Raw genomic sequence first — 1,146,455 nt, forward strand, 5'->3', positions numbered from 1 at the left:
TCCTTGCTAACATTTCGTATTTAAAATTTTTTTAAAAATTTTAAAATATTTTGCTAATGCACAAGGCAAAGAAGAGTGGTTTCTCACTGTTGTAATTCCATCTATTTAATTATGAGCCTTTGGGATTTCTTTTTCTATTTGTGCTTCTTTCCCAATCTTCTACTGGATTGTAGGTTTCCTTAAGTAATTTTCAAGTGTTCGCTATATGTTAAGTAAATGAGTCCTTTGTTATCTGGGTGGCAAATACCTTTTTTTTTTTCTAGTTGTTTTATCTTTTCACCTAATTCTTTCATACAGAAAATTTTAACCTTTATATATTCATATTGATCCATCTTTGTCATGATGGATTCTGAGTTTTAGGTCTTCCTTTGAAAAACTTTTCTTTCCCCCAAGGAAAGCAAGAATTCATATTAAAAATCCAAAGGTATCTAATTAGTGAAAATAAGGCCATTCTCTATGACCCATCAAGAATTTACACCAGCCAAGCAAGATGAGGGTGCAATAGAAATCACCAACTCTGCATCTTTCAAGTCATTGATCTCGGCACTAAACTTGACAATTCTCAGGCATTCCAGGGGATTCCATCTGGCCCTTCCAGCCATAATGGCCTCTACTCCATAGGCCAGGGAGCCAATGTGAGCGTTCTGCCAGTTGCCAGGTTTATGTTTTTCCTTTTATACATCCTGGGATTGAGAAAATAACCACACAAGTGTCCATGTTGGCCCTACTGTGAGAGGGACTTGGGCCAGGACACACAATCCATCACCTGACCTCCATAAGCTCCCATTCTGAGTGGTGGTCCTTGGTGATATTTCAGGTCTCTGGGGATTCATGTCAATTCAGAGCAAATATCTAATAACTCCTGGGAGCTTTGTATATTTCCCTTTCTCCAGTCCCAGTTATCAGGGTAAATGGCCACAGTTTGTTCTGGGAAAGCTTTGGAAGAAAATTCTTATTATACTCTGTGGCTGCGTTATACTCTGTGCTTGGAGATTCATCTGAGGGCTCCGGGTCTGGAACTGGGAAAGAGGTCACCCATTCCCCTAGGATAATTTGAGTTAAGTTTGTGCCCCCGAGTCCACATTTTTTTCTGCCTATATGTGTCAAGCAGCATCACAGTAGGCTACCCACTGATTTCATTTCTAAGGGTACCAAAATCAATTAACCATAGCCACAAATCCCTGTGGTACCTTTCTGCTCTTGTGGCTGGTTTACTGTGGTAATTATACCCACCTTGTCTATCTGATCAGTGGTGCTGATTGTTATTCTCCTTGAGCTCAGGGACTCTAATTCCAGGCAGCACCCTCAGGTCATCGTCTACCTGCAGAAGACGGCCACCACGAGCTTGTCATAGAGCTCTGTGCAGTTGCCCCTCCCCTCGCACACACTTTGCAATGCTTTTGTGTGTGGACAGTGCTCCAAGATCTACCAGTGGGGCGCGATTGGGTGTGTGTGTGTGCCTGTGTGTGTATGTGTGGTTGAAGTGGGGTGAGGGAGTCTGAGCAGGTCGCACGTATGTAGTACAGGTAGAGCTCGGAGATATTGCAGGATCAGTTCCAGACCACTGCAACAGAGCGGTATCACAATAAAGTGAGTCACATGAATTTTTTGGTTTCCCAGAGCATATAAAAGCTATGTTTATACTCTACTATAGTCTATTAAGTGTGCAATAGCACACGTCTAAAAAGTAATGTATGTACCTTAATTTTAAAATACCTTATTGCTAAAAAATCTGAACCTTCAGCAAGTCCTAATATTTCTGTACTGGTAACATCAAAGATCACTGATCACAGATCACCGTAGCAAATATAATAATAATGAAAAAATACGAAATATTGGGAGAACTACCAAAATGTGACACAGAGACACAAAGTGAGCAAATGCTCTTGTAAAAACGGTGCCGATAGACTTGCTTGACTCAGGGTTGCCACAGACCTTCAATTTGTGAAAAAGGCACTATCTGCGAAGTGCAATAAAGCAAAGAGCAATAAAATGAGGTCTGCCTGTAGATTCCTTCTGCTGTTCCCATCTCCCTGAGGCTTTGCCGGGAGGTTCTGATGATTCCCTCTGACTGGAGGCCACTGTGGAAGGCAGCAGACTCGCAGATGGGATTAAGGGTCTTATCAGCTAACCTTCAGATAAGGAGAGGAGCCTGGGTCAGCCAGGTGGTCCCAATGTAATCACAAGCGTCATTAAACGGAGAAGAGAAAAGCAGGAGAGTCAGTGTGAGAAACCGCCTCTCGAGGAGGATTCAACCTGCAGACCAACCTGCAGACGCTGGCTTGGAAGACAGAGGAAGGGGGCTGAAGCCAAGAAATGCGGGGCGTCTGGAAGTGGTAAGAAAACAGATTCTCTCTAGAGCCCCCAGAAAGGAATGCAGTCCTGCTAACACCTTGATTTTAGCCTAGTGAGACCCATTTTGGACTTGTGACCTCCCAAGCTTAATGAGTTCCAGATAACACTTTATACTGTCGATATTACACCACCAAGTGTGTGGCAATTTACCACAGCAGTGAAAGGAAATGATCACAGCCACCACTGGATCCAAGTTTCAACTTAATGTCACTCCCAGGTTCCAGAGCAAACATATTACATCCTGAATCTCAGGCCAGTATGGCCACAAAAATAAATTTAGCCTTATCAGGTGAGGGGTAGGCTGGTAAATGTTTAACAAGCAGCAATCTAGGGAGAAAATCCTGACTTACAGTGTTTGCCAATTTCCAGATTGTAAATATTCTCCCCCCGCCCTCCGCCGCTCACTTCAAGCTGTGAACATCTTGTTACTGAACACAGATTTGGGAAGAGATGCAGAGCAGCCCAGCGTTATGCAGTGTTTCCATTATAGAGATACAGTAGAGGCAAATAACCTCGAGAGCATAGATAATAGTACGGTGTAGTGAAGATAAATAGAAGTGATGAGTTTTGAGTATTACCTTTATTCTTAATATACCTAACCGTAAGTTTATATGATTTAAGTTTTAAAAAGGGCTATGTCCAACAAGGATCTCATAAAATTCTTGAAAATTTAACCATTGGCCCTCTCAAGCCAGCTCTCGCGTGCCACTGCTTAGATTTCATTCTCTCTCATGTATCAACCTTAGAATTCATTCTCATACACGTTCCCTAGGCTCCTGCCACAGCAGTTGATGAGGTCAGAGCAGGCCTAGGGCTTATCTGGGCTACACTGAGATCTAAATCTTGTAGGCCTGGGGGCTCATCCTGGCAGTCCTTGAAAGTTTTTCTGCAGGTGTAGGTAGCATCCTTGGATGGGAGAGGGACGCAGATTTTAAGGGCAATGGGGGGTTCAGAATTCTCAGCTTCATCCGTGTCTGCCCAAATACCTCATCTTGGCGTCCCACTCCTTTCCCGTCAGAGATTGCCTTTAGTGCTGTGGCTCTCAATTTGTAGCCTGTAGCAGGATCACCTGGAGGACTTGGTAATCCTCGGCTGCTGGGTCTCACCCCCAGAAGTCTGATTCATTAGGCTTTTGGTGGAGCTCAGAATTTGCATTTCTAACAAGTCCGCAGCTGACACTGTTGCTGCTGGCGTTCGGACTACACTTTGAAACTGTCTTAGTTTGAGAGACGCGTGGGTTTGAATATTTAGTTGTTGGTTGCAGTTTTGCAGCCTTGACAACCAGGTGTCGGGCTTGGGCCCCAGCTACGTTTCCCTGGGATTACAGGAGACACAGGATTCCTTCAGAACTGCCCTACAGGCTGCCGACTTTCCACTTCTGGTCTTAGTTGGGCATTCCTGGCCTTCACTTTCTCCTTTTTCTCTGCACTCTCTCTTGTTCCATTAGAATAAGTCAGTGGACCCTACGATCTCTATAATTATTATTTTTTAGTTAGCCTTTGAAGTGTAACAAACCACCCCAAAACAGAATGGTCTAAGAAAACAATCATTTTATTTGCTCACAATTCTGTGGGTCAACTGGTCACTCTTCTCAGGTCTGAGCCCCTTGACTGGTGCTGGATGGTCGAGAATGGCATGACTGGGGCCTCAGCTGGGATGTTGGAGATGACAGGGATAGCTAGGGTCTCTGTTCATGTGGCCTCCTCCTCCAGGAAGCCAGCCTGGGTGTCCTCACATGGTGGCCTAAGGCTGCCAAAGAGCAGCAAGAGAAAGGCAAGCCATAAATGCAGAAATGCGCAAGCACTTCTGCAGCTTCTGCTCGTGTCACATTTGTTAATATCCCAACAGCCAACAAGAAAAAGATGGCTAAGGCCAGAATCAGGGTGGAGAAATAAACTCTAGCTCTTGATAAGAGGAACTGCAAATTATTGTGTCTGTTTTTTCCCAGTGTTGTTGAGATAAAATGGGATGTATTACACATTCCCCGTGTCTTACACTCCACCTGTACTTTATCCTATGCAACCACTGGTGAATAGTGGGATGATCATGATGCTACTTCATGTCATGAATGACCTGTATTCCATTTCCAGCAACAAAGGAGTTTGTCCATGAAGTCCTCAAATGCATGAGCAAAACATTCTCACAAATGCATTTTGAGGCTTTTGTTTCCTAAGACCACTTTCTGAACTAATTCCTGAATCAGTTAGAGTCCTGGCAGGCCAAAGACGGCATACTCGAACTGGATACTTTGAGGAGCCTTTACTAAAGGGATTATTTACCAAGGTATAGGTGGAATACAAGCAAATGGGTCATGTGTAGTGCAGAGCCCTACAGGGATCTGTTGCCTCCTGAGCCTGAAGAGACAAGGGGAGGCCAGAATTTCTGGAACCCTAAGACGGTAGCTGTAGAGAGAGAGTTGCCTGACAGTCGCTGAAGCCTTCCACAGATGACACAGTCAGCTCCTGATGACCCAACGGGGAGGGCGCCAGGGTGATAAAAGCTTTAGCATCTCCGTTCTCTCACCCTCTGATCATCTGCTGGTGCCTCCCTTTGTCCAGCCCCAACTGACAGCAAAAGAGAAGGGGGCATTAATTGATTCCCTACAGGTTAACCTCCAAAGGCATAGACAAAGTTGGTTGTAGGGGGCACATAAATGGCCTCATTCTGGGCACAGCTGGCTGGGGTTAGATGAAGGCAAAGTAACACTTCTTGTGACAACCTTGTATAATTGTCACCCTTTCCAATTAATAGGCCACAGTCATGTGCATGAGCTCATCAAGGATACATATCAACTCCAAGGAAGTTACTGGTGGTCCCATTTTCTAGACAAGGCAACTGGGTGAGTAACTTGCTCAGCATCTTTGAGCTTTAAAGCCACACAACTGGTAAGTGGGATTAGAACCCACTTGAGTTCTTTGGTTATATCACAAATGCATCTACCCAGTTGAGGCTACAGTGTAAGCAGACTCTTCAAATTATAATGAATGGCTGTGTCAGTTTTCTAGGGCTGCCATAACAAAGTCTCACAAACTTTATGGCTTAGAACAACAGAAATTTGTCTCAAGGTTCTGAAGGTGAGAAGTCTGAGACTGAGGTGGCAGCAGGATTGGCTTCTTCATGAAAGAATCTGTTTCATGCCTTCCTCCGAGCTTCTAGTGGTTTGCTGGCTATCTTTGGCACGTCTTGCTTGTAGATGCATCGCCCTGATCTTGACCTTCATCTTCAAGTGGTGTCATCCCTGTGTGCACGGCTGTCTCTGTGTCCAAATTTCCCCTTCTTACAAGGACACTAGCCGTTTTGGATTAGGGCCCATCCTAATGACCTCATTAACTTGATTATCTGCAAAGATCCTATTTTTCATTTAAGGTCACGTTCACAGTTACTGGGGTTAGGACTTCAACATCTTTTTAGAGGACACGATTCAAACCATAACAGTGCCCTGTTATCATTCATATCAGTTGTGTTTATTGAGGGTTCCGCACCTTATAGCGTTAGGAAGAGTCCATTTACAGTGCAATGAAGCGTTTAATATTGTTCGAATATTGTGCTTTGGCTATATTATGTTCCCTGCTGCTCCAAGAATGTTGTGAAAACTACTGATCAAAATATGTTATTAACTACAACAATAGCTTCCGTAATGGTACCAGTTAAATCAGAAATCCCAAAACAACAAATAGAAGGATCATGACAGACCCTGAGTCTTGGTTTCTTTTTACCAGGCAAACAGCAGGTGTCGCTGTTGCCTGCTCTGTGACTGTTCGGTCTCAAAAAAGCCTTGGGTCAAAAAACAGCACTACATACACCACTGAATGAGAACAGTGTGTCTGAGGCTATTGTGACCCCAGTCTTTGCAACTGCTAGTCATTTTCTCATTCACTCGACTCCCCGATCCATCTGGGGACTTGTCCTCAGGAAACCGTGAAATCCTTTTCCCTTTTCTCTAGGATTCTGCTCAGTTTGCACCTTTGCATGTGCCAGCTTGGGGGACAGCAGGCCAAAGACCCTGTGCTTGGGAAGTGAGGGGTGGGGCCCCGGCAGGGCAAGTCTTCACGTTCATAGTCCCCGTCGCCGCTGTGCCCTGCCGGACAGCAGCCAGCAGTGGTTTCCTCGCAAGGGGCTGTTGGGATTATCATCTGTGATGACCTCCTGTGAAGCTTGCTGGGCCAACCATGAACAGCAGTTCCCATCTTCTTTTGTTAGAGCTAAGGGGGTGATTTTAAATCCCGCTGGGTCTCCATTTCAAGGTTGAATTTAATATTTGGAAAGAAGGGTATAGTGCAGCGCAGTAGGGGTGAGGAGCAGGGAGGGCTGGGGTCCGCTGTCCAGAGGTGTGGAGCCCACAGGGTGACCAGGTCACTCAGGGCCTCTCTCCTTTGCTCTGGCTCGTAGGATAACAGATGATGGGGAGGTGTGTTCCTGAAGGTTGTGGCTCAGATAATAAAGCTCTTCCTTTCTGTCTATTCCCTCCCCCTCACCCCCACCCTGTGACCTCCCAAACCCAGAAAAAATACAGGGCTCCACAGGAAACCTGCAGAAGGAATCTGGCGCTGTGGGAAGGATAGGTGGGGCGGGGGATGAAGAGGAAATGGCAGCTGCTTGGGCAACCTGCAGGGCCCTGGAGGCCACATGGGTGGGGCAGCTGTCCCTGGGAGGGGATGGAGGAAGAGCCGGGAGAGAAGGGAAGCGGAGGTCAGGGACAGTGTGTGGCCACCTGTTTTAGATGAGGCTGGAGGTTTCTGCAGCAACAGCATCTCTGTGGTGACTGGTGGGGGTGGAGCAGTCCCTTTTCGTGGGTTTCCCACCTCAGGGATGGGTCACAATGACTCTAACCATTTTTGGAGGGTTGGTGCTAGAACAGCCCTGATCTCAATTCCTCAAACAGATAAAGGCATTGGTATGATTTTCTCAGTCTTATACTTCTGTGCCTGTATTACTTTTCTTGCTTTGGAAAGGCAGTATGGTAAATGTGTAACAAAATCTGCTTTAATTTTTAAAGCTTTTGTAAGTTTCCAAACAAATAGTCATATAACTGAAAGAAATCTTTCTCAGACTATTAGTTCTGATTTTTAGTTAGGTTTAGACCCAAGATCATGGTGACATTTTTGGAAGCTTAAATCAATTGGATGTGAGTTCCTTGGAGCAGAGGTCATTTTCTCATTTTTGTTTTTGCAAGGCTGAAAAACAAATAATGGAAATGATAGATTAGTTCTTGTTATCAATGAAGATTTCCCCTTTTCTCCTCTCTAGTTGGAGAGACAAACCGATCATTACGATGACTCAGTACTTATAGTAACAGCCTTTCTCATAACTGGGCCTTTAGGGCGGGTAGTACAACTTCTGGGATCTCTTCCTGGGAGGGGCCGGGTGAGCTGAGAGGGCTGGGCAGGGGTCAAAAGGCATGAGAGTCCCTGGGGCAGCCTGTGTGAAGGCCCAGATACGAGGGGCTGCGGGTACAGATGCCAGTGTGGCTGGAAAGAAAGGGTAGACCCAGTGGGAAGGTTTGCCTGAGAGGGAGTGAGAGCAGGGGTTGCGTATCTTTTTTTTTTTTTAATTTATGGCTGTGTTGGGTCTTCGTTTCTGTGCGAGGGCTTTCTCTAGTTGCGGCAAGCGGGGGCCACTCTTCATCGCGGTGCGCGGGCCTCTCATTATCGCGGCCTCTCTTGTTGCGGAGTAATTGTGGCTCACGGGCCTAGTTGCTCTGCGGCATGTGGGATCTTCCCAGACCAGGGCTTGAACCCGTGTCCCCTGCATTGGCAGGTGGATTCCCAACCACTGCGCCACCGGGGAAGCCCCCTTTTTTTTTTTTAATAATTTATTATTTTTATTTATTTATTTATTTTTGCCTGCGTTGGGTCTTCGTTGCTGCACGCGGGCTTTCTCTAGTTGCAGTGAGCGGGGGCTACTCTTCGTTGCAGTGCGTGGGCTCCTGATTGCGGTGGCTTCTCTAGTTGCGGAGCACAGGCTCTAGGCGCGCGGGCTTCAGTAGTTGCGGCTCGTGGGCTTCAGTAGTTGCAGCTCGTGGGCTCTAGAGCGCAGGCTCAGTCGTTGCGGCGCACGGGCTTAGCTGCTCCGCGGCATGTGGGATCTTCCCAGACCAGGGCTCGAACCCGTGTCCCCTGCCTTGGCAGGAGGATTCTTAACCACTGCGCCACCAGGGAAGCCCCAGGGCTGCGTATCTTAGCAGGACTGCTCCTTGGCAGAGTTGGGGCAGACAGGAAGGGAGGTGAGGATTACTCGAGGTGGGGGGAATCGGTGTAGGAGGAACTGTAGACATTAGATGAGGACTGGTGAGGGCCAGAACACACCGAGTGCATGGGGATAGAGCAGATGTGGCCTGACGCCCTCGCTCTCAAGGGGTAGAAAGACTGGGCTCTGGGCACCGACGCCTGGCTAGCTGCTGGCTAGGACAGTGCCTTGGAGGGGCTTTTCTGAGGACAGCACTGCAGTTGGAGGAGGGGGTGGGGCTGTCGACCATGCGGAGAAGTGAGCGGGTGGGCGCTGGAGAGGAGACCCTTGGGACTCTACACAGAAGGTTGGGAGAGGTGGGAGGTAGAGGTGGCAAAGCCAGGCCCATTCAGAGGAGTGGAGACCGTCAGTGACAAGGTAGGAGCAAAGGTCTTAGCGGCCAGTTTGGAATCACTGGAGCTGCATGGTTCCCCTGGCCTGCTCATCTAGGCCCAGCGTGTCCTTCCAGAGGCAGCACTGGCCCAACGTTGGTACTGGTACACCTGAGCCTTTCCCATCAGCTTCCCTCAGCGGCTATTAGAAATCCGAGACGATTCGATGAATGCAAGTGACTCTAAGGTACCATTACTGCCGTGCAGCCGAGCCATGGCTGCACAGTGGAATCACCTGGGAGCTTCAAAAAGCAATGATGTCTGGGACCCTGATCTGACTGGTCTGGGGTGCAGACAGAACACTGGAATTTTTACAAGATCCCGAGGAGATGCTGACGTGCAGCCAAGTTTGAGACCACTGAGTGTGGCAGGCTTATATATGCCAGGCATTATACTGACAGTTACCTCTGTACATGCATTATCTCATTCAGGCCTTGTAACCAGTAATTCTCAAAGTGGGGTCCCTGAACCACTGCATCAGCATCCCTGAGGGACTTGTTGGATGTGTGATTCTCTGGTTCTATTGAATCAAACTCTGGGGGTGAGACAGCAATCTTTTGGAGAATCATCCTTCATTGAGAACAACCGACCTAACTCAAAGGAGTGAATCTCTAACTGTGGAATTTGGGGTATTAGTAAGTTATGTTAAGAAATGTATTGGGGACAGAAAGATCCTCTCATTGCCTCCCAAATAATATCTACAAGAAGCTTTCCCACATTCCTGCTTCTTTAATTGGAGGGTAAGTGGGTATGTTCTGTCCATATCCCTCACCCTTTGATAGAATAAAAATCTGTTAAACATGGCAAAACAACACTGGTGATTACTTCCTTCTAAGATGACACTTTTCTCCCAAGTGTCAGAATGAGCAAGTTTCATTTTTTTCCTTTCTCCTCAGTGTGAGGTATAGAGTTGGATGTTTTCTTCTCAACAGTTTTTTCTTTTTTTAAAATTTTATTTATTTATTTTTTGGCTGCGTTGGGTCTTTGTTGCTGCACATGGGCTTTCTCTAGTTGTGGTGAGCAAGCTTCTCATTGCAGTGGCTTCTCTTGTTGCAGAGCATGGGCTCTAGGCGCGTGGGCTTCAGTAGTTGTGGCATGTGGGCTCAGTAGTTGTGGCTCGCGGGCTCTAGAGCGCAGGCTCAGTAGTTGTGGCGCACGAGCTTAGTTGCTCCGCGGCATGTGGGATCTTCCCGGACCAGGGCTCAAACCTCTGTCCCCTGCATTGGCAGGTGGATTAACCACTGCGCCACCGGGGAAGTCCCTTAACAGTGTTTTCTTTACAAAAGGCAAAAGAGCAATGCTCTCCCAATTCCTGCGCCTGTGGGACCCTGTGACGTGTTTCTCTCATGGGATGCCGAGAGCTCCCCCCTCTGGCAGCTTCTGAGAGAACCTGGGCTCTCTTGTCTTTGTTCCCCTCAGTTTGTTCTAGGTGTGGATGTCACGTAGGAGGTGAGGATGGTGTGAGGCATGTACTGGGTAACAGGCCTGACATTAGCCAAGTGTTACTCCTCCTGATTCCAGTGAACCATTCAGCTGCCTTTATTTCTAATCCAGAAGAAACTAGTAATGGGGGAATAAGAGGAACCGAAGCAGACTCACAGGTGCAGATGTTGGAGGGGGGGCTTCCCCTCCTCGGGTAACTGCCTTTTGCTTCCCCTGAATGATGAGGTTATTCTCCAGAACTCCTGGTGTTCTGCAAACAAGTACGTTAGCAAAAAGCTGAGTTTCTTTACTGTAGAACTTCTCAGGGCCTTTATCACACAAATGGGCCTTGTGAAGCTCCAGAGAGACAGCTACAGTGTGCAGAGTAATCTCACTTATAAGGGGTATATACAAGACTGGTGTTCCGTGGACCACATTCTGGGGAGACTGACTTAGTTGCAGCTGGCAAGGAACTAACCATCACTAGCAGTATCGATGAGGAAAGAGGAGATTCTGAAGTTGGGAATATAGTTCCTGTGGCCTCCTTGCTGAGTAAATGGGCATCTTCCCTCTTTTCTTACCTGCCTCAATTCTGAAGTTGTTGGTCCTGATTACTTTTCACCTCTAGTTTTCTGCTGGGCTTTAAATGGGGCAAGTGCATATCAAACATAGCACCAGGAATCTCTGTAGCTGCTGCTCATGGACAATGTATCCCCTATCCATCAGCTATCAAGTCCTTACAGCCTGGAAGGAGGGAACATGGCAAGGAACCTTTTCTCCCTCCCTCATTTCCCATTCTGGTGAAACAACAACCCCGATCTAGAAGTACCATGGAAAGAAAATACTCAGCCCAGCTCTCAGAAACACCCAGAGTAAATCAGAGTTGACCTGGTGATACCCTGGTGATGCAGATCTGGCAGTTAGTGGATAAAGTATGCTCCTGTTCTGTTTTTGAAAGCCCTGCTTACAGATCTATTCCCAGTGAAAGGGGAATAAAAGATCCAGGGTTGGTCCCCAGTTTAAAGTCATCAGTAAGATGCTGACTTAAGGGCCTGAGGATTGCCAGTAGGTGTGTGTTTGTTTTGGGAAGGGTGTTGTGGATACTGTTGAGTCCCCAACTCTGACTGAGCACCGGCTGTTGCCAGCTCCCAGCTGCCCTTCATCTCTAGAGAATTGCTTTGGCCAAATGGGATCCACCTCCTCATCCACATACCCAGCAGCCGACTGAGGCCGTTGACTGAGGGGCACGAGAGTACGGAATGCCAGCCCCCTTGCTCCAAGGTGGGATGCTTCTGGAATACACTCTGCCATTCTGGGTTCCCCATGGGCTCAGGCTCCAGCTGTGTTGACCTCCTTGCTAACTTAGCTATCTTCCCTACTTGTCTTGCTTCCCTTACCTCCACTGTGGCCAGATCTAGCAAATAAAAATAACGACACCCAGTTCAGCTTAAATTTCAGATAACCAATGAGTAACTCTTTAGTATAAGTATGTCCCAGGAAATATTTGGGTCATACTTGTACTAAAGTTATTTGCTGGTTATTTGAAATTAAAGTTGAACCGGGCATCCTGTGTTTTATCTGGCAACCCTGCTTGCACCCCTTCTCCTGAGAGTATGTCCCCAATAGATCATTGGAACAAGAGTTTCTGTCTCAAGCTCTGCTTCTGGGGAGCTCCTAAGAACGTGGGGATTGGGAGGGCAGGAAAGGAATAGGCGCAGCTTGAGCCACTCAGGACCCTTGACTCAAAACTATTGATACCTGGTGAGTGGCCTGTAAGAGCTTCTCTTGCAAGCAGAGCTCCAGGAATCTGAGGACCGGGCCCAGATGTAGGTCTGCCTGGCCCCTGTAAGAGCAGTCGGGTCCCAGAGAGAACACCGTGGCCACCCAGTCTCCCCAGAGCAGGAACCAGCTTCTTGGTTTTGACCTAATTAGGCATGAACTCTTAGTGAGCACAGATGCCAACAGATTTTATTTTACTCAAATGATGCTTCCTTCGCAGCCTTTGTGGATTCTGGGACCTGGACTGCTAGTGTTACCCCATTGACTTGAGTCCTAACAGCAGCAGTCTAGCTTCATTTCCTCACCTTTCAACACAACAGTCCTGTGGTTTTACACGTCTGTGTTCATCTGAGGAGCACATAGCTCTCTACATGCACATGTTGAACTAGACCTGTGATATATGCCTCGTCTTATAAAACCAATTCATCTGGGAATTTACCTGTCTTAGGAAAAAAATGTATTGCAGTGTGCTATTTTCTAGTACGGGATGAGGACTTCAAGCTCTAATGTGCAAATAAACCTGGGGATCTTGTTAAAATGTAGGTTCTGACTCAGTCAGTCTGTGGTGGGGTCTGAGACTCTGCATTTCCGACTGCATTCCGGCATCAGGTGATGCCAGGCATTAGTATCATCCTCTTCTTATAGATGGAAAACCAGCCCAGATGAGCACACAAGTGGCTAGCAGCAGAGCTGGAATCTGAACCCAGGTGATGTGGCCGTGGAATGCATGTGCTTTACCACTAAATCGGGCGAATGGGGAAGCTGATGAAAAGACTGGGTGCACTGGACAGGTATATATCGATGAGTTGACAGCACACTGGGCCGGAAGACCTGCAGAAACCCGTAGCAGTGGTCAGGTCGTCTGGGTTCAAGTTCAGCTACTACCTATCATTTCATTAACTTCTTTAAGGTACTGTGAGGTGGGGTTGTGACAGTGACCCCTCGTAGAGCTTTTGGAGGTTTCCATGGCATAATGCATATTAAATGTTAAGCACTGAGCCTGCCAGAGTAAACCCCTAATAACTAGTAACCACTATTATTTTATTTATTTATTTATGGCAGCGTTGGGTCTTTGTTGCTTTGCACGGGTTTTCTCTAGTTGCAGCGAGCGGGGGCTACTCCTCCTTGCAGTGCGCGGGCTTCTCATTGCGGTGGCTTCTCTTGTTGTGGAGCATGGGCTCCAGGCACGCGGGCTTCAGTAGTTGTGACTCACGGGTTTAGTCGTTCCACGGCATGTGGGATCTTCCCAGACCAGGGCTCGAACCCGTGTCCCCTGCATTGGCAGGCGGATTCTTAACCACTGTGCCATCGGGGAAGTCCCAAGAAACCACTATTATTAATGTAACTTCAGCCAGTTGTCCTTGTGCAAGCAAGGCGACGCTCTGTGAAGGACTTGCTGAGGTCATCTCGGCAGGCAGCTGAACGGGGGCTAGGCATGGCCTGGAACGAAGTCCTTTACCGTCTGCTTTTCCTCATTGTCTTGCAGCAGCTTCTGTTTCTTTAGGGTGGAACTTAAATGATTACATTCTGGTCCTGCTACTTCTAGAAATCTGTGTAGGCATGCTGCAGCTGGCACCTATTAAAAAAGGATAAAGGGTTTTAATGGGAGGCATGATTATACTCCAACGCTCAATATAGCAGCAACGATCTCTGTGCCGTCTAAAGGCATGTCGTCACTGGGAAAACGAAGGGGAACATCAAGCCATTGTGGGAACAATCAGTTGGTGCAGATAGTCTACCCAGGCAATCAGCCCCGAGCCGTTTTTGCCTCAATAGAGTTGGTAGCAACTGCCTTCATTACCGCATCCTTATGGCAACTCCCCCGGCACTTGGCTTTTATAGACCGAGTCTCCCTGGGGTGAGGCGTAAATTGCCATAAATGTAATCCATCCCGACAGCAGGGCATTGCCTGTGTCCACTCTGAACATGGGTCCCCAGGTTCTCGTCACCTGTGGGGAGTAAGTGGGTCTTGGTACACTAAAGGCACTGCCGCTCACAGACACTGACGAGAGTGTCGGGGTATCATTGGTCCTCAGGAAGCAAACAGTTAAAGCTTCCAAAAGAAAGAAAAGTGCTGTGTGTCGCAAAACTTAGCTTTATTTTTAGCTACGAGTGCTACAGGAAATCATGACTCTAGATTATGATTCTCTAGGATGTGAAACAGGATGAGGTTTATTCTCATTTTTGAGTATAAAATAAGTTATTACTCATAGCAACCAAAGAATGGTCATTTAAACCACTTTTCTAGATGTGCATTCAATAATCCCCCTTTCTAGAGGATGGTATGATAGAATGTGTGGCAAGGAGGGAAATGCTCTCTGCATCTGCTCTGGGCAGTAAGGTAGGCCGCGGCCCACTGTGGCTCCTGAGCCCACGAAATGTGACTTGTGTGATTGAGGGTAGAATTTTTAATTTTGATTAATTCCAATTTTTATTTTTTAATATTTAAAAAAATGTATTATTGAAGTATAGTTGATTTACAGCATGTTTCAGGTTACAACATAGTGATTCAATATTTCTATGGATTACTCCATTTAAGGTTATTATAAAATATTAGCTATATTCCCTGTGCTGTACAATATATCCTTGTACCTTATTTATTTTATATATAGTAGTTAGTGCCTCTTAATCCCCTACCCCTCTCTTGCCCCTCCCCACTTACCTGTCTCCACCAGTAACCACCAGTTCGTTCTGTGTCTGAGTCCATTTCTGTTTTATTATATTCACTTATTTATTTTATTTTTTAGATTCCACATATAAGGGATATACAGTATTTGTCTTTCTCTGTCTGACTTATTTCACTAAGCATAATATCCTCTAGTTCCATCCATGTGGTTGAAAATGGCAGGATTTATTTCTTTTTAATAACTGAGTAATATTCCAGTGTGTGTGTGTGTGTGTGTGTGTGTCACATCTTCTTCATCCATTTATCTGTTGGTAGCCACTTAAAATTGTTTTTATTAGGCTGCATAGTGTAGTTCTAGAGAGAGAAGGAACTTTTGCATCACAGCCTCAGGAGGCTTAGTTAGCATATGGAATATTAGGAGAATCTGAAGTCAGCACGTTAAATCTAAAATATTGGCCAGCCAGCAAGTGATTTCCCCTACTTGCTCACTCCCTCCACTGGGGGGTTACTCTCTGAGGATGATAATGTAATGAATAAAATATCTTTTACTTGCCTAGCAGAAAGAATTAGTTGTTATAGTTCAGGGGCTTATAATGAACGAGGCTGTAAATTGTAAAATACTAGGCACTGTCATGTGACTCTATTAAGGGAAGGCAGAGAGAATTCTTGGTGTGGGCAATCGGACCACCTTCATTCAGCATAGTATTGTGTTTGCCCCCTCGTTTATTTTCTCCGTCTACCTTCTGCCCATTCTCCACCAGTGTGGTTCTGTCCCACCCGGGGAAGCTCTGGGAATTGCTTATTTCCTGGTGGAAGTGATAATAATAATAATGTAGCATGAATGACTCTCAGTCCCCTTGGGTGTGAAGAAATGTCTTTATTTTCTTTAAATCAAATTGCCGAGCTGGTCGGGAGCTGAATCTCTGCATTTTGGCGGGCAGCCTGGGAGGCAGTCTCTTGGGTACCACACTGAGCCTTCCTCCTCTGAGGTTCTGCCACCCCCGGGGTACAGCCGGGGAGCTGGGTGGGAACCCTGGAGCTGAGAATGACCTCCATTCCATCACTGCTTTCCCTGTCCACCCAGAGTGACCCCTCTGTGAGCTCAGGTTTACAGAAACCACAGAGTGAAAGCAAAGTGGTTTTGGTGCCCCTGAGGTAAGGAACATGATGGCCTGACCTCCCTCTTAGACTTGAGGAAGGTAAAAAATTGAGAGAACAAAACCCAAACTATATATGCTTGCCTCCTTTATCAAAGATAAGGTGACCATATGTGCGTGGGTTTACTCTGAGAGGAAAACATAGGCAGAACACTCTATGACATAAATCACAGCAAGATCCTTTTTGACCCAGCTCCTAGAGAAATGGAAATAAAAATAAACAAATGGGACCTAATGAAACTGAAAAGCTTTTGCACAGCAAAGGAAACCATAAACAAGACCAAAAGACAACCCTCAGAATGGGAGAAAATATTTGCAAATGAAGCAACTGACAAAGGATTCATCTCCAAAATTTACAAGCAGCTCATGCAGCTCAATAACATAAAAACAAACAACCCAATCCAAAAATGGGCAGAAGACCTAAACAGACATTTCTCCAAAGAAGATATACAGATTGCCAACAAACACATGAAAGAATGCTTAACATCATTAATCATTAGAGAAATGCAAATCAAAACTACAATGAGATATCATCTCACACCAGTCAGAATGGCCATCACCAAAAAATCTAGAAACAATAAATGCTGGAGAGGGTGTGGAGAAAAGGGAACCTTCTTGCACTGTTGGTGGGAATGTAAATTGATACAGCCACTATGGAGAACAGTATGGAGGTTCCTTAAAAAACTACAAATAGAACTACCATAGGACCCAGCAATCCCACTACTGGGCATATACCCTGAGAAAACCATAATTCAAAGAGTCATGTACCAAAATGTTCATTGCAGCTCTATTTACAATAGCCAGGACATGGAAGCAACCTAAGTGTCCATCATCGGATGAATGGATAAAGAAGATGTGGCACATACGTACAATGGAATATTACTCAGCCATAAAGAGAAACGAAACTGAGTTATTTGTAGTGAGGTGGATGGAGTTAGAGTCTGTCATACAGAGTGAAGTAAGTCAGAAAGAGAAAAACAATTACAGTATGCTAACACATATATATGGAATCTAAGGAAAAAAAAGGTCATGAAGGACCTAGTGGCAAGATGGGAATAAAGACACAGACCTACTAGAGAATGGACTTGAGGATATGGGGAGGGGTATGGGTAAGCTGTGACAAAGTGAGAGAGTGGCATGGACATATATACACTACCAAACGTAAAATAGATAGCTAGTGGGAAGCAACCGCATAGCACAGGGAGATCAGCTCTGTGCTTTGTGACCACCTAGAGGGGTGGGATAGGTAGGGTGGGAGGGAGGGAGATGCAAGAGGGAAGAGATATGGGAACATATGTATATGTATAGCTGATTCACTTTGTTATAAAGCAGAAACTAACACACCATTGTAAAGCAATTATACTCCAATAAAGATGTTAACAAACAAACAAACAAACAAAAAATTCCCAAACTAGCCACATTTTAGGTGCTCACCAGCCACACGTGGCTGGTGCTACTGTATTGGACGACATAGATCGAGAACATTTCCATCCTTGCAGCAAGTTCATTGGTCAGTGCCAGGCCAGACCAAGCCCTATGTTAGGATTTTATGTGCATGAACCCATTTAATATTTTACAGCATATAAATGAGTTAAGTAGTAGTAACATTCTCATTTTAGACCGGAGGAATAAAGGCCCGGAAGAGGTTTAAGGTTAACCAGGTGCCTAATGGCTGAGCTGAGTTTTCAATCCAGGTCTCTCCAACTTCTAATCACATGTTACCTCAGCTCGTAAGAGACTCCTCACCTCTGCTACAGTGTGTGGCTTTCTTAAGACTGTGCTAGGGGAAAATGTTCAGAATATCCTGTGAGAACATTGTGGTTAGAAGGGATAGATGGTGTTTAATGACTGGAGAAATGGCTGCTTGTCTCCGTGTGCAAGGCCCTATGTGAGAGCAGGCATTTCTGCCTTATTAGCTGCAAATCTCAGCGCCAGAGAGATGTGGGAAACTCTGGTCTGTCCTCATTGCCTTAAATAACCGAAGATAAAGCCCAGACTTCTCAAACAAGGATGTGATTGTTCGCCTCTCTGCTTTAAGAACAGCGTCAGTTATCCAGCAAATGGAAGCCTAATTGGGACCAGATTCAGGTCTCACCAGTCTGGTTCGGTAATAGGGACCTGTCTGGGCCTGAGTCTCCTCCCTCTACCCCCATCCGGGCCCTCCCGCAGCCTCAGCTCCCGGGTCTTGCTGACTGAAACCAGAGCTCTAGGCTCAGGTGGGCAGCGCAGACCCCCGAGTGAAGTGGGAGGGAGCCTCTGTGCTTTTCCTATACTTTTGGATTTCAAGGGGGTTTTAAACAGACAGCCTGGTTCTCCCAAGATGAGTGGTTCATTCACAGAAATCACAGGTCTAAATAGGAAACCTGCTGAGAGAAAGCAGAAAAGAACAAAGGAAGACTAAAAAGAGGAGATTTAAAAAGAAATTTTTACATTAATTTCTCCCCATTTATGTTTTGTAGACTACACATGGATTATACTGGAAGCATTTAAAAAGATTTAACTCTTGTTAATGGGCCGTAAAGCTACATAAACAAAATTTTGCCTAGATGTGGGGTTTTCAAAGGGCAAATGCAAGTGAGGATCTATTTTGTTAAGAAGCCAAAAATCCATGATCTTAATGAGTGAAATTCTCTTTTTAAAATTTATTTTATTTACTTTATTTTTTTATTGAAGTATAGTTGATTTAAAAACATTGTGTTAATTTCTGCTGTACAGCAAAGTGATTCAGTTATTATACATATATATATATATATATACACACACATTCTTTTTTATGTTTCCCATTATGGTTTATCACAAGATATATTTTTTTGAATTTTAGAATTTTATTTATTTTTGTATACAGCAGGTTCTTATTAGTTATCCATTTTATACATATTACTGTATGTATGTCAATCCCAATCTCCCAATTCATCCCACCACCACCACCCCCAGCCACTTTCCCCCCTTGTTCTCTACATCTATCACAGGATATTGAATATAGTTCCCGGTGCTATACAGTAGGACCTTGTTATTTATCCATTCTACATATACTAGTTTGCATCTGCTAACCCCAAACTTCCACTTCACTCCTCCCCTACTCCCCCTCCCCTTGGCAACCACCAGTCTGTTCTCTGTGTCTGTGAGTCCATTTCTGTTTCGTAGATAAGTTCATTTGTGTCATATTTTAGATGCCACATATAAGTGATATTGTATGGTATTTGCTTTTCTGACTCACTTCACTTATCTTACCCAGGTTCAGAATTTCATCTGTACTATAATCTGTGTGACCTTGGACAAGACACTTACACTTATCCTCAATCAGTTTCCTCAGAGGATAGATGGCATTTATTTATCAAAGCTGATTGCCACCAACATGTTGAATTACATCATCTAGGAGCATCTGGAGGAGGGAGAAAGTGTCAGGGGTAGGGAGGGACTTAGTGGGAAGCAGTCAGGCATCAGTAACAAAAATCTAGGCCAACTTCAGGCCCGGCAAGAAGGATCAAAGAGGAAATCGAATCCTGTAGTCTGTGTCAAATACAAAAGCAAGTGTCTGAGTGTGGCAGACACCCCCTAAGATCACCCCCAATGAGTCATACCCTTGTATATCCCCTTCCTCTTGAGTGCAGGTAGAGCCTATGGTTATTGGTTATTTCTTCTAACCAATAGAAGAAGGCAAAAGCCATGATGTCACTCCTGTGGCTGGGTTACACTGTGTGCCAAAGGTGATGGATATTAGCAGGTAACTTAGGTAATTTAGCAGACTGGAGAAAGAGACTCTCTCTCTGTGGCTTTGAAATAGTAGGCTGTCATGTTGTGAGATGACCACACAGCAGGGAACTGTGGGTGACCTCTAGGAGCTGAGCGTGGCTCCCAGCAAAAAGCAAGGGCCCTGAGTCCTACAACCACAAGGAGTTGGATTTTGCTAACAACTTCAGTAAGCTCGGAAGCAGATTCTTCTCTAGTCGAGTCCCCAGATGAGAACCCAGCCCAACTGACAGCTTGCTTGTAGCCTATGGACCCTGAGCAGAAGACCCAGCCAAGCCATGCCCAGACTCCTGACCCACAGAAACTGAGAGGTGATCAATGGGTGTTGGTTATGCCCCAAGTTTGTGGTGACTTGTTATGTAGCAACAGAGAACTAATACACTGAGGTCTGGGGGAACTACCACCAGCTGCCTGAAATGGGGATAGGGATCCAGCTACTCAAGGCCCCATTTGGAAGGTAGACCAGGAGTCCAGCCTGGCCACCCACGGCTGCATACAGCAGGGCCACCCTTGCTCCAGGCAGATGTGACTCTTTAAACCGTGCTGCGTATAAGGCAGTTGCTGCTGGTATCCTGACCACCACCCACCCACTGGCTGACAGAGACAGCCAGCTGCCCATTAGGAGAAAAGCACAAAGGCCAGGACAGGAAGCCACTCCTTGGGGTTGTGGTGGGGATGAAATGAGCTGATGTATATAGAGCCCTGCCTTCAAGCCTGGAGGGGCTCAGGTATATGTTATTTTTCTCCTCCTGTGAGAGATGAGGATACTAAGAGGCTTGTTGGACAATCGCAGACGGATACCACGGAGTTGCTCTTACTTCCAAATATGACAGTTCATTCAAAGCACATGTGACTAGTTGTTTAGCAGTCAGGAGAGGTTTCTCATTTGGCTTCAGATCCTCTGTCACCTCCTAGGGCAAAAGCTCAGACAGCCACTTGTCTGGGACTTATCTCTGCCCTGAGATGGTGAGCTGTGGGCAGAGGTGTTCAGAGCTGTCTAGCCAGGTTGAGGGATGCCCAGATGCTACAAGTGACACAACTCCACAGCTCTGCTATGTAACTGTGTTAGATGAGTAACACCAGAATCTCTGGGGATGGGAACCGGGCATCAGTATCTTTTATAACTTCCCAGATGATTCCAAGGTGCAACCAAGGGTGAGTACCGCTGAACTAAAGGGTCTTTTCTGTATCGTCTCTAGCATGTAGGCCAGATATTGACTGATCCCTGGATATCATATATATCTGAATATATAAATGTATATGTGTGTGTATATAAACATACATATATACTCTTTGAAGGGAGGTATATAGATAGATCTCTGTCTAATGATACATTTTACACATATCTATATCATCTCCCTTCAAAGTGATAGGCAATGAATTTAGCATCCCATAACTGTTCATATTACCCTTTCCAACTTTAACAATAGAACAAATCATTCACTGGTGACCAGTAGGTTTTAGCAGTAGAGCAGGACTATACTTTCCCATTGTTTTCTGTTTGCCGTCACCACCCTTCTAGCTCCAGGCTCAGACTCATGGCATGGTCTGGTCTACATGCTGCTCTGGCATGACCTGGGCCTCTGGAGCACCTGCTGGCACCCAGAGCCTGGGCTGACTGCTAAACCTCCAGCCTGGGGATGTGGGGTGTCATGCTGGGGATCTCAGCCCTAACCCTGCCCCGCAGCCATCTGTAGAGCAAAACCAGCATCTTCAATCCGAAGAATCCAGTCTTCTCCCAGACCTACTGAGTTGCCATCAGACTTTGGTTAGGAGATAGGTTTTTGAGTTTTTCCAGACGTTTTAGAATTACATTGTTTCTGTGCTATCCTTGGACTCAAGACACAGATTCTATGTTGTCTCATTCCCCTTTGCTGGTTTTTATAAGAAGGTTGCGTGGTAGAAGTGGCATTGGAAGTCAAGATAAACAAAAGTCCTGTGTGCCTTCTCAGATGCCCTTGACTGTCTCTTCTCTCTTGTTTGGCACCTCACCTGTTCCAAGTTGCCTTCTATATCTGGGCTGAGATGAAATGCAACAATTTGGAACATGGACTCTGGTTTTCTGAGAGACCAACAAGGAGTTTGGATGATAGGACCATTGTTCAACTGGAAATAGGAGATGGAGACCCTCCCCTTTCCCCTCTAAGGACTGCTCAGAGTTGCAGTTTCTCCCCACAGACATCCCAGAAAAATCCCACTGTGCCCAGTGAACATGCCTGCTTGACAACTTGATGTGATCAAGTTGCATTGGTCACAACTACTGTGAACTTAGGCCTGTCCTCCTGAGGCCTTAAGAAGCCGGCCTAACGCCTGGAGAAAGGGACAGTGATGCTAATTCTCTCATCCCCAAAGTCCCAGTAACCCCTGAGCCTCAAAACACAAACATTTCCAAAGTGTCTTGAGCCTATTAAAAGTATTCCCACCTACATGGTGTCTGCCTGAGTATCTGTTTTTTGTTGGTGGTGGTTTTTTCTCTCTCTTTTTTTTTTTTTTTGGTAGGTAGCCCGTTCTTCCATTAGCTAGAAACATATTCTTTTAAAGTAGTTATTTCCAGTGATTCATATCATCAACGTGCAAACATTTTATATTAATCAAAATTGGCGTTTACCTTGTGAGCTAACTGAAGAGTCAGGGACCAGTCTCTTCATACAATAGCTAACACCTTAATGAGGTAAAGTATCTGCCTTCGGATTAAAAAAAGTTTTCTTTTAAACCCTGCCTTGTGGGAAGATAGAAGATGTAGACAGCCCTGTGAAATGTCACAGTTTGGCAGCATCTTCGGATGGCAGCAGATGGTTTTTACTTCGTTACCCACTAATAGTTTATTTATACATTCAGCGATGGGAGTGATTTTCCTCAAAAAATGAGGCAACTGGGGATTCTTAAGACCAGGCCTCACAACTCTTGCTTTGGGTGAGATTCCTCTGCATTGCTTTTCTCACAAAAATTCTAGAAGGGTTTGCAGACATTCTAACAGCTTGTGGTACCTCCGGGGGAACGCATTCCCCCCTCCCAAACCTGCACTTAGAAAGTGTAAGTATAGCAGAGGCTGAGAAGGGGCACAGCCCACCAATTGGGCCTTGTCGCTATGTGAGGCTTGGAGCTGTGTGGGAGACAGACAGCGCTAGCTGCATGTATTCAGCGGGAAATCCTGATTTAGAAGTTTAAAGAAGGAAAGAGGGGAAAAAAGACTCTAGGATTCCTGACCCAATTTGAAGATGAAAAGAGGACTAGGGAAATGATTTAGTAGTCTAAAATGTGGTACCCTGACCCTATTCGTGCAGCCAAAATTGGCTCTTTAATAATTTTTTCTTTTGCTAGAGTAAGGGATTGTGTGGGAGAAATGAGGGTTTTATGGTTTGGGGGTAATATTTTTATTTTTAGGTAATTTTAGACTGAGAAGAGTTGCAAAAATACAGAGAGTTGCTGTGTATGCTTTACCTACTCCCCCCATGTTAATGTCTAATAACCATTGAATATTTATGTAAGCTAGGAAATCAACCTTAGTACAATATATTAAATTTACAGAGTTTATTTGGATTTCACCACTTCTTCCACTACTGTTCTTTTTTCTATTCCAGGATCCCACATTTCATTTAGCCTTCCCCCGTCAGTCTGTCATCCTCTTAAATGGACTTGATGCTTTTTGAAGAGCACTGGTCAATTATTTTGTAGGATGTCCCTCCATTGGGGTCTACCTGATGTTTCCTTGTGATGAGATTCAGGTTATGCAGCTTGGGGAAGGGTACAACAGAAGGGTGCCCTTCTTGGTGCATCATATCAGGGGTACACGATTTTGACATGTGTTACTGGTGATGTTAACTTCAGTCACTTGGCTAAGGTGGTATTTGTCAGGATTCTCCACCATAAACTCACTATTTTCCTCTTGCAATTATTAAACATTTGAGGAGATACTTGGAGAGTAGGCAAGTATCCTGTTTCTGCTTAAAGTCTTGCCCCTTGATTTTTTTTCTTTTCCATTATAGTTTATTACAAGATATTGAATATACTTCCTTGTGCTTTCCAGTAGGACCTTGTTTATCTATTTTATACACAGTAGCTGGCATCTGCCAATCCCAAACTCCTGATTTATCCCTCCCCCAACCCCACTTTCCCCTTTGGTAACCATAAGTTCTCTATGTGGGTCTGTTTCTGTCTTGTAAATAAGTTCATTTGAATCATATTCTAGGTTCCACGTGTAAGTGATATCATGTGATATTTGTCTTTCTCTGTCTGACTTCACTTAGTATGATAATTTCTAGGTCCATCCATGTTGCTGCAAATGGCATTATTTAATTCTTTTTTATTTGCCCCCTGATTTTAGCACCTTTCGGTGGATCTTGCTTTTGGCAATAATTATGGTGGTGGTCTAATAATGACTTTCTACTTTCCCTCATTCTTTCTACATTTGTTGATTGGAATCTTTCTGTTAAAGACTACTTGTCCATTCTCCCTCATGTATTTATTCAGTTATTTATTTACAACAGTATGGACTCAGATATTTGTCTTATTCTTTTGGTTATAATCCAATCATATCATTTAGTTTGTTGGTCAAATGGTTCCATCCTTGGTCCTTGGGAGCTCTTTCAGGTGGCTCTTGTGCCCCTTTGATATGCCCCCATCTCCTTTGATATAATTTTTAGTACTTCCTTACTTTCTGGCACCACAGGATAAGCCTGGAGCTCATCTTGCTATTTTTTTGCTTCAACCCTAGAATCAACCAGTTCTCCAAGGAGCCTTGGTTCCTTTCACTGGAGAATGGTATTAGAAGCCAAGATCTGGGCAGTGGGTGTACTAATTTGCCCCTGGGGTGGTATTGCTTCTGGCCTGTCTGGAATCTATACATACATGTATACTAACTCATGTATATACACACCTCTGTTTTTATTTCTGTATGTATTTGTCTCTGTGTGTGTATCTTTTAAGACGCAAGTCAATATTGGTAACTCTGACTCGCGATCTAGCACCTGAGGGTTCACTCTAGCCTTCTTCCATTCCTTATTTGTAACTTCTTTTTCCAATATTGAGAAATTGGCTGTAATTATTTGTAATTAGTGTTTCCTCTCTAGTATACAAATAGTTTCTAAATTCCTAATCCTTGACCCTGTGAGATATAGATTTACCAGCTAGAGTACAGTGTGTGTGTACAGTTATTTTTGACTTTAGCCTCACAGTATCCAATCAAAACTTTCCCAGAGTGTTTTAGTAGATGATACTGTAGGTAGTATCATATGGTAGGGGTATATTAACTTTTAAGAAGCTGCCGAATGATTTTCTTAAGTGACTATACCATTTTGCATTTCCACCAGCAATATATGAGAGTGCCAATTGCTCTGTATCTTTGCCGACACTTGGTATTGTCAGATCTTTTAAAAGTAAACTACTTAGACTCTTCCTCAGTTTCCTCATCTGTAAGAAGGAGGTAATAATTGTACTTCCCTTATTCAGTTGTATGAGAGTTAAATGAATCAATATATGTAAAGCAGTCAGAATAGGGTTGTCAGATAAAATAGAGGGCATCCAGTTAAATTTGAATTTTATATAATTTTTTAAGTATGAATATGTTCCACATAATATTTGAGATAAACTAAAAATAGTTTATTCAAAATTTGAATTTAGTAAACAAGAGTACAGAACATCCAGTTAAATTTGAATTTCATGTAAATAAGTATTTTTAAGTATAAATATGTCCCAAATGTCACATGGAACATATTTACACTAAAAAACTATTTATCTGATGTTTTAGGGGCTACCTATTCTCAGGCCTCAATGTAGGTCCAAGAGGGTCAGAGCTCTTTGCCAAAAAAGTGTTCAAATATCCATGAAGAAGATGGAGAAGAAATTTAAAGGGTCTCAGGTGATGTGGAGCTATATTTCTGATACGGTATTTTTTAAGTAAAATTTGTATTGAAGTTGAACATATATTTTTAAAAAGGTGAACAAAACGCAAGTGCACAACTGGATCCACTTTCACCCAGTAAGCACACCCAGGGACCATCAAGACATAGCATATTAGGAAGCTGCTCTCCTGACTTGTAATGCAGTAGACTAGTTTGAGGCTGGCGGGCTTTTAAGCAGGTTTAAGATACTGCTATTTTTCCCCCAGCAGATTACTTGGGCATTTCCTGAGAAATTTCCTCTCAAAGTGACTTCCTCAGGGCTTTCTACTTAAAAGTAGGTCATTATTCTTTTGAATAAAATCAGCAAAGGGAGACAAGTCCAAGCCAAGTACAGGGATCTTATAAATAAGGGTCTGTTGGAATGCTGGCAGGTGCTTCATTGATTGGAAGAAGCTGTAATTATATGTCCTCTTAAGTCTTTTACAAAGACCAGGTAATGACAGCAAATACGTCCATAGCCTTAACCCTGTGCTAGATGTTTGAAGCCCTTTACGTTTATTAACTCATGAAATCCTTACAACAATGCTATGAGGGAGGTATTGTTATCCCCATTTTTCAGATAAGGTAATTAAGGCACAGAGAGGTAAAGTAACCTGCTCATGGCCAGTAAGTGGCAGGGCTGGGATCTGAACCCAGGCAGTTTGACTCCAGAGTTTGGGCCTTTAACAACACATCCTACAGCCTCACCAATTTGGTTCCCTCTTGCAGCTCTATTCTCCAAGTTGGAAACAGCGCTCATACTCATTTTGCATTATCTTGAACACTTGGTGGAACAAATGAGTTTTGCCTTTCCTCATAGTGTTAATCGGCCTCAGCTTGGCATCTAAGCACATGGTATTAAAGGGCACCCAGCTGGATACAGGTGTCTGAGGTGCAAAGCGAGTCAGTAGAGCAAATCCTCAGTAAACCCAAGAACAGCCATCCACACAGCATCAAGGGACAGAGAGGGAGAGAGAGGTGCTGGGTAATGATCTGAGCCAGAGGTCTCCAAACTAACTGGAAAGGGGATTGCAGCTAATGGAGCACTGATTTCTCATTGCACGTGATAAATCTTCCTAATGGCATTTCAAATGCATTGTTCTAAATTTAAATATTTTAATATTAATTTATTCTAATGCCACCTCAAGTGGATAATGAACAATATCATCAGCTGTATTAAAAAGAGAAAAGAAAAATCATAGGCAAATCCTCGCAAATTCTCCACTCTGGCAGTGAATCTGGGGAGAGTAAAAAATTTTCCAACAAAACTCATTTCTTTTTCATTTGGGGAATGATGACAGTCAAAATCATAATAAATATAAATGACTATTAAATTTTTAGCATTTTGAGGACGACAAGGCACGGTTGGCCATTTCTCAGGGAGTCTGAGTTTTGGCTGTCTGTACAGCATAATAACAATGACTATTACCAAGTATTTACTGTGCTTTATACAGATTATCTCATTTAATGCCTCTAACAATCATATGACGGGTGGTCTTTATCCCTATTTTATAGATGGGAAAACTGAGGTTTCAAGACTTAATGCATAACTGAACTAAATATTGGGACTGGGATATGTCTGATTCTGGAACCTGGGCTCTTAACCATGGTCTCTCACGACAGGAACATGTCTGCACCATCAAGAAAATTAAGCAACCACAGCAAGATGTTGTTTTCATTTTTCCCCCAAAGAGAGATGGTGCAAAGCGGAGCGTGCTGCGGGAAATGTGAGCATCCCAGACAGCGCTGTGAGTGGGTGGGGGAAGGGCAGCTGAACACTGGAGTGGAACTGCCCAGAGAGCACGCTCAGCGGCCGGAAGGAATGAGCCCAGTGCAAACTGAGCTGAGCCTCTTTAGAGCTGTGCCTTAGCAGAGTGCTACAAGGTGATACCCAGGATGAGAGGGAAGCAATTCCTCAGGGTCTAGGGTTGCCTAAAAAATCTAGCCCTGCTAGCTTCTTAGGTCATGGAGGTAAAACAGCCAGGAGAATGACCACAATTTTCAGTTCCCCCCGGAATGTTTGACCTCCTGTGTCACCTCAGTTTATTGCCTCCCAGCCCCAAACACACCCTTCAACATGCTCTGTGATAAACATGGGATTTCTTTAAGCATTCCTCCTTTAAAGTGAGCAATAAAAGTAAAATTATATATTTTTAATAATACACACACACACACACACACACACACATATATATATAGTAAAATAACAATTTAAAGAATAAGTGACCTTATAGCATAAAGCTTGCTCAGTAGAGGACGCTGGAGGGCCTCTACAGGAGGAAGAGGCTCTCCTGTGGCTTCCGGGGTGGGCCAGGGCCTGGTGGTGGATGAGGTCACCTGATAGAACCTGTGCCAGCCTCAGGCCCAGAATGTGGTCCCTCTGCAACTTTGCAGCCTTGGCCTGGCGATCACTCTTCTGCTGCTGTCTCTCATGAGAACCAGAGCCCCCCACTGAACCCGCCAGCGCCGGGACACCCACTGCATGCCCCAGCCACCAGTTCTGATGGTCGGTTCCCCCAGTCTACACCCCAGAGAGTGGCCTGTTATTTGGCCAGCAACTCAGACCAGCTCCGCAGCAAGCTTCCCTGCTATGTGGTGGGCTGCACCCACCTTCTCCAACCAGTGAACCCCTTCCAAGTTTGTCCTTCCTGGGTACTCCCCCTCAGCCCTAGGGCGCCATATGGAGTCTCCTTATATCTTCCAGTCTTTTTTCATAGTCATAATTCTTTATATTAAACTCCCTGTTTAACCCACTGTGTGGTTTTTTTAAAATTAAATTTATTTATTTTATTTATTTATTTTTGGCTGCGTTAGGTCTTCGTTGCTGCACGCGGGCTTTCTCTAGTTGCGGCGAGCAGGGGCTGCTACTCCTTGCGGTGCGCAGGCTTCTCATTGTGGTGGCTTCTCTTGCCACGGAGCATGGGCTCTAGGCATGTGGGCTTCAGTAGTTGTGGCACGTGGGCTCAGCAGTTGTGGCTCGTGGTCTCTAGAGTGCAGGCTCAGTAGTTGTGGCGCACGGGCTTAGTTGCTCCACGGCATGTGGGATCTTCCCGGACCAGGGCTCGAACCCGTGTCCCCTGCATTGGCAGGAGGATTCTCAACCACTGCGCCACCAGGGAAGCCCCCACTGTGTGGTGGTTATCATCTGATTAGACCTAAACTGCTACACCTGCCACAGGACTGCCTACCTGAACTAAATTATGGTATTGTGGTAGAAAATCTGGGTGCTAAGACAAAATTTTGTATTTTTTAAAACTTATTTTGCTTTTTTATTTTATTTTTGGCTTTGAGGGTAGTTTTAGGAACAAATTTTCATCAATCTAATCTCAATTCATGTTGTATAAAATGTTAATTATTAGCAAGGAGACGCTTCAGTGGTTGTAAATAGGATGTTTCCAGAATATTAGCTTATTACACCCTACCTTAAAACTTCTTTGCCTACCCATCCCCTACTGGATAAAATAAAAACTCAGCACAGCTTCTAATGCCCTCCATAATCTAGCCCTTGCCTCCCTTTTTGTTTTATGTCCTGCCATTACAGCTGTGCACTTTATAGTCTACAAAAATTAAAGTCCTACATTCCCCTATGTTTTTTTTCTGGCCTCTGTGCCTTTGCCTATTTGGTGTATACTTTTCCTGAAGTACACTTCCCTCCATCCTGACTACATCCTACCAAGGGGTGTGTTGGGAAATGTTTAACAACCATCTTTCCAGGGTGAAAAAGCTTGGTTTGTAGGGCTTGCTGATTTCTGAGGTGTGAATACTCAATGCCACTGCTGACTTCAAGTTACCAATATGGTCACTAAATGCAGAACTGGGAAAGAATGTGTGTAATTGGCTTTTGCAAGCCAGTGTGAGGGGCTTCAGTCCACCCTCAACACTACCTATCTGCTCAAATAGCAACTCTTCCAGGAAGCCTTCCCTGATTACAGCCTGCTGGCTGCTCTCATGACATACTGTGCATTTCTCTATCATTTCCCTTTAATACACTGACTTATACTTTTCTACATCTGTTTCTTTCCCAGACTCAGCTCCATGAAGACAGGGATCACATTTTTTCCTCTAAGTTTTTGGCACCTAGCACAGTGCCTGACATACAGTTGTTACCTGATCCATGTTCATAGAATGAATAAGTATAGCTCTCCCTTGACAAAATGAGGGATTTTTTTTCTCCTTCAACTGGATCATACTGTGTACTGTTCTTAGCAGTGAGCCGTATCCAAACAACCTATTGGAATGGCTCATCTGGGCTTGTTAGAAATGAGCGGTGAAGGTTGGCTGGGTGAGAATTTGGTCAGGATGGGAAGTGGCTGGAGAGCTGGTTTCTCCAGCTGGCTCTTTGTGCCGCAGAACACCCAGATTTCAGTGTAGAGCAACACCACTAATTACAGTGCCTGCTAACCTCATGGACTTTCTTTTTCTAATACCATGTCATTATACAGGCAGGCGGGACCTTGCAGTTGACTTTGCACTTTCTAAACCTCAGATTTACAAAACTTTCCCGTCGGTTTGCTCATACTCTGTACTTGACCTAAGCCCTCCCACCAACTGCCAGTTGCACTCACATGGAAAATGTGTTACTAATGTAAGCTGGCATCAGCAAGATATATATGAAGAAAACTCAGATTCAAAAATAACTAGTACTTCCTTTGCATCTTGCCAGTAATGTATATCATAGAATCATAGGCTTTCAGAGTTGAGGCTAACTCACTGGTGAAGACACTTACCCCAGGAATCAGTTCCTTAGTCTGCAGGCTTATGCCTGGGGCACACTGCCCATTGTAAGGCATCCACTCTCCTTACTTTGGCATTCAGGGCCCTCCATGCTCTGGCCTCAACCTTGTAATTGCTATAATGACTTTACCACAGGGTGTGGCACCCTCAGGGTACACAAGGGATGCAGTTGGTTCATTGTAGCAATTGTAGCTAAAAGAGATATCATTGGCTAATTGTGGCTTTTTACTTAGGATGTTCACCTTTTCTGCTTCCTAGGTCACCTTATGTTTTCTACCCCAAGTTCAAAGTTAGAACTCTCTTGTATTGCTTTTCTCTCCACGGTGAACAAAAGTGAAGTCCTCAATACTGAAGGCCTAAGTCTGCCTCTCAGATCTAGGTTAAAACTACTCACTTTACAGCACTCAGAGCTCTAATTGGTGGATCCTCTGTATTCTTTCATGGGAACTTATATAAATCAGCCTTTTCTTAACACAGACTTCAGGGTCAAGTTTGGAGAGAAGCCCTCCAGCCTCACTTTGCTCTGGAGCGGGTGTTCTCAACTTTCACCGCATATCAGAATCACCCGTGATACTTGTTAAAAACAAAACAAAACAAAAACCCACGGATGCCTGCTCCACCTGCATTCTAAATCTACTGCTCTTTGGTGCGGCCGGGGACTGGTATGATTTAAGTCTCCTCCGGCAGGTCTAACATGCAGCTGGGATCTGCTAAGGTGTTCCCGTCTCTTCCAGCCATCCCTCTGGCATTGCATCATCTGATCCCTTACGATTCCTTTTTGGTCTAAATGAGACTCTGTTTCCCGCTCTCTTATCAGTTCCCATCTCCAGACGATTGATCTGGAGCTTCCAATTTCCCATTTTTCATGCCTCGGGGAATCAGACCTTTCTTCTAGGTTACTATCTTTCCCTTTGTTAGCCACCATCAGCCCCAACACCGGTTATAAGTGGACAAAAGTAAATACCCAGTCTGTGCCTCATCCCACATTTGGAATAGATGATTGCTGTGATTCAATCAAGACCTTCAAGAAATGTTTCTTGAGTGCAGAGGACACACCAATTCCTGGGCTAGCCCTAGGCTTATACAGATGAATAAGAATGTTTTATTCCTGCTTTCAAGGAACTTAACCTTGAGAAGGAAAACAGATAGCCAAGCACATAAGTATCAGGCCCCATGACTGGGAAGGGCGGGTGCCACTGGAGTCCTTAGAAGTGGCACTGTCCTGCTGTTGATTTTTAAGCAGGATGTCTCCTTTAGAAATTGAGGAAGACGATCTGAATGATCTCAGAGGAGCATTCCATAATAAATTCAAACCCTGAATCTTTTCCTCAGCTTTAGAAATGTTTGACTTCAACAACTAAACTGGCAGAGGGAAAGGAGAACATTTAAGTGGATTAGAATTTTTTTTTTTTTTTTTGGGTACTAGAGGTAACTTCTTTACTGAAATATAGTTAACCTACAGTGTTAATTTCAGGTGTACTACAAATGACTTGACATTTACATATGTGATGAAATGATCACCACCATAAATCTAGTAACCATCTGTTCCTAAAGTTATCATAGTATTATCGACCATATTCCTTACGGTGTACATTACATGCCTGTGACCTATTAATTATATATCTGGAGGTTTGTACCTCTTAACCACCTTCACCTATTTCACCCAACCCTCCACTACCCTCCCTTCTGGCAACCATCTGTTTGTCCCCTGTATATATGAGTCTGTTTTCATTTTGTTTTGTTTGTTTACATGTTTTTTAGAATCCTAATATAAATGAGATAATGTGGTATTTGTCTTTCTCTGCCTGACTTATTTCCCAAAGCATAATACCCTCTAGCTCCGTGTATGTTGTTGCAAATGGCAAGATTTCTTTTTCTTTTATGGCTGAGTAATATTCCATTTTATATATATCACATCCATTTATTGATGGACGCTTAGGTTGCTTCCATATCTTAGCTACTGTAAGTAATACTGCAGTGAACATTGGGGTGCAATTACCTTTTCAAATCAGTGTTTTTGTTTTCTTTGTGTAAATACTCAGAAGTGAAATTGCTGGATCATATGGTAGTTCTATTTTTCATTTTTTGAAGAACTTCCATACTGTTTTTCCATAGCAGCTGCACCAATTTATATTCCCACCAACAGTACACAAGGGTTTCCTTTTCTCCACATCCTTGCCAACACTTGTTATTTGTGTTCATTTTGATGATAGCCATTCTGACATGTGCAAGGTGGTATTTCATTGTGGGTTTGATTTGCATTTCCCTGATGATTAGTGATGTTCAGTATCTTTTCATGTATCTCTTGGCCATCTGTATATCTCCTTTGGAAAATGTCTATTTAGATCCTTTGACCATTTTTCAATCAGGTTGTTTGGTTTTTTTGATGTTCAGTTGTATGAGTTCTTTATATATTTTAGATATTAACTCCTTATTGGATATATTGTTTGCAAATATCTTCTCCCATTCAGTAGGCTGCCTTTTCATTTTGTTGATAGTTTCCTTCACTGTGCAAAAGCTTTTTAGTTTGATGTAGTCGCATTTGCTTATTTTTGCTTTTGTTTCCCTTGCCTAAGGAGACATATTCCAAAAAATATTGCTTTTTAAAATTTCTATTTGCATGGAATACCTTTTTCCATCCCCCCACTTTTAGTCTGTGTGTCTTTAGATCTGAAGTGAGTTTCTTGTAGGCAGCATATAAACAGGTCTTGGGTTTTTTGTTTTTTTTTAAATCCATTTAGCCATTCTATGTCTTTTGATTGGAGGATTTAGTTCATTTACATTTAACATCATTATTGGTAGGTATGTAATTATTGCCATTTTGTTAATTGTTTTCTGGTTGCTTTGTAGTTCTTTTTTGCTCCTTTCTTCTTTTGCTCTCTTCCCTTGTGATTTAATTACTATCTTTAGTGTTATGCTTGGATTACTTTTTCTTTTGTGTGTATCTATTATAGGTTTTTTAGTTTGTTATATACAAACCGTGAAGTTTATACAACATATATATGTACGTGTGTGTATGTGTGTGTGTGTATATGAACGATTGTTTTAAGTTGGTGATCTCTTAAGTTCAAACCCATTCTAACAACCCTGGGTTTTTACTCTCCCCCTCTTGTTTAATGTTTTTGACATCATATTTTACATCTTTTTGTTTTGTGTAACCCTTAACTGCTTACTGTGGATATAGATGATTTTTACTACTTTTGTCTTTTAAGCTGCCTACTAGCTTTATAAGTGGTTAATCTACTACTTTTACTGTTTGTGTTTACCAATGAGACTTTTCCTTTCACAGTTTTCATATTTCTAGTTGTGGTCTTTTCTTTTTCACTTAGAGAAGTCCCTTTAACATTTCTTGTAAAGCCAGATTAGTGGTACTGAACTCTTTTAGCATTTGCTTGTCTGTAAAACTCCTTATCTCTCCTTCAAATCTGAATGATAGCCTTGTCCGATAGAATATTCTTGGTTGTAGGTTTTTTTTTCTTTCATCACTTTGAATACTTAATGCCACTCCCTGTATCCTGCAAAGTTAGCTGATGGTCTTACAGGAGTTCCCTGTATGTAACTAGATGCTTTTCTCTTGCCGCTTTTAATATTGTCTATCTTTAATTTTTGCCATTTTAATTATGATGTGTCTTGGCGTGGATCTCTTTGGGTTCATCTTATCTGGGATTCTCAGTGCTTCCTGGACCTGGATTTCTGTTTCCTTACCCAGGTTAGGGAAGTTTTCACCTATTATTACTTCCAGTAAGTTCTCTGCTTTTTTCTCTCTCTCTCCTCTTTCTGGGTCCCCTACAATGCAAATGTTGGTAGACTCAGTGTTGTCCCAGAGGTCTCCGGCCATGCAGCCAGCCACGCTGGGACCCAGCTCCACCCACCGGTGCCAGCAGCCACTGAACAAGGCAGGGCCTCATAGCCAACCAGGCCAAGGGCCAGCTCCAACTTCCAGTCAGCCCCACTACAACAGAAGGGCCCACACAGCTCACCGAGGGGCACCCCTAGAACATATGGCTCTGCTGACCAGAGGGAGTGTGCTGCTGGGTCCCCTAGGATGTCTCCTACATAAGGCCACTCCTCCAAGATTGGGAAATGTAACCAATCTACCGAATACATAGAAATACACACAGAGGATGAGGCAAAATGAGGAGAAAGAGGAATAAGTTTCAAACTAAGGAACAAGACAGAACCTTAGAAAGAGAACCAAATGCAGGACTTCCCTGGCGGTGCAGTGGTTAAGAATCCACCTGCCAATGCAGGGGACATGGGTTCGAGCCCTGGTCCAGGAAGATCCCACATGCCGCGGAGCAACTAAGCCTGTGCACCACCACTACTGAGCCTGCACTCTAGGGCCCTCAAGTCACAACTACTGAGCCCACGTGCCACAACTACTGAAGCCTGCATGCCTAGAGCCTGTGCTCTGCAACAAGAGAAGCCACCGCAATGAGAAGCACGTGCACTGCAACGGAGAGTAGCCCCCGCGTGCTGCAACTAGAGAAAGCCTGCACACAGCTACGAACACCCAGCACAGCCAAAAATAAATTAAAAAAAAAAAAAAAAAAAGAACCAAATGTGGTGGAGAGAAGCATCCTACCCAATAAAGAGTTCAAGGTAATGATTATAAAGAAGCTTAATGAACTTGGGAGAAAAATGGATGAACACAGTGAGAAGTTTAACAAAGAGTTTGGAAATATAAAGGAGAGCCAAACAGAGCTGAAGAATATATCTGGAATAAAAAAATACACGAGAAGAAATCAACAGGAGTAGTGGATATCACCCAAGATGAACAGAAAAAGGAAAAAAGCATTTCAAAAAATGAGGATAGTTTAAGGGACCACTGGGAACTACTCAGCAAGAAAGAGGAGGGAGCTAGCTGTGGATGGATCTCACAGACAGTGTTGAATGTAAGAAGCCAGATGCAAAAGAGTGCATACTGTAAGATTTCATTTATATGAAGTTGAAGAAGAGATAAAACAAATCTATGGTGATAGAAGTCAGAATAGCAGTTACTTCTATGGGCAGGAGGGAATATTGACTAAGAAACAGCACAGGGATTTTGGGGGGTGGGATATTAGAAATATCTGTCTTGATCAAAAAGTAGCTACAGAGGTATATATTTACATAAAAAGTTATCAGTGTGTGCACTTTACTGTATGTCCATAATACCTTAATAAAAAAAACAAAAACCAAACTAAAAAGGAACACAAATATAAGGTCATCAAAAGGGCCGTGGGTGTAGAGCTATGTAGACAAGATCTCCCCTAACTGATTCCTTTGGTTGCATCCACCTCAACAATGCTCAACAAATGAATGGGGTATTTTCCAGTCATCCCTTGAGGCTGATGACTGTAAATATGGTCCCAAACTTTTGCAGTGTTCAGGGATAAAGCTGAGGGATGTGATGAGAAACAAAATGATTTTTCTCGTGTACACAGCCAGTTAGTGGTAGAAATGGGAATACCTCAGCCTTCCATTTCCAACCAGTGCACTTCCTGCCTATCATGTGGCCTTTCAGAGGGTTTCTTTCTAAAGACATTTGAGATGAGTAATGGGATGTTTTGTAGAGAGTGGCAGAGAGTTTCAAACAAGTAAAGCAACAGAGAATGATTTTGAAAAATAATTCTGTCACGGTTGGCACTGACACTTTTTTGATGTCTTCTTGACTACAGTGATAAAGACTGTAGGGAGATGGTAAAAAGGAGAACTTAGTGCCAATTTGGGGGCTGTATGAGATCATTTCACTTCAAAACACAGAGCAGAAATAGGAGAAATCAAAATAGATGATCCCCAGCTCCCTGCCTTCCTCCTCTTCTTGGGCAGGAATCAAAGGAGAAAAAGCTCATCAGTAAAAGCAGTCTCCAGGGACTGGTGTCAGGATAAGCAACTGCCACAAAGACAGATACATAACTCGCCCCTGGAGAATCCTGGTTGCGCTTCCTGCACAGGTGAGAGGACCAGTTTGTTTTGCACGCACACAGAAGCAAAATCAAGATTTTGTGAGCTTGGGGTAAGATTCTCAGCCCTGGGCGTCACTGCAAGGTAGCTGTTCATGTAGCTTCTGGTTACTCTCAGTTAAAAACTGCAGGTATACTGAGACCAAAAGTGTTAGCTCAGAATCCAGCAGTAGAGTCTACCCATCTATTGATTTGAGGAGAGGGGAGATTAAAAGTCATTTCCCCTTCCTCTGGACTCATGTAATCCTTTAACTGCAATTTTCTCTTGACGCTTGTGCCAGTTGTTAATTAATCGCCTTTAAGCTCCAAACCCATCCTTTTTTTCTCCTGCTTTGTCATCCCGCACCTGGACTCAGCACCTTGCGTTTCTCTTTTGCCAGCCGGCTCAGTGTTACGCTCTACCCATAGAGGGCGCTGCACAGCCGAAGGGGAAGAAAGGGACGCTTTTGTTCCACGGGCTGTTTCCTGTGCAGTTGCTAGGAAACCGGGGTGCAGCGGGACCCAGCAAGTGTTCACCGCAGTGGTGATGGCTGTCAGGGTCCTGCCGTGAGCACTCCAGCACCCTGTTCCTTCTTTACTCCAGCAGCCATGCCCTGTTTACAAGGGTGTGCATCTCAGTCTTGCGGGATCCTCCTCTCGATTTCGGATTTCCTCATTTACTTTTCCTTCAGCCTTAGGGCTGGCAGCTGCCTTCTGAGCTTCTACCTCTGTTACACCTTACAGTTCTTTCATCCCTTTTAGTTGTTAATCACCTTCCGCCTAGTTAACAATTCTTTATGCTTGATGTCCCACGTTCAGATTATTAATAGGGCTTGTCTCTTGACTGGTCCCTAACAGATACACTGGAACGCACCTGACTTGTGCGCTGTTGTTTGTATGGGCCCTTCAGCACTCCTTATGGGGCCTCTGTGCTCTTGCATCCTACAGAATCAGCCTTCCAGCTGGAATATATTACATTGTATATATTTCAGGGAATTAATGTCCAGATCCTAGACTTCCCTGTGTATACTCTTTCCTAATAAGATCAGCCTGAGAACATGAGAAAGGGGAGGGGAGATCCCATGGGAAAAGTTCTTCTTTCCCAGCTTACCTTGAACTTTAAAAAGGCATACTTATTTCTCCCAGATTTTACAGTGCATTGTCTAGAGTTGTAATATATTTATGCTGTTTTGATTAATTTTGTTTTAATAATTTTAACAATAACTCAATCCAGAAGAAAAAATTTAACCTATAAAACCTTAAGATTACAGGAAATTTAAAAATGATTTTGATTTATATTATACTCTTATTACATAGAATAATGCTAGGATGATTAATAAGGGATTTTCAAGCATGAAATACATTACAATAGGGTAAAATTGGGGAAATGGAATGGAAATATGAATTTAAGAAGGGAAAAGAACACTACGTTTCCTACTGTTAAAAGGTCATTCATGTATTTTTAAATTTTGGATGATGATAAATATTAAATTGCTGTGGTATCTATAATTCTTTGGATATGTATAAAAGCATGAAACAATTTTTTTGTTCTAAATTGTTGATATTGGACTTCCCTGGTGGTCCAGTGGTTAAGAATCCGCCTGCCAAGGCAGGGGACATGGGTCTGAGCCCTGGTCTGGGAAGATCCCACATACCGCAGAGCAACTAAGCCCGTGCGCCACAACTACTGAGCCTGCGCTCTAGAGCCCGCGAGCCTCAACTACTGAGCCCGTGCGCCACAACTACTGAAGCCCGTGTGCCTAGAGCCTGTGCTCCGCAACAAGAGAAGCCACTGCAATGGTCAGCCGGCACACCACAACGAAGAGTAGCCCCCGCTCGCCGCAACTAGAGAAAGTCTGTGTGCAGCTACGAAGACCCAACGCAGCCAAAAAAAAAATTGTCAATCTTGACTACATGTCAGAATTACATTCGTTACAACTATTTAAGAAAATAGAGAACGTTTATAATATAAAAGTATAAGAGTATATACATATGAGAATATAAGAGAGAAGAGAAACTTTAGATTTCATCTTTGAAAAGTTCAAGAAGATATGTAGTTTTCCAAAATTGTTGGAGGAGATACATGAGTAAACACAGATGCCTCACTTATAATAAAACATGAATGCATGAAGACTGGGTGAATGAATAAGGGATCGAATAAGTGAATCAGCAATTGAAAGATAGAAATCCCTCCTAGGATAAATAAGAACAACATTCCCTATTTCTCTGATCAGGTTTTTTCTCAGATCCTCCTCTTGGGGAAATATGCATATGGAAAACACAAAAGACCGACCTGGCCTTGATATTGGGGGCCAGATCAGGAGCCAGCCCAAGTCTCTCCTTTGTCTTTATTTTAGAATGACCTACGGCTGAATGAATGATTTATAATGCATTTCCTTAAAGCCCTGTGTCTTGTCTTTATTTTTTCATCTGTGCAGTGGATGTAGATATTCCAAATCAGTGACAGTTGGAATATTCATTTTACCTTTTGGAGGGAACTACCTGTGGCTTAGTAGAACAGCACTGTCTTGGAAACACAAGACTTGGGTTGACGTCCTGGTTTTGCAAGTAACTGGTTGCATGATGCTTATCAAATGCCTTCATGTCTCTGCACTTCAGTTTCCTCGTGTGTAAAAAGTGGATGGTGATAACCGTGAGCCTTAGATGAGGTGGTGCACGTATATGTGCCTCACGCACGGCAAGCCATCAGTAATGTCTATTGAAGCTATAAGAAATACTAGTTGGCAGTGAACCTTGACATATGCACCTCTTTCTGCCCTAAGGGCTGCCTGTCAGTCTATCGAGAACTAAATTAGGCCGTCTAGGGCTGCACACTGCCGCAGGTCTTCCCTGCTGAAGAAAATATGTGGAACCTTTGATGGTTGCACATGGATTTGCTCCCGCTTTACTCCCACAGCTGTGGTGTACGTAAGCTTCCTGCTACACAGAACATATGCTTCAGTCCTTGCCTCAGGGGTAGACACATTTGCAGTCATTTCATCCTTAGAATCTATTGAAGTGGTCACTGTCAAGTATTTCTATGTATTATATAAAATATAAAACACAGACATTATAGCTTCATGCCGGCATGGTTACTGAATCTGCTCTCTTGGGAGTGTCCAGGACTGGCCGATTTTCCAACCAGCTGAATTACAAGCTGACCAGCACGCACATACACACAAAGTGATTCTTTTACAGATCTCTGGTACCAAACTCGTAGTAGTTCACCTGGCGTTTTATCAACAATGGAGGTCACATGAGACATTAACATGTTTGTGCCAAGTACCTAATAATAAAACTATAAGATTTTGTCTATTACTGAAAACATTGATGAATAAAAGAACGTACCTGTGGTTATACAGTCGAATCAGGTAAAGCAGATTTAGAGCTGCTTCTACACTCACACCACCAGCCTTTAAAATTAAGATTGCTCACTGAGGTCTTCATACATTTACACTAATAAGAGAGACGAACTTTAAAATGAGTTTTTTGATGCTCTCTGGGGCATTAAGCCGTATTTCTGTAAAGATTAAGAATCTTATTCCAGACCCCAATTAAACTAAGGGAAATAATGATTGCAGAGACAGGAAAATCCAGTTCTTACAGTGTGCCAGCCACTGGCTCAGTGCTTTCCCAGATCGCATCTCACTACTCCTCACGGCAACACGGTGGGTTGGGTGTCCTTCCTTCCATTTCACAGGTGAAAACACGGAAGTTCAGCGAAGTTAAATTTGGCACGAAGACATGAGTCCTTATCTATCTGAAACAGACCACATTCTTTCCCCTTCATGCCATTAACTCTGACCCTGGCTTAGAAAGGTGGATGCTCAGAAAATAGGGGCTGTGGAGGTGATAGTAGCATTTATATTCCCATAGACCCGGAGCAGCAATTCTCAATCTTGACTGCATGTTAAAATCACCACTGTTCCAGGGTTTACACTCCTGATTTGTAAGAGAGCTCGTAGAGCTGTATTTCTCAACCTGCAGAATCACCTGGTGGTTTGTTCACACAGATTGCTGGGCCCTGCCTCCAGAGTTTCTGATCCTTTATGTCTGAAGTTGGCCTGAGAATCTGCATTGTTAACATGTCCTGGTTTTGCTGCTGGTGGGAGCCCTCACTTTGTGAACTACTGTCTCAGGGCATTGTTTCTCAAAGTGCAGTCCCCGCCCAGAGTATTTAAGTCAGAATTGCTTACGGACTCAAATGCAGATACTTGGGCCTGGGCCCATGCTCAGGATCAGTCTCAGGGGATGGGCACTAGAGATCTGTCTTTTAACCAAGTGTTGCAGGCGATTCTTCAGCTCACTGAAGTGTGAGAACTGTCATCCAGTGGATTTTTAAGCTCTCCCTCATCTCATATACAACCCAGTTGTTAAATTTCATCTCATTTTGAGTGACAACCGCGAGCAGAGCCCCATTTACAACTCGCCATTAGCAGTTGTTGTGACTTGCTTCTGGTTATTTAAAATACCCATAAGGGATCTCTTAGTCGTGCTTTATAAATAAAAACAAAAAAAGAAAATAGTCACTTAAAAAAAAACACCTCTCAATTGTTAAGTTTCTGCCTCGTCAGGGAGAAAGAGGCCTGGCTGACGAGGAGTTTCATGCTTCCCCACATAAGTGAAATCGTCGTGGGGCGCTGGGGATCATCCTTTGAAGAGTCTCCTTTCCTTTCTTCTCCCCTCCTTCCTTATTTTACCCTCAGCTATTCAGCTTCATCAGCCCCAGCGAAAATGAAGCTCGGGCTCTGAGTTTACAGGGGGTGGCCGCTTGGACCTTGGCATTCAGCAGGGAAGCTGGGGTACCGCCAGCTTCCTCAGAGCTGGAAAGTGCTACTCAAAGGTTGAGGGCGAGCAAGCCTGGCCAGCAGCGGATGTGCCCTGAAGAGATGCAGGTGCTTCCCCGACCCTGCCCCTCAGCTGCGCACTCCCGATGGAAGCCAGCCGCCAACAAGAGTATTTATAGCCACCTTGGCCGGCTGGTTCCTGCCTGGGACCCCAGCGCCACTGGCTGACAAGTCAGGGAAAGGTTGGCAGGCTGAGGTGGAGGTGGCCCAGCTGTCCTCCCTGAAGAGTTGCAGAAATTAGTCCACCACCTCTGACGTCACAAATACAATGGAATCTCAAATGAGGGAGAAATGAAGGTCATGGGAAAAGATTTCCCATTGTTCTTACGTGGCTCCAAAATAAGCTGGTTGCCCAAGAAGCCCACCGTGGGGAGGCCCCTGGTGCCCTCTGCAGAACTGGCTTGAAGTCGTTCTTGCTAATAATGAGGGTGGGAAGGTTCGGAAAGGTCCAGGAGGTTCCCTCAGCCCCTGCTTCTAATGCCAACCCCGCCCAGGGGTCCTCGCACTGAAACCAGCGTGTCTTTCCAGATTCTTAACGCAAACCTGTCAGCAGAAACAATGGCCCTTTTTTCTTTCGCATCCTGAGTTTAGGCCTTTGGGTTACAAAAGAAGGCGGATGCAACACAGCTGTCAGTGTGTCTGCCTCGTGCCAGGTGGACGGCTCAGTTTGCTCAAGAGACTTGGGGATTTCGGGGGCGGGGAGCCACTGTCCCCACTCACGTGGAAGAGGACTAGGGAGCCTGTGAGGTACCGTGTCAGCTCTTAGGCGGCTGCATTCTGTACACAGCTCCTCAGCACACGGTGTCTAGGTGACATCGTTACATCTCCAGGGGAAAACCAACAGAGCAGCACGTGTTCAGGAAAGGGTTTCGCTTCCTAACTGGCAGTGTGCCGGAGATCCAAACCTGTGACTCAGCGCCGCCGGTAGACTTCCTGCAGGAGGCACAGGCTGTCCTATTGCTTTGCCTGAGGCCCTTGCTTCCCTGGGGTCATTGTGCGTGGACCAAGCAGAGGCCCCTCTGTAGCCCGGTCGGGTCGGGGACTCATGGGCCATTTTCTCCGTGAGTTTGACTAGTGTCCTGTCCTACAAAGAGAGTCCAGGGGCCTGGAAATCTCATGATGGGTGTAATTTCAGAGACCCTGTGTGAATGGGACAAGGGAGGCCTCGCAGAGCCCTGGGTCGGCCCAAGAGGCTGTCCCTAGAACTGGCTCTCATGGGGGGTGCCGAGCCCCACTTCCCAGTCTATGGGATGCAAGGAAGCTGGAAGCCCTTGCAGTCTGAGGGGCTACTGGAGGAGAGCAGCCTATAGATTGGGAAGTGCATAGGCGTGCGTAGATGCACCTTGCATCTCATAGACTGGGAAGTGGGACTCGGCATCCCCCTGAGAGCCAGCTCTAGGGACAGCCTCTTGGGCCGGCCCAGGGCTCTGCGAGGCCTCCCTCACCCCGTTCCCGCAGGCATCCACACGCCCTCCCACCTTCCACTGGATGCCAGCTCCTGGTCAGCTCCTTCTGTGACCTGGAGCTTGTTCAACTGGGGTGACTTTTGGGGCACTTTGTGTAAATCAAATTCATGTGGGCTCCCACCAATGGAAGTGTTTTGCCTGACTCTTGGCTGTGAGGTGGGGATTGGGGGCCGGGGGAAAGGAAGCCGAAAGCAGAAAAGGCGGAAATGCCAACCCCTAGACCACCATAGGAGTCAGAGATGCTCTGCCGTCCTCTTCCCGGGATGGGCAGTTGCCCTTCTCCAGTGGGTGCTGGTGGCAGTAACTGAACGTGTACAGTGTGGAAGGGGCATGGCCACAGCAGAAATTATATTGCGTGGGATTGAAGATCTTTTCAGTCCGGTGGGATGAGCGTTTTGTATGTTTTTTCATGAGGTGGGAGATAATGCTTTAAGTTTCAGCCACATCCAGAAAGAGCTTCTCCCTTCTGGATTCCTCATGGCTTTTCCATTTTCCAAGTCACCTAGACAAGATTGTCTTCCTTGTTGACTGTTATAACATGAGGATCCAGCACGATTCCTGGCATATGATGGGTGCTTAATTAATACCTGTGAAAGCCGTGGATTAAATGAATAATTAATTGAATAAGTGAATCCACGAACCATTAATGTTGGGTCCTAGATTCCTGAAGATAACCAAAGAACATGACACTAGGATTTTCTCTGGGTCTTAAAAAGGGGATGTCACTTTCAGAGATTTGGGACGTGTGTCATTTCAGGTCCTGCAAGAAGCAGACACTGGGATCAGATTAAAAGTGCAGGTTTACTGGGGGGAAACACCTGCAAAAACTAAAACAGGATGCAGCAGGATTGGGTGGGGAAGACGGCTCTGCAGATCTGGCCAGAAGAAAGGGTGAAGTAAGCAGGACTGCAAAGCACAGGATCCCTGGGCTGGAGGCCAGTCAGCTGATGGCAAAGGTCTTTCATGAAGCGGGATCTGGTGCTGCACCTCCATGCTGTCAGGGGAAGGGTGTAGAGATGATCTGGGTGTGACAACGGTAATTGCTTTTCCTTCTTCAGGCAGTGTCTCCTCATCGCGTGTTTCTTCCACCAGGGTCACCTGCGTCTCCATCGCCTCTGCACCTTCTTTCTCTATCACCTCTGAGCTCTCCTCCTTGGGAGGCGAGGCAGCCCAGGACACTGTGGTCCTCTCTCAGCGTTCCCACAGTCTCTCTCCAACCGATCTCCAATGACTCAAACTCAACAAGCTCAGACCTCTCTGGAGTGTATTCCTTTCCAGGACAATATTCTTTCCTAAGATTCCACCTCTGTTGTGGACACTGTCAGGTCCTGAAGATGGAAATCTAGCACTCCTCTTCACCTTCCCCCTTGGTTCTTCTCCTGATGCCCCTGACACCTCACCATGCACGACCTCCAGTCCCACCATTTGAGAAAGAGCTCTTCAAGACTTTATTCCTGCCCTGCAGGCACCCACTGCAGGCCAAGCGTGCGCCCAGTGGGGCCGGATCAGACATCCAGAGCCCATCAAGACAGGGTACACAACATCCTTGTTTTAGGCGGGGTGTCTGGTTCTCGGGGTGTCTGGTTCTCAGGGTGTGAGTAAACAACCCAAATCAGGAGGTCTCTGTTATCAGCAGGGGGAAAAGCAAGTTTGTTTTCGTGAGTCCTTGCATCCTGGCCGTTGGCGCACTGAGGAAACAATCCTGTTTACTTAAGGTAGATTGCTTTCCCTTGAAAAGTGCTGGTTCTAACTCCAAATCTTCCAGCTGTGTTGTGAATATGAAGTGGTGTGTTAGGCACTTCCTCTCATTGCGATCTTTTTACCCATCATAGTTACAATGGTTGCCATTGTCTTTTTCCTGTTCATTTTTTCATTCATTCATTCGTTCATTTGTTTTTCATTCATTCTGTAGACATTTACTGAGACAGAGTCACATGAGTTTGTAGTGGGGGGCATGGGCTCTTCAGCCAGATTGCCTGGGCTCAAATCCCAGCTCAATCACTGGCTGGGATGTGGGACCGTAGTTGAATTACTTAACCTCTCCCCATCTCAGTTTTCTCGTCTGTAAAGAAGGGTAATTAGAATGCCCATATCAGAGGTTCATGAGGACTAAAAGAGTTAAACAGTGCCTGGCATACGGTAAGGGAATTTTAAGGGTACCAGGTCAGTAACATCAAATCCTTGCTTTCAAGGAAGTTCTGGTGGAGGCGGAAGGAATTGGGCACAGACAGCCATGACGAAGGCTGGTGTGAGCTCTAGCTAGGGAAACTGAGTATTTATCCAGTCTGGGATGCTTTTGAGTTAGGGGGGTATGAGAACAATGAAAACTACATCGTTTTTGAAATTATTTATTCACTAACAAATTAATTTCAACATAGTGCTCAACGATAAACAGTGCTCTTCAAAAATTATACAAATAGAATTCTTTTTAAAAATAGAAAAGAACATTGTTCATGTGTGTAAACCAGAATTTTTAGATAAACAATTTTATACGGATTAAGAAAATACAATACATGCATACCTCGTTTTATGGCACTGTACTTTATTGTGCTTCCCAGATATTGCACTTTTTTTTTTACAAAATGAAGGTTTGTGGCAACCCTGTGGCAAGCAAGTCTGTTGGGCACCATTTTTCCAACATTGTTTGCTCATTTTGTGTCTCTGTGTCACATTTTGGTAACTCTGGCAATATTTTAAACCCTTTCATTTTTATTATATTTATTATGATGATCTGTGATCAGGGATCTTTGATGTTATTATTGTAACTGTTTGGGGCGCCATGGACTGTGCCCATGTAGGACCGTGAACTCGATGAATACTGTGTGTTTTCTGACTGCTTTACCGACCAGCCATTTCCCCTTCTCTCTCCGTCTCTTCGGGCCTCCCTATTCCCGGAGACACAGCACTTTTGAAATTAGGCCAATTAATAACCCCTAGGTGTTCAAGTGAAAGGAAGAGTCACATGTCTCTCACTCTAAATCAAAACCTGGAAATGAGGGAATTTCCCTGGCAGTCCAGTGGTTAGGACTCTGGCACTTTCACTGCCGAAGGCGTGGGTTGGATCCCTGATCGGAGAAATAAGATCCCACAAGCCACGCGGCACAGCCCCCCCGCAAAAAAAAAAAGAAAAACAAAACCCTGGAAATGATTAAGCTTAACGAGGAAGACATGTCAAAAGCCGAGACAGGCTGAAAGCTAGGCCTCCATGCACCAGTTAGCCAAGCTGTGAATGCAAAACTCTTGAAGGAAACTAAAAGTGCTACTCCAGTGAACACACAAATGATAAGAAAGTGAAACAGCATTATTGCTGATATGGAGAAGGCTTTAGTGGCGTGGATAGAAGATCAAACCAGCCACAGCATTCCCTTAAGCCAAAGCCTGATCCAGAACAAGGCCCTAACTCATCAATTCTTTGAAGGCTGAGAGAGGTGAAGAAGTTGCAGAAGAAAAGTTTGAAGCTAGCAGAGGTTGGTTCATGAGGTTTAAGGAAAGAAGCCATCTTCATAAAATCAAAGGGCAAGGTGAAGCAGCAAGGGCTGATGTAAAAGCTGCCGCAAATTATCCTGAAGATCTAGATAAGATCATTAATGAAGGTGGCTACACTAAACAACAGATTTTCAATGTAGACAATTCAGCCTTATTTTGGGAGAAGATACCGTGTAGGTCTTTCATAGCTGGAGAGAAGTCAATGCCTGGCTCCAAAGCTTCAAAGGACAGGCTGACTCTCTCGTTAAGGGCTAATGCAGCTGGGGACGAAGTTGAAGCCATTGCTCATTTACCATTCCAAAAATCCTAGGGCCCTTAAAAATTATGCTAAACCTCTTCTGCCTGTGCTCTATAAATGGAACAACAAAGCCTGGATTACAGCTCATCTGTTTATAACATGGTTTATTGACTATTTTAAGGCCACTTTTGAGACCTACTGCTCAGAAAAAAAGATTCTTTTCAAAATAGTACTGCTCATTGACAATGCACCTGGTCATCCAAGAGCTCTGATGGAGATGTACAACAAGAGTAATGTTTTCATGCCTGCTAACACAATATCCATTCTGCAGCCCATGGATCAAGGAGTAAGTTCGACTTTCAAGTCTTATTATTTAAAAAATACATTTCATCACGCTGTAGCTGACATAGATAGTGATTCCTCTGATGGATCTGGGCAAAGTAAGTTGAAAACCTCCTGGAAAGGATTTACCATTCTAGATGCCGTTTAAGAACTTTTGTGATTCATGAAAAGAGGTCAAAATATCAATATTAACAGGAGCTTGGAAGAAGTTGATTCCAACCCTCATGGATGAGTTGGAGGGGTTCAAGACTTCAGGAGGAAGTGACTGCAGATGTGGTGGAAATAGCAAGAGAACTAGAATTAGGAGCCTGAAGATGTGACTGAATTGCTACAGTCTCATGAGAAAACTTTAATGGATGAGGAGTTGCTTCTTATGGGTGAGAAAAGAAAGTGGTTTCTTGAGCTGGAAACCACTTCTAGTGAAGATGCTGTGAAGATTATTGAAATGACAACAAAGGATTTAGAATATTGCATAAACTTAGTTGACAAAGCAGCAGCAGCGTTTGAGAGGACTGACTCCAATTTTGAAAGAAGTGCTACTGTGGATAAAATGCTATCAAACAGCATTGCATGCTACAGAGAAATCATTCGTGAAAGGAAGAGTTAATTGATGCGGCAAACTTCATTGTTGTCTTATTTTAAGAAATTGCCAAAAGCACCCCAACCTTCAGTAACCACCACCCTGATCAGTCAGCAGACATTGAGGCAAGATCCTCTACCAGCAAAAAGATTATCACTTGCTGAAGTTTAGGTGATGGTTAGCATTTTTTAGCAATAAAGTCTTTTTGAATTAAGGTATGTATGTTATTTTTTAGACACAATGCTATTGCACACTTAATAAACTACAGTAGAGTGTAAACGTAACTTTTATATGCACCAGGAAACCAAAAAATTAGTATGACTGGCTTTACTGTGATATTCACTCTGTTGAGGTGGTCTGGAACTGAACTCACAATATCTCTGTGTTATGCCTGTAATATTGTACATTATTGTCCATAAATACATATTCACAACTTTGATCAGTTTTCAGTCATATTTGTTTATATTGCAGTAAGTCCTTGACACCTTTGAAGAATGTATTTATTTCAGTCTTTTTCATTTTTAAAATAAAGTGGACCACCATATCATTTTCGGTTGCATTATTTGATTAATAAACTTAAAACTGACACTTCTCTGTGAACCAAAATATTTTTAATTGAGAAAATACTCTCTCTGGAGGTGCTGAATTATTTAGTAAGGTCAGAGCAAATGCAGCTAAATAGAGGATATTCTTGATTCTAATGTTTTCAAATTGGACCGTGTTAATATTTCAGCCAAAATAACTTCCCCCACTCAGAGCATCTTTATACTTTTACCAGGCATAAACTGTCAAATAATTTCTCACTATTTATGGTGCTTTTGAATGTTTCACTAAAGTTAATGTAAAATTGCAGGACTTTTCAATTATATTCTATTTCAGTACAGAATATAAATTGATCCAATTAAAAATAGGAGCTTCATCAAAAGATCCTTCCCACAAGTCAAGGTATTGTATACCTCTGAGCTCCCACAGTTTAATTTCATTTCCTCCCTTGCTTTGGTAGAGACAATTTCAATGTGTCCCTGGGTAAGCTTGTTTTAGATAATTACAGTTCATAAAAATCTTCACAACCTGAATTTTTTGTGCTCCACTTATTGAATAATTTATTAAAATATTCCAATTGATTTTTATTAAAATGCAACCAACATTTAAGGAACTATTCCAAAATAATTCAATAGTATTCTAGGGCATGTAGGTTGATTTACAAAATAGTTATTCAAAGGCTCAAACATTCCCAAATTCAAATTACTGATGGGCAACAGAGAAAGAAAGAAAATGTACACTGCCAAGCTGAAGTTTTTGTTCTTATTGTTGATGCAAGGGGATTGTTTGTTCTGAGAGGGGTGACTGGATACTTAATACAAGGTCTATCACAAGAATTTTGTGCTTTAGTTGCCTTGTTTATGTATAAAAACATTGGTAATTTTTGACAATGACAGTTTCTATTTCCTGTGGTGGAATATCACAATTCTTTGGAGACAATCATGAATTATGTGCTCAACAAAAATTTTCCAAATACATGCTGTTCTGCAGCTTTCTTAATTTGGTAAGAACATTATTTTTCCATGAACCTAAGCATTCCCCTAAATTTGTATTCCTATTATTACTACAAAAACACCTCTTATCTTCAATGTTGAACTTTTGAACTGAATTTGTAACAGTATTCCCAACAACATCAGCTGTTTTACCTGGGAGGAAACTTCAAACAGTTTTACTTTGATTTCATGAATAATATGGGGAAAAAATCACACCATAGTTGGAATTAACTGATTTTCTATTTGAAGTATCTGAAGACTCTAATATAAGAAGGGTTTCATGCAAGTGTTTGGCAATTCTTCTTTTATTAATGTCACCAACACACATATAGCTATCAGTTCACTTTCTGCATGTACAGACTTGGAATAAAAATGAGCAAAATTAATTGAGAAGAATAGTTTGATCTAAATGAAAAGTCATGCTTCACAGGTAAACACACCTTCTGTAGCTGCACATGTGAAATTATTGTTTGAGGCCACAGCCTTCTTAAAATAGTTCTAACTTTTGAAGTAGAGGCTAGAACTTCTTCAGCAGACTTGTGTCTGGTTTTTATATGGTCAGTGATGTCACCAGGACCCAACGGTGGATGGTAAATATCATTAAAGATTTTGTACAAGTTACATATCCATCAATTTTCTTGATACATGAAAAATCAGTACTTAGTTTTAAATTTAACATGCACATTTTTTTTGAATTGCTGCTGAAAACATTGCCAAATTTTAAAAAGTGTTACCAAATAGTGAAATAGTTGTAATTTTATGCCATATTACAAAGAAAAATCCCTCTATAGCAGGAGCATTCAGATTACTCACTATACCCTTCATTGTAGAACTGCTCAGTCTCTAACTCCTGTATATTTTACACAAGTGCCCAACATATATAATTTCTCTTATTTTTCCAAAGACTACACTAACTGAAGTCCTGGTGGCTTTGTACATCTTTCAGGCCCCTGCACTGGCCAGCACACACTGGTTGATACACCACTGCAGGAGCAGAGGTGCCGAATATATCTCCCCCCAACCTTCCAAGACCAGAAAGGGTTATATACATATTTCATCTTATCAGCAGTAAGTGCACCATCGGGTCCTGGTGACATCTGACCGCATGCTGTCCTTGAAAGGGAGATATTAGCTATCACCTGTTCCTGTTTTCATCTAGAAAAGCTCAGGAAAAGAGACAGTTTATGGCTGATTATCTTTCAGATTTAAACATGTATTAAAGTGAGAACGCTGCTTACTGCCTATGAATCTTACATACTTGCAGGAAGTTGGAAGTACAAAGTAGATATCTACCAAACTCCCGTTCCCCAACATATTTTAATGCAATCATCACTACCAGTGTTTTACAAAAAAAAAAACATCTAGGACAAATGCTAAAAACTACATGGGACACCAAGCATAAACTGGGACTGTTCCAGGTGAAATGGGATATGTTATCTCACTGGCTATGAGTGAGGGAAGCACAGCTTTCCTTTGTGAAACGCACCCAACAGCAAGGGAGGTCAAGGAATACCTGAGGAGAATCTTAAAAGATAGGTTGAAAATTGTCAGTTAAAGTATGAAAAGCAGGTTTTTTTAAAGTTGTTTGTAAGCCTTTCATTTATCTCAGTTATCACAGAAACCCTATGGGTGGGTAATATTACTCTGATTTTACATTTGGGGAAACCAAGACTTGGAGAGGTTAAGGAATTTGGCTCAGGTCCCCCAGCTAGGACTTGGCGAGGCTGGGATGCAACGACTGTGACTCCAGTGCCGGGGGCCCTTGGCAGGTCCGCCAGTGGTTCTGTGTATACAGTGGCTCAGCACAAGAGGTGGTGTGCAAACTGGGAAGCTAAATCATGTTGGCAAAAGCAGGGGTAGGCTTGGTCTGATGAGGGTGCTGCTAGAGGTAGGTGGAGGCCAGGTCGTGATGGGCCTGGACGCCAGGCTAACTTGAATTGAGTCCCGAGAGTCGCAAAGAGCCCACATCAAAACTCCCCTACCCCATGAAGACCTTCTGGAGACTGCAGCCTTCACTTGCCGCCTCCCTTCGTCTCCACTTGTGGTGCCCACTTACTTTTTACAGGTGAACTTTAACTATGGCTAAGTGAAATACCATTCAGTGCTTTACTGGATACAGTCTTGTATAGTTTTCTCACTGCTCTATGTGTGTGCGTTTGGTCTTTTCAAGCAAAGATCTCAACTTCTTTAAGGCAGAGATTGATGTTACTCTAGATTTCTTAATAATTCCCCTTGGTGCTGAGCACACAGGAAGCGTTCAGAAAGACATTTCTTGATGGAAGGAGGGTTGTCAATAAGTGGGTTTCAGATTGCATTCTATTGATTAAAAACTGAAATATTTAGACATTTGACTTGAGTTTGAACTTGCTTTCGTTCTGCTTTTTGACACCAACTTGGCGCTGTCCCCCCCCCCAAACTTCCTCTTTGGTTGGTTTGTGCCTGGGGCTTCCGTTTTAGCTGCTTAGCCTTGCGTTATGATTACTCCTTTTCTGCCCCATCTGAGTAACAGGGTCGTTTTCTTCCAGACATTCAAGGTTGAATGAGTCCAGGTGGGCAGGCAGTTGACTTATTAATGCCTCGTTGACTATGCCCGTTGGTGTGTTACTTGATTTTAATCTCAGTTGATGAACCTTCACTGGTTTTGGTAAATCTAGCCGGATCTACATAGGACTAGAACCCTGGAACTGTGATAGGCAAAATGGAGACCACCAGCCATACGTGACTATTTAAATTAATTAAAATTAGATAAAATGTAAATTTCTGTTCCTCGGTCACACTAGTCACATTTCAAGTGCTCCGTAGCCACAGGTGGCTAACAGCTAGCCTATTAGCACAAATTTAGAACCTTTGCATCATTGCAGAAAGTTCTGTGGGAACGAGACAGTTGATTTGGGGTAGGAGTATTGAATAAATTAACAAATTCTGGGGCCAAAACTGAGCACTATAAAACAAAGCTTTGTTAACTGATTCTTAGTCTGGCTGATTTATTATTTAATACAATATTAGTAGAATTCCTGGGGATAAAATGACTTTGTAGCACTTAAATAGCCATTTGTTTAAGTGTCTATGACTTCCAGCAAATCTGTGAGCTCTTCCAGAACACGGAACGTGTTTTATCTTTCTGTCTCCCAGGCTTGAATTTGTGTCTGGTGCAGAAAGGGCTAGAAAAAAAGTTGGGAGAATGAATGAATAAATGCTTGGAAATATCATTCATTTTCTCTATTGTTAACTATTAGACTCACAAATTATATTCTGAGCTGTACCTTTTTTTTACCTATTCTTATTATTTTTAATGCTTTATATTCTGAGAGCATGAAAGAAAAAGTTCAAGAATGAAATACAAATTCATTTGAATGAAGACATGAGAAATCTATGCTGGGGGACGCAGAAGGAAAAGCTCCCCAGGGAACCCACGTGGGGTCAGTGGAGGCCTTACATTGGGGGTGACATGACCCTCGTTGCCTTTCTTGTGGAGTTGGGAGGAGCCAGCATGGGGCATCATGACTTTGAAGGCCACAGGTGCCCTGTCCCTCTGTCAAGAAAAGCAGTACAGACTATGGAAAGTCAACTTCCTGTCCCTTTCCTTTCCCTGGAGGGGCCCTCTGCCAGAGCCCTGTGATGCTTATCTGTTCTCCGCAGATCTTTGGAATGAGGTCATCCAGGAAGTTGAATCCCTTTGATACAATTATCTCTGTGTCCTTGGCTCTTTGTTCTTGTGGAGATTGACTGGTGACCCCCATGCTTCCTACGTGGTTGGAGCAGCTGTTGTGAGGCGGGATTCCAGGTGCAGGCCCCTGTGTGGGTGTGTGTCCTTCCCCAGCTGTCAGGATGGGGGCCAGTGTATGTAGGTGGGCTCCCCCAGTAAAGCATGCTCAGGGAGCTACAGAGGAGATGACAGGGGAGAGGAGAATTTATTGGTGGTGGGGAATCTCTCTCTCTCTCTCTCTCTCTCTCTCACACACACACACACACACACACACACACACATAGATGCACATTCACCATGACAAAGCCCAGAAGTTTTTTCTCTTCAGTTCACCTTAGTTGACAGCCAGTTAAACCAGTTCTAAGGGTTCACTCTTCCTGAAGGGGTAGGGGTGGTTGACTTTTTGGAATGAGATTTCTCAAAAGATATCTTCAGCCCATCTTTTGCTATACTCTTCCGTATTGTATCTGGACATCTTGCAATATTTTCTACTCAATAGGAATTCTCCTGTGTAACAAGCCCCACACCCCCATAACTTGTGCACCCTTTCCTATACAAATCCCCCCTTCCCAAAACTGGTTTGGCCTAACCTGTCCTTGTGCTGCTGTGGGCACACCACGCTCACCTCTCCCAGGTTTCATGAGTGGAGAGGGAGGAGGGGCTCCCCAGTGGCCAGTGCAGAAGTCCAGTCAAATACCCAGGAGACTTGTGAAGTGTGCATTTCTTGTGGAAGAACTCATTTAGGTCTCGTTGCATTCTGAGATTCCCTGTCCCTCCCTCTCTCCCCTGTTTTTCTGTCTTCCGTCCTCCAGTAGATTATTGAAACATGCTATGAGCAACCCGGCAGCGTTTGTTGGCAGGTGGCAGGAACAGCAGGTCTGAAGATTTTAGAATTTTTCTGCCTGAGCTCATGAAACAACTGGAAGTCCTTTGCTCTCAGGGAATGATGACGGCATTTCTCTAGAAGGAGACAAGACTCCTGTTATGTGTATGTGTGTGTATGTAAGTATTGTTCATATCATATGTAATCCATAACAGAATAACAAGCTAGAATAGTGAACTATTAGAAACCATGAAGGGACAGTTTCTTGTTTCCCTTTGGTGTGGTGGTTGGGCGATGGGGGGAAGATGGCAGGAGTCGTGGGTATTTGCAGTTTGGGGCCGCCTGGCATCCATTCTCCCTTCAACTTGGGCACGTTTTCCTGATTTCGTTCAGATACCGTAGTAGCCAAGGTCCGAGAAGGAAACAGAAGTCACCACCACAAGGTTGAGTGAAGGGGCTAGTTACACAAATGGGGGTGGGATGGGGACCAACAGAGGACAGTGGAGCACTAAGGGACAGGCAACAGCCGGGAGCCGTTCCCACCCCGGGCCTGTGGGGCGAGGGAAGGAGCGGTGGGACCAGAGCCCGGCTAGAGCTGGCGTTGGAAGGGTGCGGGGGGCCACCCACCGCCAGGTGTCCCTCTCGAGGAACACAGCCTCTGTTAGGACCACAGCAAGGCAGGGAGCGAGCTGGGGAGCCAGTTATCCCCACCCTGTTCTCCTCCCACCTTCAGATCTTCCACTGGTGTTCCCAGGAGCAAATCCAACTAGGAGGCAGAGAGCAAGGCAGTTGCGGTCATGCATTCTGAAGAGTTTGCCCCTGAGAGCACAGAACGGAGCAGAAAGTGAATCTGGGGGTGAGGGTGAAACAGGGCCCAGGCATCATGCCTCTTCCCCCACCCCTGTGCTCTGGGAGAGGGGACGCCACTCCAGAAACATAGCCTTAGGCTCTGATTAGCTAATCCCCAAGCAGATTTCACACACCCCACCAGCACCCCCCGACCCCGGCCACGGTGCTTAGTTCAGGACACACGACCCAATTTAGGCCAATGAGCCAAAAAAAAATTGTCTAGCGACTTTGGAAAAGAAGATGTTTCACTTCTATGACAGCTACTGGGAGAGAGAGATTTTTCCCTTCCTGCTAGACATAAACAAGGAAACACACAGCCCCTAAAGCTGCTTCCAGCCATTTTGCAAACATGCAGGAAGTCAGCTTTAAGGATAAAGCAGGTACCATAGGAGAGAAGATGAAAAGAAATTGTGTCTTTGGTGCCATCACTGGGCCACCAAAACTCACCCTGTGACTAGTTTTTAATTACTGAGCCAATACCGTCTTTTTATTATTTATGTCAACTTGAGTAGGGGTTTCTATTATTTGCAACCAAAAGCATTTTACCAAAGCCACCAGTATTGGGCCTGGAACCAGAGAATATTCTCCTATTCAGTGTTTCCCAGAAAGGGAAGCACCACAGGGTGAGACAAGCTATAGTTTGAAAGGAGTAATTGTAGCATAAATGATAGGGAAGCTAAGAACAGGATCAAGTGCAAAATGCCTGGGTAGAGGTAGAAGTTGGAATCATGGAGTCAAGGGTTCCATGTTCGGTATAGACAAGACCGGGTGAAATGCAGGTCAAGAGTAGATGGGGAAGGCCCCGTCATGGTGGTACATGTTTCTGTCTGACTGGCTTAAAAGGCCTGGGGCAGGTTGGGCAGACAGTTTTGAATGAGGTCATCACCTTTAAGCAGCAGGAAATGGCTCTCTCCCGGTTCCTTGGGAATACTTGGCTGTTGAGGCAAAACTGTGCTTCTGCATTCTCAGCACGATCTATCATGACTCTTCAGAGGGTAAGCCTTTCGACCCAGCCCATGGTTTCTGTCAGGCCAGCCAGTGGCGGAGAGAGGAGGAGGAGGAGGAGAGCATCCCCTGGATGGCGCTCTCTTTGCTGCAAGCAGCAATACAAAATATTCTTTCACCACTTCTTCCTTTGTTCAGGATTTTAATAATTCCTCGCCTTCATCATAAGATTAAAGATGTGCTCTCCTGGCAGTGCTGGTGGTAAATAGGAAGATGATGGTAATAGTTGGAGTTACATTTTTTGAACACTTAATGGGTTTTCATATATGTCTGGCTCTAATCCCAGCACTTTATTTATTGATTGATTGATTTTGGTGTGAAAATAAAGAGCTAATAGGATTTGATTGGACGTAATTGAATGATATTATTAGTATATTAAATTTGTATGGCCCTTGCACACACAAATCATCTCTTAGAACATATCTGCAAGGTTCAGGCATACTTTATTCAGATTTATGAATTTGAGAGTCACCCTTTCTTTACAAGTAATGGGGCATTTGTATATTCATACTAGTCCTAAATCTTTTCTTTCTTTTTTTTCCTATGCTTTTAATCCAAGCACTTTATGTGCATTAACTTATTTACTATTCACCACATCTTTTGAGAAAGTTACTTTTATTTTTCTTAAGAGGAAGGTGAGGGAAATGAGAAGTCATATGATTTGAATTTTAAGTGATAGGAAGGGTTTTAGTCATTTGGTTCACCCTCTCTATAAAAATTTAAAATATTGTCTATACATAAAAGAAGTTAAATATATATGTATGTAGTATAAAGAATAATATAACAAATGCCCATATGTCCACAACCAGTTTGAGGAGTGGTACTTTTGAAGATGCTATATATCACTTACCTGATCCAATCCCTCACACCCTCTGCCCTTGAGGTAAACCCTTGGCTGAATTTTGCTTCTATCTTTCCTATGGTTTTACCACGTATAGATCTACCCAACGTATGTCAGGTCTTTTAAGCCCATCAGACACACTTACAATCTTAGTAAATTGTTTACATTTGTAAGCTTTCAAACTTCGTATAAATGGTATCATTCTGTATGTATTCTTCTAAAATATGCAATGTGATATGAGATTTATCCATGTTGATATAGATAAGTCTGTTGACTCACTTTTCACTGAACTGTGACATCTCTTTTTATGAATACACCACACTTTAGCTTTGCTGCTGTGGTTGCTGGACATTTGGGTAGGGGGTTCCTACTATACAAACTTTGTCACTGTGTACACTCCCATACTGGGTCTTGGTGCCCATCGGCAAGAGTTTCTCCAGGGTATAAATCTAGAAGTAGGGTGGCCGATTTGTAGGGCACATATAGCCTTGAGTGCCCTAGTTGATAAGTAGTTGTTTACCAAAGTGATTGTGTCAGTTTACATTCCCATAAGCAGTATACAAGATTCTCTGTTATACCACAGTCTTGCTTACCCTTGGTATTGTCACATTAAAAAAATTTTTTTTCTGAGTATGTCAGAAATTATCATTTTATTTATTTGTTTCAAATCAGTATTCAAATAAGACTCATAGAGTACAATATTGTAATACAGTTACAATACAGTTATATTGTTTGATATAACTCTGAAGTCTTTCCTGATATATAGGTCTCCTCTCTGTCTCTAATGTTGTTCTTTACAGTGTCTTTGTTGAAGAAATCATGTCATTTATTCTGTATAGTTTCCACAGTTTGGATTTTGTTGATTGCATTCCAACATGTCCATCAACATGTTTCACAGAACCCTCTATTTCCTGTAAATTGGTGGCAAGATCTAGAGAACTGTTCAGATTTAGCTTCAATTTTTTTGGCAAGAATGTGTCAGACGATGTGTTTCTACTTCCATCCATCAGGAAGCATATAATATGCAGTTAGCTGGTTTTTTTAAATGATGTTAACAACAGCCATTAATGATTATTATCTAGATTCCTTATTTAATTATGGTGTTAAATATTAAAATTCTATCACTCCCACTTCATTTATTTGCTGGGATACCTCTATAAAGAAATCCTTCTCCTCATCAACTATTTGGCATCCCAAGATACAGTCTGCAGATAGATTCAGTTTGCTTGATTTGTTCCTTTTATTTACTAGTTTTCAAAATGACACATTGGTTCCCCACATCCTCTAGATATGACCAGTGAATTTTGAAAGTTATTATCTACCACATTTAAAATATATTTGATATTTCAATCCATTGCAGCTATTAAACTTATTGATGTTCAATTGTTGCATCTTCGGCCAGTGGGAGCCTGTTTAAGTTGGTTTAAGCCTTTTGACCCATCTGTAGTACTCTCCAACGGCTTGGAGGAAGTGCCAGCTTGTGACAGGAAGTGCCAGATTCTTTTTATACATTTTATGTCACAGACCTGGAATCAGCCATTTCTCCAGAATTCTGGGAAATAGCATTTAAAGTAGCAGTCTCGGTGCTAGGGCTTGTTATTTGCTTATTGTTACTGGTTACTTTTTGCGATTGGGTTGGTCATTGCTTACCCTTGGTATTGTCAGATTAAAAATTTTTTGTCAATGTCGTATGTTTAAATGCTATTTCCCCAATTTACTAATGAGTTTGAACATCTTCCATGTTTACTCACCATTTATGATTCCCTTGTGATGAAAGCCTATTCAAATCTTTAATTTGAGATATGTTACATTAAAATATTTTCTAGTATTAAACTCACCTTGGTCATATGTATTTTACTTTTCATACACCGGTAGATTTGGTTTGCTAATACTTTATTTAAAATCGTTGCCTTTATGTTCGCAAATGAGATTGTTGTATGGTTTTTCTTGCATGACCCTTGTCTCATTTTGATACGTTAGCTTTATGAAGTTCATTGGGATGTTCCATTTTTCTTCCTCCGTGTCTTCCTCCTCCTCATCTCCCTCTCCCTCTCCCTGTCCTTCTCTTTCTCCATCTTCTCTTAAGAGGTTGTATAATAAAAATGGAAAATTTCTGATCTTTGGATGTTTGTTAGAATTTACTGATGCTTTCTTTGTGGGAAGATGAAACACAAAACCACTGACAATTTATTTTAAGTTAATAAGAATAGTCAGATTTTCTAGTTGGAAAGTTATACCTTTTTTGGAACTTGCCTATTTTGTCACTACTTACTGACATAACAATAAGTTATGTATCTCTAATTGTAGGTCTAATATGATGTCAAACAGAATATGTCCACACCCAAACTAGTGATCACTACCAATTCCTCTATTCCTCCTCTACCCTTTCCCATCTCAGAAAAGCTGACTTTATTCTTCCAGTTAATCAGGCCACAAGTCTGGAAGTCAGGTTTGAGCCTATCTTTCTCTTGCAACCCACTTCCAATCAATCTGGAAGTCCTTTCGGCCCTTCCAAAGTCTGGCCATTTTTGCCATCTCCATTACACCTAGTGTCTTAGTCTGTTCAGGCTGCTACAACAAATTCCACAGACTGGGTGGTTTATAAACAACAGAAATTTGTTTCTAACAGTTCTGGGGGCTGAAGTCCAAGATCAAGGTGCCAGCCTGGTTGCCTTCTGGTGAACCAGCACTCTTCTGGGTTCATAGCTGGCATTTCAGCTGTGTCCTCACATGGTAAAAGGGGCTGGGGAGCTCTGTGGGATCTCTTTGATAAGAACACTAATTCCATTCATGAAGGCTCCACCCTCATGACCTAAGTACCTCCCAAAGGCCTCACCTTGTAATACCATCATCTTTGTGGGTCAGGATTTCAACATGTGAATTTTGGAGGGACACAAACATTCAGACCATAGCACCAAGTTGTCTAGGCCACCATCACCTCTTGCTTAGCCTGTTGCGTTATTTGGTGCTCCGGCTTCTAGACTTGCTTCTCTATGATCTGTTCTCCACACGGCGCTCCAAGTGAGCCTTCTACATGTTAACTCACCCTTCAATGTCTTTCCAGCTTTTGTGAATAACGTACAAGTCACCATTTGGCCCACAGCCTGCTCTGTCATCTGGCCCCCGACTGTCTCTTGGACCCTATCTTCTACACTCTTCTTTTGCTCACTCTGCAGCAGATGGCCACTTCTCTCTTCCTCAGACAGGCCTGGCTTAGGGGCTTTTACATTCTTGGTTCCCTCTGCTTAGAAAGCACTTCCCTTTAGTACCTGCATAGATTACTCCCTCACTCCTTTCAGATCTTGCTTAGGTGTTACATTTACCAGGGTCCTTTCTTCACTCAACTATATGAAATTTCACCCCTATTCAGTTGCTCATTATCCTCCTTCCCCTTATTTATTTTTCTTCTAGCGTTCATCATTGTCTGATTTGTATGTTTGTTCATTTTCTGTCTTCCACTATTAGAATATAATCTCCTTCAAGGCAGGGCTTATCTGTTTTGTTCACAGGGAGCATCTGTCTTTTGACTTGATACCTTTTAAGGGCCCAAGGTCTCACCTTCTGTCTTCCTGATGAGTGAATATCAGAAAACATCCCCAGGCAACTTAGACTTCACCACTTTTTAAAAATTCTGAATTCCTTCTCTCACTTCATTTTTCTTTTTTTTGTGGGAGGGAGGTGTTCCTCTGAGGATTTCCCTTACTTTCTTGTGAGCTTAGCTACGCATTTCAACCAATTATTTTTTTATTTTATTTTGCATTTCAGATGCCCTGGCTTATAGTACCATTGAATCTAGAACTCTTCAAACCTGCTATTTTTCATGCCATGCCTAGCAACCCAATGGAATGACTTGCCCAAGATCTTACTGTCAGTGAAATCGCTGAGATCAGACACTTGGATCCCTCACCTGCACCATGGTGAGTGCTTCACCTCCACCTTGGGTTAGGGCTGTGTCCTATTTTTTTTTTGAGGTCTAATGGAACAGATATTTCTAGCCTAATGTCTATAGTCAGAGAAGACAGAAAGGAACAAAAACAATAATCACAACACAGCAGTCTCCAGGTCTAAGGAAACTGTCGTCAACATTGAGGGCTGTAATAGCCACTTGTAAATATGTAATGGGAAGTAGACGTGGGAATTGTGGCTGATTTTAGCAGGGTAGCTTTGGTCAGAAGCTGTTCCTTTTGCTTTGTCTTTAGAAGTCAGGTCCGAAAGACCTTTGCCTCAGAATTTCTGCTCTGGGGTAAGGCTGGAGGCCATCTTCCTTCAGTGCCTGCAGTTCATTTAAGCTGCACCTAGGGTGTTTGTCAGTCAGAATGGAAACGTTGGTACCTTGATAATTATGGCAGATTTTTAAAAAATGTTTATTGGCTCTGGTGAGATAGCGTAGCTAGAAACAGGCTGTATTTTAAGCAAAATGGCTGCAGGGTGGAGTGCTCAGAATACTATGCAAATCAGTTGAAAACTGAGATTTCAGTCAATCAGTCAATTTTGCTTCATGTGATGCCAACTGACATTTTTTAAAAAAATCCTTACTTGTCTCATTAAATTGACTGACTTGGGGCATGAATTGACTTAATTGCATGGTTGCTATTGATATATGGTAGACAGAGATTGCTTTGCTGGGCCATCATCAAATGCAACAAGTAGGCCATGAATACTAGTGGACAGCCCCAATGGGTAGACGGCTTGCTAACTTTTTCTTGCAAAACAACTTACTGCTGCCAACCGATCAGTAAGTTGGTTTAAAAGGCATGTGAATAATAGAGAGTACAGTATTCTATCCAGTGAATTCAATTTTAACGTATCACATCAAGTCATTGGGTCAGTTAATCCAATACCAATTTTTGATAGCTAAGGTTATGATGACCTTCAAAATATAGGAAATGAGGTATCCTGGGAAACCTGCCTTTGGTCTTTTGTGTTGAAGATTCCCTCTGTAAGAACAGCAGTTAAGTTATGTTTTCTAACTATGAAAGTATTATCACAATGCATATTTGGGAATCCCACCCATCCAGAGATGGTGATAGTTAATGCTTTAGTATAATTCCTTCCAGTCTTCTTTCCACACATTTGTTTTACTAATTGAAATGATACTGTATCCTGATGTGATTTTTTTTTTTCACTTAACAATTTGTATGCTGTTGGGGTTTTCTTCCACTGAATATGGTGACTTGAGTATTTCCCATGTTATTATCAGTTTTCCATAAATATTTTTAATGGTACATAGTATTCCATTGTATGAATGCAGAATTGTTTACTTAGACATTCTCCTATTGTTGGACAGTTAGGCTGTTTCTTGTTATCTATTATTATACGTACAATTCACCTGAACATAACTGTACATTAAATTTTTCCTGTATCTTAAATTATTTTCTTAAGCTAGCATCATATAATTATAGTAGAATTATCTAATCAAAGGTTATAGATATTTTTCAGTCTTCTGAGACTGAAAATGACAAAATTGTTTTCCTAAAAGAATGTCCTTATTTGTATTTAATCCAACGGGACACAGGAAGATTTCTCTCACCATAGATAGGCCAATATTATGTAATTCCAGTAAAAATGGAATATTACATTTTTAAAAAACTCTATTTTAACTGGAGAAAATTATAGTTTTTTAAATTTACATTTTTCTGGTTATTCTTAGGGTTGAATACATTTTTTTTAAGTTTACTAGTTATTTTTCAAAGGGCAGGATGAACAAGTCTATTTGTGCCCTTTACCCATTTATATATTGGGATCTCACCATTTTTTTCAAAGATTTGTATGAAATCTTTGCATACTAATTAAATTAATTTTTGTCTTATGTATGGTAAATGTTATTATCAGTTTATTCTTTGCATTTTATTTTTATTTTGATGTATAAAATCTCTACATTTTTACATAATCATATTTATCATCCCTTTGTTATTTTTTATATTTAATTTTAGCTTGGGATCCAGAAATAGATAGAAGGTAAAGTCATCAATTATAGTGTTTATTTTCAATAGTGTTATTGAGGTACAATTTACATACCATAAATTTATTTAAGTATACAATTCAATGACTTTTAGCAAATTTACAGAGTTGTGCAAACTTCACTACAATCTAAATTTGGAACATTTCTATCACCCAACAGAAACTTGATGCTCATTTGCAGTCACTCCTCATTCCTACCCCTAGTCCTGGGCACACACAATCTAATTTCTGCCTCTATGAATTGCCTTATACTCAACATGTCCTGTAAATGGAATCATACACTGTGTGGTCTTTTGTAACTGGCTCCTTTTACTTACTCTGTTTTCAGGGTTTATCCATGTTGTAGCATATATCGGTATTTCTTCCTTTATTATGGTTGAATAATAGTCCATTGATGGATATACCACATTTTATTTATCCATTCATCCATTGGTGGGCATTTGGGTTGTTTCTACCTTTTGACTATTATGAAAAGTCTGCTATGAACGTTCATACACAAGTCTTTGTCTGGACATATAGTTTTATTTCTCTTGAGTAGATACCTATAAGGGGAATGACTGGGTCATATGGTAAATTTATCCTTACCTTTTTAAGAAACAACCAAGTGTTTTCCAAAGTGGCTGCACCATTTTACATCTCATCAGCAATGTTCCCATTTCTCCAACACTTGTCATTGTAATTATAGTCTATTCACTCCTTCACTTGTCTCTATTTTGTTTTGCTCTTTAATGTAAGGTAAGGATTTTAAATAATTTCCCCTTATCCTATTTGTTTGTCATGTCTTTTTATATATTTAGTGTATTCAATTCATATTTAAATGAATTATTTTTAATGATCTTTTTTCTCCCAGTATGTCCTTTTCACACCCTGCATCTTTTTCCTTCTCATTCAAACAAAAACAAGCATTTTCCAGAAATTTAGTCAGTGAAATGCTAGGATAAACTAATGTGACAATTTAAATTATCAACAAATGTTTCAAATCTTTTTGAAAGTAGTGGGATAAAAGTACTTAAGAAAAACCATACAAATGAGTATGTTTATTCTCAAAACTCTCACCTTGAGTATTCTGATGAAGTTATTCCTCAAGTCATTTTGGAGGACTGTAGAGCCTGTGGCATATTATTTTGGCTCTCCTTGGTGGTTACGAAGTCTGTGGCAGATGAAGTTTATTTTTAGAAAGAGCATAAAGTCATTTGGAACCAAACATACTCAGTAGGGTAAGTGATTGAATTGAACCAGAAATATGGACTACATAGTAACACTCCCTACACACACACACACACACACACACACGGTTACTTTTTGTGTGTGTTTCCTAGATTAAACCAGAAAAAAAACTCTAAAAATAGTGCTACCGATATACTTTTAAGTGATAACGCTATTTGTTGAAGACAAGAATAACTCATCCTTAAAGGTAAAAACATTCAATGAGTTGTATAAGTTCTAGTATATTTGTTTAAAATTGTATCCAGCTATTTGATAGTAAAATTTCATTTCAAAGTTAACTTTGATAATTCCAAGTTCAAAGTTTTATTCTTACTGAAAATGTTCCCATAGGAGGTTCTAATTACAAAGCCAGGATAAGAAGAGGTCCTTGCTTTGGTTTTAAGCTCCCTACTGAGCACGTAATGAGTTTCTGGTCTCATTGGCACTGTGTGTTGAACTCAGTGAATATCAAGCACATCTATGCTTGCTGTAGGCTTCCTTGGAATGCTAATGATTCATGTTTCTTACAAAAATGCTTGGAAAAGTCTTTTTTTCTTTTGGTTTATGGGCCTCCTCTCACTATATCTGTATTCAAAGAGTGTTGGATTGACAACACCAAAGATCTCCTGAAGGCTGAAATGTAAACTTTCAGAATTGAGTTGGAACAGAGATGGAACTGCGTGGCTGTGGTCAGGAGGTGATGGAGAGAAACCCCGGGGTCTAACTCTCCTGCCTTGTAGACAGAGTGTTGTCAGAGCTGCCTGCATGGTGAGCTCTTTGACAGCCTGTGTGGCTCCTGACATGTCCCTGGGCCTCAACTGTAAAATGGGCACAAAGAGTAAAATATTTGTCTCACAAGGTGTAGCAAAATTGAAATATAATGATACTCAGCACAATGTGTGGCTATTAAGCATTTAAATAACAGTAACTCTCATGGCTGTCACCCTCATCAGTCATCATGGTCATCTTTGTAGCCCCGTCAGCACCCGCCACAGTGCCTGTTTACTGAGAGCACAATAAGTGGTACCTCATATTGGCCACATCCCTGTGTCCTTTTCATGGCATAGAGCCTGGTGTACAGCCAGTGTGCGATAAATGAATATTAAATGAGTGAAAAAATCCACTTTAACCATGTGGTTGCCAGATGTAATTCATCTCGGGTATTCAGGAAAAATGGTGTTTAACATGATTTCTTAATTAATTAAAAATCTTCCTAGTCTTCTATTATGTGCTCTGAGAGTCAGTAGAGTGTGGTTATTATAAGCAGGGACGCTGGAGTTGGATTTACCTGGCTGTGCTTCTTACTTGCTGTGTGACCTAAGGCAAGTTACCTCCTCTCTCTGTGCCTCAGTTTCTTCATCTGTAAAATAATAGCACCTTCCTCATAGGGATGAGAGACTTTATACATATAGTGATTAGAACAAGGCCTGGCAAATAGTAAGGTAAAGGCCATGTAAATATGTGCCAGGGAAGGGAGGAACTTTAAAAAGAGACAAAGCAGAACCCCTCTCCTCAGAGAAGCTTTCCAGTTCCCAGGGTTCCGCGTATGCCCATGAGGCGTGCAAAAGCATGAAGGAAAGCCAAGCATGTGTGAAGAGTTGAAGGTAGGAACAGCAGTGTGCTGGGACGTGTTTAATAACCAGCGATCTAGGAGAAAAAAGCCCTGACTCATAGCTTTTCCGATTTCTGTGGTGTAAATATTCCTACCGTGGCCAATTTCAAGCCACCACTGTGCTGACTGTGGAGCCGGGAAAAGATGCACACAGTTGGTTCTTGCAGGCTGATGCGAGAAAGCTCCAGGACACTACTGGGTAGAAGCTTCAGGATTCCAGAGAACACCACGTGCTAGAGATATGGACTGAGGGCCTTAAAATCCTACTGTTGAGAGAGTTCTACCTGGTTCTGGGAATAAGATAGTTCTATCCAGCCAGAGGGAGGAGCCACTTTCCTTTCCACAACCTACTCCTTACGAAAAAAATTCCCCTTGTCACCTGATCCCCGAGTTACTTCAGAAAGTCAGTTTCTTTGACCTTTCACCATTCAGTCCTTAACCTTGAGATTGCCAGTGGGTAGGATTACAAAGATGGTTCAGGTTTGTTGAATTTGGAGAGAGGTAAGAAAGGGGTGGGACCTTCATCTCCCAATGTAGTCTTCTTCAGGCATCTCAGGGAGAAGGAACCACCAGGATCCTAGGTCCTGCTTTGCCCTGACTCCCTGCGTGACTTTAAGAAAGCACTTAAACTCATGTTTTCCATAATAAAATGGGTAGGAATAATGTGATGGTAGTCATTACTTCTATACACCAATGATTCCCTGTTGCCTGCCTTCCAGGTACATGGTAGGATTAGCTTCTTGCCCACATGACCAGATCCTACCAGTGAATTGTGAGAGGGAATGAGAGTGTTACTTTTGAGCACAACATTTAATTGCTGGAACAGAAAGCTCCCGATTGCTCTTTTCCCTCTGCCACAGTGCTAGCCGTATTCCAGATGATGGTTGTCTGGTCAGTATGGACGCTGCAGAGAAGATGACATGGGGTAGATTCCCCAGCTGACTCATGAGAGAGCGAGCAAGAAATACATGTCTGTTGTGTGGATGCACTGAGATTGTGGCAGCACAAGCTGTCCTATATTGACTGACACAAGGATCCGACGTGAGAATCAAATGCAATTATACACGTAGGATGGAAATGTTCTGTCAACATTAAAGCCCTCTACCCAAGGAAGGAATTAGCATCTCTAAATTAGCAAGTGGGTGGAAAACTCATTCTTGGAAAATTACTTATAATTATTTCTTTGAAATACAAATTGAACTCTCAGGAGCTATATCTCATATCAGGTCTTTACAACAGGTCAAATTTGCTGTTAGCTTTACTGATCCAAGACTGGAGAGTAGTCAGCTGCAAGCCTTTGGGGGTAAAGTTTCCAAAAGTGTTAGTGAGGAAGGAAAAGATGTTTCGTTATTGTTTAGGAATAGGAACAGTGACCACATAACAGAACCCCCTTCGCAGCAATAGTAAGAATGGGCTTTTCTTCAGTGCCCGAGTGCCAGAACTTCATATATAGAAATGTCTAACCCCTGCAATACCTCACCCCCTTTTCAGAGTCATAGCTCATCAAAGGTCATATAGAAAGAAAGGACTGGAGCTGGAGTTCAAACCAGGCCTGTCATAAACTCTGCCTTCTCCCAAGAAGGAGATGAGGATTCAAGTACAAGTAGTATATACTGGGCAGTGGGAAGTAATTCAGGAGAAGGAAGGCAGCTGATAAAGATGATTGTCATATCAGTTACCATTATGGCTGTGGTTTAATCCCATGGAGAAAAAGTACAAAACTCATGACCCAGAATAATCCCACTCAAGGGCTGAGGGGGCCGGGGTATTTATATACCAACTCCTGAGTTTGAGGGCTGCTCCCAGGGGCAGAGCGGCCTACTCTGGTTTGGGGAATAAAAGCCCTCAGGCACAGAGAAGCAGCGCCTGGTGATTGGAAGTCATCTTGGAAAGCATGCACGTCCAAAGGTTGTAGGCCGAGACATGACAGCATTTGCTCCAAGCTCCGAAGCCTGAGGTCTCCACTACTCTTCCCTGATCAGCTCCCTCGGTCCCTGAGCCACGGTAGCTCCTGAGCACATCTGCCCTCCTCTCCCGGAGCCCCTCTAGGGTCAGGGAAACCCCCTGTGGATCCAAAAGGCTGCATCTAGGCACCATTTGGTGCCCAGCAAGTAGAGGTCAGAGCTCTTGGATGAAACCACTTTAGAAGGTGGTAGTGGAATCCATTTCCTAGGGTGGTTGTGAGAATTAAGGGAGTACATGTAGATTTCTTGGAACAGTGTCTGATGCATGGTACATGGACGATAAATGCGAGCCGTGATGGGGGTTGAAGACAACGGATTGGGCAGGAGGTGATGAAGGGAAGGAACAGTAGGAAGAGGAGGGAGAGAGCAGGATGGAGGAGGAATTAAAGAATAGAGAGACAGAAAGCTCTTGTCACAGTGCATCGTGCACGTGGGCTGTCAGCATCAGCGAACTGCTCTTCTCTCGCCTTTTCTCGAGGTTTGGGGGTGATATTCTTTCTTATCAACCAGAGCAAGTCTGAGATAGCTTCCTGCAGCATCTCCAGTTCTCGTTCCTGCTCAAGGTTACCCTCCTGACAGTGTCACTGCTGAACAGACAGACAAACAACCTGGGGCTGAAATTCCATGCCTCCGAGCTGCCTAGGATGGGCTGGGGCTTTCTAAATGGCTTCTTCGACCGGGCCTAAGGCTCAGAATTTAATGTTTACTCATGTGATAATGCCAGTTTGGAGAGTCCTGAAAGTAAGTGTGTGTCTGTGTACACGTGTGTATGTATGCACACGTATTTAACTTGCAGGATGTATATAATTTTAGATATTCTGGAAAATAATTGCTCTTGATTAGGACCAACGGAAGCCACCAGTTCCTATTTTCACTGCAAGTTGAAGGAGAAAAGCAATGGTTTCAATCACACAACAGGTGTTTCAGATTAGATATTAGGGGAAATTTCTTTTTCAGTTGGATTTGATAAACCCTGGAATGGATTGTCAAGGTAAATTTTGAAGCCTCTTTCTCTAGGAGCTTTAGAAATAGGATAGATACTCATCTGCCTGAGATGGTTGAAGCATAATCCCATCTGGAGATGCCGTGATGGATTGGCTTCAGGTGGCAGCAGAAGGGAAAGGCGATCTCCTTTCTACTGAGGTCTCCTGACCAAGCATTTCATTTCACTTTTCAGAGCATTTCAGCATTACTGATTTTATTTGATTTCAAAAGTTACAATTGTTCATTACCTAAAATTCAGAGAATGCAGAAACATATGAAAAAGTAAAAATCAAACAGAATCCTATAATCCAGAGGTAACCAAAAATGATTTATTTTTGGCATATATATTTTCCAGGCTTTTGATACATTTAACATAGAATCTTCAAAAAACTTATATCATGCACTGCACACTTTTGTAATCTAGCTCTTATACTTATTATATTGTAGACTCCTTTCCATGTCAGTAAATACAGCTTTATATCATTTGTGGTAGCTAAAGATAATTCCATGGTACATGGGTATCACAATTTATTTAACCAGTTTTCTACTGTGGAGGTTTAGGTTGTTTTCCCTGGAAATGCTTGTACATATGTCCTTGTGGAGTTGTCCAATTATTTCCTAAGAAATTCCTGGAGGCAAAATTGCTGTATAAGGGTATGCCTGTTTAAAATTTTCCTACCTATTACTAGATTCCCCTCCAGAAAGGTCATATCAATTTACATCACCATCAATAATGCTTGAGAGAGTCTGTTTCCCCTTTTTCTAAATAGCGTTGGCTACTGTTCATGTTCACTGGCTACTGTCAATCTTTTAATATACATTTCTTTGAGTTACAGAAAGATTGAGGTTTTCAAGGTTTTCAGTCATTTATATTTATTTTGTTGGTTGCCTTTTGTGTCCTTTATCCATTTTTCTATTGGGGACTCAGATAGATGGATGGATGGATAGATAGATAGATCAATAGATATAGAGGTAGATTATATCTATATCATTTTAAAGGCTGTCTTTTAACTCTACTGACTATGGACATGTTGTACAGCGGTTTGCTTCACAGATTATTCTTTGGACAACAATAGTTATAACTAGAATATAGTGACCTACTGGAATCCTGGCCATTAACTGTCACCTGTCTCTGGGCCAGATAAAGTCTCCAGTCACCAAGGAGTATGGGGCAGAGTGTGGGGAGGTGGGTAAAGTTGTGTAGACATGGCTAGTGCATATTTTATGAATCAGGTCAGGGTTTCCTGCCATTGAATGAAGTCAGAGACACTAGGCTTGACAACAGGAAGAACAGGAAATAAGGCTTCAACCCAGGGAACGCGTGGTGGTTGGACCGAGAGAGGAGGGACGGAGGGAAGGTAGGGAAGACTGTCCTTTAGGGCCAGTCCCTCTGTTCCCCTCCATCTAAAAGTCGCAGCGTCTTCCCCTTCTCAGTACCCCTCCCCCATGCCCTCCCCCGCACAGACCACCCATGCTAAGAGGCTTGACCCACCAGGGCCGTTGTCATTCTCTCCTGTCTTTTCCTCTGGGCCAAGGAGGGAGACGTGAACACTTTTCATGCTTGGTGACTTAGGACAAGGAAGGCTAACTGCCCAAGGGCAAGGTCGACAGAGAGGGGAAGGAACAGGGCATTCTTCCTGGGGAGGGGCTGCCTCTGGGGAGAAGGGCCCGGCTGCAGGGTAGGGGAAGTAGAACTTGGCATTGTGCTTTGTCACAAACATGCAGCTGGAACCAGGACCACATCCTGCTTCTTCGACTTCAGCTCATCTTTGCTTCTTCCCTGTCGCCTTAGCTGTTTCGTGTTGCAAGTTTTGTGAGGTTTTGAGGACAGTATCTCGTTCATTTCACTCGGAGTAAAATCCAGCTTCCTTACCTGGCCTGGAAGGCCCTATGCAGTATCACCTCTGCCACCTCTCCCACCCCATAACTTACCCCGTTTCCCAGATCATTCTCTCCCACTCATTCCTTGAACACGCCAATTGCGTGCTCACTCCATGGCCATTTCGCTTGCTGTTCACTTTGCTTGGAAGGCCCTTTCCCCACACATCCACATAGCTTACCCCCTCCATCCTCAGGTCTCTGAGCTCCAGTGTCACCTCATCTCAGTGGCATGTAGAGATCCTTGGCGGGCAGCTGTCTCTGGGAAGCCTGTCTCAGAGAGCAGGGACCAGACATCAGGGAGGGTTCCTGAGATGGCCCCCAGGTCTGGGGCAGGGCTGACTGACCGGATGGAGATGAGCCCCAGATTTAGCAGGGTCCAGGGCTAAGCAGCTCACCAGGGTAAGGAGTTGGCACAAGGGACCCAGGTGAGAATTCAGTAGCTGGGTCTGGGCTCCCTTTACTCCTCCAAGCCCACCTATCTCCTGCTGAGACAGCCCCACCCACAGGCGGCATCTTCTTTCTGTCCCCAGCCTCCACTGCGGGTTCATGCGCAGGGCCCCACTGCACCAGCATCCCAGCTTGCTCCCATGCCCCTCATTGCTTTCATCTCCCTTCTCTGCCCTCTTCCTTACTGAGACTCGGATTCCTCCTCATCCCATTCCGGAAACCCTCCTTCCTCTTCCAGAGGTGTTGTTGTCCCTAAAGCACCTGAACCCAGCCATGCCCATGGGGCAGTACACCCAGCTCTGGGAGCTGGCGAGGCAGGAGTACAGCGTAGGAACTCAGCCTCAGAAGGAAGAGAAGTTAGTTTCTAGACCACCAGACCGGAGCCAGGCAGTCAGGAAGTGTGAGCTGGTGCTACTTCAAGAAGGTTGGGCCGAAAACTCAGAAATCCCTGCCCCTGGAGGATGGGATTACCCCAGAGCACAGGACGGTGTGGAGCTGTCCGGAGACGGTGGTGGGATGGCTCCAGGCCTGGGTGGAGGGATGAGGTGGACCGGGATGTCAGCCATAATGTACTGCCCGGTCTAACGGGGCACCCATCAGTCTGAATCAGCGCCCACTTGCCCTGGAGAAGGGTCCTGGAGGCCCCCTGCTGAGCCCAGTGTTACCCTTGATGTGCCGGAATGTGAGGAGGGTTGAGAGTGGCCAGGGTTAATGTAGGGGGACATGGGGCTGCATCTGTTCATAACTGGCACAGAATTGCTTCTCTGTGGTAACATCAGGTTCTGTGTTCAGATGTCAGTCCTGGCGAGGGGACCGGGTCAGGCAGGTACTGCCGGGGAGGCTGCCGCCATGGTGTCGGCAACGCTTCTTCTCAGAGCGGGAAAGACACATCCTGAATGTAAATTACCAATTTCTTTGTGAAGGATGTCTAAAAAACCAACACAACAACACACCTAACCTTGCAGAAAACCGAATCCTCAAGTTTTAAGTTTCTGTCTAAAATGTTTCCGGTGGACTAACATTTGTGGGATGAGGGAGTGCTTTCTCATTAACGTCAGTGTGAGCAAATACCTGGGGGGACATGGGGCGACCATCCTGGGAACAGCAAGCCCCACCACGAACGTCCACCTGTCGTGGAGGGAAGGCCCTAGGGTGTGACCACCGAGCCTTCAGCGCTGACTGTCTCGAAGGGCCACTGTGGCTCCCCTGGCTCAGTGAGCAGGGCTGATGGCAAAAGCATTCTGCTGCTGGCCCATCCCAGGTGGCCAAATTCACTGCGAATGTGCTGGGCGTTATTGGCTGCTCCTGTTTTAGAAGTTCCCCCAAGGCTCAATTTTTCCAGAGCGTGATTCAGCCAAGCCCTGGACATGCTAATGTGAGGCTGTATCTCCCCCTTGGGAGCCCACTGACCCCCTCAGGGGAGGACTTTGCAGAGAGCTGCAAATTCCCAAGTACTAAAGCTCCCCAGATGTGACAAATCTGTTTAGGAGATTAGTTGAGAAATGGAAGATAAGGAGAGAGAGAGGCTTATGCATTATCCCATCTGCCAGGCTAACTGGAGGCATCTACTCCCCAGCCTGAAGAGAAGGAGAGTGAAATCAGAGAAAGACTGAGGCAGCATTCGCATACACACACCCCAATTTGGTTATTTTGGCTAAAAAACTGGTTCATTCATCCAAACAGATGATGGGTCCCATGCCTGGGCCCCATATCAAATATTTCCATTCATTTAGTCTAGGGTAGGGCCTGGCATTTTTTTTTTAAACTTTGGGTTTATTTATTTATTTTCTTATGGCTGTGTTGGGTCTTCGTTTCTGTGCGAGGGCTTTCTCTAGTTGCGGCGAGCGGGGGCCACTCTTCATCGCGGTGCGCGGCCCTCTCACTATCGCGGCCTCTCTTGTTGCGGAGCACAGGCTCCAGACGCGCAGGCTCAGCAATTGTGGCTCACGGGCCCAGCCGCTCCGCGTCACGTGGGATCTTCCCAGACCAGGGCTCGAACCCATATTCTCTGCATTGGCAGGCAGACTCTCAACCACCGCACCACCAGGGAAGCCCGGGCCTGGCATTTTTAAAAGATCCCTAGGTAACTACTAGTTTCACTCCGCTTGCCACTTGATTGTTGTCTGTGTGCCAGGCATCGTGATGGGCATGGAGGATATGAGATGCAGACTTTATGGGCTCTGATGGGACGGATCAGTCAGTGTAATTAAAATGCCTAAACTAATAGCGTGTGACCGCCCTTTCAATACGATATCAAGATAATTGCTTGAAAAGGGAAAAATTCAATCAATCAATCAGGTGTTAGGTCTGTCGAATGCTAGTTAATCAGATTGATCTGCTTTTCCTGAATTGACACAGTTAAATTCATATTGTTGTTTTTGTATAATATAGAGACAGCCAAGCACATTATCTCTTCAAGTAGAATCCGGGTACCACTTGGTTTTGGAAGGTTGTTTCAATATAGCTTCTTGGGCCCCTATATAGATCCCAGACCTCCTGGATCAGAATCTCTGGTTCCCAAGTTTTTCTTAGGCAGTGGTTCTCAACCTTGGCTGCACATTAGAATTACCTGGGGAACTTTTCAATAGCCCAGGCTGCACCCCAGACCAATTCAGTTCAATTCAATGAGAGTCTCTAGATGGAAACGGGGTAGGGGGGAACCCAGGCATCCCCGCTTTTCAAAGCTTGCTCAGCTGAGGTTAAGAATCACCGAGCTTAGTTCCATGGGTGGAGGCAGCATCGGGGGGGTCTTTTAAAAGCTTCCTGTGGGATTCCAATGTGTAGAAATTACAGAGCCTGCCCTCTGACAGAGGGTACCTGTGTGAAGGGCATGCGAGCATTCTTTCTGAGTTCCTGGAGCTGTTTACTACAGTCCTGACTCGTGGTGAGTTTTTTTCCTGGTGAAGAACTGCTATGGAGATGTTCCCAGTGTTGTGTCTGTCTGTTTCTATCTCAACAGTCAGAAGGTCCCTACTGCCTTAGGACTCCTCGGGGGCTAACATTTTTCTGTGTTGTATGTCATGGTCTCCTCCTCCCAGGGCATTCCCAGGTGCATCCTGCCTCCGCCTCCCCCTCCCCCTGTCCCTTCACCCTCAGGAGCTTACTCAGGCCTTCTCTCAAAGCACCCAAAGCACCGGCTCTTTTCCCACTGGCCATGTGTGAGAACCTGCTATTCTAACCCATTAATCCTTATTTGTGAGCACTAAGGACATCGTGAGCTACTTTCCCCAGATAATGCTTACATTTTGTAGGAGTCTTTGGAGAGAATTACCTCAGCTGGATGAGGCAAAAACTCCCTCTGAGCCTGGGCTTGGTCTAGAAACCTTATTTTTTCATTGAAATATGGTTGATGTGCCAGATTATATTAGTTTCAGGTGATTTGACATTTGCTTACATTATGGAATGGTCGCTAAGTCTAGTGACCATCTGTCCCCATACAAAGTTATAGAAAGCTTCTTTACATAACACTACAGGAAACCATGAAATATAGATCAGAGATGTATGGGAGTTGAAACCTTTTTGTCATCCCTGCCTCAGAACAAAGCAGAATCTCTCCTGGTGTATCCAGTCAGCATGGGAAATTTAAGGGACTTTCCATGGCTTTATGCATGTCCATGAGTAGAGACAGCCCTGCCTTCTGCCATTAGAAAGTAAAGTTAAAAATACAGACTCAACCATGATGAAGCTGAAAATCAGAAAACTCCTCCTTTTTCTGACTCTGGCCCTCCCCCGTTTTGGTAAATAGTTCCATATTTCATAGATAGACCAGACACCCTGAGTTCAGTACACTTGTCATGTCTGGAAGGGAATATTCTGCAACACTCCCAGGTCAAAAGGGACCTAACACCCCTTCCTTTACTGTAACTCTCTTCTTCAAGCCAAACTAATTTGATACATTAACCACCTTTCTTCTTTCTTTTAGCCATGTGATTTAAACCTTTCTTGGTCATGAATCTCTTTGAGAATTTGGTGAAATCTCTAGCCCAGTACCTCAGAAAAATTCACCAAAATATGAAAATCTGCATTTAACTTCAAACCCTCATGACCCTCCAAATCCATCCATGGGCTTAAGAATCTGTGTATAGGGCTTCCCTGGTGGCGCAGTGGTTGAGAATCTGCCTGCCAATGCAGGGGACACGGGTTCAAGCCCCGGTCTGGGAAGATCCCACATGCTGCGGAGCAACTAGGCCCGTGGGCCACAACTACTGAGCCTGCGCGTCTGGAGCCTGTGCTCCGCAACAGAAGAGGCCGCGATAGTGAGAGGCCCGCGCACTGCGATGAAGAGTGGCCCCCACTTGCCGCAACTGGAGAAAGCCCTAGCACAGAAACGAAGACCCAACACAGCCATAAATAAATAAATAAATAAATAATTTTTTAAAAATATTAAAAAAAAAAAAGAATCTATGTATAACAGCAGCTCACAGAGAGAAAAGTAGAGATTCCTACTAGATGCCTATACCCCAAGCCATTTATCTCCTTATTAATTGTCCAGAACACTCTGTTATGGACTAAATGTTTGTGTCCCCCCAAAATTCATGTGTTGAACTCCTAACCACCATTGCAATGGTTTTTGGAGGTGGGGCCTTTGGGAGGCAATCAGGTTTAAGTGAGGTCTTGAGGATGGGGCCCCATGGCAGCAATAGTGTCTTTCTAAGAAGAAGAAGAGAGACCAAAGCTCACTCTCTCTCCTTCTGCCATGTGAAGTTAGAGCAAGAAGGTGGCAACCTGCAAGCTAGGAAGTGGGCCCTCACTAGGAACTGAATGGGCCAGCATCTTGATTTTAGACTTCTTAGACACTAGGTCTATAAGAAACAGATGTCTGTTGTTTAAGCCGCTTAATCTATGGTATTTTGTTATAGCAGCCAGAGCTTGCTATACTTGCCCATGTCCATTTACAGAGCACTACAGGCAACCCATAAATAGACCAGAGTTTGCACAGGAGATGAGACTTTTTTACCTCCCCTATCTTAGCTTGGAGGGAAATCTCCCATGGTAGACCAGGCAGCAGTGGCAATTCCGCTGGGCTTAGAATGGCCTTCCTTCTCCTCTCCCTTCATTATCTCTTCTTTTGAAATGCTACCCGTTCAAGACCAGCTTAAATATCACAACTTACCAAAGAGTCAGAGTCCCAACCTCTCTCTACACCCCGTGTCTTTTCTCCCTCTCAGAGTGGCAGGGTCTTCCTTTTTAAACTCTCAGAGACTTTGCCCATCATTATGATTATTTCTGTACTTGTCTTTCCCTCTTTCTTGTAAGTTAAATACGTTATGGGCAGCGATCGTCTTATCTTTATATGCTCTGCAGTGCGGACCCTATTGCTTGGACTATAGCAGGAGATAATTTTGTTGTTCTTGTTTAATTGGTAAACTTGGGAATGAAATGTGATGTGGCCATTCACTGGCTCCATCTTCTTATAACCCCATGAGATTTATGGCAACACGCCACATTCGGGAGCAGCTCTGCCCAACAGGTGAATTGTTAGGAGCTTGCACAGGGCTTTTCAGCTCAACTGACTGCTCTTGGAAATTATTGGTCAGAAAAAGAAAAAAAAGACCCATTTTCTGGACCTTCAGGGTTGAAGCAACAGGAAGGTGGGTCTATACTTGTCTGGTATTGTCGTCAGATGGCAGCACACACTTTCCCTTGTAGCTGCCCTGCTGGGTTCTTCTGAGACCGCCACTGGGCCCTTGCCATACAGCTTCCCTGACTCAGGCAGCCCCTCTCCTTTGGCTGGCCTCTCCTGATCCCCCTGCAGCTTCTGCTTCTGGTATTCTGACCCCTAACCTCTTACTCTGGACGCCCACCACCTTGGGTAGGATCCACAGGCTGACATTCCTACCACAGTTCCCACATCGGGTCCCCAGGACTCACACACTTTTGACCCGCTGATAGAAAGTTCCTTCCCAGATACAGTGGTCCACTCTGTTGCCACAGGTCACGTCAGCTTCTTCAAGTGTGATCAGGTGCCAGTTTCCTGGGCCCCTGCAGGAAACAAATGTTCCCTACTCATATGTTTCTGACTAGGGACTCTTAAAGCTGGGGTTACAGGTTATGCAGGGAGGTTGGCTCTTCCCAAAGAAGTGATCTTTAGAAATCCTCTTTTGACTTTGCCTTCCTCGGTGAGAGTCTGAGAGTCATCGAACTGGTTCTTCACCACCTGTCTGACGTATCTGCATGGTTGTCCATCTCCCAACTCAAGGCTGAAATCCGGTGTACATAACATCTTGGTGTCCCAGCTGAAACTTGCAATTTAACACTCGGTTCTATATTGTGGTCTTGCTTCCTTATCCACAGTCGATGACACCAGGAGTGAATTCCTGAACCGAGGTCACCCAATTCATTGGGTGGCCCAAGCCCTGCGGTTTGGGTGTTCCAGTATAAATAAACAAGTAGGAATGATCAGATTTGAATGAGCAAATTTGAATAAAGTAATATACTGCCTCCGATTTGCAGAATTCAAGCCAAGGAGTCTCAGTGCAGAGTCAGGACCAGAAGCTGTGTTAGAGGAAGCAAGCCAAAGCAGGAGCCAACTGAGAGAGACAATGCAGATTCCATCAGAGGAGCAGAGATGATCTCCCAGGAGAAAGGAAGAAGTCTTCTCAGTTTCTGACTACCCAGGGGTGGTCTTCCTGTGGTCATGCAGGGCTGGGCTTCTGGCCTTCCGGTAGCCATGATCTTGCCTCTTGCATCTTCCCATCCCATCCTCTGCACCAGCACAGCCAGCTTCTGTTTCTTGTAACCCAAACTGATTAACTAGACTAGGAGACAACTGCAGTTCTGGGTGTTTTGGGTAACAAACCGTATTCTTTTCAGATACCCCTCTCCCACAGATCTAGTAAATGCTGTGGCAGATCAACTGCTTTGTACCATGGCTTGAGAGAAATATACACTGTCAGCCAGACTGTCAAATCAGCATAACGGGCTTGGTTTTTTCTTTGTGGTTTGAATGCCACCCTTCTGGAGTTGGGAAATGATGTCAGCTCACAGGAAACCCCACGTCTTTTTGTTGTCACTTACCAAGTTTGGGAAAATTTGATAGTATCCAGCAGACAAGCGGTAATTTGCTGACAAGTGTGGAAGGGTAGTTCTGAACCCTGGCTGTGCATGGTAGAAGCACTTGAGGAGCTTTTAAAACTATCATTCCTGGGTCCCACCAAGGCTAATTAAATCAGGTACTCTGTGGTGCCGCCTAGGCTTGGTCCTTTTTCAAATCTCCCTAAGTTATTTTAATGTGCAGCCAGAGAATCGCTGATCCAAAGAGGAGAAGAGAGGGATGTGATGATCAAGGAAACTTATATTTACTGAATACCTGCTACATGCTAGACAGTTTACCTAGTATTTACTGCTATCTATTGAGTGCTTACTATGTGTAAGACTGTTTTAAGAATTTTGTACCTATTTTTTTTAATGCAAGTTAATTTTTTAAAATTTATTTTATTTATTTATTTATTTATTTTTGGCTGCGTTGGGTCTTCGTTGCTGCGCACGGGCTTTCTGTAGTTGCGGCGAGCGGGGGCTACTCTGCGTTGCGGTGCGCCGGCTTCTCATTGCGGTGGCTTTTCTTGTGGAGCACAGGCTCTAGGTGTACGGGCTTCAGTAGTTGTGGCTTGCGGGCTCTAGAGCACAGGCTCTGTAGCTGTAGCGCACGGGCCCAGGTGATCCGTGGCATGTGAGATCCTCCTGGACAAGGGCTCCAACCCGTGTCTCCTGCATTGGCAGGCGGACTCTTAACCACTGTGCCACCAGGGAAGCCCAAGGATTTTATATCTATTGATTGGCATTTATAATAATCCTCTGAAGAATGACCTCCATGTTTCAATGAGGAAACTGAGGCACAGAGCAATCACAAAGCTCATGAGTGACGGAGCTCAGTTTCAAATCAAGGTAGTGTGGCTCCAGAACTCTCACTTTCTTTACCACTACATCTTACTGTCTCACAATGACTTTGGCTGTTAGAGAGGACGGGCTATGTCATACTGGGAATGGAGGAAGTAACCTTGGAAATCCCTTAACAGAAATCCCTTAAGAACTCAAAAATCTCTATGCTACCATATTAACAAAGATTATTTCTCATTCAAACTGTCTATTCATTGAGGGTCCATGAGGAGATAGGAATGCTGGGAGCGGGGAGTGAATGCTCAGCTCCGCAAAGTCACTCAGAGACCCAGGCTGAAAGAGGTTCCACCATCTTGTAAACTCCATCACTTGAAGAAGAAAGTGGCCTTCTCAATCCCTTGGACCAGGGAAGAGAGAGGTGGGATAATCACACACGGGTTTTTCACTGCCTCAGCTGGAAGGGACGCAGGTCATTTCTGCTCATCCATCATTGGCTAGGACTAGTCACATGACCCTGCCCAGCTGCAAGGTAGTTGGGAAACATAGGGGAGCCAATGGAATACGTGTAAGCATTTATTTCTTTGCCACACCCCCTGAGGTGGCTGTGATGCCTGGCTCAAGAGGCATTCAGAGAGCTCAAGAAATGTGCCTAAAGAGACACAGAGTTTGGAGTTGGGCCTCACACTCAGGTAGTCTCACTTGAATTCTTGTGCTTTTTTTAATCCCATCAGTGACTAACTCTAAGTGTCTGGAGGGGTATTCTCCACACCAGTTAGCATTTATTTATCCTCGAGGGCATCCAGTAAATGCTAACACCACCTCCAAACATAAGGTGACGCTAGAAATATCTGGGTTGTAAATATAGATAATTGTGCTATTTTATGAGGTGTGCTCATTAAATCATCAGGTGAAGTATCTAATGTCATCCTGGGAGTAGAAAGGATCATGCTTGGTGCCTAAAAGTAAAGAACGGATTCACTGCGGGTTGCTAATATATGTAGCTTCAAAAAAAGCAGCCACCAACTAGCACGTCTCCTGTATGTGTAAAAGACTACAGTTACACTGTTAGTGACAGCTTTTTGAAGTTTCTGGAGCTCTGCCATCACAAATTGCTCCAGGTACAGAGGTGACAGGTTGGAGGAAAGCTTTTTTCTCCCTCAGTCTGTGATCAGCCATGGCTATTGTTGTTTATTAACTCACAGCATGAACAGGAATAAGGAATTCGCTAGACGCCACAATTTTAACATGAAACTTGGCAAGTGATGAAAATTCTCACCTCGTCCAATTGCTCGGGGTCTATCGTTTTGATAATTACATCTTAAAATATTGCACATTTTCCAAATGGGCAGCCGTACTGATGGGAAAGAAGAGGGTGCCCTGAGGTAGGTAGCCCCTACTTATATGTTCCTTGACATGGAGATGCTTTGTCCTTGGTCCCCAGGAGACCCACTGCTAGGAGATGGAGGCCCCATATCTGTCCTGCACCTCTGGAAAGTGCTCACTTGCACAGTAAGTCCCTTGTGACCTAATGCTATGCTTGGGATTGTAACTGCATGAATATTGACAAGCCCATCCCAAACCTTTCTCTCTGACCTGGCACCTCCTCTAGTGCCCTAAGGAAACTTGGCCTAGAAAAAAGGCCAAGGCACGAGTGCCTAGGGTGGCATGCTGGTCCAAAACAAGTCAAATAATGATAAAAAATAGCCACCATTAATGAGCTTTACCATAAGCCCAGTACTCCTCTAAGTACTTTATATATCAATTTATATAGTTCTCCCAACAACTCTCTGAAGCAGGCAGCACCATTATTTGTATTTTACAGATAAGGGAGCTTGAGGCACAATGAGGTTAAGAAACTTACCCAAAGTCCTACAACTAGATAGTGGCAGAACCAAGTAGAGGAGGCCGGCAGAATGGTTTTAGAGGTTGGGCTCTTAACCAATACAGAAAATAAAAATAAAAAGAGGTTTGGAGGGGAAAATACAATTGACAAGAGGAAAGCCATTACTCCCTTTGCCATGTTTCTCTCCTTGGCGTCCGTAAGGCCCAGCGTGAGACTGAGGTTACCTTTCCCAGACTGGCTGTGGTTCCAGAGGGATCTGAGCTCCAACCTGAACTGATTATTGAAACCACCTGGGGAACGTAAAAAAGGCAGCTATTTGAACACTGCCCCTGAGCTGCTAAACCAGTCTGGGCCCCCAGAAATAATATCGCACATTAAATTTCCCCAGGTGTTTCTAATGGCCAAGCAGGTTTTGGAGTCCCTTCTGTAGCAGAATCAAAAAGTTCCCAAACACAGGGATAGGCTAAAACTGGCCTGAGGTGAAGAAGAGGAGCCCAAGACACATCACCCATGATGTGCACGGGAAGTATATTTAAAAATGAGCGTCCAGGCCAGATTTGAAAGGGAAGAGAGGTGGTCATGATTCAGAATGGAAAAAGTGTAGCCGGGGAAGGATCTGATCATCAGTCTGCCCCAGTCATCCCTGTTGCCTTAGTGATGGGACTGAGGTCCTTTGAAAAACACCATTTATTGTTTCTTTTTCTTTTTATACCATGTACACCATGGTAAAATTGCACATCGGTGAAAAGAAGAAAATTAACAAGCACTGGCGTTTCTAACACCCAGAGTTATACTGCTAACACTTGGGTGCTCAGAATTGCAGATATACATCCTGTCTCTTTTTTTGGACAAGCTGGAGGCACCACCATTTTGCCATCTGCCTACCTGTGGCCTCACTGAGTGAGGCACCAGAGGGTACCTTGTCCCTTCGGTAATGTGGGTTTGCCAGAACTTGAGGCTCAGGACCCCCGTGTGCAAAGCTGAGCTGGCATCAGCAGGTCGGTAGGATCCAAGGGAGCCTGTGCAGCGAATGGATGGCTCTGGTGGACCTGTGCCACTGGTTGCCACAACTCCTGCCATGCCAGCAGCACCACCGTCACTAGCACCAGCTCAGAATCATGGTGTCCAAGCCGGGAGGAACCTGAGAGACCACCTGGTGGTCATTTTATAAACAAGGAAACCAAAGCTTAGGAGGGTGAATGTCAAGCCCAGCAGTCTGCCTGCCTTAAGATGCCTGAAATGTAACTACGGATCTGGAAAAGGAATCAGATGATTCCTAAGGGACATGATTAATGAATGGGCTACAGAAAAACAGATGGGCAAAACTCACTGGAGCTTGACTTTATGGAAATCCTTTATGACCACTGGCTCACCTATTTGTATAACTTAGCTGCAGCTTAACTGGGGGAAATCCATCCAACAGACCCAACAGGACTGCATTCCTACATTATTTTGGTGACAATAGCCCCACATACCCCGCCTTCCTTTCTTGCTATCTCCACCTGCAATGCGATCGGTTAGGTTTTGTCAAGCCAGAGCTTGTAATTTTGGCGTATCCTCAATTGGCTATGTTAATAGGGTTACTATAAAAATGTTTGCGGTGTACTGCAGGGGTTGGAAAACTTTTCCTAAGGTCACAGAGTAACTATTTTAGGGCTTGTCAGCCATAGGGCATCTGTTGCAACTACTCAACTCTGCAGTTGTCACACAAAAGCAGCCACAGACAATATGTAAATGAATGAATATGACTGGGTACCAATAAAACTTTATTTACAAAAATAGGTGGCCAGCCTGCCAAACAGCCTGTAGGGGGATTATTCTACGCATAATAGTGGTTTATTCCCGATAATTCTACCACATAATTATAACGTATCTAGAAATTTTTAATTATTTGATGAGATGTCAAGAGAAATGACTGAATCTTTACAGTGAGAGCAAAGTCAGATTTAGTCATTGGAAAAAGTTCACTTGATTTTGAAAACTCTACTTTTTCTGCTTTTTAATGACTGCCAGAACAACATTCTTGCCAGACACGTGTGTCAGTGACTCCGTGTGAATATATTCATAGTGCGGAGTTATTTAAGCGCGGACTGCACAGTTCACCAGTCTAGGATATTAAAACAGATGGAATATTAACGACCAATGCTAAAGTTTCAGTCATTCTTAAAACAGAAAATGCTCTCAAAGTAGCTAATTCTTTGTAAGAATGTATTATAGTTGTTTTCTATTGTCAGTTAGTTACGAAAACAAGCTGCCCTAAAACTTAATGCCCTAAGACAATATTTATTTAGCTCATGAATCTGTGGATCGCCTGGGTGGTTCTTTTGATCTAGACCAGACTCTAGGCCAGTTTCAAACGGTACAGACTGGACTCTCTCTAGCTCTCATGTCAGGGGCTGGGTGGCCTAGCGTGGCCCTACTCACATGTCTGGTGGTGGGATGGCTGTCGGCTCCAGCAATGGTGGGCGGGGAAGATGGTACAGGGTTTCATGGCTGTAATTCTCCAGGAAGCCAGCCTGGACTGTTGACAGTGCAGTCCCAGGAGGCCACGATTGTGCATGGAAGCCTGAAAGGCCTCCTGAGGCCTAAGCTCAGAACTGGCACATGGGCACGTCAATTGCCTTTCGTTGGCCTAAGCAAGTCACAAGACCAGCCCATATTCAAGAAGCGGGGAAATAGATTCTACCTCTTAATGAGAGGAGCACAAAGTAATACTACAAAAGGTGCAGATCCAGGGAGGCACGGACATTGCTACGATCAATCCACCATAGTCTGTAAGAGAATAGGCAAAATGATTGTTTTTTAAAGATAGGACAGGAAGCCCTGTTGACAACATCATTCACATAGTTGAGCTGAAAACAAAATTAGCAAGATTGACGCATCTTTTTCACAGTGTTGCAGTGTGTTTTTGTTTTTTTTTTTTTTTTTTAATTTATTTATTTATTTATTTATTTTTGGCTGTGTTGGGTCTTCGTTTCTGTGCGAGGGCTTTCTCCAGCTGTGGCGAGCAGGGGCCACTCTTCATCGCGGTGCGCGGGCCTCTCACTGTCGCGGCCTCTCCCGTTGCAGAGCACAGGCTCCAGATGCGCAGGCTCAGTAGTTGTGGCTCACGGGCTTCGTTGCTCCGCGGCATGTGGGATCTTCCCAGACCAGGGCTCGAACCCGTGTCCCCTGCATTGGCAGGCAGATTCTTAACCGCTGCGCCACCAAGGAAGCCCCTGCAGTGTGTTCTTATTGTTGAATGAATCCAAACCATGTCTCAGGTGTTGTTTCTGTCCACCTCACAGGCCTGTCCAAATTCCAACATCTTTCCTAGTGTGTGTAATTGTGCTCTACCTTAAGAAAGCCCTGGGTATGAACACTCAAACTGTCAAAAGAGAAATTAGGATGCTATTCTTTGATTGACAATAATTCTTTTCATTTTTAACAGAAGGTTTTATTACAGACTTCCTAGAAATAGTGAGTTTTCTATTTACCATGTAATTTACTTCGTAGAAATTTGGCATGGACATTTTCTGGGCACTCCTATCACCAGAAACATGACACATCCGTATTTCTCTCAGGACTCCTTAAGTATTAAGATGATACTCTTAGTTTTTCTCTTTTTTTTTCTTTTCGGTCGCACCGCATGGCATGTGGAACTTCCCTGACCAGGGTTCGAACGTGAAATCTTAACCACTGGACCACCAGGGAAGTCCCATATTCTTAGTTTTGTTTCTTCACCATGTTTATAATATATGAAAAAGCCAAATTTGCAACAATAGTAGCTTTTTTTTCTTTTCTTTTTAAGGAAGTCAGACCACACTGGCCCTAGGGAAGAAAGCACTGGCCAAAGGTTCAACAGATGGGAGCTATAGCCTCCGTTCAGTGAGATGGCACAGGTACTAGAAAGAATAGCAAGCTTGGAGCCAGGAGATGTGGGTCTGGATCTCACCTACAAATATTTTCCTTTCTTTTTTTTTCTTAAATTTAATTTAATTTTATGTTTTTATACAGCAGGTTCTTATTAGTTACCTATTTTATACATATTAGTGTATACATGTCAATCCCAGTCTCCCAATTCATCACACCACCACCACCCCACCCCACACACCCCACTTTCCCCCCCTGGTGTCCATACGTTTGTTCTCTACAGCTGTGTCTCTATTTCTGCCTTGCAAACGGGATCACCTGTACCATTTTTCTAGATTCCACATATATGCGCTAATATACGGTATTTGTTTTTCTCTTTCTGACTTACTTCACTCTGTATGACAGTCTCTAGGTCCATCCACCTCTCTACAAATGACCCAGTTTCATTCCTTTTCATGGCTGAATAATATTCCATTGTATATATGTACCACAACTTCTTTATCCATTCATCTGTCGATGGGCATTTAGGTTGCTTCCATGACCTGGCTATTGTAAATAGTGCTGCAGTGAACATTGGGGTGCATGTGTATTTTTGAATTATGGTTTTCTCTGGGTATATGCCCAGCAGTGGGATTGCTTGGTCATATGGTAATTCTACTTTTAGTTTTTTAAGGAACCTCCATACTGTTCTCCATAGTGTCTGTATCAATTTACATTCCCACCAACAGCGCAAGAGGGTTCCCTTTTCTCTACACCCTCTCCAGCATTTGTTGTTTGTAGATTTTCTTTTCTTTTCTTTTTTTTAATTAATTAATTTATTTATGGCTGTGTTGGGTCTTCGTTTCTGTGCGAGGGCTTTCTCTCTAGTTGTGGCAAGTGGGGGCCACTCTTCATCGCGGTGCGCGGGCCTCTCATTATCGCTGCCTCTCCCACTGCGGAGCACAGGGTCCAGGCGCACAGGCTCAGCAATTGTGGCTCACGGGCCTAGTTTCTCCGTGGCATGTGGGATCTTCCCAGACCAGGGCTCGAACCCGTGTCCCCTGCATTAGCAGGCAGATTCTCAACCACTGCGCCACCAGGGAAGCCCTGTTTGTAGATTTTCTGATGATGCCCATTCTAACAGGTGTGAGGTGATACCTCATTGTAGTTTTGATTTGCATTTCTAATAATTAGTGATGTTGAGCAGCTTTTCAAGTGCTTCTTGGCCATCTCTATGTCCTCTTTGGAGAAGAGTTTTATAATGCCTGGTCTTACATTTATAACTTTAATCCATTTTGAGTTTATTTTTGTGTATGGTGTTAGGGAGTGTTCTAGTTTCATTCTTTTACACGTAGCTGTCCAGTTTTCCCAGCACCACTTATTGAAGAGGCTGTCTTTTCTTCATTGTATATCCTTGCCTCCTTTGTCATAGATTAGTTGACCATAGGTGTGTGGGTTTATCTCTGGGCTTTCTATCCTGTTCCATTTATCTATATTTCTGTTTCTGTGCCAGTACCATATTGTCTTGAAATATTTTCCTTTTTACAAGACATCATTTAATTCTTCTTGCCTCCCATTCATTAGGGTACGTACCGCCAGTGTCTGCCATTACACAATTTTCTTTGTTGACCGTGTGATTCTCTGCTGTGATTCCCTTTACAGTTTCCATTTCTGTAAAGTGGGGCTAATGGTCCTCACTTTGCCAATTTCACTGGATGGCAAGGATCAATGAAAAAAATCGGAAGTGAGTTTCTTGTCAAGCTCCTGAAGCTTGAACTTGAGAGTACCTCATTTACACAGCTTTCTTCAAGATAATTTTGTATTCGTAATTTTGAATCTACCAGAGTTTCTTAAGGAGGGTCCTTAAGAGAAAAAAAGAATCAGGAGAGCCCTCAATGTTGGTGTCCTTCATGACGCCACAATCTGAGTCTGCCTCCAGACATAACATGTAAGGAAGTACTTTATTAGGACTCTAGAGCTGAGGATTGGGGATGTAGTTCTTTCATTTAGGCTTTCACTTCTAATTAAATGCATATACTTCTGGAATCAGTAGCACACAAAGTCTTATCTGTCATTTATACTCTGGAGTGTGTGAGTTAGAGCTTTTCCTGAGAGCAGATTTTGACAGACAGGGAAAGAAGAGAAAGCATGAAATGTGAGATCCTAAAATGAGTGGGGGAGAAGCCAGAAAGAGAAAGGAGGGTGATAGCCGAGGTAAGACTCGGGCAATGACCAAACAGAAAAGATGCCGCCATCATCCCAGAGTAGGACTCTGGACACCTGTAGCTCTTGGACCTGAGGTGAGGTCCAGAGACACTAGGGGAAGGGGTAGAAAGTCATACAACCAAAAAAAAAAAAAAAGAAAGTCATACAACCAAATGCTAACAAAGCATTTATCTTTGGGTGGCATGAATATTTTTATTTTCCTTTTTTGTATGTGTATACTTTTATTTTCCCCCAGTTATAAAATAGACATGAATTGGCTATATCAGCACTTTTTTCACATTTGAGAAATATTTTACACTTCAGAGCAAAGAGGACAGAGAAGACACCTCACACACTGTTGTACCAAAGCTAGACTGAATGGCTTAGGGCTTAGATAATGTTTCAAATGAAGGCCCTTTCTCCTGGGTGGTTTTGTATTTCCAGACACACATACCTAACTGAAAGAAGCATTTTCCTCATTGAAGCTGATTCAGGCTAAACACAGGTTTTTAAGCTATGTAAAATTGAATCTAGTTTTCTTATAGATGCTATTAAGAGACCATTAGGATAGAAACCTTTACCAGGGCTCATTCAGTTTAATTCAATTCAATTCCACAACCCTTATTTCTCGAGTGCCGGCACGTGGGAGGTATCAAAATGAGTAAGGCTTGATCCCTGCCCTCAAGATGCTCCAAGTAAAGTGGGTGAGAGAGGTGCAAATGCAAGAGCCATCACTCTGTCTGCGATGAGTGTTCTAGCCCTGTTAACTCTGGCCCCCCCAATCTATTGGTCCTGACCCCAGAGACAGAGGGAATTTTGGACAGCACTTCCTATATAAGGCAACTTCTCTCTGCATCGCCGCCAACGTAGATGAAGATCAAACTGCAGCTCTCATTCCCCACCTTGGGTTTTAAAACCTTGGTCCCATTCTCTGGCTCTCCCATGGAGACCTCATCCCTAAGTATGCTGGAATATCCTGGAACACTCTGTCTCCTTCAGACCCACCAGCCTTTCCTGCTTTGCTTCCATTCGTTTCCATTCACACTTCCCTCTTAACAAAAAGGGAAGTGAAATTCAAAATGCCTGTATGTGATTTGCTCTAGTTTCTCCTACCTTCCTTTGCCCAAACTTCTATTAAGTCCCATGAAATAGAGGCACAGAATGTGGAGGGAGCGGAGGAAAAAATGAATTCCAACTGGAGTGGGGTATCTGAGAAAGCTTTCTGGAGGAGATGCTTTTTTATTTGGGCCTGGAAAGGTAGGTGTGATTTCAGAAGGTGAGAGCGATGCTTTCTGGCACTGGGATCTCCGTAAAGAAAGGGCAAACGGAAGGTGGGTTTGGGGATAGCAGATTTGGCGTCTGCTCTGGGCTGGGTGCACTGCTGTGGAGGAGCGTGGCTCAGAGGAGGGAATTAAAGGTGGAGAGATGATTTGCAGCTATGCTGCAAAGGGCCCAAGATGCCAGTCTAAGTGTTTTAAAGTGATCTTTCATGCAAAGGAGATAACCCTAAAATGTGGTTGAGAGCAGAGCATCACAGAGTCCTGTGTGTGGAGAGTGAGCACAGAATCCCCCCCAGAAAGCCTCTCCACACAGCTTTTATTCTTAGATCCTCTCCATAAACCAGCTTGCCTAGAATGAGGCCTAGGAGCCAACGGTCCTATAACAGAACTTCCTAATCGGCCCCCAGCGGCCCGCAAAAGTATATGCTCTCAGAGCCAAGAGCAATGTTTATTGAGTCTAGGCCAGATCCACGGGAGTGTGCTGGTAAGCCTCAAGGCCCTGAAACTTCATGAAAAATCACTCTGTGTCCAATTTAAATGCATGAACCCAGGAGCCTGCCCTAAGTAAAGGGAACATGTTGTGGAAAGCAGATTTCTTATTTTTTTGTGAAAAAGACCAGGTAGTCACTCTTGCCAACCTCCATCACAGGCTGAAGAAAGTCAGATTCAGCTCATAAGGAGGCAAACAGATCTCAGGGAAGAAACACATTAAAAGAATAATCCCTCCAGAGTCGTTGGGAAAATTGCCTGTGCTGATCCACGATGGAAAAGACAAAGTGCATTTGATGAGTTCAGCTGAATAAAATCCTGGAAAATTGTCTGAGTTAAAAAAAATGTCAAAGCAGAGCTTAAAAGCATCAGCAGGCTTTTGCGAGTCGGGAAATAGCAGGTTTGTGCATGCACATGCACACACACGTGCAGGGGCAATTCGTGTCTTAATGGTGTGTCTTTTTGTCAGATGGTGCCTCTAACCCGGGGTAGTATCAGTATCTTTTTTTTTTTAATAAATTTATTTATTTATTTATTTATTTTTGGCTGTGTTGGGTCTTCATTTCTGTGCGAGGGCTTTTTCTAGTTGCGGCAAGTGGGGGCCACTCTTCATCGCGGTGCGCGGGCCTCTCACTATCGCGGCCTCTCTTGTTGCGGAGCACAGGCTCCAGACGCGCAGGCTCAGCAGTTGTGGCTCACGGGCCCAGTTGCTCCGCGGCGTGTGGGATCTTCCCAGACCAGGGCTCGAACCCGTGTCCCCTGCATTGGCAGGCAGATTCTCAACCACTGCACCACCAGGGAAGCCCCGGAGTAGTATCTTTATTGCTCATTTCCTACAGGGAGAGGGAAGTGGAGAGCTAGTGAGAGGCGTGAATCTGAAAACGGACTCCAGGAGTGAGAGAAATCATATGGTCTTTTTCACTGGGAGGAGCCCGAGTCCTTTGTGTTTTGTTATTGTTGAAAGAGTTGAAGCATTGAGTCTTGTGGGTGGGACTTAATCATGAGTTTTTATGGCTACGTCTTAAACATAGAATAAAGACAACTGAAATGCATTTGGGGGGCATGTGTCCAGGGGAAGAAGCAGAATTCTTACTGCTTACCTTTACGTGTTGTGTGTTCTCTGTTCTTGGGACAGAGGCCACGAGAGGGAGGAAAGGAGAGAAGAACTACCTGCTCACTCCCTTCTAGTCCCCTGGACTTCCTTCTACAACACCTGGTCAGGGTGCAGTATAGGTCTTGCACCCCGTGGCCCAGATCTCAGGGCATCCAGAGGTGCTGGGGACTCTGGGCATCTATCTCCACGGATGGGCCTCGGGTGGCAAGGCCAACCTGCCTGCTGCCCTCAAAGATTCTGGCTGAGCAACAGCTGCCACAGCAAAGCAAGCAGCTGAAGGTCTGGGACTCAGGTGAGGTCAAGTGCATCTCAGGAGGCCTATGAGATGGTCTTAGAAAGGGAGGAGCCAAAGACGGTCACGCTGGGTTATTATAAAGACCTGTACTTTGACTGGATTACCTAACAACCTTAGGAAGACAGAGAACTGTTTGTAACAGGTCTCTTAGTTGGCTGGGTTTGGGGTACATCAACCCATAGAGCTTTTATGCAGGGATTGTCATCCAAGAGTATGAAGGTAGGAAATTATTTTGAAGGCTTTGTTCAATGTCCTCTCTTGTTATAATGATGCAGCATCACTGTGTGTATATCCAGAGTTTTACCAGGGGCTTGTTCAGCCGGGGAAAGGGGCCCTAACGAGAGCAGGCCCAGGATTGCCTCTCTGGAATGTGCCTCATCCCTGGGTTTTAATTGAACATTTACTAGATACCAGGTCTTGTGTGAGAAGAAGGACAAGGACAAGAGCACACAGAACCTGCTTTCTAGGCCCTCACTTTGCAGAGGGAGAGGCCTACACTGGCCTGATGGACTCACACGAAGGAGGGCCCATGGTTTACTCTCAGGACCCTTGACATCTACTTCTTGAGTGGACCTCGCTCCCTTCAAGTCCTTGCTCAGCTGCCACCTTCTCAAAGAGACCTACCCTATTTTTAAACTACGGTACCTCTCATCCCTTCATGCTGCTCTACCCTTTTTTCCATACATGCATCTGCTAACATACCAACCACATAGTTTACTTAGTCTTTGAACTATTATTTATGAACAGTTTCTTCCCCCAGGAATGGAAACCCCACAAGGCAGAGATTTTTGCTGATGTATCCTAAATATCTACTTGTAACCGACTGATAGTATAACCGTAAGCACAGTCTGGGTCCCTGGGTTACCTGACTGGGGGTGGCCTGGGCTCCCTCTGGATTGCCCCCTGAGCCAGGCTGTCTGTTCTGCAGCTCAGAGCACAGCTTCTTTCTCCCCATTTTGTGGAAGAGCATTGATTCCTTGTTACGAGCTGGAATCTGGGGTTACATCTTATAAAGCTCTGTTCCTAGGCTGGGAAGAGAGACTGTTTCTCTCCCCTTTCTGATTTATCTCTGATCGTGGTGTCTGGGATTTCATAGGTAAGTGCTCAATTAATGTTTATTGAAATGAAACTTAGTTGGCAATGACATTTCATCTCTCTTTTCCCAAACATGGAAAGAGCCTTACTGTCTCTGTCACCCAGGATTTGCCTCTCTCTGTGTCTGCAGACATGGCCTTGGGGAGCGAAAGGCTGGTCTTGAGTGTGTGTAGGGCGGGTGATTCTGGTTCCTCAGCACTGGTTTTCACCACAGCTTCTCCCTCTTCTGTTCCTAAAATTCCCCCCTAATGAGTTGCCCAAGACCCTGCAGATGCCTGCTGCCTTGCTGTCCTTGCTGACATCTCTGAGTCAGCCTAGATTTAATACACCCCTCCTTGCCGATTGGGTCCCAGATCTCCACTATCAGAAACAGTATTTACATCTCTCAGTTCCTTCCTAGGTTACCCAAGATAAGCAAGGGGAGGAAGTAAAAAAAAGGGCATTAGGACCAAGAGGTGCCTGTAGGAACTCGAGTGGGTCATCAGGTGTTTCTGGGCCAAGAGTCACATCTTGGATTTGCACTTGGTGGTGGGTTCCCTTTCCAAGAGTCAGCAGCCTGCAACCGAGCAAGGTGAGGAATTGCAGCAGAAATTCCCTACAGCTGCTTCAGTTCTGGAGGCTGACTGCAGATGCTTCCAGCCGCTTTTCCCCTCTTGCCTGGGGCTTCTAGGAAGTGTGCAGACAGTTAGTGATACTGCAAGGGATCTCTCTGTGGCTGTCAGGCGAGAGTTACGCGTGGGGAAGAAGGCCCTCTCACCAAGCTAGAGCCAATCTCTGCAGCCCAGACAGGGCCGTAGAGGGGTATCTGGTGTTTAACCAGATAGTCGTTTGTCCAGTTGTTATAACCAAGGGAGGGAGACCATTCCCTCGTGCTGCTGCTTCTCTGGGAAAGTGTCTTTACAGTTAGAGCCAGATGAAATGGGGTTGAGCCAGAGTGGGAGGGCAGGGCAGGGAGTCCACGTCCTTTCAGTGGGAGAACATTCCCTCGAACTAGGGTTCCCCTGCCTCAAGACTTCGACTGCTGTGGTTGTCAGTGCTCACTGGCCGTTTGGAGGGTGGATCGCTTTGGGGGCCCAGATCCCTATATTAGCCCCTAGCAAGTGATTGATGTCCTTTGAGAGAATGAGGAGAAGAAAGCTGAAGGAGGTAAGGAAATAGGACACTTGGTCCAAACGGTGTTTCATCTGCCTTTTTTCTCCAGTCTGCTGCCTTGCCAGGACATTCCCCATACCTCTGCCATACAGCTCGCTGTATGCCTAATCCCTACACTTTCTCTAACCCTAACAAAATGGAATAGGAAGTGGTCATCAACTCCAGCTGGGTCTCAGCAGAAACATCTGAAGTTGTCATCACCTTCAGGTTCTGAGTCAGCGAAAGGGGAGGGATGTCAGCTCCCACCACACCATCAAATTCTGCTCTAGGGGCTGCTTCTCATCACACCCAAGTTCAGGCAGCAGGGTTGACCCACTGGCAGCATGAGGCTGGGGTTCCGTGGAGAATCCCATCACCATCAGGGAGCTCCACACCATCCCAGTTCTCTTCAGCTCAGGCCAGGTTCAGGGGGATGGGGAGGGGAGAGTGGAGAGGTGGGTGTGTGGCCAGTTTAATCCTTGCCAGGGCCTCAGTTCAATTTTGCATGCCTATTGCAAAAGCCAGTGTAATCTTACTGAGAACAAGGCACTGGTTTAAAAGGAGAAGAAAAGGTTAAAAAGGAAATAAATCCTAGATGTTTCTTTTGATGTTTGGCTTTCCTTTTCTGGAACTGGGATAGTCAACCCTGTATCATGCTAGATATGGCCGGCAATTTGGACTGATTTATTTAGGTGGAAATTGATTTTTAAAATCTCTTGTACGATAGCACCAACAGACTCCCACCTATGGGCGTAACTGTAAGTTACAAGTGCCTGCTGGGTCTGGGAAATCAATAAAAGCAGTTCTAACCCAGGCTTTGCTGTCTGTTAATATTGTTGTTGCTTATCTGTGTATAATGATCATTTCCAAATATTTGTTGTGGCCCCTATGAACCATATAAGGAGGCTACAATAGGTAGAAATAACAGTTATATAAGTACCTCTCTTTCTTGTTGTTGCCCTGAAATGATTTCAATTCTTGGCCAAGAGGCATGTTCAGTGTCATCTCTATTTGTTTCCTACTAGATCTTTCTAAAAGAATTGGCTTCTCAATGTGTAGTGCTTGGCGAGAGCATCTGTTTGGAAATGTCTGCTCACCTACTTTAGGTAGAGAAGATTCCTTCATAGAAAAAAAAAAATATATATATATATGTATATATATATATATATATATACATATATATATATATGAAGAGAGGCGAGGAGAGAGAGAGACAGAGAGAGAGAGAGAGACGACTGAAAGTATGGGAACCATCTAACCAGTATCTATAGTATCTTTTCTGAAATGGTCAGCTGTACCCCAGGGACTTCCCTGCATAGCCTGAGGATTGGGGAGAATAAATCATATTTCATTTCTTTCTTCTCCTCTGATGGGTGCCCCATGACACTATGATCCCTTGGACTGATGTCTGGTAGAAGAAACATTAAAGGAAGAATGAAATGCTTCCAGTTAATTCCATTATACCATTTACTGACATCCTCCCTGGGCTCAGTCTATACCCAGGGGACTTTCTACAGGGGCGCATATCTGATGGGAAATACAGATTGTGTGATCCTAATAAGTCAACGAAGGTCATCATGAGTGCTGGGCTTGGCAATGGAGATGTCACTCCAGGAACCCACAGAACTGGACAGATTCTTGTTCTTCCTCTATGTGCCACAGCTCTCTGTGAGCTTGGGAAAGTTTGCAAAGGCCAGGTTAGTGTCATGTAATTGCAGCATTATTTACATCCTGAAAATTACACTGGATAGAAGACCCATGTTCAGACCTGTTCCCACCAGTCAGCAGTTTGTAGTTCTCAGTAGCCTTCAGTCTCCTTGGTCATGAAATGTTGATAACCATAGTCACTTTTTTGAAAACTTTGAGGCCACATTCACATGTAAGCCATCATTACAGTATGCCCCATTATGCCCCCTTTCTTTTCTGCTAAATAATGGAACAGTCTCTTTAACCAGAACTAGTACTTTCCTGAGGTATCTTCTTGTTTCCCCTTCACATTGCCTGTTACAGCTCTTCTGACAAGCAGTGGGAAACCACCCACTTCAGTCCCCTCTTTTAGAGGTAAAAAGCCAAGGTGGCAACTGATCTTGCTGTGAAGAGTTGAGGGATTTTTTAATTGTAAGAATCTAGGTGATCTTTTTGGTTTTTTTGCCTGCCTATAACCCTCTCAAGGTGAAACCCAACAGGGATAATTAAGGTAAAATCAGCAATAACATCCTTCATTGAACTTCCAGAACTATATGGAACTTCCATATAAAAACATTTAACCCATAGATTGTATTCATTAATTGAATAATAAAAATTAAAATAGTATGCTCCTTTATTATCGCTAACTTGGGGAAACTAACCATACCATTCTAGTCTGAATGTTGGCGCACTTAGGAAACCGAAGCTTCCTCATTTATCATACTGGATTTGACAATTGATAAGGAGTCTCACTGGTCTCTGCCCTAAAGTGCATAGGTGTTGCAGCGGGAGGGAGCTGCTGTGAGTCAGTGATTTCGACTCGGAAGGCCTGGACCACCAGAAGGAAGCACAAGTTGGCTACTGCGGGAAGGTGACCTATGTCTTGGTTACACAGATCTTTAGGTGATTAAAATAATATCAAGGACTTGAAGTTCAAGTCATAAGAAGCCTAGAACACAGAGTCCTAGATTTAGAGCTGGAAGGCACTTTAGAGATCATCTAAACTCCTGCCACTCAAAAGTCTGGTCCAAGGACTGGCAACACCTGCGTCACCTGGGAGCTGGTTAGAAATGCAGAACCTCAGGTCCCACCCTGACCTACTGAATCAGTGTCTGTATGTAGCAAAATCCCCAGGGAGCTGGAAGGTATATTAAAGTTTTAGATGCCTGGTCTAACCCATTCCTCTTGTTGTATGGATGAACGAAGTAAGTCACAGCAAGTCTAAGTGACATCAAGCAATGCTGATTCAAGGAGACAGTTCTCATTGGGTCAACTAAAATTTCTACACTATTTGTATAAATGGGATAGTACCACTTTGTATAAATGTGGTACCAAAGTACCACACTTCTCCTGGTGGCAGTTTATTCTGATTGCAGGTCAAGTGCTTAGATGCTTTAGAAAAGGAAACTGTGAGCATGACAGCACAGAGGAAAGTAGCTTTGCATCCACCGCCTATGGTAATACAGCAAGTGTTGAGATGGGGTTCACCTCAGGGCCTCTGCTCCTGCCGCTTCCTCTGCCTGGGATGCCCCACCTCTGAATCTTCACATAGCAGACTCCACATTATCTCCCAAGTCTCATCTTTGGAGAAGCTTTTCTTGGTCACTCTATCTGGAACCAACTTCTCTCCCCATCCCAATCCCCTCAGTCATTCTCTATCCCCATGGTCTTGCTTTTTTTTTTTTTTTTTTTTTAATTCATGGCAATTATTAAATGAAATTATTTAGTTTAACAATTAATTGTCTGTCTTCCCTCCCAAAGCATGTTCCTTTGATGAGAGCAGGGACCTTGCTTTGCTTGTACACTGCCGCATCTCTACTCACCAAAAACAGAGCTTGACACAGTACATGCTCAATAATTATTTGCTAAGTGAATGAATAAGTAATTGAGGACAGAGCTTGCCATATTCATGGTGAAGATAATCATCAAAAACAGCTAACATTTATTGACTTTAGCAATGTGTAGGGAGGGCACTGTGCTACAGGCTTTATACATTGTCTCATTTAATTTTTTATTATCAAAAGCAAGAACCAGTGTTAAAAAAAAAAAAAAAAAGAACTAGTGTTGACTGCTTGGAAATTGTAACCTTAAATGTCTCTTCCTAAAATTGGGGGAAATGATTGAAATCTGGACTTGACTTTAGGATATTTCCCTAAAGGAAAGCACTGAGTGGCCCTCTGCACAAAGTGGTCCACACTGGGGGAGGATCTCAAGGATCCAGGCTGAACTGGTTGGACCCGGGAGTTCACCATACCCATTGCTGTGTCTTGGCTCCCTTGATGGTTTTTCTTTGAGCACATGAATAGGGACAACCAGCCTTAGAGGCATGGCTTGGAATGAAATGTCCTGGTACACTTTTCAAAGCAATGATGGAAAAATGCACTCTTGCTTACCCCTTGCATGACCTGCAAAGCCATTTGTAACAGAAAATAACTTGTGCATGGAGGACATGATGCCAACCAGAGGACAACCCTTGATCTTCATTTTTCACCAAAGAAACAAAGCAAACAGGTCAATTTTGGCTTCAATCATCAAGTACATTTCATGGTACCTATGGAGAGAGGAAGGGCAATAAACTTGCCCTCATCATGGCCATTCAGTACTCCTCAATATTTTTTATTTTTATTTTTTTGCTATTTAAAATGTCTTAAAGTGCTCAGTCCCGATCTCACTCTCCATCTCACCTTCCACCAGCTCCACACATCCATTCCAGACAGCTGCGACCGGCTGACTCAGTAGGACGAGGCCCACAAACGGATCAGGAAGTCGGCCGGAAAGGCACATCTATAACAAGTAGCAGGAGGATGGAGGGAAAAACAACTTGAGTAAATGTGTTTCATTCCAGAGAAGAGCTTTTTAAAAAACTGTTTAACATTTAAAGTTCTATTATTATTTTTGGCATCATGTTGAGTCAAAGCCTCTTTTTTGGCTACTTTTCTAGTACTTTATGTATCTGGAAGCAAAATTTGCAACCAGTTTCAGTAACTCTGGGAAAGATCTTTTGGTGTAATTATAGGAGGTATTTAAATGCTGTCTAAATGTTATTTGGTATACTCATCAAACAAGAGGTACAACTTGAAATGATCATATAAAATGACCTATAATTTATGTTTATACATCATAAACATTAAAAATGCCTCCAGCATTAGTCTCTGCAGAATTATATAACTTCAAAAAACAAATCTAATAATAATTACCCATAAATTCCAAGTTAATTACCCAATGCAAAAAACAGATGGGTATACAAGACTGTGGGTGGTTCCTTCCTTCACATGGTCAGTCGTGGAGCTTGGTATCTTTATTTTTTCTTTTTCTTTTTTTTTTTTTTTTCATAAAATGAACAGTGTATTTCACATCTAGATCAAGAAACAAAACATTGCCAGGAAAACAGAAGTTCCTCTCATGTTTCTTTTCCAGGCACAACTCCCTCAAAGGTAGCCACTGTCCCCGATTTCTTTTTTTTTTTTTATTCAAACAGGAAGTCACAAAAATTATAATCATCCTCATCAGTTCACTCAGTCCCATGTAATTAATTTGTTTTATCTTGATCTTTTGTTAGCACTTGTATGAATTCATCAGTTTTCCATTAGAGTTCTGAAAATGCTTATTCATTCAGTTCAGCAGTATAGTCAGTTACCTTGAGAAGAAAGTGTAATCTGCTGTTTTTGGATGGAATGTCCTATAAATATCAATTACATCTATCTGGTCTGTTGTGTCATTTAAAGCTTCTGTTTCCTTATTTATTTTCATTTTGGATGATCTGTCCATTGGTGTAAGTGAGGTGTTAAAGTCCCCCACTATTATTGTGTTACTGTCGATTTCCTCTTTTATAGCTGTTAGCAGTTGCCTTATGTATTGAGGTGCTCCTGTGTTGGGTGCATATATATTTATAATTGTTATATCTTCTTCTAGGATTGATCCCTTGATCATTATGTAGTGTCCTTCCTTGTCTCTTGTAACATTCTTTATTTTAAAGTCTATTTTATCTGATAAGAGTGTAGCTACTCCAGCTTTCTTTTGATTTCCATTTGCATGGAATATCTTTTTCCATCCCCTCACTTTCAGTCTGTCTGTGTCCCTAGGTCTGAAGTGGGTCTCTTGTAGACAGCATATATGTGGGTCTTGTTTTTGTATCCATTCAGCAAGCCTGTGTCTTTTGGTTGGAGCATTTAATCCATTTACATTTAAGGTAATTATCAATATGTATGTTCCTATGACCATTTTCTTAATTGTTTTGGGTTTGTTTTTGTGTGTCCTTTTCTTCTCTTCTGTTTCCCACTTAGAGAAGTTCCTTTAGCATTTGTTGTAGAGCTGGTTTGGTGGTGCTGAATTCTCTTAGCTTTTGCTTGTCTGTAAAGCTTTTGATTTCTCCATCAGATCTGAATGAGATCCTTGCCGGGTAGAGTAATCTTGGTTGTAGGTTCTTCCCTTTCATCACTTTAAGTATATCATGCCACTCCCTTCTGGCTTGTAGAGTTTCTGCTGAGAAATCAGCTGTTAACGTTATGGGAGTTCCCTTGTATGTTATTTGTCATTTTTCCCTTGTTGCTTTCAATAATTTTTCTTTGTCTTTAATTTTTGCCAATTTGATTGCTATGTGTCTCGGCATGTTTCTCCTTGGGTTTATCCTATATGGGACTCGCTGTGCTTCCTGGGCTTGGGTGGCTATTTCCTTTCCCATGTTAGGGAAGTTTTCGACTATAATTTCTTCAAATATTTTCTCTGGTCCTTTCTCTGTCTCTTCTTCTGGGACCCCTATTATGTGAATATTGTTGCATTTAATGCTGTCCCAGAGGTCTCTTAGGCTGTCTTCATTTCTTTTCATTCTTTTTTCTTTATTCCATTCTGCAGCAGTGAATTCCACCATTCTGTCTTCCAGATCACTTATCCATTCTTCTGCCTCAGTTATTCTGCTATTGCTTCCTTCTAGTGTAGTTTTCATTTCAGTTATTGTATTGTTCATCTCTGTTTGTTTGTTCTTTAGTTCTTCTAGGTCTTTGTTAAACATTTCTTGCATCTTCTCGATCTTTGCCTCCATTCTTTTTCCGAGGTCCTGGATCATCTTCACTATCATTATTCTGAATTCTTTTTCTGGAAGGTTGCCTATCTCCACTTCATTTAGTTGTTTTTCTGGGGTTTTATCTTGTTCCTTCATCTGGTACATAGCCCTCTGCCTTTTCATCTTGTCTATCTTTCTGTGAATGTGGTTTTTGTTCCACAGGCTGCAGGATTGTAGTTCTTCTTGCTTCTGCTGTCTGCCCTCTGGTGGATGAGGCTATCTAAGAGGCTTGATGGGAGGGACTGGTGGTGGGTAGAGCTGACTGTTGCTCTGGTGGGCAGAGCTCAGTAAAACTTTAATTCACTTGACTGTTGATGGGTGGGGCTGGGTTCCCTCCCTGTTGGTCGCCTGAGGTGACCCAACACTGGAGCCTACCTGGGCTCTTTGGTGGGGCTAATGACAGACTCTGGGAGGGCTCATGCCAAGGAGTACTTCCCAGAACTTCTGCTGCCAGTGTCCTTGTCCCCACGGTGAGCCACAGCCCCCCCACTCCCGCCTCTGCAGGAGACCCTCCAACACTAACAGGTAGGTCTGGTTCAGTCTCCCCTGGGGTCACTGCTCCTTCCCCTGGGTCCCAATGTGCATACTACTTTGTGTGTGCCCTCCAAGAGTGGAGTCTCTGTTTCCCCCAGTCCTGTCAAAGTCCTGCAATCAATTCCCACTAGACTTCAAAGTCTGATTCTCTAGGAATTCCTCCTCCCGTTGTCGGACCCCCAGGTTGAGAAGCCTGATGTGGGGCTCAGAACCTTCACTCCAGTGGGTGGACTTCTGTGGTATAAGTGTTCTCCAGTCTGTGAGTCACCCACCTACCAGTTATGGGACTTGATTTTACTGTGATTGTGCCCCTCCTACCATCTCATTGTGGCTTCTCATTCGTCTTTGGATGTGGGGTATCTTTTTTGGTGAGTTCCAGCGTCTTCCTGTCGATGATTGTCCAGCAGCTAGTTGTGATTCTGGTGTTCTTGCAAGAGGGAGTGAGAGCACGTCCTTCTACTCCGCCATCTTGGTTCCTCTCAGCCTCCCGTTTGTTCTTAATACCAGAACCTAAATTTTGGGGGGAGTGATAATGCACTCAGGAGAAAAACTGTATTTCCAAGGCCCCTGTGGTGAGAGGAGGGCCGTATGGCTGGTGGAAGCTGTTGGTATCTTTAATTTAATAAACTTTTTATTAGGGAAAATTACAAACATATACAAAAGTAGAGAGACTATGCACCCAACATCCAGCTTCAACAATTCTCTATTTATTGGCCCTTTGCACAGATGGTGAGAGGAGAAGTTGATGGTGTGACCCTTGTGACAGCTGGAAAGGCAAAACAGTTGTCTCCAATGGCAGGGATGGGTTATCCATATTAACTGTTTGAAGCTGTAGGTAAAGTAGGTAGTTCACAAACTTAATCTCGACTTCTGCCTTAAGGCATCAGGCAAAAAAACATTTCAAGTTTATAAACATTTATTATCTACCATGAGCCCATCATCATCCTAGATTTTGCGATGGATATAAAGTAGTCATTAAAATATCAGAATGGTAGATAGTTCCATTTTTCCTTCCACGTATCATCTCCTTGTTACCCCATCCTGCTCTGCATCCTGGGATGCCAAATGGTACTACATCAAAAGTCCCCCCACCCTCTGACTTCTGCTGGGTTGAGCCAAGGGGTGGCAAGGAGAGGGACACCAGCAGGATATTGAAGACTGGGAAGCTAAGTGGGGAGGGTACTGGCTCACATAAGATGTGAGGCAGTGCTAAGCGGCCTCGACTATCCAGCCAGTGAGTTTTAGTTGATTCAAAAAGGAATAGTATTGTCAATATCACTCATTCCTAGGGAAATGTAAATTAAGCCACAATGAGATACCACATCACACCCATTAGGAGATATCATGTCATACCCATTGGGATGGCTATTATTGGAAAAAACAGAATATCAACTGTTGGTGAGGATGTGGAGAAATTGGAAACTTTGTGCATTGCTGGTAGAAATGTAAAATGCTGCAGCCACTGTGGAAAACAGTATGGCAGATCCTAAAAAAAGTTGACATAGAATAACCATATGATCTGGCAATTCCATTACTGGTTATATACCCAGAAGAATTGAAAGCAAAGACTGGAACAGATATTTGTATACCTATGTTCATAGCAGCATTATTCAAAATAGCTAAAATGTAGAGAAAACCTGAACATCCATGGATGGATGAATGGATAAACAAAATGTGGTATATACATAAAGTGGAATATTATTCAGCCTTAAAAAGAAATGAAATTCTAATACATGTTATAACAGAGATGAACCTTGAAGACATTATGCTAAGTGAAATAAGACAGACACAATAATGCAAATATTGTATTATTCCACTTATATGAGAAATCTAGAGTAGTCCAATTCATAGAGACAGAAAGTAGATTATAGGTTACCAGAGACTGGGAAGATTGGGGAATGGGGAGTTACTGTTTAATAGGTACAGAGTTTCCATTTGAGAAGATGAAGAAGTTCTGCAGATGCATGGTGGTGATGGTTGCACAACAATGTGAATGTACTTAATGCTACTATATACCTAAAAAAATGGCCGTAATTGTAAATTTTATGGTAGGTGTATTTTACCACAATAAAAAAAAAAGTAATAGGTAGACTTTGCAGCTTTACCCCAAAGTGAAGATATGGAAATTTGTTTGAAGGAGTAGTTTGGCATCAGTGTATGGGATTAAAATATGTGACCCAGTCTTCCCTCCCCTGCCACTTATACGAGGAACTTTTTTTCAATAAATAGGTACTCATCACTACATGATGAGTAGTTGGTTGAATCCGAGGATGCAGAACCACAGACGTCCAGCTGTGATGTTATCTCAGGTTTCCCCTGCGCAGGGGGTGAGTACCCCTTTTCACCACCCCCCATCACTGCACTGTTCAAGTGTCAACACTATTTAACTTCTTACCAAAAAAAACTTCTCCTCCTCCTCCTCCTTCCTCCTCCTTCTCTTCTTCTTCTTCAATTAGTATCTCTGTGTATATAGATGCGTTCTAAGGAGAAGTTGAGAACCAGGAAGCTGGCAATATGGAGACTCTTTCTGCAGGGAATTAGGGCAACCCAAAAAGAGAGGCAGAGAAGGAAGGGTAGTTAACAGAAGTGCTGTGATGAGACGGTGTTTTCCAGGTCTTGTCAAGGAGGTGGTCTGGTCCTTTTCATCGTGGAGACCAGTGCCTTTAATTAGGAACTACATTTTCATGTTTTATTTATAGAGACCTGGCCAATAATATTGGCCCAAACACTGGTTTCTATAAGCAAAATTTGCCCTGAGAAGGAGGCTTAATGATCCAAGTGCACAAAGAATTCTGTAAATTATCTCTTTAATTACAACTTGTTTCAAGGGTGAGGTCTTCAGGATGATATTTTAATAAGGCACATGCCACTTAACATGCCAAAATATCACAGATATTTTCTCCATATACATGGGATAAGCATCAAGTTTACTTAAGAACAAGTGTAATTCTGGAATAAAGAAAAGGGGACTATATCTGAAATGAGAAGACCTGAGTTTGAATCTCAGAGCTGCAGAAAACTAGTATGCAAATATACGTTGTTATTATTCCTGTTACATCACTTGTACATTGTTCTCACTTTATAGCAGCTCTGTTCTTTATTCCCATGTAACAGGTGGAGAAATTGGACCTGAGAGAGATTAACTAACTCGGGGAGTAGTTATTAATTGACAGACCGATACTGAACCAAAGCTGCCTTCACAAACACCACAGCTCTTTGGGTTCCATCAGAGGTGTGAAAGGCAGGTGATCATATACGTGAATTTTCCAGAAGACATGATCAGGACATTCTTTTCCCGCAGTTGTTTTTAGGGCAGGAATGAGAGTAAAGTATTGTGCCAACATATAGGTCCAAGCATACCATGCATTTCTTGCTTATATTTCTTGTTTAACTTATAATTTAAAAAATATTTTCATATCATGACTATTTCAATTCAAATAGATGGATGATGGATTTAAGCTCATTTTACAGATGGTGAAATTGAGATACAACTTGACTTTTCACAGATCACAGTTTGCTAGTGGCTAAGTGGGGGTGTGTCCCAGGACCCTCATCTCTGGACTGCTGTTTGTCATGACCATGCAGAGGTGGCTCTATAGTGGTTCTTGGATATGCTTAGGTGGTGGGACCTGGGTGTCACACTGACCTAGGCTAAGCACCATGGAAACACAAACAACAAAAAAAACAAGCCTTCCCATGCTAGTTTTTCATGTATACAAGTTGTAGTTGCTAATAACAGTGTTTTTATATTTATTTATTTATTAAAGAGCTTCTGACTTATTTATTTATTTATTTATTTTATTTTTGGGGGGCTGTGTTGGGTCTTCGTTTCTATGCGAGGGCTTTCTCTAGTTGTGGCAAGCGGGGGCCACTCTTCATCGCGGTGCGCGGGCCTTTCACTGTCGCGGCCTCTCTTGTTGCGAGGCACAGGCTCCAGACGCGCAGGCTCAGTAGTTGTGGCTCACAGGCTCAGTAGTTGTGGCTCATGGGCTCCAGATGCGCAGGCTCAGTAGTTGTGGCTCACGGGCCTAGTTGCTCCGCAGCATGTGGGATCTTCCCAGACCAGGGCTCAAACCCGTGTCCCCTGGCAGGCAGGTTCTCAACCACTGCGCCACCAGGGAAGACCCGCTAATAACAGTTTTTAAGAAGAAGTTCTTGAAGAAAAACTCAAAGTTGGAAATACAGTATTCACTAACTTTATTTTCTGCAAATAAAGTTTTTGCACAGGAAAAGACAATTGTTAGGTGAATTTAGAACTAGAAAAGTTCAGACATGCAGATTAAGGTGTTTCTGTTTTTGCTTCTGTAACCAGTCTCCTGCCAGCCAGCATTTCCGTGAGTCACTTACGCTTAAAAGGAAAATCTAATCCTCTTGAAAAGCAAACCCTCTCAAAAGAGTGATCTCTTTTAGGAGCCAATGGTATCTCTTTTCACAGTTGATTCCAGCTGCTTCCTTATTCCCACTTCCCAAACACAGACTCCTAAATACACAGATAGCTGAACCTTATCTTCTGACTTCATTCATTTGATCAACAAATATTTATTAAGCACTTAAAATGTGCAAGCACTATTCTGGTCTCTTGGGATATGTTAGTGAACAAACAGAAGAATCTCTGCCCTCTAGAAACTTATATTCTAGCAACTTTGAAGGTAATTTTCTATTCAGATGTTAATAGCATCCAATATGTTGACTTCTAAGGCAAGTAGAATCCATTATAGTATTCTCAGGTAGAGCTGGTTTCTAACCACAGCCTTTCCATTACCATATCTGCTGGTAAATAATCTGAGTAAGGAATATTGAGAGGAAATATTGTCATAAACTCAATATGGGTTCTTCTGACCTTTGGGCCCTACCTCAGATAGGACAGCTGGGAGCCTGATAGAACTTACTGGCTAGTAGCCCTTAAGAGTTGAGGTTAAATCAGAATCAGAGAAGTATTTTCTTCATGGCAGTCAATGCTGAAGAAACCTTTCCTCCCCCACACCACTCCAAGCATTATATTAACCATTCATTGCCCGTGAATTTCTGACATATATTTTGTTTTTCTGCACAGAGCTTGGTAATGATAAAAAAAACCCAAAGGGTTCTGGGTGGAAACAAGCCAGAATGGGGAGGAAAAGGAGGATGGTAGACCAGCTTAATAGCTTATATCCTAAACAGTGTCAAGAGGCACAAAGACAGAAATGTTTTGTCTTTCATGTTGCCTCCCAATCTAGGCCAGTCCTTTTGAAACATAACACAGTCTTGAAAATCTTAAGAGACTCTGCAACTCAAAATCCGAAAGCATAAGGGAAGTGGTGTGGCTTCTTATTTGCTTTGTTAAAGTATAGGTATAAATGGAATCAGTAAGTACATTTTAAAAAGCAGATGTGATGGACTTCCCTGATGGTCCAGTGGTTAAGACTTCGCCTTCTAATGCATGGGATGCGGTTGGATCCCTGGTCAGGGAGATAAGAACCCACATGCCTCGCGGCCAAAAAATAGAAACATAAAACAGAAGCAACATTGTAACAAATTCAGTAAAGACTTTAAAATTGGTCCACATCAAAATAAATAAACAAACAAATAAATAAATAGCAAATGTGGGGCTTCCCTGGTGGTGTAGTGGTTAAGAATCTGCCTGCCAATGCAGGGGACACGGGTTCCAGCCCTGGTCCAGGAAGATCCCACATGTCTTGGAGCAACTAAGCCCGTGCACCACAACTACTGAGCCTGCGCTCCAGAGCCCGCGAGCCAAAACTACTAAGCCCGTGTGCCACAACTACTGAAGCCCGCGTGCCTAGAGCCCGTGCTCTGCAACAAGAGAAGCCACCACAATAAGCCTGCGCACTGCAACGAAGAGTAGCCCCCGTTCGCCGCAACTAGAGAAAGCCCAGGCGCAGCAACGAAGACCCAACGCGGCCAAAACCAAATTAAATAAATAGCAAATGTGAAAAAAATATTGAGCTTATGCATTTATGAGAGTTCTGACTCATAAGTTAGGGTTTCATTTTTTAAAATAAAAATTGTTATTTTGAGTTAGTTACGGAGTCTATGTCTCTTTCAACTTAAGAAAATCCTGCAGATTCTGTCCCTTGCACCCATCATCTAAGTTCTAAAAAGAGTTGCTGTTCAGTAACTGACATGAGAAGCTGACATGAGAAGTTACCATTTTCTTGGTTTTGTAAAAACAAAATGACAGTTGACATTTTGCAACTTTTGAATGTGGGTGGTAGCATGACAAATAGGGGAACGTGTATCATTAAGGCACTCTCAAGAAAGAGACTAAACTCTGGAATGTGTGCTAGGGACAGAGGCAGGAAAGACGAGAGAGGTTTCTCAGCAGAGCAACTGCTGGGCAGATAGGGTCCGTAGCTGACTGCCGCTGTGCTTACCAAGTGCTTGGATTCTGCAGTGGTATCGAAGCAGTCTCTTGTTCAAAGTTTTTTGTTTTTGTTTTTTTTTTCTTAAAGATACCTAATTAGGATGAATAAAATAGTAGTCTCCTGTGTGAAAACCTTCACTATTGTGACTATTTATCCTAAAAGAGATTTTTTAAAGTGGATTTTGTTATGTTTCATGCTTTCCTCACGGATGCATTCTCGACTTTTCCTGTCATGGAACTTCTTGCCTTAATCCTGATGGGCACTTCAATGTAATGAGCGTACAACCTCTTTAGCTATAAACTTAGAGGTATAGCTCTTCCCAGATTCAGTTTCAGCGAGGTTCTCTTAACCTTTGTTAATTGCATATTGGAAAGATTGCTTGTCTGTCTGCAGTGCTGAGGTGTGTGTGGGTAGAAGTCAGATTCATAAAGAGGTAGGCAGAGAGTTAGCCTGACTTACTTTATTCTGACAAGCTTGATTTTGTGTGTGCGGGCTTTCTGGTGGGGGGACATTGTTCATATAAAAAATCAGCCATGAGCTGAGCTACAGGCCCTCCATTCCAATTGTAAGTTTAGGAAATTGAGTTGAAGGTGGTATTGATTAGGTACAAAAGTGATGAATTATGGACTGTCCGGAGCCCTTCGTTAATCAGCAGAATTCCCACTGGCGTTGATGTGGACTCCATAGGGGCGATTTGGGAGGCAGCTGTACCCATGCTGAAGCCCTGTGCTACAGTCCTTGTCACAATCCTCCGCAGAGTCTCAAGTCTCTGGGCCAGTAAAAAAGACCATTCCATCACATGGTGCAGCAAATCAGCCCCATTTGCAATTCACCACTGCCCCTTCTCAATATATACTGCCCTAAATATAAATTAGCATTGCCCTAACATTTGGGGGTGGGTGGGAAGCAAATGGTACTCATTTGAATGGTACATTGAATACTCTACAAAAGCTTTCTGGATCTCTATTAGGAGTCTGATAACATTAACATCATTATAATTCAAATATTACTATAAATGTACATGCATATCCTTAGTCTAACATTCATTGCCTAGTCTCATATTAGATACATATCAGATGTCAAAATGACATTTTTTTCTAATGATATAAAAAGCAACAGGAAAAGTACAAATTCTCATGACATGTGAGATTAAAAGCTTTGGCCAGGAAACTGTTTACTGTATTTTGTGGAAATAAGGATTAGTCAAAGTTGAATACTGTTCCCTTGAGTTTAACACAAAATCATGGCTCGAACACCATTTATCTGGCAAATGGCCAGAATTCTGTGCTCAGCCCACCCTCCAACTGCTGAGAAGTTGGGGAGCCTAAGGGTTGGAAAGGCTTCCAAACCAAACATACCCTCCTAACCGAGCATATGATAAGGGAATGCAAGAGGGAACTACGGTCCCGCTGGGTTTTTCTCATAGCTGGGGTGTAGCGGAGGTGATCCAGCAGCTGTTGGGGACTAACACTGTTCTGGCTCTTTCTTGCCCCTTTAGGGGTAGGCCTACCTGAGTTTCTATCTTCTGAGAAACCCAAAACCTTGGGTTTTCACTCAGCACCCAATATAGACAGTATGTGGTTGGGAATGTCTGGCCACAAATGAGCTTGTAGGGATATACTGGGCGAGGGGAGCTGGTTAGTACAGAGTATGCTGAATGCCTATCAGAAATAGGGCCTCAGAAGTAAGTTTGACACTAGGGATGATAAAGAATTCAGCAACCCTCTTGATTAATGTAAACTCTATTGTGTTTCATGTATGGCAAGTTCTTTTTCGAAAATTGTATCTTCTCTGGGGAGCTACTATGTCACAAGTGTTACGAAGAACTCATACACCAGAGTTCCCACTTTTTGAGAAAAAATCTACTGTCTTTTCCCCTAAAACCTTTGGGGTATAATCGGAAACAGTGAACTAGATGTATACGAAAAGCATAGATGCCAACGACATGGTGTTGAATGAAAATGGTTTTCAGTGAAAAAAAATGAAACGAGATTTGTAACAGAGTATCATTTATGTACATTAAAAACACAAACACAGAACCAACAACATTACACCTTTTATAAGGGTCCATGCATATCAGACACTTCAGAGTGACATGCGTATGGGAAGGAAGAGTGAGGGGGGATTGGGGGGGGCTGGGGATGAAGGGGTTAAATGAAATAAAGTGAAACCAGCAAGCAAAGGCCTCGTATGGACCCAGGATGCTGGGCTGTGGATTGAAGAGTATAATTCACTCACCTCTGTGAACCCGAAGGTCACGGATTCCTATGGTAAGAGTAAGGAGTGATAGAAGAAGCGGGGGGTCCCTGGGCACAGGGAAGGGAAAAGGAACCTACTTAGGTCATGGTCCCTCCTCCATCTTGCCCTTTGCCAGGCGTTCCAGTGACGTCTGCAGAAGGGGCCATGCCACAGGGCAGGGGTCAGCAAATTTCTTCCATAGAGGACCATCTAGAGAATATTGTAGACCATACAGGCCAGTCTTCCAACTACTCGACTTGGTTGCTGTAGCTTGAAAGCAGTCATAGACAATCCATCAGAAATGTGCAGGGCTGTTTTCTAGTAAAACTTTACTTAAAAAACAAGAGGCAGGCTGCATGTGGCCCATGGGCTCTGGTTGGCTGACCCCTGGCATGGGAGCTGGGCCTCCTTAATTGGTGTGGCCCACCACCCCTTATGGATGGCCCAGAGCAGAGCCTCTAAGATGATTCTGTCATTCAAAAATATGACCTATGAGGATGGATGCAAAGGCACCAGCCTCATTTAAATTCAGAGAAAAAGAACCTGAGGTCCACAGGGGCTTCCGTGATAATAGAATCTCAGACACACTGAGCATTTGCTGCTGGGATAAATAACCCGGGGGCAGGGTTCACGTCACTTTTCATTTGATCAAGTCAAGAGCATGTTTCCTAAGCAAATGCAAATGCTCAAGAGCTTTTTGGAGTTTGCAGCCAGTGGCAGGAATTTACATTCTGTGTCTCCCAGTGGAACAGTGTCAAGGGCTCCCTTCTCCACATTTCTCAGACAACTTGGCTTAAGTCTTAGGGGTAGTCCCTCCAGGGACCTCCACACTAGAGAGGAGGCTGTCTGGGCAATAGCTAAACCCACGCCTGCGGCTCATCTTAAGGGAACGTAAGACAAAAGCGTAAAGTCTTCAAAATGATCATTTCTACACGAATAGGCCAATCAAGCACTGTAGATTCAAGCACGATGATCATCAGTGTGATGCTTTTCAGATGTCAGCAGGAAAAGGTAAACAAAACCAAGTAGCTGGACTGCCTTTCACCTCCGCCCTGGTCCACTGGCTTCTAGCTGCTAGCTGTCATCTCTCAAGGCACCTGTCCCCTTCCCCGGTCTTGTCTGTCTGGCAAGCATCTCATCCTCTCTCTCATTACTGAGTCCCTGGCTATTTCCCAGCAGAGGGAAGACTCCCTCTGGCCCTGGAAGGACAGCCTGTACCCTGATGTGGCAGATCTTAATTCAGTCCCATAACAGTGTGTTTCTCCACGACGATCCGTTTGTTCCAAGTTAGATTTCCCCAGGCACCCCTTCCCTGCATTTGACTTGAGTCTACACTTTCTTGCTACAGCTCCAATGCTTTACTCTCCTGAGGAGAGGCTGTAAGGCAGAAAAGGACCCTTTTAAAGCCTGTATAAATTAGTGTCAGTCATAAAATTCACCCACAGAATTTCTCAGGAGTCCACAAGTCAAGAGAGAGGTGAGAAGAATCATTAGCTAAGTGTGCTCTTCTGATGGGGTCCATCAGGATTTCACTCCAGGGTCTGTACATCCTGACTATGAAAGGGAAGGAGTTCTCCAAGCAGACCTAGGGGGGAAAAATTAATAGTCAAAGACCCCATGGACCTGTTATTCCCATGTCTGGTTATAAATCCAGAATACTGAAATACTGAAACTTGTTCATAAAGGAAGTGCATTTTGTTAATTTTGCTGAGAAGTTGCCCTCAGTATGGTTAACTGTACCTGATTTGAAATCTCACTCTTAGATGAGATTCAGAAATATGAATCCGACTTCATGCTCCCCTAAAAGTAAATGGTACCTCAATTCAAAACGAAGCCAAAAATGTTCATCTTAGTTCACCCACATGAAGCCTTGGGTGCCCAGTAACAATTACATTTACATTTTTGGTGTTCTGTTGGGATAAAAGGAAAGACTGACTTACACCTGCTGAGTGTCCTCCGTCTTGCCCCTCTCTCTGCCCAGATCAAACGTTGCTCTTGTTTTCTCAGCTCTGCAACTCTGTCTTCTTTTTTGCAATGCTTCTATAGCTGAACCCTCCAGGCCAACCACCTACATATCCTCTTCACCTTCACAAATCTGCATTTCCCTGGAGGAGGGAAAACAAGGGTGCCTTCTCCTTTCCAGGCATGAAGGTGACAGGGAACTCAAGAGAGACCAGAGAGACACAATATTCTTTCTACTTCTCGTGAGCATTCTGGGCATTTTGTTTAAAGGGTCAAGAGATTGACCTTTGACATAGAAAACAAACCTGTGGTTACCAAAGGGGAAAGGGTGGGAGGAGGGATAAATTAGGAGTTTGGGATTAACATATACACACTACTATACATAAAATAGATAACCAACAAGGACCTACTGTATAGCACAGGGAATTATACTCAATATCTTGTAATAACCTATAAGGGAAAAGAATCTGAAAAAGAATATATATATATATATATATATATATGTGTATGTAAAACTGAGTCACTTTGCTGTACACCTGAAACTAACACAACATTGTAAATCAGTTATACTTCAATTTTTAAAAAAAGAGAGACTGACCTTTAATTAATAATAGTAATATAAAAGCCTAATTTTATTGAGTGTTTACTATATGTCAGACACTGTGGTAAGCACTTTATGTGTATTTTATCCTCACAACAACTCTGGGTAGGAGGGATTCATTGAATACCTCTTTCACATGGGGAAACTGAGGTTGGACAAATTGTGACTTGCTCAAGCATGGAATTTGAAACCGCGGAGTCTGGCCCCTGTTTCCAGCCTCTATGCTATAGCAGGGAAAGGAATAGAGGAGGTACCGTCCCTGAGTCTTGCCACTTTGTGGTTATGCAGTTTCTCAAGGGAGACGAGTCTCCATCATCCTGTGTAGGATTTACTCAGTACAAACTAAAAATGCCTCCCGGATTAATCTGGCAGCCCACACCTTACCATCCGCCTCCTCTTCTCCTGCAATCAGTCCCTGTCTGTTCAGGGAATGTTAACTCAGGTTATTATTAGCTGAGGAATAATTATGAATATGTATATAATTCATGTATGTACATGTATTAATACCCTTTTCCTGCCCTTAATCTTGTCTAAAGTGTTACCATGAAGGGACATTTTGATTTCTGCAACCTAAACTCTTAAGACAGAATAGAGTTTTGTTTGTTTGGATTTAGCATAAATCCTTAGTACAATCGAGATTGGAGGTGGGTTTTTTTGTTGTTGTTAAGAGAAATGTTTGTACCTCGTCTACAAAAGAGATGCCACCAACCGCTTTGTCAGTGGAGTGCTTTTCTAGACTATCTTCCTGGTGCCTTTTTGGAACAATGACATGCGTGTAAGATGGCCAGGCTGAGCCGGGGTTGCAGAAATGCTTTTGGAATAATGCAAAACTAACTGCCCTCCGTATGGCCCAAATGGAAGACCTTGGCTCCATTGGCATTTTTCTCTAAGGGAGGTAATTATCCAAAGACAAATGCCCACACTGGCAAAGGCTTAGAACAACAGTAACAAATAATAAGAGCTGACCTCTATTTAAAGCTTTCTATGGGTCAGATGCTATGCTAAGCAAATTACACATATTAAGTGGTTGCTATAGATTTGAGTACACTATTATGCCCACTTAACAGATGAGGAAACTGAGGTAACAGGTAGTAAAATAGTAGAGACAAGATTAAAGCACAGAGTTTTTCAGGCCCCTGACTCACTATGAGACTCAGCCAAGTGACAACATCCCAGCTACTCCAGGGTCCTGGCAGGCAACTAACTTAAAGAAGTGAGGTCAGCTGGTGCAAAACAACAGGGAGCGATGGGGCTGGAACAAATGGAGAGAGCATCGTCTAGCCAAGGAGGAGCTTCCACTCACCTCAGGCAGGCGTGTGGGCCAGGGTGCCAGGTGTTTTGATTTGTCCAGAGCGGCCAAGAAAGCTGGAGTTCAGTAAGAAATCTCCTAGTTTTTGAATGTCGGCACCTAATTTTATAAAGGCACTCTCCATGCCAACAGCCTACACCCGCAGCTCGTGCAGAGCCCACACGTGGCCATCTCCTTCCTCCATTGCACTGACTCCACGCACAGTGTCCCCGTTGCAGAGGATTTGCTCTCAGATATTGACCTTCTGTATGGAAGGGCTCCTGGCTGCTGGGCTCGAATTCTCTGCTCAACTTTATGAGTGCATGCTGTTGAAGAACGGAGAAAGACGAGGTGAACGTGCCTACTTCCGTGTCCCATGCTGCAATTTATTCAGCTTGAGTGCCGACTGCACCTTCGAGCTCTCCTGCGTCCTCTCTGCTGGGATCAGTGTCCTCTTGGCCTGAGTTCTCGTGAGGCTTTGTACTGCACTCGGTTGTGTTCTATCTCCCTTTTACCTGGTACATTTCTCCTTTCTCCCAATTACATAGTCAGCCTCTTGGGACAAGTCCAAAATCTTACTAATTACCCTACTCTTCCCATCTTCCCCCAAGCCCAATCTCAGTGTTTAATAGGTTTACCTTTCAAATATTTACTACATTCACTATAAAAATTGCAGTACAGGGAGGCTTGTCTTTGTATTCTTATTAATTATGAGACAGGTCCAGTGGCTTTAAACCTGTTTTCTCCTCTGTTAAATGTGAATAATTACAAAACCTACAAGAATCACTTAATAGCTGTAGGTTGCTTAGCACAGCGCCTGAGGCATAGACGGCACTCAGGAGAGGTCAGTTCTTGTCATAGCTTTCACAGATTGCACTCAGGATTTAATACAGTGGAGCTAGGATTTACTAAACAGCATGGGGTCTCACTGCAGGGGCTCTTCACATCATAGACTGAGATCCTGAGGAACTCATGGAAGGTCTCTTCCAAATTAAGACAACAGTTAGGGTTCCACATATTCGTTTCTTGCCAACTGTAATTGTCTGCTTGAACCTGGTAAATACTACTTTCCTTCTTAACAGAAATTTTACAAATCTAAATGATGAATGTGCTAATTACTGTCTGTCATGGGCTGAATTTCCATCACCCTCCTCAAAATTCACATGTTGAGGCCCTAACCTCCAGTACTTCAGAGTGTGATTGTGTTTAAAGATAGGGCCTTTAAAATGGTAATTAAGGTTAAACAAGGTCATATGGGCGGGTCCTAATTCATTCTGACTGTTCTTATAAGAACAGGGAGTTTGGAGACACAAAGAGACACCAGGGATGGGCATGAAGAGAGAAAGGGCCATCTGAAGACACAGGAAGGAGATGGCCATCTACAAGCCAAGGAGAGAGGCCTCAGGAGGAACCTAACTTGCTGACACCTTGATCTTGGACTTCCAGCCTCCAGAATTGTGAGAAAATGAATTTCTGTTATGCAGTGGTCCCCAACCTTTTTGGCACCAGGGACGGGTTTCGTGGAAGACAGTTTTTCCACGGAGGTGGGGCGGGAGGGTTCAGGCGTAATGCGAGTGATGGGGAGAGGCAGATGAAGCTTCGCGGCTCACCTCCTGCTGTGCGGCCCCCTGGTTCCTAACAGGCCGTGGACTGATAGCGGCCCCGGGGGTTGGGGACCCCTGCTGTCGTGCACGCTACCCAGTCTGTGATACTTTGTTATGGCAGCCCTGGCAAACTAATACATGCTTCTTCCCTTGGACCTTTGCCTCTTTTCAGTCATATAACTCCAGAAAATACGGAACGGGCATCTGCTTAAAGTAAGTGGGAGAAAAATGTACTTTGGGAGAAAGAGCATGTTTGCCTAAAAACTCTCTCTCCTGGCCTAGTATTTGGGGGATTTTCTGAGGAAGGTGTGTATGGCAGATCCTGTCCATGTCCTGCCCATGTCCCCTTGGGCCTCATCGCTGTAGCACACACCAGCCAGACGTTAAACTGCCAGCATCACATCAGTGTGTGTGGAGGTTTTTTCCTGATGCCTGAAACCTACCCTGTCAGTGCTCAGTGTAGAATGGAAGTCCCGGAGAATTGATGCCCAATGACGCATGGTAACTGGAGTATAACTACCCCAACTCCCTCACCCTCAAACAGGGTAACTCTTATAACTCTACATTGGCTTCCAGAGTTCTGCAGCAGTATTAAGCTCCAGATTAAAGTATCAAGTATTAATCTTTCTTGATAGTGCACCTTTTCTTGGCTTCCTTCCTATCCCTGTTGAAGTTCTCCATCCTCCCATTGCTTTTCCTGGGAGCATCTCCCAAGTAAACTACTTGCTCTAGAACTCTTATTTCAGGATGTGATTCTGGGGGGACCAGAACTAGGGCAGCCTGCTTTCTTAAGTATGAAATGTCCATATTTAAAGATGCTGCTATGGTTTCTAATTTAACAGGATGACACACTGCGTTGCATTCTTTCCGTGGTAAGATGGTAAGTGGTCCATCAGCTGGTGAACCCTGGAGCCTCTCTTTGCAGGGAGGGTTGCTCTACAGTCCTGCCTTATGGAAAAGCTTTTGCTTCAAATTAACCACTCTGCTTTTTTTTGTTTTTTCCATAAACACAAAAGCCCAATCCTTTCAGTGCTTATTGGATTTGATTAGCCTGTGCTCTTGCATCACATCTCCATGTTGGGTAGGTGTGTTTGCATCAGTGTGGAATGATTTTAATAAGTTGTCTTGTGCCTGAGCCACATATTTCCTTATGGGGCTGCTCTAACGACTGCTGTGAAGTTTTCTTTGTCCGTGGGGGTGTGGTAGGGGGGTTGCTTCTGAATAGGAGTCCAAGAGACTGTGAGAGAAACAGACTTCTTAGGAACAATGCAAGCTGCCCTGTGTGTGCAGTAAAACTTCTGCTAAGGACCACTGACCCTAAGCCTGCGTTACTCTCAGGCTGATGGAGTGCACGTCAGAGGTTGAGGTCTTCTCAGTGCTTACTCAGAACAACGCTAAGGACACTCCACACTAAGTAACTTTCAGCCTTGCAGGCTCCCTTAACCCTCTGAAAACTATTTACAGCAAGACCCGCAGTTCTGGAATGAGGATGGCTCTGGGACAAGGCTCTAGATGAGCTCGTTAACAAGGCCTCACCTGACCATGTGTGTAGGCTCTGCAGCTGTTTTGCCAGCAGGATCACTTATCTTTGCCCCAATAGGAAAGGTTCTGTCACAGAAGCTATTTCTCTGTTGCATCTTTTGTGAATCTTTTTCTATTAGTGCATTAATCCTAAGAAGTATTGCTGGCTTAAAGGATTTATATGAAACGTTCAGGGGTCCACCACTGTAGCGTTTAATCACCTTCATTGCCGCATGGTCTTCAGCTCAGGGCTAAAGGCCAGAACCACAGATTTAAAGAGCTGTGCCTGACTCAGTCCGCGCATCTCAGCCGACTTATTTACCTTCTGCTCATTTACTGGTAAAAAGGAAATAATAAAAGTGCGTGGCACTCTATTATTTTCCATCTAATTATTTAGAAAAGCCTCCCCTGTGAATTGATTAAAGTATTATATGGAGTGAAGTTTTCAAATAGGCTCTGGGTAAATCTACGAACTCCTATAAATCCACCCATTACCTCTAAATGGACTTCCTTTGAAGTAGGTCATTCTGTAAATTATGAGGACCTTAATCCTGTCTTTAGTTTAAACATGTCTTGCAAGAAAATTTCTCCTAGCAACCTGTTGGGGTATTAGTTTAGCCCTGATGCAAACGGAGTTAGCATTGAACTGCGAAGCACAAAATCCCTTGTTTGGTTTCCCAGAATTTGTTTCCTAAAATTTAAAAATATTTTCTGTGTTTCTTTTGTTGTAGTAATGGCAAGTGAGTTTATTGGACTGAAGATTCCACATTGTTTTATTATCCTAGACAAAGGCATTGAGCAGCCAAACTGTTTGGGGCAGGTCATCAAAAGCAGCTGTCACCCCTGCCTGAGTCCCCTTTCATCTTCCATTCTCCACGTCATCATCTTGTTGGGTTTTGCTTCAATATGTTCAACTCTTCCTTTCCTCTCCATTCCTGCTTAGACTACTTAGTAGCCTCAGTTGTCATCACCTCAACTGGGTGTCACTGTGATACCTCCAAGTCTGCCTCCTTGATCTTAATTCCAGATATTCTAGGCAACTCTGCCTCCTGTTTCTTGGCTAATGATCCCCAAGCATGCTTCCACCATGTCCGTCCCCAGCTAGGAAACATACTGTGCCCCCTATGGATTACCACACACCTTCCAATGTACTCCGCCTGACTTTCGAGGCCCTCCACATTCTAGCCTGTCCCTCACAGCCCAGCGTGCTCTCATTTTCCATTACTCAAGACGTTTTGCTTTTTCCTGTTACCATGAACAAGCCATGATCATTTCCAGGGCCAGTGGATATGGGTGTGCAGCTTGTGTATAGACCCCTGGCATTGGGCATCATGCAGAGCTGGTCATTTCAACATCCATGATTTTCTTTCTTCCCGCTGCTTGACTGTCTAAATCCTTCTCAGCCTTCAACATGTCCCTGAGCCATGATGTCTTCCTTAACTCTGCCAATTCTCACTGACCTCCTCTTCCTTTGAAGTTCTGCAAGTCTTATAAGCTCTTCCCCCCAAAAAAGTTCTTAATAAGAGCGCCCCTACTATGAGGAAAAGAAGCCCCAATTATTCATCTTTCCATCTCAGAACACAGTAGGGCTTAGTGACTATTGAATAGTTTTCTCTTTTTTCAAATGTGATTGTTTTAACTCTCCCAACTATTTTCTGAGCTCCTTGAGGGAATGAAGGCTGCCATCCACATCTGTAGCTCACATGGTGCTGAGCGCAGGATTGATGTTCTATAAATATTGTCTGATTCCTGGGCATGATCTATAATTAAGCCAGCAAGAAAAAAGAACATCAAATGTTGATATGCTTCTTAGAGCAAAATCAGCGTCACCTCTAGTTGGAGTCCAGAGATATGTAATGTGAACCAAAAGTGTGTGATCTTCAAGCCATAAGGCCCATTTCAGGAAGTGGTCCAAATTGTCCAGAGAGAATAATGAATTAATCATTTTTTTCACCAACAGCAATAAAGTAGATTTCAAGCAAGGCAGCTTCAATTATTTAGAATACTGAGTAGCTATTCAAGGTTATTAATATTGCAAACTGAAAGGCAGAAACGCTAGAAAAGCAACATGTCTGCCCTCTTGTTAGAGCCTGAAATTTTATGAGGATTACCTGTTGTCATGGCAGAAAATTATTCTAAATACATATCCAACAGTAACTCTGAAGAGTCTTAAATTCTCTAGTAAATGCTCCAGAAAACAGCCACAAAATTCTGTCATCCCATCTGTCTTTTTCTTCTTATGGAAGATCTGTGCTGCCTTAGAAAGACAAATGCAAAATTGAAACAGAAAGCAAAGTAGCCTCCTGTAAATGCCTTCTTTGCTATCTTCTCCTCTAGCATTTTCCCTGTCATATCTGATCCTGTGATGATTGTCACTTCTTCTTTGGGGGTGTTTGTAGGATTTGAGCATCAACAGGATTGTCGAATCTCCACTTGTTTTGCCCTTTCCCAGACTGCCTTCAATCCCTCCAAAAGCCTCTTTGCCAGGAGATACTGATCCACCTGACAAACACCAGCGTGGAGTGTTAACTTACGTTCATTTTCAGGCTTATATCTTGTAGTGGTGGTGGTAGGGTGCTGGATGGTGATCCTCTGGTACTAGATAGGGGTCCACGAAAGAAGGAGCAACCCTTTAAATCGTAGTGGAATTCATAACTAATGCTGCAAATGTAAATGGGGCAGCTTACATCTATCTTCATTTCTGGTCTATACACGCTCACATTTAGGGAGTTAGGCTCAGCCCAAGCGTCATGGGTCTTAGGAGTTTCTGTCAGTAGATTACTTACTTTGAAAATCTGATGAAGCCTATGTCTCTTTCATCAGAGAAGTACACAGGCATTCTTCATATGATTTCAGGAAGTTCCCAGGCCTTCTAAAATCTATGTAGCCCAGACTGAAGAGAGTAATAAAGATACTTTCTAACACACCTGCAACTCCTGACTGTGCCTGCATTGTTCTAGGTACTTTACACTTAATATCTCATGTATTCCCCACAATAATCTAATGAGGCAGGTCCTGTGATTATCCTCATTTTGCAAATGATGGAACTGAGGCCAAAGACGTAACCCGTTCACCTTTCCACAGTGCTTCCAAGTCTTCCCTATGATTTCATGGACTCTTGACTATATTTCTTCTTCTCTTCTAATGTCTACACCCTAAATAGAGATCTAAAAAGCATCTTGTCCATACAGCTTGAGAAAAACTATTAAGACTTTGCAAATATTAAGGCCTGTTGATCCTCTGAGTCTCCCTTGTAAGTAAGTATGAAATTCTGTTGTTACTATTGTGAATGGTATCTGAGAACGTTTCAAATCTACCTATTTGAAAAGTGAAACAGTTTTGACCTGAAATCATAAAACTACAGTTCCGTGTAATGCCCATCATTGCAGAGAACAACTCTGTAAGTGATGGGGAATTCACACAATATTTGGAAGGAATGGCATTAGTCCTCAGAAAGTCTACAGCCAAAGAGGAGCCAAGGGTCACAAATACGCACGTAGCCCAGGGGACCATGACCCAAACTGGCTCATCCTGAATCGACTGGAGAACAGAGTCAGATTCTCTCAGCCTTGACGATGCAGGTTTTGACATTTCATCAGGAATCATCAGAAACTTTATGACTAACAGCTTTTCCTAGTTCTAAATCAATAGACATAAAAGAGCACCTGCAGATAAAAGATTGAGTTAGCAGCTCTGCTAACAGCAGTTGTGAATTTTTACCCCTTCAAGCATCTCTTCCTCAAGCCCTCTTTTCCCTCCTAAGGGACCAGGTCAGAGGGAGAGAATCAGATAAGTGTCACATTTAAATTTCCTAAGAAAGTTCTTCATTGCTGCTCTTATCAACATTACCTCTTTTAAGTAGGTTTATTTAGAGATAAAGTTTGATATGTCAAGTGTTTCTCTCTATCCGGGCTTGATACAAAGCTTTAGATTAGAAAAACAAACTGGGGGGATTGCCTAGAACACATTCACAAAGTTTGTGTGCTTGTAAAAATGTGTGCAAAGTTTCATGTTACTATCCAATCACCGTGTACTTGCATGTGTGTATGTGTGTGTTTGTGGGGAGATAATTTTGATTAAGTATTCGCTGTGGAATTTTTTAGGTTAGACCAGTTTTGAACATAGAATAGACGAGATTTATTAGTGACAACACATATATATTTCACTGTTTGCTAGGTGTTTTCATAGGCATTGTTTACTTTAGCCTTTATGACCATCCCACAGACTAGGTTTTATTATCCTCTGTTTTATAGATGAGGAAACAGGCTCAAAGAGGTGAAGTGCTTGGTGAAGGTCGCAGAGCTAATAAATCAAGAAATGTGGGACATGACCTAGGTTTTTTGATTGCACTTTCAGTGTTTGTTTTATTCCCCCAAAGCTGTATTCAGAGTAGAAAGGATGAAGAAGTCATGTTTCGGGTGTTGGCAGTAAAGAAGGTGCTTCGGGAATAACCTGTGTAAAGATTTGGGGTTTGCCTAGAGAGGGGATTATGTGGGAAAAGTTGGTGAAGATCATATCTAGACCACTGTTTGTTCACCAGGTCATGCGGCTTCCTTGGGCCTCACCTGGGATTGATCAACGGCAGCTCCAGCCACATAAAGAGCTGTGATTTAAGAGGTACCTCATTGGGTTAGAGTCTGCACGTAGATCCTGTCTAATCTTCTCAGCAACCTGGTAGTATTAGTATTACACAGAACAGATCATGGAGGCTCAGAGAAGCCAAGTAATTTAAGGCCATGTAACTAGAAGGTGGAAAAATCTGGGTTTAAACTCAGGCCCATCTGGTTGCAAAGCACGGGTCTCCCCATTCCACCACCCAGGTCCCTCTAGTAGCCACCTTTGTGGAAATCACTAGTTCTGTGTCAGGATGAAAGTGGTATTACTTCAGCAAAGGTAGCTGGGAAGTGGGCAAGGCAGAAAGCTTTTTTTAGCCTGTTCACATCTCCCTCCTTTCTTACTATCAGAGAGAAATTTTTTTTCTAACCATGCCCTATAATAACAGTTCTCAAGTTCCTTGGTCTTGGGACCCCTTTACACTTTTAAATTATTGAGCTTTTGTTTTCTGTGGGTCATGTCTATGGATACTTACTGTATTAAAATTGAAAAGGGCAAAAATTTTAAAATATTTATTAATTCATTTAATAATAAACTGATTAGATGTTAATAGAAATATGTTTTATGAAAAATAACTTTTCCAAAACAAAACGAAGTTAGTGAAAAGAATGGCATTGTTTATATTTTTGTTAATTTCCTTGATGTTTGGCTTAGAAGGAGCTGCTGGAGTGCCTTATCTGTTCCTGCATTCCGTTTGTTGCAACATCACATGTCCGTAGCCTCTGGAAAATACCAATGTATCCTCATGAGAAAATGAGAACAAAAAAGACAAATAACATTTTAGCATTATTAAGAAAATAGTTTCTACCGTATCGAACCCCTGCAAGGGTCTTGAGGATCCCCAGAGGTCCCCAGACCACACTTTGAGAATTGCTGCCTTATGTAACCACTTCAGTATTCACTAGGGCCAGTGAAAAAAGTGAATGTTTGGGTTGGATGGAAGCTTACAGGTCACTGAATCCAATCATGCGTCTGATAAAACAAAATTCCATGAAGTCTGGTGTAAGCCCCCTATTTTGCAAGGGTAAGGACTATTTTAGGTTCAAAATGGACTTTAAGTGGATAGAAAAGCCTTTATTATGTTGAGAAGAAATTTTACTCTGTGGTTTCCATCTTCAGTCTTAACTCTGTATAGAAGGAGTCCAATTTCTCTTCTGTATATTCAAGGTATATTAAAACAATGACCTTGTTGTCCCTTGAGTGCTGTCATCTTCTTTAAGCTAAAGAGCTTCTTTATATTTAAGAACTTAGGAGACATTCCTGCTCTGAGTGTTCTCTAGCCCCACATCTATATCTTCTCACCAAGATCTTCGAATACCAATCTGAACTCATACAATGTTGCCAGAATGCTCTAAGGCAGATTTTCTCACGGCTTACTCTGTACTTAGCTTGTGCGTCAATGCTACAGATGTTTCACATTCACAAACAGGAAGAAACATACTGTCAAAGGTCTCTGTCTTCTGGTTGGGCATGACCTTTGACACCCTGTTTGCTTTCCCACTCCCTTCTGCCATCCTGGTCCAGGCTCTGCTTGCTCCAAGGCATCATTTCATCTCTCCCTTCCCTTTCACCCCTACGGGAAGGCAGTGCTCTAGGTGCAGTGCTTTAAAGTTTGCAAAGAGCTTTGCAAACGTCATCTCATTTAATTAGCACAGAAACTCTTCACAGAATGCATGGATGCAAGTATTATAAGGAAAACACAGAAGTTTCCATTAACCCGATTTTATAGATTACCATGTTAATACTTCATGCCTGGGATTCTATAACCTGCTTTGCTGGCTGCCCAGCTTTCAACGTCTCCCTATTTTAGAGCACTCTACATACTGATGCTAAAATCATCTTCCTTCCCTGCTGATCTGAACATGCCACCATCTGGAGTCCATTTATAGCCTCCCATCACCCTTGGGATAATGTATTTTCCTGTGACCTTTGAGACTCTGCATCTGCTAAGACCTCTGGCTTGCTTTCCTCAACCTAGGATGACAGTGTTTGGCTAATCACAGCTTTGTTCATTCATTTGTTCATCCAGCATTCATTCATGCAGGCATTTTTTAACTTAGCATCTAGAATGTGCTAGGCACTGCAATAGACACTAGAGGGGAATACAAAAATGAATCATCTCTGCCCTCCGGGGTTTTATAACCTCATCTAGGTCTTACATGCAAACATTTAATTCAAATACAAGACTAACTGTGATAAGAGAGGCCGTGAAAGTAGATTCATAGTTGTAGGTATACTCTGGGGTTTACCTGAGGAAGGATTAATCCCAATGGGCAGAGCAGAGAAGGCTTCTGGGAGGAGATATTGTTTGATCTGTGAAAGGATGAGTAGATTTCCATAAGCAGAGCAGGGAGGATGGGATAAGTCTGGCTTGGCTTTCTTGCTGTCTGTTGGTCAAGTTATTTTTCTTATTGCCTTCTTGCTCTGTCTTCTTGGGTATTTTTTTGCACCAGTGTCCTATATACCCAAGGGCCTGGTAAACTTGCACACCTGACTTAAAAAAAGAAATTTCCAGGATGATAACAGTAAATGGCATATAAAAAGGCATGACTAGAAGGATTTTGTTTCAAGATTATGAGTGTAAGAAATAGAGGACAAACTTATAAGGAAGAGCATCCACCCTTATCAGCCAGTCTCTGGCTGGAGCCACCAATGCTAATAGTGTAAGAAAAAAATGTACCATCCCCGAGGGCAATATTTGCACGACGCATAGTGCGTGATGCACTACACAAATAATAGCACAGTATCACACAGGTTTGTCATGAACCATCTGATGGCAGATAGTTCTATTTATGATGCTTGAACACTAAAATAAAATGAGTAAGGCTTAACATTTTTAGGTTTGAAACATGTTTCATTATTTTGCTACATTTCTCTTGACTGCATATTCATTCCATAAGAAAACATAAAAATAATGTTAGTATCGAGTACACAGTTATATGTGGCATTCTCAGCAGAGGCGGTATGCACTGTATTGGGTTTCTAGTGCAAACTCTGCCTCTGATCTCCCACTGCTCACCCTTACTCCTTGGGAAGGTCTGATTCAATCCATTTTGATCATTACATATTAAAGTGCTGGCAGGCTTGAATAGAGAGGCGAAATTGTATTTAGGTTTTCCATTTCAGAGAGCTGGTAAAGCAATGCAAAACATCTTAAATAGAGGGAAAATTAAAACAAGAGATGTTGGGAAGCGTTGGACACCAAGGAGGACTCACCAAAGTCCTGATAGCTATGGTGTTAGGAGACTCTTTAGCATGACATACATTGTGTACATATATCGGGAGATATGTAGGTACAAAGGCAGGGGAAAAACACAAGGGAAAACCCAGCTAATAGATGCTTTCCTTGGCGTTCTTTTTTTTTTTTTTTAATTTATTTATTTATTTATTGGTTGTGTTGGGTCTTCGTTGCTGTGCTTGGGCTTTCTCTAGTTGCAGCGAGCGGGGGGCTACTCTTCGTTGCGGTGCGCAGGCTTCTCATTGCGGTGGCTTCTCTTGTTGCAGAGTACAGGCTCTAAGCGCACAGGCTTCAGTAGTTGTGGCACGTGGGCTCAGTAGTTGTGGCTCGTGGGCTCTAGAACACAGGCTCAGTAGTTGTGGTGCACGGGCTTAGTTGCTCCGTGGCACGTGGGATCTTCCCAGACCAGGGCTTGAACCCGTGTCCCCTGCATTAGTAGGCGGATTCTTAACCACTGCGCCACCAGGGAAGTCTCTCCTTGGCGTTCTTGATAATCACATGGGACCACAAAAATTAAAGGGGGAAAAGCAAGGTGAGTCACTGCTTCAAATTTCATACAACTAGAAATGGAAAGACACGTGCTGTGTGTTCTCCAAGGGCCCAGCGCAGCAAGGGGCTGAGCGTCTCTGCTCCCTTCTGTCCTCTGAGCACTGCAGGCCAGTTCCACCCTTTACTATCAGATATTCGGACCCCAGCATAGTTCTCTCTCCAGTCCTTTCTCTTGAGCTCCAGCTCACCCTCTGCTCTTGCTGGTCAGATTTTCACTGGGGTGCCTCCTAGTTTAGTTAGTTTAACTGCTGTGTAAAACGAAAATCCTCAAAACCAGCTCCCCCTACTTCCTGACTTCTCTAAATCCAGAGCCATTTTTTTTAATTTAATTTTTTTGAATACGTAATATTTTTAAAAAAATAATAAAATAAAAATTATGCTTGAAAAACATCTCCCTTCTTTCCTTTCTCATGTAGCCAAGTCTGACCACTTGCAAAAAACTTCACGTTTCTTCACACACATACAAATATAAGTATAAATTTCCTTTTTTTTTTTTTGAATTCATAAGGGGGTATGTTCTTCACACTTTTCTGAACCATATGTTTTGCTCATCTATTGTTGTGTAACAAATACCTCTAAACTGAGTGGCTTAAAACAATTTGTTGCTAACTCTCATAGTTCGGTGGGTTGATTGGGCTCAGCTGCGGAGTTCTTGCTTTGGCTTCTCCCCGTGGCTGCCGTCAGATGTTAGCTAGTACAGGGGTCACGTGAAGGCTTGGCTAGACTGGAGGTTCCAAATGGCTTCCAAATGGATGGCAATTGATGCTGGTTGTTGGATGGGAGCTCAGTTGCCAGAGCACTTCTATCTAGACTCTCCAGATGGCTTGGGCTTCTCACAGGAAGCTGGGCTCTGAGTGGGAGCGTCCCAAGAGAGTAGGAAGTGAAAGCTACCAGGTCAATTAGGGGCTGCTTACAGAACAGGCACTGTTACCTCTGCTGGATTCTACTGGCCAAAGTAGTCAGAGGGCCAGCCCAGGTTCAAGGAGATGGAGAAATAAATCCTGTTTTCTTCATGGGGGAGTGGCAAGATTGTATTGCAGAAGATCGTAGGGACAGGAGACACTGTGTTGGTCATCTTTGTAAAATACAATCTGTATCACCACCTGAAGTACTTTTCTACTCCTCCTAACATGTGTCCAAGCCCTGAGTAGCTTTCTTTTATATCTCTGACATCTAACCTCTCTCTGTTTCCACTGACCCCGCTCGTTCAAACCCTCATCGCTTTGTAGCTAGGTGAAAGTCAGAGTTATCTTCCTGGTCTCCCATTTCCCCCCACTGCAAATAGCCAATAAAACTTGTGTTTTCTAACCATAGGTATTTCCATAAACTTTAACTTTGATGATGTCATTCTCCTAAGTAAAAATCAGCTCTGATACTCCAGTGGTTTTGTTTGACCTGTGCAATGTTGGCATACATAGGATTTGCTTTTTTTTTTAACTTCCAACATTGTAAAATCAGGAGAGTTTATGTAAAAATCCAGATTAAGCTCCTTTTGAAAAACTGGGTCCTCATATGTGGTAAAATTCAGTTCTTCAACTAATATGTTCTAGATACTGAACAAAAGGAAAAAGACTTTCAAGCCCTTGTGGGACTTCTTATATTCTTGTTGTGGGGAGGCAGACAACAGAGAAAATGGATAAGTAAAATAGATAGAATGTTGGATGGCAACATTGGAGGGCTAGGAAAGAGAGCAGGAAAGGGTCAGATGGGAAGGGCTACAATTTAAAATCACATGGTCATGGATGGCCTCACTGAAATGGAGACATTTCAGTTAAAAAAAACTTAAGGAGTAGAGGAAGGGTAACACTGAATTCTAGAACTATGCTTTCTAATAGAGTAGCCCAGAGCCATAAGCGGCTATCTCAATTTATATTAATTAAAATTAAATAAAATTAAAAATTCAGTTTTTCAGGCACACTAGTCACATTTCAAGTGCTCAAAAGCCACATGTGAGTAGTGGCTACAAAGCAGATATAGAACATTTCCACCATTGCAGAAAGTTCTATGGGGCTTCCCTGGTGGCGCAGTGGTTGAGAATCTGCCTGCCAATGCAGGGGACGTGGGTTCGAGCCCTGGTCTGGGAGGATCCCATATGCCGTGGAGCAACTGGGCCCGTGAGCCACGATTACTGAGCCTGCGCGTCTGGAGCCTGTGCTCCGCAACAAGAGAGGCCGCGATAGTGAGAGGCTGGCGCACTGCGATGAAGAGTGGCCCCCGCTTGCCGCAACTAGAGAAAGCCCTGGCACAGAAACGAAGACCCAACACAGCCAAAAATAAATAAATTAATTAATTAAAAAAAAAAAAAAAAAGAAAGTTCAACTGGACAGCATTTCAGAGGAAGAGTATTCCATGCAGAGGGTACAGCAAGTACAAAGGTCCTGGGGTGGGGTATTGCTTGATTTGAGCTAAATAGTGGCATGGCTCTTCTGCTTACACATTCCTGCTATTCCCTATTGCCTGTCTTATACCATGGCTATATGGTAATTGTCATTTAGCAGCTTACCCCAAGCCAACTTTCCAAAGGTCCTGTTGACATTGAGTTTTAGACCTTTGGTCAATGCCATAGAATCTATGGGATAAAGTCCAAACTCCCTGGTCTTGCATTGAGAAGCTCTGTGAAAGAGTGTGAAGACCAAGGATCTGGACTAGGAGTCAGAACACATGTGTTCTATTTCAGAGCAGAGGAGGTTCATGGTGTGATTCAAAGGGTATTATCAGGGGTGATATGGCACAAGCATCCCCTAATCAGAGTGATTATTGACCACAAGTGTCCTGGAGGGCCTCTACTAGACCAGGACTAAAGGTCTAGTGGACCTTTAGTTGGTGTTTCAGGAGGGAGTTTGGAGTATGGAGTATCACACAGGGGCTCAAGGCAATGCAGAACTACCAGTGGAAGCAAAAGTATTTCAACATTATATAAGCTGGTACACTCATATGGTACATACAAGTAGGATTTCAGCCTTCAGTATAGGTGATAGGTATTTGGAAATTGTAATGGATGATAGAGTTTATTGTAGGGCCCTTTGCAGTAAACACACACAGCTTTAGGTGACAGGATTTAAGGCCTTCTCCAGTGTGTCACCAGCATCCATTCTGATATTTTCTCCTTCTCTATCACATGATCCCTCTCTCCCACCAGTATGACACATTCAGTGCCCAATATGTTCTGTGTCCTACCACCTTGGCGTTTTTCTCATGTTTTTCCTTCTTACTCAAAGGACCAGCACCCTTCTTTCTGCCTGGTTGAATCTTCTGGACTCAGCTTGAAGGCACAGCTCAAGCTCCCTTCACTGACTTTTGCCTGTCCCAGACCAGAAGGATTTCCTCGCTCCTGTGGCCCTCAATGCCCATTATTCACAGTCACCTGGCAATTCCCAAGAGTACAAGGCAATATCTTTGTTATTTTATATGTGTATCTAGTCCTGGGCCAAGTTTTAAGTTCCTTGAAGGCAGAGGTCACAGGTCATTCTTCTTTTTTCCTTACCTGGCCATATTTCCATATATATTTGCCAAGCGTCTACCTTGTGAGGACTGAGGGTACAGTGGTAAACCAACCAAGGGCCCCGATCTCCTGTAATCCTCATTTGTCAATTTTATTTTTTTTAATGTGAATAAGCTTACTCAATTCTTACAAGTCTTAGGCAAAGATAGGGACCCCAGTGTCCTACTGATAAGGAGTAAAAGCCCTGGCTGGCCCTTGTTGAAGAGAGATTGATCTGGGAGGTGAAGTTTCACAGCTATCTGGACATTAAGGCCCTGCTGGAATAGTTTCACTCCCAGGGCTCCACTAATTCCTACCTCCTGGAATGGTGTAAACAATGATTCACACCACAGTAGGCCTTTACGCTTTACCAAGCACATTCATCATATGCATCAAGCTTTCAGGGAAGGTCAGGTTCCAACTTGTTAGCAGAGATTCACCTCCAGGTCACCAGACTTGAACCTATTTTGCTAAACACCTAGCATAACGAACAAAAGTCTTCTCCCCTTAGCCTTTAATGATGAATGTGCCAAAGAGCGGACGGCGGGGGGGCAATTCTACCTCACTGGTGTTTGACTTGTAGCAGAATACAGAGCCTATTTTGAAGTTCTCTGGCAAAAACCATTTTTGGGAATAGCGATTACGATTTTGAGCCAGGCTGTGGTGGGGACGGGGAAAAAAACCATTGCGCACACGGGGTGGGGTTGGTGTGTTCCAGACTTCCCAGCTCGCTTGGTCGAAGTTCAAGTCAACGCTGGCAGAGAGGAAAAGGGAGTGAAGCGGGACTTTTCAGACTAAAGGGAGTTGGGGGATGGGCCGGGCAGTAGAGTGGGTTTGGTGCTGGATTCTGGGGATCCCGCACCTGTGGAAGAGACGGTGCCCAAGGTCCGGGGAGTGGCTGCCGGGGTCCAGGTCCGCGGGCGTCCAGGTCCGCGGGCGGTGTGCCGCCGGAGAGGGCGGGGCGGGGCGGGGCGGGGCGAGGCGAGGCCGGGCCGGGCGCACCTGGGCGGGGAGGGGGAGGTGCGCGGGGCTGAGCCTGGCGGGGGCCGCGGCGCGCGCCAATGGGCAGCGGCTGGCCGCGCGCCCCGCGCCCGAGCCGCAGTCGCGCCCTCTCACTGCCTGGCGAAGGCGTGGACGGCGCGCGGAGGCGAGCGCGGTGAAGAGGGGCCGCCGGCGCCGCAGCCTCAGCCTCAGCCGCAGCCGCCTTCAGGGCATGAGGATGGCCGTGGGCTCCGTCAAGATGCAGCCGCCGTGCGAGAGTCCGGCCCTGGCCGCGGCGGCGGCAGTGGCGGCGGCGGACGGCGCCTTTCGCCGCAGCCCCAGCGCCCGCGAGCCGGAGCGCGAGCCGCTGCAGGTGCCGCCGCGGCCGCGGCTGCGGGACCTGCCGGCGCTGCTGCGGAGTGGCCTCACTCTGCGGAGGAAGCGCAGCGCCGCCGGGGGCCGGGTGAGTGGCCGGGTCCTGCCGGCCGGGATGGGCGTGGGCGGCGCGCACGTGGATCCCGCGCCCACCCTCGCGGGCGACCGAGGGGGGCGTCTGGAAGTTGGGGAGGTTCCGGGAGGGTCCCCCTTGTGAGGGACTGGGCAGAAGATTGGCCCGGGACGGCGGCGTCGTGGGGTTCCCCCAGGGGAGCGACGGTTTGCCCTTCCCCCAGATGCACCTGACTTAACCCAAGCGCACCTGGATTCAGGCTGCGGGACCGTGAGCATCGCCGGAAGAAGGGCCGTTTGCCTGTCCCCAGAGGGGGAGCTGCAGGTGTCCGATGCCTAACAGTCGGCCAGCCCTTTCCCGACAGCGAGCCTCAGGCCCCACGAGTGGGATCTCCGTTTGCAGGGGGCATGAGACGTGTGCGCTGGTATTGGACGCCCTGTTGCAAGCTTTGGGCATCGTCACTGGCTCTGGCCGACGCTACGGACGAGGGGGAGACCCCGGAGTTGGAAGCTCCGGGGCGAGCTTTAGCTCCCGGGTTCCCAAGTCGCCAGCACTTAGTACTCGGCGACACCCCCAGAATCTTAAATATTGACTTCCTGCTGGTGTGTTCGATAGGATTTCCTGGTGGAGGACGGTGCCTCATTGGGTTCTAAGGGCATCTAATGGCCCGAGCAGGTCAGACGTGTTTTGCGGTTAAGAGAAGTGGGGCGGCCTGGGGTCTTTCATAAGTCACCCAGCAGGCCCTGCCGGGGCCTCTGGCCACGGGGCTGACTTGTCAGGTGTCCTTGCTCACCGGGGCCTTGGGCACCTTTTGGTGGGTTTTACTGAGCTTTTAAAAATTTGCCATCCTTAAGGAGACTTGACCGAGAAGCTACCACAGTGTAGATTTTTTGGACTGTAAGTTAAAAAAGAAGTCTTGGTTGTCTGTCTTAAAATATCTTACTGGGGGATTTTCAGCTCTTGCAAGATAGGTTTGTGGAAACTTGAGAGTTAGGGAGAAACACTGGGTTTGGTATGGCTTCCTTTGGTCAGGGAAGGGTCTGAATTGATGGAGGTCTTCTGCCTTTCTAGGCTGTGTTCCTCCTTTCCTAAGAATTTTTCTTCCCGCGTAGGGATGACTGTACATGATCTACCTCAGAAGGATGTTTTGAGGATTAGCTGAGTGTAATAGGACATCTTGAAGTCCATGACCAGGGGAGTTTAGGAATTACCCACAAATGACCTTAACGTGTGGCGTACAGGATTGCCTGCAAAGAAAGCGAGGAAATGTGTCCCAAAGATGTGATGACTAAATAAACACAAGAACCAGAGTTATAGACCTTGCAGGCGTCTAGGGAAAAGTAGGTCAAATCATGTTCCTGTTATCCTTGACAGTTACTTTTTCACGGCACAGAATACTGAAGATGTGAGGGAAGCCAGGCAATCTGTGAGCAGAATTGCTGAGGGTTTCTTTATAAATAGATCTGGAGTGTTCATCTGCATAGAGGCTTGTGTTTCCCTTGCCTGGGATGATGTTGTGGTGGACCTTGCCTATACACATATGTACTTAATTATTCTGAATGCGGTTACTTCAAATAGTGTATACCTTATTGGCCCTTCTTTAGTTCTAATACTGTATGACTTCTCTTTGGGACATTCCAAACACATTTCATAAGTGCATGGCCAGTTTTTTTATTGGAGGAGGATTGTCAAATTTTCCAACATTGGAAGCCCGTAATTTTCAACTATTTTCCCCTCCTTTGGCTCTGGAACCACCTTTGTGTTTTTGGAAGCTTCCCATCAAAGGAGTTGGAAAGGATTTGAAAGAAAGAGAAAAATAAGTGAAATATATACCCATATTAGTTTGTTCAGGCTGCTATAACAAAATACCATAGGCTGGGTGACTTAAACAACAGAAACTTATTTTCTCACAGTTTTGGAGGCTGAGAAGTCCAGGATCAAGGTGCCAGCAGATTTGGTTTCTGGTGAGAACTCTCTTCCTGGCCTGTAGACAGCCACCTTCTTGCTGTGTCCTGACGTGACCATTCCTTGGTGCACGTGGAGGGAGAGCGATCTCTCTCTCTTTCCCTTTTCTTTTTTGTTTTTTAAATTGAAATATAGTTGACATACAATATTATGTTGGTTTCAGGTGTACTACATAGTGATTTGACGTTTGCATACATAACAAAATGATCACAAGTCTGGTTACCATCTGTCTCCGCACAAAGTTATTGCAATATTATCGACCATGTTCCTTATGCTGTATATGACATCCCCATGACTTATTTATTTTATAACTGGAGATTTGTACCTCTTCATCTTGTTCACCTATTTTGCTGCCCCCCACCACCCATGACCACCTGTTTATTCTCTGTATCTTTGAGCCTATTTTCATTTTGTTTGTTTTTTAGATTCCACATATGAGCTCATACAGTATATGTCTTTCTCTAACTTATTTCACTTCACAGAATACCCTCTAGATCCATCCATGTTGTCACAAATGGCAAAATTTCATTTTTTTTTTAATGGCTGAGTAATCTTTCATTATATGTATATGCGCCATCTTCTTTATCCATTCATCTATCAGTGGACACTTAGCTTGTTTCCATATCTTGGCTATTGTAAATAATGTGGCAGTGAACGTAGGGGCACATATACCTTTTCCAGTTAATGCTTTTGTTTACTTTGGGTAAATACCCAGATGTGAAATTGCTGGATCATGTGGTAGTTCTATTTTTAATTTTTTGAGGGACCTCCATACTGTTTTCCATATTGGCGGTGCCAATTATAACCTTAACCAGCAGGGCAGGAGAGTTCCCTTTTCTTCATATCCTCGCCAACACTTGTTGTTTGTTGTCTTTTTGATGATAGTCATTCTGATAGATGTGAGGTGATATCTTATTGTGGTTTTTGAATTGCATTTCCCTGATGATTAGTGATGTTGAGCATCTTTTCATGTGCCTGTTGGCCATCTGCATGTCCTCTTTGGAAAAATGTCTCTTCAGGTCCTTTTTTAAATGGGGTTATTTTTGTTTTTGTTTTTGATGTTGAGTTGTATGAGTTCTTTATATATTTTGGATTAGCCCCTTGTTGGATATATCGTTTTCACATATCTTCTCCCATTCAGTAAGGTGCCTTTTCATTTTGTTGATTGTTTTCTTTCACTGTGAAAAAGCCTTTTAGTTTGATATAGTCCCATTTGTTTATTTTTTCTTTTGTTTCCTTTGCCTGAGGAGACAGATTCAAAAAAATATATATATATATATATATTGCTAAGACTGATATCAGAGTGTACTGCCTATGTTTTCTTCTAGGAGTTTTATGGTTTCAGGTCTTACATTTAAGTCCTTCAACCGTTTTGAGTTTATTTTTGTATATGTTGTGAGAAAATGGTCCAGTTTGATTCTTTTGCTGTATAGCTCTCCAGTTTTCCCAGCACCATTTATTGAAAAGGTATATTCTTGCCTCCTTTGTCATAGATTAATGGACCATATAAGCGTGGGTTTATTGTTGGGCTCTCTATTCTGTTTTATTGATCTGTGTGTCTGTTTTTGTGCCAGTACCGTACTGTTTTGATGACTGTAACTTTGTAGTATAGTTTGAAATCAGGGTGTGTGTGATACCTATAACTTTGTTCTCTTTCTTAAGACTGCTTTGACTATTTGGAGTCTTTTGTGTTTCCATACAAATTTTAGAATTTTTTGTTCTAATTCTTTGATCTCTCTCCCTTTTCTTATAAGGTCACTAATTCCATCTTGGAGACACCACCCTCATGACCTAGTCTAACCCTAAGTACCTCCCAAAGCCCCTCCAAACACTATCATCTTGAGGCTTATGGCTTCAACATATGAATTTTCGGGGAACACAAACATTCAGTCCATAACAGAAGGGTTTGAAGGAAAGAGAAAAGCATGAGAAATATGTGCCAAACGAGTGGATGACTTGTAAGCACCTGGGGTCATATGGTTAGCCCCTTGGTTAGGGCAGTGATACCAGTGCAAATAAATCATGGCTTAGATCTTTTTGTGAACCTTTAGTTTTGTATCTCATGGGCCTTACTTCCAGATTACAGCTGACTGATTATAGGAAAAGTTAGCACAAATTCATTACTACTGGTAAGAAAGTAGCTTTGTGCATTACACAAGTTGGTAAGAAAGTTTGCAACTTCTGTATTGACCAAGATCTGATTTAGGAATATGTGAGTCTCTTGCTCATGCTGTCTTGGGCTCCCACAGATCTTGACAATCTGACATCAACTGTCATCTAATAAGCTCTTTGTGGGTTGTGTTGCCCAACCCAGGCGCCTTGTAGGCTGTCTCTTATGAGTAAAAATTAAGCTGACATTTGTTACTACAAGAACTCCTGGTTCCTTGGTTCAGTCACTTCTAATCATACTGAATTCAGAATGCAAACTGATTAAGACTCTTTGCACTGCTTTAGGCTAAGTGGGGAATGACTAAATTTTTCTTTCTGGGAGGACCTCCTAAAAAAGTCAGTGGTAAGATAAGGCACAGATGGAATTTCCACCGAAACCATTTAATTGTTTGTTTCTTTTTTTAAACTTTGTGTTATGGAGATTATGAGAGATTAGTGTAATTACTACCTACCTTCAGCAGCTATTAACATTTTGCCAATTTTGTTTCACTTATTTCTCCTTTCCCCACTTTTTTTTAATGGGGGCTGGTATATTTTAAAGCAAAATCCTGAATATTATGTCATCTCATTCATAAGTGTTTCAGTTTATATCTCTGATAAGGGCTTTTTTCCTTAAAAAAAAAAAAGAAAAAAACATAAAAATTGTATACCTTTCTCAAACCTAAAAATATTAACAAAATTCCTTAATGTAATTCCCATATTTAATTTTTCTCAAAGGTGTCTTTTCACTTATGATTTGTTGCAGTCAGGAATTAAACAAGGTCTACACATTGCATTTGGTTGTTAGGTTTTCCAATATATTTTATTTTATAACAACCCCTACCCCCCTTCTTTTTTCACGCCTTTGATTTGATGGAGATAGCGGGTAATTTGTCAGGTAGAATGTCCCGCTTCTGGGCTGACTTCTTACTTGTGGTGTTGTCTAATCTGTACCTTTATTTTCCATGTTTCCTATAATCTGGCTGTGAGATGTAGAGGCTTGATTAGATTCAGACTTAAAGGCGAGCATCCTTGGTAGGTGTTACTGTGTAAAAGTGTTGCATCACATCACGAGACGTGTGATGTCTGGATGTTTCTCTCTTTGAGATATCAAAGTGATTAGTGGGTTCAGGTAGCGTCATCTTACCCTTCTACCTTTCACCTAATGATTGTAGCATCAATCATTGATGATTGTAACCTAGATCCATTTCATTAGAGGTTGCAAAATGATGATGATGTAAATCTATCATTCCTCTTGCATTTATCAATTGGGATTCTGTCTATAAAGAATTTACCCTCATGAACTACTTAGGTCTCCTGAAAATCAAATCGTGTAGGAAAGACAGGGAAAAAGCTTAGTTTTTTCCTTCTATCAATTTTCTGAGTTATGATTTAGTGCCCTAATAACCTCCCATGATAATCAATGAGTTTTTCTTTTTCAAGTATCAGTAAGATCTTGTGGATCTTAATGTATTTGTTTCAATCCATTGAAGTCAGTATTCTTCTTGATGCTCAGTTTATACTTATCTCCTGTATACTTTTTTTTAAAATTTTTATTTATTTATTTATTTATTTATTTATTTATTTATTTATTTATTTTTGGCTGTGTTGGGTCTTCATTTCTGTGCGAGGGCTTTCTCTAGTTGCGGCAAGCGGGGGCCACTCTTCATCGCAGTGCGCAGGCCTCTCACTATCGCGGCCTGTCTTGTTGCGGAGCACAGGCTCCAGACGCGCAGGCTCAGTAGTTGTGGCTCACGGGCCTAGTTGCTCCGCGGCATGTGGGATCTTCCCAGACCAGGGCTCGAACCCGTGTCCCCTGCATTGGCAGGCAGATTGTCAACCACTGCGCCACAAGGGAACCCATCTCCTGTATACTTTTTACAAGGCCCTAGTAGTCTCTTAATACCTTTCTTGCTTTCCAGCACAAGGTATTCTAAGCTTATCTTGTCCATTTCCTGCTCCAGACCCAAAATCAGCCATTTTCCAAGGAGTACTGATTCTTTTTACTGAAAACCATTTGTTTCCCCCAACTTTTTCCTCTCCTAGTGGTTGCATTTTTTTTTAACCTTTATTTTAAGCCTTTCATCTTAAGTTTTTGTTTCTTTTAAAATTCTTCTCATCAGATGTTTCTAAGACTGTCATTTTCTCCCTCTAATAAAATAACTGGTAACTACCATTCCCTCTTTCTATATATACTGTCAGACTGCTGGGACTGGCTTATTTTGGGCTTTGGCTGCTGTGATATTTTCTGCAGTGTTCTACCACTTTCTTCATCTCCTTGAAATCTGTTTCATTTACAGCAGCTAGAATGATTCACCAGTTGCGCCAGTTTGTTCACCAAAGTCCTCCAGTGATGCTCAGCCTTTGCATTAGTCTTCTCTCCCCTGACCTCTTCCCTTGAGCCACCCTTCACTCAGGCAGGATCCCGATGACGTGACAAGTGCTCTTCAGACTTGAGAAACTGGAAGTTCTCACTTTTTCATTTATTACAATCTCTACCCCATGACTCCCTCTCAGAGAAGATCAGAGCTGCCCATTTCCTGTGTCCGAGCTGGAATGTTCTAGGTGTGACTTAACACCCTCCTCTGCTGGAAATAAGACTTTGTTGATTGAGGACATTCTGCTCCAAATCATACCAGTATGGCCAATTTATAGTCATTTTATACACACTTCTCATAGGCAAAGCATGTAATTTGTTCCTTGTATTTAAATTAAAATCAATGGCTAACCCTTCATAGCACTTAATTATGTGCCTTGCATGTTCTTATGTAAACTTTAACCCTCACTAGAAGCTTGTGTGTTCAATGCTATTATTTGTATTCTGCAGATGAGGAAACTGAAACCCAGAGGTAACTTGCCCAAGATCACTGAATGGGTAGGGGAAGGGAGGTTTGAATCCAGTCTCAAATGCACTGAGGGCAAAGGGTCTGTTTATTCTGAATGCCCATAGCCTTATTGTACCTGCCCCTATGACCTTCCACTCTGAGTGGTCAGTTCATGCTGTTGATAATGCCACACGTTAACTTTTCTTTCATTGGAGCACAAAGAGGCTTGTGATCCACCTACTGGGATTGGGGTAGAGGGGTGGAGGGCTGGGGGGAGGGGAAGTACTGTGGTTATAGGTGTACGGTAACTAATATTTACTAACATTAAAAGTTGCATTCAGTGTGTCCTAAGCAAAAACACCCAGGCCCACCTTGATCAATCCAAAAAGCTTGTGAATTCATCCTGCTTACTTCTTTTCTTAATCTGCTTACGGTAGCCTGTCAGAAGATAAAGGCCATTAAGGGAGGCGTGCATCTTTCAGGAAAGGTGAGTCAGGTCAGATATGAGGGTACATGTTGGTTTTATTTGAGAAACATTGACTTCCTACCAGCTCGAACTTTGATATCATAGAACTATGTCGACCATGGCTATAAGTGAAGTAAAACTCTGTGAATGTCACCTCTAAAAATATTTGGGAAGAAGGAAAAGAAATTACAGATTCATTTATTCTATTTTAACTTCTTGTAATTCTAGCAAAGGACCTCAAGGGCAAGTTAATGCCATATTGACTTTCTTTCTCTCCCCTCCGACCCCCTCACACAGGCTTTGGTTGCATAATTAGATCAGAGGAAAAGAGCTTGGCCCACAGCTTCAGAAACTGGGTTTGAGTCACAGGGCTGTCACTTGCATGTTATTCTCTGCATGTATCCTTGCATGTTATTCTCTGAGCTCTCTAAGCCTCAGTTTCTTCCTCTGTAATGAGATATACTGTGGATCAGGTTTTCCTGAGAGACAATGTATGGGACGTTTTGGACACATTGGAGCTTAAATTTTTCCTTCCCCAGCTGGATGCTTATTCTAGGCAAATGGACTTTCATAGACATATTTATGGAAATCTAGGCGCAAAAAATTTTGCTTTCATATGCAATGTCAGTTTCCAAGTTTTTAAAAAACGCGATGTCCTAACATATAGTGAATATTTTAGATAGTGTCTAAATACTGGTACCATACAAAATAGTCTGTGTTTCACACTTGCACTGTTTCTTAAATTGATTTGGCAGTAATTGGTAACTTGTGCAGCTAAAAATAGATGGAAAGGTGGGAGAAAATTCATTGGGGATGACTTGGGAGTACTTGTCATTTTTTTTGCCTCAGTATTTCATAACAACCCTGGTTATGAATACTGATCTTTCCAGCAATGAATATGTTACCTAGGAGTAATTTGTGAGAGGTTATAAGATTTTATGGGAAGTTGAAATAGTTAAAATCAATGACTTTTTTCCATGGCTAATTATTATTATGATGTATCATTCATAAATGGGTATGGAAAAGGGAAAGTCCACAGACACCACTGTGGATTCTGGCATGTCTTGTATCAGATTGAAACTTCAATAGTCCCCTAAAGGGAGGAGGTATTTTCATCTGTGAGGAAACTACAGTCCAGAGAGGTTAAGTAGCCTTCCATGATCACCCAGCTAGGAAATAGTATAGGTAGAATGGAGCCCAGGACCGTCTGATTCCAAAATCTGTGGCCTTTCCCCAAAACCATGTTGTCTAAGACTTTGACAATAATTATAACGTGGTGTATTGAAACAATGGGTGCCCCAAGGAGCTCCAGTGGCACGATAGGTTAGTGCATGGTACTTATAAGAAACACTGGGGGCCCCAAACATTTCAAGTTTAGTGCAAAACACAGCTTATTTTCTTTCCCATGTCTTTAGTAATGGCTTCCAGGATCGATCTATAATTACTCGCAAGATTTGGCGATGGCTTGAGTAGCAGCTGTCCGTCATCTCCCAGCAATATCAGCCATTGTACAAGAAACATGAAGGTTTGGGATGACTCACTCTGGAAGCCATTGCTCACGTGGTTTGGAAGCTGACTAGCTCCGTATTACAAATAGACTTGGAGATCTATAAAGCAAGTAGCTTCCTTTTCAGGAAGACTGGCAGAGAAGGTAGAATGAGTTTCTGGTAACCCAGGAGTTACATTTCTGAAGATGACTTGTTTGATAATTAAGAAACTTTAGATTAGGAAGGGGGAAGTGTGCATACCTGTCAAAGTAAATGAACCCATTTATAAGTGAATCAAGTTACTGAGAATACACAAGTATCTTTTAATAAAGTTAAGCTTTGGGATATTTACCTTTTAATGTGTGATTACCTGAAGCAAATGGCTCTTAACTTCCCCCCCCCCCACCCCCGAACCCAAGCCTTTTCAGGAATCTGGGATAGCACCCTAGAAAAATGCACGTGCAGACATAATTTTGCATCTCATTTCAGAGGGCTTGTGGATGTTCTGAAGCCTGGGTCGCCACACACCCCCAGTTAAAAGGCCCTTCTTCTAGAAGCAGCACCATGGTTCTATAATTATTTTACTTCTTATCTTCCTCTAAAAATCTGGCATAGTATGAAGTGCTCGTTCAGTAAATATTTTCCCGAATTAAAGTATTTTATTGGCTTGTTGAATTGGAAATTGCTCACCTCTAAATGTAGCAAAAGCTTCAGTGAGCCCTGGGAGGTGGTGGTGTTGGTGGTGATAACTATTATTATTTAACAGATTCTTATATAACTTTTATCATGTCCCGGTCGTTTGAGGTACTTTCAGAACATTAACCGATTGAATCCTCATAACAGCCTTGTGTGGCAGTTGCTCTCATTGTCTTCTTCTTGTCTAAAGTGGAAAATGAGGTACAGAGAGGCTAGGTAGGTTGCCTGAGATCACCTAATAAGTAGAGGAGCCAAGATTTGAACCCAGGAAATCTGGCTCCATGTTACAAGGTCTGCCTGTTCTGCTGTATCCTCTCTCCAAATAAAAGAATGTATTTCCTTGATTACAGTCTCTCTCTCTTTTTCATTTTAATACTTTTGAGATAGGGATGTATGTTAAATTGATGTGGTCATTTAATGGGATATTACTTTTTTCCTTGTAAAACTATTATTAAATTGATAATATACCTTAAAATTTTGGTGTCTTAGAATAAAACAACTATAGTAAGCCATGTTTTAGTTTTTAAATGTAGATGAATAGTTTATCTGTAGAAATATCAAAGTAAATCACAGCTTTAAAATGGTGCATACAAATCACTCACTTCTGGGTCTCTCCCATGTATACATGTTATTAAACTTTTGTTTGATTTTCTCCTGTTAAAAAATAAATGGTGCATACAAACAAAACCCCTATTTGTGAAGTGTGAAAAATTGAATGAAGAGTATATTAACAATTTATCTGAGCACTGATAATTGGTTACGTAATGGCTTAAATGACAGAGGAAAATACATTTAAATTTTTTCCTACAAAAAGCATGAATATCCTTAAAGTAATGTTGAAGGTGAAATTATATACACATAGAAAGTTTATTATTGGTTCCCTCCAGATTTTTTTTAAGTAAAATTTAGAAGTTAAACTTCCCATATAAATTCCTTTTTTTTTTAAAACTAAGAACCATGAGTATACCCAAATGCCAATAGATTTAGACTTGGCCTTTGAGTCACTGTACATTGTGTGGGGAGTTGGCAGATCTTATCTTTTGTGACTCAATTAATCTTTTTTATGTTTTACCTGCTTTGTTCATGAGGCATTGGCTTCTCCCTCGTAAAATGCTTTTCTTTGCATTTTGCACCATTTGTGTTATCTGTAGAAAAGACATAATTCAGGATTTCTAATAAAGGAAAACATACCTTTCTAAAGTTAAAGAGTCCGGAAAACCAGGGCTTCTGCAATCTAGCTGGTAGTCTTCCTGTATTTTTTTTCTAACTTGTCTGGCAACTTACGCTCTAGCCCCATTGGTGGTTTTGCTGTTCAGTTCAGTCGAATTTGACCTTGTCAAATCATTTACCTGCAGCTGTTATGAGGTGTACATGCAAATACTTATGATTGCCCAACACTTTTGCCTTTGGTGCTGACTGTAAATTTGTTTTGCTCTCGCCTGTTACTATTGAGGGAAGTGAACGGCTTATCACTTCTGTTTGGCCTAACACTCTAAATGTTGACTATAATGAACAAACACTACAAACGGTTCACTCCATCATATTGTGCTGGGAATTTATATATAGGTATGCAATCTTCTTTTGTAGGGGAAAACAAAAAAGAAGATGTGTGACGTTACCTTTTAGATATTAGGGGAAGTATGATGCCTGTTTGAATCCATGAAAATAGAATTTGGCTTTGGTATAGGAGAGAGGACATTTTTCTGTGTGTTTGTCATTTAACAACTGTGTGAATAAGTCACATAACGTTTTTGAGTCTCCGTCTCTAAAATGGCATACCAGTATTCTATCATGATGGAATTGATGGTGGGAGAGGGGACCAGTTTTCACTTCTTGGCCCTTGTCTGCCCAACCAAGGTCGGAGCAGTGGTCTTTCTCCATTGAGATGCCAACTTAACCGCCAGAACACTTTGGGGTGTATCTTAGACAGAGGGAAAGATGGGTCTTTAATATTCACCTCATCTGTTGAGTTGAAGAGGAGGAAGATAATGCTTTAGTAGAAAGAGCATTTGAAGGACAGGAAGATTCTGATTAAATCGAGAATCTGTCATACCAAAAGAATAAAAAGGACATACCTATGAATCTGTTTCTAGAAGAGTAAATCATTTGTTTGGCCATAAACAGAATTCTGGGAGAGGTGTCAGAAGAGAACTTGTGACAGCAGTCCTTTGTGTCTGGCGAGAGCTTACCAGGTGGTTTTATCTTTTAGATAAGAGGTTTTTTTGCTATTTCTTGTCATCAGTGAAAGCTATTTCTTAGCCTTACATTAGCATCAATATTTGTTTTCCTCTACTGTTTAAAATTTATGAAAAATCTTCAAATAGTACCCATTGAAACACTGAAATTTCCTACTCTTCTTGGCACATAGCTCCTTTAAAAAAAAAGAAAGAAAGAAAAAAAAGAAGCCTCCTAGTCATGCTCTAATCTACCTTGCATATCTCATGAAGTTAGAGCTTAAAACAACTCAGCACATTCAGTTCATCAGTAGTTGGCTGTTCACTCTGCTGTCATTTATATAAGACTTTACATTTGCAGAGTGCTTTCACGTTCTTATTTTACTGTTTTCATCGCTCTGGAGTAGGTATTCCTTTCGCATATAGACAGAACAAGTTCCTGAGCTTTTACATAGGGCACAACCTCACCGGCTGTGAAGCAAAGGTAGTGCCCACCTCCCAGGGAGGGCGTGGAAGTGAATTAATACGCACAGCACTTTTCAGACAGAACTGGTTGTGCTGAGAAGGCTTAGCGCGAGTTACTGCTATCGTCCTTCCTGCCATCACCATCATTGCCTGAAATGACAAATCTGAGGGATTTCAGGATAAAGCCCTTTGAGAAGCTGAAATAGGTCATATTGGTTATGGAGATAGCAGTTAAGTAAGAGGCTCAGACATTGGTATCTTGCTAAAGGTCACAGCGAGGAAGTTAAGAGTCAAGGGCTCCTTAGGCTGGAAGGGTCCCTGATAGGATATCTATGGTCTATTCTCCCTAAAGCTGTCAAAGATGGGGTCTAAAGGAGGACTTCTCAAACTGTAGCATACACATACCAGAGAATCCCTGAGAGCTTGTTAAAACACAGACTCTGGGGGCTTCCCTGGTGGCGCAGTGGTTGAGAATCTGCCTGCCAATGCAGGGGACACGGGTTCGAGCCCTGGTCTGGGAAGATCCCACATGCCAAGGAGCAACTAGGCCCGTGAGCCACAACTACTGAGCCTGTGCGTCTGGAGCCTGTGCTCCGCAACAAGAGACACTGCAATAGTGAGAGGCCCACGCACCGCGATGAAGAGTGGCCCCCGCTTGCCGCAACTGGAGAAAGCCCTCGCACAGAAACGAAGACCCAACACAGCCAAAAATAAATAAATAATAAATAAATAAATTTTAAAAACAAGACAAACAAAAAAAAAAACAACACAGACTCTGGGGCCCCAATCTTAGAGACTTTGATTTCATAGGTCATGGATGGGGCCCAAGAACCTGCATTTCTGCCAGGTTCCAGGTGATGCTAATGCTGCCGGGTCATGGACTCGCACTGGTCTAAAGGGCCTTAAAAGCTTGGTCCCCTTCAACATCAGGAAATTACTGAGGCCAGGAGTCTACCTGGTTTTCTGTTTGCCGCCTCCATGATGGAAGGACAAGCCAAGATGGCAGTCTGTGACTATAAGAACTTGATGGAATTAATAATATTGGAAACTCCCCCTTATCGGTTTCCACAAAGTGACTGGCAGTTCAAAAAGCAATGAGCATTTGAAACAGAAAGGGTCCGTGGCAGCTGAGCGAATTAATTCTGTTTGTCCATCCCCTGCACTCTCTTTTGTGTTCTGGTCTATACCTTGGAGTCCGCCCCCTGGATGTTCCTCACTAGGGCTCACGCCATGTGGCTTTGGTTTGGGTTCAGTCAGTGGAAGGCCAGGGGAGGAAAGGAGTCAGGGGTGGATGTCTGCCCCTTCCCTCTCTCTCTCAGTGTGGTACTGGCAGTGACTGTGACCATCTGTTACTAGCTACAACAGGGCAGTCTCTCCTCCATCACTTCGGCTCTCTCCAGCCTCCAGTAAAGCTGTGTCTTCCCCTAGTCCCTCCTGCCTATGGCTGTTCAAGCCTTGTCATTACTAACCCCTGTGTTCTGTAGCCTCTCCTGCTGGGTCTCAGAACCTTGCCCACACATCTTTGATAGGCTGTCTTTTGAGAGGACCCTTGATTGATACAGGAGCCTAAGGAAGAGCAGTGCTGGGAAGAGTGACAATAGAAGGTGTAGCCTTGGGTGAGAAGAACCTTGTGAATGGAGCGGGCATGGGCAGTGATTGGCCCAGCCCCTGAAGTTTAGGTGGGGGGTAGAGGTGAGGAGTGCAGGGAAGGGGCCTGGCCTCTAAACTGAGGCTGGGTTAACCTCAGAAGGTCCTGGGAGGTTTCTGGTGAGAAGCTCTAACTGTGCCAAAATGTGACCTGAGTGCCATTCCTGCATCATTCCTGAGCGTAAACTTGGATGGCTAGGGTTCAGAGTCAGAGAAGCTTTTATATGAAGAATTTTCATTCCTCTTCTACAATTGCCAGACAGGTTTTTTGATTTTTGTTTTCCAGCCCCTGCCCTTTTCTCAGACACCCTTAGCGTTGTTAGTCTATACACAGGAGTTATAAGGTCTTTCTGTGGTACTTTGATCTGGCTAAATTTTGTCACAGTATATTGAACATGTTCTGAAATGCCTGCCAGAACTACATTCATAAAGTAACAGATAGTTCAATAGAATAATTAGGCCTTCGGTTCCTTTGCCCATGGGTTCCAGTGATGGGTGTGTCAGTAAGGTGAAAGACGCTTTTCATGGTTTTGGCACTCAGCCACATCATCATCTACAGTAACCTCACCATGAAGCAGGACCACAGCACAAACTCGTACCAGTTCTGTGTGTTTATCAATTCTTTTATATTGAAATGTTATGCCCAGGTTGAGACTATTTCACAGCTTTTAGAGATTTTTTTTTTTTTTGGCGGGGATAGTAAAGGTTATCTTAATACTTTGTCTTAATAAATGAAATGTTTAAAGACAAAACAGGCCCTTGATCTCAAATTTTCTGTTGTTACAGTTCTTTAGGAAGAAGAAGAATTCTCTATGAGGAAGAATGAATTCTGGAATTTTTTCCCTCTTTCTGGGTTTTCATATATTTATGTGTCAGAAAACATGGCTATGTGAGGGAGTTGGGGGTGTGACCTCATACAGTTGAGGCAAATCATGAATCACCTTGTGTAACCATGGCACAGATTTAAGGCATATGAGCCCTTGGTTTTTGCTGAATTTTCCCTCCTTTCTGGTCATTTATCCAGTAGGACTTGGTGGCTGGGCGCCCAGAGAAGACAAGCCACGGAGGAGAGGATCCCAAGTCTACCAGGAGGGGGATGGTGCCTTCCTAGATGGAGGCTGCCTTGAATGGGTGATGTGTGAGCATCACCTGTTAGTGGAAACTGACCAGAGGGAGTAAGAGGGGTTCTAGCGCAGATGATCCTGAGAGAGTTTGTATCCTGTCCAGGGAACAAAGAGGAGCTCAGTGTAGAGGAGGGGGCATGGCTGGGCCCCCATCGTAGGCTTCCTTTCCAGTCTCAGACCCTGGGGTGAGGACGGTTCTTGCTGATCTACCTTGTTTCCGCAAGGTAGAGTGGAAGCCCTAGAGTGGAAGACCTCCCCATCTCCCTACCTGGGGAAGGAGCCCTTCTCTTCTTAGTATCTCCGTCTCTGGTTAGGCCCTGAGAAATCTCTGGGAGCCTTTGTCCGGGTGTTTTGAGAACTCATCTCCTTACTCACTTCCCTTGGCATGAGGTGTCCATCTTCATTTTGGGTTTGGTTTCCTTTGGCTCTACCCGTCTTGTTTTTCTCTCCTCCTCCTCCCCCAAGCTTTCTTCCCTAAGGCTTTTCTCGTGGACCATTTTCCCAGCACATCTCCTCTGAATCAGCTCGTCCTATTGTTTGCTCTCCTTGTTTCCCTGCACAGCCCTCCTATTTCTTCATCCTTTTACCATTTACCTGGCTCCAGCTGAAGGCTGTTTGATATGGAAGGGGAGGCTACGTGCTCTTTTTAGAAGTTTGGGTGATCCAAGCCCACTTTTTCATGTTCAAGATCATTAAGACTCCCAGGGAAGCCCTGATCCAACCTCCCTTAATTTTCTTTTTTAAGATGATTTAAGCTCTTACAGCACTTATATCACCCTCTCCCCCTCCCTTCCTTAATTTCCCAAGACGAGAGGAACTTCTTCAAGAGCTTGAATAACCACTGTGTGACTGGTCTCTATTGGGGGATGCAGAGTTTACAAACATTGACTCTGACTAACATTACATTTTCAAAACTACCTCCTTTAAATAGAGACTTCTGTCCAGGTCAAAGGATGTATTCAAAAAGGTATTCCTCTGGTGAGAACTAAGATTGTGAAATTCAAAATCAGTTTCATTTCTTAATGACCGTAATAAATGTAGCACCTTCATTTAAGCAATTAGCTTTGGGAGTACTAGGCTAAACAGAACACAAAGTAAAGTGGATTAATGATTTTGTTAATCATGCTTTCGCTGCAGGCAGCTTCTTAATAATGTAGCACCTACCCCTTACATCCCAGACTGCCGTCCAGTGAGTCATCCTCACTTTCGCATTTCCTGGTATCTTTTCTTCCTTCTAAAAATCTGTATAAGGCACCTACCATCTGATTTGTCAGGATAGCCTAGGTTTTGCTGCAGTAACAAAAGTACCCCAAAATCTTTGTGGCTTCACACAGCAGAAGTTTATTTCTTATTCACAGAAAGACCATTTTGTGGCTGGGTTCTTGCCCGGGCAGCTGTCCTCCATGTGGTGGCTCTGCTTCCATCATGCATTTCCATGTCCTCACCTTCCACGATGACTGTGAAATGTGAAGAAAGAATGGAGAATTTCACGAGGGCATTTAAATGCACCTACGTGACGGGACTTTTGCTCTCATCTCATTGGCCAGGGCAAGTCACGTGACCTCACTCATAGCCAGGCATCAGGGAAGTGTCCTCTTCCCAGGAGCTCTGAAGGAGAAAAGGGACACAGATATTAGGAATGTCTCCCTCAGGCTGCAGAAGCTGAGAAGTCAGAAATGAATAAAGGCATAATACCAGTCTTGTAGGTCCAGCTGGGGAGGTAAACATGTTTGTAGTGTTACAATATAGTCTTACAAAGCTGTACACATTGCAAAATACATAGCATGATAATGACTATGATAGAACAAAAAGCACCTAGAAGCACAAAGGGGGAACATCTACCTCCCTGGGCTGGAGACGAGAGGAAAACTTTAAGTGGAGGTGACATAAGGGCCGGGCTTTGTCTGTTTGCCAGGTTTAGGTCTATGTTACCTTGCTAAGGGTGGTATCTGGTCTTATCTTATGTGCTGCATCAGAGTTAAACTAATCATTTGGGATACAGCTCTAAGAAATAGGCTTATCTCTTCTTTAAGACCTCAAGAAAGAAATGAAAGCACAAATGAAAGCAAGAGAACAGATCTGCCAGTTCCCATGAAATGTGACACACAGTATCCTAACGAAGACTTGCAAACACGACTTCTCCTGAGCAGTTATGCTCCTGACGGTTCTTTGATCTCAAAAATTAAACTCACTGTTACAGTAGGAAAAGAACAAAGCAGGTGTAAAATAACAATCAAGGTTAGTTATTAGGCAGCAAAGGTTGTACATACTGCACTTTGATTTACCCAGAGATTCTGACATATTTTACGTTAGATATAAATGTGAGTGGTGTGTTAACAGTGCAAAGAATTTGCTTTATAGACAAAAGAAGACGGTCTTGTCCTCAGATCTAATAAAGCCACATTCTTACCCTCTTTCACTGCTGTAGCCCCAGTGGCCTTATTGCTGGTCGTCCATCATGCTGGGCATTCTCCCACCTCAGGGCCTTTGCACCTGTTGTTTTCGTTATCTGAAAACTTCTCTCTCCAGATACCCACTCACCTACTTCAAGTGTTTGCACAAAGGCCATTCTCTGGATGAGACGCACTGGGCACCCTATTTAAGATTGTAACATTTACCTCCTTCCCGTGTCCTATTCCTATTCCACCTTCTAATAAATAATTGATAATTAACTTATTTATTTTGTTTATGCTCAGTCTTTCCCCACTAGTATGTAAGCTACCCAAGGGCAAGGATTATTGTCTGTTTCATACGTGGTTGTAAATTAGACCAGTGCCTGGAGCATAGTAGCTTCTTAATAATGCTTGAACACATGGGGGATATTTTCTTCCATTAGACTTCCTCTAAAGTGTACATGAAGTTGTATACTTACATTTATTTCCTTCCATAAAACTTCACCACTTTTTAATTCAATAAATATTATAGTGTACCAGCTACCATTCTCTAAGGGAGCTAGATTGGGGACCACTTAAGGAGCTCATAGTCTGGTGGAGAAACTTGTCTGATTCTGCTTGTAGTAATTAATTAAATTTAGCGTATTGGAGTGCCTAGTGCGTATAGGTATAAAAGAGGAAGTTTGTTCTTTTTGAGTGTGACATGCCAAGACTTAAGATTTGTCTCTATATGTCATGAACTTTCATGGAAAACCTCTTGCCCATTGCTGCTTGATCCATTGCAGTGGCTCTCAGCTTTTCCCTCTGTCATGAAACACAGGAAGCGTGGTCATGGTGCTCACGTGCTTGACCATCCCAGGGTTATGTTGCATCCTCGGTCAACAAATGGTAGAGTGTTTCTTCCATAAGAATTCCACCGATCTATTCAGTATATTGTTTTAAAAAACCAATCTGCTATGATTTAAAAAAATTAAACCTCAGTATTTCTCTTACTAATAATAAAGCTCTTGTGGCAAATAGCAACTAAGTTAAGGATGTCACGATGACCCATTTAAGAATAATTGGTTTAGACAATATATACCATGAGGAGAAAGGAGATTGGGCTTGATTAGCAGGATGGAAGGGAACTACTGGGCGGAGGTAGTATTTGAGAGCAGGACTTAACTTACTATACCACGCAGAGAAGACAGTAGACTAGGTCAGGGCAGAAGCGAGCATGGCATGGAGGAGGGACACTGAGGGATGGGCCTGGCTGGGGCAGGAGTACAGGGTAAAAGGGTTGGATCTGTAAATTGAAGGAAGGTGATGAACGATCTTGAGTTTGTCTTTGTGCTAACCTTGTTATCAGCAATGGAAAGTGTCATTGGAAAACCTGTGTGCTGTAGAGGTTGCCAGACTTTGTATTTAATGCCCTAGTAAATTTTTTTTTAAAAGGGAGAACTAATATGTGACTTCAGATTTCAGAACACAACCCCCTAGTAAAGAACTGCTCTTCATAGTTCTATAGAAAAGTACTACATTGTTTTTATTCTTATTGTGCCTCACACTGACATTTGAGAACCACTCCATGCGGTATATATATATGGGTTTGGGGGACAGAATAGTGTTGAGACAGTATGTGGACAGGATCTAACAGTTAAGGTTGCAGTCACCATCAGTTGACAAAAACATTTCTTAAAGTTTAGTCTAGGTGGGTGCGGTGCAGAATGGGGAGAGGAGAGGTTGAAGGCAGCAAAATCCCTTGGGAGGAGGTTGTCCAGGTGACAGGGGCCGAGGGTCTGTTGTGAGATGGAGATGTTGGGAGTGAGAGGTCTGAGAATTGGGGAAGGTCACGATGCCAGGATTTAGTGATTTCCTCTCTGTTTTCATGGGGAGCTTAAAATTAGCAAGAACTCAAAATAAGTTCCTGGTGTTGAAAGGAATATAACTGTCAGAAATATGACTAGAGGTGGTCTCCATACAGAAGGTCTCTTAGATTCCTGAGACTCTTATTTAAGAAATTATGAGAAAAAAGAAACGAAATTGAGTTATTTGTAGTGAGGGGGATGGAGTTAGAGTCTGTCATACAGAGTGAAGTAAGTCAGAAAGAGAAAAACAAATACAGTAGGCTAACACATATATATGGAATCTAAGGAAAAAAAAAAAAAAGGTCATGAAGAACCTAGGGGCAAGATGGGAATAAAGACGCAGACCTACTAGAGAATGGACTTGAGGATATGAGGAGGGGGAGGGGTAAGCTGTGACAAAGTGAGAGAGTGGCATGGACATATATACACTACCAAACGTAAAATAGATAGCTAGTGGGAAGCAGCCGCATAGCACAGGGAGATCAGCTCAGTGCTTTGTGACCACCTAGAGGGGTGGTATAGGGAGGGTGGGAGGGAGGGAGATGCAAGAGGGAAGAGATATGGGAACATACGTATCTGTATAACTGATTCACTTTGTTATACAGCAGAAACTAACACACCATTGTAAAGCAATTATACTCCAATAAAGATGTTAAAAAAAAAAAAAGAAATTAGAGTGTGTGTGTGTGTTTGAATGAAAAATCGTGTGCAAGTCAGCTTATGTGAGGGGAAATAGAGGGACAGGGGATGCTTTTTATTTTTTTATTTTTTTAGAAATTCACGTTCTTTTATTTATTTATTTATTTATGACTGTGTTGAGTCTTTGTTTCTGTGCGAGGGCTTTCTCTAGTTGCGGCAAGTGGGGACCACTCTTCATCGCGGTGCGCGGGCCTCTCACCATCGCGGCCTCTCTTGTTGCGGAGCACAGGCTCCAGACGCGCAGGCTCAGTAATTGTGGCTCACGGGCCCAGTTGCTCCGTGGCATGTGGGATCTTCCCAGACCAGGGCTCGAACCCGTGTCCCCTGCATTGGCAGGCAGACTCTCAACCACTGCGCCACCAGGGAAGCCCGGGGATGCTTTTTAAATGACTAAATGGTGGTATTTGTCTTTAGGACATTTTTTGAAGTTTCTTTGTTTTGGTTCCAGGAAGGAGAGATAAAGGGCAGTCTGCTCTCATTCTGGTGGGTCCCTCAGAGTTGGTCCTGCCTTGTGGCCTCAGGCAGATGGAAATGGAGGCCCCTCTCTCCCCTGCTCCTCCCCACTTCCTCCCCCTCCAACACCTTGTCCTCAGGCTGCATCTGCTCAGTGCCAGGTCTCCACCTTCAGTGCCGGCTAAGCATAGTGCCAGCTGCCCTCAAACTCAACCTTGGGTCAGGCAGAGGAAGATAACGTAGGAGATAGCCCATGTGGGAAGAGAGGCAGCTGACTGGATAAAAAGGAGAGTATTTCTTTTAATCCTGCCTGCATTTTTCCAGTTCTTAAATTTCTCGGTATGTGAAGTCCAGGGAATTGTGGCCTAAAGACACCCATAGCTGCTTGTCTCAGTAGACTCAGGTAGAAAATTGCAAAGTTTTTTGAGGATGACCACTCAAAATCCACCTGCCTTCTGCTTGACATTGAGAAAAACAAAACCCGCTGTTTCTTGCTTTCATAAATTTCCTGATAGCTCTTGCTTCCCACCCTATAGGATGAGGATTTGGCTCGTTTACGTGACAAATAATGTGCTCCCCCCGCCAAAGCCTACCTTCCTCTTGCCAGTGTCCTTGGGTAATTGAGTTGTTACTGGGCCAGAGTTCAGAGGAGCCTCTTGTGTTCACCTAAACTTGCCTCTGTAATTGGATTTGGGACTGAGTCAGTCAGGGGTCTTGATTGCAACCGCGAGAAACCAACTCTGAAATTACTAGAAGGGTGTCGGAGGGCAGGTTGGCCTACAGAATTATTGCAAGACTGGAGAGGTAGGCTTCAGAAGGGGCAGGAACCAAGGATGTTTCCAGAGAAGAAGCCACAGAATGTAAGCATTAAGAGCACGAATGTTGAGAGCAACCAGCCTGGGTTTCTCTGCCGTTCACCAGCTGAACAAACTGTAGGCAAGTTACTTAACCGTTCTGTGGCTTCCAGGATAGAAATGCATTCATATTTGTAAGAAGTGCTTAAAACAGTGACTGGCAAATAATAAGCAGTATCTCAGTGTTTGGTGAGTATGCATTTCTAGCTGAAGTTGTGCATATGTATACATATATTTCGGCTTTTAGCTGCTAAATATAATGCCAGGTCGCTCTCTGGGCTGCAGACTGCTTCCACGCCCACAACCTCTTCTTTGCCGGAACTAGCTTTTGCTTATCACGAATTGCCAACCTTTGTTCAAGGGCTTTGTTTCAGTTCTTCCTGGTTCCCTCAGAAACATCGATTCTGGAACTTTATTAGCAACAGAAGCACATAAAGATCACAGTCTCTACAATTGGGGCTTTAGTTTTACTCTGTCACCCTGAGCGATAGTGTATCGTCAATTTTTTTCTGCCACTTAGTGTCTTCTTTTTTTTTTTTTTTTTTTGCTACTATGTTTTCATGATCATTACTAACATTCCCCCTTACTCTTTCCTCCTGTTGTTTTGTTCAAGGAGAGACAGCCAGAATGGAAATTCTCATAGATGATAAATCATCCTACCTCTGTGAAGGGTTTTAGGAGCCCCCCTCTTTTTAAAATGTAGCATTAATATTTTAACATATTAATATTTAATAATTAACATTATTGCTTATTAATGTTATTTAATTATTTTTAATATTAATAATTAATATTTTAAAGAGAACAGGAGATTTTTTTAAAAATTTATTTTATGCCACATTGGGTCTTCGTTGCTGCCCGCGGGCTTTCTCTAGCTGTGGCGAGCGGGGGCTACTCTTCGATGCGGTGCGTGGGCTTCTCATTGCGGTGGCTTCTCTTTGTTGGGGAGCACGGGCTGTAGGTGCACGGGCTTCAGTAGTTGTGGCACACAGGCTTCAGTAGTTGTGGCTCACGGGCTCAGTAGTTGTGGCTCATGGGCTTAGTTGCTCCGCGGCATGTGGGATCTTCCCGGACCAGGGATCAAACCCGTGTCCCCTGCATTGGCAGGTGGATTCTTAACCACTGCGCCACCAGGGAAGTCCAAGGAGATTTTTGTAATATGTATTCTTTTCCCTCTTCAATTTGGTTCAAAGACAATTACATCTGTCCATTCTTTTATTGAAATAGTCTTTTTCTTAAGTAAGATTATTAAGAGTGTTGGTTATTCTGACAAACCAGGGCACAGTCCATTTATAGAGAAGCTTTACTTAAAAAAAAAAAAATCAATGACTAGGTGTAGCCCATGTGTTGAATCTGCTGTTTTGGGTCCCAGGTTTAGTTGGTTACTCTGTCTCTCTCTCCGCACAAACACATATAATATCTTGGTGTATGGTCCTGCAGTTCAGCCTGATTTTGAATATGTAAATATGAATATTTAAATATCTATTGAATAATTTAAAGATTCAAGTAGCTTAAAAATATTTTTCATTGACTTTAAAAAAATGTAATTTAATTAATTAATTTTTTTATACAGCAGGTTCTTATTATCTGTTTTATACATATTAGTGTATACATGTCAATCCCAATCTCCCCGTTTATCCCACCACCACCACCCCCGCCCCCCTCCCCCCCGCTCTCCCCCCATTGGTGTCCATAGATTTGTTCTCTGCATCTGTGTCTCTATTTCTGCCCTGCAAACCGGTTCATCTGTACCAGTTTTCTAGATTCCACATATATGCGTTAATATACGATATTTTTCTCTTTCTGACTTACTTCACTCTGTATGACAGTCTCTAGGTCCATCTGTGTCTCTACAAATGACCCAGTTTCAGTTCCTGTTTTTCACTGACTCTTTAACATGAGAACTGTAGAATCATTATAATGAAATGTTAGCATTTAATTTGAATATATATAAAATAACAATGGGCCCAGGTTTTATCTCATTTGGCAGGCTGTATAATGGGATGATTAAAAGCATTTTGTTTCAATTATATACATACCTTTGTGTGACCTGGGTCACCACATAAAATGTACTCCTTACTGTGGGTTGTAGTCAAAAAAGTTTAAAAAGCAATGATTTAAAAAAAACAAACAAAAAAAACAGCCACAGCTTATTGCAGCTGTGTCTCTGCTCACCTAGTGGTGGGTTCCTCCCTCAGGCATAGGTGAGTGGGAGAGAGCCAGAGAGGTGGTTTAAAATTGAATGCATCACCCGGTAAGTAACAGGACCATGATTGTGGCGAAGTGTTTGTTGTTCAACTTGAGACACACAGGACTTAAGTGAGAGTTATGTGAAAGGAATAGCCTGCCATGAGTCATGGAATGAATTTTTAAATGGAAAGCTTTCAAAATGAAGTTCCCCTCTCTGTGTCAAATGTAGTCAGCAATAAGAAATAGGGATCGACTTTTGAAAACCTTCTGTTAGCATTGAATCTTGACTACAGAAATGTGGGTGAGAGTGGAGAAAGCCCAGTTCTGTTCTCTGCAGGTGGAACTGGACTCGTTTTCACCTTCCTATTTAAGGCTTTATTTATACTGGGTGACTCGGATGATTCTTGTGATGCATTTAAATATATTTATGAGGAGAAAACACGGGTACACAGTTGTGGTGATTAACTCCTGGAGCTTCATTTGCTCGTGATTACATTTCTAACGTTGCTATTTAAAACCTCATTGAAATTAAGAAGTAGGTTTGACAAGGCATTGAATCGCCCCATGGCCTGGAGGCTGAGGCAATTCACAGGCAAAGTTAGAGCCCAGAAGAGCCTTCGACTGCATAGTGTGGCTTTAGTTAGGTGTTTATTTACTTAGTTTTTGAGATGATCATTTTTAAGTCAATTTGGAATTTCAAAACCTATCAAATATGGTTTAAAGTTTTAAAAAATTATTGTGGTAAAATACATGTAACATGAAATTTACCATCGTAACCATTTTTAAGTATACATTCAATAGTGTTAAGCTCACTCACATTGCTATGCATCCAATATCCAGAATCATATGTGGGTTTAAAGCCAGAATGGTACAAAAGCTTTATTATAGGTATGCTTTTACTCTAGGATTTTAACAATATTTTAGTATTCTAAGTTTTTCCATTAACTCACCAGTGTCTTCTAATTCATGCTTCTGAAATATGTAATAGAAACAGAAGGAAATCCTTGGTTACTTGCTCACTGCTGTCCCCTCCGTGAACGTACTCCTTCTTTCTTGAAAGTTCTTGGTCAACTCAGTTTCTCTTATAACTATTTTTAAAGGAGTCTTGGCACTTTATTTCAAGGGACACGCATAATTGCAGACTCAAAATGGTGTAGAAGTACTTGCATCTGCAGGACTCATACCCTGGAGAGGGGCATGACTTAGGAAATTGCAAAAATTTTGGTCTAATTCAGTTTTATATGCGATCCATAAATGAGTTTTAAAATAGTTTTCATTCTAGCTTAGTAACTGCTTTAAAAACAACTCTCTTAATGGACTTGAGGACAAGGGGAGGGAGAAGGGTAAGCTGGGACAAAGTGAGAGAGTAGCACTGACATATACACACTACCAAATGTTAAATAGCTAGCTAGTGGGAAGCAGCTGTGTGGCACAGGGAGATCAGCTCGGTGCTTTATGACAACCTAGAGGGGTGGGATAAGGAGGGTGGGAGGGAGACGCAAGAGGGAGGGGATATGGTGATATACGTATGCATATAGCTGATTCACTTTGTTATACAGCAGAAACTACCACAACACTGTAAAGCAATTATACTCCAATAAAGATGTTAAAAACAAAAAAAAAAAACAAAAAAACAACTCTCTTGGTGATTTACTCTTACCTTCAGTGAAAGGTCTGTGTGGAAAAGTTAATTGTATATGTACTTAAAGGCTTTTTAGAACTCCTTTTTCTCTTACAGGTTGAGGATTTCATCCCAATCTGCATGTTGAGGTCTGAGTACTGACATTTTTTTTTTGTATTGAACTGGAGAGTTGTCGCTCAGGACTCAGAAAGGGATGTGATGGACATTGAAGACCATGAGGCCAGGACCAAAACTTACATTCTTGCCAATGGCTCTGATGAAGCCAGTGTCCTAAACACGAGGATCACAATTCATTAAAAAATTGATGTGCAGTTTGCATATCTGAGGGTAGTGAATGCAGTACCTGTTCTCTGGGACAGAGGAGGGAGTTAGAATTTACTAGAAACTACATTGACCACGTGGCTTCATATCATGTATTAAGTGTAGCTGTCACATCATAATCCATTGTGTATCTACATTCTTCCCCTGGAAGCTGGTATCTAACCGGGCTGTGTACAGACAATTAAATTCAAACATTGGGAACGCCCAAACTACTGGTATTTGACTTTGGGGTATTTACTTCCTGAATTGTTTTCTTTAGATGTTGTTAGCTCTGAGTATTCAGAGGTTAGTGGCATGAGAAAGTGATCCTAACACTTCAGCAAACTGGCCACGAAACAGACACTGACTGAGCACTGATGTTATTAGAATAGGAACTTTGGGCAGAACCCAATCTATATCCTTTACCCACCAAGGGTCATTTAGAAATGGAAGGGCTGCCCCATCTCTTCTTGCTGTATGTTTTTAGTTTCCCCGCTTTTCATTGTCTTCTGTCACCCTTTATCTCTCCATGGATCTCGTCCAGGCCCATGTCTCTTTAGGGCAGGCAGGGAGGGTGCGAAATGGACTCCATGGAGAAGAAAGGGGGAATGAGTGAAAACCTCTTTCCTAGCAGTCTCTTTATAACCTGTCGTATCTTCTTGGCTCTTTACCTAGAGGTTTATCTCCCCCTCCCAAACCCATAAATATATTAGAGCTAATGTAAGTTTGGATTTCTTTCTGACTGTAGACATGTTCTTAATTCTGTATGCATAGAGAGTCACCATCTGCGTCTGTGTAACCTTGCCTTTCCCTTAGAGGGTTGGAGGTAGAGGATGGGGTATAAATGGGGGTTTTATCTTTTGTTTCTGGTTATAAAAGGAATATATGTAATGTAGAAAAATTGGAAGTTTGAAAAGATAGAAACAAACAAATCTACCAGTAGCCAATCACGCGAAGACCATTACTATTAGCATTTTGGTATATTCTTTTCTATTTTTTTTAAGCGTCGTTGACCTTATACTGTCTCTTCAGTTTTACTTACTATTTTTTATTATTTTTTTTGACTTTTCACCAAGATACTTACATATATTACAAGTTCTTTAAAGTATTTGTAGTGGCTGCATAACATTTCATCAGGTGCCTGGGCTCGGAGGAGGGGGCGGAGGGGAGTGCCGGTGGCGGCAGAGTAACAGCAGTAGTGTTTTTAGAAAACCAAGGACTGTAAAACCCTTTCAGGTGGTAAAAAACACCCTAACAAAGTGTCTCCTCCTCTGTCATTCATATAGGTTGTGTCAGTTAATTCCGCAGTCACCTACTTTTGGAATGTAGGGCACTTTATTAACCTTGGGGCTCTCGTCTAAAAACAGGTGATCAATGTTAACATACTTTGAATGGGGCCTCTTAAAAAATTAGGGTTGTGATTGACTCTAGCTCAGCTGAGTCAACTTAGAGAAGATATTAAGTTTGTTACCTAGTTTCATGCAGATAAGGAGAAAGAGTGCAGTTGTAGGTGTTTAAAATGAAGTTTTAAAAAAAATTTGATTAAAACTAAAAATTGGGGAAGTTCTAAAAATGGAACTTCTTATGAAGTACCTCTTACAGTAATTATGCTTCAGGAGGAGGGGTGAACACAAAAAACTTGGAGTTGCTTTTGAATCTTATACAGCAGAACGCATGTAAATCGGCCTCTGAATGGCTTCCTCCTAGAAAGTTTGGGACAGTATAGGCTGCTTTAATCGGAGGGCTAGGTAGCTCTGGTGTTTGGCCTCTTTCCCTGGTTCGTCTTGGCTTTATAATGTCCTGCCTTTGGGGCCAAGGCTGCTCTCAGCTTGACCTCCCCAAGCAAGAAGGTAGGCGGCAACATCACATCTGAACTTGATCAGTAGATGTACTTCAGAGTCATTGGTAAACAGGCCAGCAGGAGAGCTTTGGAGAAGTCAGTGTGGTACTTTGTAATTGTCGAAGGTCCTTAGACTCTGGGACAGGCTTTTCAATTAACTCTTTTCTGTTAATACCAATAAATGTGCTTTGAGATGGTAGCAGATATTTATAAAAATAGATAAATTAAAATTCCTTGGCTGGTATGTTCAAGAAATGTTGGATTAAACAACTGTATTTACTGCAGGAATTCTTTAACATCTTTAATTGACTTAGGGGCATTTTTCAGCTTTAATGAGGGAGAATAAAGTAAGCAACATCTTCAAAACATTTTGCCTCATATAATCCTTTTCTAGGAGGACCTCTTTTGATATCTTGATGTAAAAACATTTGTAGCAGAAGCGGGATTTCGTATCTAGGTAGTATGGATGAATGCTTTTCAAACTTTACTGTGGTGTGATTCACGTGGGGATCTTGTTAAGCTTCACCTCCTGTTTGAGTGCGTCTAAGGTGGCACCTGAGAATCTGCATTTCCCGGAAATGCTCAGGTAATGCTACGGCTGCTGCCACGCAGACCGCACTTGGAGAAAGGAGGTAGTTAACTGCTGATTACTAGCCGCTGAGATGGGGCCCGAGGAAGATTAATACTTGCCAGGTGGTTTTAGTAGCGTTCCAGAAGGCTCCCTCATGAGCTGGGAGAACTGATTGGAAATTGCTGATGCCTCTTATGGTGAAAGGAGGATTTCCAGAGTGAAACCAGAGAACTAGAGATCCCCTTGATCTCCAGGACTTCTGAACACTGCTGGGTGACCTGCGGGGTATGTGCTCTAGGTCTCGTTCTGGCTGAAGGGATCACCGGTTCTGTTTGCTGGGACTGTCGCGACCTTTGTGCTAGAGTAGAAAGTTGTCAGGGAGGAGGGCAACCGTTTGAAGAAAGACTCTATGATGACTTGTTAGAGAAGAAAAAGGATGTCTAGACAGATGGGAAGAAATGATTTGGCAGGAAGACAGAACGAAGGGGATTCAGTGGAGAGAGAAGGAGATCTAAATCAGTGTCAAGGAACAGAAAGAGTAAGCGTACCGTCGGGGCAAGAAACTTGTCGGCACCAACGCGGCACAAGGCTCATTGCCCGTTACAGAGAGGGAGCCTGGGAAGAAAGTGACCCTGTGTTCAACCCGGCCCGTGGTGGCATCTGATGTCAGCAAACGAAGAGAAGTGATAGTTAGGGTGTCGTTGCTGGAAACACTAAAGGAAATCCGTACAAGGTGTGAATGAAGTTGTTCCATCGTATGGCTGTTAGACTACAAGGAAGTGGAGACTGGTGCGGTCCTAAAGTGGATTTTCAGGCTTAAAGAAAAGTTCACGAGAGGAAGGAGGACGTGTGACCCAGGATAAAGAAAGTCTCAGGAGCCTGGAGGACTCCAGGGCCAGCTCACTGAGGGCTTGGGAAGTAAGTGAAGGCCGACAGAGCTCGCGGTTTTGTGTGTGATCAGAGCCAGAAGAGGAGAAAGGCATAGGCCTGCTTCTTGCAGCAAGTGGCAAGATGAGATGCCTCTATTCTTACGCCCAAAAAGAGGTGATGTTTCAAACGGGGGTTGCACAACATAGGCAGCAGTGGAGTGCCGGCTCCTTTAAATGACTTCTGGGGAGTTAGAAAAATGACCTTTTGTGATGCTGAAAGTCCACACGTGGGATCACAGCACCGCTGTTAGGATTGTTTGCCAAATTGCCAGTTGAGGATCTGTGTCATCACCCTGGTATCATTGCACATGTCATGAATTTTATAAGTTGTGTATGTGAAGTTGTAAACTGCCATGGTTAATATTGATCCTGTCAAGTTCTAAAATGAATTCTTAACTAAAAGGTTTGGGAATGCTAAGGGAGATAAGTTGTAGTAACCAGGAGACAGGGTAGGTTGAAAGTGGATTACAGGATTTCCGCTTGGCAGTGTCTAGATCCAACATTTCTTTAAAACTCTAGGTACAGTCGATTCGTAGGTGAACAGTGGTGGTGGCAGGTTGTTCTCATTGACAGAAGCCCGTGGAAATTCTGCACCCGTTTGGGAAGGGACCATGGTCCCAAGAACCTGATAAAAGCTGATCGGTTCTGAGGTAGCTCCTCCAGACTCCTGAGTATGGGAAACAGGACCTCACCCCCGTGGGTCACGTGGATGAGTGAAATAGCCGATGTCCAAAAGATGCTTGCTGTGGGAATCCTGGGCATGTGGCCCGTAGAAGAACTTTCTTTCTCTTCTGACCAGGAGGAACCTTGGCTGAGAGGCAGAGAATTCTGTCAGAGCTGCTCCAGCCTTGCTTTGTCACAGGTACTCTGCCATGTCCTAGGGATGTGGATGAAAAAGATACACCCCTGTCCCCGGAGAAGCTTACAGCATAGGAAGGGAGACCCACATTCATGTACGTAATAACAGTCAAGTTTGCTGAGTGCCCCAAAACAACAGTGAATGCTTACTGGGACTTCCCTGGCGACCCCGTGGTTAAGACTCTGTGCTTCCACTGCAGGGGGCACGGGTTCGATCCCTGGTGGGGGAACTAAGATCCCGCATGCCGTGCACCTCGGCTGGAAAATGAAAAAAAAAGGCGTGAACGCCTACTGAGCACGTATGATACAGTGAGCACCTTGTAAGCTCTAATATTTTAAGTCAGTGGTTCTCAAAGGGTAGTCCATGATCATCAGCATCCTCTGGGGGCCTATTAGAAACAGATGCACAGCCTCGCCCCACACCTAAGGCACGCAGAACCTCTAGGATGGGGCCCAGCAATCTGGTTTAATAAGCCCTCCAGGTGATTCTGATGCAAGCGATTTGAGAACCACTATTTTAAGTCATGTGACCCTGACAAGAACCTTATGAGCAGATTTCATTTCTCCCATTTAAAGAGATGGAAACAGAGGTACAAAGAAGTTAATTAGTCTACAGATGCCTGACTTTTAAGTGGTACGGAGAGGTTTCGAATCTAAGCAATGCAAATTTAGAGCTCTGCTCCTAACCACCAGGCAAGGCTGCCTCCCAGGAGAATAAGGTGCAATGCACAGAGGAAGGAGCTGTAAACTCCAAAAGGTAAAATGAATTAAGGTATTAACAGCTGGATTTTTTTTTCCTTTACAAACATTTAATGAGAATTAATTGTATGCAATGAATCATCTTACACACCGTGGACGTTTATAAATATGAGCGGAATATAGACCCTATCTTTAAGATTCTTATAATGAATTAGGGAAAATGCAAATATATATAAGTAACTGGAATCTAAAGTGCTTTGAAGTAACTAAGAAATTCTAACGGGGCAGGGAGTGGGGATTTGAGCATATGAATACATTTTGACATAAACTGTATGGAAACTTACTTCTTAAATGTATGAGGAGAAAGGCATTCGAGGCACAGAGTATTATGTGCAAGATTCAGATGTCTGAAACAACATGTGTTCCTGGATTTGCTAGTCTGCATTACGGTATAGATTGGAAATTCCTAGTTTAAAAGGAGTTCGTGAGACTAATTGCTCCTTGTTTGTTTTCACCAACATGTTTTGTTTTTGCTTTGGAAGGCTGTGTGGCATGGGGGATCTCAGTTCCCTGACCAGGGATCAAACCCACACCCCCTGTAGTGGAAGCGCAGAGTCTGGACCACCAGGGAAGCTTGTGTTTGTTTTAATCTTGGGAGCCAATAATTGTTTTGACCTTTCTTGCTTTTATGTAACATGTCAGTGAAGGTGGAAATGTGCCTTAAACAGTTTTGGAGGAAATAATCTTAAATGTCAGCGAGAGATCATTTGGTTCAAAATGCAAAAATTCTTACCGATAACTGGTTACTCACAGGAATATATTGCTAGGGAGATTACAGAGCTCCTCCTGCTCTGTAAAATTTGATAACGTAGACCAGGATTGGTAACATTTTTCTGTAAAAGGCCAGAGAGTGAATCTTTTTGTCAGGAAAATGGCGAGAGGCCATATGTAAACACAGAAGCTTATAACTGTGTTCCAAAAACACCATGAACCCAGTATGGCAGCTGGGTTTGGCCTGTGGCCCCCTAGTCCAGGTTCCCACCTGTTTCACGTCGCTTAGATGAAGGCCGTGGAATGCGCCAGGAGACCTCAGGATGTCCTGTTTGGTGCTATTATTTCTGAGGTTCTCTGTATGGCTTAGCTGAGTAATTGAGAAATAAAAACCAGAACTAGTTTGTAAGTCTTCCTTCTGCCAGAAGACTGTATGTTATCACCTTTATTGTTTCGCAGGGTTAAACAATTTATGTACAAATTGACAAGAAACATCTAAGAGACTAATTTATTTCCAGAGCCAATGAAGGGAAGCAGGATACCTGTTCCTGTGTTTCTTTTGCTCATTTCTGACTTGGCGTTAATATAGGAAAGGAAAAGAGAACATTATTTCCTCTTGAAGACCCCGCACAAAGTGACTTATTGAAATGTTTTCCATTACAAAGAAATAATTGGTATTCAAGTGGATCTTTAAGTTCTTAAACAAGCACATAAATTATTCAGTGTATAAAAATACACTCTTGCTTCATATGTGACCACTTAAGACAGAGTTGAGACACTAGAGAAAACAAGGGGGGAAGGGTGGCAGAGGTGTTGATGGGCTTCCTAGGTTTTGAGGGGGTGGTATCATACCTTACTACTTGGCCTGAGAGTCTGGATCACCAGGCGGTGTGGCAATGGGAATAAGTTGCCATTGGCAGTTCAGCCCCTGCTGTATACTGTAGAAGGTCCTAGATTGACAGAAGGTTGAAGTCCCTCTGGGGGTTTACGAGACTGGCTGAGGAGAGATGATTTACACATGCACATGGAGCCGGGAGGCATATTAGTGGCAAATACTGACAAGTATGGAGTGTTTAGGGGAAGAGATTGGTCACAGGAGGCTCAGGGCGTGGGTAGGCTTCATGTAGCATTTGTGTGGATGGAAGGAAGGGCAGGATGTGGAAATGTAAAGAAATACAGGGAGCAGAGGTCATGGCAAGGGCTTGGGCACAGAGGTGAGAATGCACATGGTTTGCAGAGTAAAAATCAGACCAGCTGCCTGGCTAGAGCAGGAAGTTTGCAGGAGAGATGTGCAGCCTGGATTATGTAGACATTGAGGGCACTGGCCACTTGGGTCAAGTCTTGGGATATTGTCTGTGAGCACGTAGGGAGCATAAACTGTTTGTTTTTAAATAAATTTTATTTTTTAATAACAAGGTGACATGTAAGGAGAAGTTTTAGGGAGGTTAATCTGATTTGTGTGAAGGTGCTAGAGGCCAGAGTGGTCAAGGAGGCAAGGAGGGTCATTCTGTTGGGTAGCCAGGATGGTAATGTTACGGTGAGAGCAGCTTTTAGTAAAGAAACACATGCTGTATTTTGAAATAATATTTGAATTTTTTTTGAGGATTTATTTGTAGGGAGGGAGGAAGGAGGCTTTTATTTTTTTGAACTTTACGTTTTGAAATAATTTCAGACTTAAACGTACAAATAATACAGAGACTTGCCTTATAACCATCACCCAGCTTCCCCAAGTGTTAACATTTTATATAACCACCGTGCACTTGATACACAGTACCAGCATTGACACTCAGGTAACATTGACACTCAAGTAACTGAAATACAGATCTCATTCACTTGCTGCCAGCTGTCCTACTAAGGTCCTTATCCTAGTTCAGGGTCACACTCAGGATCACACTGCCTTTCCTTGTCAGCTTCCTTTGTTCGCCTCCAATCTGGGGACCCTCAGTTTTTCTTAGTCTTTCGTGACTGTGACAAGTTTTGCAGAGTACGAGCTAGTTATATTGATGAAGGCCCCTCAACTTGGAGTTGTCTCATGTTTCTCATTACATTCAGGTATGCATTTTGACAAAAATACCCTAAAAGTGCCTTTCTCAGGGTATCATATCAGCAGGCAAGTGTTGTCAAGTCTCATGGTTGGTGATAAGTTTTATCACTTAGTTAAGGAGGTGTCTGCTAAGCTCCACTGAAAGGTTACTATTTTTTCCTCAGTATTCCTTAATAGCTTGTGGGGAGACACTTTGACACTATGCAGATATCCTGTATCTCGCCATACTTTTGTTCACTTAATTTTGGCATCCATCGATGATTCTTGCCTGTAACATTTTGTACTGCGTTCTTTGCCTACTGGTGATATTCTTTTTGCCTCCTTTCGTTGCATTTAGTAATTGAAAGAATTCTATAAGGAAGAGCTGTCTTCCCACCCCTCCCCCCCCACCCCATTTTTTTAATTCAATGATTTATATCAGTATGGACTCGTGGGTACTTATCCTACTGGTTTAATGCAATACTTTCACTGTTTTGCTGCTCAAATCGTCCCAGATTTGGCCAGTGGGAGCTTCTTCACGTTGGCTGCTGTGGAAAGGGTTCATGCTGGAGTTCAGGTGTGACCGGGCAGGTTGATGTTACTGCAAGTAGGGGATTCAGTGACACGTGGAGATAAGTAAGCTGCCAATTTAACTGTTGACCCAAAATCTTCAGTGACTTGATGCCTAAATCGTAAAGGTTTTTCTGTGATTGCATTAACCAAGGAAGCCCACCCCGTTAGACAAAATCATTTTCTTGTTTATAAACACAGTGAGAAGAAAGATACTTGCCCAAGGAATGAATAAAATCACGTTGATGACACTTTGGGGTTTGTTTCTGTGGTACCTATTGTATATATTTTCCCAGAAGCTGCTGGTTCTTGCCGATTTGTCTCCCTAGGCAGGCAAGATGGTGAAACATTTATAAGTATTCCTAAGCCCCGCTTTAATTTTCCCCTTTAGCTTTTAAGTGGGGCAAACATATTTATACTAGAAGAGAGTCCTTTAGCAGTGGGAAGTAAAAATTAAGTCTAATGCTATGGATGCCGTTAAAAGGGGATGTCCTTTCAGAAGGTATGTAGGTACGATGCCGCTCTGCGGACGTGAGGTTCCTTGGTTTAGGGCTGCGTCTGGGATGAGGTGGATAGAAAACACACACCAAAGAACAGGTGCGAGGTGGGATTTCCTGAGACACTGGCTCTTTGTTCTACACAAGCCAGACTTAGAAGCTCAGACTCAGAGCCCAGGGCTGTTCGGATGGCTTGCACCTCTGCTGTGTTCAGATCTCTTGAGGAGTGTGTCAGGCTTCAGAGCGGAGGCGGATGATGAGAGGTTCAAATTGCCAATTCCCACCACTGTTTTTTACAGTTTTTCTCAGACGGGGGTGCACGTTAAAACTACATCGAAGAGCTTGGAAAAAAACACGCCCAGGTCCCTCTCCTATAGGTTCTAATTCTGTGGACCTGAGCTCCTGTTTGATTATTTCTTCAGTTTCCCAGATGGTTCTAATTTACATCCCGGGTTGAGAACTTCTGAATCTAGCAAAGACAGCTATCTGTGACATCTTCATACAAGTTATCTGCACTTGTTTGTCATGTGATTCTTTTTTTTTTTTTTAATTTATTTGTTCATTTATCTATGGCTGTGTTGGGTCTTCGTTTCTGTGTGAGGGCTTTCTCTAGTTGTGGCAAGCGGGGGCCACTCTTCATCGCGTTGCGTGGGCCTGTCACTATCGCGGCCTCTCTTGTTGCGGAGCACAGGCTCCAGACGCGCAGGCTCAGTAGTTGTGGCTCACGGGCCCAGTTGCTCCGTGGCATGTGGGATCTTCCCAGACCAGGGCTCGAACCCGTGTCCCCTGCATTGGCAGGCAGATTCTCAACCACTGCGCCACCAGGGAAGCCCCTGTCGTGTGATTCTTAAATCAGTACATTCCATGTTATAAGATAAAAGTATGAGGAAGTAACTAAAGACAGGCTTGGGTTGCAAACTCTGGTGAATTTCTTAACCTCTTTAAGTCAAGTTTTGTCATCTGTAAAATGGGATTAAAACCTCATAGTTTTTCAAAAATTAAGCAATATATTGCATGTAAAATATTCAGTACAATCTGTAGCACACAGCAGAAACTCATTTATTACTTAGTAACATGCAGCACGTTACGGTAGAGTGGTGACTTTGGAATCAATCACAATATTCTTCCAGCCCTGGCTGTGTAACTTCCCAGCTCTGGGGCCTTAAGTAAATTCCTTAATTTCTCTGAACCTCAGGGCTCTTGTCTGTAGATGTATGAATAGGTGGGTGCAGCTCCTAATGTGGGAAAGTGCTTAAGACAAAGGAGGTGCTCAGTAAGCATTTCTGCCACCTTCCCTTTCATTCTGTTTTCTTAACACATCACAGGGCAGTGGAAAACTCTAATTTTGAGAACATCATTGACTCTGGTTTGGCCAGGCTGTGTTGAGAAGATATTGTTACAGTGGCCTTTGTGGCTGTGACTGACTTTGGGAGCACGTCCCTTGGAGCCTCAAGGAATGGCAGGGCCTGAACTGGCATCCGAGTTTGCAGAAAGAGTTGTGGTGCCTGGCCCTGTGCTTCCACGTCAGCACTTGACTCATGTCTCCAGTTTGCATTATGCTGAACTTGTGATGACCGTGTCCTTCTCAAGCCAACTTCCTGGCTGGGTGGGATTCTGTCCTTTTCACCTGGATCAACTTTTGATTGAGATGCAAGGGTATGCTGGGGCTTAAAAAGGACCTCTCTCCCCGACCCAGACCTTAGAACTCTACTGCACAGCCTACTGGATCACAGCCTTAATTGTTTTAGTGCATAGTCTCTTAACACATGTGCCCTCTAGTTACTTATGGAGACTTTTGGCTTCTTAGAATTATAAGAAATCTAAGTACACTTATTCCACTTTAACATGTTCATTTCTACTTGGTCACCCAGAGTGGGTAAAGGACAATGGCTGAAGGTGACAGCAAGTTGTGTTGTGAACTGAATTCTCAAGTTATCAACAGATTTGGTAGTTCTTGTTGGTTCCTATTTTAACAGAGCAGGTCATACTTCTCTGGTGATTGAAGTGATACATTCTTTTTCCTTTCCTTTCTCTCTCCCCTTGTAGCCTAAGTATTTTAATTCAATCCAAGGAGAGCATTAAGGCATGTCCTTTAAATGCTGATTTAAAAATGTGCCTTGGGCCTTCCCTGGTGGCGCAGTGGTTGAGAATCCGCCTGCCAATGCAGGGCACACGGGTTCGAGCCCTGGTCTGGGAAGATCCCACATGCCGCGGAGCAACTAGGCCCGTGAGCCACAACTACTGAGCCTGCACGTCTGGAGCCTGTGCTCCGCAACAAGAGAGGCCGCGATAGTGAGAGGCCCGCGCACCGCGATGAAGAGTGGCCCCCGCTCGCCGTAACTAGAGAAAGCCCTCGCACAGAAACGAAGACCCAACACAGCCAAAAACATAAATAAAAATAAATAAATTAAAAAAAAAAATGTGCCTTAAGTCTACCATATAGTTTAGCACGATATTTCCAATGACTCTGAAATGAGTTCCATTTTTGGTTCAGACCCAGCCTCAGAGACTATTACCATCTAACTTTAGTGGATACCTAACTTTAAAAAAAAATGAAAGTAATATATGATTGCTAACCAGTTATCTTTCTGAGTAAAGCCTTCTGAGTTTACTCTGAGTTATCCTTCTGAGTAAATAAAATTTATTATAAATTTTTTCTGGAAGTTCATTTGTGAATATTAAAGGATTGCAATTTTCTAACACATGTTTAAAATATGAGGTTTGCATGGAATCATTTAGGGAATCATTTTCTATGGTTCATTAAATTGGAGAGGAGAAGAAATAAATTTGAATTAAAATCTAATTTCATTTGTATTGTTACTAGTCTTCTCTCTCTGGTCCGTATAAGTCCTTCATGAAAGAATCATTGCATCTGGCTTAAGTAATTCTAGGAAATTGGAAATAAAGGGGGAAAAAGAATCATCTCATCTGGGCTTTATATTTGAGATATCATGGTGAGAGCCACCTGCTCTCACCTGCATCAATTGGACCAGACATCCAAGATTATAGAGTAAATTGATAGGAAATTAGGAAGAAGAAATGGTCTTCCTGATTTATTTAAAACATTCCTGAGATCCCGTGTCTTCTGATAAATGATTTCTAAGTTAGAGGATGGTATCTTGTTCACATGTATGTTTCTGGAGCTGCCACTGTGCCTGGCAAGGAGATCAGTAGGTGCTTCATAAGGGAAATGAACGGAAGTTAGTTGCCACGGGAGTGATGAGATGAAGCCCTGAAATGCTGAGAGGAGAAACAAAACCGAGAGAGTCCAAGATGGGATGAAAACAGCTGAGTAATTGAATATCAGGGAAAGAATATTGAATGGAGAGGGGTGCATCTTCAAGGGTGTCCTTGTGCTACTCTTTCAGGGAAATGTTGGGAGAGCAGTTTGTGAGGTGCTTTAGAGCAGTCATTCTCAGATTCCTGTAAGTTGGCCCATGGTGTTTCCCCGGTAAAATTACGTAACAATCCTTTCACATTACCTATGAAAAATGAGGTAATGGATGGTCATTTCCTCCATGTTCTTTTCTCTTTAGGTCTTTGGCACTTGCTATTTTTAGTCAATAGCGACAGCTAACATAAAGTGGTCTCCAAAAAAAAGTACAGTTATGGTAGTTATTTTAAGTTGAACAGATCAGTCCTTTCCGGAGTTGTAGAGAGAGCGCTTAGCTTCCCCGGCTCAGGTGCGTTTGAGAGCTGCTGTCCTGGAGCCTTCAGGAAGCACAGCTCCCTCGGGGCCGGTTAAGAGCGGGCTTCACAGGAGTTTCTGACAACAAATCTAGGTATTGTGTCCTGTAAAAGGCAGTTCCTATTAGGTTGCTCTGGTCGATTCCCTGTGGGCTAGGAGCTTATCTAACGCTGTTATCTAGTCGGCATGGAAGGACCCCATGGCTTTATTGACTCACCTTACCAATCTTTTGTAACTAGCCATCCACAGGGGGGAAGTTTCTGTGAAGTGGAATTGTGCGATTGTAACACTAGTGTCAGCCAGACAGCCAGATTTGGGCTGGCGGCAGAGAGAAAGGAAGCCTTTCTGCTTTTTTTTGTGAAAGTGCCCCCGCCTAATTCTTTAGAGCTTGTTTCTACCTGGAAGCTTTCTTTTTAACTAGATTATGTGAAGTAGTTGCTTTTCTGAGCTGATTTAGGCAATTAGATGAGTAATAAAGATTGTCATTCTGGTCTGCCATATTGACTTTTAAAAGGCTGTTTAGGGGGAAAAAAAATCACTTATCATGATGATTCATCTTCAAGTTATAAATCTGGTGTAGATGCAAATTTTAAACTGTTCAGTATTTCAGTAAGTGAATACAATGCCTAGGCTCAGACGACAGAAGGCCTAGGAAGGGCCGGTTGGGAATGTGTATAGACTAGACCAGAAGGGGTGAGAGGGTGTTTTATTTTAACACACAGCAATTAAACATGGCCTATCTTAAACCTTTCTTTTTTTCTTGGAAGCCATTGCAAATCTTTAGCAGCGTGTACCAATTGGCATTCCTGGATAGAGTCCATATATTTATTTCAGTTTAATCAGAAGATAAGTAGTATGGGAGCTGTGTGGCGTGGGCAAGGGGCTGAATGAGAATTCTATCTTAGCTTAAAGTTTGGTAGAAGGTTCAGACGCTGGAAGGCAGTGAGTGGCAGGGTATGTTTTGTAAGTGATTCTAAGAAGTGGACGCGGCGGACTAAAAACTGTGGGATCTCAAAAGACAGCAAGCTTTGGAATAGCGGTGTAAAGAGCTTTTAAACATAGGTTGGAAGCTCAGTAAATGTTCATTTCTCTGTTCCTTTTTCCTAAACCGCAACGGGAAATGATAATAGTTTTCTATTGTGCTTAAACACATGTGGGTGATGGTGCTGCTTACTGGATTGTTAGGTAGGAAAAATAAGCTCCTACAATTCAAATCACTCAGCAAATAGTTGATGCAGAGATATAAATATCTGTAATAAATGAATAGAAAAATAAACATTTTTTGTGTGTGAGGTTGTGTGCTAGAGGCTGTGAAAGCAAAGCAGGTTAAGTTGCCAGCACTCCCTCAAGGAGCGTGTGGGTTAGTTGGGGCAAATGCACACATAGAAAGATAGCCAGTACTGCAGAGCGCCCAGGAGCCGCCATATAAATAGTCAGAAAACACAGAGCTCCCAGAGGGACAAACCCCAGTGGACTGGGGTGGGTGGGCGGAGCTTCACCCAACAGGTGACTGCACAGACCTGGACTTCAGGGGGGTTCAGGGGTGTAGCAGGGAAGACGGAGGGCTTTCTGTTGTGGAGGACGGTGTGAGCAGAGGCAGGTATGAATCACAGCTTCTTCTGATGAGTAGATCTCATGTTGAGTCAAAGAAGCCACGCACGGAGGTAGAAGGAGAATAGAAATCTGTTGGAGGCAGACTGTGGTGGGCCCAGAAGGGCAGGCTGGGGGTTTGGACTGACAAGCAAGAAGGGACCTACTGTCAGTTGAGGGGCTATATAGGGACTTCTGTTCAGTTGAAGTTTGCAGGATGGCCTGAGGGGGCGTGACTGGAGCCCCGGGAAATCCACTGAAAAGCCGAAACAGCAGTCCAGGTGTGCAGGGATGAGAGCTGGAGTTAGGGTTGGTGAGAGTGGAAATAGAAGGGAAAGGAGAAATGGGATCAAAATCAAACTGAGAACAAAGTGATATGTATACAAACATCCCTGTTTTTCTATTGCACTTTTTAAAGTTGTACTCTCTAGATTGGGGGCCGTTCCCATGGAATATCCTGTCCCATTGGGATGAATGTTGACCAGATATTTACACTGAGTGAGAATAAAGATGTTAATCCTCCATGGCCCATGACGTTTTTCTGGCTTAGACAGCTGCTGGGCCTGCCTCGGTTGCATATATTGTGTCCTTATAGTACAAAGCTTTCTGTTTGGTTCTAATTTTCCCCTTTTCTTTCTTTTCAAATAGACTCTATCAAGAAGAATTTCCAATCCATACCTTGAACCTACTCCTTCCCAGGTATGATTCTTATCTCTCTTACAGCATTTTCTGAAACAGTGATTCTTCCCTTTGCTCCTGATTACGCCGTCTCCTTCACCTGGGATGACACGGCCGAAGGTGTTTGAAATGCTCTGATACTTGTGTCATGGAGCAAGATGTTCACTAGATAGGACAGAAATTTTCTCCCATTTTCCAAGTCGTCTACATGAATGCGTTACGAACATGGCAGAGTTCATATATAATATAAATATTTTCAATTTGCTGTATGATAGAAATGCTGTATTTTAAAAATACTGGATATTTTACTCTGAAAACTCTGTGTAAAAGAGGATTATTTATATTTATTGTTATCTAATAGTAGAATATCCCCGAATGCTCATTGAAACAAGGTGGGGATGCCTTCATTACGTTGTGTTAAAAAAAAAAATCAACTGCCAGGGTTGCATATTTTAGAATAACAGGAGACTGTGAGCTTTGTGAGGGCAGGACCTTTTTGGCCTTGCTCACTGCTGCATGCCCAGCATCTAGAATGGGACCCGATAGCTGCTTAGTGTTTTTAGAATGACTGAGTGAGTGAATACTGGTACATTGTCGGGACTAGTCAAGTGTCAGCTGACTCATACCTCTTTTATGGTAATACTTTCTGTTATCTGACTTAAGTTTTTTTTTTTTAATAGATTTAACGTGTTAAAAATAAATCATTTCCTGTCCTTCTCATTTTCTTCTTAGGTTGTGTTTAGGAGGTGATTACAGGAAAATTAAGGGGGTATAAGGATGGGGTTGAAGTGTTCCGGATCAAATTATAGTCAATATATTATCAATTTGTTTGCTTTGGGAGAAGATATAAAATATTTTGTAGGTGCCGAAAGAGTTCAGCAAGAAACAAGTAAACAGATGTTAGCATGCACCTCATATCTTCACTTTCATGAGCCTTTACTTAGACAGTTCATTTTCATTTAGCTTCCTTTGTGAAGCAACGTTGCCCTGTGGACGAAGCTGCCAATTATAGAAAAAGGAGGTAGTTTATAAAGTGGGACATAGACCTCTCCAGATCTAAGGAATACCCTGCTTCATCCTCCAAGAATCAGAGATGCATATGGGCAGATCAGAAGATTAAAAAAAGAAGCTATATGAAATTTTTATCTGCTAGATGGAATTGTGAAGTAGATGAAACCAGGATGCTTGGCATTAACTATGAACTCTGCAGTTGAGTGAAGCTTAAAAGCAAAGCACACAGCAGCCTGCTATTAAATTGTGTCATGGTGCGAGATGCTTGCTAGATAGGAAAAAATTATTTTCCCAGCTTCCAAGACATTTACAAGTATGCATTCATCAATATGGCAGAGTTCATATATAAATATTCTTCAATTTGCTGTGTTGGTACAAACATTGTATCTAAAAAAACAGGTATTTTGACCTGGAAACTCTGTGTAAAAGGAAATTATTTATAGTTAAAGCAGTTAAGTGTTTTAAGCTTAGGGACTTGGCCATAACTTTTTCTATATAGTATGTCATTGGCAGCTCACAAATTGTCACATCATTGTTCTGAATTCTCAGTGAGTCTTTGTCTTTTCCGTGTAGATTTATGGAGAGAATTCTTCTTGTGCAGGAAGAGCACTGAGGAATATTATCATCGTTCAGGCAGCTGACCTGATAAAGGACAGGGTGAACCTCAAGGGATTTTACAGGTAACACAGTTTCCTAACACCTTGTCAGAAATTCTCCTTGAGAAAAAAACCCAAAGACATGTTAAAGTCATAACCGTGATCACAGAGAGATGGGCAATTATCAGTAGTAGGAGGGTTGGTTTGTTTGAAGTGTCTATTTGGGATACTGGTGGTGTGGTGACTCTTCTCTTAATTAAACGTAGCCGAGTGTTTCACAGTTGGACTCCTGGTCTGAAGATAGGGAGATTACAACTGGAAGATTGCAATACCATAAAGAATAGGGAAAGTACTCAGAATAAATGATAACAAAAAAGGTAGGAAAGAGTCTCAGAATAAAGACATTTCTTTAAGTTAACTAAATTTAGCTTTATCACAAACTCATTACAGTCATTTTCTTTTTTTCCATTTGCCACAGATGGGAAAAATTCCATCATGGCCTGGCTTTTGGGGATAGTGGTTCCCAACCTATTTGAGTAAGACGACCCCCCCATCCTTTTTTTTGAGGCATAGTTTACATGCAGTAAAATGCACAAATCTTAAGGGTACAGCTTGATGAATTTTTAATCATTACACACCCTTATGTAACCACTATCCACATCAAGCTCTGGGGAGTTTTCACACCCTAGATAATTTCCTCGTGTCCCTTCCCTGTCAACAACTATCTCATGCCAACAACTTCTTTCTGATAAAAAATTTGGCAAAATCGGTTATCTTGGCACCATTGACCAACTGTGTAGTGGAGATGAGAGAACTGTAATGAATTAACACTTTAAAAATCCCATGTTTAATTAATCACATTAGTATTTCCGTAGGTTTTGACACATTCGGCATAGGTTAGATATGATTTATTCTGTTGACAAACAACGCTTTTGCGTATATGGAATTGTGAACCTCTTGAGAAAGCTCAAAGGTCACTGCCACACCTTCCCATAAGGAATTCACAGCCCAGGGTCTGAAAAACCACTGGTTTACAGCCTAGGCCAAGCAGACGCAACAGGCTGGAAGACGGGCTGTGGTGATTGTTGGATTACTTCACGTAGAGCTCCCCCCGCCTTTTTTTTAAAATCGATGGCGGTATCAACTTTAGACAAGTCTAATTTTTTTCCCCTTTTTTTTTAAAAACTGAAACTGCAGGTACAGGCATCCCTCAGAGATACTGCAGGTTTGGTTCCAGACCACTGCAGTGAAGCACGTAGCACAATAAAGTGAGTCACATGAGTTACTTTGTTTCCCAGTGCATACAACAGTTATGTTGACACTCTAGTCTATTAAGTGTGCAATAGCATTATCTAAAAACAATATACATAGCTTAGTTTTGAAAATATTCCTAAAAATTGCTAACCGTTATCTGAGCCTTCAGCAAGTCGTCATCTTTTCTGTTGGTGGAGGGTTTGAAATACTGTGATAAGTAGCAAAAATGTGACACAGAGACACGAAGTGAACAAATGCCGTTGGAAAAATTGGCACCGATAGACTTGCTAAATGCAGGGTTGCCACAAACCTTGAATTTGTAAACATAATATCTGTAAAGTACAGTAAATGAAAGTGCAGTAAAATGAGGTCTGCCTGCGTAAGTCTTTGGGTCTAGTTGTCAGCAGGCTCATAGGATTCATTTCAGCTCCCACGTGAGGCTGTATGTAGGATCTGTCCTTGTTCTCAGTTTTGTTTCTGATTGGATATAGATTGAAAAAGAATTGGGAGATGTACATTAATCAGGTTCATGGAAAAGAACCATCCATCCAAGTAAGAACATACCTAGGGTTTAGTGGGAGTAGAATGTGGAGAGAGCATGAGTTGTCCTATTTCAGATCCCAGATGATCAGGCCAGAACCTCCTTTCTTTTATAATCTAAGGACTGATTAATGCTCTGGGTTTAGAGACAAAGTGCTAATATGATTGCCTAGGCTGGGTCATTTTCATTTATCCGGTAGTAAATTGAGCAAAGTGCTCTCCATGTACCCCACAAGAATTACTTTCACAACTTTGCAATGTTTTCCATTTATTTGGTACTATAGGAAAAATCATACTAGTTTTTTGAGGCTTCATGTAAGTGTGTAAATACCACTGCCCCACTGACATTTGAGATGAGGGTTCTATCTGCACTCCTATGAATTGATTACTAAAAATATAACCGGAGACAGAAGGAGGCCAAGAGAGATCGAATTTTCAACTTCAGAGATTAGTAACATTAATGTTTTGTTATGGCAATCGCATTGGCCTTGGAGCCAGTCACCGCCGTATCACAATGTTCCTGTCAAGTATCGCAACGCTAGTTAGATCTGCATGTACTCGGAACAGTTGCTGGATTCAGTACAAGAGTGAAAATACACGGGGAGTAAGAACTGCCGTGGGTGTTCACATTCCTCCCTTCCAGGCACCTCTGATTTCTCCACCGCTCTCCCCTCGGTCCTGGAGGTTTAGGTATTTAAAATGGCTTGTCGCTGACCTGGGCCGCAAGTCAAGGGGGTGTGAGTTAACGGCAGCGGCAGCTTACCTCATTTTGTTTGCTTTGGTGGTGTTAGTGATGGTGTTCATCCTTCCCCCAGTGATGTTTTGCCTGGTGCAGATGGATTGTTGAAAGCGATTCGAAACATAGCTTGATAAATTGGAGGTGGGGGTAGAAAGAGATCGTGTGCCCCCGAAAACAGTAGCTTGCTTCGAGCGCTGGAGCCTGATTATTCAGTAATAAGTACACGTGACAGCAGTCATGGCGGTGCCGTGTTTAAGCATATCCACTCTGCCCTGCACCTCCCCAAGACAGAGCCCTTCCCAATGAGAAGGTGGGGCCGGCTCACCCCGTTAGAAATGAGGGCTCAGAGGCTGCACCCAGCCACACGGCATCAGAATCTGCACGTCAACAAGATGCCCCGGGCGACTCCTACTAAACACAGATTTGGGAAGCCCTGGTCTGAGTCACGTCTTCCTCATCAGCTATGAAGAAACAAGCCAACGCATCTGTCCAGTCACCATTTGCAATTTGACAGTTCAGTTCGTTTAGTAAATGCTTTGCTGTATCCTGCTGTGTTCCAGGTGGTGTCAGACACAGAGCAGGCTGAGGAGCTGTATGTATTGTTCTGAGAATAAGGATTAAGATGATCAAAGTGCTTTACAAGCCCAAAGATGCGGGCTAATTGACAGAGGTGTTGAGGAATTAACACTTGGAGCCTTTAATGTGAAAGGTGTCCTGTAGAAGTTAAATTTGACGGTTTGGTCTAATTGCCTGTTTTGTTGCAATCTGTTTTCTTGTTTTGTTTCAAAAAACATCCATTTATTTGACTGTTAATCTTTCTTATGTCTTAATGCCAACCTGCAACTGGAATTGTACAGTTGGTACAATCTGGAATTGCCTTAATGGCCTCAGAGTATCTTTCAAATATTTACCCCCAAAAAGTGATACTTTATCTAAAGTAGAATATTTGTTCAGATATCTCAGCAGAAATGTTTACTACCTTATTTTTCCATCGCTCAAGAAAATGTAGCATCTCATGGCATTTCTTCATACTGTTGGTTACTGTGTGATTTCTAGGTATTTATAACTATGCCAATCACAAAAGATAGAAAATATTTTTCTGTTTTAGGAATACAAATAAATGTTGGCATCTTTTGGTCCTTAAATACCAAATATAGGAGAAAGGTAGTCTTTTACATGGTACATCTCTTTAAAAAAATTTTGGGTGACCTTTTTTTCCATACGGAAGAGTGGGTTTCAATGAAATTTCTGCAAATTAAAAAAACTTATTTCAGAAAGTTTTCTTCATTTGGTTTTTCATCTGAAGCTGATAAAGATGGGAAAGTAGGCATGAAAGTACCACTTGTGATGCCCAAATTGGGGCATTCTTTGAATACAGCTATGTATTTTAAGGATTCCAGAGAGTATTTCTTGCATGTGGTTAGTGGAATCCATCATCCAGGTTTATGGGTTTATGATCTAGGCTGCTTGGCGGATTGCTTAGATTATGTTAAAAAGATTAACAGTCAAATTTATTGTTCTTTGAGACAAATATTAGGGTTTGCTCTCCGTTTAAAGATCAGAAAACAAAACTTCATACTACTCACTGTGGTATAACCTTGTCTAACCCTGGAATTATTTTGTTCTCAAAGAGATGGGATAAAAATGTGTAATTGCTTGAACCAAAGCTGATCACCACCAACTCGAGGTACTTGTCTTACCAAGGCAGAAGCATTGTCTTCAGGCAAAGGGCTGCTAAATTTATTCCTTCATTTATTCTAATGTATATATTCAGAGACTTTACCGTGGGCCTGGACTGTTCTGATGTTGGCGTTTAATCATAAGTTACACACACATAGTCCCTGTTCTCCTGAAAATTATTCTCAAGGGAGGAAAGGAGATATTATTCATTTGGAAAGATGTATAATTGCTAAATGTTACATACACATAGTCCCTGTTCTCCTGAAAATTATTCTCAAGGGAGGAAAAGAAGTACTATTCATTTGGAAAGATGTATAATTGCTAAATGTTAGGTGATGCGAAGAAGAAGTATAAGAGGATATGATTCTAAGCTTTTTTAAGGCAAGCGGTATTTGAGCTGAAACCTGAAAGATGGATAAGAGGGCCGTGTCATTTATTCTTGAGTTGCTTGTTTAAAAGCACATGAAAGCGACGGTATTAAATTTCATTTTTTTTGGCAAATGAGTGGCAACCATGTCTTACTGGGAATGGCTTTGCTTTTGTCCAGGAGAAGCTGCGTTGGGTCGGAACTGGTAGACTGGCTTCTAGAACACTGTCCTTTGGTCCAATGCAGATCTATGGCCATAGGGGTCTGGCAGCTCCTACTGGATATGGGAATTATGTCATCAGGTTAGTGTTACGTGTTTTGAAGGCACAGAATCATTATGTTGTTAAGCTACTTGACCAAAATGTGTTTGATTTCCTAGATGATATTATAATCTAGGTGGAAATTGTGTTTGCTGGTAAATATTTGCATTCTCTTATAAATGAATGTGACAGTTCATCCTTTGTTTCTTCTCACACCTTTTGTAAAAATAGCTAGGTACTTGTTGTTTCATTAACCTGTAAGAGTCTTTCCCTTACCCCCTCCCTTCTCTACTTAAAATGATGCACACAATTTTTAAAAAAATCAGTGACATCTTTAGTTGCTCTAAATGTGTGATTTGTCTTGCTGTACTTAGAATAATCATCAGAAACTGACTTTATGAGTAGAATGTGTATGCCATTTTAATTGTGTAAGTAGTCATAAACAGTTGGAAATATGATCCATGAAAATAAGCTGTTTAAACAGAACAGAAAATGGATGTTAACTAGAAACTAAAATAGATGGTGGATATCTCTTTTCTTTGTTGAGCCAGGGAATGGAAGAATTAGAAGTCAAGCAGTTTGGATTCTTTATTTATCTCTATCACTCAGGTGCTGGTTTGTCCCTGGGAAGCCCTTTTCTTCTATAGATGATAAATATTGAGGGTCAGAGAACATAGTAAGTTTCAGAAAGGCACACCCCAGGTCCCACTGTGGAAAAGTGGTACAGATGGGGATGTGGGTGTAATCTTAGTCGGTCACACCTAACACCTGATGCTCTTCTTTAGTAAAAACAGTTAACTGCCTTTGAGGAATATAATTATCAGCTTGCTTGTGAGGTTCAGGTTTCTGCTTAGCAAAACATTTTGTGTTAATATTTTTTGGAAAAGTCTCCACATCTTGATTTCTTTTAAAATAGGGTTTCCCAACCTTGGTAGTGTTGACATTTTGTGCTAGATAATTCTTAGTTAATGGGGGGTGGGGGGGCACTGTCTCGTACATTATAGGATGTTTAGTAGCATCCCTTCCTTCCACCCACCAGATGCCAGTAGCACCCCCTAGTTGTGGCAACTCAGAATGTCACCCGACATTGCTAAAGGCCCTCAGTGCTGGTCGAGAACCACTGATCTAGATCTTGCCATAGTGTTGTATTTGTGTACCACCGCAGTAATTAAATGTCCTGCTTTGGGACGCTAAAAAAAAAAGTTTCTTCTACTGCCTTTGAATTGCTGTTGATTTCACATGTCCCTGAGGTAGAACAGTTGTAAAATACATGTGAATGTGCTGGCCAAAGCTTCAAGTAATAAAAATAGGGTGGTCAGTAAGTCCTTTTTAATTCAATGGGACTGTGAAAATGAATGGACTTCATGATCGTCCTATCCCTGGCTTCTCTCTAGTAATTAGTAGGCCTTTCAATATATTATTCAGTTCATGGCTCTCTAAATGATATACTTTACAAAACTGATCCACGCCCTTTTTGTTTCCAACAGTGGACCAGCATTTATGCTTTCAAGATACCTATGTTTTCTACCAGTTTTCGTCTGATGAGTGTAGCTACTTGTACTGTGAATTTGAAAGAGAAGAGGCGTGGCAAAATGGTGTCAAACTTTTACTGCAGCTTGTGCCTCTCATTCCCACTAGAGCTGGCATCTGTGAACTGTAAGTAGATGCTGTTTTGTTCCATTGTAAAATTATTCTCACTTAGAGAGCCACCCCTGTGTCTGGGGACTGTGCTCTGCTTTTTAAGATCATCTCCTTTAAGAAGTAATTGTTTTATTCCCATTTCTCGGATGCAGGTTCAGAAAGGTAAAATGCTGAAAATTCAGTCCAGTTAATAAACGACTGAACTGGTATTCAAACTCCAGAAGTCCATGCCTCGCCGGCTGCACCATGCTGCTTCTAATTTAATCATTGCGATAGGAGTAGATGATATAAGTTGGGAATAAACATGATTTAGCTTAAGTTGGAATAAAATAATAACTGACATCCTCTCTCCAAGTCGTGACTTTCCTAAGAAAGAGCTCAACAGACATTTCTGGAAATAATCTAGAAGCAACATTTGGCAAATTAAAACACATGAATCATTATCACATGAAGATGCTGAGTCACCCTATGATTAAAATGAATTAAAATTAATTCATTAGAGGGGGTGTGGGAACAGGACTTGAGTCATGATATGATGATTCTGACATGCCTTTGTTTATCCACAGCATTGATGACAAGCTTATTTCAGTATAATGAATTGCAGATGAAAAATTTCAGTTAGCAACTTTTATGTATTCAATTTTTAGAATACGTTGAGATTATTAGCAGGGCAAGTGGTATTATCCTCATCTCACGGGTAAGAAAAATAGGTTCAGGGAGAAGAAGCACCCACAACCGTAACAAACATGAGTTACTCTTGTTAAAAAAAGACAATACTGAGCAGTTATTACAGGCTTTTAGAAAAGAAATAAAATGTCAGAATATTAATGAGACACTAATAGGCTGATTGTAGAGGATGCATTTTATGTCAGGAGCTATGCTAAATGCTTTATGTTCATCATTTCATCAGTTTCTACTATTTTAAAGTGAGGAAACTGAGGCATAGAGATCAGGTGACCTATGTACGGTCACACAAGTGGTGTGTGGAGCATTCCATGTCTGTCTGGCTGTGACCCCCGTGCTTTTAACAACTGCTAGAGTGTGCCCAAGAGTTGTGGGGGTCATTCTAGCTTCCCTTTCTGAGACGTTATAACCAGAAGCTATAAAAATGTTAGACTGACTCTGAAATGGTTATGAATTCAGTGCCACTGGCACCACCACTGTTTATAGAGGACCTTGCCATGGTAGAGCAAATATAATGCATCATTCGATTGTCTAAGTAAGGAAAATGTTTCTTAATGTAATGTGGTCTTAATATAGGTCAGAAGTTCCCCAGGAAAAGTCAAGGAGCATTTCAGTAAATTTTAAAAAGCTTTCCAAGAAGGAGTGGAATGCTTTTTAAGCTAGAGGTGGCTGTGACTGTGGGACTGGCACTCTCTGGCAGCTTTTCTTTTTTTTTAAAGATTTATTGATTGATTGATTGCTATGTTGGGTCTTCGTTTCTGTGCGAGGGCTTTCTCTAGTTGCGGCAAGCGGGGGCCACTCTTCATCGCGGTGCGCGGGCCTCTCACTATCGCGGCCTCTCTTGTTGCGGAGCACAGGCTCCAGACGCGCAGGCTCAGCAGTTGTGGCTCACGGGCCCAGTTGCTCCGCGGCATGTGGGATCTTCCCAGACCAGGGCTCGAACCCGTATCCCCTGCATTGGCAGGCAGATTCTCAACCACTGCGCCACCAGGGAACCCCTGGCAGCTTTTCTTAACCATTTCCCATCCTGTAGTCGGACGTGTGCGCAGTCCCAGGGGGTGTACCCAGATTAACGGGGTATGAGGGTGTCTGAAGTAAACTCGCAAGCAGTCCTCATGGTTTATCTCCTTTCTCTCCCACCGAGGAAGCAGTTTGGAATGCCAGTGAGATGACCTTTTTACAGGGAATCCCTGAGTCTACTGTAGGTTCTAAAGGTGAAGCTATTTAAAAAATTTGGTTCCTAATATTCCAGATTACTTGCAGGCTTTTGTCACACTGATCACTGTATACAGTGTCATGCCTCTGGGGTTGATAATCACTATAGCATGCCTTATCAGCACATTCTTTTTCTCTTGGTGTGAACTTGTACATTTGGGGTGGTAATTCCTGTGGGAAAATTGGCATTGGGGAGCTATAGACCTGTTTATCCCATATTATAAGTACAAACTATAAAAAGATAAAATTACTGAACCCACTGCAAGTCTCTTCTGGAGCAAAAATATATATGTGTGTGTGTGTGTGTGTGTGTGTGTGTGTATTTGTTTATTTATTTTCTCTATACTAGAGTTATAAGCAAACTTCTAAGCTCTGATATAATGTTTTGGGCCAAATTTTTGAAAGCTAAAATTTAGGTTATCCAGACTTGGAGTAAACTGTGGTCAGAGAAAAGATGTCTAGGGACATTGTCCTCTTCCAGTTGGGCTGTCACAGCCCTTCCTAAGGTTCAACACATACGATCCCATCATAACTTCTGCTCTAATCTGGTGATCTCCATTCATTCTAGCCCATACCCGTTTATTCCCTCATGCCCTTGTGAAGTTTTCCTCTTTCCTTGTCACGTTCTACCCACCCCTCAAGGGGGAGTCCAAGTCCTACCTTGACCACAGAACTTCTGTGATACATGCAGTCTATGGACAGCCCTAACTTTTAGTAACTTACTGCTCTTGCTGTTTGTTTCAAATTTTTTTCCCACTCTTCTATGTCATTCTTAGTCCTACGGTATTCATTCCACTGTATTATTCATTCATTTTTAACCTATTCTACCGAAATGCCCTCTAAAATCCTCTTGACTGATTAACTTACATTTTCCGTTCACAAGCTGAAAACCCGGTCCTGTGGTTCTTTTAATAACCTTTTTGATATTTGAAGGCCATGAAGTTTGCCTGTGCAGTTCTACATTGGGGTCATTCTAATTTGCTGTCTTCTCTCTAAATCCCTTTAAAATTATATGAGAAAACTACTTCATGTCTCTATGTAAACACTGTTCTGTAAAGATTCATTTTTAAAAAGAAAAAAGAAACATAGATTTTTTTTCCCATTTAAAATAAAATGTTTAAAGCAGAAAGGGAAATGGAGCTAATGCAGGTTTCTAGGCTAATGTGAAGAAACAAAATTTCTATGCTATACAAAATAACTTTTCTATCCAAACTGAATAGATAATTTGAAAGAAGTGAGTGCATTGGTTGTCAAGGGTACTGTCTCTAGGGGAAGAAAGAACAATCGTGGTGTCTTATTCAAACTGAAAGGCAAATCAAATCATCCAGAATGTCCTTTTTCCTAACTCTTTTTTATTGGGGTGGGGCGGTTAGGAACGCTGAAGTAACAGTGTAGGGAAAGGCAGCCTAATAATTCCTCCAGGACGAGTAAGACACGCTTCTGTCTAACACTGACTTGGAGAATTCAGGCTGTGCGGGAGCTTGGCTATTTTAATTTTAATTCAACTGCCTGTATTACAGCCCTCCTGGCTTGCCCAGGGGTGGGGGTGGTGGTGCTCTGAATAACTGAGTCTGTGAACCTTGTTACATAAAACTATATTCTACCAATTAGAGGGCAGTTAACGCTTATGCTGCTGTTAAAAGAGTCATAGCAGATTGCTAAAATGTAACTTATGCTGCAATCAGGCAGGTAAAGAAAAATGTAACTTCTTCATTTTTCTCTAAACGTTGTGTTGTCCACACGAGCCTCTGTCCTGCTGGACAGCCAGAAAGAAGGAAAAGAGAAGCCCCATAATTTTAGCCTAATCCAGTAAAATGACTCTAATAAGGAAATTTAAAAGGTTTCCTTGTTAGCTGTTGAGCATATTTTGGTAAAAAGGTTCAGTCTGCGCCCTCTCCTTGCTCCCCAGCAAGACAGCCCCTGGGGATATGGTGAGTGGTGTGGGCCCTTGACCCTAGCAGACCAGGCTTGCCTGTCAGGTTGGCCCTTTCCCATTCGCACTGATCTTACCAAGTGAGCCCTGAAGTGTGACTGGGGTGCGCTGTTACTGGGGAGCCTAGTGTCAGTTGGGTCTGTGTCTCTCGGCTTGATCAGTGCCCGGTGGTCCTGGCTGATGCGTCCTCCTGGAACGTCAGCATCAGCTGACATTCTGATGCTCCTGAGGTCTGGCTGCGGCTTCCACAGACATCCCGTTCAATCACCTGACCTCTGCTGAAGCAGCTCCCTCTCGTTGCATCCCACCCTGACCTTCCCCGACTCTAACCTATGTGTTAAACACACACACACACACACATGCACAAAACGCAAAAAACCAAAAAACCCACACGTGTTCGTTGCTACTGTTAATGAGCAGAGTACTTAATTGGATGGTGTGGCTCACTTACCATTCCTCACTAACCAACTCTAGGAAAAGCTCAGCCCAGAGGATTCAGATGAATTTGTTAACATTCATGACTCCATGCTGTAGGTAGAGAAGCAGAAGGGCACTTGAGGTAGATGGTACAGTGTGTAGGGCAGGAAGTTAGGAAGATGAGTGGCATGTTGAGAGGGTACAAGGCAGCTTGATGTGGCCGGAGCAGTGGGTCACAACCGATGGGGGGGGGGGCAAGGCTCAGATTGATTGCAGGGGTCTGCACATCTATAGGGAAGCTAAGCATTGTCTTTGTATTGAATAGAAAGAATGACTTAACTGTATATAGATGCTGCCGAAATAAGTAAAATACAATTTATTTGAATTCACGGTAATGTTTTTGTCATATAATTGCTCAACAGGTACAGAGTTTATGGGTCTGTGATCTATTTCTATGTTAAAGGGGTCCCCCACTTAAAAATGGGGAACAAATGGCTTGGTCACTTGGCCTAAGCTGCCCTGGCAGTGACAATAATACAAAAAATAGCAGTAATAGTTAGCACTTACATGTACTTACCACATGCAAAGCACTACTCTGAGCATTTTACATATGACTCATTTAATGCTCACAGCAGTAGTGTGGAGTTGTGATGCGGAAACTGAGGCAAGACAGGCTGTGTAACTTGCCAAGAGGGCAGAGGCCTCTGTACTTGGTGGCAGGCAGCAACATGAACCGAAGGCGGAAGGTGAACTTGGAAGTGATCTTCATGGCACTGGTTCTCAACCATGATACTTTAAAAAATAAACAGATATAACCTGAGATCTACTGAATCAGGACTGGAATAGAGAGATGAGACATGGATATCGGTACTTTTTGTAAAGTTCTAAATGTGAGGCTAATGCATACCAAGGTTGAAATCTAGTGTTCTATAAAGTTAGCCTGACAGAAAACTCCGTTAAGTGATAGGAAATGTGAAAGTTAATTAAATCAGAGTCTCAAAATACTACGTAAAGAAGCCAGATTAATTTTTTCAGAACATAAAGATTTTATTGAGCGTGGTACCTATTGCCACTTGGCTGACACTTCTGAAATTCTGTAAATTTAGCTTCATGAGCATTTATATCTGGAAGGGATTTCCTAGATAATTGAATTTGCTCCTCTTAATTTTCAGGTAAGGAAAAGGGTCTACTCTCTACTGAGTAACTTACCTAGCAGCATTTACTGACGATCAGGTTTGTGTAAAGTGCTGTGCTTAGCCCTGTAAGAGATGTGACCATATGTAAGTCATGTAAGGCCTTTTATGAGGCCAGCTGTATTATGACAAAGTTCAGAAAAAGAAAATGAATGTAAACACAAAAGTCTTATCAAATATTACTGAATTGGATCTGGCAATATATAAAAATGATAATACATCATAAAATGATATTTATTCCAGAAATACAAGGATGATTCAACATCTAAAAATCAATCAATGTAATTCACCAGATTCAGTCCAAAAAAGAAAAACTATACGAGAAACTCCATAGGTGCAGAAAAATCATTTGAAAACAACTCAACATCCATTCATGATATAAATTCTCAGAAAAGTAGGACTATAAGGGAATTTCTTCAATCTGATAAAACCTTACATAAAACTTGCAGCTTACATCATACTTAATAGCAAAAGACTGAATGTTTTTCCACTAAGATTGGGAACTAAGGCTAATACATTGCCTCTTATAACACTTCTTTTCAATACTAGCCAGTGCAAGTAAGGCAAGAAAAAGAAAGAAAGTGTATGCAGATTAGAAGGAAAAAAATAAACCCATCTCTCTTTGCAGATGACATAATTATATACATAGGAAAATCCCAAGGCATCTACAAAAAACCTACTAGGCCTGATAAGTGGGTTTAGCAAGATCACAGGCTACAAGGTCAATATAAAAAAATGTATTTCTCTGTACTGGCACAAAAAAGTACTATGAAATACTTAGGTATAATCCAAGAAAATGTGCAAAAGTTGTATGTCAGACACTTCATAAGCCTGATTTAAAAAATCAAATTGAAGTAAGTAGAGGATCTATCCATGTGCATGGATTGGAAGATTCAACATTGCTAAGATGTTAATTCTCCCCATATTGACCTGTCTTTTCAGTGGCAGTCATCTCCTGATCTGTTGGCCTCACCACACATGCATAATAATAAAACCTACGTTTGGAAACATTAACCTCTAAACAGGGAGTGTCCTGGAGCTCAGTCTTCAGACATCTTTTTCTCTTCTCACTCTGGATGTACCCTCACCCAGTCATGTATTTAATATCAGCTCCACAGTGATGACTCCCAAAATTCAGGTTCCTGCCTTCTCTTAGGACCTTGTATACAATAATAGTACCACCACCAACTACCCTGTCACCTCTGCTCCCTTTATTCTCCTTATCCTGCCTAACTTGTCCTTTTCTACCTGACATGTATAAGCAACATGAGAAATCCATTGGCATCCTTAATTTCTGAAATGGTTTTGGATTAACAGCCTCTAACTGGGGAGATCAACTTCAAGTTTGTCATTCCTATGTCCCAAACCTACACTTTGTATTCCTCACTTTTCCTAATTAGGTTCTCATTTTATGACTCTTGGAGAGGAGGAAAGACTGGATGAGTAAACAAACATTTTTTGAGTATTTCTCAAAAAACTTTTCATGATGGAACTTGGCATAAGTTTTGTATTAGAATCATAGGTGAAGAAAATTTTCATTTATCACTTTAAATTGTTTGTATAAAAAATGCTGTGAAACCAGCTTGTCTTAGTCTTTGTTATTACTCATCACCCCCTCTCCCAAGGAAACACTAAGTCCTCCAAAATTTCCATTGTTTACAGACCAGACTTATTCCAGGTGTGGGAACAGACAGCTTATCTTTATGAGAGTACATCAATTTAGGAACAGTACAGGAATTTTAACAACAATTGAACTTTTAGGCCTGCTTGTGCCAGCATTCGAAATGTAGCTGTTTAATTAAATATTAAGCATTAGTTCTCAAATCTTCAATATAAAATGTGAAAGGGATACTAGTAATAACTAATTTTATTCAATTTTAGATGAATGTGTCCCTGTATACCCTGGACCTTAATAAAACCTGTCACATTCACAATTTACTACTGTTTGGTAAATTTCCTCTATAAGCATAACTGATAGCCTGATGCTATGAAAAATTATCTTCTCTTGAGAAGGTTGAACAGGTGTTTGCATTCATGATGTCAATGATCTCAAAAAAATCCAACTCTCATTCTTCTACCATCCCACTTTTTCTTTTTGTAATAGGAATTTGCTTTGTTAAGCAAAATAGACCTGTCCGGTTATAGATATTATGGGAAGATATAGGTGGGACAGTACTTGAGTGTCAGGTATGACACCTTCTTATCCTCTTGCGGTCAGTAGGTGTTGGTTTCAGTAGAGATTGACTATGGGTCCCTTGAGGAACATTCTCTTTTGTGGCAATGATTTCTTAGGGAAAAAATTTTTTAAAATCTGGCCCAGGAAATAATTCTGAAAGAGAAAATCCCTAATACTTTTCCTTGCCTGACATTCAGCAAGTGTGGAATGGACTCTGGGTTGTCCAAGAAGAACGTGGATTCTGGCATTGTCTGCTGACTTATCATCACTTCTTCCCAGCATGGTGGAGGAAGAGTCCCTCCTTCTGTTCCAGACTCATTCTTCTGCCTGGGCTATGGGTCCTACTCCTCCTTGGACACTTCCCATGCCTGCTTTCTCAGTACCTCACTCTCTGTTGGCTGTTCTCTTTTCTCAAACAAATGGTTCTCTCAATCGTAAGAGGAAGAAACCAAACCTACCTTTGATTTTATATCTTCTTCTAGGTACTTCTCCTTCCATCTTGTTCACTTTGCAGCCAAAGTTCATGACCTTCAGCATAAAACCAAAACTCTTTAGCAGCAATAGACAGGCCCTGACTGTTCTGTCCTTGGCTTTATCTCTTGCCGTTTCCCACTTCCCCTGTGCTGGTCATCCTGCTGAGTTCCAGGGCCACTCCTTTTCCATCAGAACCTCACCTTGGATATTACTTCTCCCAAGACACCCCTGAATCACAGATCAGGCTAAGCGACTCTCACTTTTGTTGGCAGAGTATCTTAAAGATGGATTTTGCTAAGCCTACTAAGTATTATGTGCTTTTTTTTTTTTTCGTATATGTGTGTGCTGTGCATCTCCTGTTTGTCTTGGGATCATGTTTGAAAGATTCCTGTAGAGCTTGTCTTGGTTCTGGTTTATTCCGTGCCCTAGAATTTCACCAGCCTTTAGCAGGGGTAGTCTGAGGTTCACGCTAAAAATTGTGTTTTCCTCAGGTCCCTCCAGACCAAGCAGGGCGGGGCAGGGCAGCGTCAGCCTGGCTCAGGGTGGGAGGTGGTGGACAGGCCTGCCCCAAATTCCCCAGGAACATCCTCTTCCTGATTTGGAGACACGTGTGCTCCCCACCTTCATGAAGTCTCAGTCTAGAATATCTCTGTTTAAGGCGAAGGTTGATGTATGGGGTGTATGTAGGAAACACTCAGAAACAAATGACAGCCCCAGGGATGGCAGTGATCGCAACTTACATGAAAATTGATTGTTTGTGACCTCTGTCATGTGCAACATGCCTGGGCCTGGGATCGTGCTGGCTCACGTGTGCCTGGAAGGTCATGTGTGACACCTCGACTGGCTTAGCACATGCCAGTTATGCATGGTCTACACCTCTTGAACCACTAGACTCCAGATGTTTGTCTATTTTATGGCTGTTGGATGCATTTAACACATTTTCCTGCAGGAACCATGTTATGTGTGGAGTGGTAGCTCTTGGCAACTCAGTGAATATGCCATTCAATATTGAGACGTAGATGTAGATAGATAGAACTTGTGCATTTTTAAAGTTACATCAATATACAAATGCAAAAGGATATTACTTAGATAATATTTCTGTAAGAAATGCTTCCAGCTTTCCATCCTGAAATCCCAGGAAACCTCTTCCACTGTTGAAAAGGAAGTAGGATTTTCCAATTACAAGATGATACTAGTTGCTTTTGAAGCTTGAGGCACAAATATTGTGGTCAAAACCTGATTAAAGAGTGTGGGTTCTATCTCTCATATAGAAGATTTATGGTAAGCTTTATTTTGAAAAACGTCATTGGAATAATCTCAAACTCATTACATAATTCTCATGAAGGAATTTTTGCTAAGAGAATTTTGGGAACCCCTGCAGGAATACCAGCTAAACCCAAGTTTCTAGAAATTATACTGGACCTGACTGATATAAAATGAACTCTACCGCCCAGATAATGGCTCTTATGTGCTGCTTCCTAAGGCTTTTTATTGAAAATCAACCCCATGTGACTGTTTAGCCCTCTCAGAGCTGAGAGTTTGTGTTAGGAGACCTTTTGTGGTGGAGAATTTCCTGCTTCTTTTCTGATGCAGTATGAATTGTGTAAATGATTGTCAAACAGCTGGCCAGGTTGGAAACTGTCACTAAGACTGTACTAATTATTTCTTAGGGGAAGAGGAGGAAGTGGGGGTGACCATTGGTTGCTGTTATTTTATTTAAGATATTTTCAGAGTTACCAGCTCTTTAGAGTTTGATATAAGAAAGTCATTCATGTTGGATTTCAGAGACAAGGAGGTCACTGAGAGGAGGGACTGCTGCAGGGAGCTGGGAGGACGATGGAAGAGCTGAGGGAAATGGCTCGAGTATAAGCAGGGTCCTTCAGTTGAACTGACTGCAGAGAACAAGCTAATGTCTTGCGCAGTGGTCGTCCGGGGATGGTGGCTGATAGCAGAGCATTCTCTGAAGTTTAAGGTCCTCAGTTAATTTATTCAATGAAGATTTATTGAATGCTTCCTATGGACTGTGTTGTGTTCTAAGTGTTGGGGATGGAACCAGGAACAAAACGGACAGAAATCTCTACTCCCATGGAGCCTATAGTCTAGGAGGGGAGAGGACAGGCAATTTCATAAACAAACAGATTTATGTTGGTTAATGGTGGAAAACTTTATGCAGATAAATAAAGTAGGAAATGAGCGATAGAGATACGGGTCAGGAAAGGCCTCTTCAAGAGGTTGACAGAGACTTGAAGAATGTGAGGGAAGAAGCAGTGTGCAATGTGAGGGAAGTGCTCTAGGATAAGGGGACCGTCAGGGCAAGGCCCAAGACAGAAGCATTAAGGCAAAGCAAGAGTGACTGGAATGGAGTAGAGAAGTGAGAGATGTCAGCCACTGTAGAGGCTTTGGCTTTATACTGAGAAACATAGGGAGTCAGTTGAGGATTTTGAGCAGAGGGGGGACCTGATCTAACTTACATGTGAACAAGACCACTCTGGCTCCTGGGTCGAGGTAAGAGATCCTGTGGCTGGAGCAACAGAGGTTGGAGTAGAGGTGGTGAGAAATGGTCAAAAGGGAGATCTCCCTTGAAGGCAGAGCTGATAGGATTTGGGGATGGATACAGCATAGACTGTAAGGCAGGGGGCAGGCTGTGGGGCTCAGGGATTACTTCCAACTGGAAGGACAGAGTTGCTGGTAGTTAAGCGGGGAAAGGCTGTAGGGAGGGCAGGGGTTTGTTTTGGTTTTGGTGGGGGTAGAGTAGAACGATAATGTGTCCTGTTTGATGGTTAGGGGGACAAGGGCAGAGGACCAGAGGCTTTTGCCATTCCTGTGTCCTCACAGTGGCACCCTTAGATATTGCAGACCTCGTGCACTTACAAAGACTAGGCATTAGGATTCGACACACTAGGATTCACAGCACTAGGGTCCGGCATTTGCCTTGGAGGGTTACGGGATCAGGCTTGGGCTGTTGGCAAGCAGAGACCTTGAGAAGCAGCCGTGAGAATTCACAAAGGGGGCACCCGTTGTGCCAGAGCTTCCTGCTGGCACAGACCCTCAAGGATGGGTCTTCCTTCCTGGGACCACTTCCTTTTTTCTTCTCTTTCTTATGTCTACTTGTCACTGCCATTGGCGGCTGAGTCCAGCCAGGGTTTCTCTGTCCCCTTCTCTAACCACAGTCTGTCTTCATCTCTTCTTCACTGAGCAGCACAGCCCCCTTTGGTAACAATGGGGCAAATATGCAAATACAGTCCTCCCTTGGTGTCCGTGGGGGATTGGTTCCAGGACCCCCATGGATACCAAAATCCACAGATGCTCGAGTCACTTATGTAAAATGGTGTACTACGTATTATAGCTGATTCTTTCCTTTATTCTCCCTTGCCCCATCCGTTTCATTACCTGTTTTGATCTGACATGTGAGGACTTTGTCTTCACTGAGTTGCACTGATGTGTATTTATATCATAAAATAATCAGAATTTATCTCATTTTGTAAAAATACATTTACTGGGGAAAGAGAGTCTGGTACTTCTGGGCCTTTTGGCATTAAGCTGGGGAGGGGCCACAGTGGTGAGGAGGGAAGGGGAGTGAGGGAGCATCCCCTTCTCTCTTCCTTCCCCCCTTTCAAGCTCTCCCACTGTTTGCCAGTCCCCCTCAGTCCTGCTCCCACATCCCTCCTCTACGCCAGGTGCCATGCAGGTACCTGCTGGTGCAGGGCAAACCTGGGACTCCCTAGCAGAAAGGAAGAGGCTTTCTGAATTCTTGAGCAGGCAGTGGGAGAATCCCTGAAGGTGTGAGTCTGGAGAAAAGCAGGACCAGATCTGGGTTTTAGAAGGAGAATCCTGGCATCTCTAGGAGATGGGGTACAGGAGGAGAGGCAGAGACGAGTTGGTTAGAAGGTGGTTAAAATAAGTTGTGGAGGTGGGGGCCTATCAGCGCGGCTCGTGGGGAGGAAAGTAGGAGAGCAGAGCAGAGGCGGATCTGGTGACTGGAAAGCGGGGGAGTGCCAGAGGCGGGGAAGGGCCGCAGGGTGACATAAAGCTGAGTGGTGAGAGGCGCTGGCAGAACCGGTGAGGGCAGGAGGCAAGAGGATGTCAGTGGAAGTTATGTCGAGTTTGAGGAGCCTGTGAGATTCCCATGTGGGTGAAAACGTTCTGGAATGGCCACTTAGAACCACACTGAAGTTAGATGGAAACACAGGGTGAGCTCAGGGAAGATTCAGGGGCTAGAGAAGGACTTGGGAGTTCTGGGTATAAATTATGGTGATTGAGGGGATAAAAATGGGAGACGGGCTGTGGGACAGCTCTCGGGAGACCATCACTCTGTCTCTCTTACACGTATTTCCTTTAGAAACGTTTCTGCCAAGGCATGTTTTGTGCTGGAAGCGTGATGAAAGATAGTTTTGCTTGAACAGAGACAAATTATTTGTCACTGAGCTAGCAACAGCTTGGCCATTACTCATCAAATAGCCACGATCAGTGACGTACACAAGAGCTTCCCTTGGAGTTTTGAGTTCCTTTCAGCAGTTTGTTGAAAACACATTCATGACAGAATCTGTGCTAATGCAAAATACGTCATGCACGTTAACTCATCCTTCAGGTGCTGCTGGGGGCTGAGAGGCATGAGAGGGCATGACCAGCTTGTGCTTCAGCACAGACAGACGGGACGTTGAAGCCCGTGTTTGGTGCTCTTGTGTCTAATGCTCTTGGCTCCTAATTTCCTCTCAGATCTGTTTGTCACCTCAGCATAATCTTATAAACCTAGTTTGGTGGCTCATGTTACAAAGGGTTGCAAATCTCTTCTCAGTGTAACTTCGTGTGTATGGAAACCTTGTGAGTAGATCATTTTAATAATAAAGCTCATTGTTTGAAATGTTCATTATCAAGGTCATGTTTCAGATGCTTTGCTGCACCAAGAATGAAATTATTTGACAACATGCCCACTGTTTCATATCTAGAACATGCAATTCTTGTAAAGGCGGTAGTTTGTAATTCATTGCTCTGACTTGAAGGGTGGGATTTTTTTTTTCTTTTGAGAGGGTTTAATAACATTTACAGAAACAGGAAGCCAGTGCCAGAATTGATACGACTGGCTTTTCTTTTCTTAAAGAGCATCTTCCTAGCTGTCTTAAGAGCCAGGAGAAGCCCTCGTGCCCCGTGAGGCTTGCGCTCCAGCTGGCCCACTGCAGTTCCCGAGACTGAAATCAATCACTGAGCTGCCAGTGCCATACCGCCGCTCTGCAAGGCAATTACCACCAATCCCCCCCCAGTCCACAGGTGTTGAAAGGAATTGCTTGTGGAAATAGATCTGGGAGACAATTACATATATTCAGTTGGCATTAGTCAATGTTTTTTTCCTTTGACCAAGTCAGGAAAAAAATGTAATTTTATAAGATTTGTCTGAAGTAGATAATTTTTTATGTTAGCATGTACATTCGTGTGGTGAAAATTTTTCATGAATTACATTAGAAAGATGATTTTTCTAAACACACTGATCTTATACTGTGTATTATGTTGTATGTCTCCTTAGTTATTTAACACATGCATAATTTTCTTCTCAACTGGGCTGTGGTCTCGTAAAAAAGACCAAAGTGCTTCTGCTATTGTATTGAACATAATTCCTATCACAGTATTAGGCTTATAATAGACCATTTCATAATAAATCTGTTTGGGCTGAAACTCAGATGTAGTGGAAAATTCATGTTTCATATTTTTGGAATCTGGATTTCATTTAGACTGAGCGGGAATGTCAGTACTTTACGTTACATTCACCGTCCACTTGTGCTCTGTGCATGCCCGTGTTTGTAAATCTGGTGTGTCAGGGTTATTCTGTGCTATCATTTGGAGAGCAGTACGCAGCCCTCAGGATTTAACTGATGTATGGGAAAGACGTTCTTGCTAATTGATTTCGAAGGAACAGTTGGGCTGCAACAGAGCTGTGTTCCTATGGCATTATTGTCACCGTGTTACTCGCATGGGCACTTTCACCAATGTATTAAGCAATAATGCTATTATTTACCATGTATTCCCCATCACTTGGTGAATAAATTTGAACAACCAAAGCTGAAGAGTAATTTATTCTTTGTTTTTCAAAGATCTCATCAGAAAATTGAAGACTCAGAAGAGAGCAGCGATGAAATTCTTTGCCGTCTAACGTCTGCGGTAAGGCCATGTGATTTCCCTGCCCAGGGGTGCAGAAATAATGAGGGGTCTTTGGAAGGTGGCAGTCTGGGTAGTGGTGTAGAGAGACACTTGCCCTGTGGCTGCTCATCACTGTGGGAGGCCCAAGTCAAGGCAGAAGGAGTCAATGGCATTAACTTGTTCTACTCTGATGCAGCCTCTCCTGCAGGATCATAGATGCTCTTGGTGGAAAGTTCCTGGAACCTTAGTGGAGGATTTTTTTTTTTTTTTTTTTTTAATACAGTATGACTTAACCTAGGGCAAGTTGTGACCTGCTGCACAAAGGAGAAAAGACTGTATGTTTCATTAGGAAAAAAAAGATCACCTCAACCAACAAAAGATCAAGTCCTCAGTTTTTAAATGTAGTAGATTGCAACATTTTCATTATGTCTTTTAAAGCCATTAATTAGAGTCGGTAGTTGACTTGTTGGTTGAAGGAAAGCTTATCCCCTTCTTCCTAGAAAAAGGTGGCCATGGCCTCTAATCATGGAGCTCCGGTTTTTGACAGGCTCCAGCAATCCTGTCTCACAAAATCTTTATCCATTGGCTGGGCTTTCTGGAAACTTTTCTAGCCTTCCCAAAGATTCTTGAATTCTTCTTTAACTGCATTCTTTAAGCAATGCTTGCTGAAAGTCATGCTGGCTTGGGTTATATATGTGGAATGAAACTGATCTTACACAGTTGGTACACCGAGTCTTGGCATCTGGGCATAGCTTGAAAGTTAAAAGCTGTCTTTCCTACTCTTCTGGAATGTAGCTTAGAAAAGTAACTTTTGGCTAAATACAGTGCTCAGTGGTATAAAACTTCACATGAAATGAAATCTTGACAACGTGTTATGAAAAAATATTTAACATGACCTTTGCAGTTTAAAACATTGACCAAAGAGGAGTGCCTGTTATGTGCAAAATTGTTAACAGCCATCTGTTTAAAAAAAACCACTCACTACAGACCAAATACTATGTTAAACATTGTGTGTGTGTGTGTGTGTGTGTGTACATATACACATACACACACACATTACACTTCACAACAGCCCTGTGAAATAAGTGGCGTTATCTCTGTTTTACAGACATGAAAGCTTCTAGAGGTTAGGTAACTTGCCCAAAGTCACCCATCTAGAAAGGAACAAAGCCAGGATCTAAACGTAGAATTTTCTGCTTCCTAATCATGTTCTCTTAACTACTACACCTCATTTTTTGTTAACGTAATACAGTTATTAGGTAAGTTTCAGAAGCAGCAGACAGGTACGATGTGGTTCCTACAGCTGTACCAGGAAGATAGGCACATTAAAAAGTTAACCTATAAAACAGCTGGCAATTGAGCATCAAAAATCTTGGTGTATAGGTAGTAAGTCCAAGAACCGTAGCAGAGAGCTTCATTGAAGAGATGGGACTTGAACCATCATTGAAGGCAATCAGGATGTGAACAGGTGACAAAGGATGTGTACTCTAGCTGTAGGATTTATTGTGTGCAGGCAGAGGAATGGGAAAATACAGTGGGAAAATAGTAGACCCCTCTGGTTACAGAGGAAGCACCTAATAGAGAAAAGTGAAAGACTTTTTGAACAACAGATTAACATGATGAAGCAGACATTTAAGAAACAAGAAGATGAGTTGGAGACGGGGAGACTGGTTGAGAGGCTGATGAAAACCTATTATAGTTTCTGGAGGTTTTTGGGGGGAACCAAAAGAAAAATGAGTTCAAAAAGGAGCATAAAGAAGTTTTTAAAACTCAGTAGGACAGGTACATGTAGAGGAGGAGTCAGATCACCGAAGTTCTGAACTTGAATGGAAAAGCGATAATACTCTTAGGAAGCTGAGTAAAATGCGTGGAAGGAGAGATGACATCATTTTGGACACACTGAGTTTGAGGACACAAGGATGTAAAAATATTCGGGAAATACCTGGAGACGTGAATCTGGAACTCAGAAAGGTCAGGGCTAGAGCTATGGGAACCAGTCCAGGTTGTCGATTGAAGAGCATAGTGGAAGATGGCATCTTGGGCAGCACCCATGATAAGAGGGCAGTAGGGAGATGAGAGGACGGTGAGAGGTGGAAATACTGAATGGTTTATACCATGAAAGTCAAATTCAAGAAAGCCTCTAAAAAGGAGGGTGGTCAGCAAAGTGTCAGCTATGTATCTGGTTGAGGTAATCTTACTAGAAAAAATCTCCAAGCTAAAAGACTGAGTAAACTGAGGTAAGGTGCTAGAGTAGGAATGAGAATAAAGGGCAGAGGAGAAAAATTCACGTCTTAATTGATGGCTGATCGGCCTGGAATAGTGAAACTGTCTTTGAACTGAGAACGTGGACCTTGATTCTTAGTTCTTCCAACACTATGACCTTGGCCAAATTGAGTGCTGGACTAGACAATATCTAAGTTCTAAAATTCCTCTGTTCATTGTATAAGCGTTTATGAAGGGACTGTTGTGCTTCACCGCTTCACGATATAGTTATTCCTGTTGGCTTTGGTATGAAAACTTTGTTACCTAGCTGTTAACACCATGTAGGAAGGGAGATGTTTGCATACATCAGTCAAGTAACAGTTGTCATCTAGCATGACCCTTAAATGCATTAAAGGAAAGCAGAAGTGACGTCTGTAATGCAGACTTGTTAAAGTGCTTTTCAAAAGGTTTGTGTAATTAGGAGGCACTGGAAAGGGGGCAGCAGTTTCCCGCAATAGAGTTTACTGTACTGCCCTGTATATTCACCTCTTTTTACTCAAACTTGAGGGTTTTGTATGTTGCTATCTTTTAAAAAAAAAAATCCTCATTTTTAAATAGTTTATTTCTTAGTCTCAGGTTCATCAAGAGAAAGGTCCTGTCATGTAAAAAAATAATACCTAAAATTCTACCCTGGAAGAAAACACTAGTGAGTTTTCATATTAAAGGAACATGAGAAGACAACGTGTATAGAAATAAAAACGTCTTGATAATTCAGTCAGATTTACAGCTGTTAAATGTACACAAACATGGACAATAAAAATGTTCCAGGTACATTTCTGGTGAGTTTCAGGAAAGAGCCACCCTCCCAAGCGCCTGACATCTGAAAACCTAAAGAAGAAAACTTTGTAAGAAGTTTTCAGCTTAAGGAAAAAGGACATGGCTATAATAGACTCCTTCCATTATGTACAGTCTACAGAAACACTCTGGGCATTATTATCTGAAAATCGTCTGGCTTTCCCTGCGGTACATATGGTGTCTGCCTTAACGTCTTAGCTTCCTTTTTAATATCTTCTGACCTTCCACATTTTGTTAACTTGAAAATCTTCTCTTCTTCATTTCCTATGAGTCTCTGTTAGTCTGATAAAGCTGGCAGACCAAGAAGGGCCCTTGGATGACATAGTCTCCCAGTTCCTATCCTTGAAGTTCTGAGCATTATTTTATTTTATTTTTAAACATGAATTCTCCCAGTGTATATGCCAAAAGGAGTGTTCAGAATTGATGACATAGATTTTATATAGTTGTTTTACAATCCAGGATAAACTAGACATAGGGAAGAATTTATAATGAATGAAATATTGCTTTCAAAGTCATAGTTCTTAGGATGTAAATTTAGGAAATAAGCTAAACTTTGAGGCATTTTGAAGAACTGAGAAGTACTTGGGCATCATCCAAAGACAGGAGGTGGAAACATGGGCATCCTTAAATAGGAGATGAAAACTGATTCTGGACTTCTAGCTCATGCTTCCTTAAAATCAACATCCTAAACAAACCATGTTGGGCTATTTCTGTTACTTCGGGCTAAATTTTCTTGATGGAAGTTGTAGAGATAAGAAAACACAAACATCTGAGTGAAATTCATGGTTTTTATTCACACAGTCAAACCGCTGAGGTGATGTGAGTTAGGCTAAGTTGTGAATTTTACATATTAGATGCTTGTTTGATGGCATGGTTATATGAGTTTTCGTTTATAAAAGGACGGGGGTAGGGCATGTGGCGTGGTCCTCTGTGCTACTTGGTCCAGCAAAGTCAGCCATCACTCGGATGGTAGAAGAGAACAGCGCTGAGTGTCTACAATAAACGCGAACCTGGCGGTGGTAGTAGCGAAGAGTTTGTGGCCATATCTTGAGAGATGAATTCAAATGACAAATCAAGTATACAGAAGTTAGGAAGAGAGGTCAGTGTGGATGAGAACAGAATCTAATACTCGGGAGACATTTAACTAGACACTGTTACACCCTCATATTCTTTCTCAAAGCTGATGTAGTTGATAATTTTCAGAGTTCAGATTTCTCTGTTGGTACGTTTCTGCTCTATCCTGTTGTTCATTTTCTTCAGCTCATCAAACTTTAATGTAGAACCTCTGCGTTTGATGCTCCTAGTGGTATTTTCCAAATTCCTTCTCATAGGGTATGTTATCACTCCTCTGAGAAATACCACTGAGCAATCAAACTCAAATTATAAATGGGGTGACTGCTGTAAGTTCTAGAAGATCTTGAAGCAGATGAAGCCCCAATAAGCCAATAGCCATACTAAGATATATAACTTTTGGTGAAAGTGTTAGAGAAAAAGAGATCTGCTATGGAATTTTTTTTTTTTTTTTTTTTTGCACCTCTCTAGGGAAAAAAAAAGAGGTGGTTATAACTGCAGCACGTTGTCAACTTCGCAGAAAGGTTTTTCCCTGCTCAGTGTCCAGAAGTTGGATGTAACTCCATCAGTTTTCACATCAACCATGAACTTGTTCTCTCAGGCTTCCTAGCATTCTTTCTGGTAAAAGTCATCTTCTCATTTTTTCCCTATGTGGGATCCTGCTTTACAGGTAAAAAGGATCTGATTTTATTCTCATTAACTAAGACCTGCACTTACCCTGGGCCTCTGATTCTTCTCCCATGTCATCTTTTCCTTAGATAGAATTCTCTTGGGAAATACTTTTCACGGAGGCCCAAGGACCTGAGTCTTAATGAACAACCAATTGTCTTGTATCACCAAAAGCATGATACTAGGAAACTCAAAGACCCCAACTTTCCAAGATTCTCTGTCTTGTCAACTATCTCATTCCTCTCACGTGCCTGTTCTCATATTTTGCTTTCACTCATTTAAAACTCCTCTCCTTTGCCATGTCTAATCATTCACCTGAACCTTCCACCATTTTCTTTAAGGTGTGTCTGTCACAGGACTCTGTCTACACCCTTTCTGGGTCAGGAAGCGTGTAAGGTGGCTAGGATTCCTTTAGTTTGTTCTTGATAAATCTACAAGTTGGGTTGATACATTGGAGAAATTCCTTGTTGAACAATAGTATCTGAAGATAACGGTGACAGCTTTTTTTGATTGGAAACGTTCACATTGGTACCAGTTCAGGAAGCAGAAATAGCATGGGATTTGAGTTTTGCCGAATCTTTAAAGAGTTAGAATTTTGGAGACTTATTTAAGAGGTGATACATCAAGTTAGTTAGGTCTAGAAATAATCTTAGGGAAAGTGGGGAGAATCTGTCGCATTGAGTGCCTGATGAGCAAAATCCAGTGATGAATTTTGCCACATTTAGAAATGCGGTTTTTTTAAATGCTGAAATACTAATTTCCACTCACCCTTTTTCCTGGCTATCTGCCTCTTCCTTTCTGAGGAATGGAGAAGCAGTGTAGTTAATCTCCATTTTCTAAGTCTATCACAGACTTGAGTGAGCATGTTTGTTAAGAGAATAAAAGTGACTCCGCCAGGGAATGACTAACCTTCTCTCTGGCCGCCACAGGATTGTGAACATCTTATATTTCTTGTCTTTAGGGAACATAAAATTCTTACGTGGAATTGTAGCCTGGCTCCAGCCCTTCCAGTGGCTTCAGAGCTACTATGTGATTTGGGGAAGGGCCGGGTAGATTGAGTTTTGAGAAAGTGTCGGGTGAGGCCCTGGAAGACAGCTCTGGTTTCAAAGAGCATTAAGAAGGCCCCAGAGGACTTGTAGCACATTCTTGGTGTAGTATTCCTTGTTCTTGGTATTCATAAGAAGCCGTGGGGCTTGTTAGTACCTTCCCTCGTTGTGCTTTAGAAGTACCCTGATCAGCCGTTACAGTGTTCAAGGTGCCTTTGGCCGTGGATTTTTAAGTCTCTAGGACCACTTGGAGAGCTGGTTAAAGCTCCTTCAGTTTCCCTCAGGGAGGATCTCACAGTAACATGCCACAAAGCCCATGACTGTCAACATGTGAACAGATAGCTGAATGGTATTTTTCTCTCCTTTGTCAATAAAAAAGGCTTAATATGTTCTATGTCTATCATACATAAAAGTGATTTTCTTCATCCTGGGAATAGATCCCTAAATACTGAAAGATACAGATGTACATGCACACAACTTTTTAAAATAGTTATTAAGTTATTGTCTCTACTTCCAAAGAAACCATCTGCACATGCCCAGATCATGTGGTGACCTAATTTAACTGTAGCCTTGTCAAGCTGGTTTTGGTGAACAGCATAGTACATGTCTTTTGCCTACTGCAGTGAACCCAGTGTAGGGGCATTTATTTAAAAGCATTAGTTCAGAAAGATGTCAGTGTGCAGAACCCATTCAAGAATGAAACGTGTCTTGATGAATCCCTTGTCAATAGGGGAAGAAGTGTGTGTGTGTGTGTGTGTGTGTGTGTGTGTGTGTGTGTGTGTGTGTGTGTGTGTGTGTGTACATACACAGTATATTATGGTCTTTGGGTATCTGTTCCCAAGATGGAGATAATAATTTTTACCTGTAATACACATAGAAAACATAAGCATTTTTAATTGACAAGGAATAGAAATAGATCATTTAGCTATCAGTTTGTATATAAACAAGGGAAAAATCTGGAAAAAAAAATATATAAAGTGAATCACTTTTCTGTATACCTGAAACTAACACAACATTGTAAATCAACTATATTCAGTTTAAAAAATTAGAAAGTCAAAAAAAGTTGTATATTCGCAGTTATGGGTTTGTGAAGTGTTCCTGTGAAACCCTATCTGAGGGAGGTGGAAGGAGCTTTAAAAGGTGATCCATGAATATTTCATGTTGGGTTTCTTCTTTGTGCATTTGTTTAAAATAGAACTTCTTATTGCTGCTTAGATGAAATGTAATTTTGCATACCTAACGCAATGGCATAGCTTTAAATAGTATGTCCATATGTGAAGCAGGACCAGGAGGCATATAAAAAAGTGAAAACTACTTGAGTTTTTGGTGGTGATGGAATAAGGTAGATTTTAAATTAGTTTGTTATTTTATGTTGTTGTAAAAATCAGAATATAAGGAAATTTTATGTGGATACTGGGTAGAAATTGGATGAATTCTATTCCTATATTTGTAAGTGTGAAAAGGGTGGTAAATTTGGTAGTGAGTTGTCATTACTGTGGATTATACTTTGCAAATTTTAAAAATTTATCTGACATTTGGATTAACTTGAATATAAAGACTTAATAACTTTTTAAAATTCCAGAATAAAAAAGATGCCCAGAATGAAACCACTTAGAAATAACTCTTTATTAACACTTTAGTGTTGTTACTTTCTAGGTTATTTTTCTTGCGTGTATATTTTTTGTAAAATGTGTAAAAAAAAAATGACCCTTTTATTTGGTGGTCTGTGCTTTTCACTTAATATATTTTCAGTGTTAACATTACCTCCTACAACATTTGTAGGGGTTCATAGTACCCCGTTCCATGGATTTATCATCCCCTGATTTTTGAACATTGTGGTTATTTTCCATCTTTTCTATTGTAAACAACACAGAGATGAACTTTTTTTTTTTTTTGGCTGCGCTGGGTCTTCGTTGCTGCGTGCAGTCTTTCTCTACTTGCAGTGAGCGGGGGCTACTCTTTGTTGCGGTGCACGGGCTTCTCATTGCAGTGGCTTCTCTTGTTGCAGAGCACAGGCTCTAGGCGCACAGGCTTCAGTTGTTGCAGCACACAGGCTCTGTAGTTGTGGCACGCGGGCCCTAGAGCGTGTGGGCTTAAGTAGTTGCAGTGCGTGGGCTCAGTGGTTGGGGAGCACGGGCTCTAGGCGCATGGACTTCAGTAGTTGTGGCGCATGGGCTCAGTAGTTGTGGCTCGAGGGCTCTAGAGCGCAGGCTCAGTAGCTGTGGCTCACAGGCTTAGTTGCTCCGCGGCATGTGGGATCTTCCCGGGCCAGAGATCGAACCCATGTCCCCTGCGTTGGCAGGCAGATTCTTAATCAATGCACCACCAGGGAAGTCCCAGAGGTGAACTTCTATGTGGGAAAATTATTGAGGAAACTTGCTCGCGGATGTTAATTTATTAGCTTGTTGTTAAGAAGACCAAGTGAGATCTGGGTAAAAGGCAAAGAATGGGTGATTTTTGTTGAGTTCTTACCTTGTGCAGGCATTCTGCTCATGCTTTTCATGCACTGTCACATTTCAGCCTCGATAGCAGAGTGTACTGTCATTTGCATTGGAGAGATAAAGCATTTGAGACAGGAAGTATTAAGAATCCACATTAATTAAAAATAATAATTTAGGGTTCAAAAAGCAATTGTCTATATTATTTTCACTTAAAATACTTCGTAGTTACTGAATAGGTCTCAACCGGTTTTGTTTGGGATTTGATTATAGCATTCCCTTTTTTTTTTTTTAATTGGAATATAGTTGCTTTACAATGTTGTGTTAGTTTCTGCTGTACAGCAAAGTGAATCAGTTATACATATACATATATCCACTCTTTTTTAGATTTCCTTCCCATTTAGGTAACCACAGAGCATTGAGTTCCCTGTGCTACACAGTAGGTTCTCATTAGTTATGCATTTTATGTATAGTAGTATATAGAGTTCCCTTCTTATTTGAAGAATTTTACAAAATGAAACCTATGAAGTTATATTAAACAGCGTTTTAATTTTTAACCCATTAGGAATCATTAAATAGTGTAAACATGGCTGCATGGTTTAGGAATTTAGAAATTTATTCAGACTGGTTCTCAAGTCTTCGGGTTCCATTGTGTGAACTCAGAGGTGTGCCCTGGGAAAGATAGTACACCAGTTAAATCATGTTCCAGGACTGGACTCTATTAACATGTTACTATAAAACCCTAAAAAAGGTGTTGAGGGCTAGTTTTTCAGGAGGGCTCTGAGGATCTGTGTTGTCATTCTGTGGTAGGTAGAATGGGTACCTCAGTCCTACAGAAGCAGGAGCCAGATTCTGCCAACAACCTGGATGCGCTTGGAATTTAATTCTCTCCCAAAGCCTCCAGTAGGGAACACAGAACTGCCCATGCCTTGGTTTTTGGCCTCATGAGTCTCTAAGCAGAGGACCCAGTTGAGCTGTGCTGTCCCTTGACTCCTGACCTATGGAAATATGAGATGATAAATGGATGTCTTCTTTCTTAAGCTGCTAAACGGGTAGTGATTTGCTATGGCAGAAATACCAACTTAATACACACTCCTTGTTGAATACATATCTGCAATCCCTTGATTCATTAAACAGCAGTTATGTCTCAGATGTCAAAAGCTGCCAGGCCACAGCTAGTCAGTTGATCCCGCTGAAGTTTCAAAGTGAATTTCTAAAACTAAAGTCTGTCTTTCACACATCTGTAAAAGCTTCGGAATTCTGTGGAAACCTAAAAGCTTATTTTTAAAGCTTTTAGAAGTACAAGCACTGTGGGCGCAGTTCACAACTTTTCGGTGAAACATATCAGTCCCTTTTATGCCAGTTACAATGCAGGGGCCATGTAGGTGGAATATTATACGCAGAAGCATTACTGGTTGTCAGGGAGTTCACAGTTTAGGTGGGAAGAAGGGTCTTAAAGATAGGAAATACTAAAGCAACTAGAGATTGGACTTTGCTCTTATAATTTATTGTTAAGCTCAACTGTATTACAGTAATGTGACGATGATAGCTAACACTCAGATAGTGCTTACTGTTTCAGGCACCATTCCCAGATGTTGTATAGGTATTAACTCATTTAATGTTCACAGCAGTCCTATGCTGTGGGGTGGAGAGCTGTGATTCAGCCTCAACAACCAGAATCCCAGAATTTCTCTCAAGGTTGGCATAGGAGATTTCCTAGTCCTGTTTTAAGCTTTTGGATCTTGCGTTCTGAATCTTGTTCTTCCAGGAAGCCCTCCTATGTTAACAGTTTTTGTAGATAGACTTTCTAGTTGGAAAGGGTCATAGTTGATCTGGATTCATGCCAACGCAAGAGTTTCTAATATAACATCCCTGCAAGGTTCTATAGGACCTACCCCTACAGATGGGAGATCCTTACCGTAGAAGATCCCTAGAATGTCTAGTGTTGAACTTATACTTTTGGTACAGTTGAGAAACTTAGTTCCAAAGAGCGCGATGACTGAGAAAAGACATGTAAGGAATGACATATAATATGAAATAAAAGACATACTAAGACATGAGTTTGCAAATTATATTGTCTTTAAAGATACTTTGTTAAATAAATTATATCATGTAAATCTATTGAAGAATCATTTAAATGTGACATAGTTTGAAAATACTCTGGTCTTACCAGAAAATGGAAAAAAATAACTTGAGACAAAAAATTTTAAAAAATTTAATGATGTACTCATAATCAATGTTTTATTTCATTGTTATAGCAAAACCCAGAATGTCCAATGTATACTTGTTTTCTTAAAACACATTTCATATATATGAAATTTTTGTTTGTCAAAAAATTCATGTTGATCAGCAGTTAGGGCTTTGGGGAAATTGCTATATCAAGAATTGTAAGAGCAGCTTTGAAGGCTGAAGGAGCAGATATAGCCGCTCTTTTGAAAAGATGTCAGTGTCATTTGCTTGCTCTTTTCAGATTTCATTCAGCCAGTACATCTATAGTTTCCCCTGTTCTTTGTGCCATGAAATTTAGGAGATTTCCAGAGTAAGGAATGGACTCCAACAGTTATTTTTCGTCTGTTTGTTAAGATTTGCACTCCCTCTATCTCTGTTGGGTAGATTAGATTGCTATAACATCACCAACTGTTCAACTGCAGGCTGACAGATACGGCTTCTCCCAGGAGGCTCATGCTTGTTCTCTTTTTATAGTGGATGATTTGGATAGGAGGCAGTCATAAAACAAATCTTTAGAACAAATCCTTGGTCGGGGTGCTTCTGATATCTACCTTCCCTTATAAAGCATCTTCTGTTGAACTTCACATAGTAGACCATTTCCACTGTGATAGCTCTGATTATTTGCAAGTTCGTAGGGCTAAAACATGCCTTTCTGCAGCTTCTCTCCATTGTTCTGAATTTTAGCCTCAGCCTTTCAAATATTTGAAGCTAATGATCATGCTCCCCCTAAGTCTTCTGTTCTCAGCAGCAACTGCAAACACTTGACTTGCATTCCTGATCACAAATACGTGTCAGGAGTGGTACTGGGAGTCATGGTCAGAATGATGAATAAAGGAGTGTATTTCAGTGGGCTTGCAGTCTACTGTTGGAGACCCTCAGCTAAAGAGGAGATTTCACTAGCATGTGATAGTGCTACAACTGAGGTACATATAGAATGCTATCAGAGAATAAACAGGGAGGACTTCACTCCATTGGGGGACGTGGGGGACTCATGAGAAGACGACAGCTAGGTTGGGACCTGAAGGACGAGTAAGTGACAGCCACACAGAGTGGGGAGGCGGGGAGGCATTCCAGACAGAAGAGCACACGGAAAGTCTCAGAGCAAAGAAAGACCATGGCGCGTTCACAGAATTGCAAGTGTTCTATTTTACTAAGGCTGGAACATGGATTTTTTTTTTTTTTTTAAAGACATGGATTTTAAGAAGAGGTATGGAAATAGATGATACTGAAGACCAGATGAAAAGAATACTATATATGCAATATTAGACTTTGGACTCTGTCATGGTGTCATGGGAAGTCTTTGAAGAGTTTTTTAGCGAGAGATACAAGATTATATCTTATATAATATATGATGTGGTATGAAGCGAGATAAATGAGAGACAGCGGTCTGAGTTGGGAGAAGATGGTGGGCTGAGCTAAATCAAGGATACCTCACTTCTTGGCTTGAGACCCTGGGTACATGGTGGTACCATTCACTGACTGGGGGTATGGGCCATGGAGCAGATTTATGGGGTGGAGGAAAGTGGTAAGACAGTGACTTCACATTTGGAAATGTTGAGTTTGAGCTGCTAGTGGGACATTTAGGTCTTGGAGGTGGATGGATATGAGACTTTCGGGCCCTGGAGGTGGAGATATAATTGAAGCCCTGTGAGTAAATGAGGTTGCCTAGAGAGAATGAACAGAAAGAGAAGAAGGTCTAGAGGGCTAAGGGTAGATCACTGAGGATCATCAAAACCAAGACAGAGGAAAGGGAAGCCTTGGGAGAAGAGAAGTAGCAGTCCAAGAGAAAAGAGAAAAGCCTGGAGCATATGGTGTCATGGAATCCCAGTGGTCAGGAAGAGGGGGATGGGTAACCTGCCACACCCTGCGGAGAGGACAAGGTAGATGAAGACTGCCACATCCATCTCACTGTCTGCAAGGAGGTGACCACCCTGTGGTTGTTCTCCTTTGGATGCTCTCGACTCCTCATAAACCTAAACAAATGGTACTTCAAACCAAATACAATCCAGATGTTGATTTCTCTGGAGTCCATCATTTTTTGCTGACCTGAATGTTATTTTAGTAATATTCCTAAAAACATTGTTATCCACTTCTAAATAATCACGTTTCCATTGTTAACTTATACCATGCTTATGATCAACTAAAAATTATCACATCTTTTTCATGTGAGAATCTGTCTCATAGTAGATGTGTGTATGTGTAGCAGACTTAAAAAACCTACGTGTAGGACTTTATTCCACTTTATTTTGTTAGTTTCAGGACACTTCTATATATGTATTAGTCTTTGAATGGTCAGCTGTTGTCTAAGTTATAATAAAATGAATAGGCATATCTGTATGTATTCAACAATGTCTATATGAAATTTAAAAAATATCCCTAATAGCCTTGAAATAGATGAATAAGCATAAGCATATTTTATCATTCCAGCATGCTTAGCAAACACATCTTCGATATGGCGAGAGCAATTATTAGGAAAAGAACTATTTGTTAAGTAAACTATTAGATGGAGAGCAGTACTGTCTAGACAGATAAATAAATAACTTTCTTAATTTTCTAATTATTGGTTGACATTAACAGGTAATCACAAGATTATCCATGTGTCATTCTTGTGGCAATATTAACTCTTCAGAACAAAATAATGAACTTGGAAATAGGAAAACAGGCCTCCAAGGAACAAAGAAAATTGTCACTGAGCCCATGGTTATTCCCTCATAGAACAGAAGTCTAGCCACCATCACTGCTCAGTTTGTGTCTTATCCAAAAGTACGTTGCTGGCTTTAAGAAGCATATTTATTTATTTTTCTAAAATTCTTCAAGTCCATACTATCTTAAGATTTTATAGTGTTTTAAAAGTAAGTATATTTGGGAATAAAACAGGGAAGAGTATTGGCTTATGTTTCTTCTTACATTTAATTTAGGTAATTGAGAAAATGGGTTCTGTGTTTTAAAAACATTTCTATCATAGTATCAACATTTAAATGTTTCTAAGATTAATAGATTTACTAAAAACCTTTAGGGAATTTGTGAATTCATGATCCTATTTAAAATTAGTTTATAAGAATGGCCCTTTGGTTAGGTAAGACTTTTGCCACTGTTGATCTGTCCTCCCACAATGACCTTTGCTGACTTTCCATCCAGCTTCACACTTGGTTTTCAAGGGTCTGTTCCTCCAGGAAGCCTGCCATGTCTTCTCAGTTAACCTCTCCCATGGACGTGATCCCTGGCACTCAGGGTTTGCATTTGACACTTTCTGTTGCCTCTTGAGTCTTGTACTGATGCAAAACAGCTTTTCGAGCATTTGTATTTTGAGGCTGAAGGCACTATAAAGTGCCAGAGAAAAAAGACAAAATACTGGAACTAAGACTGGCTCTGATTCTTGTTGAATTTCAGGGCTATTTTGTGAACAGTCCTGCTGGTTATTGAAGATAGAAAGCCAAAACATTTCAGCATTTTAAAACATTTTAAAATTGCTGGTGGGTACCCAGAGGAGAGAGAAAAATTAGAGATGTGTTTTATCAGTCCCTTAATTATCCTCTCTTTAAGTATTCACAAGAGCAAATATACCCTAAGCTGCAGATGTGTTTTGAGTTATATGGTTCTTTTTATATTGAGTAAACTATGTTTTAAAGTTTAAGCTTCTTAAAAAGCTCCCTTGCAATTTTCCTTGTGCTTGAGTAGATCGTGTCTGTCAAACTGCTGATGTAGTAACTGAATCTTATCATTTGATTGGATTATATCATAATTTAATACCTAAAACACAGTGAAGGCCATGTTCCTTTACAAATGAATTAAATTAGAGGAGAACAAAATAAAAAGTAAAGATTGATTGTCAGTTGAAATGATTATAAGATTAAAAGGTTGAGTCTTGGGGAAACTAAGACATCTTATTAAATAGAGCAGTGCTTCTCAACCCTGGATACAACCTAGATAGAATCACTTAGGGAACATGGAAACAACAGCAGCAGCAAATACTGTTGGCTGGACCTCTTCCCCAGAGATTCTGATTTAGTTGGGGCCCAGGTATCAATTGTTTTTTTAAAGCTCCCCAAGTGATTCTCATGTGCAGTCAGGTTTGAAATAGATGAAAATCCAAGCTATTTAAAGAAAGCATTTCTTGGTAGACTACATAGGTATTTGACAAGAAGATACAGGAGGAAAAGATGGAGAGAAACTTTTAGTGTAAAATTAATAGAGGTTTACAATCCATTATTGACAGCTCTGAAATATAAAAGCCCTGAAAAAGAATAGGGTTTCATAACTTACTTGGTGGCAAAAATCTAACCTAAACTGAATATATTTAGTAGAAAATCCTGAGGCCTTTCCTAGTCTGTCTTTATCCCATTTGGTATGAATAATCATACATTTCATTGCAGAAATTTTTTTTTTGGCGGGGGGTGAAATAGAAAAGGATAGCTTTATTACTTTGCCAGGCAAAGGGGGACACAGTGGGCTCCTGCCTTTAATGTGTCCCCGCAGAAATATTAATGTGTCTGATTTCTTATTATAAGTTACTGCCCAAGACCTCACTGAGGGTGTGCCCTAGATAGGGTACCTTTCTGAACTATATAAAATGTTGAATTCTGGAATACATCTAGCCTCAAGGGTTCAGATGATAGTAGGGAAGGCTTGTAATAGGGAAGACCAGTGTAATAATGAACTTCCTGTCAGATTAAGAAGAATGCGTTTCTTCTAATTTCCTAGGCAGTGGTTTAGCACCCGCATTAAATAAAAACAATGGTGAATGTCAGAACATGGCTCTTGGCTCTATATGTATACATTTTTTGGAAACTGATCTGAGAAGAGGGTTCCATTTCTGTCATGTTGAGAGAAACTTACGTTAACCAACAACACAAGTAGATCAAGTAGAAAAAATAATCATCTCTAAAAGACTTTTCAGCGTAACAAACTACTGCCAAATTTAATGGTTTAAAGCAACACATATTTATTATCTTAACCAGTTCCTGAATGTTAGGAATCCAGGAGCATCTTAGCAGGATGGTTTTTGCTCTGGCTTGTTATCAAAATGTGGGCCAGAATTTCAGACACCTGAAGACTTGACCGGTGTTGGAGTGTTATATTTCTTTTTCAGTGCCAACAGGTCCCTTATTAGTGCTTAAAGAAAATTCTAGTCCCTGTTTCTGCAGTTGTTCAAAGTTTTAGTTTTCAGTATAAACCTAACAATTATTTGCTAAAGGAGGCTTTGAGTCCTTCTAATACGTTCTAATATGTTCTGAAGATTTCTGCTGCGAGTCCCTTCTTACTGCGGAGTGCCTTCCCTTTGGATTTTCCTTGTCCTTCCTCAGGCAGCTTTTTCTCTCCCCTAGGTTCTGTCTCTGTTCTCTTAAGGTTACCTCTGCATCCGCCTCCTGTGCGTCAGTGAATGGGTGTTGATGGCCCTGGATAGTGTGATGAAAAGCCTTGGAGGAGCTTCTGCCCAGAAGACAGGCATTAGTCACAATTGAAAATGATGAATTACATCATTGCTAGTGTGTTTAAAAAAAAAAGAAGTGCCGGGAAGATGCTATAGGAGCCTCTAATGGGATCTTACCCAGTTTGTGTTTTGCTTGGTCTGTTCTTCCCCCGTTGTGTTTTGGAGGAAGAATAAACCTACCCTTGGGGTTTTGGTCAGGAACAGTTTCCCTCGGGGGCAGAAACATAACACTTTTATGTCTTCCCTGACTGCAAATGTTCAGGGGATGTAGTGTACTCCAGTAGAGTAATCTCATTTACTTTATGTGGAAAAATACAATAAAAGAAAAAGCTTAGGTTCCTTGTAAATTTAACTGTGAAGTTCTTGTCTTTCTCGCTGCTCATCTCTCATCTTCTTGGTTCCCCCAAAAGTGCTATGTTGGTTTCTTTCTCATCCCCTTTCTCCCTTTCTTTCTGTACCAGATCTTTGAAAAGATGTAGTTTTATACAGTTTTGGGAATATAACAGTTTCCTTTTCTGAGCTGTTTCTATTTTGAGCCTTATTTCTAATTTGAGAAAGAAAAACTGAAGCTCTCATGACGAGAATATTAAGTATGGAAAACTGATGGAGGGTGGAGAAGACAGTCTTTGATCCTCTGTATGCAAATTAAGTGATCCACGTTCTGCATCCTCTTCCATCTGTGCCTTTTTCCTGTCTCTGAGCCACAGTGGAGTCTTCCCTAGAAGCTCATAAAATCAGGAAGCCATCCACAAGGTCCCAGTGAGTGTTTCTAATCTGCATCTTTGTCTACCCACAAACATTTGTGACACTGTAACAGAGGGAAATTCAGAAGAGAGATGCTGTTACTACGATAAACCTTACACGTAATTTCAAATATATAAAATAGGCACTAATTTATATTTTATTTAGTTGCTGTTTTATTACTACACATACAAGTATTTATAAAGGCTTTCCTCTGATTAATCATCACTCCTATCTCCCCCAGCTCTCTTTTCCCCCATAAGTTCTTCAACTATAAATTCTTCTACTCATGAGCATTTTTGGATCTCAGACTCCCACGGTTAGAGAGGGACGGATTATCTTCTGATTACAATATAATTTTCCTGAGAAAGTCTTAAGGAATCGACGAATCAGTTAAATCAGGAGCATATATACCCTTTTGAATGGCATTCATACTGGCCAGCCAGGGAAAGCACGGCAGTAAAGCAGTATGGGGGGGAAGCTGCCTTCTTCAGGGATGATGGTACCCTGGCCATTGTGAAATTGGTCCTAAACAGAGTCCCAGTGACTCACTGGGCTACTTTTGCCTTCACGTACATCAATGTAAATTAGATTGATTTCAATAGCAAATCTTCTTTAACCTTGAGCTTTCATGCTCTGCCTTTAAAAATGTCATTAGTATAACATATTAAGCTGCAGGACCCTTCCAAACTCAGTATCACCACCCCTGCAAACACACACACACACACACACACACACACACACACACACACACACACACACACACACACACACACACACACACTCTCTCTCTCTCTCTCTCTCTCTCTCTCTCTCTCTCTCTCTCTCTCTCTCTCTCTCTCTCTCTCTCTCTTCTAAGCTTAAAAGATTGTGTCCTGAAGAGGAATGAGCTTGCTTATTATGGAAATTTATTGCTATCAAACATAGATTTGCTATCAAACATAGATTTCCCAAACATTATCCCCGTGTTATCTTTTTTTTTCCATGTTATCTTTGAACGTGACTGTGGTTATCTTTTTTGGTCTCTGTTTTATGTTCCTCTTTGAGAATGTTTTTGAGAAAGGATTTAAGCATATGTGTTGGGGGGAGTGAGAGAGAGAGAGAGTGAGCAAGCAAAAATCTGGACAAATAAGTGAGGTTTAAGGCACTTAGGGTATTAAAGGTCATCTTGCCTATTCCCATTTCACCTGCCCTGTGTGTTGATAGCACTTGCTTTTATGCAACATAATATCTGAAATGGTTGCTATACACCTGTCAGGCCTCAAGTGATCCTTCATTGTATTCAAACAGAGGTCAAATTAAACTAGGATCACCTACCTCAATTTTTCTAGAATTTCTGTATAAACTAGAATCTTTGAGAGATAAAGAATATTTAATATCTTTGCCACAGTATTTTGCCTGTTTTAATAATTTATTTGCATTATTTCTGAATGTTACACAGTTATGTTTTTGAGGTACTTCTCATCATCATGGCATAAGTACCAATGTTTTCCAATGTGTACATTCTGGCAACTGTTTAATTTCTTTTTAAAGTAAGTCCATCAGATTCTTTGAGGATTGGCCTAAAATTCCTATGCAGAGGTTTTTCCATATTATTAAAAACAAATAAACAAAAACATGGCAGCAAACTTAATGCAACAGCTCTTAACTTTGGTTGCATATCTAAAAACAAAGCTACATTTTTCTTATTCTAATTTGGTTTTTCCCCCTAATATTTTATTAGGTGCAGAGAGAGCTAGCAGCTGTTATTGCTTTGAAAGCAAGGAAGTCTGGTGAGTAGTCTTTCATGGGGCTGGAGGAAGGTTCTGATACTTTGGGGATATTTCACACGTCCTGTGGTTGTGAGCAGTTGAATGTATCTCAGGAAGCTTTGGTATAGAATACAGAAAAGTATCTCCATTTGTTTTAAAAATTATTTATTCTACCATCAGAATAGCACAGGTGTATATCTAGTTCTTTAAAACTAGATATACACTGCCTTGCTTTATTTCATACTTCAAGGAAAAGTGAAATTAAAAATTAAAAATATGTTTGTAGTCCACTGCAAGCATGGAAAAAGTCTATGTACCTGGCAAAGAAAGCAAACCACATTGCATTACCTATCATAATGACAGAGGAAACTAAATAACATAATGGTGGTCTCTTTTTTATATTTTTCATCTCAAAGTAGCTTCTTATAAAAATAATTGAATTGTCTAATATTTAATAGCAAACGTTTTTCATAGGGACTGATTGTATGGATCTGATTCCTAATACCTTAGGAAACAATCTGTGGACGTAATAAGTGGAAAGGAAGAGGGAGCTTTCAGATACATCTTGAGGAGAGAAAGCCAGGCTCTGCTGAAATTCGATATGAAATAGAGACTCAATGAGGTAGAAAAAACTTGCTTTGAAAGGAGGAGTATCAGGAGGAGGCATCCTTTGCTGTTCAGAGGCAGGAGGTCGCTGCTGAATGGAGTGACAGATAGAAGGGAGGTGCTTCTTAGATAATGTTCAACTAGAATAAGACTATTCAGGTGAAGACACTATGACAAAATCAAAGAGTTGCCAAAGTTTGAAGAAATAAATGGAACAGAAATGTCTTCAGAACAGAAATCATACATTTTACATCTTCCTTTTTCTAGCTAGAAACTGTAAAAATTTGCTTTTCTCTCAGTGACCTTTGGAATCAAACACACCCTAGTATGAAGTAGCTTATTGTGTTTATACTATATCTTTGTTGATCTGGCTGATGTAGAGGATGCAGAGACTGGATGCTGTAAGGGTGGTGGAGAAGAGACGCAAGGAACAGTAATCTGGACCCACAGAGCTCGGGCAGTGTGAAAAGGGCTCCTCCAAGAACAGGATTAGATCATGGGTATTTGCATAGGTGGAGGCCAAGATGGAGAAAGGACACCAGTATAAAGGTTGTAGGAGGGAAGTCCTAAAAATAACTTGTGCTAGAGCTGATGGTGGTTCCTGTAAACATAAGGAGACAAAACTTACAGTCTGTATGAGTTGGGATGACAGTGCCTTGGAGTATAGGGGTTTAAAAAAGTTTTTTTTAAGTTTCGGAAAAAGTTGGGGAAATAATCAAAAACGTATACTCTGTCATTGCTGGAGAAAAACAGAGCAAGTAAATACAGATGGGGCTGGAGAAGGGGGTTGCTAATTTACACAGCATGGGATGGGAAGGCCCCCAATAGGGCACATTTGAGCAAAGACGTGAAGTCACTGAGGGGTGAGCCTTGTGGATGTCCAGACAAGAGCACTGGGCAGAGGTGTGTGAAATGAGTTTGAGGAGCAGCAAGATTGTGAGAGTGGCTGGAGCCAAGTGAATGAGGCAGAAAGAGGCAGGTTTCGGATGTCAGGCTAAGAAGTTTGAACTTTCTGGAGGTGAAGAGAAATGAAGAGGAGTAAGCAAGACCTACCTGCACACAGTAGCTTGTGCAAAGTAAAAGACTGGTATGAAGTTGACTTTATTATGCCATGACGTTAACATGTCTGTTTTCCTTACTCATTTCATCTGTGGAGCTTGGAATGTGAATACAACACTGACAACCTCTCAGGGACAGAGTGAAACATAAATGCACCAAGGATGGGGACATAAATTCATAGTTTTTCAGAAAAGCCGCTTTTCAGTGCGTTCTAGTATAGTTACTCTATAAGCCAGTAACTCCATGATTGGAGGTCTAGCTTTGGGCGTAATCAGAGACGCATGTGAAGATTCAGGTAGAAGAAATCTATTTCATTGCTTTTTTTAACAGTAAGAAATTAGAAACAACCCTTAAGTTCCCATAATAGAGAAATGGTAAAATTGATAGATCAATGTAATGGAATGTTAAATAGTTTTTTAAATGATATTTCAAAGAATTAGTACAGTAAAATGTTCAGTGGAAAAAAGTCTGTGCAATGAGCCTGTATTACTTGTCTTTTTCATAATGAAAATAGCTTCATTTTTGTATTAGTATAGCATAGTCATTGAAAAACTTTGGTAGTACATGGATGTATGAAGAAGAAATTGAAATATCACCCATCATCTCACCAACAGAGATAACCAATAATACTCTTTTCTGTATGTATTTACAGATATTTCTCTATTAATATGTAGATATTATATATATAATATATGCAGTTTTATAAAAGTGATAATTCTTTACATGTGCTCTTTTATTTTGTGATAATTGTATATTCATGTACAGTTGTAATAAATAATAAGGGATCACACGTTCCCTTTACCCAGCTCCCCCCAATGGTAACATCCTGTGAAACTCAAGCACAGTGTCACAATCAGGATATTGACATTGATACAAAACATTTACATCACTGTAAGGATCTTCCATGTTTGTCTTTTATAGCTACACTAACTTTCCTCCTACCTGTTTCCTCTTTAACCTCTGCAATTACCAATCTGTTCTCTATTTCTATAATTTTGTCATTTCAAAAATATTAGATAAATGGAATCATACAGTATGTAACCCTGTAGGAGTGGCCCTTTTCACTTGCCATAGTTCTCTGGAGATTTATTCAGGTTGTTGTGTATATTAATGGTTATTCCTTTTTATAACTGAATAGTATTCCATCATATGAATGTGCTACACTATATGTAACCATTCACCCGTGAAGGGCATTGGGGTTGTTTCCAGTTTGGGTCATTATGAATAAAACTACATGTGTAAGTTTTTGTGTGAATGTAAGTCTTTATTTCTCTGGACTAAATGCCCAGGAGTACAGTTGCTGGATTGTTTGGTAATTGCATGTTTTGTTTTTTAAGAAACTGCCAAATTGTTTTCCGGAGTGGCTGTACCATTTTACATTCTCACTAGCAATGTATATGTGATGTAGGTTCTTGCATCCTTGCCAGCATTTGATGTTGTCACTATTTTAAAAAATTTTAACCATTCTAATAGGTGTGTAGTGACATCTCACTGTAGTTTTAGTATGCATTGCCCTAATGGCTAGTAATGTTGAACATCTTTTCATGTGTTTATTTGCCATCTGAATGTCTTCTTTGTGAAATGTCTGTTCATGTCTTTTGCCCATTTTTGAATTGGATTGTTTGAGGGTTTTTTTTTACTGTTGAGTTTTGAGATTTCTTTATTCTAGATAGCAATCCTTAGGCAAATATTTTCTCCCAGTCTAAAGCCTGTCTTTTCACTTTCTTATCAAAGTCTTTCACAGAGCAAAAGTTTCTAATTTTGGTGAAGTCCAATTTATTAATATTTTTTAATGGATCATGTCTTTGGGTTAAGTCTTTGTCTAGTCCCAGATGCCAAAGATTTTCTCCTGGGTCTTTTTTTTCCTTAAAAGTTTTTATAGTTTTATGTTTTACGTTTGAGTTCATGATCCATTTTGAGTTAGTCTTTATATAAGCTGTGAGACTTATGTCAAGATTCTTCTGTGTTTGTTTTGGCTTATGAATGTCTAATTTTTCTAGCACCATTTATTGAAAAGACCATCCTTTCTTCCATTGAATTGCTTTTGCACCTTTGTCAAAAATATGTTGGGCATATTTGTGTGGGTGTATTTCTGGATTCTCTGTTCTGTTCCACTGAATAGACTCCATTGGTATCCATCAATACAAGCCTTGATTACTTTTATCTATAAATCCACTTTTTATAGGATTCATTTTCATGCACTAATACAGCTCTGTATCATTTTTGTTAGCTGTTGTATGTTTATATTGATACCATACAACTTATTAACTAATTCTTTGTTGTATGTTTAAGTTTTTAATAGTTTTCCTATTATAAATGATAATAGAAGGGCTCGAAGATATATTCTTGTATATATCTTTTTGCCCTTTACCAATTAATTTCTCATAATAAGTTACTAAAACTGGATTGCTAGGTCAGTAGCTTGGTATGGACAGTGTTAAAGTTTTGTTTTTCATGTCTAAGACTTTAAGTCATCTGGAATTTATTTTCGTATATGGTGTCAGGTAGAAATCCAGGTTTATGTTTTCCTTATGCTAAGCCAGTTACCTCAGTAGCGTTCATTGGATATGATGCTGACTCGATCGTATATTAAGTTTATATATATATGCTTGAATTTATTTCTGGTCTCTGTATTCCTTTGATCTATTTATTCCTTTGACTACACTTTCCTCTTTCAGTTACCAACACTTTATAAGAAGACTTTTGGGGGATTAAGGGGTAAAGCAAGTTTGTTCTTATTTTTCTGTTTTCTTCATAGTTTTATTTTGTCAAGTTCCATGAAAACCCCTATAGGGATTTCTTGAAGTGTATTGAATTTATAGGCCATCAGATAAATTTGACACTTTGGAGATAAGTATTTGCATTCATGAACCTAGGATATCGTTCCATTGTTTTCAGATCTTCAGTACTGTCTTAAAAATTTCTCCTTAAAGCTTTGTACATTTTTTTGCTTGATGTATATTTTGGTATCTTGTAGTTTTGGTTACTATTATGAATTAACTTTTTTTTAAAAGTTATACTCGTCTTATTTTGTGAAGGTTTCTCATTCTTTGTCTTTCATGACACTGTATAAAAAATAAACTTTACGTTTTAGAGCAGTTGAAAGGTCACAGAAAAATTGAGCAGAAAGTACACAGAGTTCCCATATCCCTCCTGCCCCAACATGCACAGCCCCCTTACTGCCATCATCTCAGAGGGGTACATTTGTTATAATCATTAACCTACATTGACACATCAGTATCACCCACAGTCTGTAGTTTACTTTAGGGTTCACTCTTGGTATTGTGCATTTTATGGGTTTGGACTAATGTATAATGACATGTATTTATCATTATAGTGTCACACAGAATAATTTCACTGCCCTAAAAATCCCCTCTCCTCTACCTGTTTGTGCCTCTCTACTCCCATCCCCTGGCAATCACTCATCTTGTTACTGTCTCCATAGTTTTTGCCTTTTCCAGAATGTCATATAGTTGGAATCATACAGTATGTAGCCTTTTCAGATTGGCTTTCTTCAGTCAGTAATAGGCATTTAAGGTTCATCCATGTCTTTTAAAGGCTTGATAGATCATTTCTTTTTAGCACTGAATAATATTTCATTGTCTGGATGTACCGTGGTTTATGTATTTGTTCACCTCCTGAAGGACATCTTCCAAGTTTTGACAATTATGACTAAAGCTGCTATAAACATCTGTGTGCAGGTTTCAACTACACACCCACGAACACATAGTTTTCAACTACTTTGGGTAAATAGCAAGGAGTGTGATTTCTGGATCGTATGGTAAGAGTATGTTGAGTTTTGTAAGAAGTTGCCAAACTATCTTCTAAAGTGGCTCTACTATTCTGCATTCCCACCAGCAGTGAATGAGCGTTCCTGTTGCTCCATATCTTCACCAGTGTTTGTTGTTGTCAGCGTTGCACATTTTGTTGTTTTACTTTGCATTTTCTTGATGACATATGCTGTGGAACATCTTTTCATGTGCTTATTTATTATCTTTATATCTTCTTTGGTGAGGTGTCTATTAAGGTCTTTGACCTATTTTTTAGTCAGGTTGCTTGTTTTCTTACTGCTGTTGAGTTTTAAGAATTCATTGTATATTTTAGATAACAGTCCTTTTTTCAGATGTATTTTGCAAATGTTTTCTCCCAGTCTGTGGCTTGTATTCTCATTCTCTTCACATTGCCTTTGAAAGAGCAGAGTTTTTTATTTTAATGAAGTCAAGCTTACCTTTCTTCTTTCTTTCTTTGATCCTGCCTTTGATGTTATAGCTAAAAATTCATACCATACCTAAGGTCATCTAGGTTTTCTTCTGTTACATTGTAGAAGTTGTATAGTTTTGCATTACATTAAGTCTGTGATCCATTTTGAGTTAATTTTTGTGAAAAGTGTAAGGTCTGTGTCTAGGTTCTTTTCATTGTGTGTGTGGATGTCCAGTTGTTCAGCACCATTTGTTGAAAAGACTATCCTTGTTCCATTTTATTGCCTTTGCTTGCTTCTTAACGATCACTTGACTATATTTGTATGGGTTTATTTCTGAGCTCTGTATTCTGTTCCATTGACCTATTTGTCTATTCTTTCATCAGTACCACACTGTCTATATTACTGTAACTTTATAGTAAGTGTTGATGTTGGGTAATGTCAGTCCTCCAACTTTTTCTCCTTCAACATTGTGTTGGCTATTCTGGGTCTTTTCCCTCTCCATATATAGTTTCGAATCAGTTTGTTGATCCACATCTATTATCTTTTCTAATTGGTTACTTTTGCTGTATGAGAACTCATGCTTTTGTGGCTAGCAAAAGTGTTCAACTCAAATGAATTCCAATAGCTTGTTTTAAAATTATCTTGGGTTTTGTGTATGGGCAAATACAGCATCTGTCAATTATGACTATTTTATCTCTATCTTACCAATCCATATAACTCCTTTTTTTCCCTCATAGTATTTCATGAGCTAGGGTCCTATGATGTAAGTTGAATAATAAAAAGATAGTTGGCATTCTTATTTTGTCCCTGACAAAACTGAATATGTTTTCTGATTAGAAAAGTAGTATAAGCAAAGAAGATAGTTTTAGAGAAAAACAGACTTTTCTGTCATACATTCCCCAAACCACAACAAGTTTGGGAAACAATCAAGGGGAAAAAATAACCAACAAGGTGATATTACAATATTCAGAGAATTCAAATATGGAAATAAGGAGATATCTACCTGATTCGCCCTACGCTCTCACTGTTTGAGTTGGCATTGAGAGTGGATGAAAAATAAGTGGCAAAGTATGAGAGCCTAAGTCATAGGTTATTGCCTTCATTCCTTTATCAAGTTCTAACTGAGCCAGGTACACTGTAAGGCATGAGGGTACAATGGTGAGCAAGGACAAATATGGCTCTTGCTATTTTTAAACCACAATGTATGTTTCATAAATAAAAAACATTAAGTCAATAGCTGTCTGAAAAAGGAACATGGATTACTGAGTAGTTAGGAGGTGATAAAATGAAGAACTATTAAGCACAGCCTTAATGAAACAGAATTTTAGCTGTAGAATGGTACTTCCTATGTATGCTCATTGCTGTTTTTTGAAACTATTTTGAGGTTTTTTTTTTTTTAAGGAAGAAGAAAAAGAAGCTGGTATACTTCTAATAAAAAAAATATTAAAATGATAGTTGGCACATCTGGGGCTTGACAGAAGGAATTGATTACCCTAATATCTGTCTTGCAGTAAAACTGTTAATTAGGGCTCAGGTGGTCATGCCAGATTTATGTCTCGCTGTGAAGGGTTATTAAAACAAGAATTAGTATAAAGAAAAAGTTTTTGGTTTCAGCTCGCCATACAAACAGAAATAAAAGTAACTGTCAATCAATAGATTATATAAATGATTCAAGGCTCTAGCTTAGTAAAAAATCCATTTTGTTGTAATTTTCTAAGAGGCCATTAGGATGTGCCTTTAGTTTTCTCCTCTAAATGCTAACCTTAGTGAATGTGAATAGCATTTTAAGGCTTCACAAGATTTTAAAAAATTAGCACAGATGTCTTTACACTTCTTTCTTTTTTGTTGAATTGCTTATTCTACTGCTAATTGTTCACCAGTTAGAGGCTCGGGAGATATGTTTCTTCCCCTTTTCAAGGGAATCCACAGCCAAAGCACGTTTAGCTCTCATTATCTTAAGATCATATGAAATTTGTGCCATGGTGGGCTTCTATTTCTGGAAAGCCAGAAATCTCATATTGGTAAACCCTCTTGGCAGTTTTTATATTTCACTGTCTCTGCCTAGCCCATATCTAGTTAAGTGTTGTAAAACTAAGTAGCAAGGATATTAATGTTTGGGAAAGAAAGAAGGGGTTCTAGGCTCTGTTTATACCATTAAATGTCATTGTGACTTTTGTAAAGTGATTCCAGTTTGTATGGTGAGGGGGTAGGTGTAGAATGTGGGAACCTTAGAGTTTCCTTCCAGCTCCAGTGTTTAATTATAACAACGAGTATTTTCATGAATTTCCTTCATTATCCTTAATGGAGTCACAACCTTGGGAATATTTTATTCAGGACTCTTTTAGGTACAAGTGAGAGATAAACAAGCTGAAAACCACCAAGGGAGTTTACTGGCTCAGGGGATCTGTGGAGTTAATCAGTCTCAGCAGAGAGAACCTCTTTCTGGTAGGTCCAACAGAAGTGTTGGTGGGGACCTCGCTGGAAGGGTGGAATGCCCATCTCTGTGGCAGTGGACACATGGTTGGAGGGCAGGATAGAGAGGTTAAGTCAGCCTCCCACGAGACCCACGGACTGAGGCTAGGGCAGGTGTGGCTCCCCAGAGAAAACCAGCAGAAGAGGGAATGGCTACTGGGCAGGGCACTCACCGCAGGGGGAATTGTTTGTATCGTCCCAGTCTCACGGTTAGAGGTGAATTGTCGTGCCAGAGAGCACACAGGCTAGAAAGGCTGCAGCCAGAACGCAAGCCCAGGCTTTCCAGCACCCAGTCTCTGGTTTTCCCGACTACACAATGTCCCCTCCCTTGTTAGGAATTTTTTGGATTATGGAGGGTAAAGATGTGGTTTGTGAAAAGGAAAAGAATAGAGTGAAAACTGACATTTTTCAAGTAGTGGATGGCAGCGGTTTTTTTCTTCTTTCTCAACTCATCCAGGGATTCAGGTTACAGTGTTATTTTTGCGCCAAGATTTATTATTTCTTTGGGATATTAAAATAGATATAACATAAAATTGTATAAAATGGTTTCACCTGTTGTGTTTAGTTTTAGATTTTTAAGAAACTTTCCTATTTTTAATAGACCAGAAAGGATGAGAGGGAAGCCATTGTTTTACATTCCTGTTAAATTGTTTCTCGTAGCCTTAGAAATCCTCTTGTTTGTTTAATCATCTTTGAATCCTATGCTGAAGCTTAAATAGGCATTTGAATGGGTATGTGATTTCTACAACCTGGTTATTACTATTTGCTATACACTGAACTGTGTGTGTGTAAAACATTCAAGCAGGCGACCCCTGGATCTGGTAATCATGGTGGACCCATCAGACAAGCTGAGGGCTTTTTATCACCCTGAGAGCCTGGCTAAATTCCCAGCTTTGAAGATCTCCTGTTGGTAACAATCACTGGTCACCAATAACACGTTGTAGGAACTTTAGCAGTTTTAGGCTCCCGCCCTTCTTTAGGCCCCCTGTCTGTGGGATTGGGGGGAAGTCAATGTTGACAGGAAGCTCTGCAGTGAGGCTTGAGGTCTGACTGAAGAGACGTATTCTCCTTCAGGGCAGAAGCTTCCCAAAGAAAAGCCATCCCTGTCGCTTTGTCATGAGAAATGAAATAGATTGACTGATTATTTTTAACAGCAGAGACAGGCTTTTCCTTTTGCACATTTAGAAGAAAAAAATAACCATTAAGCCTATGGAATTGCTCCAACTTTTATGGTTCTCTAACTTTTTACTTTTTATTTTTAGTTGATAGATTCTTCTTTTAATGTAGCGCAGTGTTTGACTTTATCTTTAATCCTCTCATGAACACATTGCTCATATATAGGAGAATGCACAATAAAATGGGATTTTAGAGTATAGATGGCAATAATAAAATTAAGGGGCAGCAAAGACAGGCTTACGTGCTGGTACGTTTATTGCTATCTCAAACGCCTTCTACCTTTCTGGTTGCCTGTGATTAACTTGTTATTGAAAAAATTTAAATGCTCGTAAAAGTAAAAGCTGCAGTAGTCTTCTCTTGAATAGTTTTTTTCATCTAACCTCTAATAATGAATGTTCAAGCTAGAAAATACTAGTTTATAATGGCAGACGTCTGTTAGCTGTATTTTAAGCAATTACAATATTATGCTTAATTTTTAGTGATATTTTCCATCACTTAAAATTTTCCAAGTCTTTCCCAGCCTGTCCTTATAGGGTGCACCTTGTCCTCTCAGAATTGACATTTCCACGCGGTTTGTGTTGTGTCCTTTCCTTCTCCTTTGCCGCCTCCCGGATGCTGTGGTGGCAGTGGCCATCACTCTCCTTCCTGGTCAGCACAGACCCACACTGGTTGTCTTGTTAGCCCCACTAACAAATGTGCTATTTAGCATTTGTCAACCAAGAGGAAAGAAGTAGCATGTGTTTTCCCCTAAAATAATCAGCACAACATTCTGGTCTTCCTGATTGATTGATGATCTACGATGTTTTCCCAAGAAGAGAGAGCTTTGCCTAACACCACGCTGATTGCTGAAGTTTGCAAAATCTCCCCCCGTCTTTGGTGCTATAATAACTCCTTGTTCTGACATTTCCAGAGACCGTTGTGCTTGCTGACGGATTTTGTACATTCACATCCCATCTCCATCAGTGCATATTCTTACCGAACAGTGATCAATTCAGCAGTTGACGAGTTGTATCTTCCTTTTTTATTTAATGGCATAAAACCATAGTAAGAGTCTTGAGACAGTAACTCTCAAGGCAGTGCAAAGTTAAAGGTTACTTGAAAATGTAAAAATCTTACAATCCAGAAAATAATAACAACGGTAAAACCCAGGAACAATTGAAAATGCACGAAGCAGATGCTTTGTAAATTTCTCCTAACTCTCCCACTGGGATACCAAGAAAATTGCCTTTAAAAAAAAAATCCCATGACGCTGTCTTTTGTAATTAGAGCTATTAAGTCGAAATGATAAATAACCATTCAGTGACATACAATAAAAGAAAATAGCCCTTTGCCCTCCTTTCTCCTGAATAACAAGAGATCTGAGAGTATCCAGCATAGGAAGTTGGACTCCTTTAACCCTGAGGGTTGCTTAGAATTTAGGAAATTACAAAGCAAGGCAAGATGATTTTGCTTTTCATCCTTCTACATGGTCATGTCCATTAAGAGAGTAAAAATGGAACTGATTTGCCAAGGAGGTGAATAATTATAATAACCACAGCAGAGTGTACTCGGGAATGCAGGGTTTAGAGGCCTCTGTTTTAAAAAAAAATGCACTGCAGGGGCACTTCAGTGGCGGTAGGTAATGTTTATAAGGCTCCGCAGACAAAGGTATTTATCACTCTAAATGGGAGCTTGTTCGTGTTTTCGGGAATCAGATACTGGGAAGCAGAACTGAGCACTGACGCTGCTGAGCCTCGTGTGGTCCAGGACAGTGATTTTACGTCATTCAGATTCCTACCTGTTATGGCCTGTGTTTTCTAAATGCGGCCAACCCTTGGGAAACGGTTTTCTGAGGTTTGGAGCAGAAAGATGGGTGGAAGGTGGGTGAGAGGAATGAAAGGGAGACTCAAGTTTTCGATTCGAGTGTAGAAAAAATGGCTGCTAGCACTGCAGCTCCTGGGAACATGTTTTCTGTGAGGAAACTAGATGAATATAATGAGTGTACCCTGTGCATAAATTCAATATTAGTTCTACACCCAAGGTCAAAAGAAAGTTAATGACCATTTGCACACCAGAGATCTGAAACCCACGTTTTCTTTCTTTCTCATAATGACAAAAAGGAGAGCAATTTATATTTAAATTGCTTTAAATTTCAAAGCATAAACACAGAAGTCTCCCTGGTACACTTTTTTCACCAGTGAAACTTCCTGGCAGGGCTCGACTTTCATAAAAAACGTGGTCCCATCCTACGGCAGTTCCCCAGTGTGGGCCGTTTTTTGTTTTCTGTGCAACAGCCCTGTTCCCACCCTGCTGGGTTAGTGACACCAAATCAGAGCCCAGCAATGCAATCAGGGCCACTTTCTTTAATGATTTAGGTTTTGGATTTGTTGAGCTAATTAGCTGACTGAGGCAACTAATGGGTGTCTTTAATACACTGTTGACGGGGTAGCTTCTCCAGAGCCTGCCAGCTCCTTTGTTCTTGGTCTTCTGGGGTTTGGGAGCTGCTTCCCAGAAGAACATGTGATACATGCCACCCTGCATCTGGAGGCCAGCCTGAGAGGCTAGTATGCTAATTATGAAGTGCCCCAAAAGGACGAGCATACACTTAAAACCCTGTATCTGACTAATTCTGTGGGCTCGAATAAAGGTTTACATTGATGGGGGGCGGGGTGCATGGGTGAGGGCAGGGAGGGGGATTGACCTGTGATCCATTTTTACAATTTATAATGTTATGACTGCTTCTCTGTATACCCCTAAGGTACCAAATAAAAGCAGTCTGTAGATGTTTTAAAATATTAAATATTAGAATAGTTAAGGAAATATTAAAAGAAAAAGATGATCGGATAATTAAATGGAAAGCTATGGCTAATGGCTAAAATGATCTCTTAGGAACTAAAATATTCCTTAAGAAGAGAAATCCTTACTATATGCTGTTTTTATAAAGTTTATAAAGTTATGAAATTCTGTGGTCTGGTGAACACAGTCTGCTACCAGATCTGGCAGGCCTGGGCATGTAGTCGGGAAATCTTTTGATTCTTACACTGGCCAGTGTTCACTCTGGCAAGTCACTGGCTTCCCTCAGCCTCAGTTTCCATTTTTTATAAAAGGAAACGTTGGGCTTGGTTGATGCTAGGGGCCGTGCTCGTCCTGGAGGTCAGGTCCTAAGTACCAAGTACTGGGCAGCTTTACTTCTCTTAAGCATACATTGCTGTCTATTTAGTAAGAATGTAAGAATAACAACTGATGATAACTTAATTTATTTTCCAAACATTTTTTTATTTTTAGACTTTTTCCTTAGTGAAGATCTACACAAGGCCCTCTTTCTACCCCCCTATTCAGGGAATATTCTCTGCTGTCATTTGTATTGACAAGTAAGAGCTATCAAGGGAAATCTTTGTCTTGGCCACATAACCCAGGTATTGTCCATCATTCGTCACATTAAAAGACTAATTGTATAAACAGCCATGAAAATGGAGCTGTTCTCAGTAAAACTGAAAATGACACAGGCACAGCGTGTACGAATATAAGTTAAATAACGTGCTATAGTATGTAGCGCAAAGCACGCAATTTGATTCAGCTGAATCCTACCAGAAAAAGTGATGCCTTGAGGGCAAAAAGTGAAATTTACTTAACGTACTATTCTTTCCATTTATGTGACCCATAAATACTTAACATTTGAGAATTTCTTACTAAGACATTGTCTTTGTAAGTGGCTAGATAATTGTGGTTCTAGCTACTTGCGATTTTCAGATAGTTACAAAAATACTGCATTTTTAATACTGCAGTGATTGAAATCTGTTTTTGGAATGAGATTGGTGATAGAAATTTTGACCCTGGAGACAATGAAGGCTTATATTGTACAACTTCAGCTTCAGCATATACATTTTGACATAAGTCTTTTCGTTGGAGATGAGGAAACAGAGATGGATAGATATTTTAAAGAATAATCCTAGGTTTCCTTCTGACCAGTTGCATCAGAAATCCTCGTTAACTAAATGAAATTTTGTTTTTCTAAAGCAGGGCTCCTCAAATTTAATTTGCCTAGCAGTTACCTGCAGCACTTGTTAATACTGCTAATTCCTGCCCTGTCAGCACCCCTCCCCCACTGCAGTTAAGTTTGGATGGAGACCCTGGTCTCTGAATTTTAACCACTCTTCACTCCTAGGTGATTTAGATGCTGTGTTTTGACAAACACGTTACGCAGTCTGTGTGATCTGCAGTCTCAGAGAGCGAGTTGGTGTTTTATGAAGGGTGTTGGTCCCATAACCAAGCATGGTAGAGGGAATCAAAATGTTACTTATGCTTTTGCTACTAACTCATTTATTGGACACCTGCCCAACTTTTTAGTCTTTCTTGACCTGAATGGAAATTTTGTCATGGGAATGGTAACAGAATTAAAAGCTCTCATGGCACTGGCAGTAAAACCTTTGTAAATGAAGAGAATTATTACCAAGCTTTATTTGGTGGGCAGACTCAGGAATAAGCAAACATTCTCACTGAAGTTTCTATACGAAACTTACCAGGAAGACATTTGTGCGGGGGTGGGGTGTTCCACTAGTTTAAAGAGGAAGTGAATTTAACCTTGGCTTTAAATAAGCACACCTGAACCAAAGCCATATCTCATAAATTCTCCAAGTTGACAGAACTAAAGAGATTGTCTGGTTCTCCTTTTGCCAAAAAGGGGCTAACTTCTGTCTATTAAAAATGCAAACATTTAATAGAAACAAAGCATTTGCTTTAAGACCTATTAAAATTAATGGAGGAAGTTTACACCTTATCATGTTATTGTTTTCTAGTAGAAAAATGACTGTGAGAAATTTGGGATTAATGTTATTTTTTTTTCAGTAAACATTTGATCTTTTTATTTTAAGATGCATTCTAGGTATTCCATGTATAGGCATGTGGAGATAACAAGAAGGACACTGTATAATTATTAGCTCTTTAGATTTTACAATATGTTTTCATTGGTGTTATTATGGAATTAGAACCTAAATCCAGAAATTAATAAGCTCTTTAAGATTTTCTTCCTCAGTGATAGCTGTTATAGTGAGATTGTTATCTTTCTACCCTTCGGAACAGATGGAAGTTTTTAGAGATGTTGCCCATTATCTCCCATTCTAACTGCAATAGAGAGAAAAAAGCATGACAAATAGAATTGCCATCTTAGTTTTATATGTTCCTGTTTTCTTCATTTTGATTTTTAGTTTTGTTTTCATGTGTTTAAAAGGCCCATTTCTATATCATAGTTCTGAAGGAAGAGTTAAGTAAAGGTTCTTTTCCTCTGTCTGAGGGGGACCTTATAGAGCAAACACAATTTATCATATATTAGTAACAAAACAAACTTCCACCTTCAGGTGGGGGGCATTAGGGGAGATTGGAGATTTTCCGTAGGCCATGGTTGGGAACCCCTCTTGCTGACAGTGGAGGTGGGTTGGTGGGCATTGTCCCAAGCAGCCTGTAGGCCTTGGGGAGTGTCTGTCTACCTTATCTGGTCAGGGAAGGAGCAGATTCCATCATCTGGTCTCATGGCATTAGAGTAGCACACCTAGGCTGTAGGCTTGGGCACTGGGCACCTTGGACCCTTTGGTCCTCTCAGAGTCATCACTGAAACTACAGGTGTGGAATTCAGGCTTATCATTTGTACCTAAATCCAAGTTGTTGAAGCTGCTTCATTTTACTAGTAACATTAGGCCTAAATGAATCAAATAATTTCAGGGTTAGTCTTGTAACCAAATGGACAGTCTAGTAGTTTTATCAATTTTATATGAAAAGTCAAAATACATATACTTTTATTTGAGAGGAAATATGGCTGGCTTAGTGCCTTCATCATGGATGTGAAAAGTAGTTTGGGCTGATAACCAATGCTGTGTCAAAACTTTTTTCTTTCCACATATATCCTGGCTTGATTTTCTTATCTGGTAATCTTATGCAATTATTTTATTTTATGAGCCATTGGAGCATTTACACTAATACTCAAAAATGGTAATGTAACAGTTTGTCAGAGTTATTCACTGTACTGAAATATAGGTGGGAAATGCTTTGTTCTTCATTTTCAACAACTATGCTATATGGTCCTATCTACTGCCAGTGAGCAATATTTCAGCTGTTTCTGATTTGAACTTTTTTTGTGGTAAATGGTCTGTTCAGGATGTTGGTCCTGCCTGGACCTAGTTTAAGTCTCCTCTCTTGGACCACTTGATTTCTGGCATGTGAGGTGGTTGGAGCCCCATGGTGCCCCTGGGCTCCTCTGGTCTCTGCAGAGGTGCCCATGCCAGTGGCTGCGGCCTTGTGGGATTTGCAGCGGCAGTCAGGGGCCCATCTTGGCTGGGTCAGTGTCTGGACCTTCCTGGCTCTTCGGCTCCATATTGCCTCTTGCTGGAACAGTAATCCCCACTGCTTCCCTGCTACATGCTCCAACCAGCCCCTGGCCCTTTTTGAGGGCAGGCTGCATCACAGGCCTCTGTTCCCCAGGCCATGGAGACACTTCTGAGTCCTTGCAGACTTCCCAGTCAGGGAAAGAAGAGCAACTCAGAAAAGTAAGCTCTGCCCCTTGTTTGCCCCTAGCCTTACGATGCTCACGGCTGATCCACTGTGTGTTTGCTGGCCCCTGCGTGGGGCTGGGGTAGACTTCAAGGCAGTCTCCCCTGTGTGCCACGGCCCTGTCAGTGTGTAAACCAGCACCCGCGGTCAGTGTCCCTTCAACCACCTACTGACCTCAGCCTCAGAGCCCAAGCCCACCTGGGGGAATCAGGACTGCTGCTCTGACCTTCTGTCTCTGCTACCTCTTTCCCCTGCCCCAGCCCACGGTCCACTTGCAGCAACACAGGGACAGCCTTGAGCTTTTCTAGCCCATTACTTCCTGACTGTCCCCTTGAGGGGAACAAACCTGTGGCTTAGCCATCCCAGGAGAAAAGAGATCTGTCATCTGAGACTTCTAGAGTTGGTTCTTGATGTGCAAAGGAAGGTGATATTCTCTACAGATTTTGCCCTTTCAAGTCTGTTGTCTTGCTGCACAATTCTACCTTGGGTGTTGGAATACAGATGTTATTGGCTTCATTTTTTTTTATATTCAAGTTTTTAATTTTTTTAATTTATTTTTTATTGAAGTATAGTTGAATTACACTGTTGTGTTAATTACTGCTGTACAACAAAGTGACTCAGTTATACATATATACATATTCTTTTTCATATTCTTTTCCATTGTGGTTTATCACAGGATATTGAATATAGTTCCCTGTGCTGTACAGGAGGACCTTGTTGTTTATCCATATTGGCTTCATTTTTATGCTCCTTATCTTCCGCTCTACCCCAGCTGTAGGTGGATCTGATTAGGAAAAAGTTTCCATCCAAGGATGAAAATTCAAAAGAAAAAAGCACATTACATGTTTTATACCATAAGTAGTAGCTACCCTTGATTAAGCCCTTGACCTCCATCCTTTCTTCCCCACACCCACCCTGTGGGGTCATGGTTATTATAATCCTCTTTTGCAAGTAATGAGGTTCAAGGTTGGTGAGTTGATATCACTTGACAAAGGTCGTATACTAGAAATAGCTTAGGAATGATGCTGTATTTTTTCCCAACTGTGTAATAAAAGGAAATTTCTTTAAATTTTAGCGGGATAGATTTCAATGAAGGTTAAGGAAAATTTTCAAATCTTCTTTCCTGGCCTCCTCTTGGCCTGTCTGATCCGCCCCCCCCCCCATTGATTGATTGATTGATCGATCGATTGTACTGTTTGGTGTCTTTGCTTGTATTTGCAAACACAAGGACTCTTAGGGGATTCTTGATGGTTCCTCTGTATGTTTTAGAATTTCACTGTGATGTCAAGGGAAGCTTCAGCAGTATAATTGCTGACCTTTAGGAACAACAATAACAAAAAGAATGAGCATCATATGAGTAGCACAAAGTTGTAATAAATGTTATTTTTGAAATGTAGGTTTCTTGTCTACTGTAAAACCTTAGTTAACAAGAGTGTCCATGTAGATCTGACCTGTTGTGTTTTCTGGTTTACAGTCCCTGAGGCAGAATTTCTTAGCTGTGAAAAGGAAATTAAGAGGCTCAGGTTCAGTTCTGGCTTAGTCCCTTACTGTGAAGTAGTGGCTTCCAGACGCTCATTTTCTTATTCTGTGAAATGGAGCAAAGGGCACCTGCCTCTGGGGCTCTTGCGGGTGGGAGAGAGTTAGATGGCCTAAAGCATGAAGCTTCTCACTGGCACGTAGTTAGGCCTAGAAATAATTTTCTTTTACTCCCTGAGATAAATCTTTTAAAATTTTAATTGCTGAGCGAAACTGTACAGAGTAGTGGAGTACGCTAGGATCTTTGTTAATGAATGAATATCTTGCAGTGTCTGAGCATCATTGATGCTCATATCTTTTATCATGTGATCAGCCTGAACCTGTCCTGTCACCAGAACACAGTCCTTGAAAGGCACTTAAAAAACGAAAACCTTTCTGTCTCCGGAGAAAAATGTTGAAGAAAATTTTTGCTAAGGTTAATTCGATTGTTTTTCATTGAGGTTTTCTTTTAGTTGGATTGTATACAAGCCATCTTTTCATTAAAAGGAAACTTGTTCATTTCTGGTACATTTCCTCTTAAGAAGGGCAAGGGAACAGGCTGCTGGGCTCAGGTACTGATGAGCTCTTTATTACCCTTGCCAATGGAGCAAAGATTTATGTTCTAATTAAAGGATACACTTTGCTCTGGTGACGTTATCATTTTTCTCTGTTGAATAACTTTTCCGTTGGCTGGACATGTATTAAATGTTACTCCAAAAAAAACACCTAACAGGTAAAAACCTGTGAAGAAGTGGAGGAAAGGAAGTTTGGAGGGCCGCCTCAACTACAAGACAAAGGCCTAAGAGCTGAAATGGAATCCTCTGTGCCTGAGGGCACAGATAAATCATGCAGTCAGTCAGGCGGCAGGGAAGCAGCCAGAGTCCCTCTCCGTGGCTTGAGGTGCCTCCAGCCAAGTGTGAGGAGTGTGGAGCGTCTGATGGGGGAGATGGCAGTGATTCTAGCCTCCACACTCTCGATTGATGATGATGTCTGGGTGCCGAGAATTTCCAGAATTATCAGCACACCTATATTCACATGTTAGTAAAAAGTAATACATTTCTTTTACGCAGCAAACATTTATCATCTGCTCTGTACAAATCCATGGGTTGGGAGGCATGGCTAGAGTTGGAGGGGAGGGGATGTGTAGGAGAGCTTAAAAATAAGTATGTCATTATGGCTCTAATTTTCAAAGAGACTGAAGTCCTAGTAGGAAATTCAAGTCAATTCTTGCTTAGATTGTTTGTAATAAACGTCTCATTTTCATTGTCTTCTTACTCCGGTTCAATACGTTTTCAAACAATTTAAATCTTCATAGCATATTGGAGCAGATAAAGAGTCAGATCTGGGTACTTAACTATCTCTTCCCCTGACTGCCTGGGTACTTCTGGGCAAGCTATTTAGCATCTCTCAGCCTCAGTTTTCTCATCTGTAAAATGAGGATAATCATAATAGCACTTGGAATCTGATTAAGGAGAAGGCCTACCATATATCTACCCTGTACCATCACTGGGATAACAGACGTATTATCTCATTTAACTCAGATTTCTATATGAAATGAATTGAATAACTGTTAAAATGTAAATGGATTCTGCCTTGGCCTCGGCAGTTGGTCATGTCTGCTAGAAATGTGTTCGTGCTCCTTGCTGGGTCTGAGTATCACTGATGAGGACTCTGTCAGTGAACATAAACACATTGCTGAAGGCGCACCAAGGCAGCCCAGCAACCTGTAGATGTACTCGCTTTCGGTTGGTAATTAGTGATCATTGTGAAACCAAGTCTCGCATGGGGTGTGGCCGGATTTGGGCAGCAGGATTTTATCCATGTACACAATTTTCCTCTCTCCTTACTAAGTGTGTTGGCAAAATCATGTGTGGGAAAAATTAAGAATTAAGGGTGTCCAAAAAAATGACCAAATGAGACAGTTCAAAAGAAGTAAATTGCTAAATTCCAGGAAGTGGTATTCACCTTTTATTAAGAGAAAGTAAGTTTCTCACGAGCCCTACTGAGTAGATATTTAACAAATGTTGGCCTAAAGAAGTATTAAAGGGGCTTCCCTGGTGGCGCAGTGGTTGAGAATCCGCCTGCCAATGCAGGGGACACGGGTTCGAGCCCTGGTCCGGGAGGATCCCACATGCTGTGAAGCAACTAAGCCCGTACACCACAACTACTGAGCCTGTGCTCTAGAGCCCGCGAGCCACAACTACTGAGCCTGTGTGCTGCAACTACAGAAGCCCGCGTGCCTAGAGCCCGTGCTCCGCAACAAGAGAAGCCACCGCAATGAGAAGCCCGTGCACCACAACGAAGAGCAGCCCCCGCTCGCCGCAATTAGAGGAAGCCCGCGTGCAGCAACGAAGACCCAACGCAGCCAAAAAAAAAAAAAAGAAGTATTATTAACCTGCCCACAGTGGCCACATACTTCAGTCCATCCTTGCCACTACCTCTACCAGAGGGGTATGGAAAAGATTAAATGGGATAATCCACATTAAGAGCCTGTGTCTTGAATATAGGTAGAGCTCAAGAGCTGTACATGTGTAGCGTAATGATGGTGATGTTTCCTTTGCTCACATCGCCTCACTTGTTGCTAAATGACTTCCGAGTTCCTCAGCCTAACATCCAAGGCCAACTAACTCTTCCAGCTTTGTTCTCTACTGTTTCCCAATACTGTCCTGTTCCCTGGTCCCATCCCATGCTTTTCTACACCTTACGTCTGTTTATGCCGATTCTCTGCATAGACTGCCTTTCCTCACCACCTCGTTCATGTGTCAGAATCTACCTTTTCCTTGAAGTCTCTTTCATAATCTTACCCTCTCCCTCAAACTGGATGTGGCATTTTATTCTGTTTGTATCTGTTTGTTTCTGAATTGGTCACCTTTGTTCAGTTAAGTAGACCAATACTCAGCAGCACAGTTTCTAGAAGTTATTCTCTCCCCTTGAGGAATTCGTGATGTAGATTAGTAAAGACAGATGTTTGTGTAGCTAGTTATAAAATACTGAGATGAGAAAGCATAACTGTATAGAAAAAGAGCTTTGTTAGGCCAGGAAGGAAGGACTCCCCATTTTGTCGAGGGCCAGGGGTACAGGTCGTGAGGACGCGGAAGGGTTCTCACTAGAGGGATGGGGTTTGAGCTGGAGAGCCCAGTGGACAAGAGTTTCACCTGGTGAAGGTGGCAACACGGGCATTCCAGGCTAGAAACAAAGAAATGTGGGGCGTGCCCTGGGAGAGTGTGAGACCCAAATGCCCAGCCTTCAAGGCCAGGTTGAGGCTTCAGCCTGAATGATGGCCAGTGTTTAATAGAGTAGGGATCCCAGGTGTCAAAACTCTCAAACCTGCACAAACTTGGGCGAAACCCTACTGCATCAGAGATGCTGGGATCGGGCTGTGGAGTCTGAGTTGGTATTGAGCTCCCTGCGTGACTGTCATGTTCTCCAAGTGGTGAGAGGCAGGAGTCTAAAGGGATTGGGGGGGCGTGGCAGGATCAGACTGGCGATTTGGAAGTGGAACATCTGGGTGGAGAATGTATTGAGGGAGAGGCTGGCTGATAAGCTGTGGCAGTGGCCCCAGTGAGAGGTGGCGGGGTCATGAGCTATGAAAGTGGCAGGAAGGGAGAGGGATAGAAACGTTTCAGAAGTACAAGTGACAGGATCTAGTGAGAGATGGATGTGAGGGATGAGGGGAAGGAAGAATATGAAGACGCCTGGTGGCGATCTGAACTAAAGAACAAGCCCCCGGAGGAGGAAGAGGCTTGTGGGATATAGTGAGGGTGATGCATGTGACTTCAGACCTTTGTGTCCTCACATCCTACTAAATAGATGACTCTTTCTTGAGGGCAGAGGTGGTACCACTATACCTATCGTAGCAGCTTGTACGGAGACACGTGACGGTCTGTGAAATGAACATCCTCAGTGTGTAACCAGAGATGTGGGCCTGGAATTCAGAGAAGAGGGCAGAGATGTACACACAGCTTTGGAAATAACCCGCATAACAGGGAAAGTTGAAACCATAGGAACAGATAAGATCACTGAGGAAAGAGGCAAAGAGAGAAAAGAGAGCCTGCAGAAAACTTGCATTTTCAGAGTTTCAACATGATAAGGACCCAGAAAAGAATTTTAAAACAACAGTCTCAAGTTCAGCTGACAGGCTGAACAGACTGGGACAAAGATACAGTGGTTATTGGTCAGCTTTCAAAGTGAAGTTCAAATGGCACTGGATGGGCCAGATCATAATAGTGAAGCGTGGTGGGAATGTAAATTGGTGCAGCCACTGTGGAAAACAGTATGGAGGATCCTCAAAAAATTAAAAATAGAACTACCATGTGATCTAGCACTTCCACTTCTGGGAATATATCCAGAGGAAATGAAAACACTAACTTGAAAAGATATCTATACCCCCATTTCACAGCAGCATTATTTACAATATCCAAGGCATGGATACAGCCTAAGTGTCCATCAATGGATGAATGGATATAGAAAAAAACAAACTCATAGAAAAAGACATCAGACTTATAGTTACCAGAGGCAGAGGGTTGCGGGAGGGGAAATGGAGGAAGGTGGTCAAAAGACACAAACTTCCAGTTCGAAGATAACTAAGTACTAGGGATATAACGTACAACATGATGACTATAGCTGACACTGCTGTATGTTACATAGGAAAGTTGTTAAGAGAAAATCCTAAGAGTTCTCATCACAAGGAGAATTTTTTTCCTTTTTCTTTTGTTTCTTTTCTTTTTACTGTATCTATAAGAGAAGATGGGTGTTAGCTGAACTGATTATAGTAAACACTTCACAATATATGTAAATGAGACCATCATGCTGTACACGTTAAACTTATACAGTGATGTATGTCAATTATTTTTCAATAAAACTGGAAAAAAAACAGACAAAACTTTAAACAGTAAAAAAAATAATAAAAATACTGTATGGAATGACTCATTGGTGAGTACTGACCACTATTGTTCAAATTTTCCTGCAAAAACATATATAGTGATGCGTTGAGGCTTGCAACTGCTCTTTCCCTTACTTTTTAAAGATTAGAAAAGATTGAGCGTTTGGAAGCATTTGTGATTGTATGTTGGTAACTAAAAATGAATGTACTCTATCAGTGTATCTTGCCGGCAGCTCATTTCCATGCCCTCTCACGGGGAATACACTCCTTGTTGAATGTGGATGGAGTCTTGTTGAGAGGCCTCCTAAAATAAACAAAATGACCTTTCTCCAGGAATGGTACCAAAAAATAGCTGGTTACTTGGATGGTGAGGAACTAGATTCTGCCTCTTGTGGCCTGAAAACACCTCTGTGTTTTCTTAACATTTTTATGTTCACAACCCACAGAACACACAAAAGAGCTTGACCTGGCACATACCTAATTCACATTTGTGAAAAATACTTTACAAGTTGCAATGCCTTTGACTTTTAATTTTTTTTCCTATTCTTTCTACTGTATTCTGTTCTATTTCATTAAAAAAGAAATGAAAAGAAATCCTGGTCAGGAGGCACATGAATGGATTTGCAGACGTGTAGTTTGACCAGCCTGTTCTGCTCCATCCTTGACCGAGGGCGACTTGAACTGCCACAGATACATACGTTGTATGTGGGAGGACCAGGACAGGTTCCTTCACCTCGTCTATGAGATGAGGATGATTTTACTTGCCCAACTATTCAGGTTGTGTGAACATCAGATGAGACCCTTCATGAAACAGCTATCCCTCTGTAAAAAATACCACATAGGTGAAAGAGGACATTATTGCCAAAACTTTAATTCTTGGCAAGTTACTCAATGAATTATTTTTCTCAACTGTATTTGCTGATTTCTCACATTGGAACTTGAAGTGCTAAGTTTCTGTCTGTAGTAAGATTTTTGGTTGGTTTGTAAATTAAAAAAAAAAAAAAGTTTGGTTGATCCTTAAAGAACGCTCGCAACTCTAGTCACATAGTGCATTACAATCATTGTGTTTAATGACCTGCTGGTTTGGCTTCGACCTTTACACAATTGATCAGAAATTAAGTAAGCATCATTCTGAAAGAGTATCAGTCCCCTTTGTGTTTAAATAATAGTTTTGACAGAGTTATTTTTTTTTGTACAATATTTTAGTAAAAAATAAAACAAACAATAAATTATGCCAATATCTCACCACTAATATTAGAAAACTCAGGGCTGTGGGCAATGCACCTTATTCTCAGAGGGTTGCCCAGGAACTATATAGTTCTAAGAGTGAAGAGCGGGGAGAGAGAGAGATTTACTTTTAAGGAATTGGCCCACATGATTGTGGAGGCTGGCAAGTCTGATATCTGCAGGTTAAGTCTGCAGTCTGTACAGTCTGGAAAGAGATTTGTTGCAGTTCACGTCTGAAGGCAGCGGGCTTGCAGAATCCCCTCTTCCTCAAGGGAGGTCAGTCTTTTTCTTTTTTTTTTTTTTCAATCAGTCATCAATTTTATACACATCAGTGTATACATTGACAGAGTTATTGGGAGAGTTTTCTTAGCAACCATCCCAGTAAGTCGTGGGGAGAGAGAGCCTGTTGTCCCCAAGGAAGCAAGAAAGTGACATTCAGGCAAGCCCTGGCATCCTCGGAGGCTGTCACCAGTAACTCCTCTTGAATTGCTCTTGGCTAACTTACAAATAGATACAATTAAACTAAGTACTTTTATGTGAATTAGTGCTAATTAATCCACATATAGTCTTAGTTCTCTCGAGGGCTCTCGTGTTTACCATTCAAAGCATACGCTTCAGAGCTTGTGCTGTCACTTTTGTTGTGGTAAGTTATTTTCAAAGGTCTTTTCTGGCTTTTGGACTCCGTGTGTTGAGAGATAAGGGGATGGATGGTTTGTGTTGGCAGAGTGCGGCTTCGAGCTTCCCTCGGTCCCAGAAGCAGTCGTTCCTGCATCTGTGTTCCACTGGAGGGAACTGTCCCAGAATCAATATTTGCATAGGAAAGTTTCCCCCAACATATTCTTATTCTGATCAGATAAACGAACTCAGTTCATGAATCCAAGTAACTGCTTCCTCCTTGTTCTACCGCGAGCCGCACTATGAGAAGGCACGAAGAGAAACTGCCCCTTAACGTATTCCTAGACATTAATCTCATGTTAAAAGGTCAACAAGGCATTCCCTTTTAGGTGGCTAACTATGTGGTCCATGAGACTTCATGGGGGTGATTATAAAATCCTCTGAAGGCCACGATAAATAAGGTGTTTTCCCCAAGTGGTGTATGTGAAACCCTGGCTAAAATGCATTCTTGGAATCATATTAGTTTCAGTATTTCCAATAAAATTATGTTACGTATTATAAGAGACCACACTCTTTTCTTCATTATCAAGGTGCTGAGGTTAAGAGTCTACTAGAACTTTTGAGTGTCTCTTCATTACCCACATTGCAATCAGTTGCTGAGTGACCTTTGCCACGTGCCTTTAACTTACTTGTGTTTCTAATTCTTGCTCTGTTAACCAACATGTAACTCTGGGCAACACATTTTGAGGTCTTCAAACATGTGATAAGAAATGTAGCATTGTTGTTGAGGATAAGCTAGAAATACAGGACTGAATTTTAATTTTATCCCAAGTATGCTTTTCTGTTAATCTCTTCTTCCTTTGGTTCTATTTATATGTACTAAGAATTATGCCTAAATCTCAAAAACTAGTGTGAATTCTCAATCATGAAATTTCTATTCACTGTCCTGCATATTGTATGCTGCAGTATAATAAGGTGAGAAAAAGAAGTGCATAGACACCAGAACATTGTTGTTTTAGAAACAAAAACATGAATGTAATAGGCAAAAATACTTCAAAATTTAACTTTCTTTATTTTCATCAAAACTGAAACTTTAAAGGGCAAAAATTCAAATAAAGCATAAATTAAGTGCCAACGTACGGTGGATACTTCATGTGGGCCAAGTTGTCCCCTGTAGGTATATTACTGAATTGCCCTCCAAAAACATAATTCCCCATTACAGGATGAGGAAAGGCTTCTTATATTAGTTGTTAGTTTGCTTATTTCTACAGCCCATTGCATTTTTAAGTGGAATTTCAGATGTTATTTTGTATTTTATTTTCCCCTTTTCATTCGTGCCTCTAGTTTTTCAAAGAAAACCGGAGTGTTTTTCTTTATTTTTAAAGTTCCTCCTAATTGGGCCACAGTAGCGTCAATGGAACATTTTGTTGAAAATAGAAGAAAAGCTTCTGCCCGATTCCGCTGTTCCTGTCTTGCCTTTAAATGCTCAGCTGGTAGGAGTTATCCTAGTTACCGTGGAGTTTAACAGAAGACTTTCCCTCCCCTCTTTTTTCATATATGGTTATGAAAGATGTAGCTCATATATGCAGGTGTAGTCAAGTTGTGCCATTTTGGTCACTTGGGGAGAAATTGTTCATCTCAGTTAATTTTTACAGAGCTCATGCTGCGTGCACAGCATTTTAGGTGGGTGCCATCATAAGCGCCATGCAGTGGGCATAAACGGCATATAAAAGCAGAAGGTATGTGAAATAATATTTTTAAAAATACAGAGCAAAGAGCATGGTACTTAAAAGTACACAAAACAGTGCAAACTGAATCCAGAAGTCCAGTGGGCAACCTCACTGTCAGTGAGGTTGCTATGTCTGGGGCCTGATTTTGATGGAGAAGGCAGGAAGAATAAGTGGTACAGTGGGTATGAGCAGTGCCTTATTCTACTTACATATCACCCTGGATTACTTTTTCTTACTCATCTCCCTCTCCCACCTGCACAGTCCCCTGCCTCTCATATTCAGTTCATTGCCAAATGAACTCAAAAACACAGTTCAGGGGCTTCCCTGGTGGCACAGTGGTTGAGAATCCACCTGCCAATGCAGGGGACACGGGTTCGAGCCCTGGTCTGGGAAGATCCCACATGCCGTGGAGCAACTGGACCTGTGAGCCACAACTACTGAGCCTGTGCGTCTGGAGCTTGTGCTCTGCAACAAGAGAGGCCGTGACAGTGAGAGGCCTGTTCACCATGATGAAGAGTGGCCCCCGCTCACCAGAACTAGAGAAAGCCCTCGCACAGAAACGAAGACCCAACACAGTCAAAAATAAATAAATAAATACATTAATTAATTAAAAAGAATAAAAAACAAAAAAAAACACAGTTCAAATCCTCCATGTTTCTTCAGCTCATTGCCGCTTCCCTGGTCCATGCCCTGGTTATCTTTATGCCAGATGTTAAGCCACGGTCACCTAACTGGACTCCCTGCTTCCTTCTTGCTCCTTGTAAGTCTGGTCTCCACAAAGCAGGCAAAAAGTACCTTTGAAAATAGACACATCATGCAGTTCCCGATTTTAAAATTCCTTGGTGGCCCCCCCCCCACCATGTTCTTAGACTAACATCTGAATTGACCATGGTCCATGCTCTCTCCAGGCTTGTCTTGCATCACTCTTACCTGTCTCGGGCAGCTCCGTCTCAACTTTGGGTCTCAGCCCACATATCACTTCTTCAGAGAAGCACCGTGCGTGGCCTGCTCTCCGCAGTGACCTCCCCCAGTTGGTTTTCTGTCATTTCACCATTTATCATGATCTTTAATACCATCTTATTTTTAAACATTATTATTGTAATAATTATGATTGTTACTAGTTGGAACAGTAGTTGTTAGCTATCCCCCCAGCTACTATGTGTACTTCATGAGGTCAGGAGCTTACCTATCTTGTTCACAGGAATAACCCCAGTGCCAGGCACCTAGTAGGTACTAAGTACATATTTGTTAAAATGGAAGAGCAAGCTATACAAGGAGAAAAATAATGAAATTGTAGAGTTTGGATCAGAGCTGGGTACAATACATTCTGATGTTAAATGTCAGGGTGAAGTTGGAGATGAGGAGGAAGCTGGAGAATTCAAGGAAGACCTTCTGTGATGAACAGTGTTCAGACTTGGTGAGATAAGTGATACAGAGGCCAAAGCAGAGCACTTACTGTTATATTTTTTGAGACTGATTATTTAGCAGGTGTGCTCAAGCCCGATTTTATTAGGGAGAGGTTGGAATCAGGGGCTTTGTGGTAGGAGGTTATTGCACCGGTGCAGAAAGGGTGACAAGGACTTGGATAGGGAGATGCTGGGGAAGTATGGGAGAAGAGGTGGATTCAGGTCTCCATAGTTTGGGATTTTGGGGTAACAGTGCTCTGTACAATCCAAATATAAAATATTGTGCTTCCTCTAGCAATCCCACTCCTGGGTATATAGCCAGAGAAAACTCTAACTCGAAAAGGTACGTGCACCCCAGTGTTCATAGCAGCACTGTTTGCAATAGCCAGGACATGGAAGCAACCTAAGTGTCCATCAACAGGTGAACGGATAAAGAAGATGTGGCACATATATACAATGGAATACTACTCGTAATAAAGAAGAAGGAAATAATGTCATTTACAGCAACATGGGTGGACCTAGAGATTATCACACTAAGTGAAGTAAATCAGATAAAGACAAATATCATATGATATCACTTATATGTGGAGTCTAAAAAAATGATACAAATGAACTTATTTACAAAACAGAAACAGACTTACAGACATAGAAAACAAATTTATGGTTATCAAAGGGAAAAGGGGGGGGTGATGGATAAATTAGGAGTTTGGGATTAGCAGATACACACTACTATATATAAAATAGATAAATAGCAAGGTCCTACTCTATAGTACAGGGAGCTATATTCAGTGTCTTGTAATAACCTATTATGGAAAATAATCTGAAAAAGTATATATGTATAACTGAATCACTGCTGTACACTTGAAACTAACACAACATTGTAAATCAACTATATTTCAGATTGAAAAAATCATGCTTCCTTCATTATGTAACAGTAAACTATTAGCCAAAAAAAATCACATAAAAAAAAATATGATGTTCTCACATGAACTGGATAGAAGCCTTCACCTCTACCCCAGCTCCACCTTGGGTGAAGTACAAAACTGACATGATGATGTCTTGATGGGTTGAGGTGACGAGGAAAATTGAGATCAGATTGCTCCAATGCCACTGATTTAACAAATGAGATAATGTACATGAAAACTGCCCAGTGCTCTTAGTTAAACTTTTCATCCAAATAATTTAAAAAGCAGTACTGATACTTACATTTTGGGACTCTACCTAACATTATTTTTTCCTGCCAAATTGCCATCTGAAAAGAAAATGACCTGAAACAATTTTCTTATGATGCTACATTTGTTTAATATTGTTCTTTTTCTTTTTTTTATTTAAGCAATTGAACAAGATGAAGAAAACAGTGACAAACACGTAACTGTGACAGAGGCTGAAGGTGTGGCAGATCCTCAGGTGTGACAAGTTCTGTGACAGCCCCTCCTTACACCCTTCTTCTGTGGTGAGAGTGGTGAGATGGCACAGGTGTTTGCAGATGATACAGGTCTCACCTTTTGTGTTCTGTACAATAGTCATATTATGGGAATGAAACACTTATTTTTGATAAGAGATATTTCACAAGAAAAACCTAAATTGCTCTTCATGTTTATAGTTTGATTCATGGGGGAGGGACAGATACGGAGACATCCTTCACTTCCCAGAGACAGCAAGCAAAGCAAGTGAAGAACCAGGGGAGACCGCCCTAGGGTAGACTGTCCCCTGGAGATGGCAGAGGAGAATCAGCCAGCTGACAGCATGACAGCTGGGACAGGGCCAGACAGATCAGTGCGATGCCTCACCTGGCAAAGTTTCTGTGCCCACCCCCAGCATTTACCTCGTGGTATGGACATGCTTTTAGTAGCAGCTGACCTCCAAATACTATGGCAGCATAAAAACTTTGGGTACCCTACTGCTATCAACTGTTAACTTTATGTAAGTGCAGAGCATTTAGAGATTCTCTGTGGGGACAGCAGGGCGAGAAGCAGAACAGATGGCGTAAGGACATTCTTTTGCAAGCCCTCAACAATTCAACTCCACTCCTCAGAGTTCCACCCCCTTGACACCCAGCTATAGCCTTGTTTGACATGGCTAAATACCTAGCTACCATAAGCCAGTTTGTTAACCCTTTTGAGTTTTAGGTGACTCATCTCTAAACCTACCTGATAGGGGAGCTGTGAGGATTAAAAAGAGAAGTATGTTGAGTAAATAAGCCATTGCATTTTATTATACATAAGAACGAGAAAGGAGCGGGTCCAGGGGAGTGTACTACTAAGAATTCGATCATGGTGTGTATAGAGCCATGGGTTGATTGATCTACCCAGGGAGAAGAATCGGAGCTACTCTACACTCAGGGGGAAAGGAGTGGAAGAACTCTGGAAACAGGCAAGCCCGTTTGAGCCCTTACCCCATGCAGGGTGTTGCTCCGTTCTACTAGCTAGACCTACAGAGGAAATGGCCTCTCAGGATTGTGGTGATGGTATGCTGGTATCACGCGGGTCCAAACTCATCAAAATGGATACATTAAATGTGTGTGACTTTTTGTATATGAAGTATACCTCAGTAGGCCTGGAGAAGAAAAGATTCTTAGTTTGGTTGACCCCGCACACTTCACCTTTAAAGTTGTAAGTCTGTGGATTCTGGTCAGAATAATCACATTAGCTTTCTCAGCCAGGGTTGCAGAGGTTGTCATGTTCTAGTAAGTTCATATAAGGACTTGTTTGGAATTGTTTTGCTGTGGTAACATTCAGAATGCTGCAATCCACAGGCTCATAATGAAATTATACTTCAGGCTTCCAAGCAAACCTGGGCAAGGATAGCTTTCTCAAAGGTTTCTTAAGGCATTAAGTTATTAGTAGGACAGTTTATTATTTTGTTTCTAAATTTAAACTGCTATTTTTAATTTATTTTGGACTTATTCTGTGGACAAAAGGCTGTTTTAATGCAATTTTATTCCTCTATGTATCTCAAATGGATGCATAGACCTTGCTCTACGAGGTTTTGTGGTTTTTCTTCAGCAACAGTGACATCTCTGTGCATCTACAGAATGTACAGAGGAATGAAATTATGAAACCAATTGAAACCAGTGAATCGATAATTAGATCAGGAACAGATTCTCTTTAGGTTTAGAGAGTCATGAGTTAATTCACTGGGCTGCATAATTATGTAGTCTTCAGAGTATATTTTAAGCAAGTTAAGTGCACACTGGTTTCTCATTCCTTCCCCGTACATGATGAATTATGTCACTATGGGGAAAATGTCCCCTGGCTGTTGAAAACTTTGGGTGTATAAAGGGTTAAGCCAGTCACTAACTCCAGAGAGACTGGGCCTTGCTGTACGCAGGTTTACCACCTACTGGAAAACTCTAGTTCTCTCCTCATATGTTGATTCCTTTCTTTCCTTTCTCTCTAAAAATATCTTTTCTGCCTAGGAAACTCCCTATTTCCATGCAGTGATGTGTAGGAAGAGTGAAGGGAGCATGTAGCCTGGGGTTTACATCCCAGCCCTTCTTCCTCATTGCTGGGTGCCTGGAGGCAAGTTCTTTATTGTCTCTAAACCAGTTCGTTCCTGTAGGGTGGCATCCGTCTCTTTGTCACCAAAGTGTCCCCACCGTGCTAGGCAGTGACTAGCATGCTTGGTTTTCATCTTTGTAAAGTAGAGGTGTTATAAAGTTGTCATGAGGTTGAAATGAAGCAACATAAAAATGCGTGCCAACCTGGCACATAAAAGAGTTTCCGTGAATGTCAGGCAGCATCCGTGAGGTTAAGAGTGTTGTCTCCTGGGCCAGGCTGCACTGTCACAGCAACCCAGGGCAAGTTACACTACTCTCTGGTGCCCCATGTTCCTTTTCTGTAAGAGTATTGAGAGTTAACACTTAGACAGTACTGCAAACGCACTCTTCTAAGCTCTTTGTTTTTATTTACGTACTTAAACCTCACAGCAAACCCTGTGAGGCAGATAATATACTTACCACCACTTCACAGATGAGCTGCTAAGTGGTGGGGATGGGAATCCAGCCAAGGTAGTCTGGCTCCGACACCCTTGCTTTTAACCCCTATGCTAAACTGCCTTTCTAACATCTGTAAAATGGAGACAGTTATTTTGAAGATCAAATGAATATATGTGAAGTAGTTAGAACAGTGCCTGGCACACAGTAAGTATAGCCTGGAGTTATTATCATTGTCATGATCAGTATCACATTGCTTTCTGGTCTGAATATTTAAGGTATCTAACAGGCCTGGGCTGCAGTGTTGCTCTGTCTGCCGTTATGGTATCTGCACTTACAGAAAACATTCTAGACCCTTCACTCGTTATAACCCTTTATTTAGGACTAAAGGATTAAAGAATCTTTATCAAAATGTATAGAATTTTTGCAGGTTCTAGTGAGATATTCAATGAGTAATTTATAACATGCTGAACTTTGGAAATTCTTGCTTTTATTCAGGTGGCCATAGACCACTGGATTCAGTAATTATTTTGTCTCCTATTCCTCCATTGGAATCAATCATTTAAATATTAAGTGATAATAACTGTTAATTATACAAATTGATTGCCACATAGTTCATGATTGTTTTATCAGCAAAGTGTGATTTTTCAAAAAAAAAGACTGAAGAAAGCTCTTATTTAAGGTTGTGATAGCTATCATAGAAAACAGATGACCCTTTTAAATCCTTTGTGTTAGAGTTTATTAAATTTATGTATTCTCTCTTTTTTTAAACTACTTTATTATTTGCCAACTTTGCTGCTCTGCTTAGCAAAATGATCAGTAATGTATACAGATCTGAGCTGTAATTTCTGTCAGGTCAAAACAAGATAAAATCCTGGTGACCTCCCTATTCTAGTCTGAAAATTCAAGGAATTAAATATATGTAATGAATGAACCCCTTACTTCATCGATTATGTAAATATGTAATGTATTTAGTCTCATCAGAAGAGATAATTATATAAGTATAATAGATTAAGAACATATTTAAGGGAAATAACAGTCATAAATTCCACGCAGCTACGGTTTCTGCCTCCTTCCCCGCCCCCGGCCCACTTTGGCAGGACACAGTATCACGTGGTGTTTGTAGAGGATGGGTCTGTGTGACCAGTGTGGTGTATCAACACAAGTAATTCCACAGGGGAGGGGGACCGGAGCAGTGAACCCCCCTGAACTTGCACTGCCTCACCTGTACAGTGAGGGGCCGGGAATCACTGAACGCTTCCTAAGGCGCTGTGATGCCCCAGCATGGTGTCTGAGGCCCGTCCTAGTGATGCCCTGGACATTAATAAACCCGCCTTTACCATCACACTTTTTATCGCGTGTACTTTTCACTGTATGTTCTTTTCTTGATCCTTTCCGCAGTTATCAAAGGGTGTATTTTTCTATTCCAACCAGTAGGAAATGTGTCATAGTTTTCTTTCTCTGGAGAAAATTGAGAAAATGAATAATAAAATGAAATTTTAAAAATTATTCATTTATTATGAACTGTCTGCTGAATTTTCCTGGACAGAATTCTACTTTCTGTGTTGGAAATAGGAAACGTATTACGCCATCCCAGTCCATCAGTGTTTTATTCTGTCACTTGGACTTTGTGTTTAAAGTCACAAAAAAAAATTTATGAATTTCCATTCAAGATTTAAGTTTTGAAGAAATGAATCTATTATGTAGTAATCAATACGCATTTACCCGAATACCCTGAATTTGTATTGAAAAGCATTCTGTTATTACAAAAGTGCTTTCATGAAAGGTGGATTCTTTCATCCTGTCTTTCCTTCCCTTGATAGCGATTTTTGCATGGTGTTTTAGAAAAGGTGATTTTTAAGGTTATGATAATGCAGAAAATGCTTCCATACATAGAACTGTGCTCTTTCACCTTATGTCATAAAGGCTGTTCATTTAGTTTGCAGTTTTTCCTAAGGAAATTCTGTCCAAGTTTCATTTCACCACTGAAAGAATGGGCGAAACATTTCTATGACTCCATTTATAAAGGAAACAGACTTTTCATTTACATTCATAACATCTGTCTTCTCAGATACTGAAAATGATATAAATAGCTTTAATTATGCATTACAGAGATTTTTTTTTTCGAAGCAGACCTTGAAATAAGGCTCTTAAATAACTCTTCTGCTGGTTACACCTTAATCTTTTATTTTTTTCTGGCCTAATAGTGTTAGGTAAACTGTTTATAATTAATTTCACGTAGATAAATTAAGTAGTCCATGAATGTGAAAGTCTAGATCAAGGGCTGTTAGTTATCTTGCTTCTCCTGCCATAACAAAGCTCTCAAAATATATTAATAAATTCATGGCTTTTTTGAATTAAATCACTAAATTACAGAACTGTGAAAGGAACCCCCCAGAGAACATCTGGTTTAGTGTGGTATTTCCAAAGAGGACTGTCTTATGAAACTATCTAGGATGTACGGGCATCTCTCCGGGATTAAAGTTCTCTAGGGAATGAAGAAGCTTTCATAACCCTCCTTGAAAGCCTCTTTTGATAGTTATATGTAAGGAGTGCTATAGAATTGATTATCTTGTGAAAACGCATCTAGAAATTATGCAGAAACCAGAAAATCAAGATAGCAATATTCCTTTTTAAATTATAAGATGATTTAATTATAAATAAGAAATAATTGAGTCAATCTGAAACCCATTTTTTAAAGTAATAGCATTTTGTGTTTAAAATACATAATTTGTAAACCCAAGTTATCTGGTTCTATTAAAAATGTATTTCCTCAAGAAAGAAAAGTCTCTATTTAGGATCCTAAGCAAAAAACTCATGTTCGCACAGAAACCAAAAAAATAAGCGAGGTCTCTTAAATTTCCTGTACTCAGTTCTACCGTTTTTTTGCTGATGCTATTATCAGTTGTTTTTTAAAAATACATATGGCACCCACGGACAGAAGGAAACACTCTGTCTCCAAATTGGAGTCTATGGAAGCTTAGCCCGGTTGCTTTGGAGCCTGTGCTGGTGAGAAAAGGTAACAGGCTCATTCTCACTCGCCAAATTAGTTAGCTCACGGTGCTTTCCTCCTGTGTGCCGCCCCTGCCTGGCCCCATCCCACAAGTGCCCTCTATTACACAGGGCTGCCACACCGGGGAGCAGAGAGAGATGGGGACCAATCCATCACACTACTGAATAAGCAGCCACGGAGCAGGTCCAGAGCTTGCAGTGTCATTAACACCCTCTCTCCTATAGCAGGACAATATATTAAACACCGTGAGGATGACAGGGATGGAGAGAGAAGAAATCCTAGTTGGTCAACATAAATGAATTTTCTAGATAACAGAAACATATTCCTTTAAGTGTCAGAACATTTAAAGAATGTTAATAATTTTTGTGTAGAAATTTCCCTGAATAATTTCCTTGCCTTCATAGTTTTAAAGGAGGATCCTTAACACTGCTTATCCTCTTTTACTCTCTAGTCTTGATTAAAAGAGCATCTTCAAGATTGGCTCGTGTATTCAGCATTCTCTCAGGTTATGGGCTCCATTAAAATCCTGACAAACCAATACACCCTAAGGAGGACGGCTAGGATGGTACAAGGATCTAAAACCAAACTCAAGTGGGCCCTTATTAATGCTTGGCAATCTGATTCTACTTTCCTTGTCCGGTTGCCTCTTCTCTCAGGCCAGGAGTTGAGAAACCACAGCCTACTGACGGTTTTTGTAAATAAAGTGTTATTGGAACACGGCCATGCTCATTCATTTACATACCGTCTCTTGCTGCTTTTGTGCTAAAACTGCACACTTGGGTAGTTGCACCAAAGACCACACGCCCCACTGAGCCTAGAATGTTTACACTCTGGCCCTTTACAAAAAAAGTCTGCCAACCCTTGGAACTGAAATGACCATTACGTGCCTTCTTTTCTTATACTTCCAGGACCTTCTCACAGTCCTTACTCTCAGCTAATCACCTGACTTCTTATTTCTGAAATAGAGGCCTTAAGAAAAGAATTTCCTTGTTCCCACCACCAGATATGCTAACCTACCGGCATGTTCCCCCCATACTCCACCTCCCCTCCTATTACCGTGAGTGAAATACTCATATTCATGTTTCTGAGAGTAGGTCTTGATGCTCTTTCCTTCTCAAGGACATTTCTCCTAAAAATGCCCTCTCTCTTGCCCACATCATCAAATTTCCCTCTACACTGTATGATTTCTAATAAAGATAAATGTGCTGGAATATCCCTCACCCTAAACAAGCAAGCAAAGCCCCCTGCAACATCACGCTTTAACTAGTGCCCCATTTCTTTTTTTTTTAATTATTTATTTATTTAGGCTCTGCTGGGTCTTAGTTGCGGCACATGGGATCTTTTTTTGTTTTAGTTGCGGCAGGCGGTCTTCTTAGTTGCAGCATGCGAACTCTTAGTTGCGGCATAGATGTGGGAGTTCCCACACTAGGGATGGAACCCAGGCCCCCTGCACTGGGAGCGAGGAGTCTTACCCGCTGGACCACCAGGGAAGTCCTAGTGCCCCATTTCTTGAAATAAAACTCCTCAAAAGAGTTGTCTTTCATTCTCTGTTAAAACCATGTGAATAAGGCTTTTTTCCCCCTACCACTTTTTTTCTCAAAAAAAAAAAAAGTTACATTCAAAGTCACCAGTTACTTTTGTTAAATTCAGTGTCAGTTGTTTTGAACTCCTTATTTGATGTTTCAGCTGCGCTGGATACAGTTTTTCACTCCCTCCTCCTTGAAACATCGCTGTCACTACTCACTGGGTTCTCCTCCTAGAGCCCCTCCTCCTTATTCTCCTTTTCAGATTACTCCTCATCTTCCCAATATCTAAATATTAGACTCAGCTCATGGATTTCTTCTCTTCTCTGTTTATGTCACTTCATTGGTAACTTCAGTCCTTCCTCTGGTTTAAATACCATCTACATTCTGATGACTCCCAAAGTCCTATCTCCAGCTTAGACTTCTCTGGACCTCCAGACGGCCAACCTGGCAGTTCCACTTGGATGTCTAATAGGCATATCCCTTACTAGATCTCCTCCCCAAGTCTCCCAATCTCAGGAAATGACAACCCTACCCTTCCAGTGACTCAGGCCAAATATCTTAGAGACCAATTCTGCTAGCCCTTCCTTTGAAACAGATCCAGATTCTAATCACTTCTCCCCATTTCCACCACTACCACAAGTTCCAAGCCATTTCTTGTCTGAAGACTGATCTCCTAATTGGTCTTCTAGCTTCAACTGCTTCCCCCCCCACTTAACAGTGTTTTCTCAACCCAGAAGACAGAACGATCCTGTTAAAATGTCAGATTATTCCAGTCCCATGTTCAAAACATTCCTAAGTATTTCCGTCTTGTTCAGAAAAAGAATGTAAACCTCTTACACATCCTGTAAAGAAGCTGCATGTTCTGGTCGGCTTCACCTTTCCGAGCAGTCCCACCTGGCTCTCCCTTACCAGCTCTGCTCCAGCCCTGCTGTACTCTTTGCTCTCCCTTGAACATGCCAAACACACCCAAGCCTCAGGGCCCTTGCACTTCTGTTCCTCTGCCTGTAACGTTCTTCACTTCCTTTATATCTCCACTCAAATGTCAACCAAAGAATCCTTCCCTGACGTTTCTATCTTAATAACATTTCTCTGTCCCTTACCCTGCTTTGTTTGCCTTCATATCATATATTACCATCTGCTGTTTCATATCTGTATGTTATATAATCCACATCCCCTGGTGAATATAAGCTCCATGACATGTGGGACTTTGTTTTTATTGTTATTATTGACCACTGTATCCCTAGAACCTATAATAAATCTTGACATGTGGTTGTTGTTCAAATAAAATCAGTTGAGTGAGTGACTGAGTGAATGAATGAGTAAATAAAATAGGGAGCTAGGGGAACGTACATGGGAAATGCAAAAAGGAGGATATCATAAATAGTGGTATTTAAATATTTGGAAGTTTGTCATATTAGATAAAAAATAGACATACTTTCAATTGCTTTAAAGGCAATACTAGTACTCATGGGTTGAAGTTCAGTGGTTTCAGAGTTTTGTCTAGCATGATAAGGGACTTTCCAATAATTCTGGCCCTCCAGCACTGCACAGGCTGTCTTAAGATAAACTGAGATCCTTGTCCTTGGAAACCTTGGAGACAAACTGGAAGACCACTTGTGAAGGATGCTATAAACATAAATGTCTGACTTTGCTGGAGGAATTCCACTTGCTGTTCCATGGGAATCTGATTTGGGCCACGTCAATGATTTTGTTTATTTGTTTGTTTCCTTCCTATTTGTTGGAGAAACTGCTAGTTAAGGTGATGTCCTTGCCCTTAGGAATAAATACTTAGTCATTGCTTTGAATGGATGGTTCCATTTTTCTGATGCCCACTCAACAAAATGTGTGTTTTTAAGTACAAACTGTTAAGACCCTGAAGCTGTGATCACTTGCTGCCCCCTTCTCCATATTTGGTCATGTTGCTGGGTCCGTTCGAATCCTATAGACTGTATAGGGTAAAACAAAGACTTGATAGTTTTGGCTGTTCCTGCCAAGAGTAACTTCTGATTTCCTTTTAGATCGTGTCCTGATATGTCAGTGTGAACCATTTCTGAAAGAATTTGAGCAGAAACAGTTCAGAATGTGTGTGATATAACCATTTTTTCTTTCTGATCAAAGTCCTAGATTCTCCTTCTTCATATTATTATTATTTGGTACTTGGGTATAATAAAAAGTATGATGCTTTGTGGACCATTTCTAAACCCTGATGAAATTTGAAGCTTTCTTTTTGCAGTTTATTTTTAATAAACTTTTCCACCATATTTTATGCAACATTGGAGGTATTTTACTAATAATGCCCCATAGTAACTTTCCAGTTATGAAAAAAGAAGAATTATCTTGTGATCGTCTTGTGAACTCTGTATTTGTACATGGAATGAGCTGGTGGAGCTAAGGAATTAGGAGGTTATGTACTGTTATTTTTAGTACTCTATCACTTCACCCTTATTGCCGGAGTAGTTCCTGGCTAACTTTCCCATGAGTTTTTAACCTCTTGCTGGGCTTATGTAACAGGAAACAGGCTGTCAGGAACAAATAGTGGCAGATCAGTAGCACCCTTTAGTAGCACATGATTTAGTTTGCTCTGCCTTTCACTCTCTTAAAGTAGACTGATAAATGATCTCACTTTAAGTCTTTTGGTGCGGCATTCCTAGGTTAAGATAATACAATTTCAATTTTGGAAAGGCAAAATATTTTACCAAGACCATGATTTAATCCAGGCGACAGAGAAGATGAGTTTGTTATAAGGTGAACTTTGCAGCGGTGTCATGTCCTGGGACTGTGGATTTAAGTATATCTTTGCTTTTTCTCCAACTCTTAAGGCCGGGGTGATATGCAAACTTCAGGAGAGAGATGATATCGGGCGAATTGAACTGGTCCAGAAGCTGGCAAGAGAAAACTGTCAATTTTTGCAGACGGACAAAAAAGAACAGGAGAAGTCTGAACATGTAAGCCCTTTTCCTACTGGGGATGCGGGTTTGAAGGGGTGGAAAATGTTTCTGCCTGCTTGTATGTTTGAAGGAAAGAATATTTTATTTTAAGTTCTTTAGGTTTGGGGTTTTTTCCCTCCAAAAGCATGCTTTTTAGTAAAAAATGACAACTACTATAATTTTCTAAGCCAGTGGTTTTGTAAGAGATTTCTTCACAGAAGTAAATCATGTAGAAATATAAGAACGCATGGGAGCAAATATGAATGCATGCCTATTTGATGGCTTTCAGGTTTGACTTGGGGGAGTTTCACCCCATCAGATAGTTTGTGGAATATGAGTTTTGAAAGAACATTGCCATCTGTCTTATCTGTCTCACAAGAGACAGATAAGAATGGACGAACATATTCTAGATGCTCACACTAAGTGAGCGAGTCAGAAGGGAGTTTTCCCAGTATCTTGTGAGCGTTCGTGTTCCAACAAGAGTTATATTGTTTGGATGTAGTTAAACTGGAGGAAAGGGACGCTCTGCTCAGTTCTCCTGAAAGCAGTTATTCAGATTGAGCCTTAGAACTGAGAACGCTGCCGTCATGCTAGGGAGACAATGGGACCACTTTCTTCTGCTTTACATTGTTGTCTGTTGACTTCTTGTTGTTTGTAAGGCTTCACTCTCAGTGCTAAGCTCTCCAGGATTGCTCATGAAGGGGAAAATTCCTCAGTGTTTATGAATATGTCTTTTCTCTGACTTTAATTTTTCCTTGGAGTTTTATTTTCAACCCTTTCCAAGGGGGAAAAATATTGTTTCATGCTTTTTCTGCTGCAAGGCCATCAGTAGAAATGCCAGGGATTTACTGAACTGGAGAGGAGGTGAGAAGTCCAAGGATGGCACGCTGTTTAGTTTGATAACGTAACCCGTCTCTAACCATTCGGCAAGTCGTTAGCATCGGTGTCTCAAGGGGGAGAATAATTAGCAATTTCAAAGCCTTGTGATCACAGTTATCCTAGAGGTGACCATTGGCTTTAAGTGCGAGTGGAGGTCTCATGAACCTTCACCTCGGTAGGTACTACTGAAAAGTTAAGGGACTTGTTTGAATTGTTAAAAAACACCCTGAAGGTTGACTGCATGTATATCTAAGACTGACTCCTAACTTCTTCTGCGTCCTTAGAATATTTGAATATCCTGGTTCATGTCCTAAATTTCTCAAAACAGTATTCCTTTCGATTCATTTTAATTAGAAGAGCAGTAGTTTTCATATGCTACATTTTATTGATTTCAAGGTGCACTTTCCCCGCACATCTTAGCATGTCTGAAATCAGGATGAGTCTTAAAGTTGATGATAGGAAAACATGTCCTAGTTTAACTGGGAACACTTTTCTTTCTTAGTGGTCCTTAAAATGGATGACATATTTTACAATGGATTGCATACTCAATTCAGTGGATCGGTGACAACCTGAGGGGAGGGCAAGATCTTTTAAAATCAAACCAATAGGAGATAGAGTACCACTTCACCAAGATTAGAAATCATCAGCCTTTAGGCCACAGACAGCTTCATGCTTATTAAAAAGGTACCTGTGTTGCCTTTGCCTTATTAGTTGAATCCAGAATATTATAGTTACAGCTAATGAGAGTACAATACACTCCAAATATATAGTAACAGAAATCTGAACTTGCTGCTCTTTATTATAAGGACTTTTACCATGGAACGGAAATTTAGTGGTGGAAGGTTTGCTTACGTAACTCTGCTGGCGGTTGTGTACTCACTATTCTCTTTAAACCTTCATTTTAAGATTGTAAGAGAGAGCACTAAGGTTTTTTTACTTCTTGCATGAATGTCATAATATTGATGCAATACAGCTCTGAAGTGTGTACATTTCTGAGAGGAAAGATGCTGTATAAATAAATATTGGAATGATGGTCTTTTCTGTGTAGACTTTTCCTACTGAAGCTGAAAGTCAGGAAAGGTGACTATTAAGGATCTTTCTTCCTTAGTGATAAATACAAACTTAGCCATTTTGTGGTCTCCCTCCTGCAGGGTGACACCGTCTGAACTGATCAACCCTCAAGGCTGAGACTTCCATAGTACTCTACCAAACAGAATATTTGATACTAAGTGCTTCTACTTTTTACAATAATTTATAAGGAATAAAAATCATCTGGTAGCTTTTTTCACTCTTTTATGCCTTAAGCACTTGGTATAAAGATACCTTTGCTTGCCCACTGAATTCACAGTGTCCATGAGATGATTGCAGCATTTTCATTTTTCCTGCCCTCATTTTCTCTTCAATAGCAGTCATCTGTTCTTGCTCATGAAAACTCAGTTATAACACACAGAATATACAGAGGAAATTGCAGTTTACTTAGTGTAAACCCAGTCTGCAGTTTCCTATTCTTATAACAATAACGACCAAACCCTAGAGTTACATACAGATTTCCTTTCTTTTGTGATTCTCAAATGCGTCAACTACCTCATCTACCATTCCTGGGCCAAAATTATTTAAGTGCGCAGTGGTGAAATTTGAGTTAGAATCCCAGTTGCCTATTGAGTCATTCTTTTCACTAAATGACTTTGTTTCTCCAGTCCTAGAATGTCACACCGCCTTTTGTACATGTATACCAAAATGAGACAACTACTTTGAGGTACCACTGCATAGAGATAGACATGAATTTGATGGAATAAAGTTTTTGTTGCTGGTACATCTTGTTACAAATGGAAGGGGCTTCAAGATTTCTGAGTGGGCATATCTAATATCTTTTTAAACTGGTAAGTGCCATGATTAGGTTATAAATGGATGTAATTAGAGAAACACTTGACTCTGTGCTTTTGCCAAGGGGTTTCTGAAACTTAAAAAAAGTTAAATGTGTAATTATCACAAGTTTCTCAGCAAGCACTTAGTTTTCCTATTTTATATTAACAAGCTGTAGGCAAAATTAGCCAGCACTCATTCCTAAGTGTTGAAAATTATGTGAGAACTTTAAGAAGGGGACAGAAATGGCTATCTCTTATAAACATTATGAGAGTGAGATTAACATTTGGTCATTAATTCTCTAAAGAAATTGCCTCTTATGTGGGCATCATATTTTCTAGGCTTAATTCTATGATTATATCCATAGAGGAAGGGGCACGTGTTACCAAATGGGGACTTTTGAGCTTGAGCTTGAAGAATGACTAATGGTCATAGAAGGGCAGGACAAGGGAGAACACTTAAGGCAGAGGGACCAGCAGGAAGGCACATGAGTTGAGCCCTGGGCAATTCTTAGGAAATGAGGTGGGGTGAGGTGGGCTGTAAGTTGTGAAAGACCTGGCAATCCACTCTAAGGAGTTTAGACTTGCCTTTCTGGTAACCAAGGAAAGCCATCAAAGAAGGGAAGTGGCATAATCAGATGTGGTCTTTTTAAGACCTCTCTGGCATTGGTTTAGAGGAAAAATTGAGTGGGGAACAGGGACATGTTGGAGAGAACCCTTAGAGAGCTATTGTTGTGAGTCAGGTGAGAGATGTAAGCCTGAAGCAGGGTGGCAGCTCTGGGAAATGAGAAGGCCACAGATGTTGAGCCATTTAGATGGTAAAATTGGCAGAATTTGATAATTCTGCCAATTATCAATGGGGGATAATGGGGGAATGTGTGTGCTAATTTATACTAAGCAGTTTTTGAATTTGTTATTGCGGTTTCCTGGTGCAGACATGAGAAAGTTCTGTTTATCACCAGAATGGTTGGTCACCTTTGCCAAAAAGCTACATAGACATTTACCTTGTTTTGTTGTCCTGCAGTGTGTTTCAAGTGTCTGAGATTTATGCTACAGAACACTGTTTATCTCATTAACAAATTGTTTGACGGAGTTTCTGGCTAACAGTATGGAGACTACTTCTTCTGAGACCCAGATACTTGGACAATACCTTAAGCACAGAGAGTCTCTGGTAACCTCAAGATGAACTAAATTATTTGGCCAAAGCTTTGGCATTGGCTGCAATGATGTGTGTGCCTCCTTCAGAACTAACTGTGATTTTAGAGATGCTCTCCTGACCCACAGTCTGAGTTGGTGTTTCTATACTGTTATTCTAGAATACTCTTGGTCGTTTATTCATTCAATACGCCTTTATTGAAGCTGATGTTGTTGGGGATCCAGAATAACCATGGTGGTTCCTACCTGAAGGCGTATAGTCAGGTTGTGGAGAAAAGATACTGACACACATAACAGCAATACAAGGAGGCAGTGGTGGTAATCCCCAGAGAGGTACATGGGTGTCAGAGGAAGAATTTACACCTGGGGAAACAGGATTCTTTCTCATGGCAGAGGTTGAGTTTGATGTGGACCTTAAAGTAGGTTTTAGGTTGGATTTAAACAATCCAAACTGAAGAAGAGCATTCCTGGAGGAAAGAATAGCATTAGAAAATGCACAGAAATATCTAAAAACGCAAGGTATTTTTTGGAAATCAAAACCATTCTGTCACCAGGGTACCAAGAATGGGGGTAAGGGAGATGGTGACAAGGATTCAGGAGATGGACGAGTTAGTGAGAAATGAGATTGGGACCAGACTGTGGAGGATTTTGAGGGCTGAGACGTTTCACTTCATTCTAGAAATAATGAAGAGGCATTGACTTGTTTTGTTAGTTTTCGTAAGAAAGTAGGATGAGGGGGCCCTTCTGTGAGGTAGACGATATTATTTCAGTGTGATGAGTCAGAAAGCTGAGGCTGGTGAGTGATCAAGCAGAGATGGGCTAAGTGTGAACTCAAGTCTGACTACCCCTGGGTGGCATCTTCTCTCAGCTGTCATCACCGGAGGGACGCCTGGTAGGAGGACAGGAAGCTGAGATGACAAGAATCATGATAGTCCTGAGAAAGAGGGACCACTAGGAGGACAGCCCTGAAGGAAAGACAGACGGCTACATATTGAAGGGATGGGGGTGGTGAAGTGTGGGAAGGAACAATGAAAAGGGAATGCTAAGCTACTAGCTTATTCTGAGTCCTGACTTTTTAAAGTGTATAAACTGTTCACATTTAGTATCTGTGAAATAGCTGGGTTAAAGTATACATCTAGATGTGGGTGCTGTTTAATGGCATACCACTGCACTGTTTACCAGAAAACCGAAACTCAGTTTTTGCTGAAATGTCGTTTATGCTTTGTAGTGTATTAACCTGTAGAGTAGAAATACTAACAAGCAGCTCCTGAACTTGACTTCCTAATTTCCAAACTGCAGAAATGAAGGTCTATAAAACGTATGTGAGAGCCGTGCTAAGTGATGCTTTCCCTAGGGACCCTGTCTGTATCCCTCCCTCTCCCCACCCTGCTTTCTTCAATTCCTTTGTTATGTCTGGGGACCCACCCTACTTCCTTCCCCTTTTCCAATTCACTCATGAAATATGGGTGGGAAGGGGATTTTACACGTTCTGAAAATGAATCTTGGCATAGTCTGCTGCCAGGGTAGGGTCCCTATCTCTCAACTTCAACCGGAATTTCCTTTCCCCTGTTTCCTGCAGCCTCATCCTGGACTCCTGCTTGCGTCAAAGGGTTTGCTGGTTGTGGATTACTAGGGCAGAAGTGGGTTGGAGTATTCTGCCTACTGCTACTCTTATTGCACACACTAGAAGTTGGTCTCTGCATTTCATTTGGTCTATTGCTAAAAAAACAAAAAAAACAAAAAAAAACAGCTTAATATAAAGTGAAAGCCCTCTTTATACTCTACGTGAAATACTAAAAGGAAATGGTTTTATCATTCTGTATTCACACTTGCATTATACATCTAAGCGAGTAAAATTAAGACCAATCATGGCATTATTTGAAGTTCACCGGTAATTTAGTTTAACCAAGAAACTAAAGACAAATAGAATGTTATAACATTATTACTTAGTATTGAAAGCCAGAATTCAAATGTGTTAGGCAAGTCATAATATATTAAGTTGCCCACTGCTGAGAAATTCTGTGTAGAAACCATGTATTTTTCTTAATGACAAAATCCTGACTTTGTGTTGGTTTGGTACTAACCATACATATGTTTTTAGAGGAAATTGGCTTCCTTGAGTGAGTTGTTTTAGTTCGTTTTTAATCTGGATTAATTTGGTCACAGAGTAACCACGAAAGTGATAGAAGATAGGTCTTGCCTCCAAGAAGTTTACAGTCTAGCTAAAGAAACAAATTCACACTTGGAGAACAAGTGAACCATTCAAGACAGTATTTAACGAAGTGTTTAAACAATTTCCCAGACCTTCAGGGAGAGGGAAATACCTCTGGTAGACCTATTCACAGTGGCAGCAATCCAAAAAGAAGTTCTTCTCAGTTTTCAAAAGCAAGGTTTACAAGTCTGGTTCACTTTAAATTCTGCTTTTGTTTCGTTTTTTTCCTTCCAGAAAAATGGCAGCCAGTGGACGTCAGTGCTGTGCTCGTGCTGTCTGGGGGGGCCATCTGCCCATTAGCTGGATTTTTAGATTCTCACAGAAAGCCCACTGCAAGTCTCAACATTTTTAAAATATTAGTTTCAGTTTTTAACGTTTTTAACATTTTAAGCAGAGAGGAACTTGTCGTATGATACTCATTTATTTTTCTGAAAATATTCAAGTTTCTTTTTTAAAGGCCCAGTTAAGACAATGGATACTGTCTCAGTTAGTTTGATTTATCAAAACCATATTCTCAGTGGATCTTGGATTCCCTATGGTACAAATGCTGCTCCCCAGGTTTATTAATTTCTTCTACTTGTAAAAATAAAATAGCCATATCATCTTTAGTATGTCTAAGAAATCATGAAGGTGAAATATTGGAAAATAGGTTATTTTTCTTTGACTTTTGTTCCTCTCAGTGGTGAACCTCACTCCAGACCCCTGGCAACCTTACATTCTTTTTTTCTCTACCCCTATCAAGGCCTGGTCTGCATTAATATAGCAATATTAATACCTTGTAGGTTGTTGTCTGATCAGGTAACACTAGAAATCTTTGGTGGTTTGGTTTCATTTGAATTTCTAATGGGTGCTTTAAGACAAAAGGGTGGAGAAAAGATGCACAGACAGATGGACAGTCCTTCACAGAGAGATAGACAGTACTTTGTGACAACTGTGTACCACTGAGGCTCAGAGAAGTAAAACATGGAGACATCAAGGAGTATGGAGACATAGGTACCAACATACACTGTGCCTTGATTCCCCAGAGACTGCCCTGATACATCACTGCTTTTGGGGAGATAACATTGCAAGAAATTCAGAGGCTGAGTTCACAGTTACCTGCATGCTAAGTTCCAGGGTGCTATGGAAGCTTGTCACAGGGAGCTCAGCTGGTCTAGGGAGACAAGCATGTGTCCCTGAGGAAGAGAAAGAATCTGAAGAGTTGGAAGAGCTACTAGGAGAAGTGAGGAAGAATGGGCATTCCAGGCAGAGGAGAGAGCATGGGTGAGGACCGGAAGGGCCTGATGCAGAGAGAGGATGGTGCAGCCCCACAGGCAGAACTACGTGGCTGGAGCCAAGGGGTCAGAGGGCGGGGAGGGCCAGAGGATGCAAGGCATTACCTAAAGGCCTAGCCAAAAACAGCGTGCTAAGAGCGCTACAGAGCTTTTGTGAAGAATGTAAACAAGAGAGAGAAAGATGATTAGATGTGAATTTTTGAGATTCCTCTGCTGCCGTGTGGGGATGGGTTGGGTAGCAAAGAATGGGTCACGCTCACTCCTTTCAAAGCTTTCTGACTCTCCTTTCCTCATAGTCCTGTCTTGGTTTTACTACATAAAACAGGAACCAGCATAAACATTAAAGCTTTGCTGTGAAGACAGAATGTCCAATGATAGCTCTACTCTTACTTATTTAAATATACTACATCATCATTTTTCTTAAAAAGTTGACTTTGATTCAGTCCTGCTTTTATAGAAGTGAATTTTGAACTTGCATGTAATGTGAATACTCTCTGTTAATTAACACCCCGCAGGCATGTATGTTCACATTAAATGTACTTACTCTGCTGCACGGTATTTGCTGCAGATTGATTCAGCCAGAGTTTGGTGATTTCTGAGAGATTCAGATACTTCAGTTGATAAAGATGAGGAAAGGAAATTTATAAAAGATTTCCATGTGGGATGCAAAGAACCTTTTTTTCCTTTTGCATTGGGAAGTGGGTGGAAAGGAAAAATTCCATCTGGCATACAGCAGCACTAAATGTTGTTTTAAGATAGCAAAAATAGAAGATTGCTGAAAATATCATAACAGAACATAACAGACTGTGGGCAAATGTACAGTACATATTTTTCTAATAAATCATATTAAATACCCATATTTTACTTAAAACATGACCATGTTCTTATTTGTCGTTACATAAAAATTTGTCTTTAATTTTTAAAAAATCACCCACTCCATTACTGAAGCAAAAAAAGACTTGTTGTTTGGGTCTGTAGAAGTTAATGCTGTCACACTTAGGTTTACCTGGGATAGGTTTTTGTGGCTTTTTTTCTTTCTTTCTTTTTTTCTTTTCCAATCTTTCCCTCCTGTATTAAAAAAAAAAAAAAGGAGAAATAAGATATGACATGTCTGTTCATTTATTGTACATTCGTACGTAACTAAGTGAACAAAGCTCAACAGTTTTAACAAAGCCTTGTAAGTGTCCTCTTTGTTCAGGTTCCAGGAATGGCTGGGCATGATTGAGGTGAGCTGAGTCAGAATAAAGGATCAGGGGCTCCTCAAGATCCAAGAAATAAAGAGAGGGCGTGAACAACAGTGATAATAAGACAATTAAGATGAGCAGGAAGTGGCTCGGGGGTAGGGATTTCTAAGGAAGGTCTGTTGAAAACTTAATGAGTCACAGAAGCATATCTTAGTGACCTCCCAGGTGGGGGTGGGGTGGAAGGTGTCCACGTAAAATTTGACCTTGTGAGATCAAAATCACACGGGTGACTCTTTAAACCTTGCTTGATCTTGCCTTGGGTAGGATCTATAGAGGCAAAACAAGCTTTATATTGATACTCTTGTGCATAAAGAATTCTAATGATCCCCAAATGGTACAATGCATAATAAAATCCCAAACTGAATTTTATGGTTGATGGATGCTATCACTTTCTCCCTGCTCAGTGAACTTACTGTTACTACAAGTCGGGGGATTGTGATGATGTGTTATTTTTTGCAATCAATCTGAGTATCCTGGAGTTTTCCTCTGAGAATCATAGGCATTGGAAAGAACTTCTTTGATGTGATGCGTCTTCATTGGGTAAGAAAAAGTTTCACCCAGAAACTGGCACCTGCTAAATAGGATTATAAAGAGTATCCTCTGAAATGGGCAATAAGTACTTTACACTCCATTAATTCTGTCGGAAGTTCATTAATCACAAGGAGATGTTGAAATATTTCCACTGATAATATTCTTCTAGTAAAATGTATACCCTTTAGCCTCTGTTATCAGAAGCAAAAGATCATTAATTAAAATAGTCATTATCGGAGATCCTTCAGGTTTGTTAGGGAAAGGTGTAATTCAGTCTTTGTGCTTTTAACTCTTTGTGTTTCTGAAGTTATATTTTGTGGGACTCTAATGGAGACTAGCCTGACTGAAATGACCCTTGCCTCCAGTAAAGCATTTCTGCTGAACTACTTCTCTCCTACTAATTAGCACTTATCCCGTCAGAAAATTAACACAGCAAGTCCTGAAAGCAGGCACAGTTTTGTCAACAAAAATAAATGGGAGCATTCAGTGCTTCTCATTAAACACTCATAGGGAAGCACAGATCTAAAAATGATCTCCGTGTTAAAACAATACTCAGATATAACTCTAAAATCATGGGAACCGAGAGGGTAATTGAAGCCATGGAGATAATACTGTCTCCTCTCGTAATTTGTATGACTGGAATTTTAAAAGATGTACATGAATAGAACTACAGGATATAGAATGGCAGGGACAGAGCACGCATGGCCCAAGCTGGTGCTGATTTCTACCTACAGGTTTGAGGTTAAGGGATACACCGAGGTGGAGAAAGGAAGCTTTTGAGCTTAGATGAGACAGAATTCTAACTAACCCTTAAAATCTAAGAGAAGAAACTTTGGAATAAAGTAGAGAGCCGATTTTATTCTGATTGTCTTTTAAGGAATATACCTGAATGCCAGATGCTTGCGGGCAGACACCTTTCATGACTCGTTGAACTGTTAAATGCCATTTCCATTGTAATTTGTCCATCTAATCTGACTTGTATCCCAATTTTAAGTAGACCCCACTTCTGTCCCAAGTCAGTAAATCTCAAATTCCTGTCCTTCAGTATTACTCATAATCTTGGCATATGGAGATGTGCAGAGACCTGAGGAAAGTTCGCCACACCCTGGAAAAATCCTTCTTAATAAAGACCTGACTGGCCCTAGGTGTAGTCAACATCTGCAGCTGCTTATTCCCCTGGCCCCAGCCTCTGTGGTTTGCCATTTTTGCATCTTAGCTCTGACTTCTATTTTCATGTACCACACCTGGCTACGCCAGAATCTCCGGGGAAGAGTGTAGTGACTTCTGTTGACCCCATTTTGGCCTAAACCTAAGTTTTGAGAGGGCTCCAATCCAGAAGAAAAGCCAAGAATGGTGTCTTTTCCTTCTGAGTGATGGAGAGTGGCAACTGCAGACCTCCCAGTCTGGGGGACCCTAGAAAGAAAAGAAAAGTTAGGTAGCACAGGCCTATGGAAGACTCAGAGAGAATTAACTGTGCATTCCTTAGCTGGATATGGTGACCCACCGACTCCGGGGAATTCAGTCACTTACCTAACTGCAGTGAGGTCTTCAGACAGACACCAGCGTCCCTCATCAATCAGACACTTAGCTTCTCCATCATTAGAAGTTTATTTCAGATTCCCGTGTTTGAGCTCGTAGAGATGATTAGAAAGAATCCTGCTAGATGAAGATGGAGACAGCCAGATAGCTGTTTAGCTTGCTGCTACCAGTAGGGGGTATTCAGCCATGGCACATAAAGTTGACTTTGTCTAGGGCCTAAATAATTTTTAATTTCAGTAGAACTTTCTCCTTTTCACATATAGAGCAGATTTTTAAAGTACTTCGCTAAGATTTCTTCTTGCCTATATTCATTGAGAAAAGCACTTGTTAAGCACTGATGAACCAGGCATCACACACAGTAGAACAGAGACATAAGTGAGCAAGATCTGATTTGAGCCCCCAAGCCACCCACTGTTAATGAGGGAGAAAGATGAGAAAACAAAGACATGAGAGTAAAGAAGGGCAGTATGCAGACAGAAGAAAGTAAGGGGGGTACTCTGAATAAGGTGTTTGTTTCTAGAAAATTGTTTCTTTGCCTTCTGGTGAGGCATTTGCTAAATTAAACATCATCTCTTTTACTTCCTGGGTTCTGACCACGTAAGGACACAAATGATAAATGGCAAATATCACAAATCTCTTATCTAAAGAGAGTTACATATTGTTGGTGTTTACCATTTTCCTCTCTCCCCATTTTCTAGTTACAAAATATATTTTAATTAGAATATTGTATATAGTTCTTGTCCTGTTTTACTGATTGAATTTGTTTTTGAAAACAAGCTTCATTCTTGAGGTTTATAGGTGTTTGACAGTCGAGAACAAGGCATCAGGCAACTTGCAGGAATTTATAGCACATTTCTGTTAAAGACTGTTTAAAATTGTTCTACTAATAGTAAAGTAATACATGCCTTTTGTAGAGAATTTAGAAATCATAGAAAGCTACAAGTAAGAAAAGAAAAATTTAGTGAGAACTAACTACGATTTCCTCTTACCTTCCCAATTATATCAGTGTATACATTATGAGGCTTTCCTTACGTTTCCATAACATACTTCACTTACTCTTCCCATTTGGGGGCAAATAGGTTTTCAAATTTTTGCTGTTATAAGTGATCTGAGATGCACATCTCTAAAAAATCTTTATCTAAATTTATATTTCTTAAGGATAAGTTCCTAGCTGAGCAATTACTACTCACAGGTATGAACTGTGTTAATCTCTTTTATGTTTTTCGCTCAGCTACGCTCCATAAAGCTTGTTCCAGTTTTCCCATATATTAGCACTACATTAAAGTCCTTATTTTGTAATACCCTCACCCACATTGATTATTATGATTCTTAGAAGGAGGAACTAAGTATTCTTGTCAGGCTGATGGGAAGGACTAGTATTATCTTGTTCAAATTTACATTTCTTTTCTAGTGAGGTTGAATACTTGCAGTTTATATCAATCCAGTTATATTTCTTCTGTAAATAATCTATTCACCTCCTTTGCCCATTTTTCCATTGGGATTTTTCTTATTGATTTGAATAAGCTTTTTATATGTTAAGGACATTAATCTTTGTAATATTTGTTATATATAGTTTTGCCAAGTTTGTTTCTTTCTTATTATTTTTATACATATATGAGCAAAACTCTTGATTCATGTTTTTTAATTTTAAAAATCACCTTTACAATCAGAGAGTTCTTCCCAATTCTGTGGCTAGATACTCGATTTTATTTTCTTCTATTTCTTCTAGAGTTGCACTTTTCACTCAGGTCTTTCATATAGCTGGGACTTATTTTTGTAATGTAAAAGTAAGGTTTCTTGATTAGTTATCACATGCGAATTTTTTCATATTTTCAAACTTTTACTATTTTGTTACCAGCATAAAAAAATCCATTTTATTCTTGATAAATTGAAATTCTGTTAACAAACTTCCTACAAATTAAATATATTGAGCACAAATTTAGTCAGTCATATTACCTGTCTGAGCTTCAGTTTTCTCATCTATAAGGGTAGTAGATTAGACATCTCCGATTTCTTCTAGCTCTAAAATTCCTGTCTTAAATTGAAGACCCGCCCCCCCAAATTCAGCAGCATTCATACTTCTGAGTGTTGAACACTTTGGGGGGAAATGTTGCCATTTTAAAGTGGATACCAGTTTATTATTCAGGAGGTTTTGAGTAGCCATCTTTTACTCTGATTGACTATGCCTATCAATGCCAGTAATCATTCTGTTCTTTTATGTTCTAAAAATACTCCTGTGGCTAGAATTTCTAAAAATTTACTTTTTGAGAAATGCTGTTGGTATGGACAGATGGTGATCTAGCATCCTGCTAGAAGTATCCCTGCTGTCAGGATGTTAAAACCATATTTCAAGTCATGTCATTAAATATTTGGAATTGTTTTTCTGAGTTCAGAATGTCCTGAGGAGGACTGAGATCTAAAACTCCCAGATAATGACAAATTTAAAAAACCTCCACATCTTACTGCCTTGAACTCCTAGAAATAAGAAGAAAGGGGTCTATTTATTTATACTGGCTAAATTCATTAACCACTATGCACAGCCTAGCTCCAAACCACTGTTTTTTTAAAAAATGCAAATTTATATCTCTCCCCTGTTTCTCTCTCATAAAGAATATTTCCTCTTTGAGGGTAATCTCCATGTTTTATTTGAACTTTTACCCCCAGTGTCTAGCGCTAGGCTTTCAATCAATATTTGCGGGCCTGAATTCGGTCAAGAGGACAATTGTGAGTGATTTGAAATGTTTCCCAAGTTCAAGCACTCAAACCAAATCTGTGCAAATCCAAAGTTGTACCAGCTCCGGGATTCCGGTTCATTGGAGATTTAAAGTTTTAAATTGAAGGGTTTTGTGCCATGGGGAGTTAACCTGGAAATGACAAGCAGAAAGAAACAGGGAGGTTCATCACAATAGTCAGTTTGTAGCTACAGACAAGCTTTTGGGAGAATACATACTTGGTAAAGAGTAGACACAAACTTTCAAACTTCCGTGAGTCATAGTTTACAAAGCAAGGCTCTTACTGGGGCAGGTTTGTATGTGAGGATTTCAATCCTCTTTGGCACCCCAAGTGCACATTAATATTCAGGAAAATAGCAGATTGTTTTGCTGTTCTTTATTATCAAAGTACTTCCGTTTCTTTTCAATCCATTCCTCTCTTCCCACACACCCATCCTTCCTTCACTCCAGAAAAAGAGGGAGAAACACCTACTCCATTGCAAGCAAATTCATTTTTGTCTTATTTTAACCTTCTCTCTTCCTTTTTACCTTCTAATTTTGTTTGTCTCTCAAATAATTGTACCAGTATTTTATTGCAGTTTAAATTCCCTTAACCTGTTTTAACACCAACTTTCTATGGCTGTGCAATAAACCAAGAGTGACACAGTCCTACCTTTCTCCCAATCTTGTTTCAAACTGTGAAATAAGTTTCTGAGATGGTTACTGCCGAGACCTAAGGCGTGCCTCTCTAAAAGCTCCAAGGAATGTGCAAAACATGAAAATACAAGAGTGTTTACTTAAGATGCTTTGTATCTCCTTGCTTCCATGCCATGTGATCTTGCAGTTGCTACGGTAACTAGGAATTTTTCATTCCATAACTTGTATAAGGACTGAGGCTGCCCTTTTTATTACTGCTCTGCCCTCTCTAAAGTTACACATGCACTCACGTGCACACACACACACACACACACACACACACACACAAGCATATTCGCAAGCACGCACGTGTAAATGCACATTTATATACACACAAAAGAGATTTGGAAAGAGTTCCTTGACTTGAAGCATTCCCATTTTCTAAGTGTATTACTTTACACTTTATTTACTTTCAATCTGAGGTATGATTGACAAAGGTCATATATATTTAAGGTGTACAATGTGATGTTTTGATATATGCATACATTGTAAAATGATTACTGCAATCAAGTTAATTAACATACCAATACCCCACGTGATTACGTTAGATTTGTGTGTGTATGTGTGTATGTGTGTGTGTTTGTGTGTGGTGAGAACACTTAAGATGTACTCTCTTAGCAAATTTCATGGATCCAATACTTTTTAAATTTGAAGAATATTTCCACTGGGTCTGTTCACAGTTAAGAGCTAGCTTTCTCAAGTTATTTCAATTTATAAATTAGATCTTTACTTAATCAGGAGGCATTTCCAAACACAACTATGTTTCCTATAAGAGGAATTTGGGAGGAGAAGCCAACGCCATAGGAACTAGTCAGGGGTGGCTATCAAGGGCTGCTGTAAAAATCCATACTGTTCTCTTTTTGCTCAGATTTTAAAGGCTTCTGTAAAACTGCTGCTGTGAATTAGTCAAACCCCAGGTGACAAGTATATCTGCAACTAGTATGTAGAAATTTTGTCCGAGTCATAATTTGCCATAGGTTTTCATCTCATCTTTAGGCTGCTTGAGGAAAGTGTCAATATTGATATTTTCTCTTCAGAAAAACTTTGCAAGTGTGTCACACACATATACACATATACACACACACAATGATATAAGAATTCTTGGGAACTAGAAGGTATTTCTAAAATTTATATTTGTCATTTCTGTAAAATTTCCTAGGAAGCAAGATTTCAGATTTTTTGGTTGTTTTAAATCTCAAGTAACATATGTATTGTATTTTCAGGGCCATCAAGATATACCAATATGTATAGCTGATTCACTTTGTTATAAAGCAGAAACTAACACACCATTGTAAAACAATTATACTCCAATAAAGATGTTTAAAAAAAAAAAAAGGTATACCAATAATGAGAAGTGGAAATAAGTGCTGTTCCCAGCACTAAGTTATCTCAGTTTTTTGCAAAGTGGCCAAATCTGTCATGAACATATCGTGCAAACTGTCTGCATGAATGCTGTGGATTGATGGAATTCACAGGTTCAAAGTATTGATAGACAAAGTTTTTTTCCAGTGACCTCAGTCATGTTAGGAAATGCTTAATGATCTAATTTAGAATTTGAAGGCATCCTCATTTCTTCTGAATTACCTTCTAATAGGCCTCTGTCAGATCATATATGCACAAGGCAGTGCCCTCAGTTGCCCTTTGACCTAGGCTTTTTGAATCCAAGGGGTAGGTCTTAGTGACTTCCCAGCCCAGCCGAGCCTTTCCATATTCCCATGGGCCCACTAACCAGGGAGAGTGTTTGTAACTCTGAGACTTAGCAGAGTGAAATAACCACCATATCTGGGACCGAGGGGCTGCAGAAGTGATGGAGTGCAGCAGCCTCACCCCGTGACCATGGCTGACATCACGCCTTGCTTGTTGCTGCGGGTGTTTTATCTTGTTTATACTTTAGACTTGCTGATGCTGAAGGATGTTGACTGCTCCCTTGCAGATAATCAGGAACCCCACCACAAAACGAGGGCCTTGTAAGGCATTAACTAACTCTTGAAATTTCTCCTTTCTACCCTAGCCTACTCTCTGGACTGAGTCCCTTTGAACCTCTTCCTCCTTGCCTTTGCCAACCTCTCTGTCCTTGATCTTGGACCATCCCAATGTCTACAATCTGTCTGCTCACCCACCATTCAGCAGGCCATTCATTCATTTAACAGACAGTGTTGTTCTGGATGGAGGGACGGCACAGGGAACAAGACAGACCAAGCCCCTGTTCCCATGCAGCAGATATCAGAGTGGAACTTGTCCTGCCATTTCGCCTTTCTCTTCTCCCCTCTGTCCCCACCCACAATTTTGTCATCAGCCAAGAGCTTCCATACTGGATCTAGAGGAATTTCTGGGAAAGATTTAATAAAATTTAAGATTTTATGATACAAAAACAATAACACCTGTGTGATTTAATAACTCTCAAGGGTCACATGGGGAGTGTCGAGTATGAAGCAAGTGTAGGATCTGAACTGTAGTAAACTGATGTAAATATTAGGCCAGAAAGAGTGTTAAGAAAATAAAACGTGCAGGAATTAGATTAAGTCAATTAGGGGGATGCTAATATAACCTACCCTAAAGCTATTAGGTTTTTGAGTTGTTTTCCTGACAGCAAGATGATGGATTCCATGACCTATGGTGGCATCTAACTTAGTGATAAGCTGACATAAGCTTCTCTGGAAACTGGAAGGTCAAGTTTGCTAGATCATGTACATTTGCATCCCCTCCTGCATTCTCACCTCTGCTCTGTGCTGGTTGGCAGTGAGACCTAACCCCCATGGACCTAACCCGCCTGGATCTCTTGCCTTCCATCTCCAAATGGGGCTTGGGCAATGGGAGGGGTCATAGGAGATCAGAGTGTAGAAGGAGACCGGGGTCAGGGTGTTTCTTCCTACCTTGTCCTGCTTTCTGCTGCAGTTACGGCAGTGACTGCACCCCTCTGGGACTGTAGCTTCTCCTTGCAAGCCTCTCAGTTACTTCTCCAGCTCCCTCCCAATGGGATCCAGTACTCACTCTGACTTCCTCTCACCCCTTCAAGAGGGCAACTAACCCAGGGGTGGTTAGTATCTCCCTTTGCTGGTCCATGGTTATCTCACCATATTTTGGTTAATTTTATCAAACCTACCCTTGCCGAGTGTGCCTTTTTTCTACCAGTATCCAGAATAATCCATCAAGCTAATAGAGTATATCAAAATATACTTGTGATGGAAAAACAGTGCCTGTATTTCAAGATATTACATTCTATCCCCATCTCCTCTGCTCTCTTGTGCAATAGGTTTACTAGCTGAAGTTGGCTTCAGGATCAAATTCCTAGCCTTGCCCTAATTGTAGGGTTCTTAGAAAACTTCCTTTACATGATAATTATTAGAGGCAGTAAAATTTAATAAATACACTTCTTTTCTAGCAGCCAGAACTTTCTATCCAGTCTTGTTTACTGATTTTCTGTGGGAGTTTAGTCACGTTCCATAACAACTTTGTGTTTGCTTTCACACTATGGAAGTCAGACTTGACCTAGATTTTGTAAGCTTGGGGATGATGAATTCTATTAGTCCTATTTAGGCTTTAGTTTGAGTTATTAATCACAATATGTGTAGGATTTTTAAAAAGAACTAATTATCATTATTTAAATACTCTCTTTCTGCCAGAATCACCTATACAAAGGATGTGTTTGCCGGGCCAGAACTTTGTGATATGGTAAATCTAGACCACTACTCACCTTGACACATATCTGCTTACTTTGTCTTTCCCTTAGCTGCTGTCTTAATCAGGTCTATCTTGCCAGCAATATCCTTTTTTTTTTTTTTAGCAATATCCTTTTGACTTTTTTTTTTTTTAAAAGATCTGTTTCCTTTTTTTTTTTTTCTTCCATGAGAAAAGAGAGTCATGAGATACACTGTCAGCAAATTCTGTGAAGGTTGTTCTCAGACAAAATTGTTTTTGGCCAGAGGAGATTTTTTTTTCAGATAAGTATTCCAGTTCTGCTGTACCCACATTTAACGGTACAAGAATAGATGCGGGCATTGGTGGTTTGGTTTGCTAAGCTGTGTGTGAATTTCCGTAGGACAAGATGAGGAGAGATCCCTAACCACTAAATCACGTGCCGCTTTCCTGTTTAGGAGAGGCAGCACTTTGGGCTTCTGTGAGAAAAGTGGTGTCAAGAAAACTGAATTCTGTAGGATCTAAGGATGGGAAAAAGATGCCGAGGTCGTCTTGTCCAGCCTCACTCACTGAAGAACAATCTTCACTTGTCAGTAATGTTATTGACAAGCTCTGCTCCAGTTTGAGAGAGAGCTCATTCTGCCTCTGCCAACAGTACTTCCTTAAATTGAGCCTCAATCTGCTTTCTTGATCTAGCCACCCATTAACGGAAGGTAACTTTTCTAGAACATCACAAGTAATCCTATGGCACCCTGTCCCACAAGGCAGGGTAGCTCAGAGAGTGAAAATTTCCTGCTATGGTTTCATTCTACCGATCTTTTTCTTCTTAGACATTCCAACTACCTGAACAGTACCTCAAAGGGCGTGTTTCCCAGACCCCCTTGTAGCTCCTTGGTGCAGAGTCCCATGTATTTTGATCAGCAAAGTCCTGTGCCTAGAGGCTCATCACAGCCCCGTTTTGTTTTGTTGGAGGTAAAATTCGCATAGCATAAAATTAACTATTTTAAAGTGTACAGTTCCATGCCTGCCCAGTGCTTGAGCCCATCAGGCCGAAGGCAGCTTATGCACTGGACGCCCTGCTAATCTTAGGCTGCATGTCTCTGGGTACCCAAGTTTTGTGGGCATCAGATCCCACTAATCCCTGCCATGTTTGCCTCTGTTCCTGCCAGCACTTCATTCCCCCTTTGCCAGGGGTATTGAGCCCCGCCCTGGCTGAGCTGGTTTAGCTGTGGTCCTGAGACCACATTTGGTCCTTGACAACCCTCTTCTCTTCTTGGAACTCAGCATGACGTAGACACACCTGTTGCCTCATCTGCCAAGCTGATTAGCCTGCTTTGGCTGCCAGCTCCAGGGTAAACCAAGTCCCCTTCCATACTTGCAGTCTCTAACGTGTATTAGTGACCATCTTCTGGGGACATCTGTGGTTCTGGTTAAGGGCTCTGTTGTTGGGTCTGCCTGGGTTCAACCTCAGCTTTACCACACCCTCACACAAGATCTTGCTTGGCCAAGTTACTTTATCAAAATGGGAGTTTTAACAGTATTTACCTCATAGAATTGTTGTAATGATTAGATAAGATAATGGATGTTCAACTCTTAGCTTTGCTGATAAATGGTAAACCCTCAATGAATGTGATAGATCTATCTGCCTGGTCATGGCTTGATCCCTCCCTTGTTGCCTGTTCCTAGTGGGTCTGTTAGTTGCATATGGCAGTGCTGTCTCCTTAGTTCTTGAGCTGTGGTTAGCTCTACCACTATGAGATAAAATTATGTTAGCTTTTTTTAATCGTCTAGTAGCTAATGATTGCATGATGCTTTACACGTCACAAAGCACTTACCATGTGTCCTCTTAAATATTGGCCAAGTTTTGGGGCTGCCTTAGTGATTCTCACATTAACCACCCTCAGGCCAAGATCCTGAATTAGAGCAGGTCGTTTTGATCTCATAACCCCTTGTCTGTCTATATCATTGTCCAGTGTGACGAGCACGCAGCTCTTCTTTTCAGTTTACCCATATCTGTTTGAGTGTCCCAAACACTCAGGTTGATAATCAAGATGCAGAACAGCGCGGGCCATTGTTATCCACCACCCTAGTAGTTGGATTGCCCTTCCTTAGGAAGAGCACCTTTCAGCAAACTGTCCCCTGTTTTAGCACCGTCAGAGTTCACCACTTGAAATGTACCTTTTGAGAGTAAGCTGTTGTTCTCTAAACCTCTACTCAAAACTGCACATTTATCCATTCCTCTTTTTGTTCGTTCATTGATTCATTTTGGGTAAGGTTCTTCAAGTATCTATGGAGTGCCAAGACCTGGCTGTTTGTTGGGAATTCAGAGTTGATGGAGACACGGTGCCTGCCCACACGTGAGCTTATGCTTTAGAAGGGAGACAGAAAAGGTCATCAGTGTGTGCTTCTCGGAATGCTGGGTCCGAAGGATTCGTGTGGCGCTGTGGGGTTGCAGAGGAGGGCCAGCCACGTCAGACTGCAGGCGGAGGGAGCAGGTTTCCTGGAGGAGGTGATTCTTGAAGAGAACTTCGTAGGAGGAATGGAAGTTCGACCAAGGAGGTTGGGAAATGAAAGGAGTTATAATAAGCGATTGGCTCTAAATGCCATCTCAGTCCGTTCGGGCTGCTGTAACGAAACACCACAGACTGCGTGGCTTATAAACAGCAGAAACTTATTTCCTACAGTTCTGATGGCTGAGAAATCCAAGATCAAGGTGCCAGCAGAGTCAATATATGATGAGAGCCCACTTTCTCGTTCATAGATAGCTGTCATTTTGCTGTGTCCTCATGTGGCAGAAGAGGCAAGGGGTCTCTCTGGGGCCTCTTTTATAAGGGCACTAATCCCATTCATGAGGGCTCCAAAGGCCCCACCTCCAGACACCATCACTTTGGGGGTTAGGTTTCAACATAGGAATTTGGGGTGGGGGGAGACACCAACATTCAGTCCACAGCAAATGCCTTCCTACCACTAAGTTAGCATCTTCAGTTATGGTGTTCACAAACTTGAGGGAAAGCAGCTTTGCACCTTGTGCTACTTGTATGACTTCTTGAGTGCCATGGCATCAAGCTAGATGATTCTGTGCATTCTCCATCTGAAAGTTTCTCTGGTGCTGCCTGCTTCACACAGGTTTGATGATGGAACACTGGGTCACGTGAGGAGTGTTGAGGATCCTGGTTCTCAACGAAGGGGGCAGGAGGGCGATTTTAGAGGGCACAAAATTCACATCTTGCCCAGTTCACACTTCAACCCACAGGGTGACCTGTTCATGCCCACACCCTTTTTTCCATGTGCCCTAGACTCAGGGACAGTACCATTTAGCGAATGCCTTCCCAGCGTTGTGTTCGTTATGTGGTCTCTTATATGTCAGTTGCACGGGAGCTTAGTTTGATAGAATTCTGACAGATGGAGCAAGTATAACGCTCAAGTACAAAACACAGTTATCTCATGTGATGAGCATTATAATAGAACAGTGACTAAGTAGAGAGGGTAAAGGCAACCTCAGATGAGAGTGACCATTGAACCACGTGAGATCGAATTCTGTCTTTTAAAGGTAATCCACTCGCTCACTCGCTCTCTTGCTTGCTCATGAACTTGCACGCTCAGTAAACCGTTATCAAGTTAATATCACGTGCCAGGCCCTGAGCTGTGTGTTAGGAAGAGAAATAGAAGTCACAGCCCCTGCCCTCAAGATGTCATCATGTCGTGGAGAACACAGAGGGAGCAGATAATCAGAGGTCAGTGTGATGGATGTCATGACAGGGTTCTTTGGGCATCTTATCTGGATAGGCAGTGTTACCGGCAGGAGACTGTCAAAGAAGGTTCCTTAGATGCAGTGATAAATACGAGTTTCATCGTATGTAACGATTTGTACCTTTTGGGGTTCGTAGACTCCAGTGAGACCTAGAACTCTGGACTCTACCTGGGAAAATGTGCCTACACATAAAAATTTTATATACTTTCGGAAGCTTCTCTGAGTCACTAAAGCCCATCCATGAACCCCGAGCTAAGCCCTCTTGTAAGAGTTGATACTCACAGAGCATCAGGGACACAGTGCCATGGAGAATACCAGTGGCTGCTTTATATGAGTACTTGGGAGAGGAATATTTTCAATTATCAGAGATAATGGAAAATCAGGCAAGTCGTTGTGACAATTCCAGCAGGCCTGAGAAATCCCTTAGTAATGACTTTTTCTTGCTAGTGCTGGTGATAAGTGAAAATATAAATGCAGTCAGAAATTTGGTTCAGGACAGCGTAGACTTGCTAAACTGTCAACATCAGTTCTTCACCTTACATTTTAAAAAAATCAATATTTTTTTTTACCCTATATGTATTTTCATCTTAAAAATAAATGTCTTCCATGTGAATAAATGAAAAAAGAAAAGTTGGATTTAGAAGTATAAAAGCTGATCTTGGTCAAGGAAGTTAATCTAAAGTAAGTCAAAGGTACAGGTTCTATCATTCATTCAGAATTTGCAGGCAGGGGAGCAGTGTAGCCATAAAAAGAAAAGAAATCAGAGCTAGTCACCAAAGAATGGAACAAAGATGAGGAGCAGAGAAAACCTGAAAACCCTCCTCTGTTTTCATATTTTTCATGGCCTCTGTTCAAAAGGTCCTGTGAGTCTGTGATCAAACAGCTTTCCCTCCCCCCTCCCCCCTCCCCCCGCTTTCAGCTGAGGACACCTGTTTATTTTTACACTTCCTCTCCTCCCCCATCTCCCAGCTCATCCCAGACTGCATCCCATAGGCAAAGCTGTGAAGAATCCATCTGGCCTGGTCCTTAGAGTTTCTTGTTCTTCCTACCATCCCTTCAAGAGAGTAGGGGAAAGACCTGGTTTGTGCAGATCTAGGAGCTAAAGTGTGTGTCAGGGAGCGGGGAGAATTCTCACTGAGCCTGTACCAACCAGAGCTGAGAACCACCAGCCAAGGCATGGGGGCGGGGCGGGGGGTGGGAAGCATGGTGCCTTCTGGGAACACACCCCACTCCCCACTGCACCTTCCTCTTCAGTGTTGGCACCTACAGAAGTCCCTTCTCCTAAGGTCTGTGCCCCTTGCACTGGCATTCTTTTTTTTTTTTAATTTTAATTTTTTGGCTGCGCTGCGCGGGATCCTAGTTCCCCGACCAGGGATCGAACCCACGCCCCCTGCCTTGGCAGCACAGAACCCTAACCGCTGGACCGCCAGGGAAGTCCTGGGGTATTTGTTCCTCACCCATCCTCTGATCACTTTCAGGAACATCCCTGGGTATGACTCTCTCATTCCCCTGACAAGGAAATGCATTTTATCTTTGACTCCAATAACCATCCTCTCCACACGGCACCATGCCAGCGGCAGGGCAGCGTCTTATGACCCTTGTCCATGGTCACCGTCCTCTAGCCGGAGACCACCAGGAACACGCCTGTAGTTGAGTAAGTTGGGTTTATTGCTTTGGTGTAGTGATGGAGCCCTCGCACCTTGGGGAGCCTCGCAGCAGCTCAGTGCAAGAAGGTGTTAGAAGAAAGGACATACCGGGCTTGGGTTTGTGTTTGGTGACTTTGGGGAGGATTTCAAGTAGCAGGGCTTTGCTCTAGATCAGGAAACTGGGCAACTCTGTGACGATATCTTAAATCTTATCTATAGGGAGGGCAGCAAAGCCAAAGCTGTCACTGGGAAAGAAGCAGCAGTCACTACTCACTCGCTGGGCTTTCTGGTATTTTCTGCCGTGATCAATGTTTATGCTTTGTCTGTGTTCAGATACGACTTCCGAGTGGCCGTGTTTTTGTGTTGTCCCACCACAGTCACAGAGTGGCCTTAACTGATGTTGATTTTTCGCAGAATCAGTGACATTTAACAGGAGAACACGAGGCCCAGCCTGAGTGCCAGGCCGGCTCCCAGGTGTCAGGGGCGGCTTCTCCCTTGCTCCGTCTTCACTGCTCTGAACTGCCCCACTTCAGAGATCAGCCTCCTTGATCAAAGCCTCCACGGGCTTCCTCCTCGACCGCCTGCCTGCTCCCTTCACCCCTGTGAAGGCTTGTCCTCAGCCCCTCCGTGTTGCCCGCTTATCAGCTCCTGTCTAGGCGCACTCCTTTCCCTAACCAGACAGACGCCCTGTGGAGAAGGGCTGTTTGCGTGTGTGCTGACGGCAGCCCGGAACATCTCTCCTCCCTCCCTCCTGGTGTCTCCCATGCTGATCTCTTCCCCTGGTGGGTGGAGGGGGCGTCATTCACTGCTCCCCTCTCAGGTTTCTCTTCTTTTAATTAAAAAAAAATTTTTTTTAATTTATGTTTTTTTTAAATTTAATTTTATTTATTTATTTTTGTCTGTATTGGGTCCTCGTTTCTGTGCGAGGGCTTTCTCTAGTTGCGGCAAGCGGGGGCCACTCTTCATCGCGGTGCGCGGGCCTCTCACTATCGTGGCCTCTCCTGTTGCGGAGCACAGGCTCCAGACGCGCAGGCTCAGTAGTTGTGGCTCACGGGCCTAGTTGCTCCGCGGCATGCGGGATCCTCCCAGACCAGGGCTCGAACCCGTGTCCCCTGCATTAGCAGGCAGATTCTCAACCACTGCGCCACCAGGGAAGCCCTAAATGTATGTTTTTAATTTAAAAATTAAAAAAAAATTTTTTTGCCACACTGCGCAGCATGTGGGGATCCCAGTTCCCCGACCAGGGATCTAACCCGCGGGCCACACCGCACCACCTTCCCACCTCCCCACGGTGGCAGCGCGGAGTCCCAACCACCGGACCGCCAGGGAAGTGTGCCCCACCCCGCCCCGCTCTCAGATTTCTGAGCACGTTGGCAGGAAGGCCTAAAACCATAAACTTATGTTTTTCTACCCTCAGCAGCACAAAGCTGCCTGGCAATTCCTCTTTTCATAACTTGTTTATTCCCTGTTGCAACCCCTAAAGCCATTTTTCCAACAGTTTTCTCTTCAGGCCGCCAAGGAACCTCCCCTTCCAGAAGATGGTCTGAATCCCCACTCTACGAAGATGATAGGAACCATCTCATTTTGTCTATCTCAGCTACCTTATTCTCCGTGCTCTAATTTTTTTCTAAATCTCCACCCATCTTCTTTCCCGTGATCCTCTCTGGAAGGAGGAAGTCTCGGTCCTGTTGTAGCCTAAACCCTCCATGCACGTTCCTGATCTCTCGCCCCTTCTCCATAGCCCCTCACCTTGCCGACTTCCCCAGCCAGGCAGCCTCTTCAGCCTGACTCCTTCCCTTCGTGGTGAAATTCCAAGGAGGCGGTCTTGCCTCTTTGTGCATGTCCTTCACATCCGCTCACACCTCAATACTCGCCTTCCCATCGTGGTCTCCTCATCACTTCCTCGTAGACTCTTCATCTTCGTGAATTTGACAACGTCAGACAGCCTTTGTCCTTGACTCTCCTGAGTCAGTGCCCTCCACCTTCTCCTGGCTTGTCTTGGTTTCACTGCTTAGTCATCTCTTTGGTAGGTTTCCTCATGACTCTGATCCCCTCCCTCTTCCTCCTACTTTCTATGTTTTCTCTTCCTAGTTCCGTTTCTGTCCTGCTTCCCTTCAACAATCTCATCCACTCCCAAACTTGAGTAGTTCACACATTTATCTCTGTCCTTGGCCTTTGTCCAGAGCCCTAGTTCTTTATTTCTAACTGCTTGCTAAACATCTACAGCATGATGTATTAGCAGTACTGAAACATCAGTTGTCTGAAAGCAGGTTCATCAGTCTAAGCAGAACCAGTTTTTTGTCCCATTTAATGGCATTTCCATTCTCTTTCACCCACAGATCTGGGATTTGATCTGTCATCTTTGACAGTCAAATCGCATGGGTTCTACCTTTGCTTTCTCTCTTGCATGTGGCCTCATCTTGGGGGAGCTCACCACGTTAGACTTATGCTGTTATGGAGCTATCACCTTGTCATTTAAGGGCAGGGCATCGGTCTTACTCACCACTGCTTGCCCCTTAGTGTCTGCTGCCACAGTGCCTTACCCAAAGCAGACCCTCACTATTTGTTGAGTGGTTGTCTATAAATTAAGCATTTTAAAGCTTTACTTGCATTTCATGAACTATTTGCCATTGAACATATTTCTTGTCATTAGTTCTTTAAATACTTTTATTCTTAACCATGCAAGCACCAGAATAAAGTTTCATACCCAGAACTTCAACTCTGGTACTTATGCTGTTTTTCAGGAAGAGCAGTTAGGTAAGGGTACATGGGTTGGTCAGGAGGCATTGATTTCTCCTTCCTTCTTGAGAGCCAGGTATAATACATACGGTTATTACGTTTTCACGGCAATTTTAGATAACTTCCATCTCCTTTTATACATTGATTTCTCTGCTTTTTTGCTTCTTTATTTTTTAACAGCTTTTCAAAATGGAAACTATCACTGTGACATAAGATGCTATTGATAGTACATCAATATGGTTCAGCTATTCCCCTGCCCAGCGGAGTGTAGCTGCTCTGTGCACAGCCCTGTAATACATATTAGTTACACAGACATTAGAGAAGCCCTTCCCATCCATATGTATGTGCATGGCCCGCGGAAGTTAATAATGCCGTATATCACATGCACGTAGAATGTAAAATGTGCTTCAGAATGACAGCAGGCTCATATAACATGAGTACTGGCTTACGACGAGAGGAAAGCTAGGGAAAGATTTTTGTCCTTTCACACCTGCTCTTTACTGAATTATTTGTTTCTGTGTCTCAGTATCCCAGACTCACGTTCTGCCCTTTTTTTTTTTTTTTTTGTCAATATTATGCTCCTCTCGCCAGCCACCTTGTTTCACTTCAGCCACATGGATAACAAAAGAACCCCTTTGGAGAAATGAAAGAGAGCAATTATACATTGGTATTCATGTTACAGGAGTCACACTGCCATCCTCAGGGAGTTTAACAATGAATATCCAGCATTAATTGCCACAGTAACTGCGTGTCTGACCTTGCTGAAGTGTAATACATCAGTTTTGCACAGTAAAAGTATTTGCCACTAAGAGATTTAAAAAGAATGATCATAAAATTATATTGCTGTTTAGAATGACTAGTATTTTTTGTTTTTAAGAAGATCTTGGAAGACTCAAATGACTAGGTCACTACATTTTCTTAGGAATCAGCACACCAGGAGTTGAAATCATCATTTTCCCACTGATTTGGTTGGCAATTATGACAAGAATAGTGCCTTCCTATTCTTATGGGAGGTGAATAAATACATCGGCGTCTCTGATAAATCTATGGAACTGATAATAAGGCACGAGGACATAGTACTTTTTATCCATCGGGGGCGGGAAAATGTTCTTTTTGTGTGTTTGTACCTAATTTAGGTAGGGTTTTCTGCCAGGAGCAGAAACACAGAAGCATGCTAGGAACCCTAGGACGTGTTTCCCTTTTTAAAGAGGCAACATCATTTCTAAGGTGAAGCCTCTTTGCTGTCAACTTTTCTTGCTTCAATCTTTTGCTCAGATCCTCAGAAATACAGAAGGTAAATTTTTTTACATGTGTTTCTCCCTACCCCCTCCGCCCCTACCTTCCTCTGGTTGGGTGCCGCCCATCAGGAGAATTTCACACTCCACACTCTGGAAGTGTTCGTCACTCGGGTCGGCTCCACACTGCTGGGTCAGCAGTGAGCCCGACTCGGACAGAGCCGCGTCAGCGGGCCATGTTGGGCTCTGGGCTGTGGAAGCTGTGTGTGCAGAAATGAATGATTGTTCAGCCTTCTCTCCGTGTTAAAAAGGACCGCGGTGAAGAAAGTCAGTGCATTCACCCGTGACATCCGAATTTCAGCCTAGATGAGATTCTAACTAGAGATCCGTTTTTGCTTGTATTCTGGCAAAACAAGTACATGATAAATGTGAAGGCCATCTCAAGTTTGGGAGTAAAACATGAACTGAATGATAGAATGAGTAGTTTTTTCCCCACCTTTTTGATGTAAATGAATATGATACGTATCCGCTACATCTGCTTAATATGGCTTGCTCATTGTTTTAGTGTTTAAATGATGTTTTATATGATTTTCTAATTTTAATATAGTGGCAGTTTAAGAGGTATTAACCAGGTAAAAGAGAGTATAGCACACATGCAATTAGTATATTGTGTTTTTGAGACTTTGAACTTTGGATTTCTTAATTCAGATCATTCAGGTAGTTTTAAAAATGAACTCTGAATCCCATCCCCAGTTTATTTTTTTTCCAGTTTCCTTTAAAGTATTTATGTCTTTCTAATGCTTTATGTATCCATACAACTTGAGCCTGGACCCTGTACCATTAGAGGGAGATTCTTGACCAGATTCCTAATTTGTTCTGAATCTGTAAAGATAGTAGGTGGGAAAGCAACTTGAGAAAGTGCAGCTTTAGTTAGCTCTTTTTTATTTTTTATTTTTTTGCCTTTTTAATTTTCTCTCTGTTCTTCCTTCTTCCATCCATCACTCCCATCGGCAACTAAAGCAGGATGATGAAGTGACAACCGTTCAGGTTAAAGAGCAGGACCGGGACGTCCTGGTGCTGAAGAAAGTGCAGAGCTGCGGCCCAGCCCCCCAAGCGGGGAGCGCGGAGAGCGATTGGAGGTCAGAGTTTCCACCCAGCCCCGTGCTCCCGTTTCCTTTCCCCTGCCTTCCTCCCCTTCTCCCGCTCCATCTCACTCGCTCTCTCTGCCTCCTCTTCCCCCCCACCTCCCTCCCTCCCTTTTTTCTCCGCCTCTCTCGGAGCGGAGCGTGCTAGCTGACTGCAGAGCTCTTAGCAGCCAGATGGACTCAGTTCCCAGTGAAAGGACAGAGATGGCAAGATCTTTGAGCCTTTAGGGGATGCCTTTGTTAGTGGCCGTGCACAATGGGCAGCTCCCGGCTGAGAGTCTTTGACCCTCACTTAGAGAGGAAGGATTCTGCCGCGCTTTCAGGCCGAGAGCTGCCCTTGCCTACCTTCGATGTGCCTTATTTCAAATATATTGATGAGGAGGGTGAGGATGAGGAATGGAGCAGCCGTTCACAGTCCCCCGCTGAGGGTGACTCCGTGGGCTCTCTGCTCTCTGACAGATACGTGGTCGTGTCCGGGACCCCGGAGAAGATCTTGGAGCACCTTCTGAATGACTTGCACCTGGAAGAAGTCCAGGACAAAGAAACAGGTAAGGCGGGGGGGGGTGTCTCCTGCTTCCAGACTCACAGCCAGCTGCGGCTGCCCTTGTCAGTTTCCGGAGGGGCAAGACGCCCTCTGTAGCTGAAACCAGAGTGGGCTGAACCAGCATATGCTTCTTGGGCCTCCCCCTTCGCCTCCTGCTGTTTTGTTTAAATCCAGTAAATGGACGCATGTAGACCCAAGCAGCCGCCTGGGAAGTAGCTGTACAAAGAAAATGACACGAAGGCAGATGTTCTTGTTTCATTGGCAGTTTTTACCGAATCTCACCTAAAGGCAGCTGGCAAGAGGCCAGCATTTAAGAGCCAGTGTTCAGTGGGAAGGAATATGAGGGATGGGGTTGCCAGCTAGCGTTTACCTGGCTTGTGGGAAGCACTGAGCTGGGGGGAGTAGCCTCCCTGCCGAAAAGTCAACAATTAATGCAACTACTCAGCAACTATAAGCTTAGCAGCAACTTCTGCCTTTTTCCATGTGGTTTACAAACTGCTCAGAGCAAGCCCTGCTGTGCAGAATATAATACTCATAGCTTCTCAGACCAGAAACTGTAATTCACTGAAGTCTTATTGATCAGGCTTCTTGTCCTTTCTATTTAATCTGGGAGCAAAATACCCACTTAGCTTTTTCACCCTTGCACTTCTGGAAACACTACCATTGCATGATCTACCCAAACTTCCTTTATCACACAAGGGCAGTACTTGCTTCTCTTAACCAAAATTTGTAATTTGTTCCAGCCTGGAGCAGTTATTCCAATGAATAGGCCTCTGGCTGTAGCCTGAATTCTGTAACTTGATGCCCTGACTAAAATGCACTTTTTGCTGCCACCATAGCACCTGTGATGCCCGCAGTTTGCAATATATCGACTGCATCAATAAAAGGCATTTTTTGGTTGTATTAGTACAAGTAACTCCTTAGGTTTTTTCCCATGCAGGAAGGGTTGTGAAATGACAACTTAGGTGGGAACAAGAGTTTCCTTGGGTCCCAGTAGTTTTGTCTGAACTTAATTGATCTCTGGCTGTATACTGCATTATAAAGGACATTAAGAGAAACAAAGATGTGTGAAATATGAATAGTGTTTTTTAAAAAAAGGCAAAAATGGCTCAATCACGCATTCTACATTAATGTTATTGTTTGATCTTGAAATTCAAATAAAAACTTTATTTTGCATATCTATGTTTGGGGAAAAATAGTAATAGTTGTCATTTATACACAAACAAGCTAAAAGAGAACCATATTCTCGTGGCATTTGCTGGGTGGTTTTTGTATGTCTATTAATATTTTGTGCATTTGAGCACTATTTCCGTGTTCTGCTTCATCAGAGATAGTCATCACGGAACTGGCCATAATTTTCCGCATACTGATTAGCAGACTGCTTTACACAGGTGGTTTGGACTAGATTACAGGCAAGTTATCTGCCACGAAGAGGACACCTTTGAACATGCGTAGCAGTTTGGGGGACTGAATCTGTTCGTCTTGGTAGCACTGCAGTTCTATAACACAGGACTTTGTGTCTAGGTCATATTAATAAGAGTAGAAATTACTGAAGCCAGTACTAGGCCTACTTGATTTCTTTTTTCTTTCGTTCTCACTGTCATTAGTTTTTTGTGAAAGATGGCCTAGGTGCCCACTGACAAGTTAACACCGGGAATGAGAAATCACCCTAATTCCTGTTACTAATGCCAGCAGTTGCCTCCTGTTGGGAAACAGTGTTGTACCTGGTGTCTAGTGACTGGTATTCCCAGTTTCTTCTCGATTATACCAACACTGGGATCAGATGTGTCCCTCTTGCCAGGTGCCGAGCAAAGCTATAAGGACCACGACTCCGTGTGGCCAAAGCCGGGCAGGTAGAGCCCCGCAGGGGTCAGTCGGTCCTCACTCCTGCTCATTTCTTTAGCGTTTGCAGAGGACACATGTAAAACTTCAGATGTTTGCAGGGACACCTGAGGGGGAAAACAGTAACAGCTTTTCCTCTGATCAAAGGAGAGTTTTATGAAAATGAAAAAGTCAACTTTGGAGAGAGACTGATGTGTAATATGATAGGGACACCTAAGTGGAAGTCACATGCAGTTCTTCCACACTTCACGAACAGCGCTTGGAGAAAATACAACAGAAGAGCCACTGTGTGGCTTTTGTTGGTAACATTTTAAAAAATATAAATATAAAATCAGTTTCATGTACAAATTGAAGAAAAGTGGTTATGGGTTCGTTCTAGTTTGAATACTAAATGAATCACATATTTAAAGTAGTTGAGGCCCCTTGTCACTGACAGCGGTGACTGTTAGTTCTTTATCTTGGTCAGGCCGGCGACCCTCACCATAAAAGGTCTACGTGTGCAGGAGTCTGAGTCGCCTAAACATATGGAAAACAGATGGAGGAAAATGAGAAGGGGCTGCAATAAAAGTATACAGCAGCGTTTTTATGTTCTCGAGCGCCCCTTTTAGGGAGATGGAACCATATGGAGCCGGGTGGAGCCGTATGCTGGTCGTCCACGTGGCCCCAGTGGCAGTGAGGAAGAAAGCATGCCTGGGAAGAAATAAATGGTCCTGGAGGCTGGGGTGAGCCTCTTCTGGTTTCTTACATTCCTGGACCCACCAGAGGCTGGGGAAGTTAACCAAGCAAGGGATGCAAGTTATTTCCCTCTCTTCCCCACAAAAGTCACTTCATTGTGAAAATGTAGGTGCAAGGCCCAATAGGCTAAGAGACCTGTACTCACAAAGGACAGGTTCAGGGGATTACTAACTGATGTTAACATGCAAGTGGAAAAAAAGTTTACTTAATTGAATGGAATAGAAATAAGAGATACTGTATTTTTGTTATTACCCAAATCTAGAATAGAATAGAAAACAACAATTCATACAGTATTCTATCACCATATCAAACTGAGTTTTAAAAGCAAAAAAACATTGTTAGAGATGCTTACAAGCAACCTAGTAATGATTTTCCTAAATGATTTGATCCACACAACACTTACCGTGCTTATTTTCATAATCCCCTACGTGCCTACCTTTCCTCCCTGGTACTACCAGGCACAAACAGTCATCCTGGGAATATCTGTGGAATGAGTGGATGGATGGATGGATGGATGGATGGATGAATGAATGAACGAATGAATGAATAATTCTTCATTGTTTAAAATGGAAAAACTGTTTGAGTCTGGTAACTGGATACCTATTTGTGAACGTCGAAGGATTGAAGCTGTTTTCAAAAATTACCTTTTCTTTCGAGGTTCAGGGTCTGACTTGAAGCATTTGGAATGTTAGGGAAAAATCAAGCAGCTCTATCTTTCATCTTCCCAGAAATAGGGCAGACATCACTGGGCGTTCCTAGCCCAGGAGAATTACAAGGAAGGCAAGAAGCAAGAAAATGTGTTGTGAGTGGAGGAGCTGGAGGGGTGGAGGAGCGAGTCCCCAGCACCAGCCCTGGTCTGTAGGGTCTACAGTGCTTGCTGCTCCTATTTAACCCTTTCCCCTCTCTGGAAAGGATCAAATGTGTTTTGTCTAGAGATGCTTCTATTAGGAATAACGATTTCTGTTCTAAGGGGGGTGGCCGGGGACAACACTATGATCAGATGAATTACACAGAGAAAATCCTTCTTATTGACTTTTCTTTCTACATCTGCATTACGATGAGTCTACCTTAGGGGAAACACAAGAGGAAATAACATTATTTGCTCCCCCTTTTTTTCCCCACGTCTTAGGTTTTTATTCATCTTTTTGAAGCAAATTGCTTATGATTACAGGTTTTCAAGAAAAAACAAGCAGAGAATAAGATAGTGGGAACAGGTAGAGCCTATTAGCCGATTCTTATTAGGCTTGACCTGCTTTCTTCCAGGTATGGCTGTTTTTTACTTCATGAGGTTATCGTTCAGTATATTGTGTACTCAGTGTGGAAGTGTCTGCTCATCCTGCTTTGACCACGGGGGGCATGGATGCCTCCGTGTGGGTGGTGTACTTTCAACAGCACCTAGTAGACTGATTACATCATGGAGAAAGTGAGTCCCTTTACCTTTTCACGAGGCAACCACCTCCGTGAAAGTACCTGGTTTATAGCATAGGGTGTCTCACTTAATTGATAGGGTCCCAAAGCTATTCTCCATTGCCAGCTTAATGGCTTTTTTTGGAGCATTGCACTGATGGAAGCTTGAGTGAAGCTAGGGCAGGCAAGCAATTTTTCATTTTCTTTTATCTTCTTTCCCTTTCCAGCATCAAGCGTATCCTAAATACTTGATACCTATTTCTTGTGAAGGAAAATTAAGAATGCCTTTTCTCCTGATCATTGAAAATACGGAAGACAATTTAGGTGAACTTCTTCCTTAATTTCCTTACCTTTTAGGATTTCTGGAAAGATGTTTGGTGCTTCTCTTCTAGGCTTTCTTTTGCAGGTGGCAAGAGCTTTATAACCCTGTGGCTGCATGGCTTTTGCAGGACTAAAACTTTTGGCGGGTAGACACGGAAGTTTTTAGATGGTGGTAAGCCTCTCCATGATTTTGTGCATTAACATGCATGTAAAATTATCTTGGATTAATCTTTTTATTTTTGTGGTATCATGTAACACATAATAGACCAGTGGATCTTATCTGTGGCTGTATCATTAGCAGCACATGGGGCATTTTTCAAAATATCAATGTCTGGGTCCCACCCCAGAGATCCTGGTTCAGTTGACCTGAGTTGGGGCCTAAGAGTTAGGGGCTTTGAAGGCTCCCTCGATGATGCTATACGTAGCCAGATGTGAGAGCCACAGAACTAGGACAATGACTTTGTCTCTCCGCTTTTTTCAGAGACATATTCAAAGTGTCTAATAGTTATAAATTTGCCCCTGAGAGCTAGGGGCGTCATTTCTCCTTTCCTCCACCTCCCCTCCCCACTCCCTCTCCTGGTCTCTGTGTCCAGCCTCATATCCACTGGTCCCTGCCCTAGAGCCTCTGCAGCCTGAGTTCAAAATTCACAAACCTGCATTGCTGGTCCATCCACTGAAATGGTTTTGAAAAAAAGGAAACAATCAGAGCAGACAGAGGTACTGGCCACACAGCTGTTAGCTCTCAGTTCTTGGAATGACGAGGTGACGGAATAGTGAACAAAACCCATTTGGATTTTTGCCAGGGTTCTGTCACACTCCAGGGATCTCTGGGTGGTCCTTCAGTCTCACCAAGAATGCTTACTTCTGTAAGAAATGATGTTCTAAGGAAGGAGAATATGCACGCAGCAGAGTAGAAAGGGTACTAAAATGAGATTCTGAAGCCTTGGGTCCCAGATCTGGGCTCCATTAATAGACCAGCCTGAGACCTTGAGCAAGTTATACATGAGATGAGTTCTGACATATCTTTCATCACTGAAATGCTTTGATCTAAAGAGATTTATATCAACCCTTTTCCTTTCAAAGTATGTCACAGAACCGTAGAATTCTAGATCTGGAGGAGACCTTAACCCTGCGGTCGTTTTATGCTGACCTCACCATCACTTAGGCTTTGCACAAGGACTTAGGCGGTTTGGCCTGACTTCATGTTGCCCTGTCTTACTGCTGTGTTTCTTCAGCCTTGCTCAGAGAGCAGTTAGAATGTTGATGGGGTAGCAGGCTTGGAATTCAAGGCTCAGTGGCCATACCTGGTGATGATTTAAGTGTGTTTGTATATAACCTTGTCCAATGGGAAACTTTTTAAGTTCCTTTGGGAAGTTATGCTATAACATTTACAAAGAATAGCTTTGATTTATCACCTACCAGTAATATCCATTTGCAGAGAGTTTTACTACCAGGCCATTTTGAGATATTCAGAAACAGTCCGTTGCTAGAGAAAAGCAGCGGTTTTCCCCCAGTGATGAAATACTCTGCATCCTGGCTCTTATACTAGCCCTCCCCCTGTAATTCCTTTACTTTTAACTTTACACACTGCTTCTGTAATAAAATACAGCAGTGCATATTTGAGTGTTCAGTTTCTATATGCGGGTGAATGAATACCATAGAAAAATTTAGTTCCTTCCTTCCACAGATATCTTCGACCTCTTACGTAGGCACTGTTCTAGCTGTGGGGCATACAGCTGTAAACAAAATACACACAAACTCCTTACCTTCGTGGGACTTACATTTTAGTGGAGGGAGTCAGACAGAAAACAAATAGGGAGAGAGTGGGGGATGTTAGTGGTGCTAAATAACCAATCTCATTATAGACACAAATTTGGGAGAACTATATCCACATGTCTTTAAAAATGAAGAAGCTAGAGGATATTTTAATGTATTTAAAGTAGTATAGAGAATGAATGTGAAATGTCTGGTCCTATTCAGCAAAGCTCAGAACCAAAGGAAATAGACTTAGTTGAAAAAATAAATAAAAGATGTAAAAGGAGTTGGAAGTAGGTATAAGTATCCCCGGATGGTACTGGCGCCAGCTAGGAGCCATAGACTCTGCATCCGTGGAAATGGTTGATGTCAGCCTTTTACCTTCTTGACCTGTGAAAGTAGCTTTCTCAGGGACAAATAACTGGACTAGGTTGCCACTTGAGGTCTTTTTCAGCTTTATGAAACTGTCAGTGTTAAATATTAGGTTAATTTTGTTTGCATACATGCTAATGAAAAAATCAACGAAAGACTAAATAAATTCATGAGCACCGACTCCAGGTGCCCTGGGTGTGCCTCAGATGCAGATGAGAACCCCACTGTCCAGAGAAGGCTTGTTTTTTCAGATAAAGCGAAGGCTTGAAACAGCGATCCACGGTGACAACGAAAATCCCCAAAGTGCCATCGAGAGAGAACTAGGAGTAAAAGTGCTCATATTAGAATATGGTTTCTGTTCTGCTTTATAATCTTTGTGCTTTTGGTTTGGTTTGGTTTGGGTTTTTGGCAGTTCCCTTAGCTTCTCTCCTAATTGCTAATGTGGAGAATGTAATGTTTTTGCTGATTGTAATTGAAGCATTGGAAGACTTTATAAATTAATACTAAGTGATGAGATAATTAGAATTGTGTAGAAATTTCTTTCTCATTTGCCTCATTTATGAAATCAAAGAGTTTAGACCACATGACATCTGAGGCCCCTTCCAAATTTGAGAGCCAGGATTTGACACCACTCTGTTTATCCAAACATCCTCTCCATTAGATGGATGCTTGTACAGGATGATTATCTCCATCTAATGGACATAGATGCTAAAGCAGAGGTTAACTAAGCTGCTTCAGAGATAGAGTGGTCATTTGAATCTGGAAGTGAACCCAGATATATTCCTAGCTTTGTCCTAGACATCATTTTTGTCTAGTGGCTAAAATCTTGGATGAAAGGCAGAACTGAAATAAAAAACCTACCATTCGACTCTAGCTATAAACCCCAAATCAGGCGCTTCAGTTGCCACTTAAGAGGGAGCTAATCTCCAGCACAAAGACCTGCTTCTTGGTTTCCACCTCTGAGCAAGGTGGCCACTGGGTGGCCTAACTGCTTCAAGAAGGTTACACAAGAAAGGGGGTGTGGGGGAAGAGGTCCTAGTTGCAGCTGATGCTGTATCAGACCACTCACATGAGATAATATTAAAAATCAGATTATGACTGTGAATTTCATTTGAGGTGTTCATCTTCTGAACTAATCTATTCACACCACCTTTGAACATGTGATACTATATATGATAACAAGGGAATTGATGCTTTTACACTGCCAGTAGATTGTGGGTTAATTAATACTCTTGTTGGTAATGAAGTGAGACATAGATGAAGCATAAGGTCATTAATGTACACTGATTAATAATGAAAATGTGGAAGTTTTCATTACAGCATAACCAATGGGCAAAAGAAGATGTTTAATGGATAAAGATGTAAGGAGGAGTACAGCCTACTTTTCAGGGAAACAATCCCCATTTAGAATGAGACTGGATCATTGGAGTGCATTTATTAAATCGCATCATTTCCATGTTTACTCCACATGATCTCTTCCAATACTTAAAGTTCAACTATAAGTCTAGAGAACCCTAGAAACAAACTGAAATATTGTAGGGCTGTGAGAAATTAATTTCAGGAGGATCTGAAGATAGGAAATGGAAAATGAAATACACAAGGGGCAAGAATTACCTCAGAAATTAGATCTTTAGTCTCCTGACTATAAGGATTTTGAAAAACTTGTGCATCTTAAGAAGAGTTTTTAGACTTTCTTCTTTGAATACTTTTAAGGAAAAATATCAACAACTTTCTGATGGGCTAGAGGGAAGGCTGTGTCCTAGAGCTGGGAAGTGAGATAGAGGATCTTTGAAAGTTTCCTTCACACATTATGTTCTAGATGAAATACACATGTGACTTCTTGTTTCTGTGAAGTCTGTCCTGGTGGTGATGTCCTCAACCCCCCAAACCATGAGGGTTTTCCTATGTAAACTGTAGCCAGAGCAGAAGACTTAGAAATGAATGGACTTTCTCCTTTATTTACCTTTGCACATTTTATTTGCTTTATTCCCCTTATTTACATTTTCTTTGCTTCCCCTAAAATGCTTTTCCTCCAACTCAGGTGCTCAATTTGGTACTCATCTTTTTAGATAGACAACTGTGGGGAACCTTAGGTATTTCTTTCTTTGTAGTTCAGTAAATTTCTAATTTCCTAGAATGGCTGGTGGATAAATTATTACAAATAATAAAATACTCTGGTACACTGAGAGTTGCCATAAATATGTACATAAATTGTCAATTTTCAAAGAATCATAATAGATAAAATTAGTCTGTTTTTAAATGTAAAATATGAAGGCCCTTTCTAATAAGTCACAAAGTTCATGTAGAATAGTCTTTGGTTTTATAATTACATGAATAAGATATTGGCTTAAGTCCGTATAGTCTCTTTGACATAGGGTGAAGGTTCCCTTTTTTTTTTTTTGTAATTTAAAAAAATATTTTATTTATTTATTTTGGTTGCTCTGGGTCTCAGTTGCGGCAGGCGGGCTCCTCAGTTGCGGCATGCATGTGGGATCTAGTTCCCCAACCAGGGATAGAACCCAGGCCTCCTGCACTGGGAGCATGGAGTCCTATCCACTGCGCCACCAGTGAAGTCCCTAAAGGTTGTTTTTTAAACACAAATCCAGTATAACTTGTAGTTTTTCTCATAAAGATGCATTTGAGAAAGATAATAGCTTTGTTTAGTTTTCCCTTTATATTTTGTCTCCCTAATATATACCCTTTAAGAACAAAGGCTGCTACTTCTATTTTTCTATCTATAGTTCTATAATCTATAATTTCTATAGCACAGTTTCTCAGTTTGGTGCTGATTTTTGTTCTTATAAATTTCTTCTTTTTTCTTTTTAAAAGGAAAATGGATTTTTGTTTCTTTAAAAAGAAAATGCTGTTCTCAAGTCTTAAAGTTTTAAAAATGGCCATATTTTCTCAGTGCATTTGGGGTCCACTGGCATATTTGATATTGTACTTTAGTAGAAACACTTGTGATTTTGCCAGCGTCCCGCTGTATTTCCAGAAACTTGTTTAAATGTGTGATGTGAGTCAGGTATTTTTGGAGCAGTGAATTGAAAGAAGCAACACATTCTGAAATTTCTGGAGACAAGATACTGTGTCAAAAGTGAGTTTGACAATCGAGTAATTTTAGCAGAATCATAGTTTTAATGTAACATCAGCACATGAAATTACTGGAGACTGTCTTTAAGACAATTCAAAGGATGAAAAAACTCTCTTTTCTCTCTCCCTCTGTTTCTCTCCCTCAGAGATCTTGTGTGTCATCTCTCCAGTTGATGGATTTAAAGTGAGATTATCAGATGTTCTTGTCTGTATTTTTTAATGCTGTGACATCGTCCTCAGTCAAAAATTTAGCATCCTATCAGAAAATGGGGAAAAAAGTGATTTTTCTATATAAGAGTATGTATTTCAGATAGTCTTATAAGTGTGAGGAAGGAATGCTAGTAAATGGCAATTTGTTGATTATAATCCCTGTATGTTAATCTCTCACAGCATGTTTCAATCAAATTATGGCTTCATGTAAAGGGTGCAATGCCACAGAATTGCTGTAATTGACAAGCACATGTCTAAAAGGAATGTTCTTCAAGTGGGAGAATTTTTGCCTTTAACGTACCTATAATTGAGCTTTTCCTCATTTCTTTTTGCAGTCTTTCTCATTATAACCTTCCCCTCCCATTTCCCATTATCCTCATTTTTTGCCCTTGGGGCTTTCTTGCTCTACAGTTGAAACCATTCTTTTCATTCTGTTTGCAGCTTTTTGCCTTGTGCTTAAGGCTGCTATTTGGCTGGCAGTCCTTCCCCCAAATCTCAGAAATAAATATGAAATTAGACAGAATTGGTAGGTACGTGTGAACGGAAAGTGTGGAAAACTAATATATCGTGTTGTAATCCCCAGAATATCTTGCTGTAATCTAAATAGTGACAGAAAATTACTTTCAGAGCCATCCTGTATCCTTTTCTGCTTCAGACTTATCCTTCTTTTCAGCATTCAGGATACTTGGTCAGACTTCTAATTTTTAAATCTTTTAATCCTGTAAATGAGCTTCACTTAGTGTGAAGATGAAAAGCATCAGTTAAAATTGCCCATCTCATGCCTGGTTGGATATTTCTACTTAAATTCTCAGTCTAAAAATGAACAGGGTTTTAGGTGAGTGGCTGTATATATCAGGGCTCATGATAATAGTTCTAATATTAAAGCATCTGGTGTTTTCCTTCTTGCTACATCCCTTTGAATGTGCCTTAAATAGACTTGTTATGAAGAAAGATTTACATAGTACATAGAGCAAGTTAGGTTTTCCCCCCAAATTTTCTTCCTGTCTTGCTTGATATCACATAGTTTGTTTTTGTGTAGCAGGCTTATAGATATTGTAAATCCAGTGTCATGATTTTGTTAAGAAAAGAAAGAAGAACGGGGTGAAGATATTTTCATCCTAATTTTGGATCTTTTCCCAAGAATGGAACATACGAAATGTGACTTCTTTTTTTTTTTTTTTTTTTAAGAATCTTTCTTTTTTATTTATTTATGTATTTATTTATTTTTGGCTGCGTTGGGTCTTTGTTGCTGCGCTCGGGCTTTCTCTAGTTGCGGCGAGCGGGGGCTACTCTTTGTTGTGGTGCGTGGGCTTCTCATTGCGGTGGCTTCTCTTGTTGCGGAGCACGGGCTCTAGGCACACAGGCTTCAGTAGTTGTGGCATGTGGGCTCAGTAGTTGTGGCTCGCAGGCTCTAGAGTGCAGGCTCAGTGGTTGTGGCGTACCGGATTAGTTGCTCCGCGGCATGTGGGATCTTCCCGGGCCAGGGCTTGAACCCGTGTCCCTTGCATTGGCAGGCGGATTCTTAACCACTGCGCCACCAGGGAAGCCCTGACTTCTTGTGTCTTAGTTCAGTTTGATCTGAATTTGAAGGCATTGCAAAGTCATTTTCATTTTACCACTGATGACTTTTGTAGAAAGATTTTAGTAAGTTCAGGTTCTGCCAGTGCTGATTGGCATATTGTGAGTGCATCTCTCAGAATTATTATGACAGTTTACACTGTTTGACAGTCTTCTGGGGAGGTTGTTTGTTCTTTTAAAAAATAATCAAAAACATAAAAGGCAAATGTGTATGCATCAGCACATTCTACAAATCCACAGTAATGAGATCAGGATAGATTCACAACACTCCTCTCTCCTTAAATGTACTTTTCCTGCTTATGATAGCTGAGAAACTTGAGCACAAGACCACATTACTGATCATGTGTTTGAGTTCCTGAAAATTTTCTGTGTATGTATTATTTGTGATTAGGCATGGCTGCATATAACAGAAAATCTCGAACAGTGACATAAACAGGTATACGTATACTTCTGTCTCATGTGAAAATAAAAATAAAGAAATGCAGTCCAGAGCTGGTAAGGCCCCTCTGAAATCAGCCGGGAGTGAGGTTCCTTCCAGCTCTCGCTCCAGTGTCCCTAGAGTCTGACCTGCATCCCACGAACCAAAGTGAATATAACACCACAATCCAGGTAGCAGGATGGAGCTAGTTAAGAACATACCTGTTCATCACACCTGGCTTCTGCTTTTCTCTCATGGACCAAAACTTAGTTGTGGCCACATCTAGCTACAAGTGAGACTGGGAAATGTCTCGTTTGGTTTGGTTTTAAGCTATCTGGGGAGCAGTATGCCCAAGAAAAGTCAAAGTTAGGTTCCTAAAGAAGAGGAAAATGGCATGAAATTTTATGAATGGAAGCTTATGTTCATTTGTTTTGATACTTTAGACCCGAGGCCATAATTATATATTTCTGTCCCTTCAAAGTAATATAAACACATTGTAATTTAAAGTGCTGTATAATCACTTTTTAAAAGCCTATAAAGTGGTTTGGATTAAGTCTTATATGCTTCTCAACAAGGGACTATTGACACTAATCTCATGTATTCTTTTTTTTTTTAATTGATGTATAATTGATTTACAATGTTATGCCAATCTCTGCTGCACAGCACAGTGACTCAGTTATATCTACATTCTTTTTTAATATTCTTTTCCATTATGGTTTATCACAGGATATTTAATATAGTTCCCTGTGCTATACATTAGATAATCTCATGTATTCTTAATTCTCAAGGTTTACTTACCGATAAGTACCTTTCTTGTGTGATTTGAGCCCCTGAATTCATGCTAGAGAATTCTGCATTTTTCACTCCAAAATTCTCCCTTCCAGTTGTTAGAAATATTTTTCATGAAATAAATTTAACATATACCAAGCAATAGTTCATGTCATATGGCTTTGAAGAAGGTTTTTTGTACATTTTTATTTATTTATTTTTATTTATTTATGGCTGTGTCGGGTCTTCGTTTCTGTGCGGGGGCTTTCTCTAGTTGTGGCAAGCGGGGGCCACTCTTCATCGCGGTGCGCGGGCCTCTCATTATCGCGGCCTCTCTTGTTGCGGAGCACGTGCTCCAGACGCGCAGGCTCAGTAGTTGTGGCTCACGGGCCCAGTTGCTCCGCGGCATATGGGATCTTCCCAGACCAGGGCTCGAACCCATGTCCCCTGCATTGGCAGGCAGATTCTCAACCACTGCGCCACCAGGGAAGCCCTGAAGAAGGTTTTTAACAATATCACAAATTAAAGTTGTTCTTTTCAGAGTAGGTTATAGTATACAATTTTATATAATTATATTATTGTACTCTTGGTGATATTTCAGAACTCATATGTACCCATTACATACCTGTGTGAGTCAAATCACCGTGAATCATGCTAACAGAAAGGCTTAAGGATGTTTGTAGGCTTGTAAGTAGTACATTTAATTTAAAACAAAACTGACTTCCTAGAACCATTTGAGACAAGGGATATGTATGAGTGCCTTTAGCCAAAAGGCAAAAATATCTTGGCCAGTGACAGTTGATACATGTTTAATGGTCTGTTGATCCAGATGTTGGGCTGACAGGTGATAACTGAGGTGAGGGATAGCCAAGACTTTGACATGCAAGTCAATTCTTTTGATTTGGGAAAGAGTGAACAAAATGTAATGTGACTAATGGTTTTCAGTATCTATAATGTCTAATACGGAGAAGTTTATGTAGAAGAAAAGGAAGAGTGTTATGGTTTGACCTTTTTAAAAAATTGTTTTCCTTTCTGCCTTCACATTTCAATTTTTAAAAATATAAATATGTATAATTGGTCGTTAAAATATCTTAAAAACATTATGAATCTGTGGACTGTCTTAATCCTTCCATGTGATTGTCATTTCCATCTTTAGAGAAGTAAATTGGCTGATCTCTTATAGCTATTTGCTATTACCAGGTGTTTGCTAGAAAATAAAAACAAAATAACAAAATTTCAGTAGGAATAAAGGAACTGTAGCATGCGCATGGGTGGAAAAAGACGTCATAGGGCCATCTTTGGCAATTCAAGGCCAATAAAAAGACCAGGTTCCCGTATCTATGATGCTTTTCCCTGTCCAAACCCAGGATTCCATGACTTTCCTGTACTTCCTTTCCCCTCACCCCTGACATGGACGGTTTGTATCCACACCCTCAGGAGAACATTGTGCAGTGAGAGCTATTGCTGTGGCTCAGCACGCCTTGGGACCTAGGCCCCTTCCGACATTAACTCGGTGGTTATTCTCTGTACTTATCTCAGTCTCAGTGTCATCATCTCGCTAAAGATAAGACCTACCTTCTAAGGTGGTTATGAGGAACACAGATCATGTGGGTGACGCTTGTGGTACAGCCCACAATGTGTGGTCCATAAAGGGTGGCTGGTATGGTTATTTTCATACAGACTAGCTACTGTCTTCCCCGCCACCAGCCGACGTTTCCCCATCACCTACTGAAGCCACCGCTGGCTTCCTGGGGCACGGTAAGGAATAGGTGTGGTTCAAAGCATGGTTTGAGGCTCCCTGAGGCTAAAACATGTGTGCTGGGTGGCAGTGGTGGGCAGGGGTGGGGTATGGAGTTTCGCTCAGACATTCACATGGATGGGATTTCATCAGGCTGGAGCTTGTAGACTGCCCGTTGTGGTCCTTTAACGATCTCACCAGTCAAATTCCAAATCCTTGCAAAAGCTGAGACTTTATCTTACAACTTTGTCTTCACCAGAGCAGAGAGCCCTGTGCTCAGCCCTAAGTAATAGGTGTTTGGTCATCCGTTTCGACCAAACCTTTCTTTGTGACCCTAAACCACAAGTCTCCCTTTCACCTGCGTGAGAAAGATAGCAGCCATGTGATACTGGAAAGAAAGAATTCTAATGACTGTTCTGGAAACCAGACACAGAGGCATGTCTGCTGTCAGTCACTGGTTGAAATACTTTTCCTAGAAATGTTTTCAAACACAGGCAATACATTAAAGTAAATTTTCTTGTATTGGAAGTGTTCAGTTTGTGTAAGATCTTGTGCCACATTGCTTAGAAAGAGCCTTAGTTGTGTTTCCTTTAAATGAGTAAGTTTGCAGAATAGATTTTTAATTCTTAGGTTTAAAATAGGCAATTGACTATCCATTGCTAAACTTTATTTAAAATAACTTCTCTTTAGCGTCCATAAAATTTCTTTTAACCAGAAACAAAAGTAAATTAGTAAATAAATAAAATTTTACTTGTCTGAAATTCAGCACTAATGATTCACAATGACCAAGGGGAAAAAAATTAACCCTCAGAATGGTGATATATTTCAAGTTTCGAAAGAAAGCTGACAATAGAGAGTCTTCTTAGTGCTCAGGAGATAAAAATATCGTACCTTGTTTTAAGTTGAGTCAAGTATTAGAGTTATTGCTTGGAATAACCATGCCTGAGACTTCTGATTGAAGATTTTTTTTTTAAACATCGTTATTGGAGTATAATTGCTTTACAATGTTGCATTAGTTTCTGCTGTGTAACAAAGTGAATCAGCTATATGTGTACATATACCCCGTATTCCCTCCCTCTTGCGTCTCCCTCACACCCTCCCTATCCCACCCCTCTGGGTGGTCACAAAGCACCGAGCTGATCTCCCTGTGCGATGCAGCTGCTTCCCACTATCTATTTTACATTCCGTAGTGTATATATATCAATGCTACTCTCTCACTTCGTCACAGCTTACCCTTCCCCCTCCCTGTGTCCTCAAGTCCATTCTCTATGTCTGTTTCTTTATTCCTGTCCTGCGCCTAGGTTCATCAGAACCAATTTTTTTTTTTTTTAGATTCCATATATATGTGTTAGCATACGGTATTTGTTTTTCTCTTTCTGACTTACTTCACTCTGTATGACAGACTCTAGGTCCATCCACCTCACTACAAATAACTCAGTTTCATTTCTTTTTATGGCTGAGTAATATTCCATTGTATATATGTGCCACATCTTCTTTATCCATTCATCTGTTGTTGGGCGCTTAGGTTGCTTCCATGTCCTGGCTATTGTAAATAGAGCTGCAATGAACATTTTGGTACATGACTCTTTTTGAATTATGGTTTTCTCGGGGTATATGCCCAGGAGTGGGATTGCTGGGTCATATGGTAGTTCTAGTTTTAGTTTCTTAAGGACCCTCCATACTGTTCTCCATAGTGGCTGTATCAGTTTACATTCCCACCAACAGTGCAAGAGGGTTCCCTTTTCTCCACACCCTCTTCAGCATTTATTGTCTGTAGATTTTTTGATGATGGCCATTCTGACTGGTGTGAGGTGATACCTCATTGTAGTTTTGATTTGTATTTGTCTAATGATTAGTGATGTTGAGCATCCTTTCATGTGTTTGTTGGCAATCTGTATATCTTCTTTGGAGAAATGTCTATTTAGATCTTCTGCCCATTTTTGGATTGGGTGATTTAAGATTTAATGTTTAAATTAATTTTTCTTTGTTTCATGACATTTTAGAATATTTAATTGACAGGCACTTAGGAGCACAGTTTGTAGCTTAAGAATGCATATGTGATGTTAATCATACAAGGTACGGCAACTCAGGTCGATTATGTTAAACTGAGCGAATCTTCGAACCGGATATTAATTTTTATTGGTAGATGCTGGCAGATTGGTATTGAAAGCTTCATACCCATGACAATTCCCATGTTCTCATCTATGCTGTTAAGTAAAATGATACTTGCATTGATCATGAAGAAATTCGTCTTCCTGGCTCATTTGTGAGAGCCCCTGCTGTTACTGATCAATGAGCTACACAACCACAAGAAGAGTCTTTGGGGAGAAACAGCGTGCTAGATGGCATGAGAGCTGAGTGTCAAGAATATCCTTAGTTCTCTTCAGTCTATCTAGAGTATGCCTCTACCACTTAAGGGGCACCTCTCTAAAGCCAGCACACCAGGGACCTTCACACACCACATCCAGTGACCTTTGAATGCTCTGTCTCATGGACCTCCTTCCAGCAACTTTTGACTCTTATGATCTGCTCTCTTTTCCAGTCCTTCTTTCTTGTTGGCTTCTATCACATTTATGTCTCCCAATTCTCCAATTTCTTCTCTTTTTAAACTCATCTTTCTCCCACCGTTGCCCAAATGTGAACATCCACCCTAGCTCAACCCTCAACCTCCTGCTTACATCTTCCTAGGATTGTCACTGAGAATTCATGTTTTTCCCAAGCACTCTCTTTATACAGTTGCTCCCATCTTCATCCAGCCTTCTTTAGCAAACTCTGATCTTGGATAATTTTGCTCAATAGTTCCATTTAAAGTAACCTAGGGAACCCAAGCTCAATGCATTTAAAAGTAAACTCATCCTCCCTCCCCTTATTCTTCCTGTATCCCGTTGGACTTCCGGGATGCAGCAAGTGTAATCTGCATCTCTTGTCACTTCTCACCTTGAAAGTCTTCATTCACTTCCTTTTTCCTATAGAACGAGCCCCAGGCTCCTTAGTCTAGAGCTCAAAAACACTCCAGGAATTGGCTCCAACCTACTTTTCTACTTTCAGTTACACCATGTGACCTCTTCCATTACTGTTTCACAACTGTACCATAGACTAAGACTTACATGCTCGCGTGTTCCCAGACAGTTCATGTGAACGAATGAAGCCAACCAGAGCAGAACTGTGCTAAACTGGGGAGGGCACCCTGCGTAAAGAGCGCAACTCAGGTCTAAACCACGGTTGCCATCTGAGATATGGACGTGGTGTTGCCAGATCTCTGATTTTTAAATATTGTCATCTAACAGAAAACATCTTTAAGGGCAAAACAAGGTTCAAAGGCCACAGGTTTGTGACTCAGCCACAGACACACACCCATACCCACTCCTTTGCTTACATCCTTCACCTCTTTCTCCACCAATTCTGCTCAGAAGTTCGGAGGTCATCTCACACGCCACCTGTTTGGTGAAACCTTCCCTGGCATATGGAGTCTCTCCTTCATCCCCTGTACCATCTATGTTTGGTGTTGCTCAGTTGCCGTGTTACCTTACTTAGTTCATCCCATGGGGATACACGTCTCAGCTCCCTTTCTCATCATGAGGCTGAAGCCATGGACCAGCGTTGTGCTTCCCTGTATCAACCCCCAGCGCCTCAACAAATGCCTTACGTATGGTCATTCCTCAATACACAGTTTTGGTTGGTTGCCTGGTAGCACTTGGAGAACTGGGACAGGACAGACATAAATAATTTTATTTTAGGAAAATAAAGAGCAGGTAGTATTTATTGCGTGCTTGATATATGCCAGATTCTTTGCCAGATGCATTAGCTGTCCTATTCTATTTAACTCAGCTACAACTCTGCTAGGTGTGGATGTGACATCCACTTCACGGTGGATGATTTAACTAAGGCCCAGAGAGATTAGGTACTCTGCTCAAGGCTACCCAGGTAGGAATCCAGCTCTCTGACTCCCTTTGCATGCTTCACACTGTGTTCTGAGCTTCCCAGCAGACTTGGCAGATACATGAGTTGTGCCTGGACACTGAGAGCAGCTGATTGGGGCTGGGACAGCAGGAGCTCATGGGGCCCGTCCACTCTGTAACAACAGAGTGACCTGCAAACGTGACCCTTTCTCTGTGTGGAGAAGATAAAAGTGCTGCTGTTAATACTCCATGGTGCTTCTAGTGCCATTTTTAAAAGGCAGCATGTGCAATTACACGTAGCCAAGAACATAAAACCTGCTGTATTCAAATCACTCTTTCCTAAAGAAATGTGGTGGGATTCCAAAACCATATTTTTTTTTTTACAAGTTAAAATGAAAACGGATTTCATTATTGGAAGAGTGCCAGGCAGTCCGTATCATAAGTTCCTGTCATTAAAGGGATGACTTTCCAGGTTTGATGTAGAAACAGCATTAAATGAATAAGCCTTTCTTGTGCAACCAATATCTAAAAATAAAACTAGATCAAGATTTGACAGTTTTAGAATGGCTAAGCAAGACTGGTGAAATTGTAAAAGTCTGCAGGAGTTGAGTGAATTTAAAAGCTGTGGTAAACAGCTGCATTTGAGGTCATGAATACTGCTTTTTGAAATGTAAAATACACTGAGCAAGAAGCAGAGCTTGTATTGGTGGCATAGCACTTTAACCTATGATTCATACATGAACATTAAGTTGTTTTTGTTGTGCTTAATCAAATTACATGGACATTTTGACACTGCTTCTCAAAAAATAATGGTAAGTTGTAACATTCCAGGGCCAGAAATGGGCGCTTTCATGTACAAAGCTTTTCTTGGCTCCTTGGAATAGAGGTTAAGTAGAGCATGTTTTAGAGCACCTTAAATTTCATTGCATCTCAAGTAGAAATGTGGGTGAAGCAAAACTACTAACAGTACTTTAGGGGATATGAGTTAGTACAGAAATGTTGAATATTCACATTACCTTACTTAGATTAAATGGCTCCTATGGGCAGTTGCCTGTCAAAACTCTTTTCATTTGCTTTCTTGGTAATTCACTTTAACGGGTGAGTGGTTTCATTATGGCAGTGCGTTTTGCTGGCGAGTGTTGAAAAATAACTGAGGTAGATTTCTCTAATTGTTTCTAAGTCACCCTACGCGCATTATGATTTCTAGACTTCAGGGTTCGTTTTTATGTTTTTCTTTTTTTCTTTTTTTACCTCCCCCCCCCAAAAAAAAGGCATTAAGCTTAGACCTTTTGGAAACATTTAGACCATTTTCTTTAATTTGATTAAATTTATATAACAGAAACCTATAAAAAGAGTCCGTACCAAACCAATGACCGTTCCACCTTGACACAACTCTGGGATATTCTAGAAACACTTGTATTTTGCAGAAATAAAATGGAAATTTTTAGTGCTTGATACACTTAAAGTGATAGTGAGAAAATTTTTAAATTTATGCATATAAGAAGAATACATTCAAGTAAAATCAAATAAAAATAGATCATTCTTTTCTTATGTCTTAAAGTTAAAACAGTAGCAAATGATAGGGGAAAGTTCTGTATTAATTAACATTATGGCTAATTATAGACCTGAATTTTAGAGCCATTTCTATCAAGTCTTTAGATTTTGACAGCATATTGATATATTTTATTTCAGGTTACATTGTTCTTAAAACTGTAATAGTGTTTGCCCTCCAGTTTTGATAGTTATTAGCATGTTACTTTTGTACTGCAAAGAGTAACGCCTGTATTTTAAAAAGCCACTACAAAATGTTTTGTTATTTGGGGGCAGAAGAGGGGTATTCCCAAAAGGATGGCTGAGTATTTTTGTCAGTAATAAGCCAAGAATTTGGGATTAGATTTAGTGATTGATTTAAAGAATAGAATTTCAAAGAAAAGTTTTTTGTACACTAATACCTAGGTAATTCATTAACCTAGAAATCAAAATGAATGCATCTTTTTATTCAGAGTGTTAGTCTGTATGGCAATTATGAATGTGTTTAAATGAAAGATGTTTTTATACACAAAGGTGCTTTTCTACCTAGAGTCTTAAATTACTATTAACTAAGCAGTATATAATATAATAGATAACTATAGTGTTTTAATGTGGATGCCAGTGGATTTGCTAGTCTTTCTAAATGGCCATTGTTGGCTAATAGTCTTCAGGGGATCATTTATATCGCCATCGTGGTTCTAAAAATATCTCTAAACACCAGTGGGACAGCCTTTTTTGAAGCATGGATATTATAAAATGCACTTTTATTTGAAGTGTGTTGTTTTGATTATATCACTCAATTACTTTCATATGCGGCAAAAAAAAAAAATACCAATGTTGAAAAGGAATAAAGGAAAGCTCTTTGTGTACAGAAAAATTTCAGAACAATATGGTAGTTAGAGAAAGATTTGAGTTAGGAGTATTGGGGCTCTGTTCTATTCATTGGATTTTTAGCTGTTCTATTCATTAGGTTTTTAACTGGAGATGTTTTTATATAGCATCATTGTTTTTATTTTAATTAATATTTCTACGGCAGAGAGATAATTAGATAAATGCTGTTGAATATTAAATATGGTAGTAGCTTAGGGGAAATAAGCATTTCTGGGTCAAAGCCCTCAACAAAATATTATCTTATGTGAGCTGATTAATTGAATTGAATGCCAAATGGTTCTGCCACCATCCAACCAAACTCTCACAGCCACTCAGTTCATTATCTGAGGCTCTTCCAGAATGAAATGAATGCTTTTATCAGAGTTAATGGTGCTCTTTTTAATCTGAGCTATTCATGGAGGAAATCTTGATTAGAGAATACTTCCCACCTCACTAAATTAGCTACGTGCAAGAACATCCCAAAGAGTCTGAACCCGAGTGTCACACCAAGAGTTTTACACGCTGAATTGTCTGAGGTTCTCAGTGCCGTCACCCAGTGGTTTCTGTATATTGTGGGTTCCAATCTGTAAGGGCCCATTGGAAAGCCTGAAGTCGATTCTAGGTTCTAGGCTGCTCTATGGTCCTTGCTGCCTGTATCTAACATTGAATGCAAAAAAAGACTTAATTTCCAGTCAGACCAGAGAAGCTAAGGATTCTCATCAACCATGTTTAGTACAAAGATATGTTATAATTGTGAACATAACTGTGTAGTAGCATCCCAGAGTGATAGTTTTCAAGTTGGATTCCAAAATATCCTAGGGGTTCAGACATTATGCCATTGTTGGATCTTAATTTGAACTATTTAAAACACCGTAATGAGGGAATTCCTGGTGGTCCAGTGGTTAGGACTCTGCATTTCCACTGCAGGGGGCATGGGTTCGATCCCTGGCCAGGGAATTAAGATCCCACAAGCCTGGAGGTGTGGCCAAAAAAAAATTAAATAAAAAATAAAACACTGTAATGAAAGAGACACAAAATTTCACATACACATTCCAATTTTTCACTAGGATGCCAGTGATTAACTTGTGCTGCCAGGTTAACTAGTTTGGGGGTAGATTTTACAATAAAGCTTTTTCTACCTTTTTGTGCATAGATTGGAAACTTTTGTGAACAGGGACTCCAGTAGAGAGCTCCTAGCTCTGCTGTGCATATCCACTCACATTCAGACTCCTGTGCATATCCACTCACATTCAATTGTGCAACCAGCCACATTCCCAGTTTTCCTATACTGGGCTTAATATATGCCCAGCAAGGCCCAGGCACATCTGTTTGAGAACTTGCTTTTCCACAGAGTAATAGTGGGTTAGACCAGTGACTGTTCACATGCTACGGTGTGATACAACATTATAAGTTTAGGCTTAATTTACATTTTAGGTGCCATTTGTCAAATTAATTTTTTTAGTGAGGAATACTGTTACTTATCTATTATAAAAAAAATAAATACCTTTGAAAAAAATTACCTAATACTCTTCATTAACACCTCTGGTTCATTTCAATTAAGGGCCTCTTGCAACTAGAAAGCAAGCTTTTTTGGTCAACCTTTACCATTTGCAGCCACTTACATGTATGGATCAGGCCTATCTTGATATTTTGCAGCATAAACAAACCATGGAAATAAATTAACCCCTGCAGTTGATATAGGACTGTAGGTGTCATTCACAACCTCTTTTTATCAGAATTTTGTGTTCTTCAACACGGCCTTTTGTTTTGCATTGATAACTTTTAAAGAAACATTGCTGGTTATTTCTAAAATTCTGGAATTTTTCTAATCTTCAGCATAGAGCTATAGCATTCTGTATTGGACAGTTCTTTCTATTTCCACATTTGTAGTGTAAGAGAGCATCAATGCTATTTAGTGTACAAGCTCACTATTCTTACAATTTTCTACTATTTCAAATAGCTAAACATTTGATATCCAGAATGTAAATGATATGAGAATTAAAGAATGTATTAAAATGAATTTCAAGGTAAGGAGATTGGATAAAGACTACTATGGCAAAAGGTCTACTTTGCATTCTGAGTGTAAATCTTTTCTATCATTTTTGAAATTTTATTGGAGGTCACTTCGCCTGTTTAGCAGTTCCATATTATGTGTAAGCTGGACTTTTCGAAGAACACTCAGGCAAAGAGGCAATAACAGTGGAACCTGTTTTTGTTGGTTGAAGAGGTAGAAAAGGAATTAGGAGGGAGTATGTCATGATCTGTTTTACCTGCTCTCTCTTTCCATTTTTAACTGGACTTAGTTCTGCCTCTCTTCACAACAATAAGAAAGTCACTCACCACTTTCCCAGCTTCTTACAGATGCTTTCAAGAGATACAGGTGAATGGCCTTGGAACCTGACGTGTGTACTCTGGGTTTTATTATCCATTGTTCTTGTCCTAGACTTAGGTAAATGGATTTAGAAAGCCTTTATTTATTAGAACATATAAGCGTCATTCCCTGTAGGTCTGGAGTACATACTTCAGAAATCTTACAAAATTTATTTCTAAAAGCACTTTTTTTTTATGCATTGGTTTTCCGTAACATCTATACCCAAAAATATAGGTGATGTTTTAGGGAAGGAAAAAATGGTGACAAAATTTTATGTTTAGAGAGCCTTGTAATAAAAAAAAAAAATCTCATTGCTTGAGGCGTTCTATATAAAGAGTTTTAAAAAATAACTTTGCTAAATAACGTATTTTGTGGCTAAAATTCTCCTAACCTCAGCCCTCCCACTGCCACCACCATTTGTCATATTTCTTCTGTGCACACTGTTCCAGGGCCTGGCTAAGCAGCTGCCCCTCTTATCACCGATTTGCTCACCTTGTGTTTGTTTTCCTTTCTTTGCAGAGACCCTGCTTGATGACTTCCTTCTCACGTACACAGTCTTCATGACAACTGACGACTTGTGCCAGGCGCTGTTGAGGCAATATCCTTCATTAACTTCAGGATGCTGTGTCGGCTTCCTCTCAGACAGATGTCTCACATTAGGAATTAACTGCCTTTCTTCATTTACTCAACCCCTCGGTAGAGTGTGGCTATGTTAAATATTCATGTCTTGATAGCCAAGGTGAAAGATGAAATGAGACAGACTAGGCAGGGGGAACTGGAAATGAATGCAGAGCTGCTGTTTTCACATTCTACATCGTGGGTAAATTGTGCTGTCGATATTATGTTTTCTTCAAACCTACATCTCAAGACTTCAGAATCTGGAGATGAATTTGGCCTGCTGGGTAAACACCAGAGTCAAGAGGTTGAATGGATTGGCAATAACTGAACTTAGAAGACAATCAGTCAGTTAGTGCCAGACCATGTGATGGGAAAACATACATATGTGATAGTGTGTTTCTGGGCGAGTATCCCGGGGGAGACAAGGATTCCCCACTTGGGAGGTCTTACCCCCGTAATCAACTGTCATCGTTTCAGAGCTTTGTCAGGGCACGCTGTCTTAGGATGATGGATGTGATTAGAAGGTTGATGACCAGTTAAGGAGGCTTCAGGATTGCATACACTAACTAGAAGAGATGCAACAGATCAAAGGCTGGAAAGCCATGCCAAGGAAAGGCACTCAGAATTTCCGAACGAGTGTCTTGCCTCACAACGTTTAAGGAAGAGTTTTTTCTTTACCATTAGTCAAGCCATGATAGTTACAGGAAAAGAGGAAAAGAACATTTGCATAAGTGGAAATAATGTAAGATAAATCTTTATATTATGCCTTTCAAGAGAAAAACTAGAAGAAATGATACTTCAGTAGATTCTTTTTGTGTTTGCTTGAGTTTGTTTCACAGGTAGAAATCAAAGAAATCAGATGTCCTTGATGTACTTTTTTTTTTTTTTTTCCTGAGTTAGTTGCTTTAATTTCATGGTGACATAACAAGGATTATAAGTATTTTTTCTCCAGATATAGCCATTCTGAAATGTTCAGGGTTAGCTATTACTTTTCTCCTCTATTTTATTTTTTTATTGAAGTATATTTGATTTACAATGTTGTGTTAATTTCTGCTGTACAGCAAAGTGATTCAGTTTTTTATATATATATAGTAGTATTCCATTGTATATATACGTACCACATCTTTTTTATCCATTCAGTCCTTGATGTCCTTTTGCAGGTTGGGGAAACAGTGACTGAATTATGTTTTAAAATAGTTACAAAGCCTGATACAGAATTGATTCCTATTTTGCAATTATATATCAGCATTAAAGAATATAGAATCCTGTCCAGTAACCCCAAAACCTACCTGTGTTTGGTATCATAGCATTTTCTATTTCTAGTTAACTTTTCAGTGTGTCCAAGATACTCAGAATGATAATTTGGGGGGCAAAAATGCTAGGTTGTTTTGGAAAGCGCCAAGCTTCTGTCTCATTCCTAAGACTTTAAGCATGTTGCCTTTGAGGTTGTTATTTTTATATAATTTTAACAGCATAGTTAACACATAGTCATTGTATACAAATTGGGAAATGCTTATAAGTACAATAAAAATAATTCATGTTCTCTGAAATCTCATTACCTTAAGAAGCCACTGTTAACTATCAGTATATATCTTTCCAGGTAATGAATATATAAATAAGCATAGTTAATAGAAATGGATGATCCTAACGTGTACTTTTCTTACTTGCTTTCCTACTTAACAGTATACTGTGAATGTCTTGTGTCAGTAAATATAGTGCTGGACCATCAGTTTTATGGCTATAGAAAAGCCCGTTAAATGGATATGCAGTAATTTATTTAACTGTCCTCAGTGGTTGAAGCATTTAGGTTATTCCTATTTAATATTTTTTTTATTCCAGTGAAAATGAAAATTAGCAGCCCTTTTTTACTTACATTTGCACATTTATCCATTTTTTTTTCACATAAATTCCTAGGGTGAGCTTTTGAATCATATCACAAATTATGCTCCAGAAATCCGTGCTCATTTGGCGCTACTTTAGAACGTGAATTTCTGATGATCAAAGTATATCTGGCCTAGTTCTGATCTAACTTTTATGGAAACAGTGTCCACCTATGTAGTGAGGCCAGATCTCTCGGAGCCCATTAATCTCTTGTGATTAGTGGGCCACCTAGGGTGTCTTGGAGGTGGCATTAACCCATGCTGCCTGTGGAGCTATGTCAGCAGCTGTCAGTTCTATGGTCCAGTCCTTATCCTCACGGCCTGCCACCATGTTATGTAAATCGTTTTCCTGGGCTTACCCTCTTCAGTGCACACCTTTTACTCTCCCTACACATATTCTTTTCTTCCTGCATATTCAGGTACTTGTAGATTTTTTGGAAAATGTGCTTTAGCATATTTTGTGAAAGCAAGAATAAACGGATCTCTTCATATTTTTCACTTGCAACAACGTAATTTTCTTAACCATTTGCACCTATTCTGCTAAGAAGTATCAAGGCAAAGAAGAAAACTCAGATGTTCCTTGTCGGAAACGGAAGGTCTTGCATCTTGTTTCGCAGTGGATTGCTCTGTACAAAGACTGGCTACATGAAGATGAACATTCAAAAATGTTTTTAAAGGTAATGTAAAACATCCAGTTACTGAGTAATTCTTTTATGCCAAATGACTGATTTCAAAAATCTCATTCGTAGGTTACAGTCATCTAACTTGTTTGTAATATTGAAGTTATGATTCAGAGTATTAATTTGTTTTGACCTCTGAAGCCTGATATTCCTTACATAGAAGAAGGCAAGTTTTATAGTCACTCATTTAAGGTTATTTATTTTATATAAGTCATGGGAATTTTGACTGCAAATGAAATAATTAAGGAACGTAAAATAAAACATACTTTAAAACTTGATACTGTTGAATATGTTGAGATGTATTATAACTTTAAACTAATAATTCCCATATCTACAATAATGGGATAAAACATTTATCATTTAAAACCTATAGTGACAATGTATACATTATGAAACCTTTTCAGGACCTGGTATATTTTGAGACATTAAAGCAATTATAACTTATAAAATAGATACTAACCTAGATTTACATTTGAAATTGGATAAGCTGATATATGTGTCTAATCATTAGTAGGCTGCAATATCTTTTCAATACCAATGATTCTCTGGAGATGGTTTGTAAACAGTTGGATTCTTTTGGCCACCAAAACCGTATTAGCTGTGCAAGTTAACACAGAGAAGGGGTACAGTGGAATTTGAGCAGGGAAGAGTTCTATTTCAGAATAGGCAAGTATCTAAACTGATTTTGCCTTTCGTGAAGGAAATCACTTTGATTTCAAAATTCAGATATCACTTAGACATCCAGTTAAAAACTGGTTTAAATCAAATCTCTGACTAAACTAATGTTATTTTCAAAACAATTGGGTAGTTTAATTCAATGGATTTTTTCACTCCCAAATGGTTATGTGGATATTATTTCTAAAAATATAGAACAGGCATGGAAATTTTGAGTAGCCAGCCAGAGATCTCTTAAGTTTCCACCATTCTCTACCTATAGCCTTATAAAAGCTTCCACAGAGCCACACCAGGTGAGCGAGGGGCTAGGAGGTGGAATCCCACTCAGGATCTCATGGGTACTTGGTTTAACCCCCAGCGTTGTTCTGGATTCCACTTATTTCCCTGAGCAGGTTAACCATTCTGTGAATCTTAATCCTTACAAAATAGGCATCAAACCAATTAAGCTGAAATTTTCTTTTTCCCCCAGACCATATACAGAAATGTACTGGATGATGTATATGAATACCCAATACTTGAAAAAGAACTGAAAGAATTTCAAAAGATACTTGGAATGCACCGTCGTCAGTAAGTAATTTTCCTCATCACAGTTAGTAAAAGAAAGCAGCACAACGTGTGATAGAATTGGGGGTGTCTCATATATATCGTTTTGAACATTTTGAATCTGAGATTTATCTTGATTCCTTAGGTTTTCTAGTAGTAAATATTTGTTTTTATATCTCAAGATGAATGAACACTAAATCAAGCTTATTGGCTATTTTTTTTTAACCCTGTTTGGTATGATAGAAACAAACTGAGCCATGACAGTCTGGGTACATAAGAACAATTATCTAATAAATTATTATTTAGTTTTAAAAGTGTAAATATTTAACTTGTCATTTGGGGGAACTCATAGCTATCTCTAATGAATAGGAAAAAAGTTTTATAAATAGGTCCCAGCAAGTCATGGTGCATTTTTAAAGTTCAATTTTATGGATTCCCTGAAGTTTCTTTATCAATTCAGAAAAATTAAAGGAAAGCATTTATTCAGTGACTTTTGTCATATCCAAGATGTATCACTAAGGTATCTATCATTAGTCTTTCATATTGCTAATACCTGACTTTACTCTGATTTACCACTAACTCTTATTAATTTTGGTAAATGAAAACATCAAGTCATTATTCAGTTTTCAGATATAGCTGCAAAGTTAATCTGAAGGGAAAAATTGTTCTCTGATTTACAATGTAGTTTCTACTTTTTAAACGTAAAACACATCTGTTGTCAAGTTGTGAAAAACTTCTATTAAGATTTCAGCAGTCACAAATGCACTTCTCATAGAAAATGTTAATTCAGGCCTTTCAGATTATCGATTTGAGATTTAAAGCCTGACTTAATTTTAGTAACGAGAGATCCTATGTAGTAAAGGGAGATCCTGACTTAATTTTAGTAAAGGGAGATCCTATTTAGTAAAGGCTATATAAAGAATTTTAGGGTGCAAACAAATTATGTATAAACCTTAGTCCCAATCAGGAAAATCACACATTTAGGAATTCAGAAATGAGTTGCAGGGTGTTAGAAATGAATGTTGTGAATTTTGGTGGTCTTCTTTTATCACAGTCTACACTGTAATAAATTTCGATAGCCTAAGACTAGTATGAAAATATGAACAAACAAATGAAGCAAAAAAGAAAAAGAAAGAAACCTTTACATCAGAATAATCCCCTACATGGAAGTTGATCTATGCTGTAAGGCAGGCCTTCTTACAGTTGGGAAAATTTAATTCTGGTTTAGTACACATTTAAATGCATTAAATAAATTAATGGAATTTAATACATTCCATTTAAAAACTTACATATAACTGGGAAATAAAAGATTTAAGTAAGAAAATTGTCTGAGACACGATTCTTGCCTCTTTGGTACAAGGTGATGAAATATGTCTAGATCCTGGAATAAGATTTGAGCTGGGGACCTGCAGAATATCCCCCAGTTCCACCACACATAGAAACATCCTGGAAGAGATCTGCCTTGGCTGACTTATTTAGCTATCTAAAGAACAATAATTTCACCTAAAATCTAGCCAAATATGAGAAAACTTAGAGTTTCTGTGGAAATAAATCCAGTTATTTCCTCAATGCTCCGTTTCTATGGGTAGAAAGCAAAATATACCTGTTGAATAAATAGCTTCTTTTCTTCCTGGTTCACTGGAAATCCAGAGCCCAATGTCAAGTGTGTTATGCATAGTAAACTAATGAATACTGTGTGTTTTATCTTTTTGAAAAGCAAAAACCTCTGCCCACTGCCTGAAAAGGAGTCTCTGTGACAATCACTACATTATTCTGGGTTTGAGACAAAGACTGATGTCTTGTCCTTTTCCTTTCAGCACTGTAGATGAATATTCACCACAGAGGAAGGTAAGGCAGCCCCTTCTGTTTGAAACGGGGTGATCTGGTTTGGAGGCCTGGCCTTGGCCCACTTGGTATTTCTTCATAATTAATGAACGCTGCCTCTAGCAGAGGAGGGCCAGGTGGGGAGCCGGGGGCTGCACCTTGCCTCCCCGCTCCTACCTCACTTAGCTTTCCCTGTGCTTGTGCAGATTCAATTTCAGCCAGGTGCCCTTGACTTTATGACATTCTGAATTTTTGTGGTGCGTTTTGGAGTCTCAGAGTTTCCCCAACGTCCGCAGAATGATATAAATTTGATTTTTAATCATTGATATAAAGATAGAAAACCATCTATGCAAGACTCTTGCGTGCAAGAGTAAGGAAGTCTTGTAAGAAAAAGGTTGGAACCCTTCAACCCAACAGAAAGAGAGATGGTAGCCAGAATGAATGTGTTTCCTCTTCAACTTGCTGGGGGGAAATGCTAAATGAGATGTCAGGCACAAGTTTTGTAGGAGCTGATATATCAGCTGATGGATAATCATAATGAATCATGTACCTATTTCTCTTAAGCAAGTCATTGCACTACAGCAGAAGTATGAAACTATCTCGACGTGGCTTTATCCAAAAGCAAGGTTGCTGTTGGGATGGGGAAACCATGTCTTTCTCAGGAGAAGAAGCTATGGGTGTTTGTAGTAGCCAGGGTTAAAAATCACGCCCATATTCTCCGGCATGTTGCAGAGAATCATTTTGGGGGCTTTTTCCCTTGGCCAAGGTCTATCATGTTGCTCAGACTCTCCACCTCCACATGCATTAATTGAGGCAACTCCCAGTTTATTCCTCTAAGATTAGATGGGTGGATTTCATATTAAAAAAGAAAATTGGCATGCCCTTTTGGAACATGTTGCAAACAGCTCTAGTTTCCAAAGGGCAGCAATACATTCATTCATTGTTCTTGTTCTCCCTTCTTGCAGAATAAAGCCCTTTTCCACCAATTCAGTCTTAAGGAGAACTGGCTCCAGCATAGAGGAACTGTGACGGAAACAGAGGAAAGTGAGTATGGTTTGAACAAGGGTCTGGGGCAGGTGGCGTAGCAGCTAATCACCATCGTTCTCCGACTTTAACACATCAGCCTGCCTTTAACCCTTTCCAGCTGCCACACCCCTAAGACAAGCACGTTAGCATCCACAGTGATAGTTTTTCCTCTCTTGCTGTGGGCATTACAGTTTTCTTCATCACAGAGTACTGTCCCAGGTAAGGAAAGGAGACTGCAAAGAGCCCCCTGCGTTCTTGGGGAGAGGTGCAAAATGGACTGGAAAAGCAGCCTTTCCCCTTGGCTGCCTTCTTCCGTGCTGCCAGCCCATCGCCTGTGACTCACTGGAAAGTCCACTAAAACCACCGTGCAGGGCTTTGGCTGAGTCAATCCCTGAGAGTTAGAGAAGAAAATCTTGGAGAAAATAATGAAAGGAAGGATATGCAGTCGAAACTCCTCCAAGGCAAGGCTCTGCCGGGCAGTGCCACACGTCCAGTGTGTCCTCAATCAGTGCTGCTGGCAAAAGGGCTCGTGACCCACCCTGAAGAGGGCCGCTCCATCAGTGCAGGGGAAACACCTTTGTAGCACTCTGAAGGTGCTGATGTGCTTTCTTTTTTTTTTAATTTAATTAATTAAGTTACTTATTTATTTTTGGCTATGTTGGGTCTTCGTTGCTGCACGCAGGCTTTTCTCTAGTTGCGACGAGTGGGGGTCACTCTTCGTTGTGATGCACGGGCTTCTCATTGCGGTGGCTTTTCTGGTTGTGGAGCATGGGCTCTAGGTGCACGGGCTTCAGTAGTTGCAGCAGGCAGGCTCAGTAGTTGCGGCTTGCGGAGTCTAGAGCACAGGCTCAGTAGTTGTGGCGCACAGGCTTAGTTGCCCCGCGGCATGTAGGATCTTCCCAGACCAGGGATCGAACCCGTGTCCCCTGCATTGGCAGGCGGATTCTTAACCACTGCGCCACCAGGGAAACCCCTGGCGTGCTTTTCTACATTACTGTTTTATAACGGAACCGGAAATGGTTTCCTCCTGTTTAGATAAAGGTTGAGTCAAGGGCAGAGCTGGGAAACACAGCAATTCAAATGTTCATGCTATTGTGACTTGGAGACTTTCTCTTTTAATTCACCTTTCTCGACAGCGCTGAAATTTTAAGTGTGGACGTTGAATATTCAACTTATTGAATGTTTAAACAACAAAATGTCACAGGATACCTCTTCTGTTCCATTGTTTGTGTATAACCAAACATAATGGCACTCGTTGGGTCATAAGTGTCACCTGTACCAAGTGGAGGAACGAATGGAATGACCTTACCTCCTCATCTCTCAGTTGCTGACCTTCCTTTCCCATTTGTCTTACAATTAATTGTATAATTTTCCAAGCTGAGTTTCAAAGAGTCTGAGTATTTCAAGAACCCCCCTCCTCTTTTTGTTCATCATTTTACTGGTCAAGCTGTAAACTTTCCCCACATTTAGTAGTTTGTAGACTGCATCTTTGCCTTGCTCCAAAATTCCGTCTTTTTGTGGAAGGAAAAAAGCCTCTGTCTCTCACAAGTCTGTTGACAACACATAAAACAGCTATTTGTTAGATGCTATGCTTTTAGTGACACACCCAACCAAACCCAAAACAAACTACTGTCAGTGCCTCTTGGTGGCATGTTTACTTTGAGGTTTGTACTAGTAAACCCATAGTTTGTCTTTTGCTTCATTTGCATTTCTGTGCAAACATTCCTGGGTTTATTTTTGTGGTGCCATTTAAATTGCATATGAAATTTCTCTAGGACCTGCACTCCCCATTTTTTTTTTTTTTTTTTTTTGCAATCTAGAAGAGAAGAATATCTAAGTATATTATTGTCCTTCTGTCTTTAGTAAAGAAGCTGGTGTTTTATACATTCAGAATGGCTGATACAAGAGACAAATAACGTGTCAGTTATTTGCATTGCTACAGTTTCTGCTATTAAATCATAAAGAAACATTTTTTCCAGGGCCCATTCACCCTGATAGTGATAATGTCCTAGTAATAATGATTAGTACCACAGACAAGAAAAAGGAAATTAAAAAGGCTGGAAATGTGACCTCCATTTGAAAACTAAACTCACTACCACCTTGATATGGGTGGAGGGACGGTGCGCGGAGGTTCATTCTTATATGAGCAAGAAAGCTGAAGCCAAAAACCATAGCAAGTGACAGATTTTTTAGATAAGCTTATGAGAATTCAAATAACAAAATGTGGTGGTCTTTACTGAGCCACTGTGCCTGTCCAGAGGTGAAGTGTAAAACAAAAATGTTTGAATTAGACGCTTTAATAGATTGCTTTGGGAGATCACAGTAACCCTCAAAGAAGGGACTCCGAAGTCTAGTCCCTGTTGCAGAGATCCCACTGTGTTGTGGCCAGGCTGCCGCTACCCTGAGCAGACGCTTTTGCATGATGTGGGTCTCTCACTACAGTATGGGATGCTTAAGCACTACTCCACCTTGCTCAGCAGCTTTATCACGTCTCCATCTCACGTGTGTGCAAGCTCGCATTGCTGTGCCCTCAGGCACCCATGTGCACACATATATATATGTAAATCTAGCTGTGTCTGCTCTGTGCTACAGGGAATAGTGTGGCGGGTGCCTTGATTTGGGTGAAAAGTCTGTACCTCACGGCCACAGTTGTTCTCTGTCTACTCACAGTTCTCTCACCTCATGCAGTTTTCTGTCACGTGTATATAACGGAGCACTCCTATGTCAGCGTGAAGGCAAAAGTTTCCAGTACAGCCCACGAGATCCTGAGAGTTGTGGCGGAAAAGATCCAGCATGCGGAAGAGGATCTGGCTCTGGTAGCCGTCACGTTCTCTGGGGGTAAATTATTTTCTGTCTTTGAATATTAATCTTTCACTGGATTGCCTCCAGGAGGAGAGAGTTGACATTTTTATGGAGTAAACGTGCAGCGCGTCCCTTCTGGGTCTGCAGCTGCTTGACCACTCTAACAATAAGAAGCCGCCTACCAGAGGTGTTTCCATGACAACAGTTGGGTACTGTTGGATACTGAATTTCCTCCCCAAGAACTGAACAGAGAAGCGCGCCAGTGTTTTGAAATATATTATAAAGCTTTACATATTTTGCGCTCTAGATAAGCCTTCTGTTTTCATATTTAAATTAACTTGGGAAACTGCTAAAGGATGAAATTACTTTCCGAAGAAAAAAGAAAGGCAGCCTTGAACTAGTCATTTTGCTGGCTGACAGTTTAATACTTAAAGACTCCCTATTGAAGGAAATAAAAACTGTACAATAAGCCGAAAGCTCACAGGCAGTGTTCCTTCAGGCAGACATGGGGAGTGAGCCCTGGTTATAGTTTTTGCCTCTGTTGGGCCTTATTTATCCTCAGAGAATGGTTTATTGTCTGTTTTGAATAAGATCACACAGATTACAAGCTGATACTATTGATCTGTGTGACCTGAACAGACCCCTGCGTTTTCACTGGAGCCTGTCAGATCTCAGTGTCAATGGCCTCCTTTTTTGGCTTACGATCTTTATTTAATATCTCATTAACCCTGAGAAAAATACAAAGAAAGTGACTTAGTCCCAGTAGTTGAAAAATGGGAGTACTGTGTAAACTAATCAGCCAGAGATGGGGCGGGCCGGGGAGGGGGGAGCAGATAAAGGGCATTCCTGTTTACCCTTTGTTATCATTCTAGAGGCAGGAGAAGAAGATCAGAATGTATTGTAGTTGATGCGAAAGCATTATGTGATGGAACATTGCCTCCTTCGCTTTGTTGCTCAGAGGCAGGTAAAATGGTCCTACAAGCTAGTTGATTACATATTCAAACAAATACAGCCCACCTCCCCTGTCCTAGTAAGTGAGTCGCTCCTTCCTCTCCCTGGGCGTTGTGCATCCCATCAAAACATTCTCTAAAGAAAAAGAGCAAAAATTTCAGAAACATGTGGACTACGTGAATTTTAATCAGGGAGTAGTTGAACGTTTCATAAAATATATTAGGTATTCCAGATAAATATGATATTTGTATATTAATTTTAAGTGACCAAAGATATTAAATGATTCTAAACAGTATTAAGCTTCATCAAAATCAGCATTTGCTTCTCAAGGCAATACCATTACAGAAAGTAATCACTGGGTCCCCATGCAGACGGAAGGTGACGGAGAAAGAAGGACCCTGAGAGAACCTGGTGGCACAGCTGAGACCCACACCCCCTTGGAGGCTGACTCAGAGTCGGCCCAGGGCCACACGTGAATCTGGGAATTAATGAGTGCATCTTTTACTACCCAATATCTGTTTGATGGCTGTGAAATACGATTTTTACACTCTATTAGATTCATCTCTCGTTCTAATGTGTATAGACTTATATAGCTAATCATCAGTAGCAATATCAGTTTATCTCTTGAATTATCTCATAGGTTTGGAAATATGCCATCATTTTCCATCAATTAGTAGTTTTGTCTGTTAAGAACCTTTCTGCCTGCAGCTTCATATCCCCCAAGCAATAATGTTCTTATGAAGAAAAAAAAGCCCACAGAGCTTAATGTATTCCTTGCTCTAGTTACGTACTTTTTAATAAATGTTTTAAATGCTACATCAAAATGAAATGACAGTGAGATCTACAGTTATTTTCTTTTTGTTAAAAAAAGTTTAGAGATGTTGGCCATGTTGTAGGTTTTGTGGATTTTTCTAAAAGGACTGGTACTATTACCCTCACAGCTTGCAGTAGGTTTCTAGCTGTTTTGCACCCAAGTTAGGTATATATGTATGTAGTAACAGAAACCTACCCAGTTACTCAGAGCTTAAAATCCTATCACTTTTCATCGTTCATGGTGTAGTGACAAATCTGAAAGTAAGAAAAACACTTCTAAGCAAATGGAAAAATTACTGTCTGAAAGCCATGGCATTTGCAGAATGCAAATTCCATAGCAAATGCAGAATGGCTCTTATAAAGTCAGATTTAAGGTATATATGGGCACACAGAGGGTTGCAAGAAATTGTAGCTAAAGAGGGAGGAGATAGAAGAACATCAGAGCCCGGCCATGTGGGATCATTTACTGCCGACGTCAACAGCCCGACATGACAATACTACTGATCTTTGCAATGCTGGGTCATAAAGAATGTATTCGATTATCATTTGTGTACTGTGTATCAAGCAGAAATGTTCAAAAGAAAATCTGACGCTTGAACTGATTAAGTTTTCTAGAAAAAGAGATGTGGCATATTGTATTTCCAACCATGCTGGGTAACTGGAGGGCTACCTTAGGAGAGGCTGATTATGTCACAGTGGAATAAAGTTGAGTATCACTTTGGTCGATTCCCGTCTGCGTCTTGTAGGTGGGGGGAGGACATTTTTCTATGAGAAGCCTATTGTGTTATAAGGGCCCACCTATGGTAGAAAAATGGCCAAAGGACAGGAACAATAGGGGAATAAAATAGAAGAAGAATAGATGAAAATATTCACCTTGACTAGTAGTCAAGAAACACAAATTAATCCGAGAATCTATTTTTGATTTTAGCAAAACAGTAAACGTATTCAAAGGAATGGTGAGCGTTGGTGGGTGTAAGAATTGGAAAGCAGTTTGGCAGCTTGTATCAAAAACTTAAAAAATGTTCCTTCGCTTTGACCTAGGAATTCCACTACTGGGAATCTATCTTAAGAAAATCATCTGTAAGCAGCCAAAGATTTATGCACAAAGATGTTGACTTTGGCAATATATGTATGGCTGCTGTAATAATAGATCCCATTTATCTAACCCCTGTTATGTGCTGGTCCCTGTGCTAGTGTTTAGCATGGTTCTCGCTATCTAATTTATATGACCAAAAAAAACTGGAAACCATTAAATGTTCAACAACAGAGGAAAGATTAAATGATGGCATAACAGACTGTTACATAACCAATTACACATGACGTGACATTATAAATAATCTTGACAAGTGGGTAAGTACTTAAAATAGGAATATAAAACCACATAAGGAATAATTACAAATACATATATCTGTAGTGATTATTAATGCAAACATATAAATAATAATTGTGACCATATGTACATGTGTGTACACACATATTTGCATAAAGATCAGGATGGAAATATACTCAACTGTTACCAATATTACTATCATATGGTTACTTTAGAGTGATGGGATTATGAATGAATTTTACTTTCTTCCCTAAGCTGTTCTGTGTAAAGAATGACTAAATATTATAAGAATGAATCACAAGAGGGTACTTCTTTATGGATAACGAGCATTGATTATCTGGTATCATTGTATCGCGTATGCGGAACGGAATTAAATCTACTTCACATCCCATTTACTTTTAAATATTTTTCTTTGGCAAATTTCACTCTTTAGATGTACTGTGAATGCCTACTAGGTGTTCTTGAGTTTCTAATTACTCTTTTTTGTAAATAAAGAAAAGCATGAACTTCAGCCAAATGACTTGGCCATCTCCAAATCCCTTGAAGCATCTGGTCGGATATACGTCTACCGGAAAGACCTGGCTGACACTTTGGTGAGTACCTTTAGCCTTGCACTTGAAACACACAGACACAAATGTCAGACTGAGAACATGTATTTGTATGTTTTAAAATGAATGTTAGAAAAATACATCAAGCTGTTTCCTCCTGTAGTCAACAGTACACTTTTCAAACAACACCACTTTTGCAAATCAAAGGCAGGCCCCTCTTTAGGGACTCTCAACCCCTCCTAAGTCAAACGCTATTTCTCTCTGAGTCCCTCTGAAACAAGGGATTTGAGAGATACGACTCCTTCTCTGATGGAATCTTAATTCCATTCTTCTTTTTTGGTGGATATGTAGAGGTTAGGCTGAGGAACGCATCCTGTGTGGATTTAAAGGGAAAGAGACTCTGTCCTTAGTACCTGTCCACTGGGTACACTTTGAGTGTGCCATTCCTTTGAAGAAAGGGTGGATGGTTAGCCTTCCCTGTGTAAAATGGCACATAACAGTGGAACATCAGATGCCACTGAAGCGTAAGCGTATGAAGAAATGTAGAACCCACACTGTATGTTATTTTCCGTCCTAAATTTAAGAACACTTACGCCTAACTAGATGATTTGTTCTTGTTCCTGAAAACCTCGGTCTCATGGTTGCTTTCTCAACGGTAGGGTCAGGCCTCAGATCCATCGCCCATAAAAAGTGGGCTGTACCAGATCGTGATTGTATCATCCAGACTCATGGTACTAGTCTGTTCCATGGAGTCATCACAAGGATGGGTCTTTCCAGATGGCTCCTGTTGTATATATAATGGAGGAATCTGTATACCATGTGGGTTAACCAAAACTGCTTATACGAAAAGTATCTTATGTAAAATTATCTGCAAGATATCAAGCTACCATAATGACATTAGTCACTCTTACCTTCACACTTTCTACCAGACATGTATGTACTAAGTAATTTACATACAGTATGTCATTTAACCTTCCTGCTAACCTTGTGAAGTTCAGAGAGGCTGAGTGACTTACTCTAGCTTCCCACAGCCAAGCCAGGGAGAGGGCTAGGATTTCAGTCCAGTTATATTTGACTCTGGAGCTCCTGCACCTTCCTCCTTGTACGTGAGGGAGAAAAGGAGAGGGAAACCCTTTGTCTTACTTGGGATTTCCCGATTCTGGGTGTCCTTCTGCAGGTCACCAGGCCTGTGTCTATACACGATGTAATTCCACCAGTGAAACTTGACAGACAGGATGCACAGCATCTTTGAGTAAATAATGAGATTGTTGTGACTGCCCGCCGCCCTCCCCCGCACCCTGTGAAGGAGAAGAATCTAATATGCAGTTGCCCTAGGCTCCTGGTGATGGAAGGACCCACACTCTAATTGTCTCCCACCCCCCAGCCCTCACCCGCCACACCCAGACTCCTCATGCGGTTCCCTCGTGTGCGTTCCCAGAGCGCTCTTCTGCTGCGGTCGAGGGCCTCGGAAGAGTAGAGGGCAGGCCTGGGGCAGTGTCTTGTGGGATAAACAGGTGCTGTGAATTCCGGGTTGAGCCAGTTGCTATCTTGTACTCGGATGCTTCCCCCACCAGCTTTTTGCACCACCTAAAAATTTCCCATTGGAATCAAAGTTTAGGTGATTTCATCTCCAGAAGATTTCAGTTGAAATGGAACATTGTAAGGGAAGGATAACGTGTGAAACCACTCATCTCCTCTGTGCTTGTGCATAGATCAGCCTTCGTGGAAAGCAGGAATCATAGCCCTGAATGAACGGAATAGAGAAATAGAAAGTGTTTCTTGGAGAGGGCAGTGGACTACCTTGAGTAACCAGAGGGCAGTGCCAGGATAGGGGGCACATTTAGGGAGAAAGTAGGAGGGGTAAAAAGCCAAGTGAAAATACCCTTACACCTCCAAATTACTAAGCAGAGATCTGGGTTACTTCCCAAGTCGTGGCTCTTTGAATGTCTTCCATGCAGCCCGGCGTCCATCTGGTCCCAGTCTAGCCAGACCAATCCCTGAGAAACCTGGGCTTTCCCCCACCTCAGTGTTTGCATGCACATCATTCATTCAGCCCTTACAGAGCTCCACCCCGTATCCACACTGGGGGGTACAGGGACAATTTGTACCTAAACCTACTCTGAAGAGAATCAAGCCTGTGGAAAAGCTTGTGAAGGTCTTTTGTCATTTTTTTAAATTAGGAAACCTTTACATAAATATAAGAATTCAACAATGCTAATAATTTATTTTGCAGTTCAAAAAATAGAGACTAATATTTGGATTCTGAAATATTCCCTTTATCCTGCTATGGCATTTATTTTTGCAAAGTCCCCTTCTTTTTTTTCCCAAGTCATTAACTATTTTAACGTCCTTAACTATTCAAGTCAGATGGGAGAATTTATATCTTAATTAGAAAATATCAAGTATTTTAAAAAGATGCCAGATAATTTTAATACGTTTAACAGTGACAATAGATTTAAAATTGTGGTGGCATTTAATAATTTTATGTCAGATTTTAAGGAAATACTATTATTACCAAACTCATATCCATTTGTGTAGGGAAAGCAATTGATACTTTAAAATAATCATCGACCATGGTATAAATGAAGTAACTTATTTTTTATTTCCTGTTTAAAATTTTTTTTTTTTTTTTTTTTTTTTTTTTTGCTTTCCATGGGCATTTTAATAAAATTTGTAAATGTATGTCTGGGATGAGACTCGTCAAACATATTTTCTGTAAAAGCCATGTCTGTCTTTATTGAAGTGCACTGTGACATTTCTTTTGTTTGTTTTTGTACTAACCCTGTTGGCACATTAATTCTTACCAGAAGCCAAAGTGACTTCAGGGCTTTCGCTTTCATTATGTTGTCTGCCGGGGCAGTGTTTTATAATCAGATATGTGTGTGTGTGTGTGTGTGTGTGTGTGTGCGCGTGTGTGTGTGTGTGTGTGTGTGTGTGTGTGTGTAGGGGGGAGGGGCAACTCAGTGAAGTATCATTGATCACATTCTACAGCTTCCAAGGCTGTTTGCTAAATTGGTTGTAACTCACTGAAAGTGAATGGACCAGGGAAAATATTAAGTGCGCTCAGACAAGATTTTTTTTCTAATGTGGGTTTCTAATGCCTTTCGATAGCCAGCCAATTCAGTGCCAAATATTTCGGAATTTACTGAGGATTCTTTTACTTTTGTCTGTCACCTTAGAATCCTTTTGCAGAAAATGAAGAATCACAGCAAAGGTCGATTAGGATTTTGGGAATGAACACTTGGGATATTGCTCTGGAATTAATGAATTTTGATTGGAGCCTCTTCAATTCAATTCACGAGGTAAGTAAGGAGGGAAATGATAAAATAAATGCTAGTGCCATTATAACTGTGAATTCTTTTTGAAGAATATTTGTGTGTGACTGGGTTTTAAGAAGATCCATCATCTGGTGATCTAGTTACGCTTTAGGATACCATGGCCCAAAAAAGATATTTGGGGACTTTAAATACATTAAAAGACTGACCCAAACCTAGGAAAATCAGAATACATGATCATGCTTTATTTGCACCTAATATTATACAATCGGATATTTGTGTTAATATAGTATAAATATGCTATATTTTGTTTGAAAACATGTATATATATATATATATGGAGGTCTAATGGGGTGGAAGAGGCATTTTACATTTGATACCTTTGATATTGACATTTTTATTTTTCCATGAGCTTTACAGAGCTTTACAGTACTTACATGAGAAACATTTATGTATGTACCTACGTGCACACGCACACACACATTCCCAAGAACATTCTATACATTTAGACTATGCTGCAAGACTTCAAGTACTCTATTGAAAATTTTGAGATATACTTCATATTTTTATGTCCATCACCCTTTCCCTTGAGGACAGCTTAAACATTTATAAAACAGTAGATGAGGGGTAAAATGCTACTGACAGGTGATGAATAAATGTAGCCAGGGGAAAGACTCACAGGAATCAGGAGATGAAAAATGAGGCAGCTCTGTGCTACAATATGTTGCATTTGCTTTGCTGTGTAGTGAAATGTTTCATTACAAGAAGGCCTTTCCTCCTGAAGAAGGAACTCGTGCCCAATATAGGGACCCCCAAGCTTCACTTTCACTTTGGAACGTTTTTTAAATGTCCTCATGTTTTCTCACCGACAACATTCCAACCTGATGATCTAAATTTGAGCAAGTAGTGAACTCATTCAAGCTAAATGACTTGTGACTTTGCAAATGGTAATAGAGTGGGGTGCGTCCCTGCTTATGTGCTTATGCCATAGGAGAATGTGAATTACTCCTGTAAAATATACATGCACACCCCTCCGGTTAGAAACAGATCTCTTCCATTGCTTTGCATATGGTCAGTCTATGTCACTCGTTACTGGTCTGACTCGATTTTGTCAGTTTTGTACCTTGTCCTAATCTTGCTCTCTTTCTGTGAGTTGACAATGTCTTATGTCAGTGGTTTTCAAAGAGTGGGTACCCAGACCAGCATTATCAGCACACCTGGGGACTTGTTAGAAATGCAGATTTTGGCCAGACCACAGACCTACTGACCCAGAAAATTTGGACGGTGGGGCCCAGCAATCTGTGCTTTAACAGGCCTCCAGGTGATATGGATTCACACTGAAATGTAAGAACCCTTGTCTAGAGAACCTACCTGTGAGAGTCTAATGTAATGATAGTCATTTGCACTTGAAGTTGCTTATAGAACAAGTTTGGGAAGTTTGGATTTGATTCAGCCTGTGACTTAAACTTTAGAATGTCTTAGGTTTTCACGAAAAGTGTCATCCTTGCATTCTAAAAAATTACATTTATGTAAGGCTTCTGCGTGAAGGCATTTCTGAAAGTCAAGATAAATTATCTTGAATTTACTATATTGTTATTTGTTATATCTAACATGTTATGATATGACAGTGCCTACCTGAAGTAGCTCTTAAAAATGAATTGAATTTTGTATCAACTCAACTCTGTGCTACAACAGTAAACACTTGTATGAATACATTGTCTTTCAGCAAGAGCTGATCTACTTCACGTTCAGCAGACAAGGAAGTGGGGAGCACACAGTGAACCTGAGCCTCCTGCTCCAGAGATGCAATGAGGTCCAGCTCTGGGTGGCCACGGAGATTCTGCTCTGCAGCCAACTGGGCAAGAGAGTGCAGCTGGTGAAAAAATTCATCAAAATTGCTGCTCAGTGAGTTTCTAGTGGTAAAAAATGCAATTCTTCTCCTCTCTTTGAGAGGGTACATTATTTTCCTTGTGATGATCAGAAGGGATGAGATGCAGAAGGGTACTATTGAGTTAAGTGACCAAATGATTGAAAAGGTCTGTTTTTGAATATTTCTGACTTCGCCTTTGAAGTATTTATATCTTAAAGTAAATGTCAAAATACTAGACCAAAGCACTCTGCTCTATGCTGCAGAAAAAAGCAGGCAGTGCACACATGCCCCATCGTGCAGCTAAATTACCCTTGTAGCCAGGTGAGCTACAGTAGGTTAGGAAAATGGGGGAAGGTGATGTGAGGGGGGTGAGAACCATTGAAAGTCAGATGCATTTCACGATTCTGCTTTTGGCTCCTTGATGCCCAGAGTATGAACTTTGCAAACTCCTTAGCAGGCCCTGCAGTGTCTGGTCGCACCTGACCTCTGAGCCTCACCCCATGCTGCAGCCACTCTAAATGGCTCTTCCTTTCCCATGCACACCATCATCCAAGCCTGGACCTGTGTTGCTGGCTCTTCCAAGAATGGCCACTTCCACCCAGCAAATTGCTGTCATTCTTCAAGACCTAGGTCGTATGTTGCTTCCTTCCTAAAATCATTCCTGACTTTCAAATGCAGGGTCAACTCCTCCTTACCCTGACCTCCCCCTACCATGCACACATGTTTTTTTTTTTCCTTTTTTAAAAAACTTCTTTATTATATTGATTAAACTTACCTTTTTATATAGAATTCCTTCAGTGGACTGTGTTAGCTTCCAAAGGACAGGGACCATTTCTAATCAGTCACTGTACCTGGGGTGCCTGGTCCTGAGCTTGGTAAATAGCAGTGACTCAGTAAAGTCGGTTGAATGACATTGTAGTAACTTCCTGGGAGCATCTCTTAAAATACCAGATTGATATCCTGAAACCACTCTTGGGACAGCTTCCCAACAGAAACAGGCAACATGAATCAAAATCTTTCCCAGTTCCTTCCACCTTCCAGTCTTCCCATTTTTTTTTTTCTCCTTTGTTTTTCAAAGTAGTTTTTATATCAAACCGTTTCTGAGTACATGTCAGTGTAATGTATTTAGGAAATATATATTGATCACTCATTCATGTTTGCACATCCATGCAAGGTATTGTGGGGAAATCAGAGTGAGCCTGCACTCAATCGGCTGGGGGGATACTTTCTATAACTCAAATGTCTAATTTGCAAAATAGAACCTGAGGGTGCCCGATGATGAGATGAAATTCTTTCAGGGGCTTTAGAGGATGGGAAGCTTATATGCCAAGGGTGTGGGAAAGGAGGATTAGAAAAACATTTGGAAGAAAGTAACATTTTGAATTCTGGGTAGGAATTCAAAAGAGCACACTGTCCGGGGAGGTCAGACTCATGAGAGAGAAGCAGAGAAGTTCATCGGAGGCAGAGAGCATGTGGTCAGAGAACCTCATCCAGTTTGGCGAGAGCGGAAGGTATTTGTAAGGAAGTTGTGGGAGACTGATCTAAAAAGGAAGATGGGACCAAATTGTAAAGGATGTTGAATTTCAGAATGAAAAGTTTAGACTGAATTGAGAAGGCGGTAGGGATTCTTTGAAAGTTTTTGTGCAGGAGATGGATGTGATCCAAGTTGTCCCTCAGGAAGGTTGATCTGAAAGTAGCACATAGACTGAACTGTTGGTGAGGAGACCCCAGAAGCAGGATATTTTGTTTACTTAGGTGAGAGATAATGGCGGTTCCTGACCTGGTGTTTGATGTGGCTGGTGATGGACGGAGAGATAGATAACAGATATGCCTAAATCTTGCACTACTTTTATGATGAATGCTCCTTTTTTGTTTGGCCAGTACATTTACTATAATAGCCTGTGACATTCTTAAATGTGAGGCTCTTTGGGATCAAAAACTTTCTTATAAATGCCAGTTACTTGGTGAAATGGGACATGAATGTCCTAAGGAGTAAAATGACACCACATAGCTTAGTTCCCAGTATAAGATTATATCTGTCCTCAGGGAAATGAAATATGTATATTCACATCTTCTCCATATGGCCCCATGCTCTTGAATTGTTTGCTGTACTGGTCTCTATCCCTGGCCCATAGAACAGAATGCCAACAGAAACATAAAGTTAAATTCTTCATAATCACACTGGTAGGAATAGCCAAGGGAAAACAATCATTTCCGTGATCACGAAGTGTCTTCCCTGCCTAAGGCATCCTATTTGCATATTCATGTTTCCTTCCTTCTTACCAATCCCATCCCCCCACCTCTGTGGGTTGAGTGGATTTTATTTCCTTGCACAAAGGAGTGTTAGACTGACAATAAACTGGAATGTTTTAGTGTCAGTCTGTTCTTACCTTGAAATGAATGAACCTTGGTACAGGAAGGTTCCAGATGGGAATGGTAACCCATATTTGTACTGTATCAACTCGTCTTATAGAGAAATCATTTCTATATTAATTTTTTTTTTTACAGATTCAGATGTTAAGTATATGTGGGTTTTTGTTTTTGTTTTTGTTTTTTTAATTTTAAGTATGACTAAAAAAGAGATCTGAACCAGGAAAATTGTTCATGGGGAGATAAAAGATAAAAAGATGAGACTTTATATCTAAGATTTTGTGTGAATAAATGATTCTGAATACAAAGAAGAATAATAAACTTTTTATAATGACTAATAATAAAATGATTTCCCCGAAAAGTCTTGTTTTCAGCTCCAGCAGTTGCTGTCTGAAAGGCTTGCTGTGTACTCTGCATTTGAGTGATGGGCAGAGTATAAAAATGTCTGGTGGGCCATGACAGAACCAGTGGGGCTTCCATCATGCAGTAAGGTGGGAGGACTGGGAGGAAGGGGAGGGCATCCAGTGCCTCTGGCATAGGGATGGGGCACCTCTCGCTGACCTCAGCATCTTGTCAGGGGAGCCTGGCATCATCGCATCAAGAGATGGAGCTGACTCAAGTCTCTTCTGGCTGATGTGAACTTGCCAGAGTGTGATGAGACAGAAAGGGTGGAATGAGGGAAGAGAGTGGCGGAAGGGAAGCAGAGTTGTAGTGTTGATACCTTTAGGCACCCGTTTCTCAGAAACAGGAAGATTTCTAAACCATAGACCAGGGAAGTGTCCTGTTTGTTTGTTCATGGAATATACCAAGCAGGGTCTACCCAGGAGACAGTTGGCAGAAACCAGCTAAAGGGGCCAGTTAGACTGAATTTCAGGTCCTCTTGCCCACCGGGGAACTATAGGCAGAGTCCAAAGCTGGGCAGGAAGACTGAAAGGAACAGATCATGCCCAGTGGAGACTCCGCAGTGAGGGGCTTGCAGGACTGTGTTCACCCAGGTATTTTGGACACTAGGTGCATAGGCAGCAGTGCCTTTCCAGGTTCCCCTATTAATGGAGCTAGAATTTCCAAAATGCTCCCATTGGGTGACCCCCACTGCCTTGATACCCACACGCATCTATACTGGGCAATGTCCAGTCCATGAGGCTGGCTCTGGGAGCAGGCAGGTTTAGGCAGGACCGGCCAGGGCACAGCCACCTCTATATATGACCACTTTAAGGGCCCAAAACAGTTTCCTGGCTCTGAATCAATGCTCCTGTACACACCTGTGCGACTGGAAATCAGTATAGTTTTGAGAGACAGAAGTTTTTAATATGTGTTGAGAACCTTTAAAGTCATGATAGCTTTTGATCAATCCTGTAATGACTGGAAGTCTAACTTAATTTTAGAAAATCATAAATACAGTAAAAAGTTTTGTTCACAAAAGATACTTATTGTAGCATTTTACATTGATTTGAATTGTATTGAATTGAAAATAGTTTAAATGTCTACAACAAGGGAATAAGTAAACAAATTATGAAATAGGTTTTTGATGAAGTGTTCTATAACCATTAATGATAACAGTGAAGAATCCATAATATATAACATGGTATAAAACTGGAAAATCGGGATACAGAGTTGTATATACACTGTTCCCAAATTCCATTTGAGACATTGATGGAGATGTCATGGAAGAGATGACATGTGAGGGCAGCTCGATCAACACGCACTAGGTACTTGTTATGCCTCTGACTTACTGCTAGGCACTTTCATCTTTTTTCATATTTAATTATTAAGTCCGGGTAGTTTTAAAATTTTCAAATCTTTCCTCAGAGAAGTTGTTTTCTAATACATCCCAGATTAAGGAATATCTGGAATTCACAGGCTGTTCCGGCCAACCTGGAGGCCCACCCTCCCTCTGCTTCATCAAGCCCCTCTGCTGGCTTTGAAAAGTAATGGAGTTTTTTGACTGATTAAGTTGAAGGGCAAGATTGACGTTCTGCAGAGCAGATAACCTTCCAGAGTGAATGGAGCTCAACATGGGCTTATTTTGCATTTTATTTCCTTTATTCCTTAAATGAGAAACGTGAGACAGTGTCCCCACAATATATGCCATATTTTAAATACATACATAACATAGTAGCTATTTTGTTGAGAGCAAAGAAAATATGTCTAAATGTAATGGGAGGGGGACCTGTGAGATAAGAGGGCCTTGTTTCTCAAAAAAGAAAGACAACATACAGATTATAGATACAGAATCAGGAGCTGTTACAATGAGTATGGGATATATACAGAAACATGAATGTAAGAGCTTTCAGTTGAAATTGTCAGTGCATCCAAAATAGATTTTTAAAAGGGAGGAATCTTTTGAAGTATCCAGAGGGTATCAAGAACACAGATCTCTTCCTAAAGGTAAGGAAGCATTTGGAATCCTTTCATTTGTGTTGAGGGGATACCGCCCCATCCCACAGGGACAGTCAAGACTGTGTAGGTCACAGAGCAGAGTTCAGCCCTGCCCTAGAGGTTGAACTCTGTGGCCTGGGAGAGTCTTGGCAGCTTTATCTTTTGTGATCATCTGGTGAAAGGATGTTGCCTCAGAGTGCCTTCTGCTTTCTTTTATTCCATAGCTGCAAAGCCCAGAGAAACCTGAATTCTTTCTTTGCTATTGTGATGGGTCTCAACACTGCTTCTGTCAGCCGGCTGTCCCAGACCTGGGAGGTGAGCCCTGGGGGTCCATACGGAGGGTGGAGTTGGGGCTGGGTTGGGGACAAATAAAACTGAACGGGAAGTGGTCCAGCTAACAGTCTTTATTTAAAATAAATGGTTTAAATGAGATACGTAGCACTAGAAAAAAATGTTAAAAAATTAGTGTCTCAAGTCGTCAGGAACTATTTTCATCAAATGGTCTTCAAAATGGTTCTGTAATATATATGAAAGAAACACAACTTGTAAAATGCTTCCCAGCTAGAATTAGTTTTCTGCTTTTCTCCCGTGATGGCCTGGTTACAGTTCCATGTTGGTCATTTCAAAAGCTCACCTGTGTGTCCAGAAGCAGATTTGCAGAGATGCTAATGAATTCAAGCTACCAGTCCTCTCACTTGTGGGGCCTCTGGCAGGATGTTCATGTGGATGATGGATATCTTTACAGAATCTGCAAAAGTAATTTTGTATTCTTTTTTCCTAAAGAGGGCCCACAAAATGTTTTAAGTTTCAGGCCTCCCAAATCCTGGCTCTGCCTGTCAGGGTTGTGTGATGAAGGCTGTTTGGGTTCGAAGGGGGAGGGGGCCACTCAAGTTAGCGCACGTTCTGAAACGTGGACTCTGAGGGTCTACGTGGGAAGAATGGAAACTGGGGTGTCCCTAAATGTCGCCAGACACAGATGGAGGGCCCTCTGCCTCCCCCATGACCCCGACACCTTCTTTCTTTGGGCTTTCGTTTCTTTCTCTCTCCATTCCCTACTGACTGCGTACGTAATTCCCCGTACCATTTCTCTGTCTCATCCTTCCTCTCTGACCGTCAGGTCTTCTCCCTTACGGGTCCAGGCTGCCTGTGGCTCGCTGTGGCTCCCTCAGCCTCTCCCCACCCTCAGATTCAGCTCCTCTTCCTGCCTGCCCTGCCCTCTTCCTGGTCCCCAGTTCACACTCCTGCAGGAGAGAAGCTGACAGGCCAACTCTTGTTTTTCTCACATTCCATCTCAGCGACGGTCTGTGGGCAGCTTTGGGGTTCACCTTCTTTGCGTCAGGGGCCACACACTGAGGGAATGCGCAGTGGTGACCCGAGGGTCAGGGTCAGTGCTCCTTAAAGGGGTTCAAAAGAAAAGCAACAAAAGGCTTGCATCTCTGGTTAAGCAAACCAGATGCGCACACACTTCATGAGATTCAAGGAGGTGGGCCAAAAAAGCCGCAATTGATCAGAGCAGGAGGAAAACAAGTGGCTAGCAAGGGTCCGGGGAGGAGAGTGGAATTTTAAATTACACCCGGAAAGAAGGCTTGATCTGCAAACTTTGAAAGGAGAACAGTTCAATTAAATTCACATGGTGTGTATTTCACGTGCACAGCGACTGCCTGCCATGTGCACAGCTCTGCATCAATGCCGTGGCAGATGGAAGGTGGCCAGCTTAGCACAGGGTGTGCTGTGGTCAAGGAGGTCTTGAACCGGTTCCAGGCGGGCCCCAGCAGAGCAATGGAGGAATCATGCTGTCTTAGGGTGGCTGAGAAGCCTTAAGCAGCAGGGCCTTGGAAGCTGAGCCGGGAGTTGCTGGGGGCATTGGGGTGGGCCTCCCTCGCAGAGGTGAGCTCCGTGTCTCTAGGCCTGGAAAGTGATCACAGTGTCCTAAATAGGCAATACAGGCAGAGAAGTCGGTTTGAGGAACTAGAACAGAGGTCAACAAACATTTTGGGGAAAGAGCCAGATAGTGAATATTTTTAGGCTGTGCAGGCCATGTGGTCTCCACTGCTGTGACTCAACTCTGTCATTGAGGTTCAAGAACAGCCATGGTTAGTTGATAAATGATGAGCATGGCAGTGCTCCAGTAAAGCTTTATTTGCAAAAGCAGATGGGCAGATTTGGCCCATGGCTGACCCCTGGAGTAGGTAAGTTTGGCTTTAGATATGTTGAGTTTGAGATGACACCGGGATATTCGTGTGGAATATCCAACAGACTTAAGATACGCAGCTCAGAAGAACAATTGCCATCAGTTGCAGATGTCTGCGTTTTATCTTTTCGCATTTGATTTGTCTTGCATTTATTAATACATGTGTATTGGTGTGTGTAACAGTAGCTGCCAGATCAAACAACCTGTGTGCTGTCAAGATGCAAAATTATCAATCTGATAATTTTGAATAATTTAAAAGTCTATTGTGGGGTTTACCTCATTATTTTGATTTGTTTTAGAAGCAGAAAATCTCACAAATCTTCTAGAACAGTCATAAGTGTTAATAGCTGGAATTTGCTGAGCACCGACCACGGACCGTACACTTCCTATGAGTTATCTCCATTTCAATCAGACAACGTGGAGACTCACTGCAGACACACAGCTAGAAAGGGGCAGAATTCAAATTCAGAGTGACTTACTCTGAGGCATCTAGCTTTTCACTTCACCATGTTAAAGGCAGGCTGGGGCTTCCCTGGTGGCTCGGTGGTTAAGAATCTGCCTGCCAATGCAGGAGACACGGGTTTGACCCCTGGTCCGGGAAGATCCCACATGCCGCGGAGCAGCTAAGCCCGTGCGCCACAACTACTGAGCCTGTGCTCTAGAGCCCATGCTCTGCAACAAGAGAAGCCACTGCAATGAGAAGCCCGCGCACCACAATGAAGAGTAGGCCCTGCTCGCCGTGACCAGAGGAAGCCCGTGCGCAGCAATGAAGACCCAACGCAGCCAAAAATAAATAAACAAATAAATAAATTTATTAATAAATAAATAAATAAATAAAGGCAGGCTGGAAAATTCCAGGCCCTTCTTCCTTAGGCCCAAATTTTTATTTGGGAAGATGACCTATGTTTCCATCCTCTGTCCGTCTTCATGCCACCAGTTGGTGTGGGTGATCTTTACAGTTCAGTGATTCTATCCATCAAAGTGCAGGCTTCATCATTTAGGGTTTTCATGGGCTTTCACTATTTAGCCCTCTGCTGTGAAACATAATTATATCATTTATACAAAAAACATCAGCCAACATTATTATTTCCCACTTAGCAAGACTGTTTAAGAAGGTGAGAGCAGGGCTTCCCTGGTGGTGCAATGGTTAAGAATCCACCTGCCAATGCAGGGGGCACGGGTTCAATCCTTGGTCCAGGAAGATCCCACATGCCATGGAGCAACTAAGCCCATGGGCCACAACTACTGAGCCTGCGCTCTAGAGCCCATGAGCCACAACTACTGAGCCCACATGCTGCAACTACTGAAGCCCACGCGCCTAGAGCCCGTGCTCCACAACAAGAGAAGCCACCGCCATGAGAAGCCCATGCACCGCAATGAAGAGTAGCCCCTGCTCTCCACAACTAGAGAAAGCCCGCGTACAACAACGGAGAACCAAAGCAGTCAAAAATAATAAGTAAAAAAAAAAAAAAAAAAAAAAAAATGAGAGCATTTGTCAGAGGTAAGATACAGAACCAAAATCCAAGTTTTTATTAAAAGATCACCAGTGTGTAGAATGTTTAACCAGCTGGATTCCTGATCATGTGGCTGTTATTTATTTTAAACTGTCTTTAGCAACATTCCCAAGGAAGGTCGCATTAAGGAATGATGAAAATCGCATAATGAGAAGCAATCAGGGTAGAACCAGATGATAGAGCTATTTATGTTCAGAAATGTGACATATGTAACACAACTTAATGAACATTCCCCTTAGTGCCTCTCAAAATAACTGACTTCTTTTGACCTTTTCTTTTTTGTTTGTTTGTTTTTAGAAAATCCCTGGGAAGTTTAAGAAACTTTTTTCTGAACTTGAAAGTTTAACAGTAAGTAGTTGAGCCAAAGTGGACTTATTCTTCGAACTGGTTGCTGGTGTCCAATTTCTTTCTAGATTTCAGTTGTCGGTATCTGCACTTCACCATGTCAGGTAGCTTAGACTAGTTCACTTGTATATGAAAATGTAGCTTTGCTTCTTACAGAGTGAAGCAAGTTAACAGTTAATGCTTCTTCCTCTCCGTGGAAAACGGTAGTGAGAATGGTCCTCTTGGTATGATATTCAGAAGGCAGATTTTTAAGTATACTCAATTTTCAGTCTCTTTTCAGATTACAGTAAAACTGTTCTCCTGTTTTCTCTGCATTATCTGTGCATTATGAGGGCAGTTTTTCTTTGCAGTGTGCTTAACAAAAGGCTGTGGGGTTACCTCATGGTAGAAACTATGGAGAAGAAACTGTACTTAAGGAATCTATTTGAGGGAAGAATAATAGGGCAATCAAAAGGTGTCTGTCCTTTGCAGTCATTTCCCATTATTGTCAACCAATAACTTGACTTTCATTCATTGCCTAGATTTCCTGCCCTAATTTAGTGAGTTTATTCTCCTAGGAAACCTTTATCTACTTTGTTCTTAGGAAGAACCACTCTATATCTAAATCATGTTCAAATTGTATAGTAAAAGTGGATTTAGAATTGTTTCTATAGCACATTGATTTTTCTTTCTCTTTGTAACCTTCTTGGTTCGGCAGGATCCTTCCCTGAATCACAAAGCCTACCGAGATGCATTCAAAAAGATGAAGCCACCCAAAATCCCTTTCATGCCCTTATTGCTTAAAGGTAACAGTTTTCTATCTTTTATGCTATGTAATTCCATCTTCCAGAAATTTATCACTCTACAGAGAGCAAGAAAAGGAATCTCAGTTTATTTCTTTAAAGTAATTTTGACATTCAGACCTAACTGTGTTGGCTTGTGATTGTTTTTCAAATGTTCAATTATTTATGAAATGCTTAAAATACTTAATTGTACTTAAGCAGACATCAAAGTGTTTTCGATTGATTCACAAAACTTGGCACTGGAAACGTTTGTGTTTTTACTTTAGTCTGCTTTAAGCATTGTCTTATTTGAGTCTACAATTCACTTAATTCAACCAATAATAAGGCTGGCATAAAGAATCCAAACAGTGATCAGTCACGTTCTATGTGTGCAACTTAAATTTCAGAGATTCAACCCGTGGCCTTCTGCTGTGTGAGAAATACCTTTGGTCAACCCAGGCAGTGTAGTGTATGAAGAGTTTTGGTAGGGAATGTACTTTCTTCTTTCCAGGAGTGAATCCAGTTGGGAAAGTACCTGACAGCTCCAAGTTAGTCGACTAACTTCTCTTCTGTAGAGCACCAGATCATTCATCATGAAACATGTTAGTTAAATTTACTGACGATCTCAGGGGTCTCTTTCAAACCCAGGGGATTAATGAAAGGGAGGTTCGTTTTCATCTGGCCTATGCTCCTGACATTTAGTATATATCCTACCTATGTGCTTTCCAGGAGAAGCGGGTTGGTCATTTTTCTTGGCTGTATTTTGATTCTTTCCAAGGGATTATAGGAATACTCTTTTATATTGCCTTCACCCTTCAGAGGCTTGTAAATTCTGCTGGCTCAGGCCCCGGTGCCTACACCCATAAGTGTGGTTCTGGAAATGAATTACCTGGGAACTGGATTGCTGGTTGGCCTGGCCGTCTCCTCCCTCACCTCCCCCCATCGCCAAGCCCCACTGGCAGTAAAGCTGATACTCCCTTTTCGGCTTCTCTCAAGAACAACCAGAGCTTGGAGAAGTGTTGAGTTGCTATGCATCCCTGTAGCTATTTATTCAATCTTCATCTAGTATAAAGCAAGAATTTCTGGGAAACAATAATGTATTAGGACAATTGAGAGTCACACAGAATGCTTCATTCGAGCTCAAAAGATTCTGTGAAATGTAAATGGATGAAACAAGGAGAGACTGTAAAGCCAGAATACCAACTTAAAAGTTCATTTAATTTTTCATGTTTATTTCTAAGATAAGTTTATTCAGGCTTCTGATTTTTATTTAAAATAAAACACCAGCTGGAGAGCGGGGGTGGTGGCCTGTGGGAAATGACACTTAGAATTATTTAGACACAAATAGGAAAAATAGGAAGTGAAGACAGATCTGGGAAAGGAATTGATTTTAGGAAGACAATATTTTGAAACAGTGGATGTTTTTAAGGTAATGAGAAAACAGTCGACAATGTCCCGTTAACTTAATTAGATGTAAGCTGAGCTTTCTGCTATATATTAGTGGTTTTTCCCCCAAAGTACTTAATGAGTCAGGTGCCTCACACTTATGTCTTAGCTTGGATGCAATTTTATGTTTTACTGAGTTTATCTAGACCTCTTTGTCAGCAGCAAAACAAATTTCCCTTTTTTCTTTTTGTGTGTGTGTGTGTGTGTGTGTGTGTGTGTGTTTAAATTTTTTTTTTTATAAATAGGTTTTTTCTATTTTTTTTTTTATACAGCAGGTTCTTATTAGTCATCAATTTTATGCACATCAGTGTATACATGTCAATCCCAATCTCCCAATTCATCCCACCACCACCCCACCCCCCCGCCACTTTCCCCCCTTGGTGTCCATACGTTTGTTCTCTACATCTGTGTCTCTATTTCTGCCCTGCAAACCGGTTCATCTGTACCATTTTTCTAGGTTCCACATATATGCGTTAATATACCATATTTGTTTTTCTCTTTCTGACTGACTTCACTCTGTATGACAGTCTCTAGATCCATCCACATCTCAACAAATGACCCAATTTCGTTCCTTTTTATGGCTGAGTAATATTCCATTGTATATATGCACCACATCTTTTTTATCCATTCGTCTGTCGATGGGCATTTAGGTTGCTTCCATGACCTGGCTATTTTAAATAGTGCTGCAATGAACATTGGGGTGCATGTGTTTTTTTGAATTATGGTTTTCTCTGGGTATATGCCCAGTAGTGGGATTGCTGGGTCATATGGTAACTCTACCTTTAGTTTTTTAAGGAACCTCCATACTGTTCTCCATAGTGGCTCTATCAGTTTACATTCCCACCAACAGCGCAAGAGGGTTCCCTTTTCTCCACACCCTCTCCAGCATTTGTTGTTTGTAGATTTTTTGATGATGGCCATTCTGACCGGTGTGAGGTGACACCTCATTGTAGTTTTGATTTGCATTTCTCTGATAATTAGTGATGTTGAGCAGGTTTTCGAATTTCCCTTTTTTTCTACTGAAAATACATTCTCTCATTCACGCTAGTAAATTAAACTTTTTTTTTTCATTAGAAGCTCAAGTTTAAAGAAGCACTTGTTTTTCCTTTATCTTAATTTTTTGTCATTATAAAACAACATTAGTACTCTCTTGCATTTAAAGTTACTATTTTTGTCTGAAATAATTTCCAAAGGAAAACAGGATGAAACTTTTAAATATGTGTATATCACGTCTGAGGTGAGACATTTTGGAAAACATAAATGACATTCTTAGCTTTTGTTAAATGCAAAATTATTTTAAAATTTGTTGTAAACTAGAGCAACCAACATTTTCATGAAAACTTCCCAGCCCTCCCCTCTTGTGCCTCCTGCTTTGGATTGCTTTTGGTTAGAGAAAGAGACCAAATTGAACTCCTTGGGTGTAAAGAAGGATTAGGGCTCCCATGTTTCATTTTTTGAGATAGTCAATTCCCAATACCATGCAGATTATCAAATGAGCACATAACCTAAAAATGCTTCCAGCTATCAGCTTTTCTATTTCCCAGTGAATTTCTTACTTCTGATTTACTTTTCCCCCCTACTGTGGAATCCAGTTCAGAAAGTGGTGAGTGGGAAACCCCAAGTAAGTGTTGGGGAAAGGATCCAGCTGAGTTAAAGGTCAAAAGCAGTTGAATAATCTGTATCACAGCGTTTTGGGAGATGGTAGTCCTTCCAGTAGAGTGAATAATCAACAGGTGTCTGTCTGAAGGTAAACTGAGGTCGTGTTTGTATCTTCGAGCGCAGATTATTATTGCACATTTGCAGGGGTGTTTAAATAAAAGGAATGTTGAGGTGCTCGTATGTTTTTTCCTTCTCTTTCACTTGCCATCTCTTCAAACGGAGTCCTTTCATCCCCCATCCTGTTATATGAAGTGTTAGGAGCGTGTTCAGATGTCTCCAGATAAAGGGGTCTGGCAGTAGCTCGTTTCTAGCACTCTGAACCTGGTGGGTGCCGTGAACTGCTTCACAGCCCATGACTTAGGTTCTGAGACCCCCGTTTTTGAGCTCAACCACCTGTATTGGTTTATCCCTCTCACGCCTGCCTCATCACACACCTGCCATTCATCTGCATCAAAACCTTCAGCCATTTGACCCCCTTCTCCTGGGCAGCAGCCCCTTCCAGCCCCTCTTGCCTCCCCACCTGTCCAGACACACTTTCCCTGCCTTATCCTCAGGCCAGCATCAGCCTAACAGCCCCCCACCCTCAGTAGAGCCGCCATCCTTATGCGCTGACCTCGACAAGTCCTTGAGAGTTGAGGTTAAGCAAGATCACCCAGGCAGAGGAGAGGGAGGAGATAGAAAGGGGGACAAAGGAAACACTTTAAAAGTTGCAGAGGCCCCCATCTCCCATGAATTCAGCAAGGTGGCTGTAATGGGTGGTCAGAAATGTCCAAGTCCTTTCGGGTACCAGAGAGGCACCGTGGAGAGAGCAAGCAGGCTGCCTGGGCTTGGGTCCTGGCTCTGAGACTTAGAACTGTGATCATGGGCCAGCTGTGCTTGTTCTTTGGACCATCGTTTCTTCACATTCTTTTCCTGCTAGGGCTTTTACCTTATAGTCTTTTGTGAGGATTAAATGAGTTAATGCCATGTCTGACGCTGTTAATAAATATAAGCCACGTTATTATCATCATCTTTGGGAACATAGGGAGGGGATGAAAAACCTTGGAACACTGGGGAAATGGACCAAGAAACTCTGACAGGGCATTTGTAATCCGAATTCTCCGGGAGTGAGGAGTTACTAGGCTCGTAGGTGGTGTTTAATGTAGATAGAGTACACACAGTGCTTTGCTTGCTGTACAAAAAAGATACAAGCTAACTGTGTTGGCTACTCTTTTTCTAAATATTGTGTCAGAGGCTGAAAGCTTGCAATTCTATTCTGAAAGCAAAACAGTGAAAGAAAATAACCAGAGAGTTTGTCAGATGACTGTGTAGTTGTGAATTGCTTCCCTGCTAAGACATCAGTTTAAAAAAAAAAAAAATCGAGGGGAAAAAAGAAAGAAAAAAGGCTTAGGAAAACGTTGCAGTCTGGTGGGTCTGGAAGCTGTGAATAAAGAATGCCATGAGAAAAGGGTCGTCATCAGTGCAGTCTGTAACTGTGTAACTGGTGTTGCCCCCTGGTGGGCAGTCAAAGCTCAGCGGCTGGGTGTGTTGCAGGCAGGCCGATTTCCCAAGCACCTATCTCCTAATTGCCCCATAGGGACCAGCAGAATCAAAGTCTTGATTAAATGCAAATGCTTTCCCTTTCTATTTAGAGGAATTTTAATCTGTTCGTTTCCCTCTTTTATATCATGTTATTTTAACAAGATTTTTGAAAATGATGTTCATTTGGTTTGTCCCCCATGTCTGTGATATAACGTGATTATTTGCATGTTCTTTAAATTGTGGTATATTTCTTTTTTTTTTTTTTTTTTTTTTTTTTTTTTTTAAAAGTTGTGTTTTTTTTTTTGTTTTGTTTTTGTTTTTTTAATCATTAGAGCTTCTTTTTTTTTTTTTTTAAGTTTAATTTTTATTTATTTATTTATTTATTTATGGCTCTGTTGGGTCTTCGTTTCTGTGCGAGGGCTTTCTCTAGTTGCGGCGAGCGGGGGCCACTCTTCATCGCGGTGCGCGGGCCTCTCACTATCGCGGCCTCTCTTGTTGCGGAGCACAGGCTCCAGACACGCAGGCTCAGTAGTTGTGGCTCACGGGCCTAGTTGCTCCGCGGCATGTGGGATCTTCCCAGACCAGGGCTCGAACCCGTGTCCCCTGCATCAGCAGGCAGACTCTCAACCACTGCGCCACCAGGGAAGCCCTGTGGTATATTTCTTAACTTTGATTCTCCGCTGTGAGGATTCCCTGACGCTCAGTCACTGACCCTCTGATCTGAGTTTTTATAAGCCATCCCCTTTCAGAGCTTCAGTTGCTGTTATTATTGTAACTCATCCCTGTCTCGTGAAGAGACGCTCCAGTAAGTTTTGCGACCAAAAGGAGATTTTTATTTGAACATCTTCTTTCACTTCAAATGCAGTGAGGCTCAAATCAAATTAACATTCCCGTCCTCTGAAAATATATCTTCATCCTACTTTCCTTATGTTGTTTTCATCAGTGATGCTTGCTTTCCAGTGGTTGAATAGACCCGGAAACCTTGCCTTCTCCAAACCTGTCCCATTCCTCATTCATTTCGGATACCCAGTCAGGCCCTGGCTTTGAAAACCAAAAATCTAAACATCCAAATCTAGACCTTAATGCTTTAAGTAAAGCAGATCCATATACTTTGCCTGGGATGGTTCAAAAGCAAACACATAAATATTAAAATCCTTTTTGTTTCTGGGGGTTCAGTTCTTTTCTGCTCAGCGTTCTGGCCTAAAAACATAATGGACCAGTTAAGTTATAGAATAGTGTTAGTGTATATTAAGCAGGTTGAAGTCAAAGCCTGCAATGTAAGAGCAAGATATATACTTGCATGAGCGTTATAATGTTTTCTCTCCACACGCATACATTATGCCCCCTCACATCAAATACTATTCAGATTCAATTTCAAGTTGCCTGGTCAAATGCATGAAATAACCCATAATGTTTAAGAAAAATTAATAAGCTGCATTGCATCTATACCTCTTCAACTCTGACTCATGATCTGTTCCTAATGGTACATATATCTTTTTGTTTTTAATTTTCAGATGTAACATTCATTCATGAAGGAAATAAAACATTTTTGGATAATCTTGTCAATTTTGAAAAACTGGTATGTAAAACGTCACTATTTCTCCTTTTTCCCACTGTAAGGGAAGTGTATGCTTCTCTTGCGCCAAGAAACAAATGGTTTAAGTGCTTTTCTCCACTGAATGTGTGGTGATTTATTTGCTGCATGTTGTGCATTATCAATACAGTGCATTCCAATTAAAAATAAGTGTGCTGGTAAGTTCTGGGGCCAAATATGAAAATCTGCTTTTTATTTTTGAAAACGGAACTTCATTAGATTGATATCAGTGGTTGAGTGTATGTGTTTGAACTAGAATTAAACCTGTAAGTTTCCTGTCAGCTGGAGTTCACAGTCTTGAGGTTCAGCCTTGTTGCTTTAAAGGCATCTCCCTGTGTCTTGGCTCACGCTGCTTCTGAGGCACGGGACAAAGCTCTCCTTCTGGGGAGATATGTCCATCTTGAAGATGAAGATGGAATTTGTAGGGTCTGCATGGGAGGGGAAGGACCACCCCTCTATCAGCCTGTGGACAAATGGTGCCACTGTGGAGAGACCACCTCGTGCAAAGTGAGAAAGTGAGCTCACGAGAAAGGGCTCCCTGGCCAGTCCCTTCTTACAAGTTACTGAAATGCCTCTTTGAGAACTGTTTCCAGGACATTCCCAGGTGCTTTGTCATGCAGCGGGTTCCTCCTAGCCTTTCTCACCGGCTGTGGGCACAGGAGGAATTGCCTGTTAACTGTGAAATAGGAGTGCCCCAAAGAGACCCTGGGGACCACAAGAATGGATTTGTCTGACAGATGAACTTTAGCGTCATAGGTGAGCCTGCCATGCATGGTTAAAGATGGTATCAGGGACCCCTGTCCGTAGGCCGTGACCTTTGAGTGACCTTTTCAGTAATGGTAATGGATTTGTGTGAACTCTTTCAGGAATGGACCCCCGGTTCCCTGGGAGACTGGGTCAGGCATTTGAGAGAAGGTTGAGTGAGACGGGGGCCGTAGACCGTGACCAAAGAACAGTACCACCTGTGATGAGTCCAAACGAGGTTTGGCCTCTGACCTTTGCCTCAGAGGTGCCCCGCTCTAACTGTGAGCTTAACTCGCCACACACGGGATGAAGTGGCACAGAGCCAGTGCAGGCGGCTCTTGTACAGCCTGAAAACCCAAGCAGCTGAATCTGGAAGACTGACATCTGGGATAGCTTGCCTTAGCTCAATTTTAATGATTTGAGGGTGATTGCTTTCTGGCTCATTAGTTTTGAAGTAGACGTGTCCATAACTTTTCGAGTCTCTCTCTGCACTAAGTGCTTTGGAATCCAGTTCAGTTATTTCAGATACTGCAGTCAGTCAAACCAACACAGCCCGAAATAGATATTTAAAGTATTGGGTTTTCTTGTACTTATTCTTTAGAGATTTGTTCTGGTGTCACCCAGTAATGTTCTGAAGATCCCAGGGCCCCTCTCTGTAGCCAAAGACTGTAGGCCCTAACGTTCTAGTCTGTAGGCAGGTTAATCTTCAGTGTTTGGTACTAATGAAATGATTGCAGGAATAAGAAGCCTCTGGTCAATACTTATTTCAAATCTTGGCCAACACCTCTGCTTAAGAACGCCAAATAAGCTTTGGCGAGCGTGTAAGAGATGTGGAATGAGCTGTGTCACACCAAGTGGAATTCCCTCTAAAGGTCTAGTACCCTTCCCTCTGACTAACCCAGAGGAAACGTGCGAGAGCCAGTGTGCTCTTTGTACGCTGACTGTGGTCAGTTGTTCAGGGTACACTGGTGGTTGACCCCCTTCCCAAAGAGAACCAGTGATTTGGTTAAGTTCATTGTGTCATTTCCCCCCAGATGGAGCTCCCCAAGTGAGAGAACAATTCAGTAAAGGCAAGCATGGGAAAGAGCGATGGAAAGCTTCCTACACCCTCTCTCTTTCATTCTGATCAGCGTCTCTTTTTTTTTTTTCTTCCCCTGCTTTCTCCAGTGGTCCAGTGGAAGCCTTTTAATGCTGACTCATGTAGTCTAGGGTCTTGCTTTCATAGAGACAAGACTTTAAACTAACCGTGGGGACTGAAACAAAAGTCTAACTAACAGTACTGCTCTTAGGGTCAATAATTGTATGTACCCTGAACCCTTTAATAAAGCTTAAAGAAATAACATGGCGTAAATAGGTAATCTTTTACTTTAAATTCCTGAAGAGAACTCTTATTAAAAAGACAGCTAGAAGATAAGTGCAGTTACACATGCATGCAGCAGGCCCACGGCACACAAGTGCACCCATCAGGTGCTTGCCATCACATCATTTCTAAAGAGAGCAGATTTTGTAGTGTCACTGGGTTCCTGGTCCAAAGCAGATGGCACTTAAGATACAGCCTGCCTCATGCTGACCGCCTCCTTGCACAGAGAAGACAGGGTGAAGTCAGAATTTTTTCTACAAGGACAAAACTGTATTTTACATTGTACATAGCCCTATGTTGTACTTGGATGCTGGAGAGTGAAACTGAATTTCCTGGTAGAGTCAGTAGTTTCAGCACGTTTCTTAGCAAGAGACAAGGTTTCACTTAAGCTATTGATAAAATAGCATCATCTTTCACAGTAATGAACCAGTAGAACCTAACTGAATTAACTTGTGGGAAGCCAATTCCTCATGATGGATATTAGCCAGTGAGCAGATAATTCAGTGTATTATCTTTATCGGGCTGATCCAGGCCAACACATTAGGTCAGAGAACACGAAACCCAGAAGTGCTTATTGGACCTAATAAGTTTTCCACTGTTCCCCACACTGCCTCAGCAGCTCCAAATGTTTCAGCCTCAGACCATTAAATAACGAAGAAACAAATGCTTTCTCCTCTTCTTCTCTTTATCCCTCGGTGTTAAGGGCATCTTCTTTTATCATAGCTTCCCCCCCCACCCCCGCTCCCTTCAGAAAACCTAAAGATGAGATCAGGGCTCTGGTTTCAGTGCTGCCCTGAGCACCTCACCTTACATCAGCTGTGCAAGTGGCACGTGATAGAAATCAAGGTGACGCCATACCTTGAAACAACGACAGAACTGTCCTGGGAATAGTGGTAAAATTGGGGGAAGGAAATTTAACAATACATTCTCAGACATGAGTCAGGTCTCATTTCCTTTACAAACGCAACTCGAGCTGTTGGCTGTAATCACTGTCCTGTTTAATTTTTCACTATTGAGTAGAAATACAATAGAAATGCAGCCTGTGAGAACAATTTAATAAGTAGGTCATATTCAAATAGTGTTTCTGGAGGTCTGCTGAATTTTAAGTAAATTTTTTTTTAGTATTAACATTATTATTTTAGCAATAATTTGTTGAGCGTTTGCTGTATATAGACGATCCTATGTTCAGTGTGTGTAGACAGGACATGAAAACAATGGCCCAAGGTACAAACTGCTATGTATAAAATAAATAATATACAAGGATATATTGTATAGCACAGTAATAATAGCCAATATTTTATAATAACTCTAAATGGAGTACAATCTATAAATTTTGAATCACCTGAAACTAATGTTGTACACCTGAAACTAATATTGTAAATCAACTATACTTCAATTATTTAAAAAAAGATGATGGCCCATTTAGGAGGGTTTGGAGGACCAGATCATGAATAATGTTGATTCTTGAATTACAGGGTGATGTTTGGATTTTGTATGAAAGAAAGTATGGAGTCACTGTAGCCTTCCAGAGGACTAGATAGAACATGATGACAAGTGTTTGGAGATTATTCTGGCAACCGCACAGGAGGAAATGTAGTGGAGATTGGTCTGGTCCTAAATGCCGTCTTTCCTTTACCATGGTAGAGCTGGAAGGTGGTTGCAGGTACACAGGTATGAGACGAGGGGATCTTGTCCAAAGGAAGGAGCTGTGAGTTTAAGAAACCTTTGCCTGGAGATCAGTAAGAAGCTTAGAGAAATAAAGTAGAAAACTGAAGACCATAAAAGGGAATGTACATTATAAACAGGAAACGGTCTCTGTAAAGATATTGATGTTTTAGAAAATGTACCTCTTTCATAAATATCTCGTCTCCTGTCACCGTTTGAGTTACTTGAGTCTTTGATTCCCCAAAACTTCCAGCCTCCATTCAGGAAGTATGTGTGAGGCCACGTGTGTGCCGTACGGTTGGTGCTGGGTACACAGAGCCCTCTCGTGATACTTGGTCTAGAGGAGGAAGAAAGTTCCACAAAGTGATTACAGCAACACAAACCCAATAAACACTGTACACAGAGCAGTGGGAAGGTTGAGAATGGGGCTTCCCAAGTGCAGGCGAACTCACAAAGCCTTCATGGGGAGAAGGTGAAACACCTTCTGAAGTAAAAGCGTATGCAAATGTGCACAGGTAGATTGAGGGTGGACACGCTGCATATTTTTTAATATATATTTTTTAAATATTTTTTTTTTTCTTTTAACTGAGGTAGTATTGAAGTACAATATTATATGTTACAGGTATACTGCATTGTGATTCACAGTTTTTAAAAGTTATACCCCAGTTATAGTTATTATAAAATGCTGACCATATTCGCTGTGTTGTACTATCTTTGTAGCTTATTTATTTTATACATAATAGTTTGTACCTCTTTATCCCCTACCCCTGTCTTGGCCTTCCCTCCTTCTTTCTCCCCACTGGTAACCAACCACTAGTTTGTTCTCTATATCTGTGAGTCGGTTTCATTTTGTTACATTCACTAGTTTGTTTTATTTTTTAGATTCCACATATCAGTGATATCATACAGTATTTGTCTTTCTCTGTCTGACTTATTTCACTTAGCCTAATACCCTCCAGTCCCATCCATGTTGTTGGGAATGGAAAATTTTCATTCTTTTTTATGGCTGAGTTATATTCCATTGTACATATATACCACATCTTTATCCATTCATCTGTTGAGGGACACTTAGGTTGCTTCCATATCTTGGCAGTTGTAAATAATGCTGCTGTGAACATTGGGGTGCATATGTCTTTTGGAATTAGTGTCTTCATTTTCTTTGGATATATACCCAGGAGTGGAATTGCTGGGTTATATGGTAATTCTATTTTTAGTTTTTTGAGGAACCTTCATATTGTTTTCCATAGTGGCTGCACCAATTTTACATTCCTACCAACAGTGTAATAGGGTTCCTTTTTCTTCATGTCCTCACCAACATTTGTGGTTATTTTAATGTTAGCCATTCTGACAGGTGTGAGGTGATATCTCATTGTGGTTTTGAGTTGCATTTCTCTGATGATTAACAATATTGAGCATCTTTTCATATACCTGTCAGCCAAGTGTATGTCATCTTTGGAAAAATGTCTGTTCAGGTCTTCTGCCCATTTTTTAATCGAGTTGTTTTCTTGATGTTGAGTTGTATGAGCTCTTTATATATTTTGCATATTAACCCGTTATTGGTCATATCATTTGCAGATATTTTCTCCCATTCAGTAGGTTGTCTTGTACTGCATTTCTTAACAGTATGTTTTCCCATGGCTCAGTTAGAATCTGTGCAGCTGGGGTTGAGAGCCACTGTTTCTGAAGACAAGGTCAAATTTTCTTTTGTAATCCAAACTCAATATATATTATCAATTAAAGTTAGGTCCCGCACCAAATATAGCTCCTCTATTTACACCCAAAGGTGTTAGACTATCCAGCCAGCCTCACAGCACCGCTACTTCAGCAACACCCAAAATGACCCTTCCGCTGATGTGTTTCCTCTTCTGCCTTCCAGCATATGATTGCAGACACTGTCCGAACACTGAGACACTGCAGGACTAACCAGTTTGGTGAGTCATTGAAGTTGGGTATGGCATGTTAGTCTACCATACATTGGTGCGGACTGTGGCCATATCACAAGTATTTGGTGGTTAAAAAAAAAAAAAAAAAATTGTAAAATATAATATGCACATTACATGCATATACTGTATTCTCTCTGTTTCATCACTGCATGTTTGGGAAACAGAGTAGGACAAGAAATGGCAGCTTTTTATCCTCTCCTGGCAGCAAGTTTACACTGTCCAGAGTGACTTTAGACGATCAGAAGCTCCCGCTCCACCCCTCACCCAGAAAGTCTTGTTTGCTTGCCCGCTGGCTCAGAATTACCCGTGGGTTTATCAGGGGTGACCCTGTCCTTAACCTCCTTGCTTGGAGCCTTCCTGGAATAGGAATATAGTTTGTAAAAATGCCTAAAGCAGCCTTGCAGAATCTTTTCTCCTCTCCAATGAAAACTTCCTGTTTGGAGCTGCCTTTCACTGAAAAAGTATTTTTCTGAGCCCTTTTGTTGACTCCCCACTGAGACTAATGTACGTAGGAATATTTATTCCTTTTTAAATCTCAAGAATAATTTACACTGTGTTTAAATGATGTTAAAACATTGCAGGAAGGAAGGAAATCAACTGTATTGAGTTCAAGGAGCTTTCACATGGGCAGTGCAATCCTGACCCTAGTGCTGGTGAATGGAGATTATAGACCCTGTGGGTGCAGAGCAGAAAATTCAGGCTCGGAGAGGCTAAGTTTCAGCCGTTACTCAGACTGAGTACCTGACTGCCTAGCCCATACCCTTTCCTTCGCCTTGTGCAGACTTTATAAGTATAAAGGGCAATTAAAAAGACAGAGTTCAGTAATTATAAGTCAATCAAAAGTGACCACTAAGTAAAACTTACTTTGTTAAGCAATACATCCTCGTTGTAAACCAATTTTTTTCAACAATACAGAAGTATCTTTAAAGTAGAACAATCAAAGTCCCACTTCCTAAGGAAAATATTACTAACAATTCGGTACATATTCTTAAGAATTTTCATTCTGTTCATGCCCGTCTTGGGTAGTAATACTGTCCTCCAACAAAGCAACGGAACTTCTGTGTGGATTACAAAGTTTTTGTTTGAAAGAGAGAATTATAAATACAGGACCTAATTTCCTAAGTGTTCACATCAACGAATACCATGTGATACATGCTTATATAATTGTCCATTAACTACCCAAGTACAATGCAGCTTCAATAGAAATAGCAATAACATTGTCATGGAGATTCATTCGAATGTACAAGCATACTATTGCTGATGAGTAAAGGATTTGTATCTCTTTCACTCTCCTTTGCTTCCCAAGTATTTATGGGTACTCAGCTAATTCTGAGACCTCAGTCTCACTTACCAAGGGATTCAGGTCTATATACACTGCAGGTGTGGGCAGGAAGGTTATACCAGTGGGGCTGGCCTTGACCTTGCCAGCCTCCCATCTCCAGAGAGTAAGTCTGCATAGCAGAAGGCAAAGGAGGAAGTTAAATAACTATCAGGCCAGTTTGTGTTTTGTATTTATATATCTTTAAAAATCAAGTTTGGAACTAAATTATCTAAATTCATTTTGACAGTTTATATAGGCAGAGTTAAACAACGTCAGCACTTGGGATAAAATAATGTTAATCAAGCCACTTAGAGATTACAAAGTGCCATGCAAGGGTCACTTGTCATGGTTGTAAGCATTCCGCCTGCCGTCTTTTTAAGGCTGGAAAGTTAACAACAAAACTATCTCGGTAGCATCATGTTTTCTGAACCAAACAAAGGGGAATGGTAAAACTTTAACTCCTGGTGCTTTTACTTGTTGAAACCAGGAAGCCTTGTTTCTATTTAACCTCAGAACTACAAGCCATCCATGACATACAAGCCCTAAATTATTTCCTCATAAAACATATTTGTCACAGAGGAGGAAAAAATGGGTTTTCACCAAGAGATAAAATTTCTGAATTAAAATGCTCAGCCTCTTGGGGGCCCCTTGCTTCTCCTGCAGCTGAACTCCACCCTCAACCCCTGCTTCTCCATCTGAAATCCCACAAAGCAAGAAGACTCACAGTTACATTGTCTCACTGGAGGGCAGCTTAGCCCATCTCCCCAGGCCTTAATGTGTTTTTTGTTTGTTTGTTTGTTTGTTTCTGACCATGGGAAGTGGGCCTGCCCCGATGTCCAGGCTACTTTATCTCTGGTTCCTTATCAGAGCTGTCAGCAGCATATGGCACACACGGGTTCACAGTGCACCGAAGCCTCTTGCGGCCCTTTAACCGCCCCGCGTCTGGGAGAAGAAACTCCCTTGCTTTGTCCTTCGCTGCGTGGACGGTTACCCCATCCACACACTTTCTGAACCCGCTTTGCCCGTAAACCAAACCTTTAGTCCACTTCTGTGATATCCGTTCATTTGATTGTTCCCTTAATTTTTTTCTGCCAAAATAAGGACACCAAAAGATTTTCCTACCAAAATAAGGACATACAAAATCCAAAAAAAAAAAAAAAAAAAGAACTATTGTGTCCATGCAGTCACCAGGTTAGCAGTGATTTCTGACAGTTCCAGCCTGAGATAGAAGAGCCTGTGAAAGCCATCTAACGGGGCAGTCACTGTGACAGGCTGCATGGCGTGGGAGCCGAGACCATGGACTTGGGGGCCTCATGGCCTGTGTTCTGGTCCTGATCTGCCTCTTACCTTCTAGGTCTGTGCTGTTTCACGTTCTGTAGAGAGAGATAATAACAATCACTAAATACTATGTAACGTTAGGAGAAATTGCTCTATCAATGTTGGTAGAACAAACATCTTGCCAGTCTAATTACCTGACCTGAGGCATCTGGTCTGAGCTGAAAGCATCTCTGGGATTAGGATAAAGACATCTCTTCTGGGATTCTGAGCAACGCGAGTCTGCCTTCTGGATTTACTGTACGCCTTCAGGTGGGGTTTTACTGGTATTCAGAAACAGCATTACTGCTCTCATGAGACTGACTTTTTTTCCTTCCCCAAAATAGGAGGTGGCATATCTCCAAAAGAGCACCTAGAGTTAAAATCCTACGTTCATCACCTGTGCGTCATTGACAGCCAGCAGGCCCTGTTTGCGCTCTCGCACAGGATCGAGCCACGGGTGTGAGCCCTCCCCACGCCTCGCCACCCCGGAATCACAGCCCCGGAGCTACGGGGATGGCAGCACCGAGCACATTGCTTTCCTGAGAGAAAAGAAGTTGCTGAGTTTTATCAGCGTATCACAAGAAATCCACAGGAAAGCCAGCCAGAGCGTGCTCGTGAAGTGATGTCAGCTGCCCGAGATGCGGAGAGGCTGCTGTCGGAAGGAGGAGGCAGAAGCTTTCTCGAAATGGAGAAGTCTGGTTTCTTAGGATCACCTTGTTGAACCAATCCAATTTTCACTTTGAGACGCGCCAGCGTCAAGACGAGAGACCGTCTCTTGTCATACGGTGACCAGATATCTCAGTTAGAGCATGTGTGAGCCTGGGAGGAGTTTTACTTTGCCTGGCAGTAGATGACTGTTTCTAGGCTGTCAAAGCAGGAGCTCGTTTGAACACCTGAAGACAGTGATGGCATCTCTAGGTTTCCAGGGAGACGGACCGGTCTCTGTCTTTATGAACTGTGACATCACCAAAAGCCACTTGTGTCTAGGGAGTTAGTGAGGACTGGCAACTGGCATCCCTGCTCTGATCTCCAGAAGAGAAATGTCAAGGCATGCATTTCTTGGCATCCACAATCACTTAGTGATGTCTGCTTGCAGGTGAAATTCGTTTCTGCCCAACTGATTCACAACTGTAGGCAAGTTAGACTCAGTTGCGTTGCCAACACGGAAGAACAGTCACCTTTAAGAAATCGATTCATTTAATTTCTGGGGGTTTTCTTTCCACGTGCAAGCGGGCTCTCATCTCTTCTTGGGTACAATACGATTTTTGACAGAAGCACAGTGCCTGACACATTGCAGGCACTCTTTAACTGTTTCTGGAGGCGACAGTCACAAAGGCCCGCCTTCTTGTGCCTGGCGATGCCCTCGTGTGTTGCTTGCTTCCAGCAGCCTCCTGCCCACACTCTGGAATGAGAACGGCCCGTACAGGGAGGTTAAGTGGGATTTGACGTGTGAAGCACTTAGCACTCCCTGGAGAAGAACAAGGGGTTAAAAGAGTGGTGATTGCCCATCTTTCAGCACATGAAAAGAACCCCAAAGATCCGATGTCTGATGTATGTTGGACACTTGGAAGTCCTGTAGTCCACCTCCCAACCAAGGCGGGGAGCCTTTCTATAATTTGGGTTTTTTTTTTTTCTTTTTTCAAAGTCTCAGAGTCTTTTAAGTCTTTTTATTCCCATTTTTACAGGTTGGGGCTCCTATGGTAAATATGACCTCTTGCTGTTCTCAAGAACTGGTTAGAGGATTTCCCTCAACCTTCAAACGAACAAAAAAGCCTGTGGGATACAGTAACGAAATCCACCCCTGCCAGCTAGATCCTTGTCACTTTGCTAAAATACAAGGGCCCTGCTTTGCCTATTAGCTTCATTCATTTTCCACACATGTGATCCCGGCGCCCCTCTCACCACTCCTGCCTGGTCCTCTCCTTGGTGCCTGTACAGAATCGCTTCTTCTTGTCTCATCAGCACCTCATTACTGAGATGTGTCCAATGCTTTCTTACACCTTTATAGCAGTGCTGTTTCCTGGGCTCGGGAACTACACTGAGCTTGAGAGATCACTGGAAGGAACCACATGGAGCAAATTTGGGGTAGGACTTTGAAAGAGAGTCTGTCCCAGCATGTCAAACTTCAGTCCTGAACATTAACAGGGCTTTATAGAAAGGCGTCATCCAGGGCTAGTCCACTCAGAGAGATGCCCCAGGCTACTGGGAATGGAATGAGACTCATTGGAGGAGATCAGAGCCATCAGAACCAGAGAAAAGAGACTTTTCTCCTGGCTGATCAAACACTGGAAAAGCTCTCCCCTTGGCAATTACTGAGGACGGTGTGGGCTTACAGCACCAGTGTGTGTTCTGGTCTTTTCTCTATGCTCGGGAGTAGCATTGGGCCATTCTAATCCTACGAGGCCATTTTGACATTGTCTCTGTGTTTTACAGTTTAAATGGTTATTCACATTAGATCTACATTGCTCCAACTAAAACTATTGCAGTTGCTCCAGTGGAGAACTATTTTAGCACAACGCCTGCTGCTTGGACCTCAACTCAGATGTGTGCATGGCCAAACGAATCCACACGTATATCACACCTAAACAGATTCTGAGGGTGTAGTCAGAGTACCCCACATGGTATGGGTGGAAACAGACTGGGAGAGAACGGCGATTGCCCACTGTTTCCTCCAGCCATGGTCTCGTGGCTCTTGGGGCAGCAAAAGGAAAGGAGGATTTTGTTTTGTTTAGATGTGCTTTTCCATCCCTGTCTTCTGAAAGTCAAAGTCTCTAAATCTTCCTGAAATTTAACAACTATCTCCAGAGGTTTCCCAGGCAGCAGCTCTCAGAAATTTCAGAAGCAATGAGAAGACGTGAATCTGGAATCAATGAATTCAAGGCAGAATCATGGGAACCAGATGTAGCTCAACATGAAGCTCTTTCTAATGAGTCTGGAGCTGTCCAAGTGAACAGGCTGCAGGGGACTGAAGCAGGGTCCCTGTTGATAGGGATGGGCCATATTCCCTCTGCATATATCTGCCAAGGCCTCTTTTGGAATAGGTTTTGTTCTGGCCAGAAGGGTGGCCAGGAGGACCTGTAAGCTCCTTTCTAACTCTGTTAGATTTTCACAATCGCACGAAATCTCCATTCACTCTGAAAAATCTCCTATCATCTGAGACCTTCACCAGCGACAGGTGCGTGGGCACTTCTAAGGGGGTTCTTTTTGCTGTGGCACAATTTTCAGACAGTCCTATGGGTCTTTGGATTTGTCAGCATTCCAGCAAACCAGCCCTGCTTAGAAGTTAGCACAGGGCAAGTTCCTATCGGCAAAATCACAACCACTCAAAAAAATTTTTTAAATTTTTCCATACACATTTGCAGATGCTCCAAAGACTACAGTGTTTTATAATAACTTCACTCTTCGTTATAATCTGTATAATTGCCAAATGGTTGTAGTGATACATCTTAATGGCCTGCGTTCACTTTATTCTAGTATCTCTTTAGAATAAATTCATTTTCCTAGACCCCTGTCCACAAGCAAGTTGGGTGGAGAATACCTTAAATTCAGAAGCATAGGGACAAAGTAAAAACCCGTACCTCCCAGCTTGTAGGGAGACGTTGCACTAATGCATACTCACCTCCAAGTAGGGAGACACAGTGGCATCAAAGAGAAGGTGCTGGTGACGTTTGATCCCTGGAGCTGGGCTTTCACTGCTGCCCCGATCCCTGCCCAGTGGTTTTCTTGCAACCATCACACACACCACAGATTCCAAGTTTCCCTAGATGGCACAGCTAATCTGTGCTTCTCAGAAACTAGGCAAAAACATTAAAATGGGGAAGATCAGGTCCACTGTGGTGATCTAACATGGATAGCATTTCTTTTAAATGCTTCAAAGACATGTCCTTAAATTTTCAGCCTGCTTATTAACGAGTGAGCCATTGTGCTTAAAACTAGTGCTGGAAAAAAGTTTTTAAAAATTGCCAAAAAGTTAGATGAAAATGTACTATATAAAGCAAAGCTGTATATACTAAACATTTTTTAGCAGAGTAATATTTATTTGCATAGCCTATTTATTGTATTCGTATTACACTGTTATCAAATACTGGGATGAAATCGATGACCAGAAGCAAGGACTCTTGCCTTTTAATGTATCATTAATTAGGACCGCTGTGACATTATCAGCTTGCATTAACAGAAGATAGAAAACCCACAATCAGGGCGTCTACCTAACTTCTCAGGGACTACACTTTGTAGTTTTCCACCATTAGAAGAGCTGGTAAATATGAAACATTTGTGGAATTACCAGAATTGCCATTAACAGTATTTTCTTTCTCATATTTCATGCTTTCTGCTTCTGTATATATGACTGTGCTGTGTATTTATCAAAGCTAGTAAGCAATAATTTATATGTAAAAATGGCCAAGCAATATAAGGTGAAAACTTATATATAAGTCACTGTTACCTTATCTTGTATTTTCAAGTGTTTTTTTTTAAAAAACTGCTTTTCCAAATATAAGATTATGTTAAAGATACTATTCATGCCTCAGAGCTTTTTGCTTTGTGATGTTTGGGGGCTCTGTAGCCTGTGTTCCGGCAGCATGTTATGCTCAGATGTTTGGAACTCAGAAGTCATTTACTTGCTGACAGTGCTACAGGTAGGTGAAGAGATTCTCAGGCGACCCATGGAAGCCTAAACCACTTGTGCTGCCATTGAGTTATTGTAGAACCTAAAGACCCTGGAAATCGCAGCATATTCTGGGATTTGGAGACTCCAACAACCCCTGTCGTTACCTCACCCCACTCAAGTGGGACCAGGTACTGTCCCTTCCTTACCAGCCCAGACGCTGAGGCAAGCTCCAAGCCCTGGTGGTGAAGCCCTAGGCCTGGACTATAGCAGCAGGACAAAAGCTATGGGCGGGACGATGAAGCAAAGGGGTGGTCATGATGCTCTACTGGAACGGAAAGACGAGGGTCATATACAATGGGGTAGACTTATCCTTCCAACTCTTCTCTCCCCCTCCCTGCGGAAGAATGATACATCCGGCCCATTGATGCCAAGCTTGGCCTTTGGCACGTGTTGATCCCTCTCCCTGCAAGAGGATTATGTCGCTCACCACGATGAGCTGAGAACCGGCTAAATGTCTTCCTCTGTCCAGTGAAAAACGGGGAGAAGCAACCCGTGTGGCTTGGAGACCGAGGCTTTGAGGTGACCTGTGGCTGCCATGTCTCCTCTGCTGGGAGACCCGCAGCGTCCAAGTAAAGGTGTCTCCATGCACTGGACTCGCCAGCTTGTGAAGGATGTGTCACTTGAGTGAGAAATAAAACATCATCCTTAGAAGCCGCTGCAGTTGGGTGGCAGGGCGGGGGTGGGTGGCTACCCGGGTGGAATTTCACCGAAGCTGACTAATACAGTCCCCAGGACACTGCTTTCTTGATAAACGGCCCTTTCCCTCAGTCCGCGTCGGGGCGGTAGTACTGACTTTGCACATTACCTAATGGATAAAACCACCGGCTGTCCTCTATCCATGCAAAGGGCTAGTGTTTATGTGGGAAAAGGTAAAGACCAGATGATTTTCTTGGGTTCTTGATCACTAGGAAGGGGTACTCTGTGTAACAAGGGAAAATGGGAAGAGATCACAAAGGGGGGCAATGGGCTCTCAGACACTGGGGAGCAGAGAGAGGAGGACCACTGAGCTTGACTGCTTCGTTCTGGCCCATCATCACTACTTCTGTGGGCTCAGGCCTGGATGTGCAGCAATGCAGGAGACGAGGGGAGGATGGAAGCCCTAGGCTCCAGCTTCAGAAGGGAATCGGAGGGGAAAGGGAAATTCCCATTGCTCAGGATTCTCGGAGATTTTCTTCCCTGGGATTGTCCGTACTGGGAAGATGAAGGCTCCTGCAGACTCAGAAGCTGGTTCTTGTTCTAGCAAACCTCAAAATGAACTTTCTGGTCCTGGTGCACTAGCTACAAAATCAGATTTTGGAGGATGAGAGCTCCAGGTCTGGTCCAGTTCTTCGAAGTCTTCTGGATCCCCAGTGAGCCACTTGTGTAGTTGTTTTCCATTTACGACTTTAAACGAATGAAAGTCCTAAAGCTTTAGACTTGCTGATGTCCTTCAGTAAAGCATCCCTGCTCCCGAAGGCAGCAGGTGCGCCTTAATAGAGGAGACCCTAAGGCAGCCCCCCACCGTGGAGCCTTGCTCGCCTGAGATGCAACCCTGGGAAGTGGTATTGAGCCCGCCTCTCCCGAAGGCCCCTTTCCTGCTCTGGGAACTTTAGAGGTTCCCAAGTTGTCTGTGTGTGGTTAGAGGGTTAGAGGCTGTAATCTCTAGTTAGAACTTGAGTGAAAATAGTTACATTCTGAGAAAATCCATGCAGTGGTCACCTCGGTCTTGAGAGTCCCGACCAAAAAAAAAAAAAAAAACCAACAACAAGCAAACAAAAAAACCCAATGCAGCAGAGAGATTGAAGTCTCAAAACCAGTGAGCCCACATGCGAGAATTAAGACAGTGGCAAGATCTTTCTCAAGTTCTACAGCAACGGTGGCTCTTTGGTGTCTCATAGCAGGTAAGTCCCTTTCTCCTGGAAAACCTTGTATGGCCAGTGACGGCCAAGTTCAAACCATGGGAACGAACTATCTTGATTCCTCACGTCCAACACCCCTTGCTCATCAAGTTCTCCACCAGCTGCTCTGTCCCCACTTTCCCTGCATGAGGTCAGGCCTTCACTATCCATTACTTAATCATTACAGTAACTGTCTACCTAGGCTTCCTCCCTTTAGTCTAAATTTCCCCCATCAATTTTTTTTTTTCTGAAATGCAGATCTGATCGTGTCTGTCCTAGCTCAAAATCCTTCAGCAGCACCTTCCAAGCTATAGAACTAAACCTCAGTAGCATGCAAATTCACATTCTGGCCTCTACTTATCTGTCCAGGGCCAAAGAGATTGGGAAGGTGCCTCCAGGAGACGAATAACTTGGCATCCCCTGGAAACTGCTATTCTACTCGGGGAGATTCATTGATTCATACCATTAAGAATGCCAGTTGAAAAGAACATGCACCTGGGACTTCCCTGGTGGTCCAGTGGTTAAGACTCCACGCTTCCACTGCAGAGGGCATGGGATCAATCCCTGGTTGGGGAACTAAGGATCCCGTATGCTGCATGGCAGTGGCCAAAAAAAAAAAATAATAATAACATACACCAAACATTTGCTAAATAAATCAGTGTATGTGAGACTTATTTGCTCCTTTTCAGATGTGAAATCTTGAAGCCAGGCTGGGAAGTATTCAGAGCTAGCTGGGGTTGGGGCAGGGGCTCTGACTGGCTTTGCCCAGGCCACCCGATTTGCCTTGAGGATCATGAGCTCTTTCCTACCAGAGCTGTGCAGACAGACCTAAAACCAACTAGCAATTCAATCATCAGATGAAGGCTCTGACAGAAGACCTTTAAGATCCCTTCCAGCCCCTGGCTGTTAAGAAAACTGGTGCAGATCTGCGATTGCTAGAGATAATTGGTTTGGTTTTGTTTCAGGAAGTGACTTGGCAGATGTGGGAAGAAAGAACTGTTCATGATCCTTTGTATTCCGTTGACCTGGGCTGGGCCCCAGCTGGAAGGGAAAGGCAGTGGGATGAGGGCGGAAAGGAGCGCCTCGCCCCTTCCCCGTCCTGTGCCTGGTGCTGACTCCACAGTCCTATCAGAGATCAAGGCCTGCAGTAAACAGCCAAATAAAGCCCTGGAGTCAACGCAGCAGGGCCTGCTACCGAGGACTAAGCTGGCTGCCGCCTCCCCAGGGGTAAGGAGGGTCCACAGTAAAGGCGAACCTCGTCCTTTCAGCTGTCACTGTGTTCCGGGCTACCACAGCCTGGCCTCACCCTGCCTTCTCTCCCAGGCACCCAGCCTGGACCCAGCACTCAAGTCTGGCCAGGCTCTTCTCTCTTCCACCCCCCTTCCCTACCCCCCAAGGAAGGTGTGTCCACTCCCAAGCCCTCCTGGAGGACCCCATCCCCCGCTGAATTCCTACAGCAGGTCCCACAATGCAGCATCTCTCCGCCCATCCTACATGGGCTGCCTCAGGGGTGAGGAAAAGGGTTAACAGTGTAGCCTCTGAGGTTCAAATCAGGCTCAGGCATTTTAGAGTTGGGAGAACTGGTGAAAGTTTCCACCTTGATCTTAGCTGCTGTTTCTGCACCTCAGAAAATGGGGGTTCATGTGCCTCCTCCCTTACAAGGTTGTATGAGAAATAAAATGAGGAAATGGATGTAAAGCCCTTAGGTACAATGCCTGGTACATAGTAGACACTCAATGAAAATTATCTGTGATTATGATGAGGATGATGATGAATCCTGGATGCGTGCCAGAAGGTTTGCACCCACATTGCTACTCTGCTGTGGGCCCGTAACTTCTCATCCTCAGTTCTCTCCGTTGTCCAACAAGATAATGAGCAGCATCTTTGCCGCCAGGCAGCTGTGCGAATGAAACAGACAAGGCATGTGAGAGTCCTCTGTACGCGCTGAAGTGAGATACAAACGTGAGGTTGCCTTCTGAATCCCCACGTGCTCTGCTCAACACTGGCACAAAGCAATGACTCTCTAAATGTTTGCCGATTGATCTGAAGGAAGATGTCTGATACAGCCTGCACAACTGGGGTAATGGTGTTGTTAGTCTTAACATTGTCATTAACATATTGATCCAGGAATAAGAAAGGCTGAGCAATCCTGGAGCCTGTGCACATCTGATCCAGGGCCACGACCTCTCCGCGGGCTCCATGAAGCTCCCGGAAGGGCTTTTCCTTGGTCCCACTCCACCCCTTTCCCTGTTGTCCCTCTCCTCGGACCCCAGGCCCGGGAACTCCAGGACGGCAGCTCCCCTCACAAGCTTCAGGTTTCCTGGCAGCAACATAGAAGCATCCTAATTCTGACATGAAACTGAGAAGGACCAATGCTCACTGTTCTGTACTTGTGTCCTCTGCAGTTGGGAAAACTTTCTCCGGTTTCATTTAGAGTCAGTTGGTGTGAGCACGAAAGGGCTGAGCCTAGACTCTGAGCCCTGGCTGGAGATGAAGTCCCCTTTGTAAGGCGGAAAAGCAGGGGAGGCCAATAGAAGAAGGGGCAGCTCACCCTGGGCCTGAGGTTACACTTGCCAATGTTTAACTTCCTTTAAATCAACCAGCAACTCCGCCCCCTGTCGTTCATTAGTAACCTATTAATCTGCAGCAAACTTCATTAGCTCCATCTAATGTATATTATTTGAGCACCTATTATGTGCCAGGTACTATTTTAGGTGATGGGAAAACAGCCACGAACATAACAAAGATCCCTGCCTTCATGGAGTTTCAATCCAGTTAGAGACAATAAGACAGATAAGGAAAATATGTACTAGTACATCAGATGATAAGAAGTTCCTAAAGAAAAAAAGCTAAAGCAGGGAAGAGGATTGGAGAGTGCCAGGAAGAAGGGGGAAACGTTCAATAGGGTAGCCAGGAAAGGCCTTTGTTATGGGTTGAATCGGGTCCCCTCAAAACTCACGTGTTAAGGTCCTAACCCCCAGGATCTCAGAGTGTGCCTTTATTTGGAGACAGGGTCTTTACAGAGGTTATCAAGTTAAAATGAAGTCCTTTTGGTGTGAGCCATCAGGTTGGACCGGTGTCCTTATAAGAATGTTGAATTTGGAGATGCACACAGGGAGAACACCATCTCCAAGGCAAGGGAGAGGCCTGGAACAGACCCTTCCCTCAGAGCCCTCAGAAGGAACCAGCCCTGCCAACACCTTGCAGCCTCCAGAACCGCGAGACAATACACTTCTGTTGTTTTAGGCGCCCAGTTTGTGGGACTGTGTCATAGCTACACCAGGACACTAACACAGCCTTGCTGAGAAGACCTGAAAGGAGGGGGAGCCAACCATGCGAACACCTGGGGGAGCCGCAGCCCGGGCAGAGGGGACAGCAGGTGCAGAGATCCTAAAGGTGCACCTGGAGTTTAAGGACCAACAGGGAGGCTGGCGTGGCAGGAATTTTTATCTACAAAGTGCTCAGCTCAGCAAACCGTGCACGTTTGACGCTTAATGACTATTTGTTGCCTGACGGCCTGCGTCGCTGTCGGGACCAGAATGTGAGCCATTAGCGCCATCTGGTGGGCATGTGCTGCTCCTGCCCAGCATTTGCGTCTCCGTTGTAAATGCGTGTTCTTGAGGCCCCGGTAAAATCAAAGGACACAATGAGGCACTGTTGTGAGTGAGAGGCAACGGCTTGGCTGCTCTGCCTTACTGGGCCACGGTCCAGTAGGTTCTTGTTTTCTGTTTTTACAATACGATGCAGAGTCTTTTTTTTTTTTTTTTTTTTTAATCATACAGAAATCAAGGGAATGAGAAAGGAGCCGAGCTGGAAATGGTCCAAACGCTTGAAGGGGTCCGGCAGGCACTGTCATCTGCTGTCTTCTAAGGGGATGAGGAGGGTGAGGGCCAGGGTGGGATGGATCAGGCAGGTCCTCACTCTTCCACGCTCCCTGCCTTCGACCCTCAAGAGAAAGTGAACAGTCCCAAACAAGCCTACAGAGCACCTCGCGATCTGAGCCCGGCTTCCTTCTCCAGCCTCTCCTCTGGGTACTGCTCCCCACCCTAACACCACCGCAAGAGACACACGTTCGCTCCGCTCCAGCCGAGCTCAACCTTTCAGGCACCCGGCTCCCAAGCTATTCGTTCAACCACCTGTTACCGAGCAGGCGTCCGGGGCACTAGAGGGCGCTGTGCTCCACACGGGGCTGCATCCGTGCATTAGACGCACGTTCCGCTCCTTACGCAGCGCACGGTGCCCCGGATGAGGCCGACGGCCTGCACCTCTTCTCTGCTCCTCGCTAAGCGACTCCCCAACTGTCCCAGGCTCGGCATCTCCAGGGAAGCTGGCGCGGCCCCTCCAGCCTGCGTGGACTCCCCTCCACTGCGTGCCTCCGACGGCCCAGCTTTACCCTTCAGGTATCTGTCACAGACCCAGGTGGACGCAGTTCTCGGCACAGTGATGCTGCAGCATCGGCGGGATTCTCAGCATCACAGGGCGAGCTCTGCCTGCTCCAGGTCCCCGTGGGTGACGAGGGTTGGCTGACGATCTCCTGGAGCTGGGGTGGGCCAGGGAGGTCGTTTTGGCCCCTCCCGGTGTTGTGGTGTTTGCCTGTCCGTGGAGCTGGTAGTGATTCGAGCACATTCCTGAACGCTGATTGCAGGGTAAATCCAAGTCCCCTGTCCCAGAGCAGGTTCCAGGTAAGCCACGCCTGAGGTCTGCGCCAGCAGCAATCAGCCCAGGGGCCCCGGGCCACCATTGTCACATTCTTCCTCGAGGCTCTGAACACCGTCCACAGTTCAGCGGAGACCAGGGGAGGCATTAGCTGAGCCCTGCTCACAACGACACTGTCGCTGATGGGGGTACTGAGAATCCTCGTCCTCTGCTGAGCCTTCGCCCCCGCATCGTCACCCCAACAATCCTGCCAGGGCTAAACTTTGACCCTCCCAGATGCCACGAGGGCTTAGCATTTCCCTCACTCTCGCAATGGCTGAGCAACCCTGCTTCCTCAGCCATACATAAGCAGCCAGAACATTACCAGGTGTGGCTTCAGTGGGCAGCCTGCCGCCCCAGTTTGGGGTCGAGGGGGGGACAGAATGCAAAGACAAAGCTTCATTTCCTTCCCTCCCCTTCTTTCCCAGGAAAGAGCCTTAAGGGCAAACCCAGAAGGAACAGAAGGGCAAGCCCCCTCAGTCACTCGCATTGGCCCCAGTGGTCGCCACTGGGCTCCTTTTATTCTTTGGCACAGGCAGGGTTGGGACCACAACTTCTCTGGAAAGGCCAGGGTCAAGAGGCTGGGATCAGCCAGCGGCCCTAGAGGAACCCATGTTTTCCATTGTGCATTGAAATTCCCGTTTGCCCGGGGCTGAGCTTCCTCGCAGAATCAAAGAGGTCAATAAAGGCCAGGGACAAAGCACAAACACAGCCTGGAAGCCAAAAGACGCCCATAAGGATGGAGATAAATGGGCATTTCAGAGTGGTGCAGGAGGTGGGTGTGGGACATTGCCCCTTCCCTGGCTGGCAGTGCCTGGCCACTGCTTCTCCAAATAGTCCTTCCACTTTGGAGATGCCAGGTTGTTGTGGACCCAAGGCTTGACTGTTTCTGGGTCACAGTGGGGAGGATTGACAAGAACAAAGGCTCCCTCTGGACGACAAATATGGCACTTCCTGTATTTCATGCTCTGGTACTCAGCCCTCCCGACGTGGAGGCACTCTTCTTGTTTGTTTGTTTGTTTTTAACTTTATTTTATTGAAGTATAGTTGATTTACAACGTTGTGTTAACTTCTGCTTTACAGCAAAGTGATTCAGTTATACATATATATATTCTTTTTCATATTCTTTTCCATTATGGTTTATCACAAGATATTGAATATAGTTCTCTGTGCTATACAGTAGGACCTTGTTGTTTATCCATTCTATATGTAATGGTTTGCATCTGCTAATCCCAAACTCCCAATCCATCTCTCCCCAACTGCCCCTCCCCCTTGGCAACCGCAAGTCTGTTCTCTGTATCTGTGAGTCTGTTTCTGTTTCGTAGATAAGTTCATTTGGAGGCACTCTTTTTTGACAGGGTTATGTTTCTTTTCTTTTAAGAAAAGTCCCCAATCTTAGGGTTTTTTAAATGATGCAAATTCTGGCAATTCAGAGCTGCTTAGCGTCTTCAGTTAGATGTTAAAAAATAGCCCAGTTTTCTCCCACTATTTCCTCTGCCCTTTGGCTTATTTCATTCAATGTTCCAGTAGGAAGATCCCTGGAGTGTGAGTCAGGAAACCTGAGTTCTGGTCCCTGCCCCACATTCTTCCAGGAACTGTGACCTTGGGCAAGTCATTTATGCTCTCTGAGCCCAATTCTCTTATATTCTGAGATGATGTCGAATCATAGAGAGGGAGGAGACACCGCTTGGTTAGTTCACTATGTCACCATGTAACAGCTGTTTTGATTCTCTGTTGGAGAGTTCACTCAATCGTTCATTCATTCATTCACTCATCCATCAACTATTTAATATATGCAGGAATCATGACAGGCATGGAGACGCAAAGTTGAATAAGACGCGGTCCCTGCCCATGAAGAGGCAACATGCTATGGTGGAAAGAGTGCTGACTTTCTGAGGGACACAGCCAGGTCCCAGTGCTAATTAGCTTTGTGAGCTTAGCTAAGTTTTGATAACTTCTCTGAGCCTTAGTTTTCTCATTGGTATAATGGGATTATTTTGTTTGTTTGTTTTTAAATTTATTTATTTATTTATTTATTTTTGGCTGTGTTGGGTCTTCGTTTCTGTGCGAGGGCTTTCTCCAGTTGCGGCGAGTGGGGGCCACTCTTCATCGCGGTGCGCGGGCCTCTCACTGTCGCGGCCTCTCGTTGCGGAGCACAGGCTCCAGACGTGCAGGCTCAGTAGTTGTGGCTCACGGGCCCAGCTGCTCCGCGGCATGTGGGATCCTCCCAGACCAGGGCTCGAACCCGTGTCCCCTGCATTGGCAGGCAGATTCTCAACCACTGCGCCACCAGGGAAGCCCCTATAATGGGATTATTGTATAGGGTGACCAACCATCCCGGTTTGCCCTGAGACTGAGGAGTTTCCTAGGACACAGGACTTTCAGAGCTAAAACCTAGAAAGTTCCAGGCAAACTGGGAGAAGCTGGTCACCTACATGAGAGATGAATTGAAATGACACCTAGGTAGGGCCTAGCCCAGTGCCCAGCATCTAATAGCTGCTTTATCAACACAACCCTTTTGTGGATACGTGCGCACACAGCCAGACACCCACCCACACAACTCATCACAAGATAAAGAAAGGAAAAAGAAAAAACGTAAACAAATAAATAGGCTATTGCTAAGGCGGCACATGGGAGAGCAGGGCTGCTGAGAGGAGCCAGGAGAGGAGGTGGCAGAGGGCAGGAGCCCGGGGGCTGGCTGCTGAAGGGGGAGGTGGACTTGGTCCGACGAGGATGCTGACTAGGGAGGTGCAGCCTATGCTTGAAATATTTGTAAATGCAGGAAAGCTTAAGAGCTTTGAGCGCTTAAGGGGTGTTCTGTGTGGCTAGAGCAAGCAGAGAAGATCCTAAAGGTCGGTCTGATCCATCTCGAAAAGGCCCTATGTGCGATTCGAAAAGGCTTGGACATCATTTTGAAAGTTTCTGAACACTTTCAGTGATGCATCCTTCTGGTGGAAAAAAAGGTTGAAAACCGACACCTTTCCCAATACATGTATACTTATGTATAAGTAACGCGCATGTGTTGTGTAAATAAATAAAGCATACAAAAAACTGGAAATGTCTAAAGAAGCAGATAAAAGCTAAATATAAGTAGAAGTTCTGTTTTCTCTCTATGCTCCAACGAGTTGTCTTGTCTGCTTCCTCGAGTACACATACCCCGTTTGAGAGACCACTACTACAGGCGGTGGAGAGTCATGGTGGGTTTTAGATGAGAGCAAAAAACTTGACATTATCAGATTTGATTTTTGGGAAATGACCCTGGCTGCTTAGAGAAGGACCTGGAGGCAGAGAGGCCAGCAGGAAGCTGTTGTCAAAGTCCAAGAGAAGGTTCCAGTGCCCCGGACTAAGGTGGCAGCATAGGTGTGCAGGGAAGGTGACAGATAGGGGAGGGATTTAGGAGGTAAAATCAAGAGGACATGTGACTGAGAACAAATCTGTTGAGTTAAATAAGTTTATGAATGCATGCATCTTGAAAGACGTCCACAAGGAGAGGTGTGCCCTGGAACTACATTCAATTTCAGTGACATTTTTGATCAATACTCCAGATGTGATGCAGGGAAACAGGGCCATACTGTGACTTTTGTGGGCCCTAGTCACTTTGTCTTCATGAGCCCCTTCCTGCATTAGAAATAATAATAATAATATATATGTGTATATATAAGTATTTATATATTTGAAAGTATATTTAACAACTGCACTGTATAAAGTTGAATATAATCAGGGAGTATTCTATTCCTTGTTTTCTCATGATTTTAGAAGGAATTAAAATACTTCCATGGGTTTCTAAAGGTATGGTGGGACTTAGGCCCTGTGCCTGTGGTGCCCAAAGGATAAGCCAGTCCTGGAAGCCGGCCAGACTCTGGAGATGCTGAATTCTGGCAGATTCAGTATGAGCATGGAGCGCCATCTAGTGGTTCTCATGCTTGCAAGGCAGCCAAGCCTCTTCTGTCCTACGGAAGTAAATTAATCTGTAAAACTTTCCCTCAGTGTCCCAGATCAGACCCAATCCCTCTTGAGTAAGCATCTCCAAACTGCCCTGGATGCTGGGTTTTGAGGCTCTCTGATTAGCAGGCAGCCAAAGCAAGACCTCAAGAGCACGATGAGAGCCCAGCAGTGCCCCCAAATCACCTAAGAGCCAACCGTTTAATCTTTTCATCTAACAGGTCATTTAATGCAGCAGTAGTGTTCAATATTTTTGTGCCTGAGGCAGTACAGTGAATGGAGGTATAAGCGGACACCAGTTTAGGAGGGCAAGTTTTAAAATACTTTTATTATTTTTTTATTTTATTTTTTTAATTTTAGCAATTTCATGTATCTTTATTTATTTATTTTATTTATCTATGGCTGTGTTGGGTCTTCATTTCTGTGTGAGGGCTTTCTCTAGTTGCAGCAAGTGGGGGCCACTCTTCATCGCGGTGCGCGGGCCTCTCATTTTCGCGGCCTCTCTTGTTGCGGAGCACAGGCTCCAGACGCGCAGGCTCAGTAGTTGTGGCTCACGGGCCTAGTCACTCCGCGGCATGTGGGATCTTCCCAGACCAGGGCTCGAACCCGTGTCCCCTGCATTGGCAGGCAGATTCTCAACCACTGCGCCACCAGGGAAGCCCTAAAATACTTTTAAAAAATCAGTTTTGCAATATTCTCTCAGTATTTCTTGCTTTCTTCTCCACTGGGATTCCTTCTGTATCTACAAGGCAGAGTTATCCAGCATTTGGTAAGTGACCAGTCTTTCTTTGTAGCCAATTTGAGATAACTTCATAGAGACCATCACCTGTTCTTTTCTGCAACTCGAGATTCACTCAGCTGAGCACTTCATCTGCCATGTCACCAGAGTGGGTACATCTTCAGGGAAAGGCAGAGAAAGGCATCAGAGGAGGCTCAGCTGTGCATCCCGTTGTACAGAATGTGGTAGCACACTGGCCAGCAACCACTGGGGTAACGTCATCTGCTTCCTAAAGCTAGGATTCGGGAGATTTTCTTCTCAAAGACATGAAATTGTAAATTGATAATTGCTACCATACACATTTTATGGGTTGGACTGTTACCTCCACAATTGCATATGTTGAAGTCCTAACCGTCAGTACCTCAGAATGTGATCTTATTTGGAAATAGGGTCATTGAAGATGTCATTCATTAAGACGAGGTCATATTGTAGCAGGATGGGGCCCCTAACTCAATATGACTGATATCCTTATAAGAAGGGGAAATTGGGACAAGTCTCATCTCATTTTTTATGCACCTCGATTCATAGAGGGAAGATGGTGTGAAGACACAGGGAGAAAACAGCCATTTACAAGCCAAGGAGAGAGGCCTGGAATAGATTCTTCACTCACAGACCTCAAAATTACATATATTATTAAAAAAAAAATAAAACATACAGCCAGGATTGAGAACTATTGGCATAGAAGATTCTTTTATTTCTCTTCATCTATCTGGTCTGTATCCATCCTTTACATTTCTTCTTAGATTTCACTTTCTCTGGCAATCTATATCTGATCTGATCCCTCTCCCCTTGCTCCCTCCCTCTCCGTCCACTTGGACCATGTGCCCATCTTTTGTATTTCCATTGCAACTTCAGCAAGCTCATACAGTACTTTGACAATTGCTTTGGTCTATGTGTATATTAACGTGGTGTATCACATTTACTGATTTGCAGATGTGGAACCATCCTTGCATCCCAGGGATAGATCCCACTTGATCAGGGTATATGATCCTTTTAATGTGCTTTTGAATTAGGTTTGCTAATGTGCTAGTGAAAATTTTGCATATATATTCATCAGGTATATTGGCCTGTAGTTTTCTTAACTTGTAGTGTCCTTGTCTGGCCAGAGTAATACTGGCCTCGTAAAATGAACCTGGGAGTGTTCGCTCTTTTTCAGTCTTTTGGAAGAGTCTGAGAAGGACGTGTTAATTCTTCTTTAAACATTTGGTAGAATTCACTAGTGAAATCATCTTATCCTGGACTTTTCTTTGTTGGGAGGTTTTTGATTACTGATTCAATCTCTTTACTCATTATTGGTCTGTGCACATTTTCTATTCCTTCATAATTCAGTCTTGGTAGGTTGTAAATTTCTAGGAATTGACCCATTTCTTCTAGGTTATCTAATTTGCTGGCATGTAATTATTCATCATTACCTCTTATGATCCTTTGTATTTCTGTGGCGAATTAGTGGTAATAGCTCCTCTTTTGTTTCAGATTTTATTTATTTTAGTCTTCTCTTTTTTTTTTTTGAGTTAGTCTAGCTAAAGGTTTGTCCATGTGTGCAGCTCCTGACTTAGAGCTCTGGATGAAATGATCCTCTTTGGCAGCGTCCACACAGCTGCGGAATCCAGGCTCTCACTCCCACACTCACTTTCTCCCACAGGAGAAATCACAGGTGGAGAAAGGCTCTCTGGCCCCTGAGCTCAGCTACCCGGGGGAGGCATGATGTAGGTCAAGTCAGCTGTTCCTCTTACCCTCTTTGATGTGTCCAATCTCGGAATTTTTTTTTTTCCTCCAGTGATGTGCTGGAACTTCTCTGCTGGACTCCTGGACTTCCACAAAGTCTCTCTGACATGTGAATGATTGTCAGATTGGTGTTCTTTGGGGGGAATATAGTAGAAAACTTCTATTCTGCCATTTTGATGATGTCACTCCCCGACAAATACCTTTAAAAACATAAACTAACAAGGCTTACTCACGAAGACATAGATAAGGGACTTCCGTGGCGGTCCAGCGGTTGAGACTTCGCCTTCCAATAAAAGGGGTGCGGGTTCGATCCTTCGTCGGGGAGCAAGATCCAACATGCCTCACAGCCAAGAAACCAAAACATAAAACAGAAGCAATATTGTAACAAGTTCAGTAAAGACTTAAAAAAAAAAGAGAGATAACATGATAGTCCTATATCAACTGAAGAAATTGAATTCATGGTTTAAAATCTGTATCAATTTGCCTGCATCCAATCTGGAGCTTAAAACCACACAGGAGGTTAAACAGGGAAAGTTTAAAACAAAGAATCATCAAACTCTGATAAAAGAGGACCTATAAGATAAAACTAGTGCTGGCAAGCATGTGGAGTAACTGGAACTCCCTTACATTGCTGGTGGGAATGCAACATGGTACAGCCAGTTTGGAAAACAGTTTGGCAGTTTCTTATAAAGTTTAACAGATCCTTACCATTCGATTCAGCACTGCCACTCATAGATATTTACTTAAGAGAGATAAAAAGACATGTCAAGACAAAGACTTGTCCTTAAACGTTTATAGATGACTTAGTCATACGAGCCAAAAACTGAAGCCATCCAAATATTTACCAACTGGTAAATGGATAAACAAATTACAGTATATACATAGATTAGGAAATCATTCAGCAATAAAAAGTGACAAACTACTGATGAGCACAATGTGGATGAATCTCAAAACATAAAGCTAAGTGAAAGCCATTAGACCTAATGACTACATACGATATAATTTATATCCATTCTAGAAGAGGTACAGTTATAGAGACAGAAATTAGATCATTGTTAGGGGCCAGGGATTAGAGGAATGTATCGAAGGTACAGATGCACAAGAAAACTCCTGTGGTCTGAATGTGGCCTCCACCACCCCAGATTCATATGTTGAATCCTAACTCCCAAAGTTGATGGTCTTAGGAAGTGGGGCCCTTGGGAGGTGATTAGGACACAAGGGCAGAGCCCGTATGAATGGGGATTCCTGCTTTATAAAAGAGGCTCCAGAGAGATCCCTAGCCCCTTCCACTGTGTGAGGTTACAGAGAGAAGGAACCAGCTATGAACCAGGAAGCAGGCCTTTGCTAGAACTTGACCATACTGGCACTTTGATCTTGGACTTCCCAGCCTCCAAAACTGGGAGAAATCAGTGTATGTTCTTTACCAGCTCCCCACTCTGTGGTATTTTGTTATAGCAGCCTAAACAGGCCAGACAGGAACATTTTGGGGAGATGGAAATATTCTACATCATAATTATGGTAGTGTTTTTAGTATGTACATTTCTCAGAGCTCAACAAATTGTACATTTAAAACTGGTAATTTTATTGTTTGTAAATTATTTCTCAATAAAGCTAATTTAAAAAAAAATAGTAATGGCAACCCTCTGGACCACCCTAATTAAAATAGAATCCCTGCTGATAAGGCCCACGTGCCTTAGGGCCTTATTCTAAGTGCAGTCTGGGTTGAAAATGACTGCCCTATGCAGAAGGAACATTTGTGTGAAGGCCAGCTTCACTGAGGCATCTCAAATGGTATGGTATCAATATGAACCTTTTTTTCAACAATTCCTCTCACTGGCCTCTGTTAAAGCATCAGGCAGGCTCCCTCCACATCTCAGGCTGACTCTTAACTTTCCAATCACTTTGTTATTCTAACAGTCTTCTTCTGGTTACAAAAATTCCATGCTGTTTATTTCTAAAATTCCACTCTCCTGTCAGTATCACCCCTTTCAGGGCAGGGCAGGGTCCTGTGATCTGAGCCTGCAGGACTGGGAGGGGATGGGGTTGCTCTGTGGCCCCCACGCTTTTCTCTGCAATTACCTGGTGAGGGGAAGAAGAGACAGGCTGCAGTTCAGGAGGTCCCCAAGACCACCCTCAAGTTCCATGGTTCTCTAGAAGGACTCACAGAACTCAGAAAAGTGATTATACTCACCATTATGACGTATCACAGCAAACGGAAGAGGTGTGTTGGGCAGAGTCCAGGAGCGACCAGGTGTGATTTTCCATTGGTCCTCTCCCAGTGGAGTCGTGGAACAGTGCTTACTTCTCCCAGCAGTGATGTGTGGCAACGTGCCCAGGTTATCACTACCGCGGATGCTCACCCAGGCCTTGGTATCCAAGGTTTTTGTTGGGGGTCAGTCATGTGAGCATGGCTGACCACACATGTGACTGACTTCAGTCTCCAGCCCTTAGAGGTCAAGGTGATACCATATGGCCCAAGGCCTCCATCATAGATCACGTTGTTGGCGTAGACTATTCGATGTGGTCCAAGGCAACCAGGTAAACAAAGACACTGATCAGGCAGGCTATTCCACAGGCTCAGAGGTTAACTCCTAGGAGCCTCACCTGGGTCCCACCTTTCTTTGGGCAAGGTTAACCCTTTACTGCCCACTGGTTTACCTATATGTGACTGCTGATAACAGGAGTTGGTCCCCCTTGCAGGTCTGACTCATTGTCTACATAGATCCCATATGAATGCTGGTAGCCCCTCGGACCTGGAGAATCTGGGAAGTTGGTTCTTTACAGTACCCTGTATTATCTGTTGTTATCACAGCACCACTTTGTAACCTCGGGAGTCAGGAATGGATCTCAATCAGCATTTTGTACCATCCCATTAATATAGCGACACATACAATTTAACATTGAATTCAAGACATCCCTTATTTAAAAACAAAAAATCGCTTGGCCCTTTTTCCATAGTGCAAACTCCAGCTTCCTACTCAGTTCCTCTACTGCCTTCCTTTCAAGAGGAAAACCAGGTCCTTCCAATTTCAGCTCCTTACTGTCCCCACTACCAAAGTTTAGCTCCAAGCCAAACTCTGCAAATGCAAACCCATGTGGGAACTGGGCAGAATGAAAGAGCCTTTCATTTTTCCAGGATCCACCCTCAAAAAGGCACTTGTGATGGTAGATAGCAATTTCTATCCCTGTGTTGCAATTACTGTTGCATTATTAGCCATTAGCCATGGATGATTCCCCTTTGCAGTTGACCCTCCACTGCTCCTAACATGCTGCGTGAACTATGGTTTGGTGCCTAAATTCTGATGGCTGACAGAACACCCACTGGGACCAGGGCTTTGTTGAGTTTTTACTTATGTTCTCATGGCCATGAGTGTCTGTCGGTGAGGCTGAGGCAATCCTCTTTGCAGTGAGATAATGTCGCCCGTGTTTTACTGTTTGTCTTACTGAATAGCTTTGATTTGCTTTAAGTAAATATCTTATGAGAGTGTCTTTCAGTTGAATTGCTTCTGCAGATGACATGCAGCGTTTCGTACATACTGTTTCCATCTGAAAACAGCTAAGCGTGCCTGCACTGAGGAGACATCCCTCAGTGTGCGATGGAGCATGACAGATACATACACAGGACTGGGGACTCTGTCCTGCAGCAGGACAGAGGGTTTGCCCTCAGGGCCAAGGCATGCGTCTAGTGAGAAAGCACGTGGGCTACCACAGGCCCGCTGAGCTACAGGTGGTACCAGGAACAGTACAGGCAGACCTCGTTTTATTGTACTTTGCTTCATTGTGCTTTGCAGATATTTTACAAAATTGAAGGTTTGTGACAACCCTGCGTGGAGCAAGTCTCTCAGTGCCATTTTTCCAATAGCATTTGCTCATTTTGTGTTTCTGCATCACATTTTGGTAATTCTCAAAATATTTCAGACTTTTTCATTATTGTATTGTCATGATCTGTGATCAGTGATCTTTGATGTTACCACTACACCTTGCTGAAGGCTCAGATGATGTTTGCATTTTTTAGCGTTAAGGTATTTTTAAATTAAGGTATGTACATTATTTTTTTAGATGCAATGCTGTTGCACACTGAACATAACTTTTATATGCACTGGGAAATCAAAAAATTTGTGACTTGCTTTGTTGTGACATTCACTCTATGGTGATGGTCTGGAACCAAATCCACCAAATCTCTGAGGTCTGCCTGTACTGTGATTTGAAGGAAAACACAGTTGATGAAGTAAGACCAACTGCTCAAAACTCCGTCCTTTCCAGAACTTAGTTCTCGGGCAGGATCTGAAGCAGACAGAGTTCAGCTGTGAATAACCGCAGTCACACTTGCTGACCAGACTGTGATTGGCGTGCAGGCTGGCTTCACAGACATGTGGCCTGCTTGGGCTGTAATGCTCTGTGGCTTCCGTCCTAAAATTCTGAATAATTTTAGTTTTGAATTTGTGTTTTGTAAGTGAAGTCTGATGGGACAATGAAACACGGGCCAGGGAGTTGGAGGCTCTTCAGATGGTGGTTTTTGTCTTTTAGCGTGCCTTATAATTTTTTGTCGTGAGCCGGGACATGAAGTACTGGGTACAAGGACCTGAAGGAAACAGGCCATTAGTGTGAGGTTTTGTGTTTATCTGGCTTGCGGTTGGGCTGTGTTTTCTGTTTGCTGGAGCTGTAGGTGTTAGAGCCTAAACTTTCCTCCAGTGTCCTTGTTTTTACCTCCCCTGTTGCCCTTGGATTTCCCCTGAAGCTTCTTAAATCTTCTGAGAGGCACAGTTCTCCCAGGTGTATCCCCTAGTTGTTATAGGGAGCCCTAGTGATGCAGAAGGTGATATGGAGCGAAAGCGTCTGTGGTCCTGTGATTAGATCACAGCCCTTTTAGTGAGCCTGGGCCCGGGCTGTGACCTTCACAAGAGCTTCTCAGTTTTGTTTTGTTTGCTTCCCTTTTCGGCGAGACAGGGAGGCTAGAGAGGGCCGAGTTGGGTATTTCCATTCCCCCAGGTTGGTTAGGATCTGGTAAAACCTCAGCAGGTTAGGCTCTGGTAAATTGGTTTCTTTTGAGGGCAGGCCTTGTTAATTAAGAAGAATGGAATTCTCCAGGTGTATTTAAGAAAGGCTGTTTTCCCCCTCCCCTGTTCAGAAGTAGGAGGAGCTTTTTCTCTCATCTTCCCTGTGAGAACCTGGCAGGGCTCCTGCAGGTAACACTCACAGGAGTGTGGGCGCCTCCCAGAAGGTTTAACTCTCCAGCAAGTCATCAGTTACACTTCAGCCTTTCCTTCCCCGGCACTGGTTTCCACGGACGTTTCTGCTCTGGTAAGTTGTGATTCTCTGCGTCTGCCTGTTGGTCTCTCCAGATTTGGGGGCAGTGGCTTGTCTTGTGACCTCAGTTCTCTGATGGACCTAAGAGGAGTTGTTGATTTTTGGTTTGTTCAGCTTTCTTGGTTATTTTGTGGATGGGAGAGAGAACTTTCAAGCCTCATTATGGGCAGAGCTAGAAACTGGAATTCTAATTTCTAGAATTTCTAGAAATTCTAATTTCTAGAAGTTATATGAGAAGCAGTATGGTTGTGGGAAAGAGCGTGAGCTTTGGAGATGCGGACTGTTCACTGCCCTACCTCTCCTGGCTGCCTCACTTAAAGCCTCACTACTTAGAGCGTGGTCCATGAACTGGCCGTATCCTCCAAACTCAGGAGCTTGTTAGAAAAGCTGCCTCTCAGGCCCCATTTGAGACCAGCTGAATCAGAGCCCACAGTGTAACAAGACCCCCAGGGGATCCCTGTGCATGTTAACATTTGAAAAGCTCTGACTGGAGGTTACTTCACACCTTTGAGCATTAGTTTTTTACCTTAGTTCCCCAACTGTGCACTGAGGCACCCTAGTGAATTCGCAGGGGGTTCTCTGGGATATTTTTACACTTCTTGGGAAACACAGCAACATTGGTCCAATGCTGTGTGAACCATTAGCCTGAGATAGTTCATTTTCAATCTTAAATCACTACGTGCCTTCTGTTGAGGTCATGTTAATGACAAGCACAAATTTCAGCTGTGATAAAATACTAGAACTGTATGAAAGGAATGTGGAAGGAGAAATGAGTTGGCAGTTGTATCTGATTCTAAAATCTGAAGATGTGCAGGGCCCAACAGGTGCTAAGTTGTTAGACTATCAATGTGGATTAAATTGTTTGAACCTGACTACATAATAAATAGAACAGTTAGGTATTTCCTTTCCTAGGGATGCTGACACGCTAGGAGGACCCTGAACTGAGAAAGTTTGGGAACCTCTGGTTTAACATTTGGTTTATTACTTTGTAACTGAACCAAACGGGTCCACTGGCCTGGGCAAAGTAAAGCCAGTCTACTGACACCAGGTCGTGGTGAAGGAAAATGAGGTTTATCACAGGGCATAAAGCAAGGAGTCCTGGAAGCTAGTGCTTAAAAGCCAGCATGGCTGGCTTTCAGGGAAAGGTTTTTAAAGACAGGGTGAGGGAGGGGGGTTGGGAATGCGTGATCAGCTCATGGTGAGGTAATTGGGAGTTAACAGCATCAACCTTCTGGTTCCAGCTGGTGTGGGGTCGGTCTACGTGCTTGTGGGCAGCATGCAGTTAACTTCTTACACCTGATGGGGTTTCAATATCTGCAAAACAGCTCAAAGGATTTGGCTCAGAATATTATCTACAGCCTTTGAGGAGGAACTAAAGGTCCTCGACTTTGTTTAATGGCTAAATTACCATTATTTTGTCTTGCTTGACTGTTTCCTTTGCTTCTGCATCTTCTCATGTCTCTAATTAAATATGTTCTTTGGAACTACGGGAAGGCCTAAGAGGCTCAAGTTTTTCTACAAACAAGAGGCAGGCAGAGGACTTGAGGGGGTCTGTCCTCGAAAGACCCCATAGGGTTTTACTCGGTTACAGCTTCTCTTTCACTTGATTTTTGAGGGAATTAAATGAGATAATGACCATAGATGTTAGTTCTCTTCAGTCTGCCCTTATTCAATCTGCTATTTTAATGTTGAATTTCATCTGCATTCTTTAAAGACATATGCAAAGCCATTATACCCAGGTCAATGAACCCCACCCAACAAGCAGGATAGGATACGTCTGCAATGCCATGATCCATTTCACTACTGTGCAGTGCTTACATGTGTATCACTCTTTGTTTACATACACAACCTCCTTGAATTTTAACGACCTTATGAGAAAAGCCAAAGAGGTATTATTAAATCCATTTTAAAGGAGAAAAACCAGAGCCGTGAAATTCAGAGGTTGCATAATTGCACAAGCTCACACCGCAGAGTCTTACTAACTCAAGACTAGTGCCCCTTATTCCCCTTACTGCCTGGAGGGAAAAGAGGATATTCAAGAACTGGATGGGATGTCAGTAGGGAGTTTTAATTTAAACTCTACAGTTGGTTGGAATGCTAGCTTCCTGTTGGAACAGAAGGCCTCTCACTGTTAACTACTGAAGTCAGCTAACAGCAGGCCTAAGGGTCACACTTGTGATGATATGGCATGATTGAGCCTGATTAACTCCCCCGAGTTGGCATGAAATTGCGCAGGTCCTAGGGCAGCGGTGGAAGTCAGCCCAGCCTGCTGGGATGATCCCCTTTGTCACTGAGCAGCTGCCACTGAGGAACACTATCCCTCAGATGATCTCTACCTCCTTGGTGAATTGGAAGAAGTGGTGCAGGCTTTAAAATGGAAAGCACCTTGGAAATTGCATAAGACCCCACTCCCTTGATAAACCTGGCTTGCCAGCTGCCTCGGGACAAACTCTTACAAAATGGGCTCCAATCCCCAGTGCCAGGCATGGTGTAGAATGGGGCTGGCAGGAAAGAAGTGGATCTGCAGTTGCTCAGGTAACATGCACAGAAGGAAGTCTGAAGCAGCCTGGCTCCTTCCTGCTGTCTGGTGAACAAATAGAAGCGAAAGATGTTACTCGCTTACAGAGGTTGGGCACTGTCTAACCAGCAGCCAGATAACTACGCTGTGAGAGTGATGAAGGGAACTTTTATTCTGCTTCACTAATATTCATTTCATTTCAGGTGATTCAGTGAATCTCTCTCTCACTCTCACTCTCTCTCATACACACACACACACACACACACACACACACACACACACACACACACACAGTTTTGGAGGGTCTGAGTAGATCAGGGGACTGGTAATAGACTCTGGTCCCTGGGACAGGGATGCTTTTGACCAGGAAGGGCTGGGACAATTCATGGAAGGCAGCTGAGGCCTCCACAGAGAGCTTTAGAGATGAGGACAGCTACATCAGAGCTGAACACGCCATTGCCTCTGGACCCCTCATTTGGTTCTTATCCAGATCGGGAGTGACCAGAAATGGTGACCATCTGTCCACTGCTTGTTAGCCTCCAGCCAGGGCCAGGGGGGCTTGGCTCACACCACCCCTGCCGCCCACCCCGGCCTCAGTCCACTGGGTGGGATGTTTGGCTTTGTTTCATTTCTTGATTCTCAGGTTTAACCCCTACTTAAGGAGACAGTGTACAGAATCACTTTCCCCCCTTCTTTTTAAATAACAAAATCTCCCATTTATTGGGAAACCACTAGTACGGCATTGTGCTACGTGTCTCATCCCAAATGCCCCCAAATTAGTTTGCTAGCACTGCCGTCAAAAAGTACCACAGGCAGAGTGGCTTAAACAGAAATGTATTGTCTCACAGTTCTTTGGGACCAAGAGTCCCAAATCAAGGTGTGGGCAGAGCCCTGCTCCCTCTGTGGTACTAGTGAAAGATTTATTCCAGGTCTCTCTCTCTTAGTTTCTGGTAGCTCCTTGGCTTGTGGCAATATAACATCTTTCTTCATGGGACATTCTCCCTGTGTGCTTGTCTGTCTCCAAATTTCCCCATTTTATAAGGACACTAGTCATATCGGATTAGGAACCCACACTACTCCAGTAGGACCTCATCTTAACTAATTACATCTGCAATGACCCTATTTCCAAATAAGGTCACATTTTGAGGTATTGGGCGTGAGGGCTTCAGCATATGCACTTGGGAGAGCATAATTCAACCAATAACACCCCATACCCAACTAACAAATGAAGAAACTGAAGCACAGAGGAGTTAAATAAGCTTCCCAGGGTCACATGGCTAGCGAGTGACCAAGCTGGGATTCGAACCAGAGGCCCTTTATTCAGAGAAGTGGTTTGCAAACTGCGGCGGGCACCAAGATCACTGGAGCCTCATTGAACGCAGACTGCTGGACCCCATTCCCAGTTTCTGGTGCAGGAGGTCAGCGGTGGAGCCAATGCATTTGTACTTCTGACAGGTTCCAGGCGATGCTGCTACTGGTGGTCCATACTTTAAAAACAGCTGCCCTAGCAGTTCTCAGACTCCAGTGTGCATATGAATCTCCGGGAGCTTGTGTTTTGTTTCTTCTTTTGAGCAGATCCTGTGACCCACTCCAAGAGATTTTGACTCAATAAATCTGGATGGGACCCAGAAATTTATACTGTTGACAAGCAAACCCAGTGATTCTGAATCAGTGATTAGTGGCCACAGTTTAAGAACAAGGTTCCTGTTTCCCAGCCAACTCCCCGTATCCTCAGCTTTACCTGCATGTTGGAATCACCGGGGAAACTTTCAGAAGTACTGAAACGCTGGCTGGGACTCAGCCTTAAAGATTGTGATTCAGTTAGTGTTGGGGGATGGCCTGAGCCACTGGGTTTTTAAAAAAGCTCTTGCAGGTGACTCCAATGTGCAGACCAAGTTGAGAGCCGTGGCCATAGCCACAAGCAAGAGAAAGAGCCCCTAGGGGCTGGTTACTGTGGGTGAGATTCCAGACATTCGTCTAAGAGCCTAGAGACCCCAGGGCTTGGCTCCATTTCTTCCCCAGCATTAAGTCAGAAGGGTCCTCTTCGTTACTAAGGCCTTTTGCAGTCCAAAAGCCTATATCTTTTCCCAGAAAACCTTATGAATTCATTCATAAGAGGCAGTGTGGTGCCCTGGTTAGCTGTGAGGACTCCATAGTGTGACCCCATGTACATTATTTATGGGATGACTGGCTTTCCTTATCTGTAAACCATACCTCCTACAGTTGTAGTGAGGAATAAGTGGGTTACTATAGGTGAAGATCTTAAAAGGCTGCCTGGCACACAGTAAACTCCGAATTAGTGTGTTTTAGAATTGTCCATTGAACAAATATGTATTAAGCAGCTACTATATGCTCGGCACTGGGGTACAACAGGGACACAAAGTCACATATCTCATAGAGCTGAGAGTGAAAGGAACACAAGGTGATAATATCTAATGTGACAGACTAAATTACTTCTATCTCAGAATCCCCCAGATGTCTTGAGGGGCCCTTTTTATGGACTGCATTCCCCCCCCACCCCAAAATCTCATAAACCCTAATCCCCAGAGTGATAGTATTTGGCCTTTGGAATGAAATTAGGTCATGAGGGTGGAGCCCTGTGAATGGGATTAGTGCCCTCTTAAGCAGAGACAGAGCTTACTTCTTCTATCTGCTATCCACCATGTGAGGACACTGCAAGAAGTCCTTGGGCTGCAAACCAGGAAGAGGGTCTTACCAGAACCCAACCATACTGGCACCCTGATCTCTTTCCTCCCAGACTCCAGAACTGTGATACAAATTTCTAAGTCACCTAGTGACTATTGTATTTGTTATAGCAGCCCAAGCTACAATACCCAAGTGAGGGAGACTTCAATGTCAAGTCCTGTGCCTCCAGGCACCCCTCAGGAGCAAGGAGAGGAAGACGGAGTGGCTGTGTAAGGTGCGGAGGGAAGTGTCATGGGCTAGGATCCCATTCACTTCTGCACTCCTCCTGTCCGATTAAACCTTTCTAAGAAAGCTCTCTTGATTTCTCTCTCTTTCCTTTACGTCTGTCCCCTCTTTTGCTGCCTTCCTGCAATTGTTCCCAGGGACATTTCCCACTACCTAATTTTTTAGGTTCTCCTGCAGAGTTACCGCTTGGGGAATGGTGATGAGATGGGCGCAGAGACCCACATAAACAGGGTGGAGTGGTAGCAGGAGCCTTGGCTCCAAGCCCTGACTGGCAGGGAGCAGCAAGTGGATTGCAGCATCTTTTTTCCTCCTGGACTACAGGCTCGCATCCTTCCCTTTCTGTGAGGCTCATTTTACTCTAACGGAAACGCTAATCGGCTGGCGGGCGCTGGAGGGCGCTGGTCCTTCGATTTTCTAAAACGACGGTCCTCCAGCAAGATCTCGCGGGCCAGCGGGGGGCCCACTCAGAAATTCCCCTACGGCCCTCGCGGGCAGCGGCCCCGACGATCCTTAGCCAGGCGAGCGGCCTGCGTCCCTTGCCCTGTGCGGTCCCCCTGCCCCGCGCGAGGCCGCCGGGATGCTCAGCCAGCGGCACCATCTCCGCGTTGCACATGCACATACCGCGTTGCATCAGCAGGTGTCGCTGTGGTCAGGAAAGTGAGAGCCTGCAAGGTGCACGAAGGCTGTGCGCTGACCCGCTTGGCCTGCGGTGGGAGTGGGGGGCTGCGGGAGGGGACACTAAACCAAGAGGTAAATAACTGCAACGACCAAAAGGACTGAGATGTTCCCCGAGATGAAAATTGTTCCCGTCGGCGGCGGAGCCTCCTGCGGCCGCCGCGGTGGAGGCAGACGGGGCTTCTTTTGCAAAGCACGGCGGAGCCCTGGCTCCAACGCTTCCATGGCCGTTGGGGTGTGTCCTGGGGCCCCTTCTCCCCGGACCTACCTGGAGCTCGCAGGGGGATGGTTCTTGAAAGGCAGCACGACCGGTGAGGAACCTTAAATGCAGATCCTGGCCCTCGCCATAGAGTTTCTTGTTTGGAACTAACGGGACGCTGCCCAGGAATGTGCATTTTAACAAGCACCTCTGGTGTCACAATCGGTGCAGTCCCTACTTGGAAATACGCTAATTCAGAGAATCAGCCAGATTAAATCAATTTCCTGGAGACTTGCCAGGAATCTGGGTACTATTCCAAAAGATGTTTCAGCAGGCAATTAGAAAATTGCAGAAGAAAATTTACCTCCAAAGTGCAGAAAGTGGCCGTTTTCACACTGATGTGGCTATATTTTGGATCCGATTTCTATAAATGCCCTCCACTCTGCTAAACCCTTACTTACATAATTCTAATTTGTCCCTCCCACAACTTGATGGCAACAGTCTCTCCATTTCCACCCTGTGAAACGGAGACTCTGAGGTTAAGAACTTGCCCAGAGTTACTCTGCTCTCCATAGCAGAGTACGGACTCCAGCCCGGGTCTGTCTGGCCCCAAAAACTTTGTCATCCACTCTGCAGTTTGTACAAATGAATAAGGGAAGAGTGGGCACTCGGTCTGTCAGTCTAACCCCGGCTATGATAATATGCAAGTTCTGCAATCTTCAGTTTGGAGTTAGATGCAGAAAATGTGTGGGAAATGTAACTCGGAGGCTTTGCAAATTCAGCAGGGGTTTTGGGTCCAGACTTGGTCAAACATTGCTCATTGCTGTGTATCAGTGAGCGCTCAGTTCTTTGTACTGACGCACAAAAGCGGATTCACAGTGACCTCCCTAGACCAAGCCGCCTTCAGCTCTCGCTTCTTATTCCGACGACCTCTAAACAGAGCTCCTTGCCTCTGTGCGCCCCCTACAGTCTATTCTCAGTACAGCAGCCAGAGTGGGCCGTTTCAAATAACCAGATGATGTCACAAACTTTCCAATGGATTAGAATAAAATCCAAAGCCCTAACTGTGGCCCTCGAAGCTCTAGTGGCTGTGACCCAAGGTACTTCTCCCTCCTCATCTTCCACCATGCCCTCCTGCCCGCTAAGCTCTCGCTTCTCTCATTCCCAGCTTAGGGCCTCACTCATTAGAATGTCATGAGCATGAGGACAGGAGCTTTGCCCTGTGCACTGCTACATCTTCCATGCTGGCATTTAACAAATATCTGTGAATGGATTTTTATGAATGAATTTGTGAATTGTGGTTTTTGATTCTTGGATGTTGTTTCATTAGGAAAATTAGAGTGGGAGATAGCTGTGGGGAAAACAGCTCAGCAATGTCATATTTCACTTCTACACATCACTAGGTTTTTGAGCTTCTCCCTTCTACTCTCTAGGGTCAAAACATACAAAGAGCACAGTTTCAAAAAGGAAAGAACACACCCACTGAGCAAAGGAACACAGATCCCCCTTCACCACTGTTGATATCGTGAAGATCCATCTTGGATCAGCCCATGTTCCCTAATCCGCTGTGGAAGAGTTTTCACTGGTTTCTTAGTGTGGAGACCCAGAAGATGGACATCAGAGCCCATTATAAAGGGGCGTGTCTAATCAAAATGGACTCCAAAGCATAAGTTAAGGTGCCTTCCCATCCAGCAAAAGAACAAAAAGAACTCTCCTTTCTCCTGTCAGCTGGATTAAGCATTTGACAAGGAAAGGATGAGGATTTTGGGTGAGATGGAAGAGGAAGAAAGGTTGATGTTTTCACTGATGTTTGGTTGGTTTGGTTTTGAAAGAAGTTGCTTGCCAAAGATGAGATGGTGATTCTCTCAATATCTTGGGTAACACTGGGGGGCCGGAAGCAAGGCCAGAATTGCCTGGGGTCTGAATTGAAGTGACTCCCAATTGCTCTGCTTCACCAGTTCCTTGGTTCAACAAGCCACCCTTCCCTTCACTGTCACCGTGTGCATCTCATAATCTATGGGTCTGAAATTTTACTCAATAGCTGCATCTGTACAGACAGCCACTGTACAAAAGTTATGATTTTTATCTGCTGAAATATGTAAAAGCAACTGAATTTAGTTCTCATTACAGAATAAGTTTTCTGTTGTCCTGAAAGCTTTTTTCTATCTCTAAAAAAGCCCAAGTTGAATTTAGTCTATAGCAGAGGCAGATTCATAGTGAAGCTAGTAAAGCTGCAGGTTCCGAGTTATGCATTTGTATGGCTTCTTCCAAGGTCCTGAGCATGACCAGGAATGTGTTCACGTGTCACGTGTTCTTGTAAAATTGGGAAAAAAATAAGGTATTTTAACTGTAATCCATTAAAAACACTTTTTCCTCTTCAACTTGCCCTCTAATGACTTTTTGCATCTGGTGTCATCGAAGTGACGACCATCATTTTGGGGATCCAGCTAAGAGAAAGCTGAATCGCACTAACATTTGGTTTGGATTTCATGGGATATATTTATTTGGTTCCCATTTTTTTCCTGTAGAAATAAGTTATGCTAATTGTCCCAGTGTGGGGAGGGCTTTTATGAATATCCCTATGGTCTACCATGCTTCCTCACCTGGCATTGTAAAACAAAGCTGCGCAACACCAAAGTATATCTGTAACGAAGAAGAAACTGGTTTGAAATGTACAAAGCCAGAAGCTAGTCTGTATAAAACTTGTGCAGTCATCAGAACTTTAGTATTGTAAGTAAAAGATTTAGTTCTCATTGCTGTTGGGTCAAAGTGGAGGTTTTATCCTGTCAGAGATCAAAAATTTTTTAAAAATCATAATGGGCCACTACAAGGACATCTATGATAGACTGATTCATAAGTTACTTCAATTTACAGTATTTAAATTGATGAATACATTGAAATCTTAAGACTTACTCCTGAAACAAAAGCTTAGTAGTTTTCCTAAATTTGACAACAATCCAAAAAACTTATGTGACATTAAGAATAGTGAGTTGCTTGCTTCTATTTGATACTACAAAAATCATTTTTATGTAAGAAGTGCACAACCAAAAATGTAGGAAAAAATAATGGTGTACTGGTCAGTCAATACATTAATACATTATATAGATACATTCCATAAGTACATTATATACATTATATAATTTATATGTATATTTATATAATTTCTATATAATACATAATATAGATATTTATTACTTTAATAATTATGTAATGCTATGTCTGGATTTTGTGATGTTTGTGATATTTGTCAGCCATAATTTATTTTTTATTGAGATATAATTGACATATAACATATTAGTTTCAAGTGTACTATATATAATGATTCGATATTTGTATATACTGCGAGATGATCACCATGACAAGCCTAGTTAACATTTATCACCACACATAATTACACATTTCTTTTTCTTGTGATGAGAACTTTTAAGATCTACTCTCTCAGCAACTTTCAAATATACAATACAGTATTATTAGCTATAGTCACCATTACTGTACATTACATCCCCGGGACTTATTTATATTGTAACTGGAAGTTTGTCCCTTTTGACCCTTTCACCTATTTCACCCACCCCAATCCCTTTCTCTGGCAACCTTCAATCTGTTCTCTGTATCTATGAGTTCTTTTGTGTGTGTGTGTGTGATTCTCGCTCTAAGTGAGATCATATGGTATTGTCTTTCTCTGTCTGACTTATTTCACTTAGCATAATGCCCTCAAGGTCCATCTGTGTTGTTTCAGATGGCAAGATTTCCCATTTTTATAGCTGAATAATATTCCATTATTCCATCCATATTTCTTTATTCATCCATCGGTGGACACTTAGGTTGTTTCTATGTCTTGGCTATTGTCAGTAATGCTGCGATGAATATGTGGGTGTAGATATCTTTTTCAGTTAGTGTTGTTTTCTTCAGATAAATACCCAGAAGTGGGATTGCTGGATCCTATGATAGTTCTATTTTTAATTTTTTGAGGAACCTCCATACTCCTTTCCTTAGTGGCTGCACCAATTCTCGGTTCCTACCAACAGAGCACAGGGTTCCCCCTTCTCCATATTCTTCCCAACACTTACCATTTCTTGTCTTTTTGATGAGCGTCATTCTGACAGGTGTGAAGTGATATCTCATTATGGTTTTGATTTACATCTCCCTGAAGATGAGTAGCGTTGTGTCCTTTTCATGTACCTATTGGCCAACTGCATGTTTTCTTTGGAAAAATGTCTATTCAAATCCTCTGCCCATTTTTTAATCAAATTGTTTGTTTTCCTGCTATTGAGTTGTACGAGTTCTTAATATATTTTGGCTATTAACCCCTTATCAGATACATGATTTGAAAATATTTTCTCCCATTTAGTAGGTTGCCTTTTCATTTTGTTGATGATTTTCTTGGCTGTGCAGAAGCTTTTTAGTTAGATGTAGTCCCACTTGTTTTATTTTTGCTTCTGTTACCTTTGCTTTTGGTGTCTGTCAGCTTTTAAAAATTAGACATAGGATGGGAAATGAAATCATAACCAGAGTTATCACTTTTGTCCCTCTCCTACCTACCGATGAAGATGTTGCTGCCCAGGATGATCAAAACCAGAAGCAACACTTCCTGCAGGAACCTTTCCTAATAAGCCTATGAGGATGTGCTGCACACCCCATCAGAAGGGGAAGGAAGAAAAAATCAAAAGGAGGGAAACTGGAGAGAGAAGGAAGATGCACAGAAATTCAAGCTAAACAGGTGAAAGTGGGCAAGGAGAAAATGAAGACTTACTAATAGCTAACTAGAAAGAGGCACACAAAGCAAAATATTAGGAAAACGTAGAGTAAAACAGACTAAACGTTTTAGAGGGTTTTTCCACCTCTCTGCCAGGCCTTTCCCAGATGGTAACTGAACCATTTGTTTAAATTAGGTCTTGCTTAAATTATAAGGAGCTGAGCTAATTTTCAATGTCAAGAATTCTTGAAACAGAACCATGGGAGGTGGGAGAACCTACAGAGCTGTAGGTTGGAGAAGCGGCTAAACGTTAGCCAGCTGAGGACTTCTTGGATCCTTCTGGTATTCACTCATGTTTAAAACGATAGTCACCCTCCCAAAGCCTGCCACTTTATCCTGATTGCTGTGCTGAAGCCCTGTCCCGTGAAATATGCAGCATCTTTAGTGGGAAACTTCTTTTTAAAAAATTCCCTGAGGGATTGCCCTGGTGGCGCAGTGGTTAAGAATCCGCCTGCCAATGCAGGGGAGATGGGTTCGAGCCCTGGTCCGGGAAGATCCCACATGCCGCGGAGCAACTAAGCCCATGCGCCTCAACTACTGAGCCTGCGCTCTAGAGCCCATGAGCCACAACTACTGAGCCCGCACACCACAACTACTGAAGCCCACATGCCTAGAGCCCATGCTCCGCAACAAGAGAAGCCACCACAATGAGAAGCCCGTGCACCGCAAGGAAGAGTAGCTCCTGTTCCTCACAACTAGAGAAAGCCCGCACGCAGCAACAAAGAACTAATGCAGCCAAAAATAAATAAATAAATAAATTTTAAAAAAATAAATAAAATTTAAAATTCCCTGAAATGAGTGTATAGGAGGAAAAGTGAACGCTAGGGTGGTAGCATGGTGGTGGTTTCTCCCCCCACTTCCTTTTTTTCTTTTGATTATAGTTCTTATAAAGTTCTTTGAATCAGAAATAATTTTTCAAACAAATAAGCAACTTAACAGGATTCAAAATTAAGATAAAGTTTGACTTTCTTTCAGTTAGGGTGTCTGAAATGGTCACATGTAGCAATAAGAATTCCCTGACATTACAAAATAGAGTCCTAAATGTTTACATTGATGGCACCAGGTCTAAGATGCACTATTAAAGGAGAGGAAAGAAAACATGCCTGAAAAGGGCAGAGATCACAGGGTCTCATCTGTAAGAGAGAAGCACCCTCTGGATAAGCACCAATTTTCCACTTCCCCCTCTTAAAACTCCTAGCTCCTTTGCCCCCTGAAAAGGGCTCCTGGGGCTCTCCAGGTCCTCCCCCAACATCTCCAGCTAATCCAAGTTGTCGGTCAGATGGCTTCCTTCATACCCCCCTGCCCCAGCTGGGTCTTTCAAAAACACTTAGAGGCTGCAGCCAAGCTAGTTTTCTTTTTAACTTCCCATTTTTATTGAGAGGTAAATTAGGAGTTGGGAACTATCCCAACTTAACTTTCCTAATGCTGTCACTAAGTGGCCATGGGTAATTGCTTGAAAGCTGCAGCTGCCAGATGACAGTCTGAACAGAACAACCCACGGTGGCCGGCAAGCCTCAGAAGGGTCAGCCATTCAGTGGCACTCCAGGGCCAATTATTTATATGCTTTACTGTACCTTCGATGGAAAAACCAAGCCTCTTGGATCTGTGCAATTTGGATCAGAACTACCTGAACAGCTTCTGCATTGGCTTTTCCGGGCTAAAAGGATGAGAATTTTAATTGCTGAATGCTAATGATGATGATGTCTAACAGAAAATTACTTGCCCATTTACACATCAGATTGGATCAGTTACCAGGGACTGTTCACCTAATGCCAATGACAGTTAGAGTATCTCAGTGCCGTAGGTGTGAGCATTTCCGCTCTTTCAGTTCCTGCAGGGCATAGAAAGGCAGTGAGGCATGTTGAAAGGGAACTGAACCCAGTTGCAGGCCTGCTTCAGTTTCCTCCCAGAAAACAGTGTAAAGGTCTATAAGGTACTCCATCTCTGGGATCCTCAATCAATCCGTCAGTGAAAGGGGGATGATGCCCTCTGCCGTATTTACTTGAAAGCGTGGTTACAGAGATCAAAGTGATTAATGCTCTGAAAGGATTTTGAAATGTTCTATACAAATGTAAATAGAGCATATTATACAAAATGAAAGATTCTCTCCCCCTTAGCACCACTCATTACGGTCTTGATCTCCAGACCCTGCCGAGGCTGCCATCGTTGGTCTCCCCAAGGGCATTTCAGCTCATCAGGAGTTCTGCTGTTGAATGCCTTAGGTTTTGTCGTTGATGAGATTCTTTCACTTAAGTAAAAGTCAATCCAATCTGCAAAGTCTTTTAAGACTGGAAGAACTTCAGGAGTCTTTTATCTGCCACACGTTTGATCTGAATCTCAACCAGCCTCATACAAAGGCACTGTGGCTGACAGGCGTGTGGCAATAACATGAGTGATGGAATGAGTGGATACAAATTAACGCTCAGAAAACCTCAGCCAGCCTGCAAAGTTTTCATCAGTTCTCCCGGCTTTTACACCACAATGATAATGAAGTAAATGGCAGCGGAGCGCCCTAACCTGATGAAATATTGTCATTTCTTACTCTGTGGACAGATTTTCCCGTTCTACTTACTTGCTCCTGTTTGGTTGTTAGCAAGCCCAGTTGTAGTCTTCTGTTACGTTCTATCTTAACTTTCTTAGTTGGTCTTAAGCTCTTCTAGCAAAAGGGCATCTTTTTCTCTCTAGAGTTGTACTCTCAATATTGGAAAAACATATTCCTTCATGGGATAAAATCCAAAAGTAATTGCCAGCTATAGGAAAACAGACCTCAAAGTTTTCAGATGGGAAGAAACTGAAGAATTAGAAAACAAAAAGACCTTGTTTGTTTTTGTATTTATTTATTTTTTTCAAGTTATAAAAGTAATACATGCTTATTGTAGAAAATTTGTACAAAGAATACAAAAAAGTCAAAAGAGACAGGAAAACACTATTAACACACAGGCACTTTCCTTCCAGTATTTTTTTTCCCAATGCATCTTCCATAGCTCAAATCATTTGTTTATTTGTTTAGTAAATAATTTTTGTGGCACCTATGTACCGGGCCACCATGCTGCAGCAGGTACTTTCTCAGAAGACACTGGTGAACAGCATAGTTTTACCCAATTTTGTATCTGCTTTCTTCACTTATCATAAAGCTTCTCCCAGAGATGTTTTCTTTACCCATTTGTAAGTATATCGTGGGTCATGTCTGTAAAATTGTGTTCAACTGTCTTCCCATGTGGATTGTTAACTAACAATCATGTCGTTTTCTAAGTCACATGAAAATCTCTGTCTATTTGCTACTTATAATAAAACTATAATCATCCTAATGTAGCTGGTCAGTAATGGATGAGACCCCTGAATTCTGACAATTATCATTGCCTTGGCCTATCAAATTTTTAAAAGAGATAAGTATCCCGCGATTCTATCCTAATCTTAGGCATAGACCTTGGGGCTTGTCCTTTAAAGCTATGGGGTCCAGGAAAATGTTAGCAGGTCCAGCTCGTTCATCTTTTCTTAAAGCTGGAAGAGAGGAGAGGGAGAGAGAGACGGAGAGAAGGAGAGAGAGGGAGAGAGAGAATGAACAACACCATCTGTATCCTCGCTTACATGGGCTGGAATTGTTTCAGCATCCCCTCAGCCCCCAAAGTGTCTGAAGTTTCGAGGGATCAGCTTTCCTATTAGAACATCCCTGCAGATGGTGAATCAAAGGAGAGAATGAAAGAGAAGTATTTTTCTTTTAAATTATTTAAATTTAAGAATATAGGTACAGATCAGACTGCAGCATCAGTAAAAAATGTCTCTCCCTAGGATGTAGCAAGTACCCGCAGCCCCAGTCGAAAGTCAGTTAACTTCCTGCTGACTCAAGTGGCCTCCCCAGTCACAGAGGGGGTCTCCCAGTTTTCCTTTGTACCCAGGCCTCCCCTTCAACCCTTTAATGAAATGGTCTAAACATTTATATATAGTCAAGCCCTGAGTACCATGTTCACAGTGGGAAAGGCTGTAAAGTGGGGAGATGGGGGGCACACAAAGATTTTGCAACCCATCCTGGGAAATTTCAGAAGCTTTCCCACTTTTTGTTAATATTTTCTAAGTTTCTCTCTCGTTTTTTCAGCACAAAGGCAAGTTTTCAGATCTGGTTGTCAAAAATGAGTTATATCTGATATTTTTCATATTTATAGAAGTCAATGAATGCATTTAAGTATTGAGATTAAAAGTTCCCTTGTGTAGATGATTCCCTGCTAAGATTTTTAAGTGGTTTATTGGCTTCAGTCACTCATTTTAGTTCAGGGTGGTGCTTTTTAAATGCTCATAAGGCAAAAGTCTTTCTCCTTGAGAAGCAGTCATTGGCAATTAAAAGGGTGGCTCTATGTATACATACATACATAAGCACATACATACACATGTACATGTCAAAGAAAAACAAAGCTGGATAGTAGTTAAAGAGGTAAAAACAGATTTTATTCAGGGCTATTCCAATAGAGGAGAAGAGACCTCGGTGTAAAACCAAGCTTAGTTCTGAATATAGTGTGGGCAAAAGGGGATTTGTTGCCAAGGAGCAGGATAGGGGTCAGTGGATGGAAATTACTAAGAGAAAATATCAGGCGTAAGAGGATTTTTGGCTAAATTGACCTAACAGGATTCTTGCTGAAGACAGGCCAAGAGGATCAGACATCACCTGGGGGATGGTGGAGGCTGAGGAACCTGCTCAGATACGGAGGGTGATAAGATATGGAGGATGGAAGGCTCACTAAACTGGCTTAGATTTAGCTAGAACTGGATTTTATAAGAAAGTGCACAGATGGGCCTAGGAGGAGGTCCAGGAGCCTGACTAAAGTTTCGTCAAGCAAAGCATCTTTGTTAATACACACACACACACACATACACACACACACACACACATACATACACACACACAGGCACACACATATACACACGCACACACAGACACACACAGACACACACACATATGTATATATACACATAAAATGTATATGTGGTTATATGTATATATACACACACACACATACACACACACACACACATACACACACATACACATATATATATGTATATATACACATAAAATGTATATGTGGTGATATGTATATATATATACACACACACATATACATACTATATATATTTTTTTCTTTCTAATAACGTATACTGGATTCTTAAAATTTCAAGTGTTTAATGAAAAATCTAGGGCAGTGCTTCCCTTATGTGAGTCCATGGACCATCTGCCTCAGAATAACCTGGGGAGATTTCTTCAAATGTAGAATCAGGGGTTTTAGATTCCCAGATAATCTGACTTAGTGGGGCCTGAGAATCTATATTTTAAACATGTTCATCAGATTCTTTTCATGCCCAGATGCATTTGAGAACTATCTGATGCAGTGTATTTGACCCGTCTTGAAAAAAGCAAAGCCGTACACTGTGCTCTGTTTTCTAAAATAATAGTGACCATGGCTACCACGAAGTTACTTTTATGTTCCAGGTACTGGGCTAGGTGTTTCCCTTTATTATTTTGAATTAAACACAGATTTATTGAGAACTTTTTTTAGCTTTAGGAAAATGTTCTTTTAAAAATTAGATGGTAAATGAACAGTCTTTATTAAAGAGCGTGCCTCACTTTCTTTACCTCGTTTTCTCTATTTGGTGAGGTGCACAAAGTAGAGTTGTGGTAGACTAAAAAATATTCAAATACGTAGCCAAGAAGTAACACTGAAAATGATAGAAAGTGCATTGTTAAAACACAAAAGAATGGAGTGGAGTCCAGGTTTGACAGGTGAGCCAGTAGTCTATCTTTTCAGGCATAGCCTTATAGATTCCTTTTGTGATGCTGATAGAATGCACAGTAAATGCCTCAATGTTTTTGCTTGTTCATGTCATTAGTGAAACTATGCAACTGTGCTCATTTCTGTTGTTAGAACTTAGTATTTTTTTTATGTCTAAGGTAGAGTAATTTGCAAACTGATTCATTCTTAAATATAAGCTATGTTCCAGAGATCAATTTCAGGTTATGGTCTTTACCTTTTTTAGAGATAAACCAGCTTGCTCAAGGTCACATTAGTTGGTAGTGGATGCAGAATTAGAATCCTTAAGTCCATCCTTGACTCTTTCAGTCATGTTGATGCAAACAATGTGACTTCTAGGTCTAGGATATAGTTGCTACCCACCATCCTTATTGTGATGTCAAAGCATTTGAGAATATATGGAAATAATTTCCATACCCTAGTTTCCCCTGTGAACCACAATAATCCCTATGTAGAAATTACATTTAAAAGGTTTAGCAAGCTTTGGTTTTAAGAGTGTTTGATCTCATCACCTGCTGGGTTATACAAGCATGGACTTTTGAGTCGGTGTAGTTTTAATGGCTCTTTACATCTCCCTGCATAGTCTAATTTGTATAGAATACATCTTCTATGAATGTAGCTCAAAGGGAGACTGTCAAAGTGTACAGGTCTTAGACAGTTTCTCCCCACTGAAATGGAGGACTGAGATATGTTTAATTATCAAAGTTTCCAAGGTTCTCAGCCAGTAAAGCCACAACTAAATTTGAAGCATGAGAAAAACAGAACAATCTTCCTTTTATCTATCCAGACACCTAACCTCGTGGTCACTGAGTTCTTTTCTGATAATAAATACGAAATGTCTCTGGGACATTGGCTAGTCATTCATTCAGCAAACATTTATTGAGTGCCTATCACGCACCAGCATCTGGTCCAGGCACTTGGGATGCATCAGAGAACAAACAAACATCCCTTGTCTCACAGACCTTTTTATTCGGTTAAACTTTTAAGCATTCTAGGCTATTTGGACATATCAATGGCATATAGGTATTTTGTTGGTCTGTGAGTTGCAAACTGGTAACCAGAGGTTCAGTTCAGCTCGCAGATAATCTCTTTGGTTAGCTAAGTGGATTTTTAAAAAATTTTGTTTATTTATTAATTTAGGCTGTGTTGGGACCTCATTGCTGCACGTGGGCTTTCTCTGGTTGTGGCGAGTGGGGGCTACTCTTTGTTGCGGTGCATGGGCTTCTCATTGTGGTGGCTTCCCTTGTTGCAGAGCACAGGCTTCAGTAGTTGCAGCACCGGGGCTCAGTAGTTGTGGCACGTGGGCCCTAGGGTGCTTGGACTTCAGTAGTTGTGGCTCATGGCCTCTAGAGTGCAGGCTCAGTAGTTGTGGTGCACGGGCTTAGTTGCTGTGCGGCACGTGGGATCTTCCCAGACCAGGGCTCAAACCCGTGTACCTTGCATTGGCAGGCAGATTCTTAACCACTGCACCACCAGGGAAGTCCCAGCTAAGTGGATTTTAAAAGTTAGTTTGAATGCTTTAAAAGAGCTGCACACTCTCTAGAAGACACATGCCTATGCTATTTCTTACTGTTGTACACCTTGTCAGCTTCGCTCACACCTTACCTGCCTGGCCCCAGAAGGCATTTGAGTTTGTGGTCCCTGGCTTTTAGCATATCCATGCTTGGCATTGTTTCCTCATGTTCATCTGGAATTGTCAGAATAAACTCTCTTCTCTCACCTCAAAGAATTCAGAGGCTCTGAATGTGTTCAGAGCTATATCTAGAATGTCAGGCCTTTCATGGGAAGTCAACTCACATGAGTACTCACAGCTAAAGACTGTGAACTCAAAAAGGAAATGGCTTACATAACTAATAATAGCTGAGATGTTCCTAAAATTCACTATGTCACTCCTTTCCCCTACATTGGAAAGTAAAGTTGGTTTTTTTCTGTTGGCAAAATTGTATGTGGTGGTTACCGGGGAAATGAGCCCTTGTATCTGTTTTTTTAGGAAGCTCTCATTCCTCTCAACTGTCAGCCGGATGTGTCTGAACTCCTACACTCATGCTGTCCTTTTGAAATGGAATACTTCTCCGCAGTCCCCACCGCTGTAAATCCTCCCTATCTATTCAATCCAACTCATTCTTCCATGAGGGTTTCCATCTCGTCCATTAAAACAATCCATTCTGTGTTAACTCTTGGTGATTTCCCCTTCTCTGAACCCATAGCATGCTTAAGGTAGTTGATACACCCATTCATTTACTTGCTCAACATTTATTAATTGGCTACCCTGCTCTGCTCCAGGCACTAGAGCTAATATCTTCTGCTATGGTCTGAATATCTGTGTCCCCCCAAAATTCATTTGTTGAAATCCTAACCCTAAAGGTGGTGGTATTAGGAGGTGGAGCCTTTGGGAGGTGATTAGACCATGAGTGTGGAGCTAATCCTTCATGATTGGGATTAGTGTCCTTATGAAAGAGTTCCCAGCTCAAGGGTCTGACAGACATTGGGAGAAGGGGACAACCTACCTTCCAGGTCTGGGTCATCAGTAAGGACTGTAGCAAAGTGCATCCGTAATTAAAGTTTAGAGAGTTGAGTGGGCTTTGATAGGTCTAACTAGTCACCATGTTTTGACTACCCTGGCCCTGACACTAATCCTTCAGCATTAATACTGGGACTTTCCAAAATATGTCACCACCCCCATGAAGACTGTCCCCTTGCAAATCGTCCTCTGCAGCACCATTTTTTCATCATTGATTATTACCATCCACCACCATCACCTTTCAGCATCACAGCACTCACAGTAGGGTGGTTATAGCTCTCTGGAAAATAAACCTCAGTGAGGTCTGAAATGCCCTTTGATCAAAGAAACAGAATGTTCAGTCCTTGGTAATCACTCGATAAATACTAATTGGATATCTGGCCGTGGAAAATAAGTTCTTTCCATCTTACACTGGAGGTGGGAGAGGACTAAAAGTGCAGGGACACAGATTTCTGTCTCCAAGGCACAGGAAGACATTCCACCTTAAGATGTCATTAAAGAAGTTTGAGGAAGGAGAGGGTTAACTGTTTCTTGGGACCTTCCTTAATCTCAAGATCAAGAAAGTTTCACTCAACTCTGGCTTGCTTAGAAACTTTCATGCTCTTCTTTTAGTCTTTCAAACATGAAGGACAAATGTTTAGTCTTTCAGGAGTTTCCAGTCCTATTTGAGGACACACCAAAATATTTCTGACCCTGAACCTTTTATGTAGACTAAGAAGCTCACATGCAATACACATGCACAAAATCCCCTATATTTATGCTTATATGTATAGCACATCTCTATACAAATAGACACACACAGATATCTTTTATCTTGATAAAGAAAGCACGTTCTATTCATAGGAAAATAGTTGGGTCAGGCTTTCTGGTTTTTTTGTTTGTGCGCCGCAGGGTGCCTAATTGCACTGCAGGGGCAGGCATCCGATGTCACACCAGCCACCTACAGCAAGCACGGGTGCCAGAGGCAGAGATACTAATTAGAGGGTGTCAGGAGACAAGGAGAGAAGGAAAGGGGGCAAAAAAAAGCATAAAACTTTCCATGAAGATGGCAAGTAAAGGAGGGTGGGTTTCTCCTTTTTATTTTGAGTGGGAATTCTCTTCTTTTGAACTGTACTTACTTGAAAATACTACTCTCTCCTTCGTTCTGTAATTTATAGCCAAGAGCTGGATTCGTGGAAATAGCTGGATTATCTTTTGAAGGTTGCCCACATGTTTCTAATAAACATTTTTCAATCTGCTTTTGTCCACACTTCCATCCTGTTAACCCCTTTGCCCTGTACTAGCCATTGCTAACAGAATTCATATTCAAGAGTCTTCACGAAGGTTCCTCAGTTTTGTGAAATTAATTTTATTTAATCCAGCACTCCCTATCTTCCTAGGAGTGATTTGTAGTTTTGTGTTTTTCATGGACATACCTTTTGTATTTAAGTGGGCCAAGCCCCCTTATCCTGGATGGTTATGTTGGTGAACAAAGCAGGTATTGCCTTATAAGAGAATTATTATAATATTACTAATAAGTTATAATGACTACCAATAACTAAAGATTTGGATGGTTTAAGCCATACACTTGGCATTTTTATGGATCTGATGTTTTCCTTTATCCCTGCTGCTTGTAGTTGTCTTCGTTTCTAAGTAAGACTTTCACAACCCTATCTGAATATTAAAATCATCTGGGAAAGTTGAAGAATACCAAGTTTCTGAGCCTTAGACCAGTGAAATCAGAACCTATGGAGGGGGACATCCAGGCCTTGGTTTCTTTTTTTTTTTTTTTTTTTAGCGTCTCTATTGGAGTATAATTGCTTTATAATCGTATGTTAGTTTCTGTTTTTTGTTGTTGTTGTTTCTGTTTTATAACAAAGTGAATCAGCTATACATGTACATATATCCTCATATCTCCTCCATTTTCCGTCTCCCTCCAATCCTCCCTATCCCACCCCTCTAGGTGGTCACAAAGCACCGAGCTGATCTCCTGTGCTATGCGGCTGCTTCCCACTAGCTATCTGTTTTACATCTGGTAGTGTATATAAGTACATGCCACTCTCTCACTTTGTCACAGCTTACACTTCCCCCTCTCCGTGTCCTCAAGTCCATTCTCAACATCTGCGTCTTTATTCCTGTCCTGCCCCTAGGTTCTTCATAACCATTTTTTTTTTTTTTAGATTCCATATATATGTGTTAGCATACAGTATTTGTTTTTCTCTTTCTGGCTTACTTCACTCTGTATGACAGATTCTAGGTCCATCCACCTAACTGCAAATAACTCAATTTCGTTTCCTTTTATGGCTGAGTAATATTCCATTCTATATATGTGCCACATCTTCTTTATCCATTCATCTGTCGATGGACACTTAGGCTGCTTCCATGTCCTGGCTATTGTAAATAGAGCTGCAATGAACATCGTGATACATGACTCTTTTTGAATTATGGTTTTCTCAGGGTATATGCCCAGGAGTGGGATTGCTGGGTTGTATGACAGTTCTATTTTTAGCCTTTTAAGGAACCTCCATACTGTTCTCCATAGTGGCTGCATCAATTTACATTCCCACCAACAGTGCAAGAGGGTTCCCTTTTCTCCACACCCTCCCCAGCATTTATCATTTGCAGATTTTTTGATGATGGCCATTCTGACCGGTGTGAGATGATATCTCATTGTAGTTTTGATTTGCATTTCTCTAATGATTAATGATGTTGAGCATCCTTTCATGTGTTTGTTGGCAATCTGTATATCTTCTTTGGAGAAATGTCTATTAAGGTCTTCTGCCCATTTTTGGATTGGGTTGTTTGTTTTATTGGTATTGAGCTGCATGAGCTGCTTGCAAATTTTGGAGATCAGTCCTTTGTCAGTTGCTTCATTGGCAAATATTTTCTCTCATTCGGAGGGTTGTCTTTTCATCTTGTTTATGGTTTCCTTTGCTGTGCAAAAGCTTTTAAGTTGCACTAGGTCCCATTTGTTTATTTTTGTTTTTATTTCCATTTCTCTAGGAGGTGGGTCAAAAAGGATCTTGCTGTGATTTATGTCATAGAATGTTCTGCCCATGTTTTCCTCTAAGAGTTTTATAGTGTCTGGCCTTACATTTAGGTCTTTAATCCATTTTGAGTTTATTTTTGTGTATGGTGTTAGGGAGTGTTCTAATTTCATTCTTTTACATGTAGCTCTCCAGTTTTCCCAGCACCACTTATTCAAGAGGCTGTCTTTTCTCTATTTTATATTCTTGCCTCCTTTATCAAAAATAAGGTGACCATATGTGTGTGAGTTTATCTCTGGGCTTTCTGTCCTGTTCCATTGATCTATATTTCTGTTTTTGTGCCAGTATCATACTGTCTTGATTACTGTAGCTTTGTAGTATAGTCTGAAGTCAGGGAGTCTGATTCCTCCAGCTCCGTTTTTCTTTCTCAAGATTGCTTTGGCTATTTGGGGTCTTTTGTGTTTCCATACAAATTGTGAAATTTTTTGTTCTAGTTCTGTGAAAAATGCCATTGGTAGTTTGATAGGGATTGCATTGAATCTGTACATTGCTTTGAGTAGTAGAGTCATTTACACAATGTTGATTCTTCCAATCCAAGAACATGGTATATCTCTCCATCTGTTTGTATCATCTTTAATTTCTTTCATCAGTGTTTTATAGTTTTCTGCATACAGGTCTTTTGTCTCCCGAGGTAGGTTTATTCCTAGGTATTTTATTCTTTTTGTTACAATGGTAAATGGGAGTGTCTCCTTAATTTCTCTTTCAGATTTTTCATCATTAGTGTATAGGAATGCAAGAGATTTCTGTGCATTAATTTTGTATCCTGCTACTTTACCAAAGTCATTGATTAGCTCTAGTAGTTTTCTGGTAGCATCTTTAGGATTCTCTATGTATAGTATCATGTCATCTGCAAACAGTGACAGCTTTGCTTCTTCTTTTCTGATTTGGATTCCTTTTATTTCTTTTTCTTCTCTGATTGCTGTGACTAAAACTTCCAAAACTATGTTGAGTAAGAGTGATGAGAGTGGGCAACCTTGTCTTGTTCCTGATCTGAGTTGAAATGGTTTCACTTTTTCACCATTGAGAACGATGTTGGTTGTGTGTTTGTCATATATGGCCTTTATTATGTTGAGGTGAGTTCCCTCTATGCCTACTTTCTGGAGGGTTTTTATCATAAAGAGGTTTTGAATTTTGTCAAAAGCTTTTTCTGCATCTATGGAGATGATCATATGGTTTTTCTCCTTCAGTTTGTTAATATGGTTTATCACATTGATTGATTTGCATATATTGAAGAATCTTTGCATTCCTGGGATAAACCCCACTTGATCATGGTGTATGATCCTTTTAATGTGCTGTTGCATTCTGTTTGCTAGTATTTTGTTGAGGATTTTTGCATGTATGATCATCAGTGATAGTGGCCTGTAGTTTTCTTTTTTTGTGATATCATTGTCTGGTTTTGGTATCAGGGTGATGCTGGCCTCATAGAATGAGTTTGGGAGTGTTCCTCCTTCTGCTATATTTTGGAAGAATTTGAGAAGGATAGGTGTTGGCTCTTTTCTAAATGTTTGATAGAATTCACCTGTGAAGCCATCTGGTCTTGGGCTTTTGTTTGCTGGAAGATTTTAAATCACAGTTTCAATTTCGGTGCTTGTGATTGGTCTGTTTATATTTTCTATTTCTTCCTGGTTTGGTCTCGGAAGGTTGTGCTTTTCTAAGAATTTGTCCATTTCTTCCAGGTTGTCCATTTTATTGGCATATAGTTGCTTGTAGTAATCTCTCATGACCCTTTGTATTTCTGCAGTGTCAGTTGTTACTTCTCCTTTTTCATTTCTAATTGTATTGACTTGAGTCTTCTCCCTCTTTTTCTTGATGAGTCTGGCTAATGGTTTATCAATTTTGTTTATCTTCTCAAAGAACCAGCTTTCAGTTTTATTGATCTTTGCTACTGTTTCCTTCATTTCTTTTTCATTTATTTCTGATCTGATCTTTATGATTTCTTTCCTTCTGCTAACTTTGAGGTTTTTTTGTTCTTCTTTCTCTAATTGCTTTAGGTATAAGGTTAGGTTGTTTATTTGAGATGTTTCTTGTTTCTTGAGGTAGGATTGTATCCCTCTTAGAACTGCTTTTGCTGCATCCCATAGGTTTTGGGTCGTCGTGTTTTCATTGTCATTTGTTTCTAGGTATTTTTTTATTTCCTCTTTGATCCCTTCAGTGATCTCTTGGTTATTTAATAGTGTATTGTTTAGCCTCCACGTGTTTGTATTTTTTACAGATTTTTTCCTGTAATTGATGTCTATTCTCATAGTGTTTGTATTTTTTACAGATTTTTTCCTGTAATTGATATCTATTCTCATAGCGTTGTGGTCGGAAAAGGTACTTGATATGATTTCAGTTTTTGTAAATTTACCAAGACTTGATTTGTGACCCAAGATATGATCTATCCTGAAGAATGTTCCATGTGCACTTGAGAAGAAAGTGTATTCTGTTGTTTTTGGATGGAATGTCCTATAAATATAAATTAAGTCCATCTTGGTTAATATATCATTTAAAGCTTGTGTTTTCTTATTTATTTTCGTTTAGGATGACCTGTCCATTGGTGAAAGTGGGGTGTTAAAGTCCCCTACTATGATTGTGTTACTGTCGATTTCCCCTTTTATGTCTGTTAGCATTTGCCTTATGTATTGAGGTGCTACTATGTTGGGTGCATAAATATTTACAATTGTTATATCTTCTTCTTGGATTGATCCCTTGATCATTATGTAGTGTCCTTCTTTGTCTCTTGTAATAGTCTTTATTTTAAAGTCTATTTTATCTGATATGAGAATTGCTACTCCAGCTTTCTTTTGATTTCCATTTGCATGGAATATCTTCTTCCATCCCCTCACTTTCAGTCTGTATGTGTCCCTAGGTCTAAAGTGGGTCTCTTGTAGACAGCGTATATATGGGTCTTGTTTTTCTATCCATTCAGCCAGTCTATGTCTTTTGGTTGGAACATTTAATCCATTTTCATTTAAGGTAATTATCAATATGTATGTCCCTATTACCATTTTCTTGATTGTTTTGGGTTTGTTATTGTAGGTCTTTTCCTTCTGTTGAGTTTCCTGCCTAGAGAAGCTCCTTTAGCATTTGTTGTAAAGCTGGTTTGATGCTGCTGAATTCTCTTAACTTTTGCTTGTCTGTAAAGCTTTTAATTTCTCCGTCTAATCTGATTGATATCCTTGCTGGGTAGAGTAATCTTGTTTGTAGGTTTTTCCCTTTCATCCCTTTAAAAATATCCTGCCACTCCCTTCTGGCTTGCAGAGTTTCTGCTGAAAGATCAGCTGGTAACCTTATGGGGATTCCCTTGTGTGTTATTTGTTGTTTTTCCCTTGCTGCTTTTACTATTTTTTCTTTGTATTTAATATTTGAAAGTTTGATTAATACGTGTCTTGGCATGTTTCTCCTTGGATTTATCCTGTATGGGACTCTCTGCACTTCCTGGACTTGATTAACTATTTCCTTTCCCATGTTAGGGAAGTTTTCAACTATAATCTCTTCAAATATTTTCTCAATCCCTTTCTTTTTCTCTGCTTCTTCTGGGACCCCTATAATTCGAATGTTCGTGTGTTTAATGTTGTCCCAGAGGTCTCTGAGACTGTCCTCAATTCTTTTCATTCTTTTTTCTTTATTCTGCTTTGTGGTAGTTATTTCCACTATTTTATCTTCCAGGTCACTTATCCGTTCTTCTGCCTCAGTTATTCTGCTATTGATTCCTTCTAGAGAATTCTTAATTTCATTTATTGTGTTGCTCATCATTGTTTGTTTACTCTTTAGTTCTTCTAGTTCCTTTTTAAAAGTTTCTTATATTATCTCCATTCTGTTTCCAAGATTTTGGATCATCTTTACTATCATTACTCTGAATTCTTTTTCAGGTAGACTGCCTATTTCCTCTTCATTTGTTTGATCTGGTGGGTTTTTCCCTTGCTCCTTCATCTGCTGTGTGTTTCTCTGTCTTCTCATTTTGTTTAACTTACTGTGTTTGGGGTCTCCTTTTCACAGGCTGCAGGTTCATAGTTCCCATTGTTTTTGGTGTCTGCCCCCAGTGGCTAAGGTTGGTTCAGTGGGTTGTGTAGTCTTCCTGGTGGAGGGGACTAGTGCCTGTGTTCTGGTAGATGAGGCTGGATCTTGTCTTTCTGGTGGGCAGGACCACGTCTGGTGGTGTGTTTTGGGGTGTCTGTGGCCTTATTATGATTTTAGGCAGCCTCTCTGCTAATGGATGGGACTGTGTTCCTGTCTTGCTAGTTGTTTGGCATAGGGTGTCCAGCACTGTAGCTTGCTGGTCATTGAGTGGAGCTGGGTCTTAGCGTTAAGATGGAGATCTCTGGGAGAGCTTTTGCCATTTGATATTACGTGGAGCTTGGATGTCCCTGGTAGACCAATGTCCTGAACTGGGCTCTCCCACCTCAGAGGCACAGGCCTGACAACCGGCCAGGGCACCAAGACCCTGTCAGTCACATGGCTCAGAAGAAAAGTGAGAAAGAAAGAAAGAAGGAAAGAAAGGAAGGAAGGCAGGAAGGAAGAAAGAAAGGAAGAAAGAAAAAATAAAATAATATGATGTTATTAAAATAAAAAATAATTATTAAAAATAAAACATTTAAAAGTAATTAAAAAAAGAAAGAAAAAAGGAAACAAATCCACCAATGATAACAAGTGCTAAAAACTATACTAAAAAAAAAAAAAAAACAGAACCCTAGTACAAATGGTAAAAGCAACGCTATAGAGACAAAATCACACACAGAAGCATACACATACACACTCACACAAAGAGAAAAATGAAAAATATATATATATGTTTGCTCTCAAAGTGCACTGCATCAATTTTGGGATAATTCATTGTCTGTTCAGGTATTCCACAGATGCAGGGTACATCAAGTTGATTGTGGAGATTTAATCCGCTGCTCCTGAAGCTGCTGGGAGAGATTTCCCTTTCTCTTCTTTGTTCGCACAGCTCCTGGGGTTCAGCTTTGGCTTTGGAACCGCCTCTGCATGTAGGTCGCCTGAGGCTGTCTGTTCTTCGCTCAGACAGGACAGGGTTAAAGGAGCGGCTGATTCGGGGGCTCTGGCTCACTCAGGCCGGGGGAGGGAGGGGTACGGATGCGGGGCGAGCCTGCGGCAGCAGAGGCCGGCGTGACGTTGCACCAGCCTGAGGTGCACCGTGCGTTCTCCCGGGCAAGTTGTCCCTGGATCACGGGACCCTGGCAGTGGCGGGCTGCACAGGCTCCCGGGAGGGGAGGTGTGGAGAGTGACCTGTGCTCGCACACAGGCTTCTTGGTGGTTGCAGCAGCAGCCTTAGCATCTCATGCCCATCTCTGGGGTCCGCGCTGATAGCCGAGGCTAATGCCCATCTCTGGAGTTCCTTTAAGCGGCGCTCTTAATCCCTTCTCCTCGCGCACCAGGAAATGAAGAGGCAAGAAAAAGTCTCTTGCCTCTTCAGCAGCTCCAGACTTTTTCCCAGATTCCCTCCCGGCTAGCTGTGGTGCACTAACCCCTTCAGACTGTGTTCACGCCACCAACCCCAGTCCTCTCCCTGGGATCCGACCAAAGCCCGAGCCTCAGCTCCCAGCCCCCGCCCGCCCCGGCGGGTGAGCAGACAAGCCTCTGGGGCTGGTGAGTGCTGCTTGGCTCCGAGCCTCTGTGCGGGAATCTCTCCGCTTTGCCCTCCGCACCCCTGTTGCTGCGCTCTCCTCCGTGGCCCCGAAGCTTCCCCCTCCGCCACCCGCAGTCTCCGCCCGCGAAGGGGCTTCCTAGTGTGTGGAAACCTTTCCTCCTTCACAGCTCCCTCCCACTGGTGCAGGTCCCATTCGTATTCTTTTGTCTCTGTGTTTTCTTTTTTCTTTTGCCCTACCCAGGTACGTGGGGAGTTTCTTGCCTTTTGGGAGGTCTGAGGTCTTCTGCCAGCATTCAGTAGGTGTTCTGTAGGAGCTGTTCCACACGTAGATGTATTTCTGATGTATTTGTGGGGAGGAAGGTGATCTCCGCATCTTACTCTTCCACCATCTTGAAGGTCTCTAGGCGTTGGTTTCATTACAAGTTCTGCAGATGATTCCAGTGTTCAGGCAGGATTGAACCCTGGCGAGGTGCTTGTCGTGTGACCCCAGGGCTTCAGGAATACCTGTGAGTGGCTCAACTTGGCCCCTGCGCTCTCTCCTCCCCTGGCCTCAGTGCTGCCTACTGCTTACTCAGCCTCTGTACGATTCTCAATCCAATCACCAGGGTCAAGACCAGGTAGGGCTGAGTGAGGCATCTATGGCACAAAATGTAAGGAGACACTCACTCTCAGGGTCCCTCGGTACCTTTCTTGCCTCACCCTCATCCTGGGCCTGCAAATTGGTTGCTCTTCACAGAAACTTGCACTTGATTGGCCTGGAAATGAAACCACGGACTTATTTACTTTACCTCTTCTCCATCTAAGCCTACCTGTTATCTACCACATTTGGCAATCCTATTTAGCAAATATCATTTTAAGGAAACAAGAGATGTCTTTCTAAATTGCCTTCAGAGCCAGCACAAAGTCATACTTAAAGACACTGTTTTCTTCCCTTTAGAGGTACAATTGCTTTTTTTTTTTTTTAACCAAAATGTCTTATCCTGAGTAATTTGCTTCATTGTTCCCTAACGCAAATCCCTCCTCAAAAGACCAAATTCCAGGGCTTCCCTGGTGGCACAGTGGTTGAGAATCCACCTGCCAATGCAGGGGACACGGGATCGAGCCCTGGTCTGGGAAGATCCCACATGCCGCGGAGCAACTAGGCCCGTGAGCCACAACTACTGAGCCTGCGCGTCTGGAGCCTGTGCTCTGCAACAAGAGAGGCCGTGATAGTGAGAGGCCCGCGCACCGCGATGAAGAGTGGCCCCACTTGCCACAACTAGAGAAAGCCCTCGCACAGAAACGAAGACCCAACACAGCCATAAAAAAAAAAAAAAAAAAAAAGACCAAATTCCAAAATTCTTGTTCTGTTTCTGAGGAAATGCCGTCACGGAGTTCCAAAGGCTTTTTTACATTGACATCCCCAAACCACCTTCTAGGTGTGGAACTGTTTAACTTTGATGATGATTAAATGATATGATACATTCCAGACAACTATTCCAGACACTGAAAGTCACAATAAATGTCAGTTTTCTTACCTTTTGACCCTTACTTCCAATTGCCTACTGCATTCACCTCCACCAGGAGGCCCCGCTCCTCCCTCAAGTAACTGTGTCTGAAACTCATCTCACTGGCCTTCCCTGTGGACTGCCTTCTTCTAAACCTTTATGCCTCCCAACCTTATCCTTGTGGCTCGCCTGACTTTTTACCCCACGCATCAGACCAGAATCCTGCCACCCTCCCGTTTACGTATGCTTCCAACCAACCCAATTCTAAGACCCTGTGAATCTCCCCTCTGTGCCGTTCCTCATCTCCATGACCAACCCCAGCCGTTTCCTGACCCGCCATGTCCTCTCACGCCTCTTTATCTTTGCAAATGTTGCCTTCCTGCCAGATGAGTTCTTCTGACTCCTGTCAGGCCAGTGCACAGTCTTCCTGACCTAGTTATTGGCCACCGCCCATGGGAAGCCTACTTTGAACCCTCTAAAGAGTGAACTCCCAGTTTTGAGTCCCAACATCCCCTGGTGAGGGCCTCCACCATAGCTTTTATCATAATCACTGCAATTGTCTATGGCTTTGATTCTTTTCCGTGAAACCCTATTTCCTTGAAGACAAGAGCCATTTCCCATCTATCTCTATAGCCCCAGGTTTTAACCCAGTTAAGGACGCTAACAGGTTTACAAGGGATGTCTGTTATGTATGAGAGAGTAGCATCGTGGAGGTCAAGAGTTAGGACTCTGAAGTTAAACTACCTGAAATCAAATACTTCGGTACTACTACTTGCTGGTAGTGTGAATCCAGGTAAGTTACTTGAACTCCCTCTGCTACAGTTCCCTTGTCTGTAAGTTGATATAATAAGAGGATCTACCTCATGGAATTATTGTGAAACGTAAGTGAATTAATAACTTTAAGGCAATTCCCAACTCTAACATTCTAAAATTCTGTGAAAACACCCCCTTCCCCTCCTCCCTAAACAAGTGTGTAAATGAATTCAGAGATAATCTGTAATCTTGAAATCACCTGTAGCACCTAACCCAGTGTAGTGGTTAAAATCAACTATTTCATAGGATGTTTGTAAGGATGAGTGAATGAACACATGTGTAGGGCTTAGTGCCTGATACATAGGAAGTGCTCAACAAATGTTAGCTACTTGTTTTTATTATTGTTGCCATCCCCCCCCAACAAATTCCTTCAATAGCTCTCCCATGTTAACTTAATGAAGTCCAAAATCTGTTGCCCAAGATTATGACAAACGTACCTGAATCTCATTCATGACCGTTACTACCTTCGCAAATGCTATTCAGTCGACCCCATACTCTGCCAATCTTACTCTCTTTTTCACTTGTTAGAATCTACTCAGTCTCTGAGGCCATCTCATATGTTAATTTAATAATACATTTTCTGGATTATCTAACTACAGATGAGCTTTCTTCTTCTGAATGTTGTATGAACTTTCTTGGTATTTTTTTTATTTTTTACTACTACTGTTACTACTGGCATTTATTGAGCACTTACTATGTGCCAGGATGCTGATAAGCATGAAACACGTGTATTATGTTATTTAACTTCAGCAAGAAAGAGGTTTAAATGGAAAAGGATTCAGACAGGGCCAGCAAGGGGGTAGGGTGTGACTGTAGTTATGTCTCCACCTGTGTCTAGGATATTACTTTCCTTGTTGCAGAATAGGACCATTTGTTTTTCTCTTGGTGGACAGGAATTGTGCCTTTACTCATCTTAGTAATACCTCTCATATGGAAGTAATAGATTTTGCAGCCAGTCATTTTTCTTTCAAATTTAGTAATGTATCCTGATGTGAAACCCACAGCAGTTTTACTAAATCTTCACATCAGAGAGAACATAATATACTTTTTCTTTGATGATCCAGACATCTCTGTCAATAGGAAGATTGCTATCAATGCTCTACAAAACACAAAAGTACAAAAGACTTTTTTTTGATGTCAGAAATCGGCTGTTATTACATCCACTTGCATTTGTTCTTATTTTATTACACTGTTGGTAAGTGCAAATCGTGTTGCCCCTTCCCGTGATGAATCATCTTTATTTATACACTCAAAGTATAATATTGAGCTGGTTGATTATTGAGTCCCACTAGTGGAGTAGGTTGGGAATCAGAGTATCTCCAAATGATACGTAAATTGCCTGAGGAATTTGACTGCCCGAACCACCCAAATGGAGACTGTCTTATCCTTGGAATAATTTCTAATGCATATTAGCCTATGTGGAATGTTCAACATGTAGACACCTAAGTGCATTTATAGACCTTTTCTGGGTAGGCTGGTGTGCTGGCTATCCACTCCACCTTTTAGCCCTACTCTCTGCTCAGGAAGGCTGACCTGAATCAATGAGTTTCTGTACCTTCTGGTTCCAGTTGGGTTATGACCAATGGGAAGCACCAGTAAGAGAATGGAGGGAGGGGAGGAAGTGAGGAAGTTTATAAATAGTATACATAGAGGAGGAAGCGATTTGGGTTTGTTTTTTTTTTTAAAGGTTTGCTTTTTTTTTTTTAATTTATTTATTTATGGCTGTGTTGGGTCTTCATTTCTGTGCGAGGGCTTTCTCTAGTTGCGGCAAGCGGGGTCCACTCTTCATCGCGGTGCGCGGGCCTCTCACTATCGCGGCCTCTCTTGTTGCAGAGCACAGGCTCCAGACGTACAGGCTCAGTAATTATGGCTCACGGGCCCCGTTGCTCCGCGGCATGTGGTATCTTCCCAGACCAGGGCTTGAACCCGGGTCCCCTGCATTGGCAGGCAGACTCTCAACCACTGCGCCACCAGAGAAACCCGTGATTTGGGTATTTATTTCCAAGCTTCTTCCCTGCAGTGGTGCCTTTGTCACATGTCCTGTCGGCTACCTGTTCCACCCACTTCTCTCTGGCAATAGATAACCAACCCCTCCTCGTTGCCTGTTGAAGCCTAGGTGTGGTAACAGCCCCAGGATCACTAGTCTTATGGTCTCCTTTACCCTGATGACCTCTTTGTAAACAGTGCCTGTATCAAACTTTCCTGAAATCCCCAAATTTAGGTATGTCACCTGTTTTCTAGATTCTGACTGATAACCCATTGTTGCTGTAGCTACATCTCTAAAGGTAATTTAGCCTCCAAGGCCAGCGAGGCAACAGAAGACATCTAGGTGCAGCAAGGAGGTCTTCCCAAATCTATAACAAGTTCTAATTCGAGGTCCTACAAAAACTCCCAAGGAAAGGCCTGACTGAGGGAGAAATTTCTCATACGGTCCCCACTTCCTAGATGTGGATCCAGAGCTAAAATGCCAGTGAATTCTGGAGATGACCTGTCAACGCAAATCCACGTTTACTTGAGAGGCTGCAAATTCATTGCAGCAGGTTTTGAGCAGAAAATATTTGTCTAAAGTGAAAAGCTGGAAGCCAACAATGTATGATTAGAAAACAGAAAATGTCATTTTTTAAATTGGGGAAGATGGATGTAAAGTGGAAGATTCTGTTCTGCCCTTAATTGTGGCTGGGTCTTCCTGCACTCTCAGTCTAATCCGTGTAGATACAAAAATTACACAGCAATCTAGAAGCTTACAAAGAAAGAAAGAAAAGAAAAGAAAACAATGGCAGTAATTAAATGACAAAAAACGGTATTCAAATAAAATTAAGGGTTTGACTTAAAGCTATGGGGGGCATCTCCTTTTGTTTCTTCCTATGTAGCATTTAAAGGAGAATGAAACAAAAAGAGCTTTCTGGAAGAGTCTCAGCACTGACTTGTAGCCCTAGCCTGAGGAGCAGTTTGCTGGTCCAAAGTCCTCTGTGCGTCCAGCTCGTCCATTTTACAACTTTGGGTTCTATTCCTATGCTTCATGTAAAAGCCCCAGAGAAGAGTCCAAGACTAAACTCAGAGTTTAGTTGTTACGTTTACCCCTCATGTCAGGAGGTTAAAGATCCATTCTTGATAAAACGGAAGTTATTATGATAATAATGGTTCAAAAAAGAGAAATATTTCAGATACACTAAAAGCACCCATATCTAGGCCCACCCATATTTAATAAACATAAACACTTTGCCATGTTGCTTCATTTTTTAAAGTAATGAAACCTTTTGGATATAGTTGAAGCTTCCATTGCAGCGCTCAGCCTTTCCATGTCTCCGTCCCTCTCTCTCCAGAGGTGACCACAGTATCAGTGTCAATGTTTCCCTTTTCTGCCTATGTTTTAATACTTTGACTACATAGGCATGCGTTTATAAATAGTATACATAGTTGTGGTATTTTGTGTTGTGCTTTTAGAATCTAGGTAAATTGTCTTATATTCCATTGTGTTTTCAGGAATTATCTATATTGAGACAGGTACCTCTACATCATTCATTTTAAATGCTGTGGACTCTTCCATTATATGAGTATATACCATGATTTATTTCTGTTTCCTATTGATAAATATTTAGAATGTTTGCCTTTCTTTCTACGATTACAATGTTTTGATGAGCATCCTTGTAAACAATGTCTTGTGTACATCTACAAGACTTTCTCTAGGATATGTACTTTGGAATAAAATGTTGGGCTGTATGTCAAGTACACCATCACCCTCCCTGCCCATTGGCGTGTCCTCTCTAGAGTGGCTGGACAATGTACATTGTCCTGCTTACATGCAGGACCTGAGAATATTCATTTCCCCCTGCCCCCCATCCCCATATTTTATATGATCAAACTTTTAAAATTTTGCTAATCTCATAGTGGTTTTATTTTCATTTCCCTGCTTACTAGTGAGGTTGTTTCCTCTCAGATGTTTATTGGTACTTCAAGTTTTCTCTTTTTCAGTGATCCTTTCTTTTCCTCTTGCCCCTTTTTCTTTTGGATTGCTTGTCTTTTCCTAACTGATTTGTATGGGTCTTTTATGCCTGATTCTCATCCTTAGGCAGTTACTCTGTATCAAATAGCCATCTTAGTGGGAAGTTCCAGGTTCTGTACACTAAGCAGCAAGCATCATGTTTACCTATCGTAAATGACCCATTATTCCAGGTTGACTCTCGGCTTTGTCAAAAGGAAGAAGCAGATGTGTCATGATATATATTAAGGTGAACATGATGATAAAGCAAGTCACAGCCCTTTGGGGATGAGGGCCTGAGTTATTGGGGTGAAAGCCTTGGAAGATATACAGCGCAGGGAATTAGGAATCTGTTGGAGAATGGGTCAAAACTCATATAGCCGGGAGAAGCCTGGAAATTGACAGAAGGGCAGAAGCAGAGGGTTTTCTACGAGAACGTGACTGGTGGGAGGAGCTGTGGGCTCTGGAATGAGGAGGATGGCTACCTTGAAGGACGGCCTCTAATGGCTTTTGGGACTCAGAGAAAGGGGCATCCGAATCCCTGATGGTCAGCCCAGCTCACAACGTGCCAGTGTGGGCAGGTAGCAAGGAGCGAAAGCAAAAGGGATTCAGGAAGGAACTCCTCATAGTCAGCTGCCCTTCCCCGCTATCAGAGCCCCTAAGGGCTTTACCGTGACCAGCCTGTGAGGATGGCGAAAGCCCCGGCCAGCCTACTGTCCTCCGCTGCAGAGTGTGATACCTAAGAAAGGGTAGGAAACTAGAGCTCTGATCTGTCACCAAATTGTAACTTGACTTCTGAACGTCAAGCTTTATTTTATGCTGCCTCTAACCTCCAGCCAGCAAATTGCAAAACTGAATGATTTGCATTTTACCTTCTTTGCTTTCCCTTGCTATCCACGTAATAGAGGTGGAGTGAGTGACAAAATGAGCCTCAAATTAGGTGGAGGCAGGTAAAAGGAAATCCTATGCAGAGATGGCTGGCCACTGAATGAGGGGTTGATGATAATCGATTAGGAATACTGCCCCTATCTTCTGCCCTGAGTGCACGGACTTGTGTGTTATCATCCAAGAAGACAGGTAAAGGCTGAAAAGCGGTTAAATGCTAAATTCCCCCATCTCTTAGGTTTCTAGCTGTTTCAGGCCCAAAGAAACAAAACTAAGTCTGTTTTCGCTTGGGCAGTGAAACACTGTCTCAAAAATCAACCAAGTGAGGGAATTGAATCAACCCCAGTGTCTTGGGCACAATTTGCTATGGATACATTAGAGAAGGAATTAAGAGGCACTCCTGTCTTGCCTATTTTACCTAAATGCAGCCTTTCCTTGTAAAGCCAGACATCAATCTTTGTTGTTGTCTCTGGTCTTCTTGCTAATACACGTGAGGGTTGATGTTCTCACCTGAGTGTAGACTACATAGCAGTTAAATAGAATGTGCAGCAGACTTGGAAAGGCTTGCTGTAAGCATGTAAATAAGGATGCTAGTGCAGAAATAAGCAAACTAGTCCTGCAGTATTGATGAATTCTGTGGACTTGCTTCCTTTTGTTCCGTTTCATACAGCAAAGTGTGTATTCTCTAACTTCCACCTTCATGGTCCATCAGTACCAACTCCACCTGTCCTCGAAGCAGATTTGGAAAACAAACAAAGGCAGATCAGAAAATTCCCAGATTTCTTTTTCGGCAGCATCAAGGGGCTATTCTCCCAGAGCCAAGCAATGTTGCCAGAGACTATTTCAAAAAAAAAAATCAACAGATAAGGGAGAATCAAACCAATCAAGTGTCACAGACTGCAGGGAGTGAATTAACATGCCAGAGGATGTCTCCTGCCTTTTCCAACAGCTAGAAATAAACAGACAAAAAAAATCGTGGGTTAACGTGAAATTTCAAACAAAGCAAATGCCTCACTCACCCTTGACATTCATCTTTACAATTCTATTAAAAGATTTTTCATAAGAGTAGATTATTGGGTTTCCAGAAATGAACTGACAGTCATCACTACGCAATTTCTTTTCTAAGGGTATCATTTGCGCCGTTTTTGGAGTTTCTCCTTCATTGCAACTTGAAGCAAAATTTACTTTCACACAGCACAGGGCTATGCTCCAACTTATAGTGGGCCCTTAAGCAATAGCCCATTGTAAGTTCTCTATATCCATTTTTCTCCCACCTGTTTTACTGTATTTTTTTAAAATTTGTTTTATTGAGGTATATAGTTCATTGAGAATGTCATGTTAATTTCTACTGTATAGCAAAGTGATTCAGTTTTATATACATTCTTTTTCGTATTCTTTTCCATTATGGTTTATCAATATCCATTTTATAAGGGACCCAACTCTCTCTTTACTTATGCTTCTAAGCAAAAAAAAAAAAAAAAAAAAAAGATATGTTTTAAATTAGATTTTTCTTAACATTTCCAAATCTGTTCCCAATCATATCCTGATCACCTAGTTATCTGTGTCCTTGGAAAATATTTGTATTCAACAAAGCCATTTTGCTGCTTTCTCTGGAACTGTGTAGTGAACCTTATCCCCTTAGGTAAAAAGTACTGACGACGTGAAGGAGACGGAGGACTGTCTCCTTCCTGTGTGGAAGAAAAATGCAGGCCGTGTTGGTCAGGTGTGCATAGGGAAAGGCTTCTTGCCCGGCTCAGTGGTTCTCCAGCCTGGATGCACATTGAATCACCTCAGGAACTCTGAAAAATGAATAATACTCAAGTCACACCACATACTAATTAAATCAAGAGCACAAAGTGAAGTCCCCGGACCAGCAGCACCCAGGAACTTGTCAGAACTGTATATTCTCGGGGCCCTGCCCCAGACCTGCTGAATCAGACGCTCGGCAGGTGGGACCCGGGATCTGTGGTTTAACTCCATAAACCAAAGCTCCAGGTGATTCTGATCTCATCTAAGTTTGAGGAGAAGTGCCTCTGCAGTTCATATTTTAAATATACCTCTAGATGACTCTGATGTGCAACCAGGGTTGAGAACTCTTAGATCTTTCCTTCCAATTGTATTCATTGTGCTATGACATTTTATATAAGGGGCTTGAGCATCCTTGAGCATTTGATATCCGTGGGCTCACCTGTGGATACTAAGGGACATTACTTCTGTTTGGTTTCAACTATGAAAAGGCCAACTGCCTGTTTTGTTTCTGGTCCTTTAGATCAAATAGCCATAGCCAAGAGAGTTCTGGTTTCCTATGCCATGACTCTAAAAAGCTCAGTCTAAAATGTGTCTGGGAGAATCTTCTTCCTTTGACAGAAATGAAACCTCATCCCAGAGTACCAAGAAGTACTGCAAGATCACTGAAGAAAAGCAGAAACACAACATTATTTGTTAGTCACTGTAATATTAATCATGACCTCTTTTTTTTTTTTTTTTTTTTTCCATTTTGACAGTGTTCAAAATCTCAAGACCTTTTAGGGTTTTTTGTTTGCAACGGATCTGAGTGGCTTCCTGACGGATATTCACTTAATAAAATCTCAGACTCCATATCACTGAGCTTGAAGTCTGATTGATAAGCAGGCTTGCGGCTTTAAATAGGAAGCGCTGTCCATGAAAGCATTTCCTCCTCTCAGCTCAGGTTTCTCACAATTTTCATCCTCTCCCTCTTCCTTTCCATTAACCCTCCCTACACTCCATTCTTCTCCCTTTTTTGGCGAACTTTTATCCCTGCGGGAGACAACAAATGACTCTTACCAGAAGGACAGTTCCCTTTCCGAAATGCTTAGAACCAGCTATGTTTTTTTGAAGTTCCTTCTCTTCAATTTTACAAGAGTAATAGACTGTGCACCCCGTATGTTAAGGTCTGAAGCAAAAGGTAGATATTCGGACTAAAGAGAATAGAAACTATAAATAGCTTCATGATGGTTAGGTTTAGATTTTACGAATTAAAAATCAAGCAAATGAAAAGCAAACCTTGTGGGCCTCCGGAGCTGTTTGCATTTCAGCGTGCTGAATGTGAGACTGTGGGCAATAGTCCATTCTTGAACCAGGAGGCAAAACAGCCCCAGCAGGAGTGAAAAGTCCCAGGATCTTAAAACAAGTTTAAAACATCTTGCTTATATTAAGTTTAGATCTTTGGCATTTAAGGACAGAACTTATGAATATGTAGCTTTGAATATTAGTGCCTAGGTCTGCGATTAAAGCAGCCAGGCTTGAAACATACTTTTTTTTTTTTTTTTAACATCTTTATTGGAGTATAATTGCTTTACAATGGTGTGTTAGTTTCTGCCGTATAACAAAACGAATCAGCTATACATATACATACGTTCCCATGTCTCTTCCCTCTTGCGTCTCTCTCCCTCCCACCCTCCCTATCCCACCCCTCCAGGCGGTCACAAAGCACCGAGTTGATCTCCCTGTGCTATGTGGCTGCTTCCCACTAGCTCTCTATTTTACATTTGGTAGTGTATATATGTCCATGCCACTCTCTCACTTTGTCCCAGCTTACCCTTCCCCCTCCCCGTGTCCTCAAGTCCATTCTCTAGAAGGTCTGTGTCTTTATTCCCGTCTTGCCCCTAGTTTCTTCATGACCTTTTTTTTTTTCTTCTTAGATTCCATATATATGTGTTAGCATATGGTATTTGTTTTTCTCTTTCTGACTTACTTCACTCTGTATGACAGACTCTAGGTCCATCCACCGCACTACAAATAATTCCATTTCGTTTCTTTTTATGGCTGAGTAATATTACATTGTATATATGTGCCACATCTTCCCCATCCATTCATCTGTCGATGGACACTTAGGCTGCTTCCATGTCCTGGCTACTGTAAATAGAGCTGCAATGAACATTGTGGTACATGACTCTTTCTGAATCATGGTTTTCTCAGGGTATATGCCCAGTAGTGGGATTGCTGGGTTGTATGGCAGTTCTATTTTTAGCCTCTTAAGGAACGTCCATACTGTTCTCCACAGTGGCTGCATCAATTTACATTCCCACCAACAGTGCAAGAGGGTTCCCTTTTCTCCACACCCTCCCCAGCATTTATCGTTTGCAGATTTTTTGATGATGGCCATTCTGACCGGTGTGAGATGATATCTCATTGTAGTCTTGATTTGCATTTCTCTAATGATTAATGGTGTTGAGCATTCTTTCATGTGTCCGTTGGCAATCTGTATATCTTCTTTGGAGAAATGTCTATTTAGGTCTTCTGCCCATTTCTGGATTGGGTTGTTTGTTTTTTTGATATTGAGCTGCATGAGGTGCTTGTAAATTTTGGAGATTAATCCTTTGTCAGTTTCTTCATTTGCAAAACATACTTTTCTATGAGATGACAGTCTGGAGAGGTCACATTGCCCCTGAGCAAATGGTGTTGGGACAGTGGCTATCCAGGTGGAAATGGAGTGAAGCTGGATCTCTCACTCCCTTAACTATAGTTCATCCCAGATGGAGCCATAAACATTCTAAAAAAATAAGAGTGAAGAGTCTTAAAATACTAGAGTGGAGAGGACTTTTCAAACATAATGAAAATCCCCAAAGTCATAAGAGATAAGCATCATAATGTTTGCTTAAATCCCAAGTATTTCTTTAGGACAAAAATCATTATAAAAAAGCCAAAAGTGACCACAAAATGTATTTGTAACACATGCTAGATAAACATGCATAAAAAAGTGTGTTTATAGATCACTAAAAAAGACCATCAACCTAACTGGAAAATGGGCATATAAGCAAGATCAAGAAAAAAAGAATTGCAAACGTCTTTGAAACAGGAAATGATTCTCAACCTCATATTCCATTAAATAAGACTGAATGTGAAAAACAATCAGTTGTCAGATTGGCAAGGATTGTACCATTTGTACCATGTACAAACAGATTGTACCATCTGTTTTTAGGACTACCTTACAAATTCTACTCACACAAATGCGTGAAGATATATGTACAAGAATTTTCAGTGCCACATCATTCTCAATAGATTAAACGTTGGAAGCAACCCAATTGTCCTTCTGTAGAAGATTGGTTAAATAAATGAATGTACCCACAGGCCACAGTATTCTGCGGATGTTAGAAGGAATGAGATGAATCTACATGTGCTGACATGGAAAGGTGGCCACTGCGTTGGTTGCAGAATAGGGCGTGGAGTGTGATTCCATCCGCGTGAATGTTAGTATAAGCATAGAAAATGCGTGGGATCATGCACAACATCCCTTATAACAGTGGTTATACCCCAGTGAAGGCGAACACAGAGGAGTGTTTAATACAGTCTTCTGAACTCTTCAATTTATCTACAATAAGCATGTATGAATTCAATGATATTCTACTGAAAACTTTTAAAATCTGTGTACCCTTCTTGCAAATCAAAGACAGTCTGGCACCGGTCTTGTTTTGGTAAACTCATCTATGGCTGGACGTAGATGGAGATGGAGTTGAAGGGATAATGTCCTTTGGCAAGGAGACCTTATCATCCATTTACAGGAATACCTTGTTATATTGACTTATTGCAATAACTTTAGTTAGTGAGTCAGAGCCATTTGCAAAGGTGTCCCAGATTGTGAACAGTGGCCTCACCCAAAAGAGACTTAACAGAGTTCAAGTTTTCTTTCTTTTTTTTTTTTAAACTCACGCTGTAGAGTTTTGTTTTGTTTTTTTTATATTTATTTTATTTATTTATTATTTTATTTTTGGCTGTGTTGGGTCTTCGTTTCTGTGCGAGGGCTTTCTCTAGTTGCGGCGAGCGGGGGCCACTCTTCATCGCGATGCGCGGGCCTCTCACTATCGCGGCCTCTCTTGTGGCGGAGCACAAGCTCCAGACGCGCAGGCTCAGTAGTTGTGGCTCACGGGCCCAGTTGCTCCGCGGCATGTGGGATCGTCCCAGACCAGGGCTCGAACCCGTGTCCCCTGCATTGGCAGGCAGATTCTCAACCACTGCGCCACCAGGGAAGCCCCCTCAAGTTTTCTTGACTGAGGAATATTCTTCCTTTCACTCCTTATAACATGTTCTGTGTTCCACAGTGTGTCAGGGCCAGAGGGAGGCTGTGGAGACACAGTTTTGTCTGAGTGTCTAAGGCCGATGCAAGCCCAGTCCTGGGTTGGGGGGGGCTGTGCGAGCACCCCACCTGCGGACTTCTGTCTTCCCTGCCCTGCCTAGTTTGTCAGTGTGCGCAGGCTCTGTGGGTTCCTGTCAAGCCACCTTGCCCAGGCCCTCTTCTGGGAGCTTTCACAGGTTGCCTACAAGGACATGACGAGGAAGTTTGGAGCCAAAATGGAGATTACACAAGAGAGGAAAAATAGAGGTGCCAGCTACGAGACCCTGTTAGTTTTGTCCCTGATGGTGTGGGAAGAACACAGCTGACGGGCACTCATAATACCAGGCAGTCCTCCCACAGACCACACTGTAGCTATGACAGACTCAGAACACACTTTAAACCAAAACGCTACTGTTTCCTTACCTGCCAGGGCCTCGGCCCAAAGGGAGCCAGTGGGCTTGACCCTGGGAGTAAAACCTGAGTGGAGACCCCAGTCCCACAAAGAAAGCAGCCACTCTCCCTGTCCCAGCTGGCAAGGAGTGGGGTCCAGTAGCCAGAGGCCCAAAGGTACAAAGTTTGGGACTACGTGGATTTTCTTGTCATCTTCTCTAATTTTACTTTTTTTTTGGTTGGGGGGTGCTATTTGAACCTGTTTTAAGCTTTAGCATGCAGGTTGGGTTTCTATTAGTAGAAGCCAGCTGCACTGTTCACAAAATAATTGATGAGTCAAAAGGGGTTCTACTGCAAAAATAAAAGCCATGAAGTTTTTTTTTAATCACCATGATTTGCATCACTCGCTTCCTAGCAATCCATCTGATTTACTATGACGTCTTCACAACTCCGAATTTAGAATATTTATTTGGGAACTTTGCTTCAGTCTCTTAACAGCTACCTCCTGACAAGACACAGAGAAGTGGATGCTGTCTGTTTTGGGTCTGCTCGTGCAACAGTCATTTCTGAGATCCATACAAAGGAAAAACATAGCAATAAGACACGAAACCCTTAATTACTCTAATGTATGTACGAAGCTCTCTCCTCATAGCACCTCCCTCCCTGTCTCCCTCCTCCCCAACCTTTGTTAACTCCTCCGGGCATGATCCACTAGTTGAAGCCTCCAGCCCATCACCGCTCACTTAAACGGCTGCAGGAAATTTGTTTTACAAGGCTGGTTTTAACTGAACTACCTGCTGTGCGGCGCATTGCTACTGTTTGTGAAATGAATGATGGGAGAGGCAAGTCTGTGATTTCATTTGTTCAGACCGATGACTCACATGTTGCACACGGTATCATTTGCTTGTCACTTAATGACTGACCAGCCTGCCTGAATCATTAGTGCTGCAGCGCAGTGAAAGGGAGCCCTCGGCATAATGAGGAGCTGCAGGAAGTGGAGTGCTGCTTTACCTCAAAGAAATGGTGTGCAGAAATCCAGCACAGCTGCAGGTGTTCCGATGACAATGTGGGAAGCAGTTAGCTTCCAATTTAGCAGAAAATTAAGAGCGAAAAAACTGTTATTTGTGAGAGAAGATACTCACGGCAGGCAATCATCCTCGCTCTGTATCCACAAGATGAGCTTTCAGCTGTCTTTGTCGTGACTTAAAACAATTGGTGTCTTGGGCTGCGTTCAACACCAGATTGGTGCTTATTATCTGCAGTTTATTCTTTCTTGGGATATTTTGTTTTTTTTCCCCCTCTATTTTATGGTTAATTTGCTTGCTTGAATGTAACGCCATTTAAGCTGAAAAAATCTGGATTGTGGCTGATCATTGTGCCAGGGCTCTGAGCTGTATGATACAAGATAATTGGCAATTTTCAAATTCATAATCCATTTTGTTTCACTCATTTCCCCCCTCCCCCTTTGTCCCTCTGCTAGCTTCTCTGCCCTGTTCTTTGGCATCATCTTTGAAACTGGTAACAGAGGGAAGGTGAGGGAAGGTGAGGGAATGTAAATTCCTCCACTCAAAATCTCAGACTCCTGAGCTCACCTTTGGGGAAATTAAAGAGCAAAACTCCATGATGCAAACCTATCCATCTCTGGGAAAGCAGTCTCAAAACCAGACAACTACTTTCCCATGAAAAGATGGAATTCCATTTGGAACCAAAGCTCCAAGTTCTGTTGGTAGGATAATACAAAGATTTTGTTTTCACTTGAGGGTTTGCTGTTCGAGGCAGACAAGAAAACCCAACATTCTATAAACCAACTGCCAGTTTCCTGTTTGGTGGTGGTCCAATGGCTCGATCTAACATACCACATTCTAGTCCTGTTATCCCTTGCTATGTCAGTCAAGGTGATAATAGGTAAAGATGCCTAAATCTCTTTACTGGTTAGATAGCTCTAACAGCATATCATATGCATGTTACCCCTTGCTCTGTCAGTCACAGGGATGATAGATAAAGAGGCCCAAATCTGTGTCCACTGATATCCCTCTCTATTTTAAACAAGTCTAGCCCAGGGGATTTGATCCTAATAGTGTAATCTCTTCTTGTTTCATTTTTTGCCATTTTCCTGACAAAACAGTATCATCAGAGTTGACTCATTTCAGTCAGGTTATTCCAGAGCAACAAAGTTTCCCCCAGGAGATGTCTTCAGAGATGAGGTAGCATGCTCTGGTTACTCTATCCTACCCTGAACTCAGGCCAGTGGGAGTACTCTGCGGACTTCTCCACGGAATTTGTAAGGGCGGTAACAGCAGTATGTTAACGAGACAAGGGGAATGTGAACAACAGTCTTGCTGCTCCAGCTAAACAGAACAATCAGAGAGTCTCTCTCATTAAGAGGAGACGCTTTTTGGTGATACATAGTTTTTCATTCGTTGCAGTGGCCAGACTTTCTTTCCTTGAAAGCAGGAGAGGAACACCCTTGCCACTTTCCTTCTATTTATCGATTACAAGGCATTTATTTTCCTATTCTGTCATTCTGATATTTCTATGGATATGCTTGCTAACAACACCAGTTAAAACTGTAAGACATTATGCTTCTCCATTTTGTAATGATTTTCCACTTGAATTGTAATGTTATTTTCCAGGTACATTTGTATAAACTCGCAGAAGGAAAATGCAAAAGAAAAAAATAGAGAGCACGAACGTGGTGACCAATCATAGACCAAACAAGCAACAGATTAGTAGACAGAGGAGGAAAACAACCGGAGAGAGGGGATAAAAGGCTTTCCACCCTCAGATGCTATTTGGTGTTTATCTTTCATTACACTGTCTTTCTACTTTCGCCTTCCTCCCCAACTCAGATACTCACATTCCCTTTTACCATAGCCGTGTTTAGTTTTTGCAATGCTGGCAGGCCTAAATTTCCAATTTGTGCCCTGCTTTCTGTGGTAGAACTTGGATATCCAAGCACCCCCCCATCCCATGTGTGGATTTTCATTTTACTACTTCCTCACGTGGACACTCTGCTGTCACCAGCTGGCCTGAGAAAATGCTCAGCCACGCTCTATTTTAGCGTCCACTAATAGTCACTCAGTCTTCTGTTCTGCCAATTAGGTGCATAATATTTTCATTTTCTCTATATTCATTTCCAATACTCCTGTCAGCTTGCAGCATCTACTTCATTAAGCTTCTCCTCTGGTTGAACAGCAATCAGCAGTGAAGGATCCTTTGTGAGGCCGAGGGGGAATTGATCTTGTTTTCTCCCCACACTTGCGGACCTGCCAGAGCAGGAGGATTTACTGCCCGTCACCCAGATTGCTTGGAGGATGCTCTGTGTCCCCATTTGTCACACAGCTTCCTGTTGCTCACCAGGCGAACAGGCTTGTAAACTTATTTCAGAAAATGTGAAAGGATTATCCTCGCTCATAAAATGCAAAATTTGCTTAACTGCTTTAGAAGATTTAAGGCTGCTGCACTTGTTTTTCAAGAGAGGCTGATTTGAATTACAAAGTAAGATCACCGTGGTGTGGGAAAGAGGGCGGTGATGGCCACAGACCGGTCATCCTCTCCTTAGGGAGAAAGCCAGACAACAAGCAGCTCCATCAACAGCACAGAAAGGAAGCTAGCATGTTGCCTTATGCGTGATTCCACACTGCAGAACCAAGCAGTGGATAAAGCCATCTATTTCTTTTTAATTTAAGGATTCTTGGTCCAGTCTGCCTAATTTTCCTAAAGGGCAAAGAAACTTCAATGCAAACAGAGCATTTGAAAAGAATTACACTCCAGTCTCTATTTCACTTTCATTAAGCTCCTAAGGAATTATGGATTCTAAGTAGAAGACACAAAGACCCGGACCAAGGATAGTGTCTCCATATTCAGTAAGTCCAGTAACAACTTCCTAAATATGCATGTGAAAGCTTTCTTGCCTTTCATCATTTGCTAAATCCCACAGTTTACCTATGTGTATACTCAACAAACTCCTACGAACTAAGTTGGATGTGACATTTATAATGGACTCCAGACAGAACTATATTTTTGTAAAACCATCAATCAGCCAAAAAAAAGAAAGCCTGGTTCCCTTATTAAATCTAGATTCTTCAGAGAACACCCCTTTGCACTAGCAATAAAACAAAAATAGTCATGAGATAGGGCAGCTCTTTCTCCTGATAATCCTTTCTTCAGGGCAAATTTAGAAAGGTTGACTCACCCATCTCTCCCTGAAGATTCCTTGGCAACAGTGACTATGTCTTATTTGGAATCTGTATCCCAAGCACCTATATTGGTGATTGATACACTGTAGGTGCTCAGTACCTGGCTGTCTAAATAAATGGATGAGGGGTGTGGTTTGGGGGTCATTTATTTCTTCTTCATTCTCCATGGTAATTTCAACTCAGTTCATTCAAGGTAATTAGTAAAATCATAAATTTATAAAAGGATAGGATAGATCTTCCAGTGAGGAGAAAACTTTTGTTGAGGGAGTATGAAAATGTGAAGTTGAAGATTTATACAAGGGGATATGGAAGAGAATTTTCAGGTGTAGTCTTATGGATGAAATAAATGATAGATATAGAGATGGAAGAAGGAAACAGGGCTGTTATGCAATCAGTTGAGCTAAATGTCCATCCTCTTCAGAGGTGAGAGGAAGAAAACTGATTTTAGCAGCTGAAAGTGAGGCATTTCAGAACTGGGCGTCAAACTTGTGAGTCAGGAATCCAGAGCCTCCTCTAAGCCCCATCTTGACTGTATTTGACCATTGATTATTTTCTTTAGCTTCCATATTATGGGACTCAATTTTTGTCCCATCCCCTTCACTGGTTTCATTTTTTTAAATTCAATCTCCTTTTAAAAAATTTTTTTAGTTGATATACAATGTTGTGTTAGTTTCAGGTGCACAGCGAAGTAAGCAGTTATACATTTACATATATTCATTCTTTTTCAGATTCTTTTCCCATATAGGTTATCACAGAGGATTGAGTAGAGTTCCCTGTGCTATACAGTAGGTCCTTGTTGGTTATTTATCATATATATAGTAGTGTGTGTATGTTAAGCCCAAACTCCTGATTTATCCCCCCCCCCCCCCCCCCCCGCCAACTACATTTCCCCTTTGGTCACCATAAGTTTGTTTTCAATGTCTGTAAGTCTGTCTCTGTTTGGTAAATAAGTTCTCTTGTGTCATTTTTTAAAAATTAGATTCCACATATGAATGATATGATATTTGTCTTTCTCTGTATGACTTCACTTAGTATAATCTCTGTGTCCCTCCATGTTGCTGCAAATGGCATTATTTCATTCCTTTTTACAGCTGAGTAATAGTCCACTGTATATATGCACCACATCTTCTTTATCCATACCTCTGTCAATGGACATTTAGGTTGCTTCCATGTCTTGGCTATTGTAAATAGTGCTGCTATGAACAGTGGGATGCATGTATCTTTTCGAACCATGGTTTTCTCTGGATATATGCCCAGGAGTGGGATTGCTGGATCATATGGTAGTTCTATATTAAGTTTTTTAAGGAACCTCCATACTGTTCTCCTCTTCATTCTCCTTTGAGTGGCACCCTCCTGACTATCAAATCAGCCCCGCCTCTCATTTGGAGATCTGGTGTTCTATACCCAGGCTCCCTTTGAGTTGTGCAGTTCTATGCTTTCCCGTTTCTGTCAGTGGTGCCGCCCTCATCCCAGTGCCCTACATTTGCAATTATGAAATTACCTGGACTCTTCTCACTCCTTTTTCCCCATCAACTAATCAGTCTCACCAAGAGATGTTGTCAGGTCACTGTAAAAGTCTTTTCCATTTTTCTCCATTTTTACTGTCACAACCGCGATCTAGACATTCATAGCTTTATACCTAAATTACTGTTTTCGCCAATGCTCTATTCTCATCACCAACACTGCTCCCCCACAAACATGTACACACACCTTCACCTTCTCATGCATGCGACTTGTAGCTGTCAGGTTAATAGTGCAAAAACACCATTTCCATTAAGCTTATCTCTTTCTTAACAGCCAAAAAGTTTCCCAATTGGGAGAACAGCGTAGATTTTATTAACTATTATCCCTCAATATAAATTTAAATTTGACAATTTTTTTGTACCTTAATACCAAGAGTTTTACCCTCTATAGTTTGGAATGCAACTAAGAGAACTACCTATTGGTTCAAAAAATCACTTCTCTCCTTAGAATTCAAGGATCTCCAAACTCCAATTACATTCATCTGAAAGATGCTTTTGTCCACACAATTCTTTCTGCATCCCTTCAAAGATAAAACTTTTCTTTTATGCATGTAGATGGTTTTCAGTGGAAAGAAGAAGAGCATAGATATACTCAGAGGATACAGAAATTACCTAAAAATTGGTATGTGCTCCTTTTTACTTAGGACAAGCTTAAGTAAACTGGTTTTACTGACATCCATCTAGTTCGTTCTTGCCAAATTCTGCCAATTTCTGGAGAACCATGTGCTTCACAGAAACTTAACTTATTGAAAATTTGTTGTATGTAGACTACCTAAGATTGTATTTAAGATTATATTTTCAGTGCCCTCACTAATAGGTTGAGATATTCAAGGTCATTGAATATCTTTTTATAAAAGGACAATGGATATTTCTCATTCTGATTATTTAAAAACACATTTGAAGAGAGGAATTTTTTAACTATGATTTTTTTCATAGTTTTCCATGGGATGGCAGGGTACTAGGGAAGAAGTAGAGGGTCCTTTTGCTCAGCTGAGGTCTTGAATGGTTTTGTAACTATACAAAGTCAAGTTGGGACTTGTGTTTGAGAGAAGGGACAGAAGCGCTAAACAGCTGTGCTTAATAAGGAGAAAAGACTTTGGAGCTCCAGAAGGCCAGTCTGAGAGGAAGGGGATGAGGAAGCAAGTGGACAGGGGAGAGATGAGTTAGACTGAGATGTGGTGTGTTGTGTAGAATGGATCAGCCAATGAGAAATCCCTAGTGTCAAATGAAAGGTGAATGGAAGGACTTTCAACAACAGGAATGATGGAACACCCTAAAAGCCCATCAAAGGGATCAATATATTTGGGCATATTCATATAATGGAAGGCTCTCTAGCAGAAAAAATAAATGAATTAGAGCTACATAAATTAACATGAATCGTGTAAGCTTGATATAGAGTGAAGCCTTTTCAAAAGCAGGTGTCATATGCTGCAATTTAGACAAAAATTTAAAACATGCAAACAATATGTCCTAAAGGTATTGATAAAGGCGTCGGAATAATAAATACCAAATTCAAGATAGTGGTTATGTCTGGAAGAAGGGAGTTGGGAGTATAAATGAGGAGGGATACACAGGGAACTTCAACTCTATTGGTTAGCATAATTTCTTGAGCTGGGAAGTGGATACATGGTGTTAATTTGATTTTTAACCTTTTTGGTATCTCATAAATGCCTTATAGTGTATTTTTTAGGATAAATTTTATTTCTTCAAATTTTGACTTACAGAAAAATTGCAGAGAAGCTAGAGAGTTCCCATATACCCAAACGCACCTAGTTTCTTCTATTTAGCACCTTACATTAGTGTGGCACATTTGTTACAATTGATGAACTGGTATTGATACAGTATTATGAATTAGAGTCTATACTTGATTCAGATTTCCTTAGTTTTTACCTAATATACTTTTTCCATACCAGGATCCCATCCAGGATACCATATTACAGTTAGTCATCGTACTTCCTTAGGCTCCTCTTGGCTATGATTGTTTCTCAAACTTTCCTTGTTTTTGATGACTTTGAGAGTTTTGAGAGTATTGGTCAGGTATTTTGTAAAACGTCCCTCTATTAAGATTTGTCTGATGTTTGTCTCGTGATTAGACTAGGATTATGTGTTTTGGGGAGGAAGAGGCAAAGTGCCATTTATGTCACAACATATAAATGGTACATGACTTCTCACTATTAATGTTGACCTTGGTCACCTGTCTGGGACAGTGTTTGTCACATTTCTCCACTGTAAAGTTATTCTTTCTTCCCTTTTTTTATATTTTACTCTTTGGAAGGAAGAGTATGCAGCCCCCACTTAAGAAGTAGTGTGTTACCATTTACTTATTTCTTCAAAAATTTATTTATATCAGTATGCACTCACAGATATTTATTCTATATTTTGGATTATAATCCAATGTTACTTTATTTATTTTGTTACTAAAATTTTTCCAGCTTTGGCATTGGAAATACTTTCAGTTGGCTCCTATGGTTGTGTCGTGCTGTGTTATTTGTTTTAAAAAACGTGTCCTTACCTTGTGGTACTACAAGATGCTCCAGACTCACCTTGTATATTTCCTGTCCTGGTGCTAGAATCAGTCATTTCTCCAAGGACCCTTGGTTACTTTTATTGATTAATGGTATTAGAAACCAAGGTCTAGGTGATAGGTGTGCTCAGTGTTACTGAGATGTTGTTGCTTCTAGGCCCTCTCAACAGACAGAGCAAGATATAATATACCAGGCATAGACATATATCTATAAATATTTTCTCTATATAGTCATCTGTATCTATATTAAGCTGAACATGAGTTCATACTGATGTCTCCAACTCTAACTCATTATCATATGGGCCATCCTCTTCTCTTCCCCTTGCTTCTCTGTAAATTCTCACTCCAACAGTGAGAAACTTGGCTCCCAACATAATTCATTGTTAAGCCAGTCTAGAAATTAGAAGAAGAAAAAAAAACTGTATGCATATGAGGAATGGGTATTAATAGTTGTTCTGCTACAAAAAGTTAATTCTGCTCATCCTCAGCCTATACAGGGAAATGAAAAACACAGTAACTGAACTGTCATAAGACTGTAAATAGCCCAGAAGCAGAATATATGTACATCCTACTTTAATATACAAACTACACACAATTTTAATACAAGATTACTGAACTCCTATTTACAAAAGAATAAATTCATAAAACCTAGCAAACCTAAACACTTACAAACCAATTTTACAAATCATCAATTAAATTAATATTAAAACAGTAATATTATTTTGCCCTAAACAATTAAGATATATATACATACAAGATATAGCAGAAGATTAGCAATAACCTAAACGTTCATCAGAGGGAACTGGATAAATAAATTACAATACATCCAATGACTAGCATGCACTGAGGCAGTTCTGTATGATTATATGTGATCTCAGAGATTCAGTGTTTAGTGAGAAAAGCAAATTGTGGTATAATATTTTCTTCTTTTTTTAAAAAAGATAACATTTACATAATTTTTATACCCACAGACTAGCTCTTAAGGATATACAAAAAACTAGTATGAGTAGTTACCTCTGGGGAGGGGAACTGGTAGCCAGAAAGTCGGGGGTGGGAGGAAGAACTTTGACTTTTTTGTCTTTTGCATATTGTCAAATATATTGCTAAAGGTATGCATTGTCTTTTAAAATAAAATATTTTAATTTTAAGTAAAAGAATCAAGTATATCTAGTAAATAATTTTAAGTGGTTTGCTGTGTTGCAGTCCTGTAAAAATCTCTCCCCCAAATCCCTCCCAGACATTCAAATTAAGGCTTCACTCAGGGGTCTTCTGGGAGTGGGATTTTTTGGTTGTTGTTTGCTTGGCAATCAAGGAAAGCAGTTGAATTTCCCATGTAGGCTTAAACAATTAAGAAAGGGAAAGCAGTTTTAAGAGAGTAAAAACATTCTCAGAATCAACTAAAGCCACAGAAGAAGCTCAAAGAGCTGGGGGTAGCCATAAAAGTGTAAATCCCTCAGAATTAGATATCTTGGGGAGGGCATCAGAATTCACGCAAGACATGGAAATAGATGGAAGGGTCGCTGAGCTCATTTTGCCTAGAAGGGTGAGTGACACCATCTGGCGGGGGGTTGTGGGGAGAAGGTATGCTTATTTCTATCTGAAAGCTGTTCACACCCTCATTGACAGTTTCTCAAGGAAAACTGACCATAGAAAAATAACCAGCAGGAACTATTATCAATCTTATGGATAATAAAACAATAGATTAAGCTGGGTTCAAAAGTTTTTCTTAAAATTCCAGGCAATGTTTGAGACTGACTCACTCATTGGAATTCTTCAATACTTTTTTTTAGCACATGAGAAAATTCCTTATGTGGATGGATGCATGGATCCTATTACTGTACAAATCTGACAGAAGACTCACAAAATCTTATAAATCCATTAGAAACCCAACGAAAATATTTACATCTGTGGTAATTAAAAAAAAAAAACTGGCTCTAAATGCAAACCAACAATTTAGCATGAATAGGCTCTTAGGAGCTAATGAAAGAACTTCAATGCACTACTGGTAATATTTACTAATTTTTTGATAGATTACTAATGGTTCATAGTAAAGGCCAACAATAGAAGCTAGAAAAGGATAATTGATTGCTTATGGGGCCAATTACTTTTAAAATTTGGGATGTCAAGAAAACTTTCAAACAACTAACACTTTGCAATGAGACGTACAGCACACAAAATAATAAATGGTCGTATGCCTTTGGAATTTCCAAAGAATATATACCAAGGATAAAGGAGACATATGACCTTTCCACCAGTCTTCTTTGGTCTTCTGTGGAACTACTAATAGTTGTGTAACTGGCATAACATTATAGTTCCATACAGTCATCATGTTTGGTCAGGTCATGAAGGTATTAGTCTGTTTACAGGTGGTGTTAGATTACCACTGCTCTCAGACTAATAAACAATGCTCTGTTGTGTGTAAGATTTTGAAACTGTCAGAAGCTCTTATGTTTGTGACCACTGCAGAGAAGAGCCGAAAGAAATCCTGTGGTTCCATTATAAGAAATCATAATGTGTTGGAGAACATGGGGCTTAGTTTGAGGCAGAAAAAAATAACTGAACTGCATATGAACTTCCTTTTATGCCTGAACTGATTAACAGTAAGTATAATTTGTGAATTATTTCTATTTTCTACTCCAGGCAGGTTTTATGATTTTCCACAATTATCTGAAATGTATTTTACAAACTTTTGACAGCAATAAAAATATAAAGGTCTACAATTTAGGTAGGTAAAGACAAGCTCTGTAGTAAAACAATTTGACAAGTTTCCTCACCGACACAGAGAAGGGATTTACAATACAGTAACTGAAAAAAAAAGTGATTTTTAGATCCATGGAGACTGCTGCATAGTTTCCCTTTAATTAGAAGTTGAATCCCTTCTTAAGTGGAGATTCATATTTCTGATATCATATTATATTTTCTAAAAGGGGATTTATATTATTTTTAACACACTATCAAATTTACTCTAAAAAATAATTTTTCTATCCACTGGCTGCAAATCTCAGATTATAAAATCAATGATAACAACTCAGAATTTGCAGCAATGCACTTAGTTAATGATCTCCTTTGCTACTGCTAGTTATGAAAATTTGTGACTTTGGAAATCACTGAGAGTAAATATGTCCCTTTAAATCTCTAATTTGGTCAGCTTTTATACAAAATTATTTTATTGAATCAAAAAGCCCTATTGCATCGAACAATTCTCCAAACATCATTAGTTAGAAAGATAGTTATATAGCTTTAAATTTTATTTATCTTTTTATTTTTATTTTATTTATTTATTTTTTGGCTGTGTTGGGTCTTCGTTGCTGCGCGCAGGCTTTCTCTAGTTGGGGCGAGCAGGGGCTACTCTTCGTTGTGGTGCACGGGCTTCTCATTGCGGTGGCTTCTCTTGTTGCAGAGCACGGGTTCTAGGCAAGCGGACTTCAGTGGTTGTGGCTTGTGGGCTCCAGAGCGCAGGCTCAGTAGTTGTGGCACACGGGCTTAGTTGCTCCACGGCATGTGGGATCTTCCCAGATCAGGGATCGAACCCGTGTCCCCTGCATTAGCAGGCAGATTCTTATCCACTGTGCCGCCAGGGAAACCCTATTTATCTTTTAAAGTACCATGTAATGTATGTATTGCTGCCTAACAACCAACCCCCAAATTATTCTACCAGGCCCATGTGAGCTCACTCATTCAGCTGCATTCAACTGGTGGGGCAGCTTGGAGCTGAGGTTAGCAGGGACAGAACGGGAGGGCCATTATCTCTATATCTGATAGTATCCTGGAGGTGTCACCTGCGATACCTCAATTCTCCTTCACAGGGTCTCTTGTCCTCCAGTAGGTTGGACTGAACCACTTTAGAGAAGGGCTCCAAAAGGGCGAAGGCAGAAACCTACACTCCTGAACTTGGACAACATCACTTCTACCACATTCTATTGGTCCAATGAAGTTCCAAGGCAGTCCAGATTCAAGAGATGGAGAAATAGACTGTATCTCTCTTGACTGGAATAGCTACAAAGTATTCTGGCAGTGTTTCCCAGGCTACCACAGCCATATAGTCAGAGATGCCAAAATTCAGTCCCCACTGCAGATTATGGAGATTATGCAAAAGACGCCTCAAGACGCTTTACTACCATCTTCTAGAAAATTGTAATAACTTCACAGATCTATCAGGAAGGATGTCAATAGGAATGTTGTCTCCTGGAGCCATGCAAAGCACATATACCCAATTGAAAATGGTTTTCCTGCCCAATTTCATATTGATGGGCGCTGCAGTGATGGTAATGAGGGCTAGAATATCAGTAGACAGTTGAAGAGGACAATATAATAACAAGGGTTTGGACACCAGAAATCTTATTCTCAACTATTGATGATGATAATAAATTGTAATGATCAAGAGCTCAGACCACAGAGTCAGACTGTCTGAAATGAAATTCTGGCTCTGTTGTTTATGAATTGTGTGATCTTAGGCAAAGTACTTCATGTCTCAGTTTCCTCATCTATAAAATGCGGGTAATAATGATACCCCACATCTACTTGTGGAAAGAATTGATTGACGTAAAGCACTTAGAAAGTGGCTGGCATCTAGGAAGTGCTGCATAAATATTTGCTGTTTTCATCACCATCACTGTCATCATCGTTGGTAGAAGGACTCCAACTAACTGGGTACACTCTTGAAAAAGGGAGAGAGGTTTCTTTTAAAACCAAAATAATCATTCTACAGCACATCAGATCCCATCTTCATATCCAAGCTAAATGTTTGGGACAAAGAACAAAAAGAAAGTTTTGAGTATTTCTGAGATAGAAAAAATTTTAACCAGGAATATATCTAGAAATCTTCAAAATCTGAAGAACTAGTCTGTTTCATCAGATAATTAGGAATGGCACAATGCTAAAAAAAAATACATAGATCTAAACGGTGAAAAGCTGGAACTGTCCAAGACTTTGGTTTGGACATTTTATTCAAATATCTGAAGTTTGTAAGAAGTCTCTGAGTAATCTCTTAGCAGTTGAGATATTCCTAGTGAATATCACTGAGTTTCCATATGTATTTACATGTTACGTAGTAGTAATCTTCTCAGTCCCCTCCCCTCAAAGTTCTGTTCCATGAACATGGGTACGTGTGTGTTTGCTTACAATTGGTGAGAGTTCAGGAATCCATGTCTTTTTTTTTTTTTAACATATATCTATTTTTTTAATGCCTTTAGATTTTCTTTTATTTATTTTTTAATTTATCTTATTGAAGTATAGTTGATTTACAACATTGTGTTAATTTCTGCTGTAGAGAATAGTGATTGAGTTATACAGATTATATATATGTATGTATATATATATATGTGTGTGTGTGTGTGTACATTCTTTTTTATATTCTTTTCCATTAAGTTTATCACAGGATACTGAATATAGTTCTCTGTGCTATACTGTAGAAAATTGTTGTTTATCCGTCCTATATGTTTAATAGTTTGCATCTGCTAACTCCCAGTGCTTTTCCTTCCTCTACCTTTTAAGAAACATTAAAAATTTCAGTACTTTAAAATTAATTCCCCTTTAATTATGTTGCTCAGGTGTATATCACTTCACTACTAAATAGAGTACCTTAGTGGGTAAGGCATAGTGTAATCTCTTTTTATGACTTTTATCCCCATCTGTCCATTCATTTATTCATTCATTCATTCATCTAACAAATTATTACTGAGTTCAACACGTTTCAGGCTTTATATTCATGAAAGAGATACAGAGGATAACAAAATAACATTCTATGTCTTTGAGAACATCAATCTAATAGAAAAGACAGGTAACAAAGTCAGCAATCATAACTAGATTCAATAAGCAGTTTAATAGCACTTTAAGGGGTACAGAAGAGAGGCTTGAAACTGGGGAGCGCTCAGGTAACACATAGAATGAAATGACCCATAAGCTGAGTCATAATAGATGAGCAGAGTTAACCAGGGGGCATGGTGAGGAAGGGAGCTACAGACAGATGAGGCAAAACAAGTGACGGTGTGAAATAGCCTGATGTGTCTGGGGATTGGTTTAGTATGTTTTGGAGTAAAGTACATGCATTTGTTTAGGCATGTCATTGAAAATGTTGGCAGAGGCTGGATTGTGAATGCCAGGCTAAAGAGTTTCAAAATTATCCTGTTGGCAATAGCCAGCCATCAAAGGGTTTCTTTAGGGGTTTGAGATCATCAGAAGCTCAGTTTGGAAAGGTCACCCTGGCAGATGTGTGGAAGATAGAACTGAGACAATGGGAGCAGCATTGAATAAGTCTATGGGCCAGAGCAGGGGGCATAGGGAGGAGAAGACAAAATTAGAAGTGTAAAAAGCAAAATGGACATGGCTTAATGTCCAGTTGAGTTTAGGGATGCAGAAGAGGGCCATCCGACTCTAGGCTGACTCCTCCTAGCTGGCGGAGGTCCTGTCAAATAGGAGGAGCAGCCTTGGGAGGGGATAAGACATGCAGTTGGGAGCAGGTTGAGTCTGAAGAGTCTGCACCTTACCCACTGGAAGTGTGGGGTGCACAGATGGTCTAGGGCACAAAGGAGAGGCGCCCATTTATTTACGGAGTGTCTACTGTGTGTAACTGACCAGGAATCATTCTAATTCTCATATATAACCATCTCAGCTATCACATGCTGGGAAGGGGCTTTCTTCCCCTTGCATACCATTTTCTTCTTTAAGCAAAGCTCTACTGCAGGAGTTCTGTTAATTGACCTCCCTTTAAACAACATACAAAATTAAGCAAAACTCTCTGTTTTCTCTTGTGAATCATGAACATTGACCCCACTGAACACCCCCAGGTACAGGCACACCTCGTTTTACTGTGCTTCACTTTATTGCACTTTACAGATACTGTGTTGTGGGTTTCTTGGTTTTGTTTTATTTTTGTTTTTGTTTTTTTACAAATTAAAATTTTGTGGCAACCCCACGTCAAACAAGTTTGTGCCACTTTTCCAACAGCATTTGTTGACTTCATGTCTCTGTGTCACATTTTGGTAATTCTCACAATATTTCAAAATTTTTCGTTATTATTCTGTTTGTTATGGTGATCTGCGATCAGTGATCTTTGATGTCACTATGGCAAAAAGGTTATGACTTGCCGAAGGCTCAGATGATAGCATTTTTTAGCAGTAGAGTATTTTTTAATTGAGGTATTACATTTTTAAAAAGTCATACTGCTATTGAACACTTAATAGACAACAGTACAGTGTAAACGTAACTTCTGTATGCACTGGGAAAACAAAAAATTCGTTTGACTCCCTCTCTTGCAATATCCGCTTTGTTGGGGTGGCCTGGAACTGAACCCATAATATCTCTGAGGTCTGCCTGCAGTCAGTTTCTTTTAAATGTAACCTCCCACATCCTCTCCCACCAGTTGAGTTGAATATCTACCAAGAGTTAGCTGTATTTGTTCCCAAACCTATATATCCCAGTTGTAGTTGCTATTATAATTACGTAGTGTAATTAAATATTACATAGAGCAATGAAATATGAATGTGAGAATAAAGAAGGTTGTGGTTTCTGTGAAAACCAAAGCTGAAACTTTGAGAAGACTTAATAAAAATACATGTTCTTTCAAAACTGCTGTCAAATTAGTGATGAGACAAATATGATAGAGGAAATAATCAGTCTGAAGGTATTCAAGTATTCAGTTGCTTCGCCTGTGTATTAATTCTTCATTCCACTTTGAGGAAAGCAGGCTGGAAACTGCATGAAGGATCGTGTGTATGATTAATGCAAGAAAGATATTGAGGAATTCTCATTAGAAGACCCATTTTCAAAGACAAGGTCTTGGCCCTCCATCAAAAAACTGAATTAGCAAGTTAATGTTCATTTATAATTTTACATGAAAAATAAATTGTTTAAGCTATGAATGTAGCTTAATGCAAAACATTTTTAAACTTTTAAAAAATGTTTCCCCACTTTAATTGACTTTTTGGATTAAGTAACCAATACAGGTCCTGATCCCTGTGAAGAGTTTCTAGTATATATGGCATCTGTGTCAGATACCATCTACAGCTTGAGCTTCTAAAGAAACAAAGTGGCCCCAAAGAACCTAACCTCAAGTCCTCACAAAGCCTAGGATCCTCTGGTTGACCTTTCATTATAAGTTTGGGCTCAGACAACTTTTTTCTACCCTCTACCCATTATTTCTCTTGAAAAATGGTAATTCTAAAGTAACTACGTTAAAAAAAAAAAAAAGTTTAATGTGCCAGAGGCAGTGAAAATTTTGGTTTAACAAAACAAGGCAACAAATTGTACAAGCTCTTGCTCATAAGAGATGTCCTCATTTAATGTCGTTTAGAATTTTCTGCAGGCATATTGATGTTGGGAGCTAAAGATGCCCTAGAACATGATCGTGCTACCTTATTTGATCTTACTATTTTAAAAATGTGCATAGATATATGTATACACACATATGTATGTGTGTTTATGTATGTATTCATAAATATATATACTGTTTGTTCCACTGAAAGCAATTAGGTGCATTTAAAGCCTGTCAGTCAACATTTCATGCATCACGCCACATTACACGTGCCTGCAATGAGGGACTAATGGGGCTTAAGTGACACCCCACTGTTTAATCCATTGGCTAAATTTGGAAACATGGGGAAAATACTGCAGCTGAACCTATCTGAAACTCAAGCATCTCTAGAAGGTATGCCCTCAATGATTATTAAGGAAATCAGCAAAGAAAATTTTTTCTTTCCTTTCTTTTGCTTTTTTCTTCTTCTTAAAAATCTTTTAGGACTTCCCTGGTGGCACAGTGGTTAAGAATCCGCCTGCTAGTGCAGGGAACATGGGTTCGAGCCCTGGTCCGGGAAGATCCCACATGCCGCAGAGCAACTAAGCCCATGTGCCACAACTACTGAGCCTGCGCTCTAGAGCCCGCAAGCCACAACTACTGAGCCCACGTGCCACAACTACTGAAGCCTGCACGCCTAGAGCCCGTGCTCTGCAACAAGAGAAGCCACTGCAATGAGAAGCCCACGCACCGCAACAAAGAGTAGCCCCCGCTCACCGCAACTAGAGAAAGCCTACACACAGCAACAAAGACCCAATGCAGCCAAAAATAAATTAATTAATTTAAAAAAATCTTTTAAATAATATATATTCTAACAAAAAGATTACAAACTAGTAGCTCATCGGTCAATGATTTTCCTTACATTGTTCTATAGGACTGAGTGCTTTTTATTTTTAAAGATTGGGAAATTTCATATAAGAATGCAGATTTTTTTTTTTTAATGAAATCAAGACTGGCAAGAAGCAGCTAGAGCTGAGCGATGTCTGCCCATTTTCTCAGAGGATATGCTCTTCCCAGTCAAGTGCCCACACACTTACCTGTCTGTTTGCTGTAGACGTTTCAGTTTGTCACTCTACCAGGTTTTAGAAAGTAATCATTTAAAATTAGCCCTCAATACAAAATTCTGCCCCAAACTTCACATTCCTTGTGCTCTTTCATTTCATTCAATTCACCTCTATCAGTAATTGGGTTTCGTCTATATTTGCCATGTGTCAACTTGTACCTTTTCTAATCTAGATCTTTATTTTAATTGCTGTCTGTATTCACCTATTTAACTGTTACATTGCTGCCTGCTTCTAAGATGTTTTGAGGGCTTTTCTGTCTCTCATAGTTTGTTTTTTTTGTAATATCTTTTTTTTTTTTAATTGCTAAGTTGAACTTTATTTATTTATTTATTTATGGCTGTGTTGGGTCTTCGTTTCGTGCGAGGGCTTTCTCTAGTTGCAGCAGGCGGGGGCCACTCTTCGTCGCGGTGCACGGGCCTCTCACCATCGCGGCCTCTCTTGTTGCGGAGCACAGGCTCCAGACGCGCAGGCTCAGTAGTTGTGGCTCACGGGCCCAGTTGCTCCGCAGCATGTGGGATCCTCCCAGACCAGGGCTCGAACCCGTGTCCCCTGCATTAGCAGGCAGATTCTCAACCACTGCGCCACCAGGGAAGCCCTTTTTAATATCTTTATTGGCATATAATTGCTTTACAACGGTGTGTTAGTTTCTGCTTTATAACAAAGTGAATCAGTTGTATATATACATATGTCCCCATATCTCTTCCCTCTTGCGACTCTCTCCCTCCCACCCTCCCTATCCCATCCCTCTAGGTGGTCACAAAGCACCGAGCTGATCTCCCTGTGCTATGTGGCTGCTTCCCACTAGCTATTATTGTACATTTGGTAGTGTATATATGTCCATGCCACTCTCTCACGTTGTCCCAGCTTACCCTTCCCCCTCCCCATGTCCTCAAGTCTATTCTCTAGTAGGTCTGCGTTTTTATTCCCGTCTTGCCCCTAGGTTCTTCATAGTTTTAGTCTCTAAATATGGTTTAGGAAGGTGGTCAGGCTACATCAGGGTCAGCAACCTTTTCTGTAAAGCACCAGTCAGTCAATTTTTTTGGTTTTATACCTCATACAGTTTCTATCCAAGCACTCAATTCTGCCATAGCCCCAAAGCCGCCATAGACGAGGTCCGAGTCTGCTCAGGCTGCCATAACAAAATACCAGAGACTGGGAGGTTTAAACAACAGGCATTTATTTTCTCACAGGTTTGGAGGCTGGTAATCTGAGATCAGGGTGCTGGCATGGTCAGATTCTGGTGTGACCTCCCTTCCAGGCTTGCAGATGGCTGTGCCCTCACATGACCTTCCTCTGTGTCTGTTCCTGGAGAGAGAGAAATCTCCTTCTTCCTCTCCTTATAAGGCCACCAGTCCTATCAGAGTAGAACCCTACCCTTAGGACCTCATTTAACCTTAATTACCTCCTCAAAGCCCTATCTCCAATACAGTCACACTGGGGGTTAGGGCTTCAACATATGATTTGGGTGGAGAGAGCGTGAGGATGGGGAAATACAATTCCGCCCATAGCAGACAATATAATAACAATGAATGACCATGACAGCATTCCAAAAAAACCTTATTTATAAAAGCAGGGAGCAGGCTAGATTTGGCCTGTGTGCTGTGTTTTGCTGACCCCTGTTGTAGATCACTTCTTGATTTCTTTTGAAACTTTACTTTTAGGTTAGCTTCTTTCCTTCCATCTCTTCTTGCTATTAAAATTGGTGTCTCTAACCTGCTACATGGAACATGGGCTATGAAAAATGAAATGTGGTTTTCCAATTGCAAAGACAGCTTAGTGTGTGTAATGTGTATTGATTAGCCTTGGAGAGAAGTGGAGAAGGCCAAGAGGTGGGGTTGCTCCTTAGCCTAACTGGCCTAACTCTCCCATTCAGATAAGTTGCATATGAGGTCCCAAAGGACATAGGAATATCTGAAATGAACCTGAAGGTTACATCAAAAGCACTGACATCCAGATGCTTACAGCCTTGGCAGGCAGTTTAACAGGGATTCTTCCTGCCCTCAAAGCTTGGTCTTTAAATGACTGTCAGTACCTTTAAAATGAGGCCTGAACAACAAATTAGCTGTACAAAGTAACAAAGCACATCTTAGCCTAATGTTCCCAAACAGAATCTTTTAATCGTGTGGGATGGTGGGGCTGGGAGAAGGAAGCATTTCATTTCCAAGAAACCCAGAGTGCTTCACAAACTTCTGGAGATGCCAGGAAATGAGCTGGGAATATTTTTCAGCACTGGGGAACAGCGTCGCACCCTTGGCAAGGAGGGGAAGGAAGGGACCCGTGGGGTTCCCCTATCTCCACCCCAGTCTGTGAGGCACCACGAAGAACAGGCGACTGCCCTGTGTCTCCTCCTCCCCTTTTTACATTCTACCCACACGAGCTTCAGCCATCGGCTCAGCAGTGTCACGGCAACATTCGCTGTTGTTTTCATGGAAAGGCTGTGTTGACACGAGCTACCTAGCTGCGAATGTAAACACGATGATGTTGACAACAGCCCGTGCAGACGGGCTAGTAGGTCCCCGTGCTTAATGCGGGCAGATGTTTAACCTTGACGTGAACAGTAATTAAGCAGAACCTCCGTAACCAGTGCCTCCCCAGGAGCCAATTAATAATTTGGTGGGGGGAGATGTTAGATGCAAATTTCCCCCCACAAACCACTGCGGTGTGCCTTTCCACCCTCCCTGCAGTGGACGAGGCTGGGCAATCATTTGTAACAAAGCCCCTGCGGGTGTGAACACACTGTAATTAGGCAAATTAAATGAACGTTGCATGTACATCAATTAATTTCTGGTCACAAGATATACAGCCATCAGTTGCAAAACAAAGGCTTCATCTTGCAGCCAGCGCTTACCCACCTCTGCCCGCCCCTCTCTCTTCTACACCCACCCCCAGGAAAAGCCTTGGCCCCCGCTTAATTCTCCTTGAGTTACTTTATCCCAGTTTACTTCTTCTTGACACCAATATACACATTCCAAGGAGTCTTCTGACTTTTAAAAGAAAAAAATCCCTTAGCCTGCTTAAAAAGATGTTTAGAAAGTGCTTGTATCTATAGCATATACTGCTCTTTCTGGGTCCAACAGTGATAACATTCAATTCCCCTCCCTCTGAGGCAAAGAAAATAAGGCTTCTGTGAAAGGATAGGGGGCACAAGTTGGGGACTTCCCTACAGAGTAAATTGTACAGGGAAGGCACATGATTCAATGTAATTGTCCCAAGTAGGTCCCCCTCCTGTGGATTTCTGTGGGACTGAGTCATCCCACTAAGGAAAAAGCCTCACAGGGGATGGAGTTCAAGAAGCCACCTCTCAGTTCTTGCTGCTCAGCCAGATTGTGTGGCATCAACCCCCCTCAACGCTGTGGTTGCGCCCCTGTAGAACTGCCTAAATTTGCACACTAACATTTTAAGGAAGAAAAACAAAATAATTTTTTTTTTTTTTTTTTTTTTTTTTTTTTTTTTTTTTTTTACTATATAGGGCCTGGCAAGAACAGAATAAATAAAAGCAAATTTCAGGCCTGCACTATAATTTAGCCCTAGCGGTCCCTTCATCTTTGATGGAAGGTCCTGGATGCTAAACATTACTTCATGTGCTGATTCGTTTATTATTATAAACAAATTATTTCGTTTTCTTCAGGAGCTGTCATCTATTTTTTTTACTCTGGCAAAACTGACCATTCAAGAGTTGAAGAGTAGTTCTTCCGTCCTAAGTGGTTTGAAGCAGAGGGTGGTAGAGACCATGAGCAAAGGGACACAGGGACGACCTGCTCAGCACTCATAGCAGGACCAATGTTTCTCCCGAAATCAGAGCTGCAAACTTAGCAAAAGGCCCAGCTTCAATTTAGGGATGCCCTTTGCAGCTAAGCACTTTTTATTTATATGTATTACGTCAATATAATCTAAACAGGTTAGAACATAGGGGTGAACGGATGGATGAGTCTTCATTTATATCAAAGCCCTCCTTTTCTGCCTCCCATAGTGCTTCCCACCTGGCCTCCACTTGGCTCCACCATCCTGCAGTAGACACTGCCGTCTCGCTGCGCCCACAAGCTCCTCAAAGGCAGACTCCAGCCCTTTCCTTGCTTTGGCATCACTTCCCTGGCCCCGTAGCATCTAGTGCAGTGCTGAGCATAACGTAGCAGAGGTGCTCAGAAAACACTCCTTGAATTGAATATAGCCGAGGAAACTACAGTCCTGCGGAATTTGAGGAGTTAGGGAAGTAGAGTATCCTGGATCCTTGGGATGAAGCCCCAGCTTTGGGGCGTGCCCCGCCTGGCTTCTGCCAGCATCATCAGTACCCCCTGTTCCTGCTCCCTCCCCTTACTTTCTCTCTTCTAGTCATACTGAGCTTGTTTTAGTTTTTCAAAAATTACCACGTGCTATCCTGATACTAGACCTTTTCTTTCCTGTTGCGCTTTATCCTTGTCACACCAACTGATGGACAGCTTCTAATTGTTCTCCACGTCTCAGCTGAAAATTTCTCTCCTCTGGAAGCCTTCATTGCTTTCTCAGGGAGGGGTTAAAGTCTCCTTTTAAAGGAGTGATCTGCTTTCCTCCTTTGTAAACCCTCATTCTGTATGTAATGTTCAACAATTTTCCTTACTGATGTACTTTGTTGTTTTGTTTTTTAATTTTTATTTTATATTGGACTATAGTTGATTTACGATGTTGTTAGTTTCAGGTGTACAGCAAAGTGATTCAGTTTTACTGATGTACTTTGGATTTGATGAGCGGGAAGGGACGGTGGCTATCATGCCCATTTTATTCCCAGATAAATAGTAGATGTATATGTTGGATGCCTGGATACATGGATGGGTAGATGGATGGAAGGATGAGTGGATGAAAGGATGAATGGATGTATGGGTGGTGGGATGGATGAGTGGATGGGTGGGTGGGTAGATGGATGGGTAGATTTGTCTGTTTTGACCCTCACCCACCCCCCACCCCCACCTTTGGAGCTGGAGACCCAGGGCTCTGCTATGGGCTGAGCTCTCTGAAGCTGAGGAGGGATTTGGACTGTGGAGGCCATCCCTGCAGGGAGTAGATCAATGGGCAGAGCCAAAGATGTGGAGACAATATGAAAAACCAGAAGACTAAAGAGAAGACCAAGGTGGAGAGAGAGGTGTGTTCTGAGGATGAGAGACTGCAGCCAGGCTTCCCAAGGAAGAAGAGGAATCTGAAAACTGCCTGATGGTAGGGGGGCTATGTTTAGTTTTAGGCCCTATTACATAGAGGTTTCCTGGTTGCTTCTGATTATGAGAAAGGAGCTGTTGATCACACTGAGCTGTTTTAGACAAACACATAAACTTGGGGGAAGAGTCACCATTTAAAGTATTTTCTGTCAGAAGTTTAACACAGGGATATCCTCTGTTGTTCCACATTTCTGATTTCAATTATACACCATCATTAGTAGCCTAATGACGGAGTATAAATCTCCAATTTATCACGCCCTAGCTAAGTGGTTCTCACACCTGGCTGGAGATTGGAGTCACTAGAGAGCTTTTAAAAAACATCAATGGGGGCTTCCCTGGTGACGCAGTGGTTGAGAGTCTGCCTGCCAATGCAGGGGACACAGGTTCGAGCCCTGGTCTGGGAAGATCCCACATGCCGCAGAGCAACTAAGCCCGTGCGCCACAACTACTGAGCCTGCGCGTCTGGAGCCTGTGCTCCGCAACAAGAGAGGCCGCGATAGTGAGAGGCCCACGCACCGCGATGAAGAGTGGCCCCCGCTTGCTGCAACTAGAGAAAGCCCTCGCACAGAAACGAAGACCAAACACGGCCAAAAATAATTTTAAAATATATTAATTAATTAATTAATTAATTTTAAAAAAATCAATGCCCAGGCCCCACCCACAAAGACCCTCATATTCACTTTGCAGAATTATCCCTAGTCATGCTTGTGTGAAGCAAGAATTGGGATGCAACTACTCTCACTGCTCAAGAAGGCTACAGTCTTGCTACTCAAAGTATGATCTGTGGACCAGCAGCATCAGTGTCACCCAGGAGGTAGTTAGAAGTACAGGATCTCAGGTCTCACCCAGACTTACTCTATCAGGATTGCATTTCAGCAAGATCCCCATGTGACTCATACTGAACATTGACGTTTGAGAGCAAGGCTCTAGTTAATCCAAAAGTTATGAGACTCCATGGAATATTCACTAAGGACTGGCCCAAGCTACATGGGTATCTATTCTAGTTTGCTAAGGCTGTTTTAACAAAGTATCACAAACTGTGTGGCTTAAACAACAGAAATGTATTGTCTCACAGTTCTGGAGGCTATAAGTCCAAAATCAAGGTAGTGGTAGGGTTAGTTCTTTCTGAGACCTGCGAGGCTGGGCCCTATTCCAGGCCCCTCTCCTTGGCTTGTCGATGGCCATATGCATGTTCACATGTGTTCTTCCTGTTTGAGTGTCTGTGTCCAAATTTCTCCTTTTTATAAGGACATCAGTCATATTAGATTAGGGGCCCACCCTACTCCAATATGCCTCATCTTACCTTAACTAATTATATCTGCAATAAACCTATTGCCTCATAAGGTCATATTCGTAGGTACTGGGGACTCCTACATTTGAATTTTTGGAGGACACAATTCAACGCACAACAGTGCCCAAGGCAAGGCTTATAATTTGTCATCCCTTTAAATACTCTTTATATATTTTTTTGCAAACTGAAGTCTAATCTAAAGCAACTTTTCTAAGTCATGAAAAAAAGAAAGGAGAAAATGAGAATTTACTAGCTCTGCTTCCATGGGATAGGTGCATCCCAACTTTCATCTGCCTATTCTCTTCCGGATTTCTTTATTTGCTTCCACCGCCAGCACTAAATAATTGCAAAATGCTATTCTTGTCTTAGCAGAGACTTAACTAAACCAGAAGGAAAATCCAAATTTTCTCCCCTAAATACCCTTTAAAGTACCCAGGCAGCATTAGTCCAATAAAGAAACAGCAGTATTTTCAATGAAAAATAGCAAGCTAGGAATAAGTTAGGAGTTTGGGATTAACAGATACACACTACTATATATAAAATAGATAAACAACAAGGACCTACTATATAGCAGAGGGAACTATATTCAATATCTTGTAATAATCTATAATGGAAAAGAATCTGAAAAAGAATACATATATATGTATGTATATATATAAGTGAATCACTTTGCTCTACACCTGAAATACTGTAAAACAACTATACTTCAATTTAAAAAAAATACCAAGTGATTTACCCAGTGGGGCAAAATAAATGGTTTGCAATCAATTCATTTTGTAAAAAATGGCTTTACAGAAAGTGATTTGTATCTCACTTCTCTTCTACCAAACTGTGAAGAGGATGGGGAGGTGGGACTACAATGTGCCAATGTAACACCAGTTTCTCCTTTGTGATGGGCTCCTCAGGGTGTATTTTGAGGACAAAATCACGTGAGAGACATTTAACCATAGGGAAAGATTTTGTAGCGTTAAACCAGGGTTTCTCAATCTCAGAATGTTGACACTGGGGGCAGGATAATTCTTTGCTGTGAAGGCTGTCTTGTGCATTGTAGGGTGTTTGGCAACATCCCTGGCCTCTGCCCACTAGATGCCAGGAGCGGCATTCTCAGTCATAACAAACATGTCTCCAGACATTGTCCAATTCCCCATGGAAGCCTATAGGGCAAAAGTCACTCCTGCTTGAAAACCATTAAGTTAAACAAACAAAAAGAAGGACTTACGCATCAGCTCTGTCCTGGAAATCTCATTCTTAATTCTCCTAATACACTGTGTTCTTATTTTTTCAGTTGTGTAATAAATTCCTACTTCAGTTACAATGAGATTTATGCTGGTGATAAAGGTAATTTTCCCCTCCTTCCTTGTACCAACCACAGTTGTTCTGAACTTTAGAGAGTTAATAAGCAAAGGACAATATGATTGATAATTCTAAAACTACTGGCAAAAGATAAAGGCATCTTAAATTTGCCACAATTCACCTTAGTCTGATAATATCTCTTCTTCAGATTCAGCCAGAAAGTGTCCTTAAGCCCAAGTGAGTCTCACAGGAAACAAAAAAGAGTCAAGACAATAGTTTTTAAGTTTATTAATTTAATGAGTTCTAAATTTTATCTAAAGATAAGAGAAAGAGAGTCAATTTAAAAGCTTCATTAAAAGCAGCATAATTTCCGGATCCATATTTTGGGCTCCTTTGTTTGGGTCAGGGTGAACCAGGAGGAATGGGATTAGAAGAGTGAAAAAGGACTAGCCTTTGTTAAGCAGGGAAAGAAAAAATGATGTTCTTAACCAAAAATTCCTTTAGAAGAACAGTTCATAAAAAGCCTATAGCTTTGTTCCCTTGGAAGTTTCTTAAAACAAATTTTCCTACTAAGCTATCGTGTCTTATCACAAATGATAGAGGGCATAGTTTTCTGCAGTTAAACATATATACGTATATCAAGTGTCATGTTTCCTATGTATATGAAAGAGATCCTTCTCTGATTCAATTTTGTGCTGCCTCAAATCCTATGGAATATGATGCTATAAAAATAAGCGTGCAATTATGTCTATATCTATATCAAGATAGATACTTTTCAATTGAATATCTTCCCCATTGCACTGCATGTAAATAAATGGCCTCAGGAGAACAGAAGGAGGAGATTGAATTCCCCAGCTGGCTGGACTGATGATGAAATTTAGAAATCAAGTCAACTTAGAGAAAACACAGCATACGATATGCTTGTACATGTGAATCTATGGACTGAGAGTCATGCTAGTTATGTATACATAGTCTATGCTGCTGTGAGACGTAACAAAACCACAGAGAGTTGCCATTTTTCTATTTGGAAGCCTCTCACATGATGGTATGTATGGAGTTTGTGGAGATAAGCTGGTCCAGGGAAGACCAGTCCTATCAAGTGTGGCAGGCAGACAGGAGCTGCTTTGTGTAGCCTACACCATCATCAATGTCCAGCCAGTAATGCGGACCTGAATGAGCACATTACAGATCAGAGATGATGAAGACATAATCGCTGCCCTCAGGGAGCCCATAGTCTCAAAGAGGAGATGGATTTTAAAAACATCTATTCAGTGGTTGCATAGAGAAGTAAGAAATCGTTGATGAGGACCAAGGGAAGGTCAAGAGAGTTTTCCACAAGAGACAACTTTTAGGGCTTCCCTGGTGGCGCAGTGGTTAAGAATCCACCTGCCAATGCAGGGGACCCAGGTTCAAGCCCTCGTCTGGGAAGATCCCACATGCCGCAGAGCAACTAAACGCATGCGCCACAATTACTGAGCCTGCGCTCTAGAGCCCGCAGGCCACAACTACTGAGCCCGAGTGCCACAACTACTGAAGCCTGTGCGCCTAGAGCCCGTGCTCCGCAACACGAGAAGCCACTGCAATGAGAAGCCCACACATCGCAATGAAGAGTAGCCCCCGCTCTCCGCAACTAGAGAAAGCCCGCGCACGGCAACGAAGACCCAACGCAGCCAAAAATAAAATAAATTTATTTAAAAAAAAAAGAAAGATGACTTTTATATCAAACCTTGCAAATGCAAACCCAGTGTTTACCTGGGTGGAAGGGGAAAGACAGAATATCAGGCAGAGGAAATCATGTGTGCGAAGACAGAGGGACATAAAATAGCAGTCAGATTCAGGAAATGATTCAGTATTAGGTGGGATCTGGCAAGAGGCAAGACTTAATACAAAAGAAATGGGCAGACAATGAAGGGCTTATAAGCCATATGAAGAAGTGTGGACGTTATTCTGAAGGCAGTAGGAAGCCACTAAAGGAAAGGAGAAAAGTAGTAAAACACTCATATTGATTTTATTATTTATTTATTTATTTGCTTTTTAGATTTTTAAGAAATTATTTTTATTTTTATTTTTTGAAATTTATTCAAGTATAGTTGATTTACAATGTTGTGTTAATTTCTCCTGTATAGCGAAGTGACTCAGTTATACATATATATACATTCTTTTTCATATTGTTTTCCATTATGGTTTATCACAGGATATTGAGTATAGTTCTCTGTGCTATACAGTAGGACCTTGTTGTTTATCCGTTCTATTTATAATAGTTTGCATCTGCTAACCCCAAACTCCTCATCCATCCCTCCCCCACTCTAATATTGATTTTAGAAGACAAGGCAGCAAAGAATCCATGGTCTAGTATAGCTGTCAGAGACAGTGAGAATGTTCATTTCCATGACAGTGGTGGTAATGACATAACAACAGTTTTAGACCCAGGACAGATAACACGAAATGTATCTTCAAGTCAGTAAGAGCACAGGTCAGGAAGAAGAGAGGCAGGAAGAGCAATCTGGGCTGGCATCTCCCAGCTCTTGATCTTGGATCACGAGTTGCCTCACGGACAGTCCGGGGGTCAAGGGAGAGTTGGAGACGAGAGTGGAGAGCAAGGCAGGGGGATACTGTAGAGCAGCGGTTCCCAGCCTTTTTTGGCACCAGGGACCAGTTTCGTGCAAGACAGTTTTTGCCCGGTTACTAACAGGCCGAGGACCACTATTAGTCCGAGGCCCGGGGGATGGGGACCCCTGCTGTAGAGGACATCAGTGAGGTGAGTGCTTAGCTCCAGTGAGCACACCTCCTCTGGGAAGCTCTGACACACAGCAGGGGGCGCTCTTGTCAGCCTGTGCTGTGTCCCTTGGTTACAGCTGACTGATGGACGAGTGGGCACCTGGTCACAGCTGAGCCTGGACTGTGGGCATCATCTTGGAGACACTTGGAAACTGGAGTGTTTGGAGCCAGATCTCATTCATTTCAGGTCTTGAGGGAGAAAATCCACAAAGTCCATCCTGTAGCTGAGGTTCCAGAATCTTGGGGAAGGGGATTCCCCTACAGTTCTGGAAGCTGGAAGTCCAAGATCAAAGTGTCAGCAGGTTGTTTCCTCCAAGGCCCCTCTCCTTGGCTTATAGATGGGTACCTTCTCCGTCTTCCCGTGGTCTTTCCTCTCCGTGTGTCTGTGTCCTAATCTCCTCTCCTTATAAAAAGACCAGTCATATTACACTGGGGGCCACCCATATGACCTCATTTACCTGAATTGCCTCTTAGAAGGCCCATCTCCCAATACTGTCACATTCTGAGGTATTGAGGGTTAAGGACTTCAACATATGAATTTTGAGGGGACACAGTTTGGCCCTGGCAAACAATCAAAGTTGGTTTCAGCTGCTTGAAAAAACCAAACCAAAAATGTAGTGCAGAGGATCCATGTTGCAGACTCTAATTTAATCATTTTCCTTAAATTGTGGCTCTTCTAAAGTTCAGAGCCATGGTTCCTAACAGTCCTCTCCTACTGGGAGGAGACCAGATCTTGTGTAGCAACAGCCCCTTCAGCACCAACCCCGCATCTTAACAAGCCTGACCCAGTGTTTGGTGGGCTAGGACCTCCAGGTGAGGACTGGGGTATGGTCTTCCAGGGTCCCCTCTTTTACTCTCACTGGGATCCCCAGTCCCTCGGAGAGAGCTGTGGTCACAGAGCTGATGTGGATACAAAGCCCTGTTCGTCGAAGCAGAGTGAATCCAGCTGCCGGCACCAGGGCACGGCTCTAGGCTTATATCTGTTCTTCTTCAGCACTTCGCCCTCAGATTTCATAGAAACTGTCAAGTTGCTTTTCTGACCAGTTTCTCTGTTACTGATACTTGAGCAGCAAGAGAGAAAGACATGGAACAGGACAGACTAGCAAAAGGAGAAAATCTGAGATGAATTTCTAACTAGATGGGCTTTCCACTTTCACGTGTAGCCTTAATACCCATTACAAAATTTCCTATCAGGGAAAAGGCTGGGAGGTTGAGGGTACCCCTACTCTCCATCAATAATTTTTTTTATTTTATTATTTTTTTGGCTGCATTGGGTCTTCGTTGCTGCTCGCGGGCTTTCTCTACTTGTGGCGAGCGGGGGCTACTCTTCATTGCAGTGCGCGGGCTTCTCATTGTGGTGGCGTCTCTTTTTGCAGAGTACGGGCTCTAGGCGCTCGGGCTTCAGTAGTTGTGGCACACGGGCTCAGTAGTTGTGGCTCGTGGGCTCTAGAGCGCAGGCTCAGTAGTTGCAGTGCATGGGCTTATTTGCTCCGCGGCATGTGGGATCTTCCCAGACCAGGGATCGAACCCCTGTGCCCTGCATTGGCAGGTGGATTCTTAACCACTGCGCCACCAGGGAAGTCCCTCTCCATTAATAATTTGTTTGAATTGTATAGTATTATGTTCAAAATCTGAAGTTTAGATGAATTCTTGTTTAATATGGATCCCATGATATGTAGAACCTAATTAAAATTCTTAATGCTAGTTAATGTATCTTCACATACATTTCTATAATGTGTAGGACTACTTAATTTAGCATAATTATCAAGATGAACCACATCTAACATTACAAGGAAATTACAACCTGTCATAAAATAAGAGGGACATATTATAGCAGAGTCCTCACCCTCTGAGATATCTTGTTAGAAAAGCCAAATAATGCAAATACGTCATCACTCCCCAATCTGATGCTGCTTTGGCGAGTTGATTAATTATTGTGAAGTGAAACAGCTAACAAAGAAGGATAAATAAAAATAACTTCTTGCATCCAAAAAAGGGTGTAAATTTTAACTCCAATGCATGACAGCAAATGTAAGCAAGAATTATAAACAGTGGGGCTGGCTGAATGAATTAATATGCATCAGCCTTTATTGCTAGAAATAGGCCCCTGTATTGTACTGGTACACTGGTTTCACTCGACTGCAAATTTGGCTTTTCTTTTCCACTTCTCCTGGGAATTCAGAAACTGTGTTCTTATTAACGACAGTGGGGGAACACCAGAGCTAAGGGGAGTCTGGAAGTGTGTAATGTCTCATTTCTCTGGGTGCTTTGCCCTTTTTCTGACATCCTGCTATTTTTATAAAGCATTTCTGGGTTTCATTTTGTTTTTGTTTTTCGTTTCTCTGCATTTCTTAATATGGACCAGCTAACTCTGCAGACATTAACGTCCCACCACAAACCCCTGCTGGCCAGTTTCCACTAGGCAATCACTGATCTGTCCTTCGGTTCATTGTTTATTAAAAGTCAAACCTTAACCCCCAAAGCTATTTCAAATGTTTTACCTTCCTTTAAACCTCTAACCCCCATGACCTGCAGCTTACATACATGAAACAATTGTGTTTAAGACAACCCATCCATCCAGTCTCCTTGGAAGTAATATTTTTCATAGTAATTTTTATTACATTCTGATTTATACATCAGGATCTCATGAGCTTTTCAATGTGAGTCAGCTTCCCAGATCATGATCAACTGTGGGACACTGAAAGGATCAGACTCCTCTGAACTTTCACAGCTGATGCCAAACTATATCTAGGGCAGAGATTTATATTTCTTTCCTAAAACTGATTTTCCCTTCTTGTGTTAGTAACAGAACTCCTGAATTTTATCTACATGGCCTCACAAAATACAGACCATATTTCTCAGCTTCCCTATACCTTATGGCTATATGATTAAGTTCTGACAAAAGAAATAAAGGTAGAAGTGATGTATACAAGTTCTAAGTTATGTCTCTAAAAGTAAAGAATGTACCCATGTACCCTGTCCTGTCCTTTTTCTCCTTCCCACTTGCTGGAAGGTGGACCATCCACCTAAAATGAGATGAAAATGCCTAAAGAATGGTGACTTCAGGAACCCAGGTCCCCAATACCATGAAATCAATTCATCCCTGCACTTCTTAATCTCAGTGATTGCATGAGAAATAATTAACTCCTATGCTGTTTAAGCTATCATTATTTAGTTGGGTCATTGTTACAGCAAGAGAAACTATATCTTAAGTGTGTACCATAATCAGTTTCTCTCGTAGAGGACAGCCATTAAATCTTCTCCAGGCTATTTGCTTCCATTCATCTCATTGGGGGCCTTTCCGCTGGAAACATCTACAGTAAGTCCAGCCAATAGTGTAATCAAACAAACAAAATAAAATGGTGAAAACGGAATAACAAAGTGCTAAAGGGAATTATGCACAGGGACAATTTAAAAGGGAAAACCAATTGCAACCACCATTATTTTTTTTGATTTTTATTGGAGTATAGTTGATTTACAGCAGAGTGATTCAGTTATACATATACATATATCCACTCTATTTTGTAGATTCTTCTCCCATATAAGTCATTACAGAGTATTGAGTAGAGTTCCCTGTGCTATACAGTATGTCCTTATTAGTTATCTATTTTATATATAGTAGTGTGTATATGTCAAACCCAATCTATCCCTCCCCAGCTTTATCCCCTGGTAACTATAAGGTTGTTTTCTACATCTGTGACTCTATTTCTGTTTTGTAAATAAGTTCATTTGTACCATTTTTTTAAGATTCCACATATAGGAGATATATATATTTGTCTTCCTCTGTCTGACTTACTTCACTCAGTGTAACAATCTCTAGGTCCATCCATGTTGCTGCAAATGACATTGTTTCATTCTTTTTTATGGCTGAGTAATATTCCATTGAACATCTGTACCACATCTTCTTTATCCGTTCCTCTGCCGATGGACATTTAGGTTGCTTCCATGTCCTGGCTATTGTAAACAGTGCTGCAATCAACACTGGGGTGCATGTATCTTTTCAAAGTATGGTTTTCTCCAGATATATGCCCAGGAGTGGGATTGCTGGATCATATGGTAGTTCTGTGTTTAGTTTTTTAAGGAACCTCCATACTGATCTCCATAATGGCTGTACCAAGTTACATTCCCACCAACTGTGTAGGAGGGCTCCCTTTTATCCATACCCTCTCCAGAATTTATTGTTTGTAGATTATTTTTAAGATTTTTTTTTTGATGTAGACATTTTAAAAATCTTTATGGAATTTGTTACAGCTTCTGTTTTAAGTTTTGGTTTTTTCACTGTGAGGCATGTGGGATCTTAGCTCCCTGACCAGGGATCGAACCCATACCCACTGCATTGGAAGGCAAAGTCTTAACCACTAGTCTGCCAGGGAAGTCCCTGTTTACAGATTTTTTTGATGAGCAACCACCATTATTAAACAATCATTATGTGTCAAGTACATTAAAGGATTAGAATAGTTAATCTTCACAACAACCCGGTGTGGTAGATATTATAATCACTGTGCTTACAAATAAGTAAAACAAGTCAGGGAGTTTAAAAAATTGCCCAAAGTAACAGAGCTAGAAAGTGGCAAACCTAGCATTCAAACCCAATTCTGTTTGAAGCCAACCCATTATGCTGGGCAAATCATGCCCCATGAATGAATGAAATTGATAAACGGCAATGCTCATATCTTAGATATCAGCATCATGGCTGTAGACTGGGAAAAAGTCAAGATTATATACTTCAGAAAGATTTTTAAGTACACTCTTCAATCCCCCGACAAGGAGAGGAATTATTCAGGACATCAAATACAAAAATATTCATCAGGTCATTAACTTGTAGCACAACTAACACTTTAATTTAGAACTTCCTATGGAAAAATGCAGGCATCATGAGCAACCTGTGCCTGAAAGCTGTTGTTCAACTGTGTCATTAAATCTCATCGTGACCACCACATCCATCAGCTGCAATCGTTTTAACAAGCCCCCAGAAAGATAGTACATGGTTTGTTTGGGGTTTTTTTTGCATCTTTATTAGAGTATAATTGCTTTACAATGTTGTGATAGTTTCTGCTGTATAACAAAGTGAATCAGCTATATGTACACATATATCCCCATACCCACTCCCTCTTGAGCCTCCCTCCCACCTTCCTTATCCCACCCCTCTAGGTGGTCCCAAAGCACCGAGCCAATCTCCCTGTGCTATGCAGCTGCTACCCATTAGCTATCTATTTTACATTTGGTACTGTATATAAGTCCATGCCACTCTCTCACTTCGTCCCAGCTTCCTCTCCCCCACGCCCTGTGTCTGCAAGTCCATTCTCTACGTCTGAGTCTTTATTCCTGTCCTGCCACTAGGTTCATCAGAACCATTTTTTTTTTTAGATTCTATATATATGCGTTAGCATATGGTATTTGTTTTTCTCTTTCTGACTTCACTCTATATGAGAGACTCGAGGTCCATCCACCTTGATACAAATAACTCAGTTTCATTTCTTTTCATGGCTGAGTAATATTCCATTGTATATATGTGCCACATCTTCTTTATCTATCCGTCAATGGACACTTAGGTTGCTTCCATGACCTGGCTATTGTAAATAGTGCTGCAGTGAACATTGTGGTACACGACTCTTTTTGAATTATGGTTTTCTCAGGGTATATGCCCAGCAGTGGGATTGCTGGGTCATATGGTAGTTCTATTTTTAATTTTTTAAGGAATCTCCATACTGTTCTCCATAGTGACTGTATCGGTTTACATTCCCACCAACAGTGCAAGAGGGTTCCCTTTTCTCCACACCCTCTCCAGCATTTATTGTTTGTAGATTTTTTAATGATGGCCATTCTGACTGGTGTGAGGTGATACCTCATTGTAGTTTTGATTTGCATTTCTCTAATGATTAGTGATGTTGAGCATCCTTTCATGTGTTTGTTGGCAATCTGTATATCTTCTTTGGAGAAATGTCTATTAAGGTCTTCTGCCCATTTTTGGATTGGGTTATTTGTTTTTTTGATATTGAGCTGCATGAGCTGCTTGCAAATTTTGGAGATCAGTCCTTTGTCAGTTGCTTCATTGGCAAATATTTTCTCCCATTCGGAGGGTTGTCTTTTCATCTTGTTTATGGTTTCCTTTGCTGTGCAAAAGCTTTTAAGTTGCACTAGGTCCCATTTGTTTATTTTTGTCTTTATTTCCATTTCTCTAGGAGGTGGGTCAAAAAGGATCTTGCTGTGATTTATGTCATAGAATGTTCTGCCCATGTTTTCCTCTAAGAGTTTTATAGTGTCTGGCCTTACATTTAGGTCTCTAATCCATTTTGAGTTTATGTTTAGGTCTCTAATCCATTTTGAGTTTATTTTTGTGTATGGTGTTAGGGAGTGTTCTAATTTCATTCTTTTACATGTAGCTGTCCAGTTTTCCCAGCACCACTTATTGAAGAGGCTGTCTTTTCTCCATTTTATATTCTTGCCTCTTTTATCAAAAATAAGGTGACCATATGTGTGTGAGTTTATCTCTGGGCTTTCTGTCCTGTTCCATTGATCTATATTTCTGTTTTTGTGCCAGTATCATACTGTCTTGATTACTGTAGCTTTGTAGTATAGTCTGAAGTCAGGGAGTCTGATTCCTCCAGTTCCGTTTTTCTTTCTCAAGATTGCTTTGTCTATTTGAGGTCTTTTGTGTTTCCATGCAAATTGTGAAATTTTTTGTTCTACTTCTGTGAAAAATGCCATTGGTAGTTTGATAGGGATTGCATTGAATCTGTACATTGCTTCGGGTAGTAGAGTCATTTTCACAATGTTGATCCTTCCAATCCAAGAACATGGTATATCTCTTCATCTGTTGGTATCATCTTTAATTTCTTTCATCAGTGTTTTATAGTTTTCTGCATACAGTTCTTTTGTCTCCTTAGGGGTAGGTGTATTCCTAGGTATTTTATTCTTTTTGTTAAAATGGTAAATGGGAGTGTTTCCTTAATTTCTCTTTCAGATTTTTCATCATTAGTGTATAGGAATGCAAGAGATTTCTGTGCATTAATTTTGTATCCTGCTACTTTACCAAATTCGTTGATTAGCTCTAGTAGTTTTCTGGTGGCATTTTTAGGATTCTCTATGTATAGTATCATGTCATCTGCAAACAGTGACAGCTTTGCTTCTTCTTTTCCGATTTGGATTCCTTTTATTTCTTTTTCTTCTCTGATTGCTGTGACTAAAACTTCCAAAACTATGTTGAGTAGGAGTGGTGAGGGTGGGCAACCTTGTCTTGTTCCTGATCTGAGTTGAAATGGTTTCACTTTTTCACCATTGAGAACGATGTTGCCTGTGTGTTTGTCATATATGGCCTTTATTATGTTGAGGTAGATTCTATGCCCACTTTCTGGAGAGTTTTTATCATAAATGGGTGTTGAATTTTGCCAAAGCTTTTTCTGCATCTTTTGAGATTATCATATGGTTTTTATCCTTCAATTTGTTAATATGGTGTATCACACTGATTGATTTGCATATATTGAAGAGCCCTTGCATTCCTGGGGTAAACCCCACTTGATCATGGTGTATGATCCTTTTAATGTGCTGTTGGATTCTGTTTGCTAGTATTTTGTTGAGGATTTTTGCATCTATGTTCATCAGTGATATTGGCCTATAGTTTTCTTCTTTTGTGACATCTTTGTCTGGCTTTGGTATCAGGGTGATGGTGGCCTCATAGAATGAGTTTGAGAGTGTTCCTCCCTCTGCTATACTTTGGAAGATTTTGAGAAGGATGGGCATTAGCTCTTCTCTAAGTGTTTGATAGAATTCACCTGTGAAGTCATCTGGTCCTGGGCTTCTGTTTGTTGGAAGATTTTTAATCAGAGTTTCAATTTCAGTGCTTGTGATTGGTCTGTTCATATATTCTATTTCTTCCTGGTTCAGTCTTGGAAGGTTGTACTTTTCTAAGAATTTGTCCATTTCTTCCAGGTTGTCCATTTTATTGGCATATAGTTGCTTATGGTAGTCTCTCATGATCCTTTGTATTTCTGCAGTTTCAGTTGTTACTTCTCCGTTTTCATTTCTAATTTTGTTGATTTGAGTCTTCTTTTTTTTCTTGGTGAGGCTGGCTAAGGGTTTATCAGTTTTGTTTATCTTCTCAAAGAACCAGCTTTTAGTTTTATTCATCTTTGCCATTGTTTCCTTAACTTCTTTTTCATTTATTTCTGATCTGATTTTATGATTTCTTTCCTTCTGCTAACTTTGGAGTTTTTCTGTTCTTCTTTCTCTAATTGCTTTAGGTGTAAGGTTAGATTGTTTATTTGAGATTTTTCTTGTTTCTTGAGGTAAGATTGCATTGTTATAAACTTCTCTCTTAGGACTGCTTTTGCTGCATCCCATAGGTTTTGGGTGGCTGTGATTTCATTGTCATTTGTTTCTAGGTATTTTTTGATTCCTCTCTGATTTCTTCAGTGATCTCTTGGTTATTTAGTAGTGTATTGTTTAGCCTCCATGTGTTTGTACTTTTTACAGTTTTTTCTTGTAATTGATATCTAGTCTCATAGCATTGTCAGAAAAGATACTTGATACGATTTCAATTTTCTTAAATTTACCAAGGCTTGATTTGTGACCCAAGATATGATCTATCCTGGAGAATGTTCCATGTGCACTTGCGAAGAAATTGTATTCTGTTGTTTTTCAATGGAATGTCCTATAAATATCAGTTAAGTCCATTGGATCTAATGTGTCATTTAAAGCTTCTGTTTCCTTATTTATTTTCATTTTGGATGATCTGTCCATTGGTGTAAGTGGGGTGTTAAAGTCCCCTACTAGTACTGTGTTACTGTTGATTTCCCCTTTTATGGTTGTTAGCATTTGCCTTATGTATTGAGGTGCTCCTATGTTGGGGACATAAATATTTATAATTGTTATATCTTCTTCTTGGATTGATCCCTTGATCATTATGTAGAGTCCTTCTTTGTCTCTTGTAATAGTCTTTATTTTAAAGTCTGTTTTTTTCTGGTATGAGTATTGCTACTCCAGTTGTTTTTGATTTCCATTTGCATGGAATATCTTTTTCCATCCCCTCTCTTTCCCCTTTTTCCTAGGCCTGAAGTGGGTCTCTTGTAGACAGCATATATATGGGTCTTGTTTTTGCATCCATTCAGCCAGTCTGTGTCTTTTGGTTGGAGCATTTAATCCATTTACATTTAAGGTAATTATCGATATGTATGTTCCTATTACCATTTTCTTAATTGTTTTGGGTTTGTTTTTGTAGGTCTTTTCCTTCTCTTGTGTTTCCTGCCTAGAGAAGTTCCCTTAGCATTTGTTGTGAAGCTGGTTTGGTGGTGCTCAATTCTCTTAACTTTTGCTTGTCTGTAAAGGTTTTAATTTCTCTGTCGATTCTGACTGAGGTCCTTGCTGGGTAGAGTAATCTTAGCTGTAGGTTTTTCCCTTTCATCACGTTAAATATTTCCTGCCACTCCCTTCTGGCTTGCAAAGTTTCTGCTGAAAGATCAGCTGTTAACCTTATGGGGATTCCCTTGTATGTTGTTTGTTGCTTTTCCCTTGCTGCTTTTAATATTTTTTCTGTGTATTTAATTTTTGATAGTTTGATTAATATGTGTCTTGGCATGTTTCTCCTTGGGTTTATCCTGTATGGGACTCTCTGCACTTCCTGGACTTGATTGACTATTTCTTTTCCCATGTTAGGGAAGTTTTCCACTATAATCACTTCAGATATTTTCTCAGGCCCTTCCTTTTTCTCATCTTCTTCTGGGACGCCTATAATTCGAATGTTGCTGTGTTTAATGTTGTTCCAGAGGTCTCTGAGACTGTCCTCAATTCTTTTCATTCTTTTTTTTTTATTCTGCTCTGCAGAAGTTATTTCCCTTATTCTGTCTTCCAGTTCACTTATCTGTTCTTCTGCCTCAGTTATTCTGCTATTGATTCCTTCTAGAGTATTTTTAATTTCATTTACTGTGTTGTTCATCATTGTTTGCTTGCTCTTTAGTTCTTTTAGGTTGTTGTTAAACGTTTCTTGTATTTTCTCCATTCTATTTCCGAGATTTTGGATCATCTTTACTATCATTACTCTGAATTCTTTTTCAGGTAGACTGCCTATTTCCTCTTCATTTGTTGGTCCGGTGGGTTTTTACCTTGCTCCTTCATTTGCTGCATATTTCTCTGTCTTCTCATTTTGTTTAACTTACTGTGTTTGGGGTCTCCTTTTTGCAGGCTGCAGGTTCATAGTTCCCATTGTTTTTGGTGTCTGCCCCCAGTGGGTGAGGGTGGTTCAGTGGCTTGTGTAGGCTTCCTGGAGCCTGTGTTCGGGTGGGTGGGGCTGGATCTTTTTCCTCTGGTGGGCAGGGCTGCATCCAGTGTTGTGTTTTGGGGTGTCTGTGGCCTTATTATGATTTTAGGCAGCCTCTCTGCTAATGGGTGTGGTTGTTTTCCTGTCTTGCTAGTTGTTTGACATGGGGAGTCCAGCACAGGAGCTTGCTGGCTGTTGGGTGGAGTTGGGTCTTAGTGTTGAGACAGAGATCTCTGGGAGAGCTCTCTCCAATTACTATTACATGGGCCCAGGAAGTCTCTGGTGGTCCAGTGTCCTGGACTCAGCTCTCCCACCTGGGAGGCTCAGGCCCGACAGCTGGCTGGAGCACCATGACCCTGCCGGCCACACAGCATGGAAGAAAAGGAAGAAAAAAAAGAAAAGAAAAAAAAAGAAGAACAGACAGAACTGCAAGGCAAATGGTAAAAGCAAAACTAAACAGAGAAAATCACACAAAGAAACATACACACATTCACAAAAAGAGAAAAAATAAATAAAAGGAAGAGAGCAACCAAGCCAATAAAGAAACCCACAAATGAAAACAATCATTAAAAGCTAAAGTAAGATAAATATAAAACCAAAAACAAATCAAAAGCAAACCTCAAGTCCACAGTTGCCCCCGAAGTCCACAGCCTCAATTTTGGGAACACTCGTGTATTCAGGTATTCCACAGAGGTAAGGTTTACCAAGCTGATTGCAGGGATTTAATCTGCTGCTCCTCAGGCTGCATGGAGAGATTTCCCTTTCTCTTCTTTGTTCCCACACCTCCTGGGGTTCAGCTTTGGTTTTGGCCCTGCCTCTGTGTGTAGGCCACCCTCAGGCATTTGTTCCCTGCCCAGGAAAGAGGAGGTTAAAGCAGCAGCTGATTAGGGCTCTCTTAGTCACTCAGACTTGGGGAGAGGGAGGGGTACAGTAGTCATAATTGGGATGTGGGGAGTCCCTGCAGTGGCAGAGGCTGGCGTGAAGTTGCAACAGTCTGAGGCACACTGTGTGTTCTCCCAGGGAAGTTGGCCCTGGATCACAGGACCCTGGCAGTGATGTGCTGCTCAGGCTTCCGGGAGGGTGTGGGTAGTGACCTGTTCTTGTACAGAAGACCCTTGGTGGCAGTGGCGGCAGCAGTAGCGGTCTGTGCCCACCTCTGGGGTCGAGATGATAGCCGCGGCTCGTGCCCACCTGTGGAGCTTGCTAAGGCAGTGCTCTGCCATTTATGGGCACGCAGAGCAAGGAGCGCCTCTCCTTGCGCACCCCAAAACAATGGTCTCTTGCCTCTCTGGCAGGTCCAGACTTTTCCCCAGACTCTCTCCCGGCTAGCTGTGGCGCACTAGCCCCCTTCAGGCTGTGTTCACGCAGCCAACCCCAGTCTTCTCACTGGGGTCTGACCTCTGAAGCCCGAGCCTCAGCTCCCAGCCCCCGCCCGCCCTGGCGGGTGAGCAGACAAGCATCTCAGGCTGGTGAGTGCTGGTCGGCACTGATCCCCTGTGCGGAAATCTCTCCACTTTGCCCTCCGCACCTCTGTTGCTGTGCTCTCCTCTGAGGCTCCGAAGCTGCCCCCCTGCCATCCCCACCAGTGAGGGGGCTTCCTAGCGTTTGGAAACTTTTCCTCCTTCACAGCTCCCTCCCAGAGGTGCAGGTCCCATCCCTATTCTTTTGTCTCTGTTTTTTCTTTTTCTTTTGCCCTAACCAGGTACGTGAGGAGTTTCTTGCCTTTTGGGAAGTCTGAGGTCTTCTGCCAGCGTTCAGTAGGTGTTCTGTAGGAGGTGTTCCACATGTAGATGTGTTTTTGATGTATTTGTGGGGAGGAAGGTGATCTCCATGTCTTACTCCTCCTGCATCTTGAAGGTCCTCCTTAGACAGTACGTTTTTAACCAAATCATTTTAGTTAGTGATTATCCTGAAATAACTCCCATATTTAAGGTGCTTTGATTTTTTTCAAGTAACTTTTTTTTTTTTAAAGCTGCTCAGTTAGAGTCCTCTTTGTTCCCCTGTTGCTTCTTAGGACAAATATTAAAATGGGGTGCTCAGCACGCCTGGTGTTCTGCTAGGCTTTGGGGACACAGGGATAAAAACAGCAGAGTCTTAACCTGGAGGGGTCATCAGAGTGGAAAACATTCATTCCTCTCAGTAGAGAATCACAGTAAAATGAGAGAGGTAGAGTCACGGAAGTAAGGTGCAACCACACATGGAAGGCTTTCTTGGGCCCTTTCCCAAAGGAGTGAGGTCTTCAGGGCGGCTCAATCTTCTCTCCTCTTCTCCGTATCCAACTATTCTCTGTTCCATTCCCCCGAGTCTCTCGGGAGAGAACACCTGGAGAGAGAGTGACTGCAAGGCAGGTTGATAGTTCCTTATCAAACACATTATAACAAGGCATATTTGTGCCAAGAAATTTAAAATTAAAATGCAAGCAAACTGGTCAATGTCTCTTCTGAACTATTGGCCCATCCTTGTTGTGGGAGAGGTAAACTTAGTTTCCCGAGAAAAATCTTCGAAGATCAATTACCTTAGTAGTTTTTAGAAAATGTAATTTGCTTAATTAATTTTAAGACTGTTGCCAAAACTCAGCCTCTGTTCACTGGTGTTGAATAGAAATGCGGAGACAGAGTTTTAGGTGAAGTAGAAAAGAATATAGCTTTATTGCTTTGCCAGGCAAAGGGGGCCACAGAGGGATAAAGCCCTCAAGACTGTGTGTCCCACCCTTGAGGGGGTAGCGAGGAGTCTTACAGGGTCCAGGGAGCAGGGCGTGATCAGCTCGTGCACAGTCTCAGATTGGTCGGTATCAAGGTGAAGTTTCAAGCATCATCAACCTCCTGGTTTCAGCCAGTCTAGGATCTACGCTCTTGTGGTCAGCAGTTTTCATCTGGTGGGCTCTACTTCCTGTAAAAACAACTTAGGAATGTGTGTCAGGCCTTCATCTATAGCTTGCAGGGAACCGGGAATTCGGTGTTTCGGCTATGCGGCAGATTTATAGTATAAATTGTTACCAGTTCCCCAGCCCAACAGCTATTCTTTGTTTCTCCATCTTCACATTTCCTAATCTTCAACTCTTGAGTCAGCCTTTCACTTCAAAAGACAAAGACACAGGGGCTTGTACACGATTTCAGGACTAGCTTTGTGTATCATGCTGCTTATCTTTATTAAATACACCTATTAATACATGGTATTTGTTAGTAATTTGTTAAAAGCCTCACTAGGAAAGAGGAGGCAACTCAGAAAAATCAATATTGAATAGAATAATCTTCAAAATTATTTTAATTTTAACTTTTTAACTGTAGAAAATTTGCCAAAGCAGTTAGGTGGCCAAGCCACCAAAAAGAATTGAATGTGAAGTACTAAAGGTAAGAGGTCTGTATTTGGAGAGTCATAGCATCAGTAAAGGTTTTTGACAATATAACTATTTATGGGAAATATACAGTACACTGATTTTTGATAAGTTCTGTCAAAGTCATAATCATAATCACAAGTATCACATAGTGGGGTGGTAGAATGAAAGTTGTGGCTCCAAATGACAAATAACCAATAGAATATCCAATGTTCAAACATAAAACCTCTTATTTTCAAAATGTGTATTAAACTTTTTATTTCCCGGGCAGGTAATAGCCTCATTTGTATGAGTATATTTGAATATTGAACCAATTCTGGTTTGTAAGTAATGTGACATTTTATACTAAATACAATATATTTTCAAGTGCTAAGTATGTTCCATACATGTTACTACTACCTTTTGAAAAATCACTGAAAGAGTAACACCTCAGAGGAGAAGAATATCTATTTCAAACAGATATATGAAAATAACCAGGAACTTACAGTAGGAAAATGGTTCAAGAAGCAATGGTATTGCAATATATTCAAAGAGTAAAATAGTATCTAGCCATTAAAAATGTTACTTTCAACAGTTTGAACTTGTGAAAGCACTGGTAGTAAAAGGTGAATTTATTTTATTTTTTATTTTATTTTTTTTATTTTTGGCTGTGTGGGGTCTTCATTGCTGCGCACTGGCTTTCTCTAGTTGCGGTGAGCGGGGGCTACTCTTTGTTGCAGTGCGCAGGCCTCTCATTGCGGTGGCTTCTCTTATTGTGGAGCACGGGCTCTAGGGTGCGCGGGCTTCAGTAGTTGTGGCACACAGGCTCAGTAGTTGTGGCTCGCGGGCTCTAGAGCACAGTCTCAGTAGTTGTGGCACACGGGCTTAGTTGCTCCGCGGCATGTGGGATCTTCCTGGACCAGGGCTCGAACCCGTGTCCCCTGCGTTGACAGGCGGATTCGTAACCACTGCGCCACCAGGGAAGGCCAAAAGGTGAATTTAAAAGGCAGGAAACAAAGTTGAATACATATCGGTGTGATCTGAACTTTGTAAACAATGAAACATAAAAGTAAACACAGAAAATGTCTGGAAGAGTACAGAGAACAAACCATTAACAAACGTTATTTCTCAGTGGGATTTTGAGAAATTGTTTTCTTTTTTGTACCTTTTTACGTTTTCCAAGTCTCTGTAATGAGCACATATTATTCCTTCCCTCCCTTTCTCTTTCTTTCTCCTCTTCCCCTTCCTCTCTCTCCTCCTCCTTCTCCTTCCCCTTCCTGCTTTCTCTCTTTCCTTCACTTCTTCCCTCTTTTTATTAATTACCTACTAAGCGCGAAGCACTATGCCAGATTGAGAGAATAGCCAGATATAAATAACAGAGTCCCTGAGGAAGTATCCACACAAACCTTAAAACTTTCAAACTGTAGCTATAGACAGATTAAAAGGACTCCGTTCCCAGTGTGGGGATATCAAGAATGGGGGCAGAGAGTGTTATTCCGAAACGTATATTAATAATTTTAGAAAACTCTTTAGATTTTCAAGTGAAATGTAGCCAGTGGTTATCCTGTTGTAAATTGCGGACACCTTAGGACCAATACAGACTACAGATTCTTCAATACAGAAATGCACTGACTAGAGAGACCCTGGCACCTCTTCCTGAAACTGGTGTTGGGAAGCACGATTCATTTTGTGTTCTCCCCAGAGGATCCTGGAGAAAGTCCGCTGCACTGAAGTCTCAGCAGGGGTGAGCAACCCCCATTAGGAACACTCAGCTTTGGTGCTCTCGCCACGTCACACCCAGCTTGACTGACTACCGTGTGACCCAACTGCAGGGACTCAAAGGGGACAGCAGGGTATCAGGATCCTGCTCGGCTCTCCTGACCCTTTGCATCCTGGTGACCTCTGATGATTGAAAGCACCGTCTGCGGCCTGTTCTCCTCCTGGACTCCACTCATAATGTCTGAGGGACAAACTCTCCAACACTCTCACCAAGGCAGCCCTCAGCAAGGATGCTGAAGGCCCAGTGGTTGGCAAGACAAAAGCCATATATACCTGGTATCTGAACAGCTGAAATAAAAGCCCTTCTGTTTCTCAGATCTTACCATACAGCTTTCTTCTCCTTTCATACTGTTATTTTTTTTTTCTTCTTTTTTCTTTTTTTGGGGGGTGGGAGGAAGAGGGGGGTTCTTAGAGGCTGTTTTCAAAGACCACCTGAATTGTAGCTCAGGAGAAAAAACAAATTGAAAAGACAAGTAAGCATCCAGAAATCTGGAAAGAAGAAAGAAAATCTCATGACTAAACTCTGACCTCAGCTGACTCAAATAAATTAGAACCACCTACACAGGACGAAGTGAATTTCTAATCAACAGGTAGTAATAGCAAAACCCCCTCAATAGCCAAGAAGCATTAGAGTGGATTATCCATGAAGAGAGGATTAGAAAAAGAGAGACCTGGAATCCAGCGAAGGAAACCCCAGCGGGCCAGCTGGCTAATGTTTGGGATAATAATTCCAAACGTATTAAAATAAATTGTAAGAAAGAAAAGGCTGAAGGCAATAAAAGCAAGCTTCACACGATACCGTATATTGTGGATAAATCGTGCACATTTGCAGTAATCACGTCCCCAGGAGCAAGTGGTGAAGGCACCACCAGCAGAGACTGGTAGAATTTAAAGACACAAAGTCCTCTGTATGCGAACAAGAGTTACTAGAAGTGGGGGAAGTTATCGTGGAGTCTGCCTGATATACACCATCCTGGTCTGTTTTTTTCTGTGGCCTGAGTACTGCTTCACAAACACGGTTGAAATGGTAAGGAAATAGCAGGGTCGACAGCCTCACTCCCTCACAGTCTTAAATGCAATCTTGCTGAAGATCTTAAGCAGGGAGAGAAGTGCCTTTTCTTTTTTTTCTCATTTAAGAGAAAACACCAGCAACACAAATGTAGAGCATTGAGAACCCCTTTGGCCTCTCAGCTCTTGTCCGTCACAGGAAGGACTAGAATTCAGAAGCTGACAGAGTAGAATGGTCCATTTTTCTTTTACCATATCCAGAGCCCGCCATCATTTTAAAATCTTGAATATCTGCCATTTTCTCTTTAAGTTATTGTTGTTGTTTTGCCTATTTAAGGTGGCCTTGTTACTTCTAGGACAGCTGCAAATGGTATTCAAATGCTCCTCATAATTTTTTCTATTTTTAGTCTGCATCAGTGAGATATAACAACTGGCCTGAACTGGGTGTGGGTGGGGAATCACTGGGCCAAAGTTTCCTGTAAGTATGGACTCCTTCTTAAATGTTTTCTTCTTGAAGCTGGAAATTCCTTTATCCTTAATTCTTGAGCAATTGATGGTGCTTTTCCTGAGGAGTTTCCTTCCTGAGTTGTTTCAAGAGTGTGTGATGAGTCCTTGATTCAAGTTAATACCATCCATCCATCCATCCATCCATTAGATTGTTGAGTACCCAACCTGTAGTAGGCACTCTTCAAAATGAAGTGAGTTCAAGATGAATAGAATATGATTCTTGCCCTCCAGTCTGCATGGTTCATCAGGGAAGCAGACCTGCAGCAAGGAATTAGAGCAGTGGTATCAGGAAAGGAATAAAGGCTTTCAGAGGGCTCAGTGGAAAGTCCAAAGAGAAAGCTCCTGATTCTTTTAATGAGGACTCAAAGGAATCTCTGGAGAGGATCTGAATGGGAATTAACCTTGAGGAGAGAGTGACAAGCCAGAGGTCAAGGACATATGCAGAAGGACATGCCAGGGAAAGAGCGAGAGGCAAATACTTGTGTAGTAGCTGGGAGGTCAGAAAGAGCCTGACTTGTGTAGGGGGAGCTGCAAGAGCCTTGTTGTGGACGGATTGCAAGTGGTGGTGATGTTTTGAGACGGGGGGAGGGGAGGGGGAGAAGGGGAGGTTGAAGGAGATGACAGAAGGAAGGGAGTCAGGGGCCAGACCTTGCCCACAATTATGCCCCAGAAGAGAATGTGGCCAGAGCAGTTGGCTGGTTATTGAATGCTGCACTTATCATGCTTTGCTCATATTCTACCTTCCAGCTAATCACATCTTGCTAAATATTCCAGCATCCTCCTTTTTGGATAGCTCTTCATCTGGTTGGTCTTGATTCATGCTGACGTAAGAGGACATCATGAGGGCCTTAAGTAACTTACCTCCTTTTTGTAGATTTCTCAAGGAATCAGACCAAGGTTAGACCAGTCTGTTTTCCCATAACCTTGTGTTGCCTTGTACAACCTTCCAAATGAAAAGCTGCAAATCCATCAAACAGAACTTAGAATAGAAAACTGGGGATCTGGATCCACCAAGTCAATTCAAACCTGAAGGATCCTTCCCCAGGTTTACCAGCCTATTGTGCTGCATGGGAAACGATGCAAGAACTGTGTACCTTTGTAAGCGTTAGGAAAAGGCAGTGCACTGGGTTCAGCCTATTGACATAATAGTTATGAGTAAGAACTTTTCTTTTTGAATGAGAGTTGTTTATTTATGGAATAATGCTTGTTGAAACAAGTGAAACAGCAATCTACAGATGTGTATGAAGGCAAAGTTATAATTCAGATTCATCTACACCAAACACAATAAAACAATGTAAGCATGGAGGCAGTCCAATGGAGTGGTTAATGGCCTGGGCATATTGGTCAGACTGACGAGGTTTAAATCCTGGGCACACCACTTTCCAGCTGGGTGACATTAGACAACTTACTCAGTTTCTCAAAGCATCAATTTTCTCACCTGCAAAATGGGAATAATAGTACTACCCCTAGAGAATTGTAGTGAGGATTAAATGAGATAACGGGTCTTAGGTGCATGCCTCATGATGATCAGGTCATGATCATGTGCTAGCTGGTGCTATTTTCAACCTGATGGGATAGGGAAAGTATTAGCTCATCTATCCATTCCTCCAGAAAAATTGTTGATGTTCCCCACCCACCGTTTACCCCACAAGGCTGGGCTAGTGCCCCTCCTAAGAAATATATCCCCCTAACATCTTAGTCTACAGTACTTGGGAACCCTTTCCATTCTGCACTACAATTTCCCATTAGTGGTCTGACTCCCCCCTTCTCCCAAGCCTGTGAGCAACTTGAACTCAGGGACTGTGTCTTGTTCACCATGGACTCTCTAGGCGCTGGCACAAGGTCTGGCACTGGGTCCGCTCAAACACAAACACTCAGAGAATGACGTAGCTTAAAATGAGCTATAGTTTAAAAAGAAATTTGTGGTACATCACAATCAGAAGTGTGTCTTTTGAACTCTGAGCCAAACTGTTGTTCTTGTATGAGATAAACAATGCAACAAGGTTAACTTCAGTTTGCTTTGCTGTCATCTAGCTTGTGGCTGGAACGTCTGCAGGCCTTAGTAGTGGGGGAGCCTGGAGTTTCAGCCAGGCTTTGTCACTTGGTGGCTGTATGGGCTTAAGAAAGTCACTTAATTTTTCTGAGACTCTGGTTTGCCATGTCTAAAACAGGGATAAAAGAGCAAATAAGAGAAAATCTGTAATGTGTCTGGCATATAGTAGGAACCCATCAAATGGAAATTGCTGACTTGATGAATGTCATTTAAATTGTGTTAATGCCTTTGCTGATGTTTTTGAGTACTTGAAATAACTATTAGTATATGATTTTATTGACCAGGTAGATAATGATAGTTAATATTTATTGAGGGATTTTTTTTTTTTATCTGCCAGACACTGTTCTAAATACTATATTAGTTTATTTAATCATCATAACAATTCTATGAGATTATGTACCAGTATGGTCATCATCCCTTCTTACTGGTAAGAGCACTGAGTACAGAGGGATCAACTTGCCTAATGCACCGTTAAGGAAAGCACAGACTTTCAAAAGACTCAAACCCAGGCATGCAGGTCCACACCCTTGACTATTACCCTGGTCGAGGACAGGCCAAGAATATAACTTAAGAAAAATGCGGGCTTCCCTGGTGGCGCAGTGGTTGAGAATCTGCCTGCCAGTGCAGGGGACACGGGTTCGAGCCCTGGTCCGGGAAGATCCCACATGCCGCGGAGCAGCTGGGCCCGTGAGCCACAATTGCTGAGCCTGCGCGTCTGGAGCCTGTGCTCCGCAACAAGAGAGGCCGCGACAGTGAGAGGCCCGCGCACCGCAATGAAGAGTGGCCCCCGCTCGCCGCAACTAGAGAAAGCCCTCGTACAGAAACGAAGACCCAACACAGCCAAAAATAAATAAATAATTTTTTTAAAAAAAAGAAAAATGTACTGTGGAAGGAAGATGGAGGGGTGGCCTCTGCTCCGTTTCTTGTGAGACAAAGTCCCTCGTGCTCCAAGACTTCATTTGCCTTCTGTAATATATGACGAATTCTGTTTGTCTTCACAGAACTCTAACGACTGAAAAACACGTGACGCTTGCGGGGCAAAATGAGGACTGTAGCTGGGAGGCAGCCTCGCAGGGAGCTCCGAGGAGGTAGGTAGTGGAGGAGGGCGGTCTACGTGTGATTCCGGTGAAGGGGCTGCGTGTAGCCAAGCACACATTTTGGCAGAAGGTTGCTGCTGGTCACGAGGAGCAGTTGTTTCCGTTAATGATCGTAGTGCTTTTCTAGGTACGAGAAGATGCAAGAAATTGGGTTCATAAAATTTTCTCCTGAACATGTCTACCTATCTGAAGGCCTGTTCTGCCAGTTTTTCCCAGAGCACAGAGTGCCTCATTCCTGATCTCACACCCTGAACACTTTTCAGGGTGTGTTGAAGGTCAGTGACTGCAGCGGCTGATGACTTCATTCTAGTAGAAATAGATGGCAAGTGCCAATTTTTAGTTGGCAACTCCAAAATCAAGTACAGACACACTACTTTTTATTTCCACAGTGGTCTCCTGGAAACCACTTTGTGAAGTAAATCATTGCTAAGTGTTGCATATTCTCCCAAAGGAATGGTATTCTAGTTGGGGGTTGTATTCCTGAACAGGGCCTCAGAATCAAGTAAATCATTAATACGAGCCAAAATGTGTCAAAGAAGTAGATATAGAACAACCATAAACCTATAGCAGCCTTTAAAAAATGCAATTATCTTCAAAGTTCTACAAAATAGGCACATATACTCCATATCCAGATCAAGCAAACACGTAGAGGAAAGGGCACCGCTAACCAATTGAACCCATAGGCACTGAGGATCTTTGCTTTAATAACGCCTAACTGGTAATAATACTGCTCTTTTTAGAACTTTGAATAATTTTGGAGGAAATCATTCAATGGTTTGTGGCTTATAAATTTCTTTATGAAAAGCAGAGCCACTCAAATAATTCCAGAGACCTCCATGTTCCTCTTAAAAATTGGAATTAGTCTTTTACAATGTACTCCTTCCCTACAGTTGCTAAATACTTGAGGAACCCCTGAGGACTCATGGTTCAGAAACTTTTTGAAACTGGTCTTTTCATTTATTTTCTGTTTTGTGATTCAGCCTCCCCACTTCCCCTCTTCCATGTGAAGGAGTCTGAAACAGGGGGGACCTAGAAAGGGGAGAAGATTTACTTTCTTGCCATCTTATTAATAGAAGATGTTTTAGGGCTGATTAAACAGATAAACACCTATGGGAGAATCAAGTCCTCACTTAAAGATGTTCTGAGACCCTGTTGTCCAAATGAACTGAAATGTAATAGTGATGTGCATTGACCTTAAACCATAAGAATTAACATTTTTGGGACAATGGTGAATATAAATAATAATTATAATGTTATTACTATTGCTAATGGAAGGAAGAGTTTATAGGACAACATACAGTATGATACTACAATTGTAAATAATAAACGCCTAAAGAAATCTAAAGGGTAAGCTATTAGTTACCAGAAGAATTCTGGTGGCTATGTAGCCCTTCGGCCTCTCTAAATGTTCTTATCTTTCTACAAATAACAATTTCTTGGCAATAATTTATTTTCAATTTCAAAAGAAAAAGAAACTCAGACTCCCAGATGCGCGTCTGTTTCTATTTGTTCCAATATGAAATCCTTGAGTAACATTTGTAGGCTGTTGTGTGGTTTTAGTGCACACCCAGGATTTGATTAGGGCTTTGCCCCCTACTGACGTATTTGTTAATAAGATGGAACCGTGGGTAACAGTAATGGAGAATGGAGATCTTAACTTTTTAAGCTTGTTTTAAAAGTGAAGCAGAAAACAGACTGGTAATTTCTATAGTGTCCTGTAATTCTGAGTCATTCCAGTAGATGGCACTGTTGTATAAAAACAGCCCATCAATTAGGGCTAAGGGACCGAAGAAAGATTTTTTGCTGTCTTTCTAGGAGAACCCTCCCTCCCCCAATAGACAAATAGGAAAAAGATGAATAATGAAGAGAGTATTTTCTTCTATGGTACAATATGAATGGTGCTCTTGGGAAAGTCGTTTTATTTATTTGACTATGTATGTATTTGGTAATTCCGGGTGCCATGCGCTTTTATCTATGTTATTGAAGCTGGCAAGTTTACCCCTCCTCCCTCCCTCCCTTTCTCTTTCCCTCTTTTTCTCTCTTCGTGCCCTACCTCCCAAGTTTAACAAAGTTTTGGTTTAAAAAAAGAGGGGTGAGAAACCTGAGCTGTATTTTCATTATTTCTCTCCCCATTATTATGACTGAGATAAAAATGTGGAGTGAGGAATTGACTTCTTTTTGGGTTGCTGCTGTTAACGTTTTCTTCAGCTTATTTGTGTCGAGAATAGTGGGGTGGAAAGATCTTACAGTTTGTACCCTTTTTTCGCCTTGCTTGATACCTCTGAGCCCCTTGGTCCTTGTCTGGAAGAAATGGAGTCAGTAACAAGTTCCAACTGCGTGCCTCTAAGGGATTAGAGGTCTTCTTATATACAGCCTGGTGATGTACCCTGTTCAGGGCAGATTCTCAATACCTGGTGGCTGTTGATATGAAAATGGATATTGCCGTAGGATGTGAGTAACTGATTAAATTGTTCAGTGGTTAATTTCTGGTCTTATTCAATCTTCCAACCTTGACTTGAGCTGAGGTAAGAAAATGGCCAGCCTTTAGGAGGGATCTGGTTCATTTCTTAAAGAAACACCCCAGCAACTACTTCAAAGTAATGTATGTACACTGGAGTGCTTCCTTCATCAGAAACAAAATACTTTTTTAGTAAATCAAGATGATCGTTATTGCTCAAGCACATGTTGATGGAAGAAGGGTGATGTTTGTTTAGCGTGGTGATTGGTGATTCATGATTTCACATCCAAAATAGAGCTTAGAAAACAGAAGGTGCAAACCACTCGTTTTTTTGATAAGGAACCTCAGGTCCAGCAAGGTTTTAAAAAACAAAACCCCTTTTTCTTTTGAAATAGTTTTACACTTGTAGAAAAGTTGCAGAATTGTACAGAGAATTCCTGTATATCCTTCACTCAGTCTTCCGAATTGAACCTCTTCCACAACCACAGTAGGTTATGTAAGGAAATTAAATATTAGCACAATACTGTAAACTAAAGCTACTCACCTTATTTGAATTTTCACTAACATACTCTTCTGTTCCAGGACCCAGTCTAAGATCCCACGTTGGATTTAGTTGTTGTTTCTCTTTAATCTCCTCCAGTCTGTGACAGTTTCTCAGTCTTTCCCTTGACTTTTGTGGCCTTGTCACTTTTGAAGAGTACTAACTTTTTTGCACAGTGTGCCTCATTCTACAAATCTGGGTTTATCTGATGTCTTCCCATGCTTAGATGAGGTTAGGCATTTGTAGCAGGAATACTATGAAAGTGATATTGGGCCCTTTCTGCATAGCATCAGGAAGTGCATGAGGTCCATGTCTTATTACTAGAGATGTTAACCTTAATTGCTGGTTAAGGTGGTATCTCCTAGCTTCTCCACAGTAAAATTACTGTTTTCCCATTTATCATCAATAAATATATTTGGGGAGAAATTTTAAGACTATGTAAATATCCTGTTTCTTCTTAAACTTTCACCTACTAATTTTAGCATCCATTAATACCCACAACAATTATTGTTTCTGTGGAGTTTTTTCCTTATTCCCCCATTCCTTTTACACTTATTAATTGAATTTCTTCTGTAAGGAAGGGTTGTCTCTTCTACCCTGTTTGTTTACTAAATTGTTTATATCAGTGTAGACTCACTGATATTTATTTTATTCTATAGGGTATAATCCAATGCTATCTTTGTTTCTTTTCTTGCTCAAAATTATTCCAGCTTTGGCCACTGGGATCTCTTTCAGGTGGGTTCAATGTTCTTTTGACATGGCCCCATCCTTTCATGAGCATTTCTGTGTATTCTGGCATACCAAGATGTTCCAGGCTCATCTTGTATTTTGCCTACTCTGGTCCTGGAATCAACCACTTCTCCAAGGAGCCTGGTTCTTTTATTTGAGAATGGTATTTAGGAAACAGAATCTGAGCTCTAGATGTGCTCATGGCTACTAAGGTATCATTGTTTCTAGGCTGTCCCAGCAGACAAGGAACGTTGTGTATGTATACTAATCCATACATATATCTATATTTTTGTATTTATCTATCTATACACACACACACACACACACGCATACACACACAAATGAGTTTATAGTGATACTTTTGACACTAATCCAATACCATAGGGGTCATTCTTTTGAAATTGTCTTTCCCCTTTCCTTATTTGTACCATCTTTCTGACAGTGAGAAACCTGGCTCATTTTATCTGTATGTTCTTATTTGTTCAATTCTAGTATACACATAAAATAGTTTCAGAATAGCTAACCCACATCCCTGTTAGAAACAAATTTACTAGCAAGGGCATCTGTATATGGTATCTTTAGCTTTTAGCCTTACAGTATGAGGTCAAAATCATGTCTTCCAAATTTACTTAGGTTAGTTCCTTTTTTCCTCACCCCTTCAATATACTTATATTATTCATTTGTTATACATTTAGGTTCATATTACTGTTTGTATTCCATTTCAGGTTCCCTCCATGTTCTGATTTTTTTATATATATATATTTTTTATTGGAGTATAATTGCTTTACAGTGTTGTGTTAGTTTCTGCTGTACAGTGAAGTGAATCAGCTATATGTATACATATATCCCATCCCTTCCCAATCTCGCAATTCATCCCACCCTCCCCTTCCCACCCTTTGTCCACATGTCCGTGCTCTACGTCTTTGTTTCTATTCCTGCCCTGCAAATAGGTTCATCTGTACCATTTTCTAGATTCCACATATATGCATTTTGCAGTTTGTGAAATATTACTTTGGTTCTGAGTCAGAGCTGTAAAAAACATATACTCAGAGAAAAGTTGCTTTCTCCCCATTCCCGCTACCTCATTCCCATTCTCCCATTTTTTCCGGTCCATTCCCACCCATTCTCTGTAGTAACCTACAGGGTTTAATTTCTGGTTTTATCAGTCCTATGTTTCTCTTTCACAAGTAAGCAGATATACATATATTTTCTTATATCCTTCTCTCTCATGTGAAAGGTAGCATACTATAAATAGGCTTTTGAACTTAGTTTTTTATACTTAATATATCCTGGAAATTATACCATATCAACTCACAGAGATCTTCCTCTTTTTTACAGTTGTATATTATCCCATTGAGTAGATGTACTATGTTTATTCAACCCACTCTCCTACATGTGAGCGTTAAAGTTGTTTCTCATATTGTCAGTTACAAACAGTATTGCAGCAAGTAACCTTGTGCCTATATATTTTTGTTTTGTTGGATGTGTGTCTTCAAGGTAGATTCCTAAAAGTAGAATTAGAATTGCTGGGTCAAAAGATAGCTGTGGAAAATAGTTTGGCAGTTCCTCGAAAAGCTGAACATACAATTACTCTAGACCTAGCAGATCCACTCCAGAAGAGTTGCAAACAGGACCCAAAAAGGTACTTGGACACCTGTTTTCATAACAACATTATTCACAATAGTCAAAAGGTGAAAGCAACCCAAGTATCCATCAACAGATGAATGGACAAACAAAATGTGGTATGCACGTACAATGGAATAGTATTTAGCCATAAAAAAGAATGAGGCAGACTCTAGGAGGGCTCACGCAAGGAGTACTTCCCAGAACTTCTGCTGCCAGTGTCCTTGTCCTCATGGTGAGACAGAGCCACCCCCTGCCTCTGCTGGAGACCCTCCAACATTAGCAGCTATTGTTTTTTTTTTTTTAATTAATTTATTTTTGGCTGTGTTGGGTCTTAGTTTCTGTGTGAGGGCTTTCTCTAGTCGCGGCGAGTGGGGGCCACTTTTCATCGTGGTGCGCAGGCCTCTCACTGTCGCGGCCTCTCTTGTTGCGGAGCACAGGCTCCAGATGCGCAGGCTCAGTAGTTGTGGCTCACGGGCCCAGTTGCTCCGCGGCATGTGGGATCTTCCCAGACCAGGGCTCGAACCCGTGTCCCCTGCATTGGCAGGCAGATTCTCAACCACTGCGCCACCAGGGAAGCCCCAGCAGCTATTGTTTTGAAATATATAAATTTGTGGATAAAGTACCAGTACAGGAAAAGAATTCATAAGTAAAATCATGAGTGAAGAACTAAATTTCCCTTTGGACCAACTTATTTCAATCATATTGAATCTTTAACATTTAAAAACTAATTTGAGACCATGCCATGCAGCTGACCTCATCCTCACCTCCCACCGGGAAGGCTCTGCAATGTCCTTCTTCAGCAAGCAGGGAACAAAAAACACATTCACAGAGATATAGACAAGATGAAAAGGCAGAGGGCTGGGCTATGCACCAGATGAAGGAACAAGGTAAAACCCCAGAAAAACAACTAAATGAATTGGAGATAGGCAACCTTCCAGAAAAAGAATTCAGAATAATGATAGTGCAGATGATCCAGGTTCTCGGAAAAAGAATGGAGGCAAAGATCGAGAAGATGCAAGAAATGTTTAACAAAGACCTAGAGGAATTAATAAACAAACAGAGATGAACAATGCAATAACTAAAATGAAAACTACACTAGAAGGAATCAATAGCAGGATAACTGAGGCAGAAGAATGGATAAGTGACCTGGAAGACAGAATGGTGGAATTCACTGGTGCAGAACAGAATAAAGAAAAAAGAATGAAAAGAAATGAAGACACCCTAAGAGACTTCTGGGACAACATTAAACGCAACAGCATTCGCATTATTGGGGTCCCAGAAGGAGAAGAGAGAGAGAAAAGACCCGAGAAAATATTTGAAGAGATTATAGTTGAAAACTTCCCTAACATGGGAAAAGAAATAGCCACCCAAGTCCAGGAAGCCCAGAGAGTCCCATACATGATAAATCCAAGGAGAAACACGCCAAGACACATAGTAATCAAACTGGCAAAAATTAAAGACAAAGAAAAATTATTGAAAGCAGCAAGGGAAAAATGACAAATAACATACAAGGGAACTCCCATAAGGTTAACAGCTGATTTCTCAGCAGAAACTCTACAAGCCAGAAGGGAGTGGCATGATATACTTAAGGTGATGAAAGGGAAGAACCTACTACCAAGATTACTCTACCCAGCAAGGAGCACATTCAGGTTCGATGGAGAAATCAAAAGCTTTACAGGCAAGCAAAAGCTAAGAGAATTCAGCACCACCAAACCAGCTTTACAACAAATGCTAAAGGAACTTCTCTTAGTGGGAAAGACAAGAGGAGAAAAGGACCTACAAAAACAAACCCAAAACAATTAAGAAAATGGTAATAGGATCATACATATCGATAATTACCTTAAATGTGAATGGATTAAATGCTCCAACCAAAAGACACAGGCTTGCTGAATGGATACAAAAACAAGACCCATATATATGCTGTCTACAAGAGACTCACTTCTGACCTACGGACAAATACAGACTGAAAGTGCGGGGATGGAAGAAGATATTCCATGCAAATGGAAATCAAAAGAAAGTTGGAGTAGCAATACTCATATCAGATAAAATAGACTTTAAAATAAACAATGTTACAAGAGACAAGGAAAGACACTACATAATGATCCAGGGATCAAACCAAGAAGAAGATATAACAATTATAAGTATATATGCACCCAACATAGGAACACCTCAATACATAAGGCAACTGCTAACAGCTATAAAAGAGGAAATCGAGAGTAACACGATAATAGTGGGGGACTTTAACACCTCACTTACACCAATGGACAGATGATCCAAAATGAAAATAAATAAGGAAACAGAAGCTTTAAATGACACAATAGACCAGATAGATTTAATTGATATCTATAGGACATTCCATCCAAAAACAGAAGATTACACTTTCTTCTCCAGTGCGCATGGAACATTCTCCTGGACAGATCACATCTTGGGTCACATATCAAGCCTCAGTAAACTTAAGAAAATTGAAAGCATATCAAGCATCTTTTCTGACCACAACGTTATGAGATTAGAAATGAATTACAGGGGAAAAAACGTAAAAAACACAAACATGTGAAGGCTAAATAATACGTTACTAAATAACCAAGAGATCCCTGAAGAAATCAAAGAGGAAATAAAAAAATACCTAGAGACAAATGACAACGAAAACACAATGATCCAAAACCTATGGGATGCAGCAAAAGCAGTTCTAAGAGGGAAGTTTATAGCTATACAAGCCTACCTCAAGAAACAAGAAAAATCTCAAATAAACAATCTAACCTTACACCTAGAGGAAGTAGAGAAAGAAGAACAAACAAAACCAAGTTAGCAGAAGGAAAGAAGTAATAAAGATCAGAGTAGAAATAAATGAAATAGAAACAAAGAAAGCAATAGCAAAGATCAATAAAACTAAAAGCTGGTTCTTTGAGAAGATAAAATTGATAAACCATTAGCCAGACTCATCAAGAAAAAGAGGGAGAGGACTCAATAAATTTAGAAATGATAAAGGAGAAGTTACAACAGACACCGCAGAAATACAAAGCATCCTAAGAGACTACTACAAGCAACTCTATGCCAATAAAATGGACAACCTGGAAGAAATGGACAAATTCTTAGAAAGGTATAAACTTCCAAGACTGAACCAGGAAGAAATAGAAAATATGAACAGACCAATCACAAGTAATGAAATTGAAACTGTGATTAAAAATCTTCCAACAAACAAAAGTCCAGGACCAGATGGCTTCACAGGTGAATTCTATCAAACATTTAGAGAAGAGCTAACACCCATCCTTCTCAAACTCTTCCAAAAAATTGCAGAGGAAGGAAAACTCCAAACTCATTCTACGAGGCCATCATCACCCTGATACCAAAACCAGACAAAGATACTACAAAAAAAGAAAATTACAGACGAATATCACTCATGAATATAGATGCAAAAATCCTCAACAAAATACTAGCAAACAGAATCCAACAACACATTAAAGGGATCATACACCATGATCAAGTGGGATTTATCCCAGGGATGCAAGGATTCTTCAATATACGCAAATCAATCAATGTGATAAACCATATTAACAAACTGAAGAAGAAAAACCATATGATCATCTCAATAGATGCAGAAAAAGCTTTTGATAAAATTCAACACCATTTATGATAAAAACTCTCCAGAAAGTGGGCATAGAGGGAACCTACCTCAACAAAATAAAAGCCATATACGACAAACCCACAGCAAACATCATTCTCAATGGTGAAAAACTGAAAGCATTCCCTGTAAGATCAGGAACAAGACAAGGATGTCCACTCTCGCCACTATTATTCAACATAGTTTTGGAAGTCGTAGCCATGGCAATCAGAGAAGAAAAAGAAATAAAAGAATACAAATTGGAAAAGAAGAAGTAAAACTGTCACTGTTTGCAGATGACATACTATACATAGAGAATCCTAAAAATGCCACCAGAAAACTACTAGAGCTAATCAACGAATTTGGTAAAGTAGCAGGATACAAAATTAATGCACAGAAATCTCGCATTCCTATTCACTAACAATGAAAGATCAGAAAGAGAAATTAAGGGGACACTCCCATTTACCATTGCAACAAAAAAATAAAATACCTAGGAATAAACCTACCTAGGGAGACAAAAGACCTGTATGCAGAAAACTATAAGGCACTGATGAAAGAAATTAAAGATGATACGAACAGATGGAGAGATATACCATGTTCTTGGATTGGAAGAATCAATATTGTGAAAATGACTCTACTACCCAAAGCAATCTACAGATTCAATTCAATCCCTATCAAATTACCAATGGCATTTTTTATGGAACTAGAACAAAAAATCTTAAAATTTGTATGGAGACACAAAAGACCCCAAATAGCCAGAGCAGTCTTGAGGGACAAAAAACGGAGCTGGGGGAATCAGACTTCCTGACTTCAGACTATACTACAAAGCTACAGTAATCAAGACAGTATGGTACTGGCACAAAAACAGAAACATAGATCAATGGAACAAGATGGAAAGCCAGAGATAAACCAACACACCTCTGGTCAACTAATCTATGACAAAGGAGGCAAGGATATACAATGGAGAAAAGACAGTCTCTTCAATAAGTGGTGCTGGGAAAACTGGACAGCTACATGTAAAAGAATTAAATTAGAACACTCCCTAACACCATACACAAAAATAAACTCAAAATGGATTAGAGACCTAAATGTAAGACCGGACACTATAAAACTTTTAAAGGAAAACATAGGAAGAACACTCTTTGACATAAATCACAGGAAGATCTTTTTTGGTCCACCTCCTAGAGTAATGGAAATAAAAACAAAAATAAACAAATGGGACCTAATGAAACTTCAAAGCTTTTGCACAGCAAAGGAAACCATAAACAAGACGAAAAGACAACCCTCAGAATGGGAGAAAATATTTGCAAATGAATCAACGGACAAAGGATTAATCTCCAAAATATATAAACAGCTCATGCAGCTCAATATTAAAAAAACAACCCAATCCAAAAATGGACAGAAGACCTAAATAGACATTTCTCCAAAGAAGACATACAGATGGCCAAGAAGCACATGAAAAGGTGCTCAACATCACTAATTATTAGAGAAATGCAAATCAAAACTACAATGAGGTATCACCTCACACCAGTTAGAATGGGCATCATCAGAAAATCTACAAACAACATATGCTGGAGAGGGTGTGGAGGAAAGGGAACCCTCTTGCACTGTTGGTAGGAATGTAAATTGATATAGCCACTATGGAGAACAGTATGGAGGTTCCTTAAAAACTAAAAATAAAATTACCATATGATCCAGCAATCCCACTACTGGGCATATACCCAGAGAAAACCATAATTCAAATACACACATGCACCCCAATGTTCATTGCAGCACTATTTACAATAGCCAGGTCATGGAAGCAACCTAAATGCCCATCAACAGATGAATGGGTAAAAAAGTTGTGGTACATATATACAGTGGACTATCACTCAGCCATAAAAAGGAACAAAATTGGATCATTTGTTGAGACGTGGATGGATCTAGAGACTGTCATACAGAGTGAAGTAAGTCAGAAAGAGAAAAACAAATATCGTATATTAATGCATATATGTGGAACCTAGAAAAATGGTATAGATGAACCAGTTTGCAGGGCAAAAAGAGACACAGATGTAGAGAACAAACATATGGACACCAAGGGGGGAAAGTGGTGGGGGTAGGGTGAGGATGGTGGTGTGATGAATTGGGAGATTGGGATTGACATGTATACACTGATGTGTATAAAATGGATGAGCCTGCTGTATAAAAAAATAAATTCAAAAATTCAAAAAAAATTAATTTAAAAAAAAAGAATGAGATTCTGATACATTATGTTTAATGAAATAAGCCATACACAAAAGGGAAGAGATTATATGATTTCACTTACATAAGGTACTTATAGTAGTCAAAATCATAGACAGGAAATAGAGTAAAAGTTATAAGGGGCTTGGGAGAAAGGGATTGGGGAGTTACTGTTTAAAGGGTACAGAGTTTCTGTTTGGGATGACACAAAAGTTCTGAAAGTGGAGAGTGGTGATGGTTGCACAATGATAATGTACTTATGGCACTGAATCGTATAGTTAAAAATGGTTAAAGTGATAAATTTTGTCATGTATATTGTATCACAATAAAAAAACTTTAAAAATAAGTACACGTAGTTTTGTAGGTATTTCCAAATTCCCCCCAGCAGGATTCGATCAGTTTTCAGTCCTATCAGTTAATATATGAGAATGCCTGGTTCCCCACAGACTCACCAACAAGTGTTACCATACTTTTTAATTTTTGTGAATCTGATAGGTGAAAAATGGTATCTCAGTATTGTTATAATCTGCATTTCTCTAATTATGACTGAATTTGGATATATTTTCATGTAGTTGAGAGCTATTTTTATATCCTTTTTGGGGAATTGTCTCCATATTTTTTCCTCATTTTTCTAGTGGTCCTTATCTCCTCAATTTTTAAGAGTTAAAAAAGTATATATGCATAAAGGCTATTAGTCCTTCACCTATAGTATATGTAACAAATATTTTCTTCCAGTTTGCCTGTGGTCCTGACTTTGATTATAATGGTTTTACCATGCAGATTTTTTTGATGCAGTAAAATTTATTGATTATTTTCCTATTTGTCTCTTTATTTTGGGTCATAGTTAAAAAGCTTTTCCCTACACTGACGTTAAAGGGGAATTCACCATGTGTACTTGTATTTGCATTGTTTCTTTTTTTACACTTAGATTCCATAAGTTTATGCTTATGTATTTTGTGAGATATGGATCTAATTTTATCTTTTTTTCCAAATAGTTTCCCAGTTTTTACCCACTATTTATTAAAATGTCCATCACTTCAGTAATGATTTGAGATGCCACCCTTATCTGATACTGAGATGCTAAATTTCCGTATGTACTTAGGTCTTTATAAAAATTTCATTCAACCAAATTGCAGTATTCTACTAATCAAAATGGAAGTAGTAGTTGTCAAATATATAGTTTTTTATATGTACACAGTAACTGAAATGCAGAATTTTTGTGATGAAGCTATTGATGTAAAGAAAAAAAAATGCAGCTTGGCAGTATTCACTCTCCTCCCTGCCTTCAGTTAGCTTTTAGAAACTTTTAGCTGTTGAAGAACTACTTTGTAAATCAACCTAAATGTTCAGTGATGGTATAGAACTTTTTCGTAAATTAATCCTCTACATTTTCGTTGGATTATGGTGAAAATCTTTAAGGCACAATCTCTAATACACAAAAATAGAGCATCAAAAAAGTTCAGCTTTTGAAACATTCAGCATATTGCATTTACTAAAAACAAAGCTTGAGAACATTTGGAGGTAGAAATGTGTTCCTACAAAAGCAAAGGGAGAACCTGAACTAATAAATTAATAAACACTCAAATGGTGTACAAGATACAGTTTTTAAATTCTCCACTTGTTTTTTGGAATATCTCCACATGTAGAAAGAATATTTTGATGGTGCTCCTAATTTTAATTGGATAAATTTATATTCTCTGCTAGAACAGAACATCAGTAGCCTCTTAATTTGTCTGAATAGTCAATAGAATTATAAATAGAGACAAGTTGTTTGATAAATGTTATCTTATAAAAATACTTAAGAAAGACATTATGAACAGAGATGAAACAGGACCCATGAGGCTCTTTAGGCTGAGATATTTTCACAATTTAATATAAAAAATTAGAATTGCAGGTAGCTTTCATTTATCAGCACTTGCTCTGACCTTACCAGGTATGTCAACACTTGGAGAGAAAATATTTTCTAAATGAAAAATATTATGACTTACAGAGAAAGGTCGGTTTCAAATACGTCAACAATAAAATGTAAATGTGAAGAAGATCGATAGCAGTTTTATGAAAAAGTTAAAAGTAGAACCACATATACTCTTTGGAAAGATACTAATGACTGTCTAGAGACTGATACAGCTAAGAAATGGATTAAAAATAAAAGAATATGTACCCAGAATGATTTTTTTCCTTCCCCCCAGAATGATTTTTTAATGCTTGTGTTATTTGTAATATTATTCTGGGTACAATCTGGAGGATTATTTTGGTAAACAGTATAAAAACATTTTTTGTTTCAGTATACACAGATATATGCTATTTTTATTTTTAGAAATAATTTTATATGTAAATAAAATTTGAATAGAAATATGTTTACCAATTTAATGAAAACGGTTTGTTGATCAGTAAGTTAATATTCTTTAAAATTATACGTTTACTTTGTAATATCATTTTTCATGCTCAAAAGTGTCCTGGGTGGTAAAATACATGGTTCTGTACTTAAAGATCATCTCACCTGTAAAAGACAAAATGTACCAGACAATGAAAAGATGCTTTTAGTCAGGCTGTTACAATAGGAAGAATACTAATTAAGAGGAACATCTCAAAGAGAAGAGAGGGGCCAGGATTTTATAATCTAACTAGGTAACACCATTCAGAGAAAGTATTATACATTGACCCAATGAGAGGTAAAGACTTTTCTAAATTACGTAAAAACATACAGACACGGCTTCTGGCTTCACTACTAAAATTTCAGCCATGGATAAAACGTAAACATAGAATTACAAAATTCACTGAACCATATCAAAGAGCTGTTCTCTTCCTAGTGGGTATGACTTCTTAAGTGATTTGAGCTCAAACCAGATAGATAGACAAACCAACAGGGGAGACTAACCAACCAGACTCTCTCTCATCTTCCACCCAACTCAACAGATGTAAGATCTCTATGAACCATCATTCCATTTACAGAGATCACCAAATGGTCAGACCATAAAACCAAGAGAAGCAGGCACTAGAAATGCAGCAAATACTCAAAGAGATTCCATATGAAATCTTTGCCATGCTACCAATGAGCAAGAGTTTGCATTACAAGACCAGGAGTTGGACTCACCACTGGGTCCTTAGGTCACCAGTCAGGAGCAGAGCACAGAGGCTCTGAGAGGCCTCATTAGTCAGGTGGAGTTAATGGAGATCTGAGGGTGAGGTCCAAGCCTATCCAAGTCATACAACGAAAACTGGGCCAGATGAAATGCCCCAAATTAAACAGATAATTTTATTTAGATGACAGCATTGCAGAGAACCTTCATTAATGTGGGACACCTCAAAGAAAAAAAAGGGGTTCGGGGAAGCCAGTTACACTTGCTTATATGGAAACAAGTTATTTTCTGAAGAATCCCTTTTATAACATCCAGATAAGCTGTTTTGTAGCCTATTCTATTTTTTTATTGAAGTGTAGTGGATATACAATAATATACACATTACGGGTGTACAATATAGTGATTCACAATTTTAAAAGGTTATACTCCACTTATAGGTATTATAAAATATTGGCTATATTCCCTGTGTTTTACAATATATCCTTGTAGCTTATTTTTTTTTCCTTGTAGCTTATTTTATGCATAATGGTTTGTACCTCTTAATCCTCTACTGCTATTTGCCCCTCCCCCTTCCCTCTCCCCACTGGTAACCACTAGTTTGTTCTCTATATCTGTGAGTCTGTTGCTCTTTTGTTATATTCACCAGTTTTATTTTTTAGAGTCCACATATAAGTGATATCATACAGTATTTGTCTTTCTCTGTATGACTAATTTCACTTAGCATAATACCCTCCAAGTCCATCCATGTTGTTGCAAATGGTAAGATTTCATTCTTTTTTATGGCTGAGTAATATTCCATGTGTGTGTGTGTGTGTGTGTGTGTGTGTGTGTGTGTGTACCACTTCTTTTTATCCACTCATCTGTTGATGGACACTTAAGTTGCTTCCATATCTTAGCAATTATAAATAATGTTGCTATGAACATTGGAGTGCATGTATCTTTTCGAACTGATGTTTTTGTTTTTTTCAGATGTAGACCCAGGAGTGGAATTGCTGGATCATGTGGTAGTTCTAGTTTTAGTTTTTTGAGACCCCTCCATATTGTTTTCCACAGTGGCTGCACCAATTTACATTCCCACCAACAGTGTACGAGGGTTCCCTTTTCTCTACAACCTCACCAACATTTATTATTTGTTTTCTTTTTGATGATAGCCATTCTGACAGGTGTGAGGTGATATCTCATTGTAGTTTTGATTTTGCATTTCCTGATGATTAGTGATGCTGAGCATCTTTTCATATGCCTGTTGGCCATCTGCATGTCCTCTTTGGAGAAATGTCTGTTCAGGTCTTCTGTCCTTTTTTTTTTTTTTTTTTTTATTTATGGCTGTGTTGGGTCTTCATTTCTTTTTTTTTTTTTTTTTTAACATCTTTATTGATGTATAATTGCCTTACAATGGTGTGTTAGCTTCTGCTTTATAACAAAGTGAATCAGTTATACACATACAATATGTTCCCATATCTCTTCCCTCTTGCATCTCCCTCCCTCCCACCCTCCCCATCCCACCCCTCTAGGTGGTCACAAAGCACCAAGCTGATCTCCCTGTGCTATGTGGCTGCTTCCCACTAGCTATGTATTTTACATTTGGTAGTGTATATATGTCCATGACACTCTCTTACCCTGTCACATCTCACCCCACCCCCTCCCCATATCCTCAAGTCCATTCTCTAGTAGGTCTGTGTCTTTATTCCCATCTTGCCACTAGGTTCTTCATGGCTTTTTTTTTTTTTTTTCTCTTAGATTCCGTATATATGTGTTAGCACACTGTATTTGTTTTTCTCTTTCTGACTTACTTCACTCTGTATGACTGACTCTAACTCCATCCACCTCATTACAAATACCTCCATTTCATTTCTTTTTATGGCTGAGTAATATTCCATTGTATATATGTGCCACATCTTCTTTATCCATTCATCTGTTGATGGACATTTAGGTTGCTTCCATGTCCTGGCTATTGTAAATAGAGCTGCAATGAACATTTTGGTACATGACTCTTTTTGAATTATGGTTTTCTCAGGGTATATGCCCAGTAGTGGGATTGCTGGGTCGTATGGTAGTTCTATTTGTAGTTTTTTAAGGAACCTCCATACTGTTCTCCATAGTGGCTGTATCAATTTACATTCCCACCAACAGTGCAAGAGTGTTCCCTTTCCTCCACACCCTCTCCAGCATTTATTGTTTCTAGATTTTTTGATGATGGCCATTCTGACTGGTGTGAGGTGATACCTCATTGTAGTTTTGATTTGCATTTCTCTAATGATTAATGATGTTGAGCATTCTTTCATGTGTCTGTAGGCCATCTGTATATCTTCTTTGGAGAAATGTCTATTTAGGGCTTCTGCCCATTTTTGGATTGGGTTGTTCGTTTTTTTGTTATTGAGCTGCATGAGCTGCTTGTAAATCTTGGAGATTAATCCTTTGTCAGTTGCTTCATTTGCAAATATTTTCTCCCATTCTGAGGGTTGTCTTTTGGTCTTGTTTATGGTTTCCTTTGCTGTGCAAAAGCTTTTAAGTTTCATTAGGTCCCATTTGTTTATTTGTGTTCTTATTTCCATTTCTCTGGGAGCTGGGTCAAAAAGAATCTTGCTGTGATGTATGTCATAGAGTGTTCTGCCTATGTTTTCCTCTAAGAGTTTGATAGTGTCTGGCCTTACATTTAGGTCTTTAATCCATTTTGAGTTTATTTTTGTGCATGGTGTCAGGGAGTGTTCTAATTTCATATTTTTACATGTATCTGTCCAATTTTCCCAGCACCACTTATTGAAGAGGCTGTCTTTTCTCCACTGTATATGCTTGCCTCCTTTATCAAAGATAAGGTGACCATATGTGTGTGGGTTTATCTCTGGGCTTTCTATCCTGTTCCATTGATCTACATTTCTGTTTTTGTGCCAGTACCAAACTGTCTTGATTACTGTAGCTTTGTAATATAGTCTGAAGTCAGGGAGCCTGATTCCCCCAGCTCCATTTTTCGTTCTCAAGATTGCTTTGGCTATTCGGGGTCTTTTGTGTTTCCATACAAATTGTGAAATTTTTTGTTCTAGTTCTGTGAAAAATGCCAGTGGTAGTTTGATAGGGATTGCATTGAATCTGTAGATTGCTTTGGGTAGTAGAGTCATTTTCACAATGTTGATTCTTCCAATCCAGGAACATGGTATATCTCTCCATCTATTTGTATCATCTTTAATTTCTTTCATCAGTGTCTTATAATTTTCTGCATACAGGTCTTTTGTCTCCTTAGGTAGGTTTATTCCTAGATATTTTATTCTTTTTGTTTCAATGGTAAACGGGAGTGTTTTCTTAATTTCACTTTCAGATTTTTCGTCATTAGTGTATAGAAATGCAAGAGATTTCTGTGCATTAATTTTGTATCCTGCTACTTTACCAAATTCATTGATTAGCTCTAGGAGTTTTCTGGTAGCATCTTTAGGATTCTCTATGTATAGTATCATGTCATCTGCAAATAGTGACAGCTTTACTTCTTCTTTTCCGATTTGGATTCCTTTTATTTCTTTGTCTTCTGCTGTGGCTAACACTTCCAAAACTATGTTGAATAATAGTGGTGAGAGTGGGCAACCTTGTCTTGTTCCTGATCTTAGTGGAAATGGTTTCAGTTTTTCACCATTGAGGACAATGTTGGCTGTGGGTTTGTCATATATGGCCTTTATTATGTTGAGGAAAGTTGCCTCTATGCCTACTTTCTGCAGGGCTTTTATCATAAATGGGTGTTGAATTTTGTTGAAAGCTTTCTCTGCATCTATTGAGATGATCATATGGTTTTTCTCCTTCAATTTGTTAATATGGTGTATCACATTGATTGATTTGCGTATATTGAAGAATCCTTGCATTCCTGGGATAAACCCCACTTGATCATGGTGTATGATCCTTTTAATGTGCTATTGGATTCTGTTTGCTAGTATTTTGTTGAGGATTTTTGCATCTATGTTCATCAGTGATATTGGCCTGTAGTTTTCTTTCTTTGTGACATCTTTGTCTGGTTTTGGTATCAGGGTGATGGTGGCCTCGTAGAATGAGTTTGGGAGTGTTCCTCCCTCTGCAATATTTTGGAAGAGTTTGAGAAGGATAGGTGTTAGCTCTTCTCTAAATGTTTGATAGAATTCACCTGTGAAGCCATCTGGTCCTGGGCTCTTGTTTGTTGGAAGGTTTTTAATCACAGTTTCAATTTCAGTGCTTGTGATTGGTCTGTTCATATTTTCTATTTCTTCCTGGTTCAGTCTTGGCAGTTTGTGCATTTCTAAGAATCTGTCCATTTCTTCCAGGTTGTCCATTTTATTGGCATAGAGTTGCTTGTAGTAGTCTCTCATGATCTTTTGTATTTCTGCAGTGTCAGTGGTTACTTCTCCTTTTTCATTTCTAATTCTATTGATTTGAGTCTTTTCCCTTTTTCTCTTGATGAGTCTGGCTAATGGTTTATCAATTTTGTTTATCTTCTCAAAGAACCAGCTTTTAGTTTCATTGATTTTTGCTATTGTTTCCTTCATTTCTTTTTCATTTATTTCTGACCTGATCTTTATAATTTCTTTCCTTCTGCTGGCTTTGGGGTTTTTTTGTTCTTCTTTCTCTAATTGCTTTAGGTGCAAGGTTAGGTTGTTTATTCGAGATGTTTCCTGTTTCTTGAGGTAGGCTTGTATTGCTATAAACTTCCCTCTTAGCACTGCTTTTGCTGCGTCCCATAGGTTTTGGGTCGTCGTATCTCCATTGTCATTTGTTTCTAGGTATTTTTTGATTTCCCCTTTGATTTCTTCAGTGATCACTTCGTTATTAAGCAGTGTATTGTGTAGCCTCCATGTGTTTGTATTTTTTACAGATCTTTTCCTGTAAGTGATATCTAGTCTCATAGCGTTGTGGTCGGAAAAGATACTTGATACGATTTCAATTTTCGTAAATTTACCAAGGCTTGATTTGTGACCCAAGATATGATCTATCCTGGAGAATGTTCCATGAGCACTTGAGAAAAATGTGTATTATGTTGTTTTTGGGTGGAATGTCCTATAAATATCAATTAAGTCCATCTTGTTTAATGTATCATTTAAAGCTTGTGTTTCCTTATTTATTTTCATTTTGGATGATCTGTCCATTGGTGAAAGTGGGGTGTTAAAGTCCCCTAGTATGATTGTGTTGCTGTCGATTTCCCTTTTTATGGCTGTTAACATTTGCCTTATGTATTGAGGTGCTCCTATGTTGGGTGCATAAATATTTACAATTGTTATACCTTCCTCTTGGATCGATCCCTTGATCATAATATAGTGTCCTTCTTTGTCTCTTGTAATAGTCTTTATTTTAAAGTCTATTTTGTCTGATATGAGAATTGCTACTTCAGCTTTCTTTTGATTTCCATTTGCATGGAATATCTTTTTCCATCCCCTCACTTTCAGTCTGTATGTGTCTCTAGGTCTGAAGTGGGTCTCTTGTAGACAGCATATATATGGGTCTTGTTTTTGTATCCATTCAGCCAGCCTGTGTCTTTTGGTGGGAGCATTTAATCCATTTACATTCAAGGTAATTATCGATATGTATGTTCCTATTCCCATTTTCTTAAATGTTTTGGGTTTGTTATTGTAGGTGTTTTCCTTCTCTTGTGTTTCTTGCCTAGAGAAGTTCCCTTAGCATTTGTTGTAAAGCTGGTTTGGTGGTGCTGAACTCTCTCAGCTTTTGCTTGTCTGTAAAGGTTTTAATTTCTCCATCACATCTGAATGAGATCCTTGCTGGGTAGAGTAATCTTGGTTGTAGGTTCTTCTCCTTCATCACTTTAAGTATATCCTGCCACTCCCTTCTGGCTTGCAGAGTTTCTGCTGAAAGATCAGATGTTAACCTTATGGGGATTCCCTTGTGTGTTATTTGCTGTTTTTCCCTTGCTGCCTTTAATATGTTTTCCTTATATTTAATTTTTGACAGTTTGATTAATATGTGTCTTGGCGTGTTTCTCCTTGGGTTTATCCTGTATGGGACTCTCTGTGCTTCCAGGACTTGATTAACTATTTCCTTTCCCATATTAGGGAAGTTTTCAACTATAATCTCTTCAAATATTTTCTCAGTCCCTTTCTTTTTCTCTTCTTCTTCTGGGACCCCTATAATTCGAATGTTGGTGCGTTTAATGTTGTCCCAGAGGTCTCTGAGACTGTCCTCAGTTCTTTTCATTCTTTTTTCTTTATCCTGCTCTGCAGTAGTTATTTCCACCATTTTATCTTCCAGGTCACTTATCCTTTCTTCTGCCTCAGTTATTCTGCTATTGATCCCATGTAGAGTATTTTTAATTTCATTTATTGTGTTTTTCATCATTGCTTGGTTCCTCTTTAGTTCTTCTACGTCCTTGTTAAATGTTTCTTGCATTTTGTCTATTCTGTTTCCAAGATTTTGGATCATCCTTACTATCATTATTCTGAATGCTTTTTCAGGTAGACTACCTATTTCCTCTTCATTTGTTAAATCTGGAGTGTTTTGACCCTGCTCCTTCATCTGCTGTGTGTTTTTCTGTCGTCTCATTTTGCTTATCTTACTGTGTTTGGGGTCTCCTTTTCACAGGCTACAGGTTCGTAGTTCCTGTTGTTTTTGGTATCTGTCCCCAGTGGCTAAGGTTGGTTCAGTGGGTTGTGTAGGCTTCCTGGTGGAGGGAACTAGTGCCTGAGTTCTGGTGGATGAGGCTGGATCTTGTCTTTCTGGTGGGCACGTCCACGTCTGGTGGTGTATTTTGGGGTGTCTGTGGCCTTATTATGATTTTAGGCAGCCTCTCTGCTAATGGATGGGGCTGTGTTCCTGTCTTGCTAGTTGTTTGGCATAGGGTGTCCAGCACTGTAGCTTGCTGGTCGTTGAGTGAAGCTGGGTCTTGATGTTGAGATGGCGATCTCTGAGAGATTTTTGCCGTTTGGTATTACGTGGAGCTGGGAGGTCTCTTGTGGACCAGTGTCCTGAAGTTGGCTCTCCCACCTCAGAGGCACGGCCCTGATGCCTGGCTGGAGCACCAAGAGCCTTTCGTCCACACGGCTCAGAGTAAAAGGGAGAAAAAATAGAAAGAAAGAAAGAAGGAGGCTATAATATAGTGAAGTAAAATAAAGCTATTATAAAGCAAAGCTATACAGACAAAATCTCACCCAGAAGCATATACATATACACTCACAAAAAAAAGGAAAAGGGGAAAAATTAATATATCCTGCTCCGAAAGTCCACCTCCTGAATTTGGGATGGTTCGTTGTCTATTCAGGTATTCAACAGATGCAGGCACATCAAGTTGTTTGTGGAGTTTTAATCCGCTGCTTCTGAGGCTGCTGGGAGAGATTTTCCCTTCTCTTCTCTGTTCGCACACCTCCTGGGGATCAGCTTTGGATTTGGACCCGCCTCTGCTTGTAGGTCACCTGAGGGCGTCTGTTCCCCGCCCCGACAGGACGGGGTTAAAGGAGCAGCTGCTTCGGGGGCTCTGGCTCACTCAGGCCGCGGGGAGGGAGGGGTACAGAGGAGGCGGGGCGAGCCTGCGGCGTCAGAGGCCGGCGTGATGTTGCAGCACCCTGAGGTGCGCCGTGTGTTCTCCCGGGGAACTTGTCCCCGGATCACGGGGGCCTGGCGGTGGCGGGCTGTACCGGCTTCCGGGAGGGGAGGTGTGGAGAGTGACCTGTGCTCACACACAGGCTTTTTGGAGGCGGCAGCAGCAGCCCCAGCGTCTCACGCCCGTCTCTGGGGCCTGCGCTGATCGCTGCGGCTCGCGCCAGTCTGTGGAGCTTGTTTAGGCGGCGCTCTGAATCCCCTCTCCTCGTGCACCAGGAAACAAAGAGGGAAGAAAAAGTCTCTTGCCTCTTCGGCAGCTGCAGACTTTTTCCCGGACTCCCTCCCAGCTAGCTGTGGTGCACTAACCCCTTCAGGCTGTGTTCACGCCGCCAGCCCCAGTCCTCTCCCTGCGATCCAACCGAAGCCCGAGCCTCAGCTCCCAGCCCCGCCCTCCCCGGCGGGGGAGCAGACAAGCCTCTCGGGCTGGTGAGTGCTGCTCGGCGCCGAGCCTCTGTGCGGGAATCTCTACACTTTGCCCTCCGCACCCCTGTGGCTGCGCTCTCTTCCGTGGCTCCGAAGCTTCCCCCCTCTGCCACCCGCAGTCTCTGCCCGCGAAGTGGCTTCCTAGTGCGTGGAAATCTTTCCTCCTTCACAGCTCCCTCCCACTGGTGCAGGTGCCGTCCCTATTCTTTTGTCTCTGTTATTTCTTTTTTCTTTTGCCCTACCCAAGTACGGGGGGAGTTTCTTGCCTGTTTAGAGGTCGGACGTTTTCTGCCAGCGCTCAGTGGGTGTTCTGTAGGAGCAGTTCCACGTGTAGATGTATTTCTACTGTATCTGTGGGAAGGAAGGTGATCTCCGCGTCTTACTCTTCCGCCATCTTCTCTCCTCCTGGGTCTTCATTTCTGTGCGAGGGCTTTCTCTAGTTGTGGTAAGTGGGGGCCAGTCTTCATCGCGGTGCGTGGGCCTTTCACTATCGCGGCCTCTCTTGTTACGGAGCACAGGCTGCAGACGCGCAGGCTCAGTAATTGTGGCTCACGGGCCCAGTTGCTCCGCGGCATGTGGGATCTTCCCAGACCAGGGCTCGAACCCCTGTCCCCTGCATTGGCAAGCAGATTCTCAACCACTGAGCCACCAGGAAAGCCCCTTCTGTCCATTTTTTAACCTGGCTGTTTGTTTACTGATGTTGAGTTGTGTGAGCTGTTTATATATGTTGGATATTAACCTCTTATCAGTCATAACATTTGCAAACATTTTCTCCCATTCAGCAGGCTGTCTTTTTGTTTTGTTCATGGTTTCCTTTGCTGTGCAAAAACATTTAAGTTTAATTAGGGCCCATTTGTTTACTTTTTTCAGATTCTTCTTTTTTTTGGAGCTGAAATTTTATTTTATTTTATTTTATTTTATTTTTTTAGTAGGTTCTTTTTGGTTATCTATTTTAAATATAGAAGTGTGTACATGTCAATCCCAAACTCCCAGTTTATCCCTCCCCTGCACCCTTCCCTCCTGGTAACCATAAGTTCATTCTCTGAGTCTGTGAATCTATTTCTGTGTTGTAAATAAGTTCATTTGTATCATTTTTTTAAGATTCTGCATATAAGTGATATCATATGATATTTGTCTTTCTCTGTCTGACTTACTTCACTTAGTATGATAATCTCCAGGTCCATCCATGTTTGCTGCAAATGGCATTATTTCATTATTTTCAATGGCTGAGTAATATTCCATTGTGTATATGTACCACATCTTCTTTATCCATTCCTCTGCCAATAGACACTTAGGTTGCTTCCATGTCTTGTCTATTGTAAACAGTGCTGTAATGAACATTGGGGTGCGTGTATCCTTTTGAACCATGTTTCTCTCCAGATATATGCCCAGGAGTGGGATTGCTGGGTCATATGGTAGTTCTATTTTTAGTTTTTTAAGGAACCTCCATACTGTTCTCCATAGTGGCTGTATCAATTTACATCCCCACCAACAATGTAGGAGGGTTCTATTTCTCCACACCCTCTCCAGCATTTATTGTTTGTAGATTTTTTGATGATGGCCATTCTGACTGGTGTGAGGTGATATCTCATTGTAGTTTTGGTGACTTGTTTTGGAAGGGAAATCCCCCTTGGGACAGCTCATTCCCCATTTAGATAGTATTTTTATAGAAAGTTTGAGTTGATATTTGTATCTCTGGAGCGTCCACCCAGCTCAAATTCTCTTTTTTGGAGGAAACTGGGCCAGATCTAATAGACCTCCTTCACAAGGCTTAGCCTTTCAGATACTTGAGAAAATTTGGTAACCTCCAAACCAAATGTCTCCCTAGGCAAGCCATCTCCAATTCCTTTCACCATTCCTGTGTGCCATGATATTTACCCAGTCACACTTGCTCTGATTATAGTTTATTTTGTCTGCATATTCTTTTAAGTGTGGCATGCACCATCCCATGTGTTCCTCCAAACACAAAGTAGATACTGAATTAAAGTTTATTTGGGCCAGCACTTCAAATAATGTGTGATTTGGGGCTTAGGTTGATCTTGATTTTTTAAAAATTTAATTGTAAAATAAACATACCATAAAATTTACTGTCTTAATCATTTTTAAGTGTACAGTTCAGTAAAGTTCACGTTCATATTGCTGTGCAGCCGATCTCCAGAATTTTTTCATCTTGTAAAACTATAACCCATTAATCAGTAACTCCCCATTTCACCCTCTCAACCCCTGGCAGCCACCATTTCACTTTCTGTTTCTATATATTTGACTAGTCTATGTACCTCATAAAAGTGGAATCATATAATGTTTGTCTTTTCGTAACTGGCTTGTTTCACTTAGCATAATGTTCTCAAGATTCATCTATGTTGTAGCATGTGTTAGAATTTCCTTCCTTTTTAAGGCTGAATAATAGTCCATTATATGTATAAACCACATTTTGTTTATCCACTCATCTGTCAATATACACTTGGATTGCTTCTACCTTTTGGTTATTGTGAATAATGCTGCTACATCTTGATGTTTTAAAGAGTAATTAAAAGCCTAATTGGCTGGAAAATACCAGGAGCTTCAACACATACATTATGCATTTATTCATTTCTTCAACATTTATTGAGTACTTGCTGTGGTTAAGGCACTATTGAAAGGACCGAAGGGAGAAACAGAGATGAATTCAAGTAAATTCTACCCTCGGTGAGGTATGTCTAATAAACTTGACCATATACTGTTATTCTTTTTTTTAATTAATTAATTAATATATTTATTTTATTTATTTGGCTGCGTTGGGTCCTCATTGCTGTGTGCAGGCCTTTCTCTAGTTGCGGCGAGCGGGCTCCAGAGCAAAGGCCCAGCAGCTGTGGCGCACGGGTTAGTTGCTCCGCAGCATGTAGGATCTTCCCTGACTAGGGCCCGAACCCACGTCCCCTGCATTGGCAGGCGGATTCCCAACCACTGAGCCACCAGGGAAGTCCCTATACTGTTATTCTTGATAAATTATGCTCTCCTCTAAATAAAACTTGTTAAGGCTTAATGAAAATAAGGCCAAGAGAGGAATAATAGAGATCAAGAGAAAGCAACTGAGATCAAAGGGAAAAGAAGAATTCCACAAAATGGCATTTGGGAGACTTGCTGTGAGCACACACTTTCCCACAGATGTGTGAATTCTTGTGCTTTTCTGTCCCTGAGTGCCATGTGCATTTATCAAAAAGTCCTAGCACTTTCTGAACTAACATATTTGAACTTGTGGAGCCCCTGAACTAGAGGATCATAATTATCCATAATTATCAATAACATTATGTTATTAGATAATACTGGTCGTGTAATTAGATAATAGATTAACTAAAGTCATGGCAGAAGTTCCCAGGGAGAGAGAGTAAGGTTCAGAGTGGATATTGAAGAATACTCCTGGAAAAGTAAGTTATTGTGGAATAAGTACACATATATCTTTGAAGGTTCTCAGTTTTGCACAGGCTGCTTTAAAAATCAGAGGAAAAAGGGATTGTGGGCACATATTAAGTTGAATCAGTGGGTGATGACCCATTGATATTACTGATAAAGTCCCTCAATTCCATAATCTCAGGCACAGTGCATATTTTATGCATAGAAAGTCAGAATTGTTTTGCCTGTTTTCACATTTTTAAATTAATTTTGATAATTGTATGCTGCTTATTATTTACTCCTGCAATTTTGCAATGGTCTTTGGCCAAATGCATTACAAGTTCTGTCCCTTACCTCAAATCCTCTTGGAAGAAGGCAAAATATAGACTATAAACACAGAAGCAAACGTTCTGCCGTGATAATCAAGGGTCTTTGTCCAGAGTGAAGCCACGTGGCAGAGAGAACTGTATCAGGAAAGCCATAGGGCAGTGCCCAGGACAACTACCAGCAAGTCTGGCAGGGACCGAGTGTCCTGAGTTGGGGTCAACTTAGTGTCCCTCTGAGTGGCTGCAAGTGCTAGGTGTGGTCTCTGCCCTCAGGGACCTTCCTGTCCAGTTGGGAGAGCAGCTCTTGAATGAACGTGAAGCAATGACAAGCAATAGAGAATAAAATTAAATGCAAAATATTCTAGTATGGGACACAGTTAACTTACTAGAAATGTGACTTTGGGGATCTTAAAATTATTCCTTTCATTGACCAGTTACACTCAGGAATCAAAATATCATACAATTAAAATAAAGTAGCCAAGACTGAGCATTCCTATGCAGCACTCAAGCCAGGATGGTCTGTGGAATGATGTTTGGGGTAGAGTCTAAACCAGTGGTTCTTGACCTTGGCTGCATATTGAAACCACCTGGGAGTTTAACAAAAATTCCATGGCCCCTGTGCTATCTCCAGAGATGGCAATTTACATAGTCTGGAGTACAGCCTGGCTTTCTGGATTTTTTAAAAGCTTCTCCAGTTAAGGTTGAGAACCTCTAATCTAAATGTTTGCTACATCTTCTTATTTGTTTCATGAATATTTGTTGGATCCCTACTATGTGCATAGTGATAACTGCTATGTGAGTGTGGTTGTCAATGAGGCTGTTCACAAATGTTTCGTTTTTCCTTCCAGGCCCATGGTAGGATTGTATTTCTTTGTCCCTTTAAATTAGATGTGGATAAGTGACATGCTTTGGCCAATGAAATTTGAGCAGAAATGATGTGACACGTCCAAGACGATTCTTTAAAAGACAGCACACAATTTATCATGTTCCCTTTTTCCTGATTCAGTGATTAAGGAGGTAACTGTTGATATGGTCCCCTGTCATCCTGGGTCCCTTATGGCTACCATGAGCAATTGTCCCTGCTGACCTGTGCCAGGCAGGCGTGTAGCAAGAGTGAGCAAGTGTTGTTGGGTTAATCCACTGAGATTTTGGAATCATAATTGTAGTGTAAATTATTCTTACCAGTATGGTGTAATATAGAGATGAGTCAAATGTGAAGCTTGACCTCAAAAGATGCCATTCTTTGAAAAGAGATAGAGCATGCACATAAATATAATCCAGGGTGGTAAATGATATTATGAAAGTGTGAAGCATTAGAGTCTTGAGTTTGATTCCTTGTCCATTCGTTCATGTCATAAATATAATCCATGTAAGCACCTGGCCTCTGGTTTCTCAGATGTCCTGTAGGACTGTCATACGGATGTGTGCAGCGTGTGTGTGATAAACAGAATCAGCCACACGAAGTGCTCAGTACAATGCCTGAACCAATTCGCACCCCTGATAAATAATACTGGCTAACATTTGCATAGCACTTACTATGAACCCAGTACAATTCTAAGGGCTTAATATATGTTAGTTCATTTAATCCTCACATCAACTCTAATACTAAGTATAGCCCCAATCAAAATTGAGGAAACTGAGGCATGGAAAGTTTAAGCGACTTCCCTATGTTTTCAGCTAGTAAGTGGAAGAGCCCAGGGCTCTAGAGCCTTTGCAGGTAACGGCCTCACTGCTATTGCTATTACACACAGGTGGAGCCGCCTCCGTTGCAGTCTTGTCCCCTGGTAATTAGCGTCTGGACTGTGATACTTACTTATCTGGGGTGAGTGGCACTTGTGGTTCTGAGCAGTAAGAGAGAACAGTGGCCCAAGAGTATGTGGGGAAGACAAACCTGGAAGCTATTATGAATCAGAAGGTGATTTTGATGATATTAGGACATTGACATTTAATAGCTATTGGTCAATATTCAAGCAATTCTAAAATCAAAGCAAACGATCCTTCTCTCTATTTCTCAGAATACCCTTGCCTGAGAGCCACAGCAGAATTTGGGGGAACAGAAAATGGTCTCCACAGGCCAAGCTGGGGGCTTGCAACTCTGCTTCGATGCAGACACATACACTTACCTCTCACTTCCATTGACTGCATTTTCTAGTTGTCCCCCAGTGACATAAGGGAGAGGAAAGCACGAGTTTGCTGTTTGAATTACCATTAACTGCAGGCCAAGCTCTCTGACTCCTGCTTCCCTTTCCTCAAGGCCACTGCTCTGTTAGTCTCCTTCCCCTAAGACATTGCTGGAAAACTTGAACTGTTTGCATTCTCCCTTCTCTTCATTAGGTTACAAGCCTCCCTGAGCAGTGGCATCTTGCCTCATACTCCGCAGGCACTTTGAAGATTGTTAATTAATTAATGCTGATTACACTGAAAAGAGTTACATTTAATTCAACAAGCATTTCTCAGGTTTCTACCGCATGCCAGATAATCTTCTAAACACTGGCGATGAGGGCAGAAAGATCTAGCCCGGGGATGTACAATTAATATCAGCTCAAAAAATCTGTGTAGCATGAAGGAAGGGCACAGTTTTTGCTCTCAAGGAGCTCAGCCCCTGAGGGGAAGTGTAGAGAATTAAGAAGACATCTGCTTTTTATTTTTTAATTTAATTTTTATTTTATATTAGAGTATAGTTGATTTACGATGTTGTGTTAGTTTCAGGTGTACAGCAAAGTGGTTCAGTTATACTTATACATATATCCATTCTTTTTCAGATTCTTTTCGCATATAGTTTATTAAAGAATATTGATTAGAGTTCCCTATGCTATTCAGTAGGACCTTGTTGATTATCTATTTTATATGTAGTAGTGTGTATATGTTAACCCCAACCTCCTAATTTATCCCTCCCCCACCACCTTTCCCCTTTGGTAACCATAAGTTTGTTTTTGAAGTCTGAGTCTGTTTCTGTTTTGTAAATAAATTCATTTGATCATCTTTTTAGATTCCACATGTAAGTGATATCATATGATATTTGTCTTTCTCTGTCTGACTTACTTCACTTAGCGTGATAATCTCTAGGTCCATCCACATCTCTACAAATGACCCAATTTCATTCCTTTTTATGGCTGAGTAATATTCCATTCTATATATGTACCACACCTTCTTTATCTATCCATTCATCTGTCGATGGACATTTAGGTTGCTTCCATGTCTTGGCTAATGTAAATAGTGCTGCAATGAACATTGGGGTGCATGTATCTTTTTGAATTATGGTTTTCTCTGGATATATGCCTAGGCGTGGAATTGCTGGATCATATGGTGGTTCTATTTTTAGTTTAAAAAGAAAAAGAAAGGTAAAATTAATCAATTTAATGATATTGTTATTGTACTGATATTGTTATTGTACTAATACCAATTTTATTCATTACTCTGTAATATTTATTTACCAAAAAAATCAATGAATTATTATATATGCAAGGAAGACCATTATTCATCCACATAAATTAATCTAAATTATAATTTTTCTAGAATGGATCTTGTACATTGAGTTTCATAAATAAAAATGTTATTTAGTTGGAAAAAAAAAAAGAAGAAGACATCTGCTGCCCAGAGGGGATGTTACCGTGGGCAGAGGTCAGCGCTGTGTGCTCGGAACAAGGCCACGTCTGTACAAAGGCCTGATTTCAGGACAAGCAGAAGCCAAGTCAGATAAAAGGCTGGGGAACAGTGTCCCCGAATGTGGAGGCACAGGACTCACGCTGCATTCAATCCTGTCAGCAGGGCTGCAGAAATGAAGGCGTGTGGGGGGAGAGGGCAGAGGCGGAGCTGCAGAGTCAGGCAGGGGTCAGCCCACCGTGTTCTCATTTGCAGTTTATACTGGGGAGGCTTTGAATGCATTTAAATGGGGGGCTGAATGATCAGATTTGTGTTTTGGAGCTCTCTGGCAGCAGTTCAGAAGGGGACTGCTATGAGCTAAACGTTTGTGTCCCCCCACAATGTGTACTAAAGCCCAGTGTGATGGTATTAGGAGGCGGAGCCTTTGGGAGGTGCTTAGGTTGTGAGGGCAGAGACCTCATGAATGGGATTTGTGCCCTTATAAAAGAGACCCAGAGAAACCCCCTTGCCCCCTTCCCCCATGTGGGGTTACAGGAAACAGAAGATCATCTGGGAACCAAAAAGTGGGTCCACACCAGGTACCACATCTACTGGCACCCTGATTATGGGCTTCCCAACCTCCAGAAATGTGAGAAATAAACTTGCATTCGCAAGCCTCCCAGTCTGTGGGATTCTGTTACAGCAGCCTGAACTGACTAAGACAGTGGATTAGGAAAGTGGGGCACAGGGCAGAAAACTGGTGGTAGAGAGACAAGTGCCAAGTTGTCCAGGCAAGGACAGGGTGTGACCATAACAGTGGCAGTGGAAATGGGTCAGAACCCAGAGACGTTGGAGAGGTAGGCTTGTCGAATGATGTGAAGGGGAAGCGTGTGGGCAGAACAGAGGAGGTTAGGATGACTGTGAAGTTTTTTGCTTGAATCCTTGGGAAGAGAGTGATTAAAAAAAAAAATGTCACCAAGAAAAGCTGAGTAGAAAGAGGAGTAAGTTTGGGAAAATCAGATAAGTCTTCTTAGGTGTGTTGAACATCATCCCCTACACGTTTAAAGGAGATATCCTAGAGGTAATTGGATCTCCCGTATGATGATAATGAAGGTGATGAAGATGGTGGTGACGATGCCATGAACGGGAGATGAGAAGGTGGAGCAATCACCTTTATTCTTTAATCGTTATTTTTCATTGTGGCAAAAAATGCATAACATGAAGTTTGTTAGCCATTTCCAAGTGCACAACTTAGTAGTGTTGTATATTCACATTGTTGTGCAACCAAACTCCAGAACTTTTTCATCTTGCAAAACTGAAACTCTAAAGCCATTAAACAACAACTCCCCATTTCCACCTCCTCCCACCCGTGGCAACTGCTATTCTAGTTTCTGTTTCTTTCTGTCTGAATGTGACTACTCTAGATGGCTCATATAGGTGGAATCATGCAGTATTTGTCTTTTGTGACTGGCTTATTTAACTTAGCATAATGTTCTTTATGTGTTGGATTGTATCTCTCCCCTCAACCCCCAACTCATATGTTCAAATCCATATGTTGAAGCCTTAACACCCAGCACCTCAGAATGTGACTCTATTTAGAGATAGGGCTTTTAAAGAGGCGATTTTATTAAAATGGGGACGTTAGGGTAGGCCCTAACCCACTATGACTGGTGTCCTTATAAGAAAAGGACATTCGGACACAGAGAAAGGAACAAGCAAGAAAGCGGCCATCTGCAAGCCAATGATGGAGGCCTCAGGAGAAACCAAACCTACTGACACCTTCGTCTTGGACTTACAGTCTCCAGAATTGTGAGAAAATAAATTTCTGTCATTTAAGCCACCTCGTCTGTGGTGTTCTGTTATGGCATCTCTAGCAAACTAACACAGTCCTCAAGGTTCATCTATATTGTAGTATGTATCATAACTTCCTTCCTTTTTATGGTTGAATAATAGTCCATTGTGTGTATATACTACATTTTGTTTATCGATTCATCCCTCAGTAGATACTTGTGTTGCTTCTACCTTTGGGCTATTGTGAATAGTGATGCTATGATCATGGACGTGCAATTATCTCTTTGAGACCCTGCTTTCAATTCTTCTGGGTAAATACCCAGCAGTAGAATTGCGGGATCATATGGTAATTCTATTTTAATTTTTTGAGGAACTATCATACTATGCTCGATAGTGGCTCCACCATTATACACTCCCATCAGCAGTGCAACAGAAATTAGAAACAACTAATTTCCCCACATTCTTGCTGAAACTCATTTTCTTTCATTTTTATAGTTGCCATCCTAATGGATATGAGGTGATATGTCAAGTGGTTTTAATTTACATTTTTCTAATGATTAGAGATATTGAGCAACTTTTCATATGCTTTTTGGCCATTTGTATATCATCTTTGGAGAATTGTCTATTTGAATCCATTTTTAATCAGGTTATTTTGTTGTTGTTGAGTTGTAGAAGTTCTTTATACATTCTGGATATTAACTCCTGATCAGATGTATGATTTGTAAATATTTTCTCTTATTCTGTAGGTTGCCACTTCACTGTATTGAATGTGTCCTTTGATGCACAGAGGTTTTTAGTTTAGATGTAGTCCAATTTGTTTATTTTTACATTGGTTGTGTTTTGGATGTCATATGCAGAAAATCCTTGTCATATCGAATGTAATGAAGTTTTCCCCTTACGTTTTTTCCTGAGAGTTTTATAGTTTCCTTTTTTTAAATTTAATTTTATGTATTACTTTTATACAGCAGGTTCTTATTAGTTATCTGTTTTATACATATTAGTGTATACATGTCAATCCCAATCTCCCAATTCATCCCACCACCACCCCCACTTCCCCCCTTGGTGTCCATACATTTGTTCTCTACATCTGTGTCTCTATTTCTGCTTTACAAACCCATTCACCTGTACCATTTTTCTAGATTCCACATATATGCATTAATATACGATATTTGTTTTTCTCTTTCTGACTTACTTTACTCTGTATGACAGTCTCTACTTCCATCCATGTCTCTACAAATGGCCCAATTTCGTTCCTTTTTATGGCTGAGTAATATTCCATTGTATATATGTACCACAACTTCTTTACCCATTCGTCTGTCGATGGGCATTTAGGTTGCTTTCATTACCTGGCTATTGTAAATAGTGCTGCAATGAACATTGGGGTGCATGTATCTTTTTGAATTACGGTTTTTTCTGGGTATATGCCCAGTAGTGGGATTGCTGGGTCATATGGTAATTCTATTTTTAGTTTTTTAAGGAACCTCCATACTGTTCTCCATAGTGGCTGTATCAATTTACATTCCCACCAACAGTGCAAGAGGGTTCCCTTTCCTCCACACCCTCTCCAGCATTTGTTGTTTGTAGATTTTCTGATGATGTCCATTCTAACTGGTGTGAGGTGATACCTCATTGTAGTTTTGATTTGCATTTCTCTAATAATTAGTGACATTGAGAAGCTTTTCATGTGCCTCTTGGCCATCTGTATGTCTTCTTTGGAGAAATCTCTATTTAGGTCTTCTGCCCATTTTTTGATTGGGTTGTTTGTTTTTTTAATAGAGCTGCATGAGCTGTTTATATATTTTGGAGATAAACCCCTAGTTGGTCACTTCATTTGCAAATATTTTCTCGCATTCTGAGGGTTGTCTTTTCATCTTGTTTTTAGTTTCCTTTGTTGTGCAAGAGTTTTTAAGTTTCATTAGCTCCCATTTGTTTATTTTTGTTTTTATTTCCATTACTCTAGGAGGTGGGTCAAAAAAGATCTTTCTGTGATTTATGTCAATGAGTGTTCTTCCTATGTTTTCTTCTAAGAGTTTTATAGTGTCCGGTCTTATATTTAGGTATTTAATCCATTTTGAGTTTATTTTTGTGTATGGTGTTAGGGAATGTTCTAATTTCATTCTTTTATATGTAGCTGTCCAGTTTTCCCAGCACCATTTATTGAAGAGACTGTCTTTTCTCCATTTTATATCCTTGCCTCCTTTGTCATAGATGAGTTGACCATAGGTGCATGGGTTTATCTCTGGGCTTTCTATCTTGTTCCATTGATCTGTATTTCTGTTTTTGTGCCAGTACCATATTGTCTGGATTACTGTAGCTTTGTAGTATAGTCTGAAGCCAGGAAGTCTGATTTCTCCAGCTCTGTTTTTGTCCCTCAAGACTGCTTTGGCTATTCGGGGTCTTTTGTGTCTCCATACAAATTTTAAGATTTTTTGTTCTAGTTCTGTAAAAAATGCCGTTTGTATTTTGACAGGGATTGCATTGAATCTGTAGATTGCTTTGGGTAGTATAGTCATTTTCACATTATTGATTCTTCCAATCCAAGAACATGGTATATCTCTCCATCTGTTTCTGTCATCTTTGATTTCTTTCATCAGTGTCTTACAGTTTTCTGAGTACAGATCTTTTACCTTCTTAGGTAGGTTTATTTTTAGGTATTTTTTTCTTTTTTTTTTTTTAAGTATTTATTAATTTATTTATGGCTGTGTTGGGTGGGTCTTCGTTTCTGTGCGAGGGCTTTCTCTAGTTGTGGCAAGTGGGGGCCACTCTTCATCGCAGTGCGCGGGCCTCTCACTATCGCGGCCTCTCTTGTTGTGGAGCACAGGCTCCAGACGCGCAGGCTCAGTAATTGTGGCTCACGGGCCCAGTTGCTCCGCGGCATGTGGGATCTTCCCAGACCAGGGCTCGAACCCATGTCCCCTGCATTGGCAGGCAGACTCCCAACCACTGCGCCACCAGGGAAGCCCAGGTATTTTATTCTTTTTGTTGCAGTGGTGAATGGGATTATTTCCTTAATTTCTCTTTCTGATCTTTCGTTGTTAGTGTATAGGAATGCAAGAGTTTTCTGTACATTAATTTTGTATCCTGCAACTTTACCAAATTCATTGATTAGCTCTAGTAGTTTTCTGGTGGCATCTTTAGGATTCTCTATGAATAGTATCATGTCATCTGAAAACAGTGACAGCTTTACTTCTTCTATTCCAATTTGTATTTTTAAAATTTCTTTTTCTTCTCTGATTGCCATGGCTTTGACTTCCAAAACCATGTTGAATAATAGTGGTGAGAGTGGACATCCTTGTCTCGTTCCTGTTCTTAGAGGAAATGCTTTCTGTTTTTCACCATTGAGAATGATGTTTGCTGTGGGTTTGTCATATGTGGCCTTTATTATGTTGAGGTAGTTTCCCTCTATGCCCACTTTCTGGAGAGTTTTTATCATAAATGGGTGTTGAATTTTGTCAAAAGCTTTTTCTGCATCTATTGAGATGATCATATGGTTTTTATTCTTCAATTTGTTAATATGGTGTATCACATTGATTAATTTGCCTATATTGGAGAATCTTGGCATCCCTGGGATAAATCCCACTTGATCATGGTGTATGATCCTTTTAATGTGTTGTTGGATTCTGTTTGCTAGTATTTTGTTGAGGATTTTTGCATCTATATTCATGAGTGATATTCGTCTGTAATTTTCTTTTTTTGTAGTATCTTTGTCTGGTTTTGGTATCAGGGTGATGGTGGCCTCGCAGAATGAGTTTGGGAGTGTTCCTCTGCAATTTTTTGGAAGAGTTTGAGAAGGATGGTGTTAGCTCGTCTCTAAATGTTTGATAGAATTCACCTGTGAAGCCATCTGGTCCTGGACTTTTGTTTGTTGGAAGATTTTTAATCACAGTCTCAAGTTCAGTGCTTGGGATTGGTTTGTTTATAGTTTCTATTTCTTCCTGGTTCAGTCTTGGAAGGTTGTGCTTTTCTAAGAATTTGTCCATTTCTTCCAGGTTGTCCATTTTATTGGCATAGAGTTGCTTGTAGTAGTCTCTCATGATCCTTTGTATTTCTGCAGTGTCTGCTGTAACTTCTCCTTTTTCATTTCTATTTTTATTGATTTGAGTCCTCTCCCTCTTTTTCTTGATGAGTCTGGCTAAGGGTTTATCAATTTCGTTTATCTTCTCAAAGAACCAGCTTGTAGTTTTATTGATCTTTTCTGTTTTCCTTGTTTCTATTTCATTTATTTATCCTGTGATCTTTATGATTTCTTTCCATCTACTAGCTTTGGGTTTTGTTTGTTCTTCTTTCTCTAGTTCCTTTAGGTGTAAGGTTAGATTGTTTATTTGAGATTTTTCTTATTTCTTGAGGTAGGATTGTATAGCTATAAACTTCCCTCTTAGAACTGCTTTTGCTGCATCCCATAGGTTTTGGATCATCATGTTTTCGTTGTCATTTGTCTCTAGGTATTTTTTGATTTCCTCTTTGATTTTTTCAGTGATCTCTTGGTTATTTAGTTACATATTGTTTAGCCTCCATGTGTTTCTGTTTTTTACATTTTTTTTCCCTGTAATTTATTTCTAATCTCATAGTGTTGTGGTCAGAAAAGATGCTTGATATGATTTCAGTTTTCTTAAATTTACCAATGCTTGATTTGTGACCCAAGATGTGATCTTTCCTGGAGAATGTTCCGTGTGCACTCAAGAAGAAAGTGTAATCTGCTGTCTTTGGATGGAATGTCCTATAAATATCAGTTATATCTGTCTGGTCTGTTGTGTCATTTAAAGCTTGTGTTTCCTTATTAATTTTCCGTCCGGATGATCTGTCCATTGTTGTAAGTGAGGTGTTAAATTCCCCCACTATATTGTGTTACTCTCGATTTCCTCTTTTATAGCTGTTAGCATTTGTCTTATGTACTGAGGTGCTCCTATGTTGGGTGCATATATATTTATAATTGTTATATCTTCTTCTTGGATCCCTTGATCATTATGTAGTGTCCTTCCTTATCTCTTGCAACATTCTTTATCTTAAAGTCTATTTTATCTGATATGAGTATTGCTACTCCAGCTTTCTTTTGATTTCCATTTGCATGGAATATCTTCTTCCATCCCCGCACTTTCAGTCTGTATGTGTCCGTAGGTCTGAAGTGGGTCTCTTGTAGACAGCTTATATATGGATCTTGTTTTTGTATCCATTTAGCGAGCCTGTGTCTTTTGGTTGGAGCATTTAATCCATACACATTTAAGGTGGTTATTGATATGTATGTTCCTGTTACTATTTTCTTAATTGTTTTGGGTTTGTTTTTGTAGGTCCTTTTCTTCTCTTGTGTTTCCCACTTAGAGAAGTTCCTTTAGCATTTGTTGTAGAGCTGGTTTGGTAGTGCTGAATTCTCTTAGCTTTTGCTTCTATGTAAAGCTTTTGATTTCTCCATCATATCTGAATGAGATCCTTGCCAGGTAGAGTAATCTTGGTTGTAGGTTCTTCCCTTTCTTCACTTTAAATATATTGTGCCACTCTCTTCTGGCTTGTAGAGTTTCTGCTGAGAAATCAGCTCTTAACCTTATGGGAGTTCCCTTGTATATTATTTGTCGTTTTTCCCTTGTTGCTTTTAATAATTTTTCTTTGTCTTTAATTTTTGTCAATTTGATTACTATATGTCTCGGCATGTTTCTCCTTGGGTTTATCCTGCCTGGGACTCTCTGCACTTCCTGGACTTGGGTGGCTATTTCCTTTCCCATGTTAGGGAAGTTTTCAACTATAATCTCTTCACATATTTTCTTGGGTCCTTTCTCTCTCTCTCTTCTCCTTCTGGACCCCTGTAATGCAAATTTTGGTGCATTGAATATTGTCCCAGAGGTCTCTTAGGCTGTCTTCATTTCTTTTCATTCTTTTTTCTTTAGTCTGTTCCACAGCAGTGAATTCCACCATTCTGTCTTCCAGGTCACTTATCCGTTCTTCTGCCTCAGTTATTCTGCTATTGATTTCTTGTAGTGTATTTTTCATTTCAGTTATTGTATTGTTCATCTCTGTTTGTTTGTTCTTTAATTTTCTAGGTGTTTGTTCTTTAATTTTTCTAGGTCTTTGTTAACCATTTCTTGCATCTTCTCGATCTTTGCCTCCATTCTTTTTCTGACGTCCTGGGTCATCATCACTATCATTATTCTGAATTCTTTTTCTGGAAGGTTGCCTATCTCCACTTCATTTAGTTGTTTTTCTGGGGTTTTATCTTGTTCCTTCATCTGGTATATAGTCCTTTGCCTTTTCATTTTGTCTTTCTTTTGGTGAATGTGGTTTTCATTCCACAGGCTGCAGGCTTGTAGTTCTTCTTGCTTCTGCTGTCTGCCTTCTGGTGGATGAGGTTATCTAAGAGGCTTGTGCAAGCTTCCTGATGGGAGGGACTGTTGGTGGGTAGAGCTGGGTGTTGCTCACCCACCCAGTGGTTATAGGATTTGATTTTATTGTGACTGCGCCCCCTCCTACCATCTCATTGCGGCTTCTCCTTTGTCTTTGGATGTGGGGTATCTTTTTTGGTGAGTTCCAGTGTCTTCATGATGATTGTTCAGCAGTTAGTTGTCTAAGAGTTTTATAGTTTCATATACACTGTTCTTTAACAAGGAAGAATCTAAAGCTAGGGGAGGATTATTTTGTGGTAAACAAGAAGTATCATATTTATAAGCTAAGAGGAAAATACTGGAATTGAGATAGAGCTTTAAATGTAGAAGAAAGGGGATGATGGGTGCATCAAAGTCTCAGAGATCATAAAGGTGTGTTTTATTGGGGAGGTGGTATCCAGAGGCCAGAAGAAAGAAGTGATGTAAGATATCCTGTCAGATGGCTTCTTTTATCTCTGTGAAGCAGTTCCCACATCATTTAATGAGAGTAAGGAAAGGGGAGGTGGTGACTGGTGAAGGCTTGGAGAAACTGCTGAGGGGATGGGAGAGGGAGCTGCCCATGGACACATTAGAAGAACTACAAAGCGCATTTAGACCATGGATGTGAATTGATGGTGGTACCAACCACATAATTTTATCATACAGTCTCTAGCAGCCTCAGGAGAATGAAGTCAGGCTGTTGGTTTGAATTCGTGTATCAGTTTTCATCCCAGATGTTGTATTTTTGTTTATTTGTTTTTAGAAGTTCCATTTGATATTTTCTAAAATACCTTTCATGTCTCTGCTTAATGTACACATACTTTTTGTCTACCTTCTCAAACATAATGTTTGAATGTCCTTGTCTGCTAATTCTATTGTAAGTATCATATTTAGGTCAGTTACTGTTAACTGTTTTTTTTTTTTCCTCATTATGGGCCATGTGTTCCCGGTTCTTTGCATGCCTGGTAATTTTTTATTTGATGCCAGACATGATGGATTTTGCTTTGTTAGGTGCTAGATATTTTTGAAAAATGTTAAATCTCCCTTGTGCTGGATGCAATTAAGTTACATGGTAGCATTTTTATCTTTTTGAGATGAGATTTTAAGCTTTTCTTGGTGTGATCATAGCAACCTTTAGTTTAAGGCTAATTTTTACTACAACTGAGGCAAGACCATTCAGAGAACTCTATCTAATGCCCACATATTAAAAGGCTTTTCGACTCTAACTGGGGGTATTATAAATTATTCCTGGCCCTGTGTAAGTTACAAGGACTATTCTGCCTGCTTTTTTGGGGTTGTTCTTTCCCTGGCTTTGGATAGTATCATCACATGCATGCACTGATCAATACTCAGCTGAAAACTCAAGGGGAACCCTCTGCAGATTTCTGGAGCTGTCTCTGTACAGCTCTCTCCTCTCTGCCCTGCAGACTCTAGCTATGTGGCCCCCAGACACCCAACTTCATCTCCTCAATTCAGAGACTTCCAGGTTCTGCCTGGGTTCTCCTTTATTGAATTATAGCTGCCAGGCAGTGAGCTGAGATAATCATAGTGTCCACTTCATTATTACCCCTTCTCTCAGGGACCACTATCCTGTAGTGCCTGATGTCCAATATTTAAAAACTTTTGTTTCATGTATTTTTGTCTGACTTTTTAGTTGTTTAGGGTGGGAAAATAAATCTGGTCTCTGTTACTCCATCTCGTCTTGAAAGTAGAAATTTAGTATAACAGTATTCTAGAGTAAATATTTCAAAGGGAGCAGGAGACAAGATGATTAAATGCAACAGTTGGTATGGAGTTTGGAATGGTTAGGAAAAGTAATGAAGAAAGAGGGAGGCTGATACAAAACAACCCATTTTTTCAATGAGATGGGAGAAGAGATGTGGTAATAGAACAAGAGAATTGGAGGACAACCGAGATATAATTTCCAAAACTATAGGAATTGTACCTGTTTTATTAACTGATATATCTCCAACACCTACAACAGTGCCTGGAACATAGTAGACAGTCAATAAACATTTGTGAGATGAATGCATGAAAGAAGAAGAGGTAACGGCCAGAGAGTAAATTTTATGAATTTAAGAATCCAGAGTGTGGCGTTTCTAGGTGATGGCAAGGACTGATCTTTGGCTATGAGGATGAGTAGTTGTGGTGTGGAGGTAAAGCTCACTGTATTGAGAAGAACAAAGGTCTACGAGGGCACTGATGTCTCCAAGGAAGATGGAAGACTTGGAAGGGGTGATGGAGAGAATGATTCTGAACTTAGTGACAAAGTACTTCGTGAATGTGGGCTATTGCTCTAAGATCAATAAGGAGATTTAGACTGAAAGGAATTTAATCCCATAATTCAGGGTTTCAGAGGGAATAGTGGAGAGCTTTGAAAGTATGGATCAAGGGTGAACAAACTCAGAGTGATACAGGGATGGGGAGAAAACAGCTCATGGTAGGGGCTTTACATTAGGAGTGGTGACCAAAGATGTCACGGGTAAAAAAAAGTTGTGATGAGATTAAATAGTTTGAAATATATAAATTAAATTCATTTTATCATTCTGAAGTTACTCTCTTTATCTCTGATAATACTCCTTATCTTGAAGTTGACTTTGATATTAATAGCCACACCAGCTTTCTCATACTTACTGCTCACATGATATATTGTTTTCCATTCTTTTACATTCAATTTTTCTTTGTCTCTATACTTAAGGTGCTTCTCTTGTGAATAGCATAGATTTGAGTCTTGGTTTTTTTTTTATAAGTTTGACAATCTCTGCCTTTTACTTGGAGTGTTTAGTTCACTTACATTTAATGGATATTGATATAGTTGGATTTAACTCTAAAATCTTGTTGCATTTCCAGATAGACACAGCCTCAAGTCTTATAAGTTTTACCAGTTTCTAACTGCCTAACTTGGGTAATTGACTTAATCTTTCTGCATCCTAATGTCCTTATCTGTGCAGCACAGATAAGCGTTGCTGTGAGAATTAAAAACAATGAACATGAAGCACAAGGCACAAAGTAGAAGTCTGATAAATTGTGACTCTTATCATCAGAAGTATCATTTCATTAATTCTCTATACTAATGTTTATGATAAAGATCTTTAATTCCAGCCTGAAAAAATAGTTCAGCAGCGTTCTATAGTTCATAAAAATTATTTTATTGAGGTGAAATTCATATAAAATTAACCATTTAGAAATGAACAATTCAGTAGCACTTAGTATGTTCATGATGTTGTATAGCTACCACCTCTAGCTCCAGAACATTTTCATCACCCCAAAAGGAAACTATGTGCCCATTAAGCCATTGCTCCTACTCTCTGTAGCTTCTGGCAACTACCAATCTGCATTCTATTTCTGTAGACTTACCTATTCTGGTTATTACAAGTAAACGAAATCATGCAATATTGACTTTTTGTGCCTGGAGTCTTTCACATAGCATAATGTTTTCAGGGTTCATCCACGTTGTAGCATGTATCAGTACTTCATTCCTTTTTATGGCTGAATAATGTTCCATTGTACGAATATACCACAATTTGTTTACCCATTCATCTGCTGATAGACATTTGAGTTGTTTCTCATCTTATATGATACAAAGGATGGGGAACTCTCAATAGGAAAAAAATTTAATCTTGGAAAACCGTAATATCAAATGCTTAGAGTTTTAGGGAACTTGGAACACCTAGTCTAACCACATTTTTCAGACCAACAGAGCCCAAGCTCTCCCAGATAGTTTACAGCAGAGTGAAGATTAGAACTCAGCATCTAGACTCCTGGCTTTCCCATGAAGTAAACAACTGAATAAAGTTATTTTAGGAAAAGCTCCTTGAATGAGCCCCAGCGTTCAGGGAACACACGCTCAGAGGGAAATGTATGAATGATCCTCCTGCCAAATGTAGAAGCAACAGCAAATTCAGTTCTTTTTTGGACTGTGTGTGTCAAAACATCAAAGAATTATAGTCCTTCACATGATTGTCTGTAACTGCTTAGTTTACCTCCTTATGACTCAACCTCATGGTTTTCCCAAAAGCAGATTCTGAGGCAAAGAATTGTATGCAGGGAGTTCATTTGAGAAAGTGTAGGGAACACTCATAGGGAAGTAGGAAAGTAACACAGAGATGGGAAGGTGGGCATTAAAGTCTCCAATGTTAAGTCTCCTGCCATAGTGGGAACTGGAGATTTATCTTGTAAGAAATGGTACAAAACACACACAGAATTTTCCCACCCAAGGGGCAAGTGAACCAGGGTATTTACACCAATTATCCAAGCATCACTGGTTGATGGCTGTTCCCAGAGGAGTTCCCTAGTGCTCTGGCTGGCCATGGCAGCAGACAGGGTGTCTTCTGCAGTTCCAGAAAAGTAATCCTCGGACACAGAGATGCAGATCCTGGCAACTGGAAGTCAGCCAGGGTACACTGCAAGGTCTGAGGGCTGCAGGCAGGGCACTGACAGATCTGCCAGAGACTTCTGCTAAGACCAAGAGCAAGAAAACAAGAATATTTGGGTACTCAATATATCCTGGGTAATTATGCAAACTGTGAGATTCGAGAAAACATTTTTCATTTTAAGATTTGTTAAATCAAATCCCATGGAAAGCTGTGCCTTGACTTCTAAATTTCTTCAAGATACCTTTAATACTGGATCAAATCTTAGAAAATATGAGCTAGTGTGAAATGGAGCTGAAATGTTGTTTTTAAGAAAGAAAAAGAAAATCTATTTCCCAAGCACTTTTGGGGGGAAAAAAAAGCGTATTGCAAATGAAATGGGTTTATTGCCATTTAAAATTTTCAAACAGCAAGCAATGGGAAGGGAAAAGGTTTCAAGATACACCCCATAGTATAACTAGGAAGAATGTGATCAAGTAAACCGAGAACCCCTGGGACTAACTGTAGTCTCTGTGAAGTCTTTACCATCTTGAGAAAGGTCAAGATCTCAAGGTCAAGAAAAAATGTTCTTAATGTATTTTTCATTGTTTTTCCTACAGCCAGCCTTTTGTTATGCAGAGATCTGGCAAAAGGAAACCATTATTTTCTTGTGGGGTAGTTTTGTGAGCTGACAAAATTAGAGGATTTTGCAGGCCTGGTTGTTAAACACAGGTCAGTCAGCTCAGAGACACAAACCAAATGACCCTTGTTTCAGGGAGGGAATCTACACAGTCACATATGAGAAAGTGGGACCCCAAAACTAATTTTTAGCAACGTCAGAAAAAACTGGCAATTTGCTGATGCACAAACACTCCTAAGGCTGGAGTGAAATTCCTTCTTCACTTTATGAACTTACTTCACCACAAATAAGAAATATTTGTGGCCACCAGGTGCATGAGCTGTCAGAACTAAAGTATGTGGCATTTAGAAAAGATTTGGAAAGTGACAGGAAAATTCACTGCCTGGTAGCAGGAGAGAAAAGGGCAGAGAGCTCACTGCTTTAGCACTTAACTGAGTATGACCTTGTCCATTGGTGCCAAAAAATGATGACAATACAAATAGGGCTTTGAAAGGAAGCAGGATGTGGTGGGGAAAGCACTAGAATAGAAATCAGGAGAATGTATTCCCAGTCCTGGTGCTGCAGGATAAGTCACTTCCCTCAGTTTCCTTTTCTCTAAGTTGATAGGTAGGACAGGTAGTTTTGAAGATGTCTTTTCCAAGTGAAGCTATGGGATTCTCAGTTGGTTCTGAAAGCTCAGACAAGCTGTTTCTAAAAAAGAGAGAACCATTTGGTTGATTAGTTTATTAATGCATTCGAGCTACCACTTACTGGAGGAGGGGGTGTTTAAAGAGGCAACATTAGTGCAGACGTTAAAAGATGCAGCCAGATGACCTAGGTTCAGATCCTGGCTCTGACATGAAATTATGGTATAATTCTGGGCAGATTGCTCAAGTGTTCTGTGCTCAGCTTACCTGTCTATAAAACAGGATTAATAATCATGCCTACCTTAAAAATTGTTGTGAGGAATAAATGAATTAATACAGTGTGGCAGAAAATAATGAATACATTATGTGCTTACCAGAATGGATTTGCTCTTTTTCCTGGGAACCAAAGCTAGACTACATTTCCTAGCATCCCTTGGAGCATTTAACCCATGTGAATGGGCTCTGATCCATAGTGTATAGGGAAAAACTTATGTATGCTGTTTTTAAACCTGGAGCATAAAGACCTCCCATGTGGTTCTCTATGGCTCTCTTTTCTCCTGCAAAAGAACTAGATGAGGATTCCAAGGAATTAGGAGATGATGGGACCACAAGATACAAGGAATCTTTCCAAACACTCATCAAACTTCAGAGGAGAAATAAACTTCTATTGTGGTAAGCCACTGAGATTTGGGGTTTAAAGTTTACAGCAGCTAGTGAGTAATACCCTAACTAGTATAACATGTCAAACAATTATCAGCATCTGGCACAGAGTTGAGGTGTGAATGTCAAGCAGTGTTTAGATCTCCAGAGAAGGGAAATGCTGGGGGATAGAACTGTTACTGAATCAAACTTGGATCCACTTGCCCGCATGCAGTAAAGCCAATCTACTGACACCGGGTTGTGGTGAAGGAAAGGGCAGTGTTTATTGCAGGGCGCCAAGCAAGGAGTCCAGGTAATTAGTGTTCACAAGACCCGAACTCCCTGATGGCTTTCAGTGAAAGGTTTTTAAAGACAGGCGGGTGTGGGGGTGGAGTTGTGGGGTGTGTGATCAGCTGGGAGACATTCTTCTTATTGGTTGGTGATGAGGTAATCAGGAGTCAACATCATCAACCTTCTGATTCTGGGGTCTTCATGCTTGTGGGCAGCATGCAGTTAACTTCTTCCACCTGGTGGGGGTTTCAGTATCTGCAAAACAGCTCCAAGGATTTGTCTCAGAATATTCTCTATGGCCCTTGCACAGGGACTAAAGGTCCCATTGTTTAATGGCTAAACTATCATTATTTTGTCTTGCTTGACTGTTTTCCTTTCTTTCTGCATTTTCCCACTTCTCTGATTAGATTTACTCTTTGGAACACGGGGAAGGCATAACATTAAAAACTGTAAGTCTCAAGAGTAATATGCTTTTAAAAATGTAACTAAAATAAAACAAACTGACCTAGTGAAAACGTTATCACAGTTTTAAATATCTTAAAATCCTAATAACTAAGAGTAAACACAGGCCTTTGCCTGGAAAAGAGAAATGAAGTTTGCTTGGTGCAAGTGGGTGTGGTAAGATGTAGCTTCTAAACAGTGGAGAAGAGGTGTGGTTAATATCATCATATTTGAAGACAAATGTTGTGACACCAGAGATAGATGGCTCATTGTTCTGATCTTCTTTCTTCCAGTCTGGATTAAAAGAGAAATCTGCTTTTGTTGCCATTTTCAATTTCCTTCTTCCAAAAAGAAGCAGCTTGTATGGCTCCAAATAAGACCAGATTCCAGGAACTGCTAGCCTGCCACACTCAGTGTTACAGTCCTTATTTTTAATCCACTTACAAGTGTTTTCAACCCCACTTGAAGCAGGGTAAACCATGGTATGTTAAGCTCCCCTTTTTGCTAGGTTTGCAGTCTTGTCTCTGAAGGTAAAATGCGTGTTCCTTTAGGCCTGCTGCTCTTGTGATATCACATTCATTTTTCATCACTTCTTTCAAAAATTATTATTTCAAGATCCTGCTCCATAATTCAGGCTTTCCTTTTTTATTTATCACATGGATTCTTAAAAACAGTAGGCTTATTCATGTTTGGGATTCTTTATTAAACATTTTTTAACTCTTAATTTCAAAATAATTATAGACTAAGAAGTTGTTATGCCTGTAACCCCTTTGCCCTCATAGGCCTGTTATTTATATCGCACAAGATCCCATAATGTGTAGTAACACCTATCAGGTTACTGTTTCTTGTAAATTAGCATTTCTGTGGTTATTAAAATCATTCTTTTCTTTTGTTTTCTGGCCATTTGTGTATATCTCTTTTTATATCCCTTTTGTTGTGACATGTATGTTGTAACTTCTACCATTTTTCTATTGGCTATGAGGTTTTAAAAATATATTCTGGATATTAATCTTTTTTTCAATGTATGATCTAAATATTTTCTTTTTTTCCTCATTTTTCAACAATTTAATGTCTCTGAATTCAGGATGTTTCTATGGCACTGCCTTTTTCTTTTCCTTTTTTTTAAATTAGTTACCTATTTTATACATATTACTGTATATATTTCAGTCCCAATCTCCCAATTCCCAGTTATTCAACATGCTTTTTTTTCTTCCCATTCTCTGTTTTTATCAAGATAATAATGCAGAGAGTTAAAAAATAATATATTCATATCCCAAAGTGGATTTCTCTTGAAATTAATGAAGCTTGAACGTCAGGGCCTTCACTTGCATGGTTCTTTGTAGAGTCCTGAGAGAGGTACTAGCGAAGTCCTCACACAGTCACATTTTCATAAAATTTACAAAAACAAGATAAGTTAATGACAATCTGTTGAGACCACTGCCTCTTCTACTTTCCTTTGTGTTGAGTGGTACTGGAGTTATTGGCATCTTACTAAGAGGACATTTTTTTTTTTTTTTATGTACTAGGATATATTTATGTGGTTTCAGTCACTTTAACACACAGTAAAGTTACTGTTGGCTGTAGAGGTATAGGAGTCGCTTTTAGGAATACCTCTGTTGACCAGCTCACCTAGTCGTGACACAAAGGTTTGGGGCCAGAGGTCATACTGTAATATGAATGTGCTCTATTCTCCTGGCACTGGAAACATGTAAGAGAGGAGAAACAAGGTTTGAAATTTACAGAACCAGAAACTAGTCTATGGGAAATCCTTCCAGTGATCAGATATGTATATTATAAACAGAGGATCAGGTTCTCATTCATACCTGGAAGTTCTTATTTGTCATAATAAATCACTACATCAGTATATGACATATCACTCCAAGAATTGAAGTGACAGTTAAATTGATGTGACAAAAAGAATCAATGACAAATTAGTTTATGAGTATCTTCAACTTAAAGAGTATTTAAGATTAGTCGCCGTGCAAGAAAATTTTAAATGCCTTGACACTTTACTGCTTATGTCTTAAAGAAAGCAAATAGAGCTTTCCCCAAACTTGTCCTAAGTTCTAGTAATTTAAATGACATCATCAATATCAAGTCGTGAAGCGTAAAGAAACTTTTCTAAGCTGTCAGTAATAAAAAATAAGTTCAATCACCCATGCCAAAGGAAGATTATCTTTTGCTACCTGTAAAGGAAGTGTCATTACATTAGTTTCATATTACAAATGAAGAAGTATCCAAAAAATATCAGAAAGTGTGTTAAAGGTCTATATCAAGCAATATTTAATGAAAATAATGTTTTTTCTGTATCTTAGGATGTCTTTAGTATTTGCATGTTTCTTAAATTTGTAATTTTTGTGTTTTTTTTCATTCTAAACAAATATTCACTTTTATAACTAATTTTTATTTATAAATGTTATTCTTTTGCTTAAAGGGGACACCCCTACCATATTATATGAACTTCAAGTGCCACACAACCTAGATCTGCCCCTGGTAATATTTTTAAAAGCTTATAATAAAAATAAGAAGTTCCTTCTATTACTTTTCCTTTCTTCCCAATCCCCAGAGTCATCATGTTTTGCTTTCTTTTTAGCTGTGATTCTATTAGGAATTTTCATATTCCTAAATATACTACTTCTTGATTTATTCAATTTTAGGTATTATCTAATGGTTTCTACCTTGACAGATAAAAAGGTACTCCTCTTTACATTTACTTCTTTTCTTTCACCTTCTCAATATACTTTTATCACTATTTTTAGTCAAATAACCAGTACTTATGTCATAATTCCACAAATATCACATATTTCAGAGCCAGGACGTATACCATAATTACAGTTTCTTTGCAGGAGGACAGCTTGTGTCTTCTTCAAATTGCCTCTTCCCTTGTGTAATATATCCTCTATTTTCCCCAAATGCTCCATCTGATCATATATTTTTCAATTTCCTCTTTTCCCTGGTGCCCTTCCCTTCAGAGCTCTCTGCCTTACTTCAGTCTCTCTCTCTCTCTCTGTCTCTTATTTTCCACCCTGTTTTCTCTGTCCTCTCATTCTGGAGCTCACCTGCATCAGATCTTAGAACTCCTGCATTAATTCTACGTGTCTCTTAGCTTCTCTCTAATACCTTCCATCTCTTTTTCTTTTTGCTTTAGTCTTGGGGAAATTTCTTGGACCTTATCTTCAAAAACCTTTCATTGAATGTTTTATTTTGATGGTATATTTTTAATTTCTCAGCCTGCTTTACAGTTACTCTTCAGCACTTCCCTCCGACACTCTCCTTCCTGGAGCTCTTTCCCCCAGATCCGTCTCTAGTTTTACTCCCTGGTTTTGCCTGAGTCCATCCTCTAATATCTGAGAAGTGCTCTTTGCTTGTATGATAATATACAATAATAATAAAACAATGGCTTTATTTTATGCTTGCGTTAAACTGCTAGTTTTGCTGGGTGTTTCATGTTCTCTCTGTATTTTGGAAATATTTCTTCATCTTCTTCTAGATCTAGACTACCAGAGAAGTTTGATGTTCTGATACTTGTGATCTGTTCTTTCTGTAAACTTTTAGGATCTTTTTATACCTGGTGTTCTGAAATTTCATGATAATTAGGAATTTCATGAAGATGAAGATATATTAGCACTTCTTATGTTAGCTACTCAATGAATCCTTTCAGTCTGGACATACACTTCATTTCTGGATCTCTCTCTCTCTCTCTCTCTCTGCATCCTGTTCTTATATATGAGTATAATATCTTCTAGTATCTCTTTGAGGATACAAAAAAAGATTTAAAAATATTTTCTCTGGTGTATGGTTTATCTACTTTTTGGCAGGTTGATTTTTCCTGTTGGCTTGTTTGAATTTCTTTTATGTTGGAGCATTTCCTAAAATGTCTGGCATTCCTTGTATTATGGTCTATATTCAAGAGGAACAATGCTGACTGGAAGCTCTGGTGACACGGACCTGGCTTCTCAGCCAGTGCGCTTCACTTTAGGATAATAGAGCAGAGCAGGGAATGTTCGCTTGGAGATCCTCAGGTGTCAGTACATGGTGTTTTCCTCCTGGGCTGCCCAGTCTCTTTGAAGAAGAAACTGCTGATTTTCTGCCTGCAGGTTGGATTTCAGGCTGTACAAGGAGTAAGGGAAGAAGTCTGGGAATCCATCCAACCACACTTCATGCAGACTCTGAACCAATCTCCACGTTTTCAGAGTCACACCTCACCTAGCCCTCGGCCATACTTTAGCCCCTCCGAGTCCTAAGTCTCTCCAGGTTGTTGAGGCAAGTTGGATCCCTTCTCTTCCTTAGTCCCCTGTGGATTTTGGCTTCAAATTCTTCTGCTTCTCTAAATCAGTTACCAGTCATCCATTTGCTGTGCATCTCCCCAAAATGGATAGAAATCTCTCATCCGTTGATATCTCCTCTTCCATTCTTTTTGCCCATATGAGTTTATATATTTGATTGTGACTTCTCACATATTTTAGTGGAAGCTTGAGAAGGAGGAAAGATAAAAAGAGATTTTAAAATATAAAGATCTAGCATCTTTAGCTGAAAGGTTGATTATCTTTTAGCTTCCCTATGATGATTTATTACATAGAATAAAAAATTTTTTGATGCAGTAAAACATCAATTTAATATAAAAAAATTTCCTCCTAAAGACTCACCCATTATCCCAACAATGTTTACTAATAGTCTTTCCATTCCTCATTAATTTTAAGTACTGATTTTGTCATACACTAAAGTCCTATAAGTACATGGATCTCTTCAACTTTCTATTCTTTTATTTTTCTGTACTAACACCACAATAATTATTGTAACTTCATAATGTGTTTTGATATCTGCTAAGGCATGTCTCTTCTGTTCTTGTTTTACAGAGCTATCTTTACTATTCTTTTTTTCTTTTTTTAATTGAAGTATAGTTGATTTACAATATTGTATTGTACTAGTTTCAGGTGTACAACAAAGTGATTCAGTTATATGTATATATTTTTTCAGATTTTTTCCATTATACGTTATTGCAAGGTATTGAATATAGTTCCCTGTGTTATACAGTAAATCCTTGTTGCTTATCTATTCTATGTATAGTAGTTTGTAACTATTAATCCGAAACTCCTAATTTATCCCTCCCCTGTTCCCTTTCCCCTTTGGTAACCATAAGTTTGTTTTCTATGCCTATGAGTCTATTTCTGATTTCTATATAGATTCATTTGCATTATTTTTTAGATCCCACATATATGTGGTATCATATAACATTTGTCTTTCTCTGTCTGACTTACATCACTTAGCATAATGTCTAGGTCCATCCATGTTGCTGCAAATGGCATTATTTCATTCTTTTTTGTGACTGAGTAATATTCCATTGTATATATATATGTACCACATCTTCTTAAGTCAGTCATTTGTTGATGGGCACTTGGGTTGTTACCATGTCTTGGCTATTGTGAATAGTGCTGCTGTGAACATAGGGGTGCATGTATCTTTTTGAATTATAGTTTTTTTCCAGATATATGCCCAGGAGTGGGATTGCTGGATCATATGGAAACTCTGTTTTTAGTTTTGTAAGGAACCTCCATACTGTGTTCCATAGTGGCTGCACTATATCTTTACTATTCTTTTTTTTTTTTAATTTATTTATTTATTTATTTATGTCTGTGTTGGGTCTTCGTTTCTGTGCGAGGGCCCTCTCCAGCTGTGGCAAGCGGGGGCCACTCTTCATCGCGGTGCGTGGGCCTCTCACTATCACGGCCTCTCTTGTTGCAGAGCACAGGCTCCAGACGCGCAGGCTCAGTAATTGTGGCCCACGGGCCCAGTTGCTCCGCGGCATGTGGGATCCTCCCAGACCAGGGCTCGAACCCGTGTCCCCTGCATTGGCAGGCAGACTCTCAACCACTGTGCCACCAGGGAAGCTCCATATATCTTTACTATTCTTGAAGCCTCTTCTTACATATCAATTTTAGAAGTTGAAGTTTCTCAATTGTACAAAAATTCTGCTGGCCTTCTGATCATGATTAATTTATATATTACATTATAGAGAATGGAATGTTTTTATGCATCAACACAATATATTTGTCCCTTGATTCAGATCTTGTTTTGTATCTTTCAGTGATACAATTTTCTTCATAGACTTGATATATTTATAATTGTTTCAGCTCATCACCCATTCCAACTTTCTAACAACCCTTTTGACTTTGAAGATAGCCTATGTGATATAACGAGTTGACATTCTTTTGGGCCATGTTTTGTATTGTTGACTGGTAGAATGTATTGATATACCCTGGACAGAGGAACTTTAGGTTTGATGTCCTAATTGATGAAGTTTTTGCCTTTGTATGGTGCTAAATGCCAAAGACTCTGGGATAAGGAACACAAATTTCAAGTCCAAATGATTGTCAGCTTCCTTCAGTACACAGCAGGCCCCTCTTGCCCTGTAGACAGGGCCGCAATATGGTCCCTCTGCCCACAGCAGGTGGTGTGTATGCATTTAAGATTGTGCCTGGTTGAATTCACTGTCCCCATTCTACAACATTTCAGTCTACACAGGGGCCCACTTCAGCAAGACCCACTGCAGCCTACCGTGCCCTGACACCCTGTGAGTCCACTTGATCTTCTACAGGTTGTTCAAGAAAACTCTTTTTAGTATGTGCCATTCAAACTTGACCTTAGTAGGCCCAATTTTTTTTCGGCAACTGTTGAGCCCAAACATGGGCTGTCTTACATGACCCAACTGTCCGCGGTCCACTTGGCCTTATTGGACTTTTGGCAGTTATCCAGGAGCTGTTAAAAAATTTAACAGAGAAGTTAAAAGTCTTGCCAAAGGTAACACAGCTAGGAATTACCAAAGGTAGGATTTAAAATCAAGCCAGCTAGCTTCTGTGCATGTGAATCAAAACACTTTAATGCCTCCAGAGTTAATTGAAATTGTGACGATCACACATCAGTTTCAAAGACATTGAGTCCAGAATCCAGTGTTATACAGTCCAGTGTCAGCCTGAGTTGTCATAGCCGATCCACCAAATTTTATGGGATCCTATGGGGTTTGGACTCCACAAGTACAGCTCCTGTCATTGCCTTTCGGTAGTAACTTAGAGCAGCTTTTTCCCCACACAGTCACTGGGCCTTCTTCCTGGTTTCCTGAGATGGAAGCTCTAATGTGATCTACAAGCGTGGGATAGGATTTTGCCCAAATCCTAATAGTTCTACCAAGTGTTGGTCTTCTTACCTAGTTTTGAGGACCTGGCAGGGCCAGTGACTTGTCCTTCAGTATTCAGTATTCTTCAGCAACTGCATTTCCCTCCCATGCGATTCCCATGTGCAGGGCTGGCATCCACTCGACACAGAAGGCACAGTGCCCAGGGCCTGTGATACTTTAGGGCTTACACAAATGTTTTAATTTTCTTTTAAAATCAGAAGGTAAAATGAATATAATAATAATGAATATATAATAATAAATCCAGCCTGGATTATATTTGTCTTTATATCAACATAGTCACAAATAGAATTCGTAATATTATGGAGGAAGGCCCCTCAAAGGCAAAAGTGCCATTATGTCAAAAGTCACAGGGGCCCTGCCAGTGTGTATTAGTTATGTTTTGCTGCATAACAAGTGACTCAAATTTAACATCTTTAAATCACAAACGTTTATTTCCTCACGTAGTTTCTGAGGGTCAGGAAGCTGGGAGTGGCTTAGCTGGGGGTTGCTCTGGCCCGGCTTTCTCTTAAAGCTGCTGTCATCTGCAGGCTTAGCTACAGGAAGACCTGCTCCTCAGCTCACTCCTGTGGCTGCTGGCAGGTCTCTGTCCCACACTGGCTGTTGGCCACATACTTCAGTTCCTCCCACTGTGCCTCTTCATAAGCTGCCTGAGTGTCATCACAAAGTGACAGGTGGTTTCCCTCAGAATGAGTGACCCAAAAGAGAGAGACCACGATGAAAGCCACAGTCTGTTTTATTGTTTGTTTGTTGTTATTTTTGTTGTGTTTTGCTTACCCCAGCCAGGCATATTTTTCGCATATGCTACGTATCTCTTGAGGGTGGGCATAGAGGTTCTGCTCATCACATTTACCAAGGCTGATAGAAATTCCATATTCACACACGGTGCCACAATTGCAGAGCCAGGGAAAAGAAAATATGTTGAAACACATGCTGGCTTTTAACAAATTATTATTTTTTTTCATGGTTTGAAATAATTATAGACTCACAGGGAAGTTGCAAAAATAGTACTGAATTTTAATTTTCCACTGAGAAAGCAGGCACCTCTTCCAAATAGAAAAGTGCTTCTGAGACCCTGTCCTCTGAGCTCTGTTTATAAGCCTCCATTAGCTTCACCAAGTCCATACAGTTCCAAGGGGTCTACCCTTTTTTCTGTAGCTAGAGGTTCTAATCTGAAAAGGACAGGAGGTTGACTCACAAACATGAAAACAAACAGGAACTCTACTTAAAATTAATCATGTAACACATATGTAAATGCACTAAAAAGGACCCAGCAGACACACACCATTGACTCAAGATCCCCTCTGGGAGTTGATGTTTGTTGGGGGTGACAGGAGTAAAGAGGAACCTTAAGGTTTTACTCTCTTTATGTCTATATAGTTTGAGTATTTCATGAGAGTGTATTCATGTATTACATCTGTAATTAATTTTTTAAGAAAAAATAGGGTAGTCAGAAAATTTTTATTCTTTCTTTGTAATCTACCCCCCCCCTTTTTTAAATCAATTATGCAGATAGAGTCACATCCATTAAAACATTTCTCAGGTCCATTCTTACTCCCTCCCACATAAAAACCTATCACGGATGATCCAACTTCTGCCTGGAAGTCTCCAATCAGAAGTCTGGAGGGGCTTGAGGAGGCCTCAGTACCTCAACCTTTCCTACGATTGTGGCTCCAGATGTCAGATAATGGTCAAGGTCATTGGTCCACGACCGAAGCTTTAGTCCTTCCCCGACTTCAGAGATCCTTGGTTACCCAAACTGCCTTGACTGTGTGGTTCTGAGGAAATCATGTCTGGTGTCACCTTGCCCTCAGCTCATGTCTCTTTAACTCACCACTGTGCAGAGTTGGGAGTTAGGGGGAAACAGTAAATTCCACTAACACAACACTGTTTCCATAGCACCAAGGCTATTCTGTTTCTCCCCAGGGGTCCTCAGCATTCTCTGCTGTGGCTTCCAGATGCCCCTTCCAAATATAACTGAGGTGAGGTGAGGGATGGAAGTGAGACCAATCCCAGTTATGACACCAAATTCAGCATTTATTGAACTGCAGACTGAGGGGAAACATACACCCAACACACATCCAGTACACACACACCCCATATACACACACACAGTAAATTACCAGTTTATATTCCAAAATCCCAGCAGAAAGGAAGTGGCTAGACAGGACAAGAGCAGATACAGTCAATCTTAAAGCAGCTTCCCCTAATCCTGGAAATCCTCTAAGGATTTGTGAAGCGATCAGAGACACTGATGACAATGAGTGGTCCAGGGCAAATGAGAAGTCTAATTTTGTGCTTCTCTGCTGAACTTTTCACATTACTCTTCAGAAAGAACTTGCCTAAATCCACTGCTTATTGCTTCTATTTAAGGAAATGCTTTATTTTTTTTAAAACTTTTTATTTCATATTGGAGTACAATTGATTAACAACGTTGCGTTAGTTTCAGGTGTACAAAGTGATTCACTTATACATACATTTTGACAATATTGATTCTGCCAATCCAAGGACACGGTATATCTTTCTATCTGTTTGTGTTATCTTCGATTTCTTTCATCAGCGTCTTACAGATTTCGGAGTACAGGTCTTTTGCCTCCTTAAGTAGGTTTATTCCTAGGTATTTTATTCTTTTTGATGTGATGGTAAATGGGATTGTTTCCTGAATTTCTCTTTCTGATCTTTTGTTGTTAGTGTATAGAAATGCAACAGATTTCTGTGTATTGACTTTGTAACCTGCAACTTTACCAAATTCATTGATGAACTGTAGTAAGACTCATCAAGAAAAAAAGGGAGACAATTCAGTAAAATTAGAAATGAAAATGGAGAAGTTACAGCGGACACCACAGAAATACAAAGGATCATAAGAGACTACTACAAGCAACTGTATGCCAATAAAATGGACAACCTGGAAGAAATGGACAAATTCTTAGAAAGGATAATCTGCCAATACTGCACCAGGAAGAAATAGAAAATATGAAAAGACCAATCACAAGTACTGAAATTGAAACTGTGATTTTAAAACTCCCAACAAACAAAAGTCTAGGACCAGATGCCTTCACTGGTGAATTCTATCAAACATTTAGAGAAGAGCTAAAACCTACCCTTCTGAAACTGTTCCCAAAAAATTGCAGAGAAAGGAACACTGCCAAACTCATTCTGTGAGGCCACCATCACCCTGATACCAAAACCAGACAAAGACACCACAAAAAAGAAAATTACAGGCCAGTCACTGGTAAACATAGATGCAAAAATCCTTAACAAAATACAGGAAATGCTTTAAATTGTTGGGTTTTCCTGTCTTAAACCAAGCTGAACATCTAGAAGGCCTCATTTTCAGTTGGGGAGAAAAGCAGTCAGTGACTGGGATATCCTGAATCAGTATCTGCCTCCAGCTTCCCAGGGCTCAGGAAAGTCCGTTTCCTTTTTTTTTGTAGTGTTTATTAGTGCCTTTTCGCTCTGTATCGTCATTAGATTTATGGAGACTTATATAAGTTATTTATCTTTTCTAAGAATCAGTTTGGCTTTTCTATATTGTCTTTATTGTTCACTTTATTAGTTATTTTTATTGTTATTATTGCTTTCCTTCTATTTTCTTTGAATTCATTCTACCCTTTTTCTTTTTTTGAAACTTGAGTTGAATTCTTAACTCATTTATGTTCAATATGTCTTGAATTCCAATAAACGCAACTTAAGGCTATACATTTCCCCCAAATTTGTCTTTGGATGCACCCCCCCCCAAGTTGTGATTGGCAGTGCTTTGAATATTTTTTAGTAGTATTTCATATTTTATATTCTATTCCCTTTGAACTCACAAGTTAGTCAGAAGTAAATTTTTTATTTCTAACTATTTTTGGTTTCTTTATCTTTCTATTGTTGATTTCTAATTTATTTTTGCATTGAGATTAGAGAACATGATAGATGTGATTTTGACTCCACAAATAGCTGATATTTCCTAATTGCCCAGTGGTAGTCAATTTTTGAATGTTTTAGGATATATGTATCCTATAAGTATGCCAGAGTGTATTCTATATCCTTCCTGATGCTTGCTAAGCTTGATAAAAAAATTTCCCAGAGATATATATGTTTAAAATCTCTCACATTAACATTATGGATTTGTCAATTTCTCTTTGTAATTCTTAAAATTTTTTCTATATATTTAAGATTATCTTGACAGATACACAAAACACATAATTATTATAAATTCTTAAGGGATTATTCCATTTATTATTATATAATCTCAATCCTTATAGTACTTTTATGGACTGAATTGTGCCCATCTGTTGAAAATTCATCTGTTGAAATCCTAACCCACAGTACCTCAAAATATAACTGTATCTGGAGGTAGGGCCTTTAAAAAGTTAATTGAGGTAAACTGAGGTCAAATGGGTGGGCCCTAATCCAACAGGACTGGTGCCCTTATAAAAAGAGGAGTTTAGGACACAGATATGTACATGCATAGGGGAAGACCATGTGAGGACACAGTGAGAAGGTGGCTATCTACAAATCAAGGAGAGAGGCCTCAGGAGAAACCAAACCTGCCAACAACTTAATCTTGGATTTCTAGTCTCCAGAACTGTGAGAAAGTAAATTTCTGCTGTTTAAGTCAGCCAGTCTATGGTATTTTGTTATGGGAGCCCTAGCAAACTATTACAGTGCATTTTATCTTTTATTAATAATGCTATATCAGCTTCCGTTTGGTTATTATTTGTCAGGTATATTATAAAGATTGGTAAGAAAGAACAAATGTGTGGTTATTTATAGATGCCATGATTGTATAGATAGAAAAGCCTATGACATTTTACAAAAATTCCTAGAACTAATAAGTGAATTTAGCAAGATTTCAGGATACAGAGTCAATATACAAAAACCTTTTGCACTTCTAGATACTAGCAACAAACAATTGAGAAATGAAATTTGAAAAAAAATCAAAGTGGAGATGAAAAAACAGATGATTGAATATATAAATTGGGAGTCAGTGGGTGGGGTTGATTAGAGAAAGAGCTTAAATCAATCAGGGAAGTAGTCCCATGATCCATTTGTGGGCATTCCAACATTTAGAGGTCAAACAAGAGAAGTAGAGACAGCAAAGGAGACTAAGAAGGAGTTGCCAAGTAGAGGAACCAGAGAGGATGGTGTCTCAGAAAACAGAGAGGAAATGTGGCCAATTGAGTCCACTGCTGTTGAAAGGCCATGAACGATAAAGACAAAGAAATGACCATCTTATTGGCAACATGGATGTATTTGTTAATGCTGGCTGAAGCCCAATTAATTTGGGTTCCATTGTAACTAGGACATAGGAAATAAAGATAGCTACTACAGGCAACCCTTTCAGAATGTTTTTTTATCAAGGACAAATATGCATTAGTAGCTGGAAGGGGACTGTGGAATCAAGGGATATCCTCCCTCCCTCCCTCCCTTCCTTTCTTCTTTCCTTCCTTTCCTCCCTTTTCCTTCCTTCCTTCCTTCCTTTTCCTTCCTTCCTTTTCCGTCCTTTTCTTTCCTTTCTCCCTCATTCCCTCCCTCCCTCCCTCCCTTTCTTTCTTTCTTTCTTTCTTTTATGAGGCTATTTCAATGTTCATAGGCTAGTTAAGGATAAGGAGGGGAGAACTGCTTCCCAAAGAAGTTGCTTCCCAAAGAAGGAGAATGACTTCCCAAAGAAGTCAAGTTCTTGGGAAGAAGAGAAGAGATGAAAGCCAGGGCCCAAGCGGAGGGGCTGATCTTTGATAGAATCAGGGTTATGTCACACATTTTACAAGAGGGAAAGCAAAAAGTATAGGCTCATATACAGCTAGGTTGGTCTATCTTGTGACAGGAAATTGAGGGAGCTATCATGTAATTGTTTATATATTTTTTGCCATTAAATGTGAGAAAAGGTCATTAGCTGGCAGTGATGGGGGCATAGAGTGAATGAGATTGCAGGAGAAAGAAAAGTTGTAAGTGTGAACTAGTATTTGGGAAGGGAGGGAAGTAAACACACCAGAAAGATATGATCAGATTGCTGAGGAATACTGAGAACCTGTTTAAAATTTATGGTTATGGAATTAAAGTGAAACTAGATGATGTTCAGCGCTTCGGTGCAGGCATGAAGTAGTTGGAATGTTTGAGCTTCATTAGGGATGACATTTTGGTGGGCAAGTAGGACACAAGGAGAGAAAATCCAGGGAGTCAAGGTAAGGAGGTGATTAACATGACACGGAATCCAAGGTGTTTAAGGAGGAAAGTGAAGCCGTAAGAAGATCGATGGTGAAAGCCCCGTCAAGGTCAATGGATTGAAGGTTTTAAAGAGGTTGAAGTGATGCTGAGATAGGAGTATTAGAGCAGGTGAGCTCTAGGTATGGGAGGTAATTGTCAGAGAGTGAGATGCTTGGAATTATTATTTCAGAGGTGATGCCGGTATTAGTGATGACAGGTTCAAGTGTATGGTGATGGGAAAAAGTGACTAAGGTGAGGTGGAAGAAAGTGTCATAGGAGATGCACAGTAATTAAGCCGCTGTCTCTTAGCTCCAAACTCACGTTCTATACTTCCTTTTGTGATGCTAGGGTTGGGACTTGGCAAATCGTTTTTGCTTTGCCTAATGGTTCCCTATTACGCTTTGCCAATAGAGGAGTCTAGAGAGAGACAGCAAGGCTGGAGGAGGAAGAAGGGGCTTCCTGACTGTTTCCTGTTTCTATCACTATTACCCCAGCAATGTTTCTTCACCCAGGCAGCAGTTCCTTCCCATAGCAGCAGTAGAGTTCAGTTTGAGTTTTTCCTATACTCGCAGAATCAGCTTTATTGAGCCCATCTCAGAGACACAAGCATCAGTCAAGCAACACTGTTCTTCAGAGGTGTGTGCTTCAACCCTTCAGGCCCTCCTCTTAGGGTCTAATTTTTTATAATCCTAGCCTCCTCCCTTCCCTCCACCCCAGCCCTAGGGATGGTAGCTGCCTACTGCAGTTGCTGTCTCTGTGATACCTTAGCATTGTCTTTTTACCTTTTCAGTTATCTTGTTAAGAATTTTATACCTAGCTAACGATTCTTCATATTGAATTCTCTCTGTTCAAATAACTGGCATTCTTCCCATTTCCTGACTACACTCTGATTGATACAGGATGTGAGGATGTCAAGAAACAGAACACTTGGATGTTGATGTCAACTAGAATGGTGGTAGGAATAAGGGTGAAGACCAAGGCAGTGATTCAGAGGTGAAAGTAATCATGAACGTGAGGAATTGAACACTGCAAGAAGTGGGGCATTAGGTAACAAAGTCTGATGGATTTTGTATACTTAAATGTTTAACTTGTGATCTTGCTCGCCACGACTTAGGCTCAAAAATGACTACACAGGGACTTCCCTGGTGGCACAGTGGTTAAGAATCCGCCTGCCAATGCAGGGGACTCGGGTTCGAGCCCTGGTCCGGGAAGATCTCACATGCTGCGGAGAAACTAAGCCCATGCGCCACAACTACTGAGCCTGCACTCTACAGCCCGTGAGCCACAACTACTGAGCCCATGTGCCACAACTACTGAAGCCCACGTGCCTAGAGCCTGTGCTCCACAACAAAAGAAGCCACCGCCACGAGAAGCCCACGCACCGCAACGAAGAGTGGCCCCTGCTCGCCACAACTGGAGAAAGCCTGAGCGCAGCAACAAAGACCCAATGCAGCCAAAGATTAAAATAAATAAATAAACAAGTAAGTAAATAAAAAAAAAGTGACTGCACTTAAAATCCACTAAATTCTTTTCATAGGTGCACTTTATTTTTTAAAATTAAAAAAAATTTTATTGAAATATAGTTGACTTAAAATGTGTTAGTTTCAGGTGCTGTGTTAGTAAATTAATTCAGTTACATATATTTATATATTATATACACCTATATAATATTCTTTTTTAGATTCTTTTCCATCATAGGTTATTATAAGATATTAAGTATAGTTCCTGTACTATACAGTAGGTCCTTGTTGTTTAACTATTTTATATATAGTAGTGTGTATATGTTAATCCCAAACTCCTAATTTATCCCTCCCCCTTTTTCCCCTTTGGTAACCATAAGTTTGTTTTCTATGTCTGTGAGTCTATTTCTGTTTTGTAAATAAGTTCTTTTGTATCATTTTTTAGATTCCACATATAAGCGATATCATATGATATTTGTCTTTCTCTGTCTGGCTTACTTCACTTAGTATGATAATCTCTAGGTCCATCCATGTTGCTGCAGATGGTATTATTTCAATCTTTTTTATGGCCATAGGTGCACTTTAATGACATCTTCTCCTTCCACCTGGTAAAAATTATAAGTCAACATCTACTCTCTAGGTCAGTGTTTCTCAAAGTATAGTCTGAAAATTATTTGCACCAAATCTACTAGCATACTTGTTAAATGTGCAAATTCCTGGACTACACAACAGGTAGGGAGACCCAAAACTGAGAGGTGTCCCAAATAGCATGTTTTTAATGTTAAAACCAGGACAGTCCTGAGCAAATTGGGATGGTTGGTCACCCTAACACCAGACCTACAGAATCCAAATGTTAACGGGTAGGGCCGATGTCTGCATTTTGAACAAGCACCTTGGGTGGTTCTTAGGCACTCTAACAGGAGAACTACTACTCTAGGTATCTCTGGGCTTGATGGTCTAGGTGGACCTCTTTCCTTCTGGGCTTCATGCTACCTCCTTATTGGGAGGCATTCCCTAACGAAGGTAGAGTGTCTCCCTTTCTTGTCGTGGAATGTTGTGGAAATCCTGGCAATCTCTCTGGCTGCTGATGGTAAGATCTTGAGCATAAAAAAAAAAAAAAAGTGAATCACTTCCTTTGATTTTTTCCTTTGGTCCTTAGAACAAGATGCAACACCAATGATTTTTCATGGTAGTGTGGGCTGGCCATGTGTAGTAGAAGCCTTATCCCCCCAGAGTTTCTCTGGCACATATCCAATGTTAGACAGCAAAATCCAGGTTGACATAGCAAAATAGGTAGTAGCAAAATAGACTAGGTAGTTTAAACAACAGAAATGAAAGAGCAACATACAAAAATCAATTGCATTTCTATTAGTAGCAGGGGACATATGGAAGCTGAAATTAAAAACCACTTATAAATACTATTTACAATTGCTTCAAAGAAAATGAATACTTAGGTCTATACTTAAAAACATGTACAGGATCTATATGCTGAAAATTACAAAATGCTGATGGAAGAAATCAAAAAAGGCAAATAAATGGAGAGATATAACTTGATTATGGATTGGAAGAATCAACATAATAAAGATATAGTAACTGGACCAGGCCAGTACCCAACCCAGGTTTGGCTGCTCGCTGCTCAAAAGGCCAATACTAGAGGGACAAGTGTTGGTGGAAAAGGAAAAGTTGCTTTATTCAGGAGACCGGCAACCTGGGAAGATGGTGGACAAATGTCCTAAGACCATCTCCAAGTTGCTGATTGGAGACAGAGGTTTTAAAGGCTTTGTGAGGGAGGGAGCTGCAGGGTACATGATCAGCTCGTGCAGAATCCTCAGGTTGTTGGCATCGAGGTGAAGTTTTGAGCATCACCAGTCTTCTGGTTTCAACTGCTCTGGGGTCTCTGTGCTTGTGGTCAGCAGTTTTCATCTGGTGGGCTCTGCTTCCTGTAAAAACAACTTAGGAATGTGTGTCAGGCCTTTATCGATAGCTTTCAGGGAACTGGGAGTTTGGTGACTCTGCTGTGTGGCTGGTTTATAGTCTAAATTGTTGCCATTTGCCCTGCCCAGCAGCTATTCTTTATTTCTAAATCTTCACATTTCCTAGTCATTAATTCTTAAGCCAGCCTGCCTGGTTACAATAACAACTCTCCCCCAAGGAATCTATAGGCTTAATGCATTTCCTATCAAAATTCCAGCAAGATTTTATGTAGATATGGGTAAGCTTATTTTAAAACTTATATGAAAAGGCACAGACCCTAGAATAGTTAAAACAGTCTTGACAAAGATAAATGGGAGATTGGGATTGACATATATACACTATCGATACTATGTATAAAATACTTAACTAATGAGAACCTACTGTATAGCACAGGGAACTCTACTTAATGCTCTGTGGTGACTTAAATGAGAAGGAAATCCAAAAAAGAGGGGATACACGTATATGTATAGCTGGTTCACTTTGCTGTACAGTATAAACTAACACAATATTGTAAAGCAACTATACTCCAATAAAAATTTTTTAAAAGATAAATGGGAGGAATCACTCTATCTGATGCTAAGGCCTTTAGTATACGGCTCCAGTTTATGTTGTGATATTTGCAAAGAGATATCAATGGAACAGAATAAAGAACCAGAAATAGACCCCCACACACATGCTCAAATGACTTTTGACAAATATGCAAAAGCTATTCAGTGGAAGAGGGATATCCTTTTCATCAAATGGTGCTTAAGCTATTGCGTATAGGAGGATAAAATGAACCTTGACCTAAATCCCACACCTTATACAAAAAATGAATGCAAAATGGATCACAGACTTAAATGTAAAATGTAGAACTATGAATGTTTTAGGGAAAAAAGTGATAAATCTCATCAAAACTAAAAAATTTTGCTCTGTGAGATCACGTGTGAAGAGGATGAAAAGACAAACTAAAGACTGGCAGAAAATATTTGCAAACCATGTATCTGACAAAAGATGAGTATCTAGAACATAAAATGAATCTCACAACTCAACAGTAAAAAAAAACAATCCAATTAGAAAATGGGCAAAAGACATGAGCAGACATTTTATCAAAGAGGATATAAAGATGACAAATAAGCACATAAAAACATGTTCAATATCATTAGCCATCAGGGAAATGCAAATTAAAACCACACTGAGACATCACTAAACACCTCTCAGAATGGTTAAAATAAAAAATATCGACAACACCAAATGCAGGAGAAGATGCATTTGGAACAGGATATTGGATCCTGGAGAAGAGACTGGATCATTCACACATTGCTGGCAGGAATGTGAAATGCTACAGCTGGTCTGCAAAAGTCTGTCAGTTTCATATGAAACTAAAGTTGTAACTACCACAAGACCCAGCAAGTGTACTCTTGGGCATTATTCCAGAGAAATGAAAACTACATTTATACAAATGTTCATAGCAGCCTTATCTGTAATATCTCCAAACTAGAATCAGCCCAGATGTCCTTCCACAGGTGAGTGGTTAAAACCTGTGGTACAAACATACCATGGACTGCTTTACTACTCAGCAATAAAAAGGAACAGACTGATAAACTACTTGGATGAATCCCCAGAGAATTATGCTGAGTTTAAAAGGCCAATTGCAAAACCTGACATACTGTTCTCCAAAAGGTTATGTAACATTCTTGAAGTTATAAAATTTTAGAAATGGAGAACAGATTAGTGGTTACCGGGGTTAAGGCAGTGGGGATATAGGGGGTGTATAGGTGGGAGTGAGGGGGGTGTGGTTATAAAAGGGCCACAGGAGGGATCCTTGTGATGTTGGAAGTGTTCAGCATCTTGACTGTGGTGGTGCATGCACAGATCTACCCATGTGATAAAACTGTATACGGTAGGTCTAAACACACACACACACACACACACACACTCACACACACACACGCAAGTCAAGCTGGGGAAATCCAAATTGCATTGGTGAACTGAATCGATGCCAGTATCCTGGATGGGACGGGGTACTGTAGTGTACTGAAATGTTACTATTGAGGGAAACCGGGCAAAAGGTACACAGACTCTCTCTGAATTATTTCTTACAACTGCATTTTGTAGGGGAGGGGAAAATTTCCCTTCTATTCCTCTTGGTTCTTTTGGCTGGTCTAATAATTAAATTGACACAAGACAGATTAACAGGACAAAAAAAACCCAAATTTAATTTTTTATGCACATAGGTCCCATCGGTATGGCACCTCAGAAGTGACCGAACCAGGCTGTTTATAAACCTTTTTCGAGGAAGAATCCATTGTGTGTGAAAATTTGACAAAACAAAAGGATTTGGGCTTACAGTAACAAATGAATGAAGAAGTAACAAAGTTTGTTTTTACAGCTTCCTCTGGGTGGAAGGATGTCCTGCATCCTCTGAGTAGGGAGGATTCCTTCCACGGGAGTTTTGTTTCCTGCTCTCAGGGGAACAAAGGAGGGTCAGCACGTTCTTCTTGGACTGGCTCTTTCTCAAGTAACTTTAATTCAAAATAATCAATATGCCAAAGTGGCATATTTGGGATGGCCTGTTCTGGACCCCATCAATGTGAATCAACAATGATCTCAGCACGCATTTCAACTAAAAATGACACTTTGAGAGGTGTATTTCAACCCTATTTCTGTCTGCCCCCAGAGAGGACAAAAGAAGCAAAATCTACTCAGAGATGGGATATTTGCTGCAGGGCCACATAATATTGCTGTATATTTGAAGCTGTAAGTGGGGAGGGGCTGTTAGAGATCTCCAGTGACGGCCAAGCGCCAGCTGAAACATGGAAGAACAAGGCTGCACAACGGCTGTGGGAGGGAGGCTTGTGATCAAGATGCCGGAGCAGGAGCTGTTAGCACGAATGCTTTGGCTCAGTTCTAGGGTTTCAGTTTAAAGAATCTCATGAGGATTAAAGACACTTAAACACTTTCAAGCACTTACAGTTTTACCCAGAAGTTAACAACTTCAGAAACTGCTGATTTCAGCCTGTGACTTTTGACTAATGTATTTTGATGGTTTAGTTTGCCTTTCTTTTTTTTTTTTTTAAACGGGAGTGCAGTAGAAAGCAAAAGATGAATTTATGATGCCAAGTAAATGGTTTGCTTGCATTGCCTTTTCCTTCAGTTTCAACCTTGTGGCTGAATTCCCTTTTTGGCTGTAATGTAGACACTGTTTTACCTTTTTTCTGAACATGGTTTTTAGACTATGAGTACATTCCAGGCACTAATAGTCTATACAACATGAGCTATTTCTGAAAAAGTAGAACTCCATAGGTTATTATTATTGTTGTCTTGGTTTTTGTTTGATTGTTTTGCTTTTCTTCCTACCATGGGGGAAGCATGTTAAGTATAATAGATTGTGACCATCACATCTCCCAGCTTTCCTAAGGAATCGCAAAAATGATGTCTCTTTACATAAGAAATCCTGTCAGCCTTTCCTGAGTGCCGTGGAGAACTGCAAGCTCTGGTAGATAAAATGCTTGACAGTTTGGAGTGTTTAGGAAGAAAGTGGAGAGGAAAGATGGTGTGGGAACAATTGTAGGAAAGAGACAAGGGAGCTGGTCTGTTGCTTTTCTTAAAAAACAAACAAAAAAACCCCTCAAAATATAACATTCCAGCTTCTTTACTCGGAGTCTGAAACAGTCCACCTCCTCCTGTTTATAACAGGAGTGTGGCAAGGCTGTGCTTGCAGAATGACATTCTGTAACAAGCCATACTTAACACGCTTTCACAGTAGACGGCCTCTTAACCGTATTTCATAGATAGATATGATTTGCTTTGGAAGTAACTGTCGGAAAAGCTCAAGTCCTGTTGTACTCTGTTTTCTGAGCCCAACCGGGAATTTATGGTTATTGCTGTCATTACTTAGTCTTAAGATTAGACCGTGAATTTTATGCTGTCAGAAATTTCCTGGTGCTGGGCTCCAGTTAGCAATGTCAGGAGCTCATTTGGACTCAAAAGTTGTAAAAGAATCGAGACATGATAAGTAGGTCAGTGCCGAAAGCTGTGAAAGACATGGCGATCAGATAATCAGCCGAGAACAACCATTTGGGACAATTTAGCCACATTAACGTCCTGATCATATGTAGATTCTGGAAAAGAGAGACAAGGTGTCTGTGGTGGGGTAAGGGGAAGACTCTTGAAAAGAGTGCAGAAATACTTGAGATGAAAGAAATGTTCACCTATTGAGGTATGGGGAAGTCATTCCGGCTTATAGATGCATTAACTTGAATTTTATGCTAACTACAGTAGCCTGTTTGTGGCCTATCAAACATACATTGTAACTCTGCTTTAATTATTAAAGAAAAGGGCGCCTTGACCAGAAGTAAAGAATATCCATGTTAAAAATAAAGATTAAATGCCCTTCTTCCTGGAATGCCAATGCTGGTTCTCCTTTAATGATAAGACTCCCTTCCCAGGTGCCAAGGCCATACTGTATGTGCTGGTCTGGTTTTTTGTTTTTTTTTTTTTTTTTTTGGAAACTTGAAGAAATGTATCCCTGACTTGTTTAATGTTCTTTGTTCTGACAAGATATAAAACTGTGCTGAAAAACCCTGCTTCTCTGGAGCAATTTCTCAGAGTAATCTGGGAAGCGGGCTTCTGGGCTATAGTCCTCAAGTTTGGCTCAGATAAAATTCTTTTCTATTCTTACTATTGATTGTTCATTGATCATTTTCGTCGACACTTGCTATAAGTGGCGTCTACATGTTAAAATAATTACTTTCAGAAACAAATGGGGAGAAGAAACCAGAATCCTAGGCACAGTAAATAAGTAGGTTGGGATGATAGTACATAAGGACCCTGGTTCCCATTTTCTTAAGGTTTGAATTTCTTCCATTACCATCACTCCCCCTCCCCCATACACCAAGCTACCCTAATAGAGGCAAAAAGGGGAGAGTAGAGCTTATCAGTAAGACTCATCTGGGTTCTAGCTTGGCTCTGCTAGGTCACCATGAGCAAGTTTTTTAAGCCCTCAAAGCCTCAGTTTCCTCCTCTGAAAAATGAGGATAGGATTATGTACATCACATGCTTGTGGCAATGAATGAGTGAAATAAAGCATAAGCAGTTCCTGGAACATGGTCAGTGTTCAGTAAATGGAAGGATTATCACTACTGATACAACTCACAACTGTCCACCACTCTAGCCTTTTCAAAATACAATCATGTCTGGTACTACATGTGTTCATCTTTGTAGGAATACTCTTGCATGGATTGGGCAGATATGCAGTATCCCCATTTTACAGAGGAGAAAAAGGAAGCTCGATGATTAGTCCCAAGGTCACCCAGCTGGTGAGCAGTTGACCTTGGATTACAACCACGGTGGTTCTTTAAGCAAGGATCAGAATTACCTGGGTGATGATCAGAAGTCAGATTGCTGGGCGCCACCCGCAGAGTTTCCAATTTGGTAGGTCTGGGATGAGGCCCCTGAAACTGGATTCCTTTGCCAGAGTTCAGGTGATGCTGATGTTGTTGGTCTTAAAACCCCACTTTGCAAACAACCAAGCTAGACTAGAGCAATGGTTCTCCAATATACCTGCTCATTGCAGTCACCTGGAAGCTTAACAGAATCAACAAACCCATAACTGCCTCACATCCATGGATGTTCTGGTACCACAAATGTGATTCAGTCTTGGCACTAACATATAAATACTTGATTGTTCCAAGTAAAAAAAGGATAAATCTATAACAACTTTGGGAATTCTACAGTCTGGAAAGCTGTGTCTTGTTTTTCAAAAAATGTAGTATTTTTTTCTTTTTTTAAATTGAAGTATAGTTGATTGACAATGTGTTAGTTTCAGATGTACGGCACAGTGATTCAGTTTGTATCTATATCCATATCTATCTATATATCTATCTTTTCTTTTTCAGATTCTTTTCCATGATAGGTTATTACAAGATATTGAATATAGTTTCCCTGTGCTCTACAGTAGGTCCTTGTTGGTTATCTATTTTACATATAGTAGTGTGTATCTGCTAATCCCAAACTCCTAATTTATCCCCCCCCTTCCCCTTTGGTAACCGTAAGTTTGTTTTCTATGTCTGTGAGTCTATTTCTGTTCTGTAAATAAGTTCATTTGTATCATTTTTTTTTAGATTCCACATATAAATGATATCATACGGTATTTGTCTTTCTCTGTCTGACTTCTCTTGGTTTGATATTCTCTAGGTTCATCCATATTGCAGCAAATGGCAAAATTTCTTTGCTTTTTGTGGCTAATATTCCACTGTGTGTATATACACCACATCTTCTTAAGCCAGTCGTTTGTTGATGGGCACTGGGGTTGTTTCCATGTCTTGGCTATTGTGAATAGTGCTGCTGTGAACATGGGGTGCATGTATTTTTTGAATTATAGTTTTTTCCAGATATATGCCCAGGAGTGGGATTGCTGACACATATGGTGACCCTATTTTTAGTTTTTAAAGGAACCGTCATACTGTTCTCTGTAGTGGCTGCACCAATTTACATTCCCACCAACAGTGTAGGAGGGTCAAAAAATATAGTATTAATACGAAATATCTGTAGAACCAACTATTGAGAGAAGTTTTATAGCAAACCTGTTACAATTTCAAGACAATTTATCTACCACCCTCCCCAGTACTTATTTCAAGCATTCCAAAACTTCCATCCACTTAATTTTTCACTCTTCATACCTGAAAACTCTAAGAAGTCTTCCCTGACCTGGTAGTACCACTTTCCTTTTCTCTCCTGCCATCTATTGTAACTTCAAATTTACATTTATTTGCATGCTATTACTGAAATTATCACCATTAACTAAAGGTATTATTTGAATTCATTGTTAATTAATCAAATTAATTAATTATATTATTATTACACTTATTTACGTCATTACTACATTTATATTATGTCGGTGGCTGGTTCCCAGACTGTAAGCTCCAACAGAGCAGGGGCCTGTTTTTTGTTCAAGCTTGTGTACACAGCGCCGGACACACAGTAGTAGGTGTTCAGCCAATATTTGTTTATCAGCGTTCCTGACCTCTAAAACTCTCTGTCTAGTGAGGCTGGAAGGCCTACGTGTACAATGTATAGAACAGACCGTTTAAAGTTCCAGGGAGGTTTGCAGTTCCCGACCCCCGGGGGCCTTGATTGCCAGTTTTGCAAAGCGAACCCCGAAGCGAATGTTTTGAGAGGCGTCAGAACCCCGCCCCTTTACAACTACAAAACAAGTTTTGAGGCAGCCCTAAAATGCTTTCCCGGATCAGAGACACCGATTGCCGCAGAGGCTCTGCGCTCCAGGGTACTACCTGGAACAAACCCTGCAAAGATTCGGCGGGCGCCGCAGCCGGGCGTGCCAGCGGGAGGCTGCGCCGGGACTGCCCCCTCTCGTTTCTCCCGCGCGAAACCGGGCCGGACGGCTCCACTCCCTCCCTCCACTGTAGGGGGGAGCCCGGCGCCCCCAGATTGGCAGCCACCTCGGGCGGCTCCCAGCTGCAGCCCCTCTTGCGCCGCCTGCAAAGCGAAGTTCACCTGTCGCGAAGTTTGGGTCCTGTAAGAGGAGCCTCGAGGGCTGGCGCCGCGGCGCCGACTGGGCGGCGCGGGGCGCTCCCCCTGTCCCGGGCGCCGAGTGCGCCCCTCCCCCGGCCCGCCGGAGCTCCGGGCGGAGCGAGCGCGCTGCGAGGCCGCGGGCGACCTCCGTGCGCCGGGCCCGTGGCGAGCCAGGCTCCCGTGGCCGCGTGCTGGGAGGAGGCCGGAGCCCAGCGGGGAAGAATGGAGTTGGCGACTGGCTCGCAGGTGAGGATCTGGCCGCCCGCCGCAGCCCCGGACGCACCCTCGGCCTGCCTTCCCTTTGCGCTTGGCCCTGCGCCCCGCCTTGGGCTGGAAACGTGGCCCTCGGCTGCCGCGTTGTGGATCGGGCGCGCCCAGTCCCGCCGACGCCGGAGCGGGTACGCTCCGCAGGTGTGTGCGGTGTTTACGGTTGTGCCACCTGGAGCGGAGAGGCTGGGTGCCGCCGCACGCGGGCGCTCGCCGCTGGCCCGGGTGGGGCATCGGGGTAGCCCGCTGGGTCGCTGCGGCCGCGAGACCCGGGAGCGGATGAACTCCAGGGCAGTGCAGGCGGGGAGGCCGCAGCGGCGCAGCGACTACGTTTGCGGTGCTCGTGGGACTGGGGGAGGGGGAAGCTTTTTCGGTGCGCGTCCCCCACTTTTTCCGGCATTGGCAGGGAGATAAGTTTAAGTGTGATTTTCTAAAAAAACGTAGTCGAGAATCGGGCCAATTCAACTTGGATAATGGAGTTTAAAAATAGTTGCTTTTGTATTTGTTCTAGAACTTTTGGAAATGTTTTTAAGGAACTTGTAACCGTTTGGGGGAACTGGCAGCGTCATTAGACCAGGTTAAAAAACAAAAAGCCCCAAGCTCCCAAACCGTGTATACAGCACCACCGCAGGTACCCATTATGGTTTTAACTAGGTCTTAAAAATCTCATTAACAAGCTCCCAAATATTACAGTGGGTGGTGGGATGTGGACTTAGCTTCAGTTTTCTTTTTTACTTTTTAAAAGCGCTTTTCTCTACTTTCTAGTAATGAATATACATAATTTATTCAGAGGTAAGCAATAAAAACTTTTTCAAACGAACTAAAAATAAACCTTTTAGAAAGGAAGCAGCTTGTAGGAGCCCGAGAGATGCTTTGTATGAGGGTTGGGTTTTTTCTTGCTTTTGTGAGCGCCTCTGACTCACTACTTCCACCTTACCTTTGGCTGGTGTTTACCTCCTTTCTCCACCTGGGTGCTGGGCATCCGCAGGATTTGGGAGACGCGAAGCGACCGGGGCCCAGCTGCCGGGGTGGCCGGTGGTACCTGAGCCCGTGACGCTGTCACCTGCCTGGGTCTGGCGGCAGATTAAAGACCAAGCCACTAATAGTCGCTTTGGCCATTTGGTGATTTCTGAAAGGCTTCCTGAAAGTGGACACTTGAGAAAACTCTATTGTGGATGTTTAAGAGAAAGAGTATTTTTTAAATTTCTCCAGTGAAGTGAGATATTAAAAGCAAGGAAAACTAACTCAAGAAGGGATGGGACAGCCTTAGTTATTGTTTTTGTTTTTGCCACTGACCTTTACCATATAATTAGTATCCTAGGCTTTTAGGAGGTTTGGGTTTCTCCAGGATTTAAACCCTTCTGGAAGGAGCTTGTGAATTTCATCAGAAAATGTATCTTGATGATGTATCATTTCTGAAACCTGTTCTTCTGGTGGTGCTGCATCATCCACTACTTATATACACAGTTCCTGCTTAAGAAATTTAAAATGTCCCAGAATGTGTAGTTGGAGGTGAACATTTTACTGTCAAATAATGAGGCTAACTTTTGGTAGCTCTAAAGTGTTAAGTAAACTATTTACCATGTGGCCGGTAAGCCACAAATTATATCTGACCCATTATGCACCCATTAGGGCAAATTACTTTTGTAAGATGATCAGGTTCCCCCCCCCCCCCCCCCCCCCCCCGCCCTTGTCAAAAGACCTCCTAATTGACAGGGCGAATTAAGATGTGTGAGGATTTTTCCAGTGGAAATGTTCCTGTTCATCATAATTTAAGTGTGGGTGTATTATAGCCTCTTTAATTTAAATGGGTGGAGAGTGGTTCTATGGGGTGGGCAGGTGACTGCGAATAAGAGCACTTAATGAACACATCAGGCCCAGCAGGATGATAAGTTCGTGTGGTTCTTCTCTGTACCTCAGCCTTACACATAAAGCAGTGTGATGAACGGCCTGAAGTGGCATGAGTGCACACTGAAGGAAGGCTCAGCCCAGTGTGCAGTGGGTTTTAATCTAACGCCTACAGCAGATATAATTTCCATCCCTTGTAAGGTATAGAGCTGGAAGGGGCTTCAGTAAAGCAGCTTAGGCCCGATGTTATGAGTAAAGGGAACTAGGCGGGGAGGAAACAAGAAATTCGTTTAAACTCTGAACTCCTTTCTAGCCTCTGCTTTTCTGCAGCCTCCTCAACAGTGTGTCGGATTTGATGTCCTCTGACAGTGATCACACCTCCCCTGGGCTGTAGTCCTTGTTGGGCTGACCACTGTGTCTTTGTGCTTTTGTATTGAATGATAGGAATAATGGCCAGTAAAGACGAGGGGATGGTCCCTTACTGAGAGCGCTCAGCAGTGAAGCTTGCAGGAGCTGGCGGATGGGACTGCCTCAGCTTCCTAGCAGAGAGGCTGGGGAGGTCCTGAATGTCAGTGTGGTCCTTTTACTGTCTTCTACTGCTAGGGTGCAGGTTGGACCCTTAGAGAAGGAAACGATGCTAAAAGTTCTCATGAATATGCATGGCACATGCTGTTTGGAGGAGAAAAGGCATTTTTCTGATAGTGACCTCACAGCCACAATGTGTACCCATCTGATCCTGTGGCTTAAAATGTGTGCCCAGAGCCCCAGAAACTGGTCACAGAGGGGGGTCGTTTGTGACTTCGTAGAAGGCCAGCACATTCGTCGTTTTGATGTACTGCTGACCTCCCATCCATAAAAGAGCTGAATTCTCAGTGATCAGGAGAAACCTCAGATAGCACAGCAGTTCCGATCTGGTCAGGTACACAGGACAGAAAACCGTAAGATACTTATGCGACTTAAAACAGTTTAGGAACAGGTACAGTAAGTTAACAAAAAAGTTCAATAAAGCCATTCGAATAGAGTAGTCTAGGCGTCCTAGTTTTACATCGCCCTTGAGAGTTCTCTATTACTCTCTTCGAGCTATAGTTTAGACTTTTTACCTCCAAGATACAGTTTTGTTTTGTAAAGGACATAGCTTTATGCATCAAAATGGAATTGATGCAGGCTACATGGGGAGGGATCGAGATAAAATATTTTGGGGACCATTTCCTTTTCCTTTTGAAAAGCAGTGGTTTGTGGATGTTTTTAAACAGGACCATTCAGAGGCACAGTAGGCATATCGCTGAAGTTAACATGCAGGATAGTTTTCTTCCATAGTGGTAAATGCCAGCACCCTGTGTATAGTGCAAAAATAGGTTGTGGAGTCTCGCAGTGAAAGGGGCCAGAATTTTAGTTCAAGTAGTTGATGGCTTCCTGCCTGTTTTTCTTCATGATCATCAGCTTATGCCAGAAGGCCTCCTGACTGGGTTAGTCCATTTGTCAGATGTTCTTTTAGCACCTACTGTGTGCTAGATATTATGTCAGTTAATGGTGGAAGAAACAAAGACAGAAAACACTGTTCGTTCCCTAGCCCCCCCTCCCCCCCCCCAGCCATCAAAGGTCACCCTGGAACTCCTTGCCTCTTCTGCCTTTGCCAGAGCTCAGCTGGCTCCTGCTCTGAGCTGTAGGGACCTAGGTGGCCTTGGGTTTCGGGGATGGGAGAAGACCCTAAGAGTCATCCTTTCCCAACCCCCCAACTTGCCCCGCATCCTCCAAGGAAGGGAAACGATCATTTCCTTTTAAAAGTCATGCTGTGCTAGGTACTTACCATTAACAGATTTAAGCCTCACTGTAGTTCTCTGAAGTAGGTTGTATTGTCTACATTTTAAAGATAAGCCTAATAGAGTGATTTGCTCAGGGCAGCCTGGCAAGGAAGGAGCTGAGCCAGAATTCTGTCTCCAGAGCCGGGGCTTGACTCTTGCTGCTAGAATCACCAGGTCTTGTCAGGTCACACAACTTTCGCTGAAATGTTACGAGGCTAGAAATCCTTCCTCAACTTACGATGCCATTGAGATAAGCAAGGACACACCAAGTTTAACGTACTATTTAAATAGAAGGGGATGTCAGCGCTTTGGGGTTTTCTTATGATACCTTTGCCCCTCCCTTTAAAGAGAAGGGCTGGGGCATTAACAGCAGCTGTTCTGGTTCTTTTTAAGGAACTGGACAAGTTATGCTTTGAGTAGGATTCCTTGGATGCTGTCTGTAAAAGTCAGGTTGGGGATATGAATAAGATCCACAAAGTTTTTACATAGGAATGACTTTTAGATGAATTTTGTATTGTGCCAGTAATACGCTGTTCATAGAAGCCGAAAAGGAAACAAAAATTGAACTATTGCTCTACCTCTCTACTCCCTGGGCATCATTTTCTAGACATTTTCCATTCAGTGTTTGCCTGTGTCCAAGTCACCATTTTTGCTTAACTTTTATAGTATGATTGCTGTTTGAATTCTGCTTTCTTTAGCACTGTCAGTACTATTTTTCTGAGTGGCTTGGAGGTCTTTATGGTTTTCATTTTCAATGACTGTGTGATGTTTCATTCAGGTGTGTATTTTATGTTGAAAAGTTTTAAATTATTAACAAATAAATTTAAGAAACTTTGCAATGAATGTCTTGGGGTGGTACATACCGTATGCCCTGTGTTGAAGTCAACTCTGTTTTTAATTGCTGTTTACCTGTCAATGTACTTACTATCTGGTAGAATGTGCGTGATTTTCAGTAGATGGGAACCTCTCACGTATTTTTTTTCTAAGGCATTTCCCCATTTGTTTTTCTGTATGAGCTGAGAGAAGGCACTTTTTGCCCAGGTTAGAATCAGGGCTCATGATAACTGACCTGAAATAATGACTGTTTTCGTCCTGAACTTAGAGCCTCTAAGTTAAGCTTTCTTTGGTCTTGCTTATTTTAACTATAAATCATCTTCTAGATGGCATTCCCGAAAATGTGTGTTCACTGAAGTTCGGATGTCCAAAGGTCAGACAGTAGGTTCACTCATTATAAAGTGGTTACTGAGAGCTAAAAAAAATGAAACTGAATTTCTTGATGTGGGTGCTGGTTATAATGGGTAGGTGCAGTTTATAAAACTTCACCAAGCTCTGCACTTAAGATCTAGGCATTTTCTGGTTGCATGTTGCACTTAAAACGTTAACAAAGTAGCATATCGAATACCAAAGTAGGAAGTACGAGTCCTGAGGACTGTGCTTCTGGGCAGTCCAGGCTACCAGGTGTGTGGTGACACCTTCCCAGGTGTCTTGTGTCCTACCAGTTGAACCCGTTTCCTCAGGGCTGGACGTGGTCCAGGGATCCCTCCCCACAAACCCCCTCTCCCGTTCCCCCAAACCCTCCATAGCAGCAACACTGCTGTGTGGGCAGCCCCCCATATTTAAGCTCTACTACTGGAGGATCCCATGGACCTGGTGAGTGCCTTGCATTTGTGAGTGAGCTCTGGCCTTTGAGTCTTTTAGCACAAGCCCTGGCCCTCCCTCAGCTGCCTGCTGGTAGAACTCCTCCTCTGTTAGGAGGGCCCAGGATTTACCCCCGGGTCATGGTTGATCACCCCAAATCACGTGGCAGGCCACAGTGATAATTATCCCTGTGTGTGAAGGGCCTGGCATATCATAGCTGTTCAATGTTTGTTGAATTTTTTAAGAAAGATGGTTTAGGGTTGTCAGTGTATAGTGAGTGCAGGCATGAGTTATGACAAGATGGTGCAGGGCTTCTGGCAGTTTTCTCTTGGACTAACTAATGGTGGAGGCCAGTTCGTACCTGTTCCAGAGGCCTGGAGGTGTGCAGTCCCACCTTGCCTGTGCAGGAGATTTTCTCCTTAATCTCCAGTTTTGTCTTTAAAAGTCATGCCTATTCCGTGATACATCTTTATTTGTTTTAATACAAAAATGCTATTTTAAACTATTCTTGTGGGAAAAAAGTTCCCCTCCCCTGTCCCACCTGTGGTTCTGAGAGCCCTCGGGCTGTCACTGAGCTCCCCAGCGTAAGGAATGGAACTGCCAAGTATAGAATTTAGCAATCAAACCTTTAATAAACACTGAAAGAGGAAAGATATCTCCTTGCCCCGTCCCCCACCCCACACTGTCTTTTCACTTAAAGCTCTGTGACTCTGAGGGTGTTTAAGACGGGGGGTGGGGGGAAGCTCTCACTGATACCGAATTCCCTAAGAATATTTTTTAATGCAAAATGGCTAGTGCCCTTTATTTTGTTCTCCGTTAGCATTGGTTTAAAATGGAAAGTTAAGAACAATAAAAGTACATTCAACTATCATCTTTTTTTTAGTTTTGGTTTTTTATTGAAGTATAGTTGTTTTACAGTGTTGTGTTAGTTTCTGATGTACAGCAAAAGTGATTCAGTTATACATATATATATTCTTTTTCATATCCTTTTCCATTACGGTTTATTATAGGATATTGAATATAGTTCCCTGTGATGAACAGTAGGACCTTGTTGTTTATCTGTTTTATACACATTTTATTATATATATTTTCATATAATATTTGCAAATCCCAAACTCTTAATTATTATCCTTCCCACACCACCCCCTTTCCCCTTTGGTAACCATAAGTTTGTTTTCTATGTCTGTGAGTCTGTTTCTGTTTTGTAAATAAGTTTATGTCATATTTTAAATTCCACGTAAAAATGATATCATGGTATTTGTGTTTTTCTAACTTACTTCACTTAGTATGATAATCTCTAGGTCCATCCATGTTGCTGCAAATAGTATTATTTCATTCTTTTTTATGGCTGAATAATATTCCATTGTATATATGTACCATACTTTATCTGTTCATCTGTTGATGGACGTTTAGGTTGTTTCTATGTTTTGCTTATTGTGAATAGTGCTACTATGAACATAGGGATGCATGTATCTTTTTGAATTATAGTTTTGTCCAGATGTATGCCCAGGAGTGGGATTGCTGGATCATATGGTAATTCTATTCTTAGTTTTCTGAGGAACTTCCATACTGTTCTCCATCGTGGCTGCACCAGTTTACATTCGTGCCTACCAACAGTGTAGGAGTGTTCCCTTTTCTCCACACCCTCTCCAGCATTTGTTATTTGCAGACTTTTTAAAGATGGCCATTCTGACCAGTCTGAGGTGATAACCTCACTGTAGTTTTGATTTGCATTTCTCTAATAGTTACCGATGTTGAGCATGTTTTCATGTGCCTGTTGGCCATCTGCATGTTTTGTTTGGTGAAATGTCTATTTAGGTCTTCTGCCCTTTTTTTGGTTGGGTTGTTTGTTTTTTTGATATTGAGCTATATGATCTGTTAGTATATTTTGAAAGTTAGACCCTTGTTGGTCACATCATTTGCAAATATTTTCTCCCATTGTGTAGGCTGTCTTATCGTTTTCTTCATGGTTTCTTTTGCTGTGCAAAAGCTCATTAGATTATTTAGGTCCCATTTGTTTAATTAATTAATTATTTTTTTAAAATGTCTTTATTGGAGTATAATTCTTTACAATGCTGTGTTAATTTCTGCTTTATAACATAGTGAATCAGCTGTACATATACATATATCCCCATATCTCCTCCCTCTTGCATCTCCCTCCCACCCTCCCTATCCCACCCCTCTAGGTGGTCACAGAGCGCCGAGCTGATCTCCCTGTGCTATGCAGCTGCTTCCTGCTAGCTATCTGTTTTACATTTGGTAGTGTATATATATGTCAATGCCACTCTCTCACTTTGTACTAGCTTACCCTTCCCCCTCCCTGTGTCCTCAAGTCCATTCTCTACATCTGCATCTTTATTCCTGTCCTGCCCCTAGTTTCTTCAGAACCACTTTTCTTTTTTTTTTAAGATTCCATATATATGTGTTAACATACGGTATTTGTTTTTCTCTTTCTGACTTACTTCACTCTGTGTGACAGACTCTAGGTCCATCCACCTCACTACAAATAACTCAGTTTCGTTTCTTTTTATGGCTGAGTAATAGTCCATTGTATATATGTGCCACATCTTCTTTATCCAGTCATCTGTCAGTGGACACTTAGGTTGCTTCCATGTCCTGGCTTTTGTAAATAGAGCTGTAATGAACATTGTGGTACATGTCTCTTTTTGAATTATGGCTTTCTCAGGGTATATGCCCAGTAGTGGGATTGCTGAGTCGTATGGTAGTTCTATTTTTAGTTTTTTAAGGAACCTCCATACTGTTCTCCATAGTGGCTGTACCAGTTTACATTCCCACCAGCAGTGCAAGAGGGTTCCCTTTTTTCCACACCCTCTCCAGCATTTATTGTTTGTAGATTTTTTGATGATGGCCATTCTGACCAGTGTGAGGTGATACCTCATTGTAGTTTTGATTTGCATTTCTCTAATGATAAATGATGTTGAGCATCCTTTCATCTGTTTGTTGGCAATCTGTATATCTTCTTTGGAGAAATGTCTATTGAGGTCTTCTGCCCATTTTTGGATTGGGTTTTTTTTTTTTTCATATTGAGCTGTACGAGCTGCTTGTAAATTTTGGAGATTAATCCTTTGTTTGCAAATGTCTTCTCCCATTCTGAGGGTTGTCTTTTCGTCTTGTTTATGGTTTCCTTTGCTGTGCAAAAGCTTTTAAGTTTCATTAGGTCCCATTTGTTTGTTTTTATTATTTCCATTTCTCTAGGAGGTGGGTCTAAAAGGATCTTGCTGTGATTTATGTCATGGAGTGTTCTGCCTATGTTTTCCTCTAAGAGTTTTATAGTGTCTGACCTTACATGCAGGTCTTTAATCCATTTTGAATTTATTTTTGTGTATGGTGTTAGGGACTGTTCTAATTTCATGCTTTTACATGTAGCTGTCCAGTTTTCCCAGCACCACTTATTGAAGAGGCTGTCTTTTCTCCATTGTATATTCTTGCCTCCTTTATCAAAGATAAGGTGACCATATGAGCGTGGGTTTATCTCTGGGCTTTCTATCCTGTTCCACTGATCTATATTTCTGTTTCTGTGCCAGCACCATACTATCTTGATTACTGTAGCGTTGTAGTATAGTCTAAAGTCAGGGAGCCTGATTTCTCCGGCTCTGTTTTTCTTTCTCAAGATTGTTTTGGCTATTCGAGGTTTTTTGTGTTTCCATACAAATTGTGAAACTTTTTGTTCTAGTTCTGTGAAAAATGCCATTGGTAGTTTGATAGGGATTGCATTGAATCTGTAGATAGCTTTCTGTAGTATAGTCATTTTCACAATGTTGACTCTTTTAATCAAAGAACAGGGTATATCTTTCCATCTGTTTGTATCATCTTTAATTTCTTTCATCAGTGTTTTATGGTTTTCTGCATACAGGTCTTTTGCCTCCTTAGGTAGGTTTATTCCTAGGTATTTTATTCTTCTTGTTGCAGTGGTAAATGGAAGTGTTTCCTTAATTTCTTTTTCAGATTTTTCATCATTAGTGTATAGGAATGCAAGAGATTTCTGTGCATTAATTTTGTATTCTGCTACTTTACCAAAATCATTGATTAGCTCCAGTAGTTTTCTGGTAGCATCTTTAGGATTCTCTATGTATAGTATCATGTCATCTGCAAACAGTGACAGTTTTACTACTTCTTTTCAGATTTGGATTCCTTTTATTTCTTCTTCCTCTCTTATCGCTGTGTCTAAAACTTCCAAAACAGTGTTGAATAATAGTGGTGAGAGTGGGCAACCTTGTCTTGTTCCTGATCTTAGTGGAAATGGTTTCAGTTTTTCACCATTGAGAACGATGTTGGCTGTGGGTTTGTCATATACGACCTTTATTATGTTGAGGTAAGTTCCCTCTATGCCTACTTTCTGGAGCGTTTTTATCATAAATGGGTGTTGAATTTTATTGAAAGCTTTTTCTGCATCTATTGAGATCATCATCTGGTTTTTCTCTTTCAGTTTGTTAATATGGTTTATCATATTGATTGATTTGCCTATATTGAAGATTCCTTGCATTCCTGGGATAAACCCCTGTTGATCATGGTGTATGATCCTTTAAATGTGCTGCTGGATTCTGTTTGCTAGTATTTTGTTGAGGATTTTTGCATCTATGTTCATCTCTGTTATTGGCCTGTAGTTTTCTTTTTTTGTGACCTCGTTGTCTGGTTGTGGTATCAGGGTGATGGTGGCCTCATAGAATGAGTTTGGGAGTGTTCTTTCCTCTGCAATATTTTGGAAGAGTTTGAGAAGGATAGGTGTTAGCTCTTCTCTAAATGTTTGGTAGACTTCGCCTGTGAAGCCATCTGGTCCTGGGCTTATGTTTGTTGGAAGATTTTTAATCACAGTCTCAATTTCAGTGCTTGTGATTGGTCTGTTCATATTTTCTATTTCTTCCTACTTCAGTCTTGGAAGGTTGTGCTTTTATAAGAATCCATTTCTTCCAGGTTGTCCATTTTATTGGCATAGAGTTGCTTGTAGTAATCTCTCATGATCCTTTGTATTTCTGCAGTGTCAATTGTTACTTCTTTTTCATTTCTAATACTATTGATTTGAGTCTTCTCCCTTTTTTTCTTGATGAGTCTGGCTAATGGTTTATCAATTTTGTTTATCTTCTCAAACCAGCTTTTAGTTTTATTCATCTTTCCCATTGTTTCCTTAATTTCTTTTTCATTTATTTCTGATCTGATTTTATGATTTCTTTCCTTCTGATAACTTTGGGGTTTTTTTGTTCTTCTTTCTGTGATTGCTGTAAGTGTAAGGTTAGGTTGTTTATTTGAGATGTTTCTTGTTTCTTGAGGTAGGATTGTATTGCTATAAAGTTCCCTCTTAGAACTGCTTTTGCTGCATCCCATAGGTTTTGGGTCATCGTGTTTTCATTGTCATTTGGTTCTAGGCATTTTTTGATTTCCTCTTTGATTTCTTCAGTGATTTCTTGGTTATTTAGTAGCGTATTGTTTAGCCTCTATGTGTTTGTATTTTTTACAGATTTTTTGCCTGTAATTTGTATCTAGTCTCATAGCGTTGTGGTCGAAAAGATACTTGATATGATTTCAGTTTTTGTAAATTTACCAAGACTTGATTTGTGACCCAAGATATGATCTATCCTGGAGAATGTTCCATGAACACTTGAGAAGAAAGTGTATTCTGTTGTTTTTGGATGGAATGTCCTGTAAGTATCAATTCAGTCCATCTTGTTTAATGGATCATTTAAGCTTGTGTTTCCTTATTTATTTTCATTTTGGATGATCTGTTCATTGGTGTAAGTGGGGTGTTAAAGTCCCCTACTAGTATTGTGTTACTGTCTATTTCCCCTTTTATGTCTGTTAGCATTCGCCTTATGTATTGAGGTGCTCCTATGTTGGGGTGCATAAATATTTACAATTGTTATATCTTCTTTTTGGATTGATCTCTTGATCATTATATAGTGTCCTTCTTTGTCTCTTGTAATAGTGTTTATTTTAAAGTCTATTTTGTCTGATATGAGTATTGCTACTCCAGCTTTCTTTTGATTTCCATTTGCATGGAATATCTTTTTCCATCCCCTCACTTTCAGTCTGTGTGTGTCCCTGCGTCTGAAGTGGGTGTCTTGTAGACAGCATATATACGGGTCTTGTTGTATCCATTCAGCCCATCTATGTTGTTTGGTTGGAACATTTAATCCATTTACATTTAAGGTAGTTATTGATATGTATGTTCCTCTTACCATTTTCTTAATTGTTTTGTGTTTGTTATTGTAGGTCTTTTCCTTCTCTTGTGTTTCCTGTCTAGAGAAGTTCCTTTAGCATTTGTTGTAAAGCTGGTTTGGTGGTGCTGAATTCTCTTAGCTTTTGCTTGTCTGTAAAGGTTTTAATTTCTCTGTCGAATCTGACTGAGGTCCTTGCTGGGTAGAGTAATCTTGGTTGTAGGTTTTTCCCTTTCATCACTTTAAATATGTCCTGCCACTCCCTTCTGGCTTGCAGAGTTTCTGCTGAAAGATCAGCTGTTAACCTTATGGGGATTCCCTTCTATGTTAATTTCTGCTTTTTCCTTGCTGCTTTTAATATTTTTTCTTTGTATTTAATTTTTGATAGTTTGATTAATATGTGTCTTGGCATGTTTCTCTTTGGATTTATCCTGTATGGGACTCTCTGCGCTTTCTGGACTTGATTATTTCCTTTCCCATATTAGGGAAATTTCAACTATAATCTCTTCTAATATTTTCTCAGTCCCTTTCTTTTTCTCTTCTTCTTCTGGGACCTCCTATAATTCGAATGTTGGTGTGTTTAATGTTGTCCCAGAGGTCTCTGAGACTGTACTCAATTCTTTTCATTGTTTTTTCTTTATTCTGCTTTGTGGTAGTTATTTCAACTATTTTATCTTTCAGGTCACCTATACGTTCTTCTTCCTCAGTTATTCTGCTATTGATCCCTTCTAGAGAAACTTTCGTTTCATTTATTTTGTTGTTCATCATTGTTTGTGTTTGCTCTTTAGTTCTCCTAGGGCCTTGTTAAAAGTTTCTTGTATTTTCTCCATTCTATTTCCAAGATTTTGGATCATCTTTACTATCATTACTCTGAATTCTTTTTCAGGTAGACTGCCTATTTCCTCTACATTTGTTTGGTCTGGTGGGTTTTTCCCTTGCTCCTTCATCTGCTGTGTGTTTCTCTGTCTTCTTATTTTGCTTAACTTACTGTGTTTAGGGTCTCCTTTTCGCAGGCTGCAGGTTCGTAGTTCCCGTTGTTTTTGGTGTCTGCCCCCAGTGGCTAAGGTTGGTTCAGTGGGTTGTGTAGGCTTCCTGGTGGAGGGGACTGATGCCTGTGTTCTGGTGGATGAGGCTGGATCTTGTCTTTCTGGTGGGCAGGATCACATCCGGTGGTGTGTTTTGGGGTGTCTGTGACCTTATTATGATTTTAGGCAGTCTCTCTGCTAATGGGTGGGGTTGTGTTCCTGTCTTGCTATTTGTTTGGCATAGGGTGTCCAGCACTGTAGCTTGCTGGTTGTTGAGTGGGGCTGGGTCTTAGCATTGAGATGGAGATCTCTGGGAGAGCTTTTGCCATTTGATATTACGTGGAGCCGGGAGGTCTCTGGTGGACCAGTGTCCTGAACTCAGCTCTCCCACCTCAGGCTGAGGCCTGACATCTGGCCGGAGCACCAAGACCCTGTCAGCTACACGGCTCAGAAGAAAAGGGAGAAAAGATAAATAAAATAAACAAGTTATCAAAATAAAATTTTTTTAAAAGTATTATTAAAAATAAAAACGTAAAAAAAGTAATAAAAAAAAAAGAAAAAGAAAGAAAGAAGAGAGCAGCCAAACCTAAAAACAAATCCACCAATTGATAACAAGTGCTAAAAACTATACTAAAAAAAAAGGACAGATAGAATCCTAGGACAGATATTAAAAGCAAAGCTATACAGACAAAATCACACAAAGAAACATATACATACACACTCACAAAAAGAGAAAAAGAAAATATATATATATATGTGTATTAAAAAAAAAAGGAAGAGAGCAACCAAGTCAATAAACAAATCTACCAATGGTAATAAGCTCTAAATACTAAACTAAGGTAAACATAAAACCAGAAGCAAACTAGATGCAGAAAGCAAACCTAAAGTCTACAGTTTCTCCCAAAGTCCACCTCCTCAATTTGGGATGGTTCATTGTCTATTCAGGTATTCCACATATGCAGGGTACATCCAGTTGATTGTGGAGATTTAATCCGCTGCTCCTGAGGCTGCTGGGAGAGATTTCCCTTTCTCTTCTTTGTTTGCACAGCTCCTGGGGTTCACCTTTGGATTTGGCCCCGCCTCTACATGTAGGTCGCCTGAGGGCGTCTGTTCCCGCCCAGACAGGACAGGGTTAAAGGAGCAGCTGATTCGGGGGCTCTGGCTCACTCAGGCCGGGGGGAGGGAGGGGTATGGAATGCGGGGCAAGCCTGTGGCGGCAGAGGCTGGCGTGACGTTGCACCAGCCTGAGGCATGCGGTGTGTTCTTCCGGGGAAGTTGTCCCTGGATTACGGGATCCTGGCAGTGGCGGGCTGCACAGGCTCCCAGGAGGGGAGGTGTGGATAGTGACCTGTGCTTGCACACAGACTTCTTGGTGGTTGCAGCTGCAGCCTTAGTGTCTCATGCCCGTCTCTGGGGTCCGCGCTGATAGCCATGGCTCGCGCCCGTCTCTGGAGCTCGTTTAGGCGGTGCTCTGAATCCCCTCTCCTTGCACACCCTGAAACAATGGTCTCTTGCCTCTTAGGCAGTTCCATACGTTTTCCTGGACTCCTTTCTGGCTAGCTGTGGCACACTAGTTCTCTTCAGGCTGTGTTCGTGCAGCCAACCCCAGTCCTCTCCCTGGGATCCGACCTCCGAAGCCCAAGCCTCAGCTCCCAGCCCCCTGCCCGTCCCAGCGGGTGAGCAGACAAGCCTCGGGCTGGTGAGTTCTGGTCAGCACTGATCCTCTGTGCGGGACTCTCTCTGCTTTGCCCTCTGCACCCCTGTTGCTGTGCTCTCTTCTGTGGCTCCAAAGCTTCTCCCTGCCATTCCCCGTCTCCACCAGTGAAGGGGTTTCCTAGTGTGTGGAAACTTTTCCTCCTTTAAAGCTCCCTCCCAGAGGTGCAGATCCCTTCCCTATTCTTTTGTCTGTTTTTTTCTTTTTTCTTTTGCCCTACCCAGGTACGTGGGGAGTTTCTTGCCTTTTGGGAGGTCTGAGGTCTTCTGCCAGCGTTCAGTAGGTGTTCTGTAGGAGGTGTTCCACACGTAGATGTATTTCTGACGTATTTGTGGGGAGTAAGGTGATGTCCACATCGTACTCCTCTGCCATCTTGAAGACTCCTCCTCAGCTCTCCCCATTTGTTTATTTTTGCTTCTATTTCTATAACTTTATGGGACTGACTTAAGAAAACATTGCTACGATTTGCAGAGAATGTTTTGCCTGTTTTCTATTCTAGGAGTTTTATGGTGTCATGTTTTATATTTAAGTCTTTAAGCCATTTTGAGTTTATTTTTGTGTATGGTGTGTTGGTGTGTTTTAACTTCATTGATTTACATGTAGCTGTCCAGCTTTCCCAACACCAGTTGCTAAAGAGACTGTCTTTTCTCCATTGTATGTTCTTGCCTCCTTTGTTGAAGATTAATTGACCATAGATGTGTGGGTTTATTTCTGGGCTGTCTGTTCCACTGATCCATATTTCTGTTTTTGTGCCAATACTGTGCTGCTAAATTTATTCTTAATTCTCTGTTTTTTTTTTTCTCACAATTGGTCCCCGGCATTTTTTATTAGGGGAATTTTTTAAATTAAAATAGTTGAAGCCAGTGGGGTCTCATCCAGCCTTTCTCACGCATGCACATGGCCTCGTACAGAAGGCTTTCCTTACCTGACTTAAAAAAAAACCCACAAAAACAAAAGAACACTTCGTTCTCTTTTCCCACACGGACAGCTTCAAAAACTCACTGAAAAGAGCATCTAGTTGTCCTCATGACCTTTATCGTAGCAAGTGGATCCTCTCCCCTGGCTGTAATTAGGGGCTGAGAAAGGATACACTCTTAGGGAGTGTGTACATTCACTGTGACACAAAGCCAGGAGCCACGTGGTGTTGGCAGTCTGCACGGGCCAGCATCCCAGGGACTGTTTGGCGTGTTTTCCACTAGCAGGGCAGACGTGTGTCAAGAGGATCCCTGTATAAAGGCTTCCAGGGCTGGGCTGTGGGATGAAGAGATTGCCTCCCCATCCCTCAAAAGTGTGAAGATCTGTTCAGTACTTGTCTGCGTTGAGCACAGGGACACTAGCCTCCCCTGAAAGACGATGTTCCCTCTGCCTTGATGTTCTCCAGACTCCTGCTTCCACCCGTGAATTTCCTGCAAGTCCTGTAGGCTGACTTTGTCCCACAGCTGTGTTGGACGTGGCCGACCTCGAGGCTCTTAGAATTCTTCCTGACCATCACCAAACGTCTGGGTCAGGTGCCCTGCTGGGCTGACCTCCCTGTTTGTATTTATCACGCCACATTGAAATTGACTATAGATTGTGTCACCCCTCCGTTATGACTCGTTGCTCATCAGATCCCTTAGCATGGTGCCCGGCACATGTTGGTACAGTTACACTCTGTAATCGCTTTTAATAATGAACATTGACATAGCGTCTTCTACTTCACAGGATGCTTTCCAGTAATAGTTTGGAAGCCGTCAGAGCTCGGTACAAATATTCTTATTCCTTTCCTTCTGGGTAAATGGGAGGAGTGCACTTTCCTGGCCCCTGAAACAGGCAAAGCTACTTGATGTGCTCTGGCTAATGACATTTGAGCAGAAGTGTTGTGTGTCGTGTCCAGGTGGAATTCTTTAAAGTCAGTGCATCACCTACACCGTCTCCCTCCCTCTGCTGCTGCCTCTGCCTGTGTTCCTGGTGGTGGAAGTTCTGTCAGCCTGGGTCCTGTGTGAGGACAGTGTGGAGGGGTTCACCGGGCTGGCTCGGGACAAACATGTCATATGAATGAGAAGGAAGCCTTTCTTGCTGTAGACCATTCAGACTTGGAGTTGTTTGCTGCTGCTTTATAACCTGCCCTGTCCTGACAGACACACAAAGGCATGCGTATTTCAATTTGGATTCACTCTGGTTCTCAACTGAGTGAACTGGGGTCGTGGTGGTAATAGAAGTATGTGAGCTTCTTTTGGCTTGTTGTTGTGCAGTGGGGGGAATATGCCTGTTATTAAGTGGTTCAGAGTTCAGGGATGTTAAGTGCCCTGCGGCAGGCGGGGCAGGAGAGTCCCACAGGAAGAAGCCACCAAAATGTCAATAGCAGCTTGTTGAAAAACATAGAGCAGACTAGTCTGGTTGGATAATCAGTCTTTTAGAGTACAAAGAAATCTTAACATTGGCTTCACATTTCCTGTCTGCTGACCTTTCTGGAAAAGGAAATTACCCAGAACTTTCCAAGTGGTTTGGCTCACTTCCCTCCCAGGACCTCTGCCAAAACTTCAGTTCCTTGGCTACCCTTCTGAATAACTATTCTAAACCCTAGACACAGACACGTCTATAAATTTCTTCCCACTTATATTTTCTTTTAAAAATAGCACTGATTTTTTTCTTTTGCTTTTCTTATTGTGGCAGAATGTACATAACATAAATTTTACTATTTTAACCATTTTCAAGTGTATAATTCAGTGACATTAAGTACAGTCACACTGTTGTACAACCATCACTACTATTCATACCCAGAGCTTTTTCGTCATCCTGAACTGAAACTCCATTCCCATTAAACAATATGCTCTATTCCTCCTTCCCCCAGCCTCTAGTAACCACCATTCTACTTTCTGTCTCTATGAATTTGACTATTCTAAGTACCTCTTATAACTGGAGTCATACGATATTTGTCCTTTCATGTCTGATGTTTTTCACTTAGCATAATGTTTTCAAGATTCATCTATGTTCAAAGATATATCAGAATTTCATTCTTTTTAAAAGCTGAATAATAATCCATTGTATGTATGTGTGTGTGTATATGTGTGTGTGTGTGTGTGTGTGTGTCTATATATATATATGTATACACCACATTTTGTTCATTCATTCATCCATCCATGGACATTTGGTCTGTTTCTACCTGTTTGCTATCATTAATAATGCTGCTATAAACATTGGTATAAAATATGTTTGAATCGCTGCTTTCAATACTTTTGGATGTATACCTAAAAGTGGAATTGTTGGATTGTATGGTAATTCTGTGTTTAATTTTTTGGGGAACTATCATATTGTTTGCCACAGTGGCTGCACCATTTTACATTCCCACTAACAGTGCACAAATGTTCCAGTTTCTCCACGTACTCACCAACACTTATTTTTCATTTTTTTGATAATGACCGTCCTTATGGGTATGAAGTGATATCTCATTGTGGTTTTGATTTACATTTCCCTAAAGATTAGTGATGTTGAGCATCTTTTCGGCTGTTTTTTGGCCATCTGCATATATTTGGAGAACTGTTTGTTCAAGTCCTTTGTTCATTTTTAAATTGGGTTGTTTGTTTTGTTGTTGTTGAGCTGTATGAGTTCTTTGCATATTCTGGATATTAACCCTCTTTCATATAAATGATTTGCAAATATTTTCTCCCATCCTCTAGGTTGCCTTTTTCATTCTCTTGGTAGTGTCCTTTGGTGCAGAAAAGTTTTTAATTTTGATGAAGTCCAATTTATTTTTTTCCTCTTGTTGTCTCTGCCTTTGGTGTCATATCCAAGTAATCATTGCTAAATCCAGTGTCATAAATTTTCCCTTCTGTGTTTTCTTCCAAGAAAGAAAGAGTTTTTATAGTTTTAGCTCTTACGTTTAGGTCTTTGACACATTTTGAGTATTTTGTAGATGGTGTAAGGTGAGGATCCAACTTCATTCTTTGCATGTGGAATCCAGTTTTTCCAGCATCATTTGTTGAAAAGACTGTCCTTTCCCCATTGAACAGTCTTGGCATCTTTGTCAAAAATGATTTGACCATCTAGTCAAAGATCATTTCACCATCTATTCAAGGGTTTATTTCTGGGCTCTGTATTCTGTTGCACTGATATAAATGTCTGTCTTTAGGCTACGACCATACTGTTTGGGGTAGTGTAGCTTTGTAGTAAGTATTTAAATCAGTAAGTGTGAGTCCTCCAATGAGGTTTTTCATTTTGAAGATTGTTTTGATTTTTTTTAGGGCCCCTTGAGATTCCACATGAATTTTAAGAAGGGCTTTTTTATTTTTGCAAACAAATGTTACTGTGATTTTGATGAGGATTGCATTGGGTATATAATAGCTTTGGGTAGTACTGTCATCTAAACAATATTAAGTCTCCCAGTCTATGAACATGTGATGTCTTTCCATTTATTTATGTCATCAGTAATTTCATTCAGTGATGTCTTACAGTTTTCAGTGTATAAATCTTTAGCCTTGTGGCCCAAGTTAAATTCCTAAGGGTTTTTTTTTTTGATGCTCTTATAAATGGAATTGTTTTCTTAATTTCCTTTTCGGATTGTTCATTGTTAGTGTATAGAAATGCTACTGATTTGTATTCAATTTGTTAATTAGTGCTAACAGTTTTTGTGGACTCTTTAGGATTTTCTACATAGATGGTCATGTCACCTGCCAATAGATAATTTTACTGCCTTCTTTCCAATTCAGATGCCTTTTATTTATTTTTGTTGTATTAATTGCTCTGATTAGAACTTCAAATGCTATGTCGAATAGAAGTGGTGAAAGTGGGTGTCCTTGTCTTGTTCCCGATCTTAGGGGAAAGCTTTCAGTCTTTCACCATTGAGTATGATATTAGTTGTGGGTTTTTCATGTATTGCCTTTATTAGGTTGGTGGTTGTTGAGTTTTTTTAAAACCATGAAAGTGTATTGATTTTTGTCAAATGCTTTTTCTGCATCAGTTGAGATGTTTTTTTTCTTTCATCAGGTTAATGTAGTGCATTACATTGATCAATTTTCATATGTTGAATGATGTTGCATTCCAGAAGTATATCCCACTTGGTCATCTTGTATAGTCCTTTTACTGTGCTGCTGAATTTGGTTTGCTAGTATTTTGTTGAGGATTTTTGCATCATAAGGGATATTGCTCTGTACTTCTCTTGTAGGTTCTTTGTGTGGCTTTGCTGTGAGGGTAATCCCAGCCTCATAGAATGAGTTAAGAGGTATTCTCTCTTCTTCAGTTTTTTTTGAAGAGTTTGAGAAGGGTCGGTGTTAATTTTTCTTTAAATGTTAAACAGAATTCTGGTCCTGGGATTTACTTTGTTGGGAGGTTTTTCATTATTGATTCAAATCCTTACTAGTTAGAGGTCTTTTTGGGTTTTCTGTTCTTCAGGAATCAGTCTTGGAAGGTTGTGTGTTTTTAGGAATTTACCCATTTTATCTGGCTAGCCCAATTTGTTGATGTATAATTCTTCATAGTACTCTTTTATTATCCTTTTTATTTCTGCACAGTTGGTAGTAATGAACCTGCTTTATTTCAATAATTTGGATCTTCTGTCTTTTTTTCTCTTAGTCAATCTACCTAAAAGTTTGTCCATTTTGTTACTGTCATAGAACCAACTTTTGGTTTTACTGATTTTTCTCTGTTGGTTTTCTATTCTTTATCTCTGCTGTAATCTTTATTTCCTTCCTTCTGCTACCTTTGGGTTTATTAGCTGTACTTTTTCTAGTTCCTTGTGGTATAAAATTAGTTTGTTGGTTTTTTATATTAACCAACAAACTTTCTTTCTTTTTTCATATAAATGTTTATAGCTATAAATTTCCTTCTTAGCATTGCTTTCTCTGCACCCTATAAGTTTTGGTACATTTTGCTTTCACTTTCGTTTGTTTGAAAGTATTTTCTAATTTCCCTTGTGTTTTCTTCTTTGACCCGCTGGTTGCTAAAGAGTGTTTTTAAATTTCCACTTATTTGTGAATTTTCCAGTTTTTCTTCTGTTATTGATTTCTAGTTTTATTATGATTGGAAAGATAGTTTGTATGATCTTAATCTTTTAAATTTATATTCGTTTTGTGGTGTCACATATGGTCTGTCTTGGGGACTTTTCCATGTGCTCTTGAGGAAAATGTATATTCTGCTGTTGGAAGGTTCTGTATATGTCTGTTCTAGTTGGTTTATAATGTTCAGTTCCTTTTCCTTACTGATCTTCTCTCTGGTTTTCTATACATTATTGAAAGTAGGGTATTGAGATCTCCAACTATTATTATAGAACTATTTCTTTCAATTCTGTCCATGTTTTCTTCATGTATTTTGAAGCTCTGATGTTTGGTTCATACATATTTATAATTATTGTATCTTCTTGATGAGTTGATCCTTTTATCAATATGTAATGTTCTTTGTCTCTTATTATTAATTTTACTTAATATCTATTTTGATATTAGTATTGATCTCTCTTGGGTTATTACTTGCGTTGGATATCTTTTCCCTTCTTTCACTTTCAACCTGTTTGTGTTTTTAGATCTGAAGTAAATCTCTTGTAGACAGCATATGGTTGGATCCTGTTATTTAATCCATTCTGCCAATCTATATCTTTTGATTGTAGAGTTTAATCCATTTGTATTTAAAGTGATTACTGATGGGGAAGGACTTGACTTTTACCATTTTGTTTTTTCTTTTCTGTATGTCTTCTAGCTTTCTTGACCCTCATTTCTTGAATTACTGCCTGTGTTTGTGTTTTGTTGATTTCTTTGTAGTGACATGTTTTGATTCTCTTCTCATTTCCTCTTGTGTGTATTCCGTAGATATTTTCTCTGTGGTTACCATGCGGGTTACATATAACATTCTAAAATTAAAACAATCTAATTTGAATGATATCAGTTTAACTTCAGTGGCATACAAAAGCTCTTTTCCTATACAGCTCTGTCCCCCTCTTTGTTGTTGATGTCACAAATGACATCTTTATGCATTTTGTACCCACGAACATAGATTCGTGTTTTTTTAATCCTATAGAAAATAAAAAGTGGAGTTACAAAACAAATTTACAATGATACTGGGTTTTATATTTGTTTATGTATTTACCTTTACCTGAAAGCTTTATATTTTGTATGGCTTTGAGTTATTGTCCTTTCATTTCAACCTGAAGGACTGCCTTTAGGATTTCTTGTGGGCAGGTCTAGTAGTAATGAACTCCCTCAGTTTTTGTTTATCTGGTAATGTCTTAATTTCTCTCTCATTTTTGAAGGACAGTTTTCCAGATACTGAATTCTTGGTTGACAGTTTTTACTTTCAGCACTTTAAATATGTCATTCCACTGCCTTCTGCCCTCCAAAGTTTCTGCTGAGCAATCAGCTGGTAATCTTATTGCGGATCCCTTGTTGTTAGGAGTTGCTTTTCTCTTGCTGCTTTCAACATTCTCTTTTCTTTCAACAGTTTGATTAAAATGTGCCTCAGTGTGGATCTCTTGGGTTTATCCTACTTGGCATTTCTATAATTCATGTCTTTCATCAAATTTGGGGAATTTTTTGGCCATTATTTTGTCAAATCTCTGATTCTTTTGCCTCATCAATCTGATTTTGTACTCCTCTAGGGAAATGTTCAATTTAGTTATTACGTTTTCTCCAAAATTTCTGTTTCTTTTCCTTTTTATAATGTATGTCTCTTTATTGATATCATCCTTTTGCTTATAAATCATTTTCTTGATTTACCCTAGTTCTTTGTGTTTTCTTTTTGCTCTTTGAGCATATTTAAGGCAGTTGCCTTTGTCTAGTGAGTCCCCAGTCTGTGCTTCCTTAGGGACATCTGTTTCTACCTATTATTTTGTTCCTTTCAATTTTGTTTCTTTGTATGCCTTTGCTCTTTGTCAAAAGTTGGGTATTTGAGAAACTGCCACCTTTTCCAGTGTTTGAAGACTGGCTGTATGCCAGGGAAACCATTGACTGATTGGCTGGCCATGCTCTGAGCCCGAAAGCTTAAGGTTTTCTCACATCTTTCTGAGAATGTATCTATTTGGGCTATGTGTGGCTTTCTCAGTTCTCCCATATACACAGCTTCTTTTGAATATCTTAATTTCCCAAGAAGTTTTACCCAAGCTTTTCCTTGGAGCTTTAGATGGACTGTTGTATTTCTCCATGCATAAACTCTCGTCCCAGGCATCTGCAGATGTGTAGTCCCCTGCAGCTTTCATGAGCAATGGCTGGAGCTTTTCCTCACCTGAGACTGAGTTAGGTGAGACAGGGACCATCAGGCAGCCCCCTTGACTGGTTAGAATGTTGCAGTCAGTGTCTGCTTTGCTCCCTCCAGTTAAGGGAACTGGAAACTAGGCTCAGCATCCTCCAGACCAGAAATTGCCTTGTGAAGGTGAGTATAAATGCCATGTAAGTTCCTGCCATTCTGAAGGTGAATGTTTCTTTTTTTTAAAAATTTTTTATTTTATATTGCATTATAGTTGATTCACAATGTTGTGTTAGTTTAAGGTGTACAGCAGAGTGATTCAGTTACGCATGTATATGTATCTATTGTTTTTCAAGTTCATCTCTCATTTAGGTTATTATAGAATACTGAGCACAGTTCCCTGTGCTATACAGTAGGTCTTTGTTGATTACCAGTTTTAAATATAGCAGAGTGTACATGTCAATCCCAGACTCCCAATCTATGCCCCCAACCTTCCCCTTGGTAACTGTAAGTTCGTTTTCTAAGTATGTAAGTCTGTTTCTGTTTAGTGAATAAGTTCACTTGTATCATTTCTTTTTAGATTCCACATGTAAGCAATATCATGATTATTTGTCTTTCTCTGACTTACTTCACTTAGTATGATAATCTCTAGGTCCACCCATGTTGCTGCAAATGGCATTATTTCATTCTTTTTTATAGCTAAATAATATTCCACTGTATGTGTGTACCATTTCTTCTTTATCTGTTCATCTGTTGATGGACATTTAGGTTGTTTCCATGTTTGGGCTATTGTGAATAGTGCTGCTATGAACATAGGGATGCATGTATCTTTTTGAATTATAGTTTTGTCCAGGTATATGCCTGGGAGTGGGATTGCTGGATCATATGGTAATTCTATTTTTAGTTTTTTAAGGAACCTCCGTGCTGTTTCCCATAGTGGCTGCACCAACTTACATTCTCACCAGCAGTGTAGGGTTCCCTTTTCTCCACACCCTGTCCAGCACTTGTTATTTGTAGACTTCTTGATAATGGTCATTCTGACCAGTGTGAGGTGGTACCTCATTGTAGTTTTGATTTGCATTCCTCTAATAATTAGTGATATTGAGCCTCTTTTCATGTGCCTACTGGCTATCTGTATATCTTTTTTGGAGAAATGCTATTAAGGTCTTCTGCCTGTTTTTCAATTGGATTGTTTGTTTTTTTGTTGTTGAGTGGTAAGAGCTGTTTGTATATTTTGGAGATTAAGCCCTTGTCAGTTGCATCATTTGCAAATATTTTCTCCCATTCCATAGTTTGTCTTTTTGTTTTCTTTTTTTTATCATTCCCTTTGCTGTGCAAAAACTTTTAAGTTTCATTAGGTCTCATTTGTTTTAATTTCCATTATTCTAAGAGATGGATCCAAAAAGATATTGCTGCAGTTTATATTAAAGAGTGTTCTGTCTATGTTTTCCTCTCAGAGTTTAAAGTATCCAGTTTTACATTAAGGTCTTTAATCCACTTTGAGTTTATTTTTGTATATGGTGTTAAAGAATATTCTAATTTTATTCTTTTACATGTAGGTGTCCAGTATTCCCAGCACCACTTACTGAAGAGACTGTCTTTTCTCCACTGTATATTCTTGCCTACTTTTTTGAAGATTAATTGACCATAGGTGCGTGGGTTTATTTCTGGACTTTCTGTCCTGTTCCATTGATCTGTATTTCTGTTTCTCTGCCAGTACCTTATTGGTTTGATGACTGTAGCTTCGTAGTATAGCCTGAAGTCAGGGAGCCTCATTCCTCCAGTTCCGTTTTTCTTTCTCAAGATTGCTTTGGCTGTTCAGGGTCTTCTTTGTCTCCATAGAAATTAAAAAATTTTTTTCCTGGTTCTGTGAAAAATGCTTGGTAATTTGATAGGGATTGCATTGAATCTGTTGATTGCCTTGGGTTGTATAGTCATTTTGACAGTATTGATTCTGCCAATCCAAGAACATGGTATATCTTTCCATCTGTTTGTATTATCGTTGATTTTTTTCATCAGCATCTTACAGATTTTGGAGTACAGGTCTTTTGCCTCCTTAAGTAGGTTTATTCCTAGGTATTTTATTCTTTTCAATGAGATGGTAAATGGGATTGTTTCTTGAATTTCTCTTTCTGATCTTCTGTTGTTAGTGTATAGAAATGCAATAGATTTCTATGTTTTAATTTTGTATCCTGCACATTTACCTAATCCATTGATGTGCTCTGGTAGTTTTCTGGTAGCATCTTTAGGATTTTCTATGTATAGTATCATGTCATCTGCAGACAGTGACAGTTTTACTTCTTCATTTCTAATTTGGATTCCTTTTATTTCTTTTTCTTCTCTCATTGCCATGGTAGGACTTCCAAAACTATGTTGAATAAAAGTGGTGAGAGTGGACATCCTTGTCTTGTTCCTGATCTCAAAGGAAATGCCTTCAGCTTTTCACCGTTAAGTATGATGTTAGCTTTAGGTTTGTCATATATGGCCTTTATTATGTTGAGGTATGTTCCCTCTATGCCCCCTTTCTGGAGAGTTTTTTATCGTAAATAGGTGTTGAATTTTGTCAAAAGCTTTTTCTGCATCTGTTGAGATGATCATATGGTTTTTTTTCTTCAGTTTGTTAATGTGGTGTATCACACTGATTGATTTGCAGATATTGAAAAATCCTTGCATCCCTGGGATAAATCCCACTTGATTGTGGTGTATGATCCTTTTAATGTGTTGTTGGATTCAGTTTGCTGGTATTTTGTTGAGGATTTTTGCATCTGTGTTTCAGTGATATTGGCCTGTAATTTTCTCTTTTTGTGGTATCTTTTTCTGGTTTTGGTATAAGGGTGATGGTGGCCTCATAGAATGAGTTTGGGAGTGTTCCTTCTTCTTCAGCTTTCTGGAATAGTTTCAGAAGGATAGGTGTTAACTTCTCTTTAAATGTTAGATAGAATTCGCCTGTGAAGCCATCTGGTCTTGGACTTTCGTTTGTTGAGAGTTTTTTAATCACAGTTTCAATTTCATTACTTGTGATTGGTCTGTTCATATTTTCTATTTCTTCCTGGTTCAGTCTTGGGAGCTTGTACCTTTCTAAGAAGTTGTCCATTTCTTCTAGGTTGTCAATTGCATTGGCATACAGTTGCTTGTAGTAGTCTCTTATGATCCTTTGTATTTTTGTGCTGTCAATTGTAACTTCTCCTTTTTCACTTCTAATTTTATTGATTTTAACCCTCTCCCTTTTTTTCTTGATGAGTCTGGCTAAAGGTTTATCGATTTTGTTTATCCTTTCAGAGAACCAGCTTTTAGTTTCATTGATCTTTTCTGTTGTTTTCTTCATCTCTGTTTCATTTATTTCCGCTCTGATCTTTATGATTTCTTTCCTTCTTCTAACTTTGGGTTTTGTTTGTTCTTTCTCTGCTTACTCTAGGTGTAAGTTTAGGTTATTTGAGATTTTTCTTGTTTCCTGAGGTAAGATTGTATTGCTATAAACTTCACTCTTAGAACTGCTTTTGCTGTGTCCCATAGGTTTTGAATCGTGGTGTTTTTGTTGTTATTGTCTCTAGGTATTTTTAAAATTTCCTCTTTGATTTCTTCAGTGATCCATTGATTGTTTAGTAACATATTGTTTAGCCACCATGTGTTTGTGTTTTTTACAGTTTTTTTTTCTTGTAGTTAATTTCTAATCTCATAGCATTGTGGTCAGAAAAGATAATATGATTTAAACTTTCTTAAATTTACTGAGGCTTACTTTGTGGCCCATCATGTGATCAATCCTGGAGAATGTTCCATGTGCACTTGAAAAGAATGTGTATTCTGCTGTTTTTGGATGGAATGCTCTATAAATGTCGATGAAGTCCGTCTGGTCTAATGTGTCATTGAAGGCCTGTGTTTCCTTGTCGATTTTTCTGTCTGGATAGTCTGTCCATTGATGAAAGTGGGTGTTAAAGTCCCTCACTATTATTGTGTTACTGTCAGTTTCTCCTTTTATGGCTGTTACTGTTTGTTTTATATACTGAGGTGCTCTTATGTTGGGTGCATATATATTTAAAAGTGTTCTATCTTCTTGTATTGATCCCTTGATCACTATGTAGTGTCCTTCCTTGTCTCTTAGTCCGTATTTTAAAGTCTATTTTGTCTGCTATGAGAATTGCTACTCCAGCTTTCTTTTGATTTCCATTTGCATGGAATATGTTTTTACATCCCCTCACTTTAAGTGTGTATGTGTCCCTAGGTCTGAAGAGGATCTTTTGTAAATAGCATATATATGGGTCTTGTGTTTGTATCCATTCAGCCAGTCTGTGTCTTTTGGTTGGAGCATTTAGTCCATTTACATTTAAGGTAATTATCAATATGTATGTTTCTATTGCCCTTTTCTTAATTGTTTTGGGTTTGTTTTTTGGCCGTTATCTCCTTGATAGGAGGTGTGACTGATGTTGTGGTGGCCAGGCCTGCACTGGCCTCCCCTTTGCTCTGTGATTATCACTGCCCTGTCAGAGGTGGAGTCTGCTCCCTAGTTGTTGGAGTAGAGGCCCCCAGATCTGTTTCTTAGCTGTGTTTCTGATCTGCAGTGTGAGGTAGGTGGGATTGGAGCACTCCCACTGGGAGGGAAGCCACTGAGTATTCCTCCTCTGGAGCTGTTCACCTGTGGGTGTGTGATCTGTTGTGTCACCTTTCACCCATTGTGCGAGCTCTCAGATTACACTGTTGTTGGCAGTGCTCTTGGCCACACCTTAACTGTGGGTATGCCGGCAGTTGGCCCTGGTGTCTTTCAGACGTTGTTTTCACCAGGCCACCAGCATAGATATAGATCCACTGAAGTCAGGTCCCGGGATTGCAGTGATCATGGATCTGGACCCACTGTGGGAGCAGCCCAGACTCTGGTCTGGCCCAGCCTCTCTGTGTATATGCCTACAAAGTCTACAGCTGCTAAAGCTAGACCCATCTTGGCTGCGGGAGCACTCGCTGTCTGTTCAGATGTTCTGTAGGCGCTCAGTTTACAAAGCTGGTCACGGGGGTGTCAATTTGCAGTTTCCGCAGCTGGTTACATGGGGATCTTTCTTTTTAGGTGTCCAAGGTCCTCTGCTAGTGTTCAGCTGGTGTTCTGTGAGAATTGTTCCATTTATAGTTGTATTCTTGATGCATTTGTGGGGAGAGATGAACTCCACGTCCTCCTACTCCTCTGCCATCTTGACTCCTGATTTGTTTATTTTCTCTATAGTTATGTCTTTTCCAAAATATCCTATAAGTATAATCAGACAGCGTATAGTCTTTTTCACTTGGCATAGTGATGAGCTTTATTCATTTTGTTGTGTCTGTCAGTAATTTATTCTTTTTTATTGCTGAGTTAAATTCCATGGTATGGATGTTCCACAGTTTGTTTTATCCATTCCCTGGTTGACTTGGATTGTTTGTAGGTTTGGAAATAAAACTGCTAACTGCAAGTTTTGTGTGAACATAATTTTCGTTTCACTTGGGTAACACCTAGGAGCAGGTTTGCTGGATCATGTGCTAAGTGTATGTTTAACTTTATAAGAAACTGCCGAATTGTTTTCCAAAGTGGCTATACCATTTTGCATTTCTACTAACAGTTTATGAAAGGGCCAGTTGCTCCACATCCATGTCAGCACTTGGTATTGTCAGGTTTTTAAAAAGCCATTCTGCTAGGTAGATAGTTATATCTCATTGTAGTTTTAATTTGCATTTCCTTAATGACTGTGGATGTCGAAAATTTTTTCATGTGCTCATCTGCCATCCATTTATCTTTGGTGAAGTGTTTGCTCACCTCTTTTGCCTGTGTTTTAATTGGGTTATTTGTTTTTATTATTGAGCTTTTGAGAGTTCTTTATATATTCTGGGTATAGGTCCTTCATCAGATAAATGATGTGCAGGTATTTTCTTCTATTCTATTGGCTTTTCATTCCCTTAAGAGTCTTTTTTGAAGAGTAGAAGTTCTTGATTTTAATTGTCTAAATTATACATTTAAAAAATCTGTATTGTGCTTGGTGTTTTATCTAAAAATTCTTTGCGTAACCCAAGGTTACAAAGATTTTCTCCAGTTTTCTTCTAGAAGTGTTATTGTTTTAGGTGTTATATTTAGATCTGATCCATTTTGAGTTAGTTTTTGTAAATGGTGCAGGATATGTGCATTTTTTATGACCCAACCAATTTAATCATAAGAGATTTAGGGAAATGATGTTGTTTATGGAGAAAATGATACGAAACAACCCCCTTCGTAGTGGGTTGAAGGAATGTTTTCCTCTGTGTAAAGGGTCTCCTTGCACAGATGCAAGATAGTACACCCTACAAATTCTGCCATCCTTGCTCTCAAAATTGCTTTCGGAACACTTAATGAGGAAAATGCAGTAGTGTATAGGAATTTCTTTTGTACTGCTCCTTAGGGCTTTAAATGAAACATGTTTCCAGGTGAAATACACACTAGTATTCCTGGAATAAGAAACATTTCCTGAAGCTTTATCAAAATCAACTTTTGAATAAATTGGCCTTAAAGAGAATCTCAAGTTTCTTTTGTTTCAAAAACTAATAGATGATAAATATGTTCCTTCTGTATGGGTGGTGGTATTTTTCAATCCAGGAAGAATGAATTTAGATATCCTTGAGATATAGAAAACCTTTGATTAAAAAAATTTTACTCAATTAAAAAATTTCCTTCCTTCTTTTTTTTCCAAACTAGTTGATGCTGCTTATCAATTATTTATACTTATTAAGGACCTCTGAGTATGTAAGACTCTATTCTTGGTGCTGAAGTGGGGCAGGGTGAGAAAGACAAATGCCAAAGAGATCCAGAGTCTGCCATGAGAATTAACTGCCTGTAGGAAGGAGGTTAAGATCTACATATGAGTTGCTATTATGAAGTAGGAAGAATCACATCTCATAAGAGAGGAACAAAATGAGCTGGACCTTGCACAAAGCATGTTCTGCAGGCCAGAGCATGGGGAGCTTGTTAGAAATGCAGAATCTCAGGCCTCTGTTGTGGGTTTTGTTTTTAAAAAAATTTTTTATCGAGGTATAATTGACCTATAGCACTGTATTAGTTTCAAGGCATCCAGTGTAATGATTCAGTATTTGTAGGATTCCCTTTATTTTTAAGAGTGAATAATATTCCATTGTATGTGTTTATGACATCGTTTAGCCATTCATCTGTCGATGGACCCTTGGGTTGCCTCCACTTTGTGGATTTTGGGACTAGTGCTACCATGAACAAGGGAAGGGTTATTTTTAACTTAAAGTTTTTCTTTTAATTTTATTAACACTTCAGTGTCCAGTACTATCACTAGCAGACACTAGTTAGATACTCTGTCAGTAACATTTGAAATTACAGCTTTTAAAATTTCTTTGGTGTTCCACTTAGCACCGTGAGTTCTTCCGTGTGCCTTCCCTGAACGAGTTTGAGATCCAGCCTGTAGATGTTTGGTCCTTACATTAGAAGCTGACATCTTATAACTGGGAGATTCCTCATCAAGACTCAGATTCCTCACTTCTCTGGGGAGGTTCAAGGTTGGGCATACTGAGCCCGGTGCCTTTGTAGCTTTGGTCTGCTGGGGTGCGGGAGTGACTGCCATTCCTGGACTCATGTCGCCACTGTCCAGTGTAGCCTTACCCTGAGCTGCTGCCTTCACTGCCCACCTGCTTGGCCCCAAAGCCTGTTGAATGTGCGTTCTTTGTTCCCGAGATGAGCCCCAAGGTAGTTTGCAAGGCCTGTAAGTGAAATCTGCAATCCTTTCTGAAACAGGTGCTGTGCATATGACTACTTTGTATGTAGATGCTCAGAAATTCTGGGTGAAGATCTTTAATTCCTCTTGGATAGGAATGTCACAGAGTGTACCTTTTGACCCTGTGCACCTTTCCTAGGAAACTACACCTTCCCTGAGAAAATGACTACAAGGTCAGATGTAGTCATTTTCATACAAAGATTTATTGATGACCTGCTTTAGGCCAGGCCCGTGTTAGGTGCCAAGGACTCCATTTTAGTGTGTGTGTCCTGGTTGAGGAATTGAATCCTGGGCCCCACTTGACCTTCGATGATACTCACGTTGTTATCCCAACAAGGACAGAGTGAATAGATATACACAGTGTGTGTGAAAGGAATGGAAGAAATCTGTGTATTGTAAAAAAAAAAAAAAATAGTTATGAATAATAAGTCTTTTCAGTTTCAGAAGAGAATTTTCTTGACTTCTTTCTGGTTAGCTAGATTGCATTTATCCTAATATTGTGCAAGCTTGACTACTGTAAGTGTAATCCATTGGTTGGGAGTATTTTATATTTTCTTTTCAGTTATTTGCTTTATTTTTTTGGTTTCTTTTGGTAGGTCTTACAATTGGTGTTGTAGTCAAATGGAACATAAGCTTTGCAGAAAAAAGTCCGTTGTAGTCCGTCTAGACTACATAGCTACAGAGTGGATCACTGCCGAATGAAACAGGGAAGTGACAAATCCTTGGGCCTAAAGTGTTGATACATTGTTTAACTGGTCTCACATTAGAAGGCTGTCCCTATGAATCCTCTTTTATCAGGTCCTTTCGGTCCCTCGCATGCAAATCTTGCCTTCTTTGTTGCATCTGTTAAACAGTTTGTTGCGTTGAAGACACTTGAATATTTTACAGACTTTTGCTAAATCCCGGGACTTATGACTGTCTGAAATGCTTCTCTTAATGCCTTTTGAAGTTGGGCAGCAAGAAACAGAGTCCTGCGTGCCCCAAGAATGTGTAGCGGTTTTTGCTTTTTTGAAAGTTCATTGCTTCCTTTTGTCCCTAATGGGTAATTGCAGCCTCTCCCTACTGGCACCTCTGGAGCAGATACAGAAGTAAGAAGGAATTAGGCAGACAGAGGCTCACTGCAGTGGCGGTTGCGACAGTGGCCCCTGGGCTAATGCAGTTGACCGTGGAAGCAATTTATTTATATCAACAGCCTCTCCATTCCTTATGTGTGCTTCCAGAAGATCATTACGTTGGGTGCTTCTTCCTCTTTAATTCTTTATGTTAAAACAAGCTTCTGGGCCAGCGGGGTTTTTGGATTCATAGAATGGTGGTAAGTCAAAAAGCACCCCTTCAGGGACTGAACTCGATGATTGTTAAGTAAAGTCTAATGTACTTAAACTTTCATAAATGTCATCTATGTTTCTCCAATAAGAGTATTTTCTTGGTGTGTTGTTTCTGTTGGCTAAACAACAGTGAAAGGTGTCTTTGAAAAGACAAGCATGCCAAATACTGTTAAATTAAAAGTCTTCCTTCTTTAAGAGGTAAATTTTTCTCCCAAGAACCATCTCAGATTTAGGGTTTGTTTAGGAGCTTCTTCTTAGCATAAATGTTACAGTATTTTTTCTATTGTTAGTGGAGCTCTAATTCTGTAAGTGTCTGCCTGTTGGTCTCTTGAAGTGATTTCATTAGATGGTTTGTAATTAACTCCAACATCATTAATCTTGTATTCAGTGTCTGGATTTGTGTACTCTAGAAACCAAATGTTAAACTTCCTTTGGTTGAACCACTAGCTTTCTAATCATTTTTAAACAAGAAGCATTAAAATCATGCTAAAAATGAGTAGATTAGGGATTAGTGATCTCTCAAATGAACCTGACTATAAAATTAATTCAATGCACAGAAAAAAAGAATCCAAAGAATTTAACTTCTGAATACACAACTCTGTGTGAAATAGTGTAGCCATTATTTAAAGTGGGGTCTGGGGAACCCTGAAACCCTTTCAGGGTTCCATGAGGACAAAGTTATTGTCATAATAATATTAAGACATTATTGGAGGAGGGGCCGGAAAAAATGTTAAGACATTATTTGCATTTTTTTGCTGTGTTGTTATTTGCACTGATGTGCAAAAGCAAAGGCAGAGAAAACTGCTTGTCCTCAGCATGAATCAAGGCAGTGGCATCAAAGTGTACTAGTGGTCATCTCATTCTTCACCTCCGTGCACCAATTTTAAAAGAAAATGTGTTGCACATAGTATGTCTTACTGTAGCAGTAAAAATTATTTTATTAAAATCTTGACCCTTGAGGGCATCTCTTTTATATACTCCATGATGAAATCTGAAGTACATATAAAGTATCTTCGTATCTCCAAGTACAACCATGGTCTGGTTATCTCAGGGAGAAGATCTAGTACCTAGCAGGACTGTGTTCGGAGGACAGCAAGAACCCCAAAGAAATCTTGGACTTGATTGTTGTTGGCAGTGGTGTTGGTAGTGGTATTGGGGTGTTGTCTGAAACGGTTTTGTGTGTACTGTGGATAGAGCAAATGGGTAGGTGTATGAGAAGTACTGGGAATTGGGGTTTTCGTTGCGGGGAAGGGAGATACTAACGTCGTGTTGAGGGAGATGAAGAAGAATCCTGTCTTGTTGGGTTTGAATTCAGGATGTCACAATGAACTCAGATGTAAGATACTTAAAACACCTTTGTTCTGTCCAGGCAAAGCAATGATACTTTACTAGCAAGGGGCACACCTAGATCTCAGAGCTTGATTTCCAAATGCCAGGGCTCCTTGGAGAAGTGGCTCATTCGGGGTCTGGGGCCAGTACAAGGTTAGCTTGGCACGCCTGTTGTGTCGGAAAAGAAGGAGGTGCTCAGAGGCTATTAGGGTTGTGTCAAAAGGACACAGAAGCTGGCTTGAAGGAGCTGCCAGTAGCCAAATTTGGGACAATCTGAGTATCAGAAAGAAGGATGACAGAGTAATGGGTTAAAACACATTAACTTAAAACAATCCATGAAACTACCTGGGAGGGAGAGTGGGGAGAGAAGGAAAGAGGGAGAGAGAGGGGTAGACCGGAAGAGAGAGAATATTACATTACAGGAGAATGCCACCTAACATATGAAGGAGGAATAGTATTTGAAAATCACCGTTTTCTAACCCCTAACGTGGTAATCGATTCAGGCGAAGGGGTATCAATGGATACCGAAACTGTTGAGTGAAATGCTATCAGGGAGAAGGATAGTCATAGAATCTCAAATATCATCCTAGTTATTACTTAATAAGTACAAAGGGGTAAAGACACTTTTGCTAAGAAGAAATCTGGCAGATCCCACTGTAACTTGGTGATCAAACAGCATCACCACTAAAGACACAACCAGATGTTACATGCGATGTGTAGCCGGAACGCAGCACTGCCCACGAAGGAGTCTGGCTGAAGAAAAGCACACTTGAGTCTGACTGAGACTCCAGATTTAAGTACCAAATTACAGGAAATCCAGAGGGACAGAGGACTCTGTTAACTACCATCTTGGGGCTGCAAAACTCAAAAAACAAACCTCCAGACGCTGGCAAACTCTACAGTCAGATACCCGGGTTTCTTCAAAAAATCAGTTGCGAGAAGAAAGTTAAACATGAAGGCGACGCGAGAAAGGACTTGAGACGTATTGACCAATGTATGGGCCTTATTTGGATCCTGATACAAATACACTGGGGGTTGAAAAAAATAAGTTAATAGTAACTGTGGACACAGACTGTATATTTGCTGGTAACACAGGGTGAAATGATACTGTGTCTACAATTGCTTTAAAATAATTTGGAAGGAGGGCAGTTGGGTTGGGATACAGATGCAACAAGACTAGCCATGGACAGATAATTGCTAGGGTGTCCACATGTGTGTTCATGATACTATTCCATCTACTTAGGAATGTATTTGAAAGTTTTATAATTAAATTAAAAATACTGCTAATTAATAGGGAATAGCTTGACATTTTGTGCCTCCTTATGCAATGCATTGAGAAGTACATGTCATCTGTATAGAATTGTTGCCAATAATATTTGAGTCTATCAGGAAGAAGTCAGATACGTTCAGAATGTGTGACATTCTACAAGGCAGTTTTCTTGGGTTGTCTACAAAATGTCAGTGTTATGAAAAGCAACAAAAAATAATGTCATAAAAAAACAGTCAAATACAATGCATGATTCTTGCTTGAGTGGATCCCTTTTGCTCTGAAAAAGTTATGAAAGACATTTTGGGCACACTGCAGACATTTGAATATGGATTCATAATACATGATATTATTGAATTAATATTAATTATTTTAGGTATGATGATGGTTATGTGGTTCTTCAGGAGAATGTCTTTATTCTTAGGAGATGTGTATGGAAGTATTTTAGGGTGAATTGTATGGTGTCTGCAAATTACTTGAAACACACATGGATTAGGTTGCTGCATTTCAAATCACTATTTTCCTAGGTTGGAAACATTCAAATATCAGCAAATGCCTAAGATTCAACCTAACATTTGTTGAAAGATAGAGAAGAAAGCAAATGGGGGGCTCCAGGTGAAGCATATACAAATGTCTGCACTATTCTTTCACCTTTCTATGTGTTTGAACTTTTTCGAAATAGTTAAGAACAAACAGGTAGTCAGCGTACAAAACTGAACTCTCAGCAAATACATATTTGTTAGATTAAGTGTGCTGACAACATTCTCTCTGGGAATAATTGCCTGTAATCGTGTTTAATAGAATTAATTCTAAACTAAGATTGATTCAGAATACAGAAAAGAAGGAAAGCTTTATTTCATTGTATGAACTTCCATGTGACAAAGAACAGAAAAATAAAGAACTATAGGTGGAAATTAAGAAAAGAGCTTAGTGATGTCTTAAGGAATTTTTTTTTTTTAACATGGATGACATTTAAAGACAGATCCACTGTAGGAGAAAATTTTCTTATTTTTTGTCAAGAGATCAAAAATGGCTTTTATCTAGGCATGGCCTCAACATTCCTTGTAAGATAGGATATATCTCTAGAATTTGCAAAAGAAAACTCTTATCCTCTTCCACCCCTTTCCTGCTTGCCATGAGGTGTCCAGCTGAGGCACATTTTGCTCAGGGTTACTGGGGTCTTGTGAGCAACCATGGCAGATTGATAAAGTCATGAGATGGTAATTCCTACTCCTCTACAAAATTTCCCTACGTGATTATCACAGCCCCTGATATTATCCTCCTTTTTTCAATCCAAACAGATCCCTAAAGAGGTGGCTGACATCTTTAACGCCCCCAGTGATGATGAAGAGTTCGTCGGTTTCCGAGATGATGTTCCCATGGAAACCCTGTCATCAGAGGAGAGCTGCGATAGTTTTGACTCACTGGAGTCAGGGAAGCAGGTATGGGTGCCTCCTTTCAAGGCAGGCATATCCGTCTGGAAGCTTGGATCTTGGTTCGGATATTCTTTGACTTGAACATGGTCTGAGATTGGTGGTATCAGTTAATTGTCGAGCATCTTATTTTATTAGTGTTATACCTTCATGTTTCAAGCAACTGGTGAGGGTACCTCGCTCAGTTTTAATCCTTTCTATGTACAATAATTTTTTTTTCAGTAAAGGGGACCTCACGTGATCACATCCGTTTTCTTTGCCACTTCGGGGCTGCAGCCTGTGGCCAGGCTGTACTTGGAGCGCTCCCACACAGCTGGCGGGGGAGGGCTGATCCCCCAGCCGTAGTGTAGGAGTGTGTGGTTACCATGAGACACATGGCCTCTGCGTTCTGCGGTGAGGCTCTGTCCGCACCTGACTCGTGGGATTGCTGGCGAGAGCACTGTTCTTTCTTTAGTCCCTTTGATCTGTGGCAGACACAAGCTGCAGTTCTCAGAGAGGTAGGTTCCTGGAGGTTTATGTTGTGATTTAGCAGGAGCATGGCCAAAGTATCCAGGCTTCCGTGGCATTTTTTTCTGAGTTCATTTGTGGCACTCAAAATTCCTCGTTCTCCCTCGACCCTGGCCTCTCCTAAAAGGCTGCGAGTTAAACCCACCTAGCTTCCACTGGGCAGGTAGAGGAAGGCGGGCAGTTAATTATGTCAGTGAAGCCCCCGCTTGATGGCAGTGTGCGTGGTCCTCACCTTATTCGATGCCTCTGCAGCATTTGACCCCCCCCCAGCCACCTGCTTCCACTCCCCTTGGTCTGTCTCTCTCTTACACCTTCTGTTCGTGGTTGTCATCCCTTCTACTTCCGGCCCCCATCTGTGGATGTTCTCCAAGATTTTATCTTCAGACCTTTCCACTTAATGATCTCAGTGACTGGCCTGGTCTCAGCCGTTGCCTCCTGGTTCTTTGTGGTTTGGCTCTTCCCTCCAGCCCCAGATGTACTTCTAACAGCCACTTGGATCCGTCGTCATTGTTCAAGGGAGATCTGAAACTCACCATTTTCCCTCCCTGGTTGTCTGTCTTCCCCATTTTTTTTTTTTAAATTTATTTATTTATTTATTTATGGCTGTGTTGGGTCTTCGTTTCTGTGCGAGGGCTTTCTCTAGTTGTGGCGAGCGGGGGCCACTCTTCATCGCGGTGCGCGGGCCTCTCACTATCGCGGCCTCTCTTGTTGCGGAGCACAGGCTCCAGACACGCAGGCTCAGTAATTGTGGCTCACGGGCCTAGTTGCTCTGCGGCATGTGGAATCTTCCCAGACCAGGGCTCGAACCCGCGTCCCCTGCATTGGCAGGCAGATTCTCAACCACTGCGCCACCAGGGAAGCCCTGTCTTCCCCATTTTTGTCCCCAACTTTGGAGCTCCTGACGCCTCCTGTTCCTCACCCATCTCCTCAACTCCCTTGCAGGAGTTGATGAATCTTCTGCCATGTTCCTCACCTCCATCCCTCCCGTCTCTTCCCTCTTCAGCTGCCGTGGTTCTCATAGTCTTTACCGCGGGTGTGGAACTGAGCTCTGGTCACCATCCTCCCCTGTTCAGAAATCGCCAGCCCCTCCGTTCAAATGTGGTCAGGCAGTGAGGGGCAGCCTGTTGGGTCCACCGTCAGTGGCCTTCTGAGTGGCGTGGGACGTGTGTGAAGCGCCAGCACGAGCCTGGCGGGCGGCAGGCGTTAAGGAACGAAGCGGCTGCTCTTGCTGCTGTGACGACTGCCCCTTCTCCTGTGCCCTCACACCTGCCCCCAGTCCATCCCTGCTCCCGAGTCTGACCCCAGCATGCATTCCGTGGCCCATGACAACATGCTGTTCATGCAGAGTGCCCTTAATTCACTGTCTCCCTGGGAAGGTGCAGGTGCTGTTATTATTCCTGTTTCATAGGTGATGAAAGTGAAGTGTGGGGAGGTGAAGTGACTTGTCTGAGGCCTCACATCTGAGAAGTGGCCGAGCTGGGATGTTCCTAATCTAGGAGCCCCACTTCTCAGCCTCGTGCCTTGCACGGCTCTTTCCTGCGGGCTTTGCAGCAGGAGACCAGAAACTGCATCCATCCCCTCCGCGTGCGCTGTTCTGCCCCCTGTGCACACTGGTCCAGGCTCCGCATCCTGCCTCTGTGCTCTCTCAGCATTTTTCTAGCCTCTAGCCCAGTTGAGATGCCGGTCAAATGCTTCTGCTTCCACGAAGTCGTACTGGATTTTCTTTCTTCCTGTGCGCCATGTTGCGTGTGTCTCCCTTACAACACTCATCCTCGCCATGGTGACCTGTGGACTTGTCCAGCTCCCTTACTAAATGACAGGCTCCTTGATGGAAGGGGCCTCATACTTGAACGGTGCTTTCCAGCTTCCCCGGCTCGGGCTGCTTCCTGGGGTGGTCCCTTTCGTCTTGTTGCATGCATCCAGTGCCCATGGGCGAAGGAGCACCCAAGGGGCGGAACTGAGGTGGGATACTTGTCTGACTGGTTCAGCCACCATGACTTCCAGTCTGTTTCTTCACATCCCACGAGCTTCAAAATAAAAAAAAGTCACCACTCTGTTAGCTTCTCTTCTGATCTGTTATTTGCTTACGTTCTTGATCACGGTAGATGCAGGTCACCAAAGCCCACAACATACTGTCTAGTACTGATTTTAAAGGATAACGGCCAGATTTCGGAGAACAGAGAGCTGTGTGAGGGTTGTGACCAGGGACGCAGGAGACTGTGTGGAGTGGATGTTCGCTTTGTTACAGACCCGCATTAAAGATGGTTTTTACACCCTGTGAAATCGGGAGAATAAAAGCATGGGCCTTGGCTTAGGGCTGCAGCTGAGCTGTTTTCTCCGTCAGAACTGGCCACCAAAGATACTGATCTCTCCCAGGCTGACTGCTGCCTGTGACACCAGCTCAAAGCACAGAAAGAGCCAGAGGACCGCCAGGATGGAACCTGCTGTTCCAGGCATGACCTGTTCGGGCTCCAGCCAGGGACTTTGGGTAGATGCTGAAGTGTGCACATGGGCCCCACTGCCCTGCAGCAGCCTGCAGGGGCTGGCCCAGGGCTCTCGAGCCAGATGTTTCCTGCCCTCGGAGGTGGTGGGTTTCCTTGGGAGCCAACCGCGCACCGTTCTTCCTTCATGACAGACCCTGGCCTGCTGCTTCCCCACCTGGACCCCACACACTCTGGATCCGTTTTAACCCGCCGAGGGAAGCCGCGTGAACTTGTGTGTAGTGTGTGCAGCGGTGCCGGCGCTGGTCTCCCTGAAGCACAATTTGAATTTCACTTTAAAGAAACTTCCCTTTTGTGTGTGAATTTTTTTTTTTTTGAGCAGCTGCACCACAGCTATCAACAAAGGAACGAAGTGATTTACATCTGAGCACAGTCACTCCAATTACCCATAATAATTCACAGGAGACATTTTTTTTTTTTTAAATAAGAATGAACCAGTTTTTTTTTTTTTTTAATGTGATGATCCATTTATTTATTTATTTATTTATTTATTTATTTTTGGCTGTGTTGGGTCTTCGTTTCTGTGCGAGGGCTTTCTCTAGTTGTGGCAAGCGGGGGCCACTCTTCATCGCGGTGCGCGGGCCTCTCACTATCGCGGCCTCTCTTGTTGCGGAGCACAGGCTCCAGACGCACAGGCTCAGTAGTTGTGGCTCACGGGCCTAGTTGCTCTGCGGCATGTGTGATCTTCCCAGACCAGGGCTCGAACCCGTGTCCCCTGCATTGGCAGGCAGACTCTCAACCACTGCGCCACCATGGAAGCCCCAGGAGACATTTTTAAGCTTAAAAATATGCCGGATATAGGCATTTCTTTCTTTATCCCCCGGGAAGTTTTTCCACTCATCTCTTATGTCTGTTTTTCTCCAGAGACTGATTATCTGAGCTCGAAAAAGTATATAATTAAAGTCAGGGAAAAGGCAGGCAGGGAGATAAAGATTCTCCAGCCGCATGTGCTGTGATGAGGGGTCACACCCCTACATCAGGGGTAGGAGGGGGAGACGTCAGAGGCAGCAGGGGACATGGACTCCAGGCCTGGCTGCCAGCTTGGAGGAGGCCGGTTTGTGGGTCTCCGTTCTGTACTGCCATTCTTGCTTTTCCCCTCCTTTCTTTCAAGCATGCCATTTATTTTTATGAGAAAGAAAAAGTCATTATTGGAACATGTCCTTTTTGAGTCAGCCGTGTAACATCTTTCCTCGGGCTCACTTGCTACCTGCCAGCGGTGGTGGGTTCTCAGCTCCTGCGGGAGAGGGACTCCCAGGGGTGGGAGGGTTGGAGCTTTTTTCCGTCAGTGCCCTGTGGTAGCGGGTGATGGAGCAACTGCGTTCTCCTCGGTGGTGGGCGGGGCGGGGTGTGGAAGCCTCCAGCCCTTTCCTGCCCGGAGGCGTGCTGTCTGTGACCCAGGCATCTCCCCTGGGAGGGGCCGGCTTGGGATGGCTGTTGGAAAGGAAGGCCAGTGTGGGGTGGAAGAGCCAGAGCCAGGTCTTCTCCTCCACGTGTTTTCTGTTCTGTGTGAACGCAGACGCTCCTGATGGCCCACCCCGGCGGGAGAAACTGAATTCCATCAACCCTTACCGGGCACACCAGCTGATGGCGGCCGCGGCCATTCTGGTGTTTTGAAATGGTTCAATTTGTGGGTCTAACTTTCTGCAAACTATGGAAAATATGTATATATACGTGTGTTTTTATTGTGGTAAAGCCTACATAAAATTTACCATTTTAACCATTCTTAAGTGCAGTAAGTCCCAGTGTCCTGCCTGCAAGACACTGAGTGGCGTTACTCACAGCGTCTCGAGGCCTTCACCATTATCAGTTTCCAGAATGTTTTCATCGTCTCACACAGAAACTCTGTACCCATTAAACAGTAACTCCCCTTGTCCCCAGATCCTGCCAACCTCTGTTCTTTCTTTCTCCATGACATACGTGTGTTTTTAATTTAGCAGGATGTGCGTTTCCATTCCAAATACTTCACAGACGAGCTAAGAAGAATTTTTAGAGAGGACACTGACTCAGAGATGGAAGACTTTGAAGGATTTACGCAGAGTGATCTGAATGTTAACAGCGACCCGGAAGTAATGGTAATAATTACCAACGTGAGGGAGGGTGGGTTGTAATATTTTTAGTCCTGGTTCCGAATTGTATTGTTACCTGTAAGGAGTCACTTTACACGTGAAAAGGTTTTACTTTTTCTTACATGTTCATCTTATAAGCCAGTTAACAAAATATAAACGTTTTACTTTTTCTTACGTGTCCATCTTCTAAGCCAGTTAGCTCAATGTAAACTTGGCTATTCTAAGGCGAATTCCTGGCTCACGAGTCCATTATTCTCTTAGAGAAAATCCAGTTGTCTTTCCTGGGTGCCTTTGGAGTCCAGGGGGATGTGTCCCAGGCGTCCCTTATTATCCTTATCAGAGAATTTATTTCAGACTTTTTTGAACCTCTTTTATCTGAAAAGAGGAGGGTCTGAGAGTAACAAGTTCCTGAAAGTCGTTTTCTGTTGTGCGCCAAGTAATGTTCTTAGGTTTGGAGTTAATTTGGCAAAAATTTAGCTGTGGTGCAAACTTAGAGTTTTGTCTGTGCATTCTTGATTTGGATCACGACATGCTTTTTAATGATAAAGATGACCTGGGCTTGTCTGATTCCTAAGGGAAATCTGCCCTCAGCACTTTGCCGTCAAGAGACTTGTTGGTTGATCTCTTTTTATTCCATGTGTTCAGGCCAGTTGACTGCCGACCAGTATTTGAATCTCAGGGTAACTTTGAAGAACAGCCTTTGGATTTTTTTAAGGCATAAAAATGTTTTTTACTAACTGAAAAATAGCATACATTTATCTCAGAAAAACAATACACCACTTCCTTCTTTGGTATCAAGATAAGGGATAGAGAGGTTAAGCCTCATTACGTTCAGAAGCTCCCAAAGAAGCGCTCCTGGCGTGGAACCTGTGTAGGTGTTTAAATAAGCTGTAACCAGTAGGGTTGCTTTGTCCTTCACCTTTTCCTGGGGGGACTTAAGGCCTGAAAGCCTTAATGGTAGGCTGCCTTGCTCGATGGTGATTTTTTTCTGTGAATAGCAACACAGACCTGTGCCAACTTATCGGCCGCAGCCCCCCGCCCCTTGGCTTTCTTTACAGAAGTTACTTGCATGGCAGTTCATGTGTTCTGGCCAGCAAGTCTCCAGTTTCTTGTCAGCAAGACACTGAGATCCTTCCAAACCCTGATGGGTATCATCTACTCTTAGTGACTTGTTTATCTTCTCTTCTTTAGCTAAGTAATGTTGGGATATTCAAAGAATTTGTGTTTCCAGCATGGGAAAGTGAATTACCCCCAGCGCCTTTTTTTTTTTGTTTTCTTCCAAGTCTGTACATTTAGGGAATGAATTGTGACATGTTACGTTGACTCTGATATGACTCATAGCTCAGGGCAGGTCCACCTGTACATTTATTTTGAAATTCAGTGAGAAAGCAAGCCTTGTTGCCTCCTCACCCAACCTCCTGCCCACCCTAGTGAGTAGTGGTGAGACCACCTTTTCGGCAATAGGGTATGACTCTACATTGGTGTCTAGTGGTCTTCTAGCCAGACGTGAAACTGCCACAGCCGTGGTCCTGGCTCTCAGGTCTGAGTCTCCACTGGTGACTCTTTCCGTACTTCCGTCCTTTGTAGTACACTACTCCACGTCCTTGGTAAAGAGACGTGGGTTAGACGGCGATTATGATAAATGAATAAAGCCAGTCAGGGGAGATAATTCCTCTGAAGTTCTCCAACAGTGTCTTCTAAAATAGATTCCTCTGCAGTCCACTATTTGGAATTCCAAAGCTACTAATGTGGAGAGTTCAGGATATTAAATAGATAACTCAGTACAGTAGTCTTATTTCTCTGCTTGGCTATTTGTGCGTTGATACATACACCAAGGTTTGGAAGTTACCTGCTTTTTTTTCCCCTCCCGCTGCTTTATTTTTAACTTGAGTCCAGCTGGAATTTGGGGGGGGATGGTCACCGAGGAAGCAGCAGAGTCATTAACTGAATCCCAGGCTCCTCCTGGTGCCGTTCTCAGCTCTCCTCACAACCCGAGTCACTGACAGAGGTGCCCAGGCTAAACTGTCCAGCCTGTGGTCAAGGAAAGATGCCAGGCGACGACCTGGATCCCAATATTTAAACCCATCTCTGCTGTTGCTAAGAGTGCTTTGCATCTGAGATGTCACCTTGCCGTTGCCTTCCATTCTTACTGTGTTCTCACGTGTGAAACCAAGTTACGTTTTAATGCTAGAGACCTATGCCGAGTGGAGACTGAAAATTGAGGCTGAGAACTGCTTGAGCTGACTGAACAGGTGCCTGCAGCCACCTGCAGAGCTGTCTGCCTGATGTCACCCCAGGGCGCTGCGGGTTACAGAAAGGGGAGGAGGCTTCCCTTGAGTGAGGACCCAGTGTGTCCTGGGCATGAGGTTCCGCCACTGACCCCGAGGGCAGGTCGTCTGCCTGCTCCTTGGTCACGTCACTGAAATGAAGTCAGCTCTCCTGTCCCTCTTACTCATGAGTTCTGTTCCAGCTAGTTAGGGCAGAATGGTATTTTACTTTTCACTTAGCACCCCACTTTTATCTGAAGATACCTCTGATGTCATGCACACCCTTTTCTTCGACTGTTCCCATATTCCTGGGCTCCCAGGTGTGCCAGCTTGGCTGGTCCGCTGGGGAGGAGCCCACGTCGTCAGCGTTTGGCTTCCAGCTTGATGCTCTGAACAGGACACAGTCTGCCGGTGGGTGTGGCTGGGCCAGAGCGCGCAGTAGTCTGCTCTTTGATTTTGTTCATCTAGAAACTACTTGCGCATTTACTGAAGAGTTCAGAGGGAACTACCAATAGGAAGGGAGAGCTTTCAACTATTCATTGTTTTCCTAAGATACTGTCAGAGTGGTTTTAAGTGTGTGTCTTTCTGAAGGTTTGTTTATAGGCACTGTCTTTGTTCTTTCTCTCATTTCATTAGCTCGTGGAGTCAGAGCTGAGTGATGATGGTAAAGCATCTTTCATGAGTGAGGAAGAGGAAGAGGAAGAAGAAGAAAAGGCTCCACCTAGAAGCAGCAGGCCGAGAAGAAGCAGTATTGGTCTTCGAGTAGCCTTTCAGTTCCCCACCAAGAAACCGGCAAAAAATGCCGATAAGAACAGTTCTCCTGAGCCGTTGTTTTCTGGCTCACGCATACAGGACAGTAAGAATGGAATTCTTGGAAGAAAGACAAGCTGCAGACAGGGGAAGGAAAGGGAAGATTCTGCCTCTGAGTCTGAGGACGACTCCAGGGATGAGGGCCAGGAGAGCTCAGATGCCCTGCTGAAAAGGACCATGAACATCAAGGAGAACAAAGCCATGGTAAGGCCGCGCGGCCCGAGACCGCCACTGCTGGGGCGCCCAGGGCTGTGCCCCCACAGCCGCTGCTGCTTTGGCTTCTGTCAGGAAGTGTGCGCTGGGCATTGTGGGTTCTTTCTCTTTTCCTGGACCCCAAGCGGTTATCACCTGATTAGCTCTGGTTTGGGAACAGAGACTCCCGGGACCATTTTTAGCCCCCTCCACGGTGCCATGGGCTAAACGCCGTTTACTGTTGATCAAGTTACGTTGCAAATATGCAGCGGTATTTTACAGAGATGAGAGGGCCTGTTCCCAGCAGAAAGCAGCAATGTGTAAACGTGGGTGTCATGAAGCCTACTTAGGAGTTGCTTTGTGCAGGTCAGGCAGGCAGCTTTCAACCTAGATGCTGTAGTGTCAAGTATCAGCTAAAGGAATGAAAGGGGTCTAGGTATTAAAAGGAACTGAGCAGTTTTGAATCACTTTAAAATGTTTTCACCAGAATAATTAATGGAACAAGGTGAAATCTTTGTGTATTTGGTTTTTCTATATGTGGTCAGTAACTGTGGTTTCCTTCATAATTTTATATATACAGAATTTTAAAAAATCTTACCAATCATCATCACTTTTAGTATTTTGGTATATTTTTTTCTTTAATATTTTCTTTTAAAAAAGCATAATTTAATGATACTGTATATGCAGTCTTACTATATGTCTAATAAGTTGCTTAAGAAAATATAAAGCCTACTTTGGGGTATAATTTATCCAGAGACATATTTGTGCTCAGCTAAGAGAAATTTTTAGCGTTGTATCTCTCTGCATCTTTAAATTAAGAACTATGTTCATGATTTTTTAGTGACACCCATACCTCTGTGTAAGTCTAAAACTAAAAGGAATCCTAATTAAATTGTGTGATTGGCACGTTAATGCCTGTTATTTGGTGTTCTTAGGTGTTTATTTGGGAATATTTTCATAAATTATTTTTATTGATGAGAAATTAACCAACTTAAAGGATCAGTATTTCGGAGCTCTGAATAACTGTCAGAATGATCTAGTTGGGCCTTTTCTGTTGTGAACGTGATGAACCTTGATTCAGGTGGGCAAAATGATAGGTTCCAGGGTCACACTGCGAATTAGTGGTCCAGTCATGGTTCTAACCTCATGCTCTGGGCCTTGGGCCTTCCAGGACAGTTTTCATCGTGTCTTCTCCTTCTACATGAGGAACGGGAATAGATTTTATTCCTCTCATGATATCAGCATCTCACCTGCGTAGATAAAAATCTTTACATGTGAGGTTAAAAAAATAACAATTGCTGAGATCTTATGTAAACTACAAGTTTCTCATGGCTGCAAACTGGAAGACTTGTGGTAACGTGTTAGATGAAGTAGACTTGGCAATATTTATGTACGATCCTTTCTTTCTTCTGAACTTCAGCTCGCTCAGTTATTGGCGGAATTGAACTCGATGCCAGATTTCTTCCCGGTCCGAACCCCGAACTCAGCTTCTGTAAGTGGAACTCCTTATATGTATTGATTCCAGTACTCATGCACACAGTCGGTTGCTAGATGGCTTTCATTCCAGAAAGCAGCCAGTTGTGTGTGTCTGTGCTCTCACCTGCAGAAGAAGAAAGCAGTGAGGCGGGCCTTCTCAGAGGGACAGATCACACGGCGCACCAACCCGGCCCGGAGCGCACGGCCTCCCGAGAAGTTCGCCCTGGAGAACTTCACCGTGTCGGCCGCCAAGTTCGCAGAAGAGTTTTACAGTTTCAGAAGAAGGAAGACAACGAGCGGGGTATTTTCTGACTATAATGAACCAATGCTTCTTTGTCTAAGCCAGTGGTCCTCGCACGTGAGCGTTCGTCACAGCCCTCCGGGGCTCGCTGAGAGCGCTGAGGTTCTGACTCGGTAGGTCTGCAGCAGCTGAGAAGTTGCATTTCAGCCAAGTTCCCAGATGCTGTGGGTACTCCTGGGACCGCACTCGGAAAAGAACCCTGGGCCCAAGCTTGCGCTTGGTCTAAGCTGTAGGCCATGCAGAGGGTCCTTCCTCTAACCCGAGCAGTGGTTAGGACCCCAGCTTCATCTCCAGCGGAGGCTGTAAAGGCCTGATAACGGCTGCGGGTGCCTTCGTGGTTTTGCTTGTGGGCAAGTACAGTGATGTCTCTGGTCTTTCTGTTCAGGAATGGGGAGTTTGGAGTGCTTTCTGTCTAGAGCAAGACACTTTGGACCCTTCCTGTTTGTGGCTTTGGCTGTTCAGTGTGGGTCACTTCCCTGGCCTCACAGAGCTTGCAGCAGGTGACCATTCATTGGTCAGGGAAACCCTGAGCTTCTGGTTTATCGTTCTGTGTCACCTTGCTATCAGGGAAGCTTGGCACTCAGGATAGGAGCTCAGCAAATGACTAAAATGTATGAATGATTTCAGGGAACTAGAAGAGGGACATAGTTACCATTCATGGTCCTAGAGCTCTGAGGATTTTAAAACTTCTATAATTTTTTTTTAAATCGCCCAAACCATCTAATGCCCAGCTCTGCTTTGGCTCGTTCTGCAGGGGAGATGCCAGGGATATCGACGCCGCCGCTGTGTATCTTCTTTTCGGCCAGTGGAGGACATCACTGAAGAGGACTTGGAGAATGTGGCCATAACTGTTCGAGATAAAATCTACGATAAAGTTCTGGTAAAGTATATCTGATGAATAATTCACACGATCGTCACTTATACTGGGAGTCCCAGGCACTGGTATTTGAAATCCTGCCTTGTTTTCAACTGTATCTGGGCTTACGCACTTGTGCCGTCTCCCCAGGGCACAGAGGTGGGCTCCGAGTTGGAGCAGCTATAACTGGGAAAGGGGAGACGGCTTAGTGCAGTAATTGTAATCAGGAGACGGGTCTCTCTGGGGGATGCATATTATCTGTGGGGGAGGCAGGGCTGTAGTCTGGAAAAGCACAGTTGTCATTGTTATATTTTAAATAGTTTTTATGTTTTAAACGTTGAAAAAAATAATACGCTTTTATAACCAACCGAAATATATTTCCAATATATTATTAACACATATTGAAAATGTATGTATGATATATATTTTATATAACCGATAGAAACTAAAGTTTGATAGAATATCTTTGGTAGGTAGGAAATGTGTTAAATTTTTTTAAAATGGTAATGTAGAGGATGTCTTTGTGTTGTTCTGCATCCTTTTTAGATAACGGGACAGTGTCTTAAATACCGTTAAAAGGTTTTCAATTTAATTGCCGGTGTTTTCAAACCAGGAGATTTCATCCTGAACATAACCGGATTGCTGGGAACTGGGTGGGAGCCGTGTGATGCTGCCCGGGGCTCACCATCTCTGTCACCTGTCACCCCTGTGGGCTCTGCTCTCTCCCGTCATTTCTGTCCAGCTGATCACTTCATTTCTTCCAGGCTCCCTGCTCAGTCTCCTCTGCCCTAAGAGGCTTCTCTGGCCCCAGAACTAAAAGTGCTTACGGCTACTGGAGAGTGCCAGTGTTTGTACCCGAGAAACAGCACTGCTCGATGCTCGGGGAGAGGCAGGGCTGCTTCGTGCACTTGGGATGTCCGTGTGGCCTCCTGGGCCCCGCCCTCTAAATCCCATGTTCACCACTCACCGCCTTCCGCCTCAGGGTAACACTTGCCACCAGTGTCGGCAGAAGACCATTGACACCAAGACGGTGTGTCGGAACCAGAGCTGCGGCGGGGTGCGAGGACAGTTTTGTGGGCCTTGCCTGCGGAATCGCTACGGGGAGGACGTGAGATCGGCGCTGCTGGACCCGGTAGGCACAGTGCTCGCCTCGGCCTGAGTTGTATCGGTGAGGGGAGCGAGCTGAGGACGGGGCTCCTGGGCCCTCTATCGGGTCCCTGTAGCTGCAGAGCTCTGCGTTTTGTAGACCCCCCCCTCACCACCCTCCTTTCATTCTGCCTCTTGAGACTGGCAGCAATGAAAAGTAGAGTTTGCTGCCCTACAGATAGGACCGGACAAGAGAGTGCGTCGTGCTTTCCAGGGTCAGAGGCAAGCTTTCTTAGAGTTAGGATTTGTACAGGCGAGCCTGTGTCCCTTTCCTCCAGCAGCGTCCTTTACCTTGGATTTGCCGGGGCCAGGCCCAGGGGCTGGGTATACCGCGGTGTCGGGTGCTTTCTGTGCGCACCTGCACTGCTCTGAGATTTCATGTCTGTTAGTGCAGTTTATTTCAGTTGTTATTCTTTTAGCCTCCCAACCCCTTGGTTCTCTCTGTAAAATGAGATAATACATAGTATGATGGTTAGTGTGTATGCCCTTGAACCTGGGCAGTCCGGCTCCAGCGTCTGTGCTCTTAACCACTGCAAGACCTCTTATGCAGCAGTCATGGGGGTTAAATAGACTGTCCCTAGTTTGCAAGTGAATGTAAACTGCTACTCAGGTTGAGTGATTTGAGAAACCCTATGCTCTCAGAAGCAGGGCCGACTTCCTGGGCGTGTGACCTGTGAAGTTGTAAGGGGCCCTGCACTTGCTCTGATACCTGAAATTCTCCACAAAATTTTTTGAACATATGTCTACTAATTATGCACCTGGTCCTGTTTAAAACCAACACGTGTCAGTGTTTCTGCATGCGTGATCTGGGGTGATCAACCTTTCTGGACCTTTTTGAAACATGCGAGAGGAAGGAGACATTAGTACATGTCACAGGGTGAAGGATTATCTGAAGAGTCTCACGTGATTAAAGATTGGTGGCGAGGCTGAGTGATCCAGGCTCAATCAGAAGCTCATCTTGCGGGAGCCTGTTGATAACGGGGGCATTTCTGCTGCCATTGCTTCCCTAGGGCTGGATGTGTCCTCCCTGCCGGGGCATCTGCAATTGCAGTTACTGTCGGAAGCGCGATGGTCGCTGTGCCACAGGCATCCTCATTCATCTGGCCAAGTTTTACGGTTATAATAACGTTAAGGAATATCTGGAGAGGTAAGCCTCACAAATCAAAAACAGAGGTTGTAATTCCCGGGTGCAGCAGGGGAGACCCTCTAGGCAGGTACTGGGTTGCCTTGTTTCAGTCTGATTCTTAGAAACCACCTCGAGTGCCAGTCATCCTGTATCTGTTTGCATTAGGCAAGCTCGGGACTGGTATTTTCCCTATCAGGAAGTTCCCCCTTTGCTACAGTTTCCCCGATTGCCTCGAACAGTAAAGAAAGAGTCTACAAGGCAGGCTGAGGGAAAGCTGCGAAGGCCCGAGGCAGCGCTCAAGAGAGGGGAGGCTTGGGCCGTGTGCACTCGGACGAGGAGGCTGCATGTAGAGACGCGGGAGTCAGGCGAGTCCCCCCCGGGGGCCGGCCTGCACCGCTGTGCGTGCGTGAGGGCTCGGGCCTGAGCTGGTGACAGGAGAGCCGGTTCGGGCTTGGTACTCCAGGGGATGGTTGGGCCTCTAACCTAGGATGCCGCTGTGCTTTTGCCTCCGTCCCACTAATGCTTCCCATTTTTTTCTCAGCTTACAAAAGCAGCTGGTAAAAGACAATTAAGAGAAGAGCCAGCCAGCTCACCGTGGAGGACCCGCAACAAGACATGCCATTTGTGCCTAAGGTTTCTTATGGTTGTGTTTGTATACAGGAATTCTTTGTACATCTCAATACTATTATTTTTTAAAGAAAGATTGTTTATATACTTCAAAAGATTTCTCAGGAAGACGAGAGAGGAATCGATATACCTGTATACGCAGGCCTGTTTATAGGTTGAATTGTTAAAAGCATCTGCAGCTGATTAAAAAAAAATAATCATAGTTTAAATGGGGTAGAGTTACCCCAGAGGAAACATTGTGTAAGCAGCTCTTGCCTTTGCTGCCTTGATCTTCTTTTACCTCCCAAACCAGTCCCTGGAGGCCAGCTTGTGACAGGGGTTACATCCCCTTTAAGCTTACCTTCTCACAAGTGACCGCAGTTCAAACCACATAGTTTAAAGCTGCTCTGGGTCACTGGAAATTTACCTTGAAAATGTTCCCCTAAATTACAAGGTGCAATTACCTGTAGATCTTGAGTTTTATTATTTTTGTTAACACTTGAACAAAAAAGTGGCCTGTCAGTCACATTCGGGACACTGGAGGGCTGCTGGCCAGCAGGAGCGGCTGCCTGGGGCCGGTGGCTTCTATCTTTTAAAAGAATATAAAGGCTAATACTTTTTAGAGGAGATTTTGTTTCTGTACAAGAACTAGGCTCCCACATGTATGGACCGGGAGACTTGCAACCATATTGTTTTTGAGGTTCAATGGAACTTTGATGAAAATGTGATCTATACTGTACTCTTTTGTGTTGCAGGAAGGGGGAGGCCAGGGTACTGGGGAGAGCTAAAAATGAACAGATTTTCAGCAGGGTTCCCATCTTTTTTTCTACGTTTGCTTCTTTTTGTCCCCCTTCTCTACTTTTCAGAGATGGTGTTTGTTTGTTTAAAAACAAACAACGAATGCACCTTTTAAGTAAGTTACTTACTTAAAAGGTACAGGAGCTGGACTCTGTTTGTTTGTTTTATGCCTCTCGGTAGAATAAACGACCGTGCGGGAACAAGGACATCTCCGCGGTGCGCCGGCGAGAGGAGTAGAAGCCCCTCTGCAAGGGCCGTGTTACGCCTCCAGCAGGAGGGCCACGCCTGCCAGGACCCATTTGGCCGCCTTTTCTTTGCTCTTCAACCTGAAGGTCCAGACCCAGTTGGGGCCCCTCGTTTTGGTTTTGTACACAGGGCACTCGTAGGTGTGTTTGGTTTCCTGTCTGTCCGCGGGTATGGCTTTTACAAAGATGACTGGCATTGCAGACCTTAACTCCTTGAGGTGGGCGTCCACGATGGCTCCTGATTGGCTGTCCCATCTGGCACCTACAGCATAAACCCAAGGGTTACAACCGTGCTTTATGTTGGTACTGAGCCTCTGTTTGTTGTAGGCAATAAACGTTCCGGTTTTGTCACTTCACTCCTCGTCAGTGGCTTCCTTAGCGAGCTGGCCCATGACTGAGATGGGAGGGAGATGAAGGTACTTGCTGCCCAGGGGCCACGCATACACTGTAAGCAGAGACTCTTGCTCCTGTGCTAATGCCTGAACTCTCCTTAATTTGAATCTAAAAGGTGTAAAACTTACATGAAAACAAACAGATTCCGTGAGAGAGAATCCAGATGCAGTAAAGCAAACCAGTTTGTCCTTCCTTTAAAAAAGTGAATCTGCGTGCTTATGGACAGTATAAGACGTGTCCAATTCACCACATTCCCGCCCCACTGCACCTTTTTTTCTTCGTCTAAGTTCAGGTCACTTGTTTATACCACCTACCCCGCCTTTAAAGCACGTGCCACAAGTGCTAAAAAGGAGAATCTTGGCAGAGACTTGGAAAGCATTTCTCCAAGTGCCCTTTAAGGTAAGAGGAAGTGTTCTACAAGATAAGATAAATGCATGGGTGAATAAATTTGGAAAATACTGCATATTCTACCCCTTCGCCCAGAGGTTCACAATATGCATTGGCATCTTACAGGCTTAGAGAAATCTGGTATTTTACTGCAAGAGTGAAGTTAACAGTTTTTTTAAAAGGAGAAGAAAGATTTTTACACTGATGAAAAAGCAAAGTAAATTCAGTGTATAGGTCTTTAAGAGATAGCCATGGCCTTAGAATTTGGCTGACATTGGACACACACCCTATCTCAGCATTTAAATTGTTTGAAAGCCGGAAACGAGGTAAATAACCACCAGTGTGAGTGAGTGCTGAGAAATGGAATAAGCAAAGGACAAATACCAACCTGAAGCTGAGTGAGAAAGGTTCTAACTGCGATAACCCTACACGCACTCTGGGACATCGTACCTTCCATGAGGAGCCCGTGGAGGTATGCGCCTTCCCTGGGGGGGTGCCCATAATCCTCCTTCGTTTTTTTGGTGACGTCAACAGTCAAGCACATTTTATCCAGTGGCCACTCGTGTTTTCGAGCCGTGGTCTGCATGATTGCTTTGGGAGGAGGACAGACAGACAGGACTGGAGTAGGATAAAGCCATAGACAGGAGGGTCCCGGGAGCCACCCGTAGAAGCTGAGCATCTCCCTCAGTGAGGCGTGCTTTGGTCCCACAGGGTGTTCTTGGCCATTTCCGCGTGGCTGCACTAGAGCAGGGGTGGGAAACGAAGGCCTGCAGGACCACCTCCCTGCTTTGGTGGATGGAGTTTTACTGGGACAGCTATACCCATTTGGCTTATGCGCTGCTGTGCCAGAGTGGAACCGATGTGAGAGACCGGCAGCCCGTGACGGAAAACGTTCACGGGGTGAATGAACCCCATCCCACCTCTCTTGGCTGCTCCTGTCCTGCCTGGCATTTTGTTTCCTCTGTAGTGGGCAGGGCTGGGGTGAAGCGAGGCTGGGGTGCTGCTGGGGGCGTGACTCTTTGTCAGCATCAGGGGCCGCCCTGCCCCAGCCCTTACCAGTTAAGAAGGACTGAGGGTTGAAGAAGCCAGAAAGCCACACCACAGCCGGAAGGGCGAGATCTTGTGTCCAGGTATCCAGTTCCCGACATCGCGAGAGCAGGTCGTTAAACCTGGTGAGTGGAAGGTAAGAAGAAACAGACTTGCTTTTCGGTAATAAAGGTTTTCAGTAAGACTAGTAGAGCCCGTGGCGGGGGCGACAGGGGTGAAGGGTGGTGGCAGAGAGGTCCGCAACTGATAACCAGTGAAATCGTTACCTGATGATTTGCAGAACACTGTCCCTTTAAAGGGCTAGATTATATGTCCCATTGAGACTGGGGACAAGACACACTGGGAAATGTGACCAAAAAATTCACCTCCGTTTATTCAACCACTATTTTATTTAGATCTTCCCAGTGATACGTGGTGACACTACGCAGGTGATGTGTGTGTGATCGGGGCTGACAAACGCCAACGTGGAGGTGCACAGGGACAGACGGGAAAGAGCACCCTGGTGTGTCTAAGGATGGCGAGGGGAAGGCTGCAATGACTGTTACAAGACCGGAGTTGCCAGGAAAGGCAGGGGCAGTAAAACGTGGCGTTAGCCTTCCCACGTGCAGTAATTACCTGAAAGCGGGAAAGGAAAGGCTATTAAGGGAACCAACCATCTTGCATCCATCCAGAGCCTGTGGTGTGAGAAAGTGCTCTTTTACACAGGTTCTCTCATCCCGTGGGCACGGCAATTAGGCCAGGCAGGAAGTATCTAAAATTTACCTGTGAGGAAGCCAGCTCACAGAAGCTAAGGAAAAATGAACTTTCATAAAATGAGGAGATACTGAAATGTAGGTTGAAGGGCTGCTAAAATCAGTAGAGAAGAGCCCAGGGAAAAAGGCAGCAAAGCAGTTCTCCAGGGTGAGGGCCACACCAGGTAGCACTGACACCTCCTGGGACCCTGTTTCATTCGGAGTTGCCAAGGAAGCAGGGTTGAGTGAGAAATCATCCCGACAGACCACCACTTGGAGGAAACGTCTGTCTGAGATTGGGCCATGAAGGAGGAAAGGCTTTTAAACATTCACATTTAAACTTGGGTCACAAGGAAAATTCCTGCCAGGTTAGAACATGGTCCTGGGCCTTGCCCCATATATTAAATTCTTTCAAATAGCTGGTTTTAGGGAAAACATACTTGATGATAGATCCCACAAAGAAGAACGGCAAAGAACAGGAAAAGCAAGGATAGAAAGAAGACTTTTTACCTCAAAATGTTGTCACAAGAGGATAAACATTGCAGCAACAAGTTTTTCTAAAAATGAGTGATTGTATAACAAGATTATGCATTAAATAGATATGGTAAGAAAAAGTGAGTGAGGAAATTAAGTTGGAAAAATCTCAGAAAAGACAATTATAGAAATGAAAGCACAAAGTAAGCAGCGTAAGGCAGAATAGTAAATAAAAGCAAAATGAAATGGAAATAACGAGTTAAAGAGTTGGAGTAGAAATAGGACGAATGCTGAATGAAACAACACACATTTAGTAATACAGTTCTAGAAAACGTCAGTTTTCCTAAGTTACAAATTTGAATCATTATAATCAGGGACATATGTTGCAAGAAAATATGACACATAATAATCAACACTAAGATATATCTTAATGTAGACTGGAGACAGAGAATCCCCTGGACAGCCAGGAAAAAACACAAAGTCTTTATATAAAGGGGAAAAAAAATTATGTTAGCTTCAGACACCTCCACAGCAGCATTTAATCAGAGAATAGAACGATGCCTACAAAGTCCTCTGACAACGAATGGGCTAAATTACTTTTATAACCAGCCAAACTGTTATTTGAGTAGGAAGACAACTGATTATGTGGCCTGAAAAGCCACCCGCAAATCCAATAAACAGGAAGGTAGAGAACCCAAAAGATAAAAATAAGAGGAATCTGCAATCAAGACTTAATACACATGTTTAAACTTGAGAAAGAAAAAGGGTGGCAGTCATAAAAACAAAATTACAAAACTAGGTCAGGTACTTTCCCCTCCCCTCAAAATAAGCAACATGAAACCAAAAATTGATTTTGGACAGTGACATTTTTAAAATTCAGGGGAGAAACAGTAGACAAGAGAACAGGAGACACTTGAAGATACAATGAAGATCAGCCAGAACTGACAAACTCAACCAGAACACACAGAGGGACACACAGATGGAACATAATGAGAGTTCAGGCAGATGAAGAGAATGGGAAGGGCAATATTTGGAGAAAGAAGGGCTAAGAATTTTACAGGGTGGAAACAACTGTGGCCTCCCATTTGTAACAGCACACAGTACCAAGTAAGATGCATTTTTAAAAGAAAGACCACACCTAAATACAGCAGTAAAAATTACAGAGCATTGATTACAGAATATTAATACATTAAGGGTCAAGAGAAAAAATCTTAAAAACCTCCCAGAGACAGTAACTTAGTTGCGAAGGAATGACAAGTATTTATGAACAAGACTCACCAGCCGCAATAAACGCCAGAAGACGATGCAGTTATAACACTGAAGTTCTGAGAGAAAATAATCATATCTAGAATTCTACATACAGGTAAACCATTAATCAAGAGTGAGAGGGCAGTAAAGAGAATTCAGACACAATACCATCTACTCCCCACCACGTACACTGAAAGCCTGCTGTGTACTTCCTCCTTTAGGGCAATGAAGAGGGGATCCAGGACGGAGGAGCCCCGGGTGAGGTGCGCAAAGCATCCACGCTGCTGCTGGTTGCTGTTTCGGTGATGAAGGATGGCATTTTTGCCTTCTATAACTGAAGGTTCCAGAGAAAATCTGACTCAAGTCATGCTTGATTCAGCAGCTCAGAGAACCTCAAGCCCAGTTTTTTCCTTTCCTCTTTGCCTTTTTCAGTGCTGACTACATGGCCCCAATGTGGCCTGAACTTTACTTCCGGAATTTATGCCAACTGGAAAGGGGCTCACTTTTATTTTAGGATTAAAAGTAAATAGGACCCTGTGCCAAAGGTGTAAAAGATGAGAAAGAAAAGAAAGATACAACAGAAATACATAAGTTTTGCAAACATCTCTCAGGGAACATCGCTTTGGTGGCTATAATGCAGCAGGGCAATTCTTACCATATCTATGGCTGATGGCATGGTCTCTGGATATGCTGTTTGTGGTGAGAAAAAAACGTAGGTGGCTGGGCTTTAAAATAAGTCATCTGACATGATTTTTGAAAGTGCATAGTAGCTGAACTATGACAACTCTGTACAGGTGACACAGGTAAAATAAATTATAATGTTGTATACTTTTAACATTATTTTTCTGAATGATCTATATTCCATACCACAACAGTTTTATAACTGCATTTTCTCAAACATATGTCAAATTCACCACAGGCCATCTTTGCAAATGACCTTGACAAAAGCATCCTAAAAACATTCCCAAGGGACAGTGTCAACAGCAAAAATAAGTCTTGAAAGGTCTTTTTTTCTTGAAATTATAGACTCTCATGACAAAAGTTTAAATGGTTTTACTTCTACTTGTCATGTATACAAATTACTTATCTATAAATCACTTATATAGAAGAATTAATACTTGGATTGTCTTGGGAGAAACATGAAATCTGTCTCAGTCATCTGTCAAGTGGAGATATTAATACCAGTTCTACCCAAATCATTTGGGTTAGGAGAGCTTATTTGGAAAAGTACAGAAAAGAAAAAAAAAAAAGTGAAGAAATCTATATATGTTATTAAGCAAAAATAATCGCCGACTGTAAACAAAACAAAAATACTGTGGTTTAAAATAAAGTTGAACTACAGTTCCAGATCAGGAGGAGCTTAAAATGTCTAAAGGAAAAAAGTATTGACTTTGTGTTGTGTTAGAAACACCAAAAGTGTTTATGTTACAACATCAAGAGTCTTCCTAAAATAATAGGAACTGTACAGGGATAAACATGGGATAAAGAAAACTTAAACCAACAGAAGTCAGAAAAGTTTGGAAAAGAAGAAGCTAAGAAAAATATAGAATTTAGGAAGCACAAAATAAGATGGTGGAGATAAGTCTGAAGTTATTGCTATAAAATTTAAGTGTAAATATAAATCCTTTTTTTGATTGGAAATATAAAATCTGATTTTAGATATTCATAGCATTAACAGAAATCCAGTGAGAGGCTTTGCTCACTCTTCCCTGCTGCAATGCTTTGCTGCCATCTGTGGCATTTCCACAGGGCACCTTCCGCTGGGTTTGCACACCCACCCTGCCCCCCCCCAGCAAACCCTTGAGTGCCTGGCGGTGGGTGGGGGGCAGTTCCAACGTGCAGTCACTTGGAATTCTAATGGGACCTTCCAGTTTAAGAATCAGAGTAGCATTCTGGTGCATGGAAGAAAAATATAGGAAAGTGAGAAGAAAGAATGTCCATGTGGAAAAGCCAAGAATAGAGCCAGCCTTGTGAAACTTCCGGTGCTGACTACCAAGGCCAAGTTGTGGTTGGAGACAACACTGGCTTTCAGGGAGCTGTGCATTTCTGTCCCTGGCTTTGTGGCACGTCACTGCGGTCACACCCCCAAGTTGAAGGCAGTCTGATTTACTGCATACCATTTTAGGAGTTCGCTGTGAAATGGCATTAGTAATCACTGGCTTCGCAAATAAGGGTATATAACATGATGCGAGGGTAAACTTAAGGGTGCCTCCCGTGGCCATTTAAATCCGATCCACTCAAGGAGGGAATTCTGTTCTCCACATTTTTCAGATGAAAAACTGAAACAGAGAGGTCAGGTATTTTGTCCAAGATCAGATAGCTATTCAGTGAGAAACAGAATTCGAATCTTGCTCTGAGCCTGACTTTTAATTGATTTTTGCCTTTAACTCAAGTGAAACTGGTGGTGGTTTGCACAGTTATGGCTGAATACAATCACAAAGTACATTTCGCATGGTCCCTATGAGGCATAATTCCGAACACCAAACCAGCAGTGAGGCTGGCGATGGCCGGCAGGAGCAGGCGTGGGGTGCTTACCACTGGGCCAGGCCGTAAGTAGACGGGTACGCCAGTGTGCTCCAGCTCTCTGGTACTGCGTCGTGACTCAGCGCAGACTGCTGGGCTTCCATATCAGGACACAGCATCAGCTCCCCCTTGCAGGGAGAAAAAAGGCCACATAGTATCTTTGAATGTGATGAAGGCTGCTCTAGTCTCACTTTTAAACTTACCTTCAATCCAAGGTCTAAGTGTTGAAGTGACACCCGGATTTCCCGAAGGAGAATATTCATCCTCTCACATTCTTGGAAGCAAACAAGGACATAGGGGCTTCTATTTGGGTTTTTTTGCATTATCTCTGCCATGTTGAACTCTTCTGGAAGTTTCTCCAAAATGTCATCCAAGACATTCTTAACCTTAAATCATTAACAAACACAAAGATTTAGCTCCTTTCTATTTCATTTTTCGTCACAGTGACTATATAGCCTCTTTTTTTTTTTTTTTTTAAGTCTAAGACTATATCATACAACTCCCAAAGATGCTTGCTAATGAGTTTAAAAGATGCCTACTAACTCCCAGGAGGGGGGGCAGAGTGGCACCGCCAACTCCCTTAATCGGTGCAGCCCCTCCCCTCCTTGACATCCCACAGTCTAGTCAGGGAGGTGCTACTATTTGTTTGTAGTTTATTTACTGTTAGCATTTAGGGAACATAAGAACTCTCTCTCATCGACTACATTTCATTTGTTTGTAAAGACATGATCAGAGGATGGAGAACCCCAATATTTGGGTCATCCATTTTGCAACCTATTTTAGAAAAGTTATTTGAAAAGTCACATGAACCAAAGACACCCTTTACACTTGAGTTAATTCTGGTGACTCTGCGATGCTGCCCTTGCAACTGACACATCCTAAAATTTGAGGGGCAATTTGGATCAATATTTTCAACAAGGAAGCCTCTATCTTTTGTAGCTGTTGCCCTAAGGAAATGAAGGATTTGTTCACTGAAGACTTGCATATGCACATAGTACTCTGATGTGGATATTTATTCTAATGATGCAGTTTTACAGAGCTGGGAAAACCAACAAGTACCTAGGAAGGACAAAAGATTGGAAGATATTGCCTGTCTTCAGCCTCAGGCAGCTTTCCCTCTTTCATTTATTTCTCACATTATTGCCCGTGGCTCTGACGTGATGCTTGCAGATTGCTTTATTAGCACCCTGGCAGGTCATTTGTCAGATCCTGAAATCTTGAGCTTATTTACAGCAGCAGTACAGAGTATGAAACACAGTGCTGTAGAGAACTTAGGTCAAAGAAAGGCTTTGGGACTCCGCTAAAATCTGGTTTCCTTCACTGGCCCTTTCTAGCTGTCTGGCCTTGGCAAGTCACCTAAGCTTATCTCCAAAATAGAGATTCTCATACTACTCAGAGCTGTTGCAGATTAAATGGCATATTTGTAAAGCACTTTCTATAGTGCCTAGTATATAAACACCTAGTAGATGGTGGTTGGTACAACCAGTCTGCTTGTAGGAGATGCTGAGGCATCTTTTCCTCATTTGCTTTGCATTTTCTAGTTTAATGATCAGCTGCCTCCCTGGAGAAATTGAAGCCCCAGAACTAGATGAAGACCTCATCCACCTCTCTGCTTCTATTAACACTATAGAGCTTCCCAAATGGATGGATTTTTTAATTCGTTCATCTTTTTAAAAATCTAAATTCATATAGGGAAGATGTAAGTATATAGGATTAAACGTGCTGTAACAAATTCTAAAGCTTCTAAATTACAAACAAGTGTCTCAATGAATGGCCTCATTTCAAGAAGTAATTGAAAAATTTCAAGAAATAATATGGCAAGTTCCTGGGACCTCACTATAATTAGACCTGATGTTTACTGGGTTTCCACACACTGAATCCTTGATTGATAATTCTGAGAGAAATACAGGCTAATTTATTGAGGGAAAAATAAACTATTCAGGTTTTAAATTAATGAGAAGTAAGATTTTAATCCAAAGGTAAAAAAAATTACTTGATGTCCATTTCTCATCCCCATCCTATGGTAATAAGAACCTTCAAAAGAACGATAATGCCAGTCTCCCAAGACAAGGTGAAAAAAGACACTGTAACAAAATGACAGAGCCAAAAACACACTGAATGAAAGGCAAGTCACACATGTGGAGAAGAAATTTGCAATACATACACCTAACAAAGGACACACATCTGAAATAAAAGAGTTCTTACAAATCAGTAAGAAAAAGATTGACAACCCAATTAGAAATTGGGCAAGCACGTGGAACAGGTACTTCACATGGAAGTGTATCCAAATGGCCATAAGCGTATGAAAAAATGCTCAGTGTTATTCTTTAACTGAGGAATGCAAAGTTAAAACCACAAAGAAATACCATTACTCCTAACAAGACCCCAAGAAGCAGGAGCAAGTGGAACTCATACACACTGCTGGTGGGAGTCTGTATGAGTGGTTGTACCACTTTGGAAAACTGGGAGTATCTACTGAAGCTGAACATTATACCCTTTGATCCAACAATTCCACTTCTGGGTATAAAGGAATGAGTGTTATGAGCAGATAGCTTTGGGAGTTACCTTTGTCTGCTGACAAAAGACTATACAAGAATGTTCACGGCTGTGACAGTCATTGTAGTGAAAAGCTGCAAAGAACCCGAACACCCATCCCCTACAGAAGGAGCAAATTAAGAATTTTATGTATATAAATAAAGAATTATATAGTAGAATACTAAACAAAAATGAACCATTGGTCCATGCGGCGACACGGATGAATCTCACAAATCTCACAATGAAATGTGGAGTGAAAGGAGCCAGACATAAATTAGTACCTCCTGTAAGACTGCATGTATTTGAAGTTCAAACACTGGGAAATCTATCTAGTCTGTGGCGACAGAGGTAAGGAGAGTGGGTACCTTTGGCCTGGGGCGGAGAGGGTACTGATCAGTAAGGGGCAGGAGTAGCCTTTTGGAGTGCTGGAAATGTTCTGTATTTTGATCCAGGTGGTGGTTATGTGTACACAAAGGTAAACTTGATTAGCTGTGCACTTAGGATTAGTGTGCTTTATATATAGTATAACTCAATAGAAGAGAAAGAATGACCCTCTACCTTGTCTTCTGTGGACTGTCCCAGCTCTCCACCGCTGAGTGCATTCCTGGGCTGCATCTCCAGCAAAGCTCTGAAGAGCGTGTTGGATGTGACTGTCAGGAATTCTGTTTCAGCATCTGGGTGGAGGCCATACAGTGCCGGGCTTTCCGGAGGAAGCATCTCGTCTATGTACTGGTGGTAGCCTGAGTAATCCAGATTGGGTGGGGCAGCAAATCCTGGTGCCAGCATCAGTTCATCATCGACCTTCAACCACAAAGGAAAAGTCAATTATTCCAAATCTAAGTGGACGTCAATCTTCACTTCCTAAACACCTTGAGAACACTCTGGTGAGATGGTCCCAGCACAATGCTGGATAGATAGCAAGCTCTCTTAAGATGTCTCTCGACCCTCTTGTAATCAATCACTCTGCTCTGTGTACGGTACCACGCTGACCTCCGGGTAGGAGTCCAAGGAACACACATGAATCCCATCCTTAAGAAGACCTGGTTTGCGGTTTGCCTGGGGTAACGCGATACATGCACACAAAGGGAACAGACAGGTGCTGCGCCATCTACTGTGTATTGGTCGCCCTGTTGCATGCTTGAAGTCACTGATTCTCCCAAATATCCCCATTTTGCAGAGAGAAATTGAGATTCAGAGTAACTTGCCTGGGCATATGTTTGATTTTAATCTTAATTCTGAACTCATTTTAGCATGACTTAATAGTACTTTCTGCAATACTACTTCAAACTGTTTTATATATAATGCACGTAGATTTTGTAAACGTACATAATTATATGTGCCTATCTTAAAAAATACGTGGGAGTGTGTGTAACTAACATGTTACAGGGCAGTATACACTAAAAGTCAAATCAGTGCTACCTCCCCGTGACTTGGAGCTTCTCAGGGCAGAGTCTGTGTAGCCCATCTCAAGATCTGTAGACCCTGGGGCAACTGCTAGCACATGCTGGTGCTCAGTCCATGGTTGCCTAATGAGTGAGCGGCTGCAGTTATCAGGCATTAATCACACCCATCCACTTCATTCAGGCCGGGGAGAAGGGTAGACATTCCACCTGGAAGAATGTTCTCAGCCAAGGCAATCCGAGCAGAAATACCAGAGCTTCTAAATGTTAGAACGTAGTACTTCAAAATGTAACAAAACAATTGATGGGCCTCAGTCTCTGACCAGCTATAAACACAGTCAATCAAGCGCTTATACTTTTCTGGTTAACTCAGTGTAATCTCAGATTTTTTACCCCCTGATTCTTCTTTAGTTCCCAGGGGACCGTTATACTTTTGTTTAATTTTCCCAGCCTCTCTTGCTGTAAATTCTGTCTACATGCACTTAAATGTACAGGGAATGCTAGTTTTTAAAAACCATCACCTAACGTAGCTATTTTATGCCTAGAGTTCTAAAATCATTTTCTGAAAATGGGGTTTATCTCTGTAATTGTGTATGTTCATGCTATCTGGTCCCCTCACTATCACCTGGAGACAAAGTGACTATTCATTAATTCATTCAATCGTATGAACTGATCACCTAGTATACCCCAATAAGCCGTGGAAGTATAAGAGATTCATATAACCTAGTTCTCAAGGAGCTCAGTCTAATGGAGACAAAATAAGCGCGATTTTCTACACAATCATGTCATCTGTGAGTAGTGGCAGTTTGTTCCTTCCTTCTCAAACCTGCAACCCCTGATTGCCTAGGGAGCCCATGTCCTTAGGGGTGATGCTCAATTGCTCTCCTGAATTCCAAAAGGCACTTTAAATGTTAAAGTCAGAATTTCTATTTTTATTTTGTAGCAGAAGAATTTTCAAGTTATCCAGTCTTTCGTATTGCCAGAAACAGAGACCTGGACCCAATAAACATGAGAAGGAGCAATGCAGACTCTCTCGTGACCAATATCCATCAGCTGGGCTTGTTTTACTCATTTATTCACATTTTCTATCATTTCACATTCATATATCAAAATAATCAAAATTAAAATTTTACCCGACTCAGCGTGACCAAAACAAAACTGTGAAGGATTTAACCTCACCATTATTGGATAAATAAATTAGCCAAAATAAAAATGTGGGCACAAAATATGAATACTAAAACCAAAAGTTAGACTAAACATCTCCAAGCCAAAATTTATTCCCTACAAACAAGGACTTGGTTTTCCCTGTTAGTGCTCACTAGTTAAAAGAAAATTTAAGAGCCACAGTTAATTGTTATTCAATGCAGCCAAAGTTAAACAGAGTTTCAAGCAAAGAAAGTAACCAAAAAGTGGAACCACTTGGAACTTTCAAAATGCCTGGGGACTGGACATTTGTTTGAGTGCATATTCATAGAATGCTGGTGGGAGTGCAAATGGTCCATGCTTTCTGGAAAGACAATTAGGCAGTCTGTTTACAAATAAGTGAAGAGTGCCTCCCCCACGCTGGGCAATGAGCAAAGCAAAGGAAAACAGCAAAGTCAACAGGAAGGGCTAGATTTATAGCCAGACAGATCTGGTTCAGTTTCCCCCGGCTGAATGATTTGGTGGTCTTAAAAAAATGGCAGTTTATCTGAGTTTCAATCTCATCGGTAAAATGGGGATCCTAATAGCAACCTAAAGATTGTGGCCATGACAATTTAACGACAATGTATGCAAATAGCTAGGCACATAGCAGCCTTTTACAAAGGTTCGTTTTAGTCTTTCCTGTGCCCTAGAAACAGACATGATTATCTCAAGTACACCCTAATTTTCTAGAAGGAAAAACAAAACCTGAGAATGTCCTACTGTAAGTTCCTACTATGATGTCAAACAAGTGAAGCTTGATAAGCAAGGCTTAGTTCACACAGAGACTTCTGTTCTCTTTAAGAAATCTGTGAAGATGTCACCATACTCATGGAGCTCTGGGAATCCTGATTCTAAATCCAAGCCTTCTCCCATCCCACTGAGAGGCTTTTATGAAAAGCTGCTTCTTGCTGATGGGACCCTAACTCTGCACCGTGGCCACCTGCCTTGCCTTTGGGGGAGGGCTGTTTGATAAGGTTATTGTTACGCCTCGAAGAATCGGTAGTTCTAAATTAACATGTCTCCAAAGAAGACACACAAGTGACCAATAAGCACAGGAAAAGATGCTCAACATCATTAGTCTTCAGGGAAATGCAAAACAAAACTACAATGTGATACCACTTCACACCCACCGCGAGGCTGTGGAGAGAACGGAACCCACGTATATTGCCAGTGGGAATATAAAATGATGCAGCCACTTTGGAAAACAGTTTGGTGGTTCCTCAAAACATTAAACATAGAGTTACCATATGATCCAATAATTTCATTTCTATGTATATACCCAAAAGAAGTGGAAATGTATGTCCATGCAAACACATATATGAATATTTAAAGCAGCGTTATTCATAGTAGCCCCAAAGTGGAAACAACCCAAATATCCATCAACTGATGAACAGATAAATAAAATAGTGTATCGATACAATGGAATATTATTTGGCCCTTAAAAGGAATGAAGTACTGATACATGCTATAACATGGATGAGCCTCGAAAACATGCTAAGTGAAAGAGGTCAGACACAAAAGGCCCAATACTGTCTGATTCCATTTATATGAAATGTCCAGATTAGGCAAATCTATAGAGACAGAAAGATTAGTGGTCGCCTGGGGCTGGGGAGTGGGGCAGGTTGAGGAGGAGAGGATGGTGAGTGACTGCTACTGTGTACCCTAATTTCACAAATGAATAAACAGAGGCTCAGGTTCCGTGATGTATCTAAAATTGCACAGCAAACACAAGGGAGAACTGAATTTGAACCCGAGCTTTTTTTGTCATTTTGTTTGACTTCAAAGCCCAACTTTTAAGCTGTTAATATATTACAACTTTCAGGTGACCTGATACCTTATTTTCCAAAAGTAATTTACTGTATTACTTGTCTAGCATTGCCAAGTATGCACCTTACATGAGAGAAGAATATTAATTATAATTCCCTCACTTTGGCCAGGAGCCCTCCCAAGCACATTGCCGTTGGGGAACCCTCTCTAAATGCCGTGTCATTTACCCAACAAGAAGCTCATTCATCCTCCTAACAGGACAAAGCCACTGAAAGCATTCCAAGGTCTGACCACGTGCCCATGCAACCAAAGACACTAATTGCCAAATAAGTTAACCAATGTGAGGAGTGGCAAAAAGACATCCTGCAGATGCTGAAGTGTTAGCTTAAGTTCCTAATAACGTAAACAGCATGAGCAGGAAACATCTGTATGAGAACAAAATAACTGGGATTTTGCAGTCTCTGCCACCAAACCAGTCAGTGTTTTAACTTCCTCTGGTGAGTTGACACGGTAGCGCTTTCTGGTGAGGCTGCAAGACTGCAAATGAGCATCTCCATCCTGAAAACCTCACCAGAGCGGCATGGAAGGGCAGGTACCTAAATTTCTGAAGGGCTAATGCACACACCAGAGATGCCCCTCAGGTTGCATCATCTATATTTATTTTACAGTTATGTGAATGGAAGTTCAGGCTTGTGAAGGTTAATGGACTGTCTCGGTTGGCAACAGTAATTCACTCCTCATCCTCAGGCCAGAACCAGAGAGGGAAAAGCAGAGTGAGTCTGTCGCTCTGCCCCTTGACCTCCACCATCATTCAGAGAAATCAGCCTCTGTAAAGGTAGCACACCCGACCCTGTTTATCTTTCCCATCTCCATGGTAACCTGCTCCCAGACCTCTTCTGAGGAGTGACTTCCAATCGTGCTAAATTGAAAGTGTCTTTCTGACCCGTGAAACCTCGCTCATTAGAACTAAGGAAAGACCAGGAGACTCACAGTCAAAAGAAACAAATAATGGTCACATGGCAAGAAAGTCTTTTTTTTTTTTTCCTGCCTTGTCCCCAAATTGTTTAACATTATTAAAAGTAACAAAATATCTGTCCTCAATTTTCTATATGAGACTACAGTACACCATGTTTTCTAATACATGATTGTATTCTCAAAATGGACTTGAGGAAGGCATAATGCTTTTAGGAGATGAAGTTCTCAAGAAATTATAAACAGGAGGTTGCTCAAACTATTTTTTAAAAAAATACATGGCACTGCTCTAAACACAGTTGGTGTCTTGCCCAAGTGGGAGTAGAGATGGCACGGTGGAGGGTGCCTTGGGTTTCCAAGAAATAATCAGGCAATGGCCATGAACCTGGAAACCTTTAGAGAGAGGCATGAGAAAAGTATGCCACCACTTTCAGCTGCTTCAGTATGGAAAACAAGGACTGAGTGCTTTTTCCAGAAAACCCAGCACCAATCACAAATCATGTGGGTGTGTTGGTGTACACAGACATAGGGCTAGTAAGATGAGAAATGGGAAAAGGGTACCTGGCCTCTTTAAACTCCAGTACAAGGGGGCTCTGCCCCTTCCTCACAGAAGGAAGAACTGCCCTCTCACATCATCGCAGTTTTCTTGAGCACATATTTAGTTAGGAGTTAGTGATCAAAATTTAGAATACTCCATGGCTTCTGTGCCAGAGAAAAAACTATAGATTTCACTTACATCAGAGCCGCTGAATTGAAAATTGAAATCAATACATCTGGCTACAGTCCCTGCCTGGGATAACTGGGTGACCTGGGGCAAATCACCGTGACCCAGTCTCTTTGTCTATAAAATGGGGTGACAGTGTCAGTTCTGCGTACCTCACGGGGTTATCTCAGAGATCCAGTGAGTCTGTGCATGGGACAGTGCTTCATGTGGGCACAGAAACCACCTGCGGTGGTGGCAGGAAGGTGTCCTGCTAAAACACAGATTCGGATTCTATGGGTCTGAGATGGGGCCCAAGATCCTACACTTCTAACAAACTTCCAAACTCCCCGGAAGGTGGGCCAGAATATACTCACAAAAGGCCAAGAATCCTCAATAACATTCAAGAATTATTTACATAGTGAAATCAGTTTAAAAAATTCTTAGAGAAAGCAAACTATCACTTAAAATGATACAAACGAACTTATTTACAAAACAGAAACTGACTCACAGACTTAGAGAACGGACTTATGGTTACCAGGGGGGAAGGGTGGGCGGAAGGGATAGTTAGGGGATTGACATGCACACGCTGCCATATTTAAAATGGATAACCAACAAGGACCTACTGTATAGCACAGGGAACTCCTCTCAATATGATGTAACGACCTAAACGGGAAAAGAATTTTAAAAAGAATAGAAAACGTGTGTATGTATAACTGAATCACTGTGCTGTACACCTGAAACGAACACACCATTGTTAATCAACGCTACTCCAATATAAAATAAAAAGTTAAAAAAGAATCTTACTAGAACTTTCTCCTCTGTGAAATGACTTAAAAAATGTCTTACCAGAGAGGGATTCATGAATTCTTCTAAATACACCCGACACAGTTTGCGATCCCAGTCATCTGTGATGTGGCCCCCGTACATGATCTCACCAAAGAGGTAACGGAGGTCTTCCCATGGGACCTGGCGGGAGAGGGGAGGGGAATCATGCAAACGTTCACTTCCGGGTTCGGGGCACCTGCCTCCGAACAGTCAATCAGCAGCAAGTGCCTCTCTACAAGCCCCCACCAATAGGAGCATTTAAAAGAGGTTCAGGAATTGTCTGAATTGCCAGGATTGAACTGGCTGAGAATTCTTTTCAGTGTGTTTTAATACATTCAGTGAGCTCTTAATGAAGCTAAGCTTTCAATGAAGATTTTAAAGCAAACCGGATTACTCCTAGAACATGTCATGCAGTTAAGGTTTACACATTCAACACCTCATCTAAAAACCACAAGAGGGTGTTGGTTCATAGGACCTTTGAGGGATGACATTTTTATGATCTGATTTATACCAGGTTTTATGATCTAAATCAGGGAAAAGAAAGAAAAACCTATACAATTTGAATTTGGGCTGTTACTTAGAATTCCATCACCTTCCAAAAGTCCAGGCAAACCAAGCCGTTTGCCACAGATTGAGGGCTCGGTTTACGGCATAACTGGCCTCCATGACTGTTCCAAGTGCTGTAACTAATGACTGTAGTATGTTTTATTCAAGGAATCACCGTATCTCCTCTTTATCTGGCTTCGCAGGGTTTGAAGCCCCTCTTTGCTACCCTTTAGCTTCCTCTGGGTTTGCAAAACATGCCAGTTTGTGATGAAGCCTTTCTAGACAGAAACCTTTGTACCCTCGGGGGCAGTATACTGCCTTCCAACAGTTCAATAAAAACTTAATTATAGCCTTCATTTGTTGCATGATGTGACAGAACAAGTAAAATTGCTTCAACTATTCCAATGTACTTGCTACAACTTTAGTTGAATTTGAATAAATGAACCTCAAATACGTCTTTCTTTTAAGCCACTTTGATGTGAATGAAAAATTATAGTGGCTACACTGTACCATGCTCTCTCAACCATGCCATGGACTACCTCCCATAGAACAGAAATGGATGGGAAACAGAGACCTCTTAACTTTATTTCTCTGATCGCATTTAATTAATGCCTGCTATACATTATTATCTGATATACAGCTCCCTCAAGATTCTAATCAGCTAGGGATCTATTCTTCTCAATAATTGATTTTCTTCCCACAAATCTTGATCTTTGTTTTTTACATATTCTATTTTTTTTTTTTTTTTTGTAACCCTTCCCTTGGCACAGTGATACAGCCTGAAAAAAATGTGAACTTGTTGTTACTCAGTAGAGGTCTTCTTGGGCATGTCCCCCAAACTGTACCCCACAGGGTGGGAGAAAGGTACTGCTACAGAATAACAGTTTTTCTTCCTACTCCCTCTAGGCTTGGTAAAACCAAAGTCAGATGTTACATAGCCCCATCCCCAACCTTAAGTGTAAACAACCAAATGATGTTTTCAATTAAAGTCTTCCAACCTTGACATTCAAGAATTTCCATATGGTGAGACTTAACGAAATTCATATGGAAAAATATCGAAGTTCTTATAATAGTTAAATGTTGGCATTCCCTAAGACGTAATCTTTAGATCTCTCAATTATACTCTGTAACCTTGATGATCTCATCTAATCTCATGACTTGAAATATCATCTATCATCTGCCTACTTCCAAGTTTACACATATACCTTCCTGAAAAGGACATCTTGTACAACCAAACTATGTGGGCATGTCAGCTTAATTCCCAGATCTAACTAACTTGCTTCGTGATGTGATGTGTGGTGAATGACTTGGGTCAAGACATCTAAGACACAAGAGCGCGTGTTTAAAACCTAAAGCTGTCTTGATGCTGGAACACCCGTGGGAGAAGCAGCAGGACATAGCACGATTCAATCGGCCAACTGGTGTTGCCAAGCCTCGGGATGTGAGAGCCGGAGAGAAGCATGAGTCAATCCCTCTCTTGCTGCCCTTCATTCCTACCTCAACTGTGTACAGGGTCCAGCTGAAACAGGATAATATTCCTGGCCTCAGCCTCCTGGGACAGTAATGAAGGACTTGAATAAAAGTACTCAGTGGTCTATTTCATTTTCTGCCCAGAACTCTCCAGAACTATTACAATAGTCAATTCTACCTGCAACATTTTAAACAAAATGTGCTAAGATCAACACAAACTAGTATTTACTAGAACGGTCAAAATATGCTCAAAGTGAATTTCATAAATTTAAAAAAATGCTAGATATGGAATAGTGATCACGTACCATATTAAAGCCATTTATCTTGGATACAACTTATTCAAAATGTGTTCCTTGGGAGAACACACCCATGTTATATACAAAGTGTACATATTCAGATAGCAGTCAAACCATCTTCAAAGCTTGAGAAAACTTTGATAACAAAAATAACAATAATTACCAAAAGAACAAAAAAGAACCATTTATACATAGAAACATGGTTGAATGGTTTTAAAGGCCCTTTAATAGAAAGTGTGGCCTAAAGCACCATGCCTAGTTGGTTCTGACAAACATACCTCGATTTTAACAGATTTAACTTAATGGAAAAAGTTTCCCTTATGAGGACTAAGCCAGAAAATCCTTACAAATGATTCATCCTTTTTGAAATCCAGTCACTGAGTTTGTAAGAGTTTACACAAATGTTCTTGATGAAGCGTTCCCGTTCCCATCTGTAGAACACATTTTAGCTACGAAATAAAATCATTCATCTACCTTTAACTTCAAATCAAGGGGAACATTACTAAAAAAGTCACAACAAGGTGGCATCCTTAATACATAATAATGACATATGCAGGAAATGCACCATTATTTATACATGTGACGTGCTGTAAATTGCTTCCATCATCAGAACTAATTGTAGTGATTATTAATGCAGTGTTATGAACTGTCAGAATTGCTGTATGTAATTACATTTGTGCAAATGCTTCATTACCTGCCTAATGAATCTGGCATACATGCACATGTAAACCACTGTTTTTGTTAACATAATGAAGGACATTTTTTTTTTTTTTTGCACTAAGCTGCTGATGTAGAACTGGTTTGACCCATCTTATAAAGTTCGAGCATCCACTGTTGTAAAACCTCACACTTGGCAGAGGATGCATATGTAGTGTCAGCTATTTCAATAACAGCTTCGAAAGAGAAATTATGGTCCATTTTGATAGTGCCCAAAGACTGACAGATTCAGTACACTCCTCGGAAGAGGTTATCTGACCACTGGCACTTACGTTAGGGTTTGCCTCTAAGTAGTTGTAGAGGACGTTGGCACAGACGGTGAGGTCTCCAGAATTGAACGGATAGCTGCGGCTCCAGCCCTGGGGGCCAAACCTCAGTCTCCCAGCAACACAGGCATGGAAGTAGCACAGAGAGAAGAGGATGCTTTTAAACTCCTGCTCCTTGGAGCACACTTCAAGTGTATCCTGGGAGAAAAGAAAGAATGTTTGATCATCCGTCCGTATGGTTTCCAAGGGCAAGGGTCTGAGTTTTCAATCATCTTGCAGAGGACTTTGAGGGAGACCTAGGACAGAGGTAACGTGCAGTTTTAAGCTAGGAGAGAATAACAGGAGACTGGCATTTGCCAGTCTGTTGATTTAAGAGGAATGCTTTTATTTTGCTTCAATTATTCTTCTGTTTCACTAGAAAATGAGACAATTCATTTTGCCAGTGGTAATACTGCCTGACATCAATTTCCCCTGCAAAAATGTTCTTGTACAATCTGTTTGACAAAAGGCCATCATCTTAATTTCATCACTGTAGCAGAATATAAGTTAATGCCAATTCTCCATTCCTCCTGGTTCCATAGTAATACCGATTATCTGGGCACACAGCCACGCATCAAAAAACAATCTCCCAGCCCCTCTTGAAGCCAGATGTGCCATGTGACCAAGTTTTTGCCAACGGAGTTTGAGCAGAAGTGACGTATGCAACTTTCACATCACTTGCTTAAAGGGGAATTGCTTGGTCTGGTGGTTGTTCTCTTCCCTTTCCTGTGAGCTACAAATGATGATGATTGGACGACTTGGAAGCTGTGAGTTAGGTATGGTGGAGGCACCACAAGCTTGAGTGTGTGGCTGATCTCATGCACCAGAGCTGCCAATTGCGTGTGAGAGATTATCTTGTGTGAATCACTATAATTTTGTACTGTCCCTTGACTAATACAACCACCACGACAAACGGTTTTCTTCCAATGAACTGAAAATAAAATTCACTGTTGGAATGACAGAACAGCATATGGAAGATTGGAAAACATATGCCCTGTAGAGTAGATCTGTAAGATTTTTTTTTGCAAATGCAGAGGGAAACCTGGTATGCTACACTGATACGGTTATGGCCCCAAAAGCCATAAAATTAAAAGGGGAAAAACAGCCATCTGTGTCTTAAGGGTAGTACTTTACCCGTTCTCAAATCTGGCAGTCCTGTGAGGCAAACAAGGAAAAACTGAGGATGAGTCCTTCAGCTGATGGTGGGCAGCGGAGGAAGGTGAGGCCAAAAGAGCACCTTCCTGCCTTGTCCTCTACAACGGTCAAATTACACCCGGTCTACATTTAAATGGATCTGACAATGTGGGCATCTCTAATACAAAATATACTTAGCCCGTTTGGGGTGGGAGCTCAGATCTGGCCTCCCAGAGGCCTTTCAGTAAAAGTCTAAACCAAGCCCAGATTTGTTCTCTTGGTCCGGGACCAGAAGAGCATTTTAGTTTCTTTCTGTATCGCTTTCATCAGAATCCAGGGTTACCACCAAATATAGTTCTAGAATTGGCCAGGCCACATACAGTGCTGACTCAACTAAATCACTAGGTTATTCTAAATGACTAGGCCACTTCTAGGAAATTTACGGGGCTTAAAAATATACAATCATTACAAATAACTTTTCCACAACTAAACATCAAGTAAAAGGCAAGCTTGTGAAAGAAGAAAAGAGAAACCATATAATTGGCATTAATGTTGAAGGATATAAAAATACATTGCTTTTGAAAGGCAGAAATTTCTAGGAGACCAAATAGAAGTGACAAAATTTTATGATCTAACAAGTCACCTAACACCCTCCCTGAATTACATATAGTCCACAGAAAACCCAAGTACTACAGTTAGTACGTTCTTTCCATCTATATACTTCATATAACTGACCTAATTTTAGCCTCACTGCTAAAAAAACCAAAATCATAAGTCAATGCCCATTTCATTACGCTCTGATAATATAAATGACATTAGAAGAAAATGTGAATCAGGCATTCCTAAGAAAAATATGAGTCTACCTAACATTCTACATTTCAGGTCAACTGTATTTTTACAAAGCAAGTGATCAAGTGTTTGTATCAGAAAATATACAAACAGCATTGTGAACAGAGAACAGGCATCCACACACGCATAACAGTGTTGCATGCACACTGATGCCAATTTTACATGCACAATTACCATTATTTGTTTCTGCTGCAAATCTTACAGAACAAGAAATTTACATTCTTGCTTCAAAAATCTGGTTATCTGGGGATGAAGGGAGCCCAAACATTTATGACATCTTCTTCAAGAGGCAGCGCTACTGAGCTGAAAGAGGGTTAGGTAGACAGCATCCTAAAGAAAAGGTTCTTTACATCTCGGTCACTTACTGATCATATTTACATAAATATTCTAGAATGTTCAAGGTAATAAAGGATCAGTATTAAATGCACTTTGTTCGCTATGAATACACATGTCAAAATTTGAGGATAAATTCTGACTTGGGGAGAAGATTAAGAACACAGATTTAATTTGACTTGAAAATCAAAGCATGAAAAATGAAAATACCTAAACAGAACAGTTAACTTGTCTAGATTCCTTAGGTGCTTTTCTCATCTAAGAAGGGCAGCCAGGCAGCAGGAACAACTGGGACCCATTTACCTAACCCAAATGAGAACCCAGGTAGATAGCATTCATCACCCTCTGTCCACGTCACAGGCTTCAGCAAGATAGGGCCACGGCAGCGACACAGAACATCCAGGATGATACAAGGAGACTTGGGAAAGGAGGAGGTCTGTGATGGAGACCACTATCTGCCCGCCCTAAAGTGCCTTCCTGCTGACTTTTAGCTGGGCATACACTGCCCAAGGTAGATTTACTTTTCCAGCCTCTCTTGCAGCTAGGTAATGCAGTGTGAATTAGTTTGACCAATAAGTTGAAAGAAGTATTGTGTATTAACTTGCAGAATGAATCTTTACAAGAAAGCAAACATGTTCCCTTTGTCATCTTCTTTGTTCCTTCTCTCGTCCTACTTTCTGGAACACAGCTATGGGAGCTGCCACCCTCACTGCCACTTGGGACCACGGCAAGCCCATCCTAGAAATGGTGAAATGTAAGCAAACTGGGTTGATGACAACTTTGTGGTGACACAAAGGAGCTCTGAATGACCTAGCTCCTGAATTCTCAGTGGCAGAAATACCTTTTTTAACCTTGTTTAAGCCACTGTTGTTTTGTACTTCCTTCATAAATAGCCAGCCATAATTCTAACTGATAAAAGGGTTCTAGAAACCTACACACAGATAGCCAGGGAGCACAGGCTAGTACCCTTGAATTACATAATCTGAATAAAACCCACATTTTTTTCTAACATAATAACAGTTCAGCATTCATAAAAGACTCTTAAAATTTTTAGATTTCTTTAGAATCTTTTTTTTTAAACATCTTTATTGGCGTATAATTGCTTTACAATGGTGTGTTAGTTTCTGCTGTATAACAAAGTGAATCAGCTATATGTATACATATATCCCCACATCTCCTCCCTCTTGCATCTCCCTCCCACACTCCCTATCCCACCCCTCTAGGTGGTCACAAAGCTTTAAAATCTTAGGTTTCGGCTAAAATAGGTTTGATGGAAAGTTTATTTAGTGAATCACATTGATTAGCTTTGCTTTTGCTACTTATGAACAGATTTAATCTTAATATTTCAGAGGAGCCTTTCCAGTAGATAAGAAATATTCCCCCTGAAGTTCTTAAGACTTTTTTCAATAAATGTAACCAATTATTGTAAGGGGTTTTCCAAGTGGCAGTAAAAAAAAAACCCTGATACTTTCATAAATAAACTAGAACATGCTGTTCTTAACTGGGGAAGGAATTCATGCATAGGCTTTGGGGGATCTGGTCATCCCTATGATTGTATGCAACAATTTTTTTTAGTGCGCATTTCCCTGGGGAGAGTATCCATAGTTTCATCAGATTGTCAGAGAGGTGCTTACCAAAAAAAAGCTGAAGGACAATTAGGCTGAAGCCTATTTACTCATGAACTGCTCACTTTTCACAAATAAAGACAATTGTTCTGGGAAGTTGGATAAATCCTATTTAAATACGTCAAACTTCTCTTTTGTACTTACTTTGAGAGAGAGCTTGAGAATGTCACAAATGGCCAGGAATTATAAATTGAGGGATGATAAAATACATGCCTGTCTTAGTTCGCAAAAAAGGATATTTCAAACATGTAAGACTCAACAAGAGTTTTTGAGTGCCTTTTGTTTACACAGCCCATTGTGTAAACAGGCACAAACTACTCAATTATTGAATTGAGCAATTAATTGTATTCTTCAAAACTATATTCTTAGGTGGCCAATTATTTTAATGCCTTCATAATGTTGGTTTTCTCATCTTAGCCCAGAGGAACCTAGAGAAAAAGTTAAGCATGTGGGCATGTTTCATAGAGTGTAATAACATTTCTAACAGGAGGCTGATATTTATCACCAAATCATATGTGTTTCCTCTTTCGGGCTTATTCTACTTCTCCTAATAAGAATGCTGTTTACCAAGGATTTCTAAGAAATTAGAGGAAGGAATGGGAGCTCAGAGAAATAGCAACAAAGGAAGCTGACAGGCTTGATTATGACACAGACAGATGTGGTCATTTGAACAAGGAGACTAATGGTAATAGAACTATCATTAATTTATAAAGGTACTAATTTATTTGTTTTATTTTGGAAGGACATGAAAATATAAACATGAAGGCAGGATGGATATAATCTAAAAAGAAGGGCTGTACATTTACTAATATCAAAACCAGATCAAAATATTAAGTAGTATACTAAAACTCCTGCCACGTCATCATTATTGTCATCAATTCTTCATCAACGACGTCAATAAGAACAATGGCTTTTTCTCTTTCTATGGTTAGAGATACTAGTCTGCCATGTTTGTCTTCAATAAGCAAGCTCCTCAAAAAGTTACGTGGTTCATTCACTGTACACATGTGGCTGTGGTTTTAGGTCTCACAGTCTTGTGAGAAGACCCTGACTTCAGTGTCAGACCAGGCTGCTTCTGCTTTCTTACCTGATCAAAGTTGTCGAGAGCAGCATGCAAATTGGCCAGCATTCCTGTGGGGGGCTCATTAGTAATCTTGATGGAATTTTCCAGGAGTCCTGGAGGGATGACATGTTCATTTGGTGTAGGTGCAGACTCAGCACTCATGAAAACCCTGTAATCTCTGTGGCTTCCCTGGCTGAATCTTTCAAGGAGTTTCTCCAAGGTTCCGAGCCACTTGGCTACCAAATGGACATTCTGAAAAACAGCATGGTTTAGAATTCCTGTGAGACTGAAGTACATTACTTAAATTATAGGATTACAACGTTTTCCTGTATATGAATGAGTTGAAAACTCAGAGAACCACGATTTAAAGTTTCCTTTATTAGCGCATTAGGGAAAAAAATAAACCAAGACAGAATTGAACACTGAACACATCAAGTGCTCCAAATCACTACAGTCTGTCTTTGTAAAACAAAATCTCCTTCTAACACACTCACCTACTTCCAACATCCGCCAATCACTTCTGAGATGGAGTTCTTGATACTTTTCTTTGTTACAGTTCAAACTCAATTACTAAGACTTATCTGGGTTAGTTTAATCAAGTATAAAAACTAAAGGCTAGAAATGCACCTGATCCACTACTTCATTGTTACTGACGGAAATCTCCTCTACTCAAACTCCTACTCATTAGTATATGAAACAAACGTAAAAATATTTTAACAGTGACTTTGGAGTCAGGGAACAGAAAAATCTCCAAGTGAGCCATCGTTGTACACTGGCACTCTTTGGAATCCAGCCTGGGAACCATTCTTGAGGATACAGGCTTTGAGACTGGCTAGATTCTTGCGGCCATTTGTCCAAGGGTAGCAATGTTTGTGCAACATTTTTAGCCAATACACATATCTTGAAAACCACCCATTTTGCCCATGAAAAATGATTTTTTTTCCATTATATTAATTCACAAATCATCTGGTGTGCATCTGAGACAAAGATAGTGCCAGTCTGCTACCTTAGTAATAGCTTTCTCTGGAGTGTGGGTTTTTGATAAAACGCTAGCTAAATATCCTTAGAGGGGCTATCTCTGATCATAGTAATTGACCAGCGCAGAGTTTGGTTAGGAACTCATTAACATGTGCATACATATCATCTGCCTACGCTGACAGAATTTAATGTAAATTATAAACAATATAACAAGTTCCTATCATGCTGGGCTTCTCATTCTTCAAAGAATGCTTCTCTTTTAACTGCCAATCAAATGTATCCTAGAAACCTTCAGAAACTGCCAAAAAGCCTGGGATAGTCTCTCCTCTCCAATTATTCTATGTGTGGAGAGAAATAGTGAAAGTTACATTCTAAGTTACTGGCTTACCACTAAAAACAAAAATCAAAGGTCTAAAATAGATACCCAAAAGGAGATCCTTCACCAAATAAGGTCTTTTGAGACGTTTTTTAATGGTAAAACTTACAACTTGCATTTTTTTTTTGCGGGGGGAGGGTTGCGGGCAACGGGTAGCGCAGCATAGATATAAAAATAACAGAAACATTTTACTTTGACTACTATGTTCTCTTGAGGAGGACTGCACCCCTCCCAGTTTCTCTCCAGTCTGAGCCGCTGGATGCATGAGAACTTGCAAAGAACGTTCTCTTTTGTGGGGAGAGCTCAGCATCTACCCAACTGACCCAGCAACAACTGCTATCTCTGGAAAAACAAAACCTCCACTATTACCCATCCGACTCTGTGAGGCTCAGAAGGGACACACCATCCCAAGTCTCCATACTGAAGTCTCATCTAAGCAGTAGGTTTTACTCTCCCAGAAGGTTATATTCTTCTTGGACACTGGGCAGTTTCTTAGTGAATCCAATTTTATTTCAAGCAGAAATGCAAAATGCATCAACCCCAGATACTGGAGACATTAAGGAAGGCCAATGTCATATCTGCATGAGGGTGGCAGTGTGGGCTAGCGGAAAGAACGTCGCCTGCTGGCAGGCAGACTCTGCCACTTTCCTGCTGTGTGGCCGTGAGGCTCTCCAAACCACTCTGAGGCTCAGTTTTCTCACCTTTATAATGGGATGACAATACCTACCCTTGCAACTTTGCTGTGATGATTAGAGATAATGTATCCTACAAGTTGCCTAGTAAAGAGCCTGACATATAAATAAGAACCTTTGGGATCGCTGTGCTGCAAATCAAATGGCCATTTCCAGACTTGCTGAGACAGCTGGCGCGCCCTGCTGAGGAAGGAGTGAGCTTGGAGTTTGCTCGGCTCTTAGGTGCCCCCTAAAGCTTGCCTGGGCTCCACTGGTTCCTGGATTCTTGCTAGTGCAAACTAAAAAATGTCACTCGCCATCTGGTTCTATAAGAACGAAGTCACTAGCCACTGCGGTCGCTGACTTTCAACACACCCTGAAAGGAGTTCAGGGTGGAGATCAGGAATGAGGCACTCTGTGCTCTGGGAAAATCTGGTAGAACAGGCCTTCAGATACTTAGATATTTTCGGGAGAAAATTTTAGGAACTCAATTCCTTGCATCCTCTCATACCTAGAGAAGCACTAAAGTCATGAATGGAAACATCTGCTCCTTGTGGCTAACGGCAACCTTCAGCCGAGATGCGTGCTTGACTGCACGTAACCCCTTCACCAAAATCAAATAGATACTGACCTCTCCCCTGCTACCTCTTCGGATCAGTTCCTCAGAGCTGAGAGGCTGTCTCCCAGGCTATAGTCCTCATTAAGTCCCAAATAAAACTGAATTCACAGCTCTCACGTTGTCCGTTTTTTTTTTTTTTTTTTCTTTCAGTTGACACTAGAATCCCCAGTGAAGGGAACCAGCCCAAAGGACACTGGATTGTAGAATCATAGACCCATAAAATGTGAGCCCTAGAAAGGCAAAAGGGACCAAGTACTCAACCCCTTAATTTATAAGCAAAGGGAATGCGACACAACTAGTTATGGGCAGAGTCAGAGTTACGTGACATAATGAGATATGAAAAAACACTCTGTCAACTTTAAAGCCACATGCAAATGAGAGATATTATGACAACGGTCTTGGTATTCCATACAAGCCAGTGTGTCCTCAAGCACTATTGGAGTGTTCCAGATATCCATAAGTTAGGAGAACGATGGGGCTCCCTGTAATATTTAAAATTTTAAAACACAATCGCTAGAAAATCCCTCAAAAAATGGTAGTCATCCTTGTCAGCAGAGCTCTTTGTCACCCTTGGAGGTGTCATTACTGCTGAGAGAACCCCGTGCCCCCCACCAGCAGATCACCGTGTGCTGTGTGAAAGGCTCATTCCCGTTGGGCAGGGGTGCTTTGCACCGCCCGTCCATGTTCACTCCCAGTGTTTTCAGGAAAACCTAATTACTCACTTGGAGTATGACCCAGTGTCCTCCTCTGGACGCTTTCTCCAGGGCCATTTCTGCCACCATCTCCTGACCTTGTCCTAAAGACACATTGTGGAATTTTCCCGAGTCAGTTGTAAACCCAAGTCTTTTGCCTGTGGGAGGACACAACATGGCGAGAGGAAAAGTGAACCAAGGCGAGGTGAGAAGAGTCTGAAATCCTGTGGTCCGACATCCATCTGTGGTTACTGCTGCCACCTTCCAGGTCACTTTCCTGAAGAATCCGAACTAAACCTCTGTCGTTTCAACAAGCATCATTTCAAGCTCTCAACAGCTGCCTCCTCACAAGCATTTGCAAAACCTATGGAAATCAGTTCCTCTGGTTTTGTGGTAATAAAGCTTTTGACATTTTGATAGATGGCAAGCATTGTTACCGAGCTTTACAAACTCTTGCAGGAGTAGCAACGCATTGCCCTCATGAAAAGGAGCAACATGGGGTAGATATCACATCATTTTTCGACCGGATTGGCTCATTGGGTAAATGCAGGAGCCCCTCACCTTGTGAAGCTGTGCTTGAATCCAGCACAGTCAGGTCACAGCTCTATTAACCTGGAATTCTCCGTGCAGGTCGTGGGGAATAGTAATCCAAAGCACAAAGCGACAGTGCCTTTCACAATCAAATAGACTTGCTCTAATGACCATTATTTAGTCACAGGGGGCACAAGATTACAAGAGCATGGAGAAAATTGCCCTCTGGCCCCCATCTAGTCAAAAGGTGGAGAACAGTACAAAAGAAACTTGCATTATGCCAACCAGAGGAATGTTCCATTTAAACATTTCTCCAGACTACAGTGTTATTAACCTTACATTTTCCATACACTCAATCTCCAACAAATGAGAAAGAAAAAAAAAAGCAACTAAGATAACTATGAGCTGAAAGGAAGGCTGCGTTGGCGATGGGCGAGAGGCAGGGCGGGATGGCCAGCCTCCCATCCGTCCACTCACCAAGGATCTCTAGGTCTTTGAGGGCATCTACCCCTGGGGAGAGGATGAAGAATATTGGGGTGGCTGGGCTGCTTTCTTCAAATGCTTTAACTAAGTCCAATCTGGTTCTCTCCACATACTTTGCACCCAGTTTTTCCTCCACGAAATTCCTGTAAAAAGAATAATGCCAAAGACAGGATCAGTGCTTCTGACCTTGAAAAGTGTCACAGCTTGAATCAGCTTAAACCACAGGCACGGGAAGGAAGCAAACTATGTTTATGACACGAGATGTTTTGTAAGAATGACAGTATGAATCCAAACTAGATTTATGCAGTTGAGTCCGTGAAATCCCTCTCTGCTTTAGAAGCCCTGAAAATCAGAAGCCTACATTCCATTTTGGGGGGCTACTGAGACTCTCCTCTTAGAACCATCAGCTGCCTGCCTATGGCTTTGTATCCCCCAAATCCCCTACCAGAGCCCCCGTTACTTATTAACAGTTCACTAGATTTGCCACAGCGCAATTTTCCAGCCTGTTGGGCTTCTCATGAATATACAAATGCTTTTTGGGGTGTTTCTAACACAGGGAAGCTCAATTAAGCAGGGATTATTTGCCAGCAGCATCAGATTTAGGAGAAAGTAAGGACTACTAAACAGAATTAACTTGTAAAGTAGGGTGTGGCAGGGGCTTCTGCAAAGGGAAAATTGGCTGAATAGACAAAACAAAGGAAAAAACCTAGGCAAGTGAATGCTGCTGACGAAAAAGCAGCTCTCTAGGGAAGGAACCTGAGAACTCTTTGTTGAATTCAAATTAGAATTAAGCACCATATTACCATTTAGAAGCCAAAAGGGCAAAGGAAAGGGACACTTAAACCAAGATGTAGACAGGCATTTCTGCTTTTAAATCCTGTTGGTTGTAAAGTTATAGGACTATGAGTGAATCCACGAAAGGCATTCATTTTTTGTTTGACGTGCAAAATCTTTGGAGCCAAATGGCTGCTCTAAATAAAAACAATGGGAATCACACTTGGATAATGCATGTTCCTGGCCTCTGAACTCTGCCAGCTCTCTTCCTAGAATATTTCCACAGGTTCCCTGTTTCCCCTATTGATTTCAGAATTAAGCTTTTCAGGAAGAATACGCTTAGTCGGCCGACAGACTAGCACACCGTTCAATGTTCAGCAGATTTGAACAAAAGTAGTGATTGCAATGTAAAAATGTCTGCAGAATCACTTTTCATGAACATGAACCATAAATGCCTCCACCAGATACGTCTAATCCTTAAGACCAAGTGTCCTCTAGGTTAACTTGCATTTCCCAAAGTGCTAACTGCACCCACCTGAGAGCATATGTCATTCTGTCAGGGCGCACTGCTCTCAAAATAATCAGCTTCTGTATTAAACTTTTCTTCTTCCATTCCTGTGGTAACTTTTCTTTTTCTGGACACTCGGATTCTGCCCACTTCCTCCACTGCTTGGCTGATCCTTCCACATCTCGGTCTAGGCCTTGGAACGCTTCCATGAGGGCTACTGCCTGTAATACAGCAGGGGAACAGATGGGAATGGGGTGTATGATAGCTTAGAGTTTGAGATGAAGATGAATGTATCAAACCCTGTGTAAGTAACTTGTGCTGGATAGTGTTCGTTTCCTCTCTAGATTTACTCTGTACCCTTTCCTGCCCTGCAAAGAGGGTGATTGCTAAGGATGGCTTGAACAAAGCTCCCTGGGTCTCTGGCCTGGTTGGGTTCCACCAGTGGAACCCAATAGGAAGCAGTGGCAAGAGGGTTGGAGAAGAGAGTTGAGGGTATTTCTTGCCCAGCTCTTTCCTGTGGTGGCATAGTTTGGCAGTGGCTATGTTTCTTTACAGAATGCCACAGTTCCAAAGGTAGGCTCTCTCCCATAACTTCATTTCTCAGTAGTTTCAGTAACTGCCCCTTTTCCACCTTTTTCCATCCCCATCCCTGGTTTGTCCCCTCATCTTTATTCCCATACTATAAAAATACACTCTTTGTTCAACTTTTCTGAAAAATCACACTTTCATGTGCCATTTGTTTTCTGCCGAGAGCCTGACTGATACGCAACTGAACTTGAACTTATAATTCTAAAGTAATAGTCTAATTAAAATTTCTATTGAAAAATAAAACCTAGGGGACTTCCCTGGTGGTCCAGTGGTAAAGAATCCGCCTTCCAATGCAGGGGACGCGGGTTCAACCCCTGGTCGGGGAACTAAGATCCTACATGCCACGGGGCAACTGAGCCTGCTTACCGCAAACTACAGAGCCCACGTGTTCTGAAGCCCGCGCGCCACAACTTGAGAAGAGAAAACCCGCACGCCACAACTAGAGAGAAGCCCGTGCGCTGCAGCAGAGAGCCCACGCAGACAAACAAACAAACAAATATTAAAAAAATCTAAACACACTAAAAATAAGGAATAACATTTATTTTTAATACATAGAAATGTTTCTGCTTTAGAAAAAAGAGTAGGGTGAAACTTAGCCTATGATGAGTATCTCTGAGGAATTCCAGAGCCTCAGAGAATAAACTTTTAATAATAGGATCTTCTAACAGAAAAATGGAATAAGGATTGATGATTGGGGTTGAAGAATACTACCACTTTTTCCTCTACAGCATTCTGCTCTGCTTAAACATTTTACAATGATAGTAAATTACTATATTGCTGTATAAATTAACAAAACTATTTTGAAAAAGCAGAGAAATATTATAAAAAAGAAAACAAAATAAAGAAACTAGATTCAGGTCAACTGAAAAAAGATTATTCATTGGGTTGACCAAAAAGTGCCTTTGTTTTTTAAGTAAAAATAAAAGACACATTTTTCATTTTCCCCAAGAACTTTGTTGAACAACGTAGTCACCCTTTTGTTCTATTACCTTCTGCCATTTTTCAGGCAACTTCATAATTCCATCTTCCCAAAACTTTTACCTTTTTGAACAAAGAACTGTTCCAGGTGCCTTTTATAGTCTCCCAGGGAATTGAAAATTTTTCCGTTAAGAGAATTTTGTAAACATGGAAATCTGAAGGTGCAATGTCTGGTGAATACGGCTGATGAATCAGAACTTCCCAGCCAAGCTGTAACAGTTTTTGCCTGGTCATCAGAGAAACATGCGGTCTTGCGTTATCCTGATGGAAGATTATGCGTTTCCTGTTGACTAATTCTGGATGCTTTTCATCGAGTGCTGCTTTCAGTTGGTCTAACTGGGAGCAGTACCTGTTGGAATTAATCGTTTGGTTTTCTGGAAGGATCTCATAATAGAAGACACTCCCTTCCAATCCCACCATATACACAACATCACCTTCTTTGGATGAAGGAAGACTGGCCTTTGGTGTGGTTGGTGGTGGTTCATTTCACTTGCCCCACGATCTCTTCCATTCCGCATTACTGTACAGTATCCACTTTTCATCGCCCGTCACAATTTGTTTTAAAAATGGAACATTTTCATTACGTTTAAGTAGAGAATCGCTTGCGGAAATACGGTCAAGAAGGTTTTTTTTTGCTTAACTTATGTAGAACCCAAACATTAAAGCAATTAACATAACCAAGCTAGAGCAAATGACTTTCAATGCTTGATTTGGATATTCTGAGTATGTTGGCTACCTCCCACGTGGTATAATGTTGATTGTTCTCAGTTAACGTCTCGATTTGATCGCTGTCAACTTCAACTGGTCCACCCGACTGTGGAGCATCGTCCAGCGAGAAATCTCCAGCACGAAACTTTGCAAAACACTTTTGACACGTTCGATCAGTGACAGCACCTTCTCCATACACTGCACAAATCTTTTTTTTTCATTTCGGTTGCATTTTTACCTTTCTTGAAATAATAAAGCATAATATGCTGAAAATGTTGCTTTTTTTCTTCCATCTTTAATATTAAAATGGCTACACAAAAATTCACCAATTTTTAAAAATTAATTAATTTCTTTTTGGCTTTGTTGGGTCTTCATTGCTGCATGCCGGCTTTCTTTAGTTGTGGCGAGCAAGAGCTACTCTTTGTTGTGGTGCACGAGCTTCTCATTGCAGTTGCTTCTCTTGTTACGGAGCACGGGCTCTAGGCGCACGGGATTCAGAAGTTGTGGCAGGCAGGCTCAGTAGTTGTGGCTCGCGGGCTCCAGAGTGCAGGCTCAGTAGTTGTGGCGCACGGGCTTAGTTGCTCCCCGGCATGTGGGATCTTCCCAGACCAGGGCTCGAACCCGTGTCTCCTGCATTGGCAGGCGGATTCTCAACCACTGCACCACCAGGGAAGCCCCAAATTCACCAATTCTGATAAGTCTTTTTTTTTAAATTAATTATTTATTTAATTAATTAGTTTCTTTTTGGCTTTGTTGGGTCTTTGTTGCTGCGCCCGGACTTTCTCTAGTTGCGGTGAGCAGGAGCTACTCTTCGTTGCGGTGTGCGGGCTTCTCATTGCGGTGGCTTCTCTTGTTGCGGAGCACGGGCTCTAGGCAAGCAGGCTTCAGTAGTTGTGGCTCACGGGCTTAGTAGCTCCGCGGCATGTGGGATCTTCCGGGACCAGGGCTCGAACCTGTGTCTCCTGCACTGGCAGGCAGATTCTTAACCACTGCGCCACCAAGGAAGCCCGATAAGTCTTCTTTTTTAAATGCATGCTGATATGACAGCTGTCACATACAATCTAACAAAATGTTTTTGAATGAAGTTAAAGACAACTAAGTGCTACTAGAGCCATTTATGGAAAAAAAATGAATGAACCTTTTGGCCAACCCAATATATTCCTCGACTTTAACAAAAGCTCCTATACATTATACATATTTATTAACAACTTTCCCATCCATAAATAGGTCACAAGTTCCTTTACTTCCAAATAAGAAAAGGGAAACTAGTGGATGTTTGTGGAAATGTACATTGGTGCAGCCACTATGGAAAAGAGTACGGGAAGTTCTTCAAAAAATTAAAGATAGCATGTATCTACAACTGAAATGGTGTATATCACCTGTATTTTTTAAACTACATTTCTACATTTTAGAGAACAGAGATTTGAAACAAGATTTAGCAATTGAAAAGTCATGTTTCTAACATACCTTAATAGCGCTCCATGCCTGATTAGTTAGGAAGTCAACAGGACTCACATAAGCATATTCAACTGTGAACCAAAGCAGGAAATCCAATTCAAGAGGATCTATCTCTTTCTTTCTCAGCAAAATCTTGAGAGTACACAAAATTGAAAAGGTCATTTGGCTTGCATCAAAATCAAGGACGCAGTCACTACTTGATAGATATGATTGAACAGGCAGAAGTCAGTCTTCTGAGAATTCCTATAGATATATATCTGTTCTGTAGTTGAAATAAGGAATCTTAGATTATGCTCATGATCTCAAAATCTTGATTGGAAATCTAATAGAAAATAATTACGAAGCCTGGTTTATTTCAATTTTAATACCTGTGCCTATTAGCAGCATATTTGAAATATGCTTTCATATTTAGCCTTCTACTGTTAGATCAAACTTGTCTTGAAACTTGTTATACAAATTGAGAAAGCTTCAGATGACTATGGATTGAATTACTAAACAAAAGATAAAACTAGTATTGTAAGTTAGTCCTGGTACAGAAATTATATCCAATAAACTGCAAGATGTATAAAAGATTTTTCTTATATGTGAGAGTATGTTGAGAAAAACTGGAAATTTTTGTTTTACAGATACAACGAAACAAACGCATCATGAACTGAAACTTTAGACATTCTGGTTACAGAACTGTTAAGGAGTCCATAGACCACTTGAGTGGCGGGCACAAATGAAATATTTCTAATTTCCTCATAAAAACTGTAACACCTTATAAAATTAAGCAGGTAAAATGTTTGAGGTTTGTGCTATTTAAAAATTCTAGATATTTTCAAAATGCATTATGGGTGGTAACATGTATCAAAATATTATTTTATTGGATAATTTTTCTTAATTCAATTTGATTTATTTCAACAAACAAGAAATTGTCCACATATATATGAAGCTTTGATTTATGTAGACTGTCAGTATTTCAGATAGATTATAATTTATCTAGATATTCTAAAAAGAAGTTTTAAATAGATGTGCACGCATGTGTAAGCATGTCATGTTTTATCATCCCTGGTCCATTACTGTTCATGAATAATATGTATAAACACAAAAATTTCAGCAAAACCCACAAACAATCTGATTAAAAAATGGGCAGAGGAACTGAATAGGCATTCTACCAAAGAAGGCATACAAATGGCTGGCAGATACATGAAAAAGTGCTCAACATCACTAATCATCAGGGAAATGCAAATCAAAACCACATGAGATATCACCTCACACCTGTTAGGATGGCTATTAGCAAAAAGACAAGAGATGACAAATGCTGGTGAGGATGTGTACACTGTTGGTGGGAATGTAAATTGGTGCGGCTACTATGGAAAATTGTATGGAGGTTCCTCAAAAAATTAAAACTACAACTGTTACAGAATCCAGCAGTTCTACTTCTGGGTGTATATTCATAGGAAATGAAATCACTATCTCAAAAAGATATCTGTACTATGTTCATTGCAGCATTATTTACAATAGCCAAGACATAAAAACAACCTAAGTGTCCATACATGGATGAACGGATGAAGAAAATGTGGTATATATATGTGTGTGTGCGTGTGTGTGTGTATAATGCATATATATGTACACACATATATACAATGGAATATTATTCAGCCATAAAAAGAAGGAAATCCTGTCATTTGCAACAATAAGGATGGACCTTTAGGGCATTATGCTAAGGCAAAAAGTCACACAGAGAAAGATAAACACTGTATGATCTCACTTTTATGTGGAATCTTAAAAAACAGAATCACAGATACAGAGAACAAACTGGTGGTTGTCAGAGGTGGGTGCTGAGGGGTGTAGAAATGGATGAAGCTAGTCAAAAGGTATAAACTTTCAGTTATAACATAAGTCCTGGGATGTAATGTACAGCATGGTGACTATAGTTAACACTACTGTATTGTATATTCGAAAGTTGCTAAAAGAGTAAATCTTAAAAGTTCTCATCATGGAAAAAAAAATGTAACTATGTATGGTGACGAATGTTAACTAGACTTATTGGGTAATCATTTCATAACATATACATATATAAGATCATTACACTGAACACATAATACGTTATGTGTCAATTATATCTCAATAAAATTGGGAGAAAATTAAAAAGAAATATTTCATTTTGTAATGCATTACTCCTGTTTATCACATACATTATAAAATGATTACACCCATATATTACATTTTTAACCCAAAGGAATCTATTAATACCAAAAGTATTGAAAGAAGTGATAATTTATCACTATTAACAGCAGGTACTTTATTTAATTATATTTATTTTTTTAACATCTTTATTGGCATATAATTGCTTTACGATGGTGTGTTAGTTTCTGCTGTATAACAAAGTGAATCAGCTATATGCATACATATATTCCCATATCCCCTCCCTCTTGCGTCTCCCTCCCACCCTCCCTATCCCACTCTTCTAGGTGGTCACAAGGCACTGAGCTGATCTCCCTGAACAGCAGGTATTTTAAAATGCCTTCTTTGAGCAAGGCACTTGGGAGGACACAAAAGAAATGACATCTTTCATCATGATTTGAACTGATAGAAAAAGTTATACAGTAAATGAACTAATAAAAGGACCACATTCTTATTTCATCTAGGAATGTGGTCCTCAATGTTTCTTTCTCATCACGGGTACTTTTATTTAAACAGGATCTATTGCAGAAGTCCACATCAAAAAGAGTAAAAGGGTAGTAGCTCTCACTGAAGGTAGGAGTGTGAAATGTGGAGCTCCCTTCACCCATTCACTGTTTTTTAAAGGGGCTCTGAAAATCTCCTCGGAGCACTCAGATCTGGAAAGCTGAGCTTGAGATTCTCTCCAAGGAACTCCCCGGTAGTACCTGGGAGGTGTGTACAGGACCTGGGAAGGTGAGGCCAATGTCTCATTGACCTGTTTTTCAGGATGACAGCTGATGTGGCTGCCCAAAGTGCAAACCCACCCAAACCAATGCACCCTGACCTACTAGCAGGTTGTCATATGCCCAAGTTCCCTCTGCGAAACAGAAACTCTCCTCATGCTGCAAAGAGCTTCCAAAAAACTTCCCTTCAGCAGCAGTACATAATAAACAGAGATGCGTGACTTTGGTTCTGGGGCTGCTTTTGAGTGACTGATTTCCTTACCTGGAAAGCCATCTGGGACAGGAAGGTGAGTTTGTCCTTCTCAAACAGCGCCTGGCTGGTGTAGAGGAAGACGGCGTGGGTGATGCTCTCGGTCAGGACTGAGATGCGTCCCGGCGTGTCCTCCACCTTGTCAGCCTGCTCGATGGCTCTGTGGAACAGCGTGTTGAAAGCCTGGGGAATACAAGTGACCGTTAAAGGGTGACAGCTGGTGGCTGGAGGTCTAGCTAGTCTCAGGCACACAGGCTACAGTTTATCTATGGGGAGAGAGAACAGGACGGGTTTTTACAAGGATTCTATGAGCTCCTAGAACAGCTTCCGGCACATGGTAAGTGCTCATTGAAAGTTTGCTGCCATTACTATTATTTTTAACATTATTTCATAAAATCTACCCACATTTCCTCCTTAACCAATTGAATTGCACTGTCCTCTCTTCTTCTACCCATGCGCTTTTAAAAAATTTATATTTTTATTTTTAATTGTGGTAAAATACCCAAAGTGTAAATTTACTGTCTTAATAGTTTTAAGTGTACCGTTAAGTAGTATTTTCACATTGTGGTACAACCAATCTCCAAAGTGTTTTCTTCTTGAACAACTGAAACACTGTTCAACAACAACTCATTTAAAAAACTCTTTTAATTATAACTGCCTATTCCCTCTCCCCCCATCCCTTGGCAATTACTGTTCCACATTCTGTTTCTATAAGTTTGACTGCTCTAGATACCTAATATAGTGGAATTACATAGTATTTGTCTTATTGTGACAGGCTTGATTCACTTAGTATAATGTCTTCAACGTTCATCTATGTTGTAGCATGTGTCAGAATTTAGCCTTCCTTTTTAAGGCTAAATAATATTCCATTGTGTGTATGTACAACATTTTATTTACCTGTTCATCCAGTGATGGACATTGGGTTTGCTTCCACCTTTTGTCTGTCGTGAATAATGCTATGAACATGGGTGTACAAACATCTCTTTGAGACCATATTTCAATTCTTTTGGGTATATGTCTAGAAGTGGAATTGCTGAATCGTATGGCAATTTTTTTAAAAGAACTGTCATATTGTTTTCCAAAGTAATTGCACCATTTTACAATCCTACCAACAGTTCACAAGGGTTCCAATTTCTCCAGATAGTTGCCAACACTTGGTATTTTCTTTCTTTCTTTTTCTTTTCTTTAATATTGTAGCTATCTTAATAGTTGTGAAATGGTATCTCATTGTGATTTTGATTTGCATTTTCCTAAAGATTAGTGATGTTGAGCATCTTTTCAAATGCTTGTTGGTCATTTGTATGTCTTCTTTGGAAAAGTGTCTATTCAAGTTCTTTGCCCATTTTTTAACAGGTTATCTTTTTGTTTCTATTATTCCACCCATGTACTTTTGTGATCCCCTTTGATTATCTTGTTCTTTTTTTTTTTTTTTAATTTAATAGCTACTCTTTTTATTTATTTATTTATTTATTTTTAGCTGTGTGAGGTCTTCATTTCGTGCGAAGGCTTTCTCCAGTTGCGGCAAGCGGGGGCCACTCTTCATCGTGGTGCGGGAGCCACTCTTCATCGCGGTGCGCGGGCCTCTCACTAACGCGGCCCCTCCCGTTGCGGGGCACAGGCTCCAGACGCGCAGGCTCAGTAGTTGTGGCTCACGGGCCCAGTTGCTCCGCGGCATGTGGGATCCTCCCAGACCAGGGCTCGAACCCGTGTCCCCTGCATTAGCAGGCAGATTCTCAACCACTGCGCCACCAGGGAAGCCCCTATCTTGTTCTTTTTAAAATCACTCAATATTTCTTTCTTACTCCATTGTATGCCTTGGTAACAATGGGGCTGAATAGATTTTTACATATATCTATATATATTTAAATACATAGGTAAATATATCCAAATATCTATATCTATAAACAGATATAACATAAAATATTAAATTTTTTGACTGGTGGACAGGTACCTAAGACCACAGACTGATTGGTCTTGAGTTATGTATATTTGACTGAAAGTAAAACCCTACAATGACAGACATATAGTAAATATTGGTAAGAAGGTATTAACAAAGTACTCATTTAATATTTACATTTTAAAATCAAATTTTAATTTATAAAAAATAAAATGCACCATTAAGTATACAGCTCGAGTTTTAACAAATGTATATACTTCCGTAACGATCACTGCAATCAAAACGTAGAAACGTTCTATGCATGTCACCCCCCCCAGAAGTTCTCATGTGCCTCTCTGCAATCCATTCCCACCATGATACCTACCCCTGCCCACTGCTGAATGTTTCTGTCACACCAGATTCATTTTAGGATCATATAAGTATGTACTTGTAGTACTTTGTTTTTGAGTGGACATATGTTTGCATTTCCTTTGGGTAAATACTTAGAGTAAAAATTTTAGGATCATTTTGTAAGTGTATGTATAACTTTATGAGAAACTAACAAATTGTTTTCCAAAATGGTTTTAACACTTTGCATCCCCACCAGCAACATGAAAGAGGTGCAGTACCACATTGGTGCTAACACTTGTTACTGACAGTCTTGTAAAATTTTAGCCAATCTATTGGGTATACAGTAATACGTCATTCTGCTTTTACTGTGCATTTCTCTGATGACTGCTGAGCATCTTAAAAATGTGCTTAGGGGCAAATACTTATGTCTTAGTATACATGCACAAACCTTTCTATTTTTTTAATTGTGTTGTCTTACTATTGAGTTTTCTATTCTGATATAAGTTCTTTGTTAAATATGTGTATTGGAAATAACTTACTGGTCTATGGCCTGTCTTTTCATTTTCTTCATGTCTTTTCAAGACGATAAATTTTTAATTTGATAAGGTTCAATTTATCAATTTTTTTCTTTCTCTGGCATCCTAAGAATAAATCTTTGCCTAACCCAAAGCCCCAAAACATTTTCTTCTATCGTTCTCCTAGAAATTTTATAGTTTAGCTTATTCATTTTGAGCTCATTTTGTATATAGAGTAATGTAGTGGCTGAGGTTCATTTTATTCCAAGTGGATATCCAGTCGTCCCAGCACCACTTGTTATAAAAACTGTCCCCTCCTCATTGAATTGTCTTGGCATTCACTGCAAAAAATCAGTTGACCATACATTTGTGGATCTGCTTCTGGACTGTCTATTCTGTGCCATTGATCAGTGTATTTTTCTTTAGGCCAATCAGTGTAATAGGTCTCGAAATCATGTACTGTAAGTCTTCCAAATTTGTTCTTCTTTTTCTACACAAATTTTAGAATCAGTTTGCCAATTTCTACAAAAAAAGGCTTCTTGGATTTTGATTAAGACTGAATTAAAACTGTAGATTAATTTGGAGAGAACTGAAATCTTAATAATATTGACTGTTCCAAGCCATAAACATGGTCTCTCTCACCATTTAGTTAGACCTCCTTTAATTTTCTTAACCATGTTTTGTAGCTTTTAGTATGCAGATTTGTATTTGTTTTGCTAAAATTATCCCTAAGAGTTCCAAGATTTTGGAAGCTATTGTAAATAGTATTGAGGTATTACTTTTATTTTTCAATTGTTTGTTCCTCATATATAGAAATACAATGAATTCTGTATATTGACTTTATATCCTGCCATCTTGCTAAAAACTCACTTCAGCTTTTTTGTAGGTTTCTTATGATTTTCTACATACATGGTCAGGTCATCTGTGGAAAAAAAAGACAGTTTTTCTCCTTCTTTTAAAATTTCTGTGTCTTTTATTGTATTACTTCACTGGCTATAACCTCCAGTGCAGTACTGAATAGAAGTGTTAAGAGAAGACATCATTATTTTGTTCCTGATCTTAGGGGAAAGCATTCAATTTTTCAACATTAAGTATAATGTTAGCTGAAAATTTTTACAGATGCCCTTTATCACACAGAGAAGTTACCATCTATTCCCAGTTTGCTCAGTTTTGTTTTTTTCTTTTTTAACCAGGTGTTGAAATTTGTCAAGTTCTTTGTCTGTATCCATTGAAATTATTATATGATTTTTCTCTTTTTTATTCTATTAATATGAAGAATTACATTGTGTGGTTTTTTAATGTTTAACCAACTTGCATTCCTGGCATAAATCCCACTTGAGCGTAATAGATTATGCTGGCGGGGGGCTGCTCTGTAGTTTTCTTTCCTTGTAATACCTTAGTCTAGTTTTGGTAGTTGAGTAGTCCTGGGCTGTTTTATTTTTCTCCTACCCTGCAGCTGTTCTAAAATCCAACCCCACTGTGCTTCTCAGAATTTCGGCACGTGTTTCACATTACTAGACACTTGCTAGTTATTCTTGACTCTTCCACTTTATTATTGCCCATATCCAATCCATCTCCAAGGGCTGATTATTCTAGCTTCAAACCATAAGTCTATTCACTTCTGAGTCTTCTGCCGTCATGGCAGTCACCTGCTTACAGCCTTTCAATGGCTTCTTTTTGCCCACACGCTGTAATCCAAACTCCCCAGCATAGACATCATGTGATCTAGACCCTCCTACCTCTCAGGACTCATGTCTTGCCATCTTCTCCCTCACTCATTACCCTCCAGCCACATAGATTCATTCACCTGGAATCTCGACAACTCTTTCCTGTCTCACACATCCTTTTTTTCTCCAAACACCCTTTACACGGCCAAATCCTATGAAAACTTTAGGAATCAGCTATAATCTCACTTCCTCTGAGGCCTTCCCTGAGCCCCCAGTAAAACAGCCCCTCCATCCCTACTGTTCTCTCGCATTGTATTTGCCACTTTTATACACACACACATCTACATATCTCCACTCATATCTGTGTTTTCCAAACTGTACACTCAGTAACCAGCACAGCATCTGGCACTATGACTGATCTCAATAGCTATTTGTTTAAAAACTGAATGATAGAATGAATGAATACTGCCCAGAGGCAGAATGGTACAAAGTAAAGAGCATGGGCTTTGGAATCAGCCTTGGGTTCAAATCCTGACTCTTACAGTTATGAAATGTGAATTCTTTGGCAATTTATTTAAAATCTGAACATGTTAGTTTTTAAAATAGGGATAAAATACTTTAATGGGATGTTTCAGGCATAAGAATGAACCAAAGTATGAAAGTGCCTTGCATGTAACAGTGGCTCAATCAATCGTTATTCTCACTTTTTATCCCTCTATACCAAAATAAAATGCAAAATCTTTTTATGAAACATGTACGCTTTCATAAGGAAAGTAGAGGAGCCTCCAGGAGAATTCCCTTATATATATTAAACTCCTTAAGACTCTGCTTAAGAACAAAAACTATGTACTGTGATGTTGCATAGTTTAATTATCTCAAAGCCTTATTGAAAATTATAAATGAAAGTTACTGAGAAAGTGAGGATTTTTTCTTGGTCTTGTTTTTGTTTTGCTAGCTAGGTCCTGGAGACTCCTTACGGGATGCAGTGATTGCTTAAAAATAGATTCTAAACTTCCAGAAACAAGTTGAACTCCTCAAGTTCAAATTTTTTCTTAGCCTAGTCATCATTACCTTCAAAGAGAATTGATAGATGGGGTTGATTTTTCTGAGGTCGTTAATAACAAAATAAAGCAGAGATGCTCTTGCTGCCACTGGTCTGTAACATTGTCGGGCCTCATTGATTTTTCTTTCATTTTCTTTAGCTTCAATCACCTATGGTGGGATCAGACAACATAAGTAACTTACTCGTCATATTGTCTATGTGATGGAAGGGACATATCTGAAATGAGAAATTAGTAGTATTAAAATAGATAACATGTATGGCCATCTCTGTGTCTGGGCTTTTCTAAAATCATAAAATTCATATTTTAAAATAATCTTTTTATAAGCTGAGTTTTAAGTGAGAATGGACATAACTCTAGCTGTGTTAATGATTACAGAGTAAACAAACCTGACTGTTTTTGGTTCTACAGAATTTATTCTGAGTAATGTCACCTTCCTGCCTCCCCTCTCTCTTTCAGGGGTTAATAACCCAGCTATATCACCTCCCAGGGATAGCTCTGAAAAGTCTGCTGGGTCAATTCAATGCCAATAACTTTATTAGTCAACAAGGTATACAAAAGCAGCCAAGGTCAGTAATATCCAACAGCCGTGCTTACTGAAAAGCCTTTATAGAAAGGCTCTCCTGACTGTCTACTTCTGACTTTGCACCAGATCATTCACAGGCTCATATAGTTGCATTTAGTTTATCTTTGCATTAGCCTCTGGGTACATTCAGAGAGATAATTAAACACACACACCATCATCAACTAACATATTCATTTTTATTCAAGACACAAACCTCTTCTGTCTAGGACTACTGCTGGTCCTACGGCTTTATAAGATACAGTATTTGTCCAACCTTTTTTTATAGACTTGATTCATCATACTTGTATGTAAAAGGAAATAAAGAAAATGTAGAGCAGACAGGGAAGTCCCGACCTGGCAATATATTAGGAAGATAGGAAGAGACATTTTCAGAGACAATCAGAAGTTAACTTCAAAGCTAAGACCTAATTTACTTAATTGCTCTAATCTTTACCATTTTAGGAGCCACCTAGAACTCACTTACTTAAAAGGATAGAGTAATCTGGGATTCCATTTCCTCGCTTAAACTAAGACAAATATATTGGGTGTGTGGTGACACAGCCTTGGCTGGGTAATTAATAGATTACTTAGTAATGAGGATACCCCAGAAAGCAAATGAGGGTTCCTCTCATTCTGAAACATCAGCATTTTAAGGGTTGGTGGCCATTTGTGAACGTCCAAAGTGCATGCGTAAGGCACACTGGGACACATGTTGGACGTTCAGCAGGAAGTCTACTAAATGAACATTTTTTCTAGCTTTTAGGAAATGTCACTTTCCCGGGGGAATAATGCATTTGAGAGCAGCAGGAGATCACCCCTTGCTCAGTCTCCCAGCACTGAAGGCCTGTAAACAAAACTTCAACTCTAAGTATTTCTCTAAAATGTACAACAGACCAGGAAGCCTGTGGTGAGACTGCAGGATGTCGGTTTCCCAAAGGAGGCTAAGCCTTTTAAGATTTTAGACTACATAAGCCAGCAGGGCCCAATTTTCTTCAAATTTAGTCACTCAGGAAAAAAATAATAGCCTGACAGAGTCTAATCTGAAAGATTGGATCTTTGTTGCGTTAGGAGAAGCACAAGTTCAACCACCTCTATCTCCATTCAGAACCGCACACAGTCCACTTTTTAAGGGCAGTTTATGAAAAGACCTGAATTCCACAAAGTGTCAGTACTCTTAGAGAATGGCCAAGTTGGATTACATTTTCACCCCGAGCACTTCATTCAAATAGAGCATTAAACCCCGCCAGGCAGCCTTTGCCTTTTCCTACCTTGCACTCTACCTCCGCCGCGGTGGCCTTCGCTCTCTCCAGGCTCTCTACCAGTTTGGTGTCATCTAGAAAGCTCCCCTCTGCCGCAGAGAGATGCAGAAGGAGGTCGTCCTCCAGATACTTCAGCTCTATCTTAAAGTCATTTTGGTGCTTTGTCAAAACCAACTAAGGCAAACCAAGCAAAATGTGAGAAAGGTGATTAAATTCATGTTTTTCAGCAGAGTTTCCTTAATCATCAATTTCATGGAATCATATATAATAAAACACATTTAACATTAAAATTGTACTAATCAAAAATTTTTTAAATTCTTTAAAAAAACATTCAGAAGGCATGGTAAGAGCTGGTGGCACTCCAGGGTCCAGAGCATGACCATATATCATATCATTCATTTAACCTATAGGAAGAAACCTCTGGTTTCTGCTTCAGATTGAAAGAGAGAAAAGTCATTATTTCCATCCTCACACAGGAAAAAAGCTAAACATAACAGCCCTTACTTAGCCATCAGAGAACTGAGATCACAGGGCAACTGCCACCCTGAAAACTACAGAGATGGGTGTATACAGACAACCACGGGTTCTCAGGAACATTTAAGTAGTAATCAACTAATTCCTGGAGGCAGAGCTTGAGAGTTTAAAAACTCCCAGGGGCCCAGGCAATCTCTTAGGGAGAGGAAGCCCGGGGAAGAGTCCTCTATAACCTGGGCAGAGAGAAAGAGAACCCTCTCTACCCTGATCAGAGGAAGAGATGGCTCTCTACCCTGGGCAGAGGGAAAGAGAGCCCTCTCTTCCTTCTAACCTTCCAGGGCACGCACCTGCTTCTCTAGCCCTGCTTTCCATGACTAGTATGCGTCTTTGCTTGCCCTAGTCACTTGCATCAAACAAGACCTACAACTAGCCCATCTCCTGTGGCACAATCCTAACTACTTATCAGAAGTACCCTTGAGTTGCTACTTGACTGTTCAGATACACCCTCATTTTTCTCAGTTAGAATGAAAGATCCTGGAGGGCAGTCATCCCATCTTACACTCCTGTGTCTGGCACTATAATCTGTGCACTGAATAAGTGTTGGGGGGATGATTTCATAAGTTTTACCTTAAGTTTCTCCAAATCTGGCCTTTCAATACTGACAACCTCTGCCAGCAGCTGGGCTTCCAGACCATCTTCTGTGACCGTGAAATTGAGGAGGGTTGTCTGAGCTTGCAATTCTGGCTTATAGTGAGGATTTGCCAGTTTTGTGTGAAGGATAAGACGAAAGTTGCGGTTAAATGCACACTCTTTATCCCCAATCTTGATATACCTAAAGGGGGCATAACAAAGACAGTCTGGAGCCTCTCATGCGCCATAAATGATATGAAGGTGTCACTCCATTCCTGTAGCCTAGTAATGTATATAGGCCGTAAAACCAGGTGATTCATGCTTCTTCATCTACTCTCCGTTTCCCTAAAGTGTAAGAGGAATAGGAATTATCTGCGAAACCTCTATATGATTAAGTTTCTTTACGTGGAAAACGGTGATAATAGTAGTACTCACCTCCTAGTGTCACTGTAACAATTAAATACAATAAATCATATAAAGAATCTATAACAACAAATACTAGCTTTATTTACTATATTATGCTTTCTGTGATTAACCTTATATTCAACATTGTTGTTCTTTAAGGATAAACTGAATATGTATGCATTTATGTGTGTGTATGCGTATATATGTGTGTATATACATACACACGTAAAATTTATGTACATGAAAAATACACATATACTTGTCCTTAAACATGCTTAATTTAAGCCACTTAAAATTAGGCAGAAGTGATTCTTTTTTCTAAGCCCCTGTCATGTGACTATGAGTAATGGTAGCAAAAAAAAATTTTCAACAAAAATAAAAAACATACAAATCCCTTGGGCACTTTACCCAGTCCTAATACTTCTGGCACTGGCTCAGAAGCAAAGTTTAGGAAGCCTGTTGTGTGGGATGCATAGACAGCATTCTTGCAAGCTCCGTCTCACACAGGGGTGGGCTCTCAGCGACCATGCTTCTTTTTGTGTCCCTGTTCCTCTGGCCACGGGGACCCAGGAGCAGGTACTTCATCTGAGCTGTTCCAACCAGAGTAACCTTTCCTGGGATTTAGGATTGGGACAGAGAGAAGGGAGGGTTGGAACTGGAGCCTCTAAGCTCGTGTTGAAGTCACTCTGTCTTGCTGGTGAACCAAGCAGCAGAGAAAGACCGTCCTGGCTGCCCAGAAAAGAAAAAGTGAACCAGTATTCAGATGAAAGAGTAACACAAAGGAAGCATGTTCTGGGCTTCCAGGTCCCCTCTTCCTTGAAGCCTGGCTGCATCTTCCCCTCAGTTGCCATGGCACCCGGCAGCCTCCTAATAGTCTCTGTTTTGCTTCACCTGGATAGATGTGGTTCCTGTAATTGCAAGCAAAGCTATGAATGAATGCAGTCTCCCCTGCCGAGAAGAGGGCCTGATTTTTCTCTACCTCAGATGCTGGTAGCTAATTCCTAAAGATGTTATCACCTGGGCTCCCTTGCCCTCCGGGTTTTGGATGGGCTTGGCCAATGGAAGAACTGGCCGGAGACAGCAGTACAGGAGGAGAGAGAGGTCCAGCGGAGCTTGCCAGCTTCAGGGCCGTGGTCTGGTGAAGGCTATGTCCTGCTATGACCCGTTCCACAGCTCTGCTTAGAGGACCTAGTAATACCTTCAGGCCTAGAGGCAGTAACGGCTTCCCGCTGCTGCAAATACTATGTAGCCTTAACACCTCTACTGGGGTCCCTTTACCCTTTGCTCTGCAAATTCTTTTTGTAAACAGTCACTATGTTAACTCTATCAAACAATTCCAGCCTACTTTGTGGTCTTTTTCCTGCCAGGAACCTGCTATGAGGCTCTAGCCAAGGGGAAGTTATTTTTTCACTGATGCATCAGACAGACAGAACCCATGAACGCTGGAACTTCTCAAATTCTTCCATCAAAGTGGTCTGAACTGCGTTGGAGTGAAAATTCATCTAAGAACCCTGGGAGCATGGCTAAAGCAAGGAGTATCTTCTCAGTCTCCTATTTTACCTTAAATACTTACTAAAATTCTGAATTCTTCCCTATTTAGTGTATATTTTCATTATAGAGGAATCATCATGACAATGATAAGAATGTTACCCAAAGCCCATATTGTTTTTAATTTAAATATAGTGTTTTAAATAATCATGAGGGAAAAAAATGACTACTTATCTTACTGACTTACGGGAGAGATGTTACCTTCCTAAATTTATCAACTTTGGTAAATTGGATCAATTCAAAAGAAAGACACTGTATAATAAGTTCAGCATTCAGGCAATGCTGAATCCTCTTTACTAAAATGTCACAATATTTGCAATAACTCTTTTTAAACTTGAGGAGAGATACTCAGAATGCCCTAATGTGATAATATTTTAGGCTGCTGTTGGTGGCTGTTTCATAACTGTGTCTTGCTCTGAGATGAAGTCTCTTGCGTCAAATAGTGAGGAAAAGGGTACCTGATACACTGGCCACTCTATTTGACTAGGGAGATTTTTATAAAACAATTTTAGTGTGTAAAGATTATTTAAAAATCATAGTTTTTTTAAATCACTAAAGCTTTAATCACTAAATCACTCAATCACTGAAGCTTCCATCATCACAGCTAAGAATCTCAAAAGAGTGATCAGATTCATGACCTACTGTCTACATCCATTTCTCAACTTTTGTTTCCATTGTAATGATCCTATATTTCAACAAAAACTTTCACAGTTCTCCACAAACCTATGGACAATTAATCTCCGACAAAGGAGGCAAGAATATACAATGTGGAAAAGACAGGCTCTTCAGCAAGTGGTGTTGGAAAAGCTGGACAGCTGCATGTAAATCAATGAAGCTAGAACACACCCTCACACTATACACAAAAATAAACTCAAAATGGCTTAAAGACTTAAATGTAAAACAAGACACCATAAAACTCCTAGAAGAGAACATAGGCAAAACATTCTCTGACATAAATCATACCAATGTTTTCTTAGGTCAGTCTCCCAAGGCAACAGAAATAAAAACAAAAATAAACCACTGGGACCTAATCAAACTTACAACTGTTGCACAGCAAAGAAAACCATTAAAAACAATGAAAGAAAAAAAGCCCTACAGAATGGGAGAAACTATTTGCAAACGATGCAACAGACAAGGGCTTAATCTCCAAAATATACAAACAGCTCATACAATTCAGCAACAACAACAAAAAACCAAACGACCCAATTGAAAAATGGGCAGAAGACCTTAACAGACATTTCTTCAAAGAAGACATACAGATGGCCAGTAGGCACATGAAAAGATGCTCAGCATCACTAATTATTAGAGATATGCACATCCAAACTACAATGAGGTACCACCTCTCATCGTCAGAATGGCCATCATTAAAAAGTCTACAAATAACAAATGCTGGACAGGGTGTGGAGAAAAGGGAATCCTCCTGCACTGTTGGTGGGAATGTAAGTTGGTGCAGCTACTATGGAAAACAGTATGGAGGTTCCTCAGAAAACTAAAAACAGAACTACCATATGATTCAGCAATCCCACTCCTGGGCATATACCTGGATGAAACTATAATTCAAAAAGATACATGCAACCCTATGTTCATAGCAGCACTATTCACGACAGCCAAGGCATGGAAACAACTTAAATGTTCATCGACAGATGAATGGATAAAGAAGATGTGGTACATATATACAGTGGAAAACTACTCAGCCATAAAAAAGAACAAAATAATGCCACTTGCAGTAAAATGGATACAACTAGAGATTATCATACTAAGTGAAGTAAGTCAAAAAGAGAAAGACAAATACCACATGATATCATTTATATGTGGAATCTAAAATATGGCACAAATGAACCTATCTACAAAACAGAAACAGACTCACAGACATAGACAACAGACTTGTGGTTGCCAAGGGGACGGTGGGGAGGGAGAGGGATGGACTAGGAGCTTGGGGTTAGCAGATGCAAACTATTACATTTAGAATGGATAAACAACAAGGTCCTACTGTAGGGCACAGGAAACTATATTCAGTATCCTCTGATAAACCATAATGGAAAAGAATATGAAAAAGAATATATATGTATAACTCAATCACTTTGCTCTACAGCAGAAATTAACACAACATTGTAAATCAACTATACTTCAATAAAATTAAAAAAAAAATCTTTCACAGTTTTTGGTTAAGTGTCCAAGCTTGAAAAATCTTCCCAACAAGCTACTTTGGAAGCCTTTTTTTAATTAAGTTGAATGGTGAAGTCTTCAAGTTTTGGTTTGTTTTCACTTAGGACTTCCTAGTGTTTAATTTTGTTCCAGAAGGAAAAAAGCTTAATTCAGGTGGCAACCCTCTTCTAAGCCAGTATATCTGTACAATACATACTTCCCTTTAAAAAAAAAAAAAAAATCAAAAAAAGAGTATTCACATCACCGTTAAAATGAAACACTGAGAACAGCAAGAGATAAATGAACTACAGGCCAATTGTTAAAAGCGAACCAAGGAGTGGCTGCTAGTTAACACTTTTGCACACGTCTTCCAGTTGATATCATGCTCAGTAAGATAATCATTACCTTATAATGTCCTCAGTTATTTGTTTTTATCATGAAACATATTGCAACCAAATATTCATTCACTCAGCAAGCAGTTACTGAACACCTACACAGTGCCAGCCTGTCAGAGAGTCTTCTAGACACTGGGGCTTATAATCGTTACCAAAACAAGCATGGTCCTTCCTCTAACATTATTACTTACTCTCTCATAATAGGTATATGACTACAACATTTTACATACTGATTCATTTATTCTTTTACTTATCCAGTTCAATAAATAAATATGTATTAAGTGCCTACAATGTCCGGTCATATAAAGATCAAAGATCTGCCCAATTAAAAGAAAGGCAAAGGATCTGAATAGATACTTCTCCAAAGAAGATCTACAAATGTCCAATAAGCACCTGAAAAGATGTTCAGCATCATTAGTCATCAGGGAAATGTGAATCAAAGCCACAGTAAGGTGCCAGTTCACACCCACTAGATGGTTATAAAAAAAAAAACAAAACACTGACAAGAACAAGTATTGGTGAGGATATAGAAAAATTAGAACCCTCATACACTTCTGATGGAAATGTAAAATGGTGCAACCAATTTGAAAACCAGTTTTCAGTTTCTCACCATCTTAAATATAGAGTTACCATGTAACCCAGTGATTCTACTCCTAGGTACATGCTCAAAAGAATGGGAAGCATATGTCCCTACATAATTTGTACACAAACGTTCACAGCTGCATTATTCATAATTACCAAAAGGTGGAAACAACCCACTGTCTGTAAACTCATGAATGGATAAACAAATTGTGTTGTATCCAAACAATGGAATATTACTCAGCCATAAAAAGGAAAGAAGTACTGATACATGCTACAACACAGATGAACCTTGAAAACAAGTGAAAGAAGTCAATCACATATAAGTCCACATATTGTATGATTCTATTATATGAAATGTCCAGAATAGGTAAATCAATAGAGATGGAAATCAGATTAGTGTTTGCCTAGGGATTTCAATTCTAAAATTGACTGTGGTAATGACTGCTCAATGCTGTGAATACACTAAAAACCACTGAATTGCCCACTTTAAATGATTAAGTTGTATGGTATGTGAATTACACCTCCATAATGGTGTTACCAAAAGAGAACAAAAATGAACAACAATCTAACAAAAGGTCAGTCACTTACATTTGAGGTTTTATCAATCTGTAAGGTAAGTAACCGTGCTAATTATAGTTTCTCAAAGGTTCAGTCTTGACTTTTGAGCGTAGTGAGGTGTGTTACAGGATGGTCTTAATTGATAAGGACACCTTTCTTAGTCAATTTGCTTCTTTTTGACTGAAGACATATTCAACCATATCTACATTGACAGCACCATCAAAATTTCTCCCACTAATGGAGCTTCCCTGGCCAAGGGTTTCCAAAACTGATCTTGCAAACAGCTTTGAGAAAATCTTTCTTTGCTAGTGTCATTCACTATATTACTATTGGCCTAGATTTCAAGACTTCCATGATTGGCTTTTAATGGAAATTTCAAGAGTGATGGTTTCATGTAATTACTGCCTGAGGTTCTCACACATAAGCCATTCCAAAGTTTATATTCATTTACATCTCCACAATAACAAAACTCATACTTTAAAATAAACCTCTGTGTACATCGTCTTGTGATTTTCTGACTACTGCTCCATCTTGGTTTGAATTCATTCCTCCCTCGTGTAGCGACTCTGAGAAATGCCAGGTCTATCACGAACTTCCGTGATTTCACATTGAATCTGCTTATGAATTTTCACTGGGTTTTGATTCACATCTCATAAACTTCATTTTTTAAGCACTAACCTCTATCCCCAGACGAAAAAAGAATTTAAACATTTTTTCACTTGAAAAATGTACATTTAAACGAACACTGAATGAATCAAGTCCAGTATTTTCATTACTGTTGTCTAATGGGACAGCTCACTGTGGCAGGGTTAGGAACTGCGGTACGCAGTCAATTCAGATTTGAGGTGTGTGCAGTGGGTGGGGATGGAGAGGGTACTTGAGAATCCAAACAAGCCCCTAGCAAGAAGGCTAACATATTCTGCTGTACAGCACAGGGAACTCTGCTCAATATCCTGTAAGAACCTAACTGGGAAAAGAATCTGAAAAAGCATAGATACATGTATATGTATAACTGAATCACTTTGCTGTACACCTGAAACTAACGCAACATTGTAAATCAACTGTACTCCAATGTAAAATAAAAAGTTTAAAAAAAACCCAGATGACTAACATATTTGAAAGTCAGAGGTGTTCAGGCCTCATGGAGAAATCCCTGTAGAGCAGTTGGAGAACTCTTTCTGTAAATGGCCGGAGAGTAAGTATTTCAAGCTTTGTCAGCCACATACGTCTCTGCCATATATGCTTCTTTATGACAGCTCTTTAAAACCATCCTCAGCTCCTGGGCCACACATCAAGACAGGCTGCTTGCCCATCGCCACGCTAGAGGGTCCACCAGTTAGTGGTATCAGCATAATCTCCTCTCAAAGCAACAGCAGCTAATCCCACTGGACTACCCAGTAACAGCAAGTTACAATTTTTCCGGTTAGCCACTACACCTAAGCGTGCCTCCCTCTCTAGGTTTCTGAGAAAAAAAAAGTGAGGGACTGGCCAATAGGAGCATGAGGTTCTGACAATTTTGCTTCTGGGTGCAGGTGACAATAACTTTTAACTCATCAACGATGCATTAAACCAAACATCTCAGTTAAAGCCACACTCCATAAGGTGACCGAGAGATGATTCTACAGTTCTAAACCTCCCTTGCATACCTGCATATGCCCTGAGGCATTCACATACCCCAGTGTGAGAACCAGAAATCCATCTGCTAGAGGGACAGAGCTGACTTTCTCTGTGAAGAGACAGTTAATCGGGGAACTTGCTGTGCTGATGGCAAAGAGAAGGATATCTGCCTATAAAACTGGTTTTCTATTTTGCTCTGAAACATTATTTTATAGGTTTACATTTCCCAGGGATAGTAAATTATCCTCAATTGGGGGTGTTTATGATCTATGAAAGGCAAAAACTGCATAATGACTCAGTGGGTTTTGTCATTGCTGCTAGGTTAATTTTTGGTTAATCTCCGACCTGGGAAAAATAAACTGCTGGCTAGTGCTCTCTCTTGACCTGAAGGATCCAAAAAACAACGGAGTTAACCAGAGGGGTGGGAAAAGCAAACAATCACTGTGTTGTTTCTGTGAAAGACAGGAGTCCAGAGTTTGTAACTTCTAGAACACAGCAGGCAGCTCTGAGAGCTTGAAATTCAAAGCCAAGGAGAAGCAACAGCAGGTGGGAAGGGCAACCTGAAACTTGGACCTCTCCTCTCTTCCAGCTATTCTGTAAAAGCAGTAGTTCTTAACCCACCCTCCAGCTCCACGGCGCCCAGGAACAGGACTCGGGCCCCTGACACTGCATCACAGTGAGAAGCAAGCAGGGCAGGGGTCTCTGAATGTGGGCTGGAATCGCTCCCAGAGGGTTTTTACTCATCCCTCCAAGGGACTGAGCTCCTCCTGCCCCCTTTTCTCTCTGGCTGAGAAGTGCTGGTTTGGACATGACAGACTGATTATATGAACTCGCAACTGAAATAAAATGGGTTTTCCCAGTAAAAACACCATATTTTAATTGGATAGGACAGAGAGTGAGCTGTCCACATTCTGTCTCACCTAGTAATTTCAGAGCCAGAAGGGCCCCTAGAGATCATTCAATGGATTCTTTTTTATGGACCTAAAGAGTTTATGACTTGTCCAAGGTCATATAGCTTAGTGGCAGAACTGGGACTGGAATCTGGGTCTCTAGACTCCTAGTAGAAAGTTCACTGCATCCCATTGCAGGGTAATTTGCTCTGTTTGATGATGACAGCTTGCAACCCTGGCCTCTGTCGACCTGTCTGACCACTGATCACAGGAGAGTACTGAGAGAATATGACTGACTCAGTAACAATCAATGACCACTAGAGAAAAAAAATATAAAGACACAGCTCAGAGGACATGCTCTGCTGATCTTTGGTTAGACATGCTGTCCTTGTTTATAAAGGAGACTAGCACTCATTATCGAGGTGCCCAGCCTGAACCCAAGGGCTATAATTTCTGATGGATATTTTCATAAAATGAATTACTTAATTTCTAAAATTTTAAAAGTAAAAAACTTTACTTACAGAAGTTTTCTAACTTCTGGCTTTCAGGAAAAGAAAATACTGAAGTATGCCAAAATGCTCAGTGAATTATTGTAATGTTGAATGAGTTATTGTATAATAAAGACTATCATCTATAAATTAACTATAAATTTAGTTTTCCATGTGTCAGGTTGGCATAAAAATCAGGTACTTGGGAATTTCAAAATTCTTTCAAAGATTAATCACAATCCAGCCAAAAGTTATCATGGGGATGAAAAGATTTGTAATTTCTTCAAGTCATGGAAGGTCATTACTATTTTGGAGGATGGATATGCAATTACATTTAAAATACTTGAAAATAATTTCTTGGCTAATGTTCACAGCATTTCTGTGATAGACATGGGGCAACATCTCTCCCAATTCTCAGATTTACCTGAAAACCAGAATCTCTGTGAGTTGAGAGATGCAGCATCATTTCAAAATAACCAAGATGAGAGTCTGAAGTCTGAGATTACAATCTGCATTTCTTATTTCTGAGAAATATGTCTAGAAACTAAGGAAATGTCTTTCACTTCTGTTGGCACCGTTCTCAAGATTTAGTGTAGCTACTGTTGAAAATGCCCTCAGTCTTGGATCATAAAAACCTACGTGAATTTCTCTAATGATCAGATATTCTGACTATGTGAACAAAACCACCATTATTTTTTATTGCCATGTAAAACCAGACATGGAAAAGCAGCAATATTCAATTTAGAATAAGGACTTGCTTCTGGGGCAGCTCCAAGTCTTTACTAGGAATGGCTGCAGTAAAATGCTATTTTTAAAAAACATTTGCAAAACCTTTCTTACAACACAGTTTGGTGAGAAATTTCTGAAAATATTGTATTATTATACTGAAGGTTGTCCCTCTAGGATGGATGATTCAGAGAGCTAACACATTCTCTGAATAGGAGGAAGTCCATTCTCCAGGCCTCACTTGAGCTGCTTTGTCAAGGTGAAGAGATAGCAGGTGGGTTTTGAGATAAGTAAATAAAATAGTTCCAGGAGTTGGGGAAAAAAAAACACACTCAGGAGAAGCAAAAAACCTTCTCAATAGACATCTAAAAGCCTTACTGCATGTCCCGCTGTTTCAAATGAAAAGCTTCTAGATTAGACTTGTGAGCTGCAATAGCCCCGGCTGCGCGCACAGCTGAAGGGTCAGGTGCCACGCGGGCAGCCGGGAGGGGTTACTTAGCAACCTCGGCAGGAAGGCCGGAGCGAGGTGGTCAAACCCGGCTCGGGAAGAAAGGATTCGGCTCAAAGCTGCACAGCTGGCCAGACGTTCACGGAAAGGAAGGAAAGAAAGTCCTGAATTGAAATGAGTTGTCTCACTGCTTCATGCAGTTAATATAACCAACACGTCCTTCTAAGATAAAAGCAAACTTTGATTAGAATTTTTTTTAAAAAGATTAAAGTCGCAAGAGTCCAGATACCACTGAACAGAAAAAAAAAAGCGAAAAAATCATAGATTATTTCCCCTTTGATATACGTATATAGCCTATATGTATAAAACATACATGTTATATATATTTATAAAGGTACTTCAATATATCCTTATTTAAACATTATAATGTAGCATGAAAAATAAAGAAATTCTGGTTCCATTTGTATTGTTCTTGTTTTTAGAAAATTGCTTTTTTAAAGAAAAGAATCTAAAGGTTCTGAATCTGTGGCCCTGTTTGGTATTTTCTTTCAGATAAAGTCAAACAATGTTAGCAAGATGAATGAGAAGATGTACTACCTGTAGACCCTGAATATTACACCTAAAATTTTTTAGATTGAATTTAGTGATAGCAAGGTTGCTGGAGGTTTTTTCTGCAATTAAACTTTGTTTTTTCAACTTTAGAAATTGGGAGAGACTAGAATGCCGAATTCTATCAGATGAGGGCATGAATTGACTTGAAAACAAAAATATACTTACCCCTAGGGACATAATGAGAGAACAACATCACTCCAGAGTTTATTGAAAAACCATAAGCTTCCAGCTCAAGAGAGCACGTTCTATTCAGTGTGGGGTTTAATTTAACATGGTTCTATCTTAAATTTCACCCAGGAACTCATTCAAAGAGATCCATAATCAACTACAGAACAATCGCATGGCAGCAACTCCAAGAGCAGCGACATAATCATACATAAACTGGAAACTTGCTAACTAAAACAGTTCCTATTAATTTTAGCACAACCTTCAGGAAACTTAGTCATTATAAAATAAATACTATCTGTAAAAATAGAAACTTCTATCATCTAGCTAATATTTCTATTAGTTTTAAGTTTCTTTCTAGGGAATGCTACTTAAAGACTATTACTAAAAGAATAACCATATGAAATTAAATATAGAATGAAGTATAAATTGTCTTTAAGAAACATTTATATGCTCAGGAACAAGCTGAAATACATCTTGCAGTAAGGTTACTCCAGCTAAAATTAAAATTCAAAAAGTACTTCAATTAATATTTGGGGAGATTAGAAAGATTAAAGAGAGAGAATTTTATGAAGATGCTTTACACATCAGCTGCTTCTCTAATATGTAAGCCAGTAAATTTGCTTTGGAAAAAGTATGTGTTGATAAATCTTCCCAGATATGTTTTCTGTCGATTGATACCATACGATATATTTTACTTAAGATTAGGATTATCTGGAGTTTGGTGGATTTAATTGTTTGTAATTACCCAGCTGTTGTCAGCCTGTGGTCATTTTATGACGGGGTATCTACTGTGTGGGTCAGGTTCAACTGTATATCTTCTCAAACACAGATTTAATGTGCTATTGATGAAACCATTACTACAGCCAAATTAAAGTCTGGGCTGATGTATTGGTCCACAGGGAGCTGTCAGACATGAAAGGAGTAATTAGTATTCATTACTTCATACTCCGCAACATTCCAATTATTAATGAACTTCAACTTTTGGACTATGCTGTATACATCACAAGCATCTTCTCAGACATTCGTTATTAGGAAGAATAGACTAATACTGTTTTTTTTTTTTTTTTAAAAGGCCCCCAGAGCAAAGAGAACTAAAATAAACAAAAACACTATAAATAGCCAAAAACTTTCTGAGGGATGTGGCTTTCTCTCAGGAGTATGAAAGTGTTATTCCACGTGCCCTCGGGGAAGACGATACAGTACAGACATTCTGGGTAAATGCACCAGCTTTGCAATCCCTGCGGGTTGTTTCCTCCTTCTTTTGCTTGTTTTCAATGCTATTTTATCTTTACAATACAAAGGGAAACATATTTGTAACTCCACAGGGAATCTCAAAGAGTAACATAGAAATGTAAAGATAGAAGAGGATGGAAACAAAATCAGGTAAAATGTTCATTGTTGGAGATCAGAACAGAAAAGACCTATTAGAAAACTGACAAACGTGTACATTAGTTTGGGATGGGATCAAGATAAAGTCAATAGTTTTCTGTTCCTGTTTACCGATGGGTATCTCTATTATTAAACAAAACCATATCAACATGTTTCTGTCAATTTTGTTTTCCATTGTTTTCTCCCAGTTTTTATTTATTGCATTAAAAGAAAGGTAATTCCTATTCTTACCAATCTTTTTTTTTTTCTATATCCCCTTATAGGTTCCATACGTATACATATTTTTAAAAAGTTTCTCTCTCTCTTTTAAAACTTACATGAAGGAACAAAAAAGCATTTGCTTTGCTTAAACATACTTCTTGTGAGGTAAAAACAATACAGTCATTGAAATACCAAATTTTATTCCAAAGTACTTTTAAAGCTTTTATGAATAAAACTATTCTTAAAATTTTGAGTGTCCTCATCTTTTCCATTCAAAAAAAGAGGTGGGGAAAAAAACCAGGGTGGTAGGAATAGTTCCTCACAGGAAGAGGTAGCTAATATACAAATCTTTCGTGTTATTAAAAAAAAACAGCAGAAGAATGAAAGTTCCTAACTCAGTTCTCTGGAAGACTTCACAACCCTTAAATACTACTGGTGAGCATGTAAAAGTGTACAACTTTGGAAAGCAATTTGGCATTTTCTTTTACAGCTTATTGTGCGCACTCTCTACAACCCAACTATTCTACTCCAGAATATAAACTCTGAAGAACCCCTTGCTGTGTGCACCTTTAGATACGTATATGCGTATTCAGTATGCTAATATTCATAGCAGCATGTCTTGTAATAGCAAAAAAATCAGAAAATCACCTAAATGTCCTTCAATAAAAATATTCAATAAAGTGAGAAAGAGCCACACCATTGAATATAACAGTGACAAAAATGAGATTAGAGTTAAATGAAAAGAATTAGAGCTAAAAAACAAGAATATACCTAAGTCTTAGAAGCATAATACTGAGTAAAAAAATTCAAGTCCCTTTTAACTATATGAGCTATGATGGATTTTTATAAAGTCCCAAATCAGACAAAAATAAACAGTATATTGTTTTGGAAAATGCATATATATGATAAACTATCTTAAATAAAGTAATGAAGTGATGATGAAATTTAAAATACTGACTATCTCTGGAGATGAGGCAGAATGGGAAAGGAGAGGAGCACAAAGGTAGATTAAAGAATACTGGTCCTCTTTCAGTTCGTAATTTGAATGGTAGATACCTGTCTAAATTACTATTATGATTTATAACTTTTATATATTATATATTTTATATGTATCAGTATTAAATAATAAAATTTAGGGGCTTCCCAGGTGGCGCAGCGGTTGAGAATCTGCCTGCCAATGCAGGGGACACGGGTTCGAGCCCTGGTCTGGGAAGATCCCACATGCCGCGGAGCAGCTGGGCCCGTGAGCCACAATTACTGAGCCTGCGCGTCTGGAGCCTGTGCTCCGCAACAAGAGAGGCCGCGATAGTGAGAGGCCCACGCACCGCGATGAAGAGTGGCCCCCGCTTGCCGCAATTAGAGAAAGCCCTCGCACAGAAACGAAGACTCAACACAGCCATAAATAAATAAAAATAAATAAATAAAAATTTAAAAAAAATAATAAAATAAAATTTAAATAACCAAAACCCTCTACTGCTTTTAGGTGGCAACTTAAAACATCAAAAGATATGATGGCCTCCTCCCCTCCCCAGTCCTCCTTTTTGCTGATATGCTTTGTGACTCCACTCATGGTTCATCCACGCTTCCCATGTCCGAAAGACAAGGTCTTACTTCAGTAGGTCTGGCTGAACATCTGGTCCATGCTCCCAATCACCCACACACTACACCCGTCACTCGTTAAAGATTCAAGGGAAACAATACATATTGAATATCCGTATGTGCTATGCTTTTCGTATTTTTTTCCTCACTAGATGACAAAACAGAAACAGAAAAACAGGTTAACCAACTTACCCCCAATCACCAAACTAGAGTGTAGCAAACTAAGACGTGACCCAAGTTCCATCTTACTACTTGAACCCCAATGCTAGTTTCTAACAACAACACACAGTGCATAAACCCCACCTCATAGTCCTACAAGTCTCTCTTGAAAATGCACATGTAGCAACCAAGACAATGGGTTGAGCACTGTATTTACTTTCGTTCCCTTTCTTTCCCTTCCCATTGTATTTACTTTTCTTCCCTATGGAAATGATGGAAAGACGCATGTTTAAAGAAACAATGTTTCTTTAAGGGTGGAAGGGATAGATTAGGAGGTTGGGATTAACATATATACACTACTGTATATAAAATAGATAAACAACAAGGTCCTACTGTATAGCACAGGGAACCCTACTCAGTACTCTGTAATAGCCTCTATAGGAAGAGAATCTGAAAAATAATATACATATATATATAACTGATTCACTTTGCTGTATACCTGAAGCTAACACAATGTTGTAAATCGACTATACTCCAATATAAAATAAAAATTAAATAAAAAAAGAAACAATGAATTAAAAATCATGTTAAAAAATAAGAAAGAGTACAATGAGTGGAAATTTAAAAATTGAGGCATTAAAGAAAGTGATGAGAAACTTAATGGAAAATATTAGCAAAAGTTAACAATAGGCATTCATGGAAGGCTAATTAACATATCCTTATTAACAATAAAATATAAAACAAAGCAGCAATGAGATAAGGATTCTATTATTTGATGTTTCTATTGGCTCTTGCTCATGGTGCCTTATTTCCTCGTGTGATTTCCTCTGTGATTTTTGCCTGTGAACTCATGTACCTTTGAATTAGATCTTTCACAATCCTCTAAAGTCTGGATTTACGGACATTATTCCAAAGAGAGTCTTTGTTTGCTTCTGCTAAGTGCACTGGGGTGTGACCAACCCAAGGCCACTTTAAAATAAGTTAATGGTTTGAGGTATTTTAGGGCATGCAAGTAATAAAAATTTGTCTTAAACATTCATAAGAAAGATGGATGTGGTGAGGAATTCTCTGGGGATATTTTTCCATCTCTTCCCAGCACCAAAGTAGAGAAAGGAAAGTTTCCTTTCTGCAGTGCTGGTTTTTGTTTAACTTTTAACAAATTTACTCTTAAATAGAAGGTATGGCCCCTTGAGGCTCTAGCATTAAGCAAGAATCTCTTCGCAGACTCCACACCCTGAATAGGCCCTAGACTTGGTCCAAGCTCTGTACATCCATCAAAACAGAAACCCAAGATTATCAGGTTTTAGCAGGTACCCTCAGGAAAAAACCAGCTTTGGTGTTCCTTATCTTTCTATTTCCTGCTTTTTGGTCACACTTTTTTTTTTTTTTTTGGTCAACTGAGTGATACATTTCAGAAAGTGTTTTTAATAATGTAACTAACATATTTAGCTGTTTTTCAGTATTCACATATCTAATCTGCCATAGTGCCAGAAATAAAAGTCTATGTTTTTATTGTTTTTGTTTTTATTTTAGTTAACCATATTTTTAAAGGCATATAGTATGATTCTTATCCATAGAGAACTTGTAATCTAATAAGGATATATAAGAGAATTTAAGCATATTTTAAGAATGACATATAAAGGTAAAATGACAGTCACACAGTATAGCATGTAGTATGTATGGGAAGCATTAAATGTAGGAAAGTTAAATTCCCATTTAATTGACTGAATAGCAGTTAAATTCCAAATGAAGTGAATTTGGGATCTGCATTGATAGAAAAGGTAAATAAAATAGCACATTATAGAAAGGGGGATTATCTGTGTGAAGTAACGAAAAATGAGGTTGGTAAAAGGAAACTCAGTATCAAACAGGTAAAGCATTTTGCAGGTTTCATAGAAAAGCTTTAATTCAATTCAAAGTAATTGACAATAGAGAATTCTTAATGGGAGTGATGAAAGAAGCAATATTAAAAAAAATTATTTTAACCACACTCTGGGTTGGAGAGAAGTAAGAAGAGAAAGGATGTAAAGGGATCACTACAGTCAGCATGAAGAAATGAATGGCCTAAACTACACTGTAAGGTACAGATATGAAAACAAAACATAGATGAGAAAATAAACAGAGTTTAGGGGAAAAATAGAATGTAAGAGTAGGAAGAGTTAGACTGGCAAAGGAGAATTCATAGGAATTCTACGGAAAGATGGTAGTGCCTATGTATTTGGAAAATCTGGTTAAGAAACTAGGTTTCCATGCATTAAATTTCATATAGTCTTGAGCATCCAAGAAGACATTGACTAAGCTCTTTCAGGCCCCATTTTTCTCATCTGTGAAGTGAATGTTCCCTCTTCTGACTATATAGCATCTCCATAGATAATCACATCTTCTATGATGCTTAACCATCTCTCTATGTAGATGTTCCCCAATCTACATGCTCAGCCAAGATTTTAAGCTCCATACTCACATATTCCGTGGCTTCTTAGACTTCTTTTTTGAGAATGAGTGTTAAAGTAGCACCTCAATCTTTGAATGTCTAATAAGTGAAATAGTTACCTCTTTCCCTGCACTTATTCTTATTCCTATATCACATCTCTCCATAAACCATACCATCATTTAACCTGGCAGAAGACCGGAAATCACCCTTGAACCTTCCTTTTCCCTACTAACAAAATCCCATTATTGACCATGAACTGATGATATTAACTCCTTGAGAATTCTTTGGTTTGCCCTCTCCTCTCCACCTCTACTGTCGCTGGCTTAGTTTAGACTCGTATCATGTCTCAACTGGACTATTGCAATTGTTTGCTAATTGGACGGACCCTGGCTCTAGGTCCACGTGCCTTCAATCAATACTCCACACTGCCAACAGTGTCCTTTCAAAAACATAAATTTGATCTCATTACTCCTATCGTGCTTAAGAGTCTTCACTAGCTTCCCCACTGACTTATGCTCATGATTCTCAAGTGAAAATATGGAAACTCCAGATGTGTTACTCCAGGAAGGCAAGGTCCTTTGGTCAAAAACCACTGCTGTTGTCAACTAGTGTTACTGATAGGAACGGACTCCTTTAATGTCTTTGGGGAAAAAGCATTATCACCCAAGGCCAACCTATGGTCCTCTGTGTGTACACAAGGATGTCAACATTCTGGGTCCTGATAGTCCAGTCTCATCTCTCTCAGTCCATACACCTCCCTTTCCCACCCCCAAAATGGGACTTTCTACATATTTGAATCTTAACTGCAGTTCCCCAAACCTGTTGGGCTGTTTTGTGTGTTTTGCTATTTGGTATTAGCTCTCTCGTTCCAGAATTCTCTTCTCCCATTTTTCTGTCTGACAAATGCCCACTCACCTTTCAACTCACATTAAATGTAAATGTAATCAAATGCAATTTTTTCCACAAAGCCTTCCCAGGTCTCCACTATGGAGCTGATGACTCCCTATCATGCATACTTCTATCACCACACCAATGGCAAGTATTACTTTTACTGTTTGTAGGTCTGACTTTCCCCTAAGGAAATGTAGCTTCCTTAAGGGCAGGGTCTGTACCTTATCATGCTTTGAATCTCCAGCCCCCAGTACAGTGCCTGGCACCTAGCAGTGCTCAGAGAAGGTTTATTCAGTGACTAATAGAATACGCAATGACTCAGATTCTCTGAATAAAGAAACTCTAAAAACATCTAAAAAAAACTGGAGATAAACATCTAAATTTACCTTCATAAAAGTGGTTGTTTCCACACATAAGAGTTTAGGAGCTAAAACTGTTACGGTAACAACTGCATGCAATAAACACCATTTATTATATTCTTATATATCATTTAAAATTCTCTTGACCTTTTAAAAAATAGCTACAGTGATATGATCAATTCTATAAAGCCTAATAGAGAGTACTTATTCAGGAAATATTATTAATTTGGAATAAATTGTTCTGCTTTGATATTTTGTGATAAAGAATTTGATGCTTTATGTAAAATAATTTGTTTCTGAAATAAAAAAAAAACCCTCTGGGATTCTCACTTATACTTAACTATATCCACACTGAGAAAAAAAATCAGGACTGAATTTTGTCTCTGGAAATTTCAGATTATCAAAAAAAAAAAGATATATATATATATATACACATATATATATATAGAGAGAGAGATCAAATTTCTTACACCTAAATTGTGTTATTGAAGGTCCAAGTTAAAGCTAAGAGAATATTATTTCACTGACAAAACTTCTAAGTCTTCATAATAGAGTCAGAACCTTAATAACAAGGATTTCACTTTAGTGACATTCAAGATTTTACACTGTATTTTTAACACATCACACACAGCTACAATTATATTTATGTTAGAGCTGCAGTTTGTCAAGTGCCTTATTAGATTGTTCTAAATGCATGTCTGGGTAAATTTTGGTTTATTAAACAATTATAAGTTGTCACTCACTGTAAATGGATTTAGTTGGTGAGCTGTAAAATAAATACTAATCAGTTAGAGACTTTTTACAAAATAGAAGTTAGTCACCCTTAAGTAGGCCTATTTCCACTTAAAATTGACAGGAATAATCTAGTGATGAAAAGGGAGACAAGACACCTTTGAGGAAGAGAGTGGGTATTAAAGAAGAAGGGTGTTGGGGAAGTGCTGAATTACACCTTTGTGAAGAAGAAAAAAAAAAAAAAAGAGAGAAGGAAATCCAGTGAAATAAGCCTAGTCAATGTTGATTTCTTGAGTGAAGAGGCACAGAGAGCTGTGGGAATGCCACAATCTCCCCTGAGCCCACACGGGCTCAGAGACATAAGTGCTGCATCTGAACTTTTATACATTTATAGAAAGTGTGTGATGCCTCCTTGGAAACGGCTTCGCTGCCCCTGGGAGAATGTCCTGGAGAGCCAGTGTCCGGGGGAATGGCAGCATTTGTAACATCACGTAGAGTTCACCAAGGGTGTGCCCCGTCCGCCACTGCTGGTATGCAGATAATCTTATGGGTCCACTAATGAACTCTTTTCTTTCTAATGGTTATATATATTTTGAATGTATAGGGAAAAACAGAACCAGCACAGTAAACCCATGATTTCACAGATGCTATGACTTGAGTAAGGCTTACTTGGGTAAGGCTGAGTTAGAAAAAAAAAAATAGAGTGGATTTAAAATAGTTTTTTAAAAATATTAAGTAAATAAGGATACAAGCAATATGCAGTTAAGGCAAACATACTAAAGGTGTTTTGCAAAGTACTGAAGGTAGAAAAACATTCAACTAATAAAGGAGCTAATAAAGTAACAACTAATAAAGGAGGAACTACTCTCAGATTTGTGACAATGCATTTTTGGAGTCTATAAATCAGGAACTGGGTAACATGAATCTAAATCCACCAAACAAATAGTCTGAACATCTGGATCACGTCAAGGTTGCTTTGGTCTTGGAATGCAGGAGCCTTGGAATGGAAACTCAGAAATATCACCAAGAGTATTCCCATAGATTACACTTGATTACGAGGCCAAGAAATAGAAGCTGATGATCAAACTCATATGTAGCACAAAATGTATGTTAAAAATTCAGTAATACTTACTTTCCTTTTTTAATTGTGTTCCTGCCAAGCAACGGATCAAGGACTGGATCTATCGTTTCCTCAAGGTTTTCAAGTAAGATGACATCTCCAAAGGCCAAAGCGGTTTCAATGTCATTCAAAAACCTTAAAGTTCAGTCAGAATCAAGAAAAAATGTAAATAAGCACCAGGAAAGTGTTCAAAATTATTTATACTCAACTATATTTCATTTAACGTAAATACTTTAGATGGAGCAAACTAACTTAGAGAAAACTAAATATTTTATAAAGTAGTATTTTCTTCAACTAGAATACAAGGATATTAAAGATTAGATTTTGAGATAAATTTCAGTTATATTTTTCCAAGTGAAATTCGGTAGTGTGAACTAATGAGTCCATGTGAAAATTACTTACTTTTGATAGTAATCATGGTTGAAATAAATGTAACCTATCCAAACATTATAAATTTAAATTTACTCAATAGGTCCTCTTTTGATAAAAAAAATAAAAATTATATTAAATGCCTTGTGGCTTTATCAAATTTTCATTTTTTAAACATTTAGATTCAGTCATGTAAAGTGGTGAACTATCATTTTATTTCATTCCCACTCTCCAAAAATAGTCTCTCCTATTCAAAAATAATTTTCTCCAAGCATTCAGATAAGCAAAGAGACCATTTATCTGCACGATTGCAGATATTCCTTATTCCATTTTACATGTCAAAAGATGATGGAGGGGTGAAGTGAAATATCAGTATGACTAAAAGTATTTATTCAGCATTAACTGAAGACCAACTACACACCAGAGAGCTTTCTACTTATCAGAAAACACTGTCATGCGGACCGAGGGACAAAAAATCTCAGAGTAGATTCAGTTCTCAAAAGTGACATGTAAAGCTTGACTAAAAAATTATCTTCAGGCACTCTGTTGGGAATTGAGCCATGTTAAAACCCCACTGTAGGCGAAGTACATACTTAGGAATATAACTGGAGCCATCATTAAACCTATAGGTGCTGCTGACAATTCTTGGGTTACCATATGCCAAAGCCCTAAAGAAGGATTATAATACATCGTATTTCCATTCTTGGCCTTAGGAAATTTTTCCTCTCACATGCAGTTTGTTCTAACCTTCCAACTAATTTCTTCTTCAGGTAAGTGGATGCCACCCAACGTAAATGCCCTTTCAACAGAGGTACTTTATGGGAAACGTGAGCAGGCAGATAAACAAGTCGTACCAAACTATCACATTTCAAAGTGGCAGAGAGGTCTAAGAAATGCCAGGACTTGGTAAAAGTCAGACCCATTTCCGGCAGCTCAACAGAAAGTCAACCCTTCAGGTTTCACATACCCTTTCCGGCCCACTTGTGTGATTTTCAGGTCAGTTCCATACTTATTCTTGATCCACTTAATTCCCTGCTGCTGGGGATCTATCAGCAGGGGCCAGCGCTCGCAGTGTGTTAGGATAGCAGCGTTCTCGGTGGACATTCTGTCACTGGGCAGTCCTTCATTATTCCAGGTGGCAACTGTGGCATCATCCGTCAACATGGCAATCACGCCCAGGCCTTCAGTTATTGGGATGGAGACCTTTAAAATCAGAGTTGAAGGCAATAAACCGCCAGTGTGGCAGAGCACGACAGACAAGAAAACAAGAGACCAAAGCCCAAAGAACACATACAAATTCTCCTGACTCTCAAAAGCCAAATAAAACTCTCATCATGAAATACAATTCGACCCAATAAGCCCATTGTTCACCTCTTGGAATTCTGTCAACTGCAGCATCCAACATCTGATTTGTTCCTGCATCTATCTGGCTTGAAGCAAAAGGGACTTTGCCCTCTATACACACCTACAGCAACCCCAACAAGGTGAGAGTGAATTTAGACTCCAGGAAGTATGGCAGGACAACAGAAACGTATAATATTTGCCCAGTTGAGTAATCATCCCACATAAGCAATGCTAAAATGCACTCTCTTGCTTCTAGCATTTCATCTTTCTTCTACAGATCAACACTACAGAGAGATGACTTCTCTCTCTGGGGTGGGTTCATGGAATCTATTCAGTCCGCTGGAACTCTGTCAGCTTGTGGTGGTACCCAGCAACTTCGACTACGGCCTCTCCTCTGAGAGGGAACTGTCTACAGTGTGACTGTGAAGAGAAGCATTACAAAGTGGGGAGTTGTTGGGGGGAGGGATAAATTAGGAGTACGGGATTAACAGATGCAAGCTATGTTACATAAAATAGATAAGGAACAAGGATTTACTGTATAACCCAGGAAACAATATTCAGTATCTTGTAATAACCTATAATGGAAAATCACCTGAAAAAATATAAATACATAACTGAACCACTTTGCTGTACACCTGAAACTAACACAATATTGTAAATCAACTATACTTCAATAAAAAAATTTTTTACAAAAGAAAAAAAACCAAACTTGCCTCCTTTAAAAGAGAAAGAAGAAACCTATTTTTTTTTTTTAGAAACCTATTTTAAAGATAAGCATCAGTTCTTTACAAAAGTGGACTGATTTTACAAAAAATAAATAAGATTCTAGAAAGGAATTTATTAAGGAATTTATTCGATCAGTCATCAACGACCAAACATTTATTGAGCACCTCCTACATATGTGTGGAGACACCACGATCAGCAAGATGAATAAGGAACTAGTCCCCGGGCTGGGTAGGGGGGCTAACATGGAAACATGCCTCCATAAGAGAGGGCAGTAAGAGCCCGACCTGGATGAAGTAGGCAGGGGAGGCTGTAGCAGCAGTACGTGTTTGATTTCTTGGTTGCCCACAAAGCTTCAGCAAACAGAATGCTGGAAGAATTCCCACAGTAAAGCTGGGATGCAACGTGAGGTTAGTATAGGAAAAGTTAGCATAATATGCCTACTGTTCCTACTGACAATGGTATCTTATAAATAAATCAAACTCTACCTTCTAGTGATAGGAACAAGCAGCCTTGATATCTGACTCCACAAGCAAATCGCTATCTTACAGAATAAGCATCCTCTTAAAGCCTCCATGGCTTTAATTTCTTAACTTCTACTTAATACAAACAACTTGAAACAACTAGGGGCTTAAAATAACTTTAATTTCTGACGCTATAAAGAGTAAGCATGTAGATCTTGTGTCCAAATTCAACAATCTGAGTTGTTTGAGCACCTACTGTGTACAGAGTACAGTTCAGGGGATCAAAGAGAAGTCCCCCTTTGTTAATGGCCACTTTAACCTAGTAGGGGAAACAAAGCAGGTAACTCACACTATAGAATACCATAAATACTGTAAAATACATTGAGACTTAAATTTTTAGAAACAAAGTTTAGGATATTTGCTTTACAGTATGATGTTCAAATAGGCAGTTGTGTGACACAGAGAAATTTTTTCATCAAAAAATTTTTTGATAGTTGCAATACAGTTATCACTTTCACAGTAATTTTAACCTAGGTTTAGAGTGGGGAAAAGAAACCTCAATTCATATGTTATCTTCTTTTTAATCCACTCTTCTTTGCAGAATTCCTTGAAGGAGTCTGCAAAAACAGAAACCAAGTGCAGTCAGCCTAGCAATTCAGTGAGAATCCATCTAATTGCTTCATTAAATAGTGCAGGATGTTCTCAATCAGGATGGAGCTGAAAAAAAAGGGAAAGAGCCTCCCCTCTTAAGAAGTTTTACTAGAGGGAAAAGAACCGGCTGGAAGCACATACCCTGAGCCAAGCTAGACTAATCCTAACACCAAACGCCTATTAGGATCCTCTGAGAATTGACCAAGTGGTATATTCCAAAGGATAAAAGGGAACTTCCTGATGAGGTAAGACTCCCAGTTTCTTTTAATATGACGGCAACAAAACAACCAGTATTTGTAAGGTTTTAAGTGCTTACAAAATTTACTCATATACTTTCACTCTGTTCATTGCCTCACTTAACTCTTACAGGAGTTCTGCCAAGAAGATGTCTCTCTCACTCTCTTTTTGCTCAGGACACTGAGGCTTAGAAAGGTTAACTCCATGTATAATCCTTCCACGTATTTGCTCTGTCTATAAACTGCTAGGTCAGATTAATGAGTGGAGCGCAAATGCCTCCTTGAACCTGCCCATGTCTTCATTTGTCTGCCCAGCAGACGATAACTTTGGAAACAATTTTGGGTAACAATTTTATTTGGACCCTCAAGGCCACGTACGCCCACTGCCCCTGTCCTTTTCAGTTACCACCACGCTGCTCTGAATGGATGGCACTTCCCATGCCATCCTCCAAACTCATGCCCCCACTGTCACACTTTCTGACAATTGTTCCCGCACGTCCTATAGTATCCTAGTCCTATTTGGGCCAAACTCTCTTGCTCCCTCTATCTGCTTGTCTCAACTAAAACCCAGCTCTTCCCTAGGGCAGTGGCTCTCAACCCCAGGCTGTATATTAGAATCACATGAGAGCTTTCCAAGCTGCCAACATACCCCTCGCCCCGCAATCTCTAAGGATTCAACTTCAATTGGCATCTATATGTTTTCAAAGTTCACTCCCACATGATTTAAACGTGAAGCTGGAGTCCAAGAACCAATGTCCTAGGGTCTCACTTCCCTTGAGGGCTTTCTTAAGTAGACAGTTCATTTTCTTAATATTCCCATTACTGCAAAAATGTGTGTGGGTAACAGTGGTCATTCTTCTTACTCCCCTGCACATCATTCCAAGACCACAGCTCTTCCGTCCTTGAGGAAAAATGCCACCTCTGAGGCCCATGGAGTCCAGCTCTACAATCCTCTATGTATCCTCCTCATATTAAAGCCTTAGCCATTGGTCCTTCTCACTTTCCAGGTCTGGCTATCAATCTGTGACAACCTCAGTGCGCATGGAGATGACGAATCCACTCTCCAGCCTTGACATCCTTCATGCCAAAGCTCTACATTTCCTTTCCACTCTAGCATTCTGGGGGAGGAGGCAGAGGGAGGGTAAAATATCAGAACCCCCTGGGAAGATCACACAACACGCCCATGCCTAGTCTCCCTTGCACACCCCCTACCCTCAACGATGTTGGTATATTTTGGGAGGGTATTACACCATCTCCTTCTTTAGATAGAAATGCTATCCCAGATCTTGTAATAATCTGAAATTATTTCATTATTGAAATCTAAACATCTAATACCCAATTCTTTAACCATGATTATCTATACCTCTCTCACACCTTTAAACATAATATTTACTCTTACCAATAGCATTAAGACAACCAGTCCTTTACCCACCACCGATTTTTCATTGTGGCAAAACATACATATCATAAAATTTGTCATTTTCATCATTTTAATGTGTACAGTTCAGTGATATTAAGTACATTCACATTGCTGTGCAATCACCACTACAATCCATCTCCAGAATTTTTTCATCTCCTCAAGCTGAAACCCCATACCTATTAAACAGTAACTCCCATTACCCCCTGCCCCCAGCCCCTGGCAACTACCACGGTACTTTCTTTTTCTATGAAGCTGACAATTCTAGGTACCTCATATAAGTGGAATCATACAATACTGGTCATTTTATGACTGGTTTATTTCACTTAACATAACATCTGTAATGTCCATTCAAGTTGTAGCATGTGTTAGAATTTCCTTCCTTTTTTAGACTGAATAATATTCCACTGTGTGTATATGCTACATTTTCTTTATCCATTCATCTGTTGATGGACATTTGGATTTCTTCTACATTTTGGCTATTGTGAATAATGCTGCTATAAACAAATACACAAGTATCTGTTTGAGACCTTGCTTTTACTTCCTTTGGGTAGTAGATTCCCCAAAGTGGAACTGTTGGATTATATGGTAATTCTACATTTAGTTTTTTGAGAAACTCTATCATATGTTTAACCACTTTTTTAACATCTTTATTGGAGTATAATTGCTTTACAATGGTGTGTTAATTTCTGCTTTATAACAAAGTGAATCAGCTCTACATATACATATATCCCCATAACCCCTCCTTCTTGCGTCTCCCTCCCACCTTCCCTATCCTACCCCTCTAGGTGGTCACAAAGCATCGAGCTGATCTCCCTGTGCTATGCAGCTGCTTCCCACTAGCTATCTATTTTGCATTTGGTAGTGTATATATGTCAATGCTACTCTCTCACTTCGTCCCAGCTTACCCTTCACCCTCCCCATGTCTTCAAGTCCATTCTCTATGTCTGTGTCTTTATTCCTGTCCTGTCCCTAGGTTCATCAGAACCATTTTTTTTACAGTCCATATATATGCGTTAGCATACGGTATTTATTTTTCTCTTTCTGACTTACTTCACTCTGTATGACAGACTCTAGGTCCATCCACTTCACTATAAATAATTCAATTTCGTTTCTTTTTATGGCTGAGTAATATTCCATTGTATATATGTGCCACATCTTCTTTATCCATTCATCTGTTGATGGACACTTAGGTTGCTTCCATGTCCTGGTTACTGCAATAGTGCTACAATGAACATTGTAACCATTAGCTTTTAACTACGCTCACATCTCTACCGAACCTAAATAGAGCCTTCCTTTCCTTAATCGTTTTTCTGACTGTCACACGACCGTCCCTGTCTTCTTTTCCTTCTGGCTTATCTGCCTATAAATCTTGTACCCTGGCTGAAATAAACATTCTCTGTCTTCTCTTTTTGCTCCCAGACTGTGAGTATTGCTGATGACAGCTTTATTACTGTGACTACGAATTTATCTTTTCCAAATTCATCTTTGGTTTCCTAAAGCTGCTTGGCAACACTTAACATCTACTCTCCAACTGCTCTCGATGGGTATTTTTGATGTTTTCATCACCCTCCTCACAGCGATCTTCGAGTTTCAATTTTCTTATCTTTGGCCAACTGGCACTGCAATTTCCTGCTTCCCTGAGAGAAGAGAGACCAGCAGCTATGACTACATCAGCTTTCTTTCCCTGTATCAGTATCTCTGCCGGTGTCCACCTTTGCCTCCTTCCTTCCCACCTAAGTTGAAGGGGAGTCTTGCGTCTTCTACCTGAGGGTCATTCCATTTTCCTCTATTCTGATGCCTTCTTCCCAATTTCTGATGGATCGGGCCTCTTCCCCCTTTTATCATCAGCAATTCCTTTTCCATTCTTTCTCTGGAAGCATAGAAACATGCTCTAGTCTCATTCATACTGAAAAAACAAACCCTTCACTTACTTCATGTCTCTAACTAGGCACTTCTGTTCATCTCCTTCTCTTCACAGGCAAATTCCTACAAGAACAATCTGCTTTTTCTGCCTACTTTCCTCACTTCCTGTATAACTCAGTGCAATCTGGCTTCTGGCTCATTACACCTTCGTGGTCACAAAAGACCTTCACATTTCCAAGTCTGATGACACTTCTAGTTCTTAATTTTTTTTCTCACTTGTCTCTATAGCTTTGGCATCACTGACCATCCCCATGTTTCTACTCTTATCTCCTAGGACACCATTCTTGTCTGGGGCTTCTCCAGTCTCTGACTGTGCCTTCTTCAACTTCCTCAACTTCCTATTTACATGTCAGCACTGACTCAGCTCCCTTTACTCTAAACCTCTTCCCTAGAAGATCTCACCACACCTACAGTTCCAAGAGCTACCTTACATCAATGACTCCCTGATATGACTCCCATCCAGTAACACTCCCGTTCAGCTCTCTACTGGTTATCAACACTTGAATGTTTCAGAGACACCGCAATGTTTCTAAAACCAAACTTCGTCTTTTCTCTCAAACTAATTGTATTTTCTTTTTTTTAAGCCTTATCCATATTTTAATCTTATTTAAATGTGCTTACATACATATATTTTTAATAATGTAACATCACCATTTTCTAAAGCCCCCAAATTCCTTTGAAATACTTTTTTTTTTTAATTAAAAAAAAATTTTATTTTATTTATTTATTTTTGGCTGTGTTGGGTCTTCGTTGTTGCACAAGGGCTTTCTCTAGTTGCGGCGAGCGGGGTATACTCTTCGTTGCGGTGCACGGGCTTCTCATTGCGGTGGCTTCTCTTGTTGAGGAGCACACGGGCTCTAGGTGCACGGGCTTCAGTAGTTGTGGCACGTGGGCTCAGTAGTTGTGGCACACAGGCTTAGCTGCTCCACGGCGTGTGGGATCTTCCCGGACCAGGGCTCGAACCCGTGTCCCCTGCATTGGCAGGCGGATTCTTAACCACTGCACCACCAGGGAAGTCCTCTCAAACTAATTTTAATCTGAGGGAATAGCACCTTCATATATATACTTTCTCCCCATCAATCCATTGCATTGTTTCATCAACTCTTCTTCCTTGCCCCCTCTGGAATCATGCCCCGGCTTGCCACGTCTACTGTCATCACTTTGTTCAGTTCATTGTCTTCTGGACTGTCATTCTAACAGATAACAATAGTCTCTTCCCCCTCCAAGTCCTGTTTCCTCTGTGGCCAGTGTGAGCTTTCAAATGAGTAATCTGATCATGTCACAGACCTGCTTAAAATCCTTCAATGACTCCCCATGCCTCGGATTAAGTTCAAACTTCTTTTCTTAGTTTATTATATGGGGTTATAATATGGCCCCTCACTAATTCTGTAATGTTCATCTATATTGTCCATTTATAATTATACATCAGTTCACCTACATTTTCTAAGTTATTTAACATTCTAACACTTAACTCACTTGGAACTCTTTTTATTTAACATGAAGCCATGAAGGAGAGTCTTAGCTGTATTTCTGCCCAAATGGTTGGTCAGTTGTTCTATCACCATTTATTGAATAATCCATTACTTACCCCACTGATACACAATGTACATTTAAGCACACATTTATTTTAAAATATGTATTGGTAGTCTGGTAGTTCCTCAAAAGATTAAACATAGAGTTACCACACAGCTTAGAAAATTTCACTCCTACGTATGTACCAAAGAGAAATGAAACATGTCCACACAAAAAATTTGTACATGAATAATTCAAATGTTCATAGCCACATTATTCATAATAATCAAAAAGTAGAAACAACAAAAATGCCCATCAACTGATGAATGGATAAATGAAATGTGGTATATCCATCTAAGGAATATTATTCAGTCATAAAAAGGAGTGAAATACTGACACAGGCTACATCATGAATGAACCTTAAAAATGTGCTAAGTGAAAGAAGTCAGTCATAAAACACCACATATTTTATGAGTTCATTCATATGAAATGTTCCAAACAGGGAAATCTTTAGAAACATAAAACAGATTAGTGGTTGTATAAGCCCAGTAAGAATGGGGTGATTGGGGGTGATAGCTAATGGGTGTAGGGTTTATATTGGGAGTGATGAAAATGCTCTAGAATTGACTGTGATGACAGTTGCACAACTCTATGAATACACTAAACACTACTGAATTGTATACTTTAAGTGGGTGAATTGTATGGTACACAAATTATATCTCAATGAAAAGGAATACTAAACATCCACAATGCTGCAGGCACCATTCTAGGATGGAAGAGTGAACAAAACATGCAAAATACTTGCTTCCATGGATCTTACATTTTCTCTGGCGGAGGGAAAAGATATTAACCATAACAAGTTTATAAATGAGATAACATATTAGCAAGTAATAAATGGTATGGTGAAAAATATGGAGCAGAATGAGGCATGCTGAGGGATGAAGGCTGTAGTCACATCTAGGGATTTGAAGCTGTTGTTTGAACAAAGACCTGATTGATGGAAGGGAGTGGGACAACGTATGTCCTCAGGAAAGGTACTTCAAGACAGAAGAAACGGCTAGTGCAAAGGTCCTGAGGCTGCAGCATATCTGGCATATTCAAGGAAGGTGGCCAGTGTGATTAGAGCAGAGTAGTGAGGAAAGGCATAACAGGTAATGAGACAAAGAGAGATAATAGGGCCAAATCATGTAGGGTTTTATAAGCCTCTGGAGGGTTTCTAGCTTTTGCTCTGAGTGTGATGGGGAGCCATTAGAGGGATTTTAGAAGAAAATTCACTTAATCTGACTTACATTTTTAAAGGGTCACACTGGCTGATATGTTGAGCTCCAATTTTGGAGAGAAGCCACGAATGTAGAAGCAGGGAAACCAGTTAGGAGGTTTTCGCACTAACTGAAGAGGAAGATGATGGCTTGGCCCAGGATGGAAGCAGTGAAGGTGGTGAAAAGTGGTCAGATTCTGAATATATTTTAAAGGTGCAGCCTACAGAATTTCCTAGATGAACTGGATGTAGGTGTCAGAAAAAGAGTGACATCAAAATGACTCCAGGGTTTTCGAGCCTGAGCTAACAAAAGGATGGGCCTACCATTAAACAAATCAGGAACATGTGGGTAGAAGAAGTTTTAGGGGGAAGATCAGGATTTCAGCTTGGATGTTCTATATTTGAGACATCTTTCAGACACAGAAGTGAAGATGCCATTGTCTGGGCTGCAGGAGTTAGTGGTATCCAGGCGGCATTTAAAGCCATGAACCTTAGCACAGGGAACTATACTCGATATTTTGTAATAAAAGGGAAAAGAATCTGAAAAGGAATATATATATATATATCTGAATCGTTGTGCTGTACACCTGAAATTACCATGATATTGTAAATCAACTATTCCTCAATTTAAAAAAAAAGAATAAAAAAATACATAAATAAAGCCATGAACCTAGTAAGAAGCAGCTCAAAGACTGAAGTTTGGGTCATTTCAACATTAAGAGATTGGGGAGAAGAGGAAAAAAAAAAATCAAAAAAGAAGTCTGAGGAAAATTGACCAGTGAGGTATTAGGAAGATGGGGGGGCGGGTGACTCCTTAGAATCAAGTGAAGCAAGTATTTATGGGAGGATGGAGTGCTCAAGTGCATCAAATTCATTTAAGTACCATGAGAATGGAGAACAAACCACTCAACTTGGCAACGTGGTAGCAAAATCTGACAAGAGGCATTTCGGTGGAGTGGTGGGGACAAAAGCCTGTCTGGAGTGACTCAGAAATATGGAGGGAGGATTTACAGATCTGAAGAGAAATGAAGGAGTAGCTGGAGGGGCAGGGGGCGTCAAAGAGAAATTCACTGGTATATTCTTTTTTAATGGGAGGAATAAATGAAATAACTGTATGTTTGAATGCTGGTGGGAATGATCTAGTAATGAATTAGTTGAGACAGAAAAATTTCTGATGACAAAGAAGGGAAAAGTTGTCTAGAGTTTTCCTCAAGGAAGGGAAAGGGGATGGAAACTAGAATACAACCCAAACGGCTGGCCTTAAATAGAAGTATCATCTTACAGCATCAAGAGGGAAGACAGTATATGAGTACAAATGTTGGGAGGTGATAGATGCAGTTGTGGGAGTTTATACATTATCATACATTAAATATATCAAATATCTCTCTACATCCTTAAATGCTTCTGAACTCTATTCTATTCTCGTTTTCTACTTCCCTTGAAGAACCACTTTGCTGTAATTATTTTAGCTTTAGAATATATTTTAATATCTTGAAGGACAAGTGCCCTCTTCCCATTCTATTGCAAAATTATGATGCTGTTGTTAAAAATATATTCTTCCAGCAAACTTTAGAATCACTGGGTCAAGTTAAAATATAATTCCCCTTGAAATTCTGACTTGAACTGAGTTAAATTTGTTCATTAGATTTTGGAGTTTTGATGCATTTAGAATATAGTCTTCATTTCTAGGAACACATTAAGGATTGCTGTTTTACTTTATAAGAGTTTTCTCTCCAAGGTTACCTTAAATATGTCAACAGGTCGTTAATAAACAACATGCTTAGTTTAGAGATTTTTATAATGACATAAATCATAGTCACTTGTTGACTGGTTAATTTACAAACTGTTGTAATCCCCAGGACACCCAAGTCAAACTGACAAGCCAGAGATACTCAGGAGAGCAATAGGGTAAGAAAATACCCTGTATACTGTGGAGCAGTAAGAGGAGTTGCTTCTTGGGAGGGCAGGACAAGGGAACACTGCTGAAGGAAAATTCATCAAAAAATTAACATGAATAAGCAATTGCAGCCCCTCTTGGACCCTGGCACATGTTCATAAAGATATGACTGTCTTTCCACTTTGCTGTGACTGAATCTAGAAGGAGTAGACGGTAAGTAGCTCAGAAACTGGAAACCTCCATTCCATAGGACAGACATTTTTTAGGTTTTATGTAGCACTTTCTGCCAGGGGTCTTGGAGACAGAAAAGTCTCTTCCAAAAGGATGTCATTTATACAATTTGAAATCTCTTTCTTCCTTTAGCATAGCTATGCCCAGAGATGAGTGTGAGTGAGCTGGTCACATCTGAAGGTCTGTTTCTCATTCAGCATGATGTCTACATGCTCAAGAGGAAAGGAGAGAGCGTTGGGATGACTAAAAACAGACATGGGGGTCTTGAGAACTGTGGGCCCACAGTGAAACACAGGCCCATAGTTAAAATGAATGTTTGTTTAGCATAGAGCATCAGAAAATTATCATTTTTGCTTTGGCTGTATGTTTAGAATGTTTAGACAGTTTGGATAAGTCAATTAATTTTATTTTATTCTTCAAAACAAATGTTATCTTCATGGAACTCCACATTTGGAATTTTAAGTCAATGGGAACATATAAATCGATTGATGGGAAACTTCCCAGAAACACATACCCTAAAGAATGCAATACCAGCAATTAAGACTCAATTTCAAAACTTAAATTTGAGAAGGCAAGTTTTCAATGTAAAAAATGCAAAATGACTGATAGCCTAAGTTCATGCCGTTAATACTATTACATGATCCAAAGTGAAGAGTAATTGTAAAAATAAGAAGACAATGTGACGTTCAACAGTTTGCACATCAGGAAGTGAATTTCCCTATAATTGTGGAAAGAATGAGAAAACTTTATCGATGGTGGAAAATGCAGAGAGGACCACAAAAGAGGACAATCATCAATCTGAAGTAGTCACAGGGCAACCCAGACCAAGACACCCATGTAGAGGATTAAAGTTTGGAGAAGATGAGACTGACAAAAAAGAGAGAAGAATTAGACAGCTAACACTTTCTGAAACTCACAATGCAGTAGGAGGTGGACAAAATTACCAGAACGCTTTATCCTCTTATATAAAAGGCATATTTTATGGCAGAAATACTTAAAGAAAACCCTGAACATTCAGGGAGTAATACAGATAACCTCTTTTTAAAAATCTTCCATATAAAAATATGGCTTGATACTACAGATATATTAAATGATTTAGTTACAAAAGGATTTTTCTTTTACAATTATTAATCATGGGATGCCTTTAATAACAAGCTTTCTCCAAAATATTCAATATTTAATTTAGTTTGCAGAAATTCCATTGGCATGTCTTTATGTCCTGAAAACAACTATTGTGAAAACTGAGGCATAATTACCAACATAGAACACAAGTACACAGAGAGATTTAGGATTTCTTAAGGGCTAGATATGTAAGTGAAGAACCTACTTTAATCAAGTGAGATAACACAGTGCAGCATAGAAAACAGTGGCCTGGTTTCCTATCATTTATGACTTTATCGAGTCATTTAAACTTCCGTATCTCAGTTTTCTCCTTTGTACAAGGATGATCTTAAACTACACAATTTGAAATCTTCCTAATCTATGATTTCGTTTTGCTTATGGGTTTGAATTTTCAAGTTGAGGATAAGCTATTTTTATACTTATATACAAGTGCTACACTTTTCATCTGAAAGTAGTCATGAAAAAGATTTAACAAATAACCTGTAGTATTATTAACAAAACAAAACGTTTCATGCTATACGCTAACATGATAATCCAAATTTGATTTCAGTTAACAGTTTTGTTAAAAGCAGTTTTCCAACTACATCTCTATGGTTCATACAAATAATTTTTCTATTTTCCATCTCCTGGTTGAAACCATCATTAAAATAAGAAAAACTGCAACACACAAGAAACATCTCCTTCAATACTAGAATTTCCAGTCAGTTGAGATTACAGAGGTACAAAAAAGCCTGGTACATATACTGTTTTTACTACTGAAATTTCAGTGTGATGCTTCTAAATGTGGCTAAGGCTAGGAATTGATCTTACCTTCTGTCGAAGAAAGGGAACCCACTTGCAGTCTACCAGTTCCTGGCGATACTGCTGCGTAAAGGATCCAACGTAAGACACATATGCTGCCATAAGGAGAACGTCTCCACAGAGCGTCTTCTCTTGAGCTTCGAAGGACTGAACAGACTGACCCCAGCGAATCTTCTCTGACTGAAAGATAAGGTTACTCCGATGTAACTGCAGGGTGAGCAGCAACTCAAGAAACGTTTAATGTAATTACCTTATTCCTCAGTTTACGTCTAGGTCACTCTGCACAGCCTTGAGAAGGAACAGAACATGACTGGATGGTATGACCATGATAATCGTTCATACGTGTGACCTATCATTACGAAGGTGCTCTCACAGTACCTTCAGGGGAGTTTACGGCAACACGACATTAGATCTCGAACATCTCCTTTTTGTTGGATGCCCGAACTCTAAATATGATTGAGGTCCTTCTTAAAAGGCTGACAGTCACTCTTCTCTCCCTCTAGGAGTAGAGGACCAAGAGCTGTGGCCAGGACTGAGTGATGTTAGGATTTTTAATGGCGGCTTGGATGCTCTCCATCATTCCTGATTTGCAGCAATGTTACTACACCACCCTAAGCAAACATTATCTTAAACATTTGGGCCATGGGCTGATTACAGAAAAAGGAAAATGACAAACACCAGTTATGTCAATTAAATTAAAACATAAAGCTTAAAGAGCCACCTAACAAGGATTCCGTAAATTAAAGAAGAGTGCTGGTAGTTACTAAACTCAGGTTATTTTTATAGTATAATCACTCAATCAGTGAAAGAACTTACAGCCCATGTAAAAAAGATGGAAACCGGCAGGACTTCACTAGCTTTGAAGACAGTATGCTCGGAGAATGCTGTTCAAATCCTTATATCTAGTTGGCTAGCCATTTAAAATCTGATTTCTGGGTTAAGTATGTGGAGCCCTTAATATTGGATTTGACTAAAACTGCAATAAATATCTATGGATTGATTGAACTGCAGAATACTTCACTAATTCATCTGGTTTCAATGCATGCTAAAATTTAATACCACATTCTAAGAACATGTTAATTAATAGGAACTGAAAAAAACCCCCCGCAAATTGATAGTACAAGCAATGAAGAACCCTGTGGAATTTAGCTTTACTCACGAAAGAAGAGAGACACACCACAGAAAGCAAAAACAATGTATGTCAGAGCAGACTGCAATGCCAGTTCTCTGCAAGCCATCACAATACCCCTAACACTGAGGTAATGAAACTAGCAGGTGACAATGGTTATGAAAGCTATTTTAAGATAATCTGCTTTGCTCGATAAAGATCACCCCAAGTTACCTCTATAATTACACACTAGGGAACTTCAACTCCCTTGCCCTCTTTATAGAATTTATTACTTTCCTTCTTCAGCTATACATAATATATCCATTAATTTTGAAGAAGAATCTCTCATTTGCTTTTCCTCCAATTTTGTTGTCTTTGGTTAGCAGATGATAAACAATAAAGGGCACCCACCTCATTCTCCAAAACAGCTTTGAAATTTGAAGATTTACTAAACATAGACTTACCGGCGATTGAAATCGTCAATAATTTCACTATACCACCCACGCAACATAAATCATTACTGACACTGGCTAACAAGGGTTTAAGAGTTGGAACATGTCCTGTAATAAATTTCTAGACAGTTAAAAATCACTATAATTTTATTCTAATGCATTATAGATTGCCTGTAATGCCATCCTGGCTGGGGTGACCCATTTCTAATTTTGAACAGCTGTTCAGCTCCGGAGCTACTTAATGATTAAATATAAATTGCCTGATTTATTAGTCTGAATGGTTGAGACTATAGCTTCCAGGTCAATGCTATATAGACAAAATCATCAGTCTTGGTGTTTTTCAGAAGTTAACTGTCTCCTCTTCTAGTCAGAAAGAATTTATCCTCAAAGGAAAAGGTCTGACATCTTCAATTAATCCTTTAAAAAATATATATATATATACACACATATATGTACTTTTTTGGTTAGTTAACATTATTCAACCATTTTTTCCTCTCCTTTTCTAAATCGTCATGAATAAATAAAGCCTTCGGAAGACATTGTTGTGTGTTAGATACAAGGTAAAGCCTGTTTTTACCTTGATAAAACTTTGAGACATTCTCTACTTCAAGTAAGTCTAATTCAACGGCACTTTTTCTTTTCCTCATGTACCTCATAAACCGTAAACCCTTCAAACTGCCTAGATCTTATCACTTTAAATGGAAGCGGGTACAAACTCCACTAGAAGCTGTGGAATTTCTTAAATGATCTAAGAAAAATGAGTCTTCAAAGGGCTCTAGAATGTTTTTTCAACACAGGAGGCTCCCAAAACTCACCCATTCATTCATTCAACAAATACATATTGGCACCTATGATGTGCCAGGGACCATTCTATATGCTTGGGATCAAGCAGTGCAGAAAACAAATGAAGTTCCTGCTCTTGAGAGCTTATATTTTAGTTAGGGAACAAAGACCACAGAAAAGTATATGTGTTCATACATGCACATATACAAGTGTGTGTCATGTGATCATAAATGCTATCAAAAAATAATAAAGCAGAGGAAGTGGAAAGAGCTACAGGTGTGTGTGTGTGTATGGGGCAAGGTGTACACTCTTTAACGTAGGGAGGTCAGGGAAAACCGTGTAATAAGGAGAACTTTTAGCAGACATCTGAAAGAAGTGTGGGAACCACATGGAGGAAAAAGGCAAAGATTATGAGGGAGGAGAGTAACTTGCAGGGTGAGGAAGAGTGAAGATGGAGCAGGAGGGAAGGTGGCAGAGGCAAGGACAGAGGTATCCAGGAGCCAGATCACGGAGGGCCCTGTAGGCCACGTAAAACCTCTGGACTGTACTTTGAGTGAGACAATTAGTTACCCGGGAATTCTGAGAGAGTGGTAACATGAATGGACTTAATTTTTTAAAAAACATCACTCAGCTGCACAAAGGGGAGTGGACCTTGGGGGTGACGGTGGAGGCTACGGCGGTACTCCAGGGGAGAGATGCTGGTGGCCTGGATCAGCGTGGCGAGGCGAAGGTGGTGAGACTGCTGGGATTCTGAATGAACTTTGAAGGTAGAGCCAGTCCAATATGCTGAAGGACTGGATATGGGTGTGAGAAAGAGAGCAAAAAGTCAAGGGTGATTTCAGAGCTTTGACCATAACAACTAGAAGAAAAGACTTGCGATTAATGAAACGGAATGGAGACAATAAATTTTGCAGAGTGAACCATGAGTTTATGTATAATAAACTATGAGCTTCAGAGGGATGATGGGTTTAAATTTGTAGCAAATTTAAATTAGATTTTTAAATGTCTACTCTATTTATAAGAAATAAGGCTATCACCCAGCCCCACCCATTGTACTTTACATTTCTCCCTTCTTTCTTTGTAAGAGAACTCGGATTCTGAAACGAGGGTTAATGTGTCCAGCCCCCTGGGATGAACTGTGATTGGCTAGGCTGATTATGATCACCCCATTTCCCAGTTTCCCTGCCTTCTTTGCAGCTAGGTGTGGTCACTCTAGTTCTGGCTAATAAAAGTTAAGTGCTTTAGTTAAGTTTGCTTAAGGGGTTGCGAGGAACACTTCAGTATTTGTTATGAAAGGAGAAAAATCCAGCTGCTACAGATTCTTCTCTCTTGCCTGAATCTAAAGGTGTAGCATCCATCGGTGACCAGGCTGCAAAGTGTGTGAGGGTGAACGGACACATGCTAAGTATGGAGCAGCAGAAGGCTGTAGAGAGATTAGGGGTCTGATCACTAATTACCTGAATCAACACTGATAATGGTCTACCTCTGGAATTTTTTTAATATGTGAAAAACTCCCATTTGTTTAAGCCACTGTAAATCAACTTTTCTATCACCTTCAGCCAAATGCATTTTAAAAAAATTTTTCTTTTATTTATTTATTTTAACATCCTTATTGGAGTATAATTGCTTTACAATGGTATGTTAGTTTCTGCTTTATAACAAAGTCAATCAGCTCTACATATGCATATATCCCCATATCCCCTCCCTCTTGCATCTCCCTCCCACCCTCCCTATCCCACCCCTCTAGGTGGTCACAAAGCACCAAGCTGATCTCCCTGTGCTATGCGGCTGCTTCCCACTAGCTATCTATTTTACATTTGGTAGTGCATATATATCCATTCCACTCTCTCACTTCGTCCCAGCTTACCCTTCCCACTCCCTGTGTCCTCAAGTCGATTCTCCACGTCTGTGTCTTTATTCCTGTCCTGCCCCTAGTTTCTTCAGAACCACTTTTTTTTTTAAGATTCCATACATATGTGTTAGCATACAGTATTCGTTTTTCTCTTCCTGACTTACTTCACTCTGTATGACAGACTCTAGGTCCATTCACCTCACTACAAATAACTCAATTTCATTTCTTTTTATGGCTGAGTAATATTCCATTATATATATGTGCCACATCCTCTTTATCCATTCATCTGTCAATGGACACTTAGGTTGCTTCCATGTCCTGGCTATTGTAAGTAGAGCTGCAATGAACATTGTGGTACATGTCTCTCTTTGAATTATGGTTTTCTCAGGGTATATGCCCAGTAGTGGGACTGCTGGGTCATATGGTAGTTCTATTTGTAGTTTTTTAAGGAACCTCCATACTGTTCTCCATAGTGGCTGTATGAATTTACATTCCCACCAACAGTGCAAGAGGGTTTCCTTTTCTCCACACCCTCTCCAGCATAAAAGGGGAAATTGACGGTAACACAATCATAGTAGGGGACTTTAACAACCCACTTTCACCAACGGACAGATCATCCAAAATGAAAATCAATAAGGAAACACAAGCTCTAAATGATACATTAAACAAGATGGACACAACTGATATTTATAGGACATTCCATCCAAAAACAACAGAATACACTTTCTTCTCAAGTGCTCGTGGAACATTCTCCAGGATAGATCATATCTCAGGTCACAAATCAAGCCCTGGTAAATTTAAGAAAATTGAAATCGTATCCTGTATCTTTTCTGACCACAATGCTATGAGACTAGGTATCAATTACAGGAAAAAAATCTGTAAAAAATACAAACACATGGAGGCTACACAATACGCTATTAAATAACCAAGAGATCACTGAAGAAATCAAAGAGGAAATCAAAAACTACCTAGAAACAAATGACAATGAAAACATGATGACCCAAAACCTATGGGATGCAGCAGAAGCCGTTCTAAGAGGGTAGTTTATAGCAATACAATCCTACCTCAAGAAACAAGCAAAATCTCAAATAAACAACCTAACCTTACACCTAAAGCAATTAGAGAAAGAAGAACAAAAAAAACCCCAAAGTTAGCAGAAGGAAAGAAATCATGAAGATCAGATCAGAAATAAATGAAAAAGAAATGAAGGAAATGATAGCAAAGATCAATAAAACTAAAAGCTGGTTCTTTGAGAAGATAAACAAAATTGATAAACCATTAGCCAGACTCATCAAGAAAAAAAGGGAGAAGACTCAAGTCAATAGAACTAGAAATGAAAAAGGAGAAGTAACAACTGACACTGCAGAAATACAAAGGATCATGAGAGATTACTACAAGCAACTCTATGCCAATAAAATGGACAATCTGAAGAAATGGACAAATTCTCAGAAAAGCACAACCTTCCAAGACTGAACCAGGAAGAAAAAGAAAATATGAACAGACCAATCACATGCACTGAAATTGAGACTGTGATTAAAAATCTTCCAATAAACAAAAGCCCAGGACTAGATGGCTTCACAGGTGAATTCTATCAAACATTTAGAGAAGAGCTAACACGTATCCTTCACAAACTCTTCCAAAATATAGCAGAGGGAGGAACACTCCCCAACTCATTCTATGAGGCCATCATCACCCTGATACCAAAACCAGAGAAAGGTGTCACAAAGAAAGAAAACTACAGGCCAATATCACTGATGAACATAGATCCTCAACAAAATACTAGTAAATGCATTTCTAATAGTGCGGTTCTACATTTTTAGGTAGCACTTAAATAAAAAATAACAGTTTTATTGAGATTTAATTCACATATCATGAAATTCATCCTTTCAAGTATCTGAGTAACTGAGTGGTTTTTAATATATTCACAGATCCGTGCCATCATCCCTAGTAATTTTAGAATGTTTCCCTCACACAATAGAGAAACTCTATTCCCATTAGCAGTCACTCCCAAACTCCTGCCCCCTTGTCCAACCCTTGGCAACCACCAATCTTCTTTCTGTCTCTATAGATTTACCTATTCTGGCCATTTACTATACATGGAATCATAAAACATGTGGCCTTTTGTGTCTGCCTTCTTTTATTGAACATGATATTTCAAGGTTAATCCGTGTTGCAGCATGTATCAGTACTTCAATCCTTTTTATGATCAAATACTATTCCACTGTCTGAATATATTAGACATGGGAGAGCAGAAACTCTGTGACTTACTGATGTCAAGGGCTATATGTTCTTCTACCACTCATGTTCAAAGAGGAGAAAGTTAATGAGAATTATTTTTAAAATCTTTATTTAATGGAATAACTATTAGCATTAGCATATCAGTCACCTGTAAAAAGATGTCAAAGAAAACCAATAAACCAAGCAGGCTTAGCTTGAGGTAACGTTTTATTGGTAGAACTCAATTGCAAATGTGTACTAAAAGATTCCGACCTCTGTTATCTAACAGCTGCCCTGAGTTTATAACAGATCTTAGGAAAACCACTGAGTCCATGGCTATACACTGAAAAATACACAGAATCCATCACTTATTCCTTTCAGTAAGTTAGAACTACAGTGTGAATGATGATTATTCCCCTTCACTGTTGATTCCATGTTTAGTTAGACCTTACTGACCACAAATAAAGATCCCCAAAAAAATCCCCCAAAGCTGATTCTGAATATTTCAGTTAGAATTTTGGAAGAAAAGGTTAACTTGCCTCAAGTTCCTTGACAAGTCTGTTAGCCAGTTCGATAGTTTTGTTGGTTTTGTTCACCTCTTCTTGACACCGGACTTTCTCGGCTATTGCTTTTTCAAATGAAGCTGTGAGTCTGCTCAGATTTCGATCCAAATCCTAAAACAAGAGTCAAAATTAACTCGTGAGCCATTTGTAGATAAAGTGCAAACATTACAATCATCTTGCAACACCTACTACCTGAAGGTAAATGAAACGAGCCTCTTTCCCTCCTTTGACCTCTGCCCTTGAGCGCACACACATTAGGGAAGAAATGTATCAGGGCCACCAGGCAGTTTTCTCGCCTTCCTCCCGCACTGGGCAGAGTGTAGAGAGCGACCAGGGTGAGTGGATGTGCCCTGCTGACTCAAGCACACCCTGCGTGCCCTGTCCCCTCTCTCGTACCTACACCTCACCCTCTGTCTTTATTAGGGATGAGGGGCATCTTCTGGTTCTCCACTTACTGACTCTCATTCCACTTCTCAGTGGTCTGTAACTCAGGCAACAGAGAGCCCCTTTAGACCTCAGCAACCTGACCTGGCTTGGCCAACCAGATTTTCTCTTCTGGAAACTTGGGACTGAAACAGAGGTATGTCACTGTCTTTAGCATCTTAAGACCCAGGAAGATGTGTACGTTTTGGAGGGCTTCATTTAGAGAGGAACCATCTTCCACCAGGGGCACGGGAAAGCAGGGGAAACCATACCAGAGAACGAGAGAGAATGAAAAGATAGCACAGTGAGAAGTCACACAGCCCTAAACACGTTCACAGCAGCTCCCCGTTTCCTGGATCTCATGCCTCCTGAGACCTAGTCATACACTTTTTTCCCTCAGAGTTCCATGCGCCATCCCGGTCTCCTTTTTGGCTTAAGGTTTGCTATGTGGGTTTCTATTATGTATAGCGAAAAAAGCCTTGACTAAGTTATCAGGTACTTAGGAGACTCCTTACTGTATCATCTTGCTACCTGCAAGTTCTAACAACCCTAAGTAAGATTTACAACATTGTTTTTGTAAATACATGCAAAATTCCAAGAGACTTTAATAAGTAAACTTGTAGAACATACCATATTTATAATTTAGAGACTGCCGCTATTTGTCAATGACCCAATTATTACATTATTATTTAATTTATATCATTAAAGTAGTACCTCTTTAAAAAAAAAAAGTATACGTCATATTTAAGATTTACAGGCGAAATAGGTCAAATTTATGAGAAATGGAGGAGATATTACACATCAACGGTTAGAAGTCAGATAAAAATGAATAATACCTGGAGGTATATTTTAGGTTATTAAAAGTACTTGCGGTTTTATAAAACGCAGAAGCTCATGTAAACTCTGGTATCAGACACCCAAGTTCGTATTTGGACTCTGCTATCAGTTAAGCAGCCTCAAGGTGGGCTGTCTACTTAAGCTCTCTATGCCTCACTTTCATCATCTAAAAAATGGAAACAATAATGTTACCCAATTCATAGGGTTGACCTAAATATACATAGAACTAAGGTATAAACTGTTATACTGGTTCCTTTTGAAAAGTTGGGAAGGGGAGCTGGGTCTTGGGAGACCACAGGCTCTTGCACTTGTTTCTCTGCCTCTTGTGAAGAGGCACTGACAGCTCTTGTTCTGCACTATCTTCTGCAAGATGTTTGCACAGCAAATAGGCTTAGGAAACAGAGACAGTGTTTCTTTCAGGGCAGAGGACAGATTTGCTTCCTGACCAGAACACTAAAGAGATGTTTCCCTGGGGGGCAAAGGACTCGCTGCCTTCTTTATATGGGGCGTTTTCTAAGCTTGGGATTTCTCAGCTGTGACACAAACCCACTGTGAACAGCCTCAGCTGGTCCACTGTGTGTCACTCCCACGGGAAGTGGCAGACAAGGGAGCTGAGGCACGCACGTCTGTCACGGGCTGTGGGTCACAAAGTCCTCTGCTCTCTGACCCACGTGTCCCGTGTCTCACGTCTTCTGCCAGCATCTATGAAACTGTGGCAGGTGACCTGGCAGCCTGTGAGTAGGGTAAAATCTTGGTCCCTTCACAGTTCCTGACGGGCCCTGGCATTTCAGGTTCTAGAAGTAAATGGAGTGAGGAAGGAGGGGCTTAGCCCGAACACCTGAGCCCACCAGACACCCTAAAAACCAGTGTTCTCCAACTTAAGTGTGCACCAGAACCACCTGGAGGGTTTGATCAAACCCAGATTCCTGGCCTCCCTGCCAGAGTTCCTCATTCAGTGTGTCTGAGCTGGATCTGACAGTCTGTATTTCTAACAAGTTCCCAGGCAACACTGACGCTGCTACTGGTCGAGAGAACACGCTTTGAGAAGCACTACCCTATAGAGACCGAATTTGGACTTTTTCACGGCCATTCTTAGGCGCTGTATGTTTGAAAGACAAGATGGCCTTTCCTCCCCACCAGCTCAGCAGTTTGTTTTTTTCTCCTCAACCTTCAATATGAGGCCATCTTTTAGTCTGAAACTAGAGATAAAGACTTCAAAGAACAAAAACAAAGAGACTAATACTGGTTAACGAATGAATTTCCATCACAGCATAAATGCTGAGAGACACAGCCCTGCTTTTCTAGGTGAGACGGCAACAGGAGGCATAAGACGAGAAGGAGGGAAAGCCCATGAGGGAGGAGAAAAGAGAGGCTGAAGGAGATGAAAGCAAAGCTAGCAAAAAATATCATTTCACCTGGGTTCAAACCTTGATTTGACTGTGTACCAACAGATAGAATCTATGCAGAGTTTATCATGGACTTTGGCATGATCAGTCTCCATAGAGAACTTTTTTTTTTTTTTTTTACTTCAGGGTGTAGTGTATTTCCTACAAAGGGCATTCTCCTAGACAACCACAATATAACCATCAAAACCAGGACATGAACACTGACACATTACTACCATCTAACTGAACACTGGAGGGAAATGCAGCCAGAGATTCTGTTCCATTAATAACTACTCTCTGGAAATCCATTCTTGGAAGGGGGATGGAAGGGACCCATCTACAGAAGGACATTGCTATTGTTACTCTGTCTTCTTTTCTCTGTGTCTACAAACTTAGTTTTGCAGCTTATTGATATAAGAACCTCTGCTTCTACTGTTGGTCTTTGAAATCAACGGAGGTGAGCAGTTCTTTTCAGCTCGTTGCAGGCTGTGTCCAAAAGATGACTAGTTCCACAACCACAGAAAGTCTGAACTTTAGAATCACACATGAGCATTCTCATCGCTTTTCCATGAACATTAACTTGCTTCTAATATTTACATAAAGCCATTAATAACAGATGACAACATTTTTCTAAAGGTCTTAGTCAAGTTAACGGTGAGAGCTTTGACCAATGAATGAAGCTAAATTTAATAAAATTGATATGTTTCTCCTAAATTTGTCTAAGTCAGCTGTCGTCGTTGTTGACAGTAGTGGCCCCAGACATAATCAGGCCAAGTTCAAGTCCTGTTCTATAAGAAGCTGGGCTTGGCTGCCTGGCCACTGTGAGCACCAGAGGCCAGGTGCAGTGATGGCGGACTTCACCTGCTCAGAGACCCGTGGCAGGATTTCCTCCAAGATGGGAGCATTCTCCTTCAGGTCTGCCCTCAGCTCCCATTGCCCCTTATTCTTTGCACTCCCATTGGACAACCTCTCTACACACATGATCTTCACACCAACGACTCCCAAAATCTACGTTGCTGAGCCAGGCTTCTCTTTCAAACTCTAGTTCTGACCCCGAACATCTTCACTTGGGTTTTCTACACAAAGAGAGTGGGAATGAACATTTATGAAGCGTCGACTGTGTACGGCACACTGAATGGCATCTCGATACACCAGAATTTATAGGTGGGAAGCAACAGAAACCACCTCCAGCTAATTTAGGCTGAAGGGAATTTCGTCAAAATGGGGGCGCTCTTCCAAGGAAGGGAAAGGCAGAGAACTACACGTAGGCTCCCGGAGCTCCAGAGAGACTTGGGAATAGCAACTATGGGAACGTTTCAACTGGACACTGTCTCTACAATGCATGAACTCTGTTTTCAGTTTTATCTTTGGCTGATGATTCAAATTCTAGAGCCGGGGGGAGGGGGGGCAGGCGGGGAATCAAATCGGCAAAACTTGGACCACATATCTAGTCATCAGCCATGACAGGAAGAGCTACCCTTGGTCAAAGTCCTACCTGAGTGTATCCAATGAGGAAAGATAATTCCCCAGAGATAAACCAGGCTGTTATCACCCAAAGTAGGTAGACTGGTTTCTGGGGAGCCAAAAATCACAAATGCCCACCTTGAGAGTTAGCGGTTATTATCACTATGTTACAGTTAAGAAACTGAAGCTCTCAGGATTTCCCTAAGTTGCCAGGGTTACACAACCTTATCACTCTGACTGCATTACTGCATGCTACCTTGTCAGGCACTCCAACTCATCATCTCTATTCTGTACGCCTCCCCCTCCCCCTCCTGTCAGCAGCCTTGAATCTATCTCACCATCTCCATTGTGGTTGCTCCTGCCTTAGCTGAGGCCCTAACAGGACCCACTGCAGTGCTTCTAACTTGTCTTTCTGCAGCTAGACCCCCTCCCTCTAGCTTCCATTCAGTCGATGAAAAGTGAGTCATTAACGTACTAAAATCTTTCCAACGCCCAATACTACAGGTCAGATAAAATTTAAATTCTGCAGCACGAAAGGCAGAGAAGGCTTTTGCTCACATTTTGCTTTTGCTCACCATTACTTCCTGCTATTCCTAACCTTCCCCCAAACACCCATCTTCGGGATCTGGCCTACTAGGACTCTTCAAGTCTACCAACTGCTTCTTCCCTCTTTTTTTCATTCTTTAGCAGGAACACCTTTCCTGACCTAGTTATCCTGGTGATTTGCAAGTAATTTTCACAGCTCATGCCAAGTACACCTTCATTATAAAACTTTCTCTAATTTCTCTGGGCTATTTTTTGGCACTCCTAGTGCATTCTAGATATAGTCCCATATATACTTATAACACTGGACTGCAATGACTGGTTATATATTTGTAAAAATAGTCATGGTGATAATATTTGTAGTTAGTGTTTTCTAAGCACTTACTATATGCCAGGCACCATGCGAAATTCTCAAAATGAATTCATACTGATTACTAAATTCTCAATATGAATTCATATTGATTACTAAATTCTCAATATGAACTATTGTCATTTTATCCTCACGATCCTAAGAAGTGGATGCTATTATAATACCTCCTTCACAGTTGAGAAAAAAGAGGCTCAGAGAGGTTAACTAACTTGTGCAGGGCAAAACAGTAAATACTGGAGCCTGGATATAAACCCAGGCACTTTGGTTCCAGAATTCTTGCTTTTTAATCACTGTGGGCTACACTCTTTCTACTACCAGACCATGAAAGTTTCTTAAGTGCAGAAACCATCAAAGTTCCCACTTTTCCAGCTCAGTGTCCAGCATACAGCAGATAAGGAATATGTACTGAAGGAGAATATAAATGAATACATCCATGAGAGGTCAAATTCCTTCCTGTTTGGTAGGTCTCAGAGGTGGCCCTCTCTGAAAGGGGGATCCTAAGGCGGGGAGGGGTTCCATGTCTTGGGAACTTCTTCAGTGTTAGAGTCTGCACTTACCGCCAGCTTTTTCCTGATAGCCTCTAGTTTTTCAGTAGCTGCAGCCAGTTCTAAGTTTGCTTGGGCTAATGCTTGCCTTTTGGGCTCCACATCACAGTAGACCTGAAAAGCCACGTGGGGGTTATTTCACGAGGTAATAAAGATGGCAAAGACAAGTAATCATTCAGTCTTACATTTGCTGGAAGCTTTACAATTAAAATCTCTATGTGACCTAGAAATTTGGTGTTTATTCTTAGCCATGGTACTACCTAACGGCAGAACAAAAATCTACACAGCCTTCCAAGTCCTCCAAGCTTTCTATTGTTTACTCATTTATTCTGGACATTAGAGTTACAAGCACTTGCATAAAATGCTATACACGTCAAATACCATTAAGATACTAAAATTAGTTTTTCATAAAATTTGGACATAATCCTCATATCATCAGCAATTGTAGTGTATAGGAACTACACCTGAAGGTGGGATCAGGTCTAGCCTATAAGGCAGAAAAGCTGTGTAGAGAAATTCTCTGAACCCAGAAAGGAATGTGGGAGATGTCCTCACCCAGTATTAACCACACTTTCTTTTCTAAGTTCCTGGCCACCTTAAGTGTTATTTGAATGAGTGGTTTAAGCATTTGAGTGGATCAATTATTCCCCTGTTGGAGAGAGAGAAAGGAAATTAAACTTTATTTCCTATTTTATAGCAAAATGACACAGAACACAGCCACGATCTAGCTCTGGGCTCATCTTTTCACCTAGGGTGTGAGGCCAGCACAGTGGTCAGGAGTGTCATTACGGAGAGAGGCTGCCCATCAGCTGTGATCCGTCTGCGCTCTTGCCTGATACAGGCTTCCACTAAAGAGAGGGAGAGACTGACAGGGTCCTATTCCTGTGGGTCTCCCGTGTAAAGGACATAATCCAATTTTCTGAAAATCATTCTGGGAATGACACTGGCATTTCCTCAGCAATTCCATCTTTGAGTATAACACACAACCTTCCAAGACAAAAATGAGACAGTTCCTCCCAGTGGAGGGCCATGTACTGTTCCCTTTTTACATCTAGTCCTTTGCAAAGTTCTTGGGACATAACTGACGGACAAGTATTTGATAAATAAATGACTAAGGAAAATGATTACCTATCTCTATACTGCCCGAAAGTACAAACCTTAGATTAGACCGTATACCATCAAAAATGCATTTGTCATTAAAACACTAAAGCCCCCAAAAGGTTATTTCCTCATCTCATTAAGATAACTGTAGCTGGTGTAAATTTTTGCTTTGAGAACAGGGATGAACTTTAATTAAACATGAATTTAGACTGGCAGTCGTTTCAAGTCAACAACTGAAATATTTTAATTTAACTAAATGTAATTAATCTACCCAACATGCTTTTATCTAATCAAATCAAATTAATTGCTGCTATTTGATCTAAAGAAGCTACTCACTCGGGCTTCCCTGGTGGTGCAATGGTTAAGAATCTGCCCGCCAAGGCAGGGGACACGGGTTCGAACCCTGGTCCGGGAAGATCCCAAATGCCATGGAACAACTAAGCCCGTGGGCCGCAACTACTGAGCCTGCGCTCTACAGCCCACGAGCCACAGCTACTGAGCCCGCGTGCCATAACTACTGAAGTCCACGGGCCTAGAGCCCGTGCTCCACAGCAAGAGAAGCCACCGCAATGAGAGGCCCATGCACTGCAACGAAGAGTAGCCCCTCACTGTAATTAAAGAAAGCTTGCATGCAGCAACAAAGACCCAACGCAGCCAAAAATAAAATCAATCAATTAATTAATTTTTTAAATAGCTACTCACTCTACCCTAAAAAAAGATAGTTTCCAACATTTAAAATATCCTCCTGTAGAGAATTCTGTTTAATCTGACACCTTCATGTCTCATTCTTAGAACTTTATCTTATTCAGATAATATTAAATTATTTTACATTTTTTGCTGGCCTAGAAATTAATATATGTACAGCCCTTCCTGAATAACACCCGTAAACCACCTGATCACAACTGATATACCTCATAGAACTTAATGATGTTGATGACCCAGGCACAGAGACCAGCTGCTGCAAAAGATTTGGTCCGAATCAGGCTTGGGTTGAACTCTGGGTCTTTCAAATACTGTTCATTCACCACTTTTAGACAGTTCTCTGGAATGTGCTCTTTGTCATAGTTAATTAACGCTTGCAAAAAATCATCCACCTGTAAGGCAAAAAGAATTATTGCAATGAGCCATTTGGGCTGCAGAGAAAATTCCAAGATCAAAAGTTAAAATCAGCTTTTAGGACTCACATTACAAAGGCAAAATTGGCAAGCTCCATTTATCCCACTGTTTGACTTTTTCAGTCTTTAGAGTATAAAGTTAGAATTAGCAATGGACACTTTTAAAATCCCTTCTATCCCAGGGTAAAATATTCAGTCCCTGCACAGGAGGCATTCACATTTTGAAGAAAAGAAAGGCAGAAAAGAAAAAGAAAAACACATACCTCAAAATCCCTTTACTTTACCTTCTTGTACATTAGTAACATTTTTCCAGCATAAGAAATCCATGTAATTTTCTCCCTCCTACACTTAACTGCTTTCATAATTTTGAAAATAATTGGCAACCTTCCAACAGCTGCTGGTGTTGACTTAGGTGTGCTACAACCCTACGCTAATCTACAACTTGGCAAACAAAAATTCTAAGTGTAGAGAACATACAGCAGATTACACTTAGCAAATATGAAGATGATTTTTTTTTTTTAACACTTGGGAATGTTATAGCTTTCCTCTTTTCTCCTCAAATTGTATGTTTTTTAAAACATTTATTTTTTTGAAGTATAGTTGATTTACAATGTTGTGTTAATTTCTGCTGAACAGCAAAGTGATTCAGTTATACATATATACACATTCTTTTCCATTTTGCTTTATCACAGGACATGGAATATAGTTCCCTGTGCTATACGCTAGGACTCTGTTGTCTATCCATTCTATATATATAATAATTATTATCTGATAATCCCAAACTCCCACTCCATCCTTCCCCCACCCCTGCTGTCAAGTATAACCACAGAACTGAACAGAGAAATTGTTGGGATTTTCATGTTGCCGGGCTGCCTGATACCTTTCCCATGAAGACTTTAGCTGCTTTCCAACTCCGGTCTTTTGGCACTCTGCCCCGGGGAGCCAGAAGGACCATCACGGCTGCAGTAACGTTGGTAACTGCATTTGGAGGGCTGGGAAAGGCTTTCAGCTCAGTGAGATTGACCTGAAGAAAAGCACACACACTCTCAAGACCAGGAGAGGTCTGGTTTCTCAAGACCAGCTGTTAGGTCTTCAAGCTGGTCTTCAGTGGCTGGTCTTTTCCACCCTCTCCTTTTCACACCAGTCTCGGTTGGGCAGTTTTTGCTGCCCACCCGGGGGTCCACCACCGTGGAACTCCAGGAGGTTCAGTTCTTGCTGGGCGCTTTTCTGGTACTTCGGAAACATCACTGCCCTTTCTGGCTTCCAAGTAAATTTATCTGCCTGATTTACCAGTCCTGCAGAGCCTTGCACACTGAGTCCAGGGAATTTCATAAACATACAGGTTTTAAGGTATTTATGGGTCTATCCCACCTATGGAATATATTTGCCTTTTAACCAGGCCCTCCCAGAAACAGAGTCCCTTAGTTCAGAGTCTCTTAGTTTTGTTTTTCTGCTTTACATGCACAAAAACCATCTTCTATTACACTATAATGACTATCAACTGGGAAGATGCCCGCATAGGCTGAACCTCCTTTCTGCATTCCTCCTTAACCTCTGCAGGTCAGAATCTTGATTTACTCAACAGATGGTATTAATGGGATAAATCACCAGTATCAGGACAAACACTTTGGAGCAAGAATTAGTATCTAGGGCTTCCCTGCTGGCGCAGTGGTTGAGAGTCTACCTGCCAATGCAGGGGACGCGGGTTCGAGCCCTGGTCTGGGAAGATTCCACATGCCGCGGAGCAACTGGGCCCGTGAGCCACAACTACTGAGCCTGCGCGTCTGGAGCCTGTGCTCCGCAACAAGAGAGGCCGCAATAGTGAGAGGCCCGCGCACCGCAATGAAGAGTGGCCCCCACTTGCCGCAACTAGAGAAAGCCCTTGCACAGAAACGAAGACCCAACACAGCCAAAATAAATAAATAAATAAAATTCAAAGTACGTTTAAAAAAGAAAAACAAACAAAAATCGTGCTAAGCAAGATAAGCCAGACACAAGAGGCCACATAGTGTATGATTCCATTAAAAAAAAAAAAAAAAAAAGTATTAGTATCTATAAGAAGTATATGTAGGTTCATGATACATGTTTTTTTAAAAAAGGATTTCCTGTGAAATTTCCTGAGCTATATTATACACTCTTGCTTATAAAACCTCATCAAATGTTGAACCTGATTCTCCTCCATTACCATAAACTGGCTATTTATTTGGGAAATAACTGCAAAGAACAGAAAGGGTGTGAAAACAAGAGCAAAAGCAAAAACTTAAAATATGCTAATGCTAATTGAGAGCTGGGTAACCAAGACTCTTTCATCATTTATAAATATACTGAGCTTTATATTTAAGTGATATGAATTTATTTTGACTGAGTAAATAATAATATCTTCAGAGGAAAAGTTGCCAGTGCAAAGCACAGAGAAGAAAATAAACATTCTAGTGCTCAGAAAGAGGAAAACACAAAATTCCATTACTCAGAGATAATCAGTTACTATTATTCTTTTTTCCCAATTTTTTCCTATGCACAAACATATTCTTATAAAAAAAAAAGTTACACTAAATCCTATTTTATAATCTGCTTTATTCACTTAATACATCATGAACATTTTGTTGCTAGCTAGGATTCAACAATATAATTTTAATGGCAGCAGGATATTTGAATGCAGAATAATCAATCTTCCATCATGGTATATTTATGTTCTTTTAAATTGTTCAGCTTTATGGTAATACTATAAGAAACATCCATGAAGATAATCATTCGCTGTTCACAGTCAAAATTACTTTCTTCAAAAGAATACTTAGAGAAACGAACTGAATATTTCTCTGAAGAGCAGTGAAAGTCTGGATTCTTTCCTCTTTGAAGCTGAAGTTAAGATCCTCAGGCCTAGTAATGCCCTAGGATTCACCCCAGAGGCCTAGTAGAACCCAGGGGCAAGACCAGCTGTAGGCTCTTAGAATAACATTGCCCATAATTCCATCTCTCCTTCTGACCATCACAGATTATTTTCTCTTATGGGAATTCGAATGCTCAGTGAGGTTTTGCTAATAACGGGAAGCCAGGAAAAACGGTGTAGGTCAAACCTAGGTGTCTTTGATTCCAGCCTGTTGTTCTTTTCTTGAGGGTCTCTCATTAATACTATTTTTTTATATCCAGAGGAAATAGAGAATCCCTCACTTGGTTCTTAAAGCAACACATAATATGAATCACTGGATTTGGGCCGAATCCAATTGCTAACAATAGAACTGCCTTTCACAAGAGTATAAACTGCATGGCAGTGGAAGTATTCAAAAGGAGACCGCTTGTTGGGGTGAAGAAGGACAAACTCCCAGATGGGAAAGGAAGGTCAACTAGAATGATGACCTCAAATATTTGTTTCAACTGCAACATTTAATGGGAATTTCTTTCCTTTTTCAAAACTCTTTGGTTGCATGAATTTCACCCTTAGTTCAGTTATTCAAACTCTAATAACCTGCAAATATTATTTTGAGGAAACAGTGAGCCAAGGAATCATCCTTACCCTGTTGAGTGTATTGAGAGCAGCTGTCGCGGCCACCAGCGCGGGCTCAGCCTTCAGTAAGTCGGCCTCACACTCCTTCTGTTTCTGGGACACTTCAGTCTGAATAGCTGTCACCTAATCAAAGAGGAAAAACACAGAAACCCACATACACAAATTATCATCTCAGACATCTCTATTGAAAAATGCAGGCTGCCTCAGAGGCACTGTTCAATAATTCGTCTGTATTTGAACAGGGGAGGAATTTGCTGTAGAGACTAACTTCCCTTCAGGCACAGTGTATACACAAAGCTTTGCACACACACAAAACACACAACACAAATCTCAACACAAATGGATTCAAATATCAAAATGCTCCAAGACAGGCTCTATCTTAATTACAAGGTGCCATTGTTAATAAATGCAAGATTAAGCAATTCCTCTGTTCTTCAGTTTTCTTTTTCAGCGAGTCCTGAACAAGTGAAAATCCAAGCTGGCTCAGTAACCTAGACCACAAAATATTTTTGCTAAAATTCTCTAATTTTTCCTTACATTTAGCTTGCCTACATTACCTGATTACTCGCATTTACATTACCTAAAAGCCATGTTAACTAATTTTTAAGAATAAATGTGAAGCTTTTCTGTTCAACAGGATAGAAGATATTGTTCTATCCCATGCATGCTTGATCATAGAAAAAATTTTTATGAAGACTAATTCTTGGTTTCTCTAAGAACCTGGTAAGAAACTACAGCTGCAACAACCCAGGTCTGTCTGTGGCAATGGGACCGTGATGTTTGCTGTCCGCTCTACTGTTGAGGGTCCAGGGACACTATTCACATGCCAAAGAGGGTCTTGCATTAGCCCCCTGGCATGAACACGTATAATATGCATATAGGGAAGCCATGTTGGTAAACTCAAACCAAGCCAAAATGAGAACCTTTGGGGTTTCTAACCTCCTCCCTTTAGAACACTGATAGAACTCGAATGTCCAGGAAGAATAAAATCTTTGTCCTCAGCAGAAATGTGACTTTCAAAGCTGTGGCGCTGGGCACCAGGATCCAGTCAGCATATGGGATGGTTGCTGATGTGATGGCGATTGTGAATGATCAAGTGTGAACAAAAGTGCATTTGTTCAGATGTGTTTGGATTGAACAGGTTTAAAACTGTACCCATAAACGTACACACTGCTCACAACAAATTTTGTTGTCTACCACAGCTTTATTAGCAGTAATTACCCTTCTCCTGATTAACCGTTATTTTGCTATGTACTGCACCTTTTATGAACATAACTGGTCCATGGTAGATATCTGACCTCCGGCCAATACTTACGGGCTACTGTTAACATCTGTAAGGAAACTGCATGCTTACGGAGAACTGCTCTAAAACCACAATCCTCAAAACTGCCAGGAATGGACCATGAAAACTCTAAGGATACTATTATACATTTTCAATGTGCTGGAGAATACTGCTACGGATGAAACAGAGGCTGTATTTGAGTGAGTTATTACATCAGGCTTATTTATTTTCCTTAAGGATATACTAAATCTACACATGCTGTTTGTGACCATTTGTAATAACATCATTTTAAACTGGACTCAGGATCATAGTTTTTTAATACTTAGAAGAAACCTTAGAGAGTATTTCTTCTAAATGTTATTTCTATGAGACTGGGGGTCATAGAGTCTTCTCCCTCTAACTCCTTTACTGTTAATGGAGTATTATTCCTTTGGGTAATTTTGATAAGCAGAGCAATCTAGAACATTTAATAACTAAAACCCCACAAATGCAAATGAAAAAAATACTCTAGGTTGGTCAACTTATTTCTCATTCCCAATCCCTCTCACCCTAAGTGCAACTACACTAGAGTTGTGAAAATGCTTTGTATCTCAGGGACTTGGGAAGCCTCACTGTGCAATTTCCTCTGCCCTCCCCCACCCCAAACAAGGTTCCTGGGGACTGGTTAGTGAGGCCCAACCTGGAGAAGGTGGAAGAGCTACACAGATGGCTTAGAGTATGGGCTTTCCCTCTACCATCGTCCATTAAAGCTGATTTGGAGACAGTCCCATTCTTGGGTACACCAGAATTTTTCTGCCCTCTGCTAGTCAAAAGCTCCTTGCAGACGGTTCATGAAATTTAGTGGCGGTCACAAGAGGATAAAGTCACAATAACTGTTTGTTATGGGCTGAACTGTGTCCATTCAAAATTCTCAGGTTGAAGCCTTAACTCCAGGACCTCTGAATGTGATCGTATTTACAGAGAGGGCCTTTAAAGACATGATTAAATTAAAACAAGCCTGTTAGGGTGGGACTTAATCTAATCTGACTAATGTCCTTATAAGAGGAGGAAATCTGGTTACACACAAGAGTTGGCAGGGGTGTGTGCACAGAGGGAAGGGCATATGAGGACACAGAGAGAAGGTGGCCGTCTGCAAGCCCAGCGGAGAGAGGCCTCTGGAGAAACCAAATCTGCCAACACCCTGACCTTGGACTTCCAGACTCCAGAAGGCTGAGAAAATAAATTTCTGTTGTTTAACCCTCCCAGTCCCTGATACTTTGTTATGGCAGCCTTAGCTAACAAGTACATGGCTCTCACCTGTCTTTAAGAAATTCCTGATGGTCCTCCAAAATTCAGCCCCACCCATCTTTAGAAAAGAAACATTAAAAAACTGAAGATCATTCAAAATCAGGGTGGATGTCCACCTTTTGAAGAGATTATATGAGCTCTGCAATTTGGAAGGCACTTTCACTCATGAGGATTACTATTCAACAAAGAAAGCAGTTTGAAAGGGATCAGAGGATCCTTAGAATTTGGAGCTGATACGTGAAACAAAGATGGAACATCTAATTTTCACAAGCTTAATGGTGCTTCTGTTACTTGAAGTCACTGCTGGCAATGCCCATGATTTGAATAGCCCTCGATGATTTTATAAACTTGAAGCAACAATTTCAACCAGCTTCTCTACATGGGTTGTCAAGATGCACAGCAAGGCAGCCTCTAAACCCCAATATTTGTTTAGCCATATTAAATGTGGCAATGTACTTTTGTTACTTTTTAATTACTTCTTATGTATTAAATCTTGAGACCCCAATTTCATAGAATCACAGAGACCATATACACCCTTTTTTAATAACCACATAGAATCTAGCACATTGATGAACATATGACCAATGTGAGCCCATAGCACATACTTGGTCTTGATTAATTCCTTGACTCTACATAGTTTAATTACAAATAGATTCTCCTTCCATGACCACCAACTTAAAAGAGTTCTTTCCACCATAACATCATTTGACTTTCATCATAGCCCTTCTCGCTAACCCAAAATACCTTGTCTATCAACATGTCACTTGTCTCCTGTCTTTCCCATTACAATGTAAGCTACGTGCAGGCACCTTGCATATCATATACATATATCCTCAAGAACCTAGAAAAGTGCCAGGCAAAAAATAGGTGCTCAGACAATATTTGCTGTTTATAACTAAATTAAGCCTCATGGATAAAATGAAAATAATTTTAAGTATTATTTTTATTTCTTGGTATGGATTAGATATACAAAATACTATGTGTCCTTTCCATGTTTGGAGAACTTCTTGAAACAACCTGTCAGATGAGTTCTAATTTGCTAAAACATTTTTCCCCCTTTGTGAGGATAATTTTGCCTTAGAAATTCACATGCAAAAATGTGAAAAGTCCTCCAGAATACTTGTCATATTTTAAGATCTGTAGAGATGGGTTATGATATAGTAATTATTGGAGTATCACAGATTTGTGTAATGCCTGAAAAACATCCCCTGGGTGGAATTAGCTTATGATAATCACACCATGTGTGAGACCTAATTACTTAATATAAAAATATACTTTTAAGGATATCTTCCACTTATCTGAAACTCAATGGAAATATTTATTACCAGAATTAGGAATTACATGCCTCTTGGCCATGCCAAACATGCCTTATCTTTAACTTCAAAAATAAGTTTTTTAAAAAAATCATTTATTTAGCATTTTGACTTTCAATATGCTTTTAAAGTCTTTAGTTGCGCAAGCTAAAGGCAAACATGCTCAATACACATTACAACAAAAGGAAAACAACTCAACTGCCTATTAATGAAGGGCAACATCACTGGAAAAACACAAATACTTTCTCATATCGTTAATGCAGAATAATAGCATAACGGCTACTGATTCACAGGCTATGGGAGTCAAAATTTACATTTTTTAATTAACTAAGCCCTGATTATAATCTTTTCTCTAAAATAAGATAACTGACCTTGCACATATACAGTCATTCAATTTTTAAACAAATATTTAGTAATCATTCTGTTTGCTATAGTTCTTTTGGGAAGTGAGATACACAAAAATAAAATACCTTCTACTTGTAGCTGAAGTTTTGGTAAGAGAAGATGACAATATAACTTATATTTATTTCAGAATTACTGGAAACCCAAGTACAAAGAAAGCAGAATCTATATAATCTTAAAAGTAAATGTTTCCAACAATAAAACATCATACAGAATGCCAGGGCCTCCACTGACTGAAAAAGAACAAATTTAGCTCAGGATATAATAATAAACTCAAGTGGTATTATTAAAATGCAAAATTCGAAAACCATCTTGCAAAGTGACGGAATGGGCTTTGTTAACAATTGAGTTGTTCAATTTGCCTAAAAACTGAAAAGCTTTAGAAACCTCCGAGGTGACTTCCTGACCTTTACTGTATTACAAATAGGCCTGATGTTCAAGATCCACATCCATTATATGCTTGAATGAGCTCAGTATTTATTGTTCTTTCATATCATTAAAAGAGCTAAAAGGTTGGGAAAATGCATAATGTAAAGAAAGGTCAAGTGGTAATCATGGTGTGAAATGCTGTTACATGTGTAACTATAATAATTCTTTAGATTTTACGCTCCCTGGAGAGGAAGTTGTTCAAAACTGTTCACCTACAAAGGTTTATTTTGTGCTAAATATAGCTCTGTACTCTAAATGGTGGAATTAGCCTGACCTTTCTCTCCTCTGCATCGGCGATGGCCTTTTCCCGGCTCACTTTCTCCGTCTGAAGCCCGATCTTTGTGATCAGAGCTTCAGCATCGTGATTTCTCAGTTGTAGCTCAGCTTCTTGAGAGGCGAGTCTGGCTTTCAGATCCCCTACCTAAAGGAAAAGTCATGACTTTGAAGAAACCTGTGTCAATAACAACAAACATCAGATATAGCTTATTTTTTTAAGTGAATTCAGGGATGCCTAGCAATTTCTATCTTGCGTCTGTTTCTACCCTGATTTGACTTTAATTCCATGTGAAAAAATGCAGCCCCTGTGTTTAAAAAAAAAATGCATTTTTTTAAAAACACAGGAATCAACAGAATAATGTTTTCCAATGGTTTTGCGGAAAAAGTCATTAACTTATGTCAGCACCAACTAGACGTTTATCTTCTCAGCTCAGGGAAGCACCACCAGCTGTCCCCACCTGAGCACATGTCACCCGAACATGTGTCACTCATGCCCCCTGTGGGGTATAAATATTACTGTTTGTGTTCTTTGTTTTTTTTTTAATCACAACCATTTATTTTGACTCCACTGCTAAAAACACTTCAGGAATTTCATCTTGTGCAACCACACTCCACTGCTATATCCAAGGACGCCTGTAACCTCCCCGCCAACATGGGTTGTTTACACTCTACCCTAAAAGGCACAACTGGTACTGTGACTGCTACCTGTACTACTAGAGTTTAAGCTAAGACTGATTTTTTTAGCCTCTCTATGAACTCAGGGTCACACTGCACAGTCATGTTTGCTTCTCTCTTCTTTTTAGCCGTGTGAAACTAGTCACATGTTAGGCCATAATCAAAATCATCATCCAAGAGATTAGGAGGAAACTTATTTCAAGCCCTGATTTCAATCTCTAAGGAAGCTGTTAGGTCTGAAATATCCAAAGCATCTCAAGCCCTGGATGCGAGCCTTATCGATGAAGAGAATTCACTTGGGCTCTCTATTACGACCTACGCTAAATCTGCAGAGGGGCTACCTGGCTATAGAAGGGGTTTAGGGCTTTGCTGCAATGCATGAACAGCGCTACGGTTTGGACATACTTCAGACGGCATGGATATCCCGCTCTGCGGGACTGCTGCAAGGGCACACGCTCCAAGATGAAGACATCTTGCTCTGCACACCACCTGATCTTACACTGTCAGGCTTTCTGGTTGTCCACATAGGAGACTATGCTTCCTCTTCATAATAAATTGATTTTAAAAACTCTTAAGGTGCTATTAGATATTCCAACCACATGCACAAACACCTAATGGCAAGAAATCATCAGTAGTCCTTCCATCAAGACCTTGTGTATCTTCTCAGACTTTCTGCCTATTGTTTCTAGCCAGGGGGAATAAGGAGACCCCAAACAGCTGTGAACATGGCAGACACCATGAGTCACCTGTCCCTTTCTTTCTTCCTCTCCCCAACCCCCAGCTCAACAACACACAACTGAGATGACTGTCAGGAAACCACAGACTTTCTCTTCTTCTCTGTGACTGATATGCTGCCACCACTGAGATGAACCAGTATGCTACTCCCCGTGCTTTAGTCTCTGTCATTTGGGGAGAAAACTCTCGCAGTGTGGCAGAGGCCCCACCGGTACTGAGTTCAGTTTAGCCAACACTGTCATCTCCTGGGGCAAAGTCAACAGGCTCATTTTGAGTCATCATTCAGAGGGACATAAATGCTCTGGGACACAGATCTCTTCCACTTTTAGCTTAACAGGACTCCTAGCAAAAAGTCTTTACTAGGGAAAAGGGTTTTGATTCAAGTGAGATGGAACTGGAGGCACAGGGAGAGGGAAGACAAATGAAAGAGAAAGAAGGCAAAAACAGTAAGATAAAACATATATAAAAAGAGAGGGCAAAGAAAGACATTCTTTGAAAGTGAAGGAAAAGATGCACATATAAGAATATATTCTTTGGGGGTTTTCCAGCAACTATTCTTTGCAACACTCAGTCTTGGAAACTGTCGTGGAAACCTCCTCACTCCGGTTTCTCTTTCCCAATCGTGGTCCGTCTACTCACTGCTCAGCACAGATCACAGTGTTTCACCAAAGAGCCATTCCTGGTGTATGAAATGAAGGGGGAAAGAGGCAAGTGATGCTTTGGCCTTCAGACATACTGGAAGGACACGGCCAGAGAGTCCTTCAGGGTGAAAGTCACCAATATACACTCCCCCAGCCAGGTTCTGTCTCATTTCCAGCCTAGGCATGGATGGGCCACCAGCACTCTTGGGGGGAAAACTGGCCCAATTTCTTGAAAAGCATATGGGTGTACAACCCGATGACAAATGCTCTGAAAAGGCCCCGGGAGTTTCTGGCCTTGAGGTGAGGATTGTTTTTTTCCTCTAGCTCTAGAGCCTGGCTGGCCCATCTCCCAAGTCTTTGTCTTCTCTCATTCTAATTTCTTTTACCAGTCACAGAGAGGCAGCTTGGAACTATGGGCTTTACAGAGATCTGGGCTCCAATTCAAAACTCATGGGCTCTGTGGCCTTCAACTCTTTAAGCCTCATGTGTAAAATTTCAGTAGGAACACCTACTTCATAAACTTGTTTGATTTTTAACCATAAAATCTGATAATACGTGTGCAGACCCACACATGATTAACATCCTATGCTGATTCCCTCCTGATTGACTCCAGGAGGTTAGAGGTGCCGTCCTTCAAGGTAGTGGAGGCCTTATGGTTGAGGATGAAAGCAACACTGGATACTTTCACCTAAGAGAGATAGTGGCTAAAGGGAGCAGATCAGACACCAAGGCCAGAGAAGACTGCTATACTTAGGGACCCCAATCACAACACCCATTATCACAGCATCGGCCAGGAAATGCTGCCTTCACTGGGGGGTTGAGAATCTGAGACCAAGAGGGATCTGATTTCCATTGTCCTGTGACAAAGTTCCTGATGATAAGCCCAGAGCATCAAAGCAGTGGGAGAGGAGAGCGGAATCAGCTGGGCCTGCTCTGTTCAGCATCTCGACACTGCCCGGCACGGAGTCAGGCCAACAACCGAAGGGCTCTCTCCAAACCAGCTGTGATAGTGTAACTGGCTGATCCCTTTCCAGCCTTAGGAAAGCAGGAACTGTGTGTTCTCTGTATCTATCATTAAACTGTAAATTTTAGCACTATGCATCTTATACAAGTGGGTTAAAATGCTGCTTCAAAAGCAAATGTATTTTTTAATTTTAGGAGCACTGATTTCACTCAGTAGTAACATACCCTGGTCATACCTGAGAGGCTGTGGTTTTTAGCTTCTGGATGCCATTCACCAAGTGCTCTTTCTTCTGGGATATCTCGTTTTGTTTCTTCTTCAACAGGTTCTTAAACAGTGATATTTGTTCCAGAAAACTCTTTGGGGTGGTATAGTTGTGTCTTCTCTCATTCTGGTAATAGCTGGTACTCATTTCGTTTACGCTAGTGTGAACGTGTGCCATGAAGAGGCTAATAGAATCTTTATCCAGGGGCTGAAACATACACATGGCAATTCACATGAAATTCTCTCAAATGAAAACAAAAATGCAAATTTATAAAAGAAGAAAAATCAGCGAAATTATGCAGTATTTATTTTCTAAAAGCCAGAACAGCTTAGTTTCTAGGAAAACTTAGTCTTTCAGAGATGTCCACGGAATTGCAGAGATGACAAGAAACCTTTCAGCTTTGTAACCTCTTCTTGCCAAGTAGGCCAAAGGATTTGTATGTGCTCCACATACCAAACCCAAAAGCCAAGATGCGACAGAAGCACTGCTTTTCACGACTTGATTTTTATCAAGCGTGTGCAAGAGAAAATGGAGAAATTGAGACCCAGTACTCAGAGAAGTATTTTTGGTGTTGCTTTCAAGCTAAACGTCAGCCAAAGAAAACCAACAGTCACTGGAAAAAAAAAAAAAAAAAAAAGGTTAAACTGAGAAATATACAGTTTTATAAGAACTCATGTGGAAACAAACTGGAGGGTAAGGTATAAAAGTCACTGCTCCTGGGAGAAAAATATTATGATTATATGTATTCTCATTTGGAAACAAACAAAAAATTGAGCAACTCTACTTTGAAGACTTACTGGAGAACCCCCCCCCACTAGACGTTCTTTCCATTTTGTCCTCTCTGACTTCTGAAGTAGTTCCCCTTTTAATTTGTGGAGTCACATCTCCCGCATTTTAATGATTATTTATTGCATTCTGTACGAGATGAACCAGGTTCAATTAATCAACGGGAGCCTAAAAATCAATTAATATGAATTAAATGAGCTACACCAACTCTTAGGAAAGTCACACATAATTTACCAAAGTGTTGTCAATAAAGCTCAGACAGCTTTGGGGAAATTGCACACAAGCGGCTGGTGATGCAGTTAAACGTTTCAAACCTGCGCCATTAATATCACAACCTGGGGTGCGAGGAGAGACAGGCAGATTCTTGTCGGAGAAGAACGGCTCCAAAGCAATTTCTAAACACTTGGCTCTCCAACCTCACGGAAAACGCTTGACTGGGTTTAAAATATGTACATACCGGACTGTTCTGCATATTAAAAATCTATTGCGCTAGTAACGAAAATGTTTTGAAAGCAAAAGTTAAATACAGAATGATACAAATCCTGAATATTCTTTGTTTCTACTAGATCTGAGACGTATGTACATTACCAAGTAGTGAATTCAGAATATAAATTAATAAGGAAGTTAAGCAACACCATATAAATCATATCCCCTTTAGGGATTTTATTTTTTAGAGAAGTTGACTACAATATAAACATGGGCAGAAATTCACGCCTGTCCTGTGTGGTTTTAATGAGACTAAAAGCCAGCATGTATATTTCTAAAATATAAATATGTCCCCAGCCAAGTGCAACCTCCTTGCAGAAAAGAAAAAAAAAAAAAACACACAAAACCTGGCCTCTGCCCAGCCATGATCCTTATGAGGAGGTTCCTCGGCTGCCCTGAAAAGCTTTCTTTAACAACAGTTTCATTTGTAAATCCGCGATGGAAGAAGTGGTTTCCGGTAGAGCTGGAAGTGGCCCGAGACAACTTGTCTCAATGGGGCAAAATAACTATTGTTATCAGACTTAACAAAATGGCACAGCATGGGAGACTTGCAGAGCCAGGGAGCAGCTGGTTGTAATTCACACTGTTTTTCAGAAAACTCTAATCGTTCCAGAACAGACCTCTTTGATGACTGGTCTTCCCCGCATTCTCAATTTGTCACTTTCTCTTATGATAAGGTCAGTAGTGACAGCACTTCCTGACATTAACAGCTGTGGCTTTTAAAAGGGTCATTGTAGAACTACTAATTGCAGTAATTTCATTAGCATAAATTATTTATTCTGCCATTCATTTATCTCCAGTTTTCTTTTGGGGGGGGTGTGGCAGTGTGGGGTGGGGGGTGACCCGGGAGGAGATAGCTGCCGGTGCTGGTGCGGCTACAGTGACGGTGATGGCGATGCTGTATTTTTCACTTTTAGAGCTGGGAGTGGAGAACCTCCTTCCTGCTACATTTGGCCCCTTAATGAAAACCGGTTGATCCCATTTGTAGTCAATTTACAGCCAATCATGGTGAAAGCAAAAATAAAAATAAGCAAAGTGCCAGTATCCAATGGTTATACATCCAAGGTTTCCCCACTAATCTGCTTTGGAAAACATTGTTGAAGCCAATGCATAATCGAATGCAAAGCAGAAACTGTTTTTTCCTCACATTAAGAAAAAGTGTTTAATTTCTACTCTCTGTGATGGCTCACTGTAAGCACAGAAGCACAAACCAATCTCTTCTACTTGGTGTCCTGGTTCTCCAGCAGGGGCAATCGCTGCCACACCAAGTACCCTGGCCACCTGACTCTTCAAGCAAATGCCCAGCATGTCCCCGTTGTTGAAAATGACAGCAAACTTTGAATGAAAACCAATGCCTGGAGGCCAGAATGAAATCAAACACTTTAAGGGTTACATAGGATTTTACACCTCCCCAAGACTAGCAAAGATGACTATATACCTGTACTTTTGAATTCAGTCTTTCAAGAGTATTGTATTCAAGGAAGGGAAAGGAGGCAGATTAAAAAAAAAAAAAAAGGAAAATAGTTTCCCTTTCAAGTTTTTTTTTTTTAATAAATTTATTTATTTTATTTATTTATTTTTGCCTGCAATGGGTCTTCATTGCTGCTCGCGGGCTTTCTCTAGTTGCAGCAAGCAGGGGCTACTCTTCGTTGTGGTGTGTGGGCCTCTCGTTGCGGCGGCTTCTCTTGTTGCAGAGCTTGGGCTCTAGGCACGTGGGCTTCCGTCATTGTGGCACGCGGGCTCAGTAGTTGTGGCTTGCAGGCTCTAGAGCGTAGGCTCAGTAGTTGTGGCGCACGGGCTTAGTTGCTCTGCAGCATGTGGGATCTTCCCGGACCAGGGCTCGAACCCACGTCCCCTGCACTGGCAGGCGGGCTCTCAACCACTGCGCCACCAGGGAAGCCCTCCCTTTCAAGTTTAACTTGGGATAATTTCGTAACATGTAATGTCGTACACCTACTGTCCATCTTGGTAGTTTTTCTCAGAAATTATTTCTGTGTTAATTTTTCACAGCTTTACTGAAGTATAATTAATATACAAAACTGTACATATTTAATACCTATGTTAATTTTCAATAATTCCAAATCTATTTTTATTTTTTTTAATTTTTTTTTTTTTTTTTACAGTAGGTCCTTGTTATCTATTTTAAATATAGCAGTGTGTACATGACAATCCCAGACTCCCAATATATCCTATTTGTACTTTTTAGCTCCTTTTGGGTCTGGTCAAAGTAGAGAATCTATTAGCTACAGTGGTTGTAAGTTTGGTTTATTAAATAACAAAAATTTAATAACGCACAAAATGGCAGTATTATATTTGAGCTCCTCTCCTAAACCACTCATAGTGCTAATAGGCTCCCAGGAAAAAATCGTGGAGGCAGCCAGGGATGCGGGGTTTGAATCCTAGGACCTGGGTTAGATTTGCAGTTCTGTCATATTGGGCAAGTGATTTCATTCCCTGTACTTCCTACTGCCCACAAAATCAGAAGTTAGACTTTCCTCACTCCTTTTTACTCTATTTCTTGTCTTCCTTTCCTTTTACTCCTCCTTCGGAAGAGGCAAACATTTGTGCAATAGTCCAGAGCAGGATTTAAGAATATGAGCTCTGGCATGAAAGTGCCGAATGGGCCCCTCACCCGCTCAGGGATCTTGCGCTTATGGCTGCCAGCCTCTCACATGTACAACAGGGAAACCAGTGGTCCCTGCTTAGAAGGTTGGTGATGAGAGGTGGGAAACAATGCAAATGCAGGGCAGGTGAACGCAGGGCAGGTGTTACCCTGCTCTTGGTGATGGTAATAGTACCAACAGTAGTCCCAGGAAGATTACCACCAGACAGAGCAGCCACAAGTGTTAAATGAAGAGCCAAAGAGTTTTCTAAATTACATGCCGGTTTTTTGTTTTTGTTTGCTACTTTGGTGAAGGCATTTTATTGTTAGTTTGTTCCTGTGTTTTATTTTTGTCTTTAAACTTTAGAGACCAAGCCTGGGTTAAAGGCAAGTTTGAGTCCAGCATAAGCTAGCAATCTTCCAGATGAGTTTCCAATCCTCGAAAGAGGTAGCCTTCAATGGCTTACTGACAGAACATTAAAACAAAGACGCAATTGAGGACTAAGGGCATGGGGAGGTAAGATGGAACACAGCTTCCCCTCTCAGAGCAAGCAGACAAGGCAGGAGATGGATCTGGGGAGGCCAGCAGTGGAGGAAAGCCACAAAGCTATAACTAGGATGTAGTGATGCCTCCATTTGATTTAGCTAAACTTTCAACTTAACAGCATGTCCAAGTTCCTGGGCAGCTGTAAAAACTGAACCCTACTTTCCAGGTAGAGGGGATTCCTAAAGTTTTCATAACTGCAAAAACCCTGGAAAGCAGCATTCTACTGCTTTTTGCAATTCTATCCTAAATTTAAGTAACATGCACAGAGCAAGAAATGTACGGCAAACAGTACGTTAGTGTGCATGTGCAAAGGAGAAAGAGGGCTGAAGAATGGGGAATATATTAACCACCACCTGGGCCTTTTCTCATCTGTTTGAATATAGGTTTAAGCCAGTATGAGATTTAGGCAGATTCAATAGAAATTTGGTTGCACTTGTTTTTGTCTTAATCTTTTAAAATGATTTCAGTATTCTTCAGAACGAGGATATTTTTCACAAATTTATAGAATTTCTATTGTACAAGGTTATCTTTCCGCTTTTGAAATTCATCCTGAATAACCCTCACTTATATTTCAAAGCAAGAACTGCGCTTAAAATCATTAACAGAAATGCTGCTGCTAACGTACCTATCACTAACAAAATGTTGTTTACTGTGCTTCATGCTTAGCCTAAGGTTTTAAAAGGAAGCTAGAGACCAGTCATGAAATCAGTCCTTGAAATACAGCAGTACAATAACTTTCCTCCTTGAGTGGACATTTTCCCATGATTGGTTTGGAAAATGGTAGGAGAATATGCCATTCTTATGTTGCTAAACCTTCAACAAGTTCTGGATAGAAGAGGTGGCAGTATGTGAAATAAAGTCATTTTATTGATAAAGCTGATGATATTGAGCTTGTGTAACTATCTTGAAGTATCACGGCAAAAGGACAGAGAATTTTTACTTGCCAGTTGGTCAACGTGACTGAAAAGGATGGGCATGCGCTTCTCCATCTTGCTCAGGTCTTTTTTTTCTACTCCTTCCGAAGCAAATCTCACTCCTCAGAGAGCTCGTCTTTTCACTTCCATTCAATAATTTCTCTTTTCATCAAGCCCTGCTTTCAAGTAGGTCGGTTATTCATTTTGACTTGAAAAATCAAAAATATTACTTATCTTCTTTTTTTTAAATAGGACTTATTCATTTTTTTAAAAAAATTAATTTGTTTTTGGCTGCATTGGGTCTTTGTTGTTGCGCGCGGGCTTTCTCTAGTTGTGGCGAGCAGGGGCTACTGTTCGTTTTGGTGCGTGGGCTTCTCATTGCGGTGGCTTCTCTTGTTGCGGAGCATGGGCTCTAGGCGTGCGGGCTTCAGTAGCTGTGGCTCGCGGGCTCTAGAGTGCAGGCTCAGTAGTTGTGGCGCACGGACTTAGCTGCTCCGCGGCATGTGGGATCTTCCCGGACCAGGGATCGAACCCGTGTCCCCTGGGTTGGCAGGCGGATTCTTAACCACTGCGCCACCAGGGTAGTCCCATTTCTTATCTCTTAACACCTGTTTCTCCTGCCTTTTTTCCTGAATTTTCCTAACTGGGACCCATATACTTCTCAACAAGACCTCCTCCCAATTATCATTTGTAACCCTATTCCCAGGGATGGCCGGAAGGTATCTTCTCCCTCCTTACACTGTGTCTTTCCATCTCCATTTCCAAATCTCCTATGAGGAGTGTATGTTGACACAAAGTCTTCAGATAAATACCTGGTGATACTTCAGTGTCAAACTATTTTGGTCATTCTGTCAGCTGTCATTTTAGTTCAGTACCAGGTAACAGAAAAGTAGCACAAACATTTACTTAGACTTGGTCAGCCCACACCCCTGGGTGCTGAGTGTATACTACCTGAAAATTATATGTCAACACACACAAAACCGCTTGCCTTTAATGAATCCTTTCTCTGTGGCTAAAGGGAGGGGTCACCTTGTGTAAGTACCTTACACTCAGCAAACGAGGCCAATAATTAAGAAGTGCTAAATTATGCTGACAACTCTCAGTCTTAACGGTCGAAATTAAAACTAAGAAAGTGATCAAATTAGTGCTCATTCAAAAAATGTAAAAGCTGTTTTTGACCTCTACTGAAAAGGCCCCACGCGTTTGGAGAAGAACATGGACACGTTGCACTCTGAATTATAATTATTGCTCCTGAGTAACGAATTAGGAAGGTGGGAAAGTTAAATAAGCACACAGCACTGGAACGAAATTGACTAATTTGTTTCCAGGCATAATTCAGCTCCATAGAAATGGGAAAGTGCTTTTTAAATTCTTATTTGGCACCTAGCGTCCTATAGGAGGCATCATGATACCACCAAATAGAGCTGAGGACCTGCGAGGAGCCCTCTGGACTTAAAATGATGCAAGTCCTGCCTCGTCCAGTAGATGTCAATGGTCACTGGCGTATCAAAGCTCCTTCAGCAGGAGCTGTTTTTAAGTGGCACCTACTCTGACAGGATAAAGTCTGCACCAGAGCAGCAAAGGCAAGGGGCTTAAAGCACTGTGCCAGACACTAAAATAAACCACACCACCGGCTCTGATTTTCTCCCATTTGAGAAATGAACATTAAGAAACAAAGCATGCTGGTCCTTTTCTCTTCCTTACCAAGCCAGCCTGATCAAATGAACTGGATGAAACAGAATTTTGCTACCAAAAGATACATACAGGCTCTCTTCCTCTTAGTAAATCGGTATTCTGAATGCTTCTTGTAGTTATTAGAAGACAAAATAATTCCCTACATAATTCCAGAAATGCAGTGGACCTAGCGATAGCTGAAGAAATTTGTGTTAGTAACTGTGACCATTATTTGTCATATTTAATGGTTTTCCAGATTTTAAAGTAGAAAATATTTCTGGTAGACTTTATCTAATGCTAGTGTTAGTCTCCACTAAATGGGGTTCCTCTGACTCTTGAGGAAGGCACATAATGTGGAGAACAGCATTTCAGACAGAAATCAATCACTCCTGTGACGGTCTACCACTCTGTTCATGGGAACAAATTTACATATATTTCCCTAAATGTAAGAAAAGCTTTGCAGTGCCCCCCAACCAGTGGGAAAAAGTGAATATCACTTAAAAAAATAGAACCACACGTTAATATTCCTCACTCTTTACCCCCCAAATCCTGACGATGTTGTTGCTTTAAAGGTCTAGGTAAGTTCATTCAATGTTAGGGGTGAGTGTAGAGACAGGCAAGAGAAAGAACTTTCTGGATATGAAGAAAACAGTGAAATAGAGGAGTTCATTGTTTTCATTAATTTATAGAAATGTTTTAAATGTGTGTGTGGAGAAAAGAAAGCAAGAGGAGGTATTTGAATATGATAAAACCTCTATCATATACGTCTTTTAGATGTTGCATGACAGTTCTTCCCTGGCAATCCAGCAGTAAGTAATTAGATTAATAGACATTTTGGAAAATACAATAAACCATATATGATAAAGCTGTATATATTATGTATATAAAATATACATATAAATATAAATATGTAATAAAGCTAGCTGCATTACAAATAATTAATTGAAAAAGTAAATATGCCCAGATTTCTAACCATCTGGCCACCAAAAGATATAATACTCAACAAAATGTGAAAGGACTGCTTTGGAAAAGCAGCAGTTACGGGTTTGGGAGGAAAGGAGGCTACAGCAGTTTGCCCCTGTTCACAGCAAAGTTTCAGCTGGAAACAGCCATCGCTCCTTACATATCCCTGATTTTATTTTTGGCTCTGAGAATCACTCTTCCTGCCTGACTTATTCTAGGCACCTTTGGCCTTATCACTCCAAGGAATCAGAAGACAAACCTCCCTGGGAAATGTTCACAATCACCATCCATCCAAACTATCCAATCAGAAAGGTGCTTGACTGACGCACAACATCATTTCTAGGAGGTCTAAATGACACCTTCATATCTATTGATACATTCCTTTTTCTCTTTGAATCTGAATGCTTGAAGTTGTTCTTTTTTTTTTCTTTTTTTTCGTTTCATGCAACTTTTAAAAAATGCAATAGGAGGTGGAAACTTCAACATGAGCAAATGACAAACATAATGTATAAAACATAAACCCATAAAACAAAGAAGCATATACATTAGTTGACTCAGTGATTGCTAAATATATGGGGGCTGATTTTTCACCTATCAGTACCGTAATGAGAAAAACCACAATGAATTGCCTTACTTTGTTAAGAACAAGTATTGCATGGCTATGGGTGCCTACTTTTTTGTTCAGTTGTGAATGTAAAGGATTTATATTCAGTAAGTCCTGTTCTGATGCAAGTAAGAATGATCCTGGCCTTCTGGTGAGTCAGTGGATGAGTAAGAACTCACTCACGTGCTGTTTGTGTGTGTGAGTGTGTTTGTGTGTCTGTGTGTGTGTTAGTGTGTATGTGTCTCTGTGTGTGTGTCTGTGTGTATCTATGTGTGTGTGTTAGTGTATATGTGTGTCTGTGTGTTAGTGTGTGTCTCTGTGTATGTGTGTCTGTGTGTATCTGTGTGTGTGTCTGTGTGTATGTGTGTGTGTATGCACCTCAACCGGATACAAAAAGATCAGCCATCCTATGCCGTAAAATGTAAACTCACAAAGATGATCTTATCATCTTAACAAACAAGGACAGCTTTCTGCTAGGAGGTGTATTTTGGAAATTATTTACTGAGGACTTGGGTCCGTGAGAGTGTGTGTGTTTGAGAGAGAGAGAGAGATTCAGCATACCTCAATTCCCTTGGTTTCCTCAATGAACCTCCTGCTGACTGTGACCAGAGCCTCCTGGGGCCAAGCATGGAACCAGTCAACAGCCGTGCAGTTAACCAGGGCTGGGAACTTCCGAGCTCTACTTCTCAGCGTGTGACCAACCGGAGAGAAACACAAAATGATCTGTGGAGACACGGGGGCAGGGCACAAACAGGAGGGTGATGAGTGAGCAAAGAATTACACCGAGACCCTGGACAATGAAAGAAAGGAGCGCAGCCAACCATGACATTAAACTAGCCTAAAGCACCACAGAGTGGAAAGCAACATTAACCTCCTTGCTAATCAAAGTACAAACCTGCCCCGTGGAACATACAGAAACACTGCTGTGCGCTTTCCTTAAAATTGGTCCCTCTCCTTCTAAACATTTTTGATGATCATCATGCATAGTGGGAAATTCATTCTTTTCTATCACACAAGTTACATTATGACAATTAAAAATAAAAATAAAAACCAAATCTCTATGATAAAATAATAACCAAGACTTTCATCTTCTGTCTCCTATTCTGTAATTCACCAGTCTCCATAAAACTGTGTAAGATACTTTTAAGAAAACAGTGTTTTATCACATTCAATGTTTACTTTGTTTCCATTTTGTTTGCATAAAATACATTCACTCCAGTTCATACTTAACATTTTTAAAGGAGTAAAAATTTCAGTTTATACATGATCCTGATGAGAAATTTGTAAGTTTTCAAAGTTTTATTTAAGTATTTAATGACTTCAGAGTTAAATTGGAAAGTTTCCATACGCTCTTTAGGGACACAGGGCTGCTTTCTGTCAGGAGTGCCTGAGTTCAGCTGTGACATGTGTCACAGAAGCTCAGTGAGGGAAGCAGGTTATCAGGAGTCCAGTGGGTCTGAATATCCTTTCTGGGCTCGTCAGACGTGATGCCCTGTGTAAAGTACTAGCACAAAAGAGGTGTTTAGGGAGCTCCCTTTTTGTCCTCTGCCTTCTTTCCCAAGTCAGTGTGGACTTGAGGGCACTGGGGAGACTGATGCCAACTGGGGTAAGGTCTGAGGATGAGTCTTGGTTTCCTTTTTTCTAGACGCGGCTTGCACTTGATGATATGAAACAAACCTCTGCAGTTCTTTCAATGAAGTCTCTCACACTTTGAGATAAGGCAACTAACAAAATCACTTTTCAAGAGATATATTTTTCCCACATAGCATTTTAAAATTGTCATAAAAATCATAAAAATATGTGAAACCATATATTCTCGTTTAACAGGTGTTTTTACCATATTAATTTTATATACTATGGCTTTTCAACAACTCGAGATGAATCCTAAGATCTAAAATGATTTTCAACAATGCATCAGCTGACCGATCATTTCTTTTTTATATTCAAGAGTCTAGTTACAAACTGAATAATTGCTGTAATATTGCATGTGCTAAGTTAACGAGCCTCACTTACAAGGCAGAATTTTCACTTAAATCTCAGTGTTTAGGTGTCTCCTGACAGCCTTGTCTCCCCATACATGAGTATTTCTCCTTAATGTCCTGGAAGCTGGTTTTCTACACCCAACTTACCTCTCATTCATGACAATTTTAGAGACTTCATTTATACATAATTGTAGCAAAGAGAGGGGGGTAGGGGAAAGCATCATTTATTTGAGGTCCTAAATATGTCCATCACTTCTACACTTACTCTGTTTCTACACTTACTACCGGCATACTATCAGGTCTGAAGAATGTGTTAGAAAACAAAGTATCTGAACCATGTGTGGTGAGCCTCAGGAAAAAAATACATCGAGTTAATGATATGCCTTAATTATTTATTGAAAGATAATATAGAACACTGATTTAAAGAATTATTTTCCTTTTCTACAATTTTACAGTTGAAGACATTTTTTTTTTTTCTATGTTATTTATTGTGGCGTAAATAAGGATCCTTACAATGCCATCTAAATTTCACGTGGAGGGCAGATGGCAGGAGACGAGTGGTTCTCAAAGGATTTTTAGGAGCTGGTTAGAAATGCAAATTCTTGGACCTACTCCAGACCTGGGGAATCAGAAACTCTGGATGGGGCTTGGCAATCTGTTTGCAACAAGCCCTCCAGGTGATTCTGACACCCACAGCTATAACCTAATAGTCTTAAAATTTCTATGGGAATACCTAAACGATATATTTACATTTTTAACGCTTTTGCATTTGGTGAAATACTCACAGAATCTAAGTCTCTATTATATACAGAGTGAAGTAGAAAATTTAGAGAATTTTAAATAAGTTAGATAATCATTAATAACCTCAGTTCTATCAGATAAATTAGACCCTGGGAACTAAATTAGAGAAATATGTTTGTTCATTAGTACTTCTTACGAAGGGAAAGGACAGTAGCACACTAGCCTTGAGGAGTGCAATGACTGCCCCAATTTCTAGCTTTGCTAGAAATCTAGCACAGAAATTCTCTCCATCCAGCTTTCCTGGGTAGTATTCTGAGAGCCTATGCTAATATCTTGAAAGCGTTGGCTGTTCTGCTCTTTTTAAAAATAGTCTCCACAACTTTTTAGACAACCTGGAGTAAACTCAAGTTGTTGCCTCAAGGAACACTACTGTGGTGGGCGGGGGGAATCATCCTCTAATTTTCCTGTTGCATTTCCCTAATTTCATGAGAGATTAACATAGCAAAGAATTTATAAGAAAGACAAATAAGTGATTAGAAAAAAGGGTGTGATGCTATCTATAATTTACTTTTTCAGCATTGTTAAAACTGTAAGACATTTAACGTGTACAATATGATGATTTTATAAACATAGACACTGTGAAAGGATTTCCCCCCATTGCGTCAATTAACACATCCATCACCCCATATATTTACCTTTTGGTTGACTAACTGTTCTGGCTGGGACTTCTAGTATTATGTTGCATTGGAGTGGTGAGAGTGAAAAGCCTTATCTTGTTCCTGATCTCAGAGGAATAGCTTTCAGCTTTTCGCCATTGAGTATAATGTTAGCTATGGGCTTATCATATATGGCCTTTATTATTTCAGGTACGTGACCTCTATATCCACTTTGTTGAGAGTATCTATCATAAATGGATGTGTATTTTGCCAAATGCTTTTTCTACATCTACTGAGATGATCATATCATTTTTACCCTTCATTTTGTGAATGTGGTGCATCATAATGATTGATTTGTGGATGGTGAACTATACTGCATCTCTGGAATAAATACCACTTGATCATGGTGTATGATATACTTTGAATGTACTGTTGAATTCAGCTTGCTAACGTTTTGTTGAGGATTTTTGCATCTATGTATCAAGGATATTGTCCTGTAATTTTCTTTTTTCGCGGTGTCCTTATCTGACTACGGTATCAGGGTAATGCTGGCCTTGTAAAATGAGTGTTCCTACCTCTTCTGTTTTTTGGAAGAGACTGAAAAGGATCGGTGTTAATTCTTCTTGAAATATTTGGTAGAAGTCACCAATGAAGCCATCTGGTCCTGTAAAATATACCTTTGAAATACTTCAGTCTACTACAATATGCATGTGAATACTCATCTTATTTTACAACTTAGGGGCCATTATCTGGTTATTATCATTATTATCTGAAGTATGCCAATAGAGGCGCATGGGCTCGGGATGCTTAACCAGCATTTCACACATTCTAATGGGAGCCTGCATTGCAAAGTCGGCTACCTGGGCTCTTAGCTAACTTCTCTCATCAACATAAATGGTTGGTTAGTTAGCATCAAGAATACTGGATATGATTGTTCAATGATGAAATGAGTAGTGTTCAAGATATCTTAGAAAAATAGAAATATCTGTACTTGCACCTCTACTGTTCTACGAACAAAATAGGAAAAGCTACATCTCAAAGTAGCCGAGTAATCCCCTTGACTCTTTAGACTTCGGAGTTTGACCAGTCTTGTGTCCTGTGGTAAACAGCTTATGGAAAGTTTCTGTATTTTTATGTGATCCCAATGAGAAGATCAGCTTAACCCTACCATGAAAATATTTCTATATCTGCCTCGAAGGAGCTTTCCAATTAGGGCTAGTCAGGTTCCTAAAAGGACAGAGTTGAGATTCCAACAAGTTTACAGAGCAGATTTTAAGACTTCAAGACTTGTTTTAAGTTATGTGCTACATATAAACTCTATGTGTACCAGAGTTCAGTCTGAGACTTCTTTCTTTGAAGCACATCTTAAATTGGAAGATTTGGGGAGAACATTCCCCATCCCCCGAACAGGTATCATCTACCTCCAAGTATTGAAGGTCCCTGAAATATACCCCCAAATAGTTCCTGACAATTGCAAATGACCAAATTGGCTTAAGTTAGATTCCAGCAGTGGATTGGAAAGAAAAGTCGGCTAAGAAAATAAAGTTAAAAATGCCTTAGACAGCTGTGCTCTTTTCTAAAAGCAAATTCTCACAAGTAAAAAGCAAACCCTGGAATCACCATCTATATATTTTCTACAGCTCTAATATTTGGATGTCAGGAACTTGCTTTTGGAATCCATACTATAGAATTTTCTATTCCCTTTTTTTTTCCCCTCTACACAGGTGTTAAGACTCATTTGCAATAACCCTCTTTTCATTGTGCTTTGTAATACATTTCAATTTCTTTTAGATAAGATCCCATGTAAGTACACATTAATTTGCATATCACTAACAGGCCTCAGTCCATTTCGTCTTGTAATGGAAATTTGAATTGCTATTATCAGTGTATTTTTTTCCAGCTGATATAGTTTATTCTCAGAGGGAATCTTCCCACACGTTCACTTCAGAAGCTTCTATCCATAATTTGTGTTTGCATTTATCCTCAAAAGTCTCAGCATTTTTCAAGACTGATAAGATCTGAATCTTACTGACAGAATCCTCCCAGGAATGGAGGTTTAGCCTAGAAACGATTCCTCGGTTTGACTGTTTTAACATCACCTTATTATCTTTATATATTTTCCTGTATCATCCCCTCACCTAATAACCTTTTAACTTCAATTATTTTTTATGAGATTCAACAGCATCTTCACCATACACTCATTCTATGCATATTTACATTTATTTTCTTTCTAGGTAACACACAATGAAATCATTCCCACAGCCTTTCATGTGTGTATATTCTCCAGTACAGATTTTTACAAGAGTTAAAAATTTTTTTCATTGGAGAGTTTTAGTTCTTTTCTTTCTTTTTTTTTTTTAAATGAAAACTCTTCAATTCATAAAGAAACTGCATGTGGAAGCCAATAGACAGCAAAGAGGAAATGCATTCTTGAGGAGTAAAAACAGTAGGAATTATATTCCCCACTATATTTCCCTTCCTATAGATTAATCCTATATATATGAGGAGAAGAATCCCTTGTCATAGTTGCCCTGCTTGTCTCCAGGGCTGGCGCTGCCCACACATTACCTTCCAGGCCAGTCTGCAGCCCCATAACCTCGTATAATAGTGTTTTTCTTTTTCTAAAACAGAAAGTCAGACGCCTGAATATCTATGAAGTGGGTCCATATGTGAACCACGTTATGCAAGGCTTTTGCTGCTCTGCTAGCAGCGTGGTTGCATTTTTGCTGACACAATGTGATAACTCGATACATGTGCAGTTGGGAGAACAAGCGCCATCGGTGCTGGCAAACCCCATTTTTAGGCATTTAGCATATGATATAGGCAGCATTTCAAATTGGTAGTGTAAGGAAAGAGTCTATGGTAAGAGGTGTTGGGACAATTTGGGGAAGAAAAAGTAGAAAAGCCACCTTATACTGCACAAGGCAATCCAGGGCTAAACATTAAAGATACTATAAATTAATTTAAAGAAAATTCAGGATAATACTTTCATAACCACAGAGTACGAAAATGCTTCCTAAAAAGCCTTAACACACAAAATCCATGAAGAAAAAAAATCAGACATATTTAATATATATAAATGTATAACAGAAGTCATTGTAAACAAAGTTAGCAGAATTATGGTGAACTTTGAAAAGAACCGGCAACACTAAAACAGACAAGGACATTATGGACATATGGCTATTATTCAGCTATATAAAGAGCTCCTATAAATCAATAAAAAGTCTAACAAACCAATAAGAAAGTTGGCAAAGTGTAAAAATGGATAAAGGTTTCCTACACTTATTTAAAATAAAGCATGTTTGAGTTAAATAGTTCATTCCATACAACAAATTCTTAGAATCATTTGATTTTTTTTTTTTTTCCTGTGGGAGACTTCGAATCAAAAAGGCAAAGAGAGAGGTAAAGAAAATAGTGAGAGATGTGAAAAAAAACATAGTTCTGAGTATGTACTTTGTATGTGTGTCTATACACATAGAAAACTGGAAGAAAACATACCAATATGTTTCCAGTTGTTATCTCTAGGCAACATAACTGAGCATAGTTTTTATTTTCTTCGTATGGTTCTGTATTTTTAAGTTCTCTAAAATGAACATATATATCTTATGTTATCAAAAATGAATCTCCTCTCTCTATATATATACATATATATAAGATATACTTAATGTATATATATAATACATAATATATATAATTTTTTAAAATACAGAACCATATGAAGAAAATATAAACTACACACACATACCCCCACCCATAGATAGACAGACAGACAGCTAGATAACCAAACACACAGATAACTCAAATCTTGGGAACGAATCAGGGGCTGCTACATACGCTAGGGGTTCTTTTCCTTACGGCATCACATGGCCAGGAAGGAAGGCAAGAAAGAAGAGTTTTCAGGTTAACTAAAGTTATTAGGAGACAAGATGAGAGTACTATACTCTAAGGGTAAATGAGAATTATGCAGGAAAGGATGCACACATACACAGGTGTGAAGGAGAGGAGGCACTTGGCGTTGACTCACCGGTTTACTTCAGCCCATCCAAGGACAGGCATCTGATCATCATTACTGGGCACTGCCCTGTGGAACGCAGAGGTCACATTTCACATGCCAACAGGTCCTCACTACCCCTGCGTTCCAAATAGGAACTGAGTTTGGGTGGTGAGCATGGGTAATGGGCTGGTAACTACACATCATTTAGCTTGACCTGCCAGGTGTGCTCGCCAACTCTTGTAACACATTAGGCTTCCCGTGTTGCCCAGCTAGGAACATATGCAAAGGAAGCATCAGCTCAGCAGAAACTCTTGAGTCTTTAGCACATGCTGGTGAATATCACAATATATGAAACTAACAGAGACATCCATTGTTCCTTAGAAAAGATTCTGAGGATGTGCGGGTAATACACACAGATGAAGAGAAAGAAGCTGCCATTTTCTTGCTAAAAGGAGACCCGTTTCTTTGCCGCATCATTTCTCCCTCAGGGTGAGGCGCTGACCACTGAGCTTTCTCATGATGCAGCAAGCTAAGTGAAGGCCAAGAAGGATGAGAAGTATTTGAGGGAGAGATCTTATCCCTCCTTAGCATTTAAAACACAAAAAACAAACAGACAAAAATCCTCCTACTCATTTTAGTAGGGAAGAGATAAATTATTCAATTAGTAATCCCGTGACAATAGGGAAAAATGATCCCTACCTAACTCCAAAATAAATTCTAGCTTGTACCAAGGTGCATACGAAAAAATGTGACTGTGAAAAGGCTCAGACAACAACAGAGGTAAATATAAAACTGATCTCGGTTTCGGTAAGGCCTGCCAAAGCATAGAATCCCAGGAAACGCGTAAAAGAAAGGCCTGATGATTTAACAATATGAAAATGCAAAACTTCTGTACAATCTCTGTACTATATGAATATTAGTAAGTTCAAAAAGAACAACCATGTCATTATCTCAAGAGAGGCTGCAAAGGAATCCAATACGTAGATATTTCCTTGACAGTATACATCCAGAGTCAAAAGCCAACATATAATGTAATAGTGAAACATCAGAAACACCTTCTTTTGTAGATTTGCCAATGCAGTGAGGAAGGAGAACGGATAAACAGAATATTAGGAAAGACAAAATATCATTATCTGCAGGCTATATATCAACCAACTAATAGAAATGACTGATGAGGCAGTAAGGTAGCTGGTTACAAAACTAAAATTCAACAGCTCTCCTATATAGAAACAATATACCAGTAGAAAATTTTATGAAGGAAATAGTCCTTCTACAAAAGCAATGTGACCTTTTATCAGGAAGATTCAATTCTCCCTAATTTAAAAAAAAGCTTTCAGCAGGATTTCAACCAAAATTTAAATGAAATGTGTTTAGAATCTGACAAAATGATTCTGCTGTTTATCCAGACATTAAAAACATGTAAAAGCAACAAAGAAAAACTAGATAAGGGCAATGAAATACTAGATACAAAAAAGTATAATAAAGTTTTCATACCTTACATAGTACAGAGCTGGAATCAGTAGGAGTAACAAGAAAGTAGAATAGAGGATGTGGAAATAGACCCAGTTAACATGGCTATCTGGCATATAATAAAGATGGTCCTTTAAATCAGTAAGGAAGAAATACATGGTGTTCAGATAAAAACACATCTTTTGGGGGAAAAATAAAAGTAACCTGAAACCTCTCGGCTCACTCTTTGTCATAAACGATAATAAATATATTCCAGATGTAGCACAGTTTTAAGCATAAAGCATGAAAGCATGCAGGCCCTGGAATGGCTGGTACCGCTCCTATTCTAAACCAATTTCCAATTTTATTCATAAAGCCTTTGTGACAAGATCAAATATTCACTTCCCGATACTCCCTGGTAGGTGGAGGTGACAAGGGACACACTTGTGATCAGTAAGACATCAGCTTAGGGATTTGGGGGGAGCTTTGGATTCCTGATTCAGAGAGCCCCAAGTCTCCTTCCCCACTCTTTCCTCCTACCGGGAATATAGACCCTCCTGCACTCATCGTGCGATCATGAGGCAGGAAGCAGCAGGGTGGTCACTGGCAGGAGAGAAAGATGGAAAAGCATGGGTCTGTAAGGGGATTACTGAGCTAGTCTGGACTCTGACGTGGGAGGGAGGCTTTCTGGAACTGTTCTTGGACATTCTCTTCATTTGTAGCCCAAATGAGTTCCAGTTGCTTCTAGTGAAGAGTTTTTTTAAATCCTGGAGAGAAAAATGCTTTCCTAAATATGTAAGAAACCCCAAATCCATAAAGGCAAACACTGATTAATCTAGGATAAAAACTTAAAAATTTTTCCAGAGTTATAAACAAATAAACAGACATGTACCATGTATACATTTAAAAGATAAATGATAGAACAGGAAAAATATCCAACACATATATATAAGCCTAATCGCTTAATATGCACAGAACTCATAAACAAAAAACCATGTACAATTCAATGGAAAAGTGGGTCCTTTATGATTCAGCCTCGGAGGTTACTCAGCATCACTTCTGCTGAACTATACCCTACCCTGTTAGCTGAAGCAGTCATAAGCCCACCCAGATCCAAGGAGAGGGGACCTGAATCCCACCTGTGAGTCAGAAGAGCATCAGAGAAATTGCAGGCACAATTTAAAACTGCTACAAGCTGTAACTATTGAATTTAGCAATTCCCGTGTTAAGAAGTTATCCTACAAAAGCAAGCAAAGCTGTGTATACAAGATGCATGTAAAGGACGCTCATGCTAGCATTATTTGTAACAGTGGTTGTCAAATTTCAGCATGCTTCAGAATCACCTGGAGGGTTTGTTAAAACATAGATTTCTGGGTCCCACCCGGAGTTTCTAATTTAAGAGTTCTGGGGTGGGGCTGGAGAACTTGCATTTCTGAAAAGTTCCTAGGTGACGTTGATTCTGCTGCTCTGAACAACAGACTTGGACTGCTGATTTATTACATTACTATCTCACATTCTATTATTGTACTTATTTTCCCATTTCACAAAGAAAATCTGATCCAAATATATCGCAATGGAACAGGGAGAAATCCCTGGCCTTGTTACAACCTGGCCAACAGATGCTTAGTCACATTTTTGATGGGCAGAAAACTCTTTGGGCAACTGAACCCTGAATTCTGATTTCTAACCTCAGCCCAGAATTGCTCAGTGAGACCAATGTGGAATTTGAAACAGGAGGGTGGAGAAGAATCATAGTTACTCTATTCCTTAACCTCCTCACAGAGGTATATTCACAGCTAATGCCACTTCCCATCCCTTCCTGCATACTCCAGGCTTTACAGGAGCTGCAAAGTCCATTCCTAACTTTATTTATTCATTTATTTTTGCGTTGGGTCTTCACCACGGGCTTAGTTGCTCCGTGGCATGTGGGATCTTCCCGGACCAAGGCTCGAACCCGTGTCCCCTGCATTGGCAGGAGGATTCTTAACCACTGTGCCACCAGGGAAGCCCTCTGTTCCTAACTTGACAGGTGTGGAATACTAGAAGGAGTAGCAAAGTAGTAACTTTTCTAGGTTACTAAGCATTACTATACTAGGAAGTCTCAGTTTTCCATATTAGCATTTTAAAATGGTTTTCTGCCATGAGTTTGGAGGGGCTTCTTGTTCTAATACTTCATCCTTCCTGCTGCTCTTATTTGGTTATATTATATCCCTATATGCTACACTAAAGCATGGAGTAGTCTCTGTGGAGGAACCGTGGGTTGAGCCTCAGATCATGTGAGTGATAGGCCATAATTATTTGCCCTGAAGTACTAACATAATAGTCACTTCCTTAACTCAAACTCTTCCTCTGCTCCCTTAATGATTTACAAAACCCTTGCTTCACCCCAACTTACTTTCCCAGCCTGATCCACCTGGTTCTTCCTACAGGAACTCTCCATCCCAGTCACTTAGAGCTATCTGGGGTTTCTCCAAATATGCACCGTGCATTCCACCTTTACTCTTATATAAATGCTATTTCCTCTCCCTGAAAGTTCTTCCCCACCCCATCGCTTCCCCATGAATTCCAAGCCACACCTGACACACAGCACATCACTTCCTCGAGGAGGGTCTAGTGCCATTAGGAAGGATGCTGTACTCCTCTGGAATCACACGGCACCATTCACGCTGGTCCCACACTACCATTATTTGTGGTGTCTCTTGTCTCCTGTAATAGTGTAAGTTCCTCAAGGACAGAGACCATGTCCAGCTCACTCGAGTAGTGCAATCTGCTCAGAGCAATGCTTTGTAGGAGCCCAGCATCATGGGAAACTTGAAGAAGGTGCCCTCCAGACACTCATGGAAAAATGCAAATGTCCTTTCAAAATGAATGACTGGATGTCCTTACAAAATGAATGAGTGGAATTCAAACTTGTCATATGAATTGCGAAACAGAACCATAGCAGAGTTCTAACAGCATGTTTAACTAAACGCAAGTAAAGCAAATGTTTCTTACTTTCAGCTGTAGTCGCACCCGGGCCAAAAAGAATTTCCAACAATTTTCTCTGGAGTCCACCATGCCCAGACCATGAACTTCATTACGAATTCCGGAAATTATCTTGTCTACATCTTCATCACTGAACAGATCAGGGATTTCCCCTGCCCCCAAAGGAATGAGTAGAATTATTAAAAGACTGCCAGAGTTTAAATTTTAGACATGACTTGAAATGCTTTATAATACAAAGTTCACCTTTAATGATAAAGAGTTTGAAACAGAAACGCAATTTTTCTTTTTGCATTTACAAGACACACAGCACACTGAGGACAAGCTATGACGAATCCACCCACTAAACTCGCACATGTAGGAATAACATTTGCTTCACGGAAGGCCTCTCCAAGGCATCTCACATCCACAGGCAGACTAAGAAAGAATATACTTCAAATTTGTTAGGTTTATAGGTTTCTCCCCAAAGAATGCCCCAGCAAACATCTCAAAGACAAATTATCTCTATTTAAAGTTCACTGAAACTACAGATCATTTGTCTTTGGGAAGATCTTTCATGAAATGTGTTGATTTAATCACCTGATGCCAGCAAGTCATTAATCAGCACGAGAAAGCTCTCATCTAGAACCTGTGCATCTGTCAGCAGGAACGCAGTGGGCATGTTCTTGGCTCCGGTTCTGATGTACAAATTGGCAAGATCTACCTGTAAGGAAAGGAGGCCATTATTCATGCTGTATTAAAATGCTGGTGTGACGTTGGGAGTGTGTGTGCGAGGGCTAGGGAGAATTGAGGCGCTACAATGGGAGGGCTGTATGCTGTCCTTTCCCCTGTTTACATATCCTTTCCTCACAGTGACCATCTTCTTACGGGGGCAAACAGCATGATGTCACCTCCATTTCTGGCATATAATGATGAGTATCATGTTTGTGGCCTAATGGAGCCCAAGACGCAAATAGGCTCCTGAGAAACAACTCCCTTCTATTCGAGTAAAAGTGAATGCAGTAACGCCACTGTCAAGCAATGCAGTAAAAAGAAGTTTTTGGCTCATTTCAACAGCTGTCTACTTCACTGGCTGGTGACTTACGTAGTTAGTTTTATTTAGTAATACTGAAAGCATGTGGTTTATTTTTTTTGGCTTTAAAATAGCACTTGCCACAAACTCTAAGTACTATTTTGTAAGTACTGCTGTAATTCAAAAGCAAAATTTTAAGAACACGTCAGAGCTTCTTGACTGTGTTCCCATCGTACTTTATTTTCATAATCTGATCCAAAGTGGAAGAAATCTCTTCGTGCTTGTAAAAAAAAAGTATCTTTTTTTTTCCCCCCTCCATCGTATGGGTCTATGAATACTGCTGATTATCAAGTATGGTCAATGCGAAAGAAAAAACATGTTTGTATAAGCAAGTATTTAATAAAATATTTTCTGAGCCAGTTCTACAGGCTTATAGGCTTCTATACCTGTAAATGTTGGTAGCAATTTGCTATTACTAATCTGACCATGGAGGAGAAACAGCCAACTAAATCCTCTAAAGAGCTTTCCCCCCTCTCCATGGATGACAGGAGCACTTATATCCTGGGGCACAAGGGGCGCGGGGATGCCCATCACTGTACTTACCCGAAGTTCTTGGATGCCAAAGCCTTCGGTCAGAGTGATCTGGAAGACCTCGAGGCTGCAAACGTGGGCTGCCAGGCGGGACAGGCTCTGCTTGCCACTGCCCCCCACTCCAATCAAGAGCGCGTAACCCCGAGGAGTCCGCAGGATCCGGCTGATGCGACACCTGGGGAGAGAAAGCGCGCCCCCTGCAGATGATATCCAACGAGCCCCGGGGCCATGTCTGTTTCATTTTTCACATATTTAGATACTAAATTCCGACTTTCATTTCAGACTTTCAGTCCTTGTTCCTCCGTTTTCCCATTAAACAAAGATGATGCCCGAGTCTGCCCCCGCATCGCTTGCCTAACAAACCGTCCTGGTTGATGACATCTGGACCCTCACTGCTGTATTACTCTCCACCAGAAGACGACAGAAAATGAAGACAAGCCCTTTCATCAAAGCGTCACATTTTCCTGATAAGCAAGAAAGATCCCAACCTCACGTCAGCATCCACGTACAAGGACACCAAAGGGGGATTATTTTTGGGCCAGAAACCCTTGCTGTAGAATTACTGTGGAAAGAATGGATTTGTTCAAACCGACAAACACCTCACATGTGACTTACTTCATGCATTTTAAACACCTGCCTTTTTATATGATTCTTAACGTCCTTTGTACTAAAGCTTTCCCTGTGCCTCGAGCTGTCTAAAACATTTACTGAAACTGTTAGAAACCCAGAGTTAAATTTCTGGCAAGGTCAACTAATCCCTTGTTCTATATTACTGAAGAGATTCTGAATGCTTAAAGTTTTGATATTATTGCTATATCTTACAGTTAGGAATAAGTTGGCTTTAACATGATCAAAATACGCATTTGGTTGAAGAAATTTGCCATAATTATGTCATAAATATTAAGAAAAGTAACAAAACAAAATATAAGCATATGGAAACCCAAATGCAAAAAAACAAAACAAAACAAACAAAAAACCAAAAAACCACACTGTTGTATTTGCTCAGTTGCTTTCCTGAATGAACTTAAACTTCAAACCCTGAATGATCCACATAGATTTTTTTTTTTTTTAAAGAGCGTTTTTTGAAAAAATGAAGTTGAGGTCACTTATACAAGGACCAACACATGTGAGCATTTCCTGAAAACCTTCAAAAGCTGAAAAGACAGGTTATTTTTCCAGGCTCAGCCATCTCATTACATTTTACTTTACAGGACCACACAACAAAACCACCTTGGGAAAGCTGCGAGGCTACTCTAACACGAGTGACACCCCAAGTTACAAAGCAGGGATGTCATTTCATTTTAATGTGCGCTTTGACATCTGCACCTCACCAGAGTCTCTCAGTGGCAAAACTCCCTTTCTACAACATTCAAGGACACTCTCTGAAATCATCTCTGACGCTGAGTAAATCAGCTTCTAGCTCATAATCCCCGATTAAAGTAAAGGCTTTCCCTTTAGGTCACCGAGAACTCTGTGTTGAAGGGTTACAGGGGAAGACTCTTCAGCGCCAATGGGACATCTCTTCCACCCGAGCCACGACAGACGGTCAGCATATACTAACCCAACCAGAAACAGTGTTACTAATAACTCACTTATCACCGCGGTCAGAGATTCTAACTGAAGCGTCCTCTGTTTGTGTAATCAGAGGATTGCAACTGCCAAGGGATCGATAAAACAATCAACACCTCACATGCTTATAATAACTGATGATGGGGAGGCCTCCCAAGTTTTTCTTAGGCACTTGGGCTCAACATTTTAAGGGGGAACTCTTCTGAAAATTGAATTCTCCACATTTTTTGGGTCTGTTTGAGTCGCCTTCCTCACATACTTCCTTCTTTCTTGATTTATTTCATTATTTTAATCTTTGCCCAAATATCACTTGGTAGAAAAGCCAGTGTTATTCGTTGAATGGCCTCCCCCCAAATTCATATACTGAAGTCCTAACCTCCAGTACCTGAGGATATAAGCTTATTTGGAAATAGGGTGATTGAAGAAGAAACTAGTTAGGATGAGGTCATAGGGGAGTAGGGTGAACACCTTATCCAGTACGACTGGTGTCCTTATAAAAAGGAGAAATTTGGATACAAACACACACAAAGGGAAAATGCCACGTGAAGATTGGAGTTAGGCTGTCACAAGCAAGGAATGAATTCTGGAACAGATCCTTCCCAGCACCTTCAGAAGGAGCACAGCCCTTCCAGCCCTTCAGACTTCTTGACTCCAGAACTGCTGAGACAATAAATATCTGTTTTTCTAAACTGCCCAGTTTGTAGTGTTTAGATAGCGCAGATCTAGGAGACCAGTACAGCCACTGAGAAATGATGGTGACTAGGAGAACAGGACTGGAAGGAAAGATGCAATCGACTTGGGGCTTCCCTGGTGGCACAGTGGTTGGGAATCCGCCTGCCAATGCAGGGGACACGGGTTCGAGCCCTGGTCCGGGAAGATCCCACATGCCATGGAGCAACTAAGCTCACGCGCCACAGCTGCTGAGCCTGCGCTCTGGAGCCTGCACGCCACAATTGCTGAACCCTCGCGCCACAACTATAGAAGCCCACACGCCTGGAGCCCGTGCTCCACAACAGGAGAAGCCACCGCTATGAGAAGCCTGCACACCTTAACGAAGAGTAGCCCCCGCTCACCACAACCAGAGAAAGCCCACGCGCAGCAATGAAGACCCAATGCAGCCAAAAGTAAAATAAATAAAATAAATAAATTTAAAAAAAAACCATAAAAAAAAAAAAAAAGATGCAACCGACTTCCCACATGGCAGCAGCAACGTCAAGCTGTTTAGACTACTCAACAAGTCCTGTCATTCCCGTGCTAAAATCTGACCCAAAGTTTCTCACTGCAGTTAGAATGAAATAAACCCCCCTTCCTCTGGTTAAAAGGAAACACTCTGTACACGTGAGGCCTGTGCCCACCTCCCCATCTTGTCATACACTGCTCTCCCCACTTCTCCAGGATGTTGCCACAATGACCCTCCTTCTGCTTTTGAACGTTCAGTCTTGAGGCCACATGAAATCTGCCCATACCTAGAATGTTCTTCCTCCAGATCTTTCCATGCCTAGCTCCTGCGTATCATTTTGATCTCACCTTAAATGTCACCTCCTCACATAGATATCCACTCCCTCTTTGGGAATCCACATGTTTATTTCTCAGAGTCAATCAGTTTTACTCCTCAGCAGGACATACCACTTTCTGCCATTTTTCTCACTTGCTTATTTGTTCATATCCTTATAAATGTCCCATCGCATCACTAAAACATAAGCTCGATTAGAGAAAGAACTGGACTGTCTTTGCTGCTGTCTCCCCAGTACCTCAGGCAATGTCTGACAGCAGGGGTGCCACAGAGGGTCGCATAATCTGTGCACTGCACAACATGCCCAGGCTAGGAGGTAAGAGCCTTGTCAGCCATGCTCTACACCAGGAGAGGGGCCTTTTTCTAATTTTCTGCCCAGAAAACATGTCCCTCCCTTCTTTTTTTTCTAATACGCACATAAGTACTGAATAGGCTGGCAATGTTCCTCTTTAGCACTAAGTAGGCACTCAATAAACATTCTTAACGAAGGAAAATCAGTTTGAGTCCATCCTGTCTCTGCCACTTACGAACTTTAAGACTTTGAACAAGTCTTTCCTCTTTCTTAATATTCTTACCTAACAGAGGTACAGTAAAAGAAAATGAAATTATGGCTCTGATGGCACTTCAAAAAGTAGTGTACCTATGTAAGACATTATTAAGATTGTGACATAATTTATAGAGACACTTACTAGTTTTTTTTTAAAGGATCCATGACACCTAAACCTATTATTATTTATTTATTCATTTATATAAAACTTATCTACTATTATACAAAGAATTACGTTTGATATTCTTGTATTTGCTGAATGTAAGCAATGAAAGCTCTTAGTGACCTTCTCTGAATCAGGCCCACACATTCATAGTTATACAAACTAAGAAGATTTGAATGACTTTTTGCAGAAGATAATTTTCTCATCTAACTCAGATTATCAATTACTTTTCTTTAGTGTAGAAGTCAATTTCCTTCCTACATATGTACATTCTTGAGGTCTTCTACAAGTTGCCTCTTGCTTATGACATGGTAAGTGGCTGCATTTACTGGTGTGTGACATATTTATGTCATTTAAGAGGGTTGTGGCTTACCTTTTTTTTCTTCTTGTGTTGTCAATCAAGTTTTTTTTTTCTTTTTTTTTCTTTTTTTGAGGTAACATTGGTTTTTAACATTATATAAGTTTCGTGGAGACACTTAGTTTTATACTGTATGGCAAACAAGAAGTAAGAACTGATAGTTCCGAGTATTCAATAGATCACACTGAACAACAACAACAATTGTGGACACCCAGCCATTTTTACTTTGTGGAAAAGCATCACAGCCAGTCAACTCACACATGTTGCATGGCGTCTTCAAATAAAACAAGGTGCATGGCGGCATTGAGTTCGTTGTAGTTATCTAAGGCTTCTGTCAGAAATGTCCTCAGCACTTCCCAGTCCCTCACCGGCAGGTAACACGGGTCTTTGTTGCCATTAGCGAAATGGCAGTAGATGAGGGGCTGTTGAAGCAGCACATAGCTGTCTACACCCTGCAGGAGGAGGAAGAGAAAGACACGATCATGTCAATCTCCAGAAATGATGCATCTGGAGGCAGAGTGGCCTATGCAGGGAAAAGCTTGCAAATCAAACCATGAGTAGCTGTGTATGATGCTCCCCAGTACAGACCAACTGCATCCTGGGATCACAGCTGTTTCAGCCAGGTAAGCGTACGCACAATTCATTCACATCCTTATCCCATTTCTGCCCCAATGCCAATTTGTGCCAGAGCAGATCGTGACCTCTGGCATTCATTTACTTACTTCAAAATATTTACTAGCAGTTTCCAGCATGTTTTTATGAAACAAATTACGATCCTTTGTGTCTATCAGTTTGTCTCCATAAACACGAGAAGATTCATGAAGCCACAGGCGTATTAAATCATTTGGATCCCTTAAACACTCAGGAGAAGCAAATAAAATCCCCTACAAGGCAAGAGTGATAAATATTAAAACTTCAGAAGGTGGTGACATTCCAAAATAATATTTTCTTTTAACGTTTTCTTTAACTGTGTACTGAATTTAGCAATACACTGAGTTACAAGAAGTATTATAAATAGTAGTACATACATATTAGCAGTTGTACTCTCTGATAAGCAACATTTAAAAAATTAACTGTCATTTATACCCATTTTTAGGAATGCAGCTAAGACTGTACTTCAAGAGTCAGCCTAGGAACTAAATACCAGATTTTAGAACTTGTACCTGCTGTCTTCAGTGAATTAAGTTTCCAAAACCAGAGTACAAACAGCAAACATGAAAGTCACAGGATGATAAGACTTTTTTACTCTAAAATCCTGTGATATCATTTAATCTAACCCGTTCATTTCACAGATGAAACATATAAGACCCGAAGTCCACTGCCTGAATTCACCCTTCATGGGTAGTCAAAGCATTTTTATTCCCCCCTTCCCTCAACATCTTGGATTCATACAGACCCAGTCCTCATGGAGAGAGTCACTATGCTCTGGGCTTATGGGACAACACCAAGGGCGTCACAGAGACTTAGCTGCAAAAGGCTAAACAACTGGTTGATATCAGGTGTAGCTGAAAGACTGGGTATGAAGTGTGAGCAGACGGGCCTCCCACCCCATGGTCTCCCTTCCCTCCTAAGATCAAAAATCTGCTTTTAGGGGCTTCCCTGGTGGCGCAGTGGTTGAGAATCTGCCTGCTAACGCAGGGGACACGGGTTCGAGCCCTGGTCTGGGAAGATCCCACATGCTGTGGAGCAACTGGGCCCGTGAGCCACAACTACTGAGCCTGCGCATCTGGAGCCTGTGCTCCGCAAGAAGAGAGGCCACGATAGTGAGAGGCCCGCGCACCGCGATGAAGAGTGGCCCCCGCTTGCCGCAACTAGAGAAAGCCCTCACACAGAAACGAAGACCCAACACAGCCATAAATAAATAAATAAGTTTAAAAAAAAAATCTGCTTTTAAACACCACTTTATTGAGCACAGCCTTCCAGGCAGGTGCTAGAAATATCGAGATGAAAAGGAATGGTCCACGTTCTGAGGAAACTTTTGCCTAATGCGGTGTGAGTTTTGAAGCAGTTGTGGAGTGATTTAGAAAGGAGGGTTGTAAAAGTATAAAGAAACAAAAATCACCAAATATAAAGAAGTCTCCTGAAGTTTTCATAATTAACCAGTTTACTACTTCTGTCACAAAAGAACTTTGAGCCATAAATAACTCTTCAACTGCTTTTACTCTACCAAGTAGGCCACATAAGTTGGATATCTTCAGAATTCCAAAGTTTTGAATTCCTTCTTTGGAACTTCCTTTCTAAATCATATACATACACACTGTCCTTTTACCAGATAAGCAAGTTAAGTGTCAATGCCAAACCAAAATAATCTAGGAATTTAAGAAATTATAATTTCCCTTGATGCATGTTTAAAAACTGTATCACATACATATTAAAAAATGACAAATTATCCCTCTTACTTGCACAGAAAGAAACACTCAAATATTTATATGGAATAAATGAAATAGGGAACTAAGATTTCTACCTTAGCTTCTGTTGCTAAGTCTCTAGCAACCTAAGAGGACTCACTACTCTCACTGACAAAATGGGACTAATAAACCTGCCATACTAACTTCATAGAGAAGTTTATGGTGGAAAATGAAAGAATACATGCTCAAGTACGTAGCATAGTTTTCGACTAAGTTCTATGAATGAACGCCATTAATATTACTACAATCAGTGTTCCACTCAAGACACATAACACAGAGCCACTGAGGTACCTGGAAGACGTTTGACAGGTCTCTCAGATTAAAAAGGTAGTGGAATTTAATGGCTGTGGGTAAAAAGGTGTGTGTCATCGTCTGATGGAATGCGATTGTTGCCTGTATCAAAGTGGGGCCACTCCTGAGAACTGACAGACCAAATGCTTGCTGCTGGAAATGGAAATTCAGGATTTGGCTGTAGATGGTGTTTAGTGCATCCATGGACGGAAAGTTGAATGCAAACACTGTGAAATGTCTCTGAAAAGAAAAACAAATATAAGAGTTGCATAAAATAGAAAATGTAATGGTACCAGTAGATTACAAAAAAAGGGGGGACCTTATTTTTTCAACTCTTCCTGTATCCATGCCCACTGCCATGTAACTTGGTAGTGCCTTCCACTCTGACTCTCAGACTTCCCATAAGACTTGATCAAGGCAACAGAAGGAGGTAGAAGTAACAGGGTACCAGTCACTGTCAGATGCTTGTGTGTTTCCACTTGCTGTCTTAAGGCTCTACCTCTGCAATGAATTCTACATGCCTGCCAAAGGATGAGAGACACATGACACAGAGCCACGTTGTCCCAATCACAATCACTCTAGCCAAAACCACCCTGAGTAGGTGACAGTTAACTCCCCAACATGTGAACAAGTCCAGCCAAGATCAGCAGAGTCACCCAACTGAGCTTCAAGTGACCGCTCATAAACTAGTAAACAACACTGACTGTTGTATGCTGTTGTTGTATGTACGGTGGTGGTGGTGATGATTATTTAAAAGCTTACGTGCACTCAGAAAACCTGAACGTAAATATTTACTGTAGCTTTACTCATAATTGCCAAAATGTGGAAACAACCAAGGCATCCTTAAGTAAGTAAATGGATAAACAAACTATGGTACATCCAGACAATGAGTATTATTCAGTGATAAAAAGAAATGAGCTATCAAGACATGAAAAGACATGGAGGAACCTTAAATGCATATTTAGGCTAAGTGAAAGAAGCCAGTCTGACAGGCGTAGAGAATGGACTTGAGGATACAGGGAGGGGGAAGGGTAAGCTGGGACTAAATGAGAGTAGCACTGACATAGATGCACTACTGAATGTAAAACAGATAGCTAGTGGGAAGCAGCCGCATAGCACAGGGAGATCAGCTCGGTGCTTTGTGACCACCTAGAGGGGTGGGATGGGGAGGGTTGGAGGGAGATGCAAGATGGAAGAGATATGGGGGTATATGTATATGTATAGCTGATTCACTTTGTTATAAAGCAGAAACTAACACACCATTGTAAAGCAATTATACTCCAATAAAGATGTTAAATTAAAAAAAAAAAAAAAAAGAAAGAAAGAAGCCAGTCTGAAGAGGCTACATACTATATGATTCTAACTATACAACCCTCTGGAAAAGGTAACACTATAGAGACAGGAAAAGGATCAATGGTTGCCAGGGATTCGGCGGTGAGGGGGTCGGGGTGGGGGGAGGGCTGAACAGGTGGAGTACAGGAGATTTTTAGGGCAGTGAAACTACTCCATGTGATACTTTAATGACAGATACCTGTAATTATACATTTGCCAAAACCCACAGAATGTGTAACACAAAAAATGAACCCTAATGTAAACTTTAGAATTCAGTTAATAATAACTTGTCAATATTGGCTCATCAGTTGTTAACAGATGCAGCACACTAATGCAAGGTGTTTATAAATGAGTCACGGGGAGTATATGGGAACTCTGTACTTTCAGCTCATTTTTCTGTAAACCTAAAACTGCCCTAAAAAGTCTATTAATTAAAATAAGCTTCCATGCTTCACCAAATGTCCAGTAGAACCATACATCCTAATCTTTACCCAAAAGCACTAAGAATCAAGATCTACAACGTGTGAGTATGACATTGAGGGGCTCTTTGGAGGAGAGCAGTATTCAACACCCTACCTGCAGTCTAGGATTGATAGTGAAACTGCCCACCATCGGATTCATGCAGGCAACATACTGACAGCTGTGGATTTCTTTAAGCATCACTTTCTGTCTATCATACCTGCAAGATAGAAAACAGAACCTTAAGTCCCAAAGCACAAAATGACAACAAAACCCACCAATCCATAAAGGACTTCACAAATTGTTTCTTTCGATCTTTATAATCGCTCTTTGACAATGAGCTTGTTAGTCTACCTGAGAGACATAAAAACTAAAGCTCAGAAAATTGAAGACTACACGGCTCCTTTGATGCCAGAATCAACATATGGAGCCGAATCAATAGGTACTATTACTGCTTATTGATTCTCATGTGAGTCTGGTTAGAACCACCCACAGCAAGACTGGGGGATTGCAGACTGCAATGCCCAGATATTACCGGATAGTTACATCCCACAGAAAATGTCAAACTTCTCCTAAGTAATTGAGTGTGAGTTAATGCATTAAGGAGCTTAATGCTTAAACTAGACAGTTTACATTTCTGAGATACTTTTCAATCCACTTCTTCCAAAGATTCAAAGCAAACCTATTCCATTTAAGATGAGCAACAGGGGATGCAAAGTGAAACCCAAAAAGTATCATAGAAAATGCTCCTCAGAAGAGGAGGAAACTGGGGTAATTCCATTAAAAAAAAAAAATCTTTATTGGAGTATAATTGTTTTACAATGGTGTGTTAGTTTCTGCTTTATAACAAAGTAAATCAGCTATACATATGCATATATCCCCATATCTCCTCCCTCTTCTCTTGCGTCTCCCTCTCACCCTCCCTATCCCACCCCACCAATTCCACTTTTAAATGTTTACCCATAGTCATAATAAGTAGATTTTGGTAGAAAACACAATACAGAGAATCGCTTACCAGTGACCATAATCAATATGCTGTCGAATCAGAGTGTGGGGCTGAACAGTGCCATATAAGTCCACTGCAGGCATATTCATGTCGTCGATAAAATAAATCAATTTTTTATTTCCTCCTGGACCATAGTTACGACCAGCTTTTTTCTCTAGAGGTTTCTCAAGAATTCCTGAAACCAATGTATAATTCTGTCCACCAAATAAAATGTAACCTTCTGTTTATATATAATAAAATATAAATATATTTATATATAAATATAAAATAGAACCTTAGTCCTTTTTTCTTGTTTTTCCTCATCCTCTCCCCATTTCACCCACTCTGTGGCTTCAAGTACCATCTCTCTGCAGGTGAATCCCAGAAACATGTCTCTGTTCACCACCTTCTATGTCACACTCTCCTCGAGCTCATCCTGACTCTCCTTTCCTAGAGAGTCAATATCTGCAGCGTGATGTCACACTGGCCATCACATCTGAGACCACACCATTGCTGACCTTTGCACCTTCCTTCCCTGTACCTACTGTAAAACACGAACCACTGCCGGTCCACCCAGAACCTGGTGAATCAGTCCTTCTTTATCAAAACAGAGTCTAGGGACAGCTCAAGAATTTCTCACACCTCTCTTCTTGGGCCATAGGGTACAGAAGTACAAGAAGATACTGTATGTAGACGTTATCCTGCGTATACATCAAATTACATTTCTTCACATGCCTATCTGACTTTGTGTCGGTATGTTTAAGAGAAAATCATGAGTATAGAAAATCTTTAACAGTGTGGATCTGAGATGTAGCATCTAATTACTTGCCTCTTCTCTAAATGGGCTATAAATAGCTTGAGGACGAGGAACTATATCACGCTCATCTCTGTATTCCTGATGACAACCACAACAAATAAGTAACTGTTAAATGAACAAAGGAATGAATGAATGAATAAAGAAATATACAATGAATAAATTAACAAACCCCTCTTCCAAGCAGCATATCTGCATCTCCAAATGCTTGCTGGACATCAGTTCCTATTAGCCATTGGCACCTGGACGTTTGGCCAACACCAAATACGCCTGTTCCCAAACTCAATTTAACAAGCCTCTTCCCCACTCACAACCCATCTCTTCTTTTTAGCCTTCTGTGTTCCTGTTTATAGGATTAACATCTCCCAGTCAGCCAGATGCAAAGCCTGAATTTAGTCTTTCCCTCCTGGTCCCTGATCGGCGCAACCACAGCCTGTACATGTCTCTTCCTTTTTGCCTTTCCCTCTACAACTCTAGTCCAGGGCACCATTTCATTTGGCTAGCACACTGCTCAAGGGGACTGGTCTCCCCACCACAGACTTCTCCTCCCAAAGCAGAGCTTGCATCTTGTCAGTTCCTCGCTCCCCATCAATGGCTCACCATTTCCTACCATATGAAATACGTTCTCTTCCACTTGCATCTCAGCTCTCTCTACAGTCACAGTGACCAACCATCCCAGGTTGCCTGGGACGATCCCAGGTTTAGCACTACAAGTCCCATATCTTTCCAGTCTTTGGCAAAGTAGACAACTGGTCACTCCATCTATAATATAACTCCAACCCGCCACTCCAGCCTTTGCCCTATCTTCTGCCTGACCACTATGCTTCAGTCAACTTAGAGATTCAAGTAATTGAATGTGTCCCACAATTTCCTCTCTTTCATGTCTTTGCTTAAGCTGATTCTTCTATCCTAAGTCCCCTTTTTGCCTGCATACCACCCCATCTCAAAGGTCTGAAACCCTTTCTTTAGAGTACACTAGCTCTTTCTATTCCTAATGCTAATAGGCAATGTCTAAATCTATTCATGCCTGTATCCCTTCCAAGAATTAGCCAGCTGAACTTTGTTCAACTACTGAATTGCAGCCCTAGTCTTCCATTTACAAGCGATAAAGTGATCCCTTCTTCTGTGTCTGCAAATGAAAAACATGTATTGTACACAGTGTCTGGAGAGAAAGTAGATAAATCATACATATTTGCTAAAGAAATGAATGAAAAACTTCTGAGTCAGCTTTTTAACTGTTCCAGTCACAACGATGAAGAAGACAAACTTGATTAAGAAAAAGATTACAGAAAAATCGTTCTTGGCTGAGTTGATGTCCGTGATAAGAAAATATGTTATTAATCTTTACTGATAGAGCTGAGAAAACAGCAACAACACACACAACAAGAAAACACCTTCAGGGTAACAGGTTTCCTACAGTAGTGGACAGAAGGGAGTTCTGCTGCCCCCATACAGCACAGCCCCATTGCTGTGCTGGCCAGAGTGACAGAGTTACCACTATCAGCTCTTTATATCGATATCAGTGCTTCTCTACTTCTCACATCTACTTCATGTGCCCTTCCAAACTCAGAATGCCCAAAATCTATGTGGTTCCTTTGATTACGCTGACACATGTATTCAACAGTTAAAAATTATTCTCATAGCTCTTCTAAGATTTAACTAACAACCTGTGGCCTGTCATTTCATCAATACAATTTGAATGAATTCCCCCCTGAATCAATCCCTTACTTGAAAAGGTAACCAGTGCACTCTTCCTGGAGTATATTCTTTTGTTGCTAGGGCTCTGTGAAATTGATTAAAGCTAACCAAACGGTTTAGAGGCAAAGCAATGAACACTGTTGATGTAAATTCTTGCTGTTCTATAGAGTAGTAACCCAAATAAAGCCAGGAGTGATATGGAAGGCCAAAAATCACAATATTTAAACAAAGTATATTTAGCCAGAATGGTGATAAGTAAAAATGCATCCTAAGCAAAATATCTAAAGCCTAGAAAAACTAATCATTTCTTTGGGCTGCATGTTCTGGCCTTGACAGTTTCTGATCTCTTGTGTCTGAAGTATAAACAGGAGGAACACTTACTCTGCAGAGCTGCCGATGTTGTGTAGTAGTTGAAAGGCACATGGGACACTATATAAGCCTCGGAGAGACCTGCTAGTATGTCACCTACAAAGACTGTTTTTCCCACTCCAGCGCTTCCTACCAGCATCAGCGGCTGTCCTTTCTCAAGCAGCAACTCTATGAAATATTGAAGACGAGTTGTCTCTGATGTGTGAACCAGAACTCTCTGGGAGGAAAAATAGAATGAGAGAAAGATCAGAGAGAGAGGCATTCCAAAATTTTGCAGCTGAACCAACATAGTCATTTTAGAATTGAGACCAAATGAGTTCTTAGTTCTAAACAGCCAGTAGGAGAGATCCCACTTAATTTCTTGTTTTGAATGATCAGTTCAGACATCACAGCTTGAGAAGAGCAGTTGGGTAGTGCCATCAAAGTGCCACAGCAGAAGCAACTGATTTATTTTTTCCAATTAAGAGCTAGCACCCAAGGCTCTCTATCACGGAATACCTATACTCTGCCTAACCTTGTGTTACACATACAAGGGAATGCAGTAAATGCTTAAGAAACTGTCCACCACTCTTTAGGAGATGATAAAGCATGTGAAAAGCCAAGCCACATATAAACAAAAATTGGTAGCAATTCCTGGGCCCAGTAAGATTAATGATTAATGTGCAAAATGATTAGGCACAATCCACGTTAAAGGAGTTCAGTGCAAGGAGAGACCAGATCGAAGGAAACAGGCATTAAGTGAAATATTCACAAATCCAAAGCACTGTTGAAACTTATTGTGCATTGTTTTGTTAAAAATTCTCATAACAATGCTTCTGTTTTGAAAATTGGCTATTTATTCAGATGCTACATTGTTTCACAAAAAATTAGAGGTGGCTTACAAGAATATAATAAAACGAAGAATACAAATAAATAAAAGCCAGACTCAGGGAACAGAGACTAATATATAAGATGAGGAAAAGGGGAAGCAGACATAGACAAGCAGGAAAGAGAAGCCTGCATGGTGATTAAAGAGAATTGAATACGTCTTACATTTCTTGGTGGCCTAATTAAAGAGGGGATTAAAAAAACTACTTGCAGGATTTATATTGCTCATAAGAAAAACACATAAACTCTGTAATAAGGTTCTTCCCTACATGGTTAGCATATACTGACCGAGTATTTTATAGATCATTCAAGATCATCTTCATGATGATGAGCATTTCCTCTAGGACGTCACTTGAATTCAGTGATACTCTCAGGACCTGTTGAAAGGCACAGACTATTCTGTGCTACACTGAACAGTCCTAGATGACTTTTTAAAATTAGACTTGAGTTCTATAACATTTTTTTCCTTTCCTGCTGCTAGTTGTCATCATTTGCTGTTTAATTTGGCTATTGATATTGGCTCTTTTGTCCACACATTAATACCAGTAATTAACACCTACTGAGAGCTGAGTATGTGACAGGTACTATGCTGAGCCCTTTGCATGCATTACATCATATGATACTCACAACAAACCTATGAGGAGAGTTTTGCTATCATTTCCATTTCAGAGATGATGAAGTTAAAGCTTAGAGAACATTCATAACTTGGCCAAACTCATAGGTGGTAGTACTTAGATTCAAACTCAAATCTGTCTGGAGCCTGCACCGTTTTACCTACCACACAGAACGCTCTGCTGAACACGGACTGTATACACATTACCTGATGTCTTGGTACCTCTATTTCTCCATATGTAAAAAGGCTAGTAACAGTTCATGCCTTAGAATATTGTCATAAGGATTAAATTAGTTAATCTATGGAAATAAGGCACTTAGAAAAGGTCCTGACATATTATAATGTCATATTAGTATTTGCTACTATTATTGGCTCAATATGGTTCTCCTCCAACATGTTAAGAGGCTTTTAATCAAATAACCACATTTGGTGCAGTTGTGTATAAAGTAAGACTACGAAGTCCTGATAGGTTCTCTGTTGAATAAAATGCATCACTGATAAGGTGCACCAACCTTGTGATACCACTTTTTTGGTCGTGTGTGTGTGTGTATGTGTTTCTTTTGGTTAACTACAAATCCTCAACTTTCAACCAGCTAGATAATATTGTTAGGTAGCTGAAGTCTAGACAGGCTGAGCTGAAAAAGAGATGTCAAAATCTATAAATCAGATGGAGCAGAGCTTGTTGGTTGCCTCCCAGAATCCATTTGTCCACTTCTTCCCTCCTGCCAGAGCCCCACTTTGTTCAAGTCTCTGCCCCTCCTCCACACAACCTGACTCCTGACATGGTGTGATGATCGTCAAAGCTTAACCTCATTACCCTGGCCTGAGACTGGGTTAGAGGTGGCATGTGACCCCTGGTGAATTGGATACAGGGGGCAGTCTGCTCTGGGGCTTCTGAAAAAAGTTTCTTCAGCCTTAATAAAAAATATGAGAAAGTCTTCTTTCCCCCTAACTTGTTTCCTTCGAACTCCTGGGACCACTAGAGTCACCTTGAGATCAGGAGGGATACCAGTCTTTAAGTGAGGCCAGTGTTAAGGCGAGAAGATCTGAATCCTTGGTGATATCACCAAGTCATAAGGCCTCCCTATCTCTGAATTCCTGGTTTGTAAAATGATAAGTTTCCTCCTGGTTAAGTGGTTATAGGGTGAAATGTGTCCTCCCAAAATTCATATGTTGGAGCCCTAACCCCAGTGTCACAGAATATGACTGTATTTGAAGATAAGGCCTTTAAAGAGGTGATTAAGTTTAAATGAGGCCGAGAGAGTGGGACCTAATCCAATCTGACTGGTGTTCTTGTAGGAAGAGGAAATTTGGACACACTTCAAGACGGTCTCCAGGGATGTGTGTATACAGAGGGACCATGTGAGGACACAGCAAGAGGTGGCCGTCTACAAGCCAAGGACAGAGGCCTCAGCAGAAACCAAATCCACTAACACTTCAAACTCGGACTTTTAGCCTCTAAGACTATGAGAAAAATTAATTTCTGATGTTTAAGCCGCTCAGTCTCTGGTAGTTTGTCATGGTATCCCTAGCACACTAATACAAGCAGAGGAGGCCCCTAATTCAAAATGACTGGTAAAAGGGAAATGTGAATACAAAGAATACACACGGGGAAAATGCCATCATGTGAAGATTTGAGGAATGTTGCCACAATGCAAGGAACACCAAGATTTCCAGCAAACCACCCGAAGCTAGGAGAGATTTTCCCTTACAGCCCTCAGATGGAACCAATACTGCTAACACCTTTATTTTCAACTTCGAGCCTCTACAACTGTGAGACAATAAATTTCTGTTGTTGAAGCCACCTAGTTTGTGGTACTTGGTTACTGTAGCTCCAAGAAACTCACACTGGATTTTCTTTTATTTCACACTATCTGCCTCCTAATTAGTGTAGAAATCACCTATATGTATTTCATATGGCACTACTTGAAATAATAAGCTCCAAAATCAATCAAAACGACATGATTCTGAGAAAGAAATATAATGAAAAGCAAAACAGATTGAGGCAGAATTAGAAAATGGTTAAAGAATAACTTGATATATAAAAATGTAGGACAATTTATAAACAGTTAAAAAATGATAGATTCATTGAGATTTGTGAGCTGCCATGTGAATTCGAAAATATGAGTAAGAAGATCAAACATTCATTTTATGGCTTGAGGAGTAAAGGAAAGAAGTTATATGTGAAAAGCGCTGTTTAAGAAATTCACACTAAGGTCAGAAATAAGACTCACTAAACTAATAGAAACGTGCTTCCGATTTTTATAAAATCACACAATTTCTAGGAAAATCTAAAGAAAGCTGTTACCGCAGAATTAAATTGAAATAAATTTTAAAAAAAAAGAAGCTGTAGAAATATAGAAACCATCCCACTAATCATTCCTATAACTTGAGATTCTTCTCTCCAAGGAAATACGTTATATGCTGACCATACCAACAGCAACTTATTGGTCAGGGAGGAAAAAAAAGACTGCTCAAAAACAAACAAACAAGGCTCAAACCAGCACCATGTGGCTTGAAGGGCAGTGTGTTCCCCACACCTACCTGCAGAGGTGCCTCTGGATCCATAGTAAACTGGAGGATTTTATCAGCCCAAGGCAAGAATTTCTTAGTTTTGTGGTCCAGATAATAATCAAAAATTGTTCCCTGGGATGGAAACTTCACTGCTTTCATCTCTTTATGCCACCACTGACTGAATTCAGCTTGACAACTAGAAAGCTAAGGAGAGCAAGAGAAATTCTTATTGCAGACTTAAAAGTAATTTTGAACACACAGAAAGCCCCTGCGAATCTGGCTGATCACACAGTGTTTGCAGTGTACAGGCTCATAATTACAAATGGAATTGAGTAACTGACCCAAGAAAAAATAAATAACTAGAAGGAAGCTATAATGAGTGACAATACCATCAAGGCAGAAAGCTGTAATTGCCATATGTCCATCAGGTACAAATTTTCTGGAGTAATTATTAACTTAAAAAACAAGGTAAGCTTAGGTGAACCTTAGATGACCCCGAGGTTATTCAATTCAATAATGGGCTATCATGCAAATCACCATGCTATAAGACAGTGGTTAGCAAACGGTGGTATTGATTTCTACCAATATCTCCATGAACTGAGGGTAAAATGAAGAAAGTAAGAACAAAGGAATACTTTAAAAAATTAGTAACATTATTGATTTAAATACTGTTCTTTGAGCTTATAGCCTTCCTGGAACTTTTGGCGTTAAAATATCCTTTCCTTTATAAAGCTATGGTGATAATAAATGGTCATTTTAAAATAAATGCCCTTATTTAGAAAAGCAGACAGTTGGTAACCCTATTTTATTCCTCCAAATCATTAGTGAAATGTTGTTGGTCTTTGAAATTGGAAATCTGAGAAGCTCTGCCATGAGGGAAAGAACTTGGACTTGGTTTTCTAGCGTAGCACAACTGAGTGGTCTAGCTGAAAACTCCACAAATTCCTGCCCTATAAGAGAATCTTCCAGAGAAGATGACAGTGTAGGAAACAGGTTCTCCTTGCTAGAAGGTGCTTGTTTTTATATGACGACAGGTACAAGCCCTTTGCTGCTAGATTAGGGTTTGGAAAATGGACGAGGGGAAATTCCAACTGTGCACTAGCAACTAACAACCCCTTCTGTATCTACAGGATGACCTGGCCTAGACTCTTACATCCACAGGATGAGCTGGCAAAGTGAGTTTTGGTGAACTCTAAAAACACTGTGCACGGTCCATTGCATTCAGCAATCTCACTTATCTAAGACTTCAACTCCCATTTTTCTCCAGAAGAATTCTTAAACTTGCTTTTACTTTGGTGTCCTTATGTCCACGGACTACGGCCCACTTTTTGTACGACGCTATCTCACACACACAAATAGAGACAGACAGGATGGCTGGAGGATAGGAGAGTGTGGTCGGGGCTGAGAGGGGTGACCAGCCTTAGCAGGGAGAGCTGATCCCATCACTTTCCAAACAAGCCGAGCTCATATTCCTACCCACCACCACTCATATGGCAATGAGTTTAGGTTCATTTCAGTTATGTTCAGATTGGTGTCATGAGATTTTTTTTATCACCCTACAGAAGTTGGTCTGAAATCAAGTTCATTCAGAAGGCATTCCTTATCTGGCACCATTCTCTGTAGGCAGGATACATACGACTTCTACTTTACATCAGAATTTGCTTCACCTAACCGCTACATCAGCAAAGTGGTTTTGATGACACATTTTGAATCATTCATTCACTCACTGAAATGCATTTTGTTCTATAGTGGGGAAGAAAACAAACAGGGTTTCTGCCCTCATAGAGTTAATGGGAAAGAGAAAGGGGGAGCCATGAGGAAGCATGGTGCAAGCAGAGGTGAAGCCAATAAAAAGACAAATAAATAAATAGGCGCCTTGAAAGTCGACGTTGCTGGAAGTGAGAGAAACGGGTGAATCTATTTTAACTGGATGTTCAGGGAAGCCGTCTCTGAGAACAGGCACGTATTAGAGACAAGACCATTCCAGGAAGCAGGAAGAGGTCAGCATGCGCAAATATCCTGTGTTCCAGAAACTGGCCAGTGCAGCTGGAGGGGAGGGAGGGGAGGCAGCAGCAGAGGAAGAAGTAGGGAGAGATAGGCAGGGCCAGAGGCCCTGAGGCCGTGTAAAGAGTATTAAATTTTAAAGTTTTATCTTAAAAGCAATTAAAGTGTTGTAAATTCAGTAATGTATCATATAATCCAATTTACATTTAAAAAAAAATCACTCTGGCTACTGAGTGAATAATGGATTATGGGGCAAGTAGAGAAGCGGAAAGGCCAGTGAGGAGGTTACTTCAGAAGCCAAGTGAGAAATGATAACGGCTGTTTATAGGAGGCTCAGGGAGAGTTGATGGGGGACCAGTTTTGGAAGGTGTTTGCAACAGCCTGGGTTAAGAACACAGGTCCTGAGTCAGTCTGCTACAGCTTGAACTTGCCTCAGACATTAGTTAGCCATGTCCCCAAGCAGGCTAACTTATCTAAGTTTCAGTTCCTTTTTGGTAAAAGAAGAAGAATAGTTGCACCTATATAGACAGGTTTTATTTTTTTGAAGATTCAGCGAGCTAGCCTATTAAGAGCCCTGAGCACGTTCCCTGACATACAATAGGCACCCAAATTTGTTGAATAAATGGCTATCCTAAGACTCTTTCTTGGGTCTGCTTCATTCAGGTTTCCAACTTCATAGCCTCTCTTTTGAATGCTTCACAGTTAAAGTCTTTTTGAAAATTTAAAGATGATAATGATGATGTCAACTATTCCTTGGGGAAAGAGTGTCTGGGAGACGAAGGGGACCATGCGATGCCCAGCTTCTGGCTTGAATAACTGGCTGGAAGGCTGCCAGGCTGGGAAACCGCAAAGATGAAAAGAGGATCAGCTGGGAGGAAGGTGAGCTGTTATGATCAGGAGTAGAAAGATCTCAGCTGTCAACCTCCTACTCGTGTGATTTTACCTGGTTGTCTGCCCTGGAAAAGGAAAACCCATCTGGAGAACACTGGAAAAAAGACAAAAACCATGAGGTTTTGGGGGGAGAGGGGGAGAGTCTGCATGTGGTCTCCATGAAGGAGAAATCCACACATGTAAATCTTGCCTTTGAGGAAAACCATGTGAAGTCACCCAGTATTCTCACTCAGGCAACAGAGGCTATATTCTTTAGAAAGCACTTGGAGATTACCGAAGGAAACGTGGCTTCTGAGAAGGGTCAGAATAAGATATAGAATGCCAAATGAATGCCAGATTTATTTATAGATATAATTTATGGTTACCTAGTGACAAGAAGAGGAGCTGGCCCACAGGTTATAGCAACCATGGATTTTAGAACCTACAGTGAGTAAACCAACAAATTTGGGTCATTCTTGGCTGTGATGCCTTCCAATTTAAACTCCCTGTTTATATCTGGAAACATTTAGGGAAGCCTGGAAGACATATGCTATCTATTTTTAATTCAAAGATTCAGAGGTACTCATAGAAAGCACTACGACCATGAGAGATCCTGGGGTACCATGGATGGCTTCTGGAGAGAGAGATACATGAGTGGGAATCCTGATGTCATCATTTCCCATCAGTCAAGTTACTTTGCCTCTCTGAGCTTTACTTTATCTGCACAGTGAGCATACCTTGAAGAATAATTGTAAAGATTACGTGAGCAAATCTATACAGAGAGGTGCATGGGAGAGATTAGATGTGCAAATTTCTAAAGGTGAAAAACTGCCACTTTGTACTTTGGCAAGTCTAAGCAGTTTGTGTGTGGTACATGTCGTGTGTGTGGGCGTGAGCTCACGTGTGTGTGTGTGCGCGCGCACACGCATCTATGCAAGTCCGTGTCTCAAGTGTTTGCCCAAAAGAACTCAGAAGCCACAAACGGACTATACTAGCAATGTCGTGTAGGAATGATAGCTTCACTTTAGGCTGAAGGAAAGAACAATGGAAAGGAACCAGCCTGAGGTTGACTGTGGTTCACAACAATTACCCTAGGAATCATGTGTGAGAGTACTTGGAGGGTAAGAGGACTAGAGACCTGGAAACCAATTTGAATGTTATTATGTGCTAGGGACTGAATTGTCTCCCCACCAAAATTCATATGCTGAAGGCTTAATCCCCAACGTGATGGTATTTGGAGATGGGGCCTTTGGGAGGTGATTATGTTTAGATTAGTGCCTTTACAAGAAGAGACATAAGAACACTTTTTATCTTTCTCTCTCTCTCTCTGCCATGTGAGGACACAGAAAAAGGCATCTGTCTGCAAGGCATGAAGAGGGTCCTTGCCAGAACCCAACCGTGCTGGCACCCTGACCTTGGACTTGCAGCCTCCAGAACTGAGAGAAAGTAAATTTCTGTTGTTTAAGCCACCCAGGGTATGATACTTTGTTATGGCGGCCCAAGCCAAAACAATGTGGTAGCCCACAACAATCTAAAGATGATACACTCCTGAATTAAGGCTGTAGGGATAGAGAAGAGGGGACAGATGTGACAGCTATTTTCTAACTGAAAGGATCTGATGACCAGGGGATGTAGAAATAAGATGATGTCTCCCAGATTTTTAACTAGAGCAACTGCGAGAAATGCATCACTGAGGAAAAGACAAAAGAGGAAGAGCAAATATGGGGGTGGGGCAGATGAAGCACCCCGTCTCAGGCACACTGAAACACTGCTGGTATTGACATGGAACCTTGAATTCAGAAGACAGATCTGATGGAAGGCTATGGATTTGACCTGATCAGCCGAAGACAGCACCACCAGCCTGAATGAGCTTGCTGACAATGTACAGGCTTAGGAGAGAATAGGGCAAGTAGGATAGATTTATGATAATATACATTTTAAAAAACCCCATAGGGATCACATAGAATAATATTTCCCCCCAAATAAAATTGGTTTTATAAACTATTTCTACACATACCTGATCTTGAAGTAGAATGCCTCCAAATGCCCAGATACAAGCAAAGACAAAATAGACCTCATAAACTTCCTTCGGGCTGTCAGAAGGTACATTTTCAGGAGTCAACAAACATTCCAAAAGAGTGCAAATAGTCTAAAGAAAAAGAAAAAGCCATTCTTTAAGGGCAACTTTTTTCTTTTTTTTAAACAGTGAAGTAAGTTCACAGGGCTTATTAACAAATCCACTGTACCCTTAAGAGAGTCTGTGATTTTTCCCAGCTCAGTGATTTGCTACCCCGTGAGACACAAAAATGGTGGCCTTGGGTTTCTGAGTCAGCGGTGGACATCCTTGGCCACTTTCAACCAAACTAATCTAGGTAACAACAAACTGTTAAAAAAAAAACCCTATTATCATAAATCCTCCAATTAATAATCACTGTAATAAAGAGAAATACATAAAACCAAAAAGAAAAGAATAATGGGGATATAGCTGTGCTGTCTTTTTTATAAATAGGGAGTCATACTCCATACTACACGTAGTGGGTATATTCTACAGGCCACTTTCTCACTTGAAAACAAACTAAAGGCATTTTCCCTTTCCCGTAAGTGTTGCCCTACAATATCACTGGGAACGAAGGCACTAGATGGAAAGGCTATGTAACCATTTCCCTCGGTTGGACATTTAGATAACGCACTTTCCCTTAGTACTTTGGCAGCTGTTTCCCCCACCTGTTGTCATAAATTTAGAAAGTCGGACTGACAGCCTTAGCCTGTGGCATTTTTTAGACAGGACGCTAAATTTAACCCTGGAAGAAATGCTGTTCAGGAACTTGCTCTTCAGACCTTCCAGGTGGAACGGCTCTCTTGGTCTGAAACACACTCCGCGTCCAGGGCAATCAGGTCAGTAAGGAGGGAACGTGGCTGCTGCAAACACCTTTCTCATGTGAAATCATAACCATAATGAACATGTTTTAGAGCTAGTTCTCTAAAGCAGCGGTCCCCAACTTTTTGGCACCAAGGACCGGTTTCGTGGAAGACAATTTCTCCATGGATGGTGGGGGCAGGGGGGGGATGGTTCAGGAGGTAATGTGAGCAATGGGGGGGAGCAACGGGGAGCGAGAGGCAGATGAAGCTTCCTCGCTGGCCCGCCGCTCACCTCCTGCTGTGTGGCCCGGTTCCTAACAGGCCATGGGACCAGTACTGGTCCGAGGCCCGGGGGTTGGGGACCCCTGCTCTAAAGCACAAAAATGGTTGTCATAAGTTAGTACTGTCACAGACCCTCAAAACTCATGATACCCTTCCCCCAGTTTTTGGAGGCAGCAGTAGATTTTTATCACTATCATACACACAGCTACGAAAGCTATAACAAAGCATGTCATGTGTGTGCCTCTCCTTCCCAACCATGAGAGGTGGGGAAAACCCACGGTAACACGGAAAATGGGTCCTGGGCATAATTTGGAAATGCTTTCAAAATTTAAATAGTTGAGCACCTGTTATATTTTTCAGTCTCTCTTGATTTCCATTATTTTATATTGTGCCATGATTGCCAATTTAAAATAATCTTCTAATTGAATAAAACTCACCAGTTTGTTATCAAGAAAAATAATGTAAAACTCTGAGGCTTTGCTATTCCTGAGTAGAAGCCATGGTAGTCTAAGGAACTGCTAAAATCAAAATGAAAACGACTGAAAGGTCTGAATATGACATTATCCACTGATTTGAACATGCTGATAACTCACCTGATTTTTTCTGTTTTCTCCCAAACACAGTACTTGGAAAACATTTTAAGCTCTGTGCCGGCAATTAATAAAATCATACCTTGGTGCATATTCTGAATGAGTTAAAACACCTTACCAAACGCAAAGCAAAAAAGTTTCATATAATGGAAAACATAGTACATTAATTTCTTAAAGTAGCCTTTTAAAAAGAATGAAATAATGCCATTTATAGCTACATGGATGGACCTAGAGATTATCATACTAAGTGAAGTCAGACAAAGAAAGGCAAATATCATATGATATCACTTGTATGTGGAATCTAAAATATGACACAAATAAACTTATCTATGAAACGGAGACAGACTCACAAACATAGAGAACAGACTTGTGGTTACCAAGGGGAAGCGGGGCTGGAGGGATGGATTGGGAGTCTGGGATTAGCGGATGCAAACTAGTATATGTTGAATGGATAAACAACAAGGTCCTACTGTATAGCACAAAGTATATTCAATATCCTGTGATAAACCACAGTGGAAAAGAATATGAAAAAGTATATACATACATATATATGTGTATATATGTGTGTGCATATATACATAACTGAATCACTTTGCTGTATACCAGTATGTATAACACAACATTGTAAATCAACTATACTTCAATAAAAATAAGGTAGTCTTCTTAAGCTATTCCCTTGCACACTCATTTTTGTGTCAAATTTTGTCCTTATAAGCAATCACTGCAAAGAGACGACTTTATACAACAGCAGCCAAAAAAGGAGTTAAGGATAAAATGCCATTTCTGAGTACTACAAAAGGAGGAAGGGAGAGCAAAAATCGTATTAATTCCTACTGACTTATTTTCACACTACTCTTGAATGAAAAAGTTCACACCACAGAGAAACACAAATACACAAGTCAAGTTGAGAAGGAACTCGATACTTGCTTTTTTGCAAGTATTACACCAGAGGACATCTAATTAGGCTAACCACAAAATTAATTCATTATGAATAAATTCAGACCTGCTTTCAGAAATAAATTATACCTCAGATAATTACTGTTGAAGACTATCGTTTTCTTAATTGGTGTGTGAATCATCCGAAAACCTGAACTTTCACTTCTTATTATGCTTGTGACTATTTCTAATTTAGCTTCAAACAAATTCTGTACCATAGTAACTTCACGGTAACAAAGTACTTCAAAACCAATTTTGCTCCTAAAGAGACACAAATAAAGGTTTCTAACTGTAAACGTTCTGTGAAGTTTTCGACTTGTCAAGGCTGGGGATAGTTATTCTTCACGCTGAGATTAAGATCACAACCTTCATTTCTGTGTGCCGTGAATTATTTTCATTTGCTGCCGTGACAATGTATCATATATACTCTTCACTCTAACCAGCTGTCTCACAATGAGGATCAGAAAAAAAAAAATCTATCCCTGAAATACTATGAAGTAGACTGACCTGACTTGCCGACTATTTTTCGGAGGGGGAGAAAAGAAAGGGAAGAGAGAGTGGGAGGCCTGGCAGGGTGGTGCCCGACGAGGTGGCCTTCAGAAGCTTTCTCTTACTCACCGGCCAACATCTTTAATTGCGTGAATTTTTTGTATTCAAAAACACACTGAGCACCTTCTCTGGGCCAGATACTTAGGAAACAGAAAAATAAATGAGGCTGTTACTCTCCTGTTCTTCTTATTCCACGCAAATATACTTGGGAAGAACACAATGATTCAGTAATGTATTTGGCACCTACTATGTGCTTGGCATTATGGAAATCTCTGGAGATATAAAAATGGTAAAAGGTGGCTTCAGTCCTCTGGTTCACAGTCTTGTGAAAGAAACAGACCACAAACCCAAATGGTCATAGCATGTAATAGGCGTGTGATAGAGGATTGCAAAAAGCACTGGGGAACACGGGGGCTGGGGTGGGGGAGGGTTGGAGCAACCTAACCATTCCAGAAACCATTGCATCTTTTTGAACAAGCAAGAACTTCTATTTTGATCAAGCCACACTACCACATCAGGACTAGAGTGTGAAACGGTGTGACCCAGGACAAACCTGCACCAGGCTGCTCTCTGGAATTGAAGTGATGGTTTTAAAGCTGGTTCTCAGCTTATCCAAGCACACAGGAACGTATTTATCAAAAAGAATCGTTAAATTGGCCTTTTCTGACTGATGACGCCTTCTGTCTATCCAACTGGCCACATACCTGAAAAAGAACACAGAAAAGCTTTTATGGAGCACGGGGCTTGAAAAGCAAAATTCCACCAACTCAAAAGCTTCCCCCTTCAACACAGCTTGGTCCAACACTTCAGGGACACGTTGAGTGGGTTCATTCTATTTTTCAAATGGCAAATATTTTAAAATGACCCTTTAAAAACTTGTTTTAATGGCCATTTTTACCTTAATGAAAAGAATGTAAAAGAAACTCCTAATAGCACTTAGAAACCCAACATAATAGACGATAAGTAGGCCATTACTGAGCATTTATAAGGAAGTACAGTTTGTCATTTCCTAGAGAACTGAAACTATTTTCAGAGGGTAGGCTTTATTTATGAAAACAGCTTGGGATTTTTCTTGATGAAAACTGGCATCAATTACTTAGTAATGAGAAATCAGTTTCAAATAAAAAGGTGAAAATTCCATAGGGGCTATTTCCAAGTCCCTCCTTGTTCACTGGACTGAATGTAACTCTAACCTGATAGCTGATAACGTGGTTCCAGTAAGTGGCTCTAAAATGGTATCTCACACTTGGGTACGTGTATGAATCTGAAGCTTATAAAATGTTACCAATTTTGATACATTCATATCTCTAACATATTAATAAAACACTACTTATCAATAAAATGAAACATGACTTAGTAGCACCCACAGTAGTCTCTGGAAAGAAACTGTATATGACATGACATGAAAAACAACTGCTCAAAGAGTTCTCATCAAATAGGAAGCAGTGATCACAAATACATATAGCTGCCACCAGAGACGCAGTGCGACCAGACCCAGGACAGCTACACCTTGCTTTAAGCAAATCAGATTTCATATTTTTAATATCAGAAGAAATTAAGGCGAGATGATTATCTTAGAAAAGGCTCCCTTTGATATTCAGAAGCCTTCACAATAGGGTTTTATTAAATATTCAACTACCTATATACACTACTGCTAGATTTATAAAATATCTACTGTCAAAACTTTTTCAGGTCCAAGAGGAACGATTTCCAGCTGAAGTCCAGTCGCATGATGGTAACTGAGGGACCACTTCTGGTGCTCCACGAGTTGCATCCAGTGGGCGCCATGGAACAATGGAATGCAGGTGTTAGGTAGTGGGAATGAAGGCATGAAAGCCACACCTACCCCTCAGCTACTCAGTTTACTCTTCATAAGCCGGCAGAAGTGGAATCTTAGTATCCAGAGCTTATTGCGGGGAGCGGGGGGCAGGGGAGAGAACCATTTAGGGAGACGGAGCTCTAAGACTCTAAGACTGCTTGGGTCTTTATCCACTTTTTAACTCTGTTACCTTGGGCAAATCAGTTAACCTCTCTGTGCCTTAAGTTTCTCATCTGTCGATGGAGATGATAATGAAATGCACTTCCTAGGGTTGTTCTGAGCAGCAAACGAGTTCTCATGTATTAAGCGCTTACATTAACACCTGGCATATAACAAATTCTCCATCAGTGCTACTCATTAGCACAGAGTTGGTGGATTTGGGAGAACTGGGAGAAGTGGGTTCAGATCCTGGCTCTGCCTCTCTGATCATCTCCTAAAGACAGTATGTTCCGTAGGGCTTAAGAGTTGGTAGGCAGTGCCCTGATGCATGGAACAAATTCTACCCCTACTCTCCACCCCTGTCTTTGGTCTCTGTGGGGTCAGAAGGCCGTGCAGGGATAACTAGGAGCTGCAGTGTCAACACAGCCCCAAGAGGGGGAAGTGGTCTTTGCACTTAGGGGACATGTAATAGCTACTTCATTGACCCACGTCGGCAGTAGCCAAAGTCTCAAAGGGAGAGCAGACCAGGCCCACGAGCAAATGATGCTGTTATACCAATTACGTCCACAAATAAGAAAGTGAGTTCAATCAAACCAGGAGACGTGGTAAGAGCTGATCCCGACCGGGGGGAAAAAAAACAACAAATCAAAATGACCTCTGCTAGAGGTCAACCACACCACACAGTATTGGGAGTAAAAAAAAAAAAAAAAAAAAAAGTCTGTATTGTTAAATATGGACAGTTTTAAATTTCATGTATAAATGACTGCTAAATTTAGTAAACATTAAAAGACAGCAAATTATCTTCAGCAATGGCAAAAACTGAAGCTATATTTTTGTATTGTTGGCAATTCCTTTCACCTTACTTCGTATAAAAGTTTCTCATGATTTTTAAAAGATGCTGTAGATTTGAACATGGCCAAATGAAACACACTGCTATCATACAACATATAAGTGAAAATATCATACTTATTTATTCCTTACCTACATAAGTGATCACCCACATTGCTGCCCCTGCCTCAGGAAATAGCTACATTATGATGCCTTAATGCATCATCTTAATGCCAACGTCTAGGTCACTAACAGAGAATCTTTGGCTCATCAGTGCTTGCAAATATATTCCATATAAGCAGCTGTGTTGCTCTTCTTCCTTCTCCAGAACTGCTATAGGCACATCACAGGAAGTCTAAAGCCCAGCAGTTTAGAAACTATATAGGTAGCCAAAGTCTTCAGGCTTCTGAAGACTTTTTTTTATTTATTACTCTGTAGTCTGGGGTTGGAATCCTGTCATACAGGATAGCAGGAATTCATCAGAATTCTCCATAGTTTGCCCCTCACAGCTACAGATGGGTTTTCTATTATTCAGAGTGGCCTGGAAAATAGCAGAAGTTCAAAGGACCCACAGATCAGGAGTGTACATTGATGATTTCTGAATCTGTATGTTTACACATTTAAACAATATCCAAAGATGAAAGGATGGGATTGCAGGGGTAGAAGACAACAAGCTTATCCAATGCAGGTGAGAGAATGAGTGAGACAAAGGCAAAAGAATATTTTCAGCTAAATTATTACAGAAATACAAATCAAAACTACAATGAGGTACCACCTCACACTGGTCAGAATGGCCATAATTAAAAAGTCTACAAGTAATAAATGTTGGCTAGGATAGGGAGAAAAGGGAACCCTCCTACACTGTTGGTGGGGATGTAAATTGGTACAGCCACTATGGAAAACAGTATGGAGATTTCTCAAAAAAACTAAAAATAGAATTGCCATATGATCCAGCAATCCCACTCCTGGGCATATATCAGGAGAAAAATAAAATTCGAAAAAAGACATGCACCCCTGTGTTCATAGCAGCACTATTCACAATAGCCAAGACATGGAAACAACCTAAATGTCCATTGACAGGTGAATGGATAAAGAAGACACGGTATATATATACAGTGGAATATTACTCAGCTGTTAAAACCAAGAAAGAAAGAAATAATGCCATTTGCAGCAGCAACATGGATGGACCTAGAGATTATTATACTAAGTGAAGTCAGTCAGAAAGAGAGACAAATACCATATGATATCACTTATATGTGGAATATAAAATATGACACAAATGAACTTATCTATCAATACAAAATAGAAACAGACTCATAGACACAGAGAACAGACTTGTGGTTGCCATGGGGGAGGGATGGATTGGGAGTTTGGGATTGGCAGAGGCAAACTAATACATATATATGTATAACTTAATCACTTTGCTGTATGCCTGAAACTAACACAACATTGTAAATCAACTACACTTCAATAAAGTCAATTTTTTAAATAGGAGTATTTTCAGCTAAAGTAATAGAGGAAAAAGTATGATCTCAAGTTGTGGCTACCAAAAGTTATCTTCCAGGAATCAGACAAAATTCCAGAAATACTCCTGTGTTTTCCTATCATTATGTACAAGCCATGCGATACACAGTTTGGTAGATCTCATTTTCAGTTATGCTCACCTTAAATAATTTTAATAATTTAAATAATTATAAATGAATTTAATTCATTACCTGTTTGTTTTTCCCTTTCCGTGCATTTTATTCTTTTCTACTAGAAAAACTTCTCACTGATCATAATCTTCAGAAACTTTCTTCTAACTCCTGCTTTCTCTATTATCTCAAGATCTCAACAGACATATGAACTGTCTAGGATTCTTCCAGTAAACTTACTTAGAACTCAGAATTAAAATAGTATTTGATTTCTAGAGCTAGTCACATAATGATGTGATTTTAAGGATGTTGTTTGACCTCATACCTGTAAAATGTGGACATAAAATTATGCTTTTAAATAGCTCAGTGAATTTTAACAAAAATATTCCAGGTAGCTTAAGCAGTAATGGCACTCTATTTAGTCCCACAGAGATACTGTGAACCCCACAGAGATACTATGAACACAGTATTTCATAATCTCTTCTATCCAAAATATCTTATCAGTTCCCATAATATGAATTAAGAAAATATATTTCCTAACTCTGTTCACTGAAGGGTCTAGAAGCAATGACATACCAGTGGCAATGAGCCCTCCTAGCATCCTTATCTTGGATTCTAAATACCACTCCTTATACAAAAAGCAGTCACTTCCAGCTCCTTAGAGAAATGGGTGAAAGAAGCGTAGGGGAAGTAAAGTCTGAGATGAGCCAGAAGCATCTGCGTTAGCCAGAAAGCAAAGTGCTCAAAGACTTAGGAGAACAAGTACAAAAGAACATGGAAGGGGCTGGCTTGAAGGGGGTCCTGCTGGCAAAATTTAGGGCAACTTGAGCATGCAAAAGAATACTGTTGGCAATGAATCATAACCCACTGAACTAAGAGAAAAGAAGCCATGAATAGAAAATGACACTCCTCAAAAAGAAAAAAGGAAGGGGGGAGAGTGAAAGAGAGAGAGTGAAAGGAAGGAAGGGAGGAAGGAGAGTAGAAGGGAAGAAGAGAAAAAGTTCTTTACTAAAAATGTCACCTAATATATGGAGACAGAAGGGTTGACCCACTTTGTAACCACCAATGGGTTATTCTTCGAAATGTCTGGCTTGTTCTCTTCAAAACTGTAAATGTCATGAAAGAAAAAGGTGGGTGGATATTTTAGATTAAAGGAGAAAACAGAGATAAGTAGATGCAATGCATGGTCCTTGTTTTGATGCTGGATTTTTTTAAAAAGCTACAGAGGAAATTCCCAGGGTAGCTGGGAAATTTTGAAACATTACTGTTTGTTTTGATAGTATTATATAAAAGATGAATTTCTTAGGTATGTTAATTGAATTATGTTCATATAGGAGAATACCCTAGTTCTTAGGAGAGAGATGCTGAAGTACTTAGGGATGAACTGTCAATGTCTCCAACTTACTTTCAGATAATTCAGCAAAAATAAACAAAAGTAGAAAATATAGGGGACCACCCTGGTGGCGCAGTGGATAAGGCTCTGTGCTTTCAACGCAGGGGGCCCGGGTTCGATCCCTGGCCAGGGAACTAGATGCCACACGCATGCCGCAACCAAGAGTTCACATGCCACGACTAAGGAGCCCACTTGCTGCAACTAAGGAGCCCGCGAGCCACAGCTAAGACCCGGTGCAACCAAATAAATAAATAAATATAAAAAAAATAAAATATATGTCTCTCTCTGCCTGTGAGAGGGAGTGTATGTACAGCCAAAGGAAAGTAAGTTGGGCAAAACCGTAAAAATTGATGACTGCAGGAAAAGAGTGCATAGTTGTACAATGTACTACCTACCACCTTTTCAATTTTTCTATATTTTTGAACACTTTCGAATTAAAAAGTCGGGGAAGATTGAGACAGATACTGGTTTGGGAAATTAGATTGATAACTACATTGATCTCAGAAGGTGATTAGGGATTAAATGAGTCAATACATGTAAAGCTATCACATTTTTAATATTATGACATTGAAGTAAGGTAATAAATTATCCAATAAATATGGAGTTAAAAATATACGACCCCCAACTTGAAATAGCCACTTTTTGGTAGTTCATGGAAAGTTTCTGGCAGTAGGAGGTAAAAATATAAAAATATCCTTTACAGAAGATTCCCATTATTTTGGATAATGACCTGGATGGACCCTTTGGTCACACATATGAAAATTAAAACCTACCCATTGATCTTAAATTTTAAAAAACCTCCATGAAAATAAAATCTAATGGTGAAGAGGGGTTTAACTTTCTCAAGAATGTAAACTGGGTGACTCTTTTGCCAAACTGTGACCTTTGACTTACGAGATAAAAGTCTTTCTTTAAATGGGGATTTAGACCGCTTTTGTTAGCACAAATCTCCATATGTTATTAAAACTGAAAACTGAACTACAGAGACCTTGGGAACTGTGAGATTCACTCCTGAAATCAGACCACACCAGTGGGGGTGAGGGGTACAAGACTGCCTCTGGTCTCTATATGGGGGAGTCAAGGGGCACTGGAGATTCTCCGTCAGCTAGCCCCCGATCAACAGAAGCATCCTAGGAGATAGTCAAAATCCTAGCTGGGGAAAGGAGCTATTAGCTCAAGAAGAACTCTCCATTTTAGACTTTTAAAAATCACTCCCTCCCCTAGCCAATGAAGGTTTACCTTCACAGAAACCTGGCTATGGCTCTACTTGGCTGCTGAGCTAGAGGATGAGACTTTTGGTAAATAAATCAGTACACAGAAAAGTAGCCTGGAGGAGTGCATGAGTCAGGCATCTGGCAGGGAACAGAGGTCATCCTCAAATTAGGATAAGAGAGAAGGATCAATAAAAGGACTATTGGCAAAGGTGTGGGCGGAAGCAGGGAAAATGGACAGTAGAGTGCCACGTCATGGGGTGATGGCTGAGAAACGGTCAGAGCACCCGCGGCCGCAGGGACAAGAGAATGAAGGGCTATCAGAACCTGGAAGCAAAGAATCTCATGGAGAGATTTACGAGGACCTGCTGATGAAGGTCACGGTCATCCTGATGTGCTCCTGCAGGGAGGGAGCCAAGGGAATGAATAGCCTGACTTCACTCTCCTTTCTCCCTCTCATTTCCTGCCAGGGCTCCTCATTGGCCAAACCAACCAGAAGCCAGAGGGCAAGGAGCCCAATGATGTGGTCCACACAGGATGGCCGCTGGGGGCACAGAACAGGGTGGAGGGGTAAAGAGAAGATATCTGACACAAGAAGCATGCCAGGTACCAGCACGTGTTCATGTGCAGAGCTCAGATGTTTCTACAGCACATAGTGGGAATATGAGAGGGGGTGACAAGGGACCACCAGAATGAATTATGGAAAGTGTAAGCATTTGAAGAGTAAGCAAGTGGGCACAATAAACTTGTTCTAAATCAAAGCATCACCACTGTTCATGTATGCATATTATGTGTATACATACAAACACACAAATGTTCACTAAATGATATACTTCTATCTATGTGCTCCATACGAGCTATTATTATTACTTATTCACTTAGTCAACAAATATATGTCTTAACATGTGCAAGGTGTGAACAGGGCAATGTCCAAATAAAAATGACAACTGCATACAGGTGCTAATTTAATGATTTTTAAATTAGCTTAATTAACTTTAAATTTAATTGCTAACATTTTCTTCAAATAATCAAATACATTTTTAGCATTCTTAGAAACCTAAGATTAAAGAAAGAAATGTTCACAAAAACAACAAAGAACCCAAACAACTAGATTAAAAAATAGGCAAAGGACTGAAATGGGCATTTCTCTAAAGAAAATATACAAATGGCCAATAAACACATGAAAAGATGCTCAAATGATTAATCATTAGAAAAATGTAAGTCAAAACTGGAATGAGATACCATTCCACACCCATTAGGATGGTTATTATAAAAAATAGAGAAAATAACAAGTATTGGTGGGGTCATGCAGAAGTTGGAACTCTTGTGCTCTACTGATGGGAATGTAAAATGGAGTAGCTACTAATGGAAAACAGTATGGTGGTTCCTCAAAAAATTTGAAACAGAATTACCATAAGACCTAGCCATTCCGCTTGTACATATATGTACCAAAAATAATTGAAAGCTGGGACTCAAAGAGATTATGCCCGTGTTCACAGAAGTATTATTTTCAACAGTCAAAAGGGAGAAGCAGCCCAAGTATCTACAGAAGGATGAATGGATAAACAATAGGAGATATATATATCTCTACCCAATGAAATATCATTCAGCTATGAAAAGGAAGGACATTCCGGCACCTGCTGTAACATGCATGAACTTTGAAGACATTATGCTCAGTGAAATAAGCCCAGCACAAAAAGACAATTACTATATGATTCAATTTATAAGAAGCACCTAGAGTATTCAAATTCATAGAGAGAAAGTAGAAAGGAGGTGGGGATGCTGGGAGGGCTACTGCTTAGTGCATATGGGGCTTCAGTTTGGGAAGATGCAAAAGGTTCTGGAGATGGATGGTAATGATGGTTGTACAACAACGTGAGTGTACTCAATGCCACTGAACTTTACACTTAAAAATGGTTAAAATGGTAAATTCGATATTCATGTATATTTTACCACAATTAAAATAAAAACTATACTCACGGATTCCAGCCTAAATCTTGTGGGTTCACGTATAGAATACCAGCCCTGGAAACAGTAGCTGGGGTTGCTGTCCTTAAGTGATGAACCTCGAAGAGCAGCCTCATAGAGGGAGTGAGAGCTATGCGTTCATTGCTGGCCAAGGTCAGCACCTGGACAGAGCAGCACAGCACAAAAGTGGCCATTTCATTAGGCAGCAAAGGCAAGGCTGCTAACTTTCCAAAACAGCACAAAGTCCTTCCCCCAGGAGAAGTGCCAAAGGCTATGAGCTCACTGCCTGAGTTAGAAATTCAGTCTGAATATATATAGGATGGATAAACAACAAGGTCGTACTGGATATCACAGGGAACTATATTCAGTATCCCGTGATAAACCATCATGGAAAAGAATGTGTATATATATATATATATATGCATAACTGACTTTGCTGTACAGCAGTAATTAACACAACATTGTAACTCAACTATCCTTCCCTTTAAAAAATGTTGTTTGTTTCAAAAACAAAATCAAATAAAAAACAAACAAACAATGAAATGCAGTCTGAATAAAGATCTCAGTTCATCCTCAGGGGAGCTCGCTGACCCCTGAGGAACAAACTTACCAACATGGACTCACTCATGCCAACCTTTAAATAACTGTGGTAATTATTACTAAATATAAGACCCTTGTTTTAAGAGTTGATTACATAAAAAAGCCTGAATGCCATAAAAAATAAACTTTATTTAGAATTTTAAATTGTCCTATAGAAACTCATGCAAGTATAAGGTTCTTAGACCTGTATTTTATCATAGACAATGTCTTGGTTCAGAAAACAGTAATTACTCTTAGGTTAAGGGGGTTACTACTACTATTCTATAGCAATGACAATTAATGATTTCTTTCTCCTGACTCTAACAGTAGACCTTGTGTTGCTTCAATGGTGTCTCACAGACCTGTACCTTCACCTTTTGTTTTTTGCTGGAAATTCTGGATTAACCATGGCAAAATGCTTAGGAATGCATACTCAAATCTGTAGCCATAGGAACTACTTAATTTCAAGAGCTAAATTTAGCCAATTAACATAGGGCACAAACTCATTCTTTTATTATCCAAGTAGTCCATACTTAAAGAGAAGATATAATAATAATTTACGCCTAGCTCTTAGAAAATGGTAAGATGTGGATGAACTAAATCCTTGGATACATATCTAACTCTCTTTAAAGATGGTTAAATTTATAGGCAAGAAAAAATGTATTCCCTTAAATTCTTTAATAGTGAAATTAAGAGAATTCCCAGGAAGGTGCCACATCAAGATAGTAATTACATAAAGAATATCAGGTTAATGCCTGAAACTGGTATTAAAGTCAACAAGTGAATGGAACTCAGTACACTCCAGGTGTTACATTTAAGGTTTAGCACTGAGGTATTACTCACCTTGTTATCGTCCATGACAGTATTTAGTGATTCAATCCACATGGGATCAATATCGCCATCCAGCACTATCCATTTTGGTCCATCATGCCTAAGATTTGCTTGTTCTCGCAGAATGGATGAGAATAGACCTATAAGTTAAGAGTAAGCAATCCTAATGTATAATGGAGTTGAGTGCTATTTATTTCTAAAATAAATTTGTCTTGTTTTTACTGGGAGCTCTTTTATTCAGTAAGTAAATTTGCTATAAGTTTGCCACCTCTTTCAGGTGGGCAAGCAGCACTACTTTTTGAGCTATCCCTGAGATCTAGACCAATGGGCAAGTTTTACTTCCATGAGAAGGTTCCTTAACTTCTCAGACTGAGCAACCCCAAATGTCAAATAAAGATGATAGTACCTTCCTTGAAGAACACCTGTGGAGATTTATAGCAGGTGACATACATGAAACTCAAAACTTACACCAAATGAAAATATTAACCTTTTTCATGCACATATATTCAGTATCTATTTTAGGCCAAATGCTAATTTATTCCACCTTTCTCCATTTTTCTATAACATTATTCAAGAGAGATCATTATAAAGCTAAAGTATTCAGAAGTGCAATACATTTCTTTGGGAAATGTGTTCACTGGCATTATAATAAGTTATCATTATCTCACAAGATGTAAAGATAGAAACATTTAAAATCCAGAGTCCTTTTTGCTAAGTATTATGCGTGTTTCATTGCACATTTAATAGTTGCTGACTGTTCAAAACTCAAGTATATAATACTATGGTGAAAAAAACTGTTTAGAGGCAGGTATGTGGAAGGTTTTGCTTCCTCTGTGAAGCATTTTGTGCAAAGATAAGTGATAGCCTATAGTAGAACCTGCTACCATAATTCATAAAAAAGCCAGCAACCTTTTCTAATGGACACTAATTTGAAAGGCTTCTACATATTTTCAGCATAAACGTATATTATACCCTTTCTGCCACAGTCTTTAAAAAAAAAAAAAAGAAAGCCTAAGAGAGCAAATTTTGACTGTCCCACAGATTAAGGAAGCAGGGTGTACATGATACTAGGATGGAGAATGACGAGGTCTGCTCCTTTGATAGGGTCACCAGGGAAGTCTTCTCTGATGCGATATTTGACCAGACATTCCAGTAACATAAGGGAGCAAGCCATGCAGGTATCTCCAGTGTTGCAGATGGTGGGAATACCAAGTGCAAAGGCCCGTGACAGGAAGATGCTTGGCGGGTTCAGAGAAGAGCAAGGAGGCCCGAGTGTACGTGCAAGTGAAAGGCAGAGAATAGGAAATGAGATCAGAGATGGGGAAGAGGGACTCAATCACATAGAACCTTGCAGGCTTTGGATAAAGGTTGGATTCTAACGGTGATGAAACACACTGGAAACTGCAAGCAGAGAACTAACATTCTGAAGACCGCCCTCTGTCTGCTGCATGGAAAATGAATTAACGGAGACCCGTGAGGTGCGACACCGCAAATACAGGCAAGAGGTGCTGGTGGCTTGGACTCATGTGGGAGCTGCAGAGAAGGTGAGAAGTACTGGAATACAATACGCATGTTAAAGGTAAGCAAGGCCTATAGGGTTTGCTGTGAGGTTAAATGTAGGGTGTGAATGTGGGAAAGGACTCAAGGATGATGTCTAGATTAGTGCGTTTACGGAAATGAGAATGTTAAAAGTGATTTTAACAAAGGAATCTGCTTGTCCACAAAAGCTTTCAGGGCAAGAAACATGTCCCACTGACTTTTGCCCTGGAACCTAGAATAGCACATGCCTGAAACTCAGTATCTTGTATCAGGTACTTTATAAATGTTCCCTGAGGCATTGGTGTTGGCTTCTCTGCTGGTTTACAGGGAGCCCTGACATAACTGATGGGGGATAAAATACACAGCTCTGAGCACAAATCTGCTGAATGCTAATCGACCACTTAATCAAATCTAGTTTTAATGTATAGGTTATAAATGCTGTTGTGAGCTGCTGTATTTCCAATAACGCCAACCCATAAACAGTAAATCTACAACCATGACTAAAATTGGCTTGAACTGAGAAATGATTTTCTGGATTAAAAAAAAAAAGAAAATTTTAGCACTTCAAAAGGGGAAATACTACTTGCCATCTTTCCATTCTCGGGTAGCATGATGTATGAAACCAAAGAGTTCATCTGTTGTCACAGCTTTGGGGTTTAAGTCATTCCAAATGGGTTTCTGTTTCATGTTAACATATGTTCGGTTCAGTGTTCTCAAAATCTGAAAAAGAAAGAAGGAAAAACGCTAAGAAAATTAATACTAATGTAAGCCAAATGGGAAGCAAAAGATTTCTGAAGGGTTTTCCTTAGGCATTATATGTTCCTAGATATTCTGTGTATATTGAAAATGGGAAAAAATTTACATGTGCACATTTTCATTCACATCTTGAAAAATTTAATCCCACAATCCCTGAGGATCAGTTCACCTGATTCTGTCAAGAGAAAGCCACTGTCAACTGAGATTTTTAACCATGTGTGCAAAGTAAAGGACTATATGTAAATGTGCTCCTGTACATGTTATTAAAATCCACTCTGCCTGTATTATTTAGATTGTTCTTAAAATTTAGCCTGCATCCAAAGTGCTTAGAGGGTATTAAAACAGACTAATGGACCCGATCTCAGAGTTTCTAATTTAGCAGGTCTTGCGCAGGACTGATTTGAGTTCTAAGAAGGTCCCAGGTGATGTCCAGGATGCTGGTTTAGACATGCTTTGAGACCTAGCTACCTAGAACAATAGTCCTCAAGAGGAGATCATCTTGACTTGGGGGAAGAGGATGTGCTACTGGGCATCTCGTGGGCAGAGGCCAGGGGTGCTGCTCAACATCCTGCAGTGAAAGAGCAGCCCCCAGGACAAAGAGTTATCTGGTACAGATGTCAATAGTGCTGAGGTTGAGAAGCCCTGTTCTAGGTAACTGAGGAAAAGAAGCCTTGGTGATAAGAATTCACAGGATAGGACCTCTCTGGAGGGTCCAGTGGTTAAGACTCTGTGCTTCCACTGCAGGGGCACAGGTTCTATCCCTGGTTGGGGAACTAAGATCCCGCATGCCACGCAGCGTGGCCAATAAGGAAACAAAGATAAAAAATAAATTTAAAAAGTGTAAAAAATTAAATAAAAAGAATTCTCAGGATAGGTGCTTAATACATGTCTATTTAATTAATTGACACTTTAACCCAAATATCCGCCCAACTATCCTTTCTGCTTTCTCTGAAAAGCCATGGCTTTTATTTTAGATATAATCATCCTGATCTCCTCTCACAGGGGTTTAAAGGACTGATAAACAATTGCCAAATACTTTAGAATAATCCGTTGCTAAATAACATGGCCCAAGCTTTGGTGCTCCAGTTCTATAAGCTTAAGCAAAGGTTGAATAGAACGGAATCAATGAAGACTAGATGAAAGAAATTGAATGTCTTAGAAATATTAAGCTTCCATTTTTAGAAACCATTAATCTACTGAAAATTATAGAATTCAATTTTATCCTTCCTTGCACCATGGCTCACATCTGAAAGTTACTTTAACAAAATAATTACAGGTCTATCAGTTATCTACTTTACAATTTCAATGATTACATTTTTCAGTAGAAAAAGCCCTATACAGGGCTTCCTTTTACACGTATTCCACTTTGGGTTCTGACCTAAATATTGGCAAGTTCTATAGACACCCATGCTCTGAAGTCTCATATGCCCACTCTGCTTATTTTTAGTTGCTGGTTACTAAATATGTTTATACCCAAGCACCCTCAGTTAAAATGCATGCAGTTCTGCATATACTGTCTGCCAAGCAAGAAAATAAGTATGTTGCCAGGACTGTCAGTAAGACCAAACAAAATCAAGCAGTGAACTAAAAATGGGGATAATAACACCCATGGCCTATCATCATTGTGCAGAGTAAATCACACATAATGCACCTAGCGGAGTACATAATAAGTACTTCAAAAATGTGGTTTTTGCTTCCTCCCTTTCTTTTCAAGTTTTGTTTTGGCCCTATAGAGGGCTATATTTCTGGGGGAGTATTGAAGAAAACTATTTGGGTTTTTCTTAATGAAATGGGGAGGAGACACTAAGATAACTTGGGAAATATAAGAAAATAGTTTTGATCAATGTGGGTAGGGCCACACCAATCCTATAAGCCAGGTATCTTATTCTAGAGTCTCTCAATATGTTTACTTTGGATAAAAGAATTCAGGTATGTTATTGAAAGATGCATAGAGCAGGATGGCATGCATCTAAGTTAGTGAATAGGATGCTATCTCACATGGAAAGCCCAATCTTCCCTCAGTTTACTTATTTGAATTCAATGTTCTACTAACTCCTCTCTCCCTGCTCCCGGTATAAAGGGAGAGGGTCAAGTGATCAAATAGCAATGTTAGAGTCTCGGATCCTAACCCAAAATTATGAGCAACTTCACTGAAGGGAACTCTCAAATAGAAGTGAATGTAGGTCTCCCACCCCACGCAATTTTGTTCCTTTCACGGCTGGAAGCTAACAGGTGTTGACTATACCTTGCTCTTTCCCGTGCCTGCGTTTCCAACGACAAAGACAGAGTGTCGCAAGGCCAACAGCTCCTCAAGCTGGACCACCTGCAGACCAAACAGCCACACACTAGTTTCCTTTAATGAGTTTGTGATTTAAAAAAAAATCTGCCCATTTTCACCCAGTTCTTTCCTTACAACGTGAGCCAGCCCCCACTGACAGCATTATATTCCCGGAAAGTTAGAAAAGATGACAAGGGCAAAGTATAGTTGCTCCCAGATCTCTCAACGTAGAGTATGGGGATGAGGATGAAGAAAAACCATTACTCGGTGAGTCAGTGACACAGGCAGAAGTGAAGTACAGAGGTACTTGGTACATGGCAGGGGTTAGTTACAAAAATCAATGACTCTTCATGAAGTGTGACCAGAAACAGCATACGGCCAACATCATCTACAACTGACTAATGACTTATATCCTTTGAAATATCTATAACAGATAATCTGTATGTATTTTAACATCCATGTATTCACTACATCCCAAATGAGTGAGCATATGCACAAGCCTTTGATAACTCAGGTGATATCATATGTTTCTCCCCAATTACAAGCATGTGCTAATGACTTTCTTTCCAACTTTCTCTAAGATGGAGAGAAAAGAGAGCAAAATTAATTTTTGGTGCACATCACCAAGAAGAACCAAGGAGTTCTATAAACTAATGAAAAGTCTGCTTACATTGAAAACCATGACTTACCCTCTCTGTGTTTTCACCTTCTCACAGAATGGGACTATATTAGAATGCTTTGGTTAAGAGCATCTTAAGGTCAGTGTAATATGTAAGTTAATGTTTTGGTTGAGTATCACTTAACCACACTTATTGTCAATGCACCTCCCAAGGGCTGCCATGACAAGGAAAGGATCCTTTTACTTTGAGGATGAAGCTTTCCTCGGGCTGCAGGCGGAGCTCCACGGTGGACTGCCTGACCATCTGTTCAAAGTGGGGCACTCTCCTCCGGGGCACATCCAGGGCTGGAAACAGGTCACCAACCAGGCCCAAAAACACAGGGATGTCATCAGTCACTATTTTAGGCATATTGAAGTCCCTTAATGCTCTCATGAGTACCTAGAAAGGAAAAGAGAAAATATTTCATAAAAAAGCCAATACAAGGTCTAACAAACACCTAATTAGCTAAAGATGTAATCATGAGATAGACACTGTTCTCTATTAGAATGGCATTCTATCTACAGGGAGGGTCACTGCTTACAAGGTCATATATCAGAACAGTAGAAAGCTCTGCTGATACCATGGATAACCTCAGACTAAAACCAACAAAGAGGTCCCATTCCTCCCTGGATAATGTCTTGATCTTAAGAAAGGGTCTGAGGTACTTCTCTCTGTAATCTTCAAACTCCAGGATGTAAATTAACCAAGCCCATGAGACTGTTTTGTCCAAAATACTTGAAGAATCTCAGAATGATAAACTCAACTCATTTTTAGTTTCGGTTTTTGTTCTATTTTGGCTGAAAACCAAAGAGGGCTTTAGATTTTAAAAGCAGTAACTTGAACATAAGAATGACTTTTACAGGAAGAGGTAAATGCATGAAATCTTGACCCAATCATGAATTGTGACTCAGAGGAAGAGAGAGAAAGATTGGAAAAGAGAGGTAGAAAATCACATGATAAATATCCCTTAACATGTAAAGAAACTCACAGGAATAGACCTTTTTCAAAATCTCAAGCCATACTGCATCTTCACACAGGCTGTATATCCATTACTCTCACTACTTGTTTAATAGAGAAAAATGCACGATGTGGGTGTTATTGTTTTTCCCCATGAAGGATAGTGGAACATTCCCCTAGTAGCTCTAAATAACCAACTAAATATATCATTGGTGTTAGGTGAGCATCCCCCCATCGCTTTCTTTAAACATATCTCACATCCCATGAAATGGACATACTTTCTTCCATTAGATTATGTCTTCATGGACTTTTTCAGGATTAATATCCCAACTCAATCAGATTTTCTAAATGTTCCTCAGAGAAAATCAAACATTGATTACTAAATTATTTATGATCGCCAAAATACTTTTTGTGGCTGGTATTTCAGAAGCACTTATAAAATCACATTTTCTTTCATATATTCATATCCTTTTACTCAAGAATACTTGTGGTCTTTTATAACATAAGAAATGCCAGTCCTCAAAATATCCTGTATTAAAAATAGATGTGATGCTTTTTAAAAAGTCGTGCTATGTATGACCCACCATCCAGATAGATATACTTTTATTTGTACAAAGCCATTTAGCTATTCACTCAACAAAATCATATTAGCATTGCAGTACCTGATCTTCAGGTCTATTTTTATCTCCTCGTTTCAGGGAGCCAGCTACAACCAAGACAGATTTAATGGCACGAAGTCCCCAATCATAATGATCCTAAAATCAAAACACAGATATATTTTTTCAAAAATTTTATGAGGGAATCAGATTCTCATTCCAGAAGTAAAAGCCAAAAGCTAAAAGAAAGGAGTTCAGATAAATATGTGCCTTAATGCTGTAAAATAATATTCTCCTCCCCTCCTTGAAATTGTAAAAACTGTATCCCTTCAGAGTCCTGCTTCTTTTGCCTGATTCTCCACCTCTGTCAGCAAATCTCTTCTTTCCATAGCGTTTAGTTGCAGTATTTGCCCAAGGCTGCATCCGCCTTCCTCCCTCTGTTCTCTCAGTAAGCCTGCCAACTCAGGGCTTCAATTACTCCAGTGTTTTCACTTCCAACCACAAGCACACTCCTCTTGTTCTCCACCGGCAGCCCTGCTATTCCATGCATTCCCAGCCCTGGATCTCTAATTTCCCTCATTACTCTTTTTTTAAATTTTATTTTTAATTTTTATTGGAGTATAGTTGATTTACAATGTTGTGTTAGTTTCAGGTGTACAGCAAAGTGAATCAGTTACACATATACATATATCCACTCTTTTTTAGATTCTTTTCCCATACAGGTCATTACAGAGTATTGAGTAGAGTTGCCTGTGCTATACAGTAGGTCCTTATTAGTTATCTATTTTATATATAGTAGTGTGTATATGTCAATCCCAATCTCTCAATTGATCCCTCCCCCCCCACCCCTTACCCCCTGGTAATGATATCATATGATATTGCTTCTGTGTGGAATCTAAAAAAAGGGTACAAATGAACTTATCTACAAAACAGAAATAGAGTTACAGATGTAGAAAATAATCACTGAACTTTAATAATCCAGTTTTGACTGTATTAAGTGCCAACATCAAGACTGGAGCATCTGAGTGATTAAGAAGTGGAATCTACAAAAAGGGGTACAAATGAACTTATCTACAAAACATAAACAGAGTCACAGATGTAGAAAACAAACTCATGGTTACTGGGGGTAAGCGGGGGAGGGATAAACTGGGAGATTGGGATTGATATATATATTGATACACTACTGTATATAAAATAGATAACTAATAAGGACCTACTGTATAGCACAAGGAACTCTACCCAGTACTCTGTAATGGCCTATATGGGAAAGAATCTAAAAAAGAGTGGATATTTGTATATGTATGACAGGTTCACTTTGCTGTACACTTGAAACTAACACAACATTATAAATCAACTATACCCCAATAAAAATTTTTTAAAAAAGTTCAGTGATTAAACCAATACCTCTTTGAGACTTCCACATTACCCCTACAAAAGATTCCTTCACAGGCTCCGAGCTCCTGGAGCACAAACCCCATGCTGATTTTTTGCCTTCTAGGTCCTAGCACAGCACACAGCACACAGCACAGGGCAGGGGGCTCAAGAAAGATACACTGTATTAGCTGACTGACTGTATGTAACCCACCTTCTCTCCTTTGTCTTCTATCTACAATCCACATAGTAACAACCTTTCTCTCAATGTCTCCCAGCTGTGCGTGTGGGAAAGTCACTTAACCTCTCCAAGCCCTACTATCATCATCTATAAAAAGGTAGATTAAAGTATCCACCCACTTCACAAGGTTGTTGAAGTAAAATGAGTTAATGCTTTGTAAGCAGTGAAGCAACACATATAAATGTATATGCTTTTCAGTACATTAATAGATAATAAAATCAATTTAGTGGGTCTTAACCATCATTTTTTTTTTTTTTTGGGTATACAGTTTTATTAACATTTAAATTTCACCAAGTGTGTGTTTGAGCCATTTGTTCAGACCTTTAAAGACAAAATGGGCAAACAGCTTTAAGGCTGCGGATGTATTAAACACTGCACAATATATTCACCAACTAGACAATCGAAGGGGTATGACTATACCCTTAGGAGCACCAAGCATAGGAACAAGCCCTGGAACTGGAGGACAAACCCGCCCCACCATTCAGGACTGAACAGAGGTCTTTTAACCATCATTTTTGTTGGTACTAAAATAGAACAGAATGGAATGAAAAATGCCAGGGTGCACTGCAAATAAGGGTAAGAAGTGTTTAGTGAAGATTTTTGTTTCAGTTGTGCTTGGGTGCGTGTGTGTATGCATGTATGTGTATATGCATGTATGTGTATATTGAGTCTCAGCAGAGAGGTATTTTTTACTGTGGGTCATGGTAAAAATCATTTGAAAGCCACTGATATACAAAGAAGACTAGGGCTTGAAAGGAGGGAAAGAGAGGGGAAAGACGAGGCCAGGGAGATTGGGGAGGGGCTAAGTCATCGTAGTAACACTATTAAAGGAGAGGATGTACAAAAAGACACATACACCCCAATGTTCACTGCAGCACTCTTTACAATAGCCAAGTCACGGAAGCAACCCAAAGGTCCACTGACAGACGAATGGATAAAGAAGATATGGTACATGCATACAATGGAATACTACTCAGCCATAAAAAAAATGGCATAATGCCATTTGCAGCAATATGAATGGACCTACAGATTATCATTCTAAGTGAAGTCAGATAGAGAAAGACAAATATCGCAGGAGATCACTTATATGTGCAATCTAAAATATGACACAAATAAACTTATTTACAAAACAGAAACAGACTTACAGACATAGAAAACAAACTTATGGTTACCAAAGGGGAAAAGGAGGTGGAGAGGGATAAATTTGGAGTTTGGGATTAGCAAATACAAACTACCATATATCAAACAGATAAACAGCAAGGTCCTACTGTATAGCACAGGGAACTATATTCAATATCCTGTAATAACCGATAAGGGAAAAGAATATGAAAAAGATTATATATGTATGTGTGTGTATATAACAATCACTTTTCTGTACACCAGAAACTAACACAGCATTGTAAATCAACTATACTTCAATTTAAAAAAAAACAAAAAGATGACTTGGTGACGCTCCTAGACATTTAAACAGTGCAAACAACTGCTAACATAATCTTCACCATTTTCATCAGGTTATTCCTTTGGTCAAAAATGTCCACTGATTCTTCTCAAATCCATTCTTACAGCTTAGAAAACTACCAGTGGATTGTGTTCCTAACTCAGCTTTTCTGTCTGGGACAAATTTCTTTCCCCTCATCTCATCTCTGACACTTCTGTTGAGTTGGAGAACCCTTTCCTCATCTACTCTACCCCTCGCACCCTCTCCCTCCTGTAAGTGGTTACAAATGTCCTAGAAAGGGTTAGAAAGGACTGGATTTAAATCTTGCTCCTACCACTTATTAGTTGGGAACTTTGGATAGGTTATTTACTCAGTTTCCTCACCTGTAAAATGGAACGGATAAGACCAAATTCATAGTATTTTTGTCAAGATAAAAAGCTAACACATGGTCCCTGTTCAGTAAATGTTGGTTCCTTTCCTCCTTGAAACTATGATAATCTTTTCATCCTCCATTTCCTTCTAATTTTTATTGCATGTAAACTAAATCTCCTACATAGGTTCTTTGAAGTCAGAAATCTAAGTGTCTGCTTCATTTGTTCTGTGTTTACCCCGTTCATCGTTGTCAGCAATAACTATATTACTTGAATACAGTAAATGCTTACTAAATGTTTAAGTATTAGTACTGGGAATGGGGTATGGTTGCAACTCCATGTATCCTGGGTCCAGTAACACTTTTTTCTTCTGACGTTTTCCCATTATAAAATTAAAAGGGGCTCATTGAAAAAAGTTAAAAGGATATCACAAACAAGAATAAGGAAAAAAAATTTTAAATACTCACAATCTTAGTACCCAGAAACAAATGTTAAAAATCACAATGTATTTTCCAGTCACTTTATATGTATATAAAACACACAGTGTAATATAAAATATATTGAATAAAACACATGCAAATTGTAGATCACATCAACAGCTCGCTGTACTGTTTTTTTTGCATATAACACTGTCACAAGCATTTTTCCACATTATCAAATTCGATATGTTTTACCCCAGAATGTAAATTCACAGTTGTTAAAATGACAAGATGAATTTGCCTCTCAGATTCCAAATTTCACCCCAACAAAGGGTAATTTAAAATGAGTACATTCGGAAGTACAGGTAACTGAGTGGTTCTTGCTGTGATATTTTAATACTTTCATCCTGGAACAACTGCAAAATAATGTCACCAGGAATTAACAAGAGGTCACCAGAAGAATGAAGTCAAAGGTGACCACAAAGCTAAATTTAAAAACAGTGATGCTGATATAGATGGCATTTTTGTGGCCCACCAGCAGCTTCAATGAAACAGCAAGAAGGTAGTGACTGGAGAGTAATGCATTTATTAATTTGGCCCATTTCAGAAACAAAGGAAGTGCAGAGCAAAAATAAACACAAACAGAAACGCCAAGTCTACCTTCAAATAAAGAATTACCAACAACACGAGAAAATCTTTCATTTAGCATTTCTCAAGGGTTCTTCAGAAAATCAGCTTTCCCTGGCTCTTATGAACACTCCTGCCATCTCTCCCTGGAAAATAATATTCCCTCCAGAAAAGGGAGGCCTCATAAAATTCATATCTAATTACAGCAGTGATAATATTTAAAGAAAATCACATAGCCCATTGATAAAAGCTGTATTAAGTATAAATAAAGCCTTCAACTTAAAATGTCTCAAGTTGTTTTTTTTTGTTTTTTTTTTTAACAACCTTTATATGTGCTCTACATTATTGGCTCCAAGTTGAAGATGAGGAAATTGAGGCACTTAGGGACTAAAGCCATATCCTTTTTAGCACAAGGAGTATATGATTCTTTTTTTAAATTTTTGAATTTTATTTTATTTATTTTTTTATACAACAGGTTCTTATTAGTCTTATTTTAATTTCAAAAAAAATGAAGAATTGTAAAATACAGATTTTCAAAATTTTGTGGAAAATATAAAATTACTCCTAAATGTCTAACTGTAATTTGAGTGATAAATTACCCAGTGTCCATATTTCAGAAGCTGTTTTAATAGGGTGTAAAAACCCAGAAAAAGTAACATAATACCCCTCACCTGCTTGGACAGCAGCTCCTTGCAGAGCGTGTACAATGTAATAAACTTGCGGGCTAGTGAGCGTGCATCCACAAAACCTTCAGCAACTAACAGGATTTCACAGATTAGCTCGATGTCAGGGGCCACCATGGCACAGGGTCTACAAAGTAAATATGCAATTTTGTTTTAAAATGTGATAAGGTAATAAGTACAAATTGCTGAAACCAAGTGATTAATGTATACCAGCATTCTAACCATTCCCAAGCAGGTCAGGGGCCACCATGGCACAGGGTCTACAAAGTAAATATGCAATTTTGTTTTAAAATGTGATAAGGTAATAAGTACAAATTGCTGAAACCAAGTGATTAATGTATACCAGCATTCTAACCATTCCCAAGCAGGTCACAATTACCTCTGTCAATCATAGCTAACGAGACCCTTCACTTCAACTAAAAAATGCCCAGGAGTTACTAGACACACAGAAAAAGGTGGAAAATCTGCAAATGGCAGAAGCACGGGTGTAGGAGCTGAAGGGAAATCTGTGGGTACAATCGGTAAACTTCCATTGTAAGTTGTCACTGCAGAAAGATGAGTGATGTTTTGTGCTAGAGGCCAGCCTTTATCTGTGGCCAGTGCTGTGCTGGTAAACAGTTCAACAACTGGCTCTCCAAAAAATAATGTTTGCTGACTTACATGGAATCAATACCTCCACCATGGCTGATTTCAATCTACCAACACGGAATCACTAAACTTGCAGCTGGCACGAGATGTGAGGTTGTACACCACCATACAGACACAATAGACACAAGTACCCTAAGAGTGTAAGTGTTGATAAACTAATTAGGAGATCATGAGTTTGAATGTTTATCACCTTTGTCTCTAATAGATGTTAATCAAAAGTTTATATAATTTGGTTTTTTATTAGTACCTGTGCTTTACAGCCACCTCACAAGATTCATGAAAAGTTAACCATCAGGTCTTGGGCTTCCCTGGTGGCGCAGGGGTTAAGAATCCACCTGCCAATGCAGGGGACATGGGTTCAAGCCCTGGTCCGGGAAGATCCCACATACTGCGGAGCAACTAAGCCCGTCGCCACAGCTACTGAGCCTGCATGCCTAGAGCCCGTGCTCCACAACTAGAGAAGCCACTGCGATGAGAAGCCCACATACCGCAACGAAGAGTAGCCCCCGCTCGCCGCAACTAGAGAAAGCCCACGTGCAGCAATGAAGACCCAACACAGCCATAAATAAATAAATTAATAAATTTAAAAAATTAAACAACAACAACAATAACAAAAAGTTAACCACCAGCTTTCAAGCTCATACCAGCCATCTCCAACACTGCCTGTGGCCAGCTTGGTTAGACTTTTAAGCTGAAAATTTATCAAAACATAACTTTCAAATTCCCTTCCTTTTGAAGGGAGACTTCCAAAATTTTCTCGCAGGACAATTACCGTTAAAAGCAACATTTGAAAAACTTCCACTCAACTGAAGTCCAGTGCAAAGAAGAAGCCAGAGTAAATAAGTAAATAAGCCTGTCATTTTAGACTTTTCCAGTAATATTTACCCATCTGTTTTTTGTAAATATTATTACAGTCTACTGCAAGCCTATCTAATTTTTCATCCTAAACATTCCTGAGTCTCTGGATCTATGTTATTGACTGCTTCTACCTAAAGTAGCCCCACATTTTTTCCCACAGTTTTTTAAGTAAATAGGGGAGGGAAAAGGCTAGCAAATTTACTTAACTGGTACTTCCACTAACACTGACAACTGATATTCAATGAGTATTCTTCATACCATAAGGGATGCTAAAAGCTTTTCAGGCACTCTCTCACTCAGTTCTCTCAACTCTTTGAGGTGGCTACTCTTCTTATCTGTACTGTATTGAGGTGCAGACTAAGGTTCTGAGCAGTACAAGCACACAGCTGAGGCCACATGGTGGGGGTCATGATACTCTCCAGGCTCAGGCATGCTGCTTCCACTCATGAATACTACTTTCATCACCCACTTGTCCTTCAAACTTTGCTGAGACCAGTCCTGACCCCCATACACAAATGAGTCTGCACTTAGTTAAACCAAATTTATGAAAACTTCACAAAATAATTCCCAATTTTAAGACCCAAATGAAAACATGTATTGATGCAAGATGAACCGTATACAAATGTAAAAGTACTGCAGAGATGGACAATTTTCAAATGAAAATATTCTATAATCATTACATTTATTTCTAGGATAGTTATTCTCTAGAATGTTTTTTTCAAGGAAAATAGACATTATAAAATTGCTATGCTAGAGAGAAAGCTATTTTATGAGGAAAGGAAGATGTTCACTAAAAGGTGCTAGAATAATTGACTATAAGGGAAAAGAATTCTGTTTAAATACTCATTTCATGCTACTTACCAAAATAAGCCCATAACAGATGAAGTACATTTGAAAAGTCATAATATAAAAATTAAAAGAAAATACAAATGAAATATGCTTAAACATCTAGATGGACAGACAAGAAAATTTTAAGCTTATAAGAATTGAAAGACATCACACTAAAAACTACAGAGGTTCTTACATTATATGTGAAGTAGCATATTATTTTGAAGGTAGACTGTGAACAAAGACACGTATTGTAAACATGAAAGAACTCTTTTTTTTTTTTTTTTTTTTTACACAACTCCCAATTTTAATCAGATCAGATCAGATTCAGAGAATACAGGTAATACATTAAGCAGTATGTTCCATATTAAGTTGATTCTAGAGATAATACTGATAAAAAATATTGTCCAAAGAAAGACTTGTTTTTGGTGATAGATGGAAGAGTAAGGGTTACTTTTGGGGCATGGCTCTTGCCTGCAAGGGGGCAAGAAGAAGCCTCCTGGAATACTGGGAATGCCCCTATCTTGATCTGGTTGTCGGGTACATGGTCCATGCATATTAAAAACCCATTGAGTTGTACGTGTGGACATTCATATTTATGTACATTACTATATATATGTTATTCCTCAATAAAAATAACAAAAGACTTTGTCATTTTTACAGAATGGCACCAACATAAAAATTGCATTAACTGAATGGGGCTGAAAACTCAGCAAGAAAGTCCTGCAAAAGAAAGTTCTCCCATGTCTAACTTTTCTAAATATCTGAATGCCCATGATCTCATCCAGCTACCACAACTTCCCTGTGACACAGGCATACAGGAACAATGAAGAGCTAGTGTTTTTTGAGTATGTATCAATACTAGAAGCTTGGTATCTAAGACCTTATTGCATCCTCAGAGCAGCTCTACAAAGCCCACCCTATTATATTTTGCTACTTTATAGATGAGGTTAGGAGAGGTTAAGTAACTTGTCCAAGGGCAGAAGTTGGTAAGTGGTAAATTTAGAACTTGCATCCAGGACTAGCCAACATCCAGCTGGTGCTCTTAACCTCTACCTGTGCTGTAGGGAGGAAAATGTGGTGTCTACTTGAGGGAAGTGACATTAAAGACCACATATAGGGACCAACATGCCCAAGGTAATACAGAGTTAGAGAGGAAAGAGAAACGAACAATATTGAGCTCTAAATGTTCACCAGGATTCGCATGAGTCATTTTTGCATATATGATATTATCTAATACACATCAACATACAATCCACTGAGGTAGCCTTTTGATTTATTCATTTTACAGTTGAGAAAATTAAAATCAGAGAACTAAAGCAAATTGTCCCCAAAGCACAGGACTGGTAGGTGGTAGAGCTGGAATTCAAACCCAAATTGCGGCTCTTTCCAAAAAGCTTGGCTCTGTCTTGAGGTGGGTAGCTAGGAGGAGAACCCAGATACCTGTGATGAGAAGCTGAAAATCCTTTGCTTAAGGTCACTTTGCCTCTGCATCACGAGAGATGGTTCTGGAGGTGTTTGCAAAACAGTGGATGCTCATTCGTAAGGGTCATTTAGACTCTTCCCTCCCAGCCTGGGCGATGAACAAGAATATGCTAAGCCTCGTTCCTTAGTGAAGCAGTCACAGAGAATGGGTGTAGACAGCTGAAATTCACAGGTGCACTTGGATATGGGACGGGGCATCAACATTTAAGCCCCTTTAAATCCCTTCACTTGCAGAGTTCCACAAAGATCACATTACTTTGGGAATGGTGATCTGACAGCTCAGGTCACAGTCCTGCTGCAGCTGATAAAAAGCCACTTCCTGCAGCCGGGCTCGCTCCAGCTCTGAGAGGCTCTGGATGGGGACTGACCTCAGCCGTACGCTGCGACCCGACATACTGTTCCACGTGAAGTCACCCTGACTGTCGTTTCACTCTGCTGCCTCGGGTCCCACACGGCTGCTTGGGCTCTGGACAGGACATCTGTACTTCAGCCAACAGGAAGCCCTCATTGGCGGGGACTTAGTCACATGGTCACAATTAGCTCTGAAATGGGGCCTGTGCTGCTTATTCGAATCTCATTTCTCATAGATCTTTTACCACAGGACAATTTGATCCAGTACTTTCAAATGGAACTATCTCCCCGGGACGCTGGTGCCCAGATTTAGCTGAGGAGCCGAGGTCCTTGGAACCATCTCGGAGCCCCGGCGCGCCAGAGGAGCATGGAGAGGTGGCCACGGTGCTTCTGGGCAGGCCTTCTCCGGGCGCCGGGGGCCCCGAGGAGCTGGCCCCGCGCAGCAGCCGCCGCGCCGGGCGGCTGGGGCGCAGGGGCCTGGGCCCGGGGCCCTCCTAGAGGGTCGGGCTGCCTCCCGCGACTTGGGGTGGGAGCCCTGCCTCCTCCACCACCGCCCTTGCCTCTGAAAGAACTCTTAAAAAGTAAAACTGATAAACCTCTAGCTCATCAAGGAAACAAAGGGAGAGAAGACACAAATTACCCTCATCAGACATGGATTTCAGGACATCACCAGAGATAATAAGAGAATATTATGAACAAATTAATGCCAATAAATTCAACAAATTAATGCCAATAAATTCAACAATTTAGATAACATGGAGAAATTCCTTAAATGATGCAAATCATCACAACTAATTGAAGAAAAAAATCTGGAAAATCTCTGTATCTATTAATTTAATTGATCATTAAAAAGATTCCCACAAAGAAAAATCCAAGCCCAAACGGGTGAATGGCTTCACTGATTAATTCTATCAAATATTTAGGGGGTAAATAATACCAATCCTACACAAACTCTGAACAAAATAGAGAAGGGGACGTATGTCAAGTCATTCATGGGGTCAGCATTATCCTGATGCCAAAACCAGACGAAGATATGACAAGAAGGGACATTACAGAGCAATGTCCCTCATGACATCAATTTTAAAATCCTCAACAAAATAGTACCATATTGAATCCAACAATACATATAAAATAATATCTCCTGACCAAGTGGAGTTTATCCCAGGAATACAACATTGAAGAATTGTTTAGCATTTGAATAATCAATGAGTACAGTTTAGCACATTAACAAAAAGAAGGGAGGGGGGAAATCCATATAAAAACTATTAAAAAAAAAAAAACTTCTGAAAGAAACGTAGTTGAAAAATTTTGCAACCTGGGGCGAGTCAAATGTTCTTAAACAGGATATTTTTAAAAACCATGAAACAAATTGATAAATAATATTTTATTGAATTTAAAACTTTTATCTTTGATGGGCACCATTAAGAAAACGAAAAGCCAAGCCACAAATTGAGAGAAAAATATTTGCAATATGTGTATTTAACAAAGAAACTGTATGCAGAATACAGCACTTCACAAAAGAGGGTATGGGAATGGCCAGTAAGTTACATGTAAAGATGTTCAACATTATTAGCCATCGTGGAAATGCAAGCTAAACCCACAATGACATACCACTACCTATCAGATTCGCTAAAACTAAAAAGACTGATGATACAAATTTTGACAAGAATGTAGAGCAGCTGAAATTTTCATACATTGGTGGTAAGGGTGTAAAATGGTACAACCATCTTGGAAACCAGATTGGCAGCTTCTAATAAAGTCAAACATACATCTGCCATGTGACTTAGCAAATTCATTCACAAATATCTACCCCAAAGAAAACATATATTCACACAAAGACTGTACATGAATGTTCATAGCAGCTTAATTCATAGTAGCCCCAAACTGGAAACAATGTCCATCAACTAGTGAATGGATAAACAAATTGTAGTATGTCTCTCCAATAGAATGTTCATCAGCAACAAAAAGGAACGAACTACTGATATGCTGGACAGCTCAGATGAATCCCCAAACCACAATGTTCAAGGGAAGCAGACAACACAAACAGGCACACACAGTAGGGTTTCACTTACAGGAACTCTAGAAAAGACAAATTTAACCTCGAGTCACAGAAAGGACATCAGTGATGTGAGGGCTTAACTTCAAAGAGGCACAAGAGGATGTCCGGGGGTGTCGGAAACATTCCATATCTTGATTGTGGTAGGGTTTTCACCAGCTGGATACTTAAGTGGGTGCATTTTATTACATGAAATTACACCTGACCAAAGCTGATTTAAATCAGAACAGGTTTGGATGCAACAGCACAAGTTCTCTGACAGACTGCTAATAAGCATATAAACTGTCAGAGTACATTTGGAAAGCAGATCATCGATAAAGATTTTAATCATTCACCAAGTAATTCTACATGTAGGAATCTATTCTGGGTAATAACCTGAAATAAGGATAACACTTCATGTGAAGGGATGTTTACAGCCTGCTATTTTATGATCATAAAAAACTGAAAAGAAAAACACAAGCCCTCCATGTCAGACAATAGGGAATGGTTAAGAAAATTATGGATGAGCTATGGGAGAGACCATTTTGGAGCTACAAAAAAATGGTATTTCCAAAGAATTTTCAATAATATGACAAAGTACTTATGTCAACATATTAAATGAGAACTAAATGAAAATCTAACCTAATATCTTAACCTCATAAAACAGGAATCATAAGAGACTAGATAAAAATACAACAATCATTATTTCTGGGTGGTAAAGTGGTAACTTTTTCTTTATTCGTTTCTGCATTTTCCAAATATTCTGGAGTTTGTGAAAATTATATTTATAATAAAAATATCATTACAAAAGAGCTAGTATTAAATGTTCAAACGTACTATGTAACTTTTACGTAATGATTTTGAGTCCTGGTTTTATATTTCAAAAGAATTAATTTATCATGGTGAAAGTTCTCTCTATAAAGGGATCCCAAAGAAATAATACGGGGTTTTCCACAGAAATTCCCAAGTAAAAACAAATCATTTAACAGTGCAAACCAGCAACGTTAGATGACATGAGTGCTCCAGATGCTAACCCACAAAGCATAACACTTGCCTGAAAAGAGCTTTGAGATTTTCCGGTAATTCGGTTCGACCAGCATATCCTGGGTTCATAGTAATAAATATTCCAACTGATGGCTTCAGTGTGATAGCTTCCCCAAGAAATACAAATCTACCAGAAGAATGTTGACAGAATTAAATGTGTTCACTGAATATGAACGCACATTGACAAATGCAAACCACTGCAAAATGCAAATTATTATTAGGAAGCTGTTTATGCTGTGTAATTTTCTTTAAAATTCATAAGCATACATATTTTGAAGAATGTTCATTAAAAATACACTCCCTTCCCCGAAAGGAATTACAAGTATGGCAAGTATTCCTTTGTGTTTTAGCATGGCTGCAGTATGCTAGAATAGAAAAATGACGACTTGACTACTTTAACAGTTAATGAAAGGTGAGGCCATTTTTGCCTTCAACATGGGCTGCAATTTCTTGAACGTGATACGGTACAGATGCAGAATGTCCATGCTAAGAGGAGAAAGGGACTCCTTGTTCTGTTGTTATTTTGTCTATTTGCTCACCCTCCATCTCTCCCTTCCCTCCCATTTAGTCAACAAATATCTCCTGACCACCACTGAGAGGTAGATTAGTGTGGTACTTGTGACAGCTAGCTCTGGGGCCAGACTGGGAGCATTCAGAGACCAGCTATACCACTTTATGCACATTCCATTCCCTCATCTAATAAAAAAGACAAAGCGTGGAGGATAATAATATTACCTACCTTATTGGATTACATGAGGATTAAAAGAGATTATGTATATAAATGGCTAAGAGTACAGTGCCTAGGGCATGGCAAATACTCAACAGATGTTAGCTATGACTATGGCTATTGTCATGACTTGAAGGTATTGGAGAAGCAGTGAAGGATTTTCAGAAAGCTTTGAAAGGGCCATGAGCCTGTTGATGGCCAGGGCAATGGAACGGTAAAGGGCTGTAGGAGCCAAACTGCAGGACATGTAGAAGGAAACTTCCAAATGGAGGGAAATCAGACAAATAGAAGGCTTTCTCCTGTTGAGAAAGGGGAGGGCTAAAGCGGTTAAGGAGCTGGGCCTCCAACACGGACTAGGGAGGGAAAAGAGACAGCCACGGTTGTTAGGACTAAGAGTTTCTTAGATGCTAGACAATGAAGAGAAGGTGGATTGTGTTTAGTCAAGGTAAGGATGGAGAAATCCTCATTCTCAGAGTATCAGGCTGGGGAAGGCGGACAGGCCTGGCAGGTGGCTAGGGCAGCAGGGTAGCTGAGCGCTCTTCCATTACACAGAGCAGGGACAGCCATAAGCCAGAGGCACGGACCTCAAGGGGGCAGAGCCAGCGAGATGCTGGAAGGCTCTGTGGCTGAGGCACCGTCCCATCTCTTCAGTCCTCGAGGGGAAAGAGAATGTAATAAAACTCCTGAAATCGTGAAGGAGCCTAGCAGCTTGCACATGGGCTAGCAGGACGACGAACAGGTACAAATCACATACGTGCAGACATGGAGACTGTTGAGAAGCATGGTTGGAAATTTTCAGAAATCCTTGCACTGATCAGTTATCTCAATCTCCGTAAGAAAGGATGGCCTCAAAGGCACCTGGGTTACATCAAATAAGAAGATTTTGACTAAAAGCGAAATCAAAGATGTCTGGGGATCAAAGGCGAAGAATCTAACTTCTGTAACATGACATTAGATCAGGGGCAGTTAAGGCAGCAGACATCCGGTCACAGGAAACTGGTTTCCCAGAGCCAAGTGGTGGAAGGACTGAGAATTTTTCTAGAAGGTAGAAAGATCCAGATGTATCTACAATAACTGCGAACTTCTATAATAAGTTCACAGTTTCAAAGGGCTGGATGATCTTCCCCTGATGGGAGACTGACATGTTCTTCTGGATAAGACAGCTGGCTGGGCAAAATACCCTAAGAAATGGGAGTCAATGGGTAGGCCAGATACGTGAGATTTCACTGTATACAAAAATGTTACAAAGGAATCCACAACTGGGTATTATAATACTGATTTCTCAAATGAAGCCATCAAACCCTAAGCACTACGTTTTGTCTTTCAGAGAGTGGCACCAAGTTGGGAAGTGATTAGGTTCTGGCTCCATCTGGAAAGGTTTTGGCCCGAATAGCTGGAAGAATGTGAGGGTGTATTCTACTGGGACAGGACAACTAACAAAGCAAGCGCTAGTGGAAAGACCAGGATTTCAACTTAGGCTATATTAAATAGGAGAGGCCAATGAGACATCAAATGGAGTCTTCAGATGCCCCAAGACAATTGCTGACATTGCATATGTAAGTCTAGATATCACAGAAAGGAGGTCTGGGCAGCTGGTAGCCAGCACCATCAATATGGTATTGAAAGTCACGTGACTAAATGAAATGACCAAGGGAACAAGTAGAGATAGAGAAAAGAAGACACCTGAAGATTGAGGCCTGTGACATCCAACATTAATAGGTCAGGAAATAATAATAAAAAATAATAGCTAACACTGACATGGTGCTATGTATCAGGCACTTGCCCAAGCGTTCTGCATTTAATTCTCACTGTAATCCATAAGGTGGGTACTGTACTTCTCCCCATTTTATAGATGAGAAGAAATCAGCAAAGGAGCAGCCCTGAGGGTGGGGGAAAACTGGGAGGATGTGGAGTCCTGGAACCGATGTGAAGAAAGTGTGTCACGCAGAAGGGAGGGAGTGACTGTGTCAAATGCTGCCAGAAGGTCAAGAAAGATCAGGACTGAGAACTGATAACTGGATTTCGTGTTGTAGAGGGTGCTTATTCTTCCACTGATTAAAGTATGTGATACACCTTTGTTGTAATGAACACTTAAAAAACACGGCTAAAACATAGGAGGTTATTCAAAATAATTCTTCACAATTAACCAGTGTCTTTCATTTTATCCATCTCATGGGACAGGGAGAGGCAGCTGGAGACTGTGAAGATGAGGTCTCCTGCATTGCTCTAAGGTTCTCTTTCTACTTGTAAGAACAGGAAGAAGCTACACGCCACTCACCTCTTCTTCCTGTTTCTGATGGCATCGTGTATCATCTTCACTTGTACTGCCACCACGGAGAGAACTTCCACAGAAATTCGATTGAACTCATCAAAGCAGCCCCAAGCTCCTGTCTGCACCAATCCCTTATAGATATTTCCTATGGACTTAATGATGGAGTGAGGCATTAAGAATGTAACAGAAAAGGGTTTTTAGCTATTAGTTTGACTCATTCCAGGTCAGGAATAATATTGTTAGGATGTATCATTTTATAACTAACTTACTTTGTAGTCCATTTGCTCTGAACAGTTGAATACATAAACTACCATGCCCAGGGCACGGCCAAGATCTTTGGTGGTTTCTGTTTTCCCTGTACCAGCCGGGCCAGCGGGAGCCCCACTCATGGTGAGATGAAGTGACTGAGTTAAAGTAATGTAACACCTTTAAGTAAAAGAAAACACAGATATTACGATCTTCTATGAGATTCCTAGAAGATGTGAGGGACAATCTAATATTGTTTAAAGTTTAAGAAGTCACGGTCTACGAATCTGGTTGTAACACAAAACACTGACACATCTCTCATTCGTTCATGGTAAGCGTCAGGATAATATCAAATTTAATTTTAGGTTGGCTGTTTAAAAGTAATAGAGAAGAATGTACTGCTTTATTTGTCTCATTTCCTAAGAGCTGCATATTTGAATACAAATGACACTTAATTTGCAATGCTCTTGAATTTCTGATATTTCTAGGTAAACATGTTATTAATATGGCAGACAACATCTCAAACTATTGTTTATAAAAGAAAAATAGGTATCTTGGATGATGAATGAATTAAACACTAACTTTATTAAACTGCTATTTAATAAATACATTAAGAGATGAGATATGTAAACATAAATACAGAGTACGCAAATAATATATACGTATTTCACTGTAAAAAGCAAATATAACAAAGACATAACAATTTATTACGTTAAAATGTATTCAGGAATTCATTTTGAATGTGTCGCTATGTGCGTTTAGATTATGATAATACTTATTTTTGCAGGAAAGATTCAGAGGTTCTTAGACTGAGGAAAATTATGCAAAGACAGAATTTAATACTTGTAAAAGAAGGAAAACTAATAACCGGTGAGGACCTAACGTGAGGTTTCTGCAGACTCATGAATTATTTTTGTCTTAGCACAGACAGTGGATCTAGTGGGAAGACACACACACGGAAGACCCAGGACTAGTGTCTACTCTGCCACTCATCAGATAATCTTAAGTTACATTTCTGACATCAACATGCCTCAGTTTTCTCCTCCATGAAATGAGATTTATCTAGGACTTTATTAAGAAAGCCAACCCAACACGGTGCCCAAGTGGTGACGTCAATGGGCTGCGAAGAAGGCCAAAGGTAAATGCCTTAAAAAATTCAAAGTACTATGCAGATAGAAGCAATTACTTAGGGAAATGGACAGTGTTTCTATATTTTACAGCCATCATGTTTCAGAGCATCTTACAATGAATATGGAATTGAAAGACCCCTGGACTAGGAATTATAGCACTTTTTATGGTGCAGACTATCCCCTATTAATCTTTTCTTGTGGTTCCAAGTTTTGCCTGACATATGACCACCTATATGCTGCAGATGCAGACTACGTTTCCTCCCTGCCTTCCAGCCAGGAGCAGTCAAGTGACCAAGCTCCAGCCAACAATGCTATGTACTGAAATGAGTGTGCAAACCCTGGGATGCCTCCTTCGAGATGTTTTCCCCTTTCCCACTGGCTGAAACAAATGTGCAAACCACGTGTAGCATGTCGGCCACCCAGAAGCCTATACAGCTGGACCATCTTCCTCTGGAATGTCACACAACTGAGACCCCAGCTGCCATGTTACTGAAGGCCTTATATTCTGGGTCTCTCTGGAACAGCAGCTTAGCACCCCCAAACCAATCCACCTGTGTTCCAGCGCAAGTCTCTCAATTACAAGCTGGTTGACTTTGTTCTCTGAACCTGCCCACATAGGGCAGAAGGAAATGCTCTCTGTTCAGTCTACCACACAAGGGGAAGGTCGGCATCAAACAAGACACAATGAAAGTGTTTGAAAGGCAGCATTGTGTTAATGTAAACAATTAGTAAACAATCCAAAGAATGAAATGGGAAAGAAATGTACATAGTGCGAACATCTTATACAGCCCTATTCACTCTATAAAAGGAACATTCATCTTCCTTTTAACTTCCAAATAAACCACATAGTGACTTTTAAATTAAAAAGTTAATAAGCTATTGGCCTCACACATTGGTAATTTTTAAAAAGGCCTCTTCCCCATTTCTCCTGTACCCTGTGCCTCCCCCCACCCCCTTCTCTATGTGCAAGGGCACGTATACAGCAGACTCTAGGCATTTGCAGTTTTGACTCTTCAAGTGATTTTGTCAAGCTACAAAGTTTAATCTCTCACCCTGAAAGCAGTACATAAATTAACTAATTAAGATAGTGAACACCGACTTTTAGTTAGAGACAAGTTAAAGGGAACTGAATTAGAGAAACAATTGCAGAAGCCATACGATTTATCAAGGACAACATCACGAGCAGATTAGTATGTGCAAGAAAGATCACAAAGCTAGTGAGGGAATTCCATCAGCCTCCCAAGGCCACCACTGACCAGCTCGACAGACAGACTTGCAACCGTCTGCCCTTCCGTTCCCAAATAAAGTACACGGCATTGTGGTAACTGGATAACTGGGAATACGCACATGATCTTGAGGTGTGATTTCTCTTTCATGAATGCCAAGGACTAAATATGCTTTCTCCCACCAAATAATTCAGCAGAGGTTGGAATACGAACAAAGAATCTCACGTCAGTGTGACATATCCTTACCTCTACAACATTCTGACCGTGTGTACCTATTAACTTGGAGTCAAGTGGCAATGAACTTTTAAGAATCCCTTGCTGCCGTGACATGCTTGAGCCACACTGGGCTCTGTGTCTATCCCTTGAAGCTGCCAAGCTCCTTTCCATCTTAGAAACTTTGTACTTGTCTTTGCCTGTAACTTTCTGGCCCAGGATGTTTGCATAGCTGGTCCCTTGTTATCATTTGGGTCTTGGCTCAAATGTCCTCTCATACAACCTACAGCGGGCTCTCCCTTCAAGACGCTTTCTAACCTATCACCCTGTGTTATTTTTGTCACAGCATATATTACCACCTAACACAACTTTGTTAATTTGTTTGCTGTTCCTCTTCATTCCCAGCCACTCACACACCACACTCCCCTAGAAAGTGTGCTGTGTGAGAGCAGGAACCCTACCTGCTTGACACTGGGACAGTTCTCAGCGCAGTGCTTCAGAAGTACTGTATCTGTTGAATCATTTCTGTTCTCCTTTTCTTCCTTTCACTGTATGTAATCCTTCAAAAGTGAATTCAATATAGGCAATCCCCGTTTTTACACTTCTAATAAAGGGAGGCAGTTTTGACACTTCTAGTATCAGGGTGTTAGCCATAAATAACCAGAGAGAATGGACTCCGAGATCAAAGATGCTGCCTTGAGCCATATTAACTGCTCATGATTTCATGACGTGTATATACCACATAGCGCCTGTAATTCTGCTTTTCTAATTCGGTTCTCTTTAACGTGTCTCTAACACCAACATTTGCTATGTCACTCAATTAGTGCCTTTGCTTTCTGCTTTCATACAGTTTCGCAGTTTGTTCCTCATCTTCTCACAGTCCTTTATCTTCGATCTCAGACATCTTTACCCATGCTGGGGAACTTTTGGCTTGGTGTTTCCCATCTGACTCCAACTTATCATCGTTACCTGTCAGTTAGAGGAGTAATCACCAGTCGAGGGCTGTTTCCTAAATACTCATAGAAGTACTGCAACTGGGCGTCACAAATATCGACGAGGCAATGTTTCTGGGTGTCCGCCCACCGGTGACGAAGTTGAGAGCGCCAAGCAAAAGCGTGCGGAGTGCTGACCTAAAAACATCACATGACATCACACACAGGACACTGAGAGTTTTAAGGCCACAAATGGAATCTATTAATCTAATCAACTCGGTTGAGTCACACTTTACTCTTAAAGAAATCTCACAAAAGGGAAATCTCTTGTATGCTACTGCAAATTGTAATTGCATGTAGATGGTTGAATACTTGATCAGAAATATGTGTGTAATAAACGTCTTCATTTTAAGAAGGCTATTACTGTAAAACAACATCAGTTTGTTGAAGCAAGGCTTTTTTGCCCTTTTATGAATCACCCCAGTGGATTTGATCACTTTTGTGACTTTATATTCATTATCATTGAAATCAGATGGAAAAACACACTCTGTATTAAAATAGCACACAATCCATTATTTCTGCATGTCAGAGGTAAAAATAAACTATACTTTCAACCAAGTCCATTCTAAAACTGTTCTGCTTTTAGTAGAGATTTCCACGTCATTTCTCATTAAACCAAACAACAGTGTTTTTTCATTGCTATTCCTTCTTATTTTACTCAATTCTATCCATGATTTTCCCACTTTGAAAAAATAATTCCAGTCTCTTTCAAGATCCAATTGACCCAAGGGTTTCTTAGGAATCACTGGAAGTTACCAAAATTATTATCTACTCATTTGTCTGATATCTACATAAGTCTCGACATTGCATATTTATGCATACTACATGAGCAGGAATTAGTCTCTATCTCTTTAAGTACAAAATAAAGAACATATTTTAAATCAAAATGTATCCTGCTGCAAGCAAATCACCACTGATAAAACATAATAAAATGTGCAAGGTCATATTCAAAGACTAGTTATCAATGGCTGATCATCAAATGAGAATACATGGTAATGGTGTTTTGCAAGGATCAGTTTTAGATTAGCAATTAAGCAACATCCTTCACTGATGGTCCTGAACCTGGATCAAGAAGTTTGTTTTTTTTTTAACTTTATGCTTACACAAGGAAGCATTTGCTAGCACTTTGTGAAGAGAATTAAAATCCACTTTGATTTTAATAAATTGAGAAGGAACTAGAAAAACAACAGGAAACATCTCATAATACAAGCATGCATTCAAATTGGGAAAGGAAATGCCACCCTCAAAAAACAAAAGGGATTTGGAAGAAGTAGGTTATGGGCATGGTATGTCAATTTTGTTCACTAAACAAGTGTACTTCAGACATTTTAAGTAGCAGTGTATTTTGGAAAAAGGGTGAGAAATTCTCCGTCCGCATTAAACACTGCCGGTATCTAAGAGACACGTGGACTTTTTAAAGAGATAAGGAAAGAAGGTTAATAACACACTGAAAGGATTAGAAAATAACTTCTTTAAAGAAAGTAATTTAGCTTTCAATGGAAAAGACAAAGGGTGGCCAACATTTCTCTTTCTTCAAAAGGAAAATAACCAAAGGCACACTGAGATGATTTAGGTGGTACACAATCTTACTGCTATTGGCTGGATAAGCCACAGTGGTGGTTATCACAGGCCAATGGATAATTACGTGTAGAGAAGCCAGAAGACAGGGAAATGAACACGTGACTTCTCGTGGTTCCTCCATCCTGACTTAATTTTTGGATGATCTGCATTAGAGGCTCCTGACTTGGTCACACCCTTTGGGATATCACTTGGGATAACTCTCATGAGGATAATATAGTCGCTAACCCAAATAAAAAATACCCAAAGTAAGTGCACTCAGCTTCTTAGGACTAATTAAAATATACAACCTTTAAAAAAAAAAAATGACTTTCTTAGAAGTACTCTTGATAATAAACACCACTTTTAGGAAACAGCAAAAAACACATGAAATTTCTACAAGTAACTTGCCTTCTGAGAAATAAGTTTTGCCACCACATCTCTGGCATGGACATCTATGGTACAAATTGTCATGATCTTCTGCCTGTCTCCAGGTGGAAGCTCTCCCAGCAGAAGTGCAATCAGTGTATTCAACTGAGAAATCTAGAAGGCATATTTTTTAAAGGAGATAATAGTTACAAATACAGAATCTTACAGCTCAATAGTCTTTATATTTGTAAAGGTCCCTTTAGTTTACAAAACTATTCCAAATACATTGTCCCAGCTGGCTGTCAAACCACCCTGGGGGTAGGAGCGGGAGGGAGGGATTTAATTAAAAATTTAAATAGAATAAATATTATTACTGCCCCTCCCCCCTCCACCTTCTGAGCTGAGACTCAGAGAAGACAGGTCAACCTGCAGGTAATGACAAAGCCAGAGGTAGAAGCAAAGTTTCTTGGCTGCACTGAACTCACTCTCCGTGTAACCACGATCTGGTCTGCAACTTTGCTGGAATAGAAATGACTGCAAAATTTTAAAAGATCAAACTGAGTTAATATCTGTCAAGTAGAGTCAGAATTAAATACCAAGTGCTGTTTTGTTTGGTTGGTTTTGGGTATTGTTTGTGTGTTTTTGCATGGGATATAGGATGATCACTCAGAAAAGATTTAAGCGGTACAGCTGATGACTAACCCGCTTAATTCTTATTCATACCCCTATTCTTGTCTACACAAGAATTGTCTTGCCCACCAATTTCTGAGATCAATATTTTTCAAACTACTGGTCTCTTTTCCTAGAATGGAAAGGAATGAAATGGAATGGAATGACATGGAATAGAAAGAAAGAAAAATGCTGCACTACAGTAGTAAGAATATGTATTGTTTTGTGAAAGTTTATTTCAGTTTCATACTTGAGTGTATATGTATGTGTGTAAACTTGATCTGATATAAAATATATCTTACTGTTAATTGTGGTCAGAAAGTTCTGAAGGATACTCTTAGGTGGTCATTCTGTTAGCATGCTTATTTACATAAAACATTCCTGTCTTACTCAAAGCTTATTAACAACAACAACAAAATTCTGCCTTATTCCAGGGTATCATTGTAAAACTATACTGTCCCCTTTCCTGTTTAGCTCTGCAAAGGACAGTCAATGACAAACTGTTAGATCCTGAAAGAATTGGTTCCAAGTGAATATATCATATCATCAAAGGCTCTCAAACCTTTGTACCTACTGTCACAAACATATTCCCTATAGTACTATTACCACATTCCAGAAAACACCAAACAATGCAGACTGCCCAGAGACTGCTGTGCAGCTGCACTGGAGAAGTTCTATAATTACAGTAAGCAAGGAGAAGGCAGGCAGGATGGCATAACCGCAGCATGCACAATTCACATTAAATCAGAGTGTACACCGTGCCAGGCACTAACTAGGGTTATTGTCTGTATCATCTCACGTAATCTTCACAACAGTCTATTATCCTCATTTTCCAGATGAGAAAATTGACTCGTAGGCATATTAACCACAGTTGCTAAACAGGGCAGGGGGAATTCAAATCCAGACACTCTGACTTCAGAGCGTGAGTTCCTACTGATCACATCACACAGATTTCCTGTACCAGCCTCCAAAAGATCAATCCACCCACCACTTTCAAGTTGGACAAATGGTAGTTATGCAAAAAGTATTCCAGAGAGACTTAAAATCAAACACAATGAATAAGTGGTTCAAAGGAATCAAAAATACGTACTTTAGACATTCAGCATATACAACAGCCTTATAGCTGTTGTTGTATATTCTACTTTCAATATCCTACATCTATAAAATGTAGTTACATGAGAAGAAAAGCAGAGACGATTATTATTTCACGTATGCCATGTTCAGTGTTCATCATGATTTTCGGTTCCATGAGGGCAAGGTCTGCATCTGTCTAGCTGAGTGCTTTGTCCCCAGAGCTACTAGCTGTTGAAAAGTAGGTGCTCAGGGACTTCCCTGGTGGCGAAGTGGTTAAGAAACCGCCTGCCAATGCAGGGGACACGGGTTCGATCCCTGATCCGGGAAGATCCCACATGCCGTGGAGCAACTAAGCCCGTGTGCCACAACTACTGAGCCTGCGCTCTGCAGCCCGTGAGCCACAACTACTGAGCCCATGCACTGCAACTACTGAAGCCCGCATGCTCTAGGGCCCGCATGCTGCAACTACTCAAGTCCGTGCGCCTAGAGTCCTGCTCTGCAACAAGAGGAGACACCGCAATGAGAAACCTGCGCACCACAACGAACAGTAGCCCCCGCTCACCGCAACTAGAGAAAGCCCACGCGCAGCAACAAAGACCCAATGCAGCCAAAAAACAAACAAACAAACAAAACTGAAAAGTAGGTGTTCAGTGCATGCTTGAGCACTGAGTAGATGACTGAATGAACAGTAATAGCGTATACACATGTAAGTTTCTCAACAAAATTTATAGGCATGCTGGTTAGAAAGAAGGTACTTTGGCATTGGATATTTTCTATCTCGGTCAAGATATCCAGTCTTTAGAGTCACAAATCTTACACCAGTACCAGTACTTGGTTAGAAAGAGTTGGTTGTATCAACAGTAATAATATTTTATGCCTCTTAAGAACATTTTTCAAGTGCTTTCACAAGCAATGTCTTGTCTGAGCTTCCCTGTGATTTCTCCATTATTGATTCCTTTTTCACAAAAGTTCTGTCAAGTGACAGATGATTAAAAATACAGCTCATCAATATTATCTGGACAGCATTATATGTTGGAGATCTTATACTGTCTCTCAAGATTAAACTTTTCCAATGATGCTCTTTTGTAAGTAATAAAATTCTGTACCCACACACACACACAAATAGTAGTTATAAAATATCTATCACTTGCACAGTGCCATCAGGCAGCAATTACTATACATTCATATTGTAACTGCATACAAGTTTATGGTCTGTGACATATATAAAATGTTCCTCAGCAGCTTTTAAGAAAAATATACTTTATCATGTAATCAGCACTTATTCTTGCCCTTGATTAAAGAAACGTCACATGATTTTCTACTGGAGCAAGGATGTTTGTCTCAGGTCAAAAACATCCCTCTGAAACTCAAGTGGCTGTTTTCCCGGTACACCTTGGTTCAGCTGGAGCATATGTACGGTGTATCTTGAACCAGAAAGAAGCCTACCTTTACTTACAGTCCAAACTCCTATCCATGAACACAAAGCCTTCCATGACCTCCCATCACTCTTTTCCCACCTGACATCACTCCAACCATCCTGGACTTCTCTTCGTTTCTCCATCATGGCTGCTCCAAGGTCACAGAGACTGTTTCACCTGTCTGGAGTCATTTTCCCTCTGATCTTTGTACAGCTGGCTTCCTCTCATTATTCAAGTCTTAGTTTAAGTTCACCTCCTCAGATCAGCCTTCCTTGGCCATCCTATTTCCACCTACCCAGTTATTCTACATGTTCCTAATTTATCTTCTTCATGGTTCTTACTAGTATCTTATCATTCACTTATTTACGTCCTTGTTTGCTGTTTGTCTCTTCTGCTTGACTGTAAGCTCTCAAGGAGCAAGGTCCTTATCTGTCTTATTCAACACTACATTCTCACATGTAGCATAGCAGCCAGCACAAAGCATGTACTCAGGAAACACTCGTATGAATAAACAAAGGAAGAAATGAATGACAGCAATAATACACACCAGAACAACATTTTGTTCTCTCATCCCCTCATTCACACAACACTAACGTCGTTACTGTTTCCAGAACTTATAGGTCAATGAGGAATGCAGATAAATAATTACAATTGTTTTGCTAGGGCAAGTACAGAGTACTATGACAGCACACAGAAATAGGACCTTCCTTAATCGAGAGCTTGGAAAGACATTTTACAGGAGAGGGTATTTATGCTGAGACCTAAAGAGTGAGTACGATTTAGGCTGTAGAGAGTTCAGGGGTTTCCCACCCAGGGAGGCAGTGTTTAAGCCACAGGAAGCAGCTCAGGATATGGCAGGTGGCCCTGGGAGGGAACTGAAAGAAGTCTGGGATGGTGAGAGGGGAAGGGAGAGGCAGACCAGGTATGTAAGGATGCTGTAGAGGGAAGCGGGGTCCCAAACATGCAGGGCTGGGCCAGCTTTCTGAGGGTCTGAACTTCAATCCAAGGGCAAGAAGACACTGGTGAAGGGTTTAGGGAGGTGGGGTGATAATCGGATGTGTGTTTCTAAGAGATTTCTCTGCCTCTAGTATGATTAATTGGAGGGAAACAGGATTGGAGAAAAAAGACCAGAGAAGAGGATGCTATACTCTTTCAGGTGAGAAAAGAGTAGCTGGGACTAGGTTATTAACAAAGTAGTGAAGGAAACAGTAAGAATAAATATATTTAGGGCAACTGAAGAGACTTGGTGGTTGACTGGGTATCAGGTGAAAGAGGAGTCAAATGGGCTTCTAGTCTGAGCAACTGGTGAAGAGTGTCGGTGTTTTTTAATGAACTTGGGAAGCACTGAAGAAGCAGGTTTGAGAAGAGTAAATATATTTTGAATGTTCTAGGCTGGACGTGCCTGTCAAATTTCCAGTGGACAAGTCCAATGTGCCCCTGACTCCACTTCAGGAGAAAGGCCTGAGCTGGAGGTCAAAGTCACCAGCATATTACAACAGAAACTGAGCAGCCATAAGGGCAGATGAGATTAGCCAGGGATATGTGGTGTGGTGACAAGAAAAAGGGATCTAAGTTAGAGCCACAAGGAACAGTTAAGGGGCAGGAGGAGGAAGAGGAACAAGGAAAGAAAACTGAAGAATAACCCAAGAAGTAAGTGGAAAAGTGGAATTCAAATAAAGGTGAATATAAGGGAAGAGGGCATTTGAAAAGGAAGTATTTCTAACATTAAAAAAATAGAAATATACTCAGTCAAGTGATTAGAAATGGCTCTTGGAGAGAGATGAGGATGAAAAAATGGAATGAGTAAGTATAGATATTTAGTTCAAAAAGCTTGGTTATAATATAAGTTCCAGCGATAGAGTAGGAAATGGAAGGAGGTGTGACATCAAGGAATACTTTTTGGCGGTTGTATTGTTTTTAAGCAATGTGAGAGACTTGGGAATGTTTAATTGCTGATGGGAATGAGCCAGTGTAAGAATCTGAAGACACAGTAGAGAAGGAATCACGGAAATCCTGCAGACGAGACCCAGAGCACAGATGGAGACAAGGCTCCAGATGGTCAGAGGCCATCCTTCCATTTTAACAAGAGGACGGTGCAGAAGGCAGAACACCAGCCCCACTGCCATTGATCTAATTCCTCTCTGATGGCATCAGCAGATAATAAGAACTAATATTTATTGAGCTCTTACTAGCTAACATATCTAACAAGCATTATTATATATGTGTGCATGTGTATATATATATATAGTATGTGTGTGTATAATATTTATCTGTGTGTATATATACATACACATATTTCTAATTTAATCATCCCCACAATAACTCTGTGGGGAAGGTACTATCATTATTCTCATTTTATATATGAGAATATGAGGTAATTTGCCCAAGATCACAGAGTTATAAATGGAGGAGCCAGGATTTAGTACATGATTCTAGGATTTTATTGTATATTTTATAAACCCCAAAGTTTCCCATGTGGATAACATATTCTTTAACAGAACACCTTGGCCATACAAAAGTTGACCTCTAATGATTCCGGTGGACGGAAAGAGGTAACTAGGCATCCCCCTCCTATAAACTCTCATATTTAGATAAACATGGAAACAATTCCTAAGAAAGAGACATGAATCTTGATCACTGAGGTTTATATGTTACAAATGTCTAAGACACCACGGTGTTCTTACAAAGAGGACCAGCTCGCTTGGTGTGACGATGGTGAGCTCACCATGAAGGAAGGTGCAGGCATACACAGTAACATACTCAAGGTCAGAGAGAAGGGCTGGTTCCCGATACATAATGGTGGTTGATTCTCAATTTTGTCCTCACCCAGCTCCTACGGCAGTATGGTATAAAGAGGCCATGTCTGTGAACTTAAAGAGACATGTCCCTAAATACTATAGGATAAATAAGGCAACACAGGAAGAACATTTTCCTTGTAGTAGCAGAAGCACTGCAATTTTACCATGATCAAGGCATGGTAGATTTCCCAGCTTAGGCACACCCAAGCCACAGCAGCAAAGAAGCTGGAAGGGCCCCTCGGTAGAAATGTTAATATCTGGAGCTTGTAGTCCTCAGCTCAGCAAACTGAAGTGAACATTACAAGGTAACTACTACAGCACTTTGGGAGTCAGCTACCAGAACCCTCAACCTCTTTCCATCTGGACATACAGAGAAGTAATGCTCTCTGAGTCTCTTAACAATAGCAACAAGATCTCTAATCCCGAAACCCTCCAATGTTTCAACTTAAGCAATATCAGAAACAATGGATTTTCATTTCAGCTAGAACAAAGAAAATTGCCAAAGAGACCAGGTCCCACACTCTCTGACACTATCAGGTCATGGGTTGTGGAATCTCGGTTTATCGCCTCCCTTTGCACTGTTCGTTTCCTACTTCTCCTTCAGTCATATTGTGAAAACCAGCACAATATTGAGCAATGTATGTCAGAGACAGTGAGCATAATTACCCCATTCCTGACATTAATGGAAATGACGCTAATGTTTCACTATTAAGCATGATTTTCTCTCTAGGTTTCTGGTAGATAATCTTCATTAAGTTATCAAATTTCTTTCAGATGCTATGTGGGAAAAGAAAAAGGTGTAAAAATTGATAATCTAAGCTCCTACCTTAAGAAACTTGGAAAAGAGAGGCAAATTAAACTCAAAGTAAGTAGATGAAAGGAAGTAATCAAGATAAAGCAGAAATCAGTGAAATACAAAACAAACAGTAGAGAAAATCAACAAAATCCGAGATTCGTTTTTTGAAAACTTAAATAAAATTGATAAACACATAGAAAGTCTGATTACAAATAAAGGAGAGAAAGCACAAATCACCAACACCAGGAATGAAAGGGGGACACGATGCCAGATCCTCCAGATGTGCTAAGGATAACGTCGATATAGGAAGACCAACTCACATCAATAAGTTTGAAAACACAGATCAGGGGTGGATGACCGTTTCCTGTAAAGGGCCAGACAGTAAATGTTTCGGGCTTTGAGGGGTACATGGTCTCTAGTGCAATGATACCACTTAGCCAGTGAAGCGTGAAAACTACCAAACACATAGGCACCGGGCCAGATTTGGCCAGATGGCTGTAACTTGCCAAACCCGGACTTGGAAAAAATGGGTAAATACCCTGAAAAACAGAAATTTCCAAAACTGACACAAGAAAAAAAGAAACCAAAAAAGCTACACAACAGCACGTACACAAAAGAAATCAATTTATAATCTATAAAGAAAGAAAACCCCAAGCCCAGATAGCATTACCAGTGATTTCTGTAATAAACTCTTTCACAAAATACATGAAAATGCAATACTTTCCAATTCCTTTTAAGGAGCATAATTCTCATCCCCAAACTGGCAAAGATATTATAATAAAAGAAAACTACAGATAAATGTCCCTTATGAATATAAATGCAGAATTTCTGGACAAAATATTAGCAAATAGAATCCAGCAAAAAATATATACATCTATAAATGGTAATACATCATAAATGCAAAGTTGCCTTAGCATTCAAAAATTCACCTTAGTAACAGAATAAAAGAGAAAAACCACAAGAGTATCTCAGCAGACTTGAAAAAGTTCAACTCCTCTTCAAAATAAGAATTCTCAGGATGTAGTAATGGAAGGTATTCCCCTCTATTTGAGAAAGGTCATCTACAAAAATCTAGAACTACTATCATACTTAATGGTAAAACATTGTTCTTCCCTAAGACTGGGATTACTTCTATTTAACATTATACTGAAGGTCGTAGCCAATTCAATGACTCAAGAAAAGGAAATAAATGGCAAAAAAGAATGGAAGGTCAGAAGTAAAACTGTCATTATTTACAGATGGTATATTTATGTACATAGAAAGCCTGTGAAACTATCTTTAAAAAAAACAAGCAAACAACTTACTACAACTAGCAAGTAAATGTGGCAAAGTCTCAAGACACAGGTAAATATTAAAACATCAAAATATTTCTGTATACCAGCCACAAACATTAGAAAATTTAAAATTAATTAGCATATGTTTACAGCATCAAAACATATCAATTATCTAAAAATAAATCTAGCAAGAAATGTACAAGACCTCTGCATTGAAACCTACAGAAAACACCGCTCAGAGAAATTAAAGAAACCATTGGAACAGGGCTCTATTTAGGAGGTACCTATCTTTAAATTTAAACTTTCTTACCATTTCTATTATTTCTGTGGTTACTGGTCTACTCAAGTTTTCCACCTCATTTTGAATTAATCTTAGAAACAGTGTTCATAGAAAATTATCCATTTAATTTAGATTTTCAACTTAAATATTAGTATAAAATCACATGTAGTGTTGTACACTCTTCTAAAAAAAATCTCTTTCTCATACAAGAGATTTTTCTTTTCGCTATCCCTTTGTTGTTTCTGCTGTCTCCTCTGAACTGCAAATCTTTGTCAGTGTTTGATCTGTTCAAAGAACCAACGCTTGAGTTAATGGATCAGACTGGACTCATGGCCTATATGGGTAACAAATCTCTCTTCCTGTTACCTCCACTTATTGTGGGGATCTTGAGTTACTTCAGGATCTGTTCTGCTTTTTTCTCTAAAACAGGAATTGGTAGACTACAGGTAATGAGCCAAATATGGCCCACCACCTGTTTTTATAAATTAAGCTTGATTGGAACTCAGCATGCCCATTCATTTAAAAATTGCCTATGGCTTCTTTCCTACTCCAACAGCAGAGAGGAGTGGTTGTGAAAGAGATTACAAAGCCCATAAAGACTAAAATATTTACCATTCCATCCTGCACAGAAAAAGTTGTCCAACCCAAGATCTACAGTCAAGACACAATCATGGCAGAAGTCCTCAATAAACGTCTCACTTTGTTTATGAAGTATTTCTCAGGCCTTTATCCTGGGGACAAACACTCTCACTGATAATCTCTTGGGATGTACAGGAGGCAGGACTGGTTCCAACTGTTCACCTCTTATACATTCATTACTTATCACTGACCATGGACCATGAGCCCCACATGATTTTTTACCTTTACTGAATCTCAGTTTGTAATTTCTCTGGAATTTCACTGGGATAAAGTAGGCTTATCATGGCAATAGCTTCTTCTTTTTAATATGTTTGGACTGTGATTTTCTCTGCTCTTAGTCATCTATCAGTTTGATTCCATCTGTTATCAACTTCTAGGCATTCCTCAAATTATCTGGTCCAGTATTTCCAGGTACAATATGACTTCTTTTCATATACCTTGTCTTTCAATATAATTTTTGATGCGTTAAAGTAACCAGGTTGGGCCCAAGATGGAGTCGCTCACGTTACCCACATCAGCAAACCAAAAGGTAACTGTTCCTATGTTGGGCTCTCCCAGAAAAAGCAGGCTTAGGTCAACCAAGCAGTGTTTGCCTGCTCAGCACACGTTACCTGACCTGGCTCCAAGGCTTCCCTTTGCTCCTTACAAGGAAAGTAACCCTGCTTTAATTAATCAGCAAATGCCCCTTCCTTGTTCCTGCTTACTTTGGTCTATAAAAATCTCTCGTCTCCTACAGCTCTCTGGAGCTCCTTTCCATCTGCAGACTGAATGCTGCCTGATTGATGAATCACTGAATAAAAGCCTACTAGGTCAGTAAATTGCCTATGGAAAAATTTTCTTTTAACAGATGAGAGGGGCAGTAGAGAATATGTGCTCTACTCATCATCTTGTAGCTTCCTGCTATTAAGAAGCATGAGCCTATCAGATCACAAATTTCTATAAAGACAAAAACAAACAAAAAACTCATTTCCAATATACACTGTGTAACTGCAGCCTTCACAGGCTTCCCTATTTGGGTCAAAGGGTCAGGGCGAGATAAGAACACTATCAACACGGTATGCAATTGTTTTTGAAAAATTTCTCAATGATTAAAAATGAGGCCAAAAACTGACCCTAAGTAGGGAAATGAGAGTTTCTTTCTTATACATATAATATTTCTGAATATTTGTGGTCAGAAAGGATAAATAGTTAAATAAGAAAAGCTTTATATTGTTTATTGTGAGTCTTATTAAAAGTACCCTAGGCAATGTCCCAGCACACTAGTAATTAATATTTTGAATCCAAAATGTTTCCATCTCTTTTTCGCTGATTTGCACACAGCTCAATGATAAAGGAAGAATGGAAAAACATTCTTATCATATCCCAAGCCTAACCAAATACTTTTGCCAGGGAACGCTCAAATTTGAGAAATTATATTTTATTTGTTTTACTTTCAAAGACTCTGGCAAGGCAGGGATATATATTCAAAATGCAGTATTTTTGCCTTTAATCCCAACACTATCTAACATGCAATTACAATATGTCTGGGGGGAAATAAAGTTTAAAATAATTATCTTCGTTTACCTCACTACAATTTGGAACTGAGAGCTAAGGAAATAAATTACTTGTTCAGGTAGATTGTCAGGTACAGCCAACTCTGATTTCAGTTTTGAAATTAAGCTATTTTAAAGGACTGAAGTTCACCTTAAAAACTGCTCACAGTATTAGCAAGAGTAGTTTTAATTAAAAACAAACTCCAGCAGACGGTTACCTCCATTTTTAAAGAGCGAAAACGAATGGGGTTTCAATTTAGATTGAAATGCACACACTTCTCATGAACCAAACTGAAGCTTTAACAATATTCAAATGTTAGCTGCTCTGGTGTGCATATTAGTAACAGTGGCAACATTGAAATGCTGTACTGAAGGCATCTGTTGGCTGGTCTGTCAAACATTTCAATTCATGCTGGAAGTGTTTCATAATTAAGCACGTAAATGCTGTCTTCATAAACCACCCTCTTTGTCTACTTCTCATCTAACACAAAAAAGAAGCATTATTTTAACTCGAACAAAATGGAAAACTTTAAAACTATTTTAAAGGAGAAAAAAGCTAAATTTTCTTAATTAGCTGAATAAGCTAAAGCTACTGGAATATAAATAACTTTAGCTCTAAGAATAAAAAGGATCAACCCTTACATTTAGGTCTTTAATCCATTTTGAGTTTATTTTTGTGTATGGTGTTAGGGAGTGTCCTAATTTCATTCTTTTACATGTAACTGTCCAGTTTTCCCAGCAGCACTAATTGAAGAGGCTGTCTCTTCTCCATTGTATATTCTTGCCTCCTTTATCAAAAATAAGGTGACCATATGTACGTGGGTTTATCTCTGGGCTTTCTAACCTGTTCCATAAGAACCTAGGGGCAGGACAGGAATAAAGATGCAGACGTAGAGAATGGACTTGAGGACATGGGGAGGGGGAAGGGTAAGCTGGGACAAGGTGAGAGAGTGGCATGGACATATATACACTACCAAATGTACAATAGATAGTGGGAAGCAGCCGCATAGCACAGGGAGATCAGCTCGGTGCTTTGTGACCACCTAGGGGGGTGGGATAGGGAGGGTGGGAGGGAGAAGCAAGATGGAGGAGATATGGGGACATATGTATACATATAGCTGATTCACTTTGTTATAAAGCAGAAACTAACATGCCATTGTAAAGCAATTATACTCCAATAAAGATGTTAAAAAAAAAAAGAATCAACCCAATGTTGATGACAGGGGAGGCAATAGACAATTCTCATGCACTGATACTGGGAAGGTAAACTTGGCATGATGTTTTGAAGGCTTAAGAAGGTATAGTCTCTGACCTAGCAATTCTACATCTAGAAGTTTATCCTGAAGAAATAAAGAAAAATATGTGCAACATGGATGTAAACACAAAGCTGTTCACTACAGTATTATTATTGAGAGCCAAAAATAAAAACAACCTAAATAGCAGTAATAATAACAACAGGCAGTCTTACAACATATTGGGTTAAACTGAATGGACAATTCCTTTATTAACACAGAGGATATTTGAGTAAAACAAAACACATCCACATGCAAAGTACACAGCCAAACATGAGAGAGGGGGAAAGAGAGAGGGGGAAGGAAGAAAGGGAAAGGGTTGGGGGAGAGTGGGTGATAGTCCCTAATGCCAAGGATGTGCATCCAAGCTAGAGCAGTAGAATGAGGTTAACAGGCTAATGCCACGGCAGGCGAAAGGAGAATTTGAGTAGAGACCCAAACATCGGAGACTGAAGTTTAAATTGCCCACGTGGCAACACCACATTTCTGTTCTCTGCCTCTTATACTCCCTGAGCAAGGCAGGGAGTTAGAATTGAGATGCTGACATAAAGTCAAGATCCTCAGAGTATTACACAGGCCAATACAAGGTTCTAGAAAAACTCTACCCACCAGCTCAGAGAAGCAAGAAGAAAGCTTGAAACATCTTGGGGCTTTGGATAGGAAAAATGTCCTCTAAAAGAAATCAAAATCTCAGGCCTAAGCCATGTGAAGCTATGGCATCCAAAATGACCCTGCCACTATGATCGGTAAATCCCAGACTGAGTAATTAACCACAAAATTAATCCAGAATTCACAAAACCTGTAGAAACCTGGAGGAAACAAGGAGAAAAACATGTAGGGACATCTGCTCAGTGTAGAACACATAGAATTCCTCCAGAAAAAAAAAGCCAACCTAAAGATAACGTTTAAAAATAAACATACAGGGCTTCCCTGGTGGCGCAGTGGTTGAGAATCTTCCTGCCAATGCAGGGGACACGGGTTTGAGCCCTGGTCTGGGAAGATCCCACATGCCACGGAGCAACTAAGCCCGTGAGCCCCAACTACTGAGCCTGCGCGTCTGGAGCCTGTGCTCCGCAACAAGAGTGGCCAGGACAGTGAAAGGCCTGCACACCACGATGAAGAGTGGCCCCCGGTTGCCGCAACTAGAGAAAGCCCTCACACAGAAACGAAGACCCAACACAGCCAAAAATAAATAAATAAATGTATAGAAAAAAAAATTAAAAAAAAATATACAAAGAATAAGTTCAAATTAAAAAAAACAGCCCCAAAAGAACAGAACAACCTAAATAAGACTATTAATGAGATAGAAGAATAAAAACCATAATGAAGACATGTCATTATAAAACTGATTTTTAAAGAACCAAAAAGAACTTTGGGAAATTGAGATATAGTAACTGAAATTAAACTTATGAAATGGGTATGTATTAATAAAAGTCTTTAGGGGTAAAGATGACTGACATCTGCAACTTCCTTTGAAAGTGTAATTGGAGAGTCTTACATAGGAGGAAAAAAATATGTACAGTATCTAGGTGTGGGTGGTATACTGGATCCTTGGGAGATAATGGACAAGGATGGATGTTTTTTGTTTGTTTTATTTATTTTTTATTGAAGTATGGCTGATTTACAATGTTGTGTTAATTTCTGCTGTACAGCAAAGTGACTCAGTTATATATATATATATATATATATATATATATATATATATATATATATATACACATTCTTTTTTATATTCTTTTCCATTATGGTTTATTTCAGGATATTGAATATAGTTCCCTGTGCTATACAGTAGGACCTTGTTGTTTAAGGATGGATGTTTTTTAAACCCATGTAGAAAGCAAGAAGAACGACAACACCAAACTACAAAATGGAAAGCTAAACAAATGATTGCTAAAATCTTCCTAGCATCATACCTTGAACACAGAAGACACTCCATAAAACAAGAATGAATGAATGAATGAATGAATGAAGCTTACCTCTTCAAGTCCCTTTAAATCTCAAAATCATAAATCTTATAAAATACCTGTTTTTTATGGAAATCCTTTAGGGCCGTTTCGTAGCCTTCCTCTAGCCTACTGAAGGCTATTCCTACATCTGTAGTCCACCAGATTTGTGAACTAGTTAGTGCGACTTGAGCCGGGAAATCAAAAATCCACAGTTCCCTGGGTTTGTCCTCATAGGCTGCGATGGCTTCTGTGATAGAACGTCGCACTGTCTCTTGCATGGTCTGTTCCAGCTGCAGAAGCCACGTTTCCACCTTTTGAAGCAAATGGAAGTGTTGTAACACAGGCTTAATTATGGAAAAGGGATTATTCCATCCTCTCACGGGCTTGAAGGCTACACAGAGAGGGAGGCCTCAGGTGGATTTATTTTAAACCCCTGTACTAGAAGGGTAACTCAAACGAGCCAGTGAACTACTGATTAATGAAGTCTTTCCTACTTGAACCTGGCTTCTGCCGGGATACTGCTCATCTTATTTCACCTACCAGCTGGCTGATAAAATTCCACATCCTAAACAGACAAGGTGTTCTCCATTATTCATTTTTCAGATTTGAAGACCTGATGGTTCTAGACCAAGATCCCCTCTGATAACACAGAGTGTTTTGAGAAACCGAGCATCACAGCCAATATGCTAGAGTAAAATTCTAGAGATTTGGAAATAATAGGAAATTGATTTTTTTAAACTGAAGTACAGTTGATTTACAATGTTGTGTTAGTTTTAGGTATACAGCAAAGGGATTCAGTTATACATATATTCTTTTTCAGAATTTTTTCCATTATGGGTTATTACAAGATATTGAACATAGCTCCCTGTGCTATACAGTAGGTCCTTGTTGTTTATCTGTTTTATATATAGCAGTGTGTATCCGTTACTCCCAAACTCCTAATTTATTCCTCTGCCCCCTTTCCCCTTTGGTAACCATAAATTTGCTTTCTATGTCTGTGAGTCTAGGAAAGTGATTTTTTAAATGTATCTTTTGGTAATTTTTAAATCTACTAAAGATTCTACCCTCAAATCTACATAGTTCCTAGTCTTAAGCCAAAGTGTTTTCAGCAAGTATCTTAATTATACTCCCTACTGGCTCTCATCCTCACACTTGTCATAAATTAGACAGCAGGAGAGTATGAGAGATAGGACAACTGCCGACTTGTGAAAATCTTTTTTAAAAAAATTCATTTGAAGTTTATTTTGCTCCCACAAATATATTTCTGCCAGTTTTCCATCCTATTCAAATATGCTTTGTTATATTTATCCATATACCTGTTTCTTTGGGATGATATTATATAACAAAAAGGATACCTATACCATTTGCAAATAATTGATCATATCAGTAAAAAATAACTATAATAAATAAATTCCAAGGACTATATGAGATCCTGAAGATTATACAACTGCTTTCTTTCCCCACCTCTGTGAAGATGACACAGCATTCATTCCTACAACCTTTTTCTCTGGAGAACTGGGAAGGAGCAGTACGTGGTCAGTGAGCTGACAGCCTTCCCTATTGGAAGAAAAAGGGAAGAACCATCCCCAACATCCTAAAAGACTTCTCTCCTGGCTTCCTAGCTGGGCTTTATTCAGATGCCTGAAAGCAGGTGACCTAATCACTACTGTAGTCACTCCGCACAACCCTTAATGTCACCAAGCAGCAAGCTCCTTTAGTAAATCGGTATCATTTGATCATATCCCAGATACTCTGGGATCCATGTCCTCAGTATGGCCACCTGTTCTCAAGAACTCTCCAGTCCATCTGGGAAGACCAAACACACATACAAGGTGACACATCAACCCGTGTTCAGAGACTATGCCACCAACGGCAACTCAGCTCAATGTAATTTGAGAACTAAGCCCTGATGAGGTGCTTGCTTGATCTCCCATTTCTTGGTCTTTCATCAGCTTCTGTCCGACCCTCTATAACAAGAATGACCACTTCCCATTATCACTAATTATGTGAATATCCATTTATTCAGTAAGCTTAAGAGGTCCCCAAGGAGAGGTGCCATGTCTTATTCTTTTCTGGATCTCCAAAAGCCAAACCCAGCAGCTGGTACATAGTAGGTATTCAATAAACACCTGTCGAATAAAACGCAAAGAGCCCAAACTGGGAGGAACCAATCATAAAAGTGTGGGGGGAAGCGGGGGGGAGGACCTAAAGTAAAAGCATCTTTTTATAAAACAGGCAATTAGAGGGTAAATGTGCTACATGCCCAAAAGTCTCTAGCATAAGTTGCTTACATAAAGTAAGACAGAGCACTGTGAAAACTTTCAGTACCAAGGGTTCCTGCTACTGACACCCACACCTATGGTTGGACTGTGTTCCTCCTGGGCACTATGCCAATCAGCTAGCAGTCTGCTGGGGGGAGGCAGACAGCAACACACTTTTGTCAAGATAGTTTATGGTGACTTTTTCTAATCATTGTAATAATATCCTAAAGAGCCCCAGAGATCACAACTACACTTTAATCAAAGTATTCCACCATCTGCTTCCCCTGCATTTGGCAGGATTTTTCTGGTACAATATTAAAAAGCAACAGAGAGGAATAAAGAAAACCCTTGTAAAAAAAAAAAAAAGGTTGCCATCACATTTCTGCAAGGGACCCTTTAAGGAACCCCCTGCCTCAACCTAAACTGTTCTGTAATAGAGGCTACTGTCTCAGTTACCCTGTGGATTAACTCAAGCTCTATAAGCATCGTAGTAAAAAGATGCAATTCCTCTGAATCATCTGAAAACACCAAGAGCTGCTTCCTAAATCGTTAAGAGCCATTCTTACAGACAACTGTTAAGAATATGTTTGAGGTGTTTGGCTGTGAGAGAAGAGAGTATGTTAACTGTCTGTGCACACGGTAATTAGTGTACATGACATTAGCTAAGCGGACTCAATCAACTTTATTTACGAGCAGCCATTTACAACACCCATGTCAGAATCCTGAACCACAGCCTCTTTAGAACGTGCTTCATTGCAAGGTGCTGCTTCACCCTAACCCTTCCCTGTACTCTGAGCAGGGGTGAAAACAATATGCTCTGTAAGAGATTCAGTCACTGGGTGGCATTTGCTACTAATTCTGGGGTTTACTCGTTCAGTCTGTGACAGTCCCTCCTGTCTGGCTCAACTGTGAGCAAGCCTGAGCTCCTGCAGGGTGCTGAAGCCTGATAATCAGAGTGGGAAGCACGGCAGAGGAGCCCTCTGTCACACCGGACACAGGTAAACGGGAATCTCTGAGCACAAAACTAACCAGAGCCTCATTTGACATGAGTTGATTTTTTCTTGTTCAACTTTTAAAAATTATCCCCCCAATACTTCTCTGGCATAGAGAACCTCATAAGCAAATCTTACATGGCCTATGCATTCACACTCAGCTGGGAATGGGACGTATTCCTTTTCTTTGCTGTACATTCCAATGGCCCTGTGCGCGGAAACATCCTGATCGTCTTCAAACTGCAGATCTACAATGCTGTCAAAGAGTTTGGAAAGGTGGTGTGTAACCTAAGACAAGATAATAAGAAGAGATAAGAGCATTTCTTACTGGATATGTATTCTGGTAATCTACAGATGTGGCTAAATGAATTCACAAAACTGTCTTTATATAGTTACAGAGATGCCTCAAAATGTTTTTCTTCCAAATAAAAATCACTTCTTCAATTCCAGAGTTTGAAATGACCCAGATGGAGAAGTGGCCAGGCACTCCGATCACATCATCAAGTGTTGGGAGGTGAATACTTAGCCTGCTAGGTTATCTATTCCCTCCTTAAAGGCTGGAGACTTACCATCTTCTCTATCTGTACCATATTCCTGTAGCAATCATCCTGCTGGGAATTTTGTGGTCAGGTTATTAAAATTCAGACATGGTATTTTACTTACACCATAAAAGACCTTGTATTGTTTAAAAACAAAAAGCTGTGTTAAAATATTTGAAATGAAAATGTAAATTAGATACAGTCTTATTCTTGGGTCAGGTCCTATGTTACTGTGCACTTGCTTTGCTATTTACATGAGCCCTAGAGCATATTTGTTACATAAGAAAGGTGAATGGGATTCCCCCATTTTCACTGACAAAGAAATTGAAGGTAAAGTATTAGGTGACTTCATCAAGTTGACACTGCTAAGAATAAGTGGCAGTTAGATCTTAAACCTCCAAGTCCAAGCCACATCTACAAAGTTCAAACTCTTTGAGCATCATAACCTTTTACATCCTAAGTTGTGGGATCTCCAAAAGAACCCCCAGTAAATAGCATACTGAACCCTGTGCAGGTTCTGGACTCCTTGAAAAATAAAATCAAGTTAAAAAGACAAAGAGCAGCACGTGTTCTGCTAGAGGCCAGTTCAGAGATGAAAGCCCCAATGGCCACCAAACAGAACACAAGAATCAATAAGACTTATCCATCTGGTCATATCAGCACAGACCGGGACCGGCCTCTCCACCCAGCAGGACTGGCAAGGAGGAAAGGAGAGGAGTTCTGCAGGCTATCAGTCAGGCAAGCCGCTCTACCTCCCCCTGGGGTGGACGGAACAAAGGGCGGAGTGAACCACAGGAAGTGTCAGGAATGGGAACAAGCGCTCCCTCCTTACACTTGGCAAAACTACTGCAAAACCTGAGAAGTGGGAAACAGTTTGGTGATTCCTCAAAAAGTTCACTATAAACTTGTCATAGGACCCAGTAATTCCACTCCTAGATATATACCCCAAATTATTGAAAACATGTACTCAAATACTTGTACAGAAGTTCAGAGCAGTATTATTCACAGCAGCCAAAAGGTGGAACCAACCTAAATGTCCATTGATGGATGAATGGACACATTGTGCATTGTGGCATATCCATACAATGGAATATTGTTCAACCATCAAAAGGAAGGAACTACCGGTACACTCTACAACATGGATGAACACTGAAAACATGCTACGTGAAAGAAGCCAGTCACAAAAGATCATATAGTGTATGATTCCATGTACATGAAATGGCCACAATAGGTAAATCCACAGAAACAGAAAGCAGACTGATGGCTAGTAGGAGACAGGGGGACGAGGGAATGCACGATGACTTCTTAATGGGCATGAGGTTTTATTGTGGGGTGGTGAAAATATTTTGGAACTAGATAGAAGTGATGGATGCACAACATTGTGAACAGACAAAATGCTAATGAATCATACACTTTAAAATGGCTAATTTTATGTTACCTGAATTTCACCTCAATAAAAAAATAATAATAAAAGGTGCTGATAACCAGAAGACAATGTCAAGCTATAGAACATTTCCCAGCACATAGCATTAAAGCCACCTCTGCAATGACTTTTTCCTGAAATACAGTTTAACTGGACTTGATAACTATCCCAATAGCAGCTTCCACAAACAACAGCAACCTGTCTAAATTTCCCATATGAAAAGACCAATACCAATATTGGTAGGGAGGGCTTCCCTGGTGGCGCAGTGGTTGAGAATCTGCCTGCTAATGCAGGGGGCACGGGTTCGAGCACTGGTCTGGGAAGATCCCACATGCCGCGGAGCAACTAGGCCCGTGAGCCACAACTACTGAGCCTGCGCGTCTGGAGCCTGTGCTCCGCAACGAGAGAGGCCGCGACAGTGAGAGGCCCGCGCACCGCGATGAAGAGCGGCCCCCACTTGCCGCAACTAGAGGAAGCCCTCGCACAGAAACGAAGACCCAACACAGCCAAAAATAAATTAATTAATAAATAAATTTTAAAAAATATATATTGGTAGGGAACTCCTTAAGGGTGATTTAATCTTTGAAGCTTTTAGCCTTAACATTTTTGCTGTATTCACAGTTTTAGTACTGAAGAAAATCACAGCAAGAAATCTTCCGAGTTTAAAATAGATGAGTTTTTGAGATTCTCACTTTCAGTGTAGACAGAGTGGTAGCTGATGATCACTGCTTCGGTTATCACAGTCTCCCACATCCCTGTACATAACCCACAGGACATGAAACACAGAAAGTATCTCCACTCCTCTAACAACTCGCTGTCACAGCTGAAGCGGCCAGGAAGTGCACAGATGTTTCATGGCTTCTACTGTGTAATGGGCCTAGTCAGGTACAAATAATAGTCAGGTACAAAGCTGCGGGATAAACGAGACCTCAACCATCAGACACCCTCACACATCATTGCTTTGGTGAGGAAAGCATTTCAAAAGAACTCCTAGTCCTCTAGTCACTCAGTGGGTGACCAGGAAACGCAAAACCCACGGCTTGATGTTCTCCCATGACTTACACCTGGCATGTTGGAAGTTGGATATTTTCCTATTCTGCCTTCCATTTAGAGCTTCTGAGAGAACAGGACCATTTTTTTAAACTAACAAGGATGCTGTTGACCTCAGATTTGCTCCATTTCTAATGATATCCCTTTGTACCTGTTAACACAAAATTAAAATTCCTTTTTCCTAGTCTGGTCTTTGGAAAGACTTATTTTACAGTTTAAAAAATACATAAAAACTAATGCCTCAGAGCCCCCCTCTCTGTACGACACTAAAGAAACAGAATGGATTTGAACACTTCAAATCATGAAATTCAATAATTTCGTTGTATCTCGAGTAGGTTTCTAAAAGGTTAGCAACAAAAATTGAAATGCTGTTCCACTGGTTTACACTAAATCAGGTACATCCACCCACCGGTGCGTAGACTGACATGCAGCCCCGGCTTCGCACAGTAGTGCGAGATCGTAACAACAACCATGCAACCTCCACAATCAATGGGCAAACTTACGATTGTGCTTTGGCCGTTAAAAATTTTCGTTAAAACATTAAAATCCCTCTCACTCTTGGATATAGAAGTACAGAGAAATAAAAAGTGTAAACTAATAGTTAGTAGGCTAACTTAAAATACTAAAAAAATAAATAAAAATTAAGTGTTTTACTCCTTTATAGGAAACTTATCAAGAGTAGTTCGAACAGTGCTTGCCTCCTTCTTCTCATCTTGTAACTTAAAATACTGAGTGAGCACCTTCCCTATGCTTTGTGTAGTCGCCATATTCCTTTGGAAGTCTGGATTGGCTGCCAACATTTCATCCTTTGAGGTCTCCATGTCCTGATATTTCTGAGAGTTTCTTTAATGGCAAGTTTTTTTTTTTTTCTGGTATCACTTCCTCTAGGACATCTTCATCCTTTTTGTCACAACCAGTGTTTACATTTATATCAATGAGTTCATTTTCACTATAATCCTCTGGCTGCATATCTAGAATCTCTCAAATGGTGTAGTGTCATTTCCACAGTCACCTTTCTCTCCCATAGCTACATCTACGATTCAGATTTCACGTCTAGCGTTATCAATTTTCACTTCTTTGCTATACTATCAACTTCATTACTAAATCCCTCTTTTGAAGGTTTATTTTTGTAAACCGTCATGTGGGTTCTTCACTGGGGACAAGGTGGTAACACACTACATTCTTTGCTGATTATGTCAGAATCAAACAACAAATGTGTGACAGCCGACCACAGACAGACTTTGAAAGGTGTGACGTAAGTGGTCACGAGTCAAGATGTACATCTGTTACTGACGTGGTGATTTTTGTGGACTGAGGAGGCAGCAATGAAGTTTGTGCCTCTCGAGATCACTCACAGTTAACACACCGTAGTATGTGAAATTTGAACCATGTTATTGGGGGAACGGAGTTAAACTAATGTTTGGTAACTGAAATTCGTATTTTTCAGGTCTGTGCACAGGGAAAGCTGCCTTTTTAAGAGCTTACATTTATCTACCTGTAAATAAAGTCAAAAATATTTACTCATCTAGGTAATTTTATAATTTAAAATGCAAACTAATACAGCAATCAGATCAGAGGTCTACCCTATGTTCACCTAGAAAAGAAAGGGAAGAAAAACGAAATCATATAGCTTCTACATATGCTTCTATGTATATCTTCCATGTATTGCTATGTCCTAGTTTCTCTGTATGGCTACCATACATTCACAAAGCTTACCCCTTGCTTTTTGCCTATATCTCATTCCATATTTGCCCCATCTATGAAAGATGCTACTGCTGATTAACTGAGATAAAATAGACACAAAGTCCTAATATCACTCCTGGCATGATGAACACCTCAGGATTCATTCATACGTAGTCATTAACTCATTTATACATAATGATGGTAATACTCATGATAGTATTTGTGAGAAGATAAGTAATGTCCAAAATGTAGGCAGTCCTGTCTATTGTGAATATTATCCTCTAGAACAAGAGAAAAATGAGTCCTTTATTTTTACATGTACAAAAATTTAAGTCTGTCAAAAGGCTGAATAGTTTATTGTTGTGTTTTATACTTTTAATAATACTCAGTATAGGTGACAGTATAGGGAAATGGACATGCAACATTGTTGAAAGTCTAAATATGCAAAAACTTTCTAGAAGTTGGTTAAATCAGTTATAGCACTTTCATATAATGAAAACTTTTATCGACATTAAACATCATATTGTAGAAGAATATTTCAATTTTGATTAAGTATATATGTTCTTACCTACACAAACACAGACATATAAAGAAAAACTATAATCACTCAAAAATAGCATCTAGGAGTATGTTATTCTGATCTTTAGTATTTTTATATTTTTCAAATTTTCAATAGTGAATATGCAATTATATAATTCAGAAAGACTAAATTTGTTATAAATTTTGTAAACCATTATAGCCAATCCTAGGTATCGGGTATTGCTTGGTTTGCTTTTACCAAAAATAAAATCATAGTATACATAATATTTTGCAATTTGATTTTTCACTAATTAATATAACTTGGACATACCTATATTATCAGTGCTGATTCTGTATTTTTTCCTTAACATTTTTAGCATGTGTATGTAAATATATATAGATATGCTGACAATACAAACTCTTGAGTATTTAAATAACCTTATGAAAATTTAAATAGAGAGAAAAGTGAAAAAAATCACGTGTGTACAGCTTAATAAATTTTAGCAAAGTGAACAAAACTCTTGTAACCACTGAGACAATTAAGAAACTGAATACACCTGAACCCAAAAAAAATCCTCATGGCCCAGGTCAGTCACTAGTCCCTCCTCTCAAAAATGGACATTACCTAATAAAGCCCATATAAGACAAACCCACAGCTAACATCACTCTCAATGGTGAAAAGGTGAAAGCATTCCCTCTAAGATCAGGAACAAGACAAGGATGTCCACTGTTGCCACTTTTATTCAACACAGTTTTGGAAGTCTTAGCCAGGGAAATCAGAGAAGAAAAAGAAAGAAAAGGAATCCAAATTGGAAAAGAAGTAAAACTGCAAGATGACATGATACTATACACAGAAAATCCTAAAGATGCTTCCAGAAAACTACTAGAGCTCATCAATGAATTCAATAAAGTTGCAGGATACAAAATCAATGGAATTTCCTGGTGGTCCAGTGGTTAGGACTCTGTGCTTTCACTGCCGAGGATGCAGGTTCAATCCCTGGTTGGGAAACTGAGATCTTGCAAGCCGTGTGGCACGGCCAAAAAAAACCCCAACAACAACAAAATTGATACACAGCAATCTCTTGCATTCCTATACACTAACAATGAAAGATCAGAAAGACAAATTAAGGAAACAATCCCATTTACTGTCACATCAAAAAGAATAAAATACCTATGAATAAACCTACCTAAGGAGGCAAAAGACTTGTACTACGAAACCTGTAAGACACTAATGAAAGAAATCAAAGATGACACAAACAGATGGAAAGATATACCATGCTCTTGGAATGGAAGAAAGAACATTGTGAAAATGACTATACTACCCAAGGCAATCAACAGATTCAGTGCAATCCCTATCAAATGACCAATGGCATTTTTCACAGAACTAGAAGAAAAAAATTTAAAATTTGTATGGAAACACAAAAGACCCCGAATAGCCAAAGCAATCCTGAGAAAGAAAAACGGAGCTGGAGGAATCAGGCTCCCTGACTTCAGACTATACTACAAAGCTACAGTAATCAAGATAGTATGATACTGGCACAAAAACAGAAATATAGATCAATGGAACAGGATAGAAAGCCCAGAAATAACCCCACGCACCTATGGTCAATTAATCTATGACAAAGGAGGCAAGAATATACAATGGAGAAAAGACAGTCTCTTCAAGAAGCGGTGTTGGGAAAACTGGGCAGCTACATGTAAAAGAATGAAATTAGAACATTCTCTAACACCACACACAAAAATAAACTCAAAATGGATCGAAGACCTAAATGTAAGGCTGGACACTATAAAACTCTGAGAAGAAAACGTAGGCAAAACACTCTCTGACATAAATTGCAGCAGTATCTTTTTGGATCCACCTCCTAGAGTAATGAAAATAAAAACAAAAATAAACGAATGGGATCTAATTAAACTTAAAGACTTGTGCACAACAAAGGAAACCATAAACAAAACAAAAGGACAACCCACAGAATGGGAGAAAATATTTGCAAATGAAGTGATTGACAAGGGGTTAATCTCCAAAATATATAAATAGTTCATGCAGCTCTATGTCAAAAAAAAAACAAACAACCCAATCAAAAAACGGGCATACGACCTAAATAGACATTTCTCCAAAGAAGACATACAGATGGCCAAGAGGCACATGAAAAACTGCTCAACGCCACTCACTATTAGAGAAATGCAAATCAAAACTACAGTGAGGTATCACCTCACACCAGTTAGAATGGGCATCATCAAAAAGTCTACAAACAAGAAATGCTGGAGAGGGTGTGGAGAAAAGGGAACCCTCCTACACTGTTGGTGGGAATGTAAATTGGTACAACCACTATGGAGAACAGTATGGCAGTACCTTAAAAAACTAAAAATAGAACTACCATATGATCCAGCAATCCCACTCCTGGACATATACCTGGAGAAAACCATAATTCGAAAAATACATGCACCCCATTGTTCATTGCAGCTCTATTTACAACAGCCAAGACATGGAAGCAACCTAAATGTCCATCAACAGAGGAATGGATAAAGAAGATGTGGTACAGATGTACAACGGAATAGTACTCAGCCATATAAAAAGAACCAAAATAATGTCATTTGCAGCAACACAGATGGACCTAGAGATTATCATACTAACTGAAGTAAATCAGAGAAAGACAAATATCATATGATATCACTCATATGTGGAATCTAAATTTTTTCTTTTTAAAAAATTTTTATTGAAGTATAGTTGATTTACAATGTTGTGTTACTTTCTGCTGTACAGCACTGTGAATCAGTTATACATGTACATATGTCCACTCTTTTTTAGACGCCTTTTCCATGTAGGTCATTACAGAGTATTGAGTAGAGTTCCCTGTGCTATACAGTAGTTTCTTATTAGTTATCTATTTTATATATAGTAGTATGTATATGTCAATCCCAGTCTCACAATTTATCCCTCCTCCCCTTTCCTCCCTGGTAACCATAAAATTGTTTTCTACATCTATAAGTGGAATCCAATTTTTTAAAAATGATACAAATGAACTTAGTTACAAAACAGAAACAGACTCACAGGTATTGAAATCATACCTATGGTTACCAAAGGGGAAAAATGGTGGGGGAGGAATAAATCAGGAACTTGGCAGTAACACACGGACACTACTATATATAAAATAGGTAACCAAAAAGGACCCACTGTATAGCACAGGGAACTCTACTCAATATTCTGTAATAATCTATATGGGAAAAAACCTGAAAAAGAATGAATATATGTATAACTGAATCACTTCACTGTACAGCTGAAACTAACACATTATAAATCAACTATACTCTAATAAATTTTTTTTTAAAATGGATATTACCTTTACATAAGGGGATTCATACAGTATGTATTCTTGTGTCTGCCTTCTATCATTCAACATCATGTTAGTGAGGTTTATTCATGTTATTATGTATAGCACTAGTTTTCTTCTTCATTGCTATGTGGTACTCTGTTATATGAATATTACACGATGTATTTACGCATTCAACTGTTCAGGGACATTTGGATTATTTCCAGTTTGGGGGTGTTATGGATAATGTAGCTATGAAAATTCTTGTCACATATTTTGGTTCACCTATGTATACATTTCTGCTGAGTATACACTAAGAAGAGGAACTGCTGGACAATAATGTATTATTATATTCAAATTTAGAAGATATTGTCAAACAGGTTTCCTGAGTGGTTGTACCAATCTACAATCACACTGGCTAGATAGGAACATTCCCATTGCTCCACATCCTTACTATTATTTAGTACTGTGAGTCTTTTTAATCTTAGGCTTTTGGTAGGTTTGATCTTGATAGCTCATCATGTGAATATATGTGTTTTTCTAATGAAAAATCATGTCAGAGTTTGACAAAATACCTGTACAAACTGAAAAAAGAGGGGGAAATGAACACATCACTAGGCAGAGTATTTCAGCCTAGCGAAGATTCAGAAACACACCAACTCATGATATTTTCACCAGTTCTCTCACACTCATGAACATGAAAACAATGCATAGCTAAATGAAGGTATCTTCAGGAAGAAGACAAACAAAACAAAAATAAAAAGAAAGAAAGAAAACTAGCTCCATGGATTAGTACTTGATATTTATCATTTTGGGTTTTTTTTTGAATTTCAGGTAAAATCTTTTATATTACATCAGTAGCACATAAAGTCCTTGATATTAATGATTGTACATTCTGTACTTAGACATGTCTATGTGAATATATAACGTGCATCAACTAGTTTTTGCAGTGTAACAAACCACCTCAAAATTTAGTGGCTTAAAAAAGCAACAATTTCAGAGTTCACAATTCTGTGTCAGGTCTTTTGGGTTCTCTCAGCTGGTCCCAGCTGGGCACCCTCATACCTCTGCAGTCTGCTGGTGATCGATGGCTTCTCCCATGTGTGTGATGGTTGTCCAGCTGGTGGCTTGGGTATGGGTATGTGCTTCTCCTCATCCAGCAGGCTAGCCTTGGCTTATTCATGAGGAGGTGGTCATAGGTTTCCAAAGAGCAGCAAGAGGGCAAGCCGCAGTGTACAAATGCTTTTCAAGCCTCTTACTAATGATACACTGGCCAAAACAAGTCACACAGGAAGCCAAATGGAGAAATAAGCTCTACCCCTTGATGCAAATTGCAGCTTCACATTGAAATGGCATGGATGAAGGGAGGGGAAGAATTTGTGGCCATTTTTGTATTCTATGTTAAGCATTTTTCTTAGTTCTTTACATGTTTGCTTTACTGCTTGCTCAGAAATCAAAGATATAGTACCTACTGCTTTCCCCATTTGGTATATAAGGAAACTGAGGTTCAGAAAGGTAAAGCAGTAACATAGTCAATAATCAACAGAGCCGGGATTTAAACTCATGTCTACATGATTTCAAGGTCTCTGTTCTTTCCTACTATTCTACCTTCTGATGGATGGCTAATGTGCCTATTATGTCTAGCTCCATACGGTTACCATTTTGATGATCATTTTTTTGTGTGTAGATCCAGATTTCCATCTGGTATTATCTTCCTTCTGCCTGAAGTATTTCCTTTAACATTTCTTTTATTATCAGTGTGCTGGTGATGAAATATTTCAGCTTTTGAATGTCTGAAAACTTCCTTATTTTGCCTTCATTTTAAAAAAATATTTTCACTGGGTAAAGAATTCTAGGTTGATTTTTTTTTTCTTTCAGTACTTTAAAGTTGTTGGCTCCTCTGTCCTCTCAATTCTACTGTGAAGCCTTTCGTCATCCTCGTGTTTGCTTCCTTGCATATAACGTCATTTTATGGATGATTTCTAGATTTCTTTGTCATTGGTTTTGGCCAGTTTGAGCAAATTGGTGTAGTTTTCTTCATGTTTCTTGTTTTTGGGTTCACTGAGCTTCTTGAATCTATGGATTTCTACTTTTCAATCAATTTGGAAATCTTTTGGTTGCTCTTCTGCAAATATTTTTTGTGCCTCTCTTCCTGGCCCCCACTTGGGTATTACAATTACACATATGAAACTTTGTTATTTTTTCCCTATCTCTGCTTAACATTTTGAACATATAGAATACAGCTAAAACAACTTTTAATGTCCTTGTCTGTTAATTTCAACATCTGTGTCAGTCTTTTTGATTCATTGTCTCCTCAGGATGGGTCAAATACTCCTGCCTCTTCACATACCCAGTAATCTTTAATAAGATGTCAATCACTGTGACCTTCACCTTGCTTGGTACTGAATATTACGTTTACTGTATTCCTATCTTCTTGAGCTTTGTTCTGGAGTACAGTTAAATCACTTGGAAATAGTTTTATGCTTTGGTATCATGCTTTTAAGATTTGTTTGGCAGAACTAGAGTAGGATCTAATCTAGGGCTAATTATTCCCAGGGCTGATGACTCTAGGAGGCCCCTCCATGGGTCTCGGGTTCTCTCTCTACAGCTCTCCCCTCTGTGGCACTCTGTTCTGCAAACTCTCACCATTTTGGTCTCCTTAGACTCTGAGCTCTGACCCCTCAACTCAGAAAGTCCACCAGACTCTGCCTGGTTGCCCCACCCTGTGCCCTGCCTGGAAACTCTCTCAAGGAAGCAAACTGGAACCATCACATAGCTCATTTCTTTTGTTCCTATTCCATCATGAATCACTATTGCTTTTTGATTCTCTGGATAATATCTTCCTTGGTGGAGCCTGACTCCAGTTTTTATTTTTCATTTTGTTTCTCTCTTTCTTTCCTGCTCCATGATACTATGAAAGCTCCGGTCACATTTTCAGACACTTGCCCACATCTTACTGTCAAATGTCATAGGGGGAACAGCAGTAGCATATGTCTGGCAAATCTCTCCATGGTTTCCTTCTTCTCAGATCTCGGCCCCTGAAATCTTGACTCTGCAGTCAAATGCTCTACCCCTGAGCTATACACCCCTGAAATTTTGACTTTGATGCTCTTTAAACACTCCTCCATGCGTTTAAACAGATCTACTTAACTATTTTATCCAGCTTTTCTAGTTGGTCCCAGAAGGAATAGTACTCTGTTAAAAGCTAATTAGTGGGCTTCCCTGGTGGTGCAGTGGTTGAGAATCCGCCTGCCAATGCAGGGGACGTGGGTTCGAGCCCTGGTCTGGGAAGATCCCACATGCCGCGGAGCAACTGGGCCCGTGAGCCACAACTACTGAGCCTGAGTGTCTGGAGCCTGTGCTCCGCAACAAGAGAGGCTGCGATAGTGAGAGGCCCGCGCACTGCGATGAAGAGTGGCCCCCACTCGCCGCAACTAGAGGAAGCCCACGCACAGAAACGCAGACCCAACGCAGCCAAAAATAAATAAATAAATAAATAAATTAAAAAAAAAAAAAAAAGCTAATGAGTTATAGCCAGAAGCCCTGCCCATTGAATTTAAGATGGAGCTGAACAAGCTTTATCAAGTGACATCACTTGGTACCTACGAGCCCTCCAACCTTCTACTCCCTATAAAAAAGTAGGGATTTTTGACTGATTTTATTTCAACTAAAAGTCATTCACTCTTGCATGCAGCCAACTAACCACTTGCATCTTGAGCCTTTTTCCTCTTGATTGTCTAAGAGGTACTGGTTTATTTATTTATTTTAGGTTGTGCCGCGCAGCTTGCAGGATTCCCCCTCGAACCCATGCCCGCTGCCGTGGAAGCATGGAGTCCTAACCACTGGACTGCCAGGGAATTCCCCCTCTTAACTGTCTAAGGAGGACTAATCCATGTCAAGAAGGCTGTGACACACTATGAGTGAGTGTTGAGCTGATTCATCCTGATTCCTGAGATGCAGATGGTGAGGCACCTTCACTCTACCATGGAGATAACCAAATGGAAGCACTATCCAGCAACACACTGAGCTTGTGGGGATGCGGGGTCTTCGATATTTGCCCCCTTGAAGATCCAGAAGTTCTTTTTATTACCTAATACTAAGCCCATTTCTCACAAGCACCTGTCCAAGTGCCAATATTGACAGTCTATTAAGGGTATCAGTTGAGTGCCATCTGTCTTATACTGAAATTTGGGGGATTTCTCAAAAGACAAGTTGGCAGATTTCTTCAAATGTAGATTTGGTCCAATGCCACTGAAGGATATTTTTGACGCAAACATTAAACATTTCTGAGCATATATATTCCTGATCTTGTCATTTTCGAAACTGTGGCCTCAACTGCCACAGCAGTGGCTTTCTAGTAGCCACATTAAAACAAGTAAAAAGAAACAGGTGAAATTAATTCTGATGTATTTTGTTTGACCTAATGTATCCAAAGTATTGTCACTTCAATATGTAATTAATAGAAAAATCACTAATGAGATATATTACCTTCTTATCTTTAAGTCTTTGAAACCAGGTGCATATTTTACATTTATAGCTTATCTCAATTTGGATTTTTCATCAGAAATCCTTGATCTGTCTTTATGTCTCCCAAAATACACAGTTGCGAAAGTAGAGTCACACTCAAGTTGTTTCAAACTTGTTTTCCAATAACTGAAGCAAAGATCAGTTTTTCTAACATATTGTAGTTAAAAATTCAGCCCTCAGTTGACACATTTCAAGTGCCCAATAACCACACATGCAGCCCATGGCTACCCCCCGTCACACAACACAGACGCAGCTGACCCCATGGAAAGTGTGTCATTCTTTAGTATACCTCTATCATGGGGAAGCTTTCACTCATCATCACATAGGAGACGAAGGAAGAGAAAATGTGCCAACTCTTCTAGGACAAAAAGATCTTTCAAGTCATAAGGAACCAGTGGCTAAAAATACCAAGTTGCCAGCTATTTCAAGGCACCATATCACAACCTGGAAGGGCACAATGGGGCCAACTGATGTTGCTAGGGCTGACTTTAACCACTACATTCGTTTCATTGAAAAATACAAAAGGATGTTTTTCTAAGGTGGGGGAGAAAGCACAGAATGTTAATATTGAATCATGTGCAACTTCATAACTACTGCGCCATGACCATTAATCCTGCAAATATACCTCTAAGTTTGTATTTCCGTAAGCAACCACCAGAGGTTTTTGACCATGGAAGTCACACAGCACAGCCACATCCTCAGTCCCTTAGATAATCTATGCCACTGGGAGGTCAGGGTGAACTCTAGGAGGAGAAAAATCTTTAAAACTTGACCTTAACCAAACTTACCAACAGCTGAAAACCACTGAAGGCATTCTAGACACACTGATTTCATCACTCTGACATTCCAACTCAAGTATCTTAAATTAGGCATTGCTGCTTATAGAACACAGGATGTAGTAATATCAGACTTCCCTGGCTCATGTATTCAGGCTGATCAAATTCCACAATCAACTGCAGAAACCCTCACTTGCACCAACACTCTTAAATTGAGTGTGGCGGGTGGAGGAGGGGGGCCTGAGGAATTCAAGTCATTCACAAGATGTCAGCATGACTCATCTGCCCACAAAGGGTCATCTTTTCTGGGGCAATTGCATTGTTATCCCACAAGCTGCAGTTGCCATGTTATCTCCGTCACAGTACAGGGCACACATTCAGGATGTTAGCACAAAAGGCAGAGACGGAAAAGCTGTGTCTGGTGGCCTGAAACTGATTCTGATGATGAAAGAAAGAGTGTAGCAAGGCTAGGCCCTTTGGCATAACTGCTAAAAGCATCAACTATTCCACAGTAAGTGACCAAGAGTTGAGATCACACCTTGACTTTGCAGAACCACCGCCGGGAAAGAAGCTGACTGTGGCTCTAGATGACTCAACTCATCCTCAGCTCCTTTTCAATCCTTCACCCCAACAAGTCGCTCCCAGGTGGTATTTGCCCCTCAGAGGCAGCTAAACACTTTCGCTAATAACAAACCTTTCCTAAAAGGGTGATAGCATTTGAGGTGAAATCGAATTGTTCAACGTTTAATTCGTGTAACAAAAGGATCTCAATGAAATCCCATTTTGAGCACAATTCAAAATAATATATCTCAACTTTCAAAATGTTTCAAAAATCGAATCATTTCAAAGCTGGCAGGTCAGGAGAACTGTGTACCGCATTTACCCTGGAGCCGCATAGCCAGACCCCTTCAGCTGGTAAGCAGAAATACCCCACCTCCTTTTGTTGATATGACATAGACAGCACTGCTGTTGGTATTCATCAGCGTGGCTACGAGCCATTTTGGAGATTCTCTATGCGTTGACTTCAATATTCAGCTACGTTAAAATTTAAAATCTTTTTAATGTCTTACATTACCTAGTCATTCATTAAAGAGTGTTACTAGTACTACTACTGAGAAATGTACCTGAGATTCAGGGGTTTAGAACTTCTCATTAAAGATGGAAAAAAAAAAAAAATTACATGAGACTGAGTGAACTGATGAGGATGATTATAATTTTTGTGACTTTCTGTTTGAATAAAAAAAAAAAAATCCCACAAGGACTCAGAGGCAAAAAATATACAAATCAGTTTTCACTGCAAAGTAAAGGAGCTGTTACAGTGGAGGATTACTAGACTGAATGTCAATATTATGACATAGTATGAGTGTGTTTCGTGTTTGGTAATTGCAATCACTGTTGCTTTTGTTGTGGTCATCCATTTACAATGCTTGGTGTCAGTTTATTTATCTCTTGTAAAAATAAAATACAGTGTGTGTGTGTGGAAAAAAAACCAAAAAAACCAAAAAAACCCAAAAAACCCACTATGAATTAGGTAGACAGGAAGACTTCCACAATAAGTCACACTGATATTAACAATAACACTCTGAAATACTGAAGTGATGCTGTGAAAATAAAAAGAATGATTTTAAAGGTACACCTTTTAAGTTATATATATATATATATATATATAGAAAAGCAAAACCTCATCCTGTAATTTAGGAAGGATAATGAAAAAAAAAAAAATGTTAGCATCAGGGATGCGTATCCCTGTGAGGCAACAGGTTGTCTAAGGCATGAAGCACTTTTTGATGATTTGAAAGGACATAAAGAGAATGGGTGACAAGTGTATGTTGAGTCATCTGTTCCTCTAGCACTAGCCTAGGACTTCAATTAAGGACAAAGAGGCATCGGGCAAGTGCATGCTCTGAAGACAGCACACAGGGCTTAGGACAGATTGGTCCCTCCAGGGCTTGACAAGACACATCTCAATGCCCTACCGTCATCTGCCTCCATACACCCCTTCTGGGAAAGTACAGCAGGGAGGAGGGGGGACAGGTGGACATCCTCACACCTGTGATTCAGCAGCCCAGAGGAGGATTCTCTGGCTTTACCTCACTCCTCCTGGGGCTTCAAGGTGAAGGGCTGTTTCCCCCATCTCCGCCCTTTAAGTTGTCCAGGGAGAGGGGTTGGAGAAACACTCACAGAAACTATGGAGGCCTGCAGCCAGTGAATCTGCGATGTGTCCCTACTTCGGACATCTGTCTAGGTGGAAAAGGAGGAAGAAGATATAACGAATGATGGATTACACTGCCAAGGGCAAGAACTGGAAGTGCTGAGATGGACTTGTCTCTGCAGTATATACCCCCTGGGGGGGTTGCCCCTGCCCCCTGAGGACTTGCTCCTGTCCCACAAGAGACCCAGCATGTGGGTACTGGCTGTCAAGGGTCAAGGTCGACAGCCACCGCCAAACAGAGAAGCGGGAATATGCATTAAGAAAGGGCAATGACTGACAGATGACACCCTTCCTTCCTCCCCAAGGTAAACTGATAGGGAGGAGAAATAAAAGATCCCAACTCCAAGTTCATTATGTAAAAGCCTGGTCTTGACACAGAGGTGAGGTTGGAATTTTAAACTAGATCTTGTTGAGTTGCTTTGGGTTTCTTTAATTTTTAATAATAAAAAGGGACCGGAGCATTACAGTACCTATCCAAGATGTTATAAAGGGACCTGTTACTCCGTGTAAACAGATTCAGCAGGGCACATTTGAGCTTAATAATTGTACAAAGATAAAACTGTTTCATGTCTATATTCTGGATAATTAATACTGTTCAATAAAACAGTCACATACGTGTTTATTATGTTTAAAGAATATAAAAGAAAAACCATGTTCCTACTTACAGATTTATGCGTCTCTCTAATTTACATAGTGAAAATTCAGCATTCTAAGTATTTCAGATTTGCAAGTGTTTAGGAACATGTACCTGGAATAGAATATGACATCCTCTATCTCATATGATCACCCTGGGCAGAGGGCCCATCTGCTGGTCACGAGGAAGTTCTCAGGAGATTACTGAAGCTTAAATGTGGTAGTAACTGCCATGTTTAAACTAGTTTAAAAAAAACAAAAAACCCCAAAACATCCAATTTACATGTCATTGACATAAGTGAGAGATGGAGATACTGGATTCCAAGTCAATCTAATTAGATGGATTTTATTTACAAAGCCATCTGGGAGTTAGCATAAATATACAATATGATACCTGAGTGGTAATGCTGAAAATGTTGCCAAAGCTGACTAACAACTTTGCTCTTAATAGCAAGATTGTACTTGTATTGCCGACAGCAAGAACAGCCATCCATCTGAATTTAGCTCCAAAGAGAAATGATGAATGAGAGAGAAATAATCAAGATAAATACTGTGTCCAGAGAACAGCAGAATTCAGGAAACCATAGTGTTAGGTGACACATATTCCAAAGAAAAGGGCAGAAAAATATCTAGAGCAGGAACATGGAGACAAATCCACAATGATAAAGCACAACCTTTGGCTTCAAAATCATCTGTGATATATCGTCAAGTCTAGGAGTAACTGCCTATGTCAGTTGTAACAATTCTAAGATCTAAATGGATGTGAACAACCGAACAGATATAATGAAAGGCAACATCCGCTAAATGTTTAGAGGAAGGAGAGCTTCGGGATTTGCACGAAGTTTGGTCTCTGATCTGTGCTCTCAGATTACAAAAGATAATAGCTGCTTTTATTTGCTTTACATATTGCCATGGGTGCTACGTTATTTTTGAATGGATAGGAGAAAATTAGAGGGTTAGGTAGAGGATGAAAATATACCAATACACCTCTGACAGCACTGAAGTCTAGTCCAGCTTCAATTATGAAGGTTACTCTGGAGTCAAGGTTGTTGTAAGAAGGTACCAGCCATGATCTCGTTCCCAGTGACCCAGTCTCCCCCAGGAAAGCTGCAAACCAGGCAATGGAGCTCCAGCCCTTGTCCCAGAATTCTGGGGGTTTGGAGCCAGTGTTTCTTCCATTAACTTCTTGCAGGGCCCTAAGCCTTGTACATTTGCTGTCCCTTCCTTGTGTTGAGCATCAGGCAGTTACCTTTCCTAGTTCCTTGAGCACTGCTTCCAACATCCCTCTGTTGCTGCATTAAGAATTCTTATGGCATATTTTCTGGCACCTGGCACATGTGACATGGTAGGTGGCATTTGACAATGATAAAGAAACTGTGACATTCCTTAGCTAACATAGGATAATATGAGACTCTCAAAAACAAATATTTACCTCCATAGGTTGAGCTCCCTTTGAGAGAATGTCAAGTAAGTCTGCGGAAGAGATGAAATAGAAGCGTGGAAAAGCCACACGCTTGGTTTCCAGGTACTCAGCAAGAGCTTTTTCACAAAGAGAAAGCCTGCAGGAATGAAACATCACTGTAAGCATATCTTGCCCATTCATTTATTAAAACGTCACCAAAACCCAGAGCCTCTCATCTGTCCATTCACCGCAAGAAGCTCACCGTTTAACACGGAGCCTACCTCCTTCTCTTTGACATCATCGTCTTGTTCGTGACTCGCGTACAAGTCATGCCAAGTGGGAGGAGAAACACACACACACCCATCATTAGTTGAGACTAAATATAGATCAGACTTAAGTTGATGTTACTTGTCACTTGCCTTTTTTTGGGAGGGAAGCGTGGATATTTAAAAAAAAATTTTTATTGGAGTATAGTTGATTCACAATGTTGTGTTAGTTTCAGGTGTACAGTGAAAACAGAATCAGTTATACATATACATATATCCACTCTTTTTTGGATTCTTTTCCCATATAGGCCATTACAGAGTATTGAGTAGAGCTCCCTGTGCTATACAGTATATCCTTATTAGTTATCTATTTTATATATAGTAGTATGTATATGTCAATCCCAATCTCCCAGTTTTTCCCACACCCCCTTACCCCCTGGTAACCATAAGTTTGTTTTCTACATCTGTAACTACTTCTGTTTCTGCTTTGTAGATAAGTTCATTTTTACCCTTCTTTTAATGACATTTCTCATCAGCAGGAGAGAAGACCAGATTTGGCATCACTCGCCCTGAGCACAAAATGCTTTCCTTAACACGTAATTGGTTTAAGGCCTTCCTTTTCCCACTGAATGTCTACAAAACACAAGGAGCTTCAACTCTCTCTGGTTTTCAGAAGAGTCATAAGATCCAGAATCATTTCCACATTATTTTTCTTAGCAGAGCAGAGCAGACCCAGCGGCAGAGCCCCCAAAACCCTCAAAGATCACTGACTGAGAAATAATTAACTTCTGCAGACATCCACACTTTTAAAATTATGGCCAACTTTATCTCTAAAAAACTTCCAGATTATGAAATAATTGTATGTGATATATATTTTTATCTAGAGGGCTCCTCTGCCTTGCAATAAAAAGTGATCACAATTCCGCACAAAGCTCTTCTTTTAGTGGCTGATCTGCCCATTTTTAATCAAAAGCCAGGATACTCTTATGACCACTAGCTGTTGTATAATTTTATATGAAAATTACAAATGCCCTTTAGGACAAGGATTTCAAAAATACTAACATGCTGTCTAAGGATAATTTCTAGCATAATTAAACTATATACAAAATAAAGGACTTAAAATGAGTGCAATCCCAGTTCCTAGCATACAGTAGATGCTTAATAAATATTTGCAGGATACTTTGATAAAATAATTGATTAAACAATCATGCTGATTCTCTTGATAACAGGATATTCTAATTTTACTATAACGATAATCCTTTTTGGAAAACAGAAATATATTTGGATCTATTTACATTAACTCACAAAATATATGTACCACCTAATATGTATAAGGCAACCAGACAACTATAAGCAAAATTATAAAATAATTTAGTAGAGGTTGTACCTACAATAACTTGGTGTTAAATACTATCAGATATTCAAAAGCAATCTCAGAAGTATAACAAATTGATCACTTTGTAGTTTTATTCTTACCTGTACTGTAAATCTTTAAGTTCTTCATAGAGGTTAGGTCTGCATGTTGCTTCTAAAACATTTTTTATTTTAGCTGTCCTGAACATTAACTCCTGAGTGAAAGTAAAACATGGAGCCATTGATATTAGAAACTACTTATCTAAATTTTTCATCCATTTAGGGAATTAAAAAGTGAAGAGCAATCAAACTACGAGAAAGCAAGATAAATGAGATTTCTAACACCATGTCTGTTCTGCTTTTAAACTTTTAGATGAACATCAAAAACAAAGTGTAATCACATAGTTTTTATCAATATAAATTCGATAGGCATTACCACCACCCTGGGTCCAGGCAGAATTTCTCTCTTCTAAACCAAACACACAAAAAAATAGAGAGACAGAGAACCAGAATCTTAAAGAATACATTCACATTGGAAAATGAGATGAATATGAAACAATCTACCCATTCTTTCCTCCCTAAAAGTTAAATAAAATAGAATTCCTCTGGTGTTCTGCTTTAGCTAGTAAGACAAAAATAATTCATCCCCATTTCTATATAAAAAGTAAAGTCTCTCAAATCATTTATTATTATTATATGTACATCTCCATGTGTTCTCTGTGGCTCTTATGAAACAAACCAGTAACTGATAGTATAACTTTGTTACTGGTTTCCCCTCCTCAGTCTCTTACTTCATGAAGATGAATCTGTCTCCCAGGCCTTACTGCTGGCATAGGCCTCTGGGAAACATGTGGCCTGTTGCCTGGTTTTGTATGGCCCGAAGCTAAGAATGGTCTTTACATTTTTAACTAGTTGAAAAAAATCTAAAGAAGCATAATACTTTGTGACACATGAAAATAATATGGAATTCAATTTCCGCTGTCTATAAAGTTTTACTGGTACACAGCTGCACCCATCTGTCTATGTAGTGTCTATGTTTTCTTTCACAGGACAATGGCAGCCCTGCTGAGTTGTGACACAGACCATATACAACCACAAAGCCTAAACTATGGACTATCTGACCCTTCACAGACAAGTTTCCTGACCTTGTCTCCTGAAATTCAAATACACACATATATTTTTCATAAATACAGTACCCCAAATCATGTTTCTTTACAAGATTTTTATATTGTTTGGACAAAGTTGTTAGGATAGAAAACAGCCTTTCTTCCACGAACCTTAAATTCGGCATCTACTCCACCGAATCTTTGAGCATCTTTCACAAGCTGAATTCGAATATCTTCTGAATAAACAAAGATGCTTTCTAGGTGAGACCAAGTGCGCTGTACTTCCATCCAAGCGAAGATGACCGAATCTGCTGTGTTTAATTTGTTTTGCCAGCTTATGACTTGCTCAATGAAATATTCCACATACTTGCTTTGAAGCAGAGTCTGTAACTGAACCTAAAAGAAAGGCAAAGAATTTCAAATACCATCTAAATTGGTAGTCTGTAAGCACCATGAGGGAGCACACCTTTTCTGTTTATTGCTGGATTCCTAGGACCTAGCACACGATACACGCAACAGGCATTCAGTAAGTATTTGCTAAGTGAGTGAATTAATGGCATTAAATATTACATAATAACATGTTTCTTCCGAAAGGAAAAAGACAAATATAAGCAACTACATGTAATGTGTCTTCTAGAAGAAGGCCACGTGTCTCTTTGAAGGCAGGAAAAAATATTGTGCACCAGGGTGCAGCTTTAGGAAATAAACTTTATTCTTTCATCCTCTCTCACTCTTCTTGGGGTCTCTGCCTATTAATCATTCTAAGGTTATGGGTCTTTTTTTTCAATGTTGAAAGTACGAAACAAACTCCCTTCCAGTTTGCTAAGACCTCAAGCTCCTGTTTTCCTCCCCTTTGAGTTTACTACCAAACTTTGCAGCCTTCCTAACACCAAGCCTTGCTTTAATGTCGTGCAGCTCAGCGAGCACTTCCCATCATTCTCTGACACTGAAATTTCAGGACGTCACTGAGAACAGCTCCTTTTCATCCTCCTCCATCTCTAAGTGTTTAATACATTTGACTATTCTTCCCCCCCCCAGCTTTATTGAAATATTATTGACATACAGCATTGTGTAAGTGTAAAGCGTACAATGTGATGATTTGATACACGTATATATTGTGAAATGGTTACCACAATAAGTTTATACCGCCACAACCCATGTAATTGCCGTGTGTGTGTGTGTGTGTGTGTTGATAACATTTTGTGTGTGTGTGTGTGTGTGTGTGTGTGTGTGTGTGTTGATAACATTTAAGATCTACTCTCTTAACAACTGTCAAGCATATAATATACTATTGTTAACTGCAGTCACCATGCTGTACATTAGATGCCCAGAACTTATTCATCTTATACCCAGAGGTCTGGACCCTTTGACCAATACCTCCACACTTCCCCAAAGCCCCAGAAACCGGTAACCGCCATTCTACTCTGTTTGTATGAGGTCAGCTTTTTTAGATTCCCCATATAAGCAAGAACATTCAGTATTTGCTTCCTCTGAATGAACTACCTCACTTGGCATAATACTCTCAAAATCCATCCATGTCATCACAAATGGCAGGATTTCCTTCTTTTTATGGCAGAATGATGATATTCCATTGTATATACACCACATTTTCTTTATCCATTCATTTGTCAATGGACGCTTAGGTTGTTTCCATGACAGTTGACTCTTCTTTGGAGGAGAAACTTATCCTGTTTCTGATGATACTACAGTCTTCTTTTTCTCTGCCCACTCTCTCTCTCTCTGCCTCCTTTATGTCTCCTCCTCTTGTTCACCACATGCAGCCTTTCCCAAACCTCTATTCTCAGCTGGATTATCTTCTTTCCCTCTCATTAGCTAGCTCATCAATTCTCAAGACACCAAAAATGACCTCCCAAACTGTACTTCTAGACTGAACCTCTGCACTGAGCTCTGGGTCAGACTTTCCACCTTTACATCAATGCCCCTCACTTTAAATACACCACAAATAATAGAACATCATCTCTTCAGACCAGGTTCTTTCCTAAGTGCCCCCTGTCTAATAATAATAACACTACTGTTATTATTTCCTCTGAATAGTTTGTCTGTTTCATCTTTCTTATCTCTCATGTCCAAAGAGATGTTAACTCATAACCTTAGAATTCAAGACCACATAGGCTGTGCTCTGGACTGTCCCTCTAGCCTTATTTTTTATTACTCCTATCAAGAAAGTCTATATTCTAAGGAAACCAAACTCTTTAAATTACCTCTGAATGGCAGGTACTTTCTGGCATTCCAAGATGGCACTAACATTGTCCCCTTTGCCTATAACACCCTTTTCTGATCGCCATTTTTTGTTGAATACCAGCCCATCCTTCAAGGTTCAGCACAAGTACCACCATCTTACAAGATCCTTTGGAACCTTGTCTCTGTCTCCCTACTCAAGTGCAAGCTCCTTGAGAACAAGTGTTCATACTTTTTGAGCCCAAATGGTACTATGCCTGGAGGCTGGTACAAGCAGATGCCCAGTGAATGAAGAAAGAAATACTGAGTATTGGAACTTGGGAAAAATCTAAAATTGTAATTTAAAAGGAAAAAATCTGTAATAAAAATATCCATCTTACTTGGTTGTGCTCTAGAGTTTCAAACAATTGTTCATCAAACTTCAGTAATAGAATGCCTGTCCGAGAGTGAACTTCATAAGAGAACTCCATGGTTGCCCAGGTCTGGCTGATTTCAGTAACAACCTAAACGTAAACAGTATTTAGTTATGTGCACAAAAGTTTAATTTAGGACTGATACTTAGGCTATCATCTGGAATTTTTTAAACTGTTTTTACAATTTAAAAAAAAACAACAGAGGGACATCAAATATCACTGGCCTCAATTTTTTTCCTCCAAATAATTCACGGTGATGAGGTTTAGAGAATGAATTCAACCACAGAAAAGGAACAAGCGTCACACCAATATCAAATTTTTTTTTTTTTACTGGATCTGAGTTTTATATCCTTCACTGAAACACAATGCCAGAGCAGGAAGGGACTTAAAAGGTTATCTTAAAGGTCTGATAGATATTATTTTACTTTCTGGGTAGTGCTCTGAGTGACAGAATGTGATCCCAGGTCCCTTGTTGAACCTGGGTAAGTTAATTACTTCTCTATACCTCAGTTTCCTCATCTGTACAATAGGGATAATCCTCAGAGGATTAAATGAATTAATATAAAGCACTGAGAGCAGTGCTTGCTACCAAGTAAACGATATATAAGTGTTTTCTGCTATAATCGTCATCATCAACTGGGTCAACTCTCTCGTTTTACACATTTACTGTGGCCTAGAAGGAAGCTGCTTCCTGCCCAGGGAAACATGTCTCCACACAACTATGGCAGGAGGACTTCTCCCTGAGTCTGCTTACGTGCTGGTGCACAGAATTAGCTCAGGGTAAAAAGAAACAGCCCGAGGACAACACCTTCTCAATCCCCAGCTCTTTCACTGCTTTGTCCACGATGCTTCGGACATCCTCTTCCACTTGGTGTAACCGCAAGGCTAACAAATCTGCCAAAGTTGTGACTTCGTTTATAGAAAACTTGACCTGATTAGGAACAAAAAAAGGGCAGAATTTATATTCCACATATATTAATGGTTCCTTCTACCTAATGGCCAGAGGAATGAATCATAGCTAAATATACTCAAGTCAGCTGTTGAGTACATTTCGAGTTCTGAAATGTGCAGACAACCAAAGACATTGCTTTTTAACTCACAGTTACTGAGCCATCACCTATCGAAGCGAGGGCTGAGGTTTAGGCCACGTTCGTACTACAGTACTTTCTTTTGTTTCATAACCCTCCTTTGTCAGCTCATTTCTTACCTCCTTTGCCCACAAAACCCATTTTTAAAGAGAATCACATTGTTCATTTATTATAATTTGGTTGAAATCCCAGGAATCAGGTAGTAGCTCATTTGTTTTCTCTTCCTTAGGTACTCTATTCATTGAACATAATTCCCAGTTGCTTCTGTGCTTTAACCTAGTTACATCATTGACTTAATCTTAGTTCCTTGGCAAAAAATAATTATTCTTACTCATACTATCATTATTCATATTTACCATGTGAAAAAGTCACTCACATTTCCTCATCATCTTATTGACTCCCCACTTTCCCCACCCCCATATTTGTTAAGAAGCTCTCAGCTCTTCCTAAGAGCCCAAACTCACCCATATCCCTCACAAATGAACAGCTGATCCCACCACACAGTTGCAAGGAAGCCATTTCCTTTCCTGCTCCTGCTAAGCATATCCAGTCCCTGTTTCTCGGAAGGTGCAATCCTCTCTGGCTCTCCTCAATCTGTAACGTTGCTCATCACCATGCACGGCTCTGCAGAGGATGACTAAACATCCCTGTTTGCCCAGGACTGGGGTATTTCCTGGGCTAAAAGCTGGGAAGTCCTGAGCAAAGCAGATGAGTTGGTCACCCTATCTCTGCATCACTTTTGACCTCACTCCAGAGCTGATGGGAGTCAGGTCTGTCTTAGAGAAGGAATGAGCAGGGATGCATAACGAGGCCCCCCTGATTAGCTGCATAGTTTGTGCAGTGAATATGGACCCCCTGCCCAGGTGACAACTGGAGGTTGGATCTAGTCACTGCTCTGATGCCCCAGATCAGCCTGGAGGAAGATGCCTTTTTCTAAATTGCCAGAGAAGTACCTTTTTCTAGCTTGCAGGAGGGCATGACACAGACAAGACACCGTGGTGAGAAGAAAGCTCACTGGGGCAAATGTGAGAAGGGGGCGGGGAGTGGGATACACAGTATACCTTCCATGTTGGGAGACTCAATAAAGATTTTCTGAAAGAATAAATTAATCAACTATAAAGTGCAAATATGCAATGCCTAAAAGACTCTATGGAAAGTATTATAATAAAAACTTCAGGGACCATTTATTGAGGATTTGCTATGTGCTAGGGCCTATATATAATCTCATCTCACCAAGTCTGCAAGGCAGCATTATAGCATTACTTGTATTTCATAGAAGGGGCAACTGAGGTACAGAGAGCAAGTAACTGGCCCAAGATCCAAGAGATACTAGGTGTTAGAGTTGGACCAATAAAGCTTAGGCCACCCCCACTTCACCAGGCTGCCCCTTTCCTCAGTTTCCCCACCCTGCAAACTCTGTCTTCAAATCATGAGAGCCCTTCTTCACGATGTGTGCCTAGCAGAAAACACGCACATCAGGCTGCATTTTATGCATTTTAAATTTATGAAGGTCACCTTCCCCGAAAAGTAAAGTGTAAGCTTGGTATATTTGCTCCTAAATAGATGTAGAAAGGCAAGAAAATATAACCTCAAATGGTACAGACACATGAGAAATAATTCTATATTTTGCAATAAAATAAAAAACCATCTGGGACTTCTCTGGTGGTCCAATGGTTAAGACTTCACCTTCCAATGCAGGGGTGCGGGTTCGATGCCTGGTTGGGGAGCTAAGATCCCACATGCCTTGCGGCCAAAAAATCAAAACATAAAACAAAAGCAATACTGTAACAAATTCAATAAAGACTTTAAAAATGGTCTACATCAAAAAAAAAAATGCATCTCTAAAAAAAAGTTTAAAAAAAAACCATCAAAAGACCATCAAAGAAGGATGCCATTATTAAATGAATTGTGGGGGGGAAAAAATCACTATTTCTGAATTCTCTCTCCCCCTGAATTCACTTCTAATACTCTCTGATCCTCTCCACAAAATATAAGATTCTTTGCAGCCATGCCATGCTCTCTAAAATGCCTTCACATTATCTTACTTGATCCTTACAAGATCCCTCTGATTATGAGAGTAGATAGCATATCTCTCACTTTATTAATAAAAAACTCAAAACAGAATGGTTAAGTGTCTTATTTCAGGTCATATAGCCAGTAAGAGATAAAAGGTTGGTGGGGGCGGGGGGTATCTTAGTCACTTCTGTCTGCTCTAACAGAACACCATAGACTGGGAGGCTTAAACAACAAACATTTATTTCTCACAGTTCTAGAGGCTGGAAGTCCAAGATCAGGGTGCCAGCCTGGTTCGGTTGTCGGTGAAGGCTCTGTTCTTGGTTAACAGATGTCTGTCTTCTTGTTTTATTTTCATATAGTAGACAGTAGAAAGCTCTGGGGTCTTCATCCCCTTACAAGGGCACTGACCCCATACATGAGAATTCTACCCTCATGACCAAACTATCTCCCAAAGGTCCCATCTCCAAACACCATCACATTAGGAACTCAGGCTTCAACATATGAATTGGGGGCGTTGGAGGGGGGAACACATTTAGTCCATAGCAGGGGCTAAAACTAGAATATCTGCAGGTCTAGTCCTTGGTCACATCTCAAAGAGCTTGACCTCTTGCATCTGACCAGAAACCTTTTCCCAAATCCCACTTCATCCCAGTTGAATGATGTAAACCAAGGAATAACACTTCAGTCACAAAAATATTCAATTAGTGAGACTCAGGAAACTGACCCCAGTGGCCTTCATCAGCTGGTGCCAATGCCTGTCTCTGAGGGCAGGGCTCTGTAACTCCGCAACGGCCCTCAGGGAGGTCATCGTGTCCTTCACTGTGCCTTCCAGGCCTGAGTAAGCGTCCCACAAGTGGACTTCCTTATCGAGAGACCAGATTTCCTAAAGAAAAGTGACAAAAAACTAGGTCCCCCGAAATAATAATATGTTTTATCATTTTCCTCCTTTGAAAGAATAAATTTACATTTCCCTGGATAGGAAGAAAGTAAAAACATTTAAGTCCCCAGGTTAAAGACTAAAACTAGAGAAACAGAAAAGGATCCACTCACTCATATATTACGAGTCCACTGTGTACAAGCCACTTGGATACACTGGTTTCTTATTCACAGGTTCTAGCTTGATGTCCCATGAGGAAACCCAAGGGTCATTAAATGTAGAGAATTAATAGAGTTTACAGGACATGTGCAATGAAGAGTGCTTCCTCTAGAAACATAAATAAGCAGGAAACTGAGATTGTTACCTGGATTACTAACACCTTCCTTGGAAGACCTGGCTTGTTTAAATGGTAGCCCTGAAATGCTGGTTACCTTTGAGCATTTGTTCCTTGGAACTAAATAGTCATGATTTTAAGACGTGTCAAATAGGGCCCTTGACTTGGCTGTCTTCTTGGCTCACGGAACAACATCAACAATTGTGAATGAGAAAACCCCTAATAAAACAATCCCAGCACAGCACAGAAGGACAGTGCTACTTCTTTAAAAACAAAAGAAAAAGGCAAAATATCTTCAGCTGAGAGTCGGGGGTCAAACTGTCACTCTGAAGTGAGACAGTCCACTGGGCAAGGAGATGGGCAGGGAGTGAGCACAGAAAAGAGGCACAGTGACCCCAGGGCATGCAAAAGAATAATGGGCTGTTCTAGTTAGGGTTCTTGGGAGCAGGATAAAAAGGGCAGAAAAAAATGGGAAGAGTTGGTTGGAGTGGAGCACAGGACTGAGTCGGGGTAAGGATGTTCCGGGGCAAGAAGAAAGCAAAAGGCCCGGCTACTTCTGAACTGCCTTTCATGGCTACGCGTTTGGCTTTATCCAAACATGCATTTGGCTTTATCCAAAGAGGCTTTACTCTCTTCAGAGGGCACAGGGCCATGGGGACTAGCTATCAAAGCACGAAATTCAAAAAAAGCTCAGTTCTGGGGGTTTCCCTGGTGGCGCAGTGGTTGAGAATCTGCCTGCTAATGCAGGGGACATGGGTTCGAGCCCTGGTCTGGGAAGATCCCACATGCCGCGGAGCAACTGGGCCCGTGAGCCACAACTACTGAGCCTGTGCGTCTGGAGCCTGTGCTCCGCAACAAGAGAGGCCGCGATAGTGAGAGGCCCGCGCACCGCGATAAAGAGTGGCCCCCGCTCGCCGCAACTAGAGAAAGCCCTCGCACAGCAACGAAGACCCAACACAGCCATAAAAAAATAAATAAATAAATAAAATCCCAAAGTTTACAAAAAAAAAAAAAAAGCTCAGTTCTGTTACATTGAGCCCCCTTGCGATATTGGAGTGGGCAGTAATAAGAACAAAGATCACAGTATTCCATACACATCCACAAGGTACCCCAACTAGGTGCCCCAAAGTCCACAACTGAAAGGTACCTCTGAAGATACAGTACGCTTACAGCTGCTAGGGAAAGAATTCGACAGCTTTCGTAAGCCTAACCCCTCAGCCCTGCTCTTCACCTCCCCCCTCCATTCTAGACAGCCATAGGCAGCACCTGATGATAGCTACTGCTCATCAATTCATTAGCCCTAATATGCTTTTATCCACTCATTCACAGAAAGGTAGGCTTGATTACAAGTGCAACTGGCTGAGAGTGAAAAAAAAAAAAAAATCCTGTCTCAAATCATCCTGTTTGAAGTAAATAAGGACATGCGGTCCAGCACAGCAGACACTAGGTTAGGGAAGATGGAAGAAGGTGGTGCTGAGGAAGATAAATCGTCGTCGCAGACAGTTATGGAACTTGCCTTGGCAAACCTTCTGAGTTCCACATCCATCTGTTCCACATTAATCTGTCTCCACTGGGTTTCAGTCCAATTATCAATGCTTCTCTGAAAACGCACAAGCAGATAAAAGTGTCAACAACATTAGGTGAAAGCAAGTCTCCGAAGCAAAATATCTAAACTGATGATACACAGTGACTCCACCATCCAGGGGAAAGTCAATTATTTAAGTATTAACTGCACCTGTCAAAACTTCCCCACCACAAAAACAAAAAAGTTGTCAGAACATGTCAAACCTAAGGCTAAAACATTCTGATATGTTAATTTCTAGAAGCAATGACAAATTCCATACACATACCATCATTATCATTTAATCCTGAATACTCTGAATGAATTGATAAATAATGTTACCATTAAACACCATATTTTTATAATTCTACATATAAGATAAGCTTTCATAAGAAAACCTTCATCCGTTACAGACAAAACTCTGATGAGCTTCTTGACCATATTCTATGCCTTGTTAATATATTTCTTTACTGGCTTTCAACTAACTTCAAAGAAAATAATGTATAACACATATTGCAATACGCCTAGTTCCTAGAACTTATTTTTACACTTAAGTTTGCAACTTAATTAACACAGACAAAGTAACTTTATTTTTAGTTAGGCCTGTTTATATATGCACACGTACGGAAGAATAACCATGGGTGTACACATCAGTTTGTATGCACAAGTGACCAGATGTGTGTGGTACATAGTAATTTTTGTTTATATCCTACATAACTCTCAAGAAGGATTTGAAGCAGTCAACTCATAATACCAAGTTTCATTCAGAAAGGCAAACAAAAAGCACTGATAATTCAGAGATATCTGAACTCTAATTCCGGGGAAAAAGTCTAATACCCACATATTTTAAGACACTATAAAACCCAAATAGAAAGATAGAGACACTAAAAATCGCATACTTATACAAAAGAAATACTAAAAGAAAAAAAGCATGCTTTCAAAAAGCAGTGTCTTACCTTAACATAAATAATGACATCCCAGAGCCCCTTGAGCAATGTTATCTCTCTGCGACACTGCTTCATTTGTTTGTACTCTGGAAGAGTCACTTCAAAAAGATGAGTAGATTCTTGCATCTGCAACATTTCTTCTTCTAATGCCTCAAGCTCTTGATTTGCCTAAGGAGAAAACACATACACACGCACACAAACACACTTAATAACCAATGAACTGCCAGAGAAGAAGAGCCACAGCGTTGTGTAGCTCTGGTTATGTCAACATTTACAACTTTGATTTTTAAAAGAAAATAGAAAGAAATCTGAAGTATAATTATTGGTAAAATGGGGGCTTTAGATGAGCAAACTCACAACTACTCAAAAAAGTTAGAGTAGACGATCAGTAAATACAGTAATGTTATCAATACCCTCCCTATACATTATTTCAGCAAAATCTGCTCTGGTATCAAATTGCTATGAATACAAATTTTCCTCTTGATGTTCATCATACAGCTGGGGACAACTTTGCTGGGGAGCAAAAGACAAGATGCTAGAAACTTCCACGTAAGAATAAATCACTTCTTTAAAAAAAAGAACTTTCAGCTTTAAAAACTACTCTAGAGATTATCAATACACAGAACATAGTACAGTAAGAGAAATTTCACCATATGATTATATTTACCAAGGCTCCCTCCCCAACCATCCCATCGATGTACAACAGTTTATGTTTTACACCAAATATAAGCTGACCCATCTTTTTCTTTCTTGATAAACCAACTCTTATTTTTAGTTTTTATTAACATAGTAGTGTATTAATATGGTCAAGTGCAAGGAGTACGGAAGAGCTTGCAATGCAGGAAAAGCTGGAAACACAGGCACTCTCTCCAGTTCTTCCGAGGGCGTTTTCTCGAACTCTCAGCTCTGTGCACAAGTTGCTGCTTCTTGATTTATCAAGTTTAGACATTACAAACCTAACTGGCTTTGCAAACAAAGGATTTAACTTTGTTTTTCCACTTTACATTTTCTCCCAACGTCCTCTCAATACCCCAAATTTCTATTACTTTAGTTTTTTTGAGTTTCTTTTTAACTTTAAATACCCACGGTTAATCATTTATCCACTTTCAACTCTCTTAATTTCCTACTATGTAAATTAGGATATTAGCACTCTAACATTCTTTCATGATACAGGTTATATGTTTCATTTCACATGTAATACTTTTATAAACATTAACTGCAATTCTCTTAGTTTTACTAATGTTATTAGAAAAATTCCATACACATAAAAGGGCGTGGCTGTGAGCATACACAGCATCCAGCTTAGGAAATACTATGTTACTAATAACTTTTAATGACCTTCTTAATTTTATCCCTCTCCTTCCCACTACAAATATAATCACTAAATTTTTATTTACTACTACTGATTTTATAGTATTTTCACTACACGTTTGTACTGCTAAATGCTAAACCGTTAAAATTTATGTCTTAAAATTTATATGAATAGTTTTATACTATATATTAAGACATTTAAATATTTATTTTTGAGGTACATCTACATATTCCTGAAGAGTATGTATGAAGTTCATTCATTTCTACTACTTTATAGTACTACCTAGCATGAATAAACTACAATTAATTTATTCTACTGCTGATGGTTATGTAGGATTTTCCTGTATTTCACCATTAGCACTAATGCTACTAGGATTTTTATGCCCCCTGGTATAAATGGTTTATACAGAGTTTCGTTATCCTTTAATGGGTTAAGAATGTCTTCCAAGAGTTTCTATCATGAATGAATGTTGAATGATACCTAAAGATCTTTTGGCATTTCTTAAGATGGTTATATGACTTTTCTCTTAATCTGTAAATATGATGAATTATATTCATTTTCTAATGTTAAACATTTCCCTGGAATGAACCCAACCTATTTATAAACTGGATTATTTGATTACATTTTGTTTAGTTAGTTTGCATCTATGTGTACCAAAAAGAGTGGCTTATCAGGACTTCCCTGGTGGTGCAGTGGTTGAGAATCCACCTGCCAATGCAGGGAACATGGGTTCGATCGCTGGTGCAGGAAGATCCCACATGCCACGGAGTGACTAAGCCCGTGCACCACAACTACTGAGCCTGCGCTCTAGAGCCCGCGAGCCACAACTACTGAGCCCACATGCCTGGAGCCCATGCTCCGCAACAAGATAAGCCACTGCAATGAGAAGCCAGCACACAACAAGGAAGGCAGCAACTAGAGACAAAGGCTGCGTGCAGCTTTGAAGACCCAATGCAACCAAAAATAAATAAATAAATTTATAAAAAGAAAAAAAGAAAAAGAATGGCTTATCATTTTTCCTTTCTCATACTGTCCTTTCACAAAAATAAGACATGCTTCACAGAGTAATTTTTGAGTGTTCATTCTTCTTCCGGTCTCTGGAATCATATGAATGAGATCTGTTTCTTGAAAGCTTCTTGGAATTAACCTGTAATGCTATCAGGGCCTGCTGTTCTCTGTGTTTTAAATTAATGGTTTATCTTTTTATTTTCCTACTGGTTAATTTTTCATAGTTATAGGACTATTCAGCTGTGTTCTTTTTTTTTTTAATTAATTAATTTATTTTTGGCTGCACTGGGTCTTCGTTGCTGTGCGCAGGCTTTCTCTAGTTGCAGCGAGCGGGGGCTACTTTTCATTGAGGTGCGTGGGCTTCTCATTGTGGTGGCTTCTCTTGTTGTGGAGCACCAGCTCTAGGCGTGCAGGCTCAGTAGCTATGGCTTGCAGGCTCTAGAGCACAGGCTCCGTACTTGTGGCGCACGGGGTTAGTCGCTCCGCGGCATGTGAGATCTTCCCGGACCAGGGCTCGAACCCATGTCCCCTGCATTGGCAGGCAGATTCTTAACCACTGCGCCACCAGGGAAGTCACTGTGTTACTTCTTGAGATACTTTTAGTAAATTATATTTTTCCAGAAATGTATCCATTTTGCTTAAATTTTAAATTTCTTATCAATTGTGTTCTATGATCTTTTGAATTTCTGCTCTTCCTGTACTATCATTCCCTATTTATTCCTAAGACTGTTGATTTTCCAACAGAGATTTGTCAATATAACTAGTCTTTTCTAATTATATTGAGAATCAAATTTGGCTTTGTTTGTCCTCTCTTTTCTTGAAATATACACACTGGAACTTATTTCAGTGATGATTTGTTGGTGGTTAATGCACTATGTTTGTTTATCTGAAATATGCTCTTGTTATTGAAATATAATTTTACACAGGAGAATTGGGAAAAAATCATCCACTACCTTTTGGCTTCCATTGTTGCTGATGACAAATATGCTCTTAGCCCAGTCATCATTTCTAACAGGTAATCTGTCTTTTCTATCTGGTTGCTTTGGTATTCTGTAGTTCATTGTGATGTGTCTAGATGTTGACTTTGTATTTATCCTGGTTGGCGGTCAGTGAATTTCCTCAATCTATTGATTCATGCTTTGACCAGTTCTAGAAAAATCTCAGCTACTACATCTCTATTGCTTGTCTAATATTCCTTGTATTCTCTCTTCCAGGAAGTCTGAGTAAAAGAGTTAGACATCAATGGAACTTCTTACTCTGTGTCTCTTAATCTCTTTTGTATTTTGCATCTCCTTTCACCTATGTGCTGCCTTCTAAGTGAGTTCTTGCAATGTCATTTGCATTTCACTAATCCTCTTTTCAGTTAGTTCTTTAACCCCTGCTGAGTTGTATCTTTTATTTTTCATTTCCATAAGTTTCTGGCCCTTTTTCAAACTCAGTTGATCATTTTTGATAGTCTCAAAACTGAGAACTTGCTCATTTTTTTCAATGTTATCTTTTATTTCCTGAATACATGTCTTCTTCTTCTTCTTCTTTTTTTGGCTGTGCCACATGCAGGATCTTAGTTCCCTGACCAGGGATCGAACCCATGCCCTGTGCAGTGGAAGCATGGCATCCTAACCACTGGACCACCAGGGAAGTCCCAATAAATGTCTTCTAATATCTGACATTTCATATGGGTCTGTATCTGTGGTTTGCTCTTTCTGTTGGCCCTTATGCATGATGGTGTGTTTGTTTTATTGTAAACTCAAATTTAACTGAATTTAATCTGTTGGACCCCTGAGGAGATTAGAATAAGAGCACCTTATTCTCTTCTACCCAGAGAAGATCTGGATTTGCTTCTACTATGTGCTAAGAAGAGCTACTTGTAACCATATCAGTTTCCTGGCCTGGAAATTCCTTAACCATAGGGGTAGTATAAAATTACACCATAACCCTTGGGAGAACAGGCCTATGTTTACCAATTCCCAGAGGATTCTTTTCTATTTTTTTCGCCCTATTCAGAGCAAGGTCTGATGGGTCATCTCATAGGCTCCCTGTGCAGGCTGCAGATTTTTCCCAGCCCACCCTTTCACTAAGCGTGTAACCTCTTAAAAGCATCTCCTAGTTTGCCCTGAAAGGGTTAATCACAAAGTTCTAGAGTTCTGGTACTTTGATTTGCCCCTACAGCAGCACAGGCTTTTATGTTTCCCACTGCTTTCCATCCTGGTTTCAGCTACTCTATTTCCCTGCCTCTTGCTTTCTTGGGAGTTCAGCAATAGATTTAAAGTCACATATTTGTGAACATGTTTCAGCATCTGTTTTACAAGATGGATTTTCAAAATGTCGAGTCAACCATACTCCCCAGAGCCAACAGCCCTTTTATTTATTTTTAATTATTTTTCCTATTAGTTATACTAATTCAATTATTCCTAGAAATACAGATCCAGTTATTTTAATTCAACTGTTCACTGTATCTTTGGCTATGAAGAAACAATAGCACACAATATAAATTTACCAAGGTATCAGTTATAAAAGGAGAGATTTACTACACCACTCCCCTGTTCCTGGAGGGTCAATGGTTTCCATCTTTTGCAGTGAGGTGCCTTGAGTACTAGGACCTACCATACCAGCCCAGAACAAACATATACATGACTTTGGCTGAATCTAGTTAAACACTAGATATGCTTGCTGAACAAACACACAAGAAAATGACTTCAAGATAAAGGTAACCGAGTCCTACTATATTCAAAACATCCTCAACACATTTTGTAGGTATGATAAATATCTGCCTTTTAAATATGTAACTATATGGTGTTACAGTATAGCATGCAAATGGTAGGAGTCAATAAATGATAACTGCAGTAAATGTTTACACACAGCACATTGGTTAGTCAAGTAAAAATGTCTCCATATCCACAATCTGTTCAGACCACCTGCAGTTTAGATATAATCTTTTTAAAAAAAACAACTCTATTCGCATACTCTAACCAACTCCCTTTTCAGTGAATATATTAACCACTTTTCTTTAGCCAAGTGAAAGAGAAGACCTCATGCTATTGAATGGTGTTTTCTGAATGGCTGAAAGCAGTTAAAACTAAATTCAATCCAAAATTTGGAAAGAGAAGTAAAAACTGTCAGTTCCAAGTTTTACAGCAGTCTAAGGAGGAAAGGCTATCTCCAGCATGAAGTCAAATCGGGATGGCAGCCTAGATGAACTCAGAAGAATTCCCAGCCCCCAATGCAAACTTCAAAGTCACTTTCTCATTTTGGCTGCTAGGTTAAGAATTCTTACAGAAACAAAAGATATTATTTTTCTAATAAACGTTTAAAACGTTTTTTCAATCCTCATGAATGAGTCACCATTTTCAGATTATTTGCCTATTATAGTCATTCTTGTAGTCAATTATAATAAAGTAGTTCATTATAACCTAGGATTAAATGACTCAATAATATTTGTATCCAGAATTAAGATTCAATTATGGGCATTCATTTGAAACTCCCTGAAACACTAGCCACCTCCAGAAAACCATATAACACATACTTGGGGAGTGGGCATGGGGGCAGATACAATGTGTAGTCGGGGGTAGGGGAGAGGACACGGAATCAGGCCTAAGGAGCAAGTATAGGATGAGGCAGTAAACATAAATCAGAGAAAAAAAAAAAGAAAAAGTTACGGGCTTTCCTTACTAGGATTAAGAGTCACTAACAAAGTATCACATGGGAAATAGTATAATGGTTAATAGTCCTCATTAAAAAAAAAAAGTAGACAGCTAGAATTTTAATACTGATTCTGTCACTAACTGTTATCTCCAACAAGTTACTCAATTATACATGATTGTTTCTTTATCTAAAAAAAAGGAGAACAGAAGCTGTATCAGAGAGATATTGCAAGAACTGAAAGAAATAATGTAAATAATATGTTTAATAAAGTTCTTGATGTATAAAGTGTTTATATGTCAAGAGAAAAACAAATATCGTATATCAACGCATATATGTGGAATCTAGAAAAATGGTACAGATGAACCTATTTGTAGGGTAGGAATAGAGACGTAGATGTAGAGAATGGACATGTGGACACGGCGGGGAAGGGGAGGGTGGGATGAATTGGGAGATTAGGTTTGACATAAATACACTACCATGTGTAAAATAGATAGCTAATGGGAACCTGCTGTATAGCACAGGGAGCTCAGCTCAGTGCTCTGTGATGACCTAGATGGGAGGGATGGGGGGAGGGATGGGGGGAGGGTGGGAGGGAGGTCCAAGAGGGAGGGGATACAGGTATACATATAGCTGATTCACTTCATTGTTCAGCAGAAACTAACACAACATTGTAAACCAATTTTACTCCAATTAAAAAAAAAGTAGAATAAAATAAAATGAAAAATAATAGTATTTGTTAGTTTCACTAGTATGAGTACTTTGATGATGACATGATTTAAATCACAATATAATTTCTGGAGAGACATGATTTAAATCACAATATATTTTACTTGGGGAAAATTGTAACTGGGTTTTAAATAGTTAATTCTCAACGCATAACTAATTGCAAAACTAAGGCAAAATATAGCAGTACCTCAGTGTCCAAATTTATTTTTTGAAATAGCTATTGTAACACACAAGATAATTGAGATCAGCATTACCTTATCAAGTACTCTATATGGATTTTCTGCATTAAAACGAAGAGGAGCATAGAGTCTGAATCGCTCTCTGAACTCCGCCTGCTTCTCCTGATCAAGGAAGAAAAAAAACTGAAAGTGAATCTCAAATAGCTTCAATTAGCCTTATAAAACCTTTCTTTAAAAAAAAACCCCAAAAAACAGAAAACCACAAAGCTTGTTAGCTAGCTTACATCAAACAAAATACATTTTTTCCTTATAAGAGTGACTTCTGCATTTTGGAGAGGTGAGACTTCATGTCTGACAGTTGCTGCGATCTTTTTGGTAGTTTTCCATCTTTCAGGTAATTCCTACAAAAACAAAGGTACAAATGGGAAGTTACTTCAATACCTAAAACAAATCTACTCCACAGGATTAAATTTTTCTAATCTCTTTCCACTAACTCATGACATCCTTTCATTCTTGTCTAAGAGAAAGGGTTTATCCCCCAAAAGCTCTAAAAGGCCTAGAGCCAGGCTGAATCCCACTGGCACCTTTGGAGTCACATCTTCCAAGCGTAAACCAGAGCTGTCCTCTGGTATAAGATTTACCTCAGCATAAATGAAAACCTTTTCAAAATAAACAGAAATTTCCAAACTGTTTTACTATTGAGGGAATAACATTAAAGTGCTCTGAAAATGACTTTGCTGATCTAACAACTAGAAGTGGAGCCATGTTTAGCAATTTAGCAAGTGAAAAAAGACGCTCTAAATCTGGTGGGCAGAGAGGAAAATGTGAATCAATCTTACCCTTCGTTTTCCTCTGGTTCCCAAAGCTGTGTTTTTACTTGGTCTGGATGGAGAGTTTGAACATTTGGGTAATTTTAAATGACTAAGATTTTTGAAGTAAGATGAGGCAAAGGGAAGGGAAGGTTAATTCCTACTTGATGGAGGACAAAAGCAGCCATGAATTGTTCAGGTAGCAACTCAACTCTGCCGTCCCTGACTACAATGCGACTAGGACAACAGCAGCTTACTTTCTTTGAAGAGCCCTTGTGCTTAACTGCTGTTGAAAAGCATTCCTTGTGTCCAGACTAAGAAAGCATTGTTTCTCTGTGTCATCTCCCAGGACACTGAAATTGTTTTGTCACACAAAACCACCCATGGTGATGGGACCCTACTTGTGTCGCTGAAGCACAAAAATCGGTTCTAAAGACTATTTTGTAACCCTGATAAATATCTGATGAATGATTTGGTAACTGCCAATTATGAAGAGTACACTGTGTTAAGTATAAATCGTATCTGAGTGGTGGAGGAGGGCTACAAGGATAAAACACATTCTTCAGATTGAAACTGTTGTATCATCTGTCAGAGTGAATGAGAGGCACACAAAATAACTATTCTACGTGACAGAATGTGTTAACTTCGATCAGGAGGTCTATATGTTATGGAATTAAAATGCTTGGGAGGCAACATGGTGTCACGACAGCAATACCCAACCAGGCCAGGAACTAAAAGACTTGAGCTCTAAAGCTCCTTGTTTTTCATCTTGCTCTTCCATCCTTCTTCTCAACAAAACTCTGCATCCTCATCTGTCCAGAGTGTCGCTTTGCATTTCCAATTGACCCCATGGAACCTAAATGTCACAGGGAGTCCCTTTGGGGCCATGGGAGAGAAGACTTGAAGAGATCACATCAGTGGGTTCAGGCTCCTTAACCTTAACTTTCTTCAATGACACTAGACCTGCTGTTACCTGCTTTATATTTGGGGATTCCAAAGAAGCTTCCACTGGATAAAAATAAACTTTCATTGAAAACCAAAAGATCAGATGACCTCCAAAGTTGAACTGATACTGGTCCACTCAAGGATCAAAAACACTGCATCAGAGGCACAAAACAATGACTGGATTTCCACAGGCAGAGATGAGGGTGAGACCCTCAACATCCCGTGAGGTAAGATTTCCAATGCAGGATGGGGTGAGAGTGTGGGCTCTACAGAAACTGGACAGGATTCTGAGGCTAGAGGCAGTCAATGAAGGTTTCCTTAACAGGGAAGGGACTTGATAAAATCTATAGATTAGAAGTGTCATCTAGCTTCAGAGCACACTATAGATAGGGTGTGAGGACACAGCCATGCCTAGGGGCTTTTTTAGCATCAAACCAAGCACAGGCAAGTTTTGGGAAATGGTATGACTGCTAATGATTATGAAGGAGAAACAGCAACTCTCACAAATTGCTTAAATTAAAACAAAATTGGGACATTGTTACCCTCCACGAGCAACTTGAACTGCCTGTAAATCTTATTTTTCCTCCTGACCAGCCTGAATTACCGACATCGAGACACACACAGAGCTAAGAGTGTGGCTCACTTCTGAAATACTGAAAAGCCTAATATTCTCAATACTGCAAAAACCTTAGTGAGCCAAACTTTTATTTTTATAGAAAAAAGGCAGAATAGCACATTTGCTTTTATTCATCTTGGAAACATAAAGAGTCCATTAGAAAGCATGTAAACTAAGAAACACATAAAAGATTTTTAAATCTTCCACCTGACCCCAGCACTGAAATTGAATACATACACCTCCATTTTCATAAACAACTAAGACAACAGTCAGAACTAAGTGACCTGATCAAACATGTCTGCATCGTTACTTATACTCTCCTAATTAGCTTACTGTTGAACAATGTATATAAGGTGTCATATGTATCAGGAAAATTTGTTAAAGACCTAAAAATGGACAACAGAAATGACTGGAATCTAGCTTTAGTGAAGTGTGAGCCAGACTTTTATAATACAAATTCTGGAGGCCATGGCCAAAATCCCCCATCAATTACTTGTGTTATGACTGGTTTCTCTATATGACATAACATTTCAAGGTTCAAGGTCTGACTCAAAGACTATCTCAATCTTCCTAAAAACAGACATTTATAGTGTGTTCTACTGTTAACTATTTCACCTCTCACTCTTGTTATGTATCTATCTATCCACGTCATCTCTCACTCCATGTCTAACTGGATTTTCAGTCCTAAAGACAGTTTTATACTTAAACAGAATCTAATAATTCATATATAGTAATTCTTTGTAGTCAAGACAGCACCTGTAAATACACTGTTGCACTTCATCCTCATGAAACAAAATGAGGAATATAAAATGGAGCAGCTGCTGTGAAAAACATTTTGGTGGTTCCTTAAAAAGTTAAACTTGGAATTACCATATGACCCAGCAATTCCACTCCTAGGTGTTGCCCAAAAAGATCGAAAACAGGTACTCAAGCAAATACTTGTGCACCTATGTCCACAGCAGCATTATTCACAATAGCCAGAAGATGAAAAGAGCCCCAATATTCCTCAATGGGTGAAAGGCTAAACAAATTGTATATGTGTATGTGTGTATATACACACATACATACACACACACACACACACACAATGGAACATTATTCAGCCATAAAAAGGAATGAAGTAGCGATATATGCTACAACGTTCATGAACCTCAAAATCATCATGCCAGGTGAGAGAAGCCAGATACAAAAGGTCACATATTGTATAATTCCACTTATATGAAGTATCTACAGTAAGTAAACCCGTAAAGACAGGAAAGGACCAGCAGTAGCCCCAGACTGGTGGCAGGTAGTAGGGGAGGAGTGGGGCATGACAACTAATGGGTATGGAGTTTCTTTGGGGGTGAGGAAAATGTTCTGAAACTAGAGAGAGGCAGTGATTACACAACCTCATGAATGTACTAAATGCCACACACTTTGAAATGGTTACTTTTATGTTATGTGAACTGTGAATTTCACCTCAATTTTTTAAAAAATGGGGAACTGGAGACAGTATAGACAAATTTAAAAAGTGAGGGATCTTGAGGGATATTTTACTGAAGAGGAAGCATGCTCTGAGGCAAGCAGATGAGACGGACTAGCAGAAAGCAAATCTAAGTTTGAGTTCCATGCTCTAATCACTTAACTAGATAGAATTCAATAAAAGCTCTTTAGTTAATGTGTCCACCGATCACATTGCAAGGTTAAACCTAAGCCCACCCTGGAAGCTGGTGGATGACATAAACATATAAACTATCTGTAGAACCTCAATACGGGCATGGGAATAGAGCCTCAATTGTGAGATTCGTATTCGTGATTTCAGTTATAACTACAAAGACTTTGTACATCGTTTGGCACACAGCAGCCACCAAGTCATTCCAGAACACGGAAAGAGGAGGATGACACAGAAATCCTGTTGAGGAAAGTGATTTCTCCAGCCAAACTGGGCTTTACGTATTCTTTCTTAACATGTCCATGATATGTTTCCAAAGACTAGGACACTTCTCAGCTGACAGGCAATTTAAATGAAAGAGAGCTGGAATTTATTTCACATGTGAAAGTGATGATATAAGTGGAACCCAAAAAAGTAACTTAGAGGCTCTCTATTACCTGAATACCTTCTAGCACGAAGGCAGTGGAGTGCAGCCAGGCAGAGGGAGGATGTGGGCATGAAACACCCCTAGATTCATGTGGGCTGGCTTTACTACTTGTGTGACCTTGAGAAAATTACAAAGTCCCTTTAAGCTTCAGATTCCTAAGCTGTAAAATGAAAACATTAATATCTACAGTATAGGGTGTTATGAGGGTGTCATAAGAGAGTGCATGTGAAGAACAGGAGATGCTCAGTTTACGGTAATCATGGTTATTTTACCACCTCACTGACCTCTAGCTGAGCATAGACCTGCTCAGGCATCTTCTGGCCATACGTTTCCAAGAGTGTGATAGTTTCTTTTAGTGGTTCAAAGAGTTCATCAGTAGCTCTCTGTCGGCTTCTTACAGCCAGAAGATGCCCCATAATGTCAACTAAACCATCATGATCGTCTTCACTTAATTCTCTCTGAAGTCCAACACCTGTCTCCTTTATAAATTCTTGTAGCTCATTCAGACTATAAAAACATGTATACACACACACAAACACAAATTAAGCTCATTAAAACATTCAGAAGTATGACTTGTGACTGAATCTAATTTTCACTCTTTACCTAATTAAATATTACTTGTTATCTCTCTTATAGAACTGGCAGTTTTAATGCTCTTAAAATATCTCAATTTTAAGAAGCAGTCAGGTATTAAAAGTTATAATTCCAAATACCAAAGCACCAAAGACTACCTGTCAATGACAAATCTCAAAAGATGCTCCTGAAACATCCAGCTCCATTTCCTGATAATGTTTAGCAAGCTCACTTTGAAAGGCTTCATGTCCACCTTGAACCAACCATCAAACACTCTGAAGTCATCAAACTTGCTCATCTGAACATACAAAGCCTCATAAATGTCAATCTATAATTAGAAAAACAAATAGTCACTGTATAACAACTCAATCAAAAGCTAGTAACTACATAAATGCAGAGGGTTTGCCTTGCCTGTTCTTTGAACTGCTCGAGTGTTGGTGGTTGTCCGGGAATGTCTTCATTTGCATGAGGCCCTGTCTCCTCAGATGACACAGTATGGCCATACAGGAGGAAGTGCTTCATAAACTCGGTCCGGTCATCCACCCAGAGGTAAGCGTATGTGTCCAGGGTGTTTCTGAAGTCCAAGACTTTGTTGATGACGTCTGCCACTCTCTTCATGATCTCCTGCCTGACCTCCACCAGGCCCAGCATGTTGTCCATATCATTCTAAATGAGGGGAGAACCAAGCATTTATTAAAGCCAACCCTGCTCTATCAATTATGTGCAACCTACCATTATCCAAGGCCATTCTTCAAAAGAATAGTTGGTAAAATCAAAAACTGTGCTGCTTTTCCCAACTTCTCCTTTCCTTGTGCTCCCCATTACCCCAATTTATTTTGAATCATTAATATAAAAGCTAATTTTATCATTAATCGTAATTGTAATTAATATACATGTATATGTATGGGCGTTCAGCATTCAAATGACTGGATAGTTGAGTAAGCACATTTTTTTTGAATCCTGGGAAGTTGCAACCCACTATATCCTTCTTTGTCTTTTCATCAGAAATATTGCTTCTTAGTATTTTCTCTTTTGCATTTATATATCTAGGAATGAGGCATTTTCTTTCATGTGGCTTTATCCTGTTTTAAAGAGCTGTTCTAAAATTCCTGATTTTCCTGGCTGCCTCAGGATCCGCTCACAGCATCTTGCTTTTAGGTTAAATACAAACAAAATTAATCATACTTGGTGTAAATACAGCAAAAAGCAGTGGACATTAGAATGGAGAACACTAGAACTCAAAATCGAAGTATATTCAGATTAAAAGCTTTGGAATTAGCTTGGTATTTATTTGTAACTCTAAAGAGATGTGCGAAATTGGTTAACATATATGTAAATATATTGAATTTTTTAGAGTAATGTTTCCTTTTCAGTGTTGATTTCTTTGTATTCTGTTCTCTGCATTCAGTATTCAGTAATACTACCAATAAACGTATTTATAATCTCTTAATCTATTAATATGTATATAATTCACAATAAATGTAATACCCATTTACAAAGAACATACCTGGTAATTTGCTCTTTCCAGATGTGCTGCTACTCGCTTCATCTGGGCAGACATTCTGAAACTACTGCACAGCATTTCTTCCACCAGATCATAGAAGCCATCCCCAGCCTCTCCTTCTAAAGAAGGTTTAAACAGAATCTCCGGGGGCATTAAGATCATTTGTGCTTGAAAAAACGGTGCAGATTTCAGTTGTTTCTCTGTGTTCATCAGGAAGAAGTCTAAGTCATGCATTATCGCTTGAAAAAAGCCTTCCACCACGATGTCATCAATGAATTCTACATAAATCTTCCAGGCATCCAGAGAAGGAGTGGCTATGAACAGCTTCCTATTTTCCTACGAACAGACAAGTATTAATAGATCAGTATAGACAATAGTGAGTATAAAAACAAAAGCTGTCCATTTAAATGGCTTGTTAAAGGGGCTACATTTGGGGGCACAACATAGAAACATTCAAATGCTTGGTTGCAGAATCTTAAGCTAGACGACAATGATCTAAGCAGGATTTTGTAACATTTAGTTCATTTATAAGATATATTCAAAAGTCATTCTTTAAAGGAGAAATCATTAAGAAGATTGCTATCTTCAAATATTATGCACACAAGAAATACACTAGTTCCCAGTGCATCCTAGATGTATGGGGTCTGGGCTCTGGTTCTGGCCCTGTCCCTGACTCTCTGTGGCCTTGGACCTTGCCTGCCCTGGCCTCACCTGTAAATGAGGTTTCCCAAACTGGTCCTCCCGAGAACGCTGCTCTGGGATATCTAAAGATCACCAAGTCAGCAAAGAGCTATGTATTTTAGGCCATTCTTGGGGACTCACAGTGTACCTATTATGTTAAAGTCCATTTAACCTGGTTTAACCAATTGTCTCCAAACACTAAGATATTTTGTGCCAACCACCTATGAGCAGCTTGTGGAATAACAGTAACTTGGCTTGGTAAACACTGGCCTGGTGAAGCCCAGGCCCCCTTTGTGCTTCAACAATATGAATTCTTTGACCTCAGCATCTCCCTAGCATGTGGGTGAAGTAATGGATGGGCCTGTGGGCATGACAGGGCCAGACATGGACAGGTTAAGGACTGCTAGAGGTTGGGCACAGCATGGCAGGCCTAGGGACAGAGATTTGAAAAGGTCAGGTAAGCAGCAAGGTTGATTCCAGAAGTACCTTCTGAGTGGCAAAGGTTACACAGTCTATACAGGCCAGAGGGCAGATGCCCAAGGCAGAAACTACTATAGCACACAGAAAAGACGACACTAAAATGGGAGCTCATTATAAGGTAGATTATGCTCTCTGCTTTCTGTGATTATTCACTACTGTGGATATATGATCCAGGATTCAAAGGTGTGTGCGACAGGCAAGAATCAGAACTACAGAGGTGAGTCTGGATCCTGATAAAGCAGGGCAGAGATGAACAAGTTCTTTGAGGGTTTTTTGTCCTCAAACAAATCTAAGAACTGCTCTTTTCAGGGATGCTGTCTTGCCCGCCAACCACGTGGAAGCATTCACATCTGTTAGTGTATGTGACCCACACCCCTGGAGCTGGGCAGTACACATCCCAGGCAGCTCCGAGAATACCACTGCAAAACCTTGTTTGTAACTATTTCTAGTCATGTCCTGGCAATATTTTCAAGGCACTGTAATCAACATTCATATATCTTACTTGTCTAAAACCCCCAGGTTACTGTTTAGGGAGCCCACTTTCCTATTATCAAGAAAATGTATCAGAAGAAACTAATTGTAATCCATCATCTGTCCTCCATGAGGCAGATTCCAACGCATAAACACTTGTAAGGATGTCCTGAAAGTCACAGAATAATTCACAGCCATCTCGGCAAACTAGGAACAGTCGAGGTCATGACTAAGTTAAGACATTGCTGAAAAAACAACTTTCCAGATATATACCTTCTTTACATGTCAGAACATCCCTGAGATTCCCTCAAGGCTACCCAGGCCTTAGGGAAAGCCTTCAGAGGGAGCATGGCCCTGCCCACACCTTGATTTCAGACTTCTAGCCTCCAGACTGAGAGAAAATACATTTCATTGCTTTAAGACATCCATTTGTGGTACTTTGTTATAGCAGCCCAAGGATGCTAACACAGGCAGTCATCAAAGAAGGCAAAGTCTTTGTCTCAGCAAATTGTTACCAGTAGGGAAAATTAAAACTTTCTTACATGTTTCAGACAAACTTGGAAGTCAACAGAAACTTTGAAATCCATATGAATTCTTTTCTTTCTTTTCTTGTTGTGACACATACTCAACACAGCATATCAAATGTACCACATCTTACTTTTCGGTGAGCAAGTTTGTTACTCTTCAAACCCTTTCTTCACACAACTGCAATGCCAGCCTATGCAAAAATCTGCCCTTGGGCAGGCATCTCTAACTAACGTGCCCCAAAACAAATCCTGTCTTTTCCCTGCAAAATCTGCTCTGCCATAGCCCTCCCCATATCAGTGAAGGGAAACTCTGTTCTTCCAGCAGCCCGGACCAAAAACATCAACGTCGCCCTTACCTTCTCTCTCCTCTGACTGATCACAGCAAATCCTCTTGGCTCTGCCTTCAAAATACATCCAGCATACGACTGCTTTTTATCACTACCGTCTGGACCCAAGCCATCTTCACCTGGATTACAGAGTCATCTCCTAACGGTCTCCTTGTTTACCATCTCCTGGCCCCCCTGTAGTTTACACTCAACAGGGAAAGCTCTTGAGCAGAGAGTCTCCAGATGCTATTTTCCCTCAGAGTAAAACCCAAAGTTCTCAAAATGGCCCGTTGATCCACTGTGATGTGCCCTTAAGCCCTTTCAAACTTCATCGCCTACTATTATTTCCCCTGGAAATTCTGCTTCAGGTATGTTGGCTCTCTAACTGACCCTTAGACAAGCGACCCATACTCCTACCGTAAAGCTTGTGTACTTTGATACCTAGAACATCCTTCTTCCGTTTCCCAAATGGCTCATTCCCTGTCAGTTCTCTGCAGAAATGCTACCTTAGTAAAGAGGCCTTTCTAACTACCTCATACACAATGTCCACCCCACCTGCCACTGATTCTCTATCCCACCATCTCTGCTTTATTTTTCACCATTGCTCATGTGACCGATTGAAGATACTACTATATATTTGTTATTTTCTCTTTCTATCTTCCCTAACTAGGATGTAAGATCCAAGAGGCAAGAGACTTGTTTTATGCTTTTGTTTCTCTGCCTTCTGTTCTTCGTTCTTGTTGTTTTACTTCTTGTCTTCTCTTACACTGATGACCCTGGAATAGTGCTTATCACTGTTTTAAAAACTCAAGTACTTGTTATAAGGAGAGTAACTACTGTTGCCACCCTCAGGAGATGGCTGAGAGGGTTACATGAGATGAGGTAAACAAGACGGATGGCATTCAGCCAACAGTGGTAGCTACTGAAAGCATCCAAAACAGGAGATAACTATGACCAAGATAAGGCCCCATCTCTAGCCTTTCTGTTTCATCAAAAGATCTCACATTCCTATCTCTTCCCTCAGAAATGAGCACAGCGAGGGCCACAGAAATTACAGACAAGTAACACAAATTCCTCCAATTTCAATGCTTTACAAAACCATACCTCAAGTTCTTTCGGCCCCCAAAAAAGAACCCTCCATTATTAGGTTACCTATTTTTGCTCTTTTCTAAACTAAATGAAAGGATCTGCTATAAATTTCGAAGGCTTAAAAGCAAGTACCTCAACCAAGTTGTGTATCTTGCAGCCACCTTCCTGGATTAGCTTGTATTTTTTCGCAAACAAATCACCCTTGTCCTCCCAAGTCAAGGCGGTCTCCCGCCTGTGTTCTCTCCTGGGAAGGAGCGTGCACTCCACCCAGGCCCGCATCGTCTGCTGAATCACTTTGACGTTGTTCTGCGCATGCTCCGCTCTGCGCTCCAACTCTGAGGTGGCCGTCTTCATCCTCTCGATGTCCCCCCAGCAGTCATCCTGCCATGTCAGCGATGTGGCGGCTGCCTGCAGCTCCTCATCCACAGCCCTCAGCTCATCCTCAACCAGGGGGTATTCAACTTCCAGAAGAGTCTGTTTCAGCTTATTATATCCTTGCACAAGAAGTTCAAGATTTCCAATGTACTGAGCAAAAGAAAACCCCAAGACAAAAAGTGCCACATGTGTTAAAGCTACTTTCTCTTGGAGGCATGGAAGTATCTTAGGTCTACATGTTAATAATTAAAATTTGAACTATTTCTATTCAAAATCCGCCCTAATATCTGAAAACACAGACCTTTAAAAGAGTGTTTCTTTTTTTGAAGATGGCTAAGGCTGAATCCGGTATGTCTGATTTCTTCAACATCAAAAGGTATTTAACTTCTCTTAATACGGCCACTAGCTATTAAAAGAAAAGCAAGGATTATTTACATGATTTAAGAATATCATTCTATTTTAAAAATCAAACGCTTAAAATTTCATCCAATGATTACAGTATTTTCAAACTGTCAAGGCAAAGGGGCTTTTGTTTCTTTTGCTTTTTAAAAGCAACAATCATACATTCCATATGATGCAGAAGTATAAATAATAAAGGTAGAAATCACTGGCTATGGCCCACTGTCAGAGAAAGAATTCAAGCGAAAAAAAGAGCAACATATACAAGCCAAGATCTGAAATGGGAGGCCATAAGCCGACCTCGGTCTTTTCCAAACACCGTTAGCTCTATTATAATGCTTGTTTTGAAAACACAACATGATTATACACGAGGGAGGATTGTGAACATGCTGCAAGTTTGTCTTTGCTTATCTGCAGTTTCATCAGCAATAAACGGCTAGGTAAATGCTAAAAACTGCACCCAGCTGAACAAAAAGGCTTAGGAATATGAAAAATGCTTATATGCACACACCACAAATATCCACTAGGTACCTCCACTCACAGGTGTGTGATGAGCCAGCCCATCCAACTTCTGGTGGCACAACTTTTTGTCTGGTTTCAAATGACCCTCCTTCCACCACCTCACAGTAATGCACAAGTCATAACACACTTCCCTGAACAAACTTCAGGTCTTTGTCAAGGGAAAGTACTATATTCATTGGACCATTTATATATTACTTGACCATTTAAAAACGTATAAAACTATGCTACTGTTCTTCCTAGGTTCCTTTTTTTGTTTTTCTGTTTTTATTGTTATTTTTTAGTTGGAGTATAGTTGCTGCACATTATGTAAGTTATATGTGTACAATATAGTGATTCACAATTTTTAAAGGTTATACTCCATTTATAGTTATTATAAAACATTTGCTATATTCCCTGTGTTGTACAATAATATATCCTTGTAACTTATTTTATACCTAATAGTTTGTTCCCCTTAATCCCCAACCCCTATGTTGCCCCACCCCTTCCCTCCCCCCAGGAGTAACCACTAGTCTGTTTTCTATATCTGTGAGTCTGCTTCTTCTGTTATATTCACTAGTTTGTTGTATTTTTTAGATTCCACATATAAGTGATATCATACAGTATTTGTCTTTCCGTCTATTTATTTTTTTAAACATATCACTGACAAAGTTTTTGAGTACTGTACCCTAACCCTCATTTTCCCCATCAGCAATGTACTTTTTATTGTGCAGTCTTTCATAGTGCAGTGAATTTTAGGAATGCATATGTCGTGTTGTAGCAAAACTGACTGTAGCCCTAAATCACAGTTTATGAGGAAAAGACCACATAACATGCTTTAGAAGGTAAAACAGTTGACTTCCTTAGGCTGTCACTCCATAGGTTCACTAGTACAATATATTTGGTATGTTTATAGTCCCTTCAGGTAGAATTGTAGGGATTATCCCTAAAACATCTCAGGAATTCAGTTTCTATAAATTGGTTTTATGAAATCAGAAGGTAAAGCAAACCCTCAGTTCTCCAGGTCACATATTTATGTACCTGTGCTGAGGTTAATGAGAAAAATTAAGTGATGCAATTCTTTGTAATATTTCAGGGAAAGAGAACAGAATTTGAGTACACACTGTGACTATTAAACTCAGTGAGGCTAACTTTCACCTCCTAGGCATACAGTTGGACTGCCATGAGACAGGGCAAGAAAACCTAAGCCAGAAAACATCTGATCAAAGACTAATGATTCTATTCAATTGAGTTAATATTTATTAAATGTTACCAAGTGCCAGACACTATGTTAGACACACAAAACACAAAGATGAAATCCAACGGACCCTACTCTCAAGTAACTCATTATCCAGTAAAGTGGGAGTGGCAAATAAATAATTACAAGACAAAATAAGAAAGAATAATTAATATAGAATTTGGTAAGCAAATCCCTAAAACAAAGACCTATTAGAAGTTGTTTTTAATTGTAGTCCTCGTAGCACTGACATTTTCCCAAAATAAAATACAAATGAATGGAGGTATGAGGAATATTCTTGTAATAAAAAGGGCATCTATGAAACATTTTAAAAATATCAAACCCCTACCTTTGGGTCAAAGTTGACACTGAGAAGACCACTTACGGCACTGAATTTAACCAAGGGTTGATTCAAATTGAATTCACAGATTTCATCCACATTACTTTTCCATTCATTATAGATACGATTTTCAAACTGGTCTAGCAAAGCTGTCATCTCAATATACTTCTGATAAACCAAGGCATCATCAGGACTTTCCAAGAATCTGTAGGAAGATGTTTTTTATTTTTTACTTTTCTATACATTAGATAGATCTCAGCTTAGCTACTTTACAATAATATATGATAGAAATAAGAAAGTACACTATAAAAATCAGGAAGAAAATCAATAAAGGTCAAATAATGCTTCTGCATAGTCTGTGCCTTAAAAGATATAGTTACGAAATAAATGGAACTCCAAACATTTTACTAAATGCAAACAGCAACAAGTTATCAATTCCTACAAAGAAAAGAGAAAGATACAAGTCTGCAAAATAACAGGAGTGCTAGCTATTGGAGAAAGGAAAAACAATAACAAAAAGCTATCAGCATATTGTGGGTGAAATGGAAAAGTGAAGAAAGACCTAAAAACATGGAAATATATGAAGTTCTAAGTCCTATTAAACATACTCCCAAACCATGGGGATAAATCCCTCTCAATGAGCCCAAGCAATGACAAGAGTTAAGTAAGGCAGTGACTCTTTAAGTGCTAAAATGAACAGCTCACTACCCTATATAAAAATTGCCTGTGTCGCAGGGATAATGTTACCACGAAAGAAGCCTAACTACTTACAGATAATGGAGAGATGCAAAGTTTGACCAAAACATTTGAAGTCGGTCCACGACCTCTTTAGCCCATTTGATATTTCCTGAGGTAAATGGCATATTCTTGTGAAGGACTACATTTTCTCGTTCAATCTGCAAATTGATATTGTGGTGAAGAGGATGAAAGGGAACATTTAATCAGGGTACACTCCAACCTTGTAAGCAATTGTTCATTTTGGTACATTTACAGTACAAATATACAGAACATACGTGCAAAGTAACCTGATTAGTAGAAGAGTTACTGTACTAAAGCAGGTTCTTTATATCCATAAGGAAATCAATTACATAAATGCATAAAAATTTTAGGGCCTGTATCTCCCCTTCAGATATCATTCAGTGTAGCTCTACTTGACACCCTGACCCACAATATGATGCTGTGGGTGTGTCAGACTTTATCCCCCCACTCACCTGTCGCACGCGTTCATTATACAATTGCTTACACATATCCAACTCTGCACTGAACATGTGCACGAGTGTGCTGTAACGTGGGCTGAAAATTTCCATGACAACTGGTTTCTCAAGGAAATTCCCAAATACAGTCAAAAGCTATAAAAATCAAAGTGAAAGAAAGGTTAACCACCGTGGGTTTTTAATACAAATACTCGATTCACTATTTCCTCCATTAAACCTCCTACCTGACTAGATACAAAGCAAAAATCTAGATCCCTGCAAGTATCCTGCAATGTCTTCAGATTGAAAACATTTGAGCATCTCGCTAAAATTTCTATGCATCCAATAAAGCAAATTCTAAATGTAAAGCAGTTTCCCTTCCTCAGCAGAAAATGAGGAGTCAGAAGCGAACCGCTGTCTGTTAGAAATCCCTGATCACAGCCGACACCCCTACCCCCTGTTGGACACCAGGACACGTTGTAGAAGATGCTTTGCAGATTTAAGAACAGAAGCAAGATTGAGTACTTCTTATTCGCTCTTCCCTCCTACACATATACTCTTTAGAATAAGGAAAGCCATATCAAGTACCTCTCGGTCACACATTAATAATTATACTGTTATCCTGTGATAAACCATAATGGGAAAGAATATGAAAAAGAATGTATAACTGAATCACTTTGCTGTACGGCAGAAATTAACACAACACTGTAAAGCAACTGCACTTCAATAAATTTTTTTTAAAAACATACAATTTGAGGAGAAAGAGGAAAGCTATAAAATTCCCAACTGTTAAAAAAAAAAAAAAAAAAGAAATCATCTTCATATTTGCTAAGTGTAATCTGCTGTATGTTCTCTAGACTTAGAATTTTTGTTTGTCAAGTAACATCTTATGGAAAAATCCAAACGAACTTTTTGGCCAACCCAATAAATCAACTATACTTCAACTATACTTTTATTTTATAAATTAAAAAAAAATAGTTACACCGGAAGCATCAGTCACAGTGACCGTCCTGCCCATGGCCACCCGTGTTTTGTACCACAGGACCCAGCTACCCCCAACACAGCAGCTGGGGCAGCAGTGGCGACCTGTTCCAAGGACAAGCCCTCCACAGGCTGACAGTTCCTTCAGTGTCAAAGTCCTGGTTGAAACCAATGCCTTGAGATAATTAGAGTCTTTCTCAGAAAAAGAATGAGGGCATGGCAGGCTGAACCTATGCCGGTAAAATTTATGAGTGAAAAGAACCTATAGTTGAACCTTGACAAAATGAGCTTGAAATGCGTGGGTCCACTTTTACACAAAACTTTCTCAATAAATACACTGGTAAATTTTTCGGAGAATTGCGACAATTTGAAAATTGTTCTCAGACAAGACAAACCACACTGCCAAGAAATGTCAAAAAATTTAAGAAAAGGTATGTCATGAGTGCATGAAATATATGTAGATACTAGTCTATCCCTACATAGATATAAGGTGTTATTTAATATCAAATTAATAATGTGTTAGTTTTCTTACTGTTTTATAACTTTGCTTTCAAAAAATTACACTACCATACAGTATGCCTTTCTCTCATAATTGGAGAAACTGAATATCAGCCTATCATCACAGGTGGTTTTTTTTTTTTAATAATGTTTCCAATATTATATTATGAGTATGACTGTAATACTCTATGCCATAAAAATTTTATGATTCATTCATTAGTGTATAGGTTAGGCTCCCGTGAAACAATCCTATTGATTACACTAGACTACCATAAAGCAATCATACTGCTGCTTCTTTTTATCAATGCATGAATCATTACACCTGTAAATAAATATGAATTTCTTTTTCACATTATCTTTTCATTTCTTTATGTCTAGTGTTAGTAATACATATAAGATCTACAGTGTTTTGTATTGTGCAAGGCAATATTGATGTAGGTACTGATGATTCATCTTGTAAACAGATGACATAAACTCACGGTATCGATAGAGTACAGTCTTGTAAAGATGTTTTCTCTTCCTTATGATTTTCTTAATAACATTTTCTTTTCTCTAGCTTACCTTATTGTAAGAATACATTATATAACACATATACAAAATATGTGTTAATCGAACGCTCATTATTGGTAAGGCTTCCGGTCAACAGTAGGCTACTGTTAGTTAAGTTCTGGGGGAGCCAAAAGTTAAACACTAATTTTCAACTACATAGGGGGTCAACGCCCCTAACCCCTGCATTGTTCAAGGGTCAACCGTACTAGCGAGCAGAGGAAGCCAGTGAGTAAGGGGACAGAAAAAGCAGACATGTGAACTAAAACAGAATCACATGACCAGTAAGGAGAAGTATGTAGGTCCAGAACTCCATCCGCTCGGTCATCTCAAACTAACCTTGACCACCTGTTTCAATAAAGCTGAGCTGTCTGGTGAGCCTAACCTTGGATTTCTATTTGCCTCCTGTCTTGTCTTCTGCCCCACGGGGATTCTTCTGTGCATCAGTGTGAGACAGCTTTTCTTTGCAAGCAAAATAATGTAATAAACATACATATTTTTGTACAAGCAATGTTTATAGAATGCTGACTAGGTGCCAGGCATTATATTTTAAGGGTGTTAAAAATGCTGTTGTTATCACATGCTCCAGATAGGGAAACTGAGTTACGGGAAGGGGGTAACTTGCCCAAATTTTCACAGCTAGTGCAGAGTTGGCATTTGACAGGGACACTGGGCAGTCTGGCACCAGAGCCTCTGCTGCCTCGTGTGGGAACTCATCAGCCAAGGTGCCATTTAAAACTGCTATTTTGTTATTTACTTACTCTATGTGGGCTTCAGAAAATGTTAGCTATTTGGTCTGTTATATAGATATTTTCTCTGAAATAAAAGGAGATTGCTTCTCAAAATAACTAAATATCATCAAGGTGACAGAAAACCATATATTAAGGTTTGTGCCTTGTTAGTGATGTGACATGGCAAAAGAAAGAGCTTTGTTCTTCCTCTTAGAAAACTAATGGGTATTCCCCCAAATTTGTTTTTATTAAAAAACAGCATCATTGTAAACAATCTGTAAACATTTCCAAAAACTATACTTACTAAAAAAATCAACACAAGGAAAAAATTATACAAACTGAAATGTAAATCTAACCATATCTTAAGAGGCCAGTTTAGACAAACACACACTGGCTTTTCTTCTGGTAATATCAATTATACCTACTGTACAACTGTTGGTGGGAATGTAAATTGGTGTAGCCACTATGGAGAGCAGTATGGAGGTTCCTTAAAAAACTAAAAATAGAGTTACCATGTGATCCAACAATCCCATTCCTGGCATATATATCCAGAGAAAACTTTAACTCAAAAAGACACATGCACCCCAATGTTCATAGTAGCACTATTTACAATAGCCAAGACATGGAAGCAACCTAAATGTCCATCGACAGATGAATGGATAAAGAAGATATGGTATGTATATATGATGGAATATTACTCAGCCATAAAAAAATGAAATGCCATTTGCAGCAACATGGATGGACCTAGTGATCATCATACTAAGTAAGCCAGACAAAGACAAGAATCATATGATATCACTTACATGTGGAATCTAAAAAATTATACCAATGAACTTATTTACAAAACAAAAAGAGACTCACAGACATAGAAAACAAACTTATGGTTACCAAGGGGCAGAGGGATTGGGGAGGGATAAATTAGGAGTGTGGGATTAACATATACACATTAGTATATATAAAATAGATTACCAACAATGACCTACTGTATAGCACAGGGAACTATACTCAATATCTTGTAATAATCTATAAGAGAAAAGACTCTGAAAATGAATATGTATATGTATATATGTGTGTGTACATATGTGTGTGTGTGTGTATATATACACACACATATATATAACTGAATCACTTTGCTGACCACCTGAAACAAATCAACTATACTTCAAAAAAAAAATTACTGTAGAAACTACTAAATATTTAAAATCTACTTAGTTAGCTGCTACCTAGCAAAATGCAAAGTATTAAGTTTCTTCTTACAACCACTGTTTTGTTAACTTTGGACCTGATGTTAACATTCTGAAGTAAACATTGCCTAGTAGATTTCACAAAGAAGTGTACTCCAACTATAGTAGGCAAACACATTTATTTCACAACATTCTCTTTTAAGCCCTTATCATATCAACCGCAACTGGAACAATACCAGAAGCTTCCCAGCCACATCTCATTTTGACCACCTGATACGCTTAGTAGGACTTAAGTCCAAGTGTAAAATAGGAAAGACAGAGAGAAAATATTCTTTGGGGAGGTTGTAAAGCCAGAAAGTAGTAGTAAACAGTCTTAACCTTTTAAGCAGTATACATTACCTTAATTTTTCAACATCACAGATATATAAAAATTACCCTCCAGGATGAGAATAAACATCATTTGAACTTCCAGTTTCCTTGTCACATTGGAACTAAGAGTTTTTTTATGGAGAGTACAGACATTGTCTTTCATATCAACCTCAAAAGATTCAAGATTGATTCCCAATACATGCTTCCTTCCTAAATATCCCACTGGAGATCTGTAAGGTTTACCTTGATTTTCTTCTACTTCTCAGTTTCATTATGTAATATTTACATTTTTCCTAGGTTTGTCTTTTGCAAATATTTTTTTAATTTGTTGCCACTTGAACCATATATACTTCACAATTTTCTAGTTTTCTATTATTTCATCTAAAGACTTTTCTAGACACTTGTCTTACATACTCCAGTCTCCCTTCATGTAGAGAAACTGTAAATTTTAGAAAGCCATCCATCAGCATTTTGTTTTAATTTTTATTGAGTGCCGACCCTGTAGGGTCTGAGCCACAGCTTTATACTGTTTGGTTCCAGGGCCCTTCCTGCTCGTGTCTTTGCCAAGAGCAGGTACTGAATCGTGGTCTTCAGAGAACAGTCTGCAAGTATTTATTCCCTGGGACACAGCAGTAACTGGTCAGAGTTCATCATCCTGTACCTATGGTAGAAATCATTTTCTCCCCTAAATACACAACCCTGTAATTTTTTTCTTCTGCCACGACTCTTGCTGCAGTTTATCTTCATCTGTGTGTCATTTCAGGACTCTGACAACCAGTCAGCCCTCCTAATGTCACAGTTATTAAGTGCCTGCTTTATATAAGGCACTGCAGAAGGTGATCTAGGTATAACAAAAACTCTAAGATGATGGCCCACCCCTGGAAAGCTTATAAGGGCACCATCTCATGTAATATTTTGCAGCAGACAAGGTACAAATATGTGGAAAGTTAAAGAAACAAAATACATGACAAAAAAGAGATAAAATTGTTTAGAAAAAATAACTGGCCATGTACTAAAATAGAATCCATATGAATGGTTGTGAAAAGGGGAAAGAGAGAGGTTTGAATTAGAAAAGGTAGGAGCCTCTGTAACCTCTGTAACTGAGATTTCATTCTACATTCTTTCTTGCAGTTATTTCTAAAAGCATGAAAGGAGGTCCAGTTACAGAGAATATGACAGACTACTACATAGCCACTAAAAATAATATTGTTGAATTCTGTTATAAAAGAAAAATTTTTATGATTCACTGCTTCCTGAAAGGGTTACAAAAAGATTGCAAGGACCAGAATATGTCATTTTTTGCAAAGAGAAATATGTATGCATATCTAGTCAAAGAAAAGGAATGGCGGTATTAAATACAATAGTAATTTCTGAGAGATGGGATGACAGGTGGTGTTATTTTATGACAACAGGTTATATATTTCAGCTGACAGCATCTCAGTTTCATCCAAGGGCTCTTAAGAGAGAACTATTTGAGCCTCGTGACTTCTCTGTTAAAACGCTTGATGCGGGTAGAAGACACTAGCCACTGAACCGCCATCTGACCCATTTATTTGAATTTTAAGATCAAAATCAAACAAGTATCTCCGACAAAGTCTGTGCCTGTTATACTGTTTTGCACTGCCATCTTCAATGAATTGTGTCCGTGATTCTCTAGCTGTGTTTCTGCTGACACTGAGGCCTCATTCCTCTTTGGGGATGTCATCTAAGTTTACGCTTGACTTGCAATTCTCTTCTTTGACAAGCAAGTTTCACAAGGTGCCCCGATTACCCACGTTACAAGTTTTCCACTTGGGAGAACTCTCAGGATGCTTTTCTTTTCTGCAACTATTCATACATCTACACTGTATTTCATCAATTCTATGACAAACATTCTTTCATGTTTTAACACCTCTGAAACTAGACTATGTTATATAATCAACAGCATCATAACTTTTTGGAAGCATATTCTTTTGTTGATAAACAATGGTGTGTCTGATAATCAACAGTGTCTTATGCCTGATGAAAAACAGTGTATAAATTGCTATTTATTTCAGTCAGATTAATAAAGTGGGCAGATGAACCCAACCTATGTAAACAATGGCAAAGAAAAGAAATTCTTGAGTTAACAGAGAGTTTTCACTTTTCACTGTAGCTTAATTTTGAATTGATAGTTCACAGGCCATACCAAACTTGCTCTAAAGGTAATGAAAGCTGATACAATGAATTCAAGCAAAGATCAATAGTCAAGTGTCCTAAAACTGACTTTGTCCAAAGTAAACTTCATTATTCATTAGTGCATTATTCAAAGTTTATAATTCAGTGAGCTTCATATGAAGAGAATGTGACTAGTTAATAGTTTACCTGGACGAGAAAGGAATGTATTCCCTCTTTTCATCCAATAGTCTTATTCACTAGCAAAACATTTTTTCCTGATAACTTCTTCAGAACTAACCTTAAATGCAGCTTCCAGACCATTGCAGTTAAAGAAAGCTTCACAAAGAATTGTCCCGAGCCTTCTGTCAAAATCCAAAGTTTTGGACTTAAACACAACATAATCACTTTCAAATTCCTATAAAATTCAAAATAAAATATTAGTTTACAGGAAAGAATCCAACAGTGAAAATATCAACCACAAAAGTGTGACACCTCTCTCTCTCTCTGAATGAATTTATTTTTCATAGCAGGATTCCAGGAAAGACAAAGAGCTGTATCTGACTAATTGTTCAAGTGGCAGCCTTACAGGAGCACTGAACATTTAGTACCGTCAGCTCACATTTCCACAATCCTTTTCACTGGCTCAGACACCAGCATCAGTACTTTGGCCTATCACTCTATCCTTCTCCATACTATTTTGATTATAAATGAAAAAGCAAAGCTTTTCAGAAAAGAAAAAGGAAAAAAGAAAATAACCCATCTTATTATAACTTTAGTACATCTATAAGTTTAAACAGGGAAGTTTTTAATTTTGTTTTTCATGGAGCAGAAACCCTGCCAGGAAACACTATTTCTTCAAGTGAGAACTAAAATCCACAGGTCTGTCTGTAAGAAAGCATCATTAGTGATACAGACAAAACATAATACTCTTCTATTCTCCCAGTTTCGTATTAATATGCAGTTAACAACCCCCAGTTTTCTCCTAATACATAAACACCCACTCCCAGAATTACAAAGAATGAAACAGTGAAAGAATAACCATCATCTGCACAGCATTACAATTCAGTCTTCAGTGAAGTCTCAGAAATTCAGAAACACTTTGGGCTTCCCAGTCAAACCGCACCAGGAGTGCACGCCACACACTTAACCTAAAGAAGTCCTTTGTTACCACCATAAACTGAGCCTCCTCTTATTAATAATAATAATGACAGCTAACATTTATTCAATTCTATTCTAAATGCTTTACATTATTAACTCAATTCTAACCACATGATGTAGGTAATATTTTTCCATTTTGTAGGCAACAAAGTAAACTCAAAGAAGTTTAATGCCCACAATCTTACCCCTAGTTAATGGCAGGGCCAGAATTTAAAGCCAGGTAACCTGGCTCCAAAGTCCACACTCCAAGCATGATCCTGGATGTTTGTATGAAGGAATGCACCTTATGCTGAATTGAACACACACTATAAAACAGTGTAACGGCAAAGTTCTAGAGCACTATGTGTCATATACAACAATGTCATATTTAGCATCAAGAGGAAGTCTCCACTTATGAATTAGGGCCAAACGGTCTCTTCATTCAAGGATCACTGACTTTTAAAAGTAAACACAAATGCCCAACAAGTTGTAAACAAGCCTAACTTACTCTTCTTCTCAGTATGGCAACAAAGAACATACAACTTAAGATCCTCAAAGATTATTTGAACAATCAGCAAATAATATCTCAGGGAGGGAACAAACGTTCATTTCCATAATTGATATCTCTCCTAACCTCTTTTTTGTCACTCAACCTGAATTCAGAACTGCTGATAGAACTTCTCCCCTAGAAAGTCCCGTAGATAATTCAAATTTATTTTATACAAATCAGAACTCATCATCCTCTCCATAAAGCCACTCCTCATTCTGTAAACCCTAATAGAAACTTTGGCAATCTCTTTGACTTCTTCCTCTCTTGGTCAACTGCTGGCAATCTTTTCTCCTAACAACCTATTCTTCATTAGTCCAGGCATCACCCTCCAGATCACCATTACCATTTAGCTGGATTTCTGTTAACCATTTTCTAACTACTCTCTTTGCCTTTAATCTCATCTCTCCCATCATTCTCCTAACTGCAATCTAAATAAGCTTTCTAAAATAGAAATCTTACGTCACTCTCGTACTCATAATCCACCATTATCTCAATTCAGAATCCTTAATTTCTTAGGGTAAAGTCTAAAAGTCTTAACCTCATCTACAAGCCCTTTGTGATCTGGACCCTACTTACTGCTCCCAACTATTCCAGTACCTCTCTCCCTTTCATACGCTAGGATCTAGCCACACCTGCCTTATCATACTCATTCTTTGTGTGTAATACAATTTTCTGCTCATCATTTTCTTTTCACCTACTCCTCACCTGCTTCATTTCTATTTTTTTTTCAGTTCCATTTGTCTTTCAAGTATTGTCTCAGTTTCCCTTTCACCTCCTCTGGAAAGGGGCCCTTCACAAATGCTCCCACAGTACTCTGTACTTTTCATACCCTAGCACTAAGCACACTGTATAAATGCCAACCTGGATTCTCCCCCTGGATTTTAAACTATGAGTATAGTAGCCAGGTTTCTTTTCACAGTGACAGTGCCAATATTTAATGAGGCTCCCAGCACATAGCTGTTTCTCAGTACTTACTGAAGAATAAACAATATGCTGGTATTACTAAAAACCATTTTTTCTTTATTGTAAAAACTCCAAAATTGCCCTTATTAGTGACGTGGGAAATTTTGAAGTTTTAGCTAGAGAAATGCCATGGTCTGATTTAGCTCCTAAAAGGCAATCAAGTTGCTGTGTGAAGAACAGACCCTGATGGAGCCAAGACAGGGGCTGAAGGAGAGGTTTAGGAGCAAATGCAATAACCCGGGTCAAAGATGAGATCTGGGTATATTTTCAGGGCTTATCTGATAGAACCTGAAGTTTATCATAAGAAAAGAGCAAGATCATGGATGACTCCAAGGTTTTGTACTAAGTAGTACATTATATGGACTATTTAATGAGTTGGAGAAGACAAGGAAGAATAGGTATGGGGAGAGGTAAAGCAGGGGTTCAGTTTTGCATGTTGGTGACATCTATTAAGTATCTAAGTGGAGATGTTGAGTAGGCAGCCGAATATATGCTATGCGTTTGGGATTTAGGAAGGTCCTTTCCATTATGTAAAATGTCCTTTAGGCTTTTGGTAGATACTCTTTATCAATTTGAGGAAGGTCCCCTCTATTCCTATTTCTAAGAGTTTTTATCATGTATGGATGTTGAATTTAGTCAAAAATTTAATACATCAAAGTTTTTAAATTACTAAACTATCACAAAGGAGGCAAGAATATACAATGGAGAAAAGACAGTCTCTTCAATAAGTGGTGCTAGAAAAACTGGACAGCTACACGTAAAAGAATGAAATTAGAACACTCCCTAACACCATATACAAAAATAAACTCAAAATGGATTAAAGACCTAAATGTAAGGCTGGAAACGTAAAATTCTTAGAGTAAAACACAGGCAGAACACTCTCTGACATAAATCACAGCAGTATCTTTCTGGATCTACCTCCTAGAGTAATGAAAATAAAAACAAAAATAAACCAATGGGACCTAATTAAACTTAAAAGCTTTTGCACAGCAAAGGAAACCATAAACAAAATGAAAAGACAACCCACAGAAAAGGAGAAAACATTTGCAAGCTACTGACAAGGGATTAATCTCCAAAATATAAAAACAGCTCATACACCTCAATATCAAAAAAACCCAAACAACCCAATTAAAAAATGAGCAGAAGATCTAAACAGACATTTCTCCAAAGAAGACATACAGATGGCCAAAAAGGCACACAAAAAGATGCTCAATGTCACTAATTATTAGAGAAATGCAAATCAAAACTGCAATGAGGTATCACCTCACACAGGTCAGAATGGCCATCATCAAAAAATCTACAAACAATAAATGCTGGAGAGGGTGTGGAGAAAAGGCAAAACACTCCTACACTGTTGGTGGGAATGTAAATTGGTACAACCATTATGGAGAACAGTAGGGAGGTTCCTTACAAAACTAAAAATTGAGCTACCATATGATCCAGCAATCCCACTACTGGGAATATATCCAGAGAAAACCACAATTCAAAAAGACACATGCATCCCAATGTTCACTGCAGCACTATTTACAATGGCCAAGACATGGAAGCAACCTAAATGTCCATTGACAGAGGAATGGATAAAGAAGATGTGGTACATATGTACAATGGAATATTACTCAGCCATAAAAAAGAATGGAATAATGCCATTTGCAGCAACATGGATGGACGTGGATATCATCACACTAAGTCAGACAGAGAAAGATAAATATCATATGGTATCATTTATATATGGAGTCTAATAAAAAAAAAATGATGCAAATGGGGAATTCCCTGGCAGTCCAGTGATTAGGACTCTGTGCTTCCACTGCAGGGGGCACAGGTTTGATCCCTGGTCAGGGAACTAAGATCTTGCATACAGTGCAGTGTGGCCAAAAAAAAAAAAGATACAAATGAACTTATTTACAGATCAGAAACAGACTCACAGATTTTGAAATCAAACCTGTGGTTACCAAAGGTGAAACGTGGAGGGAAGTGATAAATTAGGAGATTGGGATTGACATATACATGCTACTATGTGTAAAATAGATAATTAATAGGAACCCACTGTATAGCACAGGGAACTCTACTCAATATTCCACAATAACCTATATGGGAAAAGAATCTGAAAAAGAATGGATATAAATATGTATAACTGATTCATTTTGCTGTACACCTGAAACACAACATTGTAAATCAACTATACTCCAATAAAATTTTTTAAAAATTTTAATGCATCGATTAACACAATTATGATATTTTCTTCTTTCACCTGTTAATATTGGGATTACACTGATTTTCAAATATTGAACCAGCCTTGCATCCCTAGAACAAACCCCCTATGGACATGGTGTAGAATTCTTTTTGTATACTGTGGAATTCTATTTGCTAATAATTTAAGGATTTTGTACCTATATTTATGAGGGATAAGAGCTTGCACTTTTCACTTCTTTGCACTGTCTTAGCTGGTTTTGGCAGCAGAGTAAAACCTACTAGCTTTATAAAACAAATTGGGAAGTGTCCCCTTCTCTTGTATTTCTGGAAGAGATTGTGTAGAACTGGTGTCACAGGTATAACTTGGTGACATTGAAGGTTTGGTACCAGACCACTGAAATGAAGCAGTTACCACAATAAAGCAACTCACATGAATTTTTTGATTTCCCAATGTACATAAGAGTTATGTTTACACTATACTGTAGCCTATTAAGTGTGCAACAGCATTATGTCTAAAAAACATATATACCTTAATTGAAAAATACTTTATTACTAAAAAATATTAACAATCTTCTGAGCCTTCAGTGAGTCACAGTAATAACACCAAAGATCACAGATCTATCACAGATGACCATAACAAATACAGTAATAACAAAAAAGTTTGAAATATTGTGAGAACTACCAAAATGTGAGAGACATGAAGTGAGCAAATGCTATTGGAAAAATGATGCTCAACACAGGGTTGCCATGGACCTTCGATTTGTTAAAAAAAAAAAAAAAAATTTGAGGTGTGCCTGTAATTCTTAAATATTTGGTAAAATTCTCCTAGGAACAACCTCAGCATGAAAATTTTCTTCGGGGAAGTTTTTAATCACAAATCCAATTTCTTTAATAGTTATAGTGTTATTCAAATTATCTCACTCTCACAAGAAAAAATTTATGTGTGACAACAGATGTTAAGTAAACTTACTGTGACAATCATTTCACAACATATACATGTATCATATTATTATGTTGTACACCAGTGGCCCCTAACCTTTTTGGCACCAGGGACCAGTTTCGTGGAAGACCATCTTTTCACAGACCAGGCCAGGGTGGGTGATGGTTCAGGTGTTAAACTGAGAGATGGGGAGTGGCAGACGAAGCTTCACTCGCTCATCTGACGCTCACCTCCTGCTGTGCGCCTCGGCTCCTAAGAAGCCGTGGACCAGGGACCTGTTGCACACTAAAACTAATACAATGTACATGTCAATTATATCTCAATTTAAAATATTTATTTCATACTGAGTGAGTTGTGGTAGTTCTAATTTTTTGAGGAATTGGTTCATTTCATCTAAGTTATCAAACTTATGTGTGTAGATGTTATTCTTTTGTTTTTTGGTATTCCCCATTATTTTTTTGATATCTGTCAAGAATGTAATTGTAGCTATTTTTTACTCCTGATATTGGTAATTTGTCTTTTTTTCTTTGTAGTCTTGCTAGAGCTTTGTCTTTTCAAAGAACTAACTCTTACTTTCACTGACTTTTCTCTATTATTTGTTTTCAATTTCATTGATTTCTGCTCTTTCCTTCTTCTGATTGTTTCCTTCTTTCTGATTGATTTGTATCTATTTGTTCTCCTTTTTTTCTAGCTTCTTAGGGTGGAAACAGATTATTGATTTGAGATTTTCTTCTTTTTTAATGTATGCATTTAGTGCTATAAATATCCCTCAGAACTGCTTTAGCTGTTCCCACAAATTTTGATATACTGTATTTTCATTTTCCTTCAGTTCTCTATATTTTATTTCTCTTGAGACTACTTGTTTGATTCATGGAATATTTAGAAATGTGATCTTTAAGTGTTTAGAGATTTTCCTGTTAGGTTTCTGCTATTGATTTCTAGTTTGATTCCATTGTCATCAAGGAACATACTATGTAGGATGTCATATCTTTTAAATTTGTTGAGGTTTGTCTTATGGCCCAGGATATGGCATATCATGGTACATGTTTCACAAGCACTTGAAAATAATGTGAATTCTACTGTTGTGGCATGGAGTGTCTTATAAATGTCAATTAGATCCTCTTGGTTGATGGTATTGAGTTCTTTTATATCCTTGCTGATATTTCATCTAGTTGTTCTTTCAATTGCTGAGAAGGAAGCATTGAAGTCTCCAACTAGAATTGTGGATTTGTCTATTTTCCTTCGCAGTTCTACCAGTTTTTGCTGCTCTGTTGTTTGATGCATACACATCTAGGATTGCTATGTCTTCTTGGTAGATTTACCCTTTCATCCTTTCATTTTATCATTACATAATGTCCCTTCCTGGTATTCTTTTTTTTTTTTTTTTCCTGCTATGAACTATACTTTACCTGATATTTATATAGCTATTACTACTTTCCTTACTGCTATCCTTTGATTAATGTTTGCATGATATGTCTTTTTCTGTTTACTTTTAATCTGCATATATGACTATATTTGAAATGAGTTTCTGAAAGAAAACATATAATTTGGTCACATTTTTTAATCCACTCTGCTAATCTCTGTCTTTGTATTGGTGCACTTATACCATTTACATTTAATGTAATTATTACCATGTTAGGGTTTAAGTCTGCCATTTTATTTGCTGTCCATTTGTTCTGTTTTTTCTTCTTTTTCTGCAACTCTACTTGAAATTTTTTAACATTATATTTGATGTACCTATAGTGTTTTAAGTTTGTCTCTTTATATTGCTCTAGATATTACTTTATTACATTATATATACATCAGTTATCACTGTCTAATGTTGCCATCTATCATCAGTTCAAGTAAAGTATAAAATCTTACCTCCCACAACCAATGAGTCAAGGAAGAAATCATCTAGGAAATTAAGAATACACTGAGACAAATGGGGAAAAAATCCAACATACTCAAACTTAGGGAATGCATCAGAAGCAGTGTTAAGAGAGGAAATTTATCACTGTAAACACATGCATTAAAAAAGAAGGATCTCAAATGAATAACCTAATTTTATACCTTATAGGAGTTGAAAAAGAGCAAACTAATCCCAAAGCTAGCAGAAGGAAGAAAAAAAATCAAGATTGGAATAGAGATAAGGAAGTAAACAACAGAAAAATAGAGAAAATCAACAAAACCAAAAGTTTGTTCTTTGAAAAAAAAAAATGAAATTGACATTTAGCTAGATTGACTAATGAAAAAAGAGAGAAACTCAAATTACTAAAATGAATGCTGGGTAATTCAGAAATAAAAAGAATTATAAAAATATGCTATGAACAAGTGTACACCAAACTCTATAACACAGATGAAATGAAAAAACAGAAACACACAACCTACCAAGACTGAATTGTGAAGGAAAGAAAAACTGAATAAGCTTATAACTAGTAAGGAGATTTAATCAGTAATCAAAAACATTTCAACAATAACAAAAAAGCCTAGGACCAGACAGCTTACTGATGAATACCACCAAACATTTAAAGAAGAATTAATACCAATCCTTCTCAAACTCTTCTAAAAAAAATTGAAGATATAACACTTCCTAACTCATCCTATGAGGTAAATAGTGCCCTAACACCAAAGCCAAATAAAGACACTACAAGAAAACTACAGACAGGTATTCCTTATAAATAATGATACAAACACTCTCAACAGAAACTAGCAAACAGAATCCAGCAGCATACTAAAAGGATCACACACCATGACCAAGTGGATTTATTCCCAGAATGCAAGGATGGCAAATAAAAGTCAATGGTAGTAGACCACATTAACAGAATGAAGGAAAAAGACCACATGATCATCTCAATTGATGTAAATAAAAGAAAAAAATCAACACCCTTTAATGATAAAAACGCTCAATAAACTAGAAATGGAAGGAAACTTCCTTAACATGATAAAGGCCATCTATGAAGAACCCACAGCTAACATCATACTCCGTCATGAAAGACTAAAAGATTTCCCCCTATGATCAGGCACAAGGCAAGGATGTTCCACTTCCACCACTTCTATTCAACACTAGCTAGGGAAACACTAGCTAGAGCAATTAGGTGAGAAAAAGAAATAAAAGGCATCCAAACTGAAAAGGAATAAGTAAAATTATCTCTGTTAATACATGACATGATTTTATACTTAGAAAATTCTAAAGATTCTGCACCAAAAACAAAACAAAAAACAAAACAAAACCACTATTAGAGGTAATTCAGCAAAGTTGCAGGATGCAAAATCAACATGCAAAAATCAGTTGCACTTCTATACGTTAGTTATGAGCAACAAAGTTGGATCCTTAAAAGATATACAAAAATTAACTCAATATTTACCAAAGACCTAAATGTAAGAGCTAAAAGTATAAAACTCTTAGGAGTAAAAACTGGAGACAATCTTCATGACGTTGGATTTAGCAGTCATTTCTTGGATATGACACTGAAAGCATAGGCAACAAAAGAAAAGATAAATTTGACTTCATCAAAATTAAAAACTTTTGTGCATCAAAGGACACTACCATGGGTGTGAAAAACAACCCACGGAATGGAAGAAAGTATTTTCAAATCATACATCTGATCAGGGGTTAATGTCCAGAATATAAGAACTCCTACAACCCAGCAACAAAGGAATCCAATTCAAAAATGAGCAAAAGACTTGAACAGACATTTCTCCAAAGGCATAAAGATGGCCAATAAACACATGAAAAGATGACCAACGTCACTAATCATTATGGAATGCAAATCAAACCACAATGAAATATTACTTCATGGCCAGTAATATGGCTATTATCCAAAATAATGAAAAATAATAAGTGTTGATGCAGATTTGGTAACATTGGAATCCTGCATCACTGGTGGGAAGACAAAATAGTTCAACCACTATGGAAAACAGTTTGGAAATTCCTCAAACAGTTCAAATAGAATTACCATATGATCCAGCAATTTTAATCCTAGGTATGTATCCATAAGAATTGAAAGCAGGGACGACACAGATACTCGTTCAACAACATTCATAGCACCATTATTCACAAGAGCCAAAAAGGTGAGCACAACCAAGCATCCATCAATAAATGAATAAACAAAATACTATATATATATATATATATATATATATATATATATATAAAATAGATTTAGCCTTAAAAAGGAATGAAATTAAAAAGGATGATTTAGCCTTAAAAAGGAATTAAAGGAAATTGTGACACATGCTACAATATGGATGAACCTTAAAGGCTTATGCTAAGTGAAATAAGCGACACACAAAAGAATTATTTTGAGTCCACTCATATGAGGTATCTAAAATAAATAAATTCACAGAGAGAGAAAGTAGAACAGACATTACCAGGTACCAAGGGGAGGGGGCAATGAAGAGTTATCATTTAATGGTTGTAAAGTTTTTGTTTGGGATGATGAAATGTTCTGGAAGTGGATAGTAGTGATGGTTGCACAACATTGTGAATATACTTAACGCCACTGAATTGTACTCACAAACGGTTTAAATGCTAAATTTAATGTAAAATACGTTTTACCACAATTTTTTATAAAGAAAAAAAGCCTTCCTTCTATTTTGATCCCTTTACTCTCTTCCATTTATAATATAATGGTCTTAAATACTTTCTGTACATACATTTAGAACCACAGAGAATGTTATAATTTTTGCGTCCACCATGAAACATGATTTAGAAAACTCAAGAGGAGAAGGAAATTCTATTGTATTTATACTTATTTCTGCATACCACATTCTTCCTGCTGTTCCAAGGTTCCCTTCTTTATCATCTCCTTTCTGTATTAAGAACTTCCTTTAGCCATTCTTTAAGGATCAGTCTACTGGTGACAAATTATTAGTTTTCTGGGTTTTTTTTTTTTTTGTCTAAGAATTTCTTGATTTCCCCTTTATTCTTGAAGGGTATTTTTCACTGGGTAGAGAATTCTGAGTTAACAATTCTTTTCTTTCAGCACGTAAAAATATTTTGCCATTTCCTTCTGGCCTTCGTGATTTCTGATAAGAAAACCATTGTCATTCAAACCATTTTTTTCCACTTTGGTAAGTTGTTCTTTCTCTCTCACTACTTCTGAGATTTTTTTCTTTATCTTCAGTTTTCAGGAGTTTAATTATGATGTGTCTTGGCATTGATTTCTCTGGGTTTATCCCTGGGTTTATCTTTCTGCCACTGATTTCCTCTTGAATCTGTAGGTTTATGTCTCATGCCAAATTTAGGAGGTTTCCAGCTACTTCTCTGAGACTTTCAGCTCCATGGTCTTTCTCCTCTCTTTCTGGAACTTTGAGGACACTAGTGCTAGATCTGTTACAGTTTCACAAGTCCCTAAGGCTCTGTTCATTTTCTTTCAGTCTACCTTGTCTGTTGTTCAGACTGAGTGCTTTCTATTGTTCCATCTTGCAGTTCACTGATTCTTTCCTCAGTCACTCCATCCTGACACTGAACTCAATCACTATGCAGTGTATTTTAATTTTTTTCAGCTCTAAATTTCCAATTTGTTTTTTATATCTTCTATTTCTTTGCGGAGAATTTCTATTTCTTCACTGAGGTTATTTTTTATTTGTTTCATTATGTTGATAATTGCTTGTTGAAGCATTTTTGGCATGGCTCTGTAAAGCCTGTCAGATAATTCTAACATGTCATCTCAATGGTGACATCTATTAGGTGTCTCTTTTTGTTCAGTTGAGATCTTCCTGGTTCTTGGTATGAGTACATTTTTATTGAACCTGGATGTTTTCATACTATGTTTCATATTATGAGACTGGATTTTATTTAAACCTTCCATTTTTGCTAGCATTCTCCAGTACTGCTCTGGCCCCTTTACTATCAAGTGGAGACAGAAGTCCAGTTTCTCCACTCAGCAGCCATTAATACCTAAGGGTGGGGAGCTCCTGTTATGGCTGGCTGTTCCAGTTTCCCATGTGGTCTCCACAGATGTCACAGTACTGGTGACCTGGTTACCATTTGGCCATGGTGAAAGCACTGACTTTCTATGAGGCTTCCTGTGACACTACCCTAGTGGGGTAAAGGACGCTGCTGGGTGAGGAAAGAAATTGAGGATTCTCCTGTGTTCTCCACTGACATCACAGAGAGTGAGCTCATAACTGGTTAGCTAGGATGAAAATCATGACTCCCTACTTGGCCATCACTGGTACCACCCCAGTGGAGGTGTGCACTGGGTTGGGTAGCACTTTACAGGTTGGCTGTAAGTCTAGTCTCCCCATACAGTCTTTGCTGGCATGGATGGGGGAAGGGAACAGTTTCTTCTGTGATATTTTTCTGGACTAGAGAGATTGCAGTCTACAAGTTTCTGTCTTGCCAGGCTGTCCCTTTCTTGAGAGGGATCAGGCTTTAATTGAGGTTTTTAATGTCTGGGTCCATTGGTGTTTTCCAGGTTGCCACTGTCTTCACCTCTAGGTCTGCATTATTTCAGGCAAGAAGGACATTCAGGTAACTCATCACTATGTTGTCTTTTGAGTCCATCTGCCTTCTTCTTTTCACCTTTCACAGTCTTCTTACGTGTCTTTTACACATAGTGACCGGTACCGTAGTTGTACTTAGAGGAAGATGGAAAAGTACATCTACCCCATCTTCCCAAAAGCAGCTCCTAAGTAAAATTTTAAACAATGATATCTACTACTTTAAATAACTTTTAAAAATAAATAATACATAAATTCATGGAATAATATACAATTGTTTTTTTTAAAAATAGGTAATGCTATTGCAGTAATACAGAATGACTGCTAAAATATATTAAGTGACAAAAGGTATACATGATCTGTAGAGGAGGCTATGTGTGCAAAAACAGAATTCAAAATACATACACCCATGTATACACTAGTACATGCACCATGTATCACTGGAACATTATATAAGAAACTCATAATTGTAGATGTCCTTGGGGAAGGAAAATGAAAGAATAGGGGGAAAAGCAAGGAGTGAGAAGAAGGGGACTAAATTTTTGCATTTTTGCATATGTTACCTTTCCAAAAGAACAAGTAAGTAATGTTTTTAAATAATAAATTTTACCTTGAAAAGTAAGCAGGCAAGACTTGAAAATCCTGTAGATGACTAATAAGAAATTTATGTAGTTAAAATTTTTAAATGCTACATACTGTAATAGCAAAAGAATTAATAAATACTTCAGGAGACTAGAACAGAACAGAAAACTAATTGTAGGAACTAGAACACGAGCTAGTATAGATTAATAACTACTTTTAAAGTGAATTTTAGATCCTGGAGTAATGGCAGGCTAGGTACCTGGATCAACCTTCCTACTAAAAACTAGCAGGTAAAAGGAAAATAGCCACAGCATCTTGGATCACGCCACCTCAGGGCACAGGTCCTCAGGTGAGTTCCTCCAGTTGCCCCAGATGAACTTATTCCCTTCATTTCTAGGAAGATGCAATGAGGGAGATAAACACTAAAGAAATGACATGGCACAGCAAAAAAAAAAGTGCTAGGTTGAGAGTTCTGGGTTGGAATCTCTGTTCCACTCCCTGGAACTGTGTAATCTCAGGTAATTTACATATCCCTCATCTACCTGGGCGGTCACTCTCAGGGTTATAGCTAGAATTAAGCGGGAATGTGTGTAAAGGTTTGGCGTGATGCCTGGCACCCAACACTTGTTCAGTAATTATTAATGGACTCATTAACAGACACTAGTGGAGCCAAGAGGTTACTCTCAAGAATATCCACCATCCTTGGGCTTCCCTGGTGGCGCAGTGGTTGAGAATCTGCCTGCCAATGCAGGGGACACAGGTTCGAGCCCTGGTCTGGGAAGATCCCACATGCCGCGGAGCAACTAGGCCCGTGAGCCACAACTACTGAGCCTGCACATCTGGAGCCTGTGCTCCGCAACAAGAGAGGCCGCGATAGAGAGAGGCCCGCGCACCGCGATGAAGAGTGGCCCCCACTTGCCGCAACTAGAGAAAGCCCTCGCACAGAAACGAAGACCCAACACAGCCATAAATAAATAAATAAATAAAATTAAATTAAAAAAAGATGACTTTCCTCTTAAAAAAAAAAAAGAATATCCACCATCCTTGCTTAGTTATCTAGGGAATTTTATTTAATCAAGCAACACCTCAGAATGTCGGTAAAAACCAAGCTGCTGAGCCTCAAGTCACCTGCCCATCAGTTAAATACAATTAAGAAAGCAAGTCTCTTATCAAGTTCAATATGATACAAATTGTTGTCTATATTCACTAATATCAAACTTGCTAAGAGACTACAACTTAATGATTTCCACCACTAAAAAAGAAAGGATAATTATGCAACATGGTAGGGGTGCTAATAATCACTACATTGGCTATTAAAATATATAAATTTATCAAATTAACATGCTGTACACCTTAAATGTGCACAATGTTACATGTTTCAATTAAATAAATTAGAAAGCAAGTATCTCCCCCTAATTGTCTGGATCTCAAAGAGTCCCATAGGAAGAAGTCAAAGCAAATACCTAAAGTGACCTTTATATTCAGTATTAATAATTCAGAAACCCAAGAACATTTTTATGGACACACCTGAGAAATCCCCATCTTCTGTAAATAGACCATAGTGGCAGAACTTCTGTCACACCAATAAGGCTCAAAGCCTGATTGATAGGCTTGAGATTAATGAAGAGAGAGACATAAATAATAGCATTTCCAAAAGCAAATTACCAGTCACTGTTTCTTTAATTTACCAGAACATATATAAACCATTTCTACACCAGAGGGCAGGAAGGCTGACTATGATACACTGGACAGTTACATTAGCACTATTCAATGGGGATCGGGGAATGCAGAGGGGTGTGTGCAGTGGGAGAGGAAAGGCATAGGGGTGGGCATGTGTCATGGGGATACTGTCATGGGGAAGCACCTGTATGAATATATGAGTTTGCAGGTAGTTTGCTAACATAATATCTCCTAAAAATTACCAGCTGATTTCATCATAAAAACCAGAACACAATGAAACTCAGCTAAAAAGCCCCCAGATGAACAGTTTATTAAGCAAAAATATATAATCATTGCAATATTCTGAGGCAACACTGATAACCAAGACACATTCAAAAAAAGCAAAGGTCATCTTTGACATAAGCACACCAATTAAGTGAACTCTTAGTTAATTCACATTTTGATTTCAAGGAATAACCAAAGTCAAGGAGCTTTTAAATTATATTCTAAAGCAGGATACAGTAATCAGATAAAAGGATGAAGGGGAACTTCGAGGGCAGGTTATCGATGTCTCTAACCTAGATCTGGAGATCACATGTAAGCCTTGCCCATTTTCTACTAAATACAAATACCAAGCAGATATATATGTGTGTGTGTGTGTGTGTGTGTGTGTGTGTGTGTGTGTGTGTGTGTGTGTGTGTGTGTGTGTGTGTGTGTGTGTGTGTGTGTGTGTGTGTGTGTGTGTGTCTGTGTGAGTGAATTTTCTATTCTATGTTTGTGACTGTGCAGGGTTTGGGCAGAGACAGGGATAAATTCAGGACCTTTAGCACTACCAGGGAAGCCACATCAGCTAAACCTAGCCATGTCCTCCAACCCTGGCACACTGAAAACCTGCCAGGAGTTGTAATCATGAGCAAATCAAGGCTCTCCTGCAACTCGAATGCACCCGACGGTCCTGTGCACGCTGGGTTTCACGCTCCTCTGCTTAGTTGCTCAGAAGAGCTAAATCAAGCCCCCCCAGGAGTCCCATCCTGTCCATATTCACTGAATGCCTGCTGGGTGCCAGACACCTTACCAGGCTCTGGGGATGAGCTCACGCATCCCCTAGATCATCACCACAGATCTAGGTTTCTCTTTTCCACAAATCAGCAGGACACACAATAGCCATATCTTTCTTACCATTAACTCCACTTCCCAAAAACTGTCAGCAGTTCAGAGGGATTAAGTTTGCTAACCATGTCCTTACAAAGCTAACATACTGTACTTGTACACTTCAGAGAGTCAATTATTTGGCCAAATATACACATAATAGTGAATAAATTCACATTCCACAAAAAACAAAGACGATGAGAGGTAATCTTTTTTTTTTTTTTTGGTACCTGGGATTCACTGTCATGGCAAGCCACTAAAATGAAGCTATTTTTATCCTAGAGCTGCAGGGAATACTCACAGGAACTCCCTGGCTCCTAACCCGCTGGCAGTGACGGAAAACAGAAGCAGCTTAAACCTGAAGGCTTCCCTCTTTTTCAGACAACATACATGTTAATAATATATGTAACGAATGAAGTGAAACTAAATATTCAAGTAGATGAAACATTTACCTAATGATTCAAGAAAAGGCTAAAATAAAACACACAGGTTACACGGACACCAGATAATCAGATCTAAATGAGTTAATATGGAAAGTTCCTTTTCACTATACATCAACAAGAGACAAATCCAGACTGAGGTCCGCTGTTATATTAGAAACAGTTTAAAATATTCTAAACTGAAAATGCAAAAGTTAGGGACCTAACTTCTGGTCCCTGATCTACCACTACGTAAATGAGAGACCTCTGGCAAGTCATTTCCCCTCTTTCATCCGGGAGAGGTTAGACTGAATGGGACCTATTATCACTGTGACCTACTGTCCCCTTCCCAGCTTTAAAATACGATTCCATGAAATTGAAAACACAAAGATACAGTATTACCATGTTACTGTAATCAGATGGGTCATATGTGCTCTGTTGAAAAATCTTACAGAGTTCCATAAATTCTTCTCTCATCTCGTGGATTTGTCCATTTAAAATTGCTCCCTTGGTACCGCCAAATTGAAGTCTTTCCAGCTTTTCAAATTCCAATATGGTGACAAATATATCCTTTGAAAAAACATCGTAAAGATTTTTCCACCCTCTTGAGTAGGAAAAGAACATTTTAAAGTTTCAGAAAAAGAACATTTTCCAACATTCAAAATCAGTGAGTCAATGGACACTTACATGACAGAAAATGAATATTAATGATTTAACTGAACTAAGTAACTGCCTACTTTTAAAGTCATACTCCCATTTTCACATGGACTGAAAATTATCAAGCAGTACAGGCAACACCTAGCTTACCATAGTTAAACATTTGATTCTCTAATTTCATATCCTTCTAATCATAAGTCAGACGTCTGGGAGAGATCCAAAACTCATTTTCAGCCACCAACACTGCAGTGATGGGCTCTCTTATTGAAAAGGAGCTTAAGAGACTGTTATGAAAGGGTGATGCAAGTTACCCAGAGTCAGGCATTTGGCATTCAAACTTTAAGAGGCATTCAGGCTGCTTAAGTGATGAGAATTTTCAAAACATAAAGCTCTAATTTTGAATGAAATTCAACAAATCTATCAACAAAAAAGCCCAAGCTTGCTAGAAAGAGTTTTACAAAGAAAATAAGGCAGTTCAAAATGAAAAAAAACAAAAACGAAAACAAAAATCTTAGCCAGTTGGCTCCATACAAGTTGTTGTGTGTAAGTGTTTACATGTATGTAATTCATGTTTGGTTTTTTGGCAGCTAAAACATTTATACAAAGCACATGTTTTCATGTTCTTTTCATCTATTTTTATGAATAGTTGTAATATTTGAATAGTATAACATATATATTTATATACTAAAAGTTACCATGATATTTTAGATTATCAAATGGGTTTTCAGGTATGGAATCCCAATAAAACCATCAAACATGTAAAGGAAAAAAGGGGTTATTTTATAGCTTCCTGATTTACAACCATTTTCTAGGAACATAGTAAGCTGTAGGACAAGGGTCACTGGTACATAGAGATTCACTTATACTCAGTGTAATAAAATAATCAAAAATGAGTTTTTTAAAAAAAGAAGCCAAAGCTTTAAAACTAAACAAAGCTTTGAAACTAAACAAACTAAAGCTTTTACTGTATCTTGATAGCACAGGCCTCGTAAACTTCTCATGAAGATCACCAAGAAAGCAGACTTCCCACCTCCCACCCAAATAGAACAAACTGTTCCCTGAATCATATAAAAAGCTATAGGATTTTCTGAAACCATCTACAATATGAATAAATTACAAGTCAATAAATGAATACCTCTATTTTCATGAAACGGTCGAGAAATTTGTCAAATCTAAGAAACACCAGATGAGACTGGAAATCCCATGGTTTCAGCTCCTTATTTCCCGTAAAATAGCTTGCCAATCCTTTTCTATAGTTAAAAAAACAATTTTTGAAAGTCTTTAAGATGTTAATGGCCACCTGCACCTTTTCCAGAGAGTCTTCAATTTCTCCTCTCAAAAGGTCTTCAGGCAAAAGGTAAGCTAGCGCCTAGGATTCAATGAAAGGAAACAATAATAAGAAAATGTTTAATAGTTTTACTGAAAATGACTGTTTCAATGAACTGTTTTATTTTTTCAGTGAATCATTTTCAAATTACAATGTCTAGAATTGGGCCAGCAATGCTGTAAAACAGGAAACACAAATTCTAGAAATTCAGGCACTTAGGTTTCAATGACATACTTGCATACATTAGAGACATCTACAGGGGATGCTGCAATTTCTGGAATTAAACATTCTGCCAATGACTACATTTTTGCTAAGCTTCAAAGATACAACAACTGTGTAACCAGAATTTGCATGGCTATTCCTGGTAGCAAATATTCTGCACAATTGTTTTTACATATAAAGAAATGTATAAGCCAGGAAGGGAAATCTATCAGACCATGTATTTTAAAAATACGGTCACGTTACCTGGCAGCACAAGGTCACTTGAAAAGGTGAGAAAGAGCTAACATAGGTGATTATACCATTGGCAATTCTTTTAGGTTAGCAGACTTCTCTTCTGGGGGCTTAAACTCATCATAGGACATAAAATATAGCCAAGATATGCCATGTGAACTAGTTCTCAATAGTGGAAATGCAAAGGCGAGAACGATTATAGAAAAACCAGCAGATTCATGTAGCAACTCTCGTAGGACCATCATTCAGATCTTCCCTTTGCATATTTGTTATGAACTTTCACAATTTCCCTGTTTAGGAGCCTCAGGAACCTATAAATTCTAACCCTGATGCATCTTCACCTCATATAAATTATAGGTTTAAACTGCACACCTTTAATCCTGCAGTTGCTTAGAAAGTTGTCACAGATCTCAATGGAGAAAGTATTGAAAGCCATTGGGTTCAACATAGCAGATAGAAGAAACGTTTTTCTAAATGTAGACATATTGTCCTCCATCTCCCAATAATGGCTATAGTTTTACATGCAGTATAGACTCTGTGCCCTAAATGTGTAAAGTAGCAAGAGTGTCATTCATTTGGTGTCTAAAAAGCCTACTAACTAGTTCCTTCAATTCTAGCTGTAGATTCCCAACCTATGCTCTTATTTCTCACTCGGGCTGGATGGAAAATTAACTTCTCCCTGAAGGCTGCTAACATTTCACACAGAACAGGGACGAGACCTACCAGTAATCGCTCAGCAACGTGAGTTTTGTAACAGTTTACACGTGGCATGGGTTAGGGATTCCACAGGTCTTCATCTAGATGTATTCTTTATCATAAACGTGTCCTTTTAGGAAGCTAAAAAAATCTACAGTGGACTCCACTGCCGTCTGTTTCAGCAGCCCCCTGTGACCTAACTACCTACCTGAAGTAACCTCCCTTCAGGCAAGCCATCCTTATATTCATTCCTGTGCTTCTTGTCTGACCCTCACATAGATGAGACAATCACAGCAATTAGCTTTCTGTTCACAGAGCCCACTGTTGAATAAGACCTCCTAAAGACAAGGTTATAGTACTCAACATCCTAGATCAGAAAACCATTCTATATACCCTTTCACTGGGCAGCAGGTTATGCGAAGGGAAAAAGCATCAGCAGGGGCAGGAGGCCTGGCTGTGGTCCAGTTACGGGCCACTAACTGCTTTTGTGACATTAGCTGAATTTTCTCAGAGGATCTCAGTTGCCTTATCTACAAAAAAGGAGAGATGAATTAAGCGAACCTCAAGATTCTTTTTAGCTCCTAACCTCTGAATTCTTTTCTGATTCCCACAGTAGCTCCCTGGAGCACACCCAACCACACCACCTCTCTCTATTCTCTCATACTCAGTAGTATCAGGACAAACCAACAATAAAACCACTGGATTTACGATGAATTGGTCCCACTTCAGAGGCCTTATAAACTAAAATACAGCTAACCAGTTTATTTTATTGATAAGCCAATTAATCAAGTAAGCAATTTATCAATGATAGCGTGTTAGTTTTTTAAGTTAGTTTTTATTTTATATTGGAGCATTGTTGATTTACAACGTTGTGATACTTTGATAGCATGTTAGCTTGATGCCTGTCTCCCAGCTTCTTCTGTCTTATTTATGTGCTGTTATGGACTCTTACTTTTGCTCAATCCTACCATCTCTTCTTCAGGCTCAACCTCACAGACTTAAACTCCTCGTCACCTAGGATCTTGTGAATGAGAATATCCACAACAGGGACACCAAGCCACAGAACAGACAGAGTGGAAGGCCTCGAGTGGCAATGACTCACAATGAACAGGGAGTAGAGTCAGGTAACCAGGGAAGAGAAGCAAGGCACTAAAAAAAGACACCATTACCAAAGCTCAAGTGTGCCATCATCCAAGGTGGTCACATAATGCCTTTTATACGTCTGGACTAAATAACTATGTAAATGGTTACTGTCAGAAAACGAGTAAAGAGAAACACATTTGCTTTTAAAGTAACAAAGGATTTCTGACCGTGCCTGGAATGCCTAGAAAGATCAGGCAGATGATGACAACGAGTGAAGCAGATCAGGAACAGTGAACAGTGGAGACCATGGTCACCTGGACAGCACGTGACCCATCTAAAGGGGTACATGAAGCTCTAGCAGCTGACTGTGTCAATGGGGATGCAAGAGTCAATGCAGTGAGATCTGACTTTTTAGTAGAGGCTGGGATGTTGGAAATTCAATGAGACCTACTCAATTTAAGCATCAGCAACAATTTTTTTTTTAAATTTCAAAATACTATGCAAAATAAAAACAGTGCATTGATCCATTAGCCAAAGGCAGTTGACAGAATGCCAGCTTATGACTCCTGACGTATAACACAGCAAGGGTTCAAATGTTTCATAAACACGTTGAAGTCTACAGATTCACAGAAACAAAGTACATGAAAACTATATAAGAAAATTATAAAAGGCACGTAAAATGTGTAACCACACAAATCATGCAACGTACAAAATTAAGAAACAACATGGTACAAGTGTATACCCAATGAATCACTGCAAATTTTTTAAAGCTGGTAAGGCTCAAAGCTGGTGAATTATACTAAAACTTTTTACACATTGATAATAGCAATGCAATTAATATCATCTTTTAAAAAAGAATTTGTAAATATCAAATAGCGTTCAATAGTCATGAAACGATTGTACCCCTTGATCAACATCAGGAATTTATATTAAGCCAATTATCCAAGTTAAGGAAGAGGATTTCGGTATAAAGTTGTTTTCTGCATGTTGTTTATAATACAGGAGGCTGGAAGCAACCTAAATATCCAACAACAGCAATAATTTTTCAAGAAACTAGTAAAAAAAAAAAAAAAGAATTATATGATAAAATGCATAAATACGTGTAAGTATTGGAAGAAGGAAAATTTTTAAATGCTGAATTTTAGGGTGATAGAACTGCAGGATTATTTCCATTGTTATAAATTTTATGCAATAAGAGTATTTTACAATTATTCATACACCACATATTAATAGTAATTAGAAATAAAAACTTACATTAAAATATGGAACAAAATGAGTAAGAACTCTGTCAGCTGGGTGACCTTGAGAAAGCTATTTATCTTCTCTGAACTTCAGGGTTTTTTTTTTTTTTTTTTTTTAAATACAGAAAGTATCTACTAATAGCACCTATATCATAGTGTTGCTAGAGAATTAAATTCGTAGATTCTTGTAAAGGGCTTAGAAGAATTCTGGCAAATAAGAGGCACTATACAGTGCTTGTTAAATAAGTATTAAAAGTAAGTTAGGGGCTTCCCTGGTGGCGCAGTGGTTGAGAATCTGCCTGCCAATGCAGGGGACACGGGTTCGAGCCCTGGTCTGGGAAGATCCCACATGCCGCGGAGCAACTGGGCCCGTGAGCCACAGCTACTGAGCGTGCACGTCTGGAGCTTCTGCTCCGCAACAAGAGAGGCTGCGATAGTGAGAGGCCCGCGCACCGCGATGAAGAGTGGCCCCCACTCGCCACAACTGGAGAAAGCCCTCACACAGAAACGAAGACCCAACACAGCCAAAAATAAACATAATAAATAAAAAAAAAAAAAAAAAAAAAAAGTAAGTTAGACAGCAAACGACTGGGGGTGGTGGTAGGTGGTGCAGAGTTTAGCTCTTCAGAGAACCCGGGGATGAAAGTTGACTCATTGCCCATTTTTGATTCCTAACATGTTGGGGCAGATTTACTACAAAGTCCACTTGGAGAACCTAGGAAATCAGGTCGACGGAACCTTTGGACATAAGCCAGGAATAGTAACTAAGGAACAAGAGAAACGACATTATTTCCTTGGGAGCTTGGCAAACTCTGGCCATTGACACAGCCTAGGAGCCGGGGATAATAGGTTTATAGGCTTACAGGTAACCAGGGCTCCTTGCAAGCCAACTACAATAGTGAACGACAACCTTTGAGGTTTCTACACTATCAGGGCTTTGCAGTAGAAGTTTGGATCATTCTCAAAATGAGATGGGGATCCCTCAAAAGGGGTTTGGGAAAAGCGGTGGTCACAGTGGTTAACCCTGCAGTGGGGATCAAAGCCTTTCACACGGAGCTCCAAGCCATTAGGACCCAGTGCACTCATTAACAAAAGAGCAAAACTGAGTCTGCACAACAGAGAAACAGAATGAAGCCAGAAGAGGTGCTAAAATATAGCAAAGGAACAGACTTGTTACCTCCTATCAACAGCTGCAACTATTTTGTAAGGCAAGAGTTTGGAACTAACTTTTACTGAGTCTCTGTTAAATGCCACACTGAGCATTTCATTGAGGTGCTCTCTTTTGATCTTTACAAAAGCCCATGAACAGGGCACTTACAAGCGTGGAAAGTGAGGCTCGGAAAAGTGATTTAACTACTCTAAAATGGTTCAACTTGATCTTTTTTTTTCTCAGCTGTGCCTCACGGCTTGTGGAATCTTAGTTCCCCAACCAAGAATTGAACCCGGGCCCTCAGCAGTGAAAGCGTGGAGTCTTAACCACTGGACCACCAGGGAAGTCCCCTGGTTCAATTAGATTTGAATCCTGGTTGGTCTGAGCCCAAAGCCCTTTCCATACACCATTCCACCTCTTTGGAAGCAGACAGGAAGACACACAGGCACACCTCAATCTCATACGTATTCCAGAAACGGTAAACTACACGTCAGGAAACCTGTTCTTTAATTTGGATTTCCCCCTAAATGCTCAAGCAAAGTGAGCAAATGATATCTTTCAAGTTTCCATTAATTCATCTGAAAAAGTATCAGGATTAGAATGGAACACAGTTCCCCAACCAGTTTCTGCTACAACACTGTTCTCTTTAACGTTTAGAAAAGCAAGGTTCTGGGGGCTGGGGCAGCAGAAGCTCCAAGCAGCTTGCCCTGTCTATGAGCAGATTTTCAGGGTTCCCAGTCCCCTCCTATTTTACCCCACTGTGCAATGAAAATTTTTAATTTTCTATGTGAGTCATGAGGTGAAAACCACTGAGAAGCATTAGACTAGATCAGGGATTTAGGTCAATCACAGTTGCCCACCCTACTCTGAGCTAGTGATCCAGGCCTGTCCAAGATATCCTATCTCCCTGGCCACATGATTGTTCCAGGAGTGAAAATAAAACCCATTGGTCCAGAACGAAAAACAAAGTCAGCCTCTTTCCAGGGAAGTTCTTCTACTAGAAGGATATCCATCTGGTGCTACCAAAAGCCACCTTGGTTAACACGTGATGAGAGCCTGAGAATCAAGTCAAACACAAACGAGCAAAACAGAGCTTTGAAATTATCATCTGAGTCCCCTGGAGCAATCTCATCCTCAAGTCTTTGTACTGTTAGACTTCCCAGTTCACATGAACTTAGACACTTCTCTTTTTCTGCTTCAGTTTGCCAGTTGCAGCTGGAAATGATCCAATTCTCATAGGAAGCGCTCTTACTTAGCAACTCAAAGTCGAAGCCATATGCACAGATTCTGATACTCTGGCATCTGTTTTACAAAAACTCCTTAGGTGTAAAGACACACACCCTGATATAGACCCTGCTATGGACTAAAGTGTGACACCCCCTCCAAAAAAGTGCCTGTGTTGAAGCCCTAACCACCACTGTGACAACCTGGAGATAGAAACTTTAGGAGGTAATTAAGGTTAATGAGGTCATGAGGGCGGGACCCTAATCTGACAGGACTGTGGTTTTTTAAAAAGAGGAAGAGGGAGATCTTTCCCTCAGTGTGAGGGTACAGAGAAAAGGCAGCTATCTGCAAGCCAGGAAGAACGCTCTAGTCAGAACACGACCATGACGGCACCTGGATCTGGTCTCCCAGGCTCCAAAAATATGAGAAAGCAATTCCTGAAAATAAAGCCACACAGCCTGTGGTATTTTGTTACGTCAACTCAAGCAGACTAAGACACACACGCCCTCAATAAACAATCACTGGATGATATGCCCTGCAAGTATCTTTTAGCTCTCAAATTATGAAATATTCTCTGATATTACAGACACAAGAGTAATTAAAGTTCCCACAGGATGAGGAAGCAGTCCAATTTTTTTTTTTTTTTAACATTTTGCAAGTTAAGTGAAGAGTAGAGAAACAATTATAAACAAGATTTTTAAAGATCAACCATGAATCAGAATTCTTTCACTATAATTCTAGTACTATTTTTGGAGGATCATTTTTTTTCTGCCAGATTCTCTTAACTTACTTCCCTTTCCAAAAGTCTTCCCTCAGCCAGTGTTCCTGTGGAAACCAAAGGGAAAGCTACAAAGAAAGTACTACGTGTGCGTGCCTTTTATTAGAAGCTGCCTTAAATCTCTTTTGAAGAAAGGTAGGATATTAAACAAACAGAATCCAGTAACAACCTGTCCCTTGACTGTATCTGACTTATTTCCAGAGCTCCTTTGCCTTTTAGGATAGAAAGTCATCTGGCCTTTGTTACCATAAAAGTCTTATGAAAAAAGAAAAGGGAAAAAGGTGTTCTGTAGACTGGATTTATTCATTCCTCCTTGATCTCATAAAACCTACCACACGGCAATAATTCTTATTGTTCCTATTTTTTTCAGGCTACATACCCGGTCAACGAAGAGATTACAAAACTCTTGCAATAGAACTATAACCCGAACAGGGGTATTATAAAACGTGGAATGACTCCAGATCAGACAGATGGTATGAAATAACGGGGCAATTAATACACCAGTCTGTGGGAATTCCGTCTCCTGGACACATTGAAGGTGTCTCCTCAGGGGTCTCAGGTAAAGTTCCACGTCTTGGGCTTCGAGAAGAGCTGAAAGGAAACCACCGTTAATGTGAGGCAGCCTCTTTTATCTGAAGTCACTTCACAAGGTCAAGAGAACGATGCAAAACAACATGGCTGTACTTAAATGCTGCCTCTTTCTTTTTATATCACTTACCGTACCATTGACACAGGACAGGTTAGGAAGGCTTTCGACACTGTCCGGCTGTAACAACCCTTCAAAGAGAGCCCAGGCGTAGTTACTCACAAGTAAATTGCGACTGAAGACTCAACCAGCATCATCACCAGAAAGTTAACTCCTCCCACGCACTTGGTACCAGCACAACTGAATCATTTATTATCTCATTCTAGTGTCCTATAAGAGTAACTCATACCATGAAAAATTTTCCATTATATTATTATCCACAGTGTAACTATTGAAATTGTCAAGCATGGGTGATGAAAATATTGTGAACTAGACAGAGGCAATAGTTATGGGATACTGTGAATACACTAAATGCCACCAATCTGTACACTTTAAAAACTTTTTTTTAATGTTATGTGAATTTTACCTCAATTTAAAAAATTGTTATGCATGGTAGGAATAAGGAATACTTTTTTAAAAAGCTATATATGAAGACAACACTGAAATAGTTATGATTAATTACTGTTTAATCTAATCCAAATTTTCTCTTGATTAAAACTGGTCCTTTTAATGTACCCTAAATGGATCTCCATCAGACTTCATTGTACTCCTGAGGCTACAAATACCTTTGATTAACTGAAAATGGGCTTTATTTATGAAGGTAGGGAATGAAGGAAAGTAAATTCCTTATTTTCTGGTGTTATCCCAAAAGACTCCTGTCAGAAATCAAAAACAAAACAAACTGCCACATTTTTTTTTTTTTTTTTTTGGCTGCCAGAGTCAGGTATGCACCCACCCACGTTGCTCTATTTGACATGTAACCAATTAATCTCTCCACCTAACAATAAAGACCTGGGAAGAAAGAGAGGGTCCAGGAACTATTTTTTCCTCAGACGCACTCATGTTTTGAAATTAGTGTGTTTTCAACAGCGTTAATTTCAAAATCCAATAATTCCATGTAAAGGTAAAGTGCCCTTAATATGTGATAAACACTTCTAGTGATTTTACAAAGCCTCGACTAGGTCTTTGGGAGAGCCTTCTACCTCTAACTGAGAATGGCTTTGGGCCACTTGTTCTACTGAGAGTGTTTTCTCCTGAATCTCCAGTTCATATGCTCAAAAGGCTCTGAGGACCCCTGGGATTCATTCCTGGAGAAGTTTTATCCACAGAAAATGTGAATCTTACTACCAGAAAAAAATGCAAGCAGCTTCTGTGTATTGAGGGTACACTTACTATGTGCCTAGTACTCTGTGCACTGTATATTAGGTCTTCAATTCATTGGTTCTCAGCCAGGGGAGGTTCCCCCCCAAGGGTCACTTGGCAATGTCTCGAGACATTTTTTGTCGTCACAACGGGCATGGGGGGAGTGGATAGAGGCCAAGCATGCTGCTAAATACCCCGCAATGCACAGGGTGGTTCCCCACAACAAAGAATTATCCCGCCCAAAACGTCAGCGGTGACAAGGTTGAGAAATGGTGCTCTAATTCTTGCAACAATTATACAAGGAAGGTGTCAGTATGCCAAGCTGGCCAACAGAAACCAGGGACGCAGCAAATTTAAGATGTACTGAGTGGATCTGGGATAGAAATCCAGACCTAATGCCCTCTTGTCTTAAGGCCTCTTTTCAAACAGAGTTCATGGAGAAAAGCCTGAAGAGATAGCAAAACATTTTCAAAGTAGATTTTAAGTATTTCCTAACCTTCCACATGTTACATAGGAAAAAATTTAAAAATAATTTTCTCATGTTAGAAACAAAAACAAGCTATTGGGCCATGTTATCTTACAATTTTATCGTTTAAAACTTTAGTATCACAGATCATATCTGTATTTGCTTACACATGTCTAAAGAAACAGAAATAAAAAAAATTACGGAGGGGTGTTACGCCTGGGCGAGGTTGAAACTGGGTACTGAGAAGGAGACTTTTCACTTATACAATTTCCTTTTTAAATTAAAAATACCTGTTTATAATTTCTGGTTTTTAACAATGTACATGTATTACCTGTTCAAAATTCAACAAACAAACCCTCCTCTCTGTGTGCTTAATCTTCACCAAAACTTCAATGATGACTTCGTGTTCTTATGAGTTAAATAAATAGTGAATGTTAAGCAAATTCTGAGATTCTACTGGGGAGTCACTGGACTAACTGAAGCCCAACTGTTGATTAGAAAACCTCCATACTGGGCATTCAACGACCCGCTGCTAAATACCAAAGGCCTTTCCCCTCCACACACATACACTCTCATTGAAAGTTCAATCTAGAGCCTCTTTGGTAGGTGCTTACTATATACCCGAAAAATAGTTTAATATAGCCGGAGAATAAACTGCAGATAATTAAGACGGACTTATCATTAGAAGAGTCAAGTGCAGTCATTTCATGAGCACGCTAAGGGTAGAAGGGTAGAGGAGGCTGAGCAGACAGGCAGGAGTCAGATCAGGAGGGACCACTGATGCCAGGCCGAGGAATACGAGTCTTACCATTTTTCACAGCCATGAAGATATCCTTCAAAGTTGGAAAATAGCTGCTTTGCTTATTTTTCAGGATCTTAACCATTTTGAGGACAATGGGAGCCTGAAGCTAAATTGAAAAATATATAAATATAAGCTAGATTAATGACTAAATAAATGCACTCTGCAATAAAATATTTAAATTATATTCCATTCATGCACAATACACACAGTATTTAATACGCAAAGACATACCTGGTTTCAAGCTAAAAATAATTTTTAAAATAATTTTTTTCCTTAAGCCTGTATGTTATTTTACATTTATAGCTCTTAATTTGAATTTTCAAAAAGCCTGTTAATATACGTTTTCTTATACATGTAAAATATTAACTTTTCCATATAAAATCTGTTTCAGAAAATCTCTAAGAGATAGGTGAATATGTGAATGAATGTCTTCGTTTTTAGAACATTAAGCTGAATAACTTCTAATGGCAAACACCAGCAGAGGAACCAGTTAGTTCTTCCAAAGTTGCATCTCTCCACTAAGCAAAATCTACTCCTTTCCCAAATTAATTACATCAACTAGATTAATTGAATCTTACAATCTTCAACATTTCCCTTGGGAACTACACTTTCTTTGCCACAAAGTGTTTCCAATTACTGTCAAAATAGTCTGAAAAAGGCAAAATTACTTTTAATCCCCATTAATTTTAAGAACGCATACCATACAGAACTTTGGAATAAGAAAACGGACAATTAAGTCGTTCAAAGATAGTGTATTAAACCTTTAACATTACTGGAAATCATGGCTTTGGAGTCCAAATTCTACAACTGACTTTGCTAATTCAACTGGCAAGCAATTTCTAGGGCTCTCAACTTACTTGATCATAAATGCATGCTAGGTTCTCTCTCCTCATCATCCAGAAATCCAGTTCAGTTTGAGGATTTGAGTGAAGACTATTCAGCAAAGGCTGGACTAAATCTTTTTCTACAATTTCTTGGATTTGATGCGACCATTTAATAACCACTGATTCAATTGCATGGAGTACTGTCCTTTCATTTGGCTCTAGTCTACAAACATTGAAATGATTAAAAATACAAAAATGAATCATTTCATCCAAATAAGGATAGGACTTGAATTTTAATAGGTATTTTATGAATCCATAAGCTAGTTTTCTAAATATAAATACTTCAGAATCAGATCTATTATTTTTATAGCCTCAATTTGAGTTGTGACATTGTTATTCTGTCATGGGCATGTCTCTAACGTTTAAAAAATTGTTAAAGAATCATAATGTCCTCAAAAACATTTTACTAGAAGACTATTGTTGACATTATGGCAACTGGTACTGCTTGCTTTTTGTACAGTCTGCTTTTAGAAAGAATACTTTGAAAGGAAATAATATATATGGTGTTTCTGTACATTATTTTTAAAAATATGCTGTAGTTATAATAACTCTGATATTTTGCTAACAGTTTGCTGGGGGTATGATATTAAATGGGTGTGTTGGCTCTCCATGTTGATACCCTGTGTAAACCATATCATTACGTACTTGGTCTCTGAATATTTCTGATCCAGGTCAACATTTCCTGCAATAGTGGGAATTGGTAGAAGAGTTCTTCTTAACATTTTGCCCTTAAAAATATGCATTTTATTTTTCATGACTTCTATGTGACGTTCCATGTCTTGTGAAATACAACAGGACCAGGATTTATGGTTGTTCTTATTAGAAATAATTGGCACTAAAATCTAGAGAAAGAGAAACATTTTAAAAAGCAGTGAAATTAATTTAAAGACAATGTGCTCCTTCAAAGATTTTCTTGTCACACAAGATCGGCAACAAAACCACCCAATTTCAATTTCATAAATATCCTCCTGTGATATCAAATCTACAAAGAGATAACAAAGTCAGTGACCCATTTAGATTTAATCAATTAGACAAATTCTTTCAAAGTGGAAATACTATACTGCTTGTTCATTCATTTACCCATTTATCAAACGTTTATGGAGGCTCCCAATAACTTAAACTCTGAATGAAATAAGCAAAATCATGTCAAGTAAGTAAACTGCTTTCTTAATGCAAACTGCGCACATTGGCAGGTATATTGATGTAAAAAATCTTCTTGAATCACATGGAGGCAAGAGTAAATTAATCTTCTCCAGCCCTGGGTGACATCCCAGTGGATTAAACTGTGATAGTCAGAAAGATGTTTATTCAATCATATGAACCTTTTTTGAACTCCTTCCACCATTAAGTTGGAAATATCAATGAAATTATATGTGTGAAAACACTCCAAAATTATTTTGTTCCCAAAGCCCAGCATATCTTAAATAATTAGTAAGAGTTTGTTGAGTTAATGAAGTTGGTCTCTTCTTGCTTCCTCACTCATTTTCAATATGTACTAATTAAACATTTTTCTGACACAATCTGTCCAGACTGTCAGCATTACCTATAAAATTTCCATTAGCTAAAATGCTTAGAAAATAGTTATTCCACCTGTTTAAAGCTGATTTTGAGAACACAACCTTCTAGTTAACTAAAAACAAACTGAAATTTTATTTTATTTTCCAATGGGGATAAAACAAATCTTTCCAAACTATATTATTATTACAATTTCCTGCTTTGTACCCACTACTTGGTGAGCTAGGAGATTAATAAGGAACAGTGTGTCTTTCATGGAAACAACCTAAATGTCCATCAACAGATGAATGGTAGGGGAGGAGCTTCAAGATGGCCGAAGACTAAGACGCGGAAATCACCTTCCTCCCCACAAATACATCAGAAATACATCAACATGTGGAACAACACCTACAGAACACCTACTGAACGCTGGCAGAAGACCTCAGACCTCCCAAAAGGCAAGAAACTCCCCACGTACCTGGGTAGGGCAAAAGAAAAAAGAAAAAACAGAGACAAAAGAATAGGGACTGACCTGCACCAGTGGGAGGGAGTTGTGAAGGAGGAAAGGTTTCCACACACTAGGAAGCCCCTTCACAGGGGGAGACTGCGGGTGGAGGACGGGGGAAGCTTTGGAGCCACGGAGGAGAGCGCAACAGCAGCGGTGCGGAGGGCAAAGCGGAGAGACTCCTGCACAGAGGATGGTGCCAACAAGCACTCACCAGCCCGAGAGGCTTGTCTGCTCAGCCGCCGGGGCGGGCGGGGGCTGGGAGCTCAGGCTCGGCCTTCAGAGGTCGGATCCCAGGGAGAGAACTGGGGTTGGCGGCATGAACACAGCCTGAAGGGGCTAGTGCACCACAGCTAGCCGGGAGGGAGTCGGGAAAAGGTCTGGAGCTGCCGAAGAGGCAAGAGACTTTTTCTTGCCTCTTTGTTTCCTGGTGTGCGAGGAGAGGGGATTCAGAGCGCCGCCTAAACGAGCTCCAGAGATGGGTGCGAGCTGCGGCTATCAGCGCGGACCCCAGAGACGGGCATGAGACGCTAAGGCTGCTGCTGCCGCCACCAAGAAGCCTGTGTGCAAGCACAGGTCACTATCCACACCTCCCCTCCCGGGAGCCTGTACAGCCCGCCATTGCCAGAGTGCCATGATCCAGGGACAACTTACCCAGGAGAACGCACGGCACGCCTCAGGCTGTTGCAACGTCACGCAGGCCTCTGCCGCCGCAGGCTCGCCGCACATTCCGTACCCCTCCCGCCCCCCAGCCTGAGTGAGCCAGAGCCCCCGAAGCAGTGGCTCCTTTAACCCCCTTCTGTTTGAAAGAAGAACAGACGCCCTCAGGCGACCTACACGCAGAGGCGGGTCCAAATACAAAGCTGAACCCCGGGAGCTGTGTGAACAAAGAAGAGAAAGGGAAATCTCTCCCAGCAGCCTCAGGAGCAGTGGATTAAATCTCCACAGTCAACTTGATGTACCTGCATCTCTGGAATACCTGAATAGACAACGAATCATCCCAAATTGAGGAGGTGGACTTTGGGAGCAACGATATACATATTTTTTTACCTTTTTCTCTTTCTGTGAGTGTGTATGCGTATGCTTCTGTGTGTCATTTTGTCTGTATAGCTTTGCTTTTACCATTTCTCCTAGGGTTCTGTCTGTCCTTTTTTTTTTATTATTACTTAAAAAATTTTTTTAATAATTATTTTTAATTTTAATAACTATTTTATTTTACTTTCTTTTATTGTATTTTATTTTATCTTCTTTTTTCTTTTTTTTTTTCTCCCTTTTATTCTGAGCCGTGTGGATGACAGTCTCTTGGTGCTCCAGCCAGGAATCACAGCTGTGCCTCCGAGGTGGGAGAGCCAAGTTCAGGACACTGGTCCACAAGAGACCTCCCAGCTCCACGTAATACCAAACGGGAAAATCTCCCAGAGATCTCCATCTCAACGCCAAGACCCAGCTCCACTCAATGACCAGCAAGCTAGAGTGCTGGACACCCTATGCTAAACAACTAGCAACACAGGAACACAACTCCATCCATTAGCAGAGAGGCTGCCTAAAATCATAATAAGGCCACAGACACCCCAAAACACACCACCAGACGTGGACCTGCCCACCAGAAAGACAAGATCCAGCCTCATCCACCAGAACACAGGCACTAGTCCCCTCCACCAGGAAGCCTACACAACCCACTGAACCAACCTTACCCACTGGGGGCAGACACCAAAAACAACAGGAACTACAAACCTGCAGCCTGCGAAAAGGAGACCCCAAACACACTAAGTTAAGCAAAATGAGAAGACAGAGAAACACACAGCAGACGAAGGAGCAAGGAAAAAACCCACCAGACCTAACAAATGAAGAGGAAATAGGCAGTCAACCTGAAAAAGAATTCAGAATAATGATAGTAAAGATGATCCAAAATCTTGGAAATAGAATGGAGAAAATACAAGAAATGTTTAACAAGGACCTAGAAGAACTGAAGAGCAAAAAACAGTGATGAACAACACAATAAATGAAATTAAAAATTCTCTAGAAGGGATCAACAGCAGAATAACTGAGGCAGAAGAACGGATAAGTGACCTAGAAGATAAAATAGTGGAAGTAACTACTGCAGAGCAGAATAAAGAAAAAAGAATGAAAAGAACTGAGGACAGTCTCAGAGAACTCTGGGACAACATTAAATGCACCAACATTCGAATTATAGGGGTTCCAGAAGAAGAAGAGAAAAAGAAAGGTACAGAAAGTATTTGAAGAGAATATAGTTGAAAACTTCCCTGATATGGGAAAGGAAATAGTCAGTCAAGTCCAGGAAGTACAGAGAGTCCCATACAGGATAAATCCAAGGAGAAACACGCCAAGACATATATTAATCAAACTATCAAAAATTAAATACAATGAAAAAATATTAAAAGCAGCAAGGGAAAAACAACAAATAACACACAAGGGAATCCCCATAAGGTTAACAGCTGCTATTTCAGCAGAAGTACTGCAAGCCACAAGGGAGTGGCAGGACATATTTAAAGTGAGGAAAGGGAAAAACCTACATCCAGGATTACTCTACCCAGCAAGGATCTCATTCAGATTTGATGGAGAAATTAAAATCTTTACAGACAGGCAAAAGCTAAGAGAATTCAGCACCAGCAAACCAGCTCTACAACAATTGCTAAAGGAACTTCTCTAGGCAGGAAACACAAGAGAAGGAAAAGACCTACAATAACAAACCCAAAACAATTAAGAAAATGGTAATAGGAACATACATATCGAAAATTACCTTAATTGTAAATGGATTAAATGCTCCAACCAAAAGACATAGATTGGCTGAATGGATACAAAAACAAGACCTGTATATATGCTGTCTACAAGAGACCCACTTCAGACCTAGTGACACATACAGACTGAAAGTGAGGGGATGGAAAAAATATTCCATGCAAATGGAAATCAAAAGAAAGCTGGAGTAGCAATTCTCATATCAGACAAAATAGACTTTATATTTTTATTTTTTTTTAACATCTTTATTAGAGTATAATTGCTTTACAATGGTGTGTTAATTCTGCTTTATAACAACAAAATAGACTTTCAAACAAAGACTATTACAAGAGACAAAGAAGGAGACTACATAATGATCAAGGGATCAATCCAAGAAGAAGATATAACAATTGTAAATATTTATGCACCCAACACAGGAGCACCTCAATACATAAGGCAAATACTAACAGCTATAAAAGGGGAAATTGACAGGAACACAATCGTAGTAGGGGACTTTAAAACCCCACTTTCACCAATGGACAGATCATCCAGAATGAAAATCAATAAGGAAACACAAGCTTTAAATGATACATTAAACAAGATGGACTTAATTGATATTTACAAGGCATTCTATCCAAAGACAACAGAATACACATTCTTCTCAAGTGCTCATGGAACATTCTCCAGGATAGATCATATCTTGGGTCACAGATCAAACCTTGATAAATTTAAGAAAATTGAAATCGTATCAAGTATCTTTTCTGACCACAACACTATGAGACTAGATATCAATTACAGGAAAAAATCTGTAAAAACTACAGACACATGGAGGCTAAACAACACACTACTTAATAACCAAGAGATCACTGAGGAAATCAAAGAGGAAAACAAAAAACACCCAGAAACAAATGACAATGAAAACACGACGACGCAAAACCTATGGGATGCAGCAAAAGCAGTTCTAAGAGGGAAGTTTATAGCAATACAATCCTACCTTAAGAAACAAGAATCATCTCAAATAAACAACCTAACCTTATACCTAAAGCAATTGGAGAAAGAAGAACAAAAAAACCCCAAAGTTAGCAGAAGGAAAGAAATCATAAAGATCAGGTCAGAAATAAATGAAAAAGAAATGAAGGAAACAATAGCAAAGATCAATAAAACTAAAAGCTGGTTCTTTGAGAAGATAAACAAAATTGATAAACCATTAGCCAGACTCATCAAGAGAAAAAGGGAGAAGACTGAAATCAATAGAATTAGAAATGAAAAAGGAGAAGTAACCACTGACACTGCAGAAATACAAAGGATCATGAGAGATTACAAGCAACTCTATGCCAATAAAATGGACAACCTGGAAGAAATGGACAAATTCTTAGAAATGCACAACCTGCCGAGACTGAACCAGGAAGAAATACAAAATATGAACAGACCAATCACAAGCACTGAAATTGAAATTGTGATTAAAAATCTTCAAACAAACAAAAGCCCAGGACCAGATGGCTTCACAGGCGAATTCTATCAAACGTTTAGACAAGATTTAACAGCTATCCTTCACAAACTCTTCCAAAATATAGCAGAGGGAGGAACACTCCCAAACTCATTCTGCGAGGCTACCATCACCCTGATACAAAAACCAGACAAAGATGTCACATAGAAAGAAAACTACAGGCCAATATCACTGATGAACATAGATGCAAAAATCCTCAACAAAATACTAGCAAACAGAATCCAACAGCACATTAAAAGGATCATACACCATGATCAAGTGGGGTTTATCCCAGGAATGCAAGGATTCTTCAATATATGCAAATCAATCAATGTCATAAACCATATTAAGAAACTGAAGGAGAAAAACCGTATGATCATCTCAACAGATGCAGAGAAAGCTTTTGACAAAATTCAACACCCATTTATGATAAAAACGCTCCAGAAAGTAGGTATAGAGGGAACTTTCCTCAATATAATAAAGGCCATATATTAAAAACCCACAGCCAACATCATCCTCAATGGTGAAAAACTGAAACCATTTCCACTAAGATCAGGAACAAGACAAGGTTTTCCACTCTCACCACTATTATTCAACATAGTTTTGGAAGTGTTAGCCACAGCAATCAGAGAAGAAAAAGAAATAAAAGGAATCTAAATCGGAAAAGAAGAAGTAAAGCTGTCACTATTTGCAGATGACATGATACTATAAATAGAGAATCCTAAAGATGCTACTTGAAAACTACTAGAGCTAATCAATGAATTTGGTAAAGTAGCAGGATACAAAATTAACGCACAGAAATCTCTGGCATTCCTATACACTAATGATGAAAAATCTGAAAGAGAAATTAAGGAAACACTCCCATTTACCATCGCAACAAAAAGAATAAAATACCTAGGAATTAACCTACCTAAGGAGACAAAAGACCTGTATGCAGAAAACTATAAGACACTGATGAAAGAAATTAAAGATGATACAAACAGACGAAGAGATATACCATGTTCTTGGATTGGAAGAATCAACATTGTGAAAATGACTCTACTACCCAAAGCAATCTACAGATTCAATGCAATCCCTATCAAACTACCAATGGCATTTTTCACAGAACTAGAACAAAAGATTTCACAATTTGTATGGAAACACAAAAGACCCCAAATAGCCAAAGCAGTCTTTAGAAAGAAAAACGGAGCTGGAGGAAACATTCTCCCTGACTTCAGACTATACTACAAAGCTACAGTAATCGAGACAGTATGGTACTGGCACAAAAACAGAAATATAGATCAGTGGAACAGGACAGAAAGCCCAGAGATAAACCCATGCACATATGGTCACCTTATCTTTGATAAAGGAGGCAAGAATATACAATGGAGAAAAGACAGCCTCTTCAATAAGTGGTGTTGGGAAAACTGGACAGCTACATGTAAAAGCATGAAATTAGAACACTCCCTAACACCATACACAAAAATAAACTCAAAATGGATTAAAGACCTAAATGTAAGGGCAGATACCATCAAACTCTTAGAGGAAAACATAGGCAGAACACTCTATGACATAAATCACAGCAAGATCCTTTTTGACCCACCTCCTAGAGAAATGGAAATAAAAACAAAAATAAACAAATGGGACCTAATGAAACTTAAAAGCTTTTGCACAGCAAAGGAAATCATAAACAAGATGAGAAGACAACCCTCAGAATGGGAGAAAACAGTTGCAAATGAAGCAACTGACAAAGGATTCATCTCCAAAATTTACAAGCAGCTCATGCAGCTCAATAACAAAAAAACAAACAACCCAATCCAAAAATGGGCAGAAGACCTAAATAGACATTTCTCCAAAGAAGATATACAGATTGCCAACAAACACATGAAAGGATGCTCAACATAATTAATCATTAGAGAAATGCAAATCAAAACTGCAATGAGATATCATCTCACACCAGTCAGAATGGCCATGATCAAAAAAATCTACAAACAATAAATACTGGAGAGGGTGTGGAGAGAAGGGAACTCTCTTGCACTGTTGGTGGGAATGTAAATTGATACAGCCACTATGGAGAACAGTATGGAGTTTCCTTAAGAAACTAAAAGTAGAACTACCATATGACCCAGCAATCCCACTACTGGGCATATACCCAGAGAAAACCATAATTCAAAAAGACACATGCACCCCAATGTTCACTGCAGCACTATTTACAATATCCAGGTTATGGAAGCAACCTAAGCGCTCACTGACAGACGAATGGATAAAGAAGATGTGGTACATATATACAATGGAATATTACTCAGCCGTAAAAAGGAACGAAATTGGGTCATTTGTAGAGACGTGGATGGATCTAGAGACCATCACACAGACTGAGGTAAGTCATAAAGAGAAAAACAAATACTGTATGCTAACACATATATATGGAATCTAAAAAATAATAATAATAATGGTCATGCCTAGAGGCAAGATGGGAATGAAGACACAGACCTACTAGAGAATGGACTTGAGGATATGGGGAGGGGGAAGGGTAAGCTGGGACAAAGTGAGACAGTGGCATGGACATATATACACTACCAAACGTAAAATAGCTAGCTAGTGGGAAGCAGCCGCATAGCACAGGGACATCAGCTCAGTGCTTTGTGACCACCTAGAGGGGTGGGATAGGGAGGGTGGGAGGGAGGGAGATGCAAGAGGGAAGAGATATGGGGACATATGTATATGTATAACGGATTCACTTTGTTATAAAGCAGAAACTAACACACCATTGTAAAGCAATTATACTCCAATAAAGATGTTAAAAAAAAGAAAAGATGTGGTATATATATATAATGGAATACTACTCAGCTATAAAAAAAGAATGAAATAATGCCATTTGCAGCAACATGGATGGACATAGAGATTATCATACTAAGTGAAGTAAGTCAGAAAAACATACCATATGGTATCACTTATATGTGGAATCCAAAATGTAACACAAATGAACTTATCTATGAAACAGAAACAGACTCACAGACATAGAGAACAGACTTGTGGTTGCCAAGGGGGAGGAGTGTAGGGGAGGAATGGACTGGGAGTTTGGGGTTAGCAGATGCAAACTATTATATATAGGATGGATAAACAACAAGGTCCTACTGTATAGCACAGGGAACTATATTCAACATTCTGTGATAAACCATAACAGAAAAGAATATGAAAAAAAAAATATATATATATAACTGAATCACTTTGCTGTACAGTAGAAATTAACACAACGTTGTAAATCAACTATACTTGAATAAAAATAAATTAAAAAAAAAAAAAAGAACTAGCGTGTCTTCTATGAGCTCCGTGGGTTAGGTACCTCGATATCAGAACTGCCACGAAAGGCACGTTTTTGTGTCATGTGGAAACACAGGAGAAACACCCGTCTCTAGCCAGGAGGGTTATTAGGGAAGACTTGCCAGGAAACTTGCTACTTGGTTTAAATCTTTAAGATGAACGAGCAGGGCAGGCAGAAAACTGAACGCTGATGCAAAATCACTGAGGGCTGCAGGCGTAGGGTTCTGAGAAAGTTCCAGTCTGGTCTGCCTGAAACTAGAGCCAGCACCTCTAAGAGGCAGGGCTATGAGAAATGCTGGTAAGGTTCATAAAGAGCTTTGGAAACCAGACTGAAGAGTTTAGTCTTACTGGGCTGAACATGCACTGACCCACTGAAAAACTGCTTTCTAGATTAAATTCCCAATAGCAACAGCTTTTTCTAAAAGTCAGGGTTGTGGCTAATTCTGGTTCTTCAACATTTCTAATTTGCTGGATACTGTTTCAAACCTTCACTCTATTTACTGTTCTGTGACGAGGCCAACTTCTTTTAAAATTAAATATTTGTGTCACAAGCTGTAGACAAAATTGTTAGGAAATTCTGAGCCCCATGCTTTGTAGAGCAATTAGGCAAGCAACAAGGGTATCTCCATGAACATCATTTAGAACAAATTGACCTGGGATGTACTCTTTAATGACAATGAATCTTGTTATCAACAAGCTATATACAAAGTAATGCAATTAACCTGGGGTTTTGTCTTCAGCTGTAAATTTTTTGGTCTAGGTTTTATGACTTAAAAGAAAAATCCATGAACTTTCTCTGAACCAAAATAATTTGGACATGTTTACTAGGAGATATACAACTACAGATAAAAGAGCCATGGTGCCTTTGCTAGAGTTCTCTTTACTCACCTTTCTTTTATCTCTTTTTAAATCTGGGGTGTTTCTTTTTACAGTGGTTCTTAAATCAGTAGAGACTATTACCTGACAAACACTTTCGAAGTACAGGAGCCTGGTCCTCTGCCAGACTTCTTAAACTGAAATGTCTAGGAATGGGCCCCAGACACTGACTACAAAAACCAAATCATAACTTTCATTCTGGCTTGATAAGCATTTACAATTATTGTTTCTTTCAAGATTTGGGTCAACGTAATACTTAAAGAAATAACTACATGACATTTTTAATACTTTTGCTAATTATATAATATAGTTAATATTCAGGGACACATAATAATGTTGAGCAGCAGATCGGGAGTAAAATTTCGGAGACGCTGGATTTGAGACGTCTATTACACAGCAAGTGCCATGTCCGTAAGGGCAGTGGAAGTCTAAGCTTGGAGTTCAGGAGAGAGATCAAGGCTGGAGAGAGAAGTTTGGGAGGCCCCAGCATATCAACATTAATTACTGTTAATCACTGTATATCTGAGTCAAACTTCAAAGACTATACAACACAATACAAGTGAGAGTATGTTAGGTCATTAAACGAGAAAAAATAGTCAAATGACCTCCCCCATATTCCTTTCAAACACTTGGACCATCCCTTCTTTATTCTACCCCAGTTAAGAACCACAGCACTGGAAAACTACCTCAATACTTTTCATTCCAATCCCTACCTCAGTAACACAGTCCCTCCTCGCTCCTTGATTGAGTCACCAGTTCACCAATCCTTGCATTAAATGTTTTTCTTCTTCATATACAAAGTACCCAGAAAGACAGAAGTTGTTTAGCTTGGAATGCAAGTCATAAATGACCACTTGATTTCAAAACTTTCCACTGAAGCCTGTCCTGATAAAAAACCTTCACAGAACATGCCTTACTGCTACCATCTTCCAGCAAACACATGGATATGAGTTTGACAACTGGCTTTGGTGGCAACCATCCAGAAGAAAAAGTTACATAGGTGTTAATTTTCTAATCAGCCTCTCCAGCTTTATTTCTCACCACCCTCCAGCTCTTCTCCCCCAATCTAAACGTATTAATGCAGTCCTTGTTTTTTTTTAAGAAGATTTTTTTTTAAATTTTTATTTATTTATTTATTTATGGCTGTGTTGGGTCTTCATTTCTGTGCGAGGGCTTTCTCTAGTTGTGGCAAGCGGGGTCCACTCTTCATCGCGGTGCGCGGGCCTCTCACTGTCGCAGCCTCTCTTGTTGCGGAGCACAGGCTCCAGACGCGCAGGCTCAGTAATTGTGGCTCATGGGCCCAGCCGCTCTGCGGCATGTGGGATCTTCCCAGACCAGGGCTCGAACCCGCGTCCCCTGCATTGGCAGGCAGACTCTCAACCACTGCGCCACCAGGGAAGCCCAATGCAGTCCATTTTTAAAAATGCAATCTGCATTTCCTCACCTCTGTGCCTTTGCACTGCTTCTCCCTTCCTCCCTCTCCTGCATCTAGCTATTGCTCCTGTCCTTTGACACTATGGGGACCAAATAATTTACCATACAACTGAGGATGCTTTAGAGAGTAAAAACAAGCAATAAAAATTAGCAGATGTTAACTGATCTGTAACAGGAGGAAACTGGAACCGCCCCCAAGCAAACCAAGACCTATAATCATCCTATTTGAGACTCCCCACCTTCGCTGCCAACCGTGTAGGCGCCACAGCATCCTGCTAAAACCACTACATCCACCGCATCTTATCACTGTTAGCTCACACTGCATGCTTTCCGATGGCAGAAACGTCCTACCTAATTGCCAGGTGTGTTCAGTCACTGGCACCAAGCAGATACTCATTAAGTTTTGATTAAATGAACAAATGACAACTAAGGGCTTATTTAGCATACAATTTCCCACAAAGTGTCCTTTTCATATAAATGTCCAAAAAATTCAAATGGAGATAGCAGAGATCGTACACCAAATGCTTTTTCTCTAAAGGAGTATCTTGCAGCTTCAGTGTTTTGTCTCTTATAAGAACAGGCTATCTTTAGCACTTATTTAACCTTCATTCGTTTAACAAGTACTTACTTAGATCCTACTATGTGTCAGGCAGAGTCTTGTGTGTTTGGGACTCATCAGTGAGCAAAACAAAGATTAAGAGCTGGGACTACTATAAGGTAAGTAAGGCACTCACTTTGGAGCATAAGAGGGCACCAAAAAAAAAACAAACCCAACGAACCTCAATAATTGAGATGAATAATATTTTAAAATATTTTTAAAGTAAAAGCTAATCCAAAAATGATGAATAAAATATCAACATTTTTCAATAAAGACAGGATGAGTATTACTGACCTTTTGCCTCAGCCTCCAATATGACTTGGCCTGGCACTGTTAGTGATCCTACTTTTACTTCAAGTGTTGATTTTTTTTTGCATTAATTTTTATTTTTTAAAATACTGCGTTTGGGAATTCCCTGGTGGGTCCAGTGGCTAGGACTCTGTGCTCTCACTGCAGAGGGCCCGGGTTCAATCCCTGGTTGGGGAACTAAGATTCCGTAAGCTGCGTGGCACAGCCAAAATAGTAATAATAATACTGCCTTAAATTATTACTCCTCTTGATTACTGGGTTGTTTTTGTTTCTCCCCACCTCTCTGGAAGTTTTGTTCTTGAAGTGGGTGTCTCACTTGCCTGACCCTAAGTCACTGCCCTTCAAAGATCCCTGCTCACCTGGAGGGTGGCTTCACGGAGAAGAGATATCTGAGCAAAAAGACTTGCAAGACATGAAGGGGTTGGCTGAGTGGATTCTGGGGAAGATGAAGAAATAGCAAGAGCAAAGGCCCTGGGGCACCAGTATGCCTGAGACAATTAAGGAAGTGCAAGGAAGCCATGAGTTAGCAATTGAGATGAGCTGAGAGGTCATGGGGAGGTCAGATCACAGAGAATTCGAACCCATGCTTTCATCCTTTAACAATCCTAAGAATCACCTGTGCTTCTTGGTCCTGATTTAGCGGCTCTGGGGCGGGGCCTGAGATTCCACAGTTTTAACAAGTTTCCAGCTGATGCTGATACTGTTGATCCACAGCGAGCAACAACGCCAAGTCTAGGCTGCTATAAGCTCTTGGGCCCTTTGAGTAAAAGGAGAACCAGTGCAGGGTCTGAGCAGAAAGGGACATGTTCTTTCTCGTGTTTCAACAAGGATCACTCTAGCTGCTGTGTTGGGAATAGGTTCTAGATGGGAGTCATACAGAAGCAGAGAAACCAATTAAGAGGCTGATGTATTAACACAGGTGAGAGATAATGGTGAGCTTGACCAGGGTGGCAGCAATGGAGGGGAGAGGGGAACTGATTCTGGGTATGTTTGAAGGCAGAACTTGCAAGATTTCCTGACAGAATGGATATAAAGTGTGAGACAAAGCCAAGAGTCGGGGCTGACTACGAGGTTTTTCTGGTTTGAGCATGTGGAAGGATGGAGTTCACATCCATTATTCTGGGAATAATTCCAAACAGCACAGGGTGGGGAACATCAGCTCAACTTGGAATGTTAAGTATGAAATGTCTATTGCACACCAAGTGGAATGTCAGGAAGGCATATGGAGCTCTTTGGAATTTGGGAGAGAGATCTTGGCTGGAGAGAAAAGTTTGGGAGTCCTTCAAACATCGTAAGCCACAGTTAATTAGCCAATTCTGTGAGCCACAGTGGATACTAAGCAAAGACAAGCCTTGAACATTTTTTTATCTAAAAATCTATAGTCTTGCCTTAGGGCCCCTTCATTCTGAATTTAAGCCTTGTCCATAAAGAAACCCAAATGACATCTTGAGTGTGATGTCCTCACTGTTTTCCTCCCAATGCTCATATCCTCAAGCATAATTAAATAAATGAGAATCTTCCAAACCTGTTAAACCCGTAAGGTTCTGAATGTTCTGTGCCTTCTATAGATGTACTCAGGGACAGCTTACTCTCTTTCACTTAAACTTTTCAGAGGGCTGTGCAGACCCTGGTATTGAGGTCAATTCAGAGGAACCTGAAAGAGTTTTGTATCTTCTGTCGCCGTACACAGACGACAGAGTAAGATCTCCAATGAAGAGTGCTGCCTTGCCCTTCCAAGGCCAGTTGATGGCAGCCTGGATTCACATGACCAAAGGTCATTCACATACCATGTGAAATCCTTTCATCAGATTCAGCTCAATAAAAATCTCTTGAACACCTGCTACATACCGAAAACTGTCTCAAGTGCTGAAGACAGAAAACTCTCTTCCTAGTTATTGCCATGAAATCAACAGAAGAGGAGGGAAACCAAGGTAGAACTGAAGTTGGGGGACAGAAGCTTTAGTTAGCCAAGAGACCGCAAGAAAACACCTCCTTTCAAGAAGACAGCAGAAGAGACTCAGGAAGGAGAAGAGGTGTGAAAGCTGGAGATTGACAAATCATTAATAAAAAGTATGTTGGCAATTATTCATATGTTAAATATTGGCCTTGGCAAGACTGCTTTGGCTACTGAAATCTGGTTTACTGATGCTAACCCAGTGTTTCCCAGAGTTTGGGGTGCATTAGAGTCACCTGGAGATCTTTAACAACTACTGCAGCCTGGCTCCCACCACCCCCCACCCCAGACATTCTGATTTAATTGGTAAGAGGTGTGACCTGGGCCGAGGCATGTTAGTTCCCCAGGTGGTCCAAATGTTCAGCAAAGTTTGAGAACCACTGCTCTGGTTCTTCCACACCTAGTCATTTGGTACGTTGCTCCTCAAAGCTGGTTCATGAACAAACAGCATCAGCACCAGGTTAGAAATGTAGAATTTCAGCCCCACTCCAAACCTAATCTATCAGTTTGCCTTTAACAAAATCCCTAGGTGGTTCTAATGCACATTAGAACCTCCCAGCCCCTGGGAGGAAAAGGGGGCCCTTAGGAAAAGGGCCAGTAACATGGGTTTAGAGAGCATTTCTCTGACTTAAGGGGAGAGAAAGAGGAATTGTAAGGCAGTCATTCCTAATACATTATTTCCATTACCCTTTCCCATTATTTAACATGAGTGCACTTAGAAACTAACAGGAATCTGAAAAACTGAGAATACCCCTTTCCAAAGTGTAAATTTGTCTCTACTCTGAACATGAAGTTTAATACCTATAGCTAAGTACAGGAGCCTATTCAATTCAAGCGGCTTTTTAATTTCCTTCCATTGTTTAGAAAGAGAGAGGAAAAGGAGGATCCTGTAAATTACCACCTGTTGAACGTTAGCATCAATATCAGCTCATTTCAGGAACAGTCTAAATACTACCATTTTCCGTCCACCTGGCTAATGAGATGACTGGCTTCTAAATTCTCTTTTTAATAGCCACAGTTGTCCTGAATAATTCCAAGTGTCATAAAGATAAATGAAAGTTTAAAATATTAAGGATAGACCAGTACCTCGTCTAGGAAAGCAGTTACATGTCCAAGAGATGAGGCGGGTAACTCTCCAAATAAAACTGTTTGAGAGAAATCATTTACTCCAACGTTTTCAGTACTCTTCTTGGCAATATAAACAAGTTTATGTTTTGCATCTCTTGGAATCTGAAACAGGAGTAACATAATTATTTTAAGTCCACAATGTAGCTTCCATGTTAACAGGCAGGATTTGCTGTATCTAACTTGTAAGTAGATTGCTAGCATGAGAAGTAAAACCTGGCATCTCACCTACCTTTATAAATAAGATTGCTCCACTGCTCTTCTGCAAAGTTTATACAATTTTCTTTGTTCTTTTATAATGTTAATTTCACAGTATTATTGGTGTGGAAAGTCACCTTTCAAAAGCATGTCATTTAGGATCATCATATACCATAAAGTCTCATATTAAACAAATACAGGAAGAAATTAGAATGTTTCCATCTTAGCAAAGGTTATTCTTTTGTATAACATTTTCCTGTTCAGAAGTAAGCCAAACCGAGATAAAGACCAAGAGGTTAAATTGTATTTCTATACTCAAAGCAGTGTTTAATCAAGATATTCTAACATTTCCATAACTATCAAGTCATTTCTTCAGATATCATGACTGTTTAACTTAAGTAGTACTAAACTGTTCTTGTCCACTCCACTGACAAACTTTTAAAATTAGGAGAGTAGCAAAACAAAAACAATTCAGAACTCACAAAACCCTAAGGCTAACTGCAGTTACTCTCTTTCTTCTCTGGGATCCTATTTCCCCGCCATTATTACGACCACATCTAGTGATGATGGCATCACTTTACAACATTGACAGTGAGGCATCTCAAGATTCTAAATCTTGCTCCAAAGTCTTTGCAAACTCTTTAAGTACAAATGCTGTGATCGTAGGTGATACGTTAACCTTCAAGTGTTCCAGAGGTCTAGATTTAAAAAGGTAAAAGAAAAAAAAAAAAAAAAAAAAAGGGAGGGGGGAGGGAGAGGGAGAGAGAACTGTCCTGAGCGCAGATTGCCAGGCAATTCTTTTTTAAAAGGAGTCCTAAGTATTATTCGTTAGGATGAAGTGTGGTTGACAGGCAGACTGAGCCATGACAAGTTATTTGGGCTCCGCCAAACACCACATTTGGCTCCGGAGTGACACAAGAGCGATTTAAAGGAAAGTTATCTGGCAAAGAGAACCTACCTCGCGCCTCACGCCCAGGCAGCTGAAGGACGCGCTGCTTTTCCTGCTTTATCCGGATGGAGCAGGCGCAAAGGCTGACCTTCTAGAAAACTAACCAACAGCCGCTTAACAGCAGAGTGGGCGCACGTGGGGCACTCTGCGGACTCTCGGCAGGCACTTGATTGAAGTTTTTTAAAGCGCCCGAATATGTGCCCCGAGAGAACCCAAGGAAGCACAACTGGCCTGTCCCGCTCAGGTGTCCGCCAGGCTGGGCGGGAGGCGTGACCTGGTTCCCTCGCCCCTCGCCCCTTACCTGTTGGGACGCCGCGAGCCGCTCCACGGCGTCGACGCTGAACACAAGGCAGGCGGGGCTGGGGCTCTCCAGAAACTCCCCCAGGACCTGCCGCTTGTCCTCGCTCTCCAAATGCTGGTTCCATTTCTCCTCCGGGAGCCCCAGCATCTGCTCCAGACGGCCGCCGACGAAGCGCACCCGTGCGTCCTGGGCGAAACTCCGCGCTCTCCTGGCCGCCGCCACCTCCTCGTCTTCGTCCTCCTCTTCATACTCCACCAGGCCCGCCGCCTCCGGGCCGGCGCCCGGGGTTAGGCGAAGGGTCGGGACTTCCCGGAAGCCTCCCGCCTCCCGGGCTGCCACCTGGGCTGCCATCCAGCACGTCTGAGGGACGCGGGGCTGGCCGTCTCCACGCGCGCGCCCCTGCCCAGCCCCGGGTAGGCGAGGCCACCTCCACACTCGCGCTCCGAGAGGCGCCCACCTCCTCCAGCGATCACCGGGAGCGCGGCCGCTACTCCCACACCTGCTCCCACTTGGCAGCCGGCGTCTGCGCGCACTGCGAGCGCAACGCCCCAGGGCTCTGGCGGGCCTTGAGCCTCCGCGTCTCGTTTCCAGGGGAACGGCGTCCCCGCCCCGGCCCTCCGGGGGCGGAGTGAGAGTGGAGGGGAGGAGCGTGCCCTCGACAGGCGTGAGCCACTCGGTGGCCTCCTCCGCTGCCCTCTGGCGCCCTGGCACACTGGACATCTTGGGGCTTCCGGGAAGGGAGACTCGCAACCCAGTATCGATTAACTGCTGTGTTTTGAGCAGCGCTGGGTTGTGCTGAGCTCCGTGCTAACTCCATCCCCTTGATTATTTTATTTAATACCTAGAAAGGCAGGGCTTCGACTGGTCAGCTTATTTAATGAGCAAAGAAACTAAGTCACAAAGTGACTAAGCAACAGGGAGATGGTGGAACCGGGATACAGGACTCGCGCCGAGGGCTTTTAATTTACCTTGCCCATAGCTGTTAGAATGTTTCCAGAAAAGAACCAACACTGCAATTCAGCTTTCCTAGTTGTGGCAATCCAAGATCTAGCTATTCAAAATCCTGATTCTGAACCTCACCTGCCACTTACTGGGATGTTAATACACCCAATGAAAGAGCGCATGACGTCTTTGTAAATAGCAAAGTGCTCTGAAAATACATAGAATTATTATTCAATCCAAGAGTAAAAGCTCAAGGGAGAAAAGTTCCAGATTAGTAACAGTCTCCGTGATGCTGAAATGGATTTCAGTATGGTCTATTAATGACATTTGTTGAGACTGAAGTAGCCAGAATTTTGAGGGGCAGTCCTCAAACTAAAGTTTTTTTAGTCCTTTCCATTTGTTCATTTCAAAGTAAAAACTTCAAACCCCTTGTTTCCCATAGGAACTATGAAAGAGTGTTGCCCTCAATAATCCATTATAATAACTGATTATTGATAAATAGGTTGTATCCAGCAAGATTTGGTGCCTCAACAGTTTTTCTTTTTAGGATGTCAATTGTGTCTGATAACCACCTATAAGATTTTCTAGTTATATCATCAGACGCTTGAATGAACACAGGCTCCTGGAAGGCTGTTTTGTATGGTCCAGAGCAATTCTTGGGGCACCCAGTGGCTACTAAGCAAGCCTGGAAATCACTGTAAACACCTTACAATGCTTCTTAGTCTCTCCTCTCATGCCTATATTCTACCTTTGCATCCCCTACCCCAGAGACACAGGAATTCTGTAAATAAGAGTTGAATTAAATTGAAGTGAAAAACCACTTTAAAGTTCAGCAGAAAAATTTAAATCATAGTGTTACTATTTAAGTACAATTTTCAAAAAGTTACATAGTAACTCAAAATATAGAATGAAGACATGTCAAAGATGTCTTCAACTCATTAATGAGGATATCAACAAAATGGTGAAGTTGGTTCCAGGAGAATCAGAGAAAGAGATTCACAGGCAGTGGAGAAAGACTACTGAAATAATAAGGTTGCTAGGTTAGATACAATACTCCTTAATGTCCTATAGGACAATATAATCTTGACTTTCATTTTGGGTTTTTTTAAAAAATTGTGTATTTCAGAAGTAATTTATATTTGTAATGAACAAAAATCTGCAGTTAACTGCAATTAACAGAAAACCCAAGTAATAGTGGCATACAATAAGAACATTTATAATCTCACCCAAGAAGTCCGGTTGTAGAAGAGCCATGGGTTGGTTAACACAAGGACTGTGGGATGAGATTGTTGTTCGTCTCCCTTTTCTGTGGTCTCCAACCCGTCAGTTATTCTCCTATCATGGATTAAGTGGCAATCATGTTTTCTAGCATTCCTTGCAGGTGACAAAGTCCAGAAGCAAGAAAACAGCATCTTCATTTTTGCATAAAGAAAACTTTCTGAAGCCCTCCAGAAGATGTTCCCTTTCATCTGATTGGCCAGTATTCCATCTCATGTCCATATCTAAACTTGGGTTTGTCAAGGGAAATGAGATCAAGATCCAACTCCAGCTTCCTTTTAAGGATATGCCCAGTAGGAGGAGCCTGAGCAAAATCTGGGTTCTGCTAGTGAAGAAAAAGGGTAAAAACTGTCCACTTGGTAGTCAACCAAGAAAGGTATGGATGTGTTTTTTTCTCAGATTCCCCATATACGTATAACATCATGGGAAGTATCTCTTTACACTAACACAATTTCCCAAGAATTATGAAGACTTTATTACTTTTTTCCCCCTAAGTGTGGCTAAACATTAAAAGAATTTTATTCTTGGAGAAGCCTGGACTAAGGTCAACTTGAGATTTTGGAAGGAGAAAAAGGAAAACAGAGTAAAATTGAGAAAACTATGTGATTTGAGGAATTTTACTGTCTGGATTTCCAGAGGTATCAAGACAGAAACAAGTGGGTAAAGGACAAATATAATGGGGAGCCGCTGTTGAGGCCATCAGATATGTGCCATGGTCAAGAGTGGGGGCAGAGAAGGGTTGTATACCAAGTAAAGAGACATGGAAATCAAAGGCAGGAATGTCAACTCATAAGGTCAAGGCCATTCAAAGCAGATGTAAAACAATAGTTAAGCTACAGTTTCTTACCACTGCTGGTTTTGATTTAAAAAACAAAACAAACAATAACAACAAAAAACAACCTAAAGCATCTTTGCAGAGTCTAAGCATGAATTTAGGAGATAGAGGGGGAAATGTAGTAGAAAACCAACAGATATGCAGGAAAGAATAATTCCATAACATTTAGAGAGAAAATTCTGAGGTGTACTGGAAATGACTGACAGAAGCAAGCAAACAACAAGGACCACAGGACTCTCTGGAGAGGAAATCCTCCCCAGTCCTTAGTGTAATCTCTTCCTGTACCTGTATGATGTACTCTACCTTGCATTATAGTTATTTGTGCAGCTTTCTTATATTCCCTTATTAGCAACAAAGCCCTTTGAAGGCAGGTGCTATCAGGGACTGTGCCATTTATTTATTTTACCCCCTGCAGCATCTAACACAGACCCTCCAGCAATACTACTGTTCGAATATTTGTTGAATTGAAATAAGCACTTCAAGATAAAATGCCAACAAGGGAAGGACTTCTGTAACCCAAAAAATTTTAGTCAAGGAAAGGGTTAGAGCCTCTGAAGGGAGAAGAGAAAAATAAATGTGTAAGAAGAGATGAATTAATTTAATTAAGAGAACAAAAAAGAAGTTTTATTTCTGGAGCACTAGTTCCAGAGAAGGAAGAGGATTTAGAGATTAAATAAATTCTACAAAAGAATATGAGTTAAGTTGAAGGGAGTATAAACACAATTATTTCTGAATATCTCCTACATCTTATCAAACACATTATTATTTCTATTCCTGCTTGTTAAACCTTTCTTTGAAATCAGAAATGAGGAGAAAGCTGAGAGAAAGTGCTCAGAGTTGGGCACAGGTGGGAATTAAATGTGGATTCGTGATCCCTCCCCCCCGTGGAGGCAGCACACACATTTGTCTAGTGCTCAACAGTTTACAAAGCCCTTTCATAGGTGCTACTTAGTGGAGAGAGATTTGAGGCGAGCAGTGTGTTTATATCAGGTAAATCTGCCTTTCCTTTTTCTATTTACATTGCTGATGTACCCATTGTAAAGCTACTAAGCTTTCTTCCTAAACCAGTAAGCACTGTTTGCATTCTTGCTTTTCTCCCTTAATATATATTTATATTCCTAATATGAATTCCTAATATATATATATTTATATTCCTAATATGAATTGTTCCAGGATATAGAATATCACATATAATTTGTAATATCCCCAAATCTCCAAGTATTCGAATACCCTAATTGAATGCCCAAATTCTACCAGCACCAAGAAGTCCCCAAAGCTTTCCCAGCAAGTCCAGCTCCTTACAGAGAGGGCATTCTCTGTGACACACAGCAAGGTTACTTGGGCTGGGAAAGGTTAGAATTAATAAAACATCCTTTCAGTGCACACTAACAGCTCTTTTCCTGTGGCCATCCAAACCCGTAACTCCCCATGTAAACAGACAATGCAAATAAAGTAATCTCCTGTGGATCTCAGTAGTTTGATCCTGAAATGGTCAACAAAACTACAGTTGGCAAGCTCAAGGTGTTGGGGAAGAGAGGGGATTGATGGAAGCAGAAAGGAAATAAACATATCTTGAAGTGTAGTTCATTGATTCTGTGATGCACCTTTTTTCACATTTTAACATCTCTGCACTTGGGGTCTGTCTTACTTTTGTGGTCTGCCAAGAGGCATGTCTGTGGTCGTTATTACTGCCCATACATCTGCAACAAGACTTGCAAAATGGAACATTATCAGCACAGAAGACATTCCTGGAGGTAACAGTGGAGCATTCTTTTAAGAAACGCTACATCATTAATACTCTTCATGGCACACTTTGGAGTATACACCTACGTGTCCACTGTTCACATTCAGCTAGGACACCAGTATAGCCACACTGGTTATTAAAATGCTGAGATAATTCCATACTGGAAAATAAACAGCCACTCTGGTTCCCAATCCCCCTACTACCACCCCATGACCTCCCCAAGATCTAGCAACTGAAAGAGTAATGCCAGGGGGGGTGGGGGTGGAGGGATGGATGGGAGTGCGGAGTATAGGATGGAGAAACAGGGAGGGGCTCTGGGACCTCCTCCAATCAATCCCTTCTGATTGATGGGTGCTGTGCTGTGTCTGTTATTAAAATTTGACTGTTATCTCTGTATCTATAATAATCAGGAACAATAATTATTGTTATATTCTTCTGTTTACAGGGAATGAACTGAACTTGGAATAGGGTAACTCTTAGTCTGATAGCTAAATATGTCTAAATTTTGATTGGGTGCTGTAGATTCTTGAGAACAAAGCAACGTCCTCTGGATTCACAAGCTTGATGTATTTTAGGCCAAGTTATAGCTCACCTACAAAAAAAATAATAAAAGAGTTATTTTTTTAGAGATCATAATTACTTTGAGAGTATTCTGAACAATGCCAGAGTTAAAAGACATATTTAGTAAGAGGCATAAATACTTAAATCATAAATCTGATCAATATTTCTATTAGAACAAAATGTATAAACTGAAGACAAATATTTTATGTGAATATATTCTCTGGTGATTATTACCTCTTTTCTCATTGCATTAATTCTTTAAAGAATTTGTTAAGATCATGGATTTGAATAAGGATACTATTTAAAATAAAATTAATATTTTAAAAACATTTTGTAAACAAGGTAACACTTTTCCTAAAAATACAGAACAATAAATCTTAGATCTACAAAATGATCAGTAAAATTCTTTAGGAAGGTTCACCCTTTTTTCTTTTCCTATTTTATGTCAAAGTCTGTATTTACAATTGGACATAAGAATAAAAGTACTCCCAGTTACTTATGGAATTGGTGGACATACTTACTAGACTGGTTTTTTTTTTCCTTCTTTTGTTTTATTAGTTTGTTTGATGTATTTTTTTGAAGCATAATTGACCTACAACACTATGTTAGTTCCGTGTGTCCAAGATACTGATTCAATATTTCTATATGTTATAAAATGATCACTGCTTACACAGACTTTTAATACAAATTGACATCCCCTGGATTTTGAAAAACAAAACAAACAAGAAAATAAATGAAGAACTGAGGTTCTTTTCATAGGACCCATAACCCTGTTCTAGTCATGATTTACTCCATAAAAATGAGAATTAAAGGTTATACATCATCATCAGAATAGGGCGTAATTTTCTAACATATTACCTTTCTGTCCATATAATTATAGAAAATGAGAGGAAGCGACTATAATACAAAACCACAGTAACTTATAAACTTAATTCTGACTTACAAACTGCAATTAGAAATATATATGATGCTTCACCAAACATGCACACACACACACACATATTTCACATACATATATATATTTGACAAAGAATAAGCTAACATAAAAGCTTCAAAGACATAACACAGTTAAAGTCGTAACCATTTACAACATTGCTGAATTGAGTTGGAATCTTTTTTTAGTTAGCTTGCTCTTTGCCTTTATACTATTTTCCTCAACAGTGGTTTTCCAAACATGTTAGGGTGACCAAACATTTCAAAGCCATGATGCCCTTTAGAACCATGAGTTACTGATGTATTTAATTCCAACATAAAATTATACAAGCTAGGAACAATTTTACCAGCAGAAAATATAACCTTATTATGGCTTCCACATCTCAAAAATAATACTGCTATCAGTAAAATATTTATTAAACCACATTTCATAGCAAGATAATAAATAACACAATTTGAGCCAATGCTTCAAAGACGAGTGTGGGAGACAACTGCTCAGGTTTAATTTCCTCCTCTTTCCTGTGATTTGCTTTTGTCTGATCTTAGCTCCCAGGGTCTGACTTCTTGTCTCTCTGACTCGAGACTTGTTCATCTTAACCTGGCCCACCATGATCTGAGCCTTGGCTCCTCCCTGTGGATGCGGGCTTACTGCACTCCCATCTCTGCAAGTGCTGGCCAGCCCATCCCAGGAGTCGGGGAAAGGGATATCGAGGTGCTCTAGAAATCTAGCCAAGGGAGAGATGGAAGGAGGCAGGATTAATACAGAAAAGAGGAACAGCATCCCTTATGCCTGAATCTGGTGGCACACAATATGTGCTAAATGTACTGGCTGATTGGAAAAAGCATCTCTGCAGGTTAGCTTGGGAATGAAAGAGGCAAGTCAGAGTTAAGAACAGGATCTGAAGCCCAGTTAAGGTAGTGAAATGGAAGAGGTGCTGGAAGTGGGGGGCAGCAGCTAGCGGAGGTGCCTCTGAGCCTGGCAGGGCACGAAGCCAGTTTGGACAATTTATTTGTTTATATCTTATCTTATTCCACAAAGAATCTGAAAAGCTAAGTGAAGATAGCTTAGAGCTCATAAATGCAGAGCATCCTATTCTTTTCTGAACCAAGTCTGAGAGGAAGTTGTCTAGGATAAGAAAAGGTTTGGACCCCAAAATGCACATTTTTTTTTCATGGTTGCAATTTAACAGGGAACTGAAAACATAGGAGTACTTTTGCCCTGTAAGCTCAGGTTCATTTTGTTTATTTAAGTGTACCTCTAGACATAGGGGATGATTTTAGATATAGAAAATTTTCCACACATGTTAACAACAAAAAAAAAGTTTTTGAACAGCAGATGGGCGGATGTTTCTGTTTTTCACTATTTGGTTTGCTTCTTGTTCACTCGTTTGGTTCTCTGCTATCACTTAGGTAGGCAAGTAGTTGAAATTAACATTTTAAAATTAGAAAATAACTAAGATTTGAAACTTTAATTTTGCTTAGCATTGGGAAAAGATGACCATCATATAAATCTGAGATAGGAACTAGCTCATAGGTAGTTTGAGAAAAAATGTACAGTTGAATCAAGAAATTCTCACTAAAATTTCTTTTTTAAAATGGGATGTTGAGCATTAACAACTTTTCAACATACTGGTACCCAAAGCATTTCAAGATTGGTCCAACCGGGAACTATTCCATCCTCCCTGCCCCCTTTTGGGTTAAGTTATGATAACAATAACTTCTACCTATTAAATACGATTGTGTCAGAGGCTTGAGAGTTACCTTATTTGATCCTCTTAAGACACCTAGGAGGTATTATTCCCATTTTGGAAATGAGAAAAAGAGGATGCAGAAGTGGTAGTCAGATAATTTGCCCAACGCTGTGTAGTAAGCGGCAGGACCAGGGATCAAGCCCACACTCCTCAGCCTCCCAGTTGGTGATGTGTGTGTCACACGGCTTTGCTTTTACCAGGGTGCTCAACCCTCTTCGTTATGAGCAGGCCTTTATCTCCATGGCAAGGATGCACCGCCACCTCTTACCTCTCTCCTGCTCTCCTCGTTTTTGGCCCCTCTAGACTACTGCGCTTTAGCTGTGGTCCAGTCAGGCTTAGGGCTCATCCCTTTCGCTGATTCCTCTTCCCCCGGCTTCCTCTCAGATACTGATCGGCAAGGGTTGCTTCCTCACTTCCAGTTTTACTCAGACATCAGTTCAGGGAGGCTTCCTGACCCCCCTAATTACAATCGCAGCCCCAGCACTCTTCATGTTTAGCCTACTTGTCCCCGTTGCCCTTACCACTTTCAAATCTGCGTGAACTCTGTGAGGGCAGGGGATAGGGCTTTTTGTCTTATTCTTGGTCTGACACATGGATTAGTGGCTGGTACCAAACAGACCCTCAGTATTTGTCCAATGAATGGAGACTCAAAACACAAGCCTATTAGTCATCGCTATCATTAAGTCCTGAAGCAAATTAATGTCCAGAAGTAGAAGGGCTAGATAAAAATGTAGTTTTACGGAAACTATTGGTACAAATCTTTTATACAGAATTTTAGGGTATGTGTGTATTTTTAGGCCTATCTGTATTTCTTGCAGTCTTTCTTTCAGCAGCTTTAAAAACAAAATAGTTTTATGCTGAAGTTTGAACTTGCTAATCCAATCCTAATGTTATAGTGATATATAGCTAAAATGTTACACGTAGCATGTATTTTATCTATATACATGTACTTAATTTTATTAAAATACATATAGGGAACACAAAACCCTGTGGATGTGTTTCCACTGAACAAAAATTTTAAACAGTGCCACAATTATTCAAAGGGATTACTGTTAACTGGAAACACAGCTACTGTTTCCTTGAAAAAAATTTTACTGTGGTAAAAATATTGTTTTTATGAAACATTTCAAATATCATAAGCGGATGTGAAAATTCCCCTTGACTATCACCCAATTTTCCTGGTTGACTTCATAAGAGAATGTACAATGTACTTAAGGCTTGAGTAACTGTACTTAACTGTGGGCAGCATAGTGATGCATGATTTATCAGGAAAGTACCTTTTCTATTTAAAGAGAATAGATTTTATGTCAGTACAGTCTAATACAAAATATGTAATTTGCTAACTCAATCAAATCCTTATTGTAAAGAGCTGTTATATATATGTATATGCATACATAACTTGCTTTTCTGAGCTAAAGTACTATAAATAGCATACTGATTTCTTTTTATACATGAAAACTTGATTATTAAAATTCTGAAATCTAGAAACCCTATTAATTGGAACATTTTCCTCCAGGAGAAATTGTCCTAGCAGTTGCCAAACTATTACCTTCGACAAAAACGAAGGTTTGTACCATTTTCCTTCCTCCCTTACTCTTTGTTTCTTTCTTACTATTTGCACTTGAAATCACTCTCAGGTATCCAAAAATAAATTATTTCATTGCCACCTGCTACAAAGAAGAACACACCCTAAGACGTACACTAATTAGCAACCCTTAGAAGAATGGAATACATGCCTTAAAAATCCTGCTACACAATTACAAGTTGGTTGTGTGTGAATCAGACATTATTGCTTGGGCAGTAAATACAGTAATATGTAATTCAGATGTATTGAAGAATAAAGTATTTATTTCTTGTACATACCTGAAGTCTGCACTCTTTAAGCATCTGAAATTTTAAATAAAAATAAACAAGCTATGCCATCATTTTTTCTTGATATCTTGGCTTTATCATGAACAGCATTGTGAACTATACCTTATTATATTTACAGTGTTGGCTGAGCACTGCTTCAACTTTCCTAACTTATTACACCAGTGGTTTTATGTCAACAATCTACGATATTCTGACATAAACTGCAGCAAGATCTTTTTTGACCCACCTCCTAGAGTAATGAAAATAAAAACAAAAATAAACCAGTGGAACCTAATGAAACTTAAAAGCTTTTGCACAGCAAAGGAAACCGTAAACAAGATGAAAAGACAACCCTCAGAATGGGAGAAAATATTTGCAAATGAAGCAACTGACAAAGGATTAATCTCCAAAATATACAAACAGCTCATGTAGCTCATTATCAAAAAAACAAACAACCCAATCAAAAAACGGGCAGAAGAGCTAGACATTTCTCTAAAGAAGACATACAGTTGGCCAACAAACACGTGAAAAGATGCTCAACATCACTATTTCTAATAATTCAAATCAAAACTATAATGAGGTATCACCTCACACTAGTCAGAACGGTAATCTTCAAAAAATCTACAAACAATAAATGCTGGAGAGGGTGTGGGGAAAAGGGAACCCTCTTACACTGTTTGTGGGAATGTAAATTTATACAGCCACTATGCAGAACAGTATGGAGGTTCCTTAAAAAACTAAAAATAGAACTATCATATGACCCAGCAATCCCACTACTTGTCATATACCTAGAGAAAACCATTAATTCAAAAAGATACATGCACTCCCAATGTTCACTGCAGCACTATTTACAACAACCAGGACATGGAAGCAATCTAAATGTCCATCAACAGAGGAATGGATAAAGAAGATGTGGTACACATACAATGGAATATTACTCAGCCATAAAAGAAATGAAATTGTGTCATTTGCAGAGACGTTGATGGACCTAGACTGTCATACAGAGTGAAGTCATAAAGAGAAAAATAAATCTCATATATTAACACATATTATGTGGAATCTGGAAAAACGGTAAAGATCATCTTATTTGCAAAGCAGGAACAGAGACACAGATGTAGAGAACAAACATATGGATACCAAGGGCAAAGGGCAGGAGGTGGGATGAACTGGGAGATTGGGATTGACATATATACACTATTATGTATAAAACAGGTAATTAATGAAAACCTACTGTATAGCACAGGGAACTCTACTTGGTGCTCTGTGGTGACCTAAACGGGAAGGAAATCCAAAAAAGAGGGGATATACATATATGTACAGCTGATTCACTTTGCTGTACAGCAGAAACTAACACAACAGTGTAAAGCAAATATAATCCAGCTTAAAAAAAAAAATCTATGATAAAGTAAAAAGCATTACTTTTTTGGTATTTTCTTTGACTCACTGTTGGCTCCTGGTTCCTGGTTCTGAGTTTGAAGTTCCTAGAAGTCCAAGAATCAAACTGGTACTGCCACATAAAAAATTTAAAAAAATAGAAAAAGTTTACTACTTGTATTATCCCTTTTATACAGTATCATCCTGATGCTTCCAAATGTGAATTTTTCAGATAACTGAAGTATACATTTTTAGTTTGATACAAATCTTTTGAAAAATTTATTCCTTACTAGTCTTGTTTGGCAGAGAATTAATTTAACTGTTTCTTGATTCAGGAATTGTTACGAACACATATTATTACACTAGCCATGTCTTTACCTTAGGGTTTTACTATACAACGCGATCTACCCAAACACTATGTAAGCCTTGATCGCTACAGATTTAAAAAGAATTTTTGGCGTCTTCTGTTAGTAGATCAATGTACTTCCCTGCATAGATCAATGTATTTCCCTGCTGCCTAACATCCCCTGCCCCTCACTTGGCTGTATCTAATCTGGCCTGGGTTTGGAAATCCGATAACTAGTTGTTATAGTAATGTATTCATTACGTCCGTTAAGGTTCTGCATGAGATTTGCAGGGCTCTCCCAAGAGGAAAAGACAATAGCTTCTGCTTATAGACTGTGGCATCTATATACATGGCATACATTGCTTCTTAGTGTTTCTGTAAGCTTAAATAACATCTTAATTATGTTTTCATTTTTAGGTCTTCCTACAATTTCCTAACATTTATTGCTTAAAAATATTTAAGTAAAAAATGTCCCTAAATCAAATTTTAATTTCCATACATGTCTAGAGCAATGGCTACAAATTAACGTGAAATTTGAATTGGTGTTCTTTGGTGGTACGTTCAGAGAAATGGTGACCAGAGCTTAATACCAGGAATTATGAAGAGTTGCCAGTATGTTTTCTAGTGAGAAGCATTTACTTTCCAGTGTTCATCATTATAAAAAGGTTGATAGTTCAAACAATTTATTGCTGTTTTATAGCATACATAATTAAATGAAGAAACATGTTAAACTCAAGGGAATTTTTAATAGGTTACTTGCAATTGTTATTGCAGGCAACAACTTGTACATGATTTTATTTCCAAATCCACAAAAAACAAATTTTATACAAATCAGCACTGTAAAAATGTCAATTACAGCCCCAGAGGCTTTGCTGGCAGAATAATTGTCTAAATTCTAGGATATGGGAAACAGGTTTTTTTCTGGACTCTTTTTTTTTTTTTCTTTTTTTTTTTTACAAAAAAAAATTTACAAGTGAAATGTTACTACAAAACTTTTTATAAGGAATTTTTGCAAAACATTTACATTTTACCATCAACTATTTCTGTTTTAAAATCATTATGTAGATTTAATACCCTATGCTGCACATCAATTTATGTGGGATGACAACTTAGTGACATGCATAAAAAAACACCACAAGGCATTAAAATGAAGACTTAAATACAAATATTGTTGCAATAAAACAGTTATAAAATTGAAAAATAGGACCTAAACATCATGCTTATCTAAGTTTGACAAATTAACTTTTTCTCCTAGATTACACACTTTTATTACTGCTCTCATGAGAGTGTGATAAATAATGACTTAACATCAAGTTCTAATGTAATCAGCAACACATACACAAACCTAACCAAAGAAAGTATACTGTAAGAAAAAACTATTCTAACACTGGAGTTCTACCATGATAAATACATAGCTTTGCACTGATAATTACAATAAAGAAAAGTTTTATAACAGTGGCAAAGGGAATGAACAGTGAAATGTCATTAAACAAGACTCTACTGCACATCTGTGCCCTATTACTTATAACAGCTATATCCCACTGAGTCAAATAAAGGACACTGAAATTTACGATTCTTATAAGACAGAAGAGTGGATTCAGAATGGTATGCAGAACAGACTGTCAAAAGATTTCTAATTTCAGTGGTGAAATGTGCACCTGCTAACACAAATTAATATATTTTATATGCTATAAAGCTATCCAGATTCAGTTTGTTAAATTTATAATAGGCCTCATTGTTGATTAAAAAATAACTTCGATTTCTGAGGAGCATACATAGGTATGCATTAAAATTGGTTCATGGAATAATGGTGCAGAGAGCTCATACTCGGTATTAACAACAACAAAAAGTGTCACTCTGAGGAAACATGATTCAAACATTACGAAAGTTTCTTTGCATAAAAAAATTTATAGCACTGATTGTGTAGCATAATGATAGATAAAATATATATTTGATGTTTCAGCTCCTATATAATAAAATTAAAATTAATACTACCAAATGCTCCTCTGTACCAAACAAAGCAACAAACTGATTCTGATGTTTTAAAGCCAGATACATCAGTTGTTAAGAGTACATTAAATAAAATATACAAAACAATTTACAAAATCCAACTAAAATTTAAAGACTTTGTTACAAGTCTACAAAAGCTTTAAGAAACTTGAAATTTATAACCACAGTGTAAAAATTTTTTTTTCCTTTAATCTCAAAGCTTTTTTATACAAACTGAAAGCACAAAAGACCTTCAGTTTTATATAACGCTACAAAGGGCTGGCCTAAAGTGTACATAGTGTAAACAGTGATCATTACAGTATTTCTCCTTCATCAAAAATACAAGAAACATCACAATTTCGGAAGAGAATTCGCATGAGTAGTACTTTTCCTGAAATAATAGGGAATGCACAAGAAAACATACACCTATATTCAAACAATCCCCAAACTAATGGTGTTAATAAACCGAGCAGTTAAAAACTTTAGTTTTCAAATGGTCAATTCCAATTCCATTATAATTCTTTGTAAATATATTTTTAAAATATGAAATATCTTACTAATATTTAAGCTACTGGTATACTCCCAATTTTTTTTATATGAAACTTTTGGCCATCTTTCCTATTAAGACCCTTGTATAAACAATGAAATATTTTTTCTTTAGTCACTTAATTGACTGAAATTATTCTGATTTTTAAAAAATAATTTTTGTTTCATAGTATCACATCTGTTATATATTTGTTAGGCTGTCTTCTTAGGGAAAATTCAGTTATTGGCATAACATAAAGACATTACTGTGTTATAAATTCTTAATCAGCCTCTAACACAGTGCTAGAAATAAAATGGGATTCGCTAATTTTTAGTAAAGAGGAAAACAGAAATTGTAATGCAGTTAAAAGATAATTTTCTGCTGGCCTTAAAAAAAGTGTGATAATTCTTTCTTTGGCTACCAAGTCAAAGCATAAAGAATTTTGCACATTGTCAACATAACTCATATTTACAGAATATGAAACTACAGAACGATTTAAACTCTATGCAAATATTTCCAATATAAACATTTAAAATGAACTTTGTGGTTCAACCTAGGGTTAGGAATATAATCAATCCTAACTTCAAAACCTTACCTGTTAAACTGCCTCATTTTATTTTTCTGAAGCTATTATGAGTTTTGTTTTCCCCCCAGTATTTTCCTAAGGTTTCAATCTAAAATTTAACCTAAGGTTTAGCTCTAAGTTCCTCTTGTGTCTCCAAATGGAGAAAGTACTTGGACTTCACTGATTGTCTGCATACGCACTACTACAATGTAGTGGTAATAAAGATCTGAGATAGCCTCTCAGATTACTTTTTTGGAACTTACCTAATTCAGCTGTTGAAGAATTTCTAATATTTAGAAAAGACGGCCAAAACTATTTTCAGTTGATTTTCCAAAAATCAAGCTAAGGAAATAAAGTATTATCTCTATCATCAGTTAACTATTTGTTTTCTGTGCTATTGCAAAAAAAAATAAATCCACATAAATTATTACTGACTGAATTTATAACAAAGTACTTTCAAAGAAAACAAGTCCAATTAAGGTCCAGCCTGCAAACTACTGAGGTCTGTCTTTTTAAACACGTTAACACATGATGTTAAGAGAGGGGAAGATTCAGTTTAAAAATTATGTGATAGATCTCCAAATAACTACAACATATAATATGGAGGAAATACTTTTCTATCTGTTTCCAGTACATCAGTTTGCTTTTTATATTTTTAAAAATTCAACACTTCATGTGCTGACCCAAAATCTTGGAATACTTAAAGAAGCCAAGAATGAAAACATGATTTCCTACTTTGTAATTCACCTGACCAGCCCATTTCCAGATTTTCAAATGTGTGTAAACTTAAGTGCAGCACTAGAGGTCTCTGTTATAAATAACTTTTCAGAATTCTTCCATGTTGGTTGAAACATTGGGAGTTGCTGGGTTTGAATCTTGAGAAATGGCTGCAACTGTGACAATTCTTGGGGAGCCAAGCACCTCTGTTACAGATGAGTCCAGTTCTCCGGAGGTAACAATGGCAAGAGCTGTCCCACCACCTTTCTTATTCTGGTGTGTTTTGACATGTTTGGAGAGATGATCACTCCGCATAAATCTTTTAGAACATTCTGGACATTCAAATCTCTTTTCACCTAAACAGAAAAACAGTAAATGAATAGTAATTCACTTTATCTAAATGAAATTATAATTTAAAATAATTTATCTTCTGGTCATACTATACTTTTGAGTAGTTGCAAAATACTTCATGTTTTTATTTTAAAATGCCATCAAACACACAGTGCAGTACATGACTTTAAAGTCATGATTCTGCTAAGAACTGAAAATAAAAGCTGTTTCCTCAGTTTCCTTATCTACAAAATAAGAGGGTTTCTGGGGCTTCCCTGGTGGCGCAGCGGTTGGGAATCTGCCTGCTAATGCAGGGGACACGGGTTCGCGCCCTGGTCTGGGAAGATCCCACATGCCGCGGAGCAATTGGGCCCGTGAGCCACAATTACTGAGCCTGCGCATCTGGAGCCTGTGCTCCGCAGCAAGGGAGGCCACGATAGTGAGAGGCCCGCGCACCGCGATGAAGAGTGGCCCCCGCTTGCCGCAACTAGAGAAACCCCTAGCACAGAAACGAAGACCCAACATAGCAATCAATCCATCAATCAATCAATCAATAAAAAAATAAATCTTTAAAAAAAAAAAAAAATAAGAGGGTTTCTAACAGATGATCTCAAAAATCTCTTCCAGGTATAACAATACATAATGTTCAAGGCTCATGTCCGCCCTTCCTTAAAAACGATTGTCTAGGTTTTGAATATAATGCCTAGAAGCAGGAAATACCTTAGAACTACTTCAAATAAAATCAGTTAATAATTTTGTAGTGTACTGAGTTTCTTCACAAGGCAAAAATGAGAGTCGGGCAAACACTACATTTCAAATTTAACAGAGTTTTTAGGTCTCGCAGAATTAAGACTATTAGGTTCTGGTACACGGACTGATCCTCATACATTCTCTCTTTAAGTTGTAAGATAGTTCTACTGGAACTAACTACTTCTGTATTTAAGAAAAAAGTCCTTTCATTTTTGTGTATAATGGGTGGGGCACATAAAAATTTGGTTAATTGGTATATCGTCACGTTCATAATGGATAAACTATTAGCTTTTGTCCTTCCCTTAAAATTGTTACTTAAGGGAAAGAAGCAATGTTTTCCCAGTCTGATAGTAGAACTTGGATAATAAGAAAATTCAATTCAGCTGACTTATTTTACCTGGCCCTGCTTTTGACTTACTAACAGAAAATCTATAGGTTCAAGTTTGCCCATGTCAGATATTATCCCCTATTCTTTACATGTTTGTTTTATCCAAAAAAAATTGCATTTGAGGTGTCTCATTGAACTTTTCTTTCTCTTTCAGTCTTGAAAAATTAAATGAAAGGATAAATAAATGGTTGAGACAAAATTCTTAAAGACATTAAAAATAAAGGCAGTTAAGGTTTAAGGTAAAACGACTTGCATCTTATGAATGCTAACAGCCAGACAAGGGCTAAAAACAATTATGAGGGTTTATGTTTAGGATCAATCTTGAACTCTTTTATCTTTCAAGTTTCCCATTTTACTTCAAAAGAAAAATTCTAAGTGTACAAATTTAAAAGCTGGAAGAAATTTTAAGGATCTTATTTTACATTTTCATTTTATAGATGAGTAAGTTGGGGCTCAGAAATTAATTAATTTGCTTGGGAATCATACAATTTATTAATATCAGAGCAGAATTCAAGGCACCTGGCTTCTAGTTCAGGCTTTTTGTACTAAATCACCTGTAGTAGAGACCTCTGTTCTTTTACAGCAACAGTGGCCAAGAATAATCAGAAAGAAATCAGGTAGTGATGGCTTGAAGGCACGAGATCATTCAGTAAACACTGAATCAATGGGTGATCAACTTGTACACACTGGTTGTTTAATAAACATTTGTTAGCTGTGATATTCATGAGCTCAGTCATTTTTCAACAAATATTTGTGGAACATCTGTAATGTGCCAGGCACTGGTGATACAAATCTGAACAAGTCAGAGTCTCTGACTTGAAGAAGCTTCCGTTATCTTAAGAGAGTCATTTGTAACCACATGGAGCTACTGGTACCAAATGAGAAAGAAATTCAAGTCCCCTGCTACTCAGCAGCAAACTGTAAGATAAATGAGAAATGATGGGGACATGGTTTGTGTGTGGACTTTCTAGCCTACTCCTAAGAGGTGTGGGTATCCAATTAATTTCAAGCAATGAAAGTTGGCTAGAATCTCAAAATAAGTAAATAATGTTGTACAATTGAACTATCATTAGGGGAATGACATTTCAGTTTATTAACCTTTTCCACAAAGAAGTGTGTTTTCTGTGGTGTAAGATAATTTCTGAATTTCTTACCTCTTAGCAAACATTCTCATTATACTTTATAATATATGGATACAGGGAGGTACAGGGTTCTTGTACTAACTAAATATACTATAATATCTTTTTTGTATTTATATTTCTAATTATTTTAATTAGTTTTATAATTATTTTTAGTAGGGTTAATACTTTTTATAATTAATGCAACTAATTATCAAAACTGTTGATATTAGTTACTTACGGTGGGCAAAATGCCCCAATCCCCCACAAAGATGTCTGTGCCCTAATCCCTGGAACTTGTGAATACGTTTTATTATATGGCAAAAGGGATGTAACTAAGTTTATAAAGGTTAACAAAGGGAGAGTGTTCTGAATTATCTGCGTGGGCCCAATCTAATCACATAAGTTCTTAAAAGGAGACCGCTTTCTTCAGCTGGAGTCAGAGAGATGCAGCAAGAGAAATCAGAGAAATCAGAAGTGTGAGAGGAACTTGACCCGCTGTTGCTGGAGGGGTGCCACGTGGAAAGTGTGAGAAGGAACGTGGGTCACCTCCAGGAGCAAACGCCAGCCCCACTGCCGCCCTGCTGACAGGCAGCAAGAACACAGGGACCTACGCACTACAACAGCAACCGCTAAATCTGGCTGACAGCGTAAGTCTGGAAGCAGATGCTCCCCCAGGGCCTCCGGGAGGGAACACAGCCCAGCCAACACCTTGATCTCACCTTTGTGAGAGGCTAAGCAGAGGACCCCGGCTAAGCCTACTAGGACTTCAGACTTAAACAGTGATATAAAAATGTGTGTTGGGGCTTCCCTGGTGGCGCAGTGGTTGAGAATCTGCCTGCCAATGCAGGGGACACGGGTTCGAGCCCTGGTCTGGGAAGATCCCACATGCCACGGAGCAACTAGGCCCGTGAGCCACAACTACTGAGCCTGCGTGTCTGGAGCCTGTGCTCCGCAACAAGAGAGGCCGTGACAGTGAGAGGCCAGCGCACAGCGATGAAGAGTGGCCCCCGCTCGCCGCAACTAGAGAAAGCCCTCGCACAGAAACGAAGACCCAACACAGCCAAATAAATAAATAAATTAAAAAAAAAAAAAGTTTCTGTGGTGTCTGTCCTGTGGAAAGCACAGACAAATACAACTCACATAGTGCCTAGCCAAAAAGATATAGATTTAAAGCACAAGAGGGCCAAAACAATTTACTAGAATAATGAAACAAACAAACAAACAAAAAGTGTGTTGTTTTAAGCTCTTAAATTTGTGGTAGTTTGCTGTGGGAGCAATAGAGAACTGATAGTTATATAAGATATAGTCTTGAAAAAGGTAAAGCCTAATTAAAAAAATTACAGCTGATCTGTTACACGGATCAAGAGCCGTGAAATAGCTGCATCACAACTACAAAAGCATGACAAGAAGAAATTCCAAATTTTATTTCTCTAAGAAAATCTCAAGGATGTAAGCAAAATGATTTTGGTTTAATATACTGAATATAGAAAAAAAATTGCTCATGTCACCTATATTATTAATAAAATGCCAAGCTGTATTACACAACTATTAAAATATGGTAGTATTTTAAAAGGATTTAAGTAGAAGACTCATATTTAGAAATTATGTAGATTATTTCCTAACATGATATTAACAGTAATTTCTCTCAGAAAAAAAATTTGCTGAGATTTTCAAATGGAATCATAGACTTGAAAGGAAAAATGGAACTAAATCAGATCTTTTAAGCTTTATGTATTTGAGGTACCCATCAAGAGCCAATTATCTAGCTGCCATAGTTCTGCCTATAATCTCATTTTCAAAGTGTTATCCTCAAACTTAAGCTAATATAATATATAAAACACACTTTATGGATTATTGATGTTATTTCTAAGTTTGTCATTTGATAACATACCTGCATATTTATCAATTAAAATAATTTCAGGAGAGAACTGAGGGGCTATATTAGCTTCCAAGGGCTACTATAAAAAAACAAAAACAAAAAATCACAAACTGGGTGGCTTAAAAACAACAGATATTCACTCTCTCACAGTTATGGAGCTAGATGCCCAAAATCAAGGTGTCAGCAGTGCAATGCTCCCATTCAAAGGCTCTAGAGAAGAATCCTTCCTTGCCTCGTCCTAGCTGCTGGTGACTTCTGGCAATCCTTGGCATTCATCGGCTTGTAAGTGCAGCTCTCCAATCTTTGCCTCTGTCTTCACATGGCCTTTTCCCCTGTGTCTCTGTGTCTTCTCCCTTTCTTACATGGATGCCAGTCATTGGATTTAGGGTTCACTAGGTCCTAAATCCTAGGCACTAGGCATAGTATGACTTCATCTTAATTCATCTCATCTGCAAATAACTATTTCCCAAGAAGGTCACATTCAGATACTGGGGATTAGGACTTAAACATATCTTTCTGGGAGACACAATTCAACCCACTACAGGGACATTTTTAAATGTCTGGCATTTGTTACAGCTAAGTAAAAGACACACCCTTTGCTCAATGAATAACTTCAACTAAACGTCCATTTGTAGCACATATACAATTTCTTACCAGACTTTTATATATAACTCACTCTACAGAAATCATATTTTGATTTGTTCTAAAAAACCTCATTATTCAAACTGAGAAACTTGTAGTCCCTGGATCCCTCCAATGTCTATCAGGAGGGACCTAACAGTACCTCCTGGACACTCTCCCTTACCTACTCAGCCTAGAATATCTAAATGAATCTTTTCATAAGTACACTCAATTCTCCTCTATCATTACCTGTGGATAAAAGCAAATTAAAAGGGGGAGGAATGATAATTTGAGAGAAGTTATGTGGCTTAAATTTTCTTGAAGGAGAAGACAGAGTAAGGGGAAGTTAACTGGGAGTGACAAGGGAATTAAGAAGAAGACTTAAGGAGGTTTAGGTAATTGCTAAGGTAATGAGGAAGCTGAAAAAAAGAATAAGATTGATAGGCTGTTCTGAGAGACTGGCTGAGATTTGAGACCATAAATTTGTAGATATCAAATGTGCATCATGAGTAATTTTTCATTTCTTCCTTCAGCAATTATCTACTCAAATATAGAAGCCCTTTGGTCATTTCATTATAAACACTTTTTCAAAAGGCAATCTTATCTACTCTAATGGTTTTAACTATCATCTATAAATGGATGGGTACATCAAGATCCAGATTCCTAAACTATGAATTTAACATCTCCAAGATGTGCCATAGAAAGCATCATCACTCAACATGTCACAAACAGAACTCATTAACTTTCCAGTCCTTATAATTCTCAGAAATAAAGGGGAAAAGTCCCCCAAACTATGAAAGAGGTAATGTCAGTAAACATGGTGATCTCCAAGAATCCACTCCTCTGTGAAAGGAATCAGAAACTGGGAGAAAACAATCAAATCAACCCTTTCAGACTCTGGAAATTAATCAAGGCTTCCAGTAACTCAGGGAGTGTTTAATAAAGAAAATGGCTGAATCTTGGTAAGAAGAGCAAGTTTTGTGGTGTTTTAACTTGCCTAGTTCCATTTTCTACTCCCCAGCAGCCTGGTAGTCACCAGAGGGAACAGAACAGAGCTGGAGCCCTTTCAAAACTTCTTTCCCAAAGAATCATCATTGTTTCTTTGGAGGACCCCACTTAAAATACTTTTGTATTTAACGTTCCTTGGAAGTACCCCAATGCAAAAAGTCTTCTTCCAGGGGTAGAGAAGGGCATGTGTTTGTCTAAAACAATTATAGGAAAGTGTTTTAACTTCATGGATGTCCAAAACAATGAATAATACTTGGGCCAAACAATAAACAGACTAAACAAAAAGCTTAAAAGAAAAAGTTGACATACTCCTTGGAATCTAAAAGGCCACATACATGCTTAGGGCTGTGAGTCTACTCAGGAAAGGGCTGAGAAGAACCAAACTCTCACTTATGCCTATCCTTTGAGGCTCTGCAAAAGCAGAAAGTGAAGGCTATGGTAGCATTGTCAACTGTCTGGCTGAGTGTTGATGGGAGCCCCAACATGCACACAAAGCCTCTCAGCAAAGAGGGAAAGATTTATTGGTCCTAGGTTTTTAAAAGAAAGAATATTTGAAGAAATGATGGCTGAAAACTCCCTAAATTTGATGAAAAACATTAATATACACATTGAAGAAGCTCAGTTAACTTCAAGTAGGTTAAATGAAAAGAAATTCACACTGAGACACAATAATCAAACTGTTTAAAGTGAAAAACAAAGACAGACTCTAGAAGGCATCAAGAGGGAAGTGACTCATCATCTACAAGGGATCATCATTAAGAAAAAGCTGATTTTTTTCATAGAAAAAGCTGATTTTTTTCATCAGAGATCATGGAGGTGTGAAAGCAATGGGATGATATATTCAAAGAGATAAAAGGAAAAAACCTGTCAATCAAGAATTCTATATACAGAAAAACTATCTTTCAAAAATAAGGAGAAATTAAGATGTTCCCAGATTAATAAAAATTGAAGGAATCTGTCACTAGCAGATCTGCACCTATAAGAAATACTAAAGGGAGTCCTGCAGGCTGAAATGAAAAGACACTAAATGATAACTGGAATACACATGAAGAAATAAAGAACACCAGGTAAAGTAACTACATAGATAAATATAAAAGACAGTATTTTTTACTCATTTTTCCCCTATCTAGTTTAAAACAAAACTGCATAAAACAGTAATTACAAATCTGTGTTGATGGGTACAATATACAAAGATGTAATTAGTAAAAAAAACAGCAGAAGTGGAGGCAGAGCTATGTAGGAGAAAAGCTTTTGCATGCTATTGAAATAAAGTTGGTATTAATCCAAACTAGACTGTTACAAGATGTGAACTGCAATCCCCAAAGCAGGCAACCACTAAGAAAATAACTTAAAAAAACATACATACATACATATGTGTATATATATGTTATATATAAATATATATATGCACACATATATAGATACACATACATATATTAAAAGAAATTACAAGGTAATTAAAATAACACATGAGCAATATTTGTTTAACACAAAATGTCAATAATGGAGAAACACAGGAACAAAAAAGATAAAAGACATGAAGACAAATAGAAAACAAATATCAAAATGGCAGAAGTCCTTAGCAGTAATTGCATTAAACATGAATGTATTAAACGCTCCAATCAAAAGGCAGAAATTGACAGAATGGATTAAGAAAAAACATGATACAACTATAGGCTATCTAGCAGAGGCTCGCTTTAAATTCAAAGACAGGAATAGGCTAAAAGTAAAAGGACAGAAAACTGATATATTGTGCAAATAGAGTCGGAATGGCTACATTAATACTAGAACAATAAGATAAAAATTACTACTAGAGACAAGGAAGGATACTTTATAACAATAAAAGTGTCACTCCACCAAGAAGATATAACAATTAGAAACATATATGTACCTAACAACAGAGCCCCAAACCATAAGAAGCAAAATCGACAGAATTGAAGGGAGATACACAATTCTACATTATACCTATCCCTTTCCTGTATTCTCCATTTCAACTGGTAGTAGTCATCATTGGTACCTTTCATCTCTTTTCTCACATCTAATTAATCACCAAGTCCTGTCAATTTTATTACACAAACATCTCTTAAACTGGTCCCAAATATACCCTACAACTTCTGTTTTAGTTGGTATCTTACCAAAAGTCCTTACTGTCTTTGATGATTGGTCTCAAAATTGTTCCCTATAAATTTATCCTCCATACAAATACTAAATGGTCTAAAAGGAAAAGGTGACCATCTGATTATCTGTTGAAAACTTTCAATGGTTCCTCATTTCCTATGGCTGCAGAAAAAAACAAAATCAAATAGTACATAACATCCACTGACCTCTGCCTACCTTTTCTGTTTTATCTATTGCCACAAATATCATGGTTCCCAAACACTGAACTGCTTGTAGGTTCTGACATATCATACTTTCTTTCTTGTATGAATTAGATTCTAGTCCAGGTGACTCTGCTCCACCTCCCAGTCATATAATTTTAGGCAACTTCTCTCTCCAATTCTTGGTTTCTTCATTTTTAGCTGGGAATAACAGAAATACCTATTTCATGTTATTGCTCTAAGGGTAAAATGAGAAAATGGATTTTAAAAAAGCATTTAGAAACCCAGAACACTGAAGGGGATCAGATATGTTAACTACTACTGTTATTGCCTGTCTGAATTTGTTTACTCTACTGCTTCCATGGCTCATTCTTCCCCATTACTAAATAACTCAACTTGGCTCAAGGAACTAAGTTTGAGGCCTTGATAAAGAAGTCAATCAACCTCTTAAGACTTAAGTTTAGTCCTTATTTATAAAATGATGGAATTGCAGAAAATCATTTTCAGGAGTCCCTCGGCTCTAACTCCTATCATTCTTGATAAAGAGACATGTTGCATGACATTGAGGCATATGCATGAGGCTGAGCAAGAAATTCTTTGGATTGTTAAAATAAAAATAAACTAGAAAATCTCTCTCCCTTTTTAGACTGCAATTTCGTAAAGATAAGAGTTGTCTCACACTTCTGAAAATGCTTTAATTTACACACAGTAAAATTCATTCTTTCTGCTACATAGTTCTATGAGTTTTGATAAATGCATTGTCATGTAGCTATCCCCAAAATTCAAATGTAGAAGAACTGCTGTCACTTCCAAAAATTCCTTCATGATGTCTCTTCAGTCAAACTCCCTCCTCCATCACACACTAGAAAACACTGATCTGTTCACCTTTTGTATAGTTTTGATTTTTCTATTACATCATACAAATGGAATCATTCAATAGGTAGCCTTTTGATGCTGGATGCTTTCACTTAGCATAATGCATCTGAACTTCATCCATGTGGTTGTGTGTATTAATAATTCATTCCTCTACGCTGGGGAGGAGTACTCCAATGTATGGATATACCACAATATTTCATCCATTCACCAGTTGAAGGACACTTGGGGTGTTTCCAGTTTGGGTGATTATAAATAAATCTGCCATATATATTCAAAGCTGAGGTGAATACTTGGGAGTGGATGCAAGGTCATATGGTTAAGTGTATGTTTAACTTTTATAAGAAAATTCCCAAATGTGTTCCAAAGGTGCTGTGTCATTTTGCTTTCCCACCAGCAAGGAAGTTCCAGTTGCTCTGCAATCTCCCCGGTACTTCTAATTGCCAGGGCTTTGGTGTTCTTGTTTTTTATTTTAGCCATTCTAATAGGTGTATACAGGTAAACTGTTGTGGTATTAACTTGCATTCCCCCAAATAAAAGATGATGTTGAACATCTTTTTAATTTATTTATTTATTTATTTATTTTTGGCTGTGTTGGGTCTTCGTTTCTGTGCGAGGGCTTTCTCCAGTTGCGGCAACCAGGGGCCACTCTTCATCACGGTACGCAGGCCTCTATCGCGGCCTCTCTTGTTGCGGAGCACAGGCTCCAGACGCGCAGGCTCAGCAGTTGTGGCTCACAGGCCTAGTTGCTCCACGGCATGTGGGATCTTCCCAGACCAGGGCGCGAACCCGTGTCCCTTGCATTGGCAGGCGGATTCTCAACCACTGCGCCACCAGGGAAGCCCTGAACATCTTTTCATGTGCTTATTTGCCACATGTATAATCTGTTTAGTGAAGTGTCCAGATCCTTGGCCAATTTTTAAAAAGTGTACTGTTGTTCACATACTGTTGAGGTTTGAGAATTCTTTATATGTTCTAGATAAAAGTACGTTGTCAGATGTATGATTTTCAAATATTTCCTTCCAGTGTGTGTCTGGTGTTTTCAGAATTTTTTCACAGAGCAAAAGTTTTTAGTTTTTATGAAATCCAGTTTATCAATTTTTCTTTTATGGATTGTACTTCTGATGTTGTATTAAAAACGTTGGTCTAACCTCAGGCCACAAAGATTTTATCCTATATTTAAAAGGTTTTACAGTTTTAGGTTTAGATTTAGGTCTGAGTGATTTTGAGTTAGTTTTATAAAACATATGAGGTATGCAGGTCAAAGTTTCTTTTTTGCATGTGGCTGTCCAACTCTGCCACATTTTGCTGCTGAGAACTTCTGCCTTTCCTTTTATTGTAAGCATGCTTACCTTTACTCCATGGATGATGGTTATAATATCTGCTTTGAAGCAGATACACATTTCAGTTCACATGAAAAGTTCTATCTTGCCTTCTTTGGTCAGTAGTTCCAATATTAATTTATTTTCAAAGACCTTTGGGTCTGCCCAGCACATGCTAGGAATTAGGTGATGGTTTGTAAGACAGTTCAGTCTCTGAGGCCCCTGCTATGGTTCTTTGGGGCTGTTCTGTGCATGTGCAGTTTAGGGGTGAGTCCAGAACTTACTTTGTTCCATTCACAAAATTGAGGATCACCTTTTACAGACCTCTCCAAACTTTCCCTCATACTCTCCAACCCCCAGTGTCCCTTTTCCTGGTTTCTCTGGCCAGAAAGCCAGAATTCTTGAGGCTTCTTTTATTGTCCTGCACATACATTATGACTGGCATTGCCTTCAGAGTGAAATGACAAGAGAGAAAAATAAGTGATTCCCCTCACATTTGCTGGAAAACAAGGGCTCAGTATTTCCTGGTCCCTCTAACCAGAGACATGGGTATTTTCTCAAGTTTTTAGTTGCTTATGCTGCCACTACTACAGTGCAACTTACAAGCAGGGCTGCCCTTGGAGTACAGGGCCCCTTTTCTCAGTTCTCTTGACAGATATACATGGTTTCTCCTAGAGTGTTTGCTGCCTACACCTGCTATTCAGTGCCCACAGAGCCAACGCTGGGAGAACAAAGAGGGAAAAAAATCCTGTGAAACTCACTTGTGTTATGCATTGTTATACAAATTTGATTGTAACAAATTTCTTCAAATTAGGATAGAGATTATCAAGGAAGAGGATATATTCTAGAAGAGAGCCAATCTCTCTTTTGCAGAACTCTGTGGAAGTCCGGAACTCAAAATAATGGGAGGGAGACATGGAACAAAAAACAGTAAATTGAAGCCTATACATGGAATATTAGCCCTACTATCAAAAAATTCGGGCAAAATATTTGAGAATTTGTATCTAAAGAAATGTGATCCCACACTGTATTACTATATATTGATAATTAGGTATCTTCCAATATAACACACAGTGCTCCTATCCAATTTCCTAAAAAGAAAGCCACCAGCTCATAATGATTTCACAATCTTACACTTAAACGTATTCATCAATCATCATCTTCATCATCATCATCATCATCATCATCTACTTGAACAAAAGCCAGGGATCACTGGACAGTGCAGGTAAACCTACAACCTCAGAAAATAGATACAGACAAAAAAAAAAAAAAAAAAGACCCTGGAGGAAATAAGAGACTTCCAGTAAGCTCCTGCATTTATACAAGAAGAAGAAGATGCAATAAAAAAAGAAACAATAAAAAGCACTCTTGGAAATTAAAAAACAATTCAATAGAAATATTTGAAGCTAAAGTTAAGGAATCTCATTGAAAATATAAGAAAAAGGTAAAAAGACAAAAAAGAAAAAAGCTGTAAAAAAAAAAAAAATCAACATAGGGAGTCCAACATACATCTAGTAAGAATCCCAAAGGAACAAAAACTAAAAAGGGGAAAATGAGCGACTTCCCTGGCGGCACACTAGTTAAGAATCTGCCTGCCAATGGCGAGCCCTGGTCCGGGAAGATCCCACATGCCATGGAGCAACTAAGCCCGTGTGCCACAACTACTGAGCCTGAGCTCTAGAGCCTGCAAGCCACAACTACTGAAGCCTGTGTGCCTAGAGCCCGTGCTCCGCAACAAGAAAAGCCACCACAATGAGAAGCCCACGCACCACAACGAAGAGTAGCCCCCACTCGCCGCAACTAGAGAAAGCCCATGTGCAGCAACAAAGACCCAATGCAGCCAAAAATAAATAAATAAATAATTTTTTAAAAACAATTTAAAATAAAGGGGGGGGGGAGAATGAGAGATTGGGTGTGGGGTGGCGAGGGAGGACCCAGAGTTGAAGAGTCCAACTAGAACTGCACCATAAATGAAAACCTATGCTTACATACATAATTATGAAACTAATAGAATACCAAAGATTAAAAGAAAGCTCTTACAGTTATAAAACACAGGATGAGGGCATGTCAAAAGGACAGAGGAGGCAATCTGAAACAACTTTCAATGGCCAAAAATAGAACAAAGTGAGCAAGATACGGAATACAGGAATACCTGGTTTTATCATACTTTGCTTTACTGTGCTCTGCAAATATTGTTTTTTACAAATTGAAGGTTTGTGGCAAAACTGCATCCAGCAAGTCTATCAGCACCGTTTTTCCAACAGCGTCTGCTCACTTCATGTCTTTGTGTCACATTTTGGTAATTCTCACAATATTTCAAACTTTTCCATTATTTTATATTTGTTACGCTGATCTGTGATCACTGATCTTTGATGTTACAACTCACTGAAGGCTCAGATGATGATTAACATTTTTTTGGTAATAAAGTATTTTTTAATTAAGGTATGTATATTATTTTTTTAGATGTAATGCTACTGTACACTTAACAGACTACAGTATAGTGTAAACCTAACTTTTACATGCACTGGGAAACCAAAAAATTCGTGTGACTGGCTTTACCGAGATATTCACACTTCATCGAGGTGGTCTGGAACCAAACCCGGAATATCTCTGAGATTTGCATGTAACGGGATTGGATCATAACTCTATAAATAAATACTCATGAATCCATACCATAGTGGTAAAAATAAATGTCTGAATAAACAAATAATTGGGGAAGAAGGTATAGATCGATCTTCCTTATATAAGAGTCACAACTAAAAATTGTACAGTGAGGGAAACAGAAAATGACCTTTAGTACATCACAGTAACATCACACAGAACATCACATTGCATCTGCAGGCAAGATACAGGTGGGCGGGGCGATGCACCACACCAGCAAGAAAGTCGCCACGGACTCCGACATCCCACGGACGATATCAAGCGTCCCCCGCCCTTAATGGTCCCAGTCGTTTCTGCACTGGTCGTGGGAGGTGTAGGAGGGACTTGGGGACACCCAGAAGAGCTGGATATGGACTCAGTGACCTTTGAGGATGTGGCTGTGAACTTCATCCTGGAGGAGTGGGCTCTACTGAATCCTACACAGAAGAAACTCTACAGAGATGTAATGCAGGAAACCTTCAGAAACCTGGCCTCAGCAGGAACAAAATGGAATGATGATGACATTGAAGAGCAGTACAAAATCCATGGGGGAAAACCAAGAAATCATATGACAGTGAGATTCTCTGAGCATAAAGACAGTAGTCCACGTGGAGGAAACTTCAACCTTACTCCACCTCTCGATCAGAACAAGAAAACTCCTGGATTAAAACCATGTGAATGCAGTGTATGTGGAAAAGTCTTCATGCATCATTCATCTCTTAATAGACACATGAAATGTCACATTGAACACAAACCTCAAGATTTAAAAAAAATATGATCGGGGCTGTATAATACATATAAATGTAAGGAAAGTGGGAAAGTTTACAAATATTACAGTTCCTTACAGAGGCACAAAAGAACTCACACAGGATAAAAACTGTATGAATTCCAGCAATGTGGAAAAAGTTTCAGTAATCATCAAGGTTTCCAAACACATGAAAGAGTTCACTCTGGAGAGTAGCCCTATAAATATAAGCAATGGGGTAAAGGTTTATGTCCTCAAAAAGGTTTCCAAAAACACGAAAGAGATCACACTGGAGAAAAACCCTATGAATGTAAGGAATGTGAGGAAGCATTCATTAACCCCAGTTCTCTTCAAATACATAAAAGGAGTCACAGTGGAGAGAAACCGTATGTGTATAAAACATATTGTAAAGCATTTAGTATTCCCAGATAGCTTCAAGAACATCAAAGAATGCATACTGGAGAAAAACCCTATGAATGTAAAGTATGTGGGAAATCCTTCGCTTCCACTTACGTTCAAGTGCATGAAAGAGCTCACACTGGACAGAAACCCTATCAATGTCAGGAATGTGGGAAAGCCTTCGTTTGTCCCTCAGGCATTTGAAGACACAAGAGACTGCACACTGGAGAGAAACCATATAAATGTGAAGAACGTGGGAAAGCATTCAATAATCCCAGTTCTCTTCACATACATGAAAAGACTCACACTAGAGAGAAACCATATGTGTGTAAAACATGTTCTAAAGCATTTAGTATTCCCAGATATCTTCGAAAACATGAAAAAACCCATACTGGAGAAAAACCCTATGAATGTAAAATATGTGGGAAAACCTTCAGTTCCACTTATGCTCAAGTGCATGAAAAGAATTCACACTGGAGAGAAACCATATAAATGTGTAGAATGCGGGAAAGCATTTATTCTTCCCAGTTTTCTTCAAACACGTGAAAGGACTCACACTGGTGAGAAACCGTGTGTGTGTAAAATATGTTCTAAAGCATTTCGTTTTTCCAGTTCTCTTCAAAAACATGAAAGAACTCGTACTAGAAAAACCCTATGGCTGTAAAATAAGTGGAAAAACTTTTGCTTCCACTTATGTTCAAGTGCATGAAAGAACTCATGCTGGAGAGCAGCCTTATGAATGTAGGAATGTGGGAAAGCCTACATTTCTGTCTTAGGCATTCAGAGACACATGCATACTACAGAGAAACCATGTAAATATGAAGAATGTGGGAAAACCTTCTCTGATCTCTCTACTTTGCAAAAGCATGAAAGGGTTCACTAGATAATAAATCTAGTTTTTAAAGAGCCTAGGAAAGACTTCAGTGGGCCCACATACTTATATGTGAAAACTCTCATGAGAAACAAATATAAATGTCATTAACATGAGGTAACTTGTTAGAAAGTAATCCAAGAATAATGTTTTAGAAAATCTTCAATATAAAAGACTTGTTATAAAAGTTTATAAATATATGTTTACTAAGGATCTTTATGAAAGTACCTTTCTTGACATTGGATTTGTACTAGTTACCTTCAAAAATGAATATTTAGGTGAGGTAATTCTGGAAGTCATCTTTTAATAATAGTTCATAAGGTTAAAAGAGAGCAATTTTTCCTTTAATCAGATGATATTTTCTCTTTCCAATTTTAAGTCTGTTGGACCTATGGGTGGTTGAAGTGTACTTCTTTTTTTTTTTTTTTTTTGACATCTTTGTTGGAGTGTGGTTGCTTTGCAGTGGTGTGTTGGTTTCTGCTTTGTGAATCGGCTGTACATATACATATATCCCCATAAAGTGTAGTTCTAATATGCAATTAGGCTTGGTATTTGTTGGGATTTTCCTACTGGCCTTGGGTGGCAGTTCTCGGATATCCTTAATCTATTATATATAGTGTACCTTTATTACAGAAAGATCTTTTTGGGGGAGTGGTGAGTACAGGAGACTTTTTCCATTTTCCCTACTATTAAATACTTGGAATAATTTTTTCTGTATGGCCAGGTTGTCAAAGGGTGTACATTCACGTAAATTATGTTTTTCCATTTGCTTCTTCATTCCTTCTGACTGGTATTTGGTGAATAGACTTTGAAGAAGAGAGGCTTGTGACAGGACAAAAAATCTAGAGTTGGAGATATCCTGCCTATGAGTAATATTAGGACCTAGATTTTCCACAATCTATCCCCTTTGTGGTTCCATGTTAGAATTCACCAATAGCGTCACCTGTGTGCAATTTAAAGGCAGATGAGAAGGCATACTTCAGATTTTGGAGCCACCATGCTGGGAGAGAGACAGATACATAGAAGGTTCGAGGACACCACCTTTCATCCTATTTTCCAGATTCTGTGCCTTTGTATTCAAGAGTATCCTCAAAACCACCACCAACTGTTTGATTCCTATTATCAGAAGTGTAGTTTTCCTCTGATGTCTTTACAATTCTACATCAAAATCTGTCAGAGTTTGAATTTTTCTGTGAGGCCTCCTGTGTCCACTTGGAAAATAATTCAGAATTTCATGGTTGGGAGTATTGTCAGATTACCCTTCTGTAGATTTATAGCTTCATCATGTCTAATTTGTGTAGGAAACACCTTTTGCTGTTAACATTGTTAGTATGTTTTCCTGATTCACCATGACATTCACAATGGTGCAGTGATAAACAAGGACATGGGAGTTTGCTGCACTGTGCAGTGGCTGCCTTGACCCTCTCCTTCTATGTGAGAATAAGCCCCTTCCTCCTATCAGGAAAAGTATGGGTGCTTTCTGTTACTTGTAGCTGAATATAATCTCTGTTTTCAGTTACGTTTGACTGTACATGATTAAAAGTCTGTTCATTTTTTGGTGAAAGAAATGATTCTGTAGTTGTTTCAGAGAGATATTTCATCAACTCTTTCCTAAGCTTTCGTATGCTAACAAATATTGTGGTTTTTATTTCCTCAGAAACTATATTAAAATACCCATTATAATTATGGATATTCAGGAAAAAAAAAAAGATACAATGAGGAATGCTAAAAGTGAAAATAGTGTTTTCTTTAAAGAGAAAGAGGACATTTGTGCAGACTCAAAAAATCTCTAAAATATTTACTAATTACTGTGGTTGTGTTCATTAAGTCCACAAATTCTTTGATACTCCTCCCTCTAGGAGGTGGAGCTTAATTCACTTCCTCTTGAATATTGAATGGACCTAGTCAGTTGCTTCTAATAAACAAAATATGGAAAGGAAAAAAGAAAAACTTCACAGTGGAGATACCTGGCAAACATTATCTTAACTAATTCATCAAGGTTAACATCACCAATAATAAGACATATTGACATCATGTACTCCCTGATATGATGCGATTAGAAGGATAATAATGTCTGTGATATTCGTCCCAGCAACAATTCATAACCTCAATGTAATCATGAGATAATATCAGACAAACCCAAATTGAGGGATATTCTACAAGATACTTAACCTTTAAGTGTCAAGGTATGACAAGACCAGGAAACAAAAAGAGGAAATTTCACAGACTGCAGGAGACTGAAGAGTCATGACAAATAAATGCAATGTGGTACTCTGGACTGAATCCTGGAATAGAAAAAGTATATTTGTAGGGAAGCCTGTAGTTTAACTGATAGTATTGTACCAATGTTAATTTCTTAACATTGTGTTATGGAAGACATTAGTTATAGAGGAAGCTGGGTGAAGGGTATTTGAGAACTCTCTATATTATCTTTGCAACTCCTCTGTAAGTATAAAATTACTTCAAAATAAAAGAGTTATAAATAAATAAAATAAATAAGTTCCCTAAAGCTGAAGGGGTAAAATTAGGTCACCTACAAAAAAATATGAGAAGAGGAACAATGAACTTATTAGTAAAACAGATGCAAGAAGACAACACAGCAGTGCCATTAATGTTTCAAATGAATATAATTTTCAACCTAGAATTCTGTATTAGCCAAACTATCAATTAAGTGGAAAAGCAAAATAAAGGTATTTTCAAACAAATTTACTTCTGTATGCCTTTTTGTAGGAAGCATTTCAGAATGTTTTCCAGAAACCAAGGGAATAAACTGAGAAAGCTGAAGATGTGAGATCTTGAGAACACTGGATCCAAACCAATAGAGCAGGGAAGAAAAGTCTCAGGATTACAGCTGTGCATCAGCCCTAGACAGGAATCAATCAGTGTTTGATCGGAAAGCTGGAGTACTCCAGGAATAAGGAGAAACCTGATGGAGTTGATACTTTTCTTGAAAAGTTAAAATAACAAGAGGAGGTAATAAAGTTAACCAATGCAAAGGGGAAGAAGGCAATTTGAAACTTCAGGAAAACAAAAACAAAAACAAAAACTACACAGGAAAGGACAGGTAATCACAGTCCATTACTTAATGTAATTATTATTTATTTACTAATTTTCAACTTTAAGAACTAAGCTATGAAAAAAAGGAGGCAGTGGTTATTAAAGAAAATGTAAGCATTTTAACATCAAGAGAAAGAGAAGAGATAGTAAAAGTTTAGGTGAGAGAAGTTAAAAGGTGAAAGGGATGGAAACTGAAGGACAGACATGGTAATACGGTATCACAGAGTGGTGAGTCATGAGACAACATTTGGCCTGCACACAATTAAAGAAAAAATTCAATGTCATTGATGGTGTAAAGTCAGGTAAACTATTTTGGGGGGAGTGTTGATTTCTGTCAGTTTACAACTGAGTGTTCATTTTTTTAAATTGAAGTATGTTGATGTGTAATATTGTATAAGTTATAGGTGCACAATATATTGATTCACAACTTTAAAGGTTATATTTCATTTATAGCTATAAAATATTGGCTATATTCCTCATGTTGTACAATATATCCCTGTAGCTTATTTTATACCTAATAGTTTGTACCTCTTAATCCCCTACCCCTAAATTGTACCTACCCCCTTCCCTTTCCCTACTGGTAACCACTAGTTTGTTCTCTGTATCTGTGAGTCTGTTTTTAAAAAATTACAGTCACTAGTTTGTTGCATATTTTAGATTCCACATATAAGTGATATCATACAGCATTTGTCTTTCTCTACCTGACTTATTTCACTTCATGTATTGATCGACACTTAGGTTGCTTCCATATCTAGGCAACTGTAAATCATGCTGCTATTAACATTAGGTTGCATGTATCTTTTCAAATTAGTGTTTTTGGTTTTTTTTCGAACATATACCCAGGAGCAGAATTGCTTGGTCATATGGTAGTTCTACCTCTAGTTTTTTGAGAAACCTCCATATTGTCTTCCAGAGCAGCTGCACCAATTTACAGTCCCACCAAGAGTGTACAAGGGTTCCCTTTTCTCCGCGTCCTCACCAACATTTTTTATTTGTATTCTTTTTGATGATCGCCATTCTCACAGGTAGTTTTGATTTGCATTTCCCTGATGATGAGCAACATTGAGCAGCTTTTCATGTGCCTACTGGCCATCAGTATAAGCATATTATATAGGTATGCACAGCCATCACAGGATGAATAAAAATGTAAAAATACTTAAAAGATTAAACATGATTTTCTCCAGGGAGCAGATGCAGTGGGCCAAAGAGTCTGCTTAACAATCCAAGCTCTTCTACATGATTTGATTTTTTTTTTCATGATTTGATTTTTAAATACCATATCCATGTATCTTTTGAAAAAAATTTTTAATTTATTTTACAGAAAGCAACAAAAAAAAATCTGCACTGTTTTCAGCAGTGAATAAAAATAACTCATTTGTCCATTCATAGTAAGATGATGACTGAATTTCTACTTAGTGCAGTGGTTGGGCATTAAAGAAAACACAGCTCCTGCCATGAATGGCCAAGGCTTTCAACTTAACATATTAAATGCTTAATCAATACTTATTTATTTCAAAAGACTTGTTTCATTTTCTTTTCAACAACTTTAATGAACAACTTAGAATGAACGTTACCTGTACTACTTCTTTAAAAGTAAAATAGTATCTGACGTTAAGCCAAACACTTTTCAAAATAACATGTTTAAATAAACAATTTTGTGTATGATGTATTCAAGATGTTTGAAACACTGAAAGTAAGCTGAAAGTATATTAAATTCTGAATTATTCAGGTTATTAGAAGACAATAATGGTGTGGACCATTTAAAAAGAAGAAAGAAATTATGCTTCCAAATCATTAATCTTTTGAAGTAGTTTATATAAATCCTTCAGTAAATCTGCCTTGTGTTATCTGTATGAGTATGGATGTGCAACAGAAAGGAAGTTTAGAAACTCATCGTTTCTCAAACAAAATGATGAAATCACAATGTGAGAGGTTCCAAATTTTCTTGGCTTCCCTAATCTGCCCCACTGTTAAACCAGGGTAGAAATACTGCATCCACTCATACTGACATAAACAGCACAGTATTTTTCTAAAACAGACATCAATATTATTACGGGCTTAATTTTTAATCACAACATATTTGCCAATATGAAAGGTGAGGTGGCATTAGAAACCCCAATATAATACCATACAGAAAGTTTTTAAAACTTTTTTTAAATTAAAATTCTTATTTTTAATATAATACTAACTCAGTGATTGAGCCATTACACTAAGACTCTTCTGTGTTACTAAGTTGTGTGCATATCAAACTAAGTAATTTTTATTTATCACTTTAAATAGATTTAGCAACCATCATTTCTTCTCTGAGGCTATTTTCTAATCTGTAAAATGGAGCCAATTTCTAGTTTATAGTGCTTCTGTTAGAATTAAATGAGATGATATATTTGAAACATCTGATATTCAGTAGTTGATCAATAAATGTCAGTTCTAGTTCCCCTTTTGTCCTACATGTACCCTGATACAAGTTAAAGTTTAATGTCTAATTCAAAAAATCTACCCAAATTATTACTTTATTCAATAATTAAACACTGAGTCCCAAATATATATACCAGACATGTTCTAAATAGAGAAGGTCAGTGTTATATACCAAAAAAAGGAAAATTGCCCTATCAGATATCAAGACTTAATATAAGCTTCTGGTAATTAAAACAGCATAGTATTACTGTAAGAAGTGACAAATAGAAAAACAAAGGACTCAGAAATCAGCCATTCTTAAAAGGGACATCAACATATGAGAGAAGTTCATTAAATATCAATGAAGAAAGAATTGGACTATTCAAGAAATGGCTTTCCACATGAAAAATAGAATTTTATCCCCTTTTTAGTCCATCATCATCCAAAAAAAAAAAAAAATTCTAGACTAATAAACTTACAAAAAGAAAACCTTAAAGTCAATTAGAAGAAAATGTTTTTAAAAACTTTATGACCTTGGGATAAGAGAAAATTTCATTTAAAAAAAAAGCAAAATGCAAAGGAATATATTTACATATCCTTATATTTGACTAAATAAAAATGTAAAACTTCCATATGACAAAAGATAGCACCAACATAAAAGATAGCAATACTGGGAAAAATTGCAATATATAAATCAGTAAGAAAAAGGAAAACTACAACAACAAAAAAGATCAAAAGAAATAATCCAAAAAGATCAAAAGAAAACAAAATATAAATGACCAATAAACACAGGAAAAGATGCTTATCTCACTATAACCAGGAAAAATGCTAATTTAAAAAATTAAATAGAAACCATTTTAGACTGACAAGAACTTTCAAAGCCTGATGCTACTGAGTGAACATACAGCCAGGTGGAAACTCTCAATCAACACTAGTGAAGTAGATATGGTAACAGCCACTTTAGAGACTCTTTAGTGGTTATCTAGCAAAATCAAACACACACATTCTCTAAGATCCAATAATTCTACTTCTTGTACATGTTCACTGTATGTTCAAAGTAGTAAAGTTTGTGACAGCAAAAAAACCTGAACTCATCTAAAGAGTGTGGGAAATGGATCAATACAGTGTAGTAGTCATGTGATAGAACACTACATAGCAGTTAAGAGAAACAGACATGTATTCATACACATATATGTACATACATATGAACCTGGATAGATCTCAAAACATAGTAAGTGAAATTATGATACTGTAATATATCAGTTACATAAAATTTCATAGAAAACACAAAACAATATTCACATATATATTCATGAACAAAATATGTAAGAGTATTAAAACTACACTAAAAACTTACACTTGAAATTCATGGTAGCTGTTGTCTTTGAGAGGTAGGAGGACAAAGATGATGTCAACTTTATATGATTTGTTTTGTTAAAAAATAACAGATAACATAGCATGTTAACAGCTGTCAATTCTGAGTGAGAGTTAAGGTAGGTATCTGTTATACTTTTCTTGATACTTCAGCCAATTTTCTGGATTGTAAAAAAACAAAAACTAATCAAGGTCACCAATAAGATAATTCAACTCTTTTCTCATCAACTTAAATACTGACAAAAAGTAATATGTGAGTTCAACATGCTAAGAATGCAGGATAAGCAAATGGAATAAATTCCAAGTCATGTAATTATGCCGATAAAGCTTACGAAAAGTAGAATAAAATATATCTCAGAAATGAGGTAAAGAATTTTGACCTTAAACATCTTTCATATAATCACTAAAATGAATTTTCTCTCTTTAATTTCCATATTTCCCAATTTGATAGCGAACTATCACTATAATTTTCATCTAAGCACTGAGAAAAGAAGTAACAAGTACAAGTCCTAAAATAAATCAACTAACCTGTATGGGTTCTTCTATGTCTCTGAAGCTCATCACTCCTTGTAAATCTTTTGCCACAAAACATCCAGTTGCATATAAAAGGTCTTTCTCCAGTATGCCAGCGAAGATGTGCTCGTAGGTGAGATGTTTTGCCATAAACTTTTCCGCATCCTTCAATATGACAGATATGTTGTTTCTTTTTTCCTGGTTCATTACTGCCTCTACAAAAACAAAAACCAAAACCAAACATTAATTACACTCCCAAACACCAAGCTTATAATTCAGGAAAAGTAAAAGGGAATCAAGGTAATTAAATGATGCTTTTCTAAATGGGTTTTTTAAATCATGATGCCACAACTGTAGTTAAAAATCAGAAAAATTTCAATTAAAAAAAAAAACAGCAGTGTGTAGTAAACTCAAAAGTGGTATGAAAACACATTAATTTTAGAGAATGTATGTTCTGCCATGGAATTCACATGTTCATTTCCTAGTAGGTTCCTCCCCTGGGAAAAAAATCTCTTTAAACTTTTCAAGACACTTGAACACTCTCCTCTAAAATACCAAAGAATGGTAATCCTCACTCAAAAGTGTAAGGTTCAGAGTTTCACTTCCAGCAAAAGCAGCACGAAGAGCTCCCTGGACCTACTCCCCAGTGAAACCAGTGCAAATGATAACAAAAAAAAGCAAATACCATTTACAATCTCTGGAAATGGCCCTATGAGTATACAGCAAATAAAGAAACATTTATTCATGAAAATCAAACAGAACTTGGTAAGAAGAGTGAGAGTCTGCTGTATTTGAACCAATACTCACTCTGTCTCTCCCTCCTCCTTCCACCTCCCCTGACACAGAAACACTATAGACTTGTGCAATCAACAACAGGGTTCCCTCTTCTCCCACCCTTCCAGTTGCTGGGTTATCTCCCCAAGAGAGGCAGGACATGAGTATTTCTCAATCTACCTGCAGCTACCTGTTACTGAGGCTAAGTTTCAGGTGAGTGTGGCTGACAGACGGGGAGCAACATTCTTCCACCCAATCCCAACCCCTGAGACACGGGCTCAGCCTTGGATAAGGCATGATGAAAACACTGGGGTCCAGATGACCCTTGACCCAGCTCATTTGTAGTTCATAAATCAGAGGTTCCAACCCTGGAGTGACCAGCCAATAAAACTTGAGGATACTGCTGACCTCCTGCCCCCAAGTGCTCAGCTCCTAGAGCACGGAATGCTTAGGGAGAAATGTGCCACTGTCCCAACCCCCCAGTTCAAGAGCCATGACACAGAGATTTTGGCCAGAGGGAGAGCATACCATAAAACAGAAGGCTCCAAATCTCTTCCCAAGAAATTGACTTCATTTGCAACAAAGTGTGGAGAGGTTTGAGCCTAAGGATGATCTTAAAGACAGTGGAGATTGTTGTAAAAGACAACTGGGAGGAGACTCATAGATTCACTGGAGACATAAGCTAAACTATAGACTGCTAGGTTGCTAGAGAGAACTGAGGAAAGAGGTAGCCGGTAAGAGTCTTACAGAATCAGAATAAATCTCAAGCACAGACCTAAGTTCTGCCTTTTTAAACTCTGATTGGATCGGTCTGTGGAGCAATATATGCTTCAGGGTATTATTGAAAACGACAGAGCAATCAGCTGGCAATTAGTGAAGCTTAACAGCTGGGTGTGGTCAGGGAAAGAGCCAAAAAAATCCTTACCAAAACCACTGTCATCCCAGGGCCACTAAGGAGCAACAGCTTCATACTGGGAGGGGGGGGGGGGAGTGGGGGCAGGGATTTTCATTAAAATAATCCAGCTCATCACTAAACAAACAAGCAAACAACAGTAACAAGCCAGGGGTGGGAGAAGGACAGAAGGCAGTACTAGGAGTTGTTACAATATATTATTTCTCCAGTTTCCAACAAAAAATTATGAGACATGCAAAAACCAGAAACAAAGAAGGAAAAAACGACCTATACACTAGAGAAAAAGCAGGCAAGAGAAACTGCCTGTGAGAGCAAACAAATTTAACAAGACTTCAAAGCAGCCATTATGAATACATTCAAAGAACTAAAGGACATCATGATTAAAGAAGTAAAGCAAGGTATAATGACAATGTCACATCAAACAGAGAATATCAATAAAGAGCTAGAAATGATTTTTTAAAGAACCAACTGGAACCTCTTGAGATAAAAGGTACAACTGAAATGAAAAATTCACAAGAGGGACTCAAGAGAAAGAAGAAATAGTGAAATTGAAGACAGTTCAACAGAGATTATGCAACCCAAAAAGCAAACAAGAAACAGAAGAAGAATAAACAGAATGTCAGAGAAATGTGGAACACCAACATGTGAATGAGAATACCAGGAGGAGAGGAGACGAGAGGGAAAAGGAGAGTGGGGGATGAAGCAGAAAAAATATTCAAAGAAATAACAGCTGAAAACTTATGAAAAACATTAACCTACACTTTCAGGAAGCTCAACAAACTCCAAATATGATAAATGTAGAGATCTACAAATAGACACTTTACACTAAAAATCCTGAAACCCGAAGACAAGGATGAAATCTTGAAAACAGCAAGAAACATGACTCATCACTTACAGGGAAAGCCCAGTAGGATTAAAGGCTGACTTCTCAGTAGAAACATATTCAAGTACTCAAAAACAAAACAAAAACAAAAACAAACAAAAAAACAAAAAAAAAAAACCCAAAACAACCTCAAACAAGAATCCTATATCCAGCAGAGCTATCTTTCAAAAATGAAGGTGAAATAAAGACATTCCCAGATAAAAACTAAGAGAATGTGTTGCTAGTAGACTTGCTTTGCAACAAATACTAAAGGAAGTTCTTTAAGCTGAAAGCAAGTGAAACCAGCAAGTAATTCAAATATATATAAAGAAACAAAAGCGCACTAGCAAAGGTAATTATGTAATTATAAAGGACAGTGTAAGTGCATATTTCTTCTCACCTGATTTAGAAAGCAATTTTGGGCTTCCCTGGTGGCACAGTGGTTAAGAATCCACCTGCCAATGCAGGGGACATGGGTTCAATCCCTGGTCTGGGAAGATCCCACATGCCACAGAGCAACTAAGCCCGCGCACCACAACTACTGAGCCTGCGCGCCACAACTACTTAAGCCCACACGCCTAGAGCCCGTGCTCCGCAACAAGAGAAGCCACTGCAATGAGAAGCCCATGCACCACAACGAAGAGTAGCCCCCGCTTGCCGCAACTAGAGAAAGCCCATGTGCAGCAGCAAAGACCCAAAGCAGCCAAAAATAATTAAATGTGGTTTAATAAAAAAATAAAAAGCAATTTTATAAAACAATATGTATAAAATGTATTGTCAAGCCTGTAACATTAGAGAAATGCAACATATGTAACATATCTGCCAATAACAGCACAAAGGAGGTGGCTGGGAGCAAAGCCATAAGGAAATGACCCCAAATGGGAACTCAAATTCATGGGAATAAATAAAGAGAACCAGAAATGATAAAGTTAACATAGCAAATTTAAAAGACATAAATTTATAAAAATAATAATTATAACGAAGTATTGTGGGGTCTGTAACACTTACGTATAACAGTAATACCATAAAAAGAAGCACAAGGGAACAGACCTATATAGGAGTAACATTTCTGTAACTCACTGGAATTAAGTTACCGTAAATCTTAAACTGATTATGATAAATTAAGATATATATTGTAAGGCCTAGAGCAAGCACCAGAGAAATAAGTACAGTGAAAACATCATTAATGAAATTAAAATGCTATATTACAAATTAAAATGATAGTAACTTAATTCAAAAGAAAGCAGTAAGGGAGGGATAGGGGAGCAAAAAAAGACATGAGACATAGAAAACAAAAGGTAAAATGGCAGACATAAGTTCATTATATTGATAATAACATCCAATGTAAATGGATTATATAAACTAATAAAAAGGTAGGTTTTGTCAGATTAGATTTAAAACAAGATCCTACTATGTACTGTCTATAGCTGACACACTTTACATTTAAAGATACAAAAATACAAAGATATTGAAAAGTAAAAAGATGGAAAATGGTATCATGCAAACAACCACAAGAAAGCTGGAGTGGCTATACTAAGACCAGACAAAATAAACGTTAAAACAAAAGATGTTATTAGAAATAAAGAGAGAAATTTGATAAGGATAAATGGGTCAATCCATCTGGAAACATACATGCATTTAAACAAGAGTAAAAAGAGAGTGCCAAAACAGAAGTAAAAACTGACAGAAATGAAAAGAGAAATAGACAATTCAATGATAATAGCTGGAGATTTCAATACTCTATCTTCAATGATGTTTCCACAAAACAACTAGGTAGAAGATCAACAAGGAAGCAGAAGACTTGAATAACACTGTAAATGAACAAGACCTAACAGACATCCACAGGACACTCCAGCCAACAACAGCATTCTCCTCAAGAGTGCATGGAATGTTCTCCAGGACAGATCATATACTAGGCTGTGAAACAAATCTCAATAAATTTAAAAGGACAGAAATAACAAAGTTTTCTGACCACAGTGGAAGAAAACTAGAAATCATTTATAGGAGGAAACCAGGAAATTCACAAATACCTAGCAATTAAACAATATACTCCTAAATAACCAATGGGTCAAAGAAGAAATCAAAAGGGAAATCGTAAAAGATTTTGAGATGAAGGAAAATGAAAACACATCATACCAAAACTTAGGGGATACACATAAAGTAATGCTTAGAGGGAAACTTACAGCTGTAAATATCTATATTTAAAAAGATCTTACCTCAAACCTGTCAGAATGGCTAGTATACAAAAGAGAACAAATAACAAACGTTGTCAAGGATATGGAGAAAAGGGAGCCCTCATGCACTGTTGTTGGGAATGTAAATTGGTACAGCCGCTACGCCAAACAGTATGGATACTCCTCAGAAAATTAAAAATAGAACGAATATAAGACCCAGGAATTCCACTCCTGGGTATTTATCCAAAGAAAGTGAAAACACTAATTAGAAAAGATACATGCACCCTTATGTTCACTTCATCATCATTCACAATAGTCAAGATATGGAAGCCACCTAAATGCCCATCAATAGCTGAATGGATAAAGAAGATGTGGTGTGTGTGTGTGTGTGTGTGTGTCTGTGTGTGTGCGTGCACGCACGCGCGTGTATATATACACGTACACACACACACACAATAGAAAATTACTCAGCCACAAGAAAAGAATGAAATCTTGCCATTTGTGACAACATGGATGGACCTAGAGGATATTACGCTAAGTGAAGCAAGTCAGACAGAGAAAGACAAATACTGAATGATCTTACTTATATGTGGAATCTAAACAACAAAATAAATGAACAAACATAACAAAACAGAAACAGTTATAGATACAGAGAACAAACAGGTGGTTGTCAGAGGAGAGGGGTGTGGAGGGAGGAAAAAAAAAAGGTGAGGGAGATTGAGAGGTACAAACTGCCAGTTAAAAAATAAAGGAGTCAAGGGGATGAAATGTACAGTGTGGGGAATATGGTCAATAACTATGTAATAATTTTGTACAGTGATAATATCGTAACTAGACTTACTGTGATCATTGTGAAATGTATAGAAATAATGATTCACTATATTGTGTAACAGGAACTAACAGTGTTGTACGTCAGTTACACCTCAAAAACAAACAAACAAACAACTCACAGAAAAAAGAGATCAGATTTGTGGTTACCAGAGGAGGGGAAATGGATGAAGGCAGTCAGAAGATACAAACTTCCAGTTCTAAGGTAAGTAAGTACTAGGAATGTAATCTACAACATGATAAATATAAGTAACACTGCTGTATGTTATATATGAAAATTGTTAAGAGAGTTAAATCCTAAGAGTCCTCATCACAAGGAAAAATAGTTTTTCTATTTCTTTAATTTTGTAGCTGACAGATGTTCACTAAACTTATTATGATAATCATTTCATGATGTATTAAGTCATATTATTATGCTGTACACCTTAAACTTATACAGTGCTGTACGTCAATTATATCTCAATAAAACTGGAAGGAAAAAAGATCTTAAATAACCTAAACTTCCATCTTAAGACAGTAAAACAGAGCAAATTAAATCTAAAATAAAGCAAGCAGAAGAAAGAAAATAATAAAGAACAGAGCAGAAACTAATGAATTAGAGAATACAAAAACAATAGAGAAAAATCAATGGAACCAAAGGCTGATTAAAGGTCAACAAAACCAACAGGCCATTAGGGAGACTAACAAAAAAAAAAAAGAAGACTCAAATTACTAGAATCAGAAATGAAAAAAGGGATATCACTACCAACCTTACAGAAATAAAAAGGATTATAAACGAATACCAAGAACAATTGTATACCAATTACTTAAAAAACTATACGATGAACAAATTCTTAGAAAGATACGAAGTATCAAAGCTGACTCCAGAACAAGACAGAACTCAAAACAAGTAATAATGGTGAATTAGTAGTCGAAAAAATACACACAGGAAAAGCCCAGTGAGCTTCACAGGTTCACAAAACATTTTAAAAATTAATACCAGTTCTTCACAAACTTTCAAAAAACGAAACTGGAGAGAAGACTTCCCAACTCATTCTACAAGGCCAGTAACACCCTTGCCCACCCAAAGGCATTGTAAGAAAACTACAGACCAGTATCTCTCATGAACATGGATGCAAAAATCCTCAACGCAATAGTTAAAAAACAAATCCATCAACATATAAAAAGAATTACATAGCATGACCAAGTTGTATTTATCCCATGAATGCAAAAGTACTTTAACATTTAACAATCAATTAATGTAATATACCATATGGACAGAATAAAAAACAAAACTACATGATCATCTCAACAGATGAAGAAAAGCACATGACAATCAAAAACCCTTTCAAAAAAAAAAAAAAAAATAGGGGGCTTCCCTGGTGGTGCAGTGGTTAAGACTTTGCCTGCCAATGCAGGGGACACAGGCTCGGGCCCTGGTCTGGGAGGATCCCACATGCCGCGGAGCAACTAAGCCCGTGAGCCACGACTGCTGAGCCTGCGCGTCTGGAGCCTGTGCTCCGCAGCGGGAGAGGCCACGACAGTGAGAGGCCTGCGCACCGCGATGAAGAGTGACCCTCGCTCGCCTCAACTAGAGAAAGCCCTCGCATAGAAACGAAGACCCAACACAGCCAAAATAAATAAATAAATAAATTTATTAAAAAAAAAAAAAAAAACCGTTTCATGTTGGGTGAGTTGGAAGACTCATACTCCCCAATGTCAAAAGTTACCACAAAGCCAAAGTCAACAGGACAGTGTGGTATGTGTGGTATTGGCATAGAGACAGACAGACAGATCAATGAAACAGAATTGAAGACTCTAGAAATAAACCTATGTGTCTATGATCAACTGATTTTTGACAAGGGTGCCAAAACCATCCAAAGAATAGGGAAGGGACGGTCTTTCAACACATGGTGTTGGATGAACCCTTACCTGACACCAGTTACAAAAATTAACCCCCAAATTGATCAAAGACCTAAATGTAAGAACAAAAACTATAAAACTCTTATAAGAAAAGTGGGAATCTTTGTGACCTCAGATTGGGCAATGGATTCTTAGATACGAAACCAAAAGCAGAAGCACCCAAAGAAAAGACTGGACTTCACAATTAAAAACTTCTGTGCTTCAAAGGACGCTATCAAGAAAGTGAAAAGACAACTCAGAAACCGGGAAGAAATATTTCAAATCATAAATCTGATAAGGGACCTGTATCTAGAATATATGAAGAACTATTATAATTCAAAAATAAAAAGACAAATAATCTAATTAAAATAGGCATAAGATCTTAATAGACAATTCTCTAAAGAAGACACACAGGGACTTCCCTGGTGGCACAGTGGTTAAGAATCCACCTGCCAATGCAGGGGACACGGGTTCAATCCTTGGTCTGGGAAGATCCACATACTGCAGAGCAACTAAGCCCGTGAGCCACAACTACTGAGCCCGCATGCCACAACTACTGAGCCTGTGCTCTAGAGCCCACGAGCCACAACTACTGAGCCCGCATGCCACAACTACTGAAGCCCACGTGCCTAGACCCTGTGCTCCACAACAAGAGAAGCCACCACAATGAGAAGCCCGTGCACTGCAACGAAGAGTAGCCCCCGCTCGCCACAACTAGAGAAAGCCCGCGCGCCGCAACTAGAGAAAGCCCGCGAGCAGCAATGAAGACCCAACGCAGCCAAAAATTAATTAATTAATTAATCAAAAAAAAAAAGATACACAAATGGCCAACAGTAAGCACACGAAAACATACTTTATATCATTAGTCATCAGGGAAATGCAAATCAAAAACAAAAACTTGTCTAACAATATTTGTAGCAGCATAATAGCCAACAGGTGGAAAAAATTCCAAATGTCCAACAACTGATGAATGGATAAGTAAAATACTGTATATCCATACAATGGAATATTATTTTGTTCATTAAAAAGAATGAACTGACACATGCTATAATATGGATCAACTTTGAAAACACGCTAAGTGAATGAAACCAGTCACAAAACCCACATACTTTATGATTCCATTTATATGAATGTCTAGAATAGGCAAATCTATACACAGAAATTAGTTTAGTGGTTGCCTAGAGCTGGGAGGGAATAGGCAGTGATAGCTAAACAATACAGGATTTGTTTTCAGGGGAACAAAAAAGTTCTAAAATTGACTGTGGTGATGGATGCACAACTCTGTGAATATATTAAAAACCACTGAAATGTACAGTTTAAATGAGTGAATTACATGGTATGTAAGTTTTATAGCAATAAAGTTGTTTTAAAATTTTACATAAATAAATGAGGAAAGAAAACCATAAAAGAAAGTAAAAGGTACATGGTAGAGGACCACTGAAATCCCATTCCCAGAAGAGCTCAATCTAATCCCCTTCATAACAATATTGTATCTCAACTCTTGGGCTATAAAGCTAGTGATGTTCTAATGATCGAACTACTCAGCCAATGGCTTGATTTTAACTAATACCCTACGTGCCTTGATTACATGTAATTGTTCATTACATGTTAGCTATTATACTAGTCTCCACTGAGTTGGGTGGCAATAGAGCATTTACCTTCCTTCTCCTTCCCTACAATTAGGACAGGAACAGGCAACTCTTCGAAGCCTCTTGCCAGGCTGCACCTCTTGATCAGAAGCCTGCTGGCCTTGCTGCAAATGCACTTGTGTGAGTTGGTCAGGACTAACAGCACCTATAGTTGCATTAGCAATTCCTCCAACTGCTACGGTTACAGGAGCTATTGTAGCTTGTTGGACTTTCACTCCATCTTGTCCTTGCTGCTGACCTAAAAATGAGAGGGGAAAAGAGTATTACAATGTTTTCTATTCCTAAAAAGGATTTAAAAAATTTCCATATGGACACTTTAAAGCTACCATATTTGTTCTAACAGATTATCTGTGTAAAGTACAAAAGCAAAGGGGTTAATTTAAGTTTTATACTATGCCAATCCTCCTAAAATATAATGTTTTAACCTTAGCAGCTCAGGCTGCCTCTATATCTGGTTGGTGGGACTATACATAAATTTTAATCCTCTTGTGGCTTAATTTCTCCATCTGTAAAATGAAGATTAATAATCCTTGCTACCTTACTACCTCACTGAAGTGCTGTGACGATTCATGAGACATTTTTTGAGATCCTCAGATGAAAGATGTTATATAAATACAAAGCATTATTATGACCATTTCCACAGTAAGCAACATATCTCATTCACTCCATGAAAATACAGGAATAAAAAGTAACTAAACAAAGGATTAAGTATAATGGACATTTCTCATTCCTAAACACTTTAAATTAAACAAACATCTCTTTACTGATGAGTCTTTTTTTTTATTTTACACATTGAGTTAAGCAGTTTTTTTAAAATGCAAAACCATGTATGATTATTACATACTGTCACTAAAATCACAGAACAGACATTTAGGATATTACTTCATTCACTCATGTTACATAGCTTAGTTTTCACCTCTCAGGTCAGTACACATACCAACTTGGCTATGTTGGCTTAGAGAAAAATATGATAAGCAATATATGACAAAATTTACATGGCTTAAAAGCTGATCCTGAGTGCACATGAGTATGCCTTATAATTATACTTTCTCTCAACATAGTTCTACTTTCTCAGGTGTGGGAATAGCAAGTATGTGAAGGGGCAGGAAGAAAAACACCAATTTATGAAGGAATGCTCCCACCTCAGAGTTGATGTAAGAATTAAATACGTTAATTTTTACAAACCCCTTACCACCACACAGCGCCTAGCAAAGAATTGTTCATTACATGTTAGCTATTATTATTACTAGTCTCCACTAAGTTGAGTGGCAATACAAGAATAAAATATGGTTGCAGAAACAAACATGTGAGTACTGCATATAAAATAAAAGGGTTTATTTTAAAGCTGCATATGTCGTACTTTAAACATGCGGAGCAACCAAGGAAAGACAATAAAAATTAGCAAGTGAGAAAATAGCACACATTTTCAAAACAAAATTAAACCTTTGACTCTGCCAGCCAAAGTCAATCTCACCCTCCTCTGTGTAGTCACAGCAATCTGAAACCTTTGGTAGCACCAATAACTTTAATACAAATAAAATATATGTGGGGCTTCTCTGGTGGTGCAGTGGTTAAGGATCTGCCTGCCAATGCTGGGGACACGGGTTCGAGTCCGGGTCCGGGAAGATCCCACATGCCCCGGAGCAACTAAGCCCGTGCGCCACAACTACTGAGCCTGCCCCCTAGAGCCCATGAGCCACAACTACTGAGCCTGTGTGCCTGGAACCTGTGCTCTGCAACAAGAGAAGCCACCGCAATGAAAAGCCCGTGCACAGCAAGGTAGAGTGGGCCCATGCTCGCCGCAACTAGAGAAGAGCCTGCGTGCAGCAACGAAGACCCAACACAGCCAAAAATTAATAATAAAAAAAAAAATGTGTTCCGTCACTGCTTTAGTAAAGACACATATTTTAGTTCTTCTAGTAAAGTTTAAATTTTCATTCACCTTTGCATTAACAAGGTGTGACAGGTAAAGAAATGAAAAGTAAAGTGAGAAGTTGTGAGTTCACATCCCATTCAGTGACTGTACATTTGGAGATCCTCACTTTCCTCACCTCTAATAATACTGACCTCCCTAAAATTCCTGGCCCTTATCTACTTTAAAGAGTTGTTTATGAAGATCAAATTGATTTCCTAATGGGTAAAGGCTTTGTAAACTGTAAAGCAATATGTAAAGTATAATTATTATGCCTCAATGCAGCTTTCGGGCACACATAAGTTTTACATACTCGGTAAAACCAGATTCCTTAAGGATGACCTTGGCTAAGCAAACTATTCAAACTACTTATGCATCTAGAAGCACAGTGATACACATACTCCCTATTTACTGGGGGGAAAAAAGCGTTTTTGGAAATGGGAGTTCTATCCAAACCAGCACTAAACACTATACAAAGTCTTTATAGCTTGGTCCCTATGGAGATGTAGGTATTTCAGGTTGGCAAGTATTCTTTATGTCCCCTGAAGTCATGAGATATTTCTGGCCGTAATTTTTCCAGCTACTGTTTATACAACAGTTGGTCATTCCTTTCCGGTTGCAATGATATTTATTTAAGATGCCCTTCATTATGTCAAAGAACTGCTAGAGATCCATGATCACTGGCTGATCATACCATTTCAACAGACTCTCCAAGCCTCCCTACGAACGTTTATTTGTTCAATGCCTAAACAACCTGGGGAGTTATTTCAAGGAATAATACTAAGCAAACCATATCTGAATTTAAATATTTAAGCCTGACAACTCTCTTGACTTCTTAACCTAGATGTCCCAGACAGTTCAACAACAGCTCAATACTACTTTTCTTTCATTTCTACTGTGACCGATCAAGAACAAGCCACCAAACTCCTTACTAAGGCCTCCAAGGCCCTGCTCAAGTTTAACTCCACCCACCTCTCAGACCTCATCTTGTATTAGTCTCTCCCTTGCTCACTCCACTCCTAACAAACTTGCCTTTTTCTCTGGTCCTCAAACAAATCAGGCTCATTCCCTGCTTAGGGCCTTTGCACACACTCTCTAGTCTGGGCGAGGATGCCTTTGCACCCAGATCTTTGCACAGCTGACTCGTTAGTAATAGTCTGATCTCAGTTCAAATCCTCCTCTTTAGAAATGCCATTCCTGACCACATCATCATAGTTCCCCTTAGTCCATTTCTGTATTATCGCCAAGTTTTGTCTTACTTGCCTTAAATTATCTTGTCCTTTCATTTTTTTCTGTCTTCGCCTCACTTCTGAATGTTCAGTGCCATGGTAACAGAGATCCTGCCTGTTATGTTCACTGCTGTATCTCCAGATGTGGAACAGAGCCCAAACAACAGAGCCACTCAATAACATAAGCTTAATAAAGGAAAGTTTAAAAGAAAAACACATTTTAATGCTGTTTTGATCATATCACTTCTGTGCTCAGTAACTTTCATTCATTCCCCATTGACCAAAGTCTGGCATTCAAAGGACTCCACCACAGGGACTTAGCTCCTGGCTCACAGATTTCCTCCTAAAGGCCAAATCCAATGGGCATTTTCTCAGTGCACATAAATAAGACTGCACTGCTGCATGTGACACCATTGACCACTCTGTCCTTAAAACCTGACTGTCGGAGCTAACTCCCTACATTCTCAGAAACTCTTCCTCTCTGTTAGCTTTCCCTATCAGCATTTAAACCTAAACTGACGTCACATTCTTAAAAGATTTACCTATACTGGTTGCTTTTACTCCTCATTTCCCATTCTTTCTTTCTATCTATCTATCTATCTATCGGCTGCGTCGGGTCTTCGCGCTGCGCGTGGGCTTTCTCTAGTTGTGGAGAGCAGGGGCTACTCTTCGTTGTGGTGCTCGGGCTTCTCAGAGCGCTGGCTCAGTAGTTGTGGCGCACGGGCTTAGCTGCTCCGCGGCATGTGGGATCTTTCCCATATCAGGCATCAAACCCGTGTCCTGTGCTTTGGTAGGTGGATTCTTAACCACCGCGTCACCAGGGAAGTCCCTCCCATTCTCTCTTTAAATTACTGAAATTAGGTGTCCAACCCATCATTCTGCTAAAATGATGACAGAATGAACGATTTCTCTGATGGTAAACCCAAACATACTCTTCCCTTTGACCTTATTTCACCTCTGGAGCACCTGGAGCTGCTAATCCCACCCTCTTCTTGAAATGCTCTCCTTCTTGGGCTTCTCGGTACTACTCACCACTGGTGTTCCTCCCACTTCTCTAGCCACCCCCACATAGTTCCAACTTCTCATTCTAACTTGCTCCTTGGTTTGTTCACACACTTTCATAACTTTTACTACTTTGTGTAAGCTGTATCTCCCAAATCTGTACCTTATGCTCAAACACCTCTCATGAGTGTCAGACTCTTCTTGTCATCTGCCAGGGAACATTTCCACACAGATTTTTCACAGGGAATCTGTCTAGGAATCAGACAGGTTATCCCCCAAAAACGGTACTCCGAGCTACCATTTTCTCTTGCTTGATTACTACAATAGCTTCCTAACTGGTCTCCCCACCACCACTGTCCTCTATAAGTTCATTCTTAACATTGTTTCCAGAAGAATCATAATTGCAGAACTATTATACAATAAGAATATCCTGGGGCTTCCCTGGTGGCTCAGTGGTTAAGAATCCGCCTGCCAGTGCAGGGGACACGGGTTCGAGCCCTGGTCCGGGAAGATCCCACACGCTGTGGAGCAACTAAGCCCGTGCGCCACAACTACTGAGCCTGCGCTCTAGAGCCCACATGCCACAACTACTGAGCCCGCGTGCTGCAACTACTGAAGCCCAAGTGCCTAGAGCCTGTGCTCCACAACAAGAGAAGCCACCGCAATGAGAAGCCCATGCACCGCAACAAAGAGTAGCCCCCGCTCACCGCAACTAGAGAAAGCCTGTGTGCAGCAACGAAGACCCAATGCAGCCAAAAATAAATAAATAAATAAAAAATTTAAAAGTGTATATTGGGGAAAAAAATATTCTGTAATAGTTAAAAAGAATGAAAGAAATCTTTATGCACTAACCTAAATAAACCTCTAAAATATATGGCTGAATGAAGCAAAGTTACTGACGTTTACATTATGATATATGCTACAGACATTATATATTTCCTACAATGATCTTCACACCTAACACATAAATTGAAAAAAGTCTGAAAGGATATGTAACAAACTGATTAACAGTGCTTACTTCTAAAACGGGGTCTGAGATTGGAGTGTAGTCAGCAGGAGTGTTAGCCTGCACTTTTTTTTAAACAAGGAAAATGTTTCCATGTATTACTAGCATATTAAAGACTAATTTTAAAAGGAAAAAACCTGCTGGTAATTAACAGACCCAATATGGAACTTTATTATTGCTTTTATCTGCATTTACCTGATTCCTAATAGAATTGAACATGTTCTTCAAATATGTGTTGGCCATCTGAATACCTTTTCTGAATTGTGTGTTCAAATCCTTTGCCATTTATCTACTATGGCTTAGGTGTTTTCTTTTGTGTAGCTCTATTTATTAAGGACACTTTGTCTTGTTTAAAATATTTTCTATGATGTATAAGCTTTAACCACATATATTAAAACCAAAGGAAATATGGCTTGGTCAAGCCCTGCAAAGTCAGCTATAAATGACATTTTAAAAACTTTGATGCCTTCACAACATTTAAATACAATGGGAACACAAGGGGAGAAGCAGAAATAATAAAAGATGAAGATACAACCTTATTGTCCATTTCCTTTGACTGTACTGATTTGATCCTCTTAGCATTTCACACCAACCCTTTGAGGGAAGTAGGACAGTTAATATTTTCGTTTTATAAATAAGAGAATATAATCCAACTGGTCCTTATTTATTCTTATGGAAAAAAACATGACTTGCAAGATTTGAATGACAGGTAACATTACTGTGTACGTAAAATAGGCCTATACATTTGAAAAATAAAAGAAACCCCAACTATCTATCTGTAAAGAAATTAACCCAACTACCAGTTCACTGAAAATGATCTACTTGATAATAGTGAAGCACAGGTTCAAAATACTATTTTAAGTACATGTTTCGTAATTGTGTTTCTTACACATAGTCTAGGATATAAGGTTATCTACTAGATTTGAACAGGAAAAACAAAAACTGTTGACTTCCATAATATAAAACTTGCTGTGGAGGGCTAGAGGGACTTCTTACTGTTGTGAATAACATTAAAATGATTCTTAAATCAGCCTATTTTGGTTTATTTATTTCCTCTACAGATTTAACTGGGAGTCTGTCTAAACAAAGGCCTCTGAAGGAAAGAATATATGTTTCCTTACTTTGATGCAAATAGTTTTCAATAACTATACTCTGAAATAGGATTTGGTTGCCTTATAATCTAACTTAAAACAGACAAGAAGGCTGTGTATTCCTAAACATAAAAAGATAACCAGGTATGTCTAGGCTGGGGGGCAGGGGGGGTAGGGAGAAGAAATGGGAAGTGACTGCTAATGTGCCTGGGGTTTCTTTATGAGGTTATGAAAATGTCCTAAAACTATATCATGGTGATGGATGCACAATTCTGTGAATACACTAAAAGCCACTGAATGTAAACTTTAGATGGTTGTATCGTATGGTATATGAATCACACCTCAATAAAGCTGTTCAAAAAAAAAAAAAAGTTAACTGAAAATTCTACTCTTGTTGGCTCTAAGTCTCTTTAAACTAGTGATTCTCACCTGGAGGTATTTTTGTCTTCCAGGGGATATCTGGCAATGTCTAGAGACATTTTTGGTTTTCACAACTTGGAAGGTATTACTGGTATTTAGTGGATAGAGGCCAGGGATGCTCTTAAACATCTTACGGTGTACAGGACAGGCCCTCAAAACAAAGAATTATTTGGTCTAAAATGTCAATTGTGCTGAGGTTAAGAAACCCTACTTAAACTGAGCTTCCATAACTCAACTAATGTTCATGGCCCTCATTTATTCATTATAAACAATCAGAACCAAAATCAAATATATGAAAAATTAAAATATGGTACATTTATATGCCTAGAAAAACGATAAACTATATGCGTCTCCATTAAAAAAAAAAAGAAAAAGCAACTACATGACTCTGAATTAAAGCCTTTACAAAGAGAGTAACATACATTTGGGAACAGACTTTGACAGATATATGACTTGGATAGATTCCATAGTACAGTGGTAGTAAAAAGAATAATACCTTGAGTTTGAAATTATGCTTATTCCAAAATACTTCTTTACCTACTGAAGAGCTGTCAATTCTGTTTTTCTACAGATGAACTATAACCTGAGAACATTAAGAAATAACTGAGTCTTCTCTGCACTTCTTAAATGAAGGTGAACTATATATTAGCAAATGATTTCCATGACCTACCATGGGTCATGTACAAGTTGTAAACCTATACTGAGTCCCTGAGTAGGTACAACAGACAGTTTAGCAATAACTATAGATTAAACAGAGCTTTGAAGTCAGGCAGATCTGTCTTTGAGTTCTAAATCTCTGTAGTTTCTTCCTTTGAGTGGCAGGAATTAACTGAGATAACGCATGTAATACACTTAGCACAATGTCTGGAGTACAATAAACACTCAATGTTAACGCCAATACATCTGAAATTGCATAACTGGTTAAGTACAAATACTTAATAACAGCCGCTCAGGTTTCCATTAAGTCTCAGATCTTTGCATAAGAACCTTTGCATTGTACAAGTGAGATTTATTCATTTGACAAACATTTCCTCAGTACCTGCTACATGCTTAACACTGCTGGAGAAATAAAGATAAAGTCTGACTTGAAACTCGAACGTGTGGGGAAGACAAGTTTAAACAAATAATTGTAATGTGTGCTACAACAAAAACATACGTAAGATGCCTAAGTAGTACAGAGGAAGATGATTTACTGGAAAGGAGAAACAATGAAGGTTTCATGGAGGAGATAAAACCACTGCCAGGTAGAAAGAATAAAGGTAAACAGGAAGGCAATGGGAATGGGTATATTTACGGGCATAACTCTGAGACAGCATATTGCTGGAAGTTACAGTTCAAGGAAACAAGGGGCTAAAGGTAGTGCTGGAGGGATAGATCAGGAAGGGCCTTACTCAATTTCTTAAACAAGTGACTTTCTGGGGTGGGGGTGTGAGGGGTGGATCCTTGTTAAAAAATCATGGCCATCCCTCCCTTCCCCAACCAGAGAATAGCTGTCATAGAATAATCACCTACATTTACTGAATTTATTAAATGGCCAGAACACATAATCAACTACTTTATACTTTGTCACCTAATGCCCTCTCTGAAGGCTCTGAGACGTTATGTAAATTTCCCAAGGTTATACAGCTGCTATCAAGTTACAAAGCCAGGATGTGAACCTTGTTCAGCCTGAATCCAGAGCCCTGCACTCTTTTCGAGGTGGCTATGGTATCTCCCTGGGAACCAGGGATATTATTTGGGCTTTGGAGGCAATAGAGAGTTATAAATGGTCTTAAACAGAAAATTAATGGATTCAAGGTCACATTTTAGATACAACATTGCCAAACAATCAATGGAATGGAGTGTGGAAGTTCTATTCACAATTTTCGAATAAGACCTGTAGAAGACCCATCATTATATCCTCCATATTACATTATGGACGTGACTTTATCAGTGTTCTAACATGACCTTTACACTGATTAGATAGGAAAGCTGCCTAAACCAGCCCTAAACATAAATTTAAGATTTTGCTTTTCATTACCATTTATTGAAAAAAACAAAAAAACTCCACACACAATCAGGTCAAGCTTGGTTTACAAGCTGTACATCTCTTAAAATGGGTTAGAAACTCAACAACACCTAAGAGACACTAGGCTGTATTTCAAGAGCAGGTATCTCAGAGGTATACATAAGTAAAACCTGCCAACCAATTGTGATGCTTGAAGGTGTCGCTCTTTTGAACCTCCTTGAACTAGGAAGGAAAGGCAACTCCAATCACTTAGGATCTGCTATTGATGAGGCATGGCAGGTGGTAATTAAGCTTTTTCACTCTCATTTTAAGTCCTAAAGTGGTTGCCATTATTCATGAAAAGCAGATGTCGACCATGAAGAGCAGATTTGGGCAACGTTTTAAAAATGAACCCTAAACTTCACTAATGATCTGATACCTGAATTCAAGAAAGTGAAAGGAAGAACTATCCTATTCTTACAAAATGAATACACTTAGAAGGGACATCTAAGCAGAACTAAGAAGCAAGCAGTGAGAATGCTGATTGTAAGAAAACAAACATTAGTAATCTCCAAAGTTTCTTTACTATATAACCCTACCAGTAAAAATATCTTAACTTCGTAACCCAAAATATTTCTTTAGGGCTTCCCTGGTGGCGCAGTGGTTAAGAATCCGCCTGCCAATGCAGAGGACACGGGTTCAATCCCTGGTCCGGGAAGATCCCACATGCCGCGGAGCAACTAAGGCCATGTGCCACAACTGCTGAGCTCGCGCTCCAGAGCCCGCGAGCCACAACTCCTGAAGCCCGGGAGCCTAGAGCCTGTGCTGTGCAACAGGGGAGGCCACCGCAGTGAGAAGCCCACGCACCGCATCGAAGAGTAGTACCCACTCACCGCAACTAGAGAAAGCCCACGCGCAGCAACAAAGACTCAACACAGCCAAAAAAATTTAAAAAAAAATTTTTTTTAAAGTATTAATAACTTGAAAAGTCTGCAATTGGAAACCTATGAAGGCTCTGACAAAGGGAAAAGGAGTGCACAACCAAATTTGGGTTTTAGGTAAACTCTGGAATATCAAGTATGTGACAGAAAAGCTAGAGGCAGAGAAGCCAGTTACGAAGCTATTTTACCTTCCAGATGATGAGGCCCTGAAAAAGAACACTGACAATAGAAAGGAAGAACTCAATAAAAGAAAAATAATTATAATAACAAAAAATGGTTGCTAGCACTTAGTGAAAACTTTTCTGTGCTCTAAGCACTGCGCAAAAGCACTGTACATATATTATTCCACTAAAGTAACACGATTATTGCCATTTTACAGATGAGGACACTAATACCTAGAAAAACACTTAACTGAGATTAAGTGGTAAAACCAAGACTTGAACCAAGGTCTGTCTAATTCCAAGGTTCAGGCACAGAACCACAAACTCTGGCTAAAATCACTGCTAATCCCAAAACTTTGAACTTCATCCTCACCTTGCTCTCTAGTTGTCTGACTGGAAACACACTCTCAATTCAGCAACCTCTTCTGGCTTCATCTGCCATCCTTTGCTAATAATCCCTTGCCTCTTTGAACTTCTGCCATATCCAGTGGTAATTCCCCTCAGAAAACAAATTGATTTCGTCTTCTAATACTGCCTCAGAAAACATATTTCTTCTCTCTCTCCAGTCCTTCCCTCTCCACTAGTTCTATATTCCTATTGAACCAATCTCCTTGAAATCAGATTAGCCCCCTCCCATCCAAGTCCATATTATGCAACCTAAAATGTAAATTTGACCATGATATTCCACTTCTTAAGGTCCCCCGAGGGCTCCTCATAGCTTTCAGGATACCTTTTCAATTCTTATCATGACAAGGGGAGAATCTCCATGACCTGGCCCTTGCCACCACAACTAGAGCATATAAACTCTTGGTCTGAACGCATGAAACTATCTGTGGTTCCCTGATCACATCATGACATGACTCTGACCTTTTGCCTGGAATATCCTTTCTCTGCCAACCTGGCTAATTTCTTGCCATCCTATTTGAGCCATCCTGTATCACCTTAAGAATCCTTCCTCACAAATTCCCTCATTTGATTACACAGTACTGTATCCTCAGGGGACTGGTTCCAGGACCCTCTGTGTTTACCAAAACCTGCTCAACTTCCATAGTCAGCCCTCCATATCCACAGGTTCCGCATCCATGGATTCAACCAACCACCGAAGTGTTTACCTGTCCTTTGTCTATGTTCTGCAGTTGGCTGAATCCACAGATGTGGAACACGCAAACATGGAGGGCAGGGCCAACTATGCACTTTTATGTCCCCACAGAAGACAGTTCCTTCTATTTAAAGCATTATCACACTACATCAAAACTAATCTGATTTCTAACCAACCACCCATATCCCTGCTCCAGTTACATATTTATATACTCTTTAATGCCTTCTTTAGCATTGTGGTCTCTATACCTAGCATAGTATTTAGCAACTAACAGGACCGCAATAAATTTTTACCAAATGAATGAACATAATCAGTCCTAAAAAACCTTTCTCTACTAGCCCCCAATATAGTGTCCTCTTCCTGTTTTCATCAGACTTATCCAAAGTGTATCCTACACTTGCTAGGTCATATTTTCACCACTCATTCATCCATTTAAATGCTTTCACAGTTTTGCTGTAACATTCCCTAAGCTTTACAACGTAGTACTGTCCTATAGAACTTTCTGCAATAATGAAGAAATTCTGTATCAGCGCTCTCCAATATGGCAGCCTCTAGCCATATGTGGCTGTTAGCTATCGAAATGCAGTCCAACTGAGAAAATAAGTTTTTAATTTTAATTAGTTTTTACCTTAAATAGTCACATGTGGCTTGTGGCTTTCATATTGAACAGCACAGTTCTCAGATCTCATCAAGTTTCAACAACGAACTTTTCTCAACACTCACTCTCCAAGTCATCTTTTCAACGTTTAACACTCTGAGATTCCTCTTAGTTGTTGACATACAACCCTGTCTTCCTCCTATCTCCCTGACTGCTCTCACTTCTCTAGACTCAACCCTTCCTTTGTCCCCAGAAGACTGAGTGTAACCCTAAGGCTAGTTGTCACTCTACTGTACTTCAAACTCAAAACTGTCTCCCTCATCAATCTCACATACTGCCATAATTTCAACTACCAGCTCTATGTAGAAGACTTCCAAATCAGGAACGTCAACTCTGATCCCTCTTCTCAGATACAATCTCCAAATACAAACTGGACATCTCCAAAGAAATGTTTTACTATTAACTCAAACTTAAAAATATCAAAATTCAGGTTCATCACTTTGCTTTTCTCACTGTCGTTTCTTTTAACAGTGCAATCATTCTCATGGCCACCTGGGCTCAAACTCTTAAGGATTACCTTTACCTTATTCTTTCCTCTCTACAGTCATGCATCAAAACCTGTCAATTGTTTTCTTAAAGTCTCTTGAGTCACACTTTACACCCAAGTTCTGATTTCCCATCACGGATATCTGAGCTAACTCTATGGTCCCAAAATTGGCTTTCCTGTTTCTCCTATGTCTGCTAGATAATAAAACTAAAATACCACTTCATAAATGAAACTTCCTCTCCTCTATCCCTCTAAAAATTAACACATTCACACACTCCTTCAGTGACTTGTGCCTTGTCTTTGGTCTGACACTCTCAGTCTATAACCAAACTTCTACCAATCTTGCCAACTGCATCTTCTACCATTTCCCTCAAAGTCTCCACTTTGATTACACAGTACTGTATCCACAGGGAACTGGTTCTAACTAAAAGGATCTACCAATTCTTTCTTAAATATGTAAAGCACATTCCAGCTTCCTCTCTTTTGTACCTGTTGTTTCTTTGGCCAATAATGCGTTCCTTCTTACTTCATGCTTTTTGGGGGGCTTCCCCTTCCTTCAAGAATCAGTTCAAGCCTCCTAGGCGTCATAAAGCCTTTCATTTCTATCCTGGCTCTCAGTGGCATCTTCCTGCTTTTAATTTCAATATAACTACCTTTTATCATTCAGTTTGCTTTTACTATATTGTTTCTATGTACTGTCTTTAATTTTAATGAATATTCTGTCTCCTCATAGAAGAGAACCTTTTTTGAAGGCCAGGACTATGTCTTATACCATCTTTATGTTCTAAGAATTTAGCTCTGTGCCTACACTTAGCAGGGACTTAAGGACTAATCACAAAAAAGATATGTAGTTGAGAGGTTACAAGTAATAAGAAAAGAGAAAATCAGCAACCAGGGACACTAACAACTCAATGATAGGAAATAATAGGGGAAAAATGTAGTCTGACATGACAGCAGAGAATGGGCAAAGGCAATCACGGAATCAGGAAATAGTGTACTGGCTTCCGAAAACAGCAAAATCTTTTAACAATGATCATCAAATGACGGGATTTTTCTGTTTTATAGGCAGTTCACCCAAACAAGCAGTGCTCAAAATAAACAGGTAAAATATAGGGTTTCTGTTTTAATTATCTTTCTTTCCCCCCACAATGGTGTTTATTTTAATGAAATCTGATACGTCAAGGCAAGCTAGCTTATGTAGGTTGGTATGAGGATTCCTAAAACATTAGAATGATAGTCTTTTTTTTTTTTAATTTTATTTATTTATTTATCTATTTATTTTTGGCTGTGTTGGGTCTTCGTTTCCGTGCGAGGGCTTTCTCTAGTTGCGGCAAGCGGGGGCCACTCCTCATCGCAGTGCGCGGGCCCTTCACCGCCGCGGCCTCTCTTGTTGTGGAGCACAGGCTCCAGACGCGCAGGCTCAGTAATTGTGGCTCACGGGCCCAGCCGCTCCGCGGCATGTGGGATCCTCCCAGACCAGGGCTCGAACCCGTATCCCCTGCACCGGCAGGCAGACTCTCAACCACCGCGCCACCAGGGAAGCCCGAATGATAGTCTTAATTGCATAGAAGTTTACACCTGATCTGTCCAGCCCTGGAAACACAGAAGTGGCACTCAGTGCTACCAGGGTACAGTATGCCCTGTCAGTTCTTAGGCTCACAGCTTAAAATAGTTGTGCAGTTCAGGGCCAAGGGAGGCTGAGCCAACACTGTTAGGCTGTCACGGATCAGTCTAACCCCATAGATGGCTATTTTAAGATTCATCTCTAAACAGCAAACTGAGCAACCAGGAAAGACTAGCTTTCTACTTCCAAGTGTACATGAACCAGCCACAGATTTTCTCTAAAACCATAGAGGGAATCATTCTAACCATATAAGAACCATCCTACGTCCTCTACCATGCAATCCAGACCCATCTTCAGTTGTGGGGAATTCAGTTCTAGTCACCTCTTTTCAGTTCCAATTAAGATGAGTATGAGCACATCTTTGGGGATGGGGGGGCGGAATTTTTTAAATTATATTGACTTTCTTGAACAGAAATAACATTTGGCATATTTCGGGGGGGGAGGGCCGGTTAGAACATAGACAAAGAAAAGGTTCTGTTCACTTACATAAATTCACAGATTAATTTAAAATCTTATTTTCAGAAATAAACCTTAGAAGACAGAACTGTTTGTGCATTTGATGGAAGAGACTAACTTAAATAATTTAAAGATGTGTGCAAACAAGGAAATGAACTCCACTGTAAAATTATAATCAAAGCTTAATTCTTAACAAATGATCTCTACATTTCCTCTTAAATAGTTCTAAGAACTCCTGAAGTTTAACTATTTTGTCCTTTTAATTTCTTCATCACAATAAAGCACCAAAAGACCATGAATGAATTTACAATACACCTGTATTAATATTTTATTTCATTAATTACTCACAGCTAAGGTATCTCAAGATTATTTCTACATATGTACATTTAACCATGATACACAGCAATAGCTGGGAAATAAATCATATAAAGTAAAAGAATTAATTAAAAAAAAACAGTATATCAAATTCATATCCCTATCCCCTTTGACACATTAGGGAGTTTAGTTATTATTTTCTATTTCTATTTTGCTGTCCCTTGGGAAAATTCAATGTGCTTTATCAGCTTGGGCAGATGATGATCTATTCATTATCAAGGAAGACTCTTGCCTGCTCACCCTTGATGATTTTGAAAAGGAAAGGAACATGCAAGTGTTCTTATTTCTCAACCTAGTAAATCCTCTATAAACTTACAGAATAGCCTGAGAACAAAATAAAACTACATTTAGTTATATTGCTTAGAAACCCTAACAACTTACTAACTTAAGTTCAAAGGCCACCAGTAGACTTGTATCACATAAAAATTTTAGTTTTAATTAGTAAACAAAGAATTACGAATGATTTTAAAATCCTAAACAACAAAGTGTAAAATTTGGCCAGATTTACAGTATCTGAACTATGGCTGTCCAATGAGTATCTAACATTTCAGTACAAAAAGGAACTACAATGCTAAAACAGAAAACAAACTTAATTGTTTAATGTAACTTTTATTAGCAGTTATAATACACAGACTCAGTATAGAACTAATATGTCATTAAGTAAAATCAGAAGACTTTATAGTAATATAAAATATTGAGATTTTCATGCTACCATGGGATTAATAAGATGATCATATCTTATTCAATTAACAAAAAAGGCAAAGCATTCTAAAAGGTGAAATCCAAAGTTTCTGTATGCTTATTATTACTACTGTTAAAATGAATATCAGTCTTTAAAATAACTGACAAGTTTTGAAAAATGACCACATACCATGGAAAATGGAATCAAGTATTTTAAATACAAATTTTTTTTCAATCGAGCTGCATCTCCTGAGTAATATATTTATTAAGTGCCAACTATATGCAAAGCACTGTCTCTGCAGACTGGAGGAAGCCAAGATAATAAGGCTACTATTAGAAGCAGCAGAGCGGACCATTACTCACCACCCATTTATAGCTGTTCATTTTCAACTACAAAAGCTGAATGCTTTTGTAATAAGAGTGTCTCTGGGCCTCTAGAAGACCAGGTATAGGAGCTGGCAGATGGGAAATCTGGCAGGAAGTGGCCAGATTTATTCTATGCTCAAAAAACTTAATTTCTCTTATTTATTTATGATCAAAACACTTAATTTCTCTTATTTAGAAAATTAGAGGATCCCTGGTGAGCAGCTGGCATGCAATTCTAGGACAATCCGAAAGGCAGTTAATATATAAAAGATTTTCAAGGGCAGAGATTTAAATCCTCCCTCAATAAGTTATGCCCTATTTAATTACTTACATTATTAAGAATGTATTTCTTTAGTTTAACCTAAATTTCTCCTTCCAATGTAATTATATCACATTTTATTCAGTTTTCTGAGGAAATGGAGAACTATCACTAGCATCTGTGTGGAGGACCAATTTAAAGCCAACTGTCCTTTCTAATCCTAAAGATGCTACCAGAAAACTACTAGAGCTCATCGATGAATCTGGTAAGGTTGCAGGATACAAAATTAATACACAGAAATCTCTTGCATTTCTATACAATAACAATGAAAGATCAGAAAGAGAAATTAAGGAAACAATCCCATCTATCACTGCATCAAAAAGAATAAAATCCTAGGAGTAAACCTACCTAAAGAGGCAAAAGACCTGTACTCTGAAAAATATAAGACACTGATGAACGAAATCGAAGATGACACAAACAGATAAAGATATACCACGTTCTTGGATTGGGAGAATCAATATTGTCAAAATGACTACACTACCCCAGGCAATCTACAGATTCAATGCAATCCTTAACAAATTACCAATGGCATTTTTCACAGAACTAGAATAAAAAAATTCAGAATCTGTATGGGAACACAAAAGACCCCAAATAGCAAAAGCAATCCTGAGAAAGAAAAACAGAGCTGGAGGAATCACACTTCCTGACTTCAGACTATACTACAAAGCTACAGTAGTCAAGACAGTATGGTATTGGCACAAAAACAGAAATATAGATCAATGGCACAGGATAGAAAGCCCAGAAATAAACCCATGCACCTATGGTCAATTAATCTACGACAAAGGAGGCAAGAATATACAATGGAGAAAAGACGGTCTCTTCAGTAAGTGGTGCTGGGAAAACTGGACAGCTACACATAAAAGAACGAAATTAGAACATTCTCTAACACCATACACAAAAATAAACTCAAAATGGATTAAAGACCTAAATGTAAGACTGGATACTATAAAACTCTTACAGGAAAACAAAGGCAGAACACTCTCTGACATAAATTGCAGTAGTATCTTTTTGGATCCACCTCCTAATGAAAATAAAAACAAAAATAAACAAATGGAACCTAATTAAACTTAAAAGCTTTTGCACAGCAAAGGAAACCATAAACAAAATGAAAAGACAACTCACAGAATGGGAGAAAATATTTGCAAAGAAGCAAACAACAGAGGATTAATCTCCAAAATAAACAAACAGCTCATGCCACTCAATACCAAAAACAAGCAAAAGAAAAAGCAAAACAAAAACAAACAACCCAATCTAAAAATGGGCAGAAGATCTAAATAGACATTTTTCCAAAGAAGACATACAGATGGCCAAAAAGCACATGAAAAGATGCTCAACATGCTAATTATTAGAGAAATGCAAATTAAGACTACAATGAGGTATCACCTCACACCGGCCAGAATGCCCATCATCAAAAGGTCTACAAACAATAAATGTGGGAGAGTTTGCGGAGAAAAGGGAACCTTCCTACACTGTTGGTGGGAATGTAAATTGGTACAACCATTACAGAGAAGAGTATGGAGGTTCCTTAAAAAGGTAAAAGGAGAATGAGAATTACAGTATGATCCAGCAATCCTACTCCTGGGCATATACGTGGAGAAAACCACAATTTGAAAAACTACATGCACCCCAATGTTCGCTGCAGCACTATTTACAATAGCCAAAACATGGAAGCAACCAAAATGTCCATCAACAGAGGAATGGATAAAGAAGATGTGGTACATATATACAATGGAATATTACTCAGCCATAAAAAAGAATGAAATTTTGCCATTTGCGGCAACGTGGATGGACCTAGAGATTATCATCCTAAGTAAGTCAGACTAAGAAAGACAAATATCGTAAGATATAACTTAACATGTGGAATCTAAAACAGTGATACAAAGGAACTTATTTACAAAACAGAAAGAGACTCACAGACTTCAAAAACAAACTTATGATTACCAAAGGGGAAAGGCTGGGGGAGGGATAAATTAGGAGTATGGGATTAACATATATGTACCACTATATATAAAATAGATAATCAACAAGAACCTACTGTGTAGTACTGGGAACTCTATTCAATATTCTGTAATAACTTATATGGGAAAAAAATCTGAAAAAGAATGGATATATGTATCCTAATCACTTTGCTGTATACCTTAAACTAGCACAACATTGTATATCAACTATAATATAAAATAAAAATTAAATTTAAGAAAAGCCACCTCCCCTTGCTATTTCTTCAAATATGGAAAAGCCAAACTTGATCCAATATTTATATAAAGACCCAGCAATACAGAACACAGCAGAAAGCTATTTCACCCCACATCTTGTATTATGTACCTCTTAAGATTATGTCTACCAAAAAAATAAAAAACAAACCAAAAAACTCACTGAGAAAACCCACGAAAACTCCTAAGTCATTTTTTTGTCCACTATAATTCACTGATCTCTCAACAACTTCTCCCCATATTATCCCAGTTCACAAAATGATTATTTGGCCCAGTCAAATTTACCATAAAAGTACAAATACTGAAAAATGTTTACAACAAAGTGTCTAGCGTAAAGGCTGCTACAAGTTTCTAAGTTTGAAGATCTAACATCAAAAACAAAAATAAGAGAAAAAAATGAAGAGCTGAGATACAAAAATGGGTGAACTGTGCACATAAAATATCTGGATTCTAGAATTAAAAAGTTTATGAAATAAAGTTTAATAACTATATCAAATTTTAGTTTTGCTAAATGAAAAATGGGAACAATTATTTAGCAACCAAAATACTGCCACTTGGGACAGGAGAAAACAAAATTAACTTTAAGATCTTACTCCTTTGAGAAAGAGAAGAAGCAAGAAAAATTTGCCTACAATTTTCTTTCTAATAAAGATGCTTATGACACTTGCATGTCTATTTAAGCCTCAGGGAGTTGGACCTGGGTTATCCTGACTTTGCCAATAACTAAAGATGTGATTTGGGTAAACTACATATCCACTTTGGGGTTTTTCACTTATAAACAAACTTTAGTTTTTTCACTTATAAACAAAAAGAGCTGAACCAAAGATAGTGTGTAAAGGTAGCTTACAGATGAGAATTTCTGTCATCTTCCAATATGGTTAAAAAATTTTTTTTATATACATGAACATATGTATATATTCACCTGCACACAAACATACATATCTCAATACCATTCTGAATCTCTATTTTAGTTAATTCTGAAGAAAACTTTAAGTACTATTTCTTTGTAATAAGACTCTTTGCCATAAAAATTAGAAAATAAATCAGCAGTCCACTATTTTAAAATACAATGTATTAACAGAAAATCTGAGGTATAGTAAGATGAGAAGATTGCCAATGAAAAGATAGTTTGTTATTCAGTTACCAAGAGGAGGGTAAGAGTTACCATGCCCCAGCGGGCCACACCTGGAGGCACCAGGGTGGATCAGGAGGCAGAAGGCCGGAGAGGAATTGTGGACAGGAGCCTTTATTGTGGTTTCCACAAAAAGGAAAAGGCACGAGGCAGGAGGAACAGAGGCAGGGGAAACAGGCTTAGGACTGGCCAGTGTGAATAATTTCAAAGGGCTCTGGAGCATGAGGGCTGCCCTTTGTTGTCTGGTACCTGGCCCTGTGATTAGAGCAGGTAGATAGTGGCCTAAAGTATGAGGGCCATAAAGGATGTGGTTGGGGGGTGGGCTCTGGAGTGGTTTGTATTTGAAAAGTACACTCAAGGTGGAGTTGTTTACTATCTCTAGGAACTTGTTAACCCTGGAAAGGGCAGTCCCTCCAGGGTCAGTGAGGCCCCAGATGTCAAAGCATCAGAAAACAGAAAATAAAACCCATAGTTAACGCACCCAATTAAGCTAAGTAACAGAGAAGTCTCACTTCTTTCTACTGGATATTTATTGAACACTTAATACATTACCAGAATGGCACCGTATGCTGCAACAAAATGAACACGCAATAGAAAATGAGACTGCAAAATACTAAACACAAACACATATTAATTTAGAAGAGTAAGGGTAAATTTATAATAATAATAGTTTACATCCATTTAGTGCTTTGCTATTTACAAAACATTTTCACATGCTACTCCATTTAATCCTCAGAAAAACCCAGTTTAGTAGGCATTTTGTTATCCTCATTTTACAGGTGATTACAACTAAGGCTCAAGAACACTAAAGGCCATCCCCACATCATAGATAGTACCTGGCAGACCAGGGAAGTGAGGGCAGGTCTTGATTCCTCTCCATCTCTATTTCACCAGCACCACAATGTCTCCTTCATTTTTAGTTAAGCCTACAGTATTATTATGCAGAAACAAATAGCTATTCCTAACCAATGAGAACTGAGTGCTCGATTGCCTTTACTATAACAACTGGGCTAACACATTGAAAAGCATGTAGGATTCTTAATAACATAAATAAATAAATCCTTTACTAGGGATGCTTTTAAGGGATATTTGAAGGCACAATTTTCTTTATGTGTTTTTTAAACTTCTGTATAACAGTTGAGTGCTAGACCTCACATAACCTTTTTAAGACATGATTCCCAAAACAACTCTTTTCTCAGTAATCATGGAGAATTAAATATATACTTTTAAAAGTGTTTCTATAAATTAAAATTAACTTTACCAAATGAAATCCAAGCAAGTATTACATTAAAAATTGCTTTTGAAACTCATTTGTTTAAAAAAATCCTGTTTTATCATTACTTAATTTTTAAAAAATCCCTCATAGAAGTCCCTCTACAAACTCATCTTGACATCAGCACAATCCAGCATTTAAAGAAGTACTTTCTTCCCAAGGTAGCAGCTGGAATCTATATTAAACTCCCCTTTGCCAGTAGTTGTGAGGCTGAAAATGGAGTTCTCCCTGCTTTAATACCCCAAGTAGAAAATTCTGAAGTTTAAACAGATGAAAATACAACTGCTCTTATATGAGACCTCTTTGGACTACAAATCAGCTGTCATATTCTTCACCTTCTAGAATAAGAAGTAAGACAGTTTCTCCTTTGAAACTGAGATACAGAGATCCACCTAACTCTTCTACTTCTAAATTTGTAGATTTTACACTACCATCCATGGGGCAGGCTGACTAGAAATCTAAGTCATGAGGTGCTAAGGTAATAAAATGGTTAGGTGGATTGAGATGGTTACTGTAGAGTTGGAAAGCAGGAAGGCAGCAAAGACAACAGTAAAATCTCTGGTCTGAAGATCAGGAACTAGCTTTTGGAAAGGTTAGAAGGTAATACTGCATAAGAGAGTTCGCTGGCTACTGCGGCAGTATTTGTTCTCACAGGGCTATCGATGCTTCTTGTTGGCTAGAGAAGCTCAGGCCTAGGCAAGCATACTCCCTGGCTTAAAGGGCAGCTGGTCTCTGACCAGGGATCTTCAACGCCTATATCCACCGGCAAGGGCATTCTGAGTAGTCAGATGAGGTCCCAGATGGCAATCTGAATGCCCAAGTGTTTAGGGCCCTGGTCCTCATCTTTGCTGTTGCTGATGGCTGGGCATACGTCTAGTTTAAAAGGATGGCGGCAAATCATTTTCTAAAAAAATTCTGCAAATCCTTAGTAATGACTCAAACCTAGATGAATGACCTTCTTTAAAGGGCAACAGCATTAGATTCAATACCAAATTTGGCTTCAAAGATTTGCCAAAACAAAAACAAAACCTGACATTTTTGAAATACTGACATATCTCTTTCACAGTTTTACTCCAAAAAGTAACCGAATCGATTTAAACACTAAAAATATTGTTAAATGATATTTTTCCTGAGTTTTCCTCTTGGCTCAAATAGGCTTGAAATAAAATGTAAGCGCAATTTGGTTTCTACACATTTGTGCTTAAAATTATAGAATTTTTAACACTAAACAAAATTACCTCAAATATTTCATTTTACAAAATACACACAAACACAAATATTTCATTGTAACAAAAGGAAAAAAACCAAGACCTCCATTCCCAAAAGTAACACAACTATTTAATGAAAGAGATAACATGTTACCAGCACAGAGCTCTTTTCTTAAATATGTCAGTTACCTCTGCTCAACACAAACTGCTCATGGAATGAAACATGTTTGCCTTCCAGTTTGCAAATTATACGTAGTTATCATTGCCAGCTCAGATAGCTGCCAAAGAATCCTTTAAAAAGCACCGAGAGCTGTCTGAATACTTTGATTTCAACAATCAAGTTTTCTCTGTGACTTGGGGTGAGGGTATAGTGTGAGGAGGTGTGCTAACTTTTTAGGATTACCCCAAAATAGGTTGGTATTCTTAATTATAGGGTAGGGTTAGGAGAACAAGGATGGTGATGAATAGATCCACAGATGTAGAATATAATCCCCTTAAGTTTTTACTCAATATGTTTATAATGAGTAAATGTATATATGTAAATGTGTACACACACACAAACTTAGATAGACAAAATGAACTCAATCACATCTTTTGAAAATACAGACTAAATTTACTCCGTCCTCATATACTATAAATTTACTCTGGTGTATCAATCTCTTAGAAAATGTAAATTGGTCTTTAACTCTCTTTGGTATTTTGTTACTTTAGAATTGAGGGGGGAAAAAAGAAACCTTTAAAAACTTTTCATGGAAGCAACTTCCTTGGTCCCAAGGACTTATGATAAAACAGCAAAAATAATTTTGAGTCTAGGTGGAACCTGGGTTCCTTCCCCAACATTCCCATGTGTTAATTCTTAACACTGGGCAAATTAACTTTTCTGGGCCTTGATTTTTCTCATCTACTAAAAATAGCAATAACCTAAGACTGATATAAAACAAAACTCACATAGAACAAAGTATAGGACCCATGAGTAGAGAAGAAATATCTACTCTACAATGTATGGTATACATTGTATGGTATATAGTGGCAGATACTCAAATACTGATGTATCTTGTTTCTTATTTATCCAGTAAACAACAATAATAAAGTTATAGCACCATCCCTGTCAAATGAATAAAGTTATAGCACCATCCCTGTCAAATGAGTTAATGCTACATAAAAATGACATGCAGGATTATCTGAAGAACACAAATTCTATACATATAATTTTTATGATCTTTGGATTTTCTTTAAGTCATGTCTTGGCGATATTTCCTTAAGATAGTAGAAAGTTTATATCTATACTGACATGTCACATCCTGATCAAGAAGCAAATCATGAAAATACAGGTCTCAGGAAGTATATATTTTTTGGTATACTTGATAATTTTATTCATTTTATATTAATATAATTAAATATCAGTGTGTATAAATTAATATAACACAGACATTATCAATATATGCTGATTATATTTAATAATATTGCTTAATACAAATTAACATATTAAATACTAATATTAACAGTTTACAAATATTAATGAAAACGAAATATAAGACTCCTCTGTGCCTTACATTCTTAGAATCTGTTTTTCAAAATTCATTCAAAATTGGTTTATGGTACACATATATTTAGTAAAGGAAACATTCTTATTAGCCTCAAATTCCCTATCAACACAGGATACCACAAAGTAATAAAACCTTTTTTTATTCTAATTCTCTCTGTGGCACATATGCCCTGTGCCCCAAAGGGCGATAACGAGTCGAGTGCTCACCTAAAGAACTTATTGAACATACTACAACAATTACAGTAAGGTAACTTAAAATCATATTGCTTAGCTGTAAAGATAGTCCTGTTCACCTAGACCAGACTTATAAAATATTTTCACTTACTAGCTGCCTAACTTACTGGCTGTATGCCCTTGGCCAAGATACTAACCTCTGACAGCCTTGGTTTCCTGTTCGACAAACTGAGGTCAGCATCACTACCTTCTTCATAGGACTGCCAAAATTAACTGAGTTAACATATATATAATGCTTAAGCACAATGTCTGACACATAAGACACAATGAATTGTTTCCACAAATGGTCACAGGAAACACACTGCAGTACATAGGGAGTATACGGTGAGAGACCGTAAGTGCTAATGGTGCCAGAGTTCTAGAGACAGGATGTGTTTGGATTAGGTGGCCTTGAGCAAATTATTTACCACTCTAGGCCTCAGTTTTTGTACCTGACAGTACTTAACTTTATAGGGTGTTCTAAAGAGTAAATGAGTTAATATACCAAGTGGTGCATACAGTATCTGGCATACTATAAACATGCAGTAAATGTGAGCTTAAATATAAAACAAACATTAAGGGTTAAAGCACACTTGCTTCTTGTTTCATTCATGAAAGAAAACAGAACGACTTCTTTCCCTATTAGAACATTATGGAAGTGGGAGTTCAGCCCCATGTTATTCAGCCTCATAAGGCACATATCAAGCCTCAAAATACAGATGCTGGGTACCTATTTGCTGACTGAATTTATGGATGCAGTCTGCTAGCAGGGAGTCCATGAAATGGATGAAAGTCTATCAAGACGTTACTAAAACTATTACCTGCCCTATCATTAAAATCAATTTAAGTACTGACATCCTACCAATGAGGACAAAAGGTGAGAGAAATTCTAGAAATAAAAATACAATGTGCTTTAACTTTATAAAACTAAAAAATAATCAATCTGATTATTTATGAAACAATCAAATTACTCCTTCAACAAGCATATTATCATAGTCTGTCCTATTTATGACAAATATCTGTCAAATGTCAGTGTCTCAAATTGTTTCGTATGTAGATTTAAATATATGGGAAATTGCGTAGGATTTACAAACCACTTTAAGTGTAATTATTTACTTTACATAAATCCAGTTAGTACTCGTCATCATATGCATCTAGTGTCTTCCTCTTCCCTTTTCTCCCTCAAGTCCCTGGCCTAGACACCCTCAACTACAGCAAGGACTTTCCACCCTCTCCCCCAACCCCACACCAGGCACAGGTACCCACTTACCACAGCACAGATCACTACCTGGTTCCTATACTTCTGTGCAAAAAGCAGCTCCGCTTCTGTGAACAAAAAGCTGTGGTGACTTGACTCATTATTACAGAACTGTACTAAACCCTCTATGACTGGCCACGTTATGAGGCACCTACATGATAACTTCTGAGGGACAGAAACAACCTGGAGATTTTAAACACCTTTGATTTCTCCTCAAAACTTCCCCCACCGCTAAGATTCTCACAGCAACTGTCTCTCAAAACGTATGAAGCAATCATATGTGTAAGTTCCTGTTATTTAATTTTACTACTCACTTTTCCTTTTATAATCATCAACTCTCATTCCTTTTCAAGTATTTGTCTTGAATCTATGCCAAGGATCTACCCATCCCATTCTCCTATGCAATCAACATTCTCCACCTGTGGGCCTTCCCCTAGTTCAGCATCAGGATTATTTATATTAAGCAATGTTCATTGATGTGTGAAATAGAAAAAAACATACACATAAGACACAGCTCCTGCCTATAGGAGGTTTACAATTCAACTTTAATGTATACTAATATTCCTTGATCTAAGCCTGAATTTTGCATTGTTTATAGAAGACTCCTTAACTGAATTTCTGACATGTAAAATCCAACATAACATGAAATAGCCCTCCTCATCCCAACCTTGCAAACTTTTTAGTCATCCTTTTAAGGCCCAGCTCAGTTATCACCCTCTCCATGAAAATATCCCCAGAACTCTACAAGCAGAACGAGTTTTTCCTTCCTTTGGGCTTCTACAACACCTCATTCACAGCCTTTATAAATCAAATGCCACGTTGTACTTTAATCGATTATATAGTCATTGTATTCCATTAAGTCTAAGAGGCAAGTGACCATAAGAAAGAAAAAATATTCTGCTAATTAAACTATGACATGCCTTTGCTTATAAGATGGATTTCAATTTCCAAGATGTTAAAATGTTAAAAAAAAAAAAAAAGTATGTTTTAGAAGCAAAGAGATATGGTTATGTCTCTGCAACAGGTAATATATTCTGAGAGAGGCAAATTTGTCTCACTTCATCTTCAGTTTCTCAATGCCTATTACCATACTTGATATAGAGGAAAGGAACCAGCAAACCTGATGTTTTTACCTAATTCCTTAATACTTATTTCATGTCACCATTCTGTGTACTAAAGAGAGGTTCAACAACCTGTCTTTTGTATTAAGCAACTTCACTGCCATAGCCTTTCTCAAGACCACTGTGAATTAGTGGCTAAATTATTCCAACAACATCCTTTCCACTGGGCTCCTGATTTCTAACTTCTCCATACTTTTATCTATAGAGAAACGCTCTAACAATATCATTTGCAAAACTTTCCATTCAATCTCTTCCATCCACTAGATTCATGTCTTTCAAACTTATTATTATTTTGGCAGAATCTCTTCTTCAAACAAAATGTAAGCACACAGTACAATAAACACACAACTTCTCTGGCTGAAGCAGGGGTGGCAGGCTGTCCACTGGGCATGCCCTGAGCTACTCTGTGAGACCACTATGCCTCTACGGAGCACACAGATGAGAGAACACAACTCCCTGTGTTAACTATAAGCTTCCACACGAAGGCTCTACCCTTTTCATTCCAGGTTCAACTGCTTGGCTCAAGACATCCTCTCTCTTCACCTCTCTACCCTCAAAGTTTCAAATACCCACTTCCCACACCAATCTTCACCTCAGAAAGCCCTCCCTGTTTACTGCAAACCACTGATCTCAATTGTCTTTGAGCTCTCCTAGTCATTTTACATAGCTCAAAACCCAGCACTTAAGTATAAACTCTCATATGCAACTGCAGCAAGCCATATAATTGATTCATGTATGTAAGTCTTATCTCCCCAACGTAAGTATCCTTTTTAGACAGGTGAGTACTTTCAGAGCTTACACAGACAGTACGCAGCAGACATTTATATCTTGCTATACTGAAACACACTGCTTCTTTTCCACCTGTACATACACCCCTCCCCATATCCTTAGCTGCACTTCACCAAAGCGTTCTGATATTCCTTTTATACAGATCTCTCTTCTACTTCTGATCTTTAACTCAAGCTAATACCCATATCGAAAACTACTCATTCTCCCACTTTACTACTTCACATTCTTCTAGTGGGCGAGAGTCGCCATGTAGAGATTTTTACCAGGTTGCCAACTTCCATATATAGTTTTCTTTACAATATCCAAAGCCTTTTTATACATATCATCTCATCTGATCTTTGCAGCTCTATGAGGTAAAAAGGGAAGGAATTAATAGCACTATTTTACAAATGAAAAAAGGATTGAAGCTCCAATTATAATATGTTTGCCCAGGATGGAATAGCTAATGGAGAGCAGTACTCTAACAAAAATATAAGAGTTCTAATTCCTAATCCTGTTGTATTATATATTTTAAAACGTTATTTTTCCCCTGCTGCCTCAACATCCCCATAAGCAGGCTGTAAGCACCCGGCCCAGGCAACCAGGTGCACCGGTGTGATAAGGGTTGCTCCTGCCACGAGGTTCCCTTCCTACCTTCCCCTGACTGTGACCAAGCAGCATTTAAACACACCAATGAAATCCCCTCACACACTGATCCCTCAATAAAGGCACCTGCCCATGGATTCTTGCTCTCTCTGCTCCCCACCTGCTAGGTTGAGCCAGATCCCTTGGCATCACCTCCCATGTGTGCACCTCCCCTCTCAGTGCACACTGTCTCTCTAGGACCTGTGTGTATAATAAACTTTTTTTCCTGGGCCTCTCCTGTGTCTCCTCTCCTGGTTGCACCTGACTGATGATCACCTAAAAGAACACAAAATACCTGTGATCTAGGAAGCCTCTCAGAGTACATACATCTGCAGTAATAATAAACCTACTACTTGAACTACACCGCTGATCAAGCCCAGATAGTCCCTACTCCTAACTTTATTACCATACCTAAGGCAAAAAGAACTTCATATCGGAATTATTACTTTTTCTATTCAAAAGGGTCTTGGGCCTCAAATTTTTTTTAAAAGAGCCTATGTGCTAGATATTCTGAGTCAAAAAGAAAGACCTACTTGATTTGTTTACTCCACAGGATAAATCAACAAATTTGAAGCTCTGAGCGCTTCCCAGAGTTTGAACTCCATCAGGATACTGGATTTTCCAACTGCTCTCTAAGCCTACTGAAGAAAAAGTAATCACATTGTTCATACTAAAGTGTCATTATCAGAAATATGACTATGGTTAAAGAGCTACTGAGATAAAATATCCTAACTACAAATTCAATGTTGGGCACTTTAGTGTATTTTTATAATACTAATGCTTTGGTAGTCACCTAACAGAAGTGCAAATGACATAGAAAAATAGCATCTAAGAGCACAATCAGTAAGTCTAACAAATAACGAAGAACAGAAATCTATTAATTTATGAATTAAAGTATTGCATTTATTTCTTAATAGAATTTATTTCAATTATACTGCCTTTGTAATAAGAAAAACGGTAAATGTGACCCTCAAATCTCCCCTCCACCCCCACCAAACCCCTACTTAGTCAATCATGTAAGTTTAACAAGACTTACAAGGAACTCTCACCACATGCTGGATGGAAGTACCCAGAATAGAACTACATACTCAAATATTCATAGAATCCTAAATTTTAGAATTAGAAGACTCACAGATTATCTAATCAAACCTTCTATACAACACAGGAAATTCTATATTTTAGTGTCTCTGATAGATGGACACCCAGCATCTAACAAAAGGAAGATCACTACTTCATGAAACAAACCATTCCATTACCGCACAGCATTAGGCTCATGTGTGTGTACATATACTTACTGTATTGGTTTCCCAGGGCCAAAACATAACAGAACTTTATTAAAAAACAAAAACAACAAAAAATAGCTCTTCACATATCCAAAGAAGCTGTCACACTTTCTCTTATTTTCTTTTAATAACAACCCCCCTCTCTCTGATTATTGCTAGTGTGAAATGTTTTCCCCACGTTTCATCCTGGGAAGCCTTCTTGATATGCTCGCCAGTTTGTCACTGTCCCATTTAAAATGTGCCACACCCAGTATTGTACACAGTATTGCAGAAATGGTCTGACAAGCATAAAGTACAGGAGCTTTACTCTACTCTTAGTTCATATTAAGCCAATAAATCCCAAATCATCTTCACATGTCCTGCTGCCAAACCATGTTTTCCATCTTGTAGGTGAACAATCCTGCCCCCCACCCCTCAACTTTAAATAGAGGATCTTACCTGTTATATTTATGTTGCTAATTCTGGCCCAGCATTCTGGTCTATTAAGATCACTGGGCATCTCAATTCTATGCCCTATCATAATTATTAGCAACAATCTCCCGGCTTTGTCTCATCTTTGAATTCAGTAAATAGGTCATCCTTCAGTATAAAATTTGAAAAAAATGTTCAACAGGACTGTATCAAGGATAGAACCCTATGCCATAATACCAGAGACCTCTACTGAGGTAGACAATCAACATTTTTCATATAATAGAGCAACCAGGTATGAGCCTTTAAAGAAATCATGACTATCAAGGTTGAAATCAAGATACATTGTACTGACGTTACTTTGTATACTCATCTGGAAACTCTAAAGAAAGAATTTAAGAACCTCGTTCCTTAGTGAACCCATACTGGTTCCCAATGATCCCTGAATTCTTTTAAATGCTCAGAGGCCAACTACTCCATAATTCATTCAAGGACTTTGCTAAGGACGGTTATCAAGCTCATTTGTCTGTAGTGTGGCATGTTTTCAAAAAGTGAGGTGCTTATTCATACTCAATTCTTCCATGCTGCATAATTTTTAAGTTACTGATATGGCCTGAAATGAAACCTGAACGTTCCTTCTGACTTTAGGATAGCATTCGTCTAGATCATCCTGACTTCCAAAGAGCAACTAAACGTCCCCTACCTCCTCACTTACCTTGAATAAATATCTCAGAGTGAGTTACAGCTCTAGTCATTTCAGCTGGAACTGCATTTTCCTCGCTGGGTAACAGAAGCAGAGTGAAGGAGTTCTGCCTTTTCTTGATATTACACCATTTTGCTCAAACAATGAGCATCTCTTTCTTTGATTTAAACCCTTGTAAGTTGTTTGAAAGAATTTTAAAAGCCTGACTTTATTATGAGCTTCTGTTTAACTGACGTTATTCTTAAAACGTCATGTTGCCTTTTGTTTTCATCCTTAATCCTATGCCCCTCCTCCTATCTTCCACATCCACTATTTTGAAATCTGAGTTTAACATGGGGGTCTCCATGCAGCCACACTAGTTTCTTTCACTACTTTCTATCGTAATTGTCTGTCAGTGCCACATTGTCAGGGCTAGTAGAAACCTTAACTGCATAGTCAGCATTTCAATTTTCAAAGCTGCTTACCCTTTAAGGGATTCAAGTATTCATCAGATACAAAAGGGTGAAAAATAGCCTGTACCTGTAGACTTATCCTTCTACCTTATGTCTTGTGAACACCTTGGAATCAGAGATGACTTTACACCATGGCTCTACCACTTACTGGAGGGCAAATTTTTTCTTTTTAAAAAAAAAAAATTTATTAGAGTATAGCTGATTTACAATGTTGTGTTAGTTTCAGGTGTACAACAAGGTGAATCAGTTATACATATACATATATCCACTCTTTTTTAGATTCTTTACCCATATAGGCCATTACAGAATATTGAGTAGAGTTCCCTGTGCTATAGAGTAGGTCCTTATTAGTTATCTATTTTATACATAGTAGTGTGTATATGTCAATCCTAATCTCCCAATTTATTCTGCCCCGCTTCCCTTTACCCCTGGTAACCATAAGTTTGTTTTCTACATCTGCAACTCTATTTCTGTTTTGTAGATAAGTTCGTTTGTACCCTTTTTTTAGATTCCACATATAAGCAAAGCTCAGTGAGGCTATGTGTAAAACAGGCACAGTAATCCCAAGGATACTGTAGGATATACTGAGATAGTATAAATACCTGGCCCAGCACATAACACACTCTAGGAAAACAATAAATGTTTGTTTTCTTCCTCGAATCTCATTTGAAAAAATCCATTTCTAACTACTGTTTGGGAAAAGATGCAGTATCTCAACAGCCCTAGAACTTGCTTACCTACATACAGAATTTACTAATCTCTTCAAGTTCTGAATTTGCTCTTTCAAAAAGGACAAAATTATACCACTGAGAATTCACCATTAAATTCAATAACAAGGAGGCAGACAGAATTGTGTTTTCCACCAATATTATATTCAATATATTAACGCTGAATATCCAGGAATAACAGACACAGTCTATCTGGGAGAAGACAACTCAAGCTGGATACTCTCCCTCTCTGATCCCTAAACCTCAGCTACAGTTACTCATTACCTAGCAAAAGATTTGGATAACAAAGGCAGAAATACAGGAGAAAGACAACTGGAGCAGAAGCCAGGATTCTAGTCCTCACTTTGCAACAAAGTACAAGTCGTTCAACCTTTCTGGGCTTCAGTTTCTTTAGTTCTAAACTACCACTAAGGGATGAGGGAGGGGGAAGGATGCTCATGTAACTTAACTAAGTTACCTTAGTTAACTACAATTTCAGTAAGTCTTTATCTCACCACACACACTTATATAAGTAATAGGTTTCCTTTGCCACAGTTTGCTCATTCACTAGGTAACAAAATGACAAGCATAAGAACATACAATCTTATCTCATACCTAGATCAGAAGGGTACAGGACAGCCCACATATACATAGGCATATGGTCTGGTATCAGGCCAGGTTCCCCCTTTTACTGTCAATCCATACTATGTCATCCCCAAGTACCTAATGTAGCACTGCAGAACCTCTGACCCATATTTCTCCTTTCACTTATAACAGTAAAAACACAAAATTCCTTTATAGACTTTAGCAGCAATAACAAAAGGCTACAACTGGTGAGCAATAATCTCAAAGATCCTTTCAAACTAAAATTCTCTCATTTTGTAAATCTGTGTTATTTGTGCAAGATCTATGTAGAGCAAATTTTCCCTATCTTCCTTCTTGATCAAGCTTCCTTTCTTCCTCTTCAACTTGCTTTTATGCCTGCTCCAATATTTCTTAAGTATTACTTGTTATATATTCCTTGATTTAGATTTGAAAAGCAGATGATTAACACTCTGTTTTCCTTCACTCTCTTATCCTGAAATCCCTCCCAAAGATGCCCTTTTAAAAAATTAATGTGGCTCTACAATGAGTACTTTATCTTCCAAGAAAAAACTTAAAACTACTCAACAATATTGTTATGTCATCATCAACAAATCTTAAAGATCATGCTGTACATTTTCTAATGGGTAAAACCAACTTGGTAGTTCAGAACCCAAATCTTGTACAGGGCACAAGATATAAGTTCCTTATGATGAATTCCAATCTATAACAAAGAGCAGTAGAAGATTTTACAGGAAGAAAATTACAGGAGTAAATGTGACTTCTCTGAAAAAAGAAATAACCAAACACAGGAGACATATGCATATGTATACACACAAATAGACGTGTATATGTTTATATATGTACATATACATATGTGTATATATGTGTATAACATATATGTATATGTTATTTTAAGATGCCTACTAGAGAAATCCAAATTAATACAACATATGGCAAAGGAAAACCATATTTGTATTAAACTTCTAGTCAATTTTCTACTTTTAGTAGCTCTGGAAAAAAGTTTGGTGCAAGAGATTGATTGTACTGGATTAAATTAGGTTTTTAAATTAAATATAAATGTCAACTACTTCCTTTGGTCTCCATTTTCACCAATAATGAAGAACTGGCTCTCCCATTCCTGGTTCTGTTAATCCCCAAAGAAGGAAAGGAAGGTAAGAGAGAAAGTTCTTGAAGAACCAGCAACATCTTCTCAAGTCTGAACTACCTTTATGTAAGAATTTGCACAGGAATGTTAATTTCCACTAAAACTGACAAAGAAATATCCATCCATCAAGCAAGAACATGATCTATTACCATATGTGATTAGGGCCAAAAATAAACCAAACTGCTGGCCAATGCAAGTTAAAATTTAGAAACCAATGGTCCCTACATATTCGAAATCCTTTAACTAAAGAGAAATAACTCCTAAAGTTCATTTTAACTACGGCACTTTGGCTACCAGAATACATCGTGAAAACAGGTAGTTCTTTTTGAGGAAAACATCATCCCCTCTCCTCACTTAGTTAAAACAAAGGATGTTCTTAAGCCAGCAGCATGATTAGTTATTACCTTTGCTCTTAATTTAAAATAGGATTTCTGCTTTTTCTTCAAACTCCGAATCCCAAAATGGAAACAAACAATATGTAGCAGGAGTACACGTATTCAGTTCCTACCACAATTCTAACTAACTAAATGCTAGATGCTCAGCCTGGAACACAGGATTTCGAGCTGAGACCAAACCACAGAAACACATTATGCTGAATACATTCTCAAGGAAAGAGGTTCCCCGTAGGATGTCATTAACATTCTTATTTCATAAAATCAAGTATGAAGCGTCCCACCTTCAAAAACTGGTTTCATTTGATTTACCTTGTATGATTTTTTTTTTCCTTTTTCTGTCCATATCATCCAGAACCTTTCCTATACTTCCTGAAATAATATGAGGATGGATGGTGGAGAACTCTTAGCCCCTTGTTCTTGAGCTAGCCATTACATTCTGTCAAAGCTGATAATTTTTTCAAGCCCTGGTAATAGTTGTTATGAATATTTAGAGCAAAAATTTTCCCATAACTCAAACAATACCATTCTCCTAGAGGGGAACCAGGAAATAATCAAAAAGTACTAAAAAGTGAATGGGGACACAAAGTAAAAAATCTCAACTTCCAGGGCTCATTTATAAAAGGGATATAGGCACTTGTTGCTCGCTCTCTCCCTTTCAGAGATGGTAAAGTACCTGGTGTACCACTCTCAATGTCTTAAAAGCTCAAAACCAAAAGATATTAATGAAAACAGAGTTAATTCCTTAGCTTCATTAAAACCACTCCAGGGTGCTGCTCCCAATTCCAAATTGCTATCTTCTCCATCACCATTTATACCTTAATCCAGCAAACATTTGTCAAACACCTATTATGCCAGGAAGTAAAGTAAAATCTGCAAACAACCAGACCCAGATTAACTGCACAGAGTTGTTGAAATCGGGGTACATTTCTGGTCTTTGTAACATGGCTATCTTCTTAAACGATAGAGCATATGTATTAGAACATCAACAAAATTTAAAATCTTTGGTTTCAGGAGAAAAAAACCAACTACATAAAGTTCGAATTTCCTCATACACATAAGGGCCCCCCAAACCATATAAACTCTTTAAATAAAAAAAATATCCCTGAAAATGCAGGACTAAACACACCTATTGGGAGTGCTCAACACATAGCTAGTCAATATATATTTGTGCAATAAAAACTATAAATGGTACTTGCCAGAGAAATCCACCCTCTGAGGCACTTACGAACTAGGCTCAAAATCCATCACTTCCGAATTTTGCCGTATAGTTCATTGCGGACGACTTGATCCTTGGTTCTCAAACTTAAATGAGATTTACAATCACCTGGACAGTTTGTTTGAAAGGCAGATTCCTTGACCACACCCCCCAAAAACTACAGTTCCAGCAAATAGATCCTGCATTTACCATAATGTATCATTCAAGTGAATCTGAGGCGGTCAGAAGATCATACTCTCAGTTACACCGGCTTACCCTCACAACAGGCAAAGGAAAAACTCTGGGTCGTAATTGATGTCAATTAAAGAACAGAAAAACTATTTCTAACCTAAATTATAAATTATTCAATTCTCTTCATAATTCACTAACTAATGCTTAAAAGGCAAGATGAAATATAAATGAAATAAATTTTGCTTTGACAATACAAATTGTCATTCAACCCACCCAAAACAGACATTTTTCTGAAATACTTAATTTATTGTCAGTGTTTAGAAAAAGAGTAGAAACAAAGCAAGGTAAGGACTGTAATCCACAGAAACACACATACAATTGTGCTGTAATAGTCTTAGGGGAAAACGTACCACACTCAAAACGCTCTTTGACTATGCTACTGTGCTGTCAATACAAGAGCCACTATCCATGTGTGGCTATTTAAATTAAAATGAAAGAAAATCAAGTAAAATTAAAAATTCAGTTCCTCTGTTGCATTAGTCACAACTTAAGTGCTCAATAACCACACGTGGCTAGTGGCTAACATACGGGATAGAACAAATATAGATCATTTCCATCATCACAGAAAATTCTGTTGGATACCTCTGGTTTAGAATCAACGGGTATCTAAATAAAACAAGTTACCTCTGTTCTTCTTAATCAGAGAGCTCTATTTGACAACTTCCAAATTTTAAATATATACATCTACTTTAGGTAGTAACTGTAAAACAAGAACCCTAGCATAATTTATCTGAAAGTTGTTTCAAGAAAGGTCATTCAAAAGTGATATGCTTATTCATTTCAGATTATCAAAACAGAAATAATTTAACTAAAGAGGTCTTAAAGTATCAAAGACACCAAAACCACAACTAGGTTTTCATAATCAAATGAAAAGTATTTAATTACTAGAAAACAAAAGGCATTAGATGAAAAAAGACTGGTCCAAAATGATTAAAATACTTAATAAGACTGGTTTTCCAAATACTTCAGAAGTATCTATTTACATGCATTAACAAATAACTGCTTTATAACTGATTTTAAAACGACCTTACTACAACAAATTCAAACTATTGACAGTTTACTCTGTTTTTAATTGCCTTCCACCAACTTCACACTAAAAACACCTATAAATAACAACCATCAGATTTTACTTAAATATAATTTTATAAGTGAAGGACTATTCACTCAAATCCTGGTTTTAGCCGAAAAGTAGACATAAAAGTTAATGAAACAATTTGCAACTCAAAATTATCTCTCTCAACTGCATCAATATCTAGTTTAAAACAACACCGTGTAATAAAACGCAAAAGCACGGGCAACAAGATGCGGAAGCATAAGGAGTAACATACAGTAGCATTAAAACTGTAACAGACTCATAACTGTATTATTTCAGCTTTAAACCTACTTTCCCTTAAAGAAAATACAAACATCATTTTGACTAGGGTTCTTTCAGAAAAGTTCAAGTGTACACAAATTTGGTCTCTGAATTACAAAAAATTATGATTCTAATCAGAACGTTTTCCTCCGCAGAAGAATAATTTTATAAAACTCTCCAATGAGTTTAACACATAAAACCTAATGCTGAATAGTATAAATGTGAATGGGTCACAGTGATGATTACAGAGTCACGGTACTGAGTGTAATACTCCCGGGTATTTTAGTTTCCTTATGATTATCTGTTTACCTCAGAGGTTTACATCAAATCTGAGTTAGCAAGGAAAAACAATAACCAACCGTTAACAACCAGAGAGAAAAGATTGCAGTTGACTTACCTGCAACACTGGTGATTGTAACTGGAACTCCTTGCACTTGAACGCCCGCAGCACCCAGGTTGGCAACACTCACTGTCTGAAGATTAGGCACTGATGCAAGCTGGGCAGTATTCAAAGTTATTGGGGCGCCAGCAACAGCCACGGGAGCAATCTGAGCAAGAGTTGTGCCACCGCTTGAAGACACTGGGGTGATGGTTAATTGTTGGGATAACCCAGCATTCTGAACTTGCAAATTTGAAAGACTCTGAATATTCTGAACCTGCACAGTTTGCCAGCTGATTTGCCCTGAAGGTGTTAAAGTTGGAGCCCTGATAAGCACCTGAGTCGGATTTACTGCTTGAAGTTGAACATTCTGCAAAGGCTGCTGCTGGATGGTCTGAATCGTCTGCCCGGACTGGAGTTGAAATGACTGTGGTGGAATAGCCTGAATTATCTGTTGCTGAGGCTGTTGAATCTGGATCTGTTGCAAGATAGGCTGGCCTACAATTTGCACCTGCTGAAGAGAATTTGATTGATCCTGTGTATTCTGTATTCCATTAGACTGAAGCTGACTGGAGCTCTGGCCTTCAGACTCAGTAGCAGCAGGTGTTTGAGAATCTTCGATGGTGCGTTCAGAACTACTGGCTGATGTGCTTGCATACTGGCCCGTATCTGCTGAGCTCACTAACGTGTCACTGCTGCTCAGAGATGTTGATGCAGTGGTTGTGCAGGCAGTGGAGGAGGAGGGCGATTCTGGCATAGTACTGGCAGAAGCAGTGGTGGTGGGTGTGGGAACTAACTGACTCCCATTGGAAGTCCCGCCATCAGTAGTAGGAGCAGACTGGCCGACCTGCCCAGTCCCTCCTCCAGCGGCCACACTGTTTATCACTGGCAAAGCTAAAGTCACTCCTCCAATGTTAATTGGTAGGGTTGTTACAACTTGAGCCTGAGTACCAGGAAGGGTCTGTAATTGCAGTGGTATTGAGACACCAGGTCTAATTTGGACTGGAACTGTCTGATTTGCCAGGTTTTGAGCAAGAATATTCCCAGAAGCTGTCCTGTTAGCAGCTGTGAGTATAGCTTGATTATTACCTGCAGAAATGAGCTGAATTTGACCCTGCAAATCCTGTAGAGATGAACTACTAGTTGGATTGATTTGAATTTGCTGGCCTTCCACTGTTTGAAGCTGTGGAATCACTTGGTACTGTACACTACCACTTGGATTTTGTACTTGTATGACTTGAAACTGACCAGGGGAGGAAGAATTACCTGATTTAGTTTTTGTGGGAGATGCACTCCCGTTATTACTGCTGGAAGAACTAGATGAACTAGAAGCTGGCTGAGAAACGTTATTTTCTTTTGAAGCGGGAGGAGTGGAGGCAACAAGTTGCCAAGCGTTTCCAGCAAGTTGTGTTGTTACCAGTTCTAGCTGTTGTGGTTGATTTTGAAGTTGCACCAATCCTTGGCTTGGGTCTATAATGATTTGTTGTTGTCCAGTTGCTTGATTTTCACCAGGAGTCCCTATTTTGCTGCAAGTAGCTGCCAGTAAAGCCAGAGGAGAGGGCTGAGAGTCCTACCCAAAATGGGATGGTAAAGGAAAGGGGGGGAAAAAAAAAGTGGGCGGATTTAGTGAAGGCCAGTAGCTGGGAGGGGTTTATTTATTTATTTATTTATTTTGACAGCTCTACATTTCAGAACTTACTCAGGAAGTGGCAAAAATCAAAATAAATATTAACAAAACCAATAAGATATAGGAATAAGGAAGCAGATCCCGCACTATAAAGTTTAAATAAAAGGACATTTCTAACAAACTTTCTTGAAGTGTTATTTTCCTAAACTCAAAATGCCCTTGGGAGAATACACACCTTTTTCTTACAGTCTGAGTTCGTTCCTGGTGGAATTTTAAACAGCGATATCCCAAACATGTGAAATCTTTATGAATTTACAATTTAACTTCCTCACTCTCGGAAAGATGCTTTGAGTGGATAAAACATTTTTATTCTGTTCTTCACTTCTGGGCATTTAAAGGGCATAACTCCCCTTTCCCCTTATGTTTCGTGATGAATTTTTTTTTTTTTATATGTTTGCTTTTACCTGGGAGCCTGAGGTTTTGGGTTTTTTATTGTTATTCTCTGGCTCAGAGGTTTTCCCTCCTTCTGTAGCCATCGCCGCTGCCGCCGCCGCCGCCGCCGCCGCCTCCTCCTCCTCCTCCTTCTTCTGATCTGCAACAAACACCCCCATACACGACAACAGGTTATTAGGATTATTATTATTCGCCTTCCCCCTCTCCTCTCCTCCCCCTTCCCCCGAACATTAATCTCCATAAACCCGCGATCCACGCACACCGGCAAGGGGTGGGGGAGAAGGAGGGAAGGGAGGAGGGGGATATCACAAAACGTGGTTTGAAACCCGACCCATCGGCTCCAGAGCAACACCCAGAAGGTTGTTCTCTCTCAGACATTAAGACAAAACACAACCCTCCTTCCCTCCCCCTGATTCCCTCCCTCCCTCTCCTCCTCCCCTTAAAGCATCTCAGCGGCCCCGGGGGAGGGGGGAGAACCGAGCAGGGTCTGGGGAGGGAGGGAGGGAGGGAGGCGGTGAAGGAGACCGAGGGGGGTGGAGAATACGTACCGCTCATCCCGCATTAACAGGACAAACCCTCAGACGGAGACACAGGGATAGAGGTGGGTGGGGGTGGGGGCGAGGCGGGAGGAGAGGCCGGTCCCGCCCGCCCGCGGTGGCTCGGAGGAGGCTGTAGCTGGCACAGGCTCTGCCTCTTTTTCCGCGAATGGCCGCCGCTGGGCTGTGGCGTAGCAGCTCCTCTCTCCGCCCGAGCCCTGCTGACTCGCCCTTGATTGACAGCGGCGGCGCGCCGCGCGGGCGGCGGCGCGGGCCGGGGGCGGGGCCAGGGCGGCGCGAGCCCGGCCGACTCCCCACCCCCCTCGGCCTCTCTCTGCCGGAGCCGCCGACTCTCCACCCCTTCCCCCAGCGGATTGGCCGCCGACCTGCCGGGGGCCGGGGCGCTGGGGCCGCCTTCTCTCCACCCCCTTTCTCAGGGTTATTCTTTCAGCAGCTTTTCTTTTCCTCCCGTGGCTACTCCGGCGCTCTTTCTCTCGGCGTTCTAGTTCAGGCGCGCTGCCGGTAGGCCCTCCATACAGCCTAACTTGTTGTCTCAGGATATCCCGCCCCCTACTCATTTCCCAGCGCCCTCCCCTCAAAAGCCGGCTCCAGCATCCCTTGGAATTGCCACGAAAAAAAAAAGCAGGGCTCTCGTTCAAGGGAAGCGAGAGGAGCGGACGAGACAGCTTCCGAGCCACCGACGACGGCGAACCCGGTGAACTGCCCGCTGCCCCCGCGCAGGGAGCATGGCTTTCCTGAGGCGCATCCGGACCCGGGCGCCCTTTTTCCCTGGTTCGGTCCCCATTGGTTGAGCGCCTAGGTGACGCGCGCTGAGTGGTGGGAGAAAGAGGGCGGGGCGCTGCCGCAAAGGCTGTCGGCCCTTGTAGTTTGCTGTGGCCGCAGCGGCCCCTCCAAGGCACCGCCTTCCCTCCCGCCCCCGACCGAGGCCTGGCAGCCGAACGGAAAGCTGCCCGAGGGGGCGGTGGCGGCAGGGCGTGGCCGGGGCCGAGTGGGAGTTGAACTGAGCGAGGGGGAGGGGGAATGGGTGTTGTTTGCCTGGGCCTATCCGCCGCGCAGAGCTGCCCAAACCACCTCTACCACCGCCTCCTCTGCTCCAAGCCGCTCCCCGCAGGGCGAGCTCACACCCGGAGCGCTCGGCGATTGAGCGGGTGGCGGCGTGGGGAGGCGGGGTTTGCTGTCCTCCGGGTTTGAATGAACCCGGCTTCTTGGAGCGGCGCCTTCGCCTTTCCTTTCTTTGCTCACCTCCCTCCCTCAGGCCCCGTGTTTCAGATCCGAGGCCTGCTTTCCCTCAGAGAAAGATCTTCCATTTTATTTTTTGTCTCAGGCTGGCTGCTGGAGCAGAGCAATGACCCGCCCTGTAAGGTTGCGTTGGGTTTTGCCGAATAGCCCGCGTGCTTGTCGGACTTCTCACTCTATGGGTCTCATAAGATTCTCGAGTGGAAGAAAAGCGCAGCTCCATTTGGGCCAGCCCTGATCACGGTTCAGCATAAGCTTCTGGGCAGGTGGAATTCACATCTGGCTGCACAAAGCACTTGAACAATCTCCTGACCCAGCTTTCCTCCAAAGTCCTGAAGTCAGGATGATGCCATGCAATGTAATAATCGCCTGATTAAACGTACCAAAGGTGGAAGTGAATTGCTAATGTAAACACTGGCCTTGGGGACTAGGCGCCCTTACACACCGAGGCTCACAGCCATCCGCTCCCTTTTTACATGGGCTCCACACACAGCCTTGAGCGTTTTTCTCTCATGCCGGAGGCCTTACATGCTGCAAGGGTGAGGAGGTCCCAGGTGCTGCATTTGACTGGCATTTCCTTTGCTTGTTAAAGTAATTGCAATATTGGCTGATGACAAAGCCAGCAGTGCAGCAAGACAAAGCAATTCGAATAAAGAATTAAATAGTATTGTCTACCCCTTAAAAAATGAGCCTAAGATCCGTAATAACCTGCTTTTTCCCCATAATATACAATATAGAAAGCTCAAAAGAGCTTCTTGCATTTACAGATATACTGTCTATCCTCCAGTCCTTTTTTCCCCCCCCCCCCCCCACTTCACTATGATGAATGAAGGAAGACATTTTGCAGTCTTATGAATTGGGGCATTCCTTGTAGTTTTTCTTATCTTACAAAACCTGCCTCAGAGGGGCAATGTCACTGGCTCTGAACATGGGTTAAAAAAAGAACGTGTATCCATTCAGTGTGGATCTAAAAAGTGTCCTAAATATTCTGCACCCTATAGATAAGTGGTAATACTGGTAATTCATGAAACATAGTGTAGGGATGGAAAAATCATTTTTCCTCTACCCTTTTGAGTTTTTAGCTGAGATGCCCCTCCCCCCAGTAAATCAAAGATTAACAAGAGAAAAAACCATGTTATTAACATGTATGCCTCAAGTATACATGTGAGATATCCACAGTAAAATGAATAACTCCTTAAGGTGTCTTAGAATTCGGACTTAAATATCATCTTAGGGAAAGCGGCGAGGTAATGTAGCCCTCTTAGGGGAGAAAAAATAATTTTTAGGAAGGATGAATGGGCCCATAGTGAAATAGTTTGTGACAAAGTTGTCTGGGTGTGATATAGACTTTAAGTCCCTGTGTTAAGAGTCAGTCTATCCTGGTTGATGAAACCTGGGGCAGGTGATCTAAATTAATCACTTCTCAGGCACCATCATGTTATGTATTTAACAGAAGATTTAGCTAGATAAGATAGTTCCAAAATTACAGTCATTCTTACCCCACCTTCCTAAGTTAAGCTATATACCATCTATACTATGATTTACTTAATGTTTTTCTTTAAACCAATTTACCTTATTTCTAACATAATTAATTTAAGAAGTTGATATCACCATGGAAGTAGAAAGCCAGTATCATTTGCTGTAGAGGTAAGTGTAAATATAAATTCAACAAAATTCTCAGCCTCAAGTCTTCGAGGGTGGTTTCTTCCCAGAGGATTCCTTCCTACATATATATTTGCCATAGAACAGTGGCTTTCAAACTCTTTTAATCATAACCCACAGGAATAAATATAGTTTATATCATTACCTGATACGTATACACACACACACACACACACACACACAGGAAATGAGCATTTTTATTCAAACTATTTAACAACAACATTGAGCACTGACAGATCAAACTCTGCCTCGATGCTTTAACAGTATCCTAGAGGCCGCCAGCATTGCCCTGGTAGATGCTGAGGAGAGCTCCAGAGGGTGAGGAAACAATGTTGGGTGTAGGGAGGGGACTTGGACACTAGTTATTTGTTCAGCGGTAACAGCTTTTAGAGACATATCAATATGTATTAGTTGAATATCAACGAATTATGTTAACTGAAACAAAGCTTCAAGAAAAAATCGTCTTCCTACTCTTCCCTCTCTCCTCCCTTTAAAAAAGAAAAAAACTGTAGGAGCAACCCAAAATTTGGGATTTTTTTTCTCCCTCCCACCTTTGTGGAGCAGAAAGTTCTTATTTCTAATTACACTGTAGAACAAGTCTAGAATCTAGGTAGATTTCCTGTGCATTGCTCTGCATACCTAAATTAACTCCCAGTCTACATTTGGAAGAATGCTGCTGGAATTTTTCACAGTTTTCTTCCAGATATAAGCTATCTCCTGGTCCCCACTTTCTAGGACCTGGCATTTTTCAATTGACCATTCATTCATTCAGTCAACAAGTCTTGAAAGCTCAGGTAATCATACTGAAACCACAATGCCCCCCCCCGCCCCCCGCTCCCCTGCACCAGTGCAAGCCCTTAGCCCTTTGAGGGCAAAAGGCCAGGGCTTTTAATCCCCCACAATGCTAAGGGATACACTTAGTAAGACTTTACTAAATATGTTTATGAATGAATGTAATAGAAGCAGTTCCAGAGAATACTTAATAGTACAGGAGAAGAAACTAGGCCCAGACATAACAGGTGACTGGAATGGAAAAAGGGACCAATTTTGAGTGTCTCCATCAGCAAGCTATTTGTTGAAATAATTGTGAAACGGCTTCATTTTGGCTTTAGGAAGCAGAGAACAGAAGTTCTGGAGAAGCCACAAAACAGAGAAAGATCAAAGTTTAACATCCACCTCTGCTCCAAAGTGTATTAACTGAGAGTATAGCCAACCAGGAATTAGATACAAGCTCAGTGAACATATTTCATTTAGGACAGTAGCTTCATTTGTATGTCTAGGAGACCATGCATAATCCCTATCATAATAAAACCCTGGTAGTTTACTAAATTATACTAAAAAAAATAAATTCCTTAAATACCAACAATAACTGTTTTCAAAAACCAGAGAAAGTTTTAGAAATTTAATTGTAATATAACTGGGACCCAGATATAAGGCATTATATATTGAAACAGGTAAAACAGGTGACTGTACATGTGTAGGCCTTTTAAGAGTTACAAATAATGTTTGTAACCAACACTGTCAAGTAGTAAAGATAGACTGTCAGATTGCTTATATTTCTCCAGCAAGAGTTGATAGCATTACTGTTCCTCATATTCACGTAGGTCTTTCATGGATTGTTCATGTACTTCAGAAGATTTATTGATAATTCACAATTTTTAAATGAATAAAGTTTATGATTTTAACCCAGTAACATTTATTGTTAATTCATAGAACATAATTAATAGCTATTGGCAGTTAATGGGACATAGTATAAACACCTATTCAACATTTAAATCAATTTATGTAAGTAAAGGAATATTATGAGGCTCATTGTTGCCACAGAACAAAAGATATTTTGTCAGTGTAGAAGTTGAGACATAGATAAATTAATTTTCTTAAGACTATGGTAAAATTAGTGATTAAATATCTTTAAATATAGAGCACAAATGCCTGGTGTGTTTGCAGTTGTAACTTTCCAAAGCATGCCGATTCCATATGCTCAATTTATTATGTTTTTTGTTAGTAAAGGAATCTCGCATTGGATTTTTGTTTAAAGAGTATAGGCACTGGAATCCAACACTTGGATTTAAATTTTCGTCTGCTAATAAAAGTGCAGCCTTGTACAAGTGACTTTATCCCCTCTGAATCTCATTCCTTCATCTATAAAATGGCAAAGATGATAATATTACCATCTCATTCCTTGTCAAGAATCAAATGAGATTAAAAGTTCTTAGGATAGCGGGGAGACCTTCAAGATGGCAGAGGGGTAAGAGGTGGAGATCACCTTCCTCCCCACAAATACATCAGAAGTACATCTACATGTGGAACAACTCCTACAGAACACCTACTGAACGCTGGCAGAAGACCTCAGACTTCCCAAAAGGCAAGAAACTCCCCACGTACATGGGGCAAAAGAAAAAAGAAAAAACAGAGACAAAAGAATAGGAACGGGACCTGCACCTCGGGGAGGGAGCTGTGAAGGAGGAAAAGTTTCCACACACTAGGAAGCCCCTTCACTGGTGGAGACAGGGGGGTGGTGGGGGAGGAAGCTTCAGAGCCACAGAGGAGAGCACAGCAACATGGGGTGCAGAGGGCAAAGCAGAGAGATGCCCGCACAGAGGATCACTGCTGACCAGCACTCACCAGCCTGAGAGACTTGTCTGCTCATCTGCCGGGGCAGGTGGGGGCTGGGAGCTGAGGTTCGGGCTTCGGAGGTTAGATTCCAAGGAGAGGACTGGGGTTGGCTGTGTGAACACAGCCTGAAGGGGGCTAGTGTGCCACAGTTACCAAGAGGGAGTCTGGGAAAAGGTCTGGACCTGCCTAAGAGGCAAGAGACCATTGTTTCGGGGTGCGTGAGGAGAGGGGATTCAGAGCACCACCTAAACGAGCTCCAGAGACGGGCATGAGCTGCGGCCATCAGCGCGGACACCAGAGACAGGAATGAAACTCTAAGGCTGCTGCTACAGCCACAAAGAAGCCTGTGGGCAAGCACAGGTCACTCTCCACAACTCCCCTCCTGGGAGCCTGTGCAGCCCGCCACTGCCAGGGTCCCGAGATCCAGGGACAACTTCCCCGGGAAAACACATGGCACGCCTCACACTGGTGCAATGTCACGCCGGCCTCTGGCACCACAGGCTCGCCCCGCATTCCGTACCCTTCCCTGCCTCAGGCCTGAGTGAGCCAGAACCCCCGAATCAGCTGCTCCTTTAACCCCGTCCTGTCTGGGCGGGAACAGACACCCTCAGGTGACCTAAATGCAGAGGCGGGGCCAAATCCAAAGCTGAACCCCAGGAGCTGTGCGAACAAAGAAGAGAAAGGGAAATCTCTCCCAGCAGACTCAGGAACAGCAGATTAAATCTCCACCATCAACTTGATGTAGCCTGCATCTATAGAATACCTGAATAGACAATGAATCATCCCAAAATTGAGGCGGTGGACTTGGGAAGCAACTGTAGACTTGGGGTTTGCTGTATGCGACTGCCTGGTTTCTGGTTTTATGTTTATCTTAGTTTGGTAATTAGAGTTTATTATCATTGGGAGATTTGTTTATTGATTTGGTTGATCTCTCTTTTTTTTTATATATAGATATATATATATTTTTTTCCTTTTTCTCTTTTGGTGACTGCGTATGTGTATGCTTCTTTGTGTGATTTTGTCTGTATAGCTTTGCTTTTACCATTTGTCCTAGGGTTCTGTCTGTGTTTTTTTTTTTTTTTTTTAGTATAGTTTTTAGCGCTTCTTATCATTGGTGGATTTGTTTTTTGGTCTAGTTGCTCTCCTCTTTCTTGCTTTTTTCTTTTTTTTTATTACTTTTTAATTTTTAAAATGTTTAATAATTTTTAAAATTTTTATTTAATAATTTTATTTCTTTTTATTTTCTTTCTTTCTTTCCTTCCTTCCTTCCTCCCTCCCTCCCTCCGTCCATCCCTCTCTCTCCCTCTCTCTCTCTCTCTTTCTTTCTTTCTTTCTTTCTTTTTCCTCCCTTTTCTTCTGACCCGTGTGGCTAACAGGGTCTTGGTGCTCTGGCTGGGTGTCAGACCTGTGCCTCTGAGGTGGGAGAGCCGAGTTCAGGACACTGGTCCACCAGAGACCTCCCAGCTCCACCTAATATTAAATGGCAAAAGCTCTCTCAGATATCTCCATCTTAACGCTAAGACCCAGCTCCACTCAACAACCAGCAAGCTACACTGCTGGACACCCTATGACAACCAAATAGCAAGACAGCAACACAACCCCACCTATTAGCAGAGAGGCTGCGTAAAATCATAATAAGATTGTAGACACCCAAAAACACACCACCGCACGTGGTCCTGCCCACCAGAAAGACAAGATCCAGCCTCATCCACCAGAACACAGGCACTAGTCCCCTCCACCAGGAAGCGTACACAAACCACTGAACCAAACTTAGACACTGGGAACACACACCAAAAACAACAGGAACTACGAACCTGCAGCCTGCAAAAAGGAGACCCCAAACACAGTAAGTTAAGCAAAATAAGACGACAGAGAAGCACACAGCAGATGAAGGAGCAAGGTAAAAACCCACCAGACCAAACAAATGAAGAGGAAATAGGCAGTCTACCTGAAAAAGAATTCAGAGTAATGATGGTAAAGATAATCCAAAATCTTGGAAATAAAATGGAGAAAATACAAGAAACGTTGAACAAGGACCTAGAAGAACTAAAGAGCAAACAAACAGTGATGAAAAACACAATAAATGAAATTAAAAATTCTCTAGAAGGGATCAATAGCAGAATAACTGAGGCAGAAGAACGGATAAGTGACCTGGAAGATAAAATAGTGGAAATAACTACTGCAGAGCAGAATAAAGAAAAAAGAATGAAAAGAATTGAGGACAGTCTCAGAAACCTCTGGGACAACATTAAACACACCAACATTCGAATTATAGGGGTCCCAGAAGAAGAAGAGAAAAAGAAAGGTACAGAAAATATTTGAAGAGAATATAATTGAAAACTTCCCTGATATGGGAAAGGAAATAGTCAATCAAGTCCAGGAAGTACAGAGAGTCCCATACAGGATAAATCCAAGGAGAAACACGCCAAGACACATATTAATCAAACTATCAAAAATACAAAGAAAAAATATTAAAAGCAGCAAGGGAAAAACAACAAATAACATACAAGGGAATCACCATAAGGTTAAAAGCTGATATTTCAGCAGAAGTACTGCAAGCCACAAGGGAGTGGCAGGACATACTTAAAGTGAGGAAAGGGAAAAACCTACATCCAGGATTACTCTACCCAGCAAGGATCTCATTCAGATTTGATGGAGAAATTAAAACCTTTACAGACAAGCAAAAGCTAAGAGAATTCAGCACCACCAAACCAGCTTTACAACAAATGCTAAAGGAACTTTTCTAGGCAGGAAACACAAGAGAAGGAAAAGACCTACAATAACAAACCCAAAACAATTAAGAAAATGGTAATAGGAACATACATATCGATAATTACCTTAAATGTAAATGGATTAAATGCTCCCACAAAAAGACACAGACTGGCTGAAAGGGTACAAAAACAAGACATGTATATATGCTGTCTACAAGAGACCCACTTCAGACCTAGCGACACATACAGACTGAAAGTGAGGGGATGGAAAAAGATATTCCATGCAAATGGAAATGAAAAGAAAGCTGGAGTAGCAATTCTCATATCAGAAAAAACAGACTTTAAAATAAAGACTATTACAAGAGACAAAGAAGGACACTACATAATGATCAAGGGATCAACCCAAGAAGAAGATATAACAATTTTAAATATTTATGTATCCAACATAGGAGCACCTCAATACATAAGGCAAATGTTAAGAGCCATAAAAGGGGAAATCGACAGTAACACAATCGTAGTAGGGGACTTGAAGACCCCACTTTCACCAATGGACAGATCATCCAAAATGAAAATAAATAAGGAAACACAAGCTTTAAATGGTCCATTAAACAAGATGGATTTAATTGATATTTATAGGACATTCCACCCAAAAACAACAGAATACAATTTCTTCTCAAGTGCTCATGGAACATTCTCCAGGATAGATCATAACTTGCGTCACATTTCAAGCCTTGGTAAATTTAAGAAATTTGAAATCATATCAAGTATCTTTTCCAACCACAACACTATGAGACTAGATATCAATTACAGGAAAAAATCTGTAAAAAATACAAACACATGGAAGCTAAACAATACACCACTTAATAACCAAGAGATCACTGAAGAAATCAAAGAGGAAATCAAAAAATACCTAGAAACAAATGACAATGAAAATACGACAACGCAAAACCTATGGGATGCAGCAAAAGCAGTTCCAAGAGGGAAGTTTATAGCAATACAATCCTACCTCAAGAAACAAGAAACATCTCAAATAAACAACCTAACTTTATACCTAAAGCAATTAGAGAAAGAAAAACAAAAAACCCCAAAGTTAGCAGAAGGAAAGAAACCATAAAGATCAGATCAGAAATAACTGAAAAAAAATGAAGGAAATGATAGCAAAGATCAATAAAACTAAAAGCTGGTTCTTTGAGAAGATAAACAAAATTGATAAACCATTAGCCAGACTCATCAAGAAAAAGAGAGAGAAGACTCAAATCAATAGAATTAGAAATGAAAAAGGAGAAGTAACAACTGACACTGCAGAAATATAACGGATCATGAAAGATTACTACAAGGAACTTTATGCCAATAAAATGGACAACCTGGAAGAAATGGAAAAATTCTTAGAAGAGCACAACCTTCTGAGACTGAACCAGGAATAAATCCAAGATATAAACAGACCAATCACAAGCACTGAAATTGAGACTGTGATTTAAAATCTTCCAACAAACAGAAGCCCAGGACCAGATGGCTTCACAGGTGAATTCTATCAAACATTTAGAGAAGAGCTAACAGCTATCCTTCTCAAACTCTTCCAAAATATTGCAGAGGGAAGAACATTCCCAAACTCATTCTGTGAGGCCACCATCACCCTGATACAAAAACCAGACAAAGATGTCACAAAGAAAGAAAACCACAGGCCAATATCACTGATGAACATAAATGCAAAAATCCTTAACAAAATACTAGCAAACAGAATCCAACAGCACATTAAAAGGATCATACACCATGATCAAGTGGGGTTAATCCCAGGAATGCAAGGATTCTTCAATATTCGCAAATCAATCAATGTGATAAACCATATTAACAAATTGAAGGATAAAAACCATATGATCATCTCAAAAGATGCAGAAAAAGCTTTCAACAAAATTTAACACCCATTTATAATAAAAACCCTCCAGAAAGTAGGCATAGAGGGAACTTTCCTCAACATAATAAAGGCAATATATGACAAACCCACAGCCAACATCATTTTCAATGGTGAAACACTGAAACCATTTCCTCTAAAATCAGGAACAAGACAAGGTTTTCCACTCTCACCACTATTATTCAACACAGTTTTGGAAGTTTTAGCCACAGCAATCAGAGAAGAAAAGAAATAAAAGGAACCTAAATCAGAAAGGAAGAAGTAAAGCTGTCACTGTTTGCAGATGACAGGATACTATACATAGAGAATCCTAAAGATGCTATCTGAAAACTACTAGAGCTAATCAATGAATTTGGCAAAGTAGCAGGATACAAAATTAATGCACAGAAATCTCTAGCATTCCTACACACTAATGATGAAAAATCTGAAAGAGAAATTAAGGAAACACTCCCATTTACCATCGCAACAAAAAGAATAAAATACCTAGGAATTAACCTGCATAAGGAGACAAAAGGCCTGTATGCAGAAAATTATAAGACACTGGTAAAAGAAATTAAATAGACGAAGAGATATACCATGTTCTTGGATTGGAAGAATCAACATTGTGAAAATGACTCTACTACCCAAAGCAATCTACAGATTCAATACAATCCCTATCAAACTACCAATGGCATTTTTCACAGAACTAGAACAAAAGATTTCACAATTTGTATAGAAACACAAAAGACCCCAAATAGCCAAAGCAGTCTTTAGAAAGAAAAACGGAGCTGGAGGAAACACTCTCCCTGACTTCAGACTATACTACAAAGCTACAGTAATCAAGACAGTATGGTACTGGCACAAAAACAGAAATATAGATCAATGGAACAGGATAGAAAGCCCAGAGATAAACCCATGCACATATGATCACCTTATTTTGATAAAGGAGGCAAGATTATATAATGGAGAAAAGACAGCCTCTTCAATAAGTGGTGCTGGGAAAACTGGACAGCTACATGTAAAAGAATGAAATTAGAACACTCCCTAACACCATACACAAAAATAAACTCAAAATGGATTAAAGACCTAAATGTAAGTCCAGACACTATAAAACTCTTAGAGGAAAACATAGGCAGAACACTCTATGACATAAATCACAGCAAGATCCTTTTTGACCCACCTCCTAGAGAAATGAAAATAAAAACAAAAAAAAACACATGGGACCTATTGAAACTTAAAAGCTTTTGCACAGCTAAGGAAACCATAAACAAGACGAAAAGACAACCCTCAGAATGGGAGAAGATATTTACAAATGAAGCAACTGACTAAGGATTAATCTCTAAAATTTACAAGCAGCTCATGCAGCTCAATATCAAAAAAACAAACAACCCCATCCAAAAACGGGCAGAAGACCTAAATAGACATTTCTTCAAAGAAGATATACAGATCACCAACAAACACATGAAAGGATGCTCAACATCACTAATCATTAGAGGAATGCAAATCAAAACTACAATGAGGTATCACCTCACACTGTTTAGAATGGCCATCATCAAAAAATCTACAAACAATAAATGCTGGAGAGGGTGTGGAGAAAAGGGAACCCTCTTGCACTGTTGGTGGGAATGTAAATTGATACAGCCACTATGGAGAACAGTATGGAGGTTCCTCAAAAAACTAAAAATAGAAGTACCATAGGACCCAGCAATCCGAGTACTGGGCATATACCCTAAGAAAACCATAATTCAAAAAGTGTCATGTACCACAATGTTCACTGTAGCTCTATTTACAGTAGCCAGGACATGGAACCAACCTAAGTGTCCATCGACAGATGAATGGATAAAGAAGATGTGGCACATAGATACAATGGAATATTACTCAGCCATAAAAAGAAACGAAATTGAGTTATTTGTAGTGAGGTGGATGGACCTAGAGTCTCATACGGAGTGAAGTAAGTCAGAAAGAGAAAAACAGATACCGTATGCTAACACATATATATGGAATCTAAAAAAAAAAAAAAAAGGTTCTGAAGAACCTAGGGTGAGGACAGGAATAAAGATGCAGACGTAGAGAATGGACTTGAGGACACAGGGAGGGGGAAGGGTATGCTGGGACAAAGTGAGAGATTGGCATGGACATATATACACTACCAAATGTAAAATAGATAGCTAGTGGGAAGCAGCCACATAGCACAGGGAGATCAGCTCAGGGCTTTGTGATCAGCTAGAGGGGTGGGATAGGGAGGGTGGGAGGGAGATGCAAGAGGGAGGAGATATGGGGATATATGTATATGTATAGCTTATTCACTTTGTTATACAGCAGAAACTAACACACCACTGTAAAGCAATTATAGTGCAATAAGAATTTTAAAAGAAAAAAAGAAAAAATTTCTTAGGATAGTGTCTGGCATGTGGTAAACTCTCATCAAATGCCACCTATGATTTTTATCATTATTATTAATATTATTGCTAAGATACATTAGTTGCAACAAGCCAAACCAGAGGTATATAAATAACTAAAAATTCTGTTTTAACCTACCTCTATTCCAAACATTAAATTTACTACTAATAACTGATTGGCAAGTACTTTCTCACTTTTATCTGGCTTACACAAATTTATAATGTGTTTTATAATTTGTTAATGTAAAATTTGGTACACACACACACACATACTTGAACATACAGATGTATTTATGCAAAGTTGCTTTTTTTAACCGTAACATATAATGGCCATATCTCCAGGTCAAAAAATATAAATCAAAATCACTATTTTTGTAGAATTTACTACTCTATGGTATGGATATATTTTATTCATAAAATTATCCCTATTAATAGTCACTCAAGTTTGTACTGTTTTCACCCTACCATAAATAATTTGCAATAAACTTACTTGTACTGCTACTTGCAAATATATTCTTTTATGTTAGCATTTTTATTTTAGTGGAAGGATTTCCAACAGTGGGATTACTGACACTAAATGCACGCATATTTGAAATTTTAATACATACAGTAAGATTACTGTACAAAAAAGTAATTTTATTTCACATATTTCCCTGGTAAGTATGAGGGCTCATTTCCCTATAATTTCACCAGCACTGATTATTCCTGACCTTGTAAATTATTGCAGATCTGATGGGTGAAGAGTGTATTTATCTGACTGCTAGCTTGAGCCTCTTTGCATTTGCTTAGTGGCATGCGATTTTTACTGCAGCAAATTGCTCACTCCTACCCTTGCCTCTAATTTCCTGTAGTATTATTTGCCTTTCTCTTATCAATCAAGGAGCTCAATGTATATGATAATATTAAGCCTTTGTTTGTCATTTGTATGGCTAAAATATTTTTTCCAATCTATTCTCTTTGGTATTTTTCCATGTATTCTGTATAATATACCCTGAACCCTATTTCATAAAGATAATATCAACCTAAATGAATGCTTTTCAGAGTTCATTAAAATATCATTATATACAGGAATAAGGTACCTTTTGTACTGTCGAGGTAGAATTGTTTTCTCCACTAGAATAGGACTAGATTATTGTCTCCCCACCCACACCCTACTCCTCCATACTCCACCCCTCCCCTGTCCCTCTACACCCATAATCCTAAATGCCTGGCAGAGTGCTTGGACCATGGTAAGCATTCAGTACATATTCATTGAGTCAATGAATTTTAGAGTTTCAGTACATGATCTATACAAATAAAATTACCCTGTCACAGCACAATTGCTGGAATAATTTTTTCTTATCAAATTTGGAAGACATTTGGAACGGTCTGAAATAAAACATAGACTATCAAATTCACCAGCAGTGAGGGTAGAGGCATGTATACCTGAGGGAGCACCCCACATATTATAAAGAGTCATTCTCCCTAGCAGCTGCAGGCATTGATTTTTAATGATGGTTGTAGATTCTCTCAAATATCCTGAGGGCAGGTAGTAATAATATTATTCAGATCTATTTCCTTATTTAATTGATAACAATTTTCACAAGGACCTGAATCATATGTAATAAAATAGTGAAATTTAAATTTAAAAATGAAAAGGGGAAAACAAATATGACCACCAACAGTGTCAACAGATTATGTTTCATCTGAGTTTTAATTCTGACTCCAAGCTTTCTAGCGCAAGAGCAAATAAAGAAACACGATTGGCTCTATACTTCTCATTATCAGAAAGTTGAAAAATGCCAATTTCTCAGAGAAAGCAAAGCTCTTCCTAACTCCAAAAACTAATAGCTATTTTGTAAATGTCACTTGCATATTAGGTCTGTAATTTGTCATTTCAGGCATTTTAAATGTTTGGAAAAATTAATTATATTAAATTTAAGAATATGGTTTGAAATATTTAAAGAATTTAAATTAATTTCCTATATGAGATTTTTAGAAAAATTTCATATGTTTATTTTGAGATTAATAGAGCATGAATCAAATATCAGGTAAAAGTAATTTTCTTATTTTATTCAAATACTTCTAGAGTTAAAAATTGACCAAGAAGATTTGAAAACTGGATATGAAGCCATGAGAAAAAAAAATTGTGAGTTTAATTAATTCAATGTTAATTAAAATTCCAAAAATCTATAAATTTATTGTTCCAAACTGTCCAAAAGGCTCCCTTGGACATTTAAAACACTCATACTAACACTCTTAAGATAACTAAATGAATCGACTCAAAACCAGATATCTAAGAATTTCTCTCAATGCCGAAGATTTTAGTTTTTAGGTTTTAGTTTCAGTCCTTCTTTCTAATATCAGAGCAATTATATACTGAGGCTACTCTGTTTTGTGATAACACCAAATCCTGAGTCTAAGTACATTAGCCAAACAGGGCTCAGGAGAACAAATGGCCATTTTATCTAAGAGTGAATTCAAAGTTTAAAGATATGGTATAAACCAAGTTCTTGGATTGGAAGACTTAATATTGTTAAAACGGCCATACTACCCAAGGCACTCTATAGATTCAGTGCAATCCCTATCAAAATACCAAGGGCATTTTTCACAGAACTAGAACAAATAATTTTAAAATTTGTATGGAAACACAAAAGACATCAATAGCCAAAATAATCTTGAGAAGGAAGAACAGAGCTGGAGGAATCACACTCCCTGACTTCAGACCATACTACAAAGCTACAGTCATCAAAACAGTATGGTGCTGGCACAAGAACAGACACATAGATCAATGGAACAGGATAGAGAGCCCAGAAATAAACCTATGCACATATGGTCAATTAATCTATGACAAAGTAGGCAAGAATATGCACGGGAGAAAAGACAGTCTCTTCAATAAGTGGTGCTGGGAAAACAGGACAGCTAATGTGAAAGAATGAAAGTAGAACATTCTCTAACACCATGTACGAATATAAACTCAAAATGGATTAAAGACGTAAATGTAAGACCAGACACTGTAAAACTCCTAGAAGAAGACAAAGGCAGAACACTCTTTGACATAAATCGCAGCACTATTTTTTTAATCCATCTCCTAAAGTAAAGGAAATAAAAGCAAAAATAAACAAATAAGACCTAAATAAACTTAAAAGCTTTTGCACAGCAAAGGAAACCACCAACAACATGAAAAGACAACCTACTGAATGGGAGAAAATATTTGCAAATTATATGACTGATAAAGGTTTAATATCCAACATATATAAACAGCACACACAACTCAATATCAAAAAAACAAACCGATTAAAAAATGGGCAGAAGACCTGAATAGACATTTTTCCAAAGAGGAAATGTAGATGGCCAACAGGTACATGAAAAAATGCTCAACATGGTTAATCATCAGGGAAATGCATATTAAAACCACAATGAGGGCTTCCCTGGTGGCACAGTGGTTAAGAATCCGCCTGCCAATGCAGGGGACACGGGTTCGAGCCCTGGTCCGGGAAGACCCCACATGCTTCAGAGCAACTAAGCCCGTGTGCCACAACTACTTAGCCTGCGCCCTAGAGCCCGCGAGCCACAACTACTGAGCCTGCATGCCACAACTACTGAAGCCCGCGCACCTAGGGCCCATGCTCTGCAGCAAGAGAAGCCACCTCAATGAGAAGCCCGCGCACCGCAACAAAGAGTAGCCCCCGCTCGCCGCAGCTAGACAAAGCCCGCGCAGCAGCAACGAAGACCCAATGCAGCCAAAAATAAATAAACTTATTAAAAAAAAAAAAAAAAAACCACAATGAGATATCACCTCACATCTGTTAGAATGGCTGTCATCAAAAAGAACACAAATAACAACTGTTGGCAAGGATGTGGAGAAAAGGAAACCTTCGTACACTGTTGGTGTGAATGTAAATTGGTGCAGCCACTGTGGAAAACAGTATGGAGGCTTCTCAAAAAAACCAAAAATAGAGCTACCATATAACCCAGCAATTCTACTCCTGGGTATATATCCGAAAAAAAAAAAAATTAATTCAAAAAGATGTTCACAGCAGCATTATTTACAATTGCCAAGATATAGAAGCAATCTAAGTGTCCATCAACAGATGTATGGATAAAGAAGAAGTGGAATACTGCTCAGCCATAAAACATAGTGAAATTTTGCCATCCTGCAGCAATATGGATGGACTTGGAAGGCATTATGGTAAGTGAAATAAGTCAGACAGAGAAAGACAAATACTGTATGATATCACTTACGTGTTGAATCTAAAAGATAAAACAAACTAGTGAAAGTAACAAAAAGAAACAGGCTCACAGATATACAAAATAAACTATACCAGTGGGGAGAGGGAAGGGGGAGGGGCGAGATAGGGGTAGGGGGATAAAAGGTGCAAACTATTAGGCATAAAACAAGCTATAAGAATACATTGTCACATATATACAATGGAATATTACTCGGCCATAAAAAGGAACGAAACTGAGTTGTTTGTAGTGAGGTGGATGGACCTAGAGACTGTCATACAGAGTGAAGTAAGTCAGAAAGAGAAAAACAAATACCATATGCTAACACATATATATGGAATTAAAAAACAAAAACAAAAAAAAGTCATGAAGAACCTAGGGGCCAGATGGGAATAAAGATGCAGACCTACTAGAGAATGGACTTGAGGATATGGGGAGGGGGAAGGGTAAACTGGGACAAAGTGAGAGAGTGGCATGGACATATATACACTACCAAATGTAAAATAGGTAGCTAGTGGGAAGCAGCCGCATAGCACAGGGAGATAAGCTTGGTGCTTTGTGACCACCTAGAGGGGTGGGATAGGGAGGGTGGGAGGGAGGGAGATGCAAGAGGGAAGAGATATGGGGACATATGTATATGTATAACTGATTCACTTTGTTATAAAGCAGAAACTAACACACCATTGTAAAGCAATTATACTCCAATAAAGATTAAAAAAAAAAAAAAAAGAATATACTGTACAAGGGGAATATAGCAAATATTTTATAACTATAAATGGTATATAAACTTTAAAATTGTGAATCTCTATGTTGTACACCTGTAATTTATGTAATATTATACATCAACTATACTTCAATAAAAAAATAAAGATATGGTATAAAGAAGAGGGGAGGGATGTGGAATCCAGCACATGTTTTAAATTGTTCAGGGCTGCTTTCTTGTTGGTCAAGCCACCACTCTTCCTGCTTACCCAGATTCTTGTGGAGGTATAATAATGCAAATTGATGAAGAAGATCAATAATGGAGTTCATGCAGCTTGGCTGATAGCCATTCTAGAGTGAGTGAGGTCAAGTAGGATGAGCACTGTGTGCTTTGGAACCTGGCAAACAAGTGTTCCCATCTTAGCTCCCAGGCAAGATACTTAACCGCTCTGAGTTTCCTCATCTTTATGTAAAATCTCCATAATAATTCCTACCATATAGGATTTTAGGAAGGTTACATGAGGTAATCTACATGGTAGGTATTTAATAATTAATTTGGATTTGTTTCCTCTCTGGTTCACAGTGCTTTTATTATCTTTCATGAAAATTAAGTCTTCATTTTGCTAGGCTCCTAGTTCTAACATGTAGTGAACAACCTAAGGAGTGAAAGGTGCTTTCCATGAGCAAATAATAGCTTCTGGGGTCATCAGTGGCCCTTTTGGGTCTCAGAATCTGTATTTAATTTCTTACAGCAATTTGCTGTGAAACTGACAGAAAGCAATTTAATTAAAATTTAATGGGGAAGAAAGCCTCCAACTTACCTCCAAAAGAATCTGAACTCCAAAGTTTACTAACTTCTCTACCTAAAAGATTGAATGAGGAGTTTGCCCAACAAAAGGAAAGGGCATAAGGGAGACGTGAGGGACTCTTTGGTAGATATAAGATGATGTGGAAGATGAGTCTGGGGAGAGGTGGGGCGAAGAGGGTAGCAAAGCTGAAACCTGCAGGGAACACACTGTCTGGCTTCCCTCCAAAGGGGCTGTGCTCCCTCAGCATGGAAGATGCATGGGCTTGGGGTGCTTCTCTATCCCTACGTCACCAGAGAAGATGATGAGCTTCTAGACAGGACAAAGGGAATACTGGGGGGGGGGGGGGGAGGGGAAAGAACAAAGCAAAAGGGTTGAGAGGAATTCATGTAGAAAAGAATATAAACAGCAAACGTGATGAGAAAGAAAAACATCATAATTATGCTGTTCAATGAGCTCTTCCTATAAAGATTTTTTCCCAAGCATGATAAGTGGCTTGAGAAAACTTAGATTAAGAGTGTGATCATGGAGCAGGTAACACCTGCCAAGGGGTAGAGACATGGTGGTATTATATGCAAGGACAGCTGTAGGTGTGCTATCTTTCTGTAGCACTTGTCTGCAATGTGCCAGGAAGCCTTCTTGCTAAGTTCTGCCAAATCCACCCCCTGACAGATCATGTGATGTGAATGACATCACCACATGAAGAATAGGAAGCATCTCTCCGGACACTGACATCTGGGGCAGGAAGCAAAATATGAGCACAACACAATTGGGCAAGCTGCAACAGTGAGCCAAATATAATAGCAATGATCATTTCCCACAGAGATAAATGCAACGTCCTCAACAAATAAATAGAGCAAGCGGGTTGCTTTGCTCTCTGTCAGTCAAGCCAAACATGGAATGCTCTTTAAGAAAGGACATCAACAACTGGACGAGAAGGTGGGCCAGGATGGAAGAACTGAGGAACAGTTGTAAGCACTGAGGATGATTTGGGAAAAGGTCCTGTAACAGCCTTCAGATACTTTCAGACGCATTAGACGGAGAGGGATTAGGTTTACTTTATGTGGTTTCAGAGGGCTGAACTACAATCAATAAGTGTGTGTTGTCAGGAGGTAGATTTCGGCACAGTATAAAAAGAACTTCTGAAGAATTAGAACTATCTGTGATGAAAGTCCCTGTGGGGTGGTGAGCTCCTCTTAATTGGAGATATTCAAGCACAGGCTAAACTACTCCTTACTGGGAATGTTGGAAAAGAGGATTTACATATCTGACAGCAACAGAAGCAGATCCAGATTTTGCGAAGCCCAGAGTTTTCAGATTTGGGGAGCTCTTTTTAAGAACAAAGAATACAAAATTATGCATAAAAATCAGAGAGCCTTTGGAAGGCATTTTTATAAATGAGGAATCTTTGAAACTTAAGCTTCATTAGCTTTGTCGTAAATCCATGGCAAGGGAGTCAGTTGATATCAAATAAATGTGAGATTTGAATTTGTTTTTAAATAATAAATAATTTTTCTAAGTTTTAAAATAATCATTTTGCTAAGTATGGGACAGCATGGAGGGAGTAGAAAGAGAGAAGAAGTGAAATTAGATTCACCTGGGTTCCTAGCTGGCCTCTGTGTTTTCATAGCTGGGTAACCTTGGGCAAATGGCTTAACCTCTCTGAGCCTTAATTCCTTCTTCTGTAAAATGGAGGTGATGATCTCTATACTGTTTGGGAAAATCTAAATGAAAATGTATATAAAGCACTGGTATATCGAAGTTGTGTAATTAATGACAGCTAAATGGAAGGACTAATAAGATTTGAGGAGTCATAAGGAAGAGGTTTTAAAAATGCCATTTGGAGTTATCATCTGTCATTATCTGAAGATAATGAATGACATTGTTCCCCATCCCCCAATTTAAGGCATAAGCCAACAGTTCATGAAATGTTTCTAATATTCACATTAGGTTTATTTCAAACAATGCTTGCTGTGAACGGATTAGAAAAATCCCTCACAGAACTGACTGACCAAGATAAGCACCTTTGTCCTCCTTGCCCCTGCTTCACTCACACAAAGTTTGGGGTCAGAAGCAAGGACTAGGACATTTCTTGTCACCCCACTTCCAAGAACCAGGTTGGCCTAGCCCAAGTGTACTCAGATGGACCACATTATCTAGAGGGTAGTAACGTAGCAGGAGTTCCTGGGCATCACACAACTCTTGGTCACCATTTGTCTAGAAGACTCTTGCTGCTCTAAATGAGGTCCTTAGCCAGCAGCAATGGCATCGCCTGGAAGCTTGTTAGAAATGCAGAATCGCAGGCCTACCCTTGTATTTTAACAAGATCACCAGGGCATCTGATGCACGGCAAAGCTTGAGAAATGCTGATCGGATTACAATGTAATTGACTTTCCCACCTGGTGCCATGCAGTTGAGGTCCCCTCCTTTGGGCTCTAGGAACACATTTTCTTTTATGAGAAAGGTGAGGAGTGAGAGATCTGCCTGCTATTCCTTGAGAGAGGCCCCAGTCCATCTGATTCTCATTGACCTTTCATTCTTTGGATTCTTTTCCCTTCACGTAACTCATGAGGACACTTCAAATTTGAGATGGCAAGTTAAACTTATCAGAAGGTCCAGCCATCTTTCTCCGGCTACCACATTTCTTTCTAAGAGGTGGAAGAGAAAAGATGGGACCAGGGTTTGTCTCCCACTCCAGAGAGAGGCCTAGTCTCTCTAAACCACTTCTCTCATTCCCCTTTTCCTTTTCCTTCCCCTCTCCCTCCCTCTTCCCTTCTCCTCCTGTCTGCCCTTGTCTCCCCATCCCTCTGCTGTATTCCCTGGGCAAAATACACCAGGGGGCAAATTCTATGGGCATGACTCCTCTAACACTAGGAAGACCCAGGCCCAACCAGCACTGGGACTCATTCTTTGTATTTTTTTCTGTCTGATTGGTGTGTTCTGAATCCACCTTTCCTAGCTTTGGCTGTAGCCTTATAGAAAAGGGGAAACAGGATGAGAAACCTATTAGGCCTATATTACTTCTAAACCTCTAGCCTAGACAAAATGAGTCCTCCATCCATCCCAGCACAGCTTCCCAGGGGTGCGCTGGCATTTGGGAAGGCTTATCTAGTACCTAACGACATGGCTTTGCTAGCGTTGACTCTATGCATATATTAATAGTAAATACTTATTTAGCACTCTCTATGCTGCATATAAGCGCTTTATGTGTATCAACTCATTTAATCCCCCGGTAACCCTATAAAGTACGTACTATAGCTATTCTCATTTTATAGATGTGGAATCAGCGGCACTCAGAGGTGAAGTAATTTGCAAGGCTGCCCAGAAAATAAGTGGTAAAGCTGGGGTTCGAACCCAGGCCACTCCCACCAGAGACTTTACTCTTAACCTATCCGACACATTTCTTCAGGAACCCTGTGGGGAGGGGTGTGTGTCTGGTTTGGTTGTTCCCACTCCCCCAGCCCGTTACCATCCTAATGGTATTATCAGTCCCTACAGAGCTCCTTTGTCAAAGCCCAGCAACAGATTTTAAACCACAACATGTGTCTGACTGCGGTTGTTTGTTTAGTAGACCAACCAGATTTACAAATGAGAAAAGGAAGCATATCCTGGGCTCAGAAAGACTTCCCACAGCACTAGGAGTTAAAAAAAAAAAAAAAAAAAGGCCACATAAGATGATCAGATAATCCAATCAAAGTGAGACAAAGAGTTACTCTTTTCCTGAAGTGAATTTTCTAAGGGTAAGATTTTCAAAACCAATGAAATTTGTTTTCTGTTCTCAACCACAGTTCCTTGCTTTGGGTAAAGCAAGAATGCTGTTTACAAAGTACTTTCACAGATGTTTACCCTCTGATCTTTACAGCACCCCAAAGAGTTGAGTGTCTTGCCTAAAATAGCACATAAATTAAGTGGTAGAGTTTAGCCTGCAGCCTGCTCTCCTGATGCAGACAGCAGACCGCCATAGCCTCACTGCCTGCCCTCTGTTCTTCAGTGATTAGAGTGAAAAGAGTTGTGAGAACCTCATACTTTAGATCTGGAAATTTCTAGTCACCCAGAAATAGCAGCTAGCAAGCACTGAGGGCTTTATCATGCACCCAAAGAATGTCACATGGTATAATTCAGTTAATCCCCACAACAAATCAATGAGAAGCATGTTACTATAATCCCCATTTTGCAGATGAAGAAACAGAGGTGTGGAAGAGTTACATAACTTACTCAGACTCACCCTTCTAGGAAGTGGCAGAGCTTGTATCTAAACCCAGACATCTGATTCCAGAAGCTGTTCTTTAATCCACCAACCTCTCTGGCCTCTGCTGAAAAATTAAGATCGAATTATTCAACAGGGAGCCCAACAGTATCGGTGCTTAGAAGAATCTGTGAATAGAAAAGGGAAAGTATACAACATGTTTATGGTAAAGATAAATATTACAGTACTCTCATTATGTTAAATAATCATTAGAAGGTAAACAGAACTATCATCTGGGTGTCGGCATGGAATATTAATGATTAATACATTAAACTATATCAATATATATGATTTGAATACCTTCTCTGGGTAAGGGTCTATGTCAGGTAGTGTGGAAGCTCCAAAGACAACCAAGCCTGCCCCTGCCTTCATGAAGCCTACAGGGAAGCTAGAGAGACAGCAAGGCACCATCACACACAAAAGTTATACAACCCAGAAGGTAAAAGTAAGAGTTCAGTGCAGTCATTGAAGAAGGCAGGAGGTGATTAATGGCTAAATGAATTCTACAGTCAATAACTGCGATAGGAGTTCAAGGCAAGGAGCCATCCCTCCAAGCTGGGGTTGTAAAGGAAACCTTTGTCGAGGATACAGCTGGATCTGAAAGAATGCCTAATATCGGAATAGTTCTAGGGGAGGGGAAGGGCACTCCAGACGGGGGAACAGTGCGAGCATAGGTACGGAGGCAAGAAAATGCTGGCAGAGCACATGAGGTGAGGACAGTAAACACGAAGTCTGAGAGGACCTCACGTTATTTCAGGGCCAGCCTCTCACCCTCAGGGCTGCTGCTGTGTGGAGACCTCTGGGTAAAGTGCCCTGGTAGTAACCGGGATCTAACGATCCACCCGTGCCCTGCCTGCCACGGAGCACTTAGCAGCACATTCGTCCACAGGATGGGCAACTCCTTCCAACAAATCTTGTGCTCCTCCCACACCCCAGTGACTGCTATTGTCTCTCATGTGGATTCCTTCAGAAGTATCATCAACCCAGAAGTACAATCCAAGCGATGTCGGCTCTAAGTTTTTTGGAAAATTTAAAGCCAGCAAATGTCATCACACCTCCCATCCCTGCCATTGTCTTTGGAGACTTCCTGAAAGGTAAGTTCCTCCAATCACCCACACTTGCTGTCTTTGTGTCCCCAGACTGCTCTGGGCTTCTTACCCATGACCTATGCCCACTGCTCCACCAACACTTCCCAGAGTGCCCACTGGAATGTCATCGCCTGGCAACAACTCCTCAACATGCACCCACACTTCCCTCCCTACCTTTCCCTGCAGCTCCTCACAAACTCCACATGGTTAGGGTCAAGGTCTTTCTCACAACCCACTGCTACTGCTACTGCTACTGCTACTGCTACTGCTACTGCCTTCATGCAAAAAAAAATTTACCTATGCCTCCTATAGAATATAGCAGTGAGCAGTGGCCAAATAATTCGATTAATCCCCACAACAAACAAATAAAGCTATCTGCCTTCAGGTAGCTTCCATTCTTGGGAGACGGATGCTAGGGGAAAAAAAGCAAACATATGTAAAGTTAGATGGTGATAAATGCAATGTAGGAAATGAAGCAGAGGTGGAGAATAGGGACTTCCTATAGGAAAGGGCACAGGAGGAGATGAGGAAGGTGACAGTTAAGCAGAGATCAGAAGGAGATGAGGGAGGCCCCTGGGGGAAGAGCTTTCCAGGCATAGGAAAAAGCAAGTGCAAAGGCCCAGAGTTGGGGACAAGTTTGGTCATGCTGGGGACACGAAGAATCCGGTGTGGCTGGAGCAAGTAGTCAAATGGAAAGAGATGAAGCCAAAGAGAAAGGTAGGCAGGCCAGATAGTGAAGGCCAGGGTGTAAATATTGGCGTTACTCAGGGGGAAGTGGGAAGCCATGGGAGGGTTTTGAAGAGAATAACATAGATAAGAAATTCATTTAAAAAAATGAACCCAACTGCTGTATGAGGAATAGACAATGGAAGCAGGGAGATAGGTTCCAGGTCAATCTTCCATTCTTTTGAAGAAATTCTGCATCTTTAAGGGTCACACCATCCAGTTGTGGCAGCCTCCTCACTTGACCATCACGTTTATAGCTGTACTTCCTCCCCATCCTTCCCTGAAGACTTTAGCCCTTCTGTCACGGTCTTCTTCTCCATAAGACTTGCCATTGACTAGGGGAATTTAGCGTATACTTGGATGCTCCATTCAACTCACTGGCTTCTCAGTTCATTGCCTCCCTTGCCTCAAATGACCTTCACGTCATTTTCCCAATTAGCCACTCAGTCCCATGGCTAGGTTCTGATCTTATCATCACCTGGGATCCATCTGCTTCTGAAACCACAGAATAGCAGGTTCCATGCTCAAATCCCAGTCTCCTATCTTTGCAGTTTTCTTATTTACCCCTAGTTGAGCTGGTCCCAAATTCATGGAAAATACCAGTCCATCTGCTGTTTACTCCATCCTTCTACAGTCATTACGGCTATTTCGAACATTCTTTATACTCTGCAAACCATCTACCCTCCTATTTGCCCTGTCATTGACTTTGAAAATGAAACCCATCAAATTCCTGTCAACCTCTCCTCCACACCCATCTTTGCTTCTTCCTTCTAATCCCACAGAATGAGGCTATCACCTTCACCTTGTTCAACTTCTCAGTCTTTCCCACATTAGACATCTTGCTCCACAGCATTTCTTTCCAACTTGTCCTGGCTCTGGCTTCTTCCCTTCACTGTTTAAACTTGCTCACATCTCTCTTATCTTGGAAACACACACACACACAACAACTCTAAACACTCCCGCCAGCATACACCCCCTTCAGCCTCTTGCCTTATCTTTCTCTCCCTCTTGACAGCCAAGTTTATGGGGAAAATGTTCTACCCCTTTTTTTGTGTCCACTTCTTCACTTCCCATTTAATGTGGCTCCTACCTTACTCGAATCTCTCTGTCTACATTCACCAGATTCCCTCTCCAATCCTCATCTCTCTGAACCCAACCTACTGATCCACTACTTATGGATCCACAGGTAGGCCAAGTTCACACCTGGGATACTCTTCTCTCCACTACACTTCTACTCATCCTATTTGTTTCAGGAACTCTTCTGGCCTCAGGAAAGCCATTTCCAACACATTCCACCTTCCTATCCCCAAATTACTGGGTAAGATGCCCTACGTGCCGGCATAGCGTCTTTTGCTTAATCTTCATTTACATTATCACACTGTTTGGAAATTTCTTGTTCACTCGTGAGCCTCCTTTGCTAGACCATAATCACTTGAGGTCAAGGTCTATATCTATATCACAATTTCTCATATGTTCAATACATACTCTTTTTAATTAAATTTACAGAGAAAGTTGAATTATGAGTAACAGCATGTAGAATTTGGGTTTTCATCTTTGCACTCTAAAGAATAATTGAAAGTTGTCAATCAAAGGTGTGACTTGATCAAGGGGGTAGTTTTTAAGAGACTCTTTCACTTCCCTGTTCTGTTTACATTTATAAACCTTCTCATTTCATTGGGCCCTAGGAAAGCACTAGTCTACTGTATGCAAAACTGAACTGACTAGCAAAGGCTTTCTTTCCATTTTCCAAGATAGGGAGTAGAGGATGATACGCCAGATGGAGAAGGAGTGATGTTGGAGCTGAATTTGGGACATGTGTGGGACAATCAGGTAGAAATGTCAAGTGGGCAGTTGAATAACTGGGGTTGATGGTCAAGCAAGGTCTGAGCTGTGAACATGTCTTTTGGGCTCAGCAGAATATACATGGCAGTTGAAACATGAGAGAGTGTGCACTCACCAAGAGACAGCATGTGGAGCAAGAAGAGTAGAGGGTTGGCACGTGGAGCACCTGAGGAACAGACATTTGAAGGATGGACAATGGAAGAAGGATGGCGAAAGAAAGAAGACCATGAAGGAATGGTCAGATAAGAAAGAACCCCAGGAAGACCATATGGTGACCAAGGTCTGCACCCTGACCTTCAGCCCCTGTGTGCAAGTCCTTCAGCCTGTTCACTCCAGACTCTGAGCTGAAGATGTCTGTTCTTGCAGGCTTGATACTCCTGCACGTGGTCGCAACCCGGTTTTAATCAGTTTCTCACCACTTGACAGAAATAGTTGGCCAATTCCTACCATATTTACTCCACCAGCTATCCTAAACCATCACCCTTCCAAGGACTCTAATCATTCGCTACTCTCACTCTTTTTTTTTCAGTAACAGCATTATTGAGATATACCCATTCAATTCACCCATCTAAAGTGTATAATTCAATTTAAAAAACATGTATTCACAAACTTGTGCAACCATCACTAGAATCCATTTTAGAACATTTTCTCACTCCCAGGAGAAATACTGTACCCTTCAACCATCACCACACAAACCCTGTCCCCTAGCACTCCAGCCCTAAGCAACCACTGATCTATCTCTATAAATTTGCCTGTTCTGAACATTACATATAAATGGAACTACATAATATGTGTTTTTGTGTGACTGGCTTCTTGCACTTAGCATAATGTTTACAAAGTTCTTCCATGTCGTAGTAGGAATCAGAACTTGATTCCTTTTTATGAAGATATATATCTGAATAATACTCCATTGTGTGGGTATACTACAGTTTTAAATCCACTCATCCGTTGATAGACATTCGGGTGTTTCTACCTTCTGGCTATTGTGAATAATGCTGTTACGAACATTTGTGTATACGTTTTTGTGTGGATATATGTTTTATTTCTCTTAGGTATATACCTAAGTGTGGAATTGCTAGGTTATTTGATAACTTTCTGTTTAATCATTTGAGGAACTGCCAGACTATTTGTCAAAGTGACTACCCCATCTTAAATTCTCACCAATAGTGTAGGATATGAGGATTCCAATTCTCTACATCTTGCCAACCCTTGTTTTCTGTCTTTTTGATTTTAGACATTCTAGTATATATGAAGAGGTATTTCATTGTGACTTTGATTTCTCAGATGACTAATGATATGGGACATCTTTCATGTGTTTGTTGGCCATTTGCACATCTTCTTTGGAAGATACAAGTCCCTTATCAGATGTATGATTTTAAAATATTTTCTCCCATTCAGTGGGTTGCTTTTTCACTTTCTTGATGATGTTCTTTGAAGCACATTTTTAATTTCTATAAAGTCCAGTTTATTTAGTTTTTTTTTTTTTTTTGGTTGTTGTGCTTTTGGTGTCATATTTAAGAAATCATTATCTAATCCAAGGTCATGAAGATTACTCCTTTCTTCTGAGTTGTTTTACTGTCATATTTTGGTACTTAGGAACACCTGCTTCAAAATACTGAAGCACTGGGTTTGAGCCATGAGTTCTCATTTACCAGTTGTCTAACTTTAGGCAAACTGTATTTAACTTTTCTAAGCCTTGTTTCCTCTTCTGTGAAGTGGAATGAGTTAGTAAAAGCAACCTACTGCATAGGAAAGTTTTTAGGCACCAATGAGTTAGTGTTTGTCCAAGCTCCTAGCATAATGTCTGGCGCCTATAAGTGTTCTATAAATGTTAACTGTTAGAGACCACCAACTGTAGCTTCTCAATGTTTACTCACCTGCATCTTAAACATCTCTGTGTTTTTCCTTCACTTCTATATCAGAGCAAGGGTATAATTGACTTTCAAGTTATTTACTGTTAATACTATGTAATCACAATTGTATTGTTTAATGTACATTGTATTATCTAAAACTGTGATTAACACTTTCCAAGATCTAACTTTTGGGTGCATTCCTATATTTGTGTTATGCAGGATGTCACAGTATATTGATCATCTTAGCATTGCCATACAAGCTGTGTTTTTCACGAAATGTAATTATGGCAATTTTACATTGCATTATATAAATCAGAATGTATTACAACTATTAATTTGGATAATAACAACAGCCTATTTATACAGAATAGATGAAAAAGAAAAAAATCCACCAAAACATTTTGTTTCCATATAATTATAGAGTCTATTTATTTATGGAATAAAGGACCAGCTAACAGTATAATCTACACTAAAGCCATGATAGTTCTTCATGAACTTAGTTGGGAGTTATCCAAAGCTCTTCTGGGAGTTATTCTGAAAAGCAACTCCATTATCTTCTGACAGATCAGTAATGTGAACCATCATAAAAGGTGTTTCAAGAGTCTGGCTAGTGAACTTCATTTCCATTTTGCTCTGGATCAGTGGTTCTCAAACTTCAGTTGCATCAGAATTACTTGGAGGGTTTGTTAAAACACAGATGCTGGGACTCATCCCAGAGTGTCTGCTTTAGGAGTCATGGGGCAGGGCCTAAGAATCTCCAGTTCTATTAAGTACCCAGATGTTGCTGCTGCTGTTGGTTGAGGTCCACACTTTGAGAAACATTGTTCTAGTACACAGTTAACATGCATTGAAGATACCTAGTCTACATTTCTAAGTTGGCCAGCATCCAGGGAATTTCAGGGGTCTTCCAAATGTCATCAACTCTACTGAAGCTCTCTAGAGAACCCATGAAGCTCCAGACATCTCACAAACCCGTTGGACTTCTAGATAAAGATGTAAACATATGAAAAACCCGGAGGTGGGGGGATTACACTTCTTAAATTTCTAGGAAAGCTTCAGGCCCTTGGAGGCTCTGCTGACTTTTGAGTCCAGATCATAGGGTTATCCTGCAGCCTACCTAATTATATACTTGGTCCAGTTGATTTTGTTTTGACTTAATTCTCCCCAGCAGACCAGACCCTGTAATACTTTTAGCATCTCACCCCTGCCCAATTATGCCTTTCTAATATTACAGGTCTATTACATACACTCCTAAATTCACAGCCGTTTCAGTGAGTTTTATGATGATTATAATTTGCTTTCTGGTCCCTTTCATACCAACATTTTTGGCTGACTAGCAAGGTTTTCTTCCTTTCCCCTCCTTCAGTAGTTGGTTTTATTTTTTCTGCCAACAGTGGTAGGTGTGTGCTTGAGACTTGGGCAATTCCCTTGGTCATGCTTTGGAGTTGCGAGTACAGCCATCCCAATGAAAATTTGTGGGGCAAGTTTATCTTTTGTATGGATGCACAATGTGGAAAGGTATAAATCTGGGATCACCATTAACCATTATCTCTGCAACATGGAGAAGACAATGCCAACATCCAAAGAGAAGCAGAACCAAGAGAAGAGAACTTGATAATATTGTCTGAACCTGGATTAAGGCATGCCTGGTAACAGAAATACAAGTCCCTCTGAATTATTTGAGCTGACAAATTTCTATTTTAAGTAAGCTAGTTTAAGTTGGGTTTCTATCATTGCTAAAAAGTCCTGATTACATTGTTCCTGAAGTTAACTGCTCCATAGGGAAAAAACATCCCTGTATCTCGCCTCTATGCAATACTTCACTTCTGACCCTTCTGTTCACCAAATGTGCGTGGACTTTTCTCCCATACCAAGCAATGCTCTGATTCTCCAGACACCAGCTGGTGTCTTACAATTTAACTCAAATTCTGACACTATCTACCTGGAGTTAGCATCAGATCCCATAGATTATGGCTTCAGTCCCACAGGACTGTTCCTTAACCCCATGTCAGATGACAAACACAAGGCCAGGTTGTCACCCGGGCTTCTGACCTTCTGACTGGCTATAACACAGAGATTTCCATGACCCGCTCCTCAGGTTCAATTATTTCCTAGAATGGGCTGGCCACAGAACTCGGGGAAACACTTTACTTACCATTGCCTATTTTTACAAAAGATATTTCAAAGGCTACAGAAGAAGATCCTGATGCAAGAGATGCACAGGGTAAAGTACAGGGGAAGGGGGTTTAAAAGGCTCTTTACCTGGCCAAACTTTAGTCAGGCTCCCCTAAACTCTCTCTCCATCAAGGCCCATCCCTGTACTTCCTTAGAGAATCCAGTTTTAGCAAGAATCCAGCTAAATCAGTTTAGCAAGAATTCTCTACCCTTAATATCCCATTAAACTTCTCATCCCCGCCATCCCCCCAGGTGATATCTGATCAGCCTGGCTTGCCCTCAGCAAGAGTCCTGTTAAGTCATTTCAGCCAGACTCCCCCAGACTTGATGTCTCCTCTTAGTAATTTTCCATCTACCAATGCCCCGTCCCCAAACTTGCTCCTTGGTTATAAATCTACACTTGTTCTGGTTATATTATTTGGAATTAATTCCAGCTCTGTACTGGAATCTCTCTTTTCCTACTGAAATAGTTTGTTTTTTTTTTAACTTTTTGTTATTTATTTATTTAAAATTAATTTTTATTGGAGTATAGTTGATTTACAATATTGTGTTAGTTTCTGCTGTACAGCAAAGTGAATCAGTTATACGTATACATATATCCACTCTTTTTAAAATTCTTTTCCCATATAGGTCATTACATAGTATTGAGTAGAGTTTCCTGTGCTATAGAATGGGTCCTTATTAGTTAACTATTTTATATATAGTAGTATGATAAATTGGGAGACTGGGATTGACAAAGACATATGCAATAGTTTTTTGAATAAAATCTATTTTACTGCTTTAACTTACTGTCTGGTTCCGATTCTCTTTAACAGCACATGGAGCCCCCGTGGCCTGTCCAGGCAAACCACCTGCCCAGTACCTTCCATGTGTTCAGCATTCCAGAAGATCTGTGAACCCATTCTTTTGCATTTTTATGGAGGCTTCATTATAGAGGCATGATTGGTTAAATCTTCACCAGTAAATATCAATTCAAACTCATTTTTTCTGCCTCTTCAGAGGTGAGAGGGTAGGGACAAAAGTTACATGATTGATTCCACTAGTAACCATATCCCATCCTTGGGAGGGGATTTCTGAAAGTTACCCCATTTAAAAAATTTTCCTGACAAGAAAAATTCTCTTTTTAAAACACTGAAGTACAGCTGAGATATTGGGTTGGCGAAAAAGTTCATTTGGGTTTTTCTGTAAGATGGTACGGAAAAACCCGAATGAACATTTTGGCCAACCCAATACAATAGTATATAAGATACAAGTGTATAACATAGTGATTCAAAAATTTTAAAGCTTATAGTCCATTTATAGTTATTATAAAATATTGGCTATTTCCTGTGCTGTAGAATATATCCTTGCGGCTTATTTTATATATAATAGTTTGTATGTCTTAATCCTCTACCCCTATCTTGCCCCTCCCCCTACTGGTAACCCCCAGTTTGTTTCCTATATCTGTGAGTTTGTTTCTTTTTGTTATATTCACTAGTTTATTTTATTTTTTAGATTCCACATATAAGTGATATCATACACTATTTGTCTTCCTATGTCTGACTTATTTCACGTAGCATAATACCCTCCAAATCCATCCACGTTGTTGCAAATGGCTGAGTAGTATTCCATTGTATACATATATATTACTTCTTTATCCATTCACCTGCTGATGGACACTCAGGTTGTTTCCATATCTTGACAATTGTAAATAATGCTGCTATCAACACTGGGGTGCATGGATCATTTCAAATTAGTGTTTTTGTTTTCCTCAGATATATACCCAGGAGTGGAATTCCTAGATCATATGGTAGTTCTATTTTTAGTTTTTTGAGAAGCCTCCATATTGTTTTCCGTATCGGCTACACCAACTTACATTCCCATTAACGGTATATGAGGGTTTCCTTTTCTCCACACCCTTGCCAACATTTGTTATTTATATTCTTTTTGAAGATAGCCATTCTGACAGATGTGAGGTGATATCTCACTGTGATTTTAATTTGCATTGATGCATCCTCAACAGTGTTGAGGATCTTTTCATGTGCCTGTAGGCCATCTGAATGTCCTCTTTGGAAAAATGTCTATTCAGGTCTTCTGCCCATTTTTAAATTGGGTTTTTTTTTATGTTGAGTTGTATAAACTGTTTATGTATTTTGGATATTAACCCCTTATCGGTTATATCATTTGCAAATATTTTCTCCCATTCAGTAGGTTGTCTTTTCGTTTTGTCGATGGTCTCCTTTGTTGGGCAAAAGCTTTTAAAGTTTAATTAGGTCCTGTTTGTTTATTTTTGCTTTTTTCCCTTTGCCTTAGGAGATGGATCCAAAAAATAGTGCTGCGATTTATGTCAAAGAGTGTTCTGCCTTTGTTTTCCTCTAGGAGTTTGTGGTTTTCAGTCTTACATTTAGATATTTAATCTGTTTTATTTTTGTATATGGTGTGAGAAAATGTTCTAATTTAATTCTTTTACATACAGCTGTCCAGTTTTCCCAGCACCACTTACTGAAGAGACAATCTTTTCTCCATTATATATTTTTGCCTCCTTTGTCATAGATTAATTGACTGTAAGTGCATGGGTTTATTTCTGGCCTCTCTATCCTGTTCCATTGATCTATGTGTCTGTTTTTGTGCCAGTACCATACTGTTTTGATGACTGTAGCTTTGTAGTATAGTCTGAAGTCAGGGAGTGTGATTCCTCCAGCTCTGTTCTTCTTTCTTGAGATTGTTTTGCCTATTGGCGTCTTTTGTGTTTCTGTATAAATTTTAAAATTATTTGTTCTAGTTCTGTGAAAAATGCCCTTGGTATTTTGATAGGGATTGCACTGAATCTATAGTTTGCCTTGGATAGTATGGTCATTTTAGCAATATTAATTTTTCCAATCCATGATCACAATATATCTTTCCATCTGTTTGTGTTGTCTTCAATTTCTTTCATTTGTGTCTTATTGTTTTCCAAGTACATGTCTTTTACTAGCTTAGGTAGGTTTATTCCTAGATATTTTATCCTTTTTGATGTGATGGTAAATGGGACTGTTTCCTTAATTTCTCCTTCTGATAGTTCATTGTTAGTGTATATAAGTGAAACAGATTTCTTTATATTAATTTTGTATCCTACAAATTTATCAAATTCATGGATGAGTTGTAGTTTTTTTGGTGGCGTCTTCAAGATTTTCTATGTATAGTAACATGTCATCTGCAAACAGTGACAGTTTTACTTCTGTTATAAGTGACTAAGAAGGATAAAGGTCAAAGGATCTCTGAAAAGAGAAACAAAATTGATAAACCTTTAGCCAGACTGATCAAGAAAAAAGAGAGAGGCCCCAAATCAATAAAATCAGAAATGAAAAAGGAGAAAGTACAACCAACATCACAGAAATACAAAAGATCATTAGAGACTACTATGAACAACTGTATGTGAATAAAATGGCCAACCTTAAAGAAATGGACAAATTCTTAGAAATGTGCAATCTCCCAAGACTGAACCAGCAAGAAAGAAAATATGAAGAGACCTATTACTAGTAATGCAATTGAATCAGGAAAAAAAAACAAAAAAACAACTCCCTAGAAACAAAAGTCCAGGAGCAGATAGCTCCACGGGTAAATTCTATGAAACATTTAGACAAGAGTTAACACTTATCCTTCTCAAACTTTTCCAAATTGGAAAAGAAAAAGTAAAATTGTCACTGTTTACAGATGACATGATACCATACATAGAAAATCCTAAAGACGCTACCAGAAAACTATTAGAGCTCATCAATGAATTCAGATTGATTTCTAAAAAGACCTCTCAAGACGAGGAAAGCCATGCCAAGGACTTGCTATAAGATTTGCCTGTAATACCTACAAATTTCGGTGAACTCTTCTCTTCTCCAGGTCCAAAATATCTTGAGCTTCCTGAAGCTTACAGAAAGTGCCCTTCCTTATTCACCTGGTAAGTCTGCTGGGAACCCTATAAGCAAGGTTACTGGGTTGCTCCCCAAGGGCCTTTATTGGCTCCATAAAGTTACCCTAGTTCTTTAAGGCTGTCTGGTTATATCTAAGTCTACATGTGTCTCTCTCAAATTTGACATTCCAATCAAAGCCTTGGTAATATAATAAATGTTTCCAATTATGTCTTGTTATAAGGATTCATATTCCTATTAAACTAATGCAAACAGCTATATTCCTATGAAAATAAGAAAACTCACTAAGAGTTTCCAAATTCTGGAGGGATTATGTAGAGAGAAAACATAAATGTTTCAATTCTGCTTACAAAGGCATAATTTAACAAATTGCTGTAAGTCATAGTTATCTTAACAGGAAAGGTTTCCTTATATGTGGAAAACAAAGATTAACAGCTAGTAATGTTCCAGACAAAAAGTTGTACTTGTTGATCTCGATCTCTTGTTAACAGCTTTATGAAGCAATAAAGTTTCTTGTTCGAATTCTTTAATTTCTTACCTAGGTCAGTGATATGATCTGAAAGTTATCAGAAACCTGTACTTGTCAAAAAGTCCTTTCTTGAAGATGAAGCATTTTTTGCAAAAGCATTAGAGTAAGATAATAACTCCATAATCACAACACTTAAAATGGCATGGTTAAAGATCTGTGTAGAATGCAATTGTCAAAGAAATTTGGGTTACTTTCATGACATTCAATATTAAAATAATAACTAGAATTATGACCGATAACTTTACACCAGTACATATTCATATTTTAGAAATTTCATGTAATTTCTAGAACATCAATAATAATGATATTTACCCATACAATATACTCTAAAAACGTTTATCACTGCTCATTTGACAATGCTTCCTGTGTAATTTAACATACCAAATAAGACTAATTAGTTTAATATCTCTCTTTGAGATGTTTCAGGGGCCCTCTGATGCATCCCAAAGTTAGCTAGAGGTCAAAAGAACCTCATTTAGAATTTGATTTGGGGAAATTTGTTGAAGACATCAAAAGGTTTTAAAACACTTCGTCAAACAGGACCATAGGATATTCTGAAACAATACTTATTCACTAAATCAAAGTGACAATAAAAGATTTCAAAAAGCAAATATAGATGGTTATAACAGATTGCTTAAAAGGTAAAGACACCTTACAATCTGTTATCAAAAGCAGATCAGTATTGCAAGAAAACTTTGTCCTCTTAATAGAGAGAAAACCAAATTTTGATTTTGCACCATTTTACCTATAATATTAAAATTTATTTATCAATTAAACTTGTTCAAATCTTAGTCCTGAGCATGTGCAAAACTCTTTCCTCAGAGTTCCTTTTCCATAAACCTCCTATAACTTCTTTTTGCCTTCAAATTTTGTCCTATGCTTTCCTTTTCTCTCTCTCTTTTAACCTCTCTTTAGGACAAAATTATTCTCTTTTCCCTTGGTAAAATGCATGTACTTTCCTTATACCTTCTTTTTTCCTTGCATATAAAGATATTTTTCTTATTAATTTTTAGTAGTTTTAATTATATATTTTAATTCAAATCCTCAACCTTTAAAAACCTTAATTTCTAGTGAAAATTAAGAAGTAAGCAATTATGAACTATGTTTTACATTAGTATTCTGTAGAATGGCAAACTTAGAAATACTACTTATAATTTCTAAAAACATTTGCTTTCATTTATTTAACATTTGCTTCCTTATAGAAAAGATTACAGTATGGCACCAAACTTATTTATTTACTTATTTATTTTTATGTTATTCTTAAAAACATTTATTTATTTATTTATTTATTTAATTTATTTTTGGCTGCGTCAGGTCTTAGTTACAGCATGCGGGATCTTCGTTGTGGCAGGGCTTCTCTGTAGTTGTGGCGTGCAGGTTTTTCTCTCTCTAGTTGTGGCGCACAGGCTCCAGGGCACGTGGGCTCCTGTAGCTGTGGTGCGTGGGTTCCAGAGCACATGGGTTTATGGTATGCGGGCTCTCTTGTTGAGGCGCGCTAGCTCAGTAGTTGTGGCGCGTGGGCTTAGTTGTCCCACAGCATGTGGGATCTTAGCTCCCTGACCAGGGAGAGAACCTATATGCCCTGTATTGTAAGGAGGCTTCTTTACCACTGGACCACCAGGGAAGTCCCCATATTTATTAATAGTTCAAATATCTTTAATTTCTCTGTAAAAGAAGTCTATGTTCAGGAATTAATGTTTCAGTATTTTAGTTTATTTGGGAATGATCTAGATATTCAAGAAACATCCATAATTTAGCAAAACTCTGAAGTTTCAAGTTACTAAAAATATGGAGAAACAATTTTTAAGTAGACATACCATAAAACATAATTATGCTTGAGGAGTTTGCCTAAAAACTCTTACCTCATTTACATTTAATTTACTTATGAAAATTTCATCAAACCAAGTTACTTTTCTTGCTGACAAATTTTGTACATAGATAATAAGATCTTACTTAACTTTTATTAAACCTAGATTAAACAATAGTATTATACTTAATGCTGATGACTCTAAAGACATAGCTGTATTAATTAAACCAACAAGCTTAATCTAACTTTAATACTGAATATTAATTTAATACTGCATATTTCCCAAATCATGTGAACCTGAAATTCATTTGGGTCAGTTTCTATAATATACTTGAGAATTTATATAAGTGCTTAATTTCCTTTAAGCCAGTTAAATATAGCTCATTTACAAATTAATTTTGGCAGTACCATCCAAAGGTAAAGACATGTCGTATCTACCATGTACACACAGACATATGGACAGACACAACTAATGTCTCATAGCTTCATTTTAAAACTTAGTCATGAATCAGGTACTACAATATACAACTCATTAGTTTATAACACTTGGAAGTTAAGTTTATTTGTTTGCGTTTAAATAGGCCTCTGTTCCCTTTTTTTCCCCCCAGCCTCAGGAATTGGAGATGATATAGACAAGAGTTCCCTGACCTAGTAGAATATTTACATATCAAAGACACAGGGAGAGAAATACAAGCTCCTCCTAGAAGAACTTCTGTTCCCTTTGGGTCAAAATTTTGGAAAGATACTTTATCAGGCTGGCTTTCTCTAACTGTGCATGCAAAAGCTGGTTTTGGAACATGAAAAAGAGTTCCATGTTGGCCATTTCAGAGGAGGGTTTCCTTTAGCTCCAAATTAAGTAAGTATGTGCAAGTATAAGTTCCTTATGTACATAAATCCAGTTGGGGTGTTAGTTAGAGGTTATGTAGTGCTCCTTTTTGTTCTCATTTAGAGCCTTCATTTCCCAGTTGAAAGGTGGTTTGTCAGGATAAAACTACTATTGAAAACTATGTGGCTCAGCTCCTCTAGGCATCACTCTAGAGTCCTCTCAGTGCTTTTACATGTCGCGGTTTCTCCCTCCAGAGTCTGAAACTGCCCTGGGCGCTCCGAGCACTGGATGGTTCATCCTCATACGTGCATCTCCATATGAGTGAGCTTTTCTTTTATTTATTCATTTAATATTATTATTTTATTATTTTTTTTCTAACATCTTTATTGGAGTATAAGTGATTCAGCTATATGTATACTTATATCCACATATCCCCTCCCTCTTATGCCTCCTTCCCACCCTCCCTGTCCCACCCCTCTAGATGGTCACAAAGCACTGAGCTGATCTCCCTGTGCTATGCAGCTGCTTCCCACTAGCTATCTGTTTTACATTTGGTAGTGTATATATGTCCATGCCGCTCTCTCACTTCGTCCCAGCTTCCCCTTCCCCCTCCCCGTGTCCTCAAGTCCATTCTCTATGCCTGTGTCTTTATTCCTGTCCTGCCCCTAGGTTCATCAAAACCATTTTATTTTAGATTCCATATACATGTGTTAGCACACAGTATTTGTTTTTCTCTTTCTGACTTACTTCACTCTGTATGACAGTCTCTAGGTCCATCTACCACACTACAAATAACTCAATTTCGTTTCCTTTTATGGCTGAGTAATATTCCATTGTATCTATGTGCCACATCTTCTTTATCCATTCATCTGTCGATGGACACTTAGGTTGGTTCCATGTCCTGGCTACTGTAAATAGAGCTGCAGTGAACATTGTGGTACATGACGCTTTTTGAATTATGGTTTTCTTAGGGTATATGCCCAGTAGTGGGATTGCTGGGTCCTATGGTACTTCTCTTTTTAGTTTTTTGAGGAAACTCCATACTGTTCTCCATAGAACAGTGGCTGCATCAATTTACATTCCCACCAACAGTGCAAGAAGGTTCCCCTTTCTCCACACCCTCTCCAGCATTTATTGTTTGTAGATTTTTTGATGATGGCCATTCTGACCGGTGTGAGATGATATCTCATTGCAGTTTTGATTTGCATTTCTCTAATGATTAGCGATGTTGAGCATCCTTTCATGTGTTTGTTGGCGATCTGTATATCTTCTTTGAAGAAATGTCTATTTAGGTCTTCTGCCCGTTTTTGGATTGGGTTGTTTGTTTTTTTGATATTGAGCTGCATGAGCTGCTTGTATATTTTAGAGATTAATCCTTTGTCAGTTGCTTCATTTGTAAATATTTTCTCCCATTGTGAGGACTGCCTTTTTGTCTTCTTTATGGTTTCCTTTGCTGTGCAAAAGCTTTTAAGTTTCATTAGGTTCCATTTGTTTATTTTTGTTTTTATTTCCATTTCTCTAGTAGGTGGGTCAAAAAGGATCTTGCTGTGATTTATGTCATAGAGTGTTCTGCCTATGTTTTCCTCTAAGAGTTTGATAGTGTCTGGCCTTACATTTAGGTCTTTAATCCATTTTGAGTTTATTTTTGTGTATGGTGTTAGGAAGTGTTCTAATTTCATTCTTTTACATGTAGCTAGTCCATGAGTTAGTTTTTAAATTAAGAGTGGGTTTCCCTATGGGACTGCTACACAGGATGAGGACTTGCCTTCACCACTCCTGTAAAATTTCTCAGTAGCCTGAGAAAGCCATAACCAGCATAACCAGCATAACCAGCTGGGAGGAGTTGTGTACCTTATCTTTGGAGCTAAGGGCTCTCTTATGGTATCTTCACTTTTATTCTGACAAACTCTGTTAAAGGAGTTAATTCAAGGAAAGGCAGCTCCTTACCTAATCACCCAATTCAAACCTTCCCAGTGTCTTTCAACTGAGCACTTTCTCAGTATATTCCAACTGAGAAGTCAGGTACCTTTTTAACTACCACTGAATAAAACTCAGGATCATCCACCAAGACAGGAGATTTGAGATCAGGAAAGACTCACCTAATTAGCCTAGACTTGCCAAGGAGGTGGATGGACACAAGCGGCCCTTGTTGGTACCAAGGCTTTGGATCCGTGTAGAGTTCAGGTGAAGGACAGAAGTCTGCTCTGGTTCCCTTTGTGGTAGCCAAAACCGTCAACTGAAATTAAAACACACACACACACACACACACACACACACACACACACACACACACATAATGTGAGAGCTGTGAATTTCAGTTTTATTTGGGGACCTCACTGAGGATTATGGCCCAGGACACAGCCTTTCAGAGAGCTCTGAGGAACTGCTCTGAGGAGGCAGGAGGAGAGGCCAGTATACCTGTGATTTTAGTCAAGGAGTAAGTGCAATCCAGCTTATATCTCAGTAGAAGGTTGCTACTAGTCATGAGAAACATATATTTCCGTTCATGATTTTAGTAATTTTAAAAGTATGGGAAGATGCAAGAATCTGGGACCATAAAACATCTTCCTGAAATAGATATACCTACCTAAGGACCTGTTTTTCGTGTTTTCCCAAAGCACAGAGTGCCTCATCCAGGTCTTCATCCTGATTACCCTGCAGGGTATACTGTAGGTCAGTGACCACAGTGGCTAATGACTTGTTCCTTGTAGAACTGGATGATGGTCAACATGCTTTGTTTTACAATGTTCTGGTCCAGTTAATTGAGGCTGGGAGCGTATTTTAAAATAAGCTTCCACAGAACTACCTAGGGCAATAAGAAGACAAGCAATTTTGAAGTATGAAATTTTGCCTATGAAAGCACTTTACCAGCAATAGATGAATGAAATAAGGCACACCATTGCTGTAGTAGAGACACATTGCACACGTTTAAATTATAGGAGAAAGATTTAAAAGAGGTAGTGCTCTAAAATAGGGAATGAGGAACTCTCCTTTCAATTAACATTTTAAATTATTTTTGCAAGGGAATAAGAAGGGCATAAAAATTTTCATGGTGAATTCTTTGTGAAAAACAAAAGATCAAATGGAATATTTATACTCTTGAATAGGAACCTCTTTATAAGCACTGGGTGATTCCTGAACAGAGACACTCCCTATAGCAGGTCAGGATGACTTGATCTGCTTAAAACAGCTTATATACTAGACTGAGAGTTACCTAAGACACAGATAAAATTGAATCTTCTAGAAGAAAATTTAAGATTTTTGACCTACACTCTGCCATTGTGATGGTACACAAGAGTAGCTAAAGTGGTGTTTCACTGTTATTTTTTATTGTTGTGGTTTTAAAGAATCAGTAACACTTTATTGAAATTTTCAGGTAAACTACAGATGGAGATGATAATTTCTGTGTGAAATCATCACTGGTATGCCCTCCACTTAATTTCTTCCTTTATTAAATTTTTCAATAGAGTCCACTGAGTGAACTCTTTTTCTCTCACAAATACATATTTAAATAAATAATTTAAATAAAGGGAATCAATTCATTATATGAAATATTACCTTCAAAGGGCTTATCACAAATATATTCATTTCCTAAATTAAAAGAGCCTCTGTAATGTTTTGTGAATATAACTCTGATTGTATTTAATTATTTTAAGTAGCTCTGCAAAATATTTTAGAACTTAATATCATTTACTGTTTGATAATATAGTTACTTCCTGGGTAATTTCTTTCTTGTATTTACTAAGACTGGGCTGCTAGCTATAATTTTGGCTTATTGTTATTAATTTAAAAAAATCATAACATGTGTCTAGGTGGCTACTGCTTCCTTTTTGATAATATTGATAATTTTCCCATTTGCCTTAATTCTAATCCCTTAATTTTTGGTCACAAAATAGGAATAATTAATTAAATTATCAGTCAGAAGAGAAAAATGTAATAATTTTAGTCATTTAAGTTTCTATTTAAGAAATACAATGCTAAAAAATGGTTCTGAAGAACCTAGGGGCAGGACAGGAATAAAGAAGCAGATGTAGACAATGGACTTGAGGACATGGGGAGGGGGAAGGGTAAGCTGGGACAAAGTGAGAGAGTGGCATGGACATATATACACTACCAAATGTAAAATAGATAGCTAGTGGGAAGCAGCCTCATAGCACAGGGAGATCAGCTCGGTGCTTTGTGACCACCTAGAGGGGTGGGATAGGGAGGGTGGGAGGGAGACACAAGAGGGAGGAGATATGAGGATATATGTATATGTATAGCTGATTCACTTTGTTATAAAGCAGAAACTAACATACCATTGTAAAGCAATTTTACTCCAATAAAGATGTTAAAGAAAAAAAAAAAAGAAATACAGTGCTAATTTGGTACTCTTATGACTGTATCTAGCTGTTAGTAATACCATCATCTAAACTGAATATTTCAATTCTCTTTGTTTCAGGCTGATGATTTGCTTAGTTCAGCTGAATTTATCCAAGCTAGTTTGTGTATTATTTGTTTAAAAAGTGGGTGAGTTAAAGGTCAAAGAAAGAAAGCAATCCATTCACTCACAGGTACAATAAAACCATAAAATCATTAAGATAAATAAAGTAGGTACAATGTAAGTAACAAATGAGGTGACCAAGGAATAATTAGGTGTTAGGACACCTGGTATAACGGAAACTATTTAAATTCAGTGCTAAATTTGATTCTGTACTTTGGGGACATCCAGTGGAAAATGAAATTGATATGTTATGGATCATACCTGTGTAACAAGAGGAACAAACTTCCCTACCTTTTACTTTGGGAGGTATATATCCCATAGGGGTCTAATTTGGCATAATAAAAGACATTCAAAAGTTTCTTTAAGGGGAGGACAATTTTATCCCACTAAATTTTAATCCCACTAATGAAGTGCATAAAATGTTAACTTGTGGCTCTGTGAAATTTCTTTGGGGAACTAGTTTTATCCAGGTTGACAGATTACCAACGAATTGCTTTGTACAGGCAAAAAGCTTAGAGAACCTAGGGCACTGGTCTTTAGACATTTTTGTTCATGTACATCCTAAAATAATTTCAAAAAATCGTATGCTCCTTGAACATTTAAAAACTAATACCTAAGAATTTCCATGAGAAGTTTAAACATTTTTAAAGCATGTAATTTTTAGCATACTTTAACTATGGCATTTTAAAAATTAAAACTTTTACAGCACATTTAAAATTATAAAAGATTATTTAAATACCACACAGATTTGATACCATCATTACCCATTTAAAATACATGAACAAGATTTTCTTCAGTAGCCAGCAATTTTACATTGTTCCTTATTCTCTTTGAACTCATATTTCCGTTCTATTTTCACTATAGAATTCTCTTTGGGGATGAATTATCATCAATATAACTGCTGGCATTCGGTTGCTCCCAACAATCCACTTGTATAAATATCCAGAAATTATTTTAATTATAATTGGTCAATATGGCTGTCTCTTTCCACTCAGACTTCCCTTCTTCACACTTCCTGTTTTATTGCATATTTTTGGAGTGGTTGTGAGCATTTTTGGGGAACCTGCTAAAAGGAAGTTGAGTTGGGGACACATTTGGTATGTGTCTAATGGGTTATATATATATACGAGGTTGACAATTACTTCCATGTACAGTTAAGTTAAAGATGTGTGAGACACTGGTACAGTCTAAATATTTGCATCTCCTCTAAATTCATATGTTGAAATTCTAATGTCCACTGTTATGGTATTAAGAGGTGGGTCTTTGGGTGGTGATTATGTCATGAGGGTAGAGCCCTTGTGAATGGATTAGTATTCCTATGAAAGAAACCGTACAGAGTTCTCTAGCCCCTTCTACCATGTGAGGACACAGCCAGGAAGTGCTGGCTATGAACCAGTAAGGGGCTCTCACCAGAAGTCCACCATGCTGACATCTTGATCTTGGACTTCCCAGCCTCTAAAACTGTTAGAAATAATTTCTGCTGTTTATAAGCTACCCAGTCTGTGGTATTTTAATACAGAGCAGCCCAAACTGACTAAGATCAGCACTTAATTAAAATATTATAATATTTTTAGATTTAGAAATATTTGTATTATCTCTTAGCATCATAAAATTTGTAAGGTTTTATAATTTTTCATGATATTTACATTCATGTGTAAATTTGTATACCTTTTCTTAAAGTGCCCCTCCCCTCTCTACAAATTATATAAGCCTCAAGCCTCATAAAAGCTGCCTACACTTTATTTTGATTTTGTGGGCCTCTGGCCCAGTGGTGATCTACTATTTTTTCTTTGCTTTTAATTATTTTTTAAATTAGTTACATTCACATAATACAAAAGCGTCAAGGAGGTGATAGTGTTTTCTAGCTACTCAATTTCCTTCTCTGGAGGCAACACCAATACCAGCTTCTTTTTACTCTTCCAAGGCTATTCTATGTATAAGTATATATGTTTGCACATTTGATTGATTTTTATTTATATAATAAGAAAGTTATGAGCATTTACTTTGAATTTGCTCATATTTGACCTAATAGCGTGCATTGTACTTGAAATTTTGTGTTTTCTGAAAAAAGGGCAAAAATAATCTATAGTTTTTGTATTCACAAAAGTGTGACTGGGGACTTCCCTGGTGGTGCAGTGGTTAAGACTCTGTGCTCCCAGTGCAGGGGGCCTGGGTTCAATCCCTGGTCAGGGAACTAGATCCCACATGCATGCAGCAACTAAGAGTTTGCATGCCACAACTAAGGAGCCCATGTGCCACAACTAAGGAGCCAGTGAGCGCCAACTAAGACCCAGTGCAAACAAACAAATAAATAAATAAATATTTTTTAAAAAAGAGCTCGATTGGAATTTTCTGTTAAAATCTGGATCCACTCTAAAAAGTAACCAGGCTACAGTCAGAGGCTCCTGCCCCATTCTACAGTACATCCCAATCGCAAAGTGCACCAAAATAGCCTGTTCTAACATACAATGTGCTCTCAATGGAAATATGATTAAGTCAAAGAATAAAGCATCATAGAACCTCGATTAGGGATGTTTAACAGACACCAATTGTTTTGGGCTCATGAGTTTTTTTTCTCAACTTTTTAATTTAAAAAGTATGTGAAAATCACAAGTAAAGTACAATGAATAACCATTTAATCTTCATCTAGATTAACCAACTATTAACATGTTACTTTTAACATGTTAAAAGTAACATGTTGGCTTTCTCTAATTAATAATAATTATAATAATAGTAGGTGTATATTATTGCTGAAAAAATTGAGAGTAAGTTGCAGAGTTATACCACATGAACAAAACCCTTAAAATCACAGAAATGGGCTTTACTTGTTTTGTCAAGTCACGAGGAAAGGTTATTATCTAATCTCTCATGTCCTCTCAAAAGCCAGTGTATTTAAATGTAAAAAAGCAGAGCCTTGAAATTGCTATCCATCTCTTTGTTCAGCATGCTGGAAAGAGGCTAAACTTTGATCCCATTCACAATTTTCATTATTTCCCTTAACTATGAATTAAGATCTGGAGACATACCTTCCTGCTCTTCTTTACTGAGAAAGCAGCCTAGGGATTGGCAGTTGGGTAAACCTTTTATTTATGTACCGATATCCTTCCTTGTTGCACATGGCATGGGTGCCTATCAAACACTTTCCAGTCCATATCATGGTTTTCAAATAAATAATTAAAATAAAGCAAAATAAAGCTCTCTTTTCCATTAGCATGGTGAGCCAGGGGATCTTTTGGTAACTCTGCCTTGCAATGACCATTTGCCATTGACTGATCCTTATTTCTTCTGGAAGAAGATGAATATGACAAACCCAAGAAGGAAAAGGTGGAACCATAGGGCTGAGTCATTTCCTTGCTAGGACATCATTTATGTATGTTACATACATAATAAGGATGGAATAAATGTATGAGGTGTTCTTCAGGCTATGTATCTTTTTCCATATCATGAGAAATTTTGCATACTAACTGTTTTGTAATATTTCTGTTAAAGAACATAGGGGAACTGTCTCTCAGTGCCCCAAATGAAAAAGTAAAAGTTGTAATGGTTGTAATTGGCTGTCATCTCTTTCAGTCACCTCAGATATAAATAAAAGAGGGAGGTAGCTTACTAAATTTGGTGAAGAAGATCTAATTAAGTCCAGGAAGCTTGACACAAACTACTTTCTGTTCTTTCCTTCTAAAAAAAGGCAACTCTACTAACGGAAACATGAATGATTCAAATCAAGGGAACTTAGAGCAGACAGCTGAGAAACCAGGGTGGGTAAAAACTGATTAATGACTTACAATTATTTTGAGTAGATAAAAGGTTACTTTGAAAACCCTTCTGATGATGTCTATCTTGTAAAGTTCTGAATTTTTAACCTATCTATTGATTAATTAGGCCTGTTAAGGGGAACAGTGTCCAGACTAATCTTGGGACAAAAATTCTAAACAGAATGCTAAGGTACTTAATGATAAAAAACAACAAAAAATTGTCAAGCACATCTCTTCCATAGATGTATCAGACAATTATCAAGAAATGATTCATACTCTATACAGAAGAAGGGTAAAATATCTGCTAGGATGCAAGCTAACACACATCAGTAGTTCTGTATCACTTGCTTATAGCTGGCATCTGTTCTGATGGGTGTGTCTGCTTTATTAGTTAAATACTTTGTATTCTGTACCTGGCTACTTCACCAAACTATAGTGCTCTTCAAAATTTTATGCTGTATATGCTGCCTATAAGATGTTTACCTCAGATCTAAAGACACACACAGACTGAAAGTGAGGTGATGGAAAAGGTATTTCATGCAAATGGAAATCAAAAGAAAGCTGGGGTAGCTATAATTATACCAGACAAAATAGACTTTAAAACAAAGACTGTAACAAGAGACAAAGAAGGACGTTACATAATGATCAAGGAATCAATCTAAGAAGAAGATATATCAATTGTAAATACATATGCACCCAACAAAGAAGCACCTAAATGCACAAGGGAAATATTAATGGACATAATGGGAGAAACTGACAGTAACACAATAATAGTAGCAGACTTTAATATCCCACTTGCATCAATGGACAGATCATTCAGACAGAAAATCAATAAAGAAACCATGGCTTTAAAGGACACAGTAGAGCAGATGGACTTAACAGATACATACAGAACATTCCACCCCAAAGCAGGAGAATACACACTCTTTTCAAGCGCACATGGAACACTCTCCAGGACAGATCACATGCTAGGCCAAAAAAACAAGCCTCAGTAAATTTAAGAAAACTGAAGTCATATCAAGCATCTTCTCCAACCACAGCACTATGAGATTAGAAGTAAATCACAGGAAACAAATGTAAAAAATACAAACACAAACACAAAAAACACAAACACATGGAGGCTGAACAAAATGCTACTAAACAACCAATGTGTCACTGATGAAATCAAGGAAGAAATTAAAAAACAAAACAAAACTGGAGACAAATGAAAATGAAAACATAATGACCCAAAATCTATGGGACATAGCAATATCAGTTCTAAGAATGACGTTTATAGCAACACATGCCTATGTCAGGAAGCAAGAAAAACCTCAGAAAAAAACACAAACAAACAAACAAAAAAACAACCAACCTAACCTTACACCTAAAGGAATGAGAAAAATAAGAACAAACTAAACACAAAGTTAGTAGAAAGAAAGAAATTATAAAGATCACAGCAGAAACAAATGAAATAGAGACTAAAAAATAATTTAAAAAATCAATAAAACTAAAAGATGGTTCTTTGAAAAGATAAACGAAATTGATAAACCTTTAGTCAGACTGATCAAGAAAAAAAGAAAGAGGCTCCAAATCAAAATAATCAGAAATGAAAAAGGAGTTACAATGAGCACCACAGAAATACAAAATACCATAAGAGACTACTACGAACAAATATATGCAAATAAAATGGACGACATAGAAGAAAAAGAAAAATTCTTAGAAATGCAATATCCCAAGACTGAACCAGGAAGAAAGAAAATATGAACAGACCAATTATCAGTAATGAAATCAAATTAGTAATAAAAAAACTCCCTACAAACAAAAGTCCAGGACCAGATGACTTCACAGGTGAATTCTACCAAACATTTAGAGGAGAATTAACGCTATCCTTCTCAAACTACGCCAAAATTTGCAGAGGTAGGACTGCTTCCAAACGCATTCTAAAAGGCCAGCATCACCCTCGTACTAAAACCAGGCAAAAATATCACACACACAAAAAAGATGTTACAGGTTGACATCACAGGAACATAGATTAAAAAACTCTCAACAAAATATTAGCAAACTTAATCCAACAATACATTAAAAGGATCATACACCATTATCAAGTGGGATTTATCCCAGGGATGCAAGGATGGTTGAATATCCACAAATCAATCAATGTGATACACCACCTTAACAAACTGAAGAATAAAAACCATAGGATTATCTCAATAGATGTGGAAAAAGGGTTTGACAAAGTTTAACATCCATTTATGATTAAAAAAAAAAAACTCTCCACTAAGTAGGTATAGAAGGAACACACCGCAACATAATAAAGGCCATATATGACAAACCCACAGCTAACACCATACTCACTGGTGAAAATCTGAAAACATTGCCTCTATGATGTAAGACAAGGATGCCCACTCCTAGCACTTTTATTCAACATAGCATTGGAAGTCTTAGCCATAGTAATCAGACAAGAAAAAGAAATAAAAGGAATCCAAATTGGAAAAGAAGAAGTAAAACTGTCACTGTTTCCAGATGACATGACACTATACATAGAAAACCCTAAAGATGCCACCAAAAAACTATGACAGCTCATAAATGAATTTGGTAAACTTGCAAGATACAAAATTAATATACAGAAATTGCTTGCATATCTATACACTAACAACAAGCTATCAGAAAGAGAAATTAAGGAAATGACCTCACTTACAATCACATCAAAAAGAACAAAATTCCTAGGAGTAAATCTAACTAAGGAGGTAAAAGACCCGTACTTGGAAAACTATAAGACACTGATGAAAGAAACTGAAGACAACACAGATGGGAAAATATGCTGTGTTCATGGACTGAAATACGTTATGTTCATGTTCATTTTAATATTGTTAAAATGACCATACCACCCAGGGCAATCTACAGATCCAATGCAATCCTTATCAGAATACCAATGGCATTTTTCTCAGAACTAGAAGAAATAATTTTAAAATCTGTATGGAAACACAAAAGATCCTGAATAGCCAAGACAATCTTGAGAAAGAAGAACAGAGCTGGAAGAATCAGGCTCCCTGACTTCAGACTATACTACAAAGCTACAGTTATCAAGACAGTATGGTACTGGCACAAAAACAGAAACAGATAAATGGAGCAGAATAGAGAGCCCAGAAATAAACCTACACACTTAGGTCAATTAATCTACAACAGAGGAGGCAAGAATATACAGTGTGTAAAAGACAGTCTCTTCAATATGTAATGCTGGAAAAACTGGACAAAAGAATGAAATTAGAACATTTTCTCATACCATTCACAAAAATAAACTCAAAATGCATTAAAGACCTAAATATAAGACCAGAAACCATAAACTCCTAGAAGAAAACATAGGGTGAACACTCTTTGACATATATTATAGCAGTATTTTTTTGGATCTGTCTCCTAAGGCAAAGAAAACAAAAGAAAAATAAACAAATGGGACCTAATTAAACTTAAAAGCTTTTGCACAGCAAAGGAAACCACTGACAAAGTGAAAAGACAACCCATGAAATAAGAGTATGATATGGCTAACAAGGGGTTAATATCTAACATATATAAACAGCTCATACAGCTCAACATCAGAAGAACAAGGAACCCAATGAAAAAATTGGCAGAAGTCCTGAATAGACATTTTTCCAAACAATACATAGAGATGGCCAAAAGGCACATGAAAAGATGCTCAACATGGTTAATAATCAGAGAAATGGAAATCAAAACCACAATGAGATATCTCCTCACATCTGTCAGCATGGCTATCATCAAAGAGGCCACAAATAATAAATATTGGTGAGGATGTGGAGAAAGGGGAACCCTTGTACCCTGTTCTGAGCATGGAAATTAGTGCAGTCACTGTGGAAAACAGTATTGAGTTTCCTCAAAAAGCTAAAAATAGAACTACCATATGATCCCGCAATTCCTTTCTTGGTTATGTAGTTGAAGAAAATGAAAACACTAATTTGAAAAGATACATGCACCCCAATGTTCATAGCAGCATTATTTATAATCGCCAAGATATGGAAGCAACCTAAGCGTACTTCAACAGATGAATGGATAAAGACGTGGTATGTGTGTATATATACATACATACATATATATATACATACATACACACAATGGAGTACTACTCAGCAATCAAAAATTAATGAAATTTTGCTATTTGCAACAATACAGATGGACCAGGTGGTTATTATGCTTACTGAAGTAATTCAGACAGAGAAAGACAAATACTGTATGTTATCACTTATACGTGGAATCTAAAAAAAATAAAACAAATGAATAAATGTAACAAAATAGTAACAGACTTACAGAACAAACTAGTGGTTACTGGTGGGGAGAGGGAAGGGTGGAAGGGCAAGATTAGGGTAGGGGATTAAGAGGCACAAACTATTATGTATAAAATAAATAAGCTACAAAGGTATGTTATACAACACAGGGAATATAGCCAATATTTTATAATAATGTTAAATGTAGTAAAATCTATAAAAACTTTGAATCACTATATTGTAAACCTGAAACTAATATAATATTATAAATCAACTCTACGGCAATAAAAAAATTATGCTACTTATGTTGGACAACATCCATTATTGTCATTTGGCAAAGATTTCTGCCAAAACTTGTTTTGTTTTGTTGCTGAGCAAAATGTATATTATTAATATTTGTGGCTAGTTTTACTAGCCTGTTAGCAACAGTATGACTTGTGCCTGTTTTTGCTGTGAAGTCTGCCATGTTGAAGGATGTCTTGTTAGTTTTGGTTTAAGTGATACAATTTATCAGTTTTATATTGGAAAATATTATTCAATTGTTCTGGAAAAACTAAATTGGCTTACTTGAGGAAAACTGTACTTTTTTTAGAAAATGAAGCAAAAGTATAGAGGAATTCATGTTATTTTTTGTCAAAGCTTCATTATAGAGGATGAGGTAAATGGAATGCCTGTACAATAAAATGCAACATTCAGTTATCCATAATGGCATTTCCTACATGCACTTTTATTTTTCAGTTCCTTATGTGAAACCACTCCACTCTATATTCATTTTCCTCTGCCGAGAAAGACTCATATTTATATTTCACTGGAGGGCTATGTTATTTATCTTTCTTTATTAAATTATTCTGAGTTGTTGGATTTGTTGCTATTGCCATCTTACTTTTATGCTTCAATGAGGCACTATTGGATAATTTTTGAGATGGGCATAAAGCACCATGGTACTGATTAAAATACAAAATAATAAATATTAAAAAATAACATGAAAATATTTTCAGAGATAAACTTACTAATGAAGTTTTTATAAAATATGCAAAAGCAGCAGTTATTAAACATGTAATGGAATTTCTGTGAGAATAATGCTCAGTCTTTAAACACTTCTTTTATTGAAGTATAGTTGATTTCCAATGTTGTATTAATTTCTGCTGTACAGAAAAGTGATTCAGTTATACATATATACACATTCTTTTTTAAATACTCTTTTCCATTATGGTTTATCAGAGGACACTGAATATAGTTCCCTGTGCTATGCAGTAGGACCTTGTTGTTTATCCATTCCATATATAATAGCTTATGTCTGCTAACCCCAACCTCCCACTTCATTCCTCCCCTAACCCCCTTCCCCTTGGCAACCACAAGTCTGTTCTCTATGTTGATGAGTCTGTTTCTGTTTTGTAGGTAGGTTCATTTGTGTCATATTTTAGATTCCACATATAAGTGATATCATATGGTATTTGTCCTTCTCTTTCTGACTTACCTCACTTAGTATGATCATCTCTACTTGCATCCATTTTGCTGCAAATGGCATTATTTTGTTCTTCTTTATGGCTGAGTAGTATTCCATTGTATATAGGTACCACATCTTCTTTATCCATTCATCTGTCACTGGACATTTAGGTTGTTTCCATGCCTTGGCTATTGTGAATAGTGCTGCTATGAACATAGGGGTCCAGGTATCTTTTTGAATTAGAGTTTTGTCTGGATATATGTACAGGAGTGGGATTGCTGGATCATAAGGTAATTCTATTTTTAGCTTTCTGAGGAACCTCCATACTGTTTTCCATAGTGGCTGCACCAATTTACATTCCCATTAACAGTGTATGAGGTTTCCCTTTTCTCCACACCCTCTTCAGCATTTGTTATTTGTAGACTTTTTAATGATGGCCATCCTGACTGGTGTGAGGTGGTACCTCATTGTAGTTTTAATTTGCTTTTCTCTAATAATTAGTGATGTTGAGCAGCTTTTCATGTGCCTATTGGCCATCTGTATGTCTTCTTAGGAGAAATGTCTATTTAGGTCTTCTGCCCATTTTCCGATTGGGTTGTTTGCTTTTTCATTATTGAGCTGTATGAGCTGTCTGTATATTTTGGAAATTAAGCCCTTGTTTGTTGCATCATTTGCAAATATTTTCTCCCATTCTGTAGGTTGTCTTTTCATTTTGTTTATGGTTTCCTTTGCTGTGCAAAAGCTTGTAAGTTTGATTAGGTCTCATTTGTTTATTTTTGTTTTTTATTTCTATTGCCTTGGGAGAATGCCCTAAAAAAACATTGGTATGATTTATGTCAGAGAATGTTTTGCCTGTGATCTCTTTTAGGAGTTGTATGGTGTCATGTTTTTTAAAAATTTTTTCTTCCACACAAATATTTTTTTTCTTTTTAATTAATTAATTTATGTATTTTTGGCTGTGTTGGGTCTTCGTTTCTGTGCGAGGGCTTTCTCTAGTTGCGGCAAGCGGGGTCCACTCTTCATCGTGGTGTGCGGGCCTCTCACTGTCGTGGTCTCTCTTGTTGTGGAGCACAGGCTCCAGACACGCAGGCTCAGTAGTTGTGGCACACGGGCTTAGTTGCTCTGCGGCATGTGGGATCTTCCCAGACCAGGGCTCGAACCCATAACCCCTGCATTGGCAGGCAGATTCTCAACCACTGCACCACCAGGGAAGCCCCCTGGTGTCATGTTTTATGTTTAAGTCTTTAATCCATTTTGAGTTTATTTTTTGTGTATGGTGAGAAGGTGTGTTCTAACTTCATTGATTTACATGCCACTGTCCAACTTTCCCAACACCACTTGCTGAAGAGACTGTCTTTTTTCCCATTGTACTAATATATTCTTGCCTCCTTTGTCGAAGATTAATCAACCATAGGTGTGTGGGTTTATTTCTGGGCTCTCTATTCTGCTTCATTGATCCATATGTCTGTTTTTGTGCCAATACCACACTGTTTTGATTACTGTAGATTTGTAGTATTGTCTGAAGTCTGGGAGGGTCATGCCTCCTGCTTTGTTCTTTTTCATCAGGATTGCTTTGGCAATTCTGGGTCTTTTATGGTTCCATATAAATTTTATGATTATTTGTTCTAGTTCTGTGAAAAATGACCTGGGTAATTTGATAAGGATCACATTAAATCTGTAGATTGCTTTGGGTAGTATGACCATTTTAACAGTATTAATTCTTCCAATCCAAGAGCACAGGATATCTTTCCATTTCTTTGAATTATCTTCAACTTCCTTTATTAATGTTTTAGAGTTCTCAGTGTGTAAGTCTTTCACCTCCTTGGTCAGGTTTATACCTAAGTATTTTATTTTTGGGGGTGCAATTTTAAAAGGTACTGTTTTTTACATTCCCTCCTGATATTTCACTGTTATCATAAAGAAATGCAACTGATTTCTGTATGTTAATCTTGTATCCTGCTATCTTGCTGAATTTGTTTACCAGTTCTAGTAGTTTGTGTGTGGAGTCTTTAGGGTTTTCTATATATAGGATCATAAACTAATATTTTAAATAATTAATTTTGTACCTCAATTTTGTGAGATGAATGTGAATAGAGTTTTCTTCTGTTTGTCCTTTCATGTGGACAGACTCACTGCAGACCACTGTAGGTCAAGCAGAGGTATCAGGATTACACTTTAAAAACCACTGTTCTAGATAAAAATCTGACCCATGGTTTCCAATTCCACTCCTGAGCCATAATTTCCAAATATGCATTTCAATCTCTCCCTTGATTAAGACAGTGTATCTTTCTGTACATCTCTTTTTGGATGTTGGTATGTGAAGGAATCTCAAAATTGCATCAAAATTTTCAATGTCCCAAACATGCTCAACCAATTTTTTTTTTTGGCAACTATTCAGAAAATTGAGAATAACTTGAGAAATTCTTCCCTTTCCTTCATGCTTCACTTACAATCAGCTGCCAGACTTCGTCAGTTCTATCCTCAAAATATATTGAACCTGACTTTTTTTCTCAATCCTACTGATACTGCTTTTCTTTAGGATTTTGTAATTTCCTGCCTGTCTTACTGTAGTCCCTTCCATATTGGGCTAGCCCTCTTGTTCTTCTCCAATTTATATTCAATTTTGATTACAGGGAAATCTTTTTAAAAATGCAAAGATTATTATGTCTTAGCTCTACTTAAAGTTCTTCAAAAGCTCCACATTGTTTTCAGGAAAAAAATCAAAGTCCATAGCACCACATGCAATTTTCATCATGATCTGGCCTTGGTCCGCTTCCCTGTCACTTTCTCAACACTAACATAATCAACTTTTGACATGTGTGTATATTGATATTCAATGTCATCATAGCTTTTGCACACCCTATTCCCTCCAGCACCCTCCTGCCTTTCTCCCAAATCTGCTTTTACTCTGCTGACTTCATTATACAAGATACAGTTCAAAACCGACACCTCATCCAAACAGCCTTCCCTGAGATTCCCCTACTTCCACCATATTTCAGGTAGATACCTCCCCCCATAAATAATTCTCTATATAACTCGATCATAACACTTTAAATAAATTTGTTTTCAGGAAAATAAGCTCAATTTTATAAGAAATCAGGAAAATGGCCAATAAAATTCTAAGATACAGTTTTACACAAAGCAGACTGGTGAGAATTAAAGACCTGTCCATATGGAGCATTGCAAGTGATGGTAATGGGAACTCTCATACACTGCTGGTGAGAGAGATGAATCACTCTGGCAAACAGTATACATTACCAGCAATTCCCTTCCTAAACCTTAATCTCTTACACATATACAGCATTCATAATAGTATTTGTTTCCAGGGACCAAAATTTAGAAACATCTCAAATATTCTTTAACAACAGAATGGATAAATTGAGAATATTCATAGAATGAAATGCTTACTAAATGGCAGTGAAAAGAACTGAACTACAGTGACATGAATTGTCATGAATGAATCTAAACAGAAAATATTCAATCAAAAAAGCAAGTTGCAGAAGAATACATGAAAAATCTAAAAAATATACAGTTTAGTGAAAAATATGTGCAAAAAACTATAAAGATTAACAGAAAACTCAGGATAATGGTTACAGCGAGATTGTTATCTAAAACTACTGGATTTCAGAAGTTCAAGAAGCTAAGTTGATGAGACTTCCAAGTGAGTAACAAGTCTAAACCTCAGATTTCAGGATTAATATAATACTACAACTTAAAATATTCTGACTAATAACTTCTTCTAGTTAATTCTAGGTGATCTGGGCTTCCAAAAGAACCCAATATACAGATCGTAGCATGAAATCCAGTGTCTCAAAATAATTTGGAAACAATAGGTCCATCCCTTTGGGTGAGATTAGTTCCCAAACATAAAATAGGTGCCTGTAAGGTAAAGTGTCTCTTTAAGATCATTCCTCTAGTACGGAAGACTGTAGATATGACAGATATGGAAACTATGAATATGACTGAAAATACCACTTATTCATTCAATTATGCATTGTTTATACTTTTTCCTCTACATCTGAACTGACAGATAGGGACCAAATGTATGTAGGTGTTTAATTAAGCCATGAAATTTTTGTTGAAAAACTTAAGGTCACTCAATCTATCCTTCAATTTTTAGACAACATGGTATTTAAATTAGTAACTTTTACAGATAAGTATCTATACCATTCTTTCAAATTTCATGATAAAGGTTACATAACATCCCTAACAAACATCTAGTAAGATACAATCAGGGCTAATTTTTCCTCAGAAAGAAATGTGAATGACAGTACTGCAGGATAAAAAACAGTAGCCCACAAAGTCCCTGATATGAACTTATTTTTTAATGGGGATGAAATTCTGTCTCTATAAAAATAACAAAAACAGCAATCTGAAATGGATCAGTCCTAAAGGGAACATCCTCCTACACCAGTCTCAGGTGGATTCAATTGACTGATGCTTTAACAAGGGCATTAATTGTGGTGGCAATTTATGAAGTATGGGAAATATTTCTATTAGAAACTAAACTATGATGATTTATTTCCCATAAGCAACTGCACAATACTTAGATGGCAACTGTCCATTCACTACTCGTGTTCATGAGAGAAATCAGTCTCAAAAATGAAAGGTCTCATATCTTGTTACCAGTTTGCTCGCCACTGAGCTGGTTTTCATCTGACAAGGCTTCCTCCATAAGCAGAAGAATCCACTCCAGTTAAAATCCCTGGTAATAACTTCAACTAATGAGTTCAGGATATCAATTAATTCACTGAGTAGCTATTTTTAGCCCACACTTTACATAACTTGTATAATATCTAAGCAGTTCTTAATCCAATTCATCTTCTTCACTTTTGATTTTGTTAGTTCAGTTATGTTTTGAAATTAGGGAAAGACAGAAATCAGATGGTTTATATTTGTGCGCCTATTTTTAAAACTTAAATTTCAGTATTTAATGATTTTAAGAAAAAGCAATTAAATAAGGAGATTAACTAGATTTGTAATATTTTCCCCTAACCCTAGGATTCCCATTTTCAGGGCCTTTTTTAAGACAAAGATTTCCATTTGTTACAGTGTAAGTTAGTAAACAGAAATTGGAGGCACCAAACTCTTCTTTGTTGCATAACATTACTTACTTATCCTGAGGTGTTACCAGGCTTCAAATCTAAATTTTAGACATTCTAACACATAGTTCTTAGGGCAGAAGATAATAAAAATAAGTTGGCATTTCTTGTGGCGAGAGACTTCCCCAAAGGAGAGACAGCTTGGTTTTTATATTTTAGAAAGGGTCATCAGATGAATTATTTTATAGGCAATACCTTGATATGACAGAATCAAAGTGTTTTAAAAATTGTCTTTATGTTATTGATCCCTGAAAAGGTGAAACATAAACTATTAAAAAAAAACAGAAGAAAGTTTGTAGAGTGACAAGTAGATCATCCATTAGAAAGTTTCAATTCCACAAGAAAGAGGAGAGGCAGAAAGATGATAACATACACGGTGTAATCTGGAAGCAAAATTGCACGAGCAGAAGAGGCACACAGAAACTTAACAATATGTGTCTAATACACTCTGCTTTGTGAGGTCTTGTTAATAAGTGTTTGAATTAACACAAAAAAGGTCATCTATTCCTATTTTGATGAAAGAAAAGTGATTGAGTCCAGAGCTAAACGTGGACCCAATTTTCATTAGAAAACTGCTGAGTTATTATTAGCCTTGGTTCTCTTTTGAAGTGCCAGCAGGCATCTCTTGACAATAACCTTGGAAAGAAAGCCACAGGTTTAGGGAAAATTTTTTACTTCTTGATTTAATAAACATAAATCAGGCTATATTCCCAAAAGGATCAACCCATATTAAATAATGTTTACTTCCAGGGTGTTGAAATTTGTTTAAAAATGAGAGTATTTTGAATAGTATTTGAATAGTATATCTTTAAACTAGATGTCTTTACAGTTAAAACGAGTTCCTTACAGAAAGACAGCACTGGGTCTTGCTATTTTGTCTAACCTACAATCTCTGTCCTCCACTGTATTTAGACTATTTACTTGTTAAGTATTGATATGGTTAAGTTAAAATCTACCATCTTGCTAATTGTTCTCTATTTGTTCCATGCATTTTTTTGTTTCCTTTTTTTCCCCTGTGTTTAGATTAGTAGAATATTTTTTATATTCCATTTTTATCTCCACTCTTGACTTATTATTTATAGATCCTTAAACTATTTCTTAGTATTCTTCCTAGAATTTATAACATATGCCTTTAATTAATGACAATCTACTTTCACATAATATTATACTGCTTTGTGTGTGATATAAGAACTTTGCAACTGTAAGCTCCCACATCTTCCTCCCATCTTTTGTGATACTGTTGTCATTTTACTTTCATATATGCTATAAACTCCAAATACATTGTTGCTACTATTTTTCTGATGATCTTTTAGAGTGATCAAAAATAAGAAAAACATAACCTTTATGTTTACCTTCAATTGTTCCAGGAGATCTTCCTTTCTTTATGTAGATCCACATTTCTGTCTGATCTCATATTCTTTCTGCCTTAAGAATCTTCTTGAACATTTCCCATAATACAGATCTGTTTGTATTGAATGTTCTAAAAAAGAATGTTCATCCTTCATTCTTGAAAGATAATTTTTTTTCTGGGCATAGGAACTAGGCTAACAGGTTTTTTTGTTGTTCTTGCTGTTGTTGTTTTCTGGTCCTTTGGTTTGCATGTTAGCCAAAGATAAAGAAGATATGTCTGCTGTAATTTTTATCTTTTTTCCTCTGCATGAGTTATGGACTGAATGTGTTCTGCCGCCAGTTTATATGTTGAAATCTTAATCCCCCACATAACGGTATTAGGAAGTGGGGGCCTCTGGGAGGGAATTAGGTCATGAGTGAGGAGCCCTCATGAATGGGAATGGTGCTCTTATAAGAGACACGAGAGCTTGCCCTCACTGTCTCTGCCACATGAGGATACAACAAGAAGACAGCCAGTTGCAAACTAGGAAGTGGGGTCTCACCAGACACCAGATCTGCCTCCAGAACTTTTGAGATAGAAATGTTTAAGTTACTCAGTCTATGGTATTCCATTATAGCAGCCCAAACTGACTAAGAGTATGTAATGTGTCTTTTTTCTCTGGCTGCCTTCAGGATTTCCTTTACCTTTGGTTTTTAGAAGTTTTAATGCAAAGTTTCTAGGTGTGTGTGTGTGTGTGTTTTCTTTCAATTTATTGATTTATTATTTATTTGGCTTGGGGTTTTCTAATCCCTTTAGCTTAAGGCCTCTGTCAGTAGAAAAGCAGAGTCTTAGCAGGGCTTCCGGTCCTTCCGGCAGTGGTGATCAGTCCCCTCCTCTATACCTGCATCACAAGTGAAGCTTTCACTGGTTTCCTGCCATGGCTCTAACCTTTCTCATGAGCATCAAAGGAAGATTTGTGAAGAAGAGCCTATGAAATGGGTGTGGATTTCCCTGTATCTGCTGTTTCCATGGGTTTTATGATAACATGGTAGCCAATGCTCAGACTCCAGTATTTTGTTAAAAATTGGATATGAATTCTTTTTACCCACTTATATGGCAGCCATATTTCTTTTTTTTTTTTTTTTACATAGCCACAATTCCATTATCATAAACACAAGTATATAACGTAAAAATTTTTTACATTTTAAAAATACAAATTTATACAAGTAATAATATGGTCTTTTTAAAAATATAGAAGTATGTAAAATAAAAAATGAGAGTTTGCTATCCCTACCCCAAAACCTGACTCTTAAAATGTGTTCACTGTTAAAAATCTGGTGTGTGTTCTTCCCGACTTTTTTCTATGTGCGCTAGATGTACATGGAGTGTGTGTGTACATGGTGTGCGCGTGCGTGCATGTGTGTGTGTACATACTCTGCTTCCCAAATGGTTTCTCTCATTGAGTTATACATCCTGCACATCTCCCTGTGTGTTTACTTAGCTCTGTGTCACTCTCCTCCACAGCTGCATCGCATTCCAAAGCATGGAGGTGATGTAAATTATCTGGTCCCCTGAATGTACAGTTTTTGTGTGTGTGTGTGTGAACATATAAACCAACTATTGTTCTTTTTGTTTAAATATCTTTCAAATATAATCGACAGGTTTAAGCAACAGTAATACAGTGCACAGTGGGCTTTACAATATATGCAATACTGAAATGCATACACCAATGATACAATAATACAAATAAGTTACTGGTGCAAGGTTCTTACTCTAGAGTTTACATTATATAATTAATTGAAGGTAAACTGAACAGTTTAAGGTGTTGTGGTAGACAAAATTTCAGGAGGGCCCCCAAGTTTCCTACCCTTTGTTGTATGTGCCATATAAAATCCCTTTTTTTAATTTAATTTTTTATACAGCAGGTTCTTATTAGTCATCCATTTTATACATATTGGTGTATATATGTAAATCCCAATCTCCCAATTCATCACACCACCACCCCTCCCCCTGCCACTTTCCCCGCTTGGGGTCCACACATTTGTCCTCTGCATCTGTGTCTCTATTTCTGCCCTGCAAACCAGTTCATCTGTACCATTTTTCTAGGTTCCACATATATGCTTTAATATACAATATTTGTTTTTCTCTTTATGACTTACTTCACTCAGTATGACGGTCTCTAGATCCATCCACGTCTCTACAAATGACCCAATTTCGTTCCTTTTTATGGCTGAGTAATATTCCACTGTATATATGTACCACAACTTCTTTATCCATTCATCTATCGATGGGCATTTAGGTTGCTTCCATGTCCTGGCTATTGTAAATAGTGCTGCAATGAACACTGGGGTGCATGTGTCTTTTTGAATTATGGTTTTCTCTGGGTATATGTCCAGTAGTGGGATTGCTGGGTCATATGGTAATTCTATTTTTAGTTTTTTAAGGAACCTCCATACCACTCTCCATAGTGGCTGTATCAATTTACGTTCCCACTAACAGTGCAAGAGGGTTCCCTTATCTCCACGCCCTCTCCAGGATTTGCTGTTTGTAGATTTTCTGATGATGCCCATTCTAACTGGTGTGAGGTGATACCTCATTGTAGTTTTGGTTTGCATTTCTCTAATAATTAGTGATGTTGAGCAGCTTTTCATGGGCTTCTTGGCCATCTGTATGTCTTCTTTGGAGAAATGTCTATTTAGGTCTTCTGCCCATTTTTGGATTGGGTTGTTTGTTTTTTTAACATTAAGCTGCATGAGCTGTTTATATATTTTGGAGATTCATCCTTTGTCCATTGATACGTTTGCAAATATTTTCTCCCATTCTGAGGGTTGTCTTTTCGTCTTGTTTGTAGTTTCCTTTGCTGTGCAAAAACTTTTAAGTTTCATTAGGTTCCATTTATTTATTTTTGTTTTTATTTCCATTATTCTAGGAGGTGGATCAAAAAAGATCTTGCTGTGATTTATGTCAAAGAGTGTTCTTCCTATGTTTTCTTCTAACAGTTTTACAGTGTCCGGTCTTACATTTAGGTCTCTAATCCATTTTGAGTTTATTTTTGTGTATCGTGTTAGAGAGTGTTCTAATTTCATTCTTTTACATGCAGCTGTCCAGTTTTCCCAGCACCACTTATTGAAGAGGCTGTCTTTTCTCCATTGTATATCCTTGCCTCCTTTGTCATAGATTAGTTGACCATAGGTGTGTGGGTTTATCTCTGGGCTTTCTATCCTGTTCCATTGATCTATATTTCTCTTTTTGTGCCAGTACCATATTGTCTTGATTACTGTAGTTTTGTAGTATAGTCTGAAGTCCAGGAGCCTGACTCCTCCAGCTCCATTTTTTTCCCTCAAGACTGCTTTGGCTATTTGGGGTCTTTTGTGTCTCCATACAAATTTTAAGGTTTTTTGTTCTAGTTCTGTAAAAAATGCCACTGGTAATTTGATAGGGATTGCACTGAATGTGTAGATTGCTTTGGGTAGTAGAGTCGTTTTCACAATATTGATTCTGCCAATCCAAGAACATGGTATATCTCACCATCTGTTGGTATCGCCTTTAATTTCTTTCATCAGTGTCTTATAGTTTTCTGTGTACAGGTCTTTCGTCTCCCTAGGTAGGTTTATTCCTAGGTATATTATTCTTTTTGTTGCAATGGTAAATGGGAATGTTTCCTTAATTTCTCTTTCAGATTTTTCATCATTAGTGTATAGGAATGCAAGGGATTTCTGTGCATTAATTTTGTATCCTGCAACTTTACCAAATTCATTGATTAGCTCCAGTAGTTTTCTGGTGGCATCTTTAGGATTCTCAATGTATAGTATCATGTCATCTGCAAACAGTGATGGTTTTACTTCTTCTTTTCAAATTTGTATTCCTTTTATTTCTTTTTCTTCTCTGATTGTCGTGGCTAGCACTTCCAAAACTATGTTGAATAATAGTGGTGAGAGTGGACATCCTTGTCTTGTTCCTGATCTTAGAGGAGATGCTTTCAGTTTTTCACCATTGAGAATGATGTTTGCTGTGGGTTTGTCATATATGGCCTTTATTACGTTGAGGTATGGTCCCCCTATTCACACTTTCTAGAGAGTTTTTATCATAAATGGTTGTTGAATTTTGTCAAAAGCTTTTTCTGCATCTATTGAGATGATCATATGGTTTTTCTTCTTCAGTTTGTTAATATGGTGTATCACATTAATTGATTTGCATATATTGAAGAATCCTTGCATCCCTGGGATAAATCCCACTTGATCATGGTGTATGATCCTTTTAATGTGTTGTTGGATTCTGTTTGCTACTATTTTGTTGAGGAGTTTTGCGTCTATATTCATCAGTGATATTGGTCTGCAATATATATTTTTTTGTAGTATCTTTGTCTGGTTTTGGTATCAGAATGATGGTGGCCTCACAGAATGAGTTTGGGAGTGTGCCTTCCTCTGCAATTTTTTGGAAGAGTTTGAGAAGGATGGGTGTTAGCTCTTCTCTAAATGTTTGATAGAATTCACCTGTGAAGCCATCTGGTCCTGGACTTTTGTTTATTGGAAGATTTTTAATCACAGTTTCAATTTCATTACTTGTGATTGGTCTGTTCATATTTTCTATTTCTTCTTGGTTCAGTCTTGGAAGGTTATACCTTTCTAAGAATTTGTCCATTTCTTCCAGGTTGTCCATTTTATTGGCATAGAGTTGCTTGTAGTAGTCTCTTAGGATGCTTTGTATTTCTGCGGTGTCTGTTGTAACTTCTCCTTTTTCATTTCTAATTTTAATGATTTGAGTCCTCTTCCTCTTTTTCTTGATGAGTCTGGCTAATGGTTTATCAATTTTGTTTATCTTCTCAAAGAATCAGCTTTTAGTTTTATTGATCTTTGCTATTGTTTTCTATGTTTCTATTTCATTTATTTCTGCTCTGATCTTTATGATTTCTTTCCTTCTAGTAACTTTGGGTTTTGTTTGTTCTTCTTTCTCTAGTTCTTTTAGGTGTAAGGTTAGATTGTTTATTTGAAATGTTTGTTGTTTCTTGAGGTAGGATTGTATTGCTGTAAACTTCCCTCTTAGAACTGCTTTTGCTGCATCCCATAGGTTTTGGATCATCGTGTTTTCATTGTCATTTGTCTCTAGGTATTTTTTGATTTCCTCTTTGATTTCTTCAGTGATCTCTTTGTTATTTAGTAACATATTGTTTAGCCTCCATGTGTTTGTGTTTTTCACATTTTTTTCCTTGTAATTGATTTCTAATCTCATAGTGTTGTGTTCAGAAAAGATGCTTGATATGATTTCAATTTTCTTAAATTTACTGAGGCTTGATTTGTGACCCAAGATGTGATCTATCCTGGAGAATGTTCCGTGCGCACTGGAGAAGAAAGTGTAATCTTCTGTTTTTGAATGGAATGTCCTATAAATATCAATTAAATCTATCTGGTCTATTGTGTCATTTAAAGCTTCTGCTTCCTTATTTATTTTCATTTTGGATGATCTGTCCATTGGTGTAAGTGAGGTGTTAAAGTCCCCTTCTATTATTGTGTTCCTGTTGATTTCCTCTTTTATAGCTGTTAGCAGTTGCCTTATGTATTGAGGTGCTCCTATGTTGGCTGCATATATATTTATAATTGTTATATATTCTTGGATTGATCCCTTGATCATTATGTAGTGTCCTTCCTTGTCTCTTGTAACATTCTTTACTTTAAAGTCTATTTTATCTGATATGAGTATTTCTACTCCAGCCTTCTTTTGATTTCCATTTGCATGGAATATCTTTTTCCATCCCCTCACTTTCAGTCTGTATGTGTCCCTAGGTCTGAAGTGGGTCTCTTGTAGACAGCATATATATGGGTTTTGTTTTTATAACAATTCAGCGATCCTTTGTCTTTTGGTTGGAGCATTTAATCCATTCACGTTTAAGGTAATTATCGACATGTATGTTCCTATGACCATTTTCTTAATTGTTTTGGGTTTGTTTTTGTAGGTCCTTTTCTTCTCTTGTGTTTCCCACTTAGAGAATTTCCTTTAGCATTTGTTGTAGAGCTGGTTTGGTGGTGCTGAATTCTCTTAGCTTTTGCTTGTCTGTAAAGCTTTTGATTTCTCCATTGAATCTGAATGAGATCCTTGCCGGGTACAGTAATCTCGGTTGTAGGTTCTTCCCTTTCATCACTTTAAATATGTCATGCCACTCCCTTCTGGCTTGTAGAGTTTCTGCTGAGAAATCAGCTGTTAACCTTATGGGACTTCCCCTGTATGTTATTTGTCATTTTTCCCTTGTTGCTTTCAATAATTTTTCTTTGTCTTTAATTTTCGCCAATTTGATTATTTTGTGTCTCAGCGTGTTTCTCCTTGGGTTTATCCTGTATGGGACTCTCTGCGCTTCCTGGACTTGGGTGGCTATTTCCTTTCCCATGTTAGGGAAGTTTTCGACTATAATCTCTTCAAATATTTTCTTGGATCCTTTCTCTCTTCTCCTTCTGGGACCCTTATAATGTGAATGTTGTTGCGTTTAATGTTGTCCCAGAGGTCTCTTAGGCTGTCTTCATTTCTTTTCATTCTTTTTTCTTTATTCTGTTCTGCACCAGTGAATTCCACCATTCTGTCTTCCAGGTCACTTATCCATTCTTCTGCCTCAGTTATTCTGCTATTGATTCCTTCTAGTGTAGTTTTCATTTCAGTTATTGTATTGTTCATCTCTGTTTGTTTGTTCTTTAATTCTTCTAGGTCTTTCTTAAACATTTCTTGCATCTTCTTGATCTTTGCCTCCATTCTTTTTCCGAGGTCCTGGATCATCTTCACTATCATTATTCTGAATTATTTTTCTGGAAGGTTGCTTATCTCCACTTCATTTAGTTGTTTTTCTGGGGTTTTATCTTGTTCCTTCATCTGGTACATAGCCCTCTGCCTTTTCATCTTGTCTGTCTTTCTATGAATGTGGTTTTTGTTCCACAGGCTGCAGGATTGTAGCTCTCCTTGCTTCTGCTGTCTGCCCTCTCGGCAGCCACATATTTCTTTTGTGCTCTGCCTCAGGTGAGTCAATGCTCACATCCTGTCTCTTCTTGGATTTTCCTGTCTTTCCCTTAGAGTGCACGCTAAGTGGTTGTCCTGAAAAGTTATGATTGTTCAGGATTTTCAGCTTTTTTTGTGTGTGTGTAAGAGTGATACTCTTTCCACCTTTCAACATTCACAGCAGAAGCCGGAAGCCCAATAACCAAGATATTCTGCACAGAGAAATTATGTATTTCAAACAGAAAAGAATTTAGTAATTTAGCTAGTATATTATTCATTGAAGAGAAGAAATAAATGTTTTGCTTCAAAAGTGTTGACCTTACAAAAGTGCTATAAATTTAATTCGTAATATATTTCTAAAGAAAAATCAAAATGTTTATTAATTGTAATTTTTTTAAGATTTCTATTAAAAATATTACCATTTAACACTTTTAGAAGCAAATACCCAGCTTCAATTGTTCATACTCTGACTGATCTGATTATAGTATTTTTGTAGGTATTGGTGTGGTTTTAAATAAATATCTGCGAATCATATACCAAAGGTAATAGTCAATACAAATTGTGAGGGAAAATATGTAAAAAAAATACCTCATAACAATAAGAATAGAACTTTCTTTCTAGCGTTACTCTTAGCTATTTTATTAAACTTTTTTCCCACTAGAGCCATTGCAATACTTTCTATGTGAATATCTGTCTTGAATATTTTTATTTATAAATAAATTAGGTAAATGAATATTGTATGACATTAGTATATAATTTCTGAAGCCTATTTTATTGGACATTTGTTCTGTGATGCTACTCAATGAACATTCTATGGTTAAATAATGGTGTATTCTTTTGGGTTAAAGAAAGTTAAACAGGTTTTTTGTTTTTGTTTTTGTTTTTTTTAAATAACCAGACTACTCAGAGCCTTTAACATGCTAATATGCATTATAAATCTCATAAAGTAGACTGTAATTTTCAGTGTTTCCTAAATTTATTTAATTGCCAAACACTTTGGGAAACACTGTATATTTTTAGATAGAAAAAAAAGAAAAATTGATGGGTACCCACTGTGTGCCAGGATGTGTGTTTGTTAGATTATGAAAATTCTTGTGAATAAAATAGGGATGGTCCTTGCCCTCATAGAGCAAACATATATTTTAAAATAGATTCTATTTCTTAAAAGAATGCTAGAAAATCATTATTCAAAGATTGCTAGATTCATTGCCATATAAATTAAAACAAATCATTTTAATATAAGTATAAAATATAATAAAACTAAAATTAACAGGAAAACAGTTTCTAGAAAATGTGAGCACCACTAGGTTAATATCATAATATATAAAGAATTAACATGAAGTGACAGGATAAACGTCAAGCCCTAGTAGTAAATGAACAAAGACTATAAACAGATAAACCACATAAGTAAAAATGCAAATAGCAAACAAATATTATTTTAAAAATCTATTGGGCTTCCCTGGTGGTGCAGTGGTTGAGAATCTGCCTGCTAACGCAGGGGACACGGGTTCGAGCCCTGGTCTGGGAAGATCCCACATGCCGCGGAGCAACTGGGCCCGTGAGCCACAACGACTGAGCCTGCGCGTCTGGAGCCTGTGCTCCGCAACAAGAGAGGCCGCGATAGTGAGAGGCCCGCGCACCGCGATGAAGAGTGGCCCCCACTAGCCGCAACTGGAGAAAGCCCTTGCACAGAAACGAAGACCCAACACAGCCAAAAAAAAAAAAAAAAAAAAAAAATCCATTGACCCTAGTAATCAAAGTGACATTTTAGTATCACTTAATATCTATGAATTTGCCCAAATTAAAGGACATCCAAACAAAACAAATAAATACAATACTGACACAATTGTAATCCAACAAACTTTTTGGAAAACATTAAACATAGTACCTATTAATAACCAAAACTAAGTCCATCTGCTCACTGAGTAATATCACTATTGGAAATTTTTCCTAAGGAAAAAAATCCCACAGAATAAAACTACGTTCATGATCAAATACATGTTCACTGTGATTTTATTTATGATTCTAAAAATTGGAAACAGCCTCAATTATCATAATAGCCAATGGTAAATTAAATAATGTTATGCTAATTTGGTGGATGACCATAGTTTCTATTATGCATCTAATTCAGACTTCTGAAAATAATAAAAATGAGGTTAATTAGGTGTGCTGCAGTGGGTTTACAAAATCCTATATTCATTATGAGTAATACTTCATGCTTACGTGGGAAAGATTGTTATCGGATGATTCATTCGGGTGGGTGATAGCTGGCCTTAGGGGTTGGTGCCCGAATGAACTAGCTGCCCCTAAACTGCAACCTAAATATAATTTTAATAAGTTAACAAGGAAACGATGTTTTCCTGTGCTGGAATACAGATCTAAAGCAAGTTACAAACATTTTGCGTATATCTATATAATCTACAAGTAACCTATTATGTTGTTAATAGAATGACTGTCAAATAGTGCTCAAGGAGCTAGATGATGAGTAACATATAAAAAGGACGCTGTAAACATGAAGGGGGTACAAAACTCAATTAACTCTAACTGAAGGCAATTAGCAGGATTCCATGTGGGTGGTGCAGAATTCCATCTATTTAAATCAGTCAAGAAAAAGTTGAAATAAAAATCTGTGCAAAGGTGAAATTTGAAATATTCCCAGGGAATATGTTTTAGGGGGTGTAAAACGACATGACAGCTAAAAGCATGCTTTTGAGTTCCCCTGTTGACATGGCAAGCAACCCAGGATTGGGGAAAGAAGCACAGATCTGATCTCACATTCTAGTCCCCAGATTCAGACCAGTTACCCAGATCTGTAGCTGTACTGGTTTTGAATCTTTACCCAAGGAATCTGGCGCTGCTGGAGATAGTAATTTACACTCTTTACTTGGAGAAATGACTTTGCAAACCCAGAACGTTGTACACATAAGTGTAGCGGTAATGAAATAAATCTATAGAAAGTGTTAATCTTGCAGCAGTCAGTTTATGCGGAATATATTTTAAGTCACAATGATAATTTATGTTCCTTATACACAGTTTTGAAATGTCCAAGAAAAGCATGTTAGAGAATGTCTGACGTGTCAGATAATCTAATTATTTGCCTTGTTCTTTTAATTAGAAATGCCTGATTGATATTTGTGACTTAAATTTGACATGCATTAGAGAATGGAATTAATTAAGCTTATTAACAGTGTTTGAATGCTTACAAAGTTGTACATTCAATTTGTTATATTTTTAAAAGCTGCTTAAGGACTAATAAAGATTGCTTTAGTCTGTAAACTGGCCTCATTATGAATGTGATGTGTCTGAGAAAAAAAATTAAATTTGCATATGCAAGTTAAAATGTTTGAGGGAATTTAGTGAAATAAGTTTTTTGAATGGGTTTTAATAATGACATGAGATCATCAAATACATTAAACGTAGTTAAAATTAATCAAGAAATAAGTAAAAGTGATTTACTTATTTCTAATAAAATTATTTAATTCATAAATCAACTAGCAAGAATTATAAGTTGAACTTAGAGGTTTAAGAAAGATTCAGTCTTTTAATTAACTACAGTTACAAATTGCATATTTAGACAGCTCTAAGTGGTTCATTTTGCATATAAAAGCCCTCCCTTGGACATTAAAATGTTCACTGACATGCGAAGCCCAATGATAATTGTCAACTGAACATGACAAATGACACATGTGTAAGGCACTCTCGAAAACCCAGTCCATTATACCATTTGCATTTAAATAGTGCCATTTCTTGCATTTTAAATAAGTATTATATTTTAAAGTATCACATGTATTATAGAAAATTTGTAAGATAAAAAGAAGTATAAGAAAAAAATACACATTACCAGTAATTGGCCGAAAGATAACCAGTGCTAATATTGTGGTGTATTAGCTCTCAGTCTTTTATATATTTTAAGCATTAATTAAAGTACATTAGCAGTGTACCATATAACCTGTACATGTGTTCTTTGCTATGTTGCTTTTAAAATTTTTACTTTTTACCATGATGATGTTTGCAGATTTTACACATCAAGAAGAGAGAACCAAGAGGCTTTGGGGACATTTGATGCCGGGTTATGGAGGGAGCATGGAATTTGGTGTTAGAAAGGAGGTTAACTCCTGATTTCAATGTTTACTAGCCAGAAAGACCTCAGACAAGTTTCTTAACATCCCCTAGCCACAGTTTCCGTACTTCCGAAGTGGACATAATAATAACTACCTACTTTGCTTTTTGAGGAAATACAATATCTATATTTAAAGTACATAAGGCAGCATCTGATACTCAACAGTTAATAGTTATTTTTATGCTTAGAATCCTAGAGATTGGTTTCAGTAGTGTATTTTGGGTAAATCTGTGATCTCAGGTGCCTCTGAGGCTAAGGAATGTCAGAGCCATGGAAGGATTCTTTGTTCTCTCCTTTGCACATATAACTAGTCAGGACTGTCCGGTGTGACTGCCAGCAGGGTTCTGTGTGTGCTGAGAATACAAGCTGACTCATGGTAAGAAATTCAAAATCAAGAAACAAACCAAAGAAAAAAGGTTAGGCAGGGTAGTAAAGCCTGGGCTTAAGTAGAGGTATTTGTTCTAACCGATTTTATGCATAGTCAGAGAGAATAATTGAAAAGGACAAAAACAGGTACTTTGGAACAGGTACTTTGGAAAGCTCAGCAAGCATTTAGGGCCCTGGGGAGTAATAATGATGAAGGGAAAATACTAGCAGGGGGGTCCTCAATTTTCAAAAGGGAAATTGGAGGCTATATTTGTGTGCGTCCAATTAGTACGGCTAGTCAAATCTTGTCAAACTGCAGAATTATAAGTCAGTTTTTAGGAAGGAATTATTTATGTAATCCTAACAATTGTCCACGTCATGTTGTGTCTGGGAACAACCCTCTCCATGAATGTTTCTTCTCAGAAGAGAAACATTTCACTTTCTGTATGGGACATTCTTTTTTAAAGGAAAATGAGCCTCACAAAACGATCTCCTAGAAATGATCAGGAGAAGCCAACTTACTCTCCACATATACATTCTGATTTCGAAGTATTCACAGCCACCACCTTTTTACCTGAGGCTACACTCGTTGCCAAACTTTTCCAACAAGCTTTTTGCTCTTACTTATCGCTGTGCTGATATCCAGTGTCAGAACACTGTGGATTGTGCTGCAAACACTATGTAATTATATGGGTTTTTCTGTGATCAAAGTTATCGCACCTATTTCATCACTACACTTTTTCTAACGGGGGAAAAGAAACCCAAGATATAAGACATCAGTGGGAAACTGGCACTGTGGATATTGGAGGACCAATGACACTATATTAAACTTCAAAATGAAAGAAGGATACTGATGGCAAAATTCACTTGCTTCCACTTTCAAAGGTCAACAGGTAACATCCCGGAAGCTAGAGTGATTTTTCAAGTGATCTGAAAATACTTCATGTGCTTAGAAATGAATGTTGTAACCTAATCATTTTGGTGACTATAAATTTTCAGACATCATTGCTCTCTGTCTTCCCCCTTATATCTGAGCATCTGCACAATATATAGGCTTACAGCTGAAGTTGACTACCAAAGTGATACTTCTGTGTTTTTATCTTATCAACTATTTTAACACAATTTTTATCATACGCAGATTAAAGGGATTTTAAAAAATGGAGTTTTGAAGACAAATGTATTTCTCACTTTTATTTGAAAACAATATTTATCCTTAAAAAGTCTAATAAGTTGTTTTCAATCAATTCGTGTCTTATTTGTACCAGGGCCAAGTGTTGAAAGAAAAAAGCAGAAATGGCATTAAAAATTTAAAATAATTTATTTTGGTATCAAATGATATTGTTGAGGTTATCTGATATCTGCACTTTTGAAACGTCTAGATTCAATGTCTTTTCTACTTTGACATGCAAAGATTCATGATAGAAATTAGGGAAAAAATAAAAACACTAATAATTATTGAAGTGTGTAAGTCATATGATTTTAGTATGTTAAGCAGGTACTAAGGATGCTTTAAAAATGTAGCATGATTAGTAACATGACCAAAGTAACAGATTTTTTTCTTTTCTTTAGGTAAAAATCCATTTGAAATCAAGAGCCTTGTCTTCTCTCAGATCAGCAAAATAATTTTCATTTCATTAGTTAAAGACAGAGAATTTATTATTCTTACTATTATGGCTCTGTCAAAGGTAGCTTCCCCTGGTCAACTCTTAGGTCATCAGTTTTGGTGGACTAGACTCCGAAGTAAATTAGGGATTCTAATCCTTAAGAGGTCTCAATAGACAGAGTTAGTCCGCTTAAATGTACCTTCCAATAATAATATATACTTGCAGATAGGTTCCCTTTTAAAATCTCAGCTTTTTGTTTGCCTGAGTCTCTATTTTGAGGAATCAGGTTTGTCCTCAGAGGTTAAGCACTCATCATTGTCTTCCGAAGATGGTTAACTCAAGGTCAGTTGACCCAACTGGTTAGACAAGCGCGATAAATCAAGGCCAATGGTTCACCCTGAGCAGGAGCCAATCATCTTCATGAAACGAATAGCTCTACTGAAAGTCATAGCCTGAATGCCCTAACACTAGCACCCTCATCTACGCTGCTAGCCACTGAGAAACCAGGAAAAGGAAAGTGAAAGCTTTGCAGATCCCAGCAGAGAAAGTGGACACCAGCCCAAGTTTATCCCCTAATGTTTTGGGGCCACTATGGTCATTTTCATATGCACAGAACAGCACACTCATATTTATAGTTCTAGATCTGCATCTGCTAAAGCTGTGGGCTTCAGAATGGACTATGTCTAGAAAGAACTGCCCCCAGTGAATGCAAATGGTTTTCTTTTCCCTTGCGCACAAGGCAACATTTGACTGCACAGCTTAGTCAAGGAATGAAATAAAGAGCAGCTGCTGCAGCAGCAGAAACAACAGCAAAGATGTAGGAAGCCAAGAAAGGAGCACAGTCAGCAGGACAAAGGACAGTTTAGCTCAGGGGTCAGAAAACTAAGGCTCGAGGGCCAACTGCCTGTTATTGCAAAATAAACTTTTTAAAACCTTGTGGTAAAAGGTACATAAAATGTATCATTTTCATCATTTTTAAGTGTACAACCAAGTGGCATTCAGTACAGGCACAGTGTTGTACAATCATTACCACTAACCATTTCCAGAGCTTTTTCATCATCCCAAACTTAAACTCTGTACCCATTCTCCCCTCCCCAGAACCCTGGTAACCACTATTCTCCTTTCTGTCTCCATGAATTTGCCCATTTGAGATCCCTCATATAAGTGGAACCATACAGTATTTGTTCTTTTGTGTCTGGCTTATTTAACTTGCCAAAATGTTTTCGCATTTCATCCATGTTGTAGCATGTGTAAATAAAGTTTAATTGGAATTGAGCCAGGCCCATTTGTTTACATATCATCTACGGCCATGTTTACATTACAATGGCAGAGCTGAGTAGTTGTGGCAGAGACTTTATGGTCTGCAAGGCCTAAGATATTTAACTGACCCTTTACAGAAAAAGTCTAAACCCTTGGATTAGATTAAAGAATCATAAACACTCCCTGATTTTTAGAAGACCATTTATATTGTTACTCGGTGATGGCAATGTTGGCTTATTTCACAGTCTGATAAATAGGATTAATGAACTATTTGTCACACTGTTGTCATTAATAAACAGTCCCAAATGTCAAGATTTAAAATTCTTCTTTCCTCAGGCCTGGTTACAGGGAGGAGGGCTCATTTTCACATTTTACTGATACACATTTTACATCATGAAGCTGTGTGAGAGAGAGTCGATTAGTGAATCGTGGTGCAGAAAGTTCTAAAGCATGATGGACAGTTACAGACTCTAAAATGCTTAAAAATGTTTTCTTGCCTTTGTCCTCTTTGTGAATTTGAATGAAGGATTACAATGTTTATGCAATGTGTATTGATAAAAAGCATATGTTTTTGCTTGGAAGTCTGAAAAATCATCTTCCACCCAAACCATTTGGTATAGTTCATTATTTTATTGTATTAAAATTTTTTTGGAGTCTCCTAATTAGTGCCACTAAATTCTACGTTAACAAGTACAGGCTAACCTGAGAAAAACATTTTTTCTCTGTTATCAAAGTAACCAAAGTAACCAGGAAGGAAATTTATATTGTAGCTGTAAAATGCAAATGAAAGATAATGCTATTTCCCATGAGGTCAGGTTTCAATGATCAGTCCCAGGTTAACAAAATGTATTGTTCTTGGGCAAACATTCGTGATATGACAATACCCAGTTTTACTGTATATGATAAAAATGCAAAGAACTGAGGGACACTTTATGGAAACCATCAAAGTAATAATAGCAAACATTTATACAGTGTTGACTGGGTCAGGCACTATTCGAAGGACTTTGTATTTTAACTCATTTGATCTTGAGGCGGAACTATGATTATTATCTCTATTTTACAGGTGAGGCATTTGAGGTAGCAATGAATATTTCTAATTTTACTCCTTGGTAGGGGCAGAGGATGGATATTGACGGCTGTGTTTATTCTGTTTCAGCAGTCACTTTATCCAGAAACCCAGAGGACACAGTTCTTCCGGGGAGGGGCATGTAATGGGGAAAGATCCTGACTAAAGAGACAGGTCGGTGACCCTTCCCTCTTCCTGAGTGCCCCCATTCCTGTGTCTTTGCCTCTAGGGTTGTCTCCACCACCTTACAAGGTGTCTTCAGAATGGAGACTGATTCCTCCTCGGCCTCGGTCTTTGCCGTTTGTTCCCTCCCCCGACACATACACCTCACTGCACTCACAGCAAGCAACGTGGAGGTCCCGAAAAGTGTCTTTCTTACACGACTTCAAAACCACCTTTTACTTGATGTGTTGTACAGTCCTCAGCAAGTTACTCAACTTTTCTCTTTTTTACCACCTCTTTTCCCCCCTTTTAAAATATTTTGGTAAAATACACATAAAATTCACCATTCGTGACATTTAATACATTCATTATGTTGTACAACCACCACTATCTAGTTACAGACATGTTCATCACCACAGAAAGGAAAGTCCATGCCCACTAAGCCATCATTTCTCATTCCCGCTCACTGCAGCCCGTGGCAACCACTAACCTGCTTTCCATCTCTATGGACGTGCCAACTCTGGATATGTCATACAGATGGGATCCTACAGTATGTGGCCTTTTGTGTCTGGGTTCTTTTACTTAGCATTATATTTTCAAGGTTTATCCATGTTGTAGCACACATCAATTCTTCATTCCTTTTTATGGCTGAATAATGTTCTGTTGTATGAAGGGACCACACTGTTTATCCATCCATCAGGTGACAGACATTTGGGTTGTTTCCACTTTTTAGCTATTGTGAATGGTGCTGCTGTTGATATTCATGTGCGAGTTTTTGTCTGAACACTTGTTTTCAATTATTTTGGGTATACACCCAAGAGTGGAATTGGTGGGTCCTATGGTAATTCTATGTTTAACTTATTGAGGATCTACCAAAACTGTTTTCCACAGTGGCTGTAGCACTTTACATTCCCACCAATAAGGTATGAGGATTCCAATTTCTCCACAGCCCCAGCAATATTTGTAATTTTCTGTTCTATTTTTTTTTTTTATAATAGCCATCCTACTGGGTGTGAAGTCATATCTCATGTGGTGACTCAGCTCTTTGGAGCCTTTGAATCTACATCTGTAATGATACGGCAAATAATAGCACTTAATCACAGGATGATCTGAGGGATAAAAGAAGTCACCCAGGCTGGGGACCTGACAAAGTGCTCAGCTAATGTAAGGTTTATTCTTCTTACTGTTGTCCCTGGGGCTGTGTTATCTCTGCTGGAAAAGACAGAACAAGCAGGGCTCAGATGCTCGGACATGAAATCTGACTCTGCATTTACCAGCTGTGTGACTTCAGGCAAGTAATTCAACCTCGGTGTGCTGCGGTTTCCTTGTCTATATGTTCTAACAGTACTTGCATACCCAGGCTCTTATGAAGATTAAATGAGTTACTGTATGTAAAGAACCGCACCTGATCCAGAAGGAGGTACTGTCAGTGTTAACTATCACTAAGTCCTCCCTCCACTTCCCTGGGTAATTCCTGCTCAGTCTCCAAGCCTCAGCTTTGTTTTTTTTTCCTCTAGGAATATTTTCTTAACCAACACCCTACTTCCCCCACCCCACCCCAGCACACATGCACACACACACACACACACACACACACACACACACACCAAGGAAGTTATCTGCCCCTCCTATTTACTTCCTGAGTTTATCGCTTTTGTGGCACTGAACAGATTGCTGTCTGTCTCTTGTCTTTTTGAACCTTTGTGTGCTCAGTACCCAGCACGGTACTGGGCCCAGAGTCGGTGCTCAATTATTAGCTGAATAAATAAATGGGATGAATGTTAATCAATTAGTATGATGGTGTAGTATGATGGATTCATTCATCCATAAGAAACTAATATTCTCAGGGTCTAAGGTTGGGATTAAACATGCTGGGAGAAATTTGCTCAATACCATGAACTCAAAGTATTAAAGAATTTAAAATGAAGACTTTCTGGAATTTAAGAAATGAAACTGTACATATAAAATGAATGCATCTCTAAAGACTTCACTAGAAAACTCATTATTGTCTTATTTGAATGTACTATTTTCTCTTCTCCTAGGAATCAGTGGGAAAAAAATTGTGTCATTCTTCACATTTCTTTCTTCATTGACTCCAAGGTGATATTTCCAAGACAACGTACCATGAGAGCATTTTACTGTTCTTTTGGTATTTTTTTTCTTTTTCCTTCCTCTGGTAGCACTGAAGCAGGTTGGATTTTATCATTTTTATTTTGAGTTTACTCTACTGGGCAAAGAGGAGCAAATTTAACTCCCTCTACCTGGAATAGAACAATCAACAGCTGGTATTGTTCCACTAAGGGCTGCTTTAGGTTGTCCTTTCGGTTCACCTTGGATATAAAGCATAAAGGCAATGACAAAAAGTATCTAAGAATGACAATGGAAAATTTTCTCTTCCCTGTTCAAAGAGACTTGACTGTAAGAAATCTCAACCATCTAATCCTATTGAAACTTGACACTCCAACTGGTCAAAATGATACGTGTCAGTTACTTCCATTTAACTATGTCCCTTCTTTGATCAAGTTTTTCACTTTTAATAAAGTGACTTGTGGCAGAATTTAATGATTTTATGAATCTCTTTTTGGCTTTAAGGAAAGGACTTCCATTTTACGCTGGTCATATTTCCCTGCCTCCTTCTTCAGTGATCAAGTGATGGTTAGTGTTTACAGAGAGTTGTTATGTTGAGTGCGGCATGGAGACTGGAATAATTCGCTCGTGAAGTGTTTAAACAAGGCAGCTGATAAATCACAAAATGCTTCCCTTTCCCCCAGGGATTAGCTCTTGAAACGCATGAGGGAACCGAGGAAGTTACTTTCTGATATCTCTTGGAATTATGTGGCATCCTAAGGTGCTGCTCCTCAGGGAAGAAAAACAAAGCTCCACATCTTCTGTGGGGAAAATAGCAGATCTATGAGCAATCTAGCTAAGAATACCCTCGATTTACAACTGAATATACATCTATATTTTAAAAACTTCATAGCACATATATCTAGTTGCCTGACATGCGAGTTTTTCTAGGTGCCAATTTACTATACTTTTCAGGCCCCAGTAACTTCACTTTGCTTCCAGCAGTCCCACAGAAGTGCACAAAAATGAATTTGACACCTACTAACCCAGATATCTCAGCCTTCCACCAAAGAGCTGCTGAAGTGTTTCCACGTCAAGGCTGAGTCTCTTGCAACGGTGGTTAACGACTCTCTGCCCTAACTAGATACGGCCATGGGGTACTGCTGCTCTGAGTGCAAGAAGGAAACCATAATTCCTCTGATGTGGCTTTTTCTGCTGAGGCGCGTGCTAGCATTGACAAGTGGCAAACCATTGTGCAAAAGTAAGTTTCATGTAACTAGAGAGCCATCACTTCCACTGTCACATATTCCTCTTGCACTGTTGAAAGCAGAATGTGGCGAAACACTGAAAATTAGGATCAGGTGATTGATTTGTTTACAAATGGAGAAAGGTCACTGTATAAACCCCATAATGAATGAATGAATGAATGAAGAAATAAATTTAAACTACAGTTGGGTGTGGCCAATTTGATTATCTACATTCAAATGATAGGTACCATAACTCTTTACTCTTAAGGCTTCCTAATTTATTCATACATTTGGGCATGCACACAACTAGTATATAATAAATCCCTACTATGTGTGAATCATTGCACAAGGAAATTTGCAGGGTATAAAGATGAATCAGATATGGTCCCTGACCTCAAGAACTTGGCAAGAGATTGAGGCAAGAGCTAAAAAACATATATACCAAAAATTGTAACATAAGAGAGGATGTGCTAAGTGCTGTAAGAGAGCTTTGGAGGTTATCAGGGATGAAGACCTTGCTCCTGACTAGGCTGGTCCAGGAAAGCTTGTAGAACAATCTGTGGTAGGGGTATGGACCCTGTAGAGAAAGTATAACTTTGAGAGTCAGAAATGATTTCAGCAGAGAAAGGAATGTGAACAAATGTACAGAGGTGAGCCATGCACTTTGGGGGGCAAGTAAGAGACCAGCTTGACCAGAAAATGTAAAATCTATATAAACTGAAAGCTAGCTTGGTTTCAGAATGTGGAGGGCCCCAACTGTTAGAAATGTGTTATTTTTTAAACAATGAAAAACTGCTTAGGTTTCTAAATTGGAAAGTGACATGATTAAAGAAATGTGTCGGGAAGATTAATTTGGTGGTGGTATGTAGGGTGGATTACACATCTCCATCTTCGAGATGAACATGCTAAAGAAGGCCCTGAGGTCATTATCTCCTATTGTCTTTATTTTCCAATCTAATGCTCTTCTCTTTAGCTTGAAAAATCAGACGTGACTATACTACTCATAAATAACAATTCATATTTATCATCCATATTTTTCATTCTTAGAGATTTAATAAGGTTTTCTCTCCTTCATAGTGTCTGCCCTCCCTCCTTTCCCATTCTTAGAATTATCAGTGATTCTCAAAATTTTTTGAGTTGAGTACCTTACTCTTCTTTGATTTCATATACTGCCTCCTGACACTCAGAGGAAGTGGAATTAAGTTTTATTTTAAAACTTTTACAATGACTTCTAGAAGCCTGATGATCAGTGCTGGTAATCATTGTTCTCTGTTTAACCCTAAAGTATGGTGAGGAGAGTGACGTTACTGTCAAAGTCCTTTAGATCAGTGGCTACGCTAAGCTCAGAAGACCTGGACCATCCTTCCTCAGTCGTTGTCTTGACAGAGGAAGCATGGAGAGGGTTCTCATTGACACCACTTGGAGCAGCACTTCTACCATGCACTGTGGTTGGCTGTATAATAACAGTTCTCCTCTCACAGTCAGTTTCTAAGGGTTGATATGTATTATAACCACTAGAGATAGGCATATTCAACACCCTTTCACACCCAGTTCCACTTGCCCTCCTGTACTACGAAGACCGGGAAGGCCATAAAAACTACATTTCCCACACTCCCTTGCAACTAGGTTTCTGTTTGTGATCATAGATTTTACGGAGAAAAAACGTGAAAGCAGAAGACGGCAACATGAAGGGGCAGCCACGTTGGGAGGGAAACTGGATCTTCAGACAAGCTCTATGGCAGAGGAGTTTAGTTCTGCTGGGACAACTGCTGTGAACAGTTTTATCTCCAGTTCTAAGCATCATAGGTGCTGAACATTTGTGGGTTTTGCTAGGACAGCTTCATTGAATGGTTGACCATTTCTCCTGGCTTCATCCAAACTCAGTTTTCCTCCTACAAGTTTTGCTCTACCTATGACCCTGTAATAAACCTTTATCTGCTTAAAGAGCCAGAGTGAATCCTGTTGTCTGTGACTAAGAACCCTAAATGATATAGCATGAACTCTATCTGACCACTGAGCTTTTCCATGGGAGCAGAATGGCCCAGCAAACCAAAAAATGGGCTGCTGAGTCAGAGTTATGTTGTGTACTTGCTGTAAATCTTCTACAGATTAATTTGCTTTCTTTCTCTCTAATATGCAGTTGATAAGAAACAAGTACAGGATGACTGCTTTTGTGATATTCTTTGGATTGCAAGAAACAACTACTCAAACTAAGTCACAGAAGGTGGATGGCACAGGGGAGGATGTGGCAAGCATACCTGAGTAACAGTGGCAGCTGAAGTGTCAGGGGATTACAGAAACAGGAAATATACTCAGGTTGAGTGTTAGAAGAGTTGACACTTGATCTACAGCTTCTTTAGGGGCCCTAGCAGAAGGAGTTGGAAGAGTTTCACTCTGGTACTCTGCTATTAACACGACCTAGCTACTCTTGGATGTCAGCTAGTATCCTCCTCTTGTTGAATTGCATAATCATCAAGGTTTCTGATTATTCATAGCTCTGCTTCCTCAGAACTTGGGCTTCTCGTAATTGTTCGTGGCCGTGACCCTACCTATGGCTCTCTGAGTACATCCTTTCAGCATTAGCTCCTCTGATAAGTGCTTGATTCTTTCTGAGGTTCTAAAACAAAATTCCCGAGAATGAGAATCTGATTAATCAAGCTCATTGTTTTTGCCAAGTATGAGGTCACTGCTCCAACTGGCCAAATCTACTGAGGTTGGGAGGTCAATGGGGCAGAGATGGCGAACTGTCCAGCAAAATTTGTGTTCTCTTCCCACAATATAGCATTGCCATTCAAAAGCATCTGTATTTACTCTTTTATCTAGTGTAGCCATGTCACCAGTTCTTGCCAACAGACTGTGAGCAGAAACGAGTGCCACTTAAGGCAATTAAAAGGTGGGTATGTGTTCTAAACTCTCTCCCTTTCCACAGGCAAAAAGGGCCTGGGGCACTGAATCACCATGTGGAAGACAGCCACCAATACACCTGGAACATCTACAGTAGACTCTAACTCCTGAGTCTCAAACTTCTATTAATAAGATGCTGAAATTTCGAGGTTTATTTGTCAGAGCACTTAGCACTATCTTCACTCCATGTAGTTATAGAAAAGGTTATTATTTTTGTTTCCTAAGAGTGCCGTAACATAGCAGCATAAACTAGATGGTCTAAAAGAATAGAAATTCATTCGCTTATAGCTGTGGAGCCCAGAAGTCTGAAATCAAGGGGGCTGTAGGCCATTCTGCTTCCAGAGGCTCTAGGGAAGAATCTTTCCTTGCCTCTTCCTGCTTCTGGTGGTGGCCGGCAATCCTTGGTGTTCCTTGGCGGGCAGCTGCAGCACTCCTATCTCTGCCTCTGTTGTCACATGGCCTCTTTCCTCCTATGTCAACTCTGTCTCTGTGTCTGAATCTCTCTCCCCTTTCTCCTACAAAGACACCAGTCATTGAGTTTGAGGGCCTACCTTAATCCAGTATGACCTCGTCTTAACCAATTATACCTGCAAAGACCCTATTTTCAAATAAAGTCACATTCTAAGTTTCCAAGTGGACATGAATATTTGCAGGACCCTGTTCAATTAAGTATAGTCATCTAGTAAAAAATGTGGCTGTGTGGAGTGCCCATTTAGCAGATAATAAAGGCATGTTAAGCATTATGATCAACATGTGTATAAAATTTCAAAAAATGTTATTCATTTAACATACTGTAGAAAAAAATGAATAATGCAAGAGTTAAGGTTTAGAGAGCTAGTGTGCTATTCTTTGAGTTTCACATCCTTCTGTGCTTCAGTCCCAGGCACCACCACTAAATTACAATGAAATGAGCCTTGTTTTGAACTCACATAAATCTTTATGAACAAATAAATGAGACAGAAATGGATTGAAGGCAGATGAAATTCCTCCCTTTACTGAACTTACAGTTTAGCAGGGAAGTCAGACACCAAACATTAATTATGCAAACAACTATTTAAGTAGACTTGTAATAGACGCTTTGAAGGAGACTACAGATGCAATATGAGTGGAGATCTAACCAAGCCCTCCACTCTGGGGAATAACACCTAAGCCGAAAGTTAAGAGAGGTTTGCCATATGTGTTTGTACAACACCAGGGGGCATCTTTTACACTGGAATCTATGTGAACAGTGCTCCTGGATCTTTTGCAGAGCACATCTGTAAAGCTGAACATGGCAGCCCCGCTTAATGGGGAGGAGTTAGATGAAGCACATTAAGCAGATGTGGGGGGGTGGTGTTGGTGACAGCGCTGAGAAAGAAGACAGATAATCATGGTAGAGGGAATAGCATATTACAAGACCCTGATGTGGGAAGGTGCTTCACCTGACATGGGGGAAATTATCTACACTCTCAAAACCTCAATTATTTTATTGGTAAAACTGGGGATAATAGTACTCCTCTGGCAGAGTTATTCTGAGGCATTGGTGCTCTGTAAGGAAGCCCAGTGGCCAGCACAGAGGAGGGTTCAGTCTCTGTGTTTCCTTCTTTATTTCCTAGAAACAAGGTGAACTTGGGGTCGCCAATGTGACATTTAACAAATAGCAGCTAACTTAATTCACACCTCTACCACCAACACTCAAGGCTCTAGGACTACCAATGATTGCTAAGTAAGGCTTGTTTTCCAGGCAGCCTGTGTGAGAAAGGCCATATCTGGACAAAATGAACACATTACTCTAAGCTTGAGATGATCAAAAAGAGAACTGAAATTATGCCACTACCCCTCCTTACCGCACAGGACACACACTTCTCCCCGCCCACACTCGTGTGATCTTATCCCCTGCCCCATCTGACACTTTGATGTTTCAGGAAGCAGTTTATGCTGTTCTTTTCCTATGTCCCTACTCTATTTTTTGTTAATATTTATTTGGCTGCATTGGGACTTAGTTGTGGGATCTTCATTGCAGCATGTGGGATCTTTCGTCGTGGCGCACAGGTTCCTCTCTAGTTGTGGTGTGCAGGCTCTAGAACGCGCGGGCTCAGTAGCTGCAGCATGCAGGCTTTCTAGTTGTGGCTCGTGGGCTCTTGAGTGTGCAGGCTTAGCTGCCCTGCGGCATGTGGGATCTTAGTTCCCTGACCAGGGATCAAACCCGTGTCCTCTGCATTGGAAGGCAGATTCTTAACCACTGAACCACCAGGGAAGTCCCTGTCCCTACTCTATTTTTTTAAACATTTAAATTTTCTTTTGTTGTGGCAAAATATACATAACATGAAATTTACCATTTAAACCACTTTTAAGTGTACAATTCCGTGCAATTAAGTACATTAACAATGCTGTGCATTTCCAGAATGTTTTCATCATCCCAAACAGAAACTCTGTACCATTAAACAATATCCCCCTCTTTCTTCCTTCCCTCAGCCCCTGGTAACCTCTATTTTTTTTTTTTTTTTTGTAAATTTAGTGGGAGATTTTTGAATGAAATTGATACAGGCTAAAGTCTTTTTTTTTTTAAATTATTATTTATTTATTTTTGGCTGTGATGGGTCTTCATTTCTGTACGAGGGCTTTCTCTAGTTGTGGCAAGCGGGGGCCACTCTTCATCGTGGTGCGCGGCCCTCTCACTATCGTGGCCTCTCGTTGCGGAGCACTGGCTCCAGACGCGCAGGCTCAGTAATTGTGGCTCACGGGCCCAGCCGCTCCGCGGCATGTGGGATCTTCCCAGACCAGGGCTTGAACCCGTGTCCCCTGCATTAGCAGGCAGATTCTCAACCACTGCGCCACCCGGGAAGCCCATAACCTCTATTCTTTCTGTCTCTATGAATTTGCCTATTCCGGTACCTCATATGTAGAATCATACAGCATTTGTCCTTTTGTGTCTGGCTTATTTCACTTACATAATGCCTTCAACATTTATCCATGTTGTAGCATGTATCAGATTTTTTTACTTTTTATGACTGAATAATAGTCCATTGTATATACATACCACATTTTCTTTACCCCACTCTCTTTTGTACAGTTATTGTAATGCTGTAATTTGCCTGTTCCCACTAGATTCTGAGCACCTTGATGGCAGATGCGGTAGGTAGAATGTCTGCAATGGATCCCCATAAATGTCCTGCCTGAGTCCCTGAGATCTGTGAATATGATGAGCTATGACTCCTGAGATTATGTTATGTTATATAGGAAGAGTAATCTGGACTAGCCAGGGAGGCCCATTAAAAGCAGAGAGTTTTTTCCACCTGGTGACTGAAGAGGAAGGCAGAGAGATACGGGGCAGGAGGGGTATTCAACACACTGTTGCTGGCTCAAAGATGGAGGGGTCATGTGAAAAGAAAAGTGGGTGACTTTAAGAGCTGAGAGAGTCCCTGGATGACAGACAGCAAAGAAACCAGGACCCCAGTTTTATGACTGCAAGGAACTGAATTCTGCCCGTATCGTGAATGAATTTGGAAATGCGTTTGTCCCCAGAACCTTATACCTGAGATCCCAGCATGGCTGACATCTTGATTTTGGCCGTGTGAGACCCTGAGCAGAGATTCTTCCAGGCTGGACTTCTGACATACAGAGTTGGGAGCTAATGAATGGGTGTTAGGTTAAGCCACTAAATTGGTGGTAATTTGTTACTGAGCAAGAGAAAACTGCTACAGCAGGCACTCTGCCTTTTCATGTTTAATCCCCAGTGTTTAGTCCAGTGCCTGGAACTGATTAGCTTCCCAGTAAATACTAACCAAATAAACTGAAGGAGGCGGTGGGAGGAAAGGATGATGGAAGGAAGTGAAAAGGGAGGAAAAATGAAAAAAGAATGGAAAGTGGAGAGCAATGAAGAAAAAAAAGAGATCAAGTGTAGGGGAGAGCATCTGAAAGGTGATCTTCATTGGTAAGTGCATGATGGGAATGTGTCTAAAATACACCTGGATTATCCTTCACCTCCTCCAGAAATTCACACTTGTCAGTGTTCTTTTTATTTTTATTTGATGTCTTGATTACTTAATTGTGTAAATCAGCCATTTGTTTAGTGTCCTTTTGTCACGACTTGTGACTTGAAGGAATAGAAATCATAAACATGATTTCATTTTAATTAAGAACAGTTCAGATTTAAGGCTTGTACATTCATTGTCTGATCTCTCATGCACCCATATGGTAAAGAATGACCTGCTAATAAAGATGTCAAAAAAAAAAAAAAAAAAAAGAATGACCTTCTGGGAAAAGTCCCTGAGGGCACTAAGTCAAAGGGAACTGGGATATTAATGTGTCTGGATTTTGAAGGAATTTGGCATAAATAATTGTAATAATTTTTGTGAAATTATATGCCTTATTCTATTCTAAGAAACAAACTATGAGTTGATCCCTTGCATGACCACTCATCTGGATTTTGAATAATGTAAAGAGACGCCCAAGCTTTTGATATCTAAAATGTCACTTTTACAGTTCCTCACATAAAAAGGAGAATAATTCCCCTGACACAAAATATCTTCCTCATCCATGTGCCACAGCCCTTGTAATTTCACAATTAGACATTCCTTTCTTTAGATTAATCATTGATGCTAACCCTTATGAAATACAGTCATATTACTAGAAGGAGTAAAATGTAAGTTCATTAACCTTTACATATTAATAAATGTATCAGATTATTTTCTCTCCTTTGCACATGAGTAATGAAAATCTGTTTGTACGGGGCAACGCTGAAGAGAAACTAGCATCAAAGGCAACTTTACTTTTTTGGAATTCTCTGTAGTGTAAGCCCTGGTTGAAAGACTGTGACTGAGTACAGATTTAGATTTCATAACCTGATCTACTGCATGGTCAAAGGCATGTTGAAACGTCAAGGAAGGTTGCCACAGAGCTTAGATGCTTCCCTTATCTGATTAGACACACAAAGTGATCATGCTCATCAAGATATTTATTAAATTTTTTTTTTACCATCAATGCTACTCCTTTATTTCATAATTTAAAAAACATAAATCATATCCCCCCCCCAGCTTTACTGAGGTATAACTGACACAAAGAAGATATTTATTTTTCACTGCGACAGAATGACGACCTCATCTGGCTGAAGAAAAATAGGAATATTTTTGGGCATGTAACTGAAGAGTATAGAAGAGTGCAGACTTCAAACAGAGATGGAGGGCTCTTAGGTCAAATGTTCACAGAAACCTTGGCCTCTCTGTCCTGCTCTCTTTCTTCCTCACTGTCTCTACCTTTCTCTCTACTTTCTTTCTTTCTTTATCCACTCCCCACCCTCTCCAATCTTCTCCCCCCGCCCCTTCTCCCCTTCTCCCCTTCTCCCCGTCCCCATCCCCCTCTCCCTCTCTCTTCATGTGTCAAATCTGCTTTTCCCTGTTTTGGCTTTATTCTCTGGAAATTTCTTTTCCCTGATAAAATAGATGGTGTCCTACAGTACTCTTGGGGTATAGTCTGCCCTATGGCTTATAATTTCAGAAAGAAAAGATGCAGTACTGGGAATGACCCTGACTGGCCAAGGTTTGATGACCTCCATCCCTGTACAGGGAGATTGGTCCTCTGTTCTCCATATGAGAAAGAGGTTCTTTTACCAGCAGAAAAATGTTATATGCAGATGAATCTCAGCTTCCACAATCTAATTTCTAAGGTCTATTTGGATTGGTGGGATGAATCAATACTTGGCTTCCCTTATTTACAGCAAAGAGCAAAGTTTCTATTTCACATTGATGTTATATGCTTTCAGCACTTCTATAGCAGAGGTGGAAGAGGAGAAAGAGGAGGAGGAGGAGGGGGAGAGCAATACTGAAATTTTTATTGTTATCTTTTACTGTTATTCTCTTCTAAGAATACAACAGCTGAATCATTGCCCTTCGAATATTGAACAAATATTTTCAAAACTAGAAACGTGCTGTTTAGATGAAGCTGGACTTCTAAATTCCAATTTGACTGCTGTAATCTGAGTTAAAATGTAGTTACATCTCATCAAGAATTAAGTGCTGGAACAAGATATTTAAAACAAAATCAAAAGTCCTCAGTTTAGGGCTTCCCTGGTGGTGCAATGGTTAAGAATCCGCCTGCCAATGCAGGGGACACGGGTTCAAGCCCTGGTCCAGGAAGATCCCACATGCTGCAGAGCACCTAAGCCTGTGCACCACAACTACTGAGCCTGCGATCTAGAGCCCGCGAGCCACAACTACTGAGCCCATGCACCTAGGGCCCATGCTCCACAACAAGAGAAGCCACCGCAATGAGAAGCCCACGCACCGCAATGAAGAGTAGCCCCCGCTCGCCACAACTAAAGAAAGCCCACGCACAGCAACGAAGACCCAACACAGCCAAAAAAAAAAAAAAAAAAAAAAAAGTCCTAGATTTATGTTTGACTCCAACTCTTTTTTTTTTTCTGAGGTAAAATTGGTATATAACGTTATATAAGTTTCGGGTGTACAGCATTATAACTCAGTATCTGTACACACTACAAAGTGATCACCACCAAAAGTCTAGCTGCTGTCCATCACCATACAACTGATCTCCTTCACCTATTTCACCCACCTGCCAATTCCCTTCCCCTCTGGTAACCACCCATCTGTCCTCTGTACCTATGAGTTTGTTTTGTTTGTTCATTTGTTTTGTTTTGTTTTGCTTTTAAGATGCCACATGTGGGTGAAATCACAGGGTATTTGTCTTTGTCTGATTTATTTCAATTAATGTAATACCTTCAAGGTCTATTCACATTGCAAATGGTTAAGATTTCATTTTTTAAGGCTGAGTAATATTCCATTTTGTGTATGTGCATTGTATATATGTATATATGTATACATATATATCACATCATCTTTATCCATTCAACTATCCATGGACACTTAGGTTGCTTTCATATCTTGGCCATTGTAAATAATGCGGTGATAGGGGTGCATATATATCTTTTTTGAGCTAGTGTTTTCATATTCTTCAGATAAATATCCAGAGGTGAAATAGCTGTATCTATATTTAATTTTTTTAGGAATCTCCATACTGCTATCCATTGTGGCTGTACCAATTTACACTCCCACCAACAGTTCACAAGACTTACCTTTTCTCCACATCCTTGCCAACAACTGTTCTTTCTTATCTTCTTGATAATAGCCATTCTGATAGGTGTGAGGCAATATCTTGCTGTGGTTTGATTTGCATTTCCCTGATGATTAATGACGTTGACCATTTTCACATACCTGTTGGCCATCTGTATGTCTTCTTTGGAAAAATGTATATTCAGATCCTCTATTTTTTTTTTTTTTAATTTATTTTTGGCTGTGTTGGGTCTTCATTTCTGTGCGAGGGCCTTCTCCAGTTGCGGCAAGCGGGGGCCACTCTTCATCGCGGTGCGCGGGCCCCTCACCATCGCAGCCTCTCTTGTTGCGGAGCACAGGCTCCAGACGCGCAGGCTCAGCAGCTGTGGCTCACGGGCTTAGTTGCTCCGCGGCATGTGGGATCTTCCCAGACCAGGGCTCGAACCCATGTCCCCTGCATTGGCAGGCGGACTCTCAACCACTGCGCCACTAGGGAAGCCCCTGATCCTCTATTTTTTAATTGGCTTGTTTTTTGTTGTTGTTGAGTCGTATTAGTTCTTTATATATTTTGGATATTAACCCCTTATTGGACACATGATTTGCAAATATCTTCTCCCATTCAGTAGGCTGCCTTTTCATTTTGATGATGGTTTCCTTTGCTGTGCAGAAGTTTTTGGTTTGATGTAGTCCCATTTGTTTACTTTTGCTTTTATTTCTGTTGTCTTTGGAGTCAGATGCACAAAAAACATTGCTAAAACTGATTTCAAGTAGCTCACCACCTATGTTTTTTTCTAGCAATTTTATGGTTTGGGGTCTTACATTCAAGTCTTTAATCCATTTTGAGTTAATTTTTTTTCTAGATGTAAGACAGTGGTCTAGTTTTATTCTTTTACATCTGTGTGTCCAGTTTTCCTAAAAACCAGTTATTAAAAAGATTGTCTTTCCCCCATAATACAGCCTTGCCTCCTTTGTGGTAGATTAATTGATCATATTAACATGAATTTACTTCTGGGCTCTCTATTCTGTTCTGTTGATCTATGTGTCCGTTTTGTGCCAGTACCATATTCTTTTGATTACCATAGCTTTGTAATATAGTCTGAAGTCAGGGAGTGTAATACTTCCAGCTTTGTTCTTCTTTCTCAAGATTGCTTTGGCTATTCGGTATCTTTTGCAGCTCCATACAAATTTTACAGTTATTTGTTCTAGCTCTGTGAAAAGTGCCATTTGATAGAGATTGCACTGAATCTGTAGATTGCTTTTGGCAGTATGGACATTTTAACAATATTAATTTTTCTAATCCATGAGTTTAGTATATCTTTCCATTTATTTATATCTTCTTCAATTTAATAGTGTCTTATAGTTTTTAGTGTACAGTCTTTCACCTCCTTGGTTAAATTTATTCCTAGGAATTTTAGTCTTTTTGATACAATTGTGAATGGAATTCTTTTATTAATTTCTTTCTGATAGTTCATTATTAGTGTATCAAAATGCCACAGATTTCTGTGTATTTGTTTTGTATCTTGCAACTTTACTGAATTCATTTATTAGTTCTAACTAATGTTGTCCAAGTTGTCGGCATATAATTGTTTGTAGTAGTGTCTTATGAGCCTTTGTATTTCTGTGGTATCAGTTGTAACTTCTCTTTCATTTCTGATTTAATTTTTTTGAACTCTTTCTTTTTTTTTCCCTTTTTATCTAAAGGTTGTCAATTTTTTCTTTTCAAAAAACTAGCTCTTAGTTTCACTGATCTTCTCTATTATCTTTTTAGTCTCTATTTCATTTATTTCCACTCTGTTCTTTATTGTTTTCTTCTTTCTATTAATTTTGGGCTTTGTTTGTTCTTTTTTCTGATGCTTAATGTAAAGAAAGACTGTTTATTTGAGGTTTTTCTTATTTTTTAAGGTGGACCTGTATTGCTATTAACTTCCCTCTTGAAACTGCTTTTGCTGCATCCTAGGAAACCAGAGAGGTATGGAAAATGGGAGGGGAAGAGAGAAGGTTTTCCTGTCAGCTAAACACTTGAAGGCTTTACTAAATTTTAGGTTATACGTTAAAGCTGTCAAAAAGTATTTCATAGACAATTGGCTCTTCCTTCCCCCCTCCAAAAAACACCAGAATATTTTAAAAGTTAATGTTATGATACAGAATAGAAACTAGTCTTAACAATGACTGCCTGTTTTACCTCAGCGTTTTGGAACTTGGGTTGTGTTTTTTTCCTAGTAGTAGAGAATAAATACAGTCAAAGAAAAAGCTCAAGGTTGGCATCATACTCAGCCAGCAACTGAGAGCTGGGAGATAAGTCCAGTGAATTGTGGACAAGTAGCTGGTAGCTGCACTGGCCAAAGGAAGGATGGTACCATTTACTGATTAAGCACCTAGGTACTAGTGCCGGGGTTTTACGTATATATTGTCTGTCATCTACGTGACAAAAGTGCATGACCATTATCATTATATTCATTTTGCAGAAGAGGAAGCTGAGGTCAGAGAAGCCAAGTTACTTGGCTAAGATCACACGGTTTAAGTGCCAGCACCACCCAGTGTGACTCAAGCTGCAGTCAGCATGGGACGTGGGTCATTCCTAGAAGAGGCTGTGTTCTCAACCAGGCAGAGAGATTGTGACAGTGGGGTAGACGGGCAGGCATTGTCCTGGAGTCTTTGGAGCTGCTGGTGTTATCAGGAAAGTCTGCCTTCAGTTTATACTAGGCTGCGGTTCAGGGTAAGGCTTTCAGCCTTTAAGGAGTGTAACAAAGGCAGGAAATTATAACATGGTGGATAAAAGCTGGGGCACTCAGTGAGCCACATCTGGGCTAGAGATACAGGAGACAATGATCTGTGCCCATGAGCTCTCTACTATCTGTACCTGAGCTCTCTAAACTGTGATAGTCTTATCTGTCAAATGGGAATAATAGTCATATCTTTCTTACAGGGTTTTGTGAAAATTAAGTGAGATGATAATATATGTAAAAATATAAGTAAGCCCCATAATAATGCAAATTTCAGATGCAATGCTATTGTCATCTGTCTCCTGGGCCCTGGAACTCCAGCTGCTTGGTTATAACACAGGCTGACTCAGAGCATTTCATCAACTTTGCAATAAAGAAACTTGTATTTTACATGGTTGAAGTTTTGGGACCCCACTTATAATCTTATGGTTGGGATTTACTCAGTGGTACCTGAAACACTGCAAACCTTTATTAAATGTACAATGGTAATGACAATAACAATAAAAGGAAAAAGGAAGAGGAAAAAAAAAGTTTATCAGGAGCCCAGGCCTGAGTTCATAAATATGGGCCAAATTGTAAGGAAAAGCCCTCTCCTATTTTCCCTAAGCCAGAATTTTAATTCAAGAGAGCCACAGGGTCCCAGAAATCAGTATTGGCATACAAGGCTGTTTAAATCCTCTTTGCCTTGAGTCAAGACTGGCAGAGGAAGTGCAGCCGGCTGACCCTTCCAGGAGGGGAATCAGTGCCGCTGAGGGGAGGTGGAAAACAGACATAAGAGAAATGAGATGAAGATTGATAAATCCATCAGTGCTAAGGACATCTGAAACAGAGAGACACTGACAGGGACAAAACTACTCCAAATATCACAGCACAACACGCTCCTGACGACATTTTTGAGGCTCCTTGGCAATTGCCCGATTAAAACTGATACTTGATTGTACATAATCTACCTAATAAAATCTATTTAAATTGTGACAGGGCTTCCCTGGTGGCTCAGTGGTTAAGAATCTGCCGGCTAATGCAGGGGACACGGGTTCGAGCCCTGGTCTGGGAAGATCCCACATGCCACGGAGCAACTAGGCCCGTGAGCCGCAATTACTGAGCCTACGTGTCTGGAGCCTGTGCTCCGCAACAAGAGAGGCCCCTATAGTGAGAGGCCCGTGCACCGCGAGGAAGAGTGGCCCCCGCTTGCCGCAACTAGAGAAAGCCCTAGCACAGAAACGAAGACCCAACATAGCAATCAATCAATCAATCAATCAATCAATCTTTAAAAAAAAAATTGTGACAGATTAACGTTATTTCTAGTACCTCAAGTCGCTCGGAAGGAGAGCTTTCTTCCATACAGCTAAATCACAATTTTGGTTTTAAACTGAATGAAAACGCACTGATTATCAATTAAGCCATGGGATTGATAAAAATGCAGCACGTGGCTATTTGTTTTCAAGCTTTTTCTTTCTTCCTGATCCTCCACGTTTACTTCTATCAATCTAGTGATTAGAAAAACAAAGTTCTGGTAAAGGATGAAAATGCTGTTACAAATAAGAGCCATGGAGCAAAACCCGTATCGTGCCAAGTAGTGATGTTCTGTTCATTTCAATGTGTTTGTCAGCAAGTGCACATAGCAATTTTCATTATGAGCTTTGACTAGAAATAAGAACGGACCCAAATTTGCGGAAAAGCCGTTGCTTATTGCCTCTTCCCGGGAACCCCATTTGGCTGCATCTTCAAATATGTGACTTCTACATTCTGTTGATACTGTTAGAGCCAGAAACCTACAGAGTAATTAGTTGAGGTTTTGTCTACACAGCACAAACATAAGCAATTGGAAAGTGAAAAATTCAGCCAAATAATTGGGCTTTGTGTGTGGAGGTTCCTACATGACTTTAAATAGCCAGTTAGCTCTGTTTTGTTCAGCAAAGAGAAAATGCATTTGGACTAATTGCCTCTTTCATCACCATGAGGACCACATTATCAGTAATTGGCCTAGGGGAGTTAAGTAAGTACGTTGGAGTGCTTCTTTGTGACGGAATGGGGACAAGAAGGAGGGAGAAGATGGCTGAGAAACAAGGGAAAGGATTAGCAGGTTAGCTCAGAAAGACCAGAGGGAGGGTAGGATCGAAGGTAGAAAGGGGACAAGCAGAGTCTACTCAAGATCTCGCACGTGTCAGCAGTACTGCCCTCGCTTCATTACATTTGCATCTCTTTTCCTCATTGCATATAGAGCTGTGGTTCTTGACCTTTAGTATGACCACAGCCACCTGGGAGGTGTGGTCAGACACAGATTGCAGGGCCCACCCTCCCAGCGTTTCTGATTCCACAGATCTGGGGTAGGGCTCAAGAAGTTGCATTTCTAATAGGTTTCCCCATGATGCTGGTACTGCTGTCCTTGAAACTGCACTTTGACAACCACTAAAGCATTGTTAAACATCATCACAAAGAAGAACTGGTGGATGGGAGGCTGAGCCACTCATTCAACGCCACACATGTACTGAGTAGGGAGTGGAGCTAAGACTGAGACACATGTGTCTCTGATCCATATTCCATGCTGCCTCCTCAGATACACAGCTTAACAGGGACTTCATATCTAAGGCCAATGGGCCTGTAAAAATCTTTGTCTTACTTACTTCTTCATGGCACAGACGCTGCTGATCTTGTTCCTGATACATTACCTCTGTGGTGTTCAAGAATCCATTCTTATTCCTTCTCTACTCCTTCTCCACCAGACCATTAAATATTGATGTTTCCCAGGATTCTACCCTTGGCTTGTTTTCTTATTTTAGTAAGATACTATTTTGGTATATGAGCAGATGTCATTTTTCTGGTCTTTGGTGAGTGACCATCCCTGTTGAGAGCTATACTTGAGGTACCTACTGCTTCATGGTGTGCTGGCACAGAAGAACCAAGAAAAAAGTAATCAAATCCTTGCTTATTGAATTTCAAAAGCCAAGGTTAAGGTGTGAAATTAAAAAAAGTTTGAAAATCTACATGACAGGTAGAGTGCTTATTTTATGGTCCTTGCTACATGAAGGTAACATAAATTTGTCAGATGGTAGGAGTGGGAGGAGACAGGAGTGACAAGGTGAACTTAACTTGGGATGGAGCCAGGATTTGAAAGGATCAAATGCATTGAGTAGAGTCAATACCTAGAGACTCTCCAGCCTCTACTCCAGCAGGTCACAGTGGGGCCTGTGCCAGGGCCGGAAGCCAAGGGGAGTGAATGAGTGATCCGGACCACCTGGCATCCATTCAGCTGACAGGCCTGAGAAGGCTCCTGATGACCCTCCTGCTAACTAGCAGAGAGAGCACCTCCCATCGACAGGAGTGATACACCTCTCATTGGCTTCCCATACTGGATGTTGGCCCTCACACCTTGCTTAGTCCCTATCCTACCCTCTAGGGGGCCACTCCTTTCGGTGGCCCAGGAAACTTTTAAAAAGCATAGTGAAAAGTATTATTTTGGGCACCCAGGGTATGAATGCTGCTGGACAGAAAGTTATTGATATGGACTCATTAAGCAGAAATTCTGCATTTAATGCTGCAGTTTGAAGAGTCAGAAAGGGCTCTAATTGTTTGGTTGCTTCGCTGAAATATGGACCAAAAGGTGGCCTACGGTGAGCAAATTAGAAATGCCAGACCTGCCTTGGTTTCGTGTAGAGGAAGAGATTCAGAGGCTTGGAAAGACTGGGATGTTAGAGTGGATTTGTCATTTAAGACCAACTTACCCACCTTGGGAGGGTACAGAAGGCATACCTTTCACCACGACTTTGAGAAATCAATTTGTGAGGGAAGCGCCAGCATTCTCGAAGAGCTCTGTGATTGCTCTTCTCTGTAGGCCAGACCTTACAGTGGGAACTGCCATCACTGAATTGGGAAATCTAAATGCAGAGGAAGATTGGATCCTGGGGTGCAGGGGCCTTAGTAGAGACTGAACACTTAACTATGGGCCACCATAGTTACCATGCAACCTGAGCTGTCCATCATGAATTGAGTATTATCTGACTGAGCAAACCATAAAGTTGGGTATGCACGGCAACATTCCATCATCAAATGGAAGTGCTATATATGTCATCAGGCCCTGAAGGCACAAGTAAGTTACATGATGAAGTGGCCCAAATGCCCACAGTCCTCACTCCTGATAAATTGCCTTCTCTCTCCCAGCATGCATCTATGGCCTCATGGAGAGTTCGCTATGATCAGGTGACAGAGGAAGAGAAAATCCAGGGCCTCATTTGCAGATGGTTCTGCGTGACATGTAGGTACAATCTGAAGGTGGTACAGCACCATAGCCCCTTTCTGGGACATCCTTGAAGGGCAGTGGTGAAAGGAAATCCAACCAGTGGGCACAACTTCAAGCAGGGCGCCCGGTTGCTCCCTTTGATGGGAAGGAGAGATGGCTGGGCATGTAATTATATACTGATTCATGGGCTGTTACCTCTAGTGACCCAGGAGCAAAATTTTTGTTTCCTGTCCCTGTGATCCTATGCTCTACTGGCCTTGAGGTCTTAATTCCAAAGGGAAGAATGCTTCTACCAGAAGATACATAATGATTCCACTGAACTGGAAGTTAGGACAGCTGTCCCACCACTTTGGGCTCCTCAAGCTTATGTATCAACAGGCAAACAGGAGAGTTTCGGTGCTGGCTGGGGTGACTAAGCCTGACTACCAAAGGAAATTGGACTACTAGTTCATAATGGAGGTAAAGAAAAGTATGTCCAGAATACAGATCTCCTAGGATATCTCTTAGTATTACCATGCCCTGTGACTAAGAGTCATAGGAAAACTGCATCAACCCCATCTAGATAGCACTATTAATGGCCCAGACCCTTCAGGAATGAAGGTTTGGGTCACCCCACCATGTGGGGTGAACCGCAACCAGCTGAGATGCTTGCTGAAAGCAAAGGAAATACAGAATGGGTAGTAAAAGAAGACAGTTATAAATACCAGCTACCTATGATCAGGTAACAGAAACCAAAGACAGTAATTGTCATGAGTATTTCCTCCTTATTTGTCATGGATATATTTGTATGTGTATTGGTTTTCTTCCTTTTCTTACCCCCTTATCATGTAATATAAGATGTACAGACCTTCTATCACAGTATGTAAATACAATTAACTTTACATCATGGTATTTAAGCTGCATAATATCATGGGGAAGAGTCAATGTCACTCAAGGCCTTTACCTCCTGCTTTGGGGGAGGCATTAGTGTGTGTGTTTGGTTGATAGTTATATCATGTTAAGCAGAACTATGATCTTGTCATTGTCTTTGTTTGGAGATTAAGCATGGTTAAGGAGACGCATATGAGTGCCAAACTGACAAGGGGTAGACTTGTACTGATTAATTTTATGTGTCAACTTGACAGCCATGGGATGCTCAAGTATTTGGTCAAACATTATTCTGGATGTTTTTGTGAGGATCTTTGAAATCAGCAGACTGAGTGAAGCAGATTGCCTTCCCTAGTGTGGGACCATCCTGTGTCATTTCCCTTTAGCATGCAAATTTGCTTTAGCATTTTAAAAGGCAGATCTGCTGGTGATGAATTCAGTTTTGTTTATTCAGTTTGTTTAATTTAGTTTTATTTCAGTTTTTATCTGACAATATCTTTATTTTATCTTCATTATGGAAGTATTTTGGCTGTAGCATTCTTAGTGGAAAGTGTTTTCCTTCAGCATTTTGAATATGTCATTTCACTGCCTTCTGGCTGAAATGGCTTCAGATGGTACATGAGCCATTGGTCTATCTAACTGTAATCTAATCTATTGTTTCCCTGATGGAATGGATTGTTTTACTCTGACTGCTTTCAAGATTTTCCTTTATGCTTGGCTTCTGGAAGTTTAACTATAATGTTTTTAGGAGGGGTTCTCTGTTTATGTTTTCGTTGAGCTTCTTTGACCAATGAGTTAGTTTCTCCTATCCAATTTGGGAAGTTTTCAGCCATTATTTCACAAATATTTTCCCTTACCTCTCCCTATGGCATTCCAATTACTCATATGTTGCACCACTTGCTATCGTCTAACAGGTTCTAAGACTGTTCATTTTTCTTTGATCTCTTTTCTGTGTTCTTCAAATTGCATAATTTCTATTATTGTCAATGAATGGATTCTTTATTCTGTTTAATTTACTTTTTTTTTTTACTGTTTTTATTTTTTAATTATTTATTGCAGTATAGTTGATTTACAATATTATGTTAGTTTCAGGTGTACAGGTGTACAGCAAAGTGATTCAGTAATATATACATATATATATTTTCAGATTATCTTCCATTACAGGTTATTATAAGATATTGAATATAGTTCCCTGTGCTATACAGTAAATCCTTGTTGCTTACTACTGTTTTTAATTTTTAATCTATTATTGATCCCGGGTAATGAATTTTTCCATTTGTCATAATTTTCAGCTGTAGAATTTGTTTTCTATTGAGATTCCTATCTGTTTATTCATTGATATTACATTTTTATTTACGTCTTTGAATATATTTTACCTTAATTTTTGAATTTATAAATGTAGACATTGCTTATAAGCTTTTCACTGCTAAATCCAATACCTTGGCCTACTTGAAGTCACTTTCTATTGACTGCTTTTTTCTTAACTACAGATCTCACATTGCTGTTTGCTTGACTATTAATTTTTGGTTGAAAACTGCACATTGTAGATGATATGTTGTAGCAACTCTTAATTCTCTTGTATTTTTCTAAAGACTGTTGATTTTTTGATTTAGTAAGCAGTTAACTTTCTGAGACGCCAAGTGCAAGCCTTGTCTCTCCTACGGTATATAACAAGTGATGTCTCTGCACTGTCCTTTTGGTTTTCCACCACTGCTTTTTCAGCTTGGCTTCATGGATTCTGCACTGTGTCTACATAATTTGGTAGTCAGCCAAGGAAGGGCAAAGATGGGCTCACCCTTGCTGTGGTTTCCTTGCTTCTAGGCAAGGAATTTCAAGCTGTTCATCTGGTCTTGTGCTCTGTCCTCTGACACTTCAAGTCTGGAGGGTACACTTCAAATCTGTAAGGCTTCAGCTTTCTGTTCAGTTAAAAAAAAAAAAAAAGGGCAGCAGACTCATAGGTAAAGCCCTGTGTGGATCTATTTTGCAAGAGTCAATTCTTCTTTGGTCTCTGTTTGGTTTTTGGTGCCCCCCTTCCCCCCCGGGCCACTTGAGACACCCATGATGCATGATTAAGCTGTCAGCCAGGGATTTTGGCAGTTCACAATCAGAATTTGGGTATTTGTCCTTTTGTAGTTCTCTTGTTGCTTGGATTTTTCCTTTAACATTCCACCTGTTTTTCCAGTCCTGAACTTTGATCTCTGACATTTTGAGCTGGTATGACTGCAATTTCCACTGCTTCTGTTTTCCACAATCATTGCTTGTGGGTTGGTAAGTGACTACAGGCCAGAAAGCTGCAAACTGAGAATTATTATCTTTCCCAAATGCAGTTTTTCAAAACTAAGTTATCCAATGACTTCTGCTTTTTGATTTTTCTAGTATCTTAATTTTTTTTAAATCCACTTAAAAAATATTTTTAATGTGGGATAGTTTCCACAATCACCATTACTGGAAGTCTAGTGAGTTGGTTAATTTTTAAAAATATGTCTACCAGGATGCTCTAAATTCATTCTCTGCATGGAAAGCAGGTCATCTTTTATTTACAAAGAAATAAAAACAAACCAACAAATTCTGGCTTTGCACAAGAGGATTCCTAGTATAAAATATTTTCTAAGTCATGTAGAGATATCTCAGAATTAACACTGGTCTTCATATGTACATTGGAGTCTGATGCTATAGGCCTTATAAGAATGCCTACTGGGGCTTCCCTGGTGGCGCAGTGGTTGGGAATCTGCCTGCCAATGCAGGGGACACGGGTTCGAGCCCTGGTCTGGGAAGATCCCACATGCCGCGGAGCAGCTAGGCCCGTGAGCCACAACTACTGAGCCTGCGCGTCTGGAGCCTGTGCTCCGCAACAAGAGAGGCCGCGATAGTGAGAGGCCCGCGCACCGTGATGAGGAGTGGCCCCCGCTTGCCGCAACTGGAGAAAGCCCTCGCACAGAAACGAAGACCCAGCACAGCCAAAAATAAATAAATAAATAAATAAATAAATAATTAAAAAAAAAAAAAAAGAATGCCTACTTTGGGACTTCCCTGGTGGTACAGTGGTAAAGAATCTGCCTTCCAATGCAGGGGACGCAGGTTCGATCCCTGGTCAGGGAACTAAGATCCCACATGCCGCGGGGCAACTAAGCTCATGCACTTCAATGAGAGAACCCATGTGCCACAAACTACAGAGCCCACGTGCTCTGAAGCTCCTGTGCCACAACTAGAGAGAAAACCTGAACACAACAACTAGAGAGAAGCCTGTGCACCACAACTAGAAAGAAGCCTGTGTGCTGCAACAAAAGATCCCGCATGTTGCAACTAAGACCTGACACAGCCAGAAATAAAGAGAGAAAGAAAGAAAGGAAGGAAGGGAGGGAGGGAGGGAGGAAGAAAAAGAAAAAGAATGCCTACTTTTAACACAAAAATTTCAGTGTGGAGTTTATCAGGAACATCTACTATTGACCAAGTTCTGCACTACCTCCATTAAAGATAATTAGTTTTTAGATCATTAGGTTTTAGAAAATAAAACAATGTCTTCCTTTATAGGGATTATCTTTCCTTTTAAAGAGTTAGACCCTTTTTCACTATCACAACAAGAGTATAAAGTATGCTATTCTTTTTGGAATCCCTTGGTTTCTTGAGATTGTATTTTCTTTTTGTGTAGAAATCGACTGAGCTTTAGAAAACAGCCTTAAATAGGCAGATAGGACTAAAATAGGCAGATAGGACAGGTCATTCATGACTGAATGCTCTGAAAGAACTGGCCAAAAAGGCAGATTATAACAGTCAAGAATGAATGCTTTTATAATGAGGAAAATTCTTCTGCATCATTTGAGTAAAATTTCCCAGCATGTCAATCTACAACCATCTTAAACCACAGAATTTTCCAATGTTGCTATTACTTTATAGTTTTTCAATTTGCAGATGTTAAATCCAGTCTTGAATAGAACTAAGTATTTCATTTTCAACTTACTGCACTAAACATGTGGGTATCATCTACTTGAAGTACCTTTGAAACTACTGGTAAAATACTAACTCCATGCCCCATCCCACCTAGACATGATGAAGTCAGTTTTGCAAGTTACTGTCACTGGAGGCAGCACATGACGTATCTAAAGCCAGGTTAGTTATATGGATGTTAATTAACCAAGCAGTTGTGTTAATTGCAATGTATGTCTCCTGGATTGTTTTAAAGACTGGAACCCCAAGTAACCTCAAATTTTCCAGACTTCAGAGGTCAACTTTCCCTTTAAGACTTAAACAACAATAATCAGAGGTCCTATTCTGCAGGTAATCAAGAAGTTGAGATGTGTCCCCAAATGTTTATGAGGATCCTTGGGAGGGGCACAGAAACACAACTGATGACACCAGTCTTGGAATATGACTGCACTAGAGATTCATTAAAGATGATTCAAACAACCATAGGACAGTCTGCACAAAGCTGTCACTGTCTTAGGTACAAAACCAACATAAGTTAGCTCCCGAGGCATGTCAACGGAAATACTGATGTTTATCTCTCCCTTACAAAAATATAGAGAAATGGTAGTAAATAAAAAATACCTACTTAATGAGATGATTGCCAAGAAAAAAGTCACTACTATGTGAGAAATAACTCTTAGCAGAGATGCAATCTGTCTCAAATGAACATTCAAGAATCTCAAAGAACACTGCTTCACATCTCTGGGGAGAGAGGCGCCTCAATGACAGCAAGGTAAATATGAAGTAGTGATCTTCCCTACCAAAGAGTATGTTGCAGTCCTTTACTCCTAATTTCAATGAGTGTTTCTATGAGGAAATGTTATAATAGGTGTTGCAATAGCCTAACAGCCTTGTGTTTTTGATTCTCATGGCCTCACATAACACTTGGATTCAGAAACGACCTTCTGTGGGGAAAGTAGCACAAGGCAAAACATCCATGTGTGGCGCAGACTGTGGCAGAGGCTATATGACTCCCTAGCTGGCAACCATGGTGGCTTGTCCTTTGGGTGCAGTGGTTTCCCGATTGCAGCAGGCACATTTTAGGCAGGCTTGCTGTGGGATGTGACCCTGGGTATCATTCCTCAACATGAATCTCTAGTCTTTTTCTAGAGCTTCTCCAGTGATTTTATATTCTACCTATATTCCACGATAAATCCCTTTATAGAAACTAAAAGGGAAGGAATTCTGTTATTTAAAACTGAGAATCCAGCTCATTACACTTGCCATCTCTTAGTATATCACCTGGATCTAATCTGTTACTCATTTATAACCTTGACAAATGTTATTGGAAATCATATAACTAAGCTTCTCAAGGCAGTAAGCTTAATATACATCTGGGTATCAAGTTTAGTGAAGTGGCAGTGTTTCTCTCTTTCAGAGTAAAGTATATAGTTTTTTATATTATTTTGGTACTTTACCCTGAAATTGATTATTACCTTAATAATTGTTCAGGGAAATGATGGTTAAAGATGTATAGAAAAGCAGTAATCACGTTATCCAAATATATTCTCCAGGTTGTAAAATCAAAATATAATTTAAAAATCTTTTCTCACAAAATATATTCTCTTTAAAGAGCATTATTTATACTATTTATCACACATCATGGCACTGCCCATAAGGGAAATTATTACATAAATTGGGATAAACACTACGGGGTCAATATTGAGATTTAACAGTCTGAGGATTCTAAATCCCAAATATACTGGCTTCAGTAGCTCATTATAAAACTAGTGCTGTCTAGATTTCTAAGTTCGACTGAATTTGAAAGGCAAAGTAAACATGGAAAAACAGAGTATGTGGTCAATATTTAATAACCAATTTATAAACCTGATAAAGATGAGGTATGAGTATTAGTATTAAAAACAAAAGGGAACATATGAATAGAAAACTTTACTATATAGGATAAATAAAAACTTAGATAATTTTAAAAAAGAAATAAAGATTAATAATGATACTATGGAGAGTACACAACCAGCTATAGTTAACTCTGTGTATGTTTCATTCTAGTATTTATTCTATAGATAGTTTTTAACTGTTTATTTTGTTTTTCTATATAGAAATAAGTACATGGGAATTCTATGAGCTGTTTCTTTCACTTAATTTTATAAGTACACTATTTTTTATTTTTACACAATTCATATAATTTTATAAGTGTATAATATTCCCAGTTACCATCCAATGGTTTGAGTTATTCCCCTATTAACTATCACCAAACTGGGTTGTTTTCAGTTTTATGGTAATATAAATAATTGTGTAACAAACATCTTCATGCACTTAGCTATTTTTCAAATTCTCTCCTTAGGAGAGATTCACAGAATAGTAATTAGGGGAATCTCTTGATTAAAATTAGCTAAAAGCTTTCTAAAACAAATATTCCAAATTATACTCCTCTTGAAGTACCAGGTCTCTTGATTAATAACCCTAAGGAGCAAACCAAACCACTAAGAGTGAAATAAGGTGGTGGAGGGGCAACTGTATCTGATTTAACTTGAATTTTGTAATTATTAGTGAAATTGAACATTTTTCCATATAGTAACTAGTTGAAGCATCTCCTTCACAAATTACGATCTTTAAACATTTATTAATTGGGGTGTTGGTGGGTTTTTTAAAAAAATCAATTTTTAAGGAGATGAAATTTTAATTTGTGGCTTTAGACAAGGTCACAGGTAGTTGAGGGAGACGCAGGTCCCAGAGTGCAAGTAACAGCCAGAGACATATGTGCTGATTAAACAGAAGTCAGAGCAGCAGCACAGACTAAAGAGATGAAGATGTAAGGAATGAAGGCCTATGTCCAAAGCTAGCTTATTGGTATTCTTGCGGCCTCATAAAGAAGTTAAACTGAGTAATATTTTTGGGTGCTTCATCTTGAAGTGGCACTGTAGTGTGATGGAAAAAGTTTGAAAGTTGAAAGATAAAGTCCCAGTTTTATCTTTTAGACAAGGGTCAAGATATGGTAGATAGCACAAAGGGCCATAGATTCTTTCTATCTCTATATTCTCAATATATATTGCATATATTGCAATGTGCCTTTGCAGCTCCTTCCATTAGAGGAGCCTATTTTTCTAACACTTGAATTTGTGGTTCGTCACTTGACTTGCTTTGGCCAGTGGGTCATTAGCAAACATCAGCAAACAAATACGGGTGGTGGGCGTCACTGTATGTTTTTGAGCAGAATAGAGATGTTTAGACCGTGGTTTTTAAGGCAACTCTGATAGTTGTATAAAGGAGGAACTATGGAGAGGGAAGATTGGAGGCAGGGAGGCCCATCAGGAGATACTGGAGGTGTAGGTAAAAGATAAGGCGGATCTGCAAGCAGGCAGTGTAGATGGCATGAACACCGAGGGGAGAGATACAAGTTACTTTGGAGGTAGGATTGATGGGAACTTAGAAATCCATTAGATAGGTGGGCTTAAGGAGAGAATTGAGTCAAAGACAGCAGCAATTTCTAAACGATGTACTGGCAGAGTAGTGCTGCAGGATTTAGGTGCTGGCAGGTCATTCATCTGGAGATAATCAGCAGGCAGTGAAGACGCTGCTACGGACACATAGCCCCAAGTCACACACTTTGCCATTTTCCAGCTGGCTTGCTTGATTTTGCTATGTGTCTGGTCTGTGACTCCATTCTAGGATTCAAAATGCTCAAAGGACATTTGTGGTGAAAGAAGCCATCATTATAATTCCAACTTATATTTTAATTTTTTTCTATGGTTTTGATATTATGGCTAATCTACTTTTCTCATTACTGCATAATACTCATCTAATAATTATATGGTACAACAGAATAAATAAAATGTATGCTATAGAACTTCTAACATGTTATTATTCATTGAGTACCTATGGAAAAGGAAAGACAGTAACCAGTAATGACCACAGTTAGGGTTGTCAGATTTAGCAAATAAAAATACAGGACATCAATTAAATTTGAACTTCAGATAAAAAGCCAAATAACTGTTCTGCTTAAGTATGCCCCATAAAATACTTGGGACGTATTTAAACTCCTTAAATTTTTTTTTAAATCTGAAATTCAAATTTAACTGAGAGACCTGTATTTCACTTGGTAGTGCTACATGAGATATCTTTTATGGAACATTTCTCTTCAAAATGTTGATGCATATTAAATGAAAAAATTGTTCTATGGACCAAAAATTAAGAAAATCCTGGAAAAAGCAAGATGAAATACAGTTCCTGTCTTTCAGGACCTCTCAAAATTTTAAATCAGCTATTATACATAGTAAGTCTCCTAAAGTAAGATAGTATAAAGCATTTCACCTTTTATCTGGCCATATGTTTCCTTGATGCTATGCAGATATTATATGGAGAATGGTGGTTTATCTATTTGTGTCTCCACCAATGTAAGTAATAGGTGGTGTGATGTGGTCAACATGGCAGAAGATGCAGATTCAAAAATCTATATTCAAGTCCCAGGCCCATCAATCACTGGCTGTTTGAAACTGAGCACATCAGGAAACTTGACTGAGCTTCACTTCCTCCTCTAGGGATAACAAAACACCTAACTCATAGGATTCTTCTGAGGCTTAGAAGACACAGCACATGGGAGAGCACTTTGCATCCCAAGAAGCACAATACAGATGCCAAAAACATTATAACAAGAGGAGAGAAACAAAATGAAGGATTAGACCCAAGGAGGAATTTCCCAACAGGGCTTGGAGCTACACATTTGGCAGTGTACCTGTCCCTGAGGTCCCCTGGCCATAAGATTCAAGTTTTCAGGCTGTCTGGTTCACTGTATTTTATTCAGACCACAGAGCCTCGTCAACATCTGATACTGCTGGGTGTTTGCTGATTGTGCTGTCTGGGGGAGCTTCCATCTCATGACTGTGACTGAAAGTTGCTGTCTGGTACAGATTTCACCCAGTTCTGCCCCTGAACCCATAGCTGCATCCTAGGAGGATTGATAAGAACACAAAGGAAGCAGTCCCTCTGATTGTCTGAAAGCCATTTTAATTTACTTGTTTCCATTAATTATTTAGTTTCAGCTGACTGCTCTTCATTGTCATAACAACGGTAGTTCTTTCTGTACAAAACTCATATTAGAATTTTGAGGGATGTTCATTTAGTCCTGCCCCAGCTTCTTATAGCAGCTGGCAACTGATGGGAAATGAAAAGGGAGACAGAGGGGCTTACTTGAATATGAGGGATCCTTATGAAACTATTTTTCACTAATAAATGATTATTTGTAAAGATTCTTCAAACCTAATATTGGTAAATCAGCCATCTGTTAATGTTTAGGAAATCGATCTAGAATCAAACAGAAATATTAACCAAGATTGTTGAGAGTTCTTTTGTTGGAAGTGTTTTCTTTTGTTGGAAAGCCATTGAGCCTTCCGTTTTGGCTTTGTTGAAGCTTGAACAAAGTCTAGAGAGTGACCAGAGGAAGCTTCTTGGCCCCAAGATAGAGTAATTGATATCAATTCATATGTGTGTACATTCTTAACATTTTATATCATTAGCCAACACCAAATCAAGAAAGTGACAAGGAAACATTGATTCCCAAGTACATTTCTAAAGAGAAATGAGGGGCTTTCAGGCTCCTTTTGATTGTTAAGGTTTACACAGCTTATTTCTTAAAACTTTTCACGTGGTGACTATACTGCCCTCCCATTATTCAGTTTTGGCTCCCAGATGATTTGGGTCTCTGGTTCCATTGTCTGTGAAATGATTTCTAATGGTGATACTCAGAGGGGCTTTCTCCCTCTGAATGCTATTAGTGACCTAACAGAAAAGGGCGTGATTTAACTTGCCCGCTAAATGCGTAACTGTAGCTGCGTAGAACAAATCAAGAGCGCATACGCTACAAACTGGTATTCATGTGACCTTTAACATTTTAGTGATATATGGCTGCTGTGAACATAACTGAACCATAATCAAGAGAAAAGAATTTATCCTCTCTCTTCAAAGTATCAGGCTCCTAAGAGCATTATTTCACCCAATTTGTTAACAGTAAGAGCTTATAACAGTAAGAACTTGCAAAAGGATGACAGAATGAAAGAGTCTTAATGTATTTTGCCAAAGGGAAATTTACCATCTGGCTGTCTTCATGAATCTCATATGCTGAGAATAATATTTTAGAAGATACTGACAACAAGACACAGTAATTTGTAAATGAATATTACTGATGCTGCCCTTTTTAAAGCAATCTGTGGAATAAATCAGTCCAGCAATCTATAGGATTACAAGTCAAAGACTTGAAACAGAATAATAAACTATATTATTGGCTTTTTGTAATTGTAATAAAGATCCCAAATCTTTAAAATGTAATTACTTTGATTCAAATTTCATTGTTCCCATATGCATCCTCTCACTGTGCCCCCAAGATAGGTAGGATAGGAAAATACATGTTTAAGCCAAGACTACAGTAAAGCCTTACTGGCAAACACTGTCAGACAAGCAATCAAAGATCATAGAAATATGTCATTGACTGGTCTGATTTTTCAGAAAGCATTCCCAATAGGACAAATCTTGAAGGTGTTATGAGTAGAAGACTTCAATTTTCAGTGGGTACAGCTAACACCAAAAACGTGATTTTAACTTTTGGAAAAAGTAAAACATAATTTAAAATTATAGAAATTCAGTTAGGAATTTGGGAATAACCAAATACTTTCCAGCAATTATCTGATAATGTTCTCGCTTTACAGATCATAAATTTAGAATGAAAACTATTCACAGTTGATGAAAATTATATTCTCTCTTCAAATTTTGTTTTGAAAGAGTATTAAAGAAAACGAGAAAAGAAGGGTCTTACAAACGGTGACAATTCTTCTATCATAAATCAGGTGATTTAAACCTAACTGTATGTGGTCTGAGAAACTAAATTTTAAATGACTTTCTCTGCATCAGGGGTGGTACTGATACTGCCACACTTTCTGGTTGGCTAGTAAAGGATCTTGAAGTTTTTCTAATGGTAGAGGGATTACAAGAAAGGGAAGTCTGTGGTCGTGAGGAGGAGAACCATGACAATTGCTATTTTCCAAAACAAGAAGTAAATATCTTTCTTCTCTGAAAACTGAGTAAGGGGAAACCTTCCACAAAGGAAAAGATACATTCTGGCAATATTTGTGCATGTTTCTTCCTTTATTTCATTCTTTCATAAGGCTAAGTTTTTTTCAAAGAATAACAGTGTATTAGCTAAATGTATTTATCTTGTGAATCTTGCAAAGAAAAGTCCTGCAGTTTCATAATTATCATTATAATTTATGGTAGACTATATGGTACATATTTATCATATATTATATATAATTGTAGTTTCTTTCTGAAAGTAGACATTTGCATGACAATTAAGTGGTACTTTGGGAGATATTTTCTCTTTTCTTGGTCCCTTGAGGTATAATCTCAAGTGGTAAAAAAAAAAGTACATTCTTATTTACCTCTATTTTTTTTCACACAATCTATAACTGTAAGAAGATACTTACTAGCACCTGGATATGAAATTGAATCAATATGAATTCCAAGCTGTTAGAAATTCCAAAAGATGTTAAGTGCCTGTGGAAGATTTTTGCTTTTTTCAGAGATTTAAGAAATACGAGATAAATGTTCTGGAACCTTCCAGAAAAAATATTGGAGGTGGGGGAAGCACTGTGCTCAGAGAAGAGTGCAACTCTCAAATTATTGTCTGAAATGATAATTTAAAAACATATGAGGTGTAGACTAAGTCCCCAGCCCGGTGAATTATTTGTACTTATCTAAATCGGCAATGATGAGCAGTAAAGATCAAATAGAAGAAACACTATTGGGGGGTTAATCTGGCATAATGACAAGTGTATGAAGAAAAGGTAAAGAAAGAGCAATATAAAAAAAATTCTGACCTAATATGTTATGGTAAATTACAAGCTAGTTGTGATTTTGATGTTAGAAGACATGACAAGTTGTTCTATTTTAAACTTTAAAAATATGCATAAATAACAGTTTCAGGGTAAAAGATTGGATTCTTATTTGAGTCCATGTAATAATGAACTGTTTTCCCAATATTACCATTGAACACAATATTTAAAGCTTAAGGTAAGCATAAAGTAATATTTTGATGAAGCCATAATAAAACATGAAGGAAAATTAAGTGAATATTTGATTATTTTTATGAGGGTGGAGAAGGCTACATATACATAAATGCGAAGGAAGAAACCCCAAAAGAAAATACCAATGATTTGGCAACACAGAATCTCTTACAGGTCAGAAGACGCCATAAGTAAACTTAAAGACAAATGACTAATTGGGAGAGGGGGAGAAGAATATATAAATATGTGCTTATGATGACCTCCACTGATCCAACCTGGTTAATTTGTTTATAAACTCTCTTTGTAAGAAGAAGTTTGCAAGGAAAAGAAGTTGACATCATAGGGTGAGTCATATCTACCTGATTATTTGATTAATGACCTTCCTCCCTGCAGCTAGAATCTCATGTGACACAAATATCCTTACATTGTGCCCATCATTCCTGTCACCAGTTCTTCAGCTGTGTTTTCTCTAGGTCTCTGGCTATTCATCTGAGCCATTAGCCACTACCAATGATGAATCCCATAAAGTTCGATATTTTCATCCAGTTTAAGATATTTTCTAATTTCCCTTGTGATTTCTTTTTTAACCCATGAGTTATTCAGGGGTGTTCTGTTTAATTTTCAATTATTTTGGGATTTCCCAAGTGCCTTTCTGTTATTGATTCCTAATTTAATTCCATTGTGGTTGGAAAGCATACTTTGTATGGTTTCAACCATTTTAAATTTATTGAGACTTTTGGTTTTTTTTACAGCATAGCACATGGTCTATCTATCCCAGAGAGTGTCCCATACGTGCTTGAAAAGGTGTAGTCTATTGTTGCATGAAATGTTCTATACACAGCAGTAAGGTCAAGTTGTTTGATAGCGTTATTTAAGTCTTTTATATTTTCACTGATTTTGTTTCTAGTTGTTCTCTCAAATTACTGGAGGTGAGTATTGAAATCTCCAACTACAGTTGTTGAACTTTCTAGTTCTCCTTTGAATTCTGTAAATTTTTTCTTTATGTACTTTGGGGGTCTGTTGTTAGGTACATATACATTTATAATTTTTATATCTTTCTGAGATTATTAACTGTTTATCATTGTGAAATGTCCCTCTTTGACTCTAGTCATATTATTTGTCTTAAAGCCTACTTTTATAACATTATAGCTACTTCTGTTCCTTTATGGTCACTGTTTGCATGGTATAACTCTTTTCGTTCTTTTACTTTCAACCTATTAGTATTTTTGAATCTACTAAAATGTCTTTTATAAACAGCATATAGTTGGATATCTCTTTTTAATCCAGTCTACAATCTCTGCCTTTTGATTGAAGTATTTAGCCCATTCAAATTGAATATACTTATTTGATGTGGCTGGATTTATACCTGCAATTTTACTATTGTTTTCTAAACATCTTATATCTTTTCGTTTTTCTGTTCCTTCTTTACTCCCTTATGTTAACCAAATATTTTTATTGAACCATTTTACTTCCTTTGTGAATTTTTTAACTATAATTTTTGTGTTATTTGTATGTGTGTGTGTGTGTGGCTATCCTAGGCATTAACATATATGACTTTATCTTAGCACAATCTATTTAAGGTTAGTTCCAATAATTATACTTAGTAAATATACTTAGTTAAGTAAATATAGTAAATTTATTACAATATAGTTCCACTACTTCTTCTCACCTTTGTGTTACTATTGTCAAATATATTACATTTGTACATGTTATAAGCTGAAGAACATAGCCTTACACTTAAAAAATATTGATCCACATATTTACCATTTCTGGTGCTCTTCTGAGTTGCCATCTGGTGTCATTTCCCTTCAGCCTGAAGGTCTTCCTTGTAGGAAAGATCATTTCCTCTCCATCTGAAGGTCCTTTCTCAAACGGAAGATCAATTATCAATAAATTCTCTCAGATTTTTCTATCTGGGGATGCCTTTATTTCACTTTCATTTCTGAAGGATAATTTTACAATAGAATTCTTTGTTGGCACTGTGTTTTCTTTCAGTATTTTGAATATGCTATCTAACTATCTTCTGACTTCCATTGTTTCCAATGAAAAGTCACCTGTTGATTGCATTGTTTCCTATATGTGATGCACTATTTTTGTCTTGCTGCTTTCAGCATTTTCTCTTTTCTTTCAGAAGTTTGAAATGATATGTCTGTGTTTAGGTCTTTATTTATCCTTCTTGAGACTCACTGGGCTTCTGGGATCTGTAGTTTTTTTTTTTTTTTTTTTTTAGCTAATTGGGGAGTTCTCAGCCATTATTTCTTCAAATATATTTTCAGAACTTTTTTTCTTTTCTCTTTCTTGGACTTTTGTTATATGTATGTTGGAATGCTTGATAATGTCCCAAAGATCTCTGAGCCTCTGTTTATTTTTCTTGTTTCTTTAGATTGGATGATTCTTATTGATTTATCTTCAAGGTCACTTGTTCTTTCTTCTACCATCTCAAGTCTGCTATGAAACTCATCTAGTGAATTTTTTATTACAGTTATTATATTTTTCAGCTCTTGAATTTTTATATGGTTCTTTAAAATTTTTTTCTCTAAAAAAATGTTTTCTTTTTGGATTTTTAGTCCAAGGTCAATGGAAACCTGCTGAAGGACTTTAAGCATGATAGTGACATAATCCAACTCACAGATTCCATCACCTTCTCCTCTTCCTTTTTTTTTCCCTACTGGGCTATGAATATACTGCTAGCTCCTGCAGCCTCTGTCTCGTTATAGGGAGTATATGGTTCTTTTTTGTAGTTTCTACTTATTGATAGTCCCCATTCATAGATTTATTGCTATTGTATTTTTCTTTTATTCTTTGAACATATTCATAATAGCTGCCTTGAAGTATATAGTATATTGCTGATAATTCCAGAATCTGGGCCCTCTCAAGGTCAATTTCTATTGACTCCCCACTCCCACCCCCAGGTATAGATTACATCTTCTTATTTCTTTTCATGTCTAGCAATTTTGGGTTGAAAAGTAGACATTTTAGAAAATATATAGTAGTTACTCTGAGGTTTCTTTTTTTTTTTTTGGATGGGGTGTTGGTTATTTTTAGTAATGTGCCTGAACTTAAACTGCAGAATGTGTCTCTCCCATATTGTTCATCTGCTTATGCCTTTTTAGTGTTTCTATGTTTTCTTATAGCCTGACTTCCCAGTAGTCATCACTGTGTCTACATAATTTAGTGGTTAGTCACTGATGTGGGCAGAGCTGTGCCCAAACATCTCAAGACCATAATGCTTCTGTCCTGTGCTGAGTGATTTGTGTGGACTGGGAAATACTTTAAAAATTGCAGCTCAACTCCTCCTTTGCTTGCATTTTTTGCCATACACTGACAATATCCTAGAGATCCAGGAATATGTGGAGAGCTTACCTCAGGTTATCTAGGGCTCTCTTATTTCTAGGACCTCCCTGTTAAGTTTTCTGACTAGTCAACCACTCACCTCAACTAGGAATGTAATCTTGGTCAAGCAGAGCTATGGGGTTTTCCCTCTCCATGTCCATCCCATAACACCACTTTTAGCTGAAAAGTAATGATATTTTGCCTTTCACTCTAAATCAAGTCCAGCCCTCTCTGCAAGCAAAGTTTCCTGCCCCGGGCTGGTTATGCTGCATTCTTGCCAACCAAGTCAGTCACAAAAGACACTACATGACTCCATTCATATGAAAGTCCAGAATAGGGAAACCAATAGAGACATAAAGTAGATTAGTGGTTGCTTAGGGATGGGAGGGGGCTGGAGTATGGAGATTTGGTGTGTGGTGATAGTTGAAAGGTACAGGGTTTCTTTTTTGAGATGATGAAAGCGTTCAAAAAGTGTGGCGATGGCTGTACATTTCTGTGAACATACTAAAAATCATTGAATTGTTCACTTTAAATGTGTGAATTCTATGATATGTAAATTATATCTCAATAAAGATGTTAAAAATAAAAAAAGGATGAACACAGAGTTGTGGCCAAGTGCTATATGAGACAAAAATAGCATGATCAGAATACGGACTCCAATCAGGCAGGGAAGAAATTTGCATAATCCAAATAAGCACTGTAGGAAATTATCAGCAAACTGAATGGAAGTATAGAATTCTGTTAACAGATATCAGGTGCTAAAATTAAAAGAGATTATGAAGGAAGGGAGGGAGGGAGGGAGGGAGGAATGAATTATGAATGGTATAAAAATTCAAGAGTCAAAGAATATTAAACTCAATTCCAGCTGTATGGTATAGACTTGGAGTCTCCTGTTGGCACAATGACCTTTTAAAACAGTTCACTGCATTCATGTGACTCAGATAAAAGCATCCTAAACTTAATCCTTGATCCCATGTTTCAGTCTTAAATCTCTCACTGATGAGTAACCATTACTAACCTTCTCCAAGTTCTATGGCAAATCTGTTTCCTTAATTAAATGAACTTCCATACAGGGAAGATAAATAAACAAGTATAACGATAACGGAATATAGTCTGACATCTTCGTATTAAAGTAAAAAGAATCTGGGTAGTTCTAATTTGAAGACATTCTAAAAGTCTTATCCACTTGAAACAAAAAGGTATAAGAGAATTTTATTAAGCATATAAATAGTATCAGAATGTTCAAGACAACCTGAAATTTTTATTTGTAAATTTATCCTATATTTAGAAGAGGAAGATTTGCTTAAGTTTTAAGTTTGTCTTGTCAAATATTTACTGTACTTAAAATGTTCAATAGAGTTTATAATATTTAACTAATTAAATTAATTAAGTTTATAAATGGGACTACTATATAATGGGTTTTTGGACTGTTCAATTTGAGTTAATCAAACATTGACCAAAGAACCAATGGAAATAATTTTATACAAATTTTTATATACAATTTTTATATTTCATTACATATAAACTGGTGTGAATTTGCAGACTAAGACATTTAGAAGAGTAGGATTTGGCCAAGGTGGATATGTGGCCAAATTAGAGTTTTTCTTTCAATGGTAGTGACCAAAAAGAAGAGCATCTTTGGAGCACACTTTAATGCACAGAGGGCAAAAGGAGAATGTATAATATCAATGCAGTTGCAATAGCAGCAATGATGTAAATAGGTAAAAAAGATCACTAGTTAGAGATGAGCTTATAATTTAAGGCAGAATGTCCATACATTTCATTAGTGGAATTTAGTGGACAAGCTGCAGAGAGTATGAAGATTTGTTGCAGTTAGTATTTTAGTAATGATTCAGAAGAAAATCATCAATTAGAGTATTGGGAGGAGGCCACATTATGATACAGAGAAAGACAGCTCAACAAGAAAAGGGAGAAGACTAAGACCAGGATAAATGTTACCTGAATTACTTACCCATGACTAAGAGCTATATCAATGTTCTGGGGAGGGAGTTAAATCTAACCTCACTATCCTTCCATATCACACATGCCTGTAGTATGACTGCATATGGTTCATAATAAGTTCTTATTAATTATTTTATTAGACCTTTAAGTGTCTGTATAAAAGAAAACCTTCAAACACCTAGGATACATTACTCTTTTGTGATTGGACAGAGCTTAGACAAGACAGCATATAGAATTTCTTCTCTATTGGGAGTAACTTTGCTACGGTGAGTCAGAGGAATATCTTTATAATCTTGATGAAATGAGATTTCACTTCAGCCCCAATGAAATGCTGGGTTATTGGATTACAGGGTCCTTTTTCTTTTTAAAACTGTTTAGGGCATGCTGATTAACACTGTCACCAATGTTTTTTAACCTTGAGAATAGAGAGGCAAGGATCAGGATGTTTAAGAGTGTGGGCTCTGGAGGTTGCCTAGAAATCAGTTTTATGATCTTGGGCAAGTCAACTGGTTTCTCTAACTCTCAGTCTATATCTGCAGAATGATGGCAATAATATTCCCTGCCTCATGAGATTATTTTGATGACCAAATGGTCCAAGACTTTTAGAGAATTTAGTAAAATACTTGCGTACAGTAAATGCTAGATAAAGATTAGTTTTTATCATTAAAGTAAGAAAACAGAATTATGCATTAGTAAATGTTTGGAGGATCATTATTATCATTATATGAATTAATTTGTATGGCTTTTTCATTTCTCTTATGTAATTTTCACGTTATTGTCCCTTCCTATTCTCAAAGGTATAAAAAGGAATACACTAGAATGTTACAAAACTGACCTAAAGTACTGAACCAACAATAAAGTATTCACTTCCAGCAGAGGTAAAGGCAAGGGAAGGGTGTTCAAAAGTTGTCTTTCAATTGAGAAAAGCACCATCCAAAATCTTTTAGATATTGCATGTGCTATGATTTAACATCCTGCCATACCTAACCCCCACCATATCCCAAAATTTTAGGCAGCATTATTGTTGAGTGGAGGCATTCTAATCGTTGCTATACTACTTTCTAGTTATGTGACTGGTATGGATTGAATTGCCCAAAGATATGTTGAAGTCCTAACCCTCAGTTCCACAAAATATGACCTAATTTGGAAATATGGTCATTGCAGATATAGTTAGTTAAGATGAGGTCATAGTGGAGTAGGCTGGGCTCCTAATCCAATATGACTATTGTTCCTATAAGAAGACAGCCATGTGAAGACACAGAGACACACAGCGAGAAGGCTATGTGATAATGTTGGGTTGAAAGAAGGATTGGAGTGATGCATCTACAAACCAAGGAACCCTGGGAGCTAGGAAGCGACAAGGAAAAATTCTCTTACAGGTGGATGAAGGATGAAGCATGGCCCTCCTGACACCTTGATTTCCGACTTTCAGCCTCCAGAACTGTGAGACAATACATTTCTGTTGTCTTAAGCCACTAAGCTTGTGGTACTTTGGTACAGCAGCCCTAGGAAACTAATACAATGATCTTATCAATTTAGTTACCTCTCTGTGCCTCAGTTTTCTAACCTTTAAAATAGGAATAACTAGTCTACCTACCTTATAGGGTTGAAGTAACCCATGCAAACAAACACTTTAGCTATTTTTCTAAAACTGGGTATTTAGTGGTTCTTGGCCTACAAAAAAATCAACATGAAGGTGCGAATATACTTTTGAGTACAAGTTTGATGCCCAAAGACTTTAAAAGCTGGTAAAACAATATCCGTAATAATAATAGAGTAAAATTCTGTGACCATGCAATTTAGGATATTATGCAATTGGTGACTGAATTTCATTCTCTGCCCAGCTTGCATTCTTGGATAAAGCAGGCAACTCAATCTTGGGAAATGGCAGGAAAAAGGAGACCCTTGTACTCCAATATTTTTTTTCTGCCCAGTCTCCCTAATCATACAAATGAATCGGGCACCAGCCAATGGGGAGATTCTTGGAATGATGCTTGAATCCTGGAAAGCCCAGGCAGCCACAGAAGCCAGAATGTTCTCATTGATATTTAAGCCAGATTAGACAATTGCCACCAGGTTAATGGCACAAAATTATAGCTGAGACCAGAACAGCGTTGATTCATGCAGTTGGATCCCTACAACTCTGGACCGGCTATAGGGGCAGGCTTGCCCACTTATTCCCTTGAAATAACGCAACTCTGAATTCTATACAGTTTGAACTTTGGTATTCCTCTTGTCATTTAATGTTTAGCAAAATCCATGAGTTTATTAAAAGCCTTGAATACATATCTGTAGGGTGTTAATCACTTTATCAAATGGGTGTTTGGAAATACCTCATGTGAGTCTTTTAGCTGATAGCTTTCTATTTTGAAACACAAACCAACTATGCAGCTTAGGGTTATGAGTACCTGTACATATGCAGCTCTTTTCTTTAAATATCAACAGATATGCATATTACACTCACATTTAGAAAGATTGACACAGGACTTTTTTTCCCAAGGAAAATGGAATGCAAATAAATGGTCCATTAGCACACAGATTAGTGCTTCTGATTCATGCAGTGTTTCCACCTGCTTAGATATTGTGCCCTCTGAGATAAACCATCCAGGTATCTCATAGATTTCCTTCCCCACCCCCAACTCATCTTGATATTCGAACATAACGTGGACCTAGGCTTAAAGGGAGATGTTTGACTTGGGATTTAATTCTTAAAGAACAAATTAGCCAGATTATATGTTTCTAAAATAAGACAAATTAAGAGTGACTTGGATTTCCAGCCAAGTGGCAGAATTAGAGGAAGAATAAATAAGTGACCAAACTATTCTAGTTTCTAGAAGCAGAGACCATAAGTGATTAGATGGAGACTATCTAATCAGTAAGGAGGTCTCTATCCTCCCTCCTAATGCTCCCAGATTCATTTTATTCTCTAGAGTCATAGAAAGGCACACATTCAGGAGCTCTAATTTTAGCCATGCTATTTGTATTAGAATCCTAATGACTGAGAGTCTATTCCCAAATGATTGACAAGTGGAGAGGATAAGCAAAATAAATCTCTAACAGCTGAAAACATCTGTGTGTGAGTGAGGGCTTGGAATCTCATTGAGAGCGTTCCTCATTGAAGGCTCAAATTGTTGAACTTCACACTGTCGCATACTAATACACCAAGCCGTCTGCAAATTACATTTCACAGTGATACCAAGGGCTTGATCCTTCCCTTTGATATGCTATGAGCAAAAGCACACTCTCTAAGGTTCACAGAGACCCAAGGAACAGAGGGCAAGACTGAGCCCTGGTAGGTCTGCTGCTTCTAGCCTGCCACACAAGCCAGAATGTTTAGAAAGGCATTTGAAAAGAGATGTGGAGAATCATGTTGTACCTTGATACAGCACTTGACTCTTCACTTATCCCTACATTACTGTGAATTGTCATTGTATAAGCAGAGCAAGACAATGGTACATTCTTTTAACTGCAAGTGTATCTTCATGTAGAGAATGTTCAGTTTGGTTCAGAACCATATTATTGATTCTAATCATGAAGGTATTTATTCTCCCTACTGCAACTAAAGAATGTGATAAACTTTATTCTGTTTTAGATGCATTTCTAATTCTTACCTAAATAAACAAGCCATAAACCTGTTTTATAATACTGGCCTTTTCAACCTTAGAATTGGTCATCTTTTCTTCTTGTTTTAGAGGCTCTGAACCACTCAGTGAAGGTACACCAATATGTCTGGAAAGAAATTCTCTACTTCCATCTACATATTAAACTGTTTTAATCAAAATTAAAAAGAAAGAAAAGCCAGATAATTTGTGCTCTTCTTTCCTCTCTGCAGCCCCTCTGGCCCTACAGGATATAAAAACTTGTATCTTTCTCAACTCTTTTAACTCAGCAAATGCCCTGTGGGTCAGGTGTGAAGAAGGAGGCTTTATCTTGCTAAAGGAATTACAAAGCTCTTCCTGGAGGTGACACCCACATTCATAATAAAAAAATGATGTCTGCTATTTAAAGGACTCCTGTTAAGGATACATTTCTGGATTAAAAATTAAATTTCATCTAATCTTTTACTTAGCTCCATTCTCCCCAGAGACTGTCTCCAATAAAAAGTATTTGATTTGCTAAAGCTGTGTAGCATTTTTTTTTTTTTTTGGCTGACAGCTAAAATTAGGACTTTCTGAGGGAAGTGAGGGGAAGCAAACAGGAGAGGAAAAAGAGATGAAATTTAAGATACCCTGTGGTAACAAGTTCCATTGGTTACAATCTATCATATTTTTTTCCTCTTTATTTCAAAATCAACTGGACTCAGAACCTAAATCTTTTTAATATTACCGTTTTTAACTAATTTCCATTTGTCTCTTCTTGCCAAAATGGAGATTCTGCTTATGGGAATACCAACTTTGAAATTTTCAGTTGCAGCATTAGAAAAACAAAACTGAAATTTTAACTGGGTTTGATTTCTTTACTTTTCACATAATGAAAAAAAAATCATTCATTATTGAGGGATGACGGTATATACATATATATACATGTGTTGATGAATTTTCACAAACTGAATGCTCTTCCTTTGACATTCACACTATTGTTCCTTCTCATCTCTTGGATCTTCAGTTAAATCTCATATCCTCAGAGAGACCTCCAATAACCACCCAATTCAAAGCATCAAGTTATTTTCCATCAGAGTGGTTCTCGAAGTATGGTCAGGGGATTACAAGGGTCCTCCAGACCTTGCAAGGGGCCTATGAGGTCAAAACGGTTTTCATAATAATACTAAGTCATTCTTTGTCTTTTCACTCTCATTCCCTTATGAGTGTACAGTGGAGTTTTCCAGAAGCTACATGATGAGTGATTACATCTCTCTGATGGCTACTAATGGAATGCGTCCTTAAGAGTTCTTGTGTTTTATAATTTTTTTAGTTTTTATTTCTAATACAGTAACTGTTGATAGATAGAACCCACTTTGGGGTCCTCAATAATTTTTTAAAGACTGTAAAGTGTTCCTGATACCAAAAACTTTAAGAACTTGGCTCTTTTGCTTCATCATATCACCCCTTTTAAATAAGTAGAAGACACAGCCCTTTACCATCAGATGTTTTTCTAATTTTTTAACCCATTTACTTCATGCCCTTTCCTTAGACTGTTAGCAAAGACGTTCCCATCTTGTTTACTGCTATACTTTATAGTTTCACATAGGGCCTGGTATGTAATAATTGCTCAAGAAATGTGTGTTAAATTAATTAATAGGTGAATGGATAAGGGACAAGAAAAGGAAAAAACTTTAAAGATATAAACAACCCCAAGGTGTATAACAATGTTAAATGTTGTTTGTAGCCAAATAAATAGAAATTAAAATTATTAAAAAGATTTAAATTATTAATAAAGATGTAAAAGTGATAATTAACAGCGCTGGTAAGAATGTGATGACGCCAGGTCCTCATTTCCTGCTGACAGGAGTGTCTATTGTTTCATTGTTTTTTGAAAGTAGTAAGAGCCTTGAAAACATGCTCACACTTTTTAAAGCAATAATTACATTTTTGGTGATATTTTTAAAGGAAATAACTTGAAATACCAAAGGTATTATTTATAGTAGTGAAAAATGGGAAGAAACTAAATGTTCGAAAATGCTTGAATGGTTACATCAATTATAATACGCCCATATGATGAAATATTTTGCAGCCGCTGAAAATAACATTTGTAAATCATGTCTAATGGCATGGAGACAGTGTTATATTTATAATTTAAATGGAAAAAGCAGGATTAAAATGTATAAGCACTGATCTCAACTATTAAAAATATGTACTGAAAAATACTGGCATGAAATACGTCAAAATTATAATAATGGTTATCACCAGGTGGTAGGATTATGGATTATTTTTATTTTCTTTATATTTACCAAGTTGTATCTTGCAATAAGCCTCCTTATTATAATAATAAGAAAGTTATTTTAAATCACAGTGCAAATGCTAACAATTTAATAGACAAAATGTTTAAAATTGCATCTCTATTGTTAAACCATCATGGAGAAAACTGAAAAGGCAAAATAGTACAAAACTCAGGAAAGGAGTATCACGAGCCAATCTATCTGTTTGACCTCTGGGCTAGGTGATTTACCAGCAAGGCATTTAAACCCAAAACCTCAGTGTCTTTACCTATAAGGAAAAATAATACTAGCACCAACCTCGGAGGGTGGTTGTCAGAATTCAATGTTCTATATATTCATATGTCTTAGCCAAGTACTTGGCATCTGATAATGCTCAAAACATTAACCATTATTAGTGTTAGTACAATGTTTAACTGCTTTTTCTTCATCTAGATATATTTCAGAAAAGAAATCTAAGATCTCTTGGCTTCAAGATTGCTCAGCCAATCAATATACACCGACACTGTCACAGAGGTCTGTTTCTCATAGCTCTGGAGTCCCCATGTACCTTGAGAAAATAAACCAAAGATAAAAGGAAAAACTCAGAACACAAGCCTATGTGGGAATTGGTAAAAGCTGATAAACAAACACCAATGAGGTGTTACTGACCTTTAAACTTTAAGGCTTAGAGGTGGCTATAAAAGGCAGGCTCAATGACAGAAAGCTCTGGTGGTCAGAGACCCCAGCTCTACTAGGGGCAGTTAGCAACTAGGGGAGAGTTTTCTCACTGCCCTGACTAGGACACGGTGACAATTCTCTCTTGGGCTCTGCTTGCAGCTTCTGTGTCCTCCAGGGCCCAGTGCTAGGGAAGCCCAAGCCAACAACTTGGGTGCCAGCTTTGGCACCTCTCCCTCCCTCTTCCACAGTGTTTAGTTTACCTCTAAATCCTGCCATTTTGACTCCCTAAACATCTCTCTTTAGCCTGTTCACATCTTTCTGTCCTCACTGTCACTACCCTAAAACTACAAGCTCCTCTATCGTCTGCCTTCTACCTTGCCCCTCTTCAATCTATTCTTGTTCCTGCAGCAAGGGTCTCTCAGAATTCAGTCCCATCATATTTCTTCTGGGGTGAAAGTCTTTCAGTGGTTTCTCATTGCTATTGCTCGTTGAATAAAGGGCACCAGCTTACCTTGGTACCATCCCCATCTCTAGTATTCAGACACCTGGATTATTAAATTATATTCAGATCCTTGAAAGCAACCAGGTCTCAGTTCTACATCTGCCTTCCTGAAACACTGTCCATACTCAAACCCTATCTTCCTTTCTCTCCCTACTTGTATGTTATGGACTGAATGTTTGTGTCTGCCTCCTCGCCTGGCCCTGCCCCCCACCCCAAAGTCATATGGAAGCCTCAACCTCCAATGTGACTGTATGTGGAGATAGGGCTTTTAGGAGGTAATTAAGGTTAAATGAAGTCATCAGAGTGGGACTCTTATCTGATAGCAGTGGGGTCCTTATAAGAGGAGACAGCAGAGTGCTTCCCGCCCCCCTTTCTCCTTCTCTCTCTCTTCGCCTGCACTCCCACACCCCACGTGGGGACACAGTAAGAAGGCAGCCATCTACAAACCAGGAAGAAAGCCCTCACTTGAAACTAAATTGGTTGGCCCCCTGATCTTGGGCTTCCCTGCCTCCAGAACTGTGAGAAACCAATTTCTGTTGCTTGAGCCACTCAGTCAGCAGCTCGAGCTGACTGATACACCACACCCTGAACACCATCACTTCTCCTTTCATCTCATCTCTCAAAAGACCTCAACTGAGAAATTTTTCTGGGGGAAGCCTTCCCTAAGTGACCCATCTGGGAACCGTACCCACAGCTATGCTCTCAGAGCACCACGTGTTACCATCATCTTCTCTCTCATACAACATTATCACTTCGTGTGTCACATGGGGATTCCCCACTGGACCAGACACCATGAAACCAAATAACCCAATGCTATGCAGCCTCAGAACCTGGCACATGTCTGATATAGTGATGTCTCTGTGGATACTTTGTTAAATTGATTTGACCGTTTAAAAGGGTAAGCTATTTTCACTCCTCTTTCTCTTTCCTAGCCATGAAATATTTGTACTGAAATTTTTGAACATATATTGAAGAAAGGACCAAGAAATAACAACTTTAAGGGCAGTAAATTGATTTATAAGAGAATGGTCTTTTATACAGTTTATAAATCTCTATGAGACTAAAACCAAATAAAGAAAGGAATTGTAAAAGGATTTCTAAGTCCTTTATAAAATCCTCTGTAAGTCACTGCCATTTAGCAGGTATGCGACCTTAAAAAACTCAATTTCTTTGCCACCAGTTTCCTCAGTTTTACACTGTGGATAATAAATAGCACCTGCCTCTTAGAACTATGGGGAAAATTAAACATATAAACACAGGTAAAAGTTCTTAGACTAATATTCAGCACATACTAAGAACTTGATAAATGTCAGCTATTTTAACTTTTTAAATTAGTAAAACAGGTTCAAGAAAAGTCAAACTCTTGGTTTTGTTGTCTAGTAGGCCCGAGATTAAGGGCTGGGACTAGACTGTTTTAGGCTTTGTTGAGAATGATCGCTTTCCATGGGCGCTCCTTCTGAAGTTGCCGTCTCTAACATATAATATTTTATTTTATTTATACCCCACTGTGTTCCAGAAAGGACTTTCAGGAGCTTACAGATGAACATAAAATACAAGTAACATGAGTCAAAGGCAGAATGAAAGACAGACAAACAAGAACGAGGACAAAGTTGGGTGAGGAAAAAATAATCTATTACTAAAAATTAGGAGCACGCTAAGGCTTAAGATGAAAATCAAAAGAAGCTAGGGTAGAAATGTTATTTTAATTTCTCCTTCATTCCCCTACCCCTTTCTTCTTTCGTTCTCAAGATGATTTAAATGCTATTTTAACTTTTAAAAACCCAAACTATTTAAGTTACTTTCACATCAAATAATTCTATGCTTGTGGATAAAAACTGGTATTCCATGTTTTGGTATGTGAAGCCATATTTCAACATGCAAATAGACTACATATTAATTAAGGGAGATGAAAGAGCTTAATAGTGATTAAGCACCTATGACCTGCTGGATATCAGTCCAAGCTTTCACCCAAGTTGTTTTTTGATACCACAACCCCATGAAGTAGTTAAATATCCATTTTACAGATGCGGTACAGAGAACTGTAGTGATTTGTTCAACTACAAAGTAAGAACTCAAACCTATGTTTCTGATGCCTGAATTGCTAAGATCACATAAAGATAAATTCTTATCAAGAGATAAGACACACCTTTGCCCATAGACATAAGAGCAGTTCTAAAAGGTCCTGTGAACACTCAGCTTTTTGGTTTCATTTTCCTACTGAGAAATTTTCTTCTTAAGGGTTGTATATCATTACTTGGCTTTGTTTATGTAATCTGCCATACTGGTAGCAGAAGAGAAACTTAGGGGTGGTTGGAAAGAAAGTCTTAGCAGATATGCAGGGCAACAGAAGTCGCTCAGAAGGTTCCAGATCATCTCAAGTGTAAAACAAACAAACAAAAAACCCCCATGTGTCAGAGAAGCTAATGGATGTTAAGATTCAGGAGTAAATATGATTGAGTTAAAAGCCTATATGGGGATACATGTATATGTAGAGCTGATTCACTTTGTTTTAAAGCAGAAACTAACACACCATTGTAAAGCAATTATACTCCAATAAAGATGTTAAAAAAATAAAGCCTATGGCAGAATCAGAGAAGATCTTTAGAAATGTCCTTGGAGCCGAGGGGAAATGAGGATGTTAAAGTCTTTACGATCATTTTATTCACATCTGAACGCTGAGAAATAACTGGAAGTATGAACACTTCTTCCTGCCACGGGTAACTTAGACTCAAAAAGCACAGTGAGGGTGAAAGTTAAAATTGAGACATCTCTGGTCATTTCTTTTCATCCTTTTCCCCCTCCAGTAAATTGTCATTAATTTTATTATTACACAGGAGCTGTGTGATTTAGCTTGTGAAACACCAGGTCTAACAATATCAACTATGATTAGTTCTGTTCTCCGAATAGTCTGTGAATTGTTTGGTTAGTTCGTTTTTTCGGGGGTTTTTTTCCCTTTTTTTTTTTTCTTTTTTCTTTTTTGGCCGCAGCATGCAGCTTGTGGGATCTTAGTTCCCCAACCAGGGATCAAACCTGTGCCCCTTAGAGTGGAAACACGGAGTCCTAACCACTGGACTGCCCGGGAATTCCCTTTTGCTTTTCTTTTTTCTTTTTTAGTTTTCATTCTTTTTATGACTATAACTTTGCATGTGACTTTCAATCTGTCTTGAGTGTACTGTTCCTCCCCTGACCCATTAATCTGAAAAATTCTTAAGCACTGTTTGAGTTTTAAAGTAGAAAACAGAAAAAAATATTGGACATGTACCACATTTTTTATTACAAATCTCTGGGGTTTGGGGTAAGGCAGGAGTTGACAGACTATAGCCAAATCCAGCTGGCTGCCTGTTTTTGTAAATAAAAATGAACTGGGCCACAGCCACGCTCTTATTCATTTGTGTATTGTCTGTGGCTGCTTTTGTGCTGCATTGGCATTGTTGAGTGACTGTGACAGGGTCTGTCTGGCCCACAAAGCCTAAAATATTTACTATCTGGTCTTGACAGAAAAAGTTAGCCAAACCCCAGCGGTAAGGAGGAAGAGACTTTTATTTTTCATTTTCACGTGTCAAAGGACAAAACAAAACTACCAAAATGTGAGTGATATTTTCTTTCCTGTGTGCTTTTCTGTGTTCTGTGAATTTTCTCTAAAAACAAATTTTTAATTAAAAAAAATTTTGTTTAAAGATTCAACTCAAGTGGTATTTCACCTGCGAAGTCTTCTGTCAGTCCTGCTTCCTATATGTTTCCACACAAGTGTTAGATTTTTCTGTATTAGTTGTTGTCGTACTGTCTGGCAATTCTTGTTTCTTCTTGCCTCTCAGACAAGCCCACGAACTTCATGACAGAGAGCTCGGCCTAAGCCTTTTTTTTAGGGCCTCACTCAGAACACAACAATTCTATAGAATGATGAGAGAAAACACTTCCTTACCTTTACAGCTGACGGAGTACAGCAGTCCCCCCTTAATCGTGGTTTCACTTTCCATGGTTTCAGTGCCACAGTCAACCGAGCTCTGAAAACATTAAATGGGAAATTCCGGAAATCAACAATTCATAAGTTTTCAATTGCGTGCTCTTCTAAGTAGCATTATAAAATCATATGCCATCCCACCCAGGACGTGAATCATCCCTTTGTCCGGCACGTCCTGCCCGTGGTTCACTTGGTAGTGTTCTTGGTCATCAGATCCACTGTGGAGGCACAGCAGTGCTTGTGTGCAAGTCACCCTTACCTTAGGTAATAGTGACCCCAAAGTGCCAGAGTAGTGATGCTAGAGATTCCGATGTATCAAAGAGAAGCCACAAAGTGCTTCTTTCAAGTGAAAAGGTGAAAGTTCTTGACTTGAGGAGAGAAAAAAATTGTATGCTGAGGTTGCTAAGAGATACAGTAAGAATTAATCTTCTACCCATGAAATTGTAAAGACGGAAAAAGAAATTCATGCTAGTTTTGCTTTCGCACCTCAGGCTGCAAAAGTTATGGCCACAGTGTACGATAAGTGTTTAGTTAAGATGGAAAAGGCATTAAATTTGTACAAAAAGATCCTGCGAGAGAGAGACCACATTCGCGTAATTTTTACATAGCATATTGTTATAATTGTTCTATTTTATTATTAGTTATTGTTGTTAATCTCTCACTGTGCCTAATTTAAATTCAACTTTACCATAGGTATGTATGTATAGGAAAAAACATGTACATGTAAGATTTGGTACTATCCGAGGTTTCAGGTATCTACAGGGGGTCTTGGAACATACACCCCTTGAAGAAAGGGGGACCATCATATTTTCGTAATGATTATTTGTCTTCCTACTTTCACTGAAATATTACCTATCAGAGAAGGCTTCCCTGAACACCCTATATAAAAAAAGTAACAGGGGGCTTCCCTGGTGGCGCAGTGGTTGAGAATCTGCCTGCCAATGCAGGGGACACGGGTTCGAGCCCTGGTCTGGGAATATCCCACATGCAGCGGAGCAACTGGGCCCGTGAGCCACAACTACTGAGCCTTCGCGTCTGGAGCCTGTGCTCCGCAACAAGAGAAGCCGCGACAGTGAGAGGCCCGCGCACCGCGATGAAGAGTGGCCCCCACTCGTCGCAACTAGAGAAAGCCCTCGCACAGAAACGAAGACCCAACACAGCCCAAAATAAATAAATAAATAAATTTATAAAAAAAAAAAAGTAACACACTACACACTAACCCCTTTATTCAACTTTATTACTTTTATAGCACATATAACTACTTGATGTAGCAAATGTTTATTAGTTTATGGCTCCTCTCTCCCCACTCTTCTAGAATGTAAGCTCCCCATGGGTAAATCTGAAGTCTCTACAGTTAACTGCTATATTCTCAGGGCCTAGGACATAAGATTGGTAGAGCTATTTCTATTCTCATTTTACAGATACTAAGGAAACCAATATGGAACATGCTGGTTTTGGGTTTTATTTTTAAGTGGAAGAGGTTATATTTGATTTATATATATTGTCTTTTCTTTTTTCCCTTTGAAAATAAAGACTAGATTACATATTTGAAATTTCCTGTGTAAATGTCACTTTTGGGAACAATTGTTTTCCAAGCTATGGCCTCTTTTCTAAAAGATCATCTTTTTTTTCTTTTGCATTTAGTTAACATTTATTTATTTATTATGGTTTTTAAGCAAGTTTTCCCCCAGCTTTACTGAGGTATAATTGACAAATAAAATGATAAGATATTGAAAGTGCAAAACGGGATGATTTCTATACGTGTACATTGTGAAAGGATTCCCCCCTATCAAGATTAATTAACACATCTATCACCTCACATATTTACCTTTTTTGAAGAAGTGTAAACTGATTGCCTATAGTCACACTGAATATAATTGTTGGATCAAGGAATAATAAATAGGGACAACAAGATACAAGAAATGGGGAAAGGGGAGAAGACAGAAGAAATACATTGATATTCTTTGAGGACCAAAAGTGTCAGGAGGAGCATTTGGCTAAAAGGAGAGAAAACAAAACCACCTATGTTGCAACAGTAAGGGCAGTGGTTATAATACTAGCAATACTGTTATTTCATAGAGTCTAAGTAGCTATTTGAATGTAAAATGCTTCTTTATTTTATGTAGCACTAAGAAAGAAAAATATTGCCAATTAAACTATGATATGCCATTGATTAGTAGATGCATCCTAATTTCAGAGTTGCTCAAATGGGAAAAAATATGTCAGAATCAGTGTAATAAAGTTAACCACCACCTCCTCCAACCCCTTGCCCTGCCAACAACAAAAACTATTATCTCTCAATTGACCACTGGCTTTCACAACTGCCCTGGGAGTTTTCAATCCCAATAACAATCTCCGCTTTATAGAAGAGAAAACTAAGTCTTGCAGCAGCTAAGTCATTTTCTCAAGATCACAGCATTCTAAGTTGGGATTTGGAGTCCGTGACCACCATGTCCATGTGATGGAAGTCCAGCAACAGGGTACTACCTTAACAGTAGGGGCTTGCAATTAACTTTTTAAAAAATTTACTCATAAGTAAGGTATCTTCATAAGACCTGTTTTAAAAACATTACCACAATATTGTTATCATACCAAAAATTGACAATTATTCCTTTATATCATCTGATATTCAACCAAATGTCAAGTCCTTGATTTAAAACATTTTTAAAATAACAATTTTATTGAGATATAATTCACATACCATGAAATTCATCCTTTGAATTGTACAATCCAATGCTTTTTTTAGTATATTCACAAAATTGTGCAACTGTCACCACTATGTAATTTCAGTACATTTTTATCACCCTTAAAAGGAACATGCCATACCCATTGGCAGTCACTTCCCATTTACCCACAAACTCCCCAGTCCTAGGCAAATATTAACATATATTTTTCATCTTTAAGGATTTCCTTATTCCGGACATTTCATATAAATGGAGTCATATAATATCTGGCCTTTTGTGTCTGTCTTCTCTCACTCAGCATGCGTTTAAGGTTCTTCCACGGTACAGCATGTATCGGCACTTCATTCCTTTTTGTGGTTGAATATTATTCAATTGTATGTATATACCACATTTCATTTATCCATTCATAAGGTAGACATTTGAGTGGTTTCTACTTTGGAGCTATTATGAACAATGTTGAATAATGAATAATGTTATGAACGTTTGTATATGAGTTTTGCATGGATACATGTTCTCAAATCTTGGGGGGTTATACATAGGCAAGGAATTGCTGGGTCATACAGTAACACTATGTTTAACTTTTTGAGGAACTGTCAGACTGTTTTTTTCACAGTGTACCATTTTACATTCTCAGCTGCAATGTACAAGGGCTCCAATTTCTCCACATCCTCACCAAGACTTGTTACTGTTTGTCTTTTTTATTATAGCCATCCTAACTGGTATGGAGCAGTCCCAGTGTGGTTCCATTAACTTTTTTTTAAGTATCAGTTTCTAAGTCTGCAATATTATAGATCAATTATGTACATATATTAATATATATATATAAATAAATAATTGATCATTATGATTGCAAACTCTGAAAATTTGGCAAATGGTCCTTAAAGCCATCTGTGTACTCAGTCACTTCTATTAAATTCCCAGAGCTCAATCTGATGTATTTTAACAACACTCCTGTGGAGTAAGTTGGTAGGAAAATCATCATCTCCAAGAGCTACAAGCTGAGAAAGGCTGTCACCCAAAAATAAATCATCCTATTCACAGTTCAGTGCTTTATTACCAGGTCACTCTGCCCATGGATAAGGAATGGGAAAAATAAGTGACACAGAAAAGACTCACTGAATTGTACACTCCATTAGAATATCTAAATTTAAGGCAGAACCTGCACCTACAATATGTCTTTTTATGACTTGTCCCATTCGTTTTTAAAGCCAGGAAAGTGACAATAAAAAGACTCTGTATCATGTAAAATGACACGTTTTATTTTTCATATTTGTTCCCCAAAGAGATAGCATTGCAAAGAAATAGCATCTCTCTGAAAGCCAAAGTACTTCCATCATTTATGAACTCTCCATGGCGCTGGCAGAAAAGCAAATATTTCAGTTCTCAAAAATCAAGACACATTTAACTTTTAACACAGTCTTGTTATAAACTGCCTATGTACCTGTGTATACAGACCTGTTTTATATTAGACACCTTAGCCATAAGAAATCTCTGCGTGTTTGTCAATCAGAATAAGACTGTAATGTTTATGAGCTCTTTTTGATGAAACAATGGACTGAAGCAAAAGAGAACAAAATATCACCCCCCCAAAAACCCAAGCTGATTGAACTAAGCACCCACATTCTAATCCTTCAAATACCTAACACATGAGGTATCTCTCTGATACCTACTCTCAAAAAGAAGAAGGGAAATAAAAGATCTCTTAAAGATCTTTGCAGTGGAAGCACAGAGTCTTAACCACTGGACCACCAGGGATGTCCCTTAAAGATCTTTTAAATTGTTCAGTTGCAACCCTTAAATATGCATTCTACCAGGAAGATATTACTAAATATTTAAATATTTTTCCAAATCAATCTTTTGTCACGTGTATATGTTGTTTGAATATCTACATAGAGTACCTGCTATATGTAAGGCACCGGGCAAGGCTAACCTTCTCTTGTTGGTCTAGCTAATATCAGCAGTGAGAACGTCCTTGCTTTCCAGAATGATCTGACCAGATAATTGCATCACTCAATCCCTCACTCACTTCAAATCTTTCTTCAAAGGCTACTTAATAGTTGAGGAACACTCTACTTAAAACTGAAAACGTCCCTCCCATACCTCTAGCTCCAACCATTCTCCTTCTCTATTTTAGTTTTCTTCAAAATACTTATTACCTTCTCATCTCAATTAACTTAGTTGTTTATTTTATTTACTATTTGTTTTCCCCATTGGAATGTAAGCTCTATGAGGGCAGGGATTTTTGCCTGTTTTCTTTTTTCCCCCATTACTTTACCTCCAGTGTCTGAATAGCCCGTGGTACCTAATGCTCAATGAATATTTCTTGAATAAACGAATGAATAAATATGGCCACGATTTATTGGGTCTTCGTAGTCTTTGACTTCTCAGATGCCTTTGATTTTTTTTTTTTAAGCTCATATTTATTAGCCCTTTCTTAACTTTGATTTTCATTTTGGATAAACTCCTCATACTTTGCTTCTCTTTTATGCTCGTTATTTATTTGAGTCTGTTCCAGAGCCACTTCTCATTTCTACGTCCCCCTTGTTGATGAGTCCCAGCGCTAAACCCTTTCCTACCCTCCACTGCCTACAGGCCATTTCTATAACTGAGTATGTCCCCAGTAGAAATTATCAGCTCCTCCCAAACCTGCTGTGGACTTGGAAGCTCCATGCTGGTTAATAACATCACTGGTACCCAGTCTCCTAAGCTAGCCATGTCCATATCCTCGGTTTCTGTGATGATCTTGTGAGTGCTAATCTCTAACATCCTAGAGCCCAGTTTCTCCACATCCACACTGTCACTACTCGAGCCTAGGCCCTTACCCTCCTGCCCCAAGGCAACTCCAACCTTCTCCATACCTGTGTTGGGAGAGGTCCAGGAAACCTCAGGGAACAGCCACACCTAAAGTCACGTTTGGAGGAGAGAGGCTTAGGTCTTTCTGGGGTAAGTAACAATGGCTTGTGCAGCATCTGTGGGGTGGAAGCTGCCTCGCTACATGATTGATCTATGATCAGACAAAAGCGAAACATAAGCACGTGTGTGAGCTGGACATGGGGAGGTGGGGGGCAATTATTTCTGAGGCAGCTGGTGAAAAGAAGAAAAGCGGCCCCTGACTTGGGGAACCGGCCTGACACTGACAGCTGGGTCTCCGTTTGGCTAGCAGCTGACCTGGCATTCACGGTTAGGCCCTGGCGTTCTCAGAATCTCCCAGAGCTCTAGATCCGATAAGTCACTCTTTGTGATAAAGTGACACCAAACGAAAAAAATAAAACAAACTTCATAATCTTTTCTAAGCCCAGATGAAAATAAGGTTACTGCATAAACCACAAAATACCAAAAGTCCCCTCTCCCAGCTGATAGCAGTGACTGCTGTTCTGAAACAATGACAGCCTTAGCCTCATTCTAGTCTTCCCTTAATCTAGTTATGATTAAGATGTACAATCATAAAATTACCCCCACTTCCTGAGAGCATCCAACCCAGAGCAAAGCCCTGCTTCCTTGAGCTCTCCCCCAAATCACTTAACACCAGCTCAAGTCCGTAAGAAATCCTTTCTATCACTGCTCTACTGACATGCCTCCCAGGTCCCCATGGTGAGCTTCTCCCTTGCTGCAAAGTACAAGAGACCCAGCTGGTCCAACTCGAGGTTTGTACCTGGCAGTCGTTGGCTGCAGGGTTTGGACCCTGGTATGGGAACTCTGCTGTATATTTGAACCAATTAAGCCATCTGGGGAGGCAATTTTAGATGCTGTGTAGGCAAAGATAAGCAGTAACTCAAATGCTTGAGGATATCTGAATCACACAGTCTTGAGAATCCTATTACCAGAGTGAATGCAAGATTGAAGAAAAGATATTACTTTCCACTTCAGATCCCATGGATTATTGTAAAACCCTCAACTTATGCCTTTAGAGAATATGTTCTAAAGTAGAAAAGAGGATGCGATAGCTGGCTACCTTTGACGCTGGCCTGATATTCTGGCTTTCTTCATTAATTTAAAAAATGTTTCCAGAATGCTCAAATGCTCTGAGCATTTTTCTAGGCATTGTAGACATAGTAGTAAACAAAATATACAAACTGTCTCCTTGCTCTCTTGGATTTATATTATAATTGGGCATGAAAGACAATAAAAATAAATGTATACATCTGAAAAAAGGAAAGTGTCAGAAAGTAAATATGTAATAAGTAGTTTGTTAAATTAGGGAAACTTAGAGTGTGTCTTGACAGTTCCTCTAGATTGGATGATATCAGTTAAGGCCTATCTCAGGAGGTGATACTTAAACAGAGTTCTGAATACTGAGAAAGAGCCAGCCATGCATAGATCAGAGAGAGATGATTCTAGGCAGAGTGGCCATCTAAAGCGAAGGCTCTAAAAACTGTGAGGATTGTTTTAGTCAGCTCGGGCTGCTGAAACAAAATACCATAGACTGGGTAGCTTCAACAACAAATATTTCTCACAGTTCTGGAGGCTGGGAAGTCCAAGATCAAGGTACCAGCAGATCTGGGGTATTTTCCCTGATTATTAACCCGTTAACACTGTCAACATTGGAAACCTAAGAAATACAATCATAGCACACAAGAAAGACCCCTTTTCCTGGGAGAACGAATGTGAAGTTATGTTTAAAGTCAGTGGAAGTAAGTGCTAGTAATAAAGCTGATTCTCATCACAGCTTAAGATATGAATACTTAATTTGTATAGATTTAATTTTTTCAATTAAAATGTCTTGAATTGCAGACCAGGAAAACTCTACCTTCTCAGTCTTAAATTTTGTACTTTCCCCAGGAGATGGGCATTGATGGTGGCGGCTGCCACTTAGGAGGCCAGCACTCTCAGAGTGGCTTGCGAATCTGTCTCAGTCTTGCTGACAATAATGAGCAAACGGAAAAATGGAATTTCAAGGCAATCAACTTAATTTTGGAATCAATAGCCCTATGTTTGTTCTACTTAATTCCCCAAGTCCACTTTACCAGAATATATTACCGTCAGACTCCTCCATGCAAAGGGTTTGGATACTGCCATGTAGTCAGTAAGCATATGAGAGTGCCACCAACTATTTGTGGAAAAACTTACGTGATGCGTTGCTGCTCAGTCAGAAGGGAACTGCAGTTGTGCTTTGATAGTAATAGTGTACCAAATGTGAAGTTTATTTCTCTTTGCCAGATACCCCTGTGTCGGGAGGTGGGCTAGCCACAGACACGGTCTGGTTTCTATAAGATCTCCCTCATGAGGTTAAGCTCAATTAAGTCCAGTTATTCTAAAGAAACAGCAAAACGAGTCCCTTAATGGAGAACAAAAACCCCATCAATACCAACGTAAACATTATTTTGTCTAAGTGTACAGCTTCCTAGAGGTTCTTGTGGTAATACGTGGATGGACATTTAGGCCTGATAATATAGAGGTTGTGGGAAGATTTTCTGAGAAGACAGGTCTTAAAACCATGGACACCCTGAGAAGATACCTACAGTTGTATAGGAAGAGGTAAGAAATAAACTCCCCAGAAACAAACAATGGCAATGGCTATGTCTCTGTGGCATCATCTCCTAGTGGATTCACTAGGAAAATTGCAGCCATCTAGCAATTTCTGAAGGGAAAAATTACTTGAGCAGAGAAAATTGTGACTATAATCAGAGAAGTATCTTAGGACAAGGGTTCCTTCACCTAGCTGGATATCAGATTCCCTGAGGACCTTTAAAATTAATTAATTAATTTAATAAATACACTGTGGCAGGTTGAATTATGGCCCCCCAAAGATGTCGACATCCTAATCCCCCAGCACCTAACTATGTTACCTTAGGGACTTTGTTGATGTGATTAAGTTAAGGATCTTGCGACGAGGAGATTACCCTGGATTATCTGATGGCCCCAATGTAACCAACAAGGGTCCGGACAAGAGCAAGGCGGGAAGGATGGAGTCAGAGAAGAGGATGGAACTGAAGCAGAGGGTTGAGTGATGTGGGGTCACGAGCTGAGAATGTGGACAGCTTCGAGAAGCTGGAAAAGGCAAGGAAATGGATTCTCCCCTGGAGCCTCCAGAGGGACCACAGTCTTGCCTAATCATTTAGATTCCTGATCTCTAGGATCGTAAGAGGATAAATTTGTGTTGCTTTATCTCGCTAAATTTGTGGTAATTTGTTCCAGAAACACTAGGAAACTAATAGGTACGCGTTATTAGATTCCATTTTACAAATCATAAAGGTGATCAGTGTTTATTGCCACAATGAGGTAAGACAAAGATATAGAGAAAAAAATTCCCTCACCTTCTCCGTTCAGTACCTCCCCAAACCTCATCTCCTGGGCCACCTGAGTTCTTCTACCCACACCCAATGCTGGTAGTTCTAGCTCTTCAGTCAGTTGCTTTTTAGTTTAAGTATGAAAGCCTTCGAATTAACTAAACTGTCCCACTAACATATTCTCTCACTAAAAATGGCAGATTACACAAATGGCCCTCAATCATTCCCCTCTCTCTATCCAGGACCCTTTGCAAAGTGATTTGCAGCAATTCCCTTCAAAATGTGGGTTCTATTTCCCATACTAACTCTGGGCTTGGCCAGGTGACTTGGTTTGGCCAGTGGGACAATAGCAAATATAACTAAAACAGAGGCTGCTGGAATTGTTCTGCTTATGTGAATTAGGCCAGGCCAAGCCAAGCCCACCCGGGCTGGAAGAAATTCCCACCCAACTCTCAGACTCATGTAAAATAATAACTGTTCGTTGCTTTAAGCCACTAAGTTTCAAGGTGATTTGTTATAATAAGTAACTGCTCCATCAATTGAAGCTTTTGACACCTTCTCAGGTGCCTTTCAAAGGAGTTTGGTTTCCCTCTCTGGTCTGAATTTCTGAAAAGAATGGTCTACAGATATAATCCATATCAAGCTGAGGCATCATATGGTCCAATCTCAATGGGGAGTCACATTCAAAGATACAATGATGAAACAAACAAGCAAGCAAACAAATAGGGAGATATAATTAAAAGCAACTAAAATCTTTTCTGAAGTTTCTTTTATTAATGCACTGAAAAACTTTTTAAAATCCTCTGTCCCTGTTTTTTTTTTCTTTCTCAGTATCTCCCACATATGCTAGCTCACCCCCCCAACCCAAAATCTCTCTCTTCTCTAAGCTCTCCAAAATCTTTTCCACACCATGTCCATGCCCCCATTTGAGTCCACTTCTTTTCCCCCTTCTTTCTAGAGTAACTTCCTGCCTTCTCCAATATAAATTAGCAAGCAAGCAAGCACTCCTTTATTTTTCAGCCTACCCATTATCCTGATGTCAACTTCATATCAACGCACATCAGGAATGAATTTGGAAAGATGGAATAATACTTTTAAGAGTGCGTGGGGTTGGAGTGGGCAGGAGCCATGGAGAAGTCTGTGAATAGTCATATAAAAATAATAATATTTCTGGCTGTATCTCACAAGAATCTATGGTGAGTAAAGGCAGTGGTAAAATTTATAGCTAAATTTGAATAAAGTGGTTGGGAATATTATGGCAAATTAATTTTAAAGCTTTCTGAAAAAATAACATAGAACTAAAATTTCAGATGATCTTAACTGAACACGGGAATTGTTGGCGATTGTAGATGAGGGATTAAAGTGACCTACTCTTGGGGGAGAGATGATAAAGTACGTCTGGATGTTGAGAGACAAACATGTTTACATTGTTGTGTTACAAATTTAAGGAAAAATGCTAGAAGAACAGAGTAATACACATAATTTCTAAGCCACTAGAGTAGGAAAAATCCAAGAGAGTCCAATCAATCCAGTTCAAGACAGGAACTATTTCAATTGAAATAACATTAATCTTATAAATCAATTTGGGATGAATTGATATCTTCATGTTGTTCAGCCTTTCATGCAGGCAAATCTTTTAAAATCTCAAAAAAAAAAAAAGTTTGTAGTTTCCTTCTTACAATAGCTGCATGTTTTCTTTTACATTTATTCTAGGTGTACTGTTATATATTGCCATAAACATGAACATAATGTTAGATTTTTATATTTTTAACATTTTTATAGTGATTTAAAAGTGATTAATTTTTTATATTTCCCATAACTTTAGTGAAATTTTTGATGATACTAAGATTTCTCACTGGCTTTCTAAGTAAATAATTTTATTGATTAAAAATAATCATTCCTCATTTAAGAGATATCAAATATAATTACAGTTGTTTCATGAGGTAATTTTTGCTTTGTTTTTAATAAATCATAACATATTTTTCATAAAAATTCCTCTTTTCCTTCTAAAAGTTATGTCTTTTATATCTATATTTTCTATCTTATGAATTGGCCAGAATATTCAGAAAATGTTATCTAATATATGAGATGGGACTTTTTTTTTTTTTTAATTTTAATGGCGATGTCTATGGTGTTTCACCCTTACACAAGATGTTGGCTCTTGGCTAAAGAGAGAAACTACTTATTCAAAGTAGTTGAATTATCTTTTTTGAGTCAAAATTTAAAAGAATTTTTAAAAAACTTAATGACTATTGTGTGCTAAATTTACAATGATTCTTTAAAGCAATTAGAATAGACGGAAACATATTTTTAATATAACTTGAATGTGTCCAATTAGATTAAAACTCTTTCATAAGTAATACACAGTTTAATGTCTCTACAACATGTAGAAAATTTATAATAAACAGCAGTGTGAAAGTGCAAGAGGAACTTTGTCTTCCTAACTCTTTTTCTCTTCATTTAAGCTTAAGTAATAACTCAAATTCATGCTTTTTAACATTATGGTTATTCAATTATTTTTGAGTTTCTGCCACAAATATTTTTTCCCTGTAGGTTGCAATACATCAAATTTAATAAATGCAGATATTTCAGTGAGTTGACAGATATTTTAGTGAATTGATTTGTACCTCTTAATGTTTGAAATTTATGTAGTCAGTTGACATCCTGGCTAAGGCAATAAAATACTGAGAAATAAAAGTACAAGCTTGATCTTAGTTAACATATGTTTTTTTGTATCAGCACCATAAAATTCTGCATTTATGAATTTTGTTCATATGCTGTCGTTTTACTGGAAGTAAACTGTTGCAATGTGGATTTCTCTCAGTTAAAAAGTTAACAATCTAAAGACCTAGTTTTGTGTCGTTTGCTTGGCCTTTCTGGCTTTCCCTCTTAGAAAGATACTTTTAAAATAAATCTTTTTTCAGCATCTTAATTTGAAGATTTGCCTGTAGAAATCTTCTGTAGAAAAGGTGTAGATTCTCTCTTCCCTTTAATTCATTTATTCACAGCCCTTATTGGACATCTACTATGTGCTCTACATGTTTGAGATAATTCATGAATGAAACAGAGATCCCCATCCCAGAGAAGCTGATGCGCCAGCAGACAATAAACAGGAAATGTACAAGTGAATTCTGTGGTATGTTTGATTCTATATGTGAAATGTTACAGGGGTGCTAGGGCAGGAAGGAGTGCAGAAGAAAGTGTAAAAAAATAAAGGGTCAATAGAGGCCTCACTGGGGTGAGATTTGAGGAGAGACTTGTCAAAAACCTAGGACTGAGCCAAGCAGATATTTAGGAGAAAGAGGGTTCCAGCAAGAGGAAAAGCTAAAGCCAATATCCTAAGGTAGAATTATGCTGGTTTGTTCAAGGGATAGCAGAGAGACCACTGTGGCTGGGACAGAATGAGGGAGGAGAGGAGGGAGAGAAGCCAGCAAGGTAATTGCAGGGTCATTTAGAATTACTGTAAGGACACCGGCTTTCATGGGGGCCATCGGAAGGCTTTGCGCAGAAACTTGACATCATGCAACAGATTTTATCAGAGATCATTCTGGTTGTGGTGCTGAGAATAGTCTGCGGGGAGCAAGGGTATGAACAGTGAGATCCATTAGGAAGTTATTTCAGCATCTAGTCCAGGGAGACAGTGGTTCTGACCTGGGGCAGCAAGGCAAGTGAGAAAGGTGGTCAGAGGTTTGGGTTTATTTTGAAGGCAGAGCCAATAGGATTTCCTAACCTACTGGATGAGGGTTTTGAGAGAGAAGAGTCAAGGAGGATTATATCAAGAGTTCTGACCTGAGTGGATGGACGGGTAGAGTTGACACCCACTGGGATGGGGAGGGCGGCAGGTAGAACAGGATTGGAGGCGAGTGGAAAGCTGGACTCCCATTTTGGACTTGCTGAGCTCAAAATTTCTATTAGACATTTAAGCAGAGATGTTGAGTAGGGGGTTGGATATATCTGCATCTAAAGCTAGATTTATAAATTTGTAGTCATCAGCATTTAGAAGATAGGTAAAACCAGGTTTCAAATCTTAATCTTTGCACCATGGATGATTCACAGAAAATCATTCGTTTAACAGATTTAGAAATTAAGGCACAAAATTAAAAGTATAAAAACGTCTAAGCTAAATAGATTCAGAATTCTTCTCTGGCAGGGACACTGAGGCCACACTTAAAGGACTGTCCTGTGAGTGTGTGTGTGTGTGTGTGTGTGTGTGTGTGTACATGTATCGCCTTACATTCTAACTGTAACATGCAAACACTACAGTCATGCTAAAAATTCTTAACAATAAAACTTTACCCACAATCCCACAATTAAGTCTCAAGTGTCTCCATTTTTCATGTTGTCTTCTAGATCTAGTCCCTTTATTTAATAATAACAAAGAGGCAATAATTGTCACTTTGATGGCTACATAGTCTATTGAGTTGGCATACCATAATTTCCTTACCTAACAGCAGTACGCAAACTTGGCTAAAGAGTGTTCTCACAATTGTAAAAATAACAAACCAGGTTTGGGGGGAGAAGATGGAAAGGAAATGCACCAAGTGTATTATGTCCTCCTTCCTATCGTAGCCTAGATGTAACATCCTCCAGGAAGCCTCCCTGGACACCCCAGCTGGGTTGGGTGTGATTCTGAGGTTTCTGGCACCTTAGCCTCCTGTCACACTGTGTAGTGGTGACCTGCAGGGTTGTCACCCGACACACTGTCAGGCTGTGTGCTGGCTCCCTGTTGCCTCCCTGACGCTCAGTACTTCTCTGCAAGACTAAATACAGGGATGAAAGAATGAAGGTTAGGATGTTATGTTCTGAATGGGTGGTAGAAAACGGACATCTCAAAATCTGTGTTCCTATTTCCCAAATTTCCTTTCACGTATACATCTTATAATATTTTAAATGGTTCTCGAGTGAACAGGAATGTGCAAAAGACAAGAGTCTGAAGAACATAAAATCTTGAAAAGAGACTTTTTTTGTTTCTAAAATGCAAAGACTTTCTGGGTAGCACCAGCAATGAGTAGTGCGTGTTGACTCTCTCCAGCTTTCTGCTCCACTGGGACCACGCTTTCCGGCCCTCTTGTGTGGGTAGGATAAGGCCATCTTACCTGTTCATATGAAAGAGATGCAAGAAGGAACAGTCACTTCCAGACTGGAGTATTGTTGCTGGGAGCCCCTGCAGAGCTTGCCTTCCCTCAGACACAGTGACCAGAATGTTCCAGATAGTGGCTTTTCTGTCAGCCAGGTCTCGCATGAGAACCACACGAAGCAGAGTCCCTAGACAAATGGAGATGGACATGTCATGTGAGTGAGCAATGAACCGCTGTCTTGTGAGGTCGTTGAGATTTGGGGATTGTCTGGTATTGACACTAGCCTATCCTGATCGACACTTTGTGGGAAAAACTTTGCTTCATTATGCCTTAAAGAGAGACAGCCACTGAGCTCTAGAAACTTGAAAACGAAGCACAGGAAAATTAACCATCTCTCTGAAGACAGAGTAAAATTTAAATGCTAAAAGATTAGAAGAGGAAGCACATCTGCTTAGCGACCACAGTACCAAGGTGGAAAACCTTCTAGGCATTTCTCCTGTGGCTTTTCTTCGGCTTACACTCAGAGCTAGTTAGAACAACAGTTTTACCTAATAGGTTAGTAATTGGATGCAGTTCTTGATAGTGATCCTGGGGCCTTTTGAACACTTCCTATATAAATCCAGGGGTTGTTGTATTGACAAAAAAAGACAGAAAGGGGCCCATGAGATTACTTCAGGATTTTTTCAGTCCTAAATGTCGGCAGGTGGATTGATATTCATCACTTTCTGAAGTACAGGCAGTAAAAATAAGACTCATACATACTACTTTTGATGTGTATTTTAGTACCTTTGATCATCCCCAGTGGAGGAGAAACCAGCAGGCTCTTAACACCGAAGTCCCTTGCCTTCCCCAGGGCCCTGTGAGGACTTCATTAATTGGTAGCTTTTGGAAAATCCACGGGGGAAAGCAGCTGCACAATTATTGAAAAAGTACAGAGCTTAGAGTCAAAAGACCTGAATCTGAGCATCGACTCTGTCACTCAGAGTTGTAATACCATATGAGCTGACTTTTAAAGCTTGGTCACATGTCATAACCTGTATTTCAACTGCCTCATCAGTAAAATGCCAGATTATGAGGATTATTGTGAAAAGTGCATGAGACGAGGTTTGTGAGAACTCAGGCTATCCAGGCTCCTGGGGATTAACTTCTTCACTAAGGTTTGTTCTATTGACCATGTTCCTGACTAAGGACGGCAGGAGCTGGACAGGCATCCAGAGAGAACTTGCTGCTGAATTCATTTTTTTTAATCCCAAAGGGTGCCCATTAATCAAGTACTATTTTTGGTGTGGGCTCAGGGATTTCTCCTACAAATAAATGGAAAATGTCCATGATAGACGTGGCTTACCCATTGGTATTCACGACCAAGACTCAGACCAGGCGCTATGTGGATTTCCGCCATTCTGTGCAATTTGGGCAAGTTCTCATCAGCACCTTTGTCTCTGAGAGTGGGTCACGCTCGGTCTTACTGTGGGGCAACTGCAATTAATGAAGAGCCCTGTGCACATCAGGAGCAATTCCACAGCCTAAATGCTCAGAAGAACGACACTAATGTTTTAGCTTACAGCTCTGGCTCTACCTGCTAACAGTGGGCTTGGGAACTCATCATCTCAAGTTCTGACATTCACTGAGCTGGGCCAACTAATGGTGGAGGCTTACGTTTGAAACAGAAATCATTTTGAGGAACGGACTTGGAATTATCATCTTGGCACGGGCTCTAATTAAACAGTCCTGGAACATAGGTGATGGAGCGTGAGTCTTCAGTACGTATTTCAAATCTTCGTAATTTAGTATTTATAGACACTCCAAGAAGAAGGATGTCAGGAAAGGGATTTATAGTTTACTTTGCTCTCCTTCAGCCCTCTTTCTCCCACAGCTTTATTGAATTGGATGGCAGAAAAAAAAAATCTCTCCAAGAAATTTTTGTTTGGGTTTCTTTCAAATTTGCTTCATCTAAAAATTTCTATTCAAAAATACTCAAGAAGGGGATTCACTTCAAGTTTCCTTCACGTGTGGCTCAAGATAAGGAGACTGTAACTTGGAATTCTCGGAGTCCTTAGACACAGAAGTCTAATATTGAGATGGGAGTTTGTCTTTATAACAATGTAGGATGCACTGTTCTCTCTCTCTTTCACCTTGATTGAGGTTTCCAATCAAGCAGTTAGGGGGGCATTTCTCTCCCACGTTTATTGAAAACTTACTACTTGCCAGGCACTTTGCATATGCCATTTCCCAAAGAGTTCTGTGAAGTAGGTAGTTTTCCTCACTTTGCTGATAAGAAAAATGCAGCTTGGGGAGATTAAGTAATACTTAAGGTCACCCCGTTGGTAAATAGCATAGTCAAGGTTCAAATTCTGGGCATCTCACTCCTGAGTTGGAGCTACTGTCTCTCAGTGGCAGTGATAAGAGGTAGGTTCGGAAGCCCTGAAAAATGGATCTGAGTCATTTTTCGGGAATAAGTGGAGAGGAAAAAGGAAGTTCTAAGAAGATAGTGGGATTAAAAAAAACTTGAGAATGGTTTAGGGTCTACCTGTATAGGTCAGAGTATACTAGTCTGGATACTAGAATTCCCCTTTCTGGAAATTCTGCTTTTCAGAAATTTGGAGCTGCCCACCAATGGAGAATAGTTAAATGGTTCATACAGCAGAATACTTTAAAGCCCTTAAAAAGCCAAAGGGTCAAGATATGAGCTTTGCGTGTCACTCGGTAATTAGTCTCTTCCATCTTCTACAAAATGAGGGAAATAATATTACCTACTTCCTAGGGATATGTGAGAATTAACGCAATAACTCATGTAAAATGCTTAGAAGGGTGTCCAGCGCGTGGTGCGCACTCAGTAGATGGTAGTTTTTATTATGTACATGATGTGAAAAGGTGTCCATGATATATTGACATATGAATAGAAGAACAGGGTGTACACTCTGATTCCATTTTTGTAAATATGTACATATGCAGAGAGGAAATATCTGGAAGCATATACATCATAATGTTAAGAGTGTTAATCTCTGTGATTGTGAGATCATTATTTTCTAGTAAACATAGGCGATTTTTATAATCACAAAAATTTGGTTTCCATTTTGACAAAAACAATAAAAGCAAATTAAAAACCCTGGGGGAAAACACCCCACAACTCTAGCTTCTTTCTTGGGTTTCTGAATTCCAAGGCAAGTTAGTGAAGAAGATGACGAGATCTAAGTCTCAGTTCTGTTATCTTAGCCAAGTCATTTAACCAGGGTCTCAATATCTTGTAGGATTATTATACAAAAGCAAGCAAGTGAACATCTAAAAGCACCCAAGCCCTCATAAGGAATTGTTATTACTCATGGTCTCTTTTGCAGGCTTTAGAGGGAACATTTTGTTTCTAGGGCTTAGAATTGTGACAACCACAGTTTTGCAAATAACAATGACAACAATGACAAAATATTATCCAAACCTTAATGGCTCTTCCTTATTTTAAACAAACTGTATGTACAAGAATCTCAGTGTTTTTAAACTCCTCTTCAAAAGGGATAATATTATCTCTAACTATTAAGATAACGAGAGGACGTTTAGTGCCCACACCCATGGTATCTGCATGAAGAAACAAACCATGGATTGATTCTCTAATCTCCAACCACAGGGTCCAGAATTTCCTCTGTATAATCTGTACAATACATATTATTAAGCACACTGTTCACCATTAAAACCATACTAGCTGCATTTGGAATTAATAAGAGACAGAGGTGAACAAGAAAACTAAACCTTTCTTCTCTTGACCTCCTTCCCTTCCTCCCTCTCTGCTCGCCCCCTCGCAGTTTGTCTCTGTCTTTGTCTCTCTCAATAAGAGCTTGTCCTAAAGTCTGTATTGATTAAAAAATATTAATGTCCCAAGGCATCTCAAATCAAAACAAATCTTACTTTATAACCAAATATAAATATCACAATGGAAGAATTGTGTGTGAGGGTGCACAAAGGGCAGAAGTTAGAATTATTCGCCCTTTAATAGTTTTTCCTCAAAATGTTTGAAGCCTTAACCTTCTCAATCTGAAGTCATGCCTTTTATTTTGTTCAACTTGTAGATGCAAAAAGAAATGTAATTTAAATAGATATTTTACTTAAAATTAAACCATAGCAATACATTTATCTATTTCAAATCTGTTACACTAAAAGCTGACTGCCCTCTGGTGGGCTGTTTCTAAAATATTTAGCACCTCTTTAACTTTGCTTTATAAATATTGTAAGTGCCATGAGATTATTTTACAATTCAATTCCTGTAAATAACAAAATTATTTGGGAAAAGGAGAAATCTTTAAAAAGTTAAATACTATTTACAAAATGTAAAAGCAAATTATGACAAGTTTAGCTATTTTCTAATTTTTAAAACCTGGTTTTCCTTTAAGTGTAAATTTTTTTTAGTTTCAAGCTTCAATTAAAGGATGGAAGCAAAGCAAAAAATGTTGGGAACTTTATTTTCATTTTTTATATATCTCCATTTTGATAATTGTGTTGTTTTTCCATTGTTAAGCAACAAAAAAAATAAAGTGTTTACCACACTTAGGTTCTGTTCTCTGGCCCTGTTTAAGTGTTAATTTTATTGTTTGAAAAAAAGAAACAGAAATGAGATAATTATATTCTTGAGCCACCCCCCAAAAAAACCCACATTATATTGCTTTGGAAAAAAAAAAAGCTAAAGAAATACCACGTCAAAGTACAAGAGCTAAGATGGGTATAAGTAGGAGGCACGTTTAGGGACTATTGATAAAACAGTTTGGAATCTTAACAAACTCCAGTGCACTGTCAATCTTGTGATACAACAGGATCTCATTCTCCTCTGTTTGCAATTCCTCCTAATACAGAGGTTCTAGTGAGCTGCAATCTCAGCCATGCCAACGAACTGAATTTTAAATTTTCATCCAGCTATTTGGACTGTGTATGTCAACCTCTGAGGCATCACCAAGCCCATTCGTCAGACCATGGTCACTGAGAATTTCAACTCATGTTTTAAATTATTTCCTCGGCATATGTCCCATACTTATGCAAACAAATCTTGTGAAAAATATTTGAATTCACATTAACAAAGTTATTTCAAATACATAAAGAGTGGGTATATAGAAGTCAAGGATCAGCAAACTACTTAAAAACGAAACAAAACAAAAAAACAACCTCTTAACCTCTCTGTAAGGAAAATGAATAGTACTGAGTAATTTATCTGATCAATTTCATCAGTACTGATAACATATCTGGAAAAACCAATTTAACATCTCCCCTCCTTTTATTGGTAGCACTGTCATTTGGCAACAGCATAAAGATTAATTTATTAACTCTCAATTTCATTTAGCATTTGCAAATGGAACCTCAGAAAAGAAAGAAAACTCTCCTTTTGTAACAGTGGAATTGAAGATTGCAATCAAACTCCTACATTAGGTTTATTTTGTGGTTGCAGATACTCAGGTTTAAGTACAAGAGCAGCTACAGGAGTATCTAAAATACACAAAGATCCCCCCCAATTCAATCTCTCAGGCAGAAGACATGCAATAGCAACTTCAGTGTCTTTCTCCAAAACAGGCAAGAAAGTCACACAATTTAAAATGTTTCCTGTAAGTATTTTGGTGTAAGTTAATATTTTTCATGTTTGCTTTTAAACTCATTAACATATGAAATGGCTTTAAAATGGAAAGCTGTCACTTCTGTGAGATTTTATTCCATCCCGCCCAACCTTCCAATACAAAGTAAATGGAAATATAGAAATGAAGAGGTGAGTACCCATCAGTGAAGGACTGCTTTAAAATTGCAATAAAGTTTACTGTTTTATAAGGGCTCACTAGAACTTCGCTTGAAAGCCATAAGAGCAAACCAGGTTATCCAATTTTCTCGCCCTGCAGGGACAGCACTAGAGGCTGCTCTCCGCAGTTTTGCTTTCTGTCTAAACACGCCCGTCCCTCCTTGAGCCTGAGGGAATTAGAAATCTCCCTGTTCATTGGAGTTATTTGTTATAGTTGTTCACTTTAAAAATTATTTAAATTATAGATCCTGAGCATTTAACATTATTATTCATGCCAAGTTTCCAATTCAGCTTCAGAAATATTTGAATGGAAACACAAGCGTGTGTAGGTAAATCAATATCTACACAGAATAAAAAGAAGTCATCCTACCTAGCATTTCCAGGTATGTAGGAACTGAAAAATTAGCAGAGTGTGTGTGTGTGTGTGTGTGTGTGCGCGCGCGTGCGCACGCGCGTGTGTGTGTGTGTAAATAGATATAATCCTACAACTGCCTCTGAACTCTGAATCTGCAACAGTTTGTACTCTGTCAGTGTCCATTAAATCAATATTTTTAGAGTTTAAAATGTGGTTTTTCGGTCACAAATGTTTACCGGCTAATTGCAGCTTTGCAACCTCTTATCGGAAAGCTTCTCCGTGTGTCCTGCGCTGAGCATTCCTTTTTCCATCAACAGAGGGCACTCTGTCGTTTGCCAAGGAACTCAGCAAACTCGGCGAGGGGGCTGAGGGCTGGGAGTGCAGCATCTGACAGATGAGGTTTGCACAGAGTTTGCTCCAAAAACAGGCAAAAGCTCTTCCAACTGGTCAGTGTATAATTTATTGGAAATGCTACTGATCACTGAAACAACACACCTGAGCGAAAGAGAACCCCGTGATTTACAAAAGTCGGATGCAAGTGACTTTTAAGTCAGTGGTATGTTACTATTTGAGTATCACCTAAATGGTTAGCATTGGAAATCATCATTTGCATAAAACCCAGATGCATGCTCAAATCCAAGCTCACCTTGTAGAGGGAGTGACAGCTTTATTTATGTTGCCTGCCCTCGCGCTGTGTGCAGGAGTGTCTTCAGTGTGCCTGCTTCAGTACAACTTAAATATATTATAGCTGTTTTATATTTGATCCAAGAAAAATGAAATAATTCCTCATATGGTAATCTATCAGGGTCATAATTGACACATTGGAGAGGTCTAGACTTTTTCTCTGCTACAGGTTACAGAGAAAATTTCAGGTGCTGGGACTATTAATTTTTCACCAGTCAAAGGCACTAAATTCAAACTGAAAACTTGAAAGAATGAAAAAAGATGCACTTCAGGAAAATTAGATTTTCTTGGGGTATTTGTCCAAGATCGACATTTACTGATATGTAATTTATTAGATATTTCAACACAACGAAGTAATCATAACCTGGTAGTACAAGGATTGCATTTTACTCTCTGAGGCAGAGAAGTTTTACAAATGTCTTAAAGCCATTGTAAAAGCAACAGTGAGAAATCCTAATAGACACCAGAAATCAACATATTTGACAGAAGTGAGTGCATTATCATGCCCCACTATTTTAAATGAGAGTATTCTATCTTAAGAACTGGAATGATACCACAAATAATAGAATAAATGGGAATGTAAAAGTCAAACAGCATGACAGAAACTGCTCAGGCTTAGAAAAAAAGCTTTTTAGGATACAGATGTGTTCTAAAAATCCTCTTATGAAAAAATGTGCTCCATTATTACAGAAGGAAAGAAATGGAAGGTTTTCTTCTGTTCAATGTATGTTTATGTGATATTAAGGATGATGAGGCAAATATTTAACACCTAGGGTACTGAATACAGCTAACAATAATTCCTTTATCATTTACCCGACAAGAAGATAAGTGCCGTTTTCCTTCTTTTGCAAATATATTTGCCAGCAGCTGTTTCAACATTTATAAAGACCATTTTCACTGATTGCCAAATAACCATAAATTCATTTATGCATATTTTTGAGTTGGAGGCATAAAAATAATTACATGTCTGATTAAATCCACTTATGCCTTCACATCTTACTAAATCTACGATAGATATGAATTGTTACGATGTATTACATCTAAGTGCATAAGTAATACAATGCAAATGTAGAGCCCAGCTTTTCTACAACAGCATGTGCAGCGATAATTTACACAAATACAGTTGGGGTACATTATTAAAAATAATTTATTTTAGAAATTGTTATGGAATGTCTGACACAGAAAAGTGGGACTTCAGCTAGAAAACTAAACAAACTATCCTTGTTTATCATTACCTCACTGTCCTGAAATGTATATTAAATAGTTATTTTAATAAGCTTGTCATTAGAGGAGAATAATTAAGCTGAAAACTCCTTTTCTTAATATGCAAAGTACAGAAAATCAAACGTACACTTCCAACTTGCTGAATTCCTGAGGTACATCAGTTGCTCCTCCCCCCACCTACCTCCCACCCCGACCACAGTATTCCACCCGCCCTCACCCACCTTCTCTGCCGCTTCAAACCAAGGTAATTTAACTGATTATAGTACGTGGGAAAAGACTTTAAGGGACTGTTCAAAGTTAAGAATCACAGCGCTTAGAAAGAGCAGTTTGATTCCACTCCTAACTCCCTGCAAGAGAGATGGACTTTTGCTTTCTTTTGATTGAGACTCAGCTTATAATAACTTTAATCACATAATCTTTAACCATATTTGTTATACTACAGCACTTGGTAACACTTCATTTTGAGTGTCCCAGCATTATTAATTCAGTTGGTATTCACTGTAATAACACAGATCATAATGAACTCATTTGGTATGCATGTGGATGTCATAAGTACTTCCATAGGAATTCTATTGCATTTCAACATTAATTAAATACACTCCCTAATTTTCTTAGGAAAACAGGCATACACTGTATTTCTTAAGTACTATATGTCTTTCAATAGAACACACATAGGGCTGATTATGAAGTCATACGTAGAATTATCTGTATACACCTTTATGAACATATCATTTTTTTTATGTGAAACAGCTAACAAAGCAAAATCAGAATCTAGATTTTTGTGGATCATGATATATTTTCTTAATACCAGCATTTCATGAATGCAGAGGGAAGTGACATTTACAATCACATTTCTCACGCAAAGAAGAAAACCACCCTACATTAATTTCCAGAATCTCAAAGACAGATCACGTCTTTCTTTAAAAACAAACATAAAAATAACAAACACCAGCGAATGAAAGCCATCTAACCAGAGGGAGTTTGCATGCTCATTTCCTTTCCCCCCTGCTTTCCCAGATCCTAGAGGTGCCCATGGCTCTGTGGACTTTGCTCCTTTGATCTGCTATTGGGGTATGCCACTTGTGTGATGTCATTTACTCAGCAAGGAAAAAATACCAGCCCCCCACTGGTATCCTGAGATGGCCAAATGAAGTGGCTTATCAAAGAATAGTACAAAATTGTTTACAAGAGAGATCTCCTAAAATTTACTAACCTTCAATCACATCAAGGTTTCTAAAGTCATACAGGCTTTTTCCTGTGTTCATAACAGGAGCTGATCCCATTCTCTTTTCTGCCAGCAGAAATCACATTTCTCAGCCCCATCATACCCCTTATGTTAAAGAAAAGTAATGATACGAGATTTGAGAGTGTGTGAGATTCTCTCCTGAGTTTCAGCCCCAGGGGGTTCCTACGTTAATATGAGGGCGTGTTTTTTGTTTGTTTATTTTAGTTTTTTTTGGCTTCCTGCTATTCTGGAAACTGAAATCAGGTAGCAGCATTAGGAAGTAAATCTTACAGGATTTAAATCTTAATATTATAGGAAGTGCACCTTATTTTTTCCCCCTCACTTGATTCTGTAATTTCAAGGTGGGGGGAGGAGAATTATTTAATTCTTTAAGCATCTGAATGTGTTTTAAAATGAGAATCTCTAAACACCGGTTAAACCTTAGCATTATTTGTTCGTTATTTCTCAGTCATGACATGAATAGACAAGCATACCTTTAAGAATGATATCTTTACTGGGGAAATACGTTCTCTCAATGCTGTGACAGACTCTCAAGTTCTCACGCTTTCTATAAAAATTATAATTTTAAAAATATTTTAAAATAACACTAGTATTACACTATTCCAAAACAGAAAATGAAAAGGAGGAGCTTGCAGTAATGAAGATATCTATTTTTCTGGTACATTTAGATATAACACAGTTATTTTCAATGAAACCCCATGCAGTGAAAGTAGAAAATTCAGTTCATAATTCTAACGTAGTAGAGGAGACAGATCTGGTTTTTTCTCTTATGGTTTGTACTCCTGTTACATTTAATAGGAACTGTACATCCAGGTGCGGGGAGAGAAGCAGATTCCTGTTCTGTAGCTTAGAGAATTACCCACTCTTCAGAATCACCCTGACACCTGGATACAATGGGACAGGTTAAAAATGTTGCCTCCTGTGAATTCTAGGCTTTTGTTAATTTCAACATTCAAGGCAGACCTCTCATGCACAAAAAGTACTTCAGAGGTATTCATTTATTTTTTGTTTGTTTGTTTAGGTTTGCAGTCCTTTCTCTGAGAATCGTTCTTATTAATCTTTGCACTGAAGTATTTTTAGGATGCCAGTGCCAGTTACCTTGATGTTGCCTGTTTAATAGTGGCAGATTCTATTTTGCTACTGGTGGCAAACAATTTAATTAGGAACAGAAAATAGCTGCCGGCTTTATTTCCCCCCTGCAAGTGTCTGCTCCTTGTCTAAGAATAAGAAACTACCACTATAAAAATCTCTTTCTTTGAGCTCTCGCTAATGAAACTTCCCGATTCCACTTGTTTCACTGAGCTTTCTCTGAAACAATTTATTCTTTCTTTCTAAACAGACCTTTAGGTAGGCGAGGCCGTTTGTAAATTATATGGTGCTGGCAATATCATGAAATATCATGACTGCAGTTTATGGGCAGATGAAGGGGGATGAGTTGTAACAAGAATAAATTACACAAAATACATTGGGGGAGAAATGGGAGAGTGCTGGTGCCAACAAAATTATTAAACTTTAGAGTGGCACTAAATGAGGACACTAAATTAAGTGACCTTACTAGATGGACATAGCAAATGGGATTCTCAGGGAATTATCTTCCATTACCTTACAAAGAAATAAGGAGACATAGTATCACAAGCCAAGATCAGAAAAGTACAGGTGAACTGAATATTAGCAAATAAAGCAGTACACTGAAATAAACTATCCCTTTAGAATCATCCTGAACACACTACATAAAATCACATACTGGTGAAAAGAGTGTAATTTATGGCTTGGGGCCATACATTTTACATCTAATTTTGCCTTTTTATAAATGTGTCTAGCCACAAGCATAAAAGCTCACATTGTCTCTGTAATTAATATCAAGTTATGAAGAGTACTGTGAACTAGAAAATCAGTCATGCCCTACAGATTTCTCTCTCTACCTTGCTTAATCTATCTGTGAAATGGGGTGGTAATTCTGACTGACCTGTAGAAACTAAGTGAGGAATCATTAATACATGGCTGAATAGAAAATGTAGGCATATGTTTATGTGTCTGTGTATGCATTTTACTCGCAGGTACCTTTTCTATTGAGGTAGAATTAACATGCAATAAAATGAACAAATCTTACGTGTGCAGCTTAGTGAATTTTTGCATATACATATATATGTATATAGATCTACACGCTTGTGACCACTACCCAGATATTTTCATTACCCTAGAAAGTTCCCTTCTTTCCATACTCCCCCATTCTCCCCCAGAGCTAAACACTCTTCTGACTTCTGTTCTCAGAGATTAGTTTAGAATGTTCTTGAAATCAGAGATTTGTACTCTTTTGTGTTTGGGATCTTTAAACTCAGTGTAGTTTTTGACTCGGTCACTATTCTCCATTATTAGGGATTGAGAGGGTTGAGGAAACAGATAATCAACCCTGAAAGCATCAAACAGCATCCTCCTCTCTTCTTTTTTTTCTCTTCTTCTCTGTTCTACTTCCTTATAGCTCAGTGTTTAAGAGTGTGGTCTCTGCCATCTCTCTGGTTGGGAATTAATTTTAGCTCCATCACTACCACTGTGTAAACCTGGGTAATTTACTTTAAATCTCTGAGTCTTAGTTTTCTAATTAGAAAAATGAGATTAATAACTACCTCTTACAGTAGTTATGAGGGCTAAATAAGATGATCCACATCAAGCGCTCAGTATAGTTTCTGGCCACTAAATGACAATATTAAGACCAGCTTGGAGGGCTTCCCTGATGGCACAGTGGTTAAGAATCCGCCTGCCAATGCAGGAGACACGGGTTCGAGCCCTGGTCTGGGAAGATCCCACATGCCGCGGAGCAACTAAGCCCGTGCGCCACAACTACTGAGCCTGCGCTCTAGAGCCCATGAGCCACAACTACTGAGCCCGCGCACTGCAACTACTGAAGCCTGCGCGCCTAGAGCGCGTGCTCCGCAACAAAAGAAGCCACCGCAATGAGAAGCCTGTGCACCACAACGAAGAGTAGCCCCCGCTCGCCACAACTAGAGAAAGCCCGCGCGCAGCAAGGAAGACCCGACGCAGCCAATACATACATACATACATACATACATATATACACAAATAAGTAAAATTTATTCAAAAAAAAAAAAAAAAAAAAGACCAGCCTGGAATATTCTAAGTCAAAAAAGAAGAGCTCTTTGTTGGGTTTTTCTTGAGGACAGCAGGCAGAAGGATGAAGACTTCTAGGCTCTGAAAACAATGCTTCTATTTTTTTTCTTTAAATCAGTCCTCAACTAGCCTTACCACATCCCAGTAGGGCAAAAAGTTGCTGACAGGTGTTCATAAGTACACCTGTGTCATTATGGTCATTTTTGAATGAAGGAAACACTATTGGTAAAAACGTATTTACGTGATTTCACAATTACCAATGCATATTTGTTTCTTTTGAGACAAAGTCCAGTAGGAATTGATAGATTTTAGAACTAGAAGGATATTTACAAATCATTCAGTTTATTCTCATTTTATAAATGAGGAAACTGAGGCAAGTCAGGTCATTTGTTTAAGGGCAATGAAAAAGCCAAGAGTTCTGCCTCATGGTCCAGGGCAACGGTTCTCAAAGTGTGGTTCCCCAGCCATTAACTACGGCATCACCTAATGCTGGTGTTACTTGTTAGAGTTGCATATTTTCAGGGCACACTCAAGACCTACTAGATGAGAAACTCTGGGACAGGGCCCAGCAATGTGTGCTCTAGCATGCCCTCTGGGTATTTAACCTGCTAAAATTGGAACATCAGTTAGGGCCCTGCTACCCTAAGTACTGTCTTCGGACTAGCAGAATCCATTTCACCCGGAAGCTATTTAGAAATGTAGACTCTCGGGCCCCAGATCTACTAAATACTACACTTTCATAAGATTCCTAGGTGTTACGTATGCCATTAAAGCTTGGAAGCATCGGTCTACACTAGCAGCCACGGTCAGAACTATTTAAGCCTAAATTGTCTACTAGAATCTGGGCTGTTTTCTGCCATCAGAGGCCAATGATCTGATCCCCTTCCCCAGAGGATCTGCCAAAACAACTGTCATGACACCAAAAATTAGTTTTCCCTCTGTGCCAGATACTGTGCTGGGCAACCTCTGTGGAGCCATTTATGCTTCAAAATCCTTTAATACAGAAATAACTATGCCCATTTTACTAGTAGAAAATAGTCTCGGAGCGTTTGTCCTCACCCAAGGCCATGATATTAGCAGGTGGAAGAACTGGGGTAAAATTTTGGCTCTTCTGGACCTTTTCCATGATACCATGAGATACCAGCTCCCTAGTCTTCCTGGACTAAGCATAATGGTCATTATCTAAACCGAAATCTGATTCTCTGCTCTTAAACCAATTTTAATTTACAGAAATCACAAAAACTTAGAGTTGATACAATATCTTAAATATTGCCATGGATAGTTTTTGAAAGGAGAGATTAGTGATAGCACTAGGGTAATAAACCAGGCCATTGTTTCTCAGACTACCTGTAATGAAGGACTATTCTCCCCTCACCCCACTCTGCCATGTACCAATTCTTCTGCAACATACAATAAAATGAATCAATAAAAAATAATTTAAAAGACACAAAAAATACAAGCCAACTTTTTAAAAGATTCAATAGATGTAAAATCACACTGTCAAGTTGCTGTAAACATTTCTAAATGCTTACTCTCAATTTCTCTGCTTACATTGTCACAGACCAGTAACAAACAGCTTGCAGACTGGGACTGTTCTGGAAGTATCCTTTGAGTAGCAAGAAACTGGGAAATCTGCAAATTAAGATTGAGGTATAGTCCCGACCAGTTTTAAACTACTGTAAAATAGGTCACACAGACTCTATGACTCCATCTTTCCATCCCTAGAAAGATATGGAAGGCCACTGATAACTTTCTCCAGAGTCAGCCCTAGGAATATTAGTAACATTTCATTTTTTGTGTGGCTTTCATTCATTCATCCAACCAACATTTAGTGATAATTGATTATGTGCCAGACTCTTGGGATTCAAAACTGATTTAAGACATGGTCCCTATTTTAAGCACACACAGTAGTGGATAATAGTAATAGTTTCTTTTACGTATATTGTGTATCTATCACTCTAGTCATACATCGATATCCTTTCTCTTAAAAAATAATTTGAAGTGGCTTGTTTTACAGTATAATGAGATAAAGATAAAACTAATAAAATATAGCATTTTATTAGCCTCTCACTCTAATCTTGACTTTTCACATTATGCTGTGGTATGAATAGGATACGTGTTATTGTGTCCATTTTAAAGACAAGAAAGCAGGCTCAGAAGGATTGCCTCATGTGCTCAAGATCATACAGTTTGTGCAGGACAAGGCAGGGAATCCAACTTCGGTTCATTGCTTCCAAGCCCAATGTTCTGTTCACAGCACCCTAACCATGGTTGTTTTTCTTCCACAATTCTTCAACCATGTAATCCTTGGATTCCCTATGGATAACTATCCACCCCCAAGCATCATGACCTCATGACCCTCCTGGAGGAGACAAGCCTTTCACCTAGGCTTCTACCTACATTTCTTTAGAGCTAAGCTTTTAGTCTTCCTTCTTTCAAATTCACATTTAGCTGACCTATATTCTATTCATTCTTGAGCTTACTCTAGGCTGGATGACAGCACACTTAAAAAATTTGAATATATGTCTCTATTTAATGGTAACCAATGGCCAATTATCTCCCTTCTATCTAGGGGAAGACCTAGTTAAGACCACAAGATAGGGGAAGTTTGTCTTCATTACTTCTACTCTCTTGGTGCTGTGTCCTCATCCCCAAATCAGTGACCTACACACGAATACTCTTTTTTCTTCATTTCTTTAGTGAAATAGTCTCTCAGAGCATTCATTCATGTAAAGGTGTAATGGCAGTCAACAACACAAAGCATTAGCTACCTGGAGGTATTTTTGTGTTCTGTGTTCTTCTCTGTTGTATTGCCATAGCCCAGCAACACATTACTATTTGGTAAGTGCTCAGTAACTATTTACTCAATGAATATTAGATGAACTTGTAATGGGGAAGGAACAGAAACCAACACTAAGGTTGGCACCGTGTTCAGTGCTCTCATGCTTTCTTTTAATTCATGCCTATCTCATTCATCCCCTTGCCTCTGGTCTCCCTTCAGGTCTGTCCTCTGCATATCTGTCTGAATGATGGCTCTAAAATTCATATCTGATTATGCCACTTCCTTGCCTTAAATGCTTTCTGTATATTTCTATTGCCTTCAGTATATAAGTCAAAACTTCATCAGGTGATACCCAAGGCAGTAGCAGCGGAAGCAGGAAGAAGTCACCAAATACAGGGCTACTTAGAAGATGCAATTGATAGGAATTGGGATCCAGTTGGATGAGGAGTTGAGAGGAAGGAAGGCCTTGGTGGTGATGTTGAAGAAAGGGCTGGTGAGGAAGTCCGGGAACAAGCTACAATGTGAGAGTGCCTACTTATTTCTCTGGTCCTGTTCCCCCTCCCCCTGCTCCGTCCCACCTTCTCTCAAAATGCACAAAATCCAGAAAAACTCCCTGGGACTTATCTTACAATATGGTAAGGAATTCAGGGATGATAAAACATCATTTTAAGACCTTAGTAATATACTTTTAAAATACTTATTTTAAAATTAAATATAGGAATTTATTTTACTGAATATAGTATGACATCTATTTATTAAATATAGTAATATATATATTTTTAAAAAGGCTACTTTTCCCATGTTTGTTAGTTTTAGATATCTGGTTTTCTCATTATGAGGGCAATAAAGCCCTTAAAACTATATGCCCTACATAATTATGTTCTGTATAAGAAGAGGAACAGATGGGGGAAAAATGGTTATTTGGATGCTGTCTCACTTCTTTGTGGATGTTGGTTGTGAACAAAACCCCAGAACAGAATGCGTGGTGGAAGTTATCAAGAAGAAAGAACTTGGGGGACTGTCTGGGTCCAGGTAAAGGGCATAGGGAGGCAGAGACTGTGGAAATTTAATGGCACGAGATCTGGCATCAGATCTAGTGAGGTCCTCTCTTCCACACATTTTTTAACTGGATGATCTTAGACAAGTTACTTAACCTCTTTAAGTTACAGTTCCACCATGTAGAAAATGAGAATTATAATAGCACCTACCTCATAGACCTAAGGGTTAAGTAAGTTTTTTCTCTGTACAATGCTTAGCCTCTGCAAATGCTCAATAAATATTAACTATCATTGTAAAGATTATATGAGCTAACAATAGGAAAACCATGGTGGTCTCTATGGCATATAAATAGAGTACTTCCAAAATGCTTTGCCATCTAGAAAACACCTATCTTCTAAGATTTCCACATGGAATTTGTGTTCATTGTGGAGTTTGCCTCACACTAGTATAATTAAGAGAAAATAGACATAGTTAATATTCCTTTCAAAGAGCAGAAAAAGCCTTTCACTTCTATTAAAATAATCAATAAAAAAGAACAGATTTCTGGGACAGTGAGAAACCAAAACAAATTTATGAACTGTGATTTTGAAGATACGCCACAGAATGGAGAATATTCCTCTGCTTGTTTCCTCCTGCTCCATAGAGAAAGACAATCTTATGCCACCAGGTCCTGGAGATAGAGTTTCTGGGAAGCTAAGGGGGCTCATCTGAGGCATTCCAATTCTTCTGAACCTCTGCGACAATAGCTTCAGTCTATGGAAAAGTGGGCTCCAGACTTGAGCCTTCATCAGAATCCCTGCAAGTCTTGTAAAATGCAGATTTCTGGGCCTCAACCCACTGTGTTGTATTTTTAACAAGTTCCCCAAAGGGATGCCCATGATGCTGGTCTGGGACCACACTTAAGAACCACTGCTTTAGAACTGAGAGGTCATTCCCCAGCTAAAAAGAGATTCAAACTACAAGCTCTCCTTGATGAACTATTAGCATTATTTTAAAAATGTTCTTGGAACACCCTCTATTTATGGGCCCTGACATTTCAACACACATTATCAACACGTCCCTTTGCCCTTTTTCTTTCTTGGCAGTTTGGTATCTTCAACTTTCTCTTGCATCACTACCCTCCTTCCAGAAATCTTGCCAACACATTTTTGGATCGTGCTTTGGCATGCTTTGTATTGCATTTTTCCTGCTCTATCTGTATTGTAAGTTTTGCCTGTTTTATAAATGGAATCTTCCTTTTGCTCTCAACTCTGGCTTAACAGTTCCCTCCAAAGTCTTTGCCTCTTTTTTGGTATATGGGATATAAATATATTTAAGAGAACTAACTGTAATAGTATACTTCATCAGAATATGCTTACCACCCAGCACACATTATTTTTAACCAATAGCAAAACTAAAACTAGAATACCAGCACTTGCAATTGGTCCTTTAGGCTATGTGTAATGAATTGACTTCTTTATAAATTTTATTAAAGATTTTGCTACTGAGTTTGCTTAAATCAAGGGATACTTGTGCTAAAAACCTACTGAAACTTTCATTGGCTTTTTTTTACTTTTTAGTTAATTTTTTGTTTTGGTTTTAGTGTAAACCTTAATTTAGAGCCTGTTATGGCCAACTATAATATTTAAGCATTAATTTGTAACACTATCTGAGCTGGATCTCCCACTGTGCCCAATTTTGTATTTCAATTTTTGGAATGACCAAACATAAATAGTTTTTAAAATGTTCCTCAGATATAGATGCATGGCCAAGTATAAGAATCTTAGTGAAGTTTTAGCTTTAACTTAATTTTACTCTCTCTTTTCACTTGAAAAGATGAAATGGATACTTGGATTTTACTTGTTACAATTGACTGTCTTCTTCACAGTTGTGAAAAAATGAACAGCTTGCCATATTCATCAAAGAGAAACCACTGCTCATGTGTGTTTGTGTGTGTCTTTAAAAAACACTGCATCTGTGCTATGCTGTACTTTACCACAATGACAGTGGCTAGCATATAATAAAAGATCACATTAATTTGTGCTCTGCTTCAGAAAAGAGCATTTAAGTCAGCTCTGCAGATTCAGGGAACACGTTTCTTTCCTAAGAAAGCAGAGAAGGAAATAAATAAAAACTCAACTCTAAAGAAAATTAGCATAGAAGATGATCCGGTAAACTGGTTAAAAGAAAAGCATAAATGTCCTGTTTCTTATTAGTTGAATTTGTCCTTAAGTTCCAAAGACATTTGGTTTTATCCAGTCACTATACTTTGAACAACCACACTTATGAAAAAAGAAAACTTCAGCTAAATTGTCTCTTTATTAAGTGGAGAAAAGGTAGGAGAGCTATGAGTAAAGACAAGCCAGTGTAGAGAGGATTTGGATTTGGCTGGGAAGAAAGGAAGCAGGGGAAAGACTTCAAATTCCTCTTTCCTCTGTTTTGGTTTATATTTCAGATCCCTCATGTGTGAATTCTCTACAAAGAAAATTTGAAAATTCCTTTTTTTGATGAGTATTAAACCATTTCAGATTATCTCAGTCATCAAATTTAGCTCAAATGTTCTAAATAAGAAAATTTTCACATTTAAAAAAGTTTTTCAAATGACTATCTTGAAAAAATAAGAGTTCTCCCATATTTTATAATACCTGGGGACATTCTGTAACTTTTACATTTGGCAAAAATCAATTTTGGTAATATACTCTGTGGTGAGAATATGAAAGTTCAGGCACACTTATGTTGGTGGGGTATAAATTGGTGTAATGCCTAAGGAAAGTGGGTTGCAATATTTATTAAGATACAAGCATACATAACCTCTGACCCAGCAATTCCTCTTCTATAAATTTAAGCTACACGTATAATTTCGCATATGTGGAAAGACACACGTTCCAATGGTAAGTACTGAGATGTCATTTGTAATAACATTTATCAATAGTCAACTGATTATAAACTATGCTTTGTCCATCTGATGGAATTCTATGCAGCTATTAAAACAAACGCAATACATATTGATACAGAATGATCTCAAAGATTTGTTAAGTAAGAAAACTGCATGTTTATATTTGCTTTGCATATAACACTTCTGAAATGATATAAAAGAAGCTGGTATAAGTGGATGGATTTGGGGAAGGTGTTCAGTAAGGCAGGGAGCCCAGCATGGGAGGGGAATTTCACTGCATTCCCTTTGGGACCTTTTGAATTTTATACTCTGAGCATCTATTTCCTATTTAAAATGAATTAAAAAATTTAAAAGCCCATGGAACCTCAAGATACAAATAAGTCCAAAACAACTGAGTTAGACGAACTTCTTCCATGACTTCAATATCCCAAGAACTAAAAGTCTAAATCTTTCACTTCTGAATGTAATTAAACTTATTATATACAGAAGGCAGAAGTCGTATCCTAGCCCATGCAAACTCGGGGCCAGAAAAGTATTTTTTTTTAACAACATATTTCTCAAACAGGCATTTGTAAAACTAAAACACTTTCATTTTTGCTTTTCCTGACATGCCAAGTTAGTTAAGTTTAAAGCCTGTCTCTGTAAGGTAAAATAAAGGAAGCTTTGTAGCCATCATTAAATGTCTTCACTGTAAGATTTATTGCCATAATTGTGACAGAGCAAATGATTTTTTTCTTGGCAGCAAAAAGAGTCTTAAAAAGAAACTAGGTATTGTTTTTTCTTTTCCAAGCAAAGTATAGATACCCAAAAAATTACATGGTGTCACAGAGCATGCCGTAGTTAGAAAAAATGATGCACTGCCTTCTCCATCTTATTAAGAAAATTACACAGTTAACTCTTTGTACCTTTGAAGGATGTCTCTGTCTGATGAATTTTGTTATTAGAGCAACATTCAGCTGGAAATTGTGTATTGAAACTAACTCATTTTGGACTTAATGAAGTAGATTCTGAAATAAAACAGAAGTGTCATAGTAACAGATACAAATTCTACAACTGTGGCCGAACAGTCCAAGGATTTTTATGTAGCTATGGGTGAGAGAACAATAAGAAATGTAAAGGATCCGTACACTATCAACTGACTGACAAGTGGGTTATTAATGTACTAGAGGAAGGGACCATGTCATTTTCTGCACTACTGTTTGCACAGACTAATATCATTGGGTTCAAGCTACTCACTCACTCACTTACTCATTTTACGTATTTGGTCAATCAGTCACCACTCACTGGTCTCCTTGCTAGGTGCTGGGAGACCCAAAAGTAAACGAGATACAGTTTCTGTCCTTCAAGAATTTACAGGTTAGTAAGAGGGAGGTTGGGGGGAAATGAACACAGAAAAAGATAAATGTAATGTCATATAAGTGTAATAAGAGAGAAAACCCCTTAGGAGCCTAGAGGAAAGTTATCTAATTCAGCATGAAGTATGCCTGAGTTTGTGAGTCTAGAGGAGGTGGAGTGGAGCGGGTCAAGGAAGATTAATTACCAGGAGGGGGTAACAGTGAGGGGGTGATAGTTGAAGGGAGTTTCAGTGAAATGTGGAAGTTAGCCAGGTTTCTCTGTGTGTGTGTGTGTGTGTGTGTGTGTGTGTGTGTGTGTGTGTGTGTGTGTATGTGCGTGTGTGTGTAAGGGGGAAGCAAAGCAAAATTGAAGGGAGAGAATGCAACCCTAAAAAGGTACAGAGATGAGAAATATCAAGGTGAGGGGTGTGGGTGGAGGAGAGCTTCAAGCAGCTGTGTTCCTGAACATACGGCAAAAGGCAGAAGGGAGAAGAGATGAGTATGAGAGAAAAGCAGGATTCATACAGGAGATGCCAGCAAGCGAAATGTCTGAATGAAGATGGACTACAAGAAAAATGCAGCAAGGATCATATACTCAGTCCCCCTTGAAATCTATTTACTTCAGAAACGGAAACTATACTTTAGACATTAACTATATCATTTGGGTTAGGAGGGGACAACCAGCATAATAAATTGAGACCATGGTAATAATCAGGTTGTTTTGCTGATTAACTAGAACTTCTACAAAGAAGAGTATTTCCTCAGTAGAAAACATTGCTTGTGTGGAATTGGCTACCACCCCACAGTTTGCATCTGACGAGCACAATTCAAAGCAACTTCACTGGTCCTCAGTCTGAGGGCACTGAAGTCTGAGGGCATTACTGGTAAAAAAAAAAAAAAAAAAAAAAGCTTTTCATTTGGAAGCCCCCACAAAAATCTGGATTTTAAAAAATAAAAAAATATTGAGTAAACTGTAAGAAAAAAAATTCATTATTTATACTAAAAGTAACTATGATAAGGCAAGATAAAGTAACATGAAGTGATTTTTTGGAACATACATTTGTCCTTTCAATATATGTTCTTTTTTATTGGGGTAAAATATATTGTGGCAAAATTTACTGCAGCCTCGAGCAAGATACCTTGGGCTTCCTTCCAGCATGGTGGCTGGGTTCTAAGAGAGCAAAAGTCCAGACTGCCAGGCTTCTTCAGTCCAAGGCCCAAAAGAGACCTTCTGCTGCTTTTTGTTGGTCAAAGTAAATCACAAGGTGAGCTTAATATAGAAGCTGGGGAAACAGACTCCACCTCTTGGGTGGGGGAAAGTGACGAAGAATGTGTGGCCATCTTCAATCTACCACAGTGTTTATATTTAAAATTGTGAATTTAGGTACCTAAAAATAAAACAAAACAAATAAAAAAACCTCTTTCTATATTAGGTTGTCTGTAAGGACCATATGCTGTTTTTGGTTTCTTTCCATGGGGCTTAGGGTAGAGGGTTATGGGGAGATGGTAACTTACTAGTGTGTATTGTCATAACTGGCATGTTTATTTCTGTGGTCTTATTTTTTTTATAGATCTGAAAAGGAATTTGCATCCAAAATATACTTTGAAACTTTTACACTGATACCAAAGCCAGACAAAGACACTACAAGAAAATTGTAAATATCTTTTACGAATACTGACCTAAAAATCCAGAACAAAATACTAGCAAACCAAAGCAGAACATTAAAAGGGTTACACGCCATGACCAAGTGGGACCTGTTCCTGGAATCTGAGAATGGGTCAACAGGCAAAAATTAATGTAATATATCACATCAACAGAATGAAGGAAAAAAACCCCCAAAATCATCTCAATTGATGCAATAAAAGAATTTGACAGAATTCAACATCCTTTCATGACAAAAGCACTTAATAAACTAGAAATAGAAGGAAACTTCCTCACCATGCTAAAGGCCATACATGAAAAATCGACTGCTAACAACACACTCAGCGGCAAAAGACAGAAAGCGCCCCCTGCCTCCCAACCAGGAACAATGCCTACTTTTGCCACTTCCAGTCAACATTATATTAGAAGTTCTAGCCAGAGCAACCAGGCAAGAAAAAGAAATAAAAGGCATTCAAATTTAGAAAGTAAGCAACAAAACTATTCTTATTCACAGCGGACATGACCTTGTATCTATAAAACACCAAAGATGACACACACACAAAGTCAGAGCTAATAAATGAATTCAGAAAAGTTCTGTGGTCTTATTTTAAGCTTCCTGATGATACTGTTATGTTAGTTCTCTCTCTTCTGCTGGTTATACAATTATTCCTCTATTGGTGGGAGTGGGGAAATTTTGAATTAACTCTATAGTGATCTAGATATATTAAATTCATCTATATTTCTTTAATTCTTGAGGTCATAAAAAATAAATTTTGGTTCTACTCCCTTATATACTATATGGCCAAGAATTTAGTGTCCCCTTAAATTTCCATGGTCTGTCTTTACTACAAGTTTTTCTTTCATTTAGGGTTATAGATCTGGCTTACATTTATATATCATTTTTTTTTTAAATTTTATTTATTTATTTATTTATTTATGGCTGTGTTGGGTCTTCGTTTCTGTGCGAGGGCTTTCTCCAGTTGTGGCAAGTGGGGGCCACTCTTCATCACTGTGCGCGGGCCTCTCACTATCGCAGCCTCTCCTGTTGCGGAGCACAGGCTCCAGATGCGCAGGCTCAGTAGTTGTGGCTCACGGGCCTAGTTGCTCCGCGGCATGTGGGATCTTCCCAGACCAGGGCTCGAACCCGTGTCCCCTGCATTGGCAGGCAGATTCTCAACCACTGAGCCACCAGGGAAGCCCTTATATATCATTTTTTAACACTTGAATCTACTTTTTCAACAATAGTTTTAGGATTTCTCATTTAATTCTGTGATTATATCCACAATAGTTTAATTCTCTAAATTTCACATTGGTTTCCAGGAACCCTATCAGTTTTTTGACACTTGATGCTGTGTTCCTGTGTTGTTTTTCACTTTTCTTTTGGTCAGCTGGATCTACCTTCAAGTATTCTTCTTGGGAAGGACACATGGTGATATATCCTTTACTCCTTGTCTGACTGAGAGTCTTGGCATAGGTATATCATCCAGCTTTTATATGGAATTCTTGCTTCTCAACCTTTTTATGCCTTAAAATTTTATAGATATCACTCTTTCATTTTTCTTTTATTAGAGTTGAAAAAGAGAAATTTGAGCATTCTTATTGCTGTGTCTTTCTGAAAAGTGATTATACAATTTCACCCCTTGTTCCTGAATTGAAGTTTTAAAAATTATTACTGTTTATTTAGATGTAGGTTCTTTTTATTAATTCTGCCTGGACCCTGGTAAGTCACTTTGAGTTGTGATTTTTCTTCATTCAGGAAAGTTTTGTCTATTAGATCCTTGACTATTACTTCACTCATTGCTCTGGTTCCTGAATTTGAAAAATTAATATATAAGTCTGACTTCAAATTTGTGCCTTCCATATTTTTTTCTCCCCTCTTTTACCTCTTTGCATTTTTTTATTGTGCTTCTGAGAGGGTATCTCATGTATCCTTCACAGTACAGATATGAATTTGCAAATCATTTATGCTGTCTATAATCAATATCGAAGCAAATTTACATTTTTCATCACATTTTTTTCTTGCACTATTTTCTTATTTTAGCTATATTTGTATCTCTGACTTTATCTCAGCTTGATTTTTTTCTATGGTTACCTGCTCTGTTTTCAAAACATCTCTTTAACTTTTTCTTTTTGAATCGTTGTGAGAGACCAAGCAGAAATCTTTTCTCATTTTGACCAGGTTATTGTAGGATAAGTCAGGCTCTTCTTCTGAGGCTTTGGGGTAATATCCTCTTTCCCTTAAGTAGCAATATTTATTAACCTTCTTTTTCACAAAATGGTTTGCCAGATTACTAAAATGCAGCAAATGAATATCAACTAGAAGCAGAAAAAGGAAAAATAAGGGGACCTTAAATAGATCTAGGGATAAAGCAATATAAAATTCCTAGCATGAAGGCGCACACTCTTTGGTATTTGTGGACAGCAATTTAGACCATGCTTATAAGCAACAAAGGGTAATACACCAGCCACAGTACCCATAAGACAAATCCATAATAACAATGAGCAATTGTTAGGAGAAGCTCAGTTCTTCCAGATGCTAAGATGAGGAAGAAACTGTCCTTGAGGTCTCATATACATGGGATTCTCTGCACCGTAATGATCAATGTCCTCAATAATACTTGGAAGAAAGATACATGACCAGTTTCATATGGCTAACGACATGGGCTAATGGCTTTACCCCAAACGAAATTCAAGTATGAAGGTATTTAGAGTGTGTCCAGGTGTATGTGGATTTCATTCATATTCTTTAAGTGATCCTCCATAAACTTTGCTTCCTTCAGCTAAGCTTTTGCTGTGTTTTGGACAACTTCATTTTGAAATTGTTCTCTTTGTCAATTATCTGGAGTGTGATTGTTTTCTGTTTTCAGTTCGATTTAGAACTATGCCTTAATAAAATGTCAAACCAGAAGTAGGGTTATCACTCCCTTGTGAAATTACTGGAGCCTAGCAAAAAACACATGACTGAAAAAAAAGCACATAAAACTGTTCTAGGGGCTTCCCTGGTGGCGCAGTGGTTGAGAATCTGCCTGCCAATGCAAGGGACACGGGTTTGAGCCCTAGTCTGGGAAGATCCCACATGCCACGAAGCAACTGGGCCCATGAGCCACAACTACTGAGCCTGCGCGTCTGGAGCCTGCGCTCCTCAACAAGAGAGGCCGCAATAGTGAGAGGCCCGCGCACCGCGATGAAGAGTGGCTCCTGCTTGCCGCAACTACAGAAAGCCCTCGCACAGAAACGAAGACCTAACACAGCCAAAAATAAATAAATAAATAAAGGAGTTCCTTTAAAAAAAAAAAAACTGTTCTAATTTCAGGCAGAGGATTACTAGAAGTCAAGGCATTACTAAAGAGCAGAAGGAAGCTTCTTCTCAGAAAATAATTCACATCTACCTTAATTCACAGACAGGTGGAGACTAAAGCCCCTAAGTTCCACTTCTAGACCTTGGCTGCGACAATTTTAGCATGGAAATCTTTAAGGTAGGTGTACTCAAATACTCAACTGTATCAATTACACCAACTCAATAATAAAGTATTCAGGATGCTTTGCTTTGAGGACTGCTACTTCCTGGTGTGTTCTCTAAAATATTGTTGCCTAAATAAACATAAAGCAGGACTTCCCTGGTGGCCCAGTGGTAAAGAATCTGCCTTCCAATGCAGGGGACACAGGTTTGATCTCTGGTTGGGGAACTAAGATCCCACATGCTGCGGGACAACTAAGCCCACGCGCCACAACTACTGAGCTCCCACGCCTCAACGTGAGAGCCCGTGTGCCACAAACTACGGAGCCCACGTGCTCTGGAGCCCTAGCGCCACAACTAGAGAGAGAAAACCCGCACGCCACGACTAGAGAGAAGCCCGTGCGGCAACAGAAGATCCTGCACGCCACAGTGAAGACCCCATGTGCCACAACTAAGACCCGACGCAGAAAAAAAATAAAGAAAATAAATATTTAAAAATAAATAAATAAACACAAAGCAACTAAATGAGTTGATTATTAAATATAAATAAATTAAAACTTGGGAGGGTATGACAAAAATAATTTTTTGGCTTCAAATAAGTTGAGAGCCAGGTGTCCATTATGGATACACTTTGATCATGACAATGAGATCATATCTTTTGTATATTTGAAAATTCTTATTTTTTGTCTACAGGAGATTCTTACCAAATCACACTAAACAACAGCTGAAATGGCCTCTCCTAAACCTTTTTTTTTTTTCTTTCTTTTTTTATTGGAGTAAAATTGCTTTACAATGTTGTGTTAGTTTCTGCTGTACAATGAAGTGAATCAGCTATATGTATACCTATATCCCCTCCCTCTTAGACCTCCCTTCTCCCTTTCCCCCACCCCCATCTAGGAAGGGCTTTTGAGGGTTTTTTCTTTTAACTTAGTGTTCTCTTTGGGATAGGGGTAGTGAACTGACAACAAATTAAAAATCAGAAATATCACAAAAATCAGCTGATTGGATCATTAACCTCTATAAGATTTTATACATTTCTGGTTTTGTGTTCTTGGGTACATTTCCTCCAGAAAGATTCCAAGATCATTTGTGAAAGAGTTTTTTCCAAAACTGCCTGGGAATGTCTATTTGTCAACGGGCAGAACTGTCTCTCCTGGACATTTGACTCCAGGATAATCCTGCCTCGAAGACATCAGTTGGAAAATCATCTTGTGTATTTTCCCTAACAGCCAAAAAAAAAAAAAGAGAGAGAGAGAGAGAGAGCGAGAGTGAGAGATAAGAGTAGAGAACAGATAAAACAAGTTTCACTGTGTGGCTTGAAGGTAAGAAGAAATCTTAAAGGACTCTGTAGCCCAAGGGGCAATGGCAATGGGATTAGGCTTGATGGAATGAGTACAAGTGCCCCCTACTGGCAGCTTTCCTGAGTCTCTGCAGAGCTAAGAGCAGAGAGGTGGTTTTCCCAAAAGGGGAGCCTAAACTATTTCCCTCAGGGCTGTCAATTTGCACCTTCAGGAATTCCTTGACTATATATTACCACAATGATTGCACTATAGCTGTCCTCATGGTAAACAACAAAACTGTTTCCCCCACCAGAATGAAGCGTGTGTGTGTGTGTGTGTGTGTGTGTGTGTGTGTGTGTGTATCTTAAAGAATATTCAGCAAATTTTTCATGTCTTTTCAAGTGTCAGTGCAAAATATGGTAAAAGGCATTCACGTGCAATCCAATTATCCCTTTGCATCTCCAAAAGAAAGATTGTTCTGGTGTGGACCTGACCCTTGTGATGAATCAGAATGAAATGGTACAGTTTAAGGAGAATCTTTTCACTGGGAATATATAAGCTGGGGAGTGTTTGGAGGGGCTGATGAGGGCCACAGACTGGAGATGCTCTCATATCCATAGACACTGCTGCTTAAGGGTGTATTTCAACATGGTGAAGGGCATTCCTGTTATATGATAAGATGACAAATACTATCCAATGAACCACAACACATAAAAGGGAAAAATAACATTTTCTCACCTTGGGAGGGCTTGAAAGGTCCATCTAGCTGCAGATGCAGGCTTATATTATTTTGCCAAGAAGGTTTCAACTTGGAGATGGGTTCAAAGAGCAGAATTTTAACTAAGAAGGAGGTGGAGATAAAATAAGGGTTCAGCAAGAAGCCAGTCTGGGCAATGCAAGATGGACTTTGATAAAATATTCTAAATCTAACTTTCTAAAGGGGGCTCTGATCTCTCTTCTTTACATCTGTATTTGAATAGGTGAAAATGATTCCCACAAAACAGAATCTCCCAAAATACGAGAAAATGAAGGCACGCCCTAATAAACAAAGACCTCCAAACATTCGGTTTCCAGTCCTTACCCCACCTGGGTATCACGTACAAGCAGATAATTTTTTTCATTGTTTCTCCAGGCTGCAATTAGATGAAAACTTATCATCTATATGATCAATAGTCATTTTGTTAGTCAGCTCCACTTACGTATGCCAGCTCACACAGCAAATCTGCTGTCAGTCAATTGAGCTGTCCCCTTAAACACGCAGGCTTGACTGAGTGATTCAGTTTTTCACAGCCTGATCAAACAAATATCATCCAGAATGGCGATTTTCTCTCACTCTGGGTTGTTTGTTTAAGTTCAACAAGTGTCAGGGGGATTTAATGGGCCGTGTGGTAGTAAAATCAGCTGAGTGATTCTTTGAAGTCCCTGTTCTTACAAGGGGATGATATTGGGCATTTGTAGACTTCAGAATAAATTTGGGGGCACAGGGATGGTCAAATTGCATTCTGGTAAAAACTTAGTACCATTTAGGAGTTGTGATTTTAAAATGTTCTACTTTAACTCCTAGGCAACCTCCACCCCTGAAGACAATTTACAGCATATTTGTGGAATGATTAGATCTTGGCTGCTTGGGCGGCCGGCACGGGGTGAGGGGCAGGGGACACAGGATTGACGCTGAGCTCTGGAGGTCCCATTTTGTGATTCCACGGGTAAAAGGAAGATCATATAAGGGGTAAGAACAAAGATTCACATTTCAGAGCATCACATTTTGTGGATATAATTGTAGAAAATTCATTTGTCTTCAGAGCTTCCTCTTTATACATGTCTTTTATTGTTGGCTCTGTATTACCTCTTCATGATAGGTTATTAAAACTTACAAAATAGTTGGGAATTCCAAGGCTAAAAATAAATGGAGCAGAGAATTCCTAATTAAGCGCACAGGCTCTGGACCACACTGTCACGTTCATATCCTGCATCCACCCATCATCTAGTAGCCATTTGACCTTGGATGAGTTAGCCTCTCTGAACCAGTGTTTGCAGCTGTAGAAAGGGGATAATACCAGCAATACCTCAGAGGACTGGCATGAGGATTAATTGACCTAGTGCACACACAGATCTTAGCACAGTGCCTGTCACATCGCAATCACTCGATAAATAATAACCACCATTTTGAGGTGTGACAAAAGTAATCTTTGGGAATGTAGCACTTGCTGAAGAGGTGCTTCATTCACAGGAACCAAGTAAAACCAACTTGATTAAGGGTCTGACTACCTGATTTCCACATTTTCCCTTGCTTGCTTTCCTTTAATTTTCTATCCATTTATCATTGCAATTGCCTAATGCTCAACACAACCCAGTGCAAAAAAATTCTGCTAGAGGAGAGCAGAGCAGAATGGGAAGATGGGGGGGGTGGTGCTCCTCATGAAGATAAATACAGCGAACAAATAAAAAGAAACCAGTCATCTGCCTCAGTGTAGGTGGCTTAGTAGGGAAATTGGCATAAGTTGTCTGTTGAAATACATCTTTATATAACGTGAGATATCAATTAGCATGATTATCTTAGCCATCATTAATATGGAGCACCAAGGGGTGAAGACAGATATATTTGTGCAATGCCTGACCCTCTGTGCATGCATACATATATACTTGTGCTCACACACATGCAAAATTTCCTTTGACATTAATCCCCTTACAGTAAATTCTGTCCTCAACTCTGCATGACATTGCTGACAAAAGGACACAGTTGCTAGATAAGCGTTTGAGGCACTGACAACAGGCCTTGCACTCAAACACTGATTTGCTGGTGTTCTGCCATCTGCTATAAAGTAAAGATCATGTCCTCTGTATCAATGATAGAGAAATCTTCAAAACAGGTGTTGGTTAAAAATGAGTATTTTAGTAAAAAATACTTGCTATTCCTCTGTCACTGCCTGAGATAGGAAGATGTGGAGTCAATTTAGTGAGCTTCAATTGCAGCTGACTTTGGAAGGAATAATATACTCATGTCTCTATGGATGAATATCGAATAGGGAGCTCTCTCCAGGGCTGTGATTTTGTAGATTGCAACCTGATCAGACTTCCAAACAGAGTCTCCCCTTAAAACAGAGAGAGGTAAAGCCCTAGATCTTGGAAGACCAGTGATTTAAGGGTTTCCCAATTCATTTCTAAAACATATATGGGAGGTTCTCCATTTTTATAATTTTCTTGTCAAGCCTGACACCAGGAAGATGTGTGTAAAGTCGCTAAGTGTTATAGGTAAGCAAGGTCGGGAACTGACTTTACAGGGAGACCTCAGAGATGTAAGAAAGGACTCTTGTGCCTTACAGCCCATACAAACCCCTTACGATGCCTAAGACGCCATCACAAAACCTGCATGCTAAAGTCATTTTCTTTGAAGTCGCAAGTTTGGTAGGGAGGAATTAAAGTAGCTGAGGTGGTGATCAGCTGGGAAAGGGACAGTGCAGGCAGATGTCTTCCTCTTTGCTGTTTCGTGCAGTGCCAGCTTTGGAGGTGGTAGCAGTGAGTGACCTTCAGGGAATGAGTCTGTAACAACCCACTGAGTGGGCACAATTAAGATGAGCACAAAATTGAAAAGCAGCAATGTGGCTGAAAGTAAAGTTAGTTGGCTCTATTCTGTGGGAGACCTTTGGAGAAACACCCCACATGTGACCTGTTATGCCAACACTACCACATAATGATTTTTCCTTCTCACAGGAAGTGTTTACAATAAATAGACAGTGAAGATCTCAAGCAGGGTATCCTAAGGCCTCTTCTGTACTATGATTTGCCTATTTGTGAGAAGAGAGAATGTATAATAATACCATTAAACACCCTAGTAAAAGCCCCTCTTCTTCCTGACATCACACATTTTTGCTTTTTAGATTTCTATAAAAGAATAAGCAGACACTTGTCCATCTATGTTCCAAGTGAGACATAAGAAAATTGTGTTTGGCCATCACCATGGTCTTTATTCCTGTCTTGGGTTGGACAAAAAGAGAGGTGAGAAAAATTTCCCCTCCTTTGGAATGATTATCCAGTGGTGACAGCAGGAGCTTGGCTGTAGGTCTTGAGCAAAATCCTTTGAGACTCAGCAACGTGGTCAAGGGTCCTATGTGAACTTTGATGACCATGACTGTTCACATGGCTGAAGACTCCCACTTCCAGGCAGAGGACAGGACGTTTCAGGAACACTTGGCTTTGCAATTGGTAAGGAAGGAAGAGAGAATAAAATCCTTGAACTGGTCTCAGTTTCTCGGCCTCATGTGTCTTACTGGAAAGCAGGGTTAACTGAGTCTAGAAACCCTGCATGCTATGTGAGTCTGGAAAGGAGCCATCTTGGCAGGCTTGGTCAGGATATCAGGGAATAGTTGGCAGGTAAAAAATGCATAACTTAGGGATGGGGACCCACCTTCTTACCATGAACATTCCCCAGTTGTAACTCTGTTGAATAATACCAATGTAAGACAACATACACGTGTAAAGAAGAAATGTCATATTGGGGACTGGATCCATGAGAGGGAACAGCTAGTAGTGTATCTCAGAAAGAAGGAAAATGCTCACCATGGTTAAGCATCGTTTTGTGGATGGCCACTGAACTCCACTGCTGTCAAAGTTCTCCCATCTGTGTCTAGCTGAGTGCACAGTTTCATGTCTCCTGGACTTAGAGGGGAAAGTTCTCAAGAACTGAGAGCTTTGAAGAATTTTTAAAGTTTGTATCTCCAATTCATTCATCCATATATTTATTCAATAAATATGTATTTAGAGCCTAACTATGTGCCAGGCACTGTCCAAATGCAGGGGCTTCTGTGATGAGAAAAAAAACCAAAACAACAAACAGCTTCATCTCTGTCCTTATAGAACATTCTAGAAGATGCAATAGGCATCAACAAAATAGTCATACTAATAAATGTAAAATTCCATCCTTAGTGCTAGGAAGGAAAGGAGTGCTGTGAGAGCAAGAAGCTGGGGTGGTGGGCGTGGTCTGGAGGGTAAGGGAAGGGTATTCTGAAGAAACAAAGACCCAGATGACATCTGAAGTATGAACTGGGTGATTTAGGTAAAGAGGTGGGGGGAAGAGAATTTCAGGCAGAGGGAACAGTATTTTCAAATGCCTTGTGGCAGGAAGAATTAGGGCACATTTGAGGGACTAAAAGAGGCCTGGGTTGCCAAGAATAAGGGAACATGGGGGAATGTGGCTGATGAGGCAGGTCCGGATCCCACAGGGCCCTGCAGGCTGTTTGAATCATATTGTTTGTTGTTAGATTAATAGGAAGCCTAGAAATATCACAGGTTTTTTTAAAAACTGGTAATGCTGTAAAACAGTCAGGATATTCTTACATTTTTTAATGCTTAAGATTCCATACAACGCTGAGTATTTCTAGAAAATAGGGTTAGTCTCAGAGCGTCATATGTGGCTCCTTGGGTTGTATGCTGCATTTCCACATCTTATTCTGTTGTGACTGAATAGGCTTCTAGGAGCTGTGGGGATAGGGGAGCCTTGGTTAGACATTCTCTGATCAGCACACAAGGCTGTTTTCTCTAAATGGAGAATCAAAAGACACACTTGAAATTGAAAGTTGTGTGAAGGGAATCTAAATTGGTTAAATGTCAGATACATTCATGATTTATGTCTCTTTTACATCTCATTGCTGAAAAAGCTAACACTCCTCTATTAGTTGGATTATTGTGTGTGTGTGTGTGTGTGTGTGTAAAGGAAAAAAACTCCAAGGCAAGGAGACTGGAAGTTCATTATCTTATTTCCCTTGGCACAATAGTAAGGTCAGGGAAACATCTGACCTATGAAAATGCAAATCTCATGCCATGCACTAGGCAAACTCCCTATTAATTTCTCTCTGTTTTATTATATAAACAATTCATAATCACTGTAGAAAAAGTAGGAAATGTATACAATCAAAAAGAAAAAAAATTGAAAGCTCCCAATTCTAATATCATTTTGGTATATGTACAGCCAGATAAATATTTTTTCCTGTGAGTGTGTATGTGCACATGGGTGTACCTTTAAAAGGTCGAATATATCCACATTACTGAATGAGCAACATGTTCATTTTTAATAGAAAAACCAATTTCCATTCACAATGGAAATTAATCTGGAATTACCTGGAAATGGAAAAGTCACAGCCTCTATCTTGAGACGAGCATTTTCCTTTGAAACCACAAATTCCATAACAAACAATTCTGGCTTCCAATTTTCAGCCTAATTATTTCCTTGCAAGCTCTTAGTAATTTTAGGCAATGATGAGAATGAAAGTATATTATGAGGAAAGGTAAGTCAATGTCTTTAGATGTTTGATAATCAAAAAGAAGTCACCAGATACCCAAGTAGGGGTTTTCCGCCTGTGTTTCTGGAGACAAAAGTCCTGGCTTATGTTGACTTTTTTATGCCAGAAAACAATCTGAAGTGTGCTTATTTCACAGATTTATATATACTGCAGGTGTTTATATCCTAGCGCTGCCATAACATATTATCAATAAACTGGGTGGAAGTCCAAAATCAAAGTGTCAACAAGATTGGTTCCTTCTGGAAGCTCTGAGGGGAGACTCTGTTCCATGCCTTTGTCCTAAGTTCTGGTGGTGGCCAGCAGTCCTTGTTGTTCCTTAGCTTGTAGCTGCATCACTCTCAACTCTGCCCCAGCTGTCACATGGCATTCTTCCCTGTGTGTGTCCTCAGGTCTCTGTATTCAAATCTCCCTCTCCTTTCTCTTATAAAGACACCAGTTGTTGAATAACAAATGCTGGAGAGGGTGTGGAAAAAAGGGAACCCTCCTACACCGTTGGTGGGAATGTAAGTTGGTGCAGTCACTGTGGAGACCAGTGTGGAGGTTCCTCAAAAAACTAAAAATAGAACTTACATATGATCCAGCAATCCGACTCCTGGGCATATATCCAGACAAAACTATAACTCAAAAAGATACATGCGCCCCTATGTTCATAGCAGCACTATTCACAATAGCCAAGACATGGGAACAACCTAAATGTCCATCAACAAATGAATGGATAAAGAAGATGTGGTACATATATATGATGGAATATTAGCCATAAAAAAGAATGAAATAATGCCATTTTCAGCAACATGGATGGACCTAGAGATTATCACACTAAGTGAAGTAAGTCAGAAAGAGAAAGGCAAATACCATATGATATCACTTATATGTGGAATCTACAATATGACACAAATGAACTTATCTACAAAACAGAAACAGACTCACAGGCATAGAGAACAGATTTGTGGTTGCCAAGGGGGAGGGGGGTGGGGGAGGGATGAAGTGGGAGTTTGGGGTTAGCAGATGCAAACTAGTATATATAGAATGGATAAAAGACAAGGTGCTACTGTACAGGACAGGGAACTATATTTAATATCCTGTGATAAACCATAATGGAAAAGAATATAAAAAGTGTATTATATGTATAACCGAATCACTTTGCTGTACAGCAGAAATTAACACCACACTGTAAATCAACTATACTTCAATTAAAAAATTCCTAAAAAAAAAAAAAAAAAGACGCCAGTTGTTGGATTTAGGGCCCAACTCAATCCACTATGATTTCATCTTAACTAGAATCAGCGGTGAAGACCCTGTTTATAAGTAACATCAGATTCAGAAATATCTGGAATTAGGACTTGAAAATATCTTTTTTGGGGGCACAATCCAACCAACGACAATGAATATTACATAATCCAGTGTATAATAATTCATCTCATTCATAACTAGCAGCATTATGAGAAAATTAAAACTGCAAAGCAGTTTTATTTTCATTAAAGATACAAAGATCCTACCTGAAATTCTCTGTCTCATACCAAAAATACTGAATTCTCAGAACAAAACAAAACAAATCCTTTCCTTCAGCACACTGTGGAAAGACCCTAAGCCAGCATCAAATTAAATCTGGGAAACGGAAGAGGCAGAGAGCAGATTCCTGATTCCTAAGAATATTGTCATCATGTATTAATTTAAGGATGAAAAACACAAAGAAAAGTATCCCATAGTGAATGAGATTTCATTTTTAGTATAAGAAATACATAAAAATGAAGCAAAACAAATGTGAGTTACTCTACTATTTTAATAGAATTGGGACAGAGTCTATTTGGAAAACAGGGTGTGAAAAGGTTCAGCTTCTTTTCAGGCAGGATGTTTTAGGATAAAATCTGTTTTTTCTGAGACTGGAACATAGTATAATTGCTGTGAGCACAAATCCAAGAAATTATATTAAGAAATTATCATATATTAAATTACATTAAGGTTTGCCTTCATACTGAGTACCTCATGATTAATTTTTCCTGTAATTTTTATATAAAATATTTTTAGAAATTAAAAACTTTCTATAAAACAGAGCTCTGAAAATTGTACCACATTTTCCCCAAGATTCACAGTGTTTGACATGAAATGCTGGATTATGACAACTGTCATTATGAGGGGGCATGATGTAAGGGGAGGGTGGACCTGTGTTCTCTCAGTGAGTCTCCTTAATGGCTTTGCTTCTCCAGCCTCCATCTTGTGACCTATCACAAACTCTCCACTCTTCTACCCAGCCTAGGCCCCATGCCCATTGCAGCAGACTTTATTCTGTTTTACCATTTTTGCAAAAACCTAATCAGCCTCTTGAACCTAGAGTTGAAAAGTGCTTCTGGGGGGGAAAATAAATCACACAAATACATGGATGTACGGCCCAACAAGTTCATGGCTCCCCCCCTCCTCTGGGACTTCCGTGTTGACCTGGGATGCCTCTGAATGCCTCTGGCCAGGGTTCTCCCTTATTCTCTCCTTGTGTCTGGTGGAGGCATCCATTTTCTTCAACACAATTTCAGAAGGATTCACCCCAGGGTTTACAGGATCCCTTCCCTAATTCAGGTGATATTAAAATGGCTGAAAAGGCTTATAGAATCTACATTCACTGATTTTAATCATGATAAAATACTTCACTGGTGGGGGGGAGAGCACTACAATAGCAGAGAAGAGTAGGAGAGAAAAACAGCTGGCAAATTCTGTCACCAATAAAATGCAGTAAAATGACAATTCTCTCCTTATTCTGAGGTCACGAATTGCATATTAAAAGGACCTCAAAAGAAAAGTATTGAAGTACCGAGCTGTAGCTTTAAAGTATCTGTTTACTGATGTTTAAAGGTGGTCTACGGTTTAGACTTGAAGTTACTCAGGGGCCTTACTGTTGTTTGCCTTTATAAACAGCAACTTGTGTGAAAGAGAATGCATGCAGTGGACCTGTTTAAACACAGACACTCTGGGCTCCTTTCCTTTCCCTGATTGGCGACAGAGAAAATTACTTCCATTGCTGTCAGTTGAGGTTTCATGGTGGCGGGCCCCCACATAAACCATTAATAATTTTTTTGTTAGATTGTATAATTTATAGTATCAGTTTTGAATGCATAATGTAATACTGTATACTGAAGGGTAGTTAGTCTTTCTTCAAATAGGTTACCGAAAATGAAATAAATACTTAGATTAAATTTCCATACTAGGGAGAGAGAAATGAAATAATTTGCTGAGTTGCAAAAAATATGTAATAGACATTGTGGAGATAATCTACATTCTAAAAAATTACTTCTTTGTTCTAGTCACCTCAGATGGTTTCACCCTAAAAGCAGTTCCTGAGAAAATGTTGCTGCAATTGTTGGACAAAAATAAGTATTTTTAATGAGTTGAAAAATCACCTCTATCTAAAGATTAATAAAATAAGTCTAAATTAGTTTAGGAACTTATCATGTAATATAAAAAAATGACCATATTTATTTTAGTGTCTCTGGTTTTTGTGAATGAAGGGGTTATAGAACCTTTAATATATGACATTATAAGCAGAGCTGGGAAAATTTTGTTTATCTTTATATTTGACCCTAAGCTTTATTCTAAGATAAAAATTACTAGAGAGTTAGTTATATTTCTAGAAACTTGTTGGAATTTCTAGAGATTTGTAGATTTTCTGTGGTTGTAAGAAATACAATTCATATTGCGTATTAAGAGGTATCTACTAAAATGACTATGTATATTTTTTCCAAACTTCCATCTGCTCCTTTCTTGTGGTTACTATAAATCAGTAATATTGAGCCCTTCTCCTTTTGCTATTATTACCATATTTTTCATGGATTCAAACCATTACTTTTCCTAAGCTTTGTCTTCCTGAGAAACTATCAAACTTCAACTGTGGGATTGGTACTAGATCCTGTGGGAATCCCAAATAGAATTTTAATTTTCTCTAGGCATTGGGCACCATTTGTTGTTTATTCCTCTGAAATGGTGTTATTTTTGTCCTGATAATAGGATTATGTTCATCAGAACATGTGTTATCTTCCTTAGTGTAACCTCACTTTTCCCCTTTGGAAAGGAAGGAAAATAGGAGTAAAGGATAGACATAGGTAGGTTAATTTAAGTATAGACAGTGGTGAAGTGAAAGGATGAGTTAGTGACTCTGAGATGCTTTTAAAACAAGTATATACCAAAATCTTAGGGGAATCTGATTTGTAAAAATAACAAGTTTTGATGATGTATATAAATGAAATGTTCCATAAAATTCTCTTTAGAGACACTTTTGAGGTTGTTATTAATACATATTTTTTTTTTACTTTTAAAATGTACTTGCTACATAATGTTTTAAAACTTCCATGTAGTTAGTAAATGCTCTTAAATATACAAAACAATTTTGCCTAGATTGTTTATTTACTCTGAGTTGTAAAAACTGTAAATCATAAATTATTTGGTAGTTTAACATTTGTCCCTATTTTGAAGCACTCTGTAAATAACCCATCATCATCCTAATAATTAATACCCTTTAAGACGGAACTCTAGAGAAAAAATTAAATGCTGAATTTATCTAACTTTTTTACTCTCTCCCGAAACATCAAGTTGATTTACAAAAGCTTGGTAATTTTGCTGATATTTGTCCATATCTATAAATTCCCTACATTTCTAAATTTAGAAATTCTTTACTAACATGATTAAAATATTTCCTCATTTGTTCCCCTCATCTTGTTTGGGTTGTCCACAAAATGAAAGGACACACACTCAAGCCAGAGAAATCATGCATAACCTTATAAGCTTCGTAATTCAAATACTGTTTTGATAGAGAAAACCACAAGTGATGCAAATAGCAGCCTCTACTCTCCGGTACAGGTGTGTAATAAGCACATATAATTAAACCAAAGATACATAATGGTTTGTTGTTGGATACGCATTTACAACAGCTGACTACGCTCTTAATGTGTGGTTCATGAGTTAGGTAATTTTCTTATGTCTCCACTCCTTGAACAGAATATTCCTCATGGACTCATATACAAAACGATTCTGTGCTTTTTCACCTAGCAGATTCCCACTGCTGCCTGTAATTTAGCGTCTTTGCCATATCAGCATTACCTAAGGATGATTAAAAAGAGCATGTAAATTCACAAACAAGTCATTTTATTCTTCAACTTAAATAATTTAGAAATGTCCCCCAAAAGGAAAGTTATCAAAATGTAAGCCTTTCGACATGGTTTCCATCTTAGTGAAATATATCAACCGTGCATTTAATCACTGTTATGCATAAAATATGGTTTATGGCTCTGCTCTATATATCACATAAACTTCTTTGAATATTATGAATCTGAGTCCTTTAAAGGGCATAAAGCAAATATGAAAAACTAGTAAGGGTTTTTAAAAATCGGCAAAGAAACAGGCAGCAGTGCATCAACTGTTTTCAGTTATTTTTAATTCTATACTTTAATTGGGAATTTTTTTTTTTTAGTTCTAAATGCATACACTCACATATATACACAGTCTTTGGATTTCGAATTGGGAAACCCAAAGATAAGAGTGAGTCTACATAAAAAGGATTTGAATTTCTTTATTTTAAACACCTTAAATCCTTTTTCCCTTTCCATCAAGATACTGTTAAACATTATAAGAAATATCATCAGATGTGCACAACTGAAATGATGCCTAATGCCTCTTACCAGGAATGGTCAAGAGTCTGTCCACTAAGGTTGATAATGTGGAGAAAAATAGACAATGTAAATCTGTTTATTTCTTAAAGGAGATATCTTACACGTGTATTGAACTATAGCGTGTATTAAAAATGGTCATGATAGTATCTGAGCTCAAAAGCATTTTCCCATAAATTACTGTGTAGGTACCATTAATCAGTGTATTCAAGTGCTGTGCATCACCTGCTTAATTCAGGTGGTTCTGATTTATACATCCTTTCAAAGAGCTCAAAGGAAACACAAGTTAAAGTTTTACTTTCCACATAGCTCATCCCCTTCTAGTCCTATCTATGGACAGGCACTAAATAATCAATCTGATTCCTTTGGATGACTTTTTAAAGCCTTGTTTGAAACTAATTTTAGGCAAAAATTTTATTTTAACTGAGTCTTTAGCATGGACCTCAAGGAATGGAATTCAGTCCTGATACACTCACAGTCATTCCTATTACTGCTGTTGTTATTTTGGTTCCTCATGAAATAAACTAGTCATTTCCCCCTCTATCTTCTTTTTTTATGACCTTGACGATGTTGATATTGTGTGCGTGTGTGTGTTAAAGGGGGCAGTTTGTCCTTAGACTATGAATTTGGTTAATATAAAAGACTTGGTGTGTTAAATTTCTTTTTTTCAAAAACAGAAATCATCAGAAGGGAATTC

At 40.0% G+C, this 1,146,455-nt stretch overlaps 5 protein-coding genes and 1 long non-coding RNA gene across 26 annotated transcripts in view; 3 read left to right on the forward strand and 3 right to left on the reverse strand.

Annotated features, from left to right (window-relative positions):
- The first annotated feature begins 70,569 nt into the window (after positions 1-70,569).
- LOC309665949 lies at positions 70,570-74,384 on the forward strand. The gene is made up of 2 exons (XR_014266803.1): positions 70,570-71,755; positions 72,069-74,384. It is a non-coding gene; the product is annotated as an uncharacterized lncRNA (long non-coding RNA).
- A 52,591-nt stretch (positions 74,385-126,975) lies between these two features.
- On the forward strand, positions 126,976-351,939 carry RAPGEF5 (Rap guanine nucleotide exchange factor 5). 11 transcript variants are annotated; one of them, XR_014266740.1, is made up of 27 exons: positions 126,976-127,319; positions 167,361-167,411; positions 168,975-169,081; positions 173,758-173,879; positions 175,325-175,493; positions 189,654-189,720; positions 208,105-208,153; positions 236,874-236,947; positions 246,833-246,958; positions 275,071-275,189; positions 275,655-275,743; positions 299,163-299,241; positions 301,674-301,818; positions 302,966-303,063; positions 304,857-304,887; positions 305,829-305,907; positions 308,560-308,727; positions 312,281-312,378; positions 315,513-315,635; positions 317,335-317,513; positions 322,452-322,542; positions 326,230-326,280; positions 326,975-327,062; positions 333,179-333,243; positions 338,904-338,958; positions 341,953-344,783; positions 345,753-351,939. XR_014266740.1 is itself a non-coding variant. In XM_082472678.1 (26 exons), exons 1-26 carry the CDS (start codon positions 127,089-127,091, stop codon positions 342,069-342,071), a joined length of 2,673 nt encoding a protein of 890 aa, XP_082328804.1. In that variant the 5' UTR covers positions 126,976-127,088; the 3' UTR covers positions 342,072-351,939. The 11 variants fall into 11 exon arrangements, 8 of the variants coding, with proteins under 8 accessions (XP_082328804.1, XP_082328809.1, XP_082328807.1 ...); XM_082472678.1 differs by having other exon boundaries at positions 341,953-351,939; XM_082472683.1 differs by lacking the exon at positions 341,953-344,783.
- A 476-nt stretch (positions 351,940-352,415) lies between these two features.
- On the forward strand, positions 352,416-573,763 carry CDCA7L (cell division cycle associated 7 like). 5 transcript variants are annotated; one of them, XM_082472715.1, is made up of 11 exons: positions 352,416-352,554; positions 454,295-454,381; positions 558,888-559,037; positions 563,971-564,108; positions 567,006-567,383; positions 568,792-568,863; positions 568,978-569,148; positions 569,903-570,028; positions 570,987-571,136; positions 572,161-572,297; positions 572,818-573,763. In XM_082472715.1, the coding sequence occupies exons 3-11, from the start codon at positions 558,975-558,977 to the stop codon at positions 572,846-572,848; spliced, it is 1,266 nt and encodes a 421-aa protein (XP_082328841.1). In that variant the 5' UTR covers positions 352,416-352,554; positions 454,295-454,381; positions 558,888-558,974; the 3' UTR covers positions 572,849-573,763. The 5 variants fall into 5 exon arrangements, with proteins under 5 accessions (XP_082328841.1, XP_082328840.1, XP_082328838.1 ...); XM_082472712.1 differs by lacking the exons at positions 352,416-352,554; positions 454,295-454,381 and adding an exon at positions 523,048-523,596 and having other exon boundaries at positions 563,974-564,108; XM_082472711.1 differs by lacking the exons at positions 352,416-352,554; positions 454,295-454,381 and adding an exon at positions 523,050-523,596.
- Positions 572,962-885,530, reverse strand: DNAH11 (dynein axonemal heavy chain 11). The gene is made up of 81 exons (XM_082472819.1): positions 884,796-885,530; positions 883,309-883,452; positions 868,176-868,372; positions 867,504-867,693; positions 866,653-866,752; positions 863,870-864,081; positions 856,674-856,907; positions 855,284-855,451; positions 839,162-839,278; positions 832,437-832,574; positions 831,997-832,121; positions 831,235-831,430; positions 829,053-829,157; positions 828,509-828,901; positions 824,806-825,138; positions 823,710-823,964; positions 823,457-823,626; positions 823,010-823,232; positions 818,562-818,678; positions 818,353-818,439; positions 811,420-811,578; positions 810,419-810,502; positions 808,416-808,574; positions 805,396-805,518; positions 804,555-804,677; positions 802,147-802,371; positions 800,993-801,084; positions 799,281-799,407; positions 781,317-781,466; positions 778,003-778,236; positions 764,250-764,381; positions 762,259-762,419; positions 758,744-758,900; positions 758,481-758,626; positions 755,486-755,602; positions 748,215-748,353; positions 743,143-743,235; positions 741,728-741,922; positions 740,832-740,909; positions 738,418-738,550; positions 736,304-736,431; positions 734,894-735,042; positions 726,423-726,573; positions 722,671-722,802; positions 717,810-717,983; positions 713,798-714,002; positions 710,935-711,100; positions 710,037-710,139; positions 708,129-708,368; positions 706,152-706,313; positions 705,688-705,881; positions 701,292-701,454; positions 700,256-700,379; positions 699,689-699,831; positions 688,434-688,595; positions 679,270-679,503; positions 676,018-676,164; positions 671,040-671,153; positions 668,409-668,552; positions 667,325-667,507; positions 665,325-665,426; positions 659,722-659,856; positions 652,780-652,950; positions 640,156-640,391; positions 638,832-638,954; positions 619,354-619,558; positions 618,262-618,426; positions 616,439-616,579; positions 610,971-611,141; positions 607,827-607,949; positions 604,113-604,306; positions 602,798-602,946; positions 601,820-601,947; positions 598,478-598,705; positions 593,417-593,608; positions 590,137-590,256; positions 583,822-584,064; positions 580,741-581,114; positions 575,762-575,874; positions 575,156-575,296; positions 572,962-574,187 (listed from the first exon to the last, which is right to left on the reverse strand). Exons 1-81 carry the CDS (start codon positions 885,513-885,515, stop codon positions 573,940-573,942), a joined length of 13,971 nt encoding a protein of 4,656 aa, XP_082328945.1. The 5' UTR covers positions 885,516-885,530; the 3' UTR covers positions 572,962-573,939.
- Positions 885,531-897,136: 11,606 nt separating this feature from the next.
- SP4 (Sp4 transcription factor) lies at positions 897,137-970,814 on the reverse strand. Of its 7 annotated transcripts, XR_014266744.1 has the most exons (8): positions 970,586-970,812; positions 970,049-970,176; positions 967,976-969,527; positions 959,613-959,720; positions 956,558-956,613; positions 937,576-937,634; positions 935,067-935,218; positions 931,997-932,129 (listed from the first exon to the last, which is right to left on the reverse strand). XR_014266744.1 is itself a non-coding variant. In XM_082472691.1 (6 exons), exons 1-6 carry the CDS (start codon positions 970,590-970,592, stop codon positions 900,316-900,318), a joined length of 2,355 nt encoding a protein of 784 aa, XP_082328817.1. In that variant the 5' UTR covers positions 970,593-970,798; the 3' UTR covers positions 897,137-900,315. The 7 variants fall into 7 exon arrangements, 5 of the variants coding, with proteins under 5 accessions (XP_082328817.1, XP_082328816.1, XP_082328819.1 ...); XR_014266743.1 differs by lacking the exons at positions 935,067-935,218; positions 937,576-937,634; positions 956,558-956,613; positions 959,613-959,720 and adding exons at positions 900,467-900,563; positions 904,688-904,754; positions 922,826-923,025 and having other exon boundaries at positions 931,901-932,129; positions 970,586-970,798; XM_082472691.1 differs by lacking the exons at positions 935,067-935,218; positions 937,576-937,634; positions 956,558-956,613; positions 959,613-959,720 and adding exons at positions 897,137-900,563; positions 922,826-923,025 and having other exon boundaries at positions 931,901-932,129; positions 967,976-969,518; positions 970,586-970,798.
- Positions 970,815-989,960: 19,146 nt separating this feature from the next.
- The window catches only part of LOC309665899 (uncharacterized protein), a 561,943-nt gene continuing 405,448 nt past the window's right edge, over positions 989,961-1,146,455 (reverse strand). Inside the window, exons 9-12 of the mRNA XM_082472769.1 lie at positions 1,107,074-1,107,242; positions 1,093,028-1,093,109; positions 1,009,896-1,010,032; positions 989,961-993,136 (exon numbers count right to left, since the gene is read on the reverse strand). Of these exons, the coding sequence (XP_082328895.1) occupies positions 993,076-993,136; positions 1,009,896-1,010,032; positions 1,093,028-1,093,109; positions 1,107,074-1,107,242 (449 nt within the window). The 3' untranslated portion in view covers positions 989,961-993,075. The remainder of the gene's footprint in view (positions 993,137-1,009,895; positions 1,010,033-1,093,027; positions 1,093,110-1,107,073; positions 1,107,243-1,146,455) is intronic.

The sequence above is a fragment of the Balaenoptera physalus genome (assembly GCF_965194825.1).
Source record: "Balaenoptera physalus genome assembly, chromosome: 8".
NCBI classification, from domain to species: Eukaryota; Metazoa; Chordata; class Mammalia; order Artiodactyla; family Balaenopteridae; genus Balaenoptera; species Balaenoptera physalus.

Coding starts and splice junctions, on each gene's coding strand:
- RAPGEF5 (XM_082472678.1), top strand. CDS start 127,089: ATGAGGATGGCCGTGGGCTCCGTCAAGATGCAGCCGCCGTGCGAGAGT. Junction 317,514..322,451: donor TTCATCAAAATTGCTGCTCA/GTGAGTTTCTAG, acceptor TTTATTCCATAG/CTGCAAAGCCCAGAGAAACC. Junction 333,244..338,903: donor TTGTCAATTTTGAAAAACTG/GTATGTAAAACG, acceptor TCTGCCTTCCAG/CATATGATTGCAGACACTGT.
- CDCA7L (XM_082472711.1), top strand. CDS start 523,051: ATGCTTTCCCGGATCAGAGACACCGATTGCCGCAGAGGCTCTGCGCTC. Junction 559,038..563,970: donor CACTGGAGTCAGGGAAGCAG/GTATGGGTGCCT, acceptor TTTTTAATTTAG/CAGGATGTGCGTTTCCATTC. Junction 568,864..568,977: donor GAACCCCGAACTCAGCTTCT/GTAAGTGGAACT, acceptor TCTCACCTGCAG/AAGAAGAAAGCAGTGAGGCG.
- DNAH11 (XM_082472819.1), bottom strand. CDS start 885,515: ATGTCCAGTGTGCCAGGGCGCCAGAGGGCAGCGGAGGAGGCCACCGAG. Junction 831,431..831,996: donor TTTGCATCTCTCCATTATCT/GTAAGTAGTTAG, acceptor ATCTTCCTACAG/ATTCTTGGAAAGTCCTGATG. Junction 575,297..575,761: donor CCCTCAGTCCTTCTTAACTG/GTAAGGGCTGGG, acceptor CTCCTCCCAAAG/CAATCATGCAGACCACGGCT.
- SP4 (XM_082472690.1), bottom strand. Junction 969,528..970,048: donor CCAAAACCTCAGGCTCCCAG/GTAAAAGCAAAC, acceptor CATTTTGGGTAG/GACTCTCAGCCCTCTCCTCT. Junction 923,026..931,900: donor TGTAGGGAAGGAGAAGGAAG/GTAAATGCTCTA, acceptor TTGTTTTTGTAG/AGGCAGTAATGAACCAGGAA.